The sequence below is a fragment of the Papio anubis genome, chromosome 8 (assembly GCF_008728515.1).
Source record: "Papio anubis isolate 15944 chromosome 8, Panubis1.0, whole genome shotgun sequence".
In the NCBI taxonomy this organism is placed as follows: Eukaryota; Metazoa; Chordata; class Mammalia; order Primates; family Cercopithecidae; genus Papio; species Papio anubis.
In genome coordinates this window covers 94361682-95440018 of record NC_044983.1, presented here as the reverse complement: position 1 = coordinate 95440018, position 1078337 = coordinate 94361682, and the positions used below count along the sequence as shown (strand labels likewise).

The window sequence follows — 1078337 nt, the reverse complement described above, 5'->3', positions numbered from 1 at the left end:
ACCATAAAAACCCTAGAAGAAAACCTAGGTAATACCATTCAGGACATAGGCATGGGCAAGGACTTCATGTCTAAAACACCAAAAGCAATGGCAACAAAAGCCAAAATTGACAAATGGGATCTCATTAAACTAAAGAGCTTCTGCACAGCAAAAGAAACTACCATCAGAGTGAACAGGCAACCTACAGAATGGGAGAAAATTTTTGCAATCTACTCATCTGACAAAGGGCTAATATCCAGAACCTACAAAGAACTCAAACAAATTTACAAGAAAAAAACAAACAACCCCATCAAAAAGTGGGCAAAGGATATGAATAGACATTTCTCAAAAGAAGACATTCATACAGCCAACAAACACATGAAAAAATGCTCATCATCACTGGCCATCAGAGAAATGCAAATCAAAACCACAATGAGATACCATCTCACACCAGTTAGAATGGCGATCATTAAAAAGTCAGGAAACAACAGGTGCTGGAGAGGATGTGGAGAAATAGGAACACTTTTACACTGTTGGTGGGATTGTAAACTAGTTCAACCATTATGGAAAACAGTATGGCGATTCCTCAAGGATCTAGAACTAGATGTACCATATGACCCAGCCATCCCATTACTGGGGATATACCCAAAGGATTATAAATTATGCTGCTATAAAGACACATGCACACGTATGTTTATTGCAGCACTATTCACAATAGCAAAGACTTAGAAGCCTTATTTATTAAGAAGCCTTAAAAAATTATTGTGGTAAAAAACATAACATAAAATTTGTCATCTTAACCATTTTTTATATGTATGGGTTCAGTAGTGTTAGTTATATTCACAATGTTGTGAAACAGATCTCTAGAACTTTTTCATCTTGTAAATATGACTCTTCCCATTAAAGACCAACTCTCCTTTTTCCCATCCCCACAGACCCTGGTAACCACTTTCTGTTTCTATAAATTTGGCTACTTTTGTATTATCTACTTTAAATAATAAGCTCAGCCTCCTGTGGTAACTCTCATTTACAGAGTGTTGTTTAATGTCATGCTGTGTTCTGAATTACTAAAACAGATGTAAGCCCTTATATATGGGAAGTTATATATAGAATATACTTGTTATTAATTTTCTTTATAGAATTCTTAAAAATTATTAGTAGTTATTACATAGAGTATATATAAGGCTTTATTGTTTGTTCTGGATAATAAAATATTATAAGTATATTCCTTGCTTTCTTGCAATGTATATAATATTCTAATGGAAGTTGACATATTAGAAAAGTTTTGTATGTTTGTTTTTGAAATTATAAAAAATAATAAAACTACTGTAAATTTGGAAACTGGAGAAGAGACAAATCACTTCTAATCTCACCTACTTCCAGACAACTACTAACTTATTTTCTTTTAGGCTTCTTCTGTGAATTTGTTGTTTTACTGTACTTAGACTTTTGTTTTCTGATTATCTGTTTTATCATAAGGATTTATCCATGTGTGCCATCATTTTTGTAACTACTGCTTTTAAGTATTATAGAATGCTACATTTATGTATATCCCATTCTCCATTTGGACATTTAGTTGTTTATAATTTTTTTAATCCATGCATCTCATATTCTGGATTTAAATTGTTAACTTTTACCATAAATAACTCTTTAAGAATGGGAAAAATAACCATGAAAAAAAATGCCCCAAAATGGAAGGAAATAGTACTGTTAAGATATAGAGCCCTTCTTATGTGGACCAAGGGTATCTTTGTTTCATTTGCCTGCCCTGTGACCGCTGACACCACCACCCCCCAAGCCCTCGCCACACATACTTACATCTAGCTCTAATACCTATTCAATTATAGAAAAAAGAATAGTTTTTACAACGTTCTCTCTCCAGGAAAGAGTCTTCTTTCACAATGGTAGAAGTAAGGATATAAGCCTTTGGCTCTTCCTTTTTTATAGTCTAAATTGCTGTGTGATTTCACTTTGCTGCTTGCAAAAGTAGGAGTTGGAGAAGGAAAAAATTTCTATTCTAATGGGAAGCATTGTAGGAGGCAGAGTGAAAGAAAAAGTACTCTAGTGATCAGAATAAATTTGAGGTATAGGTGCGAGCTGTGCTTTTTTTCTCTCTCTTATTTTCATTTTGCTCATTATGTTACCATCTTTTAGAAAGAAGAATTCAGCTTATCACAACCTCCCAAGTCTTCCAATAAATCACCTGGAGTAAAATCAGCAACTCAAAAGCCCTGGAAGAGTGCACTTTTGTATCCAGATTCTTCTAAGGATCATGTGATTGAGAAAGGGTAGGTGCAACTTTTTGTATCAAGTGCTTTTCTGCAATACTAAGATTTTTAGAGAATTTAAAAACTAAACAAAAATTAAAAACTAGTACTTTGATATTTTTACATGGGTTCTTAATTTTCAGTGATATGTATTAGAGGCTTATACTTTGCATGAGTACTCTAAATTAGGAGTAGAGTTCCAGATGTTAGTAATTCTCAAGGAGATCGATGCCTCTGATCTCCAGCTTCTCAAGACTTCTCTGAGAAGATTGTCCTCTAATTCTTTTTTGGCTCTATTCAATAATTCTATAGTTCTCAAATTTGAGAACTTATAAGACTCTCAAGAATATTGTCATTGTTACTGACCGGACATGGTGGCTCAGGGCTGTAATCCCAGCATTTTGGAGGCCAAGGCAAGTAGATTGCTTGAGCCTAGGAGCTTGAGACCAGCCTAGGTAATATAGTAAAATCATATCTACAAAACATTTAAAAAATTAGCCGAGTGTAGTAGCATGTGCCCGTAGTATCAGCTACTTGGAAGGCTGAGGGATGAGAATCACTTGAACCCGGGAGGCAGCAGTTGCAGTGAGCCCGGATCGTGCCACTGCACTGCACTCCAGCCTGGGTGACAGATTGAGATTCCATCTTAAAAAAAAAAAAAAAAAAAAAAAAAAAAAAGGGATGAAGGGTTTACCAGTGTCTTTGACTCTCATAAGCAAACCCTCAGGAAAAAGCAGCCTCAAATGCCGAAATCACCTCTGTGAATTCTCTGGGTTTTGGCTCAGTTATTCTTGACTACATTGTTAGCACTCAGATGCCTTTAAGCAGATTTATTTTTGTAAGTTTTTTCAGCTTATCTAGTTGCCTTCTACCTGAGGTTGATCCAAATCACCTTCTCTGCCATTTCCAAAAGTAGCAGTTAATGAGCTTTTGTGGCATTGAAACTTTGCTTGCATTGTATAAATTAATTCTTTTTTCAAAAAATTGCAACAGTGTTCTGAAGGCACATGTATCTGTTAATTCTTACTGCATCCCCATGAAGAAGCCATTATCATCATTTTTCAAGTGATAAAACAAGTTAAAAGACATATAGGCAGGAGTTGACAGAAAAGCTGAATTTTGAAAACTATACATTGTTATGGCTAGAGTATAGAGTATTACAGTGAAAAAGTAGGAGATGAGCTGAAAAGATAAGTGAGGTTCAGAATGTGAAATTTCTTATCTGTCATTTTAAATAATCGAGATTATTCTCTATGAACTCAAGAACAACTGGAGGGTTTTGTGTGTGTAATTTACTGAAATTGTCTTATTCTTAAAAATTAGAAATATAAACATAGTACAAAAATAGTGGCATGCTATACACCTGTTTAGTGCCTTGTTTTTTCATTTTAAATTTTCATTAAAATATCTTAGATTTTTTTCCATAGCAGTGATTGTGCTATAGCAATAGATATACCGTAATCTACTTTGATTCTTATTCTTGTCAACTTGCCTCCTCCTATGTCTGCTTCTTTCATTTTATACCATACTTTGCATTTGTACTCTATTGATGGACATGACATTGTTTCTATTTTTTTCTGTTACAAACAGTGTTATAGTGGATATTCTTTTACATTGCTCTATTTCATATATATATATATGTCCCCGTAAGGAAAGCATTGCCTTCATTTTTCAGGTGATGAAACAAGTGAAAAGACATACAGGCATGAGTTGAGAGAAAAGTTGAATTATTCAACATTAATTCAACAATTAATATTTGTTGAATATATATATAATATTTCATATATATGATAATTTCCTAAAAGAATTTTTGAGTCAAAGCTCATGTGCTTTTTAAATTTTGCTAGATAATATAAAATATCATTGGAGTTATAACAACTTATACTTCCTTCAGCATATATAAGAGTGCCTTTTTTTAACCATTCCTTTCCCAACATAGTGTGCATTATCCTTGCTAAACAGATATATTTTAAAAACAGTATTTCTTATTTTGACTGAAGTTGAACATTTTTAAATATGTTTAAGAACTACTTCTACTTTATTTTCTGTGAATTTGTTATTCTCAGAAGGAGGAAAAGCAGGACTGGAGGAGGCAGATGATTTTAATTTGGCGTGCTTCCTAGGTGAATGCTCCAGTGTATAGTACAGTATCAGGCACATAGTATGTGTTCAATTAATATTTGTTGAATGAAGGAATATAGAGCCTAAGGTATTCTTTTGTTTTGTTTTGTTTTTTTGAGATGTCTTACTCTCTTGCCCAGACCAGAGTGCTATGGTGTTGAACTCCTGGGCTCAAGTCATCCTCCCACCTCAGCCTCGCAAGTAGCTAGGACTACAGGTGTGTGCCACCATGCCTGACTGATTTTTTTTTCATAGAGCTGGGTTCTCACAATGTTGCCCAGGCTGGTCTGGCCTCAAGCAGTCCTCCTACCTCCCAAAATGCTGGGATTACAGTCATGAGCCACCAAGCCCAGCCAGTACTCCAGGGATGAGATGAAACTATATTGGGTTTCAGTTTCTCTACATCCGAATTTTTTGTGTGTTGACAATGTGAATTTTATCTAAATAAAAAATGTAAAACTACATTAAGATATACATTGGGATATACATATTCAAAACAGTTGAAATATAGGTTTGGAGCCCAGGAGACAGATCAATTACAAGTAGAAAATTGAGGAAGCATTACACTTTAGTGGATAGTTGAAGCTGTGGGCATGGATGAGATGATCATGAGAGAAAGAGCAGTATATAATGAGACCTAAGTTACCAAGGTTTATAGTAAAGGCAGAGAATAAGGAACTTGAAGAGAAGACCAAGAAAGGGTAATCTGGAAAAAAAAAAGGGGGGGGGGGTAATCTGAGAGATGGGAGATGTACAAATAAGGAAAGAGTGGTGTCATAGAAGCCAAGGGAAGGAAGAATTTTAGGCTGGGAATGGTGGCTCATGCCTGTAATTCCAGCACTTTGGGAGGCCAAAGTGGGTGGATCACTTGAGGTTAGGAGTTTGAGACCGGCCTGGCCAACATGGTAAAACCCCGTCTCTACTAAATATACAAAAATTAGCCAGGCATGGTGGCTTGCACCCTGTAGTCCCAGCTACTCGGGAGGCTGATGCAGAATACATTTAACCCAGGAGGCAGAGGTTGCGGTGAGCCCAGATTGTGCCACTGCACTCCAGCCTGGGCGACAGAGTGAGGCTCTCAAACAAAAAAAAACCCAAACAAACAAACAAAAAAAATCCCAAACAAACAAAAAACCAGAATGAGCAGAATGAGTTGGGAAGTGTCCCCTCCCTCTTCTAATTTTGTAAGAATTTGGGAAGAACTGCATATTGGTTCTTCTTTAAGTACTTGATAGAGTTCACCAGTGAAGGCTTTTGGACCCAGCCCTTTTACTTGTGTGGGGTGATATCAAATTATTGATTTAATCTCTACTTGCTATAGGTCTATTCAGGTTTTCTTTCTTTTTGAGTAATTTTTGGTAATTTGTGTCTCTTTAGGAAATTTCTGTAAGGTTGGTATTGAGGTATCCTCTTTTATTCGTGATTTAAGTAATTTGAGTCCTCTCTTTTTCTTGGTTAGTCTAGCTAAATATTTTTGTTTGTTTGTTTGTTTTCCGTGTTTTTTTTTTTTTTTTTTTTTTTGAGACAGAGTCTCACTCTGCCTAGCCTGGAGTGCAGTGGCACAACCTTGGCTCACTGTAACCTCCACCTCATGAGTTCAAGTGATTCTCCTGCCTCAGCCTCCTGAGTAGCTGGGATTACAGGTGCCCGCCCCCACCTCCGGCTCATTTTTGTATTTTTAGTAGAGACGGGGTTTCACCATGTTGACCAGGCTGGTCTCGAACTTCTGACCTCAAGTGATCCTTCCACCTCGGGCTCCGAAGTGTTGGGATTACAGGCGTGAGCCACCGTGCCCAGCCACTAAAAGTTTTTCTTGGTTAGTCTAGCTAAAGGTTTTTGTTCTCATCAGAAAGAGTATTTTTAAGGTGAAGACTTGAGACTGTTGATATGCATAGAATAGAATCCAGAGGAAATGAAGAAGCTGATGATATATGAGAAAAAATGAAGGTCTCCATATTCAAAGGAGAATAGAGGGACAGGTTCAAGAGCCAAGGGAATGAGATTAACCATGGTCAGGAGGTGGGGCGCTTCTTCCTGAGACAACATGGAAAGAAGTAAGGATGGGTACAGGTGGATATGTTTGTTGTTCATATCAAGAATGCTTTCAGCTGCCAATACCAGAAACCTAACTAACAATGGCTTAGATGAATTGACCTGATTTTTCTCACATAACAAGAAATCCCATGATAGGCAACTGTCAGTGTTGGTACAATAGATCAGAAAGATTAGGGCCTGAATCCTTGTGATGCTCTTGGCCTTTCCCTCATGGTCAGCAGTATTGCGGGTCCTAATATCAGGCTTTCAAGTCAGAGTGGAGGAGGAAGGGCAATTTCCATTAACCCTCTCCCTCTTGTCAGGAAAGCAAGCTTCTCAGAAGCTCCCTAGCACATTTCATTTTGTATCTCATTAGTCACAACTGTGTCTCATGGCTATGTCTCGCTGCAAGGGAGTCTTAGAAAGTTAATGTTTAGCTTTTTCAGAATCTCAGTGGTACTGTATGTAGAAGCATGCCATTCTGCTACATGAGGAAATGGAAACTGAAGCATGTTGTACATACGTTTTGTGTGAGAAGAAACTGCAAGGTAATCTGCTAATGGAGTGGAGTAGAGGTATATTGGCAAGGTAGAATAGGCATGTTTTATGGAGCAAGAAAATAAGGCTTTAGAATAATTACAGCGTGGATGTGGGAGAGGGAGCTGGATAAAAAAATAGAAAAAGATAATGTCCAAAGTCATTAGTCTAACTCCAAAGTCTTCCATTATTTCACCCCAAACTAATCTATATAATTCCCTATGAATCTCACCTCTGTGAGGATTAAATATTATAATATGAATTATATCTAGCACAGTGTTTGGTATGTAGTATATAATGTTCACTTTTTAGTGTTAGTGTCTTCTTGCCCTAAGCAAATTATCTTTGCTGCCTTTTAAACAAGGATTTCCATACCCACCTTCATTTATTGCTCACTATTTTCCTATCTAAAGAGCCCCTCTAAAACACATTAAAATTTTTTTGAATTTTATTAAAACACAAATAAATATTTTATTTTAAAATTACTAATATAGGTTGAAGGAATTTCTCATTCTTGCCCTCTCAAAATATTTATTATCCATCCCAGTCATTTGGCATCTATAATAAACCCTCTTGAATTCATCTAACCAGTAGTTATTTTGAGAATTGTCTTCCTATATCACTATGACTCATTCTCTGAATCACCACTTCAGGGCTAGAACGATGTTTATCCTTTTATTCCTGAGTCACATTGCTCAGAAGTACTCTTAAGTTTGGTGCTATGTATACCAAAAGTGCTCAGAATTTGTTTGTTGATCAGTTAGTTCTCATTCTTATAATTTTAGTTCTCATCCTTATAATTTAGGTCAAAGCACGTATCAGAAAGCAGCAACGTCATTCACTTAACATCTTTTACTGACATTTCTGAATGTCTCAAGCCCCAGCTGGATAGAAGATACGCTTATACAGAAGAACCTAAGGTGAGTATTTTGAGGACTCATAAATATTTTGAGGACTCATAAAATATGAGTCCTCATATTTTGAGGACTGAATAAACCTGATTGTTCATTTAACTGATCAATATCTCCTGATTTTAGAGAATTTGTATTGATTTATCATAATATTTTATCTTTACTAAGCAATACATTTGATTTTTTTCCTTGCCAAAGGATTTTTACACAAATATTTCCTCTGTGTTTTCCTTTTGTAGTACCATGGTTCTATATACTGCATTGATTACTGTTTTCAACGACAATGGTGTTCTGGTTTTGGTATGATGACACTTGAAAGAAAAATAGTATTTGATATTACGTTTTAGAAGCCTGTAATTTTTTTTTTTGAGACAGAGTCTTGCTCTGTTGCCCAGGCTGTAGTGCAGTGGGATGGTCTTGGCTCACTACAATCTCCACCTCCCTGGTTCAAACAATTCCTTGCCTCAGCCTCCCAAGTAGCTAGGACTATAGGCGCATGCCACCACACCCTGCTAATTTTTTTTTGTATTTTCAGTAGAGATGGGGTTTCACCATGTTGCCCAGACTGGTCTCAAACTGCTGACCTCAGGCAATCTGCTTGCCTCGCCCTCCCAAAATGCTGGGATTACAGGCATGAGCCACCACATCTGGCCGAAGCCTAGAATTTTTAAAAGGGCAGGGTGTTTCCACAGTACAGCTACCCTGATAATGTGGATTTAATGCACTAGTTCTAGAGGAAAACTTCACATTCCCTAAGAATTATACTTTAGGTAGAAACCTTGGCAGTCCTAATACAGTCTGAACACTTAGCTATAATTTTGCGTAACTATTTATTTTATTCTATGCTAATGGTACCCCATTTCTTTTAATTAGTTTTTTTTTTCCTACTAAAATAATGATTTTTTTTTTTTTTTTTTTTTTTTTTTTAGTTTGGAATGCTGATAGTTAAACATAGTAAAACATTAAATTCTCACTTCAGAATTTGTTTAGCAGGCAGATAGAGAGGTGGAGAAATGGAGAGGCAGTAGGACAAAAAAAGAGTGAGAACCTTACTTAAACCCTAAATTTTTTGTACCATTATTGTCTTATTACAAAGAAGTAGTCTATGAGTTCTGTAAAACAAATAGCAAAGAGTTAAACTGAATAGTAGATGCCCTTTCATATTCTAAAGTCACTCCTGTGCTTGGAGAAATAGCCAACTTTCTGTGTTTCAAAAATTGTATGAGGGTTGCCAGTGCTGTTGGCAGAGAAGCCTATAAACAGCAAAATTTTATGAGAACTTATACTGCCATTTACACTGTGCAGGCCATGACCTACACAGGGTGAGACTGTCCAAGAGGGACCCCCTAAGGATAGTTAATGAGCTGCACCAAGAGGCCTTAGAGATAGTTCTCATCATAACCCTCTGTAGCTATAATAGCAGCACTTCAAGGCTAAAATAACATTCAATATGTATGAAAGAGGCCACCAGCAGGATTTGGAATACTCCTAAAATGGTCTTACTTTGCCTGAAACATGAAAATAATTGAAGCTGGGAAGTTGTTTCAACATTAGGTTTAAAATCAGATTGGTTTATAATAGAATATATTCTGTGGCTATAGTTGGGCTCCACAAATGAATGTTATATGACTCTCAAATGCAAACATACTGCATTAATTACATATATGGTACAAAAATAAAATAGTCCAGTGGGAAAATGACAGCATGGTAGAGTTTATGAAATCCTGTTGTGTAATGCCATAAAAAAATTACTGTGTTTTTGGGTGGATAATAGACTTCTGTTTTGTTATGTAGGTTAAAACCGTGTCAGATGTTGGTGCCTTGGGAGGATTTGACATGGAAAATTTGTTGCAATCTTTGTATGTAGAAAACAGAGCTGGATTCTTCTTTACTAAATTCTGCGAGCATTCAGGAAACAAGGTATAAAAGAATTATTTAAAATTTAATTTTATAATTTTACTTCATTTAAAAATAAGAGACATCGAAATAAGTGCTCACATAATTATATTTGATGTTAAAATTCTCATCTGTGATAAGAAAATTCACATTTAATATTTAGTAAATATTTAAGCATCTCAATTATAATTATTTTGTTCATCCTACAATTACAAATTACAATGAATGGTGGCAAAATTATTTCCAGTTGATTTTTCAAAATTAAAAAAAAAAATCAGTCTTACTTTTGTGAAAATGAAAAGTATTGGCCAGGTGCGGTGGCTCATGCTTGTAATCCCAGCACTTTGGGAGGCTGAGGCAGATGGATCATTTTAGGTCAAGAGTTCGAGACCAGCCTGGCCAACACGGTGAAACCCCATCTCTACTAAAATACAAAAATTAGCTGGGCGTGGTAATGCATGCCTGTAATCCCAGCTACTCGGGAGGCTGAGGTGGGAGAATCGCTTGAGCCTGGAGGTAGTTGTTGCGGTGAGCCGAGATCACATCCCTGCACTCCAGTCTGGGTGAGAGAGTGAGACCCTGTTTCAAAAGAAAAAAAAAAAAAGTATTTAACTGGTTCATTTAGTAGAGTAATATTTGGTTCTGCGGTAATATACATTGCCCATATATATCAAAATACGTGGTTACTCCTTAACTATTAACTAGAATATTTACTATTTTAATGACTAATTATGTGAGAGGCATACATACAAAATATAATCTTCCAGCAACAATATCAGTAAATATTTTGTGTGTTGCCAGTTTGTGATAGAAGATTAAAACCATCTTAAATGGAACCTGATTTATGGTAACAGCAAGGAGCTAAACAGTTACTTATATTTGAAATTAGAGCTTTGTAAGAGTTTTAATAATTAGGTGGTAATAATTTATGTACTTTTTCCATCTGTAGTTGTGGAAGAACAGCGTGTACTTTTGGTTTGACCTGCAGGCTTATCATCAGCTTTTCTACCAGGAAACACTTCAGCCTTTTAAAGTATGCAAGCAAGCACAAGTACGTAGTAAATAATACTGGTTCGATGTGAAGCACTAAGTACACAGAGAAATGAATATTGTGTCCAGTCCCAAACAAGAGATATCTGGGATCGCAGGCAAAAAGGCAGCAATTAAATTGTTGCCATGGGATTACTTTATTTAAATGTCAGCAGAATATTATTTTATAATATGATTTGTGAGTTTTCAGTTTTCTCTCTTTTATTTGGTTTGCTTTATTTTCTCTTGCCAACTACTTGTTCTTCTGACAAAGAACGTCTCTCTCTTTTTTTTTTTTTTCTAATTTATACCTTTTTGGTTTGGTTGTGAGTGATTTAAAAGAAAACCCTGAGAATGGACATGTAATGAATCATTGAAGTGATTGGGAGCAGAGACATTGACCAACGTTGCTCTCTGAGCTTCCTGCAGATATCAGCTGTTGGACATACTAGGCTGTTGACTTGGTATGAGCAGGAAAAGATGTTGACTGAGTATGCAGTGCAAGCCCCATGTAGTTGTTCAGGCTTCAGTTCTGCATGGCGTAGGAGACAGACACTCAGGGAGTAGAGGAAAGAATGTTTCAAGACCACCCTGAAGCCAAATAGAGGAGGAAAGAAAAAAAAAAATAGACGGGGAAGAACAGAGGATTCTCTGTAAAAGGAGACAGAGAAAATAGCCTCTTTTGTGGGGAAGAAGGAAAGGGAACAGAATTGTGACTCAAGCTGACTTATTTTCGCAGTTTTTTATTTTCAGGCTCTTCTGTTCTTTTTTGGAGACGGCTCTCCAAGCCTAGAAAAGTGCTAATCACTTCTATATCTGTTCACCGCTTAACTGATTCTTACAATCCAGAATAACTGCATTCCAGAGGACCTCCCCCTGAACAATGCTAAGGAAACTAGCTTCATCATTTTATTTATTATCTTATCATCTTATTTGATGTATCATAGTGTACCGCTGAATGTTCATAGTTACTTCCCCCACCCTGACTCTGGCATTAGTAACTATACTTTGTAAATCATCTGACAAAGTTTTGTACTTTTTACTGTGAGAATAAGGACTTCAGCTCCTACATAGCCCATATCTGTCTCCATGAAATCATGAAATTATATCTAATTTACTAGCACCATTTCTGAGACCACACAGTTGACTGTTCTGTTTGTTAATCCTTTACCTGTAATTCTCTATTTATCCTCCTCCTCCTAACCTATTGCCCCTGTCTGTTCAAGTACAATGCATTACCTTTTTATGTTTTCACTACTACAAAGAGTATTCCTCCAAAAATCTTCAACTGCCCAATTAAGTGTGTTTTTTCCTTCATAATTTTCATATTTCCATGACTTTGTAAAAGAGAAAATTCTATTTGAGCTTGGTTTACTTGTTAATTATTAGTAATAAATGATTGTAAAACCACACAGTTTTGGTTACTTGAAGGTGGATGATTCTGTTTTGGGATTTTCAAGGTCTATAAGGTTTTTATCTTTTCCTAGGTTCTCTTTTGGATAATTAAAGCAGAGTGAGAGGAAAACAATGGAGACGTTTGCTTTTAGGAATGAAGAAAGATAAAAGAAGCAAATCTATGGTTTTTTTGTTTTGTTTTGTTTTGTTTTTACATACTTGCTCTTTGCATCTATAGTTATTTTACTTTGTCTTACTTTTTTATTTATTTACATTTTTAGAGACAGGATCTTGCCTTGACACCCAGGCTGGAGTGTAGTGGAGGGATCATAGCTCACTGCAGCCTTGAACTCTTGGGTTCAAGGGATCCTGCTGCCTCAGCCTAAGTGCTGGGATTATAGGCATGCACCATCTTGCCCAATTTTATTTTTCTGGTTAGAGAAGCAATTGTCTAAATTGATTTAGGTTTTAATTATCCCAGGTTTCTGTGACTTCAGATACAAGAACTGCCTGTAGTACTATAATCCTAGAGATTCATTTTATGGTATGAAATGCTATTTGTTTCTTTATAATAGATATATGATTCTCTTCAGGGGTAAATTTACAGTTCAGATGTTTGGATTGATAATGCCAATGGCAGAATACAATAAACTGGACTGTGTTAAAATTGCTATGGGCCAAGTGTGATGGCTCATGCCTGTAATCCCAGTACTTGGGCAGGCTGAGGCAGGAGGATCGCTTGAGCCCAGGAGTTTGAGGCTGCAGTAAGCTATGATTAGACCATCACACTCCAGTCTAGGGGGCAGAACAAAACCCTGACTCAAAATAAATAGATAAAGTTTCTATGAACTTGATTTTATATTGTTTTCAAATATCTGCCAAGTTGTATGCTAGGAGACCGAGATTGGATTTCAAGAGACTTACATGATTTTCTATACATAAACCCTGACATTTTATTGCCCCATGAAATATTACAGAAATATCTTTATTCAGGCTAGATGGGGAAGGGCATATCAGTAACAGTGATTAGCATGACTAAAGAGTCCAAGAGTTTGAAGTAGTGTCTTGGGTACGCCCTGAATATTTCACCACATGGCTTCAAAATAGACTAGTACACAGTTGGAAACCAATTTAAATGGTGTTGGCAAGGATAAAGGGAATCACCACCATAGTGTAGAGGTATCTTTGACCCTAGCAACAGCTTGCCAAGGAACAATATACCGCTGCAAAGATTTGGAGACTAGATTGTTCCTATAGACAGTTCTACAGTTTTTTTTTTTTTTTTTAATTTGGAGATTTTTCTTTTATTTCAATTTTATTTTTTCTTTTAAAAATTTTTTATTATATTTTAAGTTCTAGGGTACATGTGCACAATGTGCAGGTTTGTTCCATAGGTCTATATGTGTCATGTTGGTTTGCTGCACCCATCAATTCATCATTTACATTAGGTATTTATCCTAATGCTATCCCTCCCCCAGGCCCCCACCCCCTGACAGGCCCCAGTGTGTGATGTTCCCTGCCCTGTGTCCAAGTGTTCTCATTGTTCAATTCCCACCTGTGACTGAGAACATGCGGTGTTTGGTTTTCTGTCCTTGTGATAGTTTGCTGAGAATGATGGTTTCCAGCTTCATCCATGTCCCTACAAAGGGCATGAACTCATCCTTTTTTATGGCTGCATAGTGTTCCATGGTGTATATGTGCCACATTTTCTTAATCCAGTCTATCATTGATGGACATTTGGGTTGGTTCCAAGTCTTTGCTATTGGGAATAGTGCCGCAATAAACATACGTGTGCATGTGTCTTTATAGCAGCATGATTTAAAATCCACTGGGTATATACCCAGTAATGGGATCACTGGGTGAATGGTATGTCTGGTTCTAGATCCTTGAGGAATCGCCACACTGTCCTCCACAATGGTATAACTAATTTACACTCCTACCAACAGTGTAAAAGTGTTCCTATTTCTCCACATCCTCTCCAGCACCTGTTGTTTCCTGACTTTTTAATGATCGCCATTCTAACTGGTGTGAGATGGTGTCTCATTGTGGTTTTGATTTGCATTTCTCTGATGACTAGTGATGATGAGCATTTTTTCATGTGTCTGTTGGCTGCACAAATGTCTTCTTTTGAGAAGTGTCTGTTCATATCCTTTGCCCACTTTTTGATGGGGTTTTCTTTTCTTGTAAGTTTGTTTGAGCTCTTTGTGGATTCTGCATATTAGTCCTTTGTCAGATGGGTAGATTGCAAAAATTTTCTCCCATTCTGTAGGTTGCCTGTTCACTCTGGTGGTAGTTTCTTTTGCTGTGCAGAAGCTCTTTAGTTTAATTAAATCCCACTTGTCTATTTTGGCTTTTGTTACCATTGCTTTTGGTGTTTTAGTCATGAAGTCCTTCCCCATGCCTATGTCCTGAATGGTATTGCCTAGGTTTTCTTCTAGGGTTTTTATGGTTTTACGTCTAACATTTAAGTCTTTAATCCATCTTGAATTAATTTTTGTATGAGGTGTAAGGAGGGGATCCAGTTTCAGCTTTCTACATATGGCTCGCCAGTTTTCCCAGCACCATTTATTAAATAGGGAATCCTTTCCCCATTTCTTGTTTTTGTCAGGTTTGTCAAAGATCAGATGGTTGTAGATGTGTGGTGTTATTTCTGAGACCTCTGTTCTGTTCCATTTGTCTATATCTCTGTTTTGGTACCAGTATCATGCTGTTTTTGGTTACTGTAGACTTGTTCTATAGTTTGAAGTCAGGTAGCGTGATGCCTCCAGTTTTGTTCTTTTGGTTTAGGATTGTCTTGGCAAAGTGGGCTCTCTTTTGGTTCCATATGAACTTTAAAGTAGTTTTTTCCAATTCTGTGAAGAAAGTCATTGGTAGCTTGATGAGGTTGGCATTGGACAGTATGGGCATTTTCATGATATTGATTCTTCCTATCCATGAGCATAGAATGTTCTTCCATTTGTTTGGGTCCTCTTTTATTTCATTGAGCAGTGGTTTGTAGTTCTCCTTGCAGAGGTCCTTCACATCCCTTGTAAGTTGGATTCCTAGGTATTTTATTCTCTTTGTAGCAATTGTGAATGGGAATTCACTCATGATTTGGCTCTCTGTTTGTCCGTTGTTGGGGTATAGGAATGCTTGTGATTATTGCACATTGATTTTGTATCCTGAGACTTTGCTGAAGTTGCTTATCAGCTTAAGGAGATTTTGGGCTGAGACGATGGGGTTTTCTAAATATACAATCATGTCATCTGCAAACAGGGACAATTTGACTTCCTCTTTTCCTAATTGAATACCCTTTATTTCTTTCTCTTGCCTACTGCCCTTGCCAGAACTTCCAACACTATGTTGAGTAGGAGTGGTGAGAGAGGGCATACTTGTCTCATACTCGTTTTCAAAGGGAAAGCTTCCAGTTTTTGCCCATACAGTATAATATTGGCTGTGGGTTTGTCATAAATAGCTCTTATTATTTTGAGATACATTCCATCAATACCTAGTTTTTTGAGAGTTTTTAGCATGAAGGGCTGTTGAATTTTGTCAAAGGCCTTTTCTGAATCTATTGAGGTAATCATCTGGTTTTTGTCATTGGTTCTGTTTATGTGATGGATTACACTTATTGATTTGCACATGTTGAACCAGTCTTGCATCCCATGGATGAAGCAGACTCGTTCGTGGTGGATAAACTTTTTGATGTACTACTCGATTTGATTTGCCAGTATTTTATTGAGGATTTTCGCATCGATGTTCATCAGGGATATTGGTCTAAAATTCTCTTTTTTTTGTTGTATCTCTGCCAGGATTTGGTATCAGGATGATGCTGGCCTCATGAAATGAGTTAGGGAAGGATTCCCTCTTTTTATATTGTTTGGAATAGTTTCAGAAGGAATGGTGCCAGCTCCTCCTTGTACCTCTGGTAGAATTTGACTGTGAATCTGCCTGGTCCTGGACTCTTTTTTTGGTTTGTAGGCTATTAATTACTGCCTCAATTTCAAAGCCTGTTATTGGTCTATTCAGAGATTCAACTCTTCCTGGTTTAGTCTTGGGAGTGTGTATGTGTCCAGGAATTTATCCATGTCTTCTAGATTTTCTAGTTTATTTGTGTAGAGGTGTTTATAGTATTCTCTCATGGTAGTTTGTATTTCTGTGGGATCAGCGGTGATATCCCCTTTATTATTTTTTATTGCATCTATTTGATCTGTCTTTTCTTCTTTATTAGTCTTGCTAGCAGTCTATCAATTTTGTTGATCTTTTCAAAAAACCAGCTCCTGGATTCATTGATTTTTTTGAAGGGTTTTTTGTGTCTCTATCTCCTTCAGTTCTGCTGTGATCTTAGTTATTTCTTGTCTTCTGCTAGCTTGTGAATTTGTTTGCCCTTGCTTCTCTAGTTCTTTTAATTGTGATGTTAGGGTGTCAATTTTAGATCTTTGCTGCTTTCTCTTGTGGGCAGTTAGTGCTATAAATTTCCCTCTACATACTGTTTTAAATGTGTCCCTGAGATTCTGGTACGTTGTGTCTTTGTTCTCATTGGTTTGAAAGAACATCTTTATTTCTGCCTTCATTTTGTTATTTACCCAGTAGTCACTCAGGAGCAGGTTGCTCAGTTTCCATGCAGTTGTGTGGTTTTGAGTGAGTTTCTTAATCCTGAGTTCTACTTTGATTGCACTGTGGTCTGAGAGACAGTTTATTGTAATTTCTGTTCTTTTGTATTTGCTGAGGAGCATTTTAGTTCCAATTAGGTGGTCAGTTTTAGAATAAGTGCGATGTGGTGCTGAGAAGAATGTATATTCTGTTGATTTGGGGTGGAGAGTTCTGTAGATGTCTATTAGGTCCGCTTGGTGCAGAGCTGAGTTCAAGTCCTGGATATCTTTGTTAACCTTCTCTGTCGCTGATCTAATGTTGACAGTGGGGTGTTAAAGTCTCTCATTATTATTGTGTGGGAGTCTAAGTTTCTTTGTAGGTCTCTAAGGACTTGCTTTATGAATCTGGGTGTTCCTGTATTGGGTGCATATATATTTAGGATAGTTAGCTCTTCTTGTTGAATTGATCCTTTTACTATTATGTAATGGCCTTCTTTGTCTCTTTTGATCTTTGTTGGTTTAAAGTCTGTTTTATCAGAGACTAGGATACCCCTGCCTTTTTTGCTTTCCATTTGCTTGATAGATCTTCCTCCATCCCTTTATTTTGAGACTATATGTGTCTCTGCATGTGAGATGGGTCTCCTGAATACAGCACACTGATGGATCTTGACTGTTTATCCAATTTGCCAGTCTGTGTCTTTTAATTGGGGCATTTAGCCCATTTACATTTAAGGTTATTATTGTTATGTGTGAATTTGATCCTGTCATTATGATGTTAGCTGGTTATTTTGCTCATTAGTTGATGCAGTTTCTTCCTAGCATCGATGATCTTTACAATTTGGCATGTTTTTGCAGTGACTGGTACCAGTTGTTTCTTTCCATGTTTAGTGCTTCCTTCAGGAGCTCTTGTCAGGCAGGCCTGGTGGTAATAAAATCTCTTAGCATTTGCTTGTCTGTAAAGGAATTTATTTCTCCTTCACTTATGAAGCTTAGTTTGGCTGGATATGAAATTCTGGGTTGAAAATTCTTTTCTTTAAGAATGTTGAATATTAGCCCCCACTCTCTTCTGGCATGTAGTGTTTCTGCCAAGAGTTCTGCAGTTTTTTTTGACATTACATACTTGCTTCAGTGAGAAGGCACTACTAGAGAATGAAACAGACCTGGGGACTACTGTCTTTTGTAACTTGTGAAATCTTTCAAATAAGCTATATCCTAACAAAAATTATGCATTTAGAATCTATCACTCTCCATAGCATGCATAATGATATTTAAATAAAAATAAGTAAACGTATGAAACAAAAATTTAAACATGTTCAAGTATACACACACTCACACACACATACACACACACACACCAAATTTTAAAAATAAGAAATGTAGGGGGGCAGTTCCAAGATGGCCGAGTAGGAACAGCTCCAGTCTACAGCTCCCAGCGTGAGCGACACAGAAGACGGGTGATTTCTGCATTTCCAACTGAGGGACCAGGTTCATCTCACTTGGGCATGTCGGGCAGTGGGTACAGGACAGTGGGTACAGCCCACCGAGCAAGAGCCGAAGCCTCACCCAGGAGTGCAAGGGGACAGGGAATTCCCTTTCCTAGCCAAGGGAAGCCGTGACAGACAGCACCTGGAAAATCGGTTCTCTCCCACCCTAATACTGTGCTTTTCCAAGGGTGTTAGCAAACAGCACACCAGGATATTATATCCCACGCCTGGCTTGGAGGGTCCCATGCCCAATGAGCCTTGCTCATTGCTGGCACAGCTGTCTGAGATCTAACGGCAAGGTGGCAATGAGGCTGTGGGAGGGGCTCCCGCCATTGCTGAGGCTTAAGTAGGTAAACAAAGCGGCTGAGAAGTTCAAACTGGGTGGAGCCCACCTCAGCTCAAGGAGGCCTGCCTGCCTCTGTAGACTCCACCTCTGGGGCAGGGCATAGCCAAACAAAAGGCAGCAGAAACCCCTGCAGATTTAAATGTCTCTGTCTGACAGCTTTGAAGAGAGTAGTGGTTCTCCCAGCATGGAGTTTGAGATCTGAGAATGGACAGACTGCCTCTTCAAGTGGGTCCCTGACCCCCGAGTAGCCTAACTGGGAGGCACCTCCCAGTAGGGGCAGACTGACACCTCACACGGCCGGGTACCCCTCTGAAACGAAGCTTCCAGAGGAATGATCAGACGGCAATATTTGCTGTTCAGCAATATTCACTCTTCTGCAGCCTCCGCTGCTGATGCCTAGGCAAACGGGGTCTGGAGTGGACCTCCAGGAAACTCCAACAGACCTGCAGCTGAGGGTCCTGACTGTTAGAAGGAAAACTAACAAACAGGAAGGACATCCACACCAAAACCCCATCTGTACGTCACCAACATCAAAGACCAAAGGTAGATAAAACCACAGAGATGGGGAAAAAACAGCAGAAAAGCTGAAAATTCTAGAAAGCAGAATGCCTCTCCCTCTCCATAGGAACACAACTCCTTGCCAGCAATGAAACAAAACTCAATGGAGAATGACTTTGACAAGTTGAGAGAAGAAGGCTTCAGACAATCAAACTTCTCCAAGCTAAAGGATGATGTTCGAACCCATCGCAAAGAAGCTAAAAACCTTGAAAAAAGATTAGACAAATGGCTAACTAGAATAACCAATGTAGAGAAGTCCTTAAAGGACCTGATGGAGCTGAAAACCATGGCACGAGAACTACGTGATGAATGCACAAGCTTCAGTAACCAATTTGATCAACCAGAAGAAAGGGTATCAGTGATTGAAGATCAAATGAATGAAATGAAGTGAGAAGAGAAGTTTAGAGAAAAAAAGAGTAAAAAGAAATGAACTAAGCCTCCAAGAAATATGGGACTATGTGAAAAGACCAAATCTACGTATGACTGGTGTACCTGAAAGTGACAGGGAGAATGGAACCAAGTTGGAAAACACTCTGCAGGATATTATCCAGGAGAACTTCTCCAACCTGGCAAGACAGGCCAACATTCAAATTCTGGAAATACAGAGAGCACCTCAAAGATACTCCTCGAGAAGAGTGACCAAGACACATCATTGTCAGATTCACCAAAGTAGAAATGAAGGAAAAAATGTTAAGGGCAGCCAGAGAAAACGGTCTGGTTGCCCACATAAAAACTCTCAATATCATGGGACGTATCTCAAAATAATAAGAACTGTTTATGACAAACCCATAGCCAATATCATACTGAATGGGCAAAAACTGGATTCCCTTTGAAAACTGGCACAAGACAGGGATGCCCTCTCTCACCACTCCTATTCAACATAGTGTTGGACATTCTGGCAAGGGCAATCAGGCAGGAGAAAGAAATAAAGGGTATTCAATTAGGAAACGAGGAAGTCAAATTGTCTCTGTTTGCAGATGGCATGATTGTATATTTAGAAAACCCCATCATCTCAGCCCAAATCTCCTTAAGCTGATAAGCAACTTCAGCAAAGTCTCAGGATACAAAATCAATGTGCAAAAATCAGAATCATTCCTATACGCCATTAACAGACAAACAGAGAGCCAAATCATGAGTGAACTCCCATTCACGATTGCTACAAAGAGAATAAAATACCTAGGAATCCAACTTACAAGGGATCTGAAGAACCTCTTCAAGGAGAACTACATGCCACTGCTCAACAAAATAAAAAATAGAGGACACATACAAATGGAAAAACATTCCATGCTTATGCATAGGAAGAATCAATATTGTGAAAATGACCATACTGCCCAAAGTAATTTATAGATTCAATGCTATGCCCATTAAGCTACCACTGACTTTCATCACAGAATTAGAAAAAACTACTTTAAACTTCATATGGAACCAAAAAAGAGCCCGCATTGCCAAGACAATCCTAAGCAAAAAGAACAAAGCTGGGAGCATCACGCTGACTTCAAACTATATTGCAAGGCTACAGTAACCAAAACAGCATGGTACTGGTACCAAAACAGATATATAGAACAATGGAACAGAACAGAGGCCTCAGAAATAACACCACACATCTACAACCATCTGATCTTTGACAAACCTGACAAAAACAAGAAATGGGGAAGGATTCCCTATTTAATAAATGGTGCTGGGAAAACTGGCTAGCCATATGTAGAAAGCTGAAACTGGATCCCTTCCTTATACCTTATACAAAAATTAATTCAAGATGGATTAAGAACTTCAGTGTTAGACCTAAAACCATAAAAACTCTAGAAGAAAGGCAATACCATTCAGGACATAGCATGGACAAGGGCTTCATGTCTAAAAAACCCAAAAGCAATGGCAACAAAAGCCAAAATTGACAAGTCGGACCTAATTAAACTAAAGAGCTCCTGCACAGCAAAAGAAACTACCATCAGAGTGAACAGACAACCTACAGAATGGGAGAAAATTTTTACAATCTACTCATCTGACAAAGGGCTAATATCCAGAACCTACGAAGAACTCAAACAAATTTACAAGAAAAAAACAACCCCATCAAAAAGTGGGCAAAGGATATGAACAGACACTTCTCAAAAGAAGACATTTGTGCAGCCAACAGACACATGAAAAAATGCTCATCATCACTCACCATCAGACAAAATGCAAATCAAAACCACAATGAGATACCATCTCACACCAGTTAGAATGGCGATCATTAAAAAGTCAGGAAACAACAGGTGCTGGAGAGGATGTGGAGAAATAGGAACACTTTTACACTGTTGGTGGAACTGTAAACTAGTTCAACCACTGTGGAAGCCAATGTGGCAATTTGTCAAGGATCTAGAACTAGAAATACCATTTCACCCAGCCATCCCATTATTGGGTATATACCCAAAGGATTATAAATCATGCTGCTATAAAGACACATGTACACGTATGCTTATTGCAGCACTATTCACAATAGCAAAGACTTAGAAGCAACCCAAATGTCCATCAATGATAGACTGGATTAAGAATATGTGGTACATATACACCATAGAACACTATGCAGCCATAAAAAGGGATGAGTTCATGTCCTTTGTAGGGACATGGATGAAGCTGGAAACCATCATTCTCAGCAAACTATCACAAGGACAGAAAACCAAACACTGCATGTTCTCACTCATAGGTGGGAATTGAACAACGAGAACACTTGGACACAGGAAGGGGAACATCACACCAGGGCCGGTCGTGGGGTGGGGGGAGGGAGGAGGGATAGTATTAGGAGATATACCTAATGTAAATGACGAGTTAATGGGTGCAGCACACCAACATGGCACATGTATACATTTGTAACAAACCTGCACGTTGTGCACATGTACCCTAAAACTTAAAGTATAATCCAAAAATATATATTTGACAAGGTAAAGAAAAAAGAAAAAGAAATAAGAAGGGGGAAAAAAGAGTCTACAAGAAGTATTATATGGAAAATGTAGGAATTAGTGAATGAAGAGCTTAGGTAAGAATGAAATGGAAATGAGAAATAAGAGAATTGCTAGGTAAATCCACAGCACTTTTACCACAAAGTGCTATTTAATATAAGGAAATTCTTGCAGCAGTGTCAGATTTTTGTCTTATTGGATTGGACATCAGGGTAACACACTGTTATTTTAATATATCATCTAGATCAGAGGCTATATAACATAGAAGGCAAAAAACATCACAGAATGTGGCATTGAAAGACATGAATTATTTACATTCTCGTAGTTACTAGCTGGGTAAACTTTGTGAGGTCAGTTAGTTTTAATAATAGGTCTTGGTTTCATGTTCTGTAAAATATGGATAGTGATAATGTTTTACATTTTGTTTCCCTCTACTGGTTTGGAAGTTACATATTATATTTCTCTTTTTACCCTTACAGTTTTGACATGTATACTGAAATCCATGAAGTCTAAAATTAATCGTTATCTTCATCCTCCTCTCAAATAAATCAAGGATCTTAGAACACTTTAATTCTACCTTGCCCATTTTCCATATAATTTTTGTACATTATTTTTGTTAATTTTGGCTTTTACCCTCCTAGTAGTCATCATTACTTTTTTAATACTGTCAATGTTTGTGTCAGTTTATTCACAAATTCCTTGCTTGCTTTTGCTTTTTGTGTCATAATCCTTCCTTTCAGTTTAATTCCTGAAGAATATCCTTTAGTTGTTTTTCCATTAGGGCTTACTAGTGGTAGACCCATTTATTTGAAAATGTTTATTTTATTCTCTTATTGATGATTTAGCTGAATATAGAATTCTAGGTTGACAGTTTCCTCTTACCACTTTGAAAATCCTGTTTTATTGTTTTCTGCCTTCCATTGCTATCATTGAAGAGTATGCTGTTGCTCCTTTGTAGGAGGATTTTTTCCTCATCTTTACTTTTACAGTCTTTTCTTTGACTTTGGCATTCTGTATTTCACCTCAGTGTGTTTACCACTGGAAGATTTTCAGGGGCAGTAACATGCATGGAGCTGTCATCTCCTATGATAACAATGCCTTCTTCTGGGATTCCTCCTGAAGCACCTGCCTGAGCCTGTTTTACAGTTAACTTTTTTAGTAAGTAGGAGTACATTCTAAAAAAAAGATAAAAAATATAGTGTAGTAAATACATAAACCAGTAATGTGATCATTTATTATCATTATCAAGTATTATACTATACATAATTGTATGTGCTATACCTTTATACAACTGGCAGTGCAGTAGGTTTGTTTACACCAGCATCACCACAAACATGTGAGTAATACATGCGCTACAATGTTACTAGGTAATAGGGATTTTCCAGCTCCATTATGTTATGGGACCACCATTGTATATGTGGTCCACCATTGATTGAAACAATTTTATGCAGCACATGACTATATATTTCATGTCACTCTTAACCTCTGTTTCAGGTTTTTCCACCTTTGAATATCTGTGTTGTATGTTTTAGATTGAAATAGATCAATTTTCTTTGTACTGTTTTTCAGTTCATATATTCTTCAGATTTCATTCTGCTCTTTAACTTACCCATTGAGTTAAGTCATTTTAAGATTATGTTTTTGTATTATTAAACATTATATTTGTGTTTTACAAAATTTCCTGGGGTTTTTTGGTCTTTTTCCTCATTTCAAAATTTCTTTTAAAAACATTTTTATTTTGCTTTAAGTCCCAGGATACATGTGCAGAGCATATAGGTTTTTTACATAGGTATACACATGCCATGGTTTCTTTTTTTTTCCTTTTCTTTTCTTTTTTTCTTTTTTCTTTTTTTTTTTTGAGGCAGAGTTTCGCCATGTTGCCCAGGCTGGAGTCCAATGGCATGATCTTGGTTCACTGCAACCTCTGCCTCCCCAGTTCAAACGATTCTCCTGCTTCAGCCTCCCAAATAGGTGGGATTACAGGCATGCACCACCATGCCTGGCAAATTTTTTGTATTTTTAGTAGAGATGGGGTTTCACCATGTTGGTCAGGCTGGTCTTGAACTCCTGACCTCATGTGATCCGTGTGCCTTGGCCTCCCAAAATGCTGGGATTACAGGCGTGAGCCACCATGGTTTCTTTTTTGATGTCTTTAATCATTTTAAACATATGTTATAGTTTGTAGCTTCTGTCATAACAGTATTATGACAAAATTTGTGACTTAAAGCAACACACATTATTATCTCATCGTTTATGTAGGTCAGGATTCTGGGCACAGCTTTGCTGGGTTCTCTATAAGGTCTCAGCCAGGGCTAGTATCTCATCTGGGGCTCGACTGGGGAAGGATCTGCTTCAGTGTTCACATGGTTGTTAGCAATATTCAGTTTCTAGCATCAGAATTGGATTGGACATCAGGGTAACACATCGTTAGACTGATGGCCTCAGATTTTTGTTGGCAGTCAGCTAGAGGCCACCCTTAGTTCTGTGTCATATGGCCCTCTCCATATGGCAGCCCACAATGTGGCAGTTTGCTTCTCTAAACCAGCAAAGGGGAGAGTTTCTTAGCAAGACAGGCATTGCTATCTTATGTAATGTAACCATATACATGTAATCACATACAAATAATCACCATTGCTATATTCTCTTGATTAGAAGCAGCCACATGTTATGCCCATACTTGGTGGTAGAGGGTTATGAAAAGGTATGAATACCAGGAGATACTGTTTTCATGGGGGCCACCCTAGAGCCTGGCTGCTATAGTATTCAATAATTCTGTAATTTGTAGTTCTTGGAAGAACTAATTCTGCTATTTATTAGTTCTGCTGACATGGTGGATTCTTTTCTGATGTGTTTTGTAATTTTGAATTATGAGCTCTTTAGTGGGTTTTTTTAATCTATGCTCTTTCTGGTAGGCAGATTTTGTAATCATTTCCAAGATGAGAAATTAGCCAAGTATAAACTTGAACATGAAGCCCACATAATAGTAAACTCACGATAGCGAATTCTCAGGCGATATGTTGTTTTCTTTCTTTTACAAAAAGCCTAGGCCAATAGAAGCAAGGCTTTTTTTTTTCTTTTTTTTTTTTTTTCCTTTTTGTCTCCTAGGTTTAGTAGGTATGAAGAAGCTTGCTTTTCTGGTACTTACTATGGGCATTAAATAAGGGAACATGTGACTGCTTCTTGCAGAGATTTCCTTTTCTGGTATCTTGGCAGCCTAGATTACCTGAAAACTCTTCGTCTAAAAAATACCTGGAAATGCCGGCTAAAATATAACAAATGTGCTTTTAAGTGCATGGCCGAGATAGTAAGGGACATCACCAGGGACCATGGTTAAGAAGTGTACTGAGAACCAGAGTGAAAAGCATGAGCTGACAATGGGACTGTCATGGATAAACCAAGAGTGTGGGTTATAAGAGCCACAAGGCACAGACAAGGCCCTGGGCCCTTAGAGGCGAAAAGTGACACTAAGACCCCTCACATCTACCAAGGCCTATGAAGGGTTATACACAAGGTGAAATGTGGAGTGAAAAAAAGACTATATATATATTTATAAAATTTATTTTTAATATATATTTTACAAGATCATATACAGGTGGAACAGAGCACTAAATGGAAAAAACAGTATTATTAGGCTCAATATTTAAGGTTCTATCAATTACCTGGATAATGAGGAAGGAAAATGGGAATTTGAAGAAACTAGAGTGGATATACAGTTCCACAATATAACTTAAATTAAAATATAGTACATTAGGCCAGGCGTGATGGCTCATGCCTATAATCCCAATACTTTGGGAGGCCGAGGTAGGTGGATCAACTGAGGTCAGGAGATCGAGACCAGCCTGGCCAACATGGTGAAACCCCATCTCTACTAAAACTACAAAAATTAGCCAGATGTGGTGGTGCATGCCTGTATTCCCAGTTACTCGGGAGGCTGAGACAGGAGAATCACTTGAACCAGGAGACGGAGGTTGCAGTGAGCTGAGATCATGCCACTGCACTCCAGCCTGGGCAACAGAATGAGACTCTGTCTCAAAATAAATAAATAAATAATTAAAATGAAATAAAATATACTACATTGAATCACAACCTTTTAAGAATCTCCTTTATAATATTCAGTTACTTATTAATGAACATTCACTGAGAAACCTGCTATGTGCCAAGTAATGTTCTGTGGATAGAAAGATGATTAGGACAAAGTTCTTGACTTAGAAGCTTCACTCTCTAGTGGGGGAAGGAGATAATTACTGAAGCACTTCAGTCATATTTAAAACAGATAATAATGTTTCTCTCTTTTTTTTTTTTTGAGACAAGGTCATGTTTCTCTGTCACCTAAGCTGGAGAGCAGTGGCTCACGATCACGGCTCACTGCATCCTCAACCTCCTGGGCTCAAAGCGATTCTACTACCTCGGTGCCCCCTATGATTCCCCTAGTAGCTGATACTACAGACACATCACCAGCCCCAGCTAATGTTTTGTAGAGACAGGGTCTGACATGTTGCCCAGGCTTGTCTTGAATTCTTGCACTCAAGCAGTCCTCCCACCTCAGCCTCCCAAAGTGTTGGGATTACAGTCATGAGCCACCATGCCCAACCAGGTAATAGCGTCTTAACTGATAATGAAATTATTTCTCTCTTTGCTGGCAGAAAACAGTTGGTTATTGTTTTGTTTTCTTTTTAAGTCATCAGCTTCTTTTCAAATACCTTTTTCAAATAAGGGAACTGTTTCCTTTTTTCTCATTTTTGAGCCAAAAGCTGCTGTCCTTTAGTCTTATGCTTCATAGGACACTGTCCTATTTTATTCAGATTAACTTCAGAATCAATTTTACATCTTTCTGGTATCTTCAGCCATAGCCAAATGAAACTTTAACATTTGCAAGTCCTGCTGCTGACATCTCCACCCAATGATATGACAGCTTGAAAATACCCTGCTGTAATGCTCTAGTGAGAGACTCCTGTTGTTTCTCCTTCTATTTCTATGAAGAAGTCACTTGATGGGTCCCTTGCCCAATAAGACTTCTACTATTTACCCAGGGTTTATAGTGCTGTTGCCCGTTTACTCTTGTGTTTGCAAAATTTCACAAGAGAAAAAGAAAACACAAAAGCTGAGTCAGTGAATGTCACCAGATCTGTGTTGTGCATTGATGTTTTTAGGAAGCCCATAAGTTGTGATGTAATTGTAATGCAGAATTCATTAAATTATTTAGTAATTATTTATTGCTATCATTATCCTCTCTGGCCCCAGGTCATTTCAGTCTCCTATTAGGTGATTTGAGACACACTGTGGATCCAAATGATGTTCATACGAGGTTGTGCATTGTAGCCCTGGCTTAAGGTTCTCTGAGTATGTCTATGTATTTGTCCCCTTTGCTCCTGCTTTTATAGTGTACAAACTAGTAAATCAATATAAACTGAATAGCAGTTAGACCAGCAATTAGGAGCACATATTTTTCCTAGCCTAAACATATTATTGCTATTTCCGCAAACATTTACCAAACACCTACTATACCCTATGCTGTGATTGGTGCTGAGAACACCTTGGTGAACAAAGCACAGGGGCAGCCCCCCAAGCATTCTTTCTATCAAGGGTCAAGAATGTGCTTTCTTTTGCCTACTTTTCCAGAGAACCCTAGAAAGATTGAGAGAGAAAAAAACAGATAAGACCATGTAGCTCCTCCCCCATAAAATTTGCATTGTTCTTACAGTGTTTTCCAGTGAAGTCTGAGGTAACACCCAAAACCTTGGGTGTAATCACAAATTCCTTTGGAAAAACTTTATGGCATAAGAGGGGCAGTGTTGAAGATTTTTCTCTGATAATCAGCTTTATTTTCCCTTTGCTCACTGTCATCCATTACCTTAATTGTTTAGCTCCTCTCTTTACTTGGCATTTACAGGACCTAAATACTTCAGGGTGGTCCTGACATTTTCATTAAAGTGTCACGAGCTAAGTTCTCCTTCTCTAGGCCAATGGTGTATTTTCAGGTGCACCAACAGAGCTCATTATTTCTCTACTCAGCAGCAGCATTAAGAATCAAGCTCTGTTTTCTAAAAGATGAATGGGCATAGGTGAGGGGTGAGGTTGGCTGGTGATTCCATGTGGAAAATCATGTACCTCTTTATAGCTTTATGGTAAATTTTGGTGTCTTTACAATTAGGTTGTTTCTGGAGTACTGGGCAATTACTATTCAGGCTTTGTTACATTATTTGTTTTTGTTACCAGAGAGATGGTGTCCCAATTAGCGGTCAGGCTTGGATTCCTGAACACTGTGAATCACTGAGCACAGAATCAGCAGGGTTCTCGTGTTGCATCGCATTTTGTCATGTTTGCTAGTGAAGTGGATTCAGGAAGAACAAGCACAGCAGCCAGCTTTCTGGCTTGTAGCTACCCACTCATCCCCCACTTCCTGATGTTTACACCAGTTACCCATAGAGTCTTAAGATTTTTGAGTACCATAGGTTTATAGACCAAAAAACGATCTCTAAAGATCCTTATTTATTTATTTATTTTTAGATCCTCTTTTAATCCTCTTGTTTCCAGAAAAGCGAACACCTGAACTTCTCTGAACCACCAATATCTATTATACCTGACATTTCTTTAATGTTTCTGTTAGGTTCTGTGGTAATAACTTTATATGGATAATTTTATTTAATTCTAGACAATCCTAAGGGGTAGATTGGTATCTTTATTTTATAGCTTTGGAAACTGAGACTTAGGGAAGTTGAATGCTTTCCTAATGCCATCCATTTAGCAATTGGTGAACTTGGAATTAGTACCAACTATTCTGACTCCAGACCCTGTACTCTTAACTTCTAAGCCATTGCTTTCTTATTATTATCTCTAGAAGAAAGAGTATCTGTTTATCACCTTGTTTAATCTTTCACTTTAATATCTTCAACTATCTTTATGAACATTAAATATCAAATATCACCTTTAATATTTTTTTCTCCACAAAACTGTAGGTCCATGAAGACATTCTGCTCTGTTTAGCTTGTATGCTCAGGATTGAAGGTGCCATATAAAAGGTGCTGTGATAGGTATTGAAAAATTCATGAACTCATTGGCATGTTTATATTCTTAACAACATATTATAAACCTAATTAAAGATAGTCATTGATTATTTGGAAATGACAGCCAGCCGAGCATTTTTATTTCTTTAAGAAAAATTTTATGTGAAAACAGTTTAATGAGCCCCCATATACCTTCACTCGGCTTCAGCAATTATCAACATTCTGTCTTTCCAGTTTACTCTTAATAAGGAGCTCTTGGCTGGGTGTGGTGGCTCACGCCTGTAATCCCAGCACTTTGGAAGGCCAAGGTGGGCAGATCCGAGGTCAGGAGTTCGACACCAGCTTGGCCAACATAGTGAAACCCATCTCTACTAAAAATACAAAAACTAGCCAGATGTGGTGGCACGCACCTATAATCCCAGCTACTCGGTGGGCTGAGGCAGGAGAAGTGCTTGAACCCGGGAGGTGGAGGTTGCAGTGAGCCAAGATCGCGCCACTGCACTCCAGCCTGGGCAACAGAGCAACTCTTTCTTGGAAAAATGGGAGCTCTTAAAAAATTGCATTGGAGCAGCAATGCAATCTCCCTGTCCCCTCCCACTTCACCCAAGGAACCTAAAAATATGCTTGCTTTTTGCAATTTAAACTAGGAAATGAATGTGTAATAAATCAGAACAGATATGAGCAGCCGTCTAGAGACAGAAGGGCTTCACAGGCCTGCAAGATTTGTAATGAAGATGCCAGCACATGTAAAGAAAGAATTTTCCAAGTCAGGAACAGTGGCTCACACCTGTAATCCCAGCATTTGGGAGGCTGAGGTGGGAAGATCACTTGACCCCAGGAGTTCAAGATCAGCATGAACAACGTAGTGAGACCCTATTTCTACAAAAAAAATTTTAAAATTAGCCAGGTATGGTGGTCCATGCTTGTAGTCCCAGCTAGTTGGGAGGCTGAAACAGGAAGATCACTTGAGCCCAGGAATTAGAGGCTACAGTGAGCTATGATTGCACCAGTGTACTCCAGCTGCAGTCCGGCATGGGTGACAGAGTGAGACTCTAGCTCTTAAAAAAGAAAAAGAAAGAACGTCTCACTCATGAAGAGACATTGTTTGGCAGTGGCATCCCGGAAGGTGTAGTGTCTCAGAGGCAGACCTTGACATGCTCTTGAAGAGCTGTCCTGAGCTGTCTGCTCCTTGCATCTAGTCAGCTTGATAGATCTTGAAGGAGGGAATATTCACAGGGCTCATACAGTTACCTTCACTTATTCTGACCATGTAAACTTGTTTTCCAAGGTTGTGTGCTGGTAAACATAGACCTACAACCTTAATGATGGTTGATTTTCTCATTTTTCATTGTAAAGCCATCACTTGATACTCTGGTTTCATGTATCAGTCTTGTGTGCTTTGTTAGCGTAGATTATTATACTGGTGAAACAGGTTTTTTTTTTTTTTTTTTCCTCAAGCCAGAAATTTTAATATAATCATGTTTTTTAAATTGAATTATTTATCTCAGCATTTTGGGAGGCTGAGGCAGGTAGATCACTTGAGCCCAGGAGTTTGAGACCAGCCTGGGCAGCATAGCAAAACCCTATCTCTACAAAAAAATACAAAAATTAGCCTGGTGTGGTGGTGTGCACCTGTAGTCCCAGCTACTCGGGAGGCTAGGCTTGAGCCTGGGAGGTGGAGGTTGCAGTCAGCTGAGACTGTGCCACTGCACTCCAACCTGGGTGACATAGTGAGACCCTATTTCAAAATAAATAAATAAAGAAATAATTTTTTTGGTTCACTGATTTCCAAGAAATTATTTATTAATAGAAGTTAAATAATTCCATTAGTTTAAATGTATATCTTGCTTTTGTCAGTGAAAGGTTTTTTAAAATACAAATCCAAAAATTTATAAAATAAAACCTTTATTTGTTCCTTAGGTTGCCTTAAACTATATAGTAATAACTTTTTTTTTCTGTGTGCTTGTTTATTTTATTTCATCATGCACTCAATTGATTTTGCTTAAAATGTCTTAAGCAATGACCCAAATCTATCTTAAAAGCCTAGCTTTTTTGTTCCTGGTTTGTTCTCATCTTTTCTTAACACGTTCTATTTTCCCCTTCTGATTTTTTATTCTGTCCCAAACGATTCAAATTGTTTTACTTTTTTATCCTATTGGCATTTTCTTAGGCTCTCATTTGCTTTGAATTCTTTTTAGTAGGGTCTAAGCAATTGACAAAAATTCTAGTTTGTCATCATTATCTTTTTTTGTACAAGTCCATCTTGTGTTGAAGTAGTTTGCCTCTTGGTATCAAGATGTTGCAATCCTTAGATCCCATCTTTAAGATTCCTAGTTGAAAAATCCAAGGTCCTTCACATGAAAATCCATGTGTGGAAAGCTCCATCTGTAATTTATTCCTTCTCAGCATAGCTCCTCAGTAATGTTTTTGAGCTCCTAGTGGGATGTGAGAGGTCATTAGAAATCATCATTTTTTCCTCTTTTGCAGAAAAAAAGATTGGATTGCTTCAACTTGCTTGTTATTTTCTTTTTCTGCCTCATATAAACTCAGATAATAATGTCCTATGCCTGCTAGAGCTGTGAATCGTTATGAAAACAGACTTCTCTTTTTGCTGAAGTAAATATTTTGTGATTTCTGAAAGTATACTGTATCACGGCATTTATATTTCTTTTATAAACACCTCTGGGGACTCTTTTTTTCATTTTTCACCCTTAGCTTCCGGGAGTACAGTTCATCTCATTGCTTTATATGAACTCCAAGCATAGAGTTATTGAGCCCAGTTGAGCAGATCCCATGTTACTTTGCTATTTGCCATCACTTACAGCAATATGGTTTTTTTGTTGTTGTTACAGTTTAGTGGACATCTGTTCTGTTGTGTTTAAGATGATCTGTGAAGTGATTTTGGTTTCTTTGGGGTCCAGACACTGAATCAAGATCCATTAGTACCATTTCTATTTCTCATAATGCTTTAATGTTTCTTCTTCAAATATGTTCTTTGTACTTTCTCATCAGGCCAAGCTAATACTTTCTCATCAGGCCCACTAAACTGATTAATTTATCAGGCTGAAGATAAATGTAATACTTGAAACTTAGTTTTGACCTTTTCTAAATAAGGACTACTCAGAATGTAAACAAACAATTTTAAAGAAAAGCTGTTGACCCTCCTCTTCTGGTTCAGCTTTACTCTTAACTATTAACAGGGCCTTTACTGTATATATTTTTTAAATGGATGTCTGTTAAACAGAGTATGTAAGTAAACTGTGTTATAAATTGGCATAATCTGGTATGACTTGGTATATACTGGTATGTAGCTTTGCTGCCAGTAAATATTTGAAGTAGCTGGTGTCATTTGTTTTTTCCTACTTTATTTCTCTTTCTTTAATGATCATGATAGGAAGAGAAGTATATTTGCCTTATAATCAGTGCTATGATGACAAATGTTCAACAACCAGATCTCTAGGGGAAAAAGCAGCTCCAATTTGTAGCATTTGCTGATCTCTGGGTATAAATACTCTCACCATGGATGATTTCAAGCTGCCAACATGACGTCACTGAATGCAGAGTTGGGAAGAGATGTGCAGTAGCACCCCATCATATAATATTTCCCCCATACAGATACACTTCAAGACCATGGGTAATATTAATGGCAAAACAGTAAAATCAACAGGAAATAATGAGTTTTGAGTAGTCGTTATTTTTGTTTTTAATATAACTTCTTTTTTTCCTGGGGCCTCTGGACTGGACTGAATCATAATTTCTTTAATTGTAAGTTTATGTGATTTAATTTTTGGTAATGACAGAGTTTAACAACTGACTCACAAAATTCCTGAATATTTATAAATCAGCTCTTGTGAGCTGGTACAAGCTGGCTCCAGTAGACCATTGCTTATAAGGGAGGAAGAGAAGTAATAACAAGAAAAGCATCACTGTGAATCCTCTCCATTTTTTCTCTAATGTTACAGCTGGAGACCCTGACTCTTCACCTTTAAAAAGTTTCTTCCACCTTTTGGAGACTACTTATGAACCACTCACACTTACCAAAGAAGGCACATCATCTCTCCTCCAGAATCACCAGGTCCTGCAGTTTACTGTGAACTTCATGAAGGAGCTTATAAAAAAGCTTTGTATATTTCAGTAGCCAAAGGCTTTTTCTTCTTTTGTCTTTAGAGTGTATGAAATAGTGCCTTGGCTTTTGTGGAATATCTCTTTTTCCCAGGGGCTGGCTAAGTCTTTGCTGATACCACACTGTCAGTCCATCAGGCAGAAGCCTAGTGCTACCTGATGGTAAGTAGAAGAAAATTGCGGCTGGGAGCGGTGGCTCATGCCTGTAATCCCAGCACTTTGGGAGGCCGAGGCGGGCAGGTCACCTGAGGTCAGGAGTTAGAGACCAGCCTGACCAACATGGAGAAACTTCGTTGCTACTAAAAATACAAAATTAGCTGGACATGGTGGCAGGTGCCTGTAATTCCAGCTACTCAGGAGGCTGAGGCAGGAGAATCGCTTGAACATCGGAGGCGGAGGTTGCGGTGAGCCAAGATTGCACCATTGCACTCCAGCCTGGGCAACAAGAGTGAAACTCCGTCTTAAAAAAAAAAAAAAAAAGTAAAAGAAAGAAAGAACATTTTTTTGCGACAGCAGATGACTTTGGCTTTATAGTTTGTATACTGTCTTGGTGAGCATCTTGGAAAATTACTAGAAGAATGTGAAAGATATATATTAAAATGCCTTCTGCTGCCTTACTAATTACATGATTAGAATTCCCTCCTTTACTTTTGTAGTCAAGTAATGGGTCTAAAAAAATGAACTTGTTAGTGATACAAAATGCTGAAGCATGAACGTTTTCTCCTAATCTCTGGAATACTATATTGGAAGTCTACTTTTAAAATGTCACCAATTTTAGTTAATCTGGTAATATGCTTTACGAGATGTGCTGTCAACTAGTATTAAGATCTCACAATATATAGGTTTTGAATACATTTTATTCTTCATGTACTGAGGGACTCATTTTAAGTCATACAGTTCCAAAGTTTTACGTTTCTTACTTCCAGTCCTGGCCTGGTGGTGACAGCAGAACATCATGTAATCAGTGTTACCAGGCAATTGTAGCAAGATACATACACATGATCATTAAAATAAATACATCAAAATGAAGTATGTGAAACTGTTCCATTAACATAACTAACAGCTGAAATATAACATAACAAATCAACACATGTGTTACAACATTTGGTATTATTTCTGACTTTGCCTTTTAAGGCTGCAGAGAAATTGTTCTTGTTTTCATTGGAACGCAGATAAGTGTCAAGCTGTAGCTCATCAAATGGCCCCTATTTATGGAAAAGATGTCTTCCCAAAGCCTGTGCTCACCTTTGGCACAGTGAGAATACTTTGCTGGGTGCTTCTACAGTATGCTAGTTGGAATCTAATCCCATAGCTGTCATCATTTAGCCTTTGATACAAAGAGAAATCCAAATAGTACAGACAACTGTGGAAAATATTTCCTTTTCTTTTTTTTTTTTTTTTTGCTTTCGACATTGTTAAAAACAAGAATAAGTTCAATAAACACACAATTTTCATTTCTCAGGTATGTTTATCTAGACCTTATCATTCAATAAGAAAACATTAATGTGGGAAAAGTAAGCCTGGCATGCATTTTGATACGTTTGAAAGAAGATTGGGATTCACTTCTATCCAAGAATATGCTTATTAACACATAATTTCATAATGATTTTGAAAACTATTAAGTGGTGTGGAAATCTTGCATGAAAAATATCATAGTGTTGGAAAAATATAAATTGCAATGGGAAATGTCATGTTTTAAATCGTTTGAGCTATCTCATATGTATTAATAGTATAATGCAGGTATTATATAGAGGATATTGTCTCTAATTAATGAAGCAGCTGAGATTTCCTTGAAGAGGCAAACAGGAATATTTGTTCACTTCTTCCCCCAGTAATGTCAGCAAACTAATATGTATTAAAAATAAATTAAACATTGTTCTTCATTTTAACACCATTTAGAAAGCAAAACATTAATCAAAATACGGTTTTTCTTCCCCTGCTATTTTGTGTGTGTGTGTGTGTGTGTCTTCATTTATCCTAATTTTTTTCTCCATTTTTTTTTCTGCTTTCCAGTTCAGCTATTCTGTCTCATGGTATCTATCCTACATCTTTTTTTCTTGCTAGTCTTGTTAACTCTCGGGTAATACTGACAGTTCAGTTAGGCAAGAAAATTAACTCCCAGAATTTCAAGACTGTAAAAGATTTTTTAGGGGCAGGCATTACTATGTTTTCTTTTTTGTTGTTGATACAGATGCCAAGAAAGTGAGTCACAGGCACAGGTGTAGAGAGGTGCAGGGCAAGCAGTGCATTGTGCATTTCCTGATTACATAACCTTTGAGTGTCTCCAGGAGAGATGAGGCTTAGAGTCATGTTGTGTGCAGTGCCAGGCACTTTGATCACAGACAGGCAGTGCTTGTATCCCTTCTCAAAAACTTTCCTGCTGGGTTGTTAAAGCGTCATAGGTTAATGTTTAAATTGGACTCATGTTGGCCACAGCTGTGTGTGAGTGAATCTCTGCTTGAATGTGAATCAGAGTAGCTGACTGGAATATGAAGGGAGCAGTTTCTTCTCTAACATGAGCTGCGTTGTTATTTACTCTGTGGCTAGAAAGGAAGAACTGGGTGGCCAGTAAAAAAAGCAAATGATTTGGATATTTAAACAATGTTTCTAACCCATAATCAGGCTATATGATTTACATATCAAAAAGCATAATCTTTATGTTTCATCTTAAAGTCAATTTATATCAACTTAAAAGGATTTTATCATCTTTATAAAGATTTTAAGTGTGTTGTTTAGCTTTTTAAACTTTTGTTTTAGATATACAATTACAATATCTTTTATTTACTAAATATATATATACTCAGTTACCCACTTATAGATTATAACAATCTATAAGTTATCTATAATCTATAACTTATAGATTATAACAATCTATAAGTTAGTTATCCACTTATAGATTGCCTTGGATTATTAGAAAGACATATTCAGATTTTAGTATCATAATTCAGTTTAAATGTACAATAATTTTACTGTTTGGGCTAATAAAGAATTGACAAACCGAATTCACTTTTCTCATCCTTACTCGTTTAACTGCATGTGTCTCTACCATCCTGGAGAGGTGAGGAACAGCGGAGACAACTTCAACAAAAGACAATAAATGTGTGTAGTGTAGGCTTGGGATGCCATGGATTGGATGACCTCACAAGCCCCTTTTTAATGCTTCCAGTTCTGTGATTTTTCAATAAAGGACAGGGCATAGTGGCTCATGCTTGTAATCCCAGTACTTTGGGAGGCCAAGAGGGAAGGATCACTTGAGCCTAGGAGTTTGAGACCAGCCTGGGCAATGTAATGAGACCTTGTCTCTACAAAACATTTTAAAAAAATTAGTGGAGCATGGTGATGAACGTTGACAAAAGGATTGCTTGAGCCCAGGAGGCAGAGGTTGCAGTGAGCGGAGATCAGGCTACTGCCCTTCAGCGTAGGTGACAGAGCAAGCCCCTGTTTAAAAAAAAAAAAAAAAAAAAAAGACTGGTAAGGAATCAGGGATGTAGGGAGAGTGTATTCTTCTTCTTCTTCTTCTTCTTCTTCTTCTTCTTCTTTTTTTTTTTTTTTGAGACCAAGTCTAGCTCTGTCGTCCAGGCTAGAATGCAGTGGCCTGATCCTGGCTCACTGCAAGCTCTGCCTCCCGGGTTCATGCCATTCTCCTGCCTCAGCCTCCCGAGTAGCTGGGACTATAGGCGCCCACCACCACGCCCAGCTACTTTTTTGTATTTTTAGTAGAGGCAGGGTTTCACCGTGTTAGGTGGAATGGTCTTAATCTCCTGACGTCGTGATCTGCCTGCCTCAGCCTCCCAAAGTGCCGGGATTACAGGCATGAGCCACCTCACCCAGCAGGAGAGCGTATTATTTTTAAGGATTATGCTGGTTGTCAGATGGGGGGTTGATACTCTTGAACAAAGAGAAATTGTTTGGGTGACAATAATTCAATAAACGTGGTAAGGAAGCAAAAGAATTAAAAGTGGGAGGGCAAATTAATACATTCAGGTGCAATCATTTAGTTCATTTCTTTTTTCTTCCCCTCCCCTCTCTAGTTTGTTTATTTTTAACAGGAAAGTCTGTGAAGTGTCAACCCAAGTTCTAAATTACATATTTCTGGTTTGAGATTTTGGCATTTGAGAATAGCTATTCAATTAATATGGTTGAGAATTAGACAAATGTCTGTTTCTTATCATGGAACATCTTCTGCTTTTCTTTGCTTTATTTTCAGATTTAAATATGTGTCAAGTGTTTCTAGGAGTCTTGTTTTAGAGAAACTTCAGAATTTAACTGATGACAATTAAATATGGAGGAACCATATAATTTATCATCTAAACCCAGATGCTTTTGAGAATTAAACTGTTAATAATTATGCAAAGACAGTAGGCTTAGACCAGAGTAGGGACACATGACTGTCCCAGTGATATAGATCCTAGAGACTGCAGACTATGTAGCTAAATAATATGCATGAACCCCCATGGCTAGGGCAAAATATGAGTGTGAGGTCAGGAAGAAAGGTAGCAGACAGTAACCTGGGAAAGGTCTGGCCTTGCTTGGTCAGAAAACTGAGTTTTATGATGTTTCTTGAGATGGAAGTGATGCTACTTATTTCCTCCTGATATTTTTATATTTGTTTTTGTTAGTTTCTCCTTGTTTCATTGGAGAGATTAAAGTCATAGGATTTGCATTTGAGAATAAAAAAGGGGAGCGCAGGGAAGAGTCAAAAATTGTACTATAAATGGGTATTATTAATGAAAACTGGAGGCCAGGCATGGTGGCTCACGCTTGTAATCCCAGAACTTTGGGAGACCAAGGCAGCCAGATTACTTGAGATCAGGAGTTCAAGACTAGCCTGGCCAACATGGTGAAACCCTGTCTCTACTGAAAATACAAAAATTAGCCTGGGTGGTGGTGCGTGCCTGTAGTCCCAGCTCCTCAGGAGGCTGACACACAAGAATCACTTGAACCTGGCAGGCAGAGGTTGCAGTGAGCTGAGATCACACCACTGCACTCCAGCCTGGGTGACAGAGGGAGATTCCATCTCAAGAAGAAAGAAAAGAAAAGAAAAAAAAAAAGAAAAGAAACCTGGAAACAGGAGGAAGGGAGAGGCTTTAGAAGTTAGGAAGGGATAATTTGCTATATTATTGAGTCCTTGAGGGTCTGGAAGATACTCATGTGGCTATAACAAGTAGGCTGCTAAAAGCAAAGGTTTTGAGTTCAGGAAAGAAATCTGGTGTAAAGCTATTAGTATTAGTATATGGAGTTCTTCCACATTGATTGACTGTTAAATTTTTGGAGCTAGGTGAAGTCTTTCATTCATCTACTTATTCTAAATTTCACATTATGCCAGATGCTAGGGATACAGTAATAAACAAAGTAGACACAGTCTCTTTGTAGAGTGTAGGGTCCAGTGGGAAAAACATAAAAGTACAGGGTCCATGGGAACACACAGGAAGGATTCTTAAGCCAGACTTCAGGAGCCATGGAAGCTGAGTCTTTAGGATGAATAGAAGCTCAGTGAAAGGCGAAAAGAGGATGAGGGTAGAGAGCATAGAAGCGATAGAGTGCAGAGTACAAAACTCCTGTGAGGGAGTGCTTGCCTCCTGTGAGAAACTGTAGGGGCATGAACTGAGAAGGTGTAATTGAGCATGGAACTTTAGTAAGTGTCATCTTTTAAGGGAGGAATGGAGGAAAAGGAATCAGCAAAGAGCCTGAGAAGCAGCAGAAATTGGCAGGGAGAGAATCAAGAGAAAGGGTTGGCGAAGTCAGAGGAAAGAGAGTAAAGGAGAGAGGAGATAATTATATTATGCAGTATTAAAGCTGCATAAGGGATCAGGTTGAATGAAGATTAAGGAAAGAAGCTATTGAATTGGCGATTAGGTGGTTTTTAGTGATCTTTGAGATCATTGTCATTGGCATGGAAGCCAGACTTCCATAGACTGAGGAGTGACTATGGAGACTTGTAGAGAAAGGGAAGAAAGAAGTAGGGTAAGAAGTAGGGAGTAAAACAGAGTCAGGAAAAACATTTTAGAATGAGAAAGGCACTAGATTTCAACAACTTTGTAGCATAAAGAAGCAAATGGAATCAATGGAGAGGTAGATTAAAGAAACAAGGCACTAAGGAAATAGCTGGTGTTGCAGGCTCTGGAGGAACATGGTCGAGTGCACCTGAATGCCTTAGGATTGGAAAGACATCTTCCTTTGAGACATCAGAGAAACAAAAAGATTTAGAAGAGAGCTCTTGAGAGGAAAGTTGAGGGCATTTATACCAGTGGTTTTTCCCAGTTACGTGGAAGATAAAGTCTACTGAAAGTGAAGAAGTGTAAGAGTACAGTTGGGAGCATTAAATAGGATGGCAGTTTTAAAATGGGAAATGGCATTGATTAGAAATAAGCAAAAATGTAACAAACTTTTTGATTGCAGCTAAGTTTTTTTGAATTTTATTTATAATGGAGTCAGTCATGATGTTTTTATTAGGAACTTGAGGGTAGAGTGGGGAGGAAATAGGGATGTTGGTAAGAGTATAGTTGAAATAATGGACAGTTCTCAGTCCCAATTGTCTAAGAAAGTAAGATAAAGCAGCTGGTGCATGATTTATTTAGAGGACATATTTATTTAGATTGTGCTGAAGGTGAAGAAAAGCTTGGTGAGAGATACAAATAGATGAAAATTATGGTCAGAGAGAGAAAGTTGTTCTATTAATATGGTAAGTGGTAAAATAAAGACAAACTTACCTTGAAGAAAATCATAAAGCAAAGTTTAAGAAGGTAAAAGCCCAAGGCAGTTGGATACAATCATATACAGAAACTTGGCTTCAACAGGGCATCAAGAAGTGTCCACCATAGTATAGATACAGTACTAGACTATCTAAATCACACATAGATGATCTCTTGGAATTGAGGTTAGCACTAAATCTTAAAGATAAAACAGAAAGAGTAAAGACAAGACAGAGTAAAAGAGAAGGGAAGTAGATTTAGGCGTCCACCAGAGGCTGACAATCCTAACAGCTGTCATTGTTGTCCTAGCCACCTTTTCAACTTCTTTCCTACTTTTACCCTCTTCTCTGTTCTCATTTAAAAAAAGAAATCAGGTCAGGTGCGATGGCTCACGCCTGTAATCCCAGCACTTTGGGAGGCCAAGGCAGACAGATCACAAGGTCAGGAGATAGAGACCATCCTGGCTAACATGGTGAAACCCCATCTCTACTAAAAATACAAAAAATTAGCCAAGCGTGTTGGTGGGCACCTGTAGTCCCAGCTACTTGGGAGGCTGAGGCAGGAGAATGGCATGAACCCAAGAGGCAGAGCTTGCAGTGAGCCGAGATCACACCACTGCACTCCAGCCTGGGCGATAAAGCGAGACTCCGTCTCAAAAAAAAAAAAAAAAAAAAAAATCAAAGGCGTTATCCTGATTTCTATATGAGAACTTTTCTTGTACTAACCAGAATGCTCAACATATGAGAATTTGATATGTAGCACATCAGATCTTTTTAAACTATAGTTTTGAACTGTAAAAGAAAAAAAAATTTTTAAAAAGTATTTCTGCCCTAATTTAGCCTGACTACTGATTTTTAGTGTAAGTAATTTAGGCTGTTAAATTTTCTTTTCTTTGAAGTGAATTTGGAATTATTGGAGCAAATCCTACATTTTTAAATGTTGTTAATTTGATAATTTTAATCTTTAGTTTCATAATTTACCTAAGACATTATTTTTATTAGTTTACTTTAGAAAACTCTCTCTCTCTGTTTCTTTCCTTTCTTTCTCTCTCTCTCACTGTCTCTCTCCTCACTCTTGTCACCCAGTCTGGAGTATGATGGCACCATCATATTTCACTGTAATCTCGAACTCCTGGCCTCAAATGATTCTCCCACCTTGGCCTCCCAAAGTGCTGAGATTATGAGAATCAGCTACCACACCCTGCCAGCTTTAAATTCTTGACCTGTGAAATTTCCCTTTCAAATCACTGTTTCGCTTAAAGCCACTCATCTCCCATTTACATACTCAGCAAATATCTATTGAATGCCTATTATATTCTGAACTTTAGTATTCTCTTTTAACTACTCTACATGCCCTTCTCCCTTATCTTAATCACTGGTTCTTTGATACTCTACCCTGCAAATTACTGTATCACTACCCTGATTTTGACCTTGTTTGCTTTCCTACGTGTCATGGACCTCACAGTAGATCATTTCAATTGCACTTTAACCAGCACCTTTGATTCTTTTGTTGCTTTAATGTCTATATATATATGTGTGTGTGTGTGTGTATGTGTGTGTGTGTGTGTATAATTTATATTCTTAACACCATTTATTGCTGTCTCCTATCTTTAAGCTAACTCTTCATTTGGCTTCTGCAGCATTACTCTGACTTGGTTTACCTCTTATCTCTCTGACTTCTGTTTCTCAGGCTCTTTTACTATTTCTTCTGACTTTATTCATTATTATTATTTTATTTTGCAATAAATATTTATTGATATTTACCCATATATTTGTACTTTCCATTGTTTTCTAGTCCATCCTGCTTTTGTCTAGAGCCTCCATTTAATATTTCACCTCTAGAGTCTCCATTTAATATTTCATTTAGGACAGGTCTTCTGGTGATGAAGTTTCTGTTTTTGTCTGTTGATTTATAACATCTATTTTGTTTTTATTTTGGAAAGGTGTTTTTGCTAGACATAGAATTATAGGTTGGCAGTTATTTTCTTTTGGCACATTAAAAACTCGAGACTGCAGTCAATATCTAGTCCATTCCTGCTCTCAGGGTGTTTTGAGAGCTTAGGATGTTTACAGGGACTTCCCCACTGACAGGTCCTGAACTATAATCCTTGTCTCCTAATCATTGCAAGACTTCCAAAAACTCCATTTATAGGTAATTATAAGAATTTTGACTTTTATTATGTGTGAGATGGGAAGCTACTAGAGAGTTTGAGCAGAGGAGTGCTGCACAAAAGGATTTTTCTGTCTGCTGTGGTAAGAATAGACTGTGAGAAAGCAAAGAGTAGTCTGGGAAGATTAGTTAAGAGACTATTGCAAAAAAGCAAGCAAGAGGTGAAGGTGGCATGTAATTTCTTGTCTATCTATTGAAATAACTTCCAAACTGCTTCAAATATTGATCTTACTCAAACTATCGTATCCAATAGTGTCACTGCTCAGTTAAAATCCTTACAAGATTCCCCATTATATCTTTAGGTAAAAATTCAAATTCCTTAACAAAGGATAAGAGATCATATTCATGCTCTGGTTTCTGCCTCCCTTTAAAGTATCTTCTCTTATTCACCTCTTTCCTTTAGCCAGTGTTATCTACTTGAAACCTAAAATCTCTCCATAGGTTTTAAAGCTCCCATAGGCCTCCATGCATTGACCTGTGTTTTGCTTCTGCTTGGGCCATCTTTCATCAACCCTCCTCTATTGTCTGATTATTGACTCCAACTTATCTTTAGAGATTTAGCTTAACAATTATCTTCTGGAGGGCAGGCATGGTGGTTCACACCTGTTAATTCCAGCACTTTGGGATGTCAAGGTGGGCAGATTGCTTGAGCCCAGGAGTTTGAGATCAGCCTGAGCAACATAGCAAGACCCCATCTCTTAAAAAAAAAAAAAAAAAGAATTATCTTCTCTCTGAAGAGTTTCTAGAATTATTTCCTTTCCTAGTCCAATACATAAATGAGTCTTTTCTAGGGATTTGGAAATTTTAATAAATGTTTATGGCATCTACTGTCTGCCAAGAACAGTTCTAGGAACTGGAGATACACCAGTGAATAAGCTACAGTCTTTGCCTTCAAGGATCTCAGTCTGGAAGAGAAGACACATAAATACATAACTGCATTATAGAGTGATAGGTATAGCAGCAGAAAGTGTGATTATTGGGGGAGAATGTGAGTGAAACTTCCTAGAGGAGGAGAAATCAACGTTGGTTTTTAATTTTTTTAGACGAAGTCTCACTCTGTCGTCAGGCTGGAGTGCAGGGACATGATCTTGGTTCACTGCAACCTCCACCTCCTGGGTTCAAACGATTTTCTTGCCTCAGCCTCCTGAGTAGCTGGGACTACAGGTGTGCACCACCATGCCCAGCTAATTTTTGTATTTTTGGTAGAGATGGGGTTTCATCATGTTGGCCAGGATGGTCTCAATCTCTTGACCTCGTGATCTGCCTGCCTCGGCCTCCCAAAGTGCTGGGATTACAGGTGTGAGTGCCCGGCCTCATGTTTGGTTTTAAACTCTAAATTAGTTTATCAAGCAGACAAGGTATGTGGGGTAGTGTAGCCATCCAAGATGGAAGGAACAATATGTGCAATGGTATGAAATGGCAAAACAGCAAGACTTAGGGAAATTATAGAAAATTTGTATTTGAATGTAAAATTTTAAAGATGATTAATGGGAGACTAGCTTAAAAGATCATTGAAGATCTTATTTATAATACATACCTCTCTTATAGCACTTTTCATCCTGTTATAACCATTGATATTCATCTCCATGTCACCACCAAATTGGCTTCTTCAGAATCGGCATTGACTCTTGTTCATTAATCTTTGCATACATAGCACCTAGCCAAGTGTCTAAGATGCAGTAGATGGAGTACTCAGTAAATGCTTGTGTTGTTAACATGGACCCTTTACCTCTTTTAAAAGATTATTTTAAATAAGACTATTGCTGTTTGGTACAAACTCGTATCTGTATCTGTCTGTTCCGAGTTGGTCTAGATATTATCAGGTTCAAATTCTAAGTATGTGAAATAAAATTGACATAAAGTACAAATTAACTAGAGATTGTTAGTAAAACTTGATTTAAAATGTCCAGTGTGCAAACATTTTTTAAACACATTGTTATTAAATTGCTTCTCAGATATACGTAACTATTATTGAGAGACAGGACAATTAGTAGAATGGAACAGATATTTGTGGCAGGTTTGCTGGAGGTTCTATGTATATCTTTCCATTCACTTTCTTTTTTTTGAGATGGAGTTTCACTTTGTCACCCAGGCTGGAGTGCAGTGGCATGATCTTGATCTTGGCTCACTGCAATCTCTGGCACCCGGGTTCAAGCAATTACTACTGCCTCAGCCTCCTGAGTAACTGTGATTACAGGTGTGCACCACCACACCTGGCTACTTCTTGTATTTTTAGTAGCGATGGCGGGGGGGGGGGGGGGGGGGGGGAGGGTGGCGGTTCACCATATTGGCCAGGCTGGCCTTGACCTCCTGACCTCAAGTGATTCACTCGCCTCGGCCTCCCAAAGTGCTGGGATTACAGGCGTGAGCCACTGCACCTGGCCTCCATTCACTCTTATGCTTTTGTCTTCCACAGCATTGGATACCAGATGGAAAGACTTAATGGCAGAAAGGGATAATTAGCAAGTCTTAAGAACTCTGCAGCTCAGTTTGGTAGGACAGGTAGTCTGTTGTTTCTCCAAAAGACTAATAGCCAGCTTTTCAGTCCTAGTGTATTCTTGCCTCCTGTTTCCAAAAAAAAGTATTTCAAGCCACTTTGGAAAGTAACACAAATGTGTTAGAAATGTTGTGAACATAAAGGAAGAAAAGAGGCACATAAACTCAAATTTATCGTAATAATACCTAGTGCTTCCTCAGATTTTTGTAATCTGAGAAAAATTGACTAATTACTGATGAAGAAATTGGAAAACAAAAGGAAAAACAAAGTCTTTCAAATAGATGCATTGCTTCGTGTTAAGTAGTTCTACCCATATTTTCAAGAAAAATATCACGTTGGCTTATTTGCCTTCTCTTAGTTTTTAAAAAATGCCTATGCTGAGGTATCTGCTAACCATTGTGGCTTCTCTCAACATCCTCTCCCTTCTTCCCTCTTCTCCTTCAGTATCTTTTTGCCACATACGTTGCTCCTTCTGCCACTCTTGACATTGGACTCCAACAGGAAAAGAAAAAAGAAATTTATATGAAAATACAGCCACCATTTGAAGACCTTTTTGACACAGCAGAGGAATATATCCTTCTCCTCCTTCTTGAACCATGGACAAAGATGGTAAAATCGGACCAAATTGCTTATAAAAAGGTACTGTGCCACTGATAAATTGAGTGTGAAACCATTCAGGTTTACTACAATACTCACACCTGTAATCCCAGCACTTTGGGAGGCGAAGGCGGGTGGATCACCTGAGGTCAGGAGTTCAAGACCAGCCTAGCCAACGTGGTGAAAACCTGTCTCTACTAAAAATACAAAAATTAGCTGGGTGTGGTGGCGGGTGCCTGTAATCCCAGCTACATGGGAGTCTGAGGCAGGAGAATTGCTTGAACCTGGGAGGCGGAGGATGCAGTGAGCCGAGATCACATCATTGCACTCTAGCCTGGACGCCAAGAGCAAAACTTGGCCTAAAAAAAATAAAAAAATACAAAATAAAACTAAAAATAAAAATAAAAAACCGTTAGATTTACTGCCAACGATAAGCAGCATTGTTAACTCACAAGAGAAAAACTGGAAAAGGTCTCATGTGGCCCTAAGATTTAGAGCTAAGATTTGGGTAGCCTCAAAATTTGGGCAGGGAAAGTATTTACCCACTTGATTTTTTAATTTTTTTTATTTTTTTGAGATGGAGTCTCGCTCTGTTGCCCAGGCTGGAGTGCAGTGGCATCACTTGTTTTTTTGTTTGTTTGTTTGTTTTGTTTTTTGCCAGTTTTCTTATTGTTGCCTAATGAAAGACTTTATGTCATTTTTTGCTCTCCGTACAAGTATGTCAGAATAGAGAAATCTGAGTTTTGGTTTCCTGTGAATAAGTAAATATGCCTTTCTTGCTACTTTTCAGCAGTAGCCTTAATTTTGATGAACAGAAACACCCATTTCATTTTATGCTAGATGAGTTTCAGTTACTATCACATGCATGGAAAACATAAACGTTTCATATGTATTGTGGAAAGTAGATCCTCTGACTTTGGTACTTCTATTTTAATGTACCCCCAGTGTTCATCAGGTCAGACTGCTTGACTGGATACAAGTTTCAACACGTCTTTTGTCATCCTGAAAGAGGTCGTTTTAAGCCTCAATGCTTGAGTATTTTCATTATTTTATTAATGGGTGGAGGCCATTTATTTAAATATTTATTTTGAATCACAAATTAAAACCATCTATCTATACTTTTTATATTAAGTTAATGCATGTACTATGTACCTGAGGTCATTTCAGGTGGAACTCTGCTGCCTTTGCATTGTTATTCTTTGTTCATATCTCCTCAACAACTTCTTAGATTGTCATACAAAATTAATACCAAAACACCTTGGATAGAGTTACCTTATTGGATCGTGACTGAAACAACTGTTATGGTTTACTAAGTTCAATGACCAAAATAATTAGATTTCTCTTTGTCCTGAAAAATTAGCATAGCATCCTTTGTATTACAAAAATGCATTTATTACAGTAGGAAAATTTGGATATCAGATGAAGTTTAAAAAAATTCTTTCCAGTCATTATTTTAAATATACTGTATGCCATAGAGGATGCAATGGTTTCAAAAAAAAAGGTTTGGAATTATAACTAACTTCCCTAAACCAAAAAGTTTCAGCATTAGTCGTGATTCTTATAAAATGGATGAAAGAAATTGTACTGTTTTTAGTAGGAGGAAAAATAAATCTCTCTTAATTCTAGAAACTTCCTTCTAGAAGTATGAGGACTTATCTAAAAGCCCAGCTGACTGTATTCTGTAGACTCTTTCCCAAAAAGAATAACGCAGCAGACTACCAAAGCTAGCTATTAAATACAGAAAGTTCTCAGGCAGCTCTTCAGTCAAGCTGGTTTTCCCCTGCAGTAGAGAAATAGAAAATGATCTTGTTCTTCTGACTATATGAAACAGTACGTTACAAACTCTGAAGACAAGCTGTTATGAGGTTTTATTTGATGATTGATGGTCTCCCCTCTTACTACAGCTTTACTACTTAAAGCCTTTGCTCACATACTAATGACAACATGGAGTCTGGTCGTTTCTTGTTTCTGTGAATTATTTGGTTCCTAAAGCTAGTGGCATCTGCTGTCATGACTATTATCATGTTATATTGAATAAAAGTTGGAAATGTGACCAATATATTTGCATTATTTGTAAGTTTACATTCCTCCAGAAAGCAGGAATGATCTTTGGTGGCACTATATCATTACATAGAAATGTATGCATTTTGTATTGCATCCTTTTGAAGTGTGACCCTGCTGTAGCTAATCTTTTAAACTATGTTATCTTTCTGCTTTTGCTTTGAAAATAATTTGCTTTATTGCCAACTGTATTTGTTTTTCAGCCCACTGTTACTAGCAAATTGTACATTCTCTTGATGTCACAAGCTTTATTTATTTATTTTAGGTGGAGCTGGTGGAAGAAACTCGACAGTTAGACTCCACATACTTCAGAAAGCTACAGGCTTTGCATAAAGAGACACTTTCCAAGAAAGCTGGGGTAAGGCAACCTTCCACTTACAAAAACAAACTTTTTATCCTGGAGAGGGTTACCACTTTATGTATTGGGCAGGGGTAGACTGTAGAGTGAGGAGATCATGTATTATAGAGTAGGGGATAGGCAGTTTCATTTTTCTGCTGTTCCTTTGCCTAGCATGCTGCATTTGACAGGTGTTACCTCTTATTGACATATTTGACAAGGGAGCCAGAAAAACAAAGCAGATGAGGTATTTGACAGGGAACCAGGCCACTCGTTTGCCTTGGCTAAGACTAGACATTGGAGCCTTCAACTGTGTTATATTCCTTTGAATGTTATCAGTTATTTTCTATATGGCAGCTGCTCTTTCTATTTGTTGTCAGGTTACAAAGGAGTTAAATTAAGTTTTCTAAACAGAAAAGAAACTGTTGTGTGACAGCAATAGGGAAATCAATAAAGAAAAAATATGGGAAGGAATTTAGGAAGATGGTAAAAAGATCATAGGATTGACTAGGGTATTAAAGTGTTACTTTGATTCATAAAGTTGCATCTTTTGGATTGGCTAAGTAAACATAATAAATCCTTAAAGCCATAAAATTAAATTTATGCATCTACATAAAAATGACAGTTAATTGACCTGGAAAATGTTTAAGATATATTAAAATTTTTGTAACAGAAACACTGGTATGGTATGATCCTGTTTATGTAAAACTATATATGTGTTTCTGCATGTATCCATATGTATAAAAAGAAATATCTGAAAAGACACTCACCAAAATATTAAAGATAACTCTGAGTGGTAAGGTTTCAGGTGATTTTTTTAAAACTTTCTTCTTTGTGCCTATCTGAAATTTTTATTCTTATCCAGAAGTTATCTATTTGATACACTAATACTATCTTGCAAAGGATACATAAAAATCCATAAAGGTAGCATGATATAAAGTTGTATTGTAAACTCTATGAACTAAACTTTATAACACTATCCACACTCCTTCTACATAAGGAAAATTAATTTTTAAAACATTGGTAGCTTATCTCATGGATCCTTTATAAAAACAAATAGGGAGATGAATTAGTTATGTAAGGAATTGTATAAGGAAGGGCCTTTCAAAGAATAAGCCTCTTTTCCCCTTTGCCCTTTCGTTCTTATAAACTGTTCACGAAACATCAGATGTCATAAAATTATCTAAAAATTAACTTCTATATGGTGATTATATTTATATTTTAATATTATATTTGAAGGATGTATTATTAGATAAGTAACTTGTATTACTCTATAACTTTTAAATATTATGTTATAAAAGAATGTCTTATGTTTATGATCAACATTGTTAAGAAAAAGAACCAGGTCACAAAACTATAAATAGGTGCATAATCCTATCTTTATATTTTAAAACTACATCAGACATTGTAAATCTCTTCATGAATTCAATCTGCTGAACTATGCAACCATCATAGTATCTAATCTTCACTTTTAATTTTTAATTTTTATTTTTAATTTTTATTGTTATACTTTTCTTCATTTTTTATAAACTACATGTATATACATAAGTAAGACTGGAAGGCTGTATTAAAAAATGTTAATGGTGGTTATCTTTGAATGGTAGTATTATGTATGATTTTTATTTTCTTATTACAAAAGGCATGTTACTTCTGTACTTAGAAAAATATATTAAAGTTAATTTACAAGCAAGTGCTTTGTGTAGTAAATATTTACTAAATATTTATGAAAAGAAGGGAATGGAATGAAAATAAACAGAACAGAATTTGATACGTTAGAATCTGAACCAGACTCTTTATCCAGATTGTTAGAATCTGAACCAGATTCTTTACAAGATTCTAAAGTCTTTACCCACTTCTGCCATTGAATTGTTAAATGGCCTTGGCCGAATGATTAATTTTTCTTTCAGTTTCTCTACTTAAAATTGTAAACAATTTGTTGTGTTTAAGATTTTTTTTCTGAAAAGTACTGTTTCACCAGGATACCACTTGTGAAATTGGAAGTGGCATTTTATCACTCTCTAATGTCTCTAAACGAACAGAATATTGGGATAATGTTCCTGCAGAATACAAACATTTTAAGTTTAGTGATCTGCTTAATAACAAACTGGAGTTTGAACATTTCCGTCAGTTTCTTGAGACTCATTCTTCAAGGTAAGGGACATAACCATATATTTCTCACTGAAAACATTTTTCTAAGCTACTAGTTTTGATTCAACATATTATAAAAGTGATTTGGTGCTATAACAGATTTTACCCATGTCAATAAAAACTGACAAACATGATCATCTGAAATCTGTATAGGTAACTTTTTAAAGATGGAGTACATTTTGATTGTAGCAACCTCCACATAGTTCTTTTAAGTGGTTACATAATGTTGCTACTTTTAGCATTGGCTAAGTTAAAATACCAATGTGCTTTATTTTTTCTCTTTTCTACTGTTTATTTGTTTTACATTTCTCTAGACTGGTATTTTAATTACTATTTCTGGAAAATTTCCTTTTTATATTTCATTGAGATATTGAAATTATAATATTTTATAATTTTTATTAACTGATATATAAATGAAACATTGTAGTTTTACCCAGAATCTTGGAACCTTATAACATATTTATCTAATATAAACTGAAGTATTGAATATTTTTTTTCTTTTTCTTTTTTTTTTTTTTTTTTTTTTTTTTTTTTTTTTTTTTTTGAGACGGAGTCTCGCTCTGTCGCCCAGGCTGGAGTGCAGTGGCGCAATCTCGGCTCACTGCAAGCTCCACCTCCCAGGTTCACGCCATTCTCCCGCCTCAGCCTCCGAGTAGCTGGGACTACAGGCGCCCGCCACCACGCCCGGCTAGTTTTTTTTTTTTTTTGTATTTTTAGTAGAGACGGGGTTTCACCATGTTAGCCAGGATGGTCTCGATCTCCTGACCTCGTGATCCACCCGCCTCGGCCTCCCAAAGTGCTGGGATTACAGGCTTGAGCCACCGCGCCCGGCCTATTTTTTTCTTTTTAATATTCTCCCTAGTTAACAGAAACTGATTAGATCTGAGAGCCAAATTTCACTGTATATGGTTTCCCTTCATTGTAATGAGGATTTTTCTATCTTTTTATTTTTCATCTGTTAATTTTTTAAATTTTTGTGGCTACATAGTACGTGTATATATTTATGGGGTACATGAGATGTTCTGATACAGGCATGCAGTGTGAAATAAGCACATCATGGAGAATGGGGTGTCCATTCCCTCAAGCATTTATCCTTTGAGTTACAAACAATCTAGTTATACTTTAAGTTATTTTAAATTGTACAATTAAGTTATTATTGACTATAGTCATCCTATTGTGCTATCAAATAGTAGGTCTTATTCATTCTTTTTTTTTTTCTTTTTTGAGACAGGGTCTAACTCTGTCACCGAGGCTGAAGTGGCATGATCCCAGCTCACTGCAGCCTCCGTCTCCCGGGTTCAAGTGTTTCGCATGCCTCAGCCTCTGCAGTAGCTGGGATTACAGGCATGTGCCACCACGTCCAGCTAATTTTTGTATTTTTAGTAGAGATGGGATTTTGCCATGTTGGTCAGGCTGGTCTCAAACTCCTGAATTAAAGTGATCTGCCTGCCACCCACCTTGGCCTCCAAAAGTGCTGGGATTACAGGCGTGAGCCACTGTGCCTGGCCCTTATTTATGCTTTCTATTTTTTGGTACCCATTAAGATGAGGATTATTTTAAATCTGACCTTTTGTCAAATGACATGACATATGTGGAAATTTTCTTATTTTTGAAATTGATGAAATTAATGAAAGAACTCTGAGATCCCACCAATGATGGTGATAGATTTTTTTTTTCTGATCCTAATATTCCTTTGTCATCATTCATATATTTAGCCAGGATTAGGAGTGTAATAGAGTCAAGCTAACTAGCCTAGAAAGGAATCAGAGATAGAATATTGGGTTCATTATTTCCATGATCTAATGCAACTAGTCAAGACAGCCACTTTCTAAGTTCTGTCAGAACAACAATCGGGTGTTTGCTGGAATTTAGAGAAATAAATATGAAGACCTATACATTGTTTTTGTTTTCATTTTAGCATGGATCTTATGTGCTGGACAGACATTGAGCAGCTCCGGAGAATAACTTACAGAGATCGAAATCAAAGGGAGGCAAAATCTATATACATTAAAAACAAATACCTTAATAAAAAATATTTCTTTGGACCCAACAGTCCAGCTTCTCTGTATCAGCAGAACCAGGTATCAACATGCAAACCTATTTTTTAAATTGATGTTTGAAAACCGGTATTTTATTTCTATTTTTGCCAACAACCTGAAAGTCTCTTATTTTATTTTCTTTTGTTTATGACTAATGTGTTAGAGACCTTTGATATTTATTTAGGTATTAATGCTCATAAATATACATTAAATGTCTTTAATACTCAAATATTATATAGTATAAAAATATGTTACTCTAAAAAATAGTTTATAGAATAAAATAACTTTTATTCACCTACTCATTGACTCATTCAACAAATTTGAGTGCCTTTACTATGCCAGACTCTTCTAGGTGCTCAAGATAAAGTGGTGAAGAAGATGGACAAGCTCCCTGCACCTGTCAACATGTAGGAAAACAGCTGTTATCAACCATTAAGCCAAATCTCTACCACTTTTCTGTTCTTCTCTGAACTGATATTATTCCAAATATAATCGATCTTTGAAAATCCTCTTTACTATGGAACCTTGAACAAATGTTATAAAAGAAAAAAAAAGAAAATCCTCCTTACAATTGTATTTTTCCCAGAAACTATTTTTATTGACCAGGACAGTTTGAGCATTTTGTTGGACCAAAGTCCTATGGCCTTAATCACAATTTATTAATAACTAAATAACTACAGTGTCATTAGATTGACAGCAACAATATAAGATTGGGCTGGGTGCGGTGGCTTACGCCTGTAATCCCAGCACTTTGGGAGGCCAAGACAGGTAGATTGTTTGAGGTCAGGAGTTCGAGACCAGCCTGACCAACATGGTGAAACCCTGTCTCTACCAAAAATACAAAACTTAGCCAGGTGTGGTGGCACACACCTGTAATTCCACCTACTCAGGAGGCTAAGACAGGAGAATCCCTTAAACCTAGGAGGCAGAGGTTGCAGTGAGTGGAGATTGTGCCCCTGCACTCCAGACTGGACAACAGAGTGAGTGAGACTGTGTCTCAAAATATATGTATATATATAATTGGGATTCAGCAGTAGGTTTGTGTTTATGTAACACTGCTCATGAAATATGACTCAATTTTTATACTTTTGAAATATAAACAATTATTATAATTTAGTTTGAAGTTTGTTAGTATTACATTCATGCCTAAAGATGTAATGTATAGCTTATGAATTTTTTGTTTGGTAGTTTATAAGAATGCATATTCTAATGGTATATATTACTAAAATAAAAATTTCAGATTAATGCTAAATTCAGTAAATTAAAGAAAAACTCAGAGTTTCACTAGTAAGATATACCAAATTTAAAAGCTAGATCTTTGGAGTACAGAAGAAATTAGCAGAAGTCTTTGGGAGTGAGAAGGAGCAGGAATTCTAGGATTAAGCAACTTTGACAAAAATGCTTTGTCCTTAGTTCCTTGAGATACAAATCTGGGACACATTAGCAAAAGTGGTTGGGTGTCTCAATAAGCACAAGTATGAAATAAACACATGGAAAGCATTTGTTTTCTACTTGGCTTGTGCTCCATTGCGTGAGGTTTCATGGTATCTCATGCTACTGTGTGAATCCTCCATAGTACACACAACATGCTGAGAATCCAAGTCAGTGAAAGTCACCCATTGCTATCATAGCAAATGGATGTGTTTACTACAGAGGAGTTTTCCCAATGATCCTTCTTTGTCTTTGTCATTACTTTTAAAATGTATTTTGTACTTAAGGATGTCTGCATCACATTGTTTTACAAAGATCGTGCTAGTCCAGATTTCAGTTGTGCAGCCAATTTGCTCTTTAATTAGCAAGGTAGTCTTTTTTTTCCTTTTCTTTTTTGTTTTTATGCAGAAACAATATTAGTGTTGATATTATTTAGTTGATATTATTGAAGGAGGACTAAGAAGAGGATTTCCTTTTTGTTTTTATATAAAACAATAGTATTAGTAGGGTATTATATTAATATTATTGCTCAAAGGAGAACTAAGAAGAGGGCAGTTGTTCCACTGAGCCATCCAGAAATTTTGAGTGGTATGTACACAGAAACAGGGAGAAACCAGAATGAGTTATGGCAGGAAAAAGCCATTAGTAGCTTGTTGAAGCCAATAGTTAAGCAGTAGGAAAATTTAGATCACAAAGAAATTGTGTTTTACAAATGGTACTTATTGTCTATAAAACATGACCTTTTTCTTCTTCCTGTTGCCTCTGTTTTCTGCTTAGAGGTTGCTGGAAAAGCCCTACATTGCTATCACTACAGCTGCACTGTTCTAGGTGCATAGTGCACTACAGCTGCCATCATCCTATCTCCACCCCAATATTTGTTGGTAATATACATATTTATAATATCTGAGTCAAGATTGTCTTTTAACTAACACATTTTCCTTATCCACAGAAGAAAATTCTTAAATGGATCAATTTGACTAGAATCACAGATTCATAGGATATTAGAAAACTAATAGACTAATGTCCTCATTTTTCAGTTGGAGATACTGAGTCCATGGAGAGAAAAAAATGCCATTGCTGTGGTCACACAGGATAAAAATCTCACTTCTGTGTTCTTTTTGATATATCATAAGTAAGCACAAATCATACATCTAAAACAACCACCACATACACCACAATTGTCTGTCTGATTTTAGGGGAATTACTGCTCAGTATAGCCAGGAGATGTTATACCGAAAATGAAAATTGGCACTCCTCAGGATGCAGCAAATGGTTTTGTAGTGAATGAATGAATTAATGATTATTAGTGTTTCTTTTAAAAAGCACAATAGTTTCTGTTTCCATTTTAATTTTCTTAGGTAATGCATTTAAGTGGTGGCTGGGGGAAGATTCTTCATGAGCAGCTTGATGCACCTGTTCTAGTTGAAATCCAGAAGCATGTCCAAAATAGGCTAGAAAATGTATGGCTGCCATTGTTTCTTGCAAGTGAACAGTTTGCAGCACGTCAAAAGATAAAGGTATATAAATTAGTATAATCTTTTGAAAGCAGTTGTCAGTACCTCTCAAAACTTCAAATGTGCATACCTAGTGACCCAGCCATTGTATTTTTTTTTTTTTTAAGGAATGGGTTCTCTCTGTCACCCAGTCTGAAGTGCAGCAGTGTGATCCTAGCTCACTGCAGCCTTGAACTCCTGTGCTCAAGCAATACTCCCACCTCAGTCTTCCAAGTAGCTGAGACTACAGGCATGCATTACCATGCCTAGCTAATTAAAAAACATTTTTTTTTTTTTGGAAGAGATGGAGTCTTTCTATGTGCCAGGCTGGTCTCAAACTCCTAGGCTCGAGCAGTCCTCCTGCCTTGGCCTCCCAAAGTGCTGGGATTACAGGTGTGAGATGCTATGCCAGGCCTTAGTCATTGTACTTCTGTTGAGAGTGGTTTGAAGTATGGAGTCAGCCACGTGTGGTGGCATGCACCTGTAGTCCCAGCTACTTGGAAGACTGAAGCAGGAGGATTGCTTGAGTCTAGGAGATCAAGGCTACAGTGAGCTATGATCACATCAGTGCACTCTAGCCTGGGTGACAGAATGAAACCCTGTCTCTAAAATAATAATAATAATAATAATAATAATAAATTTTTAAAAAGAAGCATGGAGTCAAACTTCCCAAGTTTTTGGTTTTTTGTTTGAGAGCCGGGGGTCACCCTGTTGTCTCAGTGTCCAAACTAGAGTGCAGTGGCTATTCACAGGCACAATCGTGGTGTACTACAGCTTTGAACCACTGGGGCTCAATCAGTCTTCCTGCCTCAGCCTCTGAATTGCTGGGACTGTAGGCAAGTGCCACAGTGCCCAGCTCTGACTGCCAAGTTTTAATCTCAACACTGCCACATATTAGTTGTACCACCTTTAACTTTCATAAATTGTTTCCTTATTTGAAAAATCGAGTTGGTCATAGTAATTACTTAGTAAGGTTGTTCTGAAAAATGAAGTGAAATTAACATGTGCTTAGTGTCTGTCTTAGAATGGTGCCTGGCACATGGCAAACACTCAACTCTTATCTATTAATATAGTTGTTATTTTTAATATTATTAAGTCCTCACACAAATGGACAAGGTTATACAAGGATATTCATTGCAATATCAAATGGGGGAAGAATTAGATGAGTTATGATAATTCTGTACTATGGAAAAATATGCAGATTTCCTTACAAAATGAAATATGAGATTTCCACATGTACTATATGAAAGATGTCATTTATTGAACAAAACAAAGAGGATGCAGAACAATATATAGAAGATAATCCCATTACATTTACTTACATCTCTGTCTATGCATATCTATCCATCCATCCATCCATCTGTTTATGCTTATGATAGAAAAATATCTATGCCTCCTGGGAATGGGTTTGGGGAGTGCAGATTTTTACTTTTTATTTTGTAAAGCGGGTTTGTCTTTGCTTTGTCTTATTTTTATTTTATGAGAAGTATTTCTTTGATAATTTAAAATGTCATTAGCATACCTTGTTTTTAGGTTTCAGGCAAACCTGATCTTTATAAAAATAACACAGAGGTCAGAAAACACGTAATTTTGGACTTTAGTATGCAAAGCCACGTGCCATTAATACTAATCAGGAAGAACCTGAAAAGCTTCCTTCTATATTCAGTTTCTCAAACACTTTGTGGCCTACTTATTTGGAAATACCCTTAGTCATTTGAGCTGAGCAACTTACGGAAAACACAGTACAGTTGGGAAGACAGAACTTATAGTATGAAGAGGAAGGATTGACTTCAGGCAAAATGTTTCTGGAAATAAGCTTTGGGAAAACTCAAATCTCCTCATTCTCTTTCTTCAGGTTAACTCCAATTCTCTATCCAAAACCAAGTAAAAGGACATCTGGCTTGCTAATATTATTTACCGCATTTCCTCATTATGTTTATCGCTGTAATTTTATTGTAATGCATAGTAATTTCTTGACTTAGCATTCTTTGGGTGGCCAGAAAAATAAACTGATTTTGGCAACCTTGAACCGAAGACAAAAAGGAGGGGTGACGATTTATTCTAAAATGGTGCTGGGACATCTCACACACTTAAGAGTTGACGCCCAAGCTTTAGAAAAGATGTAGGCCAGAACAGCCATGGGAACCCAGCAATAATTCTCAGATCTTTCCACCTGGCTCTGTCTATCAAAAAGACTTAGCCCCAGTGATTCTAGTCCTTATCTCTCTAGATCCGCTTCTGGATCTATCTGCTATGGACAGGGAGATAGAGTCAACAGCACAGATTTGTTATGAGTGGTTTCCAAGAAAGGGGAAATAATATGAATAGACAATAACCCCAAGAAATATCTACTATATTTCTGTGTCGAGTAACTTTTAGTACTCTTTTAAAATTAGTTGTGAAAGTATATGGCTAGAAAATAGCTAAAAAGTCTGAGAAGTTATAACTGTCTTTCCAGCTTCAGTTCCCATGTGAGCTCAAGTGAAACTATCATCATTTGGGGCAATAACAATCGGCTGTTATTATCTCTGTTTTACAGATGAGAATACAGTGCTCAGAAAAATTTGGTATCTGACCACAGGGCTTCCATTTTTAAGTTTTATCCTCTTTCTCCTAAACTTCACTATCTCTTATCCAAGTTAACCTTTATCTCATTTTTTAAGCTACTTAATTAGTAAATTATTTCAAACCTTTAGTCTGAATAACTGGGATAAAATAATTGGTTTTGCTTTCAGGTACAGATGGAAGACATAGCAGAAGAGCTCTTACTACAGAAGCCTGAAAAGAAAATCGGGGTCTGGAAGGCAAGTAATGTTTCTTATATTTTTCCTCTTGTAAGTTTTGCTCTGTCAAAGTATTGTTTTTCTTTCCCCTTCTTGTTCAAAAATTCTCACTGAAGACACACTGTTTCCTAAACTGACAACTGAGCACTGATACTGTTTTTAATAGGTGAATGGAATTTGGAGGAAAATGTGACTCTATCAGAACTCTGTTCTTTTTTTTAATATATACTTTAAGTTCTAGGGTACATGTGCACAATGTGCAGGTTTGTTGTACCATGTTGGTTTGCTGCACCCATCAACTCATCATTTACATTAGTTATTTCTCCTAATGCTACTCCTCCCCCAGCCTCCCACTCCCCAACAGGCCCCAGTGTATGATGTTCCCCTCTCTGTGTCAAAGTGATTGCATTGTTCAGTTCCTACCTATGAGTGAGAACATGCAGTGTTTGGTTTTCTGTCCTTGTGATAGTTTGTTGAGAATGATGGTTTCCAGCTTCATTTGTGTCCCTGCAAAGGACATGAACTTATCCTTTTTTAATGGCTGCATAGTATTCCATGGTGTATATGTGCCACATTTTCTTAATCCAGTCTATCATTGATGAACATTTGGGTTGGTTCCAAGTCTTTGCTATTGTGCAGGGTGCCACAATAAACATACATGTGCATGTGTCTTTATAGCAGCATGATTTATAATCCTTTGGGTATATACCCAGTAATGGGATGGCTGGGTGAAATGGTATTTCTAGTTCTAGATCCTTGAGGAATCACCACACTGTCTTCCACAGTGGTCTGGCCAATTTACACTCTCACCAACAGTGTAAAAGTGTTCCTGTTTCTCCACATCCTCTCCAGCATCTGTTGTTTCCTGACTTTGTAATGATTGCCGTTCTAACTGGTGTGAGATAGTATCTCATTATGGTTTTGATTTGCATTTCTCTGATGATCAGTGATGATGAGCATTTTTTTCATGTGTCTGTCGCCTGCATAAATGCCTTCTTTTGAAAAGTGTCTATTCATATCCTTTGCCCACTTTTTGATTTTTTTTTTTTTCTCGTAAATTTGTTTGAGCTCTTCGTAGATTCTGGATATTAGCCCTTTGTCAGATGGGCAGATTGCAAAAATTTTCTCCCATTCTGTAGGTTACCTATTCACTCTGATGGTAGTTTCTTTTGCTATGCAGAAGCTCTTTAGTTTAATTAGATCCCATTTGTCTATTTTGACTTTCATTACCATTGCTTTTGGTGTTTTAGTCATCAAGTCCTTGCCCATGCCTATGTCCTGAATGGTATTGCATATGTTTTCTTCTAGCATTTATATGGTTTTAGATCTAACATTTAAGTCTTGAATCCATCTTGAATTAATTTTTGTATAAGGTATAAGGAAGGGATTCAGTTTCAGCTTTTTACTTATGGCTAGCCAGTTTTCCCAGCACCATTTATTAAATAGGGAATCCTTTCCTCATTTCTTGTTTTTGTCAGGTTTGTCAAAGATCAGATGATTGTAGATGTGTGGTGTTATTTCTGAGGCCTCTGTTCTGTTCCATTGGTCTATATATCTTTTTTGGTACCAGTACCATGCTGTTTTGGTTACTGTAGCCTTGTAGTATAGTTTGAAGTCAGGTAGTGTGATGCCTCCAACTTTGTTCTTTTGGCTTAGGATTGTCTTGGCAAAGTGGGCTCTTTTTTGGTTCCATATGAAGTTTAAAGTAGTTTTTTTCTAATTCTGTGAAGAAAGTCATTGGTAGCTTGATGGGGATGGCATTGAATCTACAGATTACTTTGCGCAGTATGGCCATTTTCACGATATTGATTCTTCCTATCCATGAGCATGGAATGTTCTTCCATTTGTTTGTGTCCTCTTTTATTTCGTTTAGCAGTGGTTTCTAGTTCTGCTTTAAGAGGTCCTTCAGATCTCTTGTAAGTTGGATTCCTAGGTATTTTATTCTCTGTGTAGCGATTGTGAATGGAAATTCACTCATGATTTGGTACTCTGTTTGTCTGTTAATATTGTATAGGAATACTTGTGATTTTTGCACATTGATTTTGTATCCTTAGACTTTGCTGAAGTTGCTTATCAGCTTAAGGAGATTTTGGGCTGAGACGAAGGGGTTTTCTAAATACACAATCAAATGTGCCGGTTTTCAAAGGGAATGCTTCCAGTTTTTGCCCATTCAGTATGATATTAGCTGTGGGTTTGTCATAAATAGCTCTTATTATTTTGAGATACATTACATCAATACCTAGTTTACTAAGAGTTTTTAGCATGAAAGGCTGTTGGATTTTGTTGAAGGCCTTTTCTGCATCTATTGAGATAATCATCTGTTTTTTGTCATTGGTTCTGTTTATGTGATAGATTATGTTTATTGATTTGCATATGTTGAACCAGTCTTGCATCCCATGTATGAAGCAGACTTGTTCGTGGTGGATAAGTTTTGATGTGCTACTGAATTTGATTTGCCAGTAATTTATTGAGGATTTTCGCATTGATGTTCATCAGGGATATTGGTCTAAAATTCTCTTTTTTTGTTGTGTTTCTGCCAGGCTTTGGTATCAGGATGATGTTGGCCTCATAAAATGGGTTAGGGAGGATTCCCTCTTTTTCTGTTGATTGCAATAGTTTCAGAAGGAATGGTACAACTCCTCTTTGTACCTCTGGTAGAATTCGGCTGTGAATCCGTCTGGTCCTGGACTTTTTTTGGTTGGTAAGCTATTAATTATTGCCTCAATTTCAGAGCCTGTTATTGGTCTGTTCAGGGATTTAACTTCTTCCTGGTTTAGTCTTGAGAGAGTGTATGTGTCCAGGAATTTATCCATTTCTTCTAGATTTCCTAGTTCATTTGCATAGAGGTGTTTATAGTATTCTCTCGTGGTGGTTTGTATTTCTGTGGGATCGGTGGTGATATCCCCTTTATCATTTTTATTGCATCTGTTTGATTCTTCTCTCTTTTCTTTATTAGTCTGGTTAGCAGTCTATCAATTTTGTTGATCTTTTCAAAAAACTAGCTCCTGGATTCATTGATTTTTTTGAAGGGTTTTTTGTGTCTCTATCTCTTTCAGTTCTGCTCTGATCTTAGTTGTTTCTTGCCTTCTGCTAGCTTGTGAATTTGTTTGCTCTTGCTTCTCTAGTTCTTTTAATTGTGATGTTAGGTGTCAGTTTTAGATCTTTCCTGGTTTCTCTTGTGGGCATTTAGTACTATAAATTTCCCTCTACATACTGCTTTAAATGTGTCCCAGAGATTCTGGTACATTGTGTCTTTATTCTCATTGGTTTGAAAGAACATCTTTATTTCTGCCTTCATTTCATTATTTACCCAGTAGTCATTCAGGAGCAAGTTGTTCAGTTTCCATGTAGTTGTGTGGTTTTGAGTGAGTTTCTTAATCCTGAGTTCTAGTTTGATTGCATTGTGGTCTGAGAGACAGTTTGTTGTGATTTCTATTCTTCTACATTTGTTGAGGAGTGCTTTACTTCCAATTAGGTGGTTAGTTTTAGAATAAGTGTGATGTGGTGCTGAGAATAATGTATATTCTGTTGATTTGGGGTGAAGAGTTCTGTAGATGTCTATTAGGTCTGCTTGTTGCAGAGCTGAGTTCCGGTCCTGGATATCCTTGCTAACCTTCTGTCTCATTGATCTCTCTAATATTGATAGTGGGGTGTTCAAGTCTCCCATTATTATTGTGTGGGCGTCTAAGTCTCTTTGTAGGTCTCTAAGGACTTACTTTATGAATCTGGGTGCTCCTGTGTTGGGTGCATGTATATTTAGGATAGTTAGCTCTTCTTGTTGAATTGATCCCTTTACCATTATGTAATGGCCTTGTCTCTTTTGATCTTTGTTGGTTTAAAGTCTGTTTTATCAGAGACTAGGATTGCAACCCCTACTTTTTTTGCTTTCCATTTGCTTGATAGATCTTCCTCCATTTCTTTATTTTGAGCCTTTGTGCATCTTTGCACATGAGATGGGTCTCCTGAATACAGCACACTGATGGATCTTGACTCTTTATCCAATTTGCCAGTTTGTGTCTTTTAATTGGGGCATTTAGCCCATTTACATTTAAGGTTAATATTGTTATGTGTGAATTTGATCCTGTCATTATGAGGTTCACTGGTTATTTTGCCCATTAATTGATGCAGTTTCTTCATAGCATCAGTGGTCTTTACTATTTGGCATGTTTTCATGGTGGCTAGTACCGGTTGTTTCTTTCCATGTTTAGTGCTTCCTTCAGGGTCTCTTGTAAGGCAGGCCTGGTGGTGACAAAATCTCTCAGCATTTGCTTGTCTGTAAAGGATTTTATTTCTCCTTGACTTATGAAGCTTAGTTTGGCTGGATATGAAATTCTGGGTTGAAAATTCTTTTCTTTAAGAATGTTGAATATTGGCCCCTACTCTCTTCTGGCTTGTAGGGTTTCTTCCGAGAGATCCGCTGTTAGTCTGATGGGCTTCCCTTTGTGGGTAACTCGACCTTTTTCTCTGGCTTCCCTTAACACCTTTTTTCCTTTATTTCAATCTTGGCGAATCTGATAATTATGTCTTGGGGTTGCTCTTCTCGAGGAGTATCTTTGTGGTGTTCTCTGTATTTCCTGAATTTGAATGTTGGCCTGCCTTTCTAGGTTGGGGGAGTTCTCCTGGATAATATCCTGAAGATATGTTTTCCAACTTGGTTCCATTCTCCCCATCACTTTCAGGTACACCAGTCAAATGTAGATTTGCTCTTTTCACATAGTCCCATATTTCTTGGAGGCTTTGTTCATTTCTTTTTACTCGTTTTTCTCTAATCTTGTCTTCTCGCTTTATTTCATTAATTTGATCTTCAATCACAGATACCCTTTCTTCCACTTGATTGAATTTGCTCTTGAAGCTTGTGCATGCATCACAAAGTTCTTGTGCCATGATTTTCAGCTCCATCAGGTCATTTAAAGTCTTCTCCACACTGTTTATTCTAGTTGGCCATTCGTCTAATCCTTTTTCAAGGTTTTTACCTTCCTTGTGATGGGTTCCAACATCCTCCTTTAGCTCAGAGAAGTTTGTTATTACTGACCTTCTGAAGCCTACTTCTGTTGGCTTGTCAAAGTCATTCTCCATCCTGGTTTGTTCTGTTGCTGGTGAGGAGCTGTAATCCTTTGGAGGAGAAGAGATGCTCTGATTTTTAGAATTTTCAGCTTTTCCGCTCTGGTTTCTCCCTATCTTTGTGGTTTTATCTACCTTTGGTCTTTGATGATGGTGACCTACAGATGGCGTTTTGGTGTGGATGTCCTTTTTGTTGATGTTAATGCTGCTCCTGTCTGCTTGTTAGTTTTCCTTCTAACAGTCAGGTCCCTCAGCTGCAGGTCTGTTGTAGTTTGTTGGAGTTCCACTCTAGACCCTGTTTGCCTGGGTATCACCAGCAGAGGCTGCAGAAGAGCAAATATTGCAGAACAGAAAATATTGCTGCCTGATCCTTCCTCTGGAAGCTTCGTCCCAGAGGGGCAGCCACCTATATGAGGTGTTTGTTGGCCCCTACCATGTAGACACCTCCCAGTTAGGCTACATGGGGGTCAGGGACCCACTTGAGGAGACACTCTGTCCATTCTCAGAGCTCAAATGCTGTGCTGGGAGAACCAATGCTCTCTTCAAATGTTTAGGTCTGCAGAAGTTGTCTCCTGCCTTTTGTTCAGTTATGCCCTGCCCACAGATGTGGAGTCTAGAGGCAATAGGCCTTGTTGAGCTGTGGTGGGCTTAATTTTCACATCGTAGTACAGCAGCTTTCAACATCTGACCCACGTTTCAGTGACTTGCCCAAGAACCAGATGCATTGTGGAATTCTGATACATCTCTTCAAGAGCCCCCAGGTTGTATGCCAAGAATGTTGCAGGACTTTTCCTTCGTTCAGCTAAAGACTGGGTTCTTGTCTGTCCCTTGGCCAGGAAAATTTAGGCTGGGAGACGGTTTAAAGGGTGAATAAAGCTGGGTTTTATTGGGTGAAAAGGTGGGGGGATGAAAGGGAAACAGGGTTCCTCCACAAGGCCAGAGTCCCCTGTTAGAGGCTTCCCATTGACCCTTGGAATTCAGAACTCTGTTCTTTTTAAAAAACTTATTATTATTATTATTCGGGTCTTGCTGTGTTGCCCAGGCCAGAGTGCAATAGTATGATCATAGCTCATTATCACATCTAACTCCTGGGCTCGAGTGATCCTCCTGTGTTCACCTCCTGAATAAGGAGCTCTATTCTTAAAGAGATCCTTGACCTGCTCAACCTTAGAAGTGTGTGATTGCCTTAAATATGTATTTTTCTGTATTCTGTGTGTCATGGATTTACTGAGACAAGCTGTGCATTCTAACATATGATAGTTTATTATTGAGAGTGAATTACACAAAAAATGAGCAGCATGCAGCAGAATCAGCAGGTTAAATTGTCTTACATTATGACTTTAATTTATCTGCCTGTCTGTCTATCTATCTATCTATCTATCTATCTCTCTATCTATCTATCTATTGATCGACAGAGTCTTGCTCTGTCGCCCAGGTTGGAATGAAGTGGCACAATCTCAGCTCACTGCAACCTCTGCCTCCCAGCTTCAAGCAAGTTTCATGCCTCAGCCTCCCCAGTAGTTGGGATTACAGGCACACATCACTACACCCAGCTTATTTTTTGCATTTCTAATGTAAACGGGGTTTTATCATGTTGCCCAGGCTGGTTTTGAACTCCTGAGCTCAGGCAATCTGCCCATCTTGGCCTCCCAAACTGCTAGGATTACAGGCATGAGCCATCACGCCAGGTACATTATCCCTTCTATTTAGAGCTGCATTTTAATCATAACTGTACACTGCTCTCAGGCATCCTCACAAGGGCACTTTGCCGAGCAGGAGCACACATAAAAAATCAAATCAAATTGAAATAGAAATAAAAATATTAAAAGCAAAAAGATAGAATTTTAGCTTTAAAAGAATTAAGATAACTATCATTTTGATGACTTAAAACCACTACAATATAATACCTGGCTAGAAATGGCCTATTTTGCTTTGTAACATGCATAATAAACATAGTCTTCCTTTTGAACTTGCAAGTTTATGTGTACTTATCCTTCTGCAGGTCCTAATAAAATGTCCAACTAGACCTAGGTGACCCTCTGCTAACTAGCAAAAATAGATGTTTATTTGAATATTAGAGGAATGTATGTATCTGTTAGTATGCTCTTTTGTGTATTTTCCTCTTGAAAAGAAATAAACTTTTTTAATGTTTATTTTTTGCTATAATTTTGATTGAAATATTACATGGAATGGAATTATTTTTGTATAATTGTTTATTACATGTATTTTATTATTTTGTTTAAATTACAGGTTTTAGTTAAATTTCTAAGTTTTACTATCTTAAGCAGATCTTAAAATATTATTTGCTGAGTGGATTTTAAATAAACATCCCAGTCTAATACATAGCTGTTCCTATTTGTAGGGCTATAATTTTAATATGGGCCATATGGTGGGGGTCTTAACTTTTTGTCCAGAGAACATGACATGTGTCTCACTAAAATAGTGACATCTATTCACTTCTATTCACTTTATCTGGGCTAATGGCACCACCATTCATCTAGACTGCCTGGAGTTGCTTCACTTTTCAGTTTTCAACTCAGATGTCATCCTCAAGGCCCTTCTCTGTAAAGGTTTTACTCCTCCAGGCAGAATTAGTTACTCCTTCCTTTGTGTTACCATGGCACTTTTAAAAAATGTAACTTTCTAAACACTTAAATTGATAGTCACATATTATTTGTTTCAAGGAATTTATTTTATGTGTTGCTAAATCCATCTGAACTGTTGTCTTTGGAATGATACTTCCTTGCATGGTTGTAAGCTAAAAATCAGCTTTGGGGAACTTAAATATTAAAATCTATTTAGTGAATTTGATAAAATCGATTTCTTATGTTTTCAATCTGAAAGGCTAAATGGGGTTGAATATGTGATTTTAAATGGGCAAAATAAAAAAGTAGATATTTTATATTTCCAAATTGTAAAGATGTATAATAAATGTTGATAAAAATACCTTTAGGTGTTACTAAAATGCCATGGGTGCTTCTGGCTTTTATGTTATGTAAAGTAAACAGTCAGTCAAAGGAATTTTAATAAAATAATTTATTAATAATCATTATTTGTTATTATTTTTAATCATTATTAACATAACAAAAAGATGTCTCATCTAAAAATATAGTATTTTCAGGATAAAATTATAGTGAAGCGCTATAGTAAATTATTTAACTTATAGAATCAATTGATAATTTTTTCTTAAAAAATGAAAATATATTAAATGTTTACTTTTACTTTTTAAAAAGCAAGAGAATTATATATTAATATATAACATGTAATAATAAAATAATGTAATAACATATAATCATTATGATTACTTTGTTCTGTTTAAGCACAGAACTCATACAATGTACTAAAAAGTAGTTTTTCACCATAATCTCAAGCTGTAATAACTGTTAACATTTTTAAACAATGTAGTCATATGGTCTAAATCATCTAGTCATTTCTTTTTCACTCTACCTCCTAAAAATGAAGCCATAAAAATATAAAGGAGACAAAAGAGAAAGGAACAGGGGAAAATGTTGCGAAATTCTATTGTAGCCATGCTACACATTTCGACAGGCAAAATTACAGGAGATAGAAGTTGGTAATTGTTAGCCTAATTAATGAGCCAATTTCCTGTATTCTCTGTTTTGGACAGCCTGTGGAGAGTAAGTGGATCTCTTCATCTTGTGAAATCATTGCTTTTCGCAAAGCATTATTGAATCCAGTTACTTCAAGACAATTTCAACGTTTTGTGGCTCTAAAAGGAGATTTATTGGAAAATGGTTTACTCTTTTGGCAAGAAGTACAAAAATATAAGGTATTGTATTGGGAGCTGGAGAAAACCACCTGTTTTGAGGAGGAAATGCATTAAAATGTCAGATTTTCAACTAACTTTATGCACAAGATTTGTATAAGATATCCCAATTTTGCCATTTTCTTCCTACCAGTATATAAATATTGAGATGTTTATTGTCCAATCTCTAGATACATTTATTATTATACAGTGAAGAATAAGAGTGAGCCCTGGAATGATAATACAGGTTAGGCATTCCAAGTCTGAAAATCTGAAACCTGAAATGCTCCAAAATCTGAAACTTTTTGAGTGCCAACATGATACTTAAAGTAAATACTCCTTGGAGTATTTCAGATTTTTTATTTTTAGATTTGGAATGCTCAACCAGTAGGTATAATACAAATATTCCAAAACCAAAAATGAATCCAAAATCTAAAACACTTCTGGTCCCAAACATTTTAAGTAAAGGATGCTCAACCTGTATTAGGTTTTTTTCAGATATTAACGTACATATGATTTAATGAGAACCTTCCTGAAGAGAGTTTTAACTATATTTCTACACATCAATCATCTCTAAATGTACTGTACATATTTTTTCCTAACAGTATCTATATTTGGTGTATCCATACAACTGAGATCTCTTTGTAAGAATCCCTCCCAGGCATATTTACAGTAATAGTAATCAAAGACACTGGATTATGGATAAATAAACCAATAGAGAAGAGAAAGGAATTAGAAAGAATTAGAGATGAAAAAGAACAGCCAAATTCTTAACAAAATAAGTAAAAGAGAAATGGTTAGGTACAAAGGCAGTTTATTTTCAGGGTTAAGTGTTGAGTGTAGTCATACAGAATCTTCATACTGAAGAGGAGGAAGGAACTTTCCCTGTTATGTTGTCTAGATTTGAATAAAGAAATGTCTAGAAATACTGAACGGTATTTTAATCTTTGCTTAAATGCTCTCAGAGGTAGCAGGCTCATTTCCTTGCAAGCAGTCTATTCCATCCCATTGTAAACGTGGGGAATAAAAATTAACAATTTAGGAGTATAATGCTTTCAAATGGCCTATAACTATGTACTATGTGACACTAATACAGTTGCTTAACATATAGTTAGTAGTTGCTCAATAAAATTTATTTCTAAGTTTTTCCAACATACAGTAAAACTGTTTTCTACCCTTTTCTGTTATCAACAGTTTTTGTACTATTCTCAGCTGAGACTGTAACATTAAAAAACAACATTTTTGAGACAGAATCTCACTTTATTGCCCAGACTGGAGTACAGTAGCAGAGTGACAGCTCACTGCAGCCTTGACCTCCTGGGCTGAAGTGATCTTCCCACCTCAGCCCCCCAAGTAGTTGGGAGTACAGGCATGCACCACCATGCCTGGCTAATTATTAATTTTTTTGTAGAGATGGGGTCTGCCTGTGTTGCCCAGGCTGGTAAAAAATAAATTTTTGAGAGAAGCTTTTTCACAGCCTTTCACATGAGCAATATTAAAATAACTTTTTTGGGAATTAAAAAGGAGGTAGAGTGTGTTTTCCTCAATAGGTAATTTTTTCTTATGAGTGGGCAGAACTATCTTTAACCTAATATAAATATGAACAAGCCTAACCCTGCTAGGACAAGAGGTAATGAGATACACTTTGTAAAATAGGTATTTTAAAAAACCAACTATAGACTTACACACCGTGAACCCTTAGTTTTATGACTTTCTCCTTTAAGGCCTCCATTTAAATTTTGGTCTCCATTTTAATGTCTTTTCTACAATATAGCATGAGAGACTTACAATACTAGGTAGCTATTAAAAAGCAAGCTATAGGAGTAAAGTTGTTTATATAACAAACATTTACTAAGTATCGAATGTGCCAGGCATTATGCTAGATTGTAGGCATAAAAAGGTGAATACAACACACTGCCCTCTTTCAGGCAGGAAAACATCCATGAGAACAAATATTAGGAAATAATGTTGACTCTTATCCATGTTCTGACTAGGTATAGTTTTAGCACAGAGGAGAGAATGATGGGGTGGGGGGACAATAGGACGGTGAAGTCTCAGCAAGAGTGATGATACTTGCATTGGGCCGTGAGGGAGTTTGCCAGCTGGAAGGCATTTATTCCACTTGATAAAGTCTAACCGAGCTAACTCTTATAAGGCTTAGTCTTATTAAGTGTTTACTATGTGCCAGATATTGTCTTAATGCTTTTCATGTAATAATGAATTTATTCTTCACAAGAATCCCATGAGGTCAAGGATGTCATTCTCATCACTTCACAGATGAAACTAATGCACAGAAAGGCTAAGAAATTCCCGACATCACACAGCTAATTAACTGGTAGAGCTAGACTTTGAATCAGGTCATTCTATTGCTAAAGCCCATGCCCTTAACCACTAAGCTGTGCTGCTTCTCAGTATTGATTGTGGTAATATACAAAGAGATGGCTGGAGCAATCTTAGTCAAACATTGCTCTGGATTGTGAAAAGTTGGAAAGAACCAGTTGTACAACAAGGACATTGGTTACTAAATTATGATATATCTATATAGTAGAACATTCTCTAGCCATTAAAAATGTTCTAGGAGAATAATCAATGATGGGAAAAGATGTTCTGCTCATTGATCCTTTTTAAAAACTAGCTACTAAAAATCAGTATGGTTTCATCTAAAGTGTATGCGTATGTGTGTGTTTGTGTCTATAAAGAAAAGACTGGAAGGATTTATTTATCCAACAAATATTTATTAAGCACCTACCAAGGGCCAGGCCAAATCCTGAGGATACAACTGTGATCAAAATAGTCTACCCTGTTAGAGCTTACAGTGTCAGAGGAAGGACAAATGAGTGTTAGACAAGACAATTATAAGAGCGTGATTAGTGCAACAAGGGCAGAAACACAGTATGCTATGGGAGTACCTGAGATGGACGTCTCTCCTGGACTGAAAGTCACAGAAAGCCTACTAGAGGAAAGTATGCTTAAACTGAGACCTTAATAATAGGCGAGAGTTAACTAAGCTAATGGCACAACAGGGCAGAACAATTAGAAAAAAAAATCAGTTATAATTATGTCCAAATGCTGTCTTTTTGCTCAAAATTATAATTGTATAGCTTCACAAATTTGTTTTATTTCATGAGCCTTATATTCCATAGTTAGGAGGCTAATTGAATAATATAAAATAGGCTTTTTCTTTTTTTTTCTCTTTTTTTTGAGACACCATCTTACTCTGTTGCCCAGGCTGGAGTGCAGTGGTGTGATCATGGCCCACTGCAGTGTTGACCTCCCTGGGCTCAGGTAATCCTCCCACCTCAGCCTCCCCAGTAGCTGGGACTACAGGCATGCACCACCACACCCAGCTAATATTTTGTATATTTTTGTAGAGATAGAGTTTCACCATGTTGCCCAGGATGGTCTGGAACTCCTGGGCTCAAGCCATCTGCTTGCCTCGGCCTCCCAAATTGTTGGGATTACAGGCATAAGCTACCATACCTGACCTAAATAGGCTTTATTCTAAGGTGATGCTTAATTGAGTATGAAGTGCTAATTGTCACAATGTAACATATTAAGTTTTTTTCACACTTACACCAAATTATATATAAAGTTTTACATGAAAGACATCAGAATTTTTATTTCTTTCATAATATCCATGGGAGAGCTATTACAATGCCCAACATATACTGGGTACTTAATAAATGTTGGTTCATTTCTGGGTCTAAAGTGAGAAGTTTCCAATTTGTTTGCTTTCTGATGATTTGGAAAACAATGTCTTTGACAGAGAAATGCCATAATTCAAGCGAAATTACCTCTTTATTTTAAAAAAATGATAGTCCTACACCTGTGACTTTAAAACTAGCTCATTTTGGGCAAAGGACATGAACATATACTTCTAAAAAGGTGTATAAATGACCAATCAAGAAACGTATGAAGAAATGCTCAGCATCACTAATCATCAGAGAAATGCAAGTCAAAACCACAGAGAGATACCATCTCACACCAATCAGAATGGCTATTATTAAACAGTCAGAAAACAACAGCTGCTTAGTGAGGCTGCAGAGAAAAGGGGGCACTTACACACTATTGGTGGGAATGTAAATTAGTCCAGCCATGTGAAAAGCAGTCTGGAGATTTCTCAAAGAAATTGAAACACAGCTACCATTTGACCCAGCCATCCCATTACTGTATGTATACCCCAAGAAGAATAAATAATTCTGCCAAAAAGTTAGATGTACACATATGTTCATCACTGCACTATTCACAGTAGCAAAGACATGCAATCAACCCAGGTGCCCATCAGTAGTAAACTGGATAAAGAACATGTGGTACATATACACCATGGAATACTATGTAGCCATGAAAAAATGAAATCATATCCTTTGCAGCAGTGTAGGTGGAGCTGGAGGCCATTATCCTAAGAGAATTAATGCAGGAAAAGAAAACCAAAAACCACATGTTCTCACTTATAAGTGTGAGCTAAACATTGGGCACACATGGACATAAATATGGGAATAATAGACACTGCTGACTACTAGAAGGGGTAGTGAGGGGAGGGTGGGTTGAAAACCTACCTGTTGGGTACTACGTTCACTACCTAAGTGACAGGATCTGTACCCCAAACCTCAGCATCATGCAATATTCCCATGTAACTAACTTGCACATGTACCCCCTGTGTCTAAAATAAATGTTGACAATTTTTTACATGGCACATTTTAATGTATGATCATTAATTTTAGGTTATCTATAAAGAGAATAATATGATAGGGTAGCTACACAGCATGGATAATAAAAGACATAAAATGGCACACCTGTTGACAACCAGCATGCCCACTACCCTTTTTGAGCCTAAATCACCTTGGTGTAGAAGCAAGACTGGACAGGAAAGCTTTTATATCCACCTGTAGGTGGAGTTAGGTGCCTATTCTCAGTGTTCTCCTAGGATACTATGTATACCTCTATCATAAAATGTATTAACTATCCAGAATTGGAGTAACGTGTTTTCACACTTCTCCAGTGGAGATTGAACCTTAAAAGGGTAGGGGCTCAGCTCAGTATCTGGTTTATAACAGGCCCTCATTATATGGTGGTTAAATGAGTCAAAGTAGATACTAATGTCATTCCTTTGCCTAGAGGAACAAGTGATCAGGATTATATGAAATCTGTATTTATGTCATGTACATGTATCAAAGTCTTAGGTTCCTCAAATCTAAGAGAAAGAAAATCTATAATTTTTTAAAGACAGCCTTGAAATATATCACTGCCTTCTTGACCTAAAGTTGAAATGTATATATTAATTGAAACACATATTGATACAGTTCTATTAAGTGTTCTGGTAGTTCATTAATTATATACCATTCTATCTTTCCTTCTTCTGTTCAGGACTTATGCCATTCTCATTGTGATGAGTCTGTCATCCAGAAGAAGATTACGACTATTATCAACTGCTTTATTAATTCCAGTATTCCACCAGCTTTACAAATTGACATTCCAGTAGAGCAAGCCCAAAAGATTATTGAACACCGGAAGGAGTTAGGACCATATGTATTTAGAGAGGCACAGGTAAGAGATCAGGGCATGTGGCTAAGCATATTTTAAAATAGATTGATAATCCTTTTAAAGATAGATATCCCTTTGGGCCAGGCATGGTGGCTCATGCCTGTAATCCCAGCACTTTGGGAGGCTGAGGCAGGCAGATTGTTTGAGCTCAGGAGTTGCCAGGCCCAAAAGGATATCTTCTTCTGGATGACAGACTCTTGTTAAACTCCAGCTAATTCCTCCTTTCTTTTTCAACATATTTCCTTTTAAAATATCTGCTACCACAAAAATGTGTAAAATAGGTGTGTCCCAAGATTTGTGTATTTTTAAAGATTAGAATATTCACATAGCTCATAAAATAAGTGAGAGGAGATTTAAGTACTCTACCAACATAAAGTATACAAACTCATGAAAGGAAAATTGTGCCTGTTAACCTGCTCAAGTTACTTCTTTTTAAGATAAATAATAGAAAACAGTGACTTGGTGAACATAATTTATTTGCATTTTAAAAAGCCTTTTAGTGATGTTGTTTCTAAAAAATGATTAAGAAAAATAAATTATAATAGGGGTAATAGGGAAGGCCATGTCATGAATGAAGTGATATGAAACAGAGATTTAGGGTATTATTGCCCTTGAGCATGGTAAAAGGCGATTATTCTTATTTGTGAGCCAGCTGTGTTCTAAGTCCTCTAAGGAACCAAAAGTGAACTCACAATCCAAATTACGCATTAAAATAGGCAGAAATGTAGAGGAATGATTGAGGACGTGCTATAGAGAAATGGTGAAAACATGGTGTCAGAATGGTAACATCTGTTAATGAAAAGATCTTAGAGATAGCTTAGCCTAGCCTGGGTTTCCTAGTAACCAGGCCAGGACTTATCCATTGATATCAAAGGCCTTGAGTCTGATGGTAAATGTCTGGAGCTGCCAATACCAGTCAGTTCTGGTATACTCTTCAAGGATTGTAACCAAAGAATTTTATTGGAGTCCTCTAGCCTATGACTTCTACCTGATTTTCTAAAAGGGAGTCCTACTAGATATATCTTAAATATGGACGTTAGAGCATCTGAAAATAAATAATCTTTATTTAGGGGCCTCATCCCACTGAATCTGTTGTTATTCCTCTTTTCCCAAGGAAGTTTAGAGAATGGCACTGCCGTCTACCCCAGGATACAAGCCACAGATCTGGTTGGCCATCTCCATGTCTTCCCTCTCCTTCATTTCCTTACCTCCATATCTAATCCATTCCTAAAACTTTCCTAGTTGTCTCCTCGTTATCTGTCATTCTATCCACACATCCACTCACCTACCTCATTTTAGATCTGCAACATGACTCATAATGTATTACAGAAACTCCCTGCCTCTGAGTTCCTGCCAAACCATCCAACTAAGGGTAGACAGAGCAATCCTTTTTTAATGTATATCTGATCATGTCACTTCTCTGCTTAAAATATTTCAATTCCAGCCAAGCACACTGGCTCACACCTGTAAGTAATCCCAGCACTTTGGGAGGCCAAGGCAGGAGGATTGCTTGAGGCCCAGAGTTCAAGACCAGCCTGGGCAATATAGTGAGATCCTATCTCTACAAATAATAATTTAAAAAATATTTCAGATACTTCCCATTGCCCTCAGAATGAAGTCCATACTCCTAGATATCTCTGTAGCTACATCTTTTACCACTCCCTGCCGTCTCTCCCCTAGTCTAATTGAAATAATTACAGTTTCATAAGTGGCCCTTACTGCTTTCTCTTCTGAGTTTTTTGCAGTATCATCTTCTCTCCCTTGTTTTTACCCCTGTTGCAGCACTTATCACACTAAATTGAAAGTGATTATTCCCATGTCGACTTTCCCATTAGATTGTAACCTCTTTGAGGGCAGGGAATGGTTCTTATTTATCTTTGCACTTCAAATGCCAGGCATAGAGGAGACATTTTTAGGATACATAAATGAATGATGTGAGAAGAAATATATCATGACAGAAAGGAGTAAGATCAAATTGGAAATGAGAGCAAAGTTGAGCAGAAGGGCTGAATAGTAAATTTAAAACTGCTGACAGTTTTAGCATTGGTATCGGTGCAGCCTCTGTCTATCCCTCACTCCCACTATCAATAACCTGAAAGTTTGCATCACCCAGTCAAATTTTCGCTGGCCCCTTTTGCTCATACTAAAGCCGTTATTTATTTACTGGCAGTGAGTAAAGTAGCTCTATGTTTATTAAAACATTTTCTTATCCACAATTTGGTTATCTTTTAAGATTACAAAGGTACAGGGTAATTTTAATTAACAATATATATTAACCTACAATCTCAATTGCAACTTTTAACAATAGAGTGGTTTTATGTCCTAATTGGGTGACTTTTACTAGAAAGCCTTCAAAATGGAAATATATATATTCAAGAACTGGGAGTGACTCAGGTTTTGGAAAGATAACTGAGAAGTATGATTAATAGAGGAGGAGGAGTATTTAAGCTTCAGTTCATAATAAAAACTGCCATGATCCCTTAACATTGGAACAGGGGATTACTTAATTAAGTGTATGGCAGGTAAATGTAAATGAAAGTGTCTTAAAAGCCTGCGTTTCATCAAATAAAGTATCTCTAGATTTTACATTTACACTCCCAAGAGGCTACAGAATTCAATAACAAAATTGTATTTTAAAAGGAGCGAATAATTTTAGTATTACTAATAACATTCATGTATGGAAAAGAGGAGTAATGAAATATGCCATTTCAGGTCTCTTGATCACTGCAGCATTTACTTTTTAAAGATTCCTCTTTTCCCCTATGAGTTGGCTTGGAGCCTAATGGGATGGTTCTTTTTTTTTCCAGGGCATTAGGTAAAGGCCATTCCTAGCAATAAGATGTTGAACTTGATCTTATGTAGCAAGTCCTACCTTCTTGAAGTAATGTATACCTCTGGAACTAATGGAAAAACTTGGCATGAGAATTAGAGCAACTATTCTTATCTCTATAAATATCACAATTAATCACTTAAAGTGTCCTTATAGAAAGCATTTGTCCAGGATACCGTTCTGCTTTTTAAATGTTACTTTTCTTGCTCTCACATAAAAGTAAGAGATTATATCATTTAAAAGTTACTCAAGATTTATCCTTAGATCTGCAGCTTTGTTTAAGAGCTTTTCCAGAGGCAAAATGGTATTTCATTTCTCTAAAAGAAAGAAAAGAGGGAGGGGGGAGTTCCCTTGATGAACTGGATATTTGGAATACTTGCATAAAACAGCAGAGTGTATGGCAGATCAACTAGTACATGTTTTAAAAGAAAACATAAATTTCTTATTTTAAAAGACCTAATGGATTCTTTATTAATACAATCAATTGGTTAGGGAAACATAAAGAATAAAGTGACTTTTAAGTGTATTTAGTGTATGTTTTTTTTTTTAAAAGAAAGACTTCTCATTGGTAATAAAAACCATTGATAATAAGCATGTGCTGAGCAAAACTATACCAAGATGTCTGGAGACAATAAGTTGGAGCAAACATGGTATATATTAAAGATAGAATAGTTAATCTGTTATTATGGTGAATAGAGTTTAAATTGGTACATTTGTATAAAATTGTAATCTGAGACTTTTTTTATACAGATGACAATTTTTGGGGTTCTGTTTAAATTCTGGCCTCAGTTCTGTGAGTTTAGGAAGAATTTAACAGATGAAAATATTATGAGTGTTTTAGAAAGAAGACAAGAATATAATAAGCAGAAAAAAAAATTGGCAGTCCTAGAAGACGAAAAATCTGGAAAGGTGAGACAAGACTCATTTTGGGTTTTATCAGACTTTTAAAAGGTATGTGATATGTGTGAATTATAGAATAATTTTGTCTGGGGATATATAGAGAGAAGTTGTGGAATACAGATATTAGTGGATTTTAAGCCTTCAGTCAGAAGCTTCAGACTTTTGGAATTCCTCTAAATTCATTTCAAATGTCATCTCTTCTAAGTGAAGGCTTCCTTGACTTTCTGTGGCAACACAAGCAACTTGCATCCACTGCAATAACGTTCCTCCCGCTTGTAGAACATGCTTTATATAGTCCTGTGATTAAGTTTTTACGACTGTCACCTTCATTGGACTAAGATCCTCAATGATAGTATCTGCCTTATTCATCCATGTTTTATAAGCCCTTACACTAGTGTCCAGCACATGCTTAATTATTAATAATTGTTTATTGAATAAATCAGGAAATGAATGAACAAATATTATGTACTGGCAGGGGCAGCATTTTCAATATTAAAATTACAGAATGGGCTGGGCACGGTGCCTCACGCTTGTAATCCCAGCACTTTGGGAGGCCAAGGCGGGCGGATTACCTGAGCTCAGGAGTTCACAACCAGCCTGGGCAACACAGTGAAACCCCATCTCTACTAAAATACAAAAGAAAAAAAAATTAGCTGGGCGTGGCAGCATGCGCCTGTAGTCCCAGCTACTTGGGAGGCTGAGGCAGGAGAATTGCTTGTACTCGGGAGGCAGAGGTTGCAGTGAGCCAAGATTATGTCCCTGCACTCCAGCCTGGGTGACAGAGCAAGATTCCGTCTAAAAAAAAAAAAAAAAATTACAGAATGATACATTGTGAAATGTGTAAATGAGTCACAAATTGGCCAGCCTCCCTGTTTGTCTACTATCTATCCATTCATTCATTCATTCATTCATTGTTCTCTTTCTCTCTTTATATTTATCCGTTTTAATTAAGAAGGGGTAATTGCTCCCAAATAACATGTTTCATCTTATTTATAAGCTTATGCCTATTTTATTTTTAAAAATAAATGTAAAAGACACCAAAAGACACAAAAATAATATAATGAACACTCACATTTATTTGTGTAGGCCAGAATAAACACTTTTAACATTTTGCCTTATTTTTCTTTTTCCCATTAGAAATAAAACATTGCAAATAGAGTAAGATCTAGTAACCTCAGCCCTGAGTTCTATAACCCTCCCTATACCTAGGATATATTTGTCCAGCTCTTTTTAAAAACAGTGTTTCATGCATATGGATGCATTCATAAACAATACAGAATACTATTTTTTATGTATTTTAACTTACATAAATGGTATCATATTGTATTAGTCTGCTCAGTCTGCCATAAAAAGTACGTTTATTCTTTTTATTTTATTTTATTTTATTTCTTGCAATGGAGTCTCGCTGTGTCACCCAGGCTGGAGTGCAGTGGTGCAATCTCAGCTCATTGCAACCTCTGCTTCCCAGGTTCAAGTGATTCTTATGCCTCAGCCTCCTTAGTAGCTGGGACTATAGGCACACGCCACTATGCCAGGCTAATTTTTGTATTTTTAGTAGACAGGGTTTCACCATGTTGGCCAGGCTGGTTGCCAACTCTTGACTTCCAGTGATCTGTCCACCTCAGCCTCCCAAAGTGCTTGGATTACAGGTGTGAGCCACGGCGCCCTGTGATGTTCATTCTTTTTAATCAGCAAATACGCTTCCAGAAATTGATTCTAAAGGAGAGAATCAACTGGGTGCGGTAGCTCACACCTGTAATCCCATCACTTTGGCAAGCCAGGGCAGGAGGATCGCTTGAGCCCAGGGGTTGGAGACCAGCCTGGGCAACATAGCAAGACCTCATCTCTACAAATAATTTAAAAATAAATAAATAAATAAATAAATAAATAAATAAATAAATAAATAAGAGAATCATAAACATGCACAAATATGTATATACACAGCATCACTTATAATAGTAAAAGTTGAAAATGATCCTTTTTTTTTGGTCATCTAATTATTTTAATGGCAATATACACTATCATCTGGATATAAAAAGTCATGGACAGGTTCATCCTATGAAATAGGCCTTGGGTCTTCTCAAATTTGTGCCACACTGGCAAAATATCTTGTCCTTTACAGAATATAATATAACCCTAGCCAGCTACACAGGAAATTGAGAAATAAAATACAGGGTTTCCATTATTAAAGCAAGAGTGAACTGTGTTGTTGATAACATTACCAGGTTAATTAAGGGTTATTAGTAATAAGAAAAAATAGGTACTTTTAAAATTCTGTCACCACTGCAAACAGAGTTATCAGATGCTGGTTCAACAATATAGAATAATCTTAATATTACAAGTTCCTAATTGAATGCCAATATATTATTATTTTATTAATACCATCTATGCATAGTGACTACATTTTAATGTCTTTCCTTTGGGGCTTTTGCTTTTTTTTTTTGAGACGGAGTCTCACTCTATCATCCAGTGCCATGGCATAATCTCAGCTCACTGCAACTTCCACCTCCCGTGATCAAGCGATTCTCCTGCCTCAGCCTCCTAAGTAGCTGGGATTACAGGTGCATGCCACCACACCTGGCTAATTTTTGTTGTTTTTTGTAGAGGCGGAGTTTCACCATGTTAGCTAGGCTGGTCTCAAACTCTTGACCTCAAGTAATCTGCCCACCTTGGCCTCTCAAAGTACTGGAATTACAGGCGTGAACCACAGCACCTGGCCTTTGGGACTTTTTTTTAATGCATAGGGTTTTATTTTTGTTTTACATAATTATATCCTTCCTTTTTTTTTTTTTTTAGACAGAGTCTCGCTCTGTCATTCAAGCTGGAGTGCAGTGGCATGATCTCAGCTCACTGCAACCTCTGCCTCTCAGGTTCAAGCAATTCTTCTGCCTCAGACTCCCAAGTAGCCGAGATGACAGGCACCCAGCGCCACACCTGGCTAATTTTTGTATTTTTAGTAGAGATGGGGTTTCGCCATGTTGGCCAGGCTGGTCTCGAACTCCTGACCTCAAGTGACCCACCCACCTTGGCCTCGCAAAGTGCTGGGATTACAGACATGAGCAACTGCACCCGGTCTTATATCCATTCGTTATATGCAGTTTTAATCTTTTTTTTTCTCATTACTGTTGTATCATAACCATTTTCTACATTAAACATTCTTTGTGAACACAGCATTTTATGACTAGATAATGTTCCATGGAAGGGTTATGGCCATGGGTTATTTAACCAAATGTTTAAATCTAAACATTTGTATCTCAGTGTTTTTTATGCTGTTGTAATATTGATCTTGTTGGGTAAAATCACTCCTCCCCAACCCCAGCCCACCACCAAAGTTTTGGGTTACTTCATGAAACTATACATTTCAATGTGTAATTACTGCTGAAAGGGTATAACCATTTTAAGGCATTCAATACATTTACAAATTACTCTCTCATGCGAGTAGTAACCAGGTTCCATTCTGCTTAGCTTCAAAGATCAGACAAGATACAAATTATTCTATTAAAAAGTGTATGCCAATTTAAAATGATCTACAATCTAAATTGGCAGAAAATACCGATTTTGCTACACTTTTGTTAATATGCATTTTTTATTATACTTTAATTTCTGGGATACATGTACATAATGTGCGGGTTTGTTACACAGGTATATATGTGCCATGGTAGTTTGCTGCACCCATCAACCCATCATCTGGGTTTTTTTGTTTTTTGTGTTTTTGTTTTTTGGTTTTTTTGGGTTTTTTTTTGAGATGGAGTCTCACTCTGTCGCCTGGGCTGGAGTGCAGTGGTGTGATCTCGGCTCACTCCAACCTCTGCCTCCCAGGTTCAAGCTATTCTTCTGCCTCAGCCTCCCAAGTAGCTGGGATTACAGGCGCCCGCCAGTTTGCCCAGCTAATGTTTTCAATTTTTAGTAGAAATGGGGTTTCACCATGTTGGCCAGGCTGGTCTCGACCTCCTGACTAGTGATTCACCCGCCTTGGTCTCCCAAAGTGCTGGCATTAAGGCATGAGCCACCGTGCCTGGCCATGTCATCCAGGTTTTAAGCCCCACATGCATTAGGTATTTGTCCTAATGCTCTCTCTCCCCTTGCCCCCACCCCTGACAGGCCCTGGTGTGTGATGTTCCCCTCCCTGTGTCCATGTGTTCTCATTGTTCGACTCCCACTTATGAGTGAGAACATGTGGTATTTGGTTTTCTGTTCCTGTGTTAGTTTGCTGAGAATGATGGTTTCCAGCTTCTTCCATGTCCCTACAAAGGACATGAACTCATCCTTTTTTATGGCTGCATAGTATTCCATGGTGTATATGTGCCACATTTTCTTAATCCAGTCTGTCACTGATGGACATTCGGGTTGATTCCAAGTCTTTGCTATTGTGAATAGTGCTGCAATAAACATACATGTGCATGTGTCTTTATAGTAGAATGATTTATAATCCTTTGGGTATATAGCCAGTAATGGGATTGCTGGGTCAAATGGTATTTCTGGTTCTAGATCCTTGAGGAATCGCCATACTGTCTTCCACAATGGTTGAACTAATTTACAGTTCCACCAACAGTGTAAAAGTGTTCCTGTTTCTCTACATCCTCTCTAGCATCTGTTATTTCCTGACTTTTTTTTTTTTTTTTTTTGAGATGGAGTCTTGCTAGTCACCCAGGCTGGAGTGCAGTGGCACAGTCTCCGCTCACTGCAAGCTCCACCTCTCAAGTTCACACCATTCCCCTGCCTCAGCCTCCTGAGTAGCTGGGACTACAGGCGCCTGCCACCACACCCATCTAATTCTTTATATTTTTAGTAGAGACAGGGTTTCACCGTGTTAGCCAGGATGATCTCGATCTCCTGACCTCGTGATCCACCCTCTTTGGCCTCCCAGAGTGCTGGGATTACAGGTGTGAGCCACCATGCCTGGCCTATTTCCTGACTTTTTAACGATCGCCATTCTAACTGGTGTTAGACGGTATCTCACTGTGGTTTTGATTTTTATTTCTCTAATGACCAGTAATGATTAACTATTTTTCATATGTTTGTTGGTCACGTAAATGTCTTATTTTTAGAAGTGTCTGTTCATATCCTTTGCCCACTTTTTGATGGGATTGTTTGTTTTTTCCCTGTAAATTTGTTTAAGTTCCTTGTAGATTCTGGATATTAGACCTCTGTCAGATGGATAGATTGCATACATTTTCTCCCAATCTGTAGGTTGCCTGTTCCCTCTGATAATAGTTTCTTTTGCTGTGCAGAAGTTCTTTAGTTTAATTAGATCCCACTTGTCTATTTTGGCTTTTGTTGCAGTTGCTTTTGGTGTTTTAGTCATGAAGTCTTTGCCCATGCCTATGTCCTGAGTGGTATTGCCTAGGTTTTCTTCTAGGGTTTTTAATGGTTTTTGGTTTTATGTTTAACTTTTTAATCCATCTTGAGTTAATTTTTGTATAAGGTTTAAGAAAGGGGTCCAGTTTCAGTTTTCTGCACATGGCTACTCAGTTTTCCCAACACCATTTATTAAATAGGGAATCCTATTCCCTATTTAATAATAGGGAAAGGATTCCCTATTGCTTGTTTTTGTCAGATTTGTCAAAGATCAGATGTTTATAGATGTGTGGTGTTATTTCTGAGGCTTCTGTTTTGTTCCATTGGTCTATATATCTGTTTTTGTATGAGTACCATGCTGTTTTTGTTACTGTAGTCATGTAGTATAGTTTGAAGTCAGGTAGTGTGATGCCTCCATCTTTGTTCTTTTTGCTGAGGATTGTCTTGGCTCTATGGGCTCTCTTTTGGTTCCATATGAAGTTTAAAGTAGTTTTTTCTAGCTCTGTGAAGAAAGTCAATGGTAGCTTGATGGGAATAGCATTGAATCTATAAATTACTTTGGGCAGTATGGCCATTTTTGTGATATTGATTCTTCCCATCCCACGATATTGGTTCTTCCTATTCATAAGCCTGAAATGTTTTTCCATTTGTTTGTGTCCTTTCTTATTTCCTTGAGCATTGGTTTGTAGTTCTCCTTAAAGAGGTTCTTCAGATCCCTTGTAAGTTGGATTTCTAGGTATTTTATTTTCTTTGTAGCAATTGTGAATGGGAGTTCACTCATGATTTGGCTCTCTGTCTATTATTGTTGTGGAGGAATGCTTGTGAGTTTTTGCACATTGATTTTGTATTCTGAGACTTTGCTGAAGTTGCTTATCAGCTTAAGGAATTTTTGGGCTGAGACGATGGGGTTTTCTAAATATACAATCATGTCATCTGCAAACAGAGACAATTTGACTTCCTCTCTTCCTATTTGAATACCCTTTATTTCTTTCTCTTACCTGATTGCCCTGACCAGATCTTTCAGTACTATGTTGAATAGGAATGGTGAAAGAGGGCATCCTTGTCTTGTGCTGGTTTTCAAAGGGAATCCTTTCAGCTTTTGCCCATTCAGTATGATATTGGCTATGGGTTTTTCATAAATTGACCATATTATTTTGAGATATGTTCCATCAATACCTAGTTTATTGAGTGTTTTTAGCATGAAGGGGTGTTGAATTTTATCAAAGGCCTTTTCTGCATCTATTTAGATAATCATGTGGTTTTTGTTATTGGGTCTGTTTATGTGATGGATTACGTTTATTGATTTGCATATGTTGAACCAGCCTTGTATCCCAGGGATGAAGCCAACTTGATTGTGGTGGATAAGCTTTTTGATGTACTGCTGGATTCAGCTTGCAAATGTTTTATTGAGGATTTTTGCATTGATGTTCATCAGGGATATTGGCCTAAAATTTTCTTTTTTGTTGTGCATCTGCCAGGTTTTGGTATCAGGATGACGCTGGCCTCATAAAATGAGTTAGGGAGGGTCCCTCTTTTTCTATTGCTTGGAATAGTTTCAGAAGGAATGGTACCAGCTCCTCTTTGTACCTCTGGTAGAATTTGGCTGTGAATTCATCTGGTCCTAGGCTTTTTTTAGTTGGTAGGTGACTAATTACGCCTCAATTTCAGAACTTGTTATTGGTCTATTCAGGGACTCAACTTCTTCCTGATTTAGTCTTGGGAGGGTGTATATGTCCGTGAATATATCCATTTCTTCTAGATTTTCTAGTTTATTTGCATAGAGGTATTTATAGTATTCTCTGATGGTAGTTTGTATTTCTGTGGGATCTGTGGTGATATCCCCTTTATCATTTTTTTATTGTGTCTATTTGATTCTTCTGTCTTTTCTTCTTTATTAGTCTGGGTAGTGGTCTATTTTGTTAATCTTTTCAAAAAACCAACTCCTGGATTCAGTGATTTTTTGAAGGGTTTTTGGTTTCTGTATCTCCTTTAGTTTTGCTCTGATCTTTGTTATTTCTTATTTGCCGCTAGCTTTTGAATTTGTTTGTTCTTTCTTCTCTAGTTCTTTTAATTGTGATGTTAGGGTGTCGATTTTAGATCTTTCCCATTTTCTGATGTGGGAATTTAGTGCTATAAACTTCCCTGTTAACACTGTTTTAGCTGTGTCCCCGAGATTCTGGTACATTGTATCTTTGTTCTAATTGATTTCAAAGAACTTATTTATTTCTGCCTTAATTTTGTTATTTACCCAGTAGTCATTCAGGAGCAGGTTGTTCAGTTTCCATGTAGTTGTGCAGTTTTAAGTGAGTTTCTTAATCCTGAGTTCTAGTTTGATTGCACTGTGGTCTGAGAGACTGTTTGTTATGATTTCTGTTATTTTGCATTCGCTGAGGAGTATTTTACTTCCAATTATGTTGTTGATTTTAGAATAAGTGTTACGTGATGCTGAGAAGAATGTATATTCTGTTGATTTGGGGTGGAGAGTTCTGTAGATGTCTATTAAGTCCACTTGGTCCAGAGCTGAGTTCAATCCTGAATATCCTTGTTAATTTTCTGTCTCATTGATCTGTCTAATATTGACAGGTGAGTATTAAAGTCTCCCATTATTATTGTGTGGGAGTCTAAGTCTCTTTGTAGGTCTCTAAGAACTTGCTTTATGAATCTCCTGTATTGGGTGCACATATATTTAGGATATTTAGGATAGTTAGCTCTTCTTGTTGCATTGATCCCTTTACCATTTTGTAATGCCCTTCTTTGTCTTTTTTGATCTTTGCTGGTTTAAAGTCTGTTTTATCAGAGACTAGGATTTCTACCCCTGCTTTTTTTTGCTTTCCATTTTCTTGGTAAATATACCACCATTCCTTTATTTTGAGCCTATGCACATGAGATGGGTCTCCTGGATACAGCGCACTGATGGGTCTTGACTCTTTATCCAATTTGCCAGTTCGTGTCTTTTAATTGGGGCATTTAGCCTATTTACATAAGGTTAATATTGTTATGTGTGAATTTGATCCTGTCATCATGATGCTAGCTGATTATTTTTCACATTACTTGATGCAGTTTCTTCATAGTGTCATTGGTCTTTGTATTTTGGTGTGTTTTTGCAGTGACTGTTACCAGTTTTTCCTTTCTATATTTAGTGCTTCCTTCAGGAGCTCTTGTAAGGCAAGCCTGGTGGTCACACAATCCCTCAGCATTTGTTTGTCTGTAAAGGATTATTTCACCTTCACTTATGAAGCTTAGTTTGGCTGGATATGAAATTCTGAGTTGAAAATTCTTTTCTTTAAGGATGTTGAATATTAGCCCCCACTCTCTCCTGGCTTACCCTACAGGGTTTCTGCCAAGAGATCCACTGTTAGTCTGATGGGCTTCCCTTTTTAGGTATCCTGACCTTTGTCTCTGGCTGCCCCTAACATTTTTTCCTTCATTTCAACCTTGGAGAATCTGATGATTACGTATCTTGGGGTTGCTCTTCTCCAGGAGTATCTTAGTGGCATTCTCTGTATTTCCTGAATTTGAATGTTGGCCTGTCTTGCTAGGTTGGGGAAATTCTCCTGGATAATATCCTGAAGTGTTTTTTCCAACTTGGTTCCATTCTCCCTGTCACTTTCAGGTACACCAATCAAATGTAGATTTGGTCTTTTCACATAGTCCCATATTTCTTGGAGGCTTTGTTTGTTCCTTTTCATTCTTTTTCTCTAATCTTGTCTTCACGAGTTTTCATGAAGTTGATCTTCAATCCATTCTTCTGTTTGATCAGTCTGGCTATTGATATTTGTGTATGCTTCATGAAGTTCTTGCGCTGTGTTTTTCAGCTCCATTAGGTCCCAGGTTGACTTCACACTGCTGTGCTGGCAGCGAGAATTTCAAGCCAGAGGATCTTAGCTTGCTGGGGTCCTTGGGGATGGGACCCACTGAGTGAGACCCCTTGGCTCCCTGGCTTCAGCCCCTTTTCCAGGGGAGTGAATGGCTCTGTCTCACTAGGGTTCCAGGCTCCACTGGGATACAAAAAAAGCTCGGTGTCTGCCCAAATGGCTGCCTACTTTTGTGCTTGAAACCCAGGGCTCTGGTGGCATAGGCATCCAAGGGAATCTCCTGGCCTGCGGGTTGCAAAGACCGTGGGAAAAGCATAGTATCTGGGCTGGAGTGCATCGTTCCTTACGGCACAGTCCCTCATGGCTTCCCTTGGCTAGGGGAGGGAGTTCCCCAACCCCTTGCACTTCCCAGGTGAGGCAACACCCCACCCTGCTTCTGCTCACACTCCATGGGCTGTACCCACTGTCTAACCAGTCCCAATGAGATGAACCGGTACCTCAGGAGGAAATGCAGAAATCACCCTCCTTCTGTGTTGGTCTCGCTGGGAGCTGCAGACCTGAGCTGTTCCTATTCAGCCATCTTGCCAGATGAGGTACCTAAAATAGTCAAATTCATAGAAACAGAAAGTAGAATAGAGGTTGCCAGGGTCTAGGGATAGAAGGCAATGAGGAATTATTATTTAATGGGTACAGAGCTTCTGTTTCAGATAATGAAGTTCTAGAAATGAAAAGTAGTTGGTATGGACTACATATTTGTGTTCCTCAAAATTCATACGTTGAAACTCTCATATTATTTTTAAAGACTAATTTGAAAGGCATGAAATGTTGTTCTTATTTTCATGGCTTTGATTAGTAGGGATATTGAAAAAATTATCCATTTTTGTTAAGCAGTAGCATTTCCTCTTTGGGGAAGCTTCTGTGGTATCTCTTCTTTACTCATCTGTTGGCTTTTTTCCTTAAAGATTTGTATTAAATGAAATGCAATTATACATGGTTCTTTTTTGTTATAATTACTTCAAATGTGTTTTTCTCTTAAATTTGGGTAAGTTATTTTTTTCTTTTTTTAAAGAAATTTAATTAATTTTTTATTTGTATAGATTTAGGAGTACAAGTGCAGTTGTGTTACATGGGTATGTTGTGTGTGGTAAAGTCTAGGCTTTGAAGTATACTCATCACCCAAATAGTGTATGTTGTACCCAACAGGTTGTATTTCATCCTTCACTTGCCTCCCACCCTCCCAACTTTTGGAGTCACCAGTGTCTGTTACTCTACTCTGTATGTCTGTGTGTACCTATCATTTAGCTCCCACTTACAAGTGAGAACATGTGGTTTTTGACTTTCTGTTTCTGAGTAAGAACACGACCTAAATTTCTAATGAGTGTTGCTAATTAAATTATCTATGAAACACCCTTTTCCTAGAATATTATCTGTTGAAAGTGATTATATTCATTTTATCATTCAGCAAACCTTTTAGTGCATAAGATCATTCATCCACTGAAAATGGTGATGTAATTTATTAATTTCATCATTCAGCAAATTATTTGAGTGCATACTATGTGGCAGACACTGTTCTACAGCAGATAAACAATGGTAAATAATACAAAGGCCCAGCGTACATTCCAGTTCTATATTTTCACATTTTCACAACATATTCTACATGAAAAGGCAGATTTAAAAAGAGCAAATATAGTTAGATTCTATTTGTATAAAATTTATATAATAAAATATAAAGATTAAAATTGTGAATCTACACATTTTCCCTAGTGAGAAATATGGATGGATGTTCATGAAAATGTTTATAGTGGTTTTTCTTGGATTCCAGAATTTGGGAATGATTTTTACATTCAACTTAATCATTTCTCTCATTTATTTTAAAGCATTTTTATATTAGTATGAAATAAAATTAAAGATCAAAGCAGGAGACTGTCACATTAGTGATATTGACTTGATGAAACCTCAAGTGCAGCACTCACTATGAAATATTGTGTTGTATGATGTTACAACTAACTCCTTAACCATAATTTTATATTAACATAGCATTATCTCTTTTGGGGAATAATTTAATTTAATATAATTACAGGATGGAATCAAACAATATGCAAATACTTCAGTGCCTGCTATCAAAACTGCTCTACTCAGTGATTCCTTCCTAGGCCTCCAACCATATGGCCGACAGGTAAGCATGCAAGATGGTGCAGACCTCATTTCCCCTCTAGAGCACTGGATAGTGGAATGCAGCAACTCAGTCATTGTACAGTACTAGAAATGTGTTTGTTTGAAAATAAGCCTACAATTATAATAGTAGGAGAGATTGAAGGGAGTTTCTTTGAGCCTTCAGAGAGCGTTAAAATTTCAGCCAATCCCAGATAGTTTAATAAAGAAAAATAACTTCTTGAGATACATGAGGAAGACTTAAATTGCAGAAGTTGAAATGATCACCTTGTTGGAAAAGAAAATAAGACAGATACGGTATAATAGAGAGAACAAGATGGAATATATATAGGATGTTGTATTCTTGGGTTAAAAAATGACAGAAGAATGTCAAATGCTTAGTCTCAAATTTTTAGTTTTTTGAAGTAGTCATAAAATTAACCATACATGACCACCAACCAATACATTATGGTGTCTGTGTTCACATTTACATTTATAACTAGTACATTACTGTTACTTCCCTGAAATTTCATATGTTTAACTTATGTCTATTTTTGATGACTTGTATTGAAAGCATTTGTATCTTGGGATAATACTAACTCAAGAAACAATCTTTTTGGCATTTAGGAATGTCAAGTAAGTTCAGTTACCCAGCTAAGATAACTGGCCAACTATGAAGCTATTATTGAGAGAAGAGAAATATCTAATTTTGTGGAACTATATACTGAAAGAGATATCTAAAAGCCTATGATACCTAGTAAATAATACCATTCATTAGCAAATGACTAGCACTAAATTTTAGAAACACAGTGTGAAAGGGAGAAATGTCCAGTTAGAGATACTAGGTTTCTTCTTTTTTTTTTTTTTTTTTTTTTTTTTTGAGGCAGGGTCTTGCTCTGTCACCCAGGCCGGAGTGCAGTGGTACGGTAACTCTTTGCAGGTTAAAGGGTGTAAGAGCTCTTTGCAACCTCAACTTCCTAGGCTCAAGGAATCCTTACTTCAGTCTCCCAAGTAACTGGGACTACAGGCGCACACCACCATGCCTGGCAAATTTTTTTGTATTTTTTGTAGATATAAGGTTTCGCCATATTTCCCAGGCTGGTCTCAAACTCCTGGACTTGTGCAATCCTCCCACCTTAGCCTCCCAAAGTGCTAGGATTACAGTCGTGAGGTAACAGGCTTCTAATCTTTGTTTTATCACAAGTCAGTATTAACCCCGAAACCTGGATATAATCACATAATTTCCTTTGAGCCACTTACCTTATCTGTTAAAAGAGAGAGCGAGTAAGGGATGATGATGATGATGATGATGATGATGATGCTATCTTGTCATATTCAAGATTTTTGTAAGAAACTAAAAAATTTTTAGAAACCAAAGATATTTTATAAATATAAATGTAGCTTATTATGACTTCTGTTTAAAGTATACATGTTGAATTACTTTAGCAATTTGTAAAGTAATAATACACTGACATTTTGTAAATGTAGATACCCTATACAGTTGTTCCTCAGTATCCACTGTGGGGTGGTTCCAAGACTACCTGCAGATTTCAAAATCTGAAGATGCTCAAGTCCCTGATATAAAACAACATGGTATTTGCATATAACCTATCCACATCCTCCCATATACTTTGAATCACCTCTAGATTACACATATTACCTAAGTATTATACTATAGCATAAGTAAATGCTATGTATATAGTTATACTATATATTTTATTTGTATTATGTTTTGTTGATTTTAAAAAATATTTTTGATCTGCAATTGGTTGAATCTGAAGATGCAGAAGCTGTGGATGTGAAGGGCTCACTGTATATGCATTTGTTTTAAATAGATTTTGCACATTGAAGAATTATAATGAATCCAAATGCAAAATTACTGTCCCCCTAAAACTTGATTTACGTCAAATGGAATATATAGAGATCTTTCCTAAGCACTAAATTTAATATCAAATTGAATATATAAAGATGACTGAATAGCTGTCAAGATATCTGTAAAGCTTTTGTTAACATTGATTCACTGAGAAATAGAATATCACCACCCTCACGTTCCCACCCCATCTCCTCCCTTCGAACCAGGGAATTTAAATATTTTGTCAAGGCTATGGAAGAAAATACACTTACTTTATCACAAATATTTGTATGAAAATGGACTAAGGTAGGTTGATAATAATTTGTGGTACCCAGTTAAAAGGTGACCTGGGCACATTCAGTTGGTGAAAATTCATATCATTATAAACTTGTGATGTGCACTTTTCTTTATGTGTGTTATACTTTAATACAAATTTAAATGAAGAGGCTGATAGAAGACATCTTACCTTCAGTTTATTTCCTAAGGCAAACATTTCAGAATTAACTTTGAAAATTGTTTTTTAGCCAACCTGGTGCTACTCAAAGTATATAGAAGCCTTAGAACAGGAGAGAATTCTTCTTAAGATCCAAGAAGAACTAGAAAAAAAGTTGTTTGCGGGTAATTTTTGCTTTTTGCCTACAAGGTTACTTTTTTGTCTTTTATCACAGATTAATTTTAGAAGACTTTGCCAATATTTACTTTACTGTTTTTCTTATCTCTTTTATTTTCATGCAGGCTTGCAACCTCTCACAAATTTTAAGGCTAGTGCTTCAACTATGTCTTTGAAAAAGAATATGTCTGCCCACAGCAGCCAGAGTGAGTTCCCAGTGTAGTCTATCTTCAGTTCTTTCTTTCTTTTTGTTGGAGTTCTGCCTCTCACCTGGCCATTCAGAATGTACAGGGAGGAAGCGGGGAGGACCGACCCCTCCACCCTGTTCTGCCCCCCAACTCAGGAGAATTTCTCCATGTGTGTGAATCCTGCTTCTCTCTGTCTCGATTCCTCTCCTCTGCTACGGAGGAAAGACTAACATATATACATAAAACTTCATGTCTTTTCCAGAGTGACAGTATTCATGTGAGTGTTTCCATCCTGCTGCTGATAGGCTCAAGGTATGTCATAGTCTGAATGTTGGTTGGTCCCACACATGTCCTCTTAATACACTCATTCATGTACATGCACGCATGCACATACACACAGCATACCACACATATAACATGTCCCACTAATAAATCGATGGGGAGGAAAGCCTTGCCTCCCTTTTGAATGGCACAGTCTCCTAAGAAGTAAGGCCTCTGGAGAGTAATCATGTATTGCTTTTATTTACTCCTTGTCTGTTCTCTTCTGCAAAGAACATATATGGAAGAATGGGCTGTAGTTCAGTTTTCCCAAGATTTTCTAAGCTGGGAATATTAGAAGGAGCTTAAAATTTAAAAAAACAACAAAAAAACAACAAAAAAACCCCAAAAACAACAACAACAACAACAAAAACACTAAAAATTGAGGGCCCTTCTCCCATGCAGATTCTGAGGTGATTACAGTTTTGATTGGATACTAGTGTTAGAGTTTAAGAAAGCCTTACAAAGTAGTCTAGTAGTATAATGTAGTACAACGTGTAATTCATTGACCTAATACTTGAAGAACCGAGTTAAATGTCCTGTTTCTTTTATCTTTTGCCTTGTAGATTAGCTTCTTGGTTTCTTAACATCCTTAGTTTTCTGGTTCTTGGGAGGTTTGATGAGTAGGCCTTAATGTTCTTAGGCTACTCATTGTTTTTCTCTACTAGCTTACCCTAGCCTCTACATTCTTTTGCCCATTTCTCCACCCCTCAGGCCAGCCTCATAGTCCCCCTAACATTTGCTGACACTCCTGCTCACTCTTTGATCCCTATGACAGCTGTATTATTCCGTTCTCATGCTGCTATGAAGAAATACCTGAGATTGGGTAATTTATAAAGGAAAGAGGTTTAATTGACTCACAGTTCCATGTGGCTGGAGAAACCTCAGGAAACTTACAATCATGGCTGAAGGGGAAGCAAACATGTCCTTCTTCAAGAGGCAGCAGGAGACAGAAGTGCCAAACAAAAGTGGGGAAAGACCCTTATAAAACCATCAGATCTCATGAGAACTCACTCACTATCATGAGAACAGCCTGAGGGTAACCACCCCCATGATTCAGTTACCTCCTACTGGGTCCCTCCCATGACATGTGGGAATTATGGGAACTACAAAACGAGATTTGGATGGGGACACAGCCAAAGCATATCAAGAAACTCTATGAAAGTTTTTTGTTGTTTTACATTTATATTTGCATTTATATTTTTTATACAGATGTTTATATTTTCATCCATTTGTTTTTACTTTGCAGGAATTCTTTAAACCAGATTTTGCTGACATGAGAAGCTCCAGTGATTTGTTTTTTTGAAGGTCTGTATCAGAACAAGCCTAACATCTAAATAAAGTTTGATTCTCAATTATCCAGATGGATAAATAAAGAAAATTTGGCTTGTCTTACTCTTGCAGTTTTAAAATTATAGCTATTCTGTACACATGACATACAAGACTATAAGAATTGTTTAACTTATTTAGAATAAAACAACTACTATCTAGGTTTGAAGAACCAAAATGTTTTGCTTATCACAGTCATTAAGGAAGTATAATGCTATGTTCCTCAAGTCACCTTTCAACAAATATTCCTTGAGCATTTACTGTATTTGGTTAACAGATGTATTCAGCAGGTGATTAGGGGACAAATATTCCAAGTGGTAAATTGACCCAAAACATAAAAGAAGAGCCTTCCCTACCCCATCCCCAACTCTAAAGGAACTATGTTATTATTATTATTAGTAGTAGTAGTAGTAGTAGAGATGGCGTCTCACTCTGTTGCCCAGGCTGGAGTACATTAACACGATCTTGGCTCACTGCAACCTCTGCCCCCTGGGTTCAAGCGATTCTCCTGCCTCAGCCTCCCGAGTAGCTGGGACTACAGACATGCGCCATCACGCCTGGCTAATTTTTGTATTTTAGTAGAGACAGGGTTTTGCCACGTCGGCCAGGCTGGTCTCAAACTCCTGACATCAAGGGATCTGCCTGCTTAGGCTTCCCAAAGTGATGGGATTACAGGCATAAGCCACCATGCCCTGCCAGGAACTATATATTAAAGCAGTGGTTCTCAGACTATAGTGTGCTTAAGACTTACTTGTGACATTTGCTAGCAATGTGCATTCCCGAGCCCCCTCCCTGAGTGTCGCATTCAGTAGTTCTTGGGCTGGACCCAGGAATCTCACTCTTTAACAGACACCTGAAGTGATTCTGATGCAATGTGCCGTGCCATAAACCACTGTTCGAAATAAACTGTTATGGCAGCAAGAAAAGTGTCAAAAGGTAAAAGCCACCTTATTAACTGGAACTATACTGTGGCAAAGAGAACCCAGACATATACCCTCCTATACCTTTCCTGGAAGAAAAGGAGAGTGTGTAAGAAATGACCTGGGAGAATCATCTGGGAGCCTTGTGACTCAAGAGCTCTGAGGTATGACCTAGATCACCACATTGGAAGCCCTGGACTTCCAGTTTTGTATAATCCCAGAAAGCATTTTCAAAGCAGAAACTGCCACTCCAGATTATCTGAAGAGTTAGATATTTTAAATGGGTAAACTATTAGGAGATCTACTTCAGAGATCATTTTTTTCTTCTAAAGCAGTGGGCTTTCAGTAGTGTTTGTTTGTTTGTTATCTAATCATTGGAACCCTGTAGTTTCCTGTGCTCCTACAGTGCCACATACCCTGTAGTGTAGTGGCCATGAAGTTTCCTTTTCTTCTGACTTCTACTCTTGTGCTGTCTTCTCTGGTTTTAATTGAGCATTTTATATGATTTCATTTTCTCTCCTCTCTTAGCATATCAATTATACCTTTTAAATTTTTCTTATTCATTGCCCTAGAGTTTGCAATTTATATTTACTACTAATAAAAGTCCACCTTCAAATGACACGATAGTGCTTCAAGGGTAGTGCAAGTACCTTATAACAGAGTGTTCCCAATCTCTCCCTCCTCCCCCTTATCGCAATGTTGTCATTCATTTCTCTTATCCATAAGCTATATTCACTGAACACATTGTTGCTATTACTATTTTGAACAAACTGTTATCTGTTAGATCAGTTAAGAATGAAAAAAATAAAACATATTATTTTACCTTTTTCCTTTATTCCTTTTCTGATGCTTTTTCTTTCTTTTTATAGGTCTGCATTTCTGACCTATATAATTTTCCTTCTCTCTGAAGAACTACTTTTAACATTCCTTGCAAGGCAGATCTACTGGAAACAAATTCCTTTGATTTTGTTTGCCTTAAAAAGTCTTTATTTCTCCTTTACTTTTAAATGATAATTTCATAGAACACAGAATTCTAGGTTAGTGGGTTTTTTTTTTTCCTTTCAACACTTAAAATATTTCACTCTACTCTCCTCTTGCTTGCATGGTTTCTGAAGATAAATCAGATGTAATTCTTATCTTTGCTCCTCTATAGGTAATTGTTTCCACTGCTACCCTCTGGCTTCTTTGAAGGTTTTCTCTTTGTCTTTGATTTTCTGCAAATAGAAATATGCTATTCCTAGGTATAGATTTTTTTGGCATTATCCTACTTGGTGTTCTCAAAACTTCCTGGATCTGTGGTTTGATGTCTATCATTAATTTTGGAAAATCCTTAGTCATTATTACTTCAAATATTTATTCTCTTCCTTTCTTTCTTTTCCTTCTGGTATTTCTATTATATATATTTACCCTCCCCCCCACCTTTTTTGTCCCACAGTTCTTGGATATTCTATTCTGTCTTCTTCATTCTATTTTCTCTTTGCATTTCAGTTCTGGAAGTTTTTATTGATCTCTCTTCAAGTGCAGTTATTTTTTCCTCAGCTATATGTAGTCTGTTGATGACCTCATCAATAGCATTCTTCATTTCTATTTGATTTTTTTCTTAGACTTTCCCTCTCTGTGCTTACACTGCCCATCTGTTCTTGTATGTTATCTAATTTTTAAATTAGAGCTTGTAGCATGTGAATCATAGTCATTTTAACTTTCTGTTCTGATAATTCCAATAACTCTGTCTTATCTGAGTCTGGTTCTGATGCTTGCTTTGTCTCTTCAGACTGTTTTTTGCCTTTTTGCATGCCTTGTAATTTTTTTCTTGGAAGCAAGACATGATGTATTAGATAAACGGATATGAGGTCAATAGGTCTTAAGTGTAAAATTTCATGTTTTTCTGGCTAGGAGTTAGGCTGTATTTACTGTTTGCTGTAGCTGTGGCATTAGAGGCTGAAATTTCCTCTATGCCTTTGTTTTTCTCTCCCCTGTTGTTTTGGGCTTTTCATAGAGACTCTTTGATACAGTGCCTGAGACTTGAAGTTCTCTTAGCTAAAATCTCTGTTATTATACAACAGACCTATTGATGTGGTGGTAGGGCGGGAGGAGGGGAAAGCATTTTATAGTTCCATGATTAGGTTCTCAGTGTTTTATTGAAACTAAGTTGGGTATTTATTTCCCTTCCCCTAGGTTGTTAGGGCTTTGGTAAAACCCTCTTCTGTTAGGTTCCGGTAAAATAGTTTCCCTTGAGTCAGGCCTTGTTAAGAATAGAAAACTCTTGGTGTGTTTCAAAATGGTGACTTTATTCCTCCCTCTGCCAGAGCAGATGAGGATTTTTCTCTGGTCTTCACGGGAGAACCTGATGGGCCTCCTGTAGGTAAAACTCAAGAAAGTATGGATGCGCCCCAAGACTGGACTTCCTCAGAGTCTTTAATTCTCAAGTTGGTCGACACTAAGCCTCCAGAAATTTGTTAATTACAGTTTCAAGTATTCCTCCAGATAGTGGCTGCAGCTGCAGGCTCCTGCTCCCACTAAGCTGTAATTGTCTGTATCTGCCCGTCTATCTCCAGTTTTAGTGGCAGCAGTTTGCTCTATTACCATAATTCTTTGATGGATCCAAGAAGAGTTGTTGATTTTCAGTTTTTTCGGCATTTTTCTTGTTGTGAGGATGGTAATGATGACCTCCATATTCTTTACTTGGGCCCTGAAGTTTGATACCTGTATTTTTAAAGTATTTTGTAGTCAGTTTTGTGCTTAAGATAAAATTAAGAGGCCAGGCATTGTGGCTCATGCCTATAATCCAAGTGCTTTGGGGGGCTAAGACAGGAGGATTGCTTGAAGCTAGGAGTTTAAGACCAGCCTGGACAACATAGTGAGAACCCATATCTACAAAAAAATGGAAATATTAGCTGGGTGTAGTGGTGCATGTGTGTAGTCCCAGCTATTTGGGAGGCTGAGGCAGGAGACTCACTTGAACCCAGGAGTTTGAGGTTACAGTGAACTATGATCATGCCACTGCCCACCAGCCTGGGTGACAGAGCAAGACCCTGTCTCCAAAAAAAAGAAAAAAAAAAGGTTAATTTAATAATTTAAAGTTTTGTGTTATATATACATTTTAAATTGATGGTAATTTTGTATCATAAACATTTACATATTCCTTTTTAGCCTACCCTAAAAGCATCCCACAGCATGGGCTCATCCCAGTTTATGCCAGCAGAGGCAATTTCCTTGTATTAATGTGCCCATGAAGTATCATCTGTAGTTCTACCAGTTTTTCTTAACATTTCTTCAATGCATCTTCTCCTTTTTCCCCTTCATTATTGGATGACTGTCTTATTCCAGAGCCTTATCACCTTGGATATGGGTCCTAATTAGTATCTCTTTCTCCTGCCTGTCCACTTTACAACCATCCTGAGTGATCTTTCTAAAATGTAAACCTTGTGAAATTCCCTTCTCTAAATACTTCATTGAGATGATTGGTAAACCTGTTATTAGTAAAATAGAAGTTCTTCATTTAGCAAGATATACATATAAGGCCCCCCTATTGAGAGGTGAAGCCAGCTGGACTTCCTGGGTCGAGTGGGGACTTGGACAACTTTTCTGTCTAGCTAAAGGATTGTATATGCACCAATCAGCACTCTGTAAAAACACAGCAATCAGTGCTCTCTGTCTAGCTAAAGGATTGTAAATGCACCAATCAGTGCTCTGTGTCTACCTAAAGGATTGTAAATGCACCAATCAACACTCTGTGTCTAGCTAAAGGATTGTAAATGCACCAATCAGCACTCTGTAAAAATGCACCAATCAGTGCTCTGTTTCTAGCTAAAGGATTGTAAATGCACCAATCAGCACGCTGCAAAATGGACCAATCAGCTCTCTGTAAAATGAATCAATCAGCAAGATGTGTGCGGGGCCAAATAAGGGAATAAAAGCTGGCCACCCGAGCCAGCAGTGGCTACCCTCTTGGATCCCTTTCCATGCTGTGGAAGCTTTGTTCTTTCGCGCTTCACAATAAATCTTATTGCTGCTCACTCTTTGGGTCCTCGCTCCCTTTACGAGCTGTAACACTCACCACGAGGGTCTGTGGCTTCATTCCTGAAGTCAGCGAGACCACGAACCCACCAGGAGAAACAAACAACTCTGGACGTGCCACCTTTAAGAGCTGTAACACTCACTGCGAAGGTCTGCAACTTCACTCCTGAAGTCAGCGAGACCACAAACCCACCGGAAGAAAGAAACTCCAGACACATCTGAACATCTGAAGGAACAAACTCCAGACACACCATCTTTAAGAGCTGTAACACTCACTGTGAGGGTCCGCGGCTTCATTCTTGAAGTCAGCGAGACCAAGAACTCACCAGAAGGAACCAATTCCGGACACACTATCTTCTGAGACATTCGGATCAGGCATTTGTTCTTCTGGGAAGCTATCTTTGGTGTTCTTCCCTTACTACAGATGCCCCAAATAACTACAGAAGTTATCCTCTTCTGTCCTATCACTGTCTTGTTCACTGTTCTGTAATACAGCGTTAGTCACAATGATTGTAACTTTTAAATTATATGTGTGTATACCCTAATACAGTTGTTATTTGGCTTTCCATTCTATTACCTTATATAGAACATTTAAAATAGATGTATGTTAAATATTTGTTGAAAAAGATGAAGGAAATAGCTCCACTATAAAATTCCAGCAAGGTAAAAATCACTGCTCATCTAAGAAAGTTCAATATAATGCTATTCATAAAAAAGTGCCATTAATAGTCTTTATAATTATACATATATAGTAATATGGAATTTTGTGTGAAGTGTGAAACTTTTGTCCTATCTACATCATTTTTCATATCTGTGTTATGTCTCTAAGATAATAAATTAATACTTCTTGAATCACATTAAATCACTTTAGGCTGGCATTTCTCAACCTCAGCATTAGTGACATTTTTGGCCAGATAACTATTTATTGTGGAGGGCTGTGCTGTGCATTGTAGGATGTTTAACAACGTCCCCGACCTCTTACCCATTATGCCAGTAGCACCTCTCCAGTTGTGGCAACTCAAAATATATTTAGATATTTTGCTACATCGTCTTTAGTTGAAAACCACTGCTTTGGACTTTTGGACATTTTTATGTTGTATTCTTTGAAATCTCTGATGATAATGGAATCTTTAGATTCTAATTCTATATCATATACTTTTAAAAGTATCATACCTGCTAGCTCCGTAAAACTACCAACAGTGTCTTCTAAATCAGTGATGACTCATTTGTTTTAGTGAGTATCTATACTAAAGCCCCTTGAATAATTTATTTCCTTTTACATAATCTTTGAAAACATAATGCCTAACAGAGATGCTCAGCCAATGTTTGTTGAATTAATAAAACTTAAAATAAGTTTTCTATTTACACTTAGTGTAACATAAACTATATTTTAGGTAATCTTAAAAGTACCCTTAAATCTGATTTGGGTGTGTATAAATAAATAAGCAAATAAATTATAATAGTATCATATTTTTGCATATGATGTGCTGCTTGATATTATAAATTCTCTTGAAGAAAGACAGCTCCCTTTTGGAATGTTCCTAGGATTTAAAAACAGACAAGGCTAGGTGCAGTGGCCCACACCTATAATCTCAGCACTCTGGGGAAGCTAAGACAGGTGGATTGCTTGAGCCCAGGAGTTGGAGACCAACTGGGGAAACAAGGTGAAACATCTTCTCTAGAAAAAATACAAAAAGTTACCTGGCATGGTGGCACATGCCTGTAGTCCCCATTACTCAGGAGGCTGCAGTGAGAGGATTGCTTGAGCCTGGGGGGTCGAGGTTACAGTGAGCCATGATCATGCCACTGCACTCCAGCCTGGAAACCCTGTCAAAACAACAACAACAACAAGACAACCCCAGAAAGTACTAGGTATACTGTATCAACTTATATTCTTCAAAATGGTAAATTGAGCTCATACTTTGTGTGTTTACATTATTATTTGAAGTAAATAAGTATTTTTTAAGAAGTTTTTTTAAACCAACCAAACATCAGTGAAATAAGTATATTTTGAAATAAATACAATGGTGAAATAATCCAAAAGTAATGTGGCCAGTTGGATCAGATTCAGCTTGTATATAATTTTTTAAAATAAGCAAATTTAGTATTAAAGGCATAAATTAATTTATGTTATATTTCTTTTTCTTTCTTTTTTTTTTTTTTTTTTTTTGAGATGGAATCTCACTCTGTTCCCCAGGCTGGAGGGCAGTGATGTCATCTCGGCTCACTGCAACCTCTGCCCCTTGGGTTCAAGTGATTCTCCTGCCTCAGTCTCCCGAGTGTTCGGATTACAGGTGTGTGCCACCATGCCAGGCTAATTTTTTGTATTTTTAGTAGAGATGGGGTTTCACCATGTTAGCCAGGACGGTTTCGATCTTCTGACCTCATGATCTGCCCACGTCGGCCTCCCAAAGTGTTGGGATTACAGATGTGAGCCACCATGCCCGGCCAATTTATGTTATACTTCTTAAATGTGTATGTTCATCATTTGTCATATAATTGAAAATTACTTAATAGTACATAATCTGGAAAAAATTGCGTTTTCTTTTTAAATTGGCATACTCTCTAGAATTACAGTGAAATTTCTGCCTCAAAAAATAGATGCTATATATCCAATGATTCAGTAGAATTTGGTTCTGAACCAGGCACCGTGACTCACACCTATAATCCCAGCACTTTGGGAGGCCCAGGTGGGAGGATAGCTTGAGCCCAGGAGTTTGAGACTAGCCTGGGCAACATAGTGAGACGCTGTCTCTACAAAAATTTTAAAAATTAGCTAAGAGCAGTGTTGAGTACCTAAAGTCCTAGCTACTCTGGAGGCTGAGGTGGGAGGATCACTTAAGCCCAGGAGTTCAGGGTTACAGTGAGCTATGATCATGCCACTGCACTCCAGCATGGATGACAGAGCAAGACCCTGTCAGAAAAGAAAAAAGAAAAGAAAAGAAAAAAGAGAAAAGAAAAGAAAAATTTGATTCTGGTCCTGGATCTGTTGCTGCCTTTCTGATTTGGGGCCATTTATTTAACCCCTTTAAGCCACAGTTTATTTTATTTTTTTAATAAAGAACTCAGGGTCCTTTTTTAGCTCAATATTATGTGATTCTATGAGTTTATAACATTAAAGCTTTTTAATGTATAACTGTCTATAGAGTTTTGGTCTATTTTTCAATGAGCACTTATTTTTATATTTTGAATTAGAGTCTTAGATCAAATTTTTCTGAGAAGAATAATTCAGTTGGGTGTGGTAGCTCACGCCTATAATCCCAGCACTTTGGGAGGCCAAGGCAGGTGGGTCACAAGGTCAGGAGATCAAAACCATCCTGGCCAACATGGTGAAACCCCATCTCTACTAAAAATACAAAAATTAGCTGGGCGTGGTGGCTCATGCCTGTAGTCCCAGCTACTCAGGAGGCTGAGGCAGGAGAATCGCTTCAACCAGGAGGCGGAGGTTGCAGTGAGCCAAGATCGTGCCACTGCCCTCCAGCCTGGGCAACAGAGAAAGACTCTGTCTCAAAAAAAAAAAAAAAAAAAAAGAATTCAACTTCTATACTATTTCCTTTTACAGAGTCAAATACTTAGGGTATTGCTTGGCCCTAAAATAGTTACTGTTCTAGAAAAAAAAAAATTCAACAGTACATGATAATAGTAAGTGGTACTCTCCCTCCTTACCGCCATTGTAACAGTGACAGAAAATGTGTTTCCCAACATATTTTCTACTCTTACTCCTTTTAGTAATGGAATCCCAAGTTTTCGTTGTGCCCATGGTGACCTAACTGGAGTTAACTATCATTTCCCAATCTACCTCGCAGGTAGATACAGCCATCTGACCAAGTTCAGGCTTAGGGGTTGTGAAGAGAAGTGTATGATATCCATTCAATACTTTTAAATAAATGAAAATGCTCGCCAACCATTTTCTCTCTTTTCCCTTTCTGTAAGCTGGGTCATAATTATGATGCTGGCTGGCAACCTTTCACTATGTAGATGGAGTAGATGGAGCATCTAAGGAATTACGGAGCCTGGGTCTCTGGAAGACCTCATGAAAGAAAGCTGCCGCACACTGGACTGCTATGTGAGATAAAAACAAATCCCTCTCTTGTCTGAGTCACTTTATTTGTGTGCCTTTTGTTACAGCAGCTTATCCTATACCTTAACTATGCAAAAATTACCTGCAGGAGTAGGGAACTACCAGAAGAACAAAAACCTAAAATATGTGGCATTGATTAAGCAGTCAGTCAGTGGGCAGTAAGGCAACAGATAATTGCAAGCTAGAAAGGTGGTGGCCAGACTGGGTGTCATGGCTCATGCCTTTAATCCCAGCACTTTGGGAGGCTGAGGCAGAAGGATTGCTTGAGTCTAGGAACTCAAGACTAGCCTGGACAACATAGTGAAACCTGTCTCTACAAAAAATAATAATAATAAAAAAACTAGCCAGGCATGGTAGCGTACCACCTGTAATCCCAGCTACTTTGGGTGGCTGAGGTGGGAGGATTGCTTGAGCCTGGGAGGTCGAGGCTGCAGCGAACTGTGGTTGTGCCACTGTACTCTAGCCTGGGTGACAAAGTGAGATCCTGTCTCTAAAAATAAAAATTTTAAAAAGGTGAAGATGGTGACCTTTGTAATACTATGACAAAATATTTGGTAAAACTGTTACTTGTGATAATTTGGAAGGCAGACCATGAGACTAGTAGGCCCGTAGCTTTGTAAAGGAAGAGGTTAAAAAAAAGAATGTTGGTGTGTGTTTGTGTGTTGGTTGCCCGTTTCTGCTTTTAGCAAGATACGATGAAGATAAATCAGTCAAGCATTAACCAGTTTACAAGTAGAAATGGAAGAGAATACAACTCAACCAAGGGAGGCACACTCTTTGACTGTGGCTTGCAGTTAAAATTGGTGTAAAATCTAATAATTAGAAGCCTCAAAGTTGGGAAAGACAATTGCAGCTATTCCCTGTAAAGCTGAGCCTTTGGTCATTGCCTTTTACAAAAGTTTATCAGTAAGACCTTTCATCTGGACAATGGTAGCCCAGTAATAAAGGTCAAAGTCAAGGTGTTGCCATCCTAATCTAGCCTATTGTTTTAGATTACCTTAAAATAGCCACCGTTAAATAATAGAGAGAGAACTGAGCTAAACACAAATGTGAAAAATAAGAGACTTCGCAGCCTTAAGAACTATGACCAGAAGAGATTTTGACATGGAACTGACTGGTAGTAAATAGACTTGAAGCTTACTAAAATTGTGATAGAATTGTATTCCCAGCAACACCACAAACCTGGCATAAAAATACGTGTAATTTTTCAATCTCTGAAATAATCACAGGGCTCCCAAATTTACATGATCAAAAAGCAGGTAATGAAATTTGTACAGTCCCCAAAGAGGCCCACTCTTCAATGCTAACCTCAAACTTGGCTTAGAGAACAATAGATAAACATTTTCCCTGAAGGTAAAGCCAAGGGCCTCAGAGAACTAGGGACAGGGAATTTTTCCCATGGAGTAGATTCAGTATCTAGCATCATGTCTTCACAGTTCCTACCTAGAAGATGAATTGTGATTACTGTGTGTTTGCTGCCCACTCATTCTTTTTCAAAGCATCATAATCATATTATTTTTATTCTCTGATTTACGTCAATATCCTCTGTCTTAGTTGATTTTGTGCTGGTATAATGGAACACCACAGACTGGGTCACTTATAATGAACACAGATTTATTTGGCTCATGATTCTGCAGAGTGGGAAGTCCAAGACTGAGGGGCCTCATGTTGAAGGGGTCTTTTTGCTGCATCATAATGTTGGCAGAAGGCACATGGTGAGAGAGCATATGCCAGAAAGAGAAAAGGAGTTCAAGCCCATCTTTCTTTGAGGAATCCACTCTTACAATAACTTCACATAAAGCCTGTTCAGACACACTAGTTTTTCTCCAAACTTTCACCTTCAGCTCATCAACCCTTTCATTCCTAACCACAGCCTTCACTGGAACTTCAGCAGGTTTTGGATTTAACTCAATAGTAGGAAGGGGAAATGTTCCCCAGTATGACATAATACCCATTTTCATATAACATTCAGGTATAGGAGACAACTTCCTTACATAAAACCTGTTTAAACATTCCAATTTTCATCCAAACTTGCACCTGAAGCCTGTCAACCCTTATGATTCTGCATCATGAGAAATATAATTCTAAGCCCCTAACTGACTGAATGGACCTCTTCCTGGCCAAAGGAACCTCAGAGAAACCTTGGAAGTTGAGTTAACAGACACACCTCATTCTACCCCTTCTCTTGCTAACCACCTTCTTTCCTAAGGGCTAGACAGAAACCAAACCTGTCAAAAGACTTGTTAAAAGAAAAACCTTAGACAAATTAAATTTAACAGAATTTAATTGTGCAAAGAATGATTCACGAATCAGGCAACCTCCTGAATCCAGGTAGGCTCAGAGAAACCCCAGTGCAGCTACATGATGAAAATATATTGACAGAAAAAGGCAGGTGACCTACTGAAAACAGAAGTGAGGTACAGAAACCACTGGATTGGTTACAGCTCAGCGTTTGCCTTATTTGAACACGGTTTGAACAGTTGGCCACCATCAATTGGCGAAAACTCAGTGATCGGCACAAGAGTAGGTTAGTCTGTGTTCTCATGCAGTTAAGGTTTCAGTTTACTATGTACGAAGAAACCTTTAGGCTGAGCTTAAAATATGCAAGGAGGCAGCTTTAGGCTAAACTTAATTTATCAGACTCCACACTGATAATGTTCAATACTAGCTTATCTTTCCAGGTACAGAACAAAAATAAGATGAGATTACTCATTCCTTTACCCCTCCCAGAGACGGCTACTTCCTGTATCTCTTTTTCTTCAAATGTTCACCTTAACTTACCTAAAATGTAAATTTACAAGGCACTATTTTTAAGGAAAATGTATAAATACTAAATCTCCTGAGAACCTCTTTGGAAAAATGAGCCACAGATATGTCTGACTCATGTTTTCCCGGGTGCACCCTCAAGCTGGCTCAGCGAACTTCAGTGATTTGATAAATTCAGAGACTTATGCCTCAATCACTCATTTTGGTTGTCCAGCCTCTCAATCCAATTGTAGCTTGTATTAGGGCTTCACAAATGGGTTTCAGTACCATAATACGTGGGGCTCCCATATCAAGGAGTCCCAGAAACTTCTCTTCTTCACCCCCTGACCTATTTTCCCACTCACGGGCAAAAGGCTTTGGATCCCCATCAGGGGTTTGAGCCAGGAGACCCTGACCTTTGTGTCTTCATATTGACTTATCTGCTTAAGCATCGCCCTAAGCCATTTGGGGTCAAGTTTCTCCTTGTCATCTTTGCCCTCTGCCTTTTAAAATTTCTTCATATGTGGTAATAGAATGGATTTGATGTTAGGGAACCAGCTGGACATTCCTTTAGCCTGACCAACCTTCCATAATGTTGTTGTAAGACCTTTGTTTTAACCCTATCAATGTTCATTTTATTCATCCAATATCGTAACAACCACTTAAAGATTTCCACTCTGACTGGACAGGTCTCTTGGCTGTCCCCTTTCTTTCTCATCTTTGTTTTTTACCCATCAATGTTTGCTATATTCACCTGTTTCTTAAAAACCATTTTAAAATTTCTACGTTGTTAGTTCAGAAGATTCCTTTGACTTTCCCCTCTGCCTTTTCTCATTCTTTTGTTAATTAATCTAATGTTTTAATTAGCATCTGTAAGACCATTGAGGGGAAACTGAGCCAGCAAATTCAGTAAGGCTTCCTAGTCTGTTGCTCAATTTTGCAGCAGTAAGATCACATAGGCTATCCATGCAAAAGCAGCCCCTTAGTTATAGCATTTACTATGACTTGAGTAATGGGCATTTTCAGCAGGTGAATATCCTGGTCGTTATAAAGCCAGTGCCACATGGCTTTCATTTGAGAATATCAGCTATTTCAACTAGGGTGTTCTACTTGGCATTTACAGGGGAATTGGGCAGTCCTCCTCCCTAAAGGGTAGACATACTTTACAATCCAGCAGCCAGGCTTCTCCCTCATGATTAATCTCCTGGGTGTCTAGATCACATAAAGCTATAGATGATTGTTCAATAGTGAGCTATGGGTCCTCCATCAACCCAAATATATTCACTCTCTTTTCATTTCAGTTATTACAGATAACAATACCAAGAGATTGAATATTTCACCATTTTCTTGTTAGTTTGCATTTCCTCATGTAACAGCCGAGTGAGTTATTCTTGTCTGCTTGCCTGAAAAGAACCCAATTCACTGAGAACAGCAAGTGTTGCAGCAAAGAAAGAGTTTAATAATCATGGGGCCAGCCAAGCAAGGGGAACAGAAGAAATTTCTCAAATCTGCCTGCCCAAAAATTCAAAGGCTAAGGTTATTAGGAGTGCTCTGGTTAGCAGAGGTCTGGGGAACTGAAACAATTGATTAGCTGGGGATGAAATTAGAGGAGTGTCTAAACTGTCTTTGCACAGCTGAGTCAGTTCCCAAGAAGGGATATCCCCTCAGGACTCATCTCTTGGTCTGCCCAAATGCTAAATCTAAAAAATATCTCAAAGACTAGTTCTTTAGGTTTCACAATAGTGATGTTATCTATAGGAGCAGTTGGGGAAGTTACAAATCTTGTGACCTCCAGTTATATGACTCTGGGGCAGTAAGCAGACTGTAGAGAAGCAAGCTAAGCCATGGCAGATTATCGTTTAACTATGCTTATTCTTTAGCAAATTTCAGGACTCTACCATAATTCTAACCTTGTTTTATGAATGTGACTTCAGTCTCTGAACAAGGAGGGAGGTCAGTTTTCCTTACCTCAAAATTTTAGCTAAATTTCTCTCATGGTCTTCACACTAGAATAATACAAAAACCAATTTAGCCTATGAGGTTAGAAACAAGATGGAATCATTCATGTTAGATTCTCTCATTTCTTAAATTCTAAAGGAGATGGATCTAGCAAGGAGTGTGGGAAGGGACAGGGAGCTTCTATGCCCTCACTGGATATGCCAGCCTTGCAGCACCTCCATGTGTTCAACCGCCCCAGAAGCTCCAGCTCAGGGTGTTTAAGTGTAAATTCTGACTAATCATTGACTGACCACTAAGCTGTGCTAACCCAGAGGTGATCCCTAGGAAACAAGACTGAAACATAAAGAAAATGAATAAAACAACTGTGCAAAGACATAAGTTGCTATACAATGTAGGGAAGACAGACTATAGAATTAGTCTAAGCAAGTCACTGAAATAAATAACAAAACTACAATAACTACCTAGGATGGGAGGTGAATCAGAATCCAGAAATACTACCACATATTATCTTAAATATCCAGTTTGTTGTTGTTGTTTGTTTGTTTGTTTGTTTTTTGAGATAGAGCCTTGCCCTGTCACCCAGATTGGAGTGCAACAGTGCAATCACAGCTCACTATAACCTTGACCTCCCAGGCTTAAGCAATCTTCCCATCTTAGACTCCCAACTAGCTGGGACCACAGGTATATGCCACCACCTCCATCTAATTTTTATTTTTTATATTTTTGTAGAGATTGGGTCTCCCTGTGTTGCCCAGGCTGGTCTTGAACTCCGGGGCTCAAGTGATCGTCTCACCTCAGTCTCCAAAAGTGCTGGAATTACAGGTATAACCCACCATACCTGGCTTAAAATGTCCAGTTTTAAACAAAAAATAAACACAAGACATGCAAATAAATAGGAAAGTGTGACCCATACACAGGAAGAAAAGCAGGCAATAGAAACTGTCTCAGGGGGTCTCATATTAGATCTTATAGACAGATCTCAAATCAGCTATTATAAATATGTTTAAATAACTAAAGGAAATCATATTTAACTAAAATAAAATGTGGTGGCAAGAGTTCATTAAATAAATAACAGTAAAAAGAAATTTTTTAAAATTGAAATTCTAGAGTTTGAAAATACAATAACTGAAATGAAAAATTCATTACATAAGTACAACAGCAGATGTGGGCTGGCAAAAAGAACTTGGAGATAGATGAATAGAGATTACCCAGTCTGAATAACAGAAAGGAAAAAGAATGAAAATAAATGAACAGACCTTCAGAGAACCAAGGGACACCATCAAGCATAAAATGTGTTGCATAAAAGGAACCACAGCATGGGGGCAGGGAAAGAAATGTGCAATAAAAATACTTGAAGATACAATGGCCAAAAACATTCCCAAATTAAAGTAAAACACTAGTCACATCCAAGAACCTTAAAAGCAAATTGGATACAAGGTCAGTTTAATATCCAAAAATCATTTAATGTAAACCACTATACTAATAAAGGACAAAAGCCACATGATCCTTTCAGTAGACAAAGAAGCATTTGAAAAAAAACTAATGCTTATTAATAAACCTTGAAATAATTCAACCTAATAAAAGGCCTCTACAAAAAAACCACAGCTAACATTTATACTTAATGATGGAAGACCAAAAGCTTCACCCTAAGATTAGGATCAATGCAAGGATATTCCCTCTTGCCAAGAAATCCACCAAAACTACTAGATCTAATAAATAAATTCAAGAAGGTCACAGAATTCTGGATCAGTATTAAAAAATCAATACTGTATTTCCATATACCAGCAATAAAGAAACTAAACTGGGCACATTGAATACAATTCTATTCACAATAGCATGAAAATGAATTAAGAGTAAATTTAACAAAGGAAGTGCAAGACTTGCACACTGCAAACTGCAAAACATTGCGGATAAATATTAAAGAAGATCTAAATAAAGGGAAATACATTTCATATCAGGAACTGGAAGACTGAATATTGTTAAGTTGTCTGTTTTCCTGAAATACATCAATGGATTCAACACAATCCATATCAAAATCCCCTAGGTTTTTGTAGAAATTGACAAGCTGATCCTAAAATTTAGCTTAGGAAAAGCAAAGGATACATGGCAAAATGATTTTTATAAGAACAAAGTTGGAGGACTTACACTTCTCAATTTCAAAATACGTTGGTAATTAAGACAGTGTGGTATTGACATCAGGACAGACATAGAGATCAATGTGAAAAAATTAGGAGTTTATAGTTAAGTCCATATGTTTATTGTCAACTGATTTTTCAACAAGGGCACCAAGGCAATTCAGTGAGGAAATTATCTTACATGAAACACAAAATTTTCCCCAGAATAGATCATATTCCTAAATGTAAGAGATAAAAATTTTGAAAGAATGCAGGAGAAAAATCTTTGTGACCCTGGGATAAATAAATTTTTCTTGATATCAAATCAACTAAAATATCAATAAAAATACATTGATAAATTATACTTTATAAAATTTTTAAAAATTTGTGCTTTTAAAAACAGTTTGTTTTCATTAAGTAGATGAAAAGACAAGCCACAGACTTGGACAACATATGGCCAAATTATATATCTCCCAAATAACTTGTATCTAGACTATATAAAGAACTTTTAAAATTCAATAAGAAAAATCCAATTTAAAAATGAGCAAAATATTTGACTAAATGTTTCACTAAACAACATACAGGAATAGCCAATAAGAACATGGAAAGATACTCAACATCATTAGTCATTAGGGAAATGCAAATGAAAACTACAATGAAATACCTCCTTACACTCACTAGAATTGCTATAATCAAAAAGACGATAACAAATGTTGGCAAGGATGTGGAGAAACTGGAACTCCCATACATTTCTAGTGGGAATATAACAGCCATTTGGAAAAGTTCGCAGTTTTTTTATAAGTTAAATATATATTTACCATACTACTTAGCAATTATGCTCCTAGGAATCTATCCAAAAAAAAGAAACCATATTTTCATTTTTTAAAATGAAACCATATTTTCATTTTTTAAAACAAAATACAAAGATTTGTATGTTGATGTTTGTAACAGCATTATTCTTAATAGTTAAAATGTGTATACTACACAAATGTCAATCAACTGGTGAATAAATAAAATGTTGTACATGTATAGAAGAGAATACCATTCTGCAATAAAAATGACAAATTCCTGATACATGATACAACATATGTGAACCTCAAAAAACATTATGCTAAGTGAATGGAGACAGGCAAATACAGTCTTGTGTCACTTAACAATAGAGATACATTTTGAGAATGAATCCTTAGGTGATTTTGTCATTATGCAAATATCACAAAATGTACTTATACAAACCTAGATGGTATAGGCTACTACATGCCTAGGGTATATGGTATAGCCTATTGCCCCTAGGCTACAAACCTGTACAACATGTTACTGTACTGAATACTGTAGGCAGTTGTAACACAGTGGTAAGTATTTGTGGATATAAACATAGAAAAGGTACAGATATGGCATAAAAGATATAAAACAGTACCCCTATATAGGACACTTAACATGAGTGGAGCTTGCAGGACTGGAAGTTGCTCTGTGTGTGAGTCAGTGAGTGGCGAGTGAGTGTGAAGGCCTAGGATATTACTGTACACTACTGCACATTTTATAAACACTGTACACTTAGGCTATACTAAATTTACAAAAAAAAAAGTTTCTTCAACAGTAAAGTATCCTTAGCTTACTGTAATTTTTTTTTTTTTTTTGAGTTGGTGTCTCACTTGGTCACCCAGGCTAGAGTGCAGTGGCGTGATCATGTCTCACTGCAGACTTGAATTCCTGGCCTCAAGCAATCTCCCCACCTCAACCTCTCCAGTTGCTGGGATTACAGCAAGCCTTACTGTAACTTTTTACCTTATAAATTTTTAACTTTTTTAGAACTTTTTGACTCTTCTCTAATAACACTTAGCTTAAAATACAAACACATCATAAGCTATACAAAATATCTTCTTTATATCTTTATTCTGTAAGCTTTTTTCTATATATATGTGTATATATATAGAAAATAGATATGTGTATATATATAGAAAAAAATATATGCAGAAAAAATATATCTATATTACTGTTAAAACGTTATTGTTAAAAACCAAGTCATACACACACATTACCTAATCTTACACAGAGTCAGGATCATTAGTATAACCGCTGTTGACCTTCACATCTTGTCCTACTGAAAGGTCTTCAGGGACAGCGATATGCATGGAGCTGTCATCTTCTATAACGATGTATTTTTCTGGAATACTTCCTGAAGGACCTGCCTGAGGCTGTTTCACAGGTAACTGTAAAATATTTATATAAGTAGGAGTATACTATAAAATAACGATTAAAAGTATAGTAAATACATAAGCCAGTAACATAGTTGTTTATTATCATTAACAAGTGTTATGTACTATACATAATTGTATGTGCTATACCTTTTTGCAAATCACTTCAATGTTTGGTCAAGAAAGATGATCTGCTTCTACTTTCAATCTTATGGCATCTTGTTTTGGTCACACTGTATGAAGAAAATCTGACCTCACACAAATGTAGTTGGAAAAAGGAGGAATATTTTAATAGCCTTCTCAGATAATAATGCACATTCTTCTTCATACTATACCAACACTTGAAAAAGAGGAGATTTTTAAAGGTTAGTTGCAATGTGGAAACTGAAACCATATTAGTAATTTCTATACTCTGCCATATGAAAATCTGTTAATCTGTTTTGCTCTTCGTATGCATCTTTTATCCATGTGTGATTTTGTAACATCATTGGTCTTTTGGGGAAAATAAAAGGTTCACTGAGTTATGCAGGTATTCCAAATGTTGATGTTTCATTGTACACTATCAAAAAATCACAAGCTAATATCACCACCAATATCATCAGAAAAATCTTTGAGTATTGGGAAGCTATCAGATTCACAATGGTAGGTATGTTTTCCAAAATTCTGATTTTCACTTATAAGCTTGTATTTTATCACTGGGAAAAATACTGTCTGTTGTTTTCCTTGAAGTGATAGTCCCACTTCGTACATTTTTGAGAAAGTGTCTGCTAAATACCCAAGTCTGAATAACTATAATTCATATGTAAGTCCTTAAAGTGAAAATGGTGTTCCATGAGACAAATGGCTAGGCCAGCTGGCAACTCAAACAATTGTACAAGTGCTTTTTCTGGAGATAACCATTGTTCTTTGGTATGTGGCAGACATACTTTCTGTGTACTTCCATTTCACCACACAGAATATTAAAAAGGTAAGTCCTCAAGGGTCAATATTTAATAAAGTTAAATTTTTTGGACATGCTTAAGTGAAACTGGCAGACCTCAAATCTGAGGTCTTTTTTGCATTTTTTTTCCTTGCTTTTAAAAAAATCTTTATCTATTGCTCATCATTATACAAATGAGGACTCTTCTTAAAAAGGACATTTATTGAGGCATAACATAAACAAAAAACTGTACATATTTAATGTATGCAATTTCATGAGTTAGGACCTGTGCATATACCCATAAAACTATCATCACAATAAATGTATAGACATAGCCACCACCTCTAAAAGTATCCTGGTTTCTTTTATGTATATATATAATATGAGGTCTACCTTCTTAAATTTTTAAGGGCACAATACTGTTAACTAGAGGTACTATATTGTGCAGTAAATACCTAGAACTTACTCATCTCGCATAACTAAAACTTTATACCCATTGAACAACTCTCCATTTATCCCTTCCCCTGGCCCCAGGAAACCACCACTCTAGTCTCTGCTCCCATAAGCTTGACTGTTTTAGATACCACATATAAATAGAATCATGCAGTATTTGTCTTGTGATTGGCTGTTTCACTTAGCAGAATGTCCTCTGGGTTCATCCATGTTGTCACACATGGCAGGATTTTCTTCTATTTTAAGGCCAAATAATATTCCATTGTCTAAATAAGCCACATCTTTCTTCTCTCTTTCTTTCTTTCTTTCTTCTTTTTTTTTTAAATTTTTAAATTTTTAATTTTTTTTATTGAGATAGGGTCTCTCTCTGTTGCCCAGGCAGGAGTGCAATGGCACAATCATATCTCACCCAGCCTCAAACTCCTGCGCTCAAGCAGTCCCCCTGCCTCAGTCGACTGAATAGCTTGGACTACAGGCGTGCACCACCACACCTGGCTAATTTTTGTATTTTTTGTAGACACGGGGTCTCTCTTTCTTGCCCAGGGTAGTCTCAAACTCCTGGACTCATGATCTTCCTGCCTTGGCCTCCCAAAGTGCTGGGATCATAGGCATGAGCCACTGTGGCTGGCCTCCTTTTTTTCTTTTCTTTTCGTTTTTTTTTGTTTGTTTGTTTGTTTGTTTTTTACTTTTTTGAGACAGAGTCTCCCTCTGTCGCCCAGGCTGGAGTGCAGTGGCACGATCTCGGCTCACTGCAAGCTCCGCCTCCCGGGTTCATGCCATTCTCCCACCTCAGCCTCCCAAGTAGCTGGGAATACAGGCACCCGCTGCCACACCCAGCTAATTTGTTTGTTTGTTTGTTTGTTTGTTTTTGTATTTTTAGTAGAGACGGTGTTTCACCATGTTAACCAGGATGGTCTCCATCTCCTGACCTTGTGATCCGCCCATCTCAGCCTCCTAAAGTGCTGGGATTACAGGCCTGAGCCAGAGCGCCTGGCCTGGCCTCCTTTTCTTTATCTGCTCATCTGTTGATGAACATTTGAGTTTTTTTCATATCTTAGCTATTGTGAGTAATGCTGCAATGAACATGGGAATGCAGATATCTCTTCAAGATATTGGTTTCAATTATTTTAGATATATGCCCACAAGTAGGATTGCTGGATCATACGGTAGTTCCATTTTTAATTTTTTGGGGAACCTCCATACTGTTTTCCATAATGTATACCATTTTACATTCCCACAAGTAGTGAACAAGGGTTCCAATTTCTCCACATCCTCACCAATGCTTATTATCTTTTGTGTTTTTTTTTTATACTAGCCATCCTCAACAGATATTAAATGATATCTCATTATAGTTTTTATTTGCATTTCCCTGGTGATTAGTGATATTGAGCACCTTTTTAAGATAACTGTTGACCATTGATATGCCTTCTTTAGAAAAATGTCTATTCAAGCCCTTTGCCCATTTTAAAATCAGTTTGAGTTCAAATTTTCTTTTGACTTGTGGAAGTTTCTTTTTTTCTTTTTTCTTTTCTTTCTTTCTTTTTTTTTTTTTAGACAGAGTCTTACTCTGTCTCCAGGCTGGAGTGCAGTGGCATGATCTGGGTTCACTGCAACCTCCAAATCCCTGGCTCAAGCGATCCTCGTGCCTCAGCCTTCTGAGTAGCTGAGATTATAGGCAAGGGCCACCATGCCCAGCTAATTTTTGAATTTTTATTTTATTTTTATTTTTAGTAGAGGTGGGGTTTCACCACGTTGGCAGGATGGTCTCTATCTCCTGACCTGGTGATCTGCCCGCCTCGGCCTCCCAAAGTGCTGGAATTACAGGCCTGAGCCATCACAACTGGCCAAGTTGCAGGAATTTCTTATATGTTTTGAATGTTAGCCCATTATAAGATATATGGCTTGCAAATATTTTCTCCCATTCTATAGTTAGACTTTTTGTTCTGTTGATTATTTCCTTTGTGGTGTAAAAGTGTTTTAGTTTGACATAGTTTCATTTGTCTGTTTTTGCCTTTGTTGCCTGTGCTTTTGGCGTCACATCCAAGAAATAATGGCCAAAACCAATATCAATAAATATTCCCCCTATGTTTTCTTCTAGGAATTTTATGGCTTCAGTTTCTTACATTTAATCTTTAAATATAAGACCTGAAACTGTAAACTAAAAACTGTAAACTTAAACTGTAAAATTCTTAGAAGCCAAATTAATTATTTTTTTAAAGAAATTTCAATCAATTTAATTCAGTCCATTTTGGGTTGATTTTTGTGTATGGTGTAAGATAGGGGTCTGATTCATTCTTTTACATTGGGATATTCATTTTTGTCAACACCATGTATTGAAGAAACTGTTCTTTTCCCAGTGTGTATTCTTGGCACCTTTGTCAAAGGCCTATTGACCATATATGCGTGTATTTCTTTTTGGGCTCTTTATTATGTTCCATTGGTCCAAATGTCTGTCTTTATACCAGTAGCATACTTTTAAATTATTGTAGCTTTGTAATATATTTCAAAATCAGGAAATATCCTTCCAGCTTTGGTCTTTTTTCTCAAGATTCCTTTGACTACTCTAGGTCTTTTGTTTTTCCATATGAATTTTAGGAGACATTACAACTAATGCCACAGAAATAAAAAAGATTATAAGTACTAGTATGAATAATTATACATCAACAAATTGTACAACCTAGAAGAAATGGATAAATTCCTAAAAACACACATTCTTTTTTTTTTTTTTTTAACTCTTTTTTGAAACAGATTCTTGCTGTCTTACCCAGGCTAGAGTGGCACAATCAACGCTCACTGCAACCTCCACCTCCCAGGCTCAAGCAATCCTCCCACCTCAGCCTCCCATGTAGCTGGGACTACAGGCATGTGCCACTATACCCAGCTAATTTTTATTTATATATATTTTTATAGAGATGGGGTTTCACCATATTGCTGAGGCAGATCTTGAACTCCTGAGCTCAAGCAATCCACCCACCTCGGCCTTCTGAAGTTAGAAACACACAATCCAACAAGACTGAATTATGAAGAAATAGAAAACCCGAACAGACTAATAACAAGGAGACTGAATCCGTAATCAAAACCTCCTAACAATAGCAGAAAAAGCCCGGGACGTTATGCCTTCACTGGTGATTCTACCAAGTATTTAAATGAGAATTAATTCCAGCTATTGTCAGACTCATCCAAAAAACTGAAAATGGGGGAACACTTCCAAACTCTTTTATGAGGCCATCATTATCCTGATACCAAAGCCAGACAAAGGCACCACAAGAATGGAAAATAATAGGCCAATATCCTTAATGAACATAGATGCAAAAATTCTCAACAAAAATACTAGCAAACCAGATTTGACAGCATATTAAAATCATCTTACACCATGATCAAGTGAGATTTATCCCTGGGATATAAGGATAGTTCAACATATGCAAATCATAAATGTGATATACCACATTAATAGAATGAAGGTTAAAAATCACATGATCATCTCAATAGATGCAGAAAAAACACTTGACACAATTTGACACCCTTTCATGTAAAAAATATGCAATAAACTAGGTACAGAAGGAAGGTACCTCAACATAATAAAGATCAAATATGACAAACCCACAACTAACATTATACTTCACAGGGAAAAACTGAAAGCTTTCCCTCTAAGATCAGGAGAAAGGCAAGGATGCCCATTGTCACCACTTCCATTCAACATAATATTGGAAGATGTAGCCATAACAATTAGGCAAGAAAAAGAAATAAAAGGCATGCAAGAAGGAAACAAAGAAGTGAAGTTGTATGTTTGCATGATCTTCTATGTAGAAAACCCTGAACACTTCACACAGCAAAACAACAACGAACAAACAAAAACTATTAGAGCTAATAAATGAATTTGACAAAGTTACAAGATACAAAATCAACACACAAAAATCAATTACCCTTCTATATGCTGACAACTGTCCCCAAAAGAAATTAAGAAAATAATCCCATTAACAAAAAATAGCATCAAAAATAATAAAATATTTAGGAACAAAATTAACCAAGCAAGTTAAAGACTTGTGCACTGGGGATGGCCATAGTGGCTCATGCCTGTAATCCCAACACTTTGAGAGTCCAAGGTGGGAGGATTGCTTTAGGCCAGGAGTCTGAGATCAGCCTGGGCAACATAGCAAGACCCAGTCACCAAAAAATAAAAAGTTCACTATGTGTGGTGACACACAGTTGTAGTCCCAACTACTTGGAAGACTGAGGCAGGAGGATCACTTGAGCCCAGGAGTTCACGGATATAGTGAACTATGATCGTGCCACTACATTCCAGCCTGGGTGACAGTGCAAGACCGTGTTAGTAATATTTTAGTAGTATTATGAAAATAGTTTTGGCTGGGCATGGTGGCTCACGCCTGTAATTCCAGTGCTGGGAGCCTGAGGCAGGTGGATCCTTATATCCCAGGGATAAATCCCACTTGATCATAGTGTAGGATTATTTTAATATGCTGTTAAATTAAACCTGATTTGCTAGTATTTTGTTGAGAATTTTTGCATCTATATTCATTAAGGATATGGCCTATTGTTTTCTATTCTTGTGGTGCCTTTGTCTGGCTTTGGTATCAGGATAATGACGGCTTCATAAAAGTTTGGAAGTGTTCTCCCATCTTCAGTTTTTTGGAAGAGTTTGACAATAGCTGGAATAGGCTGAGCTTGAGAATAGTCTGGGCTTGAGTACAGGAGTTCAAGACCAGTTTGGCCCACATGGCAAAACTCTGACTCAAAAAAAAAAAAGAAGAAGAAAAGAAAAGAAAATAGTTTTGATCTCATTGAACCCCTGAATAAGAGGTTTACAGGCCATACTTTGGGAACCACTGTACTATTATAAAATAAATTACTTACAGCTCACAAGTGGGTTATGGCAGTTTCATAACTGGTTCATCTGTCGGGGAATTCCTTCCCTCTTTAACCTGCAGCGCTCCTACCCATTTTTTCAAAAGTCCAACTTGAAAATTGTTTCCTTTGTAAAGCTGTCCCTGACCCCTTCCCTTTTCTTCTCCAACTGAGTTGATCTTTTTCTCTTTTGTCTTGCCATAGTACATATATATCTGCTTTGGAACTAAACAACAGTATTGCATTTTTTGTTTACATGTCTTACTTATTTCCTTAGCACTTATTGGACACTGAATAATTTAATGGGACTGAAATTTTATAGTTATTTACCAGAAAATCGTGGCAATGGCTGTTTCTTCTTACTTCTGTGGACTGTTTTCTAGGGTTTAAACACAGTACTGCTGCCATTGAGTCACCCTGTACTATAGATGTGGGATACTCTATTCCTTATAATTGTATTAGGTTGGTGCAAAAGTAATCGTGGTCTTTGCCATTAAAGCCAATAGTGCCAACCGAATAGTTCTTAGTGGAATCTCCTTACTTGTTATTTACATATTCATCTTACAAAGAAATATTAACCCACATATTCAATTCTCATTACAAGTTATACTGGGATTATGTATCTTCAATCAAATCTGTTTCAGCTTTTATGTATCTTTCTAAGTTAAAGTAGTACTGATTTACTGAACTTTTCGGTTTATCATCAAAAGAAGAAAATAGCTTAAATTTCTTTAAAAGAATAATTTGGCTCATAAGAAAAACACTTTATAACATAGTGGTAACACTTATTTCATCTGAGGATTTTAAATGGATTGTTACAAAAAAATCAGTGTACATTTTCATAGTGTGTACTATTCATTTTAAGGCTTGTTGGCAGAAAAGGAGAATGCACTTAATGGATTGTGATTTTAATTGAAGGAATTTTTTGTCCATTAAGACTATTATGGGCATAGTAGTCTTTTTACACCATATGTGTTTGAAGTTCCCATCCTGCCAGAAATATATTTTTTTTCAAATCAAGAGAATTATTTCTTCTCAGAAAAAATTCTTGCACACAGAAGAGCAATCATGTCATTAACTAGAATGTGAAATGAGACAAATGGCAGAACAAACAAGGAACAAACACATTGTCATACAGGAAGAATGTGCTAGCGTGCAAGAGCTTATGCATTACTGCTGTTAAGACAAAAAAATTGATATATCAACAAAATGTAACATACTGTGTAAAAATTTTTGTAAGTGTGTGTGTGGGTGTATGTGTTTGGAGAATGGCTATTCTTGTTGGTAAGTCCTCATTATTACATTTTAGCCTAAGAGAAAATGACAGTTTTAATTCAGATATAATTCAGCAAAGACCACTGTGTAATCATTATAGCCATCAACAAACTGATTCATGTGCAGTTGGTCCAAAAGTTACAAAAGCTGTTTCTGAGTTCTTGTTTGTATCCACCATTTTAAGATTACATCAGAATTAAAGCATGCAGGACTTGAACTGACTTCAAAGACTAGACTTAGACTTCTAGCTAGTTTAGCTTTTTTATTTTATTGGTTCATGTTTTCCATTTGGCTTCCATATCCTGTTCTAGCTTGATGCCCCTTCTAGAATTTCATTTACAAGTCTTACAGCCTTGGTTGGTGAAACGCACTAATTAATACTGTGATGGAGGCTGAGTATTTTAGCAATATCATGCCTCCTGCTTGGAAAAATATCTGCTGTTTTTCCATCCATGTCTAGTACCATATTGAACAGGCAAAATGCATCTTAAGTGAAACCTTAAATGCATTTTGATTAAATGCTGTTTACACTGTTATCTGTTGCCAATACTGTTAATGACAAAGCTCAAACCTTTCAATGCAACAGAAATGTGAGATTTACTTTTTCCCAATTAGATTTTTTCAAGCAAAACAATAAAGTAAAAACAGGCCATTTTATGATTTTTTAAAGTCCCAAGTAATACTTAAGCTAACAGCACTCCAGCTTTTAAAAAGTGGGCAATTCTATGGGTTTTGTAAATCCCTTATGACTATATTAAGCAATACTAATTTAAAGGACAAATTTCAGTTCCACAGGTCTTTGGCCTGCCTAGAAACTCTATGCTGGCAGCCAAGCTTAGATTTGCAGCTTTATGCATATAGAAACTATGTCTATAACCAACTTCTCAATACATTTTAATCAGTGCTATGGTGCATCTGTCATATTTTAGTTGGAGTGGAATAAACCTAAAATTATTTATTTGCCTACCAAATATGTAGCAGATCCAGAAGGGACCGCATATTTTTGGTTGATTCGAAGCTCACTTAACCTGTATGCGGTCTTGTAATAATGTAACTACATGTGAATTCCATATTTTTTGAGCAGCATGTAGGTGATGTTTAGTAGGTTTAAAACCTTTGGAAAAGTAGTTGGGTGGCTTTATAATAGCTGAGCATTTTTTAGAATGTGAGATTATAGTTAAGTTTTTGACTCTTAGATTTATCTAACCCTAGCAAAGTGATGAAATGAAAAGAAAGACCAACCACTCTTGAAACTCAAAATTCATTGAGCCTGGAACATAACACTTTTGTTTGGTGTGTTGACTTGGCTACATTAGTTGGCTGGCTATAAACCAAGAGAGATGGAAAGGATGCTTTGTCAATTTGTGCTGTAGATGGTGCAATCTGCACTGCCAAGTTCAAAGCCCTATTTGCCAGATTCCCTCGTTATCCAAATCCTCATGTATTTGAAAGCTTTATGTGTCCCTTGAGACCTTCTGATAAATGTGATTCCACCATACTCCCAAGAATCCAAACATCTAAGATTAGCTAGTGAAAAGATAATTTATAGTACATTTACCTTGAGTTCTGATTGGCAGTGTTTGTGTTAGTGTAGTCCCTGTGTTCTGTCTAATGTGTGTGTGTACGCAAACACAAAGGAATGACAAGTTAGTTCCAAAACAACAATTTTTAAAAGTATGGGGGGTAAAACCTATATGTACTTACTTAAGACTGTTTTCCTCATAATTTTATAATGTCTTTTCCAAGATGACATGCTCTAATTTTTTTAACATTTAATTGAAAATTTCTTTTGAAATATAGATAAATCTAATTCAGAAATGTATTCCCTGGCTTCTACTTTAAAAACACCTAACACAATTTTCAGATACTTTAACATGTATGCCTTTATAATATTCCTATTTTACTAAAGGGGGTAGGAAGAAAGCCCAAAATGATAAAATGTATTGTTTACACTCTTTTTCACATTCTTATACAAAGTGAATGACAAAGTTATGGTCAGTACTAATAACATCTGAATTTCCTTACTATATTGATGATGATTATGATGATTGTTAGCATTTATTAAGCAGTTTTTATGTACCAGCTTGTTCTATGCATTCCTCACAACAACCAGAACCATCAGTGAAAATTATTATTTTATAGATGAAATAACTGGGGTTTAGTAACTTGTCCATTGTTATACTGCTACAGCTTATATCATTAAAGCACAATGCCTGGCTGGGTTCTGTGGCTCATGCGTGTAATCCCAGCCCTTTGGGAGGCCAAGGCAGGAGGATTGCTTGAGCCTAGGACTTTGAGACCAGCCTGAACAACAGAGTGAGACCCCATCTCTAAAAAACAAAACAAAACATAAAAGCACAGTGCCTTTCATCATCAATTCCCTTTTAATCCCATCAAAGACCAACTCAAATTTGAATAATTACAGCACTTAGATTTAGTGTGAGAGGAGAATTGAAGTTCAAGTCTCATATTAAGCAAATTAGGCTTCTCATTTGACATTAATAATAACATTGCTTATTTCCTAGAAATACAATAGACTATTAAGTAGTAAGTGCAGATCTCATACTTCTGTGGCAGATAGATAGAATAATCTCTTTAGAAATATTTGGTTTTTCTAAAATGTGATGCTTTACTTTGGTTTTGGACTCTAGTAAGTGGCCTAAAAAAAAGTGACTTTGTTTTTAAATTAAATTTTTATTTTTATAGATCTAGGGGGTACAAGTGCAGCTTTCTTACATGCATATATTTCATAGTGGTGAAGTCTAAGCTTTTAGTATACCCATCACCCAAGTAGTGATATGGTACCCAATAGGCAATTTTTCAGCCCTCACCCTGCTCCCACCTTCCTACCTTTCGGAGTCTCCAGTGTCTGTTATTTCACTCTGTATGTCCATGTGTACCCCTTGTTTAGCGCCCACTTATGAGTGATAACATGTGGTATTTTACTTTCTGTTTCTGAGTTAATTCATTTAGGATAATGGCCTCCAGTTCCATTCATATTCCTGCAAAAGACATGTTTTCATTCTTTTTATGGTATTCCATGGTACATAGATACCACATTTTCTTTACTCGATCCTTCGTTGAGGACACTTAGGCTGATTCCACATTTTTGTTATTGTGAATAGTTCTGTGATAAAATATGAGTGCAAGTGTCTTTTTAAAATAATTTTTTTTCCCTTTGGGAACATACTGAGTAGTAGAATTGCTGGATCAAATAGTAATTCTATTTTTAGTTCTTTGAGAAATCTCCATACTGTTTTCCATAAAGGTTGAACTAATTTACATTCCCACCAACAGTGTATAAGCATTCCCTTCATTCCTTTTCTCCACATCCTTGCCAATATCTGTTGTTTTTTTCTTTATTTTTAACTTTTTTTTTTGGAAACAGTGTCTCCCTCTGTCATCCAGGCTGGAGTATGGTGGCGCGATCATAACTGTCTGCAGCCTCAAACTCCTGGGCTCAAGCAATCCTCCCAGGATCATCGCAGCCTCCTGAGTAGCTGGGACTACAGGCATGTGGTTTTAATTTGCATTTCTCTAATAATTAAGGAAACATTGACTTTGAAGACTTTTTTTAATCCTCTAGTAAAAAGTTATTTGAAAAGACAATGCTTATAGGTATAATTTTGTATTGTTGGTCATATAAGAATTGATTAGCCACTTGAACTCTCAAATTACGAAGTGAGAAAGTCAGTCTTTTAAATGTGGAAGTTATTTTTTGAATGATGTCTGAGACTCCTTTTAATGGCATGGGAACTTAAATGTATGTTGTGTATGTGTGCATGCAAGCATGTGTGTCAGGATGGGTTTCATATCTGAACTTTGCCATCCAAATATGCTTACACATATCCTCATGGTATTGTTGTTCATGGGTGATGAACAATGTGGATACTTTGTAGCTTCTTTTTTACTTTTTTAAAAATAGTCTTATTGGCTGGGTGTGGTGGCTCACACCTGTAATCCAAGCACTCTGAGAGGCCAAGGCGGGCACATCACGAGGTCAAGAGATCAAGATCACCCTGGCCAACACGGTGAAACCCCGTCTCTACTAAAAATACAAAAATTAGCTGGGCTTGGTGGTGCATGCCTGTAGTCCCAGCTACTCAGGAGGCTGAGGCAGGAGAATCACTTGTACCCAGGAGGCAGAGGTTGCAGTGAGCTGGGATCATGCCACTGCACTCTGGCTTAGCAACAGAGCGAGATTCAGTCTCAAAAAAAAAAAAATAGTCGTAGTCTTATTACATGCTATGATTGGTACTTACGTCCGGATAGGTCAAGCTCTACTATTGTAATTAATCCTGAAATCTAAGTGATTTAAAATCACAAGGAGGCCGGGCACAGTGGCTCACACCTCTAATGCCAACACTTTGAGAGGCTGAGGCAGGTGAATCACCTGAGGTCAGGAGTTCAAGACCAGCCTGGCCAATGTGGCCATACCCCATCTCTACTAAATAATACAAAAATTAGCCCGACTTGGTGGTAGGTGCCTGTAATCCAAGCTACTTTGGAGGCTGAGGCAGGAGAATCACTTGAACCTGGGAGGCAGAGGTTGCAGTGAGCCAAGATCACACCGTTGCACTCCGGCCTGGCTGACAGAGCAAGACTCCGTCTCAAAAAAAAAAAAAAAAAAAAAAAATCACAAGGTGTTTGTTTCCTATCATAGTCTTAGTGGGTCAGTCATCTCTCTTCCGTGGCTCTCCTTCAAGCAGTGACTTAAATTTCTAGGCTCCTTCTATCTGTAAGGTCACCATCCTAAAACTATGACCTTTGGGTCACTGTGGAAGGGGAAGGAAATTGAGGCAATCGCACAGTGGTGGAAGGGGGAAGGGAACGTTTTATGGCAGGCCTGGAAATAGCATATATTATTCCACATCCTATTGTCCAGGATTCAGTGACATTCCCCTAATGCAGTTGCACAAGAGGCTGGGAAATGTAGAAATCTGGTATACCTAAGGAAAATGAAATGGAGTTTGGGGAACACATAGCATTGGCTCTGCCTCAGTGGAAAGGCAACTTCTTGGACAGAAAAGTGAAGAGGTACAAACTACAACTATGTTGTGACTAGCTACAGTTTCATACAAAATGTAAAATGTCCCTAATTCAGTATGTACTCTCCCTCTTCTACATAAGGGATTATTAGGGCTTAGCAGCTTCCAGATTGCAGTAGATCTAGTCTTAGAGCCAGTGGTCAAAGGAGAATGGGATTACTAAATTGTCTTCATATTCCAATAATTGAATGGCACCCAGGTACTACTTCTATGGATTCTTAATGTTTTACCTTTATCTTCAAGAATTCGTAGATCATCTTCCTGTATCCTCAGTGCATGTTAAGATTACTAAACTTGGCCAGGCACGGTAGCTCATGTCTATAATCCCAGCACTTTGGGAGGCCAAGGTGGGTGGATCACTTGAGGCCAGAAGTTCAAGACCAGCTTTGCCAAAATGGTGAAACTCCATCTCTATTAGAAGACCCAATCCAAAAAAATATTTGCTGGGCCTGGTGACTCCCACCTGTAATCCCAGCTACTCGGGAGGTCAAGGCATAAGAATCACTTGGGGGGCTGGAGCGATGGCCTGGGTCTGGAGCCCGCTGTGTCCCCAAGGCCCAGACAGCGGGTCAGGGGTCTAGTAGGCGCGGGACTGGCTTCTCTCAGGCCGACCCTTCGAGCCAGGCTCCAGATCTTCCTCGGCCTCGGGCCTCCTTCATGTTCAGGACGGAGGCCGGAGAACAGTGATCATCACACACCCCATCCGGCTTCCTGGGCCAGGCATTTTCTCTGCGGCCAAGCGGTGTTGGGATTGTAGCTCCTGGGAACCCCCTCCTGCCGCCACCTGTCCTGCAGGAAGGGACTGACGCGTTCCCACGTTCTTGCTCTGCACCTCCCCACTCTCTTCCCATTCAGGAACAAGTTTCTCTTCCTTCCCCATTGGAAATCCTCCCCTGGAGGTCCAAAACACCTATTTTAAGTGTGCCCTTCCTCAGCTCCTGGAGCACCCTTAGAAGTATTGCCTACTTATCCGGGCTGAGAATCCTTCATTTTTGAGTTGGCTTTTTTTTCGCCCTTTGGAAGATAAAAGTCCCTTTCCACCATCTACTAACACTCTGCGCCCAAGGCCTTATCCTTTGGGGTCACCAGCTTCTTGGCCATTTCTATGTGATTTCCCCCACCCATCTGAGTTCCCGTTTCCTCTGGGCTCCAATCTCCAGTCCCTGGCGGATCTGGTCAGTCCCACCCCTAGGTGGGAGTGACCAGGAGGCTCTGGCCCAGGATCCCCAACCCTGGAAGGCAGCTCCAAGGCAGGAAGAGAATTGGGCATTGGGTAGGAACCTGGCAGCTTAGGAGTCAGGGCTCCACTCACCCCACACAAAAAGATGAAAAAGCGCAAAGAGCTCAATGAATTGATTGGTTTGGCTGGGGACAGCCGGAGAAAGAAGCCCAAGAAAGGCCCAAGCAGTCACCGTCTGCTTCGCACTGAGCCTCCTGACTCAGACTCTGAGTCCAGCTCCAAAGAGGAAGAGGAATTTGGTGTGGTTGGAAATCGCTCTCACTTTGCCAAGGGAGACTATTTACGATGCTGCAAGATCTGTTATCTGCTCTGTGGTTTTGTTGTGTTGTGGCCTGTGTTGGCTCAGTGTGGATGCAGGTTGCTCTCAAGGAGGATCTGGAAGCCCTCAAGGAAAAATTTCGAACAGTGGAGTCTAATCAGAAAAGCTCATTCCAAGAAATCCCCAGACTTAATGAAGAACTACTCAGCAAGCAAAAACAACTTGAGAAGATTGAATCTGGAGAGATGGGTTTGAACAAAGTCTGGATAAACATCACAGAAAAGAATAAGCAGATTTCTCTGTTGACTTCTGCAGTGAACCACCTCAAAGCCAATATTAAGTCAGCTGCAGACTTGATTAGCCTGCCTACCACTGTAAAGGGACTTCAGAAGAGCGTAGCTTCCATTGGCAATACTTTAAACAGTGTCCATCTTGCTGTGGAAGCACTACAGAAAACTGTGGGTGAACACAAGAAAACGATGGGATTACTGCAGAGTGATATGAATCAGCACTTCTTGAAGGAGACTCCTGGAAGCAACCAGATCATTCCATCACCTTCAACCACATCAGAACTTGACAATAAAACCCATAGTGAGAATTTGAAACAGATGGGTGATAGATCTGCCTCTCTGAAAAGAGCGTCTTTGGATCAAGTCACCAACAAAACAGATACGGTAAAAATCCAAAGCATAAAGAAAGAAGATAGTTCAAATTCTCAGGTATCCAAGCTAAGAGAGCAACTCCAGATGATCAGTGCTTGTACAAACAAACCTGAGAGCAACAGGCCTCCAGCGACCGCCGATGAAGAGCAAGTACAGAGTTTCACATCAAAGCCATCAGCATTGCCAAAATTTTCACAGTTTCTTGGAGATCCAGTTGAGAAAGCTGCCCAACTAAGACCTGTCTCTCTACTAGGAGTTTCCAGCATTGAAGATCTTCAGGATTTATTCCACAAGACTGGCTAGGACATGGATGGGAAGCTGACCTACCAGGAAATCTGGACCTCCCTAGGTTCTGCTATGCCAGAACCAGAGAGCTTGAGAGCATTTGATTTTGATGGAGATGGGAGATACTCATTTCTGGAGCTAAGGGTAGCTTTAGGTATCTAGCCTCATCAGGCATATTTTAGAAATGGACTGCCTAATATCTACTTACCTAACAACAAAACAACCCTTACTTACCCATCAGTCCTCTAGTCCTCCAAACTACTGTAGCAGATACTTTGCCACCTTTCAACTTGTTTGAAGAAGCCATATAAAAGTTATTTTTTTAAAGAAAAAAAAAAAAAAGAATCACTTGAACCCGGGAGGCGAAGATTGCAGTGAGCCAAGATCCTGCCACTGCACTCCAGCCTGGGTGACAGAGTGAGACTTTGTCTCCAAAAAAAAAAAAAAATTACCAGACTTACAAGAAGCACAACAATAAGCACCACATGTGTTTCTTATCATGTAGAGGACTAAACTGGAAATTATATGATGTAGGTTTGTTTGCCTACCTTTAATTTTCCACTATATAAGAATAGGATTGGTCTATAAAAACATAAGAAGTATTTGTGGACTTCTTGTACTGGACATCATGAAGTAACTAACATCAGACCTTCCCTCCTGCCATAAACAACTATTAAACTAAACAAAATGTACAAAACAATTTCTTTTGGGCATGGGATAAGGCACAGTGCACGACTATAATCCTTGAGAGAAAAGGAGCTCAAAATGAGAATTTTACGTTCAACCTTGGGGGTCAATTTTCCAAACCACTTTCAGAGAATTGGAATAGATAAATAAATTGGAGTTGGGGCCTGCAAAGGTTACTGGAAATTACAGGACAGGGTAGGTAGATAGAAAAGAGTGACAAAGAAGGAGCCCCAGGAATCCACATAGGAGTTTCCTTTGGGCTCTTGGCCAAATGGTAAACTGCATATGTGCTTGGCAAGATTCTGTAAGCTATACCAGCAAAAAACAGCTGAAGGAGCTGAAAACCAAACCTAGATTTCAGAAGCTGCACAAAGCTATGAAGACATTGGAGTTCTGATCCACTCAAGAGTGGAGATACCATGTTGAGACACCAAAAAGACCATGCCCTAGGTGTAAGGACCATGCCATATGAGTAAGAGCCAAATCCCAGAACTAAGGAAAACCGGAAATAGACTCACCATAGAGGCCTAAAATAAACCTCAACAGAATCAAAGTGATCTACCAGTAATTTAACTTTCTTTCAGAAAAATATTTGGCACTCTTCAGTGGAAGATAACAAAATCCAGAATTTTTCTATGCCCAGCATAAGATTTTTTAAATTGCTGAACATGTAAAGCAGCAGAGGAAAAACTGACCCATTATTAAGAGAAAAGGTGGTCAACTGAAGATACTTACAGATGACCAAGATTTTGGAATTAACGCAGAAGGAGTTTAAACTCATAAATGTTTTAAAATTTAAAAGATCTTTCTCCTGTTGAACCTTATATGAGACCAAAGCCCTGCCTGGCAGCTTGACTGTAACCTTATGAGCGAGCTTGACCCAGAGTCATCTAGCTAAGACAGCTAAACCACATGCAGATTTCTGACCTACCAGATGCCGTGAGACAATAAATTACAATATGTAAAGGAAAAGATTGAAGAAATGGCAAAAGAGATGGATGAAATTACAATAGAAAAAGAGAAACTCGACTGGGTGTGGTGGCTCACGTCTGTAATCTCAGCACTTTGGGAGGCCAAGGGGAGGGATAGCCTGAGCTCAGGAGTTTGTGATCAGCCTGGGCAACACGGTGAACCCCATCTCTACTACAAATACAAAAAACAAATTAGCCAGGCGTGGCAGCGTGCACCTGTAGTCCCAACTACTCAGGAGGCTGAGGCAGGAGAATCACTTGAACCCATAAGGCAGAAGTTGCAGTGAGCTGAGATCGTGCCACTGCACTCCAGTCTGGGCAACAGAGTGAGACTTCATCTCAGAAAAAAGAAAAGAAAAGAAAAAGAGAAACTCTAAAAAGAATTAAATGAAAATTCTAAAACGGAAAAATATGGTAATCTGACGTGAAGAATCCAGGGGATGGGCTTCCCAGCAGATGGACACAGCTGAAAAGGGGATGAGGAAACTTAAAGACAGGCTAATGGAAATTATCCAAATTAAAGCACAGAGAGAAAATAAAAGGAGGAAAACAGGACAGAGTTATAGAGAACAATGGGATAATATAAAATAATCTAACAGGTATAATGGAGAGAGAATGGGGTAGAAAAAATATTTGAAGATAAAATGCCCTCAATTTTTCCACATTTTATGAAAGATATCAACCTACATGTCCAAGAAATTCAGAGAACCCCAAGCAGATAAATTATTTGAAGACCACACCTAGGCTCATTGTAGTCAAAGTGCTATAAACCAAAGATAAAGAGAAAATCTTAACTGCATCCAAAGGAAAAATACATAGTACATTTTAAGGTATAACAATAAAAATGATGGCTAATTTTTTATAGGCAACAATGAAAACTAGAATGAAAAGACATCTTTAAAGTGATGAGGCTGAGCGCAGTGGCTCATACCTGTAATCCCAGCACTTTGGGAGGCCAAGGTGGGTGGATCATCTGAGGTCACGAGTTCGAGACCAGCCTGGCCAACATGGTGAAACGCCACCTCTACTAAAAATACAAAAATCAGCTGGTTGTCATGGTGGACACGTGTAATTCCAGCTACTCAGGAGGCTGAGGCATGAGAATCTCTTGAACCTGGGAGGTGGAGGTCGAGGTGAGCTGAGATCATGTCACTGCACTCCAGCCTAGGCAACAGAGTGAGACTCAGTCTCAATAAATGAATAAATAAATGAAGTGATGAAAGAAGAAAAGAATTTGTCTACTTGGAATTCTATATCCAGTGAAAATATTCTTCAAAATTGAGGGCCTTCACTTCACCTTCCTCTTCCTCTTTGTCAGAGCCAAAAATTAGGCTGGCACAATCAGTGGGGCCACGGTCAAGAATTTAGCTGGCAGGTTTGGCAGAGACAGGTTTAGGAAGATGGCCTGTGTAGTTAGGAGATTGATTACATATGGGGATTGCCAAAAAGTATATTGAGGATAATAGGAGCTAGGTTTTCAGTGTTGGAGAAATTACAAATATGGTAACAGAGGATGCTAGAATAAATCTTGTGGTGTTGGATTGGTATTCGAACTATTGGTGTGAATTATTTGAAATTATATAATTTCAAATTATCTTACTACAAAATACTTAATAATTGTTGATAAGTACAGATATTTATTAACTTTACAGTGGAGAAATAAGGCACATGCCATCTTTTTAAAAATTGTGGTGAAATCCAAATAATTAAAATTAATTAATTAATTTATTTATTTATTTATTTATTTATTTATTTATTTATTTTGAGACGGAGTCTCTCTCTATTGCCTGGCTGGAGTTCAGTGGCGTGATCTCGACTCACTGCAAGCTCCACCTCCCGGGTTCACGCAGTTCTCCTGCCTCAGCCTCCCGAGTAGCTGGGACTACAGGCACCTGACACCACGCCCGGCTAATTTTTTTTGTATTTTTAGTAGAGATGGGGTTTCACCATGTTGACCAGGATGATCTCGATCTTTTGACCTTGTGATCTGCCTGCCTCGGAAATACAGGCGGGAGCCACTGCGCCGGCCAAAATTTACCATTTTGACCATTTTCAGTGTATGTTCAGTGGCATTAAGTACACTCACAACAATGTGCAACATTGTGCAACAATCACGACTATCTCTCTCCAAAACCTTTTTGTCTTCCCAAACTGATATTCTGTACTCATTAAGCAACAACTACCCATTCTCCCTTTCCCCCAGACCCTGGCAGCTACCATTCTACTTTCTGTCTTTATGAGTTTGACTACTTTAGGTACCTCATATAAGTGGAATCATACTATATTTGTGTTTTTGTGACTTATTTCACTTAGCATTATGTCCTCCAGTTTCATCCATGTTGTAGAATTTCCTGTTTTTAAAGGCTGAATAATATTCTGTCATATGTATATATCACATTTTGTTTATCATTCATACATTGATGGTAACTTGGGTTGCTTCCATCTTTTGACTATTGAGAATAGGCTGCTATGAACATGGGTGTAGAAGTAACTGAGTCTCTGCTTCCAATTCTTTGAGGTATATATGGAATTGCAGGATCGTATGTAATTCTCTGTTTAATTTTTTGAGGAACTGCCATATTATTTTCCACAGTGGCTGCACCATTTTATATTCCCACCAGCAGAGCAAAGGGTTCAAATTTCTCCACATCCTTAACACTTATTTTCTGTTTTGTTGTTTGTTTGTTAATTTTTTATAATAGTCATCCTAATGGGTGTGAAGTGGCATCTCATTGTGGTTTTGATTTGCATTTCCCTAATGATTAGTGATGTTGAACCTCTTGTGTTTGTTGGTGTCTGTATATCTTCTTGGATAAATGTCTATTCAAATTCTTTGCCTGTTTGCTGCTGCTGCTGCTGCTGCTGCTCCTTCTTCTTTTTCTTCTTCTTCTTCTTCTTCTTCTCCTCCTCCTCCTCCTCCTCGTCCTCTCCTCCTCCTCCTCCTTGTTCTTCTTCTTCTTCTTCTTCTTCTTCTTCTTCTTCTTCTTCTTCTTCTTCTTCTTCCCCTTCTTCTTCTTCTTCTTCTTCCCCTTCTCCTTCTCCTTCTCCTTCTCCTTCTCCTTCTCCTTCTCCTTCTCCTTCTCCTTCTTCTTCTCCTTCTTCTTCTTCTTCTTCTTTTTCCTCTTCTTCTTCTTCTTCCTCCTCCTCCTCTTTTTTTTTTTTTTTTCAAATAAACCAGTACTCGCTCCTTATGTTGCCCAGGATAGAGAGGCTTTTCACTACAATCATAGTGTACTGCAGCCTTGAACTCCTGGGCTCAAGCAATCCTCCCATCTCAGCTGGGACTACAGATGTGCACCACCATGCCAGACCCCTTTGCTCATTTGCAAATTGGAGCTGCTGTTGTTGTTGTTGAGTTGTAGGAATTCTTTATAAATTCTGAATATCAGATATGTGATTTGCAAATTTTTTCTACCATTCTGCAAGTTGTCTTTCACTTTATTGATATAGTCCAATTGCCTTTTTTTTTTTTTTTTTTTGACAGAGTCTTACTCTGCAACCAAGGCTGGAGTACTATGGTGTTATCTCAGCTTACTGCAACCTCTGCCTCCCAGGTTCAAGCGATTCTCCTGCCTCAGCCTCCTGAGTAGCTGGGATTATAAATATGCACCACCACGCCCAGCTAATTTTTGTATGAGATGGGGTTTCACCATGTTGACCAGGCTGGTCTCGAACTTCTGACCTGAAGTGATCCACCTTCCTTGGCCTCCAAAAGTGCTATGATTACAGGCGTGAGTCACTGCATCTGGCCAGTTGCTCTAATTTTTTTTGTTGCTTCCTGTTCCTTTAATGTCATAGCTAAAAGATTATTGCCAAATACAACATCATGAAGGTTTTTACTCTGTGTTTTTTTCCTGAGAATTTTATAGTTTAGCTCTTACCTTTAAGTCTCTGATCCATTTTAAGTTCATTTTTATGTATGTAAGGTACGGGTCCAATGTCAGTGTTTTGCATGTGGATATCCAGTTTTCCAACACTTTTTGTTAAGAAGACTGTTCTTTTTTCCATTGAATGATCTTGGCACCCTTGTTAAAAATCATTTGCTCATATAGACAGATTATTTCTGGGTTCTGTATTGTATTCCATTGGTCTACATGTATTTCTTCATGCCAGTACCACATTGTTTTGATTACTGTAGCTTTGTAGTAAGTTTTGAAATCAGGAAATGTAATTCCTCCAACTTTGTTCTTCTTAGTTAAGATTGTATTGGCTATCCAAGGGCCTGTATTATCTTAATCAAATAATAAAAGTTAACATCACCTGTATTGAGGACAATTGATATTATATGCTGATATGGTTTGACTGTGTTACATGCTGATATAGCTTGGCATATGATATGGTTTGGCTATGTCCCCACCCAAATCTCATCTTGAATTGTAATCCCCATACTCCTCATGTGTCTAGGGAGAGACCTGGAGGGAGGTAATTGGATCATGGGAGCATTTCCCCTATGCTGTTCTAGTGATAGTGATCTCTCCCAAGATCTGATGGTTTTATAAGGCGCTCTCTCCCCTATACTCCCCACTCTTCTGTCTCCTGCCACCATGTGAAGAAGCTCCTTGCTTCCCCTTCAATTGTTAAGTTTCCTGAGGCCTCCCCAGCCATGTGGAACTGTGAGTCAATTAGACCTCTTTCCTTTATAAATAACCAGTCTTGGGTATTTCTTTATAGCTGTGTGAAAACAGACTAGTACACATGTGTGCTGACATGATGCACTGAGAAGAACACAGAATCATTTCTGTGGTATTCCTGCCAAAAACAAAACAAAACTACACACAAAAAAAGAATAACCTATCTTGAATAATGAGGATATATCAGACAAATCCAAACTAAATGATATTTTACAAAGTAATTGGTATGTGTTCCTGAAAACTATCAAGGTAATGAAAGACAAAAAAAAGGGAATTCATCCAGATTGAAGGAAATTAAAGATATATGATAACTAGATGTGACGTGTGATCACAGATTAGATGCTAGACTTATAAAGATCACTCTTGGGTAGTACAGCCATTATGAAAAATACAATGGAAGTTCCTCAAAAAACTAAAAATAGAACTACCACATGATCCAGCAATCCCACTCCAGGTATATATCCAAAGGAAATAAAATTAATATGTCCAAGAGAGATATCTACTCCCCCATGTTCATTACAGCATATTCACAATAGCCGAGATATGGAATCAACCTGTGTCCATCAACAGATGAATGGATAAAGAAAATGTGGCATATATATACAATGGAGTACAATTCAGCCTTAAAAAAGAAGAAATCTTGTCATTTGCGACAATATAGATTGACCCAGAGGGCACTGTGCTAAGTAAAATGAGTCAGACAAGAAAGACAAATATCGTGTGATCTCACTTACATGTGGAATCTGAAAAAGTTGAACTCATAGACAAAGAGTGGAATAGTGATTACCAGGGTCTGGGGAAGGGTGGAATGGGAAGATGTAGGTCAAAGGGCACAAAGTTTGAATTAGACAAGAGGAATACATTCTGGAAATCTATTGTACAGCATGGTGACTATAGTGAATAATAATGTATTGTACTTGAAAACTGCTAAGCATAGATATTAAATGTTCTCACCTCAAAAAAAGTATGTGAGCTAATTAGCTTGATTTAATTATTTCACAAAAGATATGTTGAAACATGTTGTACAATGTAAATATGTACAATTTTAATTTTTCAATTACATCTTAATAAAGCTGGGGAAGGGGATGAAGAACATTATCAAGACAAAGTGAAATTTGAGTGGAACCTGTGGATTAGATGATAATACTGTATCAGTATGCATTCCCTGAATTGGGGTCATTATATCTACAATCTATTTTTAAACAATTTAAAAATTATCTGTGGGTCTGACTGGGTGTAGTGACTCATGTCTGTGATCCCAACACTTTGGGAGACCAAGGTTTGAGGATTGCTTGAGGCCAGGAGTTTGAAACCATCCTGGGCAACATAGTGAGACATCATCGCTACAAAATTTTTTTTAAAAATTATGGGCCAGGTGTGGTGGCTCACGCCTGTAATCCCAGCACTTTGGGAGGCCGAGGCAGGCGGATCACGAGGCCAGGAGATTGAGACCACCCTGGCTAACACAGTGAAACCCCATCTCTACTAAAAACACACAAAAAATTAGCTGGGCATGGTGGCGCATGCCTGTAGTCCCAGTTACTCGGGAGGCTGAGGCAGAGGAATTGCTTGAACCCAGGTGGCCAAGGTGAGCTGAGATTGCGCCAATGCACTCCAGCCTGGACAACAGAGCAAGATGCTATCTCAAAAAAAAAAAAAATTATGTACCAGGTGTGGTGGTTCATGCCTGTCATCCCAACACTTTGGGAGGCTGAAGAAGGCAGATTGCTTGAGCTCAGGAGTTTGAGACCAGCCTGGGAAACATGGCAAAACCTCATCTCTACAAAGAATACAACAATTAGCCAAGCATGGTGGTGCATGCCTGTGATCCCAGCTACTTAGGAGGCTAAGGTAGGAGGATTGCTTGAGCCCAGGAGGTCGAGGCTGCTATGATCCAAGATCATGCCACTGCACTCCAGCCTGGGTGACAGAGTGAGACCCTGTCTCAAAAACAGAAAAAAAAAAAAAAGATGTGGTGTGTGTAGTGGTCTAAGTATATCCACATATACAAAGAGACAGAGAGATTGATTAAGCAAATGTGGCCAAATGTTAACAATTAAATGTTACCAGCTGAAACGAGTACTTGGGAGTTGTTGGTGCTATTGCAGTTTTTCTGTAAGCTTAAAATTAGTTCAAAGTAAAAAGTTTAAAAACCAGAAAAATGAAGGCCAAATATAGACATTTTTCAGACAAACAAAAGCTGAGAGAATCTGTTGGTAATAGATCTGCACTGCAGAAAATACTAAGGAAGTTCCCAGGGTTTAAGAGAAATGATCCCAGATGGCAGCCTGCATCTGCAGGAAGGAAGAAGAGTGCTAGAAACGGTAAGATTTCTAAACGACACTTTCAGACTGTAATTCAATATGGTGGATTAAGCACATGTGTTTAGCTCCTCTCCCTCCCAGCTCCAAAAAAGGACTGTAAAGTCTAAAGTTATAAATCCACAAAAATAAATAGAAGGCATCAGTTGATTAAGAGATTTCAACATCTGCAGGGGTTGGGTGGAAAAAAATATATTTTAAAAAGTAAAAATAAAAAATAAAAGGATTTCAACAAACTTCTGGAGACTGAAAGTGAATAATGGAGTAAGTGTGGGGGAAGCAGGGAGGAGGAAACCTCACTTAAAGAACGTATGATGGATACTATTGCTGAGGAAACCGTACAGCTGCCCCTCAGAAGCCTGGGGAGGCTCAGGATTCAGAAATTCCAGGTCCTGCAGAGATAGCAAAACATGGGGCTGAAAACAGAGGAGTTACTGGAAAGTCTGTAGGCAGAACATTCAACTCAAACATATCTCAGCAGAGAATGCCTCACTCTTCCTAAATATAGACAGAGAGACAGAATGAGAGTGAGAGAGGAGAGATTGATTGACCTATTGATTTACAAAAGAAATGAAAAAAATTGTCTGGTGAAAGACCGGACAGTGAAAGTGTGAGTTAGTGCCCAGTTCATTGCATAGCCCTCCTCATTCTGTTTTTTAAGATCCGAAGACTAATGGCTGCTCCCTATCTGCTCATCTGAAGTGACTCCTGTCAGGTGGCAAGCCCTGCCATGACATATAACTGATAATTAGTTTTTACATTGCCTCATTCTTAAATGTAGGTGGGCATGATAAACAGAAGTGTGGAGTATTAAGGAAAAAGACCCAGATATATGCAAACAAAAACTACTCCCTAGGAAACATAGTTGATTCAAGGAAAAAGTAGTTTTTAAAAATGTATAATTAGTGTCCTCAGATATCTATATAAATATAGATCTATAAAGATATATCAGAAAACAAAAACACAATGCTATGGGAAAAGACTCAGATTAAGAAAGTGCATTTGGGAATGAAAAGTAGAATTACCAGGCTGGGCGTGGTGGCTGTAATCCCACTAGTTTGGGAGGCTGAGGCAGGAGGATTGCTTGAGCCTAGGAGTTCCAGACCAGCCTGGGCAATATAGTGAGACTCTGTCTCTACTATGTGACCCAAGTTGGATATAGGAAGAATCCTCACTTGTAAGAATGCCAAGAAGGCTGAGGCGTGGTCTGGGGCTTGTGAATAGTGCTCAAAACATTCTATCATTTTAAATGGAAAGCATCAAACTTCCTGTATATGCAAAAGTGGACAGAACTTTATAGTACTTATGTACTCCCATGTACTCCTGATCCAGCTAAAATAATGATTATTTTACCAGAGGGGATTAAATTATGGCCCAAAGGCCAAATCCAGCCCACTGAATGTTTTTGTAAATAAAGTTTTATTGGAACACAGTCACACTCATTTCTTTATATTTTGTCTGTGACTGCTTTCACATTACAATTGCAGAGTTGAGTGGTGGGCAACACAGTTTGAGACCCTGGCCCACAGCTACTATCTGGCCCTTTATAGAAAAAAAAAAGTTGTGGCTCACACCTGCAATCCTAGAACTTTGGGAGGCCAAGACAGGAGCCTGAGCCCGAAATCAGCTTGGGCAACATAGCAAGACCCTGTTTATATTTAAAAAAGAAAAAAAAGAAAGAAAAGAAAAGAGAAAGTTGGTGACCTAGGTTTTATTTGCCTATGATTAACACCTTCCACTCCCATCTGCCCACCTGCCTACCCCACTCTCGTATTATTTTGAAGCAAATCATCATTGTATCATTTGATTGGTAAATATTTCAGCGTGTATTTCTATTTTTTTAAGTGACAGTGTCTCAATCTGACACCGAAGCTGGAGTGCAGTGGCATGATCATGGATCACTCTAACCTCAAACTCCTGGGCTTGAGCAATCCTCCCATTTCAGCCTTCTGAGTAGCTGGGACTACAGGTACATGCCACCATGCCTGGCTCATTTTTTTTTATTATTTTGTAGAGACAGGGTCTCCCTCTGTTGCCCAGGCTGGTCTTGAAATTTTGGCCTTAAGCGACCCTCCTGCCTGGGTATCTCAAAATGCTGGTATTACAGGCATGAGCCACTGTGCCCTACACCTCCAGATTTTAAATGTGGCAGTGTCAGGGTGATCATACAATATTCTAATGACTATGTCCTGCTGTCAACACAGTTACTGTTTACTCAGAAGAGCATGTGGAAGCTAAAGATATCCATGTTTGAATTTGACTAGGTGACCACATCCATAAATTAAAATAAACATAAGTTCAAAGTGGAATTCCAAAGAAACTACTAAAACATCCTTTTTTTAAAAAAATCAATTTAAAAGTCATTACCAAGTGTCCTATCTTAGAATGATAATTTATATCTTTTGACTTTGCTGTATCCTCCTAGAAGTTAAAATAGGTATTTGCAGCTCCTCTTGGTTTTTTTTTCCTCATCTAGTAAATTTGGATTTTTTGCTGTCTCTGTATTCAAAATGAAGCTGAGTTTAACGTGACTCTTTCATTTAACAGCTTCATTTCACAAAGGCCATTATCAGGCTGGGTCATCTCTGTGTGTAGCTTCTGTGATTGATGTCAGCCCGATTCTGGGAAAATCGTTTTAATTAGTACTGCTTCTGAAATGCCCAAAGGAACACAAATATCTGGTACTTAGTTATAGAACAGACCTCATCATTTGAATAAATAACCTCTTTGATTTTCTAAGTAGGACCTAGGAGAATTTATCAATTCAACTAAAAGAAACTGAAGGCTCTGGAATGATCTACTGATTTAGGAAGTGTCCTCAGTGACTTGGGACTATCCTCTCAGCCATTAGGGACAACCACACAGGGCACACCATCGGTGCTCAGTGAACTATCCTAGGCTAATGAGTGTTATCCACTGAGATGGATTTGTTTCCTTGGATGTGCTCTCCACAGCCCTGCTGTGGAAGGGAATCTCTGGATTCTCACACTCTAGATTCCAGTCTCAGTGTTTCTGTTTTTCTACCACTATGACTCTCAGTTTGTTTATCTAAAAACCAGAGGCCAGACGTGGTGTTTCGTGCCTTTAATCCCCGCACTTTGGGAGGCTGAAATGGGAGGATCACTTGAGCCCGGGGGTTTGAGACCAGCCTAGGCAACATAGTAAGACCCTGTCTCAACAAAAAAAAAATTTTTTTAATGAGCTGGGTGTGGTAGCATGCATCTGTCATACCAGCTACTCAGGAGGCTGAGGCAGGAGGATCACTTGAGCCCAGGACTGCAATGTTGCAGTGAGCTGTGATTGCGCCATGCACTCGGGCCTGGGTGACAGAGTGAGACTCTGTCTCTAAATAAATAAATAAGATAAAATAAAATAAAGAAATTCCTGCATATCTCACAGGATTATTGAGAGGACAAATTGAAAACATATGTGAACATGTTTTACAAATGACTAGGGGCCACACAGGGCTTACAAATAGAGTGAGGCAGGAACTCAGCCCTTGGAGAGGATAGAAAACATTGTCCCCAATCCACGAACAAGCTTCAGGGGAGCCCAGGGTCCCCTAGAATTCAGTACTCCATCAGAAGTCTTGGGAAGCTAGTGCCTCAGGCACTCAACCCCCAAAGGGACCCAAACATCCAGCGTTCCCCTAGGTCAGCAGCAAAGCAGGACTCTTAAGCAGAAGACAGATTCTATTTCAAAACTCAAGGTCTCTTCACAGCTTCTCTAGAGGTCAGTCAGGGCTGAGCACAGGGAAGCCCCTAATGTTGAAGGGCTGGGCTCCACCATTCAATTTTGTTTTCAATTTAGAAGACATCGTAATGATCAACATAGCTTATTTCCAGGCCCATCTTAATGTCCCCATTACTTTTTTACATTCCCACTGTCTCTGTCACTCAGTTTATCTGCCTCAGCATTCACACACATGCATCCCTAACGAAAACAGATACTTGTATTTTTTAAACATTTATTCGTTTATTTATTTTACAGCAAAGGAGAAAACGTATTAAAACAAACATTTTACTGTAACATTTTGATTTGGGGATTGGAGAGCAAAAACTCAATATCTTATTTCTGGGAAAATTCTAGTGTTTTATGGCTTTCTAAGGAAATTTGTCTGTGTTTAATTTATCACAGTAATTTATATACTTCAGATTAAAGCTCAATGAGATTGCCATCATCACTTTGCCTTTCGTAAGATTTCTTTTTTATTATTATTATATGTTAAGTTCTGGGGTACATGTGTAGAATGTGCAGTTTTGTTACATAGGTATACACGTGCCATGGTGGTTTGCTGCACCCATCAACTCTTCACCTACATTAGGTATTTCTCTAAATGCTATCCCTCCCCTAATGCCCCACCCCATGACAGGGGCCGGTGTGTGATGTGATGTTCCCCTCCCTGTGTCCAGTGTTCTCATTGCTCAACTCCCACTTATGAGTGAGAACATGCAGTGTTTGGTTTTCTGTTCTTGTGATAGTTTGCTGAGAATGATGGTTTCCAGCTTCATCCATGTCCCTGCAAAGGACATGAACTCATCCTTTTTTATGGCTGCATAGTATTCCATGGTGTATATGTGCCACATTTTCTTAATCCAGTCTATCATTGATGGGCATTTGGGTTGGTTCCAAGTCTTTGCTATTGTGAATAGTGCTACAATAAACATATGTGTGCATGTGTCTTTATGGTAGAATGATTTATAATCCTTTAGGTATATACCCAGTAATAGGATTGCTTGGTCAAATGGTATTTCTAGTTCTAGATCCTTGAGGAATCGCCACACTGTCTTCCACAATGGTTGAACTAATTTACACTCCCACCAATAGTGTAAAAGCGTTCCTATTTCTCCACATCCTCTCCAGCATCTGTTGTTTCCTGACTTTTTAATGATTACAAGACAAGGATGCCCTCTCTCACTACTCCTATTCAACATAGTATTGGGAGTTCTGTCCAGGGCCATCAGGCAAGAGAAAGAAATAAAGAGTATTCAAATAGGAAAAGAGGAAGTCAAATTGTCTCTGTTTGCAGATGACATGATTGTATATTTAGAAAACCCTACCATCTCAGCCCAAAACCTCCTTAGGCTGATAAGCATCTTCAGCAAAGTATCAGGATACAAAATCAACGTGCAAAAATCACAAGCATTTCTATACACCAGTAACAGACAGAGAGCCAAATCATGAGTGAACTCCCATTCACAATTGCTTCTAAGAGAATAAAATACCTAGGAATACAACTTACAAGAGATGTGAAGGACCTCTTCAAGAAGAACTACCAACCACTGCTCGAGGAAATAAGAAAGGACACAAAAAAATGGAAAAAACATTCCATGCTCATGGATAGAAAGAATCAATATCATGAAAATGGCCATCCTGCCCAAAGTAATTTATAGATTCAATGCCATCCCCAGTAAGCTACAACTGACTTTATTCACAGAATTGGAAAAAACTACTTTAAACTTCATATGGAACCAAAAAAGAGCCTGCATAGCCAAGACAATCCTAAGCAAAAAGAACAAAGCTGGAGGCATTGTGCTACCTGACTTCAAACTATACTACAAGGCTACAGTAACCAAAACAGCATGGTACTGGTACTGAAACAGATATATAGACCAATGGAACAGAACAGAGGCCTCAGAAATAACACCACACATCGACAACCATCTGATCTTTGACAAACCTGAGATAATCTAGCAATGGGGAAAGGATTCCCTATTTAATAAATGGTGTTGGGAAAACTCACTAGCCATATGCAGAAAAATGAGACTGGACCCCTTCCTTACACCTTATACAAAAATTAACTCAAGATGGATTAAAGACTTAAATGTAAGACCTAAAACCATAAAAATCCTAGAAGAAAACCTGGGCAATGCCATTCAGGACATAGGCATGGGCAAAGACTTCATGTCTAAAACACCAAAAGCAATGGCAACAAAAGCCAAAATTGACAAATGGGATCATATTAAACTAAAGAGCTTCTGCGCAGCAAAAGAAACTATCATCAGAGTGAACAGGTAACCTACAGAATGGGAGAAAAGTTTTGCAATCTATCCATCTGACAAAGGGCTAATATCCAGAATCTACAAAGAAGTTAAACAAATTTACAAGAAAAAATACAATCCCATCAAAAAGTGGGCAAAGGATATGAACAGGCACTTCTCAAAAGAAGACATTTATGCAGCCAACAAAAATATGAAAAAAAGCTCATCATCACTGGTCATTAGAGAAATGCAAGTCAAAACCACAATGAGATACTATCTCTTGCCAGTTATATGCTTGTATTTTTTTTAACCTCCTGTACCAGTCAGGATGAGCTGTTTGTCTGTAGGACCAAACAACCCCTGAGGCTCAGTGGAGTGACATACCACTTATTTCTCCCTCACCATATATGGCCAGCACAGGTTGGTAGAAGGATTCTGCTCATCCTAGTGTCTCACAGACCCAGGTGAGACATAGGTGATGACATAAGTGCCATCTCCATCAATACTTCCATCCTATCATAGGCAGGGCAAAGAGAATGTAGTAAATCACATGCTGTCTTATAAAGCATCTACCTGGAAAAGACTCATGCCACTTCCACTCATACTGCATTGGCCAAAGCAATTCACGTGGCTGCTTTGAAGGGAGCAAGGAAGTATAACCCTACTGTGCGTCTGAAAGGAGAATGGAAATATTAGTTATACAGTACTAATCATGATCATACCTCTTGTGGTAGGAAGGATAACAGCCCTTCAAAGATGTCTACGTACTAATCCCTGGATTATGATATGTTACATAGCAAAGGGAAATAAGGTTGCAGGTGGAATTAAGCTTGCTAACCAGGTGACACTAAAATAGGGAGACTGTTCCCCCATTATCCAGGTGGGGCCAATATAATCACAAGGGAGAACAGGGAAGAGGGAGGGAGAAAAGGAGAGGCAGAGGAAGAGATGTGTTGGAGCTGGCTTTGAAGATGAAAGAAGGGAATTATAAGCCAAGAAATGCAGGCAGCCCCTTGAAGCTAGAAAAGGGCACAGATTCTTCCTCTTCTAAAGCCTCTGGAAGGAATGCGACCCTGCTGACGCATTAAGTTGAATCTAGTGAGACCTGTGTCAGACTTTTGAACTACCGAACTGCAAGATAATGAATGTGTATGGTTTTAAGCCACTAAATTTGTGGAAGTGTGTTACAGCAACAATAGGAAACGAATACACCTCTCTTTTTAAAAATTCACATTTATTATTAATTTTTTTCTAACCATAAAAGCAAGACATGATAAAATTTGGATTGCATAAAAATAAAACGTAAAAATTACTTGCAAGTTTTTGGTATATACCTTTTCAGTATTATTTCCTGCTTATATATACATACATATGTATAAGTGTATGTACATGTTACAAAATTAGATCACGTGGCATAGCTTTGCAGCTTGCCTTTTCATTTAGCAATGACTCATGAGCATTTTCTTATGACTAAAATGTTCTAATTGTGCTATCCAATACAGTCACATGTGGCTATTTAGAACTTGAAATGTGGCTAGTCTGAATTGAGACATACAGTAAGTCCTCACTTAATGTTATCAATAGGTTCTTGGAAACTGTGACTTTAAGCAAAACAATGTACAACAAAACCAGTTTTACCATGCTAATTGACATAAACAAGAGGTAAATTCCATCGGCATATTTCTGGTTACAAAAACATCATTAACTTTTAAATAAGGACAAAAACACTTCTAGTATTAAACATTGAAATAAATGTAATACAAAATGTAATAAATACATAAATCTTGGAAAGATTAATAAAAACAAGGCCAGGCATAGTGGCTCATGTCTGTAATCCCAACACTTTGGGGGCCTGAGGCAAGAGGATCACTTGAGTCCAGGCGTTCCAGATAAGTCTGGACAACATAGCAAGACTCTTGTCTCAAAAAAAAAAAAAAAAAAAAAAAGAATAAATTAAAAACGTAAAAATAAACAAGTAAGGTAATTACTTATCCAATTGTTTCAGTTCAGGGTCACTGGAAGTTGGAGCTAGCTCAGAGTACAAGGTCTCTATGTTGCCCAGACTGATCTTGAATTTCTGGGGTCAAGCAATCCTCCCGCCTTGGCCTACCAGAGTGTTGGGATTGTAGGCGTGAGTCACCACACCTGGCCTCCATAAGATTTTACATTGAAATACTTATTCATCACACAGCTGATTTAATAAGTTATTTTGGGCCAGTCATGGTGGCTCATGCCTGTAATCCTAGCACTTTGAGAGGCTAAGGCAGGTGGATCACTTGAGGTCAGGAGTTTGAGACCAGCCTGGCCAACATGGTGAAACCCCATCTCTACCCAAAATACAAAAATTAGCCGGACATGGTGGCACACACCTGTAATCCCAGCTACTTGGGAGGCTGAGGCAGGAGAATCGCTTGAATCTGGGCGGCGGAGTTTGCAGTGAGCTGAGATCACGCCACTGCACTTTGGCTCCGAACGAAAGTGAGACTTTATAGAGTGAGGCTCTGTCTCAAAAAAAAAAAAAAAAAAAAAAAAAAAAAAAAGATTATTTGGAACTTTCACCATGCCTCTCCTATTTAAGGTGAGGTGTGGGACCATCTTTGAGAAAGGAGTCAGGTTTCCTCTGAACTGTCACTGTTGTTTGTCATAAGCTGCAGTGAACTCTATACATGGGACACTGCTGCCACTGAAGAGCTTGGAACACTCCTCCAGGGGCTTTCGTAAACCACACCGGGTCTTCCTGTACCTCCCAAGCCCCATGCCAAACAGCATCAGTGACAATGAAGGATCTCTCTGGTAGAGGCTGCCCTTTTTGGAGGCATGTAGAGCCAGCAAACCTCACCTCGCTTGGAACTATGTTGAATGTCGTCAGTTTCTAAGAGCAGGGGATCATTTGCAGATCATCACTCACAGCATTTGCTTAGTCAATAACAACGTCACAAAGAAACCACACTTAGAACTTGAAATGTGGCTAGTCTGAATTGAGACGTACAGTAAGTCCTCACTTAACGTCATCATAGGTTCTTGGAAACTGTGACTTTAAGCAAAACAATGTATAACAAAACCAGTTTTACATGGGCTAATTGACATAAACAAGAGGTAAATTCCCTCTCAGCATAAGAAACTCTTAGCCCTTATGAGTTCCCTTGGATCCTTATTTACATATTGGATATAGTCAGGTCAACTAAAGTCCCCAGACTCAAGCCTTGTGATGGTCCATATCCTCAACTGAATTGTTAGAATATAATTCTAGGGGAAAGAATATGCCTCCTTTTTCCTGTCCACTTTCAGGGTCAGATATGTTTCCCTGTTGAATCTGGCTGGTGATTTCTTATTTATTAATCAGTGGGGAGGCAGAATGGAAATCTGGTTACATTATTGGGCTGCATCTCTGAAATCCTAGATTTTCTTGGTAATAATGAATAGTAAAGAGAAAAATCTCTCTCTCTCTCTCTGTTTCTTTCTCTATCTCTCCGTTAGATACAGGGTCTTGCTCTGTCACCCAGGCGAGAGTGCAGTATAGCTCACTCACTGTAGTCTTGAACTCCTGGGATCAAGTGATCCTCCTGCCTCAGCCTCCTGAGTAGCTGGGACCACAGGTGTGAGCCACCACACCAGCCTAATTAAAAAACATTTTTTTTTTTTTTTTTTTTTTTTTAGAGACAGGGTCTCACTATATTGCCCAGGCTGATCTTGAACTCCTGGCTTCAAGCTATCCTCCCACCTTGGCCCCCAAAGTGCTGGGATTACGGTGTAAGCCACCACACCCAGCCTGTCGTCTCTTAGCTCTAGGATCTAACTCTGACTCAACACACTCATTATTTGTTAAATTTGAAAATGGAAATAAATTATATGTAAAAGAGTCAGTAGATCTACCTCTGAGGTTTGTCAAATATTGCAGACACTGCTATTTTACCTCAGATAGAGGTTGTTTTTGTTGTTACCTTTTAACTTCTGAGCCCCTCACATTTTCTTAATCCATAAAATTATTTATGGCCCTTCCCATTGATACCGTATCAGTGATATATCTTATGGTTGAAAGGATTGAAAGTTTTCCAGTCTTTCGAGTGACTACTGCCTAATTTGTTTCAGGGTCCATTTCATTCCTTTCAGCTCTTGGCATTGTAATTTGCCTTTCTAGGTGTTATATACACTTTTCACAACAGGAAAAGCTGCAGCACAGGTGAGAGGTCAGGTTTTCTCAAAAGCATGTTCAGAGCAGGACAGTGATGGAGGAGCCAGGATGTTCCTGGGTGTGCTGCGGTAGACAGCCTAGGCAAACCTACCCCCAAAAATCTGAGGAAGCTGAAAGGCTGAAAAAGAGGCTGATAAATCTGCCCAAGGGAAAGATTCATGGTCAAGGGTGTTTTGTCCTAAGTGCAGGATTCACAGTTAACAAGCTACAGTGGTGGGCAGGTCTATGCAAACTTGCCCCCAAAGGTTGAAGAAAGAGACTGACAAATCCAGTTTCTTAGGAAGAAACATTTAAAAGGGACTTAGGAACAGAAACAATCTCTCTGTTGGCTGAGGGATGGTAGATTCCCGCACCTGTGCTCCAGAAAATATCCTCTATATAGCAAGCTTTTTCGGTAAAATGTGCAGCTGGTCATGCCTCAGACTTTCTACCAAAACTTGTGACCACTGGGGAGGTTAGATAAACATCTTTATGAGGGTCTATCCATGCCATGGAAACACCTTGGTATGCAGTAGTCAAACATCGGTCATCATGGCAGTTTTTCTTCAAGATGGCATCACTATTGCCATGCAACCAGCTGTTTCCCTGCCCTGGACCCAAGTTCCCCCTAAGTTTGTATTTAAAAAGGGCATCTTATCAACACATTTTAAGGTAACATGCTGGCCTGGTGATTGTCAAGGCCAGAATGGAAAGACATAGTGGGAACAAGACTGTTGGTCGTGTTTTTACCAATTAAGGGATTTACCACGTGAATCCCTTAATTTACCAATTAAGGGATCCTTGTCTCCCCCAGGTGGATGTGTCTCTGGTTGAGGATGACCTTGAAAGGAACTGATTTCTAGCCACGGTGAATACTGAACTGATATCTAACTCCCAGTATCTTCCACTCACCCATCCTACTTTATTCCTTAGGGCTATGCAGAACAAACCCAGTCTTTACACCGAGCCATCTTTTAGTTTAGTGTAAACCATGGGCTTCTTTCGTGGGTTGTTTCATCAATCTTTCAATACAAAAAAGATACCTCTTCACACAGACTTTCTTAATACCTACTCTGTTGTTTCCATTCCACTTACCTCCTTCAGATACATTTTTTATTTTTGTTGGTTTTTTTCCTCGAAGCTCACTAGAATGAAAGTTTCATGAGGCTTTTCATGTCATTTTGTCATATGCTGTGCTTGGTGCATTATAGGCACACAGTACCCTCTGGCCTTATACTCTCACAGATCTGCAAGACCCCTACTCCAACCCAATGCAAACTCCTCTCTCTATAAAAAGAGATCCTTTTCCCCAATAGTTTCAACAGAAGTCATAGAATTGAGTTTCACTGGCCTGGCCAGAATCCTGTGCCCATCCGCAACAAATTACTGTGGCTAAGGGGATGGGCCACATTGCTTGGCTACTCTTGGGTCGCCTGCTCAACTGGAATAATGTTTTTTCTTTTTCTTTTTAGAGTCAGGGTCTCACTCTGTCTGGCTGGAGTGCAATGATGCAGTCATAGCTCACTACAGCCTGCAACTCTTGGGCTCAAGTGATCCTCCAGCCTCAGCCTCCTGAGTAGCTGGGACTATGGGCATACACCACACTATGCCCGGCTAAGTTTTAACATTTTTATGGAGATGGTGGTCTCACTATGTCGCCCATGTTGGTCTCCAACACCTGGGCTCAAGTAATCTGCCTGCCTTGGCCTCCCAAAGTGCTGGGATTACAGGCGTGAGCCACCACACCCAGTCTGGAATAAGATTTTACTATTGTAGAATCACATGGCTAGCAGTGATGAAGGATTGATTACTGGAAAGACAATTAAACACTGCTACTAAAAGGAAGATGGAAGGAATGCAGGACAGGCAAAAGTACACAGGGAGGAATGCATATTCAGAAGGCCTGTTTGTCAAGCACTGGATAGGTTGAGCACCCTTAATCTGAAAATCCTAAATCCAAAACGCTCCAAAATTCAAAACTTTTGAGCACTGATGTGGTGCTCCAGGAAATACTCGGTGGAGCATTTCGGATTTCAGATTTTCCTATTGGGATGCTCAACTGGCATGTATTCTGCAAATACTAAAAAATCTGAAAACATCCAAAATCTGAAACACTTCTGGTCTCAAACATTTCAGATAAGGGATACTCAAGCTGCATATACATTATCCCATTTAATTTACATCACAACCCAACAAAATGGGTACTATTTTTAGAGGAGAAAGCAGACTTAGAAAGATTAAGAAATTTGCCAGCTACAAGTTGATGAGCTGGGTCTCAAATCCAGGTCTGTTCGGTTCTAGGACAGAACCTATATGTAACATGTCTCTCTTCACCCCTACCACTCAGGTTTTATTCATGTGTCACCCTCAGTCATTCACTATGGTTCACTGGATAGCTAGGGAAGCACAGAACAAACACTCAGTATTTCACTCAGTTCAGGCTCTGTGCCCTGAGTGTGCCTGTCTTTGCCATCTTCTCCCAGCCAATGTTGTCTCTCCAATTTCTCCAGTTTTCCAGCCTTTCCATTAGACTGAAACTCAGGTCTGCTTCCATCTCTTCCACGTCTTGTCTGAAGCTTTCCCTGATGGTTTCACATACACTAATCCGTGTGAACTCTGAAGTTCACCACTTCTTCTTTGGGCCAATGGTGGGGTGGGGAAGGAAAGAGAGTAGAAACAAATTACTCTTTGGACAAATTCCATGCAAAGATTTTCAGCTGGGTAGACCCTTGCTTGATAAGAGGCCTGAAAAACGTTGGTAAAGTCCAAACCTACTTCTGAGTCTCAATTAGTACCTTTCTTCGTGGCTGAAAGGTTTCACCTCCAGAGTGTTTGTTAATAGGTTGAGGACAAAGACTCCCTGACCAGAATGAGCCTCCTCTGTCCTCTTGTTTAGCAGAATCTGGCACGTAGTAGGTACTCAGTGTATTGACTCAATATCATGCATCTGTTGTGTCCCAGTTATCTTCCACAGGGCTTGATGGGTTGACTTAAATAATTCAGGTTATTTCAATAAAAACAGCTTGGCATGATTAAGGCACAAGAGCCTCACCCTTCTACACCACTTTCCACGAACTTCCAGTTGCCTTCCTTCAAAACCCTTGTGCTTTCTCAAGAACCCCACACAAATACCGCCCCTCTATCAAAACGTCCTCAGCTTTGCCAGGTAGAGAATTGCTTCTGCAGTAGCTGGGCCACGTCTCTGTGGTAGTGCCCACTTCATGGGATCGGTATTAATCTGTTTATCTTTCTCATCTTCTGGGCTCTGAGCTCCTAGAAGTCGGCTTTTTCACCTTTTACCCAAGCCAAACGGTTATTCGCATAAGGTTGGTTATAATTAAAACGTCGGTTTGTGCACATGGTTTGGGACTCTGTGTATGAGTACGACTAATATCTTCAATTTACTAAGAAGATAAAGAGGTCGATAAATGAGGAGGTCAAGCCCGTTTTGCAAGGTCACACAGGAAAGAAGCAGACCACGAAAATGAACGTCGCCTGTCACCTGCGGTGGGCGCGCTAGAGGTCTTTTGAACTCCTTCGGCTACCGTCGCCAGGTTCTCTCAGTGCACTGTTATTCCGCGCCTGCGCGCGGCTGGAGTGCCGTCCATTTTTCCTTTAGTTGGGAAGGACGTTGGTATTGAGGTAAGTGTGGTCCGTTTTGCATCTCCACCCCGATACTTCGGGCTGTGACAACGGCAGCCTCCCGCTTTCTCTCTGCCTCGGATTTAGTCGTGATTCTGTGTCTCGGCCGTGGTGAAGCTTCGGGCCTCTCTTCCGCATCTACCCCCTCACGCTTCCGCTGCGGCCTCAGGAGGGCGGCGGGTGGACCACAGGGACTGGGTGGGTTGCGACGGCCCCACCGAAGCCGGGTGGGCTGCGGGACCCTCGAGGACCCAGCGGGCTTCGGAGTGAGCCGACCCGGGGCCGGTACCCGCTGCGGTTTTTCCCAGCCATCGTGACCTTGGTGAGGTCATTTGATCTATTTGGCCCCGGTGTTTCTCCTGTGAGAAAAGAGGTAGTGGTTTCTTCTGCAGCTGGTCGTGAGGCGCAAGGGTCAGTGTAGGCGAAGCAGCTGGCAGCGTCGCTCGCTGTGTGGCAGCGTTTTAAGTTAGAGCTGGGAAGCTGGAGGAGGGTCACCGTGCCTGTCGCAGGAGAGAAAGGATGGGCTTCCTGCAACCTCCCTCGCCCCACGGCTTCCCATCCTACTCCCGGCCGCGTTAGCTGAAGGCCTGCAGGGACGCAAGGGTCTTTGGGCCCCCGGGTGAGGCTGGGCAAAGGAGTAGTTAGGGAATTTGGGCCCTCATGGCAATTGTCACGTTCCCGTCCAAGTTTTAATGGTATATCGTGTGATCGTGGAAAACACCTGCCTCATGATCTGACAGGGTTGTCGCGAAGGTGTAACGAGTGGACAGAAAATTTTTAGAAGAGTAAATGTTCCATAAATGGGTTTGCCATCGTTAATTACAATGTGGAGCCAGTGCTTATTTTTCTTATTGGGAAAGATTTTTGTTGCCTTTGCTCGCCCATTACTAGTGTGCCGCAGTTAGTCGCCTTTATTTATGGTAGTCGCTCAGTGTATGGGGGCCGGGGGAGGGAGAGGTGAAACAGGCTAAGCCAAGAGACAGCTTAGGCTTTGTGAGAGGAATCCATCCACTGTCGTGCTGTGATTCTCTAGGTAGTAAAATGTACTGTGCATGAGAATTCTTTTGATATGTTATTTTCTTCAGAGTTTTTCTTTTATTATTTTACCCGAGAAAGGAAAAAAAGCTCAGTAGGGAGAGCTACATGAGGTATGCAGGGCCCAGAGACCTGAATATTGGACTTCAGTCCCGTCCCTCACCCATGTCTCAACCCAAATATTATTCCTGGATTTGTGACACAAATGACAGCGTTTAGTCAGTCAATAGTTTGTGTTATTTAAATGTAAATTCTTGATGAACAATTTAGGAATTGCCTCTAATTTTTTCTTAACCCACTTGTAGGCTGGAATCCCAGCACTTTGGGAAGACGAGGTAGGGTGATCACTTGAGGGCAGGAGTTTTTAAGACCAGCTTGCGGAACATAGCTAGACCCTGTTTCTGCCAAAAAAGAAAAACATTTCATTTGTACCTGCTGCTAATCGGAGTTTATATTCAGGACAACTCCAATGCTTCCAGGTGGCCATTCTCAATGCTGCTAATCGGAGTTTATATTCAGGACAACTCCAATGCTTCCAGGTGGCCATTCTCAAGTTTATGGCTTAAATAAACTCTGTACTTAATCATATTTTCTGAATCTCTTAAGGTTGGCATACGTATCAAGGAGAGTAACTACCATGGCACCTGAAGTTTTGCCAAAACCTCAGATGCGTGGCCTTCTGGCCAGGCGTCTGCGATTTCATATGGCTACAGCATTCGTGCTATCCCTGGGAGTTGCAGCTTTGTATAAGGTATGTATGTTTTTTACTTTGTGCCAGAGGTCAAAAGTATGTGTTTTTGGTTGAAAAATCTTTTAAAGAAATCCCCCTTGTAATGTGTTTCCTTCTAACCCTTTCTACACTCACTTCAGTGTGACAGGAACTATAGCTTGTCCTCCATCTTTAAATGAAACCTGTTAGTTTGCTGGAATGCCATAACAAAGAACCATAGACTGGGTGCCTTAAATTTGCTTGCAGTTCAGGAGGCTGGAAATCTGTTGGCAGGGTTGATATCTTCTGAGGCCTCTGTTGGCTTGTAGATGGCTCCCTTCTTTGTCTTCACAGGGTCCTCTGTGGGCATATATCTGTGGCTGAACTTCTTTTCCTTTTCCTTTCCTTCCTTCCTTTCCTTTTTCTGCCCTTCTTTTCATTTTTTTTCCTTCTTTCCTTTTTCTTTCTTTCTTTGAGACAGGGTCTTACTCTGTCACCCGGTACCTGGGACTGCAGGTACATACCACCACAACTGGCTAATTTTTATATTTTTTATAGAGATGAGGTTTCAGAGTTGGTCATGTTGTCCAGGCTGGTCTTGAACTCCTGGGCTCAAGGGATCCACCTGCCTTGGCCTCCTTGCTGGGATTACAGTCGTGAGCCACCGCACCTGGCTTGCTGAATTTCTTAAAAGAATTTCAGTCAAATTGGATTAGGGCCCACCCTAAATGGCCTCATTTTAACTTAGTTATCTTGTTAAAGCCCTTATTTCCAAAAACGTTTAGATTCTGAGGTACTGAGAGTTAGGACTTAAACACATGAATTTTGGTCAAACACAATTCAACCCATTACAGAAGCTAGTATGCAGAGGGGCTCTGCCCCTCTATCCATGGGGGATTGGTTCAGGAGCCCTGACGATACTTTAAATCATCTCTAGAGTACTTATAATGCCTAATGCAATATAAATGCTATGTCAGTAGTTTATACTGTATTTTTAATTTTGTAGCATTTTTTATTTTTTTCCTCAAATGTTTTCAGTCCTTGGTTGGCTGAATCCATGAGTGTGGAACGTGCAGGAATGGTCAGCTGATTATGGTTCTGTTTGACACTTTGCGTAATTGTCACAGAATTGCATTTTAACACTCTGCCTGATGTGGATTTTGTTATGCCCTTTATTTTTAATCAAAGGCTGCATATTTACAACTTTTCCATAAAAATGCTTTTGATAATATGTTTATTATTCTTGTCATAATACCCCATGAAAGAATTCAGAGCTTTGCTTTTAAACTCTTTGTACTTAATTTTTGTTTAGTGTTTATAGTCTTTACTGGGCTGTGAGCCTCATTAAGGCAGGTACCATGTCTCTTGTTTACTGTGGCACTCTATTATTTGGTGCTGGACACACAAATAGGTTATTAAAAGGACCTGTTGAATAAGAGGCAGTGTATAAAATTCAGTACAGTGTTAGGTAATGTAGAGTTCCAAGTGCTTTGGAGGAAACAAAAGGCGTGTATCTAAATCTCTGTTCTTAAAGAACTTAGAGTCAAGTTGGGGAGGTAAAAAAAAAAAAAATTAGAAGACATTGCAAGATAGAACATAACTGAAAGAATGGTTTTGGGGGACGTTGTGGGTCACAGTTATTGTGGGTCATAGCTATTTGATAGAGGAGGTGGAATCTAAGCCTTGCAAGTTAGGGAGAGGGACTGGGTCTGGTGGCTCATGCCTGTAATCCTGGCACTTTGGGAGGCCGAGGTGGGCGGATTGCTTGAGCTCACGAGTTCAAGACCAGCCTGGGCGATATGGAGGAACTACATCTCTACTAAAATACAAAAATTAGCTGGGCATTTCTTTTCTTTTCTTTTTTTTTTTGAGACGGAGTCTTGCTCTGTTGCCCAGGCTGGAGTGCAGTGGCACGAACTCAGCTCACTGCAAGCTCTGCCTCCTGGGTTCACGCCATTCTCCTGCCTCAGCCTCCCGAGTAGCTGGGACTACAGGTGCCCACTATCATGCCCAGCTAATTTTTTTTGTATTTTTTAGTAAAGATGGGGTTTCACCGTGTTAGCCAGGATGGTCTCGATCTCCTGACCTCGTGATCCCCCCGTCTCGGCCTCCCAAAGTGCTGGGATTACAGGCATGAGCCACCGCACCCGGCCACATTTCTTCTAAAATTACAAAAATACATGATATGCCTGTGGCCTTAGCTACTTGGGAGGTTGAGGTGAGAGGTTGGCTTGAGCCTGGGAAGCAGAGGTGTCAGCCAAGATTAGGAGGCGAGGCCAGGTGCCTCACTCACGCCAGTTATCCCAGCACTTTGGGAGGCGGAGGCGGGCAGATCACCTGAGGTCAGGAGTTTGAGACTAGCCTGGCCAACATGGTGAAACCCCATCTCTAGTAAAAATACAAAAAAATTAGCTGGGCTTGGTGGCGGGCACCTGTAATCCCAGCTGCTTGGGAGGCTGAGGCAGGAAAATTGCTTGAACCCAGGAGGTGGAGGTTACAGTGAGCCGAGTTCGTACCATTGCACTCCAGCCTGGGCAATGAGCAAGACTCTGTCTCAAAAAAAACAAAAAACAACAAAAAAAATGGGGAGGCGGAGGTTGCAGTGAGCCGAGATCCCACCACTGCACTCCAGGCTGGGTGATAGAGCCAGACTGTCTCAAAAAAAAAAAATTAGGGAGAACTGGGAGAGCAAAGAGGAGATGGAACACTGAGAAAGCAGTAAGTGGACCTATGCTTTGGTACTCTTTGGAGAGACAAGCACAAAAAATCTTTTGGTACTTGAGATTCCTGCTGCCTGGCATATATAGTGGGCATGAAGTAAATGTTTGTGGAAGGGATGGATGTGATGCAGAGTTTTTGCTCCTTACTTTAGCTAAATTTGGGTTCTTGTGTCACAACCAGGAGAAATTAGGCACATGGACACACTGAAGGGTGAGGAGGGCTGAATTTATTGGGTGAAAAGGAACAAATAAAACAGACTCGGCAAAGTGAGGGGGTGTCCTGCTAACAGGCCCCCACCTCACAGATTGAATACCAGGCCACCACACAGGAGCTGAAAAGACTAGGGTCCTTCCCACTGCAAAAGGTGCAACTTCTCCTGGCTCCACCCTATTTACCCCCAGTGTGCCTGTGGCCATTAGTCAAAAAGAATCAGTCCTGAAAGGGCAGGCAAATGTGCAGTTCTCCCTCAGTGTCGTGGGATCTGGGTCCAACAGTCTGGCCTTTCAGCCTTCAGGCTGTTTTTCGAGGACCCTTGGCTGTCTCCTGTCTGTCAGATGGATGACTAAATGAAGTAGGGAGAGTCCAAATTAACCGTATGTGTAATGATGGCCCCCAGCACTTGCGCTTCTGCCTCTTTTTTTTTTTTATTTTTTTTAAGACGGAGTCTTGCTCTGTCACCCAAGCTAGAGTGCAGTGTCACGATCTCGGCTCACTGAACCCTCCGAGGCCTCCCGGGTTCAAGCAGTTCTCCTGCCTCTGCCTCCTAAGTAGCTGGGTTTACAACTGCCCGCCACCATGCCCGGCTAATTTTTGTATTTTTAGTAGAGATGGAGTTTCATCATGTTGGCCAGGCTGGTCTCCAACTCCTCACCTCGTGATTTGCCCCCCTAGGCCTCCCAAAGTGCTGGGAGTATAGGCATGAACCATCACACCCGGCCTCTGCCTCTTGATTTATTACTGGGAAGAAATTGGTAATTAAAGTAGAAGTGAAGTAGTAAAATTGGTCAGGTAAAGGGTTCTTACTACATTACTCCATCAGGTAGCATGATTTTTGTGTATTTCTGCAGAGGGAGACCCCATGTTTAAAAAGATAATAATAGTAAAATCACTTAAACTTTCCATATTTTGTCTTGGATCTTCATTTGTTCTTTCTCTGTTGAACCCTGCCCACCCTTTGTACAGAAACCTCAAACAAAACAAAATAGACACCTTATTCCCCTATTCTTTTCTTTGCAAATGTAGCTATTTCTTACACTTTGTCTTCCTTTTTATCTGTCACCACCTCCACCCCTTAGAAAATGTAGAGTTTAAATTAAAGGGTGAACAAAAACATGTGTGCTACCTTGTCTTTAGATATTATAATCTGAAATCTAATTTCCAGTAATCTGAAAAATAAACTAATGGATGGTTGCTTTTTAGGTTGGTGTGGCTGATAAAAGAAAGAAGGCATATGCAGATTTCTACAGAAACTATGATGCCATGAAAGATTTTGAGGAGATGAGGAAGGCTGGTATCTTTCAGAGTGTAAAGTAATCTTGGAATATAAAGGTAATATGGTTATTTGAAGTTACTTAAAAAATTTTCTAATTGTGGTAAAATGCAAATACAGATGACTGTCCGTGACTTACAATGTTTGGACTTAAGATTTTTTGACTTTACGATGGTGTGGAAGTGATACACATTTGGTAGAAACCGTACTTTGGATTTTGATCTTTGTCCACATGAGCAATAAGTGGCACAATACTTTTGTGATGTGGGGGAGCAGCAATGACCACATCTCCCAGTCAGACACATAATCACAAGGGTAAACAACTGATGCTGTACTTGGTAGTGTTGTGTGAGATACTCAGTGTTTTGTTATAAGCTAGGCTTTGTGTTAGATGATTTTCTGCAACTGTAGGCTAACATAAGTGTTCTGAGCACATTTAAGATAGGGAAGGCTAAGCTATGATGTAGGTTAGGTGTATTAAATGCATTTTCAACTTAAGATATTTTAAACTTATGATGGTTTTATCAGAATGTAACCTGATGGTAAGTTAAGGAGCATCTGTAAGATAAAATTTGCAGTCTTAACCATTTTTAATTGTACAGTTTAGTAGTGTTAAGTTCATTCACATTGTGCAACCAGTCTCCAGAATTCTTCTTATGGAATTGAAACTATATCCATTAAGCAACCCATTCACACCTCCACTTAGACCCTGGCAGCCACTGTGTTACTTTCTAAGAATTTGGCTACCCCAGGCATCTTGTAAGTAGAATCATATGGTATTTGTTTTCTTGTGACTGGCTTATTTCACTTAGTGTAATGTACTCAAGGTTCATCCATGTTACAGCATGTGTCAAAGTTTCCTTTCTTTTTAAAGCTGAATGATCTATTTTAGTTGTGTCACATTGTTATACATTCATCCATCAGTAGACGCTTGGGTTGCTTCCACTTTTTGATTGCGAGTGATACTGTGAACCTAGGCATACAAATATTCCTTCAAGGCCTTGCTTTCAGTTCTTTTGGGATATATTCAAAAGTGGAATTGCTGGAATCATAGGATTTTTAATCTCTTAAGAAACTGCCATACCATTTTCCATAGTGGCTGCACCATTTTACACTCTTTCCATCCTCCCCAACACTTTTTTTTAACAGGATCTCCTTCTGTCAGCCAGGCTGTAGTGCGATCATGGCTCACTGCAGCCTCAACCTCCCAGGCTCAAGGGATCTTCCTGCCTCAGCGTCCCAAGAAGCTGGCACTGTAGGCATGTGCCACCATACCTGGCTAACTTCTGTATTTGTAGTAGAGACAGGGTTTCACTGTATTACCTGGGCTGGGCTTGAATTCCTGGGCTCAGGTGATCCATCTACCTTGGCCTCCCAAAGTGTTGGGATTACAGGCGTGAGTCACTGTGCCTGGCATAATTTTGGTATTTTTGATAGTAGCCATCCTAATAGTTATGAGGTGTTATCACATTGTTGTTTTGATTTGCATTTTCCTGATTATTTGTGATGTTGAGCATCTTTTCATGTGCTTATATGCCATTTGTATGTTATTTTTGGAGAAGTTTATTCAGTTCTGCTCATTTTCAAATTTGGTTTTTTGTTTACTGGTTAAGTTGTGGTTCTGTATATATTCTGGATATTAACCCCTTATTAGATATGATCTGTAAATATTTTCTCCCATTTCATAGGTTGCCTTTTCACTCTTGTGTCCCTTGATACACAGAAATTTTGATGTCGAATTTATTTTTACTTTTGTTTTATGTGCTTTTAGTGTCATATTCAGTAGGTCATTGCCAAATCCAGTGTCATGAAGTCTTTTTTATGTGTTCTTCTGTGACTTTTATAGTTTTAGCTCTTGTCTTTAGATCTTTGATTCACTTGAATTTTTGTCTAGGGTGTAAAGAGCCAACTGTATTCTTTTACATGTGGTATCCAGTTTTCCCAAAATCATTTGTTAAGATTGTCCTCTTCCATGGAATGGTCTTGGTACCTTGGTGAAATCATTTGACTCTAAATGTGAGAGTTTATTTCTGGGCTGTCTATTTCATTAGTCTGTATGTCTGTCTTCAGGTCAGTACTACACTGTTTTGATTACACTAGTCTGTTTTATCTAAGATATGTTTCAAGACCCCTCCAGTGGATTCTTGAAACCACAGATAGTACCAAATCCTATATATATTATGTTGTTTTTCCTATACATACCTACCTATGATGACGTTTAACTCATAAATTAGGCATAGTAAGAGATTAGCAACAATAACAAAATAGAACAATGATAGTGTATAGTAATAAAAGGTGAATGTGATTTCTTAATATCTTGTTGTACTGTCCTCACCTGTTTTTGAACCGCAGTTGACTGTGGGTAACTGAAGTGGTAGAAGGTTAAACCACAAATAAGGGATGACTGCTACACTGTAGCTTTGTAGTATGCTTTAAAATCAGTAAGTGTGAGTCCTTCAGCTTTGTTCTTTTTTTCCCCCTGCCCCGAGAGTGGTCTAGCTATTTGGGATTTCTTAAGAGTGTGAATTTTAGGATGGATTTTTCTATTTCTGTAAAAAATGCCATTGGGATTTTGATAGGGATTGCATTAAATCTGTAGATTACTTTTGGTAGTATGGACATCTTAATACTATTAAGTATTCCAATCCATGAACATGGGATGTCTTTCTTCTTCTTTGTATCTTTAATTTCTTTTAGCAGTATTTTGCATCTTTAATTTCTTTTATTGTTGCTAATCTCTTACTATGCCTAATTTATGAGTTAAACTTTATTATAGGTGTGTGTGTATATAGGAAAAAACATAGCTATGTAGGGTTTGGTACCATCCGTAGTTTCAGGAATTCACTGGAGGTGTCTTGAAACATACCACCCTGGATAAAAGGAGACTACTGTAATCAAAGCAGTGTGTCCAAGGACACACATTTCTTTCCGTACTTTTCCTTTATTTTACGGTGACGTGTTTCAGTTTCCTTCTTATTTCCGTTTGTGTATATTCTGTATTTTCTTTATGTATATTCTGTATTTACTGTGGGGATTGCATGATTGAGATTTGCTAGTTTTTTTTTTAGCAGTGTACAGGTATATATCTGTTTCATCTAGGTCAGTGTTTAAGTCTTTCATATTCCTGGTTAAATACATTCCTAAGTATTATTTTTGTGCTATTATAAATAGAATTATTTTCTTTTCTTTTTTTTTTTTTTTTTTTGAGACGGAGTCTCGCTGTGTCTCCCAGGCTGGAGTGCAGTGGCTGGATCTCGGCTCACTGCAAGCTCCGCCTCCCGGGTTCACGCCATTCTCCCGCCTCAGCCTCCCAAGTAGCTGGGACTACAGGCGCCTGCCACCACGCCCTGCTAGTTTTTTGTATTTTTAGTAGAGACGGGGTTTCACCATGTTAGCCAGAATAGTCTCGATCTCCTGACCTCGTGATCCACCCGCCTCGGCCTCCCAAAGTGCTGGGATTACAGGCTTGAGCCACCGCGCCCGGCCGAATTATTTTCTTAATTTCCTTTTTTAGGGATTCCTTTATTTCCTTCTTGTTGGTGTATAGAAAGAGCTGATTTTTGTATCCTCCAACTTAGCAGAATTCATTTATTTTGATTTATTCTGACACTTCTGTGTGAGAAAACTTTAGGGTTTGCTGGAGGTAAGATTATGTGATCTGTAAACAGATAGTTTTACTTATTCCTTTCCTTTTTGGATGCTGCTTATTCCTTCTTGCCTTATTGCTCTGGCTAGGACTTCCAGTACTACATTGAATAGAAGTGGCAAGAGTGGGCGTCCTTGTCTAGTTCTAGGTCTTAGAGGAAAAGCTTTCACGTTTTCTGTGTTCACTATATTAGTTTGTCCTTTTTGGCCATGGTTGGGTTGAAGTACATTCCTTCTGTTGATAGTTTTGATCATGAAAGGATGTTGAATTTTGTCAAATACTTTTTCTGCATTTTTTTGAGATGTGTTTTTTATCCTTCATTCTGTCAGCGTGGTATGTCACAAAATGTGTTGAACTATCCTTGCATCCTAGGGATAAATTCCACTTAATCATGGTGTATGATTCTTTTAATGCACTGTCAAATCTGGTTTGCTAGTGGTTTGTTGAGGATTTTTTGCATCTGTGTTCAAGGATTTGGCCTATAGTTTTCTTGTGTGTTTGTCTTTGGTATCAGGATAATGCTGGCCTTATAGAATGAATGTGGAAATGTTCCCTTTTTCTCACTGTTTTTGGAAAAACTTGAGGAGGATTGGTGCTGGTTTCATAGAGGTCTGGGCATGGTGGCTCATGCCTATAATCCCAGCACTTTGGGAGGCTGAGAAAGGAGGATCACTATAGCCCAGAAGTTAAAGATCAGCCTGTGCAACATGGCAAGACCCCGTCTCTACCAAACAAACAAACAAACAAACAAAAATAAATACATATATATATATATATATTTTTTAATTAGCTGGGTGTGGTGGTGCATGCCTGTAGTCTCAGCTACTTGGGAGGCTGGGGCAGGAGGTTCACTCGAGCACGGGAGTTTAAGGCTGCAGTAAGCTATGATCACAGCACTGTACTCCGTCCTGGATAACAGAATATGAGACCCTGTCTCAAAAAAAGTTTGGTAGGATTCACCATGTGGTCTTGAACTCTTCTTTGTTGAAGTTTTTGGCTACTGACTAAAAATTCCTACTAGTTATAGATGTTCAGATTACTTTTTTCCTGATCCAGTCTTGGTTAGGATTTCTAGGGTGGGTGTGGTAGCTTATAAAGCCTCTAATCCCAGCACTTTGGGAGGCCAAAGCAGGTGAATTGCTTGAGCCCAGGAGTTTGAAACCAGCCTGGGCAGCATGGTGAAACCCCGTCTCTACAAAAAAAAAAAAAAATACAAAAAATAATGTGTGTGATGGCGCATGTCTGCAGTCGCAGCTACCTGGGAGGATCACCAGAGCCTGGGAGGTCAAGGCTGCAGTGAGCAGTGATTGCACCATTGCACTCCAGCCTAGGTATCAGAGGGAGATGCTGTCCCCACCCCCCGCAAAATTTTCTTTTTTGAGTTGTGTATTTCTGTTTCTTCTAGGTCATCTCGTTTTTTTACATGTAATTGTTCATAGCATTCTTACTCCTTTTAGATCTGTACAATCAGTTGTAATGTTCCCTCTGTTATTTGGTGGTTCTCTTTTTTATTAGTCTGACTAAAGGTTTGTCGATTTGATCTTTTCAAAGAACTGACTGTTGGCTTTGATTTTTCTCTATTGTAGTCTATTTTGTTTATCTCTAATATTATTTACTTCAGATACATTTGGGTTTAATTCCTCTTTTTCTAGTTCTTAGGTTGATATAGTTTTTCTTTTAAAATTTCCTTGTAATTTATTTTTAATTTATTGATTGATAGAGTCTGTTTAACTGAAACACATTTGTGGATTTTCCTCTTTTCCGTTGGCTTTTGATTTCTAGTTTCATGCCATTGTGATCAGAAAAGATACTTTGTATGATTTCCAGTCTTTTAAAATTTAAGACTTATTTTGTGACCTAAAATATGGTTTGTCTTGGAGAATGTTCCATGTGCTCCTGGGAAAAATGTGTATTCTGTTGTTAGATGGAGTGTTTTGTTAAGTCCAGTTGATTTATAGTGTTGTTCAAGTCCTGTGTTTTCTTATTAATCCTTCTGTCTAGTTGTTCTGTCAGTTATTGAAAGTGGAGTATTGAAGTCCTCCACTGCTATTGTAGAGCTGTCTGCTTCTCCCTTCAATTCTGTCAGTGTTTGCTTCATATATTTAGAGCTCTGATGTTTGGTGCATATGTATTTATAATTGCTAGATCTAGAATTAATCTTTTTAAATTATAGAATGTTCTTGTTTGTCTCTTGTAACATTTTAGACTTGGTCTATTTTGTCCCATTTAGTGTAGCTACCCCTGTTCTCTTGGTTACTATATATGTGGTACACCTTTTTCCACCCTTTCACTTTCAGCTTACATCTACAATGAGTCTTACATCTTGTGTGTCCTTACATCTACAGTGAGTCTTGTAGACAGCATATAATTGGATCCAGGTTTTTAATCCATTCTGTCGTTGTCTTTTGGTTGGGGAGTTTAATCCATTTACATTTAAGGTTATTACTGATAAAGACACAGTATTGCCATTTTGTTTTCTGTATGTCTTACAGCTTCTTTGTCCCTCATTTCTTTCCTCATTCTTTTATAGTGACATGTTTCAGTCTTTCCTTTTGTATTCAGTATTTTCTTTGTGGTTACCATGGGAATTACGTGAAATATGCTAAAGTTATAATGATTTATTTTAAACTTATAACAACTTCAATTGCATATAAAAACTCAACTCCTTTACACCACCCACCCTCTTCTCCTGTGTTACTGGTATCACACATTATGTGTTTATATATTATGTATCCATTAACATGGACCTATAGTTCTTATGCTTTTGTCTTTTAAATCCTATAAAAGAATTAAAAGTGAACTTACAGACCAATTTTTTTTTTTTTTTTTAAAGAGATGGAGTCTCACTCTGTCACCCAGGCTGGAATGTAGTGATGCAATCTCGGCTCACTGCAACTGCCACCTCGTGGGTTCAAGCAATTCTCATGCCTCAGCCTCCCGAGTAGCTTGAATTACAGATACGCCCCACTGTGCCCAGCTAATTTTTATATTTTTAGTAGAGATGGGATTTCACCGTGTTGGCCAGACTGGTCCTGAACTCCTGACTGCAAGTGATTTGCCTGCCTGGACCTCCCAAAGTGCTGGGACAACAGGCATGAGCTACTGTACCTGGCACAAACCAAATTTTAATACAAGTTTCTGTATTCTTTGCCAGAGAACTTTATATTTTCACATGACTTTGAGTTACTGACTGGTGTCCTTTTTGTTTCAACTTGAAGGATTCCCTTTAGCATTTCTGTAAGGCAAATCTAATGATAAAACTCCTTTGACTTTTTTATCTGGGAATTTCTCCTTCATTTTTGAAGGACTGTTTTGTGGGATGTGTTATTCTCAGTTGACAGGTGTTTTGTGTGGTTTTTTAAGCTCTCTGCCCTTTTTCTTTTCTGGGACTCCCATAATACCTATATTGGTCTGCTTGGTGTAGTCAGATGTCTTAAGCTAGTTACTTTTTTTTTTTCTCTTCCAGACTTTTAAAAATTTAATTTTATAGAGATGGGGTCTCACCATGTTGCCTAGGCTAGTCTTGAACTCGTAGGCTCAGGTGATCCTACCACCTTGGCCTCCCAAAGTTTTGGGATTACAGGCATGAGCCACCATGTCTGGCCTGCTCTTCAGACTTGATAACTTCAAATGATCTGTCTTCAAGTTTCCTGATTCTTTCCTCTGCCTGAGTCTGCTGTTAAATCCCTCTAGTGATTCCTACCCCTTCTCCCCCCATTCAGTTACTATATTTTTCACCTCCAGAGTGTGTTTGGTTTTTAGAAATCATTTTCTCTTTGTTTATATTCTCACTTGTTTATATAATGTTTATCTAATTTTGCTTAGTTGTCCACATTCTCCTTTAGCTCATTGAGCATTTTTTAGATAGTTTTTCTTAAGTTTTTTAGAGTTAGTCAGCAGTTTCTGTTTCTTCAGGGTTGGTTTGTGGAGATTTGTTTCTTTTAATCGTTCATGTTTCTGTATTTCTTTATGTGCCTTGTGATCTTCTGTGAAATTCAGGCATTTGCAAAACCAGCTACCTCTCCCTGTGCAGACTGGCTCCGTGCATGGAAAGGCCTTCACTGATTAGCGCACCATAAAGGCTTGGTGTCCTCTCAAACTTTTTCTGGGGATGCCATCTTCCCTGGGCCTGTGCATATGCATTAGTTTTAGTTTCCTCCTATACACAGCTGCCTTTAGTTTTTCTTAGTTTTCCTGAGTTTGCCTCCAGCTTCCTCTCGGAGTCTTAGCTGTTCTGTTGTATTCTTTTGCCTCTGCTCTCTTGCCCACAGGTTTCTGTAGGTCTGTGTTCCCCTGCAGCTCACTCATGCCATGGTACCCATTATTGCTTTCAGCTCTTTCCAACCTCCTGTCCAAATTATGCCGTTGTTCCCATTAGCACTCTGATTCAGGCAAGACAGAAAGCAGTCCCTTGGGCAGCTCCATACAAACCAGAACATTGCAGGCCAGTTTCATTCTTTATGTCCTAAGGGAAGAGACAGGGTAGTTTTCTTCTGACTGTATTGCACTGAGGAGGGCGTTTGGCAAGAGTGAGCAAAAATGCCATTTCCTGCTACTTTGAGTGTGACTTTTTCTTGGTTAGGTGGTTCCTTTGGTTGCTGCTCAACTGGTTTCTAGAGTTCTTACAAAGCTAAACTTTTTAAAATTTTTGGTCCATATGTTTACTCATTATTTTTTGTGGAGGTTTGGGGACCTGGAGCTTCACAGTCTAAATCTATCTTGCTGACATGAAACTACTTTTTATGTTTAAAATCATTTTTATAGGTTATACTATTAATTGTTAGATTGGCATTATGAATGTTACACTTTTAGAAGTCACTTTTTAAAAAAAAAAGTATTTGGGACACTATAGTTTGTTAGGTGGGTGTCCACGAGTGACTAGCTGGCTTTCCATAGGTCTGGTTTGGTCTGTTGTATTCACAAGGTCCTTATGCCTCATGGACAGTGTGAATTAAAGTTCTATATCTAGAAAAGGACGGACTGCTGTGCTGATGAAAAGTCATCTAAATTGATTTGATAGCACGTATGAAGTACCTGATACTTCCTACTCTGGAATCTTATGTGTATATTTAACAAAAAAGAACAATGTAAAGTCTCTTTTTGACACTTCAGTCTGGGTTTATGCCTTGTAAATGAGTTTGCTGTGACACAGAGAATGTGAAACTGTTATTTTGGCAGTATTCCTAAATAAGCATTTCAGTTGCACTATATATATGGGGGTTACATCCCAATAAACCTTATATGTTGAGAATATCATAAGTCAAAAATGCATGTAAGACCCCAGAAAATCCATTAGAAAGTCAAAAAATTGTAAGTCAAACCATCATAAGTTGGGTATCATGTGTATTAAGGAAAAAAGATCAAGAAAATACTAATAGTTGTTTATAATCTTAACATATCTGCTTTAACTTTGAAATTTTCAGAATTTACAGGGAGCATGCGTTTTATAATCAGAAGATATTAATAGGCTAAATTTGTTAGATTTTTACCATTTTTAAGATTATGTTTAAAAACCTATATGAGAGAACATTTGGAGACAGGAACAAAAATATGGCTTGGAACAGAAACAATATGTGGCTAAATAAGGGGCAATGGCGGTGGGGTGGGGGTAGTGGTGGGCGTAGAATTGAGGAGAAGGAAAAAAGCAGAATTTGTTCAATATACACAAGCAATGACAGTAAGGTGTGGTATGCCCAAAATGGAAAAGAGGCTATTCAGAGTGGTCAGGGAGCTTAAAGGAGCTTAAAGGAGAGTGAAACTTGGAGTCCAGGTAGCCTGAACTGTGCTTTTTCTGTGGCTAAGGGTGAGTGATCAAGGTGTGAAGTCTACTAGTAGGAATAGACCTCAATTGATCCTCAAAGATGGTGAGTATTGAGAGAGTGTTTATCACTAACTTAGCCTTTGTGTTTCTCTTCACAGAATTTCTTCAGGTTGGATTACCTAGAAGTTTGTCACTGACTCCTGAACTATGACACATGAATATGTGGGCTAAGAAATAGTTCCTCTTGATAAATAAACAATTAACAAATACTTTGGACAGTAAGTCTTTCTTAGTTTTTAATGATAATGCAGGGCACTTAATAGCATCAGAATTGGTTTGGGATTTAACTGTTTATGAAGCTAATTTGATTTCCATGTTCTTTAAAATTTCATTGTTCTAGCACATCTTTAACTGTGATAGTTTGTCCGTTTCATTGCAGTTACTTGGTCTTGGGCCATGGATTAAAGTGTTCTTCATGAGCCTGTAAGACTACTGTACTGTGGGCTCTAAGAAGAGATAGAATCCTAATAAAATCTATCCCTTGGCCTTCATTGTCACTATTTGGTAGCTGTGCCACCACCAGATAGTTGAAATAGGTAATTCAAATGTAGGGTTTCTTACTCAATATTGCTTTATTAATAACAAGCTAACAGTATGTAATAGAATTTGGATATATATCTAATCCAGAAAAGGTTACTTAACTAGAATTGAGTAATGTCTGCTAAATGACAAGCAAAGTATGGTACTTTTTCAGAGCTCTTTTTAGGACTTCAATTCATGTTTATTGCGAGCAAAGTGATACTGGAGAACTTCAAAAAACGACAGTTATTCAAAGCTAATTTAATCAGTAACTTTATTATAACAAAACCTGTATATTAACCCATTTAAACTCTTGTAAAATTCAGTGATGTGAGCTGTATTAAACCCAGGTATTAGAGAAAATTTGCATTGTAAAACCTGGTAACAATAGACATGTATGGGTGGTCAGTAATTCAAGGATACCTTTTAAACAGTTTTATATAATTCATATCAATATGCAAAATTACCATAAAAGATACAAGGATTAATACATATTTGCATTTTTAGAAATACTTTTGAGGTTCACAACTGTCACTTTTCTAAATGAGTATTTACAGAACAAACAAAGAGCCATTTTTCATAGTCAGAATTGTTCATTAAATCTTGCTTTCCAGTAACAATTACGTAGTGACTTCTTATGCCCAACATGTGAGAGTTGAAGATCAGTGGGTGTTGGGCATGGTGGCTCACACCTGTAATCCCAACAGTTTGGGAGGTGGAGGTGGGAGGAATGCTTGAACTCAGGAGTATGAGACCAGCCTGGGCAACATAGCGAGACCTTATCTCTAGAAAAAATTTAAAAAATCAGCCAGGTATGGTGATGTATACCTGTGGTGGTGCAGTCTCAGCCGCTTGGGAGGCTGGAGTGAGATCCCTTGAGCCCAGGCAGTGAGCTTAAGCTGCACTGAGCCATGACTGTTCCACTGTACTCTAGTCTGGGTGACAGAATGAGACCCTGTCTGTCTCCAAAACAAGTAAAACCCGTGGGCATTTAAAATTGCATTATCTTAGCATCTCAAAGTTGTAGCTAACAAGCTGTAGCCCCAAATTTAAATGTAATCAGCAAACATGTTCTAAGTTACTGGACTGTAAGTAAGATAATTTACTGAACATTGAAGACATCTTGGTAACCCAAGATCTTGAGTCAAACCCATTCTTAGGTGCAAAATATTATCAGACACTGGGAATATCTTCATGCTTTATCGAGTCAATTCCACAGAATAAACGAAATGGACTGGTATAATTATTAGCATTAATATTGGGGTTGTGTGCTCTACGGCATACCAGGGAGTTCCCACTATGTATGTTTTGTTTATGGAACTAGAGAAACTCACCTGAGCACTTGGGGACTGGATTCAATATAGGACAAAGGATTTACTCAAAGTTTGCTTAGTAAAACACAAACTGGAAAAACACTTTTTCTAAAATGTACCTGGACAGTAATCAGACTGTTTTGTAAATTTTAGTAAAATGCAGACTTCAGAGAAAATACACATAGCAGCTTTCAATCAAAGAACAGCATTGCAGTTAAGTGACAAATGTAATAAGCCACAAAGTCCTAAGCATTTCATTTAAAGAAAGAATCCTAGGCCTTTCCAGACCAAAGAGCATGAGGCAAACGTGGTGACTCAGCCCAAAAACAGATGCAACTTTTAAGTTTTAACTCTGGCTCTCCATTATAAGGCCTGGCCACATTCTGTGATGGAACAGAGAGTTAATAGATCCAAATTACAGTAGAAATTTTTGCAAGTGTCGTAGAGCAAAAAGAAATGCATCCTCTGTATGTGGTAAGGGACCTGCTAATCATTGTCTGTAAGTGGGAAAGGAACACGGTTTTGTCACTTTGAAGTATCTTTTAGAGGTAAGGATCTAAATAAGGAAACTGTTGGCCTTGTGTCCATATCAGATGTTAGAGCTGCCTAGGCTTTTTAAAAAAAATGCAGCCCTGTATGGTGGCATGTGTCTGCAGTCCTAGCTACTTGTAGGTTGAGGTGGGAGGATTGCTTGAACCACAGAATTTGATGTCAGCATGGGCAATGTAGTGAGACCCTGTCTCAAAGAAACCCAAAAACTAAATCACACAAGTACGAATCAGTACCTCAGAGGGGACTCAAGGAAACCCTTTCCTCAGGGCTTTATTTTTCACCATGGTAAATTTACTAAGGAAGACCTGAGCAAAATGTGGATCAACCAAGTAATGGTATGTTTTAACAGTGGAGGGGGGAGGTTCTGCAGCCACCACAGGGCATGGTATTTGCATGGAAGAACAGCTAGGGGCCAGGTGACAAGATGTCTTTGTGATGTAGTCCACAAGTCTGTTGTACTGTTGCTCTGACAGTCTCTCTCGGACTCCATCTACCTAGGATCCAAAAATAAAGATTAGTTGCCAGACCCTTATGAGAGTTCCAGAACAGAATTAGTTCTTTTGCCTTGATATATTTGTACATTATGCCTTTTAGGTCATCTATTAAAGTCATTAATCCAAAATGTTTCCTTTTTTCCTCTGAGAGACGGCAATGATAACAATGCACTTTTAGCAGTATAACAAAAGTTGTGCATGAGACTTAGGACAGCCTCCTTTGAATAAGCATTTGGTGGTGTGTAAAATTCCCATGTTTGAAGTTGACGATTTGATAACATTCTACTCACTAACCATTAAAACATCTGTCATTGCTCTGTAGCAACCAGCCCAAGAAAAAAGGAGAAAAATCTTTCCTCCACATAAATCTATTCAACATTAAACTCAGCACTGAAATAAAAGCTCTGTTTGCCTAGCTCCCCAAACCTCTTCAGACAGAACATCTTAAAGTGGAGAACACCTCTTTCAAACCAGTGGCTTTGGACAGAGCATTAAAAAACCTTTTGAACTGTAACATTTTCTGCTTTTATAAATCCTAGGATTTAAAGCCAGAGAAAATAGAAAAACTGGGCAGCGGAAGGGGAAATTTTTATGGAAAAAAGAGGATGCAAACTACATTTATGGTTCATAAAAGTCTGGCTCGTCTTCAGTGGAACACAAATAGAACTGAGATATACTAGGTTCTTCAGTGAGATTTTCTGAGAAAGCGTTCATCAACTCATTCAAAGGCAGCTGAAGCTATAAATTCTTCCCACCCTGAAGTCCTGTAGCTGTCTAGTGTGTAGATCAAGTGGAGTGGGAAGTTTGCAGTTGTAAGCCACTGATTTGTGAATCTCAGGTAGCCACCAAACTTTCTGTGGTTTTTGCCTACTGAACATTGGCAAGACTACTCTGGAAGAAATGATAATGTAAAGACTTCCTAGTTCTGTGTGTGGTCCAGTAACAATGCTATCAAAGTGTCTTAACAGCTGGAGAAAGTGCATGTGATGGCACAGAGATAGTAAAGGGGCTTGCTAGAGAAATAAGTAAGGAGTCCCTTAGAGTTTGGATCTTGTGTTTTTAAGCTTGGGGAAAAACGGTCCCCAAAGATTCACTAACAGATGAAAGCTCTGCACCACCAGGCAAAAGCCAGAGCTCTGATATCATTTGATGGGGCCAGAATTCAGCTGGAAAGCTTTGAATACACAAAAAGTTTTAATTGCTCCTCCTGAACAGCAGCACAGGAAAACCCGTGTTGTGAAAGGAACCCAGCCAAGGAATAAATTGACCTTCTGACTCATTTTGAGCCTCTCATAAGGGATTTCAATAATGTGCCAAGCATATTAAGCAATTATTACCCCTAAACTGGTTGCATTTAACCAAGAAAAGCAAATGCTGAGTTTAAAAAAAAAAATCTCAATCCTGCCATATTTAAATGTACTGCATGATGTCATCTACAAATTAATTCCTTCCAAAATTCAAAGGAACTGTGTTTCCTAGCATCTAAGGCAAAAGCTAAAAACCAGAAAAGTCATTTATAGAAGATCTTAAAATACTGCTTTTAGTCTTCACTGGAAGTGTTCACAGCAGACAGGCTTCCTTATGTCTGTGGATTATGTTGGGATGCACTAAAAGACAGCTCAGGAAAGCTCCCTGACAAGACAGCACTGCTGGCCACCCTCCCCCACCCACTCATGTTGAAAATACTCCGGATTACAGCAGTTGGGAGTACAGCAGTTGGGAGGATTTAGTCTCAAAGATGCTCTGCAGCTTGAGTTTTCTTGGGGGTGAGTAGGAGAGGTTGGGGTTACAGACACAGGATTACGGCAGCAGTTATTCCTATTAAGTCATTAATAGGAATATTAATGAGAGAGAAAGTGGAATAGAAAAAGCAGAATGTGGAGGCTGAAGGCGCACTGGCCCATCCACTTTCCAGCCAGTGCCTGGCCTTGGCTGTGCAGGCACAGTGCTCCTGCTCTCAGTCATGTCTTCCCACCTCTGTTTTAGGCATTCCTTAATCCCAACCCTCTTTCAGCCCTGGACAGCAATGGAAAATCAGTGTTGAAAATGGTATCCAGAGCTTCAGTGCTGCTTCCTCATTCCACAGTCCCAATAATCTTGGCAACTTTTAGGAGTGGTGGCTCCAGATACTATCTCAACCCCTAGGGAAACTGAGGTCTGTTTCCTTCCAGGCTATGATGATTCTCCACAGTACCTGCCTCAAACAAAAATACAAGAGAAGGATCACAGTTGAAGACAGTTCAACAGCAAAAGAATCTCCAGTCTCAAGAGTTTAAGATCTGAAATATTTCCCAAGCAGCTAAGGAATAATGATAGTCACAGGGCCTTGAAAGTTTCTCATTAAGGACTAAAGACTTAATTGTAGTGATATTATCCCTTGCCAAATCACCGCTGCTTTATTGTCAACTGATCAGAAGATCTTGGCAGATCTAATAAAGTCAGCCTGGACATCTGACCTCTGTTTATTCCCAGAAAGTCATCAACTTGAAGGAGCAATGTAGTCCTGGTGCCAAACCCTAGCTTAAAGCCTGACTATGATCATGATCCAAGAAACTAGAGAAATCTTAGAGTTGTTGTGGTTGGCTGCTTTCCATCTTCTCAGATAATTTTACCCAAACAGTGGTGTGACGGAGATACATGCCCCCATCGCAGGAAGAGAATAATGAAAGGAGGATCAGGCAGAACCTACTGGGGGCAGGTTTGCTGTGCTTTGCTGGGGCCACTTAGTCCCCAGGTTAGGACCAGCAGACTCCAGTTTGCCACTGATCCACCACCATCTTGCTGTGTGGAAAAAGATGGCTGTTTCTTACGTAAATAATTAGGGTCTTATGGATCAGGCCATCACCCAAGGAGGAAGAGCACAGAGCAGTTTTCCAGTGGGTGCACCTGTTTACCCTGGGCTGGACTACAGGAAGCTGGGGTCTTTCTGGTCGGGGCTCAGCTCTGACTCCTGACACCCAGTATGCCTTGCCTGCGCATCTGTTCCACATTATGCAGGCCAGGAGCCAGCCATGGAGCTGCCCCAAGAGCCTTAAGTATCATCCCCAGGGGGGGATTCTGTGGTACTTATGGGGTGGGAAACCATCCTGTGGGAAAGAACACAGCCACAGAATACAAAGCAGTGGATGTGAGAGAGAGACCACCTCACAAAATGTTGACCCTTGAAGTCACCAGGTTTGGGGGTAGGGGAGGGAGTGGAGAGTCTTTTTTCATGATGCCCCTTGCTCCTGCAGTGGTCCTCTCCAGCACCCACAGACCTCCAGCACCCTGCAGCCAACTGGGGTCCTCAGGCAGCCAAGGACCTGACTTCAGGCTTTCAGACCAGGGGGCCTCCTTTGTGGAGCAGTTGCTGGGAATTGCTGCCCCAATCCTGGCCCTTCCTGTACCGACCCACTCATTTTGTAACTCCATTGTCCTGTCCATCGAGCACCCCAGCCCCATGACGGCCAAGCCAGATCAGCCTTGTTCAGCTGACATGGTGACTTAGCCCCAGACCTTGAGTCCTGCTAGCCGCCTGCTGGGCTCTCCTGTACAGGGCTCATGTGCATATCTGGATGGGGGCTTCCCAGTGCCCTTTTGCAGTGGCCCTCTGGCCTCCACACTCCCTCTCTGGGTAGCAGCTCTCCTTGGTCTCCAGCAGCCACTGCAACCTCCCTGGCAGCTAGTCTTGTTTGCCCTGTTTTCTGAAACGTACCTCCACATCACAGGCCACTCTTGGCTGCTTCAGCTGCACTGTGAGTAGGCTGTTCTGCTTGCTGTCCTGTGCACAGTCGATTTCTGTGACGGGGAAAGCCTGCTGCTGTGTGTCCTCGCTGACACTCACCACGAAGAGCACTTCTGATGTCAGCAGCAAGCACCCTTCATGCTCCTGGCCTGAGCCCCTCACCAAAACCACGTCCAGGGCCATGTGGACTTCTGGTCTGCCCAGAGACTGAAGCATTTTCCTGTTTAAAAGGAGAAAAGTGAGGCCAGGGGCCAGCTTTGAAAAGATGGTCACTTATCAGCGCTCATTATTTACCAATGGGGCGGCCTCCCCGAGGGCAAAGGGCCCTCACCAATCCAATTACTCATTTTAGCTTGAAATGTAATTGTCAGTTCTCAAACACTGATTCTGGTTAACAGAACCTGCTTCCTCCTGGGAAAAAAGATTTCCCTTGGTTTTGCTTAGCTCCTTTTCTCTCCATTAGAAATAGCACCTCTAATTCGAGTGGCCATTCCACAGGGAATCTCAGGCCCTCTAGCAAGACTGGGCTTCTCTGCCAATGTATGACTTTCCTTGAGTGGTTAGGTATGGAGCAGAGGAGTTGTGCAGCTAGCCCCAAACCTGGCAGTGGCAGCCCCTTCCTGTCCCTCTACAGTGCTCTTGTGCTGCCTGAGATGCCAGTGCCAGCAATGGCTACTCCTGGGCTCTCTGGAAGTGTGGCCCATTAGCTTGAGAGCAAGCCAGGAGCTATTAACATACAGTATGGATGTAAAGTTGAGCAAGTATCTCAATAATTTTACCAGACATATTTGACATGGCTGTTTGGAGCCTGGTCAGCATGTAGATCACTTGGCTGATAGCGCTGTTTGGGAAGCTGAGAAAGTCCAGCTCCATGTAAAATACCTGTGGTAAGAGAAGCAAGGGAGTTTTACTACTTGTTTTCTGGAAAACAGTTTCATGCTGCAATGATGTCATCTGCTCAGAGCCATCCATAAAATGTTACAGATCCAAAGTGATGTCACATCTTTGGAAGCAAGTGTATAGATAATCTTTAAACATTACAATGCTCTTAACCTTGGTGATCTTGCATTAGAAAATTAAAATATGAATGTGTTACACAGTCCAAGCATAGACCAGCAATTAGAGGAAGCAAAAACACTGAAAGTAGCTGGTCATGAACAATAGCTTAGATATCATTTGTAATTGATATGTTAAAAAAGTCTAGCTAGGTCTGGTATGGTGGCTCATGCGTGTAATCTCAGAACTTTGGGAGATCAAATCAAGGTGGGAGGATTGCTTGAGTCAAGGAGTTAGAGACCAGCCTGGGAAACAAAGTGAGACCCCCATCTCTACAAAAAATAAATAGTGGTGTGTGCCTGTAGTCCTAGCTACTCCGGAGGCTGAGGTGGGAGGATCACTTGAGCCCAGGAGTTGGAGGCTGCAGTGAGCTATGATTGTGTGACTAAATGCCAGCCTGGGTGACAGCAAACCCTGTGTCTAAAAAAACCCCTCTAGATTGTTAGTTAGCTTCCTTAATACTTCTGTATCTGTGCTAAGGCTAGTCAAAAAATAAAAAAAACAGATATATACAAAGGCACACCCTTGGCCTAGATACACTATTTAAATGCTAAGTGACTTAATCCAACTGTTAAACACGAATCCATGTACATTTATGAGTGCGCTTGGGGCCTCTGGTTTATGACATGCTCTCCCTGGTGCCAGCACCAAATGAGGGCACCCAGCAGCAGCCACATAGGCCTTTACAGAGACTCTCCAGAACCAAAGATGGTACAGCATGTGTGCTTTCTGAGGGCTTGTAAATGTTTATAAACGACACAGTCATTAGACTAAGAGTTAGTGGTTTGTAAAACCTTCAGTTCGGTAATAAAAGTTTTACAAGAGTGATGGAAACCAAAAAGGCCATGTGAAGCTCTGCTGTAAGATCTTCTTACATAAGGGAGCATTCTTCAGCCCTGGGAAACACAGTGAGGGACAATGGCATTTTCAAAACCAAAAGAATTTGTGAAGTATGACTTGACTTTACCTCACTGGAGTCCGTATCATAAGGGAGTTTAACTTTTCCCACTTACAGGTTATAGCACATCTTACTGTCAGTTTCCCTGTGAGTGAAAATGTCATTCACAGAAGGAGAGGGAAATGAGGGGGGCGAGGAGGGGAAAGCGAAGAGGAACACATGCTGGCGTCTGTGTGGTCTCTTAAGGATGCTTTCCGGATGGCTGCCTGAAGTGTGGGCACTCATTCATCTCCACTCCCTTCCTTTCAGACGCTGTTTTTATGCCCTGATCTGGCTGCCTCTTGTCAGGCCTGCTGAGGAGCAGGATGCCTCCCTTGAAACATCCCGTGGGCTTTATGGCCAGATGTGGATGCAGACACAGTGTGCTTACATGTCTGACAAACGGGAGGGTGCTTCTGTGGTTTGTGATACTAGCTAGACAGCCTGCTTCATGACCAAAATGATGACACCAATTTTAGGTAAAATGTTAACGGTTCCAGCCACAGGTTTATGGAAAGTCACTTTAATGTGCTCTGCCACGAATGCAGAAAATAAGCCTGGGAGGAGGTGCTTCCTTTCATAGGCACCCATTCATTACTCGTGTGCACACTGCTGCACAGGGAGAGGCCCTGGCACGCCCATCCAAGTGCAGGTAGTGCCGTGCGCCCATGCACTCCACAGCTGTCTGCTTGCGAAAGGGATTTTAGTTGCAGATTCTTTGTTTCTGCCCCGGCCTGGCTGTGAGGAGCAGGATGGCGTCTGTGGGTGAGAAGGCCACCCCAAACCCAAAGATCCATGTGCACATCCACACTCTGTCTCATTCTCTACTGCTTCTTAAAGTTATCTTCCCACAACCTATCACTCCTTCCACATTTCTCATAGGAAAAAGTGTTAATTCTTTTCTCTGTGGTATTCTCCATTCTGCCCTCAACCTCTAAACTGGTCTATCAAGTGTACTGTAAAAAGATTCTGTGACATACACACTGAAACTAGTAACTGGTTTCCTGATTCTACGGTTTTATTATTAGTAGTAAAATTCTACTCTGTGTAAATAAGCATAGAGAGGTAAGAAAGATAGCCACTATTTATCTTTTACTCCTCTACCATGTGAAAGGTTACACTATCGTAGGGAACCCTTGGTATAATCATGCAAATCACTAACGTCTGGGTTGGCGTGATGGGTTTTCCACCAACTTACCGTAACCAGTCTGTGACACCAGCTCAGCAGCTCCTCCGATGGGCTTTGTGAACACCCCCATGATTCCTTTCCCCACACCTGAGATGACACCCTTGGCCTTGTGTCCTGCTGAAGCATGTGCCTCAGATGTTTTCTGGAAGTTCTGCATCGGCTGATCGACTATACCAGCAATTGCACCTGGAATAACAAAAGCCCTCAGTAAGGACAGAGGCTTAAAATTTTTGGAAAATGAAAGGCTCCATCTGGAACACAGTTTTATCTGGATTGAAATGAGTCCCCACCCTCATTGTAAAGGTCTTTACTATCCATTTATTTACCAGTTACCTAAGTACACCAAGGGCAGTAGACATTTATTATTGTCATCAAAGTACAATATTCAGATGGAGTTTGGTCCACACAGTCAGGATCTGTGAAGTTTAGTTCAGAATTTAACAAACCTGTCAGTCTTTTCAGTGTCATCCACACATCTTTCCTCTGAAGTCAGGCAACACAGTTTACAGAGAGGAGCTAACAATTCCTTAGGAGCAGAGAAAGACTGTTCAGCCCAATACATTTGCACCGATTCAGGAAGATGAAAAACTGGAAGGGGTTAAGCCCCTTTCTAACTCCCCACTTTTAATAATAATCATAATCATAATTTAGTAGTGTTAAGAGTAATTATTGATATAGTAATTATTATTTTGATTATAGGTAATCTATCTATCTTGAATGCTTACTAGGTCTGGGGACTGTGCTAGAGCTTTACTTGTATGAGATCATTTGATCCTCATAGTCCCAGGAGTCAGACATTGTTTTTATCCAAATGTGGACACTGAGGCACAGAGGTTAAGGAGTTTTTCCCAAGGTCACACAGCTGTTAAGTGTACAGAGAGTGTGAGTCACAGCATAGCTCTTAACCACCAAGAGATTCGATTATCCCATTTATAAAACAGGCTCTTCCTCTTTGCCAATCTTGGAAAAACCTTTCTCTCTCACTTGAATTGAGGTTTGGCCACTTACTCCTCACTTAGAATAGCGACCAAAACCCCTTGGGGCTCTGCTCCCACAGCTGTAGCACAGGGCGTCCATCTCCTGCATTGAGCCTGAGGCAGTTAAGATGAAAGGAGCCCCTCAGGCAGTCCTGTGGATACGGCCCCTGTGCTACTCCTGCTTTGAGAGGCCAACAATGAGAGCTAGAAAAGCCTCACCATTCTGATTTTTTTTCATGATGGAGTGGAGGGCTCCCTAACTCAGAAGGGAAAATTTCTTTACAATTCTTGACAGAATTGTCTGTTTTCAACTCAAAACTGCTAGAATTGATGAAAATGCTCTGATGTAGAAATTTTAGTGCACATCACGTCAATTGTAAAGGGAATGTTTTTCATGGACTCCTTTCCTCTAGGTTTTGACAGAGACATTTAAGTTTATGCATTGACAGATTCAGAATGACCTGAGGCAACAGGCCTGTTTCCCAGCCTAGAGTCGTGCTGCCAAACCTTATACAGAAATGGCAAGAGTGAGCAGAGGAAGCTGCTCCCAGCAGGCCCAGGCCACCCCAGCTATCAAGAGTGAGGGTCACTCAGCATCACAGCTAGCCAGGCCTGGCGCTCGGCTAGGAGCGCCCCTCATTTGCCATTGACGCTCCACTCCATTTGGAAGATCAGAAGTCAGAGTGGCCACACTGAGGGACAGGGAGGAACCCTGGGTCTTCTCTTCCGGTCACCTCAGCAGATTATCAAAGTGAACAGCATCAAATCAAAGAGTGGAGCCTGGGCCAGCCGCAGTCACCCGCACAGGGTGCTGACAGCCAGCTGCTCCATTGCACGCAGGTATCAAGTGAAGCTCCCTCTGTTCTGCTCTTCCGTTTTCTCTGGCCACAGTGAAGGCTCCAGTTACTGTGGCTTTGACAGATAAGACGATTTGGGCAGCTCCCCAAAAGTGGAAAGCCTGAGTCCCATGACAAGGTGTTAGATTCTGAGAGTCAGAGAGGGAGCTGTGGAACCACCTGCCCCAGGCTCAGCAGCAGACCTTTGAGGGGGAAAGCTGGCCTGTCACACCAACTCCTCACCAGCCACCAGGTGCTTTATCTACCTCTGTGCTCACAAGTTGGGGAACAGAGAGGCTAAGAGACCAGCAGCCATTTCATGGTCCCTGCAGCCCTGCTTTGAGAGAGGCAGCCTCTCTCAGAGCCTGGAATGGCTATCCTCTGAAGTATATCCTCTGAAGTAAATCCCTCAACTGGTAAATTATGGACTGTCATAGACTCAAACTCTGCTTGAAGGCTTTCAAGAGTGGAAACTGATCCCAAGACTTGTCTGCTGGCGTTAGGCCCACGGGGTGGGTGGCCACATGGAGATGGCTGTGATCTGATGAAGCCAGTGGACAGAAGAGCGTGCCTGGGAGGGGTTTCCAGGACTGAGTGAGTGCTGTACCCCACAGGACACAGGAGCTATTGCCTGTTGTGCCTTGGAAGGTGGAGGAGGAGGAAGGCCTTCATTGTGGAGCAGGAGACCACCACGCGTTCCCTCACCGCTTTCTGTGACTTGCTCCTAAGCCTTGGGCAGAAACTACTTGGTCACTGAGCTATGGAAGTTCCTTGTGATGCATCTATTTTGATGCTGCCTTTACCATGTGGTGTAATTTTGTTTCTGGCATTTTTTTTGGCACACTATCAGAAGGACAGCTATAAGATGGGATACCACGCCACAGCTTGCCATTCCAGAAAGAAACGAGATGCATAGAGTATACTGTGCATTCCAGCTCAGTGCTGCTTTTTTGACCAGAACAGATGAGCAAACCAAGAAGGAAGCACTTTGCCTGTCATTCCTAAATTCTGCACTGACTATAATACACACCAGTCAGTAAATGGCAGATGGTGGTCTTAAGGGCTGTCTCTTGGGATATGCAACTCTTGAGTCACTCCCTCGGAGGGGACTTTTCTGATTCACCTGGCAGAGGCCTGTTTTGTTGGAATTCCAGATGGCATAGCCAAGAGTGCCTATGAAGAGAGAGGAGGTGGTCTCTGGGGAATCCAGCAGCGTGTCACAAACCAGGAAGCATCCCAAAAGAAGTGGGAGTCAGAGGAGCAATTCTTGACATCCTGACTTTGGTGTTCATGAGAAGGCATCAGGTCTGGGAGGAAATGCAGAACGCAGTTGTGATGCGGAGCTGCATATCCTTTCTCAGTGCAGGCTCCAGAGTGTAGTAGAAAGTGTGGGTGTTGGGGAACAGATCTGGTAAATGTGGGCAAGGCTGATGCCAATACTGCAGGCTAAACAGAGTTTTTCCAAAAGCCGTTGCTTTTGGAAAACTGTCATGGAGCTCATCCAAAAGCCTCGGCGGCACCTCTCAGCCAGCAGACACTTTTCCCTGCTGACCTGGGGCAGTGCAGCTGGGCATAAATTAAAGACTTGCTTTAATTTTCAAGGGCCTCATAATGCTCCATAGGGTTCCCATGAGGGTGAAGCAGAGTCAAGAAGGCCTCCCGAACCCATAAACATTTGGGGGAAATGTGTTTTTCCTATACTGGAACTTGAAATTGTTCAATCTCCCCACATCCTGATGGTTTCCAGGCCTGGAGCTCCACAGGGGTAGGCGACATGGTGGAAAGGCCCGGGCTCCTGTCCTTGCTGGAGGTTTGACCTGGCTAAGTCACTTTACCTCATCCAAAGTTGTGAAGCTGTGAAGGGTTATGAAGTTGTGAAGGGTTGTGAAGATCAAATAAGATGACACCTTTGAAAATGCTTTGCCAACTCTAACTTTTCCTTTAATATATTTTTATGAACTGGGTCCTTGACTTTTGTGTCTTTTTGAAGAAACTGAGCAACTAGAATATTTCACTGGCATGGGTTTAAAACTATTATTATTACTGTCATTATTTTGAGACAAGGTCTCACTCTCTCCACCAGACTGGAGTGCAGTGGTGCAATCTCAGCTCACTCCAGCCTTGACCTGGGCTCAAGCGATCCACCTCAGCCTCCTGAGTAGCTGGGCCCAAAGGCATGTGCCACCATGCCTGGCTAATTTTTGTATTTCATTTTATTTTTGTAGAGATGGGGTTTTGCCACATTGCCCAGGCTGATCTCAAACTCCTGGGCTCAAGCAAGCCACTTGCTTTGGCTTCCCAAAGTGCTGGGATTACAAGTGTGAGCCATGTGCCCGGCCTGGGTTTCAAATTATTATGTGATAATGGCTCTAACTTCAATTAGGCACTGCATTGTATATGGCAATTTCAAACACCATTTCTGGGGAAGAATTAAATGGTGGCCAATCTATAACTTTCCAAAGTGAGGAGATTCAGTTTGTTGTACTCCCCTCTTTCTTCTTCTTGCCACACACCTGGTAGTTCTAGGACCAGACATTTTGAGATAACTCAACGATTACATGAAACAAAGGCTCTTGAAGTCTTACAGGAAAGGAAGCTGGTTTGAGCCAAGCTTGAGATGCCCACTGTGAACTTTGCAGAGCCCTGACATGGACACACTGCTCAGGGGGTGGGTTGGGCTGGGACTGGGGCCGGCCAGTGTTGGGAGATGCAGCCAGCATCTACAGAGGAGGTTTATGTTACCCCAAGAATTCCTAATGTTCTGGAAATTACCAGATATGCACAAAGACCCCATGAGCCCACTGCAGTTTCCAAAAATGAATTCCCTCACATGGATAAGGATATGCAAGAGACAATGACTACAGAAAAGATCAGAGCGTTATGACTTACCCTGTCAACAGGACCCACGCCCAGAAAGATGACCTCATCGGGGCCGATTCGTGACTCCTCACACAACTGATTTTTCCCATCAGGTACAGTCTTACACACTGAAAACGGAGCATTGGCTGGGGCTTCTCTGAGTGGGAAGAGACTGGAACCCTTGGGCGGGAAGGGCGTCGGGTTTGGGGTGGAGACAGCCACACACCAGCCAGCCCAGGGGTGGGTGGCTTGGTCTCTCTCTCTCTCTCTCGGAGGGGCTGGACTGGAGACAGGGAAGCTCTCAACCCCAGAGTAGTGGTACTTAAGCCTCCAATTAATAGCATCACCAGGTCCAGAGTTGCAAAACAATGACCTTAAGATCCTCAATATAACCTCATTGTCACTTCCTCTGGTTACAGCCACTTAATCCATTAGATTAAGGGAAAATATTCCTGCCATTGCTCAGATGTTTCTTTTTGCGGAGACACTCTTGGAAACCAGGCAACTCTTACAGTTCATTTGCTACCATACTATGATAATGATAGGTGCTGTTTACCAAACATGAGCATGGTGGCTGCCATATAACTAACTACCCACTGTTACTTCTAACAATAGTATCACCAGGCCCAATATACAAAAGAAAAACTCAGGTTCAGAGAAGAACTTCTCTGAGGTCACAAAGAAAGGACTTGGACATCCTAGCCCGAGGTCTAGGGCTTCTGAGGGCAGGGTCCCCTGCCACACCGCCTTCCCCAAAGGAGTTACCATCACCTTTGGGTTACTGAGTTAAGCAAGAAGGTTGCTCCTTTACCCAGCTTGTTTATCACAGGTCACCAGCTTCCCAGTTTCCACATATGACAGTGCCCCACACCACTGAATGTTTTTACCTATATAATTTCTAGCAACTTAACCTGAACTTGTACCATTTTACCACTTCCTCCCAGAGCCTCAGCTGGCTGCAGTTGCCAATCGAGGAGTTCCGTAGAGAACTGAAGATCAGAGAGAGGGCAAGTCCTTTCAAACTCATCTTTTCTACCCTTTGCTCTGCACTGCTTTGGGTGACTTTGATCTCTGGGAGGCGCACACTCCCTCAGATGCGGGACAGGCACATTGCCAAGCAATACAGTTTTAAATTCCTTTGCAAACAAATAAACAAAAAAATCCTTGATAATCTTGCCCTGCAAGCTTTTAGCTCTGAAGCTTCCTTTTTATAGATTTTTTTAAAGCAACTTATTTTCAAACATTTGTAATATTTTGAAATATGCATAGCAGTCTTCACCTCTATACCATCTGGCTGCTCTACAAACAATAATTGCTCTGAGTCAGGCTGATCTCAAAAAAGTAAAAGGACAAAGTGGGCTCCTCACTGAAGTTTACATGACATTTGCATGTTGCTCTAGTGCTTCTCAAACAAAAGAAGCGGCTCAGCATGTGTGGGAGTGAGGGAGCCAGTGCTTCGGAAGGGTTGCCTATCATATTCTTCAGAAAGCAAACAGCTGGATGCTGCTGTCCTCGTGCAGACACCACTATGCTTAGAGCGGGTCCTATCAAATTAGGATTTCTTTTAAGAACTTTAGTGAGGCCCAAGATACATTTCATACACAAAGCAAACACAGGTGCTGCCTGTGCGGCTGTGCAGGTGAGCCCTCAGCGGGATGCACTGTGGAACTCAGAGCAAGTGCCTTACCTTCTCTGAGCATTTCCCAGTCATCCCCAGGCAGAAGGCGAGGTTGCCCAGTCCTGGGAGACCCTGCACCTCAGTCTGCTGGATTGCAGACAGGTGGGAGGCCCCACAGCCCCTTACCAAGCAGGCTGATGCCCAGCCGGGACAGGCCCTGTCGAAGCCCCTCGCCCAGGCTCTCGGGGAGCTGCCGCCGCCACTCCTCCTGCCGGTTGTAGTGCTCCTCATCCAGTGAGAGCCGGTCCATGTTCCGGGCCAGGCTTGTGGCCAGGTTGGTGATGGATGTGAGGGTACCTGAGGGAATAAGAGCATGGGGTTAGCCTCCTTGTCACATACATGAGGGACCCCAAGGCAGTAGTTTCAGAGGCAGTGGGAACACTTGTGGGCCCTCTTGGACATGCCCAGTGGCAAGTGATGGTGGCTTCCTCTCAGGCAATTTGAAGAAAGAGTCTTAAGAGGTAAACAACTGAGACGGTGGCTCACGCCTGTAATACCAGCAGTGTGGGAGGCCAAGACAGGAGGATTGCTTGAGCCTAGCAGTTTGAGACCAGCCTGGGCAACATGGCAAAACCCTGTCTCTATGAAAAGTTAAAAAATTAGCTGGGTGTGGTAGTGCACATCTGTAGTCTCAGCTACTCAGGAGGCTGAAGTGGGAGGATTGCCTGAGCCCAGGACGTCAAGGCTGCAGTGAGCTGCAATTGCACCACTGCACTCCAGCCTGGGTGGCAGAGTGAGATCTTGTCTCAAATAAGATACAATAAAATTTAAAAGAAAATGAGGTAAAGAGGAACACTTGCCCACAGGGGTGATGACACTCTTCAAAGGGGAAGAATCACAGGTGCCAGAGAGCAGCCTAGAGTTTCACATGAAACTATCCTTCACTATAATTGAATTTGTCAAGGTTTGATTAAAACAGTATTGATGCCTTCATTGAGGCCCAATTTTGAAGGTTAAAATCTGCCTGCTCTGATTTTAAAGGGTAAAGTTACGTTGCTAAGTTTTAGAAAGATGATAAAGAAATATTTCAACTTTAGGAATAAATTTTATTCCCTCCCTATAACTTCAGTAATAACAAAGGGGGAGATACTAAACCTTATCATTTGCCATTCTGAGGATGTAATTATTGTGCCATGGAGAATATGTGCAATTTTGATATTCAGGATATTAACTGAAAAAACAGTGAGGGGAATAAAGGGAGTAAATCATGTGAGAGCCGTGAATCTGTCTGGTTTTCCTAAGGAAGGCTGTTTTAGCATTTGGTCACAACAGCCACAATTCCTCTAGCAGGTCTGCACACGTCTCAGTGAGCAAAACTGAGCGACTTTCATGTACAGATCTGGACGCTAACAAACTAGCTCATCTGTTATTGCAGGTCCAGTTTCAGGAAGAAATGCTCAATGTCGTTTTTGCAGCTGCATCTTTACCAGTAATCTGAAAAGAAAAATATCTGCGTGTGTGCACACACATAGGGATGCCAACAAACCAAACAGATTTTGCTAAGAGAAGAAGAGAACAAGTGTAAAAAACATTCAGTGAGTCAGTAGGCTGAAAATACTGCTGAGGTTCAATTTAGCAGGTGTTGGTTGTCTTATTTTAACATAAAAACAACAGAACCACAGAGATTCCAGTGTCAAGAGTGAGCAGTCTGCCAGTGACTCCTGGGGTGGATTTCTGCAACTCAGCCCCCAGGCCTCCCAGATGATTTGAGGCCTGGGGGAGTGTCCTTTTCATTGTCCGTGGAATTTGTTTTTATGACTCTGGCTGTTCTCTTGCCAGCCCTCCCACCCATAGTCCCTCACCCCCTCTATGGATCATGGATTCTCCTATTTCAAGATCAAGTCTTTTGTGCCTTACAGAGACTTCTACAACCTGTCCTATGGCCTATGGTCAGATGCCTTTTACGGGAAGAAGCCCTTTGCCCTGTTTTCCTTGCCTCCCACTGAGAAGAAAAGGGGACTCAGATGGCCCTTGTTAGTTCCCAAGTCTCTGCGAAGCTGACCAAAATAACATCAAGCAAACACACACAGATAAAACTAAAACACTGTCCTTGTGGGAAAGCACTTTGGCCTCCGTGCCTGATGACCTGTCTGGGCCACAAGATGGCACTGTTTACGTGGGGTGCTAGAGAAAAGTTGGCTGTTTCACCCTGAAATCTGCTTCCATGTCAGAATGTATCCATATCCTTCAGAAAGTTATGACAACTGTATCTACATTTAAAAAAATATGGAGGCAACACAGTGTAGGGTTTCTGATGTTTAGCAGAAATCCTGAACACCTTTAATATTTCTGTGTTTATCACATGGAATAACAGTTGAGCCAATCCTTGTTTTCCCAATGGGAGGCTTAAAATTCTGAAGTTTCTGAAACATTTTCACACACCACAGGCAAGTACTGATCTGTTCAAAACATAAGACATTATATTATGAGCTTTGTTACAAATCCAAACTCTCACTGCAAGCTAACAGGCCAAAGCTAGAGGCAATCTGAATGCACATTCTTTAAAAAAAAAAAAAAAAAAAAAGGGAAGGAGTAAAGGCATTATTGCAAGGAACGGAAACCGCTACCTTTGGAGATGTGCTTTACAAACGATGTAGTCCCTCTGGAGACGCCACTCACGAAGGCTCCGGGGCCCCGGGTCAGCCCCTCGTACGGAAGCCTGAAGAAGTCGGCGACCCCGTTCCCGATGCTTCTCACCAGGCTTGCAGGGCTGCCAATAATCTCCAGAGACCCAACTACCCAGCCTGCAATGGACCAGAGGGAAGGGGTGATTGAAACCTCAAATGCAGAACTTTCAACATTTGTGAAAAAGTGACCCATTTCCCCTGCAATTCATTTTTTCACACTGGAATTGGGAAAGTAATCCATTTCTTTGGAAGAAAATAAGGGAAATAAGTCATTCCCTGTGAATTCATAAATGGCAAACTTTCATACTTTATAAATCAAAGTGATCCCCTGATGGCCCCACAAATGGCTTTAATATAACTGCCTGGCCCGAGCCTCCCATATTCCTGCTAACAGGGGTCCATGTGCTGGGGACGCACTCTGCCACCACCTGAGGAAGGGCGCCTTCTTGGGCTGCAGGTGTTTGCAGGCGGGAGGTTCTCTCTAAAGCCTCCCCGGGACAGAGGCGGCACCAGGATAGGAGGAGATGCCTGGTCGGGGGTGGCCAGATGCTCAATGGTGTGTTGCAAAGGGGATGCAAACTTCTGACAAGAATGGAGGGGTTGTTTTTAATCTTTCCCAATCCTACTGAGTTGAGTGCTTCCCTTTGGAGCAGAGCTAGAGCCAGACAAATGTCTTGGACCCTTCAATCCCAGCTCCGGTTATGTAAACCCTGGCGACAAGGACTTTTTTTTTTTTTTTTTTTTGAGATTGAGTCTCACTCTTTTGCCCAGGCTGGAGTGCAGTGGTGTGGTCTCGGCTCACTGCAACCTCTGACTCCTGGGTTCAAGCGATTCTCCTGCCTCAGCCTCCCAAGTAGCTGGGATTACAGGCACCTGCCACCACGCCTGGCTTTATTTATTTATTTATTTATTTGTATTTTTAGTAGAGATGGGGATTCACCATGTAGGCCAGGCTGGTCTTGAACTCTGTGACAGGGACATTCTGATGAGGTTAGTGAGAGGGGAGTGTTCACCTGTGCATGTCCCAGGAGGGCAGCTTTGAATCTGGTTTCCTCCTGAAGCTTGGGCTGACCAGAAGCTGGCCTGCCACGCAGCCATTGCTGCCCCATGGGAACGTGGCTGTGTATGGAGTCCTGCAGGCACTGCCCTTACCCTGGCTCCCTGGGCTGGGGATTTGGGGATGTAGGCCCCAAAAATTGGAGGGGCAAGTGAGGGCCAGGAGAGAGGAGTCCGAAAAGACAGCTTTCTCTGGGAAGCCACCAACCTCCCCAGCCTGGTGCTCAGACCTGGCAATGGGAAGGCTGTGGGGACAGGACTGGGTGGGAGCCATCCCTCCTTCACCAGCAGGCTCTGAAGAGGAGGGCAGTCCTGTGACAGAGATCTGCAGCTCAGTGATCTGAGGGGATCGGGAAGGTGAGGGCACAACAGCCAAGGTCCCGAAGAATCCCATGCCCAGCCCATGAAGAGAGGGACATTCTTAAATCTTAAGCCCTCCTCCCTTCTCTGGAACGTTCGGATGATAACACTAGGGCTTAGGGCAAAGGAGGGAATAATTTCTGGAAGATAAAGATTACAAATGAGAGGCCCTATGGATGCCAGGCATTCAACACATTTAATTCTCACAGTAACTGCAAGAAAAGTATTCTCTCCCTTCAAATCAGTGCAGGTTAGCTGGTGACTGAGCTGCTGCCTGGGTCAGGGAATGGACCAGGCACAGGAGGCAGAGGTGCATGCAACATGGTGGTACTGCTTCCATGGCCTCACAGGCAGGAAAAGGGAGAGACTGAGGCTTGGAGACTAAGCCAACTGCTCATAGTCCCCTGGATGATCCACCTGTGGGCTGGGTTTCCAACCCAGGTTTTCCTAATTCCGAAGCCCACCCACCTCTTCCTTCTGTGAGCTCAGGCTGCAAAGAGTAGGCAAAGGAGCTGGGGAGGCTGTGGAATATTCCTCCATGGAGGGCCTTCTCTGGAGGTAAAGAAACAGCAGATTCCCTTTAGCCCTGAATGGCTGTAAGGGTGTACCTAACGGCAGAAGGTTGGTCTAGAAACATCTTAATTCCCCATCTCTCCGAGTCCATGTATAAACGAAAAGAGAGTAGCTATGGCCAAGCAGTGTCCCCCATGACAGGCCTGTTCAGTTTGGTGCCACGGGTGCAGAGAGGGAGTGGGAATCTGCCTTGGCCTCCTCTTCCTGCCAGTGGCAGCTTCTCCCCTGTGGTGGGGTTGGAATCCTTGAAGCCTGAAGCCACTGCCTGATAGAAGGGCTATGTGGAGGCCAGAGCTACATCTCAGTGGCATCTGAGCTGGACAGAAGAGGGCAGACAGATCCAAAGGTACTCCTTTATTGTCCTGCAATAGCAAATCTATCTTTTGCTCGGTCATTTGGAAATTGTGTTGAAGAAGGGAGTCTGCCTGGCTCCTATCAAACTAAACCTTTGGGTTAGAGAGGGGCCTCAGGATAAAGACCACATGCATTCCTTCAGACAAGGTCAGTTACTGATTTCCAATTACTATTTATTTTCATTCTGCCTCTCCTACCTCTACCTTTTTTAGTTGTTTAATTTTTTAAATATTTTTTATGTTTTTGGAAATGGAGTCTCGCTCTGTTGCCCAGGTTGGAGTGCAGTGGTGCGATCTTGGCTTACTGCAACCTCCACCACCCAGGTTCAAGCAATTCACCTACCTCAGCCTCCCAAGTAGCTGGGACTACAGGCGCACGCCCCCATGCCTGGCTAATTTTTTGTATTTTAGTAGAGACGGGGTTTCACCGTGTTGCCCAAGCTGGTCTCGAACTCCTGAGCACAGGCAATTCACCCACCTCAGCCTCCCAAAGTGCTGAGATTACAGGCATGAGCCACTGCACCTGGCCTGTTTATTTTTAAAATCTCTTCAAGTTGATACCACAACTTCCCTAGAAATGAGGTAAGGGTGTTTTCCATGACAGGCAGGGGCACTCTGACCCAAGTGAGATGTGGGTGGGCAACTTGCCTACCTGCAGCCAGCTCTCTCCCTTCCCTCGACAAGGATCACCTGGGAGTCTGGAGCCTCCAACATCTTCCCATTTCCTACTCCTGCAATCACTGCTTTCTTCCAGATGATCTTCAGATTGTCCATAGATTTTTAGTGACAGAGTTTCCAACAGGCTCTGAAAACTTGGCCCTCTATATTAGAATCCCTTATGTTGGTATACAGTGAGATTGGAATGGCAGCTTAGAGGATTTTTAGGTGAATTATATAAAATTCAAATAGAATGTTCTTGTGAAAGCTCATTAAAAATATAAACCAAAATGAAGAGCTCGTTTTTAGCACACGGGCTGCACGGCCCGTTACTTGGTGCCACAGGTAGAGTTTCCCTGCTGCTTACTGCACTGCTGAGTCGTGCAGAGACTGAATGGGAGCCTTCGTCCTTGCCAGGCCTCAGACTGGAGCTCAGTAACCTACGTGCCTGCTGCTTATGTGAAAAAGCAAAGATTGCCTGAAGGGGAAGTTTCTGGAATTGTTTATAAATACACCCATCTGTTAAATTTGAAATGTGAACTGCTTATTTTTAAATAAGTTTTTAGCAAGAGGGAAATGTTTTCTTCATTGTTGTGCAAGCTATCAAGACAACAGGTCTGGCAGGACCCTCTCCCTGATCTTGTTGTTATCTTTTATAAAAGAGTCTAGATAATCCTAGTAAGTCTATGAATTTCATTATGGAGAAAATGTAATCTGACCAACATGGCAATAACACAGGTCGTTTACTGCTACAATCTTAATCTTATATGGGAATGCATTCACAAAGTACAGCTTTACAAAGAGGATAGAACAAAGGCTCTCTCCTCTGTTACTTTCAGAAAGTAAGATTTCCATGTTTTCTATTGGAAAGGGCTGACAAGGCTAACTCTGGATGCTGTTCTTTGCTTGAATTTCTGGGAGCCCAATTATCAAACTAAAACTGCTTTAGAGTGAACTTGGCTCAGGAACACACACTGTGATGCTGATTACCATAATGTTCCCTGAGACCACATGGTTCCCACCACTCAATCTTTATTTTTTGGGACAAGGTCTTGCTCTGTCACCCAGGCTGGAGTGCAGTGATGTGATCATAGCTCACTGTAGCCTCAAAGTCCTGGGCTCGAGCAATCCTCCCACCTCAGCCTCCATAGTAGCTGGGACTACAGGTGCACGACACCACACCTGGGTAATTTTTTAACTTTAATTTTTTGTAGAGACGAGGTTTCACCAGTTGGCCAAGCTGGTCTTGAACTCCCGTGCTCAAGTGATCCTCCCACCTCAGCCTCCCAAAGTGCTGGGATTACAGGTATAAGCCACTGCGCCCGCTACCCACCAGTCTCTAGGACACAGTAGTCCCTCTACAAAATTTTGCATGCATGTTCAAGCCAGCCCCTGCAGACTTTTCCAGCCAGACTGAAGGAATCCTTACCTTTTCCACGGAGTCCCTGAGAAACAGCAGCCCTCAGCCTGCAATAGGCCACTTGCCTGGCCCCAGAGAGTGGAAGGGCCATTCCTTCTCTTTGAGCTCAGGTCTGTGGAGAGGCTGACACACTCACAGCCTTCGCTTTGCCAGCTGTCTAGACAGGCAGTACAGCACTGGATAGATAGAGGGCTCAATGTGCATCTTATGAGCACACAAATCCTCTGAATTTCTCACCTGCTGCTATTCATGAATAGCAATGAAGAAAACTAATGAACAAGAACTGGACTTCTTTTAGGCCCAGGGACTGAGACCTGGGCTAGCTTTCCTGGTTGCTCTAGGGTGCTAAGAAAGGGCTCTGTGCCTGCAAGGTGCTAAAAAAAAGTGTTTGCTAAACTGAACTAAAATTCTAAGTTACAGAACAGCTACTACTGCTTCAATGTTAATTAAATGGCAAGCAAAATGCTGGATACCTCACATACTTTCATCTGATCCTCTCAGAAATCTTCAAAGCCATTTTATTGATGAGGAAATGGAGACTCAGGAAGAAGGTTCAATAACTTGCCTAAAGTCTTACAGCTAACAGTGGCAGGCTCTATATTTAGATCCAGTTGTGTGTGACTGTAAAGCTCAGGTGTGTTACCTCTTGCCAATTGCTTCTTTAGGTCTTGAAATGAGGTGCTACCCCCAAGCCTATCATTTCTGCCCAGGCTCTAGCTCATCACAGACCCTCAGCTTGTGTTCTTACCTGCTCTGAAAAGGGCCCCCGCGGCATAGTGCATTGCCAGGGCGTGCACAAGCTGCCTTGCAGTGGTGAAGATGGGTCCTCTTTCAAACACCGAGAAGGAGAGAGGAGTGTGGTCTGAGGCTATGTACAGCTTGAGGGAAGCGTGGATGCTGACGAGCAAATTCACTGGCTGGATCACCAGTTTCCGTAACTTCACAGGATTCACCAAGGCCCTGGCGTGCTGTGTGACCTGCATGGGCAACATCTGTTTACCCCCAGAGAGGTGCGTGGAGTGACCAGCCAACCTGCTGTTAGGAAGGTAAGTGTCAAACAAAGTCTTGATGTAGTATACAAATGTGTCTTCCACATACAACCGAGCAGGTTTTAATTCAAAGCTGAACTCGTTAATATCACAGAGGATGCTCTTGCCTTCATTTAAGGTGATGCAAAGTTTGATAAAACAGTTTTCCTTGTATTCTTCCAGCTCTTTGTTAGATATGAGGAGACTCTGTATTTTAGAACACTGAATGGGTTCTGCTTTTTCTCCCTGGCAGACTAAGACAGCAAAGTGGAAATTGGATTTGTTATAAAGCTGGTTGTCTAGCTGCAGGTCCCCACAGCAGATCTCCACACAGTAAAGTTCAAACAGCGCAGCCGCAGGCTCTTCCCCAGGGAGGGGACCAGCTCCCGGGGCCATGCAGAGAAAAACATTGTCCAGTGTGAGTCTCAGAAGCTCAGGTGATGCTTTGTGGTGGGTGAGGTCATCAAACACTGCCAGACTCAACTGAGTGATAAACATTTTGAATGTAACAATCTTCTCCTGGGCTCTAGAAGAGAAAGGGACAAGAACATTAGTCTCCCCCACTCACCTTTTCTTTCTCTCTTCTTTCTTTTTTAATGACAGTACCCTATTAAATACCTCCTGATGGGATATCAGACTCTCATAAGAAACAAATAAGAACTCAACTTTCAGGACATTGTGTCTGGACGGAGCCCGTCACACTCCAACAGTATTGGGAAATGTTCCCAATGGGACTATTATAAGCTCTTGTCATGTTTCCGTATGTTTCCCTTATCAACACCAGATTTTTACTCCAAAATCCCTCTGGTCTTTGTGTATTAATTCTCTATCATGATGATCACAAGACAGAAAGAGAGAAAAAGTAACTGAGACTCCCTAAATTGAAAAAGTCACGTGAGCAGAAGAAAAGTTAGCAGGAATTCCTGCCACAACTGCCCACCAACCATACCTGAGTCCATGCTTAGCTCTTCTCCATCTCCATTTCTGGGGTGGAACTACCCTTGCTTCTGTCTCAGGTGAACCCCTCTAAAGTGCACTAAATCACTCTGCTCTCACCTACTCAAAGACATCCCTCCAGCAACTCACACCCCTTTCCTCCATCATCTTTTTCTTCATTACTAGCAGCTTGTAAACATGCTGTCATCTCTCAGCTCAAAAAATCCCTCATGGCCGGGCACGGTGGCTCACGCCTGTAATCCCTGCACTTTGGGAGGCCGAGGCGGGCGGATCACGAGGTCAGGAGATCGAGACCATCCTGGCTAACACGGTGAAACCCCGTCTCTACTAAAACACAAAAAATTAGCCGGGCGCGGTGGCGGGCGCCTGTAGTCCCAGCTACTTGGGAGGCTGAGGCAGGAGAATGGCGCGGACCCGGGAGGCGGAGCTTGCAGTGAGCCAAGATCGCGCCACTGCACTCCAGCCTGGGCGACAGAGTGAAGACTCCGCCTCAAAAAAAAAAAAAAAAAATCCCTCATGACTCCACTCTCTCCCTTAGCTACCACTCATTTTTCTGATCCTCTCTATATAGAAACTCTAAAGTGTGTTCTATACACATTGTCTCCAACTCCTCTCCTTCCCTGCTCTCTAAGGCTTGCTCCAAGCAGCCTTTTGTGCCCCCATCCCCAGCCTAATAAAACAACTCCTGTCAAGGTCATCAGTGACTTCCATTTGGCTAAATCAAATGATGGACTTTCAGGTTTTTGCTTACTCGACATACTAACAAATAATGACATTGCTGACAACTCCCTCCTCCTGGAAATACTTTCTTTCTTGTCTTCTCTCAGCTCTTCTACCTCTCTGACCACTCGTCCTCAGTTACCTATGGAGATCCCTCCTCCTCTCCCTGACCTCTTAAAGTGCCTAAGGCTCAGCCCTTGGTCCTCTTCTCACCCCCATCTTCACTGACTTCCTTGGGGATCTCATCCAGTCTCATGACCTAAAATACCATCTATATGTTGATGACTTCCAAAGTATACACTTAGCCTGGAGCTCCCCCCTGAACTCCAATCTTGTGTATCTACCTTTCACACGGTCATTTAGATGTCTAAATGACATCTCAGCTTATCATGTCTATAACCAATCTCTTGATCTTTCCTCCTAAACCTGCAGATAGTCTCTCTCATCTTAGTTAATGGCAACCATATCCTACCAGTTGCTCAGACCAAAAATTTGGATGTCATCCTTGATGCCTCTATTTTTAGCCATTCAATGTATTAGGAAAATCCCATTGACTTTTCCTTAGAAGTAGATCCAGAATCTGACTGTTTCTGACACTTCCACTGACACTTCCACTGACACCACTGTGGTCTAAGCCATCAGTGTGTCTAATATGAGCAACTGTAATCATCTCCTAACTAGTCTCCCTGCTTGCTTGTGCCCTTGTTTGTCTACAGTCTACTTTAACAAAGCGGCCAATGATCTTCGAGAAATTTAAGTCACAGTGTGTCACTTCTATGTGCAAAATGCTCCAATGAGTTCCTCATTTCGCTTATAATTAAAGCTAAGCCCTTCAATGTCCCAATGAGGTCTCCCTCCTTCTAGCTCTTACCTCCTGGACCTCATGCACTGCTACTTCCACTTCCATCCCCTCCACTGGGCCCACAACAGCCTCTTCCCTGTTCCTCCTCGATGCCAGGCACGTTGTTGCAGGCCTTTGAACTGGCTGTGCCCTTTGCCTGGGAAGCTCTTCCTTCAGATAGTCACATTACTAACCCCCTACTGCTTTCCAGTCTCCGCCCAAATATCAACTTCTCAGTGCAGCTTACCAACACCAATTTGTTTAAAACTACACTCTCCCAGTCCCTTGGCCCTGGCACTCCCAGCGCCTCTTACTGAGCTCTGTTTTCATCCCTGTAGAATGCTGACCTTCTACTGCACCATAACATTTCCTTTCTTTTTATGTTTACTCTCTACACCCCCCATCACCCTGCCCAATTCCATGCCTATGAGGAGAAAGTGATCTTCTCCAGGGCAAGGATTGGGCCTTTTTATTTATGGATGTATCCTCATCCTGTGGTAGGCATCCAGTAAGCCCTTGTAAAACATTTGTTGAATGAATTAAGGAAGTTCCAAGAAATACCTGTACTTTTCTCATGAAAGGTTGCTTCTATTGTCATTAACATTTATGCCCTAGATAAAATGTTTCTGAAAGTGTTGAATAAACCTGAAATTTTGTACTATACTAGTTAAAAGTTCATCTCCAATTTTGTTATGCTATTAATTTTTTATGAACACTTTTGGGCAAAGAAAACATCCTATCCAACATTGTTTGAAATATTATAAATTCAAATGAGCAGAATCCAAATTAATGACTTCTTCACCATATATGAGAAGCAATAAACCTCCCCCCCGCCCAAACTGAGATGGAGTTTAGCTCTGTTGCCCAGGCTGGAGTGCAGTGGCGTGATCTTGGCTCACTGCAACCTCCGCCTCCTGGGTTCAAGTGATTCTCCTGCCTCAGCCTCTTGAATAGCTGGGATTACAGGCACCTACCACCAAGGCTGGCTAGTTTTTGTCCTTTTAGTAGAGACAGGGTTTCACCATGTTGGCCAGGCTGATCTCAAACTCCTGACCTCAGGTGATCTGCCCACCTCGGCCTCCCAAAGTGCTGGGATTACAGGTGTGAGCCACCACACCCGGTTGCAATGAACTTTTTAAAAGAAAGATTTAAACAAATGTATGGAAGTTGGTGGTATTTATATTTTAATATTAAATTATTTTTTCTGATCATAAAATAAATGCTATTATAAGAAATCAAAATACAGAAATCAAATAATAATTAAATATTAAATAACTCATTAACCCCCCCATATCTGTTACCAATTTTGATTGTTTTCTTTTCAGTCTTATTTCTAGGAATGTTTTCTGTTTGAGTATGTATACATATGTACTTATGTGTGTATGTATGTACAGATAACATATAACTAGGATCATATATATTCAATATTCTACTTGTTTTTAGATTATATAATATGCATTTTCTATTCCATTAAAATTCTTTGAGATCTACTTTTTGCAGTTGTAACATTTATAGTACAATTATAGTACATCTATTTCCCTATGGATGGGCATTTTTACTTTGAATATTTTGCCATTGTAATTGTGTGATATCTCTCACTGTGTACATCTCTCTGTGTATATCTTTGCCCACTTCTCTACTTCCTTAACTCTTAAACTCTTAACACACTTAAAAGTGGAATTTCTAAGCCAAAAGGATTTTAAAGCTCTTAACATGTATTACTAAAGTGCTTTCCAGGAAATAGTACCAATTTACACTTTCACCAGGACTGGATATGATATGACATCATTGTTAATTTGATAAATTAGCATTTCTTTGATTACTTACATTTCCTCTTCTTAGAATTTTCTGTTTATGCCTATTGCCTCTATTTTTGTTTCTGTAAGGCTATCTTTATTCCTATTGAATTATGTGAATTCTTTTAAATTAAGAATATTAACTCTTTGTCTATTTCAAGTTTTTAAAACCTGATGGCAACATTCAGGTCAAAGTGGGGGTGGAAAATATGACTCTTAAGAGGCGTATTTATATTTGATGTAGCTCTAATTGCTAAGTTTTATTATTAATTACTACACTGTCATGCAGATACAGAGGTATTAATGTGCATTTCATGCTAATAATAGTGGTATGATTCCAAGATGCATAGTTTGTAAATCAGTTTGTTAAACCTACCACAGAAGGAGTGGAAGTGGTATCTAGGAAAGATGGTTTATTGCTACCTATTGAAGGTATGATTTATTGCTAATAACCATATTTTTATGGATTATGCGATAATTAACAAAAAGCTTTAATACATATGTAGAGATGACAAAGATAAATAGTAAGTTTACAACTTTATAACAGGAACACTTACTATGTTGTTACAGGGAAAATAATTAAACCTACCTATTGCTGTTGGTTAAAATAGGTCCTGCTCTTCCTTCTGGGGCCACAGTGATGAAGACTGTGCCACACTGATGTACAGTGTCCACATACACATAGCCAAAGCCAGTCAGGAACACAACCTGCAGAAAGAATATTCAAAATCTGATTAAAAAGAAATAAGAAACACTACTGAAGTGGCTTGACTTCAGATGTCTCCAGTTCTGATTCAATACCACAAACAATTCCTGGTTATATTTCTTTATATCCATGTGTATGGGCTATTCAGTTGACTTGAAATGAAAAAAAAAATACCCAAAATATCAAAACCAGATTTTTCAATATTCAGCTGTAAGGTTCATAGAAAAAAATGATGGATGATGGGGCATGAGTGTCTTCATTCTCTGCTTTTTTGGAATTGGCAAATAACTCTGTGTGGGCTGGAGTCCAGACATGGGGCCCGCTATATGTGTGCATATGAATCGTTGTGGAAAAAAACCCTAAAACTCGGGACTTGAAGTGCAATGTGCAAACAACTTTCAGGCTCTTGGGTGTGAACTTACTACTATGGGGATGTCCTTCTGGACTAGGGACACAAAAACATACCTCAAAACTCACCTAAAAACATATCACAATCCCTCCAGGGTCTTTTGCATAACTTGTAACAAGAATGGTAGATATAAGTGAATTTGTTCAGAGTAAAAAATTAATTTTTCTAACATGAAAAGATGGACTAAGACCTAGAAAAAAGCTCTACCTCAGGATCCAGGTGCCAGACAGCAGAACAAATACCCCTTCAGTATTAAATAGCGAGTTGCTTAAATGGGTAAATATTTGAAAACAGAACAAGGCTATTTAAAAAACAACTCCAAGAACATCATGTTCACAGCCAGGATTACCTGAGGGTAGGGGCAAAATCCTCCTTATGCTTGGGAAGGCTGGTTCTGATGATTTGCAGTATCAATTCAGTCCAAGTCTGGGCCCTTTGTTATTATTAGGGCAGCAAATAAAAGCAGACAGACTGAAAATTCCTGGATGACAGAACAAAGGTAGGCTCTTGCTTGACCAACAATGAATATATTCTAATTTTGATCACATGAAGAAGCACCAGAGTGTACAAAGAACCACAGGAGAAAGCCAGAGTCACATTTGGAAGCAACTTCAAGGTCGCTGGCCTTCTTTCTCATGCAATGGCTTTCTCATGGACTTCAGAAATTCAGAATTTCTGACCATCTTCAGCATGTAGGTTACCTGGATGTCATCTCTGCCTTCTGCCTCTGCTCCTTGCTGCAGCCCAGCCCCTCCAGCTCTGCCTGGTTCTTCCACTGCTGTCTTCCTTTTCATTCTACAGCCTCTGCTTCAGCTGAGCCCCTTGTCTGCCACTCACTACTCACTATGCCTAGAATATACTTTTCCCCATACAAGTCCTTTCAAAAGCCTGTATGTCTTTGTGCATACAGCTTAAAGGATAGCTTACTCCATAAAGCCATCTTTAATTTTTCGATTCCCTTCTGGACTGACACCTACTTCTACATTCTAAAACAATTCTAACCATATTTCTATTTGACCAAAAATATCATTGTCTGTACTACAGTTACTTGTTTATGTGCCTGACCCCATTATTAGATTGTAAACCTCTTGACAGCAGAAATGGAGTCCATTTTTTCTATCTGTATTCTCTATGAACACATTTCCCAAATGGACTGTTTTGCAAAAATATCTTTTTCAAAATACTTGTATTCTGAATTTGCCCTATTTGTTCCAGGGTAAAAATTAAACTTACAATAAAATTTGAGACTAAAACATAATTAATGGCTTAAAAATGGCTCGGTTCATGAATCTAAAACAAAAGAGATATTCTTTAAGAAATATTCCTAGGGTGGGCGGAGCAAGATGGCCGAATAGGAGCAGCTCCAGTCTCCAACTCCCAGCACCAGCGACACAGAAGACCGGTGATTTCGGCATTTTCAACTGAGGTACTGGGTTCATCTCACTGGGGAGTGCCGGACAATCGGTACTGGTCAGCTGCTGCAGCCCGACCAGCGAGAGCTGAAGCAGGGCAAGGCATTGCCTCACCTGGGAAGCGCAAGGGGGAAGGGAATCCCTTTTCCTAGCCAGGGGAACTGAGACACACAACACCTGGAGAATCGGGTAACTCCCACCCCAATACTGCGCTTTGAGCAAACAGGCACACCAGGAGATCATATCCCACACCGGGAGGGTCCCACACCCATGGAGCCTCCCTCATTGCTATCACAGCAGTCTGTGATCTACCGGCAAGACAGCAGCGAGGCTGGGGGAGGGGCGCCCGCCATTGCTGAGGCTTAAGTAGGTAAACAAAGCTGCTGGGAAGCTCCAACTGGGTGGAGCTCACAGCAGCTCAAGGAAACCTGCCTGTCTCTGTAGACTCCACCTCTGGGGGCAGGGCACAGTAAACAATAACAAAGCAGCAGACACCTCTGCAGACTCAAACTACTCTGTCTGACAGCTTTGAAGAGAGCAGTGGATCTCCCAACACGGAGGTTGAGATCTGAGAAGGGACACACTCCCTGCTGAAGCGGGTCCCTGACCCCTGAGTAGCCTAACTGGGAGACATCCCCCACTAGGGGCAGTCTGACACCCCACACCTCACAGGGTGGAGTACACCCCTGAGAGGAAGCTTCCAAAGCAAGAATCAGACAGGTACACTCGCTGTTCAGAAATATTCTATCTTCTGCAGCCTCTGCTGCTGATACCCAGGCAAACAGGGTCTGGAGTGGACCTCAAGCAATCTCCAGCAGACCTACAGCTGAGGGTCCTGACTGTTAGAAGGAAAACTATCAAACAGGAAGGACACTTACACCAAAACCCCATCAGTACATCACCATCATCAAAGACCAGAGGCAGATAAAACCACAAAGATGGGGAAAAAGCAGGGCAGAAAAGCTGGAAATTCAAAAAATAAGAGCACATCTCCCCCGGCAAAGGAGCGCAGCTCATCGCCAGCAACGGATCAAAGCTGGACGGAGAATGACTTTGACGAGATGAGAGAAGAAGGCTTCAGTCCATCAAATTTCTCAGAGCTAAAGGAGGAATTACGTACCCAGCGCAAAGAAACTAAAAATCTTGAAAAAAAAGTGGAAGAATTGACGGCTAGAGTAATTAATGCAGAGAAGGTCATAAACGAAATGAAAGAGATGAAAACCATGACACGAGAAATACGTGACAAATGCACAAGCTTCAGTAACTAACTCGATCAACTGGAAGAAAGAGTATCAGCGATTGAGGATCAAATGAATGAAATGAAGCGAGAAGAGAAACCAAAAGAAAAAAGAAGAAAAAGAAATGAACAAAGCCTGCAAGAAGTATGGGATTATGTAAAAAGACCAAATCTCCGTCTGATTGGGGTGCCTGAAAGTGAGGGGGAAAATGGAACCAAGTTGGAAAACACTCTTCAGGATATCATCCAGGAGAACTTCCCCAACCTAGTAGGGCAGGCCAACATTCAAATCCAGGAAATACAGAGAACGCCACAAAGATACTCCTCGAGAAGAGCAACTCCAAGACACATAATTGCCAGATTCACCAAAGTTGAAATGAAGGAAAAAATCTTAAGGGCAGCCAGAGAGAAAGGTCGGGTTACCCACAAAGGGAAGCCCATCAGACTCACAGCAGATCTCTCGGCAGAAACTCTCCAAGCCAGAAGAGAGTGGGGGCCAATATTCAACATTCTTAAAGAAAAGAATTTTAAACCCAGAATTTCATATCCAGCCAAACTAAGTTTCATAAGTGAAGGAGAAATAAAATCCTTTACAGATAAGCAAATGCTTAGAGATTTTGTCACCACCAGGCCTGCCTTACAAGAGACCCTGAAGGAAGCACTCAACATGGAAAGGAACAACCGGTACCAGCCATTGCAAAAACATGCCAAAATGTAAAGACCATCGAGGCTAGGAAGAAACTGCATCAACTAACGAGCAAAATAACCAGTTAATATCATAATGGCAGGATCAAGTTCACACATAACAATCTTAACCTTAAATGTAAATGGACTAAATGCTCCAATTAAAAGACACAGACTGGCAAACTGGATAAAGAGTCAAGACCCATCAGTCTGCTGTATTCAGGAGACCCATCTCACACGCAGAGACATACATAGGCTCAAAATAAAGGGATGGAGGAAGATTTACCAAGCAAATGGAGAACAAAAAAAAGCAGGGGTTGCAATACTAGTCTCTGATAAAACAGACTTTAAACCATCAAAGATCAAAAGAGACAAAGAAGGCCATTACATAATGGTAAAGGGATCAATTCAACAGGAAGAGCTAACTATCCTAAATATATATGCACCCAATACAGGAGCACCCAGATTCATAAAGCAAGTCCTTAGAGACTTACAAAGAGACTTAGACTCCCATACAATAATAATGGGAGACTTCAACACTCCACTGTCAACATTAGACAGATCAACGAGACAGAAAGTTAACAAGGATATCCAGGAATTGAACTCATCTCTGCAGCAAGCAGACCTAATAGACATCTATAGAACTCTCCACCCCAAATCAACAGAATATACATTCTTCTCAGCACCACATCGTACTTACTCCAAAATTGACCACGTAATTGGAAGTAAAGCACTCCTCAGCAAATGTACAAGAACAGAAATTATAACAAACTGTCTCTCAGACCACAGTGCAATCAAACTAGAACTCAGGACTAAGAAACTCAATCCAAACCGCTCAACTACATGGAAACTGAACAACCTGCTCCTGAATGACTACTGGGTACATCACGAAATGAAGGCAGAAATAAAGATGTTCTTTGAAACCAATGAGAACAAAGATACAACATACCAGAATCTCTGGGACACATTTAAAGCAGTGTGCAGAGGGAAATTTATAGCACTAAATGCCCACAAGAGAAAGCAGGAAAGATCTAAAATTGACACTCTAACATCGCAATTAAAAGAACTAGAGAAGCAAGAGCAAACACATTCCAAAGCTAGCAGAAGGCAAGAAATAACTAAGATCAGAGCAGAACTGAAGGAGATAGAGACACAAAAAACCCTCCAAAAAATCAATGAATCCAGGAGTTGGTTTTTTGAAAAGATCAACAAAACTGACAGACCACTAGCAAGACTAATAAAGAAGAAAAGAGAGAAGAATCAAATCGACGCAATTAAAAATGATAAAGGGGATATCACCACCAACCCCACAGAAATACAAACTACCATCAGAGAATACTATAAACACCTCTTCGCAAATAAACTGGAAAATCTAGAAGAAATGGATAATTTCCTGGACACTTACACTCTTCCAAGACTAAACCAGGAAGAAGTTGAATCCCTGAATAGACCAATAGCAGGCTCTGAAATTGAGGCAACAATTAATAGCCTACCAACCAAAAAAAGTCCAGGACCAGATGGATTCACAGCTGAATTCTACCAGAGGTACAAGGAGGAGTTGGTACCATTCCTTCTGAAACTATTCCAATCAATAGAAAAAGAGGGAATCCTCCCTAACTCATTTTATGAGGCCAACATCATCCTGATACCAAAGCCTGGCAGAGATACAACAAAAAAAAGAGAATTTTAGACCGATATCCCTGATGAACATCGATGCAAAAATCCTCAATAAAATACTGGCAAACCGGATTCAGCAACACATCAAAAAGCTTATCCACCATGATCAAGTGGGCTTCATCCCTGGGATGCAAGGCTGGTTCAACATTCGCAAATCAATAAACATAATCCAGCATATAAACAGAACCAAAGACAAGAACCACATGATTATCTCAATAGATGCAGAAAAGGCTTTTGACAAAATTCAACAGCCCTTCATGCTAAAAACGCTCAATAAATTCGGTATTGATGGAACGTACCTCAAAATAATAAGAGCTATTTATGACAAACCCACAGCCAATATCATACTGAATGGGCAAAAACTGGAAAAATTCCCTTTGAAAACTGGCACAAGACAGGGATGCCCTCTCTCACCACTCCTATTCAACATAGTGTTGGAAGTTCTGGCTAGGGCAATCAGGCAAGAGAAAGAAATCAAGGGTATTCAGTTAGGAAAAGAAGAAGTCAAATTGTCCCTGTTTGCAGATGACATGATTGTATATTTAGAAAACCCCATTGTCTCAGCCCAAAATCTCCTTAAGCTGATAAGCAACTTCAGCAAAGTCTCAGGATACAAAATTAATGTGCAAAAATCACAAGCATTCTTAAACACCAGTAACAGACAAACAGAGAGCCAAATCAGGAATGAACTCCCATTCACAATTGCTTGAAAGAGAATAAAATACCTAGGAATCCAACTTACAAGGGATGTAAAGGACCTCTTCAAGGAGAACTACGAACCACTGCTCAGTGAAATAAAAGAGGACACAAACAAATGGAAGAACATACCATGCTCATGGATAGGAAGAATCAATATCGTGAAAATGGCCATACTGCCCAAGGTAATTTATAGATTCAATGCCATCCCCATCAAGCTACCAATGAGTTTCTTCACAGAATTGGAAAAAACTGCTTTAAAGTTCATATGGAACCAAAAAAGAGCCCGCATCTCCAAGACAATCCTAAGTCAAAAGAACAAAGCTGGAGGCATCACGCTACCTGACTTCAAACTATACTACAAGGCTACAGTAACCAAAACAGCATGGTACTGGTACCAAAACAGAGATATAGACCAATGGAACAGAACAGAGTCCTCAGAAATAATACCACACATCTACAGCCATCTGATCTTTGACAAACCTGAGAGAAACAAGAAATGGGGAAAGGATTCCCTATTTAATAAATGGTGCTGGGAAAATTGGCTAGCCATAAGTAGAAAGCTGAAACTGGATCCTTTCCTTACTCCTTATACGAAAATTAATTCAAGATGGATTAGAGACTTAAATGTTAGACCTAATACCATAAAAATCCTAGAGGAAAACCTAGGTAGTACCATTCAGGACATAGGCATGGGCAAAGACTTCATGTCTAAAACACCAAAAGCAACGGCAGCAAAAGCTAAAATTGACAAATGGGATCTAATTAAACTAAAGAGCTTCTGCACAGCAAAAGAAACTACCATCAGAGTGAACAGGCAACCTACAGAATGGGAGAAAATTTTTGCAATCTACTCATCTGACAAAGGGCTAATATCCAGAACCTACAAAGAACTCAAACAAATTTACAAGAAAAAAACAAACAACCCCATCAAAAAGTGGGCAAAGGATATGAACAGACATTTCTCAAAAGAAGACATTCGTACAGCCAACAAACACATGAAAAAATGCTCATCATCACTGGCCATCAGAGAAATGCAAATCAATACCACAATGAGATACCATCTCACACCAGTTAGAATGGCGATCATTAAAAAGTCAGGAAACAACAGGTGCTGGAGAGGATGTGGAGAAATAGGAACACTTTTACACTGTTGGTGGGATTGTAAACTAGTTCAACCATTATGGAAAACAGTATGGCGATTCCTCAAGGATCTAGAACTAGATGTACCATATGACCCAGCCATCCCATTACTGGGTATATACCCAAAGGATTATAAATTATGCTGCTATAAAGACACATGCACACGTATGTTTATTGCAGCACTATTCACAATAGCAAAGACTTGGAATCAACCCAAATGTCCATCAGTGACAGATTGGATTAAGAAAATGTGGCACATATACACCATGGAATACTATGCAGCCATAAAAAAGGATGAGTTTGTGTCCTTTGTAGGGACATGGATGCAGCTGGAATCCATCATTCTTAGCAAACTATCACAAGAACAGAAAACCAAACACCGCATGTTCTCACTCATAGGTGGGAACTGAACAATGAGATCACTTGGACTCAGGAAGGGGAACATCACACACCGGGGCCTATCATGGGGAGGGGGGAGGGGGGAGGGGGGAGGGATTGCATTGGGAGTTATACCTGATGTAAATGATGAGTTGATGGGTGCAGTACACCAACAAGGCATAAGTATACATATGTAACAAACCTGCACGGTATGCACATGTACCCTACAACTTACAGTATAATAATAATAAATAAATTTAAAAAAAAAAAAAAAGAAATATTCCTATTTATAAACCCCATCCCTTGGTATGATACATAAGGTAAATCAATTGCTTTTCTTTACTAGGTTGAATGATATGAAATTATCCACTCAGTAGAAACCTTTTTAAGTCCCATGCTCCCATCTCATATTCCTTTTCCTAAGTCACTGCACACAACTTCAGGACCCCTTAGAGGAGAGAGGGAGGGGATGCGAATAGAGAAATATTTACTGTTCTGCTCTGTCTCGAAGTGATCTTCAGGTATTATGAAATGAGGATACTTATGCTTTCTAGAATAATAAACCTAAGGTAAGGTGATGGTTTCTGTTAAACACCCCAAGGGCCTTCTGAAGGCAAGCAAATTAACCTGAACTTTCACGTTACTTCTGGCCAAAAACCTAGACTATCGAGGGAAATTTTTGCTTGTTGTCCCTTTCACTCACTGCTATGAGTGGAAGAGACACAGACTTTAGTCTATCCTTGTCTTTTCACATTTAGAGAAACAACTTACACCTTGTAGCCTTTTGTATAATGGCAGCTCTAGGGGTTTGAGAGTTAGGCACCTGAGTGATACAGGAATTAGGCATCTATATCCAGGTTCCCCACAATCCAAAGTAAATCCTTATCTTGGTCTAATGGTTTGAACAATCAATTACTTGACAAGCACTTAAAGAGTGCCTACAAAGAATTAGTCACTGCATCAGGCACAGAGAAGATGCAGTCCTACCCGTGCGTTGCTCACAGCCCAATTGGTGAAAAAGCCAAGTACACAAACAATGAGACGACAACTAACAATTCCAGAGCAGAGGTGTATAAAATGCTTCTCCCTCTCAGTGTATTCACCATCAGGGACTCTGTGTAAGCTCCATGAGGGCACTGGTTTTGTGTCTGTTTTCTTCAGTTCTTACAACCAGTGCCGGGTACTCAATAAAGATAAGGCTGATGATCTGAACATACATCTTCTCAATGTGGCTTCTGCTGTATTGACTTCCAATGTCCACCCATGTCTAGCTCTTCTCTCCTTCTGGGAATAGAGCAGGATTATACTCCCCATCACCCCCGCAGTTAGATATGGTCTTGTGACTAGTTTTGGCCAATGGGCTAAAGGCAGAATTGACATGTATTCCTTCTAGAGAATAAATAAAGGCTTTATGTTTCACAGCTCAGTGGTGGGCCAAATCTGGTCCACTGCCTGCTATTGTGAATAAGGCTTTATTGGAACATGCTCATTTACTTACATATCTCTCCATCCTAATGAGAAGCTGGGAAAACATAAGGCCTGCAAAACCTAAAATATTTACAATCCAGACCTTAAAAAAATATTTGTTGACTCCTGCTCTAGATAGCTGTGGAAGACTGTTGCACAATGAATTTGTATATCCCAGTATCCATGCCCTTGTGTAGTACCTTCCCATACTGACATTGGGCGTGGCTATGTGACTTTCTTCAGCTAACATGACATCAGCAAGTAAGAATCTTGATACAGCTTGCTTATTGGGGTTTTCCCACTTGCCACCCTGGGCTAGCCTCCGTAAGGAGGACAGACAACATGGTGAGAGCAACACCCAGACTTCCCAGCTGAACCCATACCTCAGCCAACTCTCCAGGGGAATGCAAATGCATGACTAATCCCAGGCTCATCCTGCAGAAAAGTCACTTGGCCACTTCCTCAGAATCATAAGAAGTTGTTAATCACTCTTCTTTTAAGCCAGTAGGTTTTGGGGTGGTTAGTTACAAGGGGGTAAATACGAGATGATGGACTTTCCATCAACCTGGGTCCCTGAGTGACCATGTAGAACAAAACCCCCTAAAGACACACACTAGGCATTTAGCATGAACAAGAAGTAAGTTCTAGGCTTATGATAGGCAGCACAACTGAGCTTATATTACTAATACAGATATTGGTGATAGAAGTAGTGTTCTAACAAAATCCTACAATATGAGACCCTGGCTTAATGGTCAGACAGTAGAAATCGATATTGAAAGCTATAAAAATGGGCATATATATTTTGAAGTGATAAGATATTCAGTAAAACTGTTGCTTGAGATGACTTGGGAGGTAGATCATAAAATTAATAAATCTGTAGCTCTAGAAGATGAGGTCTGAAAACCAAACATCAGTGGTGCTATGTTGGCTGCTGTTGCCTGTGTCTGGAACACTACATTTTGTTTTATGAAGAGATGAGCTCCGGAAAGAATTGGCCAGGTTGCAAATAAAAATGGGAGATAATAGAGAGATTCCAGAAATTTAGAACCTTGCAAAGTTAGAAAGACTTTTAAACCTACTATGGTCTGAATGTGTTCCCCCAAAATTCATACGCTGAAATTCTAGTCCCCCAGTGTGATGATATTAGAAGGCAGGGCCTTTGGAATGCGATTAGTGTCCTTATTAAAGAAGCCTGAGGCCAGGGACAGCGGCTCATGCCTGTAATCTCAGCACTTTGGGAGGCTGAGGTGGGTGGAGGCAGGAGTTCAGGATCAGCCTAACCAACACATGGTAAAACTTCATCTCTCCTAAAAATACAAAAATTAGCTGGGCGTGGTGGCGGGTACCTGTAATCCCAGTTACTCGGGAGGCTGAGGCAGGAGAATTGCTTGAACCCAGGAGGTGGAGGTTGCAGTGAGCCGAGACTGGGCCATTGTACTCTATCCAGCCTGGGCAACAAGAGTGAAATTCCCTCTCAAAAAAAAAAAAAACAAAAACCTGAGAAACCCCTCATCGCTTCCATCATGTGAGGTTACAGTGAAAAGATGGTCATCCATGAACTAGGAAGTGAGTCCTCACCAGATACCGAATCTGCCAGTACCTTGATGTTGGACTTGCTAGACTCCAGAACTGTGACAATATGTTTCTGTTGTTTATAAACTACCAGTCTGAGGTATTTTGATATAGCAGCCTGAACAGACTAAGATAAAGCCTCAAACAGCAAGGTCTAAAATTAGAAAGCCTCTGAACACAAAGGCAGATTAACACTCAGCCTTAAGACTGACTATAGGCGACACACTGTTGAAACTTCTTAACTGTTATATTGACTTGGAAAAAAATGCAGATCAAGGGTATAACTTTCCTGGAGAAGCTCTCTTAAATCCAGAGAGGAAGGAAGCAAGTAAGCAAATAAATGTGTCTTATGGACCATGGATATGGTTCCTGGCACAGGGAATTTTCTGGAACCAAATAGGTAAGAAGTCTACTAAGTTGAGAAATTACCACTGCCCTATACACTCACGAACCTGGACTAAAAAAGACTGTAATTATTTGAGATGCAATACAAACTTCAAGTGGCCAAGGAAGATCTCCCAGAGGGTGGAGCCAGGAACCTGAAGGATCATCATAAGAGCTCCTTCAAGATTAGAAACAGGGCCGGGCGTGGTGGCTCACACCTGTAATCCTAGCACTTTAGGAGGCTGAGGCGGGTGGATCACGAGGTCAGGAGATCGAGACCATCCTGGCTAACACAGTGAAACCCCGTCTCTACTAAAAAAGACAAAAAAATTAGCTGGGCATGGTGGTCGGTGCCTGTAGTCCCAGCTACTCCTCACTTCGGGACGCTGAGGCAGGAGAATGGCGTGAACCCAGGAGGCGGAGCTTGCAGTGAGCCGAGATCACGCCACTGCACTCCAGCCTGGGCAACAGAGCGAGACTCCGTCTCAAAAAAAAAAAAAAAAAAAAAAAAAGATTAGAAACAGTACTCAGTGAAAGCTGATTTCTTGCTTCCAGGGTATACACCCCATAATATGTGCCCAGAAAACTTTCAGAATTGCCATAGGCAAGAGACTGCTGTATGTCTGTCATTCTTCCCCCTTCCACAGTGGAGGGGTTATTACTGTTACCCTCTCCTATAAAATGGCAGGGAAATGGGGAACAGGTAAGTCCACAGGTTTCCAGATCAAAGGGTGTCACATCCAGACTGAGCATCGCTCAGAAGTGCTGGACTTCAAGTGTGATGGAGTGACTGCTTCCAACCTTGGGGGGATTTGTTCTGTGTGTGGGGAAAAAAATCATAAATGACTGATGGCCAAGAGGATGTTTTTTCCAGCTGTTTGTTATCACAGAATAACCCAGCCAGTCCTGATCAATGTCATCATTTGGTTCTTTTTTATTTCTTCACTTTACTAGCACGGTGAGGTGGGGTAGTGTGGAAGGCTCTAGGTGACATATACTAAGAGACTCACTGTTTTGCCATTTGAATCTGTGTTAGAGCACTTTAGTAAGCAAGACACTATCATATTTATTTTTTGAGACAGGGTCTCACTCTGTTACCCAGGATGGAGTGAAATGACACGATCATGGCTCACTGCAACCTCTGCCTCCCTGGGCTTGGGTGATCCTCCCACCTCAGCCTCCCGAGTAGCTGGGATTACAGGCGTTTGCCACCATGTCCAGCTAAGTTTTGTATTTTTCGTAGCGACAGAATTTTGCCATGTTGCCCATGCTGGTCTCAAGACTCCTGGGCTCAAGCAATCTGCCTGTCTTGGTCTCCCAAAGTCCTGGGATTATAGGCATGAGTCTCTGTGCTCAGCCCCATCGTACATATGTTAGGTCTAAGAAAACCATTTGAGGCCTGGATACTGGTTTCTACTTAGTACAATATCTTCTATGACAATTACAAACAAGAAGCATTTTAATATAACTTGTGCTTTTCTATCTACTCAGTTATCTTTATTTGAATGATTATATGTAACAAATATTTTTTACAATTATAACAATTTTACTAAGTAAATTAATTACAAGGTGACAAAATATTTGTTGTGTCTTTTTTAAAAATAGAGACAGGTTTCACTCTGTCAACCAGGCTGGAATGCTGTGGTGTGATCACAGCTCACTGCAGCCTCCAGCTCCTGGGCTCAAGTGATCCTCCCACCTTAGCATCCTGAGTAGTTGGGAACAGAGGTGTGCACCACCATGCTTGGTGATTTTTTAAAAAAAATTTTTCTGTAGAGACAGGGGTTCTCGCTATGTTGCCCAGGCTGGTCTCAAACTCCTGGCCCCGAGTGATCCTCCTGCCTCGGTCTCCTGAAGTGTTGGGATTATAGGCATGAGCCACTGCACCTGGCCCCCTACTTTTGAACATTTAAGTTGAAGATAGTATCACACTCATCTTTTGCTGCAAGTTGATATGTCTAAACTGATCTGAAAATATGCTACTTAGGCATTTTATTTGTGCAGCTGACTTTGGGTTAAAAGTCATTTTGCTCACAAAAAATTTCATCCCCCATTTTCGGAAGGAATAAATTTAAAATGTACTACTGATATCTCTATATAAGTAGTTTGTAAAAGAGTATCTTAAGTAGGAAACCATGCTATGGAAGAATTATAGACTTAGACTTTGAAAGGTGGGAAGAAGCGATTGAACCCTGGCCTGTAGAGGGGGAGCAGGAGTGAAACAGGGCCTGCTTGGTCTCAGGTGGAGGTCTGTTTTAAGCAACCTAGTGGACTGGGTTCTCTTCTCTGGGCTGGAGTCTGTGTTTTAGGAATCATTTGTGGGGTGGTTATGGAGAGAGACTTGAGAGTGGAGAGGCTGACAATGGAGAGACCTATTAAGGTACTATTGCTAAAAGCTGGGAGAGAGATGATGAACCAAAGGCCTGAAGCAGACCCTGGTCACAGAGGGAAGGGGCAGATTCCAGAGACAACCCTGGTCACAGAGGGAAGGGGCATATTCCAGAGATGTTTCTGAGGTATTTCTGACAGAAGCTGGTGGCCTACTGGATGTGTGGAGGATCAGAAAGAAAGGAAGACACTGGGAAGCAGTAGGCAGAAGGCAGGCTGGGAAACCACACAGTCCTGGGTTTGAATCCCAGGACCATTTATCCTGAGCAAGTTCACCTCTCAGAGCTTTGGGTAGCATCTACTTTTAAAGGATGTGACAGGGACTAATGACTATACCTGTAGAGAGCTTGAGATAAAACAGGCATTCAATATTATCTGAATCCATTGTATTTATGGTTTTTGTACTGGGAAAACAGGGATGACATTAACTGATGCAGAGACTCCAGAAGAAGCTGGCTTGGGGTAAGAAAAATGATCATCTTGGTTTCAGATGTGTTGATTTCAGATGCTTGTAGGATTTTCAGGCTGAGATGTCTAGTGGGCAGGTAAAAACACAGATTTGCATACTGGGAGTAATGTGGGGGCCGGAAATCAGTTTCTGGGAGTGATTGGGTGATAGGCAGTAGCTAAAGGTATGAGGTGAATTAGATATCCAAGAGAAGAAAGGAAGATGAATTTCTAAGTAGATCAAGGTAGGAAGGATCAGATAGAGATGAAAAGAAAACAGTAGATATTCTGGATGTAACTTTTTCCCACTGTATACTTTTTGAAAAACATCTTAGGGAAATCACTACTCCTGAGTATCTTTGGAAACAGTTGTGACTCATCCAGAACAAACTGTAAACACATAGAAGACTCTAGACCAGGGCACCTAGCAGACATTCAGAAGTCAGTGCCAACTTGCTGGTAGCTATTCGACTGTGCCCTGGAGTACTGGGAAGGTGAGCAAAATAAGCAAGAAGTCAAAATACCTGCATTACACATTTTATAAATCAGACATTCACCTGCATTGACTTTTTTTCTTTATAAAAATTCCTTAATGGAGGGTAGAGATAACTCTGAAAATTACTACTTGCTGCTTTAAGCTTCAGTGTTCAAGGTTACCTCTGTGTGATCTGCACCAAATGGAGAGATTACACATTTGAGTCGTGGTTCATCAAGGCATTTAACAAAGTATGTTCTGATATTCTTGTAGATAATATCTTATACAGTATAGTTTAAAAGTGATTTTAGATGCATTTTCTTACTTAAGAAACATGGACTAGATGAGAGTAGAGTCTGGCTGAATGACCCCATGCATTCGGGGAGTGTCTAGTGATTCACTGTAGTATGTCGACCATGAACTTGTCCTGTTCAACATATTTATTAATGACCTGGACGAACATGTAGAATGCACGCTCACCACATCTATGGATGACATAAAGCTACCAGGGATACTTAATATGTTAGATGACAGCATTACAATTTTTTAAAAAGTGATTTCAACAAGCCAGACTAGGCCAATATCAACAAGACTTACTTTACTTGGGATAAATGTAAAGTCCTGTCTTTGGGTTCAAAAAGTCAACTGTATTGCAAATCATATGATAAAGACCTGGGGGATGTGGCTGACCACAAGTTCACTATAACAAACAGTCTGAACTCATTAATAAAAAGCTAACTCAATCTTTTACTTTATTAATGGAAGCATAGGGAGGTAATAGCTGGTTAGACCACATTTGGAATACTGTGTGTAATTCCGGCTGCCAGATTTTTAAAAGGGAACATAACACGCTAGAGTGTTCACATAGGGTAACTGTGGTGATGGGTGTGGAAATTGCATTTACTGAAGGAATGATTCAAGGAACCAGAAATGTTTGGCCTGGATAAGGGAACACTTAGGAAAGATGTTGGAGCTGCCTTCAAATAATTGTAGCATTGCTGTATTTGAGGGGAAATAAACAGTCTGTGATGTCCCAGACGGCAAAACAAAGATGAATGAACGGATGCTACAGAGTAATAGTAATAGTTTTCAGATTGATACAAGAGAAAATTTCTCATAGCCACCACTGGATAAGTTATGACTATTACACTGGGAGCCTTCTGGGGTGAGATGTCATGGAAGGGATTCTTGCATTAGGTAAATGGGGAGATTAGAAAATCTCTTCTAACCTGTGCTTTGATGAACTTTCAGGCAGCTAGTATTTGTAGCCAGGGCAAGACTTCAGAGGACAGACAAGTGGCCTGAGCCTGGTGTAGGAAAAACAGGACTGGACCACATGGGAGCAGATTTAGGCTCCAGCTTGCTCCTGCTTAGTTGTAAGTCACCTAGCTGATTCCTCTTTAAGCCTCAAATCTCTCATCAGTAAATAAACATAAAAATTATCACCCTATCTTAGAATTTTTGCAGTGATCAAAGGTTTTATCTTCCCTTTACTGCATTTATTGGTTACTCAAGTCCTTGAAGGCAGGAATTATGCCTTATTTAGGGCAAAGGGCTTGGCACCTGATAGGTCCTCAGTAAAACTTTGAACAAATGAATAAAAGAATGGAGACTGTGCCTGTGAAAACACTTGGTAAATGGCACAGAGCTGTAGAAACATGAAGGACTATCATTCTCTCCTCCCTACAAAACAATCCATTTGCGAAGAAACAGTAGTGACAATGACCCGAATATGAACGTCTGTTAAGAGTCAAAGATCATGAGAATTTAATGGATCTTTTCAGAAGGGAATTTACCTGCAAAGGGATCATTTTAATTCACTTTCTGGGGTTCAAACTACTCACTCTTTGCAGTTCAATGGCTCAGCAAGTACTTTTCATAATGCAATGACTTCCCATGACTCATAAGATAAAAACCAAAATCCTTGATAGGACCCACGGGGCCTTGCCAGGTTTGGTCTCTCATTGCCTCGCCAGCTCCCTCTCCTACCCTCTGTCATCTGGTGCTACAGCCGCACTGGCATTTAGTTCCCTAAAAGGACCACGTGCCCTCTGAACACTGAAGCTTCAAACATATTGCTCTTTCTACCTAGAAAGATTCCCTACTCTCTTGTCTAGGGAGAGCCTGTTCACCTTGAAGACACAGAGGCAAGGTCTCTCCATCAGAGACACCCTTCTTGACCTCTCAAACTTGTCTGCTGTACACCCACATAGCACAACTGTACCTTTCCTGCATAGCTCCTCGTAGTGCTTATAATACAACTACCCATGAGATTACTTATTATCTATCTCCTCCACATGTAAACTTGAGGGCAGGGGCTGCGCTCCATTTTTGTTCAGTATATTTTACATGGTGCCAGTACCAAGTTATAATGTCTGGCATACATTAGGAACTCAGTATTTGTTGACTGAATGAAGCAGGCTTCTCAATGTTGTTGGTAGTTAAGTGGTAACTACTATGTTTTATTCGTTCCTTGTTTTGACTTTTTCAAAATAACATTGCCTAATTCTGACAAAAATAGTTTCTGAGTATCAGAAATTAAAATCCTATACACTATGATAGGAGTCTGAACTATTTTCCTGGTAGGATCAAAATTATGACTTAAAATTATCGGTGTAAACTTACTTTTATGACTTTATTTATTGAGCACCTAAAGACTGTTTTTGTCCTAAAGTCAGCCTACCACCAACTATCAAATCATGCGTATGAGCACCAGGTGCCACCTTCAGGTCTCTGGTTGAATAACCGTGAGATGTCTTCTGACCAGGTGTGAGCCAAGGCTCCAACCCCCAAAAGCACGCAGCAACTTTACAATCAGTATTCTGCAGCCTACATGTGAGCAGGTCTTCTCAATAACTCTTGGTCCAAAGAATACTCTGTGAGATTATACAACTCCTCTGTGCATATTTCCTCATGCAATCCATTTCAAAATTCTACAACATGAGACTATCTTATCTACACAACGGAAGCAGAGGGCTTGACTGAAAAAAGTTAAAGGAGTTTTCTTCCTTGCAGCATAATGGGCATTTTATGGTGTTTTGATTTTGCTTGTTAGGTCAGCTTTTAAATACACAGACCAAGGGCTGAGGAAGGTTCCTGGAAGACAAACTCCCTCCTCCAGAAGGACTGCTCCTTCCTTTCATCAGAGGACACAGCTCCCTTTGCTCCCCAGTGATTTATATGCCCTGGGATATTACTGAGGAGATGTCGGTGAGGGTCTGAAACAAATCTTCCTCCAGAGTAGGAAGTAAACCATGGTCTGCAGGACATATGGCACACAGCTTCTAAAAGATTAATGGGAACATGAGATTGCTGGGTCCTCAGACCACAATGATAAGGGTGTTGGAAAGAGCACCTCCTCTTAGCTTTGAAGTATCCCTGACTACAAAGTTTTGAGGAAATTTAGAGTGAATGGGAATCCCGAAAATAAGGTTTGACAGGAAGAATGTCTATCGTAAAGAATTCCTAAGTCAAATATAAGCAGGATTTCAAAAATCTTTAAACCCAGACAGGGGAGTTCAGGGACCCCTGAGAAGCTTGCAATATTTATTTTGTAAATTAATGAGACTGGGAGCATCTTCTGAGGCTGCATAGATCCCGTGGGTTTTCACTGTTCAGCCCCTGAGCACAGCTGACAGAAAGCACACTCCTGAGTAGTTTGTGGCCACTACAAATGCAGGTCCTCCAGGGTGAGTGTGGCCCTCCAGGCCACTCAGCCATCCCTTCCTCTGTCTCCAGCCAGGTCCTTCACCAGTTTCCACAGCTACTGCTCTTCCCAGACCCCTCCCTTTTTCCTTCTCCCCCTTAGCAGATCAGTCATTCCACACTTCACAAATACACTTCACAGGGGCTTTAATGAAATCTTGAGATGAGAAAGAATGTGCCAGGAGGACTGGGAAAGAGGGGTGGCAAGGAGTTTCATGTAAGGAAACAGCATGCATTGTGCTCAGAGCACTGGCTTTGCAGTCCGGTGAATCTGGATAAAATTCCAGGCCTTTTGCTTCCACTACATGCAAATTACACCTAGGTACTTCTGGAGGTCTTAGTTTCTACTTCTCCCTCCGTGGAGATGATAGTCCCTAACTTGTATGGCTGTTGTCACGGTTAGATGAGAATGAATGTAAAGTGCTTAGAACAATGCCTCGTATGGAGTAAGTGAATATTCAATGATAACCATTATTATTACTGCAAATGCATTTATAACTTTAATATGTGGTTTGTCACCATTACAGTAGCCTACCTCAGAAGCTTGTTGCAAAGACCAAATGAACTAATAAATGTGAAAGAACTTTTTAAAAAAGTATGGCACAATATTATTCACTCATAAAAACAAATGACGTTCTGATCCATGCTAAAACATGAACGAACCTTGAGAACATTATGCTAGGTGAAATAAGCCAGACACAAAAGGATACATATTTTATGATTCTACTTATCTGAGATGCTTAGAGCAGGCAAATTCATGGAGACAGAGACAAAGAAGAAGAGAGCTACCAGGGGTTGGAGGAGGGGAGAATGGGAATTACTGCTTACTGGGTACAGAGTTTCTGTTTGAAATGATAAAGAAGTTTCAGAAATAATGGTGATGGTTATACAACACTGTAAGTATATTTAATGCCACTAAATTACACACTAACAAATGGTAAATTTTAAGTCCAGAAGAAAGGAAATGCTAAGTTCTTATGCTATTTTCAACAAAATTAGTATCACTAACATCCAGACGAAGACAGAAACAAATTAAGACATTTTATCTGCTCAGGTTTTTAAACCTACTTCTATTTGTGGGGTTTTATGTAATAAAACTTCCATTTGTGGGGTTTTATGTAATAAAAATTAGTAATTTTAAAATACACATATTTATCCTAGTAATACACAAAAGAGGATTTGTATTATGACTATGCAAAAATCTGTACAGCTGAACTATGTTCTATCTAAATAAGCCTAACAATTTGATTTCCATTTCGACCTTGGATTAGATCCAAGATGGGCCTGCTTTTACTAAGTGCTCCTCTCTAGTCAATGGTTTTATAGTCTACTTTGCAGATACATGCTTGAGTTTGAGAATTTATAACTTAATGAGGATGTAAAAATGGATTCACATGCTCTTTCACACAAAGAAAAGATGTTCAGCATCTAGAAAATTACGTTTAAAAGTAGGCAACCAACAAAACCTCAGAAAAGGACATTTTTCTTTGGGTCTTGGCAGGAATACACGGCTCACCGACCTGTGTTCCCTGACTGTTGATGTCGATGGCATCACTCCACTCAGTTGTTACTTCATCTAGCAGTTCAACTCTCAAAAGGAGGCTCGGAAGTAAGTCTTTGGTCTTGCAGTCCGGATAACTGGAAATCTGATGATACAGCTCATGATGAATTGAGCACTCGGAGGGAATTTTTTTGCAATAAACCTCAAACTTTGGAATATCTGAAATTTTAAAAAAGGCATATCAGAATTAGCCCTTAAAGACAGAGACTTGGGGGACAGTAAACATAATGTGGCAAAAGAAACTTCTCAAAAAGAGATGATTAATACATCTATTTAAATATTTTTTTCACAGGATCACAGGTAACTACTAAACCAAAAAACCCCAGAAAAAAAAATACACATTTAGTATTATCTAAATTCGACATTATAAAACATACCTTTAATGTTTTCCTTTATAAGCACTGTTACTGGACATCTGTTGTGGATAATTACTCGAGGACTAGGGTCTTCTGAGAGGGTTAAGTAAGTCACTCCAAGGTGTTCTTGATATGTCAGCACTATAGCCCTAGAACACAATCAAGTCAAATGACAGATATGCTTAGGAAAAAAAATGAATGCTTTCTCTCCTGGAACATGTTTATTTAGATTTGCAACATTCAGAACTTGAAAATATCTTTTATAACTCAGGGGAGCTTTCTTTTCTGACAATAGTAACATATTTATAATATTCATAAAATGTGAAAAAATACTTAAAGGCAAACAAAATAATTCTATCATCCAGAGAGAACTATAGCTAACCTTGTGCTAATATTTCCTGTTGTTCTTTTTCCCCCCAATGCATATGTGTGTTAAACTCCTTAGCCAGGCAGGGTACCTTCTTCTTCCTTAAAAGTGCTTGGTAGTCTGTGCATGGTGGCTCACGCCTATAATCCCAGCACTTTGGGAGCCAAGGCAGGAGGATTGCCTGAGCCCAGGAGTTCAAGACCAGCTTCAGCAAAAGGGCAAAACCCCATCTCTACAGCAAAATACAAAAATTAGCCAGGTGCGGTGGTGCACACCCAGCTACTTGGAAGGCTGAGGTGGGAGGAGGATGGCTGGAGCCTGGGAGGTTGGCTTAAGCCTGGGAGGTTGAGGATGCAGTGAGCCATGATTGTGCCACTGCACTCGAGCCTGGGCGACAGAGCAAGACCCTGTATCAAAAAAAAAAAAAAAAAAAAAAAAAAAAAAAAAAAAAAAAAAGAAAGAGCTGACCTGCTTTTCAAAGGACTACTAGAGAATTTGGGTGCTTGTTCTTTTTTCTTTTTTCTTTTTTTTTTTTTTTTTTAGTAAAATAAATGTATTTTTAAAATATTTTTAGGAAGCTGCAGAATGGCGACTGAGTGCTTCTTGATAAGTTTGCAGTGTTAGTTCTATATAGGCTCCCTTCTGTGCTTCTGTTTTTGCAAAGACCTTGATTAAATTTATTCCCTCAGCAGCCTGATCCTTGGCCTCTTGAGCCGACTGGCCGTCTGGATGGAGTATGTGATACAGCTGGACCAAGCTGGTTGCGTCATCGATTAAATCTCTCTGAATCTGGTCAATCAGCAGACCATCAATCTTTTTATTATTTACAAAATACCACACCATTCCACCAAAGTATCTTGTTGAACGTAAAAGGTCATATTTTCCGTGTTTATCTATATCTTCATAGGTCTTGTGATGAACCTTGATATACTCAGCGGAATCTGGCTCAAACTGGGCAAAGCAGAGATTGAGGACATCAACATGCCTGTCCTGACTATACATAGTCCTAAGATTTTCTTCCTTGAAAATTATTGGTGTCAAAACTTTACGACCTTCTTTTGGGAAATAAATTTGTATCATCCGGTCCCGTTCTTCCCAAGAGGCTTTGCGTAGTGTGCCACTTGGTTCTCTAACGACAATAAAACGCTCCCGGTGTGGTATGCTATATGATATATCAGTAAACACATATTTGGTTGTTTCTGTTCCTTCCAAAATCGTATCTTCAGCTAACACATCATTTATTGGTACTCGCTCTTCCAGAACCGGTGGCATTCTTAATCGTACTTTAGCTGCCTCAACTGCCTGTCTTGTAGCCTCTTCCAACTGTGCCTGAGTCATTAGCTTATAGGTTGGTGGCTTCAGTTCTTGTACAGCTGGTTTAAAAGTCTTCTGCAAGTTCAAGCCTGTCATTTTCGTGAGTATGCTTTGAACTTCCTCATCCATAAATGTAGGTTTCTTGGTCTCTGGGCTACCAGATTCGGCCTCGGAGCTGAACCGGCAGCGTGGCAGCCCCACCTCGAAAGAGCAAGGTAGCGGTTGGAGCAGGCCACCGTGCCAGGGCTGGATTCCAGCCCAGAAACAGACCCTTTTCACGCCTGGAGAACCCCTCAGGAGGTTCCACAGCGACACAGTGGTTCTGAGGGGCGCCATGATTATCAGCGGCCACTTGCCGCTTGCTCTTTTTTCTAAAGGTAGGTGGGCTGATAATGTTTGCTGTCAATTTCCATAAGCCCATCACACCTTAAAAAATGTACATTTTGATTAGCAGGAGCAAAGACGTATTATTTGGAGTTAGAAAACCAACTGTGTGAGTACAGGTTGCCTTCTGTGATGAAGAGAGAGAAATGTTCCTATTTAGATTACAGACTACCACAAAGAATATTTCATTGAAGCAGGAAAAAAAAATTACTCTGAAGCCTAAATTACATGGAATGATTGTCAAAATTAATCAAAGAAATCAGATAATTTGCCAAATGTGGCCCTCAGCTGACTAAAAGGGGTCAATAATGCTCTAAAAAGCTTCCATTTGCCATCCATCTTACTTGCCAGTGTGAGTACTTCCCAAAGATTGTATTTGTGTGAAATGTCAAAGTGAATGGTCCGTTAGCATTTGGTAAAAGCACATTAATACCACCATCTAATGTGTGCTATTGGTTGAATTGAGGGAAGGAAATAGATGAGGAGATGGGACAGCATGAAATAAATTCATTTTCAGAGTACAGTTCTTGGATAAACAGCAAAGTTCCTTTCCCAGCCTAATTTTAAAAGAGCTACACGAGCCAACCTCAGATAATTTCTTTTTGATAGCCAAGAAGGCTGGGGCCAGGACTCAAGTATGGTACTTTCTGTCCAATATCTAGCTTAGTATTTATAGATAAGATTAAATTATACTGTAATTATCAGAATTTTAAGCTTAATTTCCAAATTAAGTTTAGTTTCAATTATTGTTTTTTAAAAAATGTTTTGTTTATAGACATAAGTTCATATAACTTTCAAAAACACCCTTAAACTCACTATGCTTAACATCTCCAACCAGAATGTAAGGATAACCACTCCTCTACAGTGTAAGAGATGACAAATGTTTGTAAAATCAAGGACTTTGTGAATACTGTGAAAGGAGGGATGTGTGAAGAACAGAACCTTGTCATTATGAATAACTTATTTAAAATATTACTATTATAAATCTCTCTTGTCTTTTAAAATGTTATATCAAAAGAGTTAGCATTGCTAAAATCTCAAAGCCTATAAATTCATAATCATGAAAATAAGGTACTTCTCATAAGGGCACAATATGTTTTCTTTTGCAGCTGTTATATATACTATAAATAAGTTATTCTTGAGAGCTGCAAAAGGGACATTTTACATGCAAAACAACCAAATAATAGAAGTCCAGTATGAACAAAGCATTATACATCTCTGGCTTGATTCTGTGGTTGTTATTTGCATAACTGGTAATCGGTCATTGGAGCAACTTACGTGCAGGAACAACCACAGAACAGAGTCTTCTGTGATTTGTGTTTATCTAAGTTATCTCTCTTAATGACTTTTTGCGAAAAATTCCATTTTGAAGTAAAGTAAAATATGGGAAAAGAAAAAGGTTTTCCAACTTGACTTGCTCATATTTTAACCCTTATTTCCTATAATTTTATGGAGGCTAAGAACTCACAAAAGGTAATTTTTTCATTATGATATGATCTTTTCATACGATGCTATTTGTATGATCATACATATGATCTTTTCATATAATGACATTCTGTGGTACAAGTACCATCATTTCCCCCCAGCGTAAGCTCCATAAGGGGAAAAATCTCTTAAGTAGTATGCTGGGACAAGCCATATGTGATCACAACACTTGACTCACTGTATACAATGTCTAGAAGTCATTAAAAATAAAGCCTAGTATTACATATGGGGAGCACTACAACCATTCTCTCTTTCTTGGCATCTAGATGAATAGCTAGACTGACAAGCAAAGAAGAAAGACATTTATACAAACATAAAATACCTGGTACAGAATCCATTTTCCCGGAAATTCCCAAGGGGTACTGCCACACTCTGTCTGGGAAACTCTGGTCTAACTATAGCTGGCAGGCTCCAGCACTGTGAGCTGTCAGCACCTGGGGCAGGAGAGAAGCCCAGCATGATCTGTTTCTGAAGCAGGGATGCATCCAGCACTGACTGACTAATGGCAGGCATCAAGTCCCAGCAAGGAAGGGAGCTGGATTTCATAGCAGGCTGCTCTCCACCTGGGCAAATGCTAAAAGTAGCACTGTCTGGAACATGAAAATACTGAAAAAAAAAAAAAATGCAGAGAGCACATTAGCTACAGTAATACAGCAGAATTAGACTTTTAAAAGCATATCTTCTTTTCTTTTCTTTTTTTTGAGACAGTCTCACTCCATCACGCAGGCTGGAGTACAGTGGCACCATCTCGGCTCACTGCAGCCTCTGCCTCCCGGGTTCAAGCAATTCTCATGCCTCAGTCTCCCAAGTAGCAGGGACGACAGGCAATGCCACCACGCCCGGCTAATTTTTGTATTTTTAGTAGAGATGGGGTTTCACTATGTTGGCCAGGCTGGTCTCAAACTCCTGACCTCAAGTGATCCACCCACGTCAGCCTCCCAAAGTGCTGGGATTATAGGTGTGAGCCACCACGCCCGGCCCCGTAAAGCACATCTTCTAAGACACCATCTATAACTATGTATTTTCAGAAAAAGGCTGGGTTGGGGACATGGGAATATTATGAATCCTGTTCCCATGAGAATGTCCTAATGAAAAAATTAGAAGCAGTGAGAACACCATGGATGCTCAAGTCCATTATACAAAATGGCGTAGTACTTCTACATAACCGTGCCATCCTTCAGTATAATTTAAGTAATCTCTGTATTACTTGTAATACTTGATAACATATAAATGCTATGTAAACAATTGTTATATTGTATTTTAAAATGTGTATTTTAAAATAGTAGTATTGTTAGTTTATTTTTTCCTGAATATTTTTGGTCCATGTTTCGTGGAATCCATAGCTATGGAACCTACGGAGACAGAGGGCTGACTTTAGCACAATGCATTATAAGCTTAAAAGTATAAGACTTTTATCCTATTTGATTAATTTAATATAATTTTTAGGAGCTGAAAGTAGGAGGTAAAAGGGCAGACAAAGGTAAAGAAAGATAATACTTTCCTATAAGACAGTTTCAATAGCATAAAACAATAACATATCACTTAACATTTTCTGTTTTTAAGTTCTCTTAAAACCTCTCCTTACGGCTGGGTGCCAGTGGCTTATGTCAGTAATCCTAGCAATTTGGGAGGCTGAGGCAGGTGGATCATGAGGTCAGGAGTTTGAGACCAGCCTGGCCAACATGGTGAAACCCCATTTCTACTAAAAATACAAAAATTAGAGGGAGTGGTGGTAGACACCTGTAATCCCAGCTACTCATGAGGATGAGGCAGGAGAATCGCTTGAACCCAGGAGGCAGAGGTTGAAGTGAGCTGAGATCGTGCCATTATACTCCAGCCTGGGTGGCAGGGCGAGACTCCATCTCAAAAACAAACAAACAAACAAACAAACAAAAAACTGATTCCTGGGCAAGTTGGCTGAATAGGAACAGCTCCAGTCTGCAGCTCCCAGCGAGATCAACACAGAAGGTGGGTGGTTTCTGCATTTCCAACTTAGGTATGTGGCTCATCTCACTGGGACTGGTTAGACAGTGGGTACAGCCCAAGGAGGGTGAGCAGAAGCAGGGTGGGGAGTCGCCTCACCTGGGAAGCACAAGGGATCAGGGAACTCCCTCCCCTAGCCAAGGGAAGCCATAAGGGACTGTGCCGTGAGGGACGGTGCTATCTAGCCCAGATACTATGCTTTTCCCAGGGTCTTTGCAACCCACAGACCAGGAGATTCCCTCCGGTGCCTATACCACAAGGGCCTTGGGTTTCAAGCACAAAACTGGGCAGCTGTTTGGGCAGATACCGAGCTAGCTGCAGGAGTTTCATTTTGTACACCAGTGGCGCCTCGAACGCCAGCGAGACAGAATCATTCACTCCCCTGGAAAGGGGGCTGAAGCCATGGAGCCAAGTGGTCTTACTTAGCGGATCCCACCTCCACAGAGCCCAGCAGGCTGAGATCCGCTGGCCTGAAATTCTCACTGCCAGCACAGCAGTCTGGAGTCGACCTGGGATGCTCGAGCTTGGTCGGGGGAGGGGAATCCACCATTACTGAGGATTGAGTAGGCAGTTTCCCCTCACAGTGTAAACAAAGCCTCCAGGAAGTTCGGACTGGGAAGAGCCCACCACAGCCCCGCAAAGCCACTGTGGCCAGACTGCCTCTCTAGATTCCTCCTCACTGGGCAGGGCATCTCTGAAAGAAAGGCAGCAGCCCTAGTCAGGGGCTTATAGATCAAACTCCCATCTCCCTGGAACAGAGCACCTGGGGGAAGGGGCAGATGTGGGCGCAGCTTCAGCAGACTTAAACATTACTGCCTGCCAGCTCTGAAGAGAGCAATGAATCTCCCAGCACAGTGATCAAGCTCTGTTAAGGGACAGACAGCCTCCTCAAGTGGGTCCCTGACCCCTGAGCCTCCTGATGTGGAGACACCTCCCAGCAGGGGTCAACAGACACCTCATACAGGAGAGCTCCAACTGGCATCTGGTGGGTGCCCCTCTGGATAAAGCTTCCAGAGGAAGGAACAGGCAGAAATCTTGCTGTTCTGCAGCCTCTGCTGGTGATACCCAGGCAAACAGGGTCTGGGGTGGACCCCCAGCAAACTCTAGCAGAACTGCAGAAGAGGGGCCTGATTATTAGAAGGAAAACCAATAAACAGAAAGCAATAGCATCAACATCAACAAAAAGGACAACCACACAAAAACTCCATCTGAAAGTCACCAGCATCAAAGACCAAAGGTAGATAAATCCATGAAGATGAGGAAAAACCAGCACAAAAAGGCTGAAAATTCCAAAAACCAGAATACTCTTCTCCTCCAAAGGATCACAACTCCTCACCAGCAAGGGAACAAAACTGGATGGAGAATGAGTTTGACAAAATGACAGAAGTAGGTTGCAGAAGGTGGGTAATAACAAACTCCTCTGAGCTAAAGGATCATGCTCTAACCCAATGCAAGGAAGTTAAGAACCTTGATGAAAGGTTAGACGAATTGCTAACTAGAATAACCAATTTAGAGAAGAACATAAATGACCCGATGAAGCTGAAAAACACAGCACGAGAACTTTGAGAAGCATACACAAGTATCAACAACCGAATTGATCAGGTGGAAGAAAGGATATCAGAGATTGAAGATCAACTTAATGAAATAAAGCATGAAGACAAGATTAGAGAAAAAAGAATGAAAGGAACAAACAAAGTCTCCAAGAAATATGGGACTATGTGAAAAGACCAAACCTACATTTGATTGGTGTACCTGAAAGTGACGTGGGAGAAAGGAACCAAGTTGGAAAACACACTTCAGGATATTATCCAGGAGAACTTCCCCAACCCAGCAAGACAGGCCGACATTCAAATTCAGGAAATACAGAGAACACCACAAAGATACTCCTCAAGAAGAGCAACCCCAAGACACATTATCGTCAGATTCACCAAGGTTGAAATGAAGGAAAAAATGTTAAGGGCAGCCAGACGGAAAGATGAGGTTACCCACAAAGGGAAGCCCATCAGACTAACAGCAGATCTCTCTGCAGAAACCCTACAAATCAGAAGAGAGTGGGGGCCAGTATTCAACATTCTCAAAGAAAATGTTTCAATCCAGAATTTTATATCCAGCCAAACTAAGCTTCATAAGTGACAGAGAAATAAAATCTTTTACAGATGAGCAAATGCTGAGGGATTTTGTCACTACCAGGCCTGCCTTACAAGAGCTCCTGAAGGAAGCACTAAATATGGAAAGGAAAAACCAGTACAAGTCACTGCAAAAACAAACCGAAATGTAAAGACCATCAACACTATGAAAAAACTGCACCAACTAATGGGCAAAATAAACAGCTAGCATCATAACGACAGGATCAAATTCACACATAACAATATTAACTTTAAATGTAAATGGGCTAAATGCCCCAATTAAAAGGCACAGAGAATGAATTGGATAAATAGTCAAATTGGATAACGAGTCAAGACCCATTAGTGTGCTGTATTCAGGAGACCCATCTCATGTGCAAAGACACACATAGGCTCAAAGTAAAGGGATGGAGGAATATTTACCAAGCCAATGGAAAGAAAAAAAAAAAAAAAAAAAAATTAAAGCAGGGGTTGCAATCCTACTCTCTGATAAAATAGATTTAAACCAACAAAGATCAAAAAAGACAAGGGCATTACATAATGGTAAAGGGATCAATGTAAGTAGAGCTAACTATCCTAAATATATATGCACCCAATACAAGAGCACCCAGATTCATAAACCAACTTCTTAGAGACCTACAAAGAGACTTAGACTCCCACATAATAATAGTGGGAGACTTTAACACCCACTGTCAATATTAGACAGATTAATGAGACAGAAAATTGACAAGGACATTCAGGACTTGAACTCAGCTCTGGACCAAGTAGACCTAATAGACATCTATAGCACTCTCTACCTCAAATCAACAGAATATACATTCTTCTCAGCACCACCTAGCACTTATTCTAAAATTGACCACATAATTGGAAGGAAAACACTCAACAAATGCAAAGGAACAGAAATCACAACAAACAGTCTCTCAGACCACAGTGCAATCAAATTAGAACTCAGCATTAAGAAACTCACTAAAATCCACACAACTACATGGAAATTGAAGGACCTGCTCCTGAATGATTACTGGGTAACTAACGAAATTAAGGCAGAAATAAATGAGTTCTTTGAAACCAGTGAGAACAAAGACACAATGTACCAGAATCTCGGGGACACAGCTAAAACACTGTTAAGAGGGAAATTTATAGCACTAAATTCCCACATCAGAAAATGGGAAAGATCTAAAATCGACACCCTAACATCACAGTTAATAGAACTAGAGAAGCAAGAGCAAACAAATTCAAAAGCTAGCAGAAGACAAGAAATAACTAAGATCAGAGTAGAACTGAAGGAGATAAAGACACAAAAAACCCTTAAAAAAAAAATCAATGAAACCAGGAGCTGTTTTTTTTTTTAAAGATCAACAAGATAGATAAGACTGCTAGCCAGACTAATAAAGGAAAGAGAGAAGAATCAAATAGACAAAATAAAAAACGATAAAGGGGAGATCACCACTGATCCCACGGAAATACAAACTACCATCAGAGAATACTATAAACACCTCAATGCAAATAAACTAGAAAATCTAGAAGAAATGGATGAATGCATGGGCACATACACTCTCCTAAGACTAAACCAGGAAGACGTCAAATCCATGAATAGATCAATAACAAGTTCTGAAATAGAGACAGTAATTAATAGCCTACCAACAAAAAATGCCCAGGACCGTATGTATTCACAGTCAAATTCTACCAGAGGTACAAAGAGGAGGCAGTATCATTCCTTCTGAAACTATTCCAAACAATAGAAAAAGAGGGACTCCTACCTAACTCATTTCATGAGGCCAGCATCATCCTGATACCAAAACCTGGCAGAGACACCACAAAAAAAGAAAATTTCAGGCCAATATCCCTGATGAACATTGATGCGAAAATCCTCAATAAAATACTGGCCAACCGAATCCAGCAGCACATTAAAAATCTTATCCACCAAGATCAAGTCAGCTTCATCCCTGCGAGGCAAGACTGGTTCAACACACACAAATCAATAAATGTAATCCATCACATAAAAAGAACCAATGACCAAAACCACAGTTATCTCAATAGATGCAAAAAAGGCCTTTGATAAAATTCAACACCCTTCATGCTAAAAACACTCAATAAACTAGGTATTGGTGGAACATATCTCAAAATAGTAAGAGCTATTCATGACAAATCCACAGTCAGTATCATACTGAATGGGCAAAAGCTGGAAGCGTTCCCTTTGAAAACCATCACAAGACAAGGATGCCCCCTCTCAGCACTCCTATTCAACATAGTATTGGAAGTTCTGGTTAGGTGAATCAGGAAAGAGAAAGAAATAAAGGGTATTCAAATAGGAAAAGAGGAAGTCATTGCAGATGGCATGATTGTATATTTAGAAAACCCCATCGTCTCAGCCCAAATCTCCTTAAGCTGATAAGCAACTTCAGCAAAGTCTCAGGATACAAAATCAATGTGCAAAAATCAGAAGCATTCCTATACGCCATTAACAGACAAACAGAGAGCCAAATCATGAGTGAACTCCCATTCACAATTGCTACAAAGAGAATAAAATACCTAGGAATCCAACTTACAAGGGATCTGAAGAACCTCTTCAAGGAGAACTACATGCCACTGCTCAACAAAATAAAAGAGGACACATACAAATGGAAAAACATTCCATGCTTATGCATAGGAAGAATCAATATTGTGAAAATGACCATACTGCCCAAAGTAATTTATAGATTCAATGCTATACCCATTAAGCTACCACTGACTTTCATCACAGAATTAGAAAAAACTACTTTAAACTTCATATGGAACCAAAAAAGAGCCCGCATTGCCAAGACAATTCTAAGCAAAAAGAACAAAGCTGGGAGCATCACGCTGACTTCAAACTATATTGCAAGGCTACAGTAACCAAAACAGCATGGTACTGGTACCAAAACAGATATATAGAACAATGGAACAGAACAGAGGCCTCAGAAATAACACCACACATCTACAACCATTTGATCTTTGACCATCTGATCTTTAACAAGCAAGGGGGAAAGGATTCCCTATTTAATAAATGGTGTTGGGAAAACTTGCTAGCCATATGCAGAAAACTGAAACTGGATCCCTTTCTTACACCTTATACAAAAATTAACTCAAGATGGATTAAAGATTTAAACTAAGACCTAAAACCATAAAAACCCTAGAAGAAAACCTAGGCAATACCATTCAGGACATAGTCATGGGCAAAGACTTCATGACTAAAACACCAAAAGCAATGGCAACAAAAGCCAAAATTGACAAATGGGATCTAATTAAACTAAAGAGTGTCTGCACAGCAAAAGAAACTATCATCAGAGTGAACAGGCAACCTACAGAATGGGAGAAAAATTCTTGCAATATATCCATCTGACAAAGTGCTAATATCCAGAATCTACAAGGAACATAAACAAATCTACAAGAAAAAAACAAACAACCCCATCAGAAAGTGGGCAAAGGATATGAACAGACACTTCTCAAAAGAAGACATTTACGTGGTCAACAAACATGAATAAAAGCTTATCATCACTGGTCATTAGAGAAATGCAAATCAAAACCACAATGAGATACCATCTCACATCAGTTAGAATGGCAGTCATTAAAAAATCAGGAAACAACAGATGCTGGAGAGGATGTGGAGAAATAGGAACACTTTTACACTGTTGGTGGGAGTGTAAATTAGTTCAACCATTGGAACACACTGTGGCAATTCCTCAAGGATCTAGAACTAGAAAAACCATTTGACTCAGCAATCCCATTACTGGGTATATACCCAAAGGATTATAAATCATTCTGCTATAAATACACATGCACATGTGTGTTTATTGCAGCACTATTCACAATAGCAAAGACTTGGAACCAACCTAAATGCCCATCAGTGATAGACTGGATAAAGAAAATGTGGCACATATACAGCACAGAACACTATGCAGCCATAAAAGAGAATGAGTTCATGTCCTTTGCAGGGATATGGATGAAGCTGAAAACCATCATTCTCAGCAAACTAACACAGGAACAGAAAACTAAACACCGCATGTTCTTGCTCATAAGTGGGAGTTGAACAATCAGAACACATGGGCACAGGGAGGGGGACATAACACACCAGGGTCTGTCAGGGAGCGGGGGGAAAGGGAAGGGAGAAATACCTAATGTAGATGTCGGGTTGATGGGTGCAGCAAACCACCATGGTACATGTATACCTATGTAACAAACCTGCATGTTCTACACATGTATCCCAGAACTTAAAGTATAATTAAAAAAAAAAAAAAAAAAAAAAGGAAAACATCTAAGATGCAATGGAGAGAGAGAAAAAACAAACTCTCCTCTCAAAATATAACTATTCATTTTAACTGTACAAATAACTGAAATTTAGATTTATTTTCCATATATTCTGCCATCAAGATGTTAACATAAATGAGCTAGTACATTTCTACATTTATTCTCCTCAAAACCACAGAGCTCACTGTTCGCAGATCCACGGCTCAGTTAGGCCCTAGCCTTTTGCCTGCATGTCTCCCCCAGGCACTGCAGCCTGTGAGACAGATGTGCTTTTCCATGTGACCCAGGAACCAGTCCTCAGGACTATGTGTCTGCTTGTAGGAGTCTAGTGAGCATGCTAGAGGACTGGGCTGGAGCCTCTGTGCAGATGGGGCACAGGCAGGACTAACCCAGCAGTGTGTCAGGGCCTCCTTCTTGGTAGGATTTCTGCTCATTAATTACCTTGGAAGCAGTGACCATGACATTCATGGTTTTAAGTACAACAAAAATAAGTGAATTTTTCTTTACCTACATTCAGGGTTAGCTTTTCATTTGCTGTAGGTTAAAGAGAAGTTGATCCTATTTATTGTTTCTTTATCAAAACTTAGACAAAAGAATCATGTTATTATTTGCTTACCTCCTTTCCAGAAAGGGGACTGGAGACAGATAGCTGTGGTTTATAAAATATTTGATATGGTGTATTGTTGATTATTGTAGTCTTGTCTTCAATCTGAATAATTTGTATACCTTGCTGTACCGTGGAGGAAATGCAGAACTGACATAACTACAAGATAATTGAGAAAAAAGTAATTTTGACAATACTGTAAGGCATATTAAAATCTCTTGAGTACTCCTAAAAGGTTATTTTATCTAATTGTCTTCCAGGACAGTACCAATTTTACCGTTTTTTTTCCCCAGAATATTTAATGGTATCCCTTTCAGTCTCAGAAATGTTCTGGCTCCTGTTGGTATTCAGTCTACAACATGGTGCTTTAGCAACCCCGTTACTTTTGCTGCTGTTATGTAGTGACAGATAAAAGACTTGTTTTCCGCTTGTTTGACCAATAACATCATAAAGTGTTTATTTAGAAAGCAGATATATGTAAATAAATGCCACTCATCTTGGCAGAATTCCACCCAGCCTCCCTCCTCCTCCTCCTCCTCCTTATGGTCTCCCAGCAGCTACCTCGCTAATGACTATGATGAACCAAGGAGAGTTCTAAAAACTTCAGTAATGACAACGAAGACAATAAGGATTGACCTTCATATATTGCAATATTGTGTTCTACTAGTTTCAAGTGCTGTATACATATTAACTCAAAAAATTCTCACAGTACCTACATGGTGGAGTTACTATTATTAACCCCATTTTACAGAAGAGGAAAGTGAGGCACAAAGAGGTTAAGTAACTTCCCCAAAGTCACAAAGATGAATAGGGTCTAACTAGGGGGTTGGAACCCATGCAGTCTGGCTCTGTGGTGCTGCTCTTAACCACTACATGTATCATTTCATTACCTTACCATGTTATGCAAGGAACTGATGCACAGAGAAGATGTTTCTTGCTTAAACATACCCATCTAGTTAATAATATCAGAACACTGGTTTTCAAAGGGTGGTCTGGGGACCCACAGGGGATCTCTGGGCATGGGGTCCCATGGTCAAAACTATTTGTATAATAATAGTAAGATGCTATTAATCTTTTACAATTGAATTCTCTCATGAACATACAGTGGAGTTTTCCAGAGGTACATAACATATGATGTTATTACTGTGATAGCTAATGGAATATATCTTTGTATATTCTTGTGTTTTAAAAGTTTCTGTTTTAATTTCTAATCTGGTCAATATTGATATAACCCACAGAAACAAAAGGTCTTTGGGGGTAATCAATAATTTTTAAGAATATAAAGGGGTCCTGAGACTAAAAAGAGTATAAAGAGGTCCTGAGTCACTACCAAAGCATAATGAGACATCAATATGTTTTCCAACAGTACATTCATTGATTCACAAACATTTATTCAACACTTGTTGTGGCTACTTTGTTAGGTGCTAGAGATATTGGGTGTTGACTGAATATTATAACATTTTTTCCAGGTTTTGATGGTAGTTCTCAACTTACAACTATTCAACTTTGGGTGATTCATGCTTACAGCTCTTTGCCATTTACACCCATGTTACAGTACTTTGGCTGTCAGAGTATAAACATGTGTTGCCCAGACAACTCTGAGGAAATGGATACCAGCCTTGAATGCTGAAGAAAGATCAATTTCTTTGTATCAGGGAAATTTATTTTTTTAAAAGTCACCAAATGACCCTAACTTTTCTCAAAAGACTTTTCAAAGACACCTGTCAAAAATATAACTTCTCCCCTGAAAAAAGTCATTCTGAATTCTACTACTTTGATGAAGTATCCCCTCTTTTTCTAATTTGGGACAGCTAAAATAATGATGATATTAGAAGTACAGCATAAAACTTCTGCACGGTACACTGTGATATTGTACTTTCATAAGTGATGTGATTAGTTATATTATTCAGCTAGTTGGTTTTAATAGACTTTAGATTTATGCTGAAAAGCACATACCATTTATATTTAAATAACTTACTTTTTTGTATCTATCTCTAAAACATGGACACCAGTCCACTGTTCAAGAATATAACTTCCTCTTATAACCATGGTTCTAGGGGAGATTTAGAATTGATCCACATAATTTTGCTCAGGATGTCCTTTCCAGAAATATAACCTTTGCTGCAGGAGGAGCCTTTGTCCTTTCACTCTATGCTCAGAATGTTAGTGACTCTACTTTCTGCTCTAAAGAAGGAGGCCAAGTACAATTTGTGGATATTTTGGAGTAAGTTCATTTTCTCCCCACATACTATAAATCAAGTGACTGCTGAGTATTCTGAAATAGAACAATTATTGGATAAATTATGTGACACAACTTTTATCACTGGTAAAGAAAAAAAAGCACTGTAAAACAGAGAGGTCTAAGAAGTTAAGAAATCAAATGTTTTACTATTACAAATTGTTTAGAACAAGTAATATGAAAAAGGTATTAAAAAGAAAAAGGCAGATTCATTTTAAACAGGTTAAGGGGATGGCATGCTATTTCCTCCCAGCCACACAGACTTTGATCTTACCTTCTGATGTCCTGGAAAAGCACCAAGTCTTACTTCAGTATCAACAAATGCTTCTTCATCCAATGTCACAACTTCGCCATTACCTCCATCTTTCCACTTTGGAGATGTCAGGTTATGGACCAGTTTAATTGCTACTGACTTGTGCACAGTGTTTGTATTTGTCCAGTATATTCCAATTTGAAAAGCTTCCTGGAAAAATAATGCCTCAATTATAAAGTAATTTTCTTAACTTTGATATTTTTTACTTCAATCCTCAGGCTGTTTTAAAAATATTATATAATAGGTCTACTAAGGCTACCAAATATCCCTCCATGGTTTGTGTGTGTGTGTGTGTGTGTGTGTGTGTGTGTGTTTGTAATGGCAACGTACATTTTATTTTGGCTCCCAATGTATTTTTATTTTTGTACTCACAATGGAATTCATATTTACGGGAGGGAGGGGAAAACCAAACCCAAACAGTGACTACCCTGTAAATACCAAAGGCTTTAAAAACTGAAGGTTTCATCTCATTTGACAAGAGAATAATATCTAACATTAGGTCCACATAGGTCAACATTCCAATTCCATAAGGTAACATCATCTGATTTTACAAAAAAAGAAAAAATGCAATTGAATAAAGATGTTTATGACCTGGAGCTCAAAAAAGGATTCTGAAATTGTTCTCTATCAGAAAGACATTGTATTTAGGAGTTCCTTTTACTCTATTTTTTTTTTTTTTTTTATAGATTTGTGTGTCTTCTTGAAACAGACTAGCCTTATGAAGAAGGTTTTGTGACAGCATATAAAATCTTCCTGTGATATTTTGGTTCGCAATTAGGTTTCTCTCTGTGTCAGTAATCATTCCATATTGTTATAATCAACAACTGGGTAGACAGCCATAATTATGAACATCCAAGTCCACTTATAAAGGAAAAGGGGCCCTGACAAAAACAGTTGCTCTGAAATCCTCAGTATCTTGCAGACTGCAGAGAACTTCCTGAAGAACAGCAAAGAATACCTAGGGTATGGATAAGCACACATGATGGCTATATTTCCTTAATATATACTGATAGACCAGCCCGAATACTTGTCAAATATCCTATGCCAATGGAATGAGAATGTAACTAATCCAAGTTATCAAATTTAATGGTAACTCAAGCACCAATAGTGTTGATGGTTTTTTTTTTAAAAAAAAAGACATCAGAAAAGTCCTTGAATATTCAAAGACCATTCCATACCTCTTACATATGCATCTAAGAAGAATTTTTCACAACTGATTCATTCTGTGAAGATCATAAACACAACTTTACAATAAAATCTACTTGTTGAGAGATAAGAATTCATATTAATTAAAAAAGTTTAGTACCTGAAAATTAGGAGGAATAATAATTTTGCCAGCAGGAACCTGTAGAACAATGTTCTCTCCTTCAAATAGCCAGAGGTCCCATTTGGACTCATTGATAAGCAGGGCCCAGGGCAGAAGTTCTATCAACAAAGTTCTAACATATGGCTTCCAGATTGACAGCTTCACTCGCATTGGGCTATCCCACTGACTTAGCTGTTCATTCCTGTTCCAAACACCATATTCAAGAGACTCAATGAAATATGATAACTTTAATATTTGTGAAATATGTTTAAAGATTCCAAACACACCATGTTCCTGCATGATACCTCCTCATACCAGAATCTTTCAATGCTAAATTTGCATGCAGGAGAAAGCAACTTTTCATGCAATTATGATCTAGATCATGAATAAAGAAATCTACAAAATACACCTACTAGATGATAAAAGGTAAGAATCTGACACATACATGCACACACCACTTATGGTATTTAATATTTTTGTGAATGATCATTTGTTAATATTGAGAAATTTTTGTAGAAAAAGATCACTGAAGAATGTTACCTGTCAGAATCCTTCTTATTATAGGGCCATATGGGTTGAAGCGACTTTTCTGGCCCATAGAATTCGTCAAGGATCTGATTAACTGTGCCTCTAGGGTGTACCTTAGTGGCTATTTGCTTAATGAGGGATGTTGAGATGGGAACTGCACAATCTGAAGGATCATATTCTTCTCTAGGAAATTGAAAGAAAAACCAAGAATAAATATCAGATTTCTAAAGTGGTCTACAATTTATTGAAAAATATCTAACTACAAATGTATTACAGACCAACACCTTTTTGGTAGATAGAGTCCATTTATGGGACAGTGTGTGGATGATCTGGGCCCTGGCTTTTCCTCTTTCTTCCCCCACCCCTCAATTCCTGGGTGTTGATCTCTATTCACATCTTCTTTCACTACAGAAGTCATGTGTCAATGAAATCGAAATTAAAATTTCTGATGATTCCTCTTGATTATATCTATGCTTAATGAGAAAGGCTGATTTTTATGTAAAACTACAGATGAGAATAAGAGGTCACTAGGCAGGGCAATTTTAAAATAACATTCTCATAAGATAAGAAATCATACAAAAAACTCCCTCCACCCCATCTTCCCACCCACCTCCTACCCTCCCCACCCAGTGCAAGGTTACTTTTCTACTTAATTTCTCTTAGGAAAATGTAGGGAAGGATTTTTCTAGTACCTTGCTTGGAATGTCAGGTGATGTACAAGGTCAGGTTCTATGTTTTGCAGTGGTTTTTCCTGCCCTTTTCCTGGAATAATTTGTGTTTCACTCAATCCCAGACTCCTTTTCTCCAAATGTATGATAATGGGGTCTGGAAGATGACTCTTCATGATAAAAAGAGGGCTGAACACAATCTATAAAAATAAAAGGACAGAACAACTTTCATATTTGCTTTGTTGCAGTATTCCAGCTGTTTGATGCTGAAACAAACTTGCAATAAATCTCTTCCCTAGGTCACTCTGACCTTAATTTATTTCAGAACAGGAAAGGTCAGAGTCATATACCATATTTTAGGATTGGGAAAGCACTCACCATTCGTTGTTGCACTTGAGAGTTGGGTTCTAAAGTCAAAACTGTGCACCAGACATAAATAATGGAACTGTTTGAAGATGGCACCTGCACATGAAATAGAAACGGGTCCTATTGAGTACTAAGCAGTTTACTAATTAATCAAAATAAGGCACAGATATATCAGTTTGGAAGATTAAAAAGAGTTTAAAGTTATAGAGAAAAAGCCATTATTTAAAAGAAACTAAGCAAAAACAGACTTCATTATGGCATAAAGCAAATGTGCAGTGAGTCGACGGGGCCGACTGTTTCCATGAAGACAAAGAGATTGCATAAGGAGAGATATAAGACTGACTGGCAAAATGAAAGAGAATTTATCCTTTATGGGAATGAAAGTGATGATGGTAAAGACTGAGGAAGAGATAAAGTAACAGACCATCACAAAAATCCTTAAGTGAGACGGATACCACCCCCAGTCCCACCCCACCCCTAACCCTGGGGCAGCAGGATCTTTTTCAAGATATCACTTGCATCTGGGAGGGACAGAGTCTTGGCTGTAAGAACTACTGGAACTGATACAAATGTATTGTTGTGGGATGGGGAGTAAACAGTTTGAGAAGTACTATTCAAAGCCTTTCTCCCCCCTTTTTTATATATCACTTTTTAATAAATTAAGTGCTATACAAGTAAAGAACATTTTGAGAAAATTTCAATGTTAAAGCTGCTCTACTCTAGATTGAAGTTCTTTTCAAACCTGAATGACAATGCTGTATTCAGGGGCTTTGGATTCCAGGCGCACATCTCTTGACCAGTCTTCATCTCCTTTGGCCTTCACACACAGCTCTGTCAGTTCATTGTTTTCTAGTATATATGAAGGCAGTTTCTGTTTGGCTGTGAGGCAGTCAAAATGTTCCCGAACTACAGCTTGTCCATCTTGACCAATGTAATGCTGAACGACTTTTAGTTCTATGCTTTGAGACAAGTAACTACAGATGATCTGTCTTCCACAGATGATAATCTAAAAGACAGTAAGTATATAAGTCTTTATCAATTCAGACTTCATTAACTGGAAATATGTTATCGATCAAACAAAATAAACTATGTTGATGTTAATGGAAAGAAAATGAAGTAATTAGCTTAAACAGTACAAGAAGGAAAAAAGACTTGAAGTCAAGAAGAAATTTTGCTTTGGCCATGTTGAGTTTGCTATTTAAAGGACAGACTCCTCCATGGAGTCCAGTACTCAATTGAAATGCTGGTCAGGTGCTGGCCAGAGACAATGTGGCGGTGGAGATAATGATTTGTGAAAGGAAAACCTTGCAAACATGCATGAACAGAAGATAGTTTACCTGAAAGAGAGGGTAGAAGCTCAAACCCAGAAACTGACCAATACTCCAGGGGCAGACTCAGGGTGAGGAGCTAGAAAATGGGGCCAGAGAAGAAGGGGTGAAGGAGAATAGAGGTGAATCGGGGACAGTAGTTTTGCTGAAGCCATAAGAGAAGTGCCTGCCCAGGAGGTGGCAGTGAATCTTGTCAAGTGATGTACAAAAGGAAAAGACTGGGAATTGAAAATCATTTAGCTCTGGTAATTGAGAGGGCAACTGTGATCAATCCATTCCTTGAAGTTGATTTTCAAGGGTTTATTGCACTCTTATCTAGTAAGAAATCTCTGTACAAACAGATAATACAAATAATCTTTAATGCCAATATCTAATTTTAAAAATTTTTTTTCAGTTTATTTATTTCGTTTTTTTAGACAGGATCTTGCTCTTTCACCCAGGCTGGAGTGCAGTGGCATGATCACAGCTCACTGCAATCTCAACCTACCAGGCTCAAACAATCCTCCCAACTCAGCCTCCAGAGTAGCTGGGTCTACAGGGAATGCACCACCCCATCTGGCTAACATTTCTGTTTTTTTGTAGGATGGGGTTTCACAGTGTTGCCTAGGCTGGTCTCAAACTCCTGAGCTCAAGTAATCTTCACACCCCAGCCTTCCAAAATGCTGGGATTACAAGCATGAGCTACTGTGCCCAGCCTAAACTGTGTAAGTTTTATCTTTATAAACACACAGAATTATCCACTAAACCTATGGGTTATTCAACTTTACACCCAGGTAAGAGTATAGTTCATAGTAGGTATTAAGAAATGGGGGCCTTGGCCAGGTGTGGTGGCTCACACCTGTAATCCCAGCACTTTGGGAGGTCAAGGCAGGTGGACCACCTGAGGTCGAGAGTTCGAGACCAGCCTGACCAACATGGAGAAACCCTGTCTCTACTAAAAATACAAAATTAGCTGGGCGTGGTGGCACATGCCTGTAATCCCAGCTACTCGGGAGGCTGAGGCAGGATAATTGCTTGAACCTGGGAGGCAGAGGTTGTGGTGAGCCGAGATCACGCATTGCACTCCAGCCTGGGCAACAAGAGTGAAACTCCGTCTCAAAAACAAACAGCAAACAAACAAACAAACGGGGGCCTGGTATGATGGCTTATGCCTGTTATCCCAGTCGTTTGTGAAGCCAAGGTTAGGAGTTCGAGACCAGCCTGGGAAACATGGCAAGATCCCATCTAAACAAAAAATTTAAAAATCAGCAAGGTATGGTGGTGTATGCCTGTAGTCACAGCTACTTGGAAGGCTGAGGCAGGAATACCACTTGAGCCCAGGAGTTCAAGGCTGCAGTGAATTATAACTGCACCACTGTACTCCATCCTGGGTGACAGAGCAAGACCCTGTCTCTACAAAAAACAACAAATGTTTTCTTAAATTGGTTGAAATTGAAAAGATAATGCAAAATTTAATATGGTGGTGAATTTTTTTTCAGAAAGCAAATCCTTCTGTAATATGAATATTCACCATGACTGGAGAAAATAGGACTTTCATATACTGAATTTCCTATTTGTAATATTTTTCCAGATTATAATAACACACACACACACACACACACAGAGTATATGTATAAGTCTAAGCATATGATGTTTAATTTTAGTATGTCAACTTGACTGGGTCATGGTATGAGCAGACATTTAGTCAAATATTCTAGGTGTGTGTGTGAGGGTGTTTCTGAGTGAGATGAACATTTGAATTGGTAGACTGAGTAAAGCAGATCATCTTCCCCAACATGGGTGGGCATCATCTAACCAAATGAAGACCTAATCGAAGGAAAAGGCTAAGAGGAAATTCATTTTGCCTGACTGCTTGAGCTAAGGCACTGGTCTTTTCTGGCCTTTAGACTTGGAATGAAGTGTCAGCTCTTCTTGGGTCTTGTACCTGCCAGACTTTGGACTGGAACTTACACTGTTGGCTCACCTGGTTCTCTGGCCTTTGCACTCAGATGGGAGCTACACATTGGCTCTCCTGGGTCTGCAGCTTGCTGACTGCAGATCTTGGGACTTCTCTAAGATTATGTCACATGTTTCATAATCACGAGTCAATTTATAATAAATCATTCTTTTTCCACACACCCATGCACGTACATGTGTGCGTGCATAGGTGTGCACACATACACCCCCTCATTAGTGCTGTTTTTCTGGAGAACACATTCTCAGAGCAGCCTTACAAACTAGGTGCTACTATGACTCCCCATCTTAACAGACAGAAAATTTAACAGAGATATTTAATAACTTGCTTGGTGTTACCCAGTAAGTCTGGCCCAGAGTTTGTTGATCGTCACCCTGATTGTCTGTCATAAAATTAATATCTACTCATTAAGAAAAGTTAGAAACCATAAAAAAGAAAATAAGGGCTGCTCTTTATAACAGTTATGTTATAAAGACACCATTTCTTCCCTTCCCAATAGCTGTTCTATCCTTTCCTCTTATTATGAAAAACCCTCACTTGATTTGATTTGGTTAGTTAGCAAAAGGCAGCAAAGTACTCAGGGAAGGTAGACACCTCCCTTGGTCCCCAGTGGCTGTATCATGATTGGTACAAGCCAATCCTGTTAATTCCATTCTCCTTTTGCCATTGATTAGGGTAAATGTGGAACTCTGGATTGGCCAATAATATGAGAAGGGAAGACGGGTAAAAGGCTCTAGGAAAGATATTACTCCTTGATAATAAGGGAGACAGGTTGAGAAGGGAAGCCCTTCTTTTCTGTCACAGAAGCTGTTATCAGAGGATGTATACAGCTTTTACTGCCATCTGAGACCAGGCAGGCAAATCTAAGAGGATGACAGAGAAGCAAATACAACACTGGGTTGCTTAGTTAGCCAATACTGAACCAGCCTTCTTCCTCCTTGTTATGTGAAACAGTAAACATAAAATAGAATAGTATCTGCCTCATTAATTTGCTATGAAGATTAAAAAGCATATTTTGTAACTTCAAACTGAAAGCATCCTAATTGATACATTTTCCTATGTCATTAAGACTTCTCTGTAACCATCAATTTTAATGAACTATTATTTACAAAAATAAATATGAATAACTATTTATAAATGAACTATTATAACTATTTCTAGGTGGGGGTCTCGCTCTGTCACCCAGGGTGGAATGCAGTGGCAAGATTTCAGCTCACTGCAGCCTTGAACTCCTGGACTCAAGGGATCTTCTTGCCTCAGCCTCCTAAGTAGGTTGGACTACAGGCACATGCCACCATGCCTGGCTAATTTATTTTATTTTTTGCAGAGATAGGGTCTTGCTAGGTTGACCAGGCTGGTCTTGAACCCCTGGGCTCAAGTGATTCTCCTGCCTCAGCCTCCCAAAGTGCTGGGATCACAGGCATGAGCCACTACACTGGGATGAACTGTTATTTAATCAAAAGAAACCTGCTAGATTGAGGAACCAAAAATTAAATGTCATTGTTGTTTTAATTTGCATTATTTGAATGGTGAGGTTTAGCTTTTTCTCAAACATTTATTTCTCAACTATCTGCTTATTTGAATTTTCTTTAGAAGGAGCACATCTGTAAAACCAAGCTGTGCTTAACTGTTATATTTCCCTTAGATACTCTAGTCATTATAATCTTTTAAAACTATGCTTTCACAATAACAAACCATAAAAGTCAACTGAACTATGATCCTAAATTAGGAAGCAAACTTTTCTTTAGCATATGCTAGGGGTTACTAGACACTCATGGTAAGTCTTATGATGCCATAGCATTGCCTAACTTGAAAAACATTTGAAAACTCTGAAGCAGTATTTAACTCTGTTATTCTTGATGTGTCCAAGCCTGGCAATATATGCACATGGCTCTTGCTTCAGAACCTTTGGACCCCTGGAGATTTAGAAGAGAATTTTGCTGTCTCTCATAGAAACCACAGAATCTCCACAACCATCTGGGACTCACTTGGTTTATCCAAGACAAAGATCCTCTTGGTGGGTTTTTATAGTCTCATTTTCAACTAAAAAGCCTGTTAAATAGGCTTTCAAATTTGATAAAAAGAAAATTCTTAAAAGTGGCCAGGGAGGGAAGGCTACTTTAGATGAAGGAAAATCCAAAAATGGTCACTCAGTGGAGTAGTGTGCCTTCACGGCTGTTCCAGGGTTAGGTTCAGGAGAGCTATATCTGCTTTTCTTCAAAGTGGCAAACTTACAATGCCTTTATTTTGAAAATTATGGTTAGAATTTCAAGATTAATTTATCAGTTGAAGACAGCTACTTAATTTTTTTAAATGCACATTTTCTCTTTAATACACATTTCCAGGTTTCACACTAATTTCCCTCCTTCCTCAAAGCCACAAAGATGTGTATTGAAGATTTCCACATATGATTTTACTTAGCAGGTTTCAGAACTCTTATTAGATCAGTGCCAAGAAGAACAGTGATATTAAAGAATAACTCCAGAGCACCAGATGCATTGGAAAATGATATCTTAACCATGATTAAAAGTATGTGTATAAAGACACCATTATACATACATACATATGTACATTTGAGATTTTAGAGTAGTAAAGGTTTCTTCAACAAAAGGATGGGAAACATGGAAGCAAATATGTGTACATGAGTGGCTGTAGAACATACAAAGTTCCCACAAAATTTTCTGTGGTCAATTTTCATTCAATTGGGGAAAATGAGAGGGGTATAAGAAAATGCAGAGCACAGATAACCCAGCATCAATGTTAAAAAAGAGCTTTAGCCAATTCTCCATTATCCAGGGGGCGTTAAGGTCCATCAGGGATCTGCACACACTCACTTCCTCAAATGGGCCTAGTAATTAGGCAGCTGCAGTTTATTGCAAATTTTCAGGCCCAGGTGGGGGTAGAAGGAAAGAAGCCAAGATGTGAGGGAGGCAAGAATCCACAAAGCTCTTCTGAAGCTTGGTTCCCTTCTTCCTTCCTAACCTTGCCAATTGAGGAAATCCTATGTCTCTGATGTACTTTAACTAGAGCAAATCTGAACGCTAAACTACCCTGACAGCAAAAATTAAATCCAATTGAAAAAGACATTTAACATTTTTGCTTGTGGGTGTGTGTATCTGAGTAAGGGGGCAGGGGAGAGGTAAAACTGTCAGACATTTTTAGAAATGTATTTTTCAAATAACCAACTTTTATGACATTTGGTAGGTATACTGTTGCAACGTGTATAATATTTTGTGCAAGAACACTGTATATATTAATTTATCCCTGAAATTTAACATTGTTTCTTGAAAATATATAGTATCTATACAAGAATGAGTCACTACTGTTGTAACACAAAGATGTCCAACTAGTGTTACTCATGCCCGATAACATTTCATTAGAATAATTTTAAGTATGGTACACTGGGCTATGGCAGGAGGGCAGGCATGTTGTAAGCATTTTACATACACAAACTCAGTTAATCCTCACACTAACTTCCTGAGGAAGGCACTATTACTATCCCCATTTTACAGATGAGGAAATTGATTCACAAAGAGTTTAAATGACTTGCTGAAGATCACACAGCTAGCAAGCGGATACAGCCAAATTGCCTATGATCTTGACTACAAGGACATACCATTAAAACCATTTCTCTATGGAGGGACCCTGCCATTTCAGTAATTGATAAACGTTCTAGCAGCCACACTAAAAAGAGCTGAACCACCTGGGAAAGTTTAGACTGGAGCTATGGTAGTCAAATTGTGGTCCCTGGACCAGCAGCATCAGCAGCACCTGGGAACTTGTTAGAAATGCAAATTACAGGCCACACCCAATCTGAAACTCTGGGGTTGGGAGCCAGCAAACTGTGTTTTAACAAGCCCTCCAGGGGATTCGGATACACTCTCAAATTTGAGAAGGCCTAGAGAGAAGAAAACCAAGGGGAAACACGATAGCTTCCCTTATGTTTTTGAAGGGCTATAATGTAGAGGAGAGGTGACTTGTGGAGTCCTCACAACAAGTTTTGTGCTTGTTGTATATGCCTCATAGTTCTAGGGAAAGGTGGTGGAATGGTGAAAGATTTTTGGTTCAAAATTAGGAAGAAAACTTAGCTGGTGGTAGCCAACAGAAAGGGCTGCTGTGTGAGAGAATGAGCCTCTTGTCATCTGAACTATTCAAAGAGGCTGGATGACCTTTTCTCAGACATACTACTGAATGGGAAGGTGGATAAGACATTCTTGAAAGACCATGAGTGACAGAATCAGAAAACTAGTACATACTTACTGGGCAGATATTCATTGAGAGCAAATTCATGTAAGAGTGTTCTGAGCGCAGATGGGAGTTAGTGACACTTCTTGTTCTCTTTGGCTCAATGCTCACACTAGTAGGCTGGTCCCCGCAGGAATCCTTCAGTAAGACTCATTTGTCCCATATTTGTCTCTTCGTTTATGCTATACTGTCTACTTGGAATGCTCTCTCTTAATCCAAATTCTACATATTTTCCAAAGCCCAGCTGAAGTCGTATCTTCTCACTGAAACCTCTAAATTCCCTTTACACTTACTGTCAGTTTTATACATTGTTGGGCTTACATAAAATTGCAATTTAAAAGCAAAGATTGTTTCACATACTTGGTGTTTTCCATTTTACTTTGTTCCACTTTAGGCAATCAATAAATATTCTGAGGAATGCTCAGTTAATTGGGGAGTCTTCCATGCTTCTTTTCTGAGACTCCTCTGCTAGAGTTGAGTTCTCTTTTTATTTCTGTGGCCCACAATAATAAGATCATCAAGTCCAGCGCCTTGATTAGGTGCAGACCAAGAATGCATATGGTGTGGGTCCTACTGTTCATCTCGCTAGTAGCTTCCTGCTTCCTCCTTGGCATGCAGCAACAGAATAGCCCCTGCTGCTCCATAGGGGAAGCTCCCCTTTTCCAGGGACTAAGTGCTGTTTCTATCATGTCCCACAAAAGCTCTGGATAGACTGTTACAATCCAGATGTAAATGTATATGTTGAAATTCTAACGACAAATCCAGTTATTATGTGTGCAGTGAAGCCAGTTTTCAGATTTTAATACTTCCTTTTTTTCTTTCTACTCGTCATATGCTCCATGCTTGAAAAACATCTTTTAGAAACCACATTTTCACATCTCAAGAACACAAAGAAAGTGTCAGATACTTTTTTCCCTTTGCAGTCTTAGAACTTCAAAAACAGCCAAAAGGAAGTTTTATAAAATACGTAAAAATATGTGCTGAGAGCTGAGGTTTTATATGCCAAGAGTTAGGCTGCAGTGAATTTTTACTGCAGTTAATATTAACTCCTAGGAAAAGAAAAGCTTGCTGGAGACCCAGGCCCACTCTGTCATGGGAGAGTATCACAGCACTTCCTTACAGATCATTCTCACGTGTGAGAACCAACTCTTGGTTATCCGCTGGTGGATTATCCAGGGTTCCCACTACTCTTTGCTGCTTTTCCTTCTCAATAAAGGACTTTTGGCTATTTCACAGCTCATTAGCACCTCCACCAGAAGGTAGGTGGTGACAGGGAGAAGAGGTGAAACTAAAATCAGTAAATTTTACTGCTCGTTAGCAGCTCTTGTAAAAGAAGTGGGACAAAGGGTTTGAAGCCATCATCATTGTCAGGATCATAGATAAGCATTTATTAAATGCTCACATGCATGCTAGTAGCAGATATAACTAGGTATAACCACTGTGATTTTTAGAAAATTATTAATTATTTTCATTTAAGTTTCTTCTTCATTACACTGAATAATGAAGAGGTGTCTGGGTCAGGAACACAAAGAAACTTACCTGTTTTTGTACTCCATTGAGTCGCTGAACCTTGATGATGAGAGAAGCAGTTCGACCCCTGTACTGAATTGTTCTAATAAAAGTCCCGGCATGGTCCACACTGAAAGGCTCTGACCAACGCCAGTTGCCCCAACCTTCAATACAGATGTGTAACAGCTGGAGAGAAAAACAATAATCGTCATATTGCCAAACGTGCCAACAAAAACCTAGTCCTAAAATGAAAGTCTCATTGCTGGAAAACCTTTCCATTTGTAATATTTCGCATCTGTTTTCTTTCTAACCTGCATTATTCATCCACTTCCAACTTATTCCACCAGGCTAAGAATAGCAAATATGCCACATAGAGTCAATGTGGTTTTTCAGATCACATTTTAAACCTTCTTAAAAATAATTGTCCTATCAAATGGTAAAAGGCCTGCTGAACATTTGAGAAAAGATCATTTCATTCATCTGGAGGACAAAAAGGTTGAAGTGTGAGATCAAAGAACCTTGGTATTCGCTGATAGTTTATTCCTTCTTATGGCTAGACAGTAATTAAAGTTAAAATTTTTTTTTTTAACCATAAATTGCCATACCTTACTTTTTTCTTTTGATGAAGAACAAAATAGCAGTTTGAAGATGCAATTCATTTAATATACTCTCCTTATGAGATCAGATATATCAAATTAGAAATACCTTCAACATTTTAAATGTAAGATATGATGCATTTGTTCTATTTTTTTTGTTATGTACTTACTGTAACATTTACCAATTGAGTCTCCTGACACATATTTATATTTATTCATGTAGCATTGCCATGTCTGGTCATATTTGGATTTATTTTGGGGTCAGATATGTCCTATTTCTACTCTTACCCACTAACTGCAGCTGAGAAGATCAGTTTAACTACATGAGTATTCCAAAATATATATACAATAATTAGTAGTTTTTTAGGAAACAGGTTTAAATGAAAACAATGTTCTATGATTTGTAAGTATAAGGATAGAAATCTGACTTTTTTTTTTCTGAGTCTCGCTCTGTCACCAGGCTGGAGTGCAGTGATGCGATCTCGGTTCACTGCAACCTCCACCTCCCGGGTTCAAGCGATTCTCCTGCCTCAGCCTCCCGAGTAGCTGGGACTACAGGCGTGCCACCACACCCGGCTAATTTTTGTATTTTTAGTACAGGTGGGGTTTCACCATGTTGGCCAGGCTGGTCTTGATCTCTTGACCTCATGATCTGCCTGCCTCAGCCTCTCAAAGTGCTGGGATTACAGGTGTGAGCTTTTTATAGCACCTGGCCGAAAACTGATATTTTAAGAAAAATGTATTTATATCATATGCAAACAATTTAAAGTTTTCTTTCACATCACATATAATTTTTTAACAGAGCTAACCAAAGGTAATCTCATGAAAAACTCCCAATTAGTAGACAGAATAAAACTTTGAAAACATCCTGTAACACTATCATAAAAGGCCCTAATAATAAATACATTAAAGATTTACATGGAAATTGCCATAATATTAAATGTCTTGGTGGAAGCAGGTTATTTTTTAGTTTCAGCCTTAGGAGGAGTCCTGATAACATGCTTAAATTTAAAAAATTCCCAAGGTCATCACAGCATACGTTTTTGATGTTAAGATAGGGCTTTTTTAAAAGAAAAATCTGAATACATTATTTTAAAAAATCTCCTAACTCATCTCCCTGCTGTTAATACGGCCTCACTCCAGTTCTTCCTCCACACACAGCCAGTGATCTTGTGATAGGAAAAGGCTATCAGTTAGGTGACTTCTAAAAAAGGCTAACAGCTAAGAAAACACACGTGTGTGCATACACACACACACACACACACATCCCCTGGATAGCAAATACCTTTAGGGAAAATATGGTCTTATATACACTCTACAACATAAAAGTACCAGAATATCTTTGATGTTTAAATATTAGTAACAGAGAAAAAAAGAAAAATAGCAGTGTTTGGAACGACTTCAGTTTTTTATAGCAGCAACTGGGAATCAAGCTCAGGGTACACACAAAACTAAAAGAAATAAGAAAGTTGTTTTCTTTGGACAGACTAGTAGCTGGAAATGACAAAAAAAAAAATAATGAGGCAAGGTACTTAAGATCAAGCTCAGCTATATTTTTCCTGAACATTTCATAGACTCTAGAGAAAGTTTTAATGTACACAATGTAATTTTAAGTGAGGAATGTTCACATTTGCATATGAGCTCAGCTTTAGATAGCTGCTCACTCTGTGTACACAGCTTTTAAGGACTGGATACCACCAAGGAATATGCTGTCAGGTTTTGCTTGGCAGCTATTTGTTCTCAGAATGTTGGCACAGATATTTTCTTTGAATTATGAAAATTCAGATATGTTTGGATTTAGTTCACACAGGAAAATTAAGTGGGAGAAAAACATTTGTAACACTTCTTCCCACATGCATCATCAATGGAACATTTGTAATGTTTGGTCTACTGTTAAAAAACATCTAAATATCTCTGGCAATTAGATGCATATAATTCATTAGGAAAGGAACTACATTCTTAAGAGAGAAACCAACAAAAAGAAATTCAGGAGGCCTAGCAGTACTTCAGTTCTCCTTCCCATTGTGTAATCACCCCTGCCTGGGAACCCGCGGCACTGGATTTGAGCACTGGATGGCAGTGAGTGCTCAGATACCCACAGATGCCTGGCTAAGGTGAGAGGTTTTGTTCTTGCTGGACCCACTGACTAAATTTCACTGCTACAGGTACTGTAAGTCTCCATTTAGTAACGAAGACTTGCATACCTATTTTATTTCTCTACAGAAGGAAGCATAATATCAGGCACAAAAAAATGTGCCATCTGTGTTAGACCACCTGATTCAAATGAGATTTCGATCATCATCCAATACATTTTCATTACTCAAGTACTATAAGGAAGGTAATATGCTAGGCACTATGGAGGAAATATGGAGGAAGAGATGTGTTCTTTGCCCCACAAGGAGATTATGATCATATAGGGAAAATAAGGCAAGAACAAAAAACTAACATGAGGCAGTCAGGAAACGAGAGGAGCAGTCACATAGTAGTCCAGATAAGGAAGGGTCTGGATCAGGTTGCTGTGATTAAGAAAACATTGGGAAGCAGCTGGATCTCAGAGTTTGGGTAGGATTTCAACTGGCAAAGATGACAGTTCCTTCCCACGCCAAAAAGACAGTGTGAGATGTGCAAAGACCACACATGATCCGGACAAGGTTAACCATCTCAACTGGCCACAGAAAAGGGAACATGGATAAAGGGGTGGGAGATAAGGTTAAATACATAGATTTAGATTGTGACTGGCACTGATTTACTAAACTAAGGAATTTGCACATTATGCAGGAATTAGTGGATAGTCACTGATACCTTCCCTATAAGTGAGCAACGTGATGACAAAGAATGAGAGCACATGGGGAGGCAGGAAGACTGCAGGAGTTGGATGAGGGGCAATGTGGGCTAGAAATACAGGGGAGAGAAAGGCAACGGGCTTCACAGAAAATAACTATCCCTTCTGCCTGAAGCCCAAGACATTTTTTTTTAATACTTTATGTTCTAGGGTACATGTGCACAATGTGCAGTTTTGTTACATATGTATACATGTGCCATGTTGGTGTGCTGCACCCATTAACTCATCATTTACATTATGTATATCTACTAATGATATCCCTCCCCTCTCCACCCATCAATTTGGAAATTTTCTTTCACCTCTTTTCTATTAAGATTTTCCTTCCTTACTTCCCCTGCTATCATTCAATCTATCCAGGATTTTCAGTCTCTTTGGTCTACTTAGATAGTGTCTAATATTTTCCACTGCGGGGGAAAAAGTCAAACAGGAAGTATTCTTGTTGGAAGTTTTCGATGACAACTAAAACTAAGCAATAAGGCAGGTTGTACAGTCGCCACACTCGATGGAAGGTCCCAAGAGGGTACATTTTCTTTTGTTCCAGCAGACCCTGGCGCTGGCAGCCAGACTAAATTCATAGTTTTCCCATTGAAGACCTCAGATGGAAGCATATACAGTTTTCAACTCATTTTTTTTTTTTCTATACAAAATAGAACTTAAAACAGAATTACTGATCAGGGAATTGGGGATCAGCTCTGAGGACCACCCACAGTTTTGTCCAAAGGAGAATTCCTGAATTGATATATTTAGGAGGAAAGAAGAATAAGATAAAATCCCGGAAAAGAGTACACCAAGAAGAGAAAGAAAAAGTGGATGGTTAAATAAAAAATGTTAACCTGCACCTTAAAACATAAATGATAAAGGTATCAAATACTTTTTTGTGAAGTTACATATTTCACTATTCATTTTAAAACTATTGTCAAGATTTTTTCTACTTCAGTATCACAAATTAAAATTTTATCTTCACACTCATTTGTGTATTTCTTTTGCATTTTATAGTAATTTACCCTACAGTAATATGTAATGTTCTAAAAAGAAACTGGAGATTTAAACAACTTCAAAAAAATTCCTAATCCATTGTATTCATTGTAGAAATTTTAAGAGTTCTTAAAAATGAACATGCAATCCAAGTGATATAAACTACTGTGTGTGTGTATATATATATATATATATTCTGGTAATATATTTTTATATATTATTTATATATAAAAACTTAGGCACCATTTTATTATATTTTAGAGACAGAGTCACTCTGTTGCCCAGACTAGAGTGCAGTGGTGTGATCATAGCTCATTGCAACCTTGAACTCCTGAGCCCTCAAGTGATCTTCCTGCCTCAGCCTCCCGAGTAGCTAGGACTATAGGTACATGCCACCATGCCTGGCTTTTTCAATTTTTTTTATTTTTTGTAAAGATGAGGTCTCGTTATTTTGCCCAGGCTGGTCTTGAACTCCCGGCCTCAATCAATTCTTCCCCCTTGGCCTCCCAAAGTGCTAGGATTACAGGCATGAGCTATTGAACCTGGCCCATTTATTTTATAAACTTCTAAACTCATCATAATATCCCAAGAGTCTAGTGTATAGCAGGCATTCAATAAATATTTGTTGAATAAATAAATCAAGATTAATACAAAATAACCAAAAGTAAGTATCTTAAAATGTCAGTGGTGATATCTGTTCATAAAATGGTATCACAAAATTAGTATGAGTGCCTCCTGGGGCCAGGGACCGCAGTCACTCAGTCCCCAATTCAGCCCCCAGTTGCAGTCCCCAGGCAATTACTGTACCTAATAGGATGTGCCAGATACTTGATAGGGTGTTGGCCAAATGCCCAAATCCTGGTGAATGTGGTCACACCCTGCCTCCTATTTTCTGCAGAAGAAGACATGGGCACTCCGTACTGTGCCTGGGCCCACTCAATACAGATCATGAAGGCAGAAAAAACTGTGGCCAGCAAGTGCTGCCAGCCAGCAGCCGAGCAATTCTACAACTCTGAGATCAAATTCCTGCTGCCTCACGGCATCCTGTGTCGCCAGCACAAGCCAAGCTTCACCACCAAGAGGCCCAACACCTTATTCTAGGTGTTTGGCCCTCTCACCCCAGGTCTGTCCAAATAAACTCAAGAATGTCAAAACAAAACCAAAACCAAAATGAGTATTAAATCAAGATATTTAGAAGAGTTTCCTATTTTGAATGATCTTTCAACAAAGGAGATTTGTCTTACAGGGATAATAATATTAGATTAAACACCAAATCAACGTAATCCCTCAGATTCATAATTCAGATACTGCAGTACTGATATTAAAATATCAAGTAGGCCCAAAATGATACAATAGGTGAGCATGAGTAAAAATTAAGTTGAAATACTAAAATAATTCTTGTCTATCCAAAATACTATCTGGAAAGTCAACTGAATCAAAATTAAATCACTTGCTTGGAATACATGCATCTAAGTGGAACTGATAGTACATTCCACACTACTAAATTAGCATAAGAATGAAATATGTTGCTTATTATTGCTTTTTCAAGGAATTTGAATTTCAAGATGTTTAGCGTATCTGAAATAACGCCAAAAACCAAGTAGAAAAATTTCTAGGTAATGACTAATGCTTGGTGTCATAATTCAATGCTGAAACTTTTAATGCTGAAATTCTTAGGGCCCCATATATCCTTTCACATTTATAGAATATAATTTCCCACCTAAAAGAGTAAGTTGAAATAAATACAACTGAATTATTTTTGGACCCTTTGATGTAGTTTGTTTTGGTAGGAAAAAGAAAAAGAGAAAGTAAGCTCAACCGTGAAAGCCTTTCTAAATCATTCAGGGTGTGATATAATGGAGGCTGCATTGTCGTGATGTAACTGTTGGCTATTCTTCCACAAAATATGGGTGCTGTAAGTTTTCTCTCAAGATTATTTGAATTAATTGAAGGCCACAAATACTGTGTAATTAGCATGAAACAACCTCTTACAATAGAGGGAAACCTGACACATTCATAAAAATGTGGTTGGAGTAAAAATTGTGGCTGAAAGGTAATCCTTATATAAAAAAAATCTTACTTGTAATACCTATTGATGCATCAATTCTATGAAATAATCTATCCTAAAGTAATAATTACAGATGTGTGTAAAGAATGTATCTAGATGTATGTTTACCCCAGTGCTAGTTTAATAATAAAAATTTGGCAGTATTAGGAAATTGGTCAAATAACACAGTAAAAATAAAAACAGCTTTCCTTTATTAGACATTATGTGTCAAGCACTGGGCTAAGGGCTTTTTAATATTACTTATTCCTTAAAACAATCTTGTAAGGTAGACAGATGAAAAAATAAATGGAGGTACACAGGGGCTGAGGGATTTCTTCAGGTACACAGGGCCAGAGTGTTGGGAGGGGAAGGATACAAGATCTGAAGTTATTCAGAGCCTCTGTTCCAAACTATACTAACAGTAGAGTACTTTCAAGTGGCTGAAAAACAATCATAGCATGAAAACATGTTAATACTATCAGTTAACAACAGATAATTGAAAAACACACATTACAAAAAGGTATGTGCAGTACCCCCATTTTTGTAAAACAAATAAACAAAAAGTATGTATGCCTATTCCAAAGGAAGAAAAAGGCTAGAAATATGCCATAATGCTAACAGTGGTTAGTTCAGGGTTATGGGATTATGCATTTTAAGTTTCCTTTTTCCCATGTGTGTTTTGTGTGCTTCCTCAGGTAATTTCCAAATTTAATATTACAACTATGTCTTATTTGGCAATCAGACAAAAATGTTATTAAAATAAAAAATGTCTAATAGTATGCCTAGAGAGGACACATTTTAGGTAAAAAGAAATTGTACATTTCTATTTTAAAAGTTCAAGTTCAGCCTCCTAGTCAAAGCCAAATTTTCCCAACTTGCATGCTTGGCACTTTGCCAAGAGGGTGACATGATCTTCAGTTCATCTCTGTAGCCTCCATAATTCCTAGTACAGAGTCTGACTTGCTATATTGCTATGTTACATATTCACATGATTCTTAGGAGCCATTTAATACGATTATGTGAGCTTTTTACCCTAGGGCAACAGCTTGTTTTTTTATTTGAGACTGGGTCTCCCTTTATTGCCCAGACTTGAGTGCAGTGGCACAATCATGACTCACTGTAGCCTCAACCTCATGGGCTCAAGTGATCCTCCCACCTCAGCCCTCTGAGTAGTTGGGACTACAGGCGCACCATGCCCTACTAATTTTTGTATCTTTTGTAGAGCTGGTGTTTGGCCGTGTTGCCCAGGCTGCTCTTGAACTTCTGAGCTCAAGCAATCTGCCCACCTTAGCCTCCCAAAGTACTGGGATTGCAGACATGCGCCACTGTATCTGGCTCAATTTGGCGAGTATTTTTAAGGATTTACAGCTATTAAATGTTACTATAAGCCAACTAACTGTACTACATATGGTAGACATAGAAAAGAACTAGACAGTTCACTTGGGCTGAAAATGCTTACAATATAGTAGGATAAACAGATATTCAATAAGAATAATTACACTGCAAAATGTTGTTAGAGTAAGAAGAACACAGGGTTTCTGAGGGTTCTGTTTGGGGAAGTTAAAAGTTTGACCAGAGAATGTATTTTGCTTACTCCCCAAAATAAGAAAGACACGTTGAAATAGAACAAAAGATGATAGTAATGTTACTTCTGATAAACAAAAGTAGGTGACAACCTAGCCTGTCATGTGACAACCAGGGATGGAGTGGCTATTTCTGTACAAAATTTGTGTCTACAGACATACTGATTATATTAGAAACAAAGACAAGCCATAAATGCAGCAAGCTATGGCTTCAAACTATTTTTGAAAACAACTCCTGGTCATTTGTTTTAACAGAATTTAGAAAATTAACTTTCTATTATCAACTTGTCAGCTTACTTTCCTCTAATAGTTTTGATCGTAACCCAAATGGAGTCACTGAATACTGATTTTGGAAAGAAGGAGTAACTCTGGAATAAAAAAGTCATTGTTTTAGGAGGTCAAATCTTGAGACAGAGGATGAGAGAGAGATATAGGAAGGCAGGGTGAAGAGGAAGTGAACTCTTAGGTCAGTAACTGCTATTTCCTCTCAGAGCATCAATCATCAATAAACACCAGGGATTGATGCATGAAAGACAATGAAACAAAGTAACTGACAAGAAAGTCACTGTTTGGCTGTTTGAAATAATGCTATTCATATGCTATATCTATATTCTTCATAGCTTTAAAACACTGCATTGTGTCATTTCATCATACACTTTGTAATAGTCATTTGAATTTCCCTGGGTTAAGTCAGGGTATCAGATTTCACACATTTCTAGCAAACATTAAGGCTTGATGTTTCAACATACCTATAATCAAGCCATAGAATCTTTTTATTATTTTTCACAAATAACTATAAACACAACTCTAAATTCAAGAATTTATTTATGGATTTTTATTATTCAGGAATTAATCTCTGTTCAATCTCTGGCTGAAATTTACATACTTAAAATAACCTAATAAAAGAAAAGTGGGGAGAATAGTATCATCATTTCATTTAAATTATTTTCTACAAAACACTGAGATGCTTAATGGGTATTCTGGGCTAAAAAAAAATTAAATCTAAGTGACCTAATTTAGGAAAAACTAATATACTGCATAAACATTTTTGCAAAAAGATTTAATGAGAAAGATGTTTCATGCATTAAAATATTTTATTTTTAAATTTTATGCATAACTTTTTTGGACATTTCAATCACGAAATCAGATATAAATACTGTTAAAAAGTATGAAATGATAAATAGGCTTGTTTTAAAGAGGTCATTTCAACATTTTACATATCTATTGTTTTCATTCTTCTAAAGGCTTCCCTTTAGTTAAATGATACGTGACTGAAAAAACATAAGCTGTGATATTAATAGCTGCCTTACGTCTAGAATTGTGTGACAGTCTTTAAGACTGTTTACCCTTGGTACCACCACAAAGGGTTGAAAAGCACAGATTCAAAGAACTTTGATATATATGTATATACAGAAGAGGATGGACTGTCTATAAAATCTGAAATAATTCACATTTTCTTTTTTTAAAAATAAGTAAAATAAATACAGACTTTGATTGCTTAAGTTATGTCAACAACCAGGAGATTGTGATGCTATGCAGACACACTCTTAACAGAATGATAGTCAATGGTCGCCATGCATTTGGTTAGACCCAATTCTCCAGTGGAAGAGTTAAGAGTATGTTAGAAGGAAATGATGATGAATAATTTAGGTGAGCTGAGAAATGGGAGCAACAAGATAAGAAATTGGAGAGGCTGTCTGTCAGTCATTCAGATTTGGATAAATACTCTGTGAGTCAAATTATCAGATTTTATTTGTTTGCAAATCAATTTTGACAAAATACAAACAATAGAGAAACCTACCTAAAGTTTGAATAAAAACTTTCTTTTAAACTGTTCTCAGATGTAACATTCACTATTCAGTAAAATTTAGTTTAATGTAAAATAGAAGACATGCCAGCACATGTCCTAAGAAAAGATCAAGCGATTTTTACATAATCTTCATTTTTTAGTCATCATGGCAATGTGGACAACTGTAATTATCTTTAATTTTTAATTAGAAAAAAGAAGTCAATAGATGGATATAAGAGAAATCCAAAATTTTTACAGTTATTTATTTTAACTAAGCTGCCTTGCCGTACTAAGAAAACATTTTTGTAAAGGTTAAATAAAGTATTTCATGGCAACCGCTGCTTCTTAGTGCCTGTATAACAAGAAATATGAGCCAGCCAAAGTTGTGCAAGTTGGTTTCCTTTCCCAGTAAGGGAATGTGGTATCTAAGACCTTGTCCTAACTCATTTTATCCCCAAGTGTAAGTCAAGCAAGTCAAATATGAACTAATGCCTGAAGGGAAGTCCCTGACTCCAGAAGTATGGATTATTTCACATTTATCTTAAAATCTGCTCTCAGAGTTCTTAAAATTCACTAACTTGGCAAGTCAGGAATTATCATGAGAAATGAAATAATTTCGTAACTATGAAGTCATCCAACATTCCATGCATCTGACACTCAGTGGGCTTGGCCATGTCTTGGGCATTATTCTGACCTTTAAATAACAAGCTCTTCAATATTCTGGAAATAATTTAAAAGCACGGAAATAATAAGTGCCACAGTATAATAGGTATGCCATTGTCTTTGAGTTAATGCTTTTGTTACACAGACTTATGGTAACAAGTTATGATTAAAGACAATCACATTATGTATGCTGAAATCTTTACAACATTCTTAATCAGTATTTCCCATTACTTAAAAATGGCAAAATACCATGCTTTAATAGTCCAGCTGCATTCCCTTTCTCCAAGTATTCTGTATTAAAATTCACATTTAAAATTAACTTGGTAAAGGACCTTTATGTTTAGACATCAAGAATTTACATTTGCAGAGCACTGGCTTGTGAAAAGGCTTTGAGTGTCTTGTAAAAAGCTTAAGAAATCTTCAGTATATTCTTCTCCAAAGCTATATTTCAATATCTGAGATTTATTGCCAGGGGAGGAACAGAGAGACCATTAGCAGCACCAGCAGCCATTCCTCTGGGCGCTTCGCACTTGAAATATCCCCATTCTCTTTCATGCAGGCTTGCAGAAAACTCTAGAAATCAGCCCTGGGACTGGATAAAGGACCCTATCACAATCCTATCTTTGCCATTTCTTGTGAAAGACTTTAAAAATCTTGAAATTGGTCATTTTATAAACTAGTTTTACAAAGAAACTTTGAAATATAAAGGAAAAGGAAAACTCAACCCTAAACTTCTGCCTCTGATTTAGGTAGAATGTATCTCCCAACAGAAAATGAAAAAATTCCAAATATGCTCTATGCATTAAATACTTAATGAACAAAACTGCTAGGACCCCATTTACTTCTACTGGTGACTTCAAAAGGCACTGTAATCTCCCTCAGAGAATGTAAGTTTCCTGGAATCCCTGATGAAACTAAAAATATTTTAAGAGAAAAAAGTGAAGGGACAGAGTCTACAGACTCCTTTTTTTTTTTTTTTTTTTTGCTATTTCAATTACTGCTTAAAACTGAAATGAAAATGCAGTTGATGGTGGCTGGACGGTAGTTCCTGGGTACTCAAATGGAGTCAGTGTTTACAGAATATTTTGGATTAAAATCCTTGCCAGATGGTCCCAAGAAGTGTTTACCTCACTGTTGATTTTAGCTATCTTAATGTCAGCAACAATAAAAAGAAGCTTGTTACTGCCACTCGGGAGCAAGGGCATAAAATCCTTCCTCCCCAAATGGAACTGCTAGTTGCAGACAGCTGTGCCCTACACAACAATAAGGGTGATACTGTAGATTTCTGGGAAACTATTTCCACAATTAGAGAAAGACATTATGTGGCAAATTTAACTTGTAATGACATCTACTTTAAATATATAATATTTAGTGATTAAGCTATATACTTTTAGTTTATGGTAAACAATAAAAATTTTCATAGAATAAGCACAAAAGGCTAAACAAAAATGTGAAGAGTTAGACACACATGAAAGTTGTGCCCAATTTGAAGTATATTGCTAATCTTCTTCTGTAGCATGTTTCTATTTTATGACTTTTCATTAGAGGCCATAAGGAGGCCAAAGGGGCAGGAATGGGAAAAAGGGGAGGGGTGTGCGACCAGGAGCTACTCTTAAGAGCCCAACTGAATTGACAGTATATTGAGGCATGTATTTTGAGCTCAGTGCCTCCTTTGTGTGTATATTAATAGTATATACAAAAGTATCCAACATTATGCAAATAATAGTGTTTATAATTTTATTAAGGTTTTAAATCTATGTTCTTGAGAAATCCCAAAACTTATTCAATGAACATTTATTGGCTGGGTGTGGTGGTTCACTCCTGTAATCCCAGCACTTTTGGAAGCAGAGGTAGGAGGATCGCTTGAGCCCAGGACTCAGAGGCTGTACAGAGCTGTGGACGTGCCACTGCACTCCAGCCTGGGCCGCAGAGCAAAACTCTGTCTCAAAAAAATAACAAAGATAAAGGAACACTTCCCGCCTGTCTATTATAACAAGATACAGGATTAAATATTGTGGAAACAATACCTTATTAAAGTCCTCTTTTTCTTCCCTTTCATTCTCAGCAAACATCCAATACAACCTCAACCATATTCATGCCCATCTTCATTCTCTCCCTCCTATCTCAAGAATAGGAGGAGACTATTGTGGTACATTGCAAATGGCCACAAATTCTCTGCAGCAACTCTTACCAAGATCTAGTTCCTTACTGTTTGGATCTGGCTTAACCTTGTGGCTTGCTCTGTGAAACAGAATGTAGTGGAAGTGAGGCTGTGTGAATTGAGCCGAGGTTCAAGAGGCCTTGGAGTCTCTGCTCTCATTCTCCTGGGACAGTGTTACCAGGTGAAGAAGCTTGGCTAGCTTATTGGTGAGATCACGTGGATGAGAACCAAGACACCTGGTAAACAGCCTGCTGACCACTACATATGTGGGTGAGGCCATTGTAGACCACCCAGCCCTCACTGATTTCCAGCTGACTTCAGCCTCCTAAGTGAGACCAGGTGAGACCCACAGAAGAACCTCGAGTTCACCTAGATGTCTGACCAACAGACTCACGAGCTAATAAATGGTTTTTAAGTCACTAAGTGTTGGGATGGTTTGTTAAACAGCAATAAATATTTGGTATAAACTTCTTCCTTCAAGATCAATCCTTCCACTTGTGATCTGAATTCTTTCCTTTTCTTCCCTTCTAAGATTTTATGCCATTAGTGATTCTCTCTTCTGCGTCATTAATTTCTTTATTTCTTTCTTCTCCTATAGTAATGTGCCTAACTCTTCTTCCATTTAAAATTGTTTCTTAACCCTGTGGCTTTCTGTAGCTAACACATAATTAATACTAAAACAAACAAACAAAAACTTCATGCTCATCATCACCACTTCATCACTTCCCATTCACTTCTCAGCCCACTGTAATCTGGCTTTTATCCCTATCTCTCTACTGAAAGTGCTTTCCTTGAGCCATCAATGATGTTCCAATTGCCAAATACAATAGTCTCTTTTTTTCAATTCTTACCTCACTCAGTTCCCTTAGGACATTTAACAACACTGATAATTCTATCCCTCTAAATATCCTTTTTGGATTTTAAAACACCATTATGTCCTGGTTTTCCTGTGACATCTTGGTTTTCCTCACAGCTCTTATTTCCTCTCAATACATTTTATTTCACAGCCCAACTCCCAAATTCAGCTACTGATCCTTTTGCAAGCTCACCTCCAAGATAGCCCCAGTAATCCTTGCCTCTCGTTATCTGTGCCTTTGTGTAGTCCCCTACTGAATAGGGCAGATCTGTGTAGGATATTACAAATAAGACAATGAATGACTTCTGAGGCTAGGCCATAAAAGATATTGTGGCTTCTGCCTTGGATCACTTGATCTGGAAGACAGCAGCTGCCATGTCATGAGACTACTCAAGTAACTCTCTGGAGAGATCCCTGTAGTGAAGTGCTGAGGTCTCCTACCAAGAGTCATGGAGGTAAGTATTTTGGAGATGGATCTTCCAGATCAGACGAGCCTTCAGATGAGTGCAGCTCTATCTGCTGTCTTGATTACAACCTTATCAGAAACGCTGAGCTGGAATCACTCAGTTAGACCATGCCCCAAATTCTTGACTAACAAGACTGTGGGATAATAAGTGCTTATTGCTTTACATACTCAAGTTTTGGGGTAACTTTTTATACAGCAATAGGTGACTAATAGAGATTTAGTATCTGTAAATGGGATACTACTGTAACAGAAGTCTAAAATGTGGAGGAGGCTTGGAGCTGGAAAGTGAGTAAAAACTGGAAGAACTTGGAAAGAGTGTTAGTGAATGTCTACATACTTCAGAGAGATTATTAATAGAAACGTGATGGTCCTAGAGGAGACTGCCAGCTAGAGAGTGAGAAAAATGTTATTGGAAATGGGTGGAAAGGGGATCCTTGCTATGTGGTGGCAGAAAGTTTTTCAACACTATCACCTGCAGTAACACGGAAAGTAGAAAATTTGCCTAATAAACTACATGATCTAGCTAAGTAGATTTCCAGGCAGTGTTGAAGTGCCTCCTAGCTTCTACCTGCTGCTAATATTAAAATCCACAAGGGGAGATATAAGCTTAAGGAAGGACTGTCAGATAAAAAGGAGCCAGGACTTGCTATTTTGAAAGTTCCTAGCCTTATGAGATGCAAATGATGCTAAAATCAAGAATGGCTTCCCAGCAAAGATCAAATCCAGGACATGGTCAGAAAAGCTGGGTCTAAATATGAAGCAAATAATATGCCTGTAAAATCTTTTGAAAGACCTTAGAAAGACCTAAATTGATAGCTCAGAGAACTAGTCAAAAACAAAAGGAGTTCTAAGACACTGAAGGGTTATGTCCCTCAGTAATATCAGAAAAATCTTCAAGTAGAGAAGGGCTTATCTAAAAGATACATGGGGGTAATTTTGTCTAATATAGTAAACCTCAGTAAGAATAACAAGAGACCCACAAAGTTGTTTAAAGAATAATATTGGCAGAAACACTGCCAACTTAGACTGAAAGAGGTAAGGATAGTACAAAATGAAAAGATGACTCTGAACCTTCAAAATTCTACCAGCAGAAAGCAGGCTGGGAAAACTGCAAGGTGCAAACAAAAGCTACTTTTCATGGAAAAGAATGCGTGACTCAGAGGCTGGAGCCAAGTGCACAAAGCCACGAGCAACAGGGAGCTACTTCCAAGCGGGAGTAATACTGAGTACTAATTAAGAAACTTCCAACATTTATCTGATTGAATTTAAGAATTTCTATGGACCAGAAACTCCTGTGTGTCTTCTGTTTTCTCATTTTATGCATGGAAATGTCTACTGTAGTTATCGTATGCCTATATCACCATTGTACATTGTTCTGAAGCAACAGATAGTTCTTCTCTTAGGACTCTCTCCTTGGGCATGCTTATTTGTTCCCACTTCTAGCTAGGCACCAATAACAGGCCAAATTTGTATCTCCAGGTCAGACTATTCTTTTGAGCTCCAGCCTCTTACATTGAATTTGCCTACTTTACATGTCCATTTGGATGTCTAGTTAGGGGCAAAGGACTAAAAAGGAACCCTTGGTTATAGAGAGCCAAGTTCTTTCTACTTTAACAAATGTTTTGTATAGACAGGGTCTTGCTATGTTGCCCCAGACTAGTCTCAAACACCTGGCCTCAAGCTATCTTTCCTATCTTAGCCTCCCAAAGTTTTGGGATTATAGGCGTGAGCCACCACTGCACCCAGCCAAGCTGAGTCCTTTACTAGGAGCTTTATGAATGTTTTTCATGGAATATTTACAATCGTCACTTAATTATGCAGAAGAGGAAGTTGAAGCTCCAAGAAATTAAGAAACTGTCCATTCTTCATGCAGCTATCAAACCTTAGGAGTGAAACTCAGGTATTTATGGCTTCAAATTTGTGCTTTTTCTAATATACCAGTCTTCCTGCCCTCTATAGCAGCCTAAAATTCAATGTGTCCAAAATGGTTTTCAGGATTACTCTGTTGTGCTCTTACACCCTGCCCCATTATCTGTCTCTCAAACATTTTCCTACTCAGCTCCCTGGTCTTGGCCAATAGCAAAACTGGCAACACATCACCTAAGTCTGAAATCTCAGAGTCAAACCAGACCCTTCTCTTCCATGATCAATAATCAAATCCTGGTTATTTTAACCTCCCAAATATCTTCCAAACAGACCTCTATCAAGTTAAACCTTCTCTCAGCAATTTAAAGATGCTGTTCCACTGTCTTCTAGCCTCCATGGTATCTAAAGAGAAGTCCATAGTAATTTGATTGTTGTTCTCCTAATGTGTTGTAGGTAATGTGTTTTCCTCTGGCTGCTTTCAAAATTTCCTCTTTTATTTTTGGTGTTCAGTAGTTTCATAATGATGTTCCTGATATCTTCAAATTTACTTTATTCTTCCATCATGTACTTTATATATATATATGGGGAGAGGGTAAGACCCTGTCTCCATACACACACACACACACACACACACACACACACACATATATACACATATATATTTTTTTCATGCAGGGTCTTGCTCTGCTGCCCAGGCTGGAGTGCAGTGGTGTGATCTCAGCTCTCTGCCAACTCCGTCTCCCAGGGTCAAGCAATCCTCCCACTTCAGCCTCCTTAGTAGGTGGGACTATAGGTGTGCACCACCATGCCTGGCTAATTTTTTTTGGTAGAGGCAGGATCTTACCATATTGCCCAGGCTGCTCTTTAACACTTGGACTCAAGAGATCCACCTGCCATGGCCTCCCAAAGTGCTAGGATTATAGGCGTGAGCCACCATGCTTGGCCCATGTATTATGTTTCTATTGCTCTGTAACAAATTAGTACTAATTTAGCAGCTTAAAACAACACACATTTACTCTCTCACAGTGACTGTTGGTCAAGAGTCCATGTATAGCTAGCTGCGTTCTCTGTTTAGGGTTCGTAAGACTCCACTCAAGCTTGCTTAAGTTGTTGGCAGAATTTATTTTCTTGTGGCTATAAGACAAGGGCCTTAACTTCTTACTGCCTCGTGCTGGTTCTGGAGGCTTCCCACAGCTCCCTGCCCCAGAACCCTCTTAATAGGCCATCATAACATGACAGTTTGCTTCCCAAGGCCAGCAGGAGCCTCTATGCCTCTCTCTCCTTACAAAAGGGTCCAATCACTCTTTTAGGGTTTTTATCTTAGGCCCATCCAAAGATTTTTTCTCTTGATTAACTAAAAGTAAACTAATTTAGGACCTTAATTACATCTGTAAAATCCCTTCACCTCTGACACAGACACTTTAGAGTACATGTCTGATAATGCCAACATCTGGGTCATCTTTGGATTAACATCTATTAATTGTCTTTCCCTTGAAACTGAGTAACATTTCTTTTTCCTGACTCTTATCTGTCAAGTAATTTTGGGTTACATTATGGACATTGTACCTGTTTTGTTGTGGAGACTCTGGATTCTCTTATGACTGCTCCAAAGAGTGTTGATGTTTGTAGTTAACAGGTAACTAACTTGTTTAGACTCAAACTGGAAATTCTCATACTTGGGTGAGCAGCAGCTCAGGTTAGTTTACTTCTTTAAGCCTTGGGTACAAACTGCATTCAGTTTGCCCCAAGCATGTGTGTGGTTCAGCAGTCAGCTGAACAGTTGGACCAAATTTTAAAATATTATATTCCCATTTTATGGCTTTCTCCTCTCCAGGGTTTTCTCTTCACTCTCTAGCATCCTCGGATGCTTGGCTATTTCCCCTGGAACGCTGGGCCAGAAAGATGATAGGCCACCCCTGTTCTGCCGTGACTGCAGTTGCCTCAAGGCAAAGTCAAAAAAATGGGAAAGTCATCCTGCAAATTACTTGCTCAAAATTTTGACTCCCCTCCAAAATCTGCCTTTGTTTTAGTCTCCAGAGCCTTCAGGTAGTTTTTCTGGTTGTTGTTGTTGTTTGTTTTGTTGTTGTTGTTGTTTTTTAAGTTCTGTTCAGAATGTGTGGCTGTTATTCACAGAAATATCAGTTTCTTAGGCATTTATATCATTTAATGCCTTCTACTTTGTCTTAGCTCTGTTACTATAATCTCTCTCACTCCTGGACTATGCAGCAGTACCCATAGTAGTCTCTGCTTGTATTCTCAATCTTCTCTAGAGTCTCTTCTCAAATACACTAAAACTTTTCTGAAATACATCTGTGATCATGGCATTCCTCTACTTAAACCCGTTCAGTAGCCAAGAGCTGCCCATCACATAGATGTATATCTTCTTGAAATGGATTCCCAGGCTCTTGAGAACATAACTCCGCCAGACAGTGGTGTGCTGGAGCTGGCTCATACTTGTTTGTGAAAACCAGCAATTAAGTATTCAGAGATTTTGCAAACTGGTGGTCAAACCACTGGTAGCTTGAAATAAGCTTTGGAGTATTTACACCATGAAAGTTGGCCATCCCTACAATCAGGGGTTCCCCACCACTACCACTCTAAGAGCCAGTGGACCAGCATATATTTCCTCTGCAATTTTTATGATTGAGTTACACTGCACAAAACCTGAAATCCCTTGACCATAACTTGCTGTTTATATAACCTCCCTGATGCTTCTTGGCGTACTTCCTCCACTATCGTCCACTGGGGCAACCTATACTTACTGTTCAAACTCAGCTTCTGTGGAAAGCTAACTTTGATCTCTCTGGGTATGTAGATTATCATACCTTTGTGCTATCATGGCCTGAAGACAGCATTAAAACTTAGCACAGCATACAAGAGCCCTCATGGCCTTAGCCTATTTCCCCCTCTTGCAGCTCCACACATGTGCTCTACACTGTAGCCAAATTAGTCAAGTTCCCCTTCTGTGCCATATTGTTTCGTGTCTCTGTGGCTTTCACACATGTTGGTCCTTTTAGCTGGAATATTGCCTCCACCCTCACTTCACTGGCCTAGCTAACTCCAAGGCATTAACATGTAATACAAATATCCCTTCTGTCTGGAAGCCTTGCCAGATTCCCATCCTCATGTAGGGTTTGGAAACATTTCCTCTGGGTTCCCATTAAGACTTTGTTCATATCCAGATGCAATTGATTTTACTTCCTGATTCCCTGGCATTTCTTCCCTACGGCTAGTGTTTTCATTAGTCACCCCTCATTTCTCTCTGTCCTGAACTACTGCAATGATATCCTGATAGATTGATAGATACTGTCATGTCTATAATACTTTGTTTACTTTTCTGGGTCCCTCAATAGATAGTAAGTTCTTTGGAAGAATGTATATATTTAAACACAATAGGTAATACATAAAAATATACTGATTAAAAAATGAACGTAAGGGAGACTAAATAAACAGCTACAGAGAAATAATGGCCGACAGGAGGGCCTGTGAAAAGACTGAGTTAGGCCTTGGATGCCAGATAATTTGGATATTATTTAATAAATCATGGTGTAGCCTGTGATGGTTTCTGGACAGGAAAGTGTAACAAAGTATTTAGGAAAATTACTTCAGCTGTAGTCTGCAAGATAAGTCAGAGTTAAAACAGGGTAAAACTGTTAACTAAGAGAACAACTGAGAAAAACTATTGCCATAGTTTGTATAAGAAGTAATAAAGATAACACTCTTGATATATCATTACACTTGCCGGTGTTCCTAAGAGTTAGTATTTGGAGTTCCTTTTAGTCTGTATGTGAATTTTGGGTGTGTGTGGTGCTTAATGTCTCAAATTTAATTTCTTTGTCCTTATTAAGAAGTTGAAAAGTACATAAAAATGTTACAAAAATAGATGTATATCACCTTAACTCAACATTCAGAGGCAACTAGTGATAACATTTTGACATGTCTTTTTCCAGTATTTTTAATGCATTTACTTGTGTGTTGTTATGATCACATTGTATATATAGAATTTTATATTCTGCTTTTGTGACTTATATGATATGATAGGTAGCACTTCCCCCATTCCATGTAAAAATGTAAAGATCCCATAATATATCTATAAGATAGTCTTATGCCAGATTTTACTTAACTCCTTAAAAGTGAACATTTTGGTGCTTTAAATATTTTGTGACAAACTGTGATAAACTTTGTTTGTATAAAAATCTTTGTTTTAATTTGCATTCTCTCCAGAGGGTAGATTACTATTGGGAGACTTACTGGGTCAAAGTCGACGATAATTTTAATAGCTTTGAAGTTTCTTACCCAACTGCTTTCTAGAAATTAAGTACCAATTCCATTAGCAACTCCAGTGTGTAATAGTGTCTATTCATTTGCCTTTTCTAAACAAACTTTAACATGCATGCACACATAGGAGAACACTTGAAAAATTTATCAGCTTTGGCAACGCAGAGTATTTCTTTGTCCCCCAGGTCTGCTTTTTAAGTTTTTAAATTATTACTGTGGCAACAAGAAATATGCTCTTTCTCTAAATATATATGTATACATGCATTATACAAATGGATTTGTAAAGCATAGTAACTAAGAATTACAGTCTCGTTAATGAAACTGACAACTGGCTGGAATTACTAAAAGATAGGCAGATACTCAAAACCTGTTGCTTTCCATTTTAGACAAATGAAGAAATGACCAGGTTTCATTTTAAAATATTGTTACATACAAAAAGAAAACCGGAGAACTTTCTGTTATACACTGATTAGGACCAGAACGAGTATAATAAAAATATTTTACTGTAATTTGGTGAGTACAGGTTAATTACATAAAAGTTAGATTTAAACGATTATCTGTCATTTCTCAATTTCTGGAACTTTGTACCAAGCTTTCAAATGATAGGAATACCAGTGAGGTCAGAGTGAAAACAATTTTAAATCAAACCTTTAGTCTACTGAATTTGATCAATTGAGAAATCTTAAAGCAAGTGTTGGCAAACTTAGGCTTATAGGCCAAATTTGGCATGTAGCCTATTTTTGGATAGCCTATGAGCAGAGAATGGTTTTTACATTTTTAAATGGATGGAAAAAATCAAAAGAGTAATAATTGTGATGTTTGAAAATTATATGAAATTTAAATGTTATTGCCCATAAATGCAGTTTCATTGGCACATAGCCACACTCATTCATTTATATATCACCTATGGCTGATTTTACACAGAGTTGAGTAGCTGCAACAAACTGTAAATCCTGAAAGCTTAAAATATTTACTATCTGGCCCTTTATAGGAAAAGTTTGCCACCTCTGCTTTAAAGTAATATAGGATTTATATTTTTGTCTCTATGTGTCACTCTGTTTAATGAATATTTCCAAGATGCTCTGCTGCTCATTGAAATTAATTTTACCTTGTTACATTTTGCTTTGTTATTTAAGATGGGGTCTCATTATATTGCCTAGGTTGGTCTTGAACTCCTGGGCTCAAGTAATACTCCTTCCTGCCTCAGCCTCCCAAGTAGCTAGGACTACAGATATGTGCCACCATACCCCAATAATTTTTAAATTTTTTGTAGAGATTGGGTCTTGTTATGTTGCCCAGCCTGGTCTTGAGAAGTTCTGGCCTCAAGTAATCCTCCTGCCTCAGTCTCCCAAAGTGTTAGGATTACAGGCATGAACCACTATTCCTGACCTGCAGTTTTAAATATTTACTGTTTCATGCGCTTATGAAACTTCTGTTATATTCATTTAGGATAAATGTTATATTATTTTCCATAGGTCTGTCTAGAGCCTATTTCCACTTGCTTGATGGTTTGATTACCACAAGTAAGTCATTGGTAACTAGAATTCTGCAATTCTGAAAAAAATGCATAATCCATAAATTGTACATGTTTGAGGTTAAAAGCAAGTGTAAATCTTTACATAAAAGATAAAGGCAATACTATTCCAAGCAGTTTAACCAAAAGTGCTCTCTATTAACCAAAAAAGGAAGTTAAACAGCCTCTACATAAATCCTACTAGTTGGTTTTATGTTGATCCTACTAGTTGATGTCACTATAGCTTGTTTGTCTAAATTAAACAAAGCTTCCTTTGACTATGAACTGCACATACTGCCTATATTGTGGGGAAACATTTATATACTCACACCTCTAGTCCCTAGATTCAATGTAGCGTAATGTGACATACTTTTCTGAAGAGCAGTCCCTTGCTGGTTATTGTTCTCATCCAACCTGATCTAAAGTCTACTGAATTGGAATATTTAAGAGCCCTTTGTGATGGCATCTATGATTCTGTGCAGCTGAATATATTCAATTATTCCCTAGGAAATAGTTTTCTTCTTCCTTTGTTTGTTTAGGCAAGAAATTGTTGTGAGATATCCAGAATGTTAAGTGATTCTGCCCCAGAGTATGTGTTAGAAACTATAAGGAGCATTTTATGACTTTCAATTCTGAAAGGTTTGTCAGCTTTGGATTTCTAGAATTGGTTGTGTCCATGTTTCTTTTCATCCTACTGGGACTTCACTGTTGTTAGCAACCTCTTGTGTGGTTTTAAGATATCTTGACCTCTTTGAAACCTTTCCAGGTGTCACTGCCACTTTGTTGATCTCTGCAATGTTAGTTACATTGTTTAATGGAGTTAAGTTCCATGAACTTTAGAAATCCTCCCTGAGACTATGAATTGACTAACACCCAAGGCAGCATAAACATGCAGACACAAATGTTCCTAAAACGAAGCTTGCTGGGCGATGCAGGATATGACTTGGAGTCTGGAAAAAGGAATATTTTGCTCAATTGTGTATCTATGACAAGCTCCAGGTGCAGTTTGAAGCTGAGTGGCTAGTTTTTCTGATCCTCACGTAGACTCTCATTAGAACACAGCAGAATCTGCAACTGTGAATGTAAGGAATTCCATGAAGACCCCCTGGGCCCATTAAGGCTTCTGGCTTCAGAGGGTCCTAAAACACTTACATTAGCATATAGAAATATAGTAAGAAGACATTGTTTTTTATAAATATCATCTAGGTTTTAGTCTTAAGATTATAATGACTGCAGCTTATTTTAAAAGTTGCATCCACAAGATGCAGTTACAAATTTAAAAGAAAGAGCAAAGTTTATTAGATACCTGTTTTATGTTTACAGTTTGTCATTAAAAAGCTCCTATTATTTTTGGTAACACAGTTAAGACTTTGCAAAGTTCATACTTGGACTAAGAATCCCCTATTAGTTTAGCTTTAGTTGTGGCCTACTATTCCAGTGATTTCTCAGCCCTTCTTTTCAAACTTCACAGCCTGGCTATTCTAACAGACAAATCATGCTGCCAAAACCTAGGGGAGTGAGACAAAGTCGAAGTGACACTGTATTGATAATTAAAAGATAAGGAGTTCAGTCCTAACTCTACCACTACCTAACTTAACATTTCTATTTGTCTCCTTATCTATAAAATACGCATAACAAATAATACTACACAGGAATGCTGTGAAAATAAAACTTGTAATAAATACAAAAAGGCCTTTGAAATAGTGCAAACAAGTATGAAAATGAAAGGTGTGCTGGTGACAGTGGTTGTCTATTCATTCTTTCCTGCTGACCTCCTCTCTACCCAGAAACTATATGTCTGTAACATGAACACTACTGCTCCCCACACTCCTGAGCCAGTTGTTCTCTTATGATCACCTTCCCATCCTGGCTCCAGTGTCCAGGGAATCCTGAGGATCTCTGAGGGATATGCAAGCTATGCATCTTCAAATTGACTGTGGAGAGTTAAGCTTCCTCTGCTTTGCTTTCTACCGGCTAAGGCCTGGAGCTTGCTGTGTGTGCATCAGTAAAGTGGCTACAAGTACAGTGTACAATTACATGTTACTGTAGCTTCTCAGAGGCTTCTTTCCTGTCCCTCACAATTCACTGCTGGGAATGCAATGGCAATGGAAACTTAGAAGATCTAACAGGTTATACAGCAAGTGTTAATATGAGTTCTCTCTAGGTGGTTGGAATTATAGGTGTTTTTGTTTGGTTTTGTCTGTATACCTGTATGCTCTCACTTTTGTAATCCATAGGCAAAAAATAAAAAACAGATGAATTTAAAACAAATAAAACATCCTTTATGTTACAAGTGAGAAACAACTTAAATACTTCTAACATGGACATTTCTCAAGAGGAAAATTAGAAAACAAGGGTATGTGATTTACCCTAAAAATATGAGTGTAATACCATATCATGTGAGAAAATTTTTATGAAAAAACGTCATGTATTTCAGTGTCCTGTCAGATTAATGTGAACAAAATAAGAAATACTGCATTATAGCTACTTTTCCAAATTGTATACCAATAGTGTGGCAATCTGATGAAAAAACAAGTAAGAAATCAGCATCTAGCTACCCTCATTTGGAGCCCAAGGGTATAATGTAGTCTGATGCTGGTCTAGAGACCAGATGGGAAAACTTGTTCTCTAATCTAATGACTTTCTTTTAATCACAAGCAGGCAGTAGTTTCCTTATTATCCAGTTTAACAAATACATTATTCTTGAGAGTACTTCCTAGGATTTATTTTGCTCACTTAAGACTACATCTTTGTATTTAATTCATCTTCATATTATCGCTACAGGGCACATATCTCTAATTATTCCCATCTAAAGGGACAGGAAAATGAAATTACACTACTTGGAAAACAGACATCCTCTGGTGTGTCTTTTCTCAGTGCTGCCTTGGACGTAGTTTTTCATTGTCATTGTATCACAGATTGTGAGCTGTCCTCAGAGGGCAAGGCCTGTGACTTACCTCTTTTTGAATTCCCAGTGCCTAGCATGTGCCTGCTACCAAGGACACACACAGAAAAAAATCTGAAGAAACAAATGAATAATAATACCCAACACATAATGCTTATATATTAATGCCTTATATGCATGAATTCACTTAGTCCTTATAACCCTTTGAAATAGGTACTACTTTTATCCCCATTATACATATGAGAAAACTGAAGAACAGAAAGTAGAGCAAAGTTATACACAGCTAGGATCCAAACCTGGCTCTCGAGTCAGCCTCTTCATCACCACACCCTGCTGCCCCCCAAGCACCCGGGCTAAACAGGAAAACACTCCATTCCAGGAGAAGCGTGTGCTCCCATCTCTAAACACTCTTGAGTTTCCGTCAGATGTAGCTACGCTGTGTGGTTCCTTCGGAGACTTAAAAAGGAAAATAACTGGACAAGCACACAAGTGCAGAAGAAATGAATCCCCAACCTTAACAATGGCTGTTTGTAAGGGTGTTTCTCAAATACCTGTGGGGATTTGTGAGAGCGCCAGCTGTACTGGTGACTGTGGAGACTCGCCAGCAGAATATTTTCATCAGTATCCACCTGGCCAAACCGCAGTGTCTCCTGTGTGTCATTACAGATCACAAAATGGCTGAAGACCAACTCCTCTACCTCAGGGCATTTGTTCTGAAAGAAAAAGGATACGAAAGCCAACATGGATCAGATTAATTGCAAGATGTTTGGCAGCTGTCTGCCCAGTGGCGATTGTTACAACACAGAAACCCTAAAAGATCTGTTGTCATTAGCTCTGGTATACAAAGTATTCTATACTGCCAGGATAAGCACACACACACACAAAAAATACCTTTAAGAGATTTTAAATGTTTCAAGAATGTGTTTTGATTTATACTCCCTCAAAATAAATCATACACACTGAAGAGTAAAAGAACAATGAGATCCTTCAAACTTTTAACATTTCTTAAAGTGAATTAACATGCTACAAAGAGTGCTGTACTGGGTAGTGCATGTTTTTGAACAGAGTACTGGAGGCTAGAATTACCATGTTCCCGGCTTCTAAACTCAACAATCAAGACCAATTACCAAAGCCACAGTTTGTACCCTACAGAAAGTAAGAATCATTTAGGTAAAACATCCCCAGATCCCTTAAGGGGGAGGGTGGATATGTGTGTAAATCTGCTCAGGGAGAGATGTAAATAAAACCATAACTTTCCCTCTATTGTTAAGAGGCTGAACATACAAAACAGATCAACTCCAGAGTCACTGTAAGCCAAGTTGCAGTTTTCATGAGAAATAATGTGAGTTGAAACACTTTTCGGTATCTGTTTCAGCTAATAGTCATCAATCAGCTAAAATCCTTCATTAGTCAGCTAAAGCGCAGCAAATTAATAATATGTTCCTGTGCTGATAACTCCTTTTTCATTTAATGGTGCCTCCACTGGTTGTTGCTACATTAAAACACTGGCAAAGTAATAAAGTATTTCTGTGCTTACTCTTTTATCACTCTAGTTAGACTATGGCTTAAAAGCAATAAACACACTTTTGGTAAACTTAAAAGAATGCTAAATAAATGATTAACTTGAGAATATAAGAAAAAAATCATAAGTAGCTAATTCATTTGCAGATAATGGGAGATAACATGTTTCTCCAGTAGGCCTCTATTTCCCATATGGATCTAAATAATGTCAAAATGCCACACTCCATCATTTACCACTTTACTGAGAAGTAGGGGAGTAAACAGAGATACAACTCAGAAGCATTGTGATTCAAGTACAGAGGAGGCATGAGGCCAAGGAGACTACAGATGAATGTACCTGGAATCCAGCCTGGGCCATGACCAGACTTGTACCCATCAGGGTACAGACTCATCTTGGGAAACAGAGTCTACTCCTAGTCATCCAAAATGCCCTTGAAGTAGGTGGGCAGGCTCCATGCTGCAGGTGGTGAAGTGGCCCTGACATACCTCATTTTTCCAGAGGTCCTTGAGGACTTCTAAGCCCTCTCACATCATCCATTTGTTCCCATTGAACTGAACCTTGCTTCACAGTCACACTAACCACCAAAAGAGTTTCTGGCTAAGTGAGACCAAAGTACTCATAACAACAAGCATCGGTCATCTACCATAATACTCTCTACTCTGGCTTTTAATGGTAGCAATGATTTCAAAACTTGCCTGCTGTTGAGTTTTAGATGAATTGTTTTACCCAGCCCCTGCCCATGCCTCCAACTGCATCTTGAGCTACTCTCCATTTGCTGAGGGCATTTGTTCAGGACACTCCAGCTCCACCAGCCTTTTCCAGCTGCTCCAGCACTATGCTGACCTCCTTCCAACTCATCCAACACATCAAACTGCTTCCTGCCTCAGAGCCTCCCTCTGCTTAGACATCTTTTTCTCCATTTCTTGTTTGACCAACTTGTTTCTATTCAACTTTCAGATTCCTGTTTTAAGGCTGGTTTTAAGAGCAGCCTTCTGAGATCCTCCCGGGTCAAGTTAGGTTCTCCTATTTTATGCTTATATAAGATTCTATATTTCACCTTCACAGCACTTGTTAATTTGTACCATTATGGGTTCAATATTGTCTCCATAATTAGACTTCATGCTGCAGAAGGGCAGCAACCACGTCTGTATTCTTTACAGTTTTATCTCTGGTATCCAGCATAATGCCTGGCCGATAAATACTTAGGAAATAAACAAAAACTTTAGTAGATGTAATTTGTAAAACTATAATTATATATTCACTGTACAAAGTTAGAAAATAAAGGGGAGAAGAAGGGGAAGGGAGAATAAGGGGAGGGAAAATTAGGAAATACAGAAAGTATGGATTTTTAAAAATCTTTAATTTTAAACTCAGCAATAACTACTATTAACATTTTGGTGAATTTTCTTCAAGTAATTTTTCCCTTCTGAATGTCCTGCCCGTTAATATTCTAGTCTGTCCTATCCAATCCTTTTTTATATATTTATCTACAAACCTTTAATCAAACTGGAATCATAGTATGTAATTAGTTTTGACGAGATTTTTCCATTGAGCATTATATAATCAACATGAACTGCTCTACTTGTAAACATTTTTCTTTCCTTTCAGTGCGAGTACAGACATGAAGACAGGAATATGATTCCAATCTCCCACTTAGTTACACATCCTGAGATTAAAATTCAGTTTTCATAATGAATTGGGATCAATCTGCTGGTAACACAGAGGTTAAGTTACCAGATGGGGCTTGAGTAGAAAAAAAATCATATTACTTTCTTCATCTCTAAAAACTGACCTTTAATAAATGATGAGGGTTTTAGGAAAAAATGTAAATTAAAGAACACAAGGGGGTTGTTTACATTTTTCTAAAGAATATTCAAAGTCCTCAGGGAACTATTTCTCTACTGCTCCTTCATCTGTAGAGTTCATTATAACTGTAATAAGTTTAAGCATTTCCTGGAATGTTTTAAATTCTGTTATAATATTAAAAAGTTCATATGTATTTGACGTCACATCATAGATGTTGAGCCTCAGAATGCTCACTTGGAATTGTAATTAAAAGATGGCTTATCCACATTTAAGTTTCATCGAGTGTCATACAAGCATTTGCAATTAAACAGAGATACCATTTTGGTGTTAGAGAAGACACATAAGTGTAACCTTAAGAAAAAAACCCTTTTAATACTATTTTGTCCAAATCTGGGAAAGTGACATAGAAATATAAAACAGATTGCAAGTGGCATTTTGGATCCTTAATCTGTTTTCACAAAACAGTCATCATTTATAAAAGAGAAAAGAAAATCTATAGCCAGAGAAATCAGACACTGATGAAGGCTTCTGTTAATCTTGAACTCATGACCTAAAGGTGGAAGGCCAAATTGTTTCATGCTTCAACTGTCTGGTCCATCCACACTGGGGAAAAATGACTTGTCTCCAATATGAATCCAATAAAAAGTATGTGGAGAACTAAAATCACTTTGCTTGCTTATTAAATTCATATTTTTCACTGGCAGCAATTATACTGTATGTGAGCAGTATACACACAATAAAATTCAAGTTTGGGAAACTAAACTTCCCTTTCGAAAGGGGATAAACCACATTCAGAACATCTTAGAAACAATGAACTTAATAACCCTTTGTAAGCCCATTTCAATGTCAAATGTCCTATAATTTCAAAGCAGTGCACGTTCATATTTACTTTAGAATACACAGGGTTAGGTGCCTACCACATTAAAACTTGGTGGCAAGTACCCTTGACATGAGAGGAAACAAGAAAATTACAGCAACAATTACAGAAGTATATCCTCTTGTGGCTCATGTTAACGTTGCCAAATCCCTGTATAAATCAGAACCAACTATTCATAGAATGTACCTGTCAGCAATATGCTACGTGACATATGGCTCTACTTAATCAAATATACAATTCCATTTAAAAAAACTCAGAATATTCCTTCAAGGCACTATGTTAGCCAGTCAGTCATTCACACTCTGATGTGGTTTAAAACATTTAAATATTTATGCACCATATTTTATTTATATGTATAGCTGTGTCTAAGAGAGTATTTTTACCCTGGGAGGAAACTGGTATTTCTGAAGGCCATTTTGCAGTAGTTGCTACACATGAGTCCCCTTATAATGGCCGATACCAAGACAAAAATATCCTGGGTTTAAATGTTCTATCAATGATTCTTTTATATTTTCTAGGTTTGTTTTTTATTAAATGCATTGTTCAAAATATGACCAAAAAACAGAAATTGGATCCATAGAGGTTTTTTTCACATGGCTATTTGAACCAGCTGCAAAGATTTAGATCACACTAGCTCTTATTTTACGCATGTCCTTTGCAACAAGAAAACCATGGAATGCCCTTAAAAAAGATTTTTAAAATATAAAACAGATGTGTTATCTTCTTTCCCTTTGCTATTGTAGTGCCATGTTAGGTAATTAATTCCTTGGTCTTGTATAGGTCTTCATGCATATAAAGAAAAACATTTATTCCCATACAAATTCTTAAGTTAAAGAACAAAAGCTTCTCTTCCCTTTAACTGCTCCATTCCAAAAGGAGGTCAGTGGGGGATGAAGGACCGTTTCTCTTGGGGAGCCAGCTTCACACAAATGTGTGTAACATATACAAAATATGGGGAAAAGTCTCAGCTTAAATAGCAACACAAACTTGATGGAAATACGATATAACACTAAAATCAGTAAGGGAAACAGAAGTGATTTGTTCTTAAATCGCTGAACTTATTATCATCCAAATATTCTGTGAAGTTACTTTGGTGCTAGCAGACATGGACAGGTTTCCCATTTTAAATATGCCACTTATCATAGACTTATACTTCATCCCTTTTTTTGGTTTGGTTTATTTCTGATAAGAAATAAAAGTTAAACAATTATTAAAATAATCAAGGCTCTCTAACTGATTAAAAAAATCCATTATCCAGTACTTTTTAGTGAATCAAAAAGTCAGAATGAGAGTAGAGGAAAAAACTAAGACTGTATTGTACTCACATATTTCATCTCACTGCTTTTTGTTTGTTGGTTGGTTTGAAAAGATGGAATGCTTATCATCAGAAAGGGTCACACAGGTTCTTTATTTCTGCAATGGACACTTAGACAATTTGATACATAGCTAAGTTGAAGCTTTGGCAAACTAAAGCCACAATACTTGGAAAAAATTTCTGGGAATATGTTACTTTCCACACAGATGTGGTACATTAGTCACAAAAATGTGGGCATGATCTCCAATGCATGTGTAGAGAACCCATATTCTCCAGTGTTTCAAAAATAACATGTATCACTTTGCCAAAACAGAGAAGGCCTCAAGTATAATGGTGCCCATCAAATTCTTCATTCTCTCACATTTTTGTTTGTGTTTAACTTATTATCAGAAGTGATAGCATACAGAACCTAATAAAATATCATATGTGACTAAACTGTAAACTGTTATGGAATGTGCATACCTGTTGCCAAGCTTGTATTGCAGTGTTTAGAGAATGGACTACATGCTGTCCAACGTTTACAAATACAGAATCAACTATCACGGTGCAGTCAAGCAGCTTTTCTACTACATCGCTGGAAACTGCCATCTGCCCGAAGATGCCGAAGGGTTTCACCACACTTTGCATAGTGACATTTCTGCACTCTAGAAGTTTACAGTCTGCTTGAGCTGAGAACTGGATCTCCTGACAGACAGAACCATTATTCCACTGTCGAAGATACATGTGTGGTTCTCTGAAGGAAACAATCATGTATTCTAGTTCAGATGGCATATTTCTATCAGAAACAAATGGCTGTAGGTACTGTGGTGCAGCTGTTGAGAAAACAAACAAGAAAGACAGCAATTAAGATGAGCCAATACTTTGTGAAAATAAAGGGTGAAATGACATTCAAACTATTCACTTTTTGATTATTGAAATGAGTTTTTGGTGTTTAATAAATTCAAATTATTTCTTGAAGATATTACAATCTTTGGATTCCCATTTGATATCTGAAAACAAAACTGTTTTGTTCAAGTAGGCCTCTTAAATATATATTGTCCAAAAGTTACTTTCACAAAAAATTGATCACAGAAGGAAATAAATAAACTGAAAAGCAGGTATCCATCTAAAGAGAATTTTATAGAACTGCTCTGTATCTACCAATTGAATCTCAAAAACCAAAACAAAAATATGACTCAAAGAGAGTTAGAGAAAGCAGGTTAAACTCCATTTTTGCTGAAACGGCAAGATGCTTAACAGCAGCTATGTTTTTTTTTTTTGAGACGGAGTCTTGCTCTGTCGCCCAGGCTGGAGTGCAGTGGTGTGATCTTGGCTCATTGCAACCTCTGCCTCCCGGGTTCAAGTGATTCTCCTGCTTCAGCCTCCCTAGTAGCTGAGATTACAGGCACGTGCCACCATGCCTGGCTCATTTTTTTGTATTTTTAGTAGAGACATGATCTCGATCTCCTGACGTCGTGATCCACCTGCCTCGGCCTCCCAAAGTGTTGGGATTACAGGCGTGAGTCACCATGCCCGGCCAGCTATGTTTGGTTTTAATCTGATTTTCTCCTCCTCCCTTTATTACATGTAGGTTAAAAACCTAATACATGAATCAACATGTATCACCTAGAAAAGGTTTGGTACAGAACATAAAGATTGAGAAATAATTGTTCAAATAACATTAGTAAACTTATAAAAGGCCACTTTTGGTGTGTGGGAAAATTTAAACTTCCTTCTAAACTTGTAAAAATGATACCCCTTTAAATTAATTTGAGACTGTGCCTATCTTTTGTGGAAGGTGCTCATGCTTTTGAAATCAGGCAATACCAAGTATTTTTGGAATCTATTTGCTACTAATGTAATGACTCAGGATGCTGAACAAGAACAGACATATTTCTTTCAAAGAGATCTGATATGGTTTGGTTGTGTCCCCACACAAATCTCATCTTGAATTCCCACATGTTGTGAGAAGGACCCGGTGGGAGACAACTGAATCAGTGGGGGAGGTCTTTCCTGCACTGTTCTCCTGATAGTGAATAAGTCTCACAAGATCTGATGGTTATATAAAAACTAGAGCTTCCCTGCACAAGCTCTCTTTGCCTGCTGCCATCCATGTAAGACGTGACCTGCTCTCCTTGCCTTCCACCCTGATTGTGAGGTTTCCTCAGCCATGTGGAACTGTAAATCCATTAAATCTCTTTTTCTTCGAAGTCTCATGTATGTCTTTATCAGCAGCGTGAAAAATGAACTAATACAAGATCATAATTGGAATTATAGTAAAACTAACTTCCTTGAAAAATTCTCATTAGGTAGCATTCAAAAACATGTCAGCTCAATACCATTGACAATTTATATAATAGGTTCATAAGCTGGTTCAGAAGTAAAGGTTATGCCTGTGTTGCCAAGTCAACCCCAGGATAACTTTGCCACTGCTCGCTTTATACTTCCTGAAGATACGTTATCTAAGACTGATGACTTCTGTTCTGAAAACACTCAAGAGAAAATGGTAAGTATTAAATGGATGTTATTCTGATGCTAAAGAAAAGAGTACCTGTGCCTAGTTGGTCAAGGTGATGACAAAGATGAAATTCCAGGTGAGCAAACTGGAAGGAAATGCAAAGGGATGGGACAAACCATGGGGTAAAGCAGGAGTCCACTCTGGTACAGGCAGCCAGGGCTGTTGGAGTCACAAGTGGATCACAAGTGCTTTGAGAACCAGACTCACTTGCAGAGCTATGGGAAAGAAGTGATAAAAGAAGTTCAATAACCAAAATTGCCCAATATTACATGAGTGAAATGTCTTTTTATAAGGATTTCTAAAACTAGTACTGAAAATTCTATAGTCAATATTTTATCAAATCTTCAGTATTTTCTCAAGTAAATTAGTTTTTTTTAAAAACTAAGTTCGTTTTTGGCCGGGTGCAGTGGCTCATGCTTGTTATCCTTGTACTTTGGGAGGCCGAGGTAGCAGGATCACTTCAGCTCAGGAGATCGAGACAAGCCTGGGTAACAGAGTGAGACCTCATCTCTACAGAAAATTAGCTGGATGTGGTGGTATGCACCTGCAGTCCCAGCTACTTGGTGGTTGAGGTGGGAGAATTGCTTAAGCGCAGCAGGTCAAGGCTGTCATGCACTACATTCCAGCCTGGAATCATGTTGATTATTCTCTATGAATTCTTCACAGAAAACTTTCAAAGGATTCCTCAAATGCCAACTCATGCTGATCTATCTCCAAATCAATTTGCTTCCATCCACATCTCACAAAACTTATGGGCCATTCGTTCTGTTATTAAGATCAGTGCAGTTCAGAGTGTGACTCTGCCACTCAAAAACACAATACTTCAGTGTCACCATAAATATTTCACCTTTTTTTTTTTTTTTTTTTGTGAGACGGAATCTCGCTTTGTCGCCCAGGCTGGAGTGCAGTGGCGCGATCTAGGCTCACTGCAAGCTCTGCCTCCCGGATTCACGCCATTCTCCTGCCTCAGCATCCCGAGTAGCTGGGACTAAAGGCACCTGCTACCACTCCCAGCTAATTTTTTGTATTTTTAATAGAGACAGGGTTTCACCGTATTAGTCAGGATGGTCTTGGTCTCCTGACCTCGTGATCCTCTCGCCTTGGCCTCCCAAAGTGCTGGGATTACAGGCGTGAGCCACCGCACCTGGCCAAATATTTCACTTTTGTTTTACTTCTCCAGATTGTCCATACCCATATTCCCATAGGGATCAGTCAATATTCTTCATTAAGCACTCACTCCCTACTATAATGGGTGCCATAAAAGTTATGACCTTGTCTAGAAGAATTAGGGTTCCATGGACAATTACAATGCATGGGTCCTCTCTTGCCCATCCTCTTAACATTATTTTATACAAGTTAAATCTTTATTTTTTTTTTTTGAGACGGAGTCTCGTTTTGTTGTCCAGGCCAGGCTGGAGTGCAGTGGCACAATCTTGGCTCACTGCAACCTCTGCCTCCCAGGTTCAAGTGATTCTCCTGCCTCAGCCTCCTGAGTAGCTGGGATTGCAGGCGCCTGCCACCACGCCCAGCTAAGTTTTGTATTTTTAGTAGAGATGGGGTTTCACCATGTTGATCAGGCTGGTCTTGAACTCCTGACCCCAAGTGATCCACCCACCTTGGCCTCCCAAAGTGCTGGGGTTACAGGCGTGAGCCACAACTCCCAGCTTATATGAGTTAAATCTGATCAAAACGAGTTAAATCTGATTAAAATGAATAGTGAAGGTATCCATAGAAGGGAAGATGTCTGCACATGGTGGCTGCTGCTGTGCACAGGAAGCATGCTGCCTAGGTTGCATTAATACTAACAGGAGCACAAAACCTGGGAATTTGGGATTGTTGGAGGAGAACAACAATCCTGTTAATTGTGGATCACCGAATTGATGTTGTCCTGTTAATTGTAGATCACTGAATTGATGTTGCCTTTTCCCCACTACTCACTATCTTTCACTCCCTTCTTTTCATGCTGAAATATGCTCTGTAGCTATCACAGCCTGGCTCCCAAATCCATGAGGAGCCTAAAGACAAGCAATGTGATTTACGGTGTCCTAGGAAGAACTGTGACAGGAAACACTAAAGAAAGAAATCCTTGATTTTCAAAGAACTCACAGTCTAACTGGTGATACTCAGTACGTAGACGTTTACAAAAATTACCAAACAGAACCAACCCCCAGGAATAGGCAAGTGGGAAGTGCTGCCAGAGTGGAAACACAAGAGGAACTTAATGGCATGGGTGAATCATGTGGGATTTTCAGAGGTGTGAATCTTCCATTGGGTTTTGAAAGAGGTTGTGAAACAGGCTGGTGAAAATGAAAGCTAGGAGCATTGCGACATGTTTACTGAGTTGTTTAACCTCGAAGAGTTTAGTTATGTGGTGTAAGCATTTACTGCAATGCTAGTAAATCTCCATTGCAGACAAAGAAAACAGACTTTGGAGCACTAGGTTATTGACTATGCACAAAAACGCAGCTAAGTATATTCTTAAAACATCTGTAATGGGCACAGTAATCCAAGTAACTTTCTAGGAATTTGTAGAGTTAACAAAAGATTTCATTGGCAAGATAAAATTAAAACTTGTATTTATTCAGAAAGAGGAAAATATATTAGTTGTATATGTGTTTTACGCATTTGAACTCTTTCCCTTATACTACTCATGTAAGTTTTTAGAAATAGGGCACAATGTTAGTCAAAATATTACTAAAAATCCAGGCAAGAGTTCTATGGGACCAGTTTTTAAAAATGGGTACACAGTTTGAGGGGTTTATCTGAAGCATTTTCCTGGCCAATTACAGTTTTTGACACTCTTGATTTATTTTTCTATCTCCTGAGAGTGGCAAATATTATAATATATTGCAAAAGTTTGCTAAAACATCATGAGTATCTAATACAATATTTACTTGTAACAAATTGGTTGATTCTTCACTTTTCCTAAATTAAATGCACAAAGCAATGGTAAGACATATTTTTAGGTATATACAGTAGCTCCTGAATCATAAAATCATACTCCAGTAAGCATTAGTGCTAGTAGCACTACTCTAGTCAGCAATACTCCTTCAATCTTGAAATCCTGACTAAAATGGTTACTAGGTTAATCTGTATGCAAAAATTAAAACTTTTACTTAAAAACTGGAGTCAACAAAATCACACACTTCTGAAACACAAAATGTGGTATATGTAATTTGAATATACTTTAACTCTATTTTACATTAGCACATTTATAGTTTTTGATATTCTTAACTTAAATCACCATTATATACTATAAAAGTAGCATTTATGTGTTTACCTTTCACCTAAGGATTAAAATGATCTAAGTACAATACGACTAAATAGTCATAAATATGAGTGATGACTCTGCTAGCGACTTGCAGTAGCTACATTTGTATAATTTCCCTAATTAGGTACAACAGTGAACTTTAATCTGATTCAGATCTCAAAAGGTCAAACATCAGATGTACAATAAGCAGAAAAACAAAAGTAAAAAAATCTCACAACTTATAGTATTTGTATTTCAATACTTCCGCTTTTCCCAAAAGACTTTCAAAACAGGTCAAATTCATGGCCAATGGCAGTGTTCACAGAATTATCTGGTGCTCTTCACTTTTAACATGCTGGAAAATAGCTCCTGGAAGCAAGATCTCTCAAATAGTAATACACACAATTCACGATTCAGTAATTTATTCAGAGGGTTATTTAAGTGTTATTTTAGAACAGTGGAAGCATTCTAGACAGTGAGAAGGATGGCATGTGTTTTACTTATACCTTCGTTTTAGCCAAAGAATTACTTACCAACTGTCCTGAGTGACCTATAGAGGGGATCAATTATTTAAACAAGGAGTGTCCAGTACATCTAGATGTAGACTGATCCTATCTTAATGGCACTGTGGGGACCCAGGCACAATCCCTAAAGATCCAGCCCTGAATGTCACTTCTGTAAGGATCCCTTTATGGTAATAAAGATTTTATAATGTAGTATAATATAGCATAGAGATTAAGACATGACTTGCTCCTCCTTGCTTTCCACCATGATTGTGAGATTAAGCAGAGAATGACCAAGGTAGGAGAACACAGAATGAAATGTATACACTGCTATAATTTATATTGTAGTATTAGGCAAGTTATTTCACTTGGCTAAATCTCAGTATTTTTCATTTATAAAATGAGTACAGAAATTAGACCTACCTTTTTCAAATATTACATGAGTTACTGCATATAAACTACTTAGCATGATATCTACCATTCGATTAAAAAAAAATGATGAAAAAAATCCATTCTTCTTTTTCTTGTTGGCAAGACAAGGTACCATACTGGCTACATAGGTTAATGTTAATTGATTCTCTTTAGCTTCCTAAGAGGGATCTCACAACAGCATATTGGCATTCATCTCAATGGGGCACTGTCTCTCAACGTTGGTTCACATAAATTCTCCCCTACACACTGCAGGAACACTGCTCTGTCCATCCCTGGAGAGTGCTGACTGGGTGAGAGAGGATGCAGGAGGACGTGTGTGCCTGCTGCACTGTGTTTCTTCCACTCCTTACAATGGTTGTTTTTCAAATGTCTTAACCCTAACTCAAAATAACAAGCACACTTTTATTGTAATCCAGTATACACATACAAAACAGGGGAAAAGGTTTTCTGAAAATACGACACACACTATTTTTTATTGTGATATTAACATATATAGCATAAAATTTATCATTTTAACCATTTTAAAGTGTACAGTTCAGTGACATTAAGTACATTCACATTGTTGTGCAACCATCACCACTATGCATCTCTAGAACTTTTTGATTTTCCCAAGCTGAAACTCCATGTCCATTAAACCCTCACTTCCCATCCTTCCCTCCCCACAGCCCCTGGCAGCCACCACTATACTCTTTATGAATTTGACTACTCTTAGGATCTCATATAAGTAGAATCATATAATATCTGTCTTTTTCAAACTATTTTCTATTTTATTTAAAAAATTCCAGTTGTAACCAGCTATTTCATAATCCATGAATGTGCTCCAATTTGTAGTTTGAAAAATAACCTTAAATGAGCCTTCAGGTAAAACACTCCTTTAAATCTAACTTAAAAAAAAAAAAAAAGGAAGAGTAATCTCCCAAGGTTCATAAAGTAGACAACACGACATAGAGAGCTCATAAGTACCATCATCCAAGAACTCTGAGACCTGAGCAGCACCTGAGTACTTTGGGGACTCTGTATGCAAGAAGGACTACATGGCAAAGGCCAACTCCCTGGAGGACTTCGTATACAGAGTTCAATCACCAACTAAGGGCCTCAAAAGCAAACCTGGGGAAAAATGTAAGTATTCCTTCCACTCAACGAAGAGAAGATAAGAATTCAGCTTTAGCCCTAGGGAAGGGTAAAGGAAAAAATTTTCTGGATAAATCTTGGATTATACCAGTGTGTAACTAGAAACACAGGTGACAAAGCAGTTCCAAACGTCAAGATTTATGTATAAATGGCTTATAACACTAAACGAGTTACCCAAAAATCTAGATACATCTAAAAGTGCAGACCCAAGTAGCCAAATGGAGAGAAACAGTATCTAGAAGGCCACTGTCACTTTTTGGGAGGAGAGAGTTCAACCAGCAGAGAGAAAAGAAATGATTCAGGGACTCATCCATCATTGCGCTTTCTCTGATTCCTCCACTGTCTATATATACAAGAATCAAGGTTTTGGAAAATGAAAAGGAGTTCTTCACACTCACACACTCATACACACACAGGCAGTGGATCACTGTCTCAAAGATTCCAAAATATGAGTGGACAGTGATTTCTTTAATGAGATCTTAAGGGAGTAGGAAGAAAAAAAAATACATATATATATATTTATAAATAAAAGCACATCCAAAGATGGAAGCACTCCATACAACTCACCAGAGGTTTAATTTTTATCACATGAAGAAAGAGCCATACACCCGTAAGCCATGTCTCTTTCCAAGATGCCTTCTGTCATAAGTCAGTATTTTGGGGGTAGGAATAAAAACTCCTTATAAGCAATCTGCTCTCACATGCTTTAATATTGTGAGAAGATGACCGTGAAACATGGACAGGAAAGTACCAAAGTCTTGGCACAGATCAAGAATTTAACGTTATCATCAAACAACTTATACAGAATTAACCAGATATACATATTGAGATCTGCAGTTACTATTGTGTTATATGATAAATGTCTGTAATTTGTGTGACTTTCCACAGCCAAAATAAGTATTTCTGGAATTAGCTCTTTAGGGGTGAAGGTAAGAGGGAATAAATAAAGTAAAAAGTTCTTCTGATCCATCAGAAGACACCTGATTGATTTCAAACCCAGGGAACCTGCCAGTGTGGCTCAAGAGAGTAGGGCTCACGACTCCTTTTCCCTTTTGTTCCTCCCAGGGCTAGTCACCTGGTAAGAAGTTGCCAATTGCAAATAAGAGTGTGTGCTTGCTGGATGTCTTCTGTTTGCTCTCTTGACCCACCTTCTACCATTCCCCACCTTCTTCTTTGCCTCCAGAAGGGAGCATTCTGGACTGCACCAACAAGCTACTTTGTCCTCTGGCTTGTCCTTGGATTCAGTCAGTGGGAGGTACCCACAAGGTGACTTAGAAGGCAGAAGGGGAGTGAGGTAAGGGTATGTATTTTCCCGGTTCCTTTGTAGCCAGATCTCTGTACATTAGCTGTGTTCCTCTATCAAACATAGCTACAAACACCTACTCTGAGTTAGTTAGAGTTTTGATAATGGCTCTATCACTTGGCTTCTTTTGGCCTAAGATTGGGACAGTTTCCCAGGGTTCCTAGCCCACACTTTTGTAGTTCATTAAACTCTCCCCAGTCACCCAGTCTGAGTAGCCATCTGTTTCCTGTCAGAACCTGACTGATAAGAGGTTTACTTAGGCTTTGGAAACAGGCAATGGGTGTGGACAAATACATACGTGATGGGAGTAAGATAAACAGCTGAAATGGATAGCATGACCAGGGCTCCAGAGGCTGCATCCCTTGCCTCTAGTCCAGTGTACAGCAAATAGAAGGGGAAGGCTTTCAAAGGTCAGTACTATAAAGGTCAACATTTACTTCAAATGCTCCCTCCCAAAAACCATAATATGATCAAGCAAACCATTAGTTAAAGATATAGAAACCTAACTAATGACTCATTTTTTATTTTTTGAGACAAGGTCTCACTTTGTCACCCAGGCTGGAGTACAGTGGTGTGATCTTGGCTCCCTGCAACCTCTGCCTCCTGGGCTCAAGCAATCCTCCCACCTTGGCCTCCTGATCAGCTGGGACTATAGGCATGAACTTTTATGCCTGGCTAATTTTTACATTTTTTTTTGTGGAGACAAAAGTCTCACTAATATTGCCCAGTCTGGTCTTGAACTCCTGGGCTCAAGTCATCTTCCTACCTCAGCCTCCCAAAGTCTAGGGACTATAGATGTTAGCCACTGAGCCCAGTCAATTATTGACTCTTTTTTGTCTTCAGTCATTTGCACCGGGGGCTCCCTGTCATCCATTGAACTGGTTAGTGCCTATTCATTCCTTAAAGTCTCAGTTTAGAAGTCAATCTCTCAACACCAAATAGCATATTGGTGATGGAGCCAGGCCTTAAACCTAGGTCTTCCACCTTGAAAGGTGTAATAGGCCGGGTGCAGTGGCTCACGCCTGTAATCCCAGCACTTTGGGAGGCTGAGGCAGGTGGATCATGAGGTCAGGGAATCGAGACCATCTTGGCTAACACAGTGAAATCCCATCTGTACTAAAAAAAAATACAAAAAAATTAGCCAAGCGTGGTGGCAGGCACCTGTAATCCCAGCTACTCGGGAGGCTGAGGCAGGAGGATGGTGTGAACCTGGGAGGCGGAGCTTGCAGTGAGCCGAGATCGCGCCACTGCACTCCAGCCTGGGTGACAGAGTGAGACTTCATCTCAAAAAAAAAAAAAAAAAAAAAAAAAGATGGAATAGAGGTCTTCTATCTCTATTAAATGCTACCTCTATTTACATATTTAGAGTGATGCCATTACCACAAGAACATTAAAATTGCATCTCAATTATAGGCAAGAGGCTCCTCTTTTTAAATTAGGCTTCATGGGATATATTTTTGTGACCTTTCTTTCAGTAATGTCCAATAGTCTGATGTAAATCCTTCTCAAACCACTGAGACCATCCCTTATAAGACAATCTCTAATAATAAAAGTACCAGGTTTTTGTCCAGATTGAGATTTCTCATGTGACAGAATATACTGAGGCTAAGTATAAGCATGTAAAAGCATGAAATAAACTGTAAAAGCATGAGGCTAACTGTCTGCATGAAATATTGACATATTATCAAATCATTACTGTTTTCTTGCTAGAAATTGGATGAAACAAATATAATCCTTAATATTGTTTTATTATGTTGACTTTTAAACCAACTCTTCTAATTTAATTTCATTAATATCAATTTCTATCTGAAAAATGATTAATCTCAAACAATTTAAAGTGAGATCGATTGTGAAATATCAGCTAAGGTGAAAAATCCCTGGTGAGGACAAAGATCTGTGATTATAATGCCAAATGCTTGGTGAAAAATTGCCTGAATTTGATTGTCCACTTACATTTCTGTTTCCTAAAGGCTCCACATTTCTATACTGCTAAGCTTACCACGAAAGTAATTTTTATAAATGTTTCAGATTCAGAGGCATTAACATTCTCTACAATGCTTCTTTCGATGATGGAAATGCATTACTTCATAATTAGAATCAAGAAGTCATTTCTAACTTGATACTATTAATAAAACTCAGATTAAAAAAATCAGTTTAGTTATCCATAGCTCTGTTTTCTGAGATTTCCTGGTTTCTGATGAGATAACCTAAACTTAGAAAAGGCAATCTTTCCATCCATGGAATAATTCATCACAGGATGGGTGTTCTTTTTATTGCTGAACTATATGCAGGTAAAATTAAAACACTACTTCTCTAATATATTTTCACTAATTCTATAATACTAACTAAACTGTTAGGAAAGTAAATATTTTTAAAGAGCCCAAATGACCTAGAACTAGAATATATGAAATATAAAACACAAAACACATTATTATCAAGCATACAAAATAATCAATGAAAAAGACTATGAGGCTACAAACCAAAATGTTAACAGAAGTTATCTCCTTGTGATTATGGGTAGTATTGTTTTATTTTACAAATGTTCTTCAGTGAACATATATTAATAAAAATAAATATTTCCAAAGAAAAAGTATTCACAATAATTTATAATAAAAAGTAGAAACTGGAATACAAAGTGGTGCGCTATGATTATAACCTTGTAAAAGCATGTACACATATGGGCAAAAATAACGGTAACAGAGAAAAGAAAAAACACTTGATTTGCAAGGTACTGGAATGGTGGTTGGTTTTTTTCCTGTTACTGTCAGAACGTTGTTTCCAGGGAAAGAAGAAGGTATTACATAAAAGGAATAAGATAACAACACTAAGCCAGCCCATGAGGAGAAGTGGCACGTAGGGCATCCACAGCAATGAACAGCATAGCCTCACAGTACACGTGATAGTATTTGATCCAAGAAAACTGTTCCACTGGTTGTGGTTTACTTTGTTTATTGTCTTTTATGGGGGCATGAGCAAAGGGGCTTAGCAGGTGTGCATAAGCTAGAAGTACTGAAGAATAGATTGCTGAAGCTATTTTTCTCTACTGTAAATTAGTGGATGTGTTAAGTAGGCAAAAACTGAAATGAGGATAATCTGGTCTAGAGATTTTGTGTGTGTGTGACAGGGTCTCGCTTTGTCACCCAGGCTGGAGTGCAGTGGTGAGATCACGGCTCACTGCAGCCTCACCCTCTGGGGCTCAGGAGATCCTTTCCCCAACAGCTTCCCAAGTAGCTGGAACTACAGTTGTGTGCCACCACGCTCAGCTAGTTTTGTATTTTTTATAGAGATGGGGTTTCACATTGCCCAGGCTGATCTCAAACTCATGGGCTTAAGCAGTCTACTCGCCTTGGCCTCTCAAAGTGCTGGGATTACAACTGTGAGCCACTTTGCCCAGCCAGCTCTAGGGATTCTTTATTGCCAATGAAGCTTTATAGGTGGATAAAACTTTATCTGCATAAAATCCTTTGGGTATGAGTTATTTTGGTTAGCTACATAAGTTTCTTAGTGTCTGGAGGCTTGTCGTTTTTCTTTTATTTTTATTTTTAGAGAGTTGCACTTTGTTGCCCACGGGAGGCTTGTCTTTTAAAGTTTTAAAAAACCAATTAAGATGAAAATATTTCTAAAATTTACCTTTTAGAAAGAGACAATTCAATTTTTTTTAAACATTTCTTTTAATGCCCCAGGATAATCATTACTCATATTGATTATTATGTTATAAAGCTTCTGTTGAGGTGTGTATATGACTGTATTCCTATTTTGAGGTTCAGGATGACTAGACTTTTTGTTTAGTTTGCTTTTTTGAATTTTTTTCTTTTTATATTTAAGGAACAGGTTCTTAGTGAGGGCTCACAGAGCTGTATTATGAGTAAAAACACAGGATTTTGAGTACACAGACTTTGAAACATCAGATTTTGTCTTTCTTTGTGGTTCTGATCTGTTGTTCAGACAGATGCAGCTGCTAGACAGCTGAGATACAGTTAAGTGAGGGGTCACTAGATAGGAAAAGATGACTTGACCATAGTTTCCCAGTGTAATACTATCATCTCATCTTTCACTGAATTACCTTTGGTCATCAGCTCCATTTTGACTGCTGTTCAAGACAATTCTCCAAAGATCTGAAGATACTAATTTCTTCTGGTCATTCACAAGATTGACATCCGGCAACTGCAGTTCACAAACTTTGCTTTCAGACAGACTAAATTCTCTAAATGCAACAAAAACCTTCTGGAGTTCATCCCAGTATTCCAAGCTACAAGGAACCTATGTTAAAATAAAAAAAAATTTGAAAGTTGCAAATAGAAACTATGCTTTTATATTTGTTGAAATTCATATTAAACCTTTATAAAAGTTATAGCATTAAGACCTTTAGAGGAGAATAAGGTTATAAAAGACAGCAGTTTAGGATTTCTTTTCATATTATTATATATTCATCCTGTTTATTTTTAAAGAACAATTCAATAATAATACATACAAACAGCCAAAATTTTAAAAGTAATAATGGAGAACAAATTCTGCAAGGTGTTAAATGTATTATAAACCCATAGTAAGTAAAAGATAAGACTAGTGTAGTAACATACAGATAGATTAAAAGAATACAATAGCAGAGAAAGGGCTAAGTACAGACAAAATCTTACTATGTAATGAAGGTGCTAGCCAGGCACAGTGGCTCGTGCCTGTAATCCCAGCATTTTGGGAGGCTGAGGCAGGCAGATCACCTGAAGTCAGGAGTTTCAGACCAGCCTGGCCAACATGGTGAAACCCTGTCTCTACTAAAAATACAAAAATTAGTTGGCCAGGCGTGGTGGCATGCACCTGTAATCCCAGCTACTGGGGGAAGCTGAGGCAGGGGAATTATTTGAACCCAGGAAGCAGAGGTTGAAGTGATCAGCGGTCACACCAGTGACTGTACTCCAGCCTGGGCAACAGAGCAAGACTATGTTTCCAAAAAAAAAAAAAAGGTAATGAAGGTGCCACATCAAATAAGTAGGAGAAAGATGGAAAATGAAGTTTGCAAGAACTGACTAGTCACTTGGTAAAACCAAGTGGGTCCCTACATCATTCTTTACACAAAAGTAAACTCCAAAATGATAAAATTGCTGAAGGCTAAGAAGTGAAAGTGTAAGAGTGTAAGAGAAAAAAACATGCTAATATTTCAAAAATGTTATAATAGGGTAGACTTTTGTATGTATGGCATGAAACCCATGACAAAATCAAAATTAAAACAGTCAACTGGGATAAGACAGGTAACATTCGATGACAGGTGAAGGAATATTCATTCTGATAGGAGACAGCTCTTACAAATCAATGAGAAAATGATACATAATCACAGAGAAAAGACAGATTTTACAAGTTCCTCAACTGTGCCAAACGTCTACTGCAAGCAGAGCATCCCCCTGGGGGCGCTTCTGCATCATGCCTGTGGGACTTGGGAACAAGGGGAACCAATGAAAACATGATGCTCATGCTGCTTGCCATGCCACAAGCAATAGAGTTCTTTGTTTCTGGCCAAGCAGTCTTATTCCTTCTGCCAGCACCCATGAAACACTAACAAGATAACTTACTAGCTTGCACTGGGTAAAATCCCAGACCCTCACAGCAATTAGATCACAGAAGAAAAAATATAACCAGCCAGTAAACACAAAAAGATAAAAAGATACTCAACTTTACCAATACTCAAAGAGATTCAAATTAAAACAATAATGTAATATTTTATTTACTAACCTTTCAGTTGAAGAAGACTGACAGGTCTAAGTACCGTACAAGCATGAGAAAAAACAACTTTTTTTTTTTTTTTTTTTTTTTTTGAGACAGAGTTTTGCTTTTTCACCCAGGCTGGATTGAAGTGGCATGATCTCGGCTCCCTGGGTTCAAGCAATTCTTCTATCTCAGCCTCCTGAGTAGCTGGGATTACAGGCAGGCGCCATCATGCCTGGCTAATTTTTGTATTTTTAGTAGAGAAGGGGCTTCGCCATGTTGGCCAGGCTGGTCTCGAACTCCTGACCTCAGGTGATCCACCTGCTTCAGCCTCCCAAAGTGCTAGGATTACAACCACGAGCCACCACGCCCAGCCAAAACTTTTTTTTTCCCTAGGAAGTATGCTTCTAAGAATTTGTTTTACAGAGATTCCAACGCAAGAGTGTGTGTGCATACAATATATACGTATATACACATGTGTGTATGTGCTTCAGTACTGTGTTTATTAATAAGAAAAGTTGAAACAAGTCGAATATCTGTCAATAGATTGGTTACATGTAACATGCAGATCTATAGAATGTATTTCTACACAACTGTTAAAATGAATAAAGAATATCTCTATGCCAGGCGTGGTGGCTCACGCCTGTAATCCCAGCACTTTGGGAGGCCAAGGGGGTGGATCACCTGAGGTCAGGAGTTCGAGACCAGCCTGATCAACAAGGTGAGGAACCCCGTCTCTACTAAAAATACAAAAATTAGCTGAGTGTGGTGGCAGGTGCCTGTAGTCCCAGCTACTCAGGAGGCTGAGACAGGAGGATTGCTTAAACCCAGGAGGTGGAGGTTGCCGTGAGCCAAGATTGCACCACTGCACTCCAGCCTGGGCAACAGAGGGAGACTCCATCTCAAAAAAAAAAAAAAAAAAAAAAAAAAAGAATATCTCTGTGTATTAACAGAAAAGACATTTAGGAAATATTAAAGTATTTTGTTTAGGATAAGAACATGTGGGTTAATTCTATTTGTCTTGAAAAATAAAAGACTGGCTCAGATGTGTTTCCTTTTTTGGAAGCACTTCCTAATTACCATCCTCAGAACTGATCACTGCCTCTCTGTGTCATGTCTATACCTAGTACACTACTCTAACATAGGACTCACTATATTTTGTAATTACTTATTTATATGTTTGTCTCCTTTAGTAGACTCTAAGATCCTTGAGGGCAGAAATGGCACATTATTTAAAAAATATTCCTAGCACCTAACACACTTTTGAGAACATAATGGGATCTCAAAAAAGCTTCTTTAATGAATAGATTGCTCCTTAACCTTTGTTTCCTAAGTAAGTAATTCTCAATCTTTTAACAGGAATAAATGTTGAAATAAACATTACCTCCACCTATAATTAAGTTTCTTTTCTTTAAACAGTGACTTGAGCATCCATATATGATGAGATGCTGGAAGGAAGAGGGGAGAACAAAATGGATATGCAGAAGAGGGCAAATGTCATGAAACAGAAGCACAAGTTCTGGTTAGTGCTAAGTGACATATCCATGGCATTACACTTTTAGCCACCATTTCTTGAAATTTTCTTTTTTCTTGTTTTCCATGACATAATTTTCTCTAACTTCTTTTTTCTGGGTTATGGTTCTTGTATTTTCTCTCAGCCTGAAATACCTCTATACCCCTTACTTTCTCACTGTCTCATGTTTAAATCCTTCACATCAATCAATAACCAAATCGACCACCACCTATCTCAGCCTTTTCACCTCCCCCGATGGAAAAATCCTTTCCCTTTTCTGAACACAAATAATTTTTTAAAATGGAAATGTCTTTTACAGTGCTAATCACTGTATACTTCATGTTATAGTTATTTCTGTACATGACATCTTCTCTGGTGGACACATTCCTTGAGGGAATGATTTCCATTTGGCTAAGCTTTGAATTTTCACAGCACCTGGGAAAGTGAATACAGCAAATGTTCAAAAAGAGTTGCTGAATAAATGAATGAATAATTCATGAATGAATGAATGAATGTACACATACTGGGTGGTTCAAACCATCTCTGGCACATGAAAGATTCTCCACAAAGAGGTATAGAAGTTGAAAGCATGAACTTTGGATCAGATCTATTGGGATTCAAATCCTAGTTCCATTAACTTTTTCTTGGGAAAATGAATTTTTCTTTTTCTTTTCTGAGACAAGGTCTCACTCTATTGCCCAAGCTGGGGTGAAGTGGCGTGATCACAGCTCACTGAAGCCTTGACCTCCCTGGCCCAAGCAATCCTCCCACTTCAGTCTCCCGAGAAGCTGGGACCACAGGCATGTGTCACCATGCCTGACTAACTTTTGTATTTTTTTGTAGAGGCAGGGTCTCCCTGTGTTGCCCAGGCTAGTTTCGAACTCCTGGACTCAACCAATCCTCCTACCTTGGCCTCCTAAAGTGCTGGGATAGTAGGTGTGACCCACTGTGCCAGTCCCAAATTAATTTTTCTTTTTTTTTTTTTTGAGACTGAGTCTGGCTCTGTCGCCCAGGCTGGAGTGCGGTGGCCGGATCTCAGCTCACTGCAAGCTCCGCCTCTCGGGTTCACGCCATTCTCCTGCCTCAGCCTCCCGAGTAGCTGGGACCACAGGCGCCCGCCACTTCGCCCGGCTAGTTTTTTGTATTTTTTAGTAGAGACGGGGTTTCACCGTGTTAGCCAGGATGGTCTCGATCTCCTGACCTCGTGATCCGCCCGTCTCGGCCTCCCAAAGTGCTGAGATTACAGGCTTGAGCCACCGCGCCCGGCCCCAAATTAATTTTTCTAACACAAGTTCCCATATATGTAAAAAGGGGATGAGAATATAGCTACATTCATGAATTTTCATAAAAATTAAATGAGACAAAGCATTTTATTTAGTACCACAGAGTAAGATCTTAAGAAATGTTAGCCATTATTTACCCCTCTCATGCTCAAAGAACACTGTGGAAGCTTGTATGTTGTTACTAGAATCAGGGAAGGTGTAAGAGTTCTAATTATTAGATTTCTTAATAATGGATTGGACTTCTGGGAAGAAAATAATAAACTATGAATCTGGATGTTCAAGAACACTGTTCAATATTATTTTCTGCTACATACCTGTTAAGGTGTGGCCCTCCATATATGCTATGACTTCAGAGATAAAGGAATATATCATTATACATCTTTGCTTAACTACTCTCTGGACTGCCAGTGAGTCAGCCCTGTGGTTTGACACTCATAACAAGCAAGGGTGGAAGAGATATGGTAACTGGAGTATAAATCCTTACAGAGACATATAAAAATCTCAGTGGAGGCCAGTTGCAGTGGCTAATTCCTATAATTCCAGCACTTTGGGAAGTGGAGACAGGAGGATTGTTGGAGCCTAGGAGTTTGAAATCAGCTCGGGCAACTTGGTAAGACCCTGTCTCTACAGGAAAAAAAAAAAAAAAAATTAGTTGGGCATGATGGCATGTTCTTGTGGTCCCAGTTACTTGGGAGGCTGAGGTGGGAGGATTGCTTGACCCCAGGAGGTCGAGGCTGCAGTGAGCCATAATTGTGCTATGGCACCCAGCCTGGACAACAGATGGAGACCCTGTTTCAAAAAAAAAAAAAAAAAACAGAAAAAAAACACACACACACAAGCAAACAAACAACAAAAACTCAGTGGACAGGGAAGAACAAATGAGTTGAGAAAAAGCATATTAATAATTTAATGATATAGTCACCTTGCTGTGCTATCAAATATCAGATCTTATTTATTCTATGTCTGTATCAAAACATTACATGTGTCCCATACCATAAATATATATGATTATGTACTCATGCTAAAAATAAAAAATTTGAAAATATGTTTATTATAAAATGTTGCATAAACACAAGTACAACAAAGAATATAAAACTGCCTATCATCCCCCCCAAAAGAAAAAGCATATTAATATACCCATTGTTTTTGCTAATACAAACAATGGAACGTAAAGTTCAACATAATCTTTTTGGTGGAGAGGTTATACAGAAAATATGCAAAAAATACTTGTTTCTGGCATTGTCTCCTGAAATTCTGCATTAAAATTAATATATAACAGCTTATAAAAATTAGCTGGCACACTGGAAGGCAGAGTAGGACCTTAAGGAAAAAGCAACAGTAAGTTTTGAAGTACAAGGCGAGGGTTGGAGTAGGTCCATAATATAAGGCAGTCCAAGCTGGGAACCGCTGTGTGAAGCCATTAGGTAGCCTAGGGGCAACGAATGTGGACTGTATCAACAGTGGGGCATAGGGAAGGGCTTGTGGGAGCCTAAAATAAGAAATGTGGAAGAATGCTAAAGAAAAACTTTATTTAGTTCACAACTTGTGTGAAGCTGGCTCTGTAGTTACATACTTCAGCTGGAATATTCTCAGCTACTCTGAAAATTCAGAAAACAATAGATAACTACTATGGAGATACATACCAAAGTATGTCAGTTATGCGTCAGAATTTTCCTTTATGTGCCCTATTTTTTCTATGTTAACAAAGGCATATTAATAAATTCATTGCAAATGAAACCTCTATTAAAAATTTAAATTGTATGCCTTTATACATTTATAAAAGTCACATACTTATTCTTTTTTCCCATTATAAGTATAATCATCCTTCAGTATCCATGGGGGGTTGGTTCTGGGACTACCCACGGATACCAAAATCTATGAATGCGCAAGTCCCTGATATAAAATGGTGCGGTATTTGCATATAACCTAGGTACATCCTCCCGTATACTTTAAATAATCTCCAGATTCCTCATGATACCTAATACAATGTAAATGCTATGCAAATAGTTGTTATACTGTATTGTTTAGGAAATAATGACAAGAAAAATAAGTCTGTAAATGAGCAGTACAAACAAAATTTTCTTTCCTTGAATATTTTTGATTGGTGGTTGGGTGAATACATGGATGTAGAACTGATGGATACAAAAGGCCAACTCTATTTGTCTTTAATACATCGAAGCAAAACCTAAAAACAACACTGACAATAATTAATATTTCAAAGATGATTTTATTCAAATATATATTGAACCATAAATTTACTTTTAAAAGCATATAGATATCATCTTTACATTATCTTATTTCTCCATCCTAAAAAAAAAATGTCATTGATGTCACATTTTGGATAAAATCCTGGCCCTACCACTTAAATCACTGCTCTATGACCTTGGGCAACCTATTTAATGACTCTGAGCCTCAGTTCCCCCACTTGTAAACAAGGGTAATATAACCTGTATTGTTTTTAGGCCAAATTAAGGATTTTTGACTTTATTTTCTTTGAAGGGTTGAAAGCAAAGAAGTGATATCAAATTCATATTTTTCAAAGATTTTGGATACTATAGACAATGGATTAAAAAGAGGCAAGTGGCCAGGAGCAGTGGCCTATAATCCTCATGCCTGTAATCCCAGCACTTCGGGAGACCAAGGCAAGTGGATCACAAGGTCACAAGTTCAAGACTAGTCTTGCCAAGATGGTGAAACCCCATCTCTACTAAAAATAAAACAAAATAGCCAGGTGTGGTGGTGGGCATCTATAATCCCAGCTACTCGGGAGGCTGAGGCATGAGAATTGCTTGAACCCGGGAAGCAGAGGTGGAAGTGAGCCGAGATCGTGCCACTGCACTGCAGCCTGGGTGACAGAGTGAGACTCCTTCCCCCCTCCCCCCAAAAAAAAGAAAAGAAGAAAAAAAAAAAGGTAAGCATGGATGCAACAAGACCAATTAGGAGGTCTAAGCTAGAAATGTTGATAGCTGAGAGTATGGTTGGTGGCAACAGAGTGGTATGTAGGAGATTCTTGGGACATGTCAATTAATAAGTCTTACTGATTGATTGGCTGAGAAGTGAGACGGAAGTGTCAAGAATAACTCCCAGTTTCCTAGCCTGAGCAGCCATATGGATGCTGATGTCATTTACTGGAATGGGTAAGACTGATATGTAGTATGTGTGGGTAGAGCAGGAGAGATCAGAAGTTCATTTTTAGCCATTTTGAGTTGCAGGTACCAATGAGCCATCCCAGAAAAAATACTGAAGAAGGGGTTGGCAATTCTGGAGACTGGAAGAGGGAGTTAATTGTGCTGATACACAGCTACAGTTTATTCAGCACTAGCCTTTTGTCAGGAGGGTATAGTGGAAAAACAGAGGGCAATGAAGTTTAGGGTACCTATTTGTAAGAAGGTATTTTAAATGATGAACTAAGAACGCAAACTGGTTAAAAGAGGATATGAAAACGGTGAGCTGATGAAAAGAAGAAATCAGAGAACTACAGTTTAATGAATAGTTTAATGAATAACTGTAGTGGGGTTTGTTGAATAAGCAGGAGAGAGAGCTATGAAAGACTGTGAGGGAGCTTGAAATGCTGAAATAATGATTTAGGAGTCACAGCAGTTGTGGATGATGACAAGATCCAGGGCTTGTGCATGGGAATGAGTAGTTAAGTGGAGTGGAAAAGATTTCCAGAGATATGAGATCAAGGTAGGGTTTTGGCTGGGTCATTTATGGCAGTGAAGAAAAAGGCTGGCAGCCATGGGGTAAGGACTTGTGAGAATGGGAGAGGACAACCAAAAAGTTAGTAGATGGCAACAACAAAGAGAGATGCGGAGAATATAATTAGAGAGAATGAGAAGCCAGGGGACTTGACAAGAGGGTAAAAGAGTAAAGGCCAGTGAGCAAGGAGAACACTTACCCTCCTGGCCTTGAGATAAAAAGGACATGAGAGAATGAACAGCCTCCACATCAGAGGGTCGCAATGGTGAACCAGGTTCCAGGGGACAGCGAGATTTTATTCAAGGTAATGGCACAGAAGAGATGCTGGAAGAACAAGTGGAGGTTTAGTGGAGAGTTCACTAATCAAGGAGCAGATGATCCAGAGGGCAAAGTGGAAGGGCATGGAAGGCTGAGGAAGAGGGAGGTTGGTAAGAGTAGGTACCATATCTAGACAGGAAGAAATGCATCTTGTAGTTTGGGTGGTGACTAGAAAAGAAGGAAGTGAAGCATGTGGTGGAACTGACATCTGATATAGGAGGAGTACAGACAATGGCTGTGGTTCTAAAGGTAACCTACTACTACTTCTTGAGGCCTGGCTTACATGCTATGTGTTCTCAGATTAGTATTCTTAAAAATAACAATGCTACCTTCTTTAACAGTCTTTTATTCTAAAAAGATCTTGTTTAATATACTGGTATTTCCATTCAAATTATTTTGCATTCATGCCAATTTTTAACAAACTTTGCATTAACTTAACTCACTAATCCTCTCTTGTCTTTCAGTTAGAAGTTGACATTGCCCAACTAATCTCTAGGTTTGTGGTGACATAATTAAGCTAAAAACCTAATGTGATCATATTGTTCTTATAACTTCATATGGTAGCAATTAATTATTCTCAAGGAATAACTCTGGGCTCTATTTTGTGTGATCTATGTAAAATAACTTTATTATGTGCTTTTAGGTTTGAAAGAGATGACGTGAATGATCTTCAGTTACAATATCTATAACTAAGGATTTGTTATTAATGCCTGTACTGAATAACTTGAAGGAAAGATGACTATTCCAAGAGTTTGGTTGCCAAAAAAATAGTTTAGAAAGCCTGAATATCTAGCACTAAGTCATGGGAAGTGGGAACAAGTAAATTGGTTTCACTGGAAAACATTCCACATGTAACACATGGTACATTTCAAATGACTGTCAAGATTATATATTTTTTATTACATTTTGTTTTCCTATCAATTATTTGACAAGACCTAAAAAATTAGCCAGCCATACATAATAAACTGTACTCTAAGCATATGTGGTCTTTGCATATGAATATATCTTAGGTTGTATATCTGCCAGTTGGTAAGAGCATATGTATTTTTGCATTTAAAATGTTATTCCACAATTTGTTTCCATTTGATGGCTAATTTGGGAAGATTTGCATGTGTGTTGGCCATTTAAAAATATTTTTGGTACAAAGAATATTTTGGCACTTAATTTGTTTTTATTACTTAATAGTACTGCCAAGACTGTTAGCAGGGTTATGACTGCCCATCTGTCCTCATGGATTTCTTTGCGCAGGGACTGCTGAAGCTGGGCCATCACCCCTTTCTCCACTCAGTCCCACTAAGCAACCTAGGCAAAAGATACAAAGAAAGTGTCTTTGCTGTATATATGTGCATAATAAAGAGCTGGTAAGTAGAGAGGGGAGATCTAGCAACTGATGTAGCCTAATAGAGTTGGTAGGTAGAGGGGAGAGATCTAGCAATTGATGTAGCCTATCAGTCAGCTTCAACTATGACAAAACAGGGTAGCTGATGGTATAAGGCTGGTTAGTAAGTACAAAGCCAGAGCTTCCATTCTAGACTTAGTTATTAGAGTTTGGTTACAGCAGAGGATACTGTCTTCATCATACTTCATGCCCAGGGTGCCAAGTTGGGTAATTATAGCAGAAGAACAGCTATATATATACCATCATCTGTGGTTTGATAGTAGCAGTTAGTGATGGTAGCTGTGGTAGAAGAAACTACCTTTTGAATAGCCCTCTCTACAAGATACAAATTTACAGATTTTTCTTACACACTACTTTCGGGAGGAAAATATTATTCCCATTTTACAAATGAGTGAAATATCGCTCAGTGAAGTTAAGTAACCTGCTCAAGATTACACATTTTAGTAAGTGGCAAACTTTTTGGGTGTAAATCCTATGCTCTTTAATAATTTTTAGATTAAATAAGATAGACCCCATAATGTGTCATTTACAATTTCCAGTTCCACTTTCTTTAAAGTGGGTTCTTAGGAAGCAATAAACAGAGAATACATTTTGATTTTTGCCACTTATCCCAGTCATTTAGTTGCTTCATTTGGCAGGGTTTTTTTTTTTCCCATTAGTAGTCTTTTTATTTCAGCACTTTGAATATGTCATCTCACTGTCTTCTGGTTTCTATGGCTTTTGATGAGAAATCAGCAGTTAATCTTAGAGTAACCCGTGTATGTGATGAGTTGCTTCTCTTTTGTTGCTTTCAATATTCTTTGTCTTTTGACTGTGTCTAGGTGTGGATATTTTTGAGTTTATTTAACGTGGAGTTCATTAAGTTTCTTAGATGTATAGATAAATGTTTGTCATTAAATTTGGGAAGTGTTCACCCATTATTCTTCAAATATTCTTTCTTCCCTTTTCTCTCCTCTCCTTCTGGGACTTCCCTTATGCATATCTTGGTACACTTGATGGTGTGTCACAGATCTCTGAAGTTCTGTCCATTTTTCTTCATTCTTTTTATTTTCTGTTCTTCAGACTCAATAATCTCAAAATGACCTAACTTCAAGATCACTGATTCATTCTTCTTCCTGCTTAAATTTGTTGCTGAGCCCCTCTAGTGAATTTTTCACTTCAGTTATTACACTTTTTAATTCTGGAATTTGTACTTGTTTTTAAACATTCTTATTTCTATCTCATTATTAATATTCTATATTTGGTGAGACATGATTCCTATACTTAACCTTTTTAGACATGGCCTTTTTAGTTCTTTGAATATATTTAAAATAGGTGATTTAAGGTATTTGTCTAATAAGTCCAACATCTGGGCTTCCTCAGGGACAATTTCTGTTGATTGCTTTTTTAACATATATGGGCTATACTTTCTTATTTCTTTGCCCATCTCATACTACTCTCTTGAAAATAGCATTTTTAATGATATAAGATTTTATAATATTAATAAATAACATTTTTAACTATATTATTATAAATAAACAATGGAAACTTTAAAAATTAGATCCTTTCCCTTCCCCAGGGTTTGCTTATTTATTTATTTATTTATTTATGAGATGGAGTCTCCCTCTTTCACCCAGGTTGGAGGGTAGTGGCATGATCTCGGCTCACTGCAACCTCTGCCTCCCGGCTCATGAATAGCTGGGATTACAGGTGTGCACCACCACACCCAGCTAATTTTTGTATTTTTAGTAGAGATGGGGTTTTACCATGTTGGCCAGGCTGGTCTTGAACTCCCGACCTCAGGTGATCTGCCCACCTCAGCCTCCCAAAGTGCTGGGATTATAGGCATGAGCCACTGCCTCCAGCCTCCTCAGGGTTTATTATCCTTGCTATACATTGTAGTTGTTGTTTAGTAATATCTATGAGCTAGTTTTGTAAAGTTTGTAATTTTCATTGTGTGGCCACTGAAGTCTCCACTTGGTTAGTGAAGTCTCTACTTGGTTAGTGAAGTCTCCACTTGGTTAGTGTAGTAGTCAGTTAATGATTAAACAGACTTCCTTAAAGGTCTGGAAGGAGTAAGCCTCCAATTCTTTGCTGAAGGGCTCTTTGCCTCTGGTGCACACCTTCAACTCCTCCTTAGCCTTCACTTTACTGCTTGCACATAGCTTCAAGGACAGACAGAGGTGAGAGTACAGGACCTTCTCAGGTCTTCCCCCAGCATGTACGACTATGCATGGGGGTGTGCATAGTCATATTCATGAGCATGTACTTATAGTTTCTCAGGAATATGTTGGAGCTTTTCAAAACCCCATGGACATCTCATTCCTGTTTTTCCTTTCAAACATTTTGGTTAGCCTATTGTTTACCCCAACTGTTTCCCATTGCCTCAAACAACTTTAAAACTAATCAATTGCCTCTAATTATTTTTGACATACATCCCTAGGTGTTGTGGCAGGGCGTGGGGGCATGGGGATTGGGGGAGGCTTTTTGCCCTTGAAAGCTCCTAATTAGTAACTTTTGAAAGAGTAATTGTTGTGAAACTCTTATTTCAATTATAGAAAGCTATTTTATGTCATTAACAAAGTAAAAGTATATACTGCACTTATACAATGTTAAGATGGTGATAAGACCAAATATATTCCCCAAAGAGGAAAGTACTAGACAATTAGTAGACAAGTAGATAGGTGAAAGAGTTTTAAATTGATGACTGAAGGAGAGTAAGTAGATAGTTAAAAAATAGAAAGTGAGGTCTGGGCATGAAATAGACATGTTCAGTGACTGAAAGAGACAGTCTTTATCTAGAGATAGGGATAAATGGAAAGCAATATGAACATCAAAATCTTAATAAGCTAAGAAACCGGCTTTGCCTTTGTACAATAATGGGAGGTTTCTCTTTATGAATGTGTTAGGGCTTAACTGTCCTTTTAAACATAAAGAGCATTTCTCACAATCAGTTATTTATAATTCACAATAGAAGACACATATTCTTCACTCAAAACAAATGCAAATTGAGTAGAGATATTTTTCAATAGTTACTAAATAAAAATAAAATGTAGTCTGGTAATGGAAGTTGGTTTTTGAGTTTCTATTTCATTTAAAAATCTACCAACAATGCGATAAAAGGCGAATGTCTTGCAATCTCAAAAGTTTTAGCTTATAATATTATTTCTTTTTATATGTATCTGCTTTTTAGTTGATTTTGAAGAAGGAAAAGAAAAGTTTCTATACATCTTCAACTAATAGAAGTCATACCAAAAAAAAAAAAAAAAAAAAAAACCCCTTATAATATTGGAACCAGTTGAGAAACCACAAGTATTCAAATGCAGGAAATCATGATTTTATAACATTTTAATGTGATCTACTCTTGGGAAACAAAGTTAACCAAACCCTATTTTTGTACAGGAAATATTCCAGCATACAGTTGTAATACATTGTGGTGAAGGGGTGCAGCTGCAGATTTTTCACCTGTAATGCCCCACTGGTATTGTGGCTTACTGCATTGCATCAAGACTGCCTTCCTGTCCGGAAAACCCTCTAAGTACAAACAAGACTCTAAGTCCAGATTTTATTTTCCCCTGGTATCAGAATATGGTAATTTAAGAGCCCTGAGAAATACTTTTTTAGACTTTAAAAGGAAATGTGTAACATTCTTTTATTAGAATCTATGTTTGGGTTGGTTTTTCAAAAAACTTAACATATGACCCAGTTATCTTATCTATTTATCAAGCTACCAGATTTCAAGCAAATGCAGGTGCGTAATATGACATCTTTCAAAAAAATATTTTTCCTTAAAGAGAAATAATAAAAATATACTCAGAACTTCTGAGTTAAAACTCAGAGCAGGGGCAACTTTACTAGTTTATGGTGTCTTTTAATGAGACTACAAACTCTAAACTCATATTATGTTTTAGTCTCATTTCTAACTGTTCAGATATTTTACTTATTTGTGTCAAACGCAGTCAAATGTACATCATTTGTTATAAATAACAATAATTGGGAATCAGGGAGAGCTTAATTCTAATCTAAATTTACTCTTAACTAGTTTTGTCACCTTGAGTTAAAGTCACCTAACCAATGTAAGCCTTAGTTTCCTTACCCATAAAAATTTAGGAAGATAGAATAAGATTACTTTAGTTCTTTCCAACTCTGAAGAGATACATAAATATAAGATTTACTTTTTAAAGTTTATATTTTAGGAACAGAACTAATATATAAAGTGCATACTACATGTGAAGATTTACATTATTCAATTTTAATGGTAATTCTGTAAGTTAGTAAGAGTATATCCATTTTACAGATCAAGAAAATAAAGCTCAGAAGGTTAAAAAAAACCTGTCAAGGATCTCAATGATAATTACTTGCAGAGCCGGGACTCCTGGAGATTCCAGAGCCCAGGAAGCTCTTCACCTTGTCATACTGACTCCCATATTTCAGTTACTTGATTGTGGTGGTTTTCAAAAATATAAACTGACAAATAATCAATGCTCATAAACCAAACACACTGTGATAACTCGTTACGTGATTATTTTAAAGCTAAAAAGGTGAAAATACAGTAATCATTGATAGTTGGTTCTTTTAAAATTTATTTTGAAGTTTTACATTCAGAGGTAGATAATAGGTTCTTAATAACTCTTGATAATGTGAAAACTATAGTACAGATAGGCAACTCTCAGTAATTGTGAAGAAGTCAATAAGGATTAGAGAATAACTTAAAATTTTTAAATATTTTAGAACAAAAGTCAAGTTAGCATATTTTACAAAGACATCATATGTCAAATATTTAGGCTAGATCTAGGGTCAGTAAACTTGTCCTGTAAAGGGCTATAGAATAAATGCTTTAGGCTTTGTTTGCCATATGGTCTCTGTTACAACTACTTGACTCTACAACCACTTGACTCTGACTATTGTAGTACATAAGCAATATGTAAATGAGAATATGTGTCTATGTTCCAATAAAATTTTATTTATACAAACAGGTTGTGGGCTAGATTTGGCCCACAGGCTGTAGTTTGCTGCTGATCCCTTGATTAGATGAAAGGCAATGCCCTTACAGAGGCCTTTTAGGGTATATGTCTACTAGGGAATAGTTCTCCATGGGTCTAGCACATTTCCACATAGCTTATAGGTAAAGGCATTGCCTGCCTTTTCCCCAGACTACCTTTACTATTTTTAAAATTTAAAATTTATTTTTATTTTTTTAGACATGGAATCTTGCTATGTTTGCCCAGGCTGGCTTTGAACTCCTGGGCTCAAGCGATCCTCCTCCCTCAGTCTCCTGAGTAGCTGGTATTACAGGCACATGCCATAAACCCAGTCCAGACTGTTTTTTCAAGGATAAATATATAATAAACAGTCAACGAAGACAGATAGTTGTCTCCCTATAAAGAAAAGGGCACGCAGGCTTACTGTCCATTATAAAATATCCAGGTCCTCCAAATCAGGGTCCTCTACTATAATACAACTCCCTGTGTGTGCAGACATCAGCTGGTCCTTTTCAGGTCATCCTCAGAAACTTAGGGTTTGGAACTAGCACATCTGCAGACACTCTGTTGTAGGTAACAAACTATGTTTCATCTCTGATCCAGCATTCTCACGTTTTCTATCCATGAGATTTGCAAATAAGGTAAAACTCTAACTTTTCACAATTCTTGACAATGTCTATACTTTACTGAAAGTGATTTTATATGTATCACATATATTACATACACATATAAATATATGTTTAAAAATGTGCTTTAGCCTATCAAGTATACTTAATCTATTTATCAAATATTTATTAAATGTTTCCACAAGCAGTGTAAATTAGGAATACAACGATCAGCGAAGCAGACAGACATGATTTGTTACTTCACAGAATTTACAAACAAGTAATAAATAGTCAAGCACCTGGGGTTACTAGAAGTGATTTGAAGTGTGTTTTAAAAATATATACATTTTCTTTACTAAGGTACTTATTCCATACTTTTCTGGCAGATTTGAATATGTCTTTATAGTCCAAATTAAATTAAATGAGTTAATTTGACTATCAGTGGAAGAGATAATCTTCTCATATAAGTCTGTAATTTCACACTGTAGAGCTGATTAAAAGTAGGCAAGAGACTCATGATTTTGATTCTGATGGAGGTGCTGATGAAAATAAAAATTTATAGGCAGATAACAGGAAGAAGAAAGAATAAAAAGCATGAAAAGCTAAAAAAAAAAAAAAAAAAAAAAAAGCCTGCATAATTAGCTCCTGAGTAAGGGGCAGACTGTACAGTGTAATTTTGAAAATTAGTAATCTTAGTTGACCTCTGGTATTCTGGATTAATGTCCTAGGGGAATAAATCTCAGTGTGGTCAAAACAGAATTGTGTGCAAATTCCATCAACATTCCTAAGGAATTAGGCCCCAATTCTGGCCCCTACCTCTCTGCCCAAACTAATATCCCACTTCACACTACATAGACCTTTAGCTGTCATCAGTTTGTCTCCATCAGTTTCTTGACATCTCGTCCATCTTTCAAAACTACTCACTACACCTCTGACAAAAAAGAAAAACCAAAACAAAAAGCTCTCCCCAATCATCCAAATTAGAAGTAATTTCTGAATTCCCAAAACACCCATGTATGGTTTAAACTCTTATGGCACTTAATAACACTATCTAATGTTATCTGTGCATATCTGTGCACAGAGAACTCTAACTTATGCACCTCTGTAACTGCCTGCCTGTCCTCAGTGGTGCCCTGTGTAGAATAAGCACTAATTTCAGCTTCTATGTCTTTGTTCAAAACCCTCTCCAGAAGTGCTACAAAGGTCTCCTGGTCTTCAGCCTGCTCATTCAACAGGCTTTAATAGTCCACCCAACAGATTATGATGACAGTATGTAAGCCCAGACTATGGGCTTTACATTTTCAGTACATTAAGATAATCTTCTTCTATTTCATTTTAAGCTTTCATGAAGTCATAGTCAACACTCACTAAGTACTATGTTAGGCACTGGAGATCAAAGATAAATATCATATAAACTCTGTTCTCAAGAAGAGCAAAGTGGAAGGAAGTAATATAAACGGGCCCAGGGAAAGGGTAATACAGTGTTCTAAAGTGGGGTAACTTTTCCACCTGGTTGGAGACAGAGGATATCAGGGGAAGGCTTTCTGGAGGAAGGGTCAAGAAACAAACATATAAAAGTAACATAAATTCACACATATCCACGTGTTTGCTATTTTCAGAGTTCAACTTAAGGTCTTTTCTACCTTAGAAATACTTCCATCATGAATGAATATAAAATATATACCATTTAATTAAAACTAAATGCATACAAAATATAAACCATTTCAAACACACATAAATCCACTGACAGGAAATAAAAATGTAATTGTTGCAAACCATTGTGAAGTCTCTTTTAAAAAATAGATAAGATATTAACATGTATTTGCATATAAACTTAAAAATCAGGAAACTTACTTTTTCCTTATGTGTATAATACGTTTTGTTCATGACACATTAAACTACTTGGATTTATCCAAAACACAGGCAATAACAAATGCTGGTGAGGGTGTAGGGAAAAGGGTACCTATGTACACTGTCAGTGGGAATATAAATTAGTACAACTACTATGGAGAACAGTATGGAGGTTCCTCAAAAAACTACAAATAGAACTATCATATGATCCAGCAATCCCACCACTAAATATACCAAAATGAAAGGAAATCATATATTTAAAGAGATATCTGCACTCTAATGTTTATTGCAGCATTATTTACAATAGCCAAGATTTGGAAGCAACCCAAGTTCCATCAACAGATGAACAGATAAAGAAAATGTGGTACATACACACAATGGAGTACTACTCGGTCATAAAAAAAGAATGAAATCCTGTCATTTACCACAACATAGATGGAACTGGAGGACATTATGTTAAGTGAAATAAGCCAGGCACAGAAAGACAAAATCTGCATGCTCTCACTCATTAGTGGGAGCTAAAAATTGAAATGATTGAACTCATGGAGGTAAAGAATAGAAGGAAGGTTACCAGAGGCTAGGAAGAGTAGTGGGGCAGGGGGAGGGAGGTGGGTATGGTTAAGGGATACAAAAATATAGTTAGAATGAATAAGATCTAGTGTCTGATAGAACAACAGGGTGACTACAGTCAACAATAATTTACTGTGCATTTAAAAATAACTAAAAGAATATAACTGGAAGTTTTTTTTTTTTTTTTTTTGAGATTGAGTCGCCCAGGCTGGAGCGCAGTGGCACATCTCAACTCACTGCAAGCTCCACCTCCTGGGTTCACACCATTCTCCTGCCTCAGCCTCCTGAGTAGCTGGGACTACAGGTGCCCGCCACCACGCCCAGCTAATTTTTTAATATTTTTAGTAGAGACGGGGTTTCACTGTGTTAGCCAGGATGGTCTTGATTTCCCGACCTTGTGATCCACCCACCTTGGCCTCCCAAAGTGCTGGGATTACAGGTGTCAGCCACCGTGCCCGGCCTAATTGGAACGTTTATAACAGAAAGAAATAAAAGTTTGAGGTGATGGATACTGCATTTACCCTGTTGTGATTATTATACATTGTATGACTATATCAAAATATCTCATGGACTTCATAAATATATACATCTACTATGTACCCATAAAATTAAAAATAAATTTTTCTAACTACTTGCAATTTCAAAATATTTGTTCACATCTGATAAACATGAGTTATACTCATGTTTATATTGTAAACTATAGTATATACTTTCTCAACACAGTCATATTCTTAAATGACCACTTCAACCCTGTATCCACAAAGTGGAATGCAAAAAAAAGTAGTCAAGCACATATGCGACATATACCATTACAAGGAAACATGAATGTCTTTGATATTGATCATGATTCTTTTTTCCTACTGTCATGTCAAATTTGCTTGAAATAATGACATATAATAGTTTAGCACCAATCACTCTTAACATTATACACACCTGATTTACCATAAGATCAGCCACAGGATTTTCGAAAATATGTCTATTTACATATCAACTGAACATATCAAACCATACATCTGTTCATTTAGTTGTTTTTAGGTTTCAGGTGGCTAAGGGAACAAGGAAGCCTCTCAAAGAATCTATAATTTTCTAAGTCTTGCAAAATCAACTCTTAGAAAATCTACAGAGACGCAAATTTCCTGGGCTAGAAAGACTGGCTTTTGATTCAGGAATTTGCAGATAGAATTTCTGGCTGCGCTGACCACTATTATTTGGTGTAACCTGTGTCCTGTTATGTGGATCATCAGGTACAAAGAATGTAATGTGGAAAAGATGAGTTTGGGGAGTGCTTTTTAGACAATTTAGTTAAATTCATAACACATTATAGGGTAGAATAAAAGCCACAGACACTTAATTAGCTATTTAGGGGATATATTACAGATTATAGGTAGCAAATTTTTCTCTTGAGATTCGTGAAAGATTACAAAGATAAAAATATAAAATAGACAACTAAGAAATAGTATGGATGGATAAACGACAACACAGATCCAAAAACCAGTGGTGCCCATAGACTAGGTCTTACATCCACACAGAATAGTCAATCAGGAACCTTCTCAGCTGTTTCCTACTCTAATCCTCTTCTCCTGACCCTGCTGCCCAAGAGAAAAAAAAAGTATTTTTGAAACAAAGTACTCTTAGAAAAGTTAAAACAAAACAAAAAACCTCAGAAAGAACAAAATCTCCCTAATATAACAAATTCCCCAAAGTTTAGTATGCAATTCAAATGAATGGCATTAATTTAAGAGGCTTCTGCCTCAATAGAACAATAAACAACAAAACAATAAAAAATAATAACTTATTTTTGGGTTAAAAGGTATAAACATTTTTGCCGTATCTCACATAATTATACAATATTTTAAAGGTTTTTATTTCCATTAATAATTCTTGATATGCAACACTGACAATTCCAAAGGGCATCAGAATGATTTTACTTCTGAATGAAAAATATAAGATCACAGATTCTCTAAAAGGTATAACCTGGCACAGGTCTGAAGAACCGAGAGCTGGTCTGTATTCACTTGAATGTAAAGAATTATGAATTTTTTTCAACTATATATCCTTATATACAGAGAGGACTTCACTGTCTCTCAACTGGATATTATAGTTTAATAGCTTTATCTGAATATTTTTAAAAATTTTCCGGTTAAAAGCCAAAATCAAAACTTTCTTTTTTTTTTTTTTTTTTGTACAATAACATATCTATTTCTAACTTCTGGCCTGCTTTTCTCTTTGGATCCCATCCCTGACAGACATCTGTATTTTGTAACTTTTCCTACATTCTGGCTCTGAAGATACTCCAAGTTCTGGCCCAATAATCCTTTTCTGTTTGAATTCATTAGTGTGAGAATCACAGGACTGAAAAGGACTTTGGGAGGTTATATAGACATCAGCTTGCTGCTCTGAACAAGACTAACTCCAAACCATGAAAACAAATGATGCTTACAGACTTATAGAAAATGCTTTGTGATACAGTTTTTCATTTCATAAAAATGTTATTTGGTGGACATCATGGTGTTCTATAAAAAGAACTACCATACATCTTACATTTTTGGTTCACTAAAGGGATATTTATCACTGAAATAAATTATTTGCCGGGCTCCAATGGTCTAGAATTGGGGCAAGGGAAGTACTAAGCATGTATAATATTAGCATTGCTTTATTGATAATAAAACAAATGCTACAGATGTTGTTGATTCCATTCAGTTTGGTGTTTACTTTTAATCTATTTAACCCATTTCTACATATAAATGAGACTTAATATTTTCCAGGTTAATTTTTCATAAAAACAATCCTCCAAACCTGCAGAACTGGGCTCACTTACTAGATACATGATCTTGAACAGATTAATCTCTCTATTCACAGTTTTCTTTCCTATTAAATTATTGTGATGTATGGAATGTGCAAGATTTGGGAAGAGCAAAGCACAGAATGTAGGTAAACTGCTAAGCAGAATTTTTGGCACACAGAACTTGCTCAACAAATGCAGGATGCCTCCTCCCTCCTAGTGGAGGAATTTAAATGAATTTAAATTCTGTGGATTGGGGAAATTGCTGACAAACCACAGTACACATCAACGGATGCTAAAACCACGTGTAAAAGATTCATGGGGGACTTTATAATGATGGGCCTGACTAATACTACCTGATCAATTTTAACATTGTTGAAAGTGAAATAAGCAGACATCTCTTGCCTCTTGTTGTGATGCAGTAGGAGGAATATTCTTCTATCAACTGAGAAGTGTTCTTTCCAAAAAATCCAATTCAAATCTAATCAAACTTCTGTAAGGTGACTAGATTACAGAAAATATGGGGGACAGAGAAACATGTTAAACAATACTATAAAGACAGAGTGGGCCACAATCCAGAAAGTGGGAAAATTTACAGGCCAAATAATCCAATTTCTTCAATAAGTAAACGGCATAAGGGGGATAAAAGGGGATTCTTATAGATTAAATGAGACTTAAGAAACATATCAACTAATATAATGTGTGGACCTCAGTGGGATCCTAATTCAAATAAACCAAATCTAAACACAGATTTGTGAGACAACAGGGGAAAAATATAGACTGAGTATAATATGATATTAAGAAATTATTGTTAATTTTTGTTGGCTCTGATAATGTGGGTAAAATGATACAGCTGAGACCTCCTTTAAAATATTCCAGAAAAACAATAACAACATCAACAAAAAGTAGAGAATAGATGTAACAAGGACAACAGGATACTGACAATTACTAAAGATGGGTCAGACTCAGAGTTTATTATACTAATCTCTCTACTTCTATATAGAGTAGTCCTCCCTTATCCATGAGGGATACATTCCAAGACCCCCAGTGGATGCCTGAAACTGCAGATAGGATTGAACTCTCTCTCTATGTATATACACACTATATATGTTCTTTTCTATACATGCATACCTATGATAAAGTTTAATTTATAAATTATGCTCAGTAAAAGATTAATATAACACTATAATAAAAGTTACGTTAATATGGTCTCTCTCTCAAAATATCTTACTGTACTGTATTCACCTATGGCTAAAAAAAACTGTAGAAAGTGAAACCATGGATAAAGGGAGACTATTGTATTTGAAATTTTTCACAATAGAAAAATTTTTTCAGGGAAATCATCAAATTTTTTTCAACTAAAATTGATTGAATGATAGAAGTCTCAGTCTGAAGAATAAAATAGGACACATATAAAACAAGAAACTTCCAAAAAATAACTTGAAGTTCTTCAAGATCAGTTTATGAATCACTTTCGAAGGTAGAGTTTATATGAGAGAAATAATTTTGATCAAACTAAATCCACATAACTTAGAAAAACAGAAAAAATAAAAAAGAGGCAGCCTAAAAGCTAAAAAAAAAAGTGCCATGCCTATTATATGCTATCAAATGATATATTTTAATGTATTCAAAATACATACTTGAAAAAACTGTATGATAGACAGGTTCTTTAACTTACCACTAGATGATAGCACTAGCACTAAACATTAGTAAGTTGTTTATTTTATTGGTCTATGTTGATGGTATTAATATGATGGTATTTATGAAGGTATATTTTATACTCAATGGTAAAATAACTGGTGAAGATTTTCAACATGGTATATAGACTTTAAAGAGATAAAGATACTGCCTGGAAAAAAATATAAGGTTGTATGTATAGAAGGAGTCAAATCTACAATAGGATAAACTGTGAAAACATTGATTCTTCAAGACCATATTTTATTCTGAATAAAAGATCAACACGAGTAGCTTACATCAAGGTTAAGCTCTGAATTTTCTTAATGTGTTCAAAAGAATGTTTTAAGAAAGAGAAAAAACTTAGTAATTTGAGTACCCATTTTTTAAGATAATTTTTAATGAAGTAGAAAGGAACTCTGAAAGCTTGCTATATTATACAGATATACTATAATTTAGCTAAAGAGAAAAAGATAGTTGGTGTTTGGAATTTGGGTTGAAATGACTTTTCCTCATAGAGAATTAAAAACAAAAAAGATGTCATGATAAAGGGTTAAAAATATATGTAAGATTAATGAAATCATTGTCTATTTTTGAAAAACGGTTTAAAGTTGGCTTAGCAAATATTTCTACAACGCTGAATAATTTTCAATCAACAAATATAAGATAAAACTGTGAATGTACTCTTATGTGTTTCAAGATCACTGCAATAAAATGAAGTCTGAGAGCTGTGTTAAGAGAGCTAGTTGTTGGGATCTAATTAAACTAAAGAGCTTCTGCACAGCAAAAGAAACTACCATCAGAGTGAACAGGCAACCTACAGAATGGGAGAAAATTTTTACAATCTACTCATCTGACAAAGGGCTAATATCCAGAACCTAGAAAGAACTCAAACAAATTTACAAGAAAAAAACAAACAACCCCATCAAAAAGTGGGCAAAGGATATGAACAGACACTTCTCAAAAGAAGACATTCATACAGCTAACAGACACATGAAAAAATGCTCATTATCACTCGCCATCAGAGAAATGCAAATCAAAACCACAGTGAGATACCATCTCACACCAGTTAGAATGGCGATCATTAAAAAATCAGGAAACAGGTGCTGGAGAGGATGTGGAGAAATAGGAACACTTTTACACTGTTGGTGGGATTGTAAACTAGTTCAACCATTGTGGAAAACAGTATGGCGATTCCTCAAGGATCTAGAACTAGAAATACCATTTGACCCAGCCATCCCATTACTGGGGATATACCCAAAGGATTATAAATCATGCTGCTATAAAGACACATGCACACGTATGTTTATTGCGGCACTATTCACAATAGCAAAGACTTGGAATCAACCCGAATGTCCATCAGTGACAGACTGGATTAAGAAAATGTGGCACATATACACCATGGAATACTATGCAGCCATAAAAAAGGATGAGTTTGTGTCCTTTGTAGCGACATGGATGCAGCTGGAAACCATCATTCTCAGCAAACTATCGCAAGAACAGAAAACCAAACACCGCATGTTCTCACTCATAGGTGGGAATTGAACAATGAGATCACTTGGACACAGGAAGGGGAACATCACACACCGGGGCCTATTGTGGGGAGGGCAGGGAGGGATAGCATTAGGAGATCTACCTAATGTAAATGACGAGTTAGTGGGTGCAGCACACCAGCATGGCACATGTATACATATGTAACAAACCTGCACATTGTGCACATGTACCCTAGAACTTAAAGTATAATAACAACAACAACAAAAAAATAACGAGTCCTTTGAAAATTGGCATTCAGCTTATATATAGTGAGACTCCCCAAAGTAGAGCACAACCACATTAGTCATCGCTCTTCACTAGAAATGCCCTTTGGTGGATATTTCCTTGAGATAGTTAAAAGAGGCTGTCTCCTATATCATATGTTGAATAAGCAACTATTCCAGTACAATATATGATATGAGAGAACTGTTAACAAGAAAACACACTTACCAAATTCCTTCCAATAGTAGCCTAAAACCAGCATGTGATTTAGCTGCTTTGGCAGCATTCTGAATATCTCTTCTCAGTGATTCACCACTATGTGGCTGATACAGCAGTGAAAAAAAATGGTTGTCATCTGTAATTACTTATTTGTGTAAGTCTAGGTTTTCAAAATATTGTGGCAACAAGGTAGAGAAAACTGTCTGATACATGCTTTTGGTTTAATTTTATAAATGCAAGAGGATCTCTCAATTAACAGTATAGGTAATGAAATAGAAATTAGAATATTATTTTATAATAGTAAAACTAATAAAAATGCATAGTAGAGTAAAATACAGAATTTGGATGGAAAACAAGAGGTGATTTCAAAAACATTATGCTTGTTGGGGGAGGCTGCTGCTTTGGGACCCTATCACCACATCTATAGACTGGAAAAATTTAAGAAACACTGATCATATGTGAAAGTGTATTTTAAGAAGGACATCTTCAAAGGCTTTCCTGAAACACTTCAAATTCAATAGGACAGAATTTTTCATTAAACTACAAGTATATATCCATCCCTGTAGTTAAGAGTATAGGTTCAATAATCAGAATGCCTGATAGAATCTCAGCTTTGCTATTTACCATTGGAATGCCCTTGGGAAAATTATTTAACCTCTCTGGGCTTAGTTTTCTCATCTGTAAAATAGGAATGGTAACAGTTTTTATAAAATAAGAATAAGTTTTTGTAGTATGAGGACTGAATGAGATTATTACATAAAGTTCTCAGCACAATGTCTGACACTAGATAAGAAAACACATGGAAGCAAAAATATAAAAATAAGTAAAAAACTACATCCTTCAGTCTTGAAATCTTAGGGTTTTTTTCCAAGTTTGTTTCAAGGTTTGTGGGCTACAGTACAATAGCACATTAATATAGCCCAAACCTTGTCACCTCACTATTTTTTTTCTTCTTTTAAACTGATTTTTGTTGTTGTTTGTTTGTTTGTTTGGAGTCAGTCTCGCTGTGTTGCCTAGACCGGAGAGCAGTGGCATGGTCCAGCTCACTGCAACCTCCGCCTCCTGAGTTCAAGCGATTCTCCTGCCTCAGCCTCCCGAGTAGCTGGGACTACAGGCGTGTACCACCACACACAGTTAACTTTTTTGTATTTTTAGCAGAGACAGGGTTTCACCATGTTGACCAGGCTGGTCTCGAACTCCTGACCTCAAATGATCCACCCATCTTAGCCTCCCAAAGTGCTGAGATTAGAGGCATGAGCCACCTCGCTGGGCCTAAACTGTTATTTTTACCTCTAATTTCTCCTGTCTCTAAGGAGAGAATCTTAGCACTCAAGTCTCTACCTATAAGCCCTCTTAAAAACAACCCCCTCCATGTCCTAAAATCAACTGTAAACTAAATTCATACCTTTCTAGTTCCTCACTTCTTCTCTCCATCCTTCAGTCCTTTCCACACACACTGAGCAATTGCTACGTTCCAGTATCTAAACAGGGAGACATTGGTATAAAGCAAAAGACACGGCCTCTACTGCTATTTAACAGTGTATTGAGGATTTCAAACAAGTAAGCCCACTGTGACCCAAGTACAGAGAACACAAGAGGGAGATGGGCTACTCAAAGAGCTCTACATGGTGCTCTGGCAACTAAAATTGATCTCTTCAAGTCAGTGGTGATCCGGAAGTTGTCAAATTCACAGCTTTTTCCACCCCCTAGTCCATAATATACTCTTTATGCAGACGTGATACCACTGAGCTCTGTAATTCCTGACACTGTTGCCTCCATGGCCTTCCTTTTTGACCACTCCTCTGTTGATTCCTGTATTAGTTTCCTAGGGCTTCCGTGAAATATTATCACATACTTACTGGCTTAAAACAAGAGATTCATTTTCTGGCAGTTCTGGAGGTTAGAAGTCTGAAACTGACGTGTCAGTAGGGCCATATTCCCTCTGAAGGCAATAGAGAAGACTTCTTCCTTGCCTCCTTCTAGTTTCTGGTGGTTCCCAGCAATCCTGGGCATTCCTTGGCTTGTAGTTGCGACATTCCAATCTCTGCCTCCCTCTGCACATGGTCTTCCCCTCTGTGTGTCTGTATCTCTGTCCAAATTTCCTTTGTCTTATAAAAGATACTGCTTATTGGATTACAGCCCACTCTAATCCACTCTGACCTCATCATAATTACATCTGCAAAAACCCTACTTCCAAATAAAGTCACACTCTGAGGTTCCAGGTAGAAGTGAATTTGGGAGGGGAAACTGTTCAACCCATTAAAATTTCTCATCTACTACTTATTTACTAGATACAGTGAGTTTTTTCATGGTTCTATCCTCATCTCTCTAGTCTTTGAACTCTTTACTTTCTCTGAGTGTGACTTCTATTTTGCTTTCTTGGTTTCAGTTTTCACTTCCATGAAGATAATTCCCCAAACCATTTCTTAAATAAGTCTCCCTCTTCTCTGAATTATCAGCCCACATGTCCAAACTTCTAGTGGCATTTACTATGATTATTCCTCCAAAACCTTAAATTATAACTGTCCAGTGTAGAACCTATTATCTCTTCCATACTCCTGGCTGCTCCACTTTTCTCTGACATTTCCAGTCCCCATTAATGGTGTTCCATCCATCTAGTCATCTAGAATAGAATAGAATAGGGTCATTTTTAATTTTCCCTTCCCATTACCATACACATCCAGGTATTGAAATCTGTTTATTCTGCCTCTAGATGTCTCCATATTACATTCATTTCCTCCTTCCCATTCCAACTGTTATTCCTATTACTTGCGAATAATTACAATGTGCTCTAAACAGTTCTCTATGCCTTCAATATATAGTATGTCCTGATTCATTCTTTCCTCTATAATTGGTCATGGTCATTGCTCAGCTCAATAGCCCTAATGGCTACCTTCACAGAATAAAGTGTTTATTTATGGAATAAAGCCCAAGTGTCTCAGCAAGCACTTTTTTTTTTTTTTTTTTTTTTTGAGACGGAGTCTCGCGCTGTGGCCCAGGCTGGAGTGCAGTGGCGCGATCTCGGCTCACTGCAAGCTCCGCCTCCCGGGTTCACGCCATTCTCCTGCCTCAGCCTCCCTGAGTAGCTGGGATTACAGGCGTGAGCCACCGCGCCCGGCTAGCAAGCACTTTTTAAAGACCCTCCACTATCATGCTTTAAGTCTACTTTTCACACCCATCTTCTATTATATTAACTCCCATCCCTGCCTTTAGTTATAATGCTTACTGTATTTTGCTAGGTAATTATTGCCAATCTATTTGTTTCATGAAGCTTAGATTTTAAGCTTTTTGAGAAAATGTACATTAAGAGTACCTTGTAAATATGATTAATCATCATCATCATCTTTCGGTCTTCCCCTCAAGTTTGTTGGACATGACAGAGTCTAAGTAAAGTAAATAAGGATTCAAAAAGTACCAATACTCAAATGCCCATCAGCTGATGAATGGATAAGCAAAATGTGGTATATCCATATAAAGCAATATCATTTGGCAACAAAAAGGAATGAAATACAGATACATGATACAACATGGATAAACTGTGAAAATAACCTGCTAAATGACAGAAGCCAGTCAGAAAAAAAACTATATTTATATGATTCCACTTATGTGAAATGTCCAGAATAGGCAAATATAAAGTAGATTCGTGATTACTTAGGGCTGGGGGTTGGGGAGACCAGGAGGTAATGCTAAAGAGTCCTAGGTTTCTTTTAGAGGTGATAAAAATATTCCAAAATTGATTCTAGTGAGGACTTCACAACTCCATGCATATATTAAAATCACTGAATTATACTCTTTAAATTAGGGAATTGTATGATGTGTGAATTATATCTCAATAGAGCTGCTAAAAAGGTTGCTGCTAAAAAGCATAAGAGAACCAAGACCTTTAACTTTGATGTAGCATTTAAAAATGTTTCTAGAAAACATCTAAGGTAATAAAGTTTCATTATTTTTTTAACTACGCATTGAATTTTAAAAATTGGAAGCCATGTGTGCTTGACAAAAATAAATTTTTTCTAATATCTTTATGGAAAGGATAAAGAGGTAAAGAAATTGTAGCTTGCAATCAAAACTCAGATTGCCTCCAAGATTCAAAATCTAGGGCAGAAAAAGAGACAAATTAGCACCTGGAGATGATAAGCCCTTAGCAGAACATAATAATTGCTAACATTTATTCAGCACTAACTATGTGCTAGACACTGTTCTACATGTTTTTTACATCCAACAGTCATTTATTCCTCCTAACAACTGAATGAGGCATGAGCTACGATTATCCCTAATTTGCAGATGTGAAAGCTGAAGTACTAAGAAGTTACTTTACATAACTTGCCCGAGATCACCAGCTGACCTTGGATTTGGACCCAGAGACTTTAGCTCCAGAATTTGTGCTCTTAACAGCTGGACAACATTGCTTTTCTGTACTTCCCTTTTTTCTTCTGTTTGCTGTTCTCTTCAACAATGTAGCTCTCAAGAAATGATCTATGCTTAATGGATAATGGTTTTTATTGTGAATCTCATAGGAGGCAAATACTGCTATTTGGCAGAGACCAAGTCATAAAAAGTGGTCACAGACCATCAATTCATATTTACTATTCTTTCATTTTTTACACCCCAAACATTTTTAATACTGAGCAGTGAACATCAAACACACTGATTGCTGAGCACAGTTCTTCATTTTGAGATATGCTGCCCTCCCCCTTTTAAATGTGAGAGTATTTAATAGGAAAAGAGGAATAGGCTAATAAAATTTCTACCACCAAATAAAGTGACAGGATAAAAATGACTTCAGTATTCTTCCAGTTTGCAAATGTTTTCCATTTACTTTAAAAGCACGTCTTACTGACAGATTCCTTCCCCACCTCTTACTTTTTTGAAGGGCAAGGAATGCTAGCATTTCAAACTATTCATTATTATTTTTTGTTTCGAAAATCCTATTTGCTTCTTAAGTGTTCTCTACAAATTCTGCCTTGGCAGACCTTTCGTTAATGAACTAGAAAGTGAGTTTTCTTACTGCACCATAGACTAGATAAAGAAACTCACAATCAGGTAAGATGAGACACGGGTTACTTGGTGGGTGGAGAGACTGTGGACAGTTGCTTGGTATTACGGCTGTGATGCCAGCAGGGCTGATGTTGTCTCCCACTATCTCCTCTTTCCTTCTTCCTCTGCAAATGAGCCCATTTCCCTTTTAACTTGGTGTGGCCATGTGACACAATTCTGGGCTCTGGGATATTGGCAGCACAGCAGTACAGTGTGTGGGTTCCAAGGCATATCCATAAAGGGAAGAGGCATGCTCTGTTTTGGTCCTTTCCTCTTCCTATGGCTGGAGTAGGAACAAGATGCCTGAAGCCTGTACAGCCATCCTAGACCATGAAGGAAAACCAAGTGCTGGGGATGGCAGAACAGCATACGGCAGGAAGATGGGTCTTCATGACTTTGTAGAGACATTTGCAGTCCTAGATCGCTAACCTCCAGACTGTTCCCATGTGTGATAGGAAATAAACTTCTATTTTACCTAAGCTACTGGTATTGTATATTTTCTGTCTTTCATATCTGAATCTAATCCTAATTGACAGAGCTGAAAAGCCCCAGCAGCGTCTATTATGTTCTTGTGATTCTTCACAAGAGACTCATACACGGCTTATAGAGGGGTCTATAAACTTTCTGAAATTGTATGTTAAATCTCATGTTAATTCATGTACTGCTCAGTGACAGGAGGTCCCCCATTTAACTTTGCAGATCCTCAGCTTCCTCATTATATTAGGGGGATAGCGACACTCTCTCTGCAGGGTTGATTTCAGGCTTAGACAGAATGTGTGTAAAGCACCTCACAAAGTGAATAGTGCCTAGCATAGGAGGCACTCCTCTTTATTTCCAAAATTGTGTAAATGCTTTTGCCATACATCCCACTGAGCTTAAATCTTGCAATCACCTTGACTTCTCTTACTTCCTCATTAAATTACCATATTAGTTGTCAAGAACATAGATTTCTTCTCTACAACCTCTCTTGCACTCATTTCTTTTTCTCCTTCCCCACTACTCCCTTCAGGTTGCAGCCTCTCATCTCTCTAAGACCCTTACCAGGTCTTCTTATTCTGGTCTCTCCTGACCCCATTCCACCTCCACAAGACTACCAATGTTTCCAAAGCTCTGGACTGCCAGTGATTCTCCAATACCTATCAAATGAAATATAAACCCCACACTCTAAATGTAGTCAAGGTAGCACAACAAAGAAGAAAGAATTATGAAGTCATACAAACTAAGATTTGAGTCCTGGTTTTACTCCCTTAACTTGCTTTATGATCTTGGGAAAATTATTTTTCTCAGGACCTGATTTACCTTAGCTCTAAACAGTACATACCACAGAGGGTTACAGTGAAGGTAATGGTACATACAGGGTTAGAGGGAAGATAGAAGGGATATTACATATAAAATGACAAGTTTGGTGCTTGGTACATACTAGGTGCTCAATAAATGAATTTCCCTCTCTTTTCCCTCCATGGAATCAATGGAGATTAAGAAGCCACATCTGTAGCCTATCACTCTTCCGCTAACCCCATACTTGTCTAACCTGTGCTAGTCAAACCAGATTTGCCACTTCCCAGAAATATGTTCTGCCCTCTCTACCCAGTTCTGAAATTTTGCTCACTGAGTTCTTCTTTACATACACCTTCACTCCATTTTTTTTCAGTTTTAATCCTCTTCATCCTTCAAGGATCAACTCAGTAACCATCTCCTTCATGAAGCCTTGTCTTGATGTCTCCATTCAGACATAAGCTTTGTTTAAAAAGGCAGATTCTCTGTGGCTTTTTTGTGACATGTCACATGTTCTGCCCTGTCATGTTTTATGTACTTGTCCCTCCTAAAAGACTACAGGTACTTTGAGAGAAGAGCTAGAGCCCTCTCCACTTTTGTGTCTCTCTCTCAGCATTTAGCCCAGGTCCTTTCATCTGTATTTAGTGAGTTAACCTCAAAATTATCAGGCAGGGCTCTTTTTAATGTATTCCTAGATCTTTTTTTCATACTTTTATAACACTATGAAGACAGAATGATTAAAAGTATATTCAGGGAATACTCTATTTTAGATTTTTCTTTGTCTAAAAAAAGGAGGCAATAGCTTCTGGATGCAAAACACTTAGCAGTTGATCCAGCACCGTTACCCATCATTCAAAAACATTTACTATTGTGTCCACTGGGTAAACAGGACTCATTCCTTTCCTTTATTTCCTAAGAGTCTGGCTCAGCCTCCTACTTCCTGAAAGCCCCCAAGGCTTTTTTTTTTCCTTTCTGCATTTCAACAACAATGAATTTCATATCTGGCTTTGAGCATCCCTCCTAAAGATGATGGATAAGAGCAAAGCCTTCTGGGACACATTAGTACAGCTGCCAGTGGGCAGGAGGTGCTTATAAAATAAAAAGGCTCAGGATTCTGGGAACATATGTGCAGCTATAAGTGAACCGCCCAACCCAGCTGAAAAGAAACACCAAAAACACTTCCTTTTATTCTTTTTTAAGCTATGTGTGGAAGAGGCAAATTATATTCAATTGCAAATAACTCTCAGAAGGATTCTCTTTTTGTAGTGCCTTCATGTGCTAATATCATAACCTTTGCCTAACAGGTTCATGTGCTTCAAAATTACAGGAAGCTTGTAAAGTCAAATTTAAAGCAGCAAAAGTCTAGTTTCACTTGATTGGATAATACTGACTATTACTATCTGACTCAGAACATTTTCCATGTAATTAAGAAAAAGACAGAAAACCCACACAACTATAAGATTTAATGAAGCTTTAGTTCAGTCTGTGGACAAGTAGTAGATAAAATATTATTAGAAAATTCAACACAATGAAATCACCATCAAGCTACAGACATTAAACATTACATTGTAAACTCAATTTCAAAACCAGAAAATTACTTTATATGTTAAGCTCTCATACTTCATTAGAACTGGAAGACTATTTATAGAATCTGTGAAGTTGCCAATGTATTACATAGTCATTACATTAAAAAGCAAGCACTGGTCAAGAAAGGTATTGATCTTAAGCACACTGGAAATAAGAAATTATCTCATGTGTGTCTGTAAGACCAAGGACCTTGACTAACCTACATTTTGAGAGGAGACTAGGGGAAGATAGTGGTGGGATTTAAAAATGGTGTGAGGCTTTTCTCCAGATGCAGATAGCCTTTGATGTGCAGAGCAAAATGGCTTTTCCAGATATTTGCAAAGGGAAAAGCTGGAAAAACCATAGCAAAATGGAGTCAATTTTTGTTAGTGAGAGGTCAGCACAAACCATGAGTTTGGCCAATCTAGCCAGGGTGGAAAGCAAAAGCAGTAAGAGAGATGTGACATAAAAATAGATCCTCTGGGGGATTTCTGTAAAGTTCACAATGACCCCCAATTCATAGCCATGTTGGTAAAATGTGGCTCTCCCCATGACCAAAGTTGACTGGGCCAACAGCACCTGATACCAAACTTGGTCAATTAGGAATGTGGATCTGAAATGGAGGCTGGACTTGTAAATGTGACTTTTGGAGCTCTGGAAGCTGTGGGGAAACTACTGGGTGGCCCAAGAAGAAAGGGAGAAAAAAAGCTAGTCTGTTGAAAGGGAAGAATAAAGCATATATGGGGAAAGAAGCAGAGAAAAAGTGATAGCGAGTGAATATTCCCTTGGGCTCCTATCTTCCTTTCCTGGCCCCAGTTCTTCCAGAGGCCCGGCTGTAATTTGCAATTGTTTCCAGGACTCCCCACTGTATCTTGATGTTAACCCCTCTCCAGTTTTAGCTTAAGCTTACTTCAGTGGGGTTTCTGCTACCTGCAACCTAGAGAACAATAGTCGACATACTACCAGAGTCCACTAACCATAAACTGTGGGGAAGACAGTCTCTCATAGCAGTTGCTCTCAATGAAAGCATTCCATTCATCAATCACACACAGGGCCAGAATCCCTAACAATTATTACGACATTAACAGACTATAAACACAAAAACATCCTTCTCAGAAAACAGGGTTTTCTTGGTCTAACACATTAGAATCCAGATTCTTTGATCAATTGATAGGAGGAAGAAGATATTGATGATAACAGCTACCATTTATTATGTGTCATAATAATTGATTGGATCTTCAACTATGTAAGGCATTATGCTAAATGCTCCACACACATTATCCCCATTCCTCAGAACTCTTAAGGTAGTGAGAATAGACATTTGTTTGAAAAGGTTTGTGACATATCAAACAGAGATGTCATCAGGGAAAGGCCAACCTGCTGGGAGGGGCAGGTAGCCAGAAGAGGGCATTTAATGTGATGGATTCACCATCATTGAAGATCTAGCCATTGGTCCTGAAGTCTCAGAAAATTTCAGTGGTATTCTAGCACTAACTAGACTTAGGAATGCTGACTCATGCTAACAAAGTTCACTAGAGACTGACATATAAACCAAATGCCAAGTTATGTTATTAAGTTACCATGAGATGTATAACTGCCAAGCAGCCTGGATACTGATGTTGGCTCAACCAGTGTGTGATATACTTTCTCCATGTAGACAGACTACACTGGGAGCCAAACTATTAGAAGGTTGTTTAGGTGGTAACATGATTTGAATGTTAGACACAGAGATCTGACAGCTGCTACATTCATTTCCATAAAGGGGATTTAGCTACCAGGTGAACCAGACTCTTAGGCACCATTTCTTTGGTTGCTGCCAGGAAGATCTCTTCCAACAAATACTTCTGTGACCCTCCTGGGCTCCCGAGCTGACCAGTCATCCTTCTAAAGGAAAAGTTTTTCTCTAGCTATCTTAAAACCGAATACTGTTTGGTTTTGTGTCCCCAACCAAATCTCATCTTGTAGCTCCTATAATTCCCATGTGTTGTGGGAGGGACCCAGTGGGAGAGACACAGGGGGACAGACCCAGTGGCAGATGAATGAATTAGGGGGCGGGTCTTTCTTGTGCTATTCTTGTGATAGTGAATGGGTCTCACAAGATCTGATGGTTTTGAAAACAGGAGTTTCTCTACACAAGCTCTCTCTTTGCCTGCTGCCATCCATGTAAGATGTGACTTGCTCCTTTTTGTCTTCCGCCATGATAGTGAGGCCTCCCCAGCCATGTGGAACGGTAAGTCCAATAAACCTCTTTCTTTTGTAAATTGGCCAGTCTTGGGTATGTCTTTATCAGCAGTGTGAAAACAGACTAATACAACATCCAATCTATCTTGTGTGTTTGTGAGTCTTTTTATTGACTTAAAGTTACTTTGCATATCTTTGTCTAACTCATTATTTCATGATTTAGCATTTGAAGTAAAAGGATAATTCTGTTTTCCTTCTTTCCACATTTCTCAATGAGGTGGCTCACTGTCATCCTAATGTATCATCTCAATTTTTTATATATAGGTGAAAAAAACAGGTTTATAAAACCTTGACTAAAACTCAGACAGACTGGGGATTAAATTTTGGCTCCCACACTTATAAATTTCATAATTCATAACCAGTTAACTTTTTCTTGGCCTCAGTTTTCCTACTTGTAAAATGGGAATGATGTCTACCTCATGGAATAAAATTAAATTTAATTAGGTATTATGTATGTAAAGTACCTAGTACAGTGCTGGGTGTAAAACACACAGGTGATCATAAATGCCCACTGGAGCAATTAGGTTCTCTCTGTGTCTTAGAAAGTTTATGCTGCTATAATAAAATACTTCATACTGGGTAACTTATAAATAATAGAATTTTTGGTGGCTCATGCCTGTAATCCCAGCACTTTGCAAGGCAGAGGCGGGTGCATCACTTGAGGTTGGGAGTTCAAGACCAGCCTGGCCAACATGGTGAAGCCCCATCTCTACAAAAAATACAAAAATTAGCCAGGTGTGGCTAACATTTTCTCAATTAAAAAAGGCATTTTCACTCTTAAGAATTTGCTCCTGTTCCCTTATCATGGTATTCTTCTTGTTTTCATATTTATTTTCATTTATACGTTCACATAAACTTTTAGATATCTTCATTTGGCATGTGACAATGGCCAAGAACCATGACAGATCTGTATAGGAATTAAAATACCCATTACCAATTTTACTACCAAAAAATTGATTGAATATTTATAATCTGGGAACATATGCATTTCCAAAATGGAATCCTCAACAGGCAGTGTACACAGGAGGATTAGGAGAGAGGAAAACCTAGTATGTGCCATATAGTGTGCCAGAAATTTCTTACAGTTAGACCCATTTAAACTGCACAACACTCCTAGGCTGGTGGCATTACTTTACCTAACAGATGCTAATTTTATTGAGATCTAAATATGCTACTAACCTTTAGAAGTTCACATGATAAAATCATAAGCTGACCATAAAATAAGCTTTTGTGTTCTAGGAACATTAGTTTTTGAGGTTTTTATTCAGAACCTATGATTAGTTTGATTTATTATTATAGACATGTTTTCATGTTTACATTTTTCATTACAATTACAAAATAAATTCCATAAAGCGATATGGGGAGTTTGTTTATAAATCTCATCAACAATCATGGAATGAGGAATATAAAGAGACAAATCTGAGGCTTCTGTATTGTAAGTCAACTCTATAAGGTCAATTTTTAAGTGAACTAAATTGTCCTGAAGGAAAAAGTCATCCAAACTCAATTCTGTTTTGAGGACTAAACCTAAGGAGATTAATATATCTCTGTATTTAGGAACTAGCTACTGTTTAAGGGAGCAAGTAAGCTTGGCAGACTATTCAATGATATCACAAAGAGGTTGAGTAATGTAATGACATTAGATTATGTGTACAGCAGATGGTACCACCGAAGAATAACACAACACACCCTGATATAGTTTGGTGTAGAAAATCAAAACACATTCATTTGTTCCATAAAATAGTGATATATAATATCATACTTTAGAATGATATGAAATAGAACATGGAAGTTCATGGATTTGTTTATCCAGTCAATGTATTTATTAAACATCTCTACTGCGATGGATACTGTAAAGTAGTGGTCCCCAGTCTTTTTGGCACCAGGGACCGGTTCCATAGAAGACAATTTTTCCATAGACCAAGGGGCAGGGGGATGATTCTGGGATAAAACTGTTCCACTTCAGGTGATCAGGCATTGGTTAGTTTCTCATAAGGAGTCCACAACCTAGATCCCTCACATGCGCAGTTCACAATAGGGTTTGCGCTCGTATGAAAATCTTGGCCCTGCTCATTAGATTGGGAGGCAGAGTTCAGGTGGGAATGCTTGCCCAGTGCTCACCTTCTGCTTTGTGGCCTGGTTCTTAACAGGCCATGGGCTGGGAGCCCCTGCTATAAAGGACATGATGACAAATTAGATACAACCTCTTCCTTTAGAGACATACAATCTAGGAGAGACGCAAGATATGGACACGTAAGTTCAAGTGTGAGGAATATGTTGAAAAATAGCATAAAAGTAGTACCATGAAGTGCTACAAGATTTCAGAGGAGGGCTGTATCATGTTTGAACATGGCATCTAGGAAAGGCTTCACTGACTACATGGCATTTTAGCTCTTCTGAAGTGTGGGGAGGAATTCAGCTGGCAGAGATGGGAGGGATTCAAATGAAGAGGAAGTAGGATGTCACAGGTTGGTTTGGGGAATGCCAGATAGGCCAGTTTGATAGAGGACAGACCATGTCTAAGGGACTGCAAGGCAAAATTGGGGGATGGGGGCAGTTTATGCAGGGCTCTCAAGGTCAGTCTAGCAGAGTGACAGAGCCACTTAAGGTTTTCTTCAGGGAATTACACAATCTATCTGTTCCTGTAAAAACTTAGAAGGACATGCTGGAGGGAAGAGATACTGGAGGCTGGAATTCCATTTAGGAGTCTTTTTTTAGTGGTCCAGGCATTTGTGTGATAAGAGAAAGTGGAGGGGAAGAAACAAGCACTTATTAAGAGCTCACTATGTGTAAGGTATTTATTTAAAGTGTATTAGATATAACACTCCACAACAACTGTGAAAGGTAGATAACATCAACTCCAATGTTCAATTTAGGAAACTGAGGCTCAAAAAGTTCAGTAGTGTGCCCAAGGTCACTGAGTTAGTTACAACAAGGCGGGGGTGGGGGGACAGTGGCAACTGAGACTTCAAAACCCATTTTATAATATACACCAGGTTGATTAGGGCCTTCCTTTCATAAGCTCCCTGAAATTCAGGATCAGCTGTTGAGGATTTTAGCTGTGCCTCTAGTACAGAACTAGAAATAATCACATATGGTAGGAGAATGATTCTGACAACAGATGAAATTAGAGAGACTCTTCTACCCCACACAACCACAGAAACTTCCCTGCTAGGCTGAGGGATTGAGCTTTCAATGAGGTGATCATGTCTTATCTGTCTCTGGATCCCCCAGAGCAAGACCAGGGACTGGCATTGTAGAACCTCAAGGAGAAAGCTGTTGTATTAAATTGAACTTGTGATTCATGTTACATATGTTCTGTCCCCAACTGAAGTTCTAATGAAACAAAGTATTTTGCATGGTTCTAAGACTGCAATTCACGAGAGTTGTTTCCACAGATGAGACCCACTCTAAGCTCTGGGACAAACTCTGATCCTAGTTGGGAGAATATGAGGATTGAACTGAGAGCTCAGCAGCATGGCATCAAGTCAGCCTCACTGCCAGTCTTGCTCTGCTCCTCGATCCAAGCCGTAGATTCTGAGTGTGCTCCTTCTCACCACTAGGATCCAGCTCTCCCTCCTTTTTAACTTCCGGTAGCTACAATCCTGGCTTGCTCCCTAGGCCAGCATCCCTGTCTTTGAATTTTGCCCACATATGGGATCTTCATTTCTCCAACAAAATATGAAACATAGCAAGACCTTTTTGATACCAACTCTTTGCTTGCTGAAACCTGCCAGGCTGTGTTTTGCTTATATTCCAAGGCTACTGTCTGGGTCCCTGGGACTGTCTCTGATCTCCTGGATTACTCCAGCTGGTCTGTAGAGTTATCCATCATACTCCAGACCTCCTTGGTCTAGCCTGTGCGTCTACTTGATGAAAGGAATTTGGACAACAGTCATTATAACATCGGTTGAGTATCCCTTATCCAAAATGCTAGGGACCAGAAGGGTTTTGAATTTTAGATTTTTTTTTTCAGATTTTGGAATATTTACAAATACATACTAGTTGAGGATCCCTAATCCATAAATTCAAAATCTGAAATACTCCAATAAGCATTTCCTTTGAGCATCATGTTAACACTCAGAAAGTTTTGGATTTTGGAGTATTTTGGATTTCAGATTTTTGAATTAGACGGCTGAATCTGTAATAGTGGTAATATTCAAAAGTTATATAACATTTGCTATGTGTCAGGCACTGTTCTATGTGTTTTATAAATATTGATTGTATTGATTCTTATAATCATCACATTATTATTAGCCTCATTTTGTTGTTGGAATAAAAAGTAAAACAAAAAACCAACCTGAGTAGTTGTTACTTGTCTAATGTGACGATGTTTGCAAGTGCCAGAGCAAGACTTTGAACCCAGGCATTCTGGCTACAGTTCATCCTCTTAATCACTATACTCTCCTAATAGCAGTGAGAAGATAGAAAACTGCCACTAGTAAATGTACTATCTTAGATGCTTTATTTAATATAATTTACATAATACCACCAATAATTATTAGACTTATGTTAATAAATGTGTTAATATCTAGCTATAACTATAAACCTTTAGCCATTACATGAAGCTAAAACTTTAATATATGAGTATTTTCATTTTGATTGAAAATCTACAGATATTCTGCATTTAGGCAAGTCTAATAAGACAGAATTCACAGACATTGCTGTTTCATTTAGCAAAAAGAATCCAAGAATACCAGTAGAGAATATCATCATGAATAAGACTCTGATAGGAGGGGAAACAAACAGTCCCAGGGACCCAGACAGTAGACTTGGCATATAAGCAAAAAAAGATGGGAGAACTTAAGAATCAAAATAGAGACTGCTGACATCTTGGCAATTTGGATTGCTCTGCACTGTAGTTCACTTGACGAAATGATGACGTTTCACTGTTACCAATTCAGAAGATGAACATCTGACTAAACATATTACAATGAAGAATTTAAATAAGAATTAAATAAGATTGTAGGCCAGATGTGGTGGCTCACACCTGTAATCACAGCACTTTGGGAGACTGAGGCGGGTGGATCACAAGGTCAGGAGATTGAGACCATCCTGGCTAACATGGTGAAACCCTGTCTCTACTAAAAATACAAAAAAAAAAAAAAATTATCTGGGTGTGGTGGCACGTGTCTGTAGTCCCAGCTACTCGGGAGGCTGAGGCAGGAGAATGGTGTGAACCCAGGAGGTGGAGCTTGCAGTGAGCCAAGATCCCTCCACTGCACTCCAGCCTGGGTGACAGAGCAAGACTCCGTCTCAAAAAAAAAAAAAAAAGAATTAAATAAGAAATAAGATTGTAATACTACTTATATTAATATGTTACTGATTTGTGTTATAAATGTAATTTGTTAAAACAGAGCAGTCACTTCAAAAATTTGGTGAGTGTACCTATGTATCAGAGGCTGGAGATACATCAAGACATATAAGGAGTTTCTTTTCTTTTCTTTTTTTTTTTTTTTTTTTTTGAGACGGAGTCTGGCTCTGTCACCCAGGCTGGAGTGCAGTGGCCGGATCTCAGCTCACTGCAAGCTCCGCCTCCTGGGTTTACACCATTCTCCTGCCTCAGCCTCCCAAGTAGCTGGGACTACAGGCGCCCGCCACCTCGCCCGGCTAGTTTTTTGTATTTTTTAGTAGAGACGGGGTTTCCCCGTGTTAGCCAGGATGGTCTCGATCTCCTGACCTCGTGATCCGCCCGTCTCGGCCTCCCAAAGTGCTGGGATTACAGGCTTGAGCCACCGCGCCCGGCTAGGGAGTTTATTTCCTAACAGTAGAAAGATCACACACAAGTAAACAAACACATAATTCCGACTAGCAATAAGAACTATGAAGAAAGTAAAACAAGGTAATGCAATACAGAATGAAGTACTTGTAGTGGGCTAGTCAGGATACAACATTTGAGCTGGTACCTGACTGACAAAGAATAAGGGTGGTAATGTGACAGAGGTGGTCTGCTCAAGGAGAAAAAGGAGGCCAGAGTGGCTGAACAGAGTCCAGACTATAGGTCCTTGCAGGCCACAGCAAGAGATCTGAATTTTGTTCTAAGTATTAGAGGAAGCCACTACAGGGTTTTAAGTTAGGGAAATGATATAGTATAACCTACATTTAAAAAACATCAGTTTAGCTGCTATTTGGAGAATGCATTCCAAGTGGTCAAGAACAGAAGCATAGAGGCCAATTAGGAAGCTACTGGAGTAGGGAACAGAAGATGGCAGTTTGAACTCAAGTTGCATCAGCAGAAACAGAGAGAATTTGTAGACAGAACTGATAGGACTTGTGATGGGCTTTGATGCAGGGAGGTAGGGAAAGAACGCAATCAGGAATGACTTGTAGATTTTGAGTGGGTGGTTGTGTGATCTAGTAATAGGCGGAAGATTAAGGAAGAAACAAATTTTAAGAGAAATTCCTATCAGTAGAATATTAGTAAGTACAGTGGTAATATAGTGATATCCACAATGACATTTATATTAAACTCAGGGAATTAACAAGCAACACACTTTCACAAAACCTTAGAGAATATGATCACTGGTTAGACCTTTTCTTTGATAGAAAAATCAGCCTACCTCAAGCCCCAAGACCATTTCAGCTATGGAAATGAAAACTACAGTCATCTATTTCTGGCCTTCCATGGGCATATTTTGTTTCATGGGGCAGCTCTAGAAGCTCTGAAGTGTGTGAACACATGACAGGCACTTGATAAAGGAGCGGTGAACTAAATGACACCTCCTTGTCCCATTATAATCTACTCACAATAAAATGGAGAGTAGAACTGAGGACTCTGAAAATTGCCATGTATCATGAGTTTGGATTACATTATTCCCTTATTTTAAAAAATCCTATTATATATGTGTGTGGATACACACATACCACATACACAGATGTGTATTTCTCTCTGATACTATTAATGTAAGAAATAAGTATGTTCCAAACATTTTTCCTAATATATGATCAGCGCTTTCCCACAATATTTTCATTTTACAATGAATAGTCATTACATACCTGTAGCACATCACCAAGGTCTGCTGTGCTAATATCTGGATCCTCTGTGGTGTTAAAAGGCACAGGAGTTATTCGTACAAGGGTGAGCACTCTAGGTTCTGCGTATCTCCATAACATCATCCCTGGGCAATCTTCAGTTTCATTATAAAATAAGACTTCATAGACCCCAGGCAATTTCAAATATTCTGTCAAATAAAAATATAATTAATTGTATGATTTTAAAGGGGAACATGGTTTAGTAAAGGAAGAAAAACTTATGAGAATAAAAGATATAAAGAAGCTAGTTGATCGGCTTTATATATATTCTGGAACAGAAAGAAATCAAGAACTTCCCCTAAGAGAGACTGAATGATAACGTACTATTTTTGTACTGCAAATTTTAATGCACTTTAAAAAGTCATCTTGATTGTTATTATTTAGTCAACATGCATTTAAAATGCACCCACATGCACACACACACTCTCATACTGAGGCTATTGCTACTTACCAGCATCTTGTACATATTGAAATAGACCTGTCCGTAGGTCATCTGAAGTTTGTTCACTTTTAAATGTCTGATTCTTTTCCACAGGAGATGACATTTGAGGTACTGGTTCAGAAACTTGTACTTCAAAATTTCCCGCCTCACTAAGGTATCCATTGAGTAATTCATGTAGAAGAACTAAACAATTCAAATGTTCTTGACCCCAGAAGACCTTTAAAATCATAAAAAAATTCTAGTGGCTTTCAAATACAAATATTTCTTGAGACTAAGTAGGTATAATCATATTTGAATTACTGTAGGACTGTAATTATGTTCAATTTAATTACTTATAATAAACTGTAATTCCTAAAAAGTAACTGGCCTACAGGATGAAATTCTACTGCTTGAGTAAATATATAACAACAAAAAATTAATTATATTTTATATTGTGTGAATAACAATAAAATTTAAATGTTGAAGTATGTTGATGTGAAGTAATGTTTATGAATTAATTTAGCTAAGAGGGAAAAGAACCCTATTATAGTCTGAGAGAAGGCAATGAAGATCCTCTAGGCAAAAATGTTAATAAAATCATAATAATAACCTTGTGGAATAGCTCTGACATTTTGCCATGAGATTAAATAAGCAATCCTTATAATAGGGTTCCTTTCTCTGCACTTTTATTTTTCAGAGAAAAAGAGAGGGAGCCTTCTCAATGAACCTGAACTTAGAAGGCTCCCAGCTTCCGTGGTTAGTAAGACTGTGCCAACACAGAGGATTCCAGAGCCCCTGAGAATCAACTATACTACAGTAGCTACAGTAGAGTTTCAGAACAAAAGGACTTAGCGTTTCCTCTAATGGAGATTAAGTTTTCTTTTTCTGCATGTGAGTAATATTAGTCTATAATAAGTTATAGACATATAATGACCAGTAGGTTACAATGAAGATTAAAACTTTCAAAAATGTTAAATTTCTCTGTAAATACTAAATAAAGGCAATACAACTATCAATTCTAAGAGAACCAGGTAACACAGAAAAGACAAAAGAATATATAGTAGTAGAAAATAATAGCCCTATATCGTGTGGGTAAATTTTAAACCCTAGGCTTAGGTTCTGCTCTCTGGAATTAAGGCATCTCAGAAACGAAAGTAAGAGATATAACACTAAGTGTACTTGTGTTCTCATCAATCTTATTTTTATTGGATGTTGAAAAATAGAGATAGGTGAAAAGTCAAACTGGGGAGCAGAATGTTGTGCTCTAGCCTTTAAATTGTCAAGAGACAATGACTGTAATACAGAGATAATACACTGTACTTTGTTTTTGCTTTTATTGATGCTGTGGTTTAAAATTTTCTTTCTTTTTATTTTTAAGCACTTGGTCATGTAAACAGATCATTGCTGTTTTTAATGTGAAGTTACTTGGCTGCCTTAGAAAAAAGGTAAGACAATGAATATTCTTGATAAAGTAATACATGCTTATTGCTAAATATATGAAGATTTCTGATAGATGCTGAAAATCTCCAAAGCAACACAAAACAATAAGTTATTAGGATCTTCCCAAATCTTGCTCTGTACATTAAAAAGAAAACTGGTGAAAACTTGAGGCAATACAACTTTTAGATAAAAACAAAAAATCGGCCAGGTGCTATGGCTCATGCCTGTAATCCCAGCATGGGTGGAGGATCACTTGAGCCCATGAGTTTGAGACCAGCCTGGGCAACATAGTGAGAACCTGTCTCTTAAAAAAAATAGTCAGGCATAGTGGTGCATACTTGTGGTCCTGGGTACTTGGGAGGCTGAGGTGGGAGGATCTCTTGAGCTCAGGAGGCTGAAGCTGCAGTGAGCTGTTATCACACTACTGCACTTCAGGATGTGCAACAAAATGATATCCTATCTCAAAAAAAGAAAGAAAGAAAGAAAGAAAGAAAGAAAGAAAGAAAGAAAGAAAGAAAGAAAGAAAATTCACATTTAATGTCTCTATTATTGACCAATTAGTTGTTTTAATTTTCTATCACTGTGAATCTTTCAAGCTTTTTGGATGCATGTCAAGTTTAAAGTGGCATCAAATTACATAAAGATTAAATTAAAATCTATCCAAACACAAAATAATCAAGAAATAAGTTGGATATCTTCATATATTCTACACTTGGCTGTTAATACAAATGCATTAAGAGCTTGCAATGTGACTAATTTATCAAGTGTTGTAATCAGATCTCATCACATGTAAAATATTTAATATTAGGAAATGGTTCTTATATATTGCTAGTGACACTGTGCCTGCAACAGGTTGACTACTTTTAGTATTAATAATTTAAAAAATCTATAGCCTGGACAACATAGTGAGACCTAATCTCTACTGAAACAAACAAACAAACAAACAAACAAAAAACGAAACATTAGCTGGGTGTGGTGGTACACAGTTCTACCTACTCAGGAGGTTGATGCAAGAGGATCACCTGAGCCTGGAAGATTGAGGCTACAGTGAGCTATTATTGTACCACTGTACTCCAGCCTGGGTGACAGAGCAAGATCCTGTCTCAAAAAGAAAAGTCTACACATAAAAAAAAAAAAATTCAACCCAGCAATTCCACTCCTAGTTATATATCTAAGAGAAATGAAAACATATGTCCACACAAAAAGTCGTACACAAATGTTCATGGCAGCATTATTTATAGCAGTCAAAAGTGGAAAGAACCCAAATGTCTATCAACTGATGAATCAATACATAAAATATGGTATATCCATACGATGGAATATTATTTGGCCATAAAAAGGAATAAAATATTGACACTTGGTAAACATGGATGAACCTTGAAAACACTCTAAGTGAAAGAAGTCAGTCACAAAAGATCACAGGTTATATGGTTCTATTTATATGAAATGTCAAGAATAGGTAAATCTATAGAGACAGAAAGTAGATTAGTGGTTTCCTAGGCCTGATGAGGGGGTTAGAGGGTGATGCGACTGGCTGCTAATGGATATGGGTTTTTTTGTTGGTGGTAATGAAAATGTTCTGAAATTGACTGTGGTAATGATTGTGCAACTCTGCGAATATGCTTAAAAACCCACTGAATTGTATACTTTAAATAGGTAGAGTGTCTGGTGTATGAATTATATCTCAATAAAGTTGTGGAAAATTTAACAAGTAGCAATCTGACAAATACCCTTTCTTACTACACTTTTAAAATTTAGTGAAACAGTTCAAAAACTGAACAGAGGCTAGTTAATAACCTATGAAAAAAACATGGCCAATACCCACAGACCTGTAGCAGACCTCCTCTTAAGTCAATGGATATTTTTGGTATGGATTGCTCCGGGCCTGGATTGCCGCTGTGTTTACACCATTTAGCTTCCAGATTGGCAGTAGCACAACATGGTCCTATCAGAATGCGGCTTCTTTCTTTGAGACTTGTTTTAAGGAGAAAATCGTTTATAGTGAGTAGAAATGATGACCCAAGAATTACGCCTGAAAAAAAAAAATAGAGAAGAGTATATAATTCATCCTTATCAAAAAAATGTTTGGGAAAGAACTGTCTGTATTTTTGAAGAGTATTAATTCGTCCTTTGTCAGAGTCTTCTTGCTCAGTTGGCAGTCCACCACCGTTTCATGCCATTTATACAGAGTTCTAGTTATAAAGCAGGTATACCTCATTCACATTCCTAACAAAGTAATATTTGCCAAAACATTATGACTTTTTCCATGTGTGAGCATTTTAAGTTTTATGAGTAGAGACATTTTCATTAAGTTGTGCAAGTTTTTCAAGCAACTACATTAAGAATAAGAACAGCTGCTTCATTTGTCTATTGTTAACATGATGGGAAAGGGTAATTTTCTGTGATTTCGTACAGTAACAGAGTGCAGTATATTACTTTGCTAGACACTCAGGTTTTTTACCGGCCTGTGTTAAAATTCAAAACAATCAAAATATATAACATGTGTTTTCTAAAAATTTTAGTTTAATCCAAACTTCACACATCATAACCACTTGAAGTTTACAAAGTCTTAAAAACAGATAGTGGCAGGTTAGATTTATGAGAAAAACTATATGCTATAGTTCAAAGTAAATATACCCAGAAAAGGAATACACTTTAAAATGTAGGTTTTCTTTTGAACTTAAAATAGGAGTGTAGATCAAAACGTTTTCATAAAACCAATGGCACATTTTAAGATATTTAGATGCAAAGTTAGAGTGGTGAGTTAACTTTCCTCCCAAGGAGCTCATATTCTAAGTTGTCATAGTGAATATTGAATTTCACCAGACCACGTTTGTAATGCCCATGGCTTATTTTTCTAATGATATTTGATCCCTAAAAAAGATGAAAGATTAAAAAACACCTTAGGCCCATAGTATACACATGTTTCAAAGTACAGTAACCACACTGACTTTTCAATTCTGTAGAGACTTGAAAATTTCATATAAGTTGTATATTCCTACTGCAGAAATAAGATATTCAACCTCTAATCCTCCACAGAAGGCATCACACCCACAAAAGCGTTAGAGATAAGACTTTTGTTTAAAAATAATCATGGTGGAAATCCATTGCTTAAAATGTTTCATCAAATTGTGAAACTGAAACTACCATTTCATTTACAATTATCCTGATTCAAAGCTTTCACTCAGTCTAAACAAACAAATAAACAAGCAAAAAAAGCACTCCAGAAAATAAAAGAAATAGAAACAGGCCCCAAAATACCCCCAAATAAAAAACCATCTTTATTAACAGAGTCCATAACTTAAGCCATAATTTTCTGACTTAACAGCATTACCTTTCTAAAATATCTAAAACTTCTAAAAGTAAATATTTGCTAAATGAAATATATCTATTCATCATCCAGAAATTTGCCATAAAGGCATAAAAGTATAGCCTTAATTCAGTACAATTATTTAGTAAATGAGCATTAACAGAATGTCAGGATTACATCATCTTTTATTTTCAAATACACATATCTTTGTACAACCCCACACTGACATACCTAATTAACTGTTTGTAATCTTATTGTGATAGTCATATTGAATCCTTGTACACAGTGTTTAATGCCAAAGGCCACCTAGTTTGCTTATCTTATTTAATGGTTATCATTATCTCTTCAGGCACCCAGACTGAAAAACCTCAGGTCCTCTTTGAAGGCTCTTATTTCCTTTGACAAATTTCTAAAACTTATCAATTTCTATTTCATTCTCTCCAATTCCATTATTTTAAAACATCAAAGAAGAGACACCTGAATAATATGAGTGACTGAAAGAGACGATCACACCATTTTCAAGCTCTACTACTGACCACGCTGGAGGCAAGGACCAGCTTATTCAGTGTAGTGCTGGGCACAACAGTAGCTATTCAGGACATGTTCCATTGAACTGAATTGACAGTTTAGAATCTGATCCTATTTTTCAGCTGCCTCAATGTATTTCTTAATTGGTAGACAGGAAATAAAACTGCTTACATCTTCGGTTTCATTTTGTACCACTGTAACATAACAAGGCTGGATGGAAGAGATCTAGAAATCATCTACTCCAAGACCCTTCACTTAAAAAAAAAAAAAAAAAGCTTTCTATTTTGAAATAACTTTGGACCTACATAAAAGCTGAAAAAACATACTGTATAACGTTCCTGTATACCCTTCACCTAGCTAAGTAACTTTAGTACAAATACTGCAATCAGGAAATCCACATCAATATAATACTTTTAAATAATCTACACATCTTTTTAAAATTTTGCCATTTTTCCCACTACTTTCCTCTTTCTGGTCCAGGATTCAACCTAAGATCTCTGCTGAATTTAATCATCAAAGCTTCCTAGTATTCTTTAATATGTGACAGATCCCCCAGCTTTCTTTGTCTTTCATGACCTCGATACTGTGGAATAACCCAGGACAGTCATTCTGCAACATGTCTGTCAGTTGGGGTTTATCTGATGTTTTCTTGTGATTAGAATGAGGTTATGCATTTTTGGCAATACCACAGAAGTGACACCCTTAGTGCATCATATTGGTGTATGTGATACTTAATATTTTACTATTTACAATATTAACTGTGATCATACGGCTAAAGCGGTGTCTGTCACATTTTGCCACTGTAAAGTTAACACTTTCCCCTTGTAAGTAAGTATTTTTGTGGGAGAGACACTTGGAGGTTATGCAAATATGCTCTTTTTCTTCAAACTTTCACCCACTGATGTTAGCATCCACCAGTAGTCTCACCTGCAATGATTTCTTGTGGTGTGTGATAATGGTGGTTTCCTATTTCCCTTATTTAGAGCTGTCCCTTCTAGTGCCCACTTCGGTAGCACATATACTAGAGCTGTCCCTTCTACCCCATATACTAATTCAATTATTTATTTATATCAGTATGGACTCATGGATATTCATTTTTATGGGTTATAATCCAATACTATCATTATTTACATTGTTGCTTACTCTGAACCAGCTTTGGCCATTGGGAGCCCTTTAAGATGGTCCCTGTGTCCTTTTAGTATATGCTCATCTTTTTTTTTTTTTTTTTTTTGAGACAGAGTCTCACTCTGTCACACAGGCTGGAGTGCAGTGGCATGATCTTGGCTCACTGCAACCTCTGCCTCCCGGATTCCAGTGATTCTCCTGCCTCAGCCTCCCGAACAGCTTGGATTACAGGCGCTCACCACCATGCCCGGCTAATTTTTGTCTTTTTAGTAGAGATGGGGTTTCACCATGTTGGCCAAGCTGGTCTCAAACTCCTGACCTTGGTTGATCTGCACATCTCGGCTTCTCAAAGTGCTGGGATTACAGGCAAAAGCCACTGCACCTGGCCTATGCCCATTATTTTTTGAGAACTTCTTTACTTTCAGGCCACAAAATATTTCAGGCTCATCTTGTATTTCTCCCACCCTATCTCCAACACCAGCCATTTCTCCAAGGAGCTCTGGTTTCTTTTGTTGAAGAATGGTATCTAGAAACCAAAATCTGGGTGGTAGGTATGCTTGTTGCTACTGGGGTGTCACTGCTGCTAGGTCCTTTCAGCAGAGCTAAGAAGTATATGTATGTATAGCAGCCCCTGTATACCTACGTATCTTTGTCTCTCTCTATCCACTGGTAAATATATTAAAAACCATGAATTCATACTGATACCTCAGGTTCAAATCCAACAGCACAGAGTGGTTTCTAGCCTTCTCCCCCCTTCCTTATTTGTAACCTCTTTCTATGACCGTGAGAAACTTGCTAAGTACCTCTTCAGGTGTGTCTGTTTCTAATCCACCCCAAACCATCACTTGGAGTGGTCAAAATTAAAGCAAAAGAACTAAGAAAGCCATAAAGAACAAGTTTATGGAAGCAAAGGTAATTATCTACTAAAGAAAAGTCAGAAAAGGTTGATATTTATTCCTGGAAGTCTCTTTAGGAATGGGCTTGACAACATTTTGTCTACAAAGCATACAGAGGAATGAGATTCCTTTCTCACTCTATAGTGGCTTTCATTTAAAAAAGAATATTTGTAAGCATGATAAAATCTTATATTTGTAGAAATAACATAATACATACAGAATTTGGATCATATTAGGTATTTCTATTATGCAGGAACCACTTTAAAATACTGATATTGCACTAAATACTGATGTTGTACTAAAATTATGAGGATTTGTCTTAAAAGAACTAGTACTGAAATGTCAAAATTCATATCATTCTATATTATGCATATCACTTGCAAAGTGCCTAACCTCTTAGAGAACTTAAGTAGAGTTGATGGAAGGCTCTTTTTAACCCTCCCAAAGTTACACAATTACAAGTTCTTATTGACTGGGGCAAGGAGAGAATGAAAACAAAATTCCAGACTTGAATTATTACAAAACAAATATAGAAAAACACTTCCCTACTATTACACAAATCCCTTTTTTTTTTCCCCTTGGGGACAGAGAATGGGATAGCTAGAATTCTCAAGAAAGTAAAGATAAAGGTAGGGACAGAAATATCAGGAAAATGGCATAGAATTAGGAAGCCAATGATCACACAAACATTTGGGAGGTTGGAACAAGAAGAAAGTGGGCCAGACTCAGGTGAGCACTAAGGAGGACCAGAGGACGCACAATGTGCTTCAGAAATAGAGGCCCTGCAATGAAGGCAGGCACTAAGCTAGCTATAGCTATGTTCCGGTGACAACAGAATCCAATGACTGGTTTGCCGGAAACAGTCTAGCAGGTTGTGGAACTTGCCACACTTTATGGGACTTTATGTTTGATATTCTCTGGAGATTGATTTGGTTCCAGAATGAGCATAATATTCAATGAAAACCACTAAGGTATAATAATACTTTTGGGAACATGACCCTTCCTCTTGCTCCCTGGTCTTGAGGTTAAGAAAATTAAGGCCCTGGAACTACTGGCAGTCAGCATGTGGAGCCTAAGGGACGAAGCTGCGTAAAGCAGAGGGAAGAAATCTAACAGACTCAAACTCATCCTTTTTTATGGCTGCACAGTATTCTCAGCAAACTATCACAAGAACAGAGAACCAAACACCGCATGTTCTCACTCATAGGTGGGAACTGAACAATGAGATCACTTGGACTCGGGAAGGGGAACATCACACAACGGGGCCTATTATGGGGAGGGGGGAGGAAGGATTGCATTGGGAGTTATACCTGATGTAAATGATGAATTGATGGGTGCTGACGAGTTGATGGGTGCAGCACACCAACATGGCACAAGTATACACATGTAACAAACCTGCATGTTATGCACATGTACCCTAGAACTTACAGTATAATAAAAAAAAAAAAAAAAAAAGAAATCTAACAGACTCTTCCATGCCTCAGGACAACAGTGGTTTGGAGCTTTTCACATACGTGACAACTGCTTAAACCAGTTTAGGTTTGATTTTCTGCCATGTGCAATCCATAGTGTCACAAATAATACCTTTAACCAATGGGATTTCAATAAGTAATCTTCAGTTTTCTATTCTCCCCTTGAACTAATATTTCAGCAAACTTCTCTACTCTCATGGCTTAAACCATAATATCTGTCCTTATGACACAGTATCTAAAACCAGGCCTAATTTCTTAAACAAGTGCTATTACCATGCTTCTGATCATTTCTAAGGAATTTAGATATCCTGGCTCACCTTCAATTTGACATTTATGTAGGCATGTATCCATTATTCAACCAAAAGTTACTGGTTATCTACCATATATTGGGTATATGAAGATAAAGAAAATAATTAGCAATTTTCTTTCATATCAGATTCTCCCTTGGCAATGTATTAGCTTCAAGTTCTGCAATCTCAATAGTAAAGTACTGAGTGGGGAAGAGATATCCCACATTTCTAATATTGACTCTGTTAAGCACATGAACTGTTGAACAGGAATACTTCCCTGGTATCATACAAACCCTAATAATTTTTGCTTTCTTTTTATTCACTTTATGTGCTGTTAATTCTTTTTCTCAGTCTCTTTTATTCTTTTGCCCAAGCCTACCCCTTGCTTTAGTCTTAGTTTTTACAGTCATTCTACAGTTCTTATTTGCCTGTAACTCAGGCCTACCAGCACTGATCATGAGCTTGTTTAAACACACAAATGACAATGAGAATTTAATAAGATGCTAATGTTTGCAGTGAGGACACAGGAACAGCCATTGCCAGAAAGTATTAAGAAAATACAAAATCCGCAGATATAAATATGTTCTGCCTGGTCCTTTTTGTCCTTTTTCTTTCTTGCCATATACCTATGTAGAAATTCAGTGTGGTTCAATTTTGAAACTTACACAACTGATACAACTCATCCCCATGTGCCTTCCTTGTCTGCTACACATACTGCACACACCAACCTGTTGTGACTCCATTCCTCAATGAGGGAACACAGTTATCTGTAGTACCACAGAAAGATTCACCCACAGATATCAGCTTTTAAGTTTAAAATAGATATTTCCTTTGAACATATACTCCTACATTAAAAAAAGCTACAACATAATAATAAAAATGTTAGTTAAGTGCTTTTAATCTTGGAACCAGTATTTATTTATTTATTTAGAGACAGAGTCTCGCTCTGTCACCCAGCCTGGTGTTCAGTGTGTGATCGCAGTTCACTGCAACCTCCACCTCCCTGGTTCAAGCAATTCCCCTGCCTCAGCCTCCTGAGTAGCTGGGATTACAGGCACACCCCACCATGCCCAGCTAATTTGTTTTTTTTTTTTTTTTTTTCATTTTTAGTAGAGATGGGATTTCACCGTGTTGGTCAGGCTGGTCTCCAGCCTTTGACCCCATGATCTGCCTGCCTCGGCCTCCCAAAGTGTTGGGATCACAAGCGTGAGCCAGTATTTATTAAGAGCTTGTGAGAACTTAATAGCAATAAAGGGTGGTGATGAATTTCACAAAGGGTCACTTATAGATGGTAAACCAAATTATACACTTTTACCACAAAATATGAAAATAATCCCTGGGACTCATGACAGGGTTATTAATTTTCCTTTCCCCTTTCTTTCACTCTGAGAAGCTAGCCCGTGGGACACCAGGCCTTTCTTTTTTTTCCCAGGAAACATACTAAATATCTTCCTTATTTTGAATCTTATGTATTAACACACATATAAACCTAGGGCCACAGAGAATACTCAGAGTTCATGTAAACTAGATATTTATATATCCAACAACCTGGTATAAATGACAACAGAAAGTGAGTTAAGGCATGTGTTCTTCTTCCTAGGGGGACGAATGCACCATTGGACAAAATGCCTACAAGTAAAAATTATAAAGAGCTACCTTCTTAACAATGGAACATTGGAAAAGGCCTGAATAATTTTGTAAAGTTCTGTGTGTGTGTTTACAGCAAATAAGACAAATGTTTATATTTGTTCTAGCTCATGAGTACACAGGCATTTGATGAATTACCCTGTACATTTTCTGTACTTGTATTTTCCCCTAAATTTCTAAAAACAATAAAGACAAAATTTTTAAAAATATGCTTCAAAAGTTTAGGATATAAAATTATCACTTAAATGTTTAAAAGCATGAATATTATTAGAGTTACTTACCCAATTGTTGATCAGGTCATTTTTTTAAAACTTTAAATTCTGAAACAATTTTAGGCTTTCAGCAAAGTTGATATCCTCCACCCAGCTTCTCAATGTTAACAACTTACATAAAATCAGATTATGACTCTTAAGAACCATTAAATTTGCAGTGATATACTACTACTAATTTAAAGACCTTTCAATCTTACCAGCTTCTCCTCCAATGTCCTTTTTCCATTTCAGGATCCCACTCAGGATCCCATGTTGCATTTAGTGATTATGTGATCAGGTCACTTTGACCAAGCGTGCGGTATGACTTCTTCTACTTCCTTTCCTTCAAGAGAATGCTTTCCCGATGAATTTTTCTGCTTTTTCCAAAAATCTATGTTTATCTTTTAAATTTAAGTTTTAGAAAACTAATAGCAGATATTTAATTAAACTAAATGAGGTGTAGCAACATTGAGAAATAATTTCAGAAACAACTGGTATGATAAACAGAACCAATCATGCTTCGTTTGAACACTGACATACTTTTCATTGAGTATAAAAATTTACTTCAAGGAACAAATAGTTTAATGACTTTTAAAGTACTCCTTCAGAAGACTAATAAATGCAAACCACTTGTTTTGGAAAATGTTTACAAAGTGCTGCCAGCCCTATATTGTCAGTATCTACCAGACCCTTAGTAAGGCTCCTAGTTTCTACATGCTGACTGAGCAAAATGCAATCTAAATCGAGCTTCTATATATTATTAGAAAGAGTAGTCAATGATGACATTGCTAGCAAAGCATATCCAGGTAATTATTTTATCCAGCTGTAAGTAATCTAAGGCTACTAGAAAATCAGCAAGCATGTGTTAGATATATCCAGAAGCTGATTTGCATAACAGTGAAGCATCAGAAAACCTCAAAATGTGAAAAGGACAAAATTTTGGAAGTATTAGCTGTAAAGACACAACAAATTCCTCAAAAATAAAGTCTTCCATTCCTTCAACCAATTATGTTGAAGCAGATAAAAATGGCATTTGGGTGCTCTAGCAATGAAAAAAATGTGTTCCTCCTCGCCCTTGATCAGAATATGTAAGTTTAATTATATTGAATTCTGTAATAAACCTATATATAGAGAGAGTGCATATATATATATATATATATGTGCGCGCGCGCGCGTGTGTGTGTGTGTATATATATATATATAGAGAGAGAGAGAACCTATAATATAGTAAACTAAAATACAGGAAAAAATGATATATGGGACAACATAACAAAACCAGATAACTACATGGATGCTGACATTTAAGCTGTAAAAGATGCCAGTATTCCCCAACAAATGAACTTAAAAGTCTAGTCATCAAAATAATAGACCAAATGGGTGGTCAGGCTGCTAACATGTTTCCCTTCTCAAAGCACCTGATGATTTCTCATAGGTGAGATTTCCATTCCCCAGGGACTGTGACTTAGTCCTTACTGGTAAGTAAAAATTGGGACCTCCTAGTTTAATTCAAACCTCTTTGTTTGGACCCAAGAAAATGGAAAAACAAGTAGCTGGAAGAGTTTTTTCTTTCCCATAAAAAAGGGCAGAATTTGTCATGAAAGATGAAGTGTCTACTGAGCTGGCTACTCACACATGGCCATTGTCTGGGAAAGGTATTTTTTATGAAATGCTTTAGAACTCTAGGATCCTGGAAAAATGAAAACTAAAAATACCAAAGGGTGATGGAGGATATGCTTTGCCTCCTTCTTCCCCTCCAATCTGCCACCATGCTCACTGTTTTTACAGTTGTGTTAGTTTATTAGAAAAATAAAACTTGATTGGATCATGTGGTTACGTTTTTAAAAAAAAGCAGACTGGCAGATCTGACTGCATGACAACCTTCTTACATAGGAAAGAATAACAGCAAATACATACTTGAAAAGTTTCTGGGATGAATACAGTAGCTGGTTAATTGAATTATGCAAGGAAACTGCTGGAGAATCAATTTTTTTTGAAGTAAGTTACATGAATGAAAAAATTGGTATAAACTTACTCAAATAATGTTGAAAACAACATGACTTGCTGAGTTATTTACTGCAGTGCCTTAGAAAATGGTCTTGATCTACAGAATCCAGGTTTTGAAAGACTGGTATAACAGAAAGGCCAGCAGTCAGGAGATGTGTGTTATAGTCTCAGCTCCACCATATGGTATCCCTAGGCAAACCACTTAACCTCTCCACTCTGTACTCAATGAGGGAGTTAAGACCCAAGATTCCTTGACGCTTAGTGGACCCACATAGTAATGGTGGCCCATGAGGTATTTTTAGTATTCCTAAGAACCTAAAAGAAATCATGAATTTGTCTGAGACTAAGTTGTAGAGGTGTTCTGAAGTTTTTGTTTGTTTGTTTTGGTTATAATTGTATCAAGTTGGTATAGTTAGCTATCTAATACTAAATGCAGTGTGTCCAGACCATGAGGTCAATGGGAGGAAAGGATAATAAGGGCTACTGATAAAAAAGGATGACCTTCAAGGTATTTTTCAGCTCTGATATTTAGTAAACTATGACCTCCATATTCATGTGGTGTGATTTTGGGGAAAGGAAGATAGAAAAAGATCAATATTTACTGAGAACTTAATTTGTACCAAGCAACGGTTGGATACTCCGCATACATTATGTCACCTAATGCTCTCAAAGTCCTATACATTAAATATTTTTGCCTTCATTTGGGAAATGCACTACCGAGTAACTTTTGACACAACCAACTGGTCAGTAAGTAGCAGGGCTGGGGTACAGATTCTGTCTGTCTCTTTATAGCACCATGTTGCTTTATACAAACTACTGCTATTAGTTCTTAGTAATTTCATTTTTCTAACTGGTAACTGGGTTGTAAATAAATGCTTTGTCCTGTCCTCATTTCCTTTGCTCAGCCTCAGTATGTTATGCCAACATAGCCAACAAGTCCAGGGGACCAACCAGGGAGTAAAAGAACATCTAAGATATGTCGTCAGTTACTCATCACTGTCAGGGTTGCTTTGCTAGAAGCTTTCTTAGCAAACAGCCTACTGGCTTATATGGACAAGGGGGCAATCTGCTGTGACCACAGGCAAAACTAAATGCTGTCACAAATTCAGTAGAATGGGGGATAGAGATTTACCTCTAATCTTTTATTTTTCTACACTCCTTGGGTTGGGGCTACAATACTTGTCCATTTTACTTAATACTAACCTAATAGGGACTATCATTCGGATCTAAGGAGAGGCTATTAAGAAAAAAAGTCTCTAGTACTTAATTATTAGGGCTGGAAACGTCCTTCTCCAATAACATTTTGTACAATGAGATAGCTGCATGTTAACTGACAGCATTTTTGTTGTCTCAAAGACCCTTTTTTCTCCAAGAAACACAATATTTAGTATGTGTATATGTAAAATTTGTATCAGTTGTTTTTTTTCCAAATGTATCTATTAATAAATCTAGTGAAAAGGTTCTTTATCATATGACAAAAGAAAAAGCACTATTTTTTTTTTTTCTAGAGTATATAGGACACACAAGGTCCAATGTAATGGCATACAATTCTAAAACAAATACCCTGAGGTCAGCAGTTTTCTAGCAAAGAGTATAGATTAAATTTGGAATTTGGTAACTAAAACTGATAGCCAGAAATGGCTAATTTGGCTAAAGATAAGATCTGAAGGTGGATTTACATGGAAGACTATAATGACTACACTGGATTTCTCATTAGAAGGCGCAGAGTCTTATGAAGACTTCATATTCCCCAAGAGAACGATATTTACACAATTAACAATTCTTTTGTTGGGAAAAAAGCTTTTCATTATTGCATGTGGACACATGTGGGCTGTGTAAAAATACAAGGGATGTGTAACACACGGTAAACAGAAAGTAATGATCTTAAACAGGCCAAATCCTTGAACTCGTCATTAATAAATGTCTCTCTTGCATTCAGCTACCCCGGCTGCTGGGAGCCTGTTTTCTTCAAGTACTTCAAACACTGAAATCCAGGAACATTTATTATTTTAATCCATTACAGGCAGTGCTTGATTTAACTTTATTGGTTGCGGTGGTGGTGGTGGTGGTTATAAGTGGGGGTACAGCAATGTTCTTTTACACATCATTTCAAAAGGGCTTAATTATATTTTATAGTTTAGGCCAGGAATTCTGCTTGTTTTTTGTCTAACAAGGTTCAAATGGAGTTCAGGTCAGTGATGAATCAGAACAAAAAGTCAGAGATGGTTATCTCTCTGAAATGAGCTCATCTCCCTCTACGAAAGGCTGGGCAGGTACATCATGTTCACTACACCACAGCACATGAGATCGCTCTGATATCCTAAGTTTGTTGCTTATTAGATAATTTTTATTTTTATGCAGCTTTGAAATACATACATCAGAAACTCAACCCAGTGGATATCTTCCATATCTCTGAAGTTACTCTCCTATGCATTTTAAAGGCTTCCCTTTGGAATCCAAAACAGCTATAGCAACCACACAGCACTAAAACAAAAAATGTACATAAAGAACATTTTAAGAAATGTACAAGCTCTTTATCACAGGACAATGAATATATCTCCCAAAATAAAAGATGTAGAATACTGTATTTACATAATTTGGTTAAACAAAACAATACATGACTAGGTAAACACGGCCAAGCAGCACATACCTCCTAGTGTCTTTTTTTTTAAATGTCAAACAGTCATAATTTTTAATCTCCTTCCTTGAGGGTGTGAAAAAAATCTTTTCTAAGGTAGTGGTAATTAATAATGTCTAGTGTATCTAATCATATAACAGTTACAGCAAGGAGAATATAATTTGTATGTTGAGATGTCTTCTCCATTGCACATAATTTCTAAGAAGTGGACAGGAGAATGACAGTATCTCATACATTTATGGTTTTTATTCTCATCATATTAGAAAACATAATATGGGACATTTTTTGAAAAAAGTTAAGATAATTTTACTTGTTCTTATTTCCCAGCCAATTTTTAGAAATTCCTGTTCTACTTTTTTTTCAAATGCCTCAAGGTTCACCAGGATATACAGAAATATACCATAGTCAAAAATTATCAGTAATCTACAGGTAATTTAAAGGTGAAAAAAGAAGTACATGCCAGTTTATCAGTAGCAATTTTGAACCTTGTTATAAAGTAATAGGAGGGAATCTGACCAGGATTAATAGTGGTACTCAGTCCTGGGAGGGGAGGTGTCATGTTTCACGGACCCTAGGCCATCTGTTCTTTCCCCCTACATTTTACTTCTGCAAAACCATAAACGCACCTCTACCTCGGGGACTATAGAAAGGCATTAGAATTCTTCTGCTTTTCATTATCACAAGATTCAGTAACTCATTTCATTGTCAAGATAATCCCCTTTTACTCTTTCTTTTGCGCTTGTGGGGTATGCCAAAATGACAAATAAAAACCCAGATGTTACAGACCCAATGAGGTCTCCACCTTTCCTTGAGTGTTGGGTTTAAGCTACTTGAGACATAGTGTCAAAAATGACAGGACCCTGATGCCCACACCCAATATTCATTAAGGTTTGTTAGTGATTTGTATAGCTGTCTACAAGCTGTACTTCCACTTCAATCCTCAGTGGCTGCTTAAAAGTTAAGTTTATCCTCTGGTTTAACTGTCAAAGAACTCATTTCCTATTGTTCAGGCATTGGACAGAGATGTTATTTCTTTCTAAAAGTAACAAAAGTCTTTGGGGTGTTGTAATTGGCTGGTTATTGCAACATATTATTTTAGGTAGTCATATCTAATTTAATATTTTATTTCCCCTTAGGCTAACTTGCATCTCTGCAGCATCCAAAGCTTATGACAACACCTTATAAGATTTTACTTGGAAGATCCAGTTAACTATAGAATGAAAAGTTGGAGCTCCACTTTTTATCAATTAATGACCTGGTTTCACTTTTCAATACACGAAAAGAAACTTTAGGTTCTTTACATTTTATTGGTCCTGAATTCAGTGAACATGAGAAAAGGCATTTTGTGTATGTGAAAAATAATGTGGTTATGCTTTCTCTACTTTTGTTTATTCAGAAAGATAAGTACATCTGGATGACAGAGGCTGGGGTAGTGAAAGTTACATAAACCATAGCCCTTTGACTAGAAGGAGTTCAACTCACTGTTTTTGGCTTGGGTGAAAAATCACCCAAGTCCTTATGGACAGGGGATCCTTCTAACTTCTTCCGAATTCTGACTAAAATGCCAGCCAAGATGACTTCATTAAGGTTCTTCCCCCAATCTTTTGTGGCATCTAATTTGCTCATATTCTATTTTCCTTTTCCTTATCTACATACACGGAGGCTGCCAATCTAAGTGCCCCCAAGAAAGAGCAAGGCAGCCTAAAGTACAGCTAGTTCACAGCTCTCAACTGTGGGCTCATTTGTTGAAATCTAAGGAGTGCCGCCCAAATAGAGCCATAATTTACTCAGACAAGGGGAGCTAAAATCTGTAGCTCACTCTCCACCCTGCCTCTGGAAAGTGCTACACTGCAAGTTCACAATTTATAGCTACATACTTATGGTTTCTCCAAAGCTACATATTTCAAATGGCAAAAAAAGATTGTGTTGTATGTGCATGTAAGGGAAAGGTTTTTTTTTTTTTCTTTTCCAGAAAATACTATAGAATGGGATGGACTTAATGAATAGCAAAATAAACATTATCAGCCTTAAAATATTTTAAAATATATGATATAATTTCTAAAGGAGATGTACTTTTAATACATTCATAGGATTTTCAGCAATATTATACACCAACCTTAAAAATACAAGCATTACCTCTATTGAAATCAGAACTTTCGGGTCATTTTACCAAAGATTCATGAGAGAACGTAAGTATTCTAACAGAAACAGGAGTTAGGTTATTCTAAGTCACTGCTACACCAGTATCTGCAGAGTGGAATTAAAAAAAAATCAAATCCCATGAAACTCCCATAGTTTAGGGTTAAATAATAATGCAGGAGGCTAAGAAGAACTGGTAGATATTTTTTGTAAAGTAGAAAACATTTAACCATTTCGTTTCATTCCAAATGATAATAACAGGAATTCCTTTAACTGCTTCAGTCAATAATTTATAAATATTTAGTTTTATAAATCAGTAAATAAATCTGAAAGCACAGATAATTTAAATGTATTTGGAATGCCTGGGGGAGAAAATTCACTTACCCCTTTCCGTCATATTATTTCCTTTTCACATACACTTCCTGTAAGCTTATGACAGTTTAGATGACAAAAAAATATAATCATACGGTGAACTCAAATATTTTTGTACCTTTGACAAATAAAGAAACATACCTAAAACACATTCTCAATGGTGTTTCTCTAAATATTACTTAGCACATAAGATTCTTCTAGCATTACAAATCTATTTTGGCTTCTAAATTAAAACTCATCTGGAAAGGACCGTTTTACCCTGTTTATATAACATTGTCACATAAAGAGTGTTAAAAAAATACTTCACTAAAAATAGCTTGCGTAAGTTAGGGATTAGAGTAGTTTCTGCTGCTATAATTGTTCCTTTGTAGTTTTTTCCATGATGTTTTTGCACAGTGTTTTTGACTGGGTTTATTAAAGTCAGCACATCAAAAAGGATCAAAGAGAAAGTGAGTGAAAACCAAAGAAACCCCAAGTGTGTTGTCTCATTGGGGAGTTATGCAGATTCGCATAAACAAGTGCAAATTGTTGAGGTTTTAATGAAAATTTTCTACAATTATTTTATCTGAAGTCATCTATACAATAACATCTGTACAGCAGATGGCTATACTGTACCAAGGCAATGCTCCTTTTTCTTTCTGTTTAATAGTACATCTGAGATGACTACTTTTGTCACTGTGCTCAATTTGGTTCAGCAAATAATTTTGAAAAGTGCAGCTGCTGCAGATGGTCACAACAGTTATATAAACTGTAAAATCAAAGACACAGTTAAGTATTTCTGTATTAGATTCAAACTATAAAACTCTGACATGAACTCCATTGAGCTCAAAGATATACTACAGTATAAACAATTTCAGTTAAATGTAGAACGATGTCACTTGAAAACTACAAAAAGAAATATGACTACTGGTAGGAGGCTTTTATGTGAGTATATTTGTTTTTTGGTGGTGGATAGTTTTTATCACTCATCAAAATTATACTTTGAATATATGTTTGCATGTATTTTATCCAAATTGCAAAGCATGCATTTTTAAGACATTTACACAATGAAATTAACATTCAAAGCTTAAATTATGTTTTATTTTAAAAATATAGCTAAAATCAACTTTTTTGAAAAAAATATGTGGCAATCTCTTAATCACAATTTTCCAAGAAATCAGTCCTTATAACTAGAAGTTAATAAATCTTATTTCAACCTTGCCAACCTTGTTATCATCCTAAACTGTTTGAGTATGCATAAAGAAAAAACTGTAGTAAAAATAGAGTTTGGTGTTCATTATAGTCTCATAACAACAAAATTGTTCCTATTAAGTAGTTAACCTCAACTCTGATTTGATTAGATGCAAATAATTATTTTAAAACATTTGCTGGATACTACATGTTAGAGTTGTATAAAGTATCTTTAGTCAAAGCTATAGTTGCTATTTTTGTGTTTAACTATATTTAAGAACAGCACTGTAAAAGGATTGGGGGTATGTAGTTTTTTTTACATACAGGGGGAAAAAACAAGTTCCAAAACTAGAGTTTACTAACTTGTACAGCTTAGTGAGAGAAGGATTTTTAATATTTTAGAGGTGTTTCCCAAAGACAGACATCATTAAACATGGAAAAAATATGAGTAACGAATAAAAAAAGCAATGAGGATGATAAAAGAAGAACCTAAAAGTGAGTACAGTATGTTTAAATTCTTCCATTTTGTTTGAATCTTAACCTTTCCCTGCTATGATTAAGGTACAACTGGAAAGGCATGGGAACAGACCCAGTGTTGTCTGGGTTGCAATTTATTTGTGGATAGACCAGATACTGTAGCCTCCAGTATTTCATAGTCTTTCATGTCCCATGAACCTTACCTTTTTCACTTGTAACTTTTAAGACAACTAAAAAAAAAAATAATTGGCTTGCTCACAAATATTTCTGATGAGAAAGAAATAAATCATCTATGTTTTGGCCTAAAATTCAGGCTTCTCAACTATAAAACTTTTCCTTTCTCTTTTAACTACTGTGCCCAAACTGGCTGTGTGGAACTAAGTTACAGTAAGTCTACAGCTGCCATTTAATTACTTTTTGATAAGCAACTAAGTTGCATATAAGGATTTGCTTTATCCCCTGCACTATCCCCAATCCCCAATTTCCCCCCACAAATTAAAGTGGGAAAATACATGGTTCCCTTTTGCTACATTTACTTTGAGAGCAAAATTTCTGGCCCTGTGCCCTGAAATTTTACAGTAGCAGTTTCTGTGATTGAAAACTGCTATTTCCCACCTGTGTCTTGCCTTTTCTCTTCCCCTCCTCACAATCCTTCTGCCCACCCTTTTTGAAAAAGTATATAACAGTTTAGTCATGGTAACAGAAGTGGAAAAATGTAGATATCACTGCCAGTTGATTTCTCACCTCTCCTCCCATCAATGGCATTCACTTTACAGAGTCTGTACCCCACTTTGCTAGGCTAGGCACAGAAGCACAGCTTTTCGTTGCCAGGTGTTGCTGCCCGATAAAATGCCTCAACCGCATTCTTGCAAAGTTGAACCTTGGCTTCTGTTACACTTTGTGTAGCATATCTGCCACAACACCAACTTTTCTAAGTAAATGGTTACCAGTGACTTAATGCCGTGCATCAGAATCACCCATAGGGCTTGTTGAAGCACAGATTGCTGGGCTCCATGCCCAGAGTTTCGGATTCAGTAGGTCATGGGTAGGGTCTGAGAATTTGCATTTGTAACAATTTCCCAGGTGATGCTGATGCTGCTAGTCCTGAGATCACATTTTGAGAACCACTCTTCTAATGGTTCACAAAACTTGACATACTGTTGTTCCACTATAGCTGTTTTAGGTAAAAAGGAATTTAGGAATTAACAGTTTTAGACACCTGGAAGAACATGCCTCAAGAGGAGGACAGGAACATAAGACATTAAAATATCTATACTTAAAGGATTTGTTCTAAAATTATCTCTAAAAATAAGGTCACAAACCAGAAATGTCCTAATCTCTAATGGCCTTTATAACTTTTAACTTCTACATAATATAAATCTTCAAAATGATGCATTTTCAGATGTTAACAAATCATATTGCTTGTTCTGTCTCCCCGCTCCCCTTTTCTGTGACTTACCAGGTACTTTTTGTGCTGCTTTGACACTAAGGCTTCCATTGAGGTTTGAGAGAGATGCTAACAGGCATGGTTTACTGGTATGGGGTACAGTTTCCATGGAGATCACAATCTGAGTAGTTTGAACAGAAATTTTTTGAAAGCAGGAAACAGCTCTCCACATGTTTTCTTGAGCTGAAATCTTTTGCACTCCATCACCATGAACTTTGGGTTTAGACAGCTTTCCACGGTAATATTTGGAGACTGGAAGATCATCCTTATTCACCATGGTGTTGGACATGGCTGAAGTCTCTTCATTATGTGCCGAACTGTGTGCATTTTTTATCTTCTTTAAAAAAAGGTGTATCTGATCCAATTTGGTGAAACTCAGGTTTGCTTTCAAAGGCTTTGATATATCCAAATTGACATCCGCTATAAAAGTAAAAAAGATAAAACAATTATTAAAGCTTTCTTTTTTTTTTTTTTTTTTTTTTTTTTTTTTTGAGACGGAGTCTAGTTCTGTGGCCCAGGCTGGAGTGCAGTGGCGCGATCTCGGCTCACTGCAAGCTCCACCTCCCGGGTTCACGCCATTCTCCTGGCTCAGCCTCCCGAGTAGCTGGGACTACAGGCGCCCACCACCGCGCCCGGCTAATTTTTTGTATTTTTAGTAGAGACGGGGTTTCACTGTGATCTCGATCTCCTGACCTCGTGATCCGCCCGCCTCGGCCTCCCAAAGTGCTGGGATTACAGGCGTGAGCCACCGCGCCCGGCTATTAAAGCTTTCTTATTGAATATAAGCCTTTACTTCTCTGTCAAGCTCTTATTTAAAAGTGTCCCAAGATCCATATTATTAACTCATTAGGATGCCAGAACATGATATATCTCTTACTCATCACTTAACAATTCTTTCCATGTTGTTACTTGAAGGAGTACTCTCCCTGGACTACTTACATGCCTACATTCCTGGCCAATCCCTGTGACAGCCTTGCTATCCATGTGTGGCCCTGATACAGCGAGGGCCACACAAGGATATCAAGGTTGTCCATTTCTATTCTGCCTTTACACTTCAAGGCAAAATGAAGCAGGTTTTCCAGTTTGTTACCCATATGAAACTGGCCTTTCTTCAAAAAAAAAAAAAAAAGGACTTTCCTTACTACCCAGAACCATGTTTGACACAAATAATGGTATTATTAACAAATATTTATCCAAGTATCTGGCTGAAGTAGTCTTCCCTACCATTCTCTAACTGTTTATGCAGGAAATGTCTGTTTCCCCCTTATGACCTGTTGCAAACCAGAGGAGTCCCTGTACCTTTCCCTGCACTCTGCATTGATAAAAGTTCAAATACCTTGCCCAGTGTAACACTGGTAGACTGAGATTTCTTTAAATCTGTAGTCCATTTTATATGTACCATATACCAGATGTTGTCCTTATTTGTCTCTTACTCACCTGACATGAAAACTAGCCGTATTGTTTTTAACCTTCTAAATTACCTAAAATCACTTTCTATTTCTATTATTAATAAGACATAAGACTACTAGTATCATTAAGACAGAGCATGTCACACATCTTTACAACCCAGTGCTTAGCACAATGTGTCTTACAAATGCATGCATTCAACAAATGTTTGAGCTTAACTGACCCTAACAAGTGCTCGTTTCATGAGAGCCTGAGGATGTAACAGAAGACATTATCCCAAATGAAGGTAGGAATAGCAAAATTATTAGGCATATTATTAAGTCATAAATCATATATAATATTCTTTTTCTGTGTGTGCAGGAAGACAGATCTATTGACACCAATATCTAGAAATCAAGGTTCACAGATGAACAGAGGCATCTTCAGCCCTGAGGAGGCTGGGCTGTATCTCCTAAACCTCTGAGGATGGGCACAGCTGACAGCTCTGTGTGGGCAGAGTCCATGTGGTCCTCATTCTCTTCCCTGGGGACAGGGCAGCCGAGACGGGAGGGCACACACAGGGGGGCACCTTCCTGCCCTAGCCTGGCCCAGTGGCCTCTGGAGTCAGGCGGCTGCAGCAGCTGTACCACACCATAGTGTGGATCCAACACAATTCTGTGGAGGGATTCTGGGATTTCAGACTGATTGAATCTCCATGGAATGATGAAAATTAAAATTTACTTGATTATGGAAGTCTCTGATTCATTCCAGCCAAAGTATTAGATGAGCTACTGAGAATCACCTCAAAGCAATTGCTCTCATGGCCCTTGCCAGGGCGGTGGGGCAGCAGGAGGATGGGTGCCTAGGTCAGCAGCTCTAGCTCTTCACCTCTGTGGCCTCCTTCTCTGCCTTCTCCTCCATCTTCTGCTCTTTCTCCAAGGTCGCTACAATCTCAGCCACCTGGCTGGTGGAGGCATGAACATCTTTGTCCACCAACTCAATCATGTTGATGAGGTGATTGAGGTTGACCTTGCTATTCTTGTCTTCATCCAGTGCTATGGCCAGGCTGGTGAGTTTGCTTTCTGGAATGTGCCTGACTTGCTTCACAGTGCTGGTGAGCTCAGTGACACTGATGACGTTCTCCCCCACAGGCGTGCCCTAGGCCAGGCCCAGCTTACAGCCCCTGGTCCATCTCCAGGTGTGAAATCAAGCCCTCGATCTGCCTGATCATCTGCTGCACCCTCTTTGTCAGTCTCTTGCTGGCTTTAGATTCTTCCACATATTTTTCTTCACTTACTGGTCTTTGACAGTTCCTTCTTGATCTCTTGCAAGTTCTCGCTGTAGTCCTACACGTCCTTCTTCAGCAGCTCCAGCTCCTCCTTCTCTTTGGTGAGCAACTTCTGCTCCTTCAGCTTAGAGCAGGCATTGCTGAGGATGTCAATTTCCTCCTTAGTTATCTACTTCTCCTTCAAGCTCTCTAGCAGGGGGCAGTGTCCTTCAGGGTCTCTGACCACAGGACTGCGTAAGGCACTTCTGCCTGAGGTTAGGTCCCCGGCCTTCAAGGGGTGGCTTCCACACCTTCGCGTGCAACATCCTTCTCCACCTCTGAGCACTTCTGCAGCTCCTTGCGGTGCTCCTGCTGGATGGCTGCCTCCTCCTGCAGCGTGGCCTCCAGCTTTGCCTTGTCCACTTGCTCGCCTTCCACCTCAGCCACTTTCATCTGCTCTTCCTTTGCCGCAGTCTCTGGGAGGGTCTGCAGTATGGACTTCAGCTGGTCAGCTGACAAGAGAGTTTCTGGGAGGTACATGGCCCGGGACAGGATGAGCAGCGATATGGGAATCTCCTGGTGCAGGTGCAGGTCCAGACACTGCTTCAGCTGATGCGGAGGGCCCTCATGCCTCACTCCCCATATGCTGGCTGCAGCTCCTTGATGTTCAGGTTGTCCACCCCTCCTCAGCAATCAGCTTGTCACTGGCCTTTATGGAGCACAGCCACACAGTGAGCTGGAAGCGCCAAAGTTGCTGATGCCCATGGACTGCAGCTCCGGCAGTTTGAACAGGGCCACCAGCTGCGGCTGTGACAGGTTGTCCAGGGTCAGCTCATTCTTAAATAATTTGGAAAATGCATGATTTCCTTCCTCATTGCTGGGTCTCTCCCCTGTCCCCCAGATCTTCTGGAAAAGCAGAGAAGTCTGGTGGCACTGCCCTTGGCTGCTTTGTTCTTCAAGGTCCTCTCCTCGATGGTGTCCTGGAGGAACTCTGCCAGCTCCAGGTTGACCCGAAGCTCCTTCTTCAGGCTCTCCTCCTTGATGGACTGGGTCTCAAATGTGGATGCTGGCATGTTGGGGAAGAGCTTCATGGTCACAGGCGCCATGAACTGGACCACCATGAACACAAGGAAAGGCACCAAGCCGAGAAGGTCGGTGCAGATCCGGAAAAACTGCCTGCGCTCCTGGCTGGTCAGGGTGTGGCTGTCAAGGATGCGCCAGAGCATGAGCACCGCCGTCTTGGTATGGATCCACAGCAGGCAGAAGTCACCGCAGTAGCGCTTCAGCTCTTCCAGCTCCCTCTGTCCGAGCGACTTACTCACCACCACCTCTGCGATGTGGGGCTGTACATCGGGCCGCCTTCCTCAAGCTTCCTGTTCTTGTCCTTGAAGGATTTGAGGGACTTCTCTGCTACCAAGTCATCAGAGACAGGGTGCAAAGAGTGCCAGCTGTGCACAGGAAGGCGTCGAGGTCCCGTGACCATAAATCCACTGCGGTGTGGGCACTCTGGCCTCAAGGCCTAACAGCCGTGGTAACTGCCTCTGAAGGAAGGGTAGACGGGGTGGACCAGAGTGCAGCAGCCAAATGGAACATTTGCGTCACTCCTCAACCCCAGGATGTTGGCATAGGTGAGATAAGCAGGATGCCCTGGACTACCCAGAAGTTTTCATCAAGCCTTCATGATTGATTACAGCATTCACTCATACTTAATATTCTACATCTTCATGAGCAGGGCCCCTTCTTACCTTCCTCAGATGTCAGGATCTTTGGGTTTGCTCCTGGATACCCAGGCTCTCTGAGGGTCCCATCCCTTGTAGGTGTTCCTTCCCTTATGTGGGGACATTGTGTTTTCTTATCAGGCCTAGCAAAACTCTGAGTCTTGTTTACAACTAGCTGTGCACTGGAAAGGGTCAGACACTTGAGTCACCTGTACATAATACTAAAATGTTCCTTTCTCCCCATGTTTTCAAACAGGAAAAACAACTTAATGTAAAGGAATTATTTTTTAAAATACTGTATTGACATATAACTAACATGCCACAAAAATTACCTTTTAAAAGCGTACAATTTATTGTTTTTAGTATACACAAGGTTGTACAACCATCACCAGTCTAATCCCAGAACATTATAATCAACACACACACACACACAAATATCCCATACTACTTAGCAGTCACTTCTCACACATGCTCCCCTCCAGCTCCAAGAAATCACTAATTTTCTTTCTGTCTCTACAGATTTGCCTATTCAGTGCATTTCATAGAAATGGAATCATATACTATGTGATCTTTTGTATCTGGTTTCTTTCACATAGCATAATGCTTCCAAGGTTCATCCATGTTGAAACATGTATCAATACTTCATTCCATTTTGTGGCTGAATAGTACAACAACACAAGCATATACCACATTCTGCTTATCCATTATCTGTTAATGAACATTTGGGTTGTTTCCACTTTTTGGCGATTATGAATAATGCTGCTATGAATATGCGTGTGCAAATTTGCTTTTAAATTTTCTGAAATTTGTACCTACCAGTGGAACCGCTAAGACATATCTGATTGCAGTTTTCCTACTAAGTGTGAAGGAGTATACCATTGTGATTTTGATTTGTATTTCCCTAATTACTAATGATGTTCAGCATGTTTTCATGTGCTTATTGACTGTATATATTTTTGGAGAAATAGCTATTCAAACTCTTTGCTCATTTTTAAATTGTTATTTGTTCTTTTGTTATTGAATTGTAGGAGTTCTTATATTTTGGATATAAAATATAAGATTATTATATTTGATATATGTAGATATGATTTGCAAATATCAGATATATAATTTGCAAATATATCAGAGATATGATTTGCAAATATTTTCCCCCATTCTGTGGACTATCTTCAGTTTTTTGCAGCACAAAAGAGTTTAATTTCTGCAAAGTCCAATATGTTTGTTATTTTGCTTGTGCTTTTTGGTGTCATACCAAGAAACCACTGTTTAACCCAAAGTCAAAAAGATTTACACCTATGTCTTATTTTAAGAGTTTTACAGTTTTATATCCTAAATGTAAGTCTACGATCTTTCCTGAATTAGTGTTGCGTGTATGCTGTATGAGGTAGGGGTTCAAGTTCATTCTTTCATATGTGGATATCTAGTTATGTCAGCAACATTTGTTGAAAGGCATTATTTTTATTTTTGACTTGTAGAATCTGGGGTACTGGAAGAGGCTGGTGGGAAAAATATTTTAGATAAATTGGATGGCTAAAATGACTCACACATTTGCCTCTGCATCCCTGTATGTGGGCTTCCAAATTCTATGGCCTCACAGAAAATAACAGCTTTAACAACAACAACAACAACAAAAAGTGCAATTTTAACAAATGATTGTTAGAACAAAAACAAAACAAAGCTAAAGTAGAAAGAAGACTCAGATGTTGGGTCCTGAAACTGTCTTTTTTTGGGTTTATAAAATGAAAACTTAGGCCGGGCGCGGTGGCTCAAGCCTGTAATCCTAGCACTTTGGGAGGCCGAGACGGGCGGATCACGAGGTCAGGAGATCGAGACCATCCTGGCTAACACGGGGAAACCCCGTCTCTACTAAAAAATACAAAAAAACAAACAAACAAACAAAAAAACCAACTAGCCGGGCGAGGTGGCGGGCGCCTGTAGTTCTAGCTACTCGGGAGGCTGAGGCAGGAGAATGGCGTAAACCCAGGAGGCGGAACTTGCAGTGAGCTGAGATCTGGCCACTGCACTCTAGCCTGGGTGACAGAGTGAGACTCCGTCTCAAAAAAAAAAAAAAAAAAAAAAGAAAGCGTAAAGAAGGGTCATAAGTACTCATTCTGTAGAAGCAATTTAGTAACCTACCCAGAAGGTTGCCCAAACATCCACATAAACCAACTGCTGAACCTAAAGGGATCCATTTTCCCTGACTGCAGAATGGCAAGGCATCCATAGAGACGTAAATACTGAAGCTACTGACTACTACCCTCATATCTGAGGCACCACTGTGGTCCCAGGTACACAGAAAAAAACAGTTTATACTCTGGCTGCTTGCTTAACTTGTCTTTGTCTTTTTTCAATAGATTGGATCTCATTATGTTGTCCAGGTTGGCCTCAAACTCCTAGGCTCAAGTGATCCTCCTGCCTCAGCCTCCTAAGTAGCTGGGACTACAGATGTGCACCACCGTGCCAAGCGCTAACTTTATTTTTGAGACTCAGACCTTGGACCACTTCTGCCAACACACCCTTCTCGACTCTTGTTGATGAGTGAGGTGCCTCTCATCATTACTTTCAGAATATCCTGTGCATTTTGCCATTACCAGGCACCTATTGATATTATTTTTGTAGTTACTTGCTTAGGTATCTGTCATAGTTCAGTGAACTGTGAGCTCCTGGACTGTCCTATATGTTAATATTCTAAATACCTAAACTACTGTTTGGTCTACAGGAAGTACTAATTGAATGCTGAAGGCAGTAAAAATATTTCATTTCAAAATATCGTTCCCAAGTGTGATGAGTATTTTAAATTAAAAACTCTTAGAGATCAACAAGTGCTAGAAGAGACATTTCTGCTATCTATGATGAAACCGCCCCACCAAGGAGAGCAATTGTTCTTGTTCCCCTCCTTGTTATCTCATTATCCTCTACAGGGAAGAAGACCAAAAATGTAACCAACCCTGAAGAGTCCCTTTGTCAAGACTGTGACTGTCCCAAGGTTATTTGAGTTACAGAGAGAACTATTTACAAGTTATTCTCTGTTCTCTGATCCAGTCATTCTCCCTAGTAGTCATTTATTGCCCCTCAATAGAATTCCTGTTCTATCCCTTCCCATAACCTGTTTTACCAGGATCCAAGCCTTCATTCTTTCTGTGACCTTAAGATGGTATATAAGTTTCTGTACCTTGTGATGCTGGGTGTTCACTCTGAAGGCGCCCATGTATATACATTAAATACATTTGTATGGCTTTTCTATTAATCAATCTGCCATGTCAGTGATTTTCAGATAATCTTTAGGGGGCCAAAAGCCTATGGCCCCCACAATGTTTAATGATGTAATGAAGAAAATATGAATGAATGCAAGTCTGTCACCATTTTCTGCTGAACTCTCACAGGCTCATCAAATTAATTTATCCAAACAATCTATTAACTCCTCTCAGACATGCTGTATTCCCTGTCTTACTTAATGGTTCTATAATCCACCAAGTGGCTTTAGTCAGAAATCTGACTTTTTGACTCCTCATTTCATTCCCTCTTTCTCTGGTCCCAAGCCAAAAACTGATTAAGTTCTGTCAATTTTAGTTCTAAAACATTGCTTGATTCTAATCTTCCCTTCTCTCCAGCATTCCATCCAGTTCCTATTTTCCTCCACCATGTTTTTGATATCGTTCAGTTATTATAAAGCCTCCTAAATGGTTCCCCTGTCTAGACCAATTGTCTTTAGATTTAATCCAGTCTCCACAGAGTAATTTCCAAACAATTTGTTTTAAATGCAATCCTGAGCGGCTCACTCCTGCTTAAAACTCTTTATTGGCTTCTCCTTACGTAAGAAACAAAAGACCAAGCTCCTAAAAATAAATAAATAAATAAATAAATAAATTTAAAAAATGATAATAATAATTAAAAAGCAAGCAAGCAAGAAAGAGTTCTTGCCTTTCCTTATAATATCTGAGTTTGCAGAGCCCACTTCCCCCAATGCATGCTGTTGTATCACTAGGCCTTTTATATTGTTCCCTTTATCTAATGTACCCTTTCTTTGCCAGTCTAATCACTGGGATACTGCTTCAGCATTTTCTCCAAGAAGTTGATTCACAAGGCTAGGCCAGGAGGGAGGCAGAGCAAGACAGCTGAACAGAAGCCTCCACCAAACATCCTGCTCACAGCAACACCAAAATGAATAATTATCCATAAAGAAAAAGGACCTTAATAAGAACCAAAAATCAGGTAAGCAATCACAGTACCTGTTTTTAACTTTGTATCACTGAAAGAGGTACTGAAGAGGGCAGGAAGAGAGTTTTGAACTGCCAATGCCAACCCTCTTCCATCCCCCCAAGGGTGGCTGTGTGGCACAGAGAATCTGTGCATTTGCGGGCGGGAGAGCACAGTGATCGTGGGACTTGGCATTGGAACTCATGCTGCCCTGTTACAGTGGAAATCAATACTAGGCAGAGCTCAGCTGGTACCCACAGAGGGAGCATTTAGACCATCCCTAGCCTCAGGAGAACCATCCTGTGGGCAGAACCTGAGTTCTGGCAAGCCTAGCCACTGCAGGCTAAAGTGCTCTGGGGTCCTACATAAACCTGAAAGGCAGTCTAGGCCACAAGAACTGCAATTCTGGGGTAAGTCCTGGTTGTGTGCTGGGCGAGGAGCCAGTGAACTTGAGGGGCATGCAATCCAGTCAAACACCAGATGGGGCAGCTAGGGGAGTGCTTGTGCCAATCCAATCCTCCACCAATCCAGGCAGCACAGCTCACAGCTCTGGGAGAGGAGAGGGAGAGTAAAGGGGACTTGGTCTTGCAGTTTGGATACCAGCTCAGCCACAGCAGAATAAGGCACGAAGCAGAGTCCTGAGGCCTCCATTCCAGGCCCTAGCTCCCAGAGGACATTTGTAGACACACCTTGGGCCAGAAGGGAACCCATGCCTTGAAGACAAGGACCCAGTCCTTACAGGATTCATCACCTGCTGACTGAAGGGCCCTTAGGCCTTATATAATTAGCAGCAGCACCCAGGCAATACTCACCATGGGCCTTGGGTGAGACACTCAAAGATATGCTGGTTTGAGCTGTGACCCAGCACATTCCCAGCTGTGATGGCTATAGGGAAGGACTCTTGCTTAAGAAAAGGAGACAGAAAAGTAAAGGTAGTTTGTCTTGTAGCTTAGGTACCAGCTAGCCCACAGTGGGAAAGAGCACCAAGTGGGTTCTTGGGATTCCCAATTTCAGGCCTTGGTTCTTGGATGGCATTTCATTTCTGGGCCTGCCCTGGGCCAGAGGGGAGCTCACTGCCTTGAGGAGTCTCAGGCCTGGCAGTATTCACCACAAGTTGACTAAAGAGCCCGTGGGCCTTGTGGGAACATCTGTGGTAGCCACGTAACACTTCCTGCATGCCTGGGATGATGGTGCCCACGGGGAGAGACTCCACTGCTTGTGGAAAGGGGAGGGAAGAATGGGATTTTTTTTTTTTTTTTTTTTTTTTTTTTTGTGGCTTGGGTGCCAGCTCATTCTCAGTAGAATGGAGCACCAAGTAGATTCCTAAAGTTTCTGACTCCGGGCCCTGGCTCCTGGACAGCATCTCTGGATGTACCTGGCACCAGAGAAATTTCACTGCCCTGTAGGGAAGAACACAAGCCTGGCAGGTTATAGAGCCCTAGGACCTTGAGTGAACACAGGTGGATAGCCAGGCAGGGGTTATCATGAGCCTTGGGTGAGGCCCAGTGCTGTGCTAGCTTCAGGTGTGACTCAGCACAGTGGCCACCACTGTGTTTGTATTACCTTCCCTAGGCCCAGCTCCAGGCAGCTCAGTACAGAGAGACTCTGTTTGTTTGGGAGAAAGTAAGGGAAGAAAACAAGAGTCTCTGCTTGGTAATCCAAAGAATTCTTCTGGATCTTATTCAAGACCACCAAGGTGGCACCACTGTGAGTCTGCAAGAGCCACAGAGTTACTGGGCTTCGGGTGCCCCCCAATGCAGATATGGCTGCAGTGACCAAAAACTTAGATCACAACACCGAAGTCTCTTCATATACCTGGAAAGCCTTCCTAAGAAAGACAGGTACAAACAAGCCCAGACCATGAAGCCTATAATAAATACCTAACTATACAATGCCCAGATACTGATGAACATCCAGAAGCATGAAAACCATCCAGGAAAACATGACGTCAACAAACAAACTAAGGTACCAGGGACCAATCCTGGAGAGACACAGATACATGACCTTTCTTTCAGACAGAGAATTCAAAATAGTTGTTTTGAGGAAACTCAGCAAAATTCAAAACAATGCAGAGAAGGAATTCAGAATCCTATCAGATAAATGTAACAAAGAGATTGAAATAATTTAAAATAAGCAAAAATTCTGGAGTTGAAAAATGCAACTGACATACTGAAGAATGCATCAGAGTCTCTTAACAGCAGAATTGATCAAGCTAAAGAAAGAATTAGTGAGTTTGAAGACAGGCTATTTGAAAATACACAATCGGAGGAGACAATGAGAATGAATGGGTGGTCCCTAGGGCTTAAGGCAACCCTTGAACAACGGCTAATAAGGAACTGGAGACCTCAGTATTAAACCCACGAGGAACTAGATTATGTGAATAATTGGAATGAGTTTGAAAGTAGATTCTATCCAGGAGCCTCCAGATTAGAGCCCGGGCCAACAGACAGTCTGATTTTGGCTTTGTGAGACCCTGAACAGAAGAACCAGCTGAACTCACCTAGACTTCTAAGCATAGAATTGTGAGATGATAAATTTGTGTTGCTACATTTGTTGTAATTTGTTATGCATCAATAGAAAACTAATACAAATTCCATATGCACATTTGCCCACATGGCATTTCCAATTTCAAAAGCAATTAAAATGAAGTTTCAAGATGTAGGCATATTTGTTGAAGTTTTGTTTATCTCTTCCCCCAAAGGAAAAATATCTAATATATCTTAAAAACATCTAATGGGGCCCGGCACGGTGGCTCATGCCTGTAATCCTAGCACTTTGGGAGGCCAAGGCGGGTGGATCACGAGGTCGTCAGGAGTTCAAGACCAGTCTGGCCATGATGGTGAAACCCCGTCTCTACTAAAGATACAAAAAATTAGCCAGGTGTGGTGGTGGGTGCCTGTAATTACAGCTACTTGGGAGGCTGAGGCAGAGAATTGCTTGAACCTGAGAGGCAAAGGTTGCAGTGAGCCAACATCATGCCACTGCACTCCAGCCTAGGCAACAGAGCAAGACTCTGTCTCAAAACAAAAAACAAACAAACAAGCAAAAATCCCAAAAAACAAACAAACATCTGATGATGTTAGTTGCCTACTCCTTCTTTTTAAAAATTATTTCAAAGTTCTAGGAATGATGGAACCTGTCTCTTCCACTGAATGCAGTTACAAAATCTGGCAATAAACCAGCTATAAAACCTACACAGAGCAGCTATTTGAGAATTCTGAAAAGTATATGGTAACAAGTAGATTGAAGAAGAAGACTAGAATTCAAAATACTACCAAAATGGTGAGGAGTTTCTAATTTTTCCTCCCCTACCTCCTTATTCTAGATTAATGGCAGCCCAAAGTCCAGAAGTGGATATCATGTGGAGATAGAGAGAGTACAAGGAGAAGCCCTCTATTTCTGGCTTCAAGAAGTGTGAGGGAGTCTCCTAATGCTCAGGGAAACTAGGGAAATCTATTGTTTTCCTTCTTTCTTTTCTTCATTCCCCTGTCCTCCGGGAAACAGGAGAGAATACTTCTTAATTCATTTTATGAAACCATCATTACTGATACCAAAAGTAGATGGAGAAAGTATAAAAAACAATATACATGGATATTCCTCAAGAAGAGACATAAAAATCCTCAAAAAATTTAGCAAATCAAATCCATCAGCATACAGAACTAATAATGTACCACAACCAAAATAGAGGTTGTCCTAGGTTGTAGGTTGTCCTACAAGCCTTGGTCAATCAATGTAAAACTGTTAACAGTTTACAACAATAACAAAAGTAGTATCAATTGATGCAGAAAACATTTTTGAAAAATTCAATATCCATTCATAATAACTCTAGGCAAACTATCAATAGAGGGAAACTTAACCTGATAAAGGCTATATATGAAAAGCTAAACCTAACATCATCATTATGAAGAAATGAATGCTTTCCCCCTAAGAACAGAAACAAGGCAAGGATGCCCATTCTTATTACTCATACTCAACATAGTTTTGGAAATCATAGACAGTGCAACAAGGCAAGAAAAAAGGGCATAAATAACAAAGAAAAAAATGCCAATTTGCAGATGACATAATTGTCCATGTAGAAAACCCAACAAGAATCTACAGAAAAGCTCCTAGAATTAATAAGTGAGTTTGGCAGTTTTAGAACATAAGATCATCACACAAAAATCAATTCAGTTTCTATAAACTAACAATATGCAGCTGGAAAACAAAAAAGCCTTAAAATAAAAGATAGTATTTATAACATATCCAAATAAAAGGAACACAGGTATAAGTCTAATCAAACGGTCATAGGATCTGTATGCTGAAAACTACAAAATGCTGATAATAAATTTTAAAAGACCAACATAAATAGAGAGACATACCATACACATATCATATTCATGAATTGGAAGGTAGACAACATAGTAAATATATCAATTTCTTCCAGATCTGTAGATTTCACACAATTCCAATAATAATCCCAGAAATACTTATTTTAAATATAGAAAAGCTGATTCTAAAATTTACATAGTAAAGCAAAGGAACTAGAATAACCAAAACATTTTTGAGAAAGAATAACAACACTGCAGGACTCAAACTACCTGATTTTAAGACTTACTATCAGCTATTAGGATCAAGATAGTATAGCTTTGCAGAAGGAATATATATGTACCTCAGTGGAACAGAACAGAGTCCAGAAATAGGGTCCAAACAATTATTAGTTGATTTTTACAATAGGTGCAAATACAGTTCAATGGAGAAAGGTAGTTTACAGATGGTGTTGAACATCTGTATACAAAAAAAAAAGTACCTTAAACTCAACTTCATACTGTATACAAAAATTAACTCAAAATGAATCATGGATTTAAATATAAAATGTAAAATTAGAAAGCCTTTAAAGAAGAAAACAGGAGAAAATCTTCAAGTCCTAGAGTTGTGGCTTGGGTGCCAGCTCATTCTCAGTAGAATGGAGCACCAAGTAGATTCCTAAGGTTTCTGACTCCAGGCCCTGGCTCCTGGATAGCATCTCTGGATGTACCTGGGACCAGAGAAATTTCACTGCCCTGTAGGGAAGGACACAAGCCTGGCAGGTTATAGAGCCCTAGGACCTTGAGTGAACACAGGCAGATAGCCAGGCAGGATAGCCAGCATTGTGGTGGCCACAGTGCTTGTGTTACCTTCCCTAGCCCCAGCTCCAGGCAGCTCAGTACAGAGATACTCTGTACTGAGTCTCTTATACATGATACCAAAAAGGCATAATTTATTTTAAAAATGTGTAAGTTGGACTTCATCAAATTAAAAACTTTTGCTCTGTAAAGGGTAGTGTTAAGAGAATGAAAAGAGAAGCTATGTACTGGGAGAAAATATCTGCAAATTACATATCCGACAAAAGACTTGTGTCAAAAAAAATAAAAATGTATTATAATTCAGCAATGAGAAAATAACGTAATTTTTAGATAGCCTAATTTTTAAATCTCAGAAGCTGGGATTACATGCATGCGCCACCATGCCTGGCTAATTTTTTGTATCTTTAGTGGAATGGGGTTTTGCCATGTTGGCTAGGTTGGTCTCAAACTCCTGGTCTCAAGCAATCTGCCCATCTTGGCCTCCCAAACTGCTGGGATCAAAGTGTGAGCCACTATGCTTGGACAGGACTAAATATTTTAGCAACAAGAAAATCTGAAGCAATCTTAGATCTCTGTCTCTCATAGTTTGTCCCAAAAGTCTCAGTGTGGTTTTAAACTTTAATAACTTCAGCAGCATAAAAATACTGCAGGATGATTTAAAAAACATCACTCGAAAAGTTCAATTATTTAAATCTTTTATAGATTCATTTTGTTTTGTGAATTTGAACAGTGAATTTTTAATGTTAACTTTTTGTGGTGCTGGTTTCTGGATGACCCTTTCTCAGACCAGTGGATTGGTAGGGGAGAGTTACTTATTTGGACACTTGGTCACTTGATCTATCTTTCCTATAAGGTTATGTCAAAAGTGTTTTTATGTATCAAAACTGCATTCTTTTGATTACCTTAAATTTAGTAATTTAGGATTACAAATGTAACCCCTCAGTCACTGAGCAGCAGTTGATGAAAGTTTCTAGAAAGTTTGAAAATCTAGTAGAGCTATATGTGTTCCCAAACAGTTGCTATGTTAACTTATTTATTTATTTTTCAAGACAGGGTCTTGCTCTGATGCCCAGGCTGGAGTGCGGTGACATTATCCTAGCTCACTGCAGCCTCAAACTCCTAGACTCACATGATTCTGTTAAGGCTTAATAAGAAACAAATTGTTATTTAAGACATTTAAGTAATTCACTTTTCAAATGTTTTTTGTATATTTGTTTCCATATAGGGCATACAGTGCAACCTCTGTACAAGACGTACATTAGTTAGTAGGCCACAAAGTCCCTCACCCTGGAGGGAATGAACCATATAGAGACAGCACTGAGCCACATTTCTTGCAAAACACATTCTGTGCAATGTATACACAGAGTGGCTAGGGCAGTCCCATTTGGGCAAGTTGGACAAGATGATAGGCTAAGAACCAAAAAAGCAGAGTTGAAATTAGGCTATATCGTAATACTAGGTATTCCTTTCAAAAGTACCAGGTCCACCAAAAGACAGGAGGCATGCACCAGAATGAGAACCATCACAAGTGAAACAGCACCGTTTATTGTTGTATAAAGTTCATCAATATGTTTCTCTGAATTTTCACATCCTTGATCTAGCTAGTTTTTTGGTAGAAAATTAGTCTTCACTGCAAATATTTTCAGTCTAATGACAGGAAGATTATTTTTACAAGTAGAAAAAAATATGCAAAAATAGTGCCTGGTATTTTTCAACTTAAAAAATAAAAGTAAAAATTGAGCAATCCACATTTTCTGTTTTTTGATACTTTTAAAAAATTGATAAAAATATTAATCTGATCATTAAGATAAAATATTAAAGAAATGGACTAGAACAGTTTTATTAAACAGAGACACACTGGGAGCTATAAAGAATAATGTTTTACAGGAACTGGAAATATAACTGGATAGGGAACCAGGCACAGACTGTTACTGTAAATTTTATTCCAATTATTATCGGATTCTTATGTTTAAGAGTTTAAAATTGCATTATAATCCTCATTGAACTTTAATAAATGGATTATTTTCAAAGTTTTGATTTTAGGAATATGCAGTAATAGAGAATCTCCCAGCTGAGTCATCTATTTCTCTGCCAGATCTAATTTCTCACAATTTTTAGAACACATTCTGTATCTTTAAGTAAACCCATGCCTGCCAATTATTAGATCCTAATTACCCTTCAAAACTTTCTGAACAGCTACCAGGAAACAGAATGATGGAATGACTATCGAGTTAAAAGATTAGACAAATGCAAATAAATTATACTTACTTTATGCTCCTATCATCTTAGAGGATGACTTAATAGTGAAAGGAAAAGTATCATATTGTAATAATGAAATCAGAGAGGGAATTCAAGCCCCAGAGGTGATTCCCATAAGTTTATGTTAATGCACACCTTGTGGGGGACCAAACATCAAATGGAAAAGTTTCCTGAGAACTGGTCCAGCTCTTTTCTCATTTAAAATGCTCCAACTTTACTTGACCCATTAGTCATCATATTACTTACATTTATGATGTATTATGAAATCTATTACCAAAAACCCAATGAATTCAATATGGCTTGTTATACTCAAATCATAACATTTATGAAAGAAAACTTCTTTGTTAAGTGTTTCTTCCTTTGGAATTTTATTTGCAAAAGATAAAAAACTTTTTAGACAAGCGAGGCTTACAAGAAAACATTCAGTGCATACATGGGCGGCTATGTATAGACACAGAAATGATGTTTTTATTCACCATCTTAGTAAATGCAAAACACAGAATTAACAAACCCATAATCAAGGTTGACCTTATTATTATAATAACTCTGGTAAAAAATATTACTAGGTCATAGTACTTTTTTCTCTTATTCAGCAATTGAAATTCAGATTTTTGTTACAGTGTTCAAGTAAAGGTATTCATGATGACAGTGGACAAGGGAGACGGAGTATTCACAGGTATAAGAGCTAGAAAACCTGGAAAGCTGCCCGTGACAATGAGATCAATGTGCTCTCCATTGAAGGTGTGAAGTGTAAAGACCTCAGTGATGGCAGACATATGTGCTTTAATTAATGATAGTATACAAAGTGGAACAGGCTATATGCTGTCTTATGTGCTATGAGGAAGCTTAGAGACATGAAATGAAAGGTTCTTCACCTGAATAAGTCAGCAGCAGTTCATGATACTTATCATTGGGGTCTGGGCATCATCACTACTAGCAAAATTACTCAGAAACATGTTTTTATGATCAAGCATTGACTTTCTAAATTTCATTATCCTCTCCAAATCACAACACAAAAGTTCTAATTATAGGGTAATTGCACCAATTTCTAAAGTAAATGTACTGACCTAAACTCATCAAAATAAGTTTCCCTCCCTCTTAGTAATAACCATAAGGGCTAACTATATTCCACTACTCCAACAATTTTGTACCTTTTTTGGTGCCTATGTCTTCCTTTGTTTGTTTTACTATTTCAGTGATGGCGTATCCTCATCCTTGAAGACACATATGATTTTTAGAAACAGCCAAATGTTGTTTTGAGATAAATTTAGTGAAAATGTTATTACCAATCTGTTCATGAAAAAAGGAGAGATCAGTATGAATGGAAATGAAAGGGAAACTATTCCAGAAGAAAACAAGACTTAGGCTAATGTAATGGCAGCTCAGAATTAGAGTGGGCAAAGAAAAAGGGTGTAAGAATTCCAGACTAAGAAAACAACAAAGTTTAAAACATAGAGAAGCCAGTTTATAGAGGTTCTCACTGCCAATGGTGAGACAACTTGAGAATCATTAAAAATAATGAGTTCAAAATAATACCAAACAACATCAACTAACTGGCCACCATTGAAATATGCTAGAGAATGAACTTATTTTTGAAAAGGGATAAATAAAGGGAAAGAATTAAGCATTTATCCTGCCTTTTTGAATGAGCAATACTACTGAATACTCAAATAGTAGGTTGGGGAATGTTTCTCTTCAAAGAAGTATGCCAGCTAACATATGGAAAAGGAATGCTAGAATTAGAATATTACTATTTACAACCTCCAATAAATTTAGGCATTGAGCACCAATGGGTGCTAGCATCACAAAAAGAGCTTTGGACATTATATGCCTCCTGATTGAGTGATACAAAACATCTTGTAAAACAGTTTTGCTTAAAAAAAATCCTGAATCAGATTAAGCCAAATAAGCAATTTATATGTAAGAAATACAGTGGACAGGTGCACAAAGGGTTGGGGGCTGAAGAGAGTTTTGACTGGATTAACTGAGGAAAGGAGGTAGTTAAGATTCAAATAAATTTGCCAGGAGAGGCAAGTCTAGCAAGGGCATAGAAGACAGCATTATTGAGTAAATAAGAGAATCTGAAGTTAGTGCTACCAGGAAACAGAATGAGGAAGTAATCAAGGATTAAACCTACACCAGAGAAGTAGCAGGCATAATGGAGGACTATTTCAAAGAAAAAAGTAGAAGGACTTGAAATAAAAATAAGAATGGCCTAAAGATGGTAGTAAATTGGGAGAGGACATGACCAGAAAATTTTTCCTATCATCAGCAGTTGTAAAAAAAGTTTGAAGACTATGCTAAAATAAGTGAGCAATGAGAGAGAAGAGAGAAAATGGCTTAATTTACTGTGAACATGTTTAAATAACAAAGCATACCTAATACTCATATGTACAAATAGTCTTAGAGTTAAATATTAAGTCAAAAGAGCTGCATTTGGGAGTTGTCAGCATAAAAGAGACTATTGTACAGGGATAAGAAAGGAAGGCTCAAGACTGTGTCAATGGAAAGGCATGGGGCTGGAGAGTTAGGAAAAAAAGAACTGCAGGCAGAAAGTTGGAAAGTTAGAGTTAGGATAACTTTATCTCTTCTTACTGGGCTTACTCCATGTCCCTAGGAAGATATTTCCCAATTACTCTCATTCTTTTCTGTAGAAGAAATAATTCTAACAGAATTTGGCTACATGAAGAACTAAAAAAAATCTAAATAACTGCTACTCTACTGACTGCTCTGCGTGAGACCTAGTACCGGCCCCTACCTCCTTGCCACCTGCCCAACCAGCCTCTGTGACTCTTTGAGTTCTATTACTTAGCCAAGTCTTTCAGAGGTATAATCCCTTGAGGGCACCATTTCAGCTGGGTAATTTTTCTCATTTCTTCCTAAAATAAAAGTTATAGTTTAAAAACAAAAGTTGAAATAATGAAAGGCTTTTCCCTATTTTAAAATTCGTGGTTCATTCCCTAGTTGACATTCTGACATCAAGTTTACTGTTTCATTTGATAGATCACAGAGAAAACAAACTGTGATAATATCATGCTGACACTGGAAATTGGAACCATAAAATTCGGGAAACGTAAAAGTCAAGGTCCTTACAGTTTCACTAACTAGTTTACATTTCTTAAATGTAGAAGATAGCCTGCTAGTATGGCTGTAAAACTGAATTAAGATAGAGGCAGGACTCTCACGATTAAGGTATAGGCCTTAGCCCAATTTCTGGCAAGGGAGAAGCGGCAGAGGATTAAATATCATTTAAAAATGATATTTTGGGCAAGATTAAAATAAATAAATTATTAAAATTAGCTTCTTCTTTTTTTCCTTTTTGAGATGGAGTTTCGTTCTTGTTGCCCAGGCTGAAGTGCAATGGCATGATCTCGGCTCACTGCAACTTCTGCCTCCCGGGTTCAAGCGATTCTCCTGCCTCAGCCTCCCAAGTAGCTGGGATTACAGGCATGCACCACCACACCCAGTTAATTTTGTATTTTTAGTAGAGATGGGGTTTCACCATGTTGGCCAGGCTGGTCTCGAACTCCTGACCTCAGGTGATCCACCCACGGCAGCCTCCCAAAGTGCTGGGATTACAGGTGTGAGCCACCACACCTAGCCCAAAATTAGCTTCTTAAAATATTTTATTTTGCTTTGAATCTTCTTGCATTTAAAAATCATATTATGAGGGTGGAGCAAGATGGTGGAATAGGACTCTTCAGCGATCATCCCCTCATAGCAATATCATTTTGAACAACTATCCACACAAGAAAATACCCTCACAAGAGCTAAAGAAATGAGATGAGAGATCACAGTACCTGGTTATATCATAATAATATGAAAAGATATACTTAAGAGGGTAGGAGGGACATTCCCTGTGTCAACTCTCCCCTATTCCCAAGTAGCAAATTCAGACAGACACTATCTGCTTGGGGGAACATGAAGGAAGTAAATGGAGGACTTTGTTTTGGTCTCCACCTCTGGGCCTGCCATAGTAAAATCCAGCATCAGGCAGACTCCTATAGCCCCTTATTTAGGTCAGTACCGATGTACTGAGCCTCTTGACCTATCCCAGTGGTGGGCAGGATACCATAGTCTCTGTGAAATAGACTTGATCACTGGCCTGAATCACTACCAGCTGTCCACAAGGCCTTTGGTTTCAGACAAACCTGAATGGCCATGGGCTCTGAGTATGCCCCAGCACTGTGCCAACCTTGGTGGCCATGGGATTCCATCCTGGTGTTGGGCTGGTGTGGCAAGCCTGAGTGTAGGGTGCCCTCTAAAACTTCGATGGCTGTGGCAATCATGGATTTAGGAACAATGCCAGACAACATGACCAAAAAGTTCTAGACAGGCTTACTGTTGAAGGGCATTCCCAGACAAAGCCAGACTGCAAAGACTGGAATAAGAACCTACTTCTTCAATGTCCAGACATTGATGCATGACCGCAAGAATAAACAAAACAAAACAAAACAAAAAACTATAAACATGACATCACCAAAGAAAATAGAGTGCTAGCGACCGATCCCCGAAAAATAGAGATATATGAACTGCTTGACAAATAACTCAAAATAATTGCTTTCAGGAAACTCAATAAGCTTCAAGAAAATAGATAAACAATTCAACAACATAAGAAAAACAGTAAGTAACCAGAATGAGAAATTTAAGAGATTGAAAGAATAATTTTTTAAAAACCCAGAAATCCCACAGCTGAAAAATACAGTGAACTAAATGAAAGATGCAAAAGAGAATATAAACAGCAGAATTGATCAAGCAGAAGAAACAATCTATGAACTCAAAGACAGATTATTTGAAAATATACAGCCAAAAAATATACAGTAAAGGAATGAAGAAAGCTTACAAGATTCATGGGAGCATCAAAAGGGCAAATTCTTGGTCACTGGTATTCAAGAGGGAATAGAGATAGATAAAGGGGTAGAAAGCATATGCAAATAAAGAATAGCAGAACCCTTTCCAAACCTGGAGAAATATATAAATAACCAGGTATAACAAGGTCAAATGTCTTCAATCAGATTCAATCCAAGTAAGGTTACTCAAAGACAAATTATAATCAAACTATCAAAGATTAAAGACAAAGACAGGATCCTGAAATCAGCAAGAAAAAAGAAGCAAAGAATACAGAAGGACATTCTAATACACTGAGCAGCAGACTTCTCAACAAAGAAGATTCTTACAGGCCAAGGGAGAGTGGGATGATATATTCAAAGAGCTGGAAAACAAACGAACTAACCTGCAAACCAAGAATACTGTACCTAGCAAAGCTGTCCTTTAATGAAAGAGAGATAAAAATTTTATTGGACAAACAAAAGCTGAGGGAGTTAATCACCAAGAGACCTGCATTACAAGAAATGCTAAGGAGAGTTTTTCAAGCTGAAAGAAAAGGATGATAATAACAGAACAACATCTGAAAGTATAAAACTTGCTGGTAAAAGTATACCATCAAATGCAGACTATTCTAATATTGTAATGGTGGTGCGTAAATTATATCTCTAGCGTAAAGGTTCAAAGATAAAAATATTAATGATGCTAATTTGTTAAGGAATATATAATATACAAATACGTAAATTTTGAAATAACATATTCAAAATGTGGAGGGAGGTAGTGGAGTGTAAGAATAGAGGTTTTTTTTGTGTATGTGATCAAAGATAAGTTGTTATTAGCTTAAAACAACCTGTTATAACTATAAAATTTTTTTGATATCCCTCATGGTAACCATGTAGATACACAAAAAATTAAAAAGCAAGAAATCAAAACATACCAATAGAGAAAACTTACTTAATCACAAAGAAAGACAGTGAGAGGAAGGAACGAAGAGTCCATAAGACAACCAGAAGACAATTGACAAAATGGCAGTATTTAGTCCTTACCTTTCAATAACTACCTTGAATGTAAATGGCTTACATTCACCAATGAAAAGAAAGAGCAAATTAATAGATTATAAAAACACACCCAACTATATGCTGCTTACAAGAGACTCAAATCACTTATAAGAACACACATAGGTTAAAAGTGAAGGAATGAAAAAAGATATTCCATGCAAATGGAAACCAAAAAAGAGCAAAAGTAGCTATACTTATATCAGACTTTAGGTAAAAAACTGTAAAAAGAGATAATGCACGTCCTTATATAATGACAAAGAGGTTAGTTCAGCAAGATGGCATAACATTGTAGTACATAGGTACCCAACACTGGAGCATCTAAATATATAAAGCAAATATTAATCCAGCATCAGGGAGCATCAGGCATAGCCTGCAATTTAATAATAGTGGAGGCCTTTAACACTTTACTTTCAGCAATGGGTAGATCATCCAGACAGAAAATTAAACAGGAAACATCAGACTTAAACTGCACTCTAGAACATTTGAACCTGACAAACATATACAGAATGTTCCATCCAAAAGCTGCAGAATACACATGCTGCTTAATTGCACATGGAACATCCTCCAAGACAGATCAGATATTAGGCCACAAGTTTTAACAAATTTAAGAAGACTGCAATCATATCCAGTATCTTTTCTGACAACAATGGTATAAAACTAGCAATCAATAACAGGAAGAACTTCAGAAAATTCACAAGTTCATGGAAATTAAACAATAAGCTCCTGAATGATCAATGAATCAATGAAAAAATTGAAAGAAAAATTTAAAAATTTCTTGAGACAATATGAAATGGAAACAGCATATACCTAGACCTAAAGGATATAGCAAAAGCAGTTCTAAGAGGGGAAGTTTCTAGTAGTAAATACATACAGTAAAAATGAAGAAAGAGCTAAAATAATCTACCATTACAACACAAAGAACTAGAAAGACAAGAACAAACAAAGTTCCAAATTAGTAGAAGGAGGGAAATAAAATAAAGATCAGAGTAGAAATAAATGAAATAGAGACTACAAAAATAATAGAAAGGATCAAAGAAACAAAAACTGATCTTTTGAAAAAACAGGCAAACCTTTAGCTAGACTAAGAACAAAAAAGAGAAGACTCAAATAAATAAAATCAGAGATGAAACAGGAGACATTACAACTGATATAAAGAATCCTTAGGAAATAATATGAACAATTATATGCCAATACATGAATAACCTAATGGATAAATTCCAGGACACATACAATCTACCAAGAATAGATAATGAAGAAACAGAAAATCTGAACAAACCAATAGTGAGTATGGAGACAGAATCAGTAATAAAAAGTCTCCCAACAAAAAAAAACCCCAGGGTCCAATGGTTTCACCACTGAATTCTATTCAGTACTTAAATATGTAATACCACCAATTCTTCTCAAACTCTTCCAAAAAACTGAAGAGAGGGAAATATTTCCAAATTTATTCTATAGGCCAGTATTACCCTGATATGAAAACCAGACAAAGACATGCCAAAAAAAGAAAACTTCAGGCCAATATCCAGGATGAACATAGATGTAAAAACCCTCAACAAAACAGTAGTAGACTGAATTTAAAACACATTAAAAATCTACTCGTGATCAAGTGGGCATCATCACAGGGATGATCAACATATGCAGATCAATAAATGTGATACATCACATTAACAGAATGAAGGACAAAAACCTTATGATCATTTCAATAGATACAGAAAAAGCATTTGACAAAATTCAAAATCCCTTCTTGATAAGAATTCTCAAAAAATTAGGTATAGAAGGAACATACCATAACACAATAAAGGCCATATGTGACAAATTCACAGGTCACATCATATTGAACAGGGAAAAGTTGAAAGCTTTTTCTCTAAAATCTAGAACCCTGCAAGAATGGCCATTCTCACCACTGTTATTCCATATAGTATTGGAAGTCCTAGACAAAGCAATTAGGCAAGAGAAAGAAATGAAAGGAATCCAAATAGGAAAAGGTGAATTTAAATTGTCTCCACAGATAACCTTATAACATTTAAGGTTTTCTTATATATAGAAAACCTTAAAAACTTGACCAGAAAACTGTTAGAATACATTCTAAAAACTGTTAGAATTCAGTGAATTTGCATGATTAAAAATCAACATACAAAAACCCATAGCATTTCTATACATTAACAGAGAAGAACACTATACACTAACAGAGAACTGAAGAAGAAACTAAGAAAACAATCTCATTTCATAATAGCTAAAAAATTATTAAATACTTAGGAATACATTTAACCAAGGAAGTGAAAAATCTGTACACTGAAAACTATAAAATGGTCATCAATGGAAAGATACCCTGTGTTCATGAATTGGAAGAATTAATATTATTAAAATGTCCATCCTACCCATGCTATTGATGTGCCCATGCTATTGATCTACAGATTCAATGAAACTCCTATCAAAATATCAAAAACATTCTTCACAGAAATAGAAAAAGCAATCCTGAAATTTATGTGGAATCATAAATGACCCTGAATAGTCAAAGCAATCCTGAGCAAAAGGAACAAACCTAGAAGCATCACACTGTCTGACTTCAAAAAATATACTATAAAACTATAACCAAAACAGTATAGTACTGGCATATAAACAGGCACATAAACCAATGGAACAGAATAGAGAACCCAGAAAGAAATGCACGTATTAGCTAATTAGTTTTCAACAAAGGTGTCAAGAACACAAAATGGGGAAAGGATGGTCTCTTCAATTAATGCTGTTGGGAAAGCTAGATAGCCCATGCAGAAGAATAAAAGTAGATCCTTCTCTCTCACTATGTACAAAAGTCAACTAAACTTCGGGGGTTGAGGCAGGAGGATCCCTTGACACTAGGAGTTCGAGGATGCAGTGAGCCGTGGTCACACCACTGCACTCCAGCCTAGGTAACACAGTGAGACTCTGTCACTCAAAAAACAAAAAACACAAACAAACCAACCCAAAAGCCTCAAAATAGACTGAAGACTTAAATGTAATAAGGCCAACAACTATGAAATTACTAGAAGAAAACATAGCGGAAAAGCTCTATGACATTGGTCTGGACAGTGCTTTTCTGGATATTATCTGAAAAGTACCAGCAACAAAAGCAAAAATAGGATTACAACAAGCTAAAAAGCTTCTGCCTAGCAATGAAAACAACCAATAGTATTAAGAGATAACCTACAGAATGGAAGAAAATATTTGTAAACTATATAAGAGGTTAATATCTAAAATACATGAGAAATTCAAACAACTCAATAGCAAGAAGACAAAGAACCAAATTTTTAAAATAGGAAAATACCTAAACAGACATTTCTCAAAAGAGGACATACAAATGGCCAACAGGTATATGAAAAAGTGCTCAGTATAACTAACCATCAGAGAAATACAAATCAAAACCATGAAAGACAACATTCCTGCTAGAATGGCTATTATCAAAAAGACAAAACGTAACAAGTGTTGGCAAGGATGTGGAGAAAAGGAAATCCTTGCACATTGTTGGTGGGAATACAGATTGGTACAACCATTATGGAAAACAGTATGGAGATTCCTCAATCAATTAAAAATATAACTACCATATGATCCAGTAATCGCACTAATGGGTATAGATCCAAAGGAAATGAAACCAGTGTGCCGAAGAGATATATTTGGACTCCTATGTTTATTGCAGCACAATTCATAATAGTCAAGATGTAGAATCAACCTAAGTATTCTTCAGTGGATGAACAGGGGATGAAAATGTGGTACATATTCACAATAGAATAGTATTCACCCCTTAAAAAGATTGAAATCCTGCCATTTGAGACAATATGGATGAACTTGAAGACATTATGCTAAATGAAATAAACCAAACAGAAATAGACAAAAACTGCATGATTTCATTTATATGTGGAATCTAAAAACGTCAAACTTATAAAAGGAGACATTAGAATGTTCGTTGCCAGGGGCTGGGGGAAGGGAAAATACGGAGAGGTTGGTGAATGGGTACAAAGTTTCAGTTTTGCAGGACGTATAAGCTCTAGAGATCTAATCTACAGCGTTATGACTACAATTAATAAATATTACTGTATTATATACTTAAAACTTGGTAAAAGAGGAGATCATATGGGTTCTCACCACAAATAAAAAGTTGTAAGTATGTGAGGTGATAAATATGTTAATTTGCTTGAATATGGTAATCATTTCTCAATGACACATTTATCAAAACATCGCATTGTACACCTTAAATGTTTATAATTTTTATTTGTCAACTATACCTCAATAAAGCTTGAAGTAGGTAACCAAAAATCCATTTGAAATTTGTGATTGAAAAAAATTTTAAAGATCAAAAAATTATATTATTTATTCTTCATTTTCTACTCCAGAAAAATCAAGACACTATTTGATTAATCTTTTCCAGGTATCTTAATCCTCTGGAATCAGTTACCTTCAGATATGTCTGAATTGATCCCCACTGAGTAATAAATTCAGTGATAACATAAAAGCAGGGTTAACCAAGACAGGTAAAAACACTTAAAAAATACATCTATTTGAGGGTAAACAACCTAAAATTTCTACTTTATATTCATATAAACAAACTTACTCGAATGGTGTGTTACTGTACCTAAGAACTCTTTTACTATTTTACAGCATTTAAGTACAAATTTTCATTCAAATCAGAGCGGTCTGTGGAAATGGAATTGTTTAAGGATGTTTAGGAATTATTTTAAAGTAGAAATGAAAATCATTGTAACCTATAAAACAGTTACATTAATCCATACAATATAAGGAGAAAACTGTCTTCAAAACAAGATTATAATCAATTTAACAGGTTTTTAAAATCAAAATAAAATACAAACCAGAGATGAAACCAATTCGAAGCCAGAATGAAATCAGAAACACTGAAAACTAGACAGGTAAATTAATGAATGAGTTAAACAAGGTGAAACTAAAGAAGTGATTCTATTAGGAGAAAAAGACCAGTGGCCATGCATTTCAAATACAGACACTATGTATAATACACTAAAAGAAATGTGAAATTGCATTAATTGTTTTGTGTTTGATATAACCATGTTATTTAAATTATATGATGAATGTGGCATGCTAAGCATTAATTTATAATAAAATATAAATGACTTGGGAATGTTTTCCTAATGTGGCATTTTTGTTCTTTGTTGTCATTTAAATGTCATTTCATGGCTACAATGACAGTGGCTCAAAAATTTGTGAAAGAACAATGAAAAAAATACCAGAGGGCTCAAATGTTTTCACAAATAACCCTGAGTTAATTAGAAAAATCTGCACCCTTTCCAGTTCTTCTTCTCACGTGTCAGCTCTCATTAAATTAAAAAAAAAATCGCATTTCAAAGTTAAGGAATCCTATGGTTAACAAAACTTTTAAAATGGGATCAAGTGGGCACATTCCTACATTTCTGTATGATGTCATACCAAACACTTCACAGCTGAATTTGAATTTGCAAGAAGTATGATTGATTTTTCAATATAAGAAGTATCTGATCTAATGTTAATTTTTTTTCTATAGGCTAACTGTGCTGGGAACAGGTGGCCCTGCTTTCAATTACGGAGGGCTAGCATGCCAGTGTGAGGCCTGGAATAGTTCACCTTCTCACGGGGAATTTTCCTCGGTTGGGAATGGATTTATTATGGCTTCACACATGGAATAGAGCTCATGTCAGCTGAGGGCAGTGACACATCATATGATTCAAATTAACCTGCTGTGGACTGTTCCGCAGGGTTTAGATTGTGTACTAAAATGACGACATTTTAAAAACAGCTTGAAAGAAACCAGGATTGCTGAACTGCAATGGTTCCAATTTGTTCCAACTAATCTATCACCTGCTGGAGATATTATTCTAGTGGGTTTCTGGTAGCTGCTGTTTTCCAGGTTTCTTCAAGCCACTGACCTTGCTAATGGGTACAAGGGGGAAAAGGTGGGGGGTTGGGAGCGCTTTGAAAGAGTTTTTGATGTAGAAGTTGGGACCTACCATTTGCTCTATTAAGGTACCATTAGGTGAACAGATGAAATAGGGGAATACTCAAGAACTCCACATTATTTTTCTAAAAACAAGTGCTAAAGAGCAGCATTTGTATCACCTTGTTTAGAGAAAATAATCCCTACAAAATAAATCTAAAAGGCTAAATTTCAAAAGCTGTGAAGTTTACATCTTTTTGAAGAAAGCTTAAGGTTAGACAGTTATAATCAGTATTCCCTCTACCTTTAAGGGTTGTAACTTTTTTTTTTTTTTTTTTGAGACAGGGTCTCACTCTGTTGCCCAAACTGGAGTGCAGCAGTGTGATTATAGCTTACTTCAGCCTTTACCTCCTGGGCTCAAGCAATCTTCCCACCTTGCCTTTCTGAGTAGCAAGGACTACAGGCACATACCACCATGCCTGGCTAATTCAGGGTCATAACTTTCATTGTTACTATACCTTTCATTAAAGAGCAAGAAAAAATAAATGGAAGTTAGTAATATAGTTCAAGACATTCTCTGGAATGATACTTAAATAGATATGCATACAGATTAAAACATAATAGTAGCTAAAGATTTCTAATGATAACACAATGACATTACCTAAAACCTAAAAGTATTACTTGTAGTGCTTTTATTATTTTTTTGTAATGCTTTTTCTTCAAGGAAAAGGAATGTTATTAGGGAACATTATAAAGCTGGAATTTGTTTGCCCAATCTCAACATAAATGATATTCCTCATAGTATCCTCCCTAGGAGCTGGAAAAAATATAATTTCCTTGAGTTGTCAAAATCTATAAAATAATACATTCATATAGTAAAAGCTGTTTTAATGTGTCCTGTTATTCCCATTTAATTAGTGGTATTCAAGTCTCACTATCTTCTATAGCCATTTGATTCCTAAATTAATGTAGTAGCACGCCAATCTGGCTGTGTAGTGAGATAATATAATTACTCTATGAAATAACATCTACTTATCTACTCTAAATCACAAATTGCTTACAGTAGGAAAATTTTTGTCTAAGCTAGTAAATTCTGGAGCAGTTAAAGGCTGTTAGGTTACTGTTTTAGAGGAAGTCACACACAGCTGATATATCATTTAAACTAATCTTCCCTCAAATAAAAGAAATGTACTTTTGTTTAAAATGTTTTAGACTTTGAAGAACTTAAATCATCCATTGGATATTATATTCGATTTTCCATAATCAAAGCACCATTCTAAAAACCACTCATCTTTCTTTATCATTGCCCTGTCCTGTTCCCCAAAATATCTGTGGTTTGGCTCTCAAAGACTGATACTAAAAACAAAAATCATATATGATAAGTCATATGTATATTTTTTTAAAAAGAATTTTGGTAAAAGCCATATAAAACTTGCTACAAAAACTACAGTACCAGACCAACAGCATCTACTCTATCTGTGAGCTTTTTAGACATGACTTTCAAGCCCTACCTTCTAGAACTATTAAATCACCATTTGCATTTTAACAAACTTCCCAGGGAAGTTTCAAATGCAGAATCAAGTTTGAGAAGTGCTGCTGTAAAATAACTATTTCAATTCATTTACTTAAAAGTTTAAATCTCCAAATATATTATCACTATTATAGCATGGACATAAAATCAGAAATTGTATATATTTAATTCCCAACTTTGAAAAGTATCTTAAGAAACACAAAAGTACAACTACTTTAAAAAGTACATTTCTGGCCAGGCACGGTGGCTCATGCCTGTAATCCTGGCACTTTGGGAGGCCAAGGTGCGCGGATCACGAAGTCAGGAGTTAGAGACTAGCCTGGCCAATATGGTGAAACCCAACCTCTACTAAAAATACAAAAATTAGCCAGGTGTGATGGTGTGTGCCTGTAGTCCCAGCTACTAGGGAGGCTGAGGCAGAAGAATTGCTTGAACCTGGGAGGTAGAGGTTGCGGTGAGCCGAGATCACACCACTGCACTCCAGCCGGGCAACAGAGACTGTGACTCAAAAAAAAAAAAAAAAAAAAAAAATCACATTTCTACTACTGAGTCATGTTAAATGCCAGAATTGTAAATACATAATTTTTCATTTATTCATTGGCATTTGTCTTAAAATTCAATTTATTTGGTTGCCTTGAAAATATTGTATCTAATTTACCATCAACTTTCAAATTCCATTTTTTTAACAAACAAATCAATCAAATGTAAACTACAAGATAATTTTCTAGCCAAAATGAGCAATGTGACTGTGCCTAAAAATAAAACGAATGTGAAACTAAAACTGAGAAATAAGTATATCCAAGTTTCCCCTGTCACTTTTCCATGAACTAACATGTTTTTACCCTATTGCATCTATTTTATTGTGTTCGGTCTTTCATGTGTGAACAACTCTGAAATCAAAAATTGTCTTCACACTGATGTAATAAAAAGGCACTGTATCACAGTGTAAATAGCATATGTTTTTTTTTCATTTTTAGTGGTACACAGAATGTTTTTCTACAATTGATAGTGGCTTAGATGGAATGAAATATGGTACTTCATGCTCACTAACCAAATACTAGGACTCACACTTCTCCAGTCTATTATCTCACTCCAAAGGGTTCTTCCTACACTTTAACGACTTGCTTATTCTTCAGTTTCTTGCTTTCCTTCATGTATTTAAAACCATATCTAGAGTTTATCAAGATTAGAAATAGTTCTTCATACTTCTACACCTTTACAGTCCCAGCACTAGAAAAATACGCTGAAGAAGAATTGGGCCCCAGTGACAAGGTCAGTGGAGATGGTTTCAGTCTCTGTTTAATCCATGACTGGCTTTCTCCATCTGTAGTATGGATCATAAGTACACTAGCATGCCACAACACATATACTCAACAAAGTCTATATATAAATATTTTTCCTTCCTTAAAATTCATGCCTTGCGGAGTATTGCTAGAGATCTTAAGACAGCTGTAAAATCATCGTTTTAAATTCTTTTCTTTTTTTTGAGATAGAGTCTTGCTCTGTTGCCCAAGCTGGAGCGCAGTGGTGTGATCTCATCTCACTGCAACCTTTGCCTCCCAGTTCAAGCAATTCTTGTGCCTCAGCCTCCGGAGTAGCTGGAACTACAGGTACGTGCCACCATGGCCAGTTAATTTTTTATGTTTATTTTTATTTTTAGTAGAGACAGGGTTTCACCATGTTGGCTTGGCTGATGTGGAATTCTTGGCCTCAAGTGATCTGTCCGTCTCAGCCTCCCAAAATGCTGGGATTACAGGTGTAAGCCACTGTGCCCAGCCTATTTTAAATTCTTAATGGCCAGGAGCAGTGGTTCACACCTGTAATCCCAGCACATTAGGAAGCTGAGAAGGAGGATTGCTTGAGTCCAGGAGTTCAGGACCAGCCTGGGCAACATAGTGAGACCTCATCTCTACTAAAAAAAACAAAAAACAAAAAACAAACTAGTTGGGCGTAGTGGAACACACCTGTAGTCCCAGCTACTTGGGAGGCTGAAGCAGGAGAATTGCTGGAGCCCAGAGATTGAGGCTATAGTGAGATATGATTGTACCACTATACTTCTGCTGGAGCCCAGGAGATTGAGGCTACAGTGAGATATGATTGCACCACTATACTTCTGCTGGAGCCCAAGAGATTGAGGCTACAGTGAGCTATGATTGCACCACTGTACTTTGGCCTGGGTGACAGAGCAAGATGATCTCAAAAAAATAAATAAATAAAAAATAAAATGAAATAAAATTCTTAATGAAGAAACTAATACTCATTTCGTGGGTAACACTCTGAAGCACTGTAAGTATAAAATAACAAAACAAAAAGTGAAATGCAATAATTTTTGTTAAATAAATAGCTAAGACTATATGGAGTGAGGGAGAAATAACAGAAGAGGGGGAAGAACATGAGATGAAGGAAGAAAAGACAGAGGAGGAAGATCAAGGAATAAAGAAAAAATCTTTAGTTATGCCCAAATTAGTGTAGTACAGAAGTTAAGTTCTAGTCTTTGGAGTCATAAAAACTTAGGTTTGAATGGCTCCTCTGTCACTATGACCTTAGGCAATTTACTTCACTTTTCTAAGTCTTAGCTTCCTTATTCATAAAATAGGAATAACTATAGTGCATACTCCTAAAATGCATAGTGCCTGGGACATAATTAGCTCTTAAAAAATTTTGATATCTGTATCTAAAACTGAGTAGTTACTATGTCTCAAGCACTTTGCTAAGCATGTGAAACAGGTACATTTAACTATCAAATCTAAACTATGTATACTGTCTTATGTATATATATCATGTTTCCTTCCATTCATCCATCCAGTCTATCCTCTTCATATACAGGTAAGAAAACTGAAGTATAGAAGATTAGATCAATCACTTAAGATCATACAGTTAATTAATAGAAAAGGTAGAAATAAAATATTGGGGCTTTGGCTTCCAGTCAACTGCTCTTTAACTGATAACTACCTTCTTGTCAGACTGAAGGTAATTCTTAATGCATACTTATATTTGCCTGTTGATCTCTAAAATCGGCAGCCTGAAAAGCATGCACCTCTGGGAAAAAGTGAAGTATTCATTTTTTGCATGGAATGTCAAGAGTACTAACAGATCCTATATACATGTTAATATATTCACATAAAAAATGTACACACATGTAAATTTTATGACTTTCTTACCTGGTCCATTCAGAAAGTCTTTAATCTGTAGTGTTATAAAGGAAGGTGGAATACCACTTTTGCTGTCTATTTCTCCAGGCACTGTTTGTAGCCAAACAGTGCAATAATCAAGGGCTTCAGGCAGAGTCTTCCCAGGATCTAAAGTGACAAAATTGAAATGAAAAACATCAATCACATCACAAACATCTCATTTTCATGTATGAGTTTGAGTTAATAAATGAGAGAAAAACTGGTTAAATAATTGTATGCAAGCTTCATTGTTTCATTTGTTTGTACATATAAACAAGCACTCGTGTTGAAAAATATAAACTATCACTGTACAATGTGGGATGACAAAACCATGTTTTCCAGAACTAGGACAAAGAGGAAAAAAAAATGTTCAAATCTGAATTCATATTATGAATGAGGAAAGGTAAAGTTTCTGTATTCTGAGCTGCTGTTAACAGTTTAATAGTTGGATATTTTTTAAAATGTGATATTAAAAACAAATTAAATGAAAAAAGGGTAATTTTGTCAGCTTAAAAAAAAGCATATACATTTTCAAAGATACAGTAGATTAGTACTACTTAGGGGCTATTTGATCTGTTTCAGAGTTTTATTGACATTACAATCACTTTTTACTGCTAGGCCTTTGAAGTTAACCTCAGTAGCTTTCCTATAACCTTCTTTAATGATAAAATTGGTCAGTCTCTTAATAATCCTAATTATAATGAAAATGAGCTTTTTCTGTTTTGACTTTTTTTCTGTTTAATACTATGTATTTTAAAAATCTGGGTAATATTGTATATTTTTTTAAAAGTATTTTTGGTTATTGGTTGTGGCAAACTGAATTTGCTTTTTAATACTTAGGAATCCACAGCTTTTATTGAAATACCTCTTTAAATAAAAACGACTGCTGTATCTTGGCGTACAGTGTAGTACGCTTTTAAAAAACTTCTAAATATTCACAGTTTTTCTTTAGTTTCATGATTGTTTTACTCTCTGTGTTTTAATGGTCTCTGAATGTCAGTTTTATAGGGATGTTCTTGCCATAGAGTCCATCTATTCCATTTTCAGTCTATTTGAAATGTGTTATTAAAGTATTATTTATTTTAGGTTTTATTGATTGGATTGCTTTCAAGAGCAGCATTTACATACAGTGTATTATATTCAACATATGGTTATTTAGTATCGCTGTCATATGTGAAGTGGGCATATAAATTCTGCTTTGGAATTTGTATTTCTTGACCTTATCATGTGATCCTTATGAAATTTGGCACATATGAACCTTATGTGATTTCAAAGAAAATGCTGAAAGCACTTGATCATGATGTTAGATCTATGTGGTCAAGATCAAACACTAAGCTAGTGCACTCTTCTCTTTTTATATCATCAGTGATTTTTAAAGCAGTGAGAATATGCATAGTAGATCCATTGCATAGTAACACTGTGCTATTCTCTCTTTTAAATATAATAGTCAAGTCTGGTAAAAGGATGATTAAAAAGTCTTTGCTGGTAGGATCTAGAATCAGTTTGTAGGAGCTATATAACCTGCTAGGACCTGTGCATCTATTTTGGGTCCCACCACTGCAGCTATTATCAAAAGTGGTTATTATCAGGTAAGTAGTACCATATAGAGCTAAACAAGGAGACATAACTCATCATTTTGAAGAGAATACAATGTGCAGGTAAAACAATGATCTAACAGAAAACACAGATCTTAAAAGATATAAATAACACAATAATGAACAGAGATGATTAAATTGATGTAGAAATATTAATATGATGTATAAAAACTGGCAAGTAAGACTTAGGATAAGTAAAACAAGTTACAGTAACTGCACATTCAAACTTACATGGCGCTGAGAATTGTTATCCTTGTGGCATATTTAATCAACTTTCTACATTTTTCTAGAAATAAAGATTCCAAGTAGCAAAATAATGCATGCTGAGGGAATGTGCATTAACTATCCTATTGTATATCAACAATAATAACAATAAGACACCAAAACTAAAAAACATAAGGCTGACATATATGACCACACAAAACTTTTGTCAAAGAACACCAAGAACAGAGTAAAAAGTTAAATGACAAAAAGATGAAGTTGTAACGTAGGTGACAGTAAAAGAAAAGGGATATCATTTATATATAAAGAGTTCACATATTCAATGTAGGTACCAACAGAAAAACCAGTGAATAAACCAATAAATGAAAATTACTAAACAAAACAGTAAACAAAATCAAACGGCATACAAACATTTAAAAAATACAAACATTAAAAGATACTAAATCTTAATAATTAAAGAAACAAATATTTTCAAATAAGGTAGAAACTTTCACCTATCAGACAGGCTAAGACTAAAAAAACTGACAATGGGTCTGTAATCCTAGCACTTTGGAAGGCCGAGGTGAGCAGATTGCTTGAACCCAGGAGTTTGAGATCAGCCTGGGTGATGTGGTGAAACCCCAGCTCTACAAAAAAATACAAAAAAATTTAGCTGGGTGTGGTGGCGCGTGCCCATGCCTGTAGTCCCCGTAGTAGCAGTTACTTGAGAGGATAAAGTGGAAGGATCACCAGAGCCTGGGAGGTTGAGGCTGCAGTGAGCTGTGACTGTGCCACTGCACTCCAGCCTGAGTGATAGAGTGTGATCCTGTCTCAAATAAAAACAAAAACAGAAACAACAACAACAACAACAACAAAAAAACACCCGATAATGCCTGTATTGGTAGTTTGTGATGAGAGGTCCACTCTCATTAATTCCATTTTATAATACATAACAGATTTTAAACGTGTATATCACTTGACCTAGGAAATTAATGTGTAGGAATTTAATCCAAATAAGAAGTGTGTAAATAAACATACTGGAGAATTACCATAGCAAAAATAGAGAACAACCTACATATCCAGCAACAGATTAATGTTTAAATAAATAAATAAATAATCTGTATAATTATTTAAGAGAATCAAGAAGATCTATATGGTTGACATAAGACAGTTATTTTATATTATTAATAGGGGGAAAAAAGCAAGCAGGTTAAGCATTTTCATTCATTGGCCATTCAGGATTCCTCATCTACAAAGAATTTATTTACACATTTTTCTCTTGAGTTCTTTTTCTTACTGATTTGTAGGAGCTCCTTATATATTTTGAGTATTAGTGTTTTGTTTGCCTTATTTAGCAAAGCCTTCCTCATGTAAAGAGGCAGCCATTTAACTGTATTCTGATGCTTTTTGCATGCATACTTTTTAAACACATATGGTAAAAAAATCTGTTAACTTTTACTTTATGAATTTATTCCTAGGTAATTATATATGTTCCTAGTTTCTTAAAGCATTTTTAAGCTTTTGTTTTTACCTTTAGCTGTTGAATCCTCCTAGAGAGCACTGCCTTATGAAAAATAGGAAAACTCTGCTCAGCTTCGCTCTTAATCGGGGATATACAAATTAAAACAAGAAATACAATTTTTCATCCATCAGACTAGCATAAATTTAAAAAATTGATAATATCTTATATTGGGGGAGAAGGAGAAGAAACAAATTCTCCCATGGATGGTTGATAAGGGTATACATGCAGTATTTTTGCATGAGCAGAGGAGAAGCCTGACAATGAATGTTTATCAAAATTATAAATGTACATGTCCTTGGAATCAGAAAGGCCATCTGTAGGACTGTACCTTAAAGAAACACTTAAAAATATATAAGTAAGTGTCCAAAGAAGTTGACTGCAACATCATTTGAAATATTAACAATTTGGGAAATGTTAAACTAAATATCTATCTATATATAAATATAAAATAAATTATGAATGTACCATAAATGCTGCATAGAATACTATACTGCTCATAAAGAGAATGGTGTGACTCTCATACACTGAAAGAGAAGAGCTTAAAAATGTATTGATCGGTGAATAAAGAAATAGGACACAGATTCAGTAAATTCAAATGTAAAAAAATCTATCTGCATACATACACACACATATGCACGTTTTTAAAGTACTGTTGAATGATCATCTCTAGGATGATCCTAAACATATGCTGACATATAAATTATTCAGGACTTAAAGACAAAATAGCACTATTTACCAAGCATTTATAAAAATTAAAGGGAAAAAGAAAAAACACTTCAGTAGGTATTTGATGCCCTTCTCTCAAGGTATAAACTGGGGGAATAGCAAAGTCTGATAATGTAGATAAGAGTTTTCCAAGTAAGTGAAGTGGGTTTTGTGCAGTTGCCTCTCTTTTGGCACAAGTTAGAGGACCTGACTATCTGGCACCAAACTCAGGAGTCTACCCTGGACAATTACAGGAGAGATGACTTAATAGGAGACACAATAAACCAACTGGTAATAGCAGAAAGCACAACAGAAATTAGAAATTAAAGCAACTGTAAAAGTCTAGGAAATCCATCCAAGGAATCCCAAATGACTATTTCCCAACAAAATATTAGTATACCTGGTTTTTAAAGTATGCCTGAATTTACAGGGTTGATAAAACAGAATAACTGAAATTAGGAACATCCAGAAAAATACAGGTTGCATGGTTAATGAAAATTTAATTCAGGACAGGTCTGGTGGCTCCTTTCCCGGTTTTTGCTAAACTCTCTACTTCAGATATGGCCGTAGTCACTAACATTGATAGAGGGAAGTATGCCTTTGTTTATCATTTGAATCATACAAAACATGACTCAGTGCAGCCAGCTCAAAATGAAACTCTGAAAGCAGCTGTAGTAGCAGAAAGGTGTGTCAGAATCCCAGAGAAACGGCTTAAGTTTGAAAGTCACCCTTTAGTCCCTTATGGTCTAATGGCTAGAAGATGAGGGGCATGACTCCTAGTCTTCCTGTCCTGTCCTCAATTTAACTTCTCCTTAATTCCATCATCAGGTCTAGAATATAGGATTCATATTACACATTCTTCAGGGTCAACACACTGGGGAATATACCAGATAAACTAAGATTAAAGGAGCCTAAGAATATAATGTAAATGAAGTGACAAACAGATAACTATTTCATATTGGAAGCTCTTTCAGACCTCTTCTGGATTTATTCAAGTCATAGGAATCTCTCAAAAATAATAAACTCCTGCTGATGTTGATGAGCACATTTACACTGCTGTCCCTAAGCCAAAGAAACAGGAGAAAGTCTTATCTTATGAGGAGTAACAGAAGGTAGGAAATATGTCAGAATAAATGACAAACATAAATTTATTCTGTTGATAAATTTGGTTCCCACAGCCATAAATTTGGTTCAGAGTGAGTTCGATCTCACTTTAATAAGGCATTTGTATTGACAAAGCTGTAATAATTGTTTTTCTTCTGGGTTGACCAGGTCTTAAAGAAAAACAAAACCAAAAAATCCTAATCCCCTGCCCCACATCTCATCATATTATGTCATAAGGAATACCTAAAGATTCAGAAAGCCCCAATTCAGTTCCCAGATGAATCAAGACTTTCATGAAGACTTGATTAAGACTATATTCTTTGTGTTTGTAGATTTGCTCTTCTTCAGAAAAAACCCTTCATTTCACTTGTTTGTCAGGGCTTCCAGTAAATCTGATAAAAGTGGTCTTTTGAAGTGCTGCTCACTATTTCTTTTAACCCTTAGCAAACATTCAGAGTTATGTATGTCTTTGGTTACCACTTGAATTGTGTAAAATACAACATGATTCAGTGCAGCCAACTCAAAATGAAACTCTGAAATTGAACTCACTTCTTTTCTTCTTCTTCTTTTTAACCTTTTATGCTTGGAATCCAACAGTACCTGAAAGTAGGTAGGCGATAGTATAGTGAGGAAAAGCATCTGACAAGGCCAGCTGGGGCAGAGGATGGGAAGGATGGAGACACCTTGGTTTGGAAGCCTAGGAAGCAGGCAAAGACTGGCTGTCACTTCAAATCACTAACCGGGCCCACTGATTCCATCAACAATTCCAACCCACCTCCTCAGGACTCCCTATGCCTTCCCACCAGTGAAATGCAAAATAGCAGCAACTGCCACAGCCAAGAGAGCGCTTAACACAACAGCAGTTTATGGACACAAAGAAGAAGACAAGGGAGAATAAAGAAGAAAACGATGTTGATCTAAAAGTCTCACTCTACTCCTCTATTATAATAGATATTTTACTTTGAAATAAACAGATTTTTATGACACTTCGCTTTTTAAGATTCAGTGCTCTTTATTCATATTGTAAAAAGTAGCAAAACTCTTTGTCTCTGGTGGATAACACTTAGAAGTATCCAATGTAATTGGACTTCATTATGTATTCAGTGTTGTATCAAGGAAGTAAATAATCAGCAAGCCAAAACAGACTGCTTTCCATTTTCTAAACTAGAAGTTAGAGTGCTGATTCCTTTTCCAAAGGTGTCTGGGTGTATTAACTTTTATACAAAGAAGGGACTGAAACGAGACTTTAAAATAATTTACAAGTAAACACCAGAACTTCTATTTCAGGCCGGGTGCAGTGGCTCATGCCTGTAATCCCAGCACTTTTGGAGGCCGAGGCGGGCGGATCATGAGGTCAGGAGGTCGATACCATCGTGGCTAACACGGTGAAACCCCGTCTCTACTAAAAGTATAAAAAAAAATTAGCCGCGCGTGGAGGCCGGCGCCTGTCGTCCCAGCTACTTGGCAGGCTGAGTCAGGAGAATGGCGTGAACCTGGCAGGCGGAGGTTGCAGTGAGCCAAGATCGTGCCACTGCACTCAGCCTGGGTGACAGAGCCAGACTCTGTCTCAAAACAAACAAACAAACAGACAGAACTTCTATTTCAAAGAGCTTTCTGTTTTAAGGACGATCAAGCAGCTAGCCAGTAGGGTACGAGGAAACACCTAAAGAGGAGTTAGGGTTGCAGGTGAGTGCTTAGAGATTCCTTACTCTCCTTTCCTGTGTCTCAATTTATTGAGACAAGTTGTTTCTAGAGAGTTTTTTTTTTTTTTTCCTGGCTTAATCCTTTTATCCCCAGCCAAGAACAAATAAAGGTGTTTCTTAATAAAACTTACAGAGAATTTAAAGGACAACATTTTGGAAAGTCCTATCATACTACATTTATTTGTGTCTATCTATGAAACTGATGTTATTAAAGCTGCCAAGCAGCCTCTGTCAGAGGCCAAAGTTGTGATTGGTTTTGGCTATGCTCATGGCTTCAAGTGTAATCCCCTGCAATAAGAGGTCATTATTAGAACACTCACCTCTTGACCACTGGACATATAAAAGGCAAGCTACAAGCTTATTGCGTTTCATACATTTTTCTATATTTACTTTGAGAAAATATATTTTCTATATTTACTTTTTGATCTATAGTTTAAATGGCTAATTTTTTCTTTTTCTTATGTAGCCACAAAAGCAAAATTAGTCCATGAAGCCCCTATAAAGCCTGCAAGTTAAATCGTGAAGGAACCTAGATCCATTAAACATCATAATAATTCAACGTGAGGACAGCAAAAATCAACCAAGAAACCAGTTCCAAATTGCTCTGGATGCAAGGTAAGTGCCACCATCTCCCTGTGGATATCCAGGCATTTGGCTAATTCTACAAGCACTGTTTCACATGCTCTACGATTCTGCACCTACACTGCACCTCATAAGATGTGATGGGAAGGGCAAGAGATTTCCTGGTTTGAAACCCCAGGTCTGCAGCCCATAGGAACAGGAAAAGGAAGGGATTAAATTGGCTGCTGGAATATTTGACCATCAATGTCTACTGGCTCTTACTTTTAGAACCAAGTCTTTCATATCTTGTTAGAAGGAAGTGTATTCTTTATACTTAACGATGCTAACCAGCAGATAATATGTGAAATATCAATTCAATGAATTCCTTTTAATTCATATTCTGTACTGCTCTGTGTTGTCCTTGATCTCTTTCTTATTAAAATTTGGTGTTTCATATTAAATTCTAATGTGGGTTTCAGGTATTTTATTGGCCAACATTTGACTAAAATTCAGCACAAGTAAGCACAAGGTGCTATTCAGTAAAAAAAAAAAAAAAAAAAAAAAAAATGCAGTCACATGTCCAAGTCACATATCCAACTTAATCCCAATTGTAAACCTCTCTTCTGCTCTAAGCAAAGTTGGGTTTTGTAACATTAAAGCTAATCACTGCCTTTAAATGATTCCCCCCATTTTCACTTGTTTTAAGTAAATGTTGATGATTACAATGGGAGTCACAAAGGCCAGGGCACTAATCTTTTCCTCATGTCTAAAATGAAAGTTTCCCTTTTAATACTAATAATCACTGAAGTCCCAACTTATGTTTGAATAATGTTTCATATTTCCATGTAATTTCATAAATATCATCTCACTTGAAACTCAGATTTAACCAATAATCGACTAAGAGCAGATATTATTAAACAATTTTAGAGATTAGAAAACTAAAGCACCAAGAAATTTAGCTATTTGCATCAAATAGCTCTGGTATTAGAACCAAGGCTAAAAGTCAAGATTTCTGATTTCTGTTCTAATACCCTTCCTCATATAATATTATTTCCCTCAGCTGGTTGTGCCATTTCTTATTTAACCTTCTCATCACCTTTCTCTCTGAGTGATACACTAGAATGCCTCTCATTTAAGAGGTCTACTAACTTGCTAATTCCTGTCAAAGTAATAATTTTATTTCATATTATTAGCCAGCAAGCAATGTTCCCAGCAGCTAAATTTCCAGATAAATGTTCAGAGTGTGATCATTATGACAGTAAAGTCACAGGTTAATTCTAAGCCTTTCCAGGCATATTAACAAAACCTTTAATTCTAAAGAGGCATATAATTCAATCTTTTTCTTAAAGTCACAACAACTAAATGAAATCAAGATATGATTTATGAGGTGTAAGAAGCCATTTTATGATTTTTCAACTGTTCGTTTACTCAAATGTCTTTGGCACATTTCTACAGTCCTATTCATGAAAGGATAAAAAAAAAAAAAACCCTCAATTACTGTAACCGAAAATTTTCAAACCGCAATAGCTAGAATTACATTGAAATGACGTGCATTTTTTTTGCCATTTACAACCACTACTTTAAAAAAACACTTAAAGATATTAACAATGATGACAAAAGCAACAATATTTATTAATAGTCATTGAGCCTTGTGCCATACACTTAGCTAAGAACTTCGCATACATTTTTAAATCCCAATGGCAACCCTAGGAGGCTGCTACCAGTATTAATCTCATATCATAGATAAGGAAACTGAGGCATAAAGAGGCTAAATAACTTGCCTAAGGTCACACAGCTGTAAGGAGTAGAATCAGGATTAAAACTTAGTACTGAGAGGTCTAATCCTGAGCTCTCATAGGACTCCATATTTCAAGTTTGACTCTTCATTGGACCTTTGGCATTTATAAAACTTCAAATGCAGAAACTGTTCCATATTAGATAACCTATCTTAAGCATTACAGTATCCTACATAGAAGTGTGTTATGACCTACTTTTTCAGTGTGATACATTCCAATAAACTTTAACTTCTGTATTTTAGTCTAGTTGCTGTTTGAAAAGTTACAATCAGGTAAATAAGTTGCAAGATGGCAGAAGTAACTGTTTTTAGTTGGTTTCTTTGTTAGGTCCTAGCACACATTAATGGGTAACAAGATATTGCACTAATGAGTTAGTTAAATTCCCTCAGAGTTGTTCAGCCCCTTCACAATTGACCAGATGGCACAGTCATTTCTTCAAAAACAAACAAAAAAGCCCCAAACAAACAAGAAGAAAAATGACTTTTTGAGGCTGCCTTGGGCTGCATAGTCAAGATATGAGGCAATTTCAAATCTGGACTCCATTATCTTAAACAAAACAAATACCAATTTTTAAATATTTATAAACACAACTAATACGATTATGTTAAAAACAACTACATACATCTTTATTTAAATGAGAACTGCCAATAATACAGCTGCTATGTATAAAGGTGCTGGCAGAAGATCTCATTTCTGTTAGAGGTTGCTCCAGGTGGGAAGGACATGGAAAAGCCCATTGCCACATTAGTCTAATATTTTTAAAAAGAAGTTAACTCAAAGACTTATTATCTACTTGGAAAATCATTTGAAGTAGATTATTAATATTAATATTCATAAAAATTCAAGTTGATAATTTAGTCTTTAAATAATGTTTTTAAATTAAGGATGAAAAGCATATTGCTATGTATAGCTTAAAAATTTAGTCAGCATAATTTAGGATCAGTAAATTACATAGAATGTGAATTATACCCTATTAATAGGGCTTTCAAAATTATAAGTAATTGTCATAATTTTAATTTTGCTTTAGCTTTGTAAAACAGATGTAGATATAGGTATAGATTCCACTTATTTATCCTGGGAAGTATCTCAAATAGTTTTTTAAATATATATGTTTAAAGTCATCTCTTGTTCACAGAGTACTGGTTCCAAGACCTCCTGTGGATACCACACTCTGCAGATACTCCAGTCCCTGATATAAAATGACCTGGTATTTGCATTATAGCCTATTTATATCCTACTATACACTTTAAATTATCTCTAGAATACTTATAATACCTAATACAATATAAGTGCTATGTAAATAGTTGTTATGCTGTATTGTTTAGAGAATAGTAAGAAAAAAAGGCTGTACATGTCTCGTAAATATGCAATTTTGTTTGGAATACTTTTGATCTATGGTTGGCTGAATTCACAGATGTGGAACCCATGACTACTGAGGGCCAGTTTTATACAGTAATCCCCTGCTCTTATCCGGTTTCAATTACCTGCAATTACCTATGGTCTGAAAATATATTTTGAGAGAGAAAGAGAGACCACATTCACATAACTTTTATTACAGTATATTGTTGTAATTGTATTATTTTGTTGTCAATCTCTCACAGTGCCAAATGGATAAATTAAACTTCATCATAGTTATGTAATTATAGGAAAAAATAGTATATATAAAGGTCAGTACTATCCACAATTTGAGGCCCCATTGGGGATCTTGGAACATGTTCCCTATGAATAAGGGACATTACTACATAGTATACACATATCTTTATACATATATATTTTAAAATTATATATATCAGTCACATGTTCTGTGAAAGGCAGGTTGACAAGAAGGGCAATGAATCTCACAGCATTTTCCCCTTCTAACTTGATTTGATAGTATATGAAAGGAAAGCCCTAAGGAATGCAGAGAGAGAACACCATTGCTGCCCTCTGAGTGTGTGCTTATTGGTGACACGGGAAGAATCAAGTTAATGCTGACAACTCCTTGGGAGCAGTAATTACTGATTAGGATATATGTAGTTGATCTGTGCTTAAGATGTAAAGATACAAAAGTATCACTTTTAGAGGAAATCCCCTAATAAGTTTCTCAGAAAACCAAGTCCTGGCTAATGGACTAGAAAACATTATTATTAGTTTTAAATGGCAGGATTTCTGGTGCCAGCCTAGACTGGAATAACCTCACTGCAGCCTAACTCTCATGCTGCTTACAAATAAAAACCTTGTAAAAGACACAAAAAGCAAATAAATACTTGAGAATTCTGAAAAGTAAATCGGAACAATGCAGATTAGGGAGGAAAGTCCAACTTGTGGCTATAACTTACGTGGTGATGAATTTCCCAGTTCGTGTTGTTGTGTGTCTTCTTTTATATTTGACTTGAGAGTGAGCCCTATATTGTGGTGCACAGTGAAGGTAAGGACACATCCAAAGCTCCAACAGAAACATTGTCTGGAAATTAAGGCCCCTGTGGTTTCAAGAGTGTAGGGGAAATCTTGTTGCTTTTTCTTTTCTTTTTTTTTTTTTTTCTCTCTCTCTCCTGGCTTTGCACTGAGGGTGGACCCAATATCCAATGTGTGTGTGTGTGTGTGTGTGTGTGTGTGTGTGTGTTGAGGGGAGTGTTACAGTGGTGGCAGTGACACAGGCATTTAAGACTTTAAGCAGCTGTTACAACTGTATTTCATGAGGTAAAGGTAAACACACCTGAAATGAATTGAAATATAAGTTCTTAACAGAGAAATACAAACTACAAAAAAGAACCAAATGGAAATTTTAGAAGTGAAAAATCTAATAGAAGTGATCCAATCTGAAGAGTGGGGAAAAAAAAAAGAAAAAAAATGAGTCTTAGAGATTTGTAGGACAATATTAAAAAGCTTAACACTTGAATTCCAAAAGGAGAAGAGAAAGAGATTGGTGCAGAAAGACTATTTGAAGAAATAAGGGCCAAAAGTTCTCAAATTTGGTAGACAAAAGCAAAACAATATACCCATAAATTTACAGTCAAGAAGATCAGAGAATTCCACACAGGATAGAATCAAAGAAACCAAGCCCAGACACACAATAATCAACCTACAGAAAACTAAAGATAAGCAGGTGTCTTGAAAACAGCTAGAGAAAAACAACACATTGCAAATACGGAAAAAATAATTGGAATGAACATGGATTCCTCATCAGAAACCACAGGGGATAGAAGAACATGAAATACTATCTCTAAAGTGCTAGAAGAAATGTCAACCCAGAATTTTACATCCAGCAAAAATATCCTTTAGGAATGAGAAAAAAAAAAAAGATACTCGCAGATGAAGGAAAACAGTGTTTATTGCTAGCAGCTCTGCTCTAAAAGAAATTCAAAAGGAGGTTCCTAATGCTGAGGAAAAATGTACCAGAGGGAAACTTTGAGCTCTGGGGATAAGGGAATAGCAATGAACATGGTAAATGGCTGGGAATATAAAAGACCACTTTCCCCCTCTTCAGTTCTTTAAAATATGTAAGATTATTGAAACAAAGATCAAAATCTTATCTGGTAGGGTTTTGAATATATAGATGTAATATTTATGACAATTATAACATAAATAGAAGACAGTAAAGGAACCTATGTAGTTGTAAAGCTCTCCCATCTTCCTTTAAGTGATCAAATATTACCTCTAAATAGAGTGTGAATGATTAGACATGCATACTGGAAACCCCAGAGCAACGACCAAAATATATTGCAAAGAAATATAGCCAAAAGGCAAATTAATAAATTAAAATATTTAAAAATATTCTGAATTGCAGCTAGAGCTGAATATACAACTAATAAAAAAATCAGTAACTTTAAAGATGTATCCAAACAGTTTTTCTTAAACCATTGCATACAGCTGCTACTAGCTTTTCTAAATTGCTTCTCTGGGAGTTAAATAAAGGTCATAGGCTTTATTTAACTAATTTAAGTGTTTCACAACCCTCCATGGCATGAAGATCTTTATTCTGCTAAACCTTCATAATTAATCATAATAAGTATGGTTATCACATGAAGCTAGGTGCCTGAAGGTAGAAACTGAGTCTTATTACTGGTTTCTCAGAGTCTTGCACATATCTGACAAGCAGCAGGTGCTCACATTCAGTGAATGAATGAATATTTCCAAAATATGTCTGGTGTATAAATGAAAGCACAATAGGAATAAAAGGTTCTTCTGAAGTAATAAGTCAAGCTGATTGTGTAAGACAGGAGGGAAGATGTAATTTTAAAAGCCAGATTGATTAAAGTAGTCACCTTGGTATATCACACTGTATTCCTACAACACTCAAAGGATTTTCAATATTCACTTTTGGGCTCTTCATCATAGTTGCCTGAATATGTCAAATTAAACCAAATGGGTTCATAATTTAATGTCAAAACTATTTCCATCTTTCTAGAATCACCTAGAGCCATGCTTTAACAATGAATAATGCCCAGGATCAAGTGACATTCTAAGACACTTATGAATTTCAGAATAAAAATCTCTTGAGATGACCAGGGTCATCTGTGTAGGTCCCTTGTGCATGAATTTTTTTGTGATATTCATACAAATTAATAAGATAAATAAATTATTAATTAAATAAAACCTTTGACATATACTCTTCTGATATTTATATAAGAACTATGATTTTACCTTTTTTGAAAAAATTATTAAACCTTTTTTTTTTTTTTTTTTTTGGAGATGGAGTCTCGCTCTCTCACCCAGGCTGGAGTGCAATGGCATGATCTCGGCTCACTGCAACCTCTGCGTCCTAGGTTCAAGTGATTCTTCCACCTCAGCCTCCCAAGTAGCTGGTATTACAGGCATTCACCATCATGCCCAACTAATTTTTATATTTTTGTAGAAACGGGGTTTAACCATGTTTGCCAGGCTGGTCTCGAACTCCTGACCTCAGGTGATCTGCCTGCCTCGGCCTCACAATGTGCTGGAATTACAGGTATGAGCCACCACGCCCAGCCATTAAATCTTTTTAAAGAGTAAAACAAAATCCTTTTTCTTTTTCCTCCGTATGATTTACATATAAAGGAACACGAGCACCTATAATAATGGTTTATGACATGTATAGAAAACAATAAACAATGACAAGCCATATTGTGCTAGGATTTTTTTTTAAATAATCAAATGTTATTGTCCTCTCAAAACAAAACCCAGAAAACCAATATCTCTATAACAACCTCATAGGTATTTTTGAAATGTGACAATGGGGCAATTATTGAGATGCCCATTATATTAGGCTATTTTTGCATTACTATAAAAGAATACCTGAGACGGTGATTTACAAAGAAAAAAGATATATTTGGATTATGGTTCTGCAGGCTGTACAAGCATGGCATTAACATCTGCTTGGCTTCTGGTCAGGCCTCAGAAAGGTATGATCAGGGCAGAAGGCAAAGGGGAAAGCCAGTATATCACATGGGGAGAGAGGGAGCAAGGTAGCGGGGAGGTGCCACATTCTTTAAACAACTATATATTTCATGAACTCAGAGCAAGAACTCACTTATCACTAAAAGGATGGTACTAAGCCATTCGTGAGGAATCTGCCCCCATAATCCAAATACCACCCAGCAGGCCTTATCTCCAACACTGAGAGTCATATTTCAAGATGAGATTTGGAGGGGATAAACATCCAAACCAAATCATACAATCATACATATATGCTAAAATGGCTATTGGCTGATTGACACTTGAGTTACCTTATAGAAAAGAATACATTATTTTGTGTTTGAGACAGGATCTCACTCTGTCATCCAGGCTGCAGTACGTTGGTGCAATCACGACTTATTGCAGCCTCAACCTCCCAGGCTCAGGTGATCCTCCCATCTCAGCCTCCCCGATAGCTCAGACTACAGATGCACGCCACTGCAACTGGCTAAGTTTTTGTAAATTTTGTAGAGATGGGGTCTCACTATGTTGTCTAGGCTAGTCTTGGACTCCTGAGCTCAAGTGATCCACCCACTTTGGCCTCCCAAAGTGATGAGATTACAAATGTGAGACAGTATGCCCAGCCAAAAAGAATTTTAATATCCAGAGGAAAAGTATGAACACTGTGGAAACACATGACATGTTACTTCTTTCACTTTTAACTTATGATGCCTTTAACTTTTCCTGGACATTTCTTAGAACATTAGCTTCATGGTAGTATCTCTTTAGTCCCTCCAATTTAAAGACATTGCAATGACTCCTTCACTTTATAACGCAGAAATGGAGCTAGCCACCCCCAACTTACTGCTCCCTCTGCTTCCCTCCCCATGAATGTTAGCATTATAGCCATTTCTATTTTTCTCTTTTTTCTTATCCATAAGGTTACTATCTCAGGGCTTCCAAAAAACATGGTTATGGAACAGTGCTTTTTTCAGGAAAGAAAGTGCTACATAAAGGGTTTCTGGATAACCAAATTGGTAATGGGACTTAGACAATTCATTCAAGTGGACACATATAAAACACATTTCCAGATCGGTTTTTGAAAAATAATTTCATTAACATTTAATAAAACTTATGTATTTAAAACTCGGCATAAAGTAATTAGTGCTCCACTAGAATATCAAAGGAAATCTGCATCTTCAAAACAAGTCAAAATAAATTTCTACCTGATATTGTAGAGCCTTACAGATATCAACTCCCTGAAGCCAAAGCCAAATTACAGAATTCCAAATTACAGAATGATGAAACTTCAGAACTGGAATGGATTTTGTTGATATCTATTATAATCATCACATTTTACAGATAAGAAAAGAGAAAGTCAAAGAAGTAAACTGCCTAAGATCACTTTACTAATTGATGGCAGGGCCATGAATAAAAATCTCAGGTTTTCTGCCTCCTAGTTAAGTATTCTTTCCACTATATGATATTGACAGCTAAAATAGTACCAGCACACATTTATGAGGGCCTAGGCCTGCTGGCTCAATGCTAAGTACTTTAGAATTATTCATGAATTATCTCTTTTCATTTTCATAAGTGCGTAATGATATAGGTATACATATAAGTGACAGAATTGGAACCCAGGTTTTCCATACCTGAGTACTGTGTAATCACAGCATGGACCCAGTTAACATACAAATTCACCAGTTAAAACTTAAGAGAGGAATCATTTGCATGGTAAGTGGGACAATACAGGCTGACTGCAAGAACCTCCAATTCACATCCTTCTTTTCAGGGGACCCATAGAGGTTGAGAGTCTAGACTCAGGAGTCCAACACTTCTTAGCTTTGAATTGTAGCTCTGTTTACTGCTAGGTCTGTGTCCTTGGGGAAGTTACTTAACTTCTCTAAGGCTTAGTTTCCTAATCTCTAAGAATAGAACATTTCCCATAGAGTTGTCAGTAGGATGAAATAAGATAACGCATTAAAGCAGTTAGTACAATGCCTGGCACAGGGTAATCACTCAATAAATGCTAGCTGAATTTTATTTTTAGCCATTGTATTTTAATTACTTGCCTCCTTTTGGGTCTTCTGAAAAAAATTTCCCTAGATCACTAAGTTCACTTTTAAGAAATATTATCATGCATATTGATAACTTTTGATTATTACTAACCAAGAGTCATCCTATTGAGATAATATAAATGTCCAAGTAGATGCATTCTGTGTAGGGAAAGGCATCCATGAGAATATTATGCAGAAAATGCTCCTTAGAAGGTATGTGAGTCTTCTTCCTCCTACATTTACCCCCAACCCCTATATTAAATCTGGCCCATGACCACCACTCTAGCTTCATGTACCAAGATTAGGTTCCATGTCAGTTTACATACAAGGTTTTTTCCCCCCTTTAAGCAAGAAGTGCTGTATTATTTTAACCTAGGAATTGATTATAATCCAAAAGTCTATCTTTGGTATGAGCTCTTATAACTTTGCTGAATACAGACTTAGATGAAACTGTATAAACACATGATTTGGGAGTATATCAATAAAACAGATTTAAGCCAGTCTGCTCTTACAATTTCGGAAAGTGGAAACAAGTCCATCACTGGCAGTTCTTTTCTATTACTGTGGACCCTGGCTTGCCTCAGTTTAACAGTTTCAAAGGTTGAGGTTACATACAGAGTATCCTTAGGTTGGGCTGGAAGTAAGCAAAATGAGGCTTCTGTGATCTCTGCATATCTACAAATTTAGGAAGAGGTCATAGCTGTTCCTCTCAGCCCCTTTCCCCCTCCTACTTTCCTCTGCCTCCCCCAATATTTTTAGCACAGGTCACCCACCTATAGAGCGACTGTAGCTGAGTGAACTTAATGAAGGGCTGAGAATTAAGAATTCATCTCCTAATCCTGCACTTAAATTTTGGCTAATGCCAAGCAGACTTGCAAGCAGGTATCAGGTATACAGGCATGAGTTCTTGAATCACATAACATGTCCCACTATACCAGCATCTCCCACATTTTCAGTGCTGCTGAAGTATCTTTTATATCAAAGACATCCAGTAAATGAGAACATGTTTGAGAAAGAGAGGCAGTTGTTGCCGGTAAGGGTTTAACAAATGGCTCTTGGAGTAGGAGAGCTGATATGATTGAATTTGCAAGCATCTGTGGCATAAATACTTTCACCATGGCCAATTTAAGCTACTAGTGGTTTAACAACTGTCTTGCAAAGTTCTTGAGTCTAACAATCAGCTCTTTTGACCCATTATGAGCTGCACAGGAGAGAGGGACAGCAAGCAGCCCAGGGGTTACTCCTCAGCAACTGGCTAGTTACCCCTTTCTTAAAGCAGGGGACTTGCACTAAACCCTGGCCTAGAGCTCCTTTGATGCTATTTCCTCAGGTTGAATCCTGATTCCCACACCTGCCATCTACCTTCCGGGATCCTGCCATGCAAAACAGTCCTTCTTAATGGCAAGAACGAACAAACCTGAATTCCAGATTAGATTCATTGTCCAAATGCCTCACTGCTGGCTTCCACCTATTGGATGGGACCAGCTGAAAGCAATAAAATGCCTGAACTATACCTGAGCTTGCTAGAGGGCCTCTTTGAATACTGAATCTTAGGTGACCCAGTTACTCTCTCCAGTTTTTTTTTTTTGGCCAAATCTCCAAATCTACATTAACTGAGGGAAAAGGTATATTGTCACCTTGCTTGACTCCACTGGCCCTTGTTACTTAATAGCTTGTATGTCTTACATCTGAACCCTGCTCACTTTCCTAGTCTCAACAGGCAAAAAGCTTCGGAAATTTCATATAATTATTATAATTAGAATAAGGAAGGGATGGGTTGGGCAGCAAGAGCGAATTAGCCAACATCAATATACTTTCTGTAGATGTACAAAAATCTTTAAATAATCTTTATTAATAAACCTTCTCAATTACATTTAATATGACGCTATTGCATCAAAAGAATACCAAAAACAAACTTCATCTTCTAAGGCTTTTCTTTTTTAATCTGAATAGAAGCATTAACATGGAAAGTATACCTATGGGCCATTAATATGAAACCGAGCTATGCTTTCCAAACACTGGAAATCGTTAAGCATCTCTATAGTCAAGAGAATCCCTGTTTCATTCAGTTCCCGGAAAAAAAAATGATATTCAGAGGCATAGTAAGAATACTAAGGCTAAACCTCAATACATTTCAAATATTTAAACAGGATTCAGCTGTGGAACATGAACTTTACATATTCTGTAGAGAAAAGACGTTTTGTCTGTCAGCTGTTTCTGTTTAATCAATCTGGAAACTATGGGAGTACAATTTATTAGATAGTAATTATTAGCACTTCAGTAAGTTTGAAGGTTCTTACCTGTACATTTGTAATCAGAGGCCACCCCTTTAAGCACAGCATCAAAAATGGATACTTCCACTCGCTGCTTTCTGTGGTGACAACTCAGAAGCAAGGAAGGCTGGGACACAATAAAGTACAGAAAAGGTTCTAGCTGTAAGTCACCAGTTCCTCTTCGACCAGGCTGCCGAACAATAGTTATACCAAGTGCTTGTCTAGCAGATGACCTTGTGGATGCATGAATACTTTCAAGAGAGAGGACCCCTATTTTTTTCCCTGAAGGAAAAGAAATGCTGCTCCTTAAGAGATCTTCTGCTGTCACTGTGGAAATACATGCCTGGTTGGGCTTAGCAACATCTGAATCAACTTCTGGGAGATTTAATGAACTCTTGTCTGTTTTTTCATTATCCTTCTGTTCTTGTGATTTCGATTTGGATAAGGCCGTACAGGAATAGGTCATTAGTGAGATTCTACTTGCAGTAATAAATATGTCAAAGGGAATAAAATTTAGATTTTTTACAATTGATGACTGGCGTGAGGGACGGGCAATGCGATGCTGGCTGGCACCACTGTGCTGCTCTATTTGCACTATTCTGATTTTAACACTGTCACTGCCAATTCCACTATCCTGAGCACCACTGTACCGAGATGAGGTTTCAGCCATGCCTCCATCAAATGTATCCACTTTTTTCTGTTCTTGTTTAGAGATCTGTAAGAAAAAAGTAATAAAACATTTCAAACTAGTTACATGCCAATTGTCATATAAAAAATGTTATATAAACATGTTGTCAAAAAGAAAATTTTAAAAATGAGTCTAGTATAACTTAAAACAGTAATCAGAAAAACAGAATAGGTTCCCATTTCCTACACCAGACCCCCAAAATCACCTTAAAATGCCAAGGAACTACTTGAGAAAAAGCATCTAATGTTCATTTCCATCATTAAAATACATTTTTGAATGTCAGATCTTCTTTCTTTGGATTACTACAGAATAGCATATATCTTTTAAAATGTCTCTTTAAAGAATTATTTTAATACATATTTTTATAGTGATTTCCCAAGCAATATAATAAACTGTCTCCAAAATCATGATTACTGGTGGTTGAAATTATATTTTATGTAGAAGTAGTTTCTACTATATTCCTTACCTTTCTTATAAAACTGATTTATAGGTTTTTAGACAGTAAGAAAGGGAAAAATCAGTAGTCCTAAATTATGAAGGACAAAGAAAAGTACACTAAAATAAATGCATGCCATTTCAAAAGATGTTTATTTTCTCCTACTACAATAGGACTTAAAACAAGGACAAATATAAGTGATAAAGTAAAATCAAGTCAGTAAGTAATTAAAACCCTTGAGGGTAGATTTTTCCTTTGTGCAATAAAGGCTACTAGTTCTCAAAATTTTCCACCAATGAGTCCCTAAGTAGAGAACAAAGAGCAACTTGGTGGCAGCAGCAGTTATAATCACTTGGCTCCAAGACCATCAGTTCCTCTTTCTTAGACTGCCTGACCATCAGTCTGCAACTTGCTATTCTGCACCTAGATATTTTACTTGCTTTTTCAACAGAATTATTAAGGTAACCATAAAAAAATCCGTAAGAATAAAAAAACTACCTCACCCCATCTTATCTCCAAACATAACCAATAGTAATATTTCATGGCTCTTCCTTTCAGTCTTTTTTACCTACCTATGCACAGGTTCCCCTCACCTGTATCCCTTTGTGGTTATAATGATACCATAGGGACAAACTGATAACTCAAATTTTGACATGCTAATGTACTCTTCATAAATACAATTTTTATTTATTTATTTATTTATTTATTTTTTTTTTTTTGAGGCGGAGTCTCGCTCTGTCACCCAGGCTGGAGTGCAGTGGCCGGATCTCAGCTCACTGCAAGCTCCGCCTCCCGGGTTTACGCCATTCTCCTGCCTCAGCCTCCCGAGTAGCTGGGACTACAGGCGCCCGCCACCTCGCCCGGCTAAGTTTTTGTATTTTTTAGTAGAGACGGGGTTTCACTGTGTTAGCCAGGATGGTCTCGATCTCCTGACCTCGTGATCCGCCCGTCTCGGCCTCCCAAAGTGCTGGGATTACAGGCTTGAGCCACCGCGCCCGGCCAAATACAATTTTTAAAAGCTACATAATACTTCATTTAGTGTTAGGAACAATTTGTTCTACCATTCACATATAACTGTATATTCAAGCTTTCAATTAGTGCTGACAAACACCTAGTAATATTTTCTCAGGACAGACAGGCTCCTAGAAGTGAAATTATTAGGTCAGATACAGTTATTCACACTTGTAATCCTAGCACTTTCGGAGGCTGATGTGGGAAGACTGCTTGAGTCCAGGGGTTCAAGACCAGCCTGGGCAACATGATAAAACCCTATCGCTACAAAAACATATGAAGAATTAGCTAGGCCTGATGGTGTGCCCCTATGGTCCCAGCTACTTAGGAAGCTGATGGCTTGAGCCTGGGAGGTGGAGGTTGCAGTGAACTGTGATCATGCCATGGCACTCCAGCTTGGGTGACAGAGTGAGACCCTATTTCAAAGACAAAACCAAAAAAAAAAAATTTTTTTTAAAGTGGAGGCTGGGTGCAGTGGCTCACACCTGTAATCCCAGCACGTTGGGAGGCCGAGGCAGGCGGATCACGAGGTCAGGAGATCGAGACCATCCTGGCTAACATGGTGAAACTCCGTCTCTACTAAAAATACAAAAAAGTAGCCAGGCGTGGTGGCGGGCGCCTGTAATCCCAGCTACTTGGGAGGCTAAGGCAGAAGAATGGTGTGAATCCAGGAGGCGGAGCATGCAGTGAGCCGAGATCCCACCACAGCACTCCAGCCTAAGCGACAGAGCGAGACTCCATCTCAAAAAAAAAAAAAAAAAAAAGGAATTATTAGGCAATGGTTTGAAAAAGTTAAAAGTTACTATTGTCCAACACCTATCCAAAAAGGCTGCACTCAGTTACATTACTATCAGCAATAAAAAAATGTCTCCCAAAGTACTGGGTAACTGGGTATTGCTTATTATTATTATTACTATTTTTAAAGACAGAATCTTGTTCTGTTGCCCAGGCTGGAATGCAGTGGCGTGATCATAGCTCACTGAAACCTACAACCCCTCAGTGGTGGCTCAAGCAATCCTCCCATTTCTGAGGAGCTAGGATTACAGGCATGCACCACCATTCCTGGCTTATTTTTACATTTTTTGTAGAAATGAGGTCTCATAGTGTAGCCCAACTTGGTCCAAACTCCTGGCCTCAAGCAATCCTCCTGTCTCAGCCTCCCAAAGCTGCTTATTATTTTAAAAACTTCTTAATTTGATTGGTAAAAAAATATATATTTATATATAAGAAATAATATATATGCAATAACTTATATATATAAGAACTGATAAATAATCCAAGAAAGTGAGGTAATCCTCATTAAAAAAGGACTTGTTTCTGTCCTTTGAAGACACCATATTCTTTCAAACCATGCAGTTTATACTGTGCTCTTTCCCTTCCTGGAGCGCCCCTCTGAGCTTGCTGTAGCTGGTGAACATTTAGTTATCCATCACGATAAATGACATTTGTCCGAGAACTGTTCTTTCACTCTTTTCCTTCTTGGTGATCTTAGTAGTTCACTTATACTTCTATTATATGGTATATTTTACTAAAATGTTTCATGGTAACGGTATCAGACAGCATTAAGACAATATATAGGCTTTGAAGTCACACAGATGTGGGATCAAGTCCAACACTCTCTAACTGTATGACTCTGAACAAATTACAAATCTCTCTAAGGCTATATAATATCATTTGTAAAATGAGGATAATAACTCCTACCTCAGAGTTACTACGATGACTGAATTAACAGCACAGTGCCTGCCTTACAGTAAATACCCAATAATGAGCAGCTGTTACGTGTTTGTCTCTTTTACCAGGTGAATAACTGTTAGAGGGAATGTAGTATACAATTCCGCTTCTATATATCACTAAGGAGCAGGACAGTGCCTAGCACAATGAAGAGAATCCATGAATGTTGGATATGTTTATCTTTGATACAACATTAAATGAAAAAATTGCCCAGCAGACTAGAGTTACATGATTGTTACGATATAAATAAACGCAGATGGAGAATTCTCAATACTATACTCCTCAAGGTCTTTCCAAGACATATTTATTCATAGTGTCTTTCCTGATCTGCATTCTCTACCTCGTGGGCTCATCATACTTCAAAGAATCCTCTCTATCTCTTCTGTCTTTGTCCTCACATTGGGACATTAATATCTAACTCATAGGGTTGCTGCAGCATAAAATTAATTAACATATTGAACAAACACAGTAGGCACTCTAAAAAGGGTAAGTTAAAAAATTTATCTTCTTTGTGAAGACTTCAGCAACGCTTCCAGGTGGTGCTAGTCTTTCCCACTTCTATGCTTTTATGACAAACTAATATTATAGTACTTTTCACACTATATTCTGTCTCAGGGATTGTGAGCAATTGAAGAAAAATAAAATACCGTTGAGTTCATTTATTATTTGCCAGACACTGTTAGCACATTATATAAGCTAACATTATAATTATTTGAGGAGGAGTACTATTATCCCCATTTTACAGCTGAGAAAATTGAGGTTTATAGAGATTGATCAATAGTTCCAAGGTCAGACAGCTAGTAGGATTTGGGTAAGAGGAAACATCATGTTAGTATTCCTAGAACATACTTTAGTGCTTATCACATAATAAAACTTAATAATTGTGTGCTGACTGAATAAATGAATGAACATATTTAAAACTTCAGTAAGATAAAAATAAAGATAATTGTTATCAAAATAGCAGTTTAATGTTAGTTATCCTTATTATGAAAATTTCAAATAGACCTCCAAATCTATTACCAACTAGGAATTCTCAAATAACATGTGAAAAGTAATGAAATCAAGTACTTAAGTAGTCAAATGCGAAATCAAGCACATTTTGAGGCATTACAAACTAAATACCTAAATACAGTATAACTAAAAAATCCTTTAGGTTGAGTTCCAATGGCAAACTCCAATCAAGAACTCAAGTTTTATAAGCTATTTTCATTCTCTGAATCAAGAAAGTTAAACACAATTAACTACATGAAACTATAGTTTCTATGCATATAGCATTTTTTACTTCTGATTTACAGATTTATACTTAAAATCAACTCTCTCCCTCTTTAAAGTGGATTAAGTGTTCCCATAGGTGTTAACATAAAATGGCAAACCACCTGTAGAGAAAGGTAAAGAAATTTAGCATCCAGCCTATATTACGTGCTGAGACTGCCACATTAGTCTCCAGCAAATGTCAAGTGGTGTGATCTTAAGATATAAATAACCAGCAGTGGCAGGATGGCAGCTATCAGTTCAGGTCACAAAGGTTACTGAACAGAAGTCAGATGGTAACTAATTCTAATCACTACTGAGCAGAATGGAATTTGAACCAATGACCTAGAGATGAAAGACTCTGACTTCCATTGGAAGGAAAGGAAAAAGTACAACTTACCCAGTACTAGAAAACCAGATTCCTAAAACTGAGTTAAAAGCCAGGATTTCCTCAATTTTTTTAAGCCTCTAAACTATCTGTAGCACTGAAATAAACAAGCTGATGATTTTGAGACATATTTAAAAATCCACTGGTTTGTCACCAGTCCACTGCAGATTTATTACATTGAAGGGTATCTGGCCCACTACTGAGAAAAGTTTTTAATTAATTATGTGTGCTGGGCCCTAAACTTGGGCATCAATTTACTATTCCTTTGTGGAAAACGAAGAGTTCACAATGTAATAACTCTGAAAGTAACTTTTGCTTTATTATTGTCCGAGGGGACTAATAATTTAAGTTGTCAAAAATAGCAGTATCTGCTTGCTGTTGGTGCAGCAGAAACATGTATCTCTGGGCAGTGCTGTTACATCAGCTCTCCCACTCTTTACCTAACTTATTTAAGATGAACAATAAAAGTTTTCTTTAATTAGCTACTGGTGTGCATTAACATGATCATGATTAAACCATAAAAACCAACTGTACATTACTCTGGTCCTCTGTTCCATATGTTTTGAATTATTCTGTTTGAAAATGTACTTTGCGTCCCTTTCAAAAGTTCGACCTTCTGCTTTCAGAGAATTAAATGCATATTACTGTATTGAAGAAGATAATGTTTCAGACCTCCAGGCATATATTAAACACACTGGCAGCACTTGAGACAAAATGCTTTACTTATTAGATACTTCCTATTCTAAACAGTGTCATCAAAGGCTAAAAACAAAATCCATATAAAAGCTGCACAATGCTTCCACACAGAACCTGTGCCAAAATCCCTGTACTTTCCAACTAATGAGGAAAGGATGTGTACTCTTAACATATGAATGTAAGATTTTCCAAGCATTCACTTTAGGAAACTGGGATATTGATTCCATATGGGTTATGTTAAATGGAACTGTATTGGTAAAATAACCTTTAAGATATCTGGCATGATAATGATAATTAAACAATATTCAAAGGACTAAAACAAAAGGGAATTTAGTTCCACAATGGCTAATTAAAATAAAATGAAAAAATACAGCATGCCATTTATCAAGATAAATTGTTATTGTTTAAGAACTATTTAAATGCTGTTAAAATATACTTTTAGATAAAATCTGAGAGAGCTGGAAAAATATTTGTGGCTTAAAAATGGATAGTTTGGTGAAGAAAAAAGTATAGGACTCTGAAATTTTATGCAGAGATAACAGCTTTAGAGCCTTGAGTACAACCAGATGGTACTTAAATTGGAGGAATTCCACAGTTTTTCTATCAATGGGTTTCAATATGAGACAGTTTTCAATAGCTAGGAAAACATGTCAAGTTGATAGTTTACTTCTTAGATCATTTCAGCGCATTTTCCCATCCTTTCACAGCTGTATATGGAACAGATACTAGCCACCATGGAGAAGGTGCTGAAAGCTGTACTGGTAGCTAACGAACTGTAGCTAATTCCTCTTTTCAATGTATTAAGATAGGTAAGTTTACTAGCTCACTCTGGGGTTTGGTTAAGAGCCATAGTGTCTCAGGAGTAGTAAATAAAACCACATTTGAATAATGCGACAATGTCAAGGAATGCATTAAACTAATTTCAGGTTATATTAATTAGATGTTCTTCAGTAGCATTTTGGGGAAAACAAGCTGATTGAAACTTCTTGTTCAGCCATATCAACATTTTTATGAACATATTCAAATGTCAGCTCATTAATAAAAATGTTGCAAAGAAATGGATGCTTAAAATTTTAAAGAAAAACCTGTGGAAACCAATGTTTTCAGAATTATTAAGGACCAAAACAAATACAATTTTTGTTTTGATGGCTAACAAGAAAAGGAAATTCAGCATCTATTCCAGGATTTTAATTAAAATTATGTCTTTTAATCTTTTTGTCTTTGTAAGAAAACTTACTATGTACCAAATATATGCATATCCAAAATTTCTTCTAACTTCCTATATAACAGCCATGCTGAAGTAATATTTCCAACAGGCAACAGTCATACTTTTTCCTTGATCAAAATATATTTTGCCAATTATGAGATTATATTTCATATCTTATAAATTATAAAAAGTCAAGTGTAAAACCACAGCATCAAAGTGACAATCACATCTAAATATAACTGTGATCTTTATCCTAATTTTACTGCCCCTGCTAAAATGTAGTAGTATTTTCAAAAAAGTTAACATCTTATCTAACAAATACAGTAAAAAAAGTTATAGTATTTTAATAGTTTCACATACTGAAATTACAAAGGAGAATTTTTACAAACTTGAAAAAGTTATGTGCCTCATTGTGTAAACATTTGCAAACATACTTCTAGCTCTATGTTTCAGAAGTTTGTGGGATGAGGTAGGGTGGGGTGTTTGGGAGAGGCTGTTGCATGCTTTTAACATAGAGATAATCTACACTGGAAGCTTTATATAAATAGAAAATTGTATTAATTTAATCTAGACAACAATAAGAATATATTTTTAAGTCTCAAAATTTCAATGATGTCCATATTATGGTTCATAAACCTTTATCATTTTATTAATGAATTACCATCTCAACTCAGTGATGTGCTAGATGAAATTTATCTTAGCAAGCACATTAAACAAAAACACATCAAAAAGAATTGACTTCAGTATGAAATGTCTCCTTTAGTGTCACCAATTAATGTTATTTTTAATGAAAAAAAAAAACACAAAACTTGAACAAGCACTGTATGCACTAGCTTACTACAGATACCAGAGCTAGAGAACAAGGGCTTTTTATCTTTTATTTCTCTAAAACTAAATGCTATACAAGATCCCAAATAATATAATTGTTCCCAGTTGAATGGCAAAAAAGGTTTTCAGAATACTGCAGTAATTATGCAAAAGAGCAGAACTAATGATACCCATCACTGCTTAACAGACAGAATGGTAAAGAGTACTATAGTTTCAAGTTTTCCCTTTCATGAAGTTACTTTTCCGGCTCTTTGAAGTAATAGAATGAGGCCACTACTGCCTGCTAAGTGCTAACTGCAATAAAAGCAGCATGCAGATAGTTCAGTCAAGGTTGTGTTTTACTACAGTCTGTGTTTGGTCTATTGTTCTAAATTAAGTTGTAAATTATGAAAAGGAACTAATATTAGTGCTAAACTGACTATAACACCTAGATCATTATCAGTGCCTATTTCAATATGATAAACTAAAAAAAAAAAAAAAAGGTATATGTATCCACCTACTCACATGGGCACATAGGTAAATTCAAATCCTACCTATTGAGATTTTATCTGCAGTGTTGACCTTTAGACTTTTGTGTCTGTTTGTCCCTTTATACATATATGATTTCACAGCATAAGCTTATTTTCAGGGGCTTCTAAGTTCATGAAAAAAAAAAAATTAGTTCCAGGCAAAACTGTGCATACAGTTTAACTCAAAAACAGTTCTCATTGTCTGTTCCTTTCTTTCTCTATGTTGCTCACATATATAGTGAATAGGAATAGGTTGGTCATTTTTGTTTGAGACTGGATCTAATTGATTTATACTAGGCTCTAAGTTTAAGTTTTGTAATGAATTCAGTTAAAACACACACACACACACACACACACACACACACACACACACACACACACACCTGACACATTCCGGCAACTTGGACCTTAATCAAAACAGATGCCTCTACATAAGAAACAACAACCTGCTTTGAAATGGCCATGATGTTAATTCTTACAAAGTGGCTACTGTGTGTACGGGGTAACTACTCTTCAGACTGATGAAATCCAAGGTTCATTCCACTGATGTCAATGTGGAAACCATTTTGTCCCATAGCTGCTTAAAGATTTTCAATAGGATTAAATCAGCTGCAAGTCCTCATTATATTAGGGTTTACAATTGTGTCTGAGTTGGAGTCTGTTTTTCATAGAATTTGACTCAGAGACTGACTTAGATTGGCTCTTTGGAGCTAGTCTGATTTTACCAGAAACAACTGTATCACATCAGCCACTCTCATAAACTTGCTTTAAGATTGAATCAGTCCTGACCCTAAAGCAGATGAAAGTTTACCGAGCCTACACGTAAGTCACAGAAAAGTTTGCATTTAGTTTCTGCAGCAATATAGAAGTAGACTGTGCTTATTAACTATTCCAGTGGGCCTCTGCCTTGCAACTATGAATGTAATTTTCTGATAAGAAAACTATAGTTGAACTTGGAGAAATTTCTATCAATAAAATACATATAAATCCTTATTTGGTTACTTTATCCCCTAAATCATATATATCCGTTTAAAGAAATTATGTAGGACTTATGGAAATGAAGCAAGAAAAAGACATGCTTTTAAAACTAATTTACCCCCAATATCCAGCACTAGTTGAAAAGTGATGAAAATGGCCAAGCATATCCTTAATTAACTTCATCCAGTAGCTGGTTTTCATTGCCAGATAGAAATATTTGACCTGATTTTCATTACTTGTTCTAATTGATTAAAAAAACCTGGTGCAATTAATGCTAGATTCTCTTTAAGTCTCAATATTCTCTACTACCTAACTAATTTTATGGAAATCCATCAAGACCCAACAGAATGCATTTGCAAACTTGTATTAGCCATCCTTTACTTCATATAGATCATATTCAAATGGAACTAAAGCCATATATTGATTATCTGTCATATGTTATCAATACCTTAAAAAGTAATGATGTAACAGACTTGAAATGCAATGGCTAAGATGTTAGAGAGAAATATTTGTTTATGCCCTGCAGCCAATTCTTCTTTTCCATTACAAATATTTTGTTCTTCTCTGCTACTCCATAAAAATAATCACTACACCAAAATGACCTTCCACACAAATGCTTTGATCACAACCTCTTCCTTCAATCCTTGGAAATTCGAAGTATTCTCTAAATCAGGTAAAAATTCCTAACAATATCTCTGGTCAGCTAGCCCCATAGCACCAGTAAATTTTAATATGCCGATATGTTACAAGTCATTCTTGCTGTTCTAAGAAAGCAACTTTCTGTATACTAATGAAGGTAATCTAATCTATGCATTAAGCTTGGATAATTTTGGTCATATGGAACTGCTTGAATAAAGTTTAAAAGTTAGAAAGAAGACATTCTTCCTCTCATATACCAAGCATCATCTTTTCAAACATTAAAGTAGTAATCCAGTCTGCAAGCTCCTAAGAAAACTTTCTTTAAAAACTATGAATTAAAAAGTAAATTTTAATCATACCTGCTGTATGATTACTAGCTGATCTTATTAGGATGTCTTTTAAGGCTAAATTTTAGAAGACCACATTCACAATGGTATTACCAAATTAGCACCATTAAAGAGTGTTCTTAGATTTTAAAACTTTCTGACATTTCTCTAACTAGTTAAGAAATAAAGTTTCTATTTTTTCTTATATTAAGATAATATCATTTGGTTAATAATGTTACCAAATAGTATTGTGCTATTGGGCTTTAGCTAGAATAATTTATTGGGATAAAATATTTCCCAAGTTTCTTGAAGATAGAGCTAATGTCAAAATTAATATGCAAAATGTGAAATAAAATTTAATTTCACATCATTCATTCATTGATTCATCAAATTGTTATTGAGCATCTACTATGTTCTAGGCACTAGCTAGGGATATAGAAAAAACAAAGCTTTTATCTTCATGAAGTTTACATTCTAGGGGGAAGTCAGCCAATAAAATACATATATGTATATATAAAACCCACACATACACACCATATTTGCTGATAGACTGGATGTTTAGTATTATGAGAGAAAGACAGGAGTCAGGAATGATTTGAGTTTTTTTTGGTCAGAGCAACTGCAAGAATGGAAAAAAATGATTTTCCAGATGATTACAAGCAGCTTTCCAACCTATGTATTATGCCAAAGCTTTTACAATTTGCTTTTCCAAACTTTGCCTGTTTTGCTAAGAATCATAAATGACCACAGTGATATTCCCATAGGGGCATGACACTCACGACTGTACCCAATTTTAAAGGAATCTCTAGTTCAATTATGTTGTCTTCCTAGTTCCTCCCACAAGCCAAACCATTAATCAGCCGAGAACCATTCAAAGGAAGGCTATGATTAGAGATAGTGTTCTAGGGTTGGACCTAGTCCTCATTATAGACAAACATTTGGCAATCAGAGAAATGGGGCTAAGACATGCAGTCAGGCCATGATTTCCAGAAAAACCAATTGAATGAGACACAAATTCTTGGGAAGAAATTTTGGACCTGGAACAATAAGACAGACAGAAGATTTTTGAGATAAACTGGAGAAGGGGAAAAGGAGAGAGGCCTGGCCTCTTATAAAACCTCTGTATCTCTAATTGCTACTAAGCATTTGGATGTCCCATTATCAACATCACAAACAACACATCTAATGCATCATAACATTTTTAATGTCTTTTATCAAAAAATCACCTATCCATCTTTTAATTTTTTTCTTCTCAAAAGCTCAAATATTAAATATACTTTTGTGGCCCCCACCAAATATTACTGGTCATTCCTTCATTTCACTACTCTTGCTGTTTCCTTTTTACTTTCTCACTGACCTTTCCCACTGTATAAAGGTCACTTGCAAGAGCTCCTTAGTTAATTTCTTTTGCAGGTCTCTCCCATTCCTAATATATCCCATATAGCACTGCCGGATTACTCTTCTCAAAATACTTTCAATATTTACTTATAAATGGTTGCCCAATGAGAATGTAAGGTCCATGAAAACAGGATTTGAGTGTTTTTTTCCTCCTACTTTATCACCTAGCACCTAGAACAGTGCATTGGTAAACAGTAGGTGCTCAATAAATCTTTAGGGAAGGAAAGAAGGAAGGAAGGAAGGAAGGAAGGAAGGAAGGAAGGAAGGAAGGAACAAATGAAGGGAATCATTTGCAAGGTGCTCATTATGTTCCTGGGTAGGGGAGTAGATAAAAGGATGAGTTAAAATTGGAGCCTACCTTCTAGGTTAGAGATGTACTCATTTACTAAAGATGCTTTCTGGACATATCTAAACCAGGACAGAAAGAAGCCAGGATTTGGACTTGTTGGAATGGCAGTAAAGACAATGAGGCTGAAGGAAACACATAAAAAAGACACAAAAGATGAAAAAAAAGCTTAAGTGTAAGGAAAAAGTAAGTGTATGGAAAAGAAAATGTCCCATTTGGCTCAAATAAAGGGTGTATCAATCAGAAAAACAGAAGATGTGGTTGAAAAGGCAGGATAAAGCAAGACTCTGGGTGGCAGGTTAAGAGACTTGCACTCCTCATTTTAGGCCTGTCTTCTTCAAAGCAGTGCCTCTTGAGCACCTGAATCAGAATCATTTAGGGTACTTGTTTAAATATTAAATATGCTTTTGGCCTGACTGCATGTCTTAGCCCCATTTCTCTGATTGCCAAATGTTTGTCTATAATGAGGACTAGGTCCTATCCTAGAACACTGTCTCTAATCATAGCCTTCCTTTGAATGGTTCTTGGTTGATTAATGGTTTGGCTTGTGGGATTCTCAGGCACCATGTCAGAAGCATGTGACCTGAAGGTGGGACTTAGTGATCTGCACCTACAATGAACTCCCAGTAATTCTTATGCATGTTAATGTTTCAGAAACACTGCTATGCACAATGGAGAACTATAAGAACTTTCCAAGCAAGTCAGTGACAAAAGGATGTTTGAGAAAAATTAATGCGATAAAAATGTACAGAGGGGAGTAGGGGATTACAGACTGCAGGTAGCAACACCAGTTAGAAAGTAATCAGCTAGATGACAATTATGGGAATCTGAAATAAGGCAATATATAACGTAGTAGGCCTCAGGTGAATTAGAGAAATCTTATATGATTACTCCACCTCAGAACCTGGACATGGCAGATTACTGTTTACTGAATAATTTTAACCAGTGTTCTGGGGCCTCCTCTTTAACCCACACCACACTGCTCCTCTATTCAAAGTCTCTATTCTGGAACTTCACATTCACCTTCCTATGTCCAAATCTTCACTTGTGCTGTTCTTCCAGCCTAGAATGCCCTCCCTCTTAAGAGTCCATTTTCCTCCGAGAAGCCTTAGCTTTATGAGCCCACAATAACTGCTCTCCTCCCTACAATGCTGTAGGACATACTGTTTCTATCACTTATCTAGTAATTAGTATATATACTACAATTTTCTTTTAATCCTTACACTATATATTGTAAGCTTCTTGAGTCCAGGAGCATGCTATAGCCACTTCTGTGGGCACAATGCATATAAATGTGGTAAGATAAGTATCTGCAGATGGCAATGATGATAGTGATTAAGATAACAATGCTAACCTAACTAGTTGATTCCCTGATACTCTCTAAAGCAACAATGCCAACATATAGATAACACTTATTGGATGCATAGTATGTGCCAGGAACTTTTCTATGTGCACCACATACATCAACTCATTTAATCCTCAGAACAACTCTAATAAAGAAGTTTCTATTATTATCCCCATTTTAAAGTAAAAAAATTGAGGCCCAGAGAAGTTAAGCAACTTGCTCAAAATCATATAGCTAGGCTGGGCATAGTGGCTCATGCCTATAATCCCAGATCTTTGGGAGGCTGAGATGGGAAGACTTCTTGAGTCTTCAGGAGTTTGAGATCAGCCTGTACAACATAGCATGATCCCGTCACTACAAAAAATAAAAAAAATTAGCTGGCATGGAGATGCATGCCTGTAATCCCAGCTACTTGGGAGGACAGCTTGAGCTTAGGAGTCTGAGGCTGCAGTGAACCATGATCACGCCACTGCCCTCCAGCCTAGGTGACAAAGCGAGATCCTGTCTGCCCACTAAAAAAAGAAAAGAAAAAATCACATAGCTAGTAAATGCTGAAGTTGGAATTTGAACACTGGCAATGTAACTCTGGAGTTCATTTTAAAATCACATCCTACATAGTTAGTCTCGGAACCTTATTTCTTTCATAGCTCTTAATCATGACTCAAAAATCTTTAAAGTTTTGTTGTTGTGGTTGTCCATATATGTTTCTCTACTAGATGGCAATATCCATAATTGTAGGGACTAATTAATCTTGTTCACTGCTACATATGTAGTGTTGGGCACATAGTAGATGCTTAATAAATATTTGTTTTATAAAATGAATGAAAACATAAGGAAAAGGGAACAGAAGGCTGGAGTAGAGGAGTGAAGCAACACATACTATTATGAATAAGGGAGCTAGAGAGTTTTTTTTTTTTTTTTTTTTTGCTGCAGATTTCAGACAGATGGCTTTCCAGAGAAAGCTCTTCATCAATACATGAATGTACTTTAAAATGCTGAAAGGAAAAATCCATTTGCAAGGTGCTGGAATCAGGTGTCTCTATTTTAGCAAATCATTGAATTCAAGAACAGGAAGTAGGGCTTGGAGATACAGCACTGCTCTAGGGAGCTAAAGACCTGGCTGAGTTCCACAGTTTCCACTAAGTCACACCTGTGTGCAGCTATGTGGGAAAAAATTGACTGTTCACAGCTTTCCTTTTGTCGACACGGAGTTAAAATGGAGTAATCTAGGCCAAGTTAAAATTCTGAATTCAATGCATCAGAATCATGACTTGTTAGAGCTGGAAGAAGTTCTGGATCTCATTGTTTCCAGAGATTTTCAAACTACTTTTCTGCTACAGTACTCTTTCTTCAAAGAACATCTTATGGATTAATGGAGCAGTGGTTGACGGGTGCACAGGAGAGAGGGGATGCACAATCTGTAAAACATATAAAAGCAAAGTTGCCACAGAATGACTGTATAATGCATATGTGTGCATGTAATTTGAGGGCAACAAAGCCCATGCTACAGGTGAACTGCCCCTTGATGTAATTTTTAAATTAGTATTATTTTTGATTGACAAATCGTAACTATATACATTTATGAGGTACAGTGTGATGTTTTGTCATTTGTATAAAATGTGGCATAATTAGGTCGGGCACGGTGGCTCACACCTGTAATCCCAGCACTTTGGGAGGCTGAGGCAGGCAGATCACCTGAGGTCAGGAGTTCAAGACCAGCCTGACCAACATGGTGAAACCCCATCTCTACCAAAAATACAAAAATTAGCTGGGCGTGGTGGCATGTACCTGTAATCTCAGCTACTCGGGGGGTGGAGGTTGCAGGGAGCTGAGACTGCACCACTGCACTCTAGCCTGGGCGACAGAGCGAGATTCCATCTCAAATAAATAAATAAAATAAAAATAAAATGTGGCATGATTAAATCAAGCTAATTAACATATCCATCATCTTACCATCTTGCTTACCTTGTTTTTTTTTTTCCTTTGAGACAGAGTGTGACTCTGTTGCTCAGGCTGGAGTACCTATCATTTTTTTATGATGATACATTCGAAATGTACTCTCTTAGTTATTTTGAAATATATAACACATTATTATTGACCACAGTCACCCTGTTATCCAATAGATTCTCAAAAGTTATGCCTCTTGTCTATCTGAAAGTCTGTACTCTTTCAACAACAACTCCCCATCCCCTCCTTTCCCCTACCCTCTAGCCTGGGGTAATCAATCATTCTACTTTCTACTTCTGTGAGTTCAACATTTTTAGATTTCACGCGTGAGACTGTGCAGTATTTGTCTGTCCGTGCCTGACGTATTTCACTTAGCATAATGTCCTCAAGATTCATCCATGTTATCACAAAAGACAGGATTTTCCCCTCTTTGTAAGGCTGAATAGTATTCCATTTTTGACATACACCACATTTTCTTTATCCATTCATCTGTTGATAAACATATAGGTTGACTCCTAGCTATTGTGAATAACGCAGCAATCAACATGGGAATGCAGATATTTCTTTGGCATATTGATTTCAGTTCCTTTGGATATATACTCAGAAATGGATCACATGATAGTTCTATTTTTAGTTTATTTTAGGAACTTCCATACCCTTTTCCATAATGGCTGGATTCATTTACATTCCCTCCAACAATGCATAAGAGTTCCTTTTTCTCTGCATCCTCACAAACTTGTTACCCTTGATATAATTTTTCAGTATATGCTTTGAGATAATAATTCATCTACTTAAAGTGGATATATAAATGTGCTTTTTATATGTTTAGAGTTATACAACCATCACCACAATCAATTTTAGAACATCTTTATCACCCCCTCCTAAGAAACCCCATACCCATTAGCAGGCACTTCCTCTACTACTCCACCTCCCCCACACTTCCTGTGACCCTGAGGTAACCAGAAATCTACTTTTTGTCTCTATGGCCTTGCTTATTGTAGACAATTCAAATAAATGCAACCATATAGTATGTAATCTTTAATGACTAGCTTCTTTCCCTCTGTATGATGTTTACAGGGCTCATCCATGTTATAATACGTACCTCATTCCTTTTTTATGGTCAAATAATATTCTGTTGCATGGTGCACTACACTTTATTTATCTGTTCATTAGTTGATGGATACAGGTTGCTTCTGCCTTTTAGCTATTATAAATAATGTTGCTATCACATGTACAAGTTACCGTGTTGGACACATATTTTCATTTCATCTAAGATCACAAAAAATTACTCCTATGTTTTTCTAAGAGTCTTATAATTTTAGTTCTTACATTTAGGTCTTGATTCATTTTGTGTTAATTTTTGCATACGGTATGCAGTTGCTTCTAATTCTGTTTACTTCTGTACAATCAGTATTACTGTCACCTCTTTCACTTCAGATTTTAGTACTGTAGTCTTCTTTTTCATAATCAGATTAGCTAAAAGTTGTCAATGTTGCTGTTTTTTTTTAAGGAACTTATTTTATTGCCCAGGCTGGAGTACAGTGGCGTGAGCATAGCTCACTGCAGCCTCAGCTTCCCAGGCTCAGGGTGATCCTCCCACCTCAGCCTCTCAGGTAGTTGGGACTATAGGCGTGTGCCACTATACCTGGCTAATTTTTTGTAGAGACAGGGTTTCATTATGTTGTCCAGGCTGGTCTTGAACTCTTAGGCTTAAGTGATCCGCCTGCCTCAGCTTCCCAAAGTGTTAGGATTACAGGTGTGAGCCATTGTGCCTGGCCTATTGTTTATTATTATTAACATATAAGAAACAGGTTCTCACTATGTTACCCAGGCTGGTCTTGAACTCCTGGACTCAAGTAATCCTCCTGCCTCAGCCTCCCAAACTGCTGGGCTGCTGATCTTTTTGAAGGACCAACTTTTTTTTTAAATTTTCTCCACTGCTTTTCTATCCTCCTTTGATATTTTACAAAGGCCGTTGGGAAAGTGAAGAGTTTGAGGTTAAGTAAATAGCAGTTTCCCACCCATCCCACATTTAAATAAATGACCACATGTCTTGGATGGCCTGAAACAATCCTACTTCATGAGTATCATCTTGACTTATTTAGTAATAATTTATTTTATTCTCAAAATTTTCCTGTTTAGATGGTAATACATATAGTCACCCTAACAGAAGCTCTGGTCTAAAACTGTGGACTACCTGCATGTTATATCTAACTTCCTCCCAGTCTTTTCTGTTTGTGTGTTCTCAGGCTTTAATCCCAGCACTTTGGGAGGCTGAGGCGGGGGGGGGGGGGGGGGGGGGGACCCCGGGGGGGGGGGGTGCGAGCCCCCGCTCATCAGGGAGGAAAACCCCCTTCTCTTTAAAAAAAAAAAAAAAAAAACCAAATTAGCCAGGCGTGGTGGCACATGCTTGTAATCCCAGCTGTTCGGGAGGCTGAGGCAAGAGAATCACTTGAACCTAGGAGGCAGACATTGTGGTGAGCTGAGATTGTGCCACTGCACTCCAGCTTACGCAACAAGAGTGAAACTCCATCTTGGAAAAAAAAAAAAAAAGCAAAATAAGGACAAGGACAACACAAATATCAGTTCAAAGAGACACTTGCAGTCAGAATGGTAGAAAAGAAAGAGGCTTTTGAGAATGCTCATTTACCAACAAAAAAGTAAAAGGATTAGTTTTCACTTGTCTCACTCTCTGTACTTTTTATTCTTTTATAAACAAGTGCAAACTATGGCTGAGGCTGAAGAACTGCTGTGGATAAAGCAGCTTGTATCCACAGGTTACCAACTTTCCTATGGGGTTAGAACCCTGTATTCTATTCTCCAACTGTGCCTCTGCATACACCTTTCCACAATGTAGATGGTATGCCCCAGTACAATGCCATCCCTTTGAAGATAGAGGTATTTCCCTTCCCTTGAAAGAAATGGTCCAGTTCTAAGGACTTCACAAAAAACAGGGATTATACTCTACCCATTTGCCACCTGCCTCCCATCCCCAATCAGTGTACTCAATCTATAAGATGCCAATAATTCACTTTCCATTCTGTCTGTCTGTTTCACAGTCTGCGCTAGGCCCATATTCTCTAAGGAGCTGGCGATAGTTCTGTGAGTCCATCTATCTTCAGCACCTTTCTTCCTAACATAGTTGAAGGCATACTGCAAACAAACAAATATATTTTGTCAGTTATTGGAGTGTACTTTACTCACAACAGGCATCAGGGAATTGCATACTCAGTATTTCTAGAAGCGTCCTTCACTAATCAAAGAGAATTAAACATATTTTAAGATACTTTGTTTTAATTCTAAAGTCTTTTGCACATACTTCATTAATCTAGGAATCTGATCTGTTGTGTTGACCTGATTACTGCATATTATTAAAAAACTTCATTTTATTTTGATCAAAGGTGCTTTTTTTTTTTCTTTTCATGCCATAGTGGTCTTTTGACTTTATTTAAAAGGGGATATTTTAGAAACTGAATGAAACTTTAAAACACTTTCAAGGACCTGTATGTTAACATGAATTTGCTTGACATCAAAGTTAAATCACAGTGAAAAACCTGGTATGTTCAAGGTTTTCACTGGAACAAAAATGTTCATTAAAAGTGGGGGGAAATATTACTGCAATAAAACACAATGATGTAACAAAGCTTCCTTAAAGACAGTGGGACAGTGACTCAAGGCACTGGCATATATTTTATTTTGATAATGTAGTTCACAGAATAGCAGCTGACTTTATCCTTAGGAATACATTTTACAAATAGCAGCGATGGATTTTTAGGCCTGGCTACACCTACCAGGAAAATGACGCAACCATTATTCATCTCTTCCAGCTATGGTTTTTACTGGCATCTTCTATGAGTTACACTTTGGCGCTCTTCTAAACATCATCAGCCACAAGCTCAGTCTAAATCAAATATTTTTACAAACTAAACAATCCAGTGCTAAAAACTACCTAAGTTACAAAGATCTAATGCCATTTCCATTCCAAGAAATGGACTATTTTATACAGAAAAATGTTCTTACTACATTAAAAGAAAAAAATGGTACTTTAAACCAAAAGAAATGGGCTGGCCAGAGCATTAGAAAAAAATCAAACCTGTACTGGCCACCAACGGACATACATAACCCACCAATGACATTTGCCAATCTCTGTATCCCATCTACCCACATAATGAGTTATCTAGGCAAGTTAGTTCATTTGCTATCAGGTCAGTTAAATTGGGTTCACATGGCAAAAATAAATAAATAAATAAATAAATAAATAAATAAATAAATAAATAAATAAAGTTTCATAGACATAGCCTTTACCTTTAACTGTAACTAACAACCTTGCAAATGTGAGCCCCTTTCACATTACTATTGCAAAAGAACAAATGCATGTTCTTATGATAAATGATTACCATTATCTCTGCATGTGGAGAGTAACTGATTTTCAAAAAGCTGAGGGAATGTATATAAGCAATGCTGGCAAACTAACCTACTAAAGCCAGTGAAACTTTCATTTTCTCTACACTTAATATCAGCCAAAAGGCCAAGAAGTGATTAAATATACCCTTTCCAGTGGCTGCAATTATCTCCCACTTCTACCACCTCTATCTGTAGTTTTACCACATAGGGCTTTGTATTGGTCAACTGCTGCCAGAACCAGCATAATATTACCTCCTCAATAAAACTGTAACTTCTTTGCTTAGAGGAGTTCATTAATTATATCCATCATTTACTTATTTAACAAATTAGTAGTGAGCCCCGAATATGTGCCCAGGAATTTAAGGCACTGGAGAATATATCAGCAAAAACAAACAACAACAACAACAACAACAAACTCTCCTTGTGGAGCCTACATTATGAGGAGGTAGGGAAATGTCACAAATAAGGAAATAATATGCAGTATGTTAGTAGATCATACATGGTATGAGAAAGACAAGAGCAGAGTAAAGGAGATCAGGAAGGGTTCTAAGAGAAGATTGCAATTTTAAATAGGGAAGTCATGGTGGCCTCATCAAGGAGGAGACATTGAGTAAAGACTCAAGCTGCTGGGAAAGCACATTTGCAAAGTTCTGGTGGCAGGAATCACAAAACACATGCTCAAGGAACAGCAAGGAGGTCAGTGTGATGGACAGTACAGTAGGAGAGGAGGTCAGAGTGACGGAGGGGTTAGATCTCATAGTGTCTTGAAAGCCATCATTGTCAAGACTGGCTTTTCTCTAGAAGAAGCAGGACTCCCTGAAGAAAGCTTTTGAGGGGACAACAGAATCACTTGACTTAGGTTTTAAAAGGATCACTCTGGCTGCTGTGTTGAGAATAGGATACAAAAAGGAGATGAATTATGAGGCCACCTTAGTAATCTAGGTGAGAGATGATGGTAGCTTGGACCAGAGGCAAACAATGAAGTTAGTGATAAGAAGTCAAATTCTGAATATATTTTGAAGGTAGAACCAGGAAGATCTCCTGACAGATTAGATACAATGTCTAAGAAAGAAACAGGAGGTGACTATAAACTCATATTTGGCCTTAGCAAGTGGAAAAGGGTGTTGTCAATGACTAATATGAGAAAGACTATGGATGCGGTAGGTTTGGAGAAAGGGAAAAATCAAGAGTTCCATTCTGAACATGCTAACTGCATACAGTGAAATGCCATAATCTTTATAATAAAATTTCAGTTAATTCTCCTCATCATAAAATTATCTGTAGATTAAAAATGAATCTGTGCCCTTTTGTTTTTTAGGCATTCAATCTAAAGTTGTATTGCATATCTCATACAAAATAGCTTGTATCCATTATAGGATACTACTTCTCTCACTGGGGTAGTTGGAAATTCTAGTCTACTAATTAAGCCTTAAGGAAAATTCCTCCTTGCTTTCCACTTACCAAAAATAAATATGCTCACAACTTCTTGTCCCCTAAATTCAAGAATAAAATAGCTCTGTAATCAGTGTCAGAAGACCTGGAGGCCAAACCTTGGCTCTTCCACTTCCCTGTTATGGGACCGTCACCTCTTTGGGTCCCACTGACAACATAAATTGGAGAAAATACCTACTTTACAGGGATGGTGTAAGACTACATTAAATTATGGAGGTGAAAAAATTTCATGGATTGTAAAGAGCTATACCAATGTTGGCAGCTACTAATCTTGTCTCTAGCCTTGCAAAAAAATTGAACATGACTTTTAAATTGTTTTTTCTCATTCATTCATTGACATATCCTACCATCTTACAAAATGGAATGAATGTTCCAGACCAGCCTGACCAACATGGTGAAACCTGGTCTCTACTAAAAATACAAAAAGGTTAGCCCGGCATGGTGGTGAGTGCCTGTAATCCCAGCTACTCAGGAGCATGAGACAGGAGAATTGCTTGAACCCGGGAGGCGGAGGTTGCAGTGAGTCAAGATCATGCCACTGCACTACAGCCTGGGTGACAGAGACTCCGTCTCAAAAAAAAAAAAAAAAAAAAAAAAAAAAAAAAAAAAAAAAGGAATGAATGTAGATAAGAGTCTTTTGAGGAATCTCAAACTGGCAAAAAACTTCTGATAAGCTTTCTTGGGGTTTCTTCAGTCTTTTTGCCCATGCCTTTCCAAGAGCTTTCTAGACAAGGGTTAGAAAAATAACATATCTTATACAGGTCAGATTCCGTTACAGCGAATTCTACAACAAGACAATCACTAAAATGAAAGGGGAAAAAGGCCCTGGTAAAGTAATAGGAGTTAGCATGGTAAAGCAATTAAGCAGCAAAGAGTGGGCTATATTACATGTTATTAAAAAGTCAACTGGGCTGATTCCAAAGTGCTAGGGTCAAAACAGAGTAGACTCTTAACAGATAACCTGTTGGGTACAAGAAGATTATACATAGCAGGGGAGGGAAAAGAGAGGGCAATGGGATTAATATCAAGGTCTTGTCCTAACTATTGTCAATTTACTTTGTAAAAATTTTGGTCTGACCTTGATAGCCCTTCATCTTTATTTATGGAGAAGCGAAGGGAATGCAGGTAACCTTTCTCAATTGTATCTCCATATACAGAGAGACTGGGGGATTCTGCTGAGAAAGGCAAAAGGTGGAGTCTAGGTTTCTTGTTAAATCTTAGTAAGTTAGCAGCAGAACAGTGACTTGTGTTATTAAACCAACAACAAAATTCTGTGGGAAATAATCTCAATCTTTAACAACTTCTTCCTAATCCTAACTAAAGGACGCAAGATTTATGAAGATCCTCTAGTTTTTCTTTCTCCAGTATGCTCTCAGACACATGGCATTTTCTTTTTCTTTTTTTTTTTTTTTTTGAGACAGGGTTTTGCTTTTGCTGCCCAGGCTGGAGTGCACTGGCATAGTCTCAGTTCACTGCAAACTCCGCCTCCCAGGTTCAAGAGAATCCCCTGCCTGAGCCTCTCAAGTAGTGGGATTACAGGTACACACCACCACACATGGTTACTTTTGTATTTTTTTTTTTTTTTTAGTAGAGACAGGGTTTCACTAGGTTAGCCAGGCTGGTCTCAAACTCCTGACCTCAGATGATCCACCTGCTTCAGCCTCCCAAAGTGCTGGGATTACAGGCATGAGCCACTGCGCCCAGCTGACACATGACACTTCTTATCATGTGCCATAATTATTTCCTGAGAGGGGTGTCTTCTGATCTAAGGTGTGAGCTCTCTTGAGGTTGGGAGAGTATTTTATTTAACCTTATAACCACAGAGCCTCTGGCACATACATAATGGGGACTCAATAAAGGTCATTTTCCTGGTTCTCCTTCTATGCACAGCTTTCCCTCCCACCCTTTATTTCTCAGTGGCTAACTCCAGAGCTCTTTTAGTGAGATCTCATACATATTTCATTATCCTTTGGTGCTGTAAGCTGCCCACACAAAACAGTTAAGGCCAAGCAGTTTCAACGCAGGAAACCCAGTATTTTAGACTGTGTATTTCCTCATAAAGAAATGGAATGCTTGGGACATAAGAGGAAAATATCATTCCAGCAATTCACCTGAACTGGATTAAACTTACTGCTCTCTTAAGAATTTTGGCTTCTAGTTCTCTTCAGTCACCCTCAGTGGTTTTTATTGCAACACTATCATTCTTATAAACTTATTTTTTTCAATGTCATCATGAAAATTTTCAAACACACAAAAAGTTGAAAGAATTTTATAGTAAGCATCCTACCTACATTCTCTAATGAACATTTCCTTGTCCACTAATTTTAATAATAACAATTCAGGGATAGCACAGGCCTCAGCAGGAGAAAAAGGCACTTTCACTTATTGTTTATAATTTCAAAAGTAAAAAAAAGAAACCATTAATAACAGCTATATTTACTTATTGAAATATACACTATGTGCTAAGTTCCTTGTCTACATTATTATTATTATTTTTATTATTATTATTTTGAGACAAGGTCTTGCTCTGTCACCCAGGCTGGAGTTTAGTGGCATGATCTCAGCACACTGTATGCAACCTCCACTTCCCAGGCTCAAGTGATGCTCCCACCTCAGCATCCCAAGTAGCTAAGACTACAGGCATGCACCACCACACCTGGTAATTTTAAAATTTTTTGTAGAGACAAGGTTTCACTATGTTGCCCAGACTGGTTTCAAACTCCTGGACTTAAGCAATCCTGCTGCCTTGGCCTCCCAAAGTACTGGGATCACAGGCGCAAACTACCATGCCTGACCAGCCTACATTATTTTTAATCATTACAAAATTATTGTGGGGAAACTGAGGCACAGAAGAGCAGTTAAGGAACCTGGCCAAGTGTCAGAAGAGGTCTCTGAAAGCTACTCTTCTATCAAAACTTACACTATTTTAATTATTCTCTATGATTCTAAAAGCCAGATGAGGAAAAAACAAGACAACTGATGCAGACATTAATCACTACCTACTCACCATACATTCCACTTTCCCCTATCCTAAAAGAAATCTAATTTTTCACAACACCCCCTTCTCCTAGCCCACGTATCTCAGGGAAATATGCAGCAACCTCGAGGATCCAGGGGTGGAATGGGTCTAATGGTGATCTTCCTTTCCTTTGACTGGTTCAGAAACTCAAGCCTAAGCCATTCAGATATGGCACTGCTTAAATCATAGGGCTTGGTTCAGGAATGGCATGAGATATAATTTGGTCTAACAAATCATGGGAAGAGGTTTTCTCAAGGCTTCTGGGAAGGAAGTTTCCTCATGCTTATAAGGTAGCTTTGGGAAACAACTCGGCCACTGTGAAGTGCAGACATGTACATAGGAACTATTATAGCCACACCACCACCACGAGGAAAGCAGCCTAGGATGAAACCAACATATCAAGGACAGCATAGCAGAGAGAGTTAGGAGAAAAGAAGCTGTATTTGATTGAGATCATTCTGGAGTCACCTCTGGGTTTTACAAAAGCTAAGAGAGGTAAGACATTTCCTTCCTGTACAATACTCTGGGTTTTCTGTTATTTGTAGTCATAGGCATCACAGCTGATAAAAGAAGCCACTAAAAAGAGTAATACTTTAAAGAAAAAACAAATAACTAAAAGAGAACGAGGTCAAAGGACTATATTCAGAGACATATGAAGGGTCTATTGAGTTGGGTAGGCTGCAGAAAATAGCAGATAATCTGTGGAATTCCATTCCCAGAGTTGAGTTTAGCAGCACTGGCAGTTTTCTGAGGTTGCTCATGGACAGAACTCTTAGACTTTCCCTTGTGAACAATTCTAATATTTCCATCAAAGATCATATAGTAATGAATTCTATTCAAGCTGTAAAAAGTCTACATGAGTTCTTGCCAGCAGTCCCAAACATGCAGACAACCACTTTGTCACTCAATTCCAATATTGTTCCTTGTGCTTTTGAGAATGCAATTAACTAGGATTCAGCAGATCTAGGTTCTAGTTCAGGCTTTACTTGATTACCTTTGTCATTTCAGCTTTCTGTGATTCAGTTTCTAAACCTGAAAATTCCTGGGATTGCTCTGAGAAACAATTGACAGAATACTGTTTTTTGAAATATACACATGAAGAATTATTATAAAGGGACTATATTAATAGTTCATTTGCTACTGCTTACTGGTATGAGGGCTTTTAAATCAGTCACTATTATATAAGAAACATGCTAGAAAATTGTCAAAATATCACACAGAGGAAAAGTACATCATTTGCCCTTTTTCTCTTACCCTTCCCAGTTGTTTGGAGCATGGTACTGATGGAGCAAATTGCAGTTCTCCATGAGGCTATGACATTGTTAATATATATATATATTTTAATTTATTTATTATTATTATACTTTAAGTTGTAGGGTACATGTGCATAACGTGCAGGTTTGTTACATATGTATACTTGTGCCATGTTGGTGTGCTGCACCCATCAACTCGTCATTTACATCAGGTATAACTCCCAATGCAATCCCTCCCCCCTCCCCCCTCCTCATGATAGGCCCCGGTGTGTGATGTTCCCTTCCTGAGTCCAAGTGATTCATTGTTCAGTTCCCACCTACGGTGAGAGAACATATGTGTTTGGTTTTCTGTTCTTGTGATAGTTTACAAGAATGATGAGTTTCCAGCCGTAATTCATGTCCCTACAAAGGACGAAACTCATCCGCTTTTAGCATGTATAGTATTCAATGCAAGTATAAAGCACATTTTCTTAATCCAATCTGTCACTGATGGACATTTAAATATCCAAGTCTTTGCTATTAGAATAGTGCTGCAATAAAAACATACTGCATGTGTCTTTATAGCATAATTTATAACTTTAAGTATATAAATTGCAATGGGATAATAGTCATGGTACATCTAGTTCTAGATCCTGAGGGAATCGCATACTGTTTTCCATAATGGTTGAACTAGTTTACAATCCCACCAACAGTAAAAGGTTCCTATTTCTCCACATCCTCTCCAGCACCTGTTGTTTCCTGACCTTTTAATGATCGCCATTCACCCGTGTGAGATGGTACCCTACCAGGTTTTGATTGCATTTGATGGCCAGTGATGATACATTTTTTTCATATGTCTGTTGGCTGTATGAATGTCTCTTTGAGAAATGTCTGTTCATACCTTTGCCCAATTTTTGATGGGGTTGTTTGTTTTTTCTTGTAAATTTGTTTGAGTTCTTTTTGTAGGTTCTGATATTAGCCCTTTGTCAGATGAGTAGATTTCAAAATTCTCCCATTCTGTAGGTTGCCTGTTCACTCTGATGGTAGTTTCTTTATGCAGAAGCTCTTTAGTTTAATTAGATCCCATTTGTCAATTTTAGCTTTAGCTGCCAAGCATGGGTTTTTAGGACATGAAGTCTTGCCCATGCCTATGTCCCAACGTACCACCTAGGTTTTCCTCTAGGATTTTTATGGTATTAGGTCTACATTTAAGTCTCTAATCCATCTTGAATTAATTGTATAAGAGTAAAGTGAAAGGATCCAGTTTCAGCTTACTTATACAGCCAATTCTCCCAGCACCATTTTTATTAAATAGGAATCCTTTTCCCCATTTCTTGTTTCTCTCTAGGTTTGTCAAAGATCAGATGGCTGTGATGTGTGGTATTATTTCTGAGGACTCTGTCTGTTCCATTGGTTCATATATATCTCTGTTTTAAAAATTGTGTACCATGCTGTTTTGGTTACTGTAGCCTTGTAGTATAGTTTGAAGTCAGGTAGCCGCGGATGCCTCCAGCTTTGTTCTTTTAAGGTTTTAGATTGTCTTGGAGATGGCTCTTTTTGGTTCCATATGAACTTTAGCAGTTTTTCCAATTCTGTGAAGAAACTCATTGGTAGCTTTTGATGGGATGGCATTGAATTTATAAATTACCTTGGGCAGTATGGCTACCACGAGCATTGATTCTTCCTATCCCATGAGCATGGTATGTTCTTCCATTTGTTTGTGTCCTCTTTTTATTTCACTGAGCAGTGGTTTGTAGTTCTCCTTGAAGAGGTCCTTTACATCCCTTTGTAAGTTGGATTCCTAGGTATTTTATCTTCCTTTGAAGCAAGTGTGAATGGAAGTTCATTCCATGATTTGGCCTCTGTGTTTGTCTGTTATTGGTGTATAAGAATGCTTGTGATTTTTGCACACACTTTGCATCCTGAGACTTTTGCTGAAGTTGCTTATCAGCTTAAAGGAGGGCTGAGACAATGGGGTTTTCTAAATAGACAATCACAAGTCGGCCCGCGTAAAACAGCACAATTTGACTTCTTCTTTTCCTAACTGAATAATTCTGATTTCTTTCTTGCCCACTGTCTCTAGCTTGCGAACTTCCAAATACCATGTTGAATAGAGTGGTGAGAGAGGGCATCCCTGTCTTGTGCCAGTTTTCAAAGCTGGAATTTTTCCAGTTTTGCCCATTCAGTATGATATTGGCTGTGGGTTTGTCATACAGTTTCCTTATTATTTTGAGGTACTGCCCCATCAATACCCAATTGATTGAGCTGCTTAGTAATGAAGGGAATGTTGAATCTTGTCAAGTCTTTCTGTACCTTATTGAGATAATCATGTGGTTCTTGTCTTTGTCTCTGTTTATATGCTGGATTATGTTTATTGATTTGCTTAATGTTGAACCAGCCTTGCATCCCTGGATGTAGCTTTCTCCACTTGACTAAGTGGTGGATAAGCTTTTGATGTGTTGTTGAACTGGGTTTGCCAGTATTTTATTGAGGATTTTTGCATCGATGTTCACTTGTGGGATATTGGTCTAAAATCTTTTTTGTTGTGTCTCTGCCAGGCTTTGGTATCGATGATGTTGGCTCTATAAAATGATGCTGGTATTCCTCTTTTTCTATCTATTGGAATAGTTTCAGAAGGAATGGTACCAACTCCTCCCTTATATACCTCTGGTAGAATTCAGCTGTGAATCCATCTGGTCCTGACTTTTTGGTTGGTAGGCTATTAATTATTGCCTCACTCCCCTGAGAGCCTACTATTGGTCTATTCAGGGATTCAACTTCTTCCTGGTTTAGTCTTGGAAGAGTGTAAGTGTCCAGGAAATTATCCATTTCTCTCTAGGTTTTCCCAGTTTATTTTAACGAGGTGTTTTATAGTATTCTCTGGATGGTAGTTTGTATTTGTGGGTCGGGTGGTGATATCCCTATCATTTTGTAATTGCGCCGCATTTGATTCTTTCTCTTTTTCTTTCTTTTATTAGTCTTCATAGTGGTCTGTCAATTTTGTTGATCTTTTTCAAAACCAACTCCTGGATTCAATGATTTTTGAGGGTTTTTGTGTCTCTCATCTCCTTCAGTTCCTGCTCTGATCTTAGTTATTTCTTGCCTTCTGCTAGTTTTGAATGTGTTTGTTCTTGCTTCTAGTTCTTTTTAATTATGATGTTAGAGTGTCAATTTTAGATCTTTCCTGCTTTCTCTTGTGGGCATTTAGTGCTATAAATTTCCTCTACACACTGTTTTAAATGTGTCCCAGAGATTCTTGGTATGTTGTATCTTTGTTCTCACTGGTTTCAAAGAACATCTTTATTTCTGCCTTCATTTCATATAATACCCAGCAGTCATCTGTGGTTAGTGGTTGTTCAGCTTCCATGTAGTTGAGCGTTTGGATTGAGTTTCTTAGTCCTGAGTTCTAGTTTGATTGCACTGTGGTCTGAGAGACAGTTTGTTATAATTTCTGTTCTTGTACATTTGCTGAGGAGTGCTTTACTTCCACCATTATAAGGTCACTCTTGGAGTAAGTAATGATGTGGTGCTGAGAAGAATGTATATTCTGTTGATTTGGGGTGGAGAGTTCTATAGATGTCTATTAGGGTCTAAGCTTGCTGCAGAGATGAGTTCACCTCCTGGATATCCTTGTTAACTTTCTGTCTTGTTGATCTGTCTAATGCTGACAGTGAGTGTTGAAGTCTCCCATTATTATTGTATGGGGAGTTCAAGTCTCTTGTAAGTCTCTAAGGACTTGCTTTTATGAATCTGGGTTCTGCATTGCATATATATTAGAGAGTTAGCTCCTTACAATTGATCCTTTACCATTATGTAATGGCCTTCTTTGTCTCTTTTTGATCTTTGATGGTTTTAAAGTCTGTTTTATCAGAGACTAGTATTGCAACCCTGCTTTTTTGTTCTCCATTTGCTTGGTAACCTTCCTCCATCCCTTTTATTTTGAGCCTATGTATGTCTCTAAGGCAGGAGATGGGTCTCCTCTGAATACAGCAGACTGATGGGTCTTGACTTTTATCCAGTTTGCCGTCTGTGTCTTTTCATTGAGCATTTAGTCCATTTTTACATTTACATTAAGATTGTTATGTGAACTTGATCCTGCCATTATGATATTAACTGGTTATTTTGTCGTTAGTTGATGCAGTTTCTTCCTAGCCCCATGGTCTTTACATTTTGGCATGTTTTGCAATGGCTGGTACCGTTGTCTTTCCATGTTGGAGTGCTTCCTTCAGGGTCTCTTGTATGCAGGCTCATGGTCACAAAATCTCTAAGCATTTGCTTATCTGTAAAGGATTTTATTTCTCCTTCACTTATGAAACTTTAGTTTGGCTGGATATGAAATTCTGGTCAAAATTCTTTTCTTTAAGAATGTTGAATATTGGCCCCCACTCTCTTCTGGCTTGAGAGTTTCTACGAGAGATCTGCCAGAGTCTGATGGCTTCCCTTTGTGGGTAACCCACCTTTCTCTCTGGCTGCCCTTAAGATTTTTCCTTCATTTCCAACTTTGCGAATCTGGCAAATTATGTGTCTTGGAGTTGCTCTTCTCAGGAGTATCTTGTATGCTCTCATTTCCTGGATTTGAATGTTGGCCTGCCCTACTAGGGCCAGTTCTCCTGATGATAGTCCTGAAGAGTGTTTTCCAACTTGGTTCCATTTTCCCTCACTTTCAGGCACCCTAATCGACGGAGATTTGTCTTTTTACATAATCCTCTTGCAGGCTTTGTTTTACTTTTTTCTTTCTTTTTCTTTTGGTTTCTCTTTTCTCGCCTATTTCTATCTTATTTGATCCTCAATCGCTGATACTTCTTTTCTTCCAGTTGATCGAAGTCGTGGTTACTGAAGCTTGTGCATTTATTACCGCATTTCTCGTGGTCATGGTTTCTTTATCTCTTTCTATTTCATGGACCTTCTCTCTGATTAATTACTCTAGTCACAATTCCTTCCAATTGTTCTTTCTCAAGATTTTGTTTTATGTTGGGTAATGTAATTCTCCCTTTAGTTCTGAGAAATTTGATGACTTCAGTTTCCTCTTTCATCTCAAGTAAAGCCATTCCCGTCCAGCTTTGATCCGTTGCTGGCTATGAGCGCGCCCTTTGCCGGGGAGAGATGTGCTCTTTATTTTTGAATTTCCAGTTTTTCTGCCCTGCTTTTTCCCCTTCTATCTTGTGGTTTTATCTGCCTCTGGTCTTTTGATGATGGTGTTGTACTGATGGGGTTTTGGTAGGTGTCTCCTGGGTTTGATAGTTTTCCTTCTAACAGCTTCAGGACCTCAGCTGTAGGTCTGTTGAGATTGCTTGAGGTCCACTCCAGACCCTGCTTGCTCTGGGTATTTCAGCAGAGGCTGCAGAAGATAGAATATTTCTGAACAGCGAAAGTGTACCTGTCTGATTCTTGTTTTGGAAGCTTCCTCTCAGGGTGTACTCCACCCTGTGAGGTGTGGGGTGTCAGACTGCCCCTAGTGGGGATGTCTCCCAGTTAGCTACTCAGGGGTCAGGGGACCCACTTGAGCAGGCAGTCTGTCCCCTTCTCAGATCTCAGCCTCCGTGGTTGGGAGAGATCCACTGCTCTTCAAAGCTGTCAGACAGAGTCGCTGGAGTCTGCAGAGGTTTCTGCTGCTTGTTGTTGTTGTTGTTGTTGTGTGTAGCTGTGCCCTGTCCCCAGAGGTGGAGCCCATGTGAGACAGGCATTTTCTGAGCTGCTGTGAGCTCCACACAGCTGGAGCTTCCCAGCAGCTTTGTTTTACCTACTTAAGCCTCAGCAATGGCGTGGCTCTCCCCTGCCTGGCTGCTGCTCGTAGATCACAGACTGCTGTGCTAGCAATGAGGAGGCTCCGTATGGGACCCTCCCGCCAGGTGTGGGATATGATCCTCCTGGTGTGCCTGTTTGCTTAAAGCGCACATTGGGGTGGAGCACCGATTTCCAGGTGTTGTGTGTCTGCCCTGGCTAGGAAAAAGGATCTCCCTTCCTCTGCGCCCCAGGTGAGGGGATGCCTTGCCCTGCTTCAGCTCTGGCTGGTTGGGCTGCAACAGCTGACCAGCACAGATCGTCTGGCACTCCCCAGTGAGATGAACCCAGTACCTCAGTTGAAAATGCAGAAATCACAGGTCTTCTGTGTCGCTGGCGCTGGGAGTTGGAGACTGGAGCTGTTCCTATTCGGCCATCTTGCTCCGCCCCTACATTGTTAATATTTTATCACAACAGAAAGCAAAGTACAGCTTACCAAGATAGGTACATTTTTCTGGGAATAGAGTTTTAGAAAAAAAAAAATTAACAGCTGAGAGATCATGAGTGAGCTTCAGGGGCTGGGTATGAGGTTGATAACTAATAGAAGGAGGAGTGGAGAGGGAATGGACAACACATTTCTTATACTATACAATTTTGCCTGAGCGGGGACTGGCACCATTTATACACTTTGCCATCTTAAAACAACAAAGCCTAGCATAAATTAGGGTAGAAAAATTGTTTAGAAATCTTTCAATGTAATGAATGTCTAAGTATAGGCTTATATTGTTCTCTTTTTCCTTACAGGAGTTACACCTAATTCTGTCCAAAGCAAGTTATGTGTTAAAACAAAAAACAAACAAAAAACCCCCAAAAACAGCTGGGTACGGTGTCCCATGCCTGCAGTATCAGCACTTTGGGAGGCAGAGGCGAGTGGATCACCTAAGGTCAGGAGTTCGAGACCAGCCTGGCCAACCTGGTGAAACCCCATCTCTACTAAAAATACAAAAATTCGCTGGGCGTGGTGGCGCGTGCCTATATCCCAGCTACTCAGGAACCTGAGGCAGGAGAACTGCTTGAACCCGGGAGGCAGAGGTTGCAGTGAGCCAACATGGAACCACTGCACTGTAGCCTGGGCGACAGAGCCTGACTCTGTCTCAAAAACAAACAAAAAAACATACAAACAAACAAAAGAACCCCAAACTAAAAACCCAAAACCTAGGTTTTACTATTTCAAAGCAACATTATTTGCATATGTTTCACACAATCAACCTTCATTTTTAGGCTTAAAAAATATCATCTATCTACTTCATTTATTTTTGAGGTACAGGACAGATGCAATTCTTAGCTCCCAAATTTACTCATCTGAAATGTCAAATATTATGACTTTTCAATTTTTGTGTGTATGTGTATCTGTGCTGAACATTTTAAAAATTTAACTTATAATCTGCCTTCATGTAATATGATACAACTTTGCATATAGTCTAAGAACCTTACAACTATACATCTCCGTTCCTCCTCACTCAGCTTTTGTACTATTTTCAGACATTTTACTTTCATATATGTTATTAACCCCCAACATATTATTGTCACTTCAGTCAATTATTTCAAATACATTTTTGTAATGTGGGGGAAAAAGTCCTTTATAGTTATTATTCCCAGTTTTCTTCATTCTTTTGTCTAGAGACAGATTTCTATCTGGTGTATTTATTTACAGACAGGATTTCTGATGCATTCTTGGCTCACCACAACTTCCGCCTCTCGTGGTTTGAGTGATTCTCCTGCCTCAGACTCCTGAGTAGCTGAGATTACAGGCACCCACAACCACAACCAGCTAGTTTTGTATTTTTAGTAGAGATGGGGTTTCACCATGTTCGCCAGGATAGTTTCTATCTCCTGACCTCGTGATCTGCCCACCTCGGCCTCCCAAAGTGCTGGGATTACAGGTGTAAACCACTGCGCCCGGCCATATCTGGCATTCTTATACTTTCTTGTTAACATCATTTCCCTTTCTCCATATTTTCTGCTGCTGAAATGCCTATTTATCTTTCGAAGTTCACTGTAAGTGTTACTTCCTCTTAAACATCTTGAGATACTTCTCCTCCACCCCTATAGGCAGAACCGATCATTTCCTTCTCTCTGCTCTTCAGTCCTTTCTTTAACATCTATTACTCATTATTCTCGTGAGATTTTTTTAAAACAAATTTCCATCTAGCCAGTAAATTCCTTTATTATCTGGCATAGTAAATGTACAATAAATATTTGTTGCATAAAATAAATGTCCAGAGACTGGACCTCAGCATCTCAAGATATAGACTCTTTTTCTCCCTGTCCCTGCCAAAATGGTAAAGTCCAAATTGATTTTTAGCTAAAACAGAGTAAAAGAATACCGCAGTTTTAAACTTGGTGGTAATAATAATCATGTGGTATGCTCATCAAACTACAAATTCCTGGGGCCTTCTCCAGGCCTACTTAAATCTGTAGAGAAGATTTTTAACTCATTTTAATGAGCACTCCTGATGATTATCATCATAGACTAGGTTTAGAAAACACCTACCTACACACACACACACACACACACATATATGTCTGTATATATTGCCTATAACATATATATAGTAGCACTGCATGAAAAAAGACAATAAACAATTGAAAGAAAGTTGGACTTTTAGAATGAGTCATTACAATAGTAATATTCCAAAAATAATCACTGAATTCCGAGCTGAAAGGGGCTTTAACATTCACACGTTGCAACTCCCCTCGCCAGGAGGAAACAGGCCCAGAGAGGTAAAATGACTTGACCATGATTCCATCATGTGTGGCAAACCAAATTTTACAGAAATTTATCTGATTTTTAGTTTAGATTAATGGAGAATCCAAAAGAAATCTAGAAAGTGATCCATTATAAACTGCCAAAACATATTTAAGTATACACTTTTCCTTATCAAAGGAATAAAGAGTTTTTAAAAACTTATAAATTAATCTACAGTAGCAGATTCTAGCAGTGATAACTACTACAACTTTTGAGGAGTGTGTACTAAATGCCAAGCTTAAGTGTTTGTTTTCAATGAGCGTAATTTCAACAAGGCCTCACAATAAGATTAAGGATTAAGGAGTACTATCCCAAATTTACAGACAGGGAAACAGGCTCAGAGGAATCATGAATTTGCTGTCTTTCAAAGTCAGTAAGTGGTAGTGCCAGGATTAGAACACAGCTTTTCTGACCATTCTGTGCTTTTTGCACTATACTGTACTACTTCATTTAGAAGATGGCTAATAATATTACTCATAATAATAATACAGGAGTAATTATTACATTGAAACAAAGGCAAATTTTAAAAGACATGAAAACTTCCTGATACTTATTTTGACAAGTGAATTTTTTTTTTTTGAGACGGTGTTTCACTGTTGTTGCCCAGGCTGGAGTGCAATGGCGCAATCTCGGCTCACCACAACCTCTGCCTCCTGTGTTCAAGTGATTCTCCTGCCTTAGCTTCCCGAGTAGCTGGGATTATAGGCATGCGCCACCATGCCTGGCTAATTTTGTATTTTTAGTAGAGATGGAGTTTCTCCATGTTGGTCAGGCTGGTCTTGAACTCCTGACCTCACGTGATCTACCCGCCTTAGCCTCCCACAGTGCTGGGATTACAGGCGTGAGCCACCGCGCCTGGCCGGCAAGTAAAGTTTTTAACATGAAACTCAGTAAAGGCATCTGCTTTCTTCTCTAGATTATCACTTCAGGATAAGAAAAAAGAATAGAAGTTTATTTAATCCAAATAATGAAAGCATAAAGTTCTGTTTTAAATCATTACATAACATAGGACTATTTCTAAATGACCTGCATTAAGCCTAAATCCCATAAAATACTCAGGTTAAAATCATCCTAGACTTTCTTCTTACACTGAAACACTTTTAAAATAATTATAATTTAGGCCAGGCGTGGTGGCTCATGCCTGAAATCCCAGCACTTTGGGAGGCCGAGGTGGGCGGATTACCTGAGGTTGGGCGTTCGAGACCAGTCTGACCAAACATAGAAAAACTCTGTCTCTACTAAAAATACAAAATTAGCCGGGCATGGTGGCGCATGCCTGTAATCCCAGCTACTTGGGAGTCTGAGGCAGGAGAATTGCTTGAACCCGGGAGGCGGAGGTTGTGGTGAGCTGAGATTGCGCCATTGCACTCTAGCCTGTGCAACAAGAGCAAAACTCCATCTCAAAAAACAAAACACACACTATATATAATTAAAAGAAAAACTATTTTAAGGGAGTTATTTTTCTCTAGTGAAATTACAGTAGCCTACATAATCTACCAGTAATCTCTGAATGTAAATCTGTGTTCGCCCTTGAATTTGCCATTTAATTTCTTTTTGTTTATTTAACTGAGGGGTATAAATTAGACAAGTACTAAGAGGTTCCTATGGTATGCATCTGTAGTCTGGCTACTTGGGAAGCTAAGGCAGGAGGATCACTTGAGCCCAGGAGTTCTGGGCTGTAGTGCGCTATGCCAGTTGGGTGTCCACACGAAGTTCAGCATCAATATGGTGACCTCCTGGAATCAGGGGACCACCAGCTTGCCTAAGGAGGGGGTGACCAGCCCAGGTTGGAAACGGAGCAGGTCAAAACTCCTGTGCTGAGCAGTAGTGGGACTGCACCTGTGAATAGTCACTGTACTGCAGTCTGGGCAACATAGCAAGACTTCTTCCTTCTTCCTTTTTCCTTTCTCCTTCTCCTTCTCCTTCTCCTTTTTAAATGGTCTGTTCAGAGTATATATATTTTTGATAGCATGTCACCACGTTAAAAGAAACCAAATTTATCCAGTTTTACATTTCTTTAACCTGTCATTCAAGTCCTGGGTGCTTTGACATCTATGGTATTTCACCACTGAACAATATGAAGAGATGAGAATATTTTCACCTTTCTTTTATGCTATAGGCTACTAACAAGTCCACACAACAAAACATATTAGGCACCTAGTACATAAAAGGAATCATGCTATCTATTGTTTCATATATACAGGGAAGTATAGACGCTGCTCTTGCCAGCTCTTTCATAGTCTTTTTGAATGAAGTAAGGGGACAGGTGAATGGACAGATAGGCAAATAAGAATGTTGATAGGTGAACAACCAAATAATAAATATTGTTTTAACTGCCTTCAAGAAACTTTCAGTCTACTTAGAGGAACTGATTTAGAAAACATGAATTTATCATTGATCATTGGTCTGGTACTATGGTGAGGCACCAGCAATGCTGAGATACATAATGCAGAGTATTTATGCCCAAAGAATGTAAAATAGGCTGTCTACTCTCCAGAAATACCTAAAAGATATAACAACATAGTCACATTTTGAGACACTAAAGATGAATCAGACTTTGAAGTTGTCTTTAAAAAAGATTTCAGGGTAGTCAATTGTCTTTTTCATGAAAAATAATTATAATTATAAACAGGTATAAAGGGTAAAGCTATCTAAGATTTTGTTTAAAAAGATACAAGTGTGGTTTCACACAGAAACTGGAGGAATCCAGAAATACAAATGATCATTTAAGCTTGGCCTTGAAGGCTAGATAAGATGACAATTGCCACAGAATTAGAAGGAGAGATAGAAATAGTCAAATAGAAAGCAGGAGTAAAGGAATGATAGTAGGAAAATAGGGAGGAGGTTCAGTGTAGGAAGTGGAAGAAGTTGACTATCCACATTTGTGTGAGACAATTCATGTCTGAGACTGTCACACTCACAGAATAATCTGGAGCGTCCCTGGTCCTAATCCTCTAAATGCTGAGTGTAGACCTTTAGTAATGGTGATGTTCTAAAACATTTCCAAACAACTGTATTCCCACTCCAAATGAGAACTACACAGGTTTCTGTGAGAAAGGATAAAGCAGGAAAGATAAATTGGAACCTTCAGTAGCAGGCTGAGTTCTTATTTAGTGCAGCAGGCAAAGGGAAGCAATGAAGGTTTTTGAACAAAGGACTGATATGACCCTAAATAAACCTTAGGATAATTACTCTGGCTGCTGTGTATATTAGACTGGCTTAAAATAGAAGGTAGAGAGTCAGCAGAATATTTAGTATCGTGACATAGTAGTAAGGACCACATGGCTGGAAATACACTCAATAAGAGAGACTTTATTTCACCACCGTAGGTATTTCCATTTACTGAGTACTTTTGTATACCAAGAATTGTGCTGAATACTTTACTTTCTTTTTTATTCTCACAACACACCCCACAGGGATCTGTGATGCTCATAATGTTAAGCACTGCTACTCTTATTCTCATTTGATAGACGAGGAGAGTGAAGTTTAAAGAGTTTAGGAAAGTTGCACAAGAACACAATCTAAAGCCAGGATTAGGAATCCAGATTGCTAGTCTAATGGCAGAAGCACAGCAGTACTTTAGACATAAAATCTGGGTTGAAATCATGGCTGCACCACTTACCAATAACAGGACCTTTGGAAAATAACTTAAATTTTTCTGTGCCTCAGTTCTCCCTTTTGAAAAGTGGGAATAAGAATAGTACCTGTATTTTATGGCATTATACAGAGAGCTAATACTCAGTATTTACCGTACTTAGCTAATAATAAGTATACAATAAATGTCATCATTATCATCTTTATCATTTTCAGTCCTTAGAGTACTAAAATTTTTAGATATCACATATTATTCTTTATCTATATTTCTTTACAGAAAAATTCAATCAAACCCAGTCTATGAGAACAGTATATCTGGAAAGAAAAAAATGTTTTAAAGTTTATAGAAAGGCTAAAAGACTTTCCAGTCTATTTTACTAGTGTTAAAAGAGAGCAAAAAGCAAACCATCTACCACAAAACAATCCTTGCTATCAAACAGAAGACTGCTTAGAGTGTAAAAATGCTGTTATAGGGTAGTGAAATTACTCCCATGACAAATAAATATGTCAATGATTACCACATCCGAAGCTTTGAGTTTTTTTTTTTTTTTTGGTTTATTTGTTCCCAGCAAGAACAGTCCTCATATAGCTATTTGAGAATTAAATAAGATAATGCATATAAAAAAACAGGTAGTACTTGGTACATGGTAAGCAGTCAATAAGTATTATCTATTGTTATTATCATCACTATTAATAATGTGATTAAAGTACAAAAGTACAAATATGTACTTTAAAAGTCTTCTGAAAATTCCTGTCAAAACTATATCACAAATAAAGCACTGACAAAAATGAATCTGATTTCAACCAGCTAAATAAAATATCTCTACATAATTTATTTCAAGTCTATTATATTTTCTATAGGAAGTTTATTTGCAGATTTTTATATAACTAATTCATTCAACCTACTACAAAATTCTTACATATGTTTGCAGCAGTTAGAGGTTTTATAACGAAAGGCATATCTCATTCTTAAAATATTTCTTTAAGTTGTTCAAATGAATTCATTTCCCATGGAACACTGCTTAGGGGAATTTAACTTGAGAATGTTAGAATGCCAGCATAATTCATATCCAATTTCTCAAATCTAACAGTTTTCTATAACCATTTTTGAAGACTAAAAGATTATTTGAAGATTATTCAATATGACAGACGAATTAAGCCTATGCCTTGGACTTTTTCTAAGTTATCATAATATCTCACATAGATTTTCTAGTAAAATAGCTGATAAAAGGCTTGGTTTCCAGATTAGAATAAGCAAATTTACTACTCAACATTAGACAAATAAGTAAAAAACTAATTTCCAATGTTTCCTCATTTTAATATTATTTATTTTCTGAATTTCTTTAGATTATGAAACTATTTTTTTATTATATTTTAAGTTCTGGGATACATGTGCAGAATGTGCAGGTTTGTTACATAGGTATACACGTGACATGGTGGTTTGCTCCACCCATCAACCCTGTCATCTACAAGTTCTGTTAGTGGCTGGAGATGGGGAAATTGGGAATAGTTATGAGGTTTCTTTTTGGTGTGAAAAAATATTATAAAATTGAATGTGTTGTTAAAATTCTAAAATTGTGATGATGACTACATAACTTTGAATATAATAAAGGTCATACAACTGTACATTTTAAATGTGCGCATTGTATGATGTGTGAATTGTATTTCAACGAAGCTGTTTAACAAATTCGGTCAATAATGTGGATAGGCCAGATGCAGTGGCTTACCCCCATAATTCCAGAACTTTGGGAGGAGGCAGGAGGATCACTTGAGCCCAGGAGTTCAAGACTAGCCTGGGCAAGAGAGTGAGACCCTGTCACTACAGAAAAAAAGAAAAAAAAATTACAAAAAAAAAAAATTAGCTGGGCATGGTGGCATGTGTCTGTGGTCCCAGTTACTAGGGATGCTGAGGTAGGAGGAAGTCTTGAGCATGGGTGATCGAAGTTGCAGTGAGCCATAATCATGCCAGTGCACTCCAGCCTGGGCAACAAAGTGAGACCCTGTCTCAAAAAAAAAAAAAAAAAAAAAGTAGATTAAAAAAATATACTACCACTTGTTGAGTTTTAATGCATTATCAAGGAATAATATCCACAATTATCTTAAGGTTATTAAAATAGTCTCTCTTCTAACTACATATCCATGTGAGGCTTTATTTTCTTCATATGCTCCAATCAAAACAAGTATTGCAACAGACTGAAGCAAATAAAGGAATCTAGCTGTCTTTCATTAAGGCATACATTAAAGAAATTCACACAAATTTGAGACAATGCCAGTGATTGTTTTTGTTTTGGAAAATATAATTGTTATAATTTAGAAATATGACTATTTATGTTTATATCTAAAGCATTTTTATTGTTACATTTAAATGAATTAATAAATATTTTTAAATGTCCTATTTTAATTTTTATATGGTAAATATTAGGTTATAGCTAATAAATATTAGTGGGTTATAGCCAACCCACATAAACAAAAGTTCCTTGTGGTCCTCAAGTTTTTAGATTGTAAAGGGATTCTGAAACCAAACGATTTGAGAACCACTGTTCTAGAGTTCTTTTATGTGAGATAATCAATAATACAAATTGTATATGACCTGCTACTAGACCTATATATAATTCAATGGATTTTCTCTTATTAACTTTTGAGCTTCCATCTCTTAAAGACACTTAACTCAAAAGAATCATAGGGTAATGGGAGTGAGGGAAATACCTGGGACAATGTGAGCACAGGTCTAGGCCCAGTGTATGAAACTACCACATTTCTTACTTGTGGGAGAGGAGTTAAGAGACTAAAGTTTTCTTTTAAAATATACGTGGTATCTTAGATGCATAAGATAAACTACTACTGGTCATTAATCTTTGGCTCCATGTATTCGGATTATTTCTCTAGACCATTAAGAAATGAAACAATTTTTGTCAAGGAGCTCTGAAAATAGTTATAATGTTGGGTATTCACAAAGATTTTATAATTTTGTTTAATGTTCTCTTGGAAAAGGAGGGAAGGTTATATACTTTCCCTTTCATTTTTACTAACATAAACAGGCCTCCTTTCATTGCATTTGGCTTTATTATGCTTCACAGATACTGTGTTTTTTTACAAATTGAAGGTTTGTTGGTTACGTGGCAGCAGGAACTCTGCAGAGTGATTAAGGTTATAGATCTTGAAATGGGGAGATTATCCTTAATTATCCAAGTAGGTCCAATCTAATCACAAGTCTTTAAAAGCTGAGAACTGTTCCTTCCTGTGCTTCAAGAGACATATAATGATGGAACAGCAATCAGAGACATATTTAATACAATATAGGAACCTGGCCTGCCACTGTTGGCATCGAAGATGAAGGAAGAAGACCGTAAGTCATAGAATGCAGGAGGCCTCTAGAAAATACAAAATTAGCCTGGCATGGTTGCACATGGCTGTAATCCCACTACTTCGAAGGATGAGGTAGGAGGATCGCTTGAATCTGGAAGGCAGAGGTTGCAGTGGCCGAGATCACACCACTGTACTCCAGCCTGGGAAACAAGAGTGAAACTCTGTCTCTAAAAAAGAAAAAAAAAAAAAAGAAAAGGCAAGGAAACGGATTCTCCCCTATGGCTTCCTGAAGCAAACAAAGCCCCTGCTGACATCTTTTTTTTTCTTTTTTGAGGCTGAGTCTTGCTATGTTGTCCGGGCTGGTCTTGAATTCCTGAGCTTAAGTGATCCTTCAGCCTTAGCCTCCAGAGCAGATAGGACTGACATCTGGCTTGATATCCCTGTTCTAGTCCAGTGAGATATCTATATCAGCCTGCTGAAAAAGCTGGAAGATAATAAACTTGTGCTGTTCCAAACCACTAAGTTTGTGATAATTTGCTATAGCAGCAAGAGAACATGAATATAATAGTAATGTCAGTTTTCACCTGAGGCTGGTTGATTTACCAAAACATTAAAAAAGTTTCAGCCCGGGCTGCTGGGCATGCCTGTAATTCCAGCACTTTGGGAGGCCAAGGCAGGTGGATCACTCAAGCCCCGGAGTTTTGAGACCAGCCTGGGCAACATGGCAAAACCCCATATCTACCGAAAAAAAAAAAAAAAAACCAATATTAGCCAGGTTTGGCGGTGTGTGCCTGTAGTCCCAGCTGCTCAGGAGACTGAGGTGGGAGGATCCCTTGGACCTGGGAGGCAGAGGTTGCAGTGAGTCCAGATTGCACCACTGCACTCTAGCCTGGGTGACAGAGTGGGACCCTGTCTCAAAACAAGCAAACAAACAAGCAAGCAAACAAAAGAAGTTTCAGCTCTAAGGCCTCTTACTTGCACAGGCCATTTCATGACCCTAAACCTAATTTGGTAATTATAATTTGTATTCTTTTTAAAAAGGACCAACGTCAGGCCCCAGAGAACCTAGATCCACCCTCCCCCTCACCCACTGGAGAATGCCAAAAACAATATTAGAGGAATTATCTCGGATAGAGAGACACCCAAATTCCAAAGATTCACAAATATCTTCCAAGGCTATTGAGAGGGAAAGACCTAATTTATGTGAATATGGCTCCATGAAAAGAGAGATGCCTGAAGAAAAAACTAGAATGATGGGAAGTTAATTTCAGAAAATATTTTAGAAGAACTAAAATTAATGACTGCCAAAACTCTTCTAAAATGTTAAGGAGATAAATTAAGCAGGAGAAACATTTATGAAATGATTACATCGAGGATTAGAGTTATCTCTAGATTGAAGAACAGAGTGTTTAGACTCATTTTTTTACCAAATGACTCAAATTTCAGAAAAATAGAAGAAAGAGACATTTATGGGTTACATGATAGACTAGATAAAGAAAATGAGGCCCATATACATCATGGAATACTATGCAGTCATAAAAAATGAGTACATGTCCTTCGCAGGGACATGAATGAAGCTGGAAACTATCATTCTCAGCAAACTAACCCAAGAACAGAAAACCAAACACCACATGTTCTCACTCATAGGTGGGAGTTGAACAATGAGAACACATGGACACAGGGAAGGGAACATCACACACCAGGGCCTGTTGGGGTTGGGGGGCTAGGGGAGGGATAGCATTAGGAGAAATACCTAATGTAGATGACGGGTTGATGGGTGCAGCAAACCACCATGGCACATGTATGCCTATGTTACAAACCTGCACGCTCTGCACATGTATCCCAGAACTTAAAATACAATAAAAATAATTTTAAAAAAAATTTAAAAAGAAAACCAGTAAAACAAATAAATAAAAAGCTTCTCCTTGAAACTTTACAAAGACAATACTCTACTCTAACATTTTTATTTAGGGTATAAAGGAAACAGTGAGCTGGTCAAGAGTTCGATAAAGGTACAAAGTGCAGGGAGATGCCAATCAGGGGTCTTTCAGTTTAGGAATAGTTGATACCTACAAGAAAACACGTAAGCAGAAGAGTCATTGCCTTTTGTTATTCAATTTGGAACAGCTAGAGAAAGAAAGTTCTCCAGCATTCTCTCTGCTTCAATACATGTGCTGAGACATTGCCTCTCAGGCAAATGCAAAGTTAGCCCATTACTGGTTTTTCTCCTCTCTTCCCCAAATGAGTGCTTCAATTTAGGCTTTTGTTATCTGAATTACTACAGGAGATTACCATGTTGGGTCTCCCTGCCTAGTCCACCTGCCACTATTCCAAATGTGAATCTGATCATGTCATTCTCTTGTTTTTGACTCTTCAATGGCTTACCATTGCAATACAATAAAATGCAAATTATATATAAGGACAATTAAGGCCTTGTAAAACCTCATTTTTGCTTAACTGACCCTAAGAACACTCATATCCATACCAGTTAGGTCACCAAACTGTAGTGCTTCTAACCAATACATTCTCAAGTGGGGTGTGTATGTGAGAGTGCATGCCTGCCCACCTGACTTTGATATTAGTTAGGTAGAAGTTACAGGACGTCCTTGAAACTTTGTTTCCATATCTATCGAATCTGAAAAGCAACCCCAAATTCAGAGAATGATTATGAAGATTAAAGGAGTTAAACTATATAAAACACTTAGACTATTGTCTCACACAGGGTGAGCTCCCAATATGTTAGCTAGTGTTATGGTGTTATGGATCCTGGGTAGTAATACACGTTCTGACAAAAGCTGCAGTGAGTAGCCCAACAATTTTTAAAGCGAGGTTTACTGAAGTATAATTTGTAAACAATAAAATTCACCCTTTAAAAAGGTACAGTTGATCGGGCATTGAAAAATGTATACATTTGGGTAACCACTACCATCATCAAAGCCTTCCATCTCCCCAGTATATTTTTGTGTCTCTCAAAGGTACACTACTAAATGGGCCAGTTTTCAGAAAGAATGGTGAGGGGCCACCTGTGGCATTTGCTAAAGTCTGAGAATCTTAAAAAATGTAGAAGGAAGATAACGGGGTTTAGGCCATGGTGTTTATTTTTTATTCCTCTATATTCTGAGAAGATTTTAAGTCATTTGCTGTGGAAAACCTTTGATGAAGAGCCAACATTCTAGAAATAAGCAATCTAAAAATGTCTGAAATCTTAGATGAAAATTATATACATTCCCATGGCTCTAATGTTAATTTTTCTTAAAAGTCTATTTTTTTACGTAATAGTAACCAAAAGCCCAGAAGTTGCTTGTTAGAAAGTACAAACTGTCAGATAGGAAACCAAGCAAACTATGGACCCTTAATTATTTTGAATAGCCTGCTCATTTGTCACATTTTTACTTGGAAAAGATCATAAATTATTTAAAACGGATTTTCCTAAGACTTTCCTCCTTCTGTACAAATATTTTTGTGTGTCACAAGTATATGATATTAAAAGCATTAGAAATCAGAGAACAGTAGGTGAGGAAAAAAACAATTATTCAAGAGAAAATTCAGGGTCAGAGAGATGATGTAACTTAGCATGAATGGAAAGAAATGGAAACTATAGAGGAGTATATGGGAGAGGTCCGAGGAGACAGGAAGACAGATATTAATAGTAACCTTGAGAGGACAGGGGCTGACTGAGATGGAGATGTAGCTGGAGCAAAGGGAGTTTTACCTATTCTGACCAGCTTGAGTATAATATTTTTAAAAATGTAAATTTATCATGCATCATAGAGAGTTGAATACAGTGCTTTATGTAGTTCTTTAGTATTTAGATAGTTGTAGAGAAGTCAAATACAATAAATAATAGCAAAAAGTCTGGGGAAATGGAAACTTTACATTGGATAGAAATAACCATTACTTTAGAAATAGTTTAGAAACATGAACTAAGTACTGTATATTTTATGTTGGCTAAAGTAATTTTTTTTTGCAAATGAGATTCTACTTAAAAAAACCATAATTTTTAACTATCAAAGACAGCATGATAACAGGTACCAAACATGCATGGACAGATTACCAAGTGGATCTACACTGGGGACTGAAGGGAAGGGAGAGCTAAGGAAGTGCCTAAAACCAAGTGGTTAAGTGGAGGAGGAGGAGGAAGGGGAGAAGGCAAAGGAAGGAATGCTCAATTAGTGTTATAAGTTGTCTTTATTCTTCTCCAGGATATGCAGTGCAGAGATCAAAGAACTCCCACATCAGATCTCCAATGATGTGGTTCTATTCTTTGCCCCTAAAAACATGGTTTATATTTTCCTACAAAAGTTTTATTTATTCTGAATCACTGATTTGAAAATGAGCATGTGTTACTCTTTACGTACACTACCTCTGTAAGTAGGCTTAATAAGATGATTACTTGCTATTCAGGAATAAAAGAATAATTACTGCAGCCAAATGAACGTAACCCAGGGCAATCTCAGCCCTCTCCCCCTTCTACGTAATCAATAACAATTGTAGCTTCTGAAAACAATGGGTGATACCACATAGTACAGATATTTCCTTACTGAATAATGAGATAATAGGTCCTCATTTATATTACAACAGGTAAAATGTAACTATCATATTTATGTTTGAAGATCACATACTTATAGATGACTATTATTGATGTGGAAGCACAACTGAGAGCTTCAGCCTAAAATGGATCTGAACTTTGAGGCATACCTGTTTAAATCACTCTCTAGCCGCACAAACACCAACTTCTCTCTATTGCCCACTGACTTAAGCAAAACATTTCAATCTGATGTTCAAAGCACTCCATGGTATGTACTTAACCTATCTGTCTCCATCAAACATGCAGTTAGCCAACAATTTCTTCCAATTCTTTTGAAGTATATGTTGTATACATCATATTTTTTCTACTTCTAGGAACAGAAATGAGAATTACTATGATTTCAGAAATCCATTTATTAATTCATTCAGCAAGTATTTATTCAGCATTGAAGTTCACTGTGTGCTCAGTATTTTCCCCAGGTTTTATTATCTCAGACTTAGAATACTGTAACAACATCTGATCAGTAAGGATTGTGCTTGGCGTTATGTAATAGTGAGCCAAATACTAATGGCCTGTTTAGGTTTATTTTGCTCACATAACCTAAAGTTAGGGCTGGTGCAGTAGCTGCATAATGTCACTGACATCTCAGGACCATCTTCTCTGTCCACTTTGTTATCCTTACTGTGTGTTTTCTCCTCATGTTTGTCATCACATGGTCACAAGTGGCTGGTCACTTCCATCGTTGTTATTCCAAGGAGGAGGAGGAGAAAGAAAGTAAAGACTTTCCCAGAAATCTGTAGAACACTTCTCTTTACACCTCATTGACCAGAATTATGTCAAGGGAGTCAGATGATGTCATCAAGACTTTGTCTCTCAAGTTTGCTTATTTCTGTGCATTTGGCTCCTCCTCTCTTTATCTCTCTCTAACACCGAACAGGTTTTCTTCATATGACAGTGGTAAAGAAGGATGGAGCAAGAACAATGAAAGCTTCAGTATTATACCTAAACTTACTTAACTACAGGAAAGGCAGTTTACCTTTCTCACTGTCTTCATATGAAACACTATCCTTGTCTGGGCCCTGTGATCAGACCACCCAGTAAAGGTCAGGAGGATGGAGTAATTATCAGGCCAATGTCACAGGGCGACCATATAATGGGAAGCCCCATCAAAACCACGATGGAAGAGGAGACTACTGTTCACCTAAAGAAATGGGAGTTTATCCTCAGATGAAGAGGGGTAGAAACAATAGGAAAAGACAATATTTGTCACTATAGAGGTACTGAACAATTTTCAAGCTAACACTATTTCTGCCATATTATATGATATAGAACTTTAGACTCTATTTGAGGATATGTTCGAAGTATTGTGGAAGAACCAAAGCTGCTTTCTGAGGAATATCTTGACTGCCTACCAGGTAACCTTGAAGACTCTCTAGCTACGGATGCTGGTTGTACTCCAATATTCGTTATCACCTTCTTTCATAGTAAAATAATTTTCAGCAGGGCATGAAGCAGAAAAATAATTTTTAGCAGGGCACATGTAAAATACTATATTTCTCTTCTGCAATTATACAGGCGGAATGAAAGAAAAAAGACTACATTTCTCAGTCTGTCTTGGAGCTTGGTGTGACCACATGGCTAAATTCTGACCAATGGAATGTGAGCATAACTGATACATGCAACTTCAGAGTTTGTCCTTATAGGGAGGGGTCCCTGCTTCCTGTTTCATTTCCCCTATCCTTCATCTGCTGCTTTTAACACAGACCTGGTAAGCCATCTTGGACCAAGTCAGTGAGATACCTCAGAGTTGATAAATTAACAACAAGAGAGGAGACAGGGTCTCTGATTGACCTGAGGGAGCAGAGCCACTACACCAGTCTTAGAACTACTGACCTAAGGACTGTTACCTGAGTAAAAGAAACTTGTATCTATTTTGGGTTTCTGTGACATGCAGCTAAAACAGTCTCCAAGTGAAATGTTATAACCCTTATTTTCACAATAGACTTCTCTGCTAACTTACCCATTTCCATCTGGTTTCCTAAGCGTATGTATCTGTCTTTAATCAGAAGTACCACATCTTAGCTACTCTAGGCTCCAGTTGGGGAGTCATGTAACACCTTCCCCCACCCAAAAAAAAAAAAAAAAGAACTTACAGCAAAATTCTTTTCAGAGAAGATACTTTAGGGTAGTAGTTGTCAAATGCTGATCTATTCAACTCTCAGAATTTTGCAAATGTACCCCAAATGTCACTGTAGCAGTAGGTTATGTAGATAAACATTCTGGTCCAGTGTAAGAGGGTTCCAATTTCTCTACATCCTTGTCGAAACTTGTTATTATTTGACTTTTTGACTGTAGCCATCCTAGTCAGTGTGGTGTTTTCTTGTGGCTTTGATTTGCATTTCCTAGATGGTTAATGACACTGAGCAACTTTTCATGTGCTTATTGGTTATTTCTACATCATCTTTGGGGAAATATTTATTCAGATTCCTTGAGCCCATTTAAAAATTGGGGTATTTGCATTTTTATTACTGAGTTGTAAGAGTCCTTTTTATAGTCTAGATAGAAGTCCCTTATCAAATATATGATTAGCAAATATTTTCTCCCATTCTGCAAATATATGATTAGCAAATATTTTCTCTGGTTCTGTGGGTTGTCTTTTCACTTTCTGGGTCATGTCCTATGAAGCACAAAAGCTTCAAGGTTTTTGAAGTTCAATTTATCTATTCTTTTTTTTTTTGTTTTTTTGATTTGGTGTCATATTTAAAAAAAACACTGCTTAACCAAAGATCATGAACATTTTCACCTACAGTTTCTTCAAGGAGTTTTATAGTTTTAGCTCTTACATTTAGGTCTTTGATCCATTTTGAGTTATATATGATATGATTTAGGCATTTTCCTTCATTCTTTTGCATGCGAATATCCAGTCATCCTAGCATTATTCCTTGAAAATACTATTCTTTCCTCCGCTGAATGATCTATACTACCTTGTCAAAAATCAATTGACTATAAACAGGAGAGTTAGTACCTGAACTCTCAATTCTATTTCATTGATCCATATGTCTATCCTTATGCCAGTGTCATATTGTCTTGATTGCTGTTGCTTTGTCATACATTTTTATATTAATGAAAGTTTAACATTTTTCATCTATATGTAACCCCCAACAAATAGTTCAAAAAGTATAGGGCACTCAATATAGGACTGACTTTTGAAGCTCTTAACATTTTTAGAGGGTCATATATGGGTCACTAACCATACACAGCTTATGAAGATAAACACTGGGAATAATGAATCTTTGAGGAGAAAATGCAAGTATCTTCCAATGTAGCTTTAACAGTTGATTCATCTATTGCAAAGAGCTAAAATTTCAGCAATAATTAATTTGACAGTGATCAATTAATAACAGTCCTAACTGATTTCATGAAGACCGGTTCTGTAAATCTTCCCTATGACTGAGAAAAGTCAACAGTGAATCCTAAGTGAATAGAGCAAGGTAAATAAAGCAAAGCAGTGGGATACATACATCCTTCTGTTAGTCTGCCACCTGAAAACAACCCCAGTGCTTCCAGAAGCATCTCACTATCAACTATAGTTTCAGCAAGATCTCATTTAGCTGAGGAATAAGTTGCTGGGGCAAACTGTGTTATCAACTGGGCAGAAGTCTATGGAACAGACACACTTTCAAAGCCTGCCAGATGATAAACAGGACACTGGAGCATTCTATTACATCCTCCTTTTATCCAATCAAACTCAAAAACATTAAGAAATACTCATATGTGCTCTATAATCAAGCAAACTGGAGAAGGATCTTGGGCAAGATATAATGCAGCAGATAGAAAAGAGATGAAAATTAAGGATCTCTAGATGAGATGACAATGATGGTGATGGCTTTTATTGAGCTCTTATTATATAACAATTCCTATGAAAAATACTTAAGAAATAGCTTCCCAACTAATCTCTACAGCAATCCCATTGGGGAGGACTATTATTACCTCAATTTTGCAGATGATTAAATTGAAGCTCACATGAATTAAATTAACATGTCCAAGGCCACACAGAAAGTAAACACAGGAGATGGGATTTATTGCCGGACTCCAACTACAAAGCTCAAGTTCTTGACCACTGTGTTTTCTTTCTTACATGTCCCCCAAGACTTATATCCTAAGAAATCAACAAACAGACCTTATCTGCAACAATTCTCTCCATTCTCTCTTAACTCCTTTGATGCAAAAGAAAAGCATTTTTTTTTCCTTTAACATTTAAGTTCAGTGGTACATGTGCAGGATGTGCAGGTTTGTCACATAGGTAAATGTGTGCCATGGTGGTTTCCTGCACAGATCATCCCATCACCTAGGTATTAGGTGCAGCATCCATTAGCTATTCTTCCTGATATTATCTATCTCTCCACCCCTCCCCTACCCCTCCCCCCATGGACCTCAGTGTGAGTAGTCCCCCAACCTGTGTCCATGTGTTCTCATCATTAAGCTCCCACTTACAAGTGAGAACATGTGGTGTTTAGTTTTCTATTCTTGTGTTAACTTGCTGAGCACAATGGCTTTGAACTCCACCCTTGTTTGTCCCTGCAAAGGATGTGATCTTGTTACTTTTTATGGCTGCACACTATTCCATGGTGTACACTTACCACATTTTCTTTATCCAGTCTATCACTGATGGGCATTTAGGTTGATTCCATGTCTTTGCTATTGTGAATAGTGCGGCAATGAACATACACATGCATGTATCTTTATAACAGAAGGATTTATATTCCTTTGGGTATATAACCAGTAATGCAATTGCTGGGTCAAATGGTATTTCTGCCTCTAGGTCTCGGAAGAATCACCACACTGTCTCACACAATGGTTGAATTAATTTACACTCCCACTCAACAGTGTAAAAGCATTTCTTTTTTCTCCATAACCTTGCCAGAATCTGTTGTTTTTTGACTTTTTAATAATAGCCATTCTGACTGGTGTGAGATGGTATCTCATTGTGATTTTGATGTGCCTTTCTCTAACGATCAGTGATACTGAGCTATTTTTCATATTTCTTGACCACACGTATGTCTTCTTTTGAGAAACGTCTGTCCGTGTCTTTGGCCCACTTTTTAATGGGGTTGTCTTGTAAATTTGGTTAAGTTCCTTATAGATTCTGGATATTAGACCTTTGTCAGATGGTTAATTTGCAAAATTTTTCTCCCATGTTGTAGACTGTCTGTTCATTCTGATGATAGTTTCTTTGGCTGTGCAGAAGCTCCTTAGTTTAATTAGATCCCATTTGTCAATTTTTGCTTTTGTTGCAGTTACTTTTGGCATCCTCGTCATGAAATCTTTGCCCATGCCAATGTCCTGAATGGTATTGCCTAGATTTTCTTCTAGGGTGTTTATAGTTTGGGGTTTGACATTTTAGTCTCTAATCCATCTTGAGTTAACTTCTGCATATGGTGTAAGGAAGGGGTACAGTTTCAATTTTCTGCGTACAGCTAGCAAGCACTCCCAGCACCATTTATTAGAGAGTCCTTTCCATATTGCTTGTTGTTGTCAAGTTTGTCAAAGATCAGATGGTTGTAGGTGTGCAGTCTCATTTCTCAGTTCTCTATTCTGTTTCATGGGTCTATGTGTTTGTTTTTGTACCAGTACCATGTTGTTTTGGATACTGTAGCCTTACAGTATAGTTTGAAGTCTGGTAGTATGATGCCTCCAGCTTTGTTCTTTTTGCTTACAACTATCATGGCTATTCAGGCTCCTTTTTGGTTCCATTTGAATTTTAAAATAGTTTTTTTCTAACAAACAGAAAGGAATAGCATCAGTATCAACAAAAAGGACAACCATACCAAAACCCCATCTGTAGGTCACCAGCATCAAAGACGAAAGTTAGAAAAAAACACAAAGATGGGGAAAAACCAGGGCAGAAAAGCTGAAAATTCTAAAACACAGAGCGCCTCTTCTACTCCAAAGGATCACAGTTCCTTGGCAGCAACGGAACAAAGGAGGACGGAGAATGACTTTGACAAGGTGACAGAAGTAGGCTTCAGAAAATCGGTAATAAAAAACTTCTCCGAGGTAAAAGGAGGATGTTCGAACCCATCGTGAGGAAGCTAAAAACCTTGAAAAAAGATTAGATGAATGGCTAACTAGAATAAACAGTGGAGAGAAGACCTTAAATGACCTGATGGAGCTGAAAACCATGGCATGAGGACTACATGACACATGCACAAGCTTCAGTAGCAGATTCAATCAGGTGGAAGAAAGCGTATCAGTGATTGAAGATCAAATTAATGAAATGAAGTGAGAAGAGAAGTTTAGAGAAAAAAGAGAAGAGAACAAAGCCTCCAAGAAACATGGGACTATGTGAACAGACCAACTTTATGTATGACTGGTGTACCTGAAAGTGACCAGGAGAATGGAACCTTGCTGGAAAACACTCTGCAGGATATTATCCAGGAGAACTTCCTCAACCTAGCAAGGCAGGCCAACATTCAAATTCAGGAAATACAGAGAACACCACAAAGATACTCCTTGAGAAGAGCAACTCCCAGACACATAATTGTCAGATTCACTAAAGTTGAAATGAGGGAAAAATGTTAAGGGCAGCCAGAGAGAAAGGCCGGGTTATCCACAAAGGGAAGCGCATCGGACTAACAGCAGATCTCTTGGCAGGAACTCTTCAAGCCAGAAGAGAGTGGGGGCCGATATTCAACATTCTTAAAGAAAAGAATTTTCAACCCAGAATTTCATATCCAGTCAAACTAAATTTCATAAGTCAAGGAGAAATAAAATCCTTTACAGACAAGCAAATCTGAGAGATGTTGCCACCACCTGACCTGCCCTACAAGAGCTCTTGAAGGAAGCACTAAACTTGGAAAGGAACAACCAATACCAGCCACTGCAAAACCTTGCCAAAATATAAGGTCCATTGATGCTAGGAGGAAACTGCATCAACTAACATGCGAAATAACCAGCTAACATCATAATGACAGGATCAGTTTCACATGTAACAATATTAACCTTAAATATACATGAGCTAAATGCTCCAATTAAAAGACACAGACTGGCAAATTGGATAAGGAGCAAGACCCATCAGTGTGCTTTATTCAGGAGACGCATTTCACGTGCAGAGACACACAAAGGCTCAAAACAAAGGATGGAGGAAGACCTACCAAGCAAATAGAAAACAAATAAAGGCAGGGGTTGCAATCCTAGTCTCTGGTAAAACAGACTTTAAACCATCAAAGATCAAAAGAGACAAAGAAGGCCATTACATAATGGTAAAGGGATCAACTCAATAAGAAGACCTAACTATCCTAAATATATATGCACCCAATACAGGAGCACCCAGATTCATAAGGCAAGTCTTTAGAGACTTACAAAGAGATTTAGACATCCACACAGTAAAAATGAGAGACTTTAATACCCCACTGTCAACATTAGACAGATCAACGAGACAGAAAGTTAACAAAGATATCCAGGGATTGAACTCAACTCTGCACCAAGTGGACCGGATAGACATCTACAGAATTCTCCACCCCAAATCAACAGAATATACATTCTTCTCAGCACACATCGCACTTATTCCAAAATTCACCGAATACTTGGAAGTAAAGCACTCCTCAGCAAATGTAAAAGAAGAGAAATTATAACAAACTGTGTCTCAGACCACAGTGCAATCAAACTGGAACTCAGGATTAGAAACTCAATCAAGGGGGAACAAGATGGCGAATGGAACGGCAGTCTCCAACTCCCAGCGGCGACACAGGAGCCGATTGATTTAGGCATTTTCAACTGAGGTACTGGGTTCATCTCACTGCCAGGGGAGTGCGGACGATCCGTGCTGGTCAGCTGCTGCAGCCCGACCAGCCAAGAGCTGAAGCAGGCGAGGCGCCGCCTCCTGGGAGCGCCAAGGGAAGGGTCTTTTCCTAGCCAGGGAACTGAGACACACAACACCTGGAAAATCGGGTAACTCCCACCCCAATGTTAGCTTTTAAGCGACAGGCACACCAGGAGATCATATCCCACACCTGGCCAGGAGGGTCCCAGCCCGCAGGCCTCACTCATTGCTAGCACACACAGCAGTCTGTGATCTACCAGCAAGGCAGCAGCCAGGCTGGGAGAAGCGCCATGCTGAGGCAGCAAGTAGGTAAACAAAGCTGCTGGGGAAGCTCCAGCTGTGTGGAGCTCACAGCAGCTCAAACCTGCCTGTCTCCTGTAGACTCCACACACCTCTGGGGACAGGGCACAGCTACACACAACAACAACAACAACAACAAAAAGCAGCGGAAGCTTCTACAGAGGCAAAGCGACTCTGTCTGACAGCCCCAGAGAGAGCAGTGGATCTCCCAACATGGAGGTTGAGATCTGAGAAGGGCGGGCCTGCCTGCTCAAGTGGGTCCCTGACCCTGAGTAGCTAACTGGAGACATCCCCACTAGGGGGCAGTCTGACGCCACACCTCACAGGGTGGAGTACACCCCTGAGGAGAGCTTCCAAAAGCAAGAATCAGACAGGTACATGGCTGTTCAGAAATATTCCTATCTTCTGCAGCCTCTGCTGCTGATACCCAGGCAAACAGGGTCTGGAGGTGGACCTCAGGCAATCTCCAACAGACACAGCTGAGGGTCCTGACTGTTAGAAGGAGAAAACTATCAAACAGGAAGGACACCTACCTAAAACCCCATCAGTACATCACCATCATCAAGACCAGAAGTGAATCAAAACACAAAGATGGGGGGAAAAAGCCAGGGCAGAAAAGCTGGAGATTCAAAAATAAGGCGCATCTCGACAAAGGAGGCGCCAGCTCATCGCCAACAGGATCAAAGCTGGGCCGGAGAATGACTTTGTGAGATGAAGAAAGGCTGATCCATCAAATTTCTCAGAATAAGAGGAGAATTCGGTGATGCAAGCATAAAAGAGCTAAAATCTTGAAAAACAGTGGAAAGAATTGGCGGCTAAAATTAATTAATGCAGAAGGTCGTGCTGAAATGAAAGAGATAAACCATGACACGAGAGAGAGAAATAAGTGACGTACAACTTCGGTAACCGGCTTCCGATCAACTGGAAGAAAGAGTATCAGCGATTGAGGATCAAATAGATAAATAAAGCGAAAGAACCAAAAGAAAAAAGAAAGAAAAAGAAATGAACAAAGCCTGCAAAAATTATGGGATTATGTAAAAGACCAAATCTCCGTCTGATTGGGTGCCTGAAAGTGAGGGGGAAAATGGAATAAGTTAAGAAGAAACACTCTTCAGGATATCATCCAGGAGAACTTCCCAACCTAGTAGGGCAGGCCAACATTCAAATCCAGGAAATACAGAGAACACCACAAAGACCTCTCGAGAAGAGAGCAACTCCAAGACATACATAATTGGGTCACCAGGGTTGAGGCGAGGAAAAATGTTAAGGGCAGCCAGAGAAGATTAGGTTACCCACAAAGGGAAGCCATGGACTCACAGCAGATCTCTGCGGCAGAAACTCTCAAGCCAGAAGAGAGTGGGGGCCAATATTCAACATTCTTAAAGAAAAAGAAATTTTAAACAGAATTTCATATCCAGCCAAACTAAGTTTCATAAGTGAAGGAGAAATAAAATCCTTTACAGATAAGCAAATGCTTAGAGATTTTGTCACCATAAGGCCTGCCTTACAAGAGACCCTGGAAAGGAAGCACTCAACATGGAAAGGAACAACCCGGTGCACCAGCCATTGCAAAAACATGCAAAATGTAAGCCATCGAGGCTAGGAAGAAACTGCATCAGCTAGCAGAGCAAATAACCAGTTAATATCATAATGGCAGGATCAAGGTTCACACATAACAATCTTAACCTTAAATGTAAATGGACTTCATCTCCAATGAAAAAGACACAGACTGGCAAACTGGATAAAGAGTCAAGACCCATCAGTCTGCTGTATTCAGGGGAGACCCACCTCCTGCGCCCAGAGACATACATAGGCTCAAAATAAAGGGATGGAGGAAAGATTTACCAAGCAAATGGAGAACAAAAAAGGGTTGCAATCCTAGTCTCTGATAAAACAGACTTTAAACCATCAAAGATCAAAAGAGACAAAGAAGGCCATTACATAATAGTAAAGGGATCAATTCAACAGGAAGAGCTAACTATCTAAATATATATGCACCCAGGGAGCACCCAGATTCATAAAAAGCAAGTCCTTAGAGACTTACGAGACTTAGACTCCCATACAATAATAATGAGGGAGACTTCAACACTCCACTGTCAACATTAGACAGATCAGCGAGACAGAAGTTAACAAAGGATATCCAGGAATTGAACTCATCTGCAGCAAGCAGACCTAATGAACATCTATAGAACTCTCCACCCCAAATCAGCAGAATATACATTCTTCTCCAGCTACATAAATTGCCCCTCCCAAAATTGACCATATAATTGGAAGTAAAAGCTTGCTCCTCAGCAAATGTACAAGAACAGAAATTATAACAAACTGTCTCAGACCACAGTGCAATCAAGCCCCTAGGAACTCAGGACTAAGAAACTCAATCAGAAGCAGCTACATGGAAACTGAACAACCTGCTCCTGAATGACTACTGGGTGCATAGCGAAATGAAGGCAGAAATAAAGATGTTCTTTGAAACCAATGAGAACAAAGATACAACATACAGAATCTCTGGGACACATTTAAACAGTGTGTAGAGGGAAATTTATAGCACTAAATGCCCACAAGAGAAAGCAGGAAAGATCTAAAATTGACACTCTAACATACATGAGAATTAAAGAACTAGAAGCAAGAGCAAACACATTCAAAGCTAGCAGAGAAGGCAAAGAAATAATAACTAAGATCAGAAACAGAACTGAAGGAGATAGAGACACAAAAAACCCTCCAAAAATCCAATGAATCCAGGAGTTGGTTTTTTAAGAAAAAGATCAACAAAACTGACAGACCACTAGCAAGACTAATAAAAAGAAGAAAGAGAATCAAATCACGTAATTAAAATGATAAAGGGATATCACCACCGACCCACAGAAATACAAACTACCATCAGGAATACTATAAACACCTCTGTAATAAACTGGAAAACCTAGAAGAAATGGATAATTTCCTGGACACTTACACTCTCACTTCAAGATTAAACCAGGAAGAAGTTGAATCCCTGAATAGACCAATAGTAGGCTCTGAAATTGAGGCAATGATGTAGCCACCAGCAAAAAGTCAGGACAGATGGATTCACAGCTGAATTCTGCAGAGGTATAGGAGGTTAGTACCATTCCTTCTGAAACTATTCCAATGAATAGAAAAAGAATCCTCCTAACTCATTTTATGAGGCCAACATCATCCTGATACCAAAGCCTGGCAGAGACACAACAAAAAAAATTTTAGACCAATATCCTGATGAACATCGATGCAAAATCCTCAATAAAATACTGGCAAACCCCGGATTCAACAACACATCAAAAGCTATCCACCATGATCAAGTGGGCTTCATCCCAGGGATGCAAGGCTGGTTCAACATTAGCAAATCAATAAACATAATCCAGCATATAAGCAGAACCAAAGACCAGAACCACATGATTATCTCAATAAGATGCAGAAAAGGCTTTTGACAAAATTCAACAGCCACTTCATGCTAAAAGCGCTCAATCAATTGGTATTGATGGAACGTACCTCAAAATAATAAGAGCTATTTATGACAAACCCACAGCCAATATCATACTGAATGGGCAAAACTGGAAAAATTCCCTTTGAAAACTGGCACAAGACAGGGATGCCCTCTCACCCTCCTATTCAACATAGTGTTGGAAGTTCTGGCTAGGGCAATTAGGCAAGAGAAATCAGGGGGTATTCAGTTAGGAAAAGAAGTCAAATTGTCCCTGTTTGCAGATGACATGATTGTCTATTTAGAAATCCATTGTCTCAGCCCAAAATCTCCTTAAGCTGATAAGCAACTGAAAAGCAAAGAATCTCAGGATACAAAATTAATGTGCAAAATCACAAGCATTCTTATACACCAATAGACAAACACAGAGGCAAATCATGAATGAACTTCCATTCACAATTGCTTCAAAGAATAAAATACCTAGGAGATCCAACTTAGGGATGTGAGACCTCTTCAAGGAGAACTGCAAACCACTGCTCAGTGAAATAAAAGAGGACACAAACAAATGGAAGAACATACCATGCTCATGGATAGGAAGAATCAATAAATTGAGAAAATGGCCATACTGCCCAAGGTAATTTATAGATTCAATGCCATCCCCATCAAGCTACCAATGAGTTTCTTCACAGGAGTGGAAAAAACTGCTTTAAAGTTCATATGGAACCAAAAAAAGAGCCCGCATCTCAGACAATCCTAAGTCAAAGAACAAAGCTGGAGGCATCACGGCTACCTGACTTCAAACTATACTACAAGACTACAGTAACCAAAAACAGCATGGTACTGGTACCAAAACAGGAAATATAGACCAATGGAACAGAACAGAGTCCTCAGAAATAATACCACACATCTACAGCCATCCTGATCTTTGACAAACCACCTGAGAGAAACAAGAAATGGGGAAAGGATTCCCTATTTAATAAATGGTGCTGGGAAAATTGGCTAATATAGAAGTAGAAAGCTGAAACTGGATCCTTTCCTTACTCCTTATCACGAAAATTAATTCAAGATGGATTAGAGACTTAAAATGTTAGACCTAATACCATAAAAATCCTAGAGAAAACCTAGGTAGTACCATTCAGGACATAGGCATGGGCAAAGACTTCATGTCTAAAACACCAAAAAGCAGGCAGCAAAAGCAAAATTGACACATGGGGATCTAATTAAACTAAAGAGCTTCTGCACAGCAAAAAGAAACTACATCAAGAGTGAACAGGCAACCTACAGAATGGGGAGAAAATTTTTGCAATCTATAAAAATCTGACAAAGGGCTAATATCCAGAACCTACAAGAACTCAAACAAATTTACAAGAAAAAAAACAAACAACCCCATCCAAGAGGTGGGCAAAGGATATGAACAGACATTTCTCCAAAGAAGACATTCCTTACAGCCAACAGACATATGAAAAAATGCTCATCATCACTGTACATCAATGCAAATCAAAACACAATGAGATACCATCTCACACCCAGTAGAATGGTGATCATTAAAAAGTCAGGAAACAACAGGTGCTGAGGAGGGATGTGTGGAGAAATAGAACACTTTTACACTGTTGGTGGGATTGTAAGCTAGTTCAACCATTATGAAGAAAACAGTATGGCGATTCTCAAGGATCTAGAACTAGATGTACCATATGACCCAACCATCCATTACTGGGGATATACCCAAAGGATTATAATTATGCTGCTATAAAGACACATGCACTGCGTATGTTTGTGCAGCACTATTCTAATAGCAAAGACTTGGAATCAACCCAAATGTCCATCAGTAGCAGATTGGATTAAGAAATGTGGCACATATACACCATGGAGATACTATGCAGCCACCATAAAAAAGGATGAGTTTGCATCCTTTGTAGGGACATGGATGCAGCTGGAAACTACATCATTCTTAGCAAACTATCACAAAAGAACAGAAAACCAAGCACACATGTTCTCTCACTCATAGGTGGGGAACTGAACAATGTCACTTGGACTCAGGAAGGGAACATCACACACAGGGCCTATCATGGGGGAGGGAGGGAGGGAGGATTGCATTGGGAGTTATACCTGATGTAAATGACGAGTTGATGGGTGCAGCAGACCAACATGGCACAAGTATACATATGTAACAAACCTGCACGTTATGCACATGTACCCTACAACTTAAAGTATAATAACAATAAATAAATTAAAAAAAAAAAAAAAAAGAAACTCAATCAAAACCGCTCAACTACATGGAAACTGAACAACCTGCTCCTGAATGATTACTGGGTATATAACGAAATGAAGGCAGAAATAAAGATGTTCTTTGAAACCAATGAGAACAAAGATACAACATACCAAAATCTCTGGGACACATACAAAGCATTGTGTAGAGGGAAATTTATAACACTAAATGCCCACAAGAGAAAGCAGGAAAGATCTAAAATTGACACCCTAAAATCACAATTGAAAGAACTAGAGAAGCAAGAGCAAACAAATCTGAAAGCTAGCAAAAGACAAGAAACTAAGATCAGAGCAGAACTGAAGGAGAGACACAAAAAAAGCCTACAAAAAATCAATGGATCTAGGAGCTGGTTTTTGAAAAGATCAACAAAATTGATAGACCGCTAGCAAGATTTGTAAAGAAGAAAAGAGAGAAGAATCAAATAGACGCAATAAAAAATGATAAAGGGAATATCACCATCGACCCCACAGAAATATAACCTACCGTCAGAGAATACTACAAACACCTCTGTGCAAATAAACTAGAAAGTCTAGAAGAAATGGATAAATTTCTGGACACATGCATTCTCCCAAGACTAAACCAGGAAGAAGTTGAATCCCTGAATAGACCAATAGGCTCTGAAATTGAGGCAATAATTAATAGCCCACCAACCAAAAGAAGTCCAGGACCAGATGGATTCACAGCCGAGTTCCACCAGAGATACGAGGAGGAGCTGGTACCATTCCTTCTGAAACTGTTCCAATCAATACGAAAAGAGGGAATCCTCCCTAACTCATGTTATAAAGCCAACATTATCCTGATACCAAAGCCTGGCAGAGACATAACAAAAAAAGAGAATATTAGATCAATATCCCTGATGAACCTGGATGCGAAAATCCTCAAATACTGGCAAACCAAATCCAGCAGCACATCAAAAAGCTTATCCACCATGATCAAGTGGGCTTCATCCCTGGGATGCAAGGCTGGTCCAACATATGCAAATCAATAAACATAATCCAGCATATAAACAAAACCAAATACAAAAACCACATGATTATCTCAATAGATGCAGAAAAGGCCTTCGACAAAATTCAACAATGCTTCATGCTAAAAACAGTCAATAAATTCAGTATTGATGGAACGTATCTCAAAATAATAAGAGCTATTTCTGACAAACCCACAGCCAATATCATACTGAATGTTCAAAAACTGGAAGTGTTCCCTTTGAAAACTGGCACAAGACAGGGATTCCCTCTCTCACCATACCTATTCAACATAGTGTTGGAAGTTCTGGCCAGGGCAGTCAGGCAGGAGAAAGAAATAAAGGGTATTCAATTAGGAAAAGAGGAAGTCAAATTTGCAGATGACAGGATTGTATATTTGGAAAACCCCATCATCTCAGCCCAAAATCTCCTTAAGCTGATAAGCAACTTCAGCAAAAGTCTCAGGATACAAAATCAATGTGCAAAAATCACAAACATTCTTATACACCAATAACAGACAAACAGAGAGCCAAATCATGAGTAAACTCACATTCACAATTGCTTCAAAGAGAATAAAATACCTAGGTATCTAACATATAAGGGATGTGAAGAACCTCTTCAAAGAGAAGTACAAACCACTGGTCAATGAAACAAAAGAGGACACAAACAAATGAAAGGACTTTCCATGCTCATGGGTAGGAAGAATCAACAGCATGAAAATGTCCATACTGCCCAAAGTAATTTATTGATTCAATGCCATCCCCATTAAGCTACCAATGACTTAGTCCACAGAATTGGAAAAAAAACTACTTTAAAGTTCATATGGAACCAAAAAAGAGCCCACATTGCCAAGGGAATTCTAAGAAAAAAGAACAAAGCTGGAGGCATCACACTACCTGATTTCAAACTATACTACAAGGCTACAGTAACCAAAACAGCATGGTACTGGTACCAAAACAGAGAGATAGACCAATGGAACAGAACAGAGCCCTCAAAAACAACACCACACATCTACAACCATCTGATCTTTAACAAACCTGACAAAAACAAGAAATGGGGAAAGGATTCCCTATTTAATAAATGGTGTTGGGAAAACTGCCTAGCCACATGTAGAAAGCTGAAACTGGATCCCTTCCTTAATCCTCATCCAAAAATTAAATCAAGATGGATTAGAGACTTAAATGTTAGACCTAAAACTAGAAAAACCGTAGAAGAAAACCTAGGCAATACCATTCAGGACATAGGCATGAGCAAGGACTTCATGTCTAAAACACCAAAAGCAATGGCACAACAAGCCAACATTGACAAATGGGATCTAAGTAAACTAAAGAGCTTCTGCACAGCAAAAGAAACTACCATCAGAGTGAACAGGCAACCTACAGAATGGGAGAAAATTTTTGCAATCTACTCATCTGACAAAGGGCTAATATCCAAAACCTACAAAGAGCTCAAACAAATTTAGCTCTTTGTAGAAAGAAAGAACAAACAACTCCATCAAAAAGTGGGAAAAGGATATGAACAGACACTTCTCAAAGGAAGACATTTATGCAGCCAACAGACACATGAAAAAATGCTCATCAGCACTGGTCATCAGAGAAATGCAAATCAAAACCACAGTGAGATACCATCTCACGCCAGTTAGAATGGCGATTATTAGAAAGTCAGGAAACAATGGGTGCTGGAGAGGATGTGGAGAAATAGGAAGACTTTTACACTGTTGGTGGGACTGTAAACTAGTTCAACCATTGTGGAAGACAGTATGGCGATTCCTCAAGGATCTAGAACTAGAAATACCATTTGACCCAGCGATCCCATTACTGGGTATATACCCAAAGGATTATAAATCATGCTGCTATAAAGACACATGCACACGTATGTTTATTGCAGCACTATTCACAATAGCAAAGACTTGGAACCAACCCAAATGTCCATCAATGACAGACTGGAATAAGAAAATGTGGCACATATACACCATGAAATACTATGCAGCCATAAAAAAGGATGAGTTCATGTCCTTTGTAGGGACATGGAAAAAGCTGGAAATCATCATTCTCAGCAATCAATCGCAAGGACAGAAAACCAAACACCTCATGTTCTCACTCATAGGTGGGAATTAAACAGTGAGAACACTTGGACACAGGAAGGGGAACATCACACACTGGGGTCTGTCGTGGGGTGGGGGGAGTAGGGAGGGATAGCATTAGGAGATATACCTAATGTAAATGACAAGTTAATGGGTGCAGCACACCAGCATGGCACATGTATACATATGTAACAAACCTGCATGTTGTGCACGTGGACCCTATAACTTAAACTATGATTAAAAAAAGTTTTTAAAAAATGAAAAAAAAGAAATGTAATAATAATCTTATTCATTATAACTAAAGCAATTCTTCATAGAACTTTTTATGCTAAACACAATATAAACTTTTTGCTCATTCACAGAATTGTAAGTCAGTTATTATAAAATGTTTGGAAAATTTAGATATATAATACTAATTTTTTGTATATCCACAAAAGGGGTATAAAGATTAAATAAATCTACTAATATCTTATAGCTGCTTAGTAACACTGTTGGTTTAGAATACATGAAACTCCTTATGACATGCCCTTTTTCATACCAATGCTGCTATGAAAATACGAATTAAGACTCACATATTGAAATCACATTTAAGAAATTCTCCTATTTCCTGTGTGTATTTGACTCACAAAAATGGGATATCATAATCCTTTTAAATTATTAAGATTTTTTTCCTCCAAAAATATTCTTTACTTGGATTCCCAAATGCTTGTCATTGAATTCAGAAACAAAGATAAGAATATATCCAAGTGTTGATGAAATATCATCCTATCTTAATTAAGTCATCTTCAAAGTCATTTAAAGGCATGATTTGAAGGCATTACTAGAAACTTCCTCATTCCCAGGTGAAAGAGGCAGGAAGCTAAAGGTCAGGAAACCTAGTTCTAGGCCAAACTCAGCTTTATACTAAAGGTTATCCTCCTAAGTCATTCATTCAAACTCTTTGTTCCAACAGTTTTCTTATGCATACCTTAGTTGCTTCATATATAGCAACTCTTGTTGCCCTCTAGATTGTTATAAGGTTCAAACCGATCAATAGAAAAAATAATTATAAGAGGAATCTGAAAAGCTGTAAGTTCTATAAAAATGAAAATTATCCTTGTTTTTATGTTATTAGCTGCTGATTCTACCAATTGCATTGATACTATTTAACCTCCTAGTGTAAGATCAATTTTTTGCAAGTTTTCACAGGATGTATGCCACCAATAGAGCCAAGATATTTTTAGTACAAATTTTTATGCTCTTGGGTAATGTTATGGCGACTATTTTTTTAAAATCCTGAATTGGTATACTTTTTTCCCTTTTTGTCAATACTTGAGGAATAGAACAAGAATTCTAACTAGAGTGAATTAATACAGAGAACTTGTGGAGGAAAATGTTATTTAACCAAAAAAAAAAAAAAAAGAATAATTGTTTCAGACATGCTGTTCTTTATGGCTTTATTAAAAGCTGCTCTAAGCTGACGCCTTTGCATTTGGACTAGTCATAGTCTCCTTATTAAGTGAAGCTACTGGATTGGTTTTTTGTTTTGTTCTGTTTTCCTTGTCTGAACAGTTTTCCAGTGATAAATGTTCAAGTGCCTTGGTTTTGCAGAACAGCACCAATTAAGTTATGGACATCTACCCAATGCTGCCAAGATTTTAGCAGTTTAAAGAAGTGAAATAAATTAGTCTAGCTATCTTCAACACTCTGTTTTTTTATAAATCATTTAGAGTATGTCCTTTGGAGAATATTCATACTGTGGCTCTTAGCAATTATAATTGCCTGCCTACAATTGTCTGTTTACATCTGTCTGCCCAACTAGATTATAACCTCCTCAAGAGTAGGTTGCTGTTCAAGGCCAACATTATTCTTTGTGATATTCCTAGGACTCTACTGTGGTACCTAGTACTTAGGGGATTCTTAGTAAATATTTGTTGGTTTGAATTCATGAACAAGATTATGCTACACAAATACATTGTTGCTATATATTGAAAACAATAATAATAGTTTGAGGTATGGAAAAGTCAAATAGGTATGAAAAGGTGAAGACTTCTTATTGTTAGTTGTGTATATCTAGCACAAGGCCCAACACACAGCAGGCCCTCATAAATATGAAATTTATCTATTAAATTCTGTCCAAGTGACTGTGCTCACCATTTTTGCTCTTCACCTTAATGTATGAACTTGAGTCCTAGGAAACGTCACCAAAGTAGTGAAGGTCAAATAAGTAAGAATGATAAATTATTATCTGAAAGCTATCATGTTTCTTTATCCGTATTCTACCTTTTTTGCTTCAGGAGATTTTAGTGTGTGGCCATTCCTTAGAAGTGAATATAACCACAAACCTGGACTTCTTCCTAAGTGTGGCTCAAGTTCAACTCTTACATCAGTTAATAGTAGCAAATATGACTGGACTGGAACCATCAAACAAGGCTGCAGAGGTAACTGTTACCTGATTTTGATCAGGCTTACTGCACTTGTTCCAACTTTACATTCACTGCAGGAAAACTGTAATTAAGCTGACTGCTTTCTGCTTAATTATTCTGTATTTAACTTTATTCAAAATATAGTCATAAATCATTTTGGATTGTTATTCTTGATTTTAGAAATTTGTTTGGTCTCTATTCCTCTTATTTATCATGTACCTTTGCAAAATTGCTGTGGACTGACCTCAGAGGAACCTCTGTTATATACATAATTTTATTGCCCTGCTGAAATTATAAAGTATGATGTGAGAATCCTGGTATAGCTTTCATTTACTCGGATACATTACAGTAATAAGGCCTCTTTTGGAAGTGAACTTTCTAAGAGTACTATGGGAATATCTTCAATAAATAACTTGTAAAGCATTCATTTCCCATGCTCAGTGGGAAATGAATGGACACAATCATAAAAGTTGAATGCCTGCCTAGAATTTTAATTTTGATCCGGTGTTCGTTGGAAGCCTGTATTGTAACCACAAAGTGTGTCAGCAAGAAACAAAGAAAGCTATTTGTTAGATTATTCTCAAGATATATTTTCTTCGCATTTTGTTTCCACATTTCTCTAACATTCTGCGCTTAGAATAAATATTTTGTAAATACTCAGGTGAACAAACTGTTTATATATGAAAAAGATGTTGCTTTTATTTTTGTCATGAGTTGTAAAGAAGGCTTTAAGTTCTGTTTAGTAAGAAGGTAGGAAATGAAGAGGAATTTAGGTCTTTCAAGTCAGCGCTGTTTCCGTTCTGCCACAGATTGGGTATTATAACTGCGACATTATTCTTTCAGTCTTCTTTATTTAAAAAAAATTATTTTAAAATGATAAATCTTTTATCTTTTGTAAATGGAGATTTTCTAATGTAATCATCCTTTACTAGCCATGATATCTATTTATTCACTATCTATTGTAAAAGGACTTTAGAACTACATATTCTCCACAATATTAACTTTTTAAATATACATGAGGGAATCCATAAGAATGTAATTATATGACATCAAAATAAGCAAATTAAAAAATACTTCCCCATGCATTTTCGATGAGGCCTCTGAAGCACGTTGAGTTGGATAAAAGTAAATTACATTCCTATATTATTTGTGCTAATTTTGTGAATGTCTCCTATCAAAGAAATCTAACTCTCAGATCACTGATTGTTTTAGGAATTCGTATAACTTAGCAAATTGGTTATTAACTATTTACATACTTTTAATGCCTCGTAAGGGGATCAATTTCAGTAAATAAAGGGATACTGGGAGTTACTGACTATCCCTCCCTGAATGTTGAATCATTACTGGCAGTTCCATAAACTGGATAGGCATTGTTTTCTTCTGCTTTAAAAAGGTATCTATGGCTGTGTGTTTCTCCTTAGAGATCATGTTACAAGTACAGATGACATGAATGTTTTTAAATGGTTAAAATGGTAAATTTTATGTTATATATATATATCACAATTAAAAATACAGGCTATATAATAAGAAAGGACTGTTTGGACCTTTTCCCAACCCTGGTGGGACATATCTGTAAAAAGTTCAGTATTTTAGAAAAGATCTACAGTGCACTGGAAGAATATGATTCAATTTTTGAATTATTCGCAGAACTCATATTTGATAGTCTATGAATATAAAGGTATTTTAGTTACATAGAATACTCTGTAATAAGTCAAGGGTATATTTTGAAAGGGCTGGTTGACTGCCTTTAGTGTGATTTCACAACCACACTACCACAATTTTTTTTTGTTGTTTGTTTGTTTTTTTTTGAGACAGAGTCCTGCATTGTTGTCTGGTCTGGAGTGCAGTGGTACAATCTCAGCTCACTGTAACCTCCACCTCCCAGGTTCAAACGATACTCCTGCCTCAGCCTCCCAAGAAGCTCGGATTATACGTGCCTGCTACCACGCCCAGCTAATTTTTTTGTATTTTTAGTAGAGACAGGGTTTTACCATGTTGGCCAGCCTGGTCTCCAACTTGTGACCTCATAATCCACCCTCCTCGGCCTCCCAAAGTACTGGGATTACAGGCATAAGCCACCGTGCCTGGCCTTTCTTTCTTTCTTTTTTTTTTTTTTGACACGGAGTCTCACTCTGTTGCCCAGGCTGGAGTGCCATCTTGGCTCACTGCAACCTCCACCTCCAGGGTTCAAGCGATTCTCCTGCCTCAGAGTTCCAAGTAGCTGGGATTACAGGCGCGTGTCACCATACCCAACTAATTTTTGTATTTTTAGTAGAGACGTAATTTCACAATGTTGGCCAGGTTTGTCTTGAACTCCCCACCTCAGGTGATCTGGCCCCCTCGGCCTCCCAAAGTGCTGAGATTACAGGCGTGAGCTACTGTGCGCAGCCAACAATTTTTTTAAAAATTCTTTTTGAAAAAAAAAATAGGAAAATTAAACCTGGCTAACTTATTGGGAAAATGGAGGAAGATACATATGTTAGTACGTATAATATAATCCTGACATTATAAACAAATACTGTTGCATAGGAATTATGGATTAATAATGAGAATCCCATTTATCAGGTTTTCTAGAAGGCACCCTGTGAATTGTAGACCAGTAAATGTCAAATATGTTCTAAATCCACCATCTGATACTATATTGATACAATATACTTCTATAAGAAGAAATTATGTATATTTGATGTTATACATGTTTTTTTTCCTTTTCTTTTCTTTTCTTTTTTTTTTTTTTTTGTTTAGTAAAGATGGGGTTTCACCATATTGCCCAGGCTGGTCTTGAACTCCTGGCCTCAAGGGATCCATCTGCCTTGGCTTCCCAAACTGCTGGGATTACAGGCGTGAGCCACCACATCTGGCCTAATATAGTATGTTTTTTGAAGGTGTTAACGTTTTCAGACAACCTTTTGCAATATTTATTTGAAAGATTAATTTTGGCTGGGAGCATAGTGGCTCACACCTGTAAGCCCAACACTGGGAGACTGAGGTGGGTGGATTGCTTGAGCCCAGGAGTTCACGATCAGCCTGGGCAGCATCGTGAGACCCCCATCTCTACAAAAAAAAAAATTAAAAATTAGTTGCTTGTGGTAGTGTGTGCCTGTAGTCCCAGCTACTCGGGAGGCTGAGGTCGGAGGATCACTTGAGCCCCAGAGGTCGAGGGTGAAGTGAGCTGTGGTGGTGCCACTCCACTCCAGCATGGGTGACAGAGCAAGAGACCCTGTCTCAAAAAAAAAATAAAAGGAAGATTAAACATTATTCAAGAATAATCAAGAATAATATCACTTGGGAGGCCAAAGTGCGGGCAGATCGTTTGAGCATAAGAGTTCAAGACCAGCCTGGACAACATGGCAAAACTGCATCTCTACAACAACAGCAAGAAAAAAAAAAACCACACACACAAATTAGGCAGACATGGTGGCACATGCCTTTAGTCTCTGCTACTTGGGGGCTGAGGCAGGAGGACCACTTGAACCTGGGAGGTGGAGGCTGCAGTGAGCCGAGATGACACCGTTGCACTCCAACCAGGTAACAAAATGAGACCTTGTCTCAAAAAAAAAAGTATAATATGATAGTGGGATTATGTATTAGTGGAGGAAACATCTATTCAATAAACAAAGGGGAAAAAATGAACATATCTTTGGAACTAGAAGTGAAAACCATAGGGTAATCTGAGGATTCTTGCCAGAACCAATATTTAATATTAATTTTAATTAAAATGACAGCTAACACATAATGAAATGTACCAGTTCACAGCCAAAATGACTGGATGATGGATTAGGAAAATTCTGTCCCACATTAAACAAAAATTTTCCAATATTGTTGCTCTGAAAAATGTGTTTTAGATGGGCTGAAACCACTAGACCAATGGACCTGTATTTGTATTATTAGATTTTCACTGTCCCTTTCAAATACTATAATTTCCATGATTTCTACCCAGAATATTTAGTTTCTGCCTTTAAATGAACCTTGTTTCTCTGTACATACAGGTTGAGTCCCTTATCTGAAAACACAAAATTCGAAATGCTTCACTGAGCATTTTCTTTGAGGGTCATGTCATGTTAATACTCAAAAAATTTCAGATTTTGGAGCATTTTGGATTTTGAATTTTCGAATTAAGGATACTCAACCTGTGTTATGACAGGCTGAGAAATTACATAAAAGAAACAGGAATTTAATATTCAAAAACAAAATGCATTCCATATTACAAAGTACATGTCCTTCCTTATCTAGCTCGCTGCAATAGTTCACCATCCCATTCTATATTTCATGTCTCCATGACATCTGTATCTAGAGAACTAGTACAACAGGCACGTTATTTGGGATTCTTACGTGTTAGTTCTCTGCCTTTTACATGAGGTGAGAGTCCACCTTTTGGATACCTTAACAGCCAAAGCCAAATTTACAATTGTAAGTTCACTCCCAAAACAAAGCTCCACTACTCAGCCTTGATTTCTAAACCAGTGTTTAACAGGACTGTGGTTGACACAATTGGTTTACCCTTCAGAAGGTTCTTCACCTTCTTACAGGATAGTCTTAGTCTCAAAAAGGCCATTAGTTTATTTATTATGATATGGCTTTATTTTTATCAAATTAGTAAATGAATTTTAACAACCAAAATTTGCTAATGAAATACATCAAAGTAGCACAATCCCTGATACCCCCACCTCATCCTGCCTGATAGTCAGCCACTCTTTATAAGCTGTTTCTTCAAGTATTTATCTCCATATTTCTAAATAACCTGAATGGACTATCATCTCTTGATTCACTGTTACCGTATTCACTTGCTATTTGTTGTAAATAAGGATTCTATCTCTTTTGCACTTCCTTTCTACACTTCCATCTTCCCTGTATTCTTATATCATATTCTTTTTTGTCAATCTTAATTGTTTTCATTATAAAGATGATATAAATATTGTTCATTGCTTAGTGAGTTAATGTAGTGTGATAATATTTCCTGTCATTATACTTTTTTGTTTTTATTAAAGTTACTCATTGCCACAATTTCTATTTACTCATTTTTTTAAAAATCTCTGTGTCTTCCCACACCCCATTCCTATCAGTGGCTCTACCATAATTCCTCGCAATTTAATTTTTCGCACTGTAAAACGTATCAGATAGCATCACCTCTGCTTTCCCCCCGAGAGCCATTTTTCCTAAAGTTCTTTTTCTGCCTTCTCGGTTCTGGGACTGTTAGTTCTGTAGACCTACTGCACACTTGGCATAAAAGAGCCAGATGAGAGAAGATTCTGATTTGAGATTGATGTAAACAATGTTAGAGAAAATCTAGGTATCAATAAAATAATGTGTTCTTCTATTAATATAAGTTAGTAAATTGACCAGTATCTTTATTCTATCATTCTAAAATATTAAGTATTATTATTTACTACATTAAAAAGTATAATAGTATAGAAAAATGTTGTCTGGCTAATATAATCTACTTGGATATTAAAAAATTTTTTTATAAAACAGAAAATAATGCATTGGGCTTTTTTGCTATGAACTGTCATTGAGCTTATGCCATATGAAGTGATGGTAGAGGTTGTTTGGGGTGGTATTATTACTGTTTTAACTTAGAAATAATCTGTTTTGTAGTTGTGCTTCATTTTAGGAATAGAAATTCTTGTCTTTTAGTAGAAAGTGAAAAATTCAAGACATTCTTGACCAAACTAGGGATTGTCAGAAATAATTAGAAATAGGAACTTGAAGGTAAAGAAGAAGGAAAGGGACTTTAAGTGTGTGGTGGCATAATAACAGATGTCTTCTGGAATAGAATTTCAGGTAAGATGAGGCATATAGAGGAAATGAATACCCAAAATGTATGTGGGTAAAGGGGGTTTTGGAGAGGAAACTGAGACTAGCGTGAGGGAGTATGTTGATTTTCTGGTCTGTCTTGCTGCTTTCTTTCTTGAGGTAGTCATGAATGGAAAAGGCCAGATCAGAGGCTACATATTTCTATATTTAGGAAACGAGATGGGAATTTTGGACAGTGTGCATAGGGTGACCTCCCATTGGTGTTGCTATGCTGAGTATTTTGTTTCCTATCAGAGGCACCTGGATATACTACTTGTAACCAGGCAATAAACACAGGCTCCAATAAAATATGGATTCAAGCAGAGCCTTAAATGGACAAGAGGGGCTGTGACAGAATACCTCAAATTTCTTAAAATCTAGGCCTGGAAAAGATATTAAGTATTTTACTGCCTATCTTCTCCAAGGGAAGGATTTCTTAGGTACAGTGAACTCTCACATCTATCACAATTTTAGTTAGGCCTTGTCAATGTTAAAATTAGTGTACTAATTTTATCTCCTGATAAACAAGCTTGTGCTGAGACAGGAAAACATCACAGTTGCCTCAAAGTAGATGTAAGACATCAAGAAGACAATAAAATTTTAAAATTTTCAGCCATGATGATGTTTATCCGTATAGATTTCTTTACTAGAAATCCAGTAAATGCATTAAGTTTTCCTGAGGCTCTAGTAAACTGTCTATGCTAGTCTTATTAGGCATTGTTCATTGAGAGCTTACTATATGCCAGATACACTGTCTAGAGTGTGACAGAGTTTTGAAAAATAAATACACTATGGTCTCTGCCCTCTAGGCTTTTATAATCTGGTTGGGAAGTAAAGCATAGACAAATGGAGTGATAACTAAGAACACAGAGCAGTATATGAAAAGTGTTAAATATACTCTATGGAAAATTAGACTTATGAGTCTGGGGAAGAAAGAGAAAGCTTTAGGCCAGGTGATCAATGATCTAGCTTTATGGAGAAGTGGAATACATAGAAAAGAGTAGCCTATTTATTTATTCAATAAATATTGAATGCTTCCTTTGGTCACATACTATTATGGATACTAGGGTGACAGCATTAAACAAAAGAGGTAACATTTCTGCTTTCAGGTCTAATGCACATATATTTAGTAGGGAAGACAGACAATAATAAATATTTGGAACTACCTTAAAATATAAATACATCTACTCATGTGCAGAGATTATATAGCTTTACATTTTCTGTAACTGATTTAATCTTTCTTACAAGCCTAAACTTCATTTAGATTAAGGATGTTGGTTGTTAGAGAAGAGAAGCAGTAGGGGGGTATACATTAAATTTGCCATCAATAAAAAATAATTTCAACATGGAGAAATAGCATGAATAAAGACATGGAGTTTTCTAAGCATTAGGATTTTTTGGTAAGACAGTGAAAAAAATTAATCTTTCTAGAGTGAAGGAACTGTGCAGGGAAATAATGGAAGATACACTGAGAAGTGTGTATTTAATCATGGGCAGTCGGGAACCAAAGTTTATAGACTTGAATGAATGGGATGACATAGAAGAAATGGTTTTTAATGAAATTTGTTATGCTTAGTCTTTTTTTGGCAAAGGATTTGAAGTGGCATTCAATAAAACATAAGAAATGAAAACTGCAGACTAATATCTCTGGAGAATATGGATGCAACAATTCTCAACAAAATGCTAGCAAACAGAATCCAGCAACATAGAAAGAATTACACACTATGGCCACATGGGATTACCCGGAAGTGCAAGGTTGGTTTGACATCTGAAAATCTATTAATGTAAAGCACTATATCAGTAGAATTTTTTAAGTCATATGATTATCTCAATAAATGAAAAATATTTTTGATGAAATCCAGTACCCTTTCATAATAAAAACATGCAACAAACTAGGAATAGAAGGGAGCTTATTCAACTTGATAAATTACAGTTATGAAAAACTCACAATTATCATCATAGTTGATGATAAAAGACTAAGATACTTTCCCCTGAAATCAACAATAAGACAAGAATGTCTGCTTACATCACTTCTATTCAACACTGTACTGGAAGTTCTAGTTGGAGTAGTTAATTTCACCCAGTATGCTTCCAATCCCTTACTCTGTTTAACTTTATAAGCAAAAACTGATCATACTGAGGTCCTCTTACAGAATCAGAGACTCTTAGAACTGTCAGGTACTTCAGAAATTGTGTTATTTAATTATCATTCATTAGCCCACGTGAGAGTGAAACTCTGCTCAGGCTCCTGCTTCCCTCCGTGAGCCTTCTTGCACTCCCCCACTTCTCTTTTCAGTGGACACAACCAGAAAACCTCAAGTATCCTCTGAGTTTGACAGGAATGGGAGAGGGTATAAGCTTGATGCCATATTAAGCAGTTTTCCATTGGATGAGGAAAGCCTAACTTCCTGTTTCTTAAAACAGGGTATCTGTTTTCTTAAAACAGTGTAGCTTCCTGTTTCTTAAATTTCTTCCTGATAACTTCTTTTCTTAAATCCAGATGATTTTTCTGATGGAATCCTTGCTAGAAGGCCAAGTTAAGGCCTCAGAGCTGTTCATTTATTTGCCATCCACCCTTTAGAAAATTCTTAGACTGGGTCAGTCAACAGTTTATATCTATGCACTTAACTCACTGTCAAGGGCACAAAACATTTATAGAAGAGGAAGATTCAACATAGCAGTGTCTAATACCTGAGTCATCCCATCTTGCCAACTTGTCTAATCTTTCTTAATGAGTCTTGCTTTCTGTCCCCCTATTTTTCTGTTGTGGCCTGACTTTTAATATAAGGCTGATTCTGAATCAGATTAATCAAATGCATGTTAAATTTGAGTGGTGGCTTTGTGGGAAGAGGGAAAAGATGGGCCAGTAAACCCTAAACCACAGAGCAATTATTTTGCACAGCTTTGGAAGTAAAGTGCTTTTCAACAAATGAAGAAACAGTCCATGCTTGTGGATGGGAAGAATCAATATTGTGAAAACGGCCACACTGCCCAAAGTAGTTAATAGTTTCAATGCTATTCCCATTAAACTACCATTGACACTCTTCCCAGAATTAGAAAAAAATATATTTTTTTTATACTTTAAGTTCTAGGGTACATGTGCACAACGTGCAGCTTTATTACATGTATATACATGTGCTGTGTTGGTTTGCTGCACCCATTAACTCGTCATTTACATAAGGTATTTCTCCTAATGCTATCCCTCCCCCATGCCCCCACCCCATGACAGGCCCCAGTGTGTGATGTTCCCCACCCTGTGTCCAAGTGTTCTCATTGTTCAATTCCCACCTATAAGTGAGAACATGCAGGGTTTGGTTTTCTGTCCTTGCGATAGTTTGCTCAGAATGATGGTTTCCAGCTTCATCCGTGTTGCTGCAAAGGACATGAACTCATCCTTTTTTATGGCTGCATAGTATTCCATGGTATATATGTGCCACATTTTCTTAATCCAGTCTGTCATTGATGGACATTTGGGTTGGTTCCAAGTCTTTGCTATTGTACATAGTGCCACAATAAACATATGTGTGCATGTGTCTTTATAGTAGCATGATTTATAATCTTTTCAGTATATATCCAGTAATGGAATCACTGGGTCAAACGGTATTTCTAGTTCTAGATCCTTGAGGATCGCCACACTGTCTTCCACAATGGTTGAACTAGTTTATAGTCCCACCAACAGTGTAAAAGTGTTCCTATTTCTCCACTTCCTCTCCAGCACCTGTTGTTTCCTGACTTTTAAATGATCTCCATTCTAACTGGCGTGAGATGGTATCTCATTGTGGTTTTGATTTGCATTTCTCTGATGACCAGTGCTGATGAGCATTTTTTCATGTGTCTGTTGGCTGCATAAATGTCTTCCTTTGAGAAGTGTCTGTTCATATCCTTTCCCCACTATTTGATGGGGTTCTTTGATTTTTTCTTGTAAATTTGTTTCACTTCGTTGTAGATTCTGGATATTAGCCATTTGTCAGATGAGTAGATTCCAAAAATTTTCTCCCATTCTATATGTTGCCTATTCACTCTGATGGTAGTTGTGTTTGCTGTGCAGAAGCTCTTTAGTTTAATTAGATCCCATTTGTCTATTTTGGCTTTTGTTGCCATTGCTTTTGGTGTTTTATTCATGAAATCCTTGCCCATGCCTATGTCCTGAATGGTATTGCCTAGGTTTTCTTCCAGGGTTTTTATGGTTTTTAGGTCTAACATTTAAGTCTTTAATACATCTTGATTTAATTTTTGTGTAAGGTGTAAGGAAGGGATCCAGTTTCAGCTTTCTACATGTGGCTAGGCAGTTTTCCCAACACCATTTATTAAATAGGGAATCCTTTCCCCATTTCTTGTTTTTGTCAGGTTTGTCAAAGATCAGATGGTTGTAGATGTGTGGTGTTATTTCTGAGGGCTCTGTTCTGTTCCATTGGTCTCTCTGTTTTGGTACCAGTAGCATGCTGTTTTGGTTACTGTAGCCTTGTAGTATAGTTTGAAGTCAGGTAGCATGATGCCTCCAGCTTTGTTCTTTTTGCTGAGGATTGTCTTGGCCATGTGGACTCTTTTTTGGTTCCATATGAACTTTAAAGTAGTTTTTTCAAATTCTGTGAAGAAAGTCATTGGTAGCTTAATGGGGTTGGCATTGAATCTATAAATTACCTTGGGCAGTATGGCCATTTTCACGATATTGATTCTTCCTATCCATGAGTATGGAATGTTCTTCCATTTGTTTGTATCCTCTTTTATTTTGTTGAGCAGTGGTTTGTAGTTCTCCTTGAAGAGGTCCTTCACATCCCTTGTATGTTGTATTCTTAGGTATTTTATTCTCTTTGAAGCAATTGTGAATGTGAGTTTACTCATGATTTGGCTCTCTGTTTGTCTGTTATTGGTATATAGGAATGCTTTTGATTTTTGCACATTGATTTTGTGTCCTGAGACTTTGCTGAGGTTGCTTATCAGCTTAAGGAGATTTTGGGCTGAGACGATGGAGTTTTCTGAATGTACAATCATGTCATCTGCAAACGGCAAAATTTGACTTCCTCTTTTCCTAAGTGAATACTCTTTATTTCTTTCTCCTGCCTGATTGCCCAGGCCAGAACTTCCAATACTATGTTGAACAGGAGTGGTGAGAGAGGGAATCACTGTCTTGTGCCAGTTTTCAAAGGGAACGCTTCCAGTTTTTGCCCATTAAGTATGATACTGGCTGTGTGTTTGTCATAAATAGCTCTTATTATTTTGAGATAATGTTCCATCAATATCGAATTTGTTGAGAGTTTTTAGCATGAAGTGCTGTTGAATTTTGTGGAAGGCCTTTTCTGCATCTGTTGAGAGAGATAATGATGTGGTTTTTGTCTTTGGTTCTGTTTATATGATGGATTACTTTTATTGGTTTGCATATGTTGAACTAGCTTTGCATCCCAGGGATGAAGCCAACTTGATCATGGTGGATAAGCTTTTTGATGTGCTGCTGGATTCGGTTTGCCAGTATTTTATTGAGGATTTTTGCATCCATGTTCATCAGGGATATTGGTCTAAAATTCTCTTTTTTTTGTTATGTCTCTGCCAGGCTTTGGTATCAGGAGGATGCTGGCCTCATAAAATGAGTTACAGAGGATTCCCTCTGTTTCTATTGATTGGAATACTTTCAGAAGGAATGGTACCAGCTCCTCTTTGTACCTCTGGTAGAATTCACCTGTGAATCTGTCTGGTGCTGGACTTTTTTTGGTTGGTAGGCTATTAATTATTGCCTCAATTTCAGAGACTGTTACTGGTCTATTTAGCGATTCAACTTCCTGGTTTAGTGTTGGGAGAGTGTATGTGTCCAGGAATTTATCCATTTCTCCTAGACTTCCTAGTTTATTTGCATAGAAGTATTTATAGTATTCTCTGATGGTAGTTTGTATTTCTGTGGGGTCGGTGGTGATATCCCCTTTATCATTTTTTATTGCATCTATTTGATTCTTCCTTCTTTTCTTCTTCTTTAGTCTTGCTGGCAGTCGATAATTTTGTTGATCTTTTCGAAAAACCAGCTCCTGGATTCATTGATTTTTGAAGGGCTGTTTTGTGTCTCTGTCTCCTTCAGTTGTGCTCTGATGTTAGTTATTTCTTGCCTTCCGCTAGCTTTTGAATGTGTTTGCTCTTCCTTCTCTAGTTCTTTTAATTGTGATGTTAGGGTGTCAGTTTAGATCTTTCCTGCTTTCCCTTGTGGGCATTTAGTGCTGTAAATTTCCGTCTACACAGTGATTTAAATGTGTCCCAGAGATTCTGGTATGTTGTATCTTTGTTGTCATTTGTTTCAAAGAACATCTTTATTTCTGCCGTCATTTCATTATGTACCAAGTAGTCATTCAGGAGCAGGTTGTTCAGTTTCCATGTAGTTGAGCGGTTTTGAGTGAGTTTCTTAATCCTGAGTTCTAGTTTAATTGCACTGTGGTCTGAGAGAGCGTTTGTTGTGATTTCTGTTCCTTCACATTTGCTGAGGAGTGCTTTACTTCCAAGTATGTGGCCAGTTTTGGAATAAGTGTGATGTGGTGCTGAGAAGAATGTATATTCTGTTGATTTGGGGTGGATAGTTCTATAGATGTCTATTAGGTCTGCTTGGTGCAGAGCTGAATTCAAGTCCTGGATATCCTTGTTAACCTTCTGTCTCATTTATCTGTCTACTGTTAACAGTGGGGTGTTAAAAGTCTCCCATTATTATTGTGTTGGAATCTAAGTCTCTTTGTAGGTCTTCAGGACTTGCTTTATGAATCTGGGTGCTCCTATATTGGGTGCATATATATTTAGGATAGTTAGCTCTTATTGAATTGATCCCTTTACCGTTATGTAGTGGCCTTCTTTGTCTGTTTTGATCTTTGTTCGTTTGAAGTCTGTTTTATCAGAGACTAGGATTGCAAACCCTGCTTTTTTTTTTATTTTCCATTTGTGTGGTAGATCTTCTTCCATCCCTTTATTTTGAGCCTGTGTGTGTCTCTGCACTTGAGATGAGTCTCCTGAATACAGCACACTGATGGATCTTGACTCTTTATCCAATTTGCCAGTCTGTGTCTTTTAAGTGGAGCATTTAGCCCATTTACATTTAAGGTTAATATTTTTATGTGTGAATTTGATCCTGTCATTATGGTGTTAGCTGGTTATTTTGCTCATTAGTTGATGCACTTTCTTCCTAGCCTCAATGGTCTTCACAATTTGGCATGTTTTTGCAGTGACTGGTACTGGTTGTTCCTTTCCAGGTTTAGTGCTTCCTACAAGAGTTCTTGTAAGGCAGGCCTGGTGGTGACAAAATCTCTCAGCATTTGCTTGTCTGTAAAGGATTTTATTTCTCCTTCACTTACAAAACTTAGTTTGACTGGATATGAAATCCTGTGTTGACAATTTGTATCTTATTCGTTGCATATTTGTCCCCACTCTCTTCTGTCTTGTAGGGTTTCTGCCGAGAGATCCGCTGTTAGTCTGATGGGCTTCCCTTTGTGGGTAACCCGACCTTTCTCTCTGGCTGCCCTTAGCATTTTTTTCTTCATTTCAACCTTGGTGAATCTGACAATTATGTGTCTTGGGGTTGCTCTTCTCGAGGAGTATCTTTGTGGCGTTCTCTGTATTTCCTGAATTTGAATGTTGGCCTGCCTTGCTAGGTTGAGGAAGTTCTCCTGGATAATATCTTGCAGAGTGTTTTCCAGCAAGGTTCCATTCTTCTGGTCACTTTCAGGTACACCAGTCATATGTAAATTTGGTCTGTTCACATAGTCCCATGTTTCTTGGAGGCTTTGTTCTTTTCTCTTTTTTCTCTAAACTTCTCACTTTATTTCATTAATTAGATCTTCAGTCACTGATACGCTTTCTTCCACTTGATTGAATCTGCTACTGAAGCTTGTGCATGTGTCATGTAGTTCTCATGCCATGGTTTTCAGCTCCGTCAGGTCATTTAAGGTCTTCTCTCCACTGTTTATTCTAGTTAGCCATTCATCTAATCTTTTTTCAAGGTTTTTAGCTTCCTCACGATGGGTTCGAACATCCTCCTTTTATCTCAGATAAGTTTTTTATTACCGATTTTCTGAAGCCTACTTCTGTCAGCTTGTCAGTCGTTCTCCGTCCTGCTTTGTTCCGTTGCTGCCAAGGAACTGTGATCCTTTGGAGTAGAAGAGGCGCTCTGTGTTTTAGAATTTTCAGCTTTTCTGCCCTGGTTTTTCCCCATCTTTGTGGTTTTTTCTAACTTTTGTCTTTGATGCTGGTGACCTACAGATGGGGTTTTGGTATGGTTGTCCTTTTTGTTGATACTGATGCTATTCCTTTCTGTTTGTTAGAAAAAAACTATTTTAAAATTCAAATGGAACCAAAAAGGAGCCTGAATAGCCATGATAGTTGTAAGCTAAAAGAACAAAGCTGGAGGCATCACACTACCAGACTTCAAACTATACTGTAAGGCTACAGTATCCAAAACAACATGGTACTGGTACAAAAACAAACACATAGACCCATGAAACAGAATAGAGAACTGAGAAATGAGACTGCACACCTACAACCATCTGATCTTTGACAAACTTGACAACAACAAGCAATATGGAAAGGACTCTCTAATAAATGGTGCTGGGAGTGCTTGCTAGCTGTACACAGAAAATTGAAACTGTACCCCTTCCTTACACCATATGCAGAAGTTAACTCAAGATGGATTAGAGACTAAAATGTCAAACCCCAAACTATAAACACCCTAGAAGAAAATCTAGGCAATACCATTCAGGACATTGGCATGGGCAAAGATTTCATGACGAGGATGCCAAAAGTAACTGCAACAAAAGCAAAAATTGACAAATGGGATCTAATTAAACTAAGGAGCTTCTGCACAGCCAAAGAAACTATCATCAGAATGAACAGTCTACAACATGGGAGAAAAATTTTGCAAATTAACCATCTGACAAAGGTCTAATATTCAGAATCTATAAGGAACTTAACCAAATTTACAAGATAACCCCATTAAAAAGTGGGCCAAAGACACAGACATATGTTTCTCAAAAGAAGCATACACGTAGTCACGTAGTTCTCGTGCCATGGTTTTCTGCTCTATCGGGTCACTTAAGGACTTGTCTACATTGGTTATTCTAGTTATCCATTTGTCTAATCTTTTTTCAACATTTTCAGCTTCTTTGCGATGGGTTCGAACTTCCTTCTTTAGCTCGGAGAAGTTTGATCGTCTGAAGCCTTCTCACTACTCCTCAAAGTCATTCTCCATCTAGCTTTGTTCTGTGGCTGGTGAGGAGCTGTGTTCCTTTGGAGGGGGAGAGGTGCTCTGATTTTTAGAGTTTTCAGCTTTTCTGCTCTGTTTTTTCTGTATCTTGTGGTTTTATCTACCTTTGGTTTTTGACGATGGTGATGTACAGATGGGGTTTTGGTGTGGATGTCCTTTCTTTTCATTAATTTTCTTTCTAACAGTCAGGACCCTCAGCTGCAGGTCTGTTGGAGTTTGCTCGAGGTCCACTCCAGACCCTGTTTGCCCGGTATCAACAGTGGAGGCTGCAGAAGAGTTAATATTGCTGAACAGCAAATGTTGCTGCCTGATCATTCCTCTGGAAGCTTTGTCTCAGAGGGGTACCTCGCCGTGAGGTGTCAGTCTGCCCCTATTGGGGGTGCCTCCCAGTTAGGCTACTCGGGGGTCAGGGACCCACTTCCGGAGGCAGTCTGTCCATTTGCAGATCTCAAACTCTGTGCTGGGAGAATCACTGGTCTCTTCAAAGCTGTCAGACAGGGACATTTAAATCTGCAGAGGTTTCTGCTGCCTTTTGTTTGGCTACGCCCTGTCCCCAGAGGTGGAGTCTACAGCGGCAGGCAGGCCTCCTTGAGCTGAGGTGGGCTCCACCCAGTTCGACCTTCTCAGCCATCTTGTTTACCTACTCAAGCCTCAGCGATGGCGGGCGCCCCTCCCCCAGACTTGCTATTGCCTTGCAGTTAGATCTGACTGCTGTGCTAGCAATGAGGAAGGCCCCATGGGTGCGGGACCCTCTGAGTCAGGTGTGGGACATAATCTCCTGGGTTGCCGTTTGCTAAGATCCTTGGAAGAGCACAGTATTAGGGCAGGTGTGACCCAATTTTCCAGGTGCTGTGTGTAATGGTTTCCCTTGGCTAGGAAAGGGAATTCCCTTAACCCTTGTGCTTCCTGGGTGAGGTGATGCCTTGTCCTCCTTTAGCTCTCGCTCCGAGGGCTGCACCCACTGTCCTGCACCCACTGTCCAACACGCCCCAGGCAGATGAACCTGGTACCTCAGTTGGAAATGCAGAAATCACCCATCTTGTGTCATTCACGCTGGGAGCTGTAGCTTGGAGCTGTTCCCATTCGGCCATCTTGGAACCTCCCCTATTAATACATTTCTATTCTATGGATTTGGAGGTAATAAGTCATAGTGATCAGAATTGAAACCTGGATACACCAATTAATGTTGGGTATGTTACTTAATCTGTTTTCACCTCAGTTTCCTCATCTTTAAAATATGTACACTAGTAGTATCTAATTCATAAGAATGTTGTGAAGACTAAATAATCTATGTAGAACTCACTATGTAAGGTAATCTGATTATCTGTCAGTATTATTGTTATTTTCACTAAAAAGAGGCTGTAGTACTTAGGAGTGTAGAGGATGGAGTCGGACCAGGTGGTTTCACACCCTGCTCTGCTGCTTACTATTTGTGAAAATCTGGGTAGCTTGGTTAGCTTCTCTATGCCTCAGTTTTGTCATCTAAAAAATAGGGATACCAGGAATAACAAATAAGATTATTATGAGGATTAAATGAGTTATTATAAGGAAAGCAATAACTGAAGAGTACTACAAAATCCATAAATGTTAGCTATGATAAGAGCCATTATTATTAATCAGCTAATTTGAAGTCCTATGGGCTGAAACTGTGGCAATCCCTAACATACAAAGAGGAGCAATTCCATTTTTTAAACTAAAATAAAATCAAAATTATGTTCTAACCTCAGTATGCAGATTTTCTGGAGAAATGATTTTGGTGAAAATGATAGCCGGTGCTCCAGTTATTCGGACAGAAAAATCTGTCAAAATGGGAGTCAAAATTGCTCTCCTTTCTTGATGCCGCCGTATGCTAAAAGATAGAGTGAAAGATTATTAGTCATTTCACTTTTTTCAAAGATAATTTTCATTAAATTTGTCCAAGACTTTGTACTACAGACATGTATGGCAAAATTACATTATTATTTTGAGAGTGCCTAGTTGCATATTTTACAGTCATCGTTTCTTAACTTCAATTCCATAAGATTTGTAGAAGATGATAACATCTTGAGAAATTCAGATGTAATTAAGCAATTTCATATTAGTATCATCCCAGAGCTTTTTAACAAATTAATTTTTAAATGTTTACTTCTTGTTCTTGCAAATAGTTTCATATCACTTTTGTTACCAATAATCTTACTATTGTTTAGAATAATTTTTAATTTCCTATTTTTAATATCTGACCTTCTATTTGATAACTGCTGTCTTTCTGACCTCATTAGGGTCATGAGCATATCCTTTTAATCTTTTAATTCTTTTCTTTTTAAGGTCTAAGAACAATATTAATTCATTTTTTTTTAAGACAAGGTCTTGCTCTGTCACCTAGGCTGGAGTGCAGTGGTGTGATCATGGCTCACTTTAGCCTCAATCTCCTGGGCTCAAGTGATTCTCCCACCTTGGCCTCCTGAGTAGCTGGGACCACAGGAATGTACCACCACGCCTGGCTAATTTATTTTTGTTTTTTGTAGAGACAGAGTCTCCTCATGTTGCCCAGGCTGGTCTTGAACTCCTAGGCTCAAACAATTCTCCTGCCTAGGACCCTCAAAGTGCTGGGTTTACAAGTGTTGAGTCACCATGCCCAGTTCTTAAGGTTTTTGTGTGAGATATTAAATGCTTCCTGAAAACAATCCTGTATGTGAAGTAGGGACTGTTAATAGTCCCATTATTATCTGTAAGGAAATGAAGTTCAAGTACTGGGCTAAGGCTACACAATGAGAACAAAGGTTCCAGAATTGGACCTGGAGGGCAAGTTGACACCAAAACAGCTTTTGGCCTCTATTTTAGTTCTTCTTTATATATTCCCAGCTTTGATCAGTTATTTAGCAGAATATTTTTATCTGACATTGAAAATTATTAATAATTTCAAAGGAAGTACATGGTAAAAGATGAAATTGGAAAACATTATTGAGAAAGCAAAAGTGGGCTGGTACAGATCTTCAAGTCCACTATGTATATGCTTACTTTTTATTTTATCAACTAATATACATTTATGTTTTGTTAGCAAGCTATACCTCAAATTTTGCTTCAAGCTATTAACTTAATATTCCTTTTAAATATGCCCTTATTAGTCCCTTATATCATAAACTGATAAAGTTGAAATCAGAGAATTGGCATAAATTATCTCATGAAAAAGCCTGGTTAAAATTCAAGTCTTTCTACACCATTTTTTCTTTTTATCAGAGTAGTCCAGAGAGTACTCTGGTCTTTTGTTCAACTTGCAATGAGCAGAGTTCTATATGGTGTCTGCCAAAAAAGCAAATTGGATCATCTGGTTCTATGACACATAAGTATTGGATTTCAAGAAAGTCAATTTTAAAGAATTAAGAGATCTGGCGAGTAGAGAGTAACAGGAGGAAGTATTAAAATCTGTGACTATAGAGGAAGGATTGAGATCCTGAGAGACACCATAATTATAGCCTAATAGCTCAAATTCCATAAAATGACCAATGTGAGAAACATGTAACATCTGATGTGCTCTCATAGGGGAGTGCTAAAATATATGATGTATTAAAAATAACTTAAAATGGAAAAGTTGGCAGGGAACCAAATAAGAGCAAACATTAATGACCAAGGGCAATGAAAAAAAAGGTACTTGTCCATATTATACATTTTTCTCCATAATGTGATAAATTAAATCAGTGACACAAAATATGAAAGCCCTGTGACCTTAGAAGTAATAACAAAATATAAATGTCAATAGTCTTATAAAACTATTATTTTTCTGGTATATAGTATTAACTTTTATGATATCTCTGGTAAATATTTGAGGTAATGGTAAATATTTTAAAAAATCATTAAAAACCTTTACAGATTCAAATATTTTCAGGAATAAATTCAAAAGAAAAACAAAAAAGAAATACTAAATAACTACAATGAAGAATTAAATTCTGGCAATATTTTACTATATAACAGTTCAAGTTTCAAAATTCAAAAGAAGGAACTAAAACACAAAGTATTAACTAAGGTTGTTAATGACCTTAGGGTCATTAAATTGAGAGGGTCAGCACTCTTAATGAATCAAGGGAATAGAGTTTTAACAGCTATTTGAGATAAGACAAGGATTTTTAAATGAGCTGCCTACCTAGATCTGGGGCCCCTGAAGGTCCAGAAAAACATCACACCATCAGAAACCGGAAAGAATAAGAAAGTTTGCCTGTCTTGGCAAGAGAACTTGTTGAAAAAACAAATATCGCCCTGGAAAATTAAAAATAATGGGAAATATCCCATGTGTATTAAGTGGCTCTAACTTATATTACCTGGGTGGTCCTCAAATACCCATTCTGTTATTTATGTAGCAGTAGCATCAGAACTTTGATAACCCTGGGGCATCTGTCAGAAACAGATGGAAAACCTCCCTAGAAAACATGTCCTCAATGACAAAAAGGATACTCAAGGGAAAAAGATCGTTGAAGATAAGCTCCTAATACAAACCATTTTATATACCAAAAAAAAGAACTTTATTAGCAAGAGGAAAATTAGATCCTGTTTTCAAACGCATTATCAAGAACTTTTGATAATAAAATTTTGATAATAAATTAAATAAAAATTTTGCTTAAAATTACTAAAGACATACAGAATTAAAAAACATAAGAAAAAAAGCAAGGCACTATTAAAAAGTGCAAATCAGGTTTGAAAAAACAACCAAAGAAAATTTCCAAAAATAAAAAATACAGTTACTAAAGTTAAAGACATAATAGGTGGGATAAATAGCATTTAGATATAGCTTAAGAAATAATTAGTAAACTAGAAATAGATTTGAGAAAATTCCAGAATTTACTAAAATAAATTTTTAAATGAAAAGTTTAAAAGGAAAATGAAGAGACATGGAGAGATGAGTCCAACATATATAACTAGAATTCCAAAATGAGAGAACAGAAAGAAAGGAAAAGAGAAAATACTAAAGAAAACATGGCTGATGATTTTCCCAGAAATTATGAAACATAAGAATTGATAGACTCAGGAAGCACAATGTGTCCTGGTTCAGTCAAATATAAGGAAATCCACAAGTATACATATCTTGATGAAACTGCTGATCACCCATGATGACGAAAAGATACTAAATTCAGCTGAAGAAAACAGATTACACCATTCCAAGGCACACAGGGTTAGAGGAGCTGTGGAATCAATATTTCGCTGATGTACTCCAATATAACAATGATTTAATATATGTCTATATTGTCCATATAAACAAAGAAATGGTATAATTATCTGTACCTATCATGTAATATAGAGGATTATATCCATAGAAAATTAAACCCTCGTTGAAAATAACAAAACATTGACTATTGTAAGGTTTTAAGCAAATAACAGAAAAATAATCATGTGAGTTGGCAAAAGTTCTTCTAGTAAGCTTTGGGAGGTATAGATTGTAAACAAAAAAAAAAGTATAGTTCTCTGAAATTGTTACTAAGCAAGAAGGCACAGGTGTATGCCAGATGCACTCAAGAAAACACATGTGTCAGAAAAGCTGTGGTCATCTTTCTTGGACTCAGAATATTTACACTAAGGTTCTTCTGCCCATCTGTCATACATTTTGGTATGCCTTTGTGGGAAATATGAAAGGAGTTTAAGAACCACACTTCAAAAACTGCATATTATCAAAGACCAGAAGTAGGAAAAGTGGTACCAAGGTTCCCAAGATATTCCACCAAAAAATCAGAATAAGAAATGCTAGATGGTCTGTGTGCACAGAGCAATTTTTTTTTTTCTTCCTCCTGTGTGTGAGAAAGGGTCTCCTTCTGTCGCCCAGGCTAGAGTGCAGTGGCATGATCTTGGCTCACTGTAACCTCTGCCTCCTGGGCTCAAGTCATCCCAGTACCTCAGCCTCCTAAGTAGCTAGGGCTACAAGTGTGTGACTCCACATCTGGCTAATTTTTGTATTTTTTGTAGGGACGGGGTTTCGCCATGTTGCCCAGGCTGGTGCACACAGCAATTCTTATGCAACATAAAGATTTTCTTAGTATGGCATTATGGCTGAACTATATATAGATATATGTCTATATAGCTATAGACACTAGAGCAGAAGATACTTAAAACTTGTGGTAATCACCTGAGACCATCTCTTACAGTAGTTATTCCTAAATCTGATAACAGTAATATTCACAAACATTTATTATAAATAATCTGCTACCTGGAAAACTATGTGTTACATAAACCTATTCCTTGATATTCTTCTATTTATATTAATGGGAGGCATAAAGATAAATAATTTAAATCCTATAGGAACTTAAAAAATGAAATAGTTGGCGAGGCACAGTGACTCACGCCTGTAATACTAGCACTTTGGGAGGCCGAGGTGGGCGGATCACCTGAGGTCTGGAGTTCAAGATCAGTCTGGCCAACATGGAAAAACCACATCTCTACAAAAAATACAAAAATTAGCCAGGCATGGTGGCGCGGGCCTGTAGTCCCAGCTACTTCGGAGGCTGAGGCAAGAGAATCGCTTGAACCCGGGAGGCAGAGGCTGCAGTAAGCCGAGATTGTACTACTGCACTCCAGCCTGGGTGACAGAGCAAGACTCCGTCTCAACATAAAAACAAAAAAAAAAAAAAGGAAAAAAAGAAATAGTTATTGGTATATATCCATTTAGAGGCTTTTTTTCCAACAGGAGCACTATCCCATGGCTTTCAAATGCAATTAAAATAAAATTCAAACTCCCTCTGACTTACAAAACCATTCATTATTTAGCCCTTCTCTCCCTAAAACTCATCTGCTATTACTTCTTTCCTCCCAGCCAGGCATGATCCCTTAAACGTGCTCAACTTGTTCCTACTCCAGTGTCTTTGCTCTTCCTGAAACACTCTCAGCAGAAACACTCTAGGGGTGTTTGAACGGATAGCTCATTTTTCTCGTTCAGGTATTAGAAGGGGTCTTCCCTGAGCTCCAATCTAAGGAAATTTCCCAATTACTCTTATTATGTTACCCAGTTATATTATTTTCATAGCATTTATCACTCTGAAATTGAGAAACATGGATTGAGGGCTCCCTATGGTGCCAGGGATGCTAGGTGCTGAGACAACAATGGCAAAATGGGTACGTAATGCTGTTTCTGAATGTTAAGAATTCAGTTTAGCAGGAAAGATAACTAAACAAAGTAATCATAAGGTATGATAAGTAGAGTAATAAGGAAAGTACAAGGAAGTGTGGAAATACTCAATAGGGACCTAATCTTTTATCTCAAGGTGTTGAATATACAGAAAGAATTAATCTCTAAAGACATATAAAGCATCTTGTGCACAATGCTACAAGAACTACAGCTTGAAATGAGGATGGTTCTTAAGGTACATTTAAAGAAAATATCAGTATAAATTTAGTTTGGCAAAATTAAATAATATTAAAATAAAAAATTCTCATTCTTGAAAAAAAAAAAACAGCAACATAAACTTTCCTGCCAAAACAAAAGAACAAAACAAAGGTTAATATATTTGTAATGGAGATCACAAGTGCTACGTCTATTTATTACAATATTTAGAAGACAGTTTTATGAGTATACTAAATTAAAATATTGATTCAGTCTTACTGAGATGTCCAATGGATAATAGCTTTGATTCCAGTTGTTTATATCTATAACCTGAAACTCCTGGTCATCTAATTTTACTTGTTAGATCTTTTCAAAGGAAAAGCATCAAAAAAAAAAAAAACCAAACAAACAAACAAAAAAAACCCAACTTCATAGACACTAGAGGTATTGCTGAAAGTTTCTCAGAGAAAAGAACATTAGAAATTGTGTGTTGAGGATTTACATAGGAATCCACTAAGGAAGAGAAAGTCAGGAGATTTTCAAAATTTCATTTTTAAAGCTTCAATAATATGGCTGGTCACAGTAGCTCATGCCTATAATCCAGTGCTTTGGGAGGATAGGGTGGGAGCATAGTTAGAGCCCAGAAGTTGGAGATTACAGTGAACTATGATAACGACATAGTGAACTATAAGTGACACAGTGAGACCCTGTCATTCATAAATAAACCAGTAAACTTTAATAGTATGTACTGTTGTACCAGTTACAGTGCTCACAGAATTATACAGGATAATGTATAAAAGGTAAATGTTGTACACATGCTTTTAAAATACATTCTTGATATAATCCTGTTTGGCCCCTTCTCTTAAAAAGAAAACACCATGGCTGGGCATAGTGGCCTCTCAGCACTTTGGTAGGCCAAGGCCAATGGATCACCTGAGGTCAGGAGTTCAAGACTAGCCTGCCCAACACGGTGAAACCCTATCTCTACTAAAAATACAAAAATCAGCTGGGCATGGGGGTACAGGCCTGTAATTCCAGCTACTCAGGAGGCTGAGAGGAAGGAGAATTGCTTGAAGCCAGGAGGCAGAGGTTGCAGTAAGCCGAGACTGTACCACTGCACTCCAACCTGGGTGACAGAGACTCCATCTCAAAACAAACAAACAAACAAACAAACACAGAAAAAAGAAAACACCATAGAAGGGAAACTGGCTACTTATGGGCTTTAGTCAGTTGGGTTTCAATCAATCAAGGCATTATCTATCCATCCATCTTAGCTGTAAGATGACTGTAAAGTAATTGAAAATATATGCTACCATGATGATTACACACAATTTAAACATTTTCTTATTTTTTAGTGCCTACTGTATCAGTCAGTAACTACACTAAGATATAAAAAAGAGTAAGACCAAGCAAGACAGGATCTCTGTCCTCTTATATCTACACCATCTTTTTATATTGCCATAGGACACTCTCAGCCAACATGTAAGGAAAAAGATATCTGCTGGCTGCTAAGAATGAAAAACCAGCTGCTCCCCCCTGTTGTATCATGAATCGTTTAGCCTTCACACCCACTTTCCAGGAACTTTTTAAGCAAGAAGAAAAATTCACATTTTTCATGTAAAGGCATGGTAAAGTTTAAGGAAATTATAAAATCACATCATTCAAGTAGGTTTAGGTCAATCTAGGCATTAACCTACAAAGTATGAAAATTAGACTAACTTCTGTGATTTTGCTTAGGTCTTAACTTGATGTCCTCACAAGTTAGATAAAAGTGATGTTTTTCAGGTTGAAAATTTAAAACAAATTTAAAACTTTTTTCCTTCCATATTCCTATCTATAATTTCAGGTGCAATTCTGGAAAAAATCTCATTTTTATTAATCACTAATCAAACTATGCTGGGGGTCCTGTGCAGTGCGAACATTTGGGAAATAGTCTAAAAAATAAAAATAAAAGAGATCTAAGGACACAGAGAATAGTCATAATCTCTCAGAAATAAAGCTAGAAATATATGGTTTAGGGATTTTAATGCCTACACATAGCCATAGTTCCCCATATTCAAGGTTACCAGTCCTGAGAAGTATAAGACCAATGAATTTTAGGAATATGTCATGTCAGATTCCAAGTCAGCTTGCTAAGCAAACATAGTAACAACAATTTTAAAATTCTGTATGTGTAAAAAAAGCCCACAGAGTATTACATGTAATTTGTTATGTGTATATAAAAATATTTTAACAAACAAATATGCTGTAACTATTTCTCTGACAATGAAGTTTAAAAGATAAATTACCTAACAAAATCAAGTCAGAGATAGGAACAGATAAAAGTATTATGATAAAAACAAAATTATTTACTTTTAAGTGTACTTTTGCAAAGTCTATTAGAATTATATCTTTAAATATTACACATGATAAAAGTATATCAATATTAACTTGGAGAATTAAGACTTAGTGGTACTTTCAGGTAATTATAAGATAAACTTTCCACCTCCCCCTAAAGCACTGGTGGCCATATAAAGCAGCAAGTCACTTGAATGTGCAAACTACACACGGTAGACATCAGTACATTTCCTCAGATTATAAAATAAACCCAGATGTAGCAAAAATGGTTGCTAAGAGAAAAAGAGAGTGATTAGCTAACAACGGACTTTAGCACAAGCCTACAAGATCTGAGCCTTGAGCAGAAGAAAAGTAGTTGACTAGTAAGAGGAAGGAAACCAAGGTTCTACACATAGCTCTATTTTTTGTGACACTGGACAAGCCAAAGAACCACTTCAAATTTAGCTTACTGTAGTAGTTTTTGTTTTACAACCACTTCCCAAGAATAATTCAGAGTTTAGAGTTTTGCAAAAGAGGAACCTTAACAAGATTTGGAAGATGGAGGGAAATAGTAGCCAATATTCTCTGCAAGTCTTCATGTTTTAAATGCAGTAAAAGACCAATGGAAAGGTGCTGGCAGATTCTAGCTTGTTCTCACTTTTCCTGGCTCTGTGACCACTTCTTCTTCCTGACCCTTGGCCCTGCTGAACAACAGCAACTCCAGCCTCCCGGCCTTACCCCAGATGCAGAGGCCACAGCCTCCCATTAATGTCTACCAGCCTTCTGGTGGTTTCAGTCCACCAGTTGGATGTGCTGCTGGATGTTTCCGAGGTTCCCTTGAAAGCTCCCAAGTTTTTAACCAGGTCAAGCGCTTCAGGAGGGTTGGTTGTGACTTTGATCCTTCAACTCCCTCTTCCAGACCCTTACTTGTCAGCTTTTCCCACAACTGGGTAAGATTTTACACCTAAAATGAATCTCTTATTCTGTAATACTCTATTGGTTCTGCTGCCTTAATTAAACTGTGATATATTCCCTTGGATGAAAAAAAAATCAAAGTTTTAGGAACAGAAGATCTTCAAGTTTTAAAATCTGATGATTCTCTATACTTAACTTCCCTACTCCCCACTCCCTGCAACATACACATAGAAGCACATCACAATTAAAGACAAAATTTGAGTAATGTACCCAGAGGAATGAACAAAAATCATCATTAAAGGTTGCCGTTTAATATTGGTCAGGGAAGTAAACACATTATTCCTCACTGTATCTTTGGAATTTCATCTACAATACCTATTCAGAAACAGAATCATATTAAGGTCCTATTTATATGTCTGTCAAGATTAATCATCAGAACTATGCTACAACAGATCTAAAATTTTATGTTTTTAATTGAATGAGTATCTCTCATAAACATTCACATTCAGTCTCTTGATTAGCTGGCTCTATTTAATCATCACTCTGTCATTGATTAATTTAGCCTTTATTTGGTATCTGTTATGTGCCAAGCATGACATTATGTGCCAAGTAAAACATGCCATACTTTCATACTTCTGGCCTCTGGATCTGCTGCTTCCCTGTTCAGAATGCTCCCTCTACTCTGCAGGCACCCAAACTCTGTGGAAACAGGTTCAGAAGCCATGCACTCTGTGAAACCTTCTCTGAAACCCCATAAGCAGATGCTTCTATTCCTAATTCCCATACTAATCCTCTGCCTTATGTTATGTCTTGCTCCCATTCTAATAAAATTTTTCTGAGCCAAGGTCCAAGAGATCACCCGAGTCACCTTCAACCAAATGCTCCTGCATCCCTACACCCAACTGCCAACCTCAGACCCTAACTACGCCCCTTAACAGCAGGAAGCAGCCAGACAGACCACGGCGCCCTAAATTCTTATAATCAATAAGAGGTTGGACTGTTTGGGTGAAGGAAAAGGGACAAGATGGAAGAAGGTGAACAAGATGGAGCAGTCCCTGTTTCCGGGTTCTTCATCACAGATTTTCCCGCGCCCGGGAAAAGAACCAAATCAACTGAGCATGCGCAGAATGACGTCAAGCCGGGGACACCGAAATTCAAGAAGCCACTCCTACATACACGCCCCAAACTCCTCCCCTTCCAGCTCCCAGGCATAAAAGTCCGCCGCCGGCAGGAGCCAGCGTGACTTCTTCGGCCCCCGCATTTGTGGACTGGAGAACATCACCCGAGAGCGCCGGTGCGACTTCCCTGGCCCCCAACACCTGAGGACCAGAGAACCTCGTCCGAGAGTGTATGCATATTTGCAATAAAAGACTGCCACTTTCTTATGTAAAAAAAAAAAAAAAAAAAAAGAAATGGATGACTATTTTGTACCTATGTCAACTTTGCATTAATTTATCTTTTCGCTTATGTGCCTGTGCCTAAGATCTCCTACATATGTGGCATATATTTATCTTGATTTGGATTTGTTTCTTCTGTAAGCCTAAGTATGCTATATTTGTCAATTATAGCATTCTCCACACTATAATAGTTAAATAGTAAGTCTGTTTCTTTGGCTGCTGAACTTACAGGTCATATATTAGAATAAAATTAAAAATTATTTCATTTGTTTCTCCAGTGTAAAAGACCTTCAATGGCGTACACTAGACATTCAAAAGTCTTTATTTTTTATTATTCATTTATTTATCTGAGACAGGGTTTTGTTCTGTTGATGAGGATGGAGGTGAAGTGACATGATCATAGCTCAGTGCAGCCTTGAACTGGGCTTAAGTGATCCTCCTGCTTCAGCCTCAAGATAAGCTAGGGCCATAGGTGCATGCCACCATGCCCTGCTAACTAAAAAAATTACGTTGTTGTTGAGACAAGGTCTCACTATGTTGCCTAGGCTGGTCCTGGCTTCAAGCAATCCTCCCGCTTTGGCCTCTCAAAGTGTTGGGATTACAAGCACGAGCCATCAAAAGTCTGTTAATTTTTGACCACACACAGCCATCAAAAGTCTTTGTAAATTTTTGATGAGGGTGACAGGATCATTCAATGGGGAAAGACTAGTATCTTCAGTAAATGATGACAGAACAACCGGAAACCCATATGTTAAAAAATGAAGTTGGACCTTTACCTCATACTGAGAGGAGACAATGTGCTAACAGCCCTCGCTCTGGGTGCCTCCTCAGCCTTGGCGTCCACTCTGGCAGCGCTTGAGGAGCCCTTCCGCCCACCACTGCACTATAGGAGCCCCGACTCTGGGCTGGCTGAGGCCAGAGCCGGCTCCCTCTGCTTGCAGGGAGGTGTGGAGGGAGAGGCGCGGTCCGGAACCGGGGCCGCGCAGTGGCCCGCGTCCAGGCCAGCACGAGTTCCGGCAGGCACCCGCCTGGCGGCCCCGCCAATGGCCGGCGCTGCTGGCCCAGAGCAGTGAGGGGCTTAGTACCGGAGCCAGCAGCTGCGGTGGGTGCGCCTGTCCCCCAGCAGTGCCAGCCCGCGGGGGCTGCGCTCAAGTTGTCCCCTGGGCCTCAGCTACCTCCCCATGGGGCAGGGCTCCGGACCTGCAGCCCGCCATGCCTGAACTCCCCCCCACATGGCAATGGGCTCTCCTGCGGCCCGAGCCTCCCTGACGAGCACCGCCCCCTGCTCCCTGGCGCTCGGTCCCATCCACTGCCCAGGGGCTGAGGAGTGCGGGTGCATGCCACTGGACTGGCGGGTAGCTCTGCCTGCACCAGGGGCAGGATCCACTTGGTGAAGCTGGCTGGGCTCTTGAGTCTGGTGGGGACTTGGAGAGCTTTTATGTCTGGCTGAGGGATTGTAGACACACCAATCAGCACTCTAGCCCAGGGTTTGCAAGTACACCAATCAGTACTCTGATTACTTAGTATCTAGCTAACCTAGTGGGGACTTGGAAGAAGCTTTAATGTCAAGCTAAGAGATTGTAAACGCACCAATCAGCACGCTAGCTCAGGGTTTGCAAATACACCAATCCGTACTCTGTATCTAGCTAACCTAAGGGGGACTTGGAGAACTTTTCTGTCTAGCTAGAGGACTGTAAATGCACCAATCAGCACCCTGTCAAAACAGTCCAATCAGCTCTCTGTAAAGTGGACCAATCAGCTCTCTGTAAAATGGCCCAATCAGCGGGATGTGGGTGGGGCCAGAAAAGGAAATAAAAGCAGGCTTCCGAGCCAGCCAGCAGCAACATGCTTGGGTCTAGTTCTACAGTGTGGAAGCTTTGTTCTTTCGCTCTTTGCAATAAATCTTGCTCCTGCTCACTGGGTCCACGCTGCTTTTATGAGCTGTAACACCGCGAGGGTCTGCAGCTTAATTCCTGAAGCCAGTGAGACCACGAAGCCACTGGGAAGAATGAAAAACTCCAGACACGCTGCCTTTAAGAGCTGTAAGACCGCGAAGATCTGCAGCTTCACTCCTGAAGCCAGCAAGACCATGAACCCACTGGGAAGAAGGAACAAACTGCGGACACACCATCTTTAAGAACTGTAACACTCACCATGAGGGTCCGCGGCTTCATTCTTGAAGTCAGTGAGACCAGGAACTCACCAATTCTGGACATAATACCATCAACAAAAAATTTCCATTATAAAAAAATATTTTCTAAATCATATATCCAATAAGGGTACAGCATCTAGAATAAATGAAGAACTCTTATAACTCATCAACAAGAAGTCAAGGAACTTGATTAAAAAATAGCCAAAAGGCCGGGTGCGGTGGCTCACACTGGTAATCCCAGGATGTTGGGAGGCCAAGGCTGCTGGATCACTTGAGGTTAGAAGTTCGAGGCCAGCCTAGCCAACCTGATGAAACCCACCTCTACTAAAAATACAATAATTAGCAGGGCACACTGGCAGGTGCACGTCATCCCAGGTACTTGGGAGGCTGAGGCAGGAGAATCGATTGAATCCAAGAGGCAGAGGTTACGATGAGCTGAGATCATGCCACTGCACTCTAACCTGGGTGACAGAACAAGTCTCTGTCTCAAAAAAGCATGGGGTGGGGGTGGCAAAAGACAAGCTTTTCTCCAAAGAAATACACAGACAACAAGCACACAAAAAGCTACTTCAGGTCATTAATCATTACAGAGATGTAAGTGAAAACCACAAGGATGTACCACCTCACACCCAGTAGAATGATGTGTTAGCTTACCAAACAAATAAAAAAACAAAGAAAAGTAAGTATTAGTAAGAATGTGGAGAAATGAACCCTCAAACATTGCTGGTGGGAATATAAAATGGTACAGCCATTTTATGTTTGAAAGAATTTGGCAGTTTCTCAACAAGTTAAACATAAAATTGCCATATAACCCTGTAATTCTACTACTAGGTGTATACCCAAATATGTGAAAACAGGTACTCAAACAGATACTTGTACAGCAATATCCATAGCAACATTATACACAGTAGCCAAAAAGCAGAAACAGCTCAAATGTCTATCAATGGATAGACAAATTGTAGTGTACAGATGATCCTCAACTCATACTGGGGTTATATCCTGATAAACTCATTGTAAGTTGAATGTATCCTAGGTTGAGAATGTATTTAATACACTTAACCAATCAAACATCATAGCTTAGCCTAGCCTATCTTAAATGTGCTCAGAACACTTACATTGGCCTCAGTTGGGCAAAATCATCTAACACAAAGCCTAGCTTATACTAAAACACTGAATATCTCATGTAATTATTGAATACCGTACTGAAAGTGAAAACCAGAATGGCTGTACAGGTACGCAAAGTACAGTTTCTACTGATTGCACTATTATTTTTGCATCATCATAAAGTCGAAAAATCTTAAGTTGACCCATTATAAATCAGTGATCACTTATATACACATGGTGGAATATTATTTGGCTATAAAGAGAATGAAGTACTGATATATGCTACAATTTAGATGAATATACAAAACAGTATGTTAAGTGAAAGAGGCCAGATATAAAAGGTCACATATCATGTGATTCTATTTATATAAAATATCCAGAATACATAAATTCATACAGACAGGATAAATGCAGACTGGTGAATTTAGAGTCAAATTGGTGGTTGCTAGGGGCTGGAAGGAGGGAGAAGGATAGAGACAAAGTGCCTACCAGGCAAGGGGTTTTACTTTGGGGTGAAGAAAATGTTTTGGAACTAGACAGAGGTGTTAGTTGCTCAATATTGTAAATGTACTAAATGCCACTAAATGTTCACCTTAAATGGTTAATTTTATGTTATGTGAATTTATCTCCAAAAATTATTAAAACACATACACAAACCATAAGTTAAATAAATTAAAGAACAAATAGGAGAGATACAACTAAGGTTAGGTGGCCATAAAATTTCCTAGGAAAACAAGGCTCATGTTCTTTGTTATGACAGAATTTGTGATTTTTAAGACACAATAACCTGTGACTTTTATAAGCTCGTACCCCCTAAATCTGAAAACTGTGTAAAGATAAGGAATAGAAAGACTTGAAGCTGGCTACTATCATGTGATATTTGGAGTTTATGATTAGTGTAGTTGATGCTGTGGTGTGCCAAGAAGATCCTCCTTTATGATGAAAATATTCACTTCCCACCTGCCATGCAAGTCGCCTGCTGATGATTCCATAATTACATTCCTCTCTTGAAATTTACCTTGGCTGGCTGTGTGTGCTTCTTCACCCAAATTTACACCCCTTCTCAGGGGCACATTCAATCACTTGTCAGTGAAGGACTACAATAATACATTTTATACATGGCAGTGCTATGTTCTAGGGATAAATCAATGAACATGATGGTGATGATCTCTGTCCTCCGGACCCAGAGGTAGTTATATAAGTAATTAGAATGAAATATGTTAAGTGATGTGATAAGAGCACACACAAATGTGACTTAACTTGGTCTTGTGACAGGCTCAGGGAAGGCTTCCTAGAAAACATGTCTACCATGATTGCATATTTAGAAAACCCCACCATCTCAGCCCAAAATCTCCTTAAGCTGATAAGCAACTTCAGCAAAAGTCTCAGGATACAAAATCAATGTGCAAAAATCAAAAGCATTCCTATACACCAATAACAGAGAGCCAAATCATGAGTTAATTCCCATTCACAATTGCTACAAAGAGAATAAAATACTTAGGAATCCAACTTAGAAGGGATGTGAAGGACGTCTTCAAAGAGAATTACAAACCACTGTTCAATGGAATAAAAGAGGACACGAACAAATGAAAGAACATTCCATGCTCATGGATAGGAAGAATCACTATTGTGAAAATGGCCATACTGCCCAAAGTAATTTATAGATTCAGTGCCATCCCCATCAAGTTGCCAATGACTTTCTTCACAGAATTGGAAAAAACTACTTTAAAGTTCATATGGAACCAAAAGAGAGCCCACATTGCCAAGACAATCCTAAACAAAAAGAACAAAGCTGGAGGCATCATGCTACCTGACTTCAAACTATACTACAAGGCTACAGTAACCAAAACAGCATGCTATTGGTACCAAAACAGAGAGATAGACCAATGGAACAGAACAGAGCCCTCAGAAATAACACTACACATCTACAACCATCTGATCTTTGACAAACCTGACAAAAACAAGAAACGGAGAAAGGATTCCCTATTTAATAAATGGTGTTGGGAAAACTGCCTAGCCACATGTAGAAAGCTGAAACTGGATCCCTTCCTTACACCTTATACAAAAATTATTTCAAGATGGATTAAAGACTTAAATGTTAGACCTAAAACCATAAAATCCCTAGAAGAAAACCTAGGCAATATCACTCAGGACATAGGCATGAGCAAGGACTTCATGTCTAAAACACCAAAAGCAATGGCAAAACAAGCCAACATTGACAAATGGGATCTAATTAAACTAAAGAGCTTCTGCACAGCAAAAGAAACTACCATCAGAGTGAACAGGCAACCTACAGAATGGAAGAAAATTTTTGCAATCTACCCATCTGACAAAGGGCTAATATCCAGATGTACAAAGAACAGAAACAAATTTACAAGAAAAAAATCAAATAACTCCATCAAAAAGTGGGAAAAGGATATGAACAGACACTTCTCAAAGGAAGACATTTATGCAGCCAACAGACACATGAAAAAATGCTCATCATCACTGACCATCAGAGAAATGCAAATCAAAACCACAATAAGATACCATCTCATACCAGTTAGAATGGCAATCATTAAAAAGTTAGGAAACAACAGGTGCTGGAGAGGATGTGGAGAAATAGGAACACTTTTACACTATGGGTGGGAGTGTAAACTAGTTCAACCATTGTGGAAGACAGTGTGGCGATTCCTCAAGGATCTAGAACTAGAAATACCATTTGACCCAGCGATCCCATTACTGGGTATATACCCAAAGGATTATAAATCATGCTGCTATAAAGACACATGCCCTCGTATGTTTATTGCAGCACTATCCACAATTGCAAAGACTTGGAACCAACCCAAATGTCCATCAATGACAGACTGGATTAAGAAAATGTAGCACATATACACCATGGAATACTATGCAGCCATAAAAAAGGATGTTCATGTCCTTTGTAGGGACATGGAAGAAGCTGGAAACCATCATTCTCAGCAAACTATCGCAAGAACAGAAAACCAAAGGAAAAGAAGTCATTATATGAAAAAGACACATGCACACACATGTTTATAGCAGCACAATTTGCAACTGCAAAGAGATGTAAACTATCTAAGTGCCCATCAACCAATGAGTGGATAAAGAAAATGTGGTATATATACACCATGGTCTACTACTCAGCCATAAAAAGGAATGAAATAATGTCTTTTGCAGGAACTTGGATGGAACTGGTGGCCATTATTCTAAGAGAGGTAACTCAGGAATGGAAAACCAAGTATCATATATTCTCACTTATAAGTAGGAGCTAAGCTATGAGAATGCAAAGTCATAAGAATGATATAATGGACTTTGGGGATTTGGGGGTGGGGGTGGTGAGGAAGCGGAGTGAGGGATAAAAGACTACACATTGGGCTCAGTGTATACTAATCAGGTGATGGGTGTACCAAAATCCCAGAAATCACCCCCAAATAACTTATCCATGTACCCCAAAACTACCTGTACCCCAAAAACTGTTGAAATAAAAATAAATTTAAAAAATTATCTATGAACATAGTTACTTTTATTTAAAGTAGATGGAAAAAACCCTAGAGTCAGAAACTCTTGTTTTTCCCCCACACTCTAACTTAAACATAACTTTGCAGAGTATTCATTAATTTTTTCTTGTTATTATAAGCAAAAAGGAGAGGCTAAACTTCAACCAAACAATTGACCCCAAATACAACAGATTTTAAGAGAAAATGTGTATCCTTTAGCCTGAAGTAGATTCTTTCAACAAATAGTAAGCTTTTTTTTTATGCTAACATAATCCTAAATTTGTAATAATTTCAGTGTGACACTGGTAGGACCAGCAGGTTTCCATGCAAAATCATCAGCTACAATTACAAAATATTTTTATGTTTGTAATGAAAAGCAGAAGCAATACCAAAATACTTAGGTTGGTTGGACATGCTAAAGATTATATCACCAACTGTTCTGGCAATGAAGTATTAGAAAGAGTAGAAAATTTCTCAATCATTTCCTACCTGCTGGCCATATTCCACTCAAGGGCTGGATTTTGAGAATTCCTTTCAGTCTCTGTTAGCACCCCTCCTGAGACACTTTCCTTCTCTGGTTTTAGTTGATCCCATTGTGCAGTACCAATATTGATAGACTGCAGGTCTATTTGGTATTGTCTGTCTTCGATTTCTGATCCAGGATCTCTAAGAATTCCTAAGTTCAAGGCTCTCCTGTAAAGGCAGTGAGAAAAACAAAAACAAAAACAAGAAAACAGATAACATAACCATTCTATATTTATTTTGTTCACTAACATATTGTCAATACCATTTTTTTCACTGTGGATTACTGATGAATAAACTGGGGCACAACTATGAAAAAGGTTTCAGAAAGTTAGCTCATATTATGACTTGAAAACATATCCAAAACTTATCACTTAGAGTAATCTGCACTACAATGACTTCTTACGTAATTCCTGGCACGTTACTCTTTTTCTAAGTACTTTCACATACATGATTTCAATCCCTGAGATGCTCTGAGGTTCTATTTTATGTCCATTTTTACCAATGAAAAAATAATTCAGAGTTTGAAAGATAGCTAAAGTTACAAAACTAGTATGGGACAAAACTACAACACAAATACGAGGTTTTTTGTTTTTTTGTTTTTTTTACTCAAAACGCTTTCCCTTGCTAATCATCTACTTTCCTCTGAACTTTGATTTCTTGTTAGGAAAGGTAATGGAGCCTTCTTAATCTATTTCACTCCCTCAACCCTTGCTCTTCATTCTTTATATAACCCAAATGTAGTGTTGAGAAATGACAAGGTTTCTGATGTAGAATAACAGTGAGGTTTACTGCCCCATATAGAGTTGGAACATACAACGTTGATCCTACTGGGTCCACTGCTAAGTAAATGAATAAAATAATCTGTAAAGCGAAATCAAAGGAAGTAAATAGATAAAAATTTTCATGAAGGCTTTAAAGTAAAATAGAAAGGCAGTAAGGTAGGGTGGGAAGCACAAAGTTTGAGAGCCAGAGAAAACTTAAGTGTGCCTGAATTTGGGACCTTTTTCTTATGTTAAGTTTTGTTGGTTCAAAAAAGTTTTAAAGTAGATAATCAAGAGAAAAATAGTATTTGGTCCCCATAAAAGTTTTTATCAGCAGAAAAGCTGAAATAACAAAGCGAATAAAAATAGCCTTACTAGTAGAAATATTTTTTAAAGTTTCTATTACAGATATTAGAAAAAATACAATTAAGTTAATTACATCAGTTGAACGCTAATGAAACTTATTATTCGGAGGTGATGGGGGGAGTGTTGGGTCCTAGTGTGAAAAGTACAGAAAAAGGCACAATCTGATTCAGTTTTTGCTTTGGTTGACTAAGAAGGTGTGGAGGTCAGAATAAGCACTCCCAGAGGCTGGTTAAACGATAATGGACAGTGAATGACTACTCAGACTCAAGAGAGCAGGTGTCTGGGCCAGCTGCTCAGGACTGGGCCAGGCAAGGTGAGGGCTGATATTAATTAATTCAAGTGAAGAGAGAAGCAAGGAGCAGACATGAGTGGAATAAGCAAGCAGCTCAGGTAGTGAGACGTCACAGGGAGTTATGAATGGGGGAAAGGGGAACAAATAGCCAGTGATCAACAAGCCATAGCAGGAGCCAGAGAAACTGAGGATAATTCTCATGATTCCTAAGGTAGGAGCTGGATCTGTTTCTTCTCCTTTTTAACTTAGAAAAATTGCAGGAAAAGTGACCTAAAATTTTACACAAACTCAAGAACTGCATTAGAAACAGGGCTCATAAGTGGGCCATTAATCCTTTCAATTCGTCTTAAAGAGAAAAGGAATGAATGACAGTGGGGGTAGGAAGGAGAGACATTTTGAGAGTCTCTCTGTAGAAGAATGTTCTAGTTTCATTTAAATATTGGTGTAATTCTGTTAATTCTTAAAAGGCCCAGCTCAGCTATCATTTTTTTTATGAAGCCTTTCCTGATCACCCTTCCTCCAAACTCCCTCCTTCCCAAATCTGTGTTCTTAGGGTCTCTCTATACTTGTAAATACAATAATACCACATTGACTTATCAGTCTTCCCAAATATGCCAAACATTTCTTGAAGTCAGGAACTATCTATACTATCTAGCAATAGGTAAATGCTGTTTCAATTCACTGATGTGAACTGACATAAATCTTTACAAATCTCAGGTGGAGAACGTATCTGTACATAGCAATAAGAGCACATAGTCTTTAAAACACTAAACTTTTGAATCAGGGCCACATAAATTCTGATCGCCAGCAAATATCTGAGGTAGTTGATGGCCTAACCTATTTCCCTAGATTATTACTCCCCATATAAACATTACTTTTACTTATTTTAAAACAGCCAATGCTCTGTACATTTTAAATAAACTCCCTAAACATATTTTTAAGGTGAACTAAAATACTTTAAGAATGCCTTTGAAGGAAAAAAAATGAAAACAAAATTAGTGCTATATTAAAAGACAAATCAAAGAGGGGGCGGAGCAAGATGGCCCAATAGGAATGGCTCCAGTCTCCAACTCCCAGCGCGAGCGACACAGAAGACCTGTGATTTCTGCATTTTCAACTGAGGTACTGGGTTCATCTCACTGGGGAGTGCCTGACGATCCGTGCTGGTCAGGCCGTGCCAGCCCAAACGAAGCTGTAGAAGCAGCTGCATGCAGGCATCCTCACCCAAAAGCTGGCAGCGAAGGAAATCCCTTCCCAGCTTGAAACTGGAGATAAATAATTTGGAATTCGGGTAACCCGCACCCCAATATTTCAGCCTTTAAGCAAACAGGCCACCAGAGATTCAGCAGCGAAATGCCACCCGGCCAGGGAGGGTCCCACCAATGGAGCCTCCTCATTGCTAGCACAGCAGTCTGTGATCTTTCACCACCGCAGCCAGCCGGAGGGGCTCCTGCTGAGGGCTTCAAGCAGTAAAATGCCGTTGCAGTCTGAACTGCTGCGCCTGAACCTGCCTGTCTCTGCGGTGACTCCACTCTCAGGTGATGGTGGGCACAGCTACACAACAACAACGCGAACAATGCTGGTAGAAACCTCTACCTGGAATACCCCGTCTGACAGCTTCTTTGAAGAGGTGGATCTCCCAACACGAGGCATCTTGAGAAGGGGTTAGACTGCTTGCCTGGCGCAACCCCTTTAATCCCCGAGATGGGCTCAACCCAGGAGACATCCCCTCAAATTAGGGGTGAAAGTCTGACACCTCCCGGCCACCACAGGTGGGAGTACACCCCTGAGAGGAAGCTTCAAAGCTTGCATAACGACAGTAATATACTGTTCCGGAATATTCTATCTTCTGTGTTCTCTGCTGCTGATACCCAGGCAAAAAACAGGGTCTGGGAGTGGGACCGCAGCTTTTCAAACCTTCAACAGAGGAGGCTGAGGGTCCTGACTGTTAGAAGAAAACTATCAAACAGGAAGCAATACCCAACGGTAAAACCCCATCAGCGCAGCAACACCATCAATAAAGACCAGAGGTGAAAGATAAAATCCGCCAAAAGAGGAAAAAGCATAGGCAAGAAAAGCTGTAGAAAAACCAAAAATAAGAGCACATCCCAAAAGAGCTGCAGAGTCGCATCGGCCAGCAACGGATCAGTGCTGGACGCGAGCAAGAAATGAATTTTGACGATGAGAAGAAGGTCAGCAGTCCATCACCCTCAGAGCTAAAGGAGGAAACGCCTACGTGACCCAGCGAAGAAACTGGGGTAAAATCCTCATGGAAAACAGGAAGAATTGACGCTGGGAGTGCTACCAACCGAGAAGTAAACAACCAGGAACAAAAAAGAGGATGAAAGTTACACGTAATTTCAGAAATACGCAGAGCGAAACAAAAGCCTGAAAGAATCAAATTGATCATCAACTGGAAGAAAGAGGCATCAGCCATTGAGGACTGTAGCCGAAAGGGAAATGAAGCGAGAAGAGAAACCAAAGAAAAAGAAAAAGGAAACAAAACAAAGCCTGCGTTAAAGCGGCGGATTGGTGTAAAGACCAACTGGCCTGATTGGGGCGCTCGGAAAGTGAGGGGAAGCCGGAACCAAGTTGGAAAACACTCTCTGGTGGATATCAACAGGAGAACTCTCAACCTAGTAGGGCAGGCCAACATTCAAATCCAGGAAGCCATGGAGAAGCCACAAAGATACTCTCGAGAAGAGCAACTGCACATACAATTGCCAGATTCACCAAAGTTGAAATGAAGGAAAAAAATGTTAAGGGCAGCCAGAGAGAAAGGTCGGTTACCCACACAAAGGAAGCCCATCAATCACCCACAGGCTATATTCCTTCCTCGCATAAAACCCTCCAGCTCTCAGAAGAGAGTGGGGGCCACATTCAACATTCTTAAAGAAAAGTATTAAGAATTTAAACCCAGAATTCTATCCAGCCAAACGAAAGCCTATAAGTGAAGTAGAGGGAACAAAACTCGCCGGTGATGCAAAATTTTGGTGATTTCGTCGGCCCAGTGCACCGCCCTTTAAGACCCCATGAAAAAAGCACTCAACATGGGTTATAAATAAATCCTGTACCGTTTCTGCATTGCAAAACATGCCAAAATGTAAAGACCATCGAGCTTAGGAAGAAACTGCATCAACTAACGAAAGCAAACAAATTAAAGCGTCATCAGTAATGGCAGGATCAAGCTCATACATAAACAAATTTAACCTTAAATGTAAAACGGACCAAATGCTCCAGTCACATACACACAGACTGGCAAACCGGATAAAGAGTTTTACAAGACCCATCAGTCTGCTGTATCTTATGACCCACCTCACACGCAGGAGACATACACGTAAAATAAAGGGATGGAGGAAGATTTCAAGCAAATGTGGAGAACAAAAGTAGGGTTGTAACTGGATAAACAGACTTTGAAACCCATCAGTACACTAAAGAGACGCAAGAAGGCCATTACATAATGGTAAAAGATCAATTCCAACAGGAAGAGCGAATCTATCCTAAATATATATGCACCCAATACAGGGAGGCACCTAGATCATAAAGCAAGTCCTTAGACTTATTAAAGAGACTTAGACCCTGGGGCCAAAGAATAGTCGGAGATTAAAACACTCTAATTGTCAACATCATTAGATGCAGATCAATCCAGACAGAAAGTTAACAAGGATATCCAGGAATTGAACTCATCTCTGCAAGCGCCAGTAGAGGACCTAATAGGATATCTATAGAAACCTCCACCCAACAGAATATACATTCTTTGGCACCACATCGATTTTCCTCACCAAATCTAGCAGCAATAAAGGCGCAAGCACCTCAGCAAACAATGTACAAGAACAGAAATTATAATAAAACTGTCTCTGGGACCAAGAAAAGAGGCAGAATTCAACTAGAACTCAGGGACTAAGAAACTCAATCCAAACCGCCAACTACATGGAAGTGTCCGAAATAACCTGCCCTGAATACACTACTGGGTATTAAATGAAATATGAAATAGAAGATACCTCGGAAACCAATGAGAACAAGATACAAATATCAGAATCCCTGGATTTAAAGTAGAGGAAATTATGTAGCACTAAATGCCCACAAGAAAGCAGGAAAGATCTAGTGCAAATTGACACTCCTAACATCTAAATTAAAGAACTAGAGAAGCAAGGGGACATTCCAAAGCTAGCAGAAGGCAAGAAATAACTAAAGATCAGAGTAGAACTGAAGGAGGAGGAGATGTGCAAAAACTCCAAAAATCAATATGAAAGACCAACAAACTGACAGACCACTATGAAAGGTGACTAATAGCAAAGAAGAAAAGAGAGAAGAATCAAATCTATCTAATTAAAATGATAAAGGGATACACACAATACACCACCTACAACCTACAGAAACATAAACTACCATCAGAGGAAATACCAAGTAAACACCCCCATTTAAATAAACTGGAAAACCTAGAATGTTCGATAGCTCTCGGCTAATTTTCCAAGACTGGGTGTTCAGGAAGAAGTTGAACCCACAGACCTCACAAAAGTGCCTGAAATTATGCACATCACTTGGCTAGCCTACCAAACAAAAGTCCAGGACCAGAGATTCATGGCTGAATTCCTAACAGAGGTATAAGGAGGAGCCAGGTACTGGGTCCTTTGAAACTATTCCAATGAATAGAAAAGAGGAAACTCCCTTAACTTCCATAGAGGCCAACACATCCTGATCAAAGCTCCATAGAGATATTATTAAACAAAAGAGAATTTTAGACCAATATCCCTGATTTGTCATCTCAAACCCTCAATAAAATTTACTCACAAAGGCAAAACCGATTCAACAAATGAATACCAAAAAGTTTATCCACCATGATCAAGTGGGTTTCATCCCAGGGATGCAAGGCTGGTCTAACATTCGCAAATCAATAAACATAATCCAGCATAAGCAAACAGCAGAACCAAAGACAAGAACCACATGTGATTATCTCAATAGATGCAGAAAAGGTTTTGACAAATTCAACAGCCTCCTTCATGCTATACTTCAATCATTCGGTATTGATGGAACGCATTCTCAAAATAATAAGAGCTATTTATGACAAACCCACAGCCAATACTCTTCATACTGAATGGCAAAAACTGGAAAAATTCCTTTGAAACTGGGTACAAAGACAGGATGCCCTCTCTCACCACTCCTATTCAACATAGTAAGCAGTTCTGGCTAGGCAATTAGGCAAGAGAAAGAAATCAGGGTGATTCAGTGAAAGAAGAAGTCAGTCCCTGCCAGTAGATGATGTTGATTATTCATTTAGAAAACCCATTTGTCTCAGCCCAAAATCTCTAAGTCAGATAAGCAACTTCATAAAAAGCCCTCAGATAAAATTAATGTGCAAAAATCACAAGCATTCTTATTAACTATAATAGATAAACATAGAGAGCCAAATCATAGAATGAACTTCCATTCACAATTGCTTCAAAGAGAATAAAATACCCTAGGAACTAAACTTATGCTGGATGCGGTAAAGGACCTCTTCCAAGGAGAACTACAAACCACTGCTCAGTGGTTACAAGAGGACACAAACAAATACAAACATGCCCATGCTCCAGTGATAATATCGAAATTCTTCCACATAATGCCCATAGTTCTATATAGAGGATTCACCATCCCCATCAGGCTACCGGAATAGTGCTTCTTCACAGAATTGAAAAACTATGAAGTCTATAGGAACCAAAAGAGCCCATCCCAAGACAATCCTAAGTCAAAGAACAAAGCTGAGGCATCACGCCACCTGACTTCAACCATACTTGCCAGTAAATTAAAACAGCATGGTAATTGGTACCCAAAATAGAGATATAGACCAGCCGGAACAGAAACAGAAAAGTCCGTGAAATAAATGACACACATCTACGGAAAGCGCCATCTGATCTTTTCGACAAACCTGGTGAGAAAGCAAAGAAATGGGGAAGTGATCTATTTTACAAATATGGTGCTGGAAATTGCCAGCCATAAGCAGGAAATGAAACTGGATCCTTCCTTACTCCCAGAGTATATAAAATTAATTCAATGGATTTAGAGACTTAAATGTTAGACTCCACACCATAAAAATCCTAGAGGAAAACCTAGGTAGCACCATCTGTGACATAGGGCATGGCAAAGACTTCATACAGTCTAAAACACCAAACTAAACGCAGCAAAAGCCGCTGCAAATTGACACATGGATTCATTAAACTAAAGAGCTTCTGCACAGTAAAAGAAACTACCATCAGAGTGAACAGGCAACCTACAGAATGGGAGAAAATTTCTTTTGCACCCACTCATCCATAAAGGCCATATCCAGAACCTACAAAGAACTCAAAACAAATTTACAAGAAAAACAACAACCCCATCAAGAAGTGGGCAAAGATATGAACAGACATTTCTCAAAAAAGAAGCATACACATTCACAGCCAACAGACATATGAAAAATGCTCATCATCACTGGCCATCAGAGAAATGCAAATCAAACCAAAGGTTAATGAGATGTCTATATCTCACACCAGTTAGAATGGCTATCATTAAAAAGTTTGCACCAGGGAAACAACAGGTGTAGTGGATGGAGAAATAGGAACACTTTTACACTGTTGGTGGGATATAAATCAGTTCAACCATTATGGAAATAGCATGTATGACCTCAAGGATCTAGAACTAGATGTACCATATGACGCAGCCATCCCATTACTGGGGATATACCCAAAGGATTGATAAATTATGCTGTAAGCATAAAAGACATGCACACGTGATAAGTCAGACAGCAGCACTATTCACACAGCAGACTTGAATCAACCCAAAATGTCCATCAGTGACATGATTGATTAAGAAAATGTGGCACATATACACCATGGTAACACTATGTTGTTAAAATGGTGATGAGTTTGCATCCTTTAGGACATGGATGCAGCTGGAAACCATCATTCTTAGCAAAAACTATCACAAGAACAGAAAACGTAAAACACCCGTGATGTTCTCACCATAGGTGGAAACTGAACAATGAGATCACTTGGACTCAGGAAGGAACACTCACACACCGGGCCTATCATGGGGAGGGGGAGGGGGGATGGGGAGGATTGCATTGGGAGTTATACCTGATGTAAATGCAACGAGTTGATGGGTGCGCAGCAGACCAACATGGTAATAAGTATACATATGTAACAAACCTGCTATGCACATAAAAACGGTAAGAACTTAAAATATAATAACAATAAATAAATTAAAAAAATAAATAAATAAATAAATAAATAAAAAGCACAGGAAAAAAAATAAAATAAATAAATAAATAAAAGACAAATCAACCTAATCCCAATGTAAACAACCGTTTTCCTATTTCTCTTGACACATGGAAAAACTGTATAATTACAAGATTACAATCACAAAAACACCGAGTTTCATTAGAGTTTTCATTGCATTCAGGCTTGAAATTTCCCATTTTTTTGCGGGAAGGGGGGGACTTAAATTAAGCTATATTTCTCCTGTCATCATTTGTTGACAACATGATTTCCCACAGGTTCTTCTTCCCTATGCAATACTTTCTATTTTGAGTGATAGCCAGATACTTCCAAAAATGTAATTTTCAAATTTAAAACTTTTAGGGATCAGGATTAGTACTTCTACATTTTTTCTTATTGCTTGCTTTTAAAATTAAGTTATATATTTGATATATTGACATATATGTGACATATTTGATTTGAAAAAATTCAGAGTAATTTATAATATTTGAGGATATAAATCCAACTTAAAAGTTAATTGCAAAACCTTCCAAATCTCAGCTGGGGAAAGTAGGATAAGCAGTTGATTTATGTGAGTTTTAGTCTCAGACTTTCCAATGATCATGAGCTTGCAGAAATTATTTAACTTCCCTGTGCTTTAGTTATTTTGGTATAAGGACTATTATAAAGATAAATAAAATATATGTGTAATTGAAAAACTATTCATAAAGTACCTTATAAGTTTTATGACTATTATGGAAGTATATTATCGTATATGATTTTGAATGAGCAGCATATTTAAATCACCAACTAATCACAAATGCACAAGTATCAAGATAAAACCAAATCCACTTCTCTATGAATGAACTGCAAAGAAAACGATACAGATAAATGTTCCTTAACATTCCTACTATCACCTATTTCTGAATATGGCATATTAGAAACTCTGAATGAACCTCCTAGCTCTAATAACCAAATTGCTTTAAAAAAAATTTAAAGTATTTTTTCAGACACATCCTGGAGCCAACACCAATAACAGAGTAACAGAAACTGGAAAGTCTTCCAAATAATGTGAAACCAGGAACCATGATAAATAAGCACCTGCCAAAGCTGACTTTCACTCTACAGCTTTCTGCTAAATCCTGCAGACACTGATTTTCTGCTCTGTTAAGTGCACAGGAGGAGAGGAAGCTCAGGGCTCACGCAAATGATCAATCTGTTTAATAGAAGATAATTCACATAAAGCTGAGATTACCAAGGGTCACCAGCAGTGAAAGGGTGAATTAGAAAGAGCACTTCTAGGGAGCTCTGTGGTGATAGGACAGTTCTGTATCTTGATTGTGATGGTGGTTACATGAATCTACATGTGAAAAAATTACATAGAGCACTATATACATTAACACAAATAAGTGCATGTAAAACTGGCAGAATCTGAATACAACTGTGTATTGATTGTACTGATGTCAACTTCCTGGTCTTGATATTGTACTATAGTTACACAAGACGTTTCTATTGAGAGAAACTGGGTAAAGTGCACACAGAACTTCTCCAAATATTTTTTGTAATTCTTTATGAGTCTATATTTCAAAATATATTTTTGAAGCAACAGTCCTCCTCATGCTCATGTAGAAACAGACAAGGCAATTTATCAACTTACCTGTCTTTACCTTACTAATGGGTAAAGAGGAAAACAAACAAACAAACAAACACAAAACCCAAACCAAAAAACAATGCTCCAAGATTTTGCAATCATGAGCTAGCACTTGGAAGTTTGGGTCTCAAATATGTGATGAACAAAAAATTCTGTCTGGAGAGTCTTGCTCTAGGTAGACAGTGCTGCCAGATGACAGGCAAAGGCAAAAGTAAAAGCACAATATCTTGGGATGAAATCAATTTCAACTCAAAGCTCTTCCACAGATCAGGTTCCAAGTGAAATGAGACACTCACAGACAAAATTCACAATTCACACAACAGCAGAAGCAATGGACAGACTAGCAAATATAAAATATAAAATAATTATTTAAAAAGTAAAAAAGCATCTTCAAAATATGAGCAGGGAACAAGACTTAACAAAATCAAAAACAAAAAAACTCAAGCATGCCCAGCTTGAGTGATAGTGAATAAAAAGAAAGATCCAATGAAATCCAGAATGTAATCCAAAGAGACAAGGAAATACTATAAATGAAAGAAGGTTAAGATTCATGAAGAATAGAGAGAGAAAGTCTAAAAAATGCTTAATTAAAGCTTGCGGGAGGTAATACACAGAACAAGGAGGAGGCAATATTTGAAGAGATAATATCTGAGAATTATTCCACAATTATTGAAAATGCCAAGTCCTAAATCCAGGCAGCCCGAAGTATCCCAAGAAATAATCACTAGGAAGACATTGGTAAATATATGAGTAAGTCTAAACAAATATTATGTTTAAATTAATAATAATGATGTCTAAATTGTGATGAGAAAATAGGCCAAAAATAAGACACAGGAAAATAATAGTATATAAATAACGGGACCAGATAATTTGACATAAAATGTTCTAATTTTCTTATATTGTTGAAGAAGAATATTAACTTCAGACTTTTGTTAAGTACACATGTTAACATTGCTAGAGTAGCCACTAAAATAACAGATATGGAACACATAACTCCCAAATAAATAAAAATTAGAATGTCAGAAATGAAAAACCAAAGTTGGGCAAGTAGAAAGCACATAAGAAGAAGATACAAATAAAAATCCCAACATAATAATCAGCATAAATATAGATAATGTAAACTCTCCCATTAAAAGATAAAAACTGTCAGATGGCATTTAATAAATCACAGTTAATATTCTGTTTTTTATGAGACACACCTAAAACTTCAGGGCACAGAAAGAGTCAACAAATGGAAAAATATATACTAGGCAAACATTTGACAAAAAACTTAAGTAATTATATTTACATTATATTATACAAGATATACTTTAACTCTATTTGAAAACAGAGTTACTGCCTGAAGACAAAAGATTCAGTACATTTGGAGGTTAAGACAATTCTAAATTTATTTGTAAAAAGAGCCTCAAAACATATGAAAGAAAAACTTATAGCTCTACAAGGAGAAACTGACAAATCTGTCATCGATGGTGGAATACTTTAACCCTCTAAGCAGATAAGAAAAAAAATATAGAAAAATTGAAAAACATAGTATGTGTGATGAGGTGAACATTTACAAAACACAGTATCTGACAACTGGAGAATACATATTTTTCTCAAGCACACAGGAACATTTAAAATCCAACCACCTGCTAGGCCATTAAGCTAGCCTCAGTACATTTCAGTGAATTAGTATCATATAGACTGTATCCTCTGACCACAATACAATTCAGTTAGATATTTTATTAAAGAAGAGAATTCACAAAATTGCCTATGTTTAGAAATTTTAAAACACACTTCTAAATTAGTCATCCACTGGTCCAAAAAATCATAATAAAAGTTAATACTTAAAAGCAAATGTTATGCATTAAACATTGTAGGATGCAGTTCAAGTGGCACTTACAGGAAAATTTATTGTCTAAAATACTAGTTTTAGCAAATAAAAAAGGCTCGATAAGCTGAACATAAAAAGTAGAATAAACTAAAAGAAAGAGGGAAGGATATAGAGCACAATAAAAAAGAGAGAAGATGAACAAAGCCAAAAATAGACAAATTTCTAGCATTAAAGGGGAAAAAAGATAAGGATAGAAGGCAAAATAAACTATATTTTCAAGAAAAAAGGAAACATAACTAGGATGTTGTGAAGATTAAATAGATAGTTAAATGAATAGGAAGATTTATAGAGACAAAGATTTTATGACTTACTATGGGGGAAAAAAACCCACAACTCTCCTAGTCGTCACTGTCCCTAGAAGATATTTCTATTAATATAGTGTCCTCTAATTTCTTCTACAAAATACAACATTACTTCTTCTACAGCTCTTTTTCTACATGAAAATGACTCTTTTAAAACCACATTGTGACAAAATAAAACTGCTAGTAAAGTAATAAGTGGTAGAAAGCAACCAGGTTCTTCCCTACTCATAGCCTTAGTCAGGACTGTCAAAACTATATTCTCCTACCAAAACAGCCCTTCCTCCAGTGACCTGACTTGCATTATCTGTTCAACAGATATTTATTGGGCACTGTATATTAGGTATTGTGATAGGCCCTAAGAATAATAGGTCCCTGGATGGTCCTTGCCCTCATAACACTTACAGTGTAATAGGGGATTTAGAGGCAATTATACAACACTTAATACTCCAAAAGGTTATGTATAAAATAAAATTGGAAGCACACAGAAGGGACACCTGACCCAGACTTGGAAGGCCCAGGAAAGAGGAAGGCAACGTAGAAACAAGTTCAAAAAAGTCCAGTTATCTAATTTCATACAAGAAAGAATCTCCAGCAGAGGAAATAGCAGATTCAACGGCTGAAAGGTACGAGGCAGTAGCACATCTAGAAACCCTGAAAAGGCTCTGCACAGTGCGCCTGGAGAGAGGCAGTGGGGAAAGCAATGGCATATGGCATGGAGGTTTCCAGCCAAGGACAAGCCCTTTTGTACCAAGTATCAGAGACTTGTATGAGGTCCAGTGTTTGAGGAAGAGGTGCAGCCCACAAGATGAGCTTGCCTTGTAAACTTGGCATTTTCTCCCCTGCCAAACAGCTTGCATAAATTCTGTAGTAGCACAATAGCCAAGAGGAGAGAAAAAGCTGGGTTTCTGTCTTAATTATGAAAATTAAGTGAGATAATATATAGAAAGCCTGGCACAGAAGTCATCACATCATAAAAACTTCAAAAAGTGTCAGGAAAAAAAAAACCCTACTTTGAAATCTTTCCTCAGACTCTGTATAAAATGTCAAATAGAAGTAAAATGATTGGAAAGTGAGAATAAGACAGACTTAGCTAGATAAAGCACATACTAGGATTCTAAAAAGAAACATCAGCTGAGCAGAGTACACCAGTGATACTCAATTTAATAAATCAAACCCAATGAATTCTACTCACATTTTCTAACCTGACCTGTTTCATCAACTTAACAATGTCTTAACAGTATGCTGGTTAGTATGCAATAAACCTCTTACTTTCTAAGCCAAGAAAAAGTTTATTGTGCAAAATTTACGCCAAATGAAAATATTCTTGCATCTTTAAAACACAGTTTCTTCAACAGTCTTAGTCTCCTGAGCTATCAAAACCAGGAAACATCAATGTATTTCATCTATAGATAGTTTTCCAAGTACAAATGAAAATTTCTATTACAAATTATAAAAGGAGACCATTTGGCTTATTGGTTTTAGTTAATAAAATATTATATTTTGAAGAATTAGCTAGTATGTATAAAATTTACAAGTTTAGTTTACTTTTTCTCTAATAAAACAAATATAGGATAGTTTTTCTGGCAGATAAAAATTTAATTTTTCTTTCTTATTACATAATCCCCAAGTTTATTTTTCTTTATCGTTATAAGAAAATACAGTAGTAATGCACTGATTTACTTTATTTCCAAAAAATAGGAGGATATTTTCCCCCAACTTGAAATAGTCACTAATCTCTATTTTTTAATATGTAAGATATACTCCTGTTTTGTCCTATACATACTTAAAACCAATTTCAGTTATCATGAAATATTAAAAGCATTTTTGTTTTGTTTTTCAATATGAAATTAAGAAAACATATTCAAATGTTTTCAAATACCATATGCTAGCTTTTAAAAATTATTATTTTTAATGAAAAATCATAATTGTATACATTTATGGGGTACATTAACTTTCATTAAGCATTATTAGTGCAAGATGTCTTCTGAAAGATATTTCACATCTCATGGCACACTAGAGTTTTTTTTAAGTTTTTGGTAAATGGTTACAGACACAAGATTCAAAAATAATTTACTTTTATTTTTTCAAAGATTGAAAATCATTTTACAATTTTACAACTTTTAAAATGCTATTTTCCCTAAGCAAATAACTTTATAACTTAAAAATAAGACTGGCAGGAGTGAAAAACATTCTGATTGCAATGCCAAAAATTAAAGTATATTTTATTCAAGGAACTTTGATTTAGAACACCAAGTTTTCCTAGCACAAATAACACTTGCAGAATAATTAGAGAGAAGAATTCTAACAGAATGATACTTGACTAAGTAGCTAATCATAGGTAAAGGACTATAGCTTGCCCTATGGTGAGGACCAGAATGCCTAATGTTAACAATGTCTGCCTTAAAAATACAATGTAAACATCTTCTAATAAAAAAGCCTTATGTTGTTGTTTCATTTACTAATTAAATGTTTCCTAGAAATGTTTGCTATCATAAACAGGACTCAAATTTTCTGGTCTCATCTTCACATACTTCTAAAAGCTCTATGAACTTCGCCGTCTCCTTATTGCAGCCTTTAAAACCTTTTAGCAATTCAAATCAGGAAAGGGGGTGAGTCAAGAAGCCCATGACTTCCTTACCCTTAGCACAAAAAGCTGCTTTATTGGCTAAAATGTAGGAGTTATAATTGTAATTGCTTTGCCCTTCCGAAACTCTTATCCCATACCATTTGAACCATTCAGCAGGTGGTGTAGGAGGATAAACTAAAGTCTGCAATAGTTGGTCAATAATGTAATCATAAGGAACCAAAGAAGACTTTAAGTATATAACAGGAAACATAGCTTTAATGTTTTTCTTTTTAAATTGATTTAGTCTGGGTCAGGCCTTTTGTATGTTTACATAAGGAACAGCTCATGTTGAACCATTTACTACTCACTGCTGAATAGGCTTATCTCGGGAATTCACTGTAAAGAAGTGAAATTCATTCACTTATAGCTCAATTGAGATCCACAAAATGTTAAATAAAGCAGAAAATAGGAATGAAAAAGAAGTAAAACTTTTATGGCTTGATTAAATTAAATGTCTACATATTTATCATCAAGTCTCCACAAGTGACAGTAATTTTGAGAGTAAATAGGACAGGAGATATAATAATTGTCTGTCAGACTGAAACCAATGTTGAGTTCCATCATCAATGATTAGGGCAGGGGTACTAATCTTCAGAGTGTAGAAGAATCACCCAAGGAGTTTGTTCACAATGTTAAGCTCCCATCTTTAGACATTATGATTCAGAAGGTCTGGACTAGGCTGAGGAACATGCCTTCTTTTCCCTTTTTTATCTAAACTAGCATCCCTATTGGTTCTCAAAACCACACTCTGATACTTGGGTCATCATAGCTCTTTAACTTTGAACATTATATCTCTGCTATCTGAACCAAGGTGAGCATAGAAAAGGTGCCCAAAAATCTAAGGCTGTTTCACTTATAAAACAGAAGAATTCATATTTGCTTCCTTCACTGAACTACTTAGAGGAAGCATCTCTTTTCTTCTTCAAGGCTAAGGTTTCTGTTAATTCACTCCACCCTTGAAGGCTGGGTTATGTTCTTTTCTCTCACCTCCATGTACACAGCAACAAGTGCAGGGCCTGGCACATGGCAGGCTTTTAATACAGGAAAGTTGAATGAATTAGAAAGCTGAATGAATTACAATGTCGAATGTATTACTTCTTTATTTCCTTTACTTCACATGGGGATTTTACTCAATCACCTTTTTCTTTTTCCTCCTGCATCTTTTACTGTTCTGGCTGAAAACACGTTCAAGTTATCCTCTCTCTAGTTCTTCTCTCTATAAAAGAGACACAGAGACACACTCTCTCCATAAGTCCTTGCATTCCCCTAGCTACTACATTCTTTCTCTCACATTCCCTTTTAGCCAGAAACTTTTTTTTTTCTCTCAATATTTCCATTTTCTCACCATTTATTTTCTCTTTGCTAACCTAGAACAATCAGATATCATCCTTAAATTTTCAAATACTGGATCCAATGGGCAATTTTCAGTCATTAACTCAGCAGGCTTTTCTGGGTATGTGACAATTCAAAATGGCAGTATAGCATGCTGGTAAAGTGCATAGACTGAGAATCCAGCCTTTCTGGGTCTATAATTCTAGCTCTGACACCTGTCACCGGGTACTTTTGGGCAAATTGAAGTTTCAGTGCTTCATTATATTCACCTAAAAAGCAAAGTCACTGGAGGACTTAAATGAGTAAAAAGTAATATCTGACACAGAGTAATTAATATGTATTAGAAGTTATTATTTTTATGAGCTTGCTCATTCTTAAAATTTTGCTCTGTGAACACCATACTCCGTCAACTATTCCTCACTAATCTCCTTTACTAGACTTCTTTCTTTTGTTTGCCAATACTGGTTTCTCCAGGGCTCCAACTTCAGTTTTATTTTATGCTTTATGTGAAATCATTTGTGGCACAACTGATTCACAGATGCCAGTACATGTACTTGTCAATTATAACTCTAATGAAGGAGATTGGCTTACAATTTCTGGTCCAGACAATTCTATGATGAATGGCACACATCTGTAAGACAGCTGGCTATTGTTAAGGTTCCATGGTCAATGATGGTACAATATAATGCTGTAGTAAAGGCATGAATCTTAAAGTCACAATTATATTCAAAATCTGCTTCTACTACCTAACAAGCTTTGTATCCTTGGGAAAGTCAACTAAACCTCACTGTATATCAGAGGTTTACACAGGTTTCTTTTGGGATTAAATGTGGTAATGTTTATTGACATCCTTAGTATCTAATAAATGACATCTAGTTATTGTTATTACTACAGAGAATAAGAGAGAGGCTGGCTGGCCTGCTTTGGGACTGAATCCATATAATCAGTCTCACTAACTCTGTGCTACAACATCCAAAAGAACACTGATGACACAGAGCTAGTTTAATAAGCAAAAGAATCCCTTAATAATTTCTTGAGCTGAAAGAGAACATTATGTAAGAAAATTTGTTCTCTATATCTTTAGTCCACATGCTAAATTAATTCTAAAACATTCATCACCCGTTTCGCATTTGCAAAAGAAAGATGCTTGCGGCCGGGCGCGGTGGCTCAAGCCTGTAATCCCAGCACTTTGGGAGGCCGAGACGGGTGGATCACGAGGTCAGAAGATCGAGACCATCCTGGCGAACACGGTGAAACCCCGTCTCTACTAAAAAATACAAAAAACTAGCCGGGCGAGATGGCGGGCGCCTGTAGTCCCAGTTACTTGGGAGGCTGAGGCAGGAGAATGGCGTAAACCAGGGAGGCGGAGCTTGCAGTGAGCTGAGATCCGGCCACTGCACTCCAGCCCGGGCGACAGAGCGAGACTCCGTCTCAAAAAAAAAAAAAAAAAAAAAAAAAAAAAAAAAAAAAAAGAAAGATGCTTGCTTATAAGAGGAAAGGAGTGAAAATTGAGTATATCCAATTATTAACTTATTTTCTAAGAATGTAATTTCATATCTTCTAGAAAAAAATAATTTTTAATTACTACAAACTTTTAAATGAAGCAGCAATTTTATATTAACAAATGGTTTTATGACGGGGAAATAATAAAACACATTTTTCAATTAAACAAATTATTAAATGATTTATATATACAAACACACATAGTATGAAGTAATAATGACATGACACTCAGCAGTATTTATCAGCTCTTTTCTTTCTGATGGCTAAATTATAGGCGACTTCATTAGAATTTAAATATTCCTCTCTTTCTACTTGAAGATTCTCAAAATAGTCTCACTGGTTAACACTGGTTAAGCAAATAAACTAAATTTTCAAAATCTCTCTTCTGGAAAACATGAGCTTTGAATTTTTGTTTTTTGTTTTTGTTTTTTTAGTGAACAGTCATAAACTTCAGCTAAATCCTCATTTGCTCACTAATGTTATAAATGGGTTATACTGGCATGCTGATTTAAGATGCTATATGGTATACAATGTACAGTCAATGTAAAAGGCATAAAAATAGACCAAACACCGTTCATCTCATTAGAAATGTGTTCAACTGCAATGCACTAACTGACCATGATTGTACTAAAAAATCTGTTGATGTTATTAAAGAATCTATGTGTGATCTCAGATATTAGAGAGAAAGGTGCTAGAATAGAGAAAAATAAGAATATGATTTCAATTTTGTTAAAAGTTTAATTATGATGTTGATCTTCAACCAAATAGATTACTTGTTAGAAGGCTTTTAAGCATTGAAAATAGAAAGTGGTCTATATTAGGAGTTCTGTGAGACAACTAAGAACACATTAAACCAAACCAGACCCATTTCCTTTTTTGGTTACAAGACAAGGATAACGAATGAGAGAACAGCACCAATTTTATGAAACTCGATGTTATAAAGATGTGTAAATGATAATATGAAGATACTTTCATTAATAGAGAAATATTGACTTGAGGAATATATAGCAAAATGGATTCAGAGCTTATTTAATACCAAATCCAAACAGTATCTATAGGGAGGTCTCTAGTAACATGCCAGAGGATTTGCATGAACTAAATGGTTTTTTAATCATTAATTTACTGAATTCATATATATCAGTCATCAAATATTCGGATGAAAAAATTGGGAAATATAGCTAACATGGTGAATGAGAAAATCTAGATTCTATAATATCTCAAAATATTAGAACAAAGAGCTAATAAAAACTAGTAAGATGAAATTTAACAGCAACAAATGTAAAATTCCATATATGGGTTCAAATAACCAACATACAGAAAGAGTTTTCTTGAAAACACTTGAATTTTTTTTTTAAAAAAAGGACAGTAACAAAAACAACAAAAGAATGCCTAGGAAAGCTAGGCTGGCTTATGAGAAAAAAGAAATATCAAAAGCATTGTCAAATGTGATACCAGATTTTTAAATAGCATAACACATACAACACACATAAAGCATTACAAGATTAACTAATCTCTTCCTTAGTGCACTAATAAAATAGCATAATTCTTAAATACTATTCTTTCATTAATATTCAAACATTAAATTTTAGAATGATTACATTTAATTTGCATAACTTAATTCAAGCAATTATATATAATAACTCATTATTATACTTGGGATCAGAGAGATTCTTTGAGAATGTTAGAATAATACATTACAGGTGTGTTTCCATAAAATCCTCATAGATTTCTTCAATGTGCAAGTGCTTGGCATAAAAGTTAACTTCATATATACTGAAGTCCAGAATTATCTTTCTTAGCAGTGAAGTTTACTGCAATTCCCACAATGGTGACTTAGAAAGGCTAATTGTAAATGTAGTAAAACTCTAAATTCTGCATTCTTTAGTTTTCTAAAGATGGTAATAAAATAAGCACATCAAATTTATCATGTGTCCTTATTAAAGACAGTCAGACCTTCTACCAACTTGTTTCTAATGTTCTACAATATATCTTCAGCAACAGTCCTGTTTTAGGATTCTCCTATAAAATCTACCAGAGCTGCAAGTCAACTTCTATTTTACAAACCATGAATCACTCAGACTTTATTCCAACTGTGTGTGCATCGTTTCTCATTCAGGTATTTTCTTCCTCTCTCTATTCAAAGTTTTTCATTTCATTTACTTAAAATCTCTGATTTTGGTCATTAACAGTCTCCCTATTCATTTCCAAATCAAATTTGGAAATCCGAAAATTTCTGTGAAATTATCCTCGTGTTTATAACGTTCCCTCTTTATCTACTAATCAATCATTTCCTACTCATAAAATTATGTCGACATAGAATACTTCTTTTCAGAGATTATAATTTAAGTTAGGATTCAGAATTGACTCCCTTTTATTCATAATCTCAACTAAAGATGGTCAGCAATAATAGTGGTAATTTAAACACACTGCTGAGTCATTAAAAATAAAGTTTTAAAAGAATACTTAATGACAGAGAGAGAAATGTTCATAGTACATTGCTTTCTAAAGTCAAGTTCTTCTTAATTTTCTAAATAATTTCCGTAAGAAAAAAAACATAGAAAAATATTTATGAAAAGTAAATTGTAGCTGAATTAGTTAAACTGTATGTAAACAAGTACTAATTCCAAACTGTTTAGGAAATCTTTAATAACAATTCTAACAAAGACATCTCCCTTTATCTCTTAACCAAATTCATTTTTATTACTATGTCATTAATTCTATCACTTAAATTTTTTTCTCTTTAATTACATTCTTTTGTTTCCAATCATTCCAATTCTACTACCAAATTATGAAGAGCTTTGTAATACAAAATACAGAAATATATAAGTGATAGTAATAATATTAATAATGCCACTTTACATTTGATTACAGTTTAATGGTTTGCAAAGGGGTTGCAATATTATCTAGGTAAATCACAGCTCACAGGGTGCTATAGGTAGACTCCATTTTACAGATGCTGATGATTTAGGTAAGGAGGATGAGAAACAGCATAGTCCAAATGGGAAACCGCACCTTCTGACTACAAATTCAGTCCCCTCTTGTCGCCTACTTTCTGAACCTAACAATATGAGAACTAGCCTTCAAAATAAAATGTAAAACTATGCTTTATTTAAATGTATTTGTATGTTATGTAGTTGGATGAGAAACTGTAAGACTTCAAATTAAACATGATAAGGACTAATTCCAAGGCAACAGATTAGAATTGATTTAAAACAGGAAATTTGAGGAGAAAAAAAAAACCTTTAGATTTGTTATATAACAGATCAACTCCTTTTAAAAAATGTCACATTATTTAACATGGTTTTTAATGTATGGAGTTACTTCCAACTCACAAGTATTATAAAATTGGTCAAGAAGAAAGACTAGAAACAGAAGTTAGTATTCTCAAACTTACAATAATCATTAAGCAATTCTCTATCTGTAAAGAAAGGTATGAACTTTAAAAAATACAGCAACAGTCCATAAAATCTCTTAATGTATGATGTTAAAATATGAATAATTTAATTGCAAATCAATCAGAATAAAGATGGTTTCCTTAAGGAAAAGTATCAATCATGAATCTTCTAGTCAGCAACAAAGGCTACATAGTCTAACATTTGATCAGAACATTTAATATATTTTCTTGACAGTAGCACAATGCCCTTCAGTTACCATACATTAGAAAGCATATCTAATCATACTAGGGTATCATCCATTAATTTATCACCTCCAGTTGTAGAGAGAAAATATTTTTCCTTAAACATCACCCACAAATATCTAGTACCAAGATAATCCCAAGTGTATAGTGTCTAATGCACAGTATTAAGGCTAAGTGTGTTTGCCAGAGAGCCATGAAACTCTTATACTCAGCAATTGGGAATATAAATCTGACACAATTTGGTGAAATATATCAGCACTGAGGCTATGTAACCTATCACCTAGCAATTAAGCTCCTAGATACATAACCCAGAGCTATGTTGCCCAATAGCTACCAGCTATACATGTCTCTTTAAAATTAAGTTAATTAAAATTAAATACAATTTAAAAAATTTAGCTTCTTAATTCCTTGAGTCATAGTTTAGTAGTTACATGGCTAATAGCTACTGTATTAGTCACAGTAGTTACAGTAGATAATGGCTACTGTATTAATGCAGATACAGAAATTTACACTATCACGGGACATTATACTGGAAGGCACTGCCCTAGAAAAACTACTACATGTGTGTACAAGGAGAATGTTGAATAATATTCATTTTAACATTACAAGTGATAGAGAAAAATTAAAAACTTAAATCTCCATCAACAGAAGGAATGACATAATAACCTGGCATATTCATGCAATAGAATATCACAGTAAAAATCTATGAATGAAATTATGTTTGTCCAAGTGATGAGTCTTACATGGTAGAGTTTAAAAAGCAAGGTATAGAACAGAGGAAGGTGGTGGCTATAGAAAAAGCATTTTCTTGTACTCTATATTGTTTTGACACAGTTGTTTCAATAAAAAGGCCAAACAGAATTATGGTGTGGTGGTTAAGAGCACAAGCTAGCTGTGTGATCTTAGGCATCCCTGAGCTTCATTTTCTCCACTGTGAAATGAATTATAGCACTGAGTAGTGCCTAAGGATGTAGTGAAAGCTAAAGGAGGTAACATATAAAACAGTACTCTGTAACCTGTAAAATGCTATCCAAATGCTAGCTACTAATATGGCCTATTATTAGGCAGGGCTTGAAACAACAATTGAAAATTATCTGGGAATTTTAAATTGATATAAACCTCTTATGTAGCTGGGATAAGGATGCTTGTAAGGGTTTTGTTGTTGTTGTTGTGTTGTGGTTTTTTTTTTTTTTTTTGCAGCACATACAAAATTACAATTTCTCAGTTCATCGGTGGTATTTTACTTATTTAATTTTGCATAAGCAAAAAGGGGTAGGTAGACTTCTTTCCACAATTCAATCAATATATTAAATACTATAGTCAGACTAAGCACTAAGCAATCATTTCAAAAGCATTCAGTAAGTGTAATAATCATGACTGAATTATAAAATTCAGTAAATATTTCTGAATACTTACAAAGTACCAGACAAGTTTTAAATGCTTTATATGCATTAATTTATGTAATCCTCATAACAACCCTATGAGGTAGGTAGTATTATCATCCCTGTTTTACAAATAAAATTGAGGGATTTAAGTGCTGTATGTTGGCCGAGGTCACTTGTAAAGGCTGTGCTCTTTAAACACTTACTTGTTACTTGGCACGGTATTTATTTCTCCCAAAATAATGCAAACCTGATCAAAAATACTTAGGGGCTCTTCATCCACCTATGTAATAAAGCACAACCTGAACACCTTAACCAGGAATTCAAAGCTTCCACAATCTGATCTCAATCACTTGTCCTCATATCTCTCTCATTATGCTCCAATAACAAATACACTGATACAAAAAACAAGCATCCTCATGTCTCTAAGTGTACCATGCTTTATTTCTGCCTCTATTCTCTGACCACCTTCTTTTCCTCCACCTGGCCTATTTGCCATAGCTCAACATATTATTCAAAGTCTCACCTATTTCCAGTTCTTCCATTGAGTTTTGCAGTGGCTACTATAGCACCAAGAAACCTCTCTGAGAAAATCTCCCTTATCTACTATCCATAATCAAGATGTGATAATATATAGATATTATTAGGACCCTCTATTATTCTAAAGAACAATGATGTGACAAAGAAATTCTGAGGATGTCTGTGTCAGTAACAAAGGCCGGGCTTAGGCTGCCCAATAGCCCAATAGCCTTGCATGGTGGCTCACGCCTGTAATCCCAGCACTTCGGGAGGCCAAAGCGGGCGGATCATGAGGTCAGGAGATGAAGATCATCCTGGCTGACATGGTGAAACCCCATTTCTACTAAAAATACAATAATAAAAGTACATACTTTGAAGAAATGTGCTAGCTATGTTCCAAGGTTTAGCATTAGAATTTGCTTTTCAAAACTTTTCCCTGTAGGAACTTATCCTGCAAGTGGAGGTACTAGAAAAGTCTCCATTACATTGAGGAGTAAACACCATTCAGATTTCCAGCAATACTTATGTTTAACACATTAAATATTATTACTGATAAGAACTCCAAGTATAATATTTTATCCACGCATTCAGGAATCAACAAAGCTAAGAACAGATCACCAGCTATTTCACTTGGGAAATGAAACACCACTAGGGCATTCTTAATATAAAGATACTTTTTCTTCAGGAAAAATTAGAATATAAAAATCTTTTTCCCCATCTTCTCCACCAAAATATGGAGATAGATTTATTTACTTTGGGCATTAATTTTTTTTTGTTTTTGAGACAGAGTCTCGCTCTGTCACCCAGGCTGGAGTGCAGTGGCCCGATCTCGGCTCACTGCAAGCTCTGCCTCCTGGGTTCACGCCATTCTCCTGCCTCAGCCTCCCGAGTAGCTGGGACTACAGGCGCCCGCCGCCACGCCCAGCTAATTTTTTTGTATTTTTAGTAGAGACGGGGTTTCACTGTGTTAGCCAGGATGATCTCGATGGGCATTAATGTTTTAACTTGGCCAGAGTTATACAAATATTGGAATAATAAATGTGCTATGCCTTGTTGTCACTCAAAAGTGGGAGCTGAATAATGAGAACATATGGACACAGGGAGGAGAACATCACACACCGGGCCCTGTCGGGGTGCAGGGGGAAAGGGGAGGGAGAGCATTAGGACAAATGCCTAATGCATGCGGAGGTTAAAACCTAGATGACAAGTTGATAAGTGCAACAAACCACCATGGCATATGTATACCTATGTAACAACAAACCTGCATGTTCAGCACAGGTAACCCAGAACTTAAAATAAAATTAAAAATAAAATGTGCTATGCTTATTCTTAAGAATATAAAAAAGATAATTTAGTACCATATGAAAAGCTTTAGCCACATAGGGTTGACTTTAGTCAGAAAATACCAAATATTTCACACAAATATTTAAACTATATTGTCTATTCTGTTTATAAATTCTTACATAAGTTTTAATTGATACCAGAGAACAATATTCTTTGGTAATCTTAAAAACAGATAAGTAATACTAATATACAGTATATAGGGTATAAATGTATTACCCCTAGAGATTTTCTAAGCTATAATTAAAACAGAAAAGGCATAGGGAGAATTGAGGCAACATATAAAAAAGTCACAATGTACATTTGGCAGTTTTTATAAGCAGAATAATGACTAAAAAAGCATTTAATCTTAGTATTTGTGCTTCTACACCATGACTCTCTACATTTTAAGAAAATAACCCTGTAATAGAAAACACTGAGTGATAGCAAAGACAAACATTTAAAACATGAAAGTACAGTTATTTGAAATAGGGACTCAAAACCACAATAAAAATCCACAGAACAATTATACAGTTTTTAGATTTTGGTTACAAAAGAAATGCAAAAACAAGAAAGCTTTTGTATCTTTCAAAAAAAATACAAAGGAAACTGATTGAGATAATATAGAATATTATTTTACTGATAAATACTTCAATTTCAAAAATTTAGTTTTAAAAATGACATGGTCAAAAGTGAAGAAATAGCTAGGAAATATTCTATGAATAAAATTGAGACATGAAAGTGTTGTGAAAAAGGATATTCTTCACGCCTTAGCATATGTATGCGCTGAGGCAGAAGCATTCACTACAAAATTTATGAACTGAGAACAATGAGGTCAAACAGCTAGCTGTTAAAGAGACGCTATAAAAATGACTTCCAATTTAGCTAGTGATGAATTTTAGATCTCTTTTTTCATTAATTCTGTAAAGTATTCCTTAAAAATATAAATGCTCAGGCCGGGTGCGGTAGCTCATGCCTGTAATCCCAGCACTTTAGGAGGCTGAGGCGGGTGGATCATGAGGTCAGGAGATGGAGACCATCCTGGCAAACACGGTGAAACCTCATCTCTACTAAAAATACAAAAAATTAGCCGGGCATGGTGGTGGGTGCCTGTAGTCCCAGCTACTCAGGAGGCTGAGGCAGGAGAATGGTATGAACCCGGGAGGCGGAGTTTGCACTGAGCTGAGATTGCACCACTGCACTGCAGCCTGGGCGACAGAGCTAGACTCGCTCTCAAAAAAAAAAAAAATATATATATATATATATGTATATATATATGTATATATAATTTATATATTTATATAACTCATTTATTTCTACAAGCATTTATATATAATGCTATATATGAATGCTATATATATATAAATGCTTATAGAAATGAGTCCTTTTCTGTTTTAGGGTACAAAAAAGAAAAAAAAGAAACAGAATACACTTCCAATAAGGCAGCATCAATACTTATTTGCAGGCATCTTTTCCATTACCAATTTATTTAAATGCATCTATTCATTATATAAAATTAATTTTTTTTTCCAGAAACGATGTCTGTTGCCCAGGTTGGAGTGCAGTGGCGTGATCACTTGCGTAACAGCTCATTGCAATCTTGAACTCCTGGGTTCAAGTGATCCTCCTGCCTCAGCCTCCCAAGTAACTGGGACTACAGGTGTGTGCCTGGCTAATGTTTTAATTTTTTGTAGAGACAGGGTCTTGTTTTGCTGACCAGGCTGGTATTAAGCACCTGGCCTCAAGCAATACTCCCACCTTGGCCTCCCGAAATGCTGGAATTATAGGCATGAGCCATGGCACTGTCCTAATTTTTATTATGTATCAATAATTCCTTCTCCAAATACTCTGTCTGCAATTCATATTTCATGGACATTAGTAAATCACATTTACATTAAAATACAATATAAAATACAAAAATAATCATACATCATTCTTACTCAATATTAATGTTTCTGAATTATACATGTTATATATCTGTATTTTAATATGTTGCGAGATAATGCAAAAGAATGTGCAGAAAATTACTGTACCTATTTTTTAAAGGCCAAATGAGTAATTGTTTACAAATTAATGGTGAAAGGCCTCAGTTATTAAAAAAAATTTTTCACATTGTTCTTCATTATGCTTACAATGTAATCATGATCATTCAGATCTTAAATATTAATATCATAAGCCGTGACTTGAAAAGTGAGTTAAGCAATGATGACAATAGCTTAATTTACAAAACTGGTGAAATACTTTCTTATGGAATAAAATAAATGCCGGCACCACACTGCTACACTAAGGACATAAAAAAATTCTGTGAGTTCTTCCTTTATAATCTAAATGTGCCATATATTTCTTTGCCTAGAGAAAATGATGTTTACAAGAAATCAATTAATATACTTTAAGTATAATGATAAAGTCAATTAAACTATGTTCCATGAAGGGTAAAGATTATGAATAATTTTGTCACCAGTGCAGCTTTACATCTAGCAAATAGCTAGCAAATGGTAGGTATTCACAAGTTATTCTGAAGAAATCAGTTAGTGAGATCATAAAATTGATTCATTATGCATGGAGGAAAGACAGCTTATTTTATCACATGAAGATCCTTTAGGCATTTAGCCTTATCAAATTAATGTATTAATGATATATCCAGTACCAGAACTGAAAGAGACAGAAGGCAAATACCAAAAATATCTGGATACTCAACATGAAGGGAAAAGATGAAACTGGCTCTTCAAATAAATAACCCTCAAACACACACACTCAAAGACACAGACACACACACATATCCCAAAACAGAGCATATATTCCTTTAGAACTATCATTGTCAAGTGCTAAATGACTAATGGATGAGCAAATGATATCAAAGTTTAAAAAAAATCCAAAAGCAAATTTAGAGGGCATAGAAAGATAAATATGAAAGAATAAAGAACCTACTTTTACATATTTTAAACTGAGTAAATATTTAAAAACCTAAAAATTTAAAGTAATATCTGAATATGTGATCTCAGAATAACAAAGAACATGTATAATCATCACATTTTGTTTCATTAAAGGTATATTATATTCTGACAGCAATTTTGTCAATTCTTATTGCATCTAAGAACATCCAGGAAAACTACCATGTAAAGCTAGTTTCCATCTTGAACTTTATATACCCATAGGTAATTGTGTGAAGAAAACGCTGATTTAAAAACAAGGACTACAAGGTAAAGTGAGGAAACTTAAAGAGCATCTGTCTACAGTAATGCTAGTACTAGCAGGTCTCTAATGTTGAATAATCTCTTTCATGAGAATCACAATCACTAGGTCAATTTTCCAATTATGAGATATATTTTAATGAAAATGAGACATACTTGTTTAAAAGAAAACAGTACCTTAATTACGATAATGCTGCTAGGTATAGTTAATGACCCTATACATTAAGGAAGGTTGAACTTTAATGACCTGGACCACACCAGGGTCACAAATAGTAGCAGAACACTGATCATCATATAAAAGCCACCACCAAACACATGAAAAGAATTACAGTACATCACACATCAAACATTTTGGCCTGGTGCTTCCTTCCTCTAATTCTACTGGCAGGAAACACTCTACATATCCTTTGAGGTGACCAGACACATTTAAAAGTAGTCCCTTGTTAAAAAGAGCTCTTGGATACTGCAATTTTCTCCAAAGAGGAGGGCAACTTCTGTTTAGCACTGTTGCAATACATTTCCATTTGCAGCGTAGAAGTGGAGCTCCACTGATAAGGTACTGTAACTGCATAATGTAATGTCTTCTTTGAGGGTTAAACTATGGAGAACAAACCTGAAAAATGTTTTCACATTGTATATGATATAGAATCAGGCAAATTCACCTATAAATGTTATAGATGTAACTATTTTTATTATAGAGATGTATAAATGAAGTATTATTATAAGTAAACCTTTTGACCTACATCACCTTAGAAGTTAGCTTTTCACACAAATACATTTATAGCACTAGAATAAATTTTTAAAAATCTTTTTCAAACATGCCTATACTTTAACTTGGACAATTTACAAATGATTTTAGTGCACTATTCCAAAAAAGGCTGCTAAATTTTTGATGATGGACATTTTCAAATTAAATAAATGAAATTGTAAAAAAAATAGTGAGAGATTCACACTGATGGATAATTTTCCCAAGTAGATATCTGTTATTATATGAAAACAAGGATTAAAAAAACAAAACATATTTGATTTTGTTTTATTCTACAGTATAAATATATTTACAGCACAATTTGACATGGTTTACCAGAATGACAAGATATTAATTAGTTTTCTGTATATCTCATTAATATATGTTCTATCATCGAACTGAACAATAACACTGCAATTCAGTAACTCTATGCATGTTATTTTTCCCCCTAGTTTTTGGAAAATTCTTAAAGTTTAGTGGTACTATACCTCAGTTTTATCAGGTGTTCTTAAAATCACCTGGAAATACTGAGGTTGTGTCTCACTGAACGCAAGCTTCGTGACTTCTATTCAGAACTTTAATGACTGGGAATGTGTTTAATGCCAAAGACATGCTGTCCACAGTGTGTTCGATAAGCTGACATGGGACAGGGATTCTTTTCACTGTTGTGTCAGTTTATCAAACCCATACTTGGATGACAGTCAATTCAGTTAAAGGATAATGGGCTCCCAGGATACAAAACATTATTTCCTTTACAGAAGCTATGCACTCCATGTTGTACAAATGCCACACACATATGTATGTAACATTTTTCACTAAATAACTATGGTATTAAGTGAAATTGATAGAAATTGGCTCAAAAGCTCATGCTACAGCCAGTTATCAGGGTATACGCTAGGAATTTATCTAATGAATGAAGACGTTATAAATTATAATGTTTAATCTTCATATACGGATTTTTAATTTTTTTCCTTATGGTTGCATTCAGAGATTTACATGGAAAATACCAGAGTGGATAATATATTATTTGATATTAAAGTTTAAAATTAAAGTTTAAAATCGTGCTTTAAATTCTGATTAAAATCAGGCTGGGTGTGGTGGTCACGCCTGTAATCCCAGCCCTTTGGGAGGCCGAGGCAGGCAGATCTCCTGAGGTGAGGAGTTCAAGACCAGCCTGGCCAACATGGTGAAACCCCGTCTCTACTAAAAACACAAAATTAGCTGGGCATGGTGACATGCACCTGTAATCCCAGCTACATGGGAGTCTGAGGCAGGAGAATTGCTTGAACCCGGGAGGCAGAGGTTGCAGTGAGCCAAGATCACACCATTGCAATCCACTCTGGGCAAAAAGAGCAAACCTCCGTCTCCAAAAAAAAAAAAAAAATTGGATTAAAATCATTTATATTTTGAATTATATGATCTGACATTGACTTAGAAATTACGTCAAGGAGATGTCACAGATGACAACCTATGTTGAGACAAAAGTTTTCACAATCTAAACATTGATAATAACATTTAGTTATGTCAAACCTAATATATAGTTAGAGAGGTCAGAATAATGATTATCTTTGCACTACCAAATACAGGCTAGAATAAGAATGAGGAAGGTTTCTGGGGTGCTGCATTGTGGTAACATGTCTATATATATGTAAAACTTCATTCAACTGTATATAAATGATAAATATACTTTCCTATATGTAAGTTCTAACTCAATTTAAAAAATGAAAAAAGTAAAAAGAAAAAAAATTAGCTATGTACTGACTTTTTACCTATTTTTAGGATCATGTTTGTATTTTTCATTACCTTTCTCAATGTAGAATGCTTTTCAGGTATTTGGTTTTTGCTCAAAGTTCAATGTTAGAAATGATGAGCAAGAAAAATGTTTCAGATTGAGGAACTATCTGTCTACACCACACAGGATGGAAGTTCTTCAAATACGATAAATATTTCTAGCACATAAAACAGGCAAAATTATAGTGTCTATTCTAGGACAGTAACCTCAGTGAACACAGAATAAAATATAAAATAAAGTAAGCATATGTATTTAAGAGTTATTGATTAAATTGGTGTTTTGGTAAATAATTATTTACTTGCTTTCATGTAAAAATTATTAGGATTTTTTTTGGTAACAGCATTTTATTTTACCAGGGCTTAGTAAGTGTTCTCATACAATGTGTAGAGGTAATTTATTATTAATTGTACATATTAAATGAATTCATAGATGCTTGCTTCTTAATTTTCTTTTTAGTTAGCTTCTATTTTGGTTTAGGGGGTATGAGGGGGCTGGCTGAAAATGGACACTAGTCAACAAAGGGTAAAATGGATAGTTCTGAAATTGTAACTACAAAGCCAACACTGCTTCTCACATTTACAGGTTTCTCACACTTGAAGTTGGTCAAAGATTTTTTTGAAAAATCTATCCATCCATCCATTCTGTTCAAGCCTTTTATGATGATGTGCAGGTTATACTATAAGAATAGCTATAGGAATAAACTTGCAGGTTACTCTTTTGTTACAATATTTGATCTTTGTTATTAATGAGAAAAATGCAATTCTTCCTTTACATTGGACACTTAAGACAGAAGCACAATGTTTTATTATATTTTAAACAGTTGTCTTATATGTCGGTGGTTATGGTGAACAGCCATCATATTCCAGAAGTTCCAAAGATGCATTTTAAAGGTACCCTATGGTTTCTCTCACTTGTCTTTAAACTCAGAGATGTTTAAATAATAATTTCACATGATAATGTTGGTGCCTCAATGAAAGTACACAATCAGGAATGGTTATAGTAAGATATTATATATCCAGTGTACTTAATATAACAAAAATGTATTTGAAAGAAGTATAAAATAGATTTTCCAAATTCATAACACAAAACTGTTATGATGGGAACCCAAACATTCTATTATTCTGTAGCTTCTTTCTAACATGAATTTCTAGAAACAAGTATAAAAATGACAATAAAAAAGTAAATACATTTAAAAAAACATTTCAAAATTTATGATGGTAGAACTTCTAGTCATTTTCAACACTGTTATTGAGGTAGCTTTTGGCAGTAAATAGAAACATATTCATGGAAACCTATATCCTGCTATAGGAAGCCACAAAAGATGCATTTATTTTGGTGAGGGCGAAATGTAAATCCAAAGCCTTCAACTAGATCAGCTGAATAACACAACGGACTAAAACTCTGCCAATAATATTTTCAAACAAAGCTTTTAGGCAAGTTAATTTACATACCTACTATCCCAATCTCTCTCTCTCTGACTTACTAAAAGGGAATTATTTGAAACCAACACTAACCATTATAGGATTAGAGTCATAATGTCACTAGATATGAAACATACCTTTGCCAAAAACCAAAATAATAGTTATTTTGAGAATGCTTTTTATATAAAGAGAATTAGGAAGAAATTAAAAGTTGGGAAGAGGAAGGAGGAAACAGTTTTGTGAGAATTTGTAGAATTTATCTTAACACTGCATCTAGAAAATACAGCTCAGCGTTAAAGATGATAAGCTAGGTTTTAGGAGAAACCACAAAGATACATAAAGTAGAGATGCCATACCTTGAGGTACATTCATCAGGAATAAAGAAAGGCTATTATAAACATGTCCATAAAAAAGAATGGTTTTCCTATTGTAAAATAAACACAATTTGTTGAAGCATACAAACATAATTGTTAATGATGTTAAGCTCAATAAAAGAATATTAATCTTGTCTATGATTTTCTATTGGTTATATTCCTCAATTTTCAACTGTTAAAGTATACGTGTAAAACAAGATAAAAAATTTAGTTAATCTCAACCATGAATTTCATTGGTCACATTAATCTAATGTTCCTTCATATTGGGAACATTAACCCTACGAAAAGTCAGAATGACCATTTGAAAATTTGTCAAGAGTATATACATAACAGGAGAAATGAATTTGGAGTTCAAAAATTATTTTAAAGATACTGTCAAGATTTTAATGTATGAAACAATTATGTCACTTGCAAATATCTGTATCTTGGATCACCTGGTAGTTCCTCAAGGTCAATTTATTTAAAACCTTCAATAAGATACTTAATGTTCTGTAAACTATGATTTTAAAAATCTCAGTAAATTGGTCAGGCACGGCAGCTCATGCCTGTAATCCTAGCACTTTAGGAGGCCAAGGTGGGCGGATCACCTGAAGTCAGGAGTCTGAGGTCAGCCTGGCCAATATGGTAAAACCCTGTCTCTACTAAAAATACAAAAATTAGCCAGGCGTGGTGGTGTGTGCCTGTAATTCCAGCTACCTGGGAGGCTGAGGCAGGAGAATCGCTTGAACCCGGGAGGTGGAGGCTGCAGTAAGCCAAGATTGCCCCACTGCACTCCAGCCTGGGCGACGACGGAGTGAGACTCCATCTCAAAAACAAACAAACAAACAAACAAACAAAACCTCAGTAGATTGATTATGCATTTAAAAAATTAAAAAACATTTTATATTAATTAAAAAAAATATTTCTGCTAAGTTATATAAAACAGTAAATTTCTGCTGAAGAAGTATTTTTGTGTTAAATATTTATGCTATTAAAATTCAGCCAATAGCATATTTAACACAAAAATACAATAAAATACAATGAAAGAAAGTGAATTTTTGTAATTAAAGTTAATTTTTCATCAACTATGTTAAAAACAAAGCATATTTTCTCACTCTTTCTGTGGCTGAGGGTGTGTTATCAGACTCACAGTAAGAAACAGAGCAAACACTGTTGCAAAAGTTGCTCACAAAAAAAGCAATAAGCAGATGGAAAAAAAATCTGTATATATTTCTGGAAGAATTTTACTAACGCATGTCTTCTAAGGGTGAAACGCAAATCAGCTCACTACCTTTTGTAATTCTTTAAAGGTAAAATTTCATGGATTAAACTGCTACAGAACAGGGTACACCTGTCAGAAGTCTTACTTATAAAAGATGTCTTTCAAAAGTTTGCCAAAATTACTACGCAGTTTTCATATAATGCTTGTAGATATGTTTAAGAGAATGAAATTATCCATGAAGAAAAGCTAAAACCCATATCAGAATCAAATCTATTAGTACGGAATGCACTAAAAAGGATTAGCAAAAGTCTGCAAAAAATTTTAAAAAGGTTGAAAAACCTCACAATTGACAATGTTTAAAAAGGAGCTATGGAATAAATTAGTCAAAGATAAAATCCCAGAAGGAACTTCAGAAAACCCACAAATATTTATGGCATGAACAAAAACTGGTATGCAGAAGTTCACAAATGTCCAATTACAAGAAGAATATACTTCTCTCAAGTTAAAGATGAAAGTTAAAAAAACTTTTTAGTTAAAAATACCTCCAAAGTAAAAAGCTCTGCTTTAAATATTTTAAAGTTCTGTTATAACAAATGAAATACTCCTGAAAAAAGTATGAGGTAAATTATGTTACAATCACTATTTTAAAAATCTATTTGAATAGGTATGAAGAGCTTTTGTTAATATTTTATAAAATATGACAGAGCAATGAAATAGGTGGTCGACATATAATGTTAGATGACTTCCAAGTTTATATATCTAATTCTATAAACTCTATATTCAGATATGTAGCTTGAATACAGTATTTCTCAATTGCACAAGATTAGTGGAAAGAAAAAAATCTAAGTTACTAGACGCCTTCATAACATACTTAGTCAACTTTGCTGTAATTTTGGTATATAAGAAATGCATGTGAAGTCATTGTTTTAAAATAAAACCAATATTTTTTCATCACAATTTATAAAAATACTGACGTGTAAGTATACAATGGGAGGAAGAGAGACGTTTAACAAAAGTTTTAACATCTCTTTTTCTTTCATAATTTTGAGACAACTAGATTAATAACTAAATTTTACTAGGGGAAAAGAGAAACGATTCATAACGCTTCTGTTTTATAATGACTTTTAAATATTTCCTATAAATAACAGCCACAAAATACATTGACTTTGTTAATCAGATACATCTATGTAAATATTTATCTGGTCATTACTCATCTCAGAGCTCATAAGAGATGTGGGAAAAACCTTGATGGCAATCAAAATCATTACCTAGGGAGCTATATTTGTAGAATAAATGCAGTATTAAGCACATTCTGATTAAAATTCTCTTAAAATGGATTGTATGTTCAAGTACCTTCAAGTATCAAAGAGCTCAAACACTGAGATTATAAATGATTTTATTATAAATTGTAGTTTTAAGGTTATAATAAGTTCATTCTAGCCGAGACTATTCTAAGGAACACAAGGAGAATACACTAAAAATGGTACTTACTAGTTTTTTGCAACATTTAAATAATAACAAAATTTAATGGAACATAAATTTGAAACTTCAAAAATAAGTTTCAAACTTCATGCTATAGACTGATTATAAATAACCTGGTTAAACTAAAGCTGGTATGTCTTACAGGAAACTCAGATACAGGCAGCGAGATGTAGTGGTAAAGTGCATGAGCAACGGAACTGACAGTCCTGGTTCTGTCACTTATTATGTGTGGCCTAGGAGAAACTACTGAATGTCTACAGACTGAATATTTTATTTCTAAAATACAGATAATCGTAATACCTGACTCATGAGATTATTATAAGGCTCAACCGAGATGTAGGCATTGCATTGAAAGCAATACACAGAATCTTTGACACAAAGGAAGCACTCAGTAGATGTTAGCTATTACTACTGTTGCTACTGGTTTTTTTTTTTTTGAGACAGAGTCTCACTCTATTGCCCAGGCTGGAGTGCAGTGGTGTGATCTCGGCTCACTGCAACCTCCACCTCCCGGGTTCAAGTGGTTCTCCTGCCTCAGCCTCCCAAGTAGCTGGAATTACAGGTGCCTGCCACCATACCTGGCAAGTTTTTGTATTTTTAGTAGAAATAGGGTTTCACTATGTTGGCCAGGCTGGTCTCAAACTCCTGACCTCAGGCGATCCGCCCACCTCGGCCTCCCAAAGTGCTGGGATTACAGGCATCAGCCACCACACTCAGCCAACTGCTGTTACTATTACTATTATTTTATTATAATTGCATAAAGGTAGGTCAGCCATTGCTGTAGAAGGCCAAAGAAAGGAGACGTTACTTTCAAGAAAAAGATTATGAAAAATTTCAAAAAGAAAGCAAGATTTAACTGAGACATTAAAAAATACATGTGATTCTTAAGGATTTTTAAAAATTAAAAATAGTGTTGAACATCAAAGAGAAAACATTTTTAAAGGATTCAAACCCCCATTAATGTAAAGTTCTTCATAACAAAAACCCTGAAAGGCTAAACTGGAAGATAGCTATATTTCAAGAAAGTCGAAAATGCATACATAAACAAGAGCCACAGAAAGGCACATAATAAGCATTATAGGATTAGACAAAATATTTAACTTGAACAAGTGTCTTATGTAAAGAAGCAACTAGTGGTAAGATTTAAAGTATAGGATAAGGTCAGATCAGAGAGTAAGATGCATTTTGGGTTAAAAGACAAGGATTTTGTCATGTTAAAAACTGAACACTATGACAGGTGTTGAGCAGAGAGTTGATAAACGATGTTTCAGAGTGGTTTGTTAAAGCCCAAACACCTGTGGTATTTTAATTCACAAAGCAGTGTTGAATTGTGAATTACTTTGCCCTTGTGATTCAAATGGTAACAAAGAACACATAAGCTATAATAATTTCAATTTCCTATTTTTGCTGATATACTTGTTCTTCAAGAATTGCCCTGGTAACTATTTCACAGAAGGAAACATTTTTTCCTTTTACATTTTATAATGTATAATAAAGTTTGAGGTCAGGGAAGTCTCAGTCACAATATAGTATATGAGAGTTTTTAATTTTAATTGAACTTTAATAGTGAGGCATATTTTCTTGGTTTAAAACAGAAAGCAGTGTTTACATGAGGTTTTTTATCTTTGCTGTCTAAAACAGCTCAAAAACAGACCAGTATGATGGCAAGTCTAAATATGGTGACACTGAAAGATGACCACAATAGATTATTGAGTTTAAACACAAGCAAGTTAAAGAATACTATGTAGAGTATAATTCCATTACTTAAGACAGACAGACACACACGCATAGAGACAAACGGTCTGTGAGTGTTGATCTAACAGTGGCCACGGAGTAAAGAGGTGGTTACCATTCAGAATAAGCCCTGGCAAGGAGAAGAGCTGCATACACTTTGGCGTTACTTGATTTTTAAAAAATAAACAAGATTATCTTTTTATTTAAAAAAATTTAAATGTTTTAGTTATATAGGTTTATTAAAATAAAGATAGATGTACTTTCAAAAAAGGTATCATTCTGAAAATTTATTTATAAAATTTTAAAATGTTATTTTACCTTTTCTTATTTTAATTTCAAAATCAGAAGACTAAATCATAAGCTAAATTTTTAAAGAATCAATATTTTTAAAAAACAGGATATAAACAGAATTTGAAAAAAAGACCATTAAAATTTACTGAAAAGTATTACTTAAATATACTCATGAATAATTAATGGTAATATTTCTATTCTCTCTACTACTTCTAAAAAGAAAAAAACTTGAATGAAATTTACGAACACTTTTCTCTATTCCTTTCTGTGAAAACTGCGAATCTAGATGGAACTTCTGGGATCACGCTTTCTTCTTATACTAATTTTCGGAAGATAGGATACAATGCTGTAAGGATACTTAATGATAAAAATGAGACCATGAAAAAAGTTTAGGGTGCAAGTTCAAAACTTCTAATTTCACTTATTTCATCAACCTAGGCATTTTGGGAGGTATTATAGACAAAGCATGCAATTATTATGATATGGAACCTATCAAAATTACAATGTAAGATAATGTAGTTGAAGTCTTGAGTTCCGTGAAGTCATACAGTACCAATCGTTCCAGTCAAAAATATGTATCTACTATCGGTGTCTAGTCATCATAAACACTCAATGTCTGTTGAATAGCTGCAAATATTAATCAATGTATATTTAATAAATAAATGAATTAAAGTAATAAATGAATGCATACAAATGAAGGGCATAAATGTCTCAAAGATCCCTATTGTATTAGTAACTAGTAATTAGTAATAGTATTCTATTTCTTATAATAAAAGCTATTTTTAGAAAATCATTAAAAACCATGAAAATCAAGTCAAACTACTTACAGACAGTATTCAGAATCAGAGAAAATGAAATTTTCAGAAAAGACGTAGAAAGTATAAATAATATAAATCCAGTGTAATTCTTCTAGAGCAATTATAGCATAACATGGCTCAAGGTTCTGAGACTTGTTTTCATTATTTCATAGAAATATTTAATAGAAACATTAAATATATTTAATAGAAACAACCATACAAACTATAGTTAATAAGGTATAGAGGATACACCAGCATACTGCACAACATAAAGCTTCTAAGAAATATATGTCATTTATATAAGAGAAATGTAATCAAGTTTATTAACTTTTTTTTTTTAAGGCTAGTCAAGTGAAGCAGTGGAAGTGGAGAAGAAACGAAGAAATCTGTAACTGGTCATGATCAATTACTTGTAAACATCACTTCACTCGGACCAGACAATTTATTAAATCATTAATATGCTTAAGTTATAATATTTAAATATTTTCACCTTGTTTGTTTATAATCTCTAATCAGCCTATGAAAAAACACTTTCACCACGGGTAATTTTTAAAAATCTGCCTTTATAACATCTTACTTACCTGTTTCCTGCTTCTTTTTTGGCTTGAGACAAGGACTTGAAAAATTTCTCAGGAGAAGGGGTTGTGTAAGATAAAAAAACAACTTCAGGTCAGACAGTGCTTCAGGACTATGGTATAAATCAGGGATATGGTTGAACACATCACAGAATAGGAGAATCTCAGATTGAGTTTAAAGGAAACAGAGATCATCCTATCGAGGAGCTGGCAGTTACAAACCAGGTAGATTATCAGGCAAGGAGGAGGCAAGTAAAGAAGGTAAAGGTTATGGGAGGGCCAATGACAATACATACCTGGGCTACACATTGCATAGTCACTGAATAAATAACATGTTACGTATGTTCTGTTGTTTTCTAGTGGATCAGATGCTTTTGAGAGTAGTAAAGTACAAATTCATATAACGTGTTAGTTAACAGAAGTGTTTTATTATTTTACATTTTCTCAGTCACAGATTCCAAAAGTTAACCACTATCAACTAAAAGTTTACAAAAATTTTGATGTTATAAAAAGAATCCACTGAGAGCAACCTCGGATACGGAGTGGGAAAGACTGAGAATGGAGGATATTTAATGTTTCTCACAGAACCTTTCATGGTGTTTTGATTTTTAGCATTAAAAGTTGTTAGTATTCATTTAAAAAATTTTTTTTAAATGATCTCAGTTTAAAAGGTTTGTAAAAAAAATGGATTTAATCATCTCCTACAAAGGGTGTAGCCTCTGAAGTGGCATATCAGTATCACCCAGTAACGCTATCACACCCAGTCACCCAGGAGCCTAGAAGAAATGTAAAATTTTAGGCCTCAAACAATACCTTTTTAGTCAAAATCTGCATTTTATCAAGATCCTCAAGTGATTTGGAAACACAGTAAATTTAGGAATCACTGGTTTAATTTGACATAAATCATTTTCCCTTTTAAGCCTTGTATGTGGCTTATTAGTCTCTGCTACATCAGAAATGGGGAGCTCATTAACTCCTGAGATAGTCAACGTTTTCAAAAATAAACTCCTAATCTCCACTCACTCAATTCTCCAAAAATAAATCTTCCTACAGTTTTCCTTCTTCAGTTAATTTTCATCCTCCCAGTTGTTTAGGCCATATATAACTGAATTATCTTTGTATTCTTTTTCTCAAACCCTATGTGCAAATTCTCATGGCTCTACCTCTCAAACATCTCCAGAATCTGACTACTTCTCACCACTTCCACACTACTAACTTTGCCCAAGTCGCCACTATCTTCTTCCAAGATTAGAGCAATAGCTTTTCCCTTTCCCTTGCCTTTCCTTGCCTGAGTAATCTGCTTAAGTATAAAAAGAATCATGTCACTTCTCTGCTCAAACTCTCTGAAACCTTTCCATTTGATGACAAAATCAACTCCCCAATAAGTGAAAGAAATTCATATTATATATTCAGTTAACTCAAGTAGCAAAAATATTAATAATTCTTAACATGATTCTTTTAGGGTTGAATGTTACACTTCCATTTGTTCTGAATTGTGACTCCCTTTATTTTCAAATGTAGATTTAACCTCTTTTTAAATGTATATCTCTAGTCCCTTCTGGTGATCCCCCCCATTTCTTTCTGAAGCAGACATTTAGTAAATAACAAAAGCATTACATATTTCAAAAGTTTGCATGTGTGGATAATTCTTCCCCCACAACCATGTCTCACTCAAACTAATAGCCAAAGTCCACACAATGACCTATATGGCTCCTCTATAAGGTTGTTTTCCTGACAGCCTGCTAAATTCGCCCGGCATACAATGCTCCAGCCACCAGGGGCTTCTCTTACTTCTTCCTGCTTCAGGAGCCTTGCAATTTCTCAGTGAGGCGTCTTCTGACTAAGCCAGGCTGTCCACCTCTAACTCTCCATTTCTTTTTCCCTTCCCAGCTTTGTCTCCATGTCACTTATTAAATTCTAGTATACCCTATGCTCTATTTATTAGCTTGTAATTCTCTCTCCCATTAGAATGTAAGTTCTATGAGCACAGGGATTTTTCTTTCTTTTGTAAACTGACATACACCCAGTATCTAGAATAGTGCCTGATGTACAATAGGCTCCCCGAAAATAATTGTTAAATGAGTAAGAACAAAAAGCCCCAATTATTATTAGACTTTTATAATCTGAAAGATTTTCATTCTATTGAGCTGCAATTAGTGTCATTGTAACATTCACTGACTGAATGATCCTAGGTCTGTTCTTAGCTTTGGAAGGAATGAACTATTTCCTATGATACATTATCAGCTAGGTATTCAAAGAATAGTACCATGTTCCTAGGAGTTTTCTGTTTTTCAAATTTAATATACGCCATTATTTTAAACTGATGACAACACTAACTGCATAAACAAACAGGCAAAGAAAAAATAAAAACTCTATGCTTTAACTTTGTCCTCCCGCTTTTTAACTTTTTGTTGTTTCTATTTATATCTTATTGTACTGTCTATGTATTATTTTTAATCAGTTCATCTTTTAGTCTCTCTACTCAATATATGAGTAGTTTACATACCACAATTACAGTATTATAATATTCTGAGTTTTCCTGGGTACTTACTATTACCAGTGAGTTCTGTACCTTCAGATGACTTCTCATTGCTCATTAATGTCCTTTTCTTTCAGATTGAAGAACTGAATCCCTTTAGCATTTCTTGTAGGACAGGTCTCATGTTGATCAAATCTTTCAGCTTTTGTTTGAGAAAGCCTTAATTTCTGCTACAACACGTTTGAAGGATATTTTCACTGCATATACAATTCTAGGATACAACTTTTCTTCCTTCAGCACTTTAAATATGTCATATCACTCTCTCCTGGACTGTAAGGTTTCCATCGAAAAGTCTGCTGCCAGACATACTGGAGCTCAGTTGTATGGTTTTTGTTTGTTTTTGGAGACAGCGTCTCTCTCTGTCCCCCAGGTTGGAGCGTAGGGGTATAATCACAGCTCACTACAGCCTCAACCTCCTGTGCTCAAGTGATTCTCCCACCTCAGATTACAGAACAGCTGGGACTACAGGCGTATGCCACCACACCCGACTAATTTTTAAATTTTTTTACAGAGACGAAGTCTCATCATGTTGCCCATGCTGGTCTCGAACTCCCAGGTTCAAGCAATCCTCCCACCTAAAGCTTTCCAAAGGGTTGGGATCCCAGGCACAAGCCACTATACCTGACTCCATTGTATGTTATTTGGTTCTTTTGCTTGCTTCTTTTAGGATCCTTTTTTATCCTTGACCTTTGGGAGTTTCATGATTAAATGCCTTGAGGTAGTCTTCCTTGGGTTATATCTGCTTTGTATTCTACAACCTTTACTTGAGTTGATACCTTTCTCTAGGTTTAAGAAGTTCTCTGCTATTATAACCCTTTGAATGAACTTTCTACTCCTATCACTCTCTCTACCTGTCTTTAAGGCCAATAACTCTTAGCTATGCCCTTTTGAGGCTATTTTATAGACCTTGTAGGTGTACTTCATTCTTTTTTTTGTCTCCTCTGATTGTATATTTTCACACAGCCTGTCTTCAAGCTTACTAATTCTTCTGCTTGATCAATTTTGCTGTTAGATTCTGATGCATTTGTATGTTAATTGTATTTTTCAACTCCTGAATTTCTACTTGATTCTTTTAAATGATTTCAATCTGTTTGTTAAATTTATCTGATATAATTCTGAATTCCTTCTCTATTATTTTGAATTTCTTTCAATTTCCTCAAAATGGCTATTTTGAATTCTCTGTCTGAAAGGTCACATATCTCTGTCTATCCAGGATTGGTCCCTGGTACCTTATTTAGTTTGTTTGGTGAGCTCATATATTCCTCAATGGTTTTGATGCTTACAAATGTTTATCGGTGTCTGGGCATTTAAGAGTTAAGTATTTACTGTAGTCTTTGTGGTCTGGGCTTGTTTGTACCCATATTTCTAGGGAAATAATTCCAGTTATTTGAAGAAGCTTGGGTGTTGTGATCTAAGTTTTTGGTCATTGCAGCCATACCTGCATTAGGGAGTAACCCAAGCCCAGTAACACTGTGGCTCTTGCAGACTGGTAGAGGTGCCACCTTGGTAGTCTTGGATAAGATCCAGAGAATTCTCTGAATTACCAGGCAAAGACTCTTGCTCTCTTCCCTTACTTTCTCCCAAACAAACACAGCCTCTCTGTGCTGAGCTGCCTGGAGCTGTGGAAGGGATGTGTGTGTGTGCGTGACACAAGCACTGTGGCTGCCACCACCACTGGGACTGCGCTGGGTCAGACTTGAAGCCAGCACAGCACTGGGTCTCACCCAACACCTGTGGTAACCACTGCCTGGGTATGGCCTGTGTTCATTCAAGGCCCTAGGGCTCTGCAATTAACCAGGCTTGAGTCCTTCCCTTCAGAGTGGTGAGTTCCCCTGCTCCCAAGTGCATCAAGAGATGCTGTCCAGGAGCCAGGGCCTGGAGTCAGAAACCTTAGGAACCTACTCGGTGCTCTGTTCTACTGAGGATGAGCTGGCACCCAAGCCACAAGACAAAGTCCTTTCCCACTCTTCCTTCCCCTTTCACAAGCAGGCCCTGGCAACCTTTCTGTCTCTCTGAGTTTGTCTATTCTGGACATTTCATATAAATGGAATCATATAATATGTGGACTTTTGCATCTAGTTCACTGAGATTTTATGGTTAACAAAATCATAGGAATAATAAAATCAGCCCTAGTATGCAGGGTCTTTTGCTTTGTGTATTCACTTTTATTCTAACTGAGCTACTTCCACTCTGATTACCTCACTCAAAGGTGGTTTCTAATTCTGCTGTTACTCCTTTGATATTGATGATACAGCATTTCACTGAGCTCTTGAAACATTTTTGATAAACTCTTATGTGAACACCTTTTGTTAGTTTGTCTATTTAGAAATGACTTGAATGTGAGCGTTCAAAGAAAAATTATTAGGTTGAGTTTGCCATCCAGCATCTAGAATTTTACGTTTGACATTCTAACACATATTGCTAACCTTGGTCTACAGAGGCAACCCAAGTTACCCAACATGCTTGGAATTCAAGTTGTCCTGAGCCAAAGGAGCAGACAGCCTCACCCAAGAAGAGTTGGGCAAAAAAAAGAATAAAAGGAAGACCCTAAGAAATACTAATATCAAAGAGATTGTTTAAGAGGAAGACCAGTAAAGATGACTGAAAAGAAGCCGCAAGGCACACAGAAGGAAACCCTAAAAAAACAATTTGACACAACTGTTCCCAGTAAGTAAAAATACAACTCATGCAAAAGCCAGAAAGTGGAAAGGGTACAGGAGGAAAGGAATTATCCCAGTGGTTCACTTTACTGATGGTGATAGGATCTCTTAATATAACCTAGATTTCTTTCACCAAAAGTAAAGTAGGTCTCTATTTTAGGACCACTTACTTCTGAAGTAGAAAAGATAAAGACATCTGGAAGAATTTCCAAATATTAGAAAATTAAAGTATTCTCATCTATAATTTATATTCTATTAAATCATTTCCCTAGATCCTAAGGGAGTCGAAAGATAGGAATTGTAACCTTGGCTCTATTACTGTTTCACCAGGGACAACTACAGTATTATTCTAGTTATTCAGTTTCCTAATCTGTAAAATAGGGAAGTTGAGTTAGATAATTCCTAAAGCCCCTTTCAGCTCTGGAATCCTAAGATTATATATAAGTTAGCTACATGAAAACTTATTTAAGGGATGAATACTATTAAATACCCAAAAAATTAATACAAGGAAGAGATCATACATACATAAGTCAAAGGAAAAAATTATAACTCAAATATCAGAGAAATCTGAGAAATGAAGTTCCTAGATCTATTTAAATAAAAAATAGCCATCACCCTCTAAAGGGTAAATGTATCACCAAATTAGAATCTTTTCTTAGCAGTAACATTTACTGGAGAGCAGTAGGAATTTATTTTTTAGAAGAGACAACATCATCTGAAAAACAGACCAGCAAGAAGAATAAGACACTTGTTCATCTGTATTTCTGTGACTTTTCTCACTTGGTATTATTTGCAACTGTATTTTTCTGTCTGGCAGCAGTGCCAACTTCAGTATGAATCATATATTATTTTTATCATGTTGATTACATATGTTCACCAGTTTAGTTGTCCATATATGCTTGGTGTGGTTTGCAAATACTCAGTGACAAAATCCAGAGCATAGCATTTTCACAGAAAGTGTTTACTGTGAAATTTCTCTTTAGAAGTTTGCTTTTCTTTACAGCTTTGATCCATATGACATCCACATTCCTACATTTCAAATAATAGCTTTCACTTAAATTAATAAAATGTTTCACTTTGATACAACATGACTACAGTAGGATGTGGTGGTTCTACAGAGGACCTCGTTTTCTTATGTGATTAGAGATTTGGTCAAATTTGACATCTGCTAAAATTTTCCAAACTATGTTTCTTCAGTTTTACGGTGACTTAGTACTTACATTCTGTTATTCATCAACACTTCACAGAAATACTTGATTTGTCTGAATGAATTAAAAAACCCACAACTGAAGAAAATCAGAAAAACCTGGTTTTAAATATCAAAAGATCCTGAATGAGAAATATTTCTACAGGCCACAGTAAGTAAGTTATTGATCACTGTACGTCTTTGCAGGATGAAAATTGTTGCAAGACTGGACATAAGAAAATAAACTTACTGGTAAATATCTTTCCTAAGGACAGATCTGCCAAGGGGATTGTCAGCCTGGGGAGCCATGGCAACAGAGCCAATCTTCAAAACCACGGTGTCTTCTTTTGCTGCCTGATTAACTGTAACAAAAGAAGGAGATTCATGAATACACTGTGGATCTGTACATAACTTTATGCATAAGGAGAAATCTTTGAGGGAATGGAATACAGACACTTTAAGAGCAATACATAAGAAAAAGTAAAATGAAAAAAATCATGTTTAAAATAAAAATATTTGATTCTTTTAACTCTGTTCATACCCATTAAGTGGTTTCCTGTTAAAATACACAATTAAAATAGCAAAGAAAAAACAAACAACTCCACTCCCAACTTAAAAATTATAATATTAAATATATATAAGTAATATTGAAGACAAATGTTTATCTAACTTCACAATCTGTGTCTTTCTCCTAAATGATTTTCAGCTTTGGGTTCTTAATACTTCATTGTTGTCTACAAATATATTGAAGGATATTACAAAGTCAGTGACAAATTCTCAAAGCCATTTAAATTTACATGCTAAATAACAGTTAAATACAACACACACACACAAACATAAAGTATATCACTTTAAGCTCCAAAATGTCAGAAAATCCAAAAGAAACATGATGACTGCCACATTGAAGATGGAAAACACCAACTATTTAATATGGAAGAACGTATCAACCTGTTATTCCAGATAACTTTTTAATTTTAATAACTTCTACTGTAAAATTGCTTTAGAAATTGGAATCCCAGACCCCTTTAAAAGTTCTACCTCCTAATGACATCTAAAACTATGATAAATAATCCCAGAAAACAAAAAAAGGTAAAAGGATGTATCTGTTCTAATTCTTTTCTTTGTATTAAATAAAATGATATTTGACTATACGCTCTGATTTAGGGCTGAAGTTCAGCACCTTTTCCACAACTCGCCAGTAAATTCAATGTCTTTTCTAAGGACTGTTTGGGATGAATAGGAGAAATTAACGGCCCCATTCATTACATTTACATTTTACTCTCTATTCTCCAACAGATGATTCTACTATAGTAGCTGTATAAACACTGTTTAAAAAGTGCTAACAATATACAACTTTCTAGGTCTTGAAGTAAACGTATATTAAAACTTATAATTTCTCTCAAGGAACTACCATCTGCCAAAAATAGAACAGAAAATGACTGGCTGCAAGACCTAAGAAATATCCTGAACAGAACCTGCCTACAAAGGCATACAATCCATATTTCCCAAACTGTGGTGCCCAAAGAATGCAAAAGCTACAAGATTATTTCCAGCTGTATTTCCAGTATATTATTTCAGTGTATTATTTTCAGTATATTCAGTATATTTCAGTATATTTTCAGTATATTTTCAGTGTATTATTTCAGTATACTTGGTATGGTCTGATTCAGATTAGTCCAAGGAAAGACAGTCAGAATTAAGAAAATCAGAAAAAAGTTAGAAGAATAAGATATTCAGTGAGAGAAATAAGGAACCAGAATAAGATAACCATGAAGGGAGCAGGGTAAGGCAAAATAGTAGGAAGGTGGGAGAAGTGACAGCAAAAGGAGAAAGAAAAAGAGATGATCTATCATAACAAATATTAGCATGTGGATGTCACAGTAAAGACAGTATTTTTACAATTCCATAGCAAAACATCAAATAGAAAACTACTTCTCATGCAGCTGCACTATTTTCAAATAACTTAGAGGGTTGGTTTGATTATAGGTCCTTATAATATGAACGTTGTTTACATTTTACAGATCTTGCATTTTATGCCAAGCTTATCAAATAGTTCCATGTGGGTAAAACCTCTGATTAAGCAGCAGGCATCAATTAAATCAATAAATAGTAAGCCTGGAGAATAGACCATACCACAAAAGTGCAATTAGTGTATTTGCTAACCGTTCTTCCAGGCTACAGATACTACCCACCATATGAAAGTCTGAAATGTAACAGAAACATTGCAGTAAATGAGGTACATATGGAGGAGAAATGACGTACTTGGTGTTACATACAAAGCCAGATCCAAGAACAGAATTCTGTTTCTGTTAGGGCCAAAAGTGTTCTCATTAGATTATACTGACTGCTATAATAAAAAAATGAACATGTAATGCAGATCATTCATAAACTAGATTAAAATAAATAATTTGATTATCGAAATTATTCAGCTTATCAAAATATATCATTGAGATGTAAGAAAAAACAAAAAAATGTATTTATACATGAAAGTGCCTTGAGTCATTTCTTCAGCTACTTTATTGCCGCAAAAAAATCAGCTTCTCTTTTTTGGCTTATTTCACCTGTATTTAATAGTTGGACCATATGAGGAAACGTTCCTTCTAGAAATATTTTCAACATGAAAATTAATGCTTTCCTTCCTTGCTTTAACTCTATTTTTAAAAATTGAGCCTCATGAGGAACTACTCATTCTGGACATGCTAGATTTTAAGTAGTTCTCTATTGTGAAATAAAAAGATTAAGCTGGAAGTCAAACACCTGTAGATTTAGAATCCTGATAGTAACTGCACATAATGTAAACAATATCCAGGTTTAAAAGCCGATTTTCACTATTATTTTTCTAAATAAAATATTGGAATGTTAAATATATTTTTTATCATAAACTGAAATGTAGACATGATTAAAGAGTCTTACATTAATGTAGCATATATTATAAGTCTGAAAGATTTCATCTTTTCTCGGGGCAAGAGAGTGTATACACATGTATGTACAGATGTATGAATGTACATCTGTATGTGGCATATGGAAAGGCTATAAACAACTCTGAAATCAGGAGTTTGTATAAGTAACCAAAAGCTTGAATAAAGACCAGAATCTTCATGCAATTGTCAGATAACATAAGAATGTTGCTTACAACGAACTTTTCTTAATTCCAACCTGAATAAAAGTGTTTTGGATACTTCAACTTTCATTTAAGATTCTCAATATAAACTCAATTTAGTAAAACATTTGAAGTCTCAAAAGTATTTGAAATTGCCACTGTGTAATATTATGCTTTTATAAAGCCAAAACTGTTGTGACAGCTTTCAATAAAAGTTTTTAATTAGTTATTGCCATACTGGCAGTTGAAGACAAAAGTTTCAATAAATATGTAACCAATGACCACTATGCATATTAATAGAAAGTTTAGTTGTATTTAGTTTACCACTCATCTTTGACACAGATTACTTATTCAGTGACAGGCACGACTGCTCTGTGATATTTTTATAATAAAGTTTCTGCTGAAAAGAATGCTGTAGCAAGAGTTAGTTATTCTTTCACACTCATCAAAACAACTTACATATACTTTTTTTTTTTTTTTTTTGAGACACGGTCTCCTCCTGTCACCCAGGCTGGAGTTTGGTGGTGTGATCACAACTCACTGAAACCTTGACCTCCTGGACTCAATTTTTTCTTCCACCTCAGCCTCCTGAGTAGCTGGGACTACAGGCACAGGCCACTATGCCCAGCTAATTTTTATATTTTTTGTAGGATAGAGTTTCGCCATGTAGCCCAGGCTAGTCTCAAACTCCTGGGCTCAAGCTATATGCCTGCTTTGGCCTTCCAAAGTGCTGGTATTACAGGCATGAGCCACCATGCCTGGCCTACATTTTTAATTTAATTAATCTGATAATCATCTTATTCAAACTTTCTTGTAAAGGTTTTCTAGAATAAAATGAATAGTATACTCTTGACTCCAACTTACTAGAGTCATTGATGATATTTATTTCTAATGAAATTCCTCATTCAATCATGATTTCCACAGTCCGCATTACAGCTTTTAACATGTATTAAATGGACACATCCAATCTCCCATATAAAACATAATGTAAGAATTATCTATACTTTAAAATGGTGAATTTGTTATATGAATTTTACCGCAATGAAAATTTTTTCTTTGACCTTTTCATGGGTAAATTACGATTATTTAAATTAAGAGTAGCAAAGAAGAAAGATAAAGTATTAAAAAAATTAATATAATGTGTCAAAATCCGAAACTTTGGCATGCATTTTGTATTTGTATTCTTAGCTTAGGCACACAGTCTGGCTATTTATAACACCTCAGATACATAGAGATGCAGGTACAATTATAAAGATACAGATATATGCACAGATATAGAGACGCAAAGGCAGAACACAAAAAAGTAAACATATGAGCAATGCATATGCCAGACAAAAGGATTAATACACAAAAAAGTATTAATAAGGAAAAGATACGCAACTCCTTAAAAAACACTGTACTTTTCACTAATGAGACCTACAAAAGGCTAAAAATAACCTCTGCTAGGGTAAAAGTAAGAAATAGCAGCCATTTAGGAAGGTAATTTGACATCTCTTACTATTTTAAAGGTATGGAATCCTTTGATCTAGCAATCCTTTTGCTGGTAATTTATTCTACAGATACATACATCCAGGCCACACAAAAAAATACCACTAAAAAGTTGTTTGTTGCTAAAAATATGCATATCTGCAAAGGATTACACTTAACCTGAAAGTCCACAGAAAGACAAAAGAAATTATGTTTTCCAAAGACAACTATAACAACCTTCCCCCATCTCATATACTCTTATTCAAAGTGACCTTAGGAAGTACCTAGGCACATGAATTCTGAAATTATATGTTAAAACCCCACCACAGCCACCACCAAAAAAAGAAAAAGCAGCAGCAGCAGCAGCAGCAGCAGAAGTGGAAGCAGAAGCAGCAGCAGTAGCAGCTTTAAAAATAAGATGGCAGAAGTCTGGAAATATTTCTGCAATTAAAATTAGTTGAAGGATTTTCCCAGTTGAAGCAACTCAATAGGAAACAACAAAACTGTGTGATATGTAGTATTAATGTTTATAACACAATAAGCCCAAAACAAAAACATATAAACAAACAAAAAAAGCCCCACAGAAAATAAAGTTGTTCTTTTTTTCCCTCACCTTTCTTAAATAGAATGAATTGTAATCTTTTTGTCACAAATATATCAGTGAAACAGAACCTGTTTCATTAAACCTTTGGTAAGTGTAACAGAAAATAAAGCTAGAGTTAAACAATGAACTTCAGACTTCTGCCTCACCACAGAGCTGCTCAGGTGCTCAGCACACAGCTGCTGCTATGCTAAGCATGAGCTCCGTTTGCTCTTCTTGTTGACTAAACTATGCCTGCATATTGGCATTGTTCGGAAAATACCACAAATTGTACTCTAATCCACAAGGGCTTTCAAGAAGTTTGGTAGTTCCTCAAAAACAGAATTCCAAACAGAATTACCATGGGACCTAAAAATTCCACTCTTAGGTGTACACCCCAAAAGAAGTGAAAACAGGGCCTCCAACAGAAACTTCCATGCCAGTGTTCATAGCAGTATTACTCACATTAACCAAAAAAAAGGGTGGAAATGACCCAACTGCCCGATAGATTAATTAATAAACAAAATGTGGTATATCCATACAAAACAATATTATTCAGTTATAGCAAGGAATGAAGTTCTGATATGTGCAGCAACTTGGATGAGCCTTGAAAACATTATGCTAAGTAAAGTGAGCCAGACACAAAAGGATAAACATTGTATAATTCCACTTACATGAAATTTCTAGAGTAGGAAAATTTATAGAGACAGAAAATAGATTAGAGGTTACCAGAGGATGAGGGTAGCTATTACTTAATGGATACAGAGCTTTTGTTTGGGGTGACAAATACATTTGGAAATAGTGGTGATGGTTTCACAACATTGTGAGTGTAATTATTGTCACTGAATTATATACTTAAAATGATTAAAGTAGAAAATTTGTTATATATATTTTACCACAATAAAAAAGAGAGAAAAAAAAAGGTTTCCAAATTAACAATGAAAACTATTTACATTTATAGGCAAATTTTGCCTTAGGAGGAAATATTTATCACTATAAATAAGACCCCTCTAGTGAAGACCACCTAAAGGCTATGACGAACACTGACATGGATGGTGAAAATAAGTCAGTCATGGAGGTTTCTCTCACGGATATTGCCACAAAAATTTGAGTCAAAGGAGCTCTGCAATGAAGATCTAATTGCAATGAAAGAGCAATTTACTGTAAAAATATTTCCTCACTAACAAATACCAAAGACTTTCAGATGCTTTCAGGACATGAGATAGATAAGATATTATAAGACAAATGAGAAAATTTTGAATATAGATCAAATGCCCACATTGAGGAGCCGCTATGTCTGATTCAGAAAGATTTACCAGTATATACATTATTAAATACCCATTTTAAAAGTCTCAGCCCGGCTGGTCAAAGATGCAGAAAAACAGCACACTGATATTGTATCATATTCTTGGTCAAGTTTTAAAACGTAATAAGTAGGCACTGAATCATACACATTTGGTTTGTTTTTAAAAATTTAAACTTGTTACTGAAATTGATATTTTATGGTGTAAAATGGGTTTTCAAGAAGGAAACCCTAAATTAAAACAGTGTAGGGAATAATATGGGATAAATGACTAAATGTAGTGTCCATTATACAATTATTATTCAGATACCATTACATCATAAAATTTGAGAATCATTTATAAATCATGAACATTTCTTTATTACTAAAAAAGTCTACCAATCAGGTAAGTTGCTTTACTTCCTTTTCTGTCTCTATGGCCTCTCACTATTTCCTCAGCTTTTTTCACAGAGATTCTCCCTGTATTTTTGTATACCTCATACCAACCTCTCACCTCTAACACCATATTATTTCTTATGTTTCAATGAAATTTTGGCCTTCCCAAATGTTTACATTAAACTGAAAATAATTTTACAATTAAGGAATGGGGAACATAAAACAAACACTTCAAGAAATATTCAGAAAATCATAAAAGCCTACTAACATATTTTAAATGAAATACAGGAACTCACAAGTTAGAAAAATGAATATTTTATACCAATCAGAGAGGTATTTGTGGAAAACAATATCCTTGTATAAAAACTATACTTAGAATTTTTTATATTATATAGTATAAAACTTTCTTATTTTTATCTAGAGATAAAACTTCTGTAATTTTATTTTAATAAAATAGATACTGTAACATTATGGTTTTTGTTTTTTTTTTTTCCCTCGAGATGGAGTCTTGCTCTGTCACCCAGGCTAGAGTGCAGTGGCAGTATCTCGGCTCACTGCAACCTCTACCTCCTGGGTTCAAGCAGTTATCCCACGTCAGCCTCCCAAGTAGCTTGGATTACAGGTGCGTGCCACCACGCCTGGCTAATTATTTTGTATTTTTAGTAGAGACGGGGTTTCACCATGTTGGCCAGGCTGGTCTCGAACTCCTGACCTCGTGATCTGCCCGCCTCGGCCTTCCAAAGTGTTGTGATTACAGGCATGAGCCACTGCACCCGGCCCATGGTCTTTATTAAATGTAATGAACTACCCCAAATTCTTCTCCCAAATCACTGATAAATTTGGTGTAATAAAGACAATCTACTGTTTTCATGGTGTTTTCCTCCCATTCTCAGTTGTAATGCCAAAAACAGTTTGATAATCTCCCCGATCTTTTGTGTCTGTGTCTCTTCCAAGGTTGAGAACAAATGTTATTATAACTGAAACTATGATCCTCAGGGAATTACCTGTGTAAAAATGTAGATTTCTGTTTTCTAACCTATGTAACCTTAATGTAAATTACACTATCTAAAATTTCATTAGGTGCTCCTATATAACAAGAAAAAGCATAAACGTCATTACCTTTGCAATGAATATACAGCTTCTTACTTTTCTGCTTAGCGAGTTGTTTATCACTTGTAATTGGTCGATAAAGACTAACTCTTATTCATAACCATCCATGTGTTTCTACAAACTATCTGAACAGATGAAAACAATTGTATACTACTGTCAGAATATAGGATATTCAGAGAATAGTAATTTCATATCTCAAAGTAATCAATTTGAAGATCGCTTCTAAGAAAAATTAGACATAAAAAGTAGAAACTGGCTTGTATTAAGAATCTGTGAGTATAATACATTGAATTTAGTTCTAGACACCTTGGTAATTAAGGACTATAAGGTTCTACAAATATTTTATTACAAAAATGATATGCCAAGTAGCTGGGGCTACAGGTGTGCACCACCATATTGGGCTAGTATCTTATTTTTGTACATATGGGGTCTCACTATGTTGCCCAGGCTGGTCGGAAACTCCTGGGCTCCAGTGATCCTCCTACCTTGGCTTCTCAAAGTGTTAGGATTACAGGCATGAGCCACTGTGCCTGACCTCGTTTTTAAACAAAATTTTAGTTCTATTAGATATATAGAACCCAATATTTGAGTTCAGTAAAACAAATGTCACAAAGTATATATATGCTTTACTGGCAAAAGCCTTGAAGAAAAAAAATCCTCATATTTCTTATCCTACTAACAAAGTCAGATACTTACATAGTATTCTGATGTATTTCCTAATGATTTATAGAATATCTATATTTCTTCTCTATAAAATATACCAAACCGCAAAGCACAACCAACTGCTCATATTTTTTAAAAGAAACAAAAAACCCCAGAAAACTAAGGTCTCTAGAAGAAAATTATTTAAAATCAGACCAAAAAAAAAATCAGAAGACAATACCTTCAACAGTTGGCTGCATTTCTTCTGTTTTTGGCATAAAAATTCTGATTACACTTGTGTTGATATAAATCAAAGGTAAATTGCGGGATGTCAGTGTATGGGTCCTCATGGGCTGACCAGGAGATTTTGTTTTCTCTTTTTGGGTCTTTGGTAGTTTTGCTTGAAATATACTTGCAATGGCATTAAGTAAAGGAAAATAAAGAACAATATCAAAAGCTTGTGCTGAAAGAAGAATTTCATGAAGAAAATGAGGAGAACCATCCATTAAGCCTTCAGATAACTTATGAAAACTTCTTCGCTCATTTCTTGATGTTAACTTGTGACGGACATTTTTTGTTACAGCTTTTGTGTATGTCAGAGAGAGGAATCCATGCTGCTGATGAGTGCCATCTAGAAGTTTTGTAGTTGTCTGTTCCAGAAAAAGGAAATCAAAATACACAGTTCATTAAAAACATTTTTTAAAAAATTGGAAAGAAGAAAATGATCTCAGTGAGTATTTTTACCTGTTGGTCTTACCCTACACTTCTTAATAAACACATGACTGATCAATTCTGCAGATGGGGACAAAAAACTTCTAAGATGGTTTGAATCACTGAACTAAAGATTGGAATCCTGAGTTCCAGTTCTAGATCTTGAGGAAGGTAATTAATCTTTTTGTGGCTATTTCTGTGACTTCTGCATTTTCTGTAACATTAAGAATTTGGGGCTGGGGTGTAGTAGCTCATGTCTGTAATCCCAACACTTTGGGAGGCTAAGGTGGGCAGATAACTTGAGGCCAGGAGTTCGAGACCAGCCTGGCCAACATGGTGAAATCCCGTCTCTACTAAAAATACAAAAAATTAGCCAGATGTGGTGGTGTGGTAGTACATGCCTGTAATCCCAGTTGCTCGGGAGGCTGAGGCACAAGAATCGCTTCAACCCGGGAGGCAGAGGCTGCAGTGAGCTGAGATTGAGCCACTGCACTCTAGCCTGGGCAACAAAGTGACACTCTGTCTCAAACAAAAAAACTAGGTTGGAAAAGACTATCTTGATTTTATCTTTTCATTTCATGAAAATTTTTCATTATGAGTACTAAGAGGCTGTAATAAAAAGTATCACAGGTCACAGAAAGGTTATTTACTCAGGTGAAATTGAAATAACCACATTATATATTTTTATTTGAGACCAAATCTAAACAGGCCAGATGATTACCTTCACTAGATAGGATATAACAGTTGTGGAAATGGAGTTTTTCCTTCAATAATTTGGCTCATTTATACAAAGACAGAGTCTATAAAAGAAGCCTCATTGATACCATGCTTTGATAACTGAACTAAACAGTTACTGCATATTTAAACAGTAATGTGATGCAACAATATAACATTTGTCTTTCAGAATTTGCCTATTATCAATAGCTAACATATTGTTTATAAAATCTAATTATCACTATCCTGTAACTCATAATCTTTGCATATACTACTATATTAGTACACATATAACATTTAACTGAGAGTAAAATAATTATCATAACTTCAATATTTTTGCTAAACTATCTCAATTAGCTCTCCTATTCAAATTGCATACTATAAACAAGTTATAGTAAAACAGTATGCTTTTAAAGAAGTAAAGTAAAACGTATACTTTCGTATTCCTCAACATACAAAAGAATATCACTTGAAAAAAATCTTCCTCAACCAATTAACAGACATGAAATATTGTTTTGGAAATTACTCAGCACAGAATTAGAGGAGAACTGTTATATTCCACATTCCCTGCCCCTCTTTCCAACACCTGAAAAAGTTAGTAGGGTCCAAAGAGGGGATTTTTAAGAGGAGAAGTGAACTGGAACAAAGCAAAAAGAAGAAAATATATTCACATAAACAGAAAATAAAAGAGAAATAGGAAAGCTGTAATGAGTCTGAGCCTATATTATCCCATCACTCCTAAATTTCTTTTGCTTCCATTTTCTTCCTCTTATTTTGTTGCCTATCACCCACTGACGTGGTGAGAGGAAAAAATATGCAATTCAGTTACCACTGTTGAGTTTGCTTTTAATTTAGACTTTATAATGAAGGAAGATAAGAAAATAAATTATCTTCGTTTTTTTTTTAATTGACCATTAAAAAAACCCCGGAAAGTAAGCATTAAATAGTTGTGCAATATAATCATCTTTCCCCATAACAGCCTGCTCTCAAAGCATTTGTCACTGTTCCCAACATTTTCACTAATTCTCCTCTGACTCCCCTTCTTTTTTATTTCTGCACTCAAAACAAAAAGATGCATAGTAAAGCAGGAAAAGTGCTACCAGTTTTATTACCATGTTGCTGGACAATGAGCAATAATGGATGGAGACGAATTGTTAAGGTATATCCCCAGTGGAAGAGGCCACAATGATCACAGTGATGTTGTTTGTTCTAAGTGTCTAAACTGGGGAGAGGGTTAGTACTGACCACTAATCTAAAAAATCTAATTCATAATAAATCTTTATTAATAGCAACATTTGAATCCTGGAAAGAGTATAAAAGGTATTTCAATGTATAAATGTTTTAATTCGGAAAAATATTTTAAACACGTGGAATGTAAGCATATTTGAAAGGTAAGCTACATGAAGAAAGGGTGCTGTTTTTTTTTAACTGCTGCATTCCTAACTCCCTTACAATAAGGGAAAAAATGAACATTAGTTGAGGTAATATAAGTATCACTTTTCATACAGTAATAATACTTTATACTATTCAAATGTCAAAAAACACTAAGAAACTTTTTAAATGGCATTTAATTTATACATTTAGAAAGAATTTCTGAAGAACATTAATGATAAATTTAGGGTTTCTTTATGAATATTTGTTAAAATTATTAAGAATGTTTTTCATAGACTCTAATGAACATTCAAAGAGAGGAAAATAAATCTAAACACTTCCTCTAACACAAAAGCCACATTTTTTTCCCTGCACTAATGATTAGAGACTATTGCTAGTAAAAGCTCAAAATAAAATCAGAACACATCTCTTGCTATGCAAATATACTATTAAACATTAAATTTAAGAACAAAGTTAACTTTAAGAATATCAGTTAAAAGAATTAGCTTAAGAACATATCTAGATATGTTGTACCATTAGAAAAGGCAAGGTTCTAAACTTCTAAAAGTCACTGATATAGCCTTGTGTTCATCTACCTAGTCAATGACAGAAATGCAATCTTGTTCAGATTCAAGAAGGTCCCACACAAGTTACTTTGAATTAGTTGTAAGAAAACAATGGCATAATAATAGAAAAAAAATTTAAAAAGCAATCTTATTAAGAATCATTAGAGGAATGACAAAAGCAGTATTGGTCAACTCTTGATCATTCAATACATGCACAATTTTAAAAAATATATTGAATGTACTACTTTGATTTCCTTATATTGATGATAAAATTAGTCTGTACTCATGCAAGTGACCCAGAAACAGGTTATAGTGGAAAAGCAGTTCTACGATTTTAAATTACATTATACTTCATTTATAAAGTTTATGATATAGAGGAAAACACAAATCAAGAGTTGACTCTATGAATCATTCCATTCCTTCTCTGGGTTCCTGTTAATGGGAGTCGTGTAGCATAATTTAAAAGTAATTTCTTACAGAAGGAAAGAAGCCAGAGCAATTACTGAAAGGGTCCTGCTTGCTGATGGGTCGAACCAACAAGGTGCGTCTGTTCAGCTTGTCAGTACAGGAAAGGAAGACACCTCCACATTGCCCCAAAGACCAACACTCTTCCCCAAGGCTTGAGGTGATGGACAGGAGCAAAGAAGGTGAAAAGACAAAAAGCAATAAAAGCCATAAGCAAAAAAAAAATCTGGATAGTTTTAAATTCTCCTCAAGTTTGCATAAATTTCGATTTGAGCAACTGCTAGGTATGGCCTCTGCCTGGACCATCTTCTGCAAAAGCAATGTTAATGAAAGTAAACAAAAAATAATTGCTTTTAGTATAAAATTACAACTTCTAGTTTATGGTAAAGAACAATCCAGCATGAACTCACATAAGAATTGGGAAACAATTCCAAAAAGTCAACATAATAGTACACTAAAGATAAAGTATATTAACAAAAGCAAGCCTACCTTTGCCTTTTTGATAAATTAATTTTTATAACAGGAAGATGGTTACAAAACAAGAGCAGCTTCAAAGAATAAATAGCTTTAAATTTATATGTAATTTTGAAGAAACAGGTTAATAAGAAGTTATTCTGAACTCAAATTCTTGTAACCATTAGTCCTATTTTATTAAATAACAAAGATAAACAGTTTAAAGTATATTTTCAAAAATCATAATAACTAAATGGGTCTCACCACAGATTTTTCTTTGCATTGTAGAAATACTCCTTCAAAATGTCCTGACTGCCAACCTTCCCCTGGCCTGGAAAACATAAGTTCACCTTATCTGTTCTCTTCAATTTTTCTGAGTTAAGAAATTGAACATATATAACTATTTCAAATACATCTAAAGTTCACAACACTGCATTGAACTAAAACATAAATCTGACAATGCAATCAATAGAACAATTTACATTAGCACCACACTCTGATAGTTCTGCATAAGAACATTTGTCTTCATGGTAAATTATATATTTATTTGGCTGATTATTTACTTCCATCTCCTCCACAAGAGTAACATCTATGTTTACTTTTCTTTTTTAAAGATGGGGCCTTGCTCTGTTGCCCAGGCTGGAGTGCAATGGCACAATCATAGCTCACTGTAACCTTGAACTCCTGGACTCAAGCAATCCACCCACCTTAGCCTCCCCAGCAGCTGGAACTACAGGCATACACCACCATGCCCAGCTACTTTTTGTGTGTATATGGTGATGGGGTCTCGCCATCTTGTCCCAGCTGGTCTCAAACTCCTGGGCTCAAGCAATCCCCCTGCCTTGGCCTCCCAAAGTGCTGGGATCACAGGTGTGAGCCACCATGCCAGGCTATTTTTCTTAAACACTACATCCCCAGTACTCATTTAGCATAGCACTTGGTGCATACCACACACACAACAAACATATATTTTTAATAAATTAATAAATTATCTGAATATTTATAATTTATAAAAATTTAGCAGTAAAGTCAGGGATAAAGTACAACATAATACATAATATTCATGACATTAAAAATTATTTCAGCTAAAATATTGTACTATCACTTGCAAAGATCATTTTTATACAGATACATACCATTTCAAAGGAACTAAAGAGTTGAACATTCTATGATCAAAAGCCAATTAATAATTCACTGTTTAGTATGACAAAAATAATTATCATATGATTGGTAAGTTAATACTATTAGAAGAAGTCCTAACACATATCCAGCAAAATATTTTTATCCCATAATTGTGACAGATTTGATAATTATTGACAGACAATATGATATATGCAATAATGGATAAAAATTCAAACACTTTTAATGTAGAACTAGGAACTTGGAAAATTAAAAATAATTTTTTAGAGTATGTAATACATCAATATATGTACAGAAACATAAAGGTGCTTCTGGTGGCACACAATAAAAAATTGTTAAATAAATAAATGAAAGAAATGGATTTTAAGGCTGTTTCTAAGCCAAAAACTACAAAATTGAAAATATGATGCTATTTAAAATATTTTTGAAAAACATTTGTTTTTCAAAACAATTTTTATGGCATGTGAATTTTAGCTCAATTACAAAAAGAAGCATCACTGTACTACTATAAAGCCAAAAAAAAAGGCATTTGTATTTTTGTTTCAGAAAAATTTATGATAAAACCTGTACAGAGCTTTGTGAAAACATCTGAAAACTTTTTTACTAATGTTACTATTACAAGCCATGCATATTTGCATGTAATTATACTTTTGATAGAAATTTATTATGCCAGAAACAATGGTTCTAGGAACATCCACCATATACATAATAATCATCTGTGAGATGAGAGTCATCAAAGTGCTTAGGAAATGAGCTATTGCTCCATCTCAGTGCATGATTATACTGGTATAGAGAATGAATGGGAATTATACAGCAAAAATCAAAGCCATCAACTATGTTGCAGGCATCTAAGCAAATATAAAATACAGAAAATAAATTATGTAAGATTATTAGTAAAAGTAGCTTATTTCATTTAATATGGCAATGTATATATTTATGAACAGATTTGTCATCTTATAAAACAAAATTTTATTATACTCCATACATGGACAAATACGAAATAAAATTAACCAATATATCTGTTAAGAACCCTCTTTGAGAATAAGTACAGGCATACCTCGGTTTTATGGGCTTTGCTTTATTGCATAGTGCAGATATTACATTTTACCCAAATTGAAGGTCTACGGCAGCCTTACATTGAGTAAGTCCATCAGCACCATTTTTTCCAACAATATATGCTGACTTCCAGTCTCTGCGTCACATATTGGTAATTCTTACAATATTTCAAACTTTTTCATTATTATTATACAGATATATGGTGACCTGTGATCAGTGATTTTTGACGTTATCATCATAACCATTTCAGGACATCATGAACAGTGCCCAAATAAGACGCAAACTTAATTGATCAATGCTGCGTGTTTTCTGATTGCTCCACCGACCCTACTATTTCCCATCTTTCTCCCTCACCTCAGGTCTGCCTTTTCCTTGAAACATAACAATATTGAAATGAAGCCAATCAATAACCCTACAATGGCCTCTTAAGTGTTCCAGTGAAAGAAGAGTTGCAAATCTCTCACTTTAAATAAAAATCTAAAAATGATTAAGCTTACTGAGGAAGGCATATCAAAAGCCGAGATAAGCAGAAAAGAAAGCTTCTTGTGCCAAGTTGTGAATGCAAAGGAAGATTCTTGAAGAAAATTAAAAGTGCTACTCCAGAGAACTCGCAAATGATAAGAAAGTGAAACAATCTTATTGCTGATAGGCAGAAAGTCTGAGTGGTCTGGGTAGAGGATCAAACCAGCCATACCATTCTGTTAAATCCAGAGCAAGACCCTAACTCTCTTCAATTCTAGAAATTGAGAGAGGTAAGAAAGCTGCAGAAGTTAAGTTTGAAGCTAGCAGAAGTTAGTTCATGAGGCTTAAGGAAAAAAACCATCTCTATAATATTAATGTGCAACATGAAGCAACAAATGCTGATGGATAAGTGGCAGCAAGTTATACAAAAGATGTAGCTCAGTTCACTGATGAAGGTGGCTACACTAACAGATTTTCAATGTAGACAAAACAGTCTTCTCTTGGAAGAAGATGCCATCTAAGACTGATAGACAGAGAAGAAGTCAATGCCTGGGTTTAAAGCTTCGAAGGACAGGCTGACTCTCTTGTTAGAGGTGAATGCAGCCGGTGAAGTTGAAGATAACGATCATTTACCATTCTGAAAATCCTAGGGCCCTTAAGAATTATGTTAAATCTACTCTTCTCCTGTGCTCTACACGTGGGAATAACTAAGCTTGGATGATAGCACATCTGTTTACAGCATGGTCTCCTGAATATTTTAAGCCCTTTGTTGAGAATGGCTGCTTGTTTACAAAACAAAATCCTTTGAAAATATTACTGTTCATTGACAATACACCTGGTTACCAAAAAGTTCTAATGGAGATACACAAGGAGATGAATGTTGTCTTCATGCCTGCTAACATCCATTCTTCAGCTCATGGATCAAGTAGTAATTCTGACTTACAAGTCTTATTACTTAAGAAATACATTCTGTAAGGCCACAGTGTGTTAGTCCATTTCGCATTGCTATAAAGGAGTTCCTGAGGCTGGGTAATTTATAAAGGAAAGAGGTTTATTTGGCTCATGGTTTTGCAGGCTGTACAAGCATGGCACTATCATCTAGTGGCTTCTGGTGAGGCCTCAGGAAGCTTTTACTCATGGAAGAAGGCAAAGCAGAACAGGTGTGTCACATGGTAAGAGAGTGAGCAAGAGAAAGCGGGGAGGCGCTATGCTCTTTTTAAACAACCAGCTCTTGCATGAACTAAGAAATCGAGAGCTTCACTTGTTACCGTGGGGAGGCACCAAGTCATACATGAGAGATCCTCCCCTATGACCCAAATATCTCCCACCAGACCCAAGCTCTGACACTGGGGATCACATTTCTACATGAGATTTGGAAGGGACATATATCCAAACTGTATCAGATAGTGCTGCTTCTGAAGGTTCTAGGCAAACTAAATTGAAACACCTTCTGTAATAGATTCGCCACTGTCGACAACATTAAGAACATTCGTGATTCATGGGAGGAGGTAAAAATATCAACATTAACAGACGTTTGTAAGAAGTTGATTCCAGCCCTCATTGGTGACTTTGAGGGTTTCAAGACCTCAGTGGAGGAAGTAATGGTAGATGTGGTGAAAACAACGTGAGAACTAGAAATAGGAGTGGAGTCTAAAGATGGGGCTGAATTGCTACCATCTCATGATGAAACTTGAATGGATGAGGAGTTGCTTCTTATGAATAAGCAAAGAAAGTGGTTTCTGGAGATGGAAACTACTCCTGGGGAAGATGCTGGGAACATTGTTGAAATGACAACAAACGATTCAGAATATTCCATAATCTCATTTTTTACAGCAGCAGCAAAGTTTGAGAGGACTGACTCTAATTTTGAAAGAAATTCTGTTGTGGGTAAAATGCCACTAAACAGCATTGCATGCTACAGAGAAATTCTTCATAAAGAAAGATTCAATTCATATAAACTACATTATTGACTTATTTTAAGAAATTGCCACAGCTACCCTAACCTTCAGCAACCACCACCCGATCAGTCAGCAGCCATCAACATCAAGACAAGACCCTCCATTAGCAACAAGATGATGACTCATTGAGTGCTCAGATGATCATTAGCACATTTTAGCAATAAAGTATTTTTAAATTAAGGTATGTACATTTTAAAATACATAATGCTATTATACACTTCACAGACTACAGTGTAGTGTACACACACACCTTTATATACACTGAGAAACCAAACAATTTGTGTCACTTGCTTTATTGAAATATTCACTTTATTGGAGTAGTCTGGAACCAAACTCCCAAAATGTCCAAGGTATGCCTGTATAATATTTATTTTAATAGCTAGCCAAATTAAAATAGAAAAACTCTTATAGCAACTTTGTTCAAAGAAAAATACAGATTTTCTTATATTCATTATTCATTATTTACCTGCTTCTATAGTGATCAATATTGAAACTCTCTATTTTACATTTCACTTTGGTATATACATCCTGGACATCTATGGAAGCACTGAGATCTTCTAGTTCACAGACCATACAAACCTCTGCAATAAGAAACAAACAGTAATATCAATACAGTCTTCACAATTAATATTAAAACTTTCCATTTTACATTTCACGTTGACATATGCATGCTGGATATGTACAGAGGCACTGAGATCACAAAAGCTTCTAGAATAATAAGCAAATCAGCACAGGTCTTTCGATTAAGATAAGACATTTATTTCAAGAAAGGGGAAAGCCCAGTTAATGTCGGGAGTGTTATATTTGATACCAGTCAAGGATTTTCCCAATAATTTTAGTGACAATAGTATAATGTATCAATATGACCACTGAGGAAAATTCCTTATGGTCTTTTAGATGAATTTTAATACAAACAGGACAAAATTTATGTATTACAAAGTCAAGGAAAATATATACACATAAACCTTTAATGTTAATAAGATTCAACATTTCAGCACTGCAACTAGAAACTCCTTGAATTAGGTTTAATAATACTTATTTAATTATAAATGACAATAAATTATGTTTAATATGTCTTCCAAAATAGCGTTTAATATTTGCCCTTTTCAGTAAAGAAGAAAAGCAATCCAGGTTGGGCACGGTGGCTCACGCCTGTAATCCCAGCATTTTGGGAGGTCGAGGTGGGCGGATCACCTGAGTTCAGGAGTTCAAGACCAGACTGACAAACATGGAGAAACCTCTGTCTCTACTGAAAATACAAAATTAGCTTGGCGTGGTGGCGCATGCCTGTAATCTCAGCTACTCGGGAGGTTGAGGCAGGAGAATCGCTTGAACCCGGGAGGCAGAGGTTGCAGTGAGCCAAGGTCATGCCACTGAACTTCAGCCTGGGCAACAAGAGCAAAACTCCGTCTCAAAAAAAAAAGGAAAAGAAGAAGAAAAGCAATCCTGTACCTGTGCCTTTATTTTCAGGATCTGGAGCAAAGAGCTTTACAGTAACTTTGGGAAGCACCCACTGCATCCATAAACTAACACGTCCACTGGTTCCGCCAATATTACTTGTAGTTTGTTCCAAGGTGACAGAATCTGAGAATGGTGAGTCCTCACCTGCTTGTATAGAATCTCCCTGGGATGAGGAGAAAAAAAAAAAATCTTATTTTGTAACATAAACAAAAAAAATTCAAATTATAAATTAAAATCAGCAATTATTATTTGTAACTTTTTCACATCTTATATGCAAATGATAATCACATAAACGTTAATACTAATACATAATGCTTATATGTAAACATATATTCTCAAATGGTTTTTGTTAGAAAGCACATGCATGTTTCCAGCTTCCTCTAAAAATAGGTAAGATCTAGAAAAGGTTAAGATTAAACCATTGAGTATGTTCCTACAGAGTAGAGTCTGCAAGCTACAGTTAAGGGGCTAATCTGTCTGTATTGGGGAATAAAGTTTTACTAGATCACAGCCACCTCCATTCATGTATTGACTGCATATGATTTCTTTTCAGCAGAGTTGAGTAGTTGCTATAGAGAAGCTATGATCTACAAAGTCAAAGGTATTTACTAACTGGCCCTTTACAGAAAAATATTTGTCTACCCCTTCTATAGAGTATTTATAATGGAACCTAGAATAACTATAGAAAAGTGATTATCAGTTTAAGAAACAGCAAAATATTAATCGTGCCTTGCATGTTAATTAAGGAGACATTAAAAATTAGTAGATTTGACAATATAATTTTTAAAATGTTTTATATGGTTAAATGTTTCTTAGCGGAATACAGCATAAGCTTATCTGATTCAACAAATACATACTGAACTCTGAATATGTATAAGGTCCTAAATTCAGTGCTAACGAACTTGCTGTCAAAGGCTTGTTGGTTTGTTTTTGGTCTTTTAAGCAGCTTTTAGTAGGCCAGAATAAAATAAACCCTTTTATTTAAAGTTGAACTGGAGTTGAATAGCTTCAGTCTCAAATGCGGAAGAGATGCTGCAATCATTGACATGTTGAGTTCTTTCAGGATTAGCTATGAATATGGGGTTCCTAAAATCCCAAACTTTGCTGTCCATTTAAAACTTGCAAACAAAACTTGCAAGTTTAAACCCATATACTCTGAAAACTGATCAAACACAATATAACATTCTTATTTGTTTAAAAGATGTATATGTATTTACATATCAGTTATAGATACTTCGTTAAGCTTAGTCTGTCAGGCAGTATGGTGTACTGGGTTAAGGAATTCAGATGCCAGTCATGTGATTTTAGGCAAGTAGTTTAACTTTTCAGAGTCTGTTTACTTCTCTGTAAAATGGTTATTATAATGATATTTATCTCTTACAGTTAAGATTAAATAGCAATATGAACGTGAATGAAGTATATACACATAGAAATATTTCATAAATTATAGGTATAATTATCATTATCAAGTTGAACTGATGCTTAAGAAATTGTTCACTCACATTCTCACAGAATTTGGTCCCTCTATTGCCTTTCTCATTTTCTCATCTTTCTAACTTCAGACACGTTTTCTTTTGCTGTATATCCTCAACCTCCAATAGTTTATTGCTGCTTTGAATGTCTCAAACAAAAATGTTAATTTCCTATGCTAACGAGTCATGACCAGTAGTCAACTGTCAAAACAAAACACCCCTTAAAATTTAAACAAAGACAATATAATATGATCAGTATTCCATTTTCTATAGACAGGTTGTCAGAGCAGAAGCTACTAATCTCTAAACACTTAAAAGCAGGAATGATCATTAAAATCCTATACAAAACAAACCAAAGCCCCGGCTCTCATTATCACAGACATGCCATCTAGACCAAGGTATATTCAGTTCCTACATGAGGCTTTTACTTTAACTTCATTGTTTTATAACATCTTTCAGTCAGAAGAAAATTCAATTTCCCTGCAACCTCAGAAGGAGGCCAAATGGGGAAGATTTTCACAGCATGACAGGCTGTGTTTATTGCAAGAACACTTAGGCACCAAGCATAGCAAAGTAACAGTGTTCTGGGATTTACTACTAGAGAAAATTATAGAGTTAAACCTGAAGACAGTATAGTTACTCTTTGTCCCAAATACATCAAACAAAGCAAATAGCTCACTGTTTGTGGGGTTTTCATATAAATGCTTTTACAAAATAAGTAGTTCTAAATCTGCTACAACAGAAATTCCTACAACTTGAGAAGCTATAAAAAAATCAGGTTTTTGGTTAGCTGTCTAATGTAACACAACATCTAATAAAAAGCACAAACTAATTCCAGATAAGAATGCTTATTAAATAAAAGGCAAGATAATATAGCCTTTCTTGATGGATAGGTTTTTAGAGTAGAAGTATGCTTAAATTAAATCCTCCCTCCAACAGACAGAAGAACATCATATTCCAAGAATGGAGAACTGAGAGAAAACAGCCTCTCAAATCAATAAGACTTCAATTTTTAACACTACTTGGTATACTTGCTAAGAAAACTGGCTGCAAAATTAGTAAGCACTCCTCAGTAAAAGCTTTGCTCTACTTCTTCACGCAGTTTCAATTTTCATTTTGGATTTACAACATTTTGTTTGGTATTGTTAAACATGTTTGTGCATTAATTTTCTGCTCTGTTTCCAAATCTGTTGTGAAAATCAGGCCAGAAATGGAGATGCTGAACTATTTTCCCATACGTCCTTAGGCCAAGTTCTAAAATAAACAGTTCAATTCTTTGACCATTTTGTTGCAAATTGACCAAATACTAAGTTTATTTTCCTAGGTGAATTTATCTTTGTTCATTTGGAAGAGCAAACACTTTATAGCCCTTCATCCTTGGCCTGCTTCAGAGCTTAAGGATGACCATAGTTTTGGCCCCATTGCTACTTTCTCTTATCAAAATAACTCCTGCGTTCTTGTTCAATCACAAAACTTCCCAAAGGGCTAAACACTTCGACCACTGGTTGTACTTAAGTCAACAGTAACAAGTGGCCTGCTTTGGTCTCAACTACCTGTGCTCCCACTATTTCAATGCAAGAGTGGGAAAAAATTAAGTGTTTTAAGCTCAGTACTTAATCTTCAAACTCATATTTCCCACTTTACCATGACTCAGACTGAAACACAGGAAGCTGGAGCTATATGTGCACAAAAGTACAGTGCTGCCTATCAACATGTCAGCATGAAAAGAAGTATGTAATCATAAAGTATAAATCATCTAAGGATCATATAAACAAATACTTCCATTTAATACAAACAATTGTTAGAATGTGTTTTCTTAAACTAGATTCATTTACAGTAAGTTCTCTATATTCAATAGTTTTGACCCAACTAAGCAAGAAAAACAATGTTTTAATAGTAAAATGTTGAAAAATCTTAATGATTGTTTCTGAGTGCAAATTGTAATTTAAAAAAATCAAACCTGCAATTTCAAAGTGTTCCGCAGATACATAATTAACATAAATAACGCAAGAAATGTAAGGTAATCTCAGATTATAAGCTTATAATTACATAATAAAACTATCTGAGTTTTAAAAAATCAAGTAGCCAATAATTTAAAGAAATTTTTGATATGAATATTTTGAAATAGCAAAGGCTTTATACACAAAATATTTTGTTGAATGGTATGTGATGGCTAAACAATAACCTTCATTTTCCTAACTTGCTTTGATATCTTAATTTTTTCCACAGCTATTCAAATAAGATGATAGTCTAAATGTCATGATTTCTACATTTTGAATAAAAGTTTCTCTCTAAATGTTAAGGATAAAACCATTCAAAGAAAAATATGAAATGACCTAAGTGTTTTCAGGAGTTTTAAAACAATTACAAGAAATTTTAAAAATAGCAATTGAGTAAATTCAAACTTAATATCCTATCTAAACGGTTGTTTGAATAATAATTTGAGGTAGATTACTGCATAGGTTAATTGCACTTGAATAACTGAAAAACTGATAAGAGTTTTGCTACTACAGCAAACTCTCTCAACAACTCTGAAGTTGATGCCAAACAACCTTAGTCCAGTATTCACTTTTCAATTATCAATGTATGTTAAACAGTTACTGGATATTAAAAAAGGAACCACTTCATGCTTAATTTTTTTAACTAGGCTTATAATAACGCAATTTTAATTTTTGAATCAATAAATAATGTTTGTCACATTGTCACACTTTGCCATGACCCTAAGCTTCCCAACACTGAGTAGTTAATATATCAATTTTTATTTAGGTAGAGTTGTAAATAAATATTCTATTATTCACTCAGCATTTTAGATTATTCTGCAGCTTTGAAATTATTTCCTATACTACTGCTGTGATTAAGGAAGACATTACCAAAAACATTTTATATATACAGAAAAAGTTAAAATGAAAAAAACACTAAATAATTTGCCTAAAATCACAACTCAGAGGAATTTAATTTTGTCAACACAATATAATCCTTTAAAATCACATTTACTGAAACTACTGAAAACCCAGAGATCCAAAATATGATTTTATGTAGTTATAACAGTTTCCCAAAGACATATAGGTTATGAAAGTATCCTGTAAGGGAAGATGTGTGTGTGTGCTTGTGTACGTATGTATGTGTTTGCTTTGTTTACTTGTCATGAGGAGGAATCATCAAAATGTTAGTGCTTTTAATGGCAGTTTTTATTGTTGTGCTGTTCTGTAAACAAAATAGCATAAAAATTTTAATGAGTATAATTATTTCCTATACTACTTCCTTAATCACAGCAGTAGTACAGGAAATAATTTCAAAGCTATAGAATAATCTAAATATATAATGTTCCACTTTCTAGACCACTTACCTGAATAAAAATTTGACAACTTCATCTAACTGAAGTATAGTTCAGTATGTTCTTCATAAAATATAAAGTTTTATTTATCTTTAGAACCGATGCAACAGTGAGTGTGGCAGAAACAGGTGGCTGTATTCCCAAATTTTGCTCTCCCTTCTATAATACAAAGTTGTCTCTGAGTAACGGTAATCCAACTACGGGCTAAATTTCCCAGCCCACCTTGGAATTATGTTTATATACACATCCATACCCCATCACTAATATGATAAATTCCTCAAAGGATAAAGGATTATGTCTTAATAACTTAGATTTAAAGAGAAGACTGAATATTAATAAGCTAAGAATAAAATTTAAGAAATTCAAAAAACAACAGAATAAACTCAGTAAAAAAGCTATATCTGTCTCAGCCTAAGCAGGGGAACAAAGTTAGCCCGGGTAATTTTTAAAAACAACTCTAAAGTGCATGTAGGTTTAAGGGCTTGATTTCATACTGCCTAAATATTTCAAAAAACTTCTAGCTGTAAGATTAACAGTATAGGGGGTCCCAGGTTAGTGGTAGTGAAGTCCCTTAGAGAAGCAAACACATAAAATGTCTTTGTGGGGGACAGGCCATCAACCACCATGTAAGGGCTTCATAGAAGAAGTTCCATTGATGAAAAACACCCAACACTAAATTACACAGTGCCTAAGAAAACAATCTAGCAGGGGCAAGATTTAAGAAAACAACAAGTGGTCAGATTCAACTCTAAAGAAGTTCAGATACCAGATCTGATAAAAAATAAAAGAAAATAATTATGTTTGAAATGATTAAGGACAAAAAACAAACTGAAAACACAAACTCATATTGTATATATAGTTTTACATATTTACATAAACATATGTGTAGTGACTTAATGAACATATGCATCTCTATGCTATGTACCACAATAAATGTGATTTAATCATAATGTGAGCTAGTATTCCAAAATTATTCAACATCTACACTCTGAAGAAGAGTATGTTTAGAACCTACTTTGAACCATGCTTAAAATAAATTGGGGTTATCCTTTAATAAAAAGATAATGAGTGATGAATGGTGATGGAAAGTTTATATCTCATATCCAGTATGGCACTGAAACAATATAATCACTATTTGACATCTTTACTTCTGAGTCAGTGGAAGTCTCCCAGTCTGAATCATTTTACTTGTAATCTATAGTGTTTGACTTAACAAATATTTCAGATAGAAAAAAAAAAAAACAGTACAAAAAGTACAACTAAGATGGAAAAAGTAAAAGCAATACAGGGCCAGTTTGTCAATATGTCTTTGGCTATTTGTGTAGAGTTTAATTACAGCCAAAAGAATGTTAGAGGTTTCCCTTGACAATAAAGAAAATTATAAAAAGAGATAATTATGGTTAACTTTAAAATATTGCCTCATATTTTCAAAATAAATTGGAAAATTTATTCAAAAACTACTAAGGTCCTCACCAGAGAAATTAGGAAACAAAATGAAATAAAAGGCAACCAAATTGGAAAAGAAAAAGCAAAATTATGTCTTTTAGCACATGACATGATTTTATATGTATAAAACTGAAGATTCCAAGAAAAATTTTAGAACTAATCAATGAATTCCGCAAAGTTGTGGGATACAACACCAACATACACAAATCAGTTGTGTTTCTATGCATTAAAAACAAACAATAAAGAAAGAAAATGAACAGAATAATTCCATTTACAATAGCATCTAAAATTATAAAATGCTTAAAAATAAACATAACTGAGGAAGTAAAAGACATAATGAAGACTATGAAATATTTTTAAAAGAAATTAAGATAACACAAGTAAATGGAAAGACATTCAGGGTTCATACATTGGAATCTTAATATTAAGATGGTGAGTTATTGTTTAATGGATACAGAGTTTCAGTTGGGGAAGATGAAAAAATACTGGAGACTGTTGTGAAGGTTGTACAACAATATGAATGTATTTAACACCACAGAATTGTATACTTAAAATGGTAAAAATAGTACATTTTATGTTGCGTATATTTTACAACAACAAAAAATGTAAGCCAAAAAAGTTAATAGTAATATAAAATCACGATCATACAGTAACAAAAAAACATTATATGTGTTTAGCATCTATATGTTCATTAGTTTTACTTGACATAAATTGGGCCACTGGAGTGGGATAGAAATATTTATCTTATCATTAAGTATTATTTTATCAAAACATAGTATAAAATTTAATTTTGAGGAACAAGGCTGTATTAGTGTTGGAGATGGAAAAAGGATCAAGATACTTCTCTATGTTCTCTTTAAAATTATTAAATTAGGGTCCTTTGTCCATATGGTCCTTACCATTTCATTCTCTCTCTTTTTCTTTTTCTTTTCCTTTCTTTTCTTTTTATTCTTTATTTTTTGAGACAGAGTCTTGCTCTGTCACCCAGGCTGCAGTGCAGTAGCACGATCTCAGCTCACTGCAACCTCCGCCTCCCAGGTTCAAGCAATTCTCCTGTCGTGGCCTCCCAAGTTGGGATTACAGGCATGCGCCACCCAGCTAAGTTTTGTATTTGGAGTAGAGACGGGAGTGTCACCATGTTGGCCAGGCTGATCTCAAACTCCTGATCTCAGCTGATCTGCCTGCCTCAGCCTCCCAAAGCGCTCAGATGACATGTGTAAGCCACGACACCCAACCTATTCTCTGTCTCTTCAAATAATTTTCTAAATGACATCTAAATTAAGACTTTCAAATTTAGATCAGATATGTGTTATAGCCAAGTACGTTTTCAATTACGATTACTTTTTCAACATGGAAATACATAGTGATTAGAATTTTCTTTTTTTTTTTTTTTTTGAGACGGAGTCTGGCTCTGTCGCCCAGGCTGGAGTGCAGTGGCCGGATCTCAGCTCACTGCAAGCTCCGCCTCCCGGGTTTACGCCATTCTCCTGCCTCAGCCTCCCGAGTAGCTGGGATTACAGGTGCCCGCCACCTCGCCCGGCTAGTTTTTTGTATTTTTTTTAGCAGAGATGGGGTTTCACTCTGTTAGCCAGGATGGTCTCGATCTCCTGACCTCGTGATCCGCCCATCTCGGCCTCCCAAAGTGCTGGGATTACAGGCTTGAGCCACCGTGCCCGGCCTAGTGATTAGAATTTTCACGTGAAAACAGTTTTCTAGAGAGTATGACAAGAGGAAACACTTGCTCACTCATTTATGAAGATAGTACAATCTTCTAATCTAATAGCGAAAGATGACAAGGCTATAAGAAAAAATATAGAATTCAACAGAATTATATACTTAAAATGGTAAAAATGGTCAGTATCACTCATGACTATAGATACCAAAATCCTAAACAATTAGCAACCTCAATCTAGCAATATATAAAAAGAAAAATATATCACAGCCAAGTTGGGATTTTTCTAGAACTGCGTGGTCAGTTGAACATTTGAAAATCAATTGATATAATTAGTCACATTAACAGAATAAAGGAGATAAATTAAGTATATAATAATGTTGAAGGCACTTCCAAGACAACCAAATAGGAACAGCTCTAGTTTACAGCTCCCAGTGAGACTGACACAGAAGACGGGTGATTTCTGCATTTCCAACTGAGGTACCTAGTTCTTCTCACTGGGACTGGTTGGAGAGTGGGTGCAGCCCACGGAGGGTGAGCCAAAGCAGGGTGGGGCGTCTCCTCACCTGGGAAGCACAAGGGATCAGGAGATTTCCCTTTTCTAGCCAAAGGAAGCAATGACAGACTGTACCTGGAGGAAGGGTACACGCTCGTCTAAATACTACGCTTCTCCCACAGTCTTAGCAATTGGCAGACCAGGGGATTTCACCCCGTGCCTGGCTCCCCAGGTCCCACTCCCAGGGAGCCTTGCTCACTGCTAGCGCAGCAGTCTGAGATTGACCTGCAAGGCAGGACCCTGGTGGGGAGAGGGGTGTCCGCCACTGCTGAGGCTTCAGAAAGTAAACAAAGTGGCTCAGAAGCTCGAACTGGGCAGAACCCACTGCAACTCAGCAAGGCCTACTGCCTCTCTAGACTCCACCTCTGTGGGCAGGGCACACCTGAATAAAATACAGTAGACAACTTCTGCAGGCTTAAACGTCCCTATCTGACAGCTCTAAAGAGAGCAGTGGTTCTCTCAGCATGTCACTCAAGCTCTGAGAAGGGATAGACTGCCTCTTTAAGTGGGTCCCTGATGCCCGTGTAGCCTGACTGACAGACACCTCCCAGTAGGGGCCAACTGACACCTCATATAGGCAGGTGCCCCTCTGGGACGAAGCTTCCAGAGGAAGAATCAGGCAGCAATAATTGCTGTTCTGCAATATTTGCTGTTCTGCAATATTTGCTGTTGATACCCAGGCAAACAGGGTCTGGAGTAGAACTCCAGTAAACTCCAACAGATCTGCAGCTGAGGAGCCTGACTGTTAGAAGGAAAACTAACAAACAGAAAGGAATAGCATCAATGTCAACAAAAAGGACATCCACACCAAAACCCCATCTGTAGGTCACCAACATCAAAGACCAAAGGTAGATAAAACCGCAAAGATGGGGAGAAACCAGAGCAGAAAAGCTGAAAATTCCAAAAACCAGAGCACCTCTTCTTCTCCAAGGATTGCAGCTCCTTGCCAGCAATGGAACAAAACTGGATGGAGAACGACTTTGACGACTTGACAGAAGTAAGCTTCAGAAGGCTGGTAATAACAAGCTTCTCTGAGCAAAAGGAGCATGTTGGAACCCATTGCAAGGAAGCTGAAAACCTTGAAAAAAGGTTAGACGAATGGCTAACTGAAATAAACAGTGTAGACAAGACCTTAAATGACCTGATGGAGCTGAAAACCATGGCACAAGAACTACATGACACATGCACAAGCTTCAATAGTTGATTCAATCAAGTGGAAGAAAGGATATCAGTGACTGAAGATCAAGTTAATGAAATGAAGTAAGAAGACAAGATAAGAGAAAAAGCAGTGAAAAGAAACAAACAAAGCCTCCAAGAAATATAGGACTATGTGAAAAGACCAAATCTACGTTTGATTGGTGAACCTGAAAGTAACAGGGAAAATGGAACCGAGTTAGAAAAAACTCTTCAGCATATTATCCAGGAGAACTTCCCCAACATAGCAAAGCAGGCCAACATTCAAATTCAGGAAATACAGAGACCACTACAAAGATACTCCTAGAGAAGAGCAACCCCAAGACACATAACTGTCAGATTCACCAAGGTTGAAATGAATGAAAAAATGTTAAGGGCAGTCAGAGAGAAAGGTCGGGTTACGCACAAAGGGAAGCCCATCAGACTAACAGTGGATCCCTCTGCTGAAACCCTACAAGCCAGAAGACAGTGGGAGCCAATATTCAACATTCTTAAAGAAAACAATTTACAACCCAGAATTTTATATACAGCCAAAATAAGCTTCATAAGTGAAGGAAAAATAAAATCTTTTACAAACAAGCAAACACTGAGAGATTTTGCCACCACCAGGCCTGCCTTACAAGAGCTCCTGAAGGAAGCACTAAACATGGAAAGGAACAACCAGTACCAGCCACTGCAAAAACATGCCAAATTGTAAAAAGCATGGATGCTATGAAGAAACTGCATCAATTCACGGGCAAATTAATCAGGCAACATCATAATGACAGGATCAAATTCACACACAACAATACGAACCTTAAATGTAAATGGGCTAAATGCTCCAATTAAAAGACACAGACTAGCAACTGGATAAAGAGCCAAGACCCATCAGCGTGCTGTATTCAGGAGACCCATCTTGCATGCAGAGACACACATAGGCTCAAAATAAAGAGATAGAGGAAGATCTACCAAGCAAATGGAAAGCAAAAAAACCAGGGGTTGCAATCCTAGTCTCTGATAAAACAGACTTTAAACCAACAAAGATCAAAAGAGACAAAGAAGGCCATTACATAATGGTAAAGGGATCAATTCAACAAGAAGAGCTAACTATCCTGAATATATATACACCCAATAAAGGTGTACCCAGATTCATAAAGCAAATCCTAGAGACCTACAAAGAGACTTAGACTCCCACACAATAGTAATAGGGGACTTTAACCCCCACTGTCAATATTAGACAGATCAATGAGACAGAAGGTTAACAAGAAGATCCAGGACTTGAACTCAGCTCTTCACCAAGCAGACCTAATAGACATCTACAGAACTCTCCACCCCAAATCAACAGAATATACATTCTTCTCAGCACCACATCAAACTTATTCCAAAATTTACCACATAATTGGGAGTAAAACACACCTTAGCAAATGTAAAAGAACAGAAATCACAACAAACTGTCTCTCAGACCACAGTGCAATCAAATTAGAACTCAGGACTAAGAGACTTCCCAAAAACAGCACAACTACATGGAAACTGAACAACTTGCTCCTGAATGACTACTTTATATAACGAAATGAAGGCAGAAATAAAGATGTTCTTTGAAACCAAAGAGAACAAAGACACAACATACCAGAATCTCTGGGACACATTTAAAGCAGTGGGTAGAGGGAAATTTATAGCACTAAATGCCCACAAGAGAAAGCAGCGATGATCTAAAATTGACACCCTAACAACAAAGTTAAAAGAACTAGAGAAGCAAGAGCAAACACATTCAAAACCTAGCAGAAGACATGAAATAACTAAGATCAGAGCAGAACTGAAGGAGACAGAGATACAAAAAACCCTTCAAAAAAATCAATGAATCCAGGAGTTGGTTTTTTGAAAAGATCAACAAAATAGATAGACTGCTAGCAAGAATAATAAAGAAGAAAAGAGAGAAGAATCAAATAGACGCAATTAAAAAGGATAAAGGGGATATCACCACCGACCCCACAGAAATACAAACTACCATCAGAGAATACTATAAACACCTCTACGCAAATAAACTGGAAAACCTAGAAGAAATGGATAATTTCCTGGACACTTACACTCTCCCAAGACTAAACCAGGAAGAAGTTGAATCCCTGAATAGGCCAATAGTAGGCTCTGAAATTGAGGCAATAATTAATAGCCTACCAACCAAAAAAAGTCCAGGACCAGATGGATTCACAGCTGAATTCTACCAGAGGTATAAGGAGGAGTTGGTACCATTCCTTCTGAAACTATTCCAATGAATAGAAAAAGAGGGAATCCTCCCTAACTCATTTTATGAGGCCAACATCATCCTGATACCAAAGCCTGGCAGAGACACAACAAAAAAAGAGAATTTTAGACCAATATCCCTGATGAACATCGATGCAAAAATCCTCAATAAAATACTGGCAAACCGGATTCAACAATACATCAAAAAGCTTATCCACCATGATCAAGTGGGCTTCATCCCTGGGATGCAAGGCTGGTTCAACATTCGCAAATCAATAAACATAATCCAGCATATAAACAGAACCAAAGACAAGAACCACATGATTATCTCAATAGATGCAGAAAAGGCTTTTGACAAAATTCAACAGCCCTTCATGCTAAAAACGCTCAATCAATTCGGTATTGATGGAACGTACCTCAAAATCATAAGAGCTATTTATGACAAACCCACAGCCAATATCATACTGAATGGGCAAAAACTGGAAAAATTCCCTTTGAAAACTGGCACAAGACAGGGATGCCCTCTCTCACCACTCCTATTCAACATAGTGTTGGAAGTTCTGGCTAGGGCAATTAGGCAAGAGAAAGAAATCAGGGGTATTCAGTTAGGAAAAGAAGAAGTCAAATTGTCCCTGTTTGCAGATGACATGATTGTCTATTTAGAAAACCCCATTGTCTCAGTCCAAAATCTCCTTAAGCTGATAAGCAACTTCAGCAAAGTCTCAGGATACAAAATTAATGTGCAAAAATCACAAGCATTCTTATACACCAATAACAGACAAACACAGAGCCAAATCATGAATGAACTTCCATTCACAATTGCTTCAAAGAGAATAAAATACCTAGGAATCCAACTTACAAGGGATGTAAAGGACCTCTTCAAGGAGAACTACAAACCACTGCTCAGTGAAATAAAAGAGGACACAAACAAATGGAAGAACATACCATGCTCATGGATAGGAAGACTCAATATCGTGAAAATGGCCATACTGCCCAAGGTAATTTATAGATTCAATGCCATCCCCATCAAGCTACCAATGAGTTTCTTCACAGAATTGGAAAAAACTGCTTTAAAGTTCATATGGAACCAAAAAAGAGCCCGCATCTCCAAGACAATCCTAAGGCAAAAGAACAAAGCTGGAGGCATCACGCTACCTGACTTCAAACTATACTACAAGGCTACAGTAACCAAAACAGCATGGTACTGGTACCAAAACAGAGATATAGACCAATGGAACAGAACAGAGTCCTCAGAAATAATACCACACATCTACAGCCATCTGATCTTTGACAAACCTGAGAGAAACAAGAAATGGGGAAAGGATTCCCTATTTAATAAATGGTGCTGGGAAAATTGGCTAGCCATAAGTAGAAAGCTGAAACTGGATCCTTTCCTTACTCCTTATACGAAAATTAATTCAAGATGGATTAGAGACTTAAATGTTAGACCTAATACCATAAAAATCCTAGAGGAAAACCTAGGTAGTACCATTCAGGACATAGGCATGGGCAAAGACTTCATGTCTAAAACACCAAAAGCAACGGCAGCAAAAGCCAAAATTGACACATGGGATCTAATTAAACTAAAGAGCTTCTGCACAGCAAAAGAAACTACCATCAGAGTGAACAGGCAACCTACAGAATGGGAGAAATTTTTTGCAATCTACTCATCTGACAAAGGGCTAATATCCAGAACCTACAAAGAACTCAAACAAATTTACAAGAAAAAAACAAACAACCCCATCAAAAAGTGGGCAAAGGATATGAATAGACATTTCTCAAAAGAAGACATTCATACAGCCAACAGACATATGAAAAAATGCTCATCATCACTGGCCATCAGAGAAATGCAAATCAAAACCACAATGAGATACCATCTCACACCAGTTAGAATGGTGATCATTAAAAAGTCAGGAAACAACAGGTGCTGGAGAGGATGTGGAGAAATAGGAACACTTTTACACTGTTGGTGGGATTGTAAACTAGTTCAACCATTATGGAAAACAGTATGGCGATTCCTCAAGGATCTAGAACTAGATGTACCATATGACCCAGCCATCCCATTACTGGGGATATACCCAAAGGATTATAAATTATGCTGCTATAAAGACACATGCACACGTATGTTTATTGCAGCACTATTCACAATAGCAAAGACTTGGAATCAACCCAAATGTCCATCAGTGACAGATTGGATTAAGAAAATGTGGCACATATACACCATGGAATACTATGCAGCCATAAAAAAGGATGAGTTTGCGTCCTTTGTAGGGACATGGATGCAGCTGGAAACCATCATTCTTAGCAAACTATCACAAGAACAGAAAACCAAACACCGCATGTTCTCACTCATAGGTGGGAACTGAACAATGAGATCACTTGGACTCGGGAAGGGGAACATCACACACCGGGGCCTATCATGGGGAGGGGGGAGGGGGAAGGGATTGCATTGGGAGTTATACCTGATGTAAATGACGAGTTGATGGGTGCAGCAGACTAACATGGCACAAGTATACATATGTAACAAACCTGCATGTTATGCACATGTGCCCTACAACTTAAAGTATAATAATAATAAATAAATTAAAAAAAATATATATGTGAAAACGTAAAAAAAAAAAAAAAAAAAAATCAATGAATCCAGGAGTTGGTTTTTTGAAAAGATCAACAAAATAGATAGACTGCTAGCAAGAATAATAAAGAAGAAAAGAGAGAAGAATCAAATAGATGCAATAAAAAATGATAAAGGAGCTATCATCACCGATCCCAGAGAAATACAAACTACATTAAAGAATACCATAAACACCTCTATGCAAATAAACTAGAAAATCTAGAAGGAATGGATAAATTCCTGGACATATACACCACCCCAAGACTAAACCAGGATGAAGTTGAATCTCTGAGTAGACCAGTAACAGGCTCTGAAACTGAGGCAATAACTAATAGCCTACCAACCAAAAAAAGTCCAGGGCCAGAGAGATTCACAGCTGAATTCTACCAGAGGTACAAAGAGGAGCTGGTACCATCCCTTCTGAAACTATTCCAATCAATAGAGAAAGAGAGAATCCTCCCTAACTCATTTTATGAGGTGAACATCATCCTGATACCAAAGCCTGGCAGAGACACACACAAAAAAGAGAATTTTAGACCAATATCCCAGATGAACATGGATGCAAAAATCCTCAATAAAATACTGGCAAGCCGAATCCAGCAGCACATCAAAAGCTTATCCACCATGATTAAGTGGGCTTCATCCCTGGGATGCAAGGCTGGTTCAACATATGCAAATCAATAAACGTGTTCCATCACATAAACAGAACCAATGACAAAAACCACATGATTATCTCAGTAGATGCAGAAAAGACCTTTGACAAAATTCAACAGTGTTTCATGCTAAAAACACTCAATAAACTAGGTATTGATGGAAGCTAACTCAAAATAAAAGCTATTTATGAGAAAACCACAGACAATATCATATCGAATAGCCAAAAACTGGAAGCATTCCCTTTTAAAACCAGCACAAGACAAGGATGTCCTCTCTCAACACTCCTATTCAATATAGTGTTGGAAGTTCTGGCCAGGGCAATCAGGCAAGAGAAAAAATATAAAGCGTATTCAATTAGGAAAAGAGGAAGTCAAAGTGTCCCTGTTTGCAGATGACATGATTGTCTATTTAGAAAACCCCATCATCTCAGCCCAAAATCTCCTTAAGCTGATGAGCAACTTCAGCAAAGTCTCAGGACACAAAATCAATGTGCAAAAATCATCATTATTCTTATACACCAATAACAGACAGAAAGCCAAATCATGAGTGAACTCCCATTCACAATTGCTTCAAAGAGAATAAAATACCTAGGAATCCAACTTACAAGGGATGTGAAGGACCTCTTCAAGAAGAACTATAAACCACTGCTCAACAAAATAAAAGAAGACACAAACAAATGGAAAAATGTTCCATATTCATGGACAGGAAGAATCAATATTGTGAAAATGGCCATACTGCCCAAAGTAATTTATAGATTCAATGCCATCCCCATCAAGCTACCAATTATTTTCTTCACAGAATTGGAAAAAACTACTTTAAAGTTCACATGGAACCAAAAAAGACCCCACAGAGCCAAGACAATCATATGCAGAAAAAAGAAAAAAAAAAAAAGGAGGTGGCATCACACTACCTGACTTCAAACTATACTACAAGTCTACAGCAACCAAAACAGCACGGTACTGGTATCAAAACAGAGATATAGACCAATGGAACAGAACAGAGGTCTCAGAAATAACATTACACATCTACAACAATCTGATCTTTGACAAACTTGACAAAAACAAGCAATGGGGAAAGCATTCCCTATTTAACAAATGGTGTTGGGAAAACTGGCTAGCCATATGTAGAAAGCTGAAACTGGATCCCTTCCTTGCACCTTACATGGAAGTTAACTCAAGATGGATTAAAGACTTAAATGTAAGACCTAAAACCATAAAAATCCTAGAGGAAAACCTGGGCAACACCATTCAAGACATAGGCATGGGCAAAGACTTCATGACTAAAACACCAAAAGCAATAGCAATAAAAGCCAAAATAGACAAATGGGATCTAATTAAACTAATGATCTTCTACACAAAAGAAACTATCATCAGAGTGAACAGTCAACCTACAGAATGGGAGAAAATTTTTGCAATCTATCCATCTGACAAAGGGCTTATATCTAAAAGCTACAAAGAACTTAAACAAATTTACAAAGTCTCTTCCAGAGGTTCCACTAACTTAGAATCAAGCCAATATGAGTCAGCCCAGTCCCTACATAGTAACGCTAATTTTAATTCACTGTGTTTCAATTTTCTATATATAAAATAAAAATGCTGGTCTAAAGGATCTGTCTGACAATCTTTTATGAAAATACAACTATAAGTTGACAGAATTAAGACAAAGATCTTTGCTCACTTGTCAAGTTCCACAAAACTACTACATTAAAGTCAGAGGAAGCCAATTCTTAGGGCTGAGAAAAGGAAAAAAGAGAGAGTTCATAACAACAAAGAGTAGGAAAGGAGCAGACAGTTTAGCTAGTTTTCCCCAGGAGGAAAAAAAAAAAAATACATCTTAGAGAAAATCAATTACTAACATTCTTTTTTTGTTTGAAGGGTTACTATAGAAACTAAACATACTACTCAATTTTTCCCTTTTTTCCCCTCTGGGACCCATATTTTCTGCCAAAATTTTGAAATACGCTTTAACACAGTAAGAGATAATATTAAGTGCTACTAAAATTCTAGACCATTCAGGCTAGTACTAAGCAAACAATATTAAGATGGCAGAAATGTGCTCTTCTAAATCAGAAAATAAGTACCGAATAAAACATGTTTAAAAACATTTCGATTTACTTTCTATCCCCTCCCTCTACATTTTAAACCAAATACATCAGTTATCAACATATTCAACAGTTAAAAAATTAAATACAATTTCTGGTACTCTATGAGTTTTAAAATGCTTTTTCAAGTGCAAGTCATATAACATGCATACAATTTCTTCAAGGGAAAACTATTTCATTAAAAATTAATCAACCCCTGTGCACCAATGTTCAAAGCAGCATTATCCACAACAGCCAAAAACGTAGAAACAACCCAGATTTCCCGCAACAAAGAAACAGATAAATTTAATGTGTTACATGCATACAATGAAATATTACTCAGCCATAAAAAGGAATGGAATTCTGATACACACAAGGAAAGGAATGAGCCTTAAATATATTACACGAAGTAGAATAAGCTAGATACAAAAGTACAAATACCATACGATTCCTCTTATATAAAGTACCTAGAATAGGCAAATCTATAGAGAAAGAAAGTAGAATAGAGGTTACCAGGGATGGAGGGAGAGGAGAAGATGGAGTTGTTCGATGGGGATAGAGATTCTATCTAGGATGATGAAAAAGTTCTAGAAATAGATAGTGGTTATGCTACGCATTGTGAACGTGCCTAATGCCGCTAAATTGTACATTTTAAAATGGTTAAAATGGTAAATTTTACCATGTGCATGTTTTACCACAATTTTAAAAAATCACCAAATAAGTTAATCGATAGTATTGAGAAGTTAATATGTACAAGGAGAGTGAGATTAAAAAGACTAGTTCTTAGGCCGGGCTTGGTGGCTCAAGCCTGTAATCCCAGCACTTTGGGAGGCCGAGACGGGCGGATCCCGAGGTCAGGAGATTGAGACCATCCTGGCTAATATGGTGAAACCCCGCCTCTATTAAAAAATACAAAAAACTAGCCGGGCGAGGTGGCGGGCACCTGTAGTCCCAGCTACTTGGGAGGCTGAGGCGGGAGAATGGCGTAAACCCGGGAGGCGGAGCTTGCAGTGAGCTGAGATCCGGCCACTGCACTCCAGCCTGGGCGACAGAGCGAGACTCCGTCTCAAAAAAATAGATAAATAAAAAGACTAGTTCTTAATAAGAAATTTTAACACCAGCAATATGGAGACTAAGCTGAAATGAACATTTACCATTTGTACTACCACAGCACAGATATTCTGGATAAAATGTCAGGTGAATTTAATACCGAAAAGTGCTACATATGTTTTCTTTGGCCCTCTAGATCTACTCTCTACGCTTCACTACCCTGTGTGCTTGGGAAGTTAATCTATATGAACAATACGAATGGATTTCCTGGTCCTCTGTTTTTTTGGGGTTTTTTTGTTTGTTTGTTTTTGTTTTTTTCTTGGTTTCAGTCAATGAGAAACAGTGGAGACAGAAGTGGAGAATGAAGTCTGGGTATTTATTCCCTGTTCTGATAAACTCTCTTTCCTGCCCTTTAAGCCCACTGGTGTCAACAACTGCTCCAGGGTACTCAATCATCTCCTGTTAACTGAGATTTCCCTTCCCAGTTAACATCTTTGTCCTTTTACTAAATTCTCTTAAACTGTCCAATTTCAGACTACCATCTTTTTCTAATACGATAGCAAAACTTGAAATAAAGACAAACACTATGGTGTCAGAAATGAAGAGGCAACACAAAGTCAGGGTAACAAGTGGAAACAGTCCTTGGTGGTATATAGAAGTGTCAAACTCAGATAAGGGTGGAGGGGTTGAGCAATGGTGTTTTAACACTCATTCAGGGACTGCAGACATGGTCTAGAGCCTGAACTGGGGAGTTCTTTGCATAAAGCCTGGAAGGAAACAGAGCTGCTTTTTAAGCAAAAGATACACTAGACACTAGGCTTCAGCAGGCTAAGAAATGCCATGAATGTTTTTCAGATTCCTAGGACAGAGGAGAGGTGAAAGTAGGGGCATGATAAAGTCATTCGTGGCTGAGCAGGATGGCTCACGCCTGTAATCCCAGCACTTTGGGAGGCCGAACACCTGAGGTCTGGAGTTCCAGATCAGCCTGGCCAACATGGTGAAACCCCATCTCTAGTAAAAATACAAAAATCAGCCGGGCGTGGTGGCAGGCGCCTGTAATCCCAGCTACTAACGAGGCTGAGGCTTGAAACCGGAAGGCAGAGGTTGCACTGAGCCGAGATCACACCACTGCACTCCAGCCTGGACAACAAGAGTGAAACTCTTGTCTCAAAAAAATAAAAAATAAAATAAAAAATAAATTATGAGAAACTAATTGCTATTATTTGCTTGTGTGGGATGTCATGTGTACTACTTAGATGATAAGACAAACCCTTGTTGATAAAGAACCTAAAAACTGCTGAGGGTTCCCTGAAATCTCTAGCACCCTGGCAAAAGCAAATGTCAAAATGCTCTGTAGGGACAATTCTACAACAAAGGGCACATAGGAATCACAGAAAAATTAAACTGTTGAAGATGAGTTCACAATAAGATATTACAAACCACATGAGAAAATGAACCAGAAAAAGGGAGAGTCAGCAGATATAACTAACAAAAACTTGGCATCTCCAATAAATGGAGTTAAGAAAATCTAAAAAGACTATAAAGCAATTATTTTTAAATGTTAAGAAATAAAATAATGAACAATATGAAGGGGAGACTATATATATACTTTTTTGTTTGTTTTAATCTATTCAAAAGACTTTATGCTTCTTTGAACATGGCATTCCTGGAAAGCTCTAGAAGTCCTTCTCTTCTCCTGGTAACCATTGTCCCGATAATCTTTTGATTATAAGAATATTTTCTATTAGCCATACTATCATGTCAACAACAGAACTATCTGTATACGGATTTAAATACAGAATATATGTGTTGTGGAAAGTTATAGCAGTACTTCCCAACCTTCTTCATATAATTGCATATGTAGGAAATGTTATTTGTATCTGTGGTAAGCAGAAAAATCTCCACGGCATTGAAAGCTTCATTCACCCTGGACCCACCCAAAGACTCTAAAGGCCAAGGTAATCCATGTCTCAGCATAGCTGTGACACATCTCATGGTATTTCAGCGCACTGGTTAGCAAGCTCTGAGTTGTAATTCCTCTTTCATAAATACATTCTTAATATTTTTATTGCCTTATTAATACGGTGTTAGTGAATTTAAATAACATGGTTACACTGAAATAATTTTATAATTATAGCTCCTTCCTCCTTCGTTATAACAAAATGATATAACAAATAACAGCATAGGGCTACTATGGTACAGCATTTGATTAGTGTGGCAGAATCTTCTTCTGCCCAGGGCTAAGGAGAAAATTAAAAGTTAAATTGAAATGACAAAATTAGCTAACCCTAATAGAGTTTCAAAAATCTGTTAACGAGTTACACAAAGCATATCGCGGACTGACAACTTGCCTGCTCTGTTGTGAGTAAATCCTAGTGTTGTTCGTGACTTCACAAGAGCTGGAAACATAAAATGAAGACTCACTAAATTGAAAATGTTTAAATGGTACCGTGTATATAGAAATTTGCCTATACTCATGGCCTAATGCAAAAATCTTATGAAGGAGATTTGTATTAGCTTTCCCTTTTGGACTATTCACTAAACTAAGTACTTTACAAGCATTATCTCTAGTTTTTTTTTTTTTTTTTTTTTTTTGAGACAGGACAGAGTCTTACTCTGTCACCCAAATGGTTATGATATGATGATCAATTTTAAGGCATTGATCTAACTTTACCTTGCAACCTATAAGGAGGTGTCTGTCTATTGAATATTTCATGTTTAATTTCTATTCTTGCTCTCAAAAAATATTTATAGGTAGATTAAGATTAACTATGTGTGCATCTGGGTTTAAATTGACCTCTTTCAAAATTAGCCAATAAATGATAACATAAGAAAATATAGTCATTGTTTTCATTCAGTAGCGAAGAGTGAATAACCATCTTCATAATAGTGAATAACCATCTTCATAAAAATCGTCCTGTCCTTTATGAAAAACAAATCAGCTAAATTATTTTAAGGTACTTCTCAGCAAACAATCTTCCCAAGTGGATTTCAAATTGATATTGGACTAGTAGTAATCATCTCTTTTCTGGACCACACTATATAAACAAGAGAAGAGGGTGCATTTTGAAAACATGTGCCACTTTCCCATCCACCTTCCCCCAGAACTCCATTTCTATGAGCTGCTTTACATGGTCTTTTTTGAATATTAATTTATGAATCTTTTGCATTAAAATTTTATCATTTTCAGATCTTTCAAATCTGATACAGATCAGATTAAATCTATATATAGTACAAAACTAACAAATCTACTACAAGCATTTTCATTACTTGTCTTTATAACCCAATCAGAAAAAATCCTCAACTTTCTAATTTGAAATTAATTTCAGTCATATAAGGGTATTATTAAAATCAGAATTTACTTTTTTATAAGCAATTTAGCAAAATTTTCCCCTTAACTTCTTCACTTTGGCTGGTGAAGATACTATTCTTCTAGTATGTATTATTATACATCTACTAAAACAAAATTGTTACTCATGTCTTACTCATTTTTAACCATCTCAAGTGTTATTTTCTCTACAAAATAGCCACAGACCTCTTAGAATGAATTTATTAATCCTTCCTCTATAAATGTAAGGCGTGTTTATTTTTATTACATCTCACATCAGGGTCACCATGTCCTTTTGCATTGTTTCTACACTGTAGAATCCTAGAGTGTATGATTCAAACTATACCTTGTATGAATGGCAGTCTCTAGATGTATGACCAAAAGCTGTCACCATTTCACGTGAGCCCTGTCTTTCCTGGACTTGAAATATCTTTTAAATGCTTCTTTCAAAAAAACACATTTCCAAAAGAGTTGAGTGAGCACTCCAAAATGGATGTCATGTTCCTCTAGACATTCCTGTAAACACAGTACTTAGAAAACAACTGTTTAATGGAACATTCTCCTTTCAGCCACTAAAATGTCTCTAAGATTTAACTGTATTTATCAGCTTCATTTGTACTATCTTTGTCTAGCAACTGATTACCTTAAACTTTGATTACTCTACCAAAGGATTTCACAAAACGTATTTTGTAAAGCATTAATAGGCAAACTGAGAAAGATGAGCTTTTGGTTAAATAAGTTTGGAAACTGCTGTATTCAATAGCTTTTTTACTGAAGGAATTCTAAAAGATTTTGTATGCTAATAACATTGGAAATCTTCAAGAAAGAATTCATTGCTTTTACTCTAGAAAGGATATGTCCCATTAACTCAATATGGGCTCATTTCTAGACTTCCTATCTCTTCCTCATTTGGGAAGAAAAAAGAAAAAAGAGAAAGAATAATCTTATCACCTGGGTTACTGTGATTCTTAAGATTTGGAATGGGCAAGATAGCAAAGTTGCTTGTACAGGGGGTTAAATAGATGTACTCTAAAGTGTTAAATGCCTTATAGCAGCTGAAATTTGCTCTTTAAACTGAGTTTGTTTGCTTTTACTGATTTGTAAGATGAAAGAAATTAACATCCCCTTTACTTTATTCTTATCGCATTCTGTATTTTGCCAATAGCTTTATTTCCAGAGGAAATGGTGTCTTTATGCAGAAACAAAAAAACATAACTTCTACCTCCATCTACTATAGAACAGTAGTTCTCGTTGGAGAAAGTTCTGTCCTCTAAGCAATGTTTTGGAAATGAATGGGGGTATTTTTGGTTGACTCAATGTTTGTGTATCATTATTGGCATTTAAGGGTTAGGAGTTAGGGGTTCAAGAGATCCTGTGTAGAACAGGGCAGTCCTGAAAAATGAAGGCTGTCTCATATATATTCATATAGGTGAAAACCCTGTTTATAAAGTGTTTTAAAGCTAAACATATTTTTCTTCATTTTTGCATGATTTTAATATACATTAGATATTCCAAAATTTAACTACTATAATGAAAGATTGAACTATGTTTTGTTTGAAACTTTACCAAGAGTTTCTCACTAGTTTAGAAAATCATGTCACCAACAGCAATACCACTTGTGGTGTTAAATATAGACCTGTACAAGTCTATTTACAGCCATCATAATTACAGTAATTGCACGTGACTATTCCATTATGTCTTCTAATATAGTCATGCCCAGGCATTTACATATTGAAGTACATATTACTATATATTAATTACTTTCCTTTTATGTATGCTTTACAGTTTAAGACATTATATATTTTTGAAATTATATGTATATGTAAGTTACATTATTTTTCATTTTCATTTCTGGGTATGTTTTTTATTTTCATTTCAGGATGGTAAAGGAGGCATTATAAAATATTTCTTATACAAAAGAGGTACTGGCATGCTAGGTTAGGATGTTAAAAAGAAAAAGAAAAGCTTTTACAATTGGGAGGAAGAGGAGAGGGCACTGGGTCTGACAGGGTCGAAAACCACTAATCTAAACCAGGTGACTAGATAATAATAGTCACCTGGTTCAAAAAAAGGTGTAGAGGAACAGAGGTAGGGAGAGGGGAAGCATGAGTCTCTTTTTCACTCAGCTTCTACATTTCCATACTTCTGAGGAAACATACCTTTACTGTGTCTCAGTTTTCACCACTTCACAGAGCCGGCACTATTCTGAACTACCCCAGAAGCTGCTGAAAGTGATTTTTAAAAAAATTCTTGTACCTGAAAGGAATATACAGTCACTGCTGCCACAGCTCCTCTTGAACCTTCAGAATCTATCAGTTTTCACAGTAGTGAGGTTATCTTCATTTTAAACCATGATCTGGAAATCTGTGTTATATATTAACCTTCATTTTGTAACAGGATTTTCAAAAACACTTACCTCAGTAGTAGTCCCAATGTCAGCAGATGGGCTGCATGTGCTGGTATCTGGAGGAGCCGTGCCTATACTGCTTCTAACTGGAGAAGTAGGAACAGGCCCTGCCATGGTCTCTGGAGAGGTTGTAGATAGGTTGAGATTGCCTCTCTTCTGAATCTTATTCCAGACCTTATTCATGGTATCAGTTAGTTCATAGAAAAGCTGGACCTGAGAGCATAAGAAAAAAAGAAGAGAAAACAAGTCTATCAACTTCCAGTTTCAAACCACTAAAATAATAATATGAGAAAATTAACTATTCCAGAGAAATAAAATTTATAAAACAAAACTCTACCAATGCATCACTGATCACTATTAACTTCCACTTGAAATTTGCTTCACACTCACATGGTGATATTTAATAATCAACCTAGCATTCCCGTGGATTAAAACCACAGTAATGTAAGCACAGCTTATTAGCAAACAGTAGATTTATTTCAATATATGAATAATAGAACACATATAAATGCCTCTCGACCAGAGGACAGAATCAAAATTTTTAAAAAAAGGCATTCTAGTAAATGTAATTATTTAATGTAATACAAAATAGCTACCATCCTTATTTCTAAATAATTTCCACATCTAAATTTTCTCTGTGTTTCCCAGGAATAAATCTGAAACTGGATTTCTTGTCCCACAAAACAATTGAAAAAGAATGATATAACATCAAATAGTAAAAGGCAAATGTTACATATGAGACTTTTTTTATAGATAAAGAACATATCCAACTTACTATTCCCAAAGGATATGTCATTCCAATATTCAGAGAAAAACTGTTTAACTTGCACATTGTTTGACTGAGTCCTAAGATATTTATGCAAGATTTCATAAATAAGCATTAATCATGAAATCTGTATGACAATGTAGTGCCATATACTGTATAAAACAAGCCCAGGAAGAAAAAATGCAAACACAATATATAAGCAAATCCACAGCTGGACACCATATTCTGCTTGCCATTTAAAAAAAGTGAAATTCTCATATTTATAAAAAGTTTCAGCCCCAGGACACATCCAGATGATGAAGCTGGCTTCTTATGTGGGCAGAACAGATGCATAAAAACACTATTGTCAATCCTCATTTGATATAAAACAGCACTTGGGTGTACAATTTTCTCCTGTTTTTTTGCGTAATGAAGTTTCAAATCTCAGGTTATAGCTATTGTTGTTTAAAAGTAATCTAGCAGCTAAAAATCTGATTAAAAAGTTCTTTAAAAATATTTGTTCAAATTCTTCTGTCCTTCATAATTATGAATGTTTCTCTCTACAGAGAAACAACTTTGTTGCAAACCAGTTTTTAAAAATATTATTTTGCTTTTTCTTAAATAATTAGAACGGATAAAGAGAGCACAAACAACAACAACAAAAAGCCAAAACAGGTTATAAGTATTTCTAAGGGTATTTATTTAAGAGAAATGATGCTGCTTTTATTGTCACTACTTCTGATTCCTTTAAGTGCTGGCAGTAAAATGCTGTGCCTGAATGGCAACGAGTACACTGTGTGTTTAAACTGCCATGCAAACCATGACATAAACTTTAAATGTATTTTTATTTTCAAAGAAGAAAGTTGCTAACAGAACTCAGACTTTCCAAATTTGGAGGTTTAAAGAAATAAGGCAAAAACATCTAGGATAAATGTTCAACTTTTATCCTTCAAGTTGTGCTAAAACACTATGCCAAGTAGAGCCACAATGACCTTCCACTTCCCATCTTTAGAATGTCTAAAATTAAAAAGCCTAACTATATCAAGTATTAGCAAGGACGTACAGCAACTAACGCTCTCGTTTTCTGTTGGTAGGAATGTAAAATTTAGAATACAATTTGACGATTTTGAAAAGAGCATATAGCTACCATGTATGATCCCACCCATTTCACTCCTAAGTAGTTTCCTAAGAAAAATGAAGCCTATGTCCACACAAAGTTGTGTACACAAATGTTCATGGCAGCATTATTTGTAATAGGCAAAAATTGGAAAAAATCCCAAATGTACATTGACAGGTAGTGAACAAACTGAAGTACATTCACATGACAGGATGCTGTTTAGCCATAAAAAGAAACTATTGACGCATGCAACAACGTGAATTAATCTCAAAATAATTATGCAGAATGAAAGAAGCTAGGATAAGAAAAACATGGTATGAATCAATTTATAGAGAATCCTAGAAAACAAAAATTAGTCTATAATGACAGAATCAGTGGTAGCTGTGATGGGGAGGAATGGGAGAGAGGACTACATAAGAACATAAAGAAACTTTTGAAGATGTTAGACTGTGGGCATAGTTTCATGTGTGTATGTACGCCAAATCTTAACAAATTAGATAATTTAAACATGCAGTTTATTGTATATTAAGTATACCTCAATAAAACATTTATTTTAAATCTCTAAAAAATAAATACCATTTGAGGTGGCTTTATGTGAGTTCTGTATGAAGGTGACTTAATATCAACAATGTCTTGTGTATTGAATGCTGACCGAATAAAAATATGTAACGTTATTTTTAAAAAATTTATTCACACACATTTTTTCATTTAATCTATAGCTGTTCAGAAAAAAGATTCAATTTCACTGGAGAGGCTGAGAAAGGCCTCAAGAAGATATATTCCTGAAAGAGAGACAGGATTTAAATGAGTACAAAAAGTCATTCTACTCAGAAGTACAGAATGAACAAAAGCCAAGTGCAAGGGATGATCAAGACAAGATACAGGGCTGATGAAGAGTCCCTAGAGAGGAAAGGCCCAGGAGTATCAGGAGACAGTGTCAAAACAGAATCACTAAAGGCAGAGAGGAAGAAGGGAAGAAGAAAAACCATGGATATACAATGTCAACGGAAATCAAGGAGAAACAGAATTTCACCAATCAATTTAGTGATCTGTGTTGAACAATGCAGAGCTCTAAGTTAATACAATCTTAGAAAAACTATTTCATTTGGTATGTAGGTTGTTACTAACCATTAAAACTCAGTTTTAAAAAGTTTTTTCTTTTTTAACACAAAAACAACTTTTCACATAAAAGATTACAGTTTAATTGTCCAGTTTAATTTTGTTTAAAAGTTAAAACAAAAATCAAGAGCTCAGGCCAGGCGTGGTGGCTCATGCCTGTAATCCCAGCATTTTGAGAGGCCAAGGCGGGAGGATCACCTGAGGTCAGGAGTTCAAGAGCAGCCTGGGCAACATGGTGAAACCCCGTCTGTACTAAAAATACAAAACATTAGCTGGGTGTGGTAGTAGGTGCCTGTAATCCTAGCTACTTGGGAGGCTGAGGCAGGAGAATTGTTTGCACCCGCGAAGTGGAGGTTGCAGTGAGCCGAGACCACACCATTAAATACCAGTCTGGGCAACAAAAACGAAACTCTGTCTCAAAAAAAAAAAAAAAAAAAATCAAGAGCTCAGAGAATTAAAAATGGGTGAGTTGTGCAAGGATACAAATCCAGTTTTGTCCGAACTCAAAGCCTGTGTTCTTATACAGCAATGCCAAATTCCATTCCCTTGGTAAAAATTGATCAACATAAGAGCAATAAAAACACTAAATAAATGAATAGAAAACTGGCATAAATCTGTTATTTCTCTAGTTCCACATACTTATAGACCCCAAAATGCTAAGACAGTGTTGTATTCCTGTGAATGCCTATAAGAAAACAATGTATCAGTTTGCTGGCCAAAGGTAAACAGAAGTTTTATCACATTAAAAAAAAAAAAAAAAAAGATCCTATGGGCTTTTTTTTTCTTTTTCTTTTTTTCTTTTTTTTTTTTTTAAATAAAGACAAGGTTTTGTTATGTTGCTCAAGTGGTCTCAAACTCCTGAGCTCAAGTGATCCTCCCATCTTAGCCTACTAAGTCGCTGGGATTACAGGATAGGCTCATTTAACTTTGGAATAAACATAGTATTTAGAGTCTGAGATACTAGTGACTAAAGACATTAAAGGAAACACGGTAACTTTGGTCACATAGTTAAGATGAAGGGAAGGGATAACAGAAATATCCTCCAGTCACTAAAGCACCAAATATTCAACCAAGATAAATATACAGTGTCTAAGAACACTAAACAACAATGAAAGTTCCAGGACTAACAGACAGACAGCAATGTCTGATACAATAATAAATTTGCTCTCAGCCTACCTTACATACATAGCCTTCTCTATTTTTAAAGTACACTAACTACATGAGGGTTCTGTATCTAGGCAACAATGAAATAAATTCAATAGTGTACAAGGGTCACAATTCTGATGTCATCCTAATGGATAAGCCAAAGAAAGGTATTTAAGTAGGAATTATTTCCACAAAATGTAATCAAGAAGCATACACACTGGCTACAGTCAAAATCCCACAAACCTGACGGTATACCTCAGTATGCAAACTTAATGGGTCTATACAACATTCTGAGAATAGACTCACAGCTTTTAGCCCAATGGTATAAAAAGGACAAGAAGTATTCATTTGCACCTCATCCTTACAACAAATATATTTTAAAAACAAAAAGCAAACAACAAAAACAGATGGATTAATGAGAAAGCACAAGAAAGAAATTTTGAGCCATTAATTTTGAAAGAAAAAACAGTAAGACATTTTAGGATTCTATGGTCATGTGTATATCTGCGCTCATTTTAGGGGTCCATGATACTCCTTTTAAGACAGGATACCCAGAAAATAACAAGGAATATATAGGTATCTTTGACTATGAAAGATTAAACATTTCTGGCAAAAGATGTCAAACAGTTTAAAGGCAAATCAACTGCATTACAGTTATAAGGTTTGTATTTATAGAGTCTAAAGAAAGCTTTTACAAATTGCTAAGAAAAATGAATTTAATAGAAGACTGGCTAAATGATATGAATTAACAAATCACAAAAGAGCAAATTCACTGGAAAATAAACATGTGAAAAAATGCTCAATCTTATTAGTAATTAGGAAAATATAAATTAATGTAAACTGTCAATTCACGAATGAGCAAATTCAATGGCCAATAAACATTTGAAGAGATGCTCAGCCATCTGGTGTCATTTCCTTTTAGCATGAAAAATGTTCTTTAGTACATCCTGTATGCAGTTCCTAATGGTGAGTCTTTTCTCTGAAAATGTTTTTCTTTAATTTTCATTTATAAAAGTTATTTTTTGCTTAATTAATAACTTCTAAATTGATTGAGACCTTTTATTTTTTTTATTTCCCTAAAGATGTTCTTCTGGCCTTCATGGTTTCTTATGAGAAATAAGCAGTTAATCAAATCTTAGTTCCCCTGAACATAAGGTATTATACATGTATTTTCTTGTGATACTCTCAATATTTGTTGTTTACTTGCGGCTTTCAACAGTTGGATTATGAGGTATGTAGATATCACATTCTTTGCGTGTTTGTTTTATTCATCTTCATGTCTGCCTTACACGTAGTGCTCAGTAAGAATTTGCTTACTGCATATGGCGAAAAAAAAAAAATCAAGCCATCCTTCGGAGTTCTGAAAGCATCCAAAGAGAGTCTGGAAGCATAAGCTAAAGCAATCACTCACAACAAAGAGGTTTATTTAGAGACTCATGTTTTCTCATTACAATTTAGGTTAATCTGTCACTTGAAGATATCAAGGAGTATTAATCCCTAACCAAATCTTTTAATTTATATAGATTCTTCAGCGCTGTTATGTTGTGGTTTCACATCTCTTCAGGAATGTTGCTACATTTCACCAGGGATGTTCATACCAATTTGTAAAGAGGGTCTCACATTTTAATCAAAGTCAGTCTACACTAACAAAATGATATTCATATAACATTTCAGTGTTTACAAAATATTTTCATAAATATTTCAGACTTCCCAACAACCTTGTGATCAACTTTGGTTACATCACGTGGTGACAATGTAACACCATTTTGTTTACGAGGATTTATTGAGTAACTCCAAGGATTTTATGAGATTTATAAAGTAGAATTACATAAAGAGATAAGAATTATTACATTTTGGGTAAAAACGAACTCTCAGTACACAAGGTTCATTCAGCCTTGGAGTAATTCTAGAAAAAAGGTCCTTGGTATCAGGAGAACAGGAGAAAGGAGGCACTGGGAGCCAGGTGGCCCTGGAAGCCAGATAACTGAAGAAAGAACAACAGGGAAGGAGCAGACATAGGAAGGAAATACAAGGCCAAACACAAGCCCCATCTAGCTGATGACTTTGCTTAGAGCTGGTTTGTATTTAAACAACAACAAAATCTGAGCTCAGCTCCAAACAAAGTGGGTATCTAGAGAATATACCCAGTACTCTAGTTTTGAGCCAAAGTATTAGATTTACTAACACCATAAAAATCACAAAACTATTAAGTATCTCAAAGTAAATTTTAAAAATATGAATAATAGTGGAGTCTAAGAATTTTTTTTGCGTTAGCTAGGATAGCTATGGATAACTAGAACATGTGGCGAAGGACTATCCTCTCACAGCTACAATGATCTTTTTTCCTAAGTTATAAGGACTTTGGTAGATAACTCCAAGTAGCACGGGGCTGTCTATTATATGTAGCTTTAGAGAGAGACTGAGCTACCACTAACTATAAACTATGACCTCAGAAAAACAACACTTCTATATCTTCCAAAAATATCATCATATCCCTTTGTAATAGGTCCTCTTCCTGTCACCCTCTCTTCCTTCTCTCTTCCTGTCCTGCTTCCAGGCAACAAGTAACCTACATTTTATCACTATATATTAATAGTAATCTGCATATCTTAACATTTTATGTAAATGGAATTATACAGTAAGTACTCTTTTTCCACCTGGCTTCTTTCAGTCAGCATAATGATTACAAGATTCATCAATGATCTTGCATTTTATCAATAATTCAACCCTTTAATGGCTGACTAGTATTACCTCAGTATGAGTAGGCCATAATTTTTTTACTAATTCACCTGATGATAAACATGTGACCTGTGCCCCGTTTGGGGCTATACAAATAAAGCTGCTATATACATCTGTGTAAAAGACCTTTTGTGGACATACATTTTTGTTTCTCAGAGGAAATATATACGGAGAAATGATTGGGTTGTATGCTAAGTGTGTGCGGAACTTTTTCAGAAATTGCCAAGGGGTTTCCAATGTTGTTACATCATTTTTACATTCTCACAAGCAGTGTACGATGAGTTCCAGTTGGTCCACATGTGGAGTCTATCATTTATTTAAGCCAATCTAATAGGTGTGTATTTCTATTTCTTCATGATGTTTTTACCCCTGATAATGATACTGGGCATGTTTTCATATGCTTATTGACTATTCAAATAAATATTTTGTGAAGTATGTGTTCAAGTCTTTTCCCCATTATCTGTCTTTATGTTTATCATTTATTGTTCATCTTCATGTTATTGAGTAGAATTTTTAGGCCAGGCGCAGTGGCTCACACCTGTAATCCCAGCACTTTGGGAAGCCGAAGCAGGTGGATCGCTTGAAATCGGGAGTTTGATACCAGCCTGGTCAACATGGTGAAACCCTGTCTCTACAAAAATACAAAAATTAGTCAGGTGCGGTGGCACACACCTGTGATCCCAGCTACTCAGGAGGCTAAGGCAGGAGAATCACTTGAACCCAGGAGGAGGAGGTTGCAGTGAGCTGAGATCGCATCACTGCACTCCACCCTGGGCAACAGAGGGAGACTCTGTCAGAAAGAAAAGAAAAAGAAAAAGAAAAAGAAAACGAAAAAGAAAAAGAAAAAAAGAGAAGAGAAGAGAAGAGAAAAGAAAAGAGAAAAACAAAAAGAAAAAGAATATTTAAATATTTTGGATAACAGTCCATTGTTTGAAAAATGTCTTGTACATACCTTCTCCAAATGCCTGGCTTTCTGCTATCTCAATGTGTCCTTCAAAAATTATTGTTTTTAAACTTGATTATGCCCAATATCAAGATGAATAAGCCCTCAACGATTTGAGTCTTCCAAACTATGAGAAGATATATCTATCTATTTATTTTAGGCGTTAAGTTTTCTCAGCAATGCTTTATGGTTTTCAGGATAGAGGTCTTAGGTATCTTTTGTTAGATTTATTCATTTATGTTTCTTGGATTTAGTAAAGAGTGAAATTGATTTCATTCCATTTTCCAGTTGTTTGCTGCTAGTACATAAAAATACAATCAGTTTTAATACATTAACTTTGCCTCATAAAAGCTTGGTGAGTTTTGTTAGTTTTAGTAACAGTTTATTAGACTCCTTTGGGGTTTTCTATAAAATATGTTATATGTAAACAGTTTTACTTCTTCATTTCTTATCTTTATATCTTTTATTAATTTTTCTTAGTTTATTGTAATGGTTAGGAACTCTAACATGATACAGAATAGAGTTGAAAGCAGAAATCATGGGTTTTTTCCTGATCTCAGTGGGAAACAATTCAATATTTTACTATTATGTATGATATTTACCATTGTTTTCCCTTATATGATCTCTATAAGTTTGAGAATGTTACCTCCTACTTGTAATTTGCTGAGACTTCTCATCATGAATGTATGTTGAATTCTGTCAAACGTCTCACCTGAATTTATTGAGATGATCGTACGATTTTTCTCCTTTGTTTTGTTATTATGGTAAATTATATTAAATGACTTTTGAATGTTAAACCAAACTTGCATTTTTAAGATAACTCCTAGTTGGCCATTATATATTGTGCTTTTTAGATATTGTTATCTTTGATTTGTTAACATTTGGTTAAGAATTTATGTATCAATTTCATGAGGGATATTAATACCTAATTTCCTTCTGTTGTAAAATCTTTTTGAAGTTTTGTTATTAGAGTTATGCTACCTTCATAAAACCAGTTGGGCAAGGATGCTTCAGCCTTTATTTCTGGGAAAACATTTGTGTAACATTTATGTTATTTTTTCCAGAATATTTTATAGAATTCGTCCATCTAGATTGGAAGTTTTCTCCATGGGAAAGTTTTTGACATCACATTCAATTTTGTTAAAAGATATACAGCTATTTGGATTTGCTCTTTTCTTCTTGTGTCAACTTTGACGGAATTCTTTTCCAATGAAAATTTCCATTTCATGTAAGTTGTTGCATTTGTTGGCATAAAGTTGTTCATTATTCTTTTATTACGCTTTTAATGTTATCAACAACCCTTTATTCATGATATTAGTAGTTTGCATTTTTTCCTCCCCCTCTATTATTTCAGTACAGCTACGGAACTGTCAATTTTGTTGATCTTTTAAAAGAACCAGTTCACGGTTTTAATTTTCTATCTCTTGCTCATTTTTGTTAACTGTTCCATTCATCTCTGCTCATATCTTTGTTATTTTCTTCTTTTTACTTACTTTGGGTTTCTCTTGTTCTTTTCTTAGCTTTCTAAAGTTGAACCTTAAAAGGCTAAGACCTTTCTTCCTTTCTAATTATGTCTTTAAAGTTATATTTCCCTCTAAACACTGCCTTAGCTTATCCAGGTTTTTTAGTGTCATTCAATATTTTCTAATTTCCCAAATAATTTTGTCTTTGTTCCACAAATTATTTAGAAGCATGTTGTTTAATGTCCACATATTTAAACTTTTTCTAGCTATTTTATTATTATTAATTTCTAATTTGACTGAGGTCAAATAATACTTTCATGTGATTTTAATCCTCTTAAAAATGAGACCATGTACACCTGTAAAAAAGTACATCCCACGATTGTTGGATATACTGTTTTATAAATGCCAATTAGATCAAGGTGAGTTCATAGTATTTTCATATCTTCTAGATCTTCAATTATTTATTTTTAATCCAGTTGTTTTATCCACTACTGAAACAGGTGTTATAAAAATTTCTTACTATGATTCTAGAATTATCTTTTCCCTTCATTCTGTTAATTTTTGTTTCATTTCACTCTATCTATGGTAACATGCTTTTTATTTATTTTATCTAAGATTAAAATAAGTAAGTCCAGTCTTCTTATGCTGACTGTTTGTATGGTGTATCTTTCACTATGCATCTATTTATGATCTGTTTCTTTATATTCAAGTAAAATACAATGTTAGGAATTATACAGTAGCATCTTGCTTTACTTCCAACTACAGATCATTGCCTTTTACTTGGAGTGTTTTGAGCGATAATTTGTTAACTTTCTCTGTAAAGGGCCAGAGAGTAAATATTCTAGGCTTTGTGGGCCATACTGCTCTTTTATTCAATTCTGCAAGTATAGCATGGCAGAAACCATAGACAATATGTAAAAAATGAGTGTGGCCAAATTTGGCTTATGTGTATTAGTTTGCAGATTCCTAATTGAGACCATAAATATTTCATGTAATTATTAATGTATGTGGCTTAGCTCTATTATTTTATTTTTTGTACTGTTTTACCCTCCATTTTTTGTTCCTTTGTTACTTTTTCCCAACTTCTTTTGGCTTCTTTGAATATGTTTTAGTATTTAATTTTAATTCCTCATTGGCTTTTTGGCTTTATCCTTTGGTATTTTTGCATTTTCTTATTACTTGGGCTAAGAGAGTAAACCATACGCACCTAATCTTTCAGTCTACTTAAGAGTTTATATTGTACCACTTCATATGATATGTAGAAACTTGGCAACCATAGATCCTTTTACTCTATCTTCCTCTAGCCTTAATGCTATAGTTGTCTTGTATGTTACATCTACATACACTGAAAAAACCAGCAGACAATGTTATGCTTTTTGCTTTCAAGCATCATACATATTTTTAAACAGTTTTTTTAAATTATTTACCCAGCCGTTTACCCTTTCTGTTGGTTTTCCTTCACTCCTGAAGATCTAATTTTATATCTAGTATCATTTTCCTTTACCCTGAAGAATTTCCTTTAGCATTTCTTGTAGAATAGAGCAGCTGGTAACAAACTTTCGTAGCTTCCCTTCATCTAAAAATGGGTTTATTTCTCTTTCATTTCTGTGGGGTATCTTCACTAGGTTAACAGTTCTTTTATGTTAGCACTTCCAAAATATTGTTCCAATGTCTTCCGTCTCTTATGATTTTTAATGAGAAATCTGTTCTCATTCAAATGATTGTTTGCTTATATGGAATGTGTCTTTTCCTATAACTGCTGTCAAAATTTTTTAAAATTTATCTTTGATTTTCAATATTTTAATCACAATGTGTCCAAATGTTTGTCACTTTGGGTTTATCCTGTTTGGGATTAGGTGAACTTCTTGGACGCGTAAAAGACTATCTCTTTCCCCAAATTTGCAAAGTTTTCTGTAATTATTTCCTCTTTTTTTTTTTTTTTTTTTTTCTATCCCAATCCTTTATCTCCTCTCCTTCTGAAACTCCAAGTAGAAAACAACATTGGACTTTTCTATTCTATAACTATTGGAGCGCTGTTCATTTTGTTAAAAAAAACCTTTTTCCTTTCTTTTTCAAATTCAGTAATTTCTACTGATCTATGTTCAAGTTTAGTAACTCTTTCTTCTATCATCTCCAGGCTACCTTTAAGCCCACACAATATGGTTTTCTTCCTTCAGGTACTGTATTTTTTAGTTCTAAAATTCCATTTGATTCTTTTTATACTTTTTATTCCTCAATTGAGATTTATTACCTTTTCATTCAGTATGCTTTTGTTTACACCTCATAAAAATTTCTAAAAGCTGCCTTAAAGTCGTTTTGCAATTCAATTATTTTAAAACAAGCTGAGAACATGCATTTATGTGGGGGTAGTCAATTGCTTGTTTTTGAATTTTTCCTAGAGTATATAGGAATAATCAGTGGGAAAGATAGGCTGAGGGAACCTATACTGTCATGCTAAGAGATCTCTTATGTTTTCCTTTTTAACAACTTCTGTGATAAAGGGTCTAAAGAAGTTGAATCTGTTCCTCTACATTCTATCTAGCAGAGCTGCCATAACAAAGTACCATAAACTGGGTGGGTTAAAACAACAGAAATATATTGTCTCAAAGTTATTGGAGGTTACAGTCTAAAATCAAGGTATCAGTAGGGCCATGCACCCTCTGAGATTCTGAGTACAATCCTTCCTTGGCTCTCTGCCTAGCTTCTTCTGGTGGGAACTAGCCACCTTGGGTGTTCCTTGGCTTACAGCTCCACTAGTTCAATCTTTGCTTCCATGTTCACATGACAATTTCCCTGTGTATCTTTACATCATTTTCCTTTTGTATAAGTCTATGACCAAGTTTTTCTATTTTATAAGGATACCAGTCACATTGGGTCACCCTAATAACCTCATTTTAACTTACTTCTGTTACAAACCTATAACCAAATAAGGTTATATTCTGAGATACACAAGGTTAGAACTTCAACATATATTTTTGCGGGGACACAATTCAACACATAACAGTTTCCCTTCCTTTTAAAAACACTTTAAAGCAACCGTTAGCAGTAGCACTCAAAGAGTACTCTCAAAGAAGGAAACTCATTTCATGATTATTTTCTTCTATATCACTATGGGTATAATGGAAAGGCAAATGGCCATTAAACTGAAATATTTAGTATCATTCAAAAGTATTCACTACTGATTCTAAAATAAATGAACAAGCACTTTGAGAGGCTGAGGCAGAAGGATCACTTGAAGCCAGGAGTTCAAGATCATCCCAGACAACAAAGCGATACCCTGTTCTACAAAGAAATAAAAATGAAATAAATTAGCTGGTCGTGGTGGCATGTGCCTATAGTCACAGCTACTTAGGAGATTCAAATGGGACAACTGCTTGAATCTAGAAGTTTGAGGCTGCATGAGCTGTGATTGCACCACTGCACTTCAGCCTGGGGGACCAAGCAAGACCCTGTCAAAAGAAAGAAAAGAAAAAAGGAGAGGGGAGGGGAGGGGAGGGGAGGAGAGGAGAGGAGAGGAGAGGGAAAGGAAAGGGAGAAAGGAAAGAAGGGAAAGAAAGGAAAGAAAAGAAGAAAGAAAGACAGAAAGTAAGAAAGTTAATATAATGGAGGATGAGTTCTTCAGTTGTTATGATAGTGTTCTTTTAATACAGCTGCCTTGTCATAATTCTAATTAAATGCATTTTTATAATAAGGCTCTTACCAACATATTATTGGGTTTAATCTTTTCAAAGTACACAAATACATATGAAAGTTAAATCAAACAGTATAGTATATAGTAGGGAGAGGGAGGCAAGAAGAAGAGAAGAAAGGATGAGGATGGTTTCAAAGAAGAGGCTCTATAAACTATGGAATGCAAGCTGATAGTCTAAAGAGAAGTATCACTTAATATAGGCGATGAAACAGAGTAGGGAAGCACACAAACAAAAATATAGTTAATTGTCACGTGAGAGTAAAATGTAAAACATTTAACATTTATCACTAATACTGCTTCATAAAAAGTGAATTAAACTCCCAGAGCAAGATGGCCGAATAGGAAAAGCTCCAGTCTCTAGCTCCCAGCACGAGCGACACAGAAGACAGGTGATTTCTGCATTTTCAACTGAGGTACCGAGTTTATCTCACTGGGGAGTGCCAGACAATCAGTGCTGGTCAGCTGGTGCAGCTCGACCAGCAAGAGCTGAAGCAGGACGAGGCATCACCTCACCTGGGAAGCACAAGGGGGAAGGGAATTCCTTTTCCTAGCCAGAGGAACTGAGACACACAACACCTGGAAAATCGGGTAACTCCCACCCTAATACTGCACTTTACCAAGGGTCTTAGCAAATGGCATACCAGGAGATTATATCCCACACCTGGCCGGGAGGGTCCCACACCCACGGAGCCTCCCTCATTGCTAGCACAGCAGTCTGCGATCTAACTGCAAGGCAGCAGCAAGGCTGGGGGAGGGGCGCCCACAATTGCTGAGGCTTAAGTAGGTAAACAAAGTCACCAAGAAGCTCGAACTGGGTGGAGCCCACAGCAGATCAAGGAGGCCTGCCTGTCTCTGTAGACTCCACCTCTGGGGACAGGGCATTGCTAAACAAAAAGCAGTAGAAACCTCTGCAGATGCAAATGACCCTGTCTGACATCTTTGAAGAGAGCAGTGGCTCTCCCAACACAGAGGGTGAGATCTGAGAACGGACAGACTGCCTGCTCAAGTGGGTCCCTGACCCTGGGGTAGCCTAACTGGGAGACATCCCCCACTAGGTGCAGACCGACATCCCACACCTCACAGGGCGGGGTACACCCCTGAGACGAAGCTTCCAGAGCAAGAATCAGACAGGAACACTCGCTGTTCAGCAATATTCTATCTTCTGCAGCCTCTGCTGCTGATACCCAGGCAAACAGGGTCTGGAGTGGACCTCAAGCAATCTCCAACAGACCTGCAGCTGAGGGTCCTGACTGTTAGAAGGAAAACTAACAAACAGAAAGGACACCCACAACAAAACCCCATCAGTACGTCACCATCATCAAAGACCAAAGGCAGATAAAACCACAAAGATGGGGAAAAAGCAGGGCAGAAAAGCTGGAAATTCAAAAATTAAGAGCGCATCTCCCCCTCAAAAGGAACGCAGCTCATGGCCAGCAATGGATCAAAGTTGGATGGAGAATGACTTTGACGAGTTGAGAGAAGAAGGCTTCAGTCCATCAAACTTCTCAGAGCTACAGGAGGAATTACGTACCCAGCGCAAAGAAACTAAAAATCTTGAAAAAAGAATGGAAGAATGGATAACTAGAATAATCAATGCAGAGAAGGCTATAAACGAACTGACAGAGATAAAACCCATGACACGAGAAATACGTGACAAATGCACAAGCTTCAGTAACCAACTCGATCAACTGGAAGAAAGAGTATCAGCAATTGAGGATCAAATGAATAAAATGAAATGAGAAGAGAAGTCTAAAGAAAAAAGAGGAAAAAGAAATGAACAAAGCCTTCAAGAAGTATGGCATTATGTGAAAAGACCAAATCTACGTCTGATTGGGGTGCGTGAAAGTGAGGGAGAAAATGGAACCAAGTTGGAAAACACTCTTCAGGATATCATCCAGGAGAACTTCCCCAACCTAGTAAGGCAGGCCAACATTCAAATCCAGGAAATACAGAGAACGCCACAAAGATACTCCTCGAGAAGAAAAACTCCAAGACACATAATTGTCAGATTCACTGAAGTTGAAATGAAGGAAAAAATGTTAAGGGCAGCCAGAGAGAAAGGTCGGGTTACCCACAAAGGGAAGCCCATCAGACTAAAAAACAGCAGATCTCTCTCTCGCAGAAACTCTATGTTTAGAAGAGAGTAGGGCCACATTCAACATTCTTGCAAAGAAAAGAATTTTCAACCCAGAATTTCATATCCAGCCAAACTAAGTATCATCAGTGAAGGAGAAATAAATCTTTACAGATAAGCAATGCTTAGAGATTTTGTCACCACCAGGCTCAAGTTCCTACAAAAAGATCCTGAAGGAAGCTCTAAGCATGGGAGTGAAATTAACTGGTACCAGTCATTGCAAAAACATGCCAAACTGTAAAGACCATTGATGTTAGGAAGAAACTGCATCAACTAACGAGCAAAAATAACCAGCTAATATCACAACGCATTGGTGATCGTCTACACATATCAATATTAACCTTAAATATAAATGGACTAAATGGCCCAATTAAAAAGACACGGACTGGCAAATTGATAACGAGTCAAGACCCATCAGTTTGGTGTGTATTCAGGAAACCCATCTCACATGCAGAGACACACATAGGCTCAAAATAAAGAGATAGAGGAAGATCTACCAAGCAAATGGAGAACAAAAAGCAGGTTGGTAATCCTAGCTCTGATAAACAGACTTTAAACCATCAAAGATCAAAAGAGACAAAAGAAGGCCATTACATAATGGTAAAGGATCAATTCAACAGGAAGAGATAACTATCCTAAATATATATGAACTCCAATACAGGAGCACCTAGATCTATAAAATGCCTAGAGACTTAGACCCATACAATAATAATGGGAGATTCCCCAACCACCGTCAACATTAGACAGATCAATAAGACAGAGCAACAAGCATATTCGCAATTGAACTCAACTCTCTACACCAAGTGAACCTAATAGACATCTACAGAACTCTCCACCCCAAATCAACAGAATATACATTCTCAAGCACCACATCACACTTATTCCAAAATTGACCACATAACTGGAAGTAAAGCACTCCTCAGCAAATGTACAAAACAGAAATTATAGCAAACTGTCTCTCTGTAGACCACAGTGCAATCATCAAACTAGAACTCAGGACTAGAAACTCAATCAAAACCGCCAACTACATGGAAACTGAACAACGTGCTACTGAATGACTACTGGGTACATAACTTAAATGAAGGCAGAAATAAAGATGTTCTTTGAAACCAATGAGAACAAAGATACAACATACCAGAATCTCTGGGACACATTTAAAGCAGTGTGTGCGGAAATTTATAGCACTAAATGCCCACAAGAGAAAGCAGGAAAGATCAACAATTGACACTCTAACATCACAACTAAAAGAATGAGAAAAGAGCAACACATCTGTTAAAAGCTAGCAGAAGGCAAGAACAACTAAGATCAGAGCAGGAACCCAGGAGATAGGGTATACAAAACCTCCAAAAAATCAATGAATCCAGGAGCTGGTTTTTGAAAAGATCAACAAAATTGATGGGACCGCTACAAGACTAATAAAGAAGAAAAGAGAGAAGAATCAAATAGACGAATAAAAATGATAATGGGATATCACCACTGACCCCAACAAAATACAAACTACCATCAGAGAATACTTCATCAATTCCTACTAAATAAACTAGAAAATCTAGAAGGTTATACTTCTTGACACTTACACTCTCCCAAGACTAAACCAGGAGGAAGTTGGAATCCCTGAATAGACCAATAGCAGGCTCTGGAAATTGAGGCACACTAATAGCCTACCAACCAAAAAGTCCAGGACCAGATGTATTCACAGCTGAATTCTACTCAGAGGTACAAGGAGGAGCTGGCACTATTCCTTCTGAAACTATTCCAATGAATAGAAAAAGAGGAATCTTCCCTAACTCATTTTATGAGGTAATATCATCCGATACCAAAGCCTGGCAGAGACACAATAAAAAGGAGAATTCAGACCAATATCCCAGATGAAATGGATGCTAAAAATCCTCAATAAAATACTGGCAAACCAGATCCAGCAGCACATCAAAAAAGCTGTCACCATGATCAAGTGGGCTTCATCCTGGGATGCAAGGCTGGTTCAACATACACATATCACACAAATGTAATCCAGTACATGTCAGGAACCAAAGACAAAACCACATGATTATCTCAATAGATGAAGAAAGGCCTTCCACAAAATTCAACAGCCCTTCATAAAAACGCCAATCAATCTGCCAGTATTGATGGTTCCACTTCAAAATCATAAGAGCTATTTATGACAAACCCACAGCCAATATCATACTGAATGGGCAAAAACTGGAAAAATTCCTTTGAAAAACTGGCACAAGACAGGATGCCCTCTCACTAATTCTATTCAACATAGTGTTGAAGTTCTGGCTAGGCAATCAGGCAAGAGAAAGAAATAAAGGTACTCAGTTAGGAAAAGAAGAGGCAAATTGTCCCTGTTTGCAGATGACATGATTGTATATTTAGAAAACCCCATTGTCTCAGCCCAAATTCCTTTGCGGCTTGATAAGCAACTTCAGCAAAAGTCTCAGGATAAAATTAACGTGCAAAAATGACAGGCATTCTTATACACCAGTAACAGACAAACAGACAGCCAAATCAGGAATGAACTTCATTCACAATTAGCTTCAAAGAGAATAAAATACCTAGGAATCCAACTTACAAGGATGTAAAAGGACTCTTCAAGGAGAACTACAAACCAATGCTCATGAAATCAAAGAGGACACAAAACAAATGGAAGAACATACATGCTCATGGATAGGAAGAATCAATATCGCGGAAAATGGCCACTGCCCAAGGTAACTATAGATTCAATGCCATCCCCATCAAGCTACCAATGAGTTTCTTCACAGAATTGGGAAAAACTGCTTTTAAAGTCCATATGGAACCAAAAGTATTCGTGACGCCAAGACAATCCTAAGTCAAAAGAACAAAGCTGGAGGCATCACACTACCTGGACTTCAACTATACTATAAGGCTAAGAAATAGCCAAATATACGGTACTGGAAAACAAAACAGAGATATAGACTAATGAACAGAACAGAGTCCTCAGGAAATAATACCACCACATCTACAGCCATCTGATCTTTGACAAACCTGAGAAAACAAGAAAATGGAGAAAGGATTCTATTTAATAAATGGTGCTGGGAAAATTCACAAGACATAAGTAGAAAGTTGAAACTGATCCTTTTCCTTACTCCTTTATATGAAAATTAATTCGAGATGGATTAGAGACTTAAATGTTAATCTAATACCATAAAACCCTAGAAGAAAACCTAGGTAGTACCATTCAGGACATAGGCACGGGCAAGGACTTCATGTCTAAAACACCAAAGCAATGGCAACAAAGCCAAATGCATACCCGATCTAATTAAACTAAAGAGTTTCTGCACAGCAAAAAAGAAACTACCATCAGAGTGAACAGGGCAACCTACAGAATGAGAACATTTTTGCAATCTAATGCACCGACAAACGGGCTAATCCGTGAACCTACAGCAACCCAAACAAATTTACAGGAAAAAAACAAACAACCCCATCAAAAAGTAAAAGATATGAAAACAGACATTTCTCAAAAAAGAAGAAATGCATACAGCCAACAGACACATGAAAAAATGCTCATCATCACTGGTCATCAGAGAAATGCAGATCAAACCACAATGAGATAGCATCTCACACCAGTTAGAATGGCAATCATTAAAAGTCAGGAAACAGGTGCTGGGAGAGGATGTGGAGGAATAGGAACACTTTTACACTGTTGGTGGACTGTAAACTAGTTCAACCATTGTGGAAAACAGTACATTCAAGGGTCTAGGAACTGAAGTGCCCATACATCTCCAGCCATCCCATTACTGGGTATATGCCCAAAGGATTATAAACTATGCTAAGAGAAGACACATGCAATAATGATGTTTATTGCGGCACCATTCACACAGCAAAGACTTGAATCAACCTAAATGTCCCTCAGTGACAGACTGGATTAAGAAAGTGTGGCACATATACACCATGGAATACTATGCAGCCATAAAAAGGGATGAGTTTGTGTCCTTTGTAGGGACATGGATGCAGCTGGAAACCATCATTCTCAGCAAACTATCGCAAGAACAGAAAACCAAACACCGCATGTTCTCACTCATAGGTGGGAACTGAACAATGAGATCACTTTGACTCGGGAAGGGGAACATCACACACTGGGGCCTATTATGGGGAGCGGGGCGGGGGGAGGGATTGCATTGGGAGTTATACCTGATGTAAATGACTAGTTGATTGGTGCTGATGAGTTGATGGGTGCAGCACACCAACATGGCACAAGTATACATATGTAACAAACTTGCACATTGTGCACATGTACCCTAGAACTTAAAGTATAATAATAAAAAAAATAAAAAATAAAAAAAAAATTTTTTTAAGTGAATTAAAACAAAACAAAAAATTTTGAGAGAAAGAGTCTTGCTTTATTGCCCAGGCTGGAGTGCAGTGGCTACTCCCAGCTGCAATCATAGGACACCACAGCCTCTAACTTCTGGGCTCAAGTGATCCTCCTGCCTTGGCCTCCTGAGTAGCTGGGACTACAGGCATGTGCCATCAAGCTCAACTAAGTTGAACCTACTTAAAAAAACACTCTTTAAAAACTGGCTTATAACAATTAATGCTACGATAAATATAAATTTATCACTATTGACCTAGAGTGTCCAATAATCTTCTAAAAAGGATTATTTTAAAATATAACTCTAAATAGTATTCAGCTTTGACAATCTACCAAGAAAATATAACACAGTCTATTTGAGGTTAAGTAAACAAGTGCTAAATTTTATGCAACTAATTATTTGTGTAAACACAGGTGATCTGAATTCACAGTAAACTGTAAAATTAGAAGATACAGCATGATTGGTCTATGACAACTGAAATCTTTTTCTTTTTAAAAATATTGCATCATAAGCAAAGAAGTTCTGAGTGAGAATCTGAATGAAAATTACATTTGATCAGTTCAACAGACTCTTCCAGTTTGACAGTAAAATAGTTCTTCAGTGTTTAAAAACATTACATCTGCAACTGATTTCATGCCATCGGCCAAAAGATACATTTGTGCTGCCACCATTACATTTTCAGAAGAGTTTAAATTACACAACTTGAGAGAGCTTCAAAGCAATTCTTAATCTAACCACCCTGATCTTGATGGCCAAGTTAAAAATAATTTAGGATACTTAAGAGAAGAGAAACCCTTCAACAAAAAGGATAACAATTGCTTTTAAATCACATTACTTTAAATTTCCTTTCATAAATCAAATGTACCAACCTGGGGATTAGAGCATTTTATCTCTAGTGACTCTAGGTCAACATGGAGACAGACAACAAATGAATGTCGTGTATCAGGTCCCGTAGCAAGTAGTTTTTGAGACGTGACAGCTAGAGTGGAGGTGCAACCCATAGGTTCCACTAGGCAAAGTGTCACTTGTTTTCCAAGAAGGGTATATATGCTGAAATGATGTAAGCTGATCGTCCAAGGAAAAGCATCACCTGATATAGGGGACAAAAGGGAATAGGGAAGCACACAAACAAAAACACAATTAATTTTCACTTGACAGTAAAATGTAAAACATTTAACATTTATGACTAATACTCCATCATACAAAGTGAAAATAGTTTTCCTGAGACCAAAGTGCTAAACAATATACAAGCTACTTAAAATTCTTTCAGTAATTATATACACTACGAACCATACATTAATATAAATTAAATATATGGGATAAAATTAAAAATAAAAGTTCTAACAACTTCTTCCCTTACCCTAGTTTGTTGTATCGTGAAACTGTTGGGGACGAATGTGCCATACCTTGGAGGCCAGAGAAAACAGATCAAATTACGTAAATGGAAGGTTTTATCTACGGTACTGAAAATGACCATAGATCTTGCCATGGAATGAGAAAGGAAGAGAATAAACAATCTAATATGGTCTGTTGGATCACCTGCATCAGAATCATGTGGGATGCTGGTTTAAAATAGAGGTTCCTAGGACTTTAGACTTTCTTAATCAAAACCTCTGATGGTACGAACCAGCATGAATTTTGATATGTTCCCTAGATTATTCTTACATTTGAGTTATTTTTAATTAAAATGCACTTGATAAAAAAATTGGCATTCATAAACTTCAGGATTAAAAGCAAAATTCCCTTTCTATACTTTGAGCTTTTACTAACTTATCTCAGGTAAGATTAATTTATTAATATAAACTTTTGAGATAAAGCCATTTATTTCTTGTAAATATAGGAAAGTAATTTTGAACTTTTTAAAAGTCCATTTAGCATTAGAATATTTTTAAACATTTATTATGGTGATATCAATTTGATATCATTTGTATTTTGGACTTTACAATTCTACTAGTGTTTGTCAGTACAGAGAGTATAACACGAACATCATTTTTAGTAATTCAATTAAGTTAGAACAAATTGAGGACATTTATTTTCTAACTAGAGAGGTAATAGACACCATACTGCAGATAATTTTGGAAATTATGTAAGAAGAAAATATCAAAACCATTCATAATTTACCTTCTATCTTGCCACTCCCAATAATAAATACTATTAACACTTAGTTGTATTTCCTTCATATATATTTTTCCCCCTATGGGGGATGGATGTGCCCAGGCAGAGATTAGATCAGAGATCACACTGCACTTGTAGTCTTACCTTGTTTTTTCACTGAAGAAAAAATACCAAGTGAATTACTAGGTAGATCATACTATAAATATTTTAGAGGAATCTAAATATATATTCAATACTCAGTAGGTACCAGAAGATACATTCTTATAAGTCTGAATATTAAAAATGTCTTGACCAAATATAGTTAGTAAAATTGTCATAAAATTAGAAACTTTGAAATTGAGACTTGCATAATAAAATAAACCTAGCAACATAGTTCACAATAACTTGACTGGAAACAATGATAACTGCGTAATATGTGGTCAGCACTATGGTACTTTGCCTGTCTTAAGATTTAAAATATTTTTCCCCCTAGGAAGAACGACAAACTAAATCATCTGTAACTAATTCTAAAATTATTTTAAAACCTACATCAAATTCCATGCTATTTAAAAATGAAGGCTCTGCCAAATTTGTCTTAAAATATTTTGGAATGATTTCAGATTACATATTTTAAAGCTGGTAGTGAGCTATATATATTTTTTCAAACCTTATTTTATCCAAGAAATGCTAAATGGTGGTTATGTTGGATGTAAGAGCACGAAATTTAAATTTCTTAAATTTTTAAAAATCCCAAATAACACTGGTACTATCACAGTTATATTTCTGCTGCTTCTTTGGAATCAGATTAAGAAATTGAAATTGGGCATATCATACTCTAACTTCTAAAAAAAAAATACACCTTTTAACGTACTACTTAATGTCCATTTATTTAGCATACAGATTGTTTTAAAAAGCACACTATACCTAGAAGATGAGATGTTAACATACAATGATAAAAATTCCACAATTTCCCACTGTGAGAAAAATTCACAAAACACATTAATTGCACAAGTACTCCTTTCATACACACACACCAGAATAAAAATACCTTATCGACTTATAATACTGGCAAAATAATGTTCTGGGTACTCCATAAAATATGTTCAGACATCCATGACTGGTCAGAACCACAAACTATTCTGAGAACTTCACGTAGTTTTCTATCAATCTGGGCTGACCTTCGCGATTAAGATTTTTATTGTACTTGGAAAGTTGTAATGCTATAATCTAAGTCTTTTGTTTCAGAGAAAATATTGCTGGCAGAATTTAAACACTTTCAAACAAAATGTCTAAAGAATAATAAAAAAAGAACAAAGCAGGAACATTGAGAATCCCATTTGTATGTGAATTTGTTACCCCTCTATATTATCATTAGAGAAAAGAATACAAACAAAACAATTCTCAAGAAAATGATAACCAAACACTGATGTAATTCGGAACAAATAATGTGAAAGAAAGTGAATATGACAGAAAGCTTTGGGACAAATTGAATAAATAAAGAACAATCAGTGAGACTATGCGTTACATGTGTCAACGCCAAGGGGTGGAGCAGGAAGGAGGTCCCCAAAGGAACATATTAACTTACAATTGAGTGAAACTTAAAAAGAAAATTACAGTGGATTTCTTTATATTGTATCACATGTTGCCGATTTTACACCATGCTATAATCAGAAGATTATAGTTTACACGACACAAAAATAATTTTAATAATATAGATATTTTAAAAAAAAGTTTTTGTCAATGTTGCGGTTAATGAACAGTGACTATTTATACAAATCCTGATCACAGAAACATAATTTATGATCCCAATCTTTTTTGGTAGGAATCAATACAGAAAAAAAGTGTATGTACTTGAGGCCAGTTTGAGTCACCTTACAAATATCCATTTAGCAAATGCAGAAAGAATGTTGGTCAATGTTGGAGACACTTTCCTCAGTTTTCCTTGTTTTCATTACCTTAGTCACTGAATGTTTGTCAAAAGCATCAACAACAAAAAAATGCCTTCCTCTTCTCCCAGTTTTTTCTCTTACAGTCAACAAACCAGTAAGACTCAGACAGGTTTGTATTTCAAATATGAACTAGTATAACCAGGAACATTCTACCACCTATTGTGAGTGTAACACTTGAGAGAAAGATGTACTACAAATTTAAATAGGCCAAAATTGCTGAGAGTGTTAGCCCAAACTAGTTAGCACTTAACTTATTTAAAGACAGTTAAGGCCGGGAGCAGTGGTTGACACCAGTAATCCCAGCGCTTTGAGAGGTCGAGGTAGGCAGATTACCTGAGGTCAGGAGTTCAAGACCAGCCTGACCAACATGGAGAAAACCTGTCTCTACTAAAAATACAAAAAGACTAGCCAGGTGTGGTGGCGCATGCCTGTAATCCCAGCTACTTAGGAGGCTAAGGCAGGAGAATCTATTGAATATGGGAGGCAGAGGCTCCAGTGAGCCAAGATCATGCCATTGCACTCCAGCCTGAGCAACAAGGGCGAAACTCCATCTTAAAATAAAATAAAATAGACAGTTAAGATAAAGTGCTTGTTAATTCTAAGTGATGTTAATTTAAGTAATAGATACTTCAAAAAAAATCAAGACATTATAAATGATATCTAGCCCATCTTCATAGAAGAGGAAGACAGTTGAAAGGCATAGAAAGAAAGGAAATGAAAATGAGCAACCTACAGTTTTATTTGTGCTGTAACTAAGATTCTACATTTGGAATACTGTTTTGTAGGAAATATGAAATGTATTGCATGTACAAAATATAATAATAATGATAGTAATAAGATAATTGATTTCAAATTTGTGAAAAATCTTTTACATATAGAAATCCATGTTACTAATAAAACTATTATTTACTTCTGAAAGTCATTACTGGTTTAATCATGACTTGTTCATCAACATTTCATTATTCATAAAGAAATACAATCCTCTAAGATTGTCTAAAACATTATTTCAATAGTAAACGATGCAAAACTAGAATAATCACTGTTTTTAAAAGAAGAAGGGACTGAAAAGAATAGCATTGCCCTTCAGATAAAAAGGTATTAGTAGTTACCCTATAGTTTTGCTAAAAATGTGAATATTATAACAATGTGTGACTTAGGGTAAATTGGTATTGAAGACTCCTACTACTCTATAAGACAAGATCCTATCAGTAACATCAGTGCCATGGAATGGATAGCTGTCTTGTGGTCAGCAGAGGCTGGTATAACAAAATACCATAGACTAGTGACTTAAACAACAGACATTCATCTCTAAGAGTTCTGGGAATTCCAGCATCAAGGTGCTGGCAGATTTGGTTCCTGGTAAGAACACTCTCTGAAGCTGGAAAACAATTAGACAACCTTCTTGCTGTGTTCTCACACGACAGAGAGAGAGGAAACTCTGGTATTTCTTCCTTTTCTTCTTAAGGTACTAATCCCACTGGCTCCAATCTCGTGATGTCACAGAAACCTAAATACCTCCTAAATGCCTCACCTCCTAACCATCACATTGGATGTTAAGGGCTCAACATATGAATTTGAGGGAACACAAATATTCAGTCCTTAACATTAGTACAGGCATAGCTAAAATGGGTATCTGGGCATATAAGAAAAGAACAAAGAAGTCAGGCATGTGAAAATCTTACAGATTTGTAAACTATCAGTGAAAGATGATAGCTAAAGTTTAGGAAAGCTGTACATAGGAAGAATACCTGTGTTTAAGAGAAAGGCAGAGGAAAGGGAAAAAGAGCCCATGAAGAATGTTCAGAAAGAATGGCCAAGATCCACAGAAAACCAAAAGAGAGTGGTTATCCAGAAGTTAGGAAGGTATTCAAGAAGGAATCAAGCAATGATGTCAAGAATTTAAAAAAGTTCTATTCGATTTGACAGCTAAAACGTTTTGTCCTGATTGGATAAGCTGAAAAGATATCTTGATATTCTTACATGCCAACATGGGGAAAATAAAGAGTTTATAAGCAAGTTCTCTAAAACTACAGTGCATAGCATATAGTACACAAAAGAAAGAGATGGAGGGAGGGAGGGAGGGAGGGAGGAGGGGAAAGTTAGGAAGTTGAAAGAAAGGAAATTGGAAGGAAGGAAGGAAGGAAGGAAGGAAGGAAGGAAGGAAGGAAGGAAGGGAGGGAGGGAGGGACGGAGGGAGGGAGGGAGGGAGGGAGGGAGGGGAATGAATGAGTAAAAATGGCTGGGTCTTAAGCATTGGCGGCAGTATAAGGATTGCTTCTAGTAAGGTAGATTCTTTTGTTGAACAAATATTCTGAGTTAAAATTATGTGACCTCATTCTAGGATCTAGGGACACAGCACTGAGCAATGCACACTCATTGTTTTCACAGAGCTTGCATTCTAGTGGTAGAAAGATAATCAACTATTAATCAACTGATATTTAGTACGTCAATGTTGATAAAAGCTCTGGAGAACAATTAGCAGGGTAATGGGACACCAGTTGATGGTGGTGTCATTTTAAGATACCATACTCTAGTAAGGTCTCTATGAGAAAGTGGAATTCTTCGAAGAGTGAACTGTGGAACTATTTGGAAGAGAAATATTCTATGATAATTGCAAAGGCTCTTTATTAGGAATTTGATGGGTCTGGGTGAGAAACTGTCAATGCTTTCACTCGCTTCCACTGAAGTAATATGAAGGTTGCCTGTTGAGTAGGGAAAACAATTAGACAATCTTAAAGAAATTGGTAAAAAAAAAAAAAATTGTCATAGCTACTATAAGGAATGGAAAGACATTAAATAAGTTAGAAAAGCTTGCAAAATTATTAATGAAAGTCAGAAGTAATTTTTCCTAAATATCGTCAGGAACGTAAGAAGAAAACCTCAGATGTCACAGAGTTGGAAAGATCCAAAGCTGGACTTCATTTCATGAAAATGAAAATCTGAGAGAGTATGTAATTATACATTTGTGCTATTCATTGCACAAACTCTGCCTACCACACCCACAGTTGTCTTCAGTATAAAGCAGTCACCAGTAATTCTTTCTGCATAGGTCACAATGCATTGCATTTCCTTACTTGTAATGGGGCCAATCTAAGGAGACAGTGAAATGCAATCATTTCCAGGCTAAATATTTAAAAAAAAAAAAAAAACCAAAACCAACTAGTAATATATGAAGTAGCTTGAGAAAAGAAGAGAATTTGGGTTAGACTTGCAGTTATGGCCAAATAAGCAGTTTTTTAAAAATCATCTTTCCAAAAATAAACTGCAAAGCTAGATATAGTTGATACAACATTTAACAAAAAACACAACCATTTCAGTACTTTGGGATTAAAATAATGAGAAAAGCATTTATGCTTGAAGAACTGTTGAACTTTGGATAAGAAAAGTGAGAATCTGTGATGTTCTTGCATGAGGCCATTTCTATCTCTACCACAGAGGAGGTTCTACAAGGCAAGCTATGAGGACTGGTGGCATTGCTGCCATGATCAAAGAGAGGTCACTTGATTTGAAGTGGTGAACAATGTCCACACTCAGCAATACTATCAGTGGAAACTGGTAACACTATCAAAGAAGGAAAAAAAAAACTGTCAACCAATAATTTTACATCCAGTAAAACTATCCTTCAAAACTAAAAGTGAAACAAAGATATTCTCTCATAAACAAGCACTCAGATTATTTAATGGTGTCAGATCTTCCTTACCAGAAACACCTTGTCCTTCAGTCTTTCAGGTGTTAACTCCAATGTACAGAAAGAAACGAAAAGCACTGGATATAACAAATATTTGGGTTATATGAAGACTCTACAGATACAGTATTCGTCATTTCTCCTCTTAAGTACTTGAAAATGCTACTGAATATATACAACATTTATAACACTGTAATATGGGGTTATATTACATGTAGATATAATATATGTGTCAATACAGGGGGATAAAGATTAGATATAAATTAGAACAAATTTTCCATAATTCACCAGAATTAATTTAGGAGTTTAACTGAGGTAGAATATAAATTCAAGTCATAATACAGTTCCCAGAGCCACCATTAAAAATATACATAGTAAAAAAATGAATAGAGAAAATGAAATGGTACACTAAAATACAGATACAAAGCACATAAAGTAGTAAAAGGGGAACAGAGTAACAAAAAAGGCAGGAAAAACAGACAACGAATAGCAAATTACCAAGTGAGTTCAAATATATTATTATTACACTAAATGAAAATGTTAAAAGCCGCATTTAAAAATCAGAGATTGTCAGACTGCGTTAAATAGCAAGATTAACAAAATACTGTTTAAACTAGAAACACTTTCATTCAAAACCAAAACTAAGTTAAAGTAAGAAGATGGAAAGAGGTATACTATTAAACTACAACCATAAGAAAGTTGAAGTAGCTATAATTAATAACAGATAGAAACTAATTTAAGACAAGAAGTATTACAGAGACAGGTATTTCATAATAATAAACGGGGCCAACTTTTAGTAAAACCTAACAATTATAGGTACATACACATCTAACAACAGAATCTCAAAATACATTATGTGCTACATAACAATGTTTCACTTAGTGACAGACTGCATATACAATGGTGGTCCCATATGATTCTAATACCATATTTCTATTGTACCTTTTCTATGTTTAGATACATTTGAGATAAAAAAAAAATACTTGCCATTATTAACAATTAATACTTATCAAAACTTGCAATTGTCTATTCAGTACAGTTCCATTCTGTACAGGTTTGCAGCCTAAGAGCAATATGTTTTACCATAGATGGGCTATAGCCTAAATGTAGAGTAGGCTATGTTATCTAGGTTTGTATACGCATATGCTATAATGTTTGCACAACAACGAAATTGCATAATGATGCATTTCTCAGAACATATTAAGTGACTCATGACTGTACATGAATCAAAAACTGACAGAATTTAAATGATAAAATAGACAACTAAAAAATAACACTTGAAGATTTAAATATCCCACTCTCCATAATTGATAGAATAATTAGAAACTCAATTAAGGTGATAGAAGAAATGAACAGGTTTATCAACCAACTCAACGTAACTGGCATATATATTAATAAAATGCTGCAGCTAAGAACTGTAGAATACACATTCAAGTGCCTATGCAACAATCTCCCAAACAGACCATATGCTAGACCTTAAAACAAGTCTTAATAAATGTAAAAGAATGAACATCATATAAAGTATATCATCTGACCACAATGGAATTAGATTAGAAATCAGCAACAAAAAGAAATCTGTGAAATTGTGAAATATTTGGAAGTTAAACAACACATTTCTAAATAACCCAGGGGCCAAAGAAGAAATCGTAAGGAAAATAACAAAATACTTTAAAGAAAATAAAAAATGCGAGAGGCTGAGGCAGGAGAATGGCATAAACCCGGGGGGCGGAGTTTGCAGTGAGCTGAGATTTGGCCACTGCACTCCAGCCTGGGCGACAGAGCGAGACTCTGTCTAAAAAAAAAAAATAAATAAGAAAATAAAAAATGTAAATATATCACAATTTCTGGGATGCAGCTTAAGTAGTGATTAAAGAGATATTTATAGCATTAAATGCCCACATCATATGGGAATAAATTTCTCAAATCAATAATCAAAGCTTTAGCCTTAAGATGAGAAATAATAAAACTAAAAACAACGCTATTAAAACAGAAAATAATAAAGATTAGAGCTGAAACCAATGAAATGAAAAGGACAAATGATAGGAAAAAAATCAATGAAATTAAGTTATTTCTAATGGATTATCAAACTGACAATCCTTTAGTTTAACTAATGCAGAAAAAAGGGATAAGTCACAATTATCAGAATGAGGAATGAAAGAATATCATTATTAACTCTTCAAAAGTAAAAGAGATTAAAAGGGAATGTTAAGAACAGCTTTATGCCAACAAATTAGATAACTCAAGATGAATATATAACTTTCTAGAAAAATACAAATTACCGGCTGGGCACAGTGGCTCATGCCTGTAATCCCAGCACTTCAGGAGGCCAAAGTGGGCAAATCACCTGAAGTCAGGAGTTTGAGACTAGCCTGGCCAATAGGTGAAACCCCAACTCTACTAAAAATAATTAGCTGGGCATGTTGGTGAGTGCCTGTATTCCCGGCTACTCAGGAGGCTGACGCAGGAGAATGGCTTGAACCCAGGAGGCAGAGACTGCAGTGAGCTGAGATCACGCCAGTGCACTCCAGCCTGGGTGACAGAGCAAGATTCCGTCTCAAAAGAAAAAAAAAAAAAAAGAAAGATACAACTTACCATAACTGACTAAAGAAGGAAGAAAATCTGTATAGACCTATAAGAAAGAAATTAAATTATTAATTTAAAAACTTTTCATCGAAAAAAGTTCTACCAGTTCCACATGGCTTCACTGGTAAACTGTATCAAACATTTAAGGAAAGAATGTCAATCCCTCATACATGCTTCCAAAAGTAGGACAGAATGAAAGACTTCCAAACTCATTCTTTGAGGCTAGCATTAAGTTGACATGAAAAGCAGACGAAGTCACTACAAGAAATTTACAGACTAAAACCCCTTAATAAACATGGATACAGAAATCCTTAAAAAATATAGCAAATCATATCCAGCACCATATAAAGAGGATAACACCCTATGGCCAAATGAGATATAGTTGAGAAATACTAGGTTCACACGATTGATTGTTAATTATATATAAAAATTAATTATATAGAATTGGTTAATGTAATACACAATAGTAACAGCAAAAAGTATAGAAACCACATGATATCAACAAATTCAAAAAAATTTTGATAAAATCAACAAGCAATTCATGATCTTTTAAAAGGTTTCAATAAAATGGCTGGTGTGATGGCTCACACCTATAATCCCAGCACTTCGGGAGGCCAAGGTGGGAAGATCACTTGAGGTCAGGAGTTCAAAATAAACCTGGTCAAGATGCCGAAACTCCGTCTCTACTAAAAATACAAAAATTAGCTGGGCATGATGGTGCACGAGAATCACTTGAACCCAGGAAGCAGAGGTTGCTGTGAGCCAAGATTGTGCCACTGCACTCCAGTCTAGGAGACAGGGTGAGACTCTGTCTCAAAAAAAGAAATAAATAAAAGGTCTCAATTAAACTAGGAATAAAAGGGATCATTCTCAAAATGATGATGGGCATCTCTGAAAAACTCACAGCTACAATCATTCTTAATGGTGAAAGACTGAATGCTTTCCCTCTAGGATTGGGAATAAGGCAAGGATGTCTGCTCTCACTATTTCTATGCAAAATTACACAAGAGATTCTGAAGAAAAAAGTAAAACTGTCTTTATTCACATATGGCATGATTTAATATATTGAAAATCCCAGAGAACAAAAAGTAAAGACAACTAGAACTAGTAAACCATAGTTCAGCAAGGTCTCAGGATAGAAGAAAAATACAAAAAATTCAACTGTATTTTTATATACCAGGAATAAAGAATACAAAAAGAAAAATAAGAAAATAATTCCATCACAATAGCATCAAATAAGTAAAATACATAGGAATAAATTTAACATAAGAAGTATAAGACTAGTATACTGAAATCTGCAAAACATTTCTGAAGATCTAAATAAACATTCTGTGTTCACAGATCCAAAGACTCAATAATGTCAAGATGGCAAATTTTCCCACTTGATCTACAAATTAAAATCAATTCCTACCAAAATTCTAGCAGTCTCTTTTTATAGAAATTGATAAACAGATGTCAAAATTTTTATAAAACATGAAAAACAGCCGGGCGCGGTGGCTCAAGCCTGTAATCCCAGCACTTTGGGAGGCCGAGACGGGCGGATCACGAGGTCAGGAGATCGAGAGACGATCCCGGCTAACATGGTGAAACCCCGTCTCTACTGAAAAATACAAAAAAAAAAAAAAAAAAAAAAAAAACTAGCCGGGCGAGGTGGCGGGCGCCTGTAGTCCCAGCTACTCGGGAGGCTGAGGCAGGAGAATGGCGTAAACCCGGGAGGCGGAGCTTGCAGTGAGCTGAGATCCGGCCACTGCACTCCAGCCTGGGTGACAGAGCAAGACTCCGTCTCAAAAAAAAAAAAAAAACATGAAAAACACAGACAAAATAATTTCAAAACAGGAGAAGAAAGTTGGATGACTTATATCAGCGGCCCCCACCTTTTTGACACCAGGGATTGGTTTTGTGGAGAAAATTTTTCCATGATCTGGGGTTAGGGGGTGGTTTGGGGATGAAACTGTTCCACCTCAGATCATCAGGCATTAGTTAGATTCTCATAAGGAGCACGCAACCTAGATCCCTCGTATGCACGGTTCACACTCCTATGAGAATCTAATGCTGTCACTGATCTATCTCACAGGAGGCAGAGCTTAGGTGGTAATGCCTACTCACCCACCACTCACCAGTCCACGTCCCATGTGTTGGGGACCTCTGACTTACATGACCTAATTTCCAAACTTACTTTGACATTTCAGTAATCAAGACTATAATACAGACACCAGGACAAGCATTTATATCAATGGATCAGAAGTAAGAGTCCAGGGGGAATAAATTATATTAATGATAAACTGATTTACAACAAAGATGCCAAGACAATTCAGTGGAGAAACGATAGTCTTTTAAACAAATAGTAATGTGACAATTGTAATATCCACATGCAATAAATGAACTTAGACCCTATTTCACATTATAAGCAAAATTATCTTGAAATGTATCATAGATCTAAATGTAAGAGCTAAGACAATGATACCAAAAGCACAATTCATAAAAGAAAGAAAAATTGACAAAATAGATTTCAACGAATTTTAAATGTTTATGCTTCAAAAGTAACTATTAAGAAAATGAGCCGGGCGCGGTGGCTCAAGCCTGTAATCCCAGCACTTTGGGAGGCCGAGACGGGCGGATCACGAGGTCAAGAGATCGAGACCATCCTGGCTAACTAACACGGTGAAACCCCGTCTCTACTAAAAAATATACAAAAAATTAGCCGGGCGAGGTGGCGGGCGCCTGTAGTCCCAGCTACTCCGGAGGCTGAGGCAGGAGAATGGCCATAAACCCGGGAGGCGGAGCTTGCAGTGAGCTGAGATCCAGCCACTGCGCTCCAGCCTGGGCCGCCACAGAGCGAGACTCCGTCTCAAAAAAAAAAAAAAAAAGAAAAGAAAAGAAAATGAAAAGATTAGATTCTTATAACCAGATTCTCATCACGCTGGGCGTGATGGCTCATGCCTGTAATTCCAGCACTTTGGGAGGCCGAGGCGGGCAGATCTCTTGAAGCCAGGAGTTTGAAACCAGACAGATCAACATGGTGAAACCCCATCTCTACTAAAAATACAAAATTTAGCCATGCATGGTGGCTCATGCCTATAATTCCAGCTATTTGAAAGGCTGAGGCAGGAGAATCGCTTGAACCCAGGAGGCGGAGGTTGAAGTGAGCCAAGATTGTGCCACTGCATTCCAGCTGAGGCAACAGAGTGAGACTCCATCTCAAAAAATAAAAAAAAGAAAAGAAAAGCCACAGCCACACAGCCACACAGCCAGGAAGAAAACACTAGCAAAGCATATATCAGAAAAAAAGACAGTTGGAATATATTAAAAAAAAAACTCTTAGAACTCAAAAATAAGAAGAAAACTTTAAAATGGGAAAATGATTTGAATAGACATTTCATTAAAGAAGGTATATAAATTATTACATACATGAAAAACATGAAACATTATAAGTCATTACAAAATGCAAATTGACACCACAATAAGATATCACTATATGTATCTCCATCAGAATGGCTGAAATACCAAGTGTTGGTAAGGATATGTAGAAAGTAAAACCCTAACAAATCGAGCATAAGAATGTAAAACGGTGTAACCACTTAGAAAGTGATTTGGGAGTTTCTTTAACTGTTCAACATAAATTTACCATTCAACCCAATAATTCCACTGTAAAGACTCTATCAATGATCAGTTACATTTGTCCATACAAACACATGTACCCAAATGTACGTAACAGCATTATTCACTATAGGCAAAAAGTAGAATATATATCAACTGGTGAATTGATAAATAAAATGTAGCATTATCATACAATGGAATGCTCCTCAGCAATAAAAAGGAACAAACTACTGATACATGTTATGTCATGGAAGAATACCAAAATGTTACACTAAGTGAAAGAAGCCAGATGCAAAAGACTATCTATTGTATGATTCCAGTGTATTAAAATTTGTCCAAGAAAGGCAAATTTATAGGGACAGAAAGAAGATCAGGGTTGCCTAGGGCTGTAGGTAGGAGCAGGGATCAACTACAAAGGACACAAGAAAACTTTTGGGATGATGGAAATGTTCTAAAACTGTATTATGGTCATGGTTATACATCTTAATAAATTTAATAAAAATAACAGAATTGTATACTTACAAGTGTTAATGTTACATTATATAAATTATACTTCAGTAAGAGCTGGCTGTTTAAAAGTATGTGAAACCACCCTCCACCCTCCCTCTCTTCCTCCTGCTCCAGCCGTGTGAAGTGCTGGCTATTGCTTTGTCTTCTGCCATAATTGTAAGTTTCCTGAGGCCTCCCCAGAAGCAAAGCAGATGCCACCATGCTTCCTGTACAGCCAGCAGAACTGTGAGCCAATTAAACCTCTTTTCTTTATAAATTACCCAGTCTCAGGTATTTCTTTATAGCAATGCAAGAACAAACTAGTACAAGACCTAATGTAAAACACGAAACTATACAACTCCTAGAAGATAACAGGAGGAAATCTAGATAACCTTGACTTTTTGATGACTTTTTACATGTAACACCAAATGCTTGATCCATTAAAGAAAGAACTGATAATCTGGACTTTACTAAAATTAAAAATTTCTGCAAACAAAAACACTCAAGAGAACAAAAAGAAAAGCAAATTTGGGAGAAAATATTTGCCAAAACATCTGATAGGGGACTGTTACCCAAAATATACAAAGAACTCTTAAAACTCAACAATAAGCAAAGCCTATTTTTAAAAATGGGCCAAAGACCTTAACAGACCCATCAATCAAAGATATATAGATGGCAAATAAGCATATGAAAAAATGCTTCACAGAACATGTCATCAGGAAACTAAATTTAAACAGCATTTAGATACCACTACATACCTATCAGAATGGCCAAAATTCAGAACACCAAATGCTAGTGAGTATGTGCAACAACAGGGATTCCCACTCATTGTTGGTGGGAATGCAAAACGAAGACAGTTTGGTGGTATACTACCAAACTAAACATTTTTACCATACGATCTGGCAATCATGTATGTACCTTAGTATTTGTCGAAAGAAGCTGGAAACATAGGTTCACACAAAAACCTGCAGATGGAGGAATATAGCAGCTTTATTTAAAATTGCCAACACTTGGAAGCAACCAAGATGTCTATTCACACATGAATGGATAAACTGTAGTACATTCAGACAATTAAATATTAGCACAACAGAAATGAGCTATCGGTCAGGTGCCGCTGCTCACACCTGTAATCCCAGTGTTTTAGGAGGCCAAGATGGAGGATCACCTGAGACCAGGAGTTAGAGATCACCCTATGCAACACAGCAAGACCCTGTCTCTACAAAAATTTAAAAACAAAAAAATTTAGCCAGGTGAGGTAGCAAATAGTCCTCCTCAGGATAATTACTTGAGTACAGGAGTTGAGGCTGCAGTGAGCTATGATCGTACCACTGCACTCTAGCCTGGGTGACAGAGTGAGACCCTGTCTCAAAAAATTAAAAGCTATCTAGCCATGGAAATACATGGAAGAAGCAAAAATGTAAATTACTATGTCAAAGAATCCTATACGAAAAAGTTATATACTGTTTGATGCCAATTATATGACATTCTTAAAAAGGCAAAGCTATGGAGACAGGGAAAATATCAGTGTTTGTAGGGGCTAAGAAATGAGTATGTTGAGCACAGGTGGTTTTGGGGGCAGTAAAAATATTATGCATGATACTATAATGACAGATACATGTCATTATATATTTCTCCAAGTCCATAGAATGTACAACACCCAGAGTGAGTCCTCTAGTAAACTACAGATTTTGGGTGACAATTATGTATCCCTGTAGGTTCATCAGTACCGAATTGGAGAGGTTGTGCAGGTTTAGGAGCAGGGGATATATGAGTTATTTCTGTCCCCTCCTCTCAATTTTGCTATGAACCTCAAACTGCTTTAAAAAAATAAAGTCTAAAAATGTGATCAGGAAAAATATGATAGCATGTTAGGTCTGCCATATTGGTTTGGTTTTTAAAATAAGTGTGGTGGGGAGAGGGAGGAGATTGGGAAATGCAAAACTGATAAGCAAGGAATAAATAGGGTGATGTTCCTTTTCAGCCTTTAAAAGCTATAGAACCCATAACAAAATAAATGACAAAGAAGGCTGAATGTGAGCTACTTATAGAAGAAAATGTCTACAGCAATTATATTAAGTATATTTAGGTAGTACAACAGCTTAATTTTACTACTAATACATACATGATTGTTGCCAAGAAATTCATTTAAAAACATCATCATCAAAAACAAATTAGAAGTTAGTTTCTGAGCTTCCTTTTCTCCCCAAGGAATCCTATTTGCATACACAGTTTGAGGATTAAAGTCAAACACACTAAGTGAAATTGGAAAGAAAATAATTTTAACAGTACATCATCATCTTTCAGAACAAGTGGAAATTATGATTATAAAACTATGACTTAAAAAACCTAGAATGGAACAATACATATAAACCACTAAGGTGAACAAGAATTACATGAAAAAGCAGCCCCTGTGTTTTTCATAAATGCTAAATAATTTTCACAACAGTTTCTATTAAAACTCACTAAATCCAACAACAGCAAAGTTTTAATTTATAAATGATCTCAATATTCCATTTCTGTCAAAATATTTTACAAAAGTCACAGGCAATTCATTCAAAGAAGAAAAAACAAACCTCTGTTTAGCATAGTGTAGAAATCCATCTGCTCAGAGGTGTTGGCTGGATATAGCAAATTACATCTGCAAGGCTCACTGCAAGTGCTCCCTAATGAAACTCAAGATGTTGATTTTGACCCAAACACCCTACACAGATTGGAGCTGGCTATATTAGAGATCATCTCTCCCTTTCCACAGCAATTGAAATCAGATGACACATTTCAGCAAACAGTTCCTCATTTTGAACTTTAGAAGTCCAAGTTCAGTAAAGACAGAGCCTCAAATCTATAGAGAATTTTTTGTTCATCCTATTAATCATCTATGTAATGCATCTTTTTCCTTTTTTTCAATTTGCAAAGACCAGGAATTATTTTTCAATTGTTTATGGATCTTAAGATAAGTGAGAAGGTAACTTTTTAATTTCTTAAGTTCTTCCTCCCTTATAGTAACCAAAAACTATTTATCATGAATAACTTGAAAACTTCATGTGGCCCGAGAATGTACAGTGAGCTCCTCTTTTGTGGCATGTGTTGTGCTAAATAATGGGAATACAGCAATGAACAAGACAGGTACGCTCCTGCTCTTTTCACCCTAGTAGGGGAATGAGATACTGAACAAAAATAGTTAAAATTAGGATAGTTTGTAAAAGTGATGACTGGAGTACAAAGACAGCACAGAGTTGAGGGACCTGATAAATGAAATACCCTGAAGACCGAAGGAGGAGAAGGAGAAAGATGCCTAGAGGATAGATTGGGAAGGAGGAATTCATGTTTGTAGAATATGCTAAGGCAGTGTGATAGGACAGTGCTGTGCTTATTCCAAGAACACAGAAAGGATACTAGGGCTAGAGTTGGGCAAAGCAAGCAGCAGAGAGAGCAGCAGAAAATACAACTGGAGAGGTGGGCAGGGCCAAGTCTTATGGGGTCTTGTTGGTCATGTTAAGGATTTTAAAATATACCCTAAGATTGAAAGGAAGCCATGAAAAGGATTGCATGCAAAAATAACTAAATTACTCTGCATGATAGAAGGAGAGGAATTTCAAATTACTTTGGTCAAGAGATTAAAGAGGAAGAGAAAATGGCCAAATAAGCATTGTGATGTACAAACATGTCTAAGAGACTAACAGCCACTTTAAAGACTGTTTGATACAGGGTACACCAGTACCACCTCTTCCCTATGGTAGGACATCTTCAGCAAACTCTACTTTATTCTTTAATATTTCTTTGTGATTCTATAAGTGAATTAAAAGAAGTGAAGAGTTATAAGCCTATTACAGAGACAGAGTTCCATACAGGGTTCCAGGAACATGGCAGCAGAAGAGACCAAGAAAAGAAAATGTATCTGGGAAACAGCAAAGATTGAAAACCAGGCCATGGAACTTGGAAATCCTACGTAGATGTTGAGAACCATAATGGTTTTTACTGAGCATTTACCAGACACTGTTTAAAGTAATGTATATCTCATTTAATCTTTAAAACCCTTAGGAAAAGATAGCAATAGCCAGTAATACATAAGATTCAACCAAGGACTATTTATTGCACTACTCTTCCCAATAGTTTGTAAAATATCAGTGAGCAAGCACCATATCTGTCTTGTTCAAATCTGTATTCTCTATGTGACTGCCACATGGTAGGTGCTCAATATGTATTTGCTGAATGAATGGGACAAATATGGGAAATTTAGGAAAATAAAGAAATCCAAAAAAAGGCTGGAGGATTGAGTGGGATAGAGAAGACAGATGGTTGAAGTAAGTATCAGCCTAGGTTTTAGGAATTAAAAGAAAGAAACAGATACCCTTAGAATGCTGTGCCTTGCCTATAAAGTTGTAGATTATGTTTCAAGGTGTACTGAATCAAGTTTATGTCATTTTTATATTTCTCAGTATACTGAAAAGGCTTTAAGGTGTAAATAAAAAGGTCTCATTGTATTATATTTATTCTGGTTGCATTCACAATGATAATCCTGAGTAATTTTTTAAATTATTAAATTTTGTATCATATTTTTTGCTTATAAAGTCAGATAGATATTAACAGATGCAATATACCAAAATATTTCCATAAAAATAAAAGGTTTGAGTATATAATCTTAGTTACATAAGAATATGTTCTTTGTGGTCTATTCCATCTTGAATCTAAATAATTGGTCTCAAAGAATTGCAAATTTAATAGAAATTTGGAATCCCAGAATGATAAACAAGCAATGCTAAGGAGAGAGAAAAATATTTTCTCAGGAGTTATGAAGACAAGCAAAAACAAAGATAAAGAAAAGATTTTTTTTTTTTTTTTAAGACAGAGTCTTGCTCTGTCGCCAGGCTGGAGTGCAGTAGCACAATCTTGGCTCACTGCAACCTCTGCTTCCCGGGTTCAAGTGATTCTCCTGCATCATCAGCCTCCTGAGTAGCTGGGACTACAGGCACATGCCACCATGCCCGGCTAATTTTTTGTATATTAGTAGAGACGGGGTTTCTCCATGTTGGCCAGGGTGGTCTCGATCTCCTAACCTTGTGATCTCCCCGCCTCGGCCTCCCAAAGAGCTGGGATTATAGGCATGCACCACCGCACCCGGCAGAAAAGAAATTTTTAATTGAACATATGGTCTTCATAACCACCAGAGTCAGATGGTGGGAGTAATATTAAAACTTTAACTAAAAGCCAAAGTTGTTTTCTACAATAGAATATAGACAATGAATCATTAAGTTTCATTTTTGCTTTCGTTATCCTGACTTAGTTTCTGTTTCCTGCACCCAAAGAATATCAAGGTATATATACTTTCAGGTACCATCCTTTTTCTCCTGTCATTTCTCAAATAATATTTTTTAAACAAATTATTTATTAAATCAGTTCTTCATTTCCTTTTTAGTCCTCAAGCCACCATCACTGACTGACATTAAAATCATTCTTCTGGCCAGGCGCAGTGGCTCACAATGTAATCCCAGCACTTTGGGAGGCCAAGGGGGGCGAATCGAGAGGCCAAGAAATCAAGATCATCCTGGCCAACATAGTGAAACCCCATCTCTACTAAAAATACAAAAATTAGCTGGGCATGGTGGCACGTGCCTATAGTCCCAGCTACTCGAGAGGCTGAGACAGGAGAATCACTTGAACCCAGGAGGCAGAGGTTGCAGTGAGTGAGCATGCCACTGCACTCCAGCCTGGAGACAGAGCAAGACTCTGTCTCAAAACAAACAAACAAACAAAAAATCATTCTTCTGAAAATACTGTGGTAAAAGAAACCAGTTACCTAAAATTGTCAAATCTTATAGCTTTTAGTACTTATCTTATTGGCTACATTTATAAATGATCCAACCATTTATACATGATCCAATCTTATGTCTTCCATAAGACTACTGCTTCACGGTTTTTCCTCACTTACTTAACCTTCTATTGGTAGTTTCTATCACAAATTATTCCGTCCTTCCTCATCCCATAACATTACTGTTCCCAGCCTTGTTATATGCAGATCCCACTTCATTTGTCACTCTATAAATGACTTTGGATAATCCCATTTTTTTTCATGTTTTCCCTGTGGACATTTTGTGTCTCTAACTATGATCCCTCTTTAGAGCTCTAGATCCATATATGCAGCAGCTTATCAGATTTATTTACTTAAATGTCCCATGGATCCTTCATCATATGGACCAAACTAAATTCATCCATCTCACCGTGCACACCCAGAACTGGCCCTCTTTCTCTATTCCTAACCATAATATTAACTATATAAATGTGTACACAGACATCTAAGCCAGGAACCATGGAGTTATTCTACAGATTTTTTTTCTCTCCTTTCCTATCCATAACTAATCCAGTCATTAAGTTTGGACAGTTTTTGTCAACCTTTTAAACATTTCTCTCTATTCTGTCCCAGTATCTCTTTCTTTTTTTTTTTCTCGGGCTGTGTAATTTTTTTTTTAAATTATACTTTAAGTTCTAGGGTACATGTGCATAACGTGCAGGTTTGTTACATATGTATACTTCTGCCATGTTGGTGTGCTGCATCCATCAACTCGTCAGCACCCATCAACTCATCATTTACATCAGGTATAACTCCCAATGCAATCCCTCCCACCTTCCCCCTCCCCGTGATAGGCCCCAGTGTGTGATGTTCCCCTTCCCCAGTCCAAGTGATCTCATTGTTCAGTTCCCACCTATGAGTGAGAACATGCGGTGTTTGGTTTTCTGTTCTTGCGATAGTTTGCTGAGAATGATGGTTTCCAGCTGCATCCATGTCCCTACAAAGGACACAAACTCATCCCTTTTTATGGCTGCATAGTATTCCATGGTGTATATGTGCCGCACTTTCTTAATCCGGTCTGTCACTGATGGACATTTCGGTTGATTCCAAGTCTTTGCTATTGTGAATAGTGCCGCAATAAACATACGTGTGCATGTGTCTTTATAGCAGCATGATTTATAATCCTTTGAGCATATACCCAGTAATGGGATGGCTGGGTCATATGGTACTTCTAGTTCTAGATCCTTGAAGAATCACCATACTGTTTTCCATAATGGTTGAACTAGTTTACAATCCCACCAACAGTGTACAAGTGTTCCTATTCCTCCACATCCTCTCCAGCACCTGTTGTTTCCTGACTTTTTAATGATTGCCATTCTAACTGGTGTGAGATGCTATCTCATTGTGGTTTTGATTTGCATTTCTCTGATGGCCAGTGATGATGAGCATTTTTTCATGTGTCTGTTGGCTGTTTGCATGTCTTCTTTTGAGAAATGTCTGTTCATATCCTTTGCCCACTTTTTGATGGGGTTGTTTGTTTTTTTCTTGTAAATTTGTTTGAGTTCTTTGTAGGTTCTGGATATTAGCCCTTTGTCAGATGAGTAGATTGCAAAAATGTTCTCCCATTCTGTAGGTTGCCTGTTCACTCTGATGGTAGTTTCTTTTGCTGTGCAGAAGCTCTTTAGTTTAATTGGATCCCATTTGTTAATTTTGGCTTTTGTTGCTGTTGCTTTTGGTGTTTCAGACATGAAGTCCTTGCCCATGCCTATGTCCTGAATGGTATTACCTAGGTTTTCTTCTAGGGTTTTTATGGTATTAGGTCTAACATTTAAGTCTCTAATCCATGTTGAATTAATTTTCATATAAGGAGTAAGGAAAGGATCCAGTTTCAGCTTTCTACTTATGGCTTGCCAATTATCCCAGCACCATTTATTAAATAGGGGATTCTTTCCCCATTTCTTGTTTTTGTCAGGTTTGTCAAAGATCAGATGGCTGTAGATGTGTGGTATTATTTCTGAGGACTCTGTTCTGTTCCATTGGTCTATATCTCTGTTTTGGTACCAGTACCATGCTGTTTTGGTTACTGTAGCCTTATAGTATAGTCTGAAGTCAGGTAGTGTGATGCCTCCAGCTTTGTTCTTTTGACTTAGGATTGTCTTGGAGATGTGGGCTCTTTTTTGGTTCCATATGAACTTTAAAGCAGTTTTTCCCAATTCTGTGAAGAAACTCATTGGTATCTTGATGAGGATGGCATTGAATCTATAAATTACCTTGGGCAGTATGGCCATTTTCACGATATTGATTCTTCCTATCCATGAGCATGGTATGTTCTTCCATTTGTTTGTGTCCTCTTTTATTTCACTGAGCAGTGGTTTGTAGTTCTCCTTGAAGAGGTCTTTTACATCCCTTGTAAGTTGGATTTCTAGGTATTTTATTCTCTTTGAAGCAGTTGTGAATGGGAGTTCGCTCATGATTTGGCTCTCTGTTTGTCTGTTACTGGTGTATAAGAATGCTTGTGATTTTTGCACATTAATTTTGTATCCTGAGACTTTGCTGAAGTTTCTTATCAGCTTAAGGAGGCCAACATCATCCTGATACCAAAGCCTGGCAGAGACACAACAAAAAAAGAGAATTTTAGACCAATATCCCTGATGTACATCGATGCAAAAATCCTCAATAAAATACTGGCAAACCGGATCCAGCAGCACATCAAAAAGCTTATCTACCATGATGAAGTAGGCTTCATCCCTGGGATGCAAGGCTGGTTCAATATACGCAAATCAATAAACGTAATCCAGCATATAAACAGAACCAAAGACAAAAACCACATGATTATCTCAATAGATGCAGAAAAGGCCTTTGACAAAATTCAACGGCCCTTCATGCTAAAAACGCTCAATCAATTCGGTATTGATGGAACGTATCTCAAAATAATAAGAGCTATTTATGACAAACCCACAGCCAATATCATACTGAATGGGCAAAAACTGGAAAAATTCCCCTTGAAAACTGGCACAAGACAGGGATGCCCTCTCTCACCACTCCTATTCAACATAGTGTTGGAAGTTCTGGCTAGGGCAATCAGGCAAGAGAAAGAAATAAAGGGTATTCAGTTAGGAAAAGAAGAAGTCAAATTGTCCCTGTTTGCAGATGACATGATTGTCTATTTAGAAAACCCTATTGTCTCAGCCCAATATCTCCTAAAGTGTTTTTAAGAACTCTGTTGCCAGGCAGAGAGTAAATAGATTGATTTACTACATCATTTAATATACTAAATACTCATCTTAATATTTATAAAACTAAAGCTTACTTTATGAAAATGGTATTTATTTTTACTATAAAAATGGTAAAAGTGGTGTGAAGTGGAATCTCACTGTGGTTTTGGTTTGCATTTCCCTAATGACTAATAATGTTGAACTTATTTTCATGTGCTTGTTGGCCATTTGTATATCTTCTTTAATATTTTATTTCTTTTTATTTATTTTTTTGGATCGGGTTTTCTTCTTGCCCAGGCTGAAGTGCGGTGGTGCAATCACGGCTCACTGCCCCCTTGACTTCCTGAGCTCAATTGATCCTCTCACCTGAGTAGCTGGGACTGCAGGCACACACCGCCATGCCCATCTAATTTTTAAATTTTTTTGTAGAGGTGGGGTTTCACCATGTTTTGTAGTTTGGTCTCGAACTCCTGGGCTCAAGTGATCCACCTGCCTCAGCCTCTAAAGGCACTGGGATTATAGGCATGAGTCACCCTGCCCCGCCTAATATTTTCTTCTATTCAAATCTTTTGCCCACTTTTTAGTTGAGTTACTTGCCATCTTATAGTTGAGTTGTAGGAGTTCTTTATTATATTCTAGATACTAGACCCTTATAAAATACATGATTTGCAAGTATTTTCTCCTATTCTATACATTGTCTTTTCACTTCCTTGATGGTTTTCTCTGTCATATAAACATTTGTAATATAAAATTTTTATAATATGAATAGTTATATTATAAACTTATATAATATAAATTGATATTATAAATTTTATAGTATAAACATTTGGCAAGACTTCATCTCTACAAAAAATTTTAAAATTACCCAGATGTGGTGGCTTGCGCCTATAGTCCTAGCTACATGGGAGGGTGAGGTGGGAGGATTGCTGGAGTCCAGGAGTTCCAGGATGCAGCAAGCTATGATTGCACCACTGCACTCCAGCCTGGGCAACAAAACAAGACCCTGTCTCTGTAAATTAGTTAACTAAATATATATAATACGTGATATAAAATATGTAATACATGCTATTTTATTATAATTATAAATTATATAAATATGTAATTTTATTTTACATAATTACATAAAGTGTATAATATATAATGCAGAATTATCTAAAGAATATATATTATGTAATATATAATATATAAATATAAACATAATGTAAGAAGTTTTCCTGTGCTATATTGGAAATTATTTTCTCACTATTTTTTGATATTAGAAATTAACACCATTTCCACAAAGTATGATTTAGTTTTAAAAATATTAAGATGCATATTTAATTTATTAAATGATATAGTAAATCAGTCTATTTACTCTCCACCTGAACAACACAGTTCTTAAAACACTTTAATCCTTCTCTCCAGATTAAGAGGTTATTGTCATATATTTTCTTTTATTTTTAAAACTTGATATCATTATTTTGTAATATAATTGCTTAGATTTGACATATATAGAACTAAGGCAGAGGTTGGAAAACTTTCTCAACAAAGTGCCAGATAGTAAATATTTTGTTTCATCAACTATATGGTTTCTGTTTTAACTACCCGACCATGCTTTATAGTGCAGAGGCAGCCATAGACAATATGTCAATACACTGGTATGACTGTGTTCCAATAAAACTTTATTTAAAGAATCTGGTGGTTGGCTGCATTTGGTCATGAGCCACATTTGCCTACCTATATGCTAGTGCTTTAGTCATCATTCCTTTTCACAGCTTAGCCCTTCCTTCTTTCTCAGTTCATTTACTTCTGCCTGAAGTACATCCTTTAGAAGCTGTTTTTGTGATGATATGATGTTAGCAAACTCAATTTTGTTTCTTTGCCTTTTTTTTTTTTTTTTGAAAGATATTTTCTGGGTATATAAATCCTTGTTTATAGTTATTTTCTCCCAGCTCATTAAAGATACTGTTGTGCTGACTGTTGCTTTTCATTGGCCTTTTAGGAGATACAATGTCATTTCATGTTTCCTTGGAGGTCTTTTGTCCTTTTCCTCTGGGTTCTTTAAGGATCTTCTCAGTCTTTGTGTTTTAAAGTTATAATATTGGAGAATATGAGTTCTGCAAGTTTTCTGGCATAATTTATTCAGATATTGCCTCTACTTCTTTCTTTCTATACATATGTTGGACTTTTTTGGTTTTTTGCTGTATTTTCCATGTTGCTTCTTCACTCTTTGATGTTTTTTCTCTTTGACTTGCTGACCTGCATTCCAGTTAATCTCTTTAATCTAGTTCATTTTCTTTTCAGTTGTGTCTAATATTTTGTTAAAGTTGTTCATTGAATTTTTCAATGTCAACTGTATGAAAGTCTAACATACAGAAAATGGTACAACACTAAGTATACAACTGGCTACATTTTTGTCAGATAAACCCATACATGTTACTAGCACCTGAATAGAGATCAAGAATATTCTCAGTACTCAGAAGATCTCTTGGAGGCAAATTGTGTTTGACATCTAAAACCATAAATTGGTTTTCCTATTTTTGAACTTCATAGCACTTATTGAATAGCGCTTTTGTTGAATTTAAAATTTTACATGGGATATTCTTTTTATCTTGATTCTATTTAAAACTCTTTATTTATATTAATATTTTTAAGGCTTCCTTTTATTTCTTTCTACATGAAACATTTAACGTATATGATTGCCTAATTTCTGCTGACTCTTGCCTACTATACCTAATATTTCTTGTTTATTCTTTTCTTTTCTGTGCTCCTTATTTTCCTTAGAAATTTCTCTGTAGAAATGTTTTGAAGACTGGTCTGAAAGATTCCTCCTATGCAGTCCTGAATTTACTTCCAACATGGTGGTGGCATTACGAGTTCAGAACAATTTGAAACTAAATTCTTGATAAAAGCTTTTTATGCCACTTAGGTAATAAAAATTTAAGCTGCAACCTCTTATGAGGGCTGATTTGTGATTGTGGGTTTTTCCCCCCTCTATTCAAGGTTTCATTTTCTGGCAACGTTTGTGAGAGGATCATATACAGAAGGAAAGAGCAGACAACTTTATTTCTAGTTTACCTGTACATGAATATTCTAGCCAGTTGCATGCCAGCTTTATCTTCTATTATTTTCTGCAAATGTGAGTTAGCTTCAGGCTTTATCTTCAGTCAGACTTAACTTGTCTTCGGTTCAGTGGTAAACACGGATGCTCAGTTTTAACCAACGTTGAAGTGCCTCAGGGCATTTACTTTTCATACCTCTGTGTTTCTGGCTTCCCTCAGCCCCTGGCTTTAATAATCTTTACTCTTTTTGGAAATTCATTAATAAGTTTAAGAAGATATCATTTGGTGTGTATGTGCATGCATGTGTATATGTGTACAACATTATATAAATTTTATTTATGGTATGTGTCACATATAAATATTGTTTAAATACAATATAGTCATCATTTTTATTTTTTTGGAGAGGGATCATTCAACATATTTATCATGTTGCTGTAAATAGAATCCCTCAGTTATGTTTTTTAAAGATGATGTGACACTACTATACTCTGTCTTTTCAAATGATTTTATAAAAGGTCTGATATGTAGTTCCCATAATTCTTTATACCTTCAATACTCATTTAAAATCTCTCTTATTTCTATGAAACTCCTGCCAACATCTACTGCTTGTCTTTTTCGTATGAAAAATTATTTTATTTTCATCTCGTTCTTCAAATACATCAAGAATGACTTAAGAACTGCAGAAGTCTCCATCTTTAAAGCATAAGATGCTATTATATTCTCAGGTGTTTTCTTTGTTTTTGTTTTTGTTTTCTTGCAAGAACTGAGATGGCAAGTTAGTTTATTTTGAACTTAAAGCAAAAAATCACATACCAGATGGAGAGGGCTTGAATCAAATTGAAATTTCCAGCCTATTTTTCATACTCCCTAAGAGAATATAGAGTGACTGCATAATCAACATTGAAACATAAAGTAGAAACAACTTTTTAACCATATGGTTGTTCTCATTGGTCAAACCTACTCTGAGAAAAAGAGATTATTTCAAGATATTTTAATTTTCTTTTGGTCTGAAAAAACTATAGAAATGAACTTCTTATGAATAACCATAAATTTGTCCCTTTTTCTGTTTTTAAGGTGGTGTTTATAAAAATATTTGGATATAAGCCTTTGATGCATACGTGTTAAGAGTAATTTATTCTTTGTCTTTACACATGTACCCAGATAGAAAACTTATTTAGAGGTTTATTTACTCATTTCCAGTTTTCAAACAGCCCTTCTGGTTTCGGTGTCATGCCTGTATTCTCTTTTACAATCTTTCTTGAGTATTGGGACTGATGGCATGAATTAGACTGCTCTTTTATAGCTTCCCCCTCTGGTCCTCAGTCATTTGCTATTTACACACATTCCATTTTTTAAAAAATTGTGATGTATTTCACCTACTGTCATTTCCTCTCTTGTTCTTATTAGTCCTTTTTGATTTATAATGCTTTTTCCTTTTCATTGTCATTTTGTTGGTTTCAAAATGTAGATAACTTTCAATCATTTATGTTCAAGCAGATAAGGGATGTCTAAATCCATGCCACCTCCTATTACACGCCTTTCCATTCTACTTCTCTGATACTATTGTTTTATATTTAGCTCATTTTTGTTCAGTGAATGTTTCTTGGTAAGTGTAGAGGATGGATTGGGGGTAATGGGAGAAAGTAGGAAACCTGAAGGCAAGATTAGTTAAATATTACAAATAGCCATTATAGCTTAGAAGAAAGGATTGTCAGAACCAGGACAGCTCATCATCACTGGCCATCAGAGAAATGCAAATCAAAACCACAATGAGATAGCATCTCACACCAGTTAGAATGGCAATCATTAAAAAGTCAGGAAACAACAGGTGCTGGAGAGGATGTGGAGGAATAGGAACACTTGTACACTGTTGGTGGGATTGTAAACTAGTTCAACCATTATGGAAAACAGTATGGCGATTCCTCAAGGATCTAGAACTAGAAGTACCATATGACCCAGCCATCCCATTACTGGGTATATGCCCAAAGGATTATAAATCATGCTGCTATAAAGACACATGCACACGTATGTTTATTGCGGCACTATTCACAATAGCAAAGACTTGGAATCAACCGAAATGTCCATCAGTGACAGACTGGATTAAGAAAGTGCGGCACATATACACCATGGAATACTGTGCAGCCATAAAAAGGGATGAGTTTGTGTCCTTTGTAGGGACATGGATGCAGCTGGAAACCATCATTCTCAGCAAACTATCGCAAGAACAGAAAACCAAACACCGCATGTTCTCACTCATAGGTGGGAACTGAACAATGAGATCACTTGGACTGGGGAAGGGGAACATCACACACTGGGGCCTATCACGGGGAGGGGGGAGGGGGGAGGGATTGCATTGGGAGTTATACCTGATGTAAATGATGAGTTGATGGGTGCTGACGAGTTGATGGATGCAGCACACCAACATGGCACAAGTATATATATGTAACAAACCTTCACATTATGCACATGAACTTAAAGTATAATAATAACAAAAAAAAGAAGAAGAAGAAGAAGAAGAAAAAAAACACTTTAATTTGTCCAGGCACATTGGCTCACGCCTGTAATCCCAACACTTTGGGAGGTCAAGGTGGATCGGTGGATCACGAGGTCAGGAATTCAAGACCAGCCTGGCCAATACGGTGAAATCTGAGTCTACTGAAAATACAAAAATTAGCTGGGTATGGCAGCAAGTGCCTGTATTCCCAGCTGCTTGGGAGGCTGAGGCAGGAGAATCGTTTGAACCTGGGAGGCAGAGGCTGCAGTGAGCCAGAACTGTGCCACTGCACTCCAGCCTAGGCGACAGAGCAATACTCCATCTCAAAAAAAAAACAAAAAACAAAAAACAAAAAATTAACACTTAAAATTAATTGTTCTCTCCAGTTTAAGAGGTTATTGTCTAGGATGGCTAGAACAAAAAAAAAAAAAAAAAGAAAAGAAACAAAGCGGATAATAACAAATAGTGACAAAGATGTGAAAAAAATTAGAACCTTTGTACATTAATGTGGTATTGTAAAATGGTGCAGACAGTTTGGATAACAGTCTAACAATTCCTGAGAAGCTCAAACATAGTTACTATACGACGCAACAATTTTACTCCTGGGCATATAGCTAAAAAAAATTAAAACAAATCCACACAAAAATCCTGTAAAAAAATGTTTATACCAGGATTTTTCATAAAAGTCAAAAAGTGAAAACAAACTCAACTGTCCATCGACTGATGAATGAATCAAGAAAATTTGGTATCTCCATACGATAGAATACTATTCAGCCATAAAAACAATAAAGACTGCTACAACATGAATCAATCTTAAAAATATTACAGTAAATGAAAGAAACCAGTCACAAAAGATCATACACTCTAAAAATATTCCCTTTCACCTTAAAATTCTGTGACTGTATAATAACAGTATTCATATTATTAAGGACCAAAAATGTCTCTTACTGAAATCATGCTTTCTTTTAATAAATATAAGAAAAGTAGAATTTGACAGAAATTTCAGTATAGAGAAAAGGAGAGAGAAACCAACATCAAAGTAGAGGTCAAAAATTACACAGGCTATGTCTGCTTTTCAGTGACAGTATGTAGAAATTTCAATGGTATCAGGATTCATACACTTACATCCTAATAATATGAACAAGGTGTTGACCTGTTTAGCACTGTCAAAAATTTGAGCCTTGTTATTATAACATATATTCAGATTACTTACTTTATGACTCAAAATTTTTCCAGGTTCACATTTTGTTTGAAATGAACATGCCAAAGTTCAAAAGCTTATGAATTCATAACTGAAAACACGGCAATATGAGAAATCAAATATATATATATTGGAGAAAGGATCATGACTCTAATCATCATATAATTACTTTGTATAAACAAATGAGAAATCTAAAAATGCATTACGCTTGCTAAATACTATATTCTCGCAGTTATTTTTATATATAATACATTCATTCATAAATCAAGTAGCTTAAATTAGATCAGTCTACTTATCATTCTTAGTTTAGCCTAATGTTAATATCCAAAACCAACTTTCTTCCCAAGTTAATTCTTCCTATGTTTGTATTTTAGTGATTATATTATATTGTATATGATCTTTTATATATAACATATATGTGAATATGTGACTAAGATTAAAATATATGGATGGCAATAAATGGCATCACTTAGTTCATTTACTTTGGTCAGGAAAATCTTTCAATGAGAAGACTGATCTGCTTATACACTGAAACATTTAAAAACACCAACAAATCTAAAAATGTCCATATAAAATATTAACCATAGGAAAAAAATTTTTAAATATACCTTCTTCGAGGATGGGTCGTGGGATAACAAATGGAATCTCCTGCAGAGGTTCCATGTACTTGTGCCCAGCGCTAATAATCTTTATTTGAGGCAAACAGAGGACAAGTGTTCCTGGCATACTGGTTTGTCCATGGTACCAACTTCTCACTGTTCCAGGAATGTCACCAGATATAATTGTACTTGGGGAAGGCAGGCTATCATTTGGAATAAACACACAACAAGATTGTACTTCAAGCTAGAAAAGAAAAGCAGAATTAAAATATTTGGATCAGACTAAATATACCTTCAAACACCTAATATCTTCACCAGAATAAACAACCAAAAAAGTAAACGTTCCATATTTATGATTTATTTGATGACTTATCTTTATGACTTATTTTCACTAATGAATATAAAAAATACTTGAAAAGGTACTGTTTACTCTTGTTATACACTCGATACAAAATGCCCAGTGACAAGAGATGATCTGCCCTTCCACATAGTCTTTTCCAAGACACAAGACTGAGTTAGAAAATGTGCTGGCCAAAGAAGATCAGAAATCCCTCCTTCTTTTGCAGTTTATTAGAAAATTTTGTTAACACCAGATAAGGCCTAGAACTACCTAGCAATTTATTGCTGTTACTTTTTTTAAAAAGGGCTATTTTTATGTGAATTTAGTTCTTCCGTTTTTACTTCACAGACTAGAATATAAGAAAAAAATGTTTAAAACATTCAATTTATAATACTAGACAACCATTAAAAAACATGTTTATATCACATACTTTCACTTTTTATATACAATGATTCAAGTATACATACATATATCAGATTTATTATACATAAACAAATACACGGTAATAGGAGAAATCAGAAGACTTAAAAATCAGAGCATTATTTCTTGTTTTTTTCATTCTTCAAATTACCTAAATTATAATTTCATGTATTATCTTAAAGCTCTCCTATCTCCAGTAGAGTTACATTAAGTTGCCAGGACCTTAAAGATTAAGATAAAGAGACAAAGTAAGCCCAACCCCAAAACTGAATTCATCATGACTTCTTAATTCAGAAGCAATGTAGATTAAAGTCTATTAGTCTTAGCGGTGCTTATAAAGTAGTACTGTGTGTCTCATTATCCAATTGCTGCAACAGCCTACAATGCTTAAGTTATTGAGAAAATACAAACTATGACTGGTTGATTTCCTACAAAATATTTCACACAAAAAGATGTTATCTGGAGGTGTAATACAAAATATTTTTTTTAATTCATAAATTCTTGGATATTCAAAGAAACTATATTAGCAAAAAGACTACATTTTTAAAAGATAACAGCAATATCTCTTCTCTTGGGCCTAATATACTACTCTGGTGAGAGCATGATGATATGTAGCAGGTTTGGAATTCCTTGATATGATAAATAATTTGCCAACCTATAAATAAACAAACCTGTTCGTCTTTGCTTCACATTTTGGGGCGTGGACAAACTGATGGATTCAGTGACGAAAAATACAGATAAAATTTTGCAAAAATAAGTGCATTGGTTCATGAAGCATGAGCTCATTTTAGTTCTAAAATCTTATCCTGCAGATTAGATAAAGTACATATGTGTTAATATATGTACTTAAGATCAGAATGTAGTTTATTTATTCTGAAATAGAAGTCTACATTGTCTCAGGTAACTTACAATTATGCTTTAAAATATTTAACATAATTCACTAGTAATTTTCAGTTGCACAATTTAAAATGGCACATTAAAAGCATAGCCTTTATTAATTCAGGTTAAAAGGTCAAAATATGAAGTGTCAGTATTTAACACTTCATGCAGGTATTGATATTACAGTGAAAAATGCTTTCAATAATGTGAGGTAATTAGTTTAGTATGCTACCATACACATCCACATGCATACAAATCCTTAGGAACAAATTGAAATCATGCCAAAATTTCCAAAATCATAAAACATAAAATTTCACTAATTTAAAAATCAATTATTTCATCAAGTGTAAACAATGTGAGCAATGCAAACAGAATCAACACTACAGTAGCATCAGATATACAACAACTCTAAAATAAACTTTCTAAAATATATTTTGTGAGAATTCCTTTAATGATAAGAATATAATTAAAATTACTCAAAATTATTATGATGTTATATCTATTACATATACTAAAGCTATCATATAAATCTTTTTACACTTTTAAAATAACTGTTAAACTGTATGTATAAAATTGTGGTTTTAATGTAAAATGTTGAGTGATTTATATTACTGAATATAAATCTGCAGCAGTAAATTCTGAATTAATGTAAGGATCTGACAATCCAAGGGAAAGAAAATGAAGTAATCTGCCAGTAAGAAGTCCTCAAGCTGGGGGTCAGATCATGTTCATGGAAACCATCTGGTTGGGACCCTCTGAGCCACACCAAACACAAATGATCTTTTAAAAAAATATCCTATTCATGAATGCATCACAGCTGCACTGAGTGTTACTTCATTTTTCCATGGCAACATCCTTTCTGTTTCAAAGATCTTGTTTCAGTTTTGGTAGCAACGTGTTCTTTTGCCAATACTGAACACATTCATGTGCTAAAGTGAAGGGATTATTACAAATTCTTGAAGTGGAACCACCTCTATTTTGATTCCTACTGGGTCAAAGGCTACATATCTAAGTCTCATATACTGAAGATAAACCAATAAAGTAAAAATTATTTGTTATTCTTATTTTAATAAATGAAATGATTGCAATGCATTATTTTCCCTGATGTTTCTAGTTTATGTGCTATTTGAAAGACACATGCCTTTGTAAGTTCTTAACTCTATATGTGAGGTTTCAGAAACTTAGATTTTTCTCTTTTATGTGCTCTATAACTGTGATCCCAATTCAGTTAAAAAGAAGAGACTAAGATAGGTTTGATTTACCCATTAATCTGAAAATCTTAATTAGCTACTGCCCATCATATAAAGCACTTTATAGATAAATGCTTTGAAATGTTGTGCCACAATTTCTTCCCTATTCAATAACATTACTATTTCCTATTCCCAAATAATATACTTATTTTTATTTACAACTTGAAAATGTAATGATAATTATATTTTGCATAATTTCTACAGTACCAAATATTCTCTATATAAATGTATGTTACTCTTCAGGAAAGAGTTTCAAATAAAAAACAAAAGTAAAGGAACATTGTATGGTGCATTTCATTTACTTTTTCTCTCCTTTATTCATGTACTCTCTAATATCTATCCTGAACTGACCTGGAAGTCAGGAATACAGAGACAAAAGACATAGTCCCAGCTCTAAAAAAGCTTAAACAAGATCACTTTCAAATATTAATATCCTTACGGAATTCTCACTAGAACATAAGCTTAATGAAGTCAAACATTTGCTTATTTTGTACACTATATAGTTTCTGTACATTGTACAGTGGTGCATGTACTATGTACTCAATAAATAATTGTTAAACAAGTAGAAACAATTAAACAATTATTTTCATCAGATGTGGTAATGAAAATAACTGCTTCATGCATGTTGTTCACCATTTCATTCCAGAGGCAACCTCTAAGGTGATTAATAAAACTGATCTGTTAACAAGATGATTCAACACAGCTGTAGGATCTTCGATAAGCTATTTAATCTCTCCATGACTTCAGTTTCCTCATCTGTAAATGGGGGAACTCATAGCATTGATACATATATTCAATATAGTGTTACCTAAACATTTGCTAAAGAAATAAAGTCAACAAACAACACCAAGACTCTCCTATATGTGAGATCTCATATATTATTAGCCTCCATAGATTTACAAAAGCTGTTCACAGTGCATTTATTTTCAAATACTGTTGCTTATGGTTTAACTGTCTATGTATACAGAGACCACTGAAATAAGTAGTATTCTATTTGCACTATAGCAAATACATAAACTATAACCCAAATCACAGTTTTCCTATTTGATAAATTTTCAGTGCATCATGAAAATATTTTGGATATCATCATATGTAGTAGAAATTTAAATACAACCAATTTGGGGCCATAGATTAAAACCCTACAGTTGGTTGTCTTGGTTGTCATCCTTTTCAGAGTAAGTGTTATAAATCTTCACACTTTTTCCATAAAAATCTCGTCAAGGGAAGACATTAAAAATTCCTAGATTTGAATTCCAGACTTCCTCCTAACAAACTGCCATGCAATGGCTGTCACTTGTTCAATGCCTATAAATAAGAATGTGGGCCTGTGTGCAAAATTTGTAAGGATTAAATATAAAATCTTACTTTTATAATTAGCATGATTGATAGTTGATCTCTCTGGCCTAAAATGTCTACTCCTATTTAATTTTGAAAATAAAGGCCAAGGAGTTTACTGGATATCAGGAAATCAAGCAGTATGATTTTTTTCATCACTAGTCATGCTCTAGATGTAACTTCCTAGAAGAGAGAATTCAACTGGCCCAGCTTAACTACCTTATGCTGCTTGAGACACCTTGCCTGACATTCTCATTAAAATAACACAGAATGTGGGAAGTAAATCCCTAAAGGAATAACAGAGCATTATTACCAAAAGAAAGAGACCAGAATGCTTGGTACTGAAATTAAAAATGCCATTAAACTCAGAAGACTTCAGTCCATTCAGAAGACCTCAGAGAGTATAAAAAAAAAAAAAAAAAAAAAAAAGAAAAAGAAAAAAAAAAAAAAAAAAAAGCAAGAAAATAAAAAAGAAAAGAAAAAAAAACTTTAATAAAAAAAAAAAAAAAAAAAAAAAAAAAAAAAAAAAAAGCTAAGTCTGGCAATAAGCAGAGAAATATTTTCCTAGAAAGGAGTAAATTCTAGCCAGCACATTTCTATTTTATCAACTATATACTATTGCCAATTATGTGCTTCTGGAATAAAAACATAGCTTTAATAGAATCTTTGTTAATGAGCAGGTACAGAAAACTTGGAAAGAACAGGTGAACTTATGCTAATCTATTGTTAAAAGGCTCCCAAAGTTCATATATTTTTATTTTTTTAATTTTTATTTTTGAGACAGAGTCTCACTCTGTCACCCAGGCTGGACTGCAGTGGCACAATCTCAGCTCCCTGTAACCTCCACCTCCCGGGTTCACGCTATTCTCCTGCCTCAGCCTCCAGAGTAGCTGGGACTACGGGTAGGCACCACTATGCCCAGCTAATTTTTGTTTTTTAGTAGAGACAGGCTTTCACCATGTTAGCCATGCTGGTCTTGAACTTCTAACTTCAAGTCGTCTGCCTGCATAGGTCTTTCAAAGTGCAGGGATTACAGGTGTGAGCCACCATGCCCGGCCCCAAAGTTCATATATATTTATTTTTAAAAAGACTGTCCAAGACTACATGGAGTATCCATTATAATTAAGTATGGAAACTCCTTCTTCCAAACTGAAAATCAAATAGGTTACAGCAAATATTGTTAATGATTTTATGTAACATACATGTTTCTATTCTAAGCAAAAAAGAACATGGGTTTAGCAAATATCAACTTTGGCTCCAACATCAACTTTGCAGAAATTCTGGTTCCAAACATAATTACTTGCTTAAACTTCCACTAAAAGAATAATCCTTCGAAACCTTTAAGTTATGATGTCCTGTTTTATCTGATGACAACTTGCAGGGTTTTCTGTTTTATATTTTGGCTCATAAGACATCTTAAAAAATGGACAATGCTTTTAAAAATAAAACTCAGATTTTCAGAGTCTAAATTGTAATCATTTAATGAGAATCTAATTTTATCTTTAAAAATGTTCACAATACATTAACATCTGGAAATGTTTAAATATATAGTATGTTTAACACAGGGCCAAGACTAGGGTGAGGCAAGCCAAGTACCTAGGTCATATTTAAGATAACCTATAAAAAGATGTATTATTTGGTACTGCAATGATTATGTTAACTGATATTCAATAAGCTTACTCAAATCAAGGAACCACAAAATAAACCATATAGTTTATTGAAAATAGTAAGGAAGGTAAATTTTATGTTATATGTGTTTTACCATAATTAGAGATAAAAAAGGAAAAATGAGGAAAATCACTATAATAACTTACAATTAATTCAAAGTGATAGATAAAATTAAGTTTGTTGATGGTAATGAAGCTAATAAAGGTAGTGCATCATTATAAAATAAGCAAAAGAATCATACAATAATGTTAGAGTTGGAAGTAACCTTAACCATTATTTAATTTATCCATTTTATACTGCAAATAAGCAAGTAAAGCATATAGTTAACATCTAGAATTTGACATTGCTGACCACTATCTCCTCAACATTCTATGCATTTTTTGCTTTCATGAACTCTCTGGTTTCTCCTCCTCCATTTCTGATCACTAACATAATTTCCTTCAAGGACATTCTCTCTTCTACTAACAACTTTTTAAATGGTATTCCCTTGGCCCATTGCTCTTCAACTTTACATGCTTTCTTGAATGACCCATTCTTCTGGTTTGAAAACCATCTGCAGATAACTCCTAAAATTATATCTCTTCTCTTAATCTGTTTCTTAAACTCCAGATATAAATATCTAATACATACCTGGATGTCTCACATACATTTCAAATACATGTGTAAATTCAAAATCCGTATGTGCCCCTAATCTGGAAAAGCTGCTTCACTTAATAGTATCACTACCACCCAAACACCAAAACTAGAATCTAGAAGATCTCTTAGACTGTGTTCCCTTATTCCCCAAATCAATTAATTACTAAGTCCTGCTGATTCTATCTTAAGACTCTCAGGAATCACTCTCCACTTGGCTTATTGCCTAGTGGTTTGAAACCTTTGTGTTATATATTTCAATAATTTTTTGGTTATTTCAGGCAGTGAAATAAATCTGGTTTCTGTTATTTAATCCCAGCCAGAGAAGGACATTCTCTAGTATATCCTACGTCGTAGAATATTGAGGTACCTAGTTGTTTATAGATAGTGTAAAGATTTCTGATATTACTTGGAATCTTAAATTGGAGTATTTTCCTAGAGCTGTCAAAGAATCATGTAACCCAATACTATCTTTCATGTTCCCTATTACAGAACTACTCAAAGTGATATCAATAAAAAGATAATTATACCACATTATTCAATTATTAATAAAAAGATGAGAGGGAATGAGGATTTTTTAATATAACTAGTTCTATTATCATGAAATAACATTTAGATCTATAGTAAACTTTAAACAACTAAATATTATTGGTAGCTATCATATTCTAAACCACACAGTGGTATCAACTAGATCTTCCACAAAGCAATAAATACTTACCTAGGATAACATCCAAATTCATCACAAACCAGGAAGTACATGCCCGAGGCATCCTTTCAATAAGTAACATTCCTCTTCACATTCCCATTTCTCTTCTTTCATCATTAAGTTTTCTAAGGGTCTCCCTACAGGATACTCCATACCATGGCACTTAGCCTTTTCCCAGCTAGACCATGACAACTATTATGTCTCTTTTGCTTTCTCAGCATATAGCCCAACATGTAACAAAAATTAAGAGATGGATGTTACCACTGTACAAAGCGTATCTTGAAGGGAGAAGGACAGGTAAGTCAACACAAGGAGTTATTAGGATATTCATTAAAATGACTCATGATGGCTGAAATTGGTGAAATATAGCTGATGTCCCTAAAAAAGTCATAATTCTGCAAGGTAAGAGTTAATTACACAAGAACAACAATCCACACTTTCTTCCTCTCATTCTTCTCTTAACTTTCTTATAAGCAGCATGCTCAGAAAAGAAACGCTATAAAGGAATGCTAAAATCAAGATTATGAGCTCTTATATTAAATAGTATTTTTATGCACTAGAGATGTTTTTGGATGAATTCTAAAAAGTTTTTATGGCAGGTATGTATTTCTTATAGTGATTAATCAGACACTATAGCTATGCATAATGTGTCTATATCTGTCTATATTCATTTTCTATGCTATATAAGAAATCACCACAAATGTAACAGCCTAAAACAAGAGACATTTGTTGCAGTTTCTGTGGGTCAATAATCTGGGTAAGGCTTAGCTAAATACTTGAATTACTGACTCAAAAAGCTGCAATAAAAGTGTTGACCATCTGTGTTTTCATCCAGAGGCTCACCTGGGAAAGCATACACTTCCAAACTCACTCTACTTGCTCACAGAGACAATTTCCTCACATCTGCAGGACTAAGGGCTGGCTGGAGTGTAGGACAGATTAGGGACTTCATAAATATTTTCTGAATAAATTACTGAAATTTCATTTAGCTGCTGAATTTTGATCTTAATCAAAGCTCCTTTACTTTGTTAAGTGCCACATACTTTTTAATGTTAAATTTAACTAGGGCCAAGTGCAGGGGCTCATGCCTGTAATCCCAGCATTTTGGGAGACCAAGGCAGGCAGATCACCTGAGGTCAGGAATTCGAGACCAGCCTGGCCAACATGGCAACTCTACTAAAAATACAATAAAAAATTAGCTGGGCATGGTGGCAGGCACCTGTAATTCCAGCTACTGGGGAGGCCAAGGCAGAAGAATTGCTTGAACCTGGGAGGCGAAAGTTGCAGTGAGTTGAGATCACACCACTGCACTCCAGCTTGGAGACAGAGTAAGATTCTGTCCAAAAACAAAAAACAAACAAACAAACAAAAAGTTAACTGGAAAATAAAGAGGAAAGAGGCTGATAGCCAAAAGGCTAAAACACACTAAAGCTTTTTCCTTGAATTCTATTTTTTTGCAATATTCAGTTGTTTTCCAACATATTTATACTTTCGGATATACTTCATTACTTTCTGAAAAACCAAGATTCTATCTGTCATAATTTCCTTTCAGCCTAAATAACTTCTTTCAGAATATCTTGCAGTTAATTTCTATTGGAGAAAAGTTCTTCTGTCTTTATGTATTTATTGGCCAACATTTTTGATGAATACTTTGCTGACTAGAGAATTCTATGTTAATTCTATGTTATGTGCCGATTTTCCCTAGCACATAAAAGATGTTATTCTATTGTCTTCTGGCCTCCATTGTTTCTAATAAGATGTAAGGAGTCATTCTTAATGTTTTTAATCTGTATATAACATGCCTTTATTATCTACCCACTTCTTAAATTTTCTCAAAAGGACAGTAACCAAAATGGGTGTGCTGGCAAACCTGGGACACCTGAAGCTTAATTCTACTTAGGACACATTGACAGACAAGGAATGCTACAGAATCATTTCCCATGGTAGGTGAAGATAATCCCAAGGGTGTTATCTCCATCAGTTCTTATCTGCCTGCTGAAGGGCAGGGCAGCCTTCAGCTGCTTTAGAGAAAAGCTACAGCTACAGGAGAGAAAGACGAAATAGAAAAAGAAAACACAGGTGTTATTGAGTACCCAAATGTTTCCTGATTCTTCTAGGGTTAGCTTAATTGACACATATGTTCATGAAGCAGGATCATCATCAGTATAGTCAAATTATTTTAAGTACAATCATTTAATGAATGTCTCTCCTTGCCAAACTATGATCTTCATGAGGACAGGACTGCATTAGTTTTCTTCAGTATGTTCTCTGAATACAGTATTGTAACTTTTGCAAAATGAATCAATAAATGAATAAATTTTGTCAGTTGCTTTCATATACTTTATCACTCTATATTTTCCACCCTCTTCATGAAGAAGACATTATAATCTCTAACTTGTGGACACAGAAACAAGAAGAAACTCCCCAATATTACATTGCTAAGAAATATATATCTAGGTCTGCCTTACTTATAATTTCAGTCTCTTCCAGTCTAGTCTTCAGGTAAACAAGAATATTGATAAATAAAGATCTTCCCACTTTAAATAAAATAAAATAAAATGTTCTCCTTGAGTTTTCAGTAGTTTGACTGCTAGGTACTTAGCTATGTTCTCCTTTTTATATATTCTTCATGGAGTTTTCTGAGATTCTTGGGTTTCAAAAAGTGAGTTGCTTGTCACTTTTTTGAATTTTAGCACCCTGCCATTATGGTAATGTCAATTTAAGACCTCAGATCTCTATGGGCTTCATACAGCTGTAATTTTATAGATGATATAACCTTGTTCTCATAGTAAGGTGGGAACAATTTTCTATTGTAACTTTTATATCTTAAGTCAAAGTGAAAGGCTTTGACTTAAGCCCTTGATATTACTATCTGCTACGTATAAAATTATATAAGGATGCCTCTGGTATCACAGAGAAAAAATCCTATGCAAAAACTAAAATATATAACTGTTAGCTTATCAAATAAGCATCTAAATGTATATTTTCATCAGGTTAAACATGATCTTGAAGGAAAGTAATTCAGTAAGATAAAATTGTGCATTTTAAAGTAAAAATCAATGAGAAGAAAATTTAATAACAATAAGGAAATAGCTATTATAATTTTCATATTTAACTTATAATTATGTATGAAAAGTAACTAGATAACCATTTCATGTTAATTTAATCACAACTCAGACTTTATCTCAGTACTGAGATAAGAATGGATCTATTAAGCACTTAAAATTGTGAAAATAATGCTTAAACAAAAAGTAGAATGAACTAAAATTTTTTAATTCAAGGAACATGTCAAAATGTTTATATTTTTATAACTATAAGGAAGATCATATGAGTTTCATAAAATTATTTTTAGGATAAGTGAAGTACACCAATTATTTTCAACTAAATTATGAAGATGAGATGGTATACATAATTGTTACATGTGAGAAAAATCTTACCAATATTAACAATGCTGGGAATTAAAAAGGATTATAGAAATTAGATCCATATTTCTAACTTTTATTTTACCTGTAGTGTGAGATGCTTCACTGCATTCCAAACTATTCCAATAAATTCCTTCATTCTTTCTTCAGGACTTCTACAGCTTTCAGATATATTCAACATGGCTTTAACAGGAACTGACAATGGGCGGGATTCTGAGTATGAGAACAGCTAATTATTTAATAGAAACATACCTTACAATTTCACAAAAACATACCAATTGTATTTTCAAGATTATTTCTTCTCTTGCTTAAAATTACAATTTTTATACGAGATTACGAATTGCCATTGTACATCATTTTCTCTTACAGAACTGATTTTTGTAAGTATTCAAAAATAAGCAGGTCTAATTTGTTACAAGTCAGGAGAGCACTCACTCTTGTCAGGGATTAGTGACTAGAAGGTAGACTTGTGAAGAGATAAATGTTCTATTTATTAATTACATGCATGTATTCACTTTCTAAGAATTCATTAAGCAGTAACTTAACAACTTGTCCAATTTTCAGTATAAAGGTAATACATCAGTAAAATTTTTTCTTGGAAAAAAAAGAGAAATTCACCTAAAAAGCACTTGATTCATCCAAAATTGATAGAAAATTAGTCTTCCCATATGTAAATCTTCCTGATAACAAAAGCTTACCCATAAAAATCTCTCAATTTTAAAAAGTGACTTCTGGCCAGGCGCGTTGACTCATGCCTGTGAGTCCCCAACACTTTGGGAGGCCGAGTCAGGCAGATCATTTGATGTCAGGAGTTCCAGACAAGCCTGGCTAACATGGTGAAACCCCATCTCTACTAAAAACACAAAAATTAGTCAGGCATGGTGGCAGGCGCCTGTAATCGCAGCTACTCGGGAGCCTGAGGCAGGAGAATCACTGGAACCCAGGAGGCAGAGGTTGCTGCAATGAGGTGAGATTGCACCACTGCACTGCAGCCTGGGCAACAGAGCGACACATTGTCTCAAAAAAAAAAAGGGCGGGGGAGGGGGGGATTTTGATGATAACCAAAACAGGTATGTGATTACATAAAAGGAAGATTTCTTAATAAAATGAAATGTGATATTCCACTCTCTATATTATTTAAAATTTTGTTCATTCAAAGTAAAGAAATTGGAGGATTTCAACCATGTCTTCATAATGAAAGATTTCAGGAATTATTTTAAACAATTGAGTAATTTATAATAGTGTATTATAACTAAACAGATTCATTTAAAACTGAGCAGACACATTTATATAATACAGCTTAAGTTAATGCAAATACATAATTTCTACGTAGTATTTTAGGTACTTGTAAAGTAGCATAAAATAAATAAATCAGATCTAAATAAATTTTTATTAAATTAAATTACATCACCACTATGAGAATGTGGTGATATATGATTAGTTGCCATATCCACTCATACTTCCCTTCTCCCCCAACTTGGTTAATATATGAGCATTGATTCCATATTTAAAATACCTTAAGGGCATGAATAATGGACTTTTTCTTTCTCATAGTTATAATGTCATATATTATGATATGGTGAATATCAGCAATTTTAAATAATGTTTTTTAAAGCAAACCAGTTTGGGAGAGATCCCATGCAGATCTCAGGGGGCAGAGCATTACAGTAGTCAGATGAAACAAAAACAACAAATGTCTGAAGTCAGAGGTATGTTTGGGATTTTCAAGCTAAGTATGGAGGCAAAGATGGCTTGAGCAGAGTGAGCAAGCGTGAGAAACGTAGGAGATGAGGTTAGAGCTATATATAGGTCATACAGGACTCATGTAGGTCATAGTAAGAAGATGGTTTTCACTTGAGGGAACTGGGACAGAGTAACGGATTCTCAATACAATCACGGCATTGTTGAATATGTGTTTTGAAAGAACTTCTTTGGCTGCTATGGAAAAAATTTACTACATGGATCCAGTGTTGAAAAAGGAAGACAGGTTGTAAGAGATAGCAGAAGCAAGGAGGTGGCAAGAAGTGGTGAAACGCTGTATCCGTTTCAAAGATACAGCCAATAAGACTTACTGATGGATTAGATGTATGGTAGGAGAGAAATCAAAGATGACTCAAAGTTACTGGGACTGAGAGACTAGAAGAATGGAGCTATAGGAAAAGTACATTTGAGAAGAAAGGAAACTTAGTTTGGGACGTCTTAAACTGAGATTTCCATTAGACATCCAAGTAAAGATATAAGGTAGCAAATAGATAAACGACTATAAAAAAATAGAAAAGATAAGAATAGATAATTTACAGAAAAAAAATGTTATTTGGCTAGTAAACTTATTTTTAAAATGCTCAACATTGCTAACAAAGAAATAAAAATTAAGATATCAGATATCCTTTTCATCAGATATCCAACAATCAGACATACTTTTCATCTGTCACACTGGAAACATGTTAAAGAGTTAATTTGTATACCCACAAAATTTGTCACTGTTGAGGCCTCCTGTGAGAATGTTTTATATATGGGGAAAATAGGTATGCTCTATAGAACGGAATTGCAACAGAGGGCAATTTATATCTGTTACAAATTTAAACCTGCTGGCCACGGTGGATGGTGCACATCTATAATCCCAGCATTTTGGGAGGCTGAAGTATGTGGATCACTTGAGGTCAGGAGTTTGAGACCAACCTGGCTAACATGGTAAACCCCTTCTCTACTAAAAGTAAATAAATAAATAAAAAAATAGAAATAAAAATTAGCGAGGTGCGGTGACACACACCTGTAATCCCAGCTACTCGGGTGGCTGAGGCAAGTGAATTGCTTAAGCCCAGGAGGTCAAGGCTGCAGTGAGCCAAGATCGCACCACTGCATTCCAGCCTGGGCAACAGAGTAAGACTGTTTCAAAAGAAAAAAAAAAATTTCAAGCATACTTGTTCTATAAAACAATCCCATTTCTAAGAATATGCTATGGAAATAGTAAAAGTTGTGAGGGTGCATGCACACAATTTATAAAAGATATTCAGTATCAGTGGTAATTTCTGTAGCAGCAAAAAAGAAAGGGAAGGAGAAAAGAAGAGAGGAAAGAAAATGCTAAACAATTTATCCGTCCATCAAAAAAGAAACAGCTAATTTGGAAATATTTGCAATAAAGAGTAAAATTAAACCACTTAAAGATGAGATACAGTTACAGGTGTGAATAAAGGCATATTTTTGGTATCTTACAAAGTGAAAAACCTCAAACGTATGTGTGATATCATCCAAATATGTTTTTAAACAGTATATTAAGTTTGAATACATATTTGTATTCCCACACATAGAAAAAGTTATAGAAGACTAAAAAAGCAAGCCTGTGACAGAGTACCTCTGAGGAGGGAAAAATGGAAATGATGATGGGTAAAGGAGTGGTAAGTATTTTAAGTATTTAACTCTTTATTATATATATTTCAGAATTAATTATTTTATAAAAGTGAATTACCTGTTCTATTTCTTTAAAACATATATATTAATTTACTTTGTACTTATTTGGACTTCTTTCTTTTCTTCTGTACGTGAGTAACTATTAGAAGAAGATGGTTACGTAATATTACTGTGTATCTCTAGTAATCTAAATAATTGGCTTAAAATACAGACCAAATTTTAAAATTACTTGAAACCATGAATAGTAAAGGTTTGCACAAAGGTCTCATGGTCAAAATTTTAAAACCTAGTGACGAAAAACATTAGTACTATATGAGCACTATTATTACATTTGAAAAGAAATCTATCTAATAAATGCTAATATTTCCAAGCAGTATGGGCACTATTAAACTACTGTCAAGCAATATTTCCAGTCATCACTAACCAAAACAGCTACATGTTTTTTGTAAATACTATATTCTCTGATACAATGCTAATGAAAAAATTAGAGACCTTGAAACCTACATGTGGCTTAAAAGTACTGTTCAAATAGCTATGAAAAACATAATCAGTTGAAAATTCTCATGGAATAACATGATCTGGTTATTCAAAGAGTAAAAGTACACTATTTTGGATATACTAGTTTTCAATTCATTATATTTCTAAAGGATAATAGAGAAGTTTGTAAAAAAGAAAAGACAACATTTTCTGCAGCTAGGTGTATTTTAAAGGCAAGACATGCCTACCCTATAAAACTCTGTCAAGCTTCATGCCCATCTATCTTATTTAATCAAAACTTCTATAGCACCTACTACATGCCAGGCACTGCTACAAGTGCTTTACAAATATTAACCTGTTTGTCCAGGCATGGTGGCTCACACCTGTAATCCCAGCACCTTGGGAGGCTGAGGCAGGCAGATTGTTTGAACCCAGGAGTTCAAGATTACCCTGGACAACATGGCAAAACCTTGTCTCTACCAAAACATATTACAAAACTTAGCTGGGCACGGTGGTGCACGTCTGTAGTCCCAGTTGCTCGGGAGACTGAGGCAAGAGAATCTCTAGAACCTGGGAGGTGGAGGTTGCAGTAAGCTGAGTTAATGCCACTGCACTCCAGCCAGGGTGACAGAGTCTCAAAAAATAATAATAATGACAATCTGTTTAACCCTTGTAACAACCTGACAGAAAATACACTATTTTCAGACTCTTATGACCATTTTCAGATAGGGAAACTGATAACAAAGAGGTTAAGTAACTTATCCCAAGTCACCCAGCTGGTAAGTGGCAAAACAAGGTGATAAATCTAAGCAGACTGGTTCCAGGGTCCATCCTTCTAACCACTATGTTATGCCACCTTTTCTATTATTCAATCCCCATACAATGACTTCTAGTTCTATCAAATATATAAAAAACATATAATATTTCTACTATGGATCATGGACAATAAATAATTCAGAAAACATCAGATTTATTCATTCCCAATAAAGCTACATAAAGCCTAAATTTAACATGGCAATCTGATTTCAAACATATCTATTACACTTTTAGTTTTCTATAATAAATAAATAATTTTGAGACCCAAATTTCAGTGGTTAAAATAACATATCAACAATTACATCTTGGGGACGAACCATTCAACTTGGTACAATATAATTCCTTCATTTCTGTCCCATGGAAAAGGTACTAAACTTGGAGTCAGTTTGTGTTTTACTTGTGCCAAACGACACATGATTAAGGAAAATGAATTTAACCTAAATGTCACGTTTCTGACCTCTACCTTAGAGCTAAAAGTATGTGTAGTATCAAGAATACTACTCAATTTAAATGTTGTAATGTATACAAAAACAGTTTATGAAAATATTATAAATATAAAGAATAAAGATACAAAACTTAACTAAACATTGATTATGTAAAGAACCTGAAGATAACTATATCTAAAACACAACTGCACTCTTTTTCTATCAAAATCAACTCATTGTTTTAGTTCTACCTTAAATGTCATTTCCTCTGAGAAATGGTAACTGATTTCCCAAAAAGATTTGGTCCTTCCTCTAGAGCCTGGCAGAATTCTGACATAATTCTGTAAAACATAACATTCTTCATGGTATAACTTTAAACATTTGAATGTGTGTCTCTCCAAAGGAGGAACTGAGCATAGTGATATGGTGTAGCAAGAAAGAGTAGTGGCTAATGGCTGGACATTGAAGACACATTCTCGTTATGTCCTCTCCTACTCTTACTTTTCCAGTAAGAAATAATCTTTATATACATATTTATTAACATGTCACCAATTAGATAGAATTGGATGAGAAATCAAAAAGGTAGAAATTCCAAGCCACAGCATTAAATTACTGTTTTGCATCTAAATTTCAACCAATGATTTATATGAAAACATCTCTTTACCTTCTTCAAGTTGAACTGGAACCTGATAAAAATTACTCAAAGTCAGTACATCAAAATCTCTGTTCTTATTTTGGGACACTGAATAATGATGTCAATAGTTAAATGGTAACTCTATATATCTTGTAATATGTATAAACCAATGGCACCAAATACTGACACTTGATATCAAATGGCTTATATTCTGAAGTTTATGATTCTCACAATAACCACAAAAGTCAAGATACATTTGTTCAGCTATAATAATTCAGTTTTCATAGTGAGTGTTTCTTAGAATTAAGCACTTTCTGTTCTAGGTTTTCATCATCTGCTAAGTAAAAGTCTGAAAGAAAGAAGTGCTTTCACTAAAGTAGGTTAGGTTTAGTACTTAGTCAATAAAGAAGGATGACTTTTAATAGGATACTTACTTTAAAATTTTCCCTTTAAACATAAAACTTGTAACCATCAACTTATATTTATGGACTTTATGCAGTACAACGCTGATACCAACAGAGTGTTCATTTTACTGAAAGGAGAATTCATGTCTCTTTTATCTATTTATTTCATGTAGCAGTAGTATAATGCCTTGCATGGTAAATACTCAATCAAAAAAATCAATTGATATCTTTTAAAATAGAGAACAAATCATATGTGTACCTTCTTAAAACCTCTTCTATTAGCATATTATTTGACATTCTGTATCGCCTTTGTGTAAGGTACCTATTTATAATTTATGGTTCCATTTTTTTTTCTTTTTATTTATTTATTTATTTATTATTATTATTATACTTTAAGTTCTAGGGTACATGTGCATAGCGTGCAGGTTTGTTACATATGTATACTTCTGCCATGTTGCTTGTGCTGCACCATCAGCACAAATCAGCACCCATCTTTCGTCATTTTACATCAGGTATAACTCCCAGTAATCCCTCCCCTCCCCCCCTCCCATGATAGGCCCGATTGTGTGATGTTCCCTTCCTGAGGTCAAGTGATCTCATTGTTCAGTTCCACCTATGAGTGAGAACATCGCGGGTGTTTGGTTTTCTGTTCTTGCGATAGTTTGCTGAGAATGATGGTTTCCAGCTGCATCCATGTGTGTCCCTACAAAGGACACAAACTCATCCTTTTATGGCTGCATAGTATTCCATGGTGTATATGTGCCCATTTTTCTTAATCAGTCTGTCACTGAGGGACATTTGGTTGATTCAAGTCTTTGCTATTGTGAATGGTGCACTTAATAAACATCGTGTGCATGTGTCTTTATAGCAGCATGATTTATAATCAACTTTGGGTATATATCCAGTAATGGGATGGCTGGGTCATATGGTGCATCTAGTTCTAGATCTTTGAAGAATAAGCCATACTGTTTTCCATAATGGTTGAACTAGTTTACAATCCACCAACAGTGTAAAGTGTTCCTATTTCTCCACATCCTCTCCAGCACCTGTTGACACAGGCTTTTAATGATTGCCATTCTAACTGGTGTGAATGCTATCTCACTGTGGTTTTTGATCTGCATTTCTCCTGATGGCCCAGTGATGATGAGCATTTTTCATGTGTCTGTTGGCTGTATGAATGTCTTCTTTTGAGGAAATGTCTGTTCATATCCTTTACCCACTTTTTGATGGGGTTGTTTTTTCTTATGTGTTTGAGTTCTTTCTTAGGTTCTGGATATTATTTTGTCCAGATAGTGGGTAAAATGTTCTCCATTCTGTAGGTTGCCTGTTCCTCTGATGGTAGTTTCTTTTGCTAATGTAGAAGCTCTTTAGTTTAATTAGATACCATTTGTCTATTTTGGCTTTGCTGCCCGTTTACTTTTGGTGTTTAGACATGAAGTCTTTGCCCATGCCTATGTCTAGATGGGTACTACAAGGGTTTCTTCTAGGATTTTTATGGCATTAGGTCTAACATTTAAAGTCTCCTAATCCATCTTGAATTAATTTTAAGTATAAGGGTAAGGAAAGGATCCGGTTCAGCTTTCTACTTGTAGCTTGCCAATTTTCCCAGCACCATTTATTAAATGGGAATCCTTTCCCCATTTCTTGTTTTCTCTCAGGTTTGTCAAAGATCAGATGGCTGTAGATGTGTGTGAGTATTATTTCACAGGGACTCCTGTTCTGTTCCGTGTACCTATATCTCTGTTTGGTACCAGTACCATGCTGTTTACAGTTACTGTAGTATAGTTGAAGTCAGGTAGCGTGATGCCTCCAGCTTTGTTCTTTTGACTTAGGATTGTCTTGGGAATCGGGCTCTTTTTGGTTCCATATGAACTTTAAAGCAGTTTTTCAATTCATTGAAGAAACTCATTGGTAGCTTGATGGGATGGCATTGAATCTATAAATAACCTTGGGCCAGTATGGCCCATTTTTCACAATATTGATTCTTCCTATCCACCCAGGCATGGTATGTTTCTTCCATTTTGTTTTATTGTCCTCTTTCATTTCACTGAGCAGTGGTTTGTAGTTCTCCTTGAAGAGGTCCTTTACATCCCTTGTAAGTTGGATTCCTAGATATTTTATTCTCTTTGAAGTGATTGTGAATGGGGAGCTCATTCATGATTTGGCTCTCTGTTTGTCTGTTACTGGTGTATAAGAATGCTTGTGATTTTTGCATTAATTTTGTATCCTGAGACTTTGCTGAAGTTGCTATCAGCTTAAGGAGATTTTGGGCTGAGACAATGGGGTTTTCTAAATAGACAATCCTGTCATCTGCAAACAGGGACAATTTGACTTCTTCTTTTCTAACTGAATTCTCTTGCCTGATTGCCCTGGCAGGCTTTAATATTTGAATAGGAGTGGTGAGAGATGCATCCTGTCTGTGCCAGTTTTCAAGGGAATTTTCCGGATTTTGCCCTTTCAGTATGATATTGGCTGCTGGGTTTGTCATAAATAGCTCTTGACACATGCGTTCCATCAATACGAATTGATTGGCGTTTTAGCACTTCGAAGGGCTGTTGAATTTGTCAAAAAGCCTTTTCTGCATCTATTAGGGATATCATGTGGTTCTTGTCTTTGGTTCTGTTTATATGCTGGATTATGTTTTATTACGTTTGCGTGTCGTTGGCCTTGCATTCAGGGATGAAGCCCACTTGATGTGAGGTGGATAACTTTGGATGGCGCTGCTGGATCTGGTTTGCCAGTATTTTATTGAGGATTTTTGCATCCATGTTCATCTGGGATATTGGTCTAAAATTCTTTTGTTGTATGCCAGGCTTTGGTATCCAGGATGATGTTGGCCTCATAAGAGAAATGAGTTAAGGAGGGATTCCCTCTTTTGGAATTGATTGGAATAGTTTCCAGAAGGAATGGTACCAGCTCCTCCTTGTACCTCTGGTAGAATTCAGCTGTGAATCCATCTGGTCCTGGACTTTTTTTGGTTGGTGAAATGTAAATTATTTGCTGTTTCAAACCCTGCTATTGGTCTGTCCAGTTCAACTTCTTCGGTTTAGTCTTGGAAGGGGTCTTAAGTGTCAGGAAATTATCCATTTCTTCTAGATTTTTTCTAGTTTATTTAGCATTAAGTGTTTATAGTATTCTCTGATGGTAGTTTACGTATTTCCTGTGGGAATTGATTGGTAGGTATCCCTTTATCATTATTTATTGCATCTATTTGATTCTTCTACCTCTTTCTTCTTATTAGTCTTGCTGATTAGGTCATCAATTTTGTTGATCTTTTCAAAAAACCAGCTCACGTTCCATTGGATTTTTTGGAGGTTTTGTGTCTCTATCTCCAGTTCTCTCTGATCTGGTTATTTCTTGCCTTCTGCTGGCTTTTTGAATGTGTTTGCTCTTGCTTCTCTAGTTCTTTTAGTTGTTGAGTAGAGTGGCCAATTTTAGATCTTTCCTGCTTCTTGTGGGCATTTAGTGCTGTAATTTCCCTCTACACACTGCTTTAAATGTGTCCGAGATTCCGTTATGTTGTATGTTTGTTTCATATTGGTTTCCAAGAACATCTTTATTTCTGCCTTCATTTAGATTTATGTACTTAGTAGTCACATTCAGGAGCAGGTTGTTCAAGTTTTCCATGAATTGAGCAGTTTTGATTGAGTTTCTTAATCCTGAGTTCTAGTTGGATTGCACTGTGGTCGGAGGAGACAGTTTGTTATAATTTCTGTTCTTGTACATTTGAGGAGTGCTTGCCCACAATTATGTGGTCAATTTTGGAATAAGTGCGATGGTACTGAGAAGAATATATATTCATAGTGATTTGGGGTGGAGGGTTTCTGTAGATGTCTATTAGGTCTGCTTGCTGCAGAGATGAGTCCAATTCCTGGATCTCCTTGTTAACTTTCTGTCTAGTTGATCTGTCTAATGATGTTAGCCTTGGTGGGTGTTGAAGTCTCCCATTGTGTGTATAGAGTCCTAGGGTCTCTTTATGAAGTCTCTAAGGACTTGCTTTATGAATCTAGATTGCTCTGTATTGGGTGCTTATATATTTAGGATAGTTAGTTCTTCCTGTTAGATTTAGTCCTTTACCATTATGTAATGGCGCTTCTTTTGTCCTCTTTTGATCTTTGATGGTTTAAAGTCTATTTTATCAGAGACTAGGATTGCAACCCTGCTTTTTGTTCCCCATTTGCTTGGTAAATCTTCCATCCCTTTATTTTTGAGCCTATGTATGTCTCTGCCATGTGAGATGGGTCTCCCTGAATACAGCAGACTGATGGAGTCTTGACTCTTTATCAGTTTGCCCAGTCTGTGTCTTTTTAATTGGACCTTTTAGTCCATTTTACATTTAAGGTTAATATTGTTATATTATTGAGCTTGATCCTGCCATTATGATATTAACTGGTTTATTTTATGGATTAGTTGATGTGGTTTCTTCCTAGCCTCATGGTCTTTACATTTTGGCATGTTTTCCCAATGGCTGGTACCAGTTGTTCCGCTGCATGTTTAGTGCTTCCTTCAGGGTCTCTTGTAAAGCAGGCCTAGTGAGTAAAATCTCTATTATTGTGTGTCAACAGGCTGGTTATGGCATTTGCTTGTCTGTAAAGTTTATTTCTCCTTCCTTATGAAACTTAGTTTGGCTGGATATGAAATTCTGGGTTTAAAATTCTTTTTCTTTAAGAATGTTGAATGTGGCCTACTCTTCACGGCAACTAGGTTTCTTGGGAATCACTGTTAGTCTGATGGGCTTCCCTCTGTGGGTAGCCGACCTTTCTCTGGCTGCCCCTTAACATTTCCTTCATTTCAACTTTGGTGAATCTGACAATTATGTGTCTTGGAGTTGCTCTTCTCGAGGAGTATCTTTGTGGCGTTCTCTGTATTTCCTGGATTTGAATGTTGGCCTGCCCTACTAGGTTGGGGGATTTCTGGACTGATATCTGAAAGTGTTTTTCCAACTTGGTTCCATTTCCCCCTCACTTTCCAGGCACCCCCAATCAGGCCAGTTGGTCTTTTACATAATCCATACTTCTTGCGGAAAAACTTTGTTCATGTCTTTTTCTTCTTTTTCCTTTTGGTTTCTCTTCTCGCTTCATTTCATTCATTTGATCCTCAATGCGGCTGATCTCTCTTTCTTCCAGTTCGTCAGGTTGGTTACTGAAGCTTGTGCATTTTGTCCCACTTTGTGTTCTTGTGTCATGGTTTCATCTCTTTCATTTTAAGTTTATGACCTTCTCTGCATTAATTACTCTAGCTATCAATTCTTCCACTTTTTTTCCAAGATTTTTAGTTTCTTTCGTAGGTCATTAATTCCTCCTTTAGCTCTGAAGTTTGATGGACTGAAGCCTTCTTCTCATCTTGTCAAAGTCATTCTCCGTCAGCTTTGATCCGTTGCTGGCGATGAGCTGCGCTCGCTTTGCCGAGGAGATGTGTATTTTTGAATTCCAGCTTTTTCTGCCCTGCTTTTTCCCCATCTTTGTGGTTTTACTATCTGCCTTGGTCTTTGATGATGGTGGCCCGTGCAGTGGGTTTTGGTGTAGGTATCCTTCCTTTTTGATAGTTTTCTTTCTTGTCAGGACCCTCAGCTGTAGGTCTGTTGGAATTGGCAGGGTCCCTCAGACCCTGTTTGCCTGGGTATCAGCAGCAGAGGCTGCAGAAGATAGAATATTGCTGAACAGCGAGTGTACCTGTCTGATTCTTGCTTTGGAAGCTCTCAGGGGTGTACTCACCCTGTGAGGGTGTGAGATGTCAGACTGCCCCTAGTGGGGATGTACAGGCCAGGCTACTCGGGGTCAGGGGACCCCTTGAACAGGCAGTCTGTCCTTCTCAGATCTCAACCTTAGGTGTTGGGAGATCCACTGCTCTCTTCAAAGCTGTGTCAGACAGTGTGGTTTCTAGCGTCTGCAGAGGTTTCTGCTGCTTTTGTTGTTGTTTGGTTGGTACCCTCTCCCCAGGAGTGGAGTCTACAGAGTCAGGCAGGGTTTCCTTGAGCTGCTGTGAGCTCCCACACCCAGTTCGAGCTTCCCAGCAGCTTTGTTTTACCTACTTAAGCCTCAGCAATGGCGAGCCCCTCCCCCAGCCTGCAGCTGCTGCCTTGTGGTTGGTCGCAGACTGCTGTGCTGCTTAATGAGGGGGAGGCTCCGTGGGCGTGGGACCCTCCGCCAGGTGAGGATAAAATCTCCTGGTGTGCCACGTTTGCTTAAAGCAGTATTGGGGTGGGAGTTACCCGATTTTCCGGAGTGTTGTGTCTCCAGTTCCCCTGGCTGAAAGGCATTCCCTTCCCCTTAAGCTTCCCAGGTGGCGATGCCTGCATGCTGCTTCAACTCTCGCTGGTCGGGCTGCAGCAGCTGACCAGCACCGATTAATCGGCACTCCCTAGTGAGATGAACCCAGTACCTTAGTTGAAAATGCAGAAATCACTTTGGTCTTCTGTGTCATTTCGCTGGAGTTGGAGACTGGAGCTGTTCCTATTCGGCCATCTTGCTCCGCCCCCTATGGTTTCATTTTTATTTGAAATTTTAATAGTCATCAAGAAGAAAATTGTGTCAATTTTTATTTTTCCTTTCTATTCATGGGAAATCAAACTGATAGCCAAGACAGTATTATACTAGGGGGCAACTGCCTTAATCACAATTTAATTACCTAAAAGATAAAAATGTAAAAATTAAAAACCTCTAGAAAATAAGCCTTGCAAACTCAGATCACAGATCATCCTGGAGAGGCAGCATTTTGTAAAGAGTCAAAGGCAGACAAAGAAGATGACTATGAAAAATAACCCATAAGGGAAATTATGTTAGTCCGTTTTCACTCTGCTATAAAGAACTAACTGAGACTGGGTTATTTATAAAGATAAGAGGTTTAATTGACTCACAGTTCCACAGGATTAACAGGAAGCATGACTAGGGGGCCTCAGGAAAACAATCATGGTGGAAGGTGAAGGGGAAGCAAGGACCTTCTTCACATGGTGGCAGAAAAGAGAGAGGGAGTGGGGAAGTGCCACGTACTTTTAAACCATCAGATCTCTTGAGAACTCTATCATGAGACAGCACTAGGGGGATGTTGCTAAACGTTTAGAAACCACTCCCATGATGTAATCACTGCCCACCAGGCCCCACCTTCAACACGTGGGGATTATAATTAAACATGAGATTTGGGTGAAGACACCTAGCCAAACCATATCAGAAAACAAGGTTCCCTGAAATAATGAGAAAAAAGTGGCAAGGCCTTTGTGAGAGAAATGGTTCAGTAGGACCTCAAGGAAGATGACAGTAACTTATTTACAAGTTTGCAGAAAGTTTAAGACTAACTGGTGAACTCCAGGCCATCTAGAAGGGCACATGTTCTAGATTTCTGGGTAAGAATTTGAAGAAAGAAGGATAAATTTCTCAGAAGAGAAAACAGATCTTGACAAAAGAGTGATAATCACTATCACATTTCATCATCTTATTCAAAAAATTTCACGAAAACTAAGATAAAGTGTTATTAGCCGGGCATGGTGGCACACACCTGTAATCCTAGCTATTCTGGAGGCTGAGGTAGGAGAACCGCTTGAATCAGGGAGGCAGAGATTGCAGTGAGCCGAGATGGCACCAATGCAAGACTCCATCTCAAAAAACAAAAAAATAAATAAATAAATAAAAAGAAAGAAAGAAAGGAAAAAAAGAAAAAGAAAAACCAAGATAAAGTGTTAACTGTTCATGTGCTTGAAGGTGTCTCTTGCTATATGGTACAGTTTTAAAAATACTTTTATTAGAGAAATAACATGTGCCAATAGGAGAAAAATCAGAAAATGTAGCTCACCAAAAAATAAGAAAAACAAGAAAGAAGAAAAGAAGAAAGGAGGGAGGGATGGAAAGTGAAAATATGAAATTAAAATTTCAACATATCAAAAAACATCATTCAAAAACTACTTATGGAATACCTATTATCTCTTAAGACCTAGGTTAAGAACTAGAAATTCTGTGGTGAGCAAAACAAACACAATCCCAGTCCTCATGGAGCTTATGCTTATTTGTAGAAGCTTTGAGATTTAAAATGAAAACAAAAAATCAAAAAACTCTTTGTGACAGAATTTCAGATACCAGTGAGATTAATATATTTAAATAAAAGTTTCCTGAAAGCATGGACTGGGAGGACTCAGAAAACCTAGATTTATTTTTTATATTCTACCAATTCAAGATATGTGATCTTAAAATCACGTCAACTACTTAGGTTTCAGTTTCTCATCCATAATTTGCAGGATATAAACAATACAGTCTACCTAGATCTCAATGGAAAGTCATGGGGCAAGGCAGGGATTCTAAAATCCGTCAAGAAAGAAAAAACAAGAAACAAAGTAAGGTGAAGGGAATAAAGACGAGAAAAGAAGTAGGGAGATAATGAGAAAGCGAGTACATTGATTAACACTGTCTTGTTATAAATAGCAAAGCAAAGATATGAATGTCTCTGGAATTCAACATTCAAGTTATATATAGATCATCACATTAATGCACTGAGACCATTAAAATTCCTTTATCCTGGCCTCAATTCCAAAACAAATCACACAGACAACAACAAAAAATTTGAAAAGGGTAGTAAATGAGCTAAAGCACTTCCAGATAGCATATCATGAGATCTTAGAGAAGCAGTAAGAATTTTTAAGTTGCGAGAGGCAGTTTTTTGCTTATAGCTGCAACAGGCTATCACTGGTTTCCAATATTTTATACTCAGAATTAAGATTCATTAAGAAGAACAAATTATTCAAAGTGTGACTGTAAAGTAATAAAGCTGATTTTTATGTAGAATTAAGAAATTGGTGGAAATATTTTATGTTCGCCTTTCAATAGCACCCTTCCCACTCTTTGGCTTTTATCATCATTTATAAGGAGTCGGAGAGAAACTAAATATAATCTAGGGAGCTTATAAAAATACAAATTAAAAAAACTTTGGTTAATCATATTGCTACTAGAATTTGAATGCTCACATCTATGATTTTTTGGAAAGAGAAAGGAGAAAAAAGGTCAGAAGGAAAAGTAGAAGTCATTTTCTTCATCCTAAACTAAAAATCTTATTAAATGTCCATTTACCACATACTAGGGCTCTGCAGTAAGGGCTTAAAAATATGACACAATCCCTGCCCTATGAGAGCTTACAATGTGAAGATAAGATACAAACTTAATTAAATACTATGATTATCATTTGGTTTGACAAATACTGCACTATAAAATTCTGGTAACACAGATGGCTGGCAAGATGGCCAAATAGGAACAACTCAGGTCTGCAGCTCCCAGTGAGATCAATGCAGAAGGTGGGTGACTTCTGCATTTCTGAGATACCCAGCTCATCTCACTGGGACTGGTTAGACAGTGGGTGCAGCCCAGGGAGGGTGAGCCAAACCAAGGTGGGGCATCGCCTCACCCAGGAAGCGCAAGGGGTCAGGGAACGCCCTCCCCTAGCCAAGGGAAGCCATGAGGGACTGTGCCATGAGGAATGGTGCACTCCAGCCCAGATACTATGCTTTTCCCAGGGTCTTCACAACCTGCAGACCAGGTGATTCCCTCGGGGGCCTATGCCAACAAGGTCCTGGGTCTCAAGTACAAAACTGGGTGGTCATTTGGGCAGACACTCAGCTAGCTGCAGGAGTATTTCTTCATACCCCCAGTGGCGCCTGGAATGCCAGCGAGACAGAACCATTGACTGAAGCCAGGGAGCCAAGTGGTCTTACTCAGCAGATCCCACCCCCACGGAGCCCAACAAGCTGAGATCCACTAGCTTGAAATTCTCACTGCCAACACAGCAGTCTGAAGTCAACCTGGGACTCTGGAGCTTGGTCGGGGGAGGGCGTCCACCATTACTGAGGCTTGAATAGGCGATTTTCCCCTCACAGTGTAAACAAAGCCACCACCGGGAAGTTTGAACTGGGCAGAGCCCACTGCAGCACCACAAAGCCACTGTGGCCAGACTGCCTCTCTAGATTCCTCCTCTCTGGGCAGAGCATCTCTGAAAGAAAGGCGGCAGCCCCAGTCAGGGACTCACAGATAAAACTCCCATCTCCCCAGGACAGAGCACCTGGGGGAAGGGGCGGCTGTGGGCACAGCTTCAGCAGGCTTAAATATTCCTGCCTGCCAGCTCTAAAGAGAGCAGTGGATCTCCCAGAACAGTGGTTGAGCTCTGCTAATGGACAGACTGTCTCCTCAAGTGGGTCCCTGACCCCTGTGCTTCCTAACTGGGAGATACCTCCTAGCAGGGGTTGACAGACACCACATACAGGAGAGCTCCAGCTGGCATCTGGCGGGTGCCCTTCTGTGATGAAGCTTCCAGAGGAAGGAACAGGCAGCAATCTTTGCTGTTCTGCAGCCTGTGCTGGTAATACCCAGGCAAAGAGGTTCTGGAGTGGACCTCCAGAAAACTCCAGCAGACCTGCAGCAGAGGAGCCTGACTGTTAGCAGGAAAGCTATCAAACAGAAAGGAATAGCATCAACATCAACAAAAAGGACATCGACACAGAAGCCCCATCTAAAGGTCACCAACATCAAAGACCAAAGGTAGATAAATCCATGAAGACTGTGGAAAAACCAGCGCAAAAAGGCTGTAAATTACAAAAACCAGAATGCCTCTCCTCCTCCAAAGAATCACAAATCCTTGCAGCACGGAAACAAAACTGGATGGAGAATGAGTCTGATGAATTGATAGAAGTAGGCTCCAGAAGGTGGGTAATAACAAACTCCTCCGAGCTAAAGGAGCATGATCTAACCAAATGCAAGGAAGCTAAGAACCTGGAAAAAACTTTAGAGGAATTGCTAACTAGAATATCCAGTTTAGAGAAGAACATAAATGACCTGATGGAGATAAAAAACACAGCACGAGAACTTTGAGAACCACACACAAGTGTCAACAGCCAAATCAATCAAGCGGAAGAAAGGATAGCAGACTGAAGATCAAGTTAATGAAATAAAGTGTGAAGACAAAATTAGAGAAAAAAGAATGAAAAGGAACGAACAAAGCCTCCACAAAATATGGGACTATGTGGAAAGACCAAACCTACGTTTGATTGGTGTACCTGAAAGTGATTCGGAGAATGGAATCAAGTTGGAAAATATTCTTCAGGATATTATCCAGGAGAACTTTCTCAACCTAGCAAGACAAGCTAATGTTCAAATGCAGGAAATACAGAGAACATCACAAAGATACTCCTTGAGAAGAGCAACCCTGAGACACAAAATCATCAGACTCACCATGGTTGAAATGAAGGAAAAAATATTAAGGGCAGCCAGAGAGAAAGTTCGGGTTACCCAAAAAGGGAAACTCGTCAAACTAACAGTGGATCTCTTGGCAGAAACCGTACAAGCCAGAAGAGAGTGGGGGCCAATATTCCATATTCTTAAAGAAAAGAATTTTCAACCCAAAATTTCATATACAGCCAAATTAAACTTCATAAGCGAAGGAGAAATAAAATCCTTTACAGACAAGCAAACACTGAGAAATTCTGCCACGACCAGGCCTGACTTAAAAGAGCTTCTGAAGGAAGCATGAAATATGAAAAGGAAAAACCAGTACCAGACACTGCAAAAACATACCAAATTGTAAAGGCCATTGACACTATGAAGAAACTGCATCAACTAATGGGCAAAATAACCAACTAGCGTCATGATAACAGGATGAAATTCACACATAACCATATTAACCTTAAATGTAAATGGGCTAAATGCCCCAATTAAAAGACACAGACTGGCAAATTGCACAAAGAGTCAAGACCCATCAGTGTGCTGTATTCAGGGGACCCAACTCATGTGCAAAGACACGCATAAGCTCAAAAAAAGGGATGGAGAAAGGTCTACCAAGCAAAGGAAAAGGAAAAAAAAAAAGCAGGAGTTGCAATCCTAGTCTCCAATAAAACAGAATTTAAACCAACAAAGATCAAAAAGACAAAGAAGTGCATTACATAATGAGAAAGAGATCAAAGCAACAAGAGCTAACTATCCTAAATATATATGCACCCAATACAGGAGCACCCAGATTCATAAAGCAAGTTCTTAGAGACCTACAAAGAAACTTAGACTTCCACACAATAATAGTGGGAGACTTGAGCACCCCATTGTTAATATCAGACAAATCAATGAGACAGAAAATTAACAAGGATATTCAGGACTTGAACTCAAGCTCTTCACCAAGCAGACCTAATAGACATCTACAGAACTCTCCACCCCAAATCAATAGAATATACATTCTTCTCAGCACCACATCGCACTTATTCTAAAACTGACCACATAATTGGGAGTAAAACACTCCTCAGCAAATGCAAAAGGATGGAAATCATAACAGTCTCTCAGACCACACTGCAATAAAATTAGAACTAAAGATTAAGAAAGTCACTCAAAACTGCACAACTATATGGAAACTGAATAACCTGCTCCTGAATGACTACTAGGTAAATAATAAAATTAAGGCAGAAGTAAATAAGTTCTTTGAAACCAGTGAGAACTAAGACACAATGTACCAGAATCTCTGGGACACATTTAAAGCTGTGTGTAGAGGGAAATTTATAGCACTAAATGCCCACAGGAGAAAGGAGAAAAGACAGCAAATCGACACCCTAACATCACAATTAAAAGAACTAGAGAAGCAAGAGCAAACAAATTCAAAAGCTAGCAGAAGACAAGAAATAACTAAGAAAGAAGAATCAAATAGACACAATAAAAAACGATACAGGGGAGATCACCAGTGATCCCACAGAAATACAAACTACCATCAGAGAATACTATAGATACCTCTATGCAAATAAACTAGAAAATCTAGAAGAAATGGACAAATTCCTGGACACATACACCTTCCCAAGACTAAACCAGGAAGAAGTCAAATCCCTGAATAGACCAATAACAAGTTCTGAATTGAGGCAGTAATTAATAGCCTACCAACCCAAAAACACCCAGGACCATATTGAGTCACAGCTGAATTCTACCCGAGGTACAAAGAGGAGCTGGTACTATTCCTTCTAAAACTATTCCAAACAATATAAAAAGATGGATTCCTTCCTAACTCACTTTATGAGGCCAGCATCATTCTGATATCAAACCCTGCAGAAATACAACAAAAAAAGAAAATTTCAGGACAATATACCTGAAGAACATCAATGCAAAAATCCTCAATATAAAACACTGGCAAACCAAATCCAGCTGCAAATCAAAAAGCTTATCCACCATGATCAAGTTGGCTTCACCCCTGGGATGCAAGGTGGTTCAACATATGCAAATCAATAACACAAAAACAGAATCAATGACAAAAACCACATGATTATCTCAATAAGTGCAGCAAAGTACTTCAACAAAATTCAACACCCCTTCATGCTAAAAACTCTCAATAAAGTAGGTATTGATGAGACGTATCTCAAAATAATAAGAGGTATTTATGACAAACCCACAGCCAACATCATACTAGAAGGAAAAAAGCTGGAAGCATTCCCTTTGAAAACCAATAAGACAAGAATGCCATCTCTCACCACTCCTATTCAACATAGTATTGGAAGTTCTGGCCAGGGCAATCAGGCATGAGAAAGAAATAAAGGGTATTCATACAGGAAGACAAGAAGTCAAATTGTCTCTGTCTGCAGATGACATGATTGTATATTTAGAAAACCCCACCATCTTAGCCAAATATCTCCTTAAGCTGATAAGCAACTTCAACAAAGTCTCAGGATACAAAATCAATGTGCAAAAATCACAAGCATTCCTATACACCAATAATAAACAAACAGAGAGCCAAATCATGAGTGAATTCCCATTCACAATTGATACTAAGAGAATAAAATACCTAGGAATCCAACTTACTAGGGATGTGAAGGACCTCTTCAAGGAGAACTACAAACCACTGCTCAACGAAATAAGAGAGGACACATACAAATGGAAAAACATTCCATACTCACGGATAGGAAGAATACATATCATGAAAATGGTCATACTGTCCAAAGTGATTTATACATTCAATGCTATCCCCATCAAGCTACCACTGACTTTCTTCACAGAATTATTAAAAAAAAAAACTACTTTAAATTTCATATGGACTGAAAAAGAGCCTGCATTGCCAAGACAATCCTAAGCAAAAAGAACAAAGCTGGAGGCATCACGCTACCTGACTTCAAACTATACGACAAGGCTACAGTAACCAAAACAGCATGGTACTGGTACCAAAACTGATATGTAGACCAATGGAACAGAATAGAGGCCTCAGAAATAATACCACACATCTACAACCATCTGACCATTGAGAAACCTGACAAAAATAAACAATGGAGAAAGGATTCTCTATTTAATAAACAGTATTGGGAAAACTGGCTAGCCATTTGCAAAAAACTGAAACTGGACCCTTCTTTACACCTTTTACAAAAATTAACTCAAGATGGATTAAAAACTTAAATGTAAGACTTAAAACCATAAACACCCTAGAAGAAAATGTAGACAATACCATTCAGGACATAGACATGGGCAAAGACTTCATAACTAAAACACCAAAAGCAATGGCAACAAAAACCGAAATTGAGAAATGGGATCTAATTAAACTAAAGAGCTTCTGCACAGCAAAAGAAACTATCATCAGAGGGAACAGGCAGCACGCAGAATGGGAGAAATTTTTTGCAATCTATCCATCTGACAAAGGGCTAATATCCAGAATCTGCAAAGAACTTAAACACATTTACAAGAAAAAAACAAACAACTCCATCAAAAAGTGGGCAAAGGATATGAACAGACACTTCTCAAAAGAAGACACTTACGTGGCCTACAAACATATGAATAAAAGCTCATCATCACTGATCATTACAGAAATGCAAATCAAAACCACAATGAGATACCATCTCATGCTGGTTAGAATGGTGATTATTAAAAAGTCAGGAAACAACAGACGCTGGAAAGGATGCAGAGAATAGGAACGCTTTTACACCATTGATAGGAGTGTAAAATACTTCAACCGTTGTGGAAGACAGTGTGGCGATTCCTCAAGGATCTAGAACCAGAAATACCATTTGATCCAGCAGTCCCATTACCGGATATATACCTAAAGGATTATAAATCATTCTAGTATAAAGACACACGTACACATACGTTTATTGCAACACTGTTCACAATAGCAAAGACTTGGAACCAACCCAAATGCCCATCAATGATAGACTGGATTAAGAAAATGTGGCACATATACACCATGGAATACTATGCAGCCATAAAAAGAGATGAGTTCATGTCCTTTGCAGGGACATGGATGAAGCTGGAAACCATCATTCTCAGCAAACTAACACAAGAACAGAAAACCAAACACCACACGTTCTCACTTGTAAGTGGGAGTTGAACAACGAGAACACATGGACATAGGGAGGGGAACATCACACACCAGCCCCTGTCACAGGGTAGGGGCTAGGGGAAGGATAACATTTTCAGAAATACCTAATGTAGATGACAGGTTGATGGGTGCAGCAAACCACCATGGCATGTGTATAATTATGTAACAAACCTGTATGTTCTGCACAGGTATCCCAGAACTTAAATTATAATAATAAATAAATAAATAATTCTGGTAACACAGGAAGACTGAATTAATTCACTCAAATATTGGCAGGAAAGACTCCACAAAGGAGGTAACATGGAGCTTGTTTGAGAAAGAATTCTTAAAGACAGACGACTAGCAGACAGAAAGAAGATGCACAAAGGCATAGATTCACAAAGTGAATTGTAAGTAGTTTAGTGTGAGTGAAGCAGACCACACAAAAAATGCAACTGGTATACCAGAGGTAAGGCCGGAAAGAAAGACAAGGTAAGGCCTAGTTGTGAAGGGTCTTAAATATCTTGCAAAGAAACATGAAGTTCATCCTGAAGGTACCAAGAGATAGTGAAAACTGTTAAGCAATTCAGTGTAATAAAATTTGAGTTTTAGAAGTGAAAGTTCTTTTCATTTTTAACAATTTTTTAAATTTTTCAATAGCTTCAGGGATACAATTGGTTTTTGGTTACAGAGACAAATGGCATAGTGGTGAAATCTGAAATTTTACTGCACCTGTCACGCAAGTATTCCCCCAACCCACCTTTTTAGTCTCTAATGTCCATTATGCCACTCTGTATGCCTTTGCGTACCCATAGCTTAGCTCATACTTATAAGTGAGAACATACAGTATTTGGTTTTCCATTCCTGAGTTATGAAGTGAAAATTCTTATATTAACACAAAGAATATATAATTGGAAGAAGAGAGTGAAAATAGAGACCAACTAGGAGTTGTTTTGCTCATACTCAAAACTCTTCTCATCTTATTTGATTCCTGATACAAGAACTGTAAGTTGAATCTATTATGACTCCAGTATGTAGTCTGGAACTTAAATAAATCCACTAAATATGTTTATTTGATCTGCATTTAATTGTTTTCCTCTAAGTGGAGAGCGGAAAAAGAAAATTATGATCCTTGGTTATTTTGTGGGGGTCTTTGCAATCCAAAGAAAAATCCTAGGCCTAAAAATTTCATTATTTTTTGGTGATTTAATCTGACATATATAACTGCAATCATTTAAAAAATCCACTAAGTATATAATTGTACATATACATATTTACCGAATGTATAATTTAAATTTCTTCAAACTTGTTTCAGGCTGGGCATTGTGGCTCACGCCTGTAATCCCAGAGGGATTAAAGACCACATCCCTCCAGCCCCAGTACTCACAGCCTTGTCACCTAATTCTGAATTAGACACCCCAGTACTGATTCCTTCATGCCATTTATATTGTTTACATCAGCCACCAGGAGAAACTCAAAATTCTAACAATACCCCTCATCACTCAGATTCTCATCACTAGACAGACCTGTGCAATCCCCATCTGACCTCATCTCTCACTCCACACACCACAATCTCCTCCATTCTGCCCTCTAGGACTCATGATATGTCATCAGCAAAATCTTCATCTTCCTAAAACTCTCTTCTGAATCTGAGGCCCTAAGGACCCTCAGAGTGGCTGATTCACTGTTTAGAAAAGAGCTATCACACTGTGGACACAGTAATGGACTTTCCTACAACAAGAAATGAATTCTGAGTCACTGAAATTTCCGTGGTAGTTTTTTAGAGCCATCGTTTAACACTGACCTATTAGAGGAATCTGAAAAAGTTGATCATTTCCACGTCCTTAAAACACAGTCTTCACTTCTTTCTGAACACTGCCATCTCTATGTTCCCATTCTACCTCAGTTGTAGCTCTTTCTCAGTTTTCTAGCTAATTCTTCATTCTACAGACCACTAAATGCTGAAACGTCCAAGCGTTCAGTACTTGGGTCATTTCTCTTCTCTACAAACACTTCCGTCTTAGAGGATCTCACTCAATGTCATGGCTTTAAGTATCCTCTATGAGGATTCTATTTCCAGGGAATTGTCTGGATCTATCCTATAAGCTCCAGACTATTTATCCAACTGCCTACTGAACATCTCCATTTGGATAGTTAATAGGAATTTCAAATTTAACATAGCCAAAGGAAATCTCTTGAGTCTCTTTCTCAAAAGTCCCTATATTCTTCACCTTTTAGTCTTCCAAGTTTCAATAAATAGCAAATCTACCTTTCTGGCTGCAAAAACAAAGAAACAAAACCATGACCCTTCTCTGTTACACCATACATCCTGAAAATTACTATAATCTGATTGGCTCTATCTCAAAATAGATCCTGAATTTGACCTTGCATCCTCTAGAATGCCTACCTGGCAAAGTTACCATGATTACAGGTATACACACACTATGGCCAAGAGCCATATGGCACCTGGCTTATCTCCTTCTACGCTTTTCTCCCTACAGTCTATTCTCAGTACAGCATCAAGATTATGGTAAAATAGCCAAAAAAGGTTATATCATGCCTCCACTCAAAACTCATCACCTTTCTCTCAATCCCCCATTTCCTCATTTCTTTAGCAGATCACAAAAAGATTTTTAAAATTTCAGCAGCATAGCAGGAATAAAGTCAAACAGATGCCGACTTGTGAATCTTATCACATTGTATTCTTATATTCTGTTGATGTGGCCTGGAAAACACTTGGAAATGAGATAAAGGAAAATGCTGGCCTCTTCCAAGACTTATGAGCTATGGAAAAGTTGCTTAGTTCAATTCAATAAGTATAATCGAGTGCCTACTTGTGCTAGGTCATGGAGAAACAAAGAGACTGGGGTCACACCTCTGAGGAGCTCTTATTATAAAGAGAGAAATAGACGGCTAACAAAAAATGTTATCATAATGTAGAAAGTACAATAATTGTAGAAGCATTGATGGCCTCTCACTTTATTCTAAACCACATATGTATGACTATGAAAAAGACACTATTATCATTCATGATCCTAAAAATGATTCGGGAATCTCTCAAAAGAAATAAACATAAATTTACATATACCTTTTTTAAAGGGTAAGAAAGAAAGTCAATTTTTAGTTTCAGAAATAACCTAAATCTGTACTTTCTTCTTTGTTTCCTTGGCTACCAATTTGTTGAAAATCTTCATCACTATAAAGATTTACTCACAGTTCTGAAATGGGTCTTCCTCCTTTAGTTCCATCCTACAAACAATTCTCAGCTGTAGGATACTACTTAAGAATGAATCTCAGGTAGAAAGTCAAAGTTCTCTATCTGGCTTTCAAAGCTCTGTATAAGCTGGTCTTGTCTCTCTGAATCTCTGTTCGACTTTATTTTCCACTATTTCAACTAAAGATTCTTTACTCCAATCAGTGTCTTCTCTCTGCTGTTCCCATCCAAATGAAAGCATCTTCTCGATTGTTACACCTGTCTAAGACCTATCTTAAGGTCTTCTCAATGAAAACTTTTCTAATTCCTAAAATCTATAGTAATGATTCCTTCCACTCAGTTTTCCTCAGTTCTCTAAAGTCTACTATGCTGTACATTACTTTTCTTTCTCCAGATAGAACCTAAAGTTCATCATAACAAAAGCCATGTCATACATTACTTGCAATTTCCCAACCCACTTAGCACAGAATGGAGAACACTGACTAGAGGTAAAATTTTATCTTAATATCCCGTGTTGTACTTGGACTATTCTTAAAATAATTCAACATTTTAAAATATATCTAAATTTCTGATGTAGTAGGAATACCCTGGAAGATTATGCAAACCATGTGAAATTGTGTCATGAGCTGCTAACTCCTTCTGAGTATCTGACAAATATCTGTGAGGAACCAGAACAGATAAGAAAAGTTATAGGACATCAACTTAAATCAATTAAAGAACAGGGGTTTAAAAGACTAAGGAATGAGAGTTTTACATCTCTAAAAATAACAGAGAAAGGAAAAGTTTAATTCATTCATGCAACAATTAATTAATACATATTTGCTCAATACCACAATGGCTGTTAGACTCTGGGAATACAAAAATGAACAAGTCATATATGGCCATTGAGATATATTCCAGAGAAGGAGAGAATTTTAAAAACAAACAAACAAAAATAAAAACAAAAAAAATAAGAACAGGATACATGATAAGTGTTCTAAGGACAGAAAGGGGTGTTAAAGAATCCTGGGTGACTGGCACATACCTCTTTTACGGAATACAGAGGTTTCTTTATTGATAATCTAAACTAAGACCTGCAGTATGAAAAGTGTATAGCAGCCAGGCATGGTGGCTCACGTCTGTAATTCATGCACTTTGGGAGGCTGAGTTGAGTGGATTACAAGGTCAGGAGTTCGATACCAGCCTGGTCAATATGGTAAAACCCCGTCTCTACTAAAAATATAAAAATTAGCATGGCGTGCGCCTGTAGTCCCAGCTACTCGGGAGGCTGAGGCAGGAGAATCGCTTGAACCGGGGAGGCGGGAGGTTGCAATGAGACAAGATCATGCCACTACACTCCAGCCTGGGTGACAGAGCAAAAGTCTGTCAGGGAAGGGAAGGGAAGGGAGGGGAGGGAAGGGAAGGGAAGGGAAGGGAGAGAATGAAGTATATAAGAAAATGAAACAGGATCCATGTAAGGAAAAATGACAAAGATGCCATGGGAGAACCTGATGGAGGTTAGATAAGATCCAACTGTGTAGAACATGGTAAGAAGTCTGAGTTGTATCTTAAGTGCAATAGGAAGCAATTACTGTGATTAATCAGGGAGAGACATGATCTAACTTAGGTTTTTAATAAGATGACTCTTGCTGCCATGTGGACAATGAACTGAGGTAACTGAGATCAGAGGATAAGATAATACCAAATGCCACCAGGAAGGCTAGTTAGCATATCCTTACATTACTCTGTACAAAAAAATGATGTGGCTCCATTTGTTATGGCATACGAACAGACAAAAAGATTCAAGATACAACTTGGAAGTGGAATGGACAGGAAAGGGAGACACTAAGGATGAATCCTAGGTCTCAGCCTTGAGCATCATGGTGAATGAAGGTTGGAGGAGAGGTACACAGTTATATAAATGTAGGAAGGCAGATAAAACAAGACATGTTAGGCTTGAGCATCCCATAAAATACCTAAGCAGAGATGTGTAGGCAGTTGGATATGAGGCACCTTTAAAAAAGAGGAAAAAAAATAAGACTGGTATAACAAAGCAGGTCAGTTAGACAGTTAGCCTAAAAAAGAAGGCAGATCATCAGTGTGAAATAAATTTCATTATGTAGGCATCTGTACTGATATACTGAGGTTTAAGCCAACTTGCAGATGATTAAGATCCAAAGGAAAAAAGAAAGAATAAAATTTTACCACAAGGCTAGAAACTGTTAGTCAAAATACGCTTCACCATGCTTGAAGTCTACAGCTTTTCCTTTAAAATTCAAACATCAAAAATGTGATCTTTGGCTTCTGAATTGTGTTTTATCATAGTAAAGAAATTTCATATATCTTACTTTACTTGAGGTATTGCTGGGTATACTTATCATCATTTTATAAATGAAAAAAACAAAACCGTGTGATGTTAGCTTAACATGGGGTAGAGTAAGATAAAAATTTAGGTGTTTTGGTCCCTAAGCTACTAGTTTATCTACTATACCTTCCTAATTCTTGATTTACATTTTATACTCATCATTATTTTTGGCAACTGTATTTGGCAATAAAAATTTAAATATATTGAAGAGAAAGTGACCTTTACATAGTACTATTTTTAAAATTTCTAAAAGTTAAATAATATTCAAAACTTTAAGAAACTTGCCACAGAATTGCAATAATGCATGTGACTTTTCATCAAAATAAAAACTACATTCAATAGTATCACTCTTGAAAGCCCCTTGGGAAATAATGGCTTTTGGATTCTGCAAGTCAGCGTGACATGGCATACAAAATTGCATCTCATGCTGAGCCAACCAGGAAAATATATGTCATCACTATGTGACATTCAGAATTTCATCTGGAAACTATAATCTTGTTCTGACTGCTAAAAGGGGGTGAAAAGACTGTTAAAAAATTTTTTGGTTGAATTTTTGCTGAATTCTTGCCAGTTTGTATAAAAACTAGAATAACTTACACTTATTTCCAAAGAACTCTATATTTGAAAAACATTCACTTATTAACACTGCAAATGTTCTCAAAGAACTTTAAAATTAAGTGACATTATAGTTCAAATCACATATTATGATAATTCAAATTAATGGCTCTTTGGGAAAAAATCTTTATAATGAAACAGATGAAGTTTAAAAATGAATAAATTGTGCTAGGCAAAACTGCATTGTTCAAAACTGCACACAACAAAAACATATTGTAATTCCTTTCCCTCAGTTGAATAAACTCTATGTTTAAAAAAATTAAAACGAAGCCTGTTGTAAAGTCTGCAATCTGTCTTATGCGTCTTATGTCTCTTCCTTCCAGATTTTTCTCCCTGTTCCCTAGTTCATGTGGCTAATACCTTCATAATCAATTTACCATCTTCCTATCAAAACAGTAATGTGTTTTAAACCTGCTGTGACTAATTGCAAAATAAAAAATTAGTATGTACAAACTGGAATAGCTGGAGTTATCCTCATGAGCCATGTTTCTGCTATTCTTGCATTTTTTCTGGCATTATATCTCATGCCCCAGAACACAGGTGTGAAAACATGACCCAACCTGCGCTGCTGCTGGGCCAATCGTTGTACCTAACCTTCCTGACCATAGTGACTGTCCAAGATGTTGGCACATGATTTAAGACAGTCAAGCAAAATCCTCTTCGATTACATTTTTTTATTTTATTTATTTATTTTTTTTGGAGACACAGTCTTGCTCTGTCACCCAGGCTGGAGTGCAATGACGCAATCTCAGCTCACTACAACCTCTGCCTCCCGGGTTTGAGCGATTCTCCCACTTCAGCCTCCTGATTAGCTGAGACTACAGGCATGTGCCACCACACCCGGCTAATTTTTGTATTTTTAGTAGAGATGGGGTTTCACCATGTTGCCCAGGCTGATCTCGAACTCCTGGCCTCAGGTGATCTGCCCACCTTGACCTCCCAAAGTGCTTCAATTACATTTTCAATAGGCATTGGATAAGACCTGTTTCTCTTTGCTCATAGGGAATTAAGTATGTGAGTTCAGAGGTACCCCAGCCATGTACAAAACTATGTCAAGAAATCTATGTTCAGTAAGAGAAAGTTAAACCAACACGAAAAGATGGTGTGCTGATAACGTGGAATCTCTGGTTCTAAGTCATTCCAAAGAAAAGATCCATCTTTGCCTTTACCATTCTGGTTACGGGATTCAATAAATAGCCTGCCACAACCGGTTTTTAAATTGAAAATCATTTGAATATAGTTTATGTCTCTCACAATTGAAGAGTCCTTTCTAATTTAGGAATGTTTATTTGCTAGTAAAGAAATCACCTATCAATTTGGGGAAAACCAGGCAATAGGTTAGTAGTTGTATGTGCCCTGCCCTAGCAACATCATTACATAGCCTGCATAGGTCCCAAAATGCTTTAAGCATATCATGAGACTTGTTTCCCTCCTTTCTCAGGCTTACTTCTTCAAGAGCTGTTCAACTTCATTGGCTTCCTAACTCACCTGACTTTCAGTACCTCTATTAGCATATTCACTGGTCATTATCCCACTGATTCTCTGCCTAAGCCAGCAGATTTGGAGATGCTATTGATATTTTTTTTTTAACTCCTAGATCAGAGGGAGTAAAGATTTCTTTCACTATCTCAGCCAATACCTTTCTTAGTTTAAATTGGCTCCTTGGAAACTGCAGGACGGTGCTCTGGTGGCCTTGGACTACCCACTTCTCTTCCTTTTTTCACTTGTAGTTCTTAAGAATATTGTACAACGCAACATCTTAAGATAGGAAGGGACTGACCAAAAGAGCTCAAGTTCTGTTCCAGTCCAGACTAGAAACAGTACACTGTAATGCTTTAGCCAGCAAGTCATATCACCATGGAATATAAAACCCAAAGACAGATGTCTTCCAGGGACCCTCAGATGTAGTGCGGCATGCACAGATGAGACACCATTTAACCTGAGCAGCTTTCCGGAGTCTGGGGGAACCAAATCACACTGAATCCTAGGCTTCTATTGTCCCTTGATAGCTATCTGTGAGTACAGCCATAAATCTGCTTAATGTAACTCACTGCATATGAGTGTGTTCTGTCTCACTGGACAAGTTGGTAACCACTGCACAGTGAATCTGCTCCACAGGATAATCATATCCGAACCTTACATGAGAGGCTTTCTCTAGGTAATGCTAAACTTTCAAATAATAACATTCCAACACAAGAGTGTTCTCCAAAAAATGTGGTGCACAAAACTACAAGAACACCCATAGGGTGTTCCTGGCCTAAGTCCAGGAGTTTGAGACTAGCCTGGCCAACATGAGAATATCTACTTATATTTACTTTCATCTAAAAATGAGAAACACATATAGTTACTTATTTATTCAGTTATTTATTTATTTAGAGCTGGAGTCTCGCTCTGTAGCCCAGGCTGGAGTGCAATAGCACGATATCGGCTCACTGCAACCTCCACCTCCTGGGTTCAAGCAATTCTCCTGCCTCAGCCTCCTGAGTAGCTGGGACTGCAGGCACACATCACCACACCCAGCTAATTTTTGTGTTTTTAGTAGAGATGGGCCATGTTGGCCAGGCTGGTCTCAAACTTCTGACCTCAAGTGATCTGCCCACTTGGCCTCCCAAAGTGCTGGGATTACAGGTGTGAGCCACTGTGCCCAGCCATAGTTTATTAATATTTAATACAGTAGACTATCATTGGAGTCCTTCCTCATGTCAGAAGGCCACAGATAACACTATGTTAAGTATACAAAGGAACAGGAACACTCAACAACAAGAAAGAATTGCCAAGGATTCTTCAATCCTTCACTTGTTTTCAGTTAATTGTGGCATATTACAATTTACCATGCATAGTTAATCAGGTTTTGGAATTTTATTATTTATTTTAACTGAATTAATACTCATAATCTGTATACACACTTTAAAAATATTCCTGTAAAACACACTCAAAAATATGGATTAAAAACAAAACTAATTTATTTGAATAAAAAAGGCAATATCCCATTAAATTGAAATAACTCATTATATAAGGAAGATGAAAATTTACTGGCCTTATGTCAGCAAACCTTTGCAAAATAGATGGGACTGAAAAATAAGTATCTTGAGTACAGTCAATGATGCCCTTTTCATCTCTTCAATATGATGTATCTCAGTGAGGCAGCTTTCCAATTATGTCAGCCATTAAAACCAACAATTGGAATAAACTTAATTAAAAATTAAACTTATAAGTTGCTATCAAAACAAAGTATTAAACAAATATTTAAAAAGTAATACCATGCAGGCTGGGTACAATGGCTCACGCCTGTAATACTAGCACTTTGGGAGGCCGAGACAGACGGATCACTTGAGGTCAGGAGTTCGAGACCAGTCTGGCCAACATGGTGAAACTTTGTCTCTACTAAAAAACACAAAGATTAGCCGGGTGTGTGGTGGGCACCTGTAATCCCAGCTACTTGGGAGGCTGAGGCAGGAGGATTGCTTGAACCCAGAAGGCGGAGGTTGTAGTGAGCTGAGATTGAGCACTGCACTCCAGCCTGGGTGACAGAGCGAGACTCCGCCTCAAAAAAAAAAAAAGTAATACCATGCAATATTACACCCACTGAAACATTATTGATGTATTAAAATTCTATCTGAATAGTATAATTTAAATATTAAAATTAAAATAATCTTACATGCTTTATTACATTAAATAGTGATACATATATTTAACGTATAAATCAATAACTACTATGGATGCTTGCTCAAAAAATTACTGATAGGAGTGCACTAAGAAAAACAACTGAAGACTACAATTTTAAGGTTAACTATTTTTAAATAGTTTATATTTTCTGTATTTGTTCTAATTTATTCCTTCTTAGTATTCAGTAATGCTTTTAAAGAAATGTTAGTCTGCCTCGGCTGTGCTGAAGGAAACCAAGAAACCATGTTCTGGGGTGGGGGTGGGGGTTCTTATTTCCCCCTCCCTCTTTTCGTTGTTTTGTTCCAGGTTTGGGCCAGCATATTCAAAAGGGAAGGGAGTGAGGCAGTGCTAACAGTAATGGAAGTCAAATAACTCCAATAGGGTATGGAAGTACAAGTAATTTTTCAACATTAATTTACCTTCCAAACCTTTCTCTTCTGAGAAAATTTAATGAAGTCTATGCTCTACCTTCAAAGTAAAAATAGAAAGCAAAACTTGAACACATTAGAAGAAACCATACACAAATAAATCTGCTTTACAATCCCAGAGAAATAAAAAGTGAGCCAAAGAGGTAAGGACCAAGAATTTAAAAAAAATTAAATATGGAATAATTGCTAGTCTCTCAAGAAAAGGACCCAACAAGATAGGACATTATATGTATGTTAATAAAGTACAGCACATTTAAAAATAAAAATAAATAAACCCAGTCTGCTTAACAAACTGAACACTTTGTTGGAATTAATCATCAAATACCAATGATAAAATACTCCACAGGGCACACATGGAGACATACTAAATAAAGTGTAATTACATCTCCTTACGAGCTAATGATTCATTTCAGGAGTTTTCACATGAACACTAGCAATGTGAGAAATTCAAATATGTGGTAAATGTCAACTTAGTAATACATTTGATAGATATGGCTATAAAAGATTGCCGAGACTCCGTCTCAAAAAAAAAAAAAAGATTGCCATCAGATGACTGAGGGATGCTTCATGTTTATGAAAGTGATAGCTATCATCAGAGACACTTTATATTTATCACCTTCATAAACTACTACCTTCATAAAACATGAAATATTCAAAAAATCAAAGAGTTAAGGAAATGAAGTATATGGCTACAATCATCTACAGTATGGGTAACATATCAAATAATCATCTAGCATCTGTTGAAGTCCTTTAGAAAATTAATCTTAGAAATATTGTCTAATTATAAATTATGCTGATTGCCTAGAATAGTGCAGAAACAACTTATAAAATAATTTGAACTTTGTGTATCATTTTAAGCTCTGCAGACTGCTAATACTTTTTCCCTTGAATTTAGATTTAGAAATAAAAATAATTTTTCTTACAATGTACAAAACAACTCAGTAAACATATATTTTCATTAAATTCTCTGATTACTTTCTGAATTACATTTTCAAGTTATTTTACTTTAGATGTACTTCATTAGATATACTTTATTTTCAACCTTTTTCTGTTCTAAAATAGTAAAATTTTGTAAAACCATCTTTTATCCCTGATAAAATCAATTTTATATTATACAATAATGTCTACCTTCATGCTTTAATATTTTCAAATGACATTTGTAAAGAAAAAATAAAATTTTAGGGCCCTCTAACCACCTGAATGAACTCCTCTTCTCAGCCAGGGCATTCCAAAGTTAACCTGAAAAACTGGTTCCCTGTATGAGAAAAATAGGAGGCTTGTCTTGAGAAAATTATACATTTTTCGATCTCTTAGATTCTCTAAAAGTGCAAAAAAAAAAAAAATACTTGTCCCACATAAGTACTTGTTTGTGGAAAGAAAAATAACTAAATTAATCTATAATGATATATAGTCTTATCTTCTTATCTCTGTCCTAAAGAATAAATGATTTTTCCTAAATGGTTAAGTCTCACATCTGTGCAGGGTTTTAGATCTTGCTTACCTGTGATCTCACTGTATAAATTATCCTCAGTCTTTGTGGTATCTCCAATTTTGTCTCCTTGTCTCTTTATATCTCTATTGCTATATACATACCCCAAGTGACTATATAGTCAAATTTCTTGAATGACTGGTGTACATAGGTTGTCCCTCCTTCAATTCACATCCGTTCCTTAACAACTAAAAGGCCTTAACAACTAAAGGCCATCCAACTGGCCACAGACTAACAGCCTATTTGTCAGCCTCATTGTTCTTGATGACTCTACAGCATATCATGCACATCCACCTTCTTCTTGAAACTCTTTGGAATTGTGTCGCACATATACATGTAGCTTTGTTGCCTACTTCTCATATAGTGATGCTTCTGAACTCTCTCCATTGGCTCCTTCTCCTTACTCTTCCATTAAAGAGTTCCTTTGAATGTAATTTTGCACTCTCTTCCCATCCTGCTCTGTAGGGTCTCCTGAGAAATCTCAACCACTCTGTGGCTTCTACTATGATCCATATGTTGATGACTCCCAAGTCTATATCTCTTAGTGTGAAATATCTAAGCAACACTAAAAACATTTTTTTAACCAGCTTTGTCTTGTGATATGCATACTAAAGGAAAATATTTTTATTCTCTATTTTTTTTCCAAAATTCAGCTTTTGATTTTCCATTTTAAGTTACTACGGTAGAAGCAGCTAAATAATCTCTACTATCCACTCTTCCTTTCTTTCTTAGTTAGAAAACACAAGTTGTAGCCAGGTACATGGCTTTAAAGAATACACACTACATTTGCAAGACCTTTTATGCAGCTAGATAGGACCATGTAACTAGCTTCTAGCCAAGAGTATATAAACAAAATGGGGTGTGCAACTTCTGGGTAGTGCTTAATGATGTAGAAAATAGCTTTTTCTTTCACTGTACTCATTTCTGCTCACTGAAATGCAGACTTGATTAACTGCTGAAGCCACCATCATGAACCATGAGGCAAGCCTGGCAATGAAGGTCACTCAAAGTAGAATAAAAAGCTTCCTGATATTGAAAGATTATAATAGCTTTAGGATGCCTGCTTAAACTTTCTAATGAGAGACAAAATTGGATCTTGTTTAAAGCACCGTTATTTAGAGTAGTCTGATATTTTCAGCCAAACTTAAGCCTAAACAAGATAACTGTATTATTAAACTTTGGCATAAATTTAAAATATTACATCTTGAAATGAGGTCAGCAAAAAAATGTAATTAGAAATATTCTACTCAGGCCAAGCGCATTGGCTCACGCCTGTAATCTCAGCACTTTGGAAGGCCAAGGCAGGCAGATCACAAGGTCAAGAGACCGAGACCATCCTGGCCAACATGGTGAAACCCCGTCTCTACTAAAAATACAATAATTAGCTGGAAGTGATGCTAGCATGTCTCTCTCTTAATAACCTCTCAAGAAGAGGCTGAAGATGGGAGAATCGTTTGAACCTGGAGGAGTCTGGAGTTACAGTGAGCAAAGATCCATACTACTACATATATGCCTAGGCCGACAAACAAGACATCCATCTCAAAAAGAAAAAGAAAAGACAGATAGACAGACAGACAGACAGACAAAAAGAAAAACAGGGAAGGAAGGAAGGAAGGAAGGAAGGAAGGAAGGAAGGAAGGAAGGAAGGAAGGAAGGAAGGAAGGAAGGAAGGAAGGAAGGAAGGAAAAATATGCTACTCAATAACCAAAGATCATACTCCAAAGACAGGTTCTTTAAAAACAAATAACAATAATCTAAAGCCTTTTATTATCTATAATATAAACAATTTACTTTTTAAGATTTCAAGATTTTTCATATTTACTTCTCTTGAAGACCTAGGCATAAGAGATAGATTTTCCATATGCTTGATAAAAATTGAAACATCTGAAGGATCATATATATATTTTTTATTTTGGTAGAAGCCTCAGCATTCTGGAATATATTTAAGGCTATATCAAGGCCAAGAAGTATATACCAACAGTAGTGTTTCACTTTTGAGTCTCATCCAGGAACTTAACTGTGCACCAGTGAGTGGCACTCAAATAAAGAAAGGTGGAACTATCAATGCCATTATGAAACACGATCATAAAAGGTGTTTCCCAGTAGTATCCATCTTGGTAACTCTGATGCAAAATCTTTCACTATCTTAGTGCTACGGGACAGGGCTGCAAATTTAGAGTAATTCCTTAGCAAAAAAATAAAAAGGGTACTGAAGTTGGCTGGCTATATATTAGGTATTAGAGATGAAACAGTAGATGACAAAATTTGCATAGACCTGATTTGCAGGACTGCCTATGCCATGAAAGAAAGAAAGAAGGAAATATTCAGAGCGAAAGAAGGAAATAATCATGAAGTGCCTATACTCTGGCAATTTCAATTTTTAAAAAGTCTCATTAAATATCTTTTTAACCTTGGATAAGTTGCTTTATCTCTTCCTATACTCTGGCAATTTCAGTTTTTAAAAAGTCTCATTAAATATCTTTTTAACCTTGAATAAGTTTCTTGACCTCTTTGTGACTCAATAGTCTTACTTATAAAATGAAAGGGTTACAGTATATCATTTATTCCTATATAGATATAGATATAGATACATAGATAATTCCAAATCATTTATCCACAGATATCCACATGGCTCACTTCCTCGCCTGTTTCAAGTATCTGGTCAAATGTGAACTTTCAGTGAGCCCTACCTTCACAACCATAATTAATTATCATCCCATGGTTCAATAAGGCTCTGTACATTTATTTTCCTTTATTCTCTTTGTGCTTCATTTTGGCATGTTTCCATCGCGTCTTCAAGTTAATTAATCTCTTTTTCTTGCAATATCTACTACTCTACATCTAATTCCACTAAATTTTTATTTCAGATATTTTGTTTTTCATCTCTAGAATTGAGTTTGGTTCTTTATTTTCCATTTCTCTCCTCAATGTATGCAACTTCTTGTAAATATCTGAACATAGTTATGATACCTGTTTTAACATATAGGTATTTAATATACCTGCTAATTCTATCATCTGTGTCATTTCTCAGCCTATTTCTATTGGCTAGTTTCTCTCCTGTTGGTAGTTCTCACTCCTTTGCACCTCTAGTAATTTTTTTATTGAATATTTGGCACTGTTATATTTAAGTTGTATGTCTCCATCTTATTGTATTCCTTTTAATGATGTTGGGCTACAACAGTATTGTATTCCTTTTAATAGTAACAGTTACTTGCTATTTTGTTTCCTTCAGAGGCTGATTTACAAGTTTGTTTAAGGTGAGTCTAGGGTAGTCTTTATAAATAGTTTAGCCCCACAGCTAAGGCCTAGCCCTTCTGGTCTCTACTGAATGTCCTAAATAACCAATGAGAATGGTATGCAATGGACAGTAGGAACTTCAATGCCTTCTGCCCTGTGTAAGGGTGGGAATCATTAAGATCACAGCTCCAAGGTTATTCTTTGCCAAACCCTGTGAGGTCTCATCGCCCCAGGGGCTCTTTTTCTGCATAACTTTCTCCATCTCTGGAATTTTATTCTATAATTTCTAGTCATTTCTGCCTCCCTAAACTTCAGTTCCTGTCTCTAAACTCAGAAAGACTGCTGAGCTCAGTTTAAGATGTCCTATTCTACTCTGTATTCTGAAACGTGCCTTGAGGCAGAAAGCTAGGGAAATCCTAGGGCTCACCTTTGTTTCCTTTCTATGAGGAATCACACTCCTGCACTGCCTGTTATCCAATGTCCAGAAACTGGGGAATTTTACCCATATATTTTATCCAGTTTGTTAGTTGTTTACAGCAGGAATATAAATCTAAACCCTGTTAGTCTATCATGGCCAGAAGCTAAAGTTCTATACTTTGAATTTATAGCATTATCTACCAAATCTACAACATTATCACACGTCTTCATTTATTATTATCTTAGCAATAGTCAAGGTGTCTTAAATTTAAAAGGCTTCTATTATTTTAACTCTGTACTTACTACGTTGACATGAGAAGTAATATATAAACATGTAAGATAAAATGGGTTATATCTTTTAAGTATCATTTATGGAGTATTCTGCTTTTTAAGTTTTCATCTCCATTCCAGAAATCTTCATGAATAATTCCAAATTAAGGTTTATAACATTTCAAAACCTAGGGTAAACAAATGTCATAGCTTTTAGGGGTTTCGTTGTTTTGAAGAATATACAGATTCTCTGGAAGATTATTTAGAATTTTGTGAAAATCGATTATCTTCATGTGGAGCAGCAAGTCTTTATTCTGGCTTAGTCCACCCTATGTGACTATATCATTGAAATAGTGGCATTCTGTTGTTAACACATCCCCAGCCCTAAACATATGTCCCCCTGCAGCTAGCCACTTAACATTGGCTGAATTTGGAAGAGGAAAAGGTCTGCTTCTAACTGAATAATTAAAAAGCAAAATCAAACCCAGTGCAGTATCAGCAGGTCTTGTTATTCATGTGTCAAAATCACCATATAACTTGTTGGGGATGAACTTAAAATCAACATTGGACCATAGGTTGTGATGATATAAATTTAAAAAATAATTTTAATGAGAACTCAGAAATAAAATTAACATTTCTCCACTGTAATATGTAGTTAAAAAATAAATTGTGTATTTTACAACAATGTGATTATACCTAATGCTACTGATTTATACCTAATGCTACTGAAAATGGCTTAGTTAAAAAACAAACAAAAACCAACAACCAAAAAAGGTAGGCAGATGTGCAAAAGACTATGAATACCTTAACAAACTCGTTACAATTTATGAAGCAATATAAATAATAATTAAAACAGTGATTGATAACTACATTTAGATGTATGTACATACTCTAAGAAATCATAAAATATATTTTTAATCTAAAAAAGAAGATTGTATCCTTTAATTAAAAATAAAGTGTTAAAACATAATTCTAAGTAAAGAAAATGTTTAGCAAAGAGTATTATCAAGAAAAGAGAGAGTACCACTGCCAAATTCACCAGAGAATTAAAAATAGTGGGCACCCAAGGGGGAAGAAATAGAATTCATAAACAATAAATGTTATATTCAACTCAAGGCCTTTTACCTTTGGTGACTGCTCACAGTCACCAAACAGGGCAATCACAAGCATTAGCTGGATGCTTATTAATTTTTATGCAAGCTTGAGTGAGAATATACATTTGGTGAAATAATAATGTCCTTATCTATAAGAAAAATACCTATAGGATATCTGATGGTTCTAAAGATGGGGGAACACCAAAGACATAAAATGCAATTATCCTTAATTCTAAAGAAAAGAACCATAGTTCATATTAATAATTTAAAATAAAAAACAATGTGTTATGTTTTCATATTTTATAAATAATGATGAGAAATTACGTTTTTAGCTTTTGTTATTTATTTTCCCTCATTACAAATTAATTTCTTATAAAAACATAAAGTATAATAAAGAAGGCAAAATAATTATCAGATCAACTGGTATCATTTATGAATTGATATGTGATTGGTATGAGTTTACATATAAACTTTTCCACGCATATACAGATGCATTTCAAAATCTGTGATCACATACTTTATATTTGCATAGAAGATCTAGCAGAGAATATGAGAGAAAGGGGAAGAAAGATGATTAAGGTGTACTGTGGTTTTCAAGAATTCACTTGAAGGAACATACTATTGAGAGACAATTCTCCATGGGTCTCTTAAGTAGAGGTAGTGATTGTCTTTGTCCCCTACTGTGTTTTAAAGGATATTTGTATAGCGAATAGCCTCAGAAGACAGAAATATGATCCTGCTTCTGAGCAAAGGGCAAGTGTGCTTACACCCTCGCAAAGGAGACACAGCGCCTCCCTCTGGAGGAAAGGGCAGGCACGCTTTCTATCCATTATAAAAGGTTCAGGTTCCCTAAATTCAGAATTCCTGGCCCCTTTCATGTCACCTTATGGAAACTGGGCTCAGGGCACTAACACAAGAAAATGCTAATACTGTGATTATTGCTAACGTTGTGGATAATAAAGTTCTTTGTCTCCAGCTGAGGAGTCTCATGTCTTTGGCCAGCATCCATGAAATTGTGGATGCTAACTTGCTAGCTTAGAAGTGGAGTAAAATCATAGTCCCTTTACAGTACTTGACACATACCTGTTACCGTTTTTGTTTTTATAGGGCTGCTGGCATATTCAGAGGCCTGATATGATTGCTGCTTTGCCAAGGGTGCACTTCCAATAGACACCTCATCCTCTTTCCTTCTACAAACTGGCATAACAAGAGGAATAGCTACCACAGGCTGCTGGAAAGAGCCAAAATGAAAAACTTCTTAGTTTTTAGTTTTTAACTATTTCTTAAGCAGTAAAGGTTAAACATGGCAATACTGAGGACAGTACTTCACAAGTTGGGGCTGAGACTTCATTATTTTAAATCAATTAATCTCTCCCTCCTTCATCTGTCCCTGCACCCCGACTTTTCTCTCTCTTTCTCTCACACACACACACACAGAGCAATGCTTATCCACTTAAATTTTAGATTAAAATTCTGAGTGAAAACCAAAGAGCCTGTAAGTACCCAGAAAACTTAAGTTTTAGTAAGAAGTATTAAAATAATATGGAAAGAGCAAGATAAAATTTAAATTCACTTTGAAAATTATGTTCTCAAAAAAATGGAAAAGTATCCTTATAAAGTTATCCTTATAAAATGGCATTTTTAGAAACATACTTTTACAAACTGATTGTGTACATGTTAATATGGATACTCCAACTTTTTTGAAGAATACTGAAAATCTCTATATTTTGTCTGACAAAAGATATCCATAGCATATTCAGAAAGCAGAGAAAAATATCTACTTAGAGAAAGCTGGAAAATATTATGAACCTCTATTGAATGCATGCGGGCTGAGCTGGACAGTAAAGCAGCTGTTTCATCTTTATTCACTGAAATAAAGTCTGATGTTACTGCTGATGATGCCCAATACAATTTTGTCATATTATTGGCAAAAAAAAAAAAGGCACTTTTAAGTTTGCCATAGGATCAAAGATCAATGTTGAAGTGGGTGGAAAACAATCATCAAATGTTGGGTTTTAGCCACAGTTTGAGAAGGAAATTGTAGCTTGGGAAACAACAGATGATAACTGTAACACAGTTGTATCAGATGGTAAATCTGGCGGTGGTTGGTCAGGCTGCAGTGTAGTCTAAGGTTATCTTCAATACTACAACCAAAGTTTTATAGATCCAACCTTAAGCCTCACCCAACTTAAAATATTCAATATAATTTACATTATGAAAAAGTATTTCAATGAAAACTTGTTTATTATATAACTATGTAATAAAATCAATCATGTTCTGAAACATGGAAAAGGGCATATTATTTTACAAGTTGCTAGTCACACTGAGTAAAAAAAAAAACGAAAAGAAATTAGAGGCCAGGTGCAGTGGCTCACGCCTATAATCCCAGCACTTGGGAGGCCAAGGCGGGCGGATCACGAGGTCAGGAGATCGAGACCATCCTGGTCAACACGGTGAAATCCCATCTCTACTGAAAATACAAAAAATTAGCCGGGCGTGGTGGCAGGCGCCTGTAGTACCAGCTACTTGGGAGGCTGAGGCAGGAGAATGGCGTGAACCCGGGAAGCAGAGCTTGCAGTGAGCCGAGATCACGCCACTGCACTACAGCCTGGGCAACAAGAGTGAGACTCCATCTCAAAAAAAAAAAAAAAAAAAAAAAACATCGAAAATGAGAAAAGGAAAAGATTAAATAAATTATCGGAAGCATCATAACATAGAGTACCTGCTTTTATATTTGGTATTTAGTCAAACTGATAATACACAAATCTAAATTGGAAATCATTTTTAAGATCTAGATGAGAAATGCTCCACATATTGTTAAGTCTTGATGCATTTAAATTTCCTCATCTAAAAAATAAGAGGGGGTGGAGATGGTTACTGGAAAACCTCTTTATACTCTAATATTTAGTGACTCCATAATCCCTTGAATTTCTGCCCATTTATATTTGGAATACAATCCAAACTCTAAAAAGTTATAACCAAGTTCAGGATTAAAATTAATATACAGCTGGCCCTTGAATACATAAGTTTGAACCACATAAGTTCACTTAGTTCACTTACATGTGGATTTTTTTCCACCTCTGCCACTTCTGAGACAAGACGAACCCATCCTCTTCCTCCTCCTCAGCCTACTATTCAACATGAAGACCTTCAGGAATGATCTACTTTCGTCCTATATAGTATTTTGTCTTCCTTATGGTTTTCTTAATAACATTTTCTTTTCTCTAGTTTACTTTATTGTAACAATACCACATATAATGCATATAATATACAAAATATATGTTAATTAACTATTTATGTTATCGTTAAGGCCTCTGATCAACAGTAGGCTATTAGTTAAGTTTGGGGGAACTCAAAAGGTATACATGAGTTTTTGACCAAGCAGGGAGTTGGTGTCCCTAGCCCTCATGTTGTTTGTTTCTAGGGTCAACCATAGAATGAGTAACTAGAGGAAATTTATGTGCTATACAGTGTAAATTCAAGCACAATAGCCGAAAGATGCAACTAATAAAAGCACAAAGTTAAAAATCCATGTAAAATTTTATAGATCCAGTTCATGGTACTGGTAATACTAAACAACAAACAAAAAATACCTTTGGGTAGCTAAAACTCTGGGTGTATTTTTTTTTTCTTTTTGAGACAGAGTCTCACTCTGTCACCCAGGCTGGAGTGCAGTGGTGCAATCTTGGTTCACTGCAACCTCTGCCCTCCGGGTTCAAGCGATTCTCCTGCCTCAGCCTCCTGAGTAGCTGGGATTACAGGCGCCTGCCACCGTGCCCAGCTAATTTTTGTATTTTTATTAGGGATAGGGTTTCACCATCTTGGCCAGGCTGATCTTGAACTCCTGACCTCATGATCCACCCGCCTTGGCTTCCCAAAGTGCTGGGATTACAAGTGTGAGCCACTGTGCCCAGCCAACTCTGAGTGTATTTTCACCCAGGCAAGAATTAAAAGGCCAAACAAAACTACTTTCTAACACAAGAGTAAGGCTCTTGTATGCCCTGTACACAGCTGTATACAAAATACTTACATTTGTTGAATGACTGCTAATAAAGATGCTGCATGTCAGGCATTAAGTGATACCAAATAAGGAGTAAGACCAGTGATTTCCTCCACTATTCTAGAAATACGGCTACCTTGGTCAAAAACATCGAAATAAGCAGTATTTATTTTTAACAACCTCCTATTACCCTGCTTACATTCTTTTTCCTTCTGGTACTGTAGCTCTCCTCAAATTTCAGTTGCACTCTAGTCTCAGAGCTGTTCTATCTTTAACTCAAAACTGTCCCATAACCCAAAATACCTAAAGCTTGTCATAGCTGCATCATATAAAAGGTAACCATCTTTCACTAATTATTAATTTAACAAATTAAAATAATACTAGAAGGTTACAAAGAATAAAACATACCTATTATAACCAATAATTAATGGCTATTAACAGTTTATCATATTTGCTTTTTTAAAAAAAGTATTCTAGATAAAACTAAAATCCCCTTTGACTGCCAACCTATTGTCCTTTCCTCCCAGAGTCAACCATTATTATGATATTAGTACAAATCCTTCAACTTAATTTTTATACCTGTATTCACTTACAGACACACATACACATACACATTAAGGGCAGTTTTAGAAAAATATAGGTAAGTGCTCTCATATTGCGAAATGGCTTTTGCATCAAATATAATTTGAGATGTCCATACTAAGGTCTATTGTATAATTTTTAATAAATGTTATATCATGTGAATATTTCATACTTCATCAACCTTCTTACAAATTTTCATTTAAGTTTTCAAATTTTCACATTATTGTAAAGAATATGCAACAGCAGTCTTACACACTATTCCTTAGTTACATGAATTTCACTCTAAGAGCGTACCTGCATCAAGAAGTACAAGTTTGGGGTTATAAGTTCACAAATTTTCAATTTTATTAGATACTGACAAATTTATCAAGTTTTCACTCACAACAACAGTAATCATTCTCTACATTTTCACCAATACTTTATATCGGCATTTTTTTTCACTTAACAGATTTTAAGAGTAAAGATGAGTGGTCATGACTTGATAATTATTGAACCTGGGTATGGAAACATATTGTTCTACTATGCAATTCTCTCAATTTTCCATGGTGGGGTGAGGTGGGGGGAACATTCAAGAGGAAAATAGTAGAATAAGGACATTTTTAAAGTATATTTTTAAGTACGCCAAACTGTAGTAAAATAATAATGCTATCAATTGCTGTTGAAAATGTAAACTGGGCTGGATATGGGGCTCATGCCTGTAATCTCAGCACTTTGGGAGGCTTAGGTGGGTAGACCACTTGAGCCTAGGAGTTTCAGACCAGCTGGGGCAATTTGGTGAGACACCACCTCTACAAAAAAATATATATTTTTTTTAATTAGCCAGGCATGGTGGTGTGTGTCTGTGGTCCCCACTACTCAGGAGGCTTAGAAAAGAGGATCACTTGAACCCACAAAGTCAAGGCTGCAGTGACCTGTATCACAGCACTGCACTTCAGCCTGGGCAACAGAGCAAGACCCTGTGTGGAAAAAAAAAAAAAGAAAGAAAAAGGAAAAAGAAAATGCAAACTGTATACCAATTTTGGAAGCAATTTGGTGATATAACAAAAGTCTTAAAATATGTTTCTATAATGCAAAATACTTGCCTAGTGCTACTAATTACACTTGTAAAAATATATTCTAAGTGAATAAAGATGAATGCAAAGATTTAGCTATGGAGACATATACTCCAACATTATTTGTAACTCTGAATGAGTAGGATTATGGTATTTGTTAGTTTACCTTTTATTTTTATTATGTTTAGAGATAGGGGTCTCAACCTTTTGCCCAGGCTGGAGTATACTGGTGTGATCATTGTTCACTGCAGCCTCCACCTCCCAGGCACAAATAATCCTCCTGCTTTAGCCTCCAGTGTAGCTGGGACTACAGGCCTGCACCACCACGCAGACCTAATTTTTATTTTCTGTAAAAACAGAGTCTAGCTATGTTCCCCGGGCTGGTCTTGAACTCCTGGGCTCAAGCAATTCTCCCACCTTGCCTCCCAAAGTATTGGTATTGCAAGTAGTTTAGCTTCTAAATAGAGCATTGTTTCTGAATTAGAAAAATATACATATAATTATGTGCCACATAACAATGTTTCAGTCAACAATGAATTGCATACATGATGGTGGTTCCATAAGATTATAACACTACATTTTTACTATACCTTTTCTATGTTTAGACATACAAATACTTACCTTTGTGTTACAACTGCCTAAGGTATTCAGTACAGTAATACTCTGTATAGGTTTGTACCCTAGGAGCAATAGGCTATACCAGAGATGGGTTATAACCCAAACGTCTAGCAGGCCATACCATCTAGGTTTGTGTAAGTATACTCTATGATGTTTGCACAACAACAAAATTGCCTAATGATGCATTTCTCAGAATGTATCCCCATCATTAAGGGGCACGTGATTGCATATTCATTTTAAAAGTTGTAATTTTTTAAAAAGTTAAAAATCAAAATATTTGAATATGCTTGGTATCAATTAAATGAATGTCTAATTTATTTAAGCTGCTAGAACACTCTACTTGACCTTCAGGGATATCTATGGTACACTGGAAATAATTGTATTACTTAGAGAATAACCAATCAAGAATTTACAAAGAAAATTTTTCCAGACTGGTTACTGCCATTAGTCTAACTTCTGTAGCACTCATTCTCTATATTCTGCTAGAGTAAACTTTCTAAAATCCAGCTCTGTTAATACCAGTTTCCTATAGCTCCTCTTTACCCTTCAAAATGAAGTCTCAAATACCTAGGACTACAAATTTTTTTTCAGAAATTGATTTCTAATTTCTCCCAGTCTCTACAAGAATACTTCACTCCATTCTGGAACCACTGAAGTCTTTCTTGCCATGCTTTTGCATCTTCTTTGCCTTTGCTCAAACAGTTCAGTCTAAAACAACCTTCCCTGTCTGGCTCACTCCTAGATACTCAGCTTAGTTGTTAATTCCTCCTTTTCACACACTACCCTGCTTGTGAGAACTATTCCTCTTTTTTGTTTTCACATAATCCTGGACATACATATACATAGTAATTACTAAAAATGGCATTACTATATCCCTTAAGATTCTCAAATACACTACATACTCTCAGAGGGAGGGATATTCTCACCTATGACTTTTATTTCTGTGGCCATGGTGTATAGCATACTGCCTTACATTCTGTAACTACTCATTGAAAGGAAAAATGGGGACAGGTATGGCAGAAGTTTCAAATAAAATTAGGACAAAGTGAAGAAAAACCTTTCAAACGTGCTCCTTAGAGAGTATTTTTTGTTAAACTTTTTAATTATTATATAATTATAAAATTGTGTATTCTTCTCCAATCAACTAGCTTGAAGTTACTTCAGAAAAAGGATACAAAGCTATTCCATATAGGATATTGCAAAATTATACTTAAGTTGATGGGAAATTATAATTCAATAAAGCACAAATTTGGCCTCAAAAATTCTTAGTTCTGTCATTTACTTACAGCTGTTTGACTATACATAAATGAATCTCAATAAACATCAGTTTCTTCATCTTTAAAAGGAAAATAACAAAACTGTCAGATTTATGTTTAAGTATTCTAGAAACTATAATTGTCTACTTACTACTTTGTAATTCATACCTTTTTAAACAAACATATATTCCAACCTTTTTTGCACCACTCATCCCAATCCAAGAATTAGGTATTCAATGCATGTTTTTTGAAAAAACCTAAATATGACAAGGAAAGGTAGAGATAAAAATAAAAGCTGGCCAGGAGCCGTGGCTCACACCTGCAATTTCAGCACTTTGGGAGGCCGAGGCGGGCGCATCTCTTGAGGTCAGGAGTTTGAGACCAGCCTGGCCAACAGGTGAAACCTCATCTCTACTAAAAATACAAAAATTAGCTGGGTACGATGGTATATGCCCATAATCCCAGCTACTCGGGAGGTTGAGGCATGAGAATCACTTGAACTTGGGAGGTGGTCCCAAGAAAATCACTTGAACCAGGGAGTGGGCCAAGATCACGCCACTGCACTTCAGCCTGGGAGGCAGAGTGAAACTGTGTCTCAAAACAAAACAAACAAACAAACAAAAATGCCAATTCTTTTATTGAGCAATTCTTATGTATTGCACACCATGAGAATGGACATGTAGGCACTATGAAAGAATGAAGACTGGTGAAATAGGACTCCTAAACTAGTTTCTGTTTTATAAGCCATTGTACAGAAAGCCCCTTTAGTAGTCAAAGAAAGTTTATAATGACATGCAATTTCTCATGCAAAAATAAGGGAACGGAATTGTTTGAAAGGGGAAAAGTGGAGAGACAAAGGAAATCTGGTACATTTCTTAAAAAAGAATCAATCAAAAGACATATATAATTCTACTAAATGAATAAGAAAAATATTTGTTAAGAGAAAAAACTATTTAAAAATCTCTTACCTGTTGCATATGTCTACTTGTTCGTTTCTGAGGCTGATAGATGAGCCATGTATATAAGATTGGGTCAATATTAACTGCTAGTCCTTGTATACTGCAAAGAAGTACAGCACCTAGAAGATAAGATTTTTAAATTGTTATATAATTCCTCATAAAAAACAATAAGCTATTTATCACTTTACACCATGTAGGATAGCTGTGACATAATAGACAAACAGTAACAAGCGTTGGAAAGGATGTGGAGGAATGCAAACCCTGCTACACTGCTGGTAGGAATGTAAACTGGTACACCCACTTTGGAAAATACTATGGCATAACTGGGTCATATGGTAACTATATGTCTTTTTGAGGAAATGTGGACACCGAAAACTTATGTCCACACAAAAACGTGTATTCACATGCTCATATCAGCATAATTTGTAACAGCCAAAAAGTGAAATCAATATAAATTTCCATGAGTTGATGAATAAACAAAATGTGGTATTTCTATACAATGGAAAAGTATTCATCCATAAAAAGAAATGAAGTACTGATACATGCTACAGCATTGATGAATCTCGAAACATTAAGTGAAATAAGCCTGACCAAGAAAACATATATTTTAGAATTCCACTTATATGAAATTGCCGCAAGAGGCAAAAACATAGAGACAAAAAGTAGATTTGTGGTTACCAGGGTCTGTGAGAGGGGAGAGTAGAAATAACTGCTAAGAGGTATGTAGTTTGAGAGTGATAAAAATACTCTGAAATTAGAAAACAATTGTAGAACCTGGTGAATATACTATAAACCACTGAATCACACAATATAAAATAATTGTATGGAAAGTGAATTACATCTCATTAAAAGTGCATTTGTCCATAAAATATAATAATAAGCTCAACTTTTTAGGCAAAGAACAATTTTTATATCGGCCCTGAAAATGGAATACGTTAGGTAAAATATTCCTAAATAACTTTTTCATTATATTAAAAAATTGATTCATGATTTGAAATAAATTATTATAATCATTCAATAAATCATTAAAAATTACAATTTTTAATGTTCAAAAGCAAAGAAAAAGAGCAGCCTAGATTAAATGCAGGCCAATATTCTGACATAAAACACAAAGCTGAAGTGTAACAGGTTGCAATTCCAACCTACTAACTAACCTATTTTTTGTCCCTTTCTGATGAAAAGTAGTTCAAATAGAACTTACCTAAAGCAGAATATACAATTCTCAATTTATGTGCAGGTTATATACATCTCTATATAAGTTTCTGTAATTGTACATATATTTTTAATACAAATATTATTAGCTCCACTAGGATATATGAAACATAAAGGAAGGGATATTTGTCAATTTTGTTATCAGCTATACCTGTAGCATATAGGAAATATGCCATCATACTGAATAGGGAAAAGCTGTTGCATTCCCCTTGAAAACTGGCACCAAACAAGATGCCCTCTCTCACCACTCCTATTAGACACAGTACTGGAAGTCCTGGCCAGAGCAATCAGGAAAGAGAAAGAAATAAAGCCCACCCAGATAGGAAGAGAGGAAGCCAAACTATCTTTGCAGACAACATGAAAATATATATCTAGAAAATCCCATAGTTTTGGCCTAAAAGCTCCTTAAGCTGATAAAGAACTTCAGTGAAGTCTTAGGATACAAATTCAACATACAAAAATCATTAGCATTTCTATACACTAACAACTGTCAAATTGGGAGCCAAATCAGGAATGCAATCCATTCACATTTGCCAAAAGAAGAATCAAATACTTAGGAAGACAGTTAACCAGGAAGGTGAAAGAGCCCTACAATGAGAACTACAAAACATGCTCAAAGAGATGACAGAAACAAATGGAAAAACATTCCATTCTCATGGACAGGAAGAATCAGTATCGTTAAAAGGGCCATTCTGTCCAAAGCAATTTACAAATTCAATGCTGTTCCTATCAAACTATCAATGACATTCTTCACAGAACTAGAAAAAACTATTTTAAAATTCATATAAAATGAAAAAAGAGCTTGAGTAGTCAAGGCAATCCTAAGCTAAAAGAACAAAGCTGGAGGCATCACATTACCCAACTTCAATCTATACTACAAGACTAAAGTAACCAAAACAGCATGACAACTTTACAAAAACAGACACATAAACCAATGGAACAGAACAGACAGCCAAGAAATAAGACTACACACCTACAACTATCTTATCTTCAATAAACCTGACAAAAACAGGCAATGGGGAAAATGATTCCCTATGCAATAAATGGTGCTGGAATTGGCTACCCATAAGCAAATAATTGAAACTGGACCTCTTCCTTAGACCGTATACAAAAGTCAACCTAAGATAGATCAAAGACTTAAATAAAAACCAAAAACTATAAAAATCCTGGAAGACAATGTAGACAACCATTGTGGACACAGGAACAGGCAAACATTTCATGATGATGATGCCATGATGAGAATGGCATGGGAGAAAATGCCAAAATGGGAGAAAATTTTTGCAAACTCTGCTTCTGACCAAGGTCTAATATCCAACATCTATAAGGAACATAAACAAATCTACAAGAAAAAAAAGCAAGCCCATTAAAAAGTGGGCAAAGGACATGAACAGACACTTTTCAAAAGAAGACATACATATGGCCAACCAGCATATGAAAAAAAGCTCAAGATCATTGATCATTAGAGAAATGCAAATCAAAACCACAATGAGATACCATCTCACACCAGATAGAACAGCTGTTATTAAAAAGGCAAAAAATGACAGATGTTGGTGAGATTGTGGTGAAAAGGCAATACTTATACACTGTTGGTGGAAGTGTAAATTAGTTCAACCATTGTGGAAAATAGTGTGGCGATTCCTCAAAGAGCTAAAAACAGAACTACAATTCAACCCAGCCATCCCATTACAAGGTACATACCCAAAACAATATAAATCATTCTACCGTAAGGACACATGCACACGTATGTTCACTGCAGCACTATTCACAATAGCAAAGACATGGAATCAACCTAAATGCCTATCAATGGCAAACTGGATAATGGAAGTGTGTTACATATATACCATGGAATATTATGCAGCCATAAAAAAGAACAAGATCATGTCCTTTGCAGGAACATGGATAAGGCTGGAGGCCATTATCCTTAGCAAACTAATGCAGGAACAGAAAACAAAATACCACATGTACTCACTGATTAGTGGCAGCTAAATGATGAGAACACATGGACACACAGAGGGGAAAAACAGACACTGGGGTCTATCAGAGGGTGGAGGGTGAAGGGTGGGAGAAGGGAGAGGATCAGAAAAAAATAACTATTGGTTTATTTTTTAGTACCCGGGTGGTGAGATAATCTGCACAACAAATCCCCATGACACATGCTTACCTATATTATAAACATGCACTTGTATCCCTGAACCTAAAATAAGTCTATTTTTAAAAAAAAAGAAAGAAAGAAAAAATGTCTGCCTGATGGTAGGGGGTTAAGAAAGTATATATCAGAATAAACCATAGCTGGTTCTCAGGATAACTGAAAATAGTACATTTGTTCTATTATGTTATAGATTACTTAAACCAGGAAAATTAGTATTAATAACAAGTCCTATGAAAACTGATATATAAAAAGACAGATGAAAGAATGAAGGAGAAAATGTAAGAGAAAAAGAAATTTATCCTTTTTTCAAAGCTTTCCACAGAATCTTCAAATAACCAAAATTTGCCATGTATACTCCTATTCTACCATGTAGTTCTATTTTTCCCATAGGCCCAGAACCAGTATAAATCCCTAGGCAACATGCTCAGACAACAAAAGTAATGTACCCTCCCAAGGACCAATATGTGTACTGTTGACAATGATTCACTCAAGCAGATGTCAGAAAAGAAAGATACAGAAAAGCTAAACACAAGATGACTGCCAAATGGGATTCATAATTAAAGTCAACTGAAAATCCAATTTAATATAGAATATTTATTTTAACATATATTTATTACTTTCATAGGTTGCAAATTTCTCATAAGGACCTAAATTCTTCTACTTCCCAAGTATCACTTATACCCAGAATAAAGCCATAAAAATACCATATTAAGATAAATAAATAGGACTTTCCCAATATGATATCCAGTTTTCAAACAATTCTAGCAGCTCTATTACAGCTATTACAGCAAAGACTGTCATCTCCACAGACTAACAAGAATAAAGTAGTACAATATATACAGTAAGATTTAATTTGCATTGTATTCTTATTTTATGACAACTCATTCTCCCAAAAAAGTTACTATGTAAGAAAGAGAATTCTCCCCCAATATGAAAAGTTGTTTACTAAGACCTTTTGATTTTAAAGCAATTAATAGAACAAGATCTAGAGAATTTAAAAGGTTTATTTAAATTCAGGAATATATAATTCAATCTCAAGGGTTAAAAGATCTTTCTAAAATCTATGTAAATAAAATTAAAATTAGATTTAAATTACTATGAATTTCCTTCTGTCAAATGAACCCCTTGTAATTTGTTCTATAACTAATATCACATAAGTACCATATATAATACATATTATTTACTAACAATAAAGAAGACATTCACCAAAAGAAAAGTGAATTACATGAAGAAAGAAGACTTTGGATCCAGAAGACAAAAGATCTAACTCCGGAGAAAAGTGATGGGAATTCCAAGGCTTACAACAATGAATTAGTCACAGGTACACAGAAAGCTTAGTAACAACAAAACACAATTATTAAACACAAGGAAATCAAATGTTATAAAGGAAAGAATAGCTATTAAGATACAACACAACTGTGACGTGAATAGTGTTAATACATGGAATGATACAAATTCTGAAATACTAAATGAACAATTTAATCAATCAAATTTAGGATATAAGCAAATAAGAACATGTGATGAAGGTTGGAGAAAGTGAAAGATAGCCAATTATCATTTTCCACAGTAAGAAGTCAATAAATAATGCTCCAAAATCAATATTCAGGAAAAAAACAAGAAAAGCTATGTTATTTTAAAATATGGAAGTAAACACCAAAATGATTCCTGAAAATTTGTGAAACGAGTTACAGCTAGAAAAGGAAACATTAAAAAATGAGTTCTTGTCCACCCCCGCACCACACACAAAAAAATGTAACTGGGATTCTGAAACTTGGGACACCAGGACAGAGAGATAGATGAGCCGTAGACTTTCTTGTGAAGACCAACAGTCTCCGATCTTTTTGGCACCAGGAACTGGTTTTGTGGAAGACAATTTTTCCACGGATTTGAGGGGTGGAGGAATGGTTTCAGGATGAAACTGTTCCACCTCAGATCATCAGGCATTAATTCAATTCTCATAAAGAGAATGCAAAATCTAGATCCCTTGTATGCACATTTCATAATAGGGTTTGCACTCCTATGAGAATCTAATGCCACCAGTGATCTGACAGGAGGCAGAGCTCAGGTGGTAATGCTTGCTTGCCTGCTGCTCACCTCCTTTTGTGTGGCCCAGTTCCTAACAGGCCATGGACTGGAACTGGTCCATGGCCCAGAGGCTGGGGACCTTAGCTGTAGATACTAGAAAAAAGCAGGAAAAAAGTTGTCTCTTTGAGAAAGTCTCCAATTCACTGTTATGTGACATCTACAAATTATGATCTTTCATTTATGTTTCCCATAACAAAAAAATCAGCAAGCAGTGCAGAAAACAAACCACTGTTAATAAGAGTCAAAAATATTAATGAATAAAACATTTAGATCCTCAAGCACTGAAGGTATTAGAATACAGAATATAAAACAGCTATGTATAAAATATTTAAAAACAAATTTATGAAATCATGAAGATAAACTATGAGAAAGCACCAGCAACAAGTAGACAGATTTTAAAGAAAAATGAAAATCGGCCGGGCGCGGTGGCTCAAGCCTGTAATCCCAGCACTTTGGGAGGCCGAGACGGGCGGATCACGAGGTCAGGAGATCGAGACCATCCTGGCTAACACGGTGAAACCCCGCCTCTACTAAAAAATACAAAAAACTAGCCGGGCAAGGTGGCGGGCGCCTGTAGTCCCAGCTACTCGGGAGGCTGAGAAAGGAGAATGGCGTAAACCCGGGAGGAGGAGCTTGCAGTGAGCTGAGATCCGGCCACTGCACTCCAGCCTGGGCGACAGAGCGAGACTCCGTCTCAAAAAAAAAAAAAAAAAAAAAAAAGAAAAATGAAAATCATAGAAATGACAAATTGTTGAAGTAAAAAAACTCACTGAACATGTTAAAAAGCACGTTAGATGCAGTTGAAGAGAGAATTAAGGAAATGGAAGATACATAACAAGATAGTTTAGAATGTAACCCCAGATTGAAAAATAATGAAACTTTTAAAATGAAGCTAGAGAGAGAGAGGTCTGAGTGAGAAGACATAGCATATGTCTTATTGGACTTGAGAAAGATATTAGAGAATGGGGAAGAGGCAATATGGTTTTAAAAAAAGGTAATGGCTGAGTATTTTACAGAAATGTTGAAAGATAATAAACTTTAAATCTAGGAGGCCCAATAAACCCCAAACTGGATAATTAAATCTACACTAAGCAAAAAAAGAAGTTGTAAACGAGTGAAGATAAAGAGAAGATCAGAAAAGTACTCAAAAAGATAGGTCACCCGAGGAAAGAATGCATAAAGGCAAATAAATTTACGACCAACCTCTCAGCCAATAGTAAATGATATCATTATATAATTTTAATTAAATACTTACATATATGTTACCTATTTTTGTGCGTACCTAATGTTACATTGTAAAAACAGTAAAGAAAGAAAAAAGATATTGATTTTTTAAATAATTCAGGATTATGTTTTTTAAGATTATGTATCTAAGTACAGGTCACATTATATACTATATATTTTTTGATTATGATGAAAAAATTTAAAAACCTAGTAAACAAAATGGCATACAAATTTAAATGCATGCAAACTGGACAAGATGCAAGTATGTTAAGAAATTACAGATATCCTCCATATTGTACAAATTATTATAGAAGTCTTTTCAGATATGTCTAAAACTAAATGTGTTCAATGAATTTTCAAACAAATTCTCAACATGTGATTGGGACACCATTTTATTTGAGATTTTATAGAGAGAAAACTGAAAAAAAAGTAATAAATATTTTCAAAAGGAAAATTAAACTTGAAGGTCTTATTATAATTAAGAAGTTAAAAATACTTCACCAAACTAAAAGTTATATGATTACATTATACCAAAAATGACCTCATGACTTATAGCCAGCCTTAAAATTTATGAATGTTATAGATGATAAAAGAGAGTAATCTATTAATTTAACACCAATTTAGTTGAAATTACAATTTAGAGATAATGTTCTTTTAAATTTAGAGAGAGATTTTCATCATATACTCAATTCACAAGATACCCACCTTTAAAAATAGCACACAAGTTCTAACATGTAAATATCTGGGCAATTAGTTTAATATTGAGTTGACACAGACCAGATCCACCATAGATCACTAAAATTTGGCAGTATTTTATTCTGTTTAATTTTAGCCTGGGAGACAAGTAATGAGAAAAGTGTGCTTTACTGCTCTCCTCACTGCCCAAATGGCTCACTTATCCACATTCCACTCAGGCTTCACCCTGAGGTGGAAATCAGGGTGTCACTGTCATTTGCAGTTACATCCTACGCTGAAACATGAGAGCTGAAATAAGAGTTAGAGACCAAAGTTGCACAGTACTAAAATTAAACATACATGCCTCTTGGCAGCTATAGAAGCTTACCAGCCAATGAGACTGTCCTATAATATATCAAGTAATATTAGGAAAAAGTATCCTGTGTTTTTTCTTAAACCAATGAATGAGACAAAAAAACACAAACATATTAATTTACATCTAAGTTGTTAAAACTCACTATTTTTCTATTAAGCAGCTATAGTAAAGAAATTTGTAGAATTGTATAGCTCCTAAGAAATTACGTGCTACTCTAATTTTTTAAGAATAATTTCGATAATTTTGGCTAAATAGTTAAGGAAATAACAGAAATAAAAGAGGAACCACTACTTCAAAAACAAGGGTAAGGAATAAAGGCAAGAGGGGAATCAAAGACTAAGAAACGACAGAGCAGAGATGAACTGCCAACTACTAGCAACTTTATCTAGGGGAATTGTCAAATTTGGTATAAAGGAATATTAAGATTTGTAGCTGTGTGTATATGGTAGCTGATCACTTCCTCTTCTCATAGGATGTAGAAAATTGCCAGAGAATTCTATCCCTTTGTACCAACAAGAACTTTTCAACATTCATCAGAGCAGAGTTCCTAAGGGAATCCAATGAATAAAAACTGTGAAAGTCAAAGGTCTCTCACAGGAGAGAAGAAATGAATAGTGGCTATCATTCTTGGCAGAGTAGTATGAGAAGAAAGTTGATAAGAAGAAAATAACTGCACTTTAAAAAAATGTCAAAAGACCCAGTTGGGGGATGCATGATAGTTCAGAATCACTGAGAACTCTAGACACAGGGGATCCTACCCACTTGCCATCTATTTTCCACAGGTGTCGATCAATTGTTCATGAGAATGACAAGAAGCAGGGCTGGAGAGATAAGACGCCTGCTGAAGTGCAGGCCCATAGATATGAATAAAGTCTGAGTGCAAAGCAGGAGAATGAAAAGAAATCTCACGAGTACTCTAAACCTTAAACTGAGTACCAGGAAGGGCAATCTGTGTCTGGCAGAAAGAAAGAAGCACTGAGAGATACCTCCCTAAGGCACAAGTCAACAAGGCATGCAGAATTCTAAAGGTGTATCAGGAGAACTAAGCAGAAACTACAAAGCATACAAAAACAAAGATCCTAATCTTGCTCTCAAAAAACACAGGGTCCTGTAGTGAACTTAACATAAATTTTAAAAGAATAATATATAGCTCAAATATGGAATAAAAGCCAAATACCAGACCCAACGGAACTATGCTAATGCCATGACAAAAGAAGAGGCACGTATTTTTGTGGACATAAACATTATTTATCATAGGCTCCATTCCCTTTATACACAACATTTGACATTACATAAAAAACTACTGTGAAATATAAAAAAGCAAGAAGAAATGACTGATTATAAAAAGAAGAAACAATCAATACACCAGTCTCAGAGGTGGCCCAGATATTGGAATTATCAAACAAGGACTTTAAAATAACTTTGATAATAAAGATGTTAAGTAATTAAAAAGAGTAGACAATATGTTTGAATCGAAGGGAAATTTTAGCAGAGAGAAAGTATAAAAAAGAGTCAAATGAAAATATTAGATTTTTAAAAACACAATATCAGAGATGAAAAACGATTTCCCAAATGGACATATATCGACCAATAGATTAAAAAAGCTCAGCAAACCCCAAGAAGAATAAATAGAAAGAAACGAGATCTAGATATATCATCATCAAACAGCAGAAAACCAAACGTAGAAAAAAATTTTAAATCATCCAGAAGAAAAAAAAAAAGACACAATATATGTAAGGAAATCATAAAAATAATTTCTCATCAGAAGTAATGGTGACCAGAAAATAATAGAATTTTTTAAATGTTAAAAAAGTCAAACTAGATTTCTATGCCCATAGAAAATGTCCTTCAAAGATGAAGATAAAATAAAAATAAAATGACAGAGAGAATTTGTCTTCAGAAAATTTGTGCTACAAGAAACTGTAAGATAAATGCTTTAGATTGAAAGGAAATTATATTAGATAGAAACTTAACTCTAGAGAAGGAATGAAGAACAAAGGGTAAATATCTTGGTTAAAAAAAAAGAAGAGTTCCTTTTGCTACTTTTTTGAAGCATGGTCTCACTCTGTTGCCCAGGTTGGAGTGTAGTGTCATGATCACAGCTCACTGTAGCCTCTATCTCCCATATTCAAGTGATCCTCCCACCTCAGGCTCAGGGGTGCCACTATACCCGGCTATTTTTATTTTATATTTTTGCAGAGATGATGTCTCACTATGTTGCCCAGGCTGGTCTTGAACTCCTGAGGCTCAAGCGATCCTTCCACCTCAGCCTCCCAAAGTGCTGAGATTACAGGCATGAGCCACAGTGCTCGGCCTAAGTTAACATTTTATCTCCTTCTAAATTACTTATGTGTCTTATTTCTCATTTGTCACAGAATCCACCAGGAAGATGTAATGGTAACCTCAAACCATGAGTCAGTAATTAATACTTCAAAATGTTCCAAAGTTATCCTCTGATTTTATAATCACAATGTTAACTACTAAAACAATAAAGGTAATTATAGTCAGCTTTGACAATGAAAAGCTCAGAACTACTTTTTTTTTTTTAAATTTACTTCAAGTTGTGGGATACATGTACAGAACATGCAGGTTTGTTACATAGGTACACATGTGCCATGGTGGTCTGCTGCACCTATCAACCCATCATGTAGGTCTTAAGCCCCGCATGCATTAGGCATTTGTCCTAATGCTCTCTCTCCCATTGCCCCCCACCTCCCAACAGGTACCGGTGTGTGATGTCATCCTCCGTGTCCATGTGTTCTCATTGTTCAACTCCCACTTATGAGTGAGAACACGTGGTATTTGGTTTTCTGTTCCTGTGTTAGTTTGTTGAGAATTATGGCTTCCAGCTTCATCCATGTCCCTGCAAAGGACACGAACTCATTCTTTTTTGTGGCTGCATAGTATTCCATGGTGTATATGGGCCACATTTTCTTAATCCAGTCTATCATTGATGGGCATTTGGATGGGTTACAAGTCTTTCCTATTGTAAATAGTGCTGCAATAAACATATGTGTGCATGTGTCTTTATAGCACTATGATTTATAATCCTTTGGGTATATACCCAGTAATGGGATTGTTAGGTTAAATGGTATTTCTATAGAGTTCTAGATCCTTGAGGAATCGCCACACTGTCGTCCACAATGGTTGAACTAATTTACACTCCCGCCAACTGTGTAAAAGCGTTCCTATTTCTCCACAGCCTTGCCAGCATCTGTTGTTTCCTGACTTTTTAATCATTGCCATTCAAACTGGTATGAGATGGTATCTCATTGTGGTTTTGATTTGCATTTCTCTAATGACCAGTGATGATGAGGTTTTCTTCATATGTTTGTTGGCCACATAAATGTCTTCTTTTGAGAAGTGTCTGTTCAGGTGGGGTTATTTGCTTTTTCTCTTATAAATTTGTTTAACTTCCTTGTAGATTTTGAATATTACACCTTTGTCAGATGATTAGATTGCAAAAATTTCTCCCATTCTGTAGGCTGCTTGTTCACTCTGATGATAGTTTCTTTTGCTGTGTAGAAGCTCTTTAGTTTGATTAGATCCCATTTGTCGATTTTGGCTTTTGTTGCCATTGCTTTTGGTGTTTTGGTCGTGAAGTCTTTGCCCATGCCTTCATCCTGAATGGTATTGCCTACGTTTTCTTCTAGGGTTTTTATGATTTTGGGTTTGACATTTGTCTTTAATCCATCTTGAGTTAATTTTTGTATAAGTGTAAGGAAGGGGTCGAGTTTCTGTTTTCTGCCTGTGGCTAGAAATACAACTTACAAAGGACATGAAGGAGCTCTTCAAGGATAACTACAAACCACTGTTCAAGGAAATAAGAGAGGATACAAACAAATGGAAAAAAATTTCATGCTCACAGACAGGAAGAATCAATATCAAAAATGGCCATACTGCCCAAAGTAATTTACAGATTCAATGCTATTCCCATTAAGCTACCACTGACTTTCTTCATAGAATTAGAAAAAACTACTTTAAATTTCATATGGAACCAAAATAGAGCCAATCTAGCCAAGACAATCCTAAGCAAAAAGAACAAAGCTGGAGGCATCACACTACCTGACTTCAAACTATACTACAAGGCTACAATAACCAAAACAGCCTGGTACTGGTACCAAAACGAATATATAAACCCTTGGAACAGAACACAGGTCTCAAAAATAGCACCACACATATACAACCATCTGATCTTCAACAAACCCAACAAAAACAAGCAATGGGAAAAGGATTCCCTATTTAATAAATGGTGCATCTATAAAGTTAATATCTTTTTACTAATTCCATTTCCAGAAATCTATGTTAAGGAAATACAGAAATTGCTTAGTATTAAAAATTTCCCATAGAACCATCTAAAGGTCCAAAACTGAGGACTGGTTCAACAAACTGTGGTGTTAGCCATGTAACAAAATGGTAGCAGTCTTTTAAAGATAGTTGTGAAGATTATGTGATAATGATAACATTCTTGTGACATTAACAGAGATTTTAAATACAATTTAATAAAGGTCAAATAAGTATCAGTAGAATAAAAACCTAGAAAGATGTATGTTTTAAAAAATTTCAAGTGGTTTGTGATTTGGTGGTGAGTTATTTTTCTTCTGCTTTCCATATTTTTTTAATACTCCAAATCCTATTTACTCAATATATAATTATTTTTATAATGAAGAGTTAAGGTTGAGTGCAGCAGCTCGTATCTGTAATCCCAGCACTCTGGGAGGCCCAGGTGGGCAGATCACTTGAGTCTAGGAGTTCGAGACCAGCCTGGCCAAAATGGTGAAACCCCATCTCTACTAAAAATACAAAAATTAGTAGGGCATGGTGGTATACACCTGTAGTTCCAGCTACTTGGGAGGCTGCGGCAGGAGTATCACTTGAACTCTGGAGGCGGAGGTTGCAGTGAGATGAGATTGCACCACTGCACTCCAGCCTGGGTGACAGAATGAGACTCCATCTCAAAAAAAAAAAAAAAAAAAAAAGACCTTCACAAAATATATGTAGATATCTACAGATTTTATGCATTTAGAGGATAAATCAGATTTAAGTTATTCTTCTGTCTAAACACTGCTTTACCAATCTACTTTAAATTAAATCCAGACTTCTTACCATAGCCTACAAAGCTGTATACAAGCTGATTCTCGCCTCTCTCTGAATTCCCATTCGGTGGCACTCTCCCTATTGACCATACTCCAGCTACCCTTCAATATATCAAATTCTTCGCTGTCCCTTCAGGTTAAATCACTTCTTTATGATCTCTTCAGAGAACCCTGTCACTTAACACCCTATCAAATTAGGTTTTCCCATTCTTTGATATCACATTACCTTGTTTGCTATTAATTAACATTTATAATAATATAATTTTTTGCTTACTTATTACCTCCTTAGATGGAATGCAAGCTCATATCCGGAACCATTTCTATTACTCAAATTACATCCAATGCCAAGCACAGTGACTGGCACTTAAAAAACACAAAATCTGTTGAATAAATGTATAAATATATTATTATATCTATCTTTAATTTTACAAACAGTTATTACAAAGTGTAGCTCCATTTCATCCAGAAGTAGGTATTGTAAAGTATGCTTCAAATCAAAGAATACTCCAAATATTACTCAATAAGAGACACACTGTGATTACCAATGACAGGTAAAACTGTTTTCTGGACTAGTTTCCAATATTTCAGGGTAATACTATTTTATGTATGCTATTCCTTTAGTCTTTATTCAGATTATACAAACAATATAGAATTACTGGAGACATTGTAGAATCAACAAAAAAGGAGGGAGAAGAAAAGGAAGTTTTATTAATCAATATTAACATTTTGCTATAGATGAAACTCCTCATATTTGATGACTTAAAATCCTAGCTGTTCCAACATTGTAGCCCATGAAGTTAGTATCCCCAACAAGTATATATTCTAAAAACAACTACTTTTTCTTTTATGAAGAGCCTTTTCCTGTGTCATTTTTCCTGTGTCAAAGTAGATAATACTCTCTAGCATTCCTTTCCCCTTGTCCCAGACACCCCTAAATCTCCAAGTAAGCCTAAATTGTTTCTTATTCCAGTTCTATGTGGGCTTCCACCAATTCTACATAGGACAACCTGACAGAACTCAGACTCGCGCCCACTGCCTCACAATCACATATAGTTTATTGAGATTATCAATCAAGGTGTTCTCTACTCCTCTGCCTTCTGGATAGGTATGTGGCTTAAACCAGGTGTCATAAATTGGTTTTAATTGCCTACTTAAATCTATATATATTTCATTTTACCCTATGCATATAATTGGTCAACATAACAATCCTCTTCCTTCCCTCTCCCTTTCTTTAACTAACATTTATGTTCAAATTATTGTGTTAGCTACTCAAGGTTCAAAGATGAATAAAGGAAAATAGCATTCTCAAGGAATCTTGTGGTGACAGTAGGAAAGAGAGACAGCAATAAACAATTATAAAATAAGGGACAGGTACAACTTTAAAACTGTGGAAAGGGTAGGGTTATATGCCTCACAATGAAAGGAGAAGGGACATAGTACAAACGATTTCTAAGTAGAGTCCTAAAGAAGGAGAAGGATTCTGCCAATCATACAAGAAGCAGGAAAGAACAACACAGAAACAGACACTAGCTTGTGCAACAACACGGAAATAAGGAAAAGTATGATACGTTCAGGAACATATGAGTAGTTTTAAAAGGATGGAGCAAAAATATGTAGGGAATATGGCTAGATCATGAATGCCCATTCTAGGGAATTAATCTTTTATTCTGGGAGAGTGAAATGCAACTAAAGACTTAAATATAACTGGGGAAAAATAAAATCTCAAGTGTGCATTTAAGAAAAATAAAAATTAATGGAGCATGGACTATGGATTGGGGGATTTAGGGTACTAAGTAGGTAAACACTATTTAGCACCACTACTTTTAAAATTATTTAAGGCATTTGGGACAAAAATCACAAAGGCATGACCTGAGATAGTAAAAGTCATATTGAAAAGAGTGACAAATTTCTAAAAATATTTTATTTTAGAGACAGAAATAAGATTATATAACTAAATAGATTTAAGATACAGGAAGGAATAGTTTGAAGCACTGAGAGGATACAATGGTACAATCATTTATGAAATGTACTAAAAAAATGAATTTGAAGAGAAAGAGGAAGATGGTAATTTGGGAAATTAGGGATGTTTATGGGACATCTTTACCCACATAAACATATTGAGAAGCATTTAATATATATAAGATAACATTGTGTTTGTGTTAGGGTAGGGGGGATTGCCAGAGCTAGAACTGCAACTGAACTACAGGGAAGAAAGCAGTTAGGCTAATCAAATAAGAAGAGAAATCTGAAAAGGAAATTAAGGAATGGTCAAAAGGACAGAATCAGGATACAAAAACTAAGACTATCCTATGTCTCTTTCCTCGGCATTTTCAAGAGAATGGTCCAAGCACCAAATGCTAATAAAATTGGGCTTTTAAAAACATTTGATTTTATGAAAAGAACAATAGTCTTCTTACTGAGGTTTTATTTCCCTTGGTTCTCTTTCTTTCCCAATAATTAACAATAGTCCTATAACTAAATCTCCTTGGAGTGGCATGGTTCATCTCTTGATCTTCCCCAATCCCTTTAAAAATGGAACCAAACAGTCAGGTGTGGTGGCTCATGCCTATAATCCAGCACTTTGGGAGGCCGAGGTGGGTGGATCACCTGAGGTCACCTGAGGTCGGGAGCTGGAAACCAGCCTGGCCAACATGGCAAAACCCTGTCTCTACTAAAAACACAAAAATTAGCTGGGCGTGGTGGCATACGCCTGTAATCCCAGCTACTCGGGAGGCTGAGGCAGGAGAACAGCTTGAACCCAAGGAGGCTGAAGACAGGCTATTTGAAAATACACACCCAGAGGTGACAAAAGAAAAAAGAAAAGAGTGAAGCACATCTATCTAGATCCAGAAAATAAATTCAGAAGGTCAAATCTAAGAGTTATTAGCCCTAAAGAGGCAGGGAGAGATATAGGTGTAGAAAGTTTATTCAAAAGGATAATAACAGAGGACTTCCCAAACCTAGAGTAAGATATCAATGTTCAAGTATAAGAGGTTTACAGAACACCCAGCAGATTTGAGCCAAAGAAGACAATCTTATGAAATTTAATAATCAAACTCTTAAAAGTCAACGATGAAGAAAGGATCCTAAAAGCAATAGAAAAGAAACAAATAAACTAACAATGGAGCTCCAATACATCCGGCAGCAGACTTTTCAGTGGAAACTACAGGCCAGGAGAGAGTGGCATGAAATACTTAAAATTCTGAAGGGAAAAACCTTTCACTCTAGAATAGTATATCCTGTGAAAATATCATTCAAACATGAAGGAGAAATAAAGACTTACCCAAACAAACAAAATCTGAGAGATTTCATCAACACCAGACCTGTCCTAAAAGAAATGCTAAAGGAAGTTCTTCGATCAGAAAGAAAAGGACACTAAGCAATAAGAAAACATCTGAAGGTACAAAACTCTCTGGTAATAATAAGCACACAGAAAAAACACAGAATACTGTAATGCTGTAATTGTGTACAAACTACTCTTAAGTAGAAAGAATAAAAGATGAACGAATCTAGGACAGTAACTACAATAACTTTTCAAGACATTGACAGTACAATAAGATACACATAGAAAAAACAAGTTAAAAAGCAAGGGGGTAAAGTTAATGTGTAGAGTTTTTGTTAGTTTTCATTTTTCTTGATTGCTTGTTTATGCAGGCAGTGATAAGCTGTCATCAGTTTAAAATAATGGGTTATAAGATAGTACTTGCATGCCTCATAATAACATTAAATCAAAAAACATACAACAGATACACAAAAAATAAAAGCAAGAAATTAAATCAAACCATCATAGAAAATTAACTTCCCTAAAAAGAAGACAGGAAAATAGAAAAGAAGGAAGACCACAAAACAATTGAGAAAACAGTAAGAAATGGCGGAAGAAAGTCTTTACTTATCAATAATAACACTGAATGTAAATGGACTAAACTCTCCAATCAAAAGACATAGAATGGCTGAATGGATAAAAAAAACAAGACTCAATGATCTATTGCCTACAGAAACAGACTTCACCCATAAAGACACTCAAATACAAAATAAAGGGATGGAAAAAGAAATTCAAAGCAAATGGAAACCAAAAAAGTGCAGGAGTAGCTATACTTATATCAGACAAAATACATTTCAAGACAAAAACTTTAAGAGACAAAGGAGGTCATTATATAATGATAAATGGTAGATTCCGGAAGGGGATATAATTGTAAATTTTAATGTACCAAACACTGGAGCACCCAGATATATAAAGCAAATATTATTAGAGCTAGAAAGATAGACCCCAATACAATAAAAGGTGGACACTTCAACACCCCACTTTCAGCACTGGAGGGATCTGTCAGAAAGAAAATCAACAAATAGATACCATATTTAATCTGCACTGTAGACCAAATGGACCTAACAGATATTTACAAAACATTTCATTCAATGGTGACAGAATACAAATTCTTCTCCTTAGCACATGGATCTTTCTCAAGGATAAATCATGTGTTAGGTCACAAAACAAGTCTTAAAACAAACAAACAAACAAAAAACTGAAATAATATCAAGCATCTTCTCTGATCATGGTGGAATAAAACTAGAAATCAGTAACAAGAGGAACATTGGAACACATGAAAATTAAACAACATGACCCTGAATGTCCAGTGGATCAATGAAGAAATTAAGGAGAAAATTGGAGGGCTGGGCGTGGTGGCTCATGCCTATAATTCCAGCACTTTGGGAGGCTGAGGCGGGGCAGAACACAAGGTCAGAATTTCGAGACCAGCCTGGCCAATATGGTGAAACCCCATCTCTACTAAAAATACAAAAATTAGCCATGTGTGGTGGTGTGTGCCTGTAGTCCCAGCTACTCGGGAAGCTGAGGCAGAAGAATCGCTTGAACCGGGGAGGCAGAGGTTGCAGTGAGCTGAGATCCAACCTGGGCGACAGAGTGAGACTCCGTCTCAAAAAAAAAAAAAAAAAAAGGAGAAGAAGAAAATTGGAAAATTTCTTGAAACAAATAATAATGAAAACAGCGAACCAAAACAGCAAAAGCAGTACTAAGGGGGAGTTTATAGCTATAAACAAATACATCAAAAATAAGAAAAATTTCAAATAACCTAATGATATATATTAAATAACTGGAAAAGCAAGAGCAAGCAAATCTGAAATCTGTAGAATAAAAGAAATAATAAAGATCAGAGCAGAAATAAATGAAATTGAAATGAAGAAAATGCAAAAATCAATGAAATAAAACTGATTTTTTGAAAAGGTAAACAAAATTGACAAACTTTTAGCCAGATTAAGAAAAAAAAAAGATAAGATACAAATAAAATCAAAGATGAAAAAGGAGACATTACAATCAATACCACAGAAATTTGAAGGATCATTAGTGGCTACTATCAGCAACTATGTAACAATAAATTAGAAAATCTAGAAGAAATGGATAAATTCCTTGTTACATGTAACCTACCAAGATTGAAGTATGAAGAAATACAAAACCTGAACCAACCAATAGCAAGTAATGAGATCAAAGCTGTAACAAAAAGTATCCTAGCAAAGTCCAGAACCAATTGGCTTGACTGCTGAATTCTACCAAACAATTAAAGAAAAACTAATACCAATCCTACTCAAACTATTTCCAAAAATAGAGAAGGTAATACTTCCAAACTCATTCTACGAGGCAAGTATTACCCTGATCCCAAAAGCCAGACAAAGATACATCAAAAAAAGAAAACTACAATGGACGCAGTGGCTCTCACTTGTAATCCCAGCACTTTGGGAGGCCGGGGCGGGGGGATTGCTTCAAGCCATGAATTTGAGACCAGCCTGGGCAATATGGTGAAACCCTGTCTCTACAAAAAATACAAATATTAGTTGTGCATAGTAGCACATGCCTGTAGTCCCAACTACTTGGGACGCTGAGGTGGGAGGGTCACTTGAGCCTGGAAGGTCAAGGCTGCAGTAAGCCATGAGCATGTCACTGCACTCCAGTCTAAGTGACAGAGTGAGACCTTGTCTCAAAAACAAAGAAGAAAACTACAGGACAATATCTATAATGAATATTGATGCAAAAATCCTCAACAAAATAATAGCAAACCAAATTCAGCAATACAGCAATACATTAAAAAAAAAGCATTCATCATGACCAAGTGGGATTTATTCCAGGTACGCAAGTATGGTTCAACATATGCAAATCAACTAATGTGATACATCATATCAACAAAATTAAGGACAAAAACCATATGATCATTTTGATTGATGCTGAAAAACCATTTGATAAAATTCAACATTCGTCCTTGATAAAAACCCTCAAAAGGCAGAGTACAGAAGAAACACAGCTCAACATAATAAAAGCCATATATGCAGACCCACAGCTAGTATCATACTGAATGGGGAAAATCGGAAAGTACTTCCTCTGAGAACTGGAACATGACAAGGGTACCCACTTCACTACTACCATTCAACAGAGTTCTGGAAGTCCTAGCTAGAGCAATTAGACAAGAGCAACAAATAAAAGGCATCCAAATTGGAAAGAAACAAGTTAAATTATCATTGTTTGCAGATGATATGATTTTATATTTGGAAAAGCCTAAGGACTCCACCAAAAAAACTATTGAACGGAAAAATTCGGTAAAGCTGCAGGATACAAAATCAACATACAAAAATCAGTAAGATTTCCATATGCCAACAGCAAACAATCTTTGAAAAAGAAATCAAGAAAGTAAACCCATTTACAATAGCTACAAATAAAATAACTAGGAATAAATTTAACCAAGGAAGTGAAAGACCTCTACAATGAAAACTATAAACCATTGATGCAAGAAATTGAAGAAGGCACAATAAAATAAAAATATATTTCATGTTCATGGATTAGAAGAATCAATATTGTTAAAACATCCATACTACCCAGAGCAATCTACATCTTCATTGCAATCCCTATCAAAATACCAATGACATTCTTCACAGAAAAAAATTATCCTAAAAATAATATGGAATCAAAAACACACCCAAAATAGCCAAACCCATCTTGAATAAAAAGAAAAAAATTGAACATTACCTGATTTCAAGTTTTACTACAGAGTTATAGTAAACAAAATAACCTGGCACAGGCATAAAAACAGACATAGACCAACGGAACAGAATAGAAAACCCAGAAACAAATCCATCCATCTACAGTGAACTCATTTTCAACAAAGGTGCCAAGAACACATATTGGGAAAAGGACAATCTCTTCAATGAATGGTGCTGGGAAAACTAGATATCCATAGGCATAAGAATAAAACTAGATCCCATCCCTCTATCTCTCGCCATATGCAAATATCAAATCCAAGTAGATTAAAGACTTAAATCTAAGACCTCAAACTATGAAACTGCTAAAAGTAACCAATGAGGAAACTCTCCAAAACATTGATCTGAGCAGAGATTTCTTGAGTAATACCCCACAAGCAAAAATGGACGAATGGGATCACATTCAGTTAAAACACTTCTGTACAGCAAAGGAAACAATCAACAAAGTGAAGAGACAAAACACAGAATGGGAGAAAATGTTTGCAAACTACTTATCTGACAAGGGATTAATAACCAGAGTAGACATATCTCAAAAGAAGACATACAAACTGTAAATACAGAGCGACCAAACTATCGAAGAATCCCACTGCTAGGTATAAACCCAAACGAAAGGAAATCAGTATATCAAAGAAGTATCTACACTCCCATGTTTGTTGCAGCACTGTTCACAATAGCCAAGATTTGGAAGCAACCTAAATGTCCATCAACAGATGAATAGATTTTTAAAACGTGATGCATATACATAATGGAGAGGCATTTAAAACCTAAATGCCCTGAATGGGTTTTAGGAAAGACACTTTACTTTAAATGCTCCTCTTTACTCATACTACATTTCTGATGGAGACCTCCTAATTGAAATAAGATCATTTTTCCCTTACTTCATCATTTATATTGAATCTGCCCTCAATTATTCAATCATTAACTAAATTAACATTTATTAGGTATCTACTATAATAGAAACTAATGGCATAAAGACAAATTAAAATATAATAGCTGCCCTTATCAACATTTATTTAGTAAAAACAACAAAGTAAATGAATGTCCTAGTCACAGTTGAAGTTCAATGAAAACAGAGAGGAGCAGAAGGCTTTGGAGTCAAAGGTGTGTGTCCATATCCGGCACTGACTGACGTGTATTCTTGACCACATCACTTCACTGCAGATTTCTTAAATGTAAAATGAGACTAACGCCACGTAACTTGTAGGGTTGTTATGAAGTCTGAATGAGACATTTATAAGATGCCTATTTTACAGTAGGAACTTAAAAAGTAATAGCTACTCCATCATTATCATAATCATCATCTTAGATTAAAAAATTACATGGAGACCTAAAAATAGCTCTGCCTTCAGCTTTCCTATAATTACAGGCATCACGTTCCAACACTAAAATTTGTTGAATTATCTGGCTAAGGTAACCAATCCTACAAAACAATCTTCCAAGAGAAAGACAAAAAGGAGAAAAGACTCAGTGTGTCCTATGGGGGAGGAGAGGCAGTGCTCTGGTAGGCACATTCAAAAAATGAAAATCTAGTAGGGTTAAAATAATAGGCAAGAGTGGGGTATACTTTAATCAAGCAGGTCTTTATAGCAGGTCTTTAAGGACACTGGCTTCTATATATGCCTAAAGGAAGCTATGCAAAATAACACACCTTTTCTCCATTTATGTATGTCTTTATGATAGTTGGCACAGAAAGAACTACTATTCTGACCCAACTCCTGATACCTGAGTAAAATAATTCTGCATACTAGTCACCCAGTAAAGGGGGGGGGGGAAACCCTTATTTATCTAATAATCTAAGGAGCCAAGACTGATAACCCTGGATGATATTTTTTTCTAAATGTTGTCTTAATCAAGATCAGATTGCTTTATGGTTGCACCAGAAGTACAATGCTGATATCCCTCACTTATGAGAGATGCTATCTCTGGTGCTGTCCTGTGTTTTCTGCTATTCTGCTTTCATGTGTTTTTACTCTACAAAAGGGGTCTGCAAACTACACTCTGCAAGCCAAAATTGATCTGCCATCTGTTTTTATACCATCTGTCTTTATACACATTGCAGACTGAGAATGGTTTTTACATTTTTAAGTAGTTGAAAATAAATCAAAAGAATAATATTGCATGACTTTTTGGAAATCATATGAAATTCAAATTAGTGTCTATAAATAAAGTTTTATTAAAATGCAGCCACATTTATTCATTTACATATTATCTATGGCTACTGATAGGGTTTGGCTCTGTGTCTCCACCCAAGTCTCATGTCACATTGTCAGGGGAGGGGCTTGGTGGGAAGTTAATTTCACTCTTGCTGTTCCCATGATAGTGAGTTCTCATGAGATCTGATGGTTTAAAAGTGTGTGGCACTTCCCTGTTTGCTCGTGCTCTCTCTCTCTCTCGCTCTCTCTCACGCTCTCTCCCTCCCTTCCTCCCTCCCTCCTGCCACCATGTGAAGAAGGTGCTTGCTTCCCCTTTGCCTTCCACCATGATTGTAAATTTCCTGAAGCCTCCCAGTCATGCTTCCTGTTAAGCCTGCAAAAATAGTCAGTAGAACCTCTTTTCTTGATAAATTACCCAGTCTCAGGTAGTTCTTTATTGCAGCATGAAAACAGACTAATACAGCTACTTTCCTGCTAAAACAGCAGAGTTGAGTAGTTTCACAAGAGACCATTCAAAGACCATGCCACAAAGCCTAAAAAATTATCTGGTCTTTTACTAAAAATTTGCTAACTCCTTATATGACAAGGTATGGTTTCTTAGCCTAAAAGCTGAGAGGCACTGAATGCCTATCAGTTCCTCAATAATGCAGGTGAGTGTCTAATGAATTTTCCAGTGAAACTCTGATAAGATCATTCTGATTCTCTTCTAATGATAATTCCAAGTAACAGCCATTATTTATTCAGTGCTTATTACCACATGCCAGGTATTATCTTCATTTTACAGATTAGGAAACTGAGGATCATTGAGAAGTGGTAACATGTTCAAAGTTTTACTATACATATGAAGTCAATCCCAGTGTTGTCTCCCCTAAAGCCTGTGGGCATAAGCAGTACTGCCTGGTAAAAGAGAACAGAGATGAATGCATTGAGAGTGATGATTTCCCTCAAAGGACAATAATATCCCACAGTGATGTAGATAATGATGCAATAATAAATATTTTATTTATAGAAATCAAAACCAATATCCCTGAAAGAATATATACTCTACCCAAGAAAATCTTTTGAAAATGACTAAGAACTTAACTTACACATCATAATTATCTTCCATTGTTAATTTCCTTGCTTCTGTCAGTAGCATCATAATTCTTAGGTAACAGACTAGCTACACCACCTTTTGCCCTTGCCAGTAGATCATACTCAAACTGGTATATGTACATGAAAAAAGTATAATCATAAAATAGCAACGTTACCTAAATTAAGAAGTCAATATTTTATTGTATCTTCAAGTTTATAACAAAATGTTTCCAAAAGAAATGGCCGGGCACGGTGGCTCACACCTGTAATCCCAGCACTTTTGGAGGCCGAGACGGGCAGGTCATGAGGTCAGGAGATAGAGACTATCCTGGCTAACAGAGTAAAACCCCATCTCTACTAAAAATCCAAAAAGTTACCTGGGCGTGGTGGTGGGCACCTGTAGTCCCAGCTACTCAGGAGGCTGAGGAAGGAGAATGGCATGAACCCGGGAGGCGGGGCTTGCAGTGAGCCGAGATCGTGCCACTGTACTCCATCCTGGGTGACAGAGCAATACTCCATATCAAAAAAAAAAAAAAAAAAGAAAAGAAAAGAAAAAGAAAGAAAAAAGGAAAAAAGAAAAAAATAGGCTGGGCACAGAGACTTATGCCTGTAATCTTAGCATTTTGGAGGCCAAGGCAGGCAGATCACTTGAGGTTAGAAGTTTGAGACAGCCTGGCCAATGTAGTGAAACCCCATCTCTACTAAAAATACAAAAATTAACCGGGTATGGTGCCACATGCCTGTAGTCCCAGTTACTCGGGAGGCTGAGACAGAAGAACTGTTTGAACCCAGGAGGCGAAGGCTGCAGTAAGCCAAGATCGTATCACTGCACTCCAGTCTGGGCAATAGAGCGAGATCCTGTTTTCTTTGTAATGAAGTACAGTAATACACATGGTTTTGGTTGTACACTGATTCTAATGTAGAGGCCATACTTTTCATTTAGCATGGGCACATTACTTAATGTATAACTACTATGTGGTTAATCCACGTATTGAATTAAGCTAATTCTATTTAACTCTACATTTAAACTGTTGTTTAATTTTCTTACAAGTATACAAGGTGGGCTAATATAGTAAACTTTGGAAATTTAAATTTCTTTTAAAGATACTTTTACATTTTTTAATTACATGAAGGATTTTGTATATCTAGTATATACTTCACTTTGTTGTCTAAAATACAAAATGTCTTTCATTGTGATATCTGCATTACTTATGATTCTTAGCCTTTATATTCATCTCTCTTCATGAACACTGAAATATTTATTAGAAATTAAATAAACCCCACAATCCATAATATAATGACACATTTCACTTTCAAGCCAAATTAGAAAAATCTAAAAATAGGCTAATGGACAGTAACATTAAGGAACCAACTGTTCAAAGTACAAAACTCTAAAATAGAATCTTGGAAGAAAATACTCTGTTATAAAAATACTGTTTCTAAAATCAATGTTATTTTATGACTACAAAAATCTGTTTAAAAAACATTAAAATTGTGTTTTAAGGTTACTGGCAAAGACTACATTTTTGCATTTTATGACAGCAAACGACAAAATTAATCAAATACACCACACTTAAATACTAATTTCTAAAATAATTTTAAGAAAAAAGGACTTACTGGCCGGGCGCGGTGGCTCAAGCCTGTAATCCCAGCACTTTGGGAGGCCAAGACGGGCGGATCACGAGGTCAGGAGATCGAGACCATCCTGGCTAACACGGTGAAACCCCGTCTCTACTAAAAAAATACAAAAAACTAGCCGGGCAAGGTGGCGGGCGCCTGTAGTCCCAATTACTCGGGAGTCTGAGGCAGGAGGCGTAAACCCGGGAGGCGGAGCTTGCAGTGAGCTGAGATCCGGCCACTGCGCTCCAGCCTGGGCGACAGAGCGAGACTCCGTCTCAAAAAAAAAAAAAAAAAAGAAAGTAGAAAAAAAGAAAAAAGGACTTATTTATAATAATCTAATTGAGAGAAAAAGTTGTATCTACTAAAGTAGTCTTAAAACATTATTTCTGTACTTGCAAAGCTATATTGTTCTATATACCTAAGAATCTGAAACACTTAAATCAATTATTATCATAGGCAAGATCTTACACTTAAAACCTTTTGGAAATATTAAGGATTCAATAGTAATCAGTACCAAAACATGAAAATTTGCATGTACTTTCAAAAGATAATCATTAAAATGAGGTCTTCCCTACTTATCTTTCCCTGGTTATCAAGATCTATATAATAATGGCAGGGCACTAAAGGTAAATGGCAGGGTACAGCAGACACCACAAGGTGGTGCTAATATCCTCTCATAACTGTCTGCTGTTCTTCAGATGTGTCCTAAAGTGAGACTCTCCAACCCTCAGGGTGGATACCAACTGAAACAATCTCTAGTCCAAAAGAAAAAGCAAAACATTAACAATTTTTGAAGGTTTTTGACTACTGGGTGTAAAAAATATTTTGAATTTATAATCTTTCAGAATAAATATTTGGTTTGTGTCAACATTCTTCTCATATGGTTACAGTATTATACAGGTAAAGAAAATAACTCCATAAGCAACTATCTTTACACTATTGTAATATGAAATCACTAATTTACACTCAATGAATACACTATTATCAAGCACAAATCAAGACTCCCTTACCAATCAATAGTGGGACACTGGTACAAATTATAATTAAACAGTCCAGTATTATGAAACCCACACTGATACTGCCCAAAATCTGTTCCTCAGATTAATATTTTTATTCAGTTCTCATCTTCTGAATGTAACGAACTCTTAGAAAAACATGGAGTTTCCTCACAATTCATCTTCTGAAGGCACCAAACCAACTGCTGGAGTCAAAACTTCCTCAAGATGCTTTTAATTAGTCAGACAGACATAAAGGATGGAGGCAGAGGAGCACCGTTCTTTTTCCAGAAAAACAGCAGCAATACAAATGCAAAAGAGAATTGCCACTGGGCACATATATTAAGTGTGGGGTGTGTGTGTGTGGGGTGTGTGTGTGTGTGTGTGTGTTTGTGTGATATTTAATCCTCAAAATAAACCATCCCCATTTTACTAATGAAGAAACTGGGTTTTAGAAAAGCAAAATTGCCCATGGTCACATAAACAGTACAGTCAATCTGACTTCCGAGCCTCTTTCCATTATGCCATAAAATAATTTAACTAATGTTGATGAGGATTTTTAGTACTTAACTGACAACAAAGTGTTAAGCATTTTACATTTACTTTCTTATTTAATCCACACAGCAACCCTAAAAGATAATATCTTCTTATTACAGATGAGAAAACGGAGACATAGAGAGGTTGAATGACTTTACTAAGACCTTACAGCCATTAAGTAGTAAAATGGGGGATCAAATCTAAATAATGTGGCCACAAGAAGTATACCACTGAACGCATCACAGTATCATCACTCACAAAATACACGATTATTTCTTTTTGGAATAAAATAAATGGCTGTTTAATGGGGAGTAAAAACAAACCAAAAAAAACTTTATTAAGCACACAAAATGAATAAAAATGCTAGGACAGATGTTATGAACAGAGACCTAAAAGAGCTTGAGCTATTAGAAACACAACAGTTTGTTAATCTGAAACATACAGTGACAGAAACCACAAAATAGAATAGAAAAAGTAAAATGACTAGTTACCAACGGTTAATGAAAAAAATGAGATATTTAAAAGGGTAAAATATGATTAATTACAAACAATAGCTGACATGGTATAAAAAACATAAGCAACCACTTCAGATACAGCAGGTAGGGAACGTCAGTGAAAAAGAAGACAAACTGAATCTTTCTGGAGGCAAAGGTCTGAATAGGTGAGGTAGAGGTAAAAAGGGCATTCTGATCAGTTTAATAATATTTGTGTGAAAATACAGACGCAGAAAAGAAAAAGTGTGCTTAGGAGTTGATCAATTAGATTGAATGTAGTGTTTTCACACAGAAGAAATTAAAGTAGAAAAGTTGAATTAGCTTTATTCTTTCAGGGTGCTCAAAGCCTAGAGGTGAATAAATATATCCATGTTTCTAGTAAATTAATTACATTTTCTATAATAAATATTTCAGAAAGCAAAAAAATAGTTTTCAAATTACATAAAGAAAAAATAAAAAGGAAATTGGATGATTATGACAGGAAAGGAAGTAAAACAGAAATGAAAGAGCTAATACAGAAAAGGTTGAAGAAATTATTAAGTCTATAAGTTTGCAATTCATAAAATATTCAATAATACTGGAGATTCTCCAAAGTAATTAATTTTAACTTTCATCCTTGGATAGTACATGGAGTAAAATTATAATATAAAAGTAAAGCTCACCTTTTAAAATTACTTTATCAAAAAAAAAGTGGTAAAGACACTTTGTTTGAGACAGGGTCTCACTCTGTCCCTGAGGCTGCAGTGCAGTGGCTTGAATACAGTTCACTGCAGCCTTGATTTCCTGGCCTCAAGTGATCCTCTCACCACAGCCTCCCAGTAGCTGGGACCACAGGTATGCATCACCATGCCCAGCTAATTTTTAAAAAAAAATTTGTAGAGACAGGGTCTCACCATGTTATCCAGGCTGGTCTGGAACTCTTGGGCTCCAGCAATCCTCCTGCCTGGGCCTCCCAAAGTGCTGAGGTTACAGGTGTGGGCCCCCGCACCTCGCCCAAGATACTTGTTTTTAAGTATTTTACTTCTTTTTTAGGGTGGTAAGAAAGAATGTAAAATAATTTATTTAGTGCTTCATGAAAAACTCCTAAATACACGATTTCATTTAAATCTCAGAACAACCCTTTGAGATATTATTTTATAGAAAAAGAAACATAGTCACAAAGGTATAGTGACAGTCTAAATTACAAGTCAAAGTGCTGAGATTTAAATTAGTTTTCCAGTCTTTAACCGGAAAATTCTTTTTCAGTGTTATTATTAGGCCTCTATTTTCACCCCAATAAAAATTATAATACAAGCAAATAGTTTCCGAAAATTGTGGACAATATTACCTGTGCCAGATACAATGATATGACATGGGTAGTACCCCTAACCTAGACCAATGGTTCATTCATTCATCCATCCAACAAATATTTCTTAGGCACCAACTCTATGCCAAGCACTAACAATATAGTAGTTAATAGAGAAATAAAACAAAGAAGCAAACACACAAGAAAACATCAGATTGTGACAAGTATACTTATAATAATTATAAGTAATAGAAAAGAGAATGACTGGGTGACATATTATTGAGTGGTCACAAATGCCTATGAAACTGATATGTAAGCTGACATAGGACCAGTCAAGTACAAAGCAGTAAGACAACCAAGCAAAACAGAAGGCACAGCTAGAACAACAGCCCTAAATAGGATCAAATTTGGTACGAAGGAAAGGGAAGAGTCATAGATTCATTTAGAGAGGTAGGTAGGGTTTGGTAGGTAGAGTTTTTGTTGTTGTTGTTGTTGTTGTTGTTTTCTTTTTGAGACTGAGTCTCACTCTCTCACCAGGCTGGAGTGCAGTGGCGCTATCTAGGCTCACTGCAACCTCCGCCTCCCAGGTTCAAGCAATTCTCCTGCCTCAGCCTTCTGAGTAGCTGGGATTACAGACATGCACCACCAAGCCCAGCTAATTTTTATATTTTCAGTAGAGATGGGGTTTCACCACGTAGGCCAGGATGGTCTCGATCTCTTGACCTCGTGATCCAACCGCCTTGGCCTCCCAAAGTGCTGGGATTATAGGTGTGAGCTACCACGCCCAGCCGGTAGGGGATTTTTAAGTTAAGAAAAGCAGTTGGAATTTTTAATTCACATTATGAAAAGAGAGGGCTTTAATAGAGGAATGGCATAAGCTGATTTACATTAAAGGGGAAAAATCACTCTAAGTGAGATGGAAAGAATGTTAACAGGGAAAGCTTAGATTATTAGAATTTAAGTGGTACAGCAGTTCTTAACCTTTTCCTCGCCCCAGCTGCCTGAGGGAAATTAAATTCTCCAACAAATAACGGCAATGGAGTTAAAACTCCTTGCCCCCTTTCAGAAAGTCTGTTCTAACAGAATTATAGATAGTACTCTTCCAAAGCTTCCTCTCCAACTCCCTTTCTCCCATGACTAGGCTTTTTGTTTGTCTGTTTTTTATATTATTAATTTTTCTCTCCCTAGGCTAAAAATCCACTCTGAGTGTTGCTCAAATCAGAGCTGGATTTTTTGTCTCAAAAGACTACTGGAGCCTGGCGTTGTGGCTCCTATAATCCTAGCACTTTGGGAGGCTAAGGTGAGAGGACCGCCTGAGCCAAGGAGTTCAAGACCAGCCTAGGCAATACAGCAAGACAAATAAATTTTTAAAATAAAAAATAAAACACTGTTGAGCCTTGGCCTCACTAAATATTCTTGGTATTTTAAGAACTTTTAACTCTGAATAGAGGCAGCTAAAAAGACATCTCCATAAATAACCAGAATGAATTTCTAAAATAATAGTTTGTCCAATATATAAGACATATAACTAAACCATAATAGGATATTTCCATTTAAAAATCCAATTTTGACATGCTTTCTAAATGCAAAAAAAATTTATGAAGTTTTAGAATAAAGTTATATAAATTCCAGGCACATGAACACACTAAAGACATCTATAGAAAATTAAAATCACTCTCAGGAATCTGATGAAATAGCAAATTTTAGTTTAAGTTTCCCATTTCTTTGTATCCGGGGATATTTGTTCTTTATTGTTTAGAAAGCACTGACTTTGCAATTAAAAAAAAAAAAAAAAGGCAGCGGGAGGGGGCTCGAGTAGGAAGCTCCCAATGATTTTCCCTAAAAGTTATAAATTTTCATCTATTAAGAGAGAAAAATAACTTCCCAACTTGAACCAAATGTTTCCAAATACTATCCAAGTCTCAGAAAGCAAACTATGCTTCTATTTTTATTACCCTAAACAAGAATTATTTGTAGTTATAACATGTTACAAAACCAGGAAATAAGACTTAAATCCCCTTTTCTTATAAAAAGAAGGGTAATACAACAGGTTATTTTGTTAATCATGGATCTGATAATTTTAGAAATCAATTCAACCACATTTAATTATAAATGACACATTTATGTACCACAAAGCTTTATAAAATGCAAAACACAATTACATAAAATCATAGACAATATAATAATATAGTGTAATCTTCAAAGTTTTTATTTTTCATAATAGTTTTTACTGCTACAAGTCAGTAAAGAGCCTTCATCAAGGATATGAAATCTAAGACTTCTTTGGAAATATGTTCAGTCACTTTGGGGGGAAAATAGAATTTTGGCGAAACTTAAGGTCAAATAAATGGAATGACAATAAGCAGATCCAGGAATGCATCTAGTGCTATTTTTTTTTTAAAGTAAGTGATAACATGAGCAAACAAGTGCTGGGTATTCTGGGGTTTTTTTGAAAGAAGTCTGTCTGCTCTAGGAAGAATATATCCCCTCAAATGAGCACTTCAATTTACATATAACGTGTGCCTTCAAAATTGATGAACCAATTTTTATTTGTCCTGAAATTAATAATCCTTTAATCCTTTACAACATACTGCTCCACAACGTCAAAGAATTAGAATACTGAGGTTTCTTCCAACTCTACATGGTTAAATGTTTCACCACATAAGTTTCAGTCATGCAATTTTCCTTAGAATACAGTCACTACATCTGCTTTTCTTTTATCAGTTTTGTCCAAGGACTGATACATAGTTGACTATCAAGAACAAAAGTGTGGTCAGGCATGGTGGCTCACACTGGTAATCCCAGCACTTTGGGAGGCCAAGGTGGGCAGATCACTTGAGATCAGGAGTTCAAGACCAGCCTGGCCAACATGGTGGAAGCTTGTCTCTATTAAAAATACAAAAATATTAGCCAGGGATGGGGGAACATGCCTGTAATCCCAGGTACCTGGAAAGATGAAGCACAAGAATTGCTTGAACTTAGGAGGTGGAGGGTGCAGTGAGCCAAGATTGTGACACTACACTCCAGACTCGGTCTGGAGTAATACTATGTCTCCAAATAATAATAATAATAATAATAATAATAATAAGTTTTTTGCTTGTTTTTAAGTAAATTCATTAGAACTTAAAGTCTGGGGAAAAAAGCATTTAATCAAATTATACTATTATTGCATACAATTTTTACAATTTGCCCTTTGTGTGTGTAATACTACACACACACACACACACACTCTTGAGGAAAGAGAAAAGAAATGAACATAATATACACTGGTCAAGAAAGTGATAGTTGGAGTTAACTTTAAGTTTAAACTTACCTCTTCAGAACCATAAAAGGTTCTGAAGCAAGGGAATTATCTAATCAGAATCTGTGTAGGAAAAGATAGATAGGTGAAAGGGATTGATTAACTAGGGACAGAGAAACCTGACATAAGGCTACAAACGCTGTAAAATAAACATAATTAAGAGAAAATATACATTTAGGTACTGATTAGTTGAAAAATGGCCTTATTTTAGAATAGTATTTTCTTTTTTTTTTTTTTTTTTTGAGACGGAGTCTCGCTCTGTCGCCCAGGCTGGAGTGCAGTGGCCGGATCTCAGCTCACTGCAAGCTCCGCCTCCCGGGTTCACGCCATTCTCCGGCCTCAGCCTCCCGAGTACCTGGGACTACAGGCAGCCGCCACCTCGCCCGGCTAGTTTTTTGTATTTCTTAATAGAGACGGGGTTTCACCGTGTTAGCCAGGATGGTCTCGATCTCCTGACCTCGTGATCCGCCCGTCTCGGCCTCCCAAAGTGCTGGGATTACAGGCTTGAGCCACCGCGCCCGGCCTAGAATAGTATTTTCAATTCAAAAATCTATTTCTCCAATAAAATAAATTATAAAAGGTAGGGGAAGTCTCTCCAGGAAAAGTTAAGAAGAAAAGTTCCACTTTTTATTTTTTATTTACCATTCTGTGTTTCTTTTATTCTAAAAATACTGAAATAATTTTATAATTTAAAAACTAATTTAAAATTATATCTATTTGAATATGAACAGTACTAAATAACTAAAATTAATTTCAAGGTAACTCAAAATATTACATATTACAATCTCCTGATTCATATTATAATTCATTTTACATATTACATACACATAATTCATATCATATATAATTCATACTGCATATTATACATATTACAATTATATATTATATATATATTCATATTACAATCTCTTGATTTATCCACCTCCTGCCATCATATAGTTTCACTTTATGAATCCTATCCAAGTGATTTCATTTTAGTTGTTAACCTATTTATCTATGTAATTATTTTTAATTTTTTATTGGCTGTATTATTTTTCATTGCATCTTTGTGCAAATCAGAAACCCATGTTAACTTTAATACTTCTCACTTGGTGACTGTCGCATATCAACAGCATCACTAAATCTTGAAAATTTTACCTCCTAAATTATCATCAAACCTCCCTACTAAGATTAAACTCCTATTTGTCTCTCATAGGAACTGCTACAATATTCTCTTTACTGGTCAAGCAACACTCACTCTCATGCATACACCTACCTATCATACCAGTTCTCCACAGGGCAACCAAAACGATCTTTCCAAAATGCATTCTGATCCTATTAACACCAGTATTGCCCCTTTCAATGGCTTACCATTGCTTTAAAAATGAAAACCTGAAACCTTACATGGAACACAAGTCTCCACAGGGTGTGGCCACTACGTTTCTCTACAACATTATCTTGCACTACTTTCTCTGGAGCTCCCTCCCATCCTTTACTTCCTCCTACTCACCAAATTATTTCTCCCCCTTCATTCTGTTTGAAACGCCATCGTCTTGACTGAGTTAATTCCTACAGAAATTCTTTCATATCTAATCTCAAACTTCACTTCTTGAGGAAAGTTTCCTGTGATCTTCCAAACCAACAGAATCTCTGTATAATCTCGTAACACTGATGTATCTCTCTTCTGTGATGTTTACTGTAATTGCAATTTTATATGTGTGATTTCTTGTCCTTCCCACTCATATGCTCTATGATGGTTAAGTGTCAGATATTTCTATGCATTTTTGCCATCCACTGTATCTTTGCCACTCCACCAAAAACAAGTGACTTAAGTATTAAAAAAAAGTACATACTGAAATAAATGAACACAATGTAGAGACTACAAAGTATTTAAAATCTTCCTTCCTCTCCTCTAATCACCAGAAACAACCACCATTAATATTCTACTGCATATTCTTGAAGACTTTTTTCAAGGATTATAGAAACGTATGTATCTATAATTATATATTTTTAAATACTGAATCATAATTAGGGTTGCCAGATTTAGCAAATAAAATACAGGAGGATCAGTTACATTCAAATTTCAGATTAACAATAAAAGCATGTCCCAAACATTATTTGTTGTTTATCTAAAACTCAAATTTAACTAGGCATCATGTATTTTAACTTGGCAATTCTAATCATAAAATACATACTCTCCTAAATGTGATTTTCTCCATTATGGATTCGAGATTTAGTTTTTGGTATATTTGTGGGAGATCTTAAGTTGTACCTCCAATAAGAAACTATTAGTCTGAGAAGTAAAAGAAAGAAAAAGCATGATATTTTCAAATATAAAAAATATCTCATATCCTTTAAAAATATATTTCTATTCTTTTAGTGAAGTAGGAAGTAATCCATTTCAAGTACAAAAAACTGACATACTTGAAGTGTTATAAATTTTCTCAGAATAATATTCAAGGTGGGCAATTGGCGGCATGTTTTCATGCTACAAAAAAACTCCTCTAATTCAATTTCATGTGTAATTCCAAAGAAGTAAATTATTTTAACTATATATTAACATTGTATCATTAAAATTATGGGAAGAAACAAGTAATTTATACTTAAGAATAACACACTATAAATTACTGAAAAATAAAAGTATTTGTTAGGTGGTTCCTCCTTGTAAGTAATGATCGTACTTTATTATTCCATGAAGATAAAATGATATGACCAAACTTTTATCATTTAAAGCAAACTTTAAAATGTTAATGCTGACCCTAATTCTCTGATCAAAATCACCATATTTGACTTTTAGAATAGACAGTTGTTTTAAATGGTTCCACAGGGAAACTAACATCATCTAATTTATGTCCATGATGTTTAGCACTGCAGAGGTAAAACAAATAACTTTTGCATGTCATCTGAAAAGTTTATTTTCATGACTGCTTTATTTAACAATCTTGATTTCATCTATAATCACAAATGCAATGTGCTAAATATGGGCTAGAAAGTGAGTTTATTTTGTTAGCAACTTAAAAAGATAGGCCATAAAAATGATGTTTGTACCAAACAGAGAATCCTTATGGCAGGCATACTCTATTAGTAACCCTGTTGCAGAAAGCCCTCCAGTGCGCAGAAATATGTGGCATCAGTCCTGTGCCAAAAGACCAAGGTGACCATGAGCTAACTGGAGTCAGCAAGTATATCCACTATAACCTGCTAGAAAAGAAAATTAACAGTGTTAACAAATGATTGAACCAGGCTCTGATCCTCTTGGAGATCATGTATGGATACCTGGATGACCCCAGGCAACTGAGCAGAGTAAGATGTACCTGCATAGGCATTCAGGATACCATGGACCATATGGCCACAGTACAGTTCATCAGCAGAGAGGTGGCCAAATGGCCATATCATCCACCATCCACTGTGATCATCAGACAAGGCTCAGCTCAGGGGTAAGAAAGGTCTGTGCCAGGCCAAGGACATAAATCAGAAAGCATAATTTCCTGGCAACTGCGGATGTGAACTATAGTGTGGGCTTTTAGAAGCTTGGACCTAGAATCAATTTGAAAGCTACATATACCCTAGGATTCTTCTTATTCCACTACCCCCACACCTCAATAGTGGTGGCTTGCAGGGCATATACATTGGAGCTGGGGAGGCTGATGCAGTGGATGGCAGGAGTTGAAGTGCCACAAGATGAATGGTGTGAAGCTGACAGGCACAATCTCAAGCTAGATCTGATCCACAGATGTGATCCTGAAGGTGGCAAACACGTACTGTGGAGTACCAGTGGCCTAGTGTAGAATCCATCTCATACACTGGCCTGATGATAACCTGAACATGGGTGTAGAAATTGTGGCCCTCAGTGTTCTCTTAGAACCACAGAATAAAGAAATAACTGGGTAAGACAGGCTAAGGAGACAATGCCAATCCAAGATAAAATCAAGGATCACTTGGTACCTGACCCTGATTGCCATTATAAATGACAGGTAAAAATTAACCTCAACAAGCTGAAGCCCTATGTAAATAAGCCCTTTACCCCGACCTGGCCCACACTGTGGAAGAAGTAGGTACTGTAGTGGAGAAGGAGGGATGGACTTTGGACATCAAAGTGGGTCTGATCAACAACTGTACCAACTCAAGCTATGAGGACATCAGGTGCTCAACAGCTATGGCCAAGCAAGTGCTAGCTCATGGGCTCAAGTGCAAGTCACAGTTCACCACAGCACTGGGATCTCAGCAGATCTACACCAATATTGAGCATAAGAGTTATTCACAGATCCTATAGGATATAGTAGGCATTGTCCTGGCCACTGTTTGTGACCCCTGCATTGGCCAGTGGAACAGGAAGGACATAATAAAGATGAAGAAAAATGCAATCCTTACCTCCTACAAGAGGAACTTGACAGGCCACAATAAAGCAAACCTGAGGCCCACGCCTTCATCATGTCCCCAGAGATCCTCAAGCCCTAGCCATTTCTGGCACCATCAACTTCAACCAAGAGATTTACTTCCTGACAACCATGTACAGCAAGAAGTACAAATTGGAGGCTCCAGATGCAGATGAGCTTCCCTAAGCAGAGTTGACCCCAGGAAGGACACCTACCAGCACCTCCACCACAAGGATATCAGTAGGCAGAGGGTGGATATGAGCACACCCAACAAGTGCCTGCAGCTCCTGGAGCCTTTTGACAAGTGGGATGGCAAAGACCTGGATGACCTAGAGATTCACATATCCTTACAAAAATGAAAAGGAAGTATACCACTGACTACATTTTGATTGTTGGCATATGGCTCAAGTTATTGAGGCACCAGTACAACATCTCCAATAACCTGTTTATTGGTGCCATAAACACTGAAAACAATAAATGTCAACTCCTTGGTAAGGTTGTCACCAGGAGAATGCCCACTACTGTAAGAAACATGCCATCAGATGGATGGTTATCAGAGATGAGAGCCATGGCAAGCTGGGAGCATACAGCACTAGAACTCTGCCACCTTGGGAGACAGGGCATCATCATCAAGAGCTTCACCAGGATCCAGGAAACCAATTTCAAGAAGCCAGCCTGTTGCCCCTTACCTTTACTGACATGACAAACTACAAGATCTACCCTGTGTGTAATCTCATCATCCAAGGCTAGAAAGGCTTTGCCCTGGTGAGCCCCTCAAATGTACCATCAAGAACTCCAAGAGGATTCAGGAAACCATCCTTCTGAACCACAAACTTCTACAAGACCCTGATTCAATGGTTCCATGCTGACAGTACTCTGAACAGAATGATGGAGCTGTAGTACTGGGCTCCATGCTCATCCAGCCACTGCTCTGCCTGCCCACCTGCCTGCCCACTCTGCTATCTGAATCCAGCTCAGGTGTCACAAGTGTAGTTCCTTGTGTGTCATGAGAATTGGATCTGATCCAGCTATGGCTTTCTGCTCTAAGATGGCATGGCTAGACACTTCTCCCTGCCCTCCCCTCCCTTGACCTGAAGAGTAACTCATGGTTGGAGGGGTTCTTAAAATAATTTTCAGCCCCTTATCTTCCTTTTTTCAGTTTGACTCAGATCTTGAGCAGCTCCATGCAACTGTATTTTTTTTTTTATGACAAGACTATTACCTAAAGAACTTTTTCTCCTGCCTCATCATTTCACTGGCGACTGAAGGATTTTAAATAACCTTTTGCTCATGTAGGGAAACTCAGAAGCTGAACTTCACAAAAAGTGTATATAAGAAAAGGGGCATAAAAAAAATAGCACAGATAATTTTAAGTAAAAGTCAATAAATTAAGTTCTACTGGCTGTTTTATATGGTTCACAAACAATGGTTTTACAATTTTAAATAATTTGTTTAAAAAGAAAAAATATATAATAATGTGTATATGTGAAAGTTACACAAAATACAACCAAACTCATTCCTTTATATAGCCCATGGGTGGTGTTGCACTACAATGACAGAATTCAGTAGGTGCAATAAAGGCTGTATGGCCTACAAAGCCTAAAATAGTTCCTATGTGGTCCTTATAGAAATAGTTTGCCAGCCCTTGATTTTGAAAAAGAAGGTTAAGGTGGGCATATTTGCTCTAGCAGATACCAAGAACTATAACACTTCAGTAATTAAGACATTGGTATAAAAATAAGGAAACAGAAAAGGAAGCAGACTAAAGAGCTCAGAAACAGAGCAATGCATACCTAGCACACTATAGTATTGCATACCTAGCATTGCATACTATAGCATTGATGGCTTTGTAGGTAAAGGAGAAAAGATAAACTATTCAAGAAATGGTACAAGGAGAACTAGTTATCCATACAAGGAAAAAATGGATCCCTAGCTAACACCAAAGAATGAGGTGGGCGAGACTCAATTCCTAAATGATAAGAGGAAAACTGGAAAATATTTTTTAAATATGCAGAGGATCTTTAAAATTTCAAAGTAGAAAAAGATTTTTTCAACAAGCCACACAAAACACAAACCATAAAAGAAAAAATAGATAAATCTGACTACTTTAATACTGAAATTTCCCATGCATCAAAACTCATTATGTAAAAAATTGGAAAGCAAGTCACACATATAATTTGGAAGAATTAGAATCCACAATATAAAAAAATTGTACAAACCAATGAGGAGAAAAAAACTCACTAGAAAAAAAGAGGAACAACTGAGTAACCTGGAAAAAAAAAAAAGTTCAAATTCACTAATAACCAGGGAAAGGCAAAATAAACCTGCAATGACTTAACATTCAGATCAGTAAAAATCCATAAAAGTCTGACAATACAAATATGGGTGAGGATGTAATATGAAGTAATGAGAAGTCTCTTGCTCTTCTAAAGGAAATATAATGTGGTACAGCTACTTTAGAGTAATTTGGCAATATCCAATAAAGTAAAAGACATACCTACCTATAACTCAGCAATTTCAACCTAAGTATAGAACAGGATAAATTTGAAAACACATAAATAAGGAAACAATATACTTTGTCTAGACTAACACTGTGGAGCTTTCCCCTATGTTTTCTCCTAGTAGTTCTACAGTTTCAGGTTTTATATTCCTTTAATCCATTTTTGACTTGATTTTTGTATATGGTTTGAGATAAGGATCCAATTTCATTTTTGTGCATGTGCACAGCCAGTTTTTCCAGTACTGTTTAATGAAGAGACTATCCTTTCCTCATTAAGCATTTTCGGCACCTCTGTTGAAAATCCATTGACTATAAATGAGTGGGTTTGTTTCTGGGCCTTCTAACTTGTTCCATTGATCAATGTGTTTATTTTTATACCAGTATCATCCTGTTTTGGTAACAACAGCTTTATATGTTTTGAAATCAGATAGTTGGATATCATAATTTTGTTCTTTTTGGTCAAGACCGTTTTGGCTATTTGGAGTCTTTTGTGGGTTCATAAGAATTTAAGAATTGTTTTTTCTATTTCTGTGATAAACGACATTGGACTTCTGATAGGGATTGCACTGAATCTGTAAATCGTTTTGGATAGTACGTATGTTTTCACAATATTGATTCTTTCAATCCATAAACACAGGACATCTTTATATTAATGTATGTTTTCTTCCATTTCTTTCATCAGTGTTTTATAGTCTTCAGAATGGTTTTACAATTTTAAATGATTGAAAAAACATTTCATTGTCTGGGTTTAATTTATACTTACATTTTTGTTGTTGTTGTTCTTGCTATTGTAAATTGAATACATTTCTTAATTTCCTTTTCAGATAGTTTGTTATTAGTACACAGAAATGCTACTAATTTTGTATGTTGATTTTGTATTCTGCAACTTAAAGCACAGGTAGTAACAACCACAAAAATAGACAAATGGATGGCATCGACCTTAAAAGCACAGCCAAGGAAGCAATTAACAAAGTGAAGCAAACCCACAAAATGACAAAAAAAATTTGCAAAGCATATATCTGATAAGGGGTAATATATAAAGAACTCAACTCAATAGCAAGAAAACAACCTAACTGAAAAATGGGCAATAGGCCAGGCACAGTGGCTCACGCCTGTAATCTCAGCACTTTGGGAGTCCAAGGCGGGTGAATCACGAGGTCAAGAGATCAAGACCATCCTGGCCAACGTGGTGAAACCCTGTCTCTACTAAAAATACAAAAATTAGCTAGGTATGGTGGTGCACGCCATACCCAGTGGCCTCAGCTACTCCGGAGGCTGAGGCAGGAAAATAGCTTGAACCTGGGAGGTGGAGGCTGCAGTGAGCAACATTGTGTCACTGCACTGCAGTCTGGCAACAGAGGAAAGAGACAAGAAGAAAGAAGGAAAGAAAGGAAAGAAAGAGAGAGAGAGAGAGAGAGAGAAAGAAAGAAAGAGAGAGAGAGAAAGAAAGAAAGAGAAAGAAAGAAAGAACGAACGAACGAACGGACGAATGAAAGAAAGAAAAAGAAAGAAAGAAAGAGAGAGGGAGGAGGGAGAGGGAGAGGGAGAGGGAGAGGGAGAGGGAGAGGGACCTAAAAAAATGATGAGATACACTATGTTCAAGGATTAAAGACTCAATATTGTCAAAATGTCCATTTTGTTCCTCAAGATTACAAATTCAATGATATCCCAATCAAAATTCTAACAGGTGTTTTTAATAGAAACTGACCAGTTGATAACAAAATAAATAGAGAAAACAAAAAACATATAGTAGTTTACATAATCTTTTTAAATAGCAAAGTTAGAGGACTCATATTACCTGATTCAAAGATTCAGTATATAGCCACAGCAAACAAGACCATGGTAACTGGCATGACCATGGACAAACAGATTTAAAAACCAGAATAGAATTCCAGAAATAAAATAATGCATATGTTGTCTATTGATTTTCAACAAACATGCCAGGGCACTGAATGGAGAATCTTTTCAACACATGATGCTTTAATAGCTGGACAAACAAATGAGAAAAAAATCCAAAAACTTGATCTCTACCTCGCAACTATTCATAAAAGTTGATTTTTTGAATCATAGAATTAAAAGTAAAAGCTAAACTATAAGGCTTTTAGAGGAAAATATAGAAGGATATCCTGGATTTCTTAGAGAAGTCACAAAAAGCACTAATCATAAAAGCACAAATAATTAAAAAATTGACAAATGTGACTTTACTAAGGTTTTAAAATTTTATTCTTTGTAAGACATTGTTATGAAAAAGAAAAAACAAGGAAAAGACTAAGAAAATATATTATCCACACATATAGATGACTTGTATTCAGAATACATAAAGAACTCTTACAATTCAATTAAAGACAAACCATTAACATAAAATGGGCAAAAGACCTTCAAGTCTTTTAAGACACTTCACAAAGGAAGCTATCTGAAATGCCAAAAGGATGAAAAGATGATTATTATTAGTTACTGAGAAACACAAATTAAAACAAGAATGAGATATCATTTCAAGCTTAGTAAAACATAAAATGACTACACCTAATATTGGCAAAGATATGAATGGAACAATGTAATTCTCATTGTAACACACATTGTTGGTGGGAGTGTTAAGTCATATAACTACTTGGAAAAAAGGTCTAATAGTTTTTTATAAAGTTACACATACACCTACCTTATAATAACAATTCCACTTCTAAATATGTATGCAATAGAAATGACAATATATGTCCACAAAAGGCTTGTAAAAGAATGTTATAGCAGGTTTAAACACAATAACTACAAAATAGAAACAATATAAAAGTTCATCAACAGTAGAATGAAGTAGTAAACTGTACTGTATCCATACAATGGAATATTATTTGGTAATCAAAAACGATAAACTACTGATATACACAAGACAAATGATTTCAAAAACATAGTGTGAAACATTAGACACTGATACATACATATATACATCCAGAGAATTATTCTGAGTGAAAAAAGCCAATCCCAGAAAGATTATATATTACATGACTATTTACATAACAGTCTTGAAATGATAAAATTGGAGACATAGAGATATTAGTAGATGCCAGGGGTTAAGACTTGGGGTTAGAGTGGATGGTGGGGAGGAAGCAGAAGGAAAGTAGATGTGGACATAAAAGGGTAACACGAGGGATTCTTAAAGTCATGAAACTATTCTGTATCTTGACTATGGTGGTAGGTACATAAATCTACATATGTGATAAAAACTACATACAATTAAATACATACAAACCCAAATGAATACCAGTAAAGCAGGGGAAATCTGAACAAGATCTATGAATTGTATCAATGTCAGTATTCTGGTTGGGGTATTACATTATAGTTTTGTGAGATGTTATCATTAAGGAAAACTGAGAAGAAGATACATAGGATCTTTCTGTATTATTTCACACAACTGCATGTGAATCTACATAATTATCTCAAAAGAAAATGTTTAATTAAAAGAAAGTAAAGTTTAAAAATCACCATACATGTGGCCTTTACTTTTCATGCACATCTTTCTCCAAAAACAGATCTCCTGGGCATTAATTTTACATGTCCCTGACCCCCTTCAGATAAAAATAGTTTTAAAACATAAGAATAATGTTACATTTCTAAATGTCAGATTCTAGTCTAAAATACATAAACTCTACAAAAATTCAAACTCTCATTACAAAGCTGCCACTAACCTAATACGATTTAAATAGACAAAGTACTATTATTTAAAAAGATTTCTGATACTTACATGCCTGAAGAATTATGATTATTCCCTCATGTAGATAAAGCACTATCTGAAGTCTAAGCTCTTCTCTAAGTAGGCCTTGGAATCATTTTTCTACTTCATCATTAAGAAAAATAAGCAACACTATTATATTTGACCACTCTGCTACAAAAAAACATGTGAGCCAACTCTTTTTCCTTTCCTATCAACATGAGATTAATGCAATACCAATAGAATTTCAACATAAATAAATAGACAAGAAAGTGTTATTAGAAGCCTGATATTTAAAAAGTTTAGAATTCATATGGGAAATTTAGAAGAAATTTTATTAGGGAGAGTCAGGAAGAAAATGAATAAAGTCTCTTAATCTTAAACTTTTATCTTGTTTTCTGTACTGTGCTTTTAAGGATGTTCTGAAGAATAGCCTATGACTGTACATAAAGCACTGAACTGAGGATTCAGAGTAAGTGTAACACTGACTTTACAAGTAAATTACTGTAAACATCCTTTCCACACTGTACCACTTGGGACACTCAGAGAATGTACTGAATTAACTCTTTAGAATATATAAAAGAATATTTTATTTGATCTAAAACACTTGAACTGATTGAACAAAAAAAAATTAACTGTTCTCTTACTTCCATAAAGTGGCCATATATGAAAAGATTAATATAGTAACTATAAATCTTAACATTAATTCCTGATTTTTCTATTTCCTTGCAAATACTTGAGACTTGTTAAAAATAATCATTTAATCCAATTATCTCAGGTTTACTATTTAGCCATTTTGTTTATGAACCACAAGACAAATACTGAAAAAATGTAAGTCACAGTCTATTGTTTAAATGATCCAATGAGTCTTTACACTAAGTTCACCTAACATAGTTTTGGATGTCAGAACATAAGACTGGCCAAATTTCTATTTAATTTATCAATATAAGAAACCCCATTAAATTCATAATTTTCTATGATAAATAAAAACAAAGCTCAATTCTAATATATGTTGCTGGAGCAGCCAAAATGTTGTTACAAAGATACTCAAATTTCTGAAAAAAATGATTTTGAGATAAATTTTTTTAAAATCCCTTGAACAAAACAGAATGTACACTATACTGTGGTAAGTATTCCTTTATCTTAAATTACCATAGTTATCCTTATGTAGTTACAATGTTGAACTTCAAATACAATTTCTTGTCAACCACCTATAAAATGCTGTAAGATCATGCAATCTATTCTACTGTCTCATGTAAACATGCAATACTTTAAATTAAATTTCATTATTTTTGCAGCAGCTTTCAGATTTCATTTCCATCCTTAAATTTTACAATTTAACCTACACCAAACAACATCACTAAAGTCAAAACGTACTAAGAAGCTTATTATATTGATTTGTACAAAAATGCACAAATACAACCTACATGTTTCATATGTTATTAATATAACTATCCAACTGGTTACAGGTTATATTTTGATTGTTTTCTTGATTTACTATCAAGTATCACTTTTTTAGCAATTCTGAATTTTAAAATTGATATTCCAAATCAGCTACTAGTAGTGTTTATGCTAATGAGAACATAAGTCTATCTAAATGTTCCTTATAAAGGGATCTTGGTTGCCCTACAGCTCTGAACTGCAAGATTCTAGAAGTAGTGTATAAGTAGTGTTGCTACAGAGGCCAACAGTTCTATGGTCACTTACCTGTCAATGTAGTAGCTACTGTAGTAAATGACTAGTGAGTAATGCGATGACAAGCAACACTACTTAAAATGAACAGGTTGATCCCTTAAGTAAGGTTTTCTAAGCACTTTATAGGACCAGTGCATTATTTAAGAACAACCACAACAAGTAAATTGCCAGCATTGTTCATTTAAGTTTAAATTTTCTTCTATAGGTCTCATTCTCTGCCACAAACCAGATAAGTAAGAGTTTAGTGGAACCATCCATCCTTATTCTGAAAAGAATATAAAAAAATTGGAGGAAATTCAATGGATATTTCATAAAATTATCTGTGATTAAAGAATCTGAAGGAAAGCATTTTAGTGTACATGAGAATGAAGCTGAAAGGTGAAGGAGCAATTCTTACCAGGAATACAAGGAATTTTCTTTAAGAGACTCAACTTCACCTAATACTCTAATGCAATAAAAAACTAAATTAATCCTAAATTGCCTTAAGACAACAGGGACAAAAGAAATAACATTTTGCTTAATGGCTTTAGATACTAAAAAAATGATACCATGGGTACTTGGAGACTCTCTACAAGCCACTAAGAAACAAGATATTGATAGTTTCAGTTCTGGTTGAAGACAATGACGAGATAAAATAACTTGGTACCACTATAACATCCTTCTAATCCTCCACTTTTCAACCCAGCACTCCATTATCCCACAACTTAGAAGGTAAGAAAAAATTAAAATATAGATAGTAAGTGCTTAGATAAACAAAATAGAGGGAGAAAAGCGGGAACACTTAAGAAACAATTCAGGGTAGGAGTAGGGGTAAGGGAAGACAGGGAGAAGGTAACAGAAGGAGTAATGCATGAGCTTTAGGTCAGGGATAAGAAACAACTATATTAAGTGATGGTTCAGAAAGTGAAATCCTGTTCTCTGACTCTGGTTCTTTATTCAGTACTGGATTAAATTCCTGAATTCTGCTTTCTCATCCAAAGTCTCAACCTACAAATAGAAAATATTATTAAAATTACATACCCCTATCACTGGTCTCATCATTCATTCTCCGTGAATGGCATAATATAATAGCAATGAAGATAATACTATTTTTAATATTATATATATGATCAAAAGTTTTAATAAGGGGTACTTAACAGAAAACAATTCTAGTCCAGTGTGTTCTGGAATACTAGCCGCAAAATAACTAGTCCAAACAACATGTTCAAATATTTAAAGACAATTTTAAATTCTTTTCTAAAATCCTTGGAAGACACGCCTCTCCAAATAGGCATCTCAAAGGAGTTAATATATATTACAGAATAAAACATATACTCTAAACAGTGACTCTCAAATACAGCACTGTCTGGAAACATTTTTGGTTGTTACATTTCCAAGAGTGCCACTGGTATCTAGTGGGAAGAGGTCAGGGATGCTACACAATATACAACAATATATAAGACAGGATTATGTGGCCCAAAATGTCATTCACGCCATTGTCAAAATACCATGCTTGAAAGGAAGACTGAACACTATCATTTATTTTATCTATTTTATTTTTATTTGCTGTTAGAATTACTGTGTTGCAGTCTCTTATTAGAATCTGTCAAGATGATAAGAATGACATTATTAAGTGAAATCCTAGAGGAAATATATTTGTAGGAAAAACAGAAAGATAAAGTTCACTGAGAATGCTTAGTGGTTATGTTTAATGTAATCAACTACAGTTGATGGCTCAGAAAGAAATAAGTTGCTTCAAAAATGAAACTGGCAATAACACTCAAATATATCAATTTTATTTATAAACTGGAATTAACAGGGTTTTTCCTCTTAAAGCAGATGGATTTCCTTGAACTACTAAAAACAAGCATTGGATGTCAAGGCAAAAAAATGTGGACATAAAATTCTGATCCACATTCCCTAAGGTGATTTTGTCAAAACAAAATATATAGACCACCACAATGTTCTTCCATAATACCTTAAAAATGTGTCTTTCCAAAATTAATAATCTTTCATTTTACTAAACACATGCTTGAATATAAGCATTGATTGTAATATACTATAGTTGCTTTTATTGAAATGAATCTTTTTTTCAGAATATGCCCCAAACTAAAATACAGGGTTTATACCTATCAAAACAAAGCCAAGAGAATTAAATTTTCACTCAATATGTTTCACATAAAAACAGAAAGATAACATTTCACAAGTTTGAATACTTTAGAAGTCTATAATCCAGAAAGAGTCCAACTGGAAGGAATCTTAGAAATCATCATGAGCTAGACTTTTCAAAAGAGGGTACTTATATATATAGGCATATACAATGGTAAGCTAAGAAGCACTCAAATGAAAAAATAAGCACAGTAGGTCTTAGTAGATGAGCAACTTAATCTAATAACTAGGGGGAGGAGAGGTAAACAAACAGAATGCATTGTGGAGTAGAATGTCAAACTTACAAAAATTTTTAATCTAAGAGACGTAAAGTAGATTTTCCTTTTGCAGCTGCTTGCTTTGGGCTGGAATTTTCAGAGGTATGAATTTACACTCTTCTTCTACTGCAAGGATGTAGCTGAACAAATTGAGAGCTCCTCAGAAGATATCAAAGAATACTTTGATTTAAAACACTCAAACTGATTGAAAAAAATTAACTGCTCCTTTATTTGGATAAAATAGCCATTTTATAAAAAGACCAACGTAGTAACAAAAATTTTAACTTGATCAATTCCTGATTTTTCTATCTCCTGGCAAATACTTAAGACTTGTTGAAAGTTATCTTATCCAATCATCTCAGGTTTAAAATTTAGCTATCTTCTCCTACAAGACACCTATATCACCAAAGTTGGAAACAGAGAGTATCCAGGTCCCACTAAACCTTTCAGGTTGCCATTTGTCCTTGCTTCCCCTACTTCGTATCTGTTTTCCCAGCTCAACTTCCTGCCTTGCTGATCTCAGGTGACAGCACCAAACACAAAAGAAATAGTTCCCATAGAATTTTTTTAAAACCCCCACAATTGAGTATGGAGAAATCTTTATAATAAATCCTTTCTATTAGCAGTCCCGAACCATTTGGCAGTAGGGACAGGTTTTGTGCAAGACAATTTTACCACGGACTTGGTTCAGGGATGGCAATTGTTTCAGGATGAAACTGTTCCACCTCACATCATCAGGCATTAGATTCTCATGAGGAGCGTGCAGCCTAGATCCACTGCATGCGCAGTTCACAATGGGGTTTGCGCTCCTAGGAGAATCTAATGCCATAGCTGATCTGACATGAGACAGAGTACAGGTGGTAATGCTGGCTAACCAGCCACTAACCTGCTGTGCAGCCTGGTTCCTAATAGGCCATGGAACCATTTTGGTCCACGACTCAGCAATTGGGGACTTCTGCTTTAAAAGTATATCTCCTAGTGGTTCTGCTTCTTTAATTAAACCTTGACTGATAGAGAATTTCTGTAAGGTATATTTTATGTATTGTTTGAGAATATTCTGTTACATTATAAATCAAGAAAAACAGGATAAGACTCACAAGAAATGTTAACCATAGATAGCAAGTAAACTAGCATCTTATGAGATACAGATAGAAATCATAGAAAGTGTGAATAGGCAAAGTAGCTTATGAAACAGTAGTGATCATAAAATGTGTTAAATATAGAGAGTAAGTTAGTCATCTGTAAAGTGGGCAGGGAATACCTAAACATTCCATGCCACCAGATTCAGATAGTGTGGTCTTTCCCATCCACTTATACAGTATCCAAAGTGTGTTGACTGCCCTATCTCTAGTCTCTTGCCTGTACCTTGTGTTCTAATTAACCTCATGTGCTCTTTCCATCCCACCTGTATAATATCTTATGTGTGTTGACTGCTCTATCTTTCTCACCATGCTTCTACCTTGTGTCTGATTAATCTTGATTGTGCCCTGATGCAAATTTTTGTATTTATTTGACTGGGTAACTGGCATTTATTTGACTGACTACCTATATTAATTATTAATACATTAAATCTAAATACTACATTAATGTACATTCCATCTTGAAAGCGAAATCCCAAATAAAATCACTGTTCTTTAATAATATTTAGTTAGTCACTGGTAAACTTCAAAAGTCAAATTGAATTGGGCTGACTCAATTTCCTGCAGTTGCCATTCTACCCAATTAGGTTGACTGCAATTCTGTGTTTTTTCTTATCTAAGACACCATCAATTGTGACATACAATTATTTTACATGTACATAGAATTGGAAGACCCAAGGGGTACACCTTTGTTTAAGATTAAAGAGAAAAACTCTTCGAAGTAGATACAAATAGGAAGAAAACTCATAAACTAATCTTTGTACTAGGTGGAGGGTAGGGGAAGAAATCTCATAAAATTGAATCCAAAACCCAGTATTAACAATTATGGCAGTCTAAATTCACACTATCAGTGAAATCCAAAAATCATCTAACAAATAACTTAATTCAAAGTGGTCTCATGTGTCTGAGATGACTGCCAGGAGCAAACACAAACTCCCTCTACTGGAGCTGAACTTCAACTGAGGCCAGTAGTAAGAGGCCATTTATTTTCAGGAAAGTTAAAGTATGAAAAAAGTATCTCAAAATTGATAAAATAAATTGTGATGAATGATATATTTGTAGGAGACTAACAAATACATGAAATTTATTAATATGCAGGGATGGCTGGGCATGGTGGTTCATGTCTATAATCCCAGCACTTCGGGAGGCTGAGGTGGGCAGATCGCTTGAGCTCTTGAGTTCGAGACCAGCTTGGGCAATGTGGCAAAACTACGTCTCTACAAAAAATACAAAAATTAGCAAGGCAGGAGAGCCTGAGAGGCAGAGGCTGCAGCGAGCTAAGATTGTGCCACTGGGCAACAGAGCGAGACTGTCTCAAAATTTAAAAAAAAAAAAAGTTACCTAGAGATGATGGATAGAAATTCTGCCTTATTTCAAATTATTTAATTTTTTTTTTCATAAACTACTTACTTACCAATTAGACAAACACACATACAGAAGAGGACATTGTTTAAGCTCTCCCTAAGCTTAGAATATAGTTGGGAAATAAGATACTCATATCAAACATAAAATGTAAACAACACAAATTTATTCACTCAATACATATACTGAGTACCTGTTGCACATGCCTGTTTTTTCAACCAGGGTTCCTCATCTAAACCCCAAAGCACAGAAAATTATTTAAGTCACTATCTTCACAATTCTTCCACAATTCTTCCAATATAATACATTATTTTTTTTTTATGCACAGAATAGAAGCAAATGCAGTAAGAAATTGCCAAGAAGGAAAACAGAAGAGTAAGAAATAATTTTTGTTTTCAGTAAGCTGGTTACAAGGGTATGTAAGTAAACCAATCATTAAGGTACAGCTTTGGAAGTATTGAGAAATGACACCCAAAAAACATATCCTATGTGAAACAAATACATAATTTAATCTGGGCAAAAATCTAAAGAAGAAAAATTTATTTTGGTTGAGATACTAAGGGCCGTAAAAGGAATGCATGATTTAAATATTTGGAATGTAGATGCGAAGAGATAAAATAAAAAGTATTAGAAGAGTTGATAGGCATTTATATAAAGACCTAAACAGGAAATTAGCTGATACTTGAAAGTTGATATGTCTGTTTCTTCCCAAAAGTGATCTTTTCTCTAAGAGGAACTAACAAAAACATCTTGACTAGGTCCTTGCCAATCATGGAAAATAATGTTAAGGGAACTAAATAACTCTCCCTTGAGATGCCCGATTTAAGTTGATTGACATTTTAGCTTGAGCTACAGATATACACAGATAAGAATTATACTGTTAAGGTTGCTTTGAATAATACATTTCACAAAATTGCCTTTGATGGGGAGGTACCATCTACTTAGGAGGTAGTATTCTGAAGAACAAATAACAATGAAAACAGTTTGTTTCACTAAGTTAGACAGCATATGAGCAGTTGCAAAGGATGAAACATTTGGATTTTATATGATAGTCTGCACAATTTATAGAGAATGAGTGAAAGAAGGCAAAATTAGCAAGAAAACAAACTATCCAACCAATTCTGTGATTGATGGTGAGAAGTTAGTCTAAAGCAGGGTAAGTGGAAATAAAAAGCAAAAGATGAATTTAAAAGAATCTTGGCCGAGCACAGTCGCTCATGCCTGTAATTCCAACACTTTGGGGGGCCCAGGTGAGAGAACTGCTTGAACCCAGGAGTTTGAGCCCAACCTCGTCAACATATTGGAACTTTGAATTTTTTTTCTGAAAGGAGAGAACCTCAAAGAATTTTAAGATCTGTTAACTAATTGGACAAGCAATAAAGCATAGATTAAAATATGTCATTAGCCATTTGAGAACAATAATGCTAGCCTACCTGTTTAGAACCTCAATGAAAATGAGAATGATTATGAAGTGTTTTTAGATTTTATCTAAAAGATACCTTAATGTGATCATACAGTGGAAGGAGAAGGAAGAGCCTTTAATTAAAAATAAAATATCAAAATGCAACAATTTTTAAAACCATATATAATCTTTGTAACTAGATATAATCCACAGAACTGACTACATTATAGTAACAAGTCTTTATAAACAATTGGTTCTTTTCTTTAGAATACAAGATTCAAGGTAATCTATACCCTTGTGCTCTATCACTTGAAATACATGATCAACAAAAACGTTGAAAATATATCTTATAATTAATACCCTTTAAATTAAACAGCTATATATGTGGCTTTCAAACTTAGGAGCAGGATGTTTTTTCTTTTTTTCAAACAAAATCTCATGGAGTAGTCCAACAAATAAATCAGAAAAAAGGGAGAGCTGCTTTGATACAATCTAGAAGCAAGGGGCCAGAACCCCAGCCCCACGAAAACACTAAGAAATCTTTCAGCTCTGCAAGCAAAGTTTTAAAATAAAATTAAATGGGAAAAGGAACACAGTATATTGCTTTGGTCCAGTGGAATAAAATCCACATAACACACACTGGAATTAAATTAGCTATCTGATTGAGGGATCAAAATATAGTGGAATGGGCAGTACTTAAAAGCTGAACAGAATAAAAAGGTTAATATTTGGTTAGAGTACATAGGAGTAAATAGGTACTCAATAATTATTTACTTCAACGGTTTGAGAAAGTGAAAATTATCATGAGAGACTGTAATAGATTAATTACTTTCCCATGTTCATACTGCTGCTTGGCTTCTAAGCCTAGGTTTCAGAAAGAGTTTGATCAACTGCTGAGTTTTAACGATCTCCTACTGCTTTTATCTTTTAGTAAAGCTTCTGCCTACAAAGACCTCCCCCAAGAATCATGGAGTATGAACTATATGATTGCTCATATCTGGATGCTTGTAACTCAGCCTGCATTCATTACTTCACCCCATTAACATTCCACACTGGGAGTCCTTTGCCAGTTTTATGAGGCGAAACCACAAAATGTCAGGTTAACAAAATCCTCACATAGCAATTTCACCTTAAAATACTGCCTGTCAAGGACTTGCTTCCAAGACATTCAATAAATCACTAACTCTATAAAGCAGGTTGCAAGTCAAATAATTATAATATTTTGCATCAGAGCACAATCAAGATTAATCAAAATACAAGCTAATTATTTAGAACCACAAGCTTATTGGGGAGGAGGAATACAGCACTATGTTTTCAAGTGTACTTGGTAGCCTATCTAAGTTTTAATTGTGCTTCGATAGGAGCCTATCTAAGTTATACTTAACTAAACTCTATTACTTCCATTCCCAATTGTTTAGACACTTGATTTGAGATGGCATGATATAATAGAGAGCTTTGGGGATATAAACATATTGGTTCAATTCCTGGTTGTGCCACTTACTAGTTACGTTTCTTTGAGATGGTTAATAAGCCATATTGCAATATATTGCATAAGCCTGTTTTCTCAATGCAAAAATGAAGGAGTTCTTTCTTCATTGGGCTATTCTGAGTTTTTAAAGATGTAAGAAAATAAGCACCAACCATAGTATCTGATAATAATGTTCAATAATTGTTAGTTTCCTTCCCTCTATCCTTTGTTGGGACAGAACATGACCAACTTTTGTAAGAGTTACTGTTTAAAACTCTTTATGCTCCCCGAGAAGATTACTAAGAAATCTGTCTCTATAACTACCGTCATGCAGCTAAGAGTGTCACAATAGGTATGAAAGGAAAAACAAAGTGAAGTTTGTTGTGTATACATCAGTGAACACATATCTATTAAACACATTCACCTATACTTCCTCCCTTGCTCAACAGGAACGAAAGAATATGAACTGGCCAAGCCTGTCTACCCTACCCTCTAGGCTGAAGACCTCAGTCGGTCATTCCTAGTATTTGGCTCTCTTGTGATAATTATTAAACAGTGTTGGATAACTATGTCCTAAGCAAGTAATTCACATTCTGATTCTGTTCTACACTTTTCTGATAAAAATTATTTGTACATCTTTTGTGACTTAGTACAGAGAGCAGAAGATAACACACATCAGAAAGAATTATCAAGGAATTAAGACAATCGTGTTTAAGAACTATACTTTATGTGTTTCTTGTGTCCTTGTTTCTATCCTAATGATGATTATTCCTTTTCTTTGCATCCATTCCAATTTCTTCAAATTCCTTTATAAATGCAGATACAAAACAGAACAGGGTAAGAAACCAAAATAAGGAGGCCGGGCGCGGTGGCTCAAGCCTGTAATCCCAGCACTTTGGGAGGCCGAGGCGGGTGGATCACGAGGTCAGGAGATCGAGACTATCCTGGCTAACATGGTGAAACCCCGTCTCTACTAAAAATACAAAACAAAACAAAAAAAAAAACTAGCCGGGCGTGGTGGCGGGCGCCTGTAGTCTCAGCTACTTGGGAGGCTGAGGCGGGAGAATGGCGTGAACCCGGGAGGCGGAGCTTGCAGTGAGCCGAGATCACGCCACTGCACTCCAGCCTGGGAGCACAGCGAGACTCCGTCTCAAAAAAAAAAAAAAAAAAAGAAACCAAAATAAGGTTCTTGCAATAGCTAAGTCTTTGCATGTTTGTACTTCCCATCTCCAGGAAAAAAATACAAAAATCTCTGACACAGACATGTGGACTGCATTCATGTTAAATTCCCAATTCAACATTTAAAGAGCAGTCACGCTGTCAATCTTATAAGCAGAATAAGTCTAATGACCAATCCTCAAATTAAAAATGTACTTTATTTTCCTCGCTTATTCTCTTAAGGAACGATTTGTAGAATATTTTTATGTACAAAATTATATTCATGCCTCACAGCAACATAAAGAGCAGCAGCATATTCTTGAGTTCTTGAAAACAAACGGAATCTCTACTCAGGAAAAAAAGTACTAGCCTTAATTAAGTGAAAATCTTAGTGATCTAGTAAAATCTAAATCTAGCAATTCAGTCTAATCTTACTAACTGAATACATTTTCATAGAGCATTTATACATTTTAATGACGCAGTTAGCTCTGAAGTGTTCCATGAAAAAGCTGGCTATTTTGCTCTATACTATTAGTAAACAGCAGTCAATTACAAATGGCTATAGGAAAAGAACAAAGTTACAAAAAGGAAAAGGCAAAAGCAAGGGCGCAAACAACAAGGCTGCTCATCTGAAGGATACAGCTAAAGGAACACATGGTCTTTGGCTAGTGAGCAAACAGGTGTCTAATTTTATTGTATTCTGTAACACCTAATAGCAGCTTGTATGGCTTCCTATAATAATTGTGACACAAAAGGCAAAAATAGCCTTCCCAGGAATTTACATTTTGATACAACTCAAAGAAAACAAAAGTCTCACTTTCATTCCCACAGTCTAAGTTATGGAACCTTTTAATTTACAAAGAGATAGAAATGAGATTGAAGACAACTAAATATATACTATGGTTAAATCATAATATTCTCAATACCCCATAATACATTTCTCATATAGTGGGAATTAAATGGTTCATAAGCTTACTAAGCAAAAATAATGTTATGTGCAAGCAAAGTAAAATTGCAAATGTTATTCAAGTACAAATTTAAAATTCACCTTCTCAGCCTTGGAAATGAATAAATAATTTCTCTGATGTACTTACATTTTTAAGAAATAATTACCAGAAAATGGATAAAAATATGGTTTAAACTTTTATTAGGAAAAATATCGTGTCTCTTATCTAATATAGTCATCTATATTAATTATTTAAGTACATTCAAAAATTGTGAGTAGGTCAGGCATGATGGCTCATGCCTGTAATCCCAACACTTTGGGAGGCCGAGGCAGGTGAATCACTTAAGGTCAGGAGGTCGAGACCAGCCTGGCCAACACAGTGAAACCCTGTCTCTATAAAAATACAAAAATTAGCTGGGCATGGTGGTGCCACCAGTAATCCTGGCTGCTCAGGAGGCTGAGGCAGGAGAATTGCTTGAACCTGGGAGGCAGAGGCTGCAGGAGCCGAAATCACGCCACTGCACTCCAGCCTGGGTGACAGAGCAAGACTCTATCTCAAAAAAAAAAAATGAAAAAAGAAAGAAAATTGTGAGTCAAAATACCCTTAGCTTCAAAACAACCTAAAACCATCTGAGCCAATCTAAATTATAACCTGATAGTTTTTTAGTAGTTTATAGAATGTTCCAGAATCTGACTTTGGTACTACAGTCTGTAACTGACAATAGTTACTTTTCTTGTGAAGTGACTGAACATTTAAAAAGACAATTGTTGGTAAATCAAATGAATGCTAAAGATTTGTTTAGTTTTAAAGATTTCAGCATGTACTGGCTCAAAACCAAACTAAAACTGAGTAGCCAAAGGTGAAAGGCAAGCAGATTCGCCAAAGCAGCAATGCCTGACCCAAAGGTGACCTGGAAGAATAAAAAGAAGAGAAAGTAGGTAGACAATTTTAGCTTGTTCACACTGTGAATATCAAAGCAAAGTGACTGCTTTAAAAACTCTTATTCATAATAATCATCATATATTTGAGTTAAAATTTTAATAAACATGTATTTGGAAAAAATACTTGTAAGGTTCACCATTCTATAAAACACAAAGCAGCATTTACGGATTAAATGCTTTCTCTGTCAAATAAATGACAATTTACAAAGGAAAACTAGGGGTCCCTTCTAACATTTTCAAAGTAATAAGTACCATTAAATTTGCCAAAAGTAACCATTCTGTCTTACATTAGTAAATGGTTTGAATCAACTAAGATTAAAATTAAACAAGTAACAGAACAAAGATAGCAAATATTTACTAAGAAAACAAAATATGTCAACATTAATTGGCTGAAATCACAGGAAGAGTAAGAAAATTGAAGAAGAGGAAGAAATTCCTGATGGTGTATTTTAAACATTAGTGTAACAAAGATCAGGATTCCCAGGAGAAGGGAAGTCCTTGGTCTTCTACATAGCCCCACTATCCATCCTGACATTAGCAAAACAATATAAATAAATAAGAAAAAACATCAAGATTCTGGGAAAAGAGTGACATTCCCTGCCCATGGTTGCCACTGAGGCTGGTTGCCACCATTAGGGCCAAAGCAAAAGCCATTGCCAGTGGCCCTGCCACTCCAAGTAGCAAAGCTACTGTGCATTTATAAGCACCCTAAGGACAGGCTACCCCACCCACATCCACCACCTGAGGCCAAAGCAGGCATTCTCCACTTGCATGCCTACACTACTGACACTGAAAGCAACCTTGTCTTCTAGAGCAGCAGGGCCACAGCACAGGCACAGCTAGCCCCACCTACACATCCCACCAGAAAACCACCATAGAATGCACGCAGAATCAACACCAAAGTTCCCTAACCTAACCAAGATGATAGATACATCTTCAGGTAAAAGCTCTCCCCTCTGCAAACAAATTCAAAAAATTGGAAGGAGTAAAAGTTCTACCAATGGGCAGATATCAACATAAGAACAAAAGAAACACACAAAAAAAGCAAAGAAATATGACACCTCCCAAGAACACAATAATTCTCAAGTAACAAATTCCAATAAAAGAAGAAATTTACAAAATCCTGGGAAAATAATTCAGAATACTGATTATAAAGAAGCTCAGTGAGATACAAGAGAACACACATAAATAGTGCAAAGAAATTTAAAAAAAACACACCAAGATATGAATGAGACATTTACCAAAGGATAAACAAAAGAACCAAGCAGAAATTCTGGAAATAAAAAATCTGCTGAATAAACTTAAAAATATACTTGAAAGCTTCAATAATAGACTAAATTAAGCAGACGGAAAAAATTCAGAGCATGAAGACAGGTCTTTTGAAATAACCCAGTTAGTTAAAAAAAAAAAAAAAAAAGAGAGAGAGAATTTAAAATAATTAATAAAGCCTGCATGACACATAGGCCATCATCAAGCAACCAAATATTTGCATTTTCAGTGTCCCAGAAGGGAAAGAGAAAACAAAAGGAATAAAGCTATTTAATGAAATAATAACTGAAAACTTCTGAAGTTTAGCAAGAGATTTGGATATCCAGATTCAGGATGCCAAAGATTCCATCAAAAAATAAAAAAATATTTTTTTAATTTAAAAAGCCTTGAATGTAAACAGATTCACTTAAAAAATATAGACTGGCTAAATGGATTATAAAAAAACGTGATCTAACTATATGCTGCCTACAAGAAACTCATCTCACCTGTAAACACACATGAAGATGGAACATAAAGTGATGGAAAAAGATATTCCATGCAAACTGAAATAGGAAAAGAGCAGGAAGAGCTATACTTATATCAGATAAAAAATGCTTCAAGTCAAAACCAGTAAAAAGAGACAAAGAAGGTCATAATATAATAATAAAGGGATCAATTCAGCAAGAGGATATATTATTTAACAATTCTAAACATACATGCACCCAACACCAAGCACCCAGATATATAAAGCAAATAGCATTAGCTCTAAAATGGGAGATAGGCTGGCTATAGTGGTTCTTGCACATAATCCCAGTACTTATGGAGGCCAAGGCAGGAGGACTGCATGAGGCAAGGAGTTTGAGACCAGCCTCAACAACACAGCAAGACTCCACCTCTAGAAAAAAATTTAAAATTAGCCAGGCACAGTGATGCACACCTGTAGTCCCCTGAGGTAGGAGGACAATCACTTGAGCCCAGGAGTTGGATACTGCAGTGAGCCATAGCCAAACAATACCACTCTAGCCTGGGCAATGGAGCAAAACCCTGTCTCTTTAAAAATAAATAAAGAGAGATAGACTCCAATACAATAATAGTTGGGGACTTCAATACCCCACTCTGAGCATGAGACAAATCATCTAGACAGAAAATTAACAATGAAATACTGGATTTAAGCTGTACTTTAGACCAAATGGACCTTACAAACATTTACAGAACATTTAATTCAACAGCTACAGAATATACATTCTTCTCATCAGCACATAGAACATTCTCCTAATTAGATCACGTTATGACATAAAACAAGTCTCAACAAATTTTTTAAAAATCAAAATTATATCAAATATCTTCTCAGAACACAATGGGATAAAACTAGAAATCAATAACATAAACTTTGGAAACTGTACAAGTATACAGAAATTAAACAAAATGCTCCTGAATGACTATTGGGTCAATGAAGAAATTAAGGAGGAAATTAGAAAGTTTCTTGAAACAAATGAAAATCAAAACACAACATACCAAAACCTAGGGAATACAGTAAAAGCAGTGCTAGTTAGGAAATATATAGCAATAAATATCTATATCAAAAAAGTAGAAAGATTTCAAATATCTAATGATGCACCTCAAGGAATTAGAAAAGCAAGAACAAACCAAACCCAAAATTAGGAGATGACATGAAATAATAAAAGTCAGAGCAGAACTAAATGAAATGGAAACTTAAATGAAAAAAGGATCAACAGAAGGAAAAGTTGTTTTTTTTTTAACAGATAAACAAAATCGATAGTCAGCTACTCTGAATAATCAAAAAAGAGATGACCCAAATAAACAAAATCAGAAATGAAAATAACCAGTGAAATAGCATATACTGTTGCTACTTTCAGAATTAACAAAAATAACTAAATGAAATTATATTTAGGGAACAAACCAAAAGGGACTCAGTATCTCAATATTCAGGAATTTTAAAAAAGTTCTACCTATGAAATTTCATTTTATTGTTCATAAACTGTAAGCATCTTTCTTAGGAAGCATTTGAAAATAGAAGACTTTAAAATATTTCTTTACTTTTTATATCTGTGAGTAAAATTACATAACTGTACAAGCTGTGAAGCCTGAGGACAGAAATTTTTAACAATTTTTCAAAGGGTCAAGCTAACTTAAAAGTTAACATTTAAAATACAATTGAAAAGGAAAAGGAAACCTTAATGCTATTTTCTCTGAAGTAAGACAGACATATATTAAAAGATATAGAATACATATATAGAACCCTAATTATTACCATTCTTTATCAAGAGATTAAAGACAACAGGTGAATTTTGGAGTGCCCTTTAATGTTAACCAAACTCAGATCCACAACTTTATCAGCAGTGAACCCATTATTACCTCTTTGAAAAATCCAAGAGTGTATGTACTTTTATTCATGTAGTAATACTTGTTTAATTGAGTTAATTAATTACAGCTTAACCAAAAAGCTCAAACAGACCTCACACAGCATTCAAAGCATAGCTTGAAATCTAACCCTGCCTCCCTTTTCTTTAAATTGGCCCTGAGGATGAAGTCAATAAACTGTCAATTAATAACATACTTTCTTTGATGACTCTTTTGTAATTCACTATCATCCCACTTCATAAATTTTTTAGTGTAAGTTCTGGGATTTCAAGTGAGATGCCTCTTCCATGGGAAAACTCAGTTTAAGAGTTTTCTGCTGCCAGTAAAACAATAAGACAAACTGGCTGATGATCCTCCCACACCATAGTGTGTAGGTGTAAGCACTCAACCAGTGAAAGTTTAATTTGTTCCACCAACAGCACAGAAAACTACTCCAATGTATTCACTAAATAAATCTGAACATTAGTCTCTTGCATTTGGTTAAGACCTAGTTTGAACTAGGTTACTTGTAGGCAAAAACAATCCTGAATCAAATAGGGTTAATACAATAAACATACTTAGTATCCCACTGCAAGGTCCAAGATGTTCCACTATATATATTCTATCAACTTCTAATGGGAATGCACTATTTTCCAAGGCCAGCTTCCCCCAAACAGCATTATCTTCTCACTTAATAGTCAAATACCCCTAAAGTATAATGAAGACATATAACCTCTACGTCACTAGTCCATCTGGCACTCTAGACATCTCTTTTACCTACTGTCTACATATTCTTGACCTATTGACTCAGATTCTTAGCCTCTTGCCCACTCTCAGGGAAACTCCCTAATTGATATATTTATCCTGCCCACATAGTACACTGACCTCTTATCCTATAAATGACAGGTCCCTGTCTTCATGCCCTTAATTCACTCTAAGGATTAGTCTTCCTAGTTGCCAGATGCCCTTAAATCGACTTAAAGAATCCACTTCACATTTATTACAACGAATGTGCCAAACATAAGGGAAAACTTTTGTCTTAATAGTCATCTGATAAAACAAAAATAAACAGCATTAACAAAAAGTATTAAAAAGAGAGTGGTGATATAACTAGTTTAAGTGAGAAACAGGCAATTTTTGACAGAGTTGATAAGTACTAACAAGAAAGCAGACAAGACCAAATAATTAACACCAAAGTGATAAACCAGTAAGAGGAAGAAACTAGCAGAGTGGCTAATGTCAAATGGGTAAAAGCCTGGATGTCAGTCCATTTCTTTATTTTTGCCTCTTGATAATAGCTATTAGCAGTTAATTCCCATTATTTCCCATTAAAGACAGGTCTATCATAAAACTTTTACCAAATATTTTTAGTTCAAAATCTTTTACTAATTCAAAACACTTTTACTCAACACCAACCATATGCCTAAAAGTAAACCCTAAGCACTTAGAGATAAATAGGCCCTGTATTTGAACTGTTCATAATTTAGTGGGAGACACTGATAAAAAAATTAATGATCATATTGTTTGATAAGTGCTTTACTAAAGATACAGTAATCCCTCAGTAACTGGGGGATCGGGTCTAGCAGCCCCAGTGGATATCAAAATCTGCTGATATTCAAATCCCTTATAAAAAATCGTGTTGCGTTTGCATATAACCTACACACATCCTCCCATATACTTGAAATAATCTCTGGGTTTTATAATACCTAGTACAATGTAAATGCCATGTAAACAGTTATTACACTGTATTGGTGTTTATTTGTATTATTTTTGTTGGTTGTTTTTTCCTTAACATTTTTGATCCACGATTGGTTGAACCCACAAATGTGGAATGCATTGATACAAAGAGCCAACTGTATTCACATGAGGTTACAGAATGTAAAGGAGAAGCAAATACAATGTACACCTAACCTATCTTGGGAAGCAAATTTGTAAATAAATTTTCAATGAGGTAATGATTGAGTTGAAAAAAGTAGAGAGAATACAGTAAGAGAAGAAGAAAATTAGGGAGCTTTCTATGCACTAAAAATTGTTTACACTAATAAAAATGGTAAGAGAATGGCATTTTCATGGAATTACAAATAGTTCCACATGATGGGAGGATAACATGCACATGAAAATACCACACAATATGAGGTTCATGTTGTCCTGCTAAGAAGTCTGAACTTTATACAGAAAACATTGGAAGGGGGGCAGTAAAATATATTTTGAAAGGAAGCAAAAAGATCAGATCTGTCTTACAGAGAAGGTTTATAGAAAAGTCTCAGAATTTGTTCATTGCCCAGATACAAAAGATGGAAAATGAGAGAACAGAAACGTTTAGGATGATCCCTAGGATTATGAATGGACTGACTGATAATACTACCATTCATTGTACAGAGAATAAAGGTCAACGCATAGGCTTGGAGTAAAATGGTAAAATTAACCTGGAAGTGCTGGGTCTAATGTGCTCATAAATTATCCAAGAGACAAAGTTCATAGATAATCAAAAATTTATTGGCAGTCCAGGAAAAATGTTGGGACTACCAATGTTAGAGAATAGTACAAATTTAATATTTCATCTTTACAGAATTGACTGGCATTATCCAAGACTGGGTACATAATATCAATTCCTTTTAGCCACTGGATTCAATGCCTTATCCCATGAAAAAAAAAAAAAAAAAAGATTTTTTCTTTCTTAATCCTTGACTATCCTCTTATAGGGAAGTGCTTTCTGATAAAACAGAAAACAAAGACTACCTTATTTCTGTTTTTTGGATTCCAGTCACAAACTCATGCCATTATAATAGTAACTACTATTTTGATGTGCCAAATCTTATTCTAAATGCTTTAATTATATGAATTCATTAATCTTCATGACAAACCTGAGATAAGACACTATCATTATACCCATTTCACCAATAAGAAAACAAAGTTACCAAAGAGTCAAACTAGCCCATGATCACAAAAATCATACTCAGTGGAGACAAAAATCAGTCTCTTTATAAAGCCCATATTTTTAACCACTATACTACAAAACCTGTGATAAATGATATTACTCTAATAAATCAGGATTATGCGAACATCAAAATTAAGCTATAGAGAACTACAAAAGAAGCTATGGAGAACTACTGATGGAAACATAAATAAATATGCATATAAATGGAAAAGTAGATCACCTTACTGAGAGATCTGTAGTACAAATATTTTGCCAGGCACTGAGCTACAACCAGCAATACACAATCACAAGAAAGAAACAGATATTCTTTTTCTTTTTCTTTTTTTTTTGAGAACGAGTCTCACTCTGTCTCGCCATTGCTGGAGTGCAGTGGTGCAATTTCAACTCACTACAGCCTCCATCTCCCAGGTTCAAGCAATTCTCCTGTCTTAGCCTCCAGAGTGGCTGGGACTACGGGCGAAGAAACACATATTCTAAAACCACATTACATGTGGGGCTGTGCAGAGTTTCTGCAGCTGCTTCAAAATCTTGTTACTGCTGGAATTTTACTGAATCTAAAATGCACCAGACTTTAAAAGATTTAAAATATTCTTCATTCTTAATGTCACTTTAATTCCTTTAATGGTGGTATTATTATAGAAAAAAAATGGCTAGTTACAAAGATAAAGCACTCTATGAATCAAGGGGAATCTGCACCATAGAGGACATGTGTGCCCATTGTCCACAGCAACACTTTTGCAAAATAATGTTTCAGTTCTTCTCCTTCTCAACTAGTTTTTTTTTTTTTTTTTGGAGACAGGCTGGAGTGCAGTGGCGCAATCTTGGTTCACTGCAACCTCTGCCTCCCGGGTTCAAGCGATTCTCCTGCCTCAACTCAGCCTCCTAAGTACCTGGGATTACAGGATCATGCTACCACATCCGGCTAATTTTGTGTATTTTTAGTACAGAAGGGGTTTCACCATGTTAGCCAGAATGGTCTTGATCTCCTGACCTCATGATCTGCCCACCTCGGCCTCCCATAGTGCTGGGATTACAGGCGGTGAGCCACCACACCCGGCCCTTCTAAACTAATTTTAAACAACAAAGACAGACATTTTCATCATATTACACACATAGTCCCCAACTTAGGTTGGTTCAACTTAGGATTTTTTGACTCTAGGATGGTCCTAAAGCAATATGCGTTCAATAGAAACCGTACTTCACATGCCCATACAACCATTCTGTTTTTAACTTTCAATAGAGTATTCAGGCCAGGCGCTGTGGCTCATGCCTGTAATCCCAAGGCAGGTGGATCACCTGAGGTCAGGAGTTCAAGACCAGCATAGCCAACACGGCAAAACTCCATCTCTACAAAAAAATATAAAAATCAGCCGGGTGTGTGGCACACCCTGTAATGCCAGCCACCCGGCAGGCTGAGGCAGGAGAACTGCTTGAACCCAGGAGACGGAGGTTGCAGTGAGCCGAGATCTTGCCACTGCACTCCAGCCTGGGTGACAGAGTGAAACTCTGTCTTTACCAAAAAAAAAAAAAAATCAATAGAGTATTCAATAAATTGCATGAGATATTCAACACTGTATTATAAAATAGGCTTTGTGTTAGAAGATTTTGCCCAATAATAGGCTAAGGTAAGTGTTCTGAGAATGTTTAAGGTAGGCTAAGCCAAGCTGATGTTGAGGAATATTTATAGTTATCACTGGTATTTAGCATCAAAATACTAAAGTGTTCATCTGAAGCCAACCCTGGTAATCTGGCTAGAGAGTTTGGAGCTATGGCCAGAGGAGTCAAGTAATGGCCAGAAAAGTTAGCATCTTCAAACCCTAGAGTAATGACTTCATAGCAGCCTTGTGCAGCAAAAAATCTGGATGCCCCTCCTTTCTTAGACTGAGTCCCACTAGAGATAATTGAAGTTAGGAGCTCCAGAGCCCTCTTACTTGACACTATGAGTACTGGTTCAGTTGATGGGGGAAAAAAATTAGTTAAAGTAAGAAATCACAAGAAAGAATACATTTACAGTCTAAACATTTTATTTAGCCTGGGTGCAGTGACTCACACCTGTTATCCCAGCATTTGGGGAGGCCAAGGCAGAGGGATCTCTTGAGCCCAAGAGTTTGAGACCAGGTTGGGCAACATAATGAGACCCCATCTTTATTTGTAAAACAAAAACAAAGCCATTTTATTTAAACATAAAACACAAACATATATGCATTCATTTGTCCTTGGATTTAGATAGAAACAAGGACTTTAAGTTCTGCCTTATCTTACATAAATACCTTTAATATATCATCTACAATTTCTGCTTTCAACTTTTTTACTGCAAAAGCTCCCATTCCATTAAGTTAGTATGAGGATAAAACAAGATGGTATTCTTGGGACATTTACATTCAGCACAGGTTTCCATTTTACGTATTAGAAAAAAATGGCATATTGTAGTAATATTAGAAACAAGAAATAAGCTTATACCTCAGCCTCCAAAGTGCTGGGATTACAGGGATGAGCCATTGTGCCTGAACTTATACTTCGAATTTTGATTTTGATCTTTTCCTGGACTAGCGATATAAAGTATGCTACGCTCTTGCAATGCTGGGCAGTGGCAGAAAGTGATCACAAGGGTAAACAATCTGTACTCTACAGTGCACTGTGTTGCTAGATGATTTTACCCAACTGAAGGCTAATGTAAGTGTTCTAAGAATGTGTAAGGTAGTCCAGGCTAAGCTGTGGTGTTCAATTGGTTAGATGTAACAAATGCATTTTCTACTTAATATTTTCTATTTACAAAGTATTTATCAGGCTGTAACATCATAAGTCAAGGAGTTTTCATACATACATATATATATATATTTTCTGTAGCTTTTATTTGAACACAGTTTCTGACCACTTTAGATTCTTCCTGTCAAATTTAGAGCAAGTCCCTTCTGATTATAAAATCCATTACTTAACCTCTTTCAAAAGATACTTCTTTCATTAATCCTTTTTCCTTTTGGCTATTTATAGGTATATCATTAATCTGTATACAAAGTTATTATATAAGAAAAATATCATACATATTAATGATGTAAAACTTCTTTTTTAGTTTTGAAATTTCAGGACATTTTACCACCTAGTATCAAGAGACAATTTTTAAATTAACTTCCAATATATCTCCATAACTGTTTTCTACTGCTTATTTTATCTGTAAAATCTCAGTATGTCACTAGCATCATGCATCTATATATGATCAAACTTTTGTCAATGAGGATAAGCTCTTACATTTTTTAATACCAACAAATATTTTTAACACATCAACTAAAAAGGAGAAACTAGTCAAACATAGGATCATCAATGTTGTCCACAGCCACCACCAGCCACATGATGCCATCCTTATTTTTACTTCCATCTGTAGAATATTGTCATAATACACCAATTTGTGAGAACAGCAATAATAATAAACAAATTAACTTGGTTTGCAACATGAATGGTGACCTCTATAAAAGGGTGCCTTTATGCAATGGACGATCAACACAACAGTATTCAGTATCTGGCATTGCAACCATTTAACAGATTAAGAAACAATCAAATTGAGCTCAAGTGATTTACACCAAGATTAGGATCCAGAATTAGAATTCCAGAGTAACAGCTTTAATGTTACAGACACATTTCTTCCTTCATATAACAGGGATCTTTTCTTAGCTATGCTGTATCACTCCATGCTATTTTCTAAAAATCCCCTTTGGACCAGTAATCAAAAAGGTAGTGAAAAGAAGCTAAACAAGAAGTACAAATAATTATTTGCATTGTGTGTTTATAAGTAGTTCTGATTCAAAATAAACCACTGTCTGTACTTTAGGAAAGTTACAAAAAGTTGCACACAGATAGATATATAAAATTTACCCAAGAACTGCCATATATGGGATCTATTGTGTATCCCTTAGAGACAAATACATTCTAGATTCCATTTAAGGTGGATAAATTATTTTTTATGATATCTAAATTATTTGCTGTTTTTAGTGATCCGAATATATGTGATAAACCTGAGCAAATCAGAAACATCTAGGTCCATGTGTTTAACTTTTATAAATTTTAAATAATATAATATCTAAACATGATCTTTTCAGCTACAAACTGCAGAGGCTTACTTCAGTGACTATAATCATTAAAAGTAATGGATAAAGCTGGTCAGTAACTAAATTGATCACATCTTCCTGAAGGCCAAAAACCTAGAAGATGACAAAAGAGCTCAACATTTTCCAGCTGCTGAGGGGTAAAAGCTTTCAACATTTGGATGTATGCAGGCGCCTTATTTTCCCAGGATTTCAAAGTCCACATGCAGGCTGCTGTTCAGCTATTATAAATGAGTAATTCAAGTAGGGCATGACTGCTTCTTATATTAACTTGATAAAGATGTTTCACTCTAAATGCATCAACAGTTGTGTTAAGTCATCCCTTTCACAGGCTGGCTGAGGCTTACTTATGCCATGCTTTGTTAACAACAAATCCAATAAAAAAGTTTTCTTCACTTCTGCATTTGTTATTCTAAGGCTAAAAATCAAGTTCTACTTAATAATTAACTCCAAGCTTATCCACATAAATAAAATTCAATCTAATAATCCCAATATCTAAATTTTTAAAATTTGTCTTAGAAAACAAAGCAGCAATAACAATCCAATATCTTATATTCTACAGTCATTTAAAATTTTTAAATATGATTCCCTAATTAAACTTATCTGAATATTCTGAAATACTGTAGAGGAAAAACTACCTTACCACAAATATGTACCAAATACTTTTTAACAACAATTATACATTTTTTACTTTTATGGGAATATTGTCTTCAACTAATAATAATTACCATTTAAAACAAAAGAATGTAAGCTAATTGAAAATACTTGCAATGCTAAAATAAGAATTTTCCACTCATGTGCAATTCTTTATCACTCAAGGCTTAAATATCAATCCTTCCTTGACAGACCTTTCTAATATCATTCAGTTCTCCCTTCTTCCCTTCAAATTAATCTCTTTTTCCTCTATTTTTGGATAGCAAAACTTCTCTCCCAATCAATTATATCATTTGTGAAAACCAAATTAGAATTAGTTGTATGTGTACATAGACCAGGGCCCTGTACTGAGTAACTTTCTATACCAGCCTCTAGAATGCAGCTAGCAGCCAATAAATAAAATTAAATAGAATTCAATGAATTGAATCATAAATTATTTATGGTCTGAAATCTCCATAGCCTGTGCTCTTTCATGTAATGGTGAAGAATATGAGTTCTATATTCAAACTGCCTATGTTCTATGTAAAATGCTTAGAATAATTCCTGGCACGTAGAAAGAACTATTAGTATTATTAGATCTATTGCCCCTATTACTCTAAAGAAAACTTGGTTCTTGTTGCTTTGTTCCTCATTTCAGTAAAAGGCATTCCATTGTCCACCCAGCTCTTCAAATCCACACAGTGGGTGCTTGCCTACTGTGCTCTTTCCTTTGGCCAACATATTCAATTAATCACCTCCTGTAATTCCAACCCATTAATATCCCACAAATCTGTGTACTTCTTTCCATTGACATTACCATTTTTTCACTGCAATATATTCCTAACTTTTCTCATGGCCTCCTGTCGTTTATCCTCATCCACACTACTGCCTATGTTAGTTTCTAAAGCATAAATATAAAAAAAGCCTTTTAACTATTCCCTTTGGCACTCAGTCCAAACCCTTTAAAATGACTTTCAAGGCCCTTTATAATCTGAGGGAGCTTTCTTATCTTATCAGGCACAAACTATTACCATTGATCCCATCCCATTCAAAGCTTCAATTACACAGAAATTATTTACAGTTTAGCCAAACTTGACCAATTGTTTCTTCTCCAACCCTTAATTAAGGACTCATCTTAGACATGACTTATTCCAGGAATCCTTTTCCAATTCGCAAAGACTGGGTTAAGGATTTCTTTCAATGTGAACTCATAATACCTTGTTTTGTGGCATTCTTTGAACTACATTTTAAATGTCTACTTACCTGTATGTCTCTGTCAATGAACTACATATAAGCTCATTAACAAGAGTTAAAAGGGTCTTGTTCATCTTTATATCATAAGGTTCCAGCCACAAGAAAATATGTGTTGAATGAATAAAGGAAACTACATGGTCACCTGAAAACAGCCATTTAAAGTAATATACATAATAAAAAGAACTCCAGACAACAAGAGTCAGTCTTACCTCCTCCACTCACCAGATGCTTAACTCTAATGACACTTGCCCAAATAAAATGTTTGCCTTTTCTTTTCTTCTGGACTAGAAATGATCTTGAAAGTCTCCCACTCAAAATATATGTATTTTTCTACACAGGATAAGTCATTATAACAAATCTTGTTTCTAGGATAACTGATGACTAATGATTTAACAATCTCAAACTGATTTTTTAAAAACTTACCAGTAACTTACTTTAATATTGCCTGTTCCTCCTTCACTCTTTCCTCTCCATTCAGTGGCTATTTATCACCCTGTCAGAGGTGATATATTTTGGCCTGGTCACCTTCTTTCTTCCTGAAAAGATTATTCACTAAGCTCTGCTTGTTCTTCATCAACTACAGCTCATTATTTCAGAAATTCTCATGCCCACATAGAAATGAATCGTCTTTAGATTCTTGACTTTTCCCTTTGTCTCTGTCAACCCTTATCCAGCTACCCCAAGGAAATGTTCTATTTCTCAACTTGAGCCCAAAGTAACACTAACCATAGCTAATAATTCTAAATAAAGCCCAAATCAAGAAGAGAGGAACTGACTGGAAGTAAGGGTAAAAACAAAAAAGAGTGGCAATATCATCAATGTCTAATGTCCTATTATAGATACGCTGATAAATACCTAGATAGTGTCTCTACAGAAGTATATATTGCATTCTCCCAACTAAACCTATTTTACCTGAAGTAGATGATTTTAGATATTATTCAAATTTACTATTGTTCTTAACTCTCCCTGTAAGATTATTATCTAGACTATTAACTTCCACTAGTTTCCATTCAGAATTTGGAATATTTCAACTTCATCAAAGGTTTAACCAAAAACAGATTTCATGAGTTGACCTTGATTTCTTTTTCTCTTTCTTTCTCTTTCATTCATTCATTCATTCATTCATTCATTCATTCATAGAGGCAAGGGCCTCACTATGTTGTCCAGGCTGGTCTCAAACTCCTGGACTCAGTGAACTTTCCACCTCAGCCTCCTAAAGTGTTGAGATTACAGGCATGAACTACCACACCCAGCTGAACTTAGAGTTTAACTATGACAATCAATATCTTTGTTCCTATGTCAAAATACATGCAAATAGTCAAAGAACTATTTTTCAAGTGAATATCTGGATCCTGGATCATAAGTCATTGAAGGTTCTTTTTTTTTGTACTATCCCAGGTAGTTGACTAATGATAAAATTCCAACTATGCATCAAAAACAAGACACATTTGATTTATCATTAGAAAACAATTATCAGAAAAATAAAGTTATTTTAAACATTTTAGTCACTAGACTAAAACGATTCAAAGAGAAATGCAAATTACGATTATCTTAAAATTTGGTATTTTATTCATATACACACTGAGATCCCTCCTACCTGCACCCCAAAGCATCTTCAAAAATTGAGCTATAGACTCTGTGACTTTCAGGAGACACGTATTCTTTAAAAATGAAATTTTATTTCATTATTAAAGGTTATATAAGAATTGGCAAGAATACTATGTGTGAGCCAAATAACCATGATGATCTCTAAATGATTGGTTGAAATAAGTAATTTTGGAGAAGAAATATTTTTTAATGTCTATTATGTTTGCAGAAAATATCAAAAAACAAAGAAGAGTAAAAGTATGACTGGGAGTTGACCCATAATTCCATTAAGCACTGCTAATTACTATTAAAAGTAACTTTTTACAAATACATATATATATATATATGCATGCATATATTCATATGTATATATTGAAGAAATTTTACAAAACTGGAATCTTATATGTAGGTTTATACTTTTATTTTCTCACACAAGCTTTTAATATGAACATTTTCTTTTGACATCAAATACTTCCTACTGGCTAATTTCAAAGATATCCTTCTATGAATACACTGTTTTATTAGGTAACTTACCTACTATTAGACAACAAAGATAATTTGTGATTATCATAAATAAGCTGACATAAATACCCTTATACTTTAAATATAAGTCTTTCAAATGCATCTTGGATTACTCACTTGGGATATAGTTTTAGAACTGGGATTATAAAAGATAACCACCCTTAAATTCTTCATACATTTTGCTAAATTGGTTTTTAGAGACTCTGTACTAATTCATATACCTGCCAGACTTTTATGGAAGTACTCCTCTCATTATAAATTCCTCAGTTTTGTTTTATCATGTAGTAAACATTTATCAATTTCACAGGTAAAAAAATGTTCCTTAGGGTTTTAATATCGATTTCTTTGACTACTTGTTAATTTGAATTTTTGATGTGTTTTTCATCATTTGTGCTTCTTACTTTTGTCCCCTTTGGCCATTTTTCTATGGTGTATTTGTATTTTTATTATTTATCTACAATTGAGTTTTATACAACTTTGGCTATCATATTTTTTCAGATAGATATTTTCACAATATTTCAGATTTTATCTTTTAGTGGAAATTAGATGTCATTTTTAGATTCAAAGAAAGACTTCTGATAGTTTAAATAATACTATATTAAGTGTTTTATTCTCATAAAAAATAGAATAAATTAACTACTAAAATTAAAATATCATAATCAACAGAATGTTACTTTGGTGAGGCTTGGAAACTCTACTTTCATGTGTGTAGATAGCTACATATATCCATCTATCATAGATCATATCATAACTCATCATAGATAAGGAGAGGTATCTATCTATACAGTATGGAGAGATATATACACACACACACACATATCTCTCCTTAATACCTAAAGCAACACCTAATCTACAATAGATAACTCAAATATTTGCCATAAAAAAAAAGTATTTATAAGTTAGAACACATTATTTACTTAACTAAAACAAGATTAGAATATTTTACTTATTTATTTCATTAACAAAGCCTAAAACAAAACCAAAATGAGCCTTAATCTGGCAAGTTTCAGGTACTGGCAAAGCAGCTGGCTGAAAGGAACTTAGTACAGCAATATTTGAAAAGTAAAACTCAAGTTAAGGTCGACAGAATTAGCCCAGAATTATCAACAATCAATATTTCCTTTGTCTTTAAGAAACTGTTACTTCACTACTGCCCTCTGCTGGTAGTATCATTTCCCTTTAATTCTCCCACCATACACTAAACCTTCATAAAATTATTTCTGATCTGCCTCTATATTTAAACCACCCATAGCTAAAAATATCCTAGCCATCTGGAATTAAGTAAGGCTTTTAGGAAATAAATTGTGCTTCAATGTAGAACTCTACATTGTTAAAAGCACACGCTTTCAGGTTACCTGATTCTGACTCTATGTTACTCTGCACCTTTCATTGCCTTTACACTATTTTACAAATCAGTAAATTATAGATAACTGATAGCAAAGCAAAATAATTCTTGACTGACGGTGGGCAAATTCTGTCAGGTAGAAGTTCAATTGATCTCATTTCCCCATTAAGGAAAAAGCCAGTTTGTTCATTTCCAAATCTATTTTAATATTACTGATCAACAAATGCCTCTGTTTTTTAAATTCTCCTTTGATCTAGTTGTAACATATGCCTGGTTCTCTCATTAATGATGAGTTAAATAAAATCTTTAGCACTTGTCTAACTTATATATCTATATGAAAGTTATGATTTTACATTTAAAAATTATTTTTTAACAGACTGAAGCCAGACTACATTTTTCCCCATAGAGCAATTCAGAAATGAAATATGTACCTGCAAACAATAGGGCTATGCCCAAATGGCAAAAATAATTTCCTTTGGACCAGCCTATATTTACTGAATACCTATCATACACTAGTTATGGTTCCCTGCCATTAGGAACTCCCAACTTCATGGGGAAGGAATCCTATAAACAGTTAAGACTATTTGCAGCAGGATACAGCAAAAGTGCTATGGTTGTGCTTAGAAGGGAGTAATTAATTGGGAAGGGAGGGGAGAGGAAAGGGATGGGGAGGAGGAAGGGCAAAAGTCAGAGGGAGGTGAAAATAAAACAGATATATCCTCAGTAAAACACTCAAACTCTCACATATTAACAGACAACTGAGTCTCACTTGCAAAACAATGCAATGGTATAAGAATGATTCCCATGTATACTGGACTGAATAAAAGGAATGCAAAGGCTGTCAGTAGAATGAGGTTTTTTCTAGACGGGATAAAACAACTAGGAGAAGGGGCAGGTAGGAAAGACTGATGTGCATTTCACCCCTAAGTGTTTTGTAAAGCAACTCCTATGGGTTCACTACAGCTTCTACTCCTCTTTTGGCCTATATGAAAGCTACTATACAGCCAACTTCAAAATCTGCACAGGATCACAAGGTTAATGTCACTGGATCTTAAACACAAAAGCTATGAGTTGCAAAAATAAAAACTCACGTAGAAAACATATATTATATTCTAAGTAGAAAATAAAGCAATAATGGTACCTTTTTGATCCATATAAAACATACTTTAAACAAATTATGAGACAGTCCCTATTTTCTAGTGAAGTACACCTGCAGCCCAGTATACAATCCAAATACTTTTTGTATATTAATTTACTATGAAAGGCATGAGGCACATCCCCCATATATCTCCCAACTTCCTGAGCCCAGCACAAACACATTCCTCCATATTTCTCTCAAACTTCAGAAAAACACCACCTAGGAAATCCCCGATAAGGACACAGCAGGAACCAATAAAAAATGCTAAATGTGCTGTAACCGAGAGAATTACCTTGTTCCCCTGTAACTTTACATATCCTGTTTACATCGGGCTATAAAAAGCAAGCACTCGCATTGTTCGGGGCCCTCTTGTATGCTGTGGAATGGAGGGACCAAGTTCGAACTTGCAGTAAAGATCCTTGCCGCGTGGCTTTGACTCTGGACTCTGGTGGTCTTCTTTGGGGAACAAACAGGTCTGGGCATAACATCTGGGGGCTCGTCCGGGATTCCCCAAGCCCACCAGACCCCTGGTCAACGGATCTACTAAGATCGATCTACTGATAGGTGAGCTGGCTCGTCTCCGTTTGTCTGTCTGTGTCTGTTGTGAATCTGAATCTGTGACGCGCGAGGTCTGAAACTGGAGCTGGCGCCCAGTCTGGCGGTAGCGCTATAGGGCTGACAATGGGGAGACCAGTGGGGAGGCGTCCCTGGCTCGTCTGATCTGGAGTGCGATCCGAGCTGCGGAGTCGCGATGCAGCGATCCAGTGGCTAACTCTGACCGGGCTTCTGGTGCGCTTGCGATCTGAGCTGCCAGAGGCGCAATGCAGTCCGAGCAGCTAGCCTCGGCCGAGGCTTCCAGTGCTGGCCTTGCAATCTGGAGCTGCCCGGTTTGGCCCGGGCAGCAGCTATCTCTGATCTGGGCTGCGAGACACGTCAGCGATCCAGGCAGCTAACTCTGTTGACCGGGGCTTCGGTCTTGGCGCTTGCAATCTGAACTGCCCGGTTTGGCGGGCGGCAGCTATCTCTGATCTGGGCTGCCTGGCCTTGTCGCGATCAGGTAGCTATGCTCTAACCGGGCTTCCGGTCTTGCTTGCAATCTGAACTGCCCGGTTTGGCCGGAGCAGCAGCTATCTGATCTGGAGGCTGCCCGGCGATCAGCGACCCAGGCAGCTAACTCTGACCCAGGCTTCAGTGCGGGCTTGCAATCTGAACGCGGTTTGGCGGGCGGCAGCTATCTCGATCTGGGCTGCCCGGCGATGTGACCAGGCGGTGCTCTGACCCGGACTTCCGGTGTGGCTTGCAATCTGAACTGCCCGGTTTGGCGGGCAGCGAATATCTCTGATCTGGGCTGCCGAAGTAGCGATCGCTGATCCAGGCGGCTAACTCTGACCGGGCTCGGTGCTGGCACAATCCGAACTGCGGTTTGGCGAGGAGCAGTGGCTATCTCTCTGATCTGGGGTGCAGCGTGATAAGTGACCCAGGCAGCTAACTCTGACCCAGGCTTCCGGTCTTGCAGTAGACTGCCCGGTTTGGCGGGCAGCAGCTATCTCTGATCTGGGCTGCCCGGTAGGTAGCGATCAGGTAGCTAACTCTGACCAGGGCTGCCAAAGTAAGCCTGCGACTAGATATCATTAATAAGTCAGATCAGATTTCCTTTACAGGATTCTAACCCACATTCCTTTACAGGGAAGAGACTACAAAATTATTATTACAGGATGGGTAATACCCAGAGCACTCCTCTATCTCTCATTACAAGTAATTTCAAAGAAGTTAGAGCAAGGGGCCATGATCTTGGTATAGAAATCAGGAAAGGAAAGCTAATTACTCTGTGTGTAAGCTCCGAATGGCCTGCCTTTGATGTGGGGTGGCCGCAGGGACCTTCCAGAGCTTGCTGTCATCACTAGGGTAAAAGTCAAGATTTTCCTACCTGGGCGTCACTTGGAGCCATAGATCAAATCCCATATATCCTCATGGCGGGACCTTGTTGAGAACCGCCTCTTGGCTGTCCCCTTTCCAATTAGCCTCTGAACCCTGTAAGGCACTGGTTGCTTTCGACCACTAAAATCAAGCAGCCAACTGCCCCTCCCATCCTGTTCTACCTGTCTTGGGAAACCCCATCCTGTTCTACCTGACAGGGGACCCACTGTTCACAGAATCCCCCTCGTACCCCTCGGGCCCCAGGCCCCAGCCCCCGGGCTGAGCCAGAGAAGAGCAGGCAGATGGGAGGCAGCGGCACACAAGGACCGCTAAGAGTAAAATGCTTTGAAGGGGCAGTAGGCCCGGTGGCCGGGCTAGCCCCCAGCCGCTGTCCACAGTGGCTCTACCCGTTGGGAAATGGACCCCCAGATGACAGAATCCCGGGCTCCAGTACTGGCCATTCTCTACCAGTGATCTGCCTTTAGAAGACCCAGAGTGCTTTCGGTTTTCCAGACAACCCCAAGATTTGGCCAAGCACACTAGATGTGACAGTGGGATCGGTGCCTGTGTCAGCCAGTACCCCCACTGGGCCAGGGGCTCCCGGGAAGTCCAGGTAGCTGTTGTAATGTCTTTTTGAAATCAGGCAGTCCCAGACATTGAGAGCTCAGAAATTGGGAGCTTGGGGATTGTGTGGACGCCTGCACCCAACTGTGCCAAACCCGTATGCTCTCCTGGAGTACCCCCCAAGCCTAAGCATCAATGGTACTGTTTTGCATTTGAAGATGCTTTCTTCAGTTTGCCTTTAGCCCCTCAGAGCCAAAAAAGCTTCTTAGCCTTCGAGTGGAATGACCTGGAAGGGCATAAGTGGCCAACTGACATGGACCAGGCTGCATGAGATTCAAAACTCTCCTACCCTGTTTGATGAGGCCCTCCATGAGACCTAGGTGAGTACCGGCGTAAACACCCTGAGGAGTAACTTTGCACAAAATGTTGATGACCTCCTGATTGCTGCTGAGACCCGAAGCGTATTCAGGGACCAAGAGTCTCTTACAAGCTCTGGGAAATCTGACTGCGGAGCCTCGGCAAAGCTCAAATCTGTAAGCCAGAAGTAACATATCTGGGGTACCTGCTAAAAGAGGGGCAGCTGGTTAACAGGCAGCTTGGAAGCAGACTGTTCTGCAGATTCCCAGGCCACAATCCCACCCGACAGAGTGAAAGAGGGAATTCCTGGGGGTCGGCTGAGTTTTATAGACTATGGATACCTGGGTTAAGCAGAACTGGCTAAACCCTTGTATCAGGCAACCGCAGCGGGGCAGCAGCCATTTAATTGGACGAGCGAAGCGAATTAAAACTCCAGCAGATCAAAACAGCCTACTCTCTGCGCCTGCACTGGGACTATCTGATGTCACCAAGCCCTTCCCTTATCACGTGGGCCGAGTAAAAGGTGTCACCAGGCGGTAATAACTCAAATTTAGGCCTGGCGAGCCAGTTGCCTACCTGTCAAAAGAAGTTAGACCAGTGGCTGCCAGGTGGCCTTGTCTCGAATGATTGCGGCCATGGCTCTGATGGTACAAGATGCTGATAAACTTGTCATGGGTTAAAATTGCGGTGCGTTACCCCACATGCCATCAAAGGTGTACTCAAACAGCCACCTATTCGATGGATAAGTAGCGTCCGGCTCACACACTACCAAGGACTACTGCTAAAATCCTATCAGGATAACCTTCCTGCCCCCAGCTGACCTTAAATCCTGCCTGCGCTGCTGCCCAGCGGACCTGGACCGCGGCTCCGCGGTGCTGCACCAAGATACTAGCTCAGGTGCACGGAGTTGGGAGGACCTGCAGGGCCAGCCCACTCCCTGGCAGCTAACCTCACTGGTTCACTGATGGGAGGCAACTTCATGCATCAAGGCCAGAGTGCGCTGGGCGGCAGTGACTTCAGAAGACTGAGGTAATCTGGTAGGGACCCCCTGCCCGGGGACATCGGCCCAGAAGGCCGAACTGATAGCGCTCACCCAAGCTCTTACCTTAGGGGCAGGGAAGAAGCTGACAGTATATACAGACAGCCGATATGCTTTTGCTACGGCGCACATACACGGGGCCATCTACAGGGAGCAAGGGTTACTAACGGCTGAAGGAAAAGAGATAAAAAAAAAAAACAAGCAAGAGATCCTAGCCCTGTTAACAGCGCTATGGAAGCCAGAAAAGTTAGCCATTGTGCATTGCCCAGGGCATCAGAAATCAACCACTCCAACTGCTCAAGGCAACTTTCTGGCAGGCCAAACTGCAAGAAATGTGGCAAAGGCTCCCAGCCAACTCCTTGCACTCCAGCTCCCTGACCCGGGCCCCCGGGACTTGCCACATTTCCCTGATTATTCAGAACAAGATCTCCAGTGGATTGACAAGCTTCCCCTGAAACAGATCCAGAATAGGTGGTGGACTGATACTAATGACCAAACCATCCTACCAGAAAAATTAGGACAACAAGTGTTAGAACACATCCACCGAACCACCCACCTGGGTGCTCGGCGGATGATAGACCTGATCAGACGCTCTAAGCTCAAATTCAGACATACAGCCGAGATGGCCAGCAGCATCGTGGCAAGTTGCAAAGTCTGCCAGCTTAACAACGCCTACCCCCAGTCCCAGGCTGCAGCGGGAACAAGGCTTAGAGGAACCAGGCCCGGTATCTACTGGGAAGTAGATTTTACTGAAATAAAGCCAGGAAAGTACGGGTATCGGTACTTACTTGTCTTTGTAGATACTTTTTCAGGGTGGACTGAAGCATTTCCAACCAAAAGAGAAACTGCTCAGGTTGTAGCAAACAAACAAACAAACAAACAAAAAATATTGTGGAAGATATCCTCCCCAGGTATGGCTTCCCCGTCCAGATAGGGTCAGATAATGGGCCGGCCTTCGTCGCTAAGGTAAGTCAGGATTTGGCTTCCATCCTTGGGGCAAATTGGAAATTACATTGCACTTACAGGGCCCAGAGTTCAGGACAGGTAGAGAGGATGAATCGGACCTTAAAAGAGACCTTAACTAAATTGACTATGGAGACTGGCACTAATTGGGTGGTCCTTCTCCCCTATGCTCTGTTCTGGGCCCATAATACCCCTTACAGACTGGGCCTTACCCCTTACAAAATCATGTATGGCAGACCCCCACCCCTGGTTCCCAGTCTAAAAGATGATCTGCTCAAATCTGAAACAGAAAATGTCTCTGAACTCTTATTTTCCCTATAAGTCATGCAGAAAATTCATCAAGAAATCTGGCCCAAGCTGAAGGAACTATATGAGACCCGTCCCCCACCGACACCCCATCCGTACCAGCCGGGAGACTAGGTCATGGTTAAGCGACACCGACAAGAGACCCTAGAACCCAGGTGAAAGGGACCACTCCAGGTACTCCTGACCACACCCACCGCCCTGAAGGTAAAAGGCATCACGTCGTGGATCCACTACACCCACATCAAGCCAGTGGACCCAACCTCCGACCTTCTAGGACCAATCACGGCAGTGGCTGAAGCACCGGCCACGTGGACTGTGGACAGAGCTAAGAACAACCCCTTAAAACTCACCCTGCGCCGGCAATATAGCTCACTGCAAACATGCAGTTAGGTAGTCTAGCCCTAACGTTAGCCGCCCTAGTGGCCGCTAGGGAAAACACCAAACCAGCACCTAAACCCCAGTCAGGAAGTTTCCCTACTGTTTCTCAGGAACCAATTCCAGCCTCTGCAGCATCACTGCAGTGCCCCCTAATATCACCCTAAGGGCTCCGCCGGGCATATTCTTCTGGTGTAATGGGACATTATCTAAGGACCTATCTAGTCCCTCTGTTACCAACCTACTGTGTCTTCCTGTCCCATTAGTTCCCCGGTTGACTCTACTAACTGCTGGTGAGTTCCTAGGGTACACCGGTAACTGGACTAGTGCTGCTATTCACCCAGTCCCTAGACCGAGACCTGCACGAGCCATATTTCTCCCCCTCATTGAAGGAATCTCCCTCACCGCATCCCTCATTGCGGCCGGGATGGCGGGGGGGGAGCCCTAGGTCACACCCTCATAGCAAGCAACAAGTTGTGCCAACAATTTGCCGTTGCTATGAAGGAATCAGCTGAGTCCCTTGCCTCCCTTCAGCGGCAACTCACGTCCCTAGCCCAGGTAACCTTGCAGAACCGGAGGGCCCTAGACCTACTCACTGCTAAAAAAGGTGGTACATGTATGTTTCTGAAAGAGGACTGTTGTTTGGCTTGTAGAAGACCGGGTCCAACAGTTACGCAAGTTAAGCACTGAAGTAAAAACACGGCAGTTTGCTTCAGCTGCAGACCAACGGTGGAATTCCTCTATGTTTTCTCTGTTAGCCCCCTTCCTTGGACCCCTGCTAACTCTACTATTTCTGCTAACCATAGGACCTTGTGTTGTTAACAGAATTTTGCAGTTTGTCAGAGAAAGGTTTAACACCGTTCAGCTCATGGTCCTCAGAGCCCAATACCAACCTGTAAACGCTGAAACAGAGTCAGACTTATAAGACCCAAGATTGGCTCTAGAGTTACCTGAAAAGAAGGGGGGAATGAAAGGAATGAGGCACATCCCCCATATATCTACCAACTTCCTAAGCCCAGCACAAACACATTCCTCCATATTTCTCTCAAACTTCAGAAAAACACCACCTAGGAAATCCCCGATAAGGACACAGCAGGAACCAATAAAAAATGCTAAATGTGCTGTAACCGAGAGAATTACCTTGTTCCCCTGTAACTTTACATATCCTGTTTACATCGGGCTATAAAAAGCAAGCACTCGAATTGTTCGGGGCCCTCTTGCATGCTGTGGAATGGAGGGACCAAGTTCGAACTTGCAGTAAAGATCCTTGCCGCTTGGCTTTGACTCTGGACTCTGGTGGTCTTCTTTGGGGAACAAATGGTCTGGGCATAACAACTACTTACTAATGAAGCTACTATTTACTCTCAATGCCAGTTTATTTTTACTATACAAGCAGTAAAAAATGCAAAAACTTTGACCTTGTGCTATATAAATGAGGGAAACTGGTTACCCTTAAGGCTCAAGGGATTCCTCCCTCTAGCTTCCTTCCAGAATCTGGGACCTTTCAAAGGAAGCAAGCGAAGTAATTTCCTGTTGCTATTGCAATTGTTCCTGACTCCTCACATCATACCTTCCAGGGTGTATTTCAATGTGGAAGGAGAATAACGAAACTATGTAAAGGATTTGCTCCTAGCTTCAGAAATGCATAATCATAGGTTTGCACATTTTTACCTTGAGACAAAATTTAAAGTAGATACCACTAGCTGGGATGTTGAGATTAAGCAAGGAAAAGAAACGGCTGAGAGAAAAACCTTACATTTTCAATGACTGGTTAATATAGGGTACTATTTTGAACAGAATAATTAATACTTAAAATCCACATTATGCTTTAAAGTTTACAATGTACTTGAGGATATAGTATTTAATTTAATCTTCACAGCAATCTTAGTAAGCAGATAAGAGTATCTCCATTTTATAGACGACAAACCAACACTAGGCCAGGCACTGTGGCTCACGCCTATAATCCCAACACTTTGGGAGGCCAAGGTGGAAAGATCGCTTGAATGTAGGAGTTCAAGACCAACCTGGGCAACATTGTGGGACTCTGTCTCTACAGAAAAAAAAAAACACAAAAAAAATTTAGCCAGGTGTGGCGGCTCATGCCTGTAGTCCTAGCTACTCGGGAGACTCAGGGAGGAGGATCTCTTAGGCCCAGGAGATAGAGGATGCAAGCACCACTGCACTCCTTCCTGGATGACAGAGTAAGATCCTATCTCAAAACAAAGTAAAGAAAAAAAGAAACCAATACTCAGAAAGGTTTACTTCCTCAAAGTAACATAATTTATAATGGATGAAGCTGAACCCAAAATATAAGCCTTTATATCATTCATTCATGCAGCTGTAGTTGTTTACATGCTTACTCCTCATTAGAAGTTGATTCACTGTAGAAACTTTGATGCATCATTGTAGTTCTACGCACAAAAAACATGCAATAAATACTTGTTAGATGAATAAATGAATGATTATGCTAAAAAAGTCGAGCAATAAAAATAGGAGAATGGCAAAGAAATACTGCAAGGTGGTGCTTTAATAAAGATAAATTTGAAAATCAACTACAACACAAAGTAATTTCATGATTTGAAAAAAGAAAAAATATTTTAAACGTGTATATATATATGCTTTGTTTTGTGTAAACATTTAAATATACACCTGTATTTAAATATCTGTTAATTCCCTTAGTTACTATCCTAGCTAGAACCTGACATTTCTAGTACCTGAAAATATTGTTTTTACAATAAAATATTTATTAAACTTTTTGGGGGAAAAAAATTAAAATGCATATGACAAAGAGTTTACCATACCTTTCGTCTTGTGTTTGCATCTCTAAATGGCAAAAAATCAATATAATTTAAGAAATTAGTAGGATAAAAAAATTCTCTGCACTAAAAATGTAACATTTTCAAAAGGCAATGTCCTTACAATTATCATAATCCTTTAGAAATTGCTTGCATTATGATTAAAAAGTACTTACTTCCTACATTCCCACAACTAGTTCGTGTGGTAAAGAAATCAGTAAACTTACTTTTATGCGTAACATCTTTAACATTTGCTCCCCTTTCTGGGCTTGTGATTAAATGTAACATTTTGAAATCCCAAAGTTCTGAGAAAAGCATAAATCCTTGTCTCACAGCTGCTGTTTGACTGTGGAAACACATGCATTTTCTTTTCAAGCATCTACTATCAAAACTCCCAAAGGGCTTGGACTGGAGAACACCTGCATCTCTTCATTTAGTTCCAATAACAGAGCCTAAACTTCAAAATTACAAAAATAGACGCTCTGTTTAGCTGTAGTTACATTTTGCCCCTAATTCCCGTGAACAAAAATGCTAGGAGCATGAAATCATTCAGGCAAGCTCTGTCATCAAGAGGATAAGATTTTTTGCACCAGAAGCCCAGTGGGAACATGATAGAAAACTGGCAACAATTACAGATAAAGTACATAGTAAAGTCCTCAGGGAGGAAAGAGGAAATGTAATAAGATAGATGGGTATAATTTTTACACATTTATGCCCAAACCACAAATGTGAATTGTCTTTAATTGCTACAATATATAAGCATTCTTACTCATGTGTTCTGTCAAAAATACTAAACATATAACTTCAAGGCAATTCACTTATTTCTACATTAGGAGCAGAAATTTTTGAAACCAAAACAGACATTCTCTACAAATTAAAACTTACAATATAAAATACTGTCTCCATTTTTAAAACTCCTAAACAATATATTCTAACCAACCAACTCCAAATGGTGAAACAAAAGAGTGTGTCTGTTTGCTGGTATGTTTTAATCAAGAGAAAGAACTACCTCCCAATGTAACAGTAAATTGACAGAGATTAGAATTGTAATTGTGGCTTTCCTTTCCAATAGCAATGATCAAAAGTTTCCCATGTTTGATGAGTAAAATTTTAAATTATTTTTAATTTATAACAATTTGGTAAAGTTAAACATTTTATATTACTTAATTCTGAAACAAATTATACAAGATAATACAAAGACTGGTTTACATTGGCATTACATTTAAAGATACTTTAAGAAGAACACTTATTTTAAATTATTTTAAAACAACATCATAATCATATAAATCTACTTTTCTTACCTTAGTAAAAAACGTTCTTTTTAGTTCCATTATATTAAAAGCAGACATAGCATGTGCATCTGAATTGCACAAGTGACTGCAGCTAAGCAGATACTTTAAAAGGTATCGTCGGCTGGGCGCGGGGGCTCAAGCCTGTAATCCCAGCACTCTGGGAGGCCGAGACGGGCGGATCACGAGGTCAGGAGATCGAGATCATCCTGACTAACATGGTGAAACCCCGTCTCTACAAAAAAATACAAAAAAACTAGCCGGGCGTGGTGGTGGGAGCCTGTAGTCCCAGCTACATGGGAAGCTAAGGCAGGAGAATGGCGTAAACCCGGGAGGCAGAGCTTGCAGTGAGCCGAGATTGCGCCACTGCACTCCAGCCTGGGTGACAGAGCGAGACTTCGTCTCAAAAAAAAAAAAAAAAGGTATCGTCTTTGTTAATGGTGGACCAAAATCAATTAGGTGAAATTTCATAGAAATAAGTATAAAGCTTTCCACATAGGTTCATAAACTAATGTAGACATATAAAATATGTAAAAATGACTTAAGAGTAGTTCGTGTGAAAAAGATCCATGGTTTCCAAGTAGCATACAAACTTAAGACAAGCAGCAACTGAAGAGAAGTTCCCTATACAAATCTGAGAAGTATATATATTGTACTTTGTGGTATGTGGAGGACTGTGTTAAATTTTAGAGTAACATTTTAAAGAAGACATTTTCAAACATGTAGTGGAAGTAGTCGGTTTCACAATGTGAAGACAAATCATATCAAAAATTACTGAAATATATGATGTTTTACCTAGGATATTTAATTGGTGGGGTGGTAGAAGCTTTTGTAAAACATCAACCTTGTGCAGGGAAGAAAGAAGGCAGAATTGAGGTAGTGCTGAAATTGAGAGTATTAAAAGGGAAATAGTGCCATTAATTGAAAGAGTGAATAATGAAGCATGAAATAGGGAATAAAAAATTATACTGAGTTTAGTTTTGAATGTGTTAGGACCATTAAAATATCCAAAGAAAATATTTAAGAAGCAGCTAAAATTTGCAGCCCAGATGTCAAAAGAAAATAAATGGACAGAAAGATATAAACTTATGGTTGGTTGCTGAAAACAGAAGTATTGATTAGATCATTCAGATACAAAGACAGGATCAATAATATAATCTTGGTAACAACCTACACTTAAGGAACAGAAAAAAGAAACATCTTTGAGGAGGGGAACAAAGCAAGGAAAACCAAGAAACGACATTGTTCTGGTGTCAAGAATTGTGAGGGACCTAAGATCATGCACTACCACAGTTTCATGAAGGCTGCAGAAGACAAAGATCCCAAGTCACAGATAAGGACTTTATTACCTATGGCACAGGAAGCAATACCAGTATCAACATATTTGCATCTGTTCCCTTTGCCCACAAGTCTCACAGAGGTGACTGTGTGCAGGTTTCTTCAGATGGCTGCCTGTACATGCAGTGAATTACGTAACAGGAGATGAACCCTAAGTTAAGGAACCAAATGTTTTATAACAGTAAGCATGCTTTCTCTTTGCTCCAGAATGAGACATGACATTTGTCTTCCAAGGCTGTTCACTATAAGAACATCTTTGAATAGACAGTCCAAAACAAAGGGCAGTCAGCACCTCCATTCACAAGAAGTGCAAAAACAAAAAAGACCTATCAATCAGGGGGTCCCCAACCCCTGGGTCATGGACCCGTACCAGTCTATGGCCTGTTAGGAACTGGGCCACACAGCAGGAGGTGAGGAGTGGGCAGGCAAGCAAGCATTACTGCCTGAGCTCTGCCTCCTGTCAGATCAGCAGCACTATTAGATGCTCATAGCAGCACAAAGCCTGTTGTGAAATGTGCACGCAAGGGATCTAGCTTGCACATTCCTTATGACAATCTAATGCCTGATGATCTGAGGTGGACAAGTTTCATCTGGAAACCATCCCCCACCACCCAAGTCCTTTGAAAAATTGTCTTCCATGAAACAGGTCCCAGGTGCCCAAAACAGTTGAGGACCACTGCTATAGAGACTTGTCTCTGAACACTTAGAAGCCAAGAGAGACTAAGGATCGAATAGAAAGGGTATGATCAACCATAGCAGTAAATGCTGGAGACTAAAGAGGATGAATACCAAATGAAAGGAAGGAAAAAAAAGGTAAGAAAGGTAAAATAATATGTGTTGTCAGGTATGTTTCAGGCTGATACATTATTTCATGTCATTTATAAGAATAAAATCAGACCAGGAAATGGAAGTTACAGTCCAGTGAATAAATAATCTAATAGTAATTAGAACTATCTTACAGAGGAAGATATTGGTAGATATTTTCTCTAGTGGTAGATATATGCAAAAGGAAAAGGAAGAGGAGGAAGAAACAGAAATAGAGAAAAGAAAAGGAGGCTAACATGTATTAAGAACCTACTATTTATCTGTCAAATTTATACCCTTGAACATCTGTCATAAATGTTCATTCATTTATTCATTCATTCAACAAATGATTTCTCATGCATTCTTTGTGCATTAATCAATGACAGGCCCTGGAGATAAAATGGTAAGCAACCAGTGATTCATTCTGCCCGCATGGAACTTACTGTCAAGTGGTAAAGACATATATAAATATACACCATCTTAACAGCTATGAAAGAATGTAAAAGAGGTACTTAATTAAACTGAGTGGCTTGGGAGGGAGTAGGGAAAAGGCAGAGTCACAGAAGGCTTCCTTGGATAAATAATAGTTGAGCTGAGATCTTGAGACTGAGCTGGAAATAAACAGGTATAAAAAGGGTAAGGATGGTTGTGAGAATCCTAGACAGAAAAAACAGTATATGTAAATACATAACCACCACAGAGAACATCAAAAAAGGCCAGCAGAGCTAGAGCAAATAGAGAGCAGGAGATATGTAAACAGAACTCCTAACACTGTCTTAGAAATTGAAATGACAGGCCAGGCGCAATGGCTCATGCCTGTAACCCCAGCACTTCAGGAGGCCGAGGTGGGTGGATCACGAGGTCAGGAGATTGAGACCATCCTGGCTAACACAGTGAAACCCCGTCTCTACTAAAAATATAAAAAATTAGCTGGGCATGGTAGCGGGCGTCTGTAGTCCCAGCTACTTGGGAGGCTGAGGCAGGAGAATGGCGTGAACCTGGGAGGCAGAGGTTGCAGTGAGCCAAGATCACGTCACTGCACTCCAGCCTGGGTGACAGAGCGAGACTCCATTTCAAAAAAAAAAAAAGAAATTGAAATGATGGCCTAAATTCTTTTGATTCTAAACTGATAGTAATTCATGGTCATTTTATATCCCTAAATAGCAGACACTCCAAAATTTATTTACACATTAATACCATGATTAACAAAGACTCAGAACTCTTTAGCAAGCAGAACCTGCTACGAATCATACGCAAAATATAGCATAAGAAGAGCCAAAGTCTATATTAAAAAGACAAGGGAGTCCGGGCACAGTGGCTCATGCCTGTAATCTCAACACTTTGGGAGGCCAAGGCGGGTGGATTACATGAGGCCAGGAGTTCAAGAGCAGCCTGGCCAACATGGTGAAACCCCATCTCTACTAAAAATACAAAAATTAGCCAGACACGGTGGTGCGCCTCTGTAAGGCATGAGAATCATTTGAACCCAGGAAGCGGAGGTTTCAGTAAGCTGAGATCATGCCCACGGCACTCCAGCCTGGGCAAGGTTCTGTCTCCAAAAACAAGAAAAGGGGGGGGAAAGAAAAATATTTAGAGCCCCATTTTTATTTTTATTTATTTTTGAGACAGGGTTGCATTCTGTCAACCAGACTACAGTGCAGTATGCGATCTTGGCTCATTGCAACCTCTTCCTCCCAGGCTCAAGTGATCCTTCCACCTCACCCTTCCCAAAGTGCTGGGATTACAGAGATGAGACACTGCACCTGGCAGAACCTATTTTTAAATGTTTTACATATATCAGTTATAGTCACCAAGTGCTTCTACCTACAAAGGAACCAGAGAAGCATCTATTTGCCTATTTGACCTGTTGTATCTATACAAAACTAAGAAATGTGACATTAAATGGTTCCCCTGAGTAGTAACCATAAATACAGAATGTGTGCTGGCACATTGTATTCTAATAAAAGCATTCAGCTCCTTTGCTGTTAATCAGAGTTTGTCAAGTACAGAATGCAATCAAGGAGGGAAGAGGGGTAAGTGTAAAGGGAATTGCTGAAACTTCAAAGACAAAGCAATGCTGTAAGATCATGACAGTGTGGCTCTTTTGACAGTGCTTAATATAAAGTAAAAAAGGAGATCCTTTACATTAGGAACTTTTAAGACTGAAGGATGTAGTGTTCAGTGAGGTGGATTCTAAGGTTAAAAGAGAAAATGATAAACAGCCCAACACCCAACATGGTGGGAAAATGTACAGTTAGAAGTTCCAAGTTCTAGTTCAAAGTCTGACTTGCTAGGCAATTGGACAAGTCATTGAACTTCTAGGCATCTATTTCCTCCTCTGCAAGACACAAATTATATTTTCTCTGCCTAAAACAGTTTTGATTTGTAGGCAAATAAAATAATTTACACAAATGTGATTTTTTAATTGTAAAGTACTGTTTTTATGAGTTTTACTAATACCATTAATATTTCTTTCCATCATAATTCCAAATCCCCATTAATAAAGCTGTCCATTCCCTCACATTCTCAAATCACAATCGAAAGGCTGCCTAGGTAATTAGCTCCTCTAAAAGCTCACTTTCTAATTGACTTTTACATGGCATCTGCAACATTTGCTGGTCCCCAGTTTAACCACCCATCCCCCTCAATTTGAGTACATGCACAAGGGGCAGCTGTCTTCCACACGTCATGTCATGACCCTAAAAAAGCCAGTTAGTATGATCATCATTCAAATTCTATAAGCCCATGGGAAAAGTTCATTAACAACCTCACCTAGACATCTATCTGTTTGTGAAAACACAAGCAGAGACCACTCATGCTTCCCTTTAACAGTTCACCTAAAAGATGTAACCACCTAACATCTTTTTCTTCCCTTAAGCCTCTGGAAAGATTCCTGTCTCTATTCCATTAGATGCTTCAACTTCAAAAACCAAAGAAAAGTAAATGTAATCATCAGTTACTAGCTTATTCATTCAATAAGTATTTATTGTTAGCTTATGTGCCAGGTACTGGTCTAGACACTGGGAATACAGCAGTGACCAAAAAGAGACAAAGCATCCTGCCCAAATGAAGCATAAAATTCTAATAGCAGGGGAAACAATCAACATTATAAATCATTAATATATATAGTATGGTAGATTCTGATAAGCACTAAGGAAAACTAAAGAAGTGTAGAGAAATAATTAAGAAGTGTCAATATGTGTGTAGGAGACAGAGAGAGAAATTTAGATATAACGGTCAGGAAAGTACTTGCTGAAAGTATAATATTTTAGTAAAGTCCTGAAGGACTGTTAATGAATTATTAATTTTTTCATTTAAGATTTACTTATGATTTGTCTAGAACATCAGTCATACTCACATACACACCCAATTTAAATCTTGTTATAAGAATATAAGATTAATCCAAATTATTTTAAAACTGGCATAAAAATAGTACTTATTAGCTCTCTAAACCATATCATAAATACCTAAGCCATGAATGTGGGTGGCAGTTCTAGGGTAGATGAAAAATTTAAATTTAAAAATGCCCCAAATAAACTATGTGAATGTAGTTTTAAGTTAAAATATATTACATTTTAGGTTTAAAACATACCCAAAGGAAAATTTTCAAAGCACTAAATACATGATCACATTAAAATTTTACACAGAAATCCATAAACATACCACTATACATAACACTAATGTTGCAGATTAGGTGAATTTCCTTGACAGCAAGAAAAAGTTAAAACTTTATAAATATTATAGGTGCCACAGATAATTTTTCTTATACTAGTTTACTTTTTGAGCCATATAAAAAGTTAAAAACACAAATAAAATTTTGTGACCCTAGAAACGCATTTAAATTACAAAAGATAAATATTGTTAGAAGAACAGATTATTTAAATACACTCAACTTATTAATTTATTTTAATTGTATATATGGTAAAACAAGTATTAGGAGTTCCTGTCTAACTCAAGAATTTTCTTCAGTGGCAAGATTCTAGTAAGATTAGTCTCTTCTTAGGTATCAAAATTGTAACTGAATGGTCTGGTCATTTTAGTATCATCTTAGGTTTATTATTTGAAAACAAAAATTATTATATGGGTAATTCTATAAAGAAGTTTACTAAACAATGTATTTAAGGAACATGATTAAATAGGCATTAACAAAGCCATGATATTTATCCACCAATTCCTTCTTCCTATAACCATGTTAGACAAAACACATAGGCCAAATCTGGCCCACTTACTGCTTTTATAAATAAAGCTTTATTGAAACACAGTCACATCCATTCACCTAAGTCTTGTCTGTAGCTATTTTTGTGCTACAACAGCAGAAATAGTTGAGATAGAGACTGTATGGGCCATAAACCCTAAAATATTAGCTGTCAGGCCCTTTAATAAAGTGTTTACCAATCCCTTCCTTAAAAGATTGGTAAAATCTTTTCTCTATAGTGACAGCCCTACTTTGGATCCTGGAGTCATCCTCTAGTCATTCGTTCTTTATGGTTTCATACCCATTCTTACCAGGCTGAAATCTTATTTTTGAGGTGTGCTGTCCTTAGAAGCATGCTGACAGAGAGCATCCTTAGACTCACCTTTGAAATACTAATTTCCAGTTTTCAGTGTGGATGCCACTCAACTGCAAATATTACCATAATATATTCATCTTTCAAATGTTTTGTGTCCCTCTATATATTCACTTGTGTACTGCTTTATTCAATATTCACCTCTACATAGTCTCTGCTCAGTTAATTGCAAATCTTTTCATAGTTTCTACTTGAACATACTAGTGCTGAACAAACTTTCTATAAGCTACAGTAGTTGTTGAATAATGTTAATGAAGCTCTACTCTTAAGCAACTATTTGAAACTACTCACTGGCCAGTTACTTCTAGAGAGAAAATGTGGACCACCTATCTTTTAAAACAAATGTCTATATTACTATCATATTGCTAGCCTCATTGACTGAATACCCTGACTTTGCTAACCACATACTGGCTAAGTGAATTCATGGCTGATAGTGATCTCTACCTATCATACATTTTTCTTGTCTCAGTCTTCATTGATCCTTCTGATACCTCCTCTCAATATGAGAGGTATAGCTCTGCTATTACAGTATAGAATAAAATGAAATAGATTCCATTCAAAGTGCTACTAGAAAAAACTAAAACTATAAAATATGAGATAATGACCTCTGAGATTTTTTTCTCAGTTCTACCATCAAATCTTTTCATTTCTAAAAAATTATAGAAGGTAAAAACACCTAATTTACACATGACAAACTGTGGGTTACAAAGTGCTACTATCCCTAGAAAGTCTGCATTATAATGATATGCTATATTTTAAAACTCAGTTGTTCCTTATATAGGTGAATCTGAAGTTAACCACTATACATACAGCTAAATTCTCTCATATAAATAAAATCATTATTATTTATAAACACATTTCAATTAACAAAAGTGATACAAAAATTCTTAATCTGAATTTTGAAAAAGCACAACTGCAGAGAAAGCCAATTGACAAAAATAGCTAAAAAAAAAAAAAAAAAAAAAACCAATTTTAAAAGCCTTTCTGGGGGAAAAAAAATGCAAAATAAGGAAATAATGATAGGTTTGTACTTACCAGAATTGTGGCAGTAGTCAATATATTGTGGAACTTGGATTGTGAAGGCCATCAAATCTGGAGCTAAGAGAGACTCTGGCTTTCTACTCTCATTGAGCCACTTGGTGCCATGAAGGTCTTTAGTGTCGGAAGGACCCTGAAGCAAGGGAATCAACTTCTCTTTTCCATTATCAACTGAAAAGAAATATTTGTAGGACAATAACAAAAATAAAACATGAGTCACTTGAGAATGTTTGATTTTAAAATATACTAACACCATAATATAACATTTCTATTTTATTTGATATTAGCTATACATTTAATTATACTGAGTTTCATAAAATGTAAAGCATTTTTAACTCTTAAGTTTTCATATTTGCTAATGAATGCAGAACATGTCCAGAAAAGGTTATAAAAGGAAACAACACACTGTCTTCTAAAAATTAAATGAAATCTGGACCTTTATAAACTTACCTTAAAATCAGTTTGCACTGAAAAAAATCATAAATAGTTTTAAAAATATATTATGAAATAAAATATTGGTAGGAAGGTAAAGTCATTTGCAACCAAAATTTAAAAACAATTGGGTCTCCTATTTAATTATATTATAATAACAACTTTTTAATTTAATTTTAAGTATCTTTTATATATATATATACACACACACACACATATATATACACACACACACCTCCTATTCCCTCAAAAAGTATAATAAACATTCCTTTTTCTCCCTCATAACCATTCATAAAACTAAGTATTTTTGCCTAAATAAAAATTAATTTGTTAAAGTCAAGAAGTATCATCCTGGCACAATTAGAAAAATTTCTAAGTAAAAATTTAAAATGTCTGATTCATAGAAACAATGAGTAAATTCTTGTTTCAGTAACGCTCCTTGTAAAATGCAAGGCCAATTCTCCTATACAGGCAATAAAGTTTTACACGGTCCAGCTGCACATACCTGGGGCTTTGGCACAAATTTTTATTGATCCCATGGTCCCAGAGGCACATTTGACCAATGATGTGCTGCAGTACTTCAATTCAACATTCTGGATTGAGCCTTCAAGAGTTGGCAGGAGATTCTTAGATTTCACACCTAATAAAAGAAAACTGCAAATGTACTAGCCGATTGAATTTAAATAATTTTTATACTCCTTCACCAAGGCATTTAAACTTAATTATACTTTAACTATCTACCTCAGATGTTCTTACAGTATTTGTGTTAGGTTTCATAGTTTAGTGTTTCAGAGGTGAAAGGATGCAAATTTAAAATAAATGGTCTGAACTCTCATAACTATACTTATGCAGTCAATTCTTGATTTCAAGCACAAGAAATAAAAGTAAATGTACAAATACTTTTAAAAAAACAACAAACAGTTTTAAAAATCATATTTGGCTTTAGAAAACAGAGTAAAATTTTTCTTTTTAAAACAAATCTAACTTATACAGTCAATTTAGGCGAAGACTTTATTATTTTTTTTTTTTTTGAGACTGAGTCTCGCTCTGTCACCCAGGCTGGAGTGCAGTGGTGCAGTCTCAGCTCACTGCAATCTCTGCCTCCTGGGTTCAGGCAATTCTCCTGCCTCAGTCTCCCTAGTAGTTGGGATTACGGGCGCATTCCATCAGCCTGGCTAATTTTTGTATTTTTAGTAGAGACGGGGTTTCACCATATTGGCCAGGCAGGTGTTGAACTCCTGACCTCAGGTGATCCACCCACCTGGGCCTTCCAAAGTGCTGGGATTACAGGTGTTAGCCACCGCGGCCGGGCCTCACTCAGGTAGTTTTATGTTTAAATGTCTCCACCTAGGCCGGGCATGGTGGTGCACGCACCATGGCGTGATCTGCCGTGGCGAGCAGATCACGAGGTCAAGAGATCGAGACCATCCTGGTCAACATGGTGAAACCCCGTCTCTACTTAAAAAAAAACACAAAAATTAACTGGGCATGGTGACATGCGCCTGTAGTCCGAGCTGCTAGGGAGGCTGAGGCAGGAGAATCACTTGAACCCGGGAGGCAGAGGTTGCAGTGAGCAGAGATCGCGCCACAGTACTCCAGTCTGGCAACAGAGCGAGACTCCGTCTCCAGAAAAAAAAAAAAAAAAACTACCTGAGTAAACAAATTCTCTGAAATATCTTGGTCAGGTGAAATGAAGAAACAGAAACAAAATACAGATCGAGGATGCCTTATCCAAAATACTTGGGAGCAGAAGTGTCTTGAATTTTGGATTTTGTTGAATTTTGGAATATTTGTATTATATATTTACCAGTGGAGCATCTCCACTCTGAAAATCAAAAACCAAAAATGCTCCAATGAACATTTCCTTTGAGAGTCACGTTGGCTCTCAGAAAGTTTCAGATTTTAGAACATTTCAGATTTTGAATTTTCAGAGTAGGGGATCACTCAACCTGTAACTCAAATAGCTCCTGTGTTAAAATACAATAGCTTATAAATAAAATTCACTTGCTCTGTGTAGATAAATAGGAAGCAAATAAATGTTTATCAATTAACCAAAAAAGTAGATATTAACATCTTTATTATATACTACTTGCTAAAGGATATAAAAGCACAGAAGGTAGTGATTCCCATAAATAAATGGTTAGAAAAACATAATCAAAAGGCAGAACCTCATTTTGATCCTTACAGGTAGGTGAGAATTATACAGGCAAAGAAACTTTAAGAATGTTATACTGACAGTATGGACAACCACCACTAAAATGATGATGATAGTGATGATGATGATGATAATGACAATTAACTCTAATCAATTAACATTTACTGAGGACTTCAGTATGTGTTATGTACATTATCTCATTCAGTCCTTACAACTGGCCTATATTATAGATATTATTATTATCTTCATTTTACAGAGGAGGATACAATAGATTAGAGAAGGTAACTAATTTTTGCCCAGAGGACAAAAGTTACTGTGTGAAAAATCTAAGATGTTTAACACAATCTGATCCCATCACAGAAGACTTCGTCACTCATTTTGCCAACTATTCACGAAAACCTACCAACGTAATTTCACCTATTTTTCCCTTTCCACACTTTGGTTAAATAAATTCCATCCTTTGTTTTTGAAGCTTCTTTAACTATGTATGAATAGTTAAGAAGATCATACACTTTCTATGATAGTTGTATTAAACATTCTAAAATCCTTGACTTTAAACTTTAGGGTATTCAAGAAGACTCATAATCTCTCAAAGAAATTATGATTCAGTCATCCTGAGCTATGGCCCAGAATTCTGCTATTTAACAAGCACATTAAATGATTTGCAAATGGTTAGAGAATGTTATCCTGAGAAATACCTTGTCCCAAATCAACCCTTATGATACGGTTTAGCTTTGTGACCCCACCCAAACCCCATGTTGAGTTATGATCTCAAGGTTTTAAGGGAAGAACCAGGTGGGAAGTGACTGGATTATGGGAGCAGTTTCCCTCATGCTGTTCTCATGATAGTGAGGGAGTTCTCACAAGATCTAATGGTTTTTAAAGCATGGCACTTCCTCATTCACTGGCAATTCTCTCTCCTGCCACCATCTGAAGAAGGTACTTGCTTCCCCTTCGCATTCTGCCATAATTGTAAATTTCCTGAGCCCTCCCCAGCCATGTGGAACTGAGAATCAATTAAATGTCTTTCCTTTATAAATTACTCAGTCTCAGCCAGTTCTTTACAGCAGTATGAGAACGGAATAACACTTGAAGCTATTAATTTGCTAATTTGCATTTTGTCTTTATATAATTGTGTATGATTGGTTGCTATTTTCCAATATTTGCCACCTGAATTGTGTCCATTTGAAGTGGTATCCATTATCCTCTGCGAAGGAGTTCTAAACCTATGGTCTATAGCACACTTTAAGGAGTTCATTACACCTATGAAATGGTATCTAAAACTTTATTTATGCATTTTAAAGCATTTTTTAACAGATTCTCAAAATTCATGTCTCAGGAAATTTTAATATCTCAGAAAATTAAATGATGCCAAAAATGCTAATACAACCATCATCATCATCGTAGTAGTAGTAGTAGCAGCAGCAGCAATAAAAGCAGCAGCAGTAGTATCAATAATAGTAATCATAGCACTTAAGATTCACTGAGCACTTACTGAGTGCCATGCATGATACCTAGTTTATTTTATTTATTTGGCACACACAAAATAATCCTTAGGAGCTATTACTATTTTCATTCTATATATATAAAAAAAGGATTGGATAAGGATTTTGCAAAGGCCCAAGTCAGAAAGTAGCAAAGCCTGTATCTCATTTTTCTTTGTAAGAAAGGACGCTGAGCAACCCTATTTAACATCTACTGTGGTTGCAGGGAGCTATAATCAATGGATAACTTAACCTGTTCCAATCACTATGTTAGATGAAGAGACAGAAATAGAACTTAATAATACTCTGCCTTCCCCTGGCTCTCATGCCTTAGGGTCAGACTCTCATTCAATACCAATTTTTCAAAAGAAATACAGGAAACCTATATAGTAGTCAGCAAACGAGAGCTACTGAAAGATTCCCTAAAGAGTCATTGATGGTGTTCAGAACCAAAAATCTCAATTAGTTTCTGGTATATACAAAAGCAAAAGAATATGGATAGACCAAATGAGTTTCTCTAAAATTATTTTATAACACGGCTTCTTTTACAGTTTCCAAAACTTAATACTCTACCTTGAATCATAAATAATAAGTATTTTTTAATACCTCATACATGTTATATATAAGACTCTTATCATAAGTTGTCTGAAACATCTTCTGATAACAATCTTGGCCAGGCGTGGTGGCTCACGCCTGTAATTCCAACACTTTGGGAGGCCGAAGCAGGAGGATCACTTGAGGTCAGGAGTTCAAGACCAGCCTGGCCAATGTGGAGAAACCCCATCTGTACTAAAAATACCAAAATTAGCCAAGCGTGGTGGCGAGCACCTGCAATTCCACCTGCAATTCCTCCAGTTCAGGAGGCTGCGGCACAAGAATTGCTTGAGCCTGGGAGGCAGAGGTTGCAGTGAGCCGAGATCACACCACTGCACTCCAGTCCAGGCGATGAGCAAGACTGTCTCCAAAAAAAAAAAAAAAAAAAAAGAGGAAGAAGAAGAAGAAGAATCTTATATACCTATATAAAGCACTTTGATTTAGACAACTACAATCAAGAATACAGTTCAACACTTTCAACATTACATTTCTCAAGTATTTTTAAATTTGGTTTAACAACTAAAAGACCATGATGTCATAATTTCTCCTTAAGAAAAGCTTTTAATAAAGTAATTTGTTTTTAGTGCTAAAAGCTCAGATTTTTATTAGGAAGAGATTTTTATATAAAAGTTATATTCATCTCTTGATAGACTTTGATATCAAATAGAGAAACACTGCTGGTAAAAATAATTGTAGTTTCTTTCCACTCTACCATTAAACTGAAATTATAAAATGCCCCAAATGTGAGCAAGAGAAAGGCAGAAGGGAGTACAGTCTTGACATTATACAATTCAGGGCAGCACTCACAGGAATACTTCTCTCAGAAATTATAAAAAGAAATTCACGATTAGAGAAGCAATGTGGTGAAACAAAAGGAGCAAATAAGCTAAAATGTGGCTTCAGATATAGGCAGCATTCCTTACCTTATAATACAGTGGTTTAAGGCTAGTCACAATTATTGTTACTTATGGATGCCAAAATAACTGTAGTTATTGTTCCAGGTACTTACCTGTGAGAACTTGGCTAAACTTTATACAGAACTTAATTTAGAAAGGGAGTACAATGTTTTTGTAGAATGTAAAGAAAGCTGACATGAGTCAAAAGGACAATCACAAAGACAGTGAAAATACCCACGTTTGAAAAAATGCTTTACAAAGTATTCGCATATTCCTTTACTCAAATCCTATTGTCATAGTCCACTAGAGGAAGGAAAGAGGGTATCCCTAAGGTACTGTAATTGACATATAAGTTATATTGCACTACCAATACAATAATCCAAAAAAATTACCAATTTTTATAATAAAATTAAATATAGAATAATGCACTGCTATTTTCCTCCTGTGTATTAGTCCATTCTCATGCTGCTGTGAAGAAATACTCGAGACTGGGTAATTTATAAAGGAAAGAGGTTTAATTGACTCACAGTTCCATGTGGCTGGGAAGGTTCAGGAAACTTACAATCATGGTGGAAGGGGACGCAAACATGTCCTTCTTCACAACGTGGTAGGAGACAGAAGTGCCAAGCAAAGGGGGAAAAGCCCCTTATAACACTATCAGATCGCCTAAGAACTCATTCACTATCACAAGAACAGCATGAGGGTAACCACCTCCATGATCCAATTACCTCCCACTGGGTCCCTCTCACAACACATGGGGATTATGGAAACTACAATTCAAGATGAGATTTGGATGGAGACATAGCCAAACCATATCATTCTACCCTGGCCCCTCCCAAATCCCACGTCCTCATGCTTCAAAACACTCATGCCCTTCCAAAACTCTTTGCTCCAGTTCCCAACAAGTTCCTCATCTCCATCTGAGACCACTTCAACCTAGACTTCATTGTCCATATCACTGTCGGCATTTTAGTCAAACTCATTCAACAAGTCTCTAGGAAGTTCCAAACTTTCCCACATCCTCCTATCTTGTAAGCCCTCCAAATCTCTAGGAAGTTCCAAACTTTCCCACATTTTCCTGTCTTCTTCTGAGTCCTCTAAACTGTTCAACTTCTGTCTGTTACCCAGTTCCAAATTAGCTTCCAAATTTTCAGATATACTTATAGCAGCAGCACCCCACCCTACTGGTATAATTTTACTGTATGAGTCCATTCTCATGATGTTATGAAGAAATACCCAAGACTGGGTAATTTATAAAGAGGTTTGATTGACTCACAGTTCTACATAGCTAGGAAGGCCATCACAGAAGGGTAAACAAACTCATCCTTCTTCACAATGCAGCAGGAGGGAGAAGTGCCAAGCAAAGGGGGAAAAGCTGCTTATAAAACTATCAGATCTCCTGAGAACTCACTCACTATCACAAGAACAGCATGAAGGTAACCACCTCCATGATTCAATTACCTACCACCACGTCCCTCCAGAACTCACTATCACAAGAACAGCATGAGGGTAATCACTCCCATGATTCAATTACCTCCCACCAGGTATCTCCCACGACATGTGAGAATTATGCGAACTATAAATCAAGATGAGATTTGGGCAGGGACACAGCCAAACCATATCATCCTTCGAGTACTTTTCAGAGTCTCACTCTGTTGCCCAGACTGGAGTGCAGTAGTGCAATCATAGCTCACTGTAATCTCGAGCCCCTGGGCTCAAGTGATCCTCCCATCTCAGCCTCCTGGGTAGCTGGGACTATAGGCATGTACTCTACCACATCTGCTTTTTTTGTAGAGACAGGGTCTCACTATGGTGCCCAGGCTAACCCTAATTCTTTTTCCACCAACCTTCTTGCCCTCCATAATTCTTTAAGACTCACTGAGACCTTTCCCTCAGTGTCAACTTTCTAGTGTTCAGTAATCAGCTTATGATCACTTTTGTAGTTATGATGTACATATTAAAAGATGAACGAACAAGAAAGATCTATGTATCTCTGTGGAATTAAAAGATTAAGGAGTAAAACCATATGATTACTTCTGTTCCCCCACTGAAGTCCACCAAAAGACTATTAAGAAATTATTTTAAGGCACTAGACTAACAAAGAACCAAAAATAAAAAGACAAGAGCCAAATACGCCGCTCTCAAACAAGCAAGAGCTATCATCTAAATTTGGAAAGATGGATATCTGATGAACAAGTAGCAATGAGTAGCCTTAGTAGAACAGAGAGAAGTGCCTGTGGGTAATTAAACTAATAAGCAAATTTATCCTGCAATAAGCCCCAGAAATATAAGAATTAAAAAGAGGCCACGCAGCTCTGAAGGCAGGGATGCAGATGAGGTTAAAAAGATGAGGAGGTGACTAAAATTTTATCTAGTGACCGCAGATCATTTTTCTTAATCCATGTAGAATCCTCTCCTCTAATCCATTAGTGTCAGTAACTACCTGACACTCACCTGGCAGAAGACTAAAGGGTTTACTTTGGAGAGGTTAAACCAGGAGGACTCTCAACTGAGGAATATGAAATACAACCATATGCTAAAAGGGGGGAATTATCTTAGAATCTGGATTCTGGATTCCTGATAATGAAATCTCCTCTTCCTTTACTAAGTACCAGGCTTAGAAACCTCAAGAAGGAAATGGACGGCTTTCTCTCTGTAAAAATGAGCAAGCTCAAGAAAAAGGAACCATGACACTGATAATCGATTATCCTCAAACCAAAAATGAGCTGTGTGTCCAATTCCCCTACAGTCAACAAGTTCCAACCTCACACAGAGGTTTCAGTTATTTTGTACTTCATTCTGCAATATGAAGGATCGTTAAATATTAGATGGAAATCACAAGTGTGACAGGCAGATATTATTTTAAAACATAAAGAAAAGGAACATGGGGTAAATAGACAAAGCCAGGAGCAAAAGAAAACTTCAAAGAATAATAATAATGATTTCTGTCCTCAAAGAGAGTACAGAAGATACTGCAATAGGAAATGAACATTTATTTAAAACATACAAACAACAAAAACAAGCACTTAGAAATTAAAAACATGATGCTAATTATCTTTAATAAATAGATTGGAAAATAAAGTTGAGAAAATCTCCCATAAATTAAAACCAAAAAATCCAGAGAATGAAAATGGAAGAAAAATGAAAATAAAATGAAAAGATCAACATAAGCAATCCAATATCTAAAAAACAAAAGGTCTAGAAGGAACTATTAAAAGAAAATGGGGAAAATAATCAAAAACATAGTTCAAGAGTATTTCCCAAACTGTAGAAAAGGAGTTCCAAATTAAGAGTGTTTACTAGGTATCCAGTATAACAAATGAAAAAAACACACACATAAACTCATACCACCTGAACATTAGGGCTAAAGAGACACTCCTAAAAGATTCTGACATAAGACAGACACGCACACATAAAAACAAAAACAGGTGACAAACAAAGGTTAAACAATTAGAATGGCATCAAACTTCTCAACAGAAATGCCAAAAGGAAGAAGACAATAATGTGATGCTTTCAAATTTCTGTAGGAAAATCACTCCCACCCTAAAAATCTATATACAGTCCAATCAATTACATATAAAGATAAAATGAAGATTCATTCAAACATGTCAGACCTGAAAAAAGTTTACTTCCTATACCAGGAAGATAACCAGAGGATTTTGCTCCATCTAAAAAAGAGAGTAAATCAAGAAAGAGTAACATATGTGGTCTAAGAAACGGGATTCAATAGAAGAAAAGGAAATCCCAAGAAAATGATGAAAGAAAATTTCAAGACATCTCTATAGTAGGCCTAGGGAACAAAGAGAAAAACAGGAGGAAAGAGCATTTAAAAAATTAATAACTCCAAAAATTGAAAGTAATTATCTCATGCACCTGAAGGCACTGAGAGACGATATGTTTATGCCAGAGTTTGGGGGAATTAATTAAAAATAAGTACATAAAACACTAATCAAGCAATAACAAAATAAAGACAGTTAACTCCAAGACAGTTATTAACTCCAAGAATACAAGTTTTATAAGAAAAATAAACACAATAGTAGCATATTCTAACTCATACATACATGTTTATAATACGTTCATACTTAGTATAGATTTAAGCAAAAACTGTGATATAATTATACTCAAAGATTTAGGAAAAGGAATAAGAGATAGAGGCTGTGAGTATTGGCCCTAAAAACTAAATCCTCTATAACAGGCAGAATAATGGCCCCCCCAAAGATGTTCATATGCCAAATCTCAGGACCTGTGAACATGGCAGATCATTACGGAAAGGGAAATTCAGATTCCTAATCAGCTGACCTTGAAATAGGGAGATGACCCTAGATTATTCAGGTGAACCCAATGTAATCAGAAGACTCCTTAAAAGTAGTAGGAGGAGGCAAAAAAGAAGAGTCAGAGAAAGAGATGTGATGACAGATGCACAGTCACGGAAATGTAACATTGCTGGCTTTAGAGACGGGGGAAGGGGTCACAGGCCAAGGAATTCAGGAAATTTCTAAAAGCTAGAAAGGGCAGGGAAAGGGGTTTTATCTTAGAGCCTCTAAAAAGGAGCCCTACTGACACCTTGATTTTAGTCTGAGACCCATTTCAGTCTTCTAAACTACGTAATTGTAAGAAAATAAATGTGTGTTGTTTTAAAGCACTAAGTTTATGGGAATTTGTTACAGCAGCAATAGAAAACTAATATATCCTCATATTCAATAGTAAGTATGTAGATAACATTGACATACCCCTGCCTAACACAGAGAATGATTTAGCTTTTAGGGCCAACACTGACTTTCTCTATGGAAAAACACAGGAAATAAGAAAACTGTGACAAAGACTACTATTTAGATTAGAGGTATATATCTAAGAAAAAGTTGAAAAATGATTGCCTCTAAAAAGCAGTAAGGATGACAGGGGGCCAGAAGACTGCTCTTTTTGTTACAAGCCTTGCAAAGCTACAATTTAATAAAATAAAACAAAAGATTGGCCAGATGCAGTTCATGCCTATAATCCCAGCCCTTTGGGAGGCCAAGGCAGGAAGATCACTTGAGCTCAGGAGTTTGAGACAAGTCTGGGCTACATAATGGGACCCCATCTCGACAAAAAAATTAAAAATTAGCCAGGCATGGTGACACACACCTGTGGTCCCAGCTACTTGGGAGGCTGCGGTGGGAGGATTGCCTGAGGCTTCAGTGAGTCATGGTCCTGCCAATACCCTCTTGCCTGAGCAACAAAGCCAGACCCTGTTTGAAACAACAACAACAACAAACAACCATCCAAAACATTCAAACAGCTAGGAGCCATATTGATACTGGGAAATAACAAAATTACAGGAGAGTGTAACTATAATAAAGGTTTCTGAAAGATGAAAGAAGCAAATTATTTTAAAAGATGCATTAAAGAGATAGTCAAGAGCTTCCAAATCTTTTATACTATATAGTAAGAAGTAAGTATTATCCTTTCAGGGGAAGAATAAAAGGAGAAAGTGAAATGAGGGGAAGATTTATCACATAAGAAGAAAGTGAAAAGCCTAAATAAAAGTGGCTTGCTAGAAAATACTAATAAGACAGGTGTACCAAGAAAGCTAGTTAGTTCTAAGATTCAATAACAACATGAAACAAAAAGTAATCTCAAAAGTGCAACTCACAGTGATCATTAAATGACAGAACTGAACTTTAAATATTCACAAGGTACAAAACATAAAGTCTGTTCAGTAGAGCTTAATTTTCTCTTTTTTTTTTTTTTTCTTTTGAGACAGAGTCTCGCTCTGTCGCCCAGGTTGGAGTGCAGTGGCACGATCTCAGCTCACTGCAAAGGAGCTTAATTTTCATTGTTCCACCCCCACTTGCAACTCAGAAATCCCTGTCCATATTGCTGTAATCACCAGCAAAAAGAGTCAACAAGCAATTACTGACAAACATGTAATTCTTTTTTTAAACAATAACAATGGCAAATAAACATTTGACAAGTAAAAGTTCAGCTTCACAGTGACAGAATGATTTTTAAACGCCTCAATTTAAAGCAATACAGTCTGCCGCCTTGCTTATGACATAATTCTTAATATAAAATAAATACATAAAATGTGCTTCTAACTCTTAAATTGTATGAATCACAATCTCTCCTACATGTCTGTCACACTAACCACATACGTTCTTAGAAAACTTATTTGCATTACTAATAAGAATTAACCTCACTGACAATGCCAAATGCTAGTGAGGATGTGGAGAAACAGAAACTCATTCACTGTTGGTGAGAATGCAAAATGGCTACAGTCACTCTGCAAGACAGTTTGATAGTTTCATACAAAACTAAATATACATTTATCATACCATTCAGTATTCACACTCTTTGGTATTTACTCAAAGGAGGTGAGACAAGTCCACACAAAAAACTGCATACAGATATTTATAGCAGCTTTATTGATAGTTGCCAAAACACGAAAGCAACCAAGATGTCCCTTAGTAGGTGAATGAATACACTATGGTATATCCAGACAAGAAATATTACTGCTAAAAAGAAATTAGCTATCAAGCCATGATAAGGCACATTACTAAAAGAATGAGAAAAGGCTACATTCTTGAAAAGGCAAAACTACAGAAACAGTAAAAAGACCAGTGGTTGCTAGGGTTTGGCTGGTGGGGGATGGGATAAATAGGTAGAACACAAAGAAATCTTAGGACTGTGAAATATTCTATATGATAGAATAAGGATGGATACATATCATATACATTTTCCCAACTCCATAGAATATACAACACTAAGAGTAAAATCCAAAGTAGGCTATGGACTTTAGTAATTGTGACACATCAGTGTAGGTTCATGAAGGTAACAAATGTATCACTCTGATGAGGGATATCGAAATTGATAATAGGGGAGATAGACTATACATGTTTTGGGGTGGGGGTATATGGGAAATCTCTGTACCTTCTTCTCAATTGTACTGTGAACCTAAAACTGCTCTTAAAAAAATTAAATTAAAAAAAAAAAACTCAAAAACTCAAGTGACTTGTTCCATTATAAGCTTATTTACTTAACTTTGATTGATCTACTATGTCATAATTCCAAATGTGGGAATAAGAACATTTCTGGGTACAAGAGACTAGAAAATTAAGTATTTTTATTTGGAAGGGGACAGAGTTTGGTTCTTCAGAATACAGAGGAACTTACAACTTCTAGATATAGTCTCACAAAAAGATTCAATAATTCACATTGGTTAGAAAGGGGAGAATCAGTAGACTGTATGTGGACTTCAAAGAAGGGATCTAGTGATCCCATCCAATTCAATCTAGTGATCCTCCCCTTTCTAGCCAATTAACCTATTCCAAATAGGTTAATACTATGCCTCAAATATAATATATGTTCAAGAAGAAATAAATTTTCTCTATCCTTGACATCTTCACCACCAACTGCAGGAAACTGAATAACATATGTTGGCAGATCATGCCATTAATTTATTTTCCCTCTGGTTGCTTTTAAAGGTTCATGCTTATCTTTAGTACACCAGAGTTTCACCACAATGTGTCTACTTAGAGGTTTAGGTTTATTTTTCCTGCTTGGAATTTATGATTCTCAGGTCTGAAGATTCACATCTCACATCTATTTTGTCAGGGGTAAAAAAGTCAATAAATATTGCTTCTCTCCCACTTGCTAGTTCTGAGAGTTGATAGAAATAATCTTTTCATTCTAGCATCCATATCTGTTGACTGTATTTCACATATCATCTCTATTTTCTTTTTCTTTTTTTTTTTTTTTTTTGAGACGGAGTCTCGCTCTGTCGCCCAGGCTGGAGTGCAGTGGCCGGATCTCAGCTCACTACAAGCTCCGCCTCTTGGGTTTACGCCATTCTCCTGCCTCAGCCTCCCATGTAGCTGGGACTACAGGCGCCCGCCACCTCGCCCGGCTAGTTTTTTGTACTTTTTAGTAGAGACGGGGTTTCACCGTGTTAGCCAGGATGGTCTCGATCTCCTGACCTCGTGATCCGCCCGTCTCGGCCTCCCAAAGTGCTGGGATTACAGGCTTGAGCCACCGCGCCCGGCCATCATCTCTATTTTCAATGTTGCACTCTGGGAAACTTCTTTATAACCACCTTCCAGTTCACTTATAGTGTCTTTGGCTGTGTCTAATCTGCTGTTTAATCCATTTAATCCATTAAGGACTTCTGACCTCCACAAATTTTTTTCATTATAAAAATTCTCTAGTCCTTATGATAGTATCTTGTGTCTCTCTTGTAATTTCAATTCCATCTTTTACTTCTTCAATTACTTTTAAACAGTCTTTTATACTGTTTCTGATATATTATCTGACATTGTAGAAGTTGAATTTGGCCACTGGAGGTTTCTGCTCAGTCTTGCTCTTGGTGAATTATTTACTCAAATTCTTTGTAATTTTAGATTATGAGTTTACATTTCACAAGGCTTTCCTTTTTCACATACATTGTCAGATGTAAGGGTATGTGCCACAGCAAATACTTGTACTTACCACTAGATACTCAGGGATGTAATTAACCCACTAAGGATGACATTTTAACTAATTAGTTCTGTAGTTCCTAGGTCAGGCAAGAAATTAAAATCTGAATGAGGACAGAGTTGTGGTTACAAAATCTCCAGGAAAGCATCCTCTCTCTTCCCAGTCAAGGCCAACACAAAGAATCTTCTTTGTTAAATCTGGAGTGAAACAGATTTTTGAAATGGTCTATCTTTTCACTAGTGCTTTGAAGTTATGAGCTTACCGAAGTGGAACATCACTTCCAATTCCTCCCTTCTTGCCCAAACTCCCTTCTGGTAATCAAAATCCAAACCCACTGGTTAGTGGGGTTGCCATAGATCATTAGGGGAACCCAGAAAAAACATCAGTGCCTACTTCCAACACTAATTTTCATTTTCTCTTTGTTTTTTAAATTTTTTTAGAAGTCTTGCTATACGTTTCCTAAGCAAAAAGTAGCTTATATATGAATTTTCTCGTAAGATTTTATCCATGATAGAAGAGGAAGAAATACATAATTTCTGAGGTTAAATACTGCAGGATATGCAAAGAAATTAAACACATCATGAGCCCAGAAATTTATTAAACTACTCTAAGTTTTCTCGTCTGTAAAATAGGTATAAATCACTAGCTACTTCACAGAGTAATCGTGAGCACTGAGTAGAATAATAAATGGACAGTGGTTAGTACTGCATTTGGCAGGTAAATGCTCAGTAAATGTCAGATACTATATTGTCATTATTCTACTGTTAATATAAACAATACAAGCTGGGATTAGAAAAATTCAGTTCATATACATTAAAAATTAATAAGGGACTTTACTGAAAGATACACTAATCACTAGACCTTTACTCTAGTAAAAACTCTACCATCAAAAAGCTGTATAATGTTGCATTTAAAACTTTGTAGCCCAGTTTCTTCACCTGAAAAAAGCGAGGGACTGGACTTGGTTATGACTATGATTGCTTTTATCTCTAAAAGCCATGATTATCTACAATGGATCAAAGACCATAAATATGACAAAATGGAATATGAAATAAACAGTCTTTCAGGTAGTAATATAGTCATGTATCTTCAACATTTTTAGAGGCAAAGAAAACTTACACTAATTAATTAAATGAAGTAGTTATGTTTTTGAATATACAATAGAAAAAATATTCACTAGGCAAAGTCAGGTAGTGATAAAAGCTGAGATAAAATTTTAAAGGAATAATTATAAATTTGTTTATAAACTGATAAAGAAAGGAAAACTTTCCAAAACTATGATATCTCCCCCTAGCCTTCAGAGCTATGTCAGGAGAAGAATGATAACTAATTATTGTTGTGATATCAATAACAAAGTGATGCAATATTAGAGTGATTTTTTTCTCTAAAATTTATTGGTTAAAATAATAATACCCAATGATGATCATTTGGTATTATCCACATATATGAACTTAAAAAAACACATGGCATAGATATGAAAATAAAAACTTGAGAAAAAAACAAAATGCCTGCTTCTCATATTAGTTAATTTCATAACACATATGGGAAGAAAATACATGAAACTAAGTTCTTAGTAATAACCACTGGTACAAATATCTAAAGAAGCACTACTATGTAAAAGTCATATTATATTAAACCCCATATTCTGACAGCCCAAGAGGGAAAGAGGGAGAGGGAAACCCATCACTCTTGGGCACTAACTTAAAAAAAAAAAAAAATGTCAGCATTAGGGCAAAAATGAAATGAGGTCATTTAAAAATACTACACAGGAAACACAGAGTCTATTTTAAAACGCCTTGTTATAAATGCAGTAAGAGAAATCAGTAAAGATTTTCTAAAATACTTTAAGCATGGCTAAAGAAGCTAAATGACTAGCTGAAAGAAATAAAAGAAGTCATAATAAAGACAAAACTATATTTTAAAGAAACATCGTGTGTGTGTGTGTGTGTGTACAGGCACGTACATGCACGTCTGTGTTTGGAAGGAGCTGGTAAAGAGCACACTGGAATAAAAACAAGTACATTACTCACTATGCACAGATCATTCTCCTTTCTTTAGTTTAACTCACTGTATGCCACAAGGCACTCTCACTAATGCCACAACACAAAATTGTCATCCTACAAGGCTAATTACCTGACTATGAAATTGAGACTCCAACAAGCTATTTTTTTACTATAAGAACTCTGTGTGCAACCAAGATTCCAATCTTACTACTTCAATCAAAGCCCTTCAATTCATGATAAAGAACTACTGCACAAAACTGTAACCTGTTTCTCACTTAAGTTTAGAGCAAGCAGGTGCTGCTATGGTTTGAATATATATTCCCCTCACATTGAAATGTAATCGCCCACTAGATTTTCATCCTAGCTTAAGGATGCAAGTTTTGTCTGTGCCTAAGCATGATCATTTACTAATGGTCACTCATGTGTGGCACTACCTTTGATTCATATGTCTTTTATTCCCTTTCTTACTCATTCATTCAATAAATATTTACTATGAAACTACTCTATACCAGACTCAGCCTGGAGTTAGACAAGTAAATAAGACCGATTCAGTCTCTTCTCTCATGAAATTCACAATCTAGTGAAAGAAGCAGTCATGAAAAAAATTATACAAATATATACATATTCAACATTGTGAAAAATGCCAAAAAGAAGTTAGACTGCTATGAAAATGGAGGGAAACAATCTGAGAAAATTCTGCAAATCACTTATCTGATGAGACACTGGTATCCAGAATACATAATTGCTAGACCTAAATAACAACCAAAAAAAACCCAGTTCAAAAATGGGCAAAGGACTTGAATAGACATTTCTCCAAAGAAGATATGCAAATGGACAATAAGCACATGAAAATATGCTTAGCATTACTAATTAAGAAAATGCAAATCAAAACTACAAAGAGATACTACTTCATACCCATTAGGATGGCCACTATTTAAAAAAAAAAACACACAAAATAACAAATGATATCCAGGATGTGGAGTAATTGGAACCCTTGTATATTGTTAGTGGGAATGTAAAATGATACAGTGGAAAACAGTATCATAGTTCCTCAAGAAATTAAACATAGAACTACTATATGATCCAGCAATCGTACTTCTAGGTATATGCTCAAAATAATTAAAAACAGAGTTTCAAAAAGATATTTGTATACCTGTGTTCATAGCTTCATCATTTATAATAGCTAAAACATGGAAGCAACACAAATTCCAAAGGATGAATAAATAAGCAAAATGTGGTATATACATACAATGGAATTATTAGTCAGCTTTAAAAAGGAAGGAACAGGTAGACCCAGCAAATGTCATGGTGGTAAGGATCATGGGTTTTGTTTTGTTCATATATCCTAGAAGCCAGCAACCCAGAAAGGCCAATGGGTGCAGACAGAAAAAAGTATCCCAACCTGCTCTCCTTAGCCAAAGGACCAGAAAGACGTATCCTAGCAAAACAGAACATGTTTAGGCAAAAACTGGTTTCCTCGAGCCAAATACCACTCTAAAAATGGTGGACCTACCACTACCAACAACAGCAAAAATCAAGTGGGAAGCCTAGACTTCCATATTCAGCATACTCTAACAAGAACCCCAACACCCCTGCCTGGGTAGAGTAAGAGTAGGTTAAGAGAAGGCCTAGACTTTTAACTCAACCTAGCAGCAAGACTATGCCTCTCCCTCTTTCAGCTGGGTCGTGTAAAGAGAGACCTAGTGGAGATTCAAAAATTTTACCAACCTGCAGCAATAACATACCACCTCACCACCAACATAATGTCAGGGGTGGCATCACTTAGAGCAGTAATGAGGCAATCTAAACACTCCAAGCCAGTGATGTATCAACAGAGGCCTAACTGAGAGCCAGAATATTGACCCCAGGCCAGAAGTAACAAGAATCCCCTCGGCCTTAAACAGCAATGCAGGCCAAGTGGAAACCCTGAATTTCTACATCCCCTAGCAGTAATAAGTGGAGGCATGTTCCCTTCCACTGCAGGAGCATTTTCAGAGGAAGTCAGCTAACACAGGTTTAAACACAACACAGAATCTCGGAAAACACTATCCAAACATCCAGGTTTCAAATAAAAATCACTCATAATACCAAAAACCAAGAAAGGCGCAAACTGAATGAAAAAAGATAATAGATGTCACTGAGATGACACAGATGTTAGAACTATCTGAGAAACATTTTAAAGCAGCCATTATAAAAATGCTCCAATTAACATTTTGCTTGAAGCAAATGAAAACAGATTTTGGCAAAGAAACAGGAATTTGTAGGGGAAAAAAAGAATAAAATGGACAACAATGACATAAAAACAAACCAAACAAATTTCAGTATTGAAAAATGCAATGACCAAACGAAGAAACTCAATAAACGGGTTCCATACCAGAATGGAGAGGGCTAAGGAAAGAATCATTAAAATGGAAGAGGGAACAACAGATATTATCCAATGTGAAATACAGAAAAAAACAGAAAGGGAAAAAAAAGAGAAAAGAGTCTTAGGGACCTATGAGAAAGTTAAAAAAAAGATCTACCTTTCAAGTCATCAGAGTCCAGTACGAGAGAAATAAAAAGATGAAACAGAAAATGTACTTCAAAAAAGACTGGCTCTGTAATCCCAGCATTTTGGGAGGCCAAGGTGGGTGGAGGCCAAGTGGATCACCTGAGGTCAGAAGTTTGGGACCAGCCTGCCCAACATGGTGAAACCCTGTCTCTAATAACAATACAAAAATTAGCCAGGCATGGTGGTGGGTACCTGTAATCCCAGCTACTCAAGAGGCTGAGGCAGGAGAATCACTGGAACCCAGGGGCAGAGGTTGCAGTGAGCTGAGACCACACCACAGCACTCCAGCCTGTGTGACAGAATGAGATTCCATCTCTAAATAAATTCATTTAATATAATATAATATAGTTAAAAATCAATTAATTTGAAAAACAGTTGCTAATAACTTCCAATATTTGACAAAAGACAAAACCTAAACATTCAGAAACAGAGCTAGCCCCTAACAGAGTAAACTCAAAGAAATCATCACACATCATGGATAAACTTTTGAAAATAAAAGAGAAAAAATATTGAATGGAGCAAGAGAAAAACTACACTTTATGTATAGAGGGGGGAAAATGAAATGACAGTAGATATTTCATTAGAAACCATAGAGGCCAGGAGGAAGTAGCATGACATTTTTCAATTGCTTAAAAAAAAAAAAGTACCCCAAATTCTATATTCAGCAAAAATATACTTCAGGAAAGAAGGAGAAAACGAGACACTCTGAGATGAAGGGAAACTAAAACAAACAAACAAAAAAAAGTGTCATAAGCAGATCTACAATACAAGGAGAGGTAAAGATCTCCAAACAGAAAGTTAAGAATAAAATAAGGGTTTTTTGGATATCGGGAGAGAAAAGAGAATACAACAAGCAAAAATAGGGTACACAGACATTCTGTCTCCTCTGGAGTTTTCTAAACTATGTTTCATGTTGAAGCAAAAATAATATCTGATATGGTTCTCCATATACACAGAGGAAATATTTCAATTATAAATGAGGGAGGGTAAAGGAACATAAGATCAAGTAAGGATTCCATATTTCACTTGAACTGGCATAACACAATACCAGTTAACTGTAATGAGTCAGAAATGTGAAATGTAATGCCTAAAACAATCATTTAAAAAGCTTGATGAGATACACTTAAAATTACTACACATAAACCAAAATGGAATTCTAAATAATGTTCAAATAATGTTCAAGTAACCCACAAGAAGACAGAAAAAGAAATGAAAAACAGAGATATCAAACAGACAGCAAAAAATAAAATGGCAGATATAAAGTCTAACATATCAATGATTGCATTTAATATAAATGCTCTGATTATACAAATTAAAAGACAAGACTGACAGACTGGATCAAAGAAACATACTCCAACTATATGGAGTCAATAAGAAACTCACTTCAAATACAACAATGTAGGCAAGTTGAAAGTAAAAGGGTGGAGAAAGTAGATTATATAAACATCAATATATAAAAATTAGAACATAGTGAGCTACCACTTCACACCAAATAAAACGGCTATAACAAAAAGAGAAACAATAACAAGTGTTGATGAGGATATGAAGATATTGAAACCCTCGGGGATCCGCGTCAAGATGGTGGAATAGGAACAGCTCCAGCATCCAGCTACCAGTGTGAGCGACACAGAAGATGGGTGATTTCTGCATTTCCAACTGAAGCACCGGGTTCATCTCATTGGGGCCTGTCGGACAGTGGGTGCAGGACAGTGGGTACAGCCCAATGAGTGACAGCCAAAGCAGGGCAAGGCATCGCCTCACCTGGGGAAGCACAAGGGGGAAGGCAATTCCCTTTCCTAGCCAAGGGAAACCCTAACACACAACACCTGGAAAATCAGGTCACTCCCACCCTAATACTGCGCTTTACTAAGGATCTTGGCAAATGGCACACCAGGAGATCCCTTCCCATACCTGGCTCAGAGGGTCCAATGCCCACGGAGCCTCCCTCATTGCTAGCACAGCAGTCTGAGATCTAACTGCAAGGCTGTAGCAAGGCTGGGAGAGGGGCATCCCGCCATTGCTGAGGCTTAACTAGGTAAACAAAGCAGCCTGGAAGCTCGAACTGGGTGGAGCCCATCTCAGCTCAAGGAGGCCTGCCTGCCTCTGTAGACTCCACCCCTGGGGACAGGCCATAGCCAAACAAAAGGCAGCAGAAACCTCTGCAGATGGAAATGTGCCTGTGTGACAGCTTTAAAGAGAGTAGTGGTTTTCCCAGCACAGAGTTTGAGATTTAAAAACAGATAGACTGTCTGCTCACGTGGGTACCTGACCCCCGAGTAGCCTAACTGGGAGACATCCTCCACTAGGGGCAGAATGACACCTCACACTTCACATGGATGGGTACACCTCTGAGAAAAAGCTTCCAGAGGAACGATCGGATACCAACATTTGCTGTTCAGCAATATTCACTCTTCTGTAGCTTCTGCTACTGATACAGGGTCTGGAGTGGACCTCGAGCAAACTCCAACAGACCTGCAACTGAGGGTCCTGACTGTTAAAAGGAAAAACAAAAAACAGAAAGGACATCCACACCAAAACCCCATCTGTACGTCACGATCAGCAAAGACCAAAGGTAGATAAAACCAAAAGATGGGGAAAAAGCAGTACAGACAAGCTCGAAATTCTAAAAATCAGAGCGCCTCTCCCCCTCCAAAGGAACGCAGCTCCTCGCCAGCAATGGAACAAAACTGGATGGAGAATGACTTTGACGAGTTGAGAGAAGAAGACTTCAGACAATCAAACATCTCTGAGCTACAGGAGGAATTACGAACGCAGTGCAAAGAAACTAAAAACCTTGAAAAAGGATTTGACGAATGGCTAACTAGAATAACCAATGCAGAGAAGTCCTTAAACTACCTGATATAGATGAAAACCATGACACAAGACCTACGTGACAAATGCACAAGCTTCAGTAACAGACTCGATCAACTGAAAGAAAGGGTATCAGTGACTGAACATCAAATGAATGAAATGAAGGGAGAAGAGAAGTTTAGAGTAAAAAGAAACGAGCGAAGCCTCCAAGAAATATGGGACTATGTGAAAAGACCAAATTTACGTATGACTGGTGTACCTGAAAATAACGGGGAGAATAGAACCAAGTTGAAAAACACTCTGCAGGGTATTATCCAGGAGAACTTCCTCAACCTAGCAAGGCAGGCCAACATTCAAATTCTGGAAATAGAGAGAATGCCACAAAGATACTCCTCAAGAAGAGCAACTCCAAGACACAAAATTGTCGGAATCACCAAAGTTGAAATGAAGGAAAAAATGTTAAGGGCAGCCAGAGAGAAAGGTCGGGTTACCCACAAAGGGAAGCCCATCAGACTAACAGCGGATCTCTCAACAGAAACTCTATAAGCCAGAAAGGAGTGGTGGCTAATATTCGACATTAGTAAAGAAAAGAATTTTCAACCCAGAATTTCATATCCAGCCAAACTAAGTTTCATAAGTGAAAGAAAAATAAAAATCCTTTACAGACAAGCAAACGCTGAGAGATTTTGTCACCACCAGGCCTGCCCTACAAGAGTTCCTGAAGGAAACACTAAACATGGAAAGGAACAACCAGTACCAGCCACTGCAAAAACATGCCAAAATGTAAAGACCATCGATGCTAGGAGGAAACTGCATCAACTAATGAGCAAAATAACCAACTAACATCACAATGACAGGATCAAGTTCACACATAACAATATTAACCTTAAATTTAAATGGGTTAAATGCACCAATTAAAAGACACAGACTGGCAAATTGGATAAAGAGTCAAGACCCATCAACAATATTAACCTTAAATGTAAATGGGTTAAATGCACCAATTAAAAGACACAGACTGGCAAATTGGATAAAGAGTCAAGACCCATCAACTTGCTGTATCCAGGAGACCCATCTCACGTGCAGAGACACACAAAGGCTCAAAAAAAAGGGATGGAGGAAGATCTACCAAGCAAATGGAAAACAAAAAAAGGTAGCGGTTGCAATCTTAGTCTCTGATAAAACAGACTTCAAACCAACAAAGGTCAAACCATTATATAATGGTAAAGAGATTAATTCAACAAGAAGAGCTAACTATCCTAAATATGTATGCACCCAATACAGGAGCACCCAGATTCATAAAGGAAGTCCTTAGAGACTTACAAAGAGACTTACACTACCACACAATAATAATGGGAGACTTTAACACCCCACTGTCAACATTAGACAGATCAATAAGACAGAAAGTTAACAAGGATATCAAGGAATTGAACTCAACTCTGCACCAAGCAGACCTAATAGACATCTACAGTACTCTCCACCCCAAATCAACAGAATATACATTCTTCTGAGCACCACATCACGCTTATTCCAAAATTGACCACATTCGTGGAAGTAAAGCACTCCTCAGCAAATGTACAAGAACAGAAATTATAACAAACTGTCTCTCAGACCACAATGCAATCAAACAAGAACTCAGGATTAAGAAACTCACTCAAAACCACCCAACTACATGGAAACTGAACAACCTGCTCCTTAATGACTACTGGGTACATAACGAAATGAAGGCAGAAATAAAGTTGTTCCTTGAAACCAATGAGAAAAAAGATACAACATACCAGAATCTCTGGGACACATTTAAAGCAGTGTGTAGAGGAAAATTTATAGCACTAAATGCCCACAAGAGAAAGCAGGAAAGATCTAAAATTGACACCCTGACATCACAATTAAAAGAACTAGAGAAGCAAGAGCAAACATATTCAAAAGCTAGCAGAAGGCAAGAAATAACTAAGATCAGAGCAGAACTGAAGGAGATAGAGACACAAAAAACTCTTCAAAAAATCAATGAATCCAGGAGCTGGTTTTTCAAAAGGTCAACACAATTGATAGACCGCTAGCAAGACTAATAAAGAAGAAAAGAGAGAAGAATCAAATAGACGCAATAAAAAATGATAAAGGGGATATCACCATCGATCCTACAGAAATACAAACTAATATCAGAGAATATTATAAACACCTCTATGCAAATAAATTAGAAAACCTAGAAGAAATGGATAAATTCCTGGACGCATATACTCCCATGATTAAACCAGGAAGAAGTTGAATCTCTGAATAGACCAATAATAACAGGCTCTGAAATTGAGGCAATAATTAATAGCCTACCAACCAAAAAACATCCAGGACCAGACAGATTCACAGCAGAATTCTACCAGAGGTACAAGGAGGAGCTGGTACTATTCCTTCTGAAATTATTCCAATCAAGAGAAAAAGGGGAAATCCTCCCTATCTCATTTTATGAGGACAATATCATCCTGATACCAAAGCCTGGCAGAAACACAACAAAAAAAGAGAATTTTGGACCAATACCCCTAATGAACATCGATGCTAAAATCCTCAATAAAATACTGACAAACTGAATCCAGCAGCACATCAAAAAGCTTATCCACCATGATCAAGTGGGCTTCATCCCTGGCATGCAAGGCTGGTTCAACATATGCAAATCAATAAACGTAATCCAGTATATAAACAGAACCAAAGACAAAAACCACATGATTATCTCAACAGATGCAGAAAAGGCCTTTGACAAAATTCAACAGCCCCTCATGATAAAAACTCTCAATAAATTCGGTATTGATGGAACATATCTCAAAATAATAAGAGCTATTTAGGACAAACCCACAGCCAATATCATACTGAATGGGCAAAAACTGGAAGCATTCCACTTGAAAACTGGCACAAGACAGGGATGCCCTCTCTCACAACTCCTATTCAACATAGTGTTGGAAGTTCTGGCCAGGGCAATCAGGCAAGAGAAAGAAAAAAAGGTATTCAATTAGGAAAAGAGGAAGTCAAACTGTCCCTGTTTGCAGATGACATGATTCTATATTTAGAAAACCCCATCGTCTCAGCCCAAAATCTCCTTAAGCTGATAAGCAACTTCAGCAAACTCTCAGGATACAAAATCAATGTGCAAAAGTCACTAGCATTCTCATACACCAATAACAGAAAAACACAGAGCCAAATCATGAGCAAACTCCCATTCACAACTGCTTCAAAGAGAATAAAATATCTAGGAATCTAACTTACAAGGGATGTGAAGGACCTCTTCAAGGAGAACTACAAACCACTGCTCAATGAAATAAAAGAGGACACAAACAAATGGAAGAACATACCATGTTCATGGATAGGAAGAATCAATATCGTGAAAATGGCCATACTGCCCAAGGTAATTTATAGATTCAATGCTATCCCCAGTAAGCTACCAATGACTTTCTTCACAGAATTGGAAAAAAACTACTGTAAAGTTCATATGGAACCAAAAAAGAGCCCGCATTGCCAAGACAATCCTAAGTCAAAAGAACAAAGCTGGAGGCATCATGCTACCTGACTTCAAACTATACTACAAGGCTACAGTAACCAAAACAGCATGCTACTGGTACCAAAACAGACTTATACACCAATGGAACAGAACAGAGCCCTCAGAAACAATACCACACATTTACAACCATCTGATCTTTGACAAACCTGACAAAAAGAAGAAATGGGAAAGGATTCCTTATTTAATAAATGGTGCTGGGGAAACTGGCTAGCCATAAGTAGAAAGCTGAAACTGGATCCTTTCCTTACACCTTATACAAATATTAATTCAAGATGGATTAGAGACTTAAATGTTAGACCTAATACCATAAAAACCCTAGAAGAAAACCTAGGTAATACCATTCAGGACATAGGCATGGGCAAGGACTTCATTTCTAAAACATCAAAAGCAATGGCAACAAAAGCCAAAATTGACAAATGGGATCTAATTAAACTAAAGAGCTTCTGCACAGCAAAAGAAACTACCATCAGAGTGAACAGGCAACCTGCAGAGTGGGAGACAATTTTTGCAATCTACTCATCTGACAAAGGGCTAGTATCCAGGACCTACAAAGAACTCAAACAAATTTACAAGACAAAAACAACCCCATCAAAAAGTGGGCAAAGGATATGAACAGACACTTCTCAAAAGAAGAAATTTATGCAGCCAACAGACACATGAAAAAATGTTCATCATCACTAGCCATCGGAGAAATGCAAACCAAAACCACAATGAGATACTACCATTTCACACCAGTTAGAATGGTAATCATTAAAAAGTCAGGAAACAACAGGTGCTGGAGAGGATGTGGAGAAACAGGAACACTTTTACACTGTTCGTGGGACTATAAACTAGTTCAAGCATTGTGGAAGACAGTGTGGCGATTCCTCAAGGATCTAGAACTAGAAATACCATTTGACCCAGCCATCCCATTACTGGGTATATACCCAAAGGATTATAAATCATGCTGCTATAAAGACACATGCACACATATGTTTATTGCAGCACTATTCACAATAGCAAAGACTTGGAACCAACCCAAATGTCCATCAGTGACAGACTGGATTTTGAAAATGTGACACATATACACCATGGAATACTATACAGCCATAAAAAAAGGATTAGTTCAGGTCCTTTGTAGGGACATAGATGCAGCTAGAAACCATCAATCTCAGCAAACTATCGCAAGAACAGAAAACCAAACACCACATGTTCTCACTCATAGGTGGGTATTGAACAATGAGAACACTCGGACACAGGAAGGGGAACATCGCACACCTGGGCCTGTTGGGGGCTGGGGGGAGTGGGGAGGGATAGCATTAGGAGATATACCTAATGTAAATGACGAGTTAACGGGTGCAGCACACCAACATGGCACATGTATACATATGTAACAAAGCTGCATGTTGTGCACATGTACCCTAGAACTTAAAGTATAATAAAAAAGAAAAGAAAAGAAACCCTCATACATTGCTGCTAGGAATGTCATATGGTCCAGCTGCTACGGAAAACAATTTTGCAGTTAATCAAACGTGACCATATGATCCCGCAGTACATCTCCTATGTAAATAACCAAAGAAACTGAAAATATATGTCCACACAAAAGCTTGTATAAGAATGTCCACACAAAAGCTTGTATAAGATATTCTTAGTGAAATAAATCAGATACAAAACATTACATATTCCATGATTCCATTTATAGAAAATATTCAAAATCAGGATTCCACAGAGACACTAAGTAGATTAGTCATTGCCAAGGGCTGTGGGGAAATGAGAATGGGGAATGATTGCTTAATGGGTATGGGGTTTCTTCTGGGGAGATAAAAATGTTCTAAAATTAGAGAGTGGTGATAGCCGCACAGCTATATGAATTTATTAAAAACTCCTGAATTGTACACTTTAAAATAGCTATATGATACGTTTTCTGTTATGTGAACTTTATCTCAATATTTTTTTAAAAAACTGGTTATTTTAATGTCAAACAAAGTAGGTTTAAGAGGAAAAAAATCCTAAGAGCCAATCCTCTGAACAGACACAGCAACTTGAAATATGTATAAACCAAACAACATAGCTATAAAATACGTAAAGCAGAAGGAGATAGAGCTGAAAAAATAAATCTACAACTATATTTGGACACTTCGATACCCCTCTCAACAACAAACACAACAACTAGACAGAGTGTCAGCAAGGATATAGACAATGTCAAAAACGCCATCAACTAATATGCTGTTTCTAGGTTACAGAACAGCAGAATACACATTCTTTTCAAATGCCCATGAAACAGCTAACAAGGTAGACAATATTATACTGGACCAGAAATGAACAGAATTAAAATAAATGAAGTTATCCAGAGTTTGTTCTCGGACCACATTAGATTCAAATTAGATATCAATTTTTTAAAAAGTAGTAGGAAAATCTCCCCAAACTTGGAAATTAAACAGATCTAAATAGTCCATGAGCCAAAGATTCTCCAATGAAATAGAAGAAAAAAATTGAACGAAGACATAATATATCAAAATTTGTGGGCCATAACTAAAGCAGTACACAGAGAGAAATGTATAGCACCGAATGTGCACAGTAAAAGTAAGTCTTAATTCCATAATCTAGCTCTCACCTAAAACACCAAAAACATGGAAAGCAAAATAAAACCAAAGTAAGCATGGGCAAAAAATAACAAAGGTAGCAGAAATCAACAAAATTTATATTCAAAATTCTAAAAATAAAAAAATTGTATTTAAAATTTTAAATTGATTTTTTAAACTTTTTAAAAGACCAATAAAACTGAAAAACTCTAATAAGAAAGAGAGAAACTATAAATTACCAATATAAGGAATGAAATGGGATATCATCTTGTTTACTATTTGAAAACAAAAATTACTATATGGGTAATTCTATAAAGAAGTTTACTAAACAATATATTTAAGGAACATGATTAAACAGGCGTTAACAAAGCCATGATATTTATCCACCAATTCCTTCTTCCTATAACCATGTTAGACAAACCACATAGGCCAAATCTGGCCCACTTCCTGCTTTTATAAATAAAACTTTATTGAAATACAGTCATATCCATTCATTTAAAAATTAAACATTCAGGCTGGGGCGGCGACTCACACCTGTAATCCCAGCACTTTGGGAGGCCAAGGCAGGCAGATCACGATGTCAGGAGATGGAGACCATCTGGTTAACATGGTGAAACCCCGTCTCTACTAAAAATGCAAAAAATTAGCCAGGCGTGGTGGTGGGCACCTGTAGTCCCAGCCACTTGGGAGGCTGAGGCAGGAGAATGGCGTGAACCTGGGAGGCGGAGCTTGCAGTAAGCTGAGATCGCGCCACTGCACTCCAGCCTGGGTGACAGAGCGAGACTCTGTCTCAAAAACAAAAAAAAAATTTAAACATTCAACTACCGTATAGCCCAGCAACTGTATTCTGAGGCATTACTCCCAGAGAAACGAAATGCATGTTCACACAAAAACTTGTATACGTTTATCACAGCTTTATTGTAATAGCCAAAAACTGGAAACAACAAATATGTCCTTCCACAGATAAATTATTTAACAAACCATGGTACATCCATACCATGGAATATTATGAGCAATAAAAAATGAATGAACTGTTGATACACACAACAACTTAGCCAGATCTCTGGAGAAAACCAAAAGGTCCCATAATATTAATATATGATTCCTTGAATATCAGATGTCCAGAAAAGGAAAATCCATAGAGACAAAAGTAGATAAGATTAGAGGATACCAGGGGATGAGGGAGAGGAGGAATTATGAGCAATTACTTAAAAGCTATGGGGTGTTTTTATGGAGTGATATCAATATTTTGAAACTGAGGCCTGGTAGTTGCACATTGTGAATGCACTAAATACCACTGAATCATAAACTGTAAAATAGCTGATTGTATGTAAATGTCACCTAATAAGAGGAAGGGGGGTTGGGGGTGAGGGGGAAGCTCAAGGGAGGGAGACATGGAGGCACTGAGGGATGGGAGGGAGGGAAAATCAATTAATCAATCAATCAATGACAGATTTAGAAAGAAAACCATCTGGTTCAAATATTTAGAACCTAAGACAAATTCGAAAAATGCCTATTTGTTATCCTTTTAACGTCCCTTTTAGTTTATAAAAATTCACTCATAAGAGAATGTTCAGCGTTAAAACAATAAGCAGGTACTTGTTCTCTGTAAAAGTGTCAAAAAAGAGAAATATAGCGGTTTGTATATATAAGTGAGATCACTACAAATCTTTATGAACTAATACACATTTTAATGCTTCATAATGTTCATCAACCAATTGCAGAGTTATCCTAAAGAGAGTTATTGTACATTACAAAATTTATTCAATCTTAATGCCTATAAAATGTTCAATCGTTCTTGGAGAAAAGCTGAAAAAAACTACCAAGAAACGTATTTAGAAAGTCCTTCAAAAATATTTTTAAATGCAGATATATAACTTTCTATATATGTATACATTGAAAGAAATTTTGGAGAGATTCATTTCCTTATTATTAACAAATAAGAACTTTTTTCCTCTTTCCCTGAAAAAAGTCTTTCATAACCAAGTCACACACAAATTTCATAACTATACAATGTTATAGGGACAGGTCACTATACCAAAAGAATATTAAACATCAATCCCTGAATCATTAAAGAAACATCTTAATAGTTTTAGTCTCTTTATCTGGTTAGAGCACTGGAAGCTAAGTGGTGTCTGTATAAACCAATCATTTCACCAGCAGTTTTATATTACTTTAAAGCCTCATATAAAAAGCACCTGCCTAAAGTGAGTAATGGAGTTTTATATTCATTGCACTTAGGAACAGTGTATGTAACCTATTCCGTTTTCCTCCCTTGTGGAATATATTTCAGCTTATATTGCACAACACATTACCAATGCATATAAAGACTCTCTGATCAGCCATTTGGACTGCCGTCAGCAACCTGCCTGATTGCCTAATTTTTTTCCCTGCCCTAAATAACATATTCACTTTATTTAACAAGTGAAATGAAAAAAACAATGTAAGATAGTGATCTTTCTTAATGAATATAGAAGACATGTATGTGTACTAACTATAGTTGTAATACAAATGCTAAGACACCAGCCTTGAACAAAATTTATGTAGTTAATAGTTTAAAAGAAAACTAGTCAAACACATCATTCCAGGGGAATAACACAGAACCAATACAGGACACTTTGGATCTGTTTTCTCCCTTGAGCACCCACAATTTAAAAATTATTATGACTACACTACCAGCAAAAGCCAAGATAATTTCAATCCATTAAAGATCAAGAAGTAGAAAAAACTATTATTAAAATTGGATCAAGCTCGTATCTGACAGACCACTATTTTCAAGACACAAATATCACAGGCATTGCCCAAACTCCCTGAAACAGGAATGAAGGCAAATTTTTAAAACAGTAATGATGATGAAAATATGGTATGCTGTTTTGTAGCTTAGATCTAAACATTAAGTACAAACAATGAGTAATGAAGGTTGATGGTAATTCCAGAAATGAAAAAAAAATTAAGGGATTTTCTGTAATTATACAATGAAGACTTGGTAATATTCTAAATTACAATAATGTCTATTTTAATAGGAGTTAAAAAAAAAACTGAACATGCACTAAATACCACTGAATCATTGTGAACATGCACAAATCAAAAGCTCCACACTGTCCCTTACTAGCACCTTCATGCAATAACTGAAGGCCAATAACTAGAGTCAATTAATGAACATTTACTTACACCCAACTATGCAAAATTAGCTATATTAGGGGTTGAGGATTTTAAAGAGCTATAAAATATGGAGCCTGCCCTCAAACAGCTCACTATTAGGCAAGAAATAAAAAGGTAATCAAAAATATCTAGCTAATTCACCAATGGATTACCTGAAGTAGCAACAAACACAAAATATGTGCAAAACTGTTGATAATCAGAGCTCATAATCTTTTTTTATTCGTTTTGGTTTGTTTGTGTTTTTTTTTTTTTGAGACAGAGTCTCACTCTGTCACCAAGGCTAGAGTGCAGTGGTGAGATCTCGACCTCCCGGATTCAAGTGATTCTCCTGCCTCAGCTTCCTGAGTAGCTAGGATTATAGGTGCGTGCCACCACGCCCGGCTAATTTTTGTATTTTTAGTAGAGGTAGAGTTTCACCATGTTGGCCAAGGTGGTCTCGAACTCCTGACCTCATGATCCACCTACCCTGGCCCCCCACAGTGCTGTGATTACAGGCGTGAGTCATAATCTAAAATCAGAGCTCATAATCTAAAATGGGTTTGCATCAGAGCTCATAATCTAAAATGGGTTTGCAAACCTTTTTTTTTTTTTTTTTGAGACGGAGTCTCGCTCTGTCGCCCAGGCTGGAGTGCAGTGGCCGGATCTCAGCTCACTGTAAGTTCTGCCTCCCAGGTTTATGCCATTCTCCTGCCTCAGCCTCCCGAGTAGCTGGGACTACAGGTGCCCACCACCTCACCCGGCTAGTTTTTTGTATTTTTTTAGTAGAGATGGGGTTTCACCGTGTTAGTCAGGATGGTCTCAATCTCCTGACCTCGTGATCCGCCCATCTCAGCCTCCCAAAGTGCTGGGATTACAGGCTTGAGCCACCGCACCCAGCCAGCAAACATTTTTTATGAAGGGTTAAATAATAAATATTTTAGGCTTTGCAAGACATACAGTCTCTGTTGCATTTATTTAACTCTGCTGTTGTAGCACGAAACAGCCATGGATAATAACTAACCAGCCAAATAATGATGGTTACTGCATTCCAGTCAAAAACAGCTGATGGGCTGGATTTGGCCCCTGGGTCATAACTTGCCAGTCTCTGTCCTAGAACACTTGTTCTCAACCATGGGTCCACATTAGATAGACACAAAGAGATTTTATTGAAAGATCGACATCCAGGCCCCATCCTCAGAGATTTCAAAACAATAGGTATGGTGTAGGGCCTGAAAGTCAGCATATATTGGAAGCTCTAACTACTGCTCTAGAGGCAAAGCGATTTTGATATGAGAAATCTAAAATTAAGTCCTAGAGTTAAAACTTGTGCTCTTGAACCCATTGATTTTTGGCCAAAGAATGGAGTGGAACCATGTTGGGCAAGTTTGGAGACCAAAAGGCTTGGTTGAGAAAGTGAGACCCAGTCTCAAAAAACAAAACAAAACAAAAAACAGTAAAATATAATTGATTTTTAATGCCAGATTATTCTGTGAGCATGAGGCACCACAGCTAGCTGTATTTGACAAACAGCTGTAATCAAGAACAATTTCCTAATGTTAGAAAAACTGAAATGAGGGACAGTAAAATATTCATACCGCTTTGTCTATACCCAAAAAATAAATGAGGGCGGGGTGCCATGGCTCACACCTGTAATCCCAGTACTTTGGGAGGCTGAGGTGGGTGGATCACATGAGGCCAGGAGTTTTGAGGCCACCCTGACCAACATGGCAAAACCCTGTCTGTACTAAAACAACACAAAAATTAGTCAGACATAGTAGTGAGTGCCTGTCATCCCAGCTACTTGGGATTACTGACAGTGAGGTAGGAGAATCGCTTGAACCCAGGAGGCAGAGGTCGCAGTGAGCCAAGATCGCGCCACTACACTGCAGCCTGGGTGACAGAGCAAGGCTCTGTCTCAATAAATAAATAAGAATTGTTGTCATATTTAAGGTCAAGGCATTTGGCAAGAAGGGAATATTATGACTAAAGGAAATCAGCACAGTGGACTCTAAAAATTACAGAACTATTGACAAGTTCATTCAGATTACTTCCGAGTTCTTAGAGGTTCAAATCATGGTAATAAATGCTTAGGAAGCAGCTAGGAGCAAGACCAAAACATTCCCTTTCCTCAGGATGTTTGGATTCTAGCAGAAAATGCCTAAAGTTTATTGAAGCTTTAAATAAGTACAAGGCACAAGGCACAATACTTTATATGAGTTTTTAATACCACAAAACAACCTAAGTTAATAAATAGCCACTATCACCACTGAAAAACTAAGGATTTGGTAGGTTAAGTAACTTGTTCAAAAATCACACAGTATTATCAAACTGGAACTTAAATACAATTTGACACTGAGGACTGTGTTCTGAAACACGATGTTACACAGATCATTACCTATTAAAAACAATTACAATACTAAATTGATTGTGAAACAAGAGAGAAAGCACAAGAGAGCCAAAAATAAGAGAATTAATCAGTAACATTCACTTACGGTTCTCTATATCATAGACATAAGCTCTGGTAGAAAACAAAGGACTACTCAATTATTTCTCATGTGTTCCTCCCTACAAACACATGCATCCATGCACTACACATGTACACATATTTTAAATATCTAAACTTTTTTAAATATTTAAGATAGTGTGTCTTAAAGATAGTGTGTCTATCTTCTTCAGTAGTCCTCTGTCATGAGGTACTCATTTAGCTAATGTAGTATAGTCCTTCTTCCTGTTTAGTTTAATGAGTAGGCACTTACATGGACCAATACTGTTGAGAAATAACTTTGCTGATTCAGACTCTCATAAGTTTATCATTTTGAGATTTATGGACAAAAATGATGAATATTCTTAGTGTTATTGTAGAACTATCTTCTAAAATATAACTGTTTTACAGATAGATTCAGGTATCTTTCAGAGTCTGATCTAAATAACTCCAAAGGAAAAAATGTAAGGACAACTTTTTTAAATGCATAGGTCCTCAGAATATTTTTCTCCATATGAATTTTTGTTCTGTAACCATGGTAGATTTTATGTGCTGAAAAGTGTGTTATATCTAGCATATGCTAGTTTTAAAATCTACTTAATAAAGCTGCAAGAAAAATACTAAATAATATTTTTAAAGAAGCAAATTCCAACATCTACAAATTAACAATTAACTCTAAAAACTACTTATAAAAACTGGACTGTTCAAGGTTCATTGCTTTTTTAATACCAGTAATTCTTAATGCAACTTGAAATATTTATAATCTTGTAAGTTTCAAAGAATTATTTTATAACTTGGCTTAATTCGTGAGAAAACAGCTTATATGAATGCCAGTTATACTTCTTTGGAAAGACAAATGTAAACCTATTTAGTGATCTGATTTTCTCTTTCATCTTGTCTCCAGTTTCTGTGTAGATTTATAATGTTCATTGTTTCCAATTTTAACAAATCACCTAATGGCAGAAAGGAAAATATGTTAACCTTAGAATTATTTGCAGTTGGAGAAATCCCTTTTGTCTGGCCCATACAGGGCCTGCAATCTGTTTTAAACACAGATTGTCTGTCTTTCGTCTGACAGCCACCAAGCTGCACAAATTACTTTCTGCCTGTTCACCTGTTTGCAGCTGTGTCTATAAGCTAAAGATTCTGCAGTTGACTTGACCAACCACTTCAGGATTGATGACATGTGCTGCTGATAAAGTGAGCAATTTGAAGAAATTACTGGCTATAGTTATTGAAAGACATCTGGGCATGAGCTGAGAACTAGAAGCCTTCAATCATGTGCTTGCAACCTGCAGTGGCGGCAGCAGTGTTTGAAGTGATATCCTACTAAAGGCAGTTGGCCCTAGCACTAAATAACCAAGCAATGTATTGAACATAATCTCTCAAATAAGTAATAAAAGATTTTTTTAGCTGTAAAAATTTGAGGTTTGGTCCTTTCTTTAAAATATATTTTCAGGAAAAAACGTAAGGCATCAGTGAAGCTTTCTTATGCCTATCCTTTTCTGAGTTAACTTTACATGTATATTTCCTATGTAATGAACTTTTTCAAACTGTTACTACTACTGCTTTTAAAAAAAAAAAGTCAACTATTATTGAACATCTACTACATGCTCCACACTCTGACCACAGAACAGCTTTATGTCCATTATCTTATTATTAATACTCACATCAATATTAATCAGAATTACTATCCCCTTTCTCTGGTAGAAAAATTAAACTAAACTAAAGCTCCAGGAAACTAGTCTAATAACATACAACTGTGTGTTACAGGGCTAGAATTTTGTATGTCTCCTGATCAAGAGTTAATTCAAGTATACCATACTACCTTTCATTTGGGAAATTGATGTACTTGGTTTCTTCATGCACTTTTTATCATACAAGTAATTGTATATTTTGTCAATAACATCTTGTCCCTCAGGTCAGCCATTGGGAGATGTGGTTTCTAGTCCATCTTTCTGTCTCATTATATAAAACTTATTCCAAATCAAACGTTCTTCATGAATTAAGATGCCTGATTTAGTCAAAATTTAGACTTTAAGGCTAAGGGACAATGCTAAAAGCTCAGGCCTTTCCCACATTTGCTGAAATTTAATTACAGTGAAAGTTCAAGTAAAATTATGCTAGAAAAAATAGCAAATATACATCCCTTTATGACAAAAAAAGGCATCATGCCTACCATTGAAGAAAAAGGAATCATGCCTATTAAACACTATGTAAGTTTTTAAAGGCATTACAAACTAAAGTTTGACACTATCACTAAAAATAATAATTAGGAAAGCATACAAAATGTCAGTAAAATACAGTCAAATAAGGAACTATGATAAGGCAATTCTATAAGTAAAAAATCAGAACTCAATTATAACTTACATTAATATCAGAAGAATCAATATATCTAGATATACTTACGTGAAAGACAAATTCAGTGTGTTTCAAATGCAAAACTGAATACAAGATTATATACGACAACATATTTTTACAGTACCATTAAAAGTTTCTAATAAGAAAGTTAACATGATTTTGAAAAGCACTTGAACTACTTTCCTCCATTTGCAAATACTTATAAACCTATACATATAAAATGATACAAAACAATAAAGAGGTTATAAATAAAACAAAAACAAATTCTGATAACAGCTATTGTTAAGCAATGTCTAAAAATTCTTAATTTGTACATATATTTCAAATATAGTAAAAGTCAATCCTTTTGAAAATGATTCAACTGAAACATATCCATTAATATTAGAAACCAATTATATATGGACCGGGCATGGTGGCTCATGCCTGTAATCCCAGCACTTTGGGAGGTCGAGGTGGGTGGATCACCTGAGGTCAGGAGTTTGAGACCAGCCTGGCCAACATGGTGAAACCCCGCCTCTACTAAAAAAAAGTACAAAAATTAGCTGGCCATGGTGGCAGATGCCTGTAATCTCAGCTACTCGGGAGGCTGAGGCAGGAGAATTGCTGGAACCCAGGCAGCAGAGGTTGCAGTGAGCCAAGACCGCACCATTGCACTCCAGCCCGGGCTGACAACAGCGAGACTCCATCTCCAAAAAAAAACAAAGAAAGAAAAAGAAAACAAAGAAACCAATTATATATGGAAAAAATCACTGCTTCATAAGCAATGATAGTTCTTAGAGAAAATGAATATATCCAACACTAATTTTTAAAAAAAGCTTCCACTCTAATCTACATTTGCACTTAAGTAACATATACAGTATCTCATTTGCAAATATTAATTTGAAGATCAATTATCTAATAATCAAATCATTATTCTTGTTTGGGACGGACACAGTCAATAAAATATATTTCTTCATTTAGTCAGAGAAGACATATTAAAAGAAACAAAAACAATTGCTTCTTTCAAAGGTTCTTTTGAATAACTGGCTTTTCCACTATTTTTATATTGGTTTTAAAATTTCCATAGACTTGGGAAATATTATCCCTGGTATTTATAAACACTAATATTTCTTTCAGAACAAATTTAAATACATTCTAAAAATGGCAAAAAATGCACCATCCTTTCAACTTGTTAAAATCAAATGTACTTGAAAAATAGAATAGCCAAAGCCTTCAAGTCAAGTAATTATATAAATTTGTCTTTCACATTTCAGTATTCATAAATTGGGATTTCATAAAGACCTGACTGACTCTAGTCACAAAAGAGAATATATATCATTCATGATTATAATACATCAAAACTTTACTTATCTAACGATATAGTAATAACAACATTATTATACACAGGATAATAGTTAAGAAATACCATCTCTATCACTATCCTTTTTCCTCTCTTTCCTAATGATATTATGAGTTCATATTTTTAATAGCAGTTTTTATTTTAAAAGAGCTAAGTCATGAGAATATTCTTACATACCACTTCATAACTTTGACACAAAGTACGTATAAAAAGATTAGACTTTATTTGGTATAAAATCAGTTGGCAGTTTTACATCTGTGCATGCAACATAAATACACCAGCTGGCATCTCAAGCACACACACATATGGACTTCAAAACAGAAACTTCCTTATTTGCAGCACTGCCAGGGTAATTTTGTATCCTCTGCATACTACAGCTATTTGTCAGGCCCCTGCAGGTGTGCACTGCACATAAACACACAGCTGTAGTCCAGCAAGCCAAGTGTTCCATCAAACACATAAAGGGAGACCTCAGCAGTTGGATTAGTCATCCCTACAACAGGTCCAGAGAGAACAATATGGGTTAGTATTTTTGGAAAAGGCATGGATGGGAAATTTATGATTATGCTAGTTTTACCAAATAACTGGTAGATTGTGTCATTTTAAAAGCAATGCCTACTTATTAAGTTCTTGTTAGAATAGCTGGAGAAAGTGAATTTTTTAAGTTTTAAATATAAATAATAATGTGGTTTATGTACAAATTAGTTTATTAAGTGTAAAATGTAAAAAGAGTTTTCAAATAGTTTTTAATTTTTGGAAGTTGTTGCAACTGCATGCTTTGGCTATAATATTTACAAATCATAATGAGTACATATATTTAAAATATTTACCAGTTCTATGTTACACTTCACTATACTTATAATCCCTTTTATTCATATGTACTTTAGATGAACTTGCCATTTCAAGCTAATTGAGCTCAAAATTATGCATTAGACAACATTTAACTACCTAACATTGCACGCTGTATCAGACTGTAAGGAAATACTATTAAAATATTTAGTTCTCAAGTACATTATTAAATGGCTAGCTAATATATAAAAATGTAAGACATGATCATGATCACTGTAGAAATCATCTAAGAGCTGCCAACCAAATTAAATGAGGTCTTATTAATATTCTTTAAAATACCTGGTAAGTATTTCAAGCAGTTGCTAATTATGGCTGCCTTAACCACATTTCCCCAAAAAATGCCCAGAGTCCACCTGGCAGTTGACAAAACATAAAGATAACTTAGAAAATGAGCTGAATGCACTATGCCTAATATACTATGTGAACTTTGAGGTCAGAGTTAGTAATCAAAAAACAGCAGGCTCTGGCATTAGGGGATTCACATTTCCTCTTATCTGGAATGCATAAAGGGACTTAGAAGTCACATTAATATGATACAAATCCCACCCCTTTACATGAAGCCTAACTTTATTATTTTAACTGAGCCACCAAAATGCCATCTAAAGTAGGAAATAAAGTAAATGAGGAGGAAAGAGTGAAAGCTTTATACTTATTTAATTTCTTTAAATTATTGCATATCTTATTATATTGTTCTGTTTAACTATAAACAGAAAATGCTTGCATTCAACCTGAACCCCCTCATTACTGTTGGGTCCCTGAAGTATGATTCATGTCTCCTTAAAGCTTTCTAGTAGCCTTAGATGCTTCAGATTGGTTCTGGCTGAACTGATTCTTAACCCCAGAACCTCTCTTTATCTGCAATTCTGTGTCAATTATTTAAATCATATCCCTTGGCTCAAAATACTGTCATCTAGAAAAGAGTGAAATGCTGAGGATGAGTAGAATATCTTGGTCCTTTCCATGATAAAATATATTTAAGACAAATTTTAATTAAAAATACCTGTTCTGGTTATTTGTTGCTATGGAAATCCTCCAAAACTAAGGTTTAAAAACAAGAATCTATTATTTCTCTCTTACAGTTCTGTGGAATTTTCTAGACTTATCTGAGTGGTTCTTGGTTTGGCCTCACTCATGTAGCTGCAATCAGATGGTGGCTTGGGCTGGAATCATCTGAAGTTTCAATCGAGCTGGAGATCCAAGATGGTTTTGTCACTCATATGTCTGATAACTTAGCTGGAAGAACTGCAACAGCTGAGAGTCAGAGAAGCATTTCTCTCTCTCCTTCCTTACAATTAGCCTCTCTGTGTAACTAGCTTAGGCGTCCTCACAACATAGCAGTTTCAGGGATACTGGCCTTCACATATGGTGGCTGGCTTCTCCCAGAGCACATATGCCAGGTGACTCGCACGGAAAATGCAAGGCTCCTTATAACCTGTCCTCAGAAGTCAAACAGTATCACTTTTACCACAAGCAAGTCAAAAGCAAGTCACAGGGACAGCCCAGATTTAAGGGGAAAGGCCAACAGAAGAGCATAAATACTAGGAGGCCTGATTCATAGCCATCTTTTGAGGCTGACTACCTCAGTATAGTAAACAGTATCATTTTTTTAAAACCCCAATATTTTCTATTGTTTGCTAACAATCTGTTAATGATTCAGTATTTTAATTTTCTAATTATTTGTTGTTTACTAATGCTATTAGTTTCCAAGGATTTGATTATAAACTATGATGACAAAAGTACAGCAAAGTATATCATTTTTTTCAGATTCGTTTCCCTCACTCATCAGAAACTAAATCTATCTTTAAACAGTCAAATATTGAAGGTTTGGTTAAATTGCCAAAAAGGATCAATCTTTATTTTGGGAGTTTAAAATATTAACTCCCAAATATTGAAAAATTTGTCACTTACTTAAATGAATACTACCTCGTTGCTTTAAAGTACTATATTTAGTAAATAACTACCAGGACTTTCAAAAGATCTCTTCAAGGAAATGCATTGGGAGTGGAGGTTATGGGGGGAACAGGGTAAATTATCATAGACAGAAATAGCCAGCTACTACACACACACACCCCAAAACCATAATGGGCATAATAATCTTGTTTATGGGAGGTTAAGAGCAACTCTTGTAATGTTAAGAGCTAAATTAAAGGCTACATTTCCCCATACAATTAGAAAAAAAAATTGGAGAGACGGTAGAAATAAGGAACAGAGCAGAAAGAAAAAAGTAATTTTAAAAGCTTTTATTTATTTGGTAGGGGGTATAGCTCCTCCTCCCCTCATCTGAAAGACACAAAACATAAAAGGCAAAACTCATAATTACATGAGTTTTTAAAAGTATATAAAAGGTGGGTCTCACATGCTCCATTTTCCCAAGACGTAATAACTCATAGTTGTTTTATATGAATTCGTCTCAATTTTTCAAACCAAAACTACCACTCTACCTATTCACCTACCTATATATCCATCTATCAGTAACATATATACATGCACACACATACATGAATACAAACATCCTTCTCTAAAAAAGAAAGGTAAAGTGGTGCTAAAAGAAGACTTGTTTTTCACTTAGAGCCTATTAATCTATCCTACTTAGTGGAATAGTTTACTAATTTTACTAATAACATTAGTTTAGAATTAGAATAGTTTACTAATTTTACATAGCATAATACTGCACAGCATAGAAATATGTTATATTCATATAACATCAATAAACCACATAAACATTCTGTTGAAAGAAACCAGATACAAGAGTATATATTGTATAGTTCCACTTACATGAACTTAGAGAATCAGAAAACTGAGCCTATGATGACAGAAATCAGAATAAGAACTGCCTATGGGGATGACGATCAGGATAGACTGCAAGGAGGCAAAAAGAAACTTTCTGATATTGAGTTTGGAAAACTGACATTTTTGGTTCTAAGACAGAATCAAGTTAAGTAACAACATACTATTTAATATTTTTGCTTCTTTTTCTTCAACTGCAAATAACTATCTTAAAATGTAAGTCATTATTACCTGAATTTGGAAATATTGGAGGAAACTGAGGTTCTGACATCAAGTAACTTAACCAAAATCCCATGTCTAATCAGGTAGATGCCACACCTAGTACTCAAGCTTGCACAGTTCTATTTCAGGGCTACTTTTTCTTCCTTTATCAATATTCCACTTTTTAGATTATATTACAAATTTCATTGGAAGTTCTCAGCTGTTCTCTTTAAGTGAAAGAAGTAGGAACAACAAAGACAAATCTATAGTTAAAACTTAAGGGCCTTAAAAACAAACTACTTGGGCCTTAAAAAAAATACTTAGGCCTGGCACTGTGGCTCACACCTGAAATCCCTGCACTTTGGGAGTCTGAGGTGGGAGGATCGCTTGAGCCCAGGAGTTTGGACTGGCCTAAACAACATAGTGAGATCCCATCTCCACAAAAACAAAATTTTTTTAATTAGCTAGGTGAGGTGGCATGCACCTGTAGTCCCAGCTACTTAAGAGGCTGAGGAGGTAGCAGCACTTGAGCCCTGGAGATTGAAGCTGCAGTGAGCTGTGACCACATCACTACACTCCAGCCTGGGTGACAGAGCAAGAACCTGTCTCAAAAAAAAAAAAAAAAAAAAAATTAAAAATTCAGAATTTGAAATTACTCTGTGAAATCTTCCTTGTGGTAAAAATAAACCTTACAGGATTACAACACAATTGATGTAATGAATTCTAAAGAAGCAAATAATTACAAACAATTGAAAAAGTAACTTCCAATTTGTTAGCACATTGATTGTGTTTTGATGGTAGATTTATAGATGCTTTTTATTTCATTCTATGTGTTTTCCATATTCTATAGTCTATTTTTATAACAAGTATATAAAATGTTATTTATTTTATAAAGGAAATTCATTAAACTGAAATACACATTATTTTTGACCCACAATCCTGCATCTTTAATAAAACAGAAAGAAAATGAATGCATAGAGATCTATAAGCAAAGTTATCTGTTGCACCATTATGAGTAGTAACGAAAAAGGGTCTTAAATGTTCATAAACAGAATTACTGAAGAAATAATGATACTCTCTTACACATATGGAATAGTACACAGCTATTAAGAAGAATAAGTTATAATTATACAGTTACGCTGGAACAACCACCACAACATGGTGTTTTTAAAAAGCAAGTTCCAAAATATGCAAATAATCACATTAAAATACATACTCAACACAAACCTATACATGTGTTTGTTTGTATCAGCATAAAGAAAGTGAGGTGGGAAAAAAAGGGATGGAAAGGACATTAGCTTTTTAAAAATATTTCTGTGCATATTAATGCACTGTTTCACATATTAAAGTGAATATGTATTACTTTAACAAAAATTGTAAAAGGTAAAAAACAAAGTAAATGTCTAAGCTTTGTGTTTTTTATAAGCAGCATATAATCAAGAAATAACCAAGATTAAAAAGAAAGTTATCCCCTACAAAGTCAGGTAGGGATATATACTATATTTCAACATTTTTAAAATTGTCTATTCTTTAAAAACCAAACAGTTTACTAGAAAGATAAAGATATACCTAACTATTACAAATGAGGCATTAGTGGAATACCAGAAATACCAAAGTGAAATGATAGTAATATTGTTGATGTTTCTTTTTGCACAGACTGTAATAAACAAACCCAATGTAACACAGTTTGCTCAGCAAAGTAGGGTACCCAGATGATAAGAATAAAGTAATCTGAATGATTTTGTGAATTCTAGGTGAAATGTCATGCATTCAATAAGCAACATTTAATCCAATGTACTTAAGATTACTCTAAATTTATGACAGAATTGGATATAACCTGTTGAGAACCTCAGATTTACATAGAATGTGTCAGCCACACCACTCAATGGCCAGGAGAATAAGGGTCAGTTGTTAGTATCTGAATTACATATTACTGACATACACATTATTTTCCAATTTGTTATCACATTGGAATGTGATAACATTGGGATGTTCATTAAAGGTCAAATGTAAGAGCCTCACCAACAAAAACAGGACTGGCCTAAGAACCTGCATTTTAGCATGAACCAAAGTGATTCTTACTCAGGTGAAAGTCTGAGATATTGTCTTATGTAATTCAGGTAAGCCAAATAAATACCTTCCTCTCTCAGTAGATTTTTGGAGAGGGGGAAAAGATGTTTTTCCTTTCCCTTGTAAGATTCTAAATATAAGTTTTACCATATAACATATAAATAAATAAGAAATTTATTTTTAGATATATCACTAGAATGATAATCTAGTCTTATCATTCACTAGATAATAATTATAGGGAAGCAAAATGCCACCAGTTGGCATATTACACGTTTTGCATATAATGCTACTTATTTTCCAAGACCCAGTTATTCTGTTAGTGCTTAAAAACAATTGTTTTAGCTTTTTTATTATGAATTGAAATAAGATAAACTAGCCAGTAACTGTCAGTATTAACATGAAGCATCTGTACATTTCAGACTTTTTTAGAATTTTCATATAAAGTTAATTTCTCATAAGTTTTTTTCAATATAAATTTTATTATAGTCTAACATCCTTTAACTTATTTTTTATTCTACAAAGCAATGCCAAAATACACTGGAGGAAAAGTTCTTATCAAAATTTATTCTATTTTTATCAGCAACTCGGTCCAGATTAACTCATCCTACACAGCTGAGCTCAAGCATCATCCTTCACCTAAGCTTGCCCCGTGTCCATTAGTTTTCCCCTAAACCCCTGACCCAGGGTGGACTAAGAAGTAATATTTAAATATTTAATAAATGTTTCCTAAATCTAAAAATAGTAAATACTAGAACCAGAATCTTCTCATTCAAAACATATTTATTTTGTGCTTATTAACTAAAGATACTGTCTTTTCACACACATACACACTCTCCCACAAACTCTTACACTAACTTAGAGAAATGTACAATTAATATATGTACTATGACAGTGGAAGTATAGGGCACTTTGAAACTATAAAGGTACCCCTATCCTGGTCTATAGAATTAATATTCAAGGATAAAGAAAAGTAAACCAGAAAAGAGGGTGAGGGTAGAGTAAATTGAAGTACTCCAGGCAATGGAAAAGCATGACCTACAAACCTAAGAAAGGAACTGGAACTGCCTAGAGGCCTATTACAGAAGCTTACTGGTAGTACTGCCTATAGGAAGTAGGGATGAGAGCAGCAAGACCTGAAATTGAAGAATTGAAGGCCATCAAGAGTTTCAGAAGGAGTTTGCCATTCTTAATTTAAAAAAAAAAAAAAAAAAAAATTGCATAATGCAGGTCAGGTAACAAATACTTTCTTTTTGTATGAATTTTTTAAAATTTATTTTACTTTATTTCAATAATTTTGGGGGAACAGGTGGTTCCTGTTCCACCCTCTCAACTAATTCTATATCCCTGTGGTATAGCCTATTATCCAAAAACATTCGTGACTTTTTCTGTTTCAGTCATTAATTTTATTAAATGTTTATTTATTCATTTCTTATTTTTCACTGACAATGTATTTACATGGCCTGTTTTCCTTTTCACTGAAACATTTTCCTTGCCTCCACTTTACATTAGCCTGGTTGCTTACCCCAACATTTGGACAAAAACCCTCAACTATTACCCTTGCATTGTCAATGTATTGAAAGATAACAGTGATAATATGTTAAAGAGATATAATCCTCTATTTTTATAGTAATTTTTGCATTTTTAATCAAGTAATCCAAAAAGTACCTGTAAAAGCAAACACAAAATACTTGGGGGAAAATACCATCAGGCATCTCATTTACTTCAAAAGTTAAGGTGTTGTATTATTCCATTTTCACACTGCTGATAAAGACTGAGCAATTTACAAAAGAAAGAAGTTTAATTGGACTTACAGTTCCATGTGCCTTGGGAAGCCTCACAATCATGGGGGAAGGCAAGGAGGAGCAAGTAACATCTTACATGGATGGTGGCAGGTAAAAAATGAGAGCTTGTGAAGGGGAACGCCTCTTTTTAAAACCATCAGATCTTGTAAGACTTATTCACTATCATGAGAACAGCACAGGAAAGACTTTCCACCAGGTCTCTCCCACGACACGCGGGAATTCAAGATGAGATCTGGGTGGGGACACTGCTAAACCATATCAGATGTGGTTACAGAACTGGAATTTTTGAAACTACTTTACATCTAAGATAACTACCATAGCATTATCAAATGTAAGAAATCTCAGAACACTACACATATCACATGAGCAATGCCTCTTTTTTCTCCATTCTCCACTTGCCTTTTTAAAAACATCCAGGTGATTTTATAGGGTGAATGTAATAGGACATGAAGATCACTGCTGTCTGTAGTTGGAAACATATCATTCAAATTTATCTGTTCTCTGCTTCAGGAAACATCATTTAAAAGCTACTTGGTAAAACCATTACAGTTTCAAACTTTAAAGTCATTAAGAACAGAGTTTAGAGATTACATCAAATTAAAATCAGCAAGTCAGGCACGGTGGTTCATGCCTATAATCCTAGCACTTTGGGAGGCCAAGGCAGGTGGATCACTTGAGGCCAGGAGTTCAAGACCAACCTGGCCAATATGGCCAAACCCTGTCTCTACTAAAAATACAAAAATTAGCCAGGTGTGGTGGCACACACCTGTAATCCTAGCTACTCAGGAGACTGAGGCAGAGGCAGGAGAACCGCTTGAACCTAGGAATCTGAGGTTGCAGTGAGCCAAGATCGTGCCACTGCACTCTAGCCTGGGCAGCAGAGCAAGATTCTGTCTTTAAAAAAAAAAAAAAAAATGACATCAACAAATGGACTAGATGTTACACCTATCATTAAAGCAAAATCCTTCAGAACTGTTTTCCAGACCTTATATAATGCCTCCACAACACAACTGACCAATGACAGTAGATGGAAAACAGTAGTGCTTTGAAGCATCAGCCAGTAAATGTCACCATGGTTTACCATGAGTGAGATGCACAACATATTAAACCACAGTTAATTAAATCAAACCAGTTCTTGCATTGTTACAATACATCCTATATTACTTATTTGGATACTATGCAGCTGTTTTTAAACTTTAAGATCTCCACACCCATCTCCAGTAGACACTATTCTATTTTCATTGATTGACAATGAAATAAATAAGTGGTTACCATTGTTTTCTACTGTAGAGGGGAAAAAAGCACATTTTTGTTTTATGTCTCTATTATCTCTAATTCACAGTAAGTGGTTCTAATAACTATCTCATGAAAGAACTGAAGGAAAATGAAATAACACTGAAAAAAAATTTTTTCTTTTTGAGACGGAGTCTCCTCGCTCTGTTGCCCAGGCTGGAGTGCAGTGGTGCATCTCAGCTCACTGCAAGCTCTGCCTCTCGGGTTCACGCCATTCTCCTGCCTCAGCCTTCCAAGTAGCTGGGACTACAGGTGCCTGCCACCACGCCCGGCTAATATTTTTTGTATTTTTAGTAGGGACGGGGTTTCACCATGTTAGCCAGGATGGTCTCGATCTCCTGACTTCATGATCTGCCCGCCTCGGCCTCCCAAAGTACTGGGATTACAGGCGGAAATTTTTTATATGGTAGTACTTATTTGTGTAAATTATGTTGAAACGTACTTCAGTGGATTTAATGTAATGCATCACTTAGTTAAGAAGAAAATAATTGGCAATTCCTCTATGTTGAAACATAAAAACTTGTTTAAATTTTATATATAATATGCAGCCTACTAAATTATTAATTAAAATAGAAACTAGCCTCTAAAAAAATTAAGGCTGAAAACACAGGATTTTGCTATTAAATATACTTTCCTCTAAACTTACCCAACATTCTGTATAATTTGGGTAAATTAATAAATATGATAGGCACACAGAAGAAAAGGTATAGATTTTACTACATTCCATATTGTTAAAATACAGCACACTACTAAGCTGTGGCAAAAGCCAAATATCATCATTACAGAATGACTTTTTGGAATACAAAGATAAATGTAGAATCTAATTTAAAATAAATTTTCAAGGTAAGTTTCTATTAAGCATATTAAGAGTTGATTTTTAATATGACAGCATGGTACTCAATTTCTCACCTGCTGTCAGCTGCTACATTATTACTATAGTCTCTACACATCTGTAGTGACAAAGAAGGTGTTCAATTTCAGCTGAAAGAGATGCGGGAGCAAGACTTTTTTGGTAGCATTGAAGATGTTGATACTTCTAGCAACTTACTACATTTTCTTTCCTCTATACCAACAATTCGTTAATTAAAAATCTACACAGAAATGTTTGTAAAGCACTCTTGTAAAAGTCTGTTATTTTAGGATTACTGAGAAAGTAAGGTGTGTTCTAGATGACCTAATTTTTCTCTAACACTTTCTTCTTTTCATACTCTTCATATTTTTTCATTATTATATTTGAGTCAAGGATTATTTTCTTGGATACTATTAATCATTTTATTCTCCTTCCTGGAACATTCTATTTCTCCCTTTAATTCAATCTTATAAATGTGAATAAATCCCAAATAGGGCATTATTTTGAGAGACTTGTTGCAATTAAATAGAAAATGTATATAGTTTAAATGTTTTATTAATGCTTGTACATTAAACAATTTTATAAATTATACAAATAATCAGGATATGATATAATGCAACCTTTACTAATGTGTTATTTTTATTTAAATGTTTATGAACATTTTGACTTAGAAAAATTACAAAGACTTTCATAAAGTTAATAATGTACTAGGAACTCGCGCACGCGCACTACCCAACTCTAGCCAGCACAAGACTCTGCTCCCAGCCTGGCTGAACCCGGCCTCGCAGGAGCCCCTTCCCAACCGACTTGTGGAGTGGGTGCGGGGCGGCGGCAAGGCCAAGGTAAAGTGGAATTGCATGGGAAAATCATGGTTGATTACTCAGTCTCTAAAAAGGTAAGGAACAGGAAAATTCAGATTTGAAACATACCTCCTCACCTTCGGTGGGAGGTGTTGGATGCACTTTTGGCTCAATACGGGACAGTGGAGAATGTGGAACAAGTCAACACAGACACAGAAACTGCTGATGTCAACGTCACATATGCAACAAGAGAAGCAGCAAAATAGCCATGAAGAAGCTAAGTGGGCGTCAGATTGAGAACTACTCCTTCAAGATTTCCTATACCCTGGATGAAGAGGTGAGCTCCCCTTCACCCCCTCAGCGAGCCCAGGGTGGGGACCACTCTTCCCAGAAGCAAGGCCATGCCCTGGAGACTCTTCTCAGGCCAGACAGATTTCCCGCTGCAGATCCCACCCAGTTTTTTGGTGCCATGATTGGAAAGGAGGGCTTGACCATAATGAACCTCACTAAGTAGACCCAGTCCCAGCTAGACATCTACAGAAAAGAGAACTCTGGAGCTGAAGAGAAGCCTGTCACCATTCATGCCACCCCAGAGGGGACTTCTGAAGCATGTCACAGCCACACAATTCTTGAAATCATGCAGAAAGAGGCAGATGAGACCAAACCAGCCGAAGAGATTCCTCTGAAAATCATGGCCCACAATGGGCTGGTTGGAAGACTGATTGCAAAAGAAGGCAGAAATGTGAAGAAAATTGAACATGAAACAGGGACCAAGATAACAATCTCCTCCTTGCAGGATTTGAGCATATACAACCCAGAAAGAACCATCACCGTGAAGGGCACAGTAGAGGCCTGTGCCAGTGCTGAGATAGAGATTATGAAGAAGCTGCGTGAGGCTTTTGAAAATGATATGCTGGCTGTTAATACCCACTCCGGATACTTCTCCAGCCTGTACCCTCATCACCAGTTTGGCCCGTTCCCGCATCATCACTCTCCAAAACAGGAGATTGTGAATCTCTTCATCCTAACCCAGGCTGTGGGTACCATCATCGGGAAGAAAGGGGCACACATCAAACAGCTGGCAAGATTCGCCGGAGCCTCCATCAAAGCCCAGGGACGGATCTTCGGGAAACTGAAAGAAGAAAACTTCTTTAACCCCAAAGAAGTGAAGCTGGAAGCCCATATCAGAGTGCCCTCTCCCACAGCTGGCCAGGTGACTGGCAAAGGTAGCAAGACCGTGAATGAACCACAGAACTTAACCAGTGCAGAAGTCATTGTGCCTCACGAAAATGAGGAAGTGATCGTCAGAATTATCGGGCACTTCTTTGCTAGCCAGACTGCACAGCACAAGATCAGGAAAACTGTACAACAGGTGAAACAGCAGGAGTAGAAATACCCTCAGGGAGTCGCCTCACAGCGCAAGTGAGGCCTCCCACAGGCACCAGCAAAACAATAGATGAATGGAGGCCTTCTGACACCTGACAAAATGAGACCAAACACAGCCAGCCAGATACGGAGCAAAGTGAAGACCATCTGAGGAATGGGAAGTCTGCGAAGGGGGCCGGGGACTCTGTAGAGGCCCTGAGAATCCCAGGGGCCAAGAAGGGGTGGGGAAGGTCAGCCAGGTTTGCCAGAACCTCCAGGCCCTGCCTCCTGCCTCCCAGGGCTTCTGCAGGCTTCAGCAATCCACTTCACCATCCACTCAGATCTCTCCTTAACTCCCACAACGCTATCCCTTTTGGTTGAAGTAACATAGGTGAACTTCAAAGCCAAACAAAATGCACACCCTTTTTTGTGGCAAATCTCTGTATGTGTGTACATATTAGTAGGGGACATTAAGATATGTGGCCTGTGGGTTACACAGGGTGCCTGCAGTGGTAATATATTTGAGAAATAATATATTAAATAACTAATTCCAATTTTCAATCAACTACTAATTTTTTTTTCTTTTTAAAGAGAAAGCAGGCTTTTCTAGACTTTATAGTCTTTCTTTGGAAGGTTCACGGTGTACAGAAGAGCTTAGAGGCCACCCACACAAAATTCACCCAGGGGAAATCGTCAGAAGGACACTCACAGCAACTTGGATCATTCTGTATGTCAACAGGAGGGATACCCGCCTTGAAGAGGAAACTGTGTGTCACTCCTGTGCCTTGGTTCTATTTATAAGATCCATTTCTCTTGCTTCAATGGTTTTAAACTGGTTTTGCATACTGCCAGAGAATTCTCTCTCTGCTTATCTCTCCCACCCTCCCTCCTCCCCATTTCTCCATCTCCATTCTTTGAATTCCCCTTATCCCTTCATCTCAATCCCATTCACAGCATCTCCCCCACCCCCACTCCCCCACCCCCACCTCCCCCTCAGTAGGAAAGCTGCCATCTGAGTATCCCATCACACAAAAGCAACAAAAAGAACAAGAGTCAATAGTACTTGTCCTAGCATTTTGGAAGAGGAAAACAGGAACCCATCAAACCAACCAATTAACCAAACAAAGAAAAAAATTCCACAATGAAAGAATGTATTTCTGTCTTTTTGCATTTTGCGTATAAGCCATCGGTATGGAGCAAAAATATCGCTCTTTTCTTAAAAATGTGGAGGAAAGTAGCAATTTATACAAGGTTGTTGGCCCAGGGCATTAAATTTTTTAAATGAGAAAAACACACAGAAAAACCTACCTCAGGTGTTTTTTACCTCAGCACCTTTGCTCTTGTGTTTCCCTTAAAGATTTTGTAAAACTGATAGTTGGAGCATTTTTTTAGTTTTTTAATAAAAATGAGTTGGGAAAAAAATGAAGGTGACCGTCCAACTGTGCAACAACTGTTCTGAATTATCTTCTGCTAGCCAAGAACCTATATGGCCTTCTTTTAGACAAACCTTGAAAAGATTTATTTAAAAAAAAAAAAGAAAAGAAAAGATGACAAAGAAAAACAGAGAGAGAATATTGGAGATGCCCTAAATTTTAATAGGGTATGTGCCATTAGGGCTTTCGGTACTAAACGATGAACATGTACTGGTTTATGTGAACAAGCCATTATACCACCAGACTGCAATGCCAGTTTCCTCTACTATAAATAGTGTTCTGTGACAAAGAAAACAAAAAAAAGAAATATATCCAGCTAACAAGAAAAAAGAATGTACTAGGTTAGTATTTGTGTTAACTGTCAATCTCCTGACCTAATCATTGAACTTGTGAAATCATGATTTCTATACGTGAAACTAACAGCTCTACAATTATTGACAATTATAGTATTTTACTCTGGTGATAAACATTTATACTTTAACTTATTGACAGAACTTTAACACATAAAGCCTATGAGCATATGTTCATTGTCTGTTACATTTAGAATGCTTACCTGTAATTAAAAATAAACACTGAAACATTAACAAAAAGTCCAAATGACATGCCTCATTTATCAAAGTAATGTTAGGCTATTAAATATAATGGTAAGCATTTTCACACACAAATTCAGGAATGCCAGAAATGACACTGAAGTGACAATTCTGCTATTCAACTTCCCAAAGGCCAAGGCCAAAGCTGAAACCAGAGTAGATTTCAGATGAATGCCCAACTTGAATCTGCATTTCTAGTATCCCTAATAAAGTAATAATCCCATTAAAAGTAACAGTAAAACTTTAACAATTTCCATTTATAGAACAGTCATGGTATACCAGACATTCTATATTATTTCACTTACTTCTCACTATACTCCTATAAGGCAAGTACTACCAGTGTTCATCATTCTACAGAGGAGGAAACTGATTTTTAAAGAGGTAAAGATACTTCCCTAAATCATATGGTTAACAAATGGTGTGGCCAAGGTTCAAACTTGGGCATTGAGAAGACATTTCTCAGAACTGCAATCTAGTTTTCATACACAATTACAAGTCTTAAATAAGAATCAACATGAGTAAAATAACTTTCAATTAGGCAAGTCAGTATTTTGGAGGGGAACGAGATCTAAAACTTCCTGTGGGAGGAGGACTTCTGACCTCAAGGAAAATACAAGCAGTTCTAGAAGGCAGCACTGTGCAGGTCCTTGCTATGTGCAGGAAACCTGGGAGCTTTCAACTATGTCCTGTACTACAACAGAGAGTCGTATGGATCGAGTGAGGGACTAAACTTTAACGACTCAAGATATTCACATGAAGAGCTTAAAATGCCTAAATAAAATTCCTACACAAGCATTTATTTACTTTTTTCAGAGCTAAGAATAGGCAAAAAATACAAACATGTATCATAAGTTCTATTTACTCAACTAAAAACTAAATTAATATAGCTCTTACAATTCAGTAATAGTTACTTAGAAGCAAAATAACTGGTTAATGAGTTACTACAGAAACACAGAAAATGGGAAAAATAAACTCTAATAATGTAATTAATGTGTGTTTTCTGCAGATGTTACACAATTACTGGTGATATCAAAGAATTCTCCAAGTGACAACATTGTGTGTCTTAAGTGAGAAGTGAATATATATTTGCATTATGCCTACTGAATGTGGAAACAGGTAAGCAGGAGTAAACTTCCTAAACCATAAGTCAAATTGTATCACTCCTTTGGTTAAAACCCTCCAACAGGCCTCCCAATGCTATTTGAACAAAATCCAAAATTCTTACTGTGGCTTGCAAGGCTTTAGAATATGACATCTACCAAACTCTCTGACCTCGTTTCCCTGCACTCTCTTTTTTTTTAATCTCAGAATTCTCTAACCAAAGTGGCCTTCTATCTCTCCTTTAAGCCAAGGTTTTGCCCATAACAACTCCTTTATATCAGATTTTCGGTTTGCTTAGAAAATTCTTCTTCCATACCTTTGCTCTACATGAGAACAGAGACATGTCTGTTTTGTTCATATCACCCATGCCCAGTCCTAACCCTAGCACATAGTGTCAAACTGTTAACACTGACTGAATCAATCAATCAATCAATCCATCCATGAATAATTAGTATCATACCAAAGTCCACCCCCACCTTCAACTACGAACACATTGCCTGGCTACAAGGAGCATGATTAGTTGACAGTCTTCAGCTGTTAGCTTTTATAAAGTTGACTTCAGCTTTTCAGCCAAGAGCATTCTCCTCATGGAGAAGCCCAGAGCCAATGCCTGAATAATGGTGGTAGAAGGTCCTAGTCATTTCCACTAATGCAGGAATATTACAACAACCTTTGCTCCAGAGGTCCCTAATGGGTTGCCCAGAGACTTTGCAAAATCACCTTCACAATGTGATGACTCTTTCCATCCAATCTTGTTTCCAACCTTTTTTTTTCACAGGTGTTGCTCACTAGTATGCAGTTTGCAGTCCTAATTCCATCTCAGGGTCAGCTTTCTGGAGAACCTAACCAGCCCTGTTTCCATTTCAAAAATCACTCCTTATACCTACAAATAACATGTCATTTTTAACAGTGCACAGAAGATTCATTTTATATGAAACATGTGATGAATGAGCTTACTACCACCCTCATCCTCCACTAACATTTACACACACACACACACACACACCCTAACCACAAAATGTCAACTCTTCCCTCAAGCCTTCAAATATAATCATCTGCTCTTTTCTTATGGCTTCCTTTTGAACATCCAGCAGTACTTACCACACACTATTATAATTATGTGCTTATATGTCTGTTTCCCTATTAAAGATGGAGCTCCTGCAATCTGTACCTTCTTCACATTAAAAACCCCAGTGCCTTATAATGTACCTGGTACAAGTAGGATGTTCCATCAATTTCTTGATGAAGAAAGGAAACAAACTAAAAGTGAGGTTTAAAAAAAAAAAAAAAAAAAAAAAACACTTTAAAACTATATAGATTACATATATTTTATCTGTGAGACTGGATAACTATGGCCAGCAAATTCAAGCCCCAAACATCCACATTCTAAAAATAAAATAACTTTATTTTTCCTAGGGAATAAAATTATTTTTGTTTTTGAGATACATTCATTAATGTTAAAATTGAAAGTTTCTAGGCTACCTGAAGGTCTATTCATTTTAAATTTTTTTGGACACTTCCTCACAAGTACATATTAGTTACCAAGGAAAAATGAAACACTGGTTTTTACAACTCATTAAATTTCTTTTCAACTTCATATAACCTGTCAGTTCTCAACTGCACTCTCTAGGGACAAAAACCAAGCCAAACATTCCTAGCACATAAGCACAAAATAAAAGTAATCCATGAAAAACACATACAAAAAATAAAGTGTCTATAAGAAAAGCATTTCACAAATTACAAAATTTTAATTTTGAGAATTGCTAAGCCATTCTATTTTCTGAGAAGAGTTAAGCCATTTTATTCTTTTAATTCAGTATGTTAAAATGGGCATTACTCCTCCACCTAGTAATCACAGAATAGGTGAACAATTTAGAAATTCAAATATTTGAAAGGAAGGCTAAGCCTCCCATAGGAAATAAAAGTGGAAATGAGTCCAAGAGAGAAAATGGCTTGGTTCCACACCCTTAAAATTGCCTACAGCAATGCATCAAAAAATAAAAATAAGCCCCCTGAGTCTGGGTCAGCAGCATAGTGTTACAACTTAAGCATTGGGTCATCAATGGCAATGGTAGGCTGATTAATGGTTGAGGTAATATATTTACTTACTGTAGTGTGGAACTGTATAACAGTACCACCAACAGTACAAAGAGTTCTTGTGTGGATATCATATACAAAGAAATACTATAACCATCTACTACTTATATTTTAATATGGATATATGAAACAAACCAGAACAGTTTAAGAAGTACACACAAATAAACTATATTATAAATCCTAATCATTCAACTTGTTAAAAAATAAAACTGAACTTCATTCAAGAGTCTACTAATTATATTTTCCAAAAAAAAAGCACCTCATTTTTGCTACTCATTATTAAAATCTGATCCTAATTTTAAAAACCTTCCTAAAATCTAAAAGATAAAAGCAAAAATGTTAATATGGGAAAAGGCAGTTTTTCAAGTAATTGAGCCATTCCCTAAAATATAAAAAAACAAAATCTTTTACACTTATGGCATTAATAGGTTAAATATAACATTGATTTTTCTTCATATTTAGCAGGCAGCTCCAATGAGTACAATAAACATGTATGAATTCTATTATGTATGTTAATTTTCAGAGTTCTTGAGAAATCGATGTTGAAAATAACCAAGGAACGACACAGGGAGTGGAAGAATTTTACTATATGTGTTCCCAGTGCCTGGTATAGAGATAAACATACAACAGTGTCTAGATATGTTTATTGAATACAAAAATTAATATTAGTTCAAGATCAGGTTTTTCTTAATGATAAAATATTTCTTTTTCTCAGTCATATGTGGGAGCTAAAAAAGTTGATATCACGAAGGTGGACAATAGAATGATGGATACCAAAGGCTGGGAAAAGCGTGTGGATGAGTTGCAGGAGATGAAGAGAAATGGGTCAATGAGTACAAACATACAGTTAGACAGAAGGTGTAAGTTCTAATATTGATGGCAGAGTAGGGAGGCTAATAGCAACGGTGTATATTTTGAAGTAACTCGAAGAAAGAAACTGAAATGTTCTCAACATATAGAAATGATAAATACTCAAGGTCATGGATAGTGCACATATTCTAACCTGATTATTACCCATTTTATGCATGCAACAAAATATTACATATACCACATAAACATGTAAAATATTATGTATCAATTTTTAAAAATTTATTTACACAGAGAAAATGCTATCAGTACCAAGAGTCTTGCTTTCTGAAGATTACTATACCTATAACATGTAATTTAGGCAAGATTGATATTAAGAATCATTACCTGAAAGGCAACGCCCAAGAATCATAAGAAGTGTCCCTAATTTTGACCCAATATTTGTGCTCTCAGAAATTTTTGCAGGAAAGTAACTTAAAAATATCAACATGCATGAAGATACAAAATGTTGTATCTAAGAACAATAATAAATCACCTACATTTCAAGTGTTAATGAATTTCTTTTAAAAAAGATGTCAGTGGAATAATATTAAATAATTCAATTTAAAAGTATGTAAGGCATATACTATATAACTGGCACAACATGTTAGATAGCATACTCTGGGAACTTAAAAGAAGTACACCTAAAGCAGTCTGAAGGATCTGAAGCTTCAGCTATGTCTTAATGGAAAATAGGTTAAGCACACAAGAAGAAATGGTTATGACAGTAGGCAAGAGGTTGCAGGAAGATGCAGTAGCATGTGCAACAGCAAGCAGGTATGAGAGGCTATATGTTTTGGCTTGAAGTATACTATAAGTAGTTCAGACCATCCTGGCTAACACAGTGAAACCCCGTCCCTACAAAAATACAAAAAATTAGCTGGACATGGTGGCAGGAGCCCGTAGTCCCAGCTACTCGGGAGGCTGAGGCAGGAGAATGGCGTGAACCAGGAGGCAGAGCTTGCAGTGAGCTGCGATGGCGCCACTGCACTCCAGCCTGGGCGACAGAGTGAGACTCCATCAAAGACAGAGGACAGGGGAGGGGAGGGGAGGGAAGGGGACGGGAGGGGAAAGGGAAGGAAAAAGAGGCTTGAGGAAGAAAGTTTCCCACAATGAGTCTAAGAGAAGGTCATGAAATGACCATGTACTAACATGGGAAGAAGTTCCAACTTTATCTTGAGGACAAATGAGAAACCACTGAAGGATACAATCAGAATTCCATTTTAGAAAGATCACAGAGACTGCATTGGAGAGAATGAATTGCAAAGAAAAACAAGAGAGAACTTGGAAAGATACTATTACAACAGTACTATTAGAAACAAAAGCATGGTAACACAAAGTAGAGCCCAGGAAGATTTAGCAGGAAGAAATAACAGAACATTAAAGAGAATCCCTAGGTGTTTTACATAAAACAAGGGGTGAATTGTGATACAATTAGCTATGATTAGAAAATAAGAGTTAAATTTCCTTCTGAATATAGTGAGTGTTAGATACCTTGGCATATTCAATTAAATTTAACAGTTTCAGGAAGATGTTCTGGGCTACAGCATTAAATGAAGCAGTTGTCAGCGAATAGGTTGTAGCTGAAGCAACATAGGAGAAAGAGATTACTCAGTGTACTCTCTTAAGACCAACAATAAAAAGACAAAGGAGAAGAGCCCACAAACCAGAAGAGAGTTCTACGTATATCAAATACAGAGTCAGGAAGTTAGAACTACAAAACATACACTGGACTCAGCATCAAAGCTAACTGGAGAGGCAGCATGTATATAATTCTAAGTCATTTCTCTGTGACAGAAAAGAGGAAGATAAAATGAGACCTTGGGAGGAACTTTGAATCTAAGAAAATTTTCTATTTGTATGCTTTCCACAATGAGAGAGACAATCAGAGTGGTATGTGACCACCATAAAGAGAAATTTTAAAACATAATGTTATGAAAAGAAGAGCATAACATAAAATAGTAAACACATAATAAATAAAACCATGTAAAAATTTATATATGAAGACATGAGTTGGAAGGGAACGTGAAAAATTAAAAACAGTCATGCCATACTTGTATCTTTTTCCTTTTATGATTTCCTTTAATGTTGTCCTATGCTTTAATAATTTAAAAGTGAGTAAAAAGAAAATAACCACTCAATACATCTCCCCACCAAATCCCATCATATGAATATAATTAATTAGCTATAGTCTTATGATTAATAACTTAATGAAAAATAAACCCATTATTCAATCCTAATTTTCTAATAATCATTTCATCTAATCCAAAAATGTGCATTCCTAAAAATTATCTGGCAAACATCTCAGTACTATAAGATTTCCCATGTCTCACTAAACTTGGAAAATATGAGGTAAATGACATGTTAACTTGAACAATCATAAAAATGCTTAGAAAGTAAAAGGTTCATATAATGAAAAAAAACTTAGAAATGTTTCCATATGTTTCTATGAAGTATTCTTTTCCCACTACATGAACACATTCAAGATTTTATTTTTGGCTTTGTTTCAGAAAAAAAAAAAACCCATCTGCATAGTACAGCACTTACAAGCACATCTCAGTCAAGCAACAGTTATGTCACAGCTCATATATCAAATAAAAATCACATTCAAGCCCACACAACCTCACAGACCCAAAGTCTTCCTTTCTATTAAGAGTATTCCTGAGAGACCTCTCATTGCACCTCACTGCTGATGTCACATGACTTTTGTTAGGATGTTAAATTTCGAAGCTAAAATATCAAACAGTTTGGAACACAGTTGTGAATGACCTAAAAAAACAACTTTCACTCATTATAAACTACGAATATTTCCTTTTCACAGAGGCAGGTGCAGAAGTGGTGGAAAAAACTTACTATACTTCACCATATGTTGTTTTTTAAATAAAGTATTATTTCATTATGTGAATGACAATAATGTTCCCTTTAATATTTAGAATAATCTTAATAGATTCTTTGAATGCATCTCTATTCAATTTAATATATACATATATGAAAATGTTTTGTAGATTAGAAATATTTCATTATCTAGAGCAGTTTTTACAAACTTCATGTATTTGTATACCAACTTTATTACTACCCTATCCATGTATCATTTGTACTATTATTTATTAAAGCAGCAGCAGTTATTACATAGGGACTAAGAGGTCAGACACTGTCAGAGTACATGGATTGATATTCCAGCTCTGCCACTTACTAGATTCATAACTAAGGGCAAGAATGTTTACTTCTCTGTTCTCTGATGTCTCATATTCTCATTTGTACAATGGAAATAATAATAATACCTACCTCCCAAAACTGTTGTGAGGACTAAATGACACAACAGATAGCAAGTACGTACAAGAGTGCCTCATATATAATAACCACTCAATAATTATTAATAATACTATTAATATTTTTTCTTTAAATTTACTCATTTTACTATTTTTAGGTTACAATAAATTTATATTATAAGCAAACTTTTATTCCACTATTATCTTAAGCAGTAATATTTGAAATCATGTATGTAAATATGTGGGATATATTTTTCCTAATACACACTAAAATAAATAATTTCTAAAATTAAAGTTTCCCACATACTAATTAAAATCGTCTCCTATGTCAGGCTGAGCACGGTGGCTCACACCTGTAATCCCGGCACTTTGGGAGACCAAGACGGACAGATCACTTGAGGTCAGGAGTTCGACACCAGCCTGGTGAAACCCCGTCTCTACTGAAAATACAAAAATTAGCTGGTATTAGCCTGGAATCCCAGCTACTTGGGAGGCTGAGGCATGAGAATCACTTGAACCCAGGAGGCAGAGGTTACTGTGAGCCAAGATCATGCCACTGCACTCCAGTCTGGGTGACAGAGTAAGACTCCATCTCAAAAAAATAAAATAAAATAAAATAAACAAAATAAAATAAAATAAATAATCTCCTATATCAAAGGCGATATATATACCAATAATGAGCACTTTATAATATGTAATGGCCATCTTTTGTATTAGACATTAACAACTATTTGCCTCATGAAGAAAATTGAGGTATATGTTAACAAAGCACCCATATGGACCATTCAAAGGAAACATGTTAGAAAACAAATAATACAATGTCATACAATGAATAACTGTCATCCTGTTCGAGTTTTTAAAATCCACTGGTTTTTCTTTTAATCCACTAAATTTCTTCTAGTTTTAACTCATTCCTTTCTTTTACAGAATTAGAAAACCCTGTTACCCTTCATAAAATCATGAAATAATCCAAGAGAGATTTGATCACTGCTGTTACTATGATTAATAACAGTAGCCACCAATTACCAAGTTAGGCACTGTGATGAATGCAATTTATCACCACCAAAACATGAAAAATGTATTATCCATATTTTACAATGAAGAAATTGTAAATTTCAATAATCTAAGTAAGATGCCTAAGATACCACCAGTAGTAAATACCAATATTGGGGGTGAACTGGGAAGGAAGTTACATGGTGCTAGAATTTAAACCAGAAGATCCTGACTATGCTAGTGGATTAGACAGACAAAAATGTGTTGTCTTTCTAAGTACTCATAGGTTAACTACATCAGTGTTTCACTGATAAAAACATATTTGGTACTCTTCATTCGCAACTACATTTATGGCCTACAGGTCATCCTTCTTAATTGTCCCAGTGATGCCAAATCTTGATTATTTGAGGGGTGAGTCTGAATGTTTGAAATAAATAAATAACCATTCAGAGCCAAGAGCAGTAATAAGTAACACTGGATCCCAATAAATCTTTATATTCTAACACAAGGCATAGTTCTGGATAAATACTCAAAATTGCATTTTGTTTCTATGTCTGCCTCTGAGTCTCTAAAAGAAAAGGAAGTATGTGTATGAAGCTGAGGTACTGGCTGGGCATGGTGGTGCACAGCTGTAGTATCAGCTGCTGGGGAGGCTGGGACAGGAGCATGGCCTGAGTCCATGAGTTCGAGGTTGCAGTCAGCTATGATGGTTGTGCCCCTGTACTCCAGCCTGGGTGATAGAGTGAGACTCCATTCCTGAATAAATAGCTGAGGTACTTACTTCCTTATGTGGCTGCAAAACTGGCCACAAAAAAAAAAAAAAAAAAAAAAGAAATTTCAAAGAAGTTTTAAAAATCTGAGAATATGGTGTGTCCACAGACTGAAAAGTATTAGCCAAAAGAATTTAGAAAAGCAACAGTTGTTTAGATGTGTTTTTTCTGTGTAACAGAATAAACTTCAAAGATATAGTCTAAGAGAATAGTTATTAAAGCCTCTAACTTCTAAAAAAAGTAACATTTCTCTCCTTGTTTTTCATTTTTCTTCCTCTTCAAATAGCTTATTGGAAACCTGTTAGGTATTTTTAAATCTTTTCTAATGTCAACAATACTGCTCAAAATTCTGATTAGTAAAGAATAAAACTAAGAAGAATTTCTCAGTTCTTCTTGGTGAATCTTCTGATGTACAATCAATCCAAACTCATGTTAGCTCTCTCACCAATGTACTAAGTCATGTTCAAAGTACAGATTCATATTCCCTAGGAGTCTAATATAACCCATAACTCCATAACTTTTCTTGCTTGTGCCAATCAAATCTTTGTTTCTAATTTTATTACCTTTAATCCAAAGCATATTTTAACCTTTTATATTTCCTCTGTGTCTTAGAGAAAACCACTTCATATGAATGACAACTCTGACAAATTTGGAAATAACATATAGTTTAATGTGCATACATTTTTCATTCCTTCTTCCATGACATTAACACAGACAAACAGAAATGGGTCTAGGTGAAATACAAATTAATATGTCTTAAATTAACATGCCAAACCATCAGTAATTATACTTGGCCTAAGAGAGTGAGATGTATGTGTTAGGACTCATATTTTGGTCAGTGAATTTAAACTAGCCTAATTTAAACTAGCCTAAACAAAATCTGAGATTTACTGGTAAAACCCAGTGAAGATAAGGGAAAGACAAGGCCTCAGAAACTATCGGAAGCAGAGTCTCAAATCACTCCAAAACTCTGCCTCTTTGTCTCTTCAGATGACGTTAAGCTCTCTGTAGACCTAATTTCTCATCATGGCAGGAAACATAAACAACGACAACCACCAATTCTTACACTTTTTTGCCACTAAAAACAAACATGCCTCATTTTTCTCTGGTTCCAAGTTCAAAACTCTCAGAAAAAAATTCCGATTTGCCCAACACCAGTTTTGTGGACTTTAAACTTACAGATAGACATCACAACTGGCTCGATCTGAGTAAGGTAGCTGCCCCTGGTCAAATGAAAACAGCATATTCAAGAACATACCAGGCTTGGCACCCACAAGCTTTTTGAATTTACATGAAAAAGTGGCAGCCACCCTGCTATGGTTTGAATGTTTGTCGCCTCCAAAACTCATATTGAAATTTAATTGTCATTGTGACAGTACTGGAAGATGGGATTTTTAAGAGATGTTTAGGTCATGAGGACTCTGCCCTCATGGATGGACTAATGCCATTATAGCGAGAGTAGGCTTGTTATCACAGAAGTGGACTAGCGCCTCTCACCATTGTGCGCGCACACACACTCACTCACTCTCTTTGCCTTTCTGCCATGTGAGGAGGCAGCAAGGCGGCTCTTGCCAGATGCCAGCATCTCGATATTTGACCTCTCAGCCTCCAGAACTATGATCCAACAGATTTCCATTCATTATAAATTATCCTGCCTGTGGTATTCTATTATAGAAGTACAAACCATAATAAGACACATCCCTTCGGGAGAAACTTTAACTCTCATTTTGCCACTTGAAGTCAAGCTGCAGGCCTAATGGGGCCTTTGATACATGAAAATTCCCCAAAATGTCAGAGTCTGATTCACTGATGATTCAACTAAACTGAAACCCAATGATATACATTGTGCTACTGCTGCTGTTTTATCTTAGCTCCAGCTATTCAGTGGGCATAATGCAGTGAGCAAAATTCAAGGCCATTCTCATAATTTGGCAATTATTCCCCTTGAGGAATCTTGTTATAAATGACTGATTGTTATTGCCAATGGCCTACCTGTTTATGCTGTCACTTGGAAAACTAGAGAGGCAGATTTAAAAACTAAAGCTTAGAGGCCATAAACTATAGAAAAAAAACTATTGCTGATCAGATAATCTGGATCACTCATGCTGATGACCACAGTAGGGGACCATTCCAGGATAAGATCAACTGGAATCAAGGTATTGATCAAACCTGCACCACCCAGATTGTCACAGTTGCTGCCTGGATCCATCATTGTATCACATAGCAACATATTCACCATCATAGACTGGGCAAAAAGCAAAGGACTGTTTCTGATGCAGAGATTACCACCGTATGGCAGACTTGTGACTACCAAAATTCAACCAGTTTACATCATAAGAAAAGCCACATTGCATGAGGCATTACCACCCCTTCCCTGTCCAGACTACTCTCGTCAAACTTAACTTCATTCCCACCCACCTCCCATTCATTCTGATCAGTTGACTCCCTCTGCACCACTGTGGCCATAACAATTAAGCTATTACATATCTTCAGTTTTCAAGACCATGTGCCATATGACAATGGCACTTTGAGAATGCCCTTTTATCATAAAGAGCACACAACAGCTAAATAGTGAACAATATTTGATGGATATTCCATGCTCGCTATCTAATCCAGAAACATCAAATATTATCAAACACCAAAACGGCATCCTTATAAATCAACTGAAACACAAAACTCCACCTCCCTTACCCTCTCTTGAAGTCTACAGTGCTAAGACTGTAAATAAATGTCAATAAATGCATCTGTCATCACAAAGGAATCGTCTCCTTTTGGCTAATACCAGGGGTAGTGATCAGAAAAAACAGTGCCGATTATGCAGACCAAGGATCCACAAACTTCTTCTGTAAAGGGCCAGATAGTAAATATTTTAGACTTTGTGGGCTGCATGTGGACTCTCATATTTCTTCTTCTTCCTCCTCTTTTTTCAATCCTCTAACAATGTAAAAAAACATTCTTAGCTTGTAAGCAATACAAGACCAGGCCACTGCAAGCTGCAGTTTGCCGACTCCTGGGATATACTTATTGTGAACCCTCAGGATTCCACTCTGACCATATTTGGATATAATCAAAATCCAACTTTCTCCTAAGAACAATCTCAAGGCAGTCTAACCCGTATACCTTTAAGGGAGCAGCTCAGGAAAAACCTAGGAGATTCAAATTTAATTGTGGTCCAGCACTACATTCTTTTATTGGATTGATATGTTCATGAGTCAGAAATTGGCAGATGTTTTATGCAAAGGGCCAAAATCTTTGTGAGCCATGAAATCTCTATTGCAAGTACTCAAGTCAGCCATTGTGCAAAAGTCACCATAGATAATAAGTAAACAAACTGGCACAAATAGATATGGCCCAAAGCAAGCCTAGCCACTACCAAAACTAGTAGCTTTCTTTTTCCATACTTTTTTTTGTTCTAGTGACAGCTCTATTTTTATCCTGGAAGGATTTGCCAGGAAAAGGAATCGACTCATGTGTCTTTTATAATGAGGCTTAGTAAGGTTCATATATGCACAGCTCTTCTGTATTTTGAGATTCCAAACTATATTACCAAAAATAAAATACACAAAAATACCCACATATAATATAGCTGGAAAGTATAAACTAGAAACTACACCTTCTCAGTGCTCTTCAAATAAAAAAATACCTACTGAATGCCTACTATGTGAAAAGTCACATGTAGTAAGTCATAAAGCCAGAACTCTGAAAGTACATTATGTCTGAAACACATTTAATACTCTAAATCACATTCTTAGGTACTATCATTATCAGGTAGCGGAATTAAGACTCAAACATGCTGTGCCTGTGTCCTTAACAGTGTTACTTACTGCCTCTGCACCCCAGCTTCCTCATCTGTTAAAAGGGAATGATAATGGTATCTAACAACAGGGCTATTCTAAGGATTAAATGGGTTAATATATATGAAGCCCTTAGAACAATGCCAAGCACACAACAATCATTTACGTATTAGCAATTATTGTTACTATTATAAATGTTATTAGAGGGAATAAACATGAACATGATCTCTTACAGGTGTTTTGATCATTTACTTACATAATGAAAAAAGAGTAAACAGAAAACGAGTAAACAGAAAATAATGAAGAGTAAACAGAAAAAAGAGTAAACAGAAAACACAACATTTTTTGCCGCAAAGTAGTAACAGTACAATATGAAAGAAAAGATAATGTGCCATTTTTTAGATAGCTACTTTTTTCTTGATAATAGCCTAAAGTTAAATTCGTAGGACCACACACTAAGGTAAAACATCATCGCCTCACTTTCCGAGCAAGTACTCTCTATTAGAAAATGCCATTTAAAATGTTGTACTAACCACATTTAAAAAGTAAAAATAGGTTCAACGTTTTTACTTATTCAATATATCCAAATACAATTTAATGACTTTAAAATGTAATGAAATTAAGATATTTACATTCTTTTTTAAAAAGTATTTGAACCTAGTAAGTATTTTACACTTACTTCTCAATTCAGATTAGCTACATGTAAGTACCCAATAGCTACATGTGACTGGTGGCTACAATACTAGGTAGGGTAATTCTGAGTTATTAAATATATAACTCTCAAAAACGTCATACAAATCTTAATCTCTTTCCTTCCTTTTCCTCTAGCACTCTCCTTTTCTCCTCTACCCAAATTTTACATTCATTCATTCATTCATGTGATATGCTAGGATGAGATATGTTCCTCTAGAAAAGAAAAGACAGTAAACAATTATAATACAGTTGAAAGGTAATACTGGGAGTAGCTAACCTAAGAGACACAGGAGGAGAGGGTAGTGAGGTATGACAGATGAAGTTTAAATTGAGACATGAAAAATAAGTGGTTATAAGCCAAGTAAAAATGGAAAGGACATAACAGGAAAAGTGAATAACACAGTGAAAGCCTGGCAGCAGAAGAAAGTTTGTTGTATTTAAATAACGGAAAACAGATCAATGTGGCTTAAGCATAGTGAACAAGAGCAAGTGTAGCACATGATGTGCCCCATTAGGCATTCAAATTTTTCCCAAAGGAGACTTGTAAAAAATCTTAGCATAATAGGATTAGTAGCTGCCTACCTACTACTCATTCCCCTTTCTCAGTTACTAAAAGAACTTCAATTTAATTCAGTGTAGGAATGTATCTAGCTAAAAGTACCTCCGTAACTAGAATAAAAAGCAAAAAACATTAGAAAACATTATTTTAAGAACAGTACAAAAAAGACAACATAGCAAGGCTAAGACTGCTATCCTTTGGAAAACCTGCCTGGAAAGCTGGGCCTTGACTGGTGAAGTCTGGGAGGTTGCCTTCCCCGTATCCTCTAAGATAAGAGTGGTTTACTATGTTGAGCCTTCTATACAAAAAGTAAAGCTTATACTGAACATCTGCTTTCTTTCTAGGAGTCCGGAATTTTGGTACTTGAAAGGCAGAGGTTGTTTATATGACCAGCCCCCAAAAAAAACCCTGGGCACTGAATAGGCTTCAAACAACGCACACATTAGTGTATTTTTTTGTTGGTGGAAAAAGGAGTATACTCAATACTCAAGTGTACCTGTGCCTTCACAGGAGGCAGAGGGCAAAAGGAATCACATGCATAAGTTTCTCCAGACTCAACCTATGTCTTTTCCTCTTATGACCCAAGTATGTATCCTTACTACATTGCTATAATAAATCTTAGTAATGTGTACAACTACATCTTGAGTCCTGTAAGTCCTTCTAGATGCTCTCCAAAGTAAGGATGGTCTTAAGGACTTTAGACACAGATAAGAATGCATACAGCAATTCTATTTTAACAATTTTTCACACATAACTTAAATCCCAGTAATTTTTTTAACAATGAATTCCTATAATCTAATTGTAAGTGATTGACTTTGCTAACAGAGACAAATCTCCTAGTTTGTATACCCTATACAACACATGGTGTCACGCAGGCAAAACAAGAGGTGATCTTTAAGAATTAGTAGAATTTGTAAACTATTTACATTTTGAACGTTCACCAAAAAAGCAGACATACAACACTTACCATCTTTAGACATTCCACAGAGTAAACATTATTTGCTGATGATACAATAGGGAAAAAATAAGCCACGCAACCTGCCTTTGAAAGGAACCTATTTTCTACTTAAAGAAGGCTCCTCTGAGGAACTGACCTTTAAGCTGAGCTCCAAAGGATAAGTTGATACAAATAGATTAAATAGAGAGACACGGGCATTGCAGAAATATGGAGTATATTGAGAAAAACTCCAAAATAGAAAAAAGCATAGTTCTTTTGAGAAGCTCAGAGGTTAATGCAGAATAGGTCCATATTTAAGTTTTTATCCTACAATTAATGCAAAATCAGTGAAGGGGTCATAGTGCTTGTCACATCTGAGTTTTTCAAAGCTCACTCTGGTACAAAATAGACAATGGATTGGATGGGGAAAAAGAAATGATGGAATTGCCTTAGGGTGACAGAAGTAAAGATGGAGAGAAATGAATACGTTGTAAAAGTATTGAGAAAATAAATTGGACAACACCTGGCATTTGGTACTACGGGTACATGATTAAACATGGGTAAAAAGTATCAATTAATATAATCAGTTAAACCTATATATATTGTGGATGAGACACTTTAACAAAACGATGGTAAAAATGAAGAAAAATTAGCAATGAAGTTTAAATTCTAGGACTTCTTCTGCCAATATTTGACTAAGTAAATTTTAAAATTACATGAAAAATCTGATAAGTTGTTAATTTTAATTAAGTTCTCTACAAATAAAAAGTACAATGTTTGAAATAGGCACCATATGAAAAGTACAAGGCTATAAGCTATACTTTATGCAGTTGATAAATTTTTTCTGGTAAAGGGCCAGATAAATGTTTTCAAATTTGTGGACAATATGTTCTCTGTGGCAACTATTCAACCCTACCATTGTAGGATAAATGTAGCCACAGACAATAATTAAAGGAGTGAGCAGGATTGTGTTCCAATACAATTTTATTTATAAAAGCAAGGAGTGAGACAGATTATTTGCCAAACCCTGATCTCAAGAATTGAATAGAAGGAAAAGTTGAGACAAGTGGTCAGGTCTAATACCTGTACAGTAAGAAACAATACAGTAGGTCTCCCAGCAGGCAAATATAATATAGTGAATAATAACTTTTTAAAAAATTAAATGGGTAGTCAGCAAGCAGATGTCTCCAAATTGGTCTGGTAATACTTACGGGGGAGTACCACAACCAGAGAGTTGGAATTAAGGAAAAGCCTGCAGAACTTAGAAAGGCAAGAAATTCATGACCTTAGCCTCTGATGGGATAGGATACCAAACAGGGAATGTGGCCCAGCAAAAAAAAAAAAATAGGCATCCAGCAACTGAAATGTCAGTTCAAGATGAAAGCTTGGTCAGCTCCAGGAGGAGCTTTCAATCCGTAAAGCTAAGCCCACAGTCAAAGCAACACACTGCAAAGTTGAGGACATGCTCCTGAATCATGTGAATATTGAATAAATGTGCACAAGTTATATCAACAGAGGTTTATAGATAGGATTAGTCCTGAACCCTGGGGCATAGCTGAAAATACAGGGGTTCTAGATTCAGAGAAGAGAAAGATGTGTATGGACTATCAAAGCAGGCTCTTAGAGAAATATTTACTTTAAAAGAATTACTACTTCTTATACAAAAGGATCTAAAAAGCAGATCAAGTCAGATAGGGAAAAAATTATTAGCCATTTTACTGAAAAATGTTTTCCAAGTTACAAACAATATTAACCCAATTTTTGTCAGAGGACTCTATAATTTTTGACATGAAAATCTGGAAAAAAATGTTATATTTGTATTATTAAAACCAATCATTATATTTATTTTCAATGAATATTTGCAATAAAATTTTATTAGAATTAGGCAGTAATAACTAATGGAAACGTCTTAAGATGTGTATTAACAATATGATCTATTACAGCACATTAGATTTTGTCAGAAAATCTCAGTACAAAAGTAACTACAATAAAGAGCGATGTGTACAAAAAACACATGTCATATTACTCAGCTAGAATTAAAGAGCTTTGAAAACAGGGTCCAAGTCTAGCACTTAGTAGGTAAGAAATATCTGTCAAACTAAGCTGATATATTAATCACAACAATTTCACAAAGGAGAAAATAATCAAAACTGCTTAAATGAGGAAAAGAAGTATTTGCAGAGGATACTTACTAAGACTAATCCTAAAAAAAGAATAAGATTTTGGGGGTATATGAAAACAGGCATATGAAAATGTGACCTAGCCTAGAAACTTTATGGGGTTGATATGGTTAAGAACATCAAAAATATAAGAGATGTGAAAGCAAAGGGGAGCGGAGTAGTTCTGAAAATGGAGCTACATACATTGTTAGAAAAGAATCATATCATGAGGAGCTTTTGATTTCACACTCAGAAGTTTGGGTTTTATCCTGACAAATTATATCATGTAAGATTCTTCATGATGCAAATAAAAGTAGCAGCAGCAAGAAGGAAGAAGAAAAGAAGGTAGGAAGAGAAAGACCACCTTAAATCAGCTTAAATCATGTGGTAAGGCAGAGTTCAGAGGTACATCTGAGATTCACAATGTTATCAGTTCCCTGACTCCATTTCTCTGAGATTTCTCAGCTCTGCCTTCCTCCACCTGTCTTCATCAGACTTCCCTTCTTTGTGGCTGTAATGTAATGTAATGTAATAACATAATGATTCCAACAGTTCCAGATCTCATAGGCTCACACCACACTTCCCAAGGAAAAGAGCCTATCTCTCTGACGGTTTCAGAAGGAAGATGATATCTAATCGGCCCAGCAACACCCTGTGATATCTTACTGGTTTCAGTTAGGTTTTTCAACCTCATTGGCCTCAATTAGGTTTCTCAACCAATCAATATAGAAGGAGAGAGGTGAAAGGAATGCTCTGATTGGCTAAAGTCAGTCAGAGCCCAGTGCCTGAAATTTAGTCAGTCACTTCAATCAAAATTGCACAACTGGGCTGGGTGCAGTGGCTTATGCCTGCAACCTCTGCGTTTTGGGAGGCCAAGGCGGGCGGATCACTTGAGGTCAGGAGTTCAAGTGCAGCCTGGCCAACATGGTGAAACCCCATCTCTACTAAAAATACAAAAATTAGCCGGGCGCAGTGGCAGACGCCTGTAATCCCAGCTACTCAGGAGGCTGAGGGAGGAGAATCGCATGAACCCAGGAGGCTCATGTTGCAGTGAGCCCAGATCACACCACTGTACTCCAGTTTGGGTGACAGAGTAAGACTCCGTCTCAAAACAAAATTAAAATTAAAAAAATTAAATTGCACAATTGCTTCGATTGGCAAAAGAGTTCTGCAAAAGAAACTGGTGGTACTACTGAAAGAACAAAAGTACTGAACCAACAACATCTATTACAGCAAGCATAAGTAATTTTTTGTTGTTGTTGTTTTGTTTTGTTTTTTTGAGATGGAGTCTCCCTCTGTCGCCAGGCTGGAGTGCAGTGGCACGATCTCAGTTCACTGCAACCTCCGCCTCCCAGATTCAAGTGATTCTCCGGCCTCAGCCTCCTGATTAGCTGGGACTACAGGCGCACACCACCACATACAGCTGATTTTTGTATTTTTAGTAGAAACAGGGTTTCTAGTAGTAGAAGGCTCTAACAGAGCAAAAGTTTCTCCTATATTGCTGCCAGCTAAACCACGGCTACACCTAACTCTACAAAATCTAGCTTGTCTAAATCTACCAAGAAGGATCCTTGGAAATCCTGATCTGCCAAGGGTCTGGAGTTTATTCCTAATACAAAAGACTATTGTCTTTCAGGGAAGACAGCAAACCAAGTCCTCTCCCCTTCCTCCACTTTTGTTGCTGTACTTACTATTACTGAGCGGAAGCCTGGTAGAAGATATGCAAGAAATCGGCAAGAATTCAGCTAGAGGTGTGTGTGAGTTAAAAGAAGTAAAAGGTAGACAGCTTCAAGCTTGTCCTCAAGTGTAAGTAGAGTGACTGCCAGAAGCCTCCCTTATCTTGTCCTCTCATGGCAAAAGAAAACAAAGATGCCTTTTGCCTACTTCTCTCAGACTCTCATTCCTATTAGAAAATTTCACATTTAGGGACGGCTTCAGCTTACAATCATGGTAGTAACAAGGATGAGAGTAAAGAAAAAAAATTCAATGGGCTTGTGGGAAGTGAAGATGTCTGGCGGGCAGGCTCCCAGAACCAAGCACCACCTCCTGAATCTCAGTCATTGGTCACCTGAGATAGTTCTCACATATATCCTTAATTTCCTAGCCCAAGAACACCATGCCAATAGGAAACACAGTTAAACATTAAATATTTTAAGACCTGGCCAGGCACAGTGACTCACACCTGTAATACCAGAACTTTGGGAGGCTGAGGCAGGCGGATTGCTTGAGCTCAGGAGTTGGAGACCAGCCTGGGCAACACGGCAAAACCCCGTCTCCACAAAAAATTAGCCGACCACGGTGGTGGACACTTGTGGTGCCAGCTACTCGGGAGGCTAAGGTAGGAGGATCCTTTGAGTCCAAGAGGCGGAAGTTGCAGTGAGCCAAGATCGCACCACTGCACTCCAGCCTGAGAGATGGAAGTAAAACTGTCTCAAAATATACATATATATATATATATTTTTCAAGACCTTATAATGTAAGTTTTTTGTTCAACTTCCAGACATTCAACTTTCAAATATAGTTTCGAAAATGTTCTACGTCTAACACAACGGCACCAAATGTGAGACTATAAATGTACATACACACAAACACTAAAAAAATGACCAGACATCCAATCCAGTGGAATCCAATGGCCATAATAGAAAGATACTGAGGATACTGTAGAGTGGCACAGAAGTATACCATAAAGGAACATAGCTCAATGGGAGATGTGTTTGAGAATATAGGGGTCAATAAAAGAACTGTATGCCACAAGGATTAGAAATGAGGTGCTGAGAATATCTAGGATAAAATTAGCAGCTCTACCTTGGAAATTTCCTTTATAGTGTAGGAAACGCTGATTCCCAGAGCATGATACAGGTAGAAGCAAATAAATAAAATGGGATTCTGGTAGAGCACTCAGCAGCTCTCTTCTCCTTATTCACTTAAACGTAGAACCAGCCCTACATAATTTATTACTTGAAATTGTGCTCATCTTCAGAATATATTTAGCACATTCTTAATTATTTAAACTATCATCAAAGAAAAATGAGTAATTATGTATACGGTTATACATTTTTAATTGCTTATTATAAAAACTAATATATAGTATTGGGTATTATTTTTAGACCCACAGAACCTACGTCTCTTGTCCTTAAACAAAAAATTTTGAGTGCCAAACCACATATTAATATTTAATATACACTATAAACTTTAAGTTCTGTAACTGAATATATTAAATATTAAAAGAATATTTAATATGTAACTCATTTTGACTATACAATTATGTATTACATGAAATTATAACATAATTTATAAAGGGCCAGGCACAGTGGCTTGGGCCTCTAATCCTGACACTTCAGGAGGTTGAGGTGGGAGGATCATTTGAGGCCAGGAGTTCAAGATCAACCTGGGCAACATAACAACACCCAATCTCTACAAAGTAAAAAAAAAAAAAAAATTGTTATTAAAATAATATATAACAGTAGTGAAAAAATAAGTCAATCTACTATAAAGAAGCTGTATACTTACCTACTAAAACAGAATAAAAATAATATTTATAGATCTTGGTCTTACCTATATTAAAATAAGCAGGAAATTTTTCAAGGATTCACATTAATAAATTCATCAAAGTCAAATATAAATTATACTCTAACATTCTATTTGCCATGAGTAAAAATTTTGAATTGTATAGCATATTACAGCATTATTTCTTCTTTTATTTTTGAGATGGAGTCTCATCTGTCACCAGGCTGGAGTGCATTGGCGCTATCTTGACCTCCGCCTCCCAGGTTAAAGCGGTTCTCCTGTGTCAGCCTCCCAAGTGGCTGGGACTACAGGCACACGTCTCCACGGCTAGCTAATTTTTGTATTTTTAGTAGAGATGAGGTTTCAGCATGTTGGCCAGGATGGTCTCGATCTCTTGACCTCATAATCCACCTGCCTCTGCCTCTCAAAGTGCTGGGATTACAGGTGTGAGCCACTGTGCCCGGCCACATTATTTCTTAAAAAATAAACACAAGTAGTTCTCTGAAAACTGGAACCGAACTTCTCATTCTGTTATTTTTTACTACTCAGTAGCCGTGTAAAAATATCTTCGACAGATTTTAAACCTATAAAATATTGTTCAGATTTTCTACTTCAAAAAATGTACGAGATTAATGAAAATACAGACTACAAAGAACTTACAAAATTATTTCACTATTGTCACTTGGATTTCCTGTGAAAGTAAAAGACTGTTTTAAAATTAAGAATTAGGAAGTAAATCTATGATAGTAAGACTTTTATCATGATTTCATTTGTTGCAATGATTTGACCTATATGTTCCACAAATCATTAATTGAGTATTCACTTTATGCAAAATATTTATATTTCAAATAAATCTATCGGTATTTAATCTTACATATAATATGAAGATGTTTATCATATGAGATATATACTTTATTTAAAAAGGTGACTATAAAAAGAATCAGGAAACATGGGATTAATGGAATTTTGCAACCAAACTTTCATTTTAAATTATGAAATATTATAATTTTCCTCCAAGTAGAATCAATTTTTTTAAAAAAGGAAATAGAAAGAAATGAAGTCTTAATGATATGTGATACGGTTTGGATATTTGTTGTCTACTCAAATCACATGCTGAAATGTAATCCCCAATGATAGAGACAGGGCCTAGTGGGAGGTGTTTGGGTCATGAGGATGGATCCCTCACGGCTTGGCGCTGCGTGATAGTGAGTTCTCAGAAGATACGGTTCTTTTAAAGTGCGTGACACATCCTCCCAACTCTCTCTTTTGCTCCAGCTCTGGCGATGTGACACACCAACTACTGCTTTGCCTTCCAACATGACTGTAAGCAGCCCAAGTCTTCAATAAATAAATTTGTTGTTTTAAGCCACCTAGTTTGTGGTACTTTGTAAACAGCCCTCACAAATAAGAGTCCCTTTCTCCACTGTATGTAATTAACTCTTGTCCATTTTTAAAGCCATACTTGATCCTGTAATAGGTGACACAGAAGATTCTACATTTATTACTACAATTATGTCTATTTCTTGTTCGCTATCTGCTCCCAGAACTGAACAGACTGCAAACTACATATTTTCAAAATGTTTGATAAGTGAATACAACCAGAAGAAATATATTTTAGGTTGTGAACAAATAGAAGACATAAAAATGAGCAAAGAATACATAGGCAAATAAACATCAAAAAACACATAAGGCAAAAAAGTATATTTTCTGCAGAAATCTAACTCATTTATCTATTAATATATTATTTTCAACAGTAATTTATTAAAACACATTTTTATGATGTTCATAAAAGACTTTCTGTAAGACTAAAAAATCACACTAAACTCATACTGCCTACTTTTCAAATATCCAATAAAATACACTTAAATCGTAATTTAAAGAATTGTATTTTTCTCAAATCTACTCTGTATGCTTACATTTTATATATTTTTTTACTAAATGACACCTAAAATTCCCATTCCTGTGCCATGAAGTATCATCAGAAAAAAATTTACAAACATTATCAAAATGTCTGAGACAGAATAGAGGAACAAAATCAAGTCAGGTATAACTTAACATTCTAAGTGTGTCTTTAACCCATTTATGCCTAGTGTTCTATTATCAGAATGCTAAGCTTGTGGGAGTTATTTATATCCTACTGTGCAAGGTCATTGCCAAGATCTGATTTTTCACACACACACACACACACAATTGCAACCTCCAGCATAAATGGGTTAAACGCTATATTAATTACTCACTTCTTAATAAGGACCACATATTCTATAAATGAGCTCTCAATACCTGGACATGAGCTGTAGTAAAATGCAAACTTTAAATTCAATAAATATTCATATTATTCAAAGTGCATATGGGGACATCTTAAAACTCACAAGAATCACAAAAATTAATGTCTTTTTACTCCAATTTAAATATCAAGAGGTCTTATTGGTAGTTCTCAATACGAACCTAACTCAATTCATTTTTTTTTTTAGGCAAGAATAAATGTATAGCCAATACCTGTATCTGGCAAGAAAATTTTATAACATCTCAAAAATATGTATCTTAGAACACATTAGAAATATTTAGCAGACATGGTGGAATTGGGGGAAGTAGTCTGAAAACAGAGGAATAGAAAAAGCATATCAATTTACCTCAATCTTTTTCCTAAGTGATTAAATAACTATTCGACAACTCCAAAATCCTTTTTATATGCACACCTGGGAAGAATACCTCCGTAACTTTATTCAGAGTCACAGTGATGTGGTTTTAGACCAGATGTTTAAATGTTACAGTATGTACATTTTCTTCCCCTCTTCTAAGGCAGAAGTAAAGTAAGAGGAATATTTGACTTCACTCCACAAGAGACCTATTTAATAGTTTGGCAGTTATGTAAGTAAAGGTAGCTTGGCTAGGTCAATGTTGACGACATACAGAACGACATGATCCTAATGAGTTGGAAAATATTGGCTCTCATGAGAATAGACCAGATGCTACTGAGCTGAGAAAGCTACTGTATTATTGAATTTCATTTTTATGAGGTAAAATTTATTATTCAACCATTAAGGTATCCCACATGAAATCTTGCATAAAATACTTTAACAGTTACTTTCTGGAAAGTAGATTTTTATTTTAACATTAAGACATAACTTAAATGAGGGATTCGAATGTCCATTTGATCACCTTTAGCACAGATTTTAAAGTCTGTAAGTTATTTCCCTGCAAATACCAGATTAATGGAACTACACTGTCAACAAAATAATGAGCTTCTGAACAAGGAAAAGTGGTAGCAAGTCCTTGTTTTCCAGAGCAAAACCAAAGCCATGTGTGACTTTATATTTAAGCCTCTCGCAAAAAGACAGGGTTAGAATTTCTATGATTTAAGAGCCATCAGAAACACGAATAACAAAAATATATAATTCAATAACCTGATTAATAATATGTATTAGCTCAAATTTTAATCTCTATCCTTTATAATTTATTATTTTAATTACATTTCCAATATTTGCTATAATTTCATTAATATTTTCTAATGAAGTAACACACTTTATCTGATCTCATTTACCAGAGGTAGTTTGGTATTGCAGACATAATAGTAACAGAAAATTCCAAGGTCTGGCTTCAAAAAATGACTTAGTCAGTGAATAGCTGTGGGATGATATTTAAGAAAAACACTAAATTGTTCTAAGCATAAATGTTCCCATCTGTAAAAAAGGATATATAATCTGCCAACAACAATGTTTCTGGTAAGAAGCCAATGAAATTAATAAATGAGAAATATCAATCTAAAATAGGTGAGCCAACTCAGTCTATCCAAGTAAATTTAATGTTATCCAGTCCTTACATTATACAGCTCACTAGATGAAAAACGCTAAGCAGACAGCTGTAAAGTATGTGAAAAGTAAATGAAAGTATAAAGTTTCATTTTTTTTATTATTATTATTCTACTTTAAGTTCTGGGATACATGTGCAGAACATACAGTTTTGTTACAAAGGTATACACGTGCCATGGTGTTCACGGCACCCATCAACCCATCATCTACATTAGGCATTTCTCCTAATGCTATCCCTCCCCTAGCCCCCCCAACCCCCAACAAACCCCAGTGTGTGATGTTCCCCTCCCTGTGTCCATGTGTTCCCACTGTTCAGCTCCTACTTATGAGTGAGAACATGTGGTGTTTGGTTTTCTGTTCCTGTGTTAATTTGCTGAGAATGATGGTTTCTAGCTCCATCCATCTCCCTGCAAAAACCATGAACCCATCCATTTTTATGGCTACATAGTATTCCATGGTGTATATGTGCCACATTTTCTTTATCCAGTCTATCATTGACAGACATTTGGGTTGGTTCCAAGTCTTTGCTATTGTGAATAGTGCTGCAATAAACATACAAATGCATGTGTCTTTATGTAGAATAGTTTATAATCCTTTGGGTATATACCCAGTAATGGGATTGCTGGGTCAAATGGTATTTCTGGTTCTAGATCCTTGAGGAATTGCCACAGTATCTTCCACAACGGTTAAACTAATTTACACTATCACCAACAGTGTAAAAGCATTTCTATTTCTCCACATCCTTTCCAGCATCTGTTGGTTCCTGACTTTTTAATGATCGCCATTCTAACTGGTGTGAGATAGTATCTCACTGTGGTTTTTATTTGCATTTCTCTAATGACTAGTGATGATGAGCTTTTTTTCTGTTTCTTGGCCACACAAATGTCTTCTTTTGAGAATTGTTTATTCATATCTTTCGCACACTTTTTCATGGTATTTTTTTTTCTTGTAAATGTGTTTAAGTTCCTTGTAGATTCTGAATATTAGACCTTTGTCAGATGGACAGATTACAAAAATTTTCTCCCATTCTGTAGGCTGCCTGTTTACACTGATGATAGCTTCTTTTGCTGTGCAGAGAAGCTCTTTAGTTTGATTAGATTCCATTTGTCAATTTTGGCTTTTGTTGCCATTCCTTTTGGGGTTTTAGTCACAAAGTCTTTGCCGGTGACTATGTCCTGAACGGTATTGCCTAGGTTTTCTTCTACAGTTTTTGTGGTTTTAGGCCTTACATTTAAGTCTTTAATCCATCTTGAGTTAATTTTTGTATAAGATGTAAGGAAGAGATCCAGTTTCAGTTTTCTTCATATGGCTAGTCAGTTTTCCCAAAACCATTTATTAAGCAGAGAATCCTTTCCCCATTGCTAGTTTTTGTTAGGTCTGTCAAAGATCAGATGGTTGTAGATGTGTGGTGTTATTTCTGAGGCCTCTGTTCTGTTCCATTGTTTGATATATCTGTTTTGGTACCAGTACCATGCTGTTTTGGTTACTGTAGCCTTTTAGTATATTTTAAAGTCAGGTACTGTGATGCCTCCAGCTTTGGTCTTTTTGTTTAGGACTGTCTTGGCTATACAGGCTCTTTTTCAGTTCCATATGAAATTTAAAGTAGTTTTTGCCAATTCTGTGGAGAAAGTCAATGGTAGCTTGATGGGGATATATTGAATCTATAAATTACTTTGGGCAGTATAGCCATTTTCACGATATTGATTCTTCCTATCCATGAACATGGAATGATTTTCCATTTGTATGTGTCCTCTCTTATTTCCTTGGGCAGTGGTTCGTAGCTCTCCTTGAAGAGGTCCTTCACATCCCTTGTAAGTTGTATCCCTAGGTATTTTATTCTCTTTGTAGCAATTGTGAATGGGAGTTTGCTCATGATTTGGCTGTTTGTCTATTATTGGTGTATAGGAATGCTTGTGATTTCTGCACATTGATTTTGTATCCTGAGACTTTGCTGAAGTTGCTTATCAGCTTAAGGACATTTTGGGCTGAGACGATGGGGTTTTCTAAATATACAGTCATGTCATCTGCAAAGAGAGACAATTTGACTTCCTCTCTTTCCGTCTGAATACCTTTATTTCTTTCTCTTGCCTGATTGCCCTGGCCAGAACTTCTTTCTTTTTTATTTATTTATTTATTTTATTATTATTATACCTTTAAGGGTACATGTGCATAACATGCAGGTTTGTTAAGATATGTATACTTGTGCCATGTTAGTCTGTTGCAATCCATCAATCTCATTCATTTACATCAGGTATAACTCCCACGTAATCCCTCCCTCCCTCCCCATGATAGGGCCCCCCGTGTGTGATGTTAATTCCTTCCTGAGTCCAAGTGATCCATCTGTTCAGTTCCCCACCTATGAGTGAGAACAACATGCAGTGTTTGGTTTCTGTTCTTGTGATAGTTTGCTAAGAATGATGGTTTCCAGCTGCATCCATGTCCCTACAAAGGACGAACCTCATCCTTTTATGGCTGCATAGTATTCCATGGTGTATATGTGCCACATTTCTAATCCACCTGTCACTGATGGACATTTGGGTTGATTCAAGTCTTTGCTATGAATAGTGCTGCAATAAACATAATGTACATGTGTCTTTATAGCAGCATAATTTATAATCCTTTGGGTATATCCCCAGTAATGGGATGGCTGGGTCATACGGGTACATCTAGTTCTAGATCCTTTTTGAGGAATCGCCATACTGTTTTCCTCCTTATAATGGTTGAACTAGTTTAAGGCAATCCCACTAACAACAGTGTGTAAAAGTGTTCCTATTTCTCCACATCCTCTCCAGCACCTGTTGTTTCCTGACTTTTAATGATCGCCATTCTAACTGGTGTGTGAGATGGTATCTCATTGTGGTTTTGATTTGCATTTCTCTGATGGCCAGTGATGATGAGCATTTTTTCATATGTCTGTTGGCTGTATGAATGTCCTCTTTGAGAAATGTCTGTTCATATCCTTTTGGCCCACTTTTTGATGGTTTTTCATGTTTTTTTTCTTTTGTAAATTTGTTGGAGTTCTTTGATACTGTGTTGAATAGGAGTGCTGAGAGAGGGCATACTTTTCTTGTGCCAGTTTTCCAAGGGAATGCCTCCAGCTTTTGCCCATTCCATATGATATTGGTTTTGAGTTTGTCATAAGTAGCTCTTATTATTTTGAGATACGTTTCATCAATACCTAGTTTATTGAGAGTTTTTAGATGAAAGGGTGTTGAATTTTATTGAAGGCCTTTTCTGCATCTATTGAGATAATCATGTGGTTTTTGTCAATGGTTCTCTTTATGTGATGGATTACGTTTATTGACTTGCATTATGTTGAACCAGCCTTGCATCCCAGGGATGAAGCCAACTTGATCATGGTGGATAAGCTTTTTGATGTGCTGCTGGATTTGGTTTGCCAGTATTTTATCAAGGATTTTCACATGGAAGTTCATCAGGGATATCGGCCTGAAATTTTCTTTGGTTTTTTTTTTTTTTTTTTTTGGAGACAGAGTCTCGCTCCGTTACCCAGAATGGAGTGTAATGGCGCGATCTCTGATCACTGCAAGCTCCACCTGCTGGGTTCGCGCTATTCTCCTGCCTCAGCCTCCAGAGTAGCTGGGACTACAGGTGCCTGCCACCATGCCCAGTTAATTTTTTGCATTTTTTTTTAGTAGAGACAGGGTTTCACCGTATTAGCCAGGATGGTCTCGGTCTCCTGACCTCATGATCCGCCCGCCTCAGCCTCCCAAAGTTCTGGGATTACAGTTGTGAGCCACTGCGCCCAATTTTTTTTGTTGTGTCTCTGCCAGGTTTTGGTATCAGGATGATGCTGGCCTCATAAAATGAGTTAGGGAGGAGTCTCTATTTTTCTGTTATTTGGAATAGTTTCAGAAGGAATGGCACCAGCTCTTCTTTGTAACTTTGGTAGAATTCAACTGTGAATCCATCTGGTCCTGGGCTTTTTTTGATTGGTAGGCTGTTAATTACTGCCTTAATTTCAGAAATTGTTATTGGTCTATTCAGAGATTTGACTTCTTTCTGGCTTAGTTTTGGGAGGGTGTATGTGTCCAGGAATTTATCCATTTCTTCTAGATATCCCGTTGCATTGTCACATCCATTCACAGGTCTATTGACTCCCTCCCCTTGGGAATCTGTAGAACTGAAAATATCTAGTTCTTCATACGTTTCTGTGAGCCTAGTGAGGCCTCTTGTAAATAGCTACATTAATGGGGCACAAATATATACTTTCTTCACTAAGTTCAAACAGCTAGACCTAACCAATGTCTTGAATTTTATTCTTCTCTCATCAATATCTATTCATTATCCTATTTTCTTTCTTGGTTTACTCTTTGAATTTACCTTCACTCTATCATCCTTGTAACTAAAACAACAGATCACCTAGACTCCAATTCTGACTGGTGTTATCTCAGTCTCCAAGAACTTTATATCCTAGAACAACTTCCATAGGTAATATCTTCAGATAGATGATTCCAGCAAGGCCTATGTCTACGACAAGAACAACAGATTAAGCCCACAGACAATAATATATTTGGCATTCGCAAGAACTCTATGAGCAGCTATAAAAATATTTTCATCATTTTATAGATGAGAAAATTAACTAAAACTTAATGAAACAAACTGACCTTTATTTAGTCATACCTATAGTTATTGAGAAAGTCTTCACACTCCAATTCAGTGATCTTTCCTAAGTGTCAACAGTTGAAAAGTGAAAATAATATGCAACAGAGATACTAAGACACTAAACCAGTATTTATATGTAACATAAAGATTAATAATATTCAATGCACAAAATCAAATCCCTAGCAAGCACCAGCATATAACTTTTTTATTTTAATATACTTTTAATTTGATTTTTGCAAGAGCTGAGGAAGAAGGATTCATCATTGTAGCATTATAAAACATAACTCAACATCCACAGATATTCTCCTAAAGCCTCTTAAACTCATTCACAAAATAGAAATTAGTGACTGATTCAACAATGAAAATTTATCTCTCACTTTTGTGATATAGCATTTATCAAAGAAAAAATTTTCTCACTAAAAGCACTTTGCAGTTTTGATGCTTGAAGTTAAATTTGTTATTGCTTTTGTGGCACATTAGTCCAACATTTAGAATGAGAAGACTGAGGCACAAAGTTTCTATTCTAGTCTTTTCAAATTCTTAGTAGTAATCAAGGAAGTTGATTTCAAAACTCGCTAATAAACCATAATTTATAATGAAAGAAATGGTAAAAATAGGAACTCAATTATACACATGCATTTTATAAGAATTATCAAACATCAGTAACAGTTTAATTCAGGTCAGATACTGTTATTTTGGTGGTAGTAAAAGTGAAACATACACACATTTCTTATTTGCAAACGAATGACAGAATAGGCATGGAGAAAACAAAGATAAACAGAGAAAGGAAAAAAATAGTCTAAAATTATAGCATCATAGATAATGTTGGCCAATGGGAATGAAGCTAAAGAGTAAGACCAAAAAGGATTCTGTGATATTAATAAAATGAAAAAAATAAAAGGACTAAAAGTAATGATGATGACGAAGAATCAATATCAGTATCAAAGGGATAAACCATTTCTAAATGATAACAAGGTCCAGTGTAAAGAAGATGTACTTGAGGGTAATGAAAAAACTTAGACAAAAGTCACCATCAAAAAAGTAAAAAGATAACCCACAAAATTACACGAAACATTTGCAAACCATATCTGATAGGAAACTTTTATCTAAATTATATAAAGAATTCTCACATTTTAAAAGAAAAAGATAAAAGAGGCAGATCTTAAAATAAGCAAAGGATTTGAAAAATTTCTCCATAGAAGAGATATAAATAGCTAATAAACACATGAAAAGATACTCGACATCATTAGCCACGAGGGAAATGAAAAGGAAAGCCATAATGATGCCACTTCACACCTACAATGATGGCTGGAACACAAAAGACAGATAACAATATGATGAGGATGTGGAGAGATTAGAACCATCACACATTGCCAATGGAAAGTACAATGATACAGCTGTTTTAGAAAACAGTCTGGCAGCTCCTCAAAAGGTTACAAATAAAATTACCATATGACCCAGCAATTATATGTATAGGTATACATACAGAAAAGAAATAAAAGCATACATTCACAAAAAAAAAAAAAAAAAAAAAAGACCTGTACTTGAAAGTTCAAAGCAACATTATTCACAATAGTCAGAAATAGAAATAATGCAAAGGTCCATCAACTGATTAATGAATTAACAAAATATGGTACATGGATAAAATGGAATACTATTTGGCAATAAAAAGGAATGAGCACTGACATATGCTACAATATGGGCAAACTCTGAAATAGTATGCTAAGTGGAAAAATGCACTAATATGCAGTCACAAAGAACTGCATTTTATGTAATTCATTTATATGAAGTGTCCACAATAGGCACATCCATATAGACAAAAAGTAGATTAGTATTTGCCTATTGCTGGGAAAATGGGAGGCTCCAGGAGTGATAGCTAAGGAATGCAAGGCTTCATTCAGGGATGCTGGAAACGTTCTAAAATTGATTATGGTAATGGATACACAACTCTGTGAATATATTAAAAGCCACTAAACTACATACCTGAAAAGGAATAAATAGTGTGGTACAAAAATTTTATCTAAATAAAACTGTTTTTAAAAACTTAACAGAAGGAAGGGAAAGGAAAAGAAAGAATAAAATATTTCTGACATGGAGGAGGAGAGAATACCTGAAAAAATAGTAGGAATGTGGAAGAGAATGTAATTTTTCTGTTTCAGAGCCTGCTATTGGTCTATTCAGGGATTCAACTTCTTCCTGGTTTAGTCTTGGAAGAGTGTAAGTGTCCAGGAAATTATCCATTTCTTCTAGATTTTCTAGTTTATTTGAGTAGAGGTGTTTATAGTATTCTCTGATGGTAGTTTGTATTTCTGTAGGGTCGGTGGTGATATCCCCTTTATCATTTTTTATTGCGTCTATTTGATTCTTCTCTCTTCTCTTCTTTAGTAGTCTTGCTAGCGGTCTGTCAATTTTGTTGATCGTTTCAAAAAACCAACTCCTGGATTCATTGATTTTTTGGAGGGTTTTTTGTGTCTCTATCTCCTTCAGTTCTGCTCTGATCTTAGTTATTTCTTGCCTTCTGCTAGCTTTCGAATGTGTTTGCTCTTGCTTCTCTAGTTCTTTTAATTGTGATGTTAGAGTGTCAATTTTAGATCTTTCCTGCTTTCTCTTGTGGGCATTTAGTGCTATAAATTTCCCTCTACACACTGCTTTAAATGTGTCCCAGAGATTCTGGTATGTTGTATCTTTGTTCTCATTGGTTTCAAAAAACATCTTTATTTCTGCCTTCATTTCGTTATGTACCCAGTAGTGACAGACTGGATTAAGAAAATGTGGCACATATACACCATAGAATACTATGCAGCCATAAAAAAGGATGAGTTTGTGTCCTTTGTATGGACATGGATGCAGCTGGAAACCATCACTCTTAGCAAACTATCACAAGAACACAAAACCAAACACTGCATGTTCTCACTCATAGGTGGGAACTGAACAATGAGATCACTTGGACTCGGGAAGGGGAACATCACACACCGGGGCCTATCATGGGGAGGGGGGAGGGGGGAGGGATTGCACTGGGAGTTATACCTGATGTAAATGATGAGTTTATGGGTGCTGACGAGTTGATCGGTGCAGCACACCAACATGGCACAAGTATACATATGTAACAAACCTGCACATTATGCACATGTACCGTAGAACTTAAAGTATAATAATAATAAAAATAAATTTTAAAAAAAAAGAATGTAATTTTTCTGAAGTACAAGTAGACTGTAATTAGCATAGTGTTAAATTCAAGGAAAAAGACTAGTGTTAAAATAAAACTAGTACTCAAAGAGAGGAAAATGTAGGAGAATGTAATCAAACAGAATTGGGTTCCAGATAGAAGAAAAAGCCATACACAGGAAAAAACTGGATACTGTTGGTCGGTAACTATCAATAATATGAATTAAGACAGCAAGTAGGAGGGTAGGCTAGAGGCATGAGATTATGATGAAAGGTGGTGTACAGTCAAACGTAGACTTTAAAAATAATGGTTCTGGGGTGGGTGCGGTGGCTCACGCCTGTAATCCCAGCACTTTGAGAGGCCGAGGTGGGCGGATCACAAGGTCAGGAGATCGAGAGCATCCTGACTAACACGATGAAACTTCATCTCTACTAAAAATACAAAAAATTAGCCAGGCATAGTGGCGGGCACCTGTAGTCCCAGCTACTCAGGAGGAAAATGGCATGAACCCAGGAGATGGAGCTTGCAGTGAGCCAAGATCGCACCACTGCACTCCAGCCTGGGTGACAGAGCGAGATTCCATCTCAAAAAATATAATAATAATAATGATAATAATAACAGTTCTTCTATCACACATTATCAGAACCTAAGTCTGAGAGATCCAAAAATGTACACAACTTGTATAATCTCTTTATTAATGCGGGAAATGGAAACTAGTCGTAAAGCAAAGGATCCCATACTTAACACAAAACATATTAAACAAAGCTTAACAGTGCTGAGTACTGTGTAATGAGAGTCCTCAGATGCAAAATAATAAAATGCTAAAACTTTACACCCTATACACATACACATTTCCTGGATCTTTAGATAGAACTATTTGAAGGCACAATCCTTTAAGCACTCAGTAAGAATACAAAGCATAGAATGAGGTTTTGTTTTTTGGGGGTCGTGTGGGGGAAGACAAGAAAACTGGCCACCTGGAAATCTGGCTTTTTAAAACTGTCTTAGCTGATGGTTTCTCTTTAATCTGTTATAAATTTTGTAGATATTTCATTTGATAAAAATAAAATTATTTGGCAAAGAAACGTCTTAACATCATTTTAATTTCTTCAACTCCTCACTATGCAAAAATTAGTCCCACTAATTTTAGGTTTCTAAATGACAGAACATCAGGTTACAAATAACAATCTGTTGTCACTTGCCTGATGAATTTTTCAATACATATGCCAGCATTCTTTTAAACACAGAATATTTGTAGAAAAGGAAATTTGAAATAAAACGCTTTTTCATAGCACAGTCCATTTCATAAATTCAGAAAAGTAAAAATGGAATAGGTTTGGCTAGGAAAAAAAATTATAAAAGCAAATTATTTCATGAGCTTACTAATATGAATGTTCAGGCTATCTAAGCCAATTAACAAAAATAAAAATTTTAAATTTTAAAAATACATTAATATTGTGAGACAATAAACCAAAAAATACTCTGAAGAAAACATCACAGGAAATAGAAATTTAGCAAATAAACAAATAAATGAATTAGACAGTTTCAGACAGTGATAAGTGCTAATGCCAAGGAAGATGTTACTGTAGAGTTAACTTATAGATGGGCTAGCATCAAAAAGGTTAAGATTTTGAATAGTAAATCCATATAGACTGGCAATAACATAGTCTACTTAAATAATCATCAAATTAAAACGTTTTTTGAAGACAAAATTCATATAACATAACCCTCATTTTTTCAAAGTGTGTAATTAAATGGATTTTACCATATATATTAGGTTGGTACAAATGTAATCGTGTTTTTTGCCATTCAAATTAATGGTGATTACTTTTGTATCAACCTAATGCAAGGTTATGAATCCCATCACAACTATATAATTACAGAATATTTTCACCACCCCAAAAATAAATCTTGGGGAAAATCACAAATATGTGAAAATCAAACAACATGTTCCTAAATTACCAACAGGTAAAGATGAAATCAAAAAGTATCTTGAGACAAATGAAAATGTAAACACAAAATACACAACCTAGGAAATGCAGCTGAAGTAGTTCTAAGAAAGAAGATTACAGCAATACATGCCTAAATAAAAAAACAAATATTTCAAATAAATCATCAAACATTATACTTCAAGGAACTAAAAAAAGGTCTAAAGTCAGCAGGAGAAAGAAAAGCACAAATATCAAAACAGAAATACACAGAGACTAGGAAAACAATTTTAAAAATAAAAATAAGAGTTGGATTTTTGACAAGATAAACCCTTCAATAGACTAAGAAAAAAGAAGCATGCTCAAATAAATAAAATTAAAAATAAAAGTGGAGAGATTACAGCTGATAGAAACAATGGAAATATGTAGACTCATCATAAGCGGCTACTATGAACAACACTACATCAATGGATTGGATAAGCTAAAAGAAATTAATAAATTCCTAGACACATTTAACCTATCAAGACTTAATCACGAAAGAATGGAAAATACAAGTAGACCAATAATGAGTAAGAAGAGTGAATCAGTAACAAAAAGTCCCCATCAAAGAAAAGTTCTGGACTGGATGAATTCTACCAGACATTTAAAGAACCATTAACATTGATCACTTCTCAAACTCTTCCAAAAATCTGAAGAGAGAATACTTTCAAACTCATTTTAGAAGGCTAGCATTACCCTCATACCAAAGCCAGAAAAGGGCACTACAAGAAGACAAACTTACAGACCAATATCTCTGGCGAACATAGATGTAAAAATTCTTAACAAAATATTAAATGAAATTCAACAACACATTAAAATAATCTTTTGCCATGATACAGTGGTATTTATTCACGCGATGCAAGGATGGTTTGACAAATACAACTCAATAAATATGATACACCACATTAACAAAATAAAGGACAAAAGTCATATCATCATCCCAATAGATGCAGAAAAAGCATTTGACAAAATTCAACAGCCTTTCATGATCAAAACTACTAACAGATTAGGTATAGAAGGAATGTACCTAAACACAATAAAGGACATACAGAACAAGCCCATGGCTAACATCATATGGAAGAGTGAAATGTTGAAATCTTTAAAGATAGTGACCTGACAAGAATGCTCACTCTCACTACTTCTTTTCCACACAGTACTGGAAGTCCTATTCAGAAAAACTAATCAAGAGGAAGAAATAAAAGGTATTGTAATAGAAAAAAAAAAAGTTAAATTGTCTCTACTTGTTGACAATATGATCTTTTATGTAAAAATCCCGGCCAGGCATAGTGGCTCACACCTGTAATCCCAGTATTTTAGGAGGACAAGGTGGGTGAATTACTTGAGGTAAGGAGTTCAAGACCACCCTGACCAACATGGTGAAACCCCATCTCTACTAAAAATACAAAAAACCTACCCGGGTGGGGTGACGTGCCTGTAATCCCAGTTACAAACCCAGGAGATGGAGGTTGCAGTAAGCCAAGATCACACCACTGCATTCCAGCCTGGGGGACAGAGGGAGACTCCAAATCAAAAAAAAAAAAAAAAAAACAAATCCCTAAAGACTCCATCCAAAAACTTTTAGAACTGATAAGTGAATTCAGTAAAGATGTAGGTTACAAAATCAACATGTAAAAATCAGTACCATTTTTATGCATTAACATGTCCAAAACTAAAACTATCCATAAAAGAAATTAGGAAAACAATCCCATTTATAATAGCAGAAACAAAAATACATAGATATAAATTTAACCAAGGATATGAAAGATCTATGTACTGAAAAGTATAACACAGTGATAAAAAAAAAAAAAAAACTAAAAAAAAAACACAAATAAATGGAAAGGTAAGTTCTGTTCTACTGAAATGAGAGAACTAATGTTAAAATGTCCATGTTACCCAAAACAAGCTACAGATTCAATGCAACCCCTATCAAAATTCTAATGTCATTTTTCACAGAAATAGTAAAAAAAATCCATAAATTCATATGGAATAAAATACCTCAAAGAACCAAAGCAATCTTAAACAAAAAAGAATAAAGCTGAAAAAAATCACACTATCTGACTTTATACTAAAAAGCTATAGCAATCAAAACAGCATGGTACTGTCATGAAGACAGACAGACACATCAACCTACAAAACAAGACAGAATTCAAAATAAACCCACACATTTACGGACAATTGATTTTTGATGAAGATGCCAAGAATATACAATAGGGAAAGAACAGATTCTTCAATAAATGCTGCTAGGAAAACTGGATATCTACATGCAGAACAATGAGATTGAATCCTTACCTAACACCATGAGGAAAAACCAATTCAGAAGGGATTAAAGACTTAAATATAAGACCTGAAACTATAAATCTACTAGAAGAAACTTACGGACAAAGCTTCATTGGTCTGGGCATTGACTATAACCCTGAAAGCACAGGAAATGAAAGCAATAACAGAAAAATGGAACTGCATCAAACAAAATCTTCTGCAGAGCAAAAGAAACAACAGAACGAAGGAAGAACACAGAAACTGCGAGAAAAATTTGCAAACCATCCCTCTGATAAAGAGTTGTTATCCAAAATATCTAAGGAACTCAACTCAATAATAAGAAAACGAATACGCAATTTTAAAATGGCACAGGACCTGAACAGACATTTCTCAAAAGGTGACAAATGGCCAACAGATGACAAATGGTGACAAATGAACAATGCAAATGGCCAACATCTAAATGGTTCATACAAATGACCAACAAGTTTATAAAAACATACTCAACATCATTGATTACTAGAGAAATGTAAATTAAATTCACAATGAGATATAACCACATACCTGTTAGAATGGCCATTTTCAAAATGATGAAAGGTAAGTGTTAGCAAGGATGTGGAGAAAAAGAGAATACCATTGGTGGGAATGAAAATTAGTACAACCTTCACGCCTGTAATCCCAGCACTTTGGGAGGTTGAGGCAGGCGGATCATGAGGTCAAGAGATAGAGACCATCCTGGCCAACACGGTGAAACCCCGTCTCTACTAAAAATACAAAAAATTAGCTGGGCATGGTGGCGCACACCTGTAGTCCCAGCTACTCAGGAGGCTGAGGCAGGAGAATCACTTGTACCTGGGAGGCAGATGTTGCAGTGAGCTGAGATCGTGTCACTGCACTCCAGCCTGGCAACAGAGCAAGACTCTGTCTCAAAAAAACAAAAAAAAAAGAAAAGAAAAAAGAAAATTAGTACAACCATTATGGAAAATGGTATGGAAGTTCCTCAAAAATCTAAAAATATAACTAGCATATGATCCACCAATCCCACTTCTGGGTATATGTCCAAAGAAAATGAAATCATGTTAGAGAGATATCTGCACACCCGTGTTCACTGTACAACAGCCAAGATATGGAATCAGTATCAGTGTCCATCAAGGGATGAGTGGATAAAGAAAATATGGCATATATCCACAATAGATTACTATTCTGCCTTAAAAAAAGAAGGAAAGTCTGTTGTTTAAGACAACACAGTTGAACCTGGAGGACATTATACTAAGTGAAATAAGCCAGGTACTGCAGGATCTCACTTAAATGTGGTATCTAAAAAGGTCAAACTCATAGAAGTAGAGAGTAGAATGGTGGTTAGAGTAGAATGGTGGTTACCAAATGTAGGCGGAATGGAGTGGGGGTTGGTATGTAATAGGAAGATGCTGTTCAAAGGGTACAAAGTTTCAGTTAGGAGCAGTAAGTTCAATTCAAAAAGAGGATACAAATATGTATGTCTGTGTGTGTGTTTATATACACAATAAAATTTGCATGCTACTTCCAGGGATTCAGAAAACTCTTAAGTCCTTTCATAAGCTCCAAGTGAAGAACCTCTAGCCTACTGCAACATTTATCTTGTTATTCTTTATATAATGCTAAAAGCCAGTACCAGAACTACTACAACTTGAGCATCCCTAATCTGAAAACCCCAAATCTGAAATGCTCCAAAATTCAAAACTCTTTGGGCACTGACATGATACAAGTAGAAAATTCCACACCTGACCTCATGTGATTAAGTCACACAAATTATTAAAAATATTGTATAAAATTGCCTTCAGACGATGTGTATAAGATGTAAATGAAATGCAAATGAATTTCATATTTAGACTTGAGTCACAACTCCAGTATATCTCATTATGTAAGGGCAAATATTCCAAATCTGAAAAAAATCTGAAATTCGAATCACTCTGGTACCAAGAACTTTGGAAAAGGGATAATCAACCTGTATTTTACATTAGTTAATGGGTAGGCCAAATAAGAAAACTCTAATTTGTATGTCAGGTCTGAAATTAAAACCTTCAAAAGCATCATATAAGAACAAAAGTCGCTTTATTTTAACAGATAAATTAAAAATAATGTTACTTTAAGCATAATTACACTTAAATTATAACCTTTAAAAACTACTTTCATGTTACTGACAAATATAACATTATTATTTTGAACTGAAACAACTTTAAAAAGCTTCCATAATTTTTTATTTACATGCAAACTGAATGATAAGAAGATATCTCTTATAGTGACATCAAAGCAGAAATTTGTATTTTTAGTAGTTAATTAACTCATTAAGGGTGTCAGATTAATGCTTTTCAAACACACACACACAAAAAATTTGTTTACCAAACTAACCAAGTATTACAAGTAAGAATTTATTTCATTTTACCAGTATAATAAAAAATACTGTACTTATAATTTGGTTATCATTTCAAACACATACATTGATACCCTCAAAAGTTATCCAAAGGGTAAATTATACAAGAAGCTGGTGAAAAATAATCTTTTGCAATTATGAAACACACGCAGAAATAGGTACGAGGAAATAAAACTGGATGGCTTAACTCATAATCTGGATTTTAAGCATAAACTATAAATATCTACATTCACAGAAACGTATTACAATTTAAGTTGACCATGCTAGACATATGATTTTCATAATAAAATATTAGTTGCCTCTAACACAAATTTTCCATATACTTATCAAAAAGATTGTGCTCTTACCTATACTTAGGAAGACTTCATTTATCAAAGCTTCAATCACTGCAGAAGAGCTGGCACTTCCAAGATGAGACCAACTTTGATATATTGCTTGCAAGAGAAGTGTCTGTGCTCTTGTAGCTTGAATTGTGAGATTTGGAAGTTCAAATATACCTTCAGTTATAGCAATCTGAGATCTTTTGGTCCTGCACAAGAAAACAAAGAATCACAATAGAATAAACAGTATTTACAGACAACAAAATACTAAATGACTTAGGTTGCAAGGGAAGAAAGGGTATACATCCAAAGTATTTTAAAATGTGATTAAACAAAATAGATATGCAATTCTGCTAACTGTAAGTTTCACTATTTCAGGAACTCTGAATAATAAAATATAAAAATATAAACTAGAATGATGTCCATACACACATATTCACCTACACATACACTGCTCAAGCAATTACTACATAATCAAGGCAATCATTCTAAGTAAAAATAAAAATAGTGCTTGTTAACACTTAGAAAGGATTTACTAGCAAATCTGCATTGTTCTAAATTTCTTTTATCTATTAACACGTTGAATCCTGCCATAATAACTCTATGAGGGAGGTACTATCATTATACCAGTTTTTCAAATGGGAAAACCAAGACACACACAGATACATTAAGGTATCAAATGTCATACTACTAAAAAAAGGAAAAATTAGAATTTAAATCCAGGCAACCTGATCCACAGCCCTCTATCCTAATCCTTTCTCTCAGAAGTATTTATGAAGTATTTACATTATATGCAGACTCTACTTGATAGTAACATGGAAAATTATTTTTAAAATTTCTGCCCTGGAATATCTAATTTGTTGATCCCTTATTCATTTGGTTTTGTCTATGAATAAAGTGAATTACGTAATTAAATTTTCTAAATAACAAAGCCTCAAAGTAAGGAAATATTTCAATATGTTTGTGAGCAACAAGTTTATACTGAAGGTTAATTAAGCGTGCAAGATAAAATAGAAGAACAATAAAACAAAAGATAGATACCAAAAAAATCAGGATGCTACTATAGTAGACTGTAACCTGCTCTTTCCTCAACCTCACAAACCCTCCATCATTTGTCATTTTCCCAACTGTAACCACACATGGAGAGTACAGAACATCTCTTGTGTATCACCTAAAAAGCTTCTCACCCTACCTCATATTCTGGCCACTGCTATGGAGACCAATTCAAGGCACAGTTTTCATTTGCATTGCCTAAAGCCACCACGTATAGCATGAGACACCAGCAAACTACTTTGCAATCATACATGCAGAAGACAGAAATGTAGGAACAAACGCCTCCCTCTCTTCTCCCACTACCTGACTAGTCTCTGAGGAGTTCCCAGGAAATCAAGGACCAGGAAAGATAAAACACTAAAATAGGCCCGGCGCGGGGGCTCACGCCTGTAATCCCAGCACTTTGGCAAGCCAAGGCGGGCGGATCACAAGGTCAGGAGCTTGAGACCAGCCTGACCAACATGGTAAAACCCCGTCTCTACTAAAAATACAAAAATTAGCTGGGCGTGGTGGCGCATGCTAGTAATCCCAGCTACTCAGGAGCCTGAGGCAGGAGAATTGCTTGAACTCAGGAGGCGGAGACTGCAGTAAGCCTAGATCGAGATCATGCCACTGCATTCCAGCCTGGGAGACAGAGAGAGACTCCGTCTCAAAAAATAAAAAATAAAAAAAAAGAGAGAGAGAGAGACTAAAATAACTGAACAAACTTTTAATGGGATGTGGGATGTGGGACACTATCAAGCAATTTGAAGAAAACTATAAACCCAAATATCCCAGAAGTTCAAAAAACCCCAAGCAGAAGAGAATTAAAAACACAGCAAGGCACATTATAACCAAATTGTTGAAAACTAGTGTTAAGGAGAAAAACACATCACATGTAAAGAAACAAACCTAGAAAATGAAAGCAGACTCTTCATCAGAAATCATGCACAACAGAAGACAACAGAATAACATGACTGAAATGCAGAAAGAAAAAAGAAAAACGGTCAGCCTAGAATCCAAAATTCAGAAAAAAAATCTTTTAAAAATGTTAGCAAAAGAGCTTTTTTATGACTAAACACTGGGAAGAATTCCTCACCAGCATATCTGTACTACAAAAAAATGTTAAAGAAAATTCTTCAGGCTAAATGAATGTGATACCAGATGGAAACATTTGTGGCTCTACACAAAGAAATGTGAAGAGTGCTGGGAATGGTAAATATATGGGTGAATTTAAAAAAAAAAAAAAAAGAAGAAGAAGGAGAAAGAAACATTCTCATCTTCTAACAAGATTAAGAATTAACTGTTTAAAGCAAAAATCATTAACAACACAGAGTTTATAACATATGTAAAAGTAGAATGCATAATGCCAATAGCCAAGGATAGGAAGAGGGAATTGGAGGTTCTTACACAATGTATGACACAGAATAACATTATTTGAAGATAGCTGTGATAAGTAAAAGATGTAAACTGTAAAACCAAGGACAACTAAAGCCATAAAACTAAAAGGTAAAACTAATAAAGGCAATAGTGGAGACAGAGTGGAATAAGAATGAAATAGAGAGGATGAAACGGAATCAATCTAAATAAAGTTGGGAAAAGAAAAAAAGAAAACAAACAATAGATGGGACAACTAGAAAACAAACAGCAAGATACTAGAACTAAACCCCAAAAGATGGTATTATGTTAAGTCTGAAACACTTAAGCATACCAGTTCAAGGAAGAGATGCTCAGATTATATTGAAAAAAAAAAAAAGACCAACTATATATCCACTTTAAATATAAAGTAGATAGGTTAAAAATAAAGGGGATAGGAGCATGAAGGAGTAAACAAACCAGCAAAAGAAATACCACATAATTCTAATCAAAAAAGAGTCATGCATTAATATTAGACAAAGTAAACTTTGGAACAAAGACTATTACCATGGATAGAGAGAGATTTTTTCATAATGATAACATGGTTAATTAAGTTTGTAGGCACTACGGATGTCCGAAATACATACATTTTTTAAAATACATAACTGAAAACAGGAATAGACAAATCGAAAACCTGAAGATTTCAATACTCCTCTCTCGGGAACTGATAAAACAAATAGAACGTAAGTAAAGAATTAAAAACAAAAACACTACTGTGAATCAATTTGGCCTAACTGACATTTGTAGTCTGTGGGTGTCATACTGCATGTGAGATGGGTCTCTTGAAAACAGCCTTCCACTGGGACTTGGTTTTTTATCTAGTTTGCCTCTCTGTGCCTTTTAATTGGAGAATTTAGCCTATTTACATTCAAGGTTAGTATTGGTATGTGTAGATTTGACCCTGTCATCATTAAGTTACCTGTTTACTACAGACACTTGTTTGTATGGTTGCTTTATAATGTCACTGTTCTGTGTACTTAAGTGTTATTTTATAGTGCCTGGTAATGGTCTTTCCTTTTCATATTTAGTGCTTTTTTTCAGGAGCTTTTCTAAGACAGGTCCGGGAATCACAAATTCTCTCAGCATTGGCTTGTCTGAAAAGGATCTTCTTTCTCTTTCACTTACGAAGCTTAGTTTGACCAGATAAGAAATTCTTGGTTGGAATTTCTTTTCTTTAAGAATGTTGAATAGTGACCACCAATCTCTTCTGGCATGTGGGATTTCTCCTGAGAGATTCACTTTTGTTCTGTTGTGCTTCCTTTTGAAGGTGATTTGACGTTTCTCTCTAGCTGCCTTTAACATATTTTCTTTCATTTCGACCTTGGAAAATCTGATGATTATGTGTCTTAGAGATGATCTTCTTGTGAAGTATATTACTTCACAGAGAGGTTCTCTGCGTTTCCTGAATTGGAATATTGGCTCTAGCTAGATTGGGGAAGTTCTCATGAATCATACGCTGAAATATGTTTTCCATGTTGCATCCATTCTCCCCATCTCTTTCAGGGACACCAATGGATCACATATTTAGTCTCTTTACATAATCCTATATTGCTCAGAGGTTTTGTTCATAACTTTTTATTCTTTTTTTCTCTATTCGTGTCTGACTGTCTTATTTCAGAAAGTCAACATTCAAGCTCTCTTTCCTCTGAGTGGTCTATTCTGCTACTAATACTTGTGATTGCATTATGAAATTCTTGTAGTGTGTTTTTCAGCTTTATCAGGTAGTTCTTGTCTACACTAGCTATTTTGTCTGTCAGTGGCTGTATTGTCTTACTGTGATTCTTAGCTTCCTAGGATTGGGTTTCAACATACTCCTGCATCTTGGTGATCTTTGTTTCTAACCATATTCTGAATTCTATTTCTGTCATTTCAGATCGCTTGAGTTCAGGAGTTCAAGACCAGACTGGGCAACATGGCAAAACCCCATCTCTATTTTTTTTTCCTTTTAAGAAGTGAGGGGAAAAAATGAATAAGTGAGTTCACCAAGGTTGCAAGACACAAGGCAATTACACAAAAAACACTTTAGTAAATGTACACTTACAACGAACAACCCAAAACTGAAATTAAGAAAACAATTCCATTAACAGTACTAAAAAAAAAAAATACTTAGGAATAAATTTAACAAAGAAGTGTAAAATTTGCACACTTAAAACTACAAAATATTGTTGCAGGAAATTTTAAAAGACTTAAAAAAATGGAAAGACATCCCATGTTTATGGATTGGAAAACTTAACATTTTTAAAATGGCAACACTCTCCAAATTGATCAACAGATTCCATTCAATCCCTATCAAAACCCCAGCTACCTATTTTGAAAAAATGAACAAGGTAACCCCAAAATTCATATGGAGTTGCAAGGGACCTCAAATAGCAAAAACCATCTTTAAAAAGAAAAACAAAGTTGGAAAACTCACACTTCCCAATTTCAAAACTTACTACAAAGGGACAGTAATTAAAACAGTATCATACTTGCATAAAGATAAAACATGTAGATGAATGCACTAAAATTGACAATGGAAATAAAGCCATACATCTATGGTCAATTGATTTTTGATAAGGATGTCAAGAACAATCAATGGGAAAAGAACAGTATTTTCAGCAAATGGTTTTGGAACAACTGGATATGCTCATACAAAAGAATAAATTTGGACTAATACCTCAAGTCATACACAAAAATTCAAAATGGATGAAAGAGGTAAAATTACAACGGTCTTAGAAGTAGGCAGAGTTATAAATCTCCACAATCTTGAATTAGACAATAGTTGCTTATCTATAACAAGCAAAAGCCACAAAATAAAAAAGATAAATTGGACTTCATTAGAATTTTGAACTTTTGTGAATCAAGAGATACTATCAAGAAAATGAAAAGGCAAGTTACAGCATGGGAGGAATATTTGCAAATCATTTATCTGATAAGGGTCTAGTTTCCAGAATATAAAAAAAAACTCTCATAATTCAACAAGAACAAGATACACAGCCCAATTTTTAAACTGAACGTAGGACCTGAAAAGACACTTGGCAAAGAAGATATACAAATGGCCAATAAGCACAGGTAAAAATGCTCAACATTGTTAGACATCAGGGAAATGAAAATGAAAACCACTAGATACCACTTTGTACCCGTCAGAAGGGATGTAATTTTAAAAAATAAAAATAAACAGAAAATAACAAGTATGGCCTGAATAGGTAGAAATTGGAACATCACACACAGTGGTATAAGTTACTATGTAAAACACAATTTTGCAATTTGTAAAAAAGATGAACATTGAGTTACCATATGACCCAGCAATTATATTCATAGGTGTATACATACCCAAGAGGACTGAAAACATGTTAATACCAAAAAAATTGCACATGAATGTTCATTGCGGCAGTATTCTTAGCCAAAAAATGAGAATAACACAAATGTACCCCAACTGATGAATAAACAAAATGTATTTGATCCACAAAAGGAATATTATCCGGTCATAAAAAATGAAACACTGATACATGCTATAACATGGAAGAACCTTTAAAGCATTACATTAACTGAAAGAAATCAGACCAAAAAGTCACATATTATATCATTCTGTTAATATAAAATGTCCAGACTCATAGAGACAGAATTTCTTTTTTGAGGTTTTGAAAATGTTCTGGAATTAGATAGTGGTGATGACTGCACAAAACTGTGAATATAGTAAAAACCACTTAATTGTACACTTTAAAATGATGAAATTTATGTTGTAAATTTTAGCTCAGTGAAAACAAACTAGCTCCCTAAAGTATTAGAACTCTGTTCTTAGCAAAACTGATTCAAATACCATGCTTTCCCTCACTAAAAAATAAAATAAAAATAAAAAAGTCAAAACGACAAAAACAAAAGCCTAGGATCACCCCTCCCTCTGTCTGTCTCTGTCTCTGTCACTCTCTCTCTCTCTTTTTAAGACAGGGTCTCACTCTGTAGCCCTGGCTGGAATACAGTAGCATGATCACGTTTCACTGCAGCCTCCATCTCCCAGGCTTAAGCAATCCTCCCACCTCAGTCTCCTGAGTAGCTGAGACTATAGGTGCATACGAGCATGCCTGGCTAATTTTTATTTTTTTATAGAGACAGGATCTCACTACGTTGCCCAGGCTGGTCTCAAACTCCTGGGCTCAAGCAATCCTCCTGCCTCAGCCTCCCAAAGTGTTGGGATTACAGGCATGAGTCACTGCAGCCAGCCTACCCATCTCTCTTAATCAGTATATAAGATCAATCAAATACACAGTTGCCCAACAAGAAAGCCACTATCTCATCCAACAACTTTCAAATCCTTAATAGCAACATGTGACACTACCTAAATGTGTCCCTCAATCTACAATCCTGATCATATTTGGCTATAAAAGCCAAAGGATTAGAAAGAATGAACCAGAAAATACATATGCAGTAAATAAAAGATCCCTTATACCAAACAGGTAAAGTAGTAGAGATCAAAAGAAATAGAAGGATAAACAAATATGACTGAATTCATAAACCTGAATGTTAATTATCCTTATGATTTCCTTTTGCTTTTCCAACATTTAGACCATTTTTAAAGACATTTTCTTTTCTTTCTCATTTTCCTTTGTATTCTATACGCATTTTAAAATAGTTAACTAGGTCTCTCCACTATGTTCTCAAATTTCTGTTCAAATTCCTGAAACACCCCTCACCCCTGCGCCAAAAACCCACATTTTATTAGTGATAAGTAGTAAAGAACACGGACATTTGGAATACCTCCTATAATACAAAAATGTACAATTAATCTATCTTCAGGCACTCTGTGGCAATTAGGAGGTCCTATCATGTAGCAAGAGCCATGTTCATATAACTACAGCAGTAAGTATTTATATGGCAAAATTATAGACGGGATTCATTTTTTTTACAAGCAGGTCTTTACTATTTCATAATAAATTCAGCTACTGTATATCGTACTCTTTCAAGCCAGCTTATATCACCTAAAATTTTCCCAAATGGGTAACATAGACTTGAATAAAAACTTAAACACATGCAAATTCAGAAAGATTAATATATTGTACATTGTAGTAATGCCCAAGGGTAAGGAAAAATTCTATCCTTCAGATTTATTTTAATATCAAACGAGAAGCTTACTTTGTACAAAAGTTAGAATTCAAAAATAAACACGCCAATTATACACACAGGGTATGTCTTTGTGGTTTATTTTTCAGCTGTAACCCACAACAAATAAAAATACATTCTATTTATACTTCTGTTAGATACTCCAGTAGTATTTAAACTGACATAAATAAATCTGAAATTACTTAGCAATAGATGGTATCTTACACAATTATCTGTTAATGTAACAATACCAATGAAGAGGGGTTTTTCTCTTTTGCTTTTGTCAATTTTGAAATATTTATAACCAGTTAACAAATGTAGAAAATAACAAATACTTTAATGTATCTATTACCAATTCATCAAGCCATAACATTATACCATATTCACCTCAAAAAATTTTTTAAAGATCAACAGCTTTTACAACTTTATTTAAACTATTTGTGGGACTCATTAAAATGTCAATAAAAAGTGTATTTTTCCGTGTGATTTATACCACTACATATTTATTAAACTTTACTTAAAACAAAACAGTTCAATATAAATTCATACTAAAAATTTCTAACTTCTGGACTTACCTAATATTTTGAAATATCACTAAATTTCCATTTTAACAGTTAAGCTGTTGAATGTAAAATAATTTCTTTAACACATGCCTATTCCTCATATCCAGAAGTCTTAGTCTGAACATATGTTCATTTTACAGAATAGGTTTAAAAACTATCAATTCAAACATTACTCTCTAGGGAAAAATAAATCCTAGTGTAACTAGTGGGATAAACAACTCATTAAAACTCAACTTGGACAAACTCCAGGATAAATTAAAGGAAATAGAAACAAGTAGGTCTTGATTGTATAGTAGCAAAGACTAAAAATGAATATGGCCTAATTAACAAATACTTTGAAAGACTTTGCTTGTACCATTTGTTGACAAACTATAACAGAGAGCTTCAGGACCAAACTGGCATTTCTATTTAAAAAAAAAAATTCCTTCTTCTAAATGTTAAATAAAAACGATGGAAGTGTAGTCCTTACTACTTGATGCAAAGAAATTAAACAATCCATTCAAGTTCATAGGGATACCATTAAATTTTTGCCATATGTACACTTGAGGAACAGCCATCCATTCTTTTAAAATCAACACACCTCATAGCAATTGAAAGAATATTCTCAGCAACAGCTGGATCTAAAGATTTATATAGAGTCCCAAAATGCAAAGTTTGAACCTACAAATTGGTTCCAAAAATGTATTTTTGTTATTACTCATATCCTGTACAGTAAAATAAGATTAGTTCACTTTTTCCAAAATAAAATTAGTACAATTCTTCACTAACTCAACTTAGAAATGAAAAGTTTAAAAAACTAAGAAATGTATATTTCTTTACACAGTGACAACTTACACATCAATACTCAATGAAAAGAAAAAAAAGTTTTAAAAGTTTTAAAAAATTAAATAGACAAAATGAAAAGTTAATACTATTTACTCCCAACTCCACACCCTATAGGTAACAACTTTTTATGAGTTTATCATACATCCCTGCAGACCTCTGCATACTCATTTCATGCATTCAATTATACATTTATGATTTTAATGAGAATATATACATAGGTGTACGTCTACAGCCTACTTGATATGAGTAAACAATATATCTTAGAGATCACTAAGATCTTTACATGAATACAAATGCTTCTACAGTGATTTTTTAATACTTTATGTTCTAGGGTACATGTGCACAACGTGCAGGTTTGTTACATGTGTATACATGTGCCGTGTTGGTGTGCTGCACCCATTAACTCGTCATTTACATTAGCTATATCTCCTAATGCTATCCCTATCACCTCTCCCCACCCCACAACAGGCCCCGGTGTGTGATGTTCGCCTTCCTGTGTCCAAGTGTTCTCATTGTTCAATTCCCACCTATGAGTGAGAACATGCGGTATTTGGTTTTCTGTTCTTGCGATAGTTTGCTGAGAATGATGGTTTCCAGCTACAGTGGTCTTTTTAATGCATACATGATATCACACTGAATTTTCACATTCATCAGCAGTGTATCAGAGTATCTTTTTCAATATCCATTAGCTTTTGTAATTTTTTTTCTTTTTATTGAAACAGAGTCTTGCTCTGTCACTGAGGCTGGAGTGCAATGGCACAATCTCGGCTCACTGCAGCCTCCGCCTCCCAGGTTCAAGCGACTATTGTGCCTCAGTCTTTCGAGAAGCTGGGATTACAGGAGTGCGCCACTGCATCTGGCTAATTTTTGTATTTTTGGTAGAGACGGGGTTTTGCCATGTTGGTCAGGCTGGTCTCAAACTCCTGACCTGAAGTGATCTACCAGCCTCTGCCTCCCAAGGTGCTGGAATTACACCAAGGTGAGCCACCACGCCTGGCCAGCTTTTGTCATATATTTTTAATTACAATGATTTTAGCATTTGCAAATAAAATACAAATTATATCCTGTTTGTTGAGATATATAACATTTTTCAAACTTCTGGAATAAATACTTTTATTTGAATTTAAAAATTAGATGAAAAACAGGAAAATACAAGAAGTAAAAGCTGCCTACCACTAAAATAAAAATGTAATAAATGTCTTATTACTATACATAAAATCCAAAATCTTAAAATGAACTAAGCAAACAAAAATGAATTCTTATAAAACTACCATTCTTATAAAATTAAATTCTTATAAAACCCCATTCCAGTGGGGAATGGACATAATCAAAAAGATAGTCAATAACAAATGTCAGCAAGGTTGTGGACATCATACATTGTTAGAAGGAATGTAAAATGATATCATATTGCAAAATAGATTGGCAGTTTCTTAAAAAGTCAAACATATATTTACTATATAATCCAACAATCCCCCTGTAGGTATCCACCCAAGAGAAATGAAACCATTAAGTCCACACAAAGACTACATGTTCATGGCAGCACTATTCATAATAGCCTTAAAAGTGTAAGCAACACAAATGTCTATCAACTGGTGAATGGATAAATAAAAAGTGGTCTATCCAAACAACTGAATACTATTTAGCAATAAAAAGAAGTGAAGTACTAATACATGTTACAAGGCAGATGAACCCTGAAATAAAAGACCACATATTATAGATTCCAGGGACAAAACAAGTCTAGAGATGTTTCCTATTTCTAGAGATATAGAAAGTAAATCTACAGTTCCTTGAAGTTGGAGTAAGAATTAGGATTAACTGTAACAAAGGATCTAACTGGGGTGATATGATTTTGTTGATGAATGCTCAACTTGGTAAATTTATTAAAAATCATTGAATTGTATGCTTAAAAACAGATAATTTTATGGTATGTAAATTATACCTCAATATAGTCATTTTTAAAAAACGAATACTTATACTTTACTTAAGGATTACCTTTGTTACTTCAAAACTACATTTATGAAAAAATATATTTATATATCAGTTACTAAGATTTTCCAACACTCTGAAACACTACGATTCAAAAGAAAAAATACTCAATTTAAGTCCACATTTATTACGCAAGTACTAAGTATTAGATACTATTTGATGCTATGCAATAATACAGTTAAAAAGCCACTCTGTGCTTATTGAGAACTTAATATCTAACATATCAAAAGATATCCATTGTTTATCCAAACATCTGCCACGCAGAGACCAAATGCAAACTACTAGGCTGCATATCTCCCCAATTCCATCTGAGCATTTCAATATGTAAGTTGAATTTTTTACATCTTAAGCTCCAGAGTAAAATTTCATACAAAGAAAGGATTCCTCAAAAAAAAAAAAAAAAAAAACCCATTAACCTATATAAACTTCAATATATCATCAATAGAGCAGCAGCGGGGCATAATGTCTCAACCTAGTGTCTAAATTCAACAAAAGTACTGATGTTAAGTAAGAAGAAAATGGCAACAATATGAACAAAAAGGTGTAAATGTGACATATATCTTTGTATTAAAAACCATGAGTTCATTCTGATACCTCCAATTCAAATACAATACCAAGATGTATTATAGTCTTCCTCTTTTTTTTTTTTTTTTTCCCATGACAGCCTACCATTAAATATAGTCTTCCTCAGCCAGGCGCAGTGGCTTACGCCTGCAATCCCAGCACTTTCGGAGGCTGAGGCAGGCAGATCACCTGAGGTCAAGAGTTCAAGTCTGGCCAACATAATGAACCTGAAACCCAGTCTCTACTAAAAATACAAAAATTAGCCAGACATGGGGGTGGGTGCCTGTAATCCCAGCTACTCAGAAGGCTGAGGCAGGGGGATCTCTTGAACCTGGGACAAAGAGGTTGCAGTGAGGTGAGATTGCACCACTGCACTCCAGCCTGTATGACAGAGCAAGACTCCATCTCAAAAAAGAAATAAATAGACAAATAAATATAGACTTTCTCTTTAACATACTTGTAACTCCTTCTTCACAGATGAAAAACCTGGGTTCAACATTCACAAATCAATAAACATAATCCAGCATATAAACAGAACCAAAGACAAGAACCACATGATTATCTCAATAGATGCAGAAAAGGCTTTTGACAAAATTCAACAGCCCTTCATGCTAAAAACGCTCAATCAATTCGGTACTGATGGAACGTACCTCAAAATAATAAGAGCTATTTATGACAAACCCACAGCCAATATCATACTGAATGGGCAAAAACTGGAAAAATTCCCTTTGAAAACTGGCACAAGACAGGGATGCCCTCTCTCACCACTCCTATTCAACATAATGATGGAAGTTCTGGCTAGGGCAATCAGGCAAGAGAAAGAAATCAAGGGTATTTCTTGAGGAAGTCAAATTGTCCCTCTTTGCAGATGACATGATTGTATATTTAGAAAACCCCATCGTCTCAGCCCAAAATCTCCTTAAGCTGATAAGCAATTTCAGCAAAGTCTCAGGATACAAAATTAATGTGCAAAAATCACAAGCATTCTTATACACCAGTAACAGACAAACAGAGAGCCAACTCAGGAATGAACTTCCATTCACAATTGCTTCAAAGAGAATAAAATACCTAGGAATCCAACTTACAAGGGATGTAAAGGACCTCTTCAAGGAGAACTACAAACCACTGCTCAGTGAAATGAAAGAGGACACAAACAAATGGAAGAACATACCATGCTCATGGATAGGAAGAATCAATATCGTGAAAATGGCCATACTGCCCAAGGTTATTTATAGATTCAATGCCATCCCCATCAAGCTACCAATGAGTTTCTTCACAGAATTGGAAAAAACTGCTTTAAAGTTCATATGGAACCAAAAAAGAGCCCGCATCTCCAAGACAATCCTAAGTCAAAAGGACAAAGCTGGAGGCATCACGATACCTGAAAACAGCATGGTACTGGTACCAAAACAGAGATATAGACCAATGGAACAGAACAGAGTCTTCAGAAATAATACCACACATCTACAGCCATCTGATCTTTGACAAACCTGAGAGAAACAAGAAATGGGGAAAGGATTCCCTATTTAATAAATGGTGCTGGGAAAATTGGCAAGCCATAAGTAGAAAGCTGAAACTGGATCCTTTCCTTACTCCTTATACGAAAATTAATTCAAGATGGATTAGAGACTTAAATGTTAGACCTAATACCATAAAAATCCTAGAGGAAAACCTAGGTAGTACCATTCAGGACATAGGCATGGGCAAAGACTTCATGTCTAAAACACTAAAAGCATCGGCAGCAAAAGCCAAAATAGACAAATGGGATCTAATTAAACTAAAGAGCTTCTGCACAGCAAAAGAAACTACCATCAGAGTGAACAGGCAACCTACAGAATGGGAGAAAATTTTTGCAATCTACTCATCTGACAAAGGGCTAATATCCAGAACCTACAAAGAACTCAAACAAATTTACAAGAAAAAAACAAACAATCCCATCAAAAAGTGGGCAAAGGATATGAACAGACATTTCTCAAAAGAAGACATTCATACAGCCAACAGACACATGAAAAAATGCTCATCATCACTGGCCATCAGAGAAATGCAAATCAAAACCACAATGAGATACCATCTCACACCAGTTAGAATGGCAATCATTAAAAAGTCAGGAAACAACAGGTGCTGGAGAGGATGTGGAGAAATAGGAACACTTTTACACTGTTGGTGGGATTGTAAACTAGTTCAACCATTATGGAAAACAGTATGGCGATTCCTCAAGGATCTAGAACCAGCCATCCCATTACTGGGTATATACCCAAAGGATTATAAATCATGCTGCTATAAAGACACATGCACACATATGTTTATTGCGGCACTATTCACAATAGCAAAGACTTGGAATCAACCCAAATGTCCATCAGTGACAGATTGGATTAAGAAAATGTGGCATATATACAGCATGGAATACTATGCAGCCATAAAAAAGGATGAGTTTGTGTCCTTTGCAGGGACATGGATGCAGCTGGAAACCATCATTCTTAGCAAACTATCACAAGAACACAAAACCAAACACCGCATGTTCTCACTCATAGGTGGGAACTGAACAATGAGATCACTTGGACTCGAGAAGGGGAACATCACACACCGGGGCCTATCATGGGGAGGGGGGAGGGGGGAGGGATTGCATTGGGAGTTATACCTGATGTAAATGACAAGTTGATGGGTGCAGCACACCAACATGGCACAAGTATACATATGTAACAAACCTGCACGTTATGCACGTGTACCCTAGAACTCAAAGTATAATAATAAAAAAAAAAAGAAAAACCTGGATACCATTACTTTGAATAAGCCTACTTATTTAGTCAAGCCTAGAATACACAAAAAGTGCTTTAAAAATTGCTTAATTCATATCCTTAGTTGCTAACTCATTCCATTGCAAAAAAGCAGATTTCAATTTTGTTTAAGGTCCTTTTTTCTTTCAGTAAAATTTGCAAACAGTAAAATATAAAAATATTAACTGTAGACTTTTATGAATCTTGACAAATACTCATACCTGTGTTATAACCCACACCCCAACAAGATACTGAAATCACCATCTCCCCAGAAAATTCCCTGTGTTCTTTCCAATCAATCCTTCCTCCTTCATCCTCCCAAAGGCAATTTAGACTTTTTTCCACTACAGATTAATTTTTGCCTGTTCCAGAAATTTATATAAATAGAAACATACCATATGTTTCTGTTGTGTCCAGTTCCTTTCACTCAGGAAACACAACTGTATATATCAGTAGTTCATTACTTTTATTGATGAGTGGTATTTTGTTGTTTAAATACACCACAATTTATTTAATCTCCAGGGTTATTTCAGTTTTTCAGGGGTTATTTTGAATAAAGCTGTTATGATCATTCTCAATGTGGTTTTAATCTGCAATTCCCTTATGTCTAGCTGTTGGGTTCTTTTTCATGTGTTTGGTGACCCTTCCTTTGTGAAATGTCTGTTCATGTCTTTTGCTCATTTTTTAATTGGTTGTCTTTTTTTCTTATTAAACTGTAGGATATTTTCATATATTCTGTATACAAGAATTTTTTCAGATGTTTTTGCATATTTTTACTCAGTCTGTTCCTCAGTTTATTTTCTTAACTGCTTTATAGAAGTTTATAAATTTATTAATAGATTATACTTATTATATTAATACATGTGATTAAAAACACACTTTTCCTTTTTCAGCATGTTAAATAAAATTCTATACAATCTTTGAGAGAAAGGTGACCCATCAATTTTATAAATGTGTGTTCACTGAAAAAAGTCAGAAAAAAAGAAATATGCAAGAGTAATAATCACAGCTAACATGCATAAAGAACTTGTTATGTGTCAGGCACTATTCAAAGCAGCTCATATTTGTTTAACTCATTTAAGCCTCAAAATAACTCAAAGATAAGAATTAAGAATTGCCCCTTTTACAAATGAGGAAACTCAGACACAAAGACTTTCTCAGCCACAAGGCTAGGAAGCGGAGGAGCCTATATTTAAATGCAAGGAATCCAGTTCTGAGGCCCATGCTTCTAACCACTATAATACATAAACCACATGTCACCTACCACCCACATAACACCATCACAAACAATTTAGCAATAGCCCAGCCTTTTTACCTGTGCAAGCATATTTTTTGCTCACATTAATAGACTAATTCTGCATCCTCTGTTCTGTGACCTGTTTTCACTCAATATTTATCATGAAAATCCTTCTATACCAATAAATATATTCTACAACACAATTTTAATGGCTATTCTACATATTACTAACTGGTATGAGTGTAATATAATTTATATAACCTGTTTTTCATTATTGGGTACTTACATTTTTCCATTTTATCATAACTAATTATTGTTCATTTGCTTAATTATGTCTAAGGACAAACTCCTAAAAATTGACATGCTGAGTAAAAGATATTCATGCTTACAGATTTTGATGGATATAGTCAAGCTGTACAGCAGAAAAGTTGTAAGGCTCTGTCAAATTAAATTTCCACCACTGGTGTCACAACCCTAACATTCTGAATATTATATTCATTTAACAGTATACAAAAAAAGATGGTTAATTCTACATTGTTTAAATCTTTATCTACTATTAAGGCTAAAAATTGTTCAGGTTATACCCACTTACGTTGCTTTTCTTTGTGAATAGACCACCTCTCCAATTTAATCTCTTATCTATCTCCCTTTACTAAGTTGCAGTCACACTTGACTTCTGTCTTTCAGATGAACCATATCTATTTCTACATTGAGACCTGCACCAGCTATTCCCAATACTTGCAACACAATTTCCCAAAATCTTTGTATGGCTGCCATTGACTGGTCATTTAGGTTGGAGCCAAAAGTCACATCTACCTAAGAGACCTTCCCTGACCGTTTTAGACAAATAAACTCCCCAAAACACTCATTTTCTATTCCACTGGCCATAATTTTTCTTATTCACCATTATCTAAAACGCATGTATTTGTCTTAATGAAGTGTTGACTGGCTCTACCTCTTCAGAATATCAGCTCCATGAAACAGAGACAAGGTCTATTTCGTTTACCACTGCATTCCCAGCATGTAGAATGATGACTGGAATTATACCATGGATCCAATAAATATTTATAAATGAGTTGCAGCATGAGTTGTAAGTCTCTGGAGGGAATGGCCTATATACTATACTTGCGCGGTATGAGCCAAAAAGTGGTGCTAGTACTACAGAACATGGAGCAGATTAAATAATGGTTAACTGATGTGTGGAAGTAAACAAACAAAATACGAAAGAAGTAAGATACCTCTACATTATCTCATCTTCTAGACAAGTTAATTTAAAACAGACAATTCATCTACTTAAAATAAGAACGTGTAACTGCTCAGGAAAAAAAGGAGATGAAGTGTATTTATACAATATATTTTATGTATGTAATTAATAACTTTCAAATATTACCTTGAGAACTCTGAATAGGAAAAGTCACTAAAATTTTAGTTTAATTTAAGTAATTAACATCACAGATTTTCACTTTGGCCAAGAATATGTTTTGCATGTATAATGTGAGCTAATAAGAGACAGAACTTGATTGTCAAAAAAGTATACAATCTAAAACCTCATAAATCAGAAAACCAAAAAAAAAAAAAAACTGAAATTGTTAAAGAAGCAACCAGATGTATACCAATAAATATTTACTCATGTCTACAACAGATGCAAGGTTTTCAAGATAAATGTGCCCCACAGAAAAAGAGATGGTTCTTATGGAGCTTAAAATAAAACAAGTGGGAAAGGCTATTAAATAATCACACAAAGCAGTGTAAAATCAATTCTATGAAAAGTACAATGAAAAACAAGAACGTTGTCTCCTATTTTAAAGCATATTTTACGGGGGTGTGACCTAGTCAGAAAAAGTATCCATTGGACTAGCATCTGGAGTCAATTACAGTTATTTAGGATGTAAATAGTAAAACAATAATAGTGAACAATTTGGTAAAAGGAGAGAAAATTTTTAAAAGCAAGAAGGAGAGTACAGAGAAGAGGATGTTTCAGATGAGTCTAGATAGCCAAGCAGGGGCCAGACCATAGAGGGCATCAAAGGATATTTTAAAGCTTTTAAATTTTACCATATAAGCTGTAAGAAGCAAAGTATTCTAGCAAAGAGGTCATAATTAGATCTTCCAAAAACAAGCCAAACAAACAAACTTGGCTGCAAATGTATGAGTTAGCCAGTGTTTAAGAACACCTGTCTAAATTCTTAAAGTATCAAGAAAGGAAACACAAAGACCAAGTGGTATTCACACTCCAAGGCCTACAACACAACAGTTTTAACATGATAGGCACTAAAATTTTTTTTTAATGAATAAATGACTCACTAGTCACTTGAAACCTGAACAACGCTAAGTATTAACAGACTCTTCTAAGAAGCTGGCAGTATTTTTTAAGTCATAGTCATAATGAAGAATACAAAGTTCTTGTACAGAACCTGGTATTAACAGCTATTAACCAACATGCTATTAATAGTTCCAACATCAATTAATCAAAAGATATCTAGGCCAGGTGCGGTGGCTCACACCTGTAATCCCTGCACCTTGGGAGGCCAAGGCAGGTGGATCACTTGAGGTCAGGAGTTCAAGACCAGTCTGATCAACATGGGGAAACCCCATCTCCATTAAAAATACAAAAATTAGCCAGGTGTCATAGCACACACCTGTAATCACAGCTACTCAGGAGGCTGAGGTAGGAGAATCGCTTGAACCCAGGAAATGGAGGTTTGCAGTGAGCCGAGATTGTGCCACTGCACTCCAGCCTGCGTGACAGAACAAGACTCTGCCTCAAAATATAGAAAAATAAAATAAAATAAAATAAAATAAATAAAAGATGTCCAATGCAAGCGATTTTATCTCTCTAGGTCTACCGTATCACCTTCCCTAATCCTCCATTTCCACATCTATAAAATAGAAATAAGAATACCTAACCTGTTTATTTCAAAGGTCAGTTGTGAGTATCAAAAAACTTCCTGTATGCAGTGAAACTTAGTTAAGTACAAAATTCTATACAAGGGGATTATGATGCTATTAATAGCAATTTTCTTCTGCCACTAACTTAAGCACTATCTGATCTTTTGAATATGGGAACCTCCAATGATTATTTGTTCTTACATTTCAAGTTAATATATTAAAAAGAAATTAAATCATCAAACACAGTCAAGAAAAAAATTTAAAGGTAGTCATAAAAAGAAAACCTAGGCTAAATTTAATAATTACTAACCAAGCCATTTCCCTTTTAAAAAAAATACATTAACAACTTAAGAGTTCTTTTGCACTCAGAAAATACTATTGACTTTCACTCTCCCTCACAAAAATAATGAAACACAGATATATTTTTTAAAATGCTGTCACCAGAATAGAATGTTGTCACAGGATAATATTTTCCCACTGCTGCACATAGGCAAAGCCAAATACTGAGGAAAAGTCAATATAATTATTCTGACATAGATATAGGTCATGTAGAAATATTCTCCAATAACCAAAAATCAAATTTGAAGGCAACAAACTAAGAATGAGTTGTAAATGCTCATTTGGACACCACTAAACAATTTTACTAAGTTTAAGACATTAAACTAGGGAATTAAAAATGGATCATATTTGCCTATACAACTTCACACCCAACTGACCATAAAATTCCATGTGGAAAATATCAAATTTTCCAAAATCACAATCAAAGGAAACTTTCTGTTCTCACTGGACCAACACTTTCTTGCCTGTTAACATATGTCAAATGCTCTTTGTGCCCTTTCTAAAAAAAGTAAAGGGAAAAAATCTAATATAAAGATGCATACTATTTACCTGTAATTATGCTTTTTATATTCTTTTAATTCCATATACATAGGCCATGTTTTAAAAACTGTAAATGTATTTATTTTTTGACTAGCTATTTATTTAAACATATTATCAAATTATAACCAAAAACATAAGGAAAAACAGAAATTGGCAGGACCATTCACATATACAAAGACTGGTCAGTCTTTCCAAGAAATTTATTTCAAATAATGCAGTGCCCCTATCATAGGAGGATCCATGTCATTAAAAAAGTCAAAAGCAATCTTGAATAACTGGAACCCTTCTGCCAGACTGTATAATGTCAATTTGTTTTCTGGCACTGCTTTTCCTACTTCTTATCATCTGGCACAGGTCTGTGAGCACTCATCACTTCCTTACTAATATGTCCTTGGTGGCATTTTTGTCCAGAATAGAGCACTTTCATCCACACTTAAAATCTGTTCAGGTAGATAGCCTTTCTCCTCAATAATTTTCTTAATGGTGCCTAGGAAACTCATCTGCTGACTAAGATGAGCTTCTTGGTAGCAGAAAGCACTTCTCCTGTTCTCTTGAAATTTTTTAAGCCAAACCTCTTTCTAAAATTATCAAACCATCATTTGCTGGCATTAAATTCTTCACCTTTAGATCCTTCATCTCCTTTTTGCTTTAAGTTGTCACATACTGACTTCACTTTTTCTCAAGTCATATTAGAGTCTCCAGTATTCCTTTCTTATAGCAATCCTCCACCCACATAAAAGCTGCATTTTCAATACAAAATAAAAAGGTATTTCACAAAAAGTGAAAAGTGTTTGTGCTAGCCGGCATAACTGAAGCAATGGTTTCACATATTTTCTTTTACTTTTTTTTTACAATAGTCCTTGTGCTGAATTTATCTTCCTTAAAAGGGCAGACAACCGAAGCTGCAGAACTCAATCTATGGTACATATCAAGCAATTCAACTTTGTTTTATAGTGTCATGGCTTTTTTCTGCTTCTTGGAACCACTTCCAGAATCACTTTGTGTGGGTCCTGTGGTGTTATTCAAGGTTTACAGGAGTGGGCACGGTGGCTTATGCCTGTAATCCCAGCACTTTGGGAGGCCGAGGTGGGCAGATCACTTGAGGTCAGGAGTTCAAGACCAGCCTAGTCAACATGGTGAAACCTCATCCCTACTAAAAATACAAAAATTAGCTGGGTGTGGTGGTGCACGCGCCTGTAATCCCAGCTACTCGGAAGGTTGAGGAACAAGAATCACTTCAGCCCAGGAGGCAGAGGCTGCAGTGAGTCAAGATCATGCCACTGTATTCCAGCCTGGGCAACAGACCGAGACTTTGTCTCAAAAAAAAACAAAAGGTTTATAGTATTTTACAGTATTGCACTCAGCCCAATGACAAATACGTTAGAACTGTGACAGATCACTTTTTATTGCAATACACATACTGGAGAGAAGAACTGCTCACATGGAGATGCTCACCATCACACAGCATTTTAAGCAGATACAACACAAAAGCTCACCGCAGTAGCAACAAAAGGTGGCTACAGAATTATTACAGTAGTACACTATGTAATACTATAGTTAACTTTATGCAGTTATGATTTAATACTGCATCTTTATCTTTGTTTACACTTCTCTCAGCTCTGAATGGTGCCATGTGTGGTTCCTAAGCATTTGTGTGCATAAGTTTTAACAAATTTTACCTTTTTGGTTTTGGGGTTTGAAACAGACAGGGTCTCGCTTTGTCATTCAGGCTGGAGTGCAGTGGCATGATCATGGCTTACTGCAGCCTAAACATCCCGAGTGCAAGTGACCCTCTCACCTCAGCCTCCTAAGTAGCTGAGACTACAGGCACATGCCACCATGCCTGGTTACCTTTTTATTTTTCTAGAAATGGAGTCTGGAACTCTTGGGCTCAAAGAATCCTCCCACCTTGGCCTCCCAAAGTGCTGGAATTGGAGGTGTGAGCCACCACTCCTGGCCAAATTTTAACTTTTTATAATAAATTTGTGTATATTGCATGGTAGTAAATAATATACTAAAATCTACATAAATTGTATGCATTTGTAACATATCTAACTTTTTCTTCATTTTTTTGATATTTCTAGGCTAAATGGTTCATCTGCAAATTTTTTCAAATTGTTACAAATCTCAAAAAAAAATTTCCAATATAGTTATTGAAAGAAATTGAACCCACACAGTTCAAGCCCATGTTATTCAAGCTGTACATGTTAAAATACCTGATGAGAAATCAAGTTTTTAGAAAAGCTTGCATTAAGTCCTGAATTATCAAATGTACCCTACAACATCATTCAACAATAACTGAAGAATGTTTTCAGAGCTAGTAAATAAAAAATATATTTAATTTATTCAACAGGTTTTTTCACTTATCTGCAGGAATCTATATTTCAATTCCTATCACTGTTTGCTCTACTCCTAATTCGATGGTTTTCAGTTCAAACATGAATCATTAAGAAAAAGTAAAAATGCTGCATTCACTGCAACATAAAAAATAATAATAAATAGAAAAATGTTAAGTAATCTGAAAGTATTATGCTATCAAGAACTATTCAAACACCTCCTTTCAAGGCTCAGTACAGCAAAAAGGATGATTTTATGATTCAATTTTAAAAGACAATCTACATGAAGCAATTTTTCTCCCCTTAAAATTCCCTTAATTAAGATAATGTTTATTCTCTATTGCCATGAGGGGAAATAACTTGCCTATTTTGTTTATTGATGCATCTCCAGCCAGGACCCTGCAATGTGGTCCCACACAGTGGAAGAAAATACTTGCAAATCATATATCTGATAAGGGATTAATTTACAGAACATATAAAGAACTTCTACAACTCAAGGGAAAAAAAACTAATTAAAAAATGAGCAAAGGACTTGAATAGGTATTTCCCCAAACATATACAAATGACCAATAAGCACATGAAAAGATGGTCAATGTCCCTAATCATTAGGAAAATGCAAATTAAAACCACAACGAGATATCACCTCATATTTGTTAGGATAGCTATTATCAAAAAAACAGAAAACAGTAAGTAGTGATGAAAATATGGAGAAATTGGAACCTTTCTGCATCACTGTTGCAGGTGTAAAGTCGTGTGGAAATCAGTATGGCAGCTCTCAAAAACTTAAACACAAAATTACCATATGATACAGCAATTCCACTTCTAGGTATATACTCAAAATAACTGAAAGCAGAGACTCAAACAGATATTTGTACATGCATGTTCACAGCAGCATCATTCACAATAGCTAAAGGGTGAGAGGAATTTGTCAATGGATGAATGGATAAACAAAATGTAGCATATACATAACATGAATACATAAAATTCCGTCTTACAAATGAATGAATAAGGAAGGAAATTCTGACACATGCTGCGACATGGATTAATCTTGAAAACATTATGCTAAGTGAAATAAGTCAGACACAAATGACAAACATTGAATGATTCCATTTAAGTGAGGCACCTAGAATAGTCAAATTTATAGACAAAGTTGAATGGTAGCACTATTGCACAACAATGTAAATGTACTTAATGCTACCAAATTTTACATTTAAAAATAGTTACTTTTTGAAATAGTAATAATTGTTTTAAGCAAAATGGTACAGTTGATCGAGCCTTGAATCAAGAAAGAGAGGAACAAATTGAGGCAATGATATTAATTAACTTTGTGCTCTTAGGCAAGAAATTTGACCTCTCTGGGACTCAGTTTTCCCATCTTTGAAATGAGAAGATTGTAACAGATGTTAATGTTTCTTTTTTGTTCAAAAAATTCCATAAAAGCGCATCTTAGATGCCAGAACCAAAGCTAAAAAATAAGTCTAACACCAATCAGGTGGAGATAAGAGAATTAACATTCCATTTAAGTCTTAGTAGTTTTAAGGCATTTAGTTAAAAGGAATGTTAATCACAAAAGCAGACTGATGAACACAGGTTTGGAAGGAAGATCTATCTCCAGGTTCATTAAAAACACCCACATATAGCTTCTTGAGGCCTCAAACTGTGGCATTATTAAGAACAGGGCAGTTGAACAAACATCATTTTAAGCCCTGGAAGGTTACTTATTCTGTTGATAATAAGTATTACTGGCAATTTTTTTTAGACTTGAAGGCCCCAGGATCCATTAAAACTAAAAGAATTTATCCTGGTGTCATTCTGAGCTGGGACAAATGATGCCTTCAGTTTCAGTTCCAGGGAGGCAAAAGGACCAGTATCTGTCTCACCTGTCCTTCACACACCAGCCACATCAATACCATCAGTCTACCGGCACCAAGTTCCATAACTTCTAATTAACACTGAACTCAAAGATTTCACAGAAGCATTTTCCCCCTACAAATGATCTGTTCAATAACTTTGCTAGTTAAAACCAACATTTGGCACTGTGCTAAGTAAAAACTGGAAACTTAGAAGTCCCTCAATCTTAAAAAGAAATAGTGTTTTCACACATTTCTCTGAGAATGAAAATGCCTCACAATATATATAATAATTATATCAGAGAAGAAACATTCTTAGGCAGAAATCCAAGTATAAACTTCTCATAAAAGCAAACTTTGATTAAATAAAAGAAACAAATTTAGAGCTGCTCAATAATCGTTGGCCCAGAAAGTACCTAACATCCTCGAATAAAATGTTCAAACAGTAGATAGATGACTATAAACCAAAAGTATGTCATAAAGACTCAGTAACGGGGATAATGTCTAAGATTCCACCTAGTGCTAATATCCACAATTTTAAGATCAGAATTACAATAATATCTACATGCTATTAACTAATACTAGCAGAGTTCAGCTTTATTAGCTAGCCTGTCGATCCTTGCAAATTTACTTTAACTATAGGCAAGAAGCATACTGGGCCTAAAAAACTGATTAACAAAAGATTATATATGTCCCCTTCACTCCATCAAGTAATAAAACAATCAAAGATGTTCAAATCAGACAATCCTCCACAAAAATCTTGTGAGGCTAGTGTGTGACTTTGGACAACTTATTTAACCTCTCTGAAATTTAGAAAGAGTTTATAAGAGAGAATATCATCTTATCTCAAAGGACTGTCATGAAAACTTTGTTAAACTAGGTACCTAGGACTGTATAAAATAATACAGTATGCTCTTTCAGATTATATCCATTCCTCAATAGCCTGCTTAAAAATTACCCCTCCATGTTTTCCATGACTTTCTAAGCCAACATACTATTTCTATACTCCAAACTTCCAAATATATTGCATATATTTCTCTACTAATAAAATCACACGTTTGAACCCTCAATTACAGGACAAAGTGAATTTGAGACTATATTTTAGTTTGACTTTAACAAACATGAAAATGAAGAAATGGGACTAATGAATATTTGATTAACTGGTTTAACTATTTTTAAGTGTTCATATTAAAACATTTAGATATCATTGCTCATGGACAAGTCTAAGGTAGAGTAACTTTCCAAATTCTTCTCTCACTGTATTCAGTGACAGACACATGGACATCTGTCTCATCCATTAATGTCCAATTCTAACAGGACCTCATCTCATCAGCTACCTCTGACCTCCCAGGGAAATTGTCTGCTTTCTTTAAACTTATAGGACATACTGCTTAAGCAGTATTTTATTGAATTCAAACTGCACTAAAACCAATCAACATCTCAATTTATTAAGGTTTGTCTTTATTTTCAAGTTAGAGTTACTAAAGATTTTTTTTACATTTATTATGAAAATTTCAAGAAACTATTTCAAATCAATATACTTCTAAAAAGCATAGCAAAAATACCACTGAAATAACATAGAAGTAATCTTAACTACAAAAAAACAAAACACATCCAAAAAATATTGGCATTCTGTGATCTCATGCTTCCAGTATTTAATTGGAATATTATTTCTAGATGTCTGCAGGCATATTTTAAGTAACATTTGACAGTATTCACAATAACCTCTTTGTATCCTTCAACCAAGCCTTACTTATTTAAATATTGATTTTATATGAAGGCTATAATCATTTTGAAAAATGTGGACTTTTTTAAAGAAATTAAGAATTTTCTATAGTAAATTGCACTGCTTGCCATAAAACTATTTCAGTCCTAGAAATGATAAATTAATCAGCACATAACTGAGATAATACTTTTCACAAATACCTATGAAAATTGATATCACCATATCAACTGTGACATATCCCAGTTTATTTCTTAATAAATCAGAATATAAAACTTGGCTCAAATGCAACATACCATATATGCCAGTAAAAAGTTAAATCTATATATAACATAATAAATGACATGTGAGAGGTATGGAGGAGTAAAGACAAAATGAAATTTATCATAGAAATTAAGAATTAATAATGGTTTCATTTTATAGAGGAATTGATACTAAGACTTAACTACAACTTTTAAAAAATTTTTCTGTATCAGCAGGTAAAGTTTCTTGAAAATATGAGCAATTATTTTATAATTTCATTTTAAAAGTTACATATTATTAAAGAAACAAATTTTTAGCAACTGAAGTATTTTAGATAAGAAATTAATGCTAATTTTCTAAAGGTTATGTCATTTTTAGTAAAAAACTAATAGAAAAACTATCCTGCAAAAATAAGCTTACTGATTAGAATGAGAACGCAAAAGATATTCTAAATCACATTTTAAATTGGAAAAATGGTTCACTAAAAATTAATTTCATATATTTAAACATTATTTTATATATTTAAACAATATATTAAAAAGCATTCCTTTAAACTAAAAATTTATAACTGGTAACTACTGGCTTTCTTTCTGTAAATCTCTTTGAATTGAAGGAAATGTGACCTCCAAATATAGCACTCACTTCTGAATGAAAATGGTAAGGGCTACAATCAATTTCTTACAAAATATAGCTACTAGACATGTAAATACATTCTAACTCTATGTATTGGGTATACTTTTGTCAGTGGTTATGAATATATATGAAATTATTATTTAATAGATACATACTTTGGTCTTGAATATTAATTTATAACTTTTTAAAATCTTTATACCCCTCTCTTGAAAAAAAGGCACTTGGTCTTACACTTCCTATTATAATCTGAAGTAGTATTTTACATACATCCAACATGAATTAACAGTTATTACCCTAATAACAGTTATTGCTATCACAAAAGACACTATGAACTAACAGATTTCAGACACTTAAAAAAGATTTTTAGTGTCTCAGTAAAAGTACAAGTTTAGATATTTTTTTCTAAAGTTTTGTATAAAACTAACATAGGCATAAGACAGAAACATTTGGGCGTTTTTTTCCCTCCTAATAAATGGAAATTAACATAAATCACATTTTAACACATTTTAACATGTAAGACTTACCAGTACGTGGGGAGTTTCAGAACTTTACCATAAAGAGCGGTGCTGAAAGAGGGAATAATTGGTACAGGTAAGCAGTAAGATCCACTGCAATCCAAAGATGTCAGTCCTGCCTGGAAACCAAATATCTAAAACAAAAAGAAAAGATCCAAGTGTTCAGACAAAGTTTTAATAAGTACAGGATGAAATACGTCAGTTTCAATTTGCTTTACAACAGCTGCATACTAAGTATGTTCCAAAGCCTTTTTCCACTTCCCAATCAACATTTTCTGCTATACAATTTGACAGTAGCTCAAAATTAACAAATTTAAATATACAGTATTTATTTCACACCCCGAAAGATCACTGCATTTTTGACAAATTTTTTTAAGTTTCACATTTTACTTCTATACATACTCCTCCTGTACTGTTTAATTATCTGCTAAAATATACATTTTTCCATAAATATAAACCACTGACTGCATTTTCTACACTGTAAGCTATAAATTTTATAAATTAATTTTAATATTTTATGACTAAAATAACATTAACTACAAGAAAAACTGTTTAAAAATGTATTTTGTCTTCAACTTGTATAATGTACACACAAAAAGGATATCGAAAAATATTCTAAAATGTTATTTCTTTCCACTTTCTTTTGTGAAAATAATTGTGAGATTGAGGTTTTAAATCCCAGGAAATTTGGTATATGGCATAAATTACTCTTCATATGTACAAGCATGTTTATGCTTAAAGCAAGCAGATCATACTACAAAATTTTATAAGCAACCCCTGAAATTCCTGGGTACTATATTTGTCATAATAGAAAGAAAAAACATAACATCACATGTTACATGAAATACTGCAGAGAACTGATGATATTTCTGCGTCAATTATTTCTAAAACAACAAAAGATAAATACCTCAGAGTGGAAAAACACACATGGATACAAAACAAAGGGTTACTGTTTTCCAGTAAATGTAAAAGTAGCTTAACCTCAACATTTGTCTTTAGTTATTATTTTTTATCCCTTGGGTTTATAATGCACTGACTTCCATGGCTCTAGAATTAATTTATATCAACTGTGAAGTTCTATAACAAAATATGTTTAAAATTTCTTCATAACTGATTTTCAAAATACTATTTAATGAGCATAAAATAATTATCAATTTCTTTAACAGTATTAACCTACTTCCAAATAATTTCAAAAAGCTACTATACTCCTAACATTCATCAAATTGACAATGTCAAATTATTTCTTACACACTCGGTTTAAGTGAAGAAAACAACATTTTAGAAATAAAACATTTTTTAAAATTACATTTTCAAGGAAAACTGCATTGCAAAGAACCTACTTATGTAATTACTATCAAGGAAAATAAAAGTGATGCACCCATCAATACCTATAACCTGGTATTAACCAATAAACAAGTACAGAATTGAGAAAGAGATTTGTTTCTAATACTGAAATGATTACTGAAAATCATAACTTCAAATTAAGATATTTCACATTCATTCTTTTTTAAGACCTGTTCTGAGCAACAATGTATGCAAAGTACTCTGCTGGTTTCTGTACAATTTCAGGATTTCTTATTTCCACATAAAGGCCCAATATTCAAAGGATTCTGGAATTTACAGTTATTAATATAACAATACAAAACACATTTTTAAAACAATGTCCAACTGCCAAATATTTCGAGTTATGAATAAAGACAATATTTTATCACCTATGCTCAACTAAGAACTCTCTCAAAGCCACTGTCGAATTTTCCATTAAATGCCTCGACAGTATAATCAGACACTATCTACCAACTGTACTCAGAAGGAAATTGGGTGTAGAGGAGATCCCCTGCTGGCTGTCTGCAGAAATGCAAAGGGCTTCGGGGAAATTGCATACTATTCTGACATTTTTTTTAAAGCCTTTATTATATTTTTGTGTTGTCTAGAGATGCTTCTAAGAAAACACTGAAGCAAGTGAAATTACAATAAAAAAGGACCTACTGGACAAAGAAGTTACCTTCTAAATATTGCCAAGTTATTATGAATCATATTTTGCTTTCTCTATTATCCACCAAATCAACAAGAACAATTTAAAAATAAAATTTTAAGCTCTCTCTTTTAAACTATAGCAATCAGATGCACAGATTTACAAAACCTATATAACCTAATAATTTGTCAACATCCCTTGACCAAGACGATAAATACTTAAACTGGAAAAAGAAGAACCAGCAGTGTAAACTGAAGTTGCTTTCATGAAGGATAGTTCACATATTCAAAAACTGGTTTGGTAAATGTTGTAAACTAATAGTCTGGAGCAATAAAAATGTATGAAACAGTAAGTATAACTACCAATAGAAATGTTAGCCAAAGGAAGTTGTAAAGTTGAATAAGAGGACTTATACATCTCCTTAAATAAAAAGTTAAACATGTATTGATACCTGTTTTTAAAAATCCCAATTAGTAGGCCGGGCGCAGTGGCTCAAGCCTGTAATCCCAGCACTTTGGGAGGCTGAGACGGGTGGATCACGAGGTCAGGAGATCGAGACCATCCTGGCTAACACGGTGAAACCCCGTCTCTACTAAAAAATACAAAAAACTAGCCAGGCGAGGTGGCGGGCGCCTGTAGTCCCAGCTACTCAGGAGGCTAAAACAGGAGAATGGCGTAAACCTGGGAGGCGGAGCTTGCAGTAAGCTGAGATCAGGCCACTGCACTCCAGCCTGGGCGACAGAGCAAGACTCCGTCTCAAAAGAAAAAAAAAAAAAAATCCCAATTAGTAAATAAAAATAAATACATCATCAAGATTTTAACATTTTACAACAAATGTTCTTGAATTAACATCTCAAATAGAAGAAATGGATTTAAAAACATTATAAGAAATCAGTATCTAGTTAGAAAAGAAGAAGTCAAATTGTCCCTGTTTGCAGATGACATGATTGTATATTTAGAAAAACCCCATTGTCTCAGCCCAAAATCTCCTTAAGCTGATAAGCAACTTCAAAGTCCTTCAGGATACAAAAATTAATGTGCAAAAATCACAAGCAAGCATTCTGTATACACCAATAACAGACAAACACAGAGCCAAATCATGAATGAACTTCCATTCACAATTGCTTCAAAGAGAATCAAATACCTAGGAATCCAACTTACAAGGGATGTAAAGCAACCCTTCAAGGAGAACTACAAACCACCGCTCAGTGAAATAAAAGAGGACACAAACAAATGGAAGAACATACCATGCTCATGGATAGGAAGAATCAATATCGCGGAAATGGCCATACCGCCCAAGGTAATTTATAGATTCAACGCCATCCCCATCAAGCTACCAATGAGTTTCTTCACAGAATTGAAAACTGCTTTAAAGTTCATATGGAACCAAAAAAAGAGCCCGCGATCTCCAAGACAATCCTAAGTCAAAAGAACAAAGCTGGAGGCATCACGCTACCTGACTTCAAACTATACTAAGGCTACAGTAACCAAAACAGCATGGTACTGGTACCAAAACAGAGATATAGACCAATGGAACAGAACAGAGTCCTCAGAAATAATACCACACATCTACAGCCATCGGATCTCTTTGACAAACCTGAGAAAAATAAGAAATGGGGAAAGGATTCCCTCTATTTAATAAATGGTGCTGGGAAAATTGGCTAGCCATAAGTAGAAAGCTGAAACTGATCCTTTCCTTACCCTTATAATGAAAAATTAATCTCAAGATGGATTAGACTTAAATGTTAGACCTAATACCATAAAAACTTAGAGGAAAAACTCTAGGTAGTACCCATTCAGACATAGGTGCATGGGCAAAGACTTCATGTCTAAAAACACCAAAAAGCAACGCAGCAAAAGCCAAAATTGACAAATGGGATCTTAATTAAACTAAAGAGCTCTGCACAGCAAGCAAAGTTCACCATCAGAGTGAACAGGCAACCTACAGAATGGGAGAAAATTCTGCAATCTACTCATCCGACAAAGGGCTAATGTCCAGAACCTACAAAGAACCTCGCTAAACAAATCTCTTACAAGAAAAAACAAACAACCCCATCAAAAGTGGGCAAAGGATATGAACAGACATTTCAAAAGAAGACATTCATATGCAGTCAACAGACATATGAAAAAATGCTCATCATCACTGGCCATCAGAGAAATGCAAATCAAACCACAATGAGATACCATCTCACACCAGTTAGAATGCATGCATCATTAAAAGTCAGGAAACAACAGGTGCTGGAGAGGATGTGGAGAAATAGGAACACTTTTTACACTGTTGGTGGGATTGTAAACTAGTTCAACCATTATGGAAAACAGTATGGCGACTCTCAAGGATCTAGGAACTATACCATATGACCCAGCTTATCCATTACTGGGGATATACCCATAAAGGATTATAAATTATGCTGCTATAAAGACACATGCACACGTGATAAGCTACAGCAACTGTCCACAGCAAAGACTTGGAATCAACCCAAATGTCCATCAGTGACAGATTGGATTAAGAAATGTGGCACATATACACCATGGAATACTATGCAGCCATTAAAAGGATGAGTTTAAGGCCCTTTGTAGGGACATGGATGCAGCTGGAAACCATCATTCTTAGCAAACTATCACAAGAACAGAAAACCAAAACACCGATGTTCTCACCATAGGTGGGAACTGGAACAAGATCACTCTTGACTCAGGAAGGGGAACATCACACAATCGGGCCTATCATGGGAGTGGGGAGGGGGGGAGGGATTGCATTGGGAGTTATACCTATGATGTAAATGACGCAATTGATGGGTGCAGCAGACTAACATGGCACAAGCATACATATGTAACAAACCTGCATGTTGGCGCACATGTAAAATCTCTACAACTTAAAGTATAATAATAATAAATAAATTTTAAAAAAAAAAAAAAAAAAAAAAACATTATAAGGCAACTTATTTCTGTAAGATTTTGCCAAAAATTATCATAAATTAAAATTTGCTATTTTAAAAAGACAAAAGTATAAAAAGCACATGCTAACTATAAATGACAACAAAAACATTATAATTATGACATACAATAAATAATTTTTGTTACTGCCATTATAAAACACATGGTATAATAGTATAATCAGCATTATAAAGATTTGTCCCTTCACTAAAGGGACAAGTAAAACATTTCTTTCATTCAAAAGTTGGTATGTATGCAATAATACACTGAAACACATGAAAACTGAAGAAAGAATAATAATTACAGTTGTACAGCATAATAATGAACATCTAACAAAGAAAAACTCTTCCGGGGAAAAGAATGAAATCAAATTCAACCACAGAATTTTAGAGCTCAAACTGCTTAGAGATTATTTAACTCAATCATCTCCTTTTACATGCGGGAAAAATGAAGTCCAAAAGGATTAGGGACATCTTTGAAATCATATATTGCAGTAACAAGTATATGATGCTTCATGTGATGTAGCTCATCTATTAACTCACAATTTCAGCCGACTTTCCTTCCGCCCTCCATTTCCTCCTTCTCTTCACCTAAAAAGAAATGGCTGATTCTCTATTTATTCTCAAAGAAAAATAATCTTTCTCACCACCACCTTCCCCCTTCAATCATCAGTAAAGCTACATTTCTCTCCCTTCATCAGCAAATACCTTGAATGAATAGCTCAGAGCAGTGGTCACCAACCTTTTCAGCACCAGGGAATGGTTTCGTGGAAGACAATTTTTCCATGAACGAAGGTTGGGGGGATAGTTTCAGAATAAAATGTTCCACCTCAGATCATCAGCCATTAGATTCTCATAAGGAGTGTGCAACCTAGATCCCTCACATGCGCAATTCGCCACAGGTTGACTCTCCGATGACAATCTAACACCACCACTGATCTGATAGGAGGCAGAGCTCAAGCAGTAATGCTTGCTTGCTCTGCTGCTCACCTCCTGCTGTGCTGTCAGGTTCCATGGCCCAGGGGTTGGGGAACCCTGCTTACACTCTTATCTAGAGATATTTAAATTCCAGAGTTGAATTGGAATGTCCAAATCTTGTTCACAGTTGCTGTTTTTACTGTGACTTGGGAAATCACAGCTGTTGGGGGTCCCTGGCCTAAAGTTTGCTATAACGTTTTCATCACCTATTACTTCCTCTTTTTTTATTATTATTATTATTATCATACTTTAAGTCCTAGGGTACATGTGCACAACGTGCAGGTTTCTTACGTGTGTATACATGTGCCATGTTGGTGTGCTGCACCAACTTTACATTAGGTATATCTCCTAATGCTATCCCTTGTCATCTACATTAGGTATATCTCCTAATGCTATCCCTCCCCACTTCCTCCACCCCACGACAGTGTGTCATGTTCCCCTTCCTGCCTCTGTAGACTCCACCTGTGGGGGCAGGGCATAGCCAAACAAAAGGCAGTAGAAAATTCTGCAGATTTAAATGTCTCTGTTGGGCAGCTTTGAAGAGAGTAGTGGTTCTCCCAGCACGAAGTTTGAGATCTGAGAACGGACAGACTGCCTCCTCAAATGGGTCCCAGACCCCCAAGTAGCATAACTGGGAGGCACCCCCCAGTAAGGGAAGACTGACACCTCACATGGCCAGGTACCCCTCTGAGACGAAGTTTCCAGAGGAACGATTAAGCAGCAACATTTGCTGTTCAGCAATACTCGTTGTTCAGCAGTCTCCACTGCTGATACCCAGGCAAACAGGGTCTGGAGTAGACCTCCAGCAAACTCCAACAGACCTGCAGCTGAGGGTCCTGACTGTTAGAAGGAAAACTAAAAAACAGAAAGGACATCCACACCAAAACTCCATCTGTACGTCACCATCATCAAAGACCAAAGGTAGATAAAACCACAAAGATGGGGAAAAAACAGAGCAGAAGAGCTGAAAATTCCAAAAATCAGAGCGCCTCTACCCCTCCAAAGGAATGCAGATCCTCACCAGCAACAGAACAAAGCTGGATGGAGAATGACTTTGACGACTTGAGAGAAGGCTTCAGACGACCAAACTTCTCCGAGCTAAAGGAGGAAGTTCGAATCCATCGCAAAGAAGCTAAAAACTTTGAAAAAAGATTAAACGAATGGCTCACTGGAATAACCAGTGTAAAGAAGTCCTTAAATGACCTGATGGAGCTGAAAACCATGGCATGAGAACTACGTGATGAATGCACAAGCTTCAGTAACCAATTCAAATAACTGCAACAAAGGGTATCAGTGACTGAAGATCAAATGAATGAAATGAAGCAAGAAGTTTAGAGAAAAAAGAGTAAAAAGAGACGAACAAGGTCTCCAAGAAATATGGGACTATGTGAAAAGACCATATCTACATCTGATTGGTGTACCTGAAAGTGACAGGGAGAACGGAACCAAATTGGAAAACACTCTGCAGGATATTATCCAGGAGAACTTCCCCAACCTAGCAAGGCAGGCCAACATTCAAATTCAGGAAATACAGAGAACGCCACAAAGACACTCCTCGAGAAGGGCAACTCCAAGACACATAATTGTCAGATTCACCAATGTTGAAATGAAGGAAAAAATGTTAACGGCAGCCAGAGAGAAAGGGCGGGTTACACACACAGGTAAGCCCATCAGACGAACAGTGGATCTCTCAGCAGAAACTCTACAAGCCAGAAGAGAGTGGGGGCCAATATTCAACATTCTTAAAGAAAAGAATTTTCAACCCAGAATTTCATATCCAGCTAATCTAAGTATCATAAGTGAAGGAGAAATAAAATCCTTTACAGACAAGCAAAGGCTGAGAGATTTTGTCACCACCAGGCCTGCCCTACAAGAGATCCTGAAGGAAGCACTAAACATGGAAAGGAACAACTGGTACCAGTCACTGCAAAAACATGCCAAAATGTAAAGACCATCAATGCTAGGAAGAAACTGCATCAACTAACAAGCAAAATAACCAGCTAACATCATAATGACAGGATCAAATTCACAGGTAACAATATTAACCTTAAATGTAAATGGGCTAAATGCTCCAATTAAAAGACACAGACTGACAAATTGGATAAAGAGGCAAGACCCATCAGTGTGCTGTATTCAGGAGACCCATCTCACATGAAGAAGCACACATAGGCTCAAAATAAAGGGATGGAGGAAGATCTACCAAGCAAATGGAAAACATAAAAAGGCAAGGGTTGCAATCCTAGTCTCTGATAAAACAGACTTTAAACCAACAAAGATCAAAAGAGACAAAGAAGGCCATTACATAATGGTAAAGGGGTCAATTCAACAAGAAGAGCTAACTATCCTAAATATATATGAACCCAATACAGGAGCACCCAGATTCACAAAGCAATTCATAAAGAGACTTACAAAGAGACTTAGACTACCACACAATAATAATGGGAGACTTTAACACCCCACTGTCAACATTAGACACATCAACGAGACAGAAAGTTAACAAGGATATCCAGGAATTGAACTCAACTCTGCACCAAGTGGACCTAATAGACATATAGAGAACTCTCCACCCCAAATCAACAGAATATACATTCTTCTCAGCACCACATCACACTTACTCCAAAATTGACCACATAGTTGGAAGTAAAGCACTCCTCAGCAAATGTAAAAAAACAAATCACAACAAACTGTCTCTCAGACCACAATGCAATCAAACTAGAACTCAGGATTAAGAAACTCACTCAAAACCGCCCAACTACATGGAACTGAACAACCTGCTCCTGAATGACTAGTGGGTACATAACGAAATGAAGGCAGAAATAAAGATGTTCTTTGAAACTAATGAGAACAAAGACACAACATATCAAAATCTCTGGAACACATTTAAAGCAGTGTGTAGAAGGAAATTTGTAGAACTAAATGCCCAAAAGAGAAAGCAGAAAAGATTTAAAACTGACACCTTAACATCACAATTAAAAGAACTAGAGAAGCAAGAGTAAACACATTCAAAAGCTAGCAGAAGGCAAGAAATAACTAAGATCAGAGCAGAACTGAAGGAGACAGAGACACAAAAAACCCTTCAAAAAAATCAATGAAGGCCGGGCGCGGTGGCTCAAGCCCGTAATCCCAGCACTTTGGGAGGCCGAGATGGGCAGATCACGAGGTCAGAAGATCGAGACCATCCTGGCTAACAGGGTGAAACCCCGTCTCTACTAAAAAATACAAAAAAAAACAGCCCGGCGAGGTGGCGGGTGCCTGTAGTCCCAGCTACTCGGGAGGCTGAGACAGGAGAATGGCGTAAACCTGGGAGGTGGAGCTTGCAGTGAGCTGAGATCTGGCCACTGCACTCCGCCTGGGTGACAGAGCGAGACTCCATCTCAAAAAAAAAAAAAAATGAGAAAAAAAATGAATGAGTCCAGGAGCTGGTTTTTTGAAAAGATCAACACAACTGACAGACCACTAGCAAGACTAATAAAGAAGAAAAGAGAGAAAAATCAAATAGACACAATAAAAAATGATAAAGGGGATATCACCACCAATCCCACAGAAATACAAACTACCATCAGAGAATACTATAAACACCTCTACGCAAATAAACTAGAAAACCCAGAAGAAATGGATAAATTTCTGGACACATACGCCCTCCCAAGACTAAACCAGGAAGAAACTGAATCCCTGAATAGACCAATAACAGGTTCTGAAATTGAGGCAATAATTAATAGCCTACCAACCAAAAAAAGTCCACGACCAGATGGATTCACAGTCAAATTCTACCAGAGGTACAAGGAGAAGCTGGTACCATTCCTTCTGAGACTATTCCAATCAATAGAAAAAGAGGGAATCCTCCCTAACTCATTTTATGAGGCCAGCATCATCCTCATACCAAAGCCTGGCAAAGACACAACAAAAAAAGAGAATTTTAGACCAGTATCTCTGATGAATATCGATGCGAAAATCCTCAGTAAAATACGGGCAAACCGAATCCAGCAGCACATCAAAAAGCTTATCCACCATGATCAAGTGGGCTTCATCCCTGGGATGCAAGGCTGGTTCAACATATTCAAATCAATAAACGTAATCCAGCATATAAACAGAATCTATTACTTCTTAAACCCTCTCAACCTAGTTTTTGTTTATGTGTCTACTGAAACAAAACAAAATTCTGGATTAAAGCCGATACTACCTTTACGTTTTTCTCCTATGGAGGAAAAAAAAAAAGTATTTTCTCTTGATTTTATTTCCACTAGCAATTTAAGCAAGTAAAACTATCAGTAACACTGATTTCATTTTCACCACCCAGAATTTTAAAAATAAGAATAGTGACATGCTGTCACTTACATTATTCAAGAAATGAAACACTTCAGAATACATAAAGGATGTTTGCAACTTAACAACAAAAAGACGACCCAATTTTAAAATGGGCCTAAGACTGGAATACATATCTATCCAAAGAAGATATACAAATGGTCGACCAAAAGGTAATAAGCACATAAAAAAATGCTCAGTAGCATTAGTCATTATGGAAATACAAATCAAAACCACAGTGAGATACCACTTTAACAACCACTAAGGTTGCTAAGATCACAAAGACAGACAATAACAAAGGTGAAAGAGGAAGGAAGTGGAAAAAGAGAAACTCGCACTTATCAGTGGGAGGATAACAAAACAGCCATTCCTTAAAAACCGGTTTGCCAATTCCTAAAAATATTAAAAATACCATATGACCAGGCAACTCCAAAACTAGGTATACCTAAGAGAAATGAAAACCTATGCTCATGTAAAAATTTAGACATGAATATTCATAGCCGTATTATTCCTAATAGCCAAAAAGTGGAAACAACCCAAATGTCCATCAATGGATAAATGAATAGATAAACTGCAGTAGTATACCCATGCAATGAAATATTATCATTCAGGCATAAAAATGAAGTACTTTTTATAGGTCTTACATTTAGGTCTCTGTTCAATTTTAAGTATTTTTTTTAATATGGTGTTAAGTAAGGGTCCAACTTCATTCTTTTGCATATGCATATCCAGTTTTCCCAGCACCATTTGCTAAAAAGACTGTCCTTTCCCATTTAACAGTCTTGACACTTGTCAAAAATCATTTGACCACATACACAATGGTTTATTGCTGGGCACTGCACTCTTTTCCACTGGTCTATGTGTCTGTTTTTACACTAATACCACACTGCTTTGATTACTATAGCTCTGTAGTAGCTTCTGGAATCAGTAAGAGTGAGTCCTTCAGCTTTGTTCTTTTTCAAGATTGTTTTGGTTATTCGGGGTCTCTTGAGAGTCCATATGAATTTTAGGATGAGTTTTTTTACTTCCGCAAAAAACATTGGAATTGTAATAGAGATTGCACTGAATGTGTAGAATGGATAGCATGGACAATATTAAGTCTTCCAATTCAAAAAGATGAGATGCATTTCCATTTATGTATATCTTACTTCCTTTCAGCTATGTTTTGTGGTTCTTATTGTAAAAGTCTCTCACTTCCTTGGTTAAGTTAATTCATAAACAATATACCTCTAAGAAAACAGAGCAAAAACCAACTACAGCCTACAGGCCAAATCCCACACACTGCTTGTTCTGGGATAGCCTACAAGGAAAAATTAATGTTTACACAAAAACATTTATAATCAACGTGGTAGGAACAATAAGTTGAAATCCCAATTAGGTGAAATGTTGTCCCTCCAAAAAGAATTCCATTCTTCTCATTAATAAAACTGTATTACCTGGCCGGGCACGGTGGCTCATGCCTGTAATCTCAGCACTTTAGGAGGCAGAGGTAGAGGTGGGCTGATCATGAGATCAGGAGTTCGAGACCAGCCTGGCCAACATAGTGAAGTCCCGTCTCTACTAAAAACACAAAAAATTAGCCAGGAGTGGTGGCACGCACATGTAATCCCAGCTACTCGGGAGGCTGAGGCAGGAGAATCACTTGAACCAGGGAGGCAGAGGTTGCAGTGAGCCAAGATCACACCATTGCACTCCAGCCAGGGCAACACTGCAAGACTCCATCTCAAAAAAATAAATAAAAGAAAAATAAAACTGTGTACTACCCAAAAACTGTACTCAATTATTACATCTTGAATATTATAAACTCAAAATTTGTAAAATTTGTTCTCTCTTGTCATTTAAGTTCCTACCTAATATCCTCAATTTTGCCACTTGGTCTACAAAGACTAAAATATATACTGAGCCTGCAGGCAAAATTTTGCTGACCCCTGCTGGAGGGTATACACAGAAAATTGGAAGAAATGGGTGGTAAGGTAGATGTGCTTTCAAATGTATTACCTGCTGCTACTTCCAAAATAAATATGCCAATTTATGTAACCATAAAATGTGTATGAAAACAGTATTTCCTCCAAATCCCTTGGGATTTTTCTGAGGTCAAAAATTAACAGATCCAAAGAATCCAAAGGGTTTTCATCCTACTCTAACTCCTTATTCTGTCTGAAGTATGTATTGTAGCTGATCCTTATGAATAATACAGCCTTAAAGTTATATACTATTCTACAAATTACACAATGCAGTCGCATTACCAAATGTTCTACAGATGTTTCAAATATCAGATGCCTTGAAACTCTTAGCTACTCGATACCATACATATTCAAAGGATGGGTTTGCCAGATACATAAAGAGGACTTGCTAAGCCATAAGAAAGCGTCATGTCTCAGGGAAAGGAGGTTGAAGAGATGTCAGGCAAAGCATACAAAATTTCAATTAGATAGGAAAAATGAAGTTAAAGGATCTATTGTACAACATGAAGACTATAGTAAATAACAATGCATTCTATTAAAAAATCAATGACAGCAGATTTAAACTGTTCTCACCACAAAAATGATAAGTATGTGATATAATATATATGTTAGCTAAATTGAGCTATTTCAAAACGTATACATATTTCAAAACATGTTATAAACAATAAATACATACAATTTTGTCAATTACAAATAAAAGGAATTTTTCATCTGCATATTTTCCATATAGATCCATGCCAACTCTCCCAATTGGTAAATTTTATTACATGAAGTGGGAATTATGAATCATTTAATCATATAGCCAATACAGTCAAGGTTAAGTATACAAAATTAAAACTCAAGCATTTAAATATTTAATTGAAAATTACATATGAACTAAAATGCCAAACACATGAATCCTCCACTGTACTACTGTAACATGATAACACTAAAAGTAAAACTTTAAAAACTTCCTCAAAGGCTACTGAAATCATCCCAAGTAATATGAACTGCTATAAACTTTATAGCAAACTGGTAAATGGAGTCACATCACAATAGCCATATTTAAAAAAAAAACAAAAAACAAAAAAAAACTCTACCAAATCCTGAAAGTATTAAAATATCCTGTGTCACAGTAGAAGTACGAAAATGAAATGAAATATTCAAGACAGGATTCAAGGCTTTATTTTCATAAGTATTTACTATTCCTGGCCGGGCGCAGTGGCTCACACCTGTAATCCCAGCACTTTGGGAGGTCGAGGTGGGCAGATCTACTTGAGGCCAAGAGTTTGAGACCAGCCTGGTTAACATGGTGAGACCCTGCCTCTACTAAAAATACAAAAATTAGCTGGGTGTGGTGGTGCACACCTATAATCCTAGCTACTTGGGAGGCTGAGGCAGGAGAATCACCTGAACCTAGGAAATGGAGGTTACAGTGAGCCGAGATTGTGCCATTGCACTCCAGACAGAGTGTGACTCTGTCTCAAAAAAAAAAGGATTTAGTACTCTTAACACCAGTGAATGGTTTTCCTACACACATTATGCTATTCCCACTTTGCCTAACACTTCACTTGTTGAGACATTAAACTTAACCCTTATGAGTGTATTCAACCAGGCCAAAATATAAAAGAAAACTAGACAGCATGTGTAGCAAAAGCCCTTTATCCAAAATATAACTATATCGGCAGTACACTGTAAATAACTTTTACATTACACTGGAAATATGAGTTTTAACATATTGACAAGTAGAAATGGTAAAGAACTATTCCAATAAATTTTATGTCAGTATGGATGGTGACTATAGTGACAACCAATGGTTTTGGTGAACATCCTCCTTCTGTATAGAGACACACTTTATTTATCTATAAGCCGAATGTCAATGTGTTATGTTGACTGCATATTAACTGATACTTGCATATATTGGGTTAAATAAAATATATTATTGACATGAAAAAACAAAGCAAATATTCTTAACATTGTAATCTGATACGAAGGTTGTACCAATATTTTTTAAAATTGTCCACTTCTATGTATTAATTATGACAATAAATTTAAAAGCTTAAGTATAAAGCATTGAATCTGAAAATTGTAAAGTATACAGCATTGTAAAGTATAAAGTACATTTATAATCTTTATATCTAGGTTTTAAAAATATCTCTGCTACTCTCCATATGACATAAAACATTATGGTAGATCACTAAAATAATGGCCCCAATGAGTCACACTTCCCTGTGTCTACACCCTTTTGCCACATGATCTGTTGTTCTTCCACCAAAGGAGCCAGCCTTGAGAAAAAAGGCTTTGCAAAAACAACCAAGAAAACATGTTCTTCTAGTCTGCATGGTTTGACAACAGTCAAATGTTAATATCTTACATTTATATACACCTGCAGGTGATCTAAAACTGGTATCTTGAAATTGGTTTATTTCTGCGTTACAGATACATAAATACTTAAAAACTTTAAAACTTCAAATAAACTAATTAGGCCAAGAGCCTATTTGTGGAGTCCTCTAATCTTCTGATACATTACATGAAAAGCAGTGTTTCTTAGTACTTTTTTTTTTTTTTTTTTTTGAGACAGGGTCTCACTCTGTTGCCTAAGCTGGAGTGCAGTGGCGCCATCACAACTCACTGCAACCTTGACCTCCTGGGCTCAAGTAAATCTCTCACCTCAGCCTCCAAGGTAGCTGGCACTACAGGCATGCAACCACAACGCCTGGCTAATTTTTGTATTTCTTGTAGAGATCAGGTTTCACCACTTTGCTCAGGGGGGTCTCGACACCCTGGGCTCAAGTGATCCACCCACCTGAGACTCTCAAAGTGCTGAGATTACAGGCGTTAGCCACCATGCCCAGCCAGTACTGATTCTGAAATTCAACTTTTTATAGTTTTCTTTTGCTCACAAAACAGAAGTGATTGTGTACACACTATTTCTACTTAAACCATACATCCCTGTTTGCTTAGCTAAAACATATATTGTTCAACATTTGAGGTTACTGTTTGTACATACCTGCATTGGATGTATTACTTATTTTTTTAAAAATGAAAGAACTGGGAAAAGCTACCAATAATTCACTTTACATAACCAGATAGACATATCCAGGAGATACTGCAAGTTCCACATCACCACAATACAACAAATATCACAAAAATTTTTGGTTTCCCAGTACATATAATAAAAGTTATGTATACATTTATACTGTAGTCTATTAAGTGTGCAATAACATTATGTCAAAAAAAAAAAAAAACTTATATACCTTAAATAAAAAGCACTTTGTTGGCTGGGCACAGTGGTTCACACCTGTAATCATAGCACTTTGGGAAGCAAGGCTCAGGAATTCGAGACCAGTCTGGGCAATGCGGTAAAACCCCATCTTACCAAAAATATAAAAAATTAGCTGAGCATGGGGATATGCACCTGTGGTCCCAGTACCTGGGAAACTGAGACGGGAGAATCGCTTGAGCCCAGGAGGTGGAGGTTGCAGTGGGCCAAGATCGTGCCACTGCATGCCAGGCTGGGTGACAGAGTAAGACCCTGCCCCCACCCCTTACAAAAAATACTTTATTGCTAAAAAATGCTAATGACCATCTCAACCTTCAGCAAGTAATAACCTTTTTGCCTTGATGTTCATGGCTGCTTACTAATCAGGATGATGGTTGCTAAAATTGGTGGGGGTAGCTGCAGCAATTTCTAAAAATAAGATAACAATCAAGTTTGCCATACTGATTAACTCTTCCTTTCATGAAAGATTTCTCCATAGCAGGCAATGATGATTAATTGAGGTTTGATGGCATTTTACCAGTAGTAAAACTTCTATCAAAATTGGAGTCAATCCTCTCAAACCATGCCATTGCTTTATCAACCAAGTTTACAGAACTTTTTAAATTCTCTGTAATCATTTAACAATACTCCCAGCATCTTCCCCAGGAGTAATTGCCATCTCCAGCAATCACTTTCTTTGCTTATCCATAAGAAGCAACTCCTCCTCCATTCAAGTTCTATCATGAGATTGCAGCAATTCAGTCATATCTTCAGAAACCAATTCTAGTTCTCTTGCTGTTTCCATTACATCTGCAGTTACTTCCTCCATGGAAGTCTTGAACCCCTCAAAGTCATCCATGAGGACTGAAATCAACTTCTTCCAAACTCTTGTTAATGTAAATAGTTTGACCTCCTTCTATGAATCATAAATATTCTTAATAGCATAGCATCTAGTTTGATGAATCTTTCCAGAAGGTTTTCAATTTGCTTTGCCCAGGTCTTTCAGAAGAATTGCTATCTATGGTAGCTATAAGCCTTACAAAATATATTTCTTAAATAATAAGACCAAAGTCAAAATTACTCTTGATCCACAGGCTATGGAATGAATATCATGTTAACGGCATGAAAACAACGTGCATCTCCCTGTACATCTTCATCAAAGGTGTAGGGTGACCAGGAGCATTGTCCGTGAGTGCTAATATTTTGAGAGGAGTCTTTTCTGGGCAGTAGGTCTCCACAGACTTAAAATATTTAGTAAACCATGCCGTAAACAGATGTACTGTCATTAGGCTTTATTGTTTCATTTATAGAGCATGAGCAGTGAAGATTTAGCATAATTCTTAAGGCACTTTGGATTTTCAGAATGGTAGATGAGCATTATCTTCAACTTAAAAAGTCACCAGGTACATTAGCCCCTAATGAGAGAGTCAGCATCTTGCCCTCTCACCCAGGCTGAAGTGCAATGACCTGATCTTGGCTCACTGCAACCTCTGCCTCCCAGGTTCAGGCAATTCTCCTGCCTCAGACTCCTGAGTAGCTGAGATTACAGGCACACACCATCACGCCCAGCTAATATTTTTGTATCTTTAGTAGAGATGGGATTTCACCATGTTGGCCAGGCTGGTCTCAATCTAATGACCTCATGATCCGCCCGCCTCAGCCTCCAAAAGAGCTGGGATTACAGGCATGAGCCACCGTGCCCGGCCGCCTTTTGAAGTTTTGAAGCAAGGCATTGACTTCTCTCTAGCTATGTAAGTCCTAGATGGCATCTTCGTCCAAGAGAAGGTATTTCATCTACATTGAAAATCTGTTTAGTGTAGCCACCTTCATCAATTAATTGAGCTAGATATGGATAACTTGCTCTAGTTTCTAGGTCAGCACTTGCTGTTTCACCTTGCACTTTTATGTTATGGAGATGGCTTCTCTTACACTTCACGAACCAACCTCTGCTAGCTTCAAATTTTTCTTCTGCAGCTTTCTCAAGTCTCTCAGCATTTACAGAATTGAAGAGAGTTAGGGCCTTGCTTTTCATTTAAGGGAATGTTGTAACTGGTTTGATCTGCTATCTGGACCACTCAAACTTTATAACAACAATAAGGCTATTTCACTTTCTTGTCATTCCTGTGTTCACTGGAGTAACACTTTTAATTTCCTGGAGACTTTTCCTTTCAATTCACAACTTGGCTGTTTTGCAAAACAGGCTTAGCTTTCAGGCCTCATCTTGGCTTTTGACACGCCTTCTTCACGATGCTTAATTATTTCTAGCTTTTGATTTAAAGTAGAGTTATGGGACTCTTCCTTTCACTTGAACATTTACAGGTCATTGTAGGGCTATTAATTGGCCTAACTTCAATATTGTTGTGTCTCAAGGATTAGGATAAGGGAAGGAGAAGGGGGAACTGGTCAGTGGAGGACCCAGAATACACACAACATTTACTAACTAAGTTCACCATCTTAAATGGGTGCACTTCTTGGTACCCGAAAAACAATTACAATAGTAACATCAAAGAACAGTGATGACAGATCACAATGCTAAAATAATAATGAAAACTTGTGAAATATTTGGAGAATTACCAAAATATGACACAGAGACACGAAGTGAGCACGTTATTGAAAAAATGGCACCAAAGCTTTGATTAATGCAAGACTGCCACAAACCTTCAATTTGTTAAAACACACACACACACACAATATTACTATGAAGTACAATAAAGTAATGCATGATAAAATGGCATATGTCTGTATATAAAACAAATTGTCCTTGCATCAATAAATTAACATGAATTAAATAAAGGTGACAAAAAAAGTTTTAAGCCCTCTTTATGCCTCATTATGCCTCACATAAATGCTCCCTTCAAAAAAGCATGAGTCTTCAAAGCATCCATATTAAACTAAGTGCTCTTTCACATTGTTTATAAAAATTACCATCAATGATAAGTAAAATCATTCAAAAGTTATAATTAACTATTCATTTATAAATATCAAGCTACTAATCTCACAAAATTGAGAAATCTTTAAAATAAGTATATTTTTATTACTTATTTTAATTTATTGGAATAAATAAATCTTATTTCTTATTTAAATCTTACCTTTTAGAGTACTATTTCTCTGAAATTACAACATCAAGAAAAAAGAAACTTATGTAATGATCCCACAGCCAAACCCATGCTAACAAACAAGAAAATTCACTTTTCATACCTTAAGATAGCAGTGTACATAACAATAATGAAGCAGGTTATCAGAAGGCTGAGTAAGGCTGCTGACCACATGCACCAACTGTTCAGCATACATCGGCACTGAATGTTCCACATTAATTTTATCCACCAATATTCGAATGGATGGCAAAGGCCGAAGAGACTGGAAGTTTGTAGTGTTCATGAAGTTACTTGAGTTCTAGAAAATAAAAGTGTTCGCTTTATATTTTAGAAGTGGAGCAGTGACTGAGTTGCAATTCCCTCTATACACGCTTCAGATCTGCACATTTGCAGTGATATCCAATCAATCTAGAAATGATGCCTTTCTACAGAACTCTCTAGCCATAACCAAATAACAAATGTCTTTCTATATATACTAAATATGTCCCAGACTTCAAAGAATGCATATTTTTTGCAAAATTATCATTGCCCTTTCAGTTCAAGTTTTTTTTCTTTTTCAGTCAACTAGAATAGTATCACTACATGCCTCAGTATGATGAAGATATTGTATTAAGCTTAATTATTCCAAAATGTATCTATATATCCAAGAGTCAGCATATTTTATTTTAATCTCTTTTATTCACATTTAGCTGACTAAGGAACTAAATGGACTATACCACACTATGTCAAAAACATTCACCATAAGCAATGTTTGCAGGAAAGAAAAATTCCTGATCTGTACCATATCTACTAACAATACACATGTTAAAGGCTCACAAAGTCCTAAGAATTTTGAGGATGGCACAGTATTCTCAGTTTTACAGAATCTTTCTGAGCTTTCAAATAAATACAGGTAAGTTTCAAGATGTCCAGCGTATGTACACTGAGTGGCAAATGACCCGTCCTAGAACTCACTCACTCACTCCCTTAAAATGCTCTACCTGTGGTTCTCAATGAGGAACACCATGACTTTCCATCCAGAAGAATAAGAAAAAATGCAGGAAGAGCAGTTTCATTGCTTTGTCTGTCTTTCATTGTCACAATAATATTGGCCTTTAGCAGGTATTGGCCAAAGATGGTAAATGCTACATAATTTAATTCTCCAATCCAAAAAACCAAAAGTGCCATTACTGAGAATCACTGTGCTTAAAACTAAGTTGAAAATACAATCCTGATTTTTTACTCATTACCAATAATTTTAAAACCACCATTTATTTAGGAATTACGTTGCTTTTTTAAGTGACTTTCTTTGGGATTACTAAAAATAACACAGAATAAAGCACACAAATCTGAAGGTTAGAGCTGAATGAATTTTTACATCTGTAACCACCACCCATCTGAAGCACCCTACAAGGCTGTGCCATGTCCCTTTCAAGGCAATACTAAATCCTCAACAGACGTAGCTAATCACTTTAATCGCCACAGATTAGTTTTCTGTTTTCTTGAACTTCATATAAATGAAATCACATGGTATATAATTTTTCACTCAAGATTACACCTGTGAGAATTATCTGTGTTGTTCTTTCTTTCAGTTCACACTTTTATCATTATGAAGTGGCTCTCTTTGTTTCTAGTAATACTTCTTACCTTAAAATCAACTTTATCTCTTAGTAAAACAGCCATGCTATCTTTCTTTTGGTTAGCATTTAAATGGTATATTTTTTCCATCCTTTTCCTTCAAACCTGTATCCTTACATTTTCCAGTTTCACAATTTAATTTGGTGCTTTTTTTAATGGATTGAGGTCTCTCTGGAAATCTTCCACCTTTTTGCCTTTTTCCTTAAGCAATTAACCATAAAGTCCATGTCTAACAACTCTAATACCTCAATCATCTCTAAGTCTATTTATATTACTGATTTTTTATTATATTTAATTCAATTGGTTCTATTTTTAGTATACCTCATAATTTTGTATCAAGCAGATAACATCATGGATAAAAATTTATAACGGCTTTGATAATGCTATCTTTCCCTAAAGTAAGTTAACTATTCTTTGGCAAGCAAACAGAATACAAGTATATCATCATGGTCCTATTCAGGACTGGAATTAGGCTTTCTTAATCTATTTCAATCTGTATTTATTCCTACGGTGTGGCCCTTATAAGGTCTCAAAGGAAGGCCCAGGTGCTAACGTGGCAGCGCCTGAACTCTAATTGCAGATACACAGTACCATGCAAATAGTCAAATTTATACTTTGCTTTCTGCTGGGTTTCCTGAAGTCTTGCATTACACACGGGCAGCTTAGGAACTAGCCAACAATCTAAATGAAATTTTATACAAATTTGTGGGCTGCCGTCTGAGTAAGGCCTCCTTGTTAGCATTTTTCCCTTTGACAGGCATACTGGAAGACCAGACATGGCTAACAAAAGAATCTCTAAGCTTGAAGGTATCTCAGTAGAAATTGCCAAAACTGAAAAGCAAACCCAAAAAACCCCAGAATATTTAAGAACTGTGGGACAACTACAAAAGATGTAACATACACGTAATAAGAATTCCACAAGAGAAGAAAAGAGAGAAAGAAACGGAAGAAACATCTGAAACAATAATGACTGAGAGTTTCCTCAAATTAATGTCAGACACCAAACCAGAAACCCAGGAAACTCAGAGAACACCAAGCAGGATAAATGAAAAAAAAAAAAAAAAAATCCCACACACAGACACATCATTTTCAAATCATAGAAATCAAAGATAAAGTCCCCCAAAAAATTCACAGAAAAAAATACATCTTACTTATAGAGGAGCAATGATATGAATTACACTTGACCGCCACTCAAAAATGACGTAAGCAAGAAGAGAGTAAAATAAAGTATTTTAAGAGGAAAAAAACCTACAAACCTAGAATTCCATACTCCATGAAATTATCCTTCAAAAGGAGAAAAAAAGACTTTCTCAGACAAAAAAAAAAAAAAAATTCAGAGAATTTGTTTCCAGTATATCTGCCTTATTAGAAGTGTTAAAAAAAATTCTTCAGAGAGAAGAAAAATGATAAAGGTCAGAATTTCACATCTACATTTAAAAAAAAAACAGCAACAGAAAAGGCATAAGGTAAAAAAAAAAAATTTTAATTTTTATTATTCTTAATTGATCTAATAAATTTGGTCAAAATAATAACAGTAATATGTATTTAATTATGTATGATTGTGTGTAGCAGGCTTATGAATGCTTACATAAAAGTAAAATGAATTACAGCAATGATACAAGAAACAGGATGGCAGAATTAGTATTTCTTTTACTATAAGAAACTCTGACTACCTGTAAAGTGGTATGGTGTTATTTGAAAGTGGACTTGAATTAGCTGTAAAAATATAATGCAAATTCTAGGACAAACACTAAAAAGAAGTATAACAGGTAGGTTAATAGAGGAGAGAAAATCAAATAATATGAAATGCTCAATTAAAACCACAAAAGGCCAAAAAAGAGTGGAAGATAAAATCAGGAACAAATAACAAGGGCAAAAACTAGAAAATGGCAAGAAGTATGGTTGATATTAGTCCAATTATATCAATAATAACTTCTTATCAATGGTCTAAATGCATCAATTAAAAGACAGATTGTCAAGGCAGCTAAAGATACAAGACCCAACTATATATTGTCTACGAAAAAAAACCTACTTTTTAAAAAAAATTTTTCATATGTACTTATTTGAGACAGGGTCTCACTCTGTCACCCAGGCTGGAGTGCAGTGGTGCGATCATGGCTCACTGCAGCCTCAACCTCCAGGGCTCAGGTGATCCTCTCAACTCAGCCTCCCAAGTAGCTGGAACTACAGACACACACCAGCATGCCTAGCTAATTTTTGTATTTTTTTTGTAGAGACAGGGTTTCACCCAAGTTGGTCTCAAACTTCTGGGCTCAAGCGATCAGTCCACTTCTGCCTCCCAAAGCGCTGGGATTACAAGCGTGAGCCACCACACCCAGTCAAAACCCACTTTAAATATGAAGACATGTGTAGATTAAAAGAAAATAGAGAAACACATACCATACTAAAACTAATCAAAAGGGAGTGGAATGGCTATATTAATTTCAGACAGAACAAAAATCAGACCAGGGAAAGCAATCAGAGATAAAGAAGTGATTAAGTAATGATAAAGGTGTCAATTCTGTAAAAAGACATCGGTCCCTAACATGGATGTGCCTAAAGACACAGTGTCAAAATACATAAAGCAAAGAGTGATAAAATTTCAGGGAAAAAACTTGACAAACCCACTATTTTAGTTGGAGACTTCAATATCCCTCTATCAGACATAATCAGTTCCAACAGACAGAAAATCAATAAGGACATAATTGAATTTATAATCAACCAGATATAATACACATCAGTGGACTCCTTCATACAGCAACAACAGAGTACACATTCTTCTAAAGCTTACATAGAATAGTCACCAACACAGACACATTCTAAGCCATAAAACACACCTAAACAAATTTAAAAGAAATCATACAATGTCTGCTATCAGACCATAATGGAATTAAACTAAAAATCAGTAACATAACTAAAAAATGTCAAAATATTTGGAGATTTAAAAACATACTTCTAAAGAACACAAGTCAAAGAAAAAATCTCAAGAGAAATAAAAAATACTTTGAATTAAATGAAAACAAAAATCCAACTTATCAAAATTTGTAGCGTGTGCTGAAAGCAATGCTTAGAGGGAAGTTTATAGTATTGAGTTCATATATTACAAAAAAGGAAAATCTAAAATCAATCACCTAAGCTTACACTTTAGGAAATTAAATAAATCCAAAATAAGAAGAAAAGAATTAAAATCAAAACAGAAATCAATGAAATTGAAAACAGAAAATCAACAGAGAAACAAAACCAAAAGCTGGCTCAATAAAAATCAGTATAAGCCTCTCTAGCCAGGCTAAGAAAAAGAGTAAGAGGATACAAATCCTAATGTTAGAAATGAAAGAGGAACATTGTTACAAATTCCAAAGACACTAAAATGATAATTTTTAAAATACTAAAGACAGGCCAGGTGCGGCAGCCCACGCCTATAATCGCAGCACTTTGGGACGCCAAGGTGAGCAGATCACCTGAGGTTGGGAGTTCAAGACCAGACTGACCAACACAGAGAAACCACGTCTCTACTAAAAATACAAAATTAGCCAGGCATAGTGGCACATGCCTGTAATCCCAACTACTCAGTAGGCTGAGGAAGGAGAATCGCTTGAACCCAGGAGGCAGAGGTTGCTGTGAGCCGAGATCATGCCATTGCACTCCAGCCTGGGCAACGAAAGTGAAATTCCGTCTCAAAAAAAAAAAGAAAGAAATACTATAAACTCTATGCCTACAAATTTGATAACCTAGATGAGATGGACCAATTCTTAAAAGATACAAGCTGATGACCTTGGGTATAGTGATGACTTTTAGATATAACACCAGAGGCACAATCTATAAAACAAAGAATTGATAAGCAGGACTTCACTAAAAATTCAAAATTTCTGCTCTGCAAAATACAAGAAAATTAAAAGACAAGCCACAGATTGGGGGAAAATATTTGCAAAAGACCTATCTGATAAAGGACTGTTACCCAAAATGTACAAGGAATCCTTAAAATTCAATATTAAGAAAACAAACAACTCTTAAAAAATGGGGAATAGATCTGAAGAGATACCTCACCAAAGAAGATAAACAGATGGCAAATAAGCATATGAAATGATGTTCCACACCATATGTCATCAAGGAAATAAAACTAAAAACAACGAGACACCATTACACATGTCTTAGAATGACAAAGAACCGAAGCACTAACAACATCAAATGTTGGTAGGGCTGTGGAGAAACAGGAACTCTTACTCACTCCTGGCAGGAATGCAAAATCATACTGCCACTTTGGAAGACAATTTGGCAGCTTCTTACAAAACTAAACATACTTTTAGCATACAGTCCATCAATCACATTCCTTGGTATTTACCCAAAGGAGTTGAAAACATGCCCACACCAAAACTTGCACATGGATGTATATGCCTGTTTTACTCACAACTCTCAAAACTTGAAAGCAACCAAGATGTCCTTCAGTAGGTGAATGGATAAGCAAATTGTGGTACATCCATAATGGAGTATTAGTAAGTGCAAAGAAGAAATCAGCTATCAAGTCATGAAAAGCCAAAGAGGAACCTTAAATCCATATTACTAAGTAAAAGAAGCCAATGTGAAAAGGCTACATACTATATGATTCCAAGTATATGACAGTCTAGAAAAGGCAAAACTGTGAGGAAAGTAAAAAGATCAGTGGTTGCCAGTGGTTAGGGAGAAGAGATGAATAGGCAGAGCACAAAGGATTTTTTGGGAATTGAAACTACTCTATGTGATATTGCCATAGTAGATAATTATACATGAGTCAACACTCATAGAACATAAAACACCAAGAGTGAACCCTAATATAAACTGTGGACTCTGGGTGATAATGATGTGTTAATATAGGTTCATCAATTATAACAAATATACTATTCTGTTGAGGGATGTTGACAATGGGGGAAGCTATGTATGTTGGGGGGTGAGTTTATGAAAAATCTCTGTACCACTTTCACTCTGCTTTGTGAATCTAAAACTACTCTAAAAAATAGTATCTATTTAAAAAAATCAGATGATAGCAAAAACAGAAATGATAAAACGCAGACATATTTTAATTGTCTCCAGTGAAATTTTCTCTACATGATCTCTTAATCATAATACACTGCCATACTTAATTATGAGTGGCCAATAGGGAGCAAAAATAAAGTTAATGCATATAGTTAATTCCCTCACATAACTTCTTCTTTAAAGTTAGGACACTTTTTATTTCTATGGTCATCACTATCAGCGGACAGCAACCTTTTTGGCATCAAGGATTAGTTTCATGGAAGACAATTTTTCCACAGACAGGAGAAGGGGTATGGTTTCAGAATGAAATTGTTCCACCTCAGGTCATTAGGTATTAGATTCTCATAAGGAGTGCCAACCTAGATCCCTTGCATGCACAGTTCACAGTAGAGTTTGTGCTCCTATGAGAATTGAATGCCGTCGCTGATCTCACAGGAGGCACAGCTCAGGTGGTAATGCTCACTCACCCGCCACTCACCACCTCCTCTGAAACTCGGTTCCTAACAGACAACTAACCAGTATTGGTCCACATCTCAGGAGTTGGGGACCCTGATCATTATACGAACATCAAAAGAAATATATCCCAAAAAAGACAGATAGGCCGGGTGTGGTGGCTCATGCCTGTAATCCCAGCACTTTGGAAGGCTGAGGCACTGGATCGCCTGAGGTCAGGAGTTCAAGACCTGCCTGACCAATATGGTGAAACCCTGTCTCTACTAAAAATATAAAAATTAGTCGGGCGTGGTGGCATGCGCCCATAGTCCAAGCTACTCAGGAGTCTGAGACAGGAGAGTTGCATGAATCCAGGAGGCGTAGGTTGTAGTGAGCCGAGATTTCACCACTGCACTCCAGCCTAGGCAACAGAGCAAGAGTCCGTCTCAAAAAGCAAACAAACAAATAAGGCCTTGTGTGTATAAGTTAAATTCAGAAAGCAATACATTGTACATGGACCATGAACAAATATTAAGCATTCTCAACAATTATAGCAGACATCACTCAGTTCCTAACACATGCAAAATAGTTTACATACATTATTTCAATGAATATTTAAAATAATCCTAGGAGCTAAGTACTGTGGTGGGACTGGTCTGTACCAGCATCCTGATAATGTTATACAAATCCATGCCATGAAGGCAATACTCAACCACAGCAGATCTTGGTAGAATATCCTGTGATACCCTAAAAACAGAGGATAATATGTGGTCTTGTGAGGAGCTGCTAAAAGAGCATTTCTCATTCACCTTCCCATCTTGAGAGAGGCTGCCATGAAACAGTGTCTCATCAGCATTCCTCATTCAGCTGAGTTATGGGCTTTCGACATATGCTAAGCTACACCACTGCTTAGCTGCAGTATGAAACTGAATTGCTGCCAACAGGGTGCCCCACGATATACCAATAGAAGTCATTTGGCCCTTTGGTTACAGATTGTCCTATGGAACAAGGGACAGGGGAGCTTGCACCATTACTGACTTTGCTTCTGCTGTCTATGTAAGTAATAAACTGTCTGAATCTAGGCAGGCTGACAGTTTTACTGGCTAAAACTAAAATAGTCAGTCTGCTTGAAAAAATATAATTGTTCTCTTTCTGAGAAGAGGAAAACAAGGCTTAGAGATATAAAGTAATTGTCTGTGGCATTATAGCTGGTATACGGTCTGACTTCTACACCCATATTCTTCAACATTTCTTTATACACCCTCAAGCTTAAGTTTATTTTATTAAAAATATAAATTTAAAATTACATTTTAAAAATTAACAGTTAATTTTTAGTTCATAGTTACATTGCTTTTACTTCATCATGGATAACTATATAAGCAGACACTTCTATCTTTTTCTTTTTTTTTTTTTTTTTTTTGAGACAGGGTCGCACTGTGACACCCAGGCTGAAGTGTAGTGGCGTGATCATAGTTCACTGCAGCCTCAAACTTCTGGGTTCAAGCAGTCCTCCCACCTCAGCCTCCTGGAGAGCTGGGAATACAGGCATGTGCCACCATGCCTAACTTTTTATTTTATTTTATTTTATTTTATTTTATTTTATTTTATTTTAGAGACAAGGTATTGATTGCTATGTGGCCTAGGCTGGTCTCAAACTCTTGGCCTCAAGTATGTATCCTACCCCAGCCTCCTGAATTTCCAGGATTACAGGCTCAAGCCACTGTGCCCAGCTGCAGATATTCTTTCAATAAATGACAAAAAAAAAAAATCCATATATGAGGGGAAAAAATATAGCAAATCACAAAATATACCTTTTCTCCCATAATGACAGGTAGCAAATGGTCCAGCAAGTTGAATTCAGCCATGGAAATTGTGCAGGTACATTTGAGGAGAGTAACACTTGTATGTCGAGTAGGAATATATTCCTCTAGAAAAGCTACCTCTTCAGGATTCAGTATTGTTTCATTTTCATCCTTAATATCTAAAATTAAAATGATAAAAACTTAATAAAGAATATTTTTAAATAATTAATATTCTTAAACAACTAAAAAATGAATTAGTTCTCCAAACTATAAGGTCAAATCCTGTTTTTCTTTTCAACAATGAAGCAGGTATAAAACAACAAGTTACCTTTAACAAATGTAAGTTACACTATTCTCGAATGTAAATGTATGTCTTCGTTATTTAAAAATTTACCAGTTTTTTATTTTAATATATCTTAAAGAAATCCCCATTTTCTTTCTTTAAAAGAATAATAGCTTTTGGTCATTAAAATATCATTGAGAAATGAAAAGGCAAGACACAGACTGAGATAAAATATTTGCCACAGACGGATGGGGAGGGGGAAGATCCAGCTCCAGGAGGGCCTTGTATCTGCAGTATATTAAAAACAAAAATAAAAAACCTTCTAAAAATTGTTAAGAAATAGACAATCTCACACCTGTAATCCCAGCATTTTGGGAGGCTGAGGCAGGTGGATCATCTGGGGTCAGGAGTTCGAAACCAGCCTGGTCAATATGGTGAAACCCCATCCCTACCAAAAATACAAAAATTAGCCAGGGATGGTGGCAGACACCTGTAATCCCAGCTATTCAGGAGGCTGAGGCAGGAGAATTGCTTGAACCCAGGAAGCAGAGGTTGCAGGGAGCTGAGATCACACCATGGCACTCCAGCCTGAGCAACAGGAGAAAAACTGTCTCAAGAAAAAAAAAAAAAAAAATTGACAATCTTTATTCTGAGATTGTGTTTTTCTATAATTTCACATTAAAATATTATTTATCTTATAAAAACAGACAATAAATGGGCAAAAAAGACTTGAATAAGCAAAAGATGGTCTATCCAGTGGCCAAAAATGATACCTAAAGCTGGTGCTCAATGAGCCTAGGGTATTTGGGGTATAAATAAGTATAATAAGTAGGGGAAGGCATCCTACTAGTGTAGATCGCACTATTGCACTCCAGCCTGGGCGACAGAGCAAGACTTCGTCTCAAAAAAAAAAAAGAAGTATGTGCCTGCATTGAGGCCCTCGACATCATTAGACATCAGGTAATTGCAAGTAAAGTCACAGTGTGATAGCACTACATACCTACTAGAATGGCTAAAATGAAAAAGACTGGAGAATACTAAGCATAGAGCAAGGACACAGAGCAAAGGTCAGCAAACTTCTTTAAAGTGAGCCACCATGCCCAGCCAGTGGTTTACTCCTGAGGTCAGAATAGTAACCAGAAGAGGACACAATGGAGACTTCTGAAGTGCTGGTAAGTTTCTGTTTCTTAAACAGTTAGTTACATAGATGTGGCTAAGTTTGCAAAATTCGGCTGGACACAGTGGCTTACGCCTGTAATCCCAGTACTTTGGGAGGCCAAGGTGGACCTTGGACGGATCACCTGAGGTCAGAAGTTCAAGACAAGTCTGGCCAACATGGCGATTCCCCATCTCTACTAAAAAAAAAAAAATTAGCCAGGTAAGCACACCTGTAATCCCAGCTCCTCAGGAGGCTGAGGCAGGAGAATCATTTGAACCCAGGAGGCAGAGATTGCATGAGTCAATACTGTGCCACTGCACTTCAGCCTGGGCAACAGAGAAATCCCTCACAGACTGTGTAGGATAAAATGTTAGAATATTATCCAAACGTAGAAAGGAGTATGAAAATTTGCTAAGGTGGCATAAGAGAGACACGTCATATTGTAAGTTATACAAGAAGGAGAAAAAAACTGTTCGAACAATTCTTAAGTTTATTCAAAGAAATAAAATGGCTTAATTTTGAATATTCCTTTTAAAATTTTTTCATTTCTCTATACATTTATAACCAACAGTAAGAGAATGTTTAATGTTTTGACAAGAATTTCTAAAGATTGTGCAACAACTTAATTCTTCACACTGATAAAGATCACTTTGCACGATCTTTTTATAGTTCCAAGCCATCACGGCAAGTGAGGACTGCATGTATATTAAAATAAAGTCAGTTAGAAGGTTCTTTATATACATCACATTTTTGAGATGACAGACTGCTTCAAAACTTCAAATACAGATTACACACACACACACACACACACACACACACACACACAGAATACGTCTACTGTGGCAGAGATTGCTAATTGCCCAGGAGTATTCATTTTCTCCTTCTTTCATTTAGCAATAAAACCCTCTGGATTCAAGTCAGGTATATGGACTCCTCCTAGAGATTACCTTGCAGTTAGGTGCACGGACATGTCACTATTTTGGTCAATGGGATGAGAGCGCCATGTCCGTAAAATGAGACTACAGACCAGGCGCAATGGTTCACGTCTGTAATCCCTGCACTTTGGGAGGCCGAGGTGGGTGGATCACTTGAGGTCAGCAGTTCAAGATTAGCCTGGCCAACATGGTGAAATCCCATCTGTACTAAAAATACAAAAATTAGCTGGGCATGGTGGCAGCCGCCTGTAATCCCAGCTACTCAGGAGGCTGAGGCAGGAGAATGTCTTGAACCCGGGAGACAGAGGTTGCAGTGAGCCGAGATCGTGCCACTGCACTCCAGCCCGGGCAACAGAGCAAGACTACTTCTTAAATAAATAAATAAATAAAACTACATACCTTCCTTTATGCTCTTGTTCCCCCTTCCTCCTGATTAAAATTACACACTATAATGGTGACCCAATAATTGACCATGTATATATGGCATATCTCTGGGGTTGGCAGAACAATAAAACAGAAGGAATCTGGGTCTAAGACAATCCCATAAAACAATCTCCCTGGAATAATGACCAACTTGTACTTTTACATGAGAAAAATAAATAGTAGATCTATATTAAAAGAATCAAGGGCCAGCACAGTGGTTCATGCCTATAATCCCAGGACTTTGGGAGGCCAAGGCAGGATTATTTGAGCCCAGGAGTTCAAGATAAGCCTGGGCAACATAGTAAGACTTCATCTCTACAAAAAAAAAAGATTAGCTGGGCATGGAGGTGCACATCTATGGTCCCAGCAACTCGGGAGGCTGAGTCAGGAGACTCACTGGATTTTAGGATATCAAGGCTACAGTGAGCCATGATCACACCACTGTATTCCAGCCTCGTTGACAAAGCGAGACCCCATCTCAAAACAAAAACAAAACGAAACAGCCAACCCAACATTCCATTAGAGATACATGTAAATGAAAGTTATAATGAGGTTATTTCTAACCTAAGCAAATGTTCCTTCAAAACCAAAATGAGTAACTTCTCCCTCCAATATAAAGGTTTACCACAGAGTTACAGTAATTAAGTAAGCATGGTACTGACAGTGGGAAAGATCATAGGTCTACTAACTGAAAACAAACTAGAGGACTGAGAAACAGACCCACACAAATATGCTCAATTGATTTTTGACAAAGGTACAAAACCAGTTCAGTAAAGAAAGGATGGTGCTGGTGCAACTGAAAATTCAAAGACACATAAACAAACCCCTATCTAAACCTCACTCCTTAAGTAAAAAATTAATTCAAAGTGATGACATACTTCAGCATAAAATGAAAAACATTAAAACTTTTAGATTAACCCAATTTTTTAAATGAGCAAAAGACATATGCAGTTCACTGAAGAAATAAAAATGGCAAATAAGCACATAAAAAGATGTTCAACATCATTAGCCAATAAGGAAACACAACTTTAAAACCACAATGAGATGGCAGATTGCTAATTAAAACTACACATCTATCAGAATGGCTAAAATAAAAAACAGTGACAAAACAAAATGCTGGGAAGATGTAAAGAAGCTGGATCACACAGTCATCATTGGATAGGGATGTAAAATGGTATGGCCACTCCTGAAAACAGCTCGGTAGTTTCTTGAAAAAAAAATAATAAACATGCAACTACCCTATGACCCAGCAATTGCACACCTAGGCATTTATCCTGAAGAAATGTTCACACAAAAACCAGTACACAACTGTTCAGAGCAGCATTATTTGTAATAGCCCAAAACTAGAGTAATCCCAAATATTCTTCCATAAGTGAGGGAATTAACAAACTGTAGTATATGTATACAAGGGAATATTACTCAGCTGGAAAAGAAACAAACTACTGATACATGCAACAACTTGAATGAGTCTCCAGAGAATTATGCTCAGCAAAATAAGTCAACCTCAAAAGCTTACATACTGTATGATTTCACTTATTTAACATTTTTGAAATGACAAAATTTTAGAAATGTTATCCCTAGCCCCTGGAAAAGAGGGAGGAGAAAGGAACATGGTAGGGAAGTGGGTGTGGTTGTAAGAGAGCAACACGCCAGATCCTTGTGGTATTGGAACTGTTCACTTTCTTGACCATGGTAGTGAACACACAAACCTACAAAGGTGATGAAATTGTATACAACTTAATATACATACACACAAATGAGTACAAGTAAAACTAGGAAAATCTAAAATTTTTAAATGAAAACATATGCCAACCATACTATTTACTATTAAAATAATAAGTTAATAATAAGTTAATATTAAAATAATAAGTTAAACTTACCAATGAGTTCCCATCACATTTAGAATAAAATCCAGACTGCGTGGTCCCTAAAACCCGACAGGGTGATTGATGTCTACCTCTGTGACTTACAAACATTTATTGTGCTTCAGCTATTCTAGTCTGTTTGTATCCCTGTATACTGCCAAAACTGTTCCTACCTCAAGGCTCTTGCACTTGTCTACATAAAACGTTCTTTTCACAAATACATGCATGATTCACTCCCTTACATCATTCACAAGTTAGCTCACATATAAACTCTCCAGAGAAAACTTTCCTAAAGTCCCTACTAAAACAGCTCTCCCCTCCTTCTGTTTCAAGCACTCTTCCTCAAACTTTTTTATTTTTCTTCTCTAGTATTTATCAATGACTGAAATGATATTTTTACTTGTTTACTATCTGTCTACCCCATGAGGATATAAGCTCCATGAGACCAAAGGCTTTGTATGTCTTGTTTGCTATACTATCCTAGCACATAAAGAACATCTGGCACAGGGTAGGCATTCAAGTAAGGTACAATAAACGAATGCATGAATGTGTCAAGCACTTACTGTACACTGTGTTAAGTGCTTTTACATGCACTATCTCATTTAGTGCTCAGAACAATCATTGGAGGTAGATCCTATCAGTGTATCATTTAAGATAACAGTAAAGTTGCTGGGACAAAAGTAAAGTAATAGAAATTTTAACAAAAAGAGAAGCTTTTTTTTTTTTTTTTTTTTTTTTTGAGACAGGGTCTTGTGTTGGCCAGGCTGGAGCACAGTGGCACAATCACAGCTCACTGCAGCCTCAACCTTTCAGGCTCAAGCAATCCTCCCTCCTTGGCCCAGGGACCACAGGCTCATGCCACCACACCCAGCTAATTTTTTTTTTTTAAATCTTTTGTAGAGACAGGGTCTTGCCATGTTGTCCAAGATGGTCTCAAACTCCTGGGCTCGAGCAATCCTCCCGCCTTGGCCTCCCTAACTACTGGGATTACAGATATGAGTGACCATGCTCAGCCCTTATTTCTTTTGTGAAACAATCTGAGTCTAAAGTATCCAGGGCTGACATGGTGCCATCACAGTACTGAGGACCTAGGTGCTTTTTATCTTGCTACTCTATCATCCTCAGTATGCAGCCTTAATTTCAGAATCTAAAATGGCAGGTCCAGCCCATATCATTGTATTCACTTTCCAGCCAGAAGAAAGAAGAGAAGAAAAGAAGGCAGGCATGCTCTTTTGCTTTTAAAGTCATAGCCCAAAACATCACATAAAGTTCTGCTCCCATCCCAGTAGACAGAACCTAGTCATACGACTATCCCTTAAATGTATAGTCTTTATTTCTGTTACAGAAATTTCTATTACTGTGAAAAAAAACTGGATATTGAGGAGACAATTAGCCATCTCTGTCACAATAACTAAACTTATTATGGAGACAGAGAAATGAAGTATCAAAGATGTTAATTAAATTTCTTAAGGATACTAAGAAGTGAGGGTCAAATTTTAAACCATAGTCTGACTCCACAGGGTGAGTTCTTCATTATGTTATACTTCCTCATTACACTATTATGCTCTACTCTAGAATTGCTTTACTTTAAAAAGGAATTTGTATTTTATGAAACGATGACAACCATAGCTATCTACCATGTATAAAAAATTAGTTGTACAGCAATTTTTTTAAAACCAGTAGTGCCTAAGTTTTCTTGAATGTTAAATTTGTGTATTTAGAGCCCAACTTTATATCTGGCTCCTTACAATCCATTAATGTGAAAACAAAATAGTCATATTTACAAGTATCCACTAGAAAAAGTTTTAAAAAGGTATAGCAATAAAATACTGACAAATACTGGCAAATAAAGTACTTGTGCAATAACTTTCAAATCTTGACCTCTCCAACTTCTACACACAAGTTTATTCCTTAAATAAACAGCTACATATATCAAAGTCCTTGCAAACAGGCAAATTACACTAAAAAGGTAAAGTTAGCAAGACAACACAAATTGCATTATATAATTATTCAAAACAAATGTCAATAGATTCAGAATTAATCCAGAAACAAACCTGATTTTAGCCTGCTATATGGTTCATATTCATGTTCCAAGGCACACACAATCATTTTCAAAATCCTATGCACCGCACTGCTATCCAAACGAAAATCAAGAGGACCTATAACAAGGCTTTTGGTGGACTTCTCCTGAACTGTTCCCAAATCTTCACTTTTCCCTGAAGAAAAGTCTTGTTGATTTGTGGAACCTAAAAGAAGTCAAAATTTATATTTTAAGCATCAATTGGATATACCAAGTATATATTTTAAGATCACTCTTATCTCATTTTTATAGCTTGTAGCCTAACGCCTTAAAACAAATTCCCAATCAGCTGCATACAGACAGCCCGGCCGATGTGTATTTCTTTATGCATATAATAAATTACTGATAAAAAGCAATTCATTAAATTAAAAGTTATTCCTGTTATTTAATATTATAACGAGCAATATAAAATCAAAACTGTCATTCTTAGAAAATTATTCTGCAAAACCTAATTGACTTGTATCTAGTAATTCTATACACAACATGCATTGACTGAGAGGGTATACTTTGGAGGAAACTCCATTTTACTAATTTACCTTACAAAGTCTATTGAAAATTGGGTTATTTAAGTAACATGATCACAGGGTGCCTTAAGAGTTTTATAATGACTATGGAAATGAACAGTAGGTATTACATGCTTTGAACTTTTCCTAGAATAAATTCATTATGGCAATGTTCCATGGTACAGAATCCTACTTCCTAGATTCCTCATCTCCTCATACACTGTTTTCTAAATAAGATATTAGCCCCACCTATAGGCATGTGTCATTATCTAACATGTACAACCTCTTATATGAGAGTTTTTTTGTACACATGAATCCATTATTATAAGTGATAAAAATGATTTTTAATTTATAATGCATTTTGTTTATTCAGACAAAAAGAAGAAAGATTTTTCCAGGATTTAATTACCTTTAGAAACTAGAAAGGCCTACTTATACACAAAACTTTTATATCTATACCTTCTCATACTTTTATACAAAAATACATTTCCATTATTTCATGCAAAAGAGTATAGTTCAATCTTTAGTCTTCATCACATGAACAAAAATTAATTAGTTTTTTTTTTTTTTTTTTTTTTTTTGAGACAGAGTCTCAGTCGCCCAGGCTCGAGTGCAGTGTGGCATCATCTCGGCTCACTGCAAGCTCCACCTCCCGGGTTCACGCCATTCTCCTGCCTCAGCCTCCCTAGTAGCTGGGACTACAGGCGCCCGCCACCACACCCAGCTAATTTTTTTTTTTTTTTTTTTTTGTATTTTTAGTAGAGACGGGGTTTCACCATGTTAGCCAGGATGGTCTCGATCTCCTGACCTCGTGATCCACCCGCCTCGGCCTCCCAAAGTGTTGGGATTACAGGCGTGAGCCACCGTGCCCAGCCAAAATTTAATTAGATTTATTACTCACATATTTTTAACCAGATGACTCAGTGCAAAGATTATTTTAAAGTTTGACTATGTAATACAACTAAAACTCTGTAAGCCCATAGATTTAAATGTCACATCAAATAAAACATACAATGTTGATCTTATACATATTTTAAAAGATGTATGATCAATACTGACTCACATTAGGAATTAGGTATAAATAACTTACAATTCACATCAAAACCATTACTTTTCATAGCTGAAACCATTACATTTCTAGAGTTACGTGTAAGACAGAATGAGGTAACTTAAAGGTAGAAGAACTTCGGTTACAAATCAAAATACTCAAAAAGCAAGAAAAATGCCCTGCTATGGGTCCTTTAGGGATAACAGGCTTCCTAAACAATGTCACTATATAAAAAGACTCTTCTTTTAGACACCAAATTGTCTCTAAAATAAGAGGCCAATGCCCCCCATAATGAAAACTGAATATAATGCAGTTTAAATTTAGATACCAATGGCTTGTCTGAAATGTAAAAACATAACTGGCTTTTAGCCATATATTTTCAGCTATTTACTTGTGCCCACCTTTCATGCATCTGGCCAATCCAGCTCCCTGAATGTTTGGCTGCTCTTATTAAGAGTCAAGACTCTCTCAACTCTTGCCCTTCAATTCAATAACTTAATTGTTTCAGATTTATCTCCTATTGTATCTCTAAAATTGGTTATCTCTAAAATCTTCCTATTGTACATTACAATTTCAGCTATCTACTTTAGGGTCCATAACATCTGTAATAAACCCCTTAAACAGAAAAGACTAGAAAGGTAGTCATTGCAACAATAACAAATATTTACATAATTATATTAAGAACAAATGTTTCAATTTAGTTTTTAAAACATCACTTGCTTTCAAGTACCATAAAAAAAAATAAAATAATTGTCAGAAGATGCTTATCTTGTGGAACACAAGGTTCAAACTTTTACTGGTGTCTATAAGAAGCTCATGGGGAAAAGATGTTGATTTTTCCAGAGTTTCAGTTGTAAAGAAAAATGACTACATAAAGTATACTCACAGAGAAGAAGGAGGAGGAGGAGGAGGAGGAAGGGGAGAAGGAGGGGGAGGAGAGGGAAGATGAGGAAGGGGAGAAAGGGGAGGAGGGGGGAAGGGGAGGAAGGGGAGAAAGCGGAGGAGGAGGAGGAAGCAGCAGCAGCAGCAAGAAGAAAGGAGGAGGAGAAGGAGGAGAAGAAGAGAAGCAGCAGCAGCAGCTTATCATCAGTGTGAAATAGTAGCACAGGAAACTTAATCTTTATTTATATGCCATAGTATAATGTGAACAAGGTACTATTATATCATTTATTACAAGAAAAATAAATAACATAAGCTTCCGTTATTACTGTATTTACTAGTTTCTTTTCTTTCTTTTTTTTTTTCCTTTATTTGAGACGGAGTTTCACTCTTGTTGCCCAGGCTGGAGTGCAGTGGTGTGATCTCAGCTCACTGCAATCTCCACCTTCCAGTTTCAAGTGATTCTCTTGCCTCAGCCTCCCAAGTAGCTGGGATTACAGGCACCTGCCACCATCCCCAACTAATTTTTGTATATTTAGTAGAGAAGGGGTTTCACCATGTTGTCCAAGCTGGTCTCAAACTCCTGACCTCATGGTCTGCCCACCTCAGCCTCCCAAAGTGCTGGGATTACAGGTGTGAGCCACCGTGCCTGGACTAGTTTCTTACATTACTTAGAATACTACCATGAACTTACTTAAAATATACAAAATCAAATCCACCTTCAAACTATCAGGATTCACTACAAACTTTGTAAAAATATTGACTCAGTATGTGTTTAGATATTTACTTAGATAAAATTTAGGGCACTTTTTGATAATGTAGACCATAGAAACAAAAAAAAAAAGTTGTCACAAAAAAACAAGAGTTTTACATAAAGTTTTTTTTTTAAGTATTTACAAGTATCCTCTTATAGGAACTCACTGCTTTTCCTAGTTCATTAATACTTAAAATTCTACGAATTTCTTGTTTCAGGTAAGCCAAGAAAGAAAGAAATATCAACAGAAGGCTGGGCACAGTGGCTCACGCCTGTAATCCCAGCACTTTGGGAGTCCAAAGCGGGCGGATCATGAGGTCAGGAGATCGAGACCATCCTGGCTAACACGGAGAAACCCCATCTTTACTAAAAATACAAAAAGTTAGCCGGGCATGGTAGGGGGTGCCTGTAATCCCAGCTACTTGGGAGGCTGAGGCAGAAGAATGGCATGAACCTGGGAGGCGGAGCTTGCAGTGAGCAGAGATTGCACCACTGCACTCCAGCCTGGGCAACAGAGCAAGACTCGGTCTCAAAAAAAAAAAAAAAAAAAAAAAGAAAGAAAGAAATATCAACAGAGTAGTTATGAATGTAGGCTCTAGAGCTGGATAGGTTGGGTTCAAATCCCACATACTATGCATGACCTTGGTCCTTGTTACTTTACTTGTATTGGGTTTGCTATTTCCTCATCCTTAAATGGGGATAATTTTACCTACCTTATAGGGATATGAGAATTAAATAAGCTAATACTGTAAAACACTTAGAACAGAGTCTTACATTTAAAATCAATAAAAATTAGCTATTATTATCACCATGATCATCATCATCCTATAAGTAAATATGGATTCATAATGAGAAACATAAACATATAAACACAGTTACCTAAAAAGCAAGCAATAAATTAACAATTATTTGAATGAATTAACATATTTTAAAGTATATTTGACATTCACAAATTAACAGTGGAATTTTATTATTTTATTGTTTCCACCCTCTCCCCCCAAAAAAAACTCAGTTTGCAAAATTAAGAAAGTAGATGCATAAGCGGCAAACCAAAAGCAAGACAGTGGTTCTCACAAATCTCAAAACAGCAGTCTCCTCCAGTAGAGGAGGAAGAGTGTGGTAGAAAAGAAACACATAGGAGGCTTACTGGATACTAACAATGTCCTGTTTCTTGGTGTGCATGGAGAATACACAGGTGTTCAGTTTTAAATTCTTTGCTGTTCTGTACATGTGTAATATTCCAATATTTTGTTTTAAAAGTTAAGGACTATGATATCTGTAACACTGTATGCTATTCATGCAAGTGAAAAATATGAAAAACCCCAAAGTTAACAAACTACTGGCTTCTCAGAAGTAATATATAAACAATCTAACAAACATAAATCATGTTTCTATCTTTTAAAAACTGCAGGAGAGGCATATATACAAATAAAGATGTTCTGTGCTAGGTTTCCTTTGCTTGAAAGGTGACTACTAGATATTTCACCTCCTCACAAGATATGGAATCCACAGCACATGCATAAGACATTATATTGAACAAGAGGAAACCTACCAGCTTACAAGTGGCAACTACAACACTATAATAATTTGCAACACTATTAGAACATAAGACTTCTGAGTTGCACTTTCATATATATAATTAGCTAAGGAATATTCACACTTCAATGCCCACAGTTATCTCAAAACTCATCTTTCCCTCCAAAAATTTTCCTTTCTTATCTAGCTTTCTTAATAGTTACCACTATCCACCAAGTAACTCAAGACCAGAATCTAGTAAACTATTTAAATTTTGTTTTTAAATAAATCAATGTCAGGCCCATGAAAATTGTCAGCAGAGAATTAAATCCTGTGATTGCAGTAGAAACTATAGGACTACAGTGAAAGCAGGAAGACCAGTAAGAAAGCTTTAGAACCTAACTGGGTGTGGTGGCTCATGCCTGTAATCCCAGCACTTTGGGAAGCCAAGGTGGACGGATCACTTGAGATTAGGAGTTCAAGTCCAGCCTGGCCAACATGGCAAAACCCCGTCTCAACTAAAAATACAAAAATTAGCCAGGCATGGTAACACATGCCTGTAGTCCCAGCCACTTAGGAGGCTGAGGCATGAGAATCGCTTGAACCCAGGAGGCAGAGGTTGCAGTGAGCCGAGATCATGCCACTGCACTCTGAGCAACAGAGCAAAACTCTGTCAAAAAAAAAAAAAGGGCCGGGCGCGGTGGCTCAAGCCTGTAATCCCAGCACTTTGGGAGGCCAAGACAGGTGGATCACGAGGTCAGGAGATCGAGACCATCCTGGCTAACACGGTGAAACCCCGTCTCTACTAAAAAATACAAAAAACTAGCCGGGCGCGGTGGCGGGCATCTGTAGTCCCAGCTACTCGGGAGGCTGAGGCAGGAGAATGGCGTAAACCCGGGAGGCGGAGCTTGCAGTGAGCTGAGATCCGGCCACAGCACTCCAGCCTGGGCGACAGAGCGAGACTCCGTCTCAAAAAAAAAAAAAAAAAAGCCATTAGAACCTAGAGATGATGGTACCTATGAACTAGATGCTAGTCCATATGGTAACAGTGATACCACTGTTATCATCTGTGGACCAGATGGCTAGGAGCAAAGGAAAAAGTTTGTCATGATGACTCCCAGGTTTCTGGCTTGAGCAACAAGAAGATGATAGTACAATTTTCCAAGAAGAGAAGCCTAAAAATAGAGAAGCAGAGGTAGTGAGTGGTCACAGGAATATTTATTAATAACTTAATTTTGGACAAAATCAGTTTTGAGATACCCGAGACAGACACAGAGGTAAAAACGTCAAGTATGCATTGGATATTTAATTCTCAATCTTAGAGAAGTTTGGACTAGAAAATGCAAATCTGGGTATCAACAACACATGGAAAGTACTTAAATCCATGGAAAAGAATGAAATTACCTTGGGAGAAAGTTTAGGGAAAGAAATTAAGGATTGACCGACGAAAACATCAACATCTAGAAACCATTCCAAAAGCAGAAGCCAGAAAATTACTGCTCTTTCCTTCTTTCTTCATCAAAAACAAATTTACTTCAAGATCAACTCTGAGAAGTTTCGACCTCTCAAGCAAAAGCTGTCATTTTTTTTTTTTACCCACACTTCTTCTAGTTCTCTATATTACTCTTCTTAGCAAACTAAATTATAATCATTTACTTAAATGCCTAGTTCAACACCACCTATTGACTCCTTAGGAAATGTTTTGGTTTTCACTGTATTCATCTGTACCTAACATATCACCTATGAAACCATTTTTTAAAAACATGAAAAATTCAACAAAAAAAAAGTGAACCTATCTTCACTAACTTTTCAACATAAAAAAGACTGAAATAGTAAGTACAACATTATATGTTGATATAGAAGTAAAAAAAAAAAAAAGGAGAAATTTTTTAAATGTCATTTATTTCCAAAAAATATAAAATAAAACAATAATAAGATACATAATAAAATAACACAATCTATGCATCTAAAGTCTCTGGAAGATTTTCTATTTTTCTGATTGATACAACACATTCTTTTTAATTAAAAATTAGTACCACCTTCAAAATGTATTTAGAATAGAAAAGGTTTATTCTTTTTAAAAATGTAATGTAATATAAAATTTGATATATCAGAATCATAATATATGGTACATATGAGAACTAATTCTAATAGGTTATATAAAATGTCTTCAATCAGCTATATAAAGAACGGATTTGAAATGACAAGAATCTAAGACAATTCTAACGTGACGCTAAAATTAAACCACTCCCCAAAGCACTAGAGGTAAATCTTATGTAGCAGAGTACAACCAGTCAAGGACGAACTGATTCTGAGGAAGGCTTTGTTTCAGTTGTTCAAGACATGACAAACGTAAAGGAAAGAAGCCAATACCTTTGCCACTAGTGTTCTCCATTGTATACAGGTAATCCATATAAAAAGCCCCAAACCGTTGCATTCCAGCTATCTCAGTGTATGTCTCCTGTCAACGAAGCAATGCAAACAGAACAAACATTGTATAAAAGAAACTTTTGAGTTTAAAGCTTGATAGGTTAGACACATACCCTTATATAGAATGTATAACAACACAAAGGATTACCAAAAGAACAGAGATTATTCTAAGAATTTACTTCTAAGAAAGGTAATATTACATCTATTGTAGACCACACAAAAAGGACATCCATAATTTTATGAGACATTTTGACCACTTTATTAATCACATCTAGTTAATAAATAACTACAATAGACGAGATAGTACACTCCTGACCTTTATCACTATCACTAAACTGTCTAATAATGTATACTCTCAAGTAGAATTAATCCTTAAATACTTCAATACACTTACATGAAACAATTCAAACACTAAAGATATACTAAAATATTCTAAATGTATGTCAACTATGCAAGTCAACATTAAGTATTTTAACAATGAAAGTAAATCTTGGTAAAAAGGAGTAAAATGTAAAATATCCTATTGCACTAATCTTCAGGTAATTATCTGAATTTTTAACTGATTTCATAAATGTATTAATATTCCATAAACATATTAATATATTCTTACATTTAAAAAATACTAAGAAACATACATAGTATAAGGGTAAATTCCTCATTTCTTCCCATCAATCCCACATATTAAAAGTAACAAAAATTAACAGCGGTAATTCAACATGTTTTTCCATGATTATTTTTGAAGCAGGGCATAAATAAGCAAAATATGTTTACATACTAAATAAAAGTAAAGATCTCTGTGCACTCCTCAAACATTTCTACATGTACACGCTGTATAAATGCACTCTAAATGTTTTAATAAACAATTAGCATTCAGAAGGTATTATTTGAAAAGAAAGCTAGAAATCACAAGTATTCACACAACGTGTCCACCCAAACATAGCCTAGAATTTGGTTCAAATATATATTCTCTGACCTTATGATGAGTTGAATCCAAAATAAACTCTGCACGCGTACCATTATTTTCTGGGCTTCGGTAATCAAACAATGAATTTGTAAGGTATGTGAAACCTTTAGTACTCAAATTTTCACCACAAATGAAGAAACAGGCTTCCTGAAAACAAATGCAAAATTTATAACATGAAGAAAAACCATTAGCCTGTTAAACAAAATAAAACCTTGATTTTATGATGCCCATTTACCAGTCAAAAGAAATCACTAAAACAGAAAGATAAGGAATGCTGCTACTCCATTTCATTGACTATTTTGGCTAAGAATATTTTAACAAACCAAAAGGAAACTCCAAATAACTGCCATAAACAAAAAAGAAGAAACATTCATGAATTAGAAAGTAGTTGGAACTACTGTCCAGGTGTTAGGTGCTACCAACTTTCTAAACTCCCCTGAGCTGTATAATTTCTTGCAGGGGAAACACAGGGAGAAATAGTAAAGCTCCTCTCTCAAGCCTGAGATATATATAGTCTAACAGATATCATATGGTTAAACACTTCAATAAGCACTTAATTATTCCTATATCCTATCCAAAAAAGGGTGGAGGTAAGGGACTTACAGTTTGACTTCTATTCATATTCTCTTCAAAATCTTTAACACCCATAATTCCTTTAAGGCACATGGCTCTGCAACCAACAAACCCAATCTGGCAATCAAAGAAAGGTTCTCCCATCATAAGGGCCTATAAGAGGAAAGGAAATATTAGAACTAAGAAATTGAATTTAATAAAAATGTTGGAGGATTTCCTCTTAGAATCTCTAAATTAGTTAAACATCTTTAGAATTATGTCATTTCTAAATTTATTCTATACTATTTATTTATACTATCTAAGGGATAGTAAACTCTATTAAAATAAGAAACATCTTCCTTGTATTTTTAAATATACTACATCTGATAAAAACACATACTTATAAAATATTAAACAAAGAACATAATATTTAAAAATACAGGTTCAATATTGAAAGATTACCTCAACTGTAGTTCCTTCTTGTTCCCAACACAATACTTCTTTAGATTTTACTTTCTGTGGACTGTAATAACTACTCTCAGCTTGCATTTCTGTGAGCTAAGAAATATAAGAATATTAAGTAAATCAAAATTAGTATTAAAGAGCAATAAAGTGTCATTGTTATGATTAATTGATTAAAACAAGGCCAATTTTAAGATTCAGGAAACTTAATTATTAAGCAGGAAAGCAGGTGCAACAAAAACAGCTGTAACAGATTATCTATGGTATAAAGGTTGAATATGCTAGTCTCAACATATATAGAGAATTTAAATACTTTTTAAACTCCTTCCTAATATTGTTTTAAAAAGTGAAAGCTATGTGCAATAACAGTCCCATACTCATAAAATAATTCATGTATTCTGCCAAAAATTTACATAGAGTATAACCTCAGTTCATTTTATATTCACTAAAACATTCAACAATGTGTAGTTTCAGTCATTTCCAAGACTTCTCACTATTTGAAATAAAAAAGAAAGTGGTGATGAAATGCAAAAAGCTAAAATAGGCTCTTTCTAGTTCCTATGAAGGAAATAGAATGACGGATATTCTTTTCAAAATATGTTTCCTACTAAATCTCATAGACTCATTCAATCATGCAACAGATACTTTTTGAAGGCCAGCTAGATAAGTAGGGGCAAACCTCATTGTATTGCACTCTGCTTTATTTCACTTCACAGATACTGCAATTTTTACCAATTGAAAGTCTGTAGCAACCCCGCGTTAATCAAGTCTGTCAGCACCATTTTCCCAATAGCACATGCTTACTTTGTGTCTCTGTGTCACATTTTGGTAATTCTCCCAATAATTCAAAATTTTTCATTATTATTATCTGTTATGGTGATCTGTAATCAGTAATCTTTGATGGTACTATTGGAATTATTTTGGGCACCATAAACATGTCCATTTAAGACTGAGAACTTAATAAATGTGTGTGTTCTGACTGCTCCACTGTCTAGCCATTCCCCTCTCCCTTCTTGAGCCTCCCTATTTCCTGAGACACGACAATATTGAAATTAGGCTAATTAGTAATATTACAATGCTCTAAGTATTTAAGTGAAAGGAAGAGTCCCTGTCTCTCACTTTAAATCAAAAGCTAGAAATGATTAAGCTTAGTGAGGAAGGGATGTAAAAGCCAAGACAGGCCGAAAGGTAGGCATCTTGAGCCAAACAGTTGGCCCAGTTATTAATGCAAAAGAAAAAGTCTTGAAGGAAATTAAAAGTGTACACACAAGTGATAAGGAAGTAAAACAGCCTGTTGATATGGAGGAATTTTGAGTGGTCTGGATAGACAATCAAACCAGCCACAACACTCCCTTAAGCTAAAGCTGAATCCAGAGCAAAGCCCTAACTCTTAAATTCCATGTAGGCTAATAGACATAAGAAAGCTGCAGGAGAAAAGTCTGACAGTAGCAGAGGTCTGTTCATAAGCCTTATGGAAAGAAGACGTCTCCATACCATAAAAGTGCAAGATAAACAGCAAGAGTTGACGTAGAAGCTGCACACAGTTACCCAGAAGACCTGGCTAAGATAATTAACAAAAGTGGCTACACTAATCAACAGAATTTCAACATAGACCAAAGAGCCTTCTCCTGGAAGAAGATGAGATCTGAGCTAGACAGAAGTCAGTGCTTGGCTTCAAAGCTTCAAAAGACAGGCAGATGCTCTTGTTAGGGGCTAACATATCTGGTAACTGTAAGTTGAAGATAGAGTCCATTTACCATTCTGAAAATCCTAGGGCCCTTAAGAATCATGCTAAATCTACTCTGCTTGTGCTCTATGAATGGAATAAAAAAATGACTGAATGACAGTACATCTGTTTATGACATGGTTTACTAAATATTTTAAGCCTATGGAAACCTACTGCTCAAAAAAAAAGGACTCCTCTTAAAATATTACTGCTCACTGACAATGCACCTGGTCACCCTACACCTCTGATGGAGATATACAAGGAGATGAATATTGTTTTTCATGCCTGCTAAAATGACATCCATTCTGCAGCCCATGGATTAGGAGTAACGTTGAAGTTCAAGTCTTATTATTGAAGAAATACATTTCGTAAGGCTATAGCCACCATAGATAGTGATTCCTAGGCAAAGTAAATCAAAAACTTTTTTGAAAGGGTTCACCATTCCAGATTCCATTAAGAACATTCGTGATTCATAGAAGGAGGTCAAACGATCCACATTAACAAGAGCTTGAAAGAAGTTGATTTTAACCCTCCCGGATGACTTTGGGGTGTTCGAGACTTAGGTGGAGGAAGTAACTACTAGAGAATTAGATTTAGAAATGGAGCCTGAAGAGGACTTGCTTCTTATGGATAAATAAAGTGATTTTTGAAGATGGAATCTACTCGTGGTGAAGATGCTGGGAACATTGTTGAAATGACAATGAATTTAGAATGTTCTGTATATTTAGTCGATAAAGTAGCAGTAGTGTTTGAAAATGACTGACTTCAATTTCGACAGAGGTTCTACTCTGAGGCCAGACACGGTGGCTCACGCATGTATTGCCAGCACTTTGGGAGGCCAAGTCAGGTGGATTACTTGAGGCCAGGAGTTTGACACCAGCCTAGCCAATGTGGTAAAACCCCATCTCTACCGAAAATACAAAAATTAGCCAAGCGTGGTGGTGCATGCCTGTAGTCCCAGCTACTCGGGAGGCTGAGGTGCAAGAATTGCTTGAACCTGGGAGGCAGAGGTTGTAGTCAGCCGAAATCATACCACTACACTCCAGCCTAGGTGACAGAGAGAGACTCTGTCTCAAACAAAAATAGTCCTACTCTGAGTAAAATTCAGTCAAACAGCATCCCATGCTACAGAGAAATCTTCCATGAAACAGTCAATTAATATGGCACACTTCACTGCTGTCTTATTTTGAGAAACTGCCTCTGCCACTCCAACCTTTAGCAACCACCACCCTGATCAGATAGCAACCATCAATACTGAGTCAAGACCCTCCACCAGCAAAAAGTTATGACTTGCTAAAAGTACAGATGATTGTTAGCATTTTTTACCAATAAAGTACTTTTAATTAAGGTATGTATAGTGTTTTTAGACATATTGTTGGACACTTAAACTACGGTATTGTGCAAACATAACTTTTTATGCATTGGGCAAAACAAAAAATTTCTGTGACTTGCTTTATTGCTATATTCACTTTATTGCAATGGCATAGAACCAAATCCACAATATCTCTGAGGTATACCTGTACTAATCTAGATACTAACAAAACAAAAAATTCTTACTCCCCAGATGCTTACAACAAATTATTTATATGTTTCAAAAATTAAATAAATTATTTTTCAAAAGTACTATTTTAAATGCAACATGGTATCCTGGTTTGAATCATGGTACAGAAAAAAGATATCATGAAATTCAATTAATGTTTAAAATTTAACAGTAATGCATCAATGAAGGTTTCTTAATTTTGACAAATATGTTGTGATAACATAACAATAAGGGAAACTGGGTAAGGATTATAAGGGAACTCTCTACTATCTTTGCATCCTGTCTGTAATTCTAAAATTATTCCAAAAAGAAAAAGTTACTTTTAAAAAACCGTATTCAGCCTGTGTTTGCCAATTATTTACTTCCCCTCATTCTTAGGAAATAGATATATTCATCACTTTTAAATGCAAAGTCAAAGCTCACTTTTTAAAAAAACCAGTATTTAACTTAGGCCCAATAAGAGTTCTTGAACTAAAAGTTACAATTTTAAGCACAGTGACTTCTCTATATTGAGTATCAACTGATTATTCTCATTATTTATAATAAAGCTTTTTATATTTTATATTTTTACGTAATGTAGGCTCCTATTTCTTGGATGTTTCTAGTACTTAAATATACAATGTAGCTATTTTAAAGTACAATTCTGTCATCTAGAATGATTACTGAAGTAAACTTGAATTTTTTTAAATTGATCCCTCTTCAGCTGTCTACAATTATTAGAGACAAAAAGCAATTAATTGATTGAAAGGACTCCTGCGGTGGCTCACACCTATAATCCCAGCACTTTGGGAGGCCAAGGCAGGCGGATCACGAGGTCAGGAGATCGAGATCATCCTGGCTAACACGGTGAAACCCCATCTCTACTAAAAAAAAATACAAAAAATTAGCCGGGCGTGGTGGTGGGCGCCTGTAGTCTCCGCTACTCGGGAGGCTGAGGCAGGAGAATGGCGTGAACCCGGGAGGCGGAGCTTGCAGTGAGTCGAGATTGCGCCACTGCACCCCAGCCTGAGCAACAGTGCATGACTCCGTCTGAAAATAAAAAAAGACTCGAACATTACAAGAACTATTTTAAACATTATTAGAAAAATGCTAGATTTAATTTGGCATGATTTTTGCTGGACTGATATCAACTGTTCGAAATGCTAATGTAGAAACATGATCTTGTTTTCTTAACCAAAATATGAACCAGAAATTAATTCCAAACATTCTTCGAATCCAAGCTGAACAATGAATTCTAATGCTTTCCTCCTTAATATCAAGGTATCTCCCTAAGAGAAAACTTTGAGAAACATAAATGTTCTAAAATTATAAAAAGATGTTGACAAATACTGCCCAAAAAGTCTATAAAAGTTTTATACACAAACGACTATTTTGTTTTGTTGTTGTTTGCTTTTGTTTGTGTTTTTCACACAAGGTCTTCCTCTGTCGCTCCAGCTGCAGTGCAGTAGCAAGATCATGGGTCACTGCAGCCTAAAACCTCCAGGGCTCAAAAAATCCTTCCACTTCAGTTTGCAAAGTAGCTAGGACTACAGGTGCACACTACTGCACCTGGCTATTTTTTTTTAATAAAGATGGGGTCTCACTATGTTGCCCAGATTGGATAAATGCCTATTTTGACTTATTCAGTTGAATATAATTCCTCCCAACAATCAAGTTAACAGAAATGTGTCAGAATAATTTCAAATTTAAAAGTAAACAGGCAAAAATCACCAAAAAGGACAGTACCTAACTTGCAATCCTTGACTTCCCTCAAAAACTTCTACAAAAATAAGTGCTTTATTCTGATCATCTAAAACTGAAAATGTATCTTTTTTTTCTTTTTACAAAATGTCAGACTTTTTTTTTTTTTTTTTAAGGAGACACACTCTTGCTCTGTCACCCAGGCTAGAGTACAGTGGTGCAAACATGGCTCATGGCAGCTCAAACTCCTGGACTCAAGCAATCCTCCCACTTCAGCCTCCTAAGTTGCTAGGATTACAGGCAAGTGCCATCATCCCTGCTAATTTATTTATTTATTTATTGTTTGTACAGACAGGGTCTCACTATGTTGCCCAGGCTACATATCAGGACTTTTGATGTTAAAAAAACTGACAATATATCCAACAATATTTGTCAACAGTTGCCTTTTTATTTTTTAATATCTTATTTTATTATGCTTTAATTTTGAAGATGAATCCTTATCCCTTTAATTTAATCAATGCTAAATCAGTGAATTCAATTACAAAAATAATTTTTTCAGTAGAATTGAGAATGATGTTAAGATAGTACAGCTAATATACGCATTATCTTTTGCCCAAACTTTAAAAAATTAAATCAATCAAGTTATGACACAAACTTTAGTTGAAACTTATTTTCTACTTTTCAACTTTTGTCATATTAGAAAATACTGAATTATCTTAAGCAGAAAAGTCTTTAATACTTATTTGCAAATTTTTTTTTTTTTAGTAGAGACAGGGTTTCACCATATTGGCCAGGCTGTTCTTGAACACTTGACCTCATGATCCGCCCGCCTCAGCTTCCCGAAGTGCTGGGATTATAGGCGTGAGCCACCGCGCCCGACTATTGTCAAGTATTTTATAACTTGCCATCTGTTGTAGTTATAAATTGTGTAGCTTTAGTACTAATACAAAGAAAATCTACGCCAAATTTAAAACCATGGTAACAGAAACATTTTTTTTCCCCACTGCTATAACCCCACAATGTAACAAGTTGCCTGGAATAATATCTATACTACTATTTCAAAAGTTTAGCTCATTTCACATGGATTTATCTCCTTTACAAAAATGCAGACATGAAACAATAAACCCACAAAAAATGAAATTGGAGAATAAATAAAACCTAAAAAATTAGTCCATAAATTTTTGTAAACTGAAAAGCAGATGAAAAGGTGGGCAGATGTATGGATAATGGATGGATGCACATACTAATTCAAAAAATAAATATTTGTAGAAAATATACCAGGCAATTTCTAAGTGCTGAAGAAACAACAAATCTTTTTTTTTTTTTTTTTTTTTTTTTTGAGATAGTGTCTTGCTCTGTCACCCAGGCTGGAGTGCAGTGGCACGACATTGGCTTACTGCAACCTCCACCTCCCGGGTTCAAGCAATTCTCCTGCTTCAGCCTCCAGAGTAGCTGGGATTACAGGCATCCACCACCACAGCAGGCTAATTTTTGCATTTTTAGTGGAGACGTGGTTTCACCATGTTGGCCAGGCTGTTCTCAAACTCCTGACCTCATGATCTGCCACCTCAGCCTCCCAAAGTGCTGGGATTACAGGTGTGAGCCATTACGCCCAGCCCAACAAATCTTTTAAAATTACCACTTAATAAGTTTTAGTGTAATATCAAAAGGAATATCCACAATTTTTGAAAAGGCTATTAAAATACCCCTTCCTTTCCAAATAAATATCTATGTGAGGCTAGATGTTCTTCATATACATTAATTAAAACATGTCCTAACAGACTAAATACTGAAGCAGACATGAAAATTCAGCTATCTTCTACTAAGCCAGACATTCAAGATATTTACAAAAATAAAACCAATGCATGTCCCTTCTTACCTTTTAAAATATAGCAATTTTACTTTTACTATAAAATGATATTCACATCAACATATAATAAATTTATTTTAAAATAAATTAATAAATACATATTCTTAAGATTTGTTTTAATTTCTAATACCATAAATATGAGTAGATGTAATCTGAATAAACAAAACGCCTCAGAGTTCCCAATAATTTTTAAGAGTGCAAAGGTTTCCTGGAGTCTTGAGATCAAAAAGTTTGAAAACCACTGGTCTATAAGTTGCAATAAAGTTAATGAGAAATGACTGCATCCTAGAGGTACAGCTGATAGAACATGCTGACTGATTAGATGTGGTGGGAGAAGAAAAGATACTGATAAATGTTAAGCCTGAGCAAATTAGTAGATAATGTTGCAATATAATGAAAGGTAAAATAGTGGGGGTGGGGGGTGCACAACTGCAAAGAAAAATCAAGAGTTCTGTTTGTGTTAAGTATCAATCAGATATGAAAGTGGAAATATAAAATAGGCAGTTGAATTCTAGAGCTCAGGGAAAAGTGAAAAGTGGAGACACAAATTTGATAGTCTATCAGCATCTATATCATGATCGAGTTATATCACCTTGGGAGTGTGTAGATAGAAAAGATGAGAGGACCAGAGACCAAGCCCTATATGCCAACATTTAAAGGTCAGACAGAAAAGGAGAAGCACCAAAAACGACTACAAAAAGTCCCTCGTAATCCAGACATAATTTTTTCTTTTCTTTTCTTTTTTTTTTTTTTTTTTTTTGAGGCAAGATCTTGCTCTGTCACCCAGGATGGAGTGGCAGTGGCATGATCTCAGCTCAATTCAACCTCCACTCTTCCAGCTCAAGCGATCCTCTCACCTCAGCCTGGTAAGTATCTCATACTACACGCACATGCCATCCTGCTTGGCTAATTTTTGTATTATTCTGTACAGATAGTTTCACCATATTGGCATGGCTGCTCTGGAACTCCTGGGCTCAAGCGATCCGCCTGTCTTGGCCTCCTAAAGTGCTGGGATTACAGGCGTGAGCCACTGTGTCCGGCGATAAAATTTTTAAAGTAAAAGAAGTATATCCCAAAGAAACTCTTCTACATATATATGTCAGAAGATCTGTACCAGAACATTTACATCAGCATTTTTCAAAATATAGCAAAATAGGCCGGGCGCGGTGGCTCAAGCCTGTAATCCCAGCACTTTGGGAGGCCGAGACGGGCGGATCACGAGGTCAGGAGATGGAGACCATCCTGGCTAACATGGTGAAACCCCGTCTCTACTAAAAAAAATGCAAAAAAAAACTAGCCGGGCGGGTTGGCGGGCGCCTGTAGTCCCAGCTACTCGGGAGGCTGAGGCAGGAGAATGGCGTAAACCTGGGAGGCGGAGCTTGCAGTGAGCTGAGATCCGGCCACTGCACTCCAGCCTGGGCGACAGTGCGAGACTCCCTCTCAAAAAAAAAAATATAGCAAAATATATGGAACAGACTGTAAGACCCATCATCCTTCTTTCTTAGACTCATAAATCAATCCCACGTCATTCTACTAGTTGTCTGAAGATTTAATTTTGGATTCAGTCCCACACTACCACTGTCATAATTCTTGGTGATTTCAATATCCAGAGAGATGATCATTCCAAAAGCCCGATTTCTCAGTTTTTTGACCTCCTCTTCTGCATTGATCTTGTCCTCCAGATTATTTTCACCATCACCCTAACTAAAGCAACAGAATATGACCAGAAAATATATACAACCACAATGACTGGTATATCTTCAAATTCATGATCACTTTTGTGTAGCAGGTCCTTAGTGTCCCTAGTGAACATACATATTCAAAGGCAATTACTCCTCATCCTCCCCAAGATGACAATTTTACACCTTCTTCCCCTTCCTCAAAACTTCTCCTCCTTTCCCATGTTTACTCTGAGTTAAGAGAACTATTTAAAGAAAAAAATAATCAGAAGAGAACTTTCAAAAACCACTACCACCTTTTCTACCAAACCACTTATGTGGGTGCAAGAACACATTGCTTTCTCTCCTGCTATCATCAATGAATGACCTATTGTCCCATTAGAGGTCATCAGACTTTCCACCTCTACAAAAGGTGCCAAGCCCTCTTCTCTTCTCAAGAATATTACGCCAGCAATTCTCCCCCTCTTGCCTATATCAATTTTTTCCTCTCTATTAGATCACTCATATCACCAAACAAATATGCTATAATTACTCCCATCTTTCAAAAAAAAGTCTTTAGCTCCACAACCCCAACCAGCTATTTCCCCATTTCTATGCTCTTTATAACAAAACCATCTTGAAAGAGTTTTCTGTACTCTTCAACAATTACTCTACTACCATTTGCATTTTTATCTGTCCTTTTTGCATGATAAAATATACACAATAAAATTTATAGATTTAACCACCTGTCAGTATACAATTCAGTGGCATTTAGTACAAAATATTGCATAACTATCCCCACCATGTTTGCAGAGCTTTTACATCATACTAGGCAGAAACTCTACCTATTAAGCACTAACTCAACTTCCCTGTATCCTACAGCCTCTAGCAATGTCTATTCTACTCTCTGTTTCTGTGATTTTGCCTATTCTAAATACCTCATCAGTGATGGTTAATACTGATTGTCAACTTGATTGGATTGAAGGCTGCAAAGTATTGTTCTTGGGTGTGTCCTGCCAAAGGAGATTAACATTTGAGTCAGTGGACTGGGAGATGCAGACCCACCCTCAATCTGGGTGGGCACCATCTAACCAGCTGGAAGCATGGCTAGGATAAAGCAGGCAGATGAATGTGGAAGGACTAGACTTGCTGAGTCTTCTGGCCTTCATCTTTCTCCTGTGCTGGATGCTTCCTGCCCTTGAACATCAGACTCCAAGTTCTTCAGCTTTTAGACTTTGGGACTTACACCTGTGGTTTGCCAGGGGCTCTCAGGCCTTTGGCCCACACTGAAAGCTGCACTGTCAGCTTCCCTACTTTTGAGGTTTTGGGACTTGGACTGATCCACCACTGGTTTCCTTGCTCCTCAACTTGTAGACACGCCTATCATGGGACTTTACCTTGTGATCGTGTGAGTCAATCTCCTTAATAAACTCCCTTTCATACATACATATAGCCTATTCTGTCTCTCTAGAGAACATCATCTAAGTGGAATCACACAATCTTTGTCCTTTTGTGTCTGGCTAATTTCACTTAGCATAGAACTTTCAAGGTTCATTCATGTTTAGCATGCATCAGAACTTCATTCATTTTTTTTTTTTTATGATGGAGTTTCACTATTGTTGCCCAGGCTGGAGTGCAATGGCGTGATCTTGGCCCACTGCAACTCTGCCTCCCAGGTTCAAGCGATTCTCCTGCCTCAGCCTCCTGAATAGCTGGGACTACAGGTGCCCACCACCATGCCCAGCTTTTTGTATTTTTAGTAGAGACGGGGTTTCACCATGTTGGCCAGGCTGGTCTTGAACTCCTGACCTCATGATCCACCCACCTCAGCCTCCCGAAGTGCTGGGATTACAGGCATGAGCCACCACACCTGGTCAAAATTTCATTTTTTTATGGTTGAATATTATTTCACTGTATGTATATACCATAATTTGTTTATTCATTCATCCACTGATGAACATTTGGATTGTTTCCATTTTGGGAGATCACTGAATAGAGTTACCATGAACATTTATGTACATCAATCTGTTTGAATACTAGTTTTTTATTCTTTTGAGTACATACCTAGAAATAAAATGGCTAGATTATATGGTAATTCTACATTTAATTTTTTGTGGAACCACCAAACTATATTCCACAGCAGATGCACTATTTTACATTTCTACCAGTCTTCCCATTCACTTTTAACCAACTCCAGCTAAGATTCCAACAGTGTCATATCACTGCTCTGCTCAAAATCACCAGTAATTTCCACACTGTCAAATCCAAGGATCCATTCTTACAAATAATCTATTCCCTCCTCTTTAAAACATTTATGGCACTTACCTTCCAGTCTCTTGGTTTTCTGCCTACAATATTGATCACTTATTCTCAGCTTCCTTTGCTATTTCTTCCTCATCTTTCCAATTTCTTACCATCACAGTGCCCCAGAGCTTGGCTCTAGAACCTCTTTTTTCTGTTCTACACTAATTTCAGTTTTAATAAAATCATGACTATCAAATATATGCATCTAGGCAAATTTCTAACCTGAATTCTAGATTCATATATCCAACTGCCCACGGAATTACTCTACTTAAATATACAGCAGGCATCTTAAACATACTAAAACTAAATTCCTCATCTTCATCTCAAATATAGTCTTCTCCTAATCCCAGTCATCTCAAAATGTCAGAGCTCAACTCTTCTAGTTGTTCAAAAGCCATCCTTGGATCATCTTTTTTTTTTTCATTCATGTCTCATAATAAAATCTATCAGGAAATTCTGCCTATTTGACCTTCAAAACACATCCAAAACACAATCACTTTTCATCACCTCCACTTGCTATCACCCTAGTCCAAGTCATTACCATCTCCTGCTTGAAAATTGCATTCCTATCTATTTCTTTTCCTTACTTTTGCTTCCAACACAGCAGCCACAGTGATCCAGATTAAAATATAACCCAGATCATCATATAATTCTTCTAAAAACTGGTCAAATATTGTTTATCTCACTCGGAATAAAAGACAAAGTCCCAAAAATGATCTACACAGTTTACAACTTAGGAACCACTCCAAACCTCATCACCCCTCTTATCTTTCATACCACATTCATTTACAATATCTCATGATACTATTGGCTTCCTTGCGGTTCCTTGAACTCTGGTGCCTTTACATTTGTTATTACTGGAAGGTTCATTCTCAGATATTAATAAGGCTTCCTCTTTCGCAAGTCTTTGCTTTAATATTCCCTTCATAATAAGGCCTTCCCTGACGATCCCATTTTAAACTGCATAATTTCCCCTCTAGTGAAAGCACTCACTATTCCTCTTCCCACTTGATTTTTTTTTTTTTTTTTGAGACAGAGTTTCACTCTTGTTGCCCAGGCTGGAGTGCAATGGCACGATCTCGGCTCACCACAACCTCCACCTCCCGGGTTCAAGCAGTTCTCCTGCCTCAGCCTCCCGAGTAGCTGGGATTACAGCATGATAGCATGCGCCATCACACCCGGCTGACCGGCTAATTTTTTTTTTTAGTAGAGATGGGGTTTCTCCATGTTGGTCCGACTGATCTCGAATTCCAGATCTCAGGTGATCTGGCCACCTCGGCCTCCCAAAGTGCTGGGATTACAGGCGTGAGCCACCGCACCAGGCCCCCACTTGATTTTTCTACATAACCTTTATATTCAATGAACACAATATATATGTTATTTGTTTATAATATCAACTTAAGTTTGAAAAAGCAGGAATTTATATCTGTTCACTCTGGTATCTCTGGAGACAAAACAATGCCTAGACACAGCTGGCACTGAGAATATTTGTTGAATGAATTAAGATATTACTCGGGACTATTACAGGCATGGTAATAGTATTATAAAAGTCCAGGAAACAAATAACTCAAAAATTAAGTTTGGGTTATATGTGAGAGGAACAGAAGGTAAAATATGATCAAAGAAGAATACATGGGGGATCAAAGCTACTAGCAATTTTATATTTCTTTTGGCTGAGATGCAGGGGGACTGGGATTACAGGTGCGAGCCACCGTGCATGGCATAATTTTGTATTTCTTCAAGTAAAAGGGTATTTACTTTATTATTCTTTGACCTGGACATACACCTATTTGTATATATTATATATATTTTTGTATAGATGAGAATAGATATTTTACATGCATTATTTTAATGGAAGAAGTCGTCAAATTATGTTAAATACTGCCGGAAAAATAGCTAGAAGAGGACCTAGTTAACAAATTTGTCCTTAAAAGCGAAACAAATGAGGAAAGAGATAATTATATATAAATAATCCTTTAAAAACAAAAATTTGTTATGAGGCTGGGCATGATGGCTAACACCTGTAATCCTAGCACATTGGGAGGCCAAAGGGGGAAAAACGCTTGAGCCTAGGAGTGAGACCAGCCTGGGCAACATGGCAAAACCCCATCTCTACAAAATATTTTTAAAAAGAAAAAAAAAATTAGCTGGGCACAGTGGCACATGCCTGTAGTCCCAGCTGCTCGGGAGGCTGAGGTGAGAGGATGTCTTGAGCCCAAGAGGCAGAGGTTGCAATGAGCTGTGATTGCACCACTGCACTCCAGCCTAGGCCAGACCCTGTCTCAAAAAAAAAAAAAAAGAGAGAGACAGAGACTGTTATGATTGTTACGAAGGCAAGCACAGAAATGAAACCGTACCTGATGGGTAAAAGAATTCAAGGGAAAATTTTTGCTGTTCCTTTCTTTTTTAATGACAATATTAAGGCATGTTTGTACACCAAGTGAATGATTCAATAGGGCAAAAAACTATCCATGAAGCTAATAAAAAAGAAATGTGGAGAAGGCCCTAAGAAGACAGGAAGGGATCAAAATTCAAAGATTTCAAGTGGAGGAGCCATGTAATTTTATGAAGTAAGAACTGTTAGACTCTATCTCACATCTACTGAATGCAAAACAAACTTGAATGAAGCTAGAATTGTACTAACAATCCAAATTTAAGTATTAAAGTTGCTACAGATATAAACAGCAAGAGAAAAGACCTACTTTGAAAGTCACCGTTGCCTTTGTGCAATAAAATCCTATAGAAACAATAGGATCCTTCAAAGCCTGTGCTTTTTGCTGATGCGTAGTTGATGCAGGATCATTCCCAACAAAGTCTTCCTCGCCATCGTCATAACTCACAATTGCAGGCACAAAGGACCAGGCCCATGATACCCATCCCTGTGGCTGCTCCTCATCTTGCTGTGAATATAACTCTTGACCTTTATACTGAGTAGGATATTGCATATCTATTCTTGTTTCATCTTCAGAACCTATCAATTAAAATTAAGTCACTTTAAATAAGTCAAAAGAATTTAACTAAGAAAATAGAAATACACATCCTTCACAATTTTTCCTCCCATATCCTTCTATTATAAGATATAAACAAATGATACATTGATTATTATTATTTGAAACCAATAATTTAGCATTATGACTCTCAAGTTTCTGTATGTTGTACTGTATCAATCTCCTTTAGTAGGTTATGGTTAATGTGATGTGGAAAGTAGCTTATCAACTGCACATAACTTTTAACTGTATTTGATAAAGACAAAGAATAAATTAATTATTTAACGTCGCTCATGATGTTTTAAACCAACAACAAAAAACCTACCTCTCAAAAATAAGGCTGATATATTGAAAAACTGACTTTTCTCAGAAACGTAATACTACAAAGATCCAAGAAATATTCTTCATTTCCTGATGCACCCATGGAGGAAAAAAAAATGGAAAGTGCTTCTAGGCAAAATGTACCCCTGCCCAAACAAGAATTATCCCAAAGATGAAAGCAAACATTACAATAAAATGACTTTTATATGTAGCTAAGAAAAATAATAATGTTGGGGCCTCTTTCTTACTAGCAAGTAAGATATTATATACCTTTCCTGTTGTACAGATGAAAAAATTATAGGGAAGAAATTTTATTTGGTTACAAATTGGCAGACCAAAGATTTAGATTCCAACCACTCTTTAATTTATGCCACCTTTGTAAAGACAAACTCCATCAAAGTCCCTTAATATTATTCTAGCTATATAAACAAAAGAGGCATCATGAAATTTAGGAAAAAAAAAAATTACTTTTTAAAAATTTCACAGGGACCAGGAACAGTGACTAGCACCTGTAATCCCAGAACTTTGGGAGGCCGAGATGGGCAGATCACCTGAGCTCAGGAGTTCGAGACCAGCCTCAGCAACATGATGAAACCCTGTCACTACTAAAAGTACAAAAAACTGTCCAGGTGTAAAATTCATAGGGGCCAGGATCAGTGACATACACCTGTAATCCCAGCACTTTGGGAGGCCAAAGTGGGCAGATCACCTGAGCTCAGGAGTTCAAGACCAGCCTGGGCAACACGGTGAAACCCTATCCCTACTTTAAAAAAACAAAAAAAAAATTGTCTGGGTGTGGTGGTGTGCACCCATTATGGTCACAGCAACTTGGGAGGCTGAGGTGGCACGAGAATCACTTGAAGCCAGGAGGCAAGCATTGCAGTGAGCCATGATCATACCACTGCACTGCAGCCTGGGTGACAGAGCAAGACCCTAGACCCTGTCTAAAAAAAAAAAAAAATACACCATAGGAAAAGTAGTCTCCAGCAGATTCACTCATATCTACTCTCCATTGATAAATCTATAAATACACATACTCTTTTAAATCTTTAAATAACATCCTTACAGGTTTTCTTATTGAAAAAGCTTTAAAACTTTTTAAACTCTTATGACAGGAGACTCTTGGAACATTCTACATTTACAGGTTATGAATGTTTGCCTTCTTTCACCTGAGAAGGAAAAGGCTTAATAAGAATTAACTAGAGTAACTAAAATAATAGTACCAAGACACTTTAGCCATTGTAGTTCAGAATAAGTTTTATATAAGTTGCAAACCCTGTTGGGCCCACTGGCTCATTCCTATAATCCCAGCACTTTGGGAGCCCGAGATGGCAGAATCACATGAAGCCAGGAGTTCAAGAACAGCCTGCTACAACAAAGTGAGACCCCCCCACCTCGACAAAAATTTAAAAAAAAAAAAATTTATCAGCCACACTCAGTGTCATGCACCTGTAGTCCCAGCCACTCAGGAGGCTGAGGCTGGAGGATTGCTTGAGCCCAGGAGTTCAAGGCTGCAGTGAGCTATGATCATGCCATCATACTCCAGCCTGGGCAAAAGTGAGACTATGTAAATAAATAAATAATAAATACATAAAGTAAAATAAAATTTTAAAAAGACACAAAAAAGCTTTAAATGGACAAATATTTAACACATACTTCACAAAGGTAGATAAAGGCCTATAATCACATTAAAAATTCAAAATAATTAGCCATCAAAAAATGCAAATTAAAAAACCATAAGATACCACAACACACTCATCCCAATGGCAAAAAAGTAAAAAAATACACCATTGAATGTTAGCAAGGATGTAGGCCAACTGCAACTCTTACACATTGTTGATAGGAATATAAAATGGTACAATCACATTGGAAAAAGTTATGGAAGTTTCTTTGAAAAATAAACATATAATTCTACTCTTAAGTATTTACCCAAAAGAAAGAATAGCACATGTCTACGTGAAATTTCTACAAAAATATCTATGAAAGTTTTATTTATAATAGCCAAAAACGAAAAACAGCCCAAGTGTCCATCAACAACTGAATGGTAAAATAAACTATAGTATATTCACATGGTATATTCATACAATGTATCTAGCAATGAAAAGGAAAGAACGACTGCTATATGCAACAACATAGATAAATACCAAACACACTATGCTTAATGAAAGAAACCTTTATACATACTGTTTCCATTTATATGAAATTCTAGAATCAGCAAAACTAAATCTATAGTTTTAAGGAACTTCAGAATAGTGTTTTCTCGAGGGGAGGCAGGCAGGTGAAAGGGGGATGACTAGAAAGGGGTATAAGAAACTATCTCAGCTGTAAATGACCTATATCTTGATGAGTGTTTTGCATCACACAGGTGTATGTATTTCTCAAACTCACTGAATTTTACTTTGGAGATTTAACTTCCAAAAAAAACTAAAATCACCCACTTAGTAGAAACTCTATATAACAACAGGCAGCTGAGGGTTAGGGGTGAAGTGTACCAATGTTTGTAACTTAACTTGAAAGGCATCAAAAACAATCATTTTATTGATAAATAGAGAAAGGGATGTTAGATGAACCGATATGTGATGAAGCAAATGTAACAGAATATCAATAGTAGACTCTAGATGATACGTATGTGAGTGTTCACCTTATAATAACTCTTACAGCTTTTCCATATATTTGAAATTTGTCATGTTGGAAAAAAATAAAATAAGTATCCTCTACGTGCTATGTTTGCTCCAGGTATAAGACACTGTTTCTGTCTCAGAAGTGCATTGTCTAACAAAAATTTACCCTCTAGTGTGAAATAAAGGTACGTTTTATATCTATGTACTCTGATTCATGTTGTTCTCCATGCTTTAACGTAGTAAGATTTTTTAATGAGATAAAGTTTAAATAGCATAAAATTCAACATTTAAAGGTGTACAATTCAGTGGGATTTTTTTAATAGTCACAAGTTCTGCTCCCATCACCACTACCTAATTTTAGAACATTTTCATCATTCCAAAAAGAAGCCTACTTATTTGCAGTCATTCTCTCCTCCCCTCAAATCCTGGTTACTAATCTACTTCCTGCCTCTACAGAACTGCCTATTCTGAACATTTCTAATGGAATCATAGCACATGTGTTATCTTTTGATTGGCTGCTTTCACTTAAGATAACGCTTTCAAGGTTCATCCATGCTGAAGCCTATATCAGTATTTCATTTTTTTGTATAGCTAAATAATACTCCAATGTATGAATATACCATAATTGGATAATCCATTCATCAGTTGATAGACATTTCAACTGTGTCCAGTTTTTGGCTACTATGAACATGTTACCATGAACATTTCATATATAAGTTTTTACATGGACATATGTTATCAATTCTCTTGATATATACGTAGGAATGGAATTGCTGGGTCAATATGGTAACTCTATATTTAACGTTTTGAAGAACTGCCATATTGTTTTCCAAAGCAACTATATACCATTTTACACTCCCAACAACAACTTATATGAGTTCCAATTTCTCCACATCCTCACCAATACCTGTTATTTTGTATTTTTTTTTTATTATAGTCATCTAGTACCTGTGAAGTGGTATGTCATTGAGGTTTTGATTTGCTTGTTTGCTATTTGTTTATCTTCTTTGGAGAAATGTCTCTTTGCCCATTTTTAATTGGTTTATTTGCTCCTAAGTTTTAAATGCCCTTCTCTTAGGGCCTTATCTATGGAAATTAATCATCTTAAAACTTTCTGAGTCTCAGGCCCTATACCAAGTTGAAATCAGTCATTCCTTTCATCTTTCTACATCAGATCATTCATGATATTTATCAAACTTTCTGCCATTCTACCATACATCATACTTAACTAACTACTGACACATCTATCTGTCCTATTTTATCTTAAAATTCTAAGGGAAAGAAATACATCAAAATGATCTCTGTATTTTCCCACATTACATATCCTTCAATGAAGTTTACATTTCATTAATTAACAGCACTAAAATAATTCAATTTTACTTAAGTGAAGTTTTGCAGAAAAATTACCAATACTATTATGTACTAGGAAATTTTGAGGTTATACTACTTCAACTTTTATCAAATGTATATCCCGAGTCAAGCATGGTGGCTCATGCCTGTAATCCCAGCACTTTGTGATGCTGAGGTGGGCAGATCACTTATGCCTAGGAGTTTGAGACCACCCCGGGCAACACAGCAAAACCTGTCTCTACAAAAAATGCAAAAATTAGTCAGGCATGGTGGCGCGTGCCTGCAGCCCTAACTACTAGGAAGGCTGTGGTAGAAGGATCACCTGAGCCTGGGAGGTCGAGGTTGCAGTGACCCATGATCGTGCCACTGCACTCCAGCCTGGGTGCCAGAGCAAAACCCTGTCTCATTCATAAATAAATAAGTAGTACATTCTGAACACTTATATTTATTAGAAATATATGTTATTTTTAGCATATAGGAAAAAATCAGAATGTCATCCAGCATGTAGATAAAATTAAAGTAGTGTAGGCCAGGTGCAGTGGCTCGTATCCAGCACTTCAGGAGGCCAAGGCGGGCAGATCACAAGGTCAGGAGTTTGAGACTAGCCTGGCCAATACGGTGAAACCCCATCTCTACTAAAAAAATACAAAAATGAGGCAGGTGTGGTGGTGCATGTCTGTAATCCCAGCTACTTGGGAGGCTGAGGCAAGAGAACTGCCTGAACCTGAGAGGCAGAGGTTGCAGTGAGCCATGATTGCACCACGGCACTGCAGCCCAGGCAACGGAACTAGTCTCCGTCTCAAAACAAAACAAAAAAATTAAAATAGTGTAAAACAACCAAAAAACAATCAGCCCATCTCATTAGAATACAGTAAAACTCAATCTAATACATTTTTTAAAGTTTCTCAATGGTAAAATGTAAGAATAGTCTTAAAGTTTTTGTTTAATAAAGTTTTACATTAGTTACCTGTAATGTTTCCTAGCATATCTTTATTATGACAAGTAGGGTCCTCTATTTCGCCTTCTTTAAAACTGCCTATTTCTCCGTAGTAAAGAGCAATTCCAAGTTGCATTATACGAATAAACATAGGCAGTTGTTGATCTGTGATAGAAAGTTTCAAACTTTCTACTAAAGTATGAATCTGCATTTTGAAAAAGACAAAAACACCAACAAACACATGTTTAAAAAGAGTACCTTTTACGTAAAGAAATGTTTTAAGGTCTTCAAATGGCCTAACACAAAAGAAACGCTCCAAACATTTTAATACTTAAATCAAAACGATACTCTAAGATCTTAGGAATTAAGTAGATTTTGCTATGATGATCAATACACGTTAGCTAGAAACTATATTAAACCAAATGATGTACATACAAATAGAATTAATAGTGAGAAGGTATAATCACATTAGATTTCCAGATTACTGTTCCAGAAACAAAGTTAGTTATGTAACCAAATAGCTACTCTATAACATTAAGAGAATAACAGTACTACCCCCAAAAAACAGAACAATCTGTCAAAACCAAGAATAATAAAAATTTTATGTCATTTTAGTGAAACTCTAATCATTCTTTCCAGGTTTATTAACCATAAATAATACGTACATCTAAAACCATGTGTTAACTGGGGAAAAGACTAATATTACAACTATGAAAGTATGTAATTAATAAAAATTTTTGTCAAATATGGAAAAACAAGTGAAATGTATGTTGAAAAACGTTTTTCAAATTTTAAATAAGATTTAAATAACAAAATTTTTCAAATTGTAAAGATTTAAATGACATAAAATTTATTCAACTGATAAAATGAAACAATTATAACAAAGAAATAAGATTAACTACTAGCAAATAGGATATACAGCAATCAAAGTTCTCCTTAAATAAAGAGACATCAATGGAATATAAACACAGCTTCGGTGTAATGGTTTCCTGCTGTTATCGAAATATGGAGTAAAACCAATTAAGCCATAAAGTCCAGTCTCTTAGAAGGTTTATTTTGACTAATGTATTTGAGTGTCTATGAAAGATGAAGTAGTAGTAATGGCAATCATCGTATTTTTAGGGCTTAAAGCACATAAAAAAGTTCATGTTAAGGGGGAGAAAACTGTATGGGGGGACTGTGAAATACCATATTTCAAATATAAGCACAAGTTTTTAAAAACTGACCTAATAATCATACACTGAATAAACAATGAAGAGGTAAGAAAATGGGGAATGAATGGGGGAGGTGAGCAGGAAAGGAGTATGCACATCTGCTAAAGTTTCCTTAATTTGAAATTTCTCTGCCATATTCTTTTAAATCTTGTATTGCACCAATAGCACTGGACATAAGCAGTCAGCAAAACCAACAACAAAGAATCTGTCTTAAGTGTCTTTTTAAAAACTCCTTAAAACGAGTAAGATTAATAGTCAACAGGAAAATGGATAAAGAACCCGAACTGAGAATACAAAGAACAAATGATCAGTGAATGTGTTTTCAAAAATCTAACTTCAGTAATAAACAGCAATTAAATTACATATCATTTGTTGTTCAACAAGTTGGCAATTTTTAAAATATGATCATATTTAAGGATAACAAGAGTATGATGTAGGCACTCCCCCTAATGTTCATGGGAGTATAACCTGGCTAAATCTTTCTGGAAACAATTTGGCAATACAGATCACAGGTCTTAAAAAAAAGATATTTGCAATTATACAAATCTTTCCTAAGGAATTACTCAGGAAATGTGGTCAAAGATCTATGCACAGAATTTCACTGCTCTGAGAAACTGCAAAGTAAATTTCTAAAAACAGGAGAAACGTTAAATAAATTACGTACCCATAGGATCTGTATCTCATAAACGTCATAATCACCAGAACATATTTATTTCACACAAAAAAATGGAAAATTATAAAAAGCCAACCCAAAATATAAATGCATTCAAAATAAACATACATGAAAGATTTGAAAAGAAACAGAGGGGCCAGGCACGGTGATTCATGCCTGTAATCCCAGCACTTTGGGAGGCTGAGCCAGGGAGATCACGCATGAGGTCAGGAGCTCGAGACCAGCCTGATCAACAGGGCAAAACCCCGTCTCTACTAAAAATACAAAAATTAGCCAGGCCTGGTGGACGGCACCTGTAATCCCAGCTACTCGGGAGACTGAGGCAGGAGAATTGTTTGAACCCAGGAGGCAGAGGTTGCAGTGAGCTGAGATCATGCCACTGCACTCCAGCCTGGGCAACAAGAACAAGACTTTGTCTCAAAAAAAAAAAAAAAAGAAAAGAAAGAAAAGAAATAGAGTATCCAGAGCATTTTGAGAAACCTCTGTTTGTGAGGTAATTAATGAGGTTGACCATATCTATTTAATACATATTCCCTAGGATTAGGAGTTGGAAGGATGATGGGTCTAACCCACAATGGCAAATCTCAACATTACAATAGTATTAACAAAAAACTCAGGCAGGCATGGTGGTTCATGCCAGGATTCCCAGCACTTTGGGAGGCGTAGACAGGAGAATTACTTGAAGCTAGGAGGTTCGAGACCAGCCTGAGCTGCAGAGTGAGACTCCGTCTCTACAAAAAACAATTTAAAATGAGCCAGGGATAGAGACATGCGCCTATAGTTCTAGCTACTTGAGAGCCTGAGGCAGAAGGATCGCTTGAGCCCAGGAGTTCAAGGTTACAGTGAAGTATGATTGTGCCACTGCACTCCAGCCTGGGTGACAGGGAGCCTCGAAGGTAAAGAAAAAAGGAAAGAGGAAAAAGGAGAGCGAGCAGAGGGGAGGGGAGAGAAAGGGAGGAGAAGGGAGGGAGAAAGGAGGGAATTAAAAAGAGAGAGAAAAGAAAAGAAGAAAGAAATAAAACCTCAAAAATTGATTTCAGTTGAGCATAAAACATTGATATCACATATTTGGCAACTATTATACACGTTTATTTATGTTAAGGGACTTTTTCAGTGAAATGTCATGGCTAATCAGTTGTGAGAACACAAACTTACTTATATGCCAACACTAAGTTTTTTCTCATCTATTTTTATCTTCCTCTAATATAACCACATCCCAGAACAGACTATTACATATGCACTAATGATCAAAAAGAGTATTTTATATAGTAAACGTACATATATCCATTACTTGCTTTCAATGTATCTTGAATTTACCTTCACATTCCCCAACTTTACTAGAAAACCCAAGGCTAAAGAAAGTAAGCCCATTTCCCTGAGATAGAGCCATCAATATTACTAAGTTAATTATTTTCCATGTTTATCTTTGCCAAAGAAGCTAATTCAAATATAGAAGGAAAAAGTAACAGAATATAAACAAACCAATATGCATTATACACTGTGTGGAAAAAAGTAAAACACAGGTGACTGAGCACTACCAAGAAAAAAAATGTAGATTTTACATATTAAGTACAGTAAGGCTACATAAAATAGAAAAAATTATATTTTAAATAAAATATAATGTAACAGCCATACCCAAACAGAAACAGTAGTCAATACCAGTGTTCAGACACCTAAGTCCAGCCCTTCCATCACAGAACTTTGACAGTCAGTGGCAAGTAATTCAACAATAAACATTTATTCCACATTAAAACCTAGTTAACGGATCAGAAGTCACCGAATTCTTTTTCCAAGATACAGTGATAGGCAGACAAACAATATTCAGAAAACTTAAATAAGACAACAATATTTATGCTTAGATACTAACCACATACACTGAAAACATACACTACATTGGAGAGAAAATTTTCACAGGTATCAAAAGACATGTCCTGTGCTCACTTAGAAATGGAAGCTAAATCTTTGGTATACATGGACATAAAGATGGGAACAACAGACAGTGTGGACTCTAAAAGGAAGGAAGGAGGGAGAGAGAATAAGCGCTGAAAAACTTCCTATTGGGTACTATGTTCACTATCTGGGTGATGGTATCAATGGGAGCCCAAACCTAAGCATCATACAATATACCCTTATAACAAATCCCTTAATCTTAAATAAAAATGGAAATAAAAAATAAAAAGACATGTCCTGAATAACTCCCTAAGATTTTAATTACATTTTAAAAATCATAAATCAAAAGCTAAAACTTCTTGAACCAATGAACTAAAATATTGGGTTAGTATATCAAGCTTTACAAAGTCACCTAGTAAAGAGAAGAAAAAGTATAGATAGCAGATCATGCTGAACAGATTATAAGAACTGAAATACAGAATACTGATATGCAGTCCATTGTGGGTATAAATATACCCTTTAATATTATTTCCTCTATCTACTTGAAGAGAGAAACACTAATAAACAGCTGGACAAACTAAAAAAATAAAATTACAGAGAAAAGTTGTCTCTAAACTCTACTAGAATATATCATACAGAAATGTATAAATACAACATAAAAATCATAAACAGAAATAAAATTTTTATAAAAACACATGGCATACATATTTATAAGGTTAATTTCCTCATTTGTTAATAATGATTATCATCCGCAAGAGTCAATAAACAAAATAAAGACATGCAACTTAACTACAAAAAAAAGAGATACCTACTTTAATAACAGATGGCATCTTGGAATTTAGGTTATCATATGTAAAATGAAGACGAGTTCTGAAGGAACATTTGTACAATAAAGGATCCTGGTAAAATTCTATTTTACCACTGGCATTCCGTTTATCAAGACAAACTGTACAGTCAGAAAAATTGATAACCTTTCTCAGCACCAAATCAGTTGCTAAAAAGGAAAGAAAACATTTTAAGTAAAAAGGAAAATGAGCAAGGGAAAGGCAACCATTATTTATTAGTATAAATAGTAATAAAACTAATAACAGAAAATAAGATTCATGGAGCGTTTAATACATAATGTCAGACCATATGCAATGAACTTTTCATTTTATTATACAATTTAAATCTTCCAACAACTTTATGAAATAGGCACAATTCTCCCCATTTTATACGTAAAGAATCAGAGACCTAATTAGCTTACCCCCAATATGCATGACACATTAACTACAAATTATTTTTAATTATGAAAAATTTCACTACAGTTCTCTTACACAATGAGATAATAAAATTCTTAAGAATCCATACTAAAGATAATTTTTTGAAGAAGTCATTCACTTAACATTCATTTTATATTAAAAAACTCACTGCTACTCTAAACTTGCACTATCCAATATGGTAGCCACCAGCCATATGTGGCTATTTAAAATTAAAATTATATAAAAATAAAAATTCAGGTCCTTGGTTGCACTAGCTATATTTCAAGTGCTCAACAGCCACATGTGGCTAGTGGCTACCATATTGGAGAGAGAAGATAAAAAACACTTGTATTATGACAGAAAGGTCTAGTGGAAAATACCACATTAATAAAGAAATCACCAATAACAGTCTAGAGTATATTTTCAAAGGAATAAAAATAAAACAGTTGATGGTAAAGTATAAAAGTATGAAATGAAGCCTTTAGCAAATCAATCATTTATTTCTTAACTGATAAGCAATTCCTAGGTAAATATCAGGCCCAAATCCACTTGCCCAGTGATTTTAAGTTAGCCATGGGAATTTAAAAAACAATAAAATGTGTTTTAGTTCGGGTTACAACACTATTTCTGAGTATATCCTGGTAACTTCTAATTAATTCAACATTTTATTTTTTAAGTTTTTAAAAAGTAGAAATTAAAGATGTGTCTAAATAGTATTATTTGCAGATAAATTTCAAAGTTGTCTGTTACTTGAAAAAAATATATGACTACCATATTTCAAATGTACATATTATATGAATAATGATTTAGTTACTAATATTATATGTGTACACAAATTAAGAAATTACAATAGTAGGACTAGAAATGAGAAGAAAAAACATAAGATATCCTGTAGGTGTTTCCTTCCCTCTCTTTATGATAACAATTATCATTTTCTGAGTATTTGCTATTACTCAGATACTACACTAAGTCTTTTACATCTCTTATCTGACAATATTTATAAGGTCCTGTTAAAAAATGTGAAAACTGAGGCACAGTGGTAATAGTTTGTCTACTGTTATACAGTTTATAAAGATTAGAGCTGTAATTCAAACTCTGGCAACCGTACTGCAGAGCTCATGTTCTCATCTACTGTGCTATAAGAACGTAAGCTATTCAGTCCAGGCATGATGGTTCACGCCTATAATCCCAGCACTTTGGGAAGTGGAGGCAGATTGCTTGAGGCCAGGAGTTCAAAATCAGCCTGGGCAAAGTGGTGAAACCCCATCTCTACTACAAATACAACAATTAGCTGGGTGTGGTGGCAAATGCAGAAAATCACAGCTACTCAGGAGACTGAGGCACAAGAATGACTTGAACCCAGGGGGTAGAGCTTGCAGTGAGCCAAGATCATGCCACTGCACTCCAGCCTGGACAACAGAATAAGACTCTCTCTAAAAAAAAAAAAAAAAAGTTAAGTATTCATATTTCAAGGATACCCCAGACAATTACTATTCAGTGAAAAAAGGAAATTACTGTTTTAAAAATGTTTTTTTTTAACATGAAATATAACAGCAACTATATTTCAAAAACTTACAAAATGAATTATAGTTTCTGGTACCTACTTTAAAAATATGCTACAATTTAATCAGTAAAATATTATTCATCACTGAAATTAGGGCTCTTCAACTATATACGCCAATATATAGAAACATTAAAAGCATAGTATTGATTGAAAACAGCAAACCTAAAATACAACATATAAGAATACTATTTTTAAAAAAAAGGTAGGAAACTTATTCAAAGAAATAGAGAAAACTTCCCAAACCTGGAGAAAGCAATCAAAGAAAAGCCTAAGACCTTTGGATTCACTGTCATATTCTACCAAACATTTAAAGAACTCATACCAATATTCACAAACTATTCCAAAAAATTGAAGTGGAGGGAATTCTTCCAAAATCATTTCCATACTATCCAAAGCAATCTATGAAATCAATGCAATCCCTATCAAAATACCAATGACACTTTCACAGACATAAGAAAAAACAATCCTAAAATATGTATGGAACCACAAAGACCCTAAATACTCAAAGCAACCCCAAGCAAAAAGAACACAGCTGGAGGCATCATACTCCCTGACTTTAAAATTTACTAAAAGCAATAATAACCAAAACAGCATGGTACTGGCACAAAAAAAGACACATAGCCCAGTGGAATAAAATTTAAAAACCCAGAAATAAATCCAAGCATTTACAGCCAACTGATTTTCTACATAGGGGCCAAGAAAACACACTGAGGAAAAGAACAGTCTCTTCAATAAATGGTGCTGGGAAAACGGCATATCTATATGCAGAACAAACCTAGACCCTTATCTCTCACTACAAAAATCAACTTGAGATAGATAAAAGACTTAAATGTAAGACCTGACATTGGTCTAGGCAAAGAATTTATGACTAAGACCTCAAAAGCATAGGCAACATGCTTTTGAATATACATCTTTTCTACCACAAAGACACACGCATGTGTATGTTCATTGCAGCACTATACACAATAGCAAAGACATGGAATCAACCTAGATGCCCAACAGTGGACTAGATAAAGAAAATACCAGACATATACACCATGGAATACTACACAGACATAAAAAAAGATGAAATCATGTCCTTTGCAGCAATATGGATAGAGCTGGAGGGCATTATCCTAAGCAAATTAATGCAGGAACAGAAAAACAAACACCGCATGTTCTCAATTATAAGTGGGAGCTAAGCACTGAGTATACATGGACACAAAGAAGGGAACAATAAATACCAAGGCCTACCTGAGGGTGGAGGGTGGGAGGAAGGTAAGAATCAAAAGATTAACCATTAGGTACTATGCTCATTACTTGAACGACAAAATAATCTGTATACCAAATGCACGCAACATGCAATTTACCCAAGTAACAGACCTGCACATGTACTCCCCGAACCTAAAATATAACTTGGAAAGGAAAAAAAAGAAATATTAATTCTCACATATAGTATGGATGGTAATAAATTGATTTAACCATTTCAGAGAACAATTCAGCAATATAAAACATAACTGAATGTTTACATACTCAGTTATTCTTTTCCTGATCATAATTTACAGAACTTGAACACGTAACAAGGAAACATAGAAAAGGATGTACATTCCAGCATTATGGGCAATGTCAGTATTTTAGAACAACTTGAATGTCAACCATATGGGAGATGATAGGATTCTGCCTCTAATAGTAGAAAAGACTAGATATTCTGAAGACCTTTATATTGAAATAAAAGTCTTGGAAATTATTTTAAAAATATGTAAGGGGAAGGAATGAGTTAAAGGAGAAAGAATAGATAGATGGCCCAAATATTTTATTTTTTAATCCATTATGGCAAGTAATTAGTGCAATCTGATTTGGTGTCAATTGAACATCTTATGTTTATTGGTCTTTGGGGTATACTCTTTTTTACATGTTTGTTCAAGTCTCCTGTCCACTTTTCTATTGAGCTATTTTTTTCTTATTGATTTATAAAAGTTATATATTGTGGATATAAGTATGTTGCAAATTGTAAGTATCAAGAATATACACTTCCATCTGTGGCTTGTCTTTTTACCCTCATAAAGACATTACAATTCTTATTTTAACTGCAATATTTTAATACAGCCTCATACATTACTTGTTGGTATAAAAAAATGGCATTACTATTATGAAAAAACTATTTGTCAGTTATCTCTGAAGCTTAACATAGGCCTACAGTATGACCCAGTAATTTCACTCCTAGGCATATACCCAACAGAAATATATGTATATGTCCACCAAAGGACATGTATGAAAATGTTCATTATAGCATTATTCATTATAGCCAAAACTGGACATAATTAAATCTATATCAATAGTACACTGAGCAAAAAAATGTTTTATTCACAACATGGACCAGACCTGCAAACTCACCATCCCCCATACATCAGGAAAGACCAGTGCAGGCAGAATCCCAACCCTTCCTCACCTGATTGTGCAGGGAGAGGAAACAGATATATACACACACAAATGAACTATTGTTACAAAAACCTGAATAAATTTCACTTACATAATATTGAGCAAAATAATCTAGGCCCAAAAATACATATGGTTCCATTCAAATAAAAATTTAAAGAGTCAAAACCCTACTACGGTGTCAGATGTCAGGAAAGTGGTTGCTTTGGGGAAAGAAGGGGCAGTAGTAAGTGAGTATATGTACAACAAGCACTTCTGGGTACTGAGATTGTTCAATTTCTTGAGCTTGGTAGTGGTTACATGAGTATGTTCATTTTATGGTATGTCATTTCGCTATGTGGGTTCTCTGTTTTTGAGTTTTTTTGTTTGTTTGTTTGAGATGGAGTCTTGCTCTATAGCCAAGGCTAGAACGCAGTGGCACAATCTCGGCTCACCCAGCCTCCACTTCCCAGGTTCAAGCGATTCTCCTGCCTCAGCCTCCCAAGTAGCTAGGATTACAGGCACCTGCCACCATGCCCAGCTAATTTTTTTTTGTATTTTTAGTAGAGATGGTGTTTTACCATGCTGGCCAGGCGGGTCTCAAACTCCTGACCTCAGGTGATCCGCCTGCCTCAGCCTCCCAAAATGCTGGGATTACAGGCGTAAACCACCACACCTGGCCAGTTATGTGTTTTTGCTTAATGCTCTTTCTTTTTTGTATGTTATGCTTCACTTAAAAAAAAACTATTTTTAAAAAAAACTAATAAAAGGGAAAATAATAGTTTCTTCCTCAGAGAGTTAAAGGGTTAAACAAGATAATTAATACAAAATATATAACACTAGCCCTGGTACTAAATAAACAGAAGATACTATTTTCACTGTCTTTATCACCACCATCATCATGAGCTTTCATATGGTATCATATTTGCTTCTGAAGATACATTGGCAAGTTAGAAGCAGTCATTTTATAAATGACTCACCCAAGTTTGCACTATCAATGAATAGTGGAGAGAAGATTCCAACTAACATCTTCCAACTCCTGATCCAGAATTCTAAATCATGATAATTTCCAAAAGTAAAATTGGCATTGCTTCTACATTAAAAATTATATTTCTGGCTGGGCATGGTGGCTCACGCCTGTAATCCCAGCATTCTGGGAGGCCGAGGCAGGCAGATCACTTGAGGTCAGGAATTCGAGAACAGACTGGCCAACATGGTGAAACCCCATCTCTACTAAAAATATAAAAATTAGCCAGGCATGCTGGCAGGCGCCTAGAGTCCCAGCTACTTGGGGCCAGGCATGCTGGCAGGCGCCTAAAGTCCCAGCTACTTGGGAGGTTGAAGCAGGAGAATCGCTTGAACCCGGGAGGCAGAAGTTGCAGTGAGCCAAGATTGCATCACTGCACCCCAGCCTGGGTGACAGAGCGAGACTCTGTGTCAAAAACGTTAATTAATTAAAATAAAATTTCTTCACCAAAAATATCAACTCATTAATTCAATCCTACATTGTCCAGTTCTATTTGTTTTCTATTTTCCATAGCTGCTTCTTCCAGCCTTTTAATCAAATATTTCTTTCCATAGAAGATGCAAAGGAGGCATTAACAATATACAAGAAATGATGTTTGGGCCTTACCTACACTCTTATTTATGTCATAACAAAGCTGTAACATCAGGATTCTCCTTTTGTTAAATATGAAGACTAAAGCTTAAAAAACACATAATAATAAAACTATATTCCAGTTCTGCTGCTTCCTAGTTATATGCCTTAATCAGGCAAATTAAACACTCTTGAGACTCAATTTCACCTTGCTTTAACCCTTTAACTGGGATTTATGATGAATAAATGAATATATGACTAAATATCAAAAAGAGATAAAAAGAGGCTTCAGGACAACCAAGAAATTCCAGGCCTGGCATGGTGGCTCACACCCGTAATCCCAACACTTTGGGAGGCCGAGGCGGGTGGATCACTTGAGTCCAGGAGTTTGAGACCAGCCTGGGCAACAGGGCAAAACCCCATCTCTACAAAAAATGCAAAAATTAGCCAGGCATAGTGGTGCACGCCTGTGGTCCCAGCTACTTGGGAAGCTGAGATGGGAGGATTACCTGAGCCCAGGAAGTCGAAGCTGCAGTGAGCCAAGATAGCACCACTGCACTCCAGCCTGGGCAACAGAATGAGACTGTTTCTCAAAAAGGAAAGGGGAAGAGGAGAGGGGGCAGGGGAGAAGCGAGGAGAGGGAAGGGAGGATGAAAGGGGGAGGGGAGGGGGATGGTGGGGGAGAGAAGAGGAAAAGAAGAAAGAAATTCCAAATGTGCTCTGGAATACACAAGGCTAAAACATAAATCAATCAGATATATTACCTTGCCTTCACCAAGCTTTGTAAATGCAACATGATGCCTTTCACCTTTCAAAAACATAAACAATTCAAACTAAATATCATTTAACTTTTATTGCTACAACCCATGGCACTATAAAATATAGTTATGTACTGCGTAACAATACCTAAGTCAACAACAGACCATATATCTATGACGGTTGTCCCATAAGATTATAATACTATATTTTTACTACACCTTTTCTGTTTTTAGATACACAAATACCACTGTGTTACAACTACCTGCAGTACTCAGCACAATAACATGCTGTACAGGTTTGCAGCCTAGGAGCAATAATAGCCTATACCATATACCTGAGGTGTGTACTGGCTATACCATCTAGGTTTGTGTAAGTATACTCTATGATGCTTGCATAACAACAAAATCGTCTAAGATGCATTTATCAGAATATGTCCCTGTTGTTAAGCAATGCATGATTGTATTATACACCACATTTGAAACAAGCATGTGGCAGGTAAGAAAATGAAAATTAAAAGTATTAAAAAACAAGTACAGGCCATGCATGGTGGCTCATAACTGTAATCTCAGCACTTTGCGGGGCCAAGGCAGGCAAATTGCTAGAGCTCAGGAGTTTAAGACCAACCTGGGCAACGTGGCAAAACCTTGTCACTACAAAAAAACACAAAAATTTGGCCAGGCGCGGTGGCTCACACCTGTAATCCCAGCACTTCGGAAGTCCGAGGCAGGCAGATCACAAGGTCAAAAGATGGAGACTATCCTGGCTAACCCGGTGAGACCCCATCTCTACTAAACATACAAAAAATTAGTCAGGCATGGTAGTGGGCACCTGTAGTCCCAGCTACTCGGGAGGCTGAGGCAAGAGAATGGTGTGAACCCGGGAGGTGCAACTTGCAGTGAGCTGAGATCGCACCACTGCACTCCAGCCTATGTGACAGAGCAAGACTCTGTCTCAAAAAAAAAAAAAAAAAAAAAGCCAGGCATGGCAGCATGTGCCTGTAGTCCCAGCTACTCAAGAGACTGAGGTGAGAGGATTGCTTAAGCCTAGGAGGCAGAGGTTGCAGTGAGTTGAGATCACACCACTGCATTCCAGCCTGGGCAACAGAGCCAGACCCTGTCTCAAAAATAAACAAACAAAAAAACACCCCACAAGTATAGATTTCTGAATTTGGAGTGTCTCCTAACCTCCCGTAATCATATGCAACATTTTGTATATGTGCATTCTTTTTCCACACTGGAGGCATGAAGATTTGATAACATTTACCAGCAAGTCAGTTGGCCCAAAGAAAGGTTAAGAGTTAAAGCAATTGTTTCAATTATGGAAAAATATACAGTATTCTTGATATTTACTCACCAGAAATATCCATGAATGCACGATCCCATAATTCACCTACTGTGTAACATTCTGCAGAAGTGATGTTGACTGAAAGAACGATATCGTCTTCAACATATTTTAATATGAGATTATTTATCACAATGTTTACATTATTTACAACTCGTCTAATCAGACTCTGCACATAACCTATAAAATAGAAAAAAAGATTTTAATTAGCCACAAATCTCTCAGTAAATAATTATTTCTTAAAATGTTATTGAACTTAATGCATGAGAAAGGTGGGTATTATTTAGCATATTTCCCAAAGAGAAACTAAAGTTCAGATAGGTTAAAAGGCTTGCCAAAGTGACACAGTTAGTAAGTAGCAGATCCAGCCCAACAAATGTCATTATCAAGAAGTTCCATAGTGAAGTATTCACACACTAAGAGAAACCACAAAGACCATATATATTTTTGATAACATAATACTAGATCCCATACAATGATTATCCTATACGTCAAGTACTTTGTTTGATTTTTGCTTATTGTATTATGTAAATATTTTCCAAAATGAAACAATGTTACTAAATGCTGATTATACAGTATATTAAAAGATGGGCTTCTTTAAGCTTACGCTTCTTTTTAAATCAGCTACCATCAACTCTTCCTAGTTTAGCCATAAAAATATTTAAAAGTTATGCCTGGGATAGAGGAAACATGACCATCATAATGAATTCAACTCTATTCACTTACTAATATTTAATGTTAAAATAGAATAGAGGGGAAAATATGAATGAAGAAAATGTAGACAGGAAGAGTTAAAGAAATATTTTTTAAATACTACCATGAAGAAGACAGAAAAATGAAAAAACAAAAGGAAGGAAGGAAGGAGAATGTATAAAAGTAGAATAAGAACACAGGGAAATAAGAAAAAGAAACAAATACTAGTTAACTCAAAACACTAAAAGTAATTAATGAACATTCTATTGCTTCATGGCTTGCTTAGAATCTCCAAATTTTTTCTTTTAATTTCATGCTACTGTGGAATACTTCATAATCTCACTTACGTTTCTCACGTAGGTGTGTACATGGATACATTATTCAGTAATTTAGTTAAAAATATAAATAACACTTTATAAAAAGCATTTTAAAAGCCAGGAGAAAAAAAAATTAATCTTTTCCACTGTAAAAAGCTAACTCAAAGGTAATGCATTTCCACTATTAAAGGAAACTATTTAAAAGGTAATTAAAATTTTAGCTATTTCATGAAATAACCATATGGTTGTATTCTTTAACCCAGAATGTTACTGGACAAAACAGAATCAACTTCTGTCAGCAACTGACATTGTTAACACCTATACTAAAGACTGCTGGGAGAAAGCTTATTGAAATCTATTCAACCATAACATGTTTGCAAAACCCAACTCCTTCATTCATTCCCAATGATGCAAATAGGAAAGAAATGTAATACAACTTAGATTCGAGCTTTTCTCCTATATAGAAACTATTAGCAGCTTTTAGAGGGCCAATTATCACATGCTATAAAATTAATGTTCAAAATATTAATAGATTTAAAGTAACAATTACTATTTCATGAGTAGATGCTAAAATAATTCTTAACAAATGAGACTTCCAAAAGAAATTTTAAGTATCAACATTTTAACCTTAGAATGTACATAACCCCATGTTATTACTACTCAACGCAGATTTTTAAAAATAAAAATAGGGCCGGGCGCGGTGGCTCACACCTGTAATCTCAGCACTTTGGGAGGCCGAGGCGGGCGGACCACGCGGTCAAAAGATGGAGACCATCCTGGCTAACATGGTGAAATCTCATCTCTACCGAAAATACAAAAAAATTAGACAGGTGTGGTGGCGGGCGCCTGTAGTCCCAGCTACTCAGGAGGCTGAGGCAGGAGGATGGCGTGAACCCAGAAGGCGGAGCCTGCAGTGAGTCGAGATCGCGCCGCTGCACTCCAGCCTGGGCGACACAGCAAGGCTCCTTCTCAAAAATAAATACGTTTCCAAGAAGTCAAGTGACCATGACTAATATTGGTTTCCCTATTTCTCAAAAACCTGTCATGAATAGGGAACTGTTTTGTTTTGTTTTTTTGAGACAGAGTCTCTCTCTCTATTGCCCAGGCTGGAGTGCAAAGGTATGATCTCGGCTCATGGCAACCTCCGCCTCCCGAGTTCAAGTGATTCTCCTTCCTCAGTCTCCTGACTAGCTAGGATTACAGGCCCGTGCCACCACATCAGGCTAATTTTTGTATATTTTTAGTAGAGATGGGGTTTCACCATATTGGCCAGGCTGGTCTCGAACTCCTGACCTCGTGATCTGCCCACCTCAGCCTCCCAAAGTACTGGGACTGCAGACATAAGCCACCATGCCCGGCCAATAGAGTACTCTTAAAAACCACGTAAGCGTTCATGAGTTTTTATTATCTTTAAAACAGTATCAAATATAGCACAGAAATATAATGCAAAGTAATAGAAACATAAAATACGTATTTTAACTGATAGAACACTACTGATGGATTGTTCATCTTTTTAAAAATATTTTCTGGCTGGGCATGGTGGCTCACACCTATAATCCCAGCGCTTTGGGAGGCTGAAGCAGGCAGATCGTTTGAGCTCAGGGGTTCAAGACCAGCCTGGGCAACATGGTAAAACCCCGTCTCTACAAAACTACAAAAATTAACTGGGTGTGGTGGCATGTGCCTTTAGTCCCAGTTACTCGGGAGGCTAAGGCAGCAGAATCGCTTGCGCACCAGAGGTGGAGGTTTTGGTGAGCCAAAGTTGCACCATCACATTCCAGCCTGGGTGACGGGAGTGAAACTCTGTCTCAAAATAATATATATTTTTTTCTTTCCATTTTGTATTATAAAACTGACATACAAATTGAGACGAATAAACCAATTCACCAAAGTAAAAGAAACAAATATCGAAAGAACTACTTCTGTAGAAGACTATTTCTATTTCCTTATTAAAAATGCAATGTCAAAATAAGTAACAGAAACTTATCAGTGGAATAAATGACACACTGTCTCTATAATCCCTCAAAGTAACTTGCTTCTATGCAAGCTACAAGATAGTGTCAGGCAGATCTAATAGCTCTCATCACTCCATACTTAGAGACTCCCTGGGACTGTGTTTGTTCAAATAACATAATAATCATCCAGGTCTACTCCACAAGCATCTGAAAATGGAAAGTCACACTAAGGATGAGACCTTACAAGATGTAATATTAGATGGCTCTAAAACAGCCTGCTACTTAACCTTTCTCCAGAAATTCTTATTATCTACCTCTCCCCATACCTCATATAACCCCTTCTTCCAAACATACATCTATGTCCACAGGACCAGTTGAAAACACTAAATTTTCACTAACTTTGCTCGTGTTCTTCCTCCTTTTTAGAATACTTTTTGTCCATTCACACTTCTTGTTCAGGTGCAGTATAATTTTCCTCTGCCTTATATTGTCTTCTCCAATGTCCTCCATCCTATACCTCAACATTAAAGAGAAATGCCTCTATGACTTTTCTTGGGCTTATGCTACTATTAGTCATTTGCTTGTGTATATGTTTGGTTATCTTCTCTGATAAACTGTGAAATCCTAGAGAAAAAAGATTATATGTTATTTATTTCTCTGATAGTCTTAAATGGCATGTATCAAAATTTTTTGGTTATAAAGAGACACCATCTGCAATTGATTCACCTTGATGTGGTCACTGGGAAGCCAAGTTGCTCATAATCAGAAATTCCACGGTTGATGACTTGGTTACAGTACATAAAAACATCTTAGTCAAGTTTTTGGTGTAAAATTTATTTGAGCATTATGTAGCATCAGATAGGAAATTTATGCTCAAATGGTTAAAGGGAAAATAAGTTCTTTAGAGTGTTCTTGTCTTTTATGAAATGCTGAAATTGTTTCAAAATAAAAAGTTTGTTAAAAGGGCAAGAATAAAAAATCTTGATTGTCAATGTTATAGACAGGCCCAATAAAATATGAATTAAAAACGTTTATCAGATTTAGTAACTAGATAATAATTGTGGGCAATTACTGTAGAAGCTAAAAAAAAAACAGATGTGAGTTGGTGATACTGTATTATTTAAGATGGTCACAGAAGTTCTAGACAATGAAATAAAGGGAAAAAAGAGAAATTAGTGTATAAGTATTGCAAAGGAGGGAAAAAAGTCATTTCACAAAGATGACAGTACTTTTTATATAGAAGCTCCAAAAGAAGAGACTAAAAAATACTGAATACTGGTCAGCTAACAAAATATAAAAGTTAGCTTTCCTATACAAAAAAAGTGATAAAAAGAAAATGGTAAAAATGGAAATCCCAATTAGCAATAAAATGTATGAGATAGCATTTTCCACCTATAAAAGTTTAAGAGATGTTTTTTAATAATAAAAAACAGCATTGGACTAAAAATGTGATTGGAATAAAGTATTGTTACAAACTTTTCACCAAGTAATTTAGCCATTTTATGCCAAAAACCTTAAAAGTGCTCGCAAATTTTGACTCTATAAATTGGAAAGGATTTTTCCTAAAGAAATAAGCAGAGGTGTATGCAAAGACTTACCTACATATGTTTGCTAAAGCATTTTACAAAACTAAAAATAACAAATAACCTAAATATCAAACAAAAAAAAAAGGACTGGTTGAATAAACTGTAGAAGAGTTACACAACAGGATTGTATGCCACTGACCGAAATAACAATGTAAAAAATACGAATGGCCTGGAAACATGTTTTTGGCATAACATTAAATGAAAAATTTAGGCTACAAAAAATTATGTTTGTCTGCATATGTGTGAATGTGTGTGTATAAAGGAAGAAAAGACTCTCTAAAAGGTTGTACACCACGTTAACCGATTTCAGTTCTGGGTAAGATAAAGTAAGCACTCTACCCTGTCTTTCCCAGTGACTGCAGCCATAAAACCTGGAAAGAATGTGTGAAGCAGCTACTTCAAGGCTCTGAAAAAGTAAATAGTAGGCATGAGATGGGAAACAGAAACAAAAAACAGAGTGACCAAAGAAAAACAACAAATGAAATGGCAAGTGTAAATTCAAACACATCAATAATTATATTCTAATTTAATCACACTGTGGTCAGAGAGAATGATACATGATACTGATGCTTTGAAATTTCTCAAGACTTCCTTTTCAACCAAGTCTTTGTTAATATCTGTAGATACTCAATGTGTGCATCAAAAGAAATGTATACTGTCTTATGTGCCTAGTGCAGAGTTTACATGTGTCTGCTAAAACAAAATTTTGATATCCAATGATCTAATTTGGAGATTTTTTTTTCCTGATTGATTTATGACCTTTCAAAGTCAGATTGTTAGGTACATACAAAGTCAACGTGTATTTTCTGGAGAACTATATCTTTTATTATAATTTAGTATCTTTATTACCTATTTCCATTAATGTCTTTTGTCTTTAAGTTTTTTATTTTTGCCTCATTTTCATACAAAGATACAGATTTATTTTTGACTACTATTTGTCTCTTATATTATCTCCCATACTTTCATTTTTGATCTGTCTTGCTTCTGTTTTATGTGTGTGTTCAGAAGCCATACACACGTGGACATGACAACTCCCTCCTTTTAGTGCCCAAAAGATATTATTTGTGGTTCATTAGAGCTCATCTTCCTTTGGCTTTGTACTGTGGTTGATAGTTTAAAAGGCTCCTATCCTAAACAGTTAATTCTTTGAGGGCAAAAATAGCCTTCAATGAGCTGCTCTAGCATATTGTTCACATAGTGATACACATTTAAGGAAATAAACAGCCTGTCTCCACTAAGCAATACTTTGAAATTCAGTCAAATTAAAATGAAATAAAGGCTCTCTAATGACATTTTCTGTAATAAAATATAAACATCAGCTATCTTAAAGGTTATTCACAAAGTAATAGTTTGAAGCATAATCCATTTAAAAATGGATTGATACATTAATAAGAAAGAACACCTGTATGGCAGAGAAACAGCTATCCATCAGTAATTTGTGCTCCCACTTCAGGTATGTGGAATTGCTACTGAGATTTAACTTCTAAGTCATAAGTAATATCCCTGCAAATAGTTTTCCTCAGAGGAATATGCATCACTTCTAGACTGGGGATATTAAGAAGCAGATAGGTCTTCTCCAGACTCTTTCTTCTTGAAAAGGCTGAAAGCAGCAGAATCCAAAGTCTGGCTTAAAAGATAGCAGAGTCTCAAGATAAAAGTAGCTTGGGCTTGGCGCAGTGGCTCACACCTGTAATACCAGCACTTTGGGAGACCGAGGCAGGCGGATCACCTGAGGTCAGGAGTTCAAGACCAGCCTGGCCAACATGGCGAAACCCCATCTCTTCTAAAAATACAAAAATTAGCCAGGAGCAGTGACACACACTGGTAGTCCCAGTTACTCATGAGGTTGAGGCAGGAGAACCACTTCAACCTTGGAGGCAGAGGTTGCAGTGAGCCAAGATCACACCACTGCACTCCAGCCTGGGTGACAGAGTGAGACTCCACCTCAAATAAATAAATTGAATGAATGAATGAATGAATGAATGAACAAATGAAGCTTGGATTCCTGGTAGAACACTGCTTTGAACTGGTACATAAAAAAATAAAACTTCTATTGTGATAAGCCGCTAAAAATTAGAGGTTACTTTGTCTACCAGCTAACATTACCGTAACCTGTATAATTTGTCACTGTTATGTTTTAAAAAAAAAAAAAAAGGCAAATAGGAAATGTTTGTGGTATCTCCTATAGCAATTAACTATCAATTTTGACTCAGGTTCTTGAACAGTTGGAATATTCTTAAATTATTTAACATATCTTCCAACTATTACTAAACTCTCTTCAACAGTATTTTCAGAAACCAAGCCCTAAAGGCCAAGATGGCGAGCATTTAAGCACATACACACAAACACAAACTATGTTCTCTATTTCATATTCAATATTTTCTACTGGAAATAGAAAAATCTAAGTAAATGACTATTAATTTAGTAATGTCTCTCCATGTACACCAAAATATCTGAATTTTCATTTTCTTATTCACAAAGTAGGCTAGATCAAAGGCTTAAGTGGGCCTATGGATAGACTTCAGCAAGTATGTGAAGTTATAAGCAAATTTTGAATGTGCATATGTAGCACTTTTTTTTTAACAGATTTCCAATGATCTATGACCTAGAAATGACTGACCACTATACCAGATAACTTGAGATAACTTCTTATTCCAAATTTCAGTGACCATAAATCTAATTATGCAAGCCTGAGGAAAATTCTGCATGATTTTGTATGGTTCAGACATGTAAATGACTATTACGAACCAGATGTCGCTGTAGATTAGGGGCCAGCAAAAGAAGGCCTATGCCATCTGGTTTTATAAATAAAGTTTTATTGGAGCACAGCCACATTCATAATTTTATTAATCATCTATAGCTAGTTTCATGCTACATGAGAAGAGACAGCTGTGACAGAACATATCACTTGCAAAGCCTAAAATATTTACTGACTGACCCTTTATAGAAAATGTTTGCTAACCCCTGTGCTAGATGATGACAATCAAAGATGACTAAGTCACAGCCAGGAACAGTGGCTCACACTTGTAATCCCAGCACTTTGGGAGGTCGACGTGGGCAGATCACCTGAGGTCAGGAGTTTGAGACCAGTCTGGCAACATGGTGAAACCCCGTCTCTAATAACAATACAAAATTTAGCTGGGAATGGTGACAGATGCTTGGAATCCCAGCTACTCGGGAGGCTGAGGCAGGAGAATCTCATGAACCTGGTGGAGGGAGGTTCCAGTGAGCCAAGATCATGCCACTGCACTCTAGCCTGTGCGACAGAGTGAGACTTCATCTCGGGAAAAAAAAAAAAAAAAAAAGCCCAAGTCATATCTTCTCACCCAGTGGGCAACACGGATTTTAGTTTAACTGTACCCTAAATATTTCTATTAAAGTATGTGGTAGAGAAATTATCTCTACCATGAAAGAACTGTAATATGATTCTGAAGCAGGATATGGCTGCCAAAAATTAGTCCTTAAATAATCGTATGACTTAACTGTTAAATAACAAAATGATTTACCATTGTATACACACACACACACACACACACACACACACAGAGAAAAAGAGAAAGGAAAAGGAAAGAGATAATTATATGACAATACCAAGACAGCTGAAGCTATACAATGGAACATAAAATTTGTCTCTGAGCTTCCTCTAGCAGGCAAAAAAAGTAGGGATTTTTTTTTTAAATGAGTAACTACTTGGAAAAAAATAACAGTTAATTAAGAGATGATGAAAAAAACTAAATGATTTTAAATTTTTTTAAAAATTAAAATAACTTAAATTTTTCAAAAATTAAAATGTCCTTTAAAGCCATTTTAGAGACATGCAGAAACAGCCCACCAACTGCAGCTTTTTATAAGGTACTTCAATAAAAGTGAAGGGTATATAATTCAGAGAGTACAGAACTGAGTAACCCAGGTATCCAGTTTAGAAGTGGTTTCACTTTACACCGAAATAAAATGCAGAAGGCACTGAAGAAGCATGCATACATGAATGAATGAATGAATGCAATACACTTAAACTCACTGTAAGTAGAAACTGTCAGCATGTCTTACAGGAGGTACTAAGCCCACAATGTAAAACTTTACTGTTATTAATAAAGTTATTAATGACAATATTAATAAACTGTTATTAACAGTAAAGTTCTTGGCCTATATAACATTAACTGAAAGAAAATGTTTGCTTCAAATCAGTCAGATCCAAACTCTTTTAACCTTCGCCCAGTAAGAAATATTACATTGTAATGCAGCACAAGCATATACATTCATATACTTTCTTGAAATATTACTAAGTTTTAATATAAGCAAACATGCTATGTGGCTTTCTATTCAATGCCATATAGTTTTAAATGCTTGCCATGACCCACTAAAGTGTTTTAACAATAAACTAACTGGTCAGGATCCTTGGTTTGAAAAAGACTATTCTAGATGCCAAGAATAGAGATTGCCAAGCGGATGCTGGATGTTACATTCTTTTCCTAATAGAGAACTACCTATTCTTCAAAAGATTAAAACAACTGTCTATTGCCAACACAAAAACTTCTCAAAAATCATCTCTGGATTTATACAAATGCCCAAACTGCAAAACTGTAAACACAGATGCTGGGAGAAATAACCTCCCCAGGAAATTTCAAAAGCAGGAATTTATCTCTACCATGAAAGAACTGTAATTAATATAATTCCCAAGAAGGATAAGGTTGCCTGAAAAGACTCCTCAAATAACCATACGAGTTAACCTTTAAATAATGACATGATTTACTATTATCCAACTGGATTCTGAAATTATCCCTTTTTTTTACTTTTGGCAAAATTAAGTTTAGCTGCTCTGCCACCCAGTAACTGGCCAACAGCTTCAGTTACTTCTTAACTGTGATTTATGTCAGCATAAAAGAGACTATGAGTCCTCCTGTTAGGTAAAAGGTAGAAAAGCACATGCTAATCTAAAAACTACCTCAAGTAGTTCAGGTAGAACACAATTCTGTTAAATGCTACTAAAAACAGGATGTTTTAGAACGGGCGTGGTGGGTCACATCTGTAATCCCAGCATTTTGGGAGGCCTAGGCGGGTGGATCACGTGAGGCCAGGAGTTCAAGACCAGCCTGGCCAACATGGTGAAACGCCATCTCTACAAAAATTAGCCGGGCATGGTGGTGCAGCTACTTGGGAGGCTGATGCAGAAGAATCGCTTGAACCCGGGAGGCAGAGGTTGCAGAGAGCTGAGATCACACCACTGTACTCCAGCTTGGGCCACAGAGTGAGAATGGGTCTCAAAAAAAAAAAAAAAAAAAAAAGAATGTTTTATGTTATATTGATGATTTCATGTTTTGTGCCACAAAAATAGGCCAATTCTCCCAATTCTGAATAACAGTCTAAATTCTAATACAGACAATAAAGAATCATTAAAAGTCTGGGACCTATTTTGAGTACATGCAGGTTACCCCATAGAAGGTTACTATGAAATCAACAATTGACAATAGCTTTAATTTTTTTGTTTTTTCTTAGGAAAAACAAAATATAGAACAAGCCAACAATTAAACCTACAATTGATTATTCTTTGCAAGGACACTGAGAGAGACTCCAATGCTTCTATACACGAGCTGCTATAGCAACTCTTCAGAAAATATGTAATCATAAATTTGGAGGGACAAAAGGATTGCCTGTTTAAAAAGAACATTTACAGTTTAATTCATAATTTAATTTAATTTCTCAGGATTTTTCGCAAGGAGTTATTAAGAAAAAGTTTTTAAAATTCTGGAACCATCACACAACTCTAAGCACAAATAGAAACATTTAGAAGTAAAACATCTTCTTCTGACACCTTTCCCAGCTTATAACAATTCATCCATCCAGAAGCCAGACGGGTAACAAAGACCTGTTAAATAGAGTTCTGAAGAACACAAAGCATCAGTACTCATGTCACTATAGACTAGTTAACAGTGTTCAATTCAAATGTAACTTAGGACATGTATTTGAGGGAAGGGGTCTATAAAATGATATACCTAATTCTAGTCTTTTACAAGTAAATGGTGCCAAAAGACTGCCAAAAAGTAATGAGAGTAGCAGAAAGCTTATAAAACTTCAGCACAGAAAACAACTATATATCAATGTCTAATACATCTCACAAAAATAGGAGTCACTAATAAATAAAATCAAAACAAAAGTGACTGATAAACAACTCCTAACTGTAAAAAGGCAGCAATGCATCTTGGCCACAGAGCTGACATGTGATGATCAGTTTTTTTCTTTAAATGTTTACGAAGAAACTGTTTCATGCAACCCACTACTGTCCCACCTAAATAAAAACTTCAGGAAATAAAAGAGATGATATATAAGGTCTGTTTCAGTTACAAAACTCTGTGATTCCATTAGTGAATTTTAGCGCTTCCAGAAACTCAGAATAATCTAGTGTCTCTTCTCTGTTATCAAGACACAAGGGGAACAAAGAGACTCTTAGTCTTTTGCTTAAACTGTAAGAAAGAAACTCAAAGAACAACTTACTGCAAAAGAGGATCAAAATTTGAATGAAAGCCATTTGTGAAGGCTCTGGACCCAATTTGTTCAGAAGTCACGCACAAGTACACATGCACATACAGCTTAAAAGTTTTATGATACTAAAAATATATATTCTACAAAGGACTAAAACAATGATCAATTTTTTTTTTTGAGACAGAGTCTCACTCTGTCACCCAGGCTGGAATGCAGTGGCACGATCTCGGCTCACTACAACCCCCGCCTCCTGGGTTCCAGTGATTCTCCTGTCTCAGCCTCCGGAGTAGCTGAGATTACAGGTGCATGCCACCACGCCCGGCTAATTTTTGTATTTTTAGTAGAGACATGGTTTCACCATGTTGGCCAGGCTGGTCTTGAACTCCTGACCTCAAGTGATCCACCCACCTTGGCCTCCCAAAGCACTGGGATTACAGGCATGAGCCACCATGCCCGGCCAAAAATTGAAGTTTGATTTTATCGATCCCATTAGAAGCTACCTGGTGGTAAGTCAGGATCTGTAGGAGCAGCCTGCTGAATTCTCCGTGGTTTGATTGATGATTTTGTGTTCTCAGTAGTACTACGGTTGGTGGAATTAGAACCACAGCTTTCATGGTCATCCTATTTTTATTTTAAAGAAAGAAAAAGAAAACCATCAATCATATTCAACAATTAAGAAAAAAATTTTATATATGCAGTTTGTGGTAGCTACAGGAGAAAGATCAACATAATTTTATTTTTAGCTCTAAAAACTACATAACCAATTTTCATAATTTGCATTCTCAAACAGCATTTAAAAATATTAATAACTAGTAGTTTAAAACTATAAATTCTTCTTTCTTTAGCTGATGTCAAAACAAACTACTTGACAGTCTCCAAAGAATTCTTATTTATGGCTCTAGCAAAAGAAAAAATTATTTAATGAAAGCTTTTAAACAACATCCATCTCTATGTAAGTGCAAAATAAATAAAAAGGTTCTTAATTTTTCCCCTATTTGTTGTTTATATGTTAAAACACTATTTTCAATCCAAGCTATCTTGGTCATCTTTAATAATTAATCTTAATCACCCTTATAATCCTCTCCATCCTACTAAACAATGTATACTAAATTATCATTCATGTTAGGTATAAGTTTTAACTGGGTTTCAATATGAGTAACAGAAACAAATAAATTATACATATTTTTGAAATTTATCCCTTTATTTATAATTGCAAATGAGTACTTTTTTCCTGTCCTGATTCAACATTTATGTAATGCTCTTACATGCCAATTGCTGGATTTACAAGGATAAATTAGATATATTTATCTTTGTATCCTGTCCTTAGGGACTTCAGAATCTATCAAACACATATATAACTAATTCTACAACAGCAATACTTTTGTTTGTTTTTAAGTAATAAGGAGCATAAAAAGAGTCATTATGTTTGGGAGAACTAGAAAGATCAGGCCATTCAAAATCAAATGTAGAAATGTTTTAGGTTTAGACTGGGGCTAATTGAGGTGTGGAGGGAGGGACCATAAGCAAAAGCAAAACAGTATCAACATATGTAGCACATATAAAGAATGATGATTAGTCAAATAAGGCCAGAGTGTACAGTATCTAAGATGGAAGAAGTTAAAGGCACAGATCTTTCAATAAAAATGGGGTAATGTTAACAACTATAGAGATATTCTCAGTCCTCATTCTAGTTGGCCTGTTTCAGGATTTGGTAATTAGGAGGAGGCTGCCACTAACCTATTAGAAAGGAGATTTAGCAGTTCCCACAGAAAGAGAGAATTGGGAGCAGTAAATGAGTAGCTCAGAGTGAATGAGAAATTACAGTGGAGTCAATAAAAATAAACTGCACTTTCACGAAGATAGGCATTACAAAGAGAAAATAGGTGGAGTAGTAACATGAGGGAAAATCATCTGGCAACTAAAACTTCTTATTCCTTTTTTGAGGATAAAAGAATACATTTTTTCTTGAAGTAAAAATGCATATGTGGAGTGAGAGATCAAAGATACCAATTTTACAAAGGGTAGTTGAGAGTGCACTGCGCACCATGAATTCATTAATCAATACTAACACTATTTTATAGTGATGAATAATCATCACTAGTTTACCAAACTCACAGGGTATTAGAGGCAAATAAGAACGATAATAAGACCTCTTTAAGAAAATTTTTATTCACTATCGCACTAAGAGAAATATACAATAAACGGTGTTTTACAAAATTGCATGGCTTCAGATGGTAGTGATACATTAGAAAAAAATTTGTTTGAAACTTCATATAAACAAAATGACTTGCAACCATAAACAAGAGTGAAAATTTTCTCACAACCTTATGTTCATTTTAAGTTAATGAAAAACAAACACCACAGGTTTCATTCCACAAAATAACTTCACTATTCAATCTTCATAAAGATATCTTCTGTTATTTGGGGGATGTTACGGTCTTAAATACTAAAAGACTACTACCGTGAATAAAGCCTTACTGTAATTACTTTTAGTTCAACTTAAATCCTTAAAAATGTCCACAGTCATACACTTCTGCACAACATTAACATTGAAAGCACATTATTAATTTTTGAAACATATGGTTGTCTCAAAAGCCCAGAAGTAAAACATGTTCATTAAAGAGATGTGAAAAAGTTCCAAGTGAACTGCCAAAACTAGCATAATTATGAAAATATTTAACACTGAAACCATCTGAAATCACATACTGTATATAGATTATGGTGATGTCATAATAAACATTCCAGCCAAAATGCACTAAAACTACTGCAGTCCAATAAATCTGGCATATGTGAGATGACAAACATTTTAAAGCAAAAGAAAGAACAAGTTATTTTTACTCTATTTTTTAAAAATTATTAGCAGCAAAATGGGATTAAATGAAAAGGATGAGTTTTCAAATTTTTGTTAAAAAAAAAAGTGACTAAGGCTTCCCTGCAAACTACATGTATTTATTATTCAAAAGAGAAACAAACTAAATAACTATTTGCCTAAACAAAATTTATTTTAAAAACCTGAAATTTTTGTGTGCTCAAAAAATGAGCATTAATCATGGTACTCACAGGAATATATACTATAAACCAAACATTACCAAACACATAAACACTTCTTTCTTAATTATGGTTAGGAAACTTTGACAATGTATACACTATAATTAGAAATTAATCCTTTCAATGATCTGAACTTGTTTTCATTTCAATTACATTTTAGTTGTATCCAATAAAAGTGAGTTTCCATTCAAATCATGCCCCAATCAAATTAAATAAAAATAAAGCCAAATAAGAATAATTATAATATTTACTATTAAGACGGAAATTATTTCCATTAGTTTTGAATTCATCATCTGCTTTTAACCAGTAGGCATCACTGTGGACTATTACACAGTTTTCATTCACTGAAAGCCTTTAATTACTAATAAAAGAAACTCTGTTCTCAAAAATACTAGCTAAAATACTTTCAGATAATTTTTAACACCAAACACATTACAGTTATATCTTATTTAGGTTGCAACTTTTTCCAAAATGTCTGGTAAGTATATTTCATGGCCAAAGAATGTTTTCTCTTGGGGACCACATAGCTATTTCTGAAAATACTGCCATTTACTCCTCATGAAACAAGCAAGAATGTCATTTCCTTACAAAAGTTCCTAACAGAGGAAAAATGTGTGGCAAACACTGCATGTAAATAGACCATTACTTTCATACTGACAGATCATGAGTTTATGTTGCACACTTTTCTCCCTGTCCCTCATAGGGCTAGTCAACTAAAACTAGAAAACCATCAACTCCTAGATTCACAATAGTGTGAATAAAATTGAGAATAAAACTGAAAACAAGTAACTAAATCATTCAAGTCCTCGTCTAAAATTACAAGAGCAAGAAGTTAAGATGCAGGAAAGAGCTGAAGAAGGAGAAAATGAACAGTGAAACTAAGAGGTGATGTACTTTATGCTCAACCCTGTGGCACCAAACCTCGCAAGCAGAAAAGAACTAAGACTCACCTGTCAACTCTGATCACCAAAGGGGCTTAGAAATGAACTGCTACAAGGCTCTTAGGAACATTCACCTCTATCCTCTCCAGTAGCAAGTACAATGATAACTGCCAGATGCAATGAAGAATCTCTGAGAGTAACACTGCACACTTCAAAGTCAGAAAGCTAAATAAAGTCATTTACTCAGAGGTACACTTGGAGAGCAGAAGAGAGAGCCAGGGAAAACACATTCACTAAGTTTCATGGTAAAAATAGAAATCTGACTCAACTCTACCTTAAGAGCAATATTTAAAACCTTAGCTTTAATCATAAAAAAATATATACATGTATATATATCAAGCATGCTTAAATAAAGAGGAATGTGTAACACCAATCTCTTCATACATCAACTTTAGTCCACAAGGGAGGCTGCTTCCATCTTCTCTCCTATCAAGAGTAGAAATAAGGGGTTATGATAGGCTGGAAAAAGGAAAAAGAAATGACCCTCCCTTGTATTATTTTCACTTGATCATCTCAAAGGAAGATATAACTAACCTGAATGACCAAAAGCTGAACATTCATTGGGCCCATTTTAATAATAAAGGAGATGACTGTACTCACTGTGAACACTTCTATGTGCTTTTCTAATCGCTTCTCTTCTAATCTCTGAGACCCATGCTACTCAGTAAAAGGACCAGAGCCATTTTCCCAAATGACTCAACCATTAGCCATCTCTCCTCTGCCTTCTTTTCACCCACATAGCCCCCGACCCATGATATTGCCCCAGCCACAGAATGATCAAACTATTGAACTATGCCACAACATCTATCAGAGAAATAGCAAAACATGTTAGGAAAAATTTGTTCTTTATAGCTACCTATGACATTCCTTTCCTTCATATTGGTGGGTGTGTATCATATTGCCACCTCCCTCTCCCACTTTTTTTAAACAACAGAATTGAAACTGTGAGATCCACTCGAAGATTTAGAAGGTGAAATAGGCAGAAATTCAGGGAGGAAAAAAAAAAGTAAATACAGAACTACCCTGGTCTAAACCACATTCTACCATCTAATTTTTACCAGAATTCGCTGGGGGGAATTGGGTTATTGAACAGATCAATTTAGCTGCACTTTGTTTTCTTGTATACAACTTCCCTCAGCAACAGATGTCCGAGCAAAGTAAAGTATGTGTTAGGCACCTCAGGGAAAAAAAAAAAAAAGTAGTAAAATAGAAGATATCTTTATCTAAGTATTTTACCTATTTACTCAAATAACAAAACCTACGTATACATTAAAAAGTTAGTAATTTAAGAGTTAATCAGGCCAGGCATGGTGGCTCACACCTATAATCCCAGCACTTTGGGAGGCAGGTGGATTGCCTGAGGTCAGGAGTTCGAGACCAGTGTGGCCAACATGGTGTAACCCTGTCTCTACTAAAACTTCAAAAAAAATTAGCCGGGTGTGGTACTGTGCACCTGTAATTCCAGCTACTCAGGAGGTTGAGGCAGGGGAATCGCTTGAACCAGGGAGGTGGAGGTTACAGTGAGCCAAGATGGTGCCACTGCACTCCTGCCTGGGTGACAAAGAGAGACTCCAACTCAAAAAAAAAAAAAAAAAAGTTTATCAGTGATTATATACATCACAAAGAAAAAAGAAATAGCAGTTCCCTTTACTGAGCACATATACATACCACGCAGCAAGTATTTCAAGGGTAAGAAAAGTAGGGCTTCTCTTAAGAAAAGTGGAGAGTAGGCATAAACTAAAAATAAAATTGTTAGCCCCCAAAACTATCTGAATGGGCTCAAGCCATGGGCATTCCAAACTTAACCTCGAAAACTACTTCAGGCTATGATGGGAGTGGGAAGTCAGACATGCCTCATCATATCCGCCTCTCTTTGAAATTCAGGCACAACTGACCTGTATTAACATTAAAACAGAAATCTTAAGGCTTTTTGTAGCAATAAGACACCAAATTCCACCCTGACTCCAGTATTGCATCACATGACACAGATCACAGGCCCTGAAAGAAATCAAAGTATAACCCTTATACATATTTTGAAATGGCCCTACAAAGCTGTCTCTTGTGGGGAAAAATCTATATTCTGTAAAGAATCCCTTTCCCTTTCCAGGCTTTTCTCTGATCCAGGAGAGAATTAACTAAGAGTCTGGCACCTTTTTAAATGTGATTAAGAAATAATTACAATCTGTTCTTTTTGAAGCCTGCTACCTGGAAACTTCATCTGCATCATAAGAACTTTGTTCTCCATAATTCCTTATCTTAACTCAGGCATTCCCTTCTATGGATTCCAGGTCTTTAGATAAATTCTTTCAACCAACTGCAAATCTTTGATTCCACCTATTACTTGGAAGCCCCTTCCTCCTCACGTTGTCCTGCTTTTCCAGACCAAACCAATGTACATCCGATATATATTGATTGATGTCTTATGTCTCCGTAAAATGCACAAAACCAAGGTATAGCCTGACCACCTTGGGCACACGTCATCAGGACCTCCTGAGGTTTGTTCTTAACCTCGGCAAAATAAACTTCTAAATTGAGACTTGTCTCAGATACTTTTTGGTTTACAAACAGAAAGAAGGAAGGCAGAGATGGATGAAAAAGAGACAAACAGAAAAAACTTTGTAACACTTTCAACATGTCACATACTGCTAAAGACATCATGTTCATATCTCTCTTAATCCTCCTAATCGACTCTATGAATGCAAGAATATCCTCATTTTATAGATGAAGAAACTAAGGCATAAAGAGATTACATGCTTCAAAATCACACAGCTATTAAGTGCCTAATCCTAAGCACTTTGCCCTACTGCCTCCCTATGAGAAAAAGGTAACTGAGAAGTACAATACTGTATTAACAACCCATCCTTTCCTAACCTATCCAACCTAACCTTTTCTTATCCTGAGAAAGGAAAATTCAGAGTGAAATTGAGTAGTCAGGAAAACATCACAAAGAACAAGAGATTTGAAAAGATTGTGCCCTGCAGGATTGAAAAAGGAAAGGTTGAACAAAGAAAGGTAACATGCCTTACTGAAATAATGGATGGCCCAATGTAGGTTAAATAGAGAGCAGTGAAATATCAAGCTGTAAAAAGAAACTAGGGCAAATGGCAGAGGGTCTATTCGTCCAAGAAGTTTAAACTTTATTCTGTATATTAAACAAGCCAATGAAACTCATGAATGAGAGAATAATAAGATGAAGCATTTCATTTAGGAAGAAGACTCTTCTAAGTATTTAGCCAAGAGCAAAAGCAGAAATATCAGCAATAGATTATTATAAAAGTTTAGAAATTAAATAATGAGGGAAGTAGCACTGAGAAAAGAATTTTTATGTGAGCACCTCAAACTGAACAAGTCTAAAACAAAACTCATAACTCTGCAACTGATTCAGCCCCTTTTTCCCCTTCTCCCATTGTTTCCCCCAAAATCCTCTGTCCTTTATTCCCTAATTCAGTTAATGACACTATTATCTTCTCAGTCTCCTAGGAAAGAAGAATATAATCTAACTTTTATGTCTGCTCTAACATTGCAAATTGATGCTAATGAGGTTTGCAAATTTCAGGACAGAAAAACAGATGCTTGACCATGAGTCATATAGGATGACACTACTCTCTAAGCTCTACACTACCCAGGAAATTACCAACTGATTTTTTTTTAAGATCTGATATTTAAGGTAAAATGGTAAATTCAATTTTTTTTTTCTTTCCTGAGACAGGGTCTCACTCTGTCACTCAGTCTGGAGTACAGTGCCACAATCTCAGCTCACTGCAACCTCCACCTCCCGGGTTCAAGCAATTCTCCTGCCTCAACCTCTCGAGTAGCTGGGATGACAGGTGCGCGCAACCACGCCCAGCTAATTTTTGTATTTTTAGTAGAGACTGGGTTTCACCATATTGGCCGGGCTGGTCTCAAACTCCTGACCTTAAGTAATCTGCCTGCCTCGGCCTCCCAAAGTGCTGGGATTACAGACATGAGCCACCGTGCCTGGCCTAGTACATTCAAATTTTGATAGGTGGTATTTCAGTAAACGCATGATATACAATTATATATGTGCACAGGAAAGCTGAACGTGTACTAGAAGAGACTGAAACGGAGATCAGTTATATAAAGACTTAGGACTCATTTAAAATACAAGTGATGTACAAGTGATATTTGAAGCAGGGCTTTGTAGCATGCTCCTGTAATCTCAGCTACTCAGGAGGCTGAGGGTGGGGAACTGCTTGAACCCAAGAGTTGGCAGCCAGCCTGGGCTACATAATCAGATACCATCTCTTAAAAAAAAAAAAAAAAAAAAGTTATATCTGAAGCTTTTAGATTTCCAATAAAAAGAAAAAAGGATTTATACTTCTGATAAAGGCTGACTAGATAAAAACATTGAGGATGGGGGAGGACAAGAAATACTAGCAATAACGTAAAAAAGAGAAAAATTTTAACCAGGCTCAAAGCATTAGTCAGATTGAGAAAGACACGTCACCATGCAACAGATGCAAAACCTGGCAGATAAGGAATAAAGAGAACTCAAAATGGTCACGTAAGACGGGAGACTGTTACCAAGCTCGACACTTAAAACCAGTAATAGAGTGAAGCCCCAATTTTGAAGGAGGCAGAAAAAACTTACTGCCAACTGCTAATTAGAATTAACATACTGAAGAATGCATCAGAACCTCTCAACAGCAAAATCAAGCAGAAGAAAGAACTAGTGAGACTGAAAACAGGCTATTTGAAAATACACACAGGAGACAAAAGAAAAAAGAATAATAAAGATTGAAACACACCTACAAGATCTAGAAATAATACTCAATGACATAATAGTTTGAACAATAAATACAGAATGCAGAAGGAGAAAATTAAGAAATAAAATGTGAGAAAAGAAGGTAATGTAGACAGTCAGTGAAGAGGAAACCTATAGATAACATATGTCTTTGAAGGGGAGTATCAGAATAACAAAAAAATTAACTTTTACTACTTATTTTATTTACTTCTGTACCATCTGAATTATTTTGCAACAAGCATTACTTTCACGGCAGCCATAAGAAGTCAAATACTTAATCTCATGCAGTTGTAGTTTCATTAAGTATGAAATTAAGACTGTTCTAGAAAACTCAGGATATAATTCCCAAACTGTACTATAATAGAAGAAAGAATTAAAGTTTTCACAGAAAAATTTCACGCATCCATTCCAAAACACTTCAAAATATTTGACTGGATAGAAAATTTCTTAGTACCTTAAGATGTTAATAACCTACTAACAGGATATAACAAATCACGTATTTTAAGATAATCAAAGAACTAAAAAAAATTTCATGGGGCCAGGTGCTTTGGCTGATGCCTGTAATCCCAGCACTTTGGGAGGCTGAGGCAGGAGGACTACTTGAGCCCAGGACTTCAAGACAAGCCTAGGGAACACAATGAAACCCAGTCTCTACTAAAAAATTAAAAATTAAAAAATTAGCTGGGCATGGTGGTGCATGCCTATACTCCTAGCTACTTGGGAAGCTGTGGCGGGGGGATCGCTTGAGCCCAGCAGTTTGAGGGTGCAGAGATCTGTGACTGTGCCACCACACCCCTGCCTGTGTGGACAGAGCAAGACCTTGCCTAAATTTTTTTAAAAAAAACTTTTTTAATTTAATTAAAACAATTAGAAATTCATGGAAAAAGGAGCAAGAGAATTTTTTTCAAATGTATTTAGAATCTTTTTAGAAGTAAACTATATGCGCTCTAAAGTTTTCTGCCAATACTCTTCCAATTTCCTTCTCAAGTTCAACACACCGAATATAACAACCTCTCTTAGGCCATTCTGATTATAATCTCCAAGAACCATAACCCTGAATAGTAATGATAATTTACTCAGTAATAGTAGGTCATTCTGTCATTCTCAGATCAACCTACTGTGAATTCTAGACATGTGTAAATACCTGTGTATACACATGCATACATAACAAATTATTAGAAAATGTATATATATACACGCATACTCTAATAATTTATTAGATACCTACATACTCTAATAATTGACAAATGTCATTATTAACTTGTACTTGTGTCTCAAAATCACAAAATGACTCCTTTTCTTTTGAGACACGCTCTCATTCTGTCACCCAGGCTGGCAGTGGTGTGATCACAGCTCACGGCAGTATCAACCTTCCAGGCTCAATCCATCTGCCTGCCTCGGCCTTCAGAGTAGCTGGGACTAAAGGTGTGTGCCACCAAGCCCAGCTAATTTTTGTATTGTTTTGTAGACATGGGGTTTGACCATGTTGCCCCAGCTGGTCTCTAACTCCTGGGCTCAGGCAATCCACCCACCTCAGGCTCCCAATGTACAGGGATTACAGGAGTGAGCCACCATACCCAGTCTGACTCCATTTATTTAAGGGCTCATATTATGTAGGTATTATGTTATCAAAATATCTGCTAATTTAACACTGAATAATACTTCATCTTTCTTGTGTGTTTCTACATAAAGCCAAAGTAAATATACACAATAACTATCTTGTCTACACTGAAAATGTCAACTCCTTGACATCAGTAACTGCAAGCTTTCTAAATTTTAGCAATTACCAACATGCAAATTCCTATAACAATCTAGAAAAATATATATATATAATTTTTAAATTATTTTATGCTTTTAATTTTAATCAAATTAAATGTCACTTTTAAATGATCATATACTTTAAAATAAGAGTAGGCAAACTTTCTATAAAGGGCCAGACAGTAAATATTTTAGGCTTGCAAGCCATTTAGGCTTTATCAAAATAATATGGTTAGGCTCTGTGTACCAATCCAAATCTCATCTAGAATTGTAGTTCCCATGCATCAAATGAGGGACCTGGTGGGAGGTGACTGGATCATGAGGGTGGTTTCCCCCAAGCTGTTCTCATGATAGTGAGTGAGTTCTCATGAGATCTGATGGTTTTTAAAGTGTGGCATTCCCCCAAGCCCTGCTGCCACATAAGATGTGCCCTGCTTTCCCTTTGCCTTCTGCCATAATTGTAAGTTTTCTGAGGCCTCCCCAGCAACGCAGAACTGTGAGTCAAACGTTTTCTTTATAAATTACCCAGTCTCAGGTAGTTCTCTATAGCAATATGAAAACGGACTAATACATGCAACTTCTCAATTCTGCCACTGAAGCATGAAAGCAACCAAACACAGTATTTATACAAGTAAGAGTGGCTGTGTTCCAAAAAAATGTTATTTACAAAAACTGGTAGTGAGCCCATGGGGCATACTTTGATTACCCCTACACTAAATCATCTGTCTTTATAAAACATTTACAGAATAAACTATAAAACCTATAAATGCTTTGTAACCTAATGATTTCATTATAAAAGGCAAAAAGTTCAGACCACAAATATGTCTGAATTATAAGAAAATCTATAAAACAGCTAGGGAAGAAAAAAGTACAAAATTTATGCTTGGCAAAAGTACAGCAAAGAAGACAAGGTATTTCTTCTGTTATTCCTTAACAGTTCTAATGAAAGACTAAAGGGTTAATAAAAGAAAGAAAAGGAAAGGAAGTATCTGTAAGAAAATGGGTTGAAGAGGATTCCAGAGGCTCAAGGGAGAAGAAAAACAGAAATATTTCTGAAAATAAATAATATATGTAAGAGCTACATAATATAAAACAGCATTTTTCCAAACATATGCAAAAGTAAAAGTCAAAATCTAGCCAACATGATAAAGATCTAAAAGTGTCATGGGAAAACAATGGGAGCATGGGAGGAAAAAAACGGGAAATATCTTCTAATCATATATAATTCCAAAACAACAAACTCCAGGAGTATTCAATGTATAAGAAGAAAAGAATGCATTTCAGATAAATTTGCAGTAAAGCACAAAAGAATTTTCTCAGCGGTACTTTTGATGCCAATTGAGATTTTAAAGATTTTAAGAATTGAAGTAAAGGATATGAGGGTTAAATTATACATGACAATACTAGCAAAAATAATACAGATTGTTGTTGTTCTTGTTGTTGTGTCCAAGGCATTCCAAAATTTATGGATTTATTATACCTTAAGTTCTAGGGTACATGTGCACAACGTGCAAGTTTGTTATATAGGTATCACATGGCATGTTGGTTTGCTGCACCCATTAACTCATCATTTACATTAGGTATTTCTCCTAATGCTAACCCTCCCCCTGCCCCCCAAACCACAACAGGAGATGGGGTATGATGTTTCCCACCCTGTGTCCAAGTGTTCTCATTGTTCAATTCCCACCTATGCATGAGCACATGCGGTGTTTGGTTTTCTATCCTTGTGACAGTTTGCTCAGAATGATGGTTTCCAGTTGCATCCATGTCCCTGCAAAGGACATGAACTCATCCTTTCTTATGGCTGCATAGTATTCCATGGTGTATATGTGCCACATTTCTTAATCCAGTCTATCATTGATGGACACTTGGGTTGGTTCCAAGTCTTTGCTATTGTGAATAGTGCTGCAATAAACACACGTGTGCTTGTGTCTTTATAGTAGCATGATTTATATTCTTTTGCGTATATACTCAGTAATGGGATAGATGGGTCAAATGGTATTTCTAGCTCTAGATCATTGAGAAATCGCCACGTTGTCTTCCACAATGGCTGAACTAGTTTACACTCCCACCAGTAGTGTAAAAGCGTTCCTATTTCTCCACATCCTCTCCAGCATCTGTTGTTTCCTGACTTTTTAATGATCACCATTCTAACTGGTGTGAGATGGTATTTCATTGTGGTCTTGATTTGCATCTCTCTGATGACCAGTGATGATGAGGATTTTTTAACTGTCTGTCCTTTGCCCACTTTTTGACGGGGTTAAGTTCTTTGCAGATTCTGGATACTAGGCCTTTGTCAGATGGGTAGATTGCAAAAATTTTCTCCCATTCTGTAGGCTGCCTGTCCACTCTGGTGGTAGTTTCTTTTGCTGTGCAGAAGCTCTTTAGTTTAATTAGATCCCATTTGTCAATTTTGGCCTTTGTTGCCATTACTTTTGGTATTTTAGTCATGAAGTCCGTGCCCTTGCTTATGTCCTGAATGGTATTGTCTAGGTTTTCTTCTAGGGTTTTTGTGGTTTTAGGTCTAATATTTAAGTCTTTAATCCATCTTGAATTAATTTTTGTACAAGGTCTAAGGAAGGGATCCAGTTTCAGTTTTCTACATATGGTTAGCCAGTTTTCCCAGCACCATTTATTAAATAGGGAATTCTTTTCCCCATTCCTTGTGTCAGGTTTGTCAAAGATGAGATGGTTGTAGACGTGTGGTGTTATTTCTGAGGCCTCTATTCTGTTCCATTGGTCTATATATATCTGTTTTGGTACCAGTACTATAGCCTTGTAGGATAGTTGGAAGTCAGGTAGCGTGATGCCTCCAGCTTTGTTCTTTTTGCTTAGGATTGTCTTAGCAATGCGGGCTCTTTTTTGGTTCCATACGAAGTTTAAAGTAGTTTTTTCCAATTCTGTGAAGAAAGTCATTGGTAGCTTGATGGGGATGGCATTGAATCTATAAATTACCTTGGGCAGTATGGCCATTTTCACGATACTGATTCTTCCTATCCATGAGCATGGAATGTTCCTCCATTTGTTTGTGTCCTCTTTTCTTTCATTGAGCAGTGGTTTGTAGTTCTCCTTGAAGAGGTCCTTCACATCCCTTGTAAGTTGGATTCCTATTTCCTCTCTTTGTAGCAATTGCAAATGGGAGTTTACTCATGATTTGGCTGTCTGTCTGTTACTGGTGTATAGGAATGCTTGTGATTTTTGCACATTGATTTTGTATCCTGAGACTTTGCTGAAGTTGCTTCTCAGCTTAAGGAGATTTTGGGCTGAGACGACGGAGTTTTCTAAACATACAACCATATCATCTGCAAACAGAGACAATCTGATTTCCTCTTTTGCTAATTGAATACATTGTATTTCTTTCTCTTGCCTGACTGCTCTGGCCAGAACTTCCAACACTCTGTTGAATATGAGTGGTGAGAGAGGGCATCCCTGTCTTGTTCCAGTTTTCAAAGGGAATGCTTCCAGTTTTTGCCCATTCACTATGATATTGGCTGTGGGTCTGTCACAAATAGGTCCTATTATTTTGAGATACGTTCCATCAATACCTAGTTTACTGAGAGTTCTTAGCATGAAGGGCTGTTGAATTTTGTGGAAGGCCTTTTCTGCATCTACTGAGATAATCATGTAGTTTTTGTAGTTGGTTCTGTTTATGTGATGGATTATGTTTACTGATTTGCGTATGTTGAACCAGTCTTGCATCCCAGGGATGAAGCTGACTTGATCGTGGCGGATAAGCTTTTTGATGTGCTGCTGGATTTGGTTTGTCAGTATTTTATTGAGGATTTTCGCATCGATGTTCATTCAGGGATATCAGTCTGAAATTCTCTTTGTTGTGTTTCTGCCAGGCTTTGGTATCAGGATGATGCTGGCCTCATAAAATGAGTTAGGGAGGATTCCTCTTTTTCTATTGATTGGAATAGTTTTAGAAGCAATGCCATCAGCTCCTCTTTGTATGCCTGACAGAATTCGGCTGTGCATCCATCTGGTCCTGGACTTTTTTTGCTGGTAGTCTATTAATTATTGCCTCAATTTCAGAGCCTGTTATTGGTCTATTCAGAGATTCAACTTCTTCCTGGTTTTTTGGTCTTGGGAGGGTGTATGTGTCCAGGAATTTATCCATTTCTTCTAGATTTTCTAGTTTATTTGCATAGAGGTGTTTATAGTATTCTCTGAAGGTAGTTTGTATTTCTGTGGGATTGGTGGTGATATCCCCTTTATCATTTTTTTTATTGCATCTATTTGATTCTTCTCTCTTGTCTTCTTTATTAGTCTTGCTAGTGGTCTATCAATTTTGTTGATCTTTCAAAAAACCAGCTCCTGATTTATTGATTTTTTTGAAGGGTTTTTTGTGTCTCTATCTCCTTCCGTTCTGCTCTGATCTTAGTTATTTCTTGCCTTCTGCTAGCTTTTGAATGTGTTTGCTCTTGCTTCTCTAGTTCTGCCTCACAGGTCGATATCAGACTGCTGCACTAGCAGTGAGCAAGGCTCTGTGGGCGTAGGACCTGCCAAGCCAGGCGCAGGATATAATCTCCTGGTGTGCCGTTTGCTAAGACTGTTGGAAAAGCACAGTATTTGGGCAGGATTGTCCGGATTTTCCAGGTACAGTCTGTCACAGCTTCCCTTGGCTAGGAAAGGGAAATCCCCCAACTCCTTGCGCTTCCCGCATGAGGCAACGCCCCGCCCTGCTTTGGCTTGCCCTCCTTGGGCTGCACCCACTGTCCCACCAGTCCCAATCAGATGAACCAGGTACCTCAGTTGGAAATGCAGAAATACCCATCTTCTGCGTCAATCACGCTGGGAGCTGCAGACTGGAGCTGTTCCTATTCGGCCATCTTGGAAGAGTCAATTTATGGATTCTTAAGTATTCAAATTACAATAATTCATTTCACTATTGCTATAAAAGAGACTCTTGCTCCTAAAAAACACGTCCTGCTTTAAAAATAAGTAAATAAAGGAAAAAAGGCCATAATGTTTACTATGTTCATTTTTAAAATAATTAAGAAATACTTTATTTTGTAGTTGCAATCCTCTAACATCTATTCTATACTTGAGAGTCCATCCATACCCAGAGATACTTTCAGTAATGGTTAAGAAAATATCTGAATACCTTAAACTATTATAAAAGAATAATGTAGTCTTATGTATTAAGGAATTAAAAATTAAACATATAGGCTAGGCATGGTCGCTTACACCTATAATCCCTGCACTTAGGGAGGCCGAGGCGAGTGGATCATCTGAGGTCGAAAGTTCGAGACCAGCCTGACCAAACATGGAGAAATCCCGTCTCTACTAAAAATGCAAAATTAGCCAGGTGTGGTGGCGCATGCCTGTAATCCCAGCTACTCAGGAAGCTGAGACAGAAGAATCACTTGAACCCAGGAGGCGGAGGTTGCAGTGAGCCAAGATGACCCCCATGCACTCCAGTCTTGGCAACAAGAGTGAAACTCTATCTCAAAAAAAGAAAAAAAAATTAAACATATAAATAAAGTTATTTTTCAGGGCCTACACTCTTCAACAGTGGAAAGGTTGTCTTATGTGAATAAAAGAAAAGAATAATGATAATTTATTGTATTTTGTAAAGGCATATCTTATCTCTTATTGGTTTTGACGCACATGAAAATTCTCTGTATGAACTACTACATAGAGAGAACCCTAAATAAGAACAGTTTTCCCTTCTGTAGCATTGGCATTTGTATTATAAATATTAGACTAATCTTATTTACAGGAAATGGCATGTCCTATCTTCCCTATAAAACAAATAGGGAATCAGAAGCAAGTAATGGTTTTACTAAATAAGATATTGAAGTTGAGAATCGATCTCACTTGGGGGGAATATTTGGATTTAGACAAGTTGAAGCAAACAAAAACATATCCCAGGAGAGCTGAACAGTATACTGTTGGAGACATGAGCTTAGACTTAAGGAAGCATTTAACAACTAAGGTGGACCATCACAGGCACCTTTGTGTACACAGAAGCACAAAGTAACAACGAACACCAAACAAGATTCACTCCTTAAAATCTAGTGTGGGTAAACACAACAAACACTCTTGTTTTAATTTCTTAAAAATTACTCAAAGCAATAATATTTATTATTATTGACCATTGTGAGTGTGTAACATACAGAAGTGTTATGACAACATTAGCACAAATCATGACAGGAGATAAAGAGAAGCATACTGTCATAAGCATTCTAGGTAAGGGATAATACTTACGTTACTTATAAAGTGGTATTATATAATATTATTTTGAAGTAGACATTGATAAGTTAAACATGCATACTGTCAACCCTAGAGCAATCACTAAAAAATAAAGTATGGCTAATTAATAATGAAGAGAAAATAGAATGCTAGAATGCTAAAATATACTCAATTAATCACAAAGAAGGCAGGAAAAGAAAAGAAGGAACAAAAATCAGATGGGACCAGTAAAGAAGGAAGACATCAAACTTAAACCTAATCATATTTAAAAGTAAATAAAAGTAAACACTCCAATGAACAGTCAGGAATTGTCAGACTAGTAAGACCCAACTATAATCTGTCCATAGAAAACCCAGGTCAGATAGAAAGACTAAAGTCTCAGCACAGTTTCTAAATACTAGACATCTCAAGTTTCAAAAAATAGTAACGGCAAAATGAACAAGTTAAAAAAAAAAGAAAGAAAGAAAGAAAATTAGCAGCATCTAATCACCAAAACAAAAATCAGAGAACTGTTTCATTTTATGGATTCAAAGGGAACCTAGAGTATATGAACCAAATAGAAATCAAAAACATGCCAAAAAATGGAAGCTGCAATCTGTGTTCCTTATGTCTTTAACGCCAGATAACACATTGAGATGGCATAAAACTAAAGGGGAAAAAAAAAACTTGCAACCACCATCAACTTCAAAGTTTCAAACTAAGGCTCTTTCAGTTTGCAGCATTTAGACATAAATTATAGTGTCAAAAACATTGAACACTATAATTAAGGTTATATTGGCACTTCTGTTACAATCCCATATTTTCACTCAGTCATAACATTCTTAGAAAGTCCCTCATGAAACTAAAGCCTTCTTTTCTTGTCTTGATCCAAATGTTTCTTCTTACTTAAAATAGTTGACAGAATAAAAATGAAATATACCTTTTTCAGCTCAAAAAGAAAAAAAAAACTTCCCAATAGTAAAATAAATACAGAATTCCAAAAACTTTCCCTTATGGCAAACAAGAAGTAAAACATCCTCAATAAGTTTAAAAAAAAAAAAAAACCAGTATTATTGAACCAAAAATCCACTTTATTTATGCCAAGTTTTTTGTCTGTTTGTTTTTTGAAACGAAGTCTCGCTCTATCACCCAAACTGGAGTGCTGTGGCGTGATCTCGGCTCACTGCAACCTTCGCCTCCTGGGTTCAAGTGATTCCCCCACCTCAGCTTCCAGAGTGGCTGGGATTACAGATCCCTACCACCACACCCAACTAATTTTTGTGTTTTTAGTAGAGGCGGGGTTTCGCCATGTTGACCAGGCTGGTCTCGAACTCCTGACCTCAAGTGATCTGCCAGCCTCGGCCTCCCAAAGTGCTGGAATTACAGGGGTGAGCCACCACGCCCAGCCCAATTTATGTATTTTTAAAGAATCAGACATTTATAACACATTATATCTCCCAAATAGCCAGCTAAAAAGAATCCTCTATTACTTCTGGGATCTAGACACAAGCTGAAGTTCAAGAAACCATGATTTCTTGTGTTCCCAAACTCTCAGGGAACACAGTACAATTTGAAAAAAATTTACCTACACTTTCATCCACCTACAAGTTATCAGCGTGTGGTTTGTAGTTTTTTTTACTTCGTTTTCAATAATGTTGTCAAATGACCCCAATTATTTCACCTCAAAAAGAAGCTAAGCCTTGGCCAGCACAGTGGCTCATGCCTATAATCCCAGCACTTTGGGAGGCCGAGGTGGGCGGATCACCTGAGGTCAGGAGTTTGAGACCATCCTGGCCAACATACTGAAACCCCGTCTCTACAAAAAAAAAATACAAAAATTAGCCAGGCACAGTGGCGCACGCCTGTAATCTTGGCTACTTGGGAGGCTGAGGCAGAAGAATTGCTTGAACCTGGGAGGTGAAGGTTGCGGTGAGCCAAGATCGCACCACTGCACTCCAGCCTGGGTGACAGAGCAAGACCCTGTCTCAAAAAAAAAAAAAAAAAAAAAAACAGAAGCTAAACCTAAAACAAAAGTTTAGTATCCAATGATTCTAAGATTATAAACAATACTTCATGCTAAAATAAAAATCATAAACCACAGTCAGTCTTCTGCATCCACGGGCTTCACATCCGTGGTACAGAGGGCAGACTGTATCAATTGATACAGTCTTCTTAAAACCCCAAAAAGAGGCCGGGTATGGTGGCTCATGCCTGTAATCCCAGCAGTTTGGGAGGCCAAGGTGGGAAAATAGCTAAGAGCTCAGGAGTTTGAGACCAGCCTGGTCAACATGGTGAAACCCCGTTTCTACCAAAAATACAAAAATTAGGGCAAAACTCCATCACTACAAGAAATACAAAAATCAGCCGGGTATTTGCGGCTTCCGCCTATAGTACCAGCTACTTGGGACACTAAGGTTGGAGAATCACTTGAGCCCGGGAAGCAGAAGTTGCAATGAGCCAAGATCAAGTCGCTACACTCCTGGCTGGGCAACAGAGTGAGACCTTCTCTCAAAAAAACACAAACTCCAAAAGAAGAGAAAGTTTTTGTCTGTATCATTAACTACCATATCCACAGCATTCAGTACAGTGTTATAAAACTCAGTAAGCATGTGTTGAATAAATAACTTTTCAATTTTTCCTTCAAAGAAAGGAAATAAGTACTAAAATGGTAATTTTCTATGTGGTTCACACACAATGTATTACGCCTACTTTCTGTATTATCCTTCAGTGAGATCTAATTACCAGTAATGTTAGCATATGGTGAGCTAGACAGACAAGTCTGAAAAGACCAATCATCCTAAAGTAAAATTCCATAACTCATCCCAGAACTTCCTCCGTATATCCTCCTTCACAACCTATCACCACCTCTCCAATGCCACAGACAATGACTTAGTTCCATCTGGGCTCCATAACTTTTCTTCTAAAATATTGCAAAAGGAATCTAACTAATTCTCTGAAAATATCTCCTCCAATCCCTTCCCCTCCACTGTGAAAAAAGTCAACTTCTGAAATTATAAATTCAGTCAAGTTGCTTACCAGTTTAAACTAATTCAATTTCAATTGCTATGTATTAGTATGTATTAGACCAGCAGTCCTGATAAATTTTAATCTCAGGACCTCTTAATCTCTTAAAAATTACTGAGAATCACATATTTACCATAGTAGAAATACAAAAGAAAAAAATTCTAATATATATGTTTATATAGTTTATAACTTACTTTTAAATAAATTCATTATTTGTTAATTATAATTATATTATGGATAATTTAAAATAAACTACAGATTTTAGGGTTTTCATATTTTATGAAAAATCACTATATTTTCTAAAACAAAAATAAAAATTTGAAAAAAGCGGGCATTATATTTTTTAAAGTCTGACTTAATAGAAGACAGCTACATTCTCATACTTGCTTCTGCCTTCAGTCTGTTCCAGTGTCATACATAACCTCTGGAAAATTCCACACTACATTCATGAGAAAATGAGGATGAAAAAAGTAAATCATGAATCATGTCTTAGTATTAGAAAAATAATGTTAATTTTGTGTATAAAAAGAAAAAACTTGGGAACACCTGAAGGTCTTCAGATCACACTTCGAAAACAACTAGATTACAAAAAATTTCAGTCTCTTTCCTATGAGTTGCACATAAGTTTATGATCTGAGAAAATCACTGAACTAGAAAAAAAGTTTTGAAGAAATGATCCACATTTAAGAATATCGTGTCTAGAGGCAATGTGAAAAATGATTTGAAGTACCAATGAAAGCTAAAAGATATATTTAAGAGATAGGAAAGTAGCAGAAAACAGACTGATGAATAATTGATATAAGGGATGTGTAAAGTTAAGGATGACCTCAGGGTTTCTGGTTTGGATTGAAAGCACACAGTGGAATTGTTCACTGAAATAGAAAACACATAAAGAGGAAAGGATTTGAGGTTTATGATGAATTCAGTTTGGGACATTCTATGGGACATACAGGTCCGTTTAGCTCTTAGTGCTGGAGTTCAGGGAAAAAAAAGAATGAACTCTAAAATAGCATTTTATGAGTAAAAAACATATAATGGTAACTAAATCCATTGGGAATAAAATTATCCAAGGAGAGTGAGGACTAAAATAACGAAAACCTACTAAACTCCTATTTAAACGTGGGATAGGTAGCAGAAAAGTAACAACAGGAGCCAGAGACAGGGTGCCAAAGACATAGGGAAAGAATCAGAGGAGCCAAGAAAGTGAAGTTTTAGGAAAGAGATGACAAGCATTAAATAGCAAAGGTAAATGAGAATCAAAAAATAAATGAAAAGTATCCACTGGATTTTTTTAAGCTTGATGTTACTAATAAGCTCTGCCAAAGTGCTTACAATGGTATCATGGAGGCAGAATCCATGAAAAGATTAGCTTGTAAGTTTAAAAAGGGTAGAAGGGCATATAGATTGGAAACAAAATAAAAATACTTTTTGTGGGTGATATTATTGTCTATGTAGGTGGTATTACTACCTATGGAGGAAATCTAAAGGAATCCACCCAAAAAAACTCCTAAAATTAAAAAGTTAAGCAAGGTCACAGGACACAAGATCAGTGCAGAAAAATAAATTCCATTTCTATAACTTAACAACGAACAATCAAAATACAAAATTAAGCATATGATAATATTAAAAATGCTCCAAAGGAAATAAAATATTTAGGTATAAATCTAACAAAACATATACAGGACCTACATGCTGAAAAAACAAAATGCTGATGAAAGAAAGAAAAAGGAATCGAAATAATTAGAGAAGCATACTATGTAGATGGATTGTAAGACTCAACATAGTAAAGATATTCCTGTGAAATTCATCTACATGTTTAAGGCCAACCAGCACAAAGATAATGCATTAAACAACCAAAACTAAGGATGACTCTCACAGAGTCCATTTCACCCCCTGCCACCTCCACCGGATGGAGGAATGAGGATGAGGAATAGAAGGAAACTTCTATGAAAAACACACACCTAACATCATACTCAATAGTTAAAGGCTGAAAGCATTTCCTCAAAGATAAATAAGACAAGGATGCCCATTTTCACCACTGCTATTAAACACTGTACTAGAAGTCCTAGCCAAAGAAATTTGAGAAGGAAGAAAAGGCAACCAAATTGGAGAGAGAAAAGTAAAACTATCTCTATATATTTTCAGATAACATGACTCTATATTTAGAAAATCCCACAGAATCCACAAAAAACTACTATAGCTAACAAACGAATCTGGCAAATGTGCAGAATAAAAGATCAACCCACAGGCTGGGCATGATGGTTGATGCCTGTAATCCCAGCATTTTTGGAGGCTGAGACAGGCAGATCACTTGAGCCCAGGAGTTCAAGACCAGCCTGGGCAACATGGTGAAAACCCGTGTCTACAAAAACACAAAAAAAAATTAGCTGGGCACAGTGGCGCACACCTGTAGTCCCTGCTACTTGGGAGGCTGGGGTGGGAGGATCACTTAAGCCTGGGAGACGGAGGTTCCAGTGAGCTGAGATCACACCACTGCACTCCACCCTCAGCAGCAGAGTAAAATCCTGTCTCAAAAACAAAAACAAAACAAAAGATCGACTCACAGCTAAGCATGGTGGCTCATACCCATAATCCAAGCACTTTGGGAGAACATGTGGGAAGATCACTTGAGCCCAAAAGTTCAAGATCAGCCTGATCAACATACCAAGACCCTCCCTCTTAAAAAAAAAAAAAAAAAAATTTCATTAGCCAGGCATTGTGGCATGTGCCCGTGGTCCCAGCTACTAGGGAGGATGAGGTGGGAGTATTGCTTGAGCCCAGGTGGTCAAGGCTGCAGTGAGCCATGATCACACCACTGCACTGCAGCTTGGGTGACAAAGCAAGACCTCATCTCAAAAATAAATAAATAAAATATCAACTCACCAAAATTGGTGTTGCATCTGTACACTAGCAACAAATGATCCAAAATGGAAATTAAGAAAACAATTCCACTTACAATAGCACCCAAAATAATAATATACCTAGGAATAAATTTAACTAAGGAGGTAAAAGACACAATGAAAATTATAACATACTGCTGACAAAATTAAAGATTACTTAACTAAACAGAAAGGCATCCCATGTTCATGGATCACTATACTTAACATTTAAGTATAGTGATAATACTTTTAAGTTAATACATTTAAGTTAAGATGATAATACTACCAAGCAAGTGACAGATTCAGTACAATCCCTATCATAATTCCAATGGCCTTTTGAGCCAAACTGAAAAAGCTAATCTTCAAATTCATATACAACTGCAAAGAGACAAAATAATTTTGAAAAAGAAATATGAAATAGGGCCAGGTGTGGTGGCTCACACCTGTAATGCCAGCACTTTGAGAGGCTGAGGCAGGCAGATCGCTTTAAGCTCAGGAATTCGAGACCAGCCTGGGCAACATGGCAAAACCTTGCCTCTACCAAAAATGCAAAAGTTAGCCAAACGTGGTGGCTCATGTTTACAGTCCCAGCTACTCTGGAAGCTGAGGCTGGAGAATCACTTAAGCCCAAAAGCAGAGGTTGTAGTGAGCTGAGATCACTCCACTCTATGCCAACCTGTGAAACAGAGTGAGACCCTGTCTCAAAAAAAAAACAAAAAAAAGACAGAAATACAAAATAGGACACTTCTTTATTTCAAAATTTACTACAAAGCACAGTAATCAAAATAGTGTTGTTCAGGCTTAAGAACAGACACATAAACCAATGGACTAAAATGCTGAATCCAGAAATCCAGCATAGGCCTATAGGGTTTATTTTCAACAAGAGTGACAAGACCATTCAATGGGCAAAGAAAAGTCTCTTCAACAAATAGTGCTTGGACTATCAAATAACCATAGAATGAAGTTGAACCCATATACAACATATCATATATAAAATTAATCATTCCATATGCAAAATTTAATTCAATATGGATCAACAACCTAAATATAAGAGCTAAAACTTTAAAACTTTAGAACAAAACATAGGGGGAATCTTCAAGACTTTAGATAAAGCAATGAACTCTTAGATATGACACCAAAAGCACTAGCAATAAAAGTTAAAAATAGGCAAATTGGACTTTATCCAAATTAAATACTCTGTACATCAAAATACATTCTCAAGAATGTGACAAGACAACCTACAGAATGGATGAAAATATTTGAAAATCATATATCTGCTAAGGACCTATTACCTTGAATACAAAAAGAACTCTTAAAACTCAAAAACAGACAAACAATTGAATTTTAAAATGGTCAAAAACTGCAAACCCATTAAGATAGACACTATCCAAAGAACAGAAAATAAGTGTTGGTGAAGATGTGGCAAAACTGAAACCTTCGTACATTGGTGGTAAGAATACAATGGTATAGCCGCTGTAGAAAACAGTACAGTAATTCCTGAAAAAATTGAACACTATGTGATCCAGCAATTCTACTTCTGAGTATATGTGCAAAAGAACTGAAAGCAGGGTCTCAAAGAGATATTTGCACACCCATGTTCATTGTAGCATTATCCACAATAACCAAAAGATGAAACAACCCAAGTGTCCATCAGTGAATGAATGGATAAACAAAATGTAGTAAATACACACAACAAAGTATTACTCAGCCCTCAAAAAAAAGGAAACCCTGGGCCAGGCATGGTGGCTCATGCCTGTATTCCCAGCACTTTGGGAGGCCAAGGCAGGCAGATCACCTAAGGTCAGGAGTTTGAGATCAGCCTGGCCAACATGGTGAAACCCAGTCTCTACTAAAAATATAAAAATTAGCCGGGTGTGGTGGTGGTCGCCTGTAATCCCAGCTACTCAGGAGGCTGAGGCAGGAGAATCACTTGAACCCGGGAGGCAGAGGTTGCAGTGAGCTGGGATTGTACCACTGCACTCCAGCCTGGGTGGCCAAGTGAGATTCTGTCTCAAAAAAAAAGAAGCTGTAAGCAAGAAAAAAAAAAAAGGAAAAAAGGGAACCTTATCATATGCTACAACATGGATGAACCTTGAGGACACTGTGCTAAGTGAAATAAGCCAGACACAAAATGACAAATATTGTATGATTCCACTTACTTGAGGTACTTAGAGTAGTCAAAAATCATAGAAACAGAAAGTATAATAGAATGATGGCTGCCAGGGAAAACAAAGGAGGAGAATGGGAAGTTATTACATAATGAATACAGTGCTGCCCCTTTGCAAGATGAAAAGCATTCTGGAGATCAGTGATAGTGACTTAGCTGAAGCTGAGTCAGTTTAGAGAGCTGAGCAAAATACAGGGGTACAGGAAGCAGCAGGAAAAGCCCTATAGGCTCTCTGGGTCCCCTGGCAAGCCATTTCTGCCTTGCCTCATAGGGGTCTCTGGGGAGGGCTGCTAGAAGCAATGGGAAAAGGCCACAGGGAGAACGAAACCTCCAGTTGAACTTTTTAACAATTACAACCAAATGAGATGTCTCCTAGCCAGAACTCAGGGGAGGGCACGAATCCGATGTGCAGACTCCACCAGCGGGGAAGCACAAAGGCCCTATCTGCTTTCACAGCTGGGAGGCTGACAGCCTGGGACAAGTTCTCAGCCCTGCTCATCCACTGCCTGGAAACAGACTCAGTGCTGCTGGGGGCCGGGTATGGTGGGAGTGAGATCAGCCCTGTGCAGGGTCCAGCCCCACAGGGTCAGTGGGTTTTTCTCCCCGTGTGTGCAGACGAGAGATTGTAGAAATAAAGACACAAGACAAAGAGAGAAAAGAAAAGGCAGCTGGGCCCGGGGGACCACTACCACTAAGACGCGGAGACCGGTAGTGGCCCTGAATGCCAGGCTGTGCTGATATTTATTGGATACAAGCCAAAGGGGCAGGGTAAGGAGTGTGAGCCATCTCCAACGATAGGTAAGGTCACATGGGTCACGTGTCCCCTGGACAGGGGGCCCTTCCCTGCCTGGCAGCCGAGGCAGAGAGAAAGACAGGAGAGAGACACAGCTTACGCCTTTATTTCTGCGTATCAGAGACTTTTAGTACTTTCACTAATTTGCTACTGCTATCTAGAAGGCAGAGCCAGGTGTACAGGACGGAACATGAAGGCGGACTAGGAGTGTGACCACTGAAGCACAGCATCACAGAGAGATGGTTAGGCCTCCGGGTAACTGCGGGCGGGCCTGACTGACATCAGGCCCTCCACAAGAGGTGGAGGAGTAGAGTCTTCTCTAAACTCCCCTGGGGAATTCCCTGTCTGCTAAGTAGCGGGTGTTCTTCCTTGACACTGACGCTACCGCTAGACCACAGTCCGCTTGGCAACAGGCATCTTCCCAGACGCTGGCGTTACCACTAGACCAAGGAGCCCTCTGGCAGCCCTGCCAGGGCATAACAGAAGGCTCACACTCTTGTCTTCTGGTCATTTCTCACTATGTACCCTCAGCTCCAATCTCTGTATGGCCTAGTTTTTCCTAGGTTATGATTGTAAAGCGAGGAGTATTATAATATTGGAATAAAGAGTAATTGCTATAAACTAATGATTAATGATATTCATATATAATCATATCTATGATCTATATCTAGTATAACTATTCTTAGGTTATATATTTTATTATACCATAACAGCTCATGCCCTCGGTCTCTTGCCTCAGCACCCAGGTGGCTTGCCACCCACAGCCCTATAGGTAGGTTGTGTGGGAGCTGTGTGAGGCCTGTGACTGCCAATTTTTCCCCACTTCCCTAACAACATGCATGATACAGTAGAGGCAGCCATAATCCTCATAGGAACATAACTCCATTGACCTGGGAACCTCACCCCCATCCCCAACAGCAGTCACAGCAAGACTCGCCCAAGGAAAACCTGAGCTCAGACACACTGCCCCCATCTAATGGTTCTTCCCTATCCACCTTGGTAGCTGAAGAAAAATGTCATATACTTTCGGGAGTTCTAAGGCCCCACCCACCACCTGTTCCTCCCCATACTACCACAGCTGATATTCTCTTGAAAGCACCACCTCTCTGCAGGTGACCAACCAGCACAAAGATAGTGCATTAAGCAACCAAAACAAAGGACCCTCACAGAGTCCATTTCACTCCCCTGTCACCTCCACTGGAGAAGGTATCCACGACTGAGAGACCCACAGAAGGGTGACATCAAAGGATTCTGTGCAGACAACTCCCAGTACCAGCCTATGGCCTGGTAGACCGGCTGGGGTGGCTAGATCCAAAAGAGAGATAACAGTCACTACAGCTCAGCTCTCAGGAAGCCACATCCCTAGGAAAAGGAGATCAGAAGAACACCCCATGGACAAAAGAATCTGAACAACAGCCTTGAGCCCTAGACTTTTCCTCTGACAGAGCCTACCCAAATGAGAAGGGACCAGGAAACCAACTCCAGTATATGACAAAACAAGGTTCTTTAACACCCTCAAAAATTCACACTAGCTCACCAGCGACAGACCCAAACCAAGAAGAAATCCTTGATTTACCTGAAAAAGAATTCAGAAGATCAGTTATTAAGCTAATTGAGGAGTCACCAGAGAAAGACAAAGCCCAATTTAAGGATATCAAACAAATGATATAAGAAATGAGGGAAGAAATTTTCAATGGAATAGATAGCATATATAAAAAACAACCAAAATGTCAGTAAACAATGGACGCACTTACAGAAATGCAAAATGCTGGCCAGGCGCGGTGGCTCACGCCTGTAATCCCAACACTTTGGGAGGCCAAGGTAGGTAGATCATGAGGTCAGGAATTTGAGACCAGCCTGGCCAAGACGGTGAAAGCCCATCTCTACTAAAATTATAAAAATTAGCCAGGTGTGGTGGCAGGCACCTGAAATCCCAGCTACTCGGGAGGCTGAGTGAGGCAAGAGAATTGCTTGATCCAGCGAGGTGGAAGTTGTAGTAAGTCGAGATTGCCCCACTACACCCTAGCCTGGGCAACAGAGCAAGACTCCATCTCAAAAAAAAACAGAAAGAAATGCAAAATGCTCTGGAAAGTCTCAGGAATAGAATCAAACAAGCAGAAGCAAGAACTTCAGAGCTCAAAGACAAGATGTTCGAATTAACCCAATCCAACAAAGACAAAGGAAAAAGAATAAGAAAATATGAACAAAGTCTCCAAGAAGTCTGGGATTATGTTAAATAACCAAACCTAAGAATAATTGGCATTCCTGAGGAAGAAGAGAAATCTAAAAGTTTGGAAAACATGTTAGGGGGAATGATCAAGGAAAATTTCCCCAGCCTGGCTAAAGACCTAGACATCCAAAGACAAGAAGCTCAAAGAACACCTGGGAAATTCATCACAAAAAGATCATCGCTTAGGCACACTGTCATCAGGTTGTCTAAAATTAAGACAAAGAAAAGAATCTTAAGAGCTGTGAGGCAAAAGCATGAGGTAATCTATAAAAAAATAAAAATAAAAAAATAAAAACCTATTGAATTAACAGATTTCTCAGCAGAAACTCTATAAGCTAGAAGGGATTGGGGCCCTATCTTCAGCCTCCTTAAACAAAACAATTATCAGCCAAGAATTTTGTGTCCGACAAAACTAAGCTTCATAAATGAAGGAAAGATAGAGTCTTTTTCAAACAAATAAATACTGAGAGAATTTGCCACTACCAAGCCAGCACTACAAGAACTGCTAAAAAGGGAGCAACTCTTGAAACAAATCCTGGAAACACATCAAAACAGAGCCTCTTTAAAGCATAAATCTTACAAGACCTATAAAACAAAAATACAATTTGAAAAAAAAAAAAAAAAAGGTATACAGGCAACAAATAGCGCAACAAACGGAATGGTATCTCACATCTCAATACTAATGTTGAATGTAAATGGCCTAAAAGCTCCACTTAAAAGATACAGAATTGCAGAATGGATAAGAACTCACCAACCATCAACTGCCTTCAAGAGATTCACCTACCACATAAGGACTCACATAAACTTAAGGTAAAGGGGTAGAAAAAGACATTCCATGCAAATGGACACCAAAAGCGAAAAGCAGTATCCATCCTTACATCAGAAAAAATAAACTTTAAAGCAACAGCAGTTAAAAAAGACAAAGAGGGACATTATATAATGATAAAAGGCTGTGTCCAACAGGAAAATATCAGAATCCTAAACATATAAGCACCTAACACTGGAGCTCCAAATTTTCTTTCTTTTTTTTTTTTTTTGAGACAGAGTTTCACTCTGTCACCCAACCTGGACTGCAGTGGCGTCACCTCAGCTCACAGCAACCTCCGCCTCCCAGGTTTAAGTGATTCTCCTGTCTCAGTCCCCTGAGTGGCTGGGATTACAGGCGCCCGCTACCACACCCAGCTAATTTTTGTATTTTTAGTAGAGAAGGGATTTCACCACATTGGCCAGGCTGGTCTCAAACTCCTGACCACTGGTAATCCGCCCATCTCGGCCTCCCAAAGTCCTGAGATTACAGGCATGAGCAACCTCACCCAGCCTAGAGCTCCCAAATTTATAAAACAATTACTACCAGATCTAAGAAATGAAATAGACAGCAACACAATAATAGTGGGGGACTTCAATACTCCACTGACAGCACTAGACAGGTTATCACAACAGAAAGTCAACAAAGAAACAATGGATTTAAATTATACCCTGGAACAAACAGACTTAACAGATATTTACAGAACATTCTATCCAACAACTGCAGAATATTCATTCTCTTCATCAGCGCATGAAACTTTCTCCAAGATAGACCATATGAGAGGCCACAGAACGAGCCTCAATACATTTAAGAAAATTGCAATTGGCCGGGCGCGGTGGCTCAAGCCTGTAATCCCAGCACTTTGGGAGGCCGAGACGGGTGGATCACAAGGTCAGGAGATCGAGACCATCCTGGCTATCACGGTGAAACCCCGTCTCTACTAAAAAATACAAAAAACTAGCTGGGCGAGGTGGTGGGCACCTGTAATCCCAGCTACTCGGGAGGCTGAGGCAGGAGAATGGCGTGAACCCGGGAGGCGGACCTTGCAGTGAGCTGAGATCTGGCCACTGCACTCCAGCCTGGGCGACAGAGCGAGACTCCACCTCAAAAAAAAAAAGAAAGAAAATAATTTTTTTTTTTGGAGAGAGTCTCCCTTTGTCACCCAGACTGGAATGCAGTGGCGCAATCTTGGCTCACTGCAAGCTCTGCCTCCCGGGTTCATGCCATTCTCCTTCCTCAGCCTCCAGAATAGCTGGGACTACAGGCGCCGGCCACCACGCCCAGCTAATGTTTTGTATTTTTATTAGAGACGGGGTTTCACCATGTTAGCCAGGATGGTCTCGATCTCCTGACCTCGTGACCTGCCCACCTCGGCCCCACAAAGTGCTGCAATCACAGGTGTGAGCCACCGTGCCCAGTCAAGACTTAATTCAATGATCAAAGAAAGCACATTAATCATATAATTTTTTAAATTGTATAGCAAGTCTTGTCCTGTTTTACAGATGGGACCCATACAGGCTGAACAAAAAAGAATATGAAAAAGCAGAGGAGTACATAGTTAAATGGAAGTTACTGATAATGTTTTAGCTCTTGAGCTATGTTAACAAGTATTTATTAGATTAGCATGGACATGATGTGTCATGAATCAAAAACTGTCTATCTGAAATCAAAAACAGGATAAACAGTTTACAAGTAGTAACTCTGCAAGATTTAAAAGTGAGGGCAATGACTGACATATATACGTCTCTCAGAGTAAATAGGAAATCGTTAACAACTATTTCTTGAGTGAAGTTTCAATATATTTTTAAAAATTCAGAGTAAACATCAAGATGGATTTCATTTTACATAACACAACAACTTGGTCACCCACTCATCCTAAAAATCTCTATAAGTAAAACTGATTATAATGATATGTTAAGGCAGTGTATTTAAACCATGACCACTAGAATCACAATCATTATGAATCTCTTTTTCTAAGTGTCTTTTGCTGAGATTATATAAATATTTTAGCAATGCTTTTCAGTGCAGTACAGAGTAGACAACCAATAAATGTTGGTAGAATTAAATTTACCTTCACAAACAAGACATGCCTTCATATCAAGGCATTTAACAATATCTTATTTTTGGAATGATCTTATCTGATTTAAGCCTTATATTCATACCTTTTAATCATACTTCAATACATTCATATATATAATAGTTTTTTAACAGATTCATATCTTTGAGTACCTATAACTCTAAAAGGCCCCTTCACTAAACCTACCATTCCAACCCCAATTTTATTTAGAAAATACATCTTTTCTTCGTGGTGATTCTACAGTAACTTGAAATAATTTGAATATAAACTTATTCAGTTTTACTACTACATGCGTAATTTTCAGCTTAATTACATACTATACTAACCAAAGCTTAAAACAGGAAAATAAACTATTTTAAAATCTGTTTCATCTACAATGTTTTTACTCAAAATTTAATTCCAATCACTAGCATAAACCCAAGCATTACTCTCCAGGGGTGTACGCTGCTAAATAATTTGTGCAAATGTCAACTGCAATTTTCGAAAATCCTCTCTAACCCAAAATGTTAAACATCTGTAAAAAATACTTGTTTTGAGAGTGGTTTACATTCATGACATTTAACCTTTTGCTGTACACACCACAAAATTCAAGTCTCAATTACCATGCAAGCAGGAAACCTGATCATTTCTGCAGTAGCCATCTGCATAGTCCAATATCAAGTATTAGTTCTAGGTTGCACTAAGTCATGTGTTACAAGTCTTTTTCTGCAACCTCTATAATTAGTTGTAATTTGCCTCTGTTAAAACGTGTTTCTTAAAGGACATCTGGCCTTGAAATTTCCACCTTCTCAATGAAAAAATACTTAGTGTCTGGATTTTTTTTTTTTCTCTTTTAATATGGAACACTGCATGGGTGGTATAACCAAGTCCAGACTTTGAAAAAAAAATAAATTCCAAGAAAAGATAATAATTAAGAACCATTTAAGTATTACCAACTATAAATGTAAAGTAAAACTTTGTTGTAACTATCCACAGATTTCTAAATTAATCTCTCAAATATTAGAAGATCACAAAGTAACTTTTCATTTTCATGAGAATATAACATTGGTCTATTAACTTCTAAAACTATATTAAGTTAAATTGGATAATACATGTTTGGAATCAAAGATTTCATACATGGAAAAAACATCTGAGTCCAGTGGGTTGATATGACACTCAAAGCATCCACTTAAAATAGGAAATAATTTTAACAGTTCATATATAACCCTAACTTCACAAAGATTAAAGTTACATTTAGAATATGTTAAACCTACATACAGATTCACATGAAGTCATTTTAATAATACTTATCAATTTACTTGATTATAGCCAATCTTCCTTAAAACTAAAAGTTAAATGTTAAGTAGCTGATTAAAAAAAAAAAACTAATAAAAATGAATGACAGACACACCACTCTTCTGCAAGGTGAAAGTGGAAACATTCTCCACAATAAGCTATGGTCCTGACCTATTTTGCTTTCCTAGATTGGAAAATTTTTGGTAGAAACTCTTTAAAACCAATATTACACATCTGCAAAAAAACACTAGCAAGAAATGTAATATGGGTCAGAGAAGGAAGAAATAAATCTGAAAAAAGAAAAAATCAGTTTCTTATACCAAAACTTCAAAAACAATTATAAAATTTGGTGCAAATATATTTTCATCTTCCCAAAAAATAACCTGAGAAATTCCCTTCAGATTTAGAAAAATTATGTAAAGAAAAAATTCATACAGGTCCTTTGCAAAAATCTAAAAATGTTAATGTAAAAATTGGACACAATTAGGCTGCACTCTCATTGTAGATGTAATAAGCAATAAGCAATCTGCATGGTCCCTAGTAGAGCTATGACAAAGTAAGTAAAATCTGTATGAAAACAACCTTTACATATTTTATTCAAATTTAAAAACGCCCATTGCAAATAATCATGTAACTTAAAAGGGCATATACAAATTAAAGGCCAGGCACGGCGGCTCATGCCTGTAATCCCAGCACTTTCAGAGGCTAAGGCGGGCAGATCACGATGTCAAGAGATCGAGACCATCCTGGCCAACATGGTGAAACCCCTTCTCTAGTAAAAATACAAAAATTAGCTGGGCGTGGTGGTGCACACCTGTAGTCCCAGCTACTCAGGAGGCTAAGGCAGGAAAATCACTTGAACCCGGGAGGCGGAGGTTGCAGTGAGCCGAGATCGCACCACTGCACTCCAGCCTGGCAACAGAGTGAGACTCTCTCAAAAAAAAAAAAAAAAAAAAAATTAAGTATATAAGCTATGTTTATGTATACAGTTGATATATTCAAAAAGGTAAAGAAATGTCAAATACTACTAAAATTAGTTAACATAAACAACTTAGTTCAATAATGTCTTACCTGTATCCCATCCTTAAGTTTCAAAATGCATTCCATAGTATTGATGGTAATTACCACTGGTTCTGAACCCAGTTTTGTCCATGGTACATGAATCCTTAATTCATGAATATGTCCACTCAAAAAAGTGAATGGTAATTTCAGTTCCTTAAAACACAAAACATTGCATAAGTTAGTAAGTGTTTAATATTTTTTATTATAATATGCAAATTCCCTTTTTAAAAAATAAAATTTCTAACACAAGAATATTTGGGGACTTACTGTTTAGTGCTTAATATTTTTCATTCTAATGTACAAATTCCTTTCTTAAAAGAGAAATAAAATATCCAACACAAAAATATTTTGAGAATTACTGTTTATCAAAAAGTAGCATCAAATACCTTGTTAGGCCATACTTAATGATAAATAATAATTTATAGTACAAGTTACATTTAATAAGTTACTTAAGCACTCTAGGCCTGTCTCCTACTTTGCTGAATGGAAATAATATACAATACTTGGTACATGATGTAAGCTCATAGATGGTAGCACAACAGTATATAGCAGCAGTACTTGAGATACCTGAAATGATGTAATTTTTTAAGTCTCCATCTAAAAATATGTCTTCAAAATATGTTTTAAACTAATAGAACAATATTCTAAGTCAAGTTGAAAGGGGAGTTCAACTGGAGATTTGAGAATAACTTGACAAAATGAAAACTGATCAACCTAAAAAAAAAAAAAAATGTATTCCACTTCACCTAATGTAAAATTGAACTGGATACTACTTGGTCCTAAATTTTAAATATTTTCTGACTGCTTTCCATTATCATTAGATAAAAGATTAGACATGAAAAATTTCACCAAAATTGCTTTATGCTCATTTGTCTCACTTCTAGATACAATTTGTTTACAAATCAACAAAGGACAAAGAAAAAAATGTATTCCCATCACATTTTTTACAGTTATTGTAACTCTATTTGTGAAAGTTAATAAAAATATTAAGCTTATTCATTCACATTTTAGCCTACCTAGTTGGTTCAGCAACACAGTAGCAATATACCTAAATACAGACAGTATAGCAAAGTGATTAAGACCAATAACTCTGCAGCCAGCAAAGACTTTATTGTATCTGTGCCTCAGTTTCATTATCTTTAAAATTTGTATAAAAATACTATATTTTGAATATTAGATCAATTAATCTATATAAAGCTTAGAATACTACCTTCCTTACAGAGAAATCATTATAAAGGTGCTAAATATTATTGTTATAATTACAAAAGTATGGGCCTAATTTGTTTCTTCAACCAGAGGTTTTTTTTTTTTTTAAAGGGCAGCTATTAAGTTTATTGTTAGTACTCTATGCTAATAGAATGTCACAATTTTTAGATCTTTGTCATTATCACAGTATTTTTAAAGTGCATTAATTTCTTCAAGCATTGTTCAGCTAGCACAAGATTATATATTGATCAGTGCCTGTAACAAAAGCAATATTTACTAAGCACTGAGTATGTACCAGGCACTATTCTAAGCACCTTACTTGTAAACAATTATTTACTCCTCCTAAGAACCACAAAATGTAAATACCATTATCCCCATTTTACAGTGAAGAATCTGAGACATGAAGGGTCAAGAATCTTCCCAAAATGAAACATCTAGGAGAGCCTGGACTCAAAATTAAGAAATATTATGCCAGAGCCATGGCTCTTAACCACTATAATACTGCCTCTACACTTCCATTATCAGCACTGAAAATGTTTCCACTGGCTATTTATCTACCTAACTGGACAATGAGCAGATTACAATTCCACCTCTCCCACCCTATGCCTTGTGTAACAATGATATATTTGAAAAATGGCTATCAAAGTTGCAGTCTAAGGGCATAAATCAGATTGTCTCAGAGTTCTCAGAGTACAGATGTTTAAAGACACCTGAATCAAACTCAAGAACTTAGTGTCATCAGAATGCTACTAACCAAACATTAACACAAGAGGTAACTTTCTGGATTAGAACATGGAATTTTGAGACATATGATCTGACTATAAGCAAGATAGTTTCAATTTCAAAATCACAGAGGAAAGAAAAATAAATAAATAACATATATTTATATATACTGTAAAAGGTGAAACACAAATGATGATTGTTATAACAAATGGATCTTCCGTGAGGTAACCAAAAAAGGTATTTTCTTTTCATTCTTTTTCCTTCTTGAAATATATAAATCTACAACTTTAAAATATTTTATTTATGTATAACTTTTAGGTAATACATCATGTAAAATGCATCCCTAAAATCAGAACATCTATGATAATGCAATGGATATTAGTAGCAAAGAATTTCAGAAGAGAGTTGAATATATCTCAAAAATCTAATTATAGGTAAGGTATTATAAAATAACAGAGAAAAGGGATACTTTTAAAATGAACATAACAGGCAACAAAAGCAAATATAGAAAAATGAGACATCAAATTTTAAAACTTCTGCACAACAAAGGAAAAAGAATAAAAAAGATAACTTATGAAATGGACAAAAATATTTGCAAACCATCTATCTGATAAGGTACTAATATCTAGAATATATAAACAAGTTCCATGACTAATCAACAACAAAATAACAGTAATTCTATTTAAAAATGGACAAAGGAATTGAAGACATGTCCACAAAAAAGATATACAAATGGCCAACAAGTATATGAAAAGAAGCTCAACGTAACTACTCATTAGGGAAATGCAAATCAAAAACCACAATGAACTATCTCTCAGTCATAACAATGGCCATTATCAAAAACATAATAAGTGTTGAGAAAATGGAATACTTATACACTCTTAGTGGAAACATAAAATGGTACAACTGCTACAGAACATAATATGGAGGTTCCTCAACAAATCAAAAGCAGAATTACAATGATCCAGAAACCCCAGTTCTAGGTATATACCCAAAATAATTTAAAAGAAAATCTTAAGGAGATATTCACACACCCATGTTCAAAGCAGCATTAATCACAATAGCTGTAAAGTAAAAGCAACTCTAATATCCATTTTTGAATGAATGGATAAGCAAAATGTAATACACACATACAATGGAATATTATTCAGCCTTAAAAAATAAGCAAATCCCATAATATACCATAACATGGACGAAACATGAGGACATTATGGTAAATAAAATAAGCCAGTTATGAAAAGATAAATACTGTATGATTCCACATATATAAGGTATCTAACATTGTCAAACTCTTAGAAAGTAGACTGGTGGTTGTCAAGGGCGGGGGCAGGGGAAAGGTAAAAAGGGAGTCATTGGTTCAATAGACAGAGTTTCAGATTTACAAGACAAAAATGTTCTGAAGATCTGCTGCACAAGGATGTGCATATAGTTAACAGTAATATAGTATATACTTAAAAGTGCTTAAGATGGTCATTTCTCTTTAAGAAACAAGGTCAAACTCTGTCACCCAGGCTGGAGTGCAGTGGCACAATCAGCTCACTGAAACCTCCAACTCCTGGGCTCTCCCACCTCAGCATGCCAAGTAGCTAGGATTATATGCCCATGGCACCACACCCAACCAATTTTTTAAATTTTTGGCACAGATGAGTCTCACTATGTTGCCCAGTCTGGTCTTCAACTCCTGGGCTTCAAGCTATCCTCCCATCTCAGCCCTCAAAGTGCTAGGATTATAGGCACGAGCCACCATGCCCAGCCTCAATGACAAATTTTATGTCACATATTTGTTACTACCAGAACACACTCACACAGACATACACATAAGTGACAAGACTTCAAGAATGCTGAATGAGGAGCTCGGCAAATCCTCTCCCCAAAAAGCAATGACAAAAAGGACAAAGTTGTCAAAAATAACAGACAGCTCAGCAGCAATAAGAATAAGGCTAGCATAAGGTCACAATACAATTTGGATCAGGCAACAAAACAGCAGATCAGTCCAAAAATTAACAGAGAAATCTGGAAAATGATATAGCCCAACGGGATCTTGCCAAGGTCTCACATATATATTACTGGTAGTCTAGAAAGTTGTACGCATATGCAAGAATGCACTTATTCAGAAGACTGTATATCTGTTGTTCCACCAGATATACAGATACAATCCCCCAAGCAACCACAAAGAGAGGGCAGTAACCAGCAAACTACTCATTTCTAGTTAACCATGAGGCCTCATGAACATAGAGAATTTAAAAAAAAAAAAAATCAGACTTATAATCTCCTGACTTTGAAAGTATTACCCAGTAAATGTATATATCCCATGTCAAAGAGTAAATACCTTACTAGCTCAAAGGTTTAAACAATCTCCAATCACTGGCTGATGACTAAGTTATAGTAACCCAGTGAAATTCCTAGAATGCCAGGCTTAAAAACAGAAAGGAGAATTTTTTTTTTTTAATGAGCAGAGAAATCAGAGGGCACACGAAACAGACATCACAAAATTAGTAGAGGCAAGTCAATAAACAAACCTGCAACAACCACCATCTCCTGGAGGAGAAGAAATCAAAATCCAAAGTTGCTGCAATATATTAAACAAAATGTCCAATTTACAACAAACAACTACGACACATGCAAAGCATACAGAAATAAAAACAGTTAATAGAAACTATCTTTGAAGGAGATCAAATGCAGGGCTTGGTACACAAAGACTTCAAAACATCAATTCCGAATATGTTCAAAGAAATAAGGGAAACCATATACAAATTTTTTTTTTTTTTTTTTTTGAGATGGAGTCTCACCCTGTCACCCAGACTGGAGTGCAATGGTATGATCTCGGCTCACTGCCATCTCTGCCTCCCAGGTTCAAATGATTCTCCTGCCTCAGCCTCCCGAATAGCTGGGATTACAGGCACCCACCACCACGCCCAGCTAATTTTTGTATTTTTAGTAGAGATGGGGTTTCACCATTTTGGCCAGGGTGGTCTCGAACTCCTGACCTCAAGTGATCCACCCACCTCGGCCTCCCAAAGTGCTGGGATTACAGGCATAAGCCACTGCACCCGGCCTCAATTAGAAAATGTCAATAAAAAGAAATTACCAAAAAAATGAAAATTTTGGAGTTGAAAGTACAATCAACAAAATAAAAAATTCACTAGAAGGGCTCAGCAGCAGATTTGAATTGGCAAAAGAATCAGTGAATTCAAATCCAAATATATCATAGTCAAACTGCAGAAAGCCAGGGACAAAAAAAAAAAAGCTGAGAGCAGAAAGACAAAAACAATTTTTCACGTACAAGGAAACTTTTAGTAGATTAACACCTAATTTCTCCCAGAATTCTATATCCAGCAAAATTATCCTTCAACAATGCAAGCAAATTAAAAGATACTCAAATAAAGAATAAGATAATTGATTCCTAGCAGAATATTAATGGAAGTTCATTAAACTGAAAGGAAGTAGCAACAGATGATAAAACAAATTCACACAACAAAAAAATACAGGTAATTATGTTGGTGACTGGTAAAGGACATTATAAATGCTTTTTTCTCCCGTGTTGTTCTGATTTAAAAGGAAATTGCGTAAAACAATAATGATAAAATTGTATTGTTTGACTTTTAACAAGTGAAGATGCAATATATATGACAATAACAACACAAGCAGCAGAAGAAAATGGAGCTATAGTAGGGAAATGTTCTCTATTTTAATAGAATAAAGTTATCAATAATCTCAAGTAGTTTGCAGTAAATCAGATGCATATTATAATCCCCCAAGCAACCACAAAGAAAATAATTCAGGCCAGGCACAGTGGCTCACATCTGTAATCCCAGCACTTTGGGAGGCTGAGTCGGGCGGATCACGAGGTCAGGAGATCGAGACCATCCTGGCTAACACGGTAAAACCCCATCTCTACTAAAAATACAAAAAAAAAAAAATTAGCTGGACGTGGTGGCGGGTGCCTGTAGTCCCAGCTACTCGGGAGGCTGAGGCAGGAGAATGGCATGAACCCGGGAGGCGGAGCTTGCAGTGAGTCGAGATCACGCCACTGCACTCCAGCCTGGGCAACAGATCAAGACTCTGTCTCAAAAAAAAAAAAAAGAAAGAAAATAATTCAAAAGTAATTTGAAAGTCAATAAAGGAGTTAAAATAGAACATCGAAAAACATCAATTTATTACAAAAGAAATTAATAAGAGTATCAGAGGAACAAAACAGACATGAGGCACACAGAAAATAATAGCAAAATGATAAATGTAAATCCAATCATATGAATAAAAATTAGAGGTGAACAGATTAAAAACTTCAATCAAAATGGAACCCAATGCTCATCTCCTCCACAAAGAAAAACCAAAACAACAAATAGAGCACTTTGAGTTGAATGTCTATGGGAGAACAACGGAACTCATCAGGAAGTAATGAAGATCTTCTGAGGCACAGAAAACTCCATATGTCAGCATAAAGAGGAAAGGAGAGCACCTGGCCAAAATCAGCCTGGAGCCAGAAGGGGCTCTCCATTGACGAGAAAAGTTAAGCAAGACATCCTCAGCAGTCCCCATGACCACTGTGGATACTTGCAATCCAAGCTACAGGGCAGCTCCACAGTCCTCACAAGCCCTGAGTCCAGTATAGGGAGCTGCCTGAGGTCCATAAGGCTGGATTGCTCCAGAAAGAGAATTCACATTTGATCCACTGAATTCCCCAGGATCCAAGCTGCTGCAGTACTACATCATTTGGAGAATGAAGCAACTACTAGAGTGCATTCTGCCTTGGGGCTCAATAGCCCTGGCAGCTCTACATCCCTTGGACCCTGTAATCAGAAAATGGCAGCTGAGAAATAGCAGCCATTTCTCAGGGACTAAGGACCAGCCTGTCTAGCATTCCTCACCCCAAGCAAAGCCACACCACTGCCTCCACAAACACCCACAGTCTAGCCCACTAAGGCACTCACAGAAAATGCTGATATTGATGACGGCTGAAGAAATCACATAGAAATTACATTACTGCACCCAATGAGGAAAAAAGCCTGGGCAGCCTACTCAACCAATACCGAAGTCAAATCTACAGGAAAAAGTTTTTTCCTATGAAAACTACTTCATAAAATTGGCAGAGGTGGTTGTTCTTCCAGATAAACAGATACCAAGCTAGGGACACAAGAAACATGAAAAGGCATGGAAACATGACACCTCAAAGGAACACAGTAATTCTCTAATAACATACCCCAAGGAAAACAAACCAATAAAATACCTGAAAAGGAATTCACAGTAATTTCTTAAGGAAACTCAGTGAAATACAAAAGAATACAGATAGTGAATTCAACAAAATCAGAAAAACAAGTCATGATCTGAATGAGAAATTCAACAGATATATGCCATAAAAAAGAACCAAACAGAAATCTTAGCATTGAAGAAGTCAATGAATAAAATTTAAAAATACAATTGAAAGTTTCAGCAATACACGAGATCAAGCAGAAGAATTTGTGAACTTGAACATAAGTCTTTTGAAATATAGTAAATCTTCACCTAACATCATCAGTGGGTTCTTGGAAACTGTCATTTAAATGAAACAACATGTAACAAAACTAATTTCACGGCCGGGCACGGTGGCTCACGCCTGTAATCCCAGCACTTTCGGAGGCCGAGATGGGCAGATCACGAGGTCAGGAGATCGAGACCATCCTGGCGAACACAGTGAAACCCTGTCTCTACTAAAAAAATACAAAAAAATTAGCCGGGCGTAGTGGCGGGCGCCTGTAGCCCCAGCTACTCAGGAGGCTGAGGCAGGAGAATGGCGTGAACCCGGGAGGCGGAGCTTGCAGTGAGCAGAGACCGCGCCACTGCACGCCAGCCTGGGCAACTGAGCAAGACTCCATCTCAAAAAAAAAAACCAAAACTAATTTCACCTAGGCTAACTGATATAAACAAAAGTTCCTACAGCCTATGTCTAGTCACAAAAACATGACCAATATTGTAAAGAGTCAAACCACTTCTAATATCAAATACTGAAATAGATGTAGGCTATACGTACATTTAAGAAAGATTAATGAAATTATTAAATTAGTATTAAATTAGTATCAAATTATTACATTATTAAATTAATAAAATTAAGATTAATAAATATTTACCAAATTTATGGTCAATTGGTGAATGATAGCAGTCACAATAGTTGTGAATGAAATCATGAAACAAATGTTTGGAAAGTGAAAAGAGGAGCATCTTCTAATGCCACACAGTTAAAAAACAAGGAATACTGTGAAATCACTGAGTGCTTTCTGAATGCATCATATATTGTGCATTTGTATGATTATCATATACTTTATGAATTTTTATTTTATAGTATCATGCAATTGTTCATTTTCCAACCTGCTTATTCCAGTTCAGTGTCAAAGGTGGCTGAAGCCTATCCTGCCACTCAGGGTAAAAAGTGGAAACCAGTTCTGGACAGGACACCATTACATCACAGTTCACACACACACACTCACTCACTCACTCATACTGGGACAATTTAGACATACCAGTTAACCAAACATTCACATCTTTGGGAAGCAGAAGGAAACCAGACTATCCAGAGAAAACCCATGCAGACATGGGGAGAACAAGCAAACTCCATAAAGACAGAGGGCCTGACCAGAAATCATTTTTGTCTCAGCAACATTATAACTAAACAATGCTGAACATTGTTTTGAGGTCCTGCTGTACCCGGGTTAGCCAAAAAAAACAAAGAAACAAATAAAAAACAGTTAAAAAGAATGAGAAGAAAGCCTACAGGGCCTATGGGATAGTATTAAGTTAAAAAAAAAAAAAATGTATTTTTGGAGGTCCGGGGAAAAGAACAGACAAGGCATATAAAACCTATTTAAATAAATAATAGCTGAAAACATCTCAAGTCATGGGAGAAATATAAACATCCAGGTCCAGGAAGCTCAAAGTTTCCCAAATAGTCTCAACCCAAAAAGGTCCTCTCAGAATACACTATAGTCAAACTGAGAAAAGATGAACATTACAGTGAAACTGTCAAAATTCAAACACAAAGAGAATTTTAAAAATAGGAAAAGTGTGAAGTAACACATAAGGGACTCTCCATAAGACTAACAGCAGATTTCTCAGCAGAAACATAGGCCAAGAGACAATGAGATGCCATATTCAAAATGTTGAAAGAAAACAAACTGTTAGCCAAAATTACCATAACTAGTAAACCTCCCCTTCAGAAATGAAGGAAAAATAAAATCTTTCCCAGAGAAGCAAAAAATGAGGTAATTTATCACCACTAGACTGAATGGACAAGAAATGATTAGGGGAATCCTAGAACTGAAAACGAACAGACTATAACTACCATCATGAAAACATGCAGAAGTGTCAATCTCATTGATGAAGCAGATTCACAAATGAGAAAGAGAAGTAAAAATTATCACTATAGAAACCACCAAACTGCAAAGATAAACAATAAGAAACTAAAGAAGAAAGAATGGATATATATTTTAAAGAAACAAAAGGCAATTAGCAAAATGACAAGAGAAATTCCTCACCTATCAATAATAACCTTGAATGTAAACAAATAAAAATGCCAAATTAAAAACTATAATCCCCAATTAAAAGCTATAAACTGGATGAATGGATTAACAAAAAACAAGACCGGGCTGGCCATCGTGGCTCACACTTGTAATCGCAGCACTTTGGGAGGCCAAGGCAGGCAGATCACCTGAGGTCAGGAGTTTAAGACCAGCCTGGCCAACGAGGTGAAACCCCGTCTCCACAAAAATACAAAAATTAGCTGGGCATGATGGTGGATGCCTGTAATGCCAGCAACTTGGGAGGCTGACGCGGGAGAACCACTTGAACCTGGGAGGCGGAGGTTGCAGTGAGCCAAGACTGCACCACTGCACTCCAGCCTGGTGACAGAGTGAGAGGCGGAAGTTGGGGGGGCGGACAGGCAGGGAAACAAGACCCAACTATATGCTGCCTATAAGAAACTCACTTCTGTAAACATATACATAAACTTAAAATGAAGAAATGAAGAAAGTTCCACCAAAAATGAATAGGAGTAGCTATCCTTATATCAGAAAAAATACACTTTAAGTCACAAACTATATAAGGAGACAAAGGTCATTATATAATAATAATGAAGTTGGGCCGGGCGCGGTGGCTCAAGCCTGTAATCCCAGCACTTTGGGAGGCAGAAACGGGTGGATCACGAGGTCAGGAGATCGAGACCATCCTGGCTAACACAGTGAAACCCTGTCTCTACTAAAAAATACAAAAAACTAGCCGGGCGAGGTGGCAGGTGCCTGTAGTCCCAGTTACTCAGGAGGCTGAGGCAGGAGAATGGCATGAACCCGGGAGGCGGAGCTTGCAGGGAGCTGAGATCCGGCCACTGCACTCCAGCCTGGGCCACAGAGCGAGACTCCGTCTCAAAATAATAATAATAATAATAATAATAATAATAATAACAACAATGAAGTCAATTTGCCAAGCATCTATAACAACTATAAATATATACACACTCACTACTAGAGCACTCAGATACAGCAAATATTATTGGATCTAAAGAGAGAGATAAACTCCTTTACAATAATAATTGGGGACTTGAACACCCCACTCACAGCCCTGAACAGATCACTGGCAGAAAATCAGTCAAAAATACCAAATTTCAATTGCAGTTTAGACCAAATAGACCTAACATATTTACAGAACAACAGCTGCAGAATACATTCTTGCCATTAGTACACAAAAAAAATTCTCCAAAAATTTTAAAAGTCAAAGTCATATCAAGTTTCTTTTCTAACCACAATAGAATAAAACTAAAAATCCGTAACAAGTAAACTTTGGAAACTGTACAAATACATGAAAATTGAATAGCATGCTCTTGAATAACCAATGGATCAATAAAGTGAACAAGAAATTTTAAAATTTCTTGAAACAAATGAAAATAGAAATACAACATAGCAAATCCTATGGAATATAGCAAGAACAGTACAAACAGTTTTTAGCATTAAACAGTTGTACCAAGAAGTTGAAAGATTTCAAATAAACAACCTAACGATGCATGTCAAGGACCTAGAAAAGCAAGAACAAAACAAACACAAAATTAGTAAAAGGAAAGATATTATGAGGATCAGAACAAAATAAATGAAATAGACACCAAACAATACAAAGGATCAACAAAATGAAAAGCTGGTTTTTTGAAAAAATAAACAAAATCAGCAAACTATTACATAGACTAAGAAAAAAAGAGACCAAACCACAGAAATACAAAGGATCATTAGTGACTATTATGAACAAGTATACACCAATAAATAAGTGAACCTAGAGAACACAAATAAATTCCCAGACACATAATCTACCAAGATTGAACCAAGAAGAAACAGAAAACCTGAACAGTCCAATAACGAGTAATAAGATTGAATCAGTGATAAAATCACCCAACAAAGAAAAGCCTGGGACTGAATGGCTTCACTACTGAATTCCACTAAACTTTTTAAAAAGAATACCAATTCTTCTCAAACTATTCCAAAAAAACTGAAGGATAGAAAATCCTTCCTAACTCGTTCTACAAGGCCAATATTACCCTAATAACAAAACCTAACAGGGAACAACAGAAAAAGAAAACAAGACAACATGACTGATGAACACAGATGCAAAATCCTCAACAAAATACTAGCAAACCAAATCCAATAGCACAGCAAAATGATTATACACCATAATTAAATGGGATTTATCCCAGGAATGCAAGAATGGGAAAAAAAGCTTTTCCTCTAAGAACTGGAAAGAGACAAAATGCCCATTTTCACCAGTCTTATTCAACATAGTACTGAAGTCCTAGCCAGAGTAATTAAGCAAGGGAAGAAAAATTTTTTGAACAGGGATCCAAATTGGAAAAGAAAAAGTCAAACTGTCCCTATTTGCAGATGACATGATCTCATATGCAGAAATACCTAAAGACTCTATCAAAAAACTCTTAGAACTGATAAATTCAGTAAAGTTGCAGGATATAAAATCAACATATAAAAATCAGTAGTGTTTCCTACAACTATAACAAACTAGCTGAAAAAGAAATCAAGAAAGCAATCCCATTTCCAATAGCTACAAAAAAATAAAATATCTAGGAAAAAATTTAACCAAGGAGGTAAAAGATCTCTACAAAAAAAGTGACAAAACACTGGGGAAAGAAACAGAGGAAGACACAAAGAAATTAGAAAGACATTTCATGTTCACATATTGGAAAAATTGTTGTTAAAATGACCCAAAAAGATCTACAGATTCAATGTAATTCCTACTAAATTACCAATGCTATTCTTTACAGGTACATAACAAGCAAAGATAAAATTTGTATTTGGCTACAAGACTCTGAATAGTCAAAGCAATTCTGAACAAAAGAATAAATCCACAAGCATCACAATTTCTGACTTCAAAATAAACTACAAAGTTATAGTAATCAAAACAACATGGTACTTGTATAAGAACAGACATACAAACCAGGAGAACAGAACAGCAAAACCAAAAATAAACCCACATATTTAAATCCAATGGATTTTTAACAAAGGCACGAAGAACACACATTAGGGAAAGGACAGTCTCTCCAATCAATGGTGCCATGAAAACTGGATATCCATAAGCAAAAGAGTGACACTTGATCCCAATCTCTCACCATATACAAAAATCAACTCAAGATGGACTAAAGACTTAAATGTAATTCCTGGAACTATGGAACTACTAGAAGAAAACACAAGAGAAAATGCTTTGGGACTTCGGTCTAGACAAATATTTTATTGTATAAGAGGTTAATATCCATAATATACAAGGAACTCAACTCAATAGCACACACGCACGCACGCGCACACACACACACTCACACACCCACACACAGAGAGACTCCAATTTTAAAATGGGCAATTGCAGCCGGGCATGGTGGCTCAAGCCTGTAATCCCAGCACTTTGGGAGGCTGAGATGGGCGGATCACGAGGTCAGGAGATCGAGACCATCCTGGCTAATACGGTGAAACCCCGTCTCTACTAAAAAATACAAAAAACTAGCCGGGCGAGGTGGCGGGCGCCTGTAGTCCCAGCTACTCGGGAGGCTGAGGCAGGAGAATGGCGTGAACCCGAGAGGCGGAGCTTGCAGTGAGCTGAGATCCGGTCACTGCACTCCAGCCTGGGCGGACAGAGCGAGACTCCGTCTCAAAAAAAAAAAAAAAAATTGGGCAATTGCTCTGAGTAGACATTTCTCAAAAGGTGACATATAAATGGCCAACAGGTATGTGAAAAATGTTCAACATCACTAATCATAGGGAAAATGTAAATAAAAACCACAATAAAGTATCATATCAGTTAGAATAGCTATTACCCAAACAAACAAAATACTCGTGAGGATATAAAGAAAAGAAAACACTTACACACTTGGTGGGAATGTACATTAGTAGCCATTACGAAAAACACCATAAAAGTTCCTTAAAAAGCTGGAAATAGAACTAAATATAATCCAGCAATCCCACTACTGGGTGTACATACAAATAAAATTAGTATGATAAAGAGATACCTTGTACTCCCATGTTTATTGCAGCTCTATACACAATAGCAAAGATATGGAATCAACCTAACTATCCATCTACAAAGGAATGATGGATAAAGAAAATGTGGTATAGGATGGGTGTACTAGCTCACACCTCTAATCCCAGCACTTTGGGAGGCAGAGGCAGGCAGATCATGAGGTCTGGCATTCGAGACCCACCTGGCCAATATGGTGAAACCCCATCTCTACTAAAAATACAAAAATTAGTCAGGTGTGGTGGCGTGCACCTGTAGTCCCAGCTACTTGGGAGGCTGAGGCAGAAGAATCGCTTGAACCCAGGAGGCAGAGGTTGCAGTGAGCCGAGATTGCACCACTGCACTCCACCCTGAGCAACAGAGGAAGACTCTGTCTCGGGAAAAAAAAAAAAAAGAAAGAAAAGAAAATGTGGTGTGTATGCACAATGGAATACTATTATGCCAAAAAAAAAAAAAAAAACTTGTCCTTTGCAGCAACATGAATGAAAAATGAAAGTCATTATGTTATGTGAAATAAGTCAAGCACAGAAAGACAAATATTGCATATTCTCACTCATACACAGGGCTGAAAAAGTTGGTATCATAGAAGTAGAGAGTATAACAGTGGTTACTAGATACTAGGAAGGTAAAGAAAAAATGGGGAGTATGAAGATGTTTATTAACAGATACAAAATTATAGCTGGACCAGAGGCTGGGAAGGGTAGAGCCCGTGGAAGGCGCAAGGAGGAGAGATGGTTAGTGGGTACCAAAACAATAGAATTAGTAAGACCTAGTATTTGATAGCACAACAGGGTGACTATAGTCATTAATAATTTAATTATACATTTTTAAATAAGTAAAAGAGTATAATTAGGTTGTCTGTAACACCAAGAATGCTTGAGGGAATGGATACCCCATTTTACATGATGTGATTATTAAACATTGCATGCCTGTATTAAAACATCTCATGTACACCATAAATATATAGACCTACCAAGTACACACTAAAATTAAAATCAAAAATCAAAAAAGAACTACAAAAAAAAATTACAGTTGGATGAGAGGAATAAGTTCTAGTGTTCTATAGCACTGTAGAGTGACTACAGTTAACAATAATTTACTGTAGATTTTCAAATAGCTAGAAGAGAGGATTTTGAATGTTCCCAACATGAAGAAATGATATACGTCTGAGGTGATGAATATGCTAACTACCTTGATTTGGTCATTACACATTATATACATGTATCAAAGTATCACTCTGTGCCCTATAAACATATATAATTATTATATGTCAATTTTTAAAAAGCAAAGATTATCAGGCTGAATTTTAAAACGTAACAAGATATAACTATATGCTCTTTAAAACAAACACATTTTAGATTCAAAAACATAAATGAGTTGAAAAGAAAAAGATATGTAAATAGTAACAGCAGAAAGCTGTAACAATTATACTAATATCAGACAAAAGAGACATTTTTTTTTAAGTTACTAAAAACAAAATGCGACATTTTATAAGGATAAAGGAGTCCCTTCATGCAGAAGATATAAACCATTGATGAACATAGCAACAAACCCTTGAAATACTATATATAGCAAAAACTAAGAAAACTGAAAGAACAAATAGATAATTCAACAATAACAGCAGAGACTACGATATCTCACTTACAATAGTGGACAGAATAACTGGATAGAAAGTGAACAAGGACAGAGAAGGTTTGAACAACATTATCAACCAGTTATACCTGACATCTATACATCTCTAACGACTCCATCCAACAACTACAGCAACTGCAAAAATACATATTCATATCAAGAGAAGTCAGAAAATAATTGATCTGGGTAAAAATGAAAACACAATATACCAAAATTTACGGGATGCAGCTAAAGAAATGCACAGCTGTAAATGTCTGCAACAGGAAAAAAGCCAGCCTGGGCAACATACAAGACCTTGCCTCTACAAATAATTTTTTTTTTTTAAGTAGCTAGGCGTGATAGTACAGGTATGTGGTCCTAGCTACTTTCCAGGCTGAGGTAAGAGAATCACCTGAGCCCATGTGGTCGAAGCTGCAGTGAGCAATGATCAACACTGTACTCTAGCCTGGGCCTTGTCCAGAAAGAAAAAGAAAAGAAGAAAGAGAGAAAGAGATCTCAAATCAATAACCTAAATGTCCACCTTGAGAGTAGAAAAACAAAATCAAACCCAAACAAGGAAAAAAGAGGGACCACAATAACAAAAAGAAAAATAAAAAAAGAGGGACACTTCTCAGAATGATTTGTTTCAAGTATGTTAAACAATGAGATGTCATGATACTAAATATGTATACACTTAATAACATAACTTTAAGATATATAAAGTGAAAACTGACAAAACTAAAAATGAGAAATAGACAAATCCACAATCATAACTGGAGGTTACACCTCCAGCTATGGCTATATCTGCAGACATACCTCAACATCTAGTAGCTGACAGAATAAGCAAACAATGAAAAGTCATACGGATTTACAAGATTTGAAGAACTCTAATGACCAATTTCTGGTAAGTGATATTTACAGAATGCTACAGCAACAAGTGCAGAATATGCACTTTTTATCAATTGCACATTAAACACTTATACAGAAACAGACTATATATTAATTTATACATTTTAATAAGCAAAATCGTACAGACAATGTGCTGCTGACCACAGTGGAATTAAATAGAAATCAGTAACAGAAAGATAATTAACAAATTCCTAAATGTTTGGAAATTAAGCAATATACTTCTAAGTAAGCCAAATAATAACCCAATAATCAAAGAAATCAAAATGGAAATTATAAAATTTTTTTAACTTAATGAAAAAACAACATGAAATCCCACGTGATACTGCTAACTATATGGTTAGAGAAAAAAATTACAGCATTACATATATATATTTCAGTAGAAAAAGACTGAGAAAAAACCAATGACTTAAGTTTCCAACTCAGGAAACTAGAAAAAAGAAAAGTAAATGAAATCCAAAAAAAGTGAAAGAAATTATAAAAATAAGAACAAAAGTACAATTCAAAAAAGAATCAACGAAAACAAAAATTAGTTCTTTGAAAATATTAATAAAATTAGTAAGACCCTAGCAATATTGATGAAAAAAATACAAATTACCAGCATCAGGCATGAAAAGAAGATATCACTGCAGATCCTACAGATAATTTTTTTTAAGTCAGGCAGCTTTATAATAAACACCAGCCTGGGCATAAGGCGCTCACGTCTGTAATCCCAACACTTTGGGAGGCTGAGGTTGGAAGGTCATTTGAGCCCAGGAGTTTGAGACCAGCCTGGGAAACATCGCGAGACCTTGTCTCTACAAAAAATATAAAAATCATTCGGAAATGGTGGCACTGGCACTCAGAGGAGGCAGAGGTGGGAAGACAGCTTGAGCCTGAGAGGTCAAGACTGCACAGAGCTGTGATCATGCCATTGCACTCCAGCCTGTGCAACAGAGTGAGACTTTGTCTCAAAAAATAAAAATTAAAAAATAAAAAGTAAACAACAAAAAACCCAACTTTATTCCTTACATATAACAATTTAGAGCAGGGCAGCAAACTTTTTCAGTACAGATGGAGACAGTAAATACTTTAGGCTTTTGCAAGCCACGCAGTCTCTGTCCTAGCTACTTAATTCTGCTGTTTTAGGGCAAAAGCAGCCACAGACAATAAAATGAGTAGCTATGTTTCAATAAAACTGTATTTACAAAAGCAGGCCCAGGACACAGTTTGCTGATCCCGAATTTTCAAAAAATAGGGAAATTCCTTGAAAGATACAATTCACCAAAACTGACAACAGCAGAAATAAAAGTCTAAATGATCCTACACGTCTTAAATTAAATCAGCAGTTTATAACTTTACATCATAACCCAGATGACTTCATGTTTAATTTTTCCTTAAAAAACTGAGAAGTTGGTAATCTCACACTTCCTGATTCTGAAACTCACTACAATGCTACAATAATGCAAACAGTGTGATAGTGTCATAAGGGCAGACATATAAATCAATGGAATAGTATTGAGAGCCCAGAAATAAACCCTCACATCTATGGTCAAATGATTTTTGAGAAGGGTGTCAAGACCATTTAGTGTGAAAGTACAGATACCAACAAATGGTGTTGGGAAAACTGAATATCCACATTTTAAAAAGAGAAAGAGAGGTTGCAACACTACCTTATACTATGTAAGAGCAAAAAAATTAGAAGAAAACACAGGAGAAAAGCTTCATGACATTAGATTTGACAATGATTGGGTATGACAGCAAAAATCCAGACAATGAATGAGAAAAATAGCTAAGTTGGACTTCATCAAAATTAAAAACTTTGGTGTATCAAAGGATGCTATTATAGAGTAAGATGCCACTGACAGCATGTGAGAAAATATCTGCAAATCATGTATCTGATAAGGGATTGATATCCACAATACATACAGAACTCCTATAACTCAACAACAACAAAAAACAAAGAACCCAATTCAAAATTGGGCAAAGGACTCAAATAGGCATTTCTCCAAAGAAGACAAACATAGCTAATAAGTACATGAGAAAAGAGGCTCAACATCACTAATCATCAGAGAAATGCAAATTAAAACCACACTGAGATATCATTTCATACCCATTAGGTTAGCTATATTAAAAAAAAAAAAAAAAAGTAAGACAACAAGTGTTAGTGAGGACATGGAGCACTTCGAACCTTTGCACATTGCTAGTAGGAATGTAAAACAACGCAATCACTGTGGAAAACAGTATGGTAATTCCTCAAAAAATTAAACGCAGAATTATCATATGATCTAGCAATTCCATTTCTGGGTGTATACCCAAATAAATTAAAAGCACAGTCTCAGGTATATTTGTACACCTACCTTCATATCAGCATTATAGCCAAAAGATGAAAGCAACCCAACTATCTATCAGTGAATAAATGAATGAACAAAATGTGGCATGTACATCTAATAGATTATTTAGACTTAAAAACAAAGGACATAGTGGCATATGCTACAACATGAATAAGCTTTTTTAGACATTGTGCTAAGTGAAATACGCCAATAACAAAAGAACATTGAATGAGTCCACTTATATGAGGTAGTTAAAATAGTCAAATTCATACAGTCATAAAGTAGAATAGTGGTTGCAAGGGGCTGGGAAGAGGGGAAAATAGGGAGTTAGTGTCTAATGGGTAATTCCCAAATTTCAGTTTGGGAAGACGAAAATATTCTAGAGATAAGTAGCAGTGATGGTTGCACAACAATGTAAACATAAGTAATATCACAGAATTGTACATTTAAAAATGGTTAAAATGGGCCAGGCATGATCTCATGCCTGTAATCCCAGCACTTTGGGAGGCCAAGGTGGGTGGATCACCTGAGGTCAGGAGTTTGAGACCAGCCCGGCCAACATAGTAAAACCCAATCTCTACTAAAAATACAAAAAATTAGCCAGGCATTGCAGTGGGCGCCTGTAATCCCAGCTACTCGGGAGGCTGAGGCAGGAAAATTGTTTGAACCCAGGAAGCAGAGGTTGCAGTGGGCCAAGATCGTACCATTACACTCCAGCCTGGGCAACAAGAGTGAAACTCTGTCTCAAAAAAAAAAAAAAACGTTAAGATGATAAAGGTTGTATTATATATATTCTATCACAATTTTTAAAAAACTACTAACATTGATCTTAAACTGTCAGAGATTATAAAAAGAGGGAATACCTCACAAATAAATCAATAAGTCCTATATATACATATACACACACACACACATATATATATATGACATTCAAAACCAGGAAACAACATTCCAAGAAAGGAAAATCACAGGCTAGTATCGCTTATAAGCAAATACACAACAAAATCAATCAAAATTTAACAAATTGAATCCAACAATATGTAAAAAAGATAATATATAATCAGGTTTATTCCAGGAATGCAAGGTTAAGATTTGAAAACAATGTAATTTACCACATTAATAAAACAAAAGAGAAAAATCATGTATCAACTCATTAAATGTAATATTTGATAAAATTCAGCATTCATTTACGATTTTTAAAACTCATTGGAAAAGTAGTAATACAAGAAAATCTCAACTCAATGAAGGTTATTTATAGCTAACAACATACTTAATAGTAAAACACTGAATACTTTCCCACTGAAATTGGAAACAAAAAAGGATGTCTATTCTTATGACCTCTACTCCACATTATATAAAAGGTCCTAGCCCAGTGCATTAATGAAATAAAACGAAATAAAAGATACAAGTATTGGATAGAAAGATGTAAAACTGTCATTATTTGCAGATGACATGATTGAACATGGACAATCCAAAAGAACCTACCAAAAACTGTTAGACAAGTTGGGTCACTGGATAGGTCAACATACTAAAATCAATTTTATTTCCCTGTACTGGTAACAAATTATTTAAAAATAGAGGTTATTTTGTGTTTGCTTTTTGAGACAGAGTCTCACTCTGTCGCCCAGGCTGGAGTCCAGGGGCGCGATCTCGGCTCACTGCAACCTCCACCTTCCCAGTTCAAGTGATTCTCGTGCCTCAGTGTCCCAAGTAGCTGGGATTACATGCATCAGCCACCACACCTGGCTAATTTTTGTAATTTTAGTAGAGACGAGGTTTTGCCATATCGGCCAGGCTGATCTCAAACTCCTGACCTCAAGTGATCCATCCACCTTGGCCTCCCAAAGTGCTGTGATTGATTACAAGTAAAAGCCACCACACTTAGCCAGAAAACAGGTTTTTAAAATACTACTTAACCATCAATAAAAAGAGGTAAAATTTAATTAAATACATGCAAAATTTCTCTAAAAAGTTCAAAACATTGCTGAGAGAAATTAAAGGCCTAAAACTATGGAAAGCAATGCTCTGTACATGAATTGAAAAACTCAAAACTATGTCAACTCAATATGTTAATTCATCCAAAATTGATCTATAGATTCAATGTAATCTCAGCAAAAACACTAACAGCTTTCCTTTTTAGAAATTAATTATAAAAGTTACAAGTTGAAATTAAAATGTATATGATAGGCTGGGCATGGTGGCTCATGCCTGTCATCCTAGCACTTTGAGAGGCCAAGGCGGGTGGATCACCTGAGCTCAGGAGATCGACACCATCCTGGCCAACCTGGTGAAACCCCATCTCTACTAAAAATACAAAAATTAGCCAGGCGTGGTGGTGCACACCTGTAATCCCAGCTACTAGGGAGGCTGCAGCAGGAGAACTGCTCCACAGGGAGGTGGAGGTTGCAGTGGGCCGAGATCGCACTACTGCACTCTGGCCTGGGCTACAAAGCGAGACTCTGTCTCAAAAAAATAAATAAATAAAATAAAATATATGTGGAAATACAAAGGACCTAAAATAGTTACGAAAATCTTGAAGGAGAAAAGAACAAAGTTGTACTAATTACACTGAGATACCAAGTCTTATTATAAAAGCTACACTAACCATATGGAGTGACCCAAGAATAGACAAACAGACCACTCAATAGAATAAAGAGTTCAGAAACAAATCCACACACATATGGCAACCTGATTTACAGTAAAGGCTTACTGTAATTGAGTAAGGGAAGAAGAGTTCAACAAATGGTATAGATCAACTATCAATGGAAATAAATTAATCTTTACCTCTATTACACATATGCAGAAAAACAAATTTGAGATGAATCATGGAATTTAATAAAGCTCCTAAAAGAAATATAAAAGAATATATATTGTTGGTTTAAGCACAGATTTCTTAAACAAGACAAGAAAAACCCTAACCACAAGGGAAAAGATTGATAAACTGGAATTCAGTAAGATTATTAACTTTTATTCATCAATACACCTTTATGAGTAAAGATACAAGCCACAAACTGAAAGTAAATACTGCAAAACATCTATCCGGCAAAGGACTCATTTCCAAAATATATAAAGAATTCCTGGCCAGGCATGGTGGCTCACACCTGTAATCCCAGCACTTTGGGAGGCCGAGGCAGGCGGATCACAAGGTCAAAGGATCGAAAACATCCTGGCTAACATGGTGAAACCCCATCACTACTAAAAATACAAAAAATTAGCTGGGCATGGTAGTGGGTGCCTGTAGTCCCAGTTATTCGGGAGGCTGAGGCAGGAGAATGGCGTGAACCCGGGAGGTGGAGCTTGCAGTGAGCCTAGATCACGCCACTGCACTCCAGCCTGGGCGACAGAGTGAGACTCTGTCTCAAAAAAAAAAAGATTTCCTATACATCAATAAAACAGAAAATTCAATCTTTACAAAAGGAAAAAAGACTTAGACTTCACAAAAAAAAAAAGATAGCTAAATGGCCAATAAGAATATAAAAACATCATTAGTCATGAGGAAAATAGAAGTTAAAATTACAATGAGATATCACTACACACCCACTGGAAAGGCTAACATGAAAATAACAAACATACCAAGTAGTAGCAAAAATGTGAAATACCTGGAATGCTCATAAGTTGTTGGTGAGACTGGAATTGATATAACCACTTTGGAAGACTATCTGGCAATATGAAATGAAAACACAGGCTAAACACAGGCCCTACCTTCTAGGTATATGCCTAAGAGATATTAATACTTATCTTAACAAGACAGATGTACTGGAATGTTCATGGAAGCTTTCTTCACCAGCCACAAATATTAAAAAACCAAGTGTCCATCAAAAGGAGAATGTGTAAGTAAATTGTGGAATCTTTATGCAATGGAATAGTACTGACAATACGAAAAACAAACTCTTCTAACAACAGGGGTTAATCTTAGAAAGGTTGAAAGAAAAAAGCCAAACACAAGTGATTCCAATTTTTTTGAGGTTCAAAACCAGGTAAAACTTATCTGTGTTGACAGAAGTCAGATTACCAGTCACCTCTTTTAGGAATGGGGAGTAAGTCCCCCTACCCCAGATGGAGTCTCACTTTGTCGCCCAGGCTGGAGCCCAGTGGCATGATCTTGGCTCACTGCAACCTTCCCCTCCCGGATTGAAGCAATTCTCCTGCCTCAGTCTCCCGAGTAGCTGGGATTACAGGCGCATGCCACCACGCCCAGCTAATTTTTTGTATTTTTAGTAGAGACATGGTTTCGCCATGTTGGCCAGGCTGGTCTCGAACTCCTGACCTCATGATCTGCCCGCTTTGGCCTCCCAAAGTGCTGGGAATGCAGGCATGAGCCACTGCGCCCAGCCCGGAGTACTTACTAAAAGTAAAACAGGTGAACCTTTTGGGGTGCTGGAAACTTTCTATTTTTTTATTGGACAGTAGTTGCACAGGTGTAAAACATTTTAAAATTGAGCTGTTGGCTGGGCGCGGTGGCTCACGCCTGTAATCCCAGCACTTTGGGAGGTTGAGGCAGGCGGATCATGAGGTCAGGAGATCGACACCATCCTGGCTAACACAGTGAAACCCCGTCTCTACTAAAAATACAAAAAATTAGCAGGGCGTGGTGGCGGGCACCTATAGTCCCAGCTACTCAGGAGGCTGAGGCAGGAGAATGGCGTGAACCCGGGAGATGGAGCTTGCAGTGAGCCGAGATGGCGCCACTGCACTCCAGTCTGTGCGACAGAGCAAGACTCTGTCTCAAAAAAAAAAAAACTCAGCTGTTATACTTGGGATTTGTGCTCATCAAAAAAAAAAAAGAAAATGAAAATACTAAGCCACTCAACTAACCTTGGAAACAGGAAAAAGCAGCAGCCAGGAGTATTATTTCTTAGTGTTAAGTCTAGACTGACTTAATAAAAGAGTAATAAAAGAGGCTGTGGACTATACCTAAAAATTATCAATAACTATCACTGTCAGATTAAGTCTTCCCTTATCTCCTAAAAATCATTTGGTCTCTGATTCTTCTGAGCTTGCACAGATCCTCAAGCCTAACAGAATTTCTTGGCATATGTTACTAATAAATGTAATAAGTGAATTAATGAATATGTGATCTTTGAAGTTAGAGTTCTTTTGCATCAGACCAATCTCATGTTAAAAGAAACTAAAACGATTAATAAAGAAGTTTCCAATTTTACTGCCATTCTCAATGTATCTACTCAACACTCTGAGGATGCTGTGGGAAATGTCATCTTTCCTCATGATCTGAACCTGCTTTTTTTTTTTTTTAATCTTTTTTTCCTCAACCCCCACCAGCCAGCCACACTTCCTGATGGCCTTCAAATCCTTCCACTGCCCAAAAAGGAGAATGAGAATGTAATATTTTCCAGGCTTATACAGAATTTTGACAACATAAATTAGCACATTCATAATGCTTGAAAATTGACTAAATAGAACAATTCTGACATGAACAATGAAATCGTCTTTCTGTCAAGGCAACTTTAAGTAATTCCATTCTAATATACCGTCACCTGGGAACAAACTATTTTTAAAAATAATGCAGGTCGGGCGTAGTGGCTCACGTCTATAATCCCAGCACTTTGGGAGACCGAGGCAGGCGGATCACCTGAGGTCAGGAGTTCGAGAGCAGCCTGGCCAACATGGTGAAACCCCGTCTCTACTAGAAATACAAAAATTAGCCAGGCGTGGTGGTGCGCACATGTAATCCCAGCTCTTAGGGAGGCTACGGCAGGAGAACTGCCTGAGCCCCAGAGGTGGAGGTTGCAGAGAGCCGAGATCACGCGGCTGCACTCCAGTCTGGGCGACAGAGCAAGACTCCATCTCAAAAAAAAAAGAAAATAATGTAAAATAAGGCCCCCTTGTTTCAGGGTAGTTCAAAATACATCAGTAGAAAAGTTTCGTTTTTATAGCACAAAGTCAAGGCGTAGGATACAACAGATTACCGTCTAAACAAGTTGAAAACTGTTTCCAGTTCATGACAGCTACATAGCTTACCTGTTCCAGCACATCCAACTTTAACTCGAGCTTGCTAAGTACGACGTCTCCACCCCATAGTGAAAGCTGTAGATCCGACGGCTTTAAGTTCTTGATGTAGCGATTCACATAGCTCATTAAAATTGGAGTTACGTATGACTCCAGCATCTTTTAAGGTAAGGAGTCAAAGTCGGAAGCTGAAAGGAGTAGACAGAAACGTTGTAAGTCGGCGGTATAGTGAAGGAAAGAGCGTTAGTTATCTCAGGCCAAAAGCAGTAAGTCCCCACCAAGGCGGCCGTTCGCCTCCTCTTAGAAGCAGAGAAAACTCAAGAGGACTCCCAGCTCCAGCTGCGACTTCCTCACAAGTACAACACCCCTTGCCAAACGAAGTAAGGGAGGAAGATGTAGTGACCAGAAGAGAGCGGGTCCCTCAGAGTGGAAGAATGAAGTGAGGCGGGCTCCCCTTCGGCCGCAGTAGCCCTTCACCAACCCAGTCACTCCGCGAGGCCCTCGCTTCCCGGAACCCAGCCGGATCTGCCACCATAGAACGAAAGCTAGAAGGCCCCCCCTCCCGCTCCCGCTCCCGCTCCCCAGCACTCCACTCTCCGCTCACACGCCAGAGTATCGCCGCGGCCCCTCCACCTCCAGGTCCCTGGCACCCACCCCCGGCGGCAGCGCTGCGCCTGTACCGCGCCACTTCCGGGTGTGCCCTACTTGGTGTTCAAAACAAAGTGTCCCTCCACGGCCGCCACTCTACGCAGCCGGACCGGATTTCTCAGGCTGGAGAAGCTACTCTGCGCGTCTTCGTGGAGAAGAACTGTTGCGTTCGGCTAGCCAGGGTCCCAGCTGCGACCCTGCTAGTTAGTATAAAGATCTAGGAGGTGTCTGAGGGGGTGGAGGGAACCGTAAAGGGGAAACACCCGAGATCCGGAAGTAGTGCTCCGGGGAGAGGGTGGCTGCGGGTCCTGGGGCCGCTGCGCGGTCGGCGGTTCCCGAGGTGGAGGTCCGTCCTGGGTGGGGAGGCACGGAGGGTCGCTGGTTGGATGCGGAGGAAGAAACCACACCTAGCACGTAAAGCCCTGAAAAAAACAGAGGTGGTTGTCTTTCTTGAGAAATGGGAGGACTGGGAAGAGGAACTAGGTTGGGTTCACTGGGGAGGGCAGAAGCAATAGGCCGCTGGTAGGAGGAGCGAAGTAAGTGACAGATTTCAACTAAGTTCCGAGGTTTATTTGCTGGAAGGAGGGTGGATGTGGGAAGATAAATGAAGGGATTAGGACGTATACTGTTGAAGGACGCGTTTTGGCCAAACGTATAGACAAGCTCTCGCATTGTTACTTTCACAAAGCAATGGTGAAGTACTCCCTAGTTTGCTGATGAGGGGCGGGGGAGGGATGGTCAAAATATTGCGGGGAACCATAGGATTGCAGTCTGACGTGAGATTTAGGGAACCTGCGGCAATAACCAAAATGAAGACGGAATTGAGAGTTCTAGAGACAAAGTGAATATAACTGATAAGTAATGAATTCAGAGTTGTAAGGGTCGGTGTTGGTTTTATTAGGCTGTAATGAGTGTATAAAATATTGCCTTTCCGTATAATAGCTTGCAAGCTAACAAAGTCAAGAAACTCAAACATTAACTCGGAAAATATATACTGGGCTTAAAGGAATCGCATAGGACATGCTGCCCAAGTTTTGCCCAGCTTGTCTTATTTTTGGTTAGCGCTGAAAAAAACCCCTACCACTGCATTTTGAAACTAGACTCCTGGTCAGACGCGGTGATGCACACCTGTAATCCCAGCACTTTGGGAGGCCAAGGCCTCCAAATTGCTTGAGACCAGTCTGGCCAACATGGAAAAAACCCGTCTCTACAAAAATATTAGTAATACAAAAATAAGCTGAGCACGGTGCCTGTACTGTAGTCCCTGCTACTAAGGAGGCGGAGGTGGGAGGATCACTTGAGCCCCAGAGGTGGAAGCTGCAGTGAGCCGTGATCACACCACTGCACTCCAGCCTGGGCGACAGAGTGAGACTGTCGAAAAACAAAACAAAAAAAGAGAAACTAGACTTTTTTTTAAAAGTTATTAAATAACCACCCATGCCTAAAGCTCTTTCCTGGAATTCAAAATTACCATTTCTTGAAAGAGCTTCAGTAACTGCAACAGAATAGAGGCCTGAGGATGCCAAGGTGTTTAGATTTATTTTGTTATTGAAAATAAGGAAATACGTTTCCCCAAAAGAGGTAGCAGCTAATTGCCAATTCCTTCACAAGAACGCTGTTCCTTCACAAGAACGCCTTAATAACTCAAATATTTGAGTATTATCAAAACTTGCCAAATTATACAAATGAATTAATTTCTTTTTTAGTTATCTGCTTCAACTGAAACACAGGTCAAAGCCATGACTTAGAGGTTTTAACATAAAGAAAATTGTTCCACTAATTGTATAGAACCTCTCAGCAGTCTACAACAGTAGCTCCACGTCTTGTCATTTTTCTAGAGAAAAAGGGCCTAGTTTTCTCTTATGGTGATCTATTAAATAAAAACACTATATTAAAATAAATTGGCCAAATATAGGAGTAGAAACGTGGCTAAGATATTTGAACAAATGACATATGGAATGCTAAACATTTTTTGTTCTTATATGCCATTTTTCTCCTGGAACCAACAAAAAATGGACAAATTACTGGCTTGGGAAAATTATCTGGGCACTGTGTTTTGGTTTAAGTTTCAAAAAATTTGTAGTTTTCAACCTGTATTCCACTGTGCCCTTTACCATAAGCAGTTAAGATAAATTTAATTCCTTTTCACTAATAGTTTCATTGCTCATTTTTTTAAATGTCAAATGGCAAGTCTTTTCCAAATCTATTATGTCTTTGTATTGTAAGATTTTTCTTCCCCTCACAAATATTGTTTAAGTGTTCTCAAGACTTTGAGGCAGGCTGGTTCTGTAGGCCTTGTTCTTGATCTTAACAGGAAACCTTCAAGTTCCTCACCATTAAGTATGTTGTTAGCTGTAGGGTTTTTGTAGATGTTCTTTAGCAAACTAAAGCTTGCTGAGAGTTATTATCATAACATAGGTGTTAGATTTTGTCAAATGCTTTTTCTGCATCTATTGATATGAACATGTGATTTTTCTTCATTAGCCTGTTAATGTGATTGATCACAATAATTGATTGTTGAATATTTAACCGGCCTTGCATACTTGGGATAAGTCCCACTTGGTCAAGGCTTGTACTTCCTCTTATACATTGTTGGATTTAATCTGCTGGTATTTTGTTGAAGATTTTTGCATCTATGTTCATGAGAAATATTGGTTTGGTTTTCTTATAATGTCTTTATCTGATTTTGGTATTATAGTAAGGATGGGCTCATGAAGAAGTTAGGAAGTATTCCTTTGCTTTTATTTTCTGGAAGAGATTATAGAGAATTGGTATAATTTCTTCCTTAAATGTTTGGTATTACTCACCAGCAAACCCATCTAAGCATAGTGTTTTCCACTTCAGGTTATTAACCATTGTTTCTTCATTTCTGTTTTTAATTTTCTTATTTATTTCCATCTCCCTGCTTACATTTTCTAGCTGCAAGATTAAAAGATTGAAAAAGGTAGAGAAAGGCTTGTTTTTTTGTTTAGTTTTCTATTATGTGTGGTATATATATGGGATCTTCAATTACAGGGACCTGTATCCCTAACACCTCGCATATTATGTGGTACCTAATAGGTTATGACAGTGATTTACTTTAACAATTATTCAGGAAATCTGCTTACCTTTTCCTTGTGTACACAGAGCTAAATTATTATTCAGGCTGTCTAACAGCCAGGTGTTGTCAAGTAACTGAGTTCTGACCACCTGAATGTGGATAGAAGTGATGTAGGCACAGGCCTGGCTCATAAAAGCCTCCCACATGACAGCCTTAGTCTTTCTCCATCACCAAGCAGGATAAAAATGTGCAGAGGACTCCAAGGTCCAAGGAGAGGTTAAGGACAAAAACTAGGAGATTGAGTCTATGAGTCATTGCCTAGAGAAACAACTGCTGATAAGTGACATCCATTAGGATTTTCCACGATTGAGAAATAAACTACTGTTAAACTTACTGAGATTTGGAGGGTTATCTGTCTCAGCAGGAAGTATTATTTTAAACAATTCATATACTAGACATAAGCTGACCTTAATTCAACTTTGTTATTTCAGAAACGTTAAAATTGTAATCAACCAAAGTCTTCTGACTTTACTTCTCCCCTTTTGAGAAGGAAAAAAGAAAAACCATTAATTACTACAATCAATAGAACAACAAAGTTTTCCAGATTTAAAGTCATACACATTAAGCAGCTGTACAGTACGCTTCTGACTGGCTTCCTAAAGAGTTACAGCAGGTAAACATTCTTAATATACCCTCAGAGTTAAGTGTAAACAAATATCCAAGTCACGTAGATATTATCTCACTGAAAATTAGGCACAGTATAGTTCATAAGTCAAGTTGGCAAGAAACTAATAATCATGATTGGCTCAAGTTATTTATGTATGTTAGTTTAATATTCTGAATTTACTCATTAACTCAGACATTCTTTGAATGCCCACTATGTGTTATACACCATACCAGTCACTTGGGCATGCCCACACTGAAGGAGCTCAGTTTCATTGGAATCACAGATATAAATGACCTATTAAAATATCATATGATTAACTGGATTATGTAAAAAGTGCTGTGGGACACTGTAAAAAATCATTTAGAACTATGTGAGAAAATCAGGCAAGGTTTAAGAGAGGAGTTACCAGTTACAGATAACAATGTATTTTTTTCCCACTGACCTAAGCCTTTCAAGCAAAATCAGAAAACTGTAATTTTCACTAAAATAAATCATCAATGGAATGACCTAGTTTAAGACCCTTTTGGAAGACAGAAAGAGTCCTAGAAATCTCTACTACATCAAAACAAATCTGAGGGATAGACAAACATACCAATTTAACTGAATAAAGAGCCCAAAAAGTAACCCCTTCAAACATGGCATCTTTATATATGACAGAGCAGCATTACAAATCAATGGCAAAGAGTGCATATTTCAATAATTGATACTAGGAACAATTACTACCCATATGGAGAAAGATTAAAATTAGATTCCTATCTCAGATGTAGGAAAGAAGTCCAAGTTTTATGAGGCCAAAAACTTATAATTTGGGGATTCCTAAGGAAATTCCAAAATAAATTACTTTTGAAAATTTTATAAAAACACAACCCATGTGAACATTACTTGGGCTTCTCCCAGAGCCTTGGAAAGAGCTTATACAAGTGATGGTAGAGTAAATCTACCTCTGTTCACAAAAAACACAAATATAAACTCAAAATGGATTAAAAATTCAATATGTTTTTTTAATTTTTAGAGAAATTATAGGACAAAAATTGTTATGCCTCAGAGAGGAAGGATTTCTTAAGTAAGGTAAGGCACAAAGATATAAAAAGGACAGACTTTCAAGGAAAAGCTTAGTAAGTTTATACATTAAAATTAAAAAAGCTTGTTCATCAAAGAACATGTCAAAATACAAGCCACAAGCTGGATAAAGATGATGAAATGTTCATTATTCAACAGAGAAAAAGAACTCATTTTATAATAAACTACAAATTAATGAACAAATCCAATAGAAAACTGATCAATTCATAGAAGAGGAAACCCGAAAGTATAATAATCACAAAAAACATGTTCAGCTTCACTAATCGGGAATTTAATTTAAAACAATAATGACCTATTCCATACCTATCAGATTGACAGTATTTTTAATGTATAATGTTAATGAGTGGTATGATAGGAACCTAGTACACTGTTACTAAGAACAACACAGTGGAGAGGAATTAAGCAATATCTAGCAGAGTTGAAGCTGCATATGCCCTATGACCCAACAATTCTACTTGTAAGTATTATAGAAACTTGCGGGCCAGGCACAGTGGCTCACACCTGTAATCGCAGCACTTTGGGAGGCCCAGGCAGGCGGATCACCTGAAGTCAGAAGTTCGAGACCAGCCTGGCCAACATACAGTGAAACTCCATGTCTACTAAAATATATATATAAATTAGCCAGGTGTGGTGGTGCACGCCTGTAGTCCAGCTACTTGGGAAGCTGAGGCAGGAGAATTGCTTGAACCCAGGAGGCGGAGGTTGCAGTGAGTGGAGATCACATCAGTGCACTCCAACCTGGGTGACAGAGCAAGACTCTGTCTCAAAAAAAAAAAAAAAAGAAAGAAACTTGCCTATGCACACAAGGAGGTATGTTTAACACTATTTTGCAGCCTTGTTTGTACCAATTGGGTATTCTTTATCCAAAATGCTTGGGACCAGAAGTGTTTCAGATTTCAAATATTTTCAGATTTTGGAATATTTGCATTATACTTACCACTTTAGCATCCCTAATCCAAAAATCTAAAATCCTCCAAAGAACATTTCCTCTGAGGGTCATGCAGGCACTCAAAAACGTTCAGATTTTGGAGCATTTTTGATTTGGGGATTAGGATGCTCAACTTGTATTAGTAAAACAGTGGAAACAATTTAAATGTCAGTAGGACAGTAGTTAACTGTCATATTCATATAATAGAATATTATATAGTAGTGAAAATGAATGTATGACTTCCAAATATTTTACCTACAGTGAGAAATATATTTCATACCATGACTCAATACATATGTGCATATATATACATCACATACATATATGTATATAGGCATTAAATTGAGTACTTATGATACATTCTATTTTCTGTTCTATTTTTTTCTAAAGCAGTTCATGACCTGCTATATTGATTTTCTGTGCTACTAATGATTTGAAACCTACAGTTTGAAAAAAAAAAAAAAACACTGAACAGTTATATATTTATCAACATGAATAAATCTGAAGAAATAACGAGTGTAGCATATTATGTAGTATGTGTGTGTATATATATATACCTACATATACTACATATTATGTAGTATGTGTGTGTGTATATATACCTACATATACATGTATATGGCATTCAAGAAATGCTATGTATTGTGATACCTACATCTATATAAAGGAATAATTTTTAAAACTTTTATGATAAAGGTAAATACCAAATTCAGGATAGTATTATTATCTCTGAAGAGGAAGACATGGAAAATAAAATGGGAAGGGAATACTGGGTCTTCAACTATATCTGTAATGTTTTCCTTATTTTATAAAAGGAAAAATGTTAATATTTGATAGGTGTTGAGTACATGGGTGTTATTCATGTTTTTTATTTTTTCAAAATACTTGATTATTAAAATTAACTGAAATAATATTTCTCAATCTTATATCACACTTTGAAAAAATCATCTCACTTTTTCCAAAAAGGAATTTACAGGTATTTTATTATCTTAATTATTTAAAGCAAATTTTAAAGGAACACTGCTGGGTGCAGTGGCTCACACCTGTAATCTCGGCACGTTGGGAGGCCAAGGCAGGAGGATCACTTGAGACCAGGAGTTGGAGATAAGCCTGGGCGACATAGTGAGACCCCATCTCTTTAAAAGAAAATGTGTGTGTATTTTATTTTTTTAATTGTCCAGGTATGATGGTGTACACCTGTAGTCGTAGCTACTTGGGAGACTGAGGTGAGAGGATCACTTAAGGCCAGAAGATCAAGGCTGCAGTGAGCTATGATTGTGCCACTGCTTTCTAAACAGGGTGACAGAGCAAGACTCTGTCTCTTAAAAAAATAAATAAGGTAAAATAAAAATAAGAGGCCCAGCACAGTGGCCTATGCCAGTAATCATTTCCAACACTTGAGGCGGCCAGGCAGGAAGAACACTTGAGCTGAGGAGTTCAAGACTGGCCTGGGCAAGACAGTAAGACCATCTCTACAAAAAATAAACAAAAAATTAGCTGGGCATGGTGACGCATGCTTGTAGTTCCAGCTGCTTGGGAGGCTGAAGTGGGAGGATTGCTTGAGCCTGGAAGGTCATGGCTGTAGTGAGCTGATATCGCACCACTGCACTCCAGCCTGTGTAACACAGTGAGACCCTGTCTCAAAATAAATACAGCCAGGCATGGTGGCTCATGTCTGTAATTCCAGCACTCAGGGAGACCAAAGTGGGCAGATCATTTGAGGCCAGGAGTTCGAGACCAGCCTGACCAACATGGTGAAACCCCATCTCTACTGAAAATACAAAAAAATTAGCCAGGCGTGGTGGCACATGCCTATAGTCCCAGCTACTTGGGAGGTTGAGGCAGGAGAATCGCTTCAACCTAGGAAGTGGAGGTTGCAGTGAGCCAAGATCATGCTGCTGCATTCCAGCTTGGGTGACAGAGCAAGACTCCATATAAAATAAATAAATAAATACGTTTTTTAAAGTTGTGGTCAAACTTTAGGGTTAAGTATCTTTTTTTTTTCCAAGACAGGGTCTGACTCTGCTATCCAGACTAGGGTGTGGTGGTACAATCATATAGCTAACTGTAAACTCAAATTCCTGGGCTCAAGTGATCCTCCTGAGCCTCAGCCTCCTGAGTAATTAGGACTATAGGTGTGCATCACCACACCTGGCTAATTTTAAGTGTGTGTGTGTGTGTGTGTATGTATATATGAAGTGGGGTCTCACTATATTGCCCAGGTTGGTCTTGAACTCCTGGCTTCAAGTGATTCTCCAGCCTTGGCCTCCTAAGGTACTAGGAGGCATGAGCCACCACAACTGGCCAATAGAGATCTTTTTGTTCTTCAATTTTGCCATGCAAATTAATAGAGATACTAGGTGTGGTGGACTAAATGGTGACCAAAAAGACATGGCCTAATCCCCAGAACCCATTACTATTGCCGTATGTAGTAACAGACCGAATATTACCTTATAAGGCAAAATATGTAGTTAAGAATTTTAAGAGCCAGCATGGTGGCTCACGCCTGTGATCCCAGCATTTTGGGAGGTAGAGGCGGGCGAATCACCTGAGGTCAGGAGTTCAAGAACAGCCTGGGCAACATGGTGAAAGCCCATCTCTACTAAATATACAGAAATTAGCCAGGCATGGTGGCCTGCACCTGTAATCCCAGCGACTTGGGAGGTTGAGGTAGCTTGAACCCAGGAGGCGGAGGTTGCAGTGAGCCAAAATAGTGCCACTGCACTCCAGCCAGGGCAACAGAGCGAGACTCCATCTCAAAAACAAAAAAAAATTTAAGAGGAGCGTTATCCTAGATTGTCCAGGTGAGCTCTAAATCCAGTGACAAGTGTCTTTACAAGAATAAGGCAAAGAAAGATAACACAGATAGGAAGAAGCAATGCCACCATGACGACACAGACTGGAATGACACCATTAACAGTCAAGGATGCCAAGAATCACTAGAAACTGGAAGAGGCAAAAACATTCTCCTCTAGAACCTCTAGAGAGAGTATAGCCCTGCTAACACCTTGATTTTCTTCTGACCTCCAGCACTGTGAAAGAATAAACTTCTGTTGTTTAAGCCACCCAGTTTACAGTAATTTGTTATAGCAGTCATATTTTAAGAAGAAAACTGGGGGAATAAATTTGGTGTAAGGAAATGTTATAGGAAATCTAGGTCCACCTGCCTGGTTATGGTAACAAAGGGTGAATACTTTTCTTTCCTAAGTTAGCAACATCAGAAACATCTTTAAAGTCTTTTTCTACATGAATTTCCTTATTGATTGCAGTGATTTTAAAATATGTCCACAAATTATTTAATTGTACCCCTTTCAAAAAGTGGAGCCTAATTCTCCTCCTTTTGAGTATGGATTATATTTATTGGCTTATTTCTAACAAATACAATGTGGCAGAAGTGACCGTGTGTGACTTCCAAAATTAGGACATAAAAGGCTTTGTGACTTTCTCCTGGTTCTTTGACTTAGATTATTCGCTCTGGGAAAAGCCAGCTGCCATGTCATAAGGATACTCAAGCTGCACTATGCAATGTCCATATGGCAAAAACTCAGTCCTCCTGCCAACAGGAAGCCCAAGAACTTGGGCTATCTGAGGACAGTCAGCCTTAAGATGACTGTAGTTCGGGGCTGGCCTTCAAGTGTCAGCAACGCAAGATGGCAGCCACCATGGCTCAGGAGTAAAAGTCCCTCACAATTTCCGACTGTTGGAAGAACTCGAAGAAGGCCAGAAAGGAGTAGGAGATGGCACAGTTAGCTGAGGTCTAGAAAATGATGAAGACAGGACACTTACAAGATGGACAGGGATGATAATTGGGCCTCCAAGAACAATTTATGAAAACCAAATATTCAGCCTTAAAATAGAATGTGGACCTAAATACTCACTAGCACCCCCTTTGTAAGATTTGTAACAAAAATTAATATACATGGCGTTAATAGTTCTAATGGAGTGGTGGACCCAAAAGCCATATAAGTGCTAGCAAAATGGCAGAATTCATATAGCATCAAAGTTGTCCTGCAAGAGCTTCAGCGCCTAATGATGTCTAAAGAAAATATGAAACTCCCTCAGCCGCCTGAAGGACAGTGTTACAGCAATTAATCAAAAAGAAAAACCACAGGCCCCTCCGCTTCCCCCCGATTCGATTTAAGCAGTCTTCATTTTCCACAGTAGTAAATTTTCTAGATACATCGTGTAGACCTCAAAGTACTGGAAAGGAAGCTCCCATTCAAAGGAAATTTATCTTAAGATACTGTAAATGATACTAATTTTTTGTCCATTTGAAATATATAAATTGTGCTATAACAAATCATCCTATCAAGTGTAACCACTGTCCACATAGTTGAATTTCTGGAATCAAGAAATTCTAATTGATTCCCATCAGAACTAGTGAGGCACATGTAACTCAACTGTGAAAAGAAACATCACACAATCACCTTGCTGATTACATGGCCTGGGGGTCTCTGCCTTCTCCCCTTACCCTCCCACCTCCCACTTCCCTGCAACAACAGCCCTCTAGCTTGGCTTGTTAAAGTGGATGTGAAGGTTTCAGGTTGCAGCCTGTGGGACTACTGCTGGGTGTGTGGGGTGCTTCGCCTGCACCCCTGGTTTCTTTAAGTCTTAAATGATGCCCCTTCCAATCCATCATCCTTTCCCCACACTTCTCCACTCCTGCCTTTGGCAGAAGCATAGATTGTAACCCCTCCGCTCCCCTCTGAGATTGGCCTTTGGTAAGGAATTCAGGGCTTTCCCCGTATCTTCTCTCCCCCACCTTTATAGAGGGATGCTGCTTTTTCTTCCCTCCTCAAGTTCCTTTTTGCACCATCACCACTCAGTACTTTCCATGACACTTCCTTGCTTTGGCCAGAAGCCATCAGGTAAGGGTAGAAAGTCTCTAACCTCCCTTGATTAGTTTTGGAACCGTACTTATTCACTCTCCACCAGCCTGGGAAATGAATATTGGGTCCTCAGCCCTGCCATCCTCTGCTGTCATCAGCTGATGCATTGTTTTTAGCTCAGGTTTTGGTAAGGTGAAAAGGAAAGTCACCAGGGTTACTCAGACCTGCCGGCTCTCGGAGTCCTTGGTGGTTGAAATTGGAGAAAGACCACAAGAAGACACCTGTAAGCACACATGATCCCTCTGAATTGTTTTACTTTCCTGTAATTGCTTTTGCTTTTAAAAACTGAAGAAGTTTTAAACAGGGCTTTCATTTGGTCATCCTTGCAATCCATTGAGGTCTAGTTTGGAATCTGACAACTGGAACAGAAAGAACCTTGAATCTAGTGCATGCCTTGGTTTTGGTGCTGCTGCTGCTTCTCAAGATCCTCAGCAGGGATTAAGAAAGAACCCAGTGTGCACAGCAGATCCCTGAAATTGGCGGGCTTGACCTCCTGGCAAATTGCTGTGTCTTTCCAGTTTCTGTTCAGAGCCACTAAATGCTGAAATGTGGATGCATACTGAAATAAAAGTAATTCATTGTGTAAAAAAATAAAATAACTCTAGTTCAGGATGACATCTTGACTGCAAACTCATGAGGGACCCTGAGCCAGAACCCCCAGGTAAGCTGCTCCTAAATTCCTGAACCACAGCAGAAATTGTGAGATAATATTTAGTGCTTTAATCTACCAGATTTTGAGGTAATTCTTTTTTTTTTTTTCTTTTTTTTTTTTTTTTTTTTTTTTTTTTGAGATGGAGTTTCACTCTTCTCACCCAGGCTGGAGTGCAATGGCGTGATCTCGGCTCACTGCAACCTCTGGCTCCCGGGTTCAAGCAATTTTACTGCCTCAGCCTCCTGAGTAGCTGGGATTACAGGTCCCCACCACCATGCCCAGCTAATTTTTGTATTTTTAGTAGAGACGGGGTTTTAACATGTTGGCCAGGCTGGTCTCGAACTCCTGAGCTCAGGTGATCCACCTGCCTTGGCCTCCCAAATTGCTGGGATTATAGGCGTGAGCCACCGCACCTGGCCTTGAGGTAATTCTTAACACAAATAACTAATACACTGATGCACCTTCTAAATAAAGTGCCATTTTTGTTCAGGAGGCCTTAGCATAACAAATATCACAATCCTATGAATCTCTAGAAGTTGTCATGTAGTAGATGATTACTGACATCACCACAAGTTATAATACCTTAAGAATGATACCATTCATTAAGTACTTCATATGTACATGAATTTTACCAATGCAGAAACAGCCTAGGAATCTGCTTAGTTCCTCTATTATTAACATCATACCTGAGTGTGGTACACTTGTAATGATCAATGAACAAATATCAATCCATTATTACTCATTAAATTTCATACTTCATTCAAATTTCCTCACTTTCTCTTTAATCTCTAAAATTCTATGAATCCATGGTCCTATTTCTGCACTGATTTGCTTGTGTTTTTTCTATATACTTCTGCATCTAAAATACTATTTTTACTAGATTTTTTACCAGACTAATTTCATTGAATGTCTTCCAAAGTATGAACACTTTTAAAGTTTTCTTAATATTCTCATGGTAACATCAAAATTTAAGGAAATCTGTTTGTCATCAAAAGGGGTTTTGGTAACTTGTTTTGTTAGATTTGCAAACTTTTCATATTACTTGCTCTTACATCACTTCCATGCTATTTCCTTTGCTTTTAGTGTAATTTTTTTCAAAATGGTAAAATAAAAGAAATGTTTATACATTATATTTTTAAGTATCTATTTCCTTAATCTACTAAGGTAAACTTTTCTCAAGGCATTTTAACTTAACAGGATATTACATAGAAAAAAATAGGTGAATAATATCTGACACACTTCAAATGTTCTTTGAACTTTGTTAGTTTAGTGTCAGTTACTGACTGCTTGAATTGGAGAACTCCCTGCTCATATCAGTAACAACTAGTCAAAATTATCAAGAACATTAAGAACACATCACAGAAATCACTATCATCAGTTATTGATAGAAAGGAAGACTGCACAGTGAGATGATGTATTCAATAGAAGTTGTGTGTAGTAAAAATAAGAATTGTAAATGTAAGTCAACAGTAAATCTAAAAGCCATGTCTTTCAAGGGAAATTTTAAAACTATGTTTCCTACTTTCAAATCCTTTCATCATTACAAGAGTTATTCTTTTCTGGTTAAAAAATCTTGCCTACCTCCTTTTAAAAGTTATTCTTTAAAACATTAGGCCAGATGAGCTAATTTCAGACGGCTTATTTACCTGCTCATGGATTTATATGCCACCTGCTTTTGCTTTTTCTACAGATGCAAAGTCAACCTCTAGGGCAAAATTCCACCTTTCTCTTTCTGCCACACAAGTGGTAAATAACATGACCCAATAAATTTTAGCATTTCCCCAAATGTGTAGGATACAAAAAATGTATTCATTCATGTGAGATATAAAAATGTACACTCACACTTCTGAAATCAACAGCCAGCCATTTCACACTTGGGCCAAAGGCAAACAAACATAATTCTCACTGGCAGCTGGACAACATTCCGAGCTGCCACCACATTAATTAACTCACCTCAATCAGATTCCACTTCAGCTTGCACAGCTTGCTGCCAAGAAGCCTAGCAATAAATTGTTAGGTTAAATACTGAACAAGGTAGGGAAATACCATATGGTATGTTGTTATAGAGGGTGGGATATTCTTGTTTAACACTAGTAGCAGGGTTTTCCATTTACTTTTTATTGTCTCTTGTGATTTGAGAAAAATGAGTATATGTTCTTGTTGATAAATGAACTTGCATGTCTTATTGTGAAGGGGAATGGGATGGTAACAAGTTAACAAAACACCTTTGTCCACAAGCTTATATAGTTGATATTCCCTAAATCTGAAGACAACAGCTTACTTAGCAAGTGCTGGGAGCCCATTAATGGTAAATTATTGGTATTAAACCTTTGGGGATTGTCAAGGAACAAAGACCTCAAATTCCCTTTCACTGAGGTCTACTGGGAATTTACAAATAAATACAAACTACTTATAACTGAAAAAAATTGTAGCTTAGGAGTCAAGATTTAAGTGTGAGTCTAGTTTCTGCCTCTGACTGACTGTTCACTTTGGCCAAATCACTTAACTTCTCTCATATTATATCCTTATCTGTCATATGAAGGAGTTTGACTATATGAATGGTTCCCAAACCTTAATGCACATATCATCATAAGGAGCTTATTAAAAATGCAGATTCTTGGATTCCACCCTTGGCTTGAAAATGATTTTTTTTGACATGGAGCCTAGTAGTCTGAATTTGTAATAAGCAATAAATTATTTTGCAGATATAGAACCCATGTTAAGAAATAACAGGACTACATGACATGTTGTATCCCTTTACCTCTGACGGTGTATTATTCTAATTACCAATCCATATCATTGTTTTTATAATGTGTAGTGTGATTTTGGAAAGTGGTATAATTGGGAGTGGTAACTCAAGCCTTAATATACAATAGGCAGTTCAAAACTCTAGTGAAAAAAGACCGAGAACACCTGAATATGACTACCCGAATGCCTGTGAGCATTTTCTTGGGGTTGTAGGATGGGTGATAGCTGACTGACTGTTCCCTCTAGAAATCTTGCCTGTATATATAGTAAAACTCCAAATCTAAACAAAGGAAAACATTGAAAGCCATCCTACAGATCAGTTTTATTCATATTCCTGATCATTCACCCAGGAGAAGGCTTTCTGTGCTCTAAGGGTGTTGTTATGAATGCTCATTTCATTTCTTTTGCTTCTTGTGTATCTGGTGTATTCTGCTTCTTTGTTAAATTCTGAAATCAAAAAATAAATATTTTGTACTTGTTTGTGAGATTTCAAAAGATGAGGAACATTTGAAAACCTCATTCTCTTTAGATTCTAAGACATGATTTGATAAGTAAAGAAAAAGTTCTTACTGGAAAAAGTTCTTATAACTTACTGAATAGGTGCATATGGATTTATACTAATCCACATATATTTTTCCATCTGATTTCTCTTATGACTAGCAGAGAGCCTTAGGATAGCTGTCTGGGGCCATCCTTAAATTAGGAAAAGAGCATGCTTAACAGGTCCACGTAAGATGCTGTGCAACACGGGCTTTTCTCATGATGTTGCAAACTTAACAGACTTGAAGCTCCAAAACTAATCATTATTATTTTACTTTTAAAACTGTGGAATCACCTTTGTTACTAGTTTCTATCAGTGGGGGATGTAAAATGGCAATGCAGTAGTTGCTTTACTATTCATTCTTCACAAAAGAAGTCTGATTCTCTTCTATCTAATCAGTTCTTTCCAAGCTACTCTAATTATCACAAATATCCCCAAGTTTTAATAATGTTCCTCAGAGTATGGGTAGATTATATTTATTGGTCTTTGTATTCTTCTCAGCCACTAAAATCAGGCTCTTAACTTGGGAGATTCTCAATGATGGAATGTTGGGCTAAAGACATTTTGGCAGAAAAGAAGTGTTGAATCCTGTTGCAGACTTCCTCATCCCCTGCAGGTGGTGCTGGGAGATAGGTTCTCTATTTACTTATTTAATCATAATTAGTTGGGCTAGTAAAGGTGTTCTGAGTTCTTGGTTTAAAGCTGTTGTAACTACCTAAATTTCTTCCTCCCCTTCACTCTTGTTACTGAGTCACAGAGAACAAAAAGACTGAAAAATGTGATCCAACTGAAGAAAATAGAGACATTAAGATAACTGATGGTGTCTCCCAGGCCTAGCAGTAGAAAGATGCTGAAGGGCTTTAGGAGAAAGAGAATTTGTACACTCTTACTTTCAAAAGAGAACATATATTCAGGAAATTTTTCTATAGACTATCTGACTATCTCACCAGAACTACTGTATTAACTCTAGTACTAAATCTGTCATCCTTATACGTCAAGTTTATCTCACCATGGTCATAGATCAGTGGTTATTAGTATTTGGGACTTAAAGGTTTCCTGTACAATGCTGTCTATGACACCACCCAGTCAGGGTTAGCAGCCTTCTCCTCTGTCTTCCTCCAGATTAATGAATGTATTGCTTATTTTAATATCTGAATCTTCCACTCAATTGACAGCTCCTATAGAGACAGTGTCTTTATCATCTTTGTATTACTAGTTCTTACCTTGCTTCTTTGAATGTAGTAAACACTAAATACATTAAATTAATTAAAGCAGTCAACAAATCAATTAGAATACTGTCAGCCACATAACTTTAGAGTTGCCTGAAACCAGGTATGAATTTCTCTTCTATCATTCCTACCCTGAAGCTTACTGATGCCAAACTTAGAGGTCAGTGAAGATGGTCGTAATTAAGGAAGCTAGTATTTTTTAATTGATACAACATGATCCCCCAATATACATTTCTAGCCATATCTCCTCCACCTCCCCCATATGAATCTTTCACAACTGTCAGATTGGTCTGTTTGCTCTCTCTGTAACATGCCTTATACCTTCCCACGTCTGAAATTATACCATCCCTCTATTCCGCCCTTAGTCTCTTTTAATCAGTGGTTCTCAGAGTGCTTCTCGGGGGCCCACAATGTCAATGCTATGCTCATAATAATACTAAGATGCTATTTGCCTTTTTACTGTCATTCTGTGTGAGATGTACAGGTGTACAACAGAGTTTTCCAGAGGCTACATGACATGCAGTATCACAACAGAAGCAAATATAAGAATCCACCTGTCTCCTATTAAAATGCAAAATGTAAAACAATACCAGTTTCCTAACTTTTTGTTTGGGGAAATATAATTCATAAAAATATTTATGTTAACATGTAATTTAGGTTAAAACAAATTAATAAATATTTGTAAATTGTCTCGGTTTTAATTTCTAATATGGTAAATACAGTTAGATATAACCCATATAAACAAAACCTGTTTGGGGTCCTCAATAATATTGAAGAGTGTTATACAGGGGTCCTAAGGCCAAAGAATTTGACAATGCTGATCTAAGTCTTCCTTATCCATTAAAGTCCAAATGCAAGCCGGGAACAGTAGCTAACGCCTGTAACCCCAGTGCTTTGGGAGGCTGACGTAGGAGGATTACTTGAGGCCAGGAGTTTGAGACCAGACAGGGCAACATACAGAGACCCTGTTTCTACAAAAAACATTTAAAACGTAGTCGGTCATGGTGGCACATGTCTGTAGTCCTAACTACTTGGGAGGCTGAGGCAGGAAGATCGCTTGAGCCTAGGAGCTTGAGGCTGCAGTGAGCTGATCCCGCCACTGCACTCCAGCCTGGGTGACAGAGCAAGACCCTGTCTCTGAAAAAATAAATAAAATAGTTTTAAACTTTAAAAAAAAAAAGGTTCATATCACAGCCTTCCTATTCGATAAGCCTTTTTGACCACTGCAACTAGAGAGGATCTTGTCTGTCTACTCTGAATACTACGGCACTTACACACTCATGGCTCTTTTTTATCATTCATCTAGTACAGACCTTGTGCCAAAAAGGAATATTGTTATGTGGATACAGAATGATAATTAAAGACTTATGTGTTTGATGGTGAATCATAAACAACCCTTTTACTTCGCAGTCTCTGATCAGTCTTCCCAGCCTAAAGGAAAAAAAAAATAATTCTTGACTTTTCAACCTACCCTTTTTCCTAAGGAAAATAACAATAAAGTTTAATAATGATATACATAAAATATTTGTTACAGTCATCTTTATTTTAAACCTGATAAATGTTCATTGAAAAAGAAAAAAATTAGAAATTCAAAAATTAAATTTAACCATAATGCCATCATCCTGAGGTAAGAACTGCTAACATTTTAGTGTATACATATCCAGTCCTCTCCTATGCAGGTATTTTTCCACTATATTTATGTTATATGGAACATACTACTGTCTTTTTTTATACACTCTTTTTAAGACACTTTTTTGTTTTTTACTTACTGTCAGGTGGGTGTTACATGGGATTTAAAGAAACAGGTAATGTTCTAACTATAATAAATGAGCTCATAATGAATTTTTAAATACATAATGAACATTTTTCTGTCATTAAGTATTCATTATCTCAAGTAACTCTATAATTTGTTCATTATATTTTATATAGGTGTGTATGCACACACACACACAGGATTTCTACCATTAGACATTAAGATTATTCTAATTTTTAATACTATAAATGATACTTGGATTTTCTTCCTTGTGTACACATTTTGCCTATATCTCTGATTATTTAGAAAAAATTCTCAAAAAGGGAATTACAAGGTCAGGATATATAAACAATTTTAAGACATTTAATCTAAACATGCAATCATCTTTTGATGCCACTTCATCTTTTTCAATAGAATAAAAACAAAATTGTTATTTAATAGAAAAGGAAAGGAGTTTGAGAGGTTGTGAGGAAAAGCTAGGAAAGCATATGGAAGAAGGAATACAGAAAAATTGGTGCCAAAAAAGAGAGAAGGAGGAGAAGAGCCAGAAGTATAAATAGAATTGAAGAATACGTAGAAAGGGATAAAACAAGGCAAACTGAACAGAGGTTTGAGAGTCAGGCAGATGTTGATTTAAAAGACAAGGCATCTACTAATTATGTGACCTTAAGCAAGTTACAGAACTTTCCTCTTCATTAAACTGTGTTTTAAAATTGGAAACAGAGCAAATCAGCTTCAGTACTCATTATTTGGACTGACCTTGAACCCTGAAGCTTATGCTTTATACCTGTGCTAGTACATGCACTCACTTTATCTTTCTCTTCTATCAAGCAAAGAAGCAGGTAGCAACACCCTTTTGCCGCTCTGCTTTCTGTTACTTCATCTCTAGTCTTTGGTTTCTCTTCCACAAACTGAGAATAATATTAGGAATTAAGCGTCTAGTCGGACTAGAAACCTTGAGAAAACAGGTTGTCTTTTTCTCATGAAACCTTTTGGCACTTCATGCTTCTAAGTGTGCCAAGGAATGTCTTGAGACATTTTATTTGGCTTTTCTACTTGAAAATCTAAATAGAACCTGCCTGCACAGAGGTACAAGCCTATCACCCAAAATTTAATATTACTGAAACAGAAAGTCAGATGGGTTGTATATAAATTAATGGTAAAGACTTGTCTTTGTTTACTCTGAAATAATGCATTTCTACTGTTTTTAACTGCTTAATTAGTTTCAGGCTGGTAGAACTATCACCTCTATGGGTGTTGGAAAATTCACCTTAGTCTCCTTATTCGACGACTCTTTTTCTGTTTGGAAGGTGTTACAGATAGAGTTGACAGTGGCTTTTCACATAGCAAAAATATTTTAGGCACCCAGCAAGAAACATTAAAGTGTCACATAAAGTGTCACATATTTCACATACTTTAGTTGAGATCAGTCATCTACAAAATGGGGAAATAAAGGACCATTTGAAATAAAGAATGGGTGACTAAGGTGATTTTCATTCCAATCTAACAGAAGCACTAAGTGGAATTAGACCAGACCAAATTTCTGACTTATTCTGGGCTGTTCAGGCTATCCATTAATCTTATCTCCCACTCAGCAACAATAACTTCCAGGAAATTTTTCTTTGTCTTCTCACTTTTTAATTTATTTATTTATGTATGTATGTATTCGTTTATTTTTGAGACAGAGTCTCTGTCTCCCAGGCTTGAGTTGAGTGCAGTGGTGCAATCTCAACTCACTGTACCCTCCACCTCCTGGGTTCAAGCGATTATTGTGTCTCAGCCTATAGAGTAGATGAGATTACAGGCGCCCACCACCATTCCTGGCTAATTTTTGTATTTTTAGTAGAGACAGGGTTTTGCCACGTTAGCCAGGCTGGTCTCGAACTCCTGGCCTCAAGTAATACACCCGCCTTGGCCTCCAAAAGTGCAGGGATCAAAGGTGTAAGCCACCGTACCCAGCCCTTCTTCACTTTTTTAATATCCATATTCCCAAAGCTCTGAAGTAATTGTGGATCACAACAGTCTAGTTAAAAATCTGTGCACATATTCTACATAATTTCAGCTTTTCTGAATCAACTTAGCTGTATTTACCTCACATCTTCTTTTTATCCTTACCCTTTAACTTCCTTTCTTTGGTAATTCCCTCCACCCTTAACCCCAATGCACAGACTTTAATTGAACAAAATTGTTTGATTACATCCTTATACTGGTGAAATTTTTAGATGTTGATTATGTAATATGTACAATTTCTGGCTCTCAGTTTTCCAAAAAATGTTAGTCAGGTCTTAGAGATTCTCAGCAAAGATAATGAAAGACTCTTACAAAAGGTGTCAGTTGGTTTACATTAAAATTCTTAATATACAAGTAGCATCATTTATTATCTTTTCTGCACCATTATCGATCCCTTGAGAACAATAATAGTATCCTTTTAAGATATTCGGTTATTTTAAAAATATCAAATACATTGAGTTTTTCAGGCCATGAAGATATTTTTCATACAAAAATTTGCATCTCCCAGCCGAGCGCACTGGCTCATGCCTGTAATCTCAGCACCTTGAGAGGCCCAGGAGTGCGGATCACCTGAGGTCGGGAGTTCAAGACCAGTCTGACCAACATGAAGAAACCCCGTCTCTACTAAAAATACAAAATGAGCCGGGCGTGATGGCGCATGCCTGTAATGCCAGCTACTTGGAAGGCTGAGGCAGGAGAATCACTCTAACCTGGGAGGCAGAGTTTGTAGTGAGCCAAGATGGCGCCGTTGTACTCCAGCCTGGGCCACGAGAGCGAAACTCAGTCTGAAAAACAAAAAAAAAAAGTACAATTTTAATGGCCGGGCGTGGTGGCTCATGCCTGTAATCCCAACACTTTGGGAGGCCAAGGTGGGAGGATCACGAGGTCAAGAGTTTGAGACTAGCCTGACCAACGTGGTGAAACCCCCCTCTACTAAAAATACCAAAAATTAGCCAGGCGTGGTGGCGGGTACCGGTAGTCCCAGCTACTCGGGAGGCTGAGGCAGGAGAATGGCGTGAACCCGGGAGGTGGAGCTTGCAGTGAGCAGAGACCACACCACTGCACTCCAGCCTGGGGTACAGAGTGAGACTCCGTACCAAAAAAAAAAAAAAAAAAAAAAAAAATTTGCCTCTCCCTAATAGGAAAACACACAAACAGTATTATGGATTATGGATAAGCTGATTGTGGATAGTACTTTTCTTATGCCACATGCCTTATTTTTTGTATTTTTAGAAGAGACGGGGTTTCACCGTGTTAGCCAGGATGGTCTCAATCTCTTGACCTCGTGATCCACCCACTTCAGCCTCTTAAAGTGCTGGGATTACAGGCATGAGCCACCGCACCCGGCCTATTTAAGCTTTTTAAAAACTTTATTGATAATATTGTATAGCCTAGATCTGCACTGTCCAACATGGCAGTCACTTGCCACATGTGGCTATTTAGATTTAAATTGTAATTAATTAAAATGGAATAAAATTGACTGGGTGCGGTGGCTCACGCCTGTAATCCCAGCACTTTGGGAGGCCGAGACAGGCGGATCACGAGGTCAGGAGATAAAGACCATCCTGGCTAACACGATGAAACCCCGTCTCTACCAAAAATTCAAAAATTAGCCGCGCGCAGTGGCGGGTGCTTGTAGTCCCAGCTACTCGGGAGGCTGAGGCAGGAGAATGGCATGAACCTGGGAGGCGGAGCTTGCAGTGAGTGGAGATCGCGCCACTGCACTCCAGCCTGGGGGACAGAGCCAAACTCCATCTCAAAAAAAAAAAAAAAGGAATAAAATTATAAATTTGGTTCCTCAGTCACAAAGCCACATTCAAATGCTCAGTAGCCATATATAGCTATTAGTTACCCTATCAGCATAGAAAGTTTTATTGGACAGCACTAGTCTAGATGAATTAAATATAGTATCTGATAATAATCAGTATAATTATCTACCAGTCATAAATAAATTTTAACTATATCTAAAAACCTAATCATTTATATCTTTTATAATAAAGTGACAAGATGGTTTTAGTATGCTCCTAATGAAGCAGCTGAAAAAAAGTGTTAATTGGTCAATTTAGCAAAAATGCAACTCACATAAACTATATGCATAGCATTTCTTGCACCCTTCTTATAAATAAACTGACAAGTGCATATGTACCCTTCAAAATGTATATGAATCTCATCACTCTTTTATTCATTTGAAGAAGGGTCTCCCTTTGTCACCCAGGCTGGACAGCAGTGGCAGGATCATGGCTTACTACAGCCTTGACCTCCTGAGATCAAGCCATCCTCCCACCCCAGCCTCCCAAATAACTGGGACTACAGGCGTGTACCACTACACCTGGTTAATTTTTTAAATATTTTTGGCCAGACGCGGTGGCTTACACCTGTAACCCCAGCACTTTGGGAGGCCGAGGCAGGTAGATCACTTAAGGTTAGGAGTTCGAGACCACCCTGGCCAACATGGTGAAACCTTGTCTCTACTAAAAAATGCAAAACTGAAGCCGGGCATGGTGGCACGCGCCTTTAGTCCCAGCTGCTGGGAAGACTGAGGCACAAGAACCACGAACCTAGGAGGTTGAGGCTGCAGTGAGCCAAGATCTCACCACTGGATCTCACCACTCCAGCCTGGATGACAGAGCAAGACTCCATCTCAAAAAAGAAAAAAAAAATTTTTTTTTGAGAGCCAGGCACAGCCTGAGTGACAGCAAGATTCTGTCTCAAAAAAATATATATAAATAAATAAATAATTTTTCTGAGGGCCAGGCGCAGTGGCTAACGTCTGTAATCTCAGCACTTTGGGAGGCCAAGTCAGCCAGACTGCTTGAGCTAGGGAATTTGAGACTAGCCTGGACAACATGGCAAAACCCCGTTTCTACAAAAATACTAAAATTAGCTGCATGTGGTGGTGGGCGCCTGAAGTCACAGCTACTCAGGAGGCTGAGTTGGGAAGAATGGCTTAAGCCTCAGAGGCTGAGGCCTGGGAAGGCAAGGCCACCATAAGCCAAGATCATGCCACTATACTCCAGCCTCGGTGATAAAACGAGACACTCTCTCTACAAAAATAAAAATAAAAATTGAGACAAGGTCACGCTACCTTGTCCAGGCTTGTCTCAAACTCCTGGGCTCAAGCTATCTTCCCACCTCTGCTTCCCAAAGTACTGGGATTATGGGTGTGAGCCATCACTGTTTTAAAATGCTAACTTCCCATGAATTCTAGGGAAGTTCTTCTCCCAGAAATATATGGAGAATGAGTCCAAGTTCTATGAGAATGGGTAGAAGTAGAGATTAATATTAATATGTGTCCTTATTGCTTGGTGATTACACTGTGCATTGCTCCAATGGTGCGTGCACTGAAGGCCCTGATTTCCCACAATGCAATATACCAATGCAGCAAAATTTCAGTTGTACTCCATGAATATATACAAATAACAAAATATGCTTTATTAAATGTGTCTAAAATTCTGTTGTCTTTAAAAAGTGTTTTGAGAGATTAAGCTTCATGAACTGTAGAAAACTGGCTGGATGAAAAGTAACTTGTTCTGTTGTCATCCATCCAAGAATGCGGACAGTCAGATCATTCCAATATATCTCCTGCCAGAGGCTTTTGGAGAATGGCTATACGCTGAGGTTGTTCTGGAGCTGGAATCAGTTAGCTGTGTATTTCTTTCTGTTGTCAGCATACACTGGGAAACACACCTGCGACACAGAGTTTATCATTTCCAAAATGATCTGACAGTTTATTAGTCATGCCAAAAACTGTCCAAGTCAGACAGTTCCACAAAGGAATCAGAAAATTCCTGGCCAGGCACAGGGGCTCACACGTGTAATCCCAGCACTTTGGGAGGCCGAAGTGGGTGGCTCACCTGAGGTCAGGAGTTCGAGACCAGCCTGGCCAACATGGCAAAACCCCGTCTCTACTAAAAATACAAAAAAACTAGCTAGGCGTGGTGGCAGGCGCCTGTAATCCCAGCTACTTGGGAGGCTGAGGCAGGAGAATCACTTGAACCCCGGGGCCGAAGGTTGCAGTGAGCCGAGATCATGCCACTTCACTCCAGCCTGGGTGAAAGAGCGAAACTCTGTTGTCAAAAAAGTAAAGAAAAAATTCCCTTGATCCAGAATTTTCAGGTTGTAATGCTGTGGCTCACTCCCTCATCATGAATGGATTCAGAGTAGGAAAATGTTAAAAGTTTAGGTTACTGGATCAGTTGCCTTCTATCAATAAAACTATGAGAAACCTACAATGTGCTTTTCTGTTTGGTTTTACCTTTTATCAGCAGCCTTCACAGCACATACAACTTTTTTTTAAAATGTAGACCTGACAGAAGTTTAGTTCAACAGGGATTTTTGTTTGCTTGTTTGTTTCTGAGACAAAGTCTTGCTCTGTCGCCCAGGCTAGAGTGCAGTGGTGTGATCAAGGCTCACTGCAGCCTCCTGAGTAGCTGGGACCAGAGGTGCTCACCATCGCACCCACCTGTAGAGACAGGGTCTCATTATGTTCCCCAGGCTCGTTTTGAATTCCTGGGCTCAAGAGATCCTCACACCTTGGCCTCTCAAAGTGTTGGGATTATAGGCATGAGCCACCACACCTGGCCTCAACAGGTATTTTTTACAATACTTTCTGTCAAAAAGTCAACTATAATTTGGCCCTTGCCCTCAAGAAGCTCATTCTTTAGTGAATGCTAGCCATAAACAGTTAAGTACCATGATACAGCTAAGCAAAGCCCACAATGGAAAATCAAAAGAAATGGGGTCACATGACCAACCAGTTACATTTCCTAAAAGTAATAATATCCAAGTAGAATCTTGATGAACAGTAGTTAGCCAGGTAAGGAAGGAGTGAGAAAGGGATAAAATTTTAGGCAAGAAAGAACATAAGCCAAAGCACAGAGGTGTGAAGGCAACATAATGAGTTTTGGAAATTACATATACTACCATATTGCCAAAGTAAGTGTTAGGAGGTGGCAGGAACTAGATCATTGATTTATTTTTTTCTATAGATGATGGGGAGTTATTAAGCGGTTTTTTTTTAACAAGGAGTGATCTGTTCACATTTGTCTTTTAGATGGATCACTTTGTTAGACTCTGGAAATCATACTGATATAGAAGAGGCAGTTTTGAGAAGTGTTAGGAATAAAGACAGCACGAACTCGTAGGATTTATAGAGAAGAGTTAAGGCGATTTCAACATTTTTGGCCTCCTGGCTAGGTGCCACATAACTGAAATGGAAAATACAGGAGAAAGAGTAGGTACGCAAGAAAATTAGTTTAGTTTTGGTTTTGCTAAAATGAGGTGTTTTGTGCCATCTAAGCAGATATGTCCATCCAGCAATTATATACATATCTTGACTTAGAAGGAATGTCGGGAGCAGAGATACCTAAAGGTGATGCCTAAGGATTTAAAAATAGAAGAGATCTATATGGCAAGAATGGAAATGAGGGTGGGAAGACTGAGCGCACACGGGGTGAAAAGAGAATAAAGGGCAGGAGCCTGGGAATTCCAATCTTCAAGGAAAATTACAGTGAAGTACTTCACAGTGAAATACTGTGAAGAAATAACAGTGGTCTAAGGAGATCCACAATAACATGGAAGAAAGTTCGTTGCTATGTTCTGTCCTTAGGAAAACAAAATCATTGAAGGAATTCCAAGATCAAAGAAGTGTAACAACAAAACTACTATAACCCATCCTTCTCCACTTAACCCTTTGTCAGACACGATTCCTGGAATGCCTAGTTCAGAATGCCCACAGCCTCTTAACAAAGGGCTTAGAATCCCTTTCTCCAACATCAATGAGGCCAACATGAATTTATGCTGCAAAGCTTCTACAGAGAAGGGAAAACTGGAATCAATTGTTCATACACATACCAAAAATCTAGAAGCGTACTATCTTGGAAGACAATCTAAGATAATACCAACCAAGTAGCTGTTGTCCCAAAGTGAATTTTATTTGTATCTGTATTACCTGGTTTGGATGCCAAGGCAGTTCTGATTTATTGGATAATTTCAAGTCTTCATCTCATTTTGGATGTTCACCACCTCTATGACAAAGGCTTTTTGAAAACAAGAATTGATAAGCAAAATTTCTAGAGGCAGAAACTACCAGACTCCAAGTAATTTTTGAAGGTAATACTCAAGAAATAAAATTAAAAGGTAACTAAATATGAAGAGTTAAGATTTTCGGGAAGGCAGGAAGGGGTTTGCTATGGTTCATTGGTTGATTTTTATTAGAACCTGTATGAAAGATAAAGTAACTAGAGAACAGAATTAGGAAAACAGAATACAGTAATTTTAGGAAAGAACTTATGACACAAAAAATGAATAAAGGACTGATAATATAGTCAGCACAAACCAAAAGTCAAGTACTAACCTGTACCAAGTTTGGAAACACAGTTAAAGATCTTCATTAGTGATATAGAGCTGAGGAGAAGACAGACATTCTCTTGGTTAAGACGACGATGTAATTATACTGAAGGAAATAGAAAAACAGATGAAAAATTAACACAATTTTAAGAAGTCAGCAATTAGGTAGATTAAAATACAAACTAACTCAAAATTAAGCCCTAGATCTCTGTCTCCAAGAGTTGTGGTATTCAAACATCAATTGGAAGGCTTTTGTTTTGTTGTTTTGTTTTGTTTTCTGTAAATGGGTGCCATAAAAATTCTGCCAAAAAAGTCAGGTACTTTAAAGAGTAGCGAGGAAACTTATTTGACTTAAAAATCAAATTTTAAGAGTTTCTTAAAATAGGATTGCATGGTTTCCTGCCTTCAGAACATTCATAACAACATCTGCATCTTGAGGATTTGGACAAGCATTTTCATTACTTTTGTAGATGCTCCAACAAAGCATCACACACACACACACACACACACACACACACACACACAGGCATACACACAAACGTTTTCAACCCTGTTTTAATTACTTAGCCTTTCAAAATGAACGGATTAATGACCAAAAGAATGAAAATAAAGTGGTGCTGAATGGGAAATCCAACTAAACAATAAAAAAAAAATAATGTGCAGGAATTGGAAGCAAAACCTTTCTTGCTCATGTGAAAAGACAGCCAAAAAACTTAAGCTGATGTTGGATTATTGCACATAAACAGTTCCTGACTCCTTCACCAAGTGAAACAAAAGTTGCAAATGTTTCTCTGTCCCTCTGCTAACATTTTGGGAAAGGTTCCTTGAAGAAAAAAAAGAATAATAATTTAATTAAATCACACGAACACACACACATGAACACTTTTTTTCTTCTTTAGAAATAATTAAACTATTTGAACAGTAACTTCCATTTATATAATTTTGAATTGCAAGGGCATGAATTATCAATGTTTAAAGTAAGAAGTCTCCAATTACTATAATGGAATCACTGTATTAGTAGAAAAACAAAAATACAAATAGTTTGAAGACAACAATATGAAGAAAGCCCTAGAAATATTATAAATAAGTAAAATATAATTACCTACATAGGTTTTAAATTGTTAAATTTAAATTGTTTTTATACTTTTTTATCTTCAAGTGGCTGAAACGTCCCCCTGTGGGTGAAGTATCTGTTGCTTATTTTTTTAAATGCGATACAATTTTATTATCCAATATAGGATAAAATAAAATCAGAGAAAGTTGTATAATTCAAAGGAAGTGCTATTACTCAGATAATTAAATGTCCTCTTATTACATGATTAGATATTTAATAATCCAAATTATCAGAATTCAAAATAGGGAACTCAAATTTTTCAATACTACAGAAATAACTGTCAAAGAATGACTGTGAATTTTTTTATTTTTAATTATCCAATTATGAATTTTAACAATTTTATATACAAAAATTTATAAAATGGAAAATAGGTATAAGAAACAAACAATGGACCAGATTTGGAGAGAAAGGGCTTTCTACTTAACAGAGCCACAGAAAATAAGAAACATAAAAAATAGATTTATAAAAAATATTTTTTAGACTATTAAGCTAAAAATGTGAAATATAAAATGACTGAAATTTATAAATCCATATTCAAGTTAAATAATATTAACAGCAACCACCATTATTAAGTGTTCACTCTGTGTCAAGCACTGTGCTGGGCATTTTATATATACATCATCTCATTTAATCACCATAACGATGCATGAAGGGCTTCACTAACCATTTATGCATGTCGAATACTTGTAAATTTTAAAATAACATTCTTATAATTATATCGTATTATCTTCACATTATGCTATGAAATAGACCATAGCAAAAGCAAATATTGGCCCTATGTAAATTACAGACAATAAAATGGACAGAGAGATTAAAATCACTGAGTTAATTAATGAAAAGAAACAGAATCAGAGTTTGTTTTCTAACTTAAAACCCTGATTCATTATAAACTAGATAATATTAAAATCAGAGAGCCTTAGTGAGCCTAAATTTTCGAGGAAATCGTTCAAGGTTAATAAGCAAGCATTCACTGAGTTTCAATATTATATACAGCACAGAAGTATTTGTGAATACAAAAAGAAACAGAGAAAAATGGGGAAAAAGAAAGGAAAAAAATGGAAACAGAAAGGAAGGAAAAGAGGAGTCTATTGAAGCACTTAGTATCTGGCTGAGAAGAAAACATTAATTTTCAGAATAATTATAAAGTAGTATATCATTAAGTGCAAAGTAACAATTGTGAAAATTACCTGAGGTAATTGAACTCTGATCAACTCTGCTACCAATAAATTATGTATCTTTTGTTTATTTAAATTAATCAAGTCCCAGAAAATGTTTTTGAATTAACCTAATTCTTTGCCTAAACAAAACCCTATTATACAAATTACTGTTACAAAGAAAAAGGTCAACAGCTGGAGAGTAATTGGCAATCTTTGCAGAAATTTTTGTTCTAATAGAATTTGTTATCATAGAATTTGATTTCAGTTGAATTTATAAGGTGGGAAATATTTATCAAAATCTCCACAAAGAAACTATCAATAGGTATAGATTAAAAAGTTTACATTCATTACCATACTTAAGCTATATCAAGCAAATATTACTACGCAGGGGGGGGAGCCTTTGTACTGTTAAAAAATCAAAAAAGAAAAAATACAATTTATATACAAATAGTATTTGGCTTGGAGTACTGTTTAAAGAATGGTAATAAAAAATAAGTTAGCTTACAAGATATTTCTTAGAAAAAAATAACAATCAAAATGCAACTTTACACACACACACTTATATACATGTAAAAGCAGTTAGGTGAAAGACACTATATGGTTCTGAGATAATAGCTTCAAGATAAATTACAGGAATAAATTCATTCTGTAAAGCCAATATTCATTCTGACTTTAAAATAGTGGCCTTTGAAAAAGATACAGTTTAGCACTTACTTCTATAACTTCTTATACAGAACCAAAACTTTGTTACTGTGTTTTTATAAAATGTATGATGACTTTCATAAATGTTTCATGTTCATCTTCTAATTACAATAATTTTCTTCTAATGTCTTTCAATAGTTTCACACAGCCTGTATAGATATTTATCTTTTTCCCTTATTCTCTTCTTTCTTTCTTTTTTTTTTTTTAAGATAGGGTCTCACTCTACTACCCAAGCTGGAGTATAGTGGCATGATCTTGGCTTACTGCAGCCTCAACCTCCTGGGCTCAAGCCATCCTCCTGCCTCTGCCTCCCGAGTAGCTGGGACTACAGGCAAACAACACCACACCTGGCTATTTTTTGTATTTTTTTGTAGAGACCGGGTTTTGCTATATTCCCCAGGCTGCTCTCAAATTCCTGGCCGCAAGTGATCCTCCCGCCTTGGCCACCCAAAGTGTGAAGATTATAGGCATAATCCACCACACCCAGCCCAGTAACATTTCTGAAACTAGATCAAGTACAATTAAAACACTCAACAAACATGATTTGAATACCATTTATGTGCTGAGCACAGACCTAGGCAATGGAGAATAAAAGGTAAATAATACATAGTAAGTATCTTCTAAACAGAGTTTAGCTAAAGCTTTTCAAACTGCAGATTATGACCCTTTAGGGAGTTATGAATCAATTTAGTGGGCTTCTCACATAACAATTTTAAAATAATAAATCAGAGCAGCATTTAAAAATTCTTGTGTATCACACACAGTAAGGTAAGTACTCTTTCACGGAAGTTTTGTTTCAGTTACCTGTATGTGTACTGGGTCACAATGCAAAATTTCTTTCATACTGTGGGTTGCAGGCAAGAGTTTGAAGAAACCATTGTTTAGGAAAGTACCAACAAGAAATTTTCACAAAAAGGTTCATTCTGTAAAAATTATCACAAACTGGTAACTTTGAATTTTTTAATCTAAATTTAACTGTCAAGACTGAATAAACATCTTACAGAACAGGTAGTCAAGCACCAGCAATGTCTTTCTTTTGAAAAATGTTATCTTATTTAGATCTCCTTTATTAAAATGTTCACCAGTCAATCACAATGCTATGCAATTCCAACCAAATATTTTTACCATTAGTTAATACAACATAAAGTGAAATGAATATGATACTCCTCTAACATGCTTGAGACTCTGAAAAAAGAGATTGGGGATATAGTTATAATATCCTTGATGATAATAAATTAGAAACATTATACTCTTGCATTAATTTTTAAGGGTTACAAGTTTTTTTCAATGATGGCAAACCACTTCATATTAATCAAGGAGGGTATGGTATCAAAATATTTACATTATGAAATGCTAATTTCAACAGTTCCAACAAAAGGTTGAATAGCCAGTCATACCGCACTTTTAGAGGCTGATTCATTCCAGCTGAACATAATCTGAGTTCCATGGAGCTTGTTGTGTTTACTTAGTTTTTTAACTATTTAAAGTAAACTTAATTAAATCCTAAACAACTTGAAAGCAAAAGAACACACCTTATTCGGTGCTTTGCAAACACACAGTGAATGTTAACTGATTACTGTTGAATGCATTGTTGGTATTAATTTATTTTTTATTTTCATTTTACCAAAATATCTGAGTCTATATTCCAGATATGGATTTAGACTTTCCAAGGAATATATCTCTCTATGTAGAGAGATCTGAATACCTATGCCATAGATACCTATGCCTTTGTCATCCTTAAATAATTAAAATAAGTGATTGTTAATGGAAATTATTTTGTCTTAGCAAATACAGAAACAGATCCAAACGACAGAATAAGAGAGTTTAAAGGTCACCTGACCCTACCTTCTTTAAAGATGAAAATTGAAACTCAGAGAGGTTCAGTGATTTGCACAAGGCAGTTTAGATAATCTGTGTAGGGCTAGAACTAGAACCCAGGTCTTAGGATTCCCAGTGGTATTCATCAAAGTACTTAAAAACAAGAAAATATATACAAAAATACATTTAGAGATTTATGCAGAATTAAGTTTTTGCAAATTACTATAGTCATGAATTCAAATCTCGTTATTTTCTGAAAAATAATTCCTGACCACTCCAAACTGCAATACTTTCTCTCTATAGTAGTAGAAAAAGCACCAGATAGGTAACATGAAACTTGGGTTTGTGTGTGGTTTAACCACTAACTAGAGGTTGGAAAAATAATTATTGAACTTTATGTTACTCATTTGTAAAACAGGGAGGGGAAGCAGAGGTAAATGATCTTTAAAGGCCCCTTCCAGATCTAAGATCCTAGCACCAATTGTCTATACCAGTTCGTTCAAACTCTATGCTGCACATCACAGCTGTCCACTGATATCCATAGGTTGCAGATAGATCTATGATCCTCATTTGAGGCAACTGTCCGGGACTCTTACCCTTAATTCCTCTCTTTTCCAGTGTCCCTTTGTTTCCTTTCTTGGGCCATCTCTTAACCCCTTGATGACTAAACTCGGTTTCCCTGTTTTGACTCTTAGTGTTCCCTAAAGAACTCAGTTTGTACAGATATTCTGGCTCTTCTTATGCCTGGACACATCAGAAAATACTCCCATTTCACCTGCCTCTGGCCTGGGATCTAGGACTGAGTACCTGCCTATTTGCAGGGACACCCCATAGAGACACCATCACCTAAGTACTGGCAATTTTCCAAATACTAATTTTAAATATTTCTACTATTACTATATTATTTGATATTTAAATATTTTATCATTTAACTTTTTGTACATTATAGAGATTCCCAAAAGTCATGAGGTCTGATGTATTTGGGAATTTGGAATTTTTCACATTTCAAAAGGTAATATAGCACATATATTATGTAAAACATAACATTATAATCAAAAACATTAATATTTCTGCAGTGAAACATATGAATATTCTTCTTAAGTAGAATAAATGAAGACTATAGAGTCACACCAGTTCAGTCACATCAGTTCAGGTTTCTCTGCCAAATGATTTAATCTTGGGTTAGATTTTACTGCCAAATACTTTAATCAAAAATAAATAAGTAAATAAATTTTCAGGAATTTTTGGACTTCAGAATTACGCATAAAGGGATTCTGGATCTAATAAATGATGTGGATCTTAGTATGACTGCTTGTCTCCTGGCTGAATTGCATCTATCACAGAGGCAGAAACCATGTATTTTAATTCTTCATATCTCTTAGCCTTACAGTATACTTAAAAAAAAAAAAAAAAGTTGATGTTTGAAGAATTCTTCACTGAGTGAGTACCACATGCCATGCCAAAACTGCACTCAGGAGTTGTGAGACTTTAAAAAAAAAAAAGTATAATACATAGAACGTGACCTCAGGGGCATTACAGTCTCAAGAGGAACAAAGCATTAAACAAATATTAAAATAGAAGTCTCTGATTAAGTGCCAAAATCAGTAACTCAAGCAATAAGGATGTCAGAATTAAGAGTAGTAAGTTAGAGTAGTAAGTTAAATGTGAAAAGTGTGATTTAGTTTAACAGTCAGAAGCTGTCAATATCTCACAACTGTCAAAGTTGGCATAATGATTTATAGTCTGGAAAGGAAGTAGTGTGTAATTTGGTAACAGAATTCTATTAGTAATAAAAAGTTACATTGAAAATTCCTGTAACTTTTGCTTTGGATAGTTTCAGGCACAGTTTTATTCAAAATGGACACTCAGAAGGATGACTCCACAGGCTTAAAAATGAAGGGCCATAAGACCATGGAGAATTAGCACTATGGAACTAACCTAGATGAGACAATCTAAGTCTGTGCAAAGAGGAAATTGTTTTTGACAAAATGAAATTTCAGTTCAACTTGGGTTTTTTGGTTGGGTATACTTTGAAATGAGTGGTAGATTCTGGTAAAAGTTAGTATCTTTTTGAGCCAAGAACAAAGCAGAGAGGAATGAGACACATTCATTCAGATCATACATCATTTGTAAATCACTAAGCAACTTTAAAGATACAAGTGATCTAATAATTGGTTGTGATGTATTAAATGTATTTTTATAATAGAACTTATCTGGCATCTCTTCTATCAAAATGTTAAATATTCCTCAAAGGTGATAAATATGATTATACCTATTTTATAAATGAAAACCTTGATCCTGGTGATATTGAATGACTAAAGGTCAATTTGATAATGGGTTTTATTTATTTATTTTTAAAAAATTATTTGGAGGAAAAATCTTACTATGTTGTCCAGGACTCGAACTCCTGGACTCAAACAATTCTCCCACCTCAGCCTCCCGAGTAGCTGGGATTATAGGCACTTGTCACGCTGGTGCTGTAACGGATTTTAAATAAAAGAGTATTAACTCCAGCTTCACTGAATTAACCACTAACTACCAGTAACCAACCAAGACAAAGCAATTTGAAAATTCAGTGACCTGACTTTTTTCCAGTAAATATGTATAACTACCTTTAAGTAGCCAAGTAAGTCAATATAATCACATGATTTGCCCATAAAAACACTTCCTAAGCCTTATTTGTCAGTTCTTTAAGTTTCTGGAACATAAAAAAGCAGCAGTAATAAGCAAGTTATCAGACAAAAAGTAAAGTCTATTCTGTTGTTTCCTATGGTATTCTCTACAAGGGCTTAAAGCAGTAACGTTCTAGTATGGATTTATGAACCTAATAATAATAATAATTTGTTTTATTTAAGACAATTAATTATAACAAAGAAAAATTTTCCTTTCATTATAATCCTCTTTAGAAAGCTGCTGTGATTTGAATGTTTATCCCTTCCAAAACTGTTGAAATTTAATTGCCATTGTAAAGGTATTAGGAGGTGGGGCCATTAAGAGGTGATTAGGCCATAAGAGTTCTGCCCTCATGGAGGAGTTTAATACTTTGTTTTTAAAAGGCTTTCAGAAGGAGGTCTCCTTTGCTCTCACACATTCTCTTGCCCTTCCACTTCCATCATGTGATGGCATGACATGAAGACTCTCACCACATGTGAGCCCCTTGACCTTGGACTTCCCAGCCTCCAGAGGGACGAGAAATAAATTTCTTTTCTTTATATCCAGCCTGTGGCATTCTGTTGCAGCAACACAAAACAGATTAAGATAGAAAACTGGTACCAAGAAGTGAGACTGTTACTAAAACAAATACCTGAAAATGTGAAAGTGGCTTTGGAACTGAGTAACAGGTAGAGGTTGGAAGAATTTAAAGGAACAGGGTGGAAAATGGCTAGATTGTCATGAATGAAGCATTAAGGGTAATTCTGGTAAGGACTAAGAAGAGAAGAGCTATAGGGAAAGTGTGAAATGCTTGGAGATTACTCAAGTGGTCACGACATGGACAGTAAAGGCCATTCTGATGAGGTCCCAGATGGAAATGAGGAACAAGGTATTGGAAACTCAAGTAAAGGCCATTCTTGTTATACAGTTACAAAGAACTTGGCTGAATTGTGTCCATGCCCAAGAGCTTTATGGAAGGCCTTATTTAAAAGCAATGAACTAGGGTATCTAGTAAAAGAAATATCTAAGCAGCAAAACAGTCAGTCTTCTGCATGGCTACTTTTAACCACATAGAGTAAGATGTGAAAGGAAATAAATGACTTAAAGATGGAATTTGTAATTAAAAGAGAAACTGAAAGATTTGGAAAGTTCACAGGTTGGCCATGTTAAGAATAAAAAAGTGTGTTTTTACAGGCACAGTGGCTCATGCCTGTAATCCCAGCACTTTGGGAGGCTGAGGCTGGTGGATCACTTGAGGTCAGGAGTTTGAGAGCAGCCTGGCCAACATGGTGAAACCCCATCTCTACTAAAAACACAAAAATTAGCCAGGCATGAGGCGTGCGCCTGTAATGCCACCTACTCAGGAGGCTGAGGCTCAAGAATTGCTTGAAACTGGGAGGCAGAGGCTGCAGTGAGCCAAGATCATACCACTGCACTCCATCCTGGGTGACAGAGCAAGACTCTGTCTCAAAAAGATAATAATAAGATGAAATAAAATAAAATAAAAATTTTAAAGTGCATTTGGGAGAGAATACTAAAGGTGTGGCCAAGGACTGTTTGCTAAAGAGTTTAGTATGGCTAGAAGAAAACTAGGTGGTATTCATCAAGAAAATGGTAGAGAGACACCCAAAGGCACTTCAAAGATCCTTAAGGCTGCCCCTCCCATCACAGGCCTAGATCTCTAGAGAGCAGAACGGCTCGGGGGATGGGCCCAGGGTTCACTGCCCCAGGGCAGCTAGGGACTCTGCTCCCCACAATCTAGCACAGTGCTCTTTGGCCACCCCAGCTGTGGTTCAAGCAGGCCCAGTGCGGCTCTGGCCACCACTCCAGTAGGTGCAAGTTGTAAGCCTTGTCAGCATCCATGGGGTGTTAAGTCTGCAGGCTAGCAGAATGCAAGAGCTGTGGGGACATGGCTACCTCCACTTAGACTTCAAAGGATGTAGCAGACAACCTGGGAGCCCAGGCAGAAACTTGTAGCAGAGGTAGAGCTGCTGCAGAGTACCGACTAGGGCAATGCTTACTGGAGCCATAGGAGTGTAGCAGTCCTCAAGACCTCAGAATTGTAGGTCCACCTCTAGCCTGGGAAAGCTGGAAGCATAAGACTCAAGTCTGTAAGAGTTGCTGGGTGTCTGAGCCCAGCAAAGTCATCATGGTAATGCTGCCTGAGGTCTTGAGGGCCCAATACCCACCCTAGTGTATCCAGGATACAGGATATAGAGTCAAGCGAGATTATTCTCCAGTTTAAGATTCAATGTTGTTTTCCCTATTGGGTTTTGGACTTACTTGAGACCAGTTATCCCTTCCTTCTTGCTATTCTTCCATTTTGGAATGGGAATGTCTATACTCTGCCTGTTCCACCTTGTATTTTGGAATTAGATGTCCTGTTTTGATTTCACAGGTTCATAGGTGAATGTACCTCAGGATGAATCATGCCTTGACTTTCACCCATATCTGATTTACATGAGAACTTGGGCTTCTGAGTTGATGCTGCAACAAGTTAGGACTTTTGAGGGTATTGGGATAGAATGAATGTACTTTGCATATGAGAAGGAATGAGTTTTGAGGTGCTAAGGGTAAACTGCTATGATTTGAATGTTTATCCCCTCCAAAACTCATGTTGAAATTTAATTGCCAATATAACAGCATTGAGTGGTGGGGCCTGTAAGACGTGATTAAGCCACGAAGGCTCTGCCCTCATGCATGGATTTAATGCCTTTTAAAAGGAAAGCTTTGGGGAGCGGTTCTCTTTTGCACTCTCACACTTTCCACCTTCCATCATGGGATGATGCAGCATAAAGGCCCTCACCAGATGTAGGCCCCACGGCCTTGGACTTCCTAGCGTCCATAGCTATAATAAATAAATTTATTTTCCTTATAAATTACTCAGCCTATGGTATTATGTTATAAAAACAGAAAATGGACTAAGACAAAAGCTAAATTCATCATCTGGTTACAGTGAATTATGAAGCATTTTTAGAAGAATTTTTTTACCATCAATTGAAAAAACAAAACATCCTAGCTGTCCAAATAGGAAGAAAAACCTGGCCAAGACTATTACTGGTAAAAATGAAAGGAAGCCTATAAGTAATATCAGATGACAACTTCTATGGGGTTATTTTAGCAGGGATATCATCTGACATCTTCTATAAGGTTATTTGAGGTGAGTGTGACATTTTCTTAAATGATATGATTAGGAAGTTGCCCTAAAACAGCCTTATATAATGTATAAGGCCAAGGAACATATGGATAAAGTGTTGCTGCAGAAGTGTAAATATGGCTCTTGAAGTAGTAAATGAAGGTTAAACATAAACAGCTGGTCCAGGGGAAATGAGGGGGAAAAAAGTAAGCTGTCTGTTTCAGACTGGTGTTTTACTAACCAGTAAGTCATCTTTATCTGCTTTCTATTTCAAGTCACCTGGCCAAAATATATTGCATTTCAAAGTTTACGGAAATAAACTTTTAAAAGTTGCTTTGATTTAGCTGAACAAACCAAAAAAGACATTCTAGGATTACGACTTTAAATTTCAAGTTGCATAGGTTTTTTTCAAAGAAAGCAGAGCTATTTTAGCTATAAATCTATCACAGTATTGGTTTTTAAAGACACACATTTTGTACTTTCATATATTAAATCTTAGACCGGAAACATCATCTCTCCCCACACAACTGTCACTTCAAAACTATATCACAACCTTGTTTCTGCATTCTCTAGCTCCAAATCCATTCATTTGGTTCAGGGACACCAAGTCTTCTATGCAATTGGAAATCAAGATATTACTGGTTGCTGGTTACTCCAGTTGCACAGCAGAGTCACAATTCAATTATAGTTAATTGAATTAAATGTAAGAATGAAAGCCGGACACCATGGCTCACCCCTGTAATCCCAGCACTTTGGGAGGCTGAGGTGGGAGGATCACTGGAACCCAGGAATTCTAGACCAGCCTGGTAACATAGTGAGATCCTGTCTCTACAAAAAAAATTTTTTTAATTAGCCAGGCATGGTGACACACACCTATGGTGCTAGCTACTCAGGAGGCTGAGGTGGGAAGACCACTTAAATCCAGGAGATCAAGGTTACAGTGAGCAGTGATTATGCCACTACACTCCAGTCTAGGCAACAATACAGCAAGATCCTGTCTCAAAAAAAAAAAAAAAAAAGATAACGAATCAAATGTCCCAACAAACTTACTACTGAATATTATTCCAAACAGCCCACATGTAGTTCCCATTCTGCAGGGGTATAGAATAAATTTCAGTCAACAAATATATATATATATCTCCCTGGTACACTTCTGTGAGTAGGATATATATAAAATGACTGGTGTGAAAAGCAAGAATTTTCCACGAAGACTAAATCATTACCAACTTTGGAAGCAGAATAAATGAAGCTGGGAAAAAAAAAAAAACAACTCCTTTTGCCTCAAATGATTTTCTAGTGGTTAAAAAAAAACTGCTGATGACTTGATTTTTTAAAATCTTGCCATTACATTGCTAATTTCTTTACAGAGTTAAAAAATAAATGTAATAACCAAATGTTAATCAGTTCTTGAAAAATACATGCAACAGTCTTGTTATAACATACATTTCTGCTCTTTATAGCCTGCAGAAGTACTTGTAATTTGGTGAATAAATTGTTAATCATAAAAGGTTATACCGAAAATCCCTATAACTTTTGCTCTATATAAGGTTGATGTTAACAGTTGCAGTAAATATAATGCCAAATGCTGAATTTTACATCATGAAGCAAAAAATTAGTTTTCTCCTAATGAAGATGATTATGAACAACATTGAGTGTATAAGTTATTTATCTAGGGCAAATTTATATTTACTTATACATTTTATTATAAGCAAGTTACATGAATTCATATTGGATAGTAAATTTAGACAATTTTGGTTTTATTCACTCAATGCCTTGTACTGTGTTAGACAAAGCGTATCTGCCCACAAGAAGCGTACAGTCTAGAAGACAAAATAAAACATGTACACAAATAACTGTTACACAATTAGAATATGATAAATGCTCTAAGTATACTATAATATATTAAATACACTAGAATTCCAATTACATATTGGAAGTACAGGTACTTTACCTTGTTCCTGTTACTGATATGGGATCTTCTCTCAGAAATAAGCAGAAATAGTCTTCTTGTATGAATCTTTATTTCAACAAAAGAATTAGAAGCAAACTTTACGAATGTGTCTGTCTTGTAAGGCAGTGTTTATAAAACCTTAGGATCTTTAAAAAACGGCAATGATAGGCGAGCTATCATTGTCAAGGATTAGAATGTCTGCCTTACACCCTTCCTTTAAGTGCCTATGTCAGCAAATCTAAAATTTTAAGTTTTACACACACACACACACACACACACACACACACACACATACACACACACATTTTTAAGAGGGGAGGGAGGCGGTGGAGGAGACCCTAACGCCCCTAAGGTCTTAATAGGGTCACTTCAACTAAGAGTAGCGTCCAAAGGCAGGATGCGGAAACACCTCCCTACGAGATTTTCCTTTTCTTTTAATTCGTCCGCGCAGCGCCTCCTG

The 1078337-nt window shown here is 37.1% G+C and overlaps 3 protein-coding genes, 1 long non-coding RNA gene, 1 other non-coding gene and 5 pseudogenes across 10 annotated transcripts in view; 6 read left to right on the top strand and 4 right to left on the bottom strand.

Moving 5' to 3' along the window:
• Positions 1-91159, top strand: part of RGS22 (regulator of G protein signaling 22) — a 157389-nt gene extending 66230 nt beyond the window's left edge. For all 3 annotated transcript variants that reach the window (XM_017962189.2, XM_017962190.2, XM_003903022.3), the window contains 18 exons: positions 2134-2267; positions 7744-7858; positions 9644-9769; positions 10695-10796; positions 44990-45184; positions 47469-47561; positions 49519-49691; positions 51607-51769; positions 54517-54675; positions 57387-57455; positions 66124-66285; positions 71626-71805; positions 75383-75541; positions 86726-86821; positions 89173-89266; positions 89384-89464; positions 89709-89758; positions 91014-91159. In XM_017962189.2, the coding sequence (XP_017817678.1) occupies positions 2134-2267; positions 7744-7858; positions 9644-9769; positions 10695-10796; positions 44990-45184; positions 47469-47561; positions 49519-49691; positions 51607-51769; positions 54517-54675; positions 57387-57455; positions 66124-66285; positions 71626-71805; positions 75383-75541; positions 86726-86821; positions 89173-89266; positions 89384-89464; positions 89709-89713 (2106 nt within the window). In that variant the 3' untranslated portion in view covers positions 89714-89758; positions 91014-91159. The remainder of the gene's footprint in view (positions 1-2133; positions 2268-7743; positions 7859-9643; positions 9770-10694; positions 10797-44989; positions 45185-47468; positions 47562-49518; positions 49692-51606; positions 51770-54516; positions 54676-57386; positions 57456-66123; positions 66286-71625; positions 71806-75382; positions 75542-86725; positions 86822-89172; positions 89267-89383; positions 89465-89708; positions 89759-91013) is intronic.
• On the bottom strand, positions 48932-48998 carry LOC116268755. The gene has a single exon (XR_004175922.1). It is a non-coding gene; the product is annotated as a small nucleolar RNA SNORD77 (small nucleolar RNA).
• A 31258-nt stretch (positions 91160-122417) lies between the features above and the next one.
• LOC101014428 lies at positions 122418-124455 on the top strand (annotated as a pseudogene). Its single transcript, XR_002523906.2, has one exon. The product of XR_002523906.2 is annotated as an EF-hand calcium-binding domain-containing protein 14 pseudogene (transcript).
• A 21703-nt stretch (positions 124456-146158) lies between these two features.
• LOC101013819 (cytochrome c oxidase subunit 6C) lies at positions 146159-162166 on the top strand. Its single transcript, XM_003903019.3, has 4 exons — positions 146159-146529; positions 148171-148315; positions 152414-152542; positions 162049-162166. The coding sequence occupies exons 2-3, from the start codon at positions 148202-148204 to the stop codon at positions 152525-152527; spliced, it is 228 nt and encodes a 75-aa protein (XP_003903068.1). The 5' UTR covers positions 146159-146529; positions 148171-148201; the 3' UTR covers positions 152528-152542; positions 162049-162166.
• A 560-nt stretch (positions 162167-162726) lies between these two features.
• VPS13B (vacuolar protein sorting 13 homolog B) lies at positions 162727-1039521 on the bottom strand. Its single transcript, XM_031669315.1, has 61 exons — positions 1039419-1039521; positions 1038827-1039002; positions 1014579-1014722; positions 982069-982189; positions 970553-970720; positions 962457-962638; positions 957898-958072; positions 952354-952622; positions 938874-938969; positions 938463-938585; positions 937869-938006; positions 936839-936926; positions 929741-929932; positions 923031-923200; positions 914267-914461; positions 895691-895815; positions 869168-869349; positions 779969-780103; positions 779029-779202; positions 690179-690288; positions 682786-682933; positions 643583-643710; positions 632854-633088; positions 602982-603202; positions 582694-582897; positions 558655-558826; positions 557669-557783; positions 552851-552917; positions 548548-548956; positions 539980-540091; positions 494934-495137; positions 477504-477639; positions 395748-396489; positions 376843-376980; positions 344438-344845; positions 326489-326691; positions 323250-323457; positions 322763-322947; positions 281388-281584; positions 270739-270920; positions 268671-269020; positions 263240-263401; positions 238179-238334; positions 229855-230118; positions 229125-229208; positions 228771-228946; positions 228091-228261; positions 227551-227752; positions 226206-226394; positions 223705-223851; positions 215042-215325; positions 211191-211318; positions 210773-210972; positions 191062-191180; positions 185879-186684; positions 180652-180828; positions 178211-178381; positions 171744-171920; positions 169332-169434; positions 168523-168772; positions 162727-164828 (listed from the first exon to the last, which is right to left on the bottom strand). The coding sequence occupies exons 2-61, from the start codon at positions 1038971-1038973 to the stop codon at positions 164580-164582; spliced, it is 11913 nt and encodes a 3970-aa protein (XP_031525175.1). The 5' UTR covers positions 1038974-1039002; positions 1039419-1039521; the 3' UTR covers positions 162727-164579.
• On the bottom strand, positions 212060-215028 carry LOC101013474 (annotated as a pseudogene). The gene has a single exon (XR_650907.4). The product of XR_650907.4 is annotated as a 28S ribosomal protein S22, mitochondrial pseudogene (transcript).
• LOC101014783 lies at positions 345096-348744 on the bottom strand (annotated as a pseudogene).
• LOC116268678 lies at positions 458506-468196 on the top strand. Its single transcript, XR_004175851.1, has 2 exons — positions 458506-460795; positions 468147-468196. It is a non-coding gene; the product is annotated as an uncharacterized LOC116268678 (long non-coding RNA).
• Positions 827117-827869, top strand: LOC108587112 (annotated as a pseudogene).
• A 7868-nt stretch (positions 1039522-1047389) lies between the features above and the next one.
• Positions 1047390-1050859, top strand: LOC108587475 (annotated as a pseudogene). The gene has a single exon (XR_001906075.3). The product of XR_001906075.3 is annotated as a ubiquitin-conjugating enzyme E2 variant 1 pseudogene (transcript).
• The last annotated feature ends 27478 nt before the right edge of the window (positions 1050860-1078337 follow it).

Coding starts and splice junctions, on each gene's coding strand:
- LOC101013819 (XM_003903019.3), top strand. CDS start 148,202: ATGGCACCTGAAGTTTTGCCAAAACCTCAGATGCGTGGCCTTCTGGCC. Junction 148,316..152,413: donor GAGTTGCAGCTTTGTATAAG/GTATGTATGTTT, acceptor GTTGCTTTTTAG/GTTGGTGTGGCTGATAAAAG.
- VPS13B (XM_031669315.1), bottom strand. CDS start 1,038,973: ATGCTGGAGTCATACGTAACTCCAATTTTAATGAGCTATGTGAATCGC. Junction 952,623..957,897: donor TATGCTAGGAAACATTACAG/GTAACTAATGTA, acceptor TTTAATTGATAG/GTTCTGAAGATGAAACAAGA. Junction 281,585..322,762: donor ACCTTGGTGATGTGCTACAG/GTATGTAATGAC, acceptor ATTTTAACATAG/GTTCCTTGTAGCTTGGAATA.